This window comes from Opisthocomus hoazin, chromosome 13, assembly GCF_030867145.1.
Source record: "Opisthocomus hoazin isolate bOpiHoa1 chromosome 13, bOpiHoa1.hap1, whole genome shotgun sequence".
Taxonomy (NCBI): domain Eukaryota; kingdom Metazoa; phylum Chordata; class Aves; order Opisthocomiformes; family Opisthocomidae; genus Opisthocomus; species Opisthocomus hoazin.
The window spans coordinates 20,907,776-22,046,397 of NC_134426.1; the positions used below are offsets into that span (position 1 = coordinate 20,907,776).

A 1,138,622-nucleotide genomic window follows, 5' to 3' on the forward strand; every position below is an offset into this window, starting at 1 on the left:
CCTGTCCATTGCTTTGCGCTCGGATGAAGCTGGGGTGACTTCTCCTCCCTGGAAACACCTGAGCCCTTTTCCTGCGTCCCGCTCCTCCGACCGCTCACCCCCCCGACTGGGGGTACCGGCCGGGCGCGCTGCCCTGGCCAGTGCCCGGACACCGGCCCCAGAGCCCCGCACCCGAACCTCCCCCCGTCCCCCGCCGAGGACGCAGCCCCGGGCACCCCGCTCCGGCCCCTCGGGCGCGGGCAGCCGCGCTCCCCGCCGCAGGTGACCCCCCGGGGGAGGGCAGGGGCCGGGAGCCGCCGAGGGAGGGGGCGAGGGGCGGGGAGGCCGGGCTCGGGGGGTCGCTGTCAGCGGCGCCCGCTCCGGGCACGGCTCGGCGGGACACGGCTCGGCTCGGCTCGGCGGCGCGGCTCTCGGCTCGGCTCGGCGCGGCCATGGCCCGCAGCCTCCCCGGCGCGGGGCTGCTGCTGGCGGCGGCCGCCGCGCTCTGCCTCGGCGGGGCGGGAGGCAAGGTAAACGCCCCGACGGGGAGGGGGTGCGCGGGGCTCGGCGTGCGGCGGAGGGGGAGATCCGGCGCGGGTCGGGGGTCGGGGGGGTGGCGGGAGCTCCCGGGACGAAGGATGCGCGGCGGCTCCCGGGAGGAGGGACGCGGCGGGGCTGCCCCGCTGCCCGGGACCGCGGGCTCCCCTCGGCCCCTGCCCGCTCGGCGCTGGGGTGCGGGCGCGCCACTGGCGCCGGGAGACGTGGTGCTGCGGGGGGGGAGGTCTGTCGCTGGATCCCCCCTCTCCGCTTCCATACGGCCGGCCCCGCGCTACCCGGCAGCAATGGGAGCGCTTGCCCGAAAGCTTCCCCAGCGAGGGGCAGCCCGGCACGGGGACCCCCAGCAAACCGCCCCGCGCCGGGGCACGGTCCCCACGCTCCCCGGGCTGGTGCACCCCGTCTGTGGCAGGGAGAGCGGGCAGCGAAGGGCTCAGAGCAGGGATCCTGGCATGGGCTGGGAGCCACTGGGTGGGCGCTGGGGGAACCAGAGCCGCGCTGGAAAGGCGGAGGAGGAGGCACAGAGTAACCCGCAACTGGGAGCAGCTGCAGAGCAAACGGTCGCTCTGTGCTTTGGGAAGGGTGAGCAGTCCTGGTCCCGCTGAAGTGAGTGGGACTTTTCCTGGGGACCCTGACAGCAGCAAGATTTGACCCTTCTGGTAGAGATTTGCAGATCTATAAAACATGAGTCACTGCACTACAGGAAAATAATATTCCATACATTTATGTCTTTTGTTACATATATATATGTGTGTGTGTATATATATACATATATATATAAAGAAAAAAGGTGGGGGGTTGCTTTCCCTGGTGGAAAACAGCATTGTAATTCTGCCTGACACACCAGCTCCCTGCCGCAGCACATATGAAGACAGCAATGACTTTGTGGTTGAAACAAAGATGTTTTATCTCGCTCTGGTATCCTAGTGAAGATAGCTGCAGCGAGAACTTCTTAATTAAGCCACATTTCTGGCACTGAAGTGCTAAGTATTAACTTTACAAAGGTGCACACTTAAATCTATTGAATTGTAGAGTTACGGGGTTTTGTCTTTTGTTTCTCTTTTAACTTGGCATTGCCTCGCACAACCTGCACGCTTACCCTTTCGTGTTGGGTTTGGTACCAGAGATGAAAAACCCTCTCATCTAGCTGCATACTTCTCTTATTAAACTACATAACTTGCTTTGCTGCCTGGAGTTATTACATCCTTCTTGTGCTAGTTTTGTTCTAACTTTGCCTGTACAGTCCTGGAGTGGACCAAGTACGAGCTGTATGGGGTGCCTTTGGGTGCGAGTGGCAACGGTGGGACACTGAAGGTATCAGCAAGCTGTACTATTTTTTGCTGGGTTTGTCTTTTTTTCTATGTTTCCTAGCCAACTCCTGCTGTTCTCTAACTCTGAAGTTAGGACTGTTCGATTTCCCATCAGGCAGTATCTGAACTAGTGAAGTATTGACCGCCAGCACTATAGAAAAGAAACTGCCTCCTTAATGAAGAAGCAGCAGTCTCCTGCATACTTTCCCAGACTTGACTTCTTGCTGTGTCGATCATTCTTTTGATCACATGTTGTCTGTAGTCTCTAAACATGCAGGACAATTTATTTTGGAGAATGAAACTTAGGCATTTTCTACAGCTTATCTTCCCGAATGTGACAGAGTGAAACCTGTGTGTGCAGGCACCTGCGTACATCTCTTGCTCCCTGCTTTTGTTATTTTTTTGAGTTAGTTGCACTTGCTCTTCACTCATCAAGGACTGCACTATGCTGCGTAGGCTTTATTATTTTTATATTTTTGGGCTACATTCTGATAATGTTGCTATGCTAGTAAAAAAATACACGTCCCACTCTAAGTTGGTGGTTCAAATCTAGTTCAATTTAGCAGCTGAAGAAAGGTGTTCAAAGATTTATGAGGAATGAATTGTCTTCTGGCTTAGAGTTAACAATATAAAAACGTAACAGAAACTCCCTTGGAAAGGGCAAAGCTGCATGAGGTATAGGAAACTGAACTGTTCTTTTCATCCAGGAAGGTGGTCTCTGTCAGAGTTGAGGAACTTCGGGATGCTGTGGGGTATCATGAATGTTTGAAACGTGTTTTCTGGCAAAGCAGAGCTCTCTCTGGAATCCTTCAGTGAGTACTACAGCAATATAAAAATAGAACTTAGATCAAATGAAAGAAAATTTGAAGATAAGCTGTACGATGTTTCCTCCTGCGTGTCTGTATCAGATGGAACAAGATGTGCAGATAAGTGGCTTGTTTATCCTGAAGGAAGAATGTAAGCCTGATGAAAGAATAACATAATCAAAATTATGTCTCTGTGTGTCCATAAAATATTATCTGTTTAATCAAATCCCTGCGGAGGAGCTCTCTATGCCAGTGCCATCCTTCATCTGGTATTCTTCTGTTCACTTGCTGGCTTAAAGAAAAAAATCAAGGCTTTCTTGTTTCTTTGAAGAGAAGAAATCTTAGCGATCCTAGACTCTCTAGTGAAGTCTTAGTCCTGCTCCCAGTGAGGACTATGGCAAAATTCCCGCTGGTTTCAGAAGGAGCCGGATCCTTCCCAAGATCAGTGAAGGATTAAAAAAAAAAATCAACTACTAAAATATGCACCTCAATTAGCAAAGAATGTGGGCTGATTAGTAAAGTGTATGAAATTTCAGCTATTAAATTCTACGGCCCAGATCAACAAAGCATGCTGCACAATTGGCAATGTATCCAGAATCTCAGCTACTGTACTAGTCTCCTGCCAGATCAACCAAGCATGCAGCTGAATCAGTAAATTATGCAACTGAAGCAGCAAAGTATGCACTTCTGATTGGGGGGGAGAGGACATGGAAACTCTCAAATGTTTTGAACTGACACACAATAGGTCTGTTCGTGGTCAACCTCTGCTGTAAGAAAAGTGGAGGAAAAAACACGTAACTTTTATCAAGTCTCTCCAGCCATATGCTGGGCTGGAAAAGTACGTTCCTCGTGGCTCGGTGTCTGCTAGCAGCAGCCCTGTTCTTTACCAGATGTACTGCGCATCTGGTTCCAATCCCAGCTGCTGCCAGGTGTGTGGGTTATTGTAGTAGCAGCTTAATGGAATTTTTAGGCCCAGGTAGCTTTTGCTTTATAGGTCGCTGTAAAGCACTGTATGTGCACACCAGGCTACCTTTCTGTCTCAAGAAACTAAGCCTGTCAAGACAAATAAGGCACCTTCAAAGAATCTGAAAGTTTTGTTGGCAATGAACTTGGTATCTATTAATCTCGTCACTGTTTGTGAAAGTACTTTGTGCTTTAGGAGTAGAGAAATGATAGGTCTTTCCTATTTTCTTTACACCTTGATTAATTGCCATAGCTGCTCACTATTGTGTTTACAATGTACCTTGGCAGATATTTACTGTGCGGAGAGTTTGGATGTTCAGCCAGTTTGGGGAGCAGCTATATTCATGTATCCTGAAGCAGCAGAGCTGTTTAGCTTGTGCATACGTGCTTTAAAAATCCAGCCACAGTAGCTGGTTCTGATCTTCAGAAGTTGTTTCTGCTTTAAATTATTATTTTTGTTTTATACAGAAGATCTGCAGGTTGTCCTATTTTAATAAAGATGCAGTTTCAGGATTTCTATAAACTGCCTTTTTTTTTATGTCTGGAAGTAAATTGTGTAATGCTGCCTGTGCTCAAGGAAGGTGTGAGAATTGCTATGGTTTATTGCACTGTTCACTTTAGTACCCAGAAGTCTGAAACATTATTTCCGTCTAGGAAATATCTGGGCTTTTTTTTTTTTTCTTTTAATCCACTACAGTTGGTACATAAAACTGGCTTGCATTGAACTTCTTATTTATCAAATTTCAGTCTCATTTCCAGGTCAATTCAATGAATGATCCTATTTAGTTCTTTTTCCTGTTTGAAGTACTTACTACTGAGTCCAGAGCAGTGCCCTTAAAACATAATTGATTTGGGTCATTGAACCTTTATTTTTCATGCATGTTAGTTTGCATCCCGCCACTGGTCTGACTGGTATTTCAATTAGAAAAATGCAGGCAGATTTCTCCTAGAGGCTAAAGTTCACGTGGAGTCTCTGGCGAAATAAGATCCTGGAGTATGTATCCCTGGAACTGGGCAACGATTTGTAACTTTTTTTTAATCCTCTGTCTGGCCAGAATGTTGTAAATCTGGCGCTCTCTTGTTAGCTTCACGCTAAGCAGCAAGAATGTCCACAGTGTTTTAGTCCTGATAATTCTAATTACTGAAGCACTGAAGAAACTGAAAGCTGAGAAGATGGACAAGGCTGGCCTCAAGTCCTGCATTGCACATGGGACTCTGTAGAGCTGAACCGTAATTCTCTCGTTTGCCAAGGCCGGCAACGGAAGCAGCAGCCAAGCTAAGAGAAGTAAGCCAGTGGCAGCAGATTTCTGGAAGGGTGTGTGTGATCTTTATGCAGAGGGAGTAAAAAGTGCAGTACCACTAGAGATGCCAACCATCCTTGGGATGAAAATGCTGAAGTAATTTTTTGTTTCTTTACTATCGAAGTAGGTTGAAGCAAACAATCCTGTTGCACTGATTTAAAAAGACACAGCAAACAAACTTTCCTGTGGTAACCAAAAAACAATTACTATTCTCCCCACTGCTTCTTTGTGTGACAGACCAGGAATGGTGATAAAATGTTGAAGTCTCTTCCTGCGTCCTTTTCTTGAAAAAAAGAATTTGTGGCATGTTTGGTACCAGAGAGTGGCTACCCAGCAGTTGTGTAGCTAGACCAGGTCTGGTACAGCAACTCTACTTATTACACACTATTATTATTACAAGGTCAGTCTATCCATTGATATCTCAGGTCCATAAATAATAATAAATAATAAATACTCAACTTGGTGTTTAGATAATTCCTTGAGTATAGGAAGTACTACATAGAAAAGTAATCTTCTACTTGTACCAATTCATGGCAGGAGGAGGGTAGAGTAGGGACAGGGCACTATAGGGTCTTGTGTTAGTATGTGGAACAATTATACAGCAGCAGGGAGACGCCTTCCTAGCAGACTTGGTTCTCAAACTCAATGTAAGAACGTTATAATTCCTCTTACGAGCTCTCAGCAGTGAATGGCCTTGTGGTTCATTTTGAATATCCTTACTCATGTCATTGCCAACAAAAAGGAGGTTCCGATTTTGAGAGGAGAAAAGGATAATTTGCCTGTATTTGCTTTCTAGAATTCCTGGGGCCCTACTGGAGCTCATGGAAGTCATCTGGGACTTCAGGAGGATTTAAATCAGGCCATAAGTACTGCTGGTTTGGATTCGTAATGATGCACATTGAGGACAACATCTGTATTTGGGTTTGGGTGGAGTCCTTTCACGGTAGAAGAGTAGGTAATGCTTTTACAGCACCTTTCATCAGACGATTTCAGAGTTTCACAAATATCTAATTACCGAAACTATTAAATTATGTGAAATCCTTGGTCCTGGGGGAGTACAAGCAGCACCATTACGCTTCAATATAAAGCAGGGGTGGGTGGTGTTCAAAGTGGCAAAACAAAAGCAAATTTGCCGTATGCAAGCCATAACCTGCTGCGCTATCTCATTTCCATGCAGTATTTTATTCTTCTAATTTCTTTATATTAGCAGCCAGGTTGCAACATCAAACCAGGTAAACAAAATGGGCTGGTACAAGCTTCCATTCAGAAGCACTGAGAGCTCTGAAGAAGGGACTTTTGGAAGTTCACACACCTCTTACTGATCTGTTCCTGTAGTGTTTGTGTTTCATTAATCTGTTAAGGAGTAGCAGGACTGTAGCAAGGGTCGAGTGCCAAGGATACCAATAAGGACAACTTCCTGAATACAGGAGATCTGGGATGAAACGCCTCTGAAAGTCCAGCCTGATCCAAATCCCAGAAAGCTGATTGCTCAGCCTTTCCAAGGAGGGTGTGCCGGCTCCATACAATGCTTAATTTGGGATTAGCAACAGGAGATCTGATCCACTTGTGCTACTTAAACCCAGCCCTCTCCCAGTCTTGATTAGTAAATATTCCACTGTTTTGCATGACTGTGTAAGTTTTTATTAAAGGGATTTTTTTTTTTTTTTTTGAATTTAAGTTAAAATGTGGATCCTTTACTGTTAGAACTGAGCTTGAAGCCCAGGCTGCCCATCCCCTTGTCCTCCTGCCTGTATTATAGATCTGCATGGGTGGGCAGTTCAGGTGAACCTGAGACCTCACTATTTGAATACAAGGGCCCCAAGGAGTTGCTCATCAAGACGAACTTTAAATGCAAGCTTAGCAGGCTGAACACTTTGATTTGCCTCTGAAATCAACAGTAACTTATTCCAGGTTTCCTGGTTGAAACTTGAATGGGGAAGAAGAAAGGATGTCTGCAAAGCAGATTTATTTGGAAAAATAAACGGCTCACTGGTTGGGACCCTGTAACAACAAACCCAGTGCTTAGTTTTTCCTCTGGCTGCAGTATCTGTGATACTTTTTTCTGCTTGCTCCCACACCCTCCCTGCTGTGCCCTCATGGTGTCTCCTTATGTGTAGGCAGTAAAGTAAAATTTACAAGCATCCTGCTCTCTGAAATCCTGGCAAAGGCGGAGTCTTGGAAATATCCCTTTGCAGAGTGCACAAGAGGAGATTAATCCTGGAACAGCGAGGTGGGGAAAAGTGCTGCTGTTTATGTACCATCCAAAACCGAGGATGTGCGTTCAGATCATAACAGACCTCTGAATGGGCAGCCTCAGCTGTAGCAATGGCTCATTTAGAAGCCTGGTTAAAAATATTGCATGAAAAGGAGAGGGTTTTCCGTTGTCTGCTTTTTAAGGATCACTGTCCACATCGTCTGCATAAGCCCTCTCACCTGCTGGTGCCATTTAATGAAACGATGATCCAGTTCCCAAAGAGTTGCAGGAACAGCTCTGCAGCATGCTAGTGGGAATACAGAATATTTGCAGGTTTTGGCTTTCACATGTGGAACGTTTTCTTCTCCATCTGTTTGTACAATAGACTTCCAACATGTGAAACATCTGACGTGTCTGGATGAAACAATAGGGTCATGCAGCTGCAAATCCAAGCACAAGCAGCTTTCTTTTTTGCAAGGCCAGTTTACATGTATGTGTGTGTTTTGTTTGCCTTTAAAGATCCAGATTTATTTCCTGGGAAGTGGCCAGCAAAGTTTGCATGGGATTGCCTTTCAGTTCCACTTTCTCCTGTTTCTGGTACTTTCGAAATAAAGCAAAGCATTTCTGGGCACCTAAGCTGCCCATGCATATGGATTTCATTATTTAAATCTCCCCCACACATTTGGGAGGTTATATATATAAAGGTAATTTAGGAACACTAGTTTCACAGATTGCTATGAACATACATGACTTGCTCAGTGGACTTTCATGCTGAACTCCACAAACAAATTTTTACTGCAGTGCTAGAGCTTTTGTTTGGTTATATATTTCGTCTGGTTACCAAGCAGTTCAAACAATCTAACCATGTTTTCTACTCTTTAATTTGAGCTGCTTTGGCTTGTTCAGTTTCTAGAAAATGAAAACCAGATTGATCTCCTGGAAACTCCCTCATCACCCCATCAGTTCCCACCAACCCTATCGTTTACTGTTAATTTGTTCTGTGGTGTGTTGTGTACACTTTGTTAATGAGAACTTGCTCTAGTAGAAAAAAGACCTATGCTGACCTATTAAAACCCTGAAGCAAATGACCATGGCATCTTGAACTCTTCATTACACTGCCTTACTTTTATTTATGATGGTCCCATCATATTTGTGATTATTTGCCTGAGGAAACACTCTAAATGATGCCTTTGTTTCTCTTTCTAAAGCTTTACCTTTTTTTTGTATGTTTGAATGAGGGTATTTTCTGAAAAAAAACCCAACCAAAACCCTAGAACAGGGATAGGAGCTTTGTATAGATGTAGGGTCTTATTTGATATGGCTTCTTTCATCTTTGTTGGAGAATCTCTATTTGTCTGTTGAGTGTCCAGTCACAAAAGTTAGCTCTTTTTTCTTTTCCTTCCAAGAATCAATCTGAAAAGTCCACAAGAAAAAGCTGGTTGTTGACCTGAATTCTAGCACTCCCTGGTGGATGTTATCTTAGATACGTTGTATGCTTCCTTAGCCATGAAAGATAATGTTGGGATGAAAGGAGAAAACCAATGTTCAGACTGCTCTCATAATGACCTATCTCACTTGCATTTGTTGCATGACCATAGCATGATAAATTTATGAGATCCTAATGACAGGTTTCTGCTTAAAAAAGCCATACTTTACGAGTGTAACAGTTATAGTCCCCAAAGGAACACTGCCTAGTCAAGTGGGTCTTTCCAAGCACTGGATTTGCTTATGTTAAATAGATCTTTGAAATCATTTCATAGAAAAACAATTTGGCTTTGACCCTTTCAGACCGAGATGAGAGGAAGGAAACTGATATTGCAATGTGGTGCTGCAGTGAAGGATGAGGAAGAGTTCAGAGTAAGACTTAGCACTTAGTTTTTAGTAAAAGCACCTGAATGTAAGGGTATCAATGAAGTTAAAGAAAAAATTGGAAATGTCCTATGCCTTGGCTTAGGTCTCTTCCAGAGCATTTCTATCTGAATTTCACAATCCTACCAATTTTTTATCCACTGAGCGTGTCTACACCTTGGCGTGCAACAATTGCTGAGCAATGAGTGACTGCCAGGGTTACTCCCATGGTGGTGACTTCAACCTGGGAAACTGTCAGGATAGCAAATGTACCCATGGACTGCCAGGCTGCTGCCAAGCCCAGAGAAGAGCTATTCATCAGAAGAATTTTTAGCCTTAAAAAATCAAAGAAAAAACTGGACAAGGAGAGAGGACTCTGCTTACCCAGACTTACACAGCTGTGACTTGCAAGACGTCTTGTAGGTGAATCCAATTGAATCTTAATTGAAGAAGTGAAAGGGAAGAACTAAAACTTGTGCCTGTTTATGGTATGGGGAAAAGAGCAAAAATGGTTTTATCATATTTTCAATAACCTGAGATTTCATCTATGGAGCTTTAGGTAGCTGAGTTACCCAGTAAGCTTCCTAAGGTCCCACCTTTGCTGAGAAGGGGAGATATTCTTGGAGAGGTCTGTTAAGACCATCTCTGGCTCCTGGTCTGAATTTCTCTCTGCAGGAAACAACTCTGGCTTTTGTCTGCAGAGGGAGGCAAGCCAAATTAGCCAGCAAAGCCTTGCACCCAGAGCTGGGTGATCTTCATTCATGGCCTTACATAGGAGTCTTGTGTCAGGTTCTCTAAATATCTGCGGCTACTCCAGAAAATTCTGCCCGTTGCTCATAACTACAGTGTAGGTTGGCATCTCTGGCCTAATAAGGATAAACTGGTTTTGCTTCTCACCTGAACCTCCCCAAAGCAGTAGAACATTAGGTTGCCCTTCCTCTCTTTGCTCTGAAGGCAAACACAAAATGTCAAATTACAATGTATGCCCAGGCTGCATATACTGCTGATCAAGCCATAGAGAGCTGTGCTGTTCCATGGATGATTGTTCAGAAAACAGCCTCTGTTTGTGTCTCTGGGAACAAGCATTTTTTTGTAAGGAGAAAAAGGCATTGCATCTCTGGAGTTAAATGAGGAGGTCTGTTGTTCTCCACAGAAACTGGAGTGCGTCACCGTGCCTGGTGGTTGTCGGAGTGCCGATGTTTGGGTTTTTTTGTGACTTTCCTTTTCCCCACCTCCTGTTCTCAGAGAGGATCAAGCAGGAGGGATGGTGACCTCATGGTGCAATTATGAAATCTGCTTGAGGCCAGGTATCAAAACACACCACAGCTGTGAAGCTGGGACCTCGCTGGGGCTGGGGGGCCCCCCGGCCTCATGGGTCTAATGAGATCTCTGACCTTCTCCTGCCACTTCTCCTGCAGCTGCTTTGATTCACAGAGATTTGTTGTGGCAATGGCCTGCCGAACAGTTTGGCAAGATGCCGTAGGAAATGCTGCATAGCCAGGCAGGCACTGGGAGCTGGCTTCAGAGACCCAGAGCAGGTGAGGATATCCTGAGCCCTGCCAGCCCCTTTCCACCCTGACGGAGCCTACTTGCCTTTGTCCAAGGGTATGCAAACATTACCATCCTCTCTGATTTTTTTTTTTCCCCCAAGAAGTGAGGAGAAGGTTGTTTGTTCTCTGGTGAAATAAAGCAGTGTCTTCCAAGCAATCTTGTTGTGATGCTTGAGCTCAGGGCTCAGCTGCAGCAGTCGCATATGGAAAGAATAAGAGAAAATAGCATGCCTACAGTCTGAGGCATATTTGGGCCTCCAAGTCCTGAAGTCTCATTCAGACTTGGCATTCTTTGCTCCAATTGCTGCAGTGCATTCCTGCTTCCCTCCTCTACTCTTCTAACAATATTTTTATTTCCCTCATCTCCTGCAGCAACAGGCTGTTCATAGTCCCCTTCCCTTTCTACCTGCGTATTTGTTCTCTTCAAATGTCCTGTAAACCATTAAAAACAATAGAAAACTTGGTGATATATGTGAAAACAGGGCCCTGGGAAGCTGTCTGATGTGTGCCAAGAAGGAATATAAGAAGAGTCAGGTTCTTTCCTGAAAATGGGATTTACAGAGTGGAAATGTCACATCCATAATCACTTTCACATGGTGGAACTGCTGCTACCCACCACTGAAATAACAGAGCATCTGTTAAAAATTGCCGTTCAGGTTTTGCTTAAATCCAGCAGGTTGCACTCACTTCAAGAAATATTAGAGCCTTGTTTAAAAACATGAGTGCAACTGCTCTGGTACCATAAATGTATTAAAACTAAATATATCCTCGGCCCACTTTCAGGGTCCCACAACTGAACCCTGTTCAGTGCTTGTTTATGTGAATTTGCTCAGGGAGCAAGGAGAGAATAAGAAGTGTGTGTGCAGGTATATGGGTTTGTGTTGGGACAGGGTTATTGGGAGGGTGAGGGAGACCCCTTCGCAAGCAGGATACTCGCATAATCGTTGAGAACTTTTGAAGATCAGTCTGAAAAAAAATCATAGTTAAGGACTGGAAAAAGGAGATGGGGACAACTCTCTCCTAATAACTAAGCAAAGCATCAGCAAATTTTTTTTTATACTCCGTCAATCCCACGTCCTAATGTATTTCTGCCAGGTCTGCTACTTTCAAGCACCAAGGGATACTTGAAGAGTTGCTAATAAGGGGCTAAAGAGTCTCCTTTTGCTGTTGTCTCATGCCTTAAACAGCAAAGGCAGTCCGGCAGAGGAGGAAATGGCGATTCCAAGGCACTTCCAGGAATTCTTGTACTGCCAGGTGGGAAAATAGGTTAGATGTGCTGCTGCTGGTATCTAGTTCGTGCTAATGAAGGAAAATAAACCCTCCGTGTAAAGATGAGCTGAAAATGCAAAATTAAGTAGAGCACTAATTTTATAAAGTCTCTGATTAACTTTGTCCTCTACTTGGAAAAAATCCTACCAGCTTTGATCTCTAGATCAGTCAGCTAGTGAAGTAAATGTGGTCACTTCTTAAACTAACAGACTGCAGCTTTATATCTTACTCTTGGGATAGTCTTTCCTCAGATCCTGCATTTGATGAGCATCCAAAAAGCTCAGACTTCCCAAACTTGGAAATACTGTGAGAGGAGAACTTGGGGCTTTTGCTGGGAACCACAAGAATTGTATTTCTGGTGGCTTTGCAGCTAGTTCCAGCCACATCAGCAAGTAAAGACTTGCCTATATTCCTTCCCCCCTGCCCCTCCCAAGCTGGGAGCGTGGAGTGACCACTTTCCCTTTTTCCTTCTCCTTTCCTTTTTAAAACCCTAATTTTAGCATTTTCTTTCTGCTCTGGCTGAAAGTTTGGGCCACTTCATGCTTCACCCCAGGTGGCCAGCTCTGTTCAAATGTCCTCATGAGTCCGAGTGATCTTTAACTCACAATGAACCTCCTATGTTTGGAGGGAGAAGGGGGACATAATCGAGGTGCCATATCTCACCCTGCGTGTTCTGAGCAATTGCGAAGATGTTGGTGAAGCCAGCGTTTTAAAAAGATCCCTCGGGCAGAATAAAATGTGAATGAGCTGGTGAGGTATTCTCAAAGCGCTGCCAAGGCTTTGAAAGGAACACATGCGTGCATGTGTGCACAGAAGACGTTTTTAATTTTGGAGGGATGAGAGGTCCTAAATAAAGCTTGCTGGATTTTCATCCCGTTGATACTACAGTGAGCTCAGATAGCTAAATTTAGTCATCCAGGCTGAACAATCTTGGATTCTAAGAGTGCATCCATCTCTGTCCAGAAGCTAATTGCATACCTCTATGGTTGCTGTTGAATCAGCTGTAGGCTGACAAGATAAGGCTACTGTAGAATTGCCGTATACTGCTTGCAGTCCTGTTCTGGCATCAGGCAGCTGCAGCAGATTTTGTTTTTTAAATGAAGCAAAAAGTTTACATGGGGAGGGGTTCTCTCTTTCCTACTCAAAAAAAAAAAAAAAAAAAAGTCATTTGTGCAGTGGGGCTATTTTGCAGGAAGGGACAAAATAGAAAAGAATCTTTCAGTCAAAAGTACAGGATCATAACCATGTATTTTTATTTCAGAGTGATTTTTTTTTTCAAGAGCCTAAGGTCTGCATAAATAGCTTCTACCCTTACCTTCACTCATTACTCTAGTATTAAATCTTTCCAGTACAGTCTTCAAGCAAAGACCATAAAGCCCTTTAACTTGGATAAGCAGATAATACATGTCTGTTCCTGAAAAGACTAAGAAATGCAGCACCTCTTAAATGTTCAGTCAGTTTGAAATAGAGTGGATTAATGCTTATCTGTCATTTCTAAAAAGAAGTGGAAGTGACATTTTTAAGTCTGCCTGAAACTGGAAATACATGTGAGAAATGCACAGACACTGAGACGTGCAGAAGTCACTAATGAGGGCAAAGTGGGTTACGATCTTTGCACATCTTTTCCTTGCAAGCCTGCAACTAGGTATCCCTATTAAGCCTGTGGCTTGGCCTCTGGGGATGTCTTGGAAATTCAGTGGCTCCACTGTGTGTCTCCAGTTTCCTCTGCTGAGGCTTTCACCCTGACTCTGGGTACGCACCAAGACAACCTGGTATTTCTCGGGTGAGCATGTTATAAAAGAAACCAAACTACATTGGACAGGTCCCAAGCCAGAGAATCTGAGATTGTGCTCGCAGACAAATGACAAACATCAACAGGAGGTCCTCTTTCCTCTTCTTTGAAATAAATACACTTTAAAAATAAACAGTCTCTGGGATTGTGCATGGGATGCAACAGGACAGCGTCCTTCCAGGATGCTGCAAACAGCAGCTCCTTGTAACCAGCATTACTATGAATGAAGAAAATTTGTCACTACTTCACCTTTTTCAGGCTTCAGCAAAAACTATGAGCAGAAATGGGCTGAGAGTTTCCCTAGCCAGGACCTTGCATCACTTTGTTTCCAATTCTCTTCAGCAGGGCTTATGTCTACAAGCTAAACCACATGGCCACGTCATCTTACCTTACCAGCTATGTGTCCCAGCATCCTCCTCACATTCCTTCTGGGCTCCCAGCATCGCCTCATGCCAGAAGCATTTCTCTCTTGGAGGCAGGACAGAGAAGCTTAAGAAATTGAGCCCTGCCTGCTTCCAGTGATTGAGGCTGAGGCTGGTACCCACTGCTGAAGCTGGAGACTGCCATGACCTGCCATTCATGGCTTTTTGCAAGACCATCCGGCAGGTTTTGAGCATGCTGTAGAAGGGGTGAACGTGGCTTTGCTTTGGTGGAAGCAGCCTGGAGGGTGTCCTGGCTTTGATGTAAAGTGCTGGAAGAACTTGTCCTGTTCTGGCAAAATGAAGGGCTTGCTTCTGTGCGTGCCTCTGCTCTAGCTCTAGTCTGGTGACTTCTTTGGCAGTAATTGTGATTAAAGAAAGGGTGCTAATTAAATTCTCCTCTTAGCAGGATTCCCTTAGAATGTGTTGATTTTTGGAATAATGCAGAGACACCAGGGCTACATTTGTAAGAGTTGTGCAAGTGGAGAGAGAGTCGAGGGTTATATTACTCGGATGATGATAACTATTCTTTCCTGTGGATGTATTTGGTTGGGCCTTACAATAACCTCCCATCTGCCCAAGACAATTATTTTCCCCTTTTCCTGCATGAGAATTCTGCTTTTTGTTAGTGCCACCTGCTTCTCAAGAACAGTTTGGTGTATAGTGTTCAGTTTGAAGAAATCACATACTGGCTTTCTGCAGCACCCCTCTATATCAAGGGTTTGCTCTTTCTTTGAGAGAGATGGTGCTCCTTGGGAAGGAGACACTGGTGCCTGGGTGAGATTTTGGATCCATGCCTTGTAGTCACTTGTGGCTGCATCTGTTCCAACCCAATGTAGCTGTCTGCTTAAGAAAAACTCCCAGGCTCTGTACGACTGCATCTCCTGTGGGTTTGTTTCAAACTTGCATTTCAGAGGGCAGCAGAGCATTCATCCCACCATCGGGACACCACTGCCAGGATTATCTGTGAAGGACTAGCAGGAGGTCCTGCTTTTACTCCTTGCTCCTGTGTTTCCTGATGCAGGCGCCTCAGAACTCCTTATGTTTGTGTATCTCAGGTAGCTCGAAGCTGATGCCGGTATTAACTACTCATTTCTAGAGACTCCAAATGTCAGCACAGGAGGAAGTAAGTGCGTGACAAAGGAGCAGTTTTAGTAATGGGCATGGATTTAAGCTTCTGAGTGGGCTGTGTAGTGTGAAAAGGGGAAATGCAATGTCTTAGCATGTTCTGAAATATCCAACCATTCTATTTCTGCCCAAGAAGCAACAGCTGAGATTTGAGTTACTCCTCTGCAACCTGCTAAATGCTGTTCCCCAGTTACCCTAATTCAGAAGTCAGGTAGGGTATATCTGGCCACAGCGGGCTGGAGGTTCGGTTCAACCCAACTGTTTTAAACACCTGGGACTCCTAGCCAGAGCGGGAAGTACTGAAAAGCAGATGAACAGAACTGGTAACCTGGTTCTCCCTGCTCATAATTGAGCTAATTGGTGTGGGCATATATCAAGTGTTGTTTTTAAAAAAACAACCACCTATGATTTGCAAAGATTAAAAATGTGCCAAATTTTTTGCATGCCACTGTCAAAAACCCATGAGTCTATAAATTGCTGCAGAAGGGAACATCTGTCTGTAATTGGTGAAGCTCAGCCTTCATAATGGATGAATCAAATGAGCTAAACAGTTTTGTCAGTCATTCAGTTGTGGATTATAAATTCATCAGAAATCCTCCCCCTTCCCCCCCCCCGCCCAGATCTGTCTTGCATTTCCTCTCCCTTGTGGGTTTTTTTTTTTTCCGAGCAAGTCTTGAATCTCTTCAGTCTCCCAAGCCATAACAAATGAACAATTCCTCCACCATCATGACCTTTCAGCCATATTTCTGGAACGCACACATTGCACAAATCCCCCCCTGCCCAGCTTCAGCGATGCAGGGTACCTGGCGGGATTCAGCTAGATATTGCAGCCAACTGCTGGCCATGTGGCTCATAGGGGAACAAGAGGCCTTTCAGTTTGTAGCTGAGGCTCCTCAGATGTGTGCAGGGTCTATGAGATATTTCTCTCCGAACGATAGCAGATTCAAGTGAAAATGCAGGCAGGAAAGGGAGCCTATCCTGGGAGTGGGGGCGAGGGGTTTGTGGGGGGATGCACTTACCCATTCAGCACTTTGGTGATTAATCCCACAAGATCCACTGAACTGACGGCTGCTGCTTTTGGGTGCTAACAAAGTCTTCTGTAGTAGAGGTGGGGCTGCGAACGCCTCCACGCGCCTTCTCAGTGTCTGAAAAAAGACAACTAGATCAGTTCACATATTCCTCAAAATAAAATCTCAACCCTCATTCTTTCCTAATTTAAGGAGGTTTGGGCCAATCTGTAATCCTCCCACATCCAGGAGTACCACCCTGCAATAGCAACACTTCTGCTGCACATTCTGGCTCCAAAACTCATACATATTTTAGTTGAAAAGTTAGGCATTATTTACTGTTTCTTGCTATGCAAATGTCTTATTTAAAAGTGAGCTCAAAAGAGTACCATGGGACAAAGGCAACTCTGCACTGATACTCTGGGACGGAGGGAAGAAATATGAGGGAAGTAACAGAAAAGCCCCCCTTTGCTTCTTCCAAGTGTAGGAGCAGTCTTCTCGTAAGGGAAGAGGAGTATGTTCACTGGAAACCAGCTAGATTGCAGTAAAATCGAAGTGACAACAAATGCATCTGTAGTTCTGATGTGAATTATTGAATGGATCTAAATGTTAGGAACTATAGCCTCTTAAACTGACATAAAGTTTTGCTGTTTTCACCTGGACTTTTACCATGAACTAGCTAATTCAGACTAAACACCAAAATTTTACCTCTGAGAGGAAAGATCAGTAAATTTCTATTCACTTGTTTTGGTATTCCGTGCTGTGAGACTCCAAAGGCATCAGACAGAGAATAATCTAGTTTTGGCACATGAATGTGGTTTCTTTTCCACTTGAGACTTCAAGCCATAGTCCAGCCCAGGTGCCTTAAATGAGAAGCCGGTAGTTTATTCCACTATAATTAACATAAGCTTTGATTTAAATGAGACTTTTAAAAGTCAAAGACTGGATTTCAAGTTGAAAACAGGATACAGTTTCCAGCCATGTTGCTGTTTTGGTCCTTTTCTATTGCCGTCCTACCATCCACCCTGAAATCCCTCAGAATATGAAAAGCACCTGCTGGAAAATAAAGTTCATGCCTTGCAGAACAGGTCTGCCTTTTTGGTTTTATTTAAAGGTTTCTAACATTTGGCATTGCTTTTTTTTTTTTCTTTCCACGTCATTATGAGCCAAGGAGAGGGACTAGGAGGAAAAAAAACCTAGAGTATTTTGATCTTCATGGCTTTATATGGACTTCATAAGCTTTGTTTGTTCCACTGCCAAGCTTCCTTTGTGTGTAAATAGATAACAGACCAAGACAACTAATCATTTCCAACAAAAATACCCTACCAAACCCAAAGCATTCCCTTTCTTTTCCAATTAATGCTTGCAAACCTGTGCTCTTACACAGGGCTTGTGACCTAAGTGCTTCTGACTTACGTTTCCCCCTTTTCAAAAACAATTGCCCAAGGAGCAGACAGGGCTCAGCGCTCTCCAAATTTAAGAAAGAATCTTGAAAAAAGGCTCCAAGAGTGTCTTTGGGAGAAGGTAGCTCTAAAGATGATGTGTGAAAACAGCCTCGTGTACCTTTAGGGAAGAAGCAGCATGGTAGTCAGGGCCACCATCTACGGGCTTTCTTCCTCTTTGGGTTCTGCAGGCTGTTGATGAGAAAGAACAACTAGCAAATTTCACATGGGTCTATTGCTGTGTTATGTAAAATGCACATTGATTGCTAACTTACCAGTGAGAATGGATATCTGGCTATAGCCACTTTGAGAGGCTTTGCATTTGAAGAAGAGACAATTTACCCAATCAAACCCACCTAGATTTTACTGCCTATTAAAGGAAATATGGCTGAATGTCTGAAACAGAAGATGAGTTGGGTGGATGAATCATGGAAAATCATTAATGCAAGGTTGTTTTCTTTTTTTTTTTTACATTAAAAGATTGTTTTTGTAATGAAAATAACACAGAGTTCAAGATGCTGTGGTGACACAGTCTTTCTTTAGCTTCTTAAGATTTTTGTCACACAACCAACTGTCTAGGGCAACTTGTTTGTGTGGTCAGAAAGTTGTATGTTCGCCAACAGCACAAATGGCTGCTACTATGATCAGCAGTAGAAAGTAAGATTATATGAATTAGCCCTCTGGCTTATATCTCTGTGGAGACTGATCATTCAATATACACTTTCCATAGTCTCCAAGACTAGCTGGCCCTATTAGACATATTGGATTAACATTCCAAATGGGAAAGTAGAGGATAGATTTGAACAAGCTTTATGAATTCGTCTTTCTTGAGATGATCTTATACCAGTCCCTGAAGAAAAAATTAGGACCTTCAGCAGGTCTAGCAGGCTGCACCCTGTGTATCATCTCTGGCAAGATGTAAGCTGATTTGTTTTATTTCCCAGGTATATTATTCCTGTGGTGCAGTGGTGGAATCGATGGAAAGAGGCCTGATTTTGTCACCAGGTTTTCCAAACAACTACTACCCAGGGACACACTGCGTTTGGCAATTTTTCATTCCCATGAGAACCCATCTTATTCTGGAAATTTTTGACTTTGACATTTTTGAGAGCTCTAGTGAAACTGCAACCCCCTGGGATGGCTTTTCAGCCCCAGCTAAAACAGGAAATAAGGACATGCCTTCTCTTGAGGAAAACCTAGACTTTGCTCTCCAAACGACAAAACCCTCCCTCCAAACCTGGATGTCGAAGGTGGCTCAGAATCTGAGCAGCACAGGAGATCAGTCAAAGGACCTTGCTAGTCACCTGGATGAACTTACAGGAGCCACGTCAAAAAAAGATGAAGCCAAACAAGCATCTGAAGAAAACCAGTCGAAGCAGATGAAGGAACCCAAAGCAATTATCGAGGCTCAACCAGAAGAACTGCCATTCTCTGTGGCTGGTAGTGCCACAGTGCAGAGGCAAAATACCAGTGGCCTGGAAATAGAAGAAGATTTGAAAGGGAAAATCTTGCTTGCCCACCTAGCTGCTAGTGAGAGAGATGAAGTTGCAGTAGAGAGCTGGACTCTTCCCACAACAATACTGCCTGTGGAAATCTCCTCCAGCCCTCAGTCAGCAGTGGACGTCTGTCCCCACGATGTATTATATGTTTCCGATCTCATCACATTTTCCTCTCGCTTCTGTGGACCAAATTCACCTTTAAACAAGACCATGGTCTTTGGTTCATCTCTGGAAATGGTTGAGGTTATCATGGAACTGATCACCACCACAAACCGGGGCCGAGGCTTTGCAATGCTCTTCGAATACAAGAACATCACCGACCCAAACTCTGTAGATGCTGTGAGGCAAGAGAGAAAGGAAAGCATGATGATGCTGGCAATTATAACAGGGATCGTCGTCTTTGCCCTTGCTTTGCTCTCTGCCCTCTGCATAGGTTGCAGGTAAGATGGTGCATATCTGAGCCTTTGAAGCATGTGATATTATCCATACAGGAAAAAGACCAGAAAACAAAGTTACATGTCCTTTCCTCTGCTAATGCTTGCTGTCCTTTAAACATAGTAAAGTGTGTGGATACAGAGGAGCTCAATGCCAACCATTACTCCTGCCCTAGGCGGCTCAGTTTTCTCTCCCAGTTCTACAGCTCCAGTTTATTTTCTTTTTCCTGAAGAAATACCTGAAGGGTGAGGACTTTCTTGGGCATTATTTTGTTTCAATGGCAGTGGTGCCTTTGGACCTCAGTTTTGGGACACTAACTGGCCAATGGACAAATGCAGAACAGAAGGATCATCCTTCCCCAAGTCTCCCGAGCAGGCTGAGCTGACAGCCACTGCGTCTTTTCACAGCAATTCCACAGTTTGACTCTAACCATCACTAACACTCTGCAGAAAAGTAAATAATAACAAAACTATTACCACTTAGAATTCAGATTAAATAATATTTTCCAGTCTGTAGCATGCTTTATCCAAGAGACTGTGCAGACATTTTAATTCCAATTGCATTCCAATTCACCTCATGCACGAAGCAGTCATCTGCCTATCCCTTTGACGGCTAGGGAAGAGCAAAGAGCCTGTGGTTGTCCCCAAATGTCAACCAAAAGGACACCATCAAGTGAGCTGATGGTCAGGCTGGGTGGCTGATTTCCAGGTCCTGATGCTAAGTAGTTAAATGGCTAAAATTTGCCAGTGACAAAAGCATAGCTCTCCAATCAGTTGCTTTTATTTTATATTTCTTTTCTCTATCAGAGGAAAGCTTCTCCACCCCCCCAACATATGTTTGCATTTTTCTTCCTAACTCCCTAGTGAAAACATTTTTGTATAAACAGTGGTTTATTTTTTCTCCTTCCAACAAATTCAAAACAGAGCCCAAGCTCCCCAGGTTTTTGTCAAAACAAACAGTATTTTTCAGATGTTTTGACTTGGAGGAAAACATCAGGTAAACTGAAACAAACACTGTCCCTTGCAGAGCTCCACTGTGGTGACTGGGAATTAGCGACAGCATTCCTTTCCCAGTGGCAGCATGCAACTGGTCTGTCATCTCTCTTCCTGCATCATCTATTCTCACCTCATCTATTGGGCATCCTCCAACCCAAAAGGTCCAAGGGTTGCCCAGCCACTCCTAGTCATTGAGGCTGGTTGGATAGAGGAATTTTGTTTTCCTTGTCCTTTTGGAGGCTGCATTTCTAGCTCTTGCTGAATAAATACAAAATATAGGCCATCATACTGGATATAAGAGAACGTGGGCAAGGTGGTGAAGCTTAAATATAATCCTTCTTGCTGTATATAGAAATTCCTGTTTTCAGGGGTCTCAGCTTTTCATAGTTCTAAGAGTTAAACTTGCACGTGTTACATCTAACTAACCTTTTTCCTTTTTAAAGAGCTTGCAGAACACTAATTGAGACCACAATTTTTTGCTAGCTCTGAAGGAAAACGTCTGGTGGAAAATGTCTTCCAGATACCAAATACTTTATTTTTATACCCTTGCCAAACTTCAAAAGAGACAGAAACATGCTCCCTTCGCCATGGCAGCAGTTTGCGCTGATACACATGTTGAGCAGGCTGTGCTTGCTCCATTACCCGTTTGATCTCCCTGTAACTATCCATGAAGCAGAGTATTATTCAAAGCAAAAAGTGCACTGGCAATCTGAGATTCCACAGGCTGGACTTCACTCTGTGTAGCCTGTTTAGAAAGTCAGGCCATGCAGCCCACATGCACAGTTTGGCTTTCTGCTTGTCAGATGTTTATAAAATAAAGTAATATTCTGCTGTTGCTGACCAACAGACACAAACTGAGCGCATTTTTTTCACCCCACACAGATGTTTATATGATCTGGTCACTGCAAATAGATCCTACCAGGGGTCCTTAGACTCACCACTTTTAACACTGGCATTTATGTCATTTAATTGCTTTATGACTCTTTTTTTAAATGAAGATATACCTCATTCAGCTATTGACTCTATGTAAATAGAGACTATCCCTAGTCCGGCAGCCTCTTGAAAGGCCATGTACTATCCCAGGTGCCTGTATCCCCCGCGTGCTCTTCCAGGGAGTCCTTGATTACAATACTGTATTTCTTGTCAGACGTAAAGCGTTTCAGTGAGATCTGACACACATGAAAATGGTGTCACGACCTGTGCTGAGTAACCTCACTTGTATTATGCTGGAAGAGTCTTTTTTCCCCTCTGTACAGCGCAAACTGCTTCGAGGATATTGATCTCTGGCCCCAGAACTGCTGGCGCTGCTTGGAGCTCGCCTACGCTTCCCAGCTGTGGGGTTTTTATTGCAGCTCAGAATAAGACTGCAGAGGCCAATAAGCACATGTAAACTTCTTTTAGTTTGAGCCCATAAAACTCTCTTTTATGCTTTTTGCCCTAAATAAGAGCTTGAAATCAGGTGTCAAATGTGTATTAGCCACAGCCTGTCCTCACTGCAGAAAATAGCAGGACTGCCAGGGGTGGGCTGCAGGGAGAAATGAAGGTGCTTTAACAGCGCAGCATGCTCGGAAAAGGGACCAGCTCTGAGGCGTGATGATACTTGCTCTGCCATTGCAAAGGATGCTAATAGTAACCTTCAAGCTCTTGGCTGCGTAAACTTGCCCTCCACTTTCTTTTCTCTTCATACTTTGCTTGTTCCTCTGGTATCAGCTTTAGCCATACTTTTTTCCATTTCTGTCTGCTGCTCTTGCTTAGCTAAAAGTAGCAGGCTCTGCCTTGCCAGGGGTAGAAATGGCCCAGTGTGGGCTTGGCACCTACTGCCACTCCAATGCACCAAGTCGTCAGCAGTGTCTGCTCAGGCTCATTGCATTCAGCCAGGGCAAAGCTCTCTGGGGAAACTCCAAGTCTCTGCCACACTGCAGCTTTTGTTTGCTGTTTGGCGAGGGAATGAAAGCTTCAGTTGTTAGTTGGCCAGTAATTCTAATTACTTTTGGCCATGAGGTCTGGCTCGAGTAATGGGGTATTTTTTATTTTCTTTCCCAAGCCCCAAGCACAACAACCATGTCCACCTTATTTAATTTTAATCCTGTCCAATGCAGTCAGACTTTTGCTCGATGGTTGCAACCCATGCATTGCAACTGCATTTTACATCTGCATAGCCTGCCAACTAGCTGTTTCCAGTTACAACCCCCTGTGTGTACAGCTATTTCTTCAAGTCATCGTGCGCTGCCATCTCTCTCTGTGCAAGCTGCCCTGCCAGTCACTGCCGCACCTGATCATCACCTGGGGGTGAAACTTTTGCTTCGTCACATAATGTCCTCCTAGAGAATCCCAGTCACTTCTGGGCTAAAACCAGACCTTTCCTCTGCCCTCCTTGTGCTAGGCACAACGCAGAAATCCCTCCCTGCCTGTTGTAGCCATGTCCTCTGTTGCTGTCCCTCCGCACATCAGGCTGGTTTAGTTAGAGACCTAAGACAATGAGAAGTAGCTGGAGCTGCCAGCTGGGGAGTGCAGAGCAATTTTCACAAAGCTTCCAACAGACTTGAATTTTGTGGTTTACTTGAAAAGTTGGAAGCAACTTTTTTTTTTTAAATTACAACTTCTTTCGAGTGATGGAAACTGGTGTATTTGCATGTTGGCTGTTACATATCCATGAGCTGCCCAGCAATCTAAATCGCTGGTCTGCTTGATGGCGAGGTACTGCAGTGTGCCACAGGAGATATAGTCCAGCTGGAGAATGAGCTAAAGAAAGACTGAGATCCCCAGTCCTGCAAACTAGCACATCTGTCCAGGCACTGTGGCAGCAGCTCTAAATAGAAGAAAAAAAAAATCTCAAGTTTCCACCAAAATTGTTGGCCCCATCTAGAAACTCCTACCCTTTGCGTGTGTTGGTTTTTAACCAATGAAATTGTAAATCAAATTGTTCAGGGGAAATCAGACGCTCAATACCCAAAGTGTGAGAAGGGAAGAAAAAGTTAAAATGGGGACATTCCAGCCAGTTACCATTTTTTAACCCTAATTTAAACTTTGGGAAGAACAGGACTCTTCCTTCTCTTGTTGCCGCTTATTCTACCATACTTGCACAGAAAACTGATCTTTGCCAGGGGCACCTTACTCTCCCTTTGGTTCATTCTGCCAAACTGTGGTGTAGATTTCAAGGTAGTTACGGTGCCTGCTAAATATTGTGGAGGACGACGTTTGTAAAGAATGGCAAGGGAAGGAGCCAAATGGATGTAAAATACTTCAGTTTCTTAATGGAGAACTTGCCCTGTCTATCCTAGTTTATCATAGCTGTCAGTTGCATCCATTTTAAAATGGATATTTCATCTTTTCAGCTTTGTCCCAGAGAATATGAATATCTTATAAATGGGACAGCTGTATACACGTCTGAGGAACACATTTTTATTTGTGTTTCTGAACTTGAACGTTTTGTTTGTTAAGTCATGCTAAAAGTTCAAATAACAAACCCAGAAGTAAGACCATCCAGATAACTAACAAGTCTGGGTTGCCAATGCCTCTGATGTTCAGTGTGGAAGAAATATGTGATAAATTGTGTTTTCTTAGAGGAGAACATTTCCTTTGTGCTCTTTAATCCCCAAGTGGGAATATTTTAACAAATTTGCTTGTAACAAGCCAGTTATTTGAAACAAGAATATTTCATAGGAATATATCAGATTTGATTAAATTTTTGTCGTGGGTTTTGGCAGAAGAGAGCTGGGAGGAGGGGAAGAGATGAAAAAACAGTGCAACATGGAGAAAGCAGGGAATTACACACAGTTCTCCCACCATCAACCTGAATGCCTTGACCGCCACACTAATTCATTATTCTGGGGCATGTTTTGCAAGGTCACTCCTGCTGAAATGGTTCTGGTGCCCAATAAGAACTCCTAGTGCGTGGAGGGGGGGGCAATATTTACATACACATCTTTCACTCTGAAGTGTTTCCTACTTGGTTTGATCTTGCTTGATAAGGCAACACCACTCCTACCTGGAAGTCTTTCCCTGCTCCCCCTCCCTGATTCAGTGCATTGAGGAAGAGCCTTCCCTGCTTTCGCCCCGAGTTTCCTTGAGAAGCCCAAGCAGTGGCCAATGCCATTGAGCCTCCTGGAGTAACAGCCATCCATCTGTAACTCTTCTGGATTAAATTCTCAAGTGCCAACTCACTCTCCCTTTTTTTCCGTGGCCTTCTCTGTATTCACTAGGAATAGCGCTAGGGGCGCATCATGGATTTTTTTCTTCCTCAATTCACTTGTCAGTCAATAAGCATTTTTTAAGAGATCCAATGATACAGTGAAGGAATGAAATCCACCATGCCCAAGACGGAGCAGCCACCGGCTCCCAGCCAGCCTCATCAGGTGGTCTCTGAGTCCCCATTCTCAAAAACAAACAGTAATGAAATGGTGACTGAAAAGTTGAAGTCTTGGCTTCAACACATCCCTACCAAAAAACCACTTGTATGGAGGAGATTAAATGCCTTAGCACAAACCAACCCCTCCAACAAGAAGAGGAAAAATGCCAGCCAACAGCACAGATAGTAAGGAAAACAGTAACATGGGTCCCATCCTATCTGGCCAGTGCCTTAATGCTCCCATGTCCCATGGAGAACTGCTGTACACAAACACAAAACACACTTGCCTCAGTCATTATCACATTCATTACTGCCAGCCTCTCTGTGTGACATCTTCATGTCTTATTCATCCAAAAGTAAATAACACTAGCTGTTTCATAATCTCAGTTTTAGTAAAAATGTGAAAAAAAATGGTTAAGAATGTGCGTTTGTCTCCCTTCAGCTGAGGCATGTTTACCCAGTGTTCATCTGCTGTAGCACTGTGTTTTAATAAAATGTTCATACAAATGAACAACATCTGATGCTCTCTGCTTGCTAAATATATTCCAGCACGCAATATTGGCCAGGCAGATGAAATATTCTGTCTAGCAGGATAAGGACGATGTCACTGCCCAGACCAAAGGCAGGGTTTCAGTCCCTCTGTTTATTTACTGACATGAAAGAGCAGCCAGCGAGGGGGAGCCTGGTGGGACTTGGCAGAGGTCTGAGCTCTGTTCCTGCTTTTGCAGTGATCATGGGAAGATGATGACAGGTCCTTCTCTTCTTCAGCTGACTTTCCACTACATGAGCATATCATTTGCTCCCCTGGCCTTCAGGCTTTGTTGTCCTGAGTCTTGGCAAGTATTTTGGATGCTCCTGTAGGCAGGAGAGCTCATAACCTGCTGGGACTCCCTCTCAGGATGAGCACAGCCAAGACCCTTCCTTGCTGTGGAGCTTTAACTCACTGGTGGGCTTGTTGTTGTTGTTGCTGTCTCTCCTTTTCAGGCAGAGAACGTGCCCCAAAAGGAGCTCATCCAACGCATGCAGTGACCAAGAGGTTAGTGCTAATGGCTTCAGCAATTTCTGTTTCTCTCTTTCATATTGGCTGTTGCACTGTTTATCTGACGATGTTTACTGGGGCATGTTCTGAGTTGTAGAACGGGATCCAGAACTCCGCTGTTGATATCAATGAGCTCCAGCTGGTGGTGCCAAGTCGGGAGAATGAAAACAACAACCACTCTGTCAGCCGGGAGCAGGCGGGTAAGCACAGGGCAGCGGCGGGAGCAGGTCAGGGCACCGCATAGATCCCCGGCCAGTTAATCAGATCATTTCTTCCTTGCAGTCCTCCTCGCTGTCTCGCCCATGCACAGCTGGAGAGCCACTTCACAGCAGAAAGCCTTTGTTGTGGAAGCCACTCCTTGCTGCTCTTCCTCCTTGCTGGTAGGGTAATTCCCCTGGCAAGGAGCACACACACGCACAGCTCCAGGACGCTGCCAACAGAAGCCGTCATAGCACATGGCATTGTGGAGACACTGGGTTAGCAGAGCAAATGTGTCAGGTCCAGGCCGCTACAAACAACTTACAAAGACCCATAAATTGTGGAAGAGTTTCACCTGCCCTGTGCCTAACCTTGTCTGGAAAGGATGGGTTTTACAATGCTTACGTTGGCTTTGGACAGCTTCGACTCCTGGAGCTAACTTTTTCTGAAGAGCTATATGGATGGGACTGCTCTAGATGACATTTACTTCACAGTGCATTTTGAGAACAAGAGACCCCCAGCCAAGCTGCAGATAATGTCACTTGCTGCAATTCTGAGTCACAAAACATGAACTGTATGTGTCCCTTTTGGTTGATGAAGGCCAACTGGGAGCTACTTCATGTTGTGTTGCTACACACCATCAGTTTGCCACTAAACCCCCAGCCATTACCCACAGCTCTCGCAAGGACATCTTCCCAAAAAGCTAGTTCTGTGCTCCCAACCATGACAGTTCCCCATCTCCTGCTTTGGAAAAGTCATCAATAAGATCGTGGCTAGAGCTTTCCTGGCTTGGACCAGATGGATGGGCCTTGGGGACACCACCCCGCCCCATAAGGATGCCTGTAGGAGCAGCCTCACTAGCGTTTAAACAAAAAAGCACAGCTCCCTATATTAACAGGGATGAGCGGACACAAATAAAGAACGAGTTGAGCAGATCTGCAAGCTTCTGGCCCGCAGCACAACATTGTGTGTTCAGTGTGAGGGATTCCAGTTTGGGTGTATCTTTATTAGAAAGCAGACTCAAGGGTGTTCCTTCCCTCCCCTTTTGTTTTGTTTTTAGAAGCTTGCCATTTCAGGAGAGCAAACTGTTGGCTTGAATTTTGTTCTGGCTGGTGTGACAGACAGCCAAAGCCTGCTCTAGATTGTCTGGGGAGAGAGGGAGGAGGGTTGTCATGGAGGAGTTGGAAACAGGTGTTTTGGACTCTCACAAGCTCTATTGATTTTCTTCTTTCCTCAGTCACTTCCTGCAGAGGCAGCACAGAACGATCTCCTCAGGACACTGACCCAGATGTGCCCTCCTCCACATCTGCAGTGACCACTGAGACTGGGAGTGATGAAGTGTTTATTATTTCTGCTGGACCTGGGACCAGTGGCCTGAGCTTTACCACCTACAGAGTACAGGTAGGAATGCTCTTTAGCATCTCTAGCAAGCCATGGGATGTTCCTCTTGGCAGGACTTGTCATACCTGTACTTTTATGCTTACTGCCCACTTTGCAAGCAAGTTAGTGGCTGAGCAAGGCAGTTCTCCTAACCCTTGAGCTGAGCTGCCATCAAATGATGTAGACTGTGATCCCCCAAGCCCGTATCTTCTCAGCTTGGAGACGAGCAAGTGCAGAAGTCTACCTTGGATCCAATAGCTGACAATGCAGAGGTCTGCCAGCAGGCAGTAGGGCCAGCCCTCAGAAATATGTTAATTGCCAAAGATGATGTTCCATTAAAAGTGTCACTTGTAGCAACTGAAGGACCTGGGAGTCAGAGCTGCTCCTGCCCACCACTACCAAGTGGCCAGGGAAGTTGCTCAGCTCCTCAGCTTGTCAGAAATCTGTTTAACTGTCTCACCAGGCTAAGGGACAAATTAACAGCAAAGGCTCCAAAAAAATCAGGCGCTTTAAGTGAAAGCACTGGGGTCCTTTGAAATACGTACACAGAAAACTGAGATCTCTCTTATTTTAGCTCTTCCCCCTGCACTCCTGGCCAATTATGTGTGTAGAAACAGCTGATAGCTCAGAGGTCTCAGGTCTGGATGTTGCCTCTTCAACCTTGAGCACAGTGCCTAGCAGAGCACACCCATCACAAGTCTGTATTGAAGCCTTTCCCAGGTCACCACTCTCCTCTCCAGGGCTCTCTTTTTCCCCACAAGAAGGGAAACAACCAGAAACTCGCATGCCCAGGGCAGTCTGTATAATACTTTTGTCAGTTTACAGAACAAAAGCATTCTGTATCCCTGCACTTGAGGAGGACATTAGCCAGGAGGCCAGGCTGGTCAGGATTTTCCTAGGCTAGTGCAGGACACATGCTAAGCTTTTCCTCCAGTCGGGCACACTGATTAAAGTAAAGAGAGAAAGAAAGGAAAACAGCCCTGGTCCCTTCCCTTGCCCAGACACGTTACCTGCTGCAGAGCAGGGCACTGCGAGCTGCACTAGTGCCCAGACTGGGCACCCTTGAACACCTGCACTCCTTGGCCCTTCTTTCCAGTGGAGAGAGCTTCACCTGGTGGCAGCCACACACAAATACAGCTTCTAGGCAGGAGGGAAACCCGTTTTCCTTTCTCTTTTCCCCACTCCAGTCAGAATGAACAAATAAACTTGAAAAACCCATTTCTATTCTGCATTCTGCCACCCCTTCTACAAACAATCTAGTAAAGGAAATACATACATACAAAAATAAATTGCATAGTGTTAAACCAGTTCTAAATGAACACAACCCAAAGAACTACAGTGATTTACCACATTATTAATTCCAGAGGCACCTCCTTCTCAGTGCTGTCCATGCTGCACACAAGTGAGTCCATGCTCTCAACCAAATCCCTTGAGGAGCAGAAAACCTCCCCAGGCAGGGTGGAAGGGCCCTTTTAAAAGCCCTGGGCCTCTTTCCCCACAGCTGAAGACCATCTTCTCCGAGTGGGGTGGAAACCCAGCACAGCAGGCTAATTACAAACCTGCTCTCAAAAGAGATCTCTTCAGGTCACCTGAGTTGCTCAGGATTACTGGATGTTAGAAAGAAACACGTTTACAGTTAAATTTCTAAATATGTGGTTTTAGGATGTAAAATGCAGCTGGCCAGCCAGCTCCTGACTTGAGCCTCGGCGCCCCGCAGAGGGAATGGTGCACGGCTTTGTGGACCAGCACTAGGCAAGCAGGATAAATAATCCAATGGAGTGTAGCCACTTTCTTGGCAGGAGCTAAGAAGTTCTCCTCACAGGAAAAGATGTGTGAAATCCTGAGCCTTTACAGTACAGTAAATAATGCCGTCAGGCTCACCTCACCCAAAATGCTCATCCAGACAAAGCAAGCTATAAGGAGCTTTCATTAAAAAAATCATCCAGATATTTTTACTGGGAAATTGTAGTCTTGTGCCCCCCAGTAAGTGTGAGCCTCAGCTCTGCTGGGCAGGAGCCAGTGATAAACTGGCTTTTGCTTTTTAGCTTTGAAAACCCACTTGAAGAAACCCATCCCCAGCCAGGAGGCGAGAGCTGGGAGAGCAAACGCATGTCTCCGTACGTGGACCAGCGGGAGGAAACGGAGGGCAGGATGGCTTTCAGATGGCTTCGGGGGTGTCTTCCAGGAGGGCTGCGGCTTTCTAAGTCCTGTTTGGTTTAAGTCATCATTCAGCCTTTAGCTAACTTGTAACTATGACCTCTGACTTCTAATCAGACATGACAAGTCTCAGAGTTTCAGATGCGAAGGTTTGAGTAAAGAGTATTATCATGGAGGTTTAAGAAACATTTTTTGCTAAAACATTTAAAAAAAATCAAGAAAATACATTATTCATCTTCGTAGTTACTTCCAGTATATCTATCTCAAAACCGGTAGTTAGCTTTTACACCAGTTTGGAGGTAATTATAATAATATTAGAATAACAAATCCTGAGACAGCCTGAAGAGGCTTCTAAGGAGAAGACAGCTCGCTTCTAAATTTATAAATAAAGATTGTTACTTCAATCAAATTGAGACTAAGAGCTTAATATTAAAACAAACTTCTCCAGAGCCTGAGGCCTCTCCCAGCTCCCTACTGAGATTTTTTTTTCTGCTGTAGTAGCTAATTTCTTGCCTCTCTGCCCATCCATTTCCAGAATGACATTTTAACTAACAGTTTCTTTGATTTGCAGAAACTTGAAAGATTCAGTTGAACCAAATTTCTGGTTTCTCAGGACTTTTAAATCCAGGACAGTGTGGGATTTCTTTCAGATCCTCATTAAAGACTACGTAAACTTTGGGGATGTGGATTTTGCATTCTTTCCATGACAACCATATTTGCACAGCTGAAAATTAAAAATACATATAGAGTTGTGGAACAGGAGACATATAAATAACAGGTGGAGTATTGGTAAGAATGAAAGGAGATTCATAGGACGGTCAGGGATTCTTTAACTTTTCTGGCTCTAAACTCGCATCAACACTAAGGACAAGAATCGTGGTTTTAAATGCAACATCAGAACATGTAAGTATGGAAGAGATCTCTAGAAGTCATTGATAGGTCATCCACATGTCAGAGCAACTCTGCTTATACACAGAGCTGGTGACAGTGGTGTGGTGCGGTCTCACCTTCCGATGATGCCAATTTTACACCTGTCTGGATGTCTTGTTCTACTGCTAAAGCACGTTTTCCACCTGAGAAGCATTTCTTATATAAAACGATATCTCCTTGGCTCCAGTCTGGATCTCATGCTTCTTGTTCTTTTCACCACAGACACTGAGAATACATTATTCCCTTCCTCTTTGTTTTTAATTCTTTTAATTCTTCCCTAACATAGGATAAAGAGCACCACTTTCTTCAGTCTTCCCTCCTGACTCGTGCATTTTTGAGATTTCTGACTCTTTCAGTGCTTGTTTCTGGCTTTCTTTCAGTGGGGCTCATCACCGCTGAAGTTTTGTTTTCCAGGACAGACACATCTGGGGCCTTCCAAGAGCCAAGCAGAGTGGAAGAACTATGTTTTACGCAGCGAAGTTTCCTCCTTTGATCTGTTAGATATCTCCAGTAAAACAAAGCTGTAGATATTGGATGTGTTTGGTTAGTGAGAGTGGTAGGATTTTGTGTCTTAAGTAACTGAAATTTCCCAGTTCAGTGTAAAACCTGAAACCGGTGAAGCAAGGTCAAACTGCTGGCCAGGGAGGCCAGCGAACTGCAGGCAGCACGCTGGAAGCACAACGAGGAGAAGTTGTGTTCCTGAACCACTGAAGAAATGGTTCCAAGAACCACTGAAGAAATCAATGACTTGCACTAACAGCATATTTTCAAAGTGTTTTAAAAACCTTTTGATGAAAGATGCTATAAACTACCTTTATTTACTCTTTTCAGGATAAAAACATGAAAAGAAGTGTGACAAGCCCAGCCTCTGTGTCTGACTGGCTGACTTCTAATCACACGGCTGCAGCAGCAGACGCTGTTGAGAAAGGGAACGTCCAGCTGGAAAATCACTGTCCCAGACAGCGCACGTGGAGCACCCGCACTTTCCACGACTTCCTGGCTCCAATACCACAGCTACAGAAAAAATGGTGCAGCTGGAGCACCAACAGCCCCTTCACAAAGCTGGTTGACAGCAGCGTAAGTCTCGCAAGGAGGGGAGGACGTGGTGGCCGGGGTCTGCACCTTGGTACCCCAAGCTGCTCACTGATGGGACACGTTTTCCCCTTGGCCTGCTGCTTTGCCTCTGCAGCCTGCAGTGCAGTACACACTTCAGTCCATCTTGCTTGGTGTACGGGAAACTCTTTTGCCTGACTGTATTGTAATTCATTCGGGCTTTCCTAGAGTGCCAAGAAGCTGCATTTCCCAGCAGCTGGCACCTGGTTAAGAAACGATCCCCAGTCCAGAAAAACATTAAAATATGCCTTCAGACTAGATTATCTCGTTAAATGTTCTGACATGTACCTTTTTTTTCCCCTAGTTATGCCTTAAATTTATTTTAAATGACATATTACTATTGCACTGCGAGGAATCTGTAGGTGTGGGAGGGATACCTAGGTCATACTGACTGTAATCATCAAACCAACAGCTTGTTATAAAGCTAATAGAGGATGTTTCTTCTTTTTGAAGGTAATAATGTAGGTTTTTGCTAAAGAATGCATCTCACCCCTAACATAACAAGGAATTTTAGCTTTTAGTTCTCATGGGATCAAAGTTTCTCAAGACAGCTGCTTTTAATGGCACATCTACTAATTTATTATTATTTTGTTCAGGGTTTTCCTACAGCTGCAAGATCCCAAGGTGTCCCAACCAGAAAGGTAATCTCAGCCACTGAGATAGAAGGAGCATCAGAGACTGTTTACTCAGACTCATCAGCCAGTAATGCCTCCTACCCCCTCACTCTGTCTGCACAAAGGCAGCGGAAGCTAAGCTCCTGCAATTTGAAGAAATCCAGGTTTGGGAACCCTTATTTTGGATTTTTAGCCAGTTCCCCTGACAGCAAACATGTGAGGTCCTTGGATCCCTCAAGACATGTAGGGGCAGCATCTCCAGCTAAAACCCAAAGCCCCAAAAATCCTCCAGAGAGCTCCAACCCACTGAAAATCAACTTGGCCAATGGTTCGAAAACAAAGGAACTCATGGTAGAAGCAGAGAAAAACAAGCCAGTTTTTGTCATTTCTGAAGAAGGAGATGATCAGCAGCCTCTGGTCTTAGCAGAGCATCTTAGTCAATGCGGAGACCATCTGCCAGAGCAAAATGCTGCGTATGCTCTAGCTGTGCCAGACAAACAGCCAGCGGTTCTCACTGTTGAGGGGAAGAGTTCTGCCAGCTTCACGTCAAATCTTCCCCTTTGGGCCAAATCCCCTGGTTTACACAAAGGTCACGTGAAGGCCCCTAGCTATTCCAGGGACCAGCAGAGCTCGTCAGCTGTAGATGCTAATACTACTGAGACGCCACAGAACTGTGAGACTCTAGCTGCTCCTACGCTATGCCAAGCTACAGTCCAGTGATGCCCTCAGAAATACTGAAGCATTAGTTCACAAAAACAGAGGCAATGGGGACGTGATCAGAGTGGAAGCTGTGCCGAGCAGCTGAGCTTGGCAGTCACAGATGGATATGACTTTGTTAAGAGTGGTCTTTGCTTCCCACCTGTGGGGATTGGGATTACGACTACACATAGCACAGCACAGCACAAATGCCATCTTCCCTTACGCTCACTAATCTCTTCTCTGTTCTTCTGCATGAAATTTTGATGTGGTTTATACAAGAAAGCATCCTCTGAAAAGGTATTTCAGACTGCAGAAAACCTTTTCTGGAATGAGGAAGTAAAGTCATCTGAGATGGTTGCATTGTGGTTTCTATCTGAAATGCAAATCAGTCCCCTGTCACTGTGGTATCCCTCGAGTCTTTCTGCTGGGAGCTGTGGATGAAATTCTGTTTGTAGGTGTGCCTGTACTATCCAAGCCTTGCCAAGCCAAGGACAAGAATTCAATCATGCATGTTCACGTACAGTTTTGTAAACTTAATTTTAAACATTTCATAAATTCTGCACTCTAGCACAAAGTTTACCAAGCATTAGCATCTCTAATATTAAAGACCATGATTATCTCGTATCCTAACTCTTTAAAGAAGTGTATAGCCAAACTGAGCAACGCAATACTGGATGCTAGTTCTATAAAGGTCTGATGTAGCTTTATCTTTTTTAGATCTACATAGGCTTAAAACACCTCAGTCCACTACGTTTTTAAGTGACTCTTCATGGCAACAGGAGCATGTGTACAAAAACACTGAAATACCAGAAATAGCCTTCAGCATCCAACACTTGGATATTCGCAGCTGCTCTGATCCTATATCCACCAGCTATTTATTGCTGGGAACGCACATTGACTAGAGAGCTATTCCCCTGCATTTAGCAGGCAAGACTTAAAAGACAAAATTAAGTGGGGCAAACTTGGAGTGCTCACTGCCTTTAGGAATGAACTGCTAAGTGGCTGGGCCTCCCCGATTACACGTCCAGGGCATTCACTGGGAGGCTGAACCAAAGGGAAGCCTGCTAGTCCCCATCAGTAGTTCAGTTGCCTCCTGGTGATATTTTCCTATCTTTGCAAGAGACTCCCGTATGTTCGGCCCGCAACTTGGCATTATTTTGCTTTCCTAAATGAAAGAAATTCCCTACGAAGTTGTGTTTTTCAGCTGACACAGCACATTGTTTTAAAGCAATAGTATGTCATAGAACAGGTGTCAGAAAGAAATCTTCCATACAAGTCTTCCCCTATGTTTGCTACAGTGTGCATCGAGTTATCTTAATCCTTTTGTGTGAAGGCATTTAAGTCTGATTCCTGAAATATTTAACTGAATTATTTATGATTTCACCTGCTATTACAACTTCCATTTGCCACCTATTAATGTCTGAGATATGCAACACAAGATTGTCGGGCTTGCCTCCTACTTTGTGTGTGTGTTGACGTGTCTAGGTAGGCAGAGAAGCCTTGCGCCTGGTAGCAGTGGAAGCAAGAACGTGTACGCCCTTCAGCAGTTGACTCAAACAGGAACAGTAAACAAGTCTTCGCATTTGTTATTACCAGACTGTGTTCCGTAGTTTTGAAGCACAAAAGCCTGGCTCCAAGTTGGTTATTTTTTGATGTTGGGTTTTTTTTGATTGTTTTCTTTTTTAAGTTAATGCTACATGATTCAAAGGGAAGAGTTAATATATTTATGATTTAAGAAAATATTTAGAAGTCTTCAGTACTCTAATAATACCTTCCACTGCATCAAATTAATATACATTGTAATTCAGCGTCAATATCCTGTTACTTATTACATTTCTAAAGACTGAAGTACTAAAATCTACTTTCGAAAAGTACTTGTGTTCAGTTATTGACAATAGCTACATTTGAAGGGCTGGAAAAGGGGGCGTTTCCAATAAAAGCGTGTTTAACTATTCATTTCTACAATGTAATGACACTTCTTTTATTTTGCTGAAAGACTAAAAGTCACACGGGGATTGCCTCAGCGCACCAGTGCATCACATGTACACCAGTACAGCAGCCTCCCCAGCAGCAGCAGCAATGGAAGGAGCACAAAAGGCGCTGCATCGTTCCCTCAGCAAACACCCGAGGGTCAGATCCCGTCGGAGTTCTCCTCAGCGAGGTAATGAGGTGGTTGTTTACGCTGACTGTACTCTGACTTCACCACCTACCCGCGTAACCGAAGAACAGCTTTTTCCGAACCTGTGAAGAGCGCTGCCAGAGGCCGGGTTCTGTGGGAGCCTGGATTTCCTCTCGCACGCCGCTTCGCTGATCACCGCGTACCTCTTCCACCTTTGCCTGCTGTCGCAGTCTAGAGCCAGTCCTACGTGAGACACCAGATCAGATCTCGTACGTTCAGCACGGACTATGCACGTCTCTGTGCCGAGAGAGGCCCTCCTCTTGAAGAGTGTGCAATGTTGAACAGTGCTGCTTATTCTCAGACCAGGGGTGGCTGCTGCACCAAACTGCTCCAAGGCGATGTCTTCCGCCACAGGCCGATACGGAAGCCTCATGCCTAGCTGGGGGATGCTGCAGGGGCACAAGGCCCATCCTCTCGCTCTTGGTCGGCCCCAAAGAGCCAGGAGCGCAGCACACGGGACGCTTAAGCCTAAGTACCCAACTTGCCTTTTGAAGATCCTTTTTTCTTTTTTAGGCAGATCATTAAAATGAACTGCTAAAGACATATTTGTGTTTTATTTTCTACCTTCAAAGAATTTATAAAGTATTTTCTCCCTCTTCCAGCTAAATGAACTGTTTTGAAATGTTTTTTTTTCTTTCACTCCGCCAGGAACAGAAACAGCTTCCACCCATACTCCTCAAAAAAGTCATAGCGCAAACTTAAGAAATTCTGAAAGCTCTGGGTGGAATAAAGCGCTCTAATACTCTCAGCTGTAAACATTGACTAGGATTAATTTTTAAAATATCATTACTTATGGCATTTATTTTATTCCTAACAGCTATATTACTTCTGAGAGCTATGCTGCCACTTTTTGATGTCAGAAAACCTCCCAACTCATGCCTGGGCTCGGGACTGAGTTCTACCTTAGTGGCAACGCAGTCAGTTTACTGTGCTATTTTGCATACTGTAACTAAGCAGCAAATGGGATAAGCATGTGAAACAGTTGCTGAAGAGGAGGAAAATAATTTCAATCACAATTGCATGGGAAAAAATGTCCAAAAATGTTATGGAGTTAACAAACAGAAGGAGTATTCTTTTCAGTAAAGCTGGATTTGAATAATATTTACTTTTTAATTAATTATCCTGGAATATACTAGACAATACCTCCAGCCAGTGTGTTAGGTGGATTTGAATAGGACAAAAATACATGGGCATTCCTTATTTTTTCATTGTTCAAACAGAGCTTCAAAACAAAAGCTTGAAGCTATACAAGCTGACCAGAATCCCATGTGCTACGTTTCCTACTGTCAGGTAGTTAAAATTGCTGTGAATGGACGCTCACTGGGAAAACAATCCAAAAGACTTAACATGCAGCTAATGCTCCTTAACTTTGAGGATTCAGAGTAGCATTCAGCAAGAAAAATCCATTTATACCTTCTTAGCAGAAACATCAACTGAGGTTTCTTTTCAGAAATCTAACTTTTCTTTAAAAGCAGTTGGTTACAAAGCATCCTACTCATAACTGTTTGGGGTTTTTTTCCCCATGAGAATGGTACATCAGCTATAACAAACCACATTTGACTCAAACAGTCCAGTCAGTTATTAGATTTTACTCTAAACAATTAAAGATTAATTTGGATTGCAAGGGAAAAAAGACAAATCCTAAGCCAACACTTACCTAATGAAAGCAAGCAGCTGAAACTCAGCAGCACTGAAAAGAATACCCAACAGAGACCAAATATAGCTTCGACATATATTCATGGTCTGTCTAGAAATGTCTTTGATGTTAAACCTCATATGGCACACTTAGCATTTTCTATAATTCATTTCCTATGGAAACTAATGAGCTTAAGGGTGAAATTACCTCATTGAAAGTCAGAATGGTGAAGTGTGAAGAAAAGAAGGATGACCTGAAAAGCAGTTTTAGAAGCAATCTTTGCATATTAAGCATTGCTGTAGGAAATAGTATAATTAGTTTTCTTCAGAAGTTATTCCTTGGAATTGTGTAAGTGGTATTTCAGTTCCCAAACATCATGGAGAAAGAATGTTAGATAAAATCAGTGGAAAAAATTGCAAAATTCCCACACCCCCTTTTTAAAATCGAGGGATCCTTTTCCTAACTTCCAGTAACACAGTGACTGTTGGTTTATTTTTAGAGGGCAGACTGTAAAAAATAAGGCCCCCTTCCAGCAGAAATTTCTAAGAGGCCATAAGAAACCACATTCTCAGAGCATAATTTAGAATTGAGCATTCTCTTCTCAAATGCCCAACTCCTTTTCCTTGAATCAACTCGTCTCCCTAAGTTCTTGCTGTAGGTTAAGCCATCTGCACTACACAGTTCTGCTGAAGACTAGAAATTGATACAAAATGGATGTATTTTGTTTGCAGAATGAATAAGCTAGTGATTGATCTTTGAGTGTCAAATACCAAGATTTTTCTATTAAATTCAAGGAAAACAATATCAGAGCTTAAACACAAATTATCCTACGCAGTTGCTGATTCAAATACTTGAGACACACTGAGGGCTCTCAGATTAACACTGGCTGTTGAGTTTAGCACGTTGTCAGCTATTCCAGCTGCAAAAGGCCATATATTGTGTTCTCTTTCTCACAGTCGTGCTGCCATCTTTCTTTATTCTTCACAGAGGAAGTGCTTGGAAGAGCATACTCTGTGCCAGAACCGATCACTGGATCGGGCATAAATCCAAAACCAGCAACTTCCTCAAGCTAAATTAGTTAAAAGTAATTTGTGGACATAATGGAGTATAAAACACTTAAATCCACCGATGTAAGTGCAGGGCAAGCCAAAACCATTACAAGTTTTAAGGTCTATCAGCTTGTCTTTATGGCGTACAGAACAACATAGCATTTTTGCTTTTACATTACTTAACCCGAGATTGAATTTCTCTTAGTCCGAAGAACAAATGACAGCTGATTTAAGAACAGCAATATAGATTATCTACATCAAAGGATATCCAGCTTCAAATCTGGGAATAGCAGCAGAGCAGGAATCCTAGGATATTAAACTACAATTTGAAGCTTAATGAATCTGGCATCAATGTCTTCCTCCTCAGACAGAATGGAGACCAGGCAAGTCCTCCTATTTGCTCAGCAAGAGAGAAGTTCTATTAACAGTAGCCATTTGGAATCTCATAATTGATACTACTTAGATCATTGTAAAGATGAACACAATATGACAATCATTCTCTCCAGCCTGCTGCTAAATCAATAGTGGTATAATGCTTGTCACTTCAGTGTTTATGGTGTTGCAAGAAATTAAAATAGCATCGTCTTTCTTAAAAGTAGTAAACTATTTTATTTACCAGCATCTTGAAGTCATCTTGTTGACCAAAATGAATTCCATTTAATAGTTTTTTGCTTGTATCTTTCATTATAAATCCTGTAGAGATTGTGATGATCCTTTGTGATATCACCTAACACTTTTAATAAAGTTTGAGGGAATTTCTTGGAATGACACAAAAACTCATGCCATTTTCAGTTACTACAGGTTCAAGGATGATATTTAGTTGTAAAATGTCAATGTTCAAATGCCAATGCTTGGTCAAGCTATTAGTTAAGTGTTGCATACATCCATTTCTGTGGTGAGAGAATATGCCACAGAAGAAACAGAAACAGACAACTTCAGTGAATATCTTTTTTTTTTTTTTTTTAATTAATAACTTCTTAGTCCAGGAAAAAAATAAATCACAAAAGAGAACTGGAAGAACTACTCTCCACCTTCTTTATAAAAGAACTTTTCTCAAAGAGAAAGACTACATACCTTGTTCACCACTATGTCAAATAATCACTTCGGTTTTCAAGACATCTATTCTACCACATTTCATGCTCAGCTTCCAAATATCTCTTATAAAGGAGGTGGGGGTGTGCTTTAGACAGGTTAAAAATATGCTGCACCTTTACAGTATTTAAACAATCACACCAAGCATAGTTCATACATTTATCACATTAACTATCACCTGGTAACCATACATTTTAAAAGGTCTAATGTATAGAGTATGTAATACCCATGACAGATACTCTTACTTACTTAAGAGCATATAAAGATCAGGATTTATTCACCCTCCCCATCTGCAAGTTAATCTCTCATCTCTTCCTGGTACAATATAAATGACAAAAAAATCCCTTCATTCCATTGCACTACCGCAACCCTATATGCATAGAAAGGCAGATTAATTATCTGTAACGGGGAAAAGGAAGAGGGGTTTATAAAAGGGATTTGAAGAACCTCTACTGCACAGGTAGTTCAGATGTTAAGTACATGAATTTTGTTGTTTGGGATTTTTTTCCCCACTTTTTTTCTTGTAGTCACATAATGCATCCCTATACAAACATAACTTGAGTAAGTGCAGGCGAGGTTGTACGTAGTACTGCAGACACATTATTCTTGACCAACAAAAAAAATTCAGCACAAGAGGCTTGAACACTAGCACAGTGACAAGTCTATGCTGAAAGCCCATCTGGGGTGTGGGAAGTGGTGAATGAGAATGCAAAGCACATTTCTGCATATAATGTGCAAAGGCTTGATCTCCATAACCGCACTCAATTTGCTACATGCACAGCCAGAGATGAAAATGAGATCAAAACCAGCCGGGAATGGTTGTCCTGAGAAGATACAATAACTGTTAAAAAAATCTAAACATAAAATACAAATACAGAAGCAACAGAACATTGTTAATAATACTAAAAGACAGAAACACACTGCTGTTAAAAGAAGTTTCAAGTATTATTCCAGATCCAATTTCAATCCTACTCACAGGAGAAAATGCCCAGAGATTAGGAAGAGAAGTCCACACCAAAGTGTATTTTTAATAGCATACAGGCATGGTCAACAGACCCAACCTTGCGACAGTTGTTTTAAAAAATAAAAAACTAAACAGAAACATATCGTTCTAATTAGCATTCATATCAAGATGTGCATTACTGTAAATAGTTGTTTAATTCAGTGACACCAGTAGACATGATATGCTGCATCATTTGTGCTCCATTATATCACAAGACACTGTGTGTATGCTTTTTAACATCGAAGTAGAAATCCTGCTCATAAAGTAAGGCATACTTAAAAACAACATGGTATCTACAGAGGTAACTTTGCATGCATTCTTCTCATTCTGCTTCACTCTTCCAGGTATGATGAAAAAGAAAAATAAGAAAAATTGGTCCCAGTTGAAGTTTGTCAACATTAGCTACCAGATTATAATGAGACAGACCAGATCGTATCAGTTTGTGGGGGTGGGTGGGTTGTGTTGTTGTTTGGTTTTTTTTGTTTGTTTTTGTTTTTTTTTGTTTTTTTTTGTTGTTTTTTGTTTGGTTGGTTTTTTTTTTTAAATGATGTATGGGACATTTCCTGAACAAGCTTTGCAGAAGGCATAAAAATAAAATCTACAAGTTTTATGTCAGTGACACCAGTGTTCCCCTTCATCATCCCTATCCAGAAATGCCTCCACATTGCTACAATTTGTCCAAACTGAATTATTTTCTGTAAGATTGTTCCTTCCAGTAAAGCTGCTATATTCTGTTTTAAATTATAGCTTTTTCTACATTTTCACCAGTGTATGCATTCTAGAGAACAGCTGCATGGCAGAGGTACATATTTAGCATACGGTATCAAACCAAAAAAGAAATACAAAAAATGAACCAGTGTGCCCTACTGGCTGCTCTGTCAAAAGCACTGTTTGGTCTTCTGTTATAAAACACTACAGAAGTAATGTTAGCAGAAGTCTGTTCTGCTTCAAGTATTACCCCAACTTTAAATGTGATTTTCAAATTTTTGTGCAATTATTTCTGTAATTTAATGTGAATAAAAACATCAACACGATTAAACTAAGAAAAGAAATTGTAACACTTCCACTACAACACTGCACATATGGTAGAAGCTTCAAGTTGAAACAGCTGTTTAATGGACGGATTTTTTTAAAGTGAATATTAACACGGTTTCTAGCCCAAATGCAATGGGTAGCGACAAAATATCAGACTACCACAAAATGCAGTTACAAATATACACTGACAATGTCCTTCTTAAATATTAATGGCTCTTGAAATATCCATCAGATAGTTTTAAAAAGCATTTCTATTTTAAGTCTAAGGGTTTTTCTTAGTTTCTTCACAAGTAGTGCAAATACACTCCTTATTCTTAGGTCTTCCCAAGATATGGCTGGTTTTTGCGTGTGTGTGATTGCTGTTCGTGTTCTTCACTGAAGTGATACAGGGACACTGTAGTCATGAGGATGGAATGCAATGCTTGCTGGACTTTCTTGGAAAAAAAAAAAATCTACCTTATTCACGTACAGCTGTAAAATTCCACAAATTAGAAAGTTCACACCAGATTACCTGATGCAAAAGTTATTGATTCCCTGCTATGGGAGAACTGAGAAGATCCCCTGAAACCTTAAACTGTACAAGCAGTGTAACAGGTTTTTGTCCCCTTTCTACAGACTACAAATATTCAGTTCTTGAATCGTGTTTGTTCACAAATGTGATTGAATTTCCTGAAATGAAAAAATCAGAAAGTATTAAAATACAACAAAGTTCTCAGAAGTTAGGCAACAAAAAAATGTCAGCACCTTTCACAGGGTATTTTCAATGTTAAACAGCTTAAAGCAGAACATTTACACCCTAACATACCTATTTTTCAGAACCCTTTTACATCATACTCTACTACTATGTTATCCGTAACAGGATTTTCAACATCTCTCCTGCCTAACCCTTGCTAGTTTTATAATGCACACAGAAAACCTGTTATTAAAAGCATTCCTCTATACTTCTGCATACTTCAAACCCAGAAGGCAATTAACACAGGAATCAGCAAATTCATTTTGCCCTGTGAGACATTAGTAATGTTTAGTAGGCAGCATTACACAAGTCACTAGGAACTAGAATTAACCAGGCTAATAACACATTTCAATACAAACATGTTCTTTCACTGGCTTAGAATCTTCCTCTGGGAAGAAAAAGAAGTTTTTCTCATTCTGTATTATTTAGGTTTTATGCGAATGGCAAGCCTGTCTTCATGAATTAAACAGACAACACAGTTGTGTACAAGGCACTTCCTTCCAATTCTCAAAAAGCATCTCACTACGCATTCTTTGTTTTTCTCTTACTTGGGTTATGCAGACCTTGATACATAACTGAAACATGAGTTGGGGTGTGGAGTGTGTATATACATGTGGAAGAGATGATGCAAAGAGACCATGAATTTTCTCCCTCTTGCTGAATTCGATCAAAGATTAGAAAGAAACCTTGCTTACATAACCAAGCTACTTAGCAAAACAGTTTAGATCAATTAAAGAAAAATAACTGGATTATCTAGGAGCAGTATGACAGGATTGTTTGCTTTTATGGATTTTAGGAACTAAGAGCAGCAGCCAGCAAAGTTCTAGGAACAGCTAATGCTTGAAAGAAAGAAAAAAAAAAAAGTAGAATAAAAGGAAAAAAACACCCCGAGTCATTTCTATTCTAGATGGAATTATCCACCACAATCTGAACAAAGACGACTGGTGAGTATTTTGATACTGAATTAACTCTCTAACATTTCAAAACAAATCTCCTCTGGGAACACAGACAGCCCTGCAATGAAGTTACAGATAACAGTGGTACTTTGAATTACATCTGCAACTTAAATCCCAAATTATTTTTGAAAGTTATTTGGTAAAACCCTCTGAATTTGTACGAGACTAGGGAGGAATATTTTACAAGTCTTTCTTATGATCTGCTTGCCTGAGCTGTACAGACTAGTTATTTTCAACCCATAGTACCTGAAATATTAAAGGAATTATGCTAAATGTGCATGTTCATTGCAGCATTAGAACTGCAGAATCTACTATTCACTAAAGCAATTTTTCATAAGGGGTAACAGCTTCTCTATCTTAAATTGCACTGAGAATTTAGCATATTATTCATAAAGCAAGAGGGATTTTTCTACCCTCCCTGGAACCACTTAGCTCTTAGGTAGATAATTTTTGTTTTGTTTTACAAGTCCTTAATATTTGTCTTACCCCACGTGCACCTTTTTGTAAGAATGAAATTGCATTGGTTACCAGTGCCCTTGATTTTTTTTTTAATCAAGGACCCTGATTTATTTTGGATGGACATTTCTCACAAATGACCAGATGCCAGGAGTCCACGTGCCCCAGATGTACTGAAACACTTGAGAACTAGTGGGTTAATCTCTTTTCAGGCTCAGTATTTCATTTTCACCACATGAGAGATTGCTTTGGTCAGAGGTGCAAGACTTGGAAACTCCTCCAAAACCAGGAACTGCTAAGTCACACCAGGCTCCTAATGTTACGTGTTCCAAACTTGTCTTCTTTCTCTTGCTGCAAATTATTCCCATCAATTTATCCCTTCAAAGTATATTGCACTTCTCTAGAAGAGTCTCTCATAGCTTCATACGGAAATCACACAGAGCTAATTATTGTATGTACAGTGTTTTTGAGAACCACCCAGACACGAGCAAACGAGAAGCTGCTTCAGTGGGAGAACAGGAATGAACGGGAAGTTGTGGGTGCAAAACAAGAATGGGTTACATCAACTTAGTGCTCGGGGTGCCCTTCTGACATGCACAAAGGGCTCATTTCAGAGTTGTGTTAAAAACAAAAATGACAAAAAGTCCCCAAAGCTCATCCAATTTTCCTTATGCTGCAACAGTGTTACTCGTGCAACTTCTGGCACTTCAAAGGTTGTTCTTTGTGGTGGTGTTTTGTTTTGTTTTTTTTAAAAAGAAACAAAAACCAAAACCACTTCCTGAATTGTATCACTCACATGGCATGATGTGCTTTGACCTGAGTTCGACAGTTGCGTCCCCAGTAGCAATCAGGACGTGATGTGACAGTCACTACAAAAAGAGCAAATGAAATGCCACATTTGTTACAGAAGTTAGTTAATAAGGTGATGTAGATTATTAAGCCACTGCTAATGGTGCTTAGTCATCAGAGCAGGCTTTATAGAGAAACAACGCGTGATTGGCAAGAAACGACTATAAACTATATTGGTTCACCTTTCCACAAACAAAGCAAACGGTGAAGAACAAAAGATTCATTCTTGATATTAGGCTCATGCTGACTTAGGATGATGGATGTGGTTCTCAGTGCTGTCAACTGAAATTTTACTATTTAGTTTAACAGAAGTGGACTTTACAGTTTAAGACACTGGACATATGTCTAGATACCTTTCCATGCAAAGAAAAAGTTATTAATTTGAGTAGAATTTGTTCGTTTTCCCCCACTTCTACATACATTATAATTCAGCTGTCCAGCAGGCTGTTAAACTAAAATGAAAAGCAATACTAAGGAGAAACAAGGTAGACCAACTTGATTGTCATTATGCACAGCAGCAGAGTTCTTCACAGATAAAGACAGGGAAGCTGTTGCTAACAACAGGAACGAGATGGACAAAAGTAACATTTAAAAGTAGACTGCTGGAAAAGCTTCTGTTGCCAACAGATTTAGGATTGAAGGAGGCACAGTTGCTCGCATGCTATTTTATACTAAAACTGTAAATGTAAACAGACTTAGAATTAGAATTAATTTATGAGAACATTCTTGTTCCTAGTTGAGAGCTGGTAAAATGTGAAATTGTTCAGGAGATACAACATTTTATATATTTAAATGGGAACATAAATTAAATTACAGCAACTAGTTCCTGTTGACTATATTCTGGATGTTACTGAATTCCTCTTTTCACTATGCAGGTATATTTATTCTACAGATGAGAAATCATATTGAAAGAAAATATTCCATTAGGGAATCTGACAATAACTATATGCAAACATAGCAGCTGACAATCAGCATAAGATATTAGCCCTGCAAAGAGATTTGTGCTGGGCTACATGAAGGTGCTAAAAAAAACATCTCCTACAACGTGACGTGTTTGTTAATCTGAGGACTAAAAAAACTTACAAGAAAAAAAGAGAAAAGGGAAAAAAAAAAAAAAAATCACATCTCATTTAAATCTAAGGCTTCAACAGAAGATACACGGATAAAACTGACTTTAACTCTTTAACTGACTTTTTCTCCCTTACTGTGCGAAGCTATCCTCACCTGGCAATTCAGCAACAGGAATATTCTGCCTGTACTGGTAGGCAAGTTCTCGAAAGCTGCGAAGGCCACAACAGTAGCAAAGCACTGTGTTCCCAGTAATTCTATAATCTGGGGAGAAAACCAGTTTGTATACAATGTCAACGTAAGGCTTGAGAAATTAGGTTTAACAAAAGTGTCATGATGGTACTGGTTATGTACGCAGAACTTCAAACCTCTTGATGATATTAGTGAGTTACATATTAAAGTGTTATACACAGACAAAAATGAACATAACACATACCTGACAACATAAAAACTCCTCTTTGAAGAGCTAAGAGACTTTCGTTTAACATATTTTTCCACGTCAAACCCCTGGATGCCAGGTAATCCTGAAAAGAGCAATTTAAGTGTTTAATCTAGAAAAACATCCAACGTTAGTGACCAAGCCATTCACCCTCAAATATTTCCAACTCTAGATCTAAATAAGTTTTCAAAATGGGCTGATGCTGATAAGTAAAAATTAAATATCTTTCAGTTAATTAGCATGATACTTTCAGATCACCAATAAAACTTTCTACTCAGTGACTTTTTTCCGGAATATCCCCACTTTTGCAAAAAAAAGCAAATAGATACATTTCTGTCACACTCATTTACCTTAAATCAAGATTTCATCCAGGTTACCTAATTTACATAATCATATTATGGTATGGGCAAAATATTTTCCATGAAATCTAGCATGAAATCTAACTTGTCTGGGAAAACAATATTTAACAAGCACTGTTTTCCCGGTATATTTTTAGTGAATTGTTTTTCTCTTTAATAAATATTTCAGATGTTACACTTTAGACTGTAGAAAATGGCTTCCCTAACAAATAAGTCATAGGAGTAAAATTCCTTTATGATTTAATAACCAAACATATCTGAATTCTACACTGTGTCTATCAGTCATTTAAACTCAAATTCAGATGTTATGTCTAGAATTTTGGCCTTCTTGGCACCTGTCAGACATACACGTTGGAGAAATTAAACATCAGGATTGCATGAAAGTGATTTTTGTTGTTGTTAATTTGGGTGGTATGGGAAGAGCCGATGCTAAATGGAACGCATCTCTGGAATTTGATGCCCTCTTACACAGAGACTGAAAGTCAAATTATGACCCCAAAATACTTCTAATCTAGACACAGTAACTATAACTTTGGTCCAGCTGAATGTTTGGGGCTCATTAGATTTGCTTTTAAGAATAAAGTGCTGCAAGTGACGCAATGCTGCCACTATAACTGTTAGGCAGCGACTCACTATCATTTAATGAGTGATTACCTTTTAAACTTTGTACATTTATTATTATGCATCATATATAATGATTTTTAAACATACCTTTAGGATATCTGACTCGTAGTGGTTGTTATTTAGGACTCCGTCTAAACACTTATCACCAAGATTTATTTCTAATCAGAACAAGAAGAAAAAAAAAGTTAACTACTTCCTCCTCCAATCCCATGGCCCCCATACGTTTTTTGAACGTTCCTCTGTTTCCTGGTATAACACTCACAGACTTGTGTAAGCACCAAGTAAACGACTACACTCAACATATGCTAAAGCATGTGACAGATAACTTCCAGTGGCAAATACAAGACATAGAGATTTTCCAATTTCACCTTTAGTCCACAAACACTACTACAATCTGCACAAATTAACAGTGCTATTAAAGCATATTCCATTAGCTCCAAACTGCAGCCAAGTCATTTTGACTGTTCCAATTTGTTTTAAAAAATATCTGAAGGCAAACTGCATGTTTAGGACGGTAAGGTTATTTTCCAATCAGTTAGCATCAGATATTCGGTACTCTTGCATTGATTTGTATGATTCTCTTACCAGGCTGAAATGCACCAGAATTTTTTTTCTATGGGAAAGCAACGTGCTCAGCAAGTGTAGTTTTCAAGCCCAATATGATATGAAGACAACAAGTTGAATCCTCTCAAGGTTAAGAGGTAGCACTCAAGAACGTTTTACGTTTGTGATGTGAGGACACAGCTTTTGTTTCCTTTTGCATGACTGGGCTACAAACTAATCTATTAGATTGCTTAAATTACCTAAAGTTCGAGACAGACAGACATTACTGCAAAGTGAGCAGGCTCATAAGAAAGAGGTTGTTTCACTGTACCACAGAATGGTGCCAAACAGCCAAAACACGCCATCCGAGTGCAGCCCCAGTATAAGTGACAAAAGGGTTGCAGACAAACTGTACCTGTCAAATAACAGAGAAAATCCCTGTAAGTACCTGCATGCAACAAAACTCAACAGTTACTGTTCTTATAAGTCACTAACAATAAAGCCCTGTTAAACTTCGTTACAAAAGTATAACTTTCTCATTTAAAATACATTCTATAGAGGAAAAATAAATTTTACAAAGGAAGACTCTTCACTACAAGCGGCCAGATAAAGAATATTCAAATAAAGAACACTCTTCAAAGGAAACTTAGGTTTAATTAAAAATAAGGAGAGATTTAATGCTATAGTCAGGATTTAAATAAATACATAAAATGTACACACATTGCTGAGGAGCAACATGAGGATTCTGTTCACGTTCTGCTCTTCGGTCGGGCATTGGCTGAAAGCAGCAGGTGCATATTACATGACTTCCTTGAGCAGAACACACATATTCTTGGACAGCTAAATGAATGAAAACCAGAAAAAAAAAAGGATAGACTGAACAATGTACACAATTGAAGTCTGGACTAAGAATCTTAATGAATATTAAAAGCATAAAAATCTGAAAGTAACATGCAAGCAATATAATTTTTAAAAAGATTCTGTAAAGGAGCAGAAAAATGGCATTCACACTTCTAAACTACGTGTGTAAAATATTTCAATATGTAGAACAGTTTAAGAACTATTAACCACCAGCAATTTATTTTGGACAACCACAGAAAAAACACAGTCAAATATCATGATAGTTGTAAAGACACTTATCTGAAGTGGTGATATTCTCACACTACTATGAGAGCGAGCTTGCTTAGTTCCTGCCTGGTGTACGAGTTGTAGTATTTTAGCATCACACTACTAAGAAGATTTCAGAATGCTGACCTGCAGGGAAGTTGGCAGATGTAGATGGTGCATCTCCCAGTGCTTGCATTCCTCCTGCTTCTGTCTCTTGACCTGTGCCAGGCAGAGTTGGAACAGAGTGTCTTCGATACCCTGGGCACTGCCTGCATACTATATACGGTTGACTGAAAGAGTAAAATAAGGTCGTACAAAATCATACCCAACAAGTGCAAATATAACTCATATCCCTGTGCTAGACAGAGCTGATCATACTGTCAAAGTTTAAATCTGGAATTTCTTCATGCAGTAACATATGGAAGTTAACAGCTGTGAGGTACTGAGTAATGTAAAGACTAACGTAGCTGTAACAGATAAAAACTTTGTATTTTGCAGTATCCCTTAGTAGTTAAAGAAAAAAAAAAACAAATGAGCAGTGCAACTGGAAGTGAGATGAACAAGAAAGAGGAACAGAGCTGGAATAATAATCTACAGGAAGAGTTCTATTCCCCTCTAAACATACAGCATATGTTTGCTGTTGGAAATAAAGAGGAGATATTTTGATGCCTGGGAATCCCTAGATCAAGCATGAGCTGCTTCAGTGCCATACACCTGGTGAAAGCTGCATTCCAGACACACAAGAGAGCACAATCATTGCAGCTGTACTGATAGGGTCATGGACTGCTTTATCTCCTGACAAGAGCTTGGCCAGAAATGTGTTTTCTCTAAAGCACAGCCAATTTGTAATTGGAAAACGTAATTTCACATATCTCACATGAAGCTATTGCATAATTCAGGATAGAACTGTTGGTCATAAACTGAACCTTGGTGGACTTCTAGGAAACTCTAATTTTAATTATTTTCTGTTGACGGCTCAAGGTTCAGTAGAATTGCCAAGATAGTTACTGGTAAGAATGAACTTACCTGGAAACAAAAATAAGATTAATTCTGGCAGTGATCGTGGAAACACTATCAACAGTAACAGCATTTGTGAAACTAGCTCAGTTTGTGGGTTTGTGCATTCAAACATAAGTAAATCTAATTCAGCGCACAACTTGAATAGACATACCTGATATCTGAAGATTCACTATCTACATCTGACAATTCCAATAAATCTTCAGAACTTCCTTCCTCATCTGAAAAAGATCTCCGCACCTTCGGTTGCAACATGTCTTGAGTAATTTTGTTTCTAGCATCCATGCTACGTACATCATCTTCATTACGACACTTATCTGGCATAAGAACCAAATTCAAGTTTCAAGAGAAAAGACCACCTCACACCCCTTATCCCAAGCCTACTTTATTAACACAGTTAAGATTATTGTCTTCTCATTTCCAGAAAACTTATTTTTGGATAATGGAGTTCTAAAAGATCTTTGTTAAATTCCCTTCTCTGTTAACAGAACCGTAGTATTGGGCAACTTAAATTTTATTTTCAAGAGGCCATGATCACAGTTAATTATATCCATATTCAAGTATGATTTTCAGAAGTATCTGACTTTAGGTGGCCAAATTACTCAGTGCGCCCTATTTGATAAAACCGATATGCTGCTTCTCATTAAGCAGCAAAATAAAATTAAGGATTCCTAGCATACTCAGTTATAGTATTAAATCACCTTCAATTCTCACCCAGTATTTGACATATTACAAGCAATTATGCCATATTAAATGCACTTGTTTTCTTACAGCCCTATCAGAGAAAACAGCAGAGTAATAAAATGTACATAGAAACTGAACAGACAACAGTTTGTCCATGCCTCAGTTACGCAGCTAATGTGTGAAATACATCAGATTCTGTTACACACACTGTTCTACTTGCCTGGATGCTGAATCAGATAAGCTTCAACCAAGTTGTTCAGTATGTGATTTTTACAAATACGTTCTACCGGACAACGACAAGTTGGACACAGAGAAGATCTTTCCATCCATCCTGAGTAGCAGGCAGCACAAAAAGTATGCATACAAGGCTGCAAGCTGGAAAACACAAACATGAAAACAATGAAGGAAATGGAGTCAAAACACAAATTTTTCATTTTCCAGATACATTCATTACACTCAAAAAAACTGTGTAGCATTGATTTGACTGTATAGATTGGGGGGGGGGGGGGGGGGGAGGGGTCAGGGACTCAGGAAGGCTTGTGAAAACCTAAATATCCTGGCTTTCTCAATCAGTTGTCACAGAACCTTTTATATTATTGCCACATGATTACAGCTTTTGTCAATCATACGTACCTTACACAGTCATGCAGCAGTTCTTGGCAGATAATGCAAGTTAATGTTTCTTCCATCTTATCCGGTTTCACATTTGACGCTTTTGCATCTTCAGCGCCAATTTTAATTATACATTCATTTGGAGCTGCTGGTGAAAGATTTGGACAAGCACCTTCATCTACAAAGACAGAAGATTCCACAGTATGTAGTTTTTGAAGCTTTTTAAAATTTATTTTTATTTAAGTGTTAAGAGACCTGAAAGACATACACCGATTCACTGGCAATGGTCCCACTAAAGGTTCTTGCTTTACACGTAACAGCTTCTGCTACTGAAGACATTATTTTCACTGGACCAGAAAGCAAGTCAGTAAGAGGCAAGAAACAAATCGAAGGAGGACTGATGACAGCTGACCTGACTCAACTGAGGGGGAGGGGGCAGGGGCAAAATGAGAGGAGTTTTGCTTTTCTTATTTAACACATTAATAAAACATAAAATAACATTGTGAGGAGGAAAAAAAAATTACGTATCCCCTACTAACATCACCTTTCAAGACCTTCTAGGTTTAATATGTGTGCAGTTTGAATTTGAACAAAATAAGCACAGATCCTTATGTTTCCGTTAATCTCACTGGGCTTCTATGGAAAACAGACATAGCTTTAGTTTTCTAATTAAGTTTTTTAAACTAACTTTCAACAACAACATTAACATAAAAGAGTGCAGGGTGGGTTGTGCAATACTGTAGTATACTAGCCTCCTTTCAGCTTCTTTTTAGCAGGTTCCAAGCCTTCCTCCTCCCCTGCCCTTTGAGAATCTGATTCTGCTTTTTCTTTGTCAGTGATTTCTGAAGTGATTGCAGAAGTTTCAGTATTCGTATCCAGCTTTTCATGGTCATCATGCAGTGCTCTTAGACACACAGATTCTAAGATGGGGAAAGCAGGCACAGGAGTGAAAACTGAGGATTGTGATCCTGCAAAATAAAAACAGAAACATGAACATAGCTGCATACAGACACGGAACACGCGAAAATAAAAAGGTACTCAAACACTGATGATGCACACTCATCAATCCAAACATCTGAAGAGGAAAAAGTAGAGCAAAAAAGCAATGTCTGCATAACTACACTACATGGATTCTGAGCCAATATGACTAATTGGAAGACCTGGGGACAAAACAAGCTATTAGTTGTGTAACCCTCCTTCAAATCCCCATTCCTCTTTAAATTGTAGAGTATTTATTCGTAAGACTATTATCCACACCAGGTCTTCCCGACAAAGATGCCAGGCAGAGCATTTATGCAATATTGATCATATGTACAGGTCAGGACCACAGTGGAGGGCGAAGCTTTGTTTTCATAGGAGCATGTTTAAAAAGTCCCAGTAAACTGTTGACAAATCTAATTTTCTAGATAGCCATTCTTGCTCCAGTTCTATTTTAAGAGTTACGCAGCATTGTGGTACTACACTTAGCAATGCAATGCAAGATACTAGACTAGAGATCCATGTGGTATACCTTGGTCTTAGAGCTCTAAGCAAGGAAAAGGGGACTGGTGATTGACAATTAGGGTAGTTTCTTAAAGTGACTGCATGAGCATGACCACTCATATCTACTTACTTTGTTATATGAGCCACATAAATTTGCTAAGTTTTCACCAGTGCTGCACTACAAAACTGTACTGTAAAGACAGAACAGTTTGGAATTTATTGTGCATTTTCTGCCCCTCTGAGCATAAGCGATTCTCACAACCACCTTACTCATACACCAGGATTTACCCTGTTTACTCATAGAGGGAAAGTTAAAATGCACATAACTATCTGGTATTTTCACTAGAACTTTGCAAAGCAAATGCTAAAGACCCAGATAGGGGTAAGAGATTAATCCGTTCAAATTCAAAACTGGAGTAACAGTTGATGGAATAGCAAATTTAAAATACTTGACACAATTCTTACCAGATGTAGAAGGATTATCCTGCTCAACAGATGCAGACTCAATAAGAGAGGTAGAAGAAGCATTGAAGAGGTTAGATGTAGAAGTAGATGGCTGTGGTTCCTCATAGCAAGACTGAGTAGCTGATGGTGATGAGGTAATTTGGGTCTCATCATTACTTCTTCCTGTACTTGAGGTATCTTTGGTCACATGGCATTGGTTTTCTACATTAACTTCTACAGTTGGAAGGGGGGAAAGGAAAGAAAAATATCTGTGTGACAGTCACTACATCATGGCTTCAAAATTCCAAGGAATCAAACTCTCTCAAGAAGGTTACATGAATCATTGGAGCTTAGCTCCTCTTCGTGGATCCTGAATTACTTCCTTACCTACTGGTTCTTGAGTTGCATCATGTTTTGTGTTTAAGGATTCATAAAGATAAGCAACATCTGAAAGAGATTAAAAAATATTGATCAGAATCTTTAAAGAAAAATTCACTAACCTTAATCTCACATAAACAACTTCTATTCACAAGTGGTTGCTTCCCCAAAGTGTCTGACAACGGAAGAGGCAAATGAGGAGTCACCTCTATAGCACAATGTTAATACTCCTACTTAGGAGGCAACTAGGCGCAGCACAGCAAGATCTTTTCTTCTCAGGAAACCAGGCAGAGCAGCTTTTGTATGACGTTTAACTTGTGTCAGCCATGGAACCAGAGGCTTAATCGTTTCTTAAATCAAAAATCTACTCTGTGTCAGAACAAACTGTATTTTTACTTATACTTGAATGATAGTTCTTCGAAGCAGCTTATTATTTCTGAGCTCACTTCTCACTTTCTTCAATCAACTTTATTTCGTTTCTTTGCAAGATGCATGAACTCTCAAGAAAACAGATTAAGACACACCATAAGTTTCATCCAGAAACCAATTTAGTCTCTGTTAATAAAACCAACTGGATAATATCCCTTTTTTCTCCATCTTACTTCTTCTTAATACAGTTCCAAAGATTCCCCTAACTTGCTACTTTTTTTTCCATGTCCAGCCATAGTGAAGCAAATAAGACTCTCTTGGTTTGTAGCAACCCTTTTTCTGATCAAAAGTTGGAGCATGGTCTCCTTCAGAACGACTCAGAACAACTCAGAACAGCCAAATGGCATGCCAAATCTAAATTCTCTCTGTCTTTGAAGACAGAGAAGTGGAAAAAGCAAAACTGGAGGCTCGGTAATTCAAACACTTGTTAACCCAAACAGAAATCAGTGATTCAGCTCATTACAAAGTACGTGGAGAACTCGCACTGAGTTCTTCCAAGTAGTATCTTAGAAAGGATTTGTGAGATAAACAAGCCGTACAGACAGACAAATACAGCTTATCACTGCTTCCTGTAACATTTACGTTAGACAGCATAAATGTGTCTAACCTCTCTGCAAATAAATTAACAGCAACTTCACAAAGGAAGTATTTCAGTAACGAGTATGCATGCATCTACGATTTTTTAGATTAACTGCTCATATGTCTATTACTGTATGAAAATTGTAAATACAGTCTTGTGTTTTACATTACATTTACATTAAATTAATTTTACTTTACTTTTTTGCCTCAGTCTTCACTGGCAACCTCTCTCCTCACCCCTCCCCAGTCGATGGATGGCATGAAGGAGACCAGGAGGGTAAAATCCCTCCAGCTGTAAGTGAAGATAAGGTTCGGGACCTCCTGAAGAACCTAAACGTACAGAAGTCCATGGGACCTGATGAGATGCATCCCACCGTCCTGAGGGAACTGGCTGATGTAGTTGCCAAGCCACTCTCCATGATATTTGAAAAGTCATGGCAGTCAGGGGAAGTCCCCAGTGACTGGAAAAAGGGAAACATTGTGCCCCTTTTCAAAAAGGGTAGAAAGGAAGACCTTGGGAACTAATGACCTGTCAGCCTCACCTCTGTGCCTGGGAAGATCATGGAACAGATCTCCTAGAAGATATGCTAAGGCACATGGAGGCCAGGGAGGTGATTCGAGACAGCCAGCATGGCTTCACCAAGGGCAAGTCCTGCCTCACCAACCTAGTGGCTTTCTATGATGGTGTAACAACAAGAGTGGACAAGGGAAAACCAATGGACGTCATCTATCTGGATTTTTGTAAAGCCTTTGACGTGGGCCCCCACAACATCCTTCTCTCTAAATTGGAGAGCCATGGATTTGATGGGTGGACTGTTTGGTGGATAAGGAATTGGTTGGATGGTCACAGCCAAAGGGTAGTGGTCAACGGCTCAGTGTCCGGATGGAGACCAGTGACGAGTGGAGCCCCTCAGGGGTCCGTACTGGGACCGGTGCTGTTCAATATATTTATCAATGACATGGACAGCAACATTGAGTGTACCCTAAGCAAGTTTGCAGATGACACCAAGCTGAGTGGTACAGTTGAGACACCAGAAGGACGGGATGCCATCCAGAAGGACCTGCACAAGCTGGAGAGGTGGGCCTGTGTGAACCTCATGAGGTTCAACAAGGCCAAGGGCAAGGTCCTACACCTGGGTCGGGGTAATCCCCGCTATCAATACAGGCTGGGGGATGAAGGGATCGAGAGCAGCCCTGCTGAGAGGGACTTGGGGGTACTGATAGACAAAAGGCTGGACATGAGCCGGCAATGTGCACTGGCAAGCCCAGAGGGCCAACCGTGTCCTGGGCTGCATCAGGAGAAGCGTGGCCAGCAGGTCGAGAGAGGTGATTCTGCCCCTCTACTCTGCTCTGGAGCCCTCAGCACAAGAAGGACATGGAACTGTTGGAGCGGGTCCAAAGGAGGGCTACAAAAATGATCCGAGGGCTGGAGCACCTCTCCTATGAGGACAGGCTGAGAGAGTTGGGCTTGTTCAGCCTGGAGAAGAGAAGGCTGCGGGGAGACCCGATTGCAGCCTTTCAGTACTTAAAGGGAGCTGACAGGAAAGATGGGGACAATCTTTTTAGTAGAAACAGCAGTGACAGGACGAGGGGTAATGGTTTTAAACTAAAACAGGGCAGGTTTAGGCTGGATATAAGGAAGAAATTCTTTACAATGAGGGTGGTGAAACACTGGAACAGGGTGCCCAGAGAGGTACTGGAGGCCCCATCCCTGGAAACATTCAAGACCAGGTTGGACAGGGCTCTGAGCAACCTGATCTAGTTAGCGGTGTCCCTGCTCGCTGCGGGGGTTTGGACTAGATGACCTCTAGGGGTCCCTTCCGGCCCAAAACTTTCTATGATTCTATGATTAAGTATCCTGCTGTAAATGCATCTAATACTACACCCTCCCACCTTCCAGTACATCCAATTATCTTCACAATAACAGGGGAACTTATGACCATACAAAGTCTGTCTGTTCACCTTCAAGTTCCACTTCAGAGCTATCAAACAGAGTAATGAGAATTAACATTTAAAACACCTTTCATTTAAAGTCTTTTCCAGAAAGACAGTCTTCTCTACTACAATTTAAATATTACATACTTCACACTTAAAAGAAGAACTGCATGCTCATGGACAGTGCAGTTGACTGGGGCACAACAATACATACATAAAAAATAGAGCTTGCCCATTCCCTCTTCCCCCCCCCATTTATCAAAGTTGAACCTCATTTGTTATTTTGTAATAATGAGCAATTAAATTCTTTCTGTAAATCTTTTCAGTCAGCATTGGATTTAATGATCTTGTATAACTGAATGAAATCAAATGGTATGAAATGCAAATTCTGCTGCCTCAATCGTTATAATTTCCCAAATAATTTATGAACGTCTTTAACACAGATGACAACACAGACAATTCATTAAATCTTTTAAGTTCTTTCCCTTGGAAAAACTGAACATTTAACACCTAAATCTTGGTCCCTGACTTCTACCCAGTCATCACGTGAAAGAACATTACTTCCTGCTAACAATAGTTTGGCTTATTTAAAAACCTTTGAGGAAGGACATCCATTTTTTTAAAAATTTATTTTTAAAGGCTAGTTATGCTATTTCAATTGCATGATCCTGAAAAGAATTCCTGAAGAGAATTATAGGTATGCAAGGCATGACTGTTGTTAAAGGCCACACAAACACTTTTCCAGGTTTACTAATTCTACTTTCACTATAGGGCTTCCCCCCCCCATTTTGCCTCTTCCTCTTTAAAACAAACAAAAACCTGCAACACAAAATAAAACAAAAAGGTTTTGTGGCCTGTCCTTCTGGTGCCAAAAATTGCTTCAATGGGACATACAAAGTATCACTAACTACCCCAGCAATATGACTTCTAAAAGAAGCAGTGGGCATGTGATCAGGACCTCATTAGTTACTATTCCATGAATTAGTTCTTTCAAAACTACTTATAGGCACATTTCAATTTCAGACAGTTGCTCAGACTTGTCTCTATAAAAACTGCCTGATCCATGGCCTCTTCCACAGAGACTTGTTTTTAAACATTAGCAAATTATTTGTCTTAAAATTGAGTAATTCTGTTCTAATTGTACTGATGTTTCTTTTCTCTCATGACTCAAAAAAATGACTAAGCGTGTCATTTAAAAAATATCATTTACTTACTGTTCTCTGGCTCATTTTTTCTGTAAACAACATAGATCACATCTCCAGTCTGTAAAGGGTATGTCTGCTTCTTAACCACTTTCAATTTATTAATTACTGTTCCATTAGTACTGTAAGGAGAAAGAAAAGATAACTTAGCATGAATGTTTTCATAACTACATAGGAGAAGGAAGGGAAAACATAAGCTACTTCTAATGAAGAAAAACTATTGGGTCTCAAAAAAATTATAAGCCAGGATAAAAAAAAAAAAAATAATCCAGAAACAAATAAAAAATTTCTCCCAAAGACAGAAGTGCTCATTTGCTGCTACTGGTAAAGAGATGGTAGCTGACAGACAAAAAAAGGAGCCCTGACATTTGGCCAATGTCTCAAAATAATTTGATTATTTTTTCTGTACAATAATCTCCACCCTTACAGTATAAAAAACAGGAAGGGACAATAGGAGTTCTGTTCAAAAAGTTCCAGGGTATGTTTTCCAATTAACACTGGGAATCTCCTAAGACATTCTGAGACAAAAGAACTTTTCCTGTACAGTCAGGGATGCCATGCGGCATTAATTTTTCCCCACTGTTGCTTCAAATAGTAAAAGCCATAAAATTCCAAGGTTAATTAGACTGTTTGCAACTCAAAAGTGACAAGTTAGTAAGGTGTAAAAAAGGTTATATGTAATTAAAAAACGAGTTGGAATGAATTATTTTGGTATTGATAAAAACTCCAAGACTCATGGAAGAAATTAAATTGGGGAAGAGGAAAACGCAGAGCATTGCTGATTAATTCATGATGAGTGATGTTTTATACACAACCTATTAGTGTTTTATAACCAAGTTATTCAAGTACTGAATAATTCCAGCGCAACTGCAATAAGCCTCTTTCAGGGCTGCAACATTCTAGAATTTCAGACTTCTGCCATTCAAAATCTCAGCAATTAGTACCAAACAAACGAACAGAAAACCTGCTTTTTCCCCTCAGCAGAGCAGGCTGCTGCCTGCAGTAACAGCAAACCTGTGCTGCCACCTCCTGGAGGCAGCGCTTGTGCCCGGCACACAACCCAGCCCTCCTCGCACAGAGCAGTCTCTGGAGGAGAGGGATGGTTTTGTAGAAAAGAGCACACTCCCCTCTCATTATTTTTCTTTTTGAAAACTCTTGTTCTTTAGTAATGCGAACAGAGAAAGCAAACTTGAACTTCATACTGTTGACCTTTTTGGACACCAAGCCAAAAGCATTACATTAAAAAGCCGCAAGGAAAAGCAAACCCTTTTGAATCACTACGGCAAGTCTTGATCGAGGTATCAGTTCTTGCTCTTACTTCTGCAACGGCTTTTACTATCTACATGGTTGAATCAACTAATCCACATAAGTAACAAGATACAAAAAAACCCCAGATTGCTACTTTAAACATCAAGAAGCAAAAAAATCTTTGCATCACATCAATATTTGCTCTATTAAAGCATCTTCAGGCTTCTCCTGTAAGCAAGAAAACTACTTTAAGCTTGCCTTTTTACCTCAGGCATACAAATGTTGACTAGCCTGAAACCCATCAGCACCAAGAACCAGCAGAACAGAGACATCACTGGAAGAATGCTAAAGTTTAGCAGTTAAGAGAAAAAAAAAAATTTTAGTCATTCTATTAGAAATCATACTCGTTTTTAACGTAACACTGTTGCTAGTGATAATATATTAAAAAGACCATGTCGAAGCAAAATAGCATCTCCTTCAAGTGTCAAAAGAAACAGTAAAGGTCTCAACAATCCCTGAAACCTGTCAGAGGTCTTTTAACAAAACTAGGAAACATCAAATATGACCTCCTCAGTTTTCCAGAAGGCAAAACAAAGCATGTATCTCCCATGTGCCCTGAGTGTATTAGACCTTCTTTTGCAATAAAACATCTCAACTCGAGTAACAAGAATTGTCTCTTACTGAGGTTTAGCTTCTAGAGGCAATTCCTAGTCCCAATATTTCACTAAACATAGGAGAAAAATTGTCACAATGGACTTCATGAAGTTGCTCTGTCACGACTACCAAATTCCTAGATGATTATGAGGGACCATAACTCAAGTGAGGTATTCTTGAAAAAAGAATAAAACCCCAAAATATAACACCACACATCTAGTAACCACTCGTGCTTGGTCTCAAAAGCAAGCTGCAGAAATCGCTACCCAAGACCCTAATTGTCAAATTGACTACAAATAGCCAAATCTTTTCAGTTCTACACAGTTATACAGACTTCAAAGAGAGCTGACTACTGAATTATTCGGCATCTATGGACCCAACTGAAGTAGGGATAAACTGATACCACTTGAAACAGAAAACCATAAGCTTTTCTCAAATACACTAGCAAACTGAAGCAGTTGTATTTATATCTCAGCCAATAATCAAAGTGAAAAAATATCCTGCTACCCCAGATAATTGTATTAGTCTTTCATTTCCAGTTTCAGTCTTTAGCATAAGGCATTTAACAGATATATTGGATTCATGTTGTGGGTATTTTTTAACCAGACACACAAGACAAATTATGATATTTGTACATTCCTCTGATGTTTCAAATTAAGGTGCTTATAAAATAAGTAGAAAGCATAATGAGAATTCCAAATATGACGGTCATTCATTAGGACTTAATAGTCAATTGATACCAACTGGCTGCATAATTTTTAAGGTGAAGAAAACTGGTACTATCAGGTATAAATTGTCTGCCTTGTGAAACAATGTCACAAAAGTCCCAAGGTCACTTTTCTAAGGAGTGGAAGAAAACAAAGTCAGGCCTCGACTCAATTCCAACGTGGCTGATGACTCTACAGTTTGATTAATGAACAATACATTACTTCCCAATCCCAACGGTTGTGCAGAAATGATGTGAACAGCTACACTTCATTCAGAACAGACTTACTTTTGAAGCAGGTGAATGATCTATGTGCTGTAAGATAATATGGCATCCTTCTGAGAAAAATGCCAGTCTGTTACTTCTTAGTAACTACCAGCGTCCATCCAGGAAAAGAACGTAATTTATGGTAAACCTTCTGTGTTAGTAGTTTTAATAGTTATCTGCTACTTAATTGCATATTATCCTGAACACAGTGTAAACTGAAATGAGTTTTGAATTCTGTTAAGTTACAGAATCCCTTCTGTACTGTGTCAGTCTCCATTCTTTTAATGTTCACAGAAATAGTTTTGACTGGCAGGGTGAGCAGAATTTAGTAGCAGACAGGACACCAGCGCCAACCGAAGATCAGCTTCCAATTTACCCACAGAAAATGGGTATCAGCCTTGTGTAAATAGTTTCCTGCTCTGAAACATCACTTATTACTTAGAATCCTTAAAAAAAAAAATCCTAGAAGAGGAGAAGCGGAGGTCTGTAAAAAAGTTACCTTAGTTGCCTTTAAAATTTCTTTTTCAAAATGGAAAATCCTACAATTGTTTTTACTTAGGGCAAGCCAACTAGTGCCTCCAATGTCAAAAGTCAGCTCTATAATTTGTTTTCTTTCAAGCAGTATAAGGCAACTAGTGCATGGTTTGGAAAATAAAGCAAAACATAACCCAAAAAATGGTGAGTCTGTGAATATTTTATTGTACTATTTACTAATTCTTGACGTTTGGTACTCCCAAACTTCCATTTACTCAATTATTGAGTTCTCTACACATTTTATTTCACCTGCAAATTTATGGTAATTCTTTCCAAAGTAGATCCAAGAACACATTATGCTACCAGGGAGACAAAACTCAGTGTCTACAGGTATTTCATGATATTCTTTGGTTTAGCTACAATACAGAAACAAAGTCCACTCAGTTCCACTGTCCCACACTAGCTGACTCCTTCAATGCATTCCTCTTCACCAGAAAAATCTGAGCTTGACCACAGCAATGTTTCCAAACTATTTTCCACTTCAGAGAAGAAAAAGCTGATACTGCAGTATTTTTTCTGGGACTCTGGGCATCTGTATTGCCAACTCAAACATTCAAGAATCTTCTTCTTTCAGCCTGCTTGGTTTTTTGGAACTCATCTGCTATTCAGCACAAACACTGCAAGACCCAGAAGAACAGACTGTCTTCCGCAAGCAGTCGCATCAACCCGTTTAATCTCTTGATTCAGCAAACGGTAGCCACACTTCATATCAACTCACAGGCAAGCAGGACACATAAAGGCCCTTATTCTTTTGGTTAGATACATAGACATGTAACCTGCATAAGCAGCTAATTGGTAGTACTCCATAGGTGCAGCCTTTCTATTACACTACCATTGTACCAATCCCCACCTTTCCAGGAATACATCATCTAGAAAATTAACTTTCCTTTGGCTTTGCTAGTTTTCTGCTGGCTGCTCCTCCTGCCTCAGGGCAGGGGGGCGGGGATGCATGTGTAGGTGAAAAAAAAAAAAAAAAAAAAAGGTAGGAATGTTTCTGCATCATTCACAATTCCTTTAGCTTGCATTATCACAACGCTGGTTTAAACTAATTCTACCAGCTACATGCAACCAAAACTAGGGGCAGTTTCTCAAGCTTAGAGTTACAGCTATGCTCTGATATTGCCATGAGAGGCAAACATGGCCTGCTCTGTTGTTTGAAATGTCTTGAAATTTGGGATAACATTGGAGAATGACAATTATAAGCCACTTCTTAGACATCCTATCTAAGCCTGATTTTTTTTTGCAAAAATTTAGCATTCCATCCACAGCTTCTGGGAGTAAAAGCCCTCCAGGGAACCATGCAGGGACTTAGCCTGGTTATTTTCTCTAGCTCCAACCTAGAAGTGGAGAGCAAATACACCCTCACCAAGCTTGTGGATTACACCAAAGCAGGGGCATTGCTGGGCTGCCACGCAGAGGCACTTAGGCAGGCTAGAGGAATAGGCTGATGGGAGTGCCATGACATTCAACAAGGACAAACTCTGTGTCCTGCACCTGGGATGGAACAACCACCTGCAACAGTACTGACTAGCGACCAACTAGCAAGGGTTCCTGGTGGATCTTATGAATAAGCATATGATCATATACCCCGGACTTATGTCTAGGCATAAGTCAGCAGCATGCCCTAGCAGCTATGAAGGCCCACAGCACACTTGGCTGTATTAACAGGGGTGTAGTCAGAAACTCAAGTGAAGTGTTTATTATTCCCCTTTACTTGGAACTCGTTAGTCCACATCTAAAATATTACATGTGGGGTCACCTAGTACAAGGAGGGTCTTGATAAACTTGAGCAAGTCCAGTGGATAGCCACTGACACGGCCAGAGAGCTGGAGCACAAGACTTACGAGCTAAGGGGCTAGGGGAACCGGGCTTGTTTTGCCTGGAAGCAAAAGTACCTACGAGGAAGTTACCAAGATAGAGACAGGTTCTTTACTGAGGTGACAAAGGTCATGAATTGAAACAAGGAAGATTCAAACAGGATGCAAGGAGGAAAAAAACAAAACAAAATCACCAAAACACCACAAGGCCAATTAAGGGCCCTGAGAGGCCCTGTCCTTAGAGATTTTCAAGACCTGACTAGAGAAAGCCTGAACAACCTAGTTCAAATCCAGTGGTGGCCCACCTTTGACAGTTTGAACCAAGTGACCTCCTCAGGTCTCCTCCAAACTGTGTAACTCTGTATGCACTGTTTTACTTGAGGAAATAAAATGAAAAGAAATGCATAGCCCATGTAAATATCTGGAAGTGAATTCCTCACCCTGAAAAAGACTCCTTTTAATATCAACACAGCTACTAATTGATTAAGAGACAGAAAAGGAGCAGAGCTGCAAAAATTCCACTGAAAGAAAAACATCAACTAAAGCTCACACATTCTGCCAGTGCCCCCCAAAAGTATGTGTGCTATTCCTTCAGACAGTTCAAAGGTTTTTCAGAATATTCTCGTAGGGACTTTTGTCAAAAGCTCAGCAGGTATTTGATACTAACCCTGAACCACTAGATAAATGTATTTAATTGCATTCTGGGATGTTGGAACAGGGATTCAGCATGATATCCTTCAAAACCTCAAACGCAAAACTTCCTCTTTATGTATGTACATCAATATATTTTGAAGTGTCTTCTTCATCTTTAGATAAAATGCCTTCCAGGCATGAAAAATGGGGGGAGCTGGCAGAAAAATATTATTTGTTTCTTTATTGACTGCAATAACCTGGCAGAAAAAGAATGTGGTTTACAGAAGCCTTTTAAAATGCCACAGAGTTCTTGAAATGTAATAAACCAGAAGCTTTCTGCAATCTTAGACAAAAAATCCTGTTAAAATGGAGCAGATGAAAATTTGAAGAGGTTACAATCTCCTCCTAAGAAACACCATTCCATTCAAATCCCTATCTCAAATCTTATAAAGGAAACAAGAAAACCAACTAAAATCCATCGGAAACCACCCACAACCCCTGCAGCGCTACTTGTACTCCCACAGCAGCCTTAGAACTGTACTGGAAACAGCCTCACCAGCATAGCAAGTTCACTGGCCTTCAGTATGTGAAGAACTATGTAATTAACTTTATACACTAAAAGTAGTACCACTAAATGAGTTTAGTTTTTTAACAGCAGTTACAGTGAGGTATGTGCTTAAATCTTTCTATGTTAAGTGCCTTAGTTCTCCCACCTTTCACTTAACACAGAAATATTCAGAAAAGCAAATAATTATTCCAGTTAAACAAAAGAAAACACAATTGAAATATCAACTGTAGAAAACTAGTAAGCATCTTTTATTATTAAATTGGATCAAACAGGCTCTAATCTCCAAGATGCTCCCTACAACTGCTACATCACTACAGTTCCGATGGTATAGAGACTACTGACATTTTGAATATGAGAAAGATGTATAAAAAATACAGATTTTCATTCCACATCTATTTCATGCTTTGAGATCCCCACTGCAGGTATTTTCTTCCTTACACAGATGCCTGAAATGAGGCACACTCACGCTTAGAGCTTTGAAGGATACTGGCGTCACTTTTTTACACAAGTCTAAAGAAATATGCTACAGAACTACTAAATCAACAGTAGTTTTCATCCAGTAGACTATGAATTCCTTTGCAGAGAAAAAACAAATTTAGAAAGAGCCAAAAAAACCCCAAACCTAGACAAAAAAGTGTGAGGGGAAAAAAAGAAAAAAAAGAGATATTTACTACTGAAGCCTCGAGCAATACACAAGATTTTACTTCATAGACTGAAAAGAAGGTAAAAGTTCACAGAAGAACCAACCTTGTATCTTCCAATGACACTTGACCAGATTCTTCATCCACTATGATTTTACAGTGATCTCCAGACACCAACTTGTTGCCAGGGAAAGATAAGTCACAACCTTAAAAAGAAAGCAGATTTTCCAGTGTGCTTAAAAATACACATTACTCAGACAGATCAGCATTCTCCATGACTATAAATGCACAAACTGACTCATGTACATCTGCAACAGTTCAAAACCTCTACTGGCATACAGGCAGCACCACAGTCTAGTAAGTGACACAAATACAAGCAGCGAGATAGCCCCATGTGCTGGTATAAGATCATTTCAACCATTTCAAGATGTTTTACTTCCCCCCCCCCCCCCCCCCCCCCAATCATATCCCTTACAGATGGAAATCAAATCACAATTACTCTGTTCTAGAGTGGTACAGAGATAACTTTACACGTATTTGAAGTGGTCAGTCTAAATTCCAGAGGCACACATCACAGAGCACCCAACCCTTTTTCTACATCATTGTAACACTGTTTCATTGGATTTAACTTCTGCTTCATCCCCGCCTATTGGGTGGAAGCAGTAGGAACCAACAGCCGATAAGCAAAAGAGTATCACTGTTCTATGTTGAAGTCTTTTTCTTTCGTTTGTTTTTAAATAGGAAAATTTTCCTCATCTCTGCTGACAGCACTATTATGTTAATAAACCTGAAGGGAGATTAAAAATCCTGGACTCAGATTTAGGGATACGCAGGAGAACTGTACTGACAACGCTGAGATGACAGAAACCTTCCCACCTACAACGCCAGGGCTCTGAGCAAAACTAGCATTTTTACTTCACTTTAACATTGAATGTTCAAGACAATGCGCAAGGTTCCCTGTGCAAGACACTAATCTCTCCCACAAATGACTCAAATCACTTGCTTACACAAAAATTATAATTCACAAACAAGATTCACTTCCACCTATTCATACTGTGGGTGCACTGTATCTCAGCCTGCAAGAACAACGTACCCAGAAGGAAAGCAGTAGCCACTACATATTCCGGTGACAGTTTATCTGAATATTCAAGGGACAATCAACAGATACAAAGTTAACTGTTGCCACACAATTTGTGATGCTAAGAAGCGCACTGAAAGTGAGTAGACTGGATTTTACGCGGGAGTATGCCTACGTTTCCATTCTATTCTACGAAGTTAGACTTTCATGTGGGAGCAGGAAGGACAAAATGCTCTAAACAAGGATTTCTAATGCTCCCGAAGATTTTCTGAGTAATACATATGACCTAAAGCTTGGTATTATTGTAACCACTCACTTTATTAATCCATTAACAAACAGTCATGGAAGCCACAGAACACAGAAAAATGCATCTTCTTCTGCAAGAAAACCCTCAACTAGACCTCAAACTGAAGAAGTTATCCACATCTTAGATAACGATAAGCAATCTAAATGTACGTTACCAAATGTCAATAAGCAAAACATTTTTCCTACAGTACATTATCTGAATTTGTCATAGAGCTATAGCATCTGGTGTTTGTTCAAGACTATTTACAGAATGTGACTGGTCAAAGAGCTTGAAGTGATGAGCAGGAAACTGAAAATCAGTGCTGTCAGGGCAGAGTAAAAAAATGAAACACTGTAATAATTAAATACAGTAAGCACGAAATCCTTTAAAATAAAGGCAAAGACTAAAAGCCCTAGACTCTGGGAATGAAGCTTTCAAATCCACTCTCAGAGAACTTTCAGTACTTGTTAGCAATCTTTATATGGCCAGAAGAATTAAGGGCTTTTATGCAGGCATTTTCTTTTCTGTGAAGCACAAGCATTTTGTATTGCTGTTCCAACTTATTTTAACCACAGAAACAAAATAAGAATGCAGACAGGACTGACACACAGAAACTCTTCCAAATCAACAATCTTTTTTTCCTATTTGTACAAACTGTTCCCAACAACCCAGAAGGCATATTCACCTTTCAACAGTCACAGGTCACAACTTGGTGAACAAGAAAAGGTCACCGTAAAGCTTCCTCTTCCCACAGAGCCAAGAGGTAAATTAGGAATAAGGGACCGCCTGGCAAGCGCCTCCAACAGCTGAGAGCACCAAACCCAACTAGCTCCAGCCCACCCTGCAACGCTTTACAGGCCAGGAGGTGGGCTGGCCGCCGTCCCCCGAGCACCGCCCGACGCCAGCGCAGCAGGCCCCTGTCCCACCTTTCTTCCGCCCAATCGTCCATTCTCTCTTCAGCAGCAGGACGTGCGGCTCTGCCTCCTCAGCACCCAGCCGGGTCAGCTTCCCCCAGGGCTGCTGCTGCTGGCTCTGCTCGCCTCCTGCCGAGCGCTCCATTCGGATTCACATCTGGCAAACACAAACAAAGCGAACCCAAACCCCACCATCACACCGCACCCGCGGGAGGACGGGGGGAGAGAGGGATCGCTCGGGGGCAGCAGCCCCCCGCCCTGCCGGGGCCGGGCCCTGCCCGCCGCCGCCCCGCAGCCCCTCACGCCCCCAGGAGCAACCCCGGCCCCTGCCCTGCCCGCTTCCTTTTGTGCGGAGCAGGAGAGCCCTCCCCCTAGGCCGCTCGGCCGCTCGGTGCCAGCCCCCCGCCGTCCCTTCGCCCCCACCCCACGGGGGGGAGCGGGCTGGGGCCGCCGGCCTCCCGGCCTCCCGGCCTCCCTCCCTCCCTCCGCTCACTTCTCTCCTCAACTTTCCGCCCCCGGCGGGCCCCGCTCCCCCGGCGGAGAGGGCCGGCGAGGGGAGGGCAGGGGGTGCCGCGCCCCCGCTCCCCCCCGGCCGCCTCCGCCCGCCCCTCCGGCCCGCCGCCCCCACCCCCCGGCGCCGGCCCTTACGCCCAGTCCCGCGGCCGAGGCGGCTCCTGTCAACAGACATTGCCACCATCAGCTGATCAGGGCTGGGCGGGGCCGCGCCTGCCATTGGAGGCGGCGCACGGCGGCCATGGGCAGCGCTCCGCCGGCAGAGGCGGGCCTTCCGGCACCCACCACCGAGCCGCGCCAGCTAGAGCGTCGCCGCTTTCCGGCGAGGCCGCGGCGCGGCGCCCCACGTAGGGAAAAGAAGGGCGGTAGCGGGGCTGGGACGCCGGAGGTGCCCCGGCGGACATCTTGGGTGCGGGCCGGCTCGCGAGCGGGGCAAGGTGCTCGCCGCCGTCTTTGTTGAGGGCGGATCGAGCGCGTCCCGGCGAGTGGCGTGTGCCGGCAGCCGGCTGGGCTGGTTCGGTCAGTCACACACGGTGAAAAATCGGCGTAGTGTAACTCTTCGATGCTGAAGAGTTATTAGGTTGCCAGCAGCGGCTAAATAAAATAGGTGTTTGCTGTTCCAGGAACATACTTTAGAAATTTGGCCCTGAGCCCGGATCAGTGCCCGCTCCTGGGGGTCCGTGCCCGGAGGGGGCAGCCCCGGTCTAGTCAGGAGGCTCTGAGAGCCCCAAACCTGCAGTTATCGGGGACAAGCAAGCAGCGAAGCTTTCCGCACCGTGAGAATCGTCGCTTTGCTCTTTGTTGCCCCACCAACCACCTCATTTCAACGTCCTCTTTAGAGTAGTTGGAAATTAGCTAAAAAAAGACCCAAAACAGCAACAAAACCCCCCAAACAAAACAGCAAAGGGAAGATCTCGGCCGTTCCCCTGCGGCAGCCCCGTCTACCGCGACCCTGCACCGGCGGGGCCTGCATGGCCCCTGCTCCCGGCCCTGCCGCACCAGCCCAGCCTCTGCGGGGCCATCACGCTTATCCTCGCCTCCCCAGGGCCCTGCTCCGTCTTCCCACCTTCTCCATCCCACTGGGAACCACCTCAGAGAGCTAAAATGACCAAGAACAGATCACCCCCTTGCTCGCTTACGTCCTTTCCCGCCTTAGGCCGGCCTGAAGTCCCGCAGGGCGGCAGCGTCGCTCCCCATGAGGCGAGCCATGCTGCCTGTCCCCTAGCTGCCTCAGGCAGTCACCCCTTGCGCCCGCCCGCTCGGCTGGGCCCGGCTGCTTCTCGGCTGGCTGTTGCCTTTCCTCTGCCAGGTGCCTCCAGATAGTTGGAACTTCTTCCTTGTGGTCTGCTGAAAGACTTCTCACACACCAGGCTTTCTTCCCTTGAAGGATTCCACAACCTAACCCAAACCAGCTAACATAATCGGCCTTCCAAATGCTGTCGGGAAAGCCAGTACGTGAAGCTTGGTTGTCCTTTCCCCCTTTGTGTAAGACGTTATCACTACTACCCACTTGTTGATCTGCTTGTTCCTCCATATTGGTTCCATTTTTTTTTCCTGGGACATTTTTACCACTTGTACCATACTCTTTTTAGGCCAATTAGCACCCCATATAAAGTGGCTTCTTAGGCAAACGAATTGTAGTCCTTTTGCATGACATCAGGAGCAACTTTCTGGTTGTGAAATCCTTTATCATATTCATGTGAAGGACTCCAGCAGTTTTATGTTCATCAAAACAGAGGAGGAAGAAGCTGAGGTATCCTGCATCTTGCTGCTGGTTGCTGGTTAGCTTCTTAAATTAGTCATATAACATGCACAGAGGCAGTGAACCTCTTTTTTTTCCCCTTCACTCAAATGATTTTGAAGTTTGGATTAGATCAGAAGGCATGAAAACAGAAACAAAACACTGAAAACAAACCCATTTGCTTTGATACTCCTACTTGGTTCACAGGCTTGAGCTCTCTGATTTTGCTTTTATCGTAACCTTTCCTGGAAACCCTGTAGATCCCCCGGCCACATGAATCTCACAGCAGTACCAGCCTGTGCAAGACAGCTGCACAGGACTACTGATACAAGCAAAATTATTCAAATACAGAAGTGTTTTGGATCTGCAGTTTGAACTGATACCTAATGCACAGTATTGCTCCGCAGTTCTCCGTTGCATGGGCCCCAGTTCAGGAGAGAATGTAAGCACACGTGTAAGTCAAAATTGATGCACGTACTTAAGAGCTTTGCATTATTGACCTTAGTCTAGAACTCTTCCCTTAGGAATAATACTACCAAAAAATGGTTCTTTGAGGCCTGACTGTCTGCATTCCTCCAAAAGAATTTGTCTGTAAAATACCCTGCTTACTTTCAACTTTGTCCTCACTGAGGACTAGTGTCTTTTATACATTCAAAGAGAGGCACATAAGTGGAAGTTACAATCGCTCAAAAGCATTGTCATGGTGTTTCATTTTTATTACTGCTCACAGTGACTGGTAATTGTTATCTCTGAGTGGCAGAGGAAAATACCAGCACATGGGAGATGCAACTAAAAGCCCAACAACGAAATCTTTTGTGTAAACCGTAGCATTAGCTGAGGGAGGAAGTTGTTTTGTTATACTGTGGCATCGAGAAAACATATTTTCCAAATATTTCTGCCAAGAGATCCCTCTGCAATCGCACCAAGGAATTACTGCACCTCGGTGATAGCACAGTGCAAGCAAACGATTGGTTCAGCTCTTGCAGCTCTCCCATAGTATCCATGTAAAAAGACAGCAAGTGAAACATATAGCTAGCTTAACGAGTCCTGTGTGGATAGGAGACTCAATTAAAATTAAATTATACAACAAATTAGGTTTTAAATGCTGCGCTGCTTAGCCAGCCAGACAAATAATAATTAGAGATGTACTGATCTGCTGCTATGTGCAGTTGAGCAGCAGACTGCTGTAGCTGCTTTCAATGTACACTGATGACACTTCCGTCCTAGCTCAGGGTAATTTTGTATGACATTGCAAGTAAGCCATCCCTCAACAGACCCGTTTTGTACCTGTCACCCTCCTGAGCTGGGCAGAATGGACAGGATCTTTTCCTAGAGCCCGTCTTTCCCTTCTGTTCCATCAGTTAATGTTTCTTTAGCAATATACCTCCCCCTCTTCTTTGTTTCTAGAATTCAGGTCATTCTAGATGGAACTGGTTTTCAGGCTCTGAATCGTGTAGTTATACATGTATTAGATTCAGGAGAAAAAGAAGCTACAAATATGATTTCTTTTTTCCCCTACCAATAGCGGTACACATACCAGCAGTTGCAAAATACTCCACAATGCATAGGTGGATACAAGCCAGAAACTGCCACCTCTGATACTGGTTCTAGCAAAATAAATTTAGAAGTTCCTGATAAAGAACCATATGGAAATCAGTCCAATTGAGAAGGACCTGAGGGCAGCTACTCAAATCCTACTGTAAAATTTCAAATGTATTTGTATGGAGTTAATGTCTAGAGCTCTGTATCACCCTATGATAGATAATGTTCAGAAAGACTGATGCTGTTTAATTTTCTCTGCAATTTTTTTCACCTCTGGTGAAAGTAATATTAAATTCTTAATATCAGATCTGGCAAATGCAACCTGGAAAACATGTTTCATGATTAAACTAATAATTATGTGTTCTGCATGGAAAATAAAGTATTTAAAGATCATCCTAAGCCAGCAAGAGTAATGTTGTCATACAGCCATCTTCAGTTGTGGTTTCATACTGCTGGCTGCTTGTCTGGGTAAGGAAAAAACAACTTTGTAGTGCAAAACAAAACATACCAAGGACAGCCTTTTAGTCAAGCATTATTCCAAATACTGATAGCCCAGTCCTGCAGATCATCTGTGTTCCTGCCATGCTGCAAGTGAGAATGCACTGTTAACATGAAGGGTTTTCCAAGCCGGACAGCCAGCCCCAGATCTCTTCCTTATTATGTGGTAGAGAAAGGAAGATAGCCAGAGGCGTCATATGAGAAGGAACAAGAAAAGGACTGTGTATGTCCTTTTTCTTACGCTGTTTATCCAGATGTTCATTACTGACCACTGCTAGTGTTTGGGAAAGTTTTAATCTAGGGGAAACTGGCGTGGCAGTTCCTGTGTTGTCACTCTCTCCTTATTAGTGCACTGCAAAGCCTTTGAATTACCCAAGAGTTACAAGATTAAGCAGCAATGAGCTTAAATATGTCAAAAGGAAGGGCTCCCTGGGAAATTCAGAGGACCTTCCAGGAAAACAAACAAAACCAACACACCAAAATCATGCATGCAGGAGATGATGAAACCATGCAGTTTCCATGAAGAAGATCCTTTCAGCGGGGACCACGACTGAGCTTTGTTGCTGGGGCAGAAGGAGCAACGAAGTGACTGCTCTGTGCCCAGCTGACAAACCTAGATCAAAAATAATGCAATTCTTATTCATACTTCACAGGTTAGCTTCGCTGGATGCAGCACTGATAGACAGCATTCCTAGTTCTCTTTGAAAGCCCTTTGTAAATGCAGCCAGGTATTTCCCGAAGAGAGATACAAACAATAATAATTAAAAAACCTTGTTGACATTTCTTTTTAGAAGTCATTAACATCCAATTATTTTTTTACGTTCAAATAGAATTTTAGAGCTGTGTAAATATGCATTTTGGCATTATTTACATCCTTCTTTTCTTGCAGCCTGGAACGGAAAAGCAGTTTAAATTTTTGCCTTTGGTGTTTTTTGGTTTCTGAGCATCTAACTCTGTAGCTGGCTTGCAAGACCAGCACATGGTCATATCTGTCTAACAAGAAAGCAATTCCACTGGATTAGCAAAATGGATGTATTTCTAGTAGCCTTAGGTTTTCTAAGACATAGGTTGGGTTTGGTTTGTAAATCCAGGCACGGCCCTACAGTGAGGTCTTCCCCCATTTTACCTGGCATGAGCCCTCCCTAGCCACCAGAGTAAGGATGTATACCGATTCTTACATATCTTGGCCCAGATTCCAATGAACCCCTTTAATGGTTCTCCTTTCATTTATAGGCGACATTCCAAGTTTTCTTTTTGATAATTTCATTCATGATATTAGAGAAATTCTCCAGCACTTCCCCAGTCACAGTCTTAGATTGACATGTTTAGTCTGAGGAAGAAAGAAAAAAACCACATGCATTATCTCAGGATGAAAAACTGCCTACAGAAAAAAGTACATTAGTATTTCTACAAAGACTCCCTCTCCATAGATAATTGGGAAAATTTACAATCTAGTTAAAGAATCAGTTGCATCAAAGGGGATTTTAAAAATATTTCCTTCCTTGAAGTGTTTTCAAACATATTTCCTCCAGGGGGTGCCAAATTAACACCAGTGGAAAGTAAAAATGTATGAATTGGCCACACCAAGGACATAACCACTGTCGGTACGGTCCATTTCACTGTACCTTGTGAGTGATGAACCCCTCCAGCCTGAGCCAAAGGCACCAGTGTTTAGAGTGAAATTTCTCAGCTGTTCACTTGTGAGTCTCTCTTGAAGTCAGAAACAGTGCTGACGTGCTACAAGTGATGTCAGGCACATTCTCTGCTGAGTTCAGATAGGACACATCCCTCAGAAAAACGCTTTCAGAGTGACTGAGTGGAGAAATACATCCATCTCAGCCTGTGAAAGAAAGAGACCTTGGGGAGGGAAGAAGTTACAAAGGCAGTGACAGCTGTCCGTAGCTTCAGCCAGCTTATGAATAAGGGGAGAAAGCTGGACACCGTAACTAAAATGATGCAAAAAAGCTGAAGAAAAGATGGTCATGAGTGTCATCACAGGTCTGCAGGGAATGCCAGCCGCAGGTAGGGTGTCTATAAATGTCATTATAGCAGAGGAGAACTTTCAGTGGCTCAGAAAATAGGGGTCTATCACTTAAAATAGAAACCTTGCTTTGAACAAGTGACCACTTTACTCTTAGGGAAGTCTATTTACTACATGAGCAAAATCGATCTAATCACTGTTTCCAGACAAAGGAGCAAAAGAAAAAGAAAATTGTTGCCAAGTAATATAATAATATATATACAACTTTTCCACATTTCACTGCTCACGTTTTCCTTTTATCTACACAGCAGTTAAAATAATCACACGGTCCAGCTATTCTGGATCCTTCACCCACCGCATTAGAAATATTACTCAAAGAGTGCCTGGTTATCTTCTACTTGACAGTAAAATCTCTGCTGGATAATTATTTAAGTAGAAAACTTCTATAAGACTCCATAAGTAAAAAACAAAATCCCTAATACATACTTATTTTGTCCTCTCATTTCAAAATACAAGTTTACTTTTCTTCCTTTGAGATTAGCAACAAAAGCCAATGCTAGCAGTGAAAACCAACGTAATTAATGCGTAACACCATATAAGCGTGGACATTGTCAGAATAAAAAAACACCCTAAATATTATATTAATCCGTTAGTAGGATGATCTCAGATCCAGAGCTGTCAGTTGACACTGTACTGAGATGCAGGAAAGATGCTCATTATTCCAAAAAATCACCTCACTAAATTCTCAGCTGCATAGACCAGTGGAGTACTGCTGCAGTCACTGATAAGCAACTTTGCACCAGCTGAAAATATGATCACTTGTCTAGACCAGGCAAAACTTTGAATTGCTGTGGGAGCACAAGGAATTCATGAACCAAAATCTTGAATGCTGGGAGTGATTTCTGTGACTGTGTAGGGAGCTGTAGCAATGGGCTCCAGAGGGAAGGCTTTCCTAGTCTTCCTCCTGGAGAGTAGGTGGTGAAAGTCTTCAGCTCTTCTGGGGGAAGGAGAGCACACTTTGGTGGAGTTCAGGGGGAAGCAGCTTACCCGTCCAGGTACTCTGCCTTGCAGATCCCCTGTCAGCTGAACATCTTTGTAATGGGCTGTAGGTTTGCTGTACAACAGCCCCAGGAAATACTGTCCCTGGTACAATGGGAACAAATCCATTTCCAGGCTGGATATGGAGAAAGGAAATGTAGAGGCAGAAAATGTAACTGAAGGAAATGGGAACAATGGGCTGAGCAGAGTTCCTCCTCCCACACTGTTGAGGTAGGTCTTTAAATCACAGTCTGATGGAGCAGCAGACTAAGCAACATACAGTCAAGATGTTTCATGAGTTTTATTTTTATTTTACATATTGTACAGTGTAATGATCTGTAAATTGACTGGTGTAGGCACTGAACCAGAGACAAGTAGATAAGAATTAAATATCACTTGCAGTACATACCTGGAAGTCTAGTCATTGTTTTTGTAAATGATAGCATGCCTTAAATTGTATCATCTTCAGAGTAGGCACTGGGATTAATGGAAAATTTTATCTTGTTCCTTGCTTTCTCTCAATGCCATATTCTAGACATGTGTTGTTATTTTTATTTTTGATTACCTTTGGAGATGCAGGCTTGCACACTAACCTGGTTTACACTGAATTGCCTCCTGAGAAAAGGAAGAGTCTCTTCTACATCTTGTACAAAAACAGAAGGTCCCATAACATCTTGTCTGGCTTATTATTGGCAGGGAGTCAGATCCATCAATGCTAGGGGATGCGGCAGCAATTTTTATTTTTATTTGATTTATTAAAAATCCCTGCTCTGGACATTAAGAGGAAATCGGCCATAATTCAGGAGCAGTAGTTCTGATGGACAGTGAGATGGAAGGTTTCATATTAAAGCCTTAGGAGGCCAAAAAGAAAATTGAAAATCTTGAAGTATCGGCTGATGGGCACTATACTTTCATTATAAAGAACACCAAGTTCTATAAACCTCTTGGCAGGAGGGATAAGAGTAGAATCAAAACAATGACCTTGAGATCAGTCTCAGGCTAGGGAACAGCAGGTTTACAGCAGATGCCAAGTAAACGAGAAAAAGAGGAAATGCAAGTCAGATGTCACTCTTCAACTTGGACCTTGTTCTGGGCCCTCCTGGTCAAAAATATGTCCACATTTATGGTTTCTTCCTGTATAACAAAACAGATATATAACCTTTCCTCTCCATCCATGCAGCTGGAACTCTTAACTAGATTCTCTTCGCTTTGCATCTCCACTGCTGCATTATTCACTCCTCTGTTTTTGTCTTTTTATATCTTGCCCAATTCTTTTTCCTAGACAGTGCCCTGCTTTGACCAGATCACTTTCTATTTACATCCCTCCTTTGATTCACCATTCTCTATTGCAGCAAGGAAAAACTTATTTGATTCCTTTCCAGGACCCATTTTGACCCATGTCCATCCAGTCTGTCATCTTAAATTCACTTTTAGGAGTCAGAGTTCACCTCCGATTAGCCACATTGCCAGTCGGTATCACCTCTTTGTTACATTTTCCAACAACTACTATATGATTTTTTTCTCCTCAAACTGCCATTCCTCCATTATAAAGATGTTCTGCAACAGATATAGAAATAAGTTAATCATCATCCTTCAAAGCTTTTCTTTCCTGTGATACCTACAAAAGTACCTATCACTGTGTGACTAGATGGCATGCCAAGACCATAGGCTAATACACTAACTTTGTCTTATCTTATCTTATTGTTTGCTTGTACTGTTCCATCTGCCTATCCCTGATACCCACTTGTTATCTCCTGTCACATGCTTGGCTTGGGTAATCTTTGGCATGGAAACCCTCTTCCCATTCACACATGCGCTGAACCTCGTGTAGTAGAGACCTGGTCAATACTTACAGCATGCAGGGACTATAGCAGTGCAAATAATTAACACCAGTCTTTCCTCATCTCTAAGCTGATGGATGTTGTTTCTCCTCCAGTTCACCAGCAGCAAAGTGATGAGTGGGAGAAGATGCACTACTCTGCTGTTGTGTAAATAGTGGGGCTAGAAAGGGTAAGGAGTTCAGCCTACTGCAGTAAGGATGGTGTTGCTTACTAATAGCAGTCTCTCAGCCAGGAGAGAGGGCTTGATGGGTTCTAAAGAAGTACCAGTTCTCATGGTACGGTGCATAAAGCATTGCGAGGAGAAAGTTGATTTATGCATGGACTTTATCCCACATTTCCTCCTAAGGCTGATCTCCACCTAAAGAAATCATAATGTAGACCTTTATTTGGGCTAGGCTTAGAGAAGCCAAAAAGAATATATCATTTCATAACTAAAGATTTAGATGCAGCTGGTTATGTTTTATGGGGGTGTTGGAACACCCACAGCTCAGCATCCAAAGCCACTGAGACAGCGGGACAACGTGGGTGTTAGTACACCATCATCGTATATTTTTTGTGTGAACACTGGTTGCTTAATCACCCTGCATTCAAGTTTGACAGACTATAAAGTACTGAAAGTCACAAGATCCGCAAAACATTGGCCTTGATGTTACTCATTTTGTGGCATTCTCATCTTTTACAGGAGTGTATACAAGGAGGAGTAATGGTTCAAGAGCTCACCTAAATCATTGGTTTCCAGCTTACAGTCTGCAGAGCCTGGCAAGCCCATGGAAAACTTCCAAAGAGTTTGCAAAAAGTGACTGAGAAAAAGCAAATTCGTATGTGCCAGACAGCAATCTACGTATGTGAAATTCCTAAAGGAGTCTGCACTACTGCTGGAAAATTTTTTAGGGGTCCACAAATCAAAAAAGGTTGAAAAACCACTGACTTAAATCTTCTCCTGCAACAGCAGAAGGCCTACAACTGCAGCAATATGAGAACTTGCCACTAAGAAATAGCATGACAGCTAAGCAGCACAAAATCTCTGCAGCTTCTCACAGATGTAAATGGAAGCCAGCAGGACAGACACATATCTGTTTAGCTTTTGTAAGTATTTGTTCAGGGATTAGTGTTAAAACAGACCCAGAGAATAAAAAGGGCAGCCCATCTCAATGCTAACTGAAGTAATCTTGACTACAGATTACTGCATGCAACAAATCTGGAGATGGATGTGTTCCTTATACAGACTGGTCATTTCACTAAGTTTAAAAAAAAAAATTCAGACAAGGACAATCCCTATTAAGACACCATGTAGCTATTTCAGTAGATTCTCTGGAAATAAGCTTGTTGCTGTGCTAATTTTTCTTCTGGCAGAACCAATTCATTCTTGGCCTTTGCGAGCTGGTCTTTTACATTTGATTCAAAATTGGATTTGGGCCTCTAGGGATATCTGATGTCAGCCTTCCTAATACAGTGTCAACATAAAGACACGAAGAGATAAAAAGTCAGCTTCACTTAGAGTTTCCTTTTTCCAGGGTCTAATCTGGATTTCTCACTTTTGCACTCTGGATCACTGCATCTTCTTGTCTGGAGTCACATTAAGCGGGAGGGCAACAGTGTGCTTAGCCAGCCTCCTTGGTTTATAGGCAGGGTCACTAACACAGCTGGAACACATACTTATATTTCATGATATCACCTCATAAAACGATCACATAGCAGACAAATTTTAAGCGCATATTTGAAAAGCAGAAACTCTGGGGTCAGGGTGGTAGACTGGAGGAAGGGTAAATGTAGGCTACCATGAGAAATAATGAGACTCACTTTGCTGGAGGAAATGGTCAGACATTAGCATTTCAATAGAAGAGGTCAAACCATTTCATCCAATACAGGATGTAGTTCCCCGCAGACCAAGCTAATACTACCCGTAACATCTGTACTCTGTACCGCACTTTTAAAATACGACGTCCAAACTGTATGTTGCTCCCCACAAATACTTATATTATCCCTCCTGGCCCGTGGTGCAGTCTGCGCTCGTCTGGAACGCATGAACTAACCAACAGAAAATGGGATGCAAAGAAAAAAGAGCAAGAACACAGAAACTCTCAAAGGTATTAGGAAAAACAGTATGTAGACGCACAGCTCAGGACTTTCATAACACACAGAGGAAGATTGAATTATGATTTCTTGGACAACTGTAGTTCTGGACTTTCCTGACACGTATATGACTTTGCAACAATCAAGATTGTGTCGTTCCTTAGGGCAATAATACACATTATTTATTAGACTACAAGTTGATCATTCTCTTAACCAAAACAAACACCAACAAAGTATTTTCTGCTTTTGCCTGTGAGAGGCTTTAAGTTTATATTCTCTTGCAGAGGATGACTGGGAGGTAAAGCCCTTATCTCTGCTTCTTCTGAAGTGAGACAGCCTGTGTGTAGAGCTAACTTAGACAGGACATAGCATCTATGCAAATAACATGACAGTGAGGAAATGCATGATACACCAAGTAGGATAAATTCATAATTAAAATCACATGAGACTCTCATAAAATGAAGATTTCCTGTTGAAGCAGATTCATATACTTTTTGCCTGGAAGTGGTAAAATGCCGTGACAAAAAAATAAAATTTAAAAAATATCTGCATTTCCCAGCCTGCGGCATTTTCATGGTCCAAATACCTACAGACTCAAACTCTTGCTCCCACCACCACTGCAGAGCAGAAAGTGGAGCTGCTTTGTGCACTGGCTTACTCCTCTCTTGCTTAGCACGTTAGATTTCGTAAAGGCAGTAGAGAAGGTACTTTGCTCCAGGTCTCATAAATGGTAATTGAGACAGGATTTTATGCCACAGGTAGAACATAACCTTTCTGCCATATTGCCTATCTTCTTAAAAAGATCAGGAAAATCCTCACATTCAGATAAACTGTACAGCTGCCCAGTTTTGCAGAACACTCATGAATTTTCCTTGATGCTGTTTTTGCCTTTGCTTACACTGATGTCTAATTTAACACCTTCCATTCCACTATTTTCTCAGCAGTTGCTGCCCAACGGCACATCCTCCCATCAGCTTAGCAGCCTACACCAGTTGAGATCATGTTAAATAGTTGATTGGATTGGATTCACCTGGGGCTTTCTGCATTGTAGGAAGAGCTGGCAGTTCATTTGAATACAGTTTCTGGATGTTGGTCTGGATATCCAGATCAATCCCTTGCCAGAAAGAGAAAAAGCAGCATCACTTTTTTCATAGCGCTTTTCTTTAATGACATTTCCTTCCTGCCATTAAGCAAATGTGCATGGGAGCTAAATAAATTGCTTTGTATATCTAGAGAATCTTTGAAGTCCTTGGTCCAGGCTAAGTGTGCAAGAATGAGAAAAATAACAGGCGGGTGAATGGAGGAAGATTTAAACACACAAACTCTCGGATTGAAAAAAAAAACAGAGCTAGAAAATGGAGGCATGGCACAAGAACATAAATGAGACACAGGGATACTCCAAAATAATGCAGCTGCTAGAGGAGAAAAGCCAACATAAAAGAACCTCATGCAGTAAGGGGGAGTTGATGTTCAGCAATGCTCAGAAATTTTAACAGTGATGTGTAAAATTAAACCATGACTGCAGAACAGGCTTATCTGCAAGCGTCACGTTACTTCCCCTGGGATCGTTACCTTCCCACTGGTGCTCCTGTCATCTTCTCCTTCCCCCCTCAAATCTCACTTGACCCGAATTCTCATGATTTGACTCCATAATCCTCTGGTTTCCACTGTATGCACACAAAAGATTATTGTACAAAGGCAAATTCCCAGGGCCTTGGGCTTTGCTTTCCACTTAGTTAAAGAATTATCCTACAGTAGTTTAGGTGCTGGGAAACTTGTCCTGTAGATTATTGCCTACAGGGCAAATGCTGAGGAGGCTGCTAACGAGAGAACAGATGTTCAGTGGCTTATGAGCCTTGCTGAATGTAAATATCTTCAGCACAGTGCTTGTCAATAAGCCTCTGCCTGAGAATCACAAACCTGATGGACAAAATTCACCCCCAGTGCATGGGCTTAGGCAGAATTACACTGAGGAAGAAGCTGGTCCTTCGTCTGCACCAGAGAGGCAGAGTTTAAAAGCTTGTACAGAAAATGAGACTAAATGTCATGAAAAGTGAATATTTTTAAACAAAACCTTGCCTCCTTCTGAGAGAAAATGCAGCTCATGGATCTATTATGACACAGCAGGCCTAAAATAAATAGATTTCACTGAGATATTGGTATTAGGGGGGGAAAAGACTTTGCAGTGACTGGGTCTCTAAAATTTTGCTTGCCTCTGTAAAAGGATGTTCTGCTTAGAGGGCCTCTGTTTCATCTGGTGGATGTTGTCTTGCCAGGCAGCAGCAATTTAAGGGGCTGTAGGTGACATGCTCTTCCAGTCCTCTGAATATGTGCAAACTTTCGGCTACCAAAGCAGCACGATTGTCCCCGTTGCCTGATGAGTGACCTTCAGAGCATGTACATTTGAGTGAGGGAGCTGATAGCAATTGGTTGGTGCTTGTGGGTGGCTTTTTCTTCATGAGGTCTCTTGACAGAAGCCCGAGATATGCAAGGAGGGCACTTGCCCTCAAGCTTTACCCCTTCCTGCGGCAAGAGCAGGCTGACCTTGCTCTGCACCTCATCTTTGCCATGGCAAAGCTCATTTGTACCTATGCTGCTGGAAAGGCACGAGCTCTTGCTGGTCATAGATTGCCACTTCACTGTCGAAGTTTAATAACTGCACTCTGTCACCAAGTTGCTTGTTACAGTCTTCAGGATCCACTAATGAATCCTTCCAGCTGCGTCTGCCAGCTCTGCATCTTTACCAAGCTGTGCTGAAAGTTCCCACTTATGGCATGCGACGGGAAGGTGAGTGAGCAGAGTCTCCCTGCTACCAAGAAGCCCAGGAAACCATGAAGGGGCTGTTTTTTCTGGGAGTCCTTTGCTACAAGGGCATAACCACAGTCTGAAAAATAAACAGACTCCACCATGTACAACTTCTAATTGAAAAGACTGGCTGGCAAGCTGAAACTTGGGAGACCTCTGTCAGCTACTGAACTGCTTTATGATGTGGAGCAAATCACTTTGCTTGCTCACTCCTCTGTCCCGTCCTGATCGGATAGCCAGCTCTGCACAGGCAAGACTGGGTCTTATTAAATGCGTACACTCCATTGAGCACAGCGAAGCTCTTGTCTCACCTGAGGCTTCCACCTATTCTTGTAGCACACATAATAATAACACTTGATAGTTCAGTCTCTGATGGTGGGAAATCCCATGAAAAATATTTGGTACGTGCCTCTGTGTATATAAAAGTGCTTGGCATGAAAAGATGCCACAGAAAATACTGTAATTACAATCTATTCTTTTGGAGGTAGACATTTACCACTGCAATGTGGTCACCTCTGGGTGGAAAGCAGCAGCTGTTCCAGACCGCACAGGAGCAGCAGCACAGTGCCAGGACCAACACACCGCGTCTGCAGCGGGAACACGGGCAGGACCCAACCTGCTTGGCCTTCCCCTCGCCCTCTCCCTGCAGGCAAACCACAGCTGGCAGAGCTGAGCTGGATCCTGGCCAGGACAATGAGGTTAACACCCCGATCCTGACTGGCACTGTCACAGTTTATTAATACCGAGCCACAGGCCTCTGCAGCATCTCAGTGCTGCTGCGGGCACTAAGCCTCACCCCACCCAGCCCAGCGTAGTGTCTGGGGCAGAGCAGGGCCATGCCAGCCAGGCTGAAGGTTGAGGAGGTAGGAGGCATACCAGCACGCAAACCTCCATGGAAGTATAAAAGTATTAGGTATTTCAGTCACTGCTGAACCTGACTTTGGTTGCACCATTTTTTGGATGAGTTCATTAGTACGTATAATGTTTTGAGCTTAAGCAAAGTTATTTGCATGTTTCTTCAGCCCTTTTGCATCCATGGGGCAAAGCAGGACCTATGGCAGGGCTGCACAGGACTTGCTGGGTTTTGGCAGAGCAGCATTGCCAAGAAGGCCAATGGTATCTTGGGGTGCATAAAAAAGAGCGTGGCCAGCAGGTCGAGGGAGGTTCTCCTCCCCCTCTACTCTGCCCTAGTGAGGCCCCATCTGGAGTGCTGTGTCCAGTTCTGGGCTCCCCAGCTCAAGAAAGACGAGGAGCTACTGGAGAGAGTCCAGTGGAGGGCTACAAGGATGATGAGGGAACTGGAGCATCTCTCCTGTGAGGAAAGGCTGAGGGAGCCGGGCTTGTTTAGCCTGAAGAAGAGAAGGCTGAAAGGGGACCTTAGAAATGCTTATAAATATCTTAAGGGTGGGTGTCAGGAGGATGGAGCCAGACTCTTTTCAGTGGTGCCCAGCGACCGGACAAGGGGCAACGGGCACAAACTGAAGCACAGGAAGTTCCATATGAACATGAGGAAGAACTTCTTCCCTCTGAGGGTGACGGAGCACTGGAACAGGTTGCCAGGGAGGCTGTGGAGTCTCCTTCTCTGGAGATATTCAAGACCCACCTGGACAAGGTCCTGTGCAGCCTGCTCTGGGTGACCCTGCTTCGGCAGGGGGGTTGGACCAGAAGATCCACAGAGGTCCCTTCCAACCCCTACCATTCTGTGATTCTGTGAGATTTGCTCCCCCTCCTCCAGCTGCCGCCATGCAGAGAGCTACCGGCTCCCGAGCGAGCAGGGGACCCGGGCCCGGCCCCGGCGGGGCGGTGGGCGCTGGGGGCGATGGCTCCCGGCTGTCCCGGTGCTCCTCCGGCACTAGATGGCAATGTGGGTCTTCAGCAGCCGCGGGAAGGCAGCCGGGGGGAGCCCGGGGGGGGGGGGGGTGGTACCCCGGGCACCCCCGAGCATCACTCCGCACCCCTCTGCATCCCTCCCCGGAACCCCCGTCAGACCTCAGGGGGTCTCCTAGGCAAAACGGGGAAAGAAATGCTCCTCGGTGGCTGTCGTTGCCCTGTGCCTCCGCCAACCGCCTCCCTCCCCACGTCACATTTTATCCACCTCTGGAAATAAAACCTGCGGCCAGCACCGACCAGCCCTGCTGCCAGCCGCCACGCGTAATCCTGTGGATGGCGAGCAGCGCATCACCACCCAGCCTAGCCCAGTCGTTGCTGGGACCCATGGTGTCCATGGGAGACGATACAGGACAGGAAAGCTCGTCTGCAGGCAGCAGGATGTGCCAGGGTCCCCTTTGTCCCCAAGCTGCTGTCAGGCCACACACACCTGCAGCTCTGGTAGGAAAAGCACCGGCTGTGTCACCACCGGGAGCTGCCAACCTTGGCTGTTTTCTGCAGCCTCTCTGCCCAGAAAAGGGCAACACATTTCTTTTTCTCAGTATAGAATAACATTTCTGGGAGTTTGTATCTGGACATTTTGTTAATTACCATCAATCCAGTGACTTTTTCTTTAGAAGAGAGTGTTTTTCTTAAGCAAAAAGTCACAGACAGAGCCTTTTCTGTTATTGCCTTTGGGTGGAGTTTTGCCTGTCAGTCATGGGCAGGTTTTTAAGAGAAAATTTTACGACGAATGATAAAGGACACCCTGAACTTTGCAACACAGAGATGATCTGCCACTAGGTTTCTAGTTTTCTGTTTGGTTTTCAAGTCTGCCGTGCGATGGAACATTTAATATTTCAGTTTCAGTATTAATGGGCTTATCTCGTATGTTACACCTAACCCCAGTAGCGGTACGGGTTGTATGAGTTGTTTCCTCCAAGCTTGTCATAATTCTGTTATACTTCTTCGAGTTGCCTCCACTTTGTGTTATCTCTCTGCCGATCACACTGCTAGAATTAGCATTTCACGAGCAAGAGATTACAGCAGCGCTCCGCTGGAGTGAGCGGTGGCTAGCGGTGGGCTGTCGGTGCACGCAAGCAAACTCCCCGTCCTGATTTATGCTGCCTGTTGCACTGGGGACTTACCATTAACTCTGTTGTCATTCCTTGTCTATTTTAACATGATTGCTTTCAAGATTTCTCTCTCCAGGAGAACATCTGTGTTTTGGATTAGTTTTCCCTGGACAGATTTACTTACAGTTTTTCCACATTAAATCTCCGTGTTTTGTTGCTTTCTAGTCTATCTAGGTCCTTTTTTGGTATTATTCCTCCAGGTGCATTCAAAATCTCCCCACTTAGTGGAGTCAGCAAAGTGCTCTGGTATCCCAATTTACTCGTTGTATAAGGCTATGAATGAATTAGACATTCCTGGATGTCCTGCTGTAACACAGTGCATTCATTTCTTGCAGTCCTTTGTTTACAGTTCATGCTTTTGTCATCTGCGTGATTGTGCCAATATCCAAAAGGATTTAAATTACTGTTTCCATCAGACACATATGGAAAAGCTATAAAAAGCAGAATAACTCTTCCAGTTGTTCTGCTTATCAGTCATAGTTACATTAACTTCTGAACGTTATGAGATGTTCCTCTTAGTATCTGTTTTATTTCACTAAACACAAGCTTACAGTAACTTCCAGACCACTATTGATTGCTGTTTTGAAAACTGTTTGGATATTTAATATTCACCCTATTTTCTGCCTGTATAATATCAGTTTTCCATTACTTAGCTGTAACTGGCGGAAAATGTTTCTTGTCCGTTAATTCATGGACATAACACTATAAATATGCCCATAAAAGGAATAAGACATTTTGAAGGGCAACAATTGTCTGACAACAGAATGAGATGAGATGATGAATGAATTTAAAGAGTTTAGTTTTCTGCCCTTTGCTTTATCCATGAAAGTTCAGGGTGAAAGCATATATAGACTGCATCCCCAGAACACACATCCCTTTGTCAGTATTCCTGTATTTCATCCAGATATGCTTTTCTTTCTTTTGGCCCTTATGCTCTGAGGTCAAATACTACGTAAACCTGTTCTGAAAAAATAGCAGAGCTGGAGGCTGTGGCTGTGCCAGCAGTTGGGGCTACCACAGCCCTAAAGCTCACCTTCTGCAAAGCCTGTGAGAAAGCTTACACTGAAGGACATATAGATGGCAAAACTACCCAGAGTGCCCAGCCAGCGCATCCCAGTGACTGCTGGGGAAACCGTGTTTCTGGTCTGTATGGCTTCACTTGGCCAAGAAATGAGGAGAGGAAGGAGGCTTAGTGCTACCTGGCTGTGCTCCCTGTTGGTAGGGCAATGAGAGGCACACAGCATGCTTGCATTACTTTCTACTTCATGTCCCAGCATTGCTTTCACTGAGAACTACTTCCATTTCCCTCTGCTCTTCTCTTTTCTTAAGAGAAAGCCAGATCCTACATCTGACATTTGGTCTTATTCCTGGCAGGTTTGCAATTTGCAGTATGATTTACTCCAAGGTCTTGTTCTCTCTTTCGTCACCCTTTTCTTCTGAATGCACTTGAGAATCAGGACCCTGGCAGCCTTCTGTATCCTTCTGATGAGTCACAGTAAGAGGATTTTTACCTCTACATCTAGCCTATTGACAGATGCAGTCCTCACAGCAATCACAAAAAAGGCTATCCAGTTTGCAGTTCTTCTGCCCAAACTCAAGCACTCTATTACTTCACCATCACTATGACATGACTCACTTCCCCCTCCAGCCATTCTGCGGCAGAAAGAGATATTTAAATGTTCCCAAGATTTCTTTGTCCATTATTATTTTAAAGCTGAGAATGGGATCAAGCAGCTCAGTTCCCAGTGTGCTTTTTGGCTGGTGTGGCTAAGGCAGTGGTCACACTAGTGTCTTGCACTGACCGCAACGGACTTGGAATCCATCCTTCATGTGAGGGAGGATGGAAACCTGTGTCTGAAGACCTTGCTCAGCCTGACACTGAGCTGCAAGGCCATTGTGCTGTGGCTTATACCTGTTCTCTAGATCCTCCCACCCTTACCCCCTTTATCTTTACCCGGGACAACAGTGAAGTGTGGGCGCAGTGGGAGTTGAAGATTCATTGTGATCATTTGTAATAGCAATTAGCAAATGCCTGTGCTCACCTGAAGCCTCTATAGCCTGACAGAGTGCAGTACATGTCCTTCAAATCCCATCCCTGCTCCGGGCTGTGCAAAGTCCTGTAGGATCAGGGCTCCCAGCTTAGCACTGCTGGTAGACAGACAAAGGCAGAGCCAGATAAGCCCTCCTCTCTCACCCTTATTCAGCTGTCCCTCCTCCTCCTCCTTTTCCCACCTGTGAGGCTTTGGCTGTGTTAGAGCTTAGTGCATTCAGCTGTCTTCCACCTCCATCATTGCTTTGATAACTGATAGCAAGGAAGGTATTACTTAAAGAATCTGGGTGACTGTTAGCAAAATAAACAGGAGATGAAAGATAAGGCAGTCTCCTTGGTGCATAATTACCTTAAATGAAGGTCTGTTTGCTAATACTGTTGTTTTGATGTGCTAAATAGCTTGGTCTTAACGCCCCAGCAGATACTAAAACTAAAGTAATTCCCAGTGATGTCACACCAAGATTACAGAGACTGTGGGGAGGCAGGAGGTAGGGGAGGAACATTCAGGAAGCGGTTGCGTGTAGGGAGGGCTCCCAAATCTCCTGGTGAGGCAGGCGGCAGACCCGGCTTCACAGACAGCTCTGCTGTCAGCGCAGGTTTGCAAAACCCCGCCAAGCGTCCCTTCCAGGCAGGCGAACGGCTCCCTTAAAGCCACCTCTGCTCCCTCCCTCCCGGCCTGAGCTTGAGGAGATGCTCTCAGGTGCTCTTTGCATTCATGCTATGGTGCTCTGCGTGACAGCACTTGCTCCCCACTTCTTCCTGTAAGAGGGGAGACTCTCCCTTTGCTCTGAACTGGGCTGAAAAAAGCTGCAGCCGGCTTGTAGGCAGCTGGGTTACCTGCGTGTGTACATAATCTGAGCTGCGTGTGATTGCGGGGTTCCTCTCTTTTATTTAATTGTCTGCCTGGAAGCATCCCCTGACCTAGTTATGCCTGCAGTTGCGTCACTTCACTTGTCCTGCGTGCCGACTGGCATCGCAGGAGCAGGGAGCTCTGTGCACACACTCTCACACAACTGAGCTAATAGGGACTGACAGGGGGGATCGGGTTTTTTAGGACTAAGAAGTCTCCTGGGGTGTTACTAATCCCCTAGAGGTGCCATTAGCTTATGATAACCACACCTTTGAAATTGTTTTATTGCTTTAATAATGTGGTGGTGATGGAAAATGGGGAACATGCCACATTTATTATTTATGCTGGTAAAAGATGAAAGTTAGCAATTAGAAGCTTTAAACCACAGGTTCAGCAGAACTACATGACTTACATTTATTCATTTTTGGACTACCCACCCCAGCACTGGAATGCCCTTACTGTCCAGGTTTGTTAAGTTGGCCACCTACATAAACCACGGCAAAGTAGCAGGCCAGCACAATTAACACTGCGAGACAGATACCATCTTAACTGCAGGGATGGGTGGAGATTTCCTGGTGGGGAGCTGTTGGAAGTAGAACAGTGCTTTATGATATCTGAACTAATCTTATGCTATGATAATTCTGTCTTGCTTAAATGCTTGCAGTCTCTCTGTGCGGCGTAGTCATGCTGTGGCAGCTGCTGTGTGCATCTGATCCAAGCTCGCTGCTTCCCCACACACTTAATTGGTAAAATTGCCACCTATTGTTCATAAAAAAGCATGGAAACTGTGAGTAGAATCTCAGTCCCTAGGACTGTAGCAGCAGTGGCTCTGCTGCCGCACAGCTGGGAATCACACTCTGTCAGCTCAAGGCAACACAGAGAGGATGCATGTTGCACCATATGCGTCGTGACATCTACATCTGGATGGAGCAGCTCTTCTGAAATAAAAGAAGCTGGTGCAGCTCATGGTAGAGTGCAATGTGAAGCCTTTCAAGGCTGCCATGCTTCCAAAGTGTGGGGTTTTATCCTGAGTGTCTAGAGAAAGGGACACCGACACCACAGCAAAACCGAAGGAGGAGGGCGGAAAGTTAGGCTTGTAAAAGAAACTTGCCAAGACAGCATATGTCCATGCTTGGAGCTGTAATGGAAGTGATTTCACTAATCTGCCTTGCAGCCCACTTTCTCATTCTGTGTGATCCTTCAGCGAGTTTGCAAGCTTGTTTGATCACTTCACCTTAGCATCAAATAAGCAGAAGGCTGACTGGGTGTTTTATCTGGAGTTGGCAGAAAATGGAGGCGAGAGAGAGCAAGTAAGGGAGTTTCTATTAAGAACCGAGAGATTAATGCACCCAAATTTAATTGGAATTGCACAAGCAGGCAAGAGGTGTCAAGCTCTGAGTTCATGCATAGATTATGTGGGTGTCCTATGTACTACATTTCGAACATCTGCAGCGTGACTATCTCAGCCTTGTACTTTGGTCCTTGCTATGAGCTTTCATGTCGGCTACCAGTATTGTACATCCTTATATCTATTGTACATCCTTCTGCCCTTTGCCTCATTACACGGCACCACTCCCACTGAAAGGCTGTTTGCTGACAGAAGTGACGCAGGGACCTTGTCCATGACTTGGCTTCCCCACAGCTCCAACACACTCAACATTATCAGTGTCACACCCGTGCCCTTACGACAGCCTGGAGAGAAGTTCCTTTCTTGAAGCCAACTCTGAAGCAAACTTCGGCCAACGGCAGGCCATGTCCAAAGTCTGGTGTTTGGTGGGTGAGCAATGCTGGAGCGCAGCAGCTGGCCATGCAGGGCAAAGCGGGACCCCTGAGGTCGTTAGCATGCTTCTAACGAGCACAAGTACTCTTACATTAGTGTGTTGTTAATTGGGACCCACGTTGTTGCTCCGGAAGGCTGATTCAATGGCTTAACCCAAGAAGACTACATTAACATCAGTGTCTGGCATCTGTTTTGTTCAGGCAAGAAGAACCCATGTATGCAACCTGGATTCTCAGCCTCCATCCCACGCCTGACAAGCTCTCACGTCGCAGGACCTGATTCCCTTTATGGGTGTCTCTTTTTCTCCAAGCGAAGGCCTTAGGGCTGCACATCCCTTCCTGAAGAAATTACACCTGATTCCAGCCAGGCTGCTGAAGGGTTGAAGCTGGTCCAGTCAGCACTGCAAGTGTGGGCTGCTACCGCTTAAAGAAGGTATTCGGTTTTAAGCCTATTCATTACATTCTCACATAAACATCGCCCTTTGACAAAACCCCATGCCTTTGGTTCAGGTTATTCCTGTAAGGCGGGAGTTTAGCAATGGCCATGGGCAAAGCTCGGCCTGGAGACGGGTTTTGTTTCTTTTCCCCGAGGCTGCTGTCAGCCTTGGCTACGCTTAGGGGCCTTCCCCAGCAGCACCAGCGGGCCAAGGAGCCCACCCTCACTCGGAGGATTGTGCTGTGCTAGGAAAAATGCTTCTGGCTCTTCTCATGTGTATTTGGGGCAGAAAGAAGGTGTAGTTTAGATTAGAGCACTGCGGCTTTATCAGTGTTTATCAGTGTAGGAGTTCTGCTCCGTGTAGCATAACAGCCTCAAGTCCTTTTAAACCCTGACATCAATATGTGGTGATAAGATAACACTGGTTATCCTGTACCGGTTGCTCTAGATAAGATAAACCCTTTTATGCTTTAAAACAGGACTTAAAGTTTCTGCTATGTTTTCTTTTCCTTTTAATGTAGCAAACTCCAGAAACATTTTATTTCTAAGGGAGTGGTATTCATAAGAGCAGATAAAAATAGTACATATCATAAGCAAGTCTTTCCAAACTTGCTCAAGGAGCATTAAACATTTTCTTTCAAAGACTAAACAGAAATGAGCTAGTAGGAGGGAGATTTCAATGTCTTAGAAAATTGTTGGATTAATTAGAAGCTAAAATTATTCCAAGTAAGTGGTCATGCCCACATTTATTTTGTCAGAAGAGTGTCCACACAGCGATATTTCAGCAGCAGTGGGTGTTAATTTTAAGGTGGTTACTTTTAATTAACATGAAATAACTTGTGTAGCAGTATTGCTTGAGACAGCAGTATGGGCCATTTCCATTTTGCATTTAAAGCTGGGACCAAATCTCTCTGTACAAGCCAGTATATCCACAGATCTACAGCACTGACTCTTCAAGCAGAGGCTACATCTTCGGAGAATTTAGAGACACATCCATTCATTAGTGAGTTAAAATTAGTAACTAGGTCCTTTATGAAATTTAGCACTTTGGTCTTGTTTGTCCCAAATGATTTTAACAATGGAGTAACAGACTCTTCACATTTTCCGTATAATTAAAATTAATTGAAATGATGTGCATTAGTTGTAATTAAGCTATGCAGCTAGGAGTGGTTGTATCTAATTGCGATGATTATATAGGCTACAAACAAGCTCAAGTAATGCAAGTGGTGTTATTGTGACAGAAGAACTCAGCCACCCGCACCTTCCCGGGACTGGTGGTCTGCACGAGGGGGAAGGCTGTTGCTCTCCGGGGTGAGGCAGTGCTACAGCAGCAGGAAACGCTTTGGAGCTGAGCTGGCTCAGCTGCCCCTGGCTTTAAATTCACCCTTGTGCTCCAAGCCTGAGCATTAAAGCTTGCCATTGCACCCTTTGCTCAGCTTTAATGTAGCACTAGTGGGGGAGAAACTGAGGCAGGAATGCAGCTCCTGTAAAGCACAGAAGCTTGTGGTGCAGGGTCTGACACAGCCTATAGGTCAGTAAATTAGCTGCAAATTTAGCTCCGTGTTCACCAATGCATCCCAGTTAGATGAGGCACACCCTTACCCCAGTACCAGATGCGCTGCGGGAGCTGCTGAAGCCGACCCTGTGATGGTGGCAGCGAACTCCTGCTTTTAGCTCCCATGATCTCCGTGTCCTGCGTGGAAATGTTCTGCGGCTGCAAAGCACCTCCAGGCCGCTTTGCACCGAAATGGCCCCCAGCAGTGCTGCAAAGGGACATGGAAATGGAACAAAATATCCGCCCACTGCTCCGTTAGACCTTTAAAGCTCAGTTTGATGTAATCAGGCCTAAATAACAAATTTGTGGTCATTATGTAGGTCACTACAGGGTCAGGTCGAGGCTGTTCTGGATGTCATACCCACGCGACCACCTTTTTTGTGTGTGTGCTCTGCTTAGGCTTTTCTGAGCAGCGTCTTGAAAGTGCAGCTCTAATTGTGGGTTTCCTACATTTATAATGCATGATGTGGGGAATAACCAGTCCCTTATATTATTATTTTTTTTTTTTTAGTTTTTTGTTTTTCACTGTCTTGTGAATATTGACCTTCATTTCATGAGAAACCCAGGGGAGAATTGTTTGTAGGCTTTTTTGATATAGGAATAAAAACAAAGATTTGAACTGATGCTGTTGTAATCTGCCCTCTTGCTGCCTGCAGCTGGCTTGTGCATGATGGGCCCCAGAACACAGGGCTGTGTTGTGTCTTGCAGGATGTTAGAAAAATGAACATTTCAGCAAGGTTTCAACCGCTGCTGCACATGGGAGTAGGAGGGATGTGGCTCAGCTTTGCCAGCTGTTCATGTGCCCACATTACAAAGGAAGCGAGAGAGCCCCGCTAAGGCCTTCGCCTGGTACACAAGCAGCAGGGCAGGTGCAAAAGTCTGTGCTCAGTAGACAGCAGGCAACAAAGAATTACAAACTGCCCAACTTTCCCTTCTTAGCAGGCATTGGGAATGATTGGAGAGGGCTGCCAAGCAAAGCCTCTTGGAATTTATAGCACATGGAAACCTTCCTGTTAATTAACGGGGGATTGTGCTCTGGGCAAGCGACTTCTGAAGCATTTCTCCCACCATGTGTCTGTACCTAACTCAGGACTGTTCTCTGCCGAGGAAGCTCTGGTTATTCCCATACTCCAAACACTCCAGAGGAGGATGTAACCTTTCGGCATCCACCGTGGATGAAGCCTCTTGGCATGCCTCAGCCTGCTCCCTCGTAACATCCCAGGAATCCACTCCTTGCGGTACTGTTCTGTAGCCCAGTGTTGCAATATCAATTTTATCCTTGAAAGACTCAGCTGTCTACCTTCAGGCTTAGCAACACGATTGCAAGAAAATATTCGTTCTTTACACATAGGTATAAATTTGTGACTCTCTCTCACACAAGTGTGGCAATCTGGCTGACTTCCATCTTACCATTGCTTTGATGGTCTGCATATTGCAAAGTTTTGGGTACAGATTTAGACAGCCCGGGGTAACCACAGGGCCTGTGTGCAAGCACTAGTGGAGCTGCAGTAATATTATTGCAGTGGGGAAGCAGAGAGTGTAAGGAAAAAAAAAAAGAAAACACCCGTTCAGGATGGACAGACCATGATAGAGAGGGGGGGGGGGGTGTGCAGGGAAGTGAGAGAAGCCATTAACATTTTGCAACATTAGTCAGAAGCCTGGGGACCTGCTACAGCAAATAAAAAACCCACATAATTTAGTTAAGGGAATTCAGCCAAAAAAAATTAGTTTCATTTTTTTCAATGTAATAACTTTTTACTCCATTTAATCTCCAGTTTAACCATCTGAACAGATAATAGAAAAGTACTGTGAGATAGGGAATAATCGGAACTGGAGAAAAGGAGAGAAATAATGCTCAGAAACATGCAGGCATTTTCACAAGCAACAGTCATCCAAGATACCAGAGAAACCAGGAGGCAAGTGAATCAGGGCAAAACCAGATCCTCCTACCCTATCCCAGCAAAGAGGAGGAACCTGCTGTGCATTTCCATCTGGCAGCTATGCAGACCAGCACAGGATCTGTGTACACAAGATCCCGTCAACAAGCGCCTGGGCTTGCAGACTTGATAACCTCCAGTCTCCAGCTGTTGCTGCTGGAGAGTTCAAGTCACACAAACTCAGCAACGAGACATTGGACTGTGACAAAGGTGCAGCTCTTGCTATCCCCCCTTAATTAAAAGAAAAACGTCAGTTCAGGATTTAATCTTCTGCCACTGAAGCCAAGAACCTTAGCAGGAGCAAGGTCAGACTTTGACATCCCATTTATTCTGTTTAAAAGTTATTATTTTGACTTTTGTACAACTTGCAGCTGTACTTACCTGTTGTCCTTGCTAATAAATATCTTGGAGTGGATAAGGGGGAAGGAAGGGAAAAAGCAGCTGAGGTTTAATTCCACCATCACCCCCCTGCCAGGTTGCGGCTTTGTTCTGTACTTTTTTTAAATTTCAAGAAAGAAAAGTTGTTGCAACTCAGGGCTGGAAAAAAGTAGGTTCAGGTGTACATGGTAATGTGCATCTCATCACTGCCCTGCTCGTGTGATAGGGCACCTGCTCACATGCGTGCTCAAAGCCACGCTTTTACTTGTGTTAAAATCAAAGCCACAAAGATGCCAGTGAAGGGCCAATATTTCAAACAGACATTTCCCATCATGTACTTCTAAAGCTCCGAGTTGCTACAATGTAGAGTTTGTGGTCAAAATAATATGAAGGTGAGGAGATGGGGAGCTTTGGTGTAGCCCCTGGTAACACTGCGGTGCAGCTTGGGGGGACGAGATGTGTGCCGGGGTGGGGAGAGCAGGCATGTGCCAGCCCGAGCTGCTCTGCAGGAGCAGAGCTCGCCTCCTTCACTTGCATGAAGTGCTGCAGTTGCCCAGCTATGGGGATTGCACCCCTGTCCTCTGCCCAAAATAAAACGTCATTAAAAGGAAAGGCAGATGCCACGCGAGGTCTGAATGGAGCTGTGCACCTCTGATGGGCACTGGTCCACAACACCGGGATGGATTTGTGAGGAACGGTACGAATGAGGTTGAGCCTTCAACCACTTTAGGAGGAGAAGTGAAGAAAAACATTGCATCAAAGCGTTCAGGGGGGATTCGGGCTGGCCGAACATGAGACACGCTGCTGGCGCCCAGCCAGGAAGGGGAGTTCGGCCCAGGAGGGCTGCGGAGGGCGCAGACAGGGCTGGCAGGAGCCCAGCAGCTGTCCTGCAGCTCTGCCGTGGGGAACACGAAGCCACCGGTGATCCCACTGCTGGCTAGTCTAAACAGAGAGAAGTTACAAGTGTATTGCAATTAAGGTGACCTTGCGAGCCAGCCAGTCCTCCTGCAGCCCAACAAACCCTGCCCAGCTCTGCTGCGGGAAGGGCACGGGCTGCGCAGGAGGCCAGCGGGCTGCAGCAACCAAAGCCAAGCTAGGCTTGTCCTGGAAGAGCCAAACCTGCTGGCCAGCTCTGCGGGCTGAGGGCAGCTGCCCCGCTGCTTGGCAGGCAGGCTTGAAAGGAGCTGCTGCACGAGGGCATTTCCCCAAGCTCTGCAAGACATTTAAAAACAAATCCTGCGAGGTTCAGGTGTGCAGGCAAGCAGGATTGCCTTCCTAACTGAAAACCTAGCTCAAATTTTTAAATTAATATCTGCCTTGGTCTGAGCTGAAGAAAACACATTTTTGGACATTTCCCCATCAAAACCAAGTAAAGAAGGTGTCTCATGTCTAGAGAGCAGCAACTTAAATGAAGATAATATTATTAGATATCAAGAGTTCTTCGGTCCGGATTCTTTAAGTACATTCCCCTCAACTGATACTATTTTGTGCTCATATAGTATTTGGTAGCCAATTTTCAAAAAGTCATCTTTGTTAAATGCTTTTTAAAGGCTACGTGATGTTCTTTCCCCTTGAAGAATTTCACCTGAACTATGTAGTTTTTAAATACACCCCAGTTAAGATGTTTGGGCCTTTGGTATCTAGGTTTTCTACAAACAAATATTTCCTATCTTCCTCACGATACTCCCTTATCCTCCCCAAAACATCCAATACATCTCAAGAGTAATCGAGAAGCCACAGCAACTGCTCCTGGCAGGAAGCTGCTGAGCCGTTATCCAGAAGCCTGACCGGCATTATTTGGAACAGATGCTCTTTTAGCTTTGTAATTTTCAGCCAAAAAAAAAGGCAGTAAGTAAAAGTAAAGCTGCAGGTCAAAGGAAGGCTAAACTGTATGAGAATCATGTGAAAATAATTTTGATTTCACACATCCTCTCATTTACAGCACATGCTTCTGAAATGGTCCATGAACCCTAACGTGCAGCTGCAGGTTTGGCCTCCACGTCCACGACCTGGATTTGCCACCAGCCGGGACCCGCTGGGAGAAGCCCCGTGCAGGGTCACCATCCCGCAGGAGGAAACCCACGTGCAGATGGGCCAGACCTGAGGATCCGTTGTTACCTGTAGCCCCTGCCAGCCCACGAGAAGGGCACCAGATGACGTTAGTGGCCAAGAAGAGGAACGTTACTGCAGCCAGACAACACCCGGCTGCGTAAAATCCTTTGGCTTACCTGCGAGCCAAGAGCAGTCACTAATGTAGAAGATGAGGTGCAGCCTGCTCACCCGCACGGCCGTCTCTGCACCCGGGAGCTCGTGTGGTTTCGAGGAGGCAGGTCCCATCTGCAGGGGATCCTGGGGCTGCACGGGACACGCGGACAGGGCATAGCAGGAGGGCTGCAAAGCAGAATTAAGCTTTTAGTTACTAGGGCCAGGCAGGCAAGTTTTGGTGTCCCCAGCTGGATGGAGGTCCGCTGGGCTCCTGCCACCTCTTTCCTTCGCTAGGCATGCTCAGTTGAACAGAGCTCAAGAAACGGGCAAGTCTCAGGAAATAAATGTTTTCAGTCTCTCTTTTTTATTGCCTGTAAAACAGCAGGAGGCTTTCAAAGCAACAGCAAATCCTGTTAAAAAAAGTAGAGAAAATTAAAGAAATGTTTCTTGTCTCAGATCCAGCCCTTTTCACCTTAACTTTCCATCATGGTACATAAAACTTCTGTATATTTTGGCAGAGCAGAGAAATAGCTTTTCCCCTTTCTCTTCCTCACACAGCCCAGGAGCTCCAAGTGAGCTTTAAAACAGAGTTTTGCACAAGCACAGAATGGCCAAATAATAGAGCAAGAAAACAGCATTAAACTTTGTAGACAATCAACTTTATTCTGTGCACAGCAGCTAGTTTCTCCTGCTCTCAGCAGAAATAAAAATTTACAAGTGTTCTGGGAAAGCATTAAAAACCAAATACGTCCAGACAAAGTCTAGTGCAAACTGCTTGGAAATAGATCTGTGCATCACCTTCTGAAAGGCTCATTCCAGCCATGCTGGTGCAGCCAGGCTGATGGCGTCCAAAACAAATACACCCTGAGAGTTCAGGGCAGGACTGGAGGGCTGAGATTTTGATACCAGTCACGCGGGTGTCCCAGAGAGGCAGTCGCAGTTCTCTGCTCTTGCAAGTCTTCTGATCAAAGAGCCTTTCTGCATTATTGCTTGCACATCGCCACAGAGGAAGGATGCCTACGTATTTGGGAGAAAGTGGAGCCTCCCACCACCGGCAGGAAAAGCCCAGCTACTAAATAGAAGGGATCAAAGATAAGAGGGTAGGAGGCATCCACAGGCACCCTCCCCTCCCCCCCTTTCCATAGGGAGCATATTAGGTTTGCTGTACACTCCTACTGCACGGAATGTCATCCTCCAAACACAGCAAATAACATTTTCATAAAGCACTGCTTTTAATCAAGCACAACCTTCACATCCCCAAAGGAGCTATCTGGAGTCTATCCCTTTTCTCTACTGCTCTTCCTTGCCCCCTTTTAACTCCCTCCCTTGGAGGCTCGCGCCTCTAGCAGGGAGAGCTTCACACCGTTCCCTTTGGAGCTCATTAACACGGGTCCATCCATCAAGCCACAAGGCTGAAGCGGGACACACGGTGCCCACAGTCCCCTGGGCCCAAGCACACAGCCTGTGCGCAGGGCTCGGCTGTCACAGCCATGCATCAATAACCGTGGTGCTTGTGTGGAAACACAGTGTGGGACCTGGCTACACAGCCCCCTGCGTGCTGGGACACCTGAGCAGGCCGCCAGCCTTGGTGGAGCAGTGGGATCCACCAAGCCCTGTGCTTCCGCAGTATATTAAAAATGCCAGTTACTTCAGCATCATCCAAACCTAGAGCAGGTTATTTGCATAGCCAGCCACTGTTGCCGCTGGGGTCAGAGGCTGGGGCGTCTGGTTTGAAACCACCTACACTGCATTGCAGAGCGTGAGTCCAAACCAATACTCTCATGACCACAGCAACGCAGACCGGGCCCTTTCCAAGCACCAGCTCCATGACCTCATGCGTGATCACCAGTGAGTCTGTTGACTGGTGAGCAGCTTGCGTGGGTGAGAGCGAGACCAACTTCCCAAAGAGTCAGACAGTTATTTCCTGTATGGCAGATGCTTTCTATCCAACACATCAGAGAGAAAAGCCTTCCAAATATGTTTGTTTCCTTAGCAAGTACTAATGCCTGGGGCAAGAGGTCGAGTCCCTCTCCGTGCACAGTCTGCAGTCAGTAAGTGCTCCTGAATAGGAAGGCAGAGCCACCCTCAGCTGTACGGAGGACAGGGCTGGTGGCTAATGAGAGTGGCTAAGGAGAACTGATACTAGCACATGTAGTGCTGCTGGTCAGGTTTACCTGTCCCCATGGCTGGCTCTGGGCAGAACCCATCACATCTGAATCTCGGAGGAAGCGGACTGATCAGGACTGTAGCAGACTGAAGGCTTTTGCTCTCCGGTGCAAATGGTTCATTATGGCCTTTCTCAGATGGTACTGATGAGAGGAATCATTCTTCACTGATGAGAAATCCTGCATTTTCTTCTCTGGGAGAACACAGCTTTGTTCCCTTCCCCCATTTAATAATGCACAATTTATCAGGCTAAATTGGTGAGCCTGGTAGCAAGTGATTCAAATCAACTTCAGCAGCTATGAGCAATCACATGTACTTGAAGAAACCCACTTATGTCACTTTCTGCAAAACCTGAGGAAAGCTATGAATGCAGTACCATAGCCTATTAATGCTCAAGAAAACCTGTTTAAATGAATTTCTAATGGCTGATTGAGACTTCTGTAATGAAACGCCATAAGGCCCAGTTATTTCCTTCAGCTTGGGCAGGCCAAAAGCCTCCCTGGCTCCTCTTGCTAGCTGTGTGTAGGAAAAGCAAATGGAGGCAGGGACAAATGTGCTGTGAGGAGAAAGGAGGGAAGCCTCCTGGTTTTTCGAGGATTGACACTCTCAGGTAGCCCTACCAAGAAGGTCACAGAGTGCTAAATCTCACCTGTGTCTTCTGACACTACAGGAAAGAGTTAATTGGACTGCAGTGACCACCGTGCCCAGAAGAGCTGTCTCACACCTTCCTCCTACACAAAACTGAAAGGCGTTTGAAGATGCAGAGAAGAAAGGCTGAAGTCTCATGCTATTTTGCAGGCTAAGCTGTGTCCCCGTCTCCACAGAAGGCATGCCAGGCCACACCAGCAGCTCAGCTGACAGAGCCCTTCTGCTAATTCCCCGCTGAGGCAGTGACCCAGCAAAGGGCACTGAGCCCCTGAGGGTGCTCCGAGTCCTGACACTGAGCACAAAGCCTCCAGCACACGGGTACTGCGATGGCAGAGTGCTTCATCCCTGGTGACTGGTCTGCATCTCACCTTGGGGTCAAGACTGCCCTACCCAGCTCCTTTACTCTTCTCTCTTTCAGCGCAGGCCAAGAATGTCCTTATCTTAAAGCAAATCTTGTTAACAAAACTACTGTGTTTCACTGCATGGGAAAATGCATTTTCTCAAGGGCCCATCCAAGGTGTGTTGAGGGTGAGATGAGCAGGGCTGTCTGGCTGAGCTCTCCCTTGATAGCTTAAAAAGTTAACCTTCTCCGGACTGTAAACACAAATATTTCTCTACTGGGGAAAAAAAAAAAAAGAAGGGATTTCTGTGCTTCACTACAGCCCACGTTAGCCCTATGTTTGAAGCCTGCCTAAAAGTGGACAGGCTGCCTAGACTCAGGGTATGGAAGGAGAGGAAAAAAGACAGCCCCTGCTAATCCCAGCTGCGTATCTCACCTCTTCTTGCATCCTGTTCCAGGGCAGTGAGGTGGCCAGCAGCGAGCTGCCTTGCCCCAGCAGCCAGTTTCAGCACAGAGCAGACCCCTACGGTCAGCAAAGCATAGGAAATACATGGCCATACACCTCCAAAAGCATTTACATCGCAGCAACCTCCTCCCGCCCTTCCAAAGCAGCAGGACCCCAATGGGGAAACAGCCCTTCACTCCAGACAGGAAAGGCACTGACTCTTCCCTCCCTCCCCTATAAACCCTGCAGGCTCCTGATGCCTCCCAGGTGCCTCTGTTTTGGGCAGGTCGGCCCTTGCCAGCAGCTGGGGGGGGGGTTTGCCAGGCGCTGTGTCCCTGGGCAGCTGGGCAGGGGATCCCCAAACCCCGGCTGCGGAGCCCAGCCTTCCCGAGCCCTGCTGAGCAACAGCCACCGGCCGGGCGGTCCCCGAGGACGTGCACCGACCCGCGTGAGATGTGGGTGGTCGTCCAGAGGGGGCCGGGGCCCTGCGATCGGCGCACCCAGGGCCCTCAAGCCCGGAAAGGCTGCGGGCGCCTTGGCAAAAGCGGGGCTGTCCTCCCATCGCTGCTTTTGTGGTAGCAACCGCTGCGCAGAGATAAAAGCTCTTGTTTACCTTTTCTCTCCTACATTCCTAATCTCCCTCCGTGCCGGTCTCCCCTATAGTCCATCAAGCACTTTTAATCTCTAATTGCATATGACTGATGAGCTGAACGCCGTACACAGCGTTGCCAAGAACCGCTTTTTTTCAGAGCCTGCTTTAGCTCTTTAGGCCAGCCATAACACACTGCAGGACCATTAAGAGTTTATAGTTTGTATACATAACGCCCTCGGAGTACCAGAGGGTGGTTTATCCAAACAGAAAAGAATTGAGATGAATGAATGCAGAAATGACTTTTGGCCAGGAAATACTTTAATTTTAATTAGGGGGAAGGGGGTGAGAGAGGAATGAAGAGGCTTTCTTCTCTCACAAAAGACAAGACTAATGAGTTTACAGCTGCAGGCGCTGACCTTGGAGCATCTCGTATAATGCTAGTGCTGAAATGTTTGGATGTGATGTTGGACCCGATAACCTTGCTTCTAAAAGGAAGACATAAAGGGAAACGGCTGAATGGGGAGGGATTCATTTCATGGGGATCTAAGGACGTATTTATTTATTTTTCCCGCTCTCGCATTCCCGTTCAGCTGCCTTTGGTGACACAGCCGTTCAGCCAGCTGCTGAGCTTCCAATGGGCCTCATCTATTCTGCAGAAAAAAAGAGTCAGTTACTGCAGTTTTCCCATTTTTAGGACCCTTCCTCATGCCAAAGCCCCCTTCGCCAGCCCCTACCTCTCTGGAGCCCGTGACTGGAGGGAACGGGGTCCCAGAGCCCAGGGGAGCCCCAGCGCTGGGGAACTGTGCACGGGGGAAGATACAGCCAGGGCTTCTGATGCGGCGGCTCGAAATAGGCTGAAAGCCTGAAATTATCCCCACAGGCATCGCCACCCGCTTCGCTTGGTCACTGACTCGTGGGGTCTGAGCGCCGCAGCGCTGGGCTCAGTCGTCCGCAGCCAAGGAGGCTCCTTCTCCCGCCCCAGCAGCGTCGTGGCACGAGGACCCCCGTCCAGGCGCAGCGCGGAATTGGAGCCGCCCGTCCACAGGTCACGGGACTGACCCGAGCTGGCAGCGGGGTCTTCCCGCGGAGATGCAGCCCTGGGCCTGCCGGGGTCTTCCTCCTGCTCCGGAGCATGGCCACCGGTGCGTGCCGAGGCTCCTGCCAGGCTCAGCCATCCCACGGCACCGCGCTGACTGCACAAAGGGCGCAGCGTGCACATCTTCCAAAAACTGCAGAGCTGCTGCTCCCACCGCCCTCCCCAGCCCAGAGAGGACGGCCTGGGTCCATCGGCCATAAAGTCTCCCAGCAGCTTCTGGGCACCCTGGCATCGCCTTCCTCCCCTGGAGCTCTTTCCACGGCCCCGTAAAGCGTCATCTGGCCCCGCAGATCCTCCCATGGTGGCTGCCATGCTACAGCCATGGCGATTATTAAACTCTCGCGCTGCAGCATGAAGCTGCTGTGAGCAGCCGTGGCTGCGAAGCCAGTTTTGCCTCTGGGGAATCGGCACCCCCTGCCCAGCTGAGTCGGCAGCCAGACGGGCTGAAACAATAGTGCAAGTTAACGGAGCAGAACAACCGTCGGTGTTTCCTATTAAAAGTATTTTTATGATGATGATTATTATTAATATTATATAGGGGCTGTAATTTTCTCCCGACTCCAACATCTCACAAAATAAACAGTTGCTGTATTATCCCCTTGTAAATGAGACCACAGGACTGTAAACTTTAATTTGTTACTTTTGGCTGCTCTCAGGTTTGGCAGACAATTAAACCAATTCATTAGTTCTGAGGCACATTTTTGGCCATGTCTGGCTGCGTGAAGTCATCCAGTGAACACGCTGGAGGCAGGCTGCAGAAAACCCATACAGTGTCTTTGCCACAGGATCCGTCAGTAATGGTACAAATAGGCCAGTGTGGATTTTGTGGACCGAGATGGGAGGGGGTCCGGTGCCTCCTCTTGCTCTGCCGTGCCCTGGGCAGGAGCCGTTGGCAGCCCAGTGACCCGACTTGCTGGCCAGAGGCACAGTATCGATCCTGTATCCGACCGGAAGGCAGCTGGGTCATGCCTGAGGCTTAACCTTTAAATTCTGCAGAGTTTGATCAGTGAAACTCCACAGGACACGGCAGAAAATGCTGAGCTCTTGGAAAGGCTAATGTGGCTGTGCCTGACCTCCAGAGCCAGCCCTGCAAGCTGAATTAGTTCCCTGCATAGCTGGACTGGCTTCGATCCCTGCGCTCTCAGCTGCAGACACACGGCTGGCCTGTCCAGCCCCGTGACAGCAGCGCAGGGCTTCCAGCCTCTTCAGGGCTACCAGGCGCATGTGCCGAGAGTTAAGGTGTGGGGTTTAAATGGAAGCCATAACAGTGCATTTTATGGCACTGTCACCTCCCCTGTGCGAAGGGACTTCATGCAAACCAGCAAGAAGATGAGGATCCCTTGCCAGGCACTTTTCACACTCTGTAGTTTCTTAGCCGTCCATTAACAGACCAAAAATCCCGAGCAATCTTAGATTTGGAAGAAAACCCCACAGAATTCCTCCCTTGCCCTTTGTTCATTCCCCAGGAGGTGCAGAAGCCCTTGGTGCCCGTGACCAAGTACCCATCAACATTATCAGGCAGGTGGGAAGGCGGTTGATCTTCGCAGTGGCCTCGGTGGTGGTGTGTATTGCTATTAGTGATGGAGATATGGCTGGAAATGTGCTCACTTATTTTCCCTCTTTCTGCTAGTCCTTTGTTGGCTGCCAGACAAAGTATGGCTGCCTGCATCCTAATGGGTTTTGTGGGAATCTACACACAAGTGGCTGAACGCATCCTTAAAAGCAGGCAGGAGGTGCACAGCTTGCAGCTCATAGTGGTGAAATGCAAAGAATAATACAGATTCCAGAAGGGAACCTGAAATGCTTTAGGTCCATTTTGTTCCAGCTTTTTCATTCAACAAGCCATTAAGGAGACACTCTTCAATCCTTTCATCCTCCTTCCAAAGCATCACATTGACCCCATGTCTCTGACAGCAACTCATCAAGCCCCCAGGAAGGATTGTACAGGTGATGGTGGTTCCTGCATTTCTGTTTAAGAGCCATTGACCTGGCTGAAAGGATGTTCCAAGCCACAGAGGTACATGGGACAGAAGAGGATCTTTGCCTCATGGTACAATTAAAAAAAGGAATTTCCAGCATCTGCACTTTGCTGGTACCATTAAGCCAGTGTGGAAGAGATCCTGACCCCCTGAGGCTTGGTCTCACCCAGCACAAGGCTCCAGTGTGGTGCTCAGCTCAGCTCATTCCCTCTCAAGTTAAAATTATTCCTTTCTTCTCTCAATAAACTGCCTTTCTCTCAAAAATCACTCTCATCTCAGGGTTTTTGGAGTCAAATTTCTTTTGGAGTGCTATTTTATAGCACTCAAAATGAAAAGACAGTTTTTTGAATAATGAAAACTAAAAGCTTCCCCACACTAGTTCCCCACCACTGCGTTTCTCACTGGCCACTGCTCTGAATTTGGATTTGCACAGAGTTCTCCTGTTTTGCAGTTTTCCCTGAGCGATCGCTCCGTTGCCGGTGCACCAGCTGGGCACTGGCTCTCTGTCGGCTGGAAGCGCTGCAGAGGCTGCCGTAGGGAGCGGAGTTTTTATGAGACGCTGGCCACTTCCTTCAGTGTCTAACTGGGTTTTTCTTTTGCTGAAATAATAATATTTATTAACAAAAGTGCTTTGATGAAACAGTGAGCAAGAAAAGCAGAGGAGCTAATTATGACTTCTTATATTGCGACAGCTCCTCTGCAGCAGAGCAGCAGCAGCCTGCCTGCCCTGGCTGAGCTGCAGCTGCTTCCTCGCCCGGTTCCTCCGGCCGCTGGCAAGGGCGTGAGGAGTGTGGCTGAGGCCGACACGGGTGTGAGCGGCACCCCGGGCTCCTTTGGGTGTTGGGTACACCCTCTGCTCCTCGAACTGCTTTTCGCAGGGGAGACAAAGGGCTTCACCCCGCTGCAGGCAGCTGCAGTCCGCTGCAGGAATTCGTATCAGGAGTTGGAGGAGGAGGATGAAGGCGGTTGGGTTTGGAGTCAAAAACCAAGTCCTTTATTTCTCTGCTTTCAGCTATTTATCAAGGCTCAGTGCAAAGGGCCTGACACCCGGCCGGCGCGGCCTGGCTGCTGTGATCTGTGTGACACGGCCACCGTCGAGCCGGTAATGAGGGACCTTCTGCTCCACAGCCAGCTGCGCAGCCGGTGCCTCCGCAGAGCTCCATCGCGGGAGGGACGGCGGGGAGTAGCTCTATTTTGACACATCCTCGCTGAATGAGGAAGAGAACAAGCAGAAAATGGCTGATGATAAATGCAGCAATTAGGGAAACTTAATGGAGCAGAAGGTTTTTTTGTGAGAAGACAAAGAAATTGCTGCGCCGACACCTGCGAGGAGGTCCCAGCCGCTAGGTAGGGAGGGCTCCAGCTGTGCCGCAGCAGCAGGGGTTGGGGTGAGGGGAGATGACCCTGCTCCTTCACGCACATCCCTCAAAGGCCTGGAAAAAATATTTTCCAAGTTAAACTTCAAAACACCATTTGATTTTTCTTTTTCCCCATTATGTTCTGAAATGGTAGCCTGTAATTTCGGCCCATTGCAGCCCTCCCCTGCTCCTTCCTTTTTATTCGGTTTTGTATAATACAGCGCTACTGGAAAAGGCGTTTTCCTCACAAAATATCGATCTCGATGATACGAAACAGCGCCGGCCTCAGCGGGGGAATGCTGTCGTGCCAGACCTGGGTGGACAGGAGGGGCCTCCCCGGCTGCCGCCGCTGCGCCTGCAGTGACGTCCTGCTCAGGGCCGGGTCCACCATCCGCCGCGCTCTTCCCCCAAAGCATCGAGTTTCCGAGTGAAGCCCTGGGCTATCAGCTCCCCAGGATTTGAGTAAAAGTGCTGTATTTCTTAGCCAAAGCCCCATTTCTCTTTATTTCCTTGGTCAGATTCTTCCCAAAGCAAACTGCTTGTGCAAAGGGACACCACGCAGCACTGGGGATAGCTCTGTAAAGGGGTGCGCAGGGAAAGACCCCACTGTGTCCATCACCAGACCATTACCAAAATCCCCCCGCAAAACTGCAACACAACCATTTGCTAAGGCTTTGGCAAACAGGAATTTCCTGAAGGAGGTAAAGGTTTCCTTTTTTTCTCAGTACGAGCCAAAAAACCCACAAACCTCGTTTTCCCCGCTGCCGAGGGCTCCTTGGCTCCAGCCAGAGCTGCGCACCACGGATTGACCTCTTCTCGCCCTGGCCTGCCTGCAGCACCGCCAGCGCACCTCGCTCTTGCCCAAGCTCTCAGGATATCGCGTTCCTTTCTAGCTGGCTTCATGTGCTTTCTGGACCCGGCCGACGCTGGCATCGCAGATCTGACAGTGACAGCTCAGACTGCTGCAGAGCCCTTGGGTTCCCCCGCATCAACCCTTTGTTCGTCGGGGCCACCAATAGCCAACTCTAAATACGGTGTCTATAGAGGCTGGAATGGACAATTCCCATGTGCTTGTCTTCCACAATAAAGCTTGCTTTTTACGGAAGTACTCTAAGTTTTTGTCAAAAAACAGATTTTTGACAAGCAATCTGAAGATTCATCACAGCTTTACAGATCGGCTTTTTGCTGCGTTCCACGCTCTCCTGGTTATTTCTCCAGTTTATTGAGCAGTCCAAGATGGCCTCTGTTATACCAAAGGGGGTGCACACCAAATCTCCTTCCACCGAGCCGCGGCGGCATCGCGTTTCGGACAAAAGACGCCAGTGCAAGGGCTGGTCTCCCTCCTTGCGCTCTCCTGAGCATCTTGCTAAACCCAGGCTGCCCGAGGCAAGCAATGAACCTTAACACAGCCCATTGCTCCTTCCCACCCCCTGCCATTTGTCTGCTAAATCCCACCCTTTGCTGGCGACTGAGGGAAGTCTCTAGGGAGACGGACGAAAGGAGAATAAAAATGGTAAAAACTGCATGAAATGAAGGCTCAGCAGTGGTAGGAATGCGTAAAACCCAGGAGTCCTTCTGTAACAGTTCTTTTTAGCAGAAGATGGCTCAGCTGGGGTGGCTTAAAGGAATAAGGCTGAATTAATTAGTTTCTGTGTTTAGGTAATAATACCATTAATCATGATGAACCCTTTCTTGAGAAGGCTGATACTTGGCACCGCGTAATTCCGCAGGAATCCCACTGTAGCGCAGCGTTATTGATGGGTCATCCTCGGAAAGCGTGAGAGCAATGCCTCCTAATACAGCAAATGGCAAACTGCTGAGTTTCTTTTAATATTCAGACTGCCACAGCATCACTCATGATGAATTCTCCTGGCACCGGTGTGGCTGCAATCAGCAATCCTTCAGGAATGCCAGAGGAGCATAGCATTGATTTAATGCTCACTTTTTAAATTGCACACAGACCAAATGCTTCCAAAGGGTATGGTCCATTCCGCTCACACATACCTGCATCGGGAAGATGCGGCTATGGACTCCGTCTAACCGAGCTCAGGGAGGTTTATTTATGCAGGTCTGCGTCAGAGGTGGTGTCAAGCAAGATGCTGTTGGACTACGGCACCGGGAGAGAACTACGGCCCCCCCGAGCCAGCATTACAAATATCTTTAGCAGAGTCCAACACTTCTCACTTCCCCCATGTGTTGCATGTTCCGCCGATTGCAGCTGGGAGAGCAGGTGCTGATTTTTAATGCCTATTTTGTTTTAAGCCTCCTTTCATCAGATTAAGGACCCTGCTATTTTATTTCATTTTATTTTTTTATGCTTGGTAATTTAGTCACACGCCAACTTAAAAACAGAAGCTGCAGCATGCTGTTAAAGCACCGTCGCCCACTGTTAAATCAGTTCCTGGGAGCGAGGGGGCTCGGAGCACGTTTCCATCCCCCTGCAGATGTCTGCTCCCAGCCTGCGGGAAAAGCTGGGGAAGGAAACGAGAACGCACGTGGGGAAGAGCGCTGGAGGCGACAGCCTTCCCGCAGCGACGCCGGCAGCATGACCCCCGCGAACAAGCTGCGCCTCGGGGGCTGTCGCCTCCTTTTCCACCCGTCCTTCCCCCAGCAGAAGTCGGTCGGAGCGAGCCGGAGGTGCCCCCGTGCCGGGCACAGCTGGCAGAGCCGGGGACCCCCCTCGTCCCCCCACGTCCTGGCGCTGCAGCTATCGCCTCCGAAGCGTTTCACGGGCCACGCTCCTTCCGCCAGGAAAGACCCACCAACAGAGCGAAATCCCTCTCCCAGCACCAACCCCTGCGCCGGCTGCCTCCTCCCCGCCGCCGAGGCAGCGTCGATAAACCATTAGCCTCCGGGCCAAGAGCGCTGGCTACGACACACAAACACTCCACTGCCTTTTTCATCCAAAATCAATGTTGTATTTATCTTCATTGATCTACAAGGAAACTGAATGTTTAAAATTACAGGGGGTGCAGGGGGGAGGATGGGGAGGGGGGGGGAACAAGAGTTACAGAGCCAAGAAAATAGTAGCGGATGGCTGAATTAACTAGAGAGAAAAAGCCCAGGATATATAAAACATGGACACTGAAAAATAAAATAAGGGAGGGGGGATGGTACAGCAAGTAAAACATGGCAAAATTTACATATGGATGAAAAGTAAAATTGGAAATAAAAAATAAATCATGCCAAAAAGCAGTTCAAGGCAGAACCACACTGAAACAAACATTTGCTTATGGTCTTCATGTACTATAGATAATATATCAGAATTTCTTTTTTTTTTAATCAACCATTAGACTTTTTTTTTTGCACTCCTAAAATTCTACTTTGTCTTGTATACAGATTCCAATAAGAACACTGCACAATTAGCACAAGGGGTCCACGGAAAATTGTCCTTGCTTGCCAGCGATCCTGCCCACAACACAAAAAAAGAGAAAAAAAAAAGGAAAAAAAAAATAAGGAAAGGGTCTGCCGCATGGTACTGTGCCAGTTCCATCTGCTTTTGCCAGCTTGAAAAGTAGGAAACCAAAATTCCCTTCCAGGAGCGTGTGTCTCTCTCTTTCCTTGATGAACTGTCCCTTGTGTTTGCACAAAAAACCTCAGTCTCTCTTTATTTTTTTTTTTTGTTAAACACAAGCATCCTTCTTGCTGCTCACATGCCATTGCCATTCTGTCTCCAGAGTTGCGAGTTGGTTGGTTTTGGGTTGGTGTTTTTTTTTTTTAAACCTTCCTCCCCCCAGCATCCACTAAGACCTGCCTCCAAGTTCTTGCATAGTTGAAGTATATATGCCGTACTTAGCTTTCTGAGTGTGAATTTCTGACTGTGACGAGAGTATGAGTTGTAACCATGTTAACAAATAACCAGAGTGGTTCTAGAAACCATTTTTATAAAGTCTACCTATGTTAAGAATTTAATATTGGTGTACATTTATATTAACAGAATATTTACAGTTTGTTTTCTTTGTTTTTTTGTTTGTTTAAAACAAGAAGTCAAAAAAAATTCCTCTTAAATTTCTGCATAATATAATAAGGCAAAAAACAAAGTTTTGTACATTATTATTATTATTAATATTTTAATATATATCTGTAACTTCGGTTCCAAAGTACCAAGGTAAGTGATCAATTGGCCTCAGAAGGGAACCTCACAGTGGACTGTAAAACTACAGTATTTCCATAAATAATACTTTTAAGAAACCCTGGGTATTTTTTTCTTAAGGATCTGAGGCCTTTAAGATGCAAATTTAACTAAAAACAAAAGCAAAATTTCTTCTTTTTTAAGTGAATAAAGAGCACAAAATTAAAAAAAATACAAATCCATTAAAAATGTTTCTCACATTTGGGAAAAAATGTACAAACTTGATATTTTTAACTTTTTTTTTTTAGCACAGAAACAAAAAACAAAAACAAAAATCAATACCTATATATTAAATTCCCATTCTCAGCAACCTTCTTGTTGGAAAGTCTGCAACCCCGACCCCGTTATTTATGGAAATGTGCTTAACTTCTACAAATTTTACATAAAAAAAAAAAGTTTACAGCAGTGCATTTTGTAAAAGGTTTGTTTTTTGTTTTTTTTTTTCTGTTTGCCTTTTTTTGTTTGCTTGTTTGTTTTATGTACAGGCGAGTTTAAAATTCACTGTTGGGGACTATCGTGCCTCTACTTCTTTGGGGTTCCTAGAGGGGGAGTAGTCCCTGGACTCTGAGTTTGTGAGTGGAGTAGTCCTGCGTGGGGAGGCAGGTCTGGTGCTGCTCGCTGGTACGAGGGGCGGCGGGGCGCTCAGCGCTGCGGTCGGCGGGTTCCGGTTCAAAATCCCGTTGTGCATGGCAGTGGATGGACTCAGTCTGGGGTAATGCATCCCGCTTAAATGAGGCATGAAGGATGGCACGTGTGCCAGGTGACTTTCGATGGGGGACGAGTGCAAGTGGTGCATTCTGGCACGCTCAAGTTCTTCCCGTAAGTGCAAGCGCTCCCTTTCCTCCACTTGCCGCAACCGCTCCTGCTCTCGGCGGGCTTCGAGAAGGTTTTCATGGTTGTAGTCGTGCGGCTCCCTGTCTCTATAAGAACGCTCATGGTCGTAAAATCCAGAGGTGGTAGGGAACCTATGGATGGGATCCGTCCGGAGCTGGAAGTCCATTCGACGGTGCAGGTCTAGGCTCCGGTAGGCATCTCGCAATGGGTCCCTCATTGGGTCCCAGGAAAATCCAGGATGTGGCAGCCTCTCTCTTCCTGACAAAGGATTCATGCCTATGAGCGGGGTCATCATCCTGCTGCGGTCCAGAACATTCATGTTGTTCATCTGGTGCACGCTGCCCATGGAGATGGGCATAGAGGCAGCCATCGAGTGAGGCAATGATAATCCATGCAAAGTAGGTGGTGGGGGATGCTCCACCGACCGGGAGTGCTGTGAAGGCTCAGACCCCACCACCAGCACATCACTGTCTTCCTTCCTCTCCTCTTTGACTTTGATGTCATTCTTAATCTTCTGGAGGTCGCTGGGAAGCTCTGTCTTTCTCTCCATGTCCTTGCTCATTAGATTGGTAAGCTTCAAGCTCTCACTTAGTGCAGGTTTGCTGTACGGGGATACAGACTGGATTACTGGCTTTGTGTTGTCCTCAGAGGGTCTCTTATCATGGCTTGGAGTTTCCTTCACTGGGGAACGGCTCTCTTTAATCTTGTGTTCTGCTATGGGCGGCTCTCTCAGCCGGTCAGGGTGCTCTCGCTCGGGTTCTTTGGACCTTTCCCTTTCACCGAGGCTAACCTGCCTGATGGGATCGCTGGAGGTTTGGCTGTTGCTGCGGATGAGATTGCTTATCTGATGTGTCACTGGAGCCGATGCCGGCGAGGATCGGTTTGAATGTCTGTTTTTATCCATGAGGTCTCTGTGAAGAGAGAGAACAGACATCCTTGGTCTTGTGTGAACAAACGCACAGGTGATGCTGGACACGCGCAGTGCTGTGTCTAGTTGCGTGATTCGACATCGCTCAGAAAGTGATCTGAAAAGCTCTGCTGGCGTCAGCTGTAGCTGTCATGCTACACTAAAAGATACGTGTTACCTTCCTTTACCTACTAGACAGAAAAAACCTACACGTTCACAAATCTGGGGACTAAACTGGGGATGCATTTGCAAGAACAGTATATTCACCTTAAGAGAAAGGCCACTTCACTGAGAAATGTAGGGGAAGAAGAATTCTAGACAGCTTTTTTTTAAATAAAGATGCTTACTGTGTGTTTATATATACATACTGCTGCCAGACAACGATCTTCTTGGCTGTAACACTCTTAACTCAGGTTCCTTTCCTAAAATATGGATCCAGGCATACAAAACAGAAGCCTACAGAAATGTATGCAGCTCATTCACGAGACAGCCTTGTTGACTGGAAGCAGCCATAACATGATGCTTATTTTCCTACGGAGCTGCAGTAGAGTTGTTGTTGTTGGCAGTTTTGGCAGGTAAACTAGGTGCTTAAGGAAAAAAATCCCCAAACAGGCCATGGAACCAAGTGATCGACTTCTGTTTCAAGAGGACCTGCTATGAAGAACAAGGGGTTTGATGACAATGTCAATGGCTTAGAAAGAGCGGCATGAGAGTGGGGTTTGTGTTTCCAACTGCATCTCCGTCTCTGAGCAAGCCAATTAGTCACAGTTACTCCCACCTTTTTAAGAGGGGAATAAATAATGCTCACCTTTTAAAAGCACTTTGCTCTGAATGAGAGACACTCTAAATGCAAAGTATGATGGTGTGATTGAGAGAACTGCTTTATGCAGCTGAGAGGCTCACTGATGCCGAAGTTTTATGCTGGGTTTGCTTTTGAGAGGCGTACAACCTGAGCGCTGAAAGCTGGAGGTGTTTTGGGGAGATCTCTGAGTATTTATCCCTTATGATTACATTTGCTAACCCAGGTTTCTTCCTCCGCAGTAGTCCTGATTGCTGGTCAAGGATGTGGTTTATTAAAACCACGCCCAAACAGGGATGCTGGGGACAGCTTAAGCTGAATTAATAGAAACGTAATAAGAGATGTTAACCCCTGTGTGAACACTCTTGAGAGTAAAGTAACCTTGGTTTGGAAATGAATTACACTAAAGCCAAGAAGGGAGCTTCCCATCTGAAGGACTATCCATGCAAGGGTGTCAGACAATTCAACATTTAAAGCAAGATGATATTCAGCCTATTGCTTCCATCTAATGTTGTTCACAGGCACTGCCTGAAGAGCTCATTAAAAGCACTCCAGGCAAACTATGAACCCCCTACCACTAGTCAGACACACACATCTAAGGCTTGCAGGCCGTTATTCCCTACAAAGAAGTAGCCTGTTGGAGACAACCGGGCTCTGAAATATAAAGGGTTTTATAGCTTCAAAATCATATAGCTAGAAGCCAATGAAGTATCTGTAGCCCAGGTGATACAGTGCTGTCATCACTAATGAGAGTTTGTCCACAATGAAATTTTTTAACATCAGTCTTGCTAATGGATTCATGCACACTGCTCCAGATACAGGCATTTGCATTTTTATCTCATTAATGTCCAGCTAGCATTCGAATTCATCAGCATATCTGTACATTAATGAGAACTACAACTGTCTCCAAAGGACCCATCACAATGCCACCTTCATGCTCTCAGAATATACAGCAATCCTAAAGCAGCTGCGCTGCAAACAGCCCAGTATACCCTGAAAACACAGCGACACGCTCACTTCCTCAGCCTGGTGCTTTTTATTAAGGTACTGGTGGGGACTGGCTTACTGTGTTCCCACAGAGGACAGACCCTAAAAGGCAAAGAGGTTTTTTTTTTGTTGCTAGTGCTTGTGCTTATCTGAGAGAGAGGCCTATCAGCTGCTTCACAGACAAGCAACGTTTTGCTCAGATTATTTTACGATCGGAAAAATTAGAAGTAGTATGGAGGAAAATCAGGCCCAGAATAAAGTGCTCAAAAGGACACGCTTCTTACCTCTCTTTGTCTCTGTCGTCTTTACTCAGAGAAAGATCCCTCTTCTCGGGCTCCCGCTCCCGCTCTCTGTCTCTGTCATGGTTTGTCACTGAGGAGCTTCGCTCAGAATCGGTGGGCTTGGGCCACTGCGGGGGTGTTGGGAAGGATGGTGGGGTCCGATGGAGTCTATTCCATGGCTCGTGGGGATTACTGAAATTCTGCAGGTTTGGGCCATCTTTGTGAGTAAAGATGTTGTTGTGAGCTAGAATAATGGCAGGGGGAGGAAGAGTTTAAAATAATTCAAACCAAATAATTACATATACATTTTTCACTATGCTAATCACAACCAGAACTGTCCTTTCAAGACTTTTTAACATGGAGCTAATGGTGAGGGGGAGCTACTAGCAGGTGGACACAGATACCTCCAACACCGGGTGTAAGATCCACCAGCTCTGTTAAGGCTGTGGGCGGAGGAAGCTTTAACTATAAATGTAACTCATCGATGACTGAAAACGCCCAGCTCCTCTTCTCCCCCCACCCCAGCAAGGGTTCCAGCACAAAAGCAGTATTTTTCCTCAGCTCCTCTCACTGGCAGAAACTTTAATTTGTGGGTAGTTACAAGCAATCAGCTGCCTGCAGCTGAGGACTCGAGGACTTTTTTGTTAAAGAAACCAGACTATTTGGTGGTATGTATGTGTGTGCATAAAAATAGCGCTTGGCTGTAGGCTTTTCAGAACAGTCACTTGATTTTCCTCCATCCATCTTCAGCTGATTCCTGTTGCACCATGAGATGCAAAAACATGCTCTCTTATATGTGGCTCTCAAGCATGTCTTGCCTACAGGTAACACTTTATTGAAGTAAAATCATTTTATAGAGGTAATTTCAGCTTCAGGCAATGGCTACAGAGGAAGTCTACATGCTGAATTAGGCGAAGTATCAATAGCTGTTCCACTGTGCATCTTCACTGTTGAAGGGCGTTACTTTAGATGCCCATAGGGACCCAGATCTCAGCGGGGTCTCGCAGCTCTAGGAGCACACAAGGTACCAACCTTCAGCAGGGAGGAGACGCAGAGCACAGCTAGTGATGTCTGCGACATGCAGAAAAGCTCCCACCGCAGAGACCTGGAAATCTTAGGTGCAGTGTTTTCAGATAGGAGAATGGAGGTTAGGAATTAAACTTCTTTAAAAACTACCACCAGCTGCTGTAAATATTAGCATGTGGCTTTTCTGGAAGGGATGTTTGTCTGCAGTAACCCAGCCAGTACTTACTCAGAGCATGACTGCCTAATCCTCCAAAGGCATTGCTGCCTAAGTTCCCAAGGCCGCTGAAGGTGCTTGACCTGCTAAATGGATCTGGAAAGGCAAACAGGGATTTAGCAGGCATTTAGCCAAGAATGTTGGAGAATGAAACGCACCCCTCCCCTTCTTAACGGTCTGAATCCAAGTAGGATTAGGCCAGACTTTAAGCTGATCCTTCTCATTGCAAGGTTCTTTGCACAGAAAATTCCCATCATGTTAAAACGGAGAAGGGATTCAGTGCTCACTCTGCAAACAGGTGCTGCAATACACTTTTGTATGCCAGTCAGAGGGGAGCTAGAAATTAAGGTCTAATAGCTGAAATTAGGGGGGCTGCTGCTGAGCTGTAACTCTCCTTCCTTATCAGTACTAATAGCAGCAGCATTGCAACCGCCTTGAAAGAAGAACCTCAGCAGGCTCCTCGGTCAGCGTGCTGGGGGGATGCATCGTTTCACTCTTGTTTCTGCAGACAACTTTCCACCCTCTACAAAGAGTGCATAGCAACAGGCCTAAGCTAATTGCTACAGGCATCCATCCTTACACCAGCTAACTCTGGCCTGTTTGTGCCAAAATCCTCTCCCACAATAGCTTCCTTGATCCCAGTGGCGGAGGAAATGATAGCATAGTCTTAGGAGCTACCATGACAAAGGAACGGGAGGGTTGTATCCTTTGAGGTAAAAGATGAACCTTGCCTTTCCTAGCCAAGTATCTGAGTATTTGGCTACTGGCACTTATCTTTTTATAAAGCCCTGCCTTTTTTTTTTCATTAGAGACATCCATCATCAGAAGAGGTTCCTCTCTGAGCAGATACAGCCCGACTCAGGTTTCTCACTCCAGAGTTGGCTATGGGTTAAACTGTATCAGTGTACTTGTTTTCCTTCCTACCGGCCATCTCTAAACAACTCCTCCTTCTGCCCACTGCTTTTTGACTACCCCTTTAAAGTCTTTAACTTGCCACATTACAGGAGGTGTGTTGCTCTCCACTTCCTTACAGATATCCTTATATTTAAAATATGAAGGCAAATAGCACAAATAGCTTGGATCTTTAAGCAAACAGCTATTTGCTTATTTACTTATTTTTAAATAGCCGTTTTTGCCCTTCGCCTATGATATTGAGTAGTTGAGTGACTCTGTAGAGATACAGTTAATGTTGACAGAATGTTCAGGAATTCATGTAAATCTGGGTATTTGCAACAGAAAAAAAGTCTGCTAGGTCACGTGGCGTGCCACATTTACTGATTGGATGAGTGTTACTAAAACATTAATCAACAGAGCTTGAACTTTAATTGGCAATGAGCTGCTTGTGAGCTTCTAAAATGAGGAAATTTGAGAAAATCAGGCTCTACTTACTGCCAGTCAGGAAACTGAAAGGCTGGCAAAATGTGCAGAACAGCTATTTGCCAGGAACTGTTAACTGAACCTTATTGAAGAACCTAGCCAAGAACCTTCATAGGTGGGAAACATATGGGAGGAGCCCATTTTAAGCTGTGGCTTGAGAGACCTTTGCATAAATGTACCCCGTTTCCTTGGGCACGTTCAGCAGCACCAAAGTGCTCTACAGGTCGCATTTCAGCTCCTGTCCAGTGTCTCAGTGGTGACAGACTTGGCTGCTCTGCAATGCCCTCTTCTCTTGCAGGAGAGGGTCTGCTAACCCTGCCCCTCTCCTTTGGAGGAGAGCTGAGGCTGGTGCGGGTGGGAGGACTTCTGGCTAGCTTCTGGTTCCTGAGACAGTCTAAGCCTCTCCCTGCCCTAGTGCTACAGTGCCTGAAGGCAGGACCACACCAGAGAGCCAGGAACGGGTCAGAAGTATAAAGGTGAAGGCAGAGGTTACTTACACTTACCTGCCAAGTGGTTAGTAGGCAGGAAACTGCTGTGGTGAGGTGAAGGACCAAAAGGGGTGGTGGCTGGGTGGGTCGCACCTGTGAGAACAAGGTCCCTTTTTAGTTCAGTGGCAAGTGACTGCTTGCACACGCAGAGGTCCTGGCCGTCACGTTCAAGAACCAGATGCAGAGGTACAGGCCAGATTTAAACACAGCAAAGGTGGGGGAAGACCCTGAATACCAGCCGAGTGAGCTACAGGCAGATTTCTGCCAGTGCCCTTGCAAGGAGTCTGTGGGCACTAGGAGGCAGGAGGAGACCTGGCACTGAGCGTTGCTGCTCACCTGTAGTAACGAGGAAGTGAATCTCTTTGTCTGGCATTTTCAGTCATTACTCTGTGTTTACATTAAATAGGGTCAGCCCAGGTTACGGACCCAGACAGAAGGCGCTCGGAAGTGACTGATTAGAGCCTATACGAAACACCAGCTAATGACAGGCACGCAGGGAACATCAATCACGCCTCTCCCCTGAGAGCTCCATCTACGCTCTCACATCTGTCTCTGCATCCACCAGCTCCCCCCGCGGTACTTTCTTTCCTAGACACTGCTCATTGCCACGGTGCCATGCTGCCTCGTGGGAAAGGAACACCGCTGCTGAGCATGCTGGACTGCATTAGGTTGAGGCAAGGGGCAAGAATGGGCTGAAACAAGCTGGTCTGCCCTGTATTTCAAGGTGGACCAGGCTCAAGCAGACAATTCCGCTCTCATTTCAGAGCAGAAAATGAGATTTGCCTCCTTTGCAGGCAGATGCATGTGAACCTGAATGGGCTTGCAACTGCAGCGTGAAAAGCACCAGGGTCATCTGCCACTGGGATATATGGTTTTTGGAGGAAGATTAACTCCCAGGTATCCTGCAAATGACAGTATGGGCAATCTCATGGACCTGGCTTTCACCCCCTGAGATTAGTACAGACGATTTTCAGGATGCAGCTGAAGTCAACTTTTGAATATTTATGTTTCAGATGTGTGTGACAAAACGTTTCTGTGGCTCCAGCATTACACCGACAAGACCAGCCCTCCCCAACTGTTTAGACTGTCACCGTCCTTTTGGTGCCTCCTCCCTGCCAGCACTTCCACTACTGCAGACAGAGCAGAATTAGCAACTCTCACAACCTTCAGATGCTGCCTGGATGCAAAGAGAACTTCTGCCTCCTTTGCAGAAAGCCAGACCTGCCATACCTGTGCATTAACTGTCTCGTTTTGTTAGAAACTAGCAATTCCAACCATGACAGAAGCAGCACTTTCCCGAGGACATGTTAAGCCATGCGCAAAATAGACCAACACCTAAATAAAGCTTTTCAGTGTTTGTCTCATATTTTGTTGGTAAAAAGTTAACTTCCCTTAATATTGCAAAGAGTAACAGGTCAGCTCTAGCAAACGTCAGCAGCCCTGCTGGGCACGAACATGGGCTTTGCACTAGCGGCTCACTTACCCAGTCACTGCTTTCTCAAGTGATAATTTTCTATTACAGAAAAGACGATTATGATCCTTCTCCTCCCACCTGGCACTCCAGCTCTCCTGTCACCTTCATCACAAAGACTTCTGCCTTGTCTGTGGCCCATCTGAATGATTCCCACAAGTGGCAGACCTACTCTGGTTAAGTTCCTGCCCCTCATCTCCAAGCCATATCAAATGCATGTGTCCACCATATATCATCAGTGCTAGTAACACTATGGAAGGTCACAGCAAAAGTCGGGGGAAATGGAGGGAAGAAATTAATAGGCACAGGAGAAACTGCATCCCAAACACAGCCCAAACAGCATTTTATGGAGGTGCTGGTCAGTTCCTGACCTGGTTGTCCTTCATGACAGAGCCTAACAACAGACGGTCATTGTAAAACGCACTCATGTGGCCAGAACATGAGCAGAATATAAAACCGGAGAGGGAGACAGCGCTGCGTGTCCCTCACCAGCTGGGGCACCACAAACCTAAGCAGGCAGAAAATGAGTTGAGGAAACTTATGAGAGACCAAGGCAACGAGACCTGGAGTTATCTATAAACATTCTGACCGCTCCAATGCTTCAAGACGGATGGAGACTGTCATCTTTCTAATCCTGTAAGATTTCAGAAGGTGTATAATGGATGGGAGATTTCTTCAAAGGAGACGGCTTACAAACTCAACTACACGGGCTGATAATAAAAAATCCTCCGGAGAAAGCCAGGAGCGGCATTGCAGGCTGTCAGGTAGTTATTAAATATAGCGTCTGCCAGGCAGCCGAACATCCGTCCTGAAGACAGGTGGCCCTAAGATAACTTATGTCTCCCACAGTAACTAGGCAATGCAGCAGAACCGATGATTCACATCAGCTGCACGCTTGTTCGATAAGGTGAAAAGAATGCCTCGGATATTGCAGAGTAAAAGATTTATTCATCTATATATTACTGCTGCAATGTTTGTTCACTTTGATAGCACTCTTTACCTAGATTTACCGTGTGATGGCTCTTGTGATTAATATAGTCACGGACAAGTTGCTGTAAGGTTGTTTATCTCTAGTGAAAGTTTTCTATTAATTTGCCTTCTTTAATGTTTCTGTTCTTTACTATTTCCCCTCTTGCCTTTACGAATGGAAAAGCAAGCCATGCTTGCATCTTGAAGAGCAAAAGCTCTAGATACCAACTGGACTGGTGCTTTTCTGCCTGTGAGAGTAAACTCTCCCCAGTACAGCCTTCAGTAGCAAAACCATACATGAAACAAGATTCTGGTAATGACAACACAGGAGAGGGAGTCTCCTTCTCTGGAGATATTCAAGACCCGCCTGGACGTGGTCCTGTGCAGCCTGCTGTAGGTGACCCTGCTTCGGCAGGGGGGTTGGACTAGATGACCCACAGAGGTCCCTTCCAACCCCTACCATTCTGTGATTCTGTGATTCTGTGACAGGCTGAGGATGGTGATAAGCAAACAGCTGCCACAGGAAAACAGTCAGAGGTTTGTAAATAAGCTGTGCTTATGCATCCAAACAGATGCAATAAATATCTCGGCCCCACACTATCGCAGTACCTTTACAGAGATCAAAATACAGGGTAGCATCCTACAGTGATCAGCTACTATCAGCACTGATTATATGTGGTAGAAACATGCATTTAATGTTTAAGAATTTCCATCCACAGATACGGGCAGAAAGACAGACTGAACCTCTGGTGGAGTTCCTGAAGGCTATAGTACATCTGCATTTGAAACTCAATTCTCAGGGAGGTTTCAGCTCGATCCTCATCTGTTGCTTTTCTGTCATGCTGGGGACGGAATTCAAAACATTTCTAACCCCACTGATTTCAACACGGCTGAACCAAGGCTGAATATGACCACGACTGCACTGAGTTAGAATGAGCACGCAATATTGCATCATAAAACCAGAGTAAAGTTAGGAAAGAAAATTGCATTATTTGCCAATTAATTACAAACATAAAGAGCTACGTTACATCTCATCAATTGATATAGCTCATTCAGAAGGCAGACTTTAGCACCTCAAACACAGAAAATCTGAAGAAGTCTAGGGGGAAAGTTAACCCCGGGAACAGAACAAAACCAACATTTGGTAGACGGACATCCTCATGAACCCACAGTGACCGCCAAAACCAGAATGTCAGAGCTGCCATGGTCAGAGACATCGACAACAGCACAATGAAGCTTACTGCATTTTGGCGATTGCATTAATTGTAGTTACTTCTCCAACAGATTGCAAAGCAATTGATCAATGTAAACTGTATTTAATTCTATGTTTTTTTTAATTCAATATGCCATTTTAGGCCCTAGAGATTACTGGACTTTGTAACACATGGGGGAATTTATACTTAAAAACCAAACACTTCACAAATACACCTTCTGTGATATTTTCAATGCTATTATTGAAGTTTTCCTTTTACAAAAACCCCTTGTATTCAGAAAAAAACCAGAAACTTGTTAAGCGGAGGAGCTGAGAAGAACAACGTGGCAAATCTAAAAGCAGGAAAGAGATTGGGGCCACTTCCAATCCAGCCCAATGGAAACATTTTCAAGTGTTTCGTCAAAATCACTTTTAAAATCACTCCATAGGCTATGAATCAGGCATGTAAGAAACAGCTGCACAGACATGAATGTAAGAGCCAACTGCTGCAGCTCAGTGATGCGCAGAGGATCCTGCACTGGCTGCGGTGGCAGAGCCCAGCCCAGCGGCTCTGACAGCCCCGGTCACGACAGTTGCCAGCGCCTCCACTCCCCTCTGAACCAATCTTGCCTGGTTCAATTTTTGAGGCATATGTAGCTGTAGAGACACACATTACATATACTGGTTTTGGGTTTTTTCACAACAAATGATGATCTTCCCTTACCTGTGGTAGAAAACAGAGGCCTGGCAAGATCTTGTGGATAATGGAAGCCTGGAAACACTCCAGGGGCGGGAGGTCTGCTGAACAGGTCAAGTTTACCACCTATCTCTAGCTTGTGGGGATCCAGCTGCATTTGCTGTCAAATGATATAAAAACAATCTCATTATATGCTTCCTTTTTTATGGGAGAAAAAGAGAGGGAGTTCAGGCTCACTCCTGCTTAGCCCTGCCAAGGAGAGTTAGCGAGAGTGACAGCAGCGTCTCTGGTCACGTACCACAGTCATGCTCTGACAGCATCGGTAAGGCCATTTCGCTCCACAGCCTCTCAGCTGCCTGCCTCATCCACATGAACAAGGTCTGAAGTGAGCTCTCAGCCCCTCAGCACACACAGCGGAGCATGCAACATGATACACTGAGCGTGCTGCACCCCAGGATCTGTTGGTGCTCTCAGCCTGACAAAAAATACTCCGCAGGCAGAAAGCTGCTGACAGAAGTCTTGAGAGCTGGGTGACGGACTCGTCTGTTTTGCTTCTCCAGTTTGGAAAGAGAGAGATGTAGCTAGACTATGCCCTTCCTGCAGCTAGTATAGCTCAGTATGCAGACAAGGGGTGAAGGATAAAGAAAACTATGAGGCTCCTCCAGAAGCTGTTTTTATCCTTCCCCTATAGATGTGAGCATGGTCAGAACTGCACCGAAGTTGTGTAAGTCTCAGTGTATAAGTCTCTCAATAGCTTAAAGATTATATATTTGCTTAGAAAAAAAATGGACATACACCACTTGTAGAGGCACTAATTACAATGCACCTACTTAAGCACTGATTAGTCTTCATTAATGGGACAAAAAAGCTACAGCAGGAGCTATGAAAAAATAAAACGCTACATGAGTGCCATTACCAGCTATTCTGCCTGCCACAGGGAGCTTTGAGCCTGTAAGAGCACCGCAGCGTACCTACGTTTTGTTACCTCTAGAGGTCTAAACCCCCTCTTTCCCCTCTGCCCATCATCGGGCAGTGCAGAAAGCCCAACAACCTCTAACACAGTAACTATCAATCTACTCGCCTGCTCTGTGTTTCGTATATGTTCTTCACCGTATCGGTCATACATACCATATCTGTACTACTACAGAAGGGAAATGACAGATAGATAAAAATGACAGCTTTGTAAAAAAGATGGATCTGGGGCTAAAGTACCCTCCCCGTCCCTTTCTTCTCTTTCTGGCTGTGCACTTAGTATCTCCTGCTCATTTTGCTACCCTTCAACCCAACTCCTTTGCCCTCAGATAAACTTTACGCTTGCTACAATAAATGTTAAAGGACTGAAAGTATTAGTTAATCAATACAGGCAAGCTTGAGAACCGCCAACAGTAACTGCTTCCTGCTCATTACTCACTAAAATATAATCTGTAAGCCAGAAGACTTGGCTTTGTTCCAGAAACTGTCTGCATTACCTTTATCTTTTGCTGGTGATGGTAGATCTGCCAGGCGATCTGTACATGAACCGCACACCACTTCCCAGGTTTCTGCAATGGAAAGCACAAGAATTTAGATTAATTTATACGTCAGCAATCTACATCAGATAGAACATTTCATTTCCCTTACTGTCAAACAGGCAGCTAAGCAATGAGAAGGGTTGATTACTGAAATGGCACAATAGGTGATCAACATTTTTTTCTGTACTGCAGCAGATGATGTTTGAATTAAGAAGGAAACAAACAGGAAGAATGTGGGATATCTTCCACATTTCCTGGAGATCTGAGATCTCTGCCTTGTTCTTTCCTGCTTGCACTCCCTCCTTCATAAACCAAAATAAATGGCAGCAAAGAACAGTATGCCATGCTTAAGAGAAAGCAACTAATTGTTAACAGTGCTGCTTCTGAAAAGAGCCCTGTTCATTCATTCCTGCTGCACTGCAGGCTAAGTCATGCGTGGTTATTACGGCTACTTGCATTTGGGGAGGAAAAGAGTACGGACAAACAATCACCAGGGATGAGCGGTGCCACAGCTCAACGAGCTACTGTTTTTCAGCTGAGCAGTACTCACAGCAGTACTCACTGTATTTGTTTTTGTGGAACATCAGAAGCACAAATAAAACACGCTGACCTAAGCCACCATGAATCTGATCACTGCTGAATGTCTGTCCATGATCACAGTCATTTATTTCTGTGACCCTTGTTTCATACTGTGAACTATTAATGCACATAAATGGATGCAAAATAAGGTTGGGATTCAACCTAAATGTTATTAATCAGAAGCTGCTAAAAGCTAACTATGACACTTTGCTTTAAATAAAGGATGAGCGTGAAATTTTCTGCTGAACATGTTAAATTTCAAAGACACATGCACTATATTTGAAGTATGTGTGTGTATATAGATATGTATATAAAAGCCCCCACAAACCTTACTTACTCTTACTGGAGGCCTATAAGGGTCTGACACCTATGGAAAAAGCAGAAAGAAAACAATCAGTCTTTCTAAAACTAGCCAATATACAGAAAGGTGGGGAACTTCCTTCCCCTGAACAAGTAAAAGCATTTAGAAAGCAATGTTCCAGAGAAGTCCCCTGTGACACAGGAAACCTAAAAGGCTTAAAGAAGGCTTAAAACTTCTCTTTCATTCCTTGCACCAAACTCAGCAGAATTTTACGATGAACAAAGCAGCTTCATGCCAGCAACTGAACAGTTCAGTGCTTTTTTGAACCTTATAATCGTTCTGAAATGGAGCACATAAAACTACTCTCCAAGCAAAGCTTAGGGGAAAGACCTTGAAGGGCTTTCCTGCCCCCTTTCCCTCTGACTTTATTTAAAGAAGTCAAATACATCCCTTTGGATTCACGACTGGTGGAGGCTACTTTTGTGTCACCAGAAGCTTCTGTCTTGACTGCCAGTTCAGAGTCTAGAAGGCCAATTTACTCACCAACTGCTCTCTTTTTTTTTACGAGCAATCACTGTGTTTACTGTAAATCCAGATAAGCTGAAAGGAAGGTTATATATTGTTGCCTACCCCTGGAGTCTTCTGCAGCAGCGTATGGTGGACTGCGCCTGGTCTACCTGCTACATCAATAGGGTTCGAAGTCTGAAAGACAAGAACAGAGCGTGAATAATACTGTAGCATACCAGTGGTACATTTAACATCTGTATCTGATGGTAACGGCATTAAATAGTTCATGTTTGTACTATGCTTTGAACATGCATATTGCTACATTAGTGCTAAATGTTATCTCTTACTGAGAGCCAAGAGCATTTAACCACCACGTCATCTATCATTATTTAGCAGCAGTAACAGTATTACAGCAGCACCCCTCAGCCCCGCTGAAATCACAGCCCCACTGCGCTGTGCAGTATGCAAGTGGATGGGAAGAGACAGTCCCTGCCCCCCAAGCTTAATCTTCAGACAAACCAGGCAGGCAGTAGGAGAGAGAATGAGAGAGGTGGACCAACTCCCTCTGTATTTCAGGCAGCAACCAGTATAGCAGTCAGGAGCAGGACAACTCAAGCATCCTAGGCCCATATTGCACCTATCGGGACCATGGCCACTTCCCAACTAGGGCTAAACACAACGGCTAAAACAGCAACAGCCCATCTATTTGCTTTGACAAGGCAAAACGAGAAACCTTAGAAGGTGCTTGTGGGTCTTTTATAGCTTTGCTTTGTTTATCCCATCATTTTCCAGCAAGAATTAAACACCTCATTGAATGAATCCCTGTTCCTCCTTCTCCTCCGGATCCCACCTGTTGCCCTGTCCTAGATGACCCCCAAGAACTAGTTCGTCTTCTCACTCTGGCATTCATCCATCTCCCACTCCCAGAGCAACTGCACCTGGTGCCTCTGCACAGCTGAGTGCAGAGGGGTTAAACCTCATTCCCTGAGAGATTATTTCACTCACATTTGAGGTCAAATTACAGTAGACTTCAAACAGTCAAACTGTATGAGGAATGAGTAAAATCATGGGTGTGGGAGGAAAGAGAGGTTTTAATTTGTCTCAGGCTATGTAACTTCCAGACTCATTAAAAAGAGAATTCTCGCGTGTGTGTGTAGGTAAGTCACCGAACTCCCCAGGCAGATCCGTGCTCTCAGGGCCTGTCTGACAGCTGAGGTATATATAAGGTGGCAAATAAGTTACAGCTATCATACAGGCAAGAGCTGTAAGATCACAACATGTTAATAGCATGGTGTCATCCTGTCCCTTTGTCCCCGGGAGAAAGATGTGAAAGTTTCCTCCAGCAAAGTAAACTGAATACTTCTGACCTTTTCAAGTTCTTAGCTTGTGAGAAATGGCCTTCGGGAAACTCACTGAGAAGTTTACCGTCAGCCTGGATTTATGTGCAGTGGATTTACACGCACAGCTGTAGGCAACTGACATGGGAAGGGGAAAAACAACACCAAGACCTCTGCTTTGGAAAGCAAGAAGTGCAGGAGTCAGTGTGCCAAAACCAAATCATCAGGTCTGTAGTGATTATGAAGGCTTTAGTCAAACAGCTTGGGAGGGAGAGAGCATGGAAAAATGATGCAGTAATGACGACCAGAGTAGCTTTGCCCAGCAGTTCAGCTCTTTCTCCTCTAGGAAACTGGAAAACAATGTGCCCAAGTGGCAGATCCATTTTTCAACCTATCCCTCTATTTTTTTTTTCAGATGTTGTATTGTATATAAATACAGCACTGTCCAGAGATCAAGTGATGTTAGTGATTAACCACGGAACCAGAGTCTGACCTTGCACTGCTCAAACTCAAGCTAGCCAATTTCTATGTATGTATCATTAAAATGAATTAAAAGCTAGTTATAATACAGCACTAAGAACTGTTTAAAAATGTAAAGGGTCTGTGCTCACTTTTTCTTTCTCGCTATGTAACTGCTTCTCTTTGGTCTAATGGTATTTTACAGTGAGATGGTATCTATAAAGCTCGGTAACGAAGATGGCAACCAGAAGAGCACGCTATCGGTCTCTTGGAAGCTCCTCATTAACAGTAGCCTTTCGGCAAAACTGAACCCTATCTTCACATTAGCAAAAATTTTGCCAATTCCACCTTATTTGTGCAGTTTCTTTTCTTGGGAAGTCAAGTTCACACCCTGACAGCCTGGGTCTGTAGGGGATCCCCTGGCACCCCTTGCAAGAACAGCGACAACAAACACTGGCGGGCAGACTCCGTCAAGGGAGAGCTATCTTCTGCCCCTCTTGCTCCTTTCCTCTGCCTGTAGCCACTACATACAGGACTCTTGTTGAAAGAAGCCATTTTAGAGACTTTGCTATTCGTATTGTATCCAGAAAATAAAATAATGTAAGGAGTTTGACGGGTGCTGAGGAAATACTCCACCTTCCATTAAAAAACCTAAGTGGGAAGGTTGCAAGAGGCCTTATTTGCAGCAGTTGCTAATTACTGACTCCCACTGCCGTCGGTGAGGCTGCCGAGGGAAGCACACCCCACAGCCCCGCTTGGTGGGGTTACGGAAATGACCTTCCATATGCAAACAGAAACGGCCTGGCTACAGTGCTGGTCCTTCAAGTCCTCTATCATAGTAGCAGAGCTCTATGGAAATGCAATTCAAGTAAAGAAATCTCTAAAATCACAGTACGTAGGGGAGCTAAACACATGTCACCTTATAAATGGAGAAAATGCTCCATTTTCAAACAAATGCTATACAGATATAATGCATCTTTCTTGTTTGGAGGGATTTAACAGTTTCTGTACACTTAAAAATAGTTCATAAAAAGAACAAGTCTGGGAGGAAAAAAAAAGCAGTGCACACCACAGAACTCATAAAAAATGCTGGTTATCACAGCAACATTTCCAAATGCCAATCAGTGCTAGCTGTAATGATATGTTACAGTTGCAGTGCACCTTTCAAACACACGATCTCAAAGAAGCTTGCAGACATTAATCAACCCTTATAAAACCCACTGCAAGATAACTTTACAGATAAGGAAGCTGAGGAACAGAAGATTTAAGCGACTTGCCCAAGGTCAGACAGTGTCGGAGCTGGGAATAAAAATTCAGCTCCTTCAAATTGCTCTACCCATTTACAGCAGTCTCTCCCTATTGTTCCCACACTTGTACAGTCAATTTCTCATTTTTTTCTGGGAATAAACCTAATGTATCTTTTGCAATCTCAGGCCATTAAATTTATAAATGATTTGAGACTCATTGATCTATTATTAGCTGTAAATATTTCAATCAAATAATGCATTTGACTCTACACTTCTCCCCCAGGTTCAGGTGACCTCCCAAGTGAACCACTATATGCTTTTCCAAGGAACGATCTGTAGTGCCAAGAGAAAATTTCTGCTCAAGCATTGGCTGCTTTGTGCAGAGGACGCTCACAGATCTGTGGGGTGATCGCTTCCAGCCCCGTGCTGCCTTTCTGCTCGTTAAATCCTGTGCTACAAAATCACCAGAGACACGACTCTGAATACAGTTTCTCTCCCAGCAAAAGAACAAAGCCTTCACAAGAAGAAGTTTGTACCTTCGGTTGAAATGCTCCCTGAAGTGACCCAAAGGGACCTGAATGTGGAAGCATGGGTGGCATTCCAGGCATTGCTGGAGGATAGGTTGGAAAGAACTACAAAAGAAAAAGAGATGCTTATGTCACAGGACAACTTGAACAATAATGGAGGTAGGTGCCAAGCCTGGCACATACAAAAATATTACTGTGTTCAATGAGTGCCACAGTGAAAATACACACTAAATTTGCTTTCAAAATTTTTAAGAGCAAAGGCAAAACTTGGAAAACGCGCTCATCTGATTGATTTTCTAGATAGTGCTGAAACAAGTGTGCCTTTAAAATCTGTGGACTATTGCAGGAAGCTCAGAGCACTCACCATTTTTAGAGGAATTAGAACAATTTGGGGTTTTTGCTCACTTTTTAACTTTGCATTTTTCTGCAGTAGCAAACAAATTGATCCTGTTTTGAAATGTGACCTGCTTTAATTTTCAAAGCAAAAAAGAACCACAAGATGCTGCATTGCACACTAACCATAGGCAACATGCACACCACCTTGTAGTTGTGTAGGTCTGGTGAAGTTTTGCTTAGGCCTCTCCTGAGCACGTACAGCACTTTTACAAGTCCCAAAACATATAGTTCTTGTGCTTTGGAGCAGTGGGGAGCACCAGGAAGAAACCACTAGTCTGACTTACTCCTGTGACCTGAGCAAAATCTTGTGAAAGAGCCATGCACTCCGGGCTGCTGCACTGTGAGAAGCACCAGCTGCAAAGGTACTGCAATGACCACCGATTTAGCAATTTCTGCGCATTCCCTGCCATCCCAGGCACAGCAATATAGAGCCGCAGCAGCAAAAATGCAGTAGAAACAGGTTAAAAAAAAAAAAAGCCCAAAGAGAATTTTGTACCTTAAAAAAAAAAAAAATCAAGACGGAAAAAGAGCTTTAGGAATGAATGAACCAAAACACTTTCGATCAATCAAAACCAAGCAAAACAAATGCAAGCAGAACCATTAACAAAGACACCACCTAGAAAGGTAAGCACTCACGTTGGAATGTCGAAAGTAAGGGTTGTCTAATTTGGGAGCGTACTTGTCAAACTGGAAAAAAACAGAGAAAAGAAAGGGAACAGGTGAGTTTGGTTTCAGCAGTAGCAGACACATCAGGATTTCATCACAGACAAATAATCACGGCCCGTTTGCACCGCGTTTAACCGAGCAGAACTGACTGGTTACTCCTACTCGCTCATCAGGGAGCTGACTGATTTCCCAAAGCTAACAGAGACAGAAAGGCTCTAGCCCCGGGTTGCACGGGTGCGGCCGACTCTCACTGCAGAACTCTGCTGGCACACACTGCGGGGAAGAGGTTCCTTCACTAGGAGGAGAGCAGCCCTGCTGTGTGCAGCCCAGCAAGACAGGGGGAGTTCAGCTCCGGGGCTAGGTCTGGGATCTGCCCCTGGAGCGCTGAACTGGACCGCAGACTAGGAGCTAGGGAACGCCTTCCGTTAGACCCCAGCACCTACTGTGGGGCAACCAATACCAGTTCCCTGTTTTCTGGGTTGCTGCAAGTGCCAAAATCGTTTGGAAAAGGGCTTAATAGCTTTAGATGCACAATTCTCTATATATTCCTCTTGCCCTGCAAACGAGCGAGCACTCCAGAGACAAGCTGATTGTTAACCTTTTCCGTTCCAGCATGGGGCTTTAACACCTCCATGTGTGCAGTCTGCGCCCTGTATTTATTTTTAAGACCTTTTGTCCTGTACCACCTTGGAAGCAAACCCAAAGCATATACATCACATTTTTGAACAGTATGTACATTTTGCTGGGGAGGAGGGAATGGGGAAGAAGGCAGGGAAGGGAGCTGTAGGACCCCATGAAAAGCTGCTTATTTGGCAAGTCAGCTGCTGTCTCACACCCCTCTATGTGCAGGAGAATAGATTTGTAATTTCATTAATTACAGTTATTACTGGAGCCATGTCCCCTCCAGTGTAAATACCATAAATTACCAAACACATGCAGCTGTAAATTTCAACACTCTTCTCTGGTGTTGGGATTAGCAGACCTGATCTAGTGGAACATAAGAAGATGAGAGTGAAATATAACAAAAGAGCCTTGCAAGCTGTTTTTGCTATGAAGGCTGACATCAGCGGGCATGGGTGGGGGGCATGGAGCTGTTCGCAGGATCAGATATCAGGGTTCTTAAGTAACACAGGAGGTTTCTGAGAAAAGTTTCAAGATTGTTTTACACAGACCGAGAAAAGAGGAAGGTGTTTACACATGAGTACATTGAGCAAACACCTGGGGCTGGATTTTGGGTGGATGATATTACTTTCAGTTGTCTCGCGGCTAAGCAGATTACAACCCAAGAATGTCATTGGGCAGTCAGCAGTGGGAAAGAAAACGTTATGCTCCTTGAGCTCTTGGTAGCTCTTCCCAAATGCTGCTTTTGCTGTTACTCCCGGCTTTTGCTAGCCTTAGCAGAAGAGGGCTGTTTCTACATTTTGGACATAGTGTGAAACTGAGAGGGGAAAAAAAGCTGAATCTTCTTCTTTCAGTCTCACAAAGTAATTGCCAGAAACGGGGAGAGAGTGTGCTCTAAAGTACTGACAAAATCCATCCGTAGCAGATCTCTAACAATTTTGTAACAGCTGCAGCAATGTCCCATTGCGTGACAAGCAAATTCAAAGGCAAAACGCTAACGCTTATTACATGGCCAGGAGGATCTCTCCCACAAGAAGAACCTGCCACAATCAGATTTGTCCTTATTGATGTAATCAAATCATAAATGCCAAAATCGATATAGATTAGGGCATTAGGAGGAAGAGGGACAAAACACGTATCAGATGAGATGCTGCACTATGGCGAGAGCTCCAGGTAAGCAAGTATGGTCCACCCTGCAAGGAACCATTGTGGGGACTGCGTTTGGTGCTGGAGGCCACTGATCTTGCGGTGTCCTCCTTGGAGTGTTTTGGTGTGTCATGGCACTGGGCTCTGGGGAAGGGGCAGCAGAAACACACAGCAGGACACACGAGCAGGGAAACTAAAGGGGCTCTGGACTTGTCTCCTGGGTGTGGTATGTGCTCACGGGTAGCAGCGTGGGGGACCTGCAGGCTCGGTGTGGAGGTGCTGGATGGAAAGGGGGTCCCTTCGGGAGTGTGGGCCTGGCTCTCCAGGCCTCCGGGACGGAGGGACAGGGACAGCACGCCTGGCTGAAACAAAGAGGACTGGGTTCTGTTTGACAAGAGTGGGTTAGGCTTTTTGACCAGAGATGCTCTACTTATCCTCACATTTTGGGCTGGGGTACGCACCATGGGAGGTGCAGAGGGCGGCATGAGCGGCGTCTGGGGCAAGCTGGATGGAAAAGGAGTGAATGTGTGCTGGTGGGTGTGTTGGTGCTGATGCGTGTGTTGGTGCTGGTGAAACTCCGCTCTCAGCAGCGGCACCGGGCCAAGTGAGGCAGCGGCCCGGTCCGAACTCTGAACCAAAAACCGGTTGTTCAGCTCTTGCCTGAGCAGTTCGTGATCTAGAGGAGAGAGAGAGAGAAAAAAAAAAGACACAGAGGCCCATGGGCCTGTGAGTACCACAAAGACGGAGGAGAAAGAGTCAATATTCACCTGGCATTCCCTGTTTCTGCAGGTCATGCTGTGGTGGTTTTCTACGTGAGGACTCATTGGTGGAGGTAAGAGAGATGCCTGTGACAAAGTACCAATCAGAATCCCCGAATGAGGCTGGCAATACATGATTGGTTGGTTGAATGATATCAACAGGCTGGTATCTAAAGGCAAGAGAGAACACCATGAGTCATCACAGCAGAAAACATCATGGGGGCGTCAGCAAGCATCCATCCGCCCGCCCGCCCCCCGCCCGCCACCCCCTCCTCCTCCTCCTCCTCCTCCTCCTCCCCGGCACCTGGCGGCCATGCCAGGACCTCGGCGGTCTGGGCTCGCGGCGCGGTGGCCGGACCTTCCCGCGCCAGCAAGATGCTGGGGAGCACCCTCGAGAGCAACGGCTCGCTTTACAACCAGTGGTACTGACCTGTCTCCTCTGGAGGTTCGCAACTCAAAAGCACACGCGTACACTGGGAATGGCTGGTGGGCCTAGCACACATGTTACACTCTAACGTGTACGTACTTCAGAAGTAAAATTTTGACAAGATCTACAACGCAACGAGATAACCATGGATTTGGGTGGCTGGGAACTACCTGCTCGGACAGCCATTTCTCAGCTGATCCCTGTGCCATCCTCCCACTTCTCAGCCCCAGGACACACACACAGTGACCAAGAACATCCATCCTATAAACTGAGGCCTTCTTTGCAAGTAAGTTTTTTTCTGAGATCTTAAATACTAAGCAGTCCTTTCCTCAACTGCTAACAGGCCATAACTGTCATTTTTCATCCCCATCCCCAGGCTTTTCTCCTATGAGAAAATACAGAGGAGGAACAGGTGGAAAAAGAAGAAATACTGAACTGGCTCAAGATCTCATGAAGGTTGCAGTGAGTGCAGAAAATAAAATGTTCCATCATATGACACGTGGCCTCTTCTCAGTGGCTTCCTCTGGAAGAACAAACTTGCACTGAATTTGAACGTGGTTTACGGCAGTGGAAGATGCCAGCACTTTAGAAGTGATATGACTGAGGACAATAAGGACAAACAACCACTTCCCCACAAATGTCTGGTAGTATCAATGAAATCCACCTGTGATTTTGCCTAAGAACTTCATACAGGAATCAGCACCCAACCTGTTAGATGTTTTCACAGAATCACAGAATGGTAGGGTTTGGAAGGGACCTCTGTGGGTCATCTAGTCCAACCCCCTGAATGTTTTCTGAGGTGAGAGCAACCTGTGTCATCAGCTGTGGGTGACATACACCCTTTACTGCCCGGCCTACTTGCTACTGAACTTACATGAACTTTTTTACTGTAACTCTCCTTTTAAACTACAGCACTGAATAGAAAGGGGTAAAAGAATACATGCGGTTTAAAGTTTTACTTCATGTTCTGCAGGCATTTCTTTTAACATTAGAAATGTCTAAATCGATCACTTTCTGAAGTGATGTGGTTAAGATCTTTAAAAACAGGCACTCTGATGGGGAATTTCAGGGTCTCTACTACCACTCAGAAGCCTACATCCCATTGAAAGCCACTTTAGAAAGCAAATTTTGGGTGCCTAAGTCATTTCCTTTTCAGTAATAAATGTACTGCTAAGAGCAGGTACTGTGTACTGATAATATCTTTATAATAATTAATACAAAAGCAGAAAGTACATACACTTACAATACTGAAGCCTAAGGCACTGGAGCAAAAAAGTCTATAATGGGTTCTCCTTGGAGCAAGCAAAAAAGAAAAAAGCCCACTAGGCTGAAAGCACTTAGGTCCAAAACCTAACCGCTTCAGAAAATATGAGTATGATTTCATACGTGTGTGTGTGTGTGTTTACGCATTTAATTCTGGCATGACTTAAAGAAACTGAATCCTTCTGTTTGCATCAAGATAATCCACTTTTCTGGAGGGAGAGATAAAAGCAAGTTGGCAGTTGTAAGTGCTCTGATATCCAATTTCTTCAAGAGACTTGAAGTCAGACCGATAGATTTGCAGCTGGCTCCAGCCCATAGACCGGTACCACAACTTTGGCCTTTGCCAGGAAAAGAAAAGGCCCAGGGATGTTTGGACAAGCGCTGCGGCACTGGGAGGAGCGGCTGCTTCATACTAAGGATGGGACTGCTGAAAAATAACCAGCTTTGTGAGGGGCTCTGGGCAGCGTTAGGATTAGAACTAAGATCCTGTGCCTACCAGCAACACCTCGTCCCACGGGTCTGGCCACGTAACACCACAACCTGGAGCCGAGTAACTGAGCAGCCCTTTGAATGCCCAAACACTGCTGCTCTGGGTGCGCACATGAAGAGGGCACAGCAGAGAAGGTCAGTCCTGCTGATGTTGCTAGGTACCCTCGTGTTCAGAAGAGCAGGCAACAAAGACGGCTGTGTCCTCTGTGTATCCTACACCAGGGCCAGCCTTCGTGCCCTTGAGTAGAGGGCAGCAGCCCACACGAGGGTTGCTCCTAAGTTACTTCAACAAGCTTTAGGTTTCAAAGGGAAGAAAAGCCCCCAGAAGTGCATTCTTGCTATTCAGAGCACTGAATTTCTACCACCAGTGAATGCAGGAGCTCTGAGCTCTACTTCTCTTCTTGGTAACAGTGACAAGCATTTTTAAAGGAAGCGCACGTTTTTCTCCACAGAGGGGGGAGAAAAAGACGACAAAAAGGAGACTTCAAAGGGCCATACCCTCTCTGATGGCTTTTCTAGGCTGGTGCTTTCACTGAGAGCACCCATGCACTTGAAAGGCCCAGCAAGGGCTGTGCTGGTAGCGGCAGTTGGGTCCTGCTTTTCAGGGCTGCTCAGCAATATTGTTTGCTTTTAAGAAACTTTTATGTGAATGACCACAGAAGCTCCTGGCTCTGCAGTGCTCTGTATCGATTTTATGATGTGCCAGTTTGCAGGCATTTTATATAATGCAGACAAGAGGCATTTCACTGTCTGCAGGGTTAGACGCCCAGACCTTTCCCTCCACTAACTTAGGCTTCTCCTGCTTAAATTGCAGGAGAAATCCTTTTAGTAGGAGCAAGACTGTTACCGTTTCCTGGCAAGCTGCTGAATGTGAATAGGTCACTTGATCTTGCACCTCCTGAAGTTAATGGTGAAAACATACTTGCTTTCAGTGACTGCAATATCATGCTTTTAGTGAGCACATTGCTATTTCCTTTTGCAATACTTTCAAAGTCTCCATCACAGTAGTCCTTTGCCTTAAACAGGGGAAGCAATGAATAGGTCTCCCACAGCGCTGCCAACATCTTCCCAGCCGTGTGGTTGAAATTCTAGATGGTGCCAGGGCTTGTGAAAGACGGCAGCTTTGGCCTATGCGGTCCTGCTTCTGGCTAGGAACCCACAGCATTTTTGTCTGTCGTCGTCCTGAGAGCTCACATTGGACCAGTTCACATTTTTCTTTCATGTAAAGAAGCAGTTATAAATAATGGGACATTATTTAGCTCTTGGAAGAGAAAAAGGGGACACAAGGCCATCAGATTTTTCCGCAGCAAATCTGCCCTCTCCTTATTCCTTTAACTGGCTTCACAGGAAACAAGCGGGCGCGTTTTTTGCAAAACGCTTGTCCTGGGTAATCCCTGCTGAGTTAGTTGCGGAGTCAAATGCCAGATAAAAGGAGGCCCCAGCAAGCGAAAGTTGGAGGGAAGTCTCCAGCTGCCAGGGTCTCTTCCAGGGACAGCTGTAGGCTAATGGATAAGCTATAAACAGAGCATTTAGGGCAGAAGTGACAATAGAATGGGGGCCAGGGTGAACAAAGGAAACTTTTTAAAGGGATGCAAAGATAATGAGCGCTGAACAGCAGAGCTTGTCTGCTGAGCTGTCTCAGCCTCAGACAGACAGGCCAAGCAGCCACGGGCACACAGCCAGCTTGCGCTGCTGCAGGCAGAGGATCCTGCTTGTCGAAGGATCAGAGCAGGGGATAGCTGTTCAGTTAGAACAACCTTCTGGGACGATTAGAAACATTCTTTTTCAAGTCAGTTCTAACAGCAGCAACTTTCATTCCAGTGGGGAGAAAGAAGGGGAGAATGGCAAACTCTACATCAGTCTTTTGTTAACCTAAAAAACGTCTGATGGCTGTGGAATGCCACACAGGACATGCCCTGAAAAGGAGATTTTTTTTTTTTGAAAAATCTGCTTCAAAGACTTCTCATAGGAAGTTACTGTGCTGTCTCTGCAATCTCTCATCTGGTAAAGCATGTCCAGGTCTCCTGCCTGCTTCACGAGCACTCTCACAGCTGCAGCACACACTGCTCGCGGAGGGGGTCTGCGTCACTTTGTTTTACCTGCCCACCAGCCAGCCCATCTCTCAACACCCTCCAGTGCATGCACAGCAGATCAGCCTTGGAAGAAGAAGGGAACCTACCCGCAGGGTGACCTGGTATCACGAGGCTGTTGGTAGGTAACGCTGGTGGAGGTGGCAGCGTGGGTGGGGTGGCGAACATGGCCGGATGGTGCTGGTGTTGGGTCTGCGATCTGAGAGAGAAGTGCGAGGTAGCAAGATTAGAGATGGAGAGGGGCAGAGCCGGGCCAGAGGAATGGTGCGGAGGAATCTGGGGAGAGAGGGGAAGGTGTTTCGGGAGGCTGATGCTTGTTGCACTGCTAGCACTGCTGCTCCGGCTGCAGAGAGAAAAAGATGGGAGGAAAAGGGGAGAGAGAGACAGAGAGAGACAGAAAGAGAGAGTGTGTTACAATACAGGACTGAAACAGTGCAGGAAACACACTACCTGCAACAACACAACGATGTGCCACTGATCTCCCCCCCAAGCTTATGTTTTTGGTTTTTCTAATGGCAGTGGAGACAACAACGAGTCTTAACGAACTTCTCCAGCAGGGCAGGACAGGCTTGGGTTCTCTGGAGTGACATTTCCTCAGGTGCTTGAACAAGTTACAGAGCTATCTCTGAGATACTGATGAAGGCCACAAAGGCAGCTGGATTTTGCACCTTTACTTAGCCTCTGACGACCTTGCAGTGACCATGTGTGTCCTTGTGACCACAAGCAATTACTCTAATTCCTTTTTCTGTTACTCTGGGAGCACAGAGCTGCACAGTGTGAGTGACTCTGGGCCCAAGTTGTATCTGCTGTGCATGCTCTGTAGTTATATTCACACAGGTATGCAAACACATGCCATGTTAATAAATTATTCTCATAATAATTCTGTAGTTTAAATATTTTTTCTATTATTACTACTCCACTGCAAGTGATCTGTTTTGTGGGGTGAAAGGCAGTATCTCTGCAGTTATTATTTAGCGTAATTTCCACAATACCAATATCTGTTGCAATCTAAACCTCTGAGATATCCTGAATAGTTTGAAATATTATTAATAACTTCTACTACAGTGGCATTTAAAGGGTAAAACCATGAGAGAGTTTAAGTGTGCAGGACACTGTGAAACACACATTACTGGCAGCTCTCTGTATTAATATTTTGACCCTTATTCAGCCAAGTCTTATGTTTCACATCAGTCTTCTCATCTTGTTTAACTGGCCTAGCTCTGGTTTGGGAGGCAAAGGCCTGTCTTCCGTACCAGCAAAAAGACTACACAAGTTCCAGCTGACTAGCTAAACTCTTCTCTCTTGAAACTCATTTTCCGTAACATTTTCATCCATTCCGCTTACTGGATGGAGGCAATTTAAACAGCAAAGCTAAACCTCCTGTATCTGTAGGCAGATTTCTCGGCCTACATGGAGCCCTCCTGTTCTAAGGGACACAGTATCTTCTGATATAGATATCCCTTGTTTGATGCTGGTGAACCAACAAAATTGTGATAACCATGAACAAACCTTCTACTTCAATGGAAGTCTTTCTGAATATGAAACCAGGGAATTGCTCAAACTCCAACCACCTTAAATTTCTAAGGCAAGAACTGGCCAGCTCAGACAAGACAGTGCAAAACTCCACTAGAAAGCAGACCTAAAAGAACTTTATCCCACAGTTACACATGCCTTTCTCCCAGAAAGGGAGCATTTACCACCACGTTTCAAAGGCAGCTATTGACCACTGCTGGGAATTCCAGCCTGTGGAGTCAGCGCAGATAACCAAAGCACGGTGCATCTTATCCAGGCAGTAAGAGCACTCCTGTTTCACCTCCCAGCAATTTCTATCCCTTTTGAAACAAGCTCTATCCCAGCAGTAGCACAAAGATGACATGAGTGTCCCTTTGCCCTACCTGATATTATTGAGTCCGTTGTGGGCCACCTGGTGATGCACTTGGTAATTGAGCGGTGGAGGGATGTGGCTCGGAGGCTGGGTCCGAAGCTCAGGTATTAACTGAGGCTGCGACTGCGGCCGAGGTTGAGGTTGCGACTGTGGCCGAGGCTGTGGCTGAGGTGTGAGCCTTGGTGGTGCTGGTGCTGAAATCACTGGCTCCTTCTTCAACAGCGGGCTTGCTCTGGCGCTCGACGTGGGTGCTGAGGAAGTAGAAGTCACAACGGCAGCTACTGGCTGGGGGCTGGGGATCGGCAGGGCGAAGGGCACGTCGGTGCTCAGTTCCCGGCTCCGCTCTAGCCCAGACACCTTTGGGACATTGGCTGCTTTCGCTTCTGGCTTGTCATTCAAGGTGGGACCTTATGGAGCAAGAAGAAAAAGAACAAAGCGCGTGCTGAAAAGGTCTGTGTTTGTTTCTCTGCTGGGTAGAACACATGCCTGAGAAAAAACAAGTGATGTATCAGCTTGTGGGAGCATCGTGGGAGCACTGCTGCTACAAGATGGATGCGTGTTTGTGTGTCTGTCCTTCCGCTCTCCTTGACTGGCCACTCTACAGTACTTGTTCGCATGCGTGTAAGAGACTTCGCTGTCATTAAACGAATGCATACTACAAAGAACATATAGCTTTGTGACTTCTACAGACTCCCAAGGTTATGGACCGTAGGAGTGTGAATGTGTCTCGAGTTACTGCTACAGTATTTCCTGCTCAATTTAAGTTTAAGGCTGATAATGAACTCGTGAACGCAAGCCTGATCATGAAGACATTTCATTTTCTCAACGCTCTTTCAAGGCAATCTACATTGTGTTTAGGCTCAACTCCAGCTACGACGCACTGTGACCGAAGCAGAAATCATTAATGATAACCCCACCTGGCTCCTAGGGAGGAGGACACCTCGGTTCTTCGTGTAGCCAAGGATGGGACAGTTCTGCTGTGAAGCGGTGACATTGCTGTTCCCTGACCACACACTTGTGTGGCAGAACAGAACAAAGAAAGCTGGAAAAATCCAGTCACAAGTGCAGTAAGCACACAAGTGTAGTCCTGGTCACCCTAAGTATTGCACACACCTGTATGCACCCCGCATATCAAAACTATCAGGAATGCTTCGACCTTGCAAAATGCACCTGCAGTGAGAATTCCATATGGAATTACTCCTTCTATGGCGCCAAGTATTTCCTTTTATCCAAATCAAACCAAATCGAACAGCTCAAAGGGTTAAAAGGCTGGAAAGGAAATGGGAAAAGGGAGGAAAGGAGAGGTATTTCAGATCCAGCAGCATCCAAAAGGTCGAAGACAACCGAAATTACAAAGATCAACGTGATTCAACCCCCACTGAACCCCCTTTTCAATGTAATCTGTGTATCCTTGGGTGCACATATAACCACAATTTCAAGAAAAGCTGTTCATGGGTTACGAGAACTAGTGTTGTCCATGTGTTTCACACACACAGATCCACCGTGCACACACAGCACTTCTAACTGACTTTTAGAATACATGCTTTTATTATTCACCAGAATGTGTTGGGACTGTTTGCGTTTAGCTGGCTTGCAGACATGCAAGAGATTTTTACATACACTCATTAACATGCTCCCGACACTCTCAGGAACAAATTCCACCTTTGAAATTTTCCTGCCTCATCAAAGGACTGATCCAGTTCCTGATGTAGGAGGTGTGGAAATAACATACGACGCACACCGCAAGCTAATTCTGGCCACGCAGACGCTCTAACCAGGCATTCATGAACGCAGTCTGTGAGAGGCCAGAGTTCTCACTGCCGTGGCTTTGACGACTTGAGCATCACCATGTCGGCATTAGATGAGAGGAGGACAGCGATGAACCACAGCCTGTAGCACACCAGCTCATTTTCTGTACAGACAACGCCCACTTGGTGAAGGCATCTCCTTACTTGAGATAAAAGGCAGCTCCCCACACTGCCACTGGCTCTACTTGCACTCTCACCACTGCACCATTTCCTTCATCAATCAATCAATCAATCAATCAATCAATCCATATATGTATTCAGAATATGAAAATGAAAAGACAACGAATGGAAACATATGCACTATAACAGCTGAAGATGTGTGAGGACTTCTGGCTTCAAAGTTACAAATAACAGGAACAGATGCGTTTCCAAACACCAGTGCTTTGGCTGGCAGCATGTGTGATCAGGCCTGTACTCTTCAGCACCTTATACGTCTTCACAGGTTTGACTCAATGGCTGGAGATCCTAAATCGTTCCCTACAACAAATATAAGGCTAGTGCTTGTTTCAGTGAATATTTTTCAAATATGAATTCATGCACCACATGTACCCTGGTTTTGAGATGTAATTAGACCTGGTTCCAATGTTACTTAGAGTGACGAAGAATTTATTTCCAAAATCAAATTCTCATTCCTCTTGTGCACCACTATTTTTTATAATGCCACCCATGTTTGTAAATTTTCCTCACATTTTACTACTAACAACTGAAAAATAGTCACTGACTAGTCAAGCCAGGGGTCCCCACACCGTGCCTTTTGGAGGAATTCTACTCAGAGCTGCAGATCCCACTGTTTTTCAGGAGCTACCCATTAAGAGCAATTGGGTTTCATTCCTGACCACAGGTTTCCTGAGAGCCTATTAGCTCTTCCCATCCAACAGGCCTTCTCCTACAGAGTTAAACTTCATATCATGTAATTATAGGCAATGTAGACTAATGGTGTATATTCAAAACACACTGGCACCACAAAAGTTAGTTGAGTAAAAAGTCAATTAGATCCAAAACAAATCAATAAAGTCCCGCACTAAAAGCAGCCGTTTGACCAGTTTTATGTACAACTATTGATTCCCTGTGGTTTCAGCATTAGTCCTCATTTGCAATTTTCTCAAAGCAAAAGCTCACGCTCCCTTGCTGACTGAATTGACCAGCCAGCCTGGTTATATTAGTTAGTATGAGGGGTACATGACTAATTTCTCCTGCCAACTTTCATCTCTCAGGTTTCAGTACTGAAATATTTTTCACTCTCAACAACAATGAAAATACCCGGCCACTTCCCTCTTCCCCTGGAAAAGCTACAGGCATGAGTGTGAATATCTTCTCTCCTTTTGTAGCTACGTTGAACAAAAGCAGAAGCACTGACGAGGGAAAGATATGGTGTGAATTCATGGGTGAGCGTGGAGAAGCATGTGAGAGACAAAAAAAATCCCCAAGCTTTCTCAGCCACCACATGGGAATGACGGCGGGCGAATCCTGGTGTTCTCGTGACTTTGCTCTTTCCCCTTCTGATGGCCGCAATGCAGTTCAAGAGAGAGAAGCTGCTTCGTGTGGCTGTCTTGAGGGTGAACTGCCATGGGTGAAGGGAAGGGGACCACATGTGAACACAGGCAGGAGAAATCATGGAGAGAAACGACAGGAAGACAGCGACACCAGGTACTGGGACCTGCCTGACGTTTGAAAGTCACATCTTCTGAAAAGGAAAACTTTTCTCACATCTAGGTGTTTCACCTAAATCTCTGGTAAAATAGATTTGGACAAAATGGATAGCAGATGCCCAAATGGAAACAGATCACATCTGTATATCTCACTATTCTAGAAAACACAAAAGGCACTTCTAAGCGAAGGCTTAAGACCCTTCACTTCAGCTAACTCCACGGAGTACCGTCCCACGACTTACACAGTGACACTGAACAACACACACACGTCCTGGTTTCTTTCTTCCAGTTCATACTCTTCTGCTACACTTACTTCTACTTGTTTAGTGCCTGTTTCCAATACCCAGTCACTAGCTAACCATACTCCAGAGGTCTCCAGAAACCTGACAATTTTGAGGCCATCTTCCCTGTGCAACCAAAGAAACAATTTTGAAGGCTATAATCACCTGGTTTCTTAGGTACTTAACAAGATCCTTACCATGACACCTATCACAAAAATCTGCAGTTCAAGACTTTCCTCTCCATTCATGTGAAAGTCTCTGAGCTACTTTCCCTGAAATCCCTCAAAAAGTTGATTTTAATTATTTTAATGAGACACGTTGCCCATTTTGATCAGGATCTCAAACTCTGCAGTTTCTCTGTAGGCTGCTCGAAAGTCCCTCCTAAGGGAAGGACACTCCTGTATGCCCAAGTTTCCTCCAACTGACCAGGCTGACTGCTAGTCACGCATGGAAATACCTCAAAGAAAAAAAACGAATATTCCCTTTTGTGCAAGGTGGATCAGGTTTCATCGAGATCCTCTCAGAAATTTCTGTACTTTGGCTCCTAATCAAGTCCTTCTGAGCAGATGGACCTGCAGAGCCGAGCACAACTGCCCCAACAAAGCACAGACCCACCACACCACACCACAATGTTCTAGAGGCAAAAATGTGTTTATTTTCACCAAGTCCTAGAGTAATTTTCATGCTTAACGATAACAGGCTGAGCCAATTTGCCTAAGACTTGACAGTCAGCTCCAATAATTCAACCTTAATTAAACCTGAACGCATGTCAGTTCAGCTCGTCCCTTCACAGGAAATCTGACATTCGCAATGATTCCTGTTTCAGCCCTGCTAAGGGGAGGCTGGATCACATCTGCCATTCTCCACCACGCAGAGCGCTACCCCTTTTCAGCATGCCAACTTTGTTTATTTTCTAACCAAACACTCTGGACTTCTTCCATTGAGAGGTTTTCTTAAATGAACAGACAGTGAAACATGTCTTGATCTCACGGGGGTGAACGGTGACTGAGTGCGAGAGATGGGGAGGACTGAAACTGCTCTAAGAAGAAAAATAACAACAACCTGGGATTAGTAATTCTTGCCTCCTTGATCAACTAATTTGCCATTTGGAGTGTCATTTCAACCTCCGTGTGTCTCGGGTTACATCTCATTCCGACTTAACCTGGTGAAGATGAAAACTTTTAACAGCTTTCAAAGGCACAGAGAGCTTTAGCTACTGCTGCTGGAAATCTGTAGAAACAAGAGCTGAAGTTTAAGGGAAACCCCAAAGTCAACTACAGTTGAATTTGCTGCGGAAAGTGTGTTTCCGAAGGAGGTACCCGAAGGTGAAAGACCATCAGCATGGATCCATTACGAAACTTCAGTGAATTACAAATCTGTGATTGGAATAAACACGCGCTGCCCACCCCCATGGCTGCACAGGGTGACACGCTTGCAGTGTGTAAGTACACAGCATTGCAGGCTAAATACAATACAGAAAGTCCCAGACACAAATTAAACCTTTCTGTTACAGGAATTTGCTTTCAAGCTGATTAAGAGTAGCTCAAGTGCAAGGGATTAAAGATGTAAAGGCTGCTTTGAGAACTCCAGTAAGCAGTTACTGTGTTATACAAACACTACTTAGGGCAACAGCAGTGCCAGCCCTGCCTCTTGCTCTTTGCAAGCTGCTGGTTGCTGCTGAAAGGGGACTGTCAACACACGTACAATGTGATTGGAAATAATCTAATCTTGCTTGCACGCCTTTCCTTTGTCTCTTGAAAAAAAGAAAAGTGGAGTCATTCAGACGTCTTTCTGCAGTCTCCCTGGTTGTATTCAAACAGCAAGGGTGATGGGGTGATGTGAGAAAGAAATTCCTCTCCTACATCCATCAATGACATCTTTACCAATGGCAATTTCCCAAGAAACACAACCACCACCATCTGCAGCCTATCTCTCCACCCTGTACACATCCTTGAAAACAGACATAAGCCAGGCTGGCTATGATGAACCCTGCTCCATATTCTAATTCCAGCAAGAAACGCTGCAAAAGCATCACCACAGGAATTGCAGGGACATACGTGGCAAGAAGCTGAGTGTTTCAGCGTTGGTTGGTGAGTCCCAGAGACAAGTTTTGAACCATCAGCATGGGAAATGAGTACAGAAGAGCATGATTTTACAGCAGTAGTACAAAACAAAGAAATATCTAAAGGAGCATATTCAAAGAACTTGAGCAAACCTTTGTGTTTTTTTTAATTGAGCTTTTAGAGCGCTGCATAATGTATTGTGGATAAGCAACATACATAAGCACAAGACAGAATAAAGCATTGTGCATTGGCAATGATAGCACTGATGCTGGCAGAGTGCTTACAAGTGAAAATCAATATTTAAGTGCTAATTCTTTATCCTCATCTGGCTTTTCCTTCTATATGGATGGCTTTTTCATTGCGTTTTAGGAGGGCAGCACTATTTAAGACATTAGACGATTAGCTTGGTCTGCAAAGGTAAGGCAAGCAGAGCTACAACACAGAAGCTATCCAGCATATGGGGGACTAAGTTCCTCCACCCATTTTAACGCAAATCAGCTTTAGATAAGGAATAAAGGCTTGGGACTTGCACATAAAAACACCGTCTGGAAGACTCTGGAATCTAACGTGAACTATTTTTAACATTATTGCGAAGCAAAGGCCAAATTTCCATCACGACAGCAGCGGACCGCACACATTAGGTCACGTCAAAAAATGTTCTTCCGTGACAGGGGCTCCTCAGAACATCGTAGGCCCCTGGTGCATTTTCCACAAATAATTGCAGTGTTTTCTCAGAGGGGAGCGTAAGCCGAGCGCAAGCGCGAGCCCCGGCGCCTGGCTTTGCACCCGCGCGGCCGCCTGCGTGCCGGGGAGCCGGCCTTTGTTCACAGCGCGGCTGCCCCAGCCCGTCCCTGCGACCCAGCGCCGCGGCCGCTTCCAGCGGGAAGCTCCTTCCGCAACGCGGCCGGGATTCGGCCCCTATCACTCCACTCATTTGTACAGAGCTGTCTGTCAAGTCAAATCGCCTCGCCGCAATCTGAAACACCCTCCAAACAGCTGCCACTATCAATTACTCTCCCAGACAGCCTTGACTATCAGGAAGAGAACTGGAGCGAGCACTTGCCAGTTTTAATAAACTGTGTTGCCCAAGTCATTTAACCTGCTAGACTGCTGTATGCTGGGGCTGTAACAAGCCTTCAGCTTTTCAACCTAGAAGAAAGCAACAGTGGCAAAAAGCTGTCAGCTTGGTCCTCAGAATTAACTTCCAAGGGTGTCTTTCCCCCTCCTTCCCCTTTCTAAAGCACCCAAGTTTAAAAGTAAAATATCTTCAAGTCATTTTCATAACATCACGACGAGGAAAGCATTTCACATTTTCAACACAAAGCCAGCAACTCCTGAGAGTGAAGGTTGACACGCTCCCTGATTTTCATGTTAGGAGCACACCCGAGCAGAGAGAGCAGAGCCCCTCTCTCCTCTTACACCGGCATGGACGTGTCCCGCGGGCAGTCCCAACGCTGGCTCTGTCCACATGTCCATCACCATCACCCCAGCGATGAGCGATGTTGACGCAGCCGAGGGCTTCGGGATGCCCTGACCACCTCCAGGGCTCTGCACCCACCACTCCAGCCTGGTCCTTACCCTCTCTGTACAGTTATGTTTTCTCACCCGACTGAAAACTCAAGCATGGCAGATTTACATTTACTCTGATACTTTTGGGACCGGTAGGAGAGACTTCCTAAAGAAACATTGATCTAAAATTAAAATACTTCCATGCAGATCAGTGTTATCAGTTTGCACCTCATGTATATATCAAAGTGTCTGTGAATGTTGACCAGAAAGAAAAGGTCTATTGTCGTTAGGATTAATTTGCCATATAGGAATCTGTACTTCCACTAGAAAGCTTATTGGACTCCACAAATCAAAAAGAAGATTCAAAACCGCTACGCCAAATGTTTTCCTTAGCCAGCCGCATAGATAAGAGCCTTTGTTGCGAAAGCTTGCAGCGCAGAAAGATTTCACCCCCTCCCCTCGAAACTGAGAGCAAAAGCATTAAGACCTATGGACTTGACGCTGATTTGCAGCTGTATGGTTCTTTAATGGGATGTTTTATTCCTAGAGATTTGGGAGCTTTCCATGCTCTATCCAGGCATGTTAGCTGTAAGCATGCGTAACGACACTCCAAAGCTGCAGGAGCTGAATGAAAATGGGTGCCAAACACAAGGATTGGGGCCAGAGCATAAAGAAGAAGGATCACCATTCAAATCCCCCCAAAGTAAGTCACACTGCATTTCCCTAGCCATGCTGCTTCTGGCAACATTTCAATGCAAAGCTGAAACTGGATTTGCAGCTAAAGCACCTACTGTGGATGCTGGCGTTGTAATGAGATTGAAAGTTTCATACAGGCTTTTAATCTAGGGCTATAATGGTGGATCAAATGCTGCAGGGTTAAATCTCTTCAGTGCTGCTCCTAAGCAGATGCCGGATGCCTAAAAAACAGTGACACAGGAGCGACTCTATTGCCCTGGCCACAAAATGTTGCTAAAGCTCCTTGTAGCTACCTATTGAAGGTAGTTTTGTCTTGCTTTGTTCTGTGCGATGGCATATGGTACACCTAACCTGAGTGACAGACAAGCAACAAGGTAAATAAGCCATCAGAAAGACACCCCCCCCTGTAACTTAAGAAAGCAAGCAAGCACAAATACTCAACTCCAGATGTAAGCTTTTACACAGACAAACCTGCTATATACCAAGGAATCTTACTATTTTAATTAGTCAAACAAGGGCAAATAATAAACCATCAACTACTATATTACAGGAGAAAAAGTACTGCTTTTGCTGTTTGAAATCTGTATCGATTCCCATCTAGCCTGCGAGTGAGTTATTAATCACTCCAATTAAATCATGAACACAGGTCTTTACGCTGAAATTGAACCCCCACCAATAGATCAATAACTCAAACCTCCAAGAGCAATTACTGCTCAGCATAATAGAGCAGCCTGTTACAGAGAGCTCCATGCAGACCACGATTCTCTCTGCCGTATCTTTCACAGGCAGTGCAAACAAACTGGGGGAAAAAAGATCTTATAACTGTTATTTTCAAAATAAACAGACATCTGCTTAGAGTTACCTAATCCTTCTCACATCACAGACGCAGATCTGCCAAGGTCACATCGGAGACATGATTACATTTTTTCACAATTTGTTATTCTAGCAAAGCCCTGATAAGATTGAACTATTGAAGTTCACACTCTGGTTTAATTTTAAGAGGTTAAATGCCAAATCCTTTTCTTATTGCTACAAGGAAGGGATCTGCCAGGCTGCATAATACCCTGTGTGGGCTAAGACAACAATTTTGTTTCATCTGCACAGTCTTATGAAGGTTTTGATTTTTTTTTTAAAATGACATCAGAGAACTCCAAACTCCCAAAGAATCATTTAAAGTAAAACCAGAAAGTGAGGCTGTTCCGGAGGACTGCAAATGACCTTTCAGACCTTCCAGCCAGGAGAAGCTAAGTCAATGGCTGTCTGAGAAAGCACACTCGCTAACCAAAACCAGAAAAAGGCAAGAAAGAACATTCTCAAACACCAGATCATCTCTGCTGGGAAAGGAGATGATTACCCTAACCAGCCAAGCGTACTCAGGGTCACAGAAATTCCCATCTCTGGCTTGCAAGATAACTGATGCTTGTCCTGATGCAAGGAAAAGAGGAACCGTCCACGCTCAGGCTCCCCGAGCGCCGCTTAGCTCCCACGTCCTTTCCAGGTGAGAGCCGTATTTCTGCACGCATCCTTGCTTCTGATGGGCTAGCCCCCTCAAGCAGGCCCCTGAGCGCCATCCATCACCCTTCATTAGGGAAGCTATTGGCAGCCAATTAAGTGGTGACGGACCCACACCACTGAAGCTAATCAGGATGAGTTCCTACCATACCCTTCAGGCTGCAGGCACTGACTTCTGCCTATGATGGGTGTCACATCACGGCTCCTTCCCCTCGCTGGCTGGCTGCTGGGTATGTTGAAACAGCCTTGGCCATGGCTCAGCATACGCATGAAAAAACGACACCAATTCAGGCAACGCACGAAAACAAGCAGGTAGAGGGGCAGTGCTACTGCTGGGATCTCACTACGGCTTTCCACCGCCAGACGCACAAGTAGCTTTTACAAAAGGGAGGGAGGGAGAGAGACTACCTATTCCCCATTGCAGCAGAGGCAGAAAGAGCCCAGACAACAGTTTTCTTCCTCCCTAAAGGTCACAGATTGTAACTGGAGTTAGAAAGGTCAAATAGTGTTGCGATCTCTTTTCTGGAATGTGGTATGTGCTATTCGCGTGAACTACATCAGCTCAAAATCCAACACCCTACACCCATCTCCTGCAAGAGAGCTCCTCTCTGGTCTCTAGACGACCATGTGCATCAAATTCTGTGCTCCTGGTTGGCTTTCCAAACTTTTTTACTGGAAACAGAGGCAACAACAGACCCATTAACACACAGACAGCCAAATTCAGCCCCTGGATAGATGTATATGGATTTAAACTGGCTTTTTAGGGCAGAGGAGAGCCCTATATAAACCAAAATTTTAGAAGGAAAGACTCCTCCTTCATTTTAACTGCTTCATGAGTCTATAGATAAGGATACAAAGAACCACGTCTCTCCACTGAAATCAACGAGTGAGCACTACTTAGAGCAGAGAATTCCCTAACAGCAGGTGGGATCCCCCTTCCCCAGAACTCAAAGGCCAAGCTGCACATGTTCTGCTAGGCTCCTAATTCACCATTCGAAACCACTAAACTTCAATGCAGAACAGCAAAGGGATCCAGATTTGCTTGAAACCAGCTGTGATGGACGTGGCCTCCTCAGTTCCAAGCACAAAGCAGGAAAGGCTGTCAAACTTCAGTAAACACCAGCATGAGTGAAGACTGTTTCAGCTGAAGGCTACTGCAGGTTCTGCTAGAGGCAGATCCTGTTTCATGGAAAGAATGGTGGCATCTAGCTGGATCTGCAGCCCAGGAAGCCAGTGAACATCTGCTGCAGGACCAGGTGAGGGGGATGTGCACCGAACACAGCTGCAGAGTGAACTTGTGGTTCTGGTGTAGAGGACTGAAGATGCCATGGAAGGAAGCTCACCTGTAAGCGCTGTGCTAAAGCTAAGCCGCCACAAAACCTGACCATTCCCCGCATGCTTTGCGCCTACCAGACCCACTGGTTCAGAACATCCTACTTTGTTTAGAAGGCTCTGTGCTAAACTCTGCTGTTTAAATTTTCAGGGATAAAAAAGAGAGCAATAATAATCTCAATGGGTTTAAGTCTGCAGCGGTCTTTGACAGATGTCAGAAGACTGCAGAAAAAGACCTATCGTGCCTGTGTGCAATCAGTATTTGAAGTGCCAAAGCTGCTTTTCTGGCCCAGGAAAGTCAGAACTGAAAGATACAAAAGGGTGGCAAACAGAACTGTTCAGACACTGTCTCAGTAACTCGACCACCTTCCATACCCAATGTTACGGCTGGAGTTGTGAGAATAGAAAGTTCTGCTGCAAGGTGACTTCGTCTCTGCTAAAGAGGAACTGAAAGGAGTGACTGACCACACACAAACTAGCAAAATCCTGTCTTCTTTATTTGTGAAGTCCAGCCCTCATAGTTCAGTAACTGCTGTCACATTAGGGCTAATATGCTTACAATTTGGGAAAACAATGCTTGAGAATCAGTGCCTGTCAAGCGGGGCCAGCGCTTTCCAGGCAGCAGCCTCCCACTGCCCCCCCCTCCCCGCTTCCCTGGCACAAGGCGGCACCTTCCAGGCACATCCCCCGCTTAGATTTACTAGCATACATTGCTCTTCTAAAACAACACGTTTAGCTGTTACCCAGTTGCCTCCATTTCGCTGGCTGTTATGCAGTAGTACCTCTTGCCATTAAGTTTGTTGAGGATCTATGGTCAACACAAAGAAAAACTGGAAGAATTTTCCTGCAAGCTCAGGAGCAATCAGGTGTCCCACCTCACTCCTGTGTGCACGGTCGAAATCCAGCTCTAGAGTGGCTGGAATGGCATCTTAAGAAAAACTGAGATATTGAAATTAACAGACTGAATACACTCAATAACAGTTCAAGTTGTATCATGGATAATTAAAATATTTAAGGGACAAGCTGCAAGTTGTTAATCAGGGAACATTTACTTGAATGGTGTGTGCCCTTTGGATTTGGTCCCTATGGCAACCAAATATTCACTCCAAAAGGATGCGCTGGAAGAAGCATGTCAGGAGCTGCCTCAACATTTTAATTCACAGCGTGAGCAATCAATAAATACAGCTACTGACAAGCAAAGCACAGGCAAAAAAAGGTTTGTAAACAGCATTAGGAAGCCACAGATGTCCTTTTGCTTTTTAAGATTGAGAAAGTCCACTCTTCCTTTAAACACACCCACTATAAAAATCAAGTAAACTGGACTGTGTTGCACATGGGGTGTTGAATGACACATATTAGCTACTGGTAAATAAAAGTTTTACGACAGAAGAGCTTTTCTTTGGATTGTAACTTCTTAATCCTTGCAAAATTGTGATTGTGTTTCCACTCCCTATATTGAAAGTTGTTGCACCAAAATCTTCAGGAAAATCTCACCTGGCTCAACAGGAGACAAACTTTGAGAATGCACAGCGTTTGAAGGACAGCTTCACAGCGTGCTCAAGAAGGAAAATGTGAGGGATGACTGGCTTTTCCTTCCGAACAGGAAGAGTGGCTCGGTATGCAATAAGGAGAAGAAAAGAGTACTTCACTGCGCGGCAGAAGCCAAACTCCTTTGCATGATCTGAGAGCGTGTGAAATGCAGCTGTACAGCTCCTCCCAGCCCTCTCCTTTGATGAAGTGTGAATTCTTCAATGGGCAGTAGAAATTTTGGAAATACTTTGGTGCCGGATACTTGAGGATAATGTAAGATCTGGCATCTAATAAGATCTAACAGAGGAACACTGTGTTGTGCATTGCAATGGAATCACACCCTATTAATGAAAAGGTACTCCTGAAACTCTTCTTGTGCAAGGGTTTACAGCTGTGGAAAGAAATCTCAGCAGGCTGGAGGGTGCTGGATGGCACCAGGCTGCATGGACTGCTGCGATGCCAGCCTGAAGGTGCAAAAACCCTGAAACAGTAACTCATGACTTGTAAACCCAAATGCTTGCTCTACACTCCTCTTCCCGCTGACTGAGTGCCTTTATGTCCAGTGTAGTGGCCCCGCAATGACTGTTAGGCACCAGCACAACAATCTCTACAGGGCTGCTGGATGGAATCACAGGATCACAGAATGGGAAGGGTTGGAAGGGACCTCTGTGGGTCATCTAGTCCAACCCCTCTGCCGAAGCAGGGTCACCTACAGCAGGCTGCACAGGACCTTGTCCAGGAGGGTCTTGAATATCTCCAGAGAAGAAGACTCCACAACCTCCCTGGGCAAAGCGGTACCTTCAGCTGCAGGTTGTCAAGGCCACGGGAGACACCTGTGACTCTGACATGCATGAGGACAATTCACTGTGGTGAGGGAGAGCCATGAAGCAGAGCATTCATTGTCCTACTAACAGATCTACTTGGCTTTCTTGGCGACGGGGTTTGCTGGGAGCCCCAGCAGCGCACAGCACTGTCCTCTCCTGCTTCCCGGGCAGAGCCGCTACTCTCACAGTCCCCACGTTACCCTCTGAGCTGGAACTGGGCAGGCACTGCCACAGTACTAACCTCCGTCTTACGCAGCAAACAAGTACAGACTCAGACATCTGTAAGGATAATCACAGGAATTACTTCATATACACTTGCACATTTTTATTTCAGTATTGGGTGAAAGAAAGAGACAAGTATCTGGGCTTAGCCTGCAGATACTTTCCCAAGACAGTAATTGCTGTATAATTCATATTCTTGTTTTCACATTTGCCATGTGTACCTACAATCCTATTGAATTCGCTCTAAGTTTTTCCTTCAAGTCCTCTCCACGTCACAGTTTTTCCAGACAGCAGAAACACAAACAAGCAGCAGCCTAGTGCTTAGCAGCAACTCGGGTTTGGCAAATTCCTGTAATCCCAGATTCTTGCACATTAGGAGGGGAAAGTGGGGTCCAGGCTAATTCTATAGAGTTTCCACTCCACATCAGCACAGCAGACAACATCCTTCACTCCTTATGTCTGTGTTTCCCGGCAAGCAGTTCTCTGTGAAGTCGGAACTGAGCCCTTTGTATCTCTACCCAAAGCCACCTGCTCCCCATCAACTCCAGATCCCACAGGCTGGAGGAGTGCTGCCCTCTACATGAGGCAAAGCTCATGAATAGTAAGTATTTCCAACTGACAGGAAATCTCAGCACTGTTAGAAGCAATTTATAGCTTCTGCACCAAAACAGCTCACAAAGAAGTGGTAGCGATGATGCAGGTCCTCCACTCAGCCTTTCAGCAATGGTTTCAGGCATCTTTGCTCATATTAAACCAACTGGAGATTACATACTAGATCCTTGCAGGGAGGAGAATCCTTCTTTTAAGAAATGCATTTGTTCTAACAGATCCAAAATGGTTAATCAACCCAATGACTACAAACGAAATGCCTCATCTCTCAATGGACAGAATCCAAGGTTTGGTGCCATTAGTTTTGCTTTTTAGGACACAATATGGTTTTGGTTTTGAGGACAATGCTCCAAACCCCCAGTGGTTTGCTTCAAGGAACGATCTCCTCCCACATTAACATATTAATTTGCAAAATCTATCACATATGTTGCGTGCAAACTGGCTGAGAGTTTGATTCAGCCCTGACAGCGGGAAAGCTTCTAGCCCAAATATCTGAAAGTAATAAAATCCACACCATCCTCCTGATTCCTCATGCTAACAGTGAACTGACCTATATTCAGTTGGCACTGTCAATAGTGGGGAACCTACACAGATATGAAACTACAATCACGCACAAATTGAAGGGGCATCAGTTTCTAACATCTCAGATTTAGCTTCCTCCTCCTTTGGCCTGAAATATGGATACTAATCCTAAATCTAGCATTTTGCCTTTCCACTAATTTTCTGCTGTAACAAGAGGGGAAACAGTAAGCCCTGTTCAGACCACAAATGAAGCTGGAGGACCAAGGGTCCTTCAGCCAAAGCAACGCAGGACTGGGACACTGCATTGCAGAAGAGAGCAAACCTGTTCGGCTGGGCTGCGGTGCATGTAATACCGCTCAACATCCTCATCCCTCTGCTCTGCCTTCTTACTCTCCTGGCCATATCCATTTTGATTTTCTTGGGTATCTAACCAAACTGCACCAGCAGCTCTTCATCTCATGCAGAGGTATGTGCTTGTTCCCAGGAGATGGGAGGCAGTACCACCGGTCCACGCTGGGCTTGTGGACCTCACAGTGGGATAATTGTCACATGAAAAATGCAAGCAAGAGTGTTTTTGTTACAGGCTATGCTCCTGGCTAATGGAAATGCCTGGGCTATCACACCCTACCTTATGATCACTCCACAAACAGAAATGAGGCCAGGAGGGACAGAGCGTCCGTGGTTTCATATACAGACATGGGAAGCAAGGAAAATTACAGACTAACCCCTTGCAGACAGTAAGTGTTACTGTGTTTTTAAAAATCTTCTCCCCAGCCCTTTGTTTCGCAGGCAGGCCGGCTCAGAGCTGGGCTGCTCCCGCAGACCCTGTGCTCCCCAGAGCTGTCGGGCTGCTGAAGGCTCGCGGTAGCTGCTCTCAATGAGTACGTTTCTTCCCATTAATTCATTAAAACCAAAGTCAGATTTACCTTACGTTAGGTGCTGCACGGTTCTGAAAAATCCTGGCTTCTTCTAAGAGCAAACACAACCCAGAGTGGCAGGAAGGAAGCAAAGCTATTCCCCATCATGAAAGGAGGAAAGAGGGACCGAGGGAGCAGCCGGCCTCTCTGATGCCACACCACATCTCCAGGGACTAAAGCTTTGCTGCATCCACAAGATAAACCAACCTTCTCCCCCTCTTCCCACAGCAGCACAGAACAACTCCCCCGTTACCAGTGCTGGATGCTGGTAAAGCTCTCCCTTTTCTTCCTCATGCAAGGCATTTCCCACCCCTTCATTTTATAAATTACCAGAACAGACATTTAAATGTTCAAGAGTAATGTGAACAGAGTATTCATGCCTTGGGCATTTTTATGCTCTACAAGGAGAGAAACAAAAGGGCCTCGTTTAATACCTCCCTACAGCATTCCCTGTTCCTGCTCTTCCCTTGGGAATCTCCAAAGGCAAACTCTCCGCGGCTCAAGGCTCCGGCGCTGCCCCAGCCCTCCCCTCTCCCTTTTTAAGAGCAAGACAGGCTTTTACAGCAAAACTCGCTGGCTGACTGGAACGGGTGGTGGGAATCCTTTAAAGGAGAGAAAAATCACTTGTAACTAATAAAAAAAGAAGAGAATTCTGATTCCTGTGGTTTTATTAAGCGCCCATGGGAGTGATTTGGACGGCAGGCGCATCTGCCGCTTCTGTGTGCTGCGGAGGCTCCCTCGGTGCCGGGCTCCGGAGCTGCGGGCCAGGGAGAACAGACAGCCTCCATGCATCTGCACCCTCCGCCCCCGGGGTGCCAAGGGGTGGGGGGGCTCTGCCTGCTTTACGGGGGATTTTACCATCGCTGTATCAGTCCCAGAGCCTGATGGGCCAGGCTAGGGGCTGAGTGTGTCTTCTGCTCTGGATTTTGAGATCTAGCTTTACAGAACCAGAAGAACCCTCTGTCTTCTCCAACATACAGAAACCACCCAATGCTCGAACAAAGTTTTGTGCTAGATCAAAAAGCTGGACCTGCAAACCATCCTTGGGGCTTTGCTTTTATTCTTTACAAGCCGCTCCCTTACAACAACTTTCTGATCCTCAGCCTCACCACAATATACTGAGGCTAACAATATACCTTCATCTCTTGCCTTCTAATTGACATGTAAAGAAGTCTTAACTAGGACAGGACCCCCAGGGCATGGTTGGCAAAAGCTGGGTTTGCTGTGTGGCACTTTGAGACAGCAGCTCTCCTGGAAGGTAGGGAAAGAACTGCAGCCCCGGGCCAGCAGCTCGTGCCCCACCTCCCCTCTCCAGCCGTGCTGTCTGCCCTTCCTCCTCCCTTCTTGTCGCAGCTGAAGAAGGGAGAGGTGACAAGCTGGAAAGGCATGGCCAAGCCTCGAGAGTGAGAATTCAAAGCACCCCTGTTGCACTCCAAAGCGCTGTTACAGCTGCTCCCTGCATGCAGGGAATCAGGATCTGGTCCCTGGTCCAGCTACGAGCAGAGGAGGCAGAAGAGCAGATGTGCTTTCTGCAGAGACCTCAGGTACTGCTCCTTTTCTGCATTAGTTGGCAAACACACGCACAGAAACATCCATGGCTAAGAGCAAATGCTGGAATCCAGGTTTATCTGGATGCGATCTACGGGACGCTTCGCTGTGATGTGGCCAACGCAATTGTTTGTTCCAGAGTTAAAAGGAAGGAGTATTTCTTCCTACAGAGAAGGACCAGGAAATTAATCCTGGACTAGACTCAGACCTCCCTCCTTTCTCATATGGGTTTCTCTCCACAAAGAGGAGATGGCCGTGGGCTTGATTATTCTCTAAATGTGATCTCCCTTTCCTCCACAAGTAATTTATAGAGAAAAAGGTCTGAAGTTGCTGCAGTCTTCTACAGATATGCCACACTCTGGAGCTCTGGGCTTCTACCCTTCTCTTCATTCTGCCGTACCAATTTAGCCTGTTCACAACCTGCACTGAAGTCACCTCAAGACGCACATGCCCACCTCCCCCCACACAGCAGCTGGTGATGCCTGCACGTATGTTTGGTGACTTGCTATCGCTGAACAGTTTTTAAGCAGCCAGCCCCACAGCAGTGCCAGAAAGTCTATTTAGTTTGTAAGTCTACAAAAGCTGGCATACGCCTTTACACGGCCTGGAACACCACTGCAGTATTTACATCCCTCCAGAGAACCACAGAAACATTTAGCACTCTATGGTCAAGCTCTGCGAGTCACATACCAGCACTGGAGTCCTGGAGAATGACTCTATCACAAACAAGCGCCCACCTCAAGTACCTTTGGGGTATTCAGCACGTTGTGGCTGCCCTGAATTAGTTTCTGACCAGAAAAGGGAACACTTTCTTCAACCAGGCTGTAGAAATGTTTTCCTTATGGCCCAACTTCAGAAATATTCACTACCCAACACCGAGGTTGGTTTTTCTAAGAGCTAAGGATCATAAAGTAGCCACGTGTTTGAACAAGAGGTCATTATCCACCAGCTCCAGGGTTCAGTGCAAGCTTCTAAGCAAAAAGCAATTTGAAAATAGAGCTGTTAAGGCACTAATAGTAGTTTAGAGTAGCTTAAATTTCTGTTTTACTGATTTTTCTGGCTAAGATTCATAGGGCTATCAAATTAGCATCTGGTTATCTTGTTGAGGGGAGTAACGTCAATAATCTAACAGGCCCATTTAATTTCTCTTTACTGCTGCAGTTGTGCGACTTCATCGATACTCAGACCTGAAGGCAAAGGACACAAGGACAATGCCCTACGGCAGATGCCAAGCGCCTGTTTGTGTGTCATGCAGCACAGTCCAACAGATGAGAAGGAACCGTCTCTACTCCAGATGCCATAATACCAAAGGTTTAATATTAACTTCTTGGTTCCTGACACAATTACAGGAAGGGAGATTTTTCAAATGCACAAAGTCAGCAGGAGATTTAGTAAGGGTTTGACCGAAACCTTTCAAAGCCTTGTAACCACACAGTTCACCTGCACCACAACCTGGAAGCTTTTCAGGACCAACAACAATAGCAAATAACATCATTTGTTACTTCAATAAATGTGCTCCACTAACTCTTCGCAGAGAAATCTGCTTTAACCAGTACCAGCCTCCTCAGTCTCCCTAGCTTCATCTACCCAACGTGGTAAGAAGAGAAGCTCCTCCACACCCTTCCCTCCTCTCCCTCTCCTCCGGACTGCACATCATTTCCAGCATCATTTCCACGTTGCCCAACTGGTCAAACCCACAGATGGAAGGAAAGATGCCTTTCCATCCCCACCTCTGGAAAGACGCAGACGCGGTAGGAAAAGCCCTGCAAACTCCCCTCGTTCCCTTCGAAACCCGATGACAACAGAGGAGCAGCACATTTGAAATTAATTACCGCAAAACCTCCTGCACTGTTCTCTCCTCCCCTTCCTTTTTCCCCTGACCCCCCTATAGCAGAGCTTTTCACTGAAACCTCTGTGGCGTGTATATTTTCCTAAAGTTGCCAGGGCCAAAAAGGTACAGCTGAGACATTCACAGAAGTCAAAGAAAGTGCAGAGCCAGGTTAGCGCACAGGGGTACAATAGTTCCTTAAGAGCGAGCGTCTCCCCCGCCGCCGCCCCCCTCCTCCCAAACCTTCCGTCTCTAATGAACCTTTGGTGTCTGTCCACAAAAAACAAACATCAATCAGGCAACAGGCTGTTCCTTTTCCCCTGTTGCTAGTCTGAAATAACAGTCATCCCCCGCTGGGCTGGGAACACCACTTCCCTCTCCAGCACACATACGGGATAATAAGGGGGAGGTGAAGGAGGGAGGAAAACCCGCTCCGAGGTGCCAGAATACACAGCGAGCCGTGCCTTTTGGAGCCAGAGAAAACTTGGGAACACAACAGCTTTTGATTCCTCCTGCCCCACTGGGCACATTAATTATTTAACAGTTGGTTTGTGAATTGGTGGTGGTGGTAGGAACAGGGTGGAAGGGAAACCAGGCTTCTCCCCTGCCGCCCCACTCCCCTCCTTGCGCTGGCAGAATGGTGTGAGTGCACACACGTGCGTGTGTGTGTGTGTGTGTGAGGCTTCGGGCACGCCTGGGAGATCGCTCCGAGCTGCATCCTCCCTCCGGCACTCTCACCAGACCCTCCTTGTTGGCTTGTGACCACGGATAGACAGCACGGGACAGCATCTGGATCAAATGAGTTACGGGGCACAGAAACGCACCCTGGCTGCTCGCCGTTTGGGGGCTGATATTTTTCACATATTATGCTTGGAGGAAGGGCACTTTGGAGTTTATATTGGATTTCGACAGAGCTGGAAACGGAGCTGCAAATCAAACAGAGATCGGCTTATGATTTGCAACCAGGGCTTTCTAGGTGTCTGAAGCAACACTTTGGAAGGAGCGTGGGGAAAAGGAGAATGTAACTACATCTCATTTGGACGGAGAGGACTCACAGATGTTAGGAATATTTTTGATCAACAGCTTTCCTGGCACTGCTTGTGGTGGAATCCACAACCTTGACGGCTAGCTGAGTAAGAAAGCGCTGGCAAGCTCCTGTCTGCATGCAGGCAATTTGCAAGGCTGCCAGTCAATATTTCAGTGAAAACAAAATTGCAGGGATCATATTAAAAGAAGGGAAAAGGGAAAATAAAACAAAACAAAAACCAGCCTTCCCTTTTAAGCGAAACTCTGATATGACCTGATGGGAAAGACCCTCCTAAATCACAACGCGCTCCTAGTTTGTTTAAAATTAACACACTGTGATGGGAGTCCTGCCGTGAGCAGGGAACGAACGGCAAGCCCGCCAGCAGCAACAGAAGCAGACGCAGCAAGAAGTGGCTTCCATGGGGACACCTGGGTGGCATGTTTAGCACAGGCCTGCAGGAAATGATGCAGAAAGAGCTTTATAGTTGTGTCCATTTGGTGGGGGAAATGCATGCAGCAGGCACGGGTCTGAGCCAAAAACCTGGACCCAGTGCTTTTCAGCTGGTGGCAGAAGAGAAGAAGGGATGGGAGGAAAGGAGAGTTTCTGCAGCAATATTTTAAAATCTGGGTCTGGATGTAGCCATGCTGGCCCATTCTTAGCTTAAAACAATGGTATTCTTGGGGAAGACAGCAAGCGGCGTAGCTCAGGCAGCGTTTCTCACTGGACCGGTCGTGAGATGACTGACACATGCTCTCAGGGGCATCCACGCTCCTGCTACAGTTCACACCACCATTTGGAATATCTTTAGAGCGTCTCTGAATTACTCCCACCTCCATAGCTTGCACAAGGGTGCTCTGCTGCTCACAACTGCTGGACTTTGGCCCTTTTCTGCCCTGGCCTCAGGACCAAGCGTGGCTGACTATGATGCCACCATCTGTGGGGAGTCCTCAGACGTCTGCTTAAGGCTGCTTTACAGCATTTACTGCTTGGAATGACATAAAAGGTCCAGAGACTGGCCTGTAACGCAGAAATGTTTCAGGCAAAAGGTACATTATGCTCAGAGAATTTTTTTGTTGATCCAACGAAAGGTATAAAATAATCTGCTCCACTTTGGCCATTAAATTGATCAGTACAGAACATAATGGACATATTCTAGTTGTTGGCTTCAGGTTTCTAGTTCAGTTTGAAAGATAGGTTCAATAATAAAAATAATGACAATGTTCATTATTGTATAAACATTCAATGCTCACACTGTAAATTTCTTTCTCCAGCCATTAAGCCTGTATTAAATCAGATTGTCTCTGCAGAGCTTGCACTGCTGAGTGCCTCTCACTGTGCCCTGAGAAGGCCAGCCACGTAGGAAAGCAACTGGCTGGGGACAGCTTAGCTGTTTCGAAGCCAAATCACATAGTACTGAGAAAATTAAAATGTTAGCTGCTTCATCCAACAAGGCCGGCCCTTTTCTGCCACCCTGCTTTGTGGATAGCTTCCCAGGGAGCGGGCTCTGGCTTTGCCTTTGCAGTTTAACATTCAAGAGTCAGTGCAGTTTGAGGTGGGTTTGCAAACTCCTGACGTGATCTTTTGCGACGTTGCCTTGTCCTGCACTTCCCAAGATGTCACAAGGACAAGGACTCATGGCCCCGAAGGGACGTACGCTTCTCCCATGGGTTTCAGGCTGCGAGACAGGCAGTTTTCAGGAGAATGATATCTCTCAATACTGGAAATGGAAATACAGAACAAACTAGGCAGACACCAGCAGCAGATGCAGGTTCACAGACGTCTGCTTATTACCAAACCTCACTCCAGCTGAGACTTAAATAGCCTCCTTTATGCAAAACGGGAGAGGGAGCGGAATTGACGGAAACTGGCAATTACACAATTTTAGTTCCCTCCTAGCCCATTCGCTTTTCATCAGGTGGCCCTGCGCTGGCGTACGAAAGGCACTTGTGAGCACAAAGCCAGATTGATACTCGCCTCTCACTGGCATCAAGTCTCTGTCTGCTTTTCTGGATGCAGGGGAGAAGCACAGTGAACACATTACTTTACGTATTCTGAAAGCACCAGGAGTGCCTGAGAAACAGGGACTTCCCAGCTGTACCCCTCCTAAACACGATGGTCCTCGGAACCAGACACCAGGGTCTCAGCTTAACCCCTGCACTGGGAATTATCTGTATGGACCCATCTGCAATCTTTAAAAAAAAAACCCCAAACAGTTCCTCTTTTTCTAAAATCTCCACCCAAACTCCAGTGGCTTGACTGGTGGAGAAGCCACCAGTGCTAGAAGATGTACTTGGGTGCCATCGGGCATTCCTGGCTTTGCCGCTCATCTTGCTGATACCTTTTAAGAACATATCTCCAACAGGCAAAAAGTTAACGTCCATTTCACTGGAGAGAGATCTGGAAGTCTGACTATTCCCTTATGGATAAGCCTCAAAGAATTTATTAGTGATGAAACCAATATGTTTCTTCAGAAACTTAATAGGCTTCCATAAAAATTACTTCAATAACTTTTAAAATTTAATGGCGAATGAGAACCTTTCCACAGGCTTTTTGAACTGTCCGACAGAATCCCATAGCGAGGATATAATTCTGCAATAAATTTTGCAGGACGGTTAAAAAAAATACAGAAAGCTTTTAATTTCCTATTACCTCCTGTAAGACTTTGCCATCAATTTAAAGCAAATAAATGAACTAAAAGCACTGCAGTCACTTTTCTGTCCCAGCGATTTACAAGAAAATATTTACTGTTTGGAGAAAAACCCAACAAACTAGAACAAGCCTCCTTTTCAGAAACACAGACATGCAAACACAACCACTATGCCAAGTCCTGCTCTCTTCTACACTGGTGACAGCCCAATAAACCCCGTGGAGTCAATGGAGTCAGTATGGCTTTCCCTGGCTCAGCCGAGCCCGGGAGCCGGGGCCGAGTGCACAGAGCGGCGGAGATGGAAGGCAAACCTCACGCTGCGAGTCCCCGGGCAGCTCGGCAGCAACATTAACAGGCTCCACGGGGAACTGTGTTCAGCCCTTGTTAGCAGGAAGGATGGTCAGCGAAGCAGGGAGGCGACAGAAGGGGCGAGCACACGCGTGCACAGCTCGCGCAACAATTAAAGGGGAAAACGGCAGGAGCCCTGAAAAGCTGAAAGCAAGCCCCGAACGTGGCCTTCCTCCCCCCCTCCCCCGGGACAGGACCAGAAAGATACGTCCCAGGATTACCTACAGCAGTGATTTCAAACGAAGCTAATATGAAAAAAAAAAAATAAAACAAAACACAAACATGTAGCATGAACTATTATTGCTTGCCACGCGGGCTGATGGGGTCAGCAGGGTCCTGCTCATCAGCCACGTCCCTGTCCTGGGAGGAAGGCCTCGGTCTCAGGGGTGGTGAGAGGAGAGGGAGAAGCAGCGAGATGCTGACAGCACCCTCTTTCCCTGAAGCCTCTGCTGCGGAGGCTGGGGCGTCCCTGGGACTTGCAGACCCCACCACTATCACACACAAAAGAGTAACCAGATCCATTTGCAATTAAACTGCATGCCCTGGTCTCATTGATCACTCCCATTGATTGCCCAGAAGGAAACACAAGCCGACCTGGGATCAGGCCCAGCTGCCCCCTGCACCAGCCTCCTTACCCCCCACCGCCCTGTCAAATTACTTGTCGATCCTCAGGCTGCCCTGTTTTACGCCGGTGACCTGCACCGAGCACAGAGTTACGGTGGCTGCGGGAGTCCCTGACGACCGTTACACAGCAGAGGATAGCTGCCCATCGGTAACCCGTCAAACCGCTCCACCGAGACGGAAACACAGAGCACAGGTGGAGAGCAGCACAGCACAGACAGCTTAAAAAAAAAATAGCACAAGCCCAGCCCGTGCACAGCGCAGCACACACCTCTGGCACGGGGTCAAGGGAGGCTGAAGAGGAGGAGGACTCTCCTTCGTGAGGAGGAATCCCGATTGAAACAGGGACGTGGCAGCCACGGTGCGCTCCGACCCGTGCCAGAGGTCCAGACGCCCCTCCTCACCCCGCACTCCAGCGTAGTCAGAACGAAGAGGGAATCAGGTTTATACCCAGCGTTTAATTTTCTAAGAAACTGAAGCTTTACAAAATCTTACATGAATAAAACATGTCCCTGTGGTATTTTAAAAGCAGAATCAAGAAGACTCGACAGCTTTGTGGGAGCTGCAACTGCTGCTCTTAACATCAGCGCCCTACAGCATCCTCCTGGGCTGCGACACAACCTGTACCAGCATCCCGCAACCAGGGACAGCCGCTGGAAACAGCACGGAGGCTCAGCGGCTTGGCTTTCGCTGCTCAAGAAAACAGAGAAGCGAACTATAAACAAGGAGTAAAAAGATGGTATCTTTCAACTATCCTTTAAAAGTCTGGGCAACGTAAACTACTACATGCATTTGGAAGGAATGCTTCCCCCCCCCCCCCCCCCCCCCCCCCGATGTACAGTTTGATGGTCCTTTTATCTACTTTCACATGAACTGAGAAAAGCTAGAATGTGCCTACTCAATCAATATGAGTTTGTGCTGGCGCATACAGGATCTATATTATTTTGCTTTTACAGTTTATTTTAAATAAAAAGTATAATTAAAGAAAATAAACCACCCACTTCATAACATTTACACAACGAAGACTTTATTTATTTTATTTACGTTTTGGTGGGCAAGGCACAGCATGCAGTTAGCTTTCCATGATACTTAACAAAGCTGCATTTGAAATTTAAAATCTTTAAGGAAATGAACAAATTCTGCAGAGGAAGGGCAGTTGAGCAAAGAGACTTCTTACATTACCCTAGGTAATGGTGCATATATATGTTTCTGCGTGCCTCTACTCCAAAAACATATCCATGACTTGGATGCTTTAAATCAAAAAGCAATTTCAGTCTGTAATACTCAAATAAATAATTAAACATGTTTTATCTCCTACAGTATTGCTTCTATTCATTCTAATCCCACTGACAGCAATGCAGCAACATACCCCACATCCTTAAAATAACAAAACAAAACACAAGACACCAACCAGAAGGCCTGGAAATGTTTATAATTCAACTTTTCAACTCTCTTGGCTGCAGCCTGAAGCTACAAAGAAAGCTCTATGCTGGCTCACTTGAGGGAGACAAACGGGGAGATAGCTGTGCGAACCGCAAGGCAAACGGTGCAAGCAAAACCTGCCCGCTTGCACGAAGCAGCTCGAACTTTGGGAGGCATACAACACTCAATTTGTGTTGAAGTTAATAAATTATCCACTTTTGCAGGCTAACTGAGTTTTATGAAGTTAACTGGGCAGTGTGGTTAAGGTGAATGGTCTCTCCTACTTGTCCATCATATTTTCACAGACAGCTGCTATGGACAGGGATGGTTATATCCTGAAGTACTAATAAATACATATAACAGAGCTAGCAAGGGAGATGAGTACACTCCCACTCCCAAAGAGCAGGCTGAGAGCTTCCCACAGTCTGCAAAATCAGAGAATTGCAGGAAGACTGGGAACTGCACTTACTGCACTATTTTCTGTGTTTGATTTTGTTTTGAAATGTGGCTAACTAGCTGTGACTTGCATGATTATCTCGGCTACCCACCCTGTTTGAAAATCAAAGTCCTCTTCCTTCTCAGGCCACTGTATAATTACACATATATATATATATATATATATATATATGCATATGCAAGACAGCTAACATACTCATCCAGGCAGTGATAAAATCAGACAGAACTTTTCCAAAAGACGATGCCGGGATGGGCTCACATGCTGCATTTAGCAGTAGCTCAGGGTATCCAGTATTGCCAACCCCTCAAGCATTGACAAATCGCAAACCATCTTTAAAGCAAGGTTACCAAACCAAAGTTATTTGGGCTTCTTTTTGATTGCCTGCTGGCTTTGAAGCACAGAAGAATAAGAGTTCCAGGCTCTTGTCTGTAGCTGGGGAGACTAAAGTCTTGCTTAAAAAATGAAATTAAAAGCTCAGACTTTTGTACAATCCTCCCAGGGCCTGGGTTTCATGAAAAACACAGGATATTGTAATGTTGTGATAAAATCACAAGAGATGCAACATGGGGAGTAGAGCACCTGCAGAGCATCCTGAGCACTGTATAAATCATACCAATGTGGTTGCTATCTAAATTAATGCATTCTTTATTATTACAGATGCTGCTGTGGAAGTTTTTGCATGCCTGTGATTATGGTGGACACTTGTCCAAAGATTCAGCTGTAAATTATCATCCCCCTCAAGTTCCCTGACTGTGCAGGTAATCACACACAAGATGGTGAGCTCATCAAAACATAACCAGAACCTGAGGTCAAGAGACGAGATGCATCTGTGCTTTTCCTGCATCTCAGACCCAGCTGTGGATCCCGCCAAGAAAACTGGGAAAATTGATGATATCTCTCCTGACCTCCATTCATGTCAAACACAGCTAACTGCCTGACTGGGTGCTCTGAGACTTGTCTGCTCTGCATCTACGCAGACCTCCTTGCGACGGAAGGCTCTACATCCCAGCACAGTAAGGTGGAGGCCCTGAAGGAGAAGTGACCTTGGTTACAGGAGATGCTGTTCAGCCCAGAGGGAGTCTCTGACCCTGACAGCTGGAGCAAGAGGGCCAGGGGACAGGACCAGAGGCAGAGCAAAGCACGCCAGCGGCACAGCGAGCACAGGAGACACTGGGCTTTCGATTCCCCTGTCAGCACGGAGCAACCATTAAGCTGTGCCGCTGCAAACCTGTGCCAAGCACGTTACTGTGAGCTCAGCTGCACTCAGGTTGTTTTCTGCTTCACCAGGCACTCACAGGTTCTTCCTGGAGAGCTGACTTGCTGCCCTCTCATCCTGCCCCTGCCCCGCTGCCCCTCCTTTCCCCTCTCACCCCGTCTCATGGTAATAACCATCAGCTTTTAACAGCATGTCCTACACTGGAGGTTGTGTAGTTCCAGCTTTTAAAATGATTTAGTATGACAGTTAAGTGCTGAATTGGGAAAAAAAAAAAAAAGGAAGAGAAGAAGCAGAGAGAAAAAGGAGAGACAGAGAGACAGTCCCCTTAAGGCAACAACATTATGGAGCAGTGATCTCAGAGGAACAAGGGTTCTTCTCTGGTTCAGATGTGCTTGTCAGGGCTCAGTGTCGTCTCTGAACAAGAAATCTCTCTTGCTGGCCCAAGGCACAGTTTCGTGGTCAAGAGGACAGAAAATAAAGGGAGGGAACTTCAAAGAACCATAAGCTGCATTAGCGCGCTGGGGCGGGTGGCTGCAGCGCATCCCATGGCTGACAATTACGACCTGCACGCCGAGAAAGCTTGCCTCCCTCTTGTCAGAGGGATAAGACACAGGCTGTGAGCTTTAGAGCTTTGAGGATGTGTACAGTTCATGATGAAAGATAGCACTTCAAAGCCCTCCGCCTAGAAACCCAGGGAGAAGCGAGAGTGGAGGGTAAGCAATCTTTTTTTCCTGGGGGTGCATATGCGGGGGAAGGATAAGAATTATTTTCACTGTCATTTACTATTGCCATGAAAATGAAGCCTTGCACTGTTTATGGAATCTCTCATTAAAAGGATCTCTTGATAAATCGCTTGATAAACATTCATTAATTAAGTCTCTCAGTGCACTTGGCTGACAAGCATTAGTCTTCATTCTGCAGGAGGGGGAAATCAAGGCACGGAGCTCAGTGAGCATTCAACCAGCCCGAGGCAGAGCCAGGTCCTGGCCAGCAGCTCCGCGCCACCAGAGAACTGGATTACGCTGCTCCCTCCATGTCCAGCTTGATTTTGATCCCAAGATAGGAGCAATGTACTCGGCTTCAAAGCTCTTCAAAGCCCCTGTCCCCGCTGCTGCCCAGTGTCCCCTGGGGCCGCAGGGCAACGTGGGTGTCCAGGTCCAGCTCCTCCGCAGGCATCTCGGCTGATGCCCCATGGGGCTCCCCGACGCCCCTTTCATCTCGGGGGTGGCACCTCCACACCCACGGCCTGCCCGGGGTTATATCGGGGACGCCTCAGCTGCTGCCCAGCCTCCACTTACTCTGCGATGGAGACCTTCCTTGCCAGGGCCCTTGGCCAATGCTAAAGCCATTTGCGAAACACCTACTCTAAGATGCCTGTTTCACCCTAACCCCACCAGTGGCCCTGCGTTCAAAGGCTGGGGACTCAGCAGGTCTCTCGGGCTGCAGCTGCAGGGTTATTGTGGTAGAACAGCCACCAACTCTCCTGCATTCCCTGGCATACAGCAGGTCTGGAGCACGTCCAGCAAGACCCATCACGGAAGCCCACTGCAGGAGTGAGCCAGCAGCACGAACGCAACACTCAAGTCCTTAAAACACAAACTATTCCACGCCACACACCTAAAAATGTCACCACAGCAGGGAGACAGGGGTCCTTCCAGAGATTCAACAGAGATTGAAGGGTGAACACCCCTCTCACCTCCGCAGCCCCACAACACATCTGCTCTCCTATCGATCACCATCACTGCTTCTGCCTCATCCACCACTTGGGGATGGAGGGATGGATTCGGCTTTTGCCTACGCCTCCCCTGCCCTGCACGGCACTTGCCCTTCAGAATAAGGAAAGGACTGGCTGGGAGATTCCTGTGAGAAAGGAGCTGCATGAGAGAGCAAACAGACCTTTATTATTTGTTTATCGATTTATTCACCAGGAGGATGTAACACCCGGCTCGGCAGCAAATGCCCTTGTAACTCTGTGCTGCAGCGACAAGTTGGCTAAACAAACACTTTTCTGCGTCAGAAGACAAAGACCTGTCAGCACAGCGGATCAGGGATTCTCTGCTTTTATTTTTAATTATTATTTCCTAACACAGAGGATTTAATCTCCTCTTCTCCTGGAAGCTCAAAGTGCCCCATTCAGCCTATTTCACAGCTGTGACTACCGAGGTCACCCCGTGTCAGGACACCTCTCTCTGCCGCATAATAGCAACCGGCCCCTGAAGTGGACATCGAGGCCGTGCATCTGTTGTTGCAGACGAGCTGGTGTGAAAAGGGGGAGCACGGCGGCCGCCGCTGCCCCGGCAGGGAGGGGGCGAAGACAAACGCTGCCCAGAGAGCCCCAGACAAAGGACGCTGCTCCCCAGGCCTTCTGTGGAGCCGTGAAATATGGTCAAAGGTTACGTTTTACAGCTGTTACAGCCTCAAAGAAGAGAAACCCGTCTATCTTAATACTTAATTACTTTGCTAAGCTGCTGATCAACTAGGACGGCATAAAACAAATACGCTGGGCCAAACGCATCCCGAGGGAAAGTTTGTGGGAACAGGGGGAGTTGCACCAGACAATGAATCTACTTTATTGTGTTTTAAAAGCCTGGTTACCTTCTATAAAAGCTGCAGCGTGGACGCTGCAGATTTCCTAGTTAATATCTCTCCAAAAAGGCCACAAGTGTTTACAACAGAAGGGCACAGTGCAAATGCCCACGGGAGAGGACGAGCATGTGCCGTGCTGCATGTGCGCCCATCAGGAAACCGTGCTGAGCTAATCCCCTCCTCCCTGCACAGCCACCGCGGCTCCAGTCCCGGAGAACACGGGCCTTAAATCAACGCTCTTATCTCACAAAAGGAATTTAAGCACCACGCTTTGAAAGTCACTTTCTCCCGGCCATATGGCATCCCCGAGCCCGGTCGCGTCGGAGCGGCGCTCATTTGCATGTGCGAGAGACAAATCTGGCTCTTGCGTTGCGGGAGTGATAACAGGGCGAGGGGTGGGATTTAACGCTGTTTGGGTTTCTGCACAAAATCTCGCTGAAGCAATTCTGTCTCGCCTCTCAACACAAGCGCCGAACGCTGCGGCAGCCCCCAGCAGAGCCTGCCCATGACTGCGGCCCGCGCCAGTCAGCAAAGCTCCACCGGTACGGGGCCAGGGTCGAAGAGAAGTTTGAGACAAAACTCATGATCTGAACCCAGATCTTCCTAAAGCTGGCCATGTCTACACTCTACACCCACAGTAAACCAAACAGGCACAGTCACAGGGATATTAACAGCCGTGAACACAGACTTCAAGATGGCAAATTTACAGCTATTCACACATTTAACTTCCTGATAGGGAGGTATTTTGAAAACTCCTGTTGCTGAGCTGCTCCGTGATATGAAGGGCTGCGGGATCTCAGGCTTCAGCACGAGGAGGAGCCAACAAAGCTGCTAGCGCTTCAACACAAGCCCCTCCAGCAGATCTCTGTGCCATGCATTTATGCAGGATGGCAAGATTTTTGTTTTGCTGAGGCAGTGCCGTATGGGCAATCTGGTTTGCCTTATCAGCGAGCCAAGGCTGAGAGAAGAGAAATGTTCTTCCCCGCCATTTGTTTAAACTTCCCTCTTTCCCCCAGATAAAGCTGCATACTTTTGTAAAAATATCTGCAAATGTAATAACATAATGGGCTTGTCATCGGTTTCCACATTTGGAACTGAAAATTTGCAAAGCTTGGAAAGAAAGAGAATTCCTAATACTGACTGCTGCTAAAGAGCCCAGCTATAAACCGGGCCTGGATCCAGGCGATGGAGCACACAACCACCAAAACACCTTTCCATGGCCAGCGCCTGCTCCTACACAGCTGCAAATTACTCCTTTCTTGGCCCTCTCAAAATAATGGGAGCAGGTTGTTTCATCACTTCTTACTAATGGGCCTCACCTCCCCTCTTCAGGGTGTTTGCGTGTCCCTAGCACTCGTCACTGCTCTGACCTGATCCTGTTCCGCGGCTCAGTGCCGGGAACGCGGCGGAACAGCCCCGGGTCCCGACCATCCATTCAGAGCCACACCACCAGCCTCCTCGCCTGCTGAGGCGCAACCCCGCCCAGCGTAACGCCTGCCGTCACGCACCACACTTTGCCCTCCAAGGCTGTTTCTGCAGTATTGTCACCAAGTATCCATCTCGGTGAGATTGCCCCCGGGAACACACGACACTAGAGTAGCCCTGTTCTGCGGCTGCGCCGAGCCCTCAGAGGAGGGCTTGGCGTATTGAGCGACATGCCACTGTACCTCCCAAGGGGAACGTGGCGCAGTCTCTTAGCAACACCCAGCGCGGATCACGGGTAACTCTCAATTAATAGTAATTGTGAGCCGAAACCCTACAACGTGCTCAGCACCTTCCACCTTGTTTTGGAGAACTGAGACGTACAGACACAAATGCTGTGTGCACACTGGCAGGAGAGGGATGTGCAAGCCCTAGTAAGGACAACACAGGTACCACTGAAATACTGCTTTGTTTAAAAGAAATGAGGATTTGATTGTACCAGAGGGAAAAGCATATCCCCTGTGGTAGAGGCTGCCTTCTCCTTTGTCAGTAATCCCTCTCCCTAAGGCATCTGTTACAAATCTGACTGGCAGGGAAGAAGTCCCATCCCACACTGAGACAGTGCAGCTCTAAATTTCAACTTAATCGTCACAAGCCTGTAAAGCTGATCTTTATGACAATGTGCGTGGCACTGGCAAAACGGATGTCCTGCTATTGGCACCATACGGATTCACGAGTCCAAGCTCTTGCTCTCAGATAAGGAAAGCGTTTCTCCAGATCACTTACCTTTATTTGCTGCAGGGGAGAACAGTTTCTCAGAGCCTACAGAAGCCTGAAAAAGAAAGAGAAAAAGCAGGTGAGTGATAATAAAGAAGAATTTCGGGAGGCTTGCTCACAAAACAGCTCAACACAAGTCGGTTGCCTGTAGACCTGCAGTTACACACTGCACCTGGAGGGTGCAGTGTTGTGCCATTACAGAACCCGCATGCATCCTCAGAAGATGAAAGCAAAGCGTATACAAGTCCTGTCCTGATCTCACCCAACTACATCCGCCTGTCTCGTTTATTTAGGCAGCCATGCAATGCACAGCTATTTTATCCATTCTTCATATAAAAACAAAACCAGTGAAACTGCTATCAAGCTGAAGGAGAAAAAAAAAAAAACCAACAACATTTCAAAGCCTCTCTCATTGAAAATAAGCTCATTTCTTGCTGAACATGCAAAATGTAATTTGTGTGTTGGAAACACAAGTTGCAACTGAACACATCCGTATGAAAGAGGGTGTTATACAATAAATATTATGCCAAATGATAGGTACATGCTGCTATGCACTTAGTTGAGTATGGAATAAAATGACTTCCTCTTGGAAGAAGCTCCTTGCAAACTGGGTTGCACTATGCTGTTTGAACTCCACAGCAGTGTGTTTGTGCTCCTCACAGCTCTGGGAAATAGTTAAAGAAATCCAATTAACCTAAACCTTGTAAACAGCTTCATGATAATCAGGGTCACCAGGTTACAGACAAGATGATAATGACAGGGGAAAAAAAAGTCCATTCATTGTAAATAAAGCTTTTATGAGTTAATTTGATGGCTTCCTTCCCTCCCCCCACTGATATCAAACAGCCAACCTATTTCAGCATAAGCTTTTCCTCCTCGCTATCTGATAAAATAGCAAGTTGTCTCTACAGAATCAAAGCTGGTCTGGGAGCAGGGAGCACGATCAACATTACCACCATCTACAAGATAGCTGAAAATACCAACATTTTGGCACTGACTGCTGCATGAATAACATGGGGCAAAGTACAAAGCTGAAGAGCAAAAGATACTGAGAGTGAAAAAAGCCTTTCTCCCCTGACTCTGCTTTAAAAAAAATGAATTAATTCAACACATGGCTGAACTAAGTTGATTTTCTTTTGATTTTATTGATTCTATTCTAAGGTGCCTTGGGAGATTTGCATGATAAAGAGCACTATGAATTGTATTACACTGTTATATATTTTACATGACAACTCAGAGGAAAAAAACAAACAGTAAAATGCAAGAAGATCTGCATGAGATATAGTAAGAAGCAAGAAAGAGTGATCTATTAATGTTACTTCTAAGGAAAGTGGCACTGCAAGCACTGAATGTCTTACTTAATGCAAATGCATAAAAAATAGAGGGAAAACAACATGAAAAATAGGTTGAGGCTGAGACACATAAGAAAGAAATTCTGAATCATGTCCACAACAAAGCTGCACGTGTATTTGTGGCATGTATGATCGTTACACAGCTCAGCAAAAGGATCCTAAAATCTTAGGGAAAATCAGTTACCTGCATGATCCCTTCACTGCGTGGATTAAAGAGAGGAAGAACCAGGATTAAACAAGGTTTTGCCTAGGCTGGTTTGCAAAGAAAGTGTAACAGCGTCACACAGCAGCAACAACAGTGGTGCACAAAATGTTTGACAGCCAGTTCTGAATTTACAACCCATTGTTCAGAGATATTTCACTTACAATCAACACAAAGTCACCACGGACGCAGAGCACATCCGCAGGCTCTGGGCACTCACCCGTACTAACAGCTTACACAGAGCCAGGCCTAGCTTCAAAGCACTCCATAAGCACTAGGACACGTGGCAGGTGGATAAAGAAGATTCCCCCGTTTTACAGGCAATGAAACTTTGCTGCGGGTTGCACCAAGGCCCAAGCAGTAAATCCGCAGCTGAGGCACACATCCCGAGTGCTGGTTTCTGACGCCGGGGTGCGGGGTGTGCAGCCCACGAGAGGAGCCCGTCCGCCGGCAGCCGGCTCGGGAGAGCTGCCCATCCCCAGGGTGCCGTCCAGAGCAAGCCACCGGCTGCGGGACCCGCTCCGGCAGCAGCAGCCACCCCAGCTGGGAGAAGCTTTATGCTTTGCCTCGTCAGGGAAGTTGGGTCCTGCCCATGTCACTTTATGGCAACCACCAGCTCACTCCCTTCTGCGTAATTCAGCACTGAGGGTTCAGTACAGACTGGCACTGTTTAATTGTGAGCTAAAGATCTCAGTGCTACAGGTCCAGACTATAGAAAAACAATGTTTAAGGAAGTCAAGCAAGGAAATTCACTTTTAAGAGTAAGTAAAACAGACGGGTTATTGCACAGTCTTCTGCTATCAGTATATGGCACCACCTTCAACAATCAGAGTCAACATTTACAGAGCAGCATTTTCAACATCACAGCCAGTTTACAGACGCAAACCTTCACACCTAGAATTTACAGTAACTTTTGCTCTCACTTCTGGTGATTTCTAGCTCCTGATCTGAGCAGCTTTTGGCACGAGCACCATTCTGAAACAGTGAATGCCTGTGCTACAGGATAATCTGCGAGCTGCTGTAAAGGCAGGAGGGAAGCTGGGGGAGGAAGAGCCTGAATACATAATTCAATTCCATCAGTCGCCCTTTAAAGGAAGCATACAATAAAACCTATGTGTCTGAGGGAGCCCACTAATGAGTGAAAAAATCCAGCAAACCAACGCATCTGCTAAAACAAGTCCCCTCCCAAATTTTCTGCTGTTTCAAGCAAATCATTTGCATATGTTTAAGAAGGAATTAAAAAAAAAAAAAAGGAGTGGAATTTTTCCCTTGTGAGCAACACCAGGCATGTGGAGTCCTTTATGTGGATGGGTTCAAGCCATCCCAGGAACTCACACTTTTTTTTGATCAGAAAACAAAATGAGAAATTTCCTTTCTCCCCCTTTCCCTGCCTCCTGCCTGCATCCCCCTGAAGCACCAGCTCAAGGACAAGCACAGCTGGAGCAGCTCCTTGAACCCCTGCAGTCTCTCGCTGCCCAGATTCCCTTTCGTTGCTGAATAAGGCAGGGGGAGATCGCCGGCCCGATGCTCACGGACAAAAGGCCCCTCCAGCCCTCCCTGCACAGTTGCTGCTCATCTCCCTCCCCAGGCAGCAGCAGAGAGGGCCCGACGCAGGCGTGTTGGCGCAAAAGCTGCTGCTTGCAAAGTCCCACCCTCACCCCCCGCAACGACCTTCGCATTTGAAGCATAAAAGCCGTAATGTCTGCCCAAAAGAGAAGCAGATGTAAACTATTTCAGAGAACAGCAGAAGTTCTGAGGTGGGCTGGTAGCCTCATGTTGCTGAAACCTTTAAGACCCAGCACCCTTTCGACAACACGCTAAGATCAGCACAAAGCCTTGCAGGTCCCCGTTCGTGGTTTAGTCAACAAAGTTAGCAATTCTCTGCCCCATTTTGATTTTCTTTCTTTTCTACTACCCGATCTAAAGGGGAAAATGTCTCCACCCAGTTCTGTGACAGTCTGAAACCAGGCTGGACACACTGCAGAAAAAAACAACACTTCTACCCTTTTCTGCTTTGCAAAGAGCAAGCAGAGGAGTGGCGCTCCAGTCCTTCATCCTTCCTCCCCTCGAATCTAGCACACACAAACACTGACTCCATTCTCAGCACTAAAAGCTTAGCAAAGGCAGCTTCTTCCTCAAAATGTAAGGTGGTAACCACAAAGGATACAGCACACTCTCCCCTCGGAAGGTGAACAGTGAGCCATAATGAAGTCCATGCCTCATTCATCCTGGTTTCCACTAACCCAGGGCCGCTGAAAGGTGTAAGAGCTCTTACAGATTAATAATTTAATGATTACATATAACAGAACAACATCATCTGACAGAAACAGCATTATAAACTATGTCAGGCCCCACAGTAATTACTTTTTTTTTTTTCTACCTCTGTAGCCTATAAAATGGCTAACAGGGAATAAAACCATTCCTTATCACCAACAACAGAAGCTCTGTGGATCTTCACGCAGTCTCCTGGAGCACCAAAGGCCAGATCCAAGCCTGATACTTCAGGCACCTGATCAGAAGACACTGAGAAGCTGTTAATCAGGCTGCAGCTCTGGTTCCCAAGGAGCGAGACCACGTGGCGCTAGGGACCTGGTCTGTATCTTTCGTACAGGGCAAAAGCCAAGCTTTCCCTCCAAACCTGAGTTCAGGACAGTGGGCAGAGGAAAAGGAGGCAGTAACGAACTGTTTAGATATTATTTCTGGATGGCTGCCTATCTTCTAGACAGCCAAGAGCTGGTCTCAAGAGAGACTGTTTTCACACTGTTACTGAACTTAGCAAGCACTTCAAAAAGCTCTCAAGAAAACCCTTCTCCAGGAGATTTTCAAACTAGAAGTGGTTGGATACGCTTAGAGAAACTTCCAACATAAAGCACAGACACTACCTGAAAATTCTGGATCAATTTTCATTCTTCCCTTTGATCTGTTTCCCTTGCTGTTACCTACCACTCTGATGCCACTTGGTTGCTTGTCTAGCAGAGAATTTCAGCACATGTCAGTACTGCTTTACCAGTTTCCAGTTGATTCTGTAAGTCATTCATGCCAGACCCCTTCATTCAGTAACATGAGAACAACAACTCAAACAGGAAGGTATTGTTTGGGTTGTGATTCTTCTATAGGAAATAGAAATTCATACGTCTGGAAAGGCGCAAGAGGAGCCTAGAAATCACACACACGCACACAAAAATCAAACTAAAATTCACCCCCAAGACCAAGAAAGTATTCAACACATTCCAGGATATGGAAGCAACCCACGGGTAACACTGCCTGCATTGTGAGGGGATGTTTCAAGGGAACCCATGGTCTTTTCGAAACCAGGATTATTTTTGGAGGGAAATCACGGGTTGATTCAGAAGGCACAAGAAAAATCAGACCTGCAAGTCAGTCATTTCATGCACCATCACAGGAAAAAAAGGTGGAGTAAGACGTACCTGAACTACCTTTTTGTGACACCTTCTAGGAAAATCCAGCACTGTGGCACACGGCTGGCTGGGACAGAGCACAAGCCAGCTGTGCAAGGGATTAAGCAAGAGGGAACAGGATACACTCTGGACTTCTACAAATCCACACCACATTTCGTGACTATCTCCTGACAGCAAAGACATTCACCTGTCCCCTGCCCTCCCGAGATCTCCTCACAGACTTTATAGCCTGGGCTTTTGAGAGGGCTCAGCATTCAGCAGCTGCCCTTGGGGCACCAACCTGACCTGGAGCTCCCAGGTACGGAGCACTTACGAAAAGCCATTCCGATACTCCAGTGGTGACCAGGCTGTTCTGAAAAACCTAGTTCCAGCTGATGGTCAGGATCACTTGTGAAATTTTGGCTGTCAATGTCCAACGCAAATAAGGACTAATAATAATAAATAATATTCCCTAATCAAGAATGAATGCCAGACAGATCTCCAGCTTTCTAGCAACAATCATAAAACTTCAGCTGTGCCTTCAGCTACACCGTAACACGTCACAGTGAAACACACAGCACAAACACCCTGAACGGGAGCCTACTTACTGAAATGCCAAGGCCTTAAACGCCCCAGATAATTCTGGTTCGATTTTGATTCAAGGCCATCTCTGGGAGGTACTGATGGGTCTTCCACCTCCTGCATGGAAGTTCACTCTGCAGAAGGTCCACTAGAAACAAAAAGCTTCTCGGACTGCACTTTCATACAGCAACACGCTTGTTCAGGTTCCCACCTCGCACTCATTTTGCACGCGCGTATGCAGTACTGCTGCAGTCCTGGGAAGGGCCTTTCACAATGCACTCCTCTCTTCACTGCTTTTTCTTCCAAGAACGCTTATTTCTCTCAGCAGTTTATACAAGGATGACTATTTTTTGCAACAGACCCTTTGAGAAGCTAGCACAAGTCTGGGAACAGAGAATTAAATTAGGCCATAGAGATCCTAGAAACAGAGATCACCGGTGCCCATTCACTGCTGAATTACACTGAATTTACACGACGGCAAACGGAAAGCTCAGCAAAGCGGATGCTGATGGGAAGGCACCGAAGGAAATGCTGCACAGACAGTTTGATTCACTTAGCGCAGGGCACCAAGGAGCGAAGCCCATTGCTTCTCTGCAAGTTCAACGTTACGGTTTTGGTTTGGACCTCCTCTTCTGGCAACACAGTGATAAGCTTAAAATAACACCATTTTGAATCCAGAGCATGTTCCTCATCGGTTTACCACCATTTTGGGATAGACCAAACTAGTTTAGATTAAGCAGCAACGGTAATTCTTCAGCATATGCTGCTGCGGCCTGCCGGCTTATTGCAGAGATGCGGCTCTGCGCGTGACGAAGGGTGACCTCCTGCTCCGCAAGCCGCGGGGTGCCTGACCTACAGCCTGTCTGCTATCAGGGCCTCGGGGCACGGGCTCGCTAACTCCTCTACCCTCTCTTCTCCAACCAACCCCCCAGCCCCTGGAGAACGGCTCTAGCCCAGAGTTTTCCCTTTCCTATCCCCTCCATTAGCCATGCTTTATGATTCAGCTTCCTCTGAGCAGTTGCTGTCTCGCAAAGCAAAAGATCAAACTCCCTCTCCTTCCCAGCTCAGCTCCAATAAATAAATAAATACATGCACTGAAAAAAAATCTAGTGAAGGGGGAGAAGGGAGGAAGCTGGGGAGTTCCTGGGCCTCACCAAGGCTGGTCATACAGCTGCAAAAGGTCCCTCAGCTGTTTGCAGAGACACTGACCAGAAAATAAACTTTCCAGCTGTCTCTCACTAAAACCAGCCAAAATACTTGCTTAGTGTCATTGTGACTGCCTGTCCTAACTTAAATGAAGGTGTATTTGGTCCTCCTTGTCTCAGTATCCTCCTCCCTCAAATCTCAGATCCCAAACTGCTACCAAAACCTGCCGTGATTGTACACTCCTGCCTATTTTCCAGCACTGATTTCCCCATTACTACATGTCTGTACGCTCCACGTCCTGGCTTCCTCCCACCAAGCAAGTGCCAGTCATGGTTAGCAGGAAAAGAAGAAACAGCAGAATGTGAAGTGGATGTTGCTGTTCTTTTTCTCACACTGGGCTGTTTTCACTTCTGCACTCATGGACAACGCCATCGACCGCTTCTGGACAGTCTGCTCTACGAATGGCACCCAGGGGACAGTCCTCTCCCGGCGTCACTGCACCTCTCGCCGCAGGTCAGGGGCAGCAACGTGTCCACATTAAGGGCAGCTGACACACGGCCCAGTCAGTAAAAAACCGTTCTGCATGATACGCTTATAAACGGGCATTGTGCAATCTGTTTTTAAACACCTCAGACATCAGAGATCTCATATGCCTTTTCCTGAGAGTTGATCCCTTGCCTGAACAGGCAGGCTTTTCAGCCTGGATTTCCACATTTAAAACTTTGCCATTACCCAGACACTGACCTAGGCAACCACAGACTTGATTACCGATTTTGCTACAAACGTAGAGGAAAGCCAGCCTACGAGCAGGAAAGGTCGGGAATGCTGTGTAACATACTACTACAGTAGTTTGTGTTACTGTCGTTACAGCTTGAAACTATCTAGCCAGCCTATCTATTTGGCTGGGATACGGGTTTTCATTTGCACTAAATCAAACGGAATGGCGAGTGCTCTTTGCAGAACTACCCAAAACTTCTTATAATTCAAAGGCTGCATTGTAGGAAGAGTGATGGGGAGAGCAGGGACTGTGCTGCAAATGACAGGTGGCAGACTGTTGTTTGGTACCTACCGAATTACTCTGCTGCTCCCAGGGCTGCCTTGGCATTTCGTTATCCCGACTCACTCCTGGAAGGATGCGGACATAAATTCACACCTCATGTCCTGGTTTCCGTCAAACTGAGCAAGAGTGCAAGCGCTGGCACCAACTGGGAATGCCAAGCAGGGCTTGGCACGCTAGAACAAACTCTCAGCTGTGGTCTTTGCCAGCTACCTGCATTTATCATTGTAATGGCCTGCCAGACAGGACTTGGCAGCCGACAGAGGAGGGCGGGAGGAGGAGGGCCAGGCTCTGCACTGCCAAGCAATTCATTCCTGTAGCTCCTGCCATCACCGTACCAGCAGGGCAACCTTCATTTTATTTTATCTTTTAACCAATTATGTGTCACCCAAATCCCACCTGCAGCCTTCTCCAACACAAATGGCTATAAATCACAGTTCAGAGACCAAGAGGGTTTTGCGAGACATTTGATTTCATAAAAAGGTCACTGTCTGTCTGAGAATTGCTGCAGTTCAAAAACATACCGAATAACAACCTGCATTGGCAGACAGGGAAGGAACTGCTTCCATGGTCTGTTGCGTGTTGTCAGATAATATTAGAACAATTAGAGAGGCCAACAATGCCAGAATCATTAGGATTCAGCTGCACCAAAGAGCTGATACAAATTCAGTGAAATCTTTCAATTTTTGAGGAAAACATAATTGATTCAATAAAAAAGGGAAAATTGCATGAGCACACTAGAAACCTGCGACATAAGCACCTCGAACAGGTAAGCAGAACACATGCCCGTCTTCACTGCAGCCTGCTCCAATCCACCTGGGTATTTCAGAGCTTAGCACAGCGCTTTGCTGTATCTCCGACCGCTGTAGTAATCCACGGTCTCAGACCACTCAGGATGGTCTGCTGCTTCAGGGAAACGCTGTCTTCCCATTCTTAATCCATATGCTGGGTATGTAGGGGCCCCTGTGCGGCACTTCATGTGAACCACATCACAACAAACATTTGGGGATGCTCAAAAGTCATTTGGCACTGATGCTGTTCTCCATGCCCTTTGCATCGGTCCCTTTTTTGCAGGTGACCTGCCCCGCCCGACAGCCCTCTGACAAACCAGCAGCAAGTTCTCTCAAAAGGATCATGTTAACTGCAATAAACACATGCGACAGAGAAGGTGGCATTGTCCTCCTAGCCCGGATCATGACGTATGACACATGGACATCCCTCTGACAGAAGCTCCCAGTTCCGAATCCAAGCCTGACGTGGCCCTTTCCCGGGCTGGGGTTCAGGGAGCTTATCAGGGAGGCGGCTCTCGCCCACTGCCATTCCAACTTGCCGTATTACCCGCAGCAACCTCAAAGGAGTGCCTCTGCAGAAGGCTCTTTTGTTGTTGTTGTTTCTAATTCACTGCTCCAAAATATTTCTTGGCTGCATCCCAGGGCTGAAGCCTTATCTGCCCATCCCCCCGGCAGACACACAGCAGCTGCGGAGGCTTATCACCGCTGCCTGTCCACTGAGTTTACAAATTAACACCCTATCGAGGCTGCACAAGGGCTGATTAATCAGAGAGAGCCAGTCTGAGGGCCTTTATCACCGTAAGCGGCTGCTGGGAGAGGAGTCACAAATCTCTCTGGAGGCCGGCGATGCCTTACAAATGGAAGAGCGGGAGGCCAGCGAGGAGGCGGGCGCAGTGGTACGGGAAGCAGATATTTTAGAGATAGTGGTGGTGGGGGTGATGGGGCAGTGGGAGGGGGCGAGCTGCAGGCAAACGCCAGTACATTATGACAGCTAAAAAAAAAGATAATTAACAGCCTGTACCTCATGATTCTAGCTTTCCCTCCCCGGGCTATAATTTAGCCTATTGCTCCTTTGCTCCAGAGGACAATAAACATTTATTATGTTAAACACATAACTGTGCTGCACAAAAGCACCGTTCTTTCCCAGGTCCCCTCCTTTCACAGCTGTGCAATCCAGGAGGAGGATGGGGCTTCCGAAGTGGGCTCCCCGTTTATGCAGAAAACGGCTTGTTTTGGACACAAAATGCACCCCCGGCTTCCCCCAAAGCCGCAGCGTGCTGGCGGCATTCATGTCGAACATAGAGGCAAACCGCAGGCAAATCCCAGGAGACCCAGAGCTCTCAGATGAGTCCGCTGGGCCACCAGCATCCGACACCCGGTGTAAGGATGCGCCCGGGTGCGGGAGCACCGGCAGTCTGGAGCAGCTCCTGCTGCAACTGCAGAGACCGTGTGGTTCAGGCAGGCTTCACCACCTAAGAAGTATCCCCTTTTTTTAATTCAGCAGCCTTGCTAAGAGGTTTACTGGGAAACTTTCAACCCCACCAGAATTACATGTAGGAGAGATTCTTATTACAAGATGAATATTACAGTTGTGTGAACGGTACTGGAGCAGCGCTGGCCCTGCCGCCTCCGACTGTGTCATCCATTGTAACCGCGCAATGGTTTAAGAGATTTGCCTATTCCAGTGGACTGTGGTTCGGGCACCGCTCTTCCTGCACTTCAGGACAAGTACCTGCTGCAGCCCCCCAGCTCTGTGCTTGTGCCAGGACAATGCAAAATAATTATGAAGCCCACGGGGATTCTTACTAAAGAGATTTAAAAACTAACACATCTTTAAAGGAAACCAAATTGGACATCTGTCTGCATTTGTCACCATTCGTTTGTATTTTTAAGTATTCGAGTTTAAACCTTGCAACCAAGACACAGCGGGATTTTTCCTTTCAAATGTAATATGTACGTAAGCCAAGATTCTCATGCAGCGGCGTAACTCCAGAAGGTAAAACTTTAAGAAACATGTTACCAACATGAAGACATTCACAAGCAACCACTGCAATTACCTCCCTTCCTAGTCCTTCCTATTAACACATCAGTAAAATATTCAACAAAATAACCTCTGGATAAAAATGTCATTTGCTGCAGCTGTACCACCAACAGCACAGGGCTCACACGTGATCTTGGGGAATGTTCATTCCCATTCTGCCCATGGAAATTGCAGAAGTACAGAACAGGACTGCCATGTCCTTACTGAATGTCTTCAGGCTAGCTCTTAGCAGACAGCACCGGAAAGCAAAATCAAACAAGAATGAATGATCATCCGCCTTCTCCTCCTCTCTTGATCCAATGAGAAAACTATTTCCTGAACTACCCGTATTATGGGTCTATGAACCCTTGCAGATGCCCAGGTTTTAATACTATCCATTAGGTTAATTAGAAATGGGCAAGCAGATTCTGAATATTAGTCTGGGAAAGGAATGACAGCTTTTTTATTTGAAAACTCCCTGCCAGGCTCTGTGATGTAGACAGCTGCAGAAGGTCTTCTCACAGCTCTCCTCCACAAACAGACACCAGCTTAATTTGAGCTGGACTACTACACGTTATGTTCAGCAGACCCGCGGGTAATCAAAGAAAGAAGCTACAAGGTGATGATACCTCCTGCCACCCCAGCCAGGTAACAGCAACTCTATACATGAAGGAAACATCAAATATTCATGAGGTAAACAATACCAATGTGGTACACTCCCGAAACACAGTGAAATTTTAGAAGCTCTCTGGTGTTTATCAGATTGACTCTTTTAACTTCATTATAAAGCCTGTCCATCAACCCTCCTCTCTCTCATGTCTTGTCTTTCTACGTTTCAGGGAAAAAAATGCCTCTGTTGGACTAGCTGTTCCCCACCGCCCTGTTCCCGCACATGGACACCCTCACCTGCAACAGCAGGCACGCCGCAGGGTGCAGCAGTATTTAAAGACCAAACAGGATTAGGAACACCTAAAAAGAGGGAACCAGGACAGCATATAAATTTCCCTGCAAACAGAGGCTGTGAGGGAAAAAAATATGGAAGACAGACTATGGTTCACACCTGCAAAGCATTTGGCTTCCTACCCCTCGCTCCTTCAAGGGCAGTGGAGCGCACTCACCTACCTTCTACAGAAAAGGGGCACCAAGCACTTCTCCTGTGCTACACAGTAAGTCAGAATAGAAGCTCTCATCATCATACTTTGATTAAATATGGCATTAACTGACCTCATCTTCTGTGTAAGAAGGTGGTGAAGGGGGCAGTCCACCATTTGCAGCCGACATACAATCTGTCTTCTCCAATTAGATATGCTTTGCAACAAGTGTGGTGGATCCATTTATTTCCGTACTGCAATAATGCAGATAAATCCAACTTTGGCTCCAGTCCTACCACTTTCAAGGCTGGGGCTCTGCATTTCCAATCCTTGCCCTTATTTTTTTTCCCCCCTTTCTGCTGCAAAATGTCACCAATTTACTTTAGCCTGGGGGCCCATTTCAAGTTTTACCGCTAATATACAAGAAATGCATTTTTCAAGCTGTTACCACTTAACTGTACTGATATCAGCCACTCAGGGGACACAATATTGTTTACACATCCTGCTCTATGGAATAAGCACGGATGCCAAAACTCTGCCTGGGTTGTGAAGGAGACGTTTACTCTCTGTTTTATGAGATTTCCTCGATTTGTGGCTGTCTCAATGGTCGTAAAAACAGCTGTAAATCAAAAGAGCACCACAAAATTGCAATAACAACTGTCGAACTCGGCTCTAAAGAGCATAACTCCCAGCAACAGAAGGTGGAAGGCTTTTTTCTGATTTAATACTAGGTGTGGGGGAGCCCTAGCAAGTCTACGTGCAGCACCATGTCCACCCACAGTCACCCCCACCCCAGCTCAGCCAAAACTCTCTTTTTTTTGGCTACTCCCCTATTGCTTGCCCCTACTCTGCCCCATCTAGTCCCTTCCGGCCTCCTCCTTCCTCTTCTCTGGAAACCAGAATTCTTTTTCAAATGCCTGGAGAAGGCTAATACAAATCACTGCTGAATGCCTAGCCCTGTTTAAAGCATTAAAATAGACAGCAAAGTCAGTCCAGTGTTCAAAGACAGCGCTTTGAATTGTGGCTGCTGTGCAAAATGGCAATGGCTTTAGCAGATTACCTCGGCGAAAGCCCATCGCCTTGCTGCTGGCCTACCCGAGAGAGCCCAAATTCCTCCACAGTCTCTCAATCCAGTTTTTAGGGAGTGGAGTGAAGGAGGAGAGGGCTGGTGAGACATGAGTTATTAACAACCGTCTTCTGGGAGCTGATTCTAGCTAAAATGGTTCCAGAACAGGCAACTCTATTTGCTCTGACAGTCTCCAACGAGGACTGGCCAAGCAGCAGATGCACGAATTTGAAAGTTTCTGCTGCTCTGTGCCACTGGCTACGGTCCAAACCAAAGAGAGAGCTTCACCCCGTGGGTAAAACAGCCTTCCTGGATTTTTCCATGCCCCATTCCAGTTGCTCTCACAAACAATCTTCTCACCCTTGTCTCCAAAAGCCTAAAAGACTCTCAGTTCCTGCACCTCGCCGCCCTCCCCGATCCAAGACTGAGCCGGCCAACAACAAACTTCCTTCACTGCCTCCCAGCTCCTTGAGCAATCAGCTGCGGCTCCGACCGCCACGCCACAGCCCTGCGCCGGCGGATTTGCCGAGCCTCTTTGTGCCCTCCGTCCTGTCCTCACCAGCCAGCTCTTCGTTCTCTTTTTCAGGTTTCCTCTTCAATCTCACTTCTTTCATGGCATTTAAATAGCCTGACTTTCTCCCTTACAGAAGGAGGTTTGTACGTGCACAAGCCAAAGTATGTGAAGAAATGAGGAGAGAAAGTTCCTGGGAAGTAAGTTTTGATGCTGCTTGTCTTCGTTTCTTTTCCACCGTCCACAGCAGACCAAAATACACCTGAGTTCTAGTGTGTTGCTGTATCGGTGCCTGGTGGTGTGTTTTTCCAGATGCATATCCTAATTACGCTCTTCAAGTAAATGCCCCGTGGAGCAAGGTAGCAGAAGAGAAAACCTCTTTACACTCACCATCATGCTGTGATCCATTCTGGACAGGAACTCCCCCCTGCATTGAGTTTCATTTAATTTCCATGGACGACTTGATGCAAAAGGAAAAGAATCCATATTCTTTTGTCTGAACCCCACAAAGTGTCAGCCCTTCTTTTCCCATTCTTCTGGTAGATGTGTACATTCACATTCTTGAGAAAATCCCCAATAGGTGGGAATGGTCTTTCACTTCCAATACACTATGCCTCCCTGCTATAATCTTTTCCTCTTGTACAATGCCTCTCGACCTTCCTTTGGCTCTTTTCTTTGCAATTTTTCTTTTCTGAATACAATCAGAGAGACAAAACAAAAAAAAACCCAAACCCAAATGAACAAAAAATGTCATTCAGAGCCTTTGCCGATGATGTTACTGGCAATTCCAGTTGAGAAACCATCTGTACAGACATGACCTTATCTGACACACAGAAGAGCTAGGTTTATTTGAAAAAGCTCTGTGTTCTCAATGTTCGGGGTACAGGAACTCTACAAGCCAGCTGAAGCTAACAGGGTGAATACGTGATCAGCTACACCCTTGCAGCTCTTCCAAATTTCTTTCTTTTGTACTACTGCAACTATCTGGGTGTAGTTGCAAAAAAAACATCAAAGCAGTCGAACGTATACCATGCCAACTGCTGACAACGAAACCAGGCCATTTCCTCATCCACAAACCATAACAAACTTCTCCCAGTTATTGGCCTGTATCAGTAACCAACAATTTTCAACAAAAACATGGTTCTGCATGCTAAGTTACTAGCTTTGGAGTTTGGCGAGTCTCAAGAAAGATGGAAGGCTGAACTCTAAGCGCATGCCTCGTACCGGGAAGGTGGTGTACTCTAGCAGGACAGTCCACCTAACAGCAGTTGTTCTGATAAGGCATAATTACAGGGCCATTACTAGGTTTATTTTCCATACGTGCTGATACGATTTTGCCAGTAAAGTTTGGTTACCTGCGATGAACGGTAGATGTCTGCCAGAGGTTTTGCATTCCGAAACTTGCTGCTGTGTTTGCTCATGGACCTGTGAATAAGCAGAGCCCCACTGACACGGCTTTGCTCTTCTCCCTTTGTGGTGATGTCTGAGGGGAAGGTTTTTTGAGTCACTGGTTAATGCTTGCCATGCTCAGCCACCAACTGGAGACCTTCCAGGACACTCTCACACATAGCTTGCCAAAGGGCCAGGCTGGCTCTGGACAGCAGAAAGCTGGCCCAGTCGGAGGAGGGGGAACATCACTGGTGTGTGTGTTCCAACACCAGGAGATGCTTTTGGAAGGAAGAGGAGAGCAAGCTATACTTGACCTCTCTTTGGCTAACTATGTGCTCATTTACAAGACAGCAGCAACTCTATTCAGCTGCCAGGCCGTTAACCCCTCCAGACAAGTGCAGAGCTCCCGCGGCCTGGTCCTGCCTCATCTCCCCTCGGCCTCTTAGCTGCAAGGGTTGAAGCCAGTGCCCTTTCCATACCTCTCTTCAGAAGTCACACAACAGCTAACAGCTCATTTCACTGGAGCTTATTTCTTGAGCTGGAGGCACAAACGCAGTGCTGTAAGAAGCCTGTGCGATTTTAGCCTAGACATGACTGTGTCTGCTCAGTAAGAAGATGAAAAGCCTATAGCGAAAAAAAGAGGCAGAATAATCCTGCACGTTAATACCCAGTGATGAACACCTTCCTGGTGACAATCTCCTTGTACTCACCGCAGAGGGATGTGTATAATGATCCTCCAGAGACAATATCTCAAAAATGCACAAAAGGCTCTGATCAAACCCCAGCATCTTCTGATTAGCTTAGCAAGAGCAGTAAAAGGGACATAAATTTTCTAGAAAGTGTATTCAGAAAAGTACTTGATCAAACGCTTAGCTCCATGTCTGTGCTTAATCTCAGCGTAGCTGAAGCACTTTCCTAAACCAATACCTTGTTTATATCTTCTGTGAAAAATGAAATTATGGAAAGGCCTCCAAAACCAAAAATGTAGACTTTAACAGTCAACAGTTTAGGAAAATGCTGATGAGGCTCTGAATTTCTGTGGCTTTCAGCTCATCTGTAAAACAATGTGCAAGTGCTGACTTTGGCAAATGAGAGGAAGAAAGAAACAGAAAACAAGGAGAAATAACCACAGTGGATGAAGCTGCTATCTTATCGCAAAGATAGCCTAGATTAGTCCAAAGCAAATGTATATACCTTTTCTTGGGTATACCCTTCCTGGGATTTTATTGGGTTTTTTTCCTTTCCTAAAACAATACCAGATACACCTTGACAAATTTGGCACGCTGCAGCAGACCCATCTGCTTCTCTACATCAGGCAGACTGCAGAAAATGGAATTTTTCTTCCCCATTTGCCTCCCAGTCTAGTTGCTGCTGCTCCCCACTAAGACACTCGCAACTCCTTCGCCTGCTCCCCCGGCTGGTGACTGATTGCTGGACTTGGAGCAGATGGCTGATGAAGCCGGGACTGCTGCTTCCTACGCACTTGAGTGGTTCCAATCAGACCTCGGCGTCTCCTGCCTAGCTCTGCAAGAACGCAGAGGAAAAGGTGCAGCAGTTCTACACCAAATGAGCCAAAGCCACTTTTAAAGCTCATTTAAAATACGTATTTTACTAGATATTTTTCACAACAGGCACTTGCAAGTACACAAGCCAAGGAAGAGCAATCTAAGACACTTAAGTGTTTTGTGATTTTAATTTTCTCCCCAAACATGTCTATTCCAACTTTATAATTTTGGATAAAACAATTTTGTGCAAGAGCATATGCACAACTCTACAAGACTGACTAAGCTCCCCTTTAACACAACCAAGGAAAGGTTTGGTTTCCTATGTCCAGTTCAAGCTTTCAGGTCCCAAGACTTACTGCCGTATCTCACGGGAAGAGAAATGCAAATAATTCAATCCCTCCACCTTTACCTTCGTCTCCAGACAAGTAATTCCAGTGCCCCAAGTCCTCCTCCAGCAACAGAGAGCAGCCTGAAGCACGTTCTGAGCTGGGTACTCACAAAGAACCACTGTGGGTTTTGTTGTCTTTATGGTGAACACTTCACGGCAACGATCCCCTTTGTGTCTTCCATAACATCAAACACGATTATTAAAACCTAAGAAACAGTTGTACTTGTGCACGATAACCTGAAGGCTTTGCTGCTCTACGCTACTTCCAGCACACACAGACCAAAGAACTCACGCCATCCTGCCTCCAACACTCCCAGCCACCAGAAGCATCGATAAACGTTAACTTTGCTTCTGCTCTACACTGATGTTTCTGTGCATTGCAAATAAGCACCTCATTCAAAGATCTCTCCCCAGTTTATTTCACTCCAAAAAAGCAGACAGATGGTAGAAGACAGAGGGTTTTACAGTAAGAGAGGTTGGATTTTTCTTCCTCTTCATTTGTTCCCTAGGCTGTTTCTTATCCTCGGGGACCTGGAGTTTCTTTTGATAGCACCGTGCTGCCTAATAAACACGCATACAAGCACTGTCACAAGTATACATCTATCATCAAAGAGCCCTTCTTGTCTCCACTCCCTACAAAGTTGATTAATGATTACGTGTTTAACACATACATTATACATGGGAGGGGGAGATGAAGAGGGTAAATCCAAGACCCTGTATACATTTACATATATTTACATACTCATATAAAGAAAGCCGAGGAAAGCAAAAGAGGGCCATTCCCAGTGGGACCAAAATCCATTTTGGTAAACATACCTCCTAGCTCCCCTTTTGAAAAATACAAAGGCAAAGGGAAGGCTCTACCTGGCCTAAAGGAAGAAAACGAAGAATGAACAAGCAGCCTTGTTCGGTTCCTGCAGTTCCACCCCAAAATGAAATCAGTAACTCTGTTATCAGCAGTTACATTACTTCGGGTTCATGAATGCGATCTAACAGCTGCAGCACATTTTAAGACAAAGGAAAAGGGTTAAAATTTTAAGAATGCTCTTGGTTTGTACTACTAATTCATACAGCAAAAATCCCAGTTCGGCAGGCAGTAAGGTAGATAATTAATTCAATTGAATGTCTCCTTTATGTAGAAAGAAAAAAAAATGATCTATCTTGTCACGTCAATCAATACCCAGAGGTACTGGGAGTGTTTCACGGACTGCAACCTGGGGTGACTACAGATCAACCACAAAGCCAGGCCCGATCCTTCAACGCAGATGAAGCAGAGACGTAGCATGGAAGGGTACAATACGGCAAACTTCCTTCTGCATCTCTCCAGGCTGAGCCAACCCTCGGACCTGGATAACTGCCCATGTAAAATAAAGCAGCCTGAAGGCTGCTTTAATCATGCTGACTGCCAGTGGTCTCAAGCAATTGTTCCAGCAGCTGGGGGACCAGTACCACGCGAAAGGACTCCCCAGACAAAGTCCCTTCTGGCAGCTGGGACAAAGCTGGCACTAAAACTGCTATTGTGGCTCTCTGCTCTCCAAAGCGTCCTCGCGCAGAGTTAATCTTCCAGCCACCCGCTCTGCTGGTTTTCAAACATCTTTGCAAGGTTCAGATTTAATACTGCTCCATTCCTAGGGGGTTCTCGTAGCACGCTAGCAGCAGACAATCGTGTTTGGCATTAATACCGGCTTTCTGCCAGTCCAGCTCCACCCAGTCGTAGCCACGGCACGAGTGCTGGCGAAGACAAGGAGCAGAGCAGTGGCCACTGACAAGATGGTTAAAACACACTTGCCTAACACCAGTCCTAAAGAGCGGTAGGGATAGGTCAGAGAAGCAACTGGATGAAATGTCAGAGAAGGAAACCTTCCGTACACAGGTCTGGCCACCGTCCCAAGGCTATGGCAGCCGGATGGCCAAAAAGCTCATCTGAGTAGAAGGCACAAATAAGGAACTCTATTTCCCCCCCCCCTTTTTCACCCCATGACCAGCTGACTGACTCACAACCACTGACCCTGTGACTTCACACTTTCTCTTTCCATGAAGCACAGGGCCTGAAATAAAGGACTTGCTTTTTTCCACTTGCTCCCCCCTTATTTCAAGGACAAACATGGTCAAAATACAAACGTTTTCTTCAGAATTAGAGGAGTAGCAGAGATTTGCCTTGAGATTTTCAAATAGAAAAATTTACAACTGCTCAGGAAGCTGCAGCTAAGAGGCCCAGTGAACCACCAGCATTCACCGTCTCGCCTGCATCCTTTCCTTTGCTCCCTGTATCTCCAGGTCCTCGCAGACCAGGTTGTTTCCACGCACTTCACCACACCACGAACCAGAGCGGATGTAGACAATTGCCACAAACACATCATAACATGAATCTGCAGCAGCTGTTCCAAAGTGTTAAGTTAATTTGCGCTGAGATGAAGCAGTCCAGGGGAGAAATCAGTGTCACGCTGCATGGCAGCACATCCTTCTAGTGTGCGAGGTCACCACGTACCAACACCAGCTGTAGGATGGGGGCTTGCATCATCTTGGCACACACGTTTTGCTGGGCACATTTTATCACCGCCTCATATAAATGAAAGCATATTTTTTTTGCACTGCTTCTGCAACGTCTTGTGGTGGATATTTCAGATCTACCTGGGCTACAGCCAGGAGATTTTGTCTTTATAGTTGTAATTAATGAAGAAATACAGCTCCATCAAAGCACTCTTAGTTCATCTCCATTAGTACAGACCACGCACCTCATCTCAGCCAGTGCTTATTTGTTTAGAAACCTGAAAAGCATCTCCAACACATAATGGAAAGACATGTACAGTAAAAAAATAACAAATACTAAGCCATCCTTTCCCAACATAGAAGATTTTGAGTCACATCTGTTTTATCTGAGTGGGTATCTAGTTGGCCTCTGAACCAGAGCACCAGACTTCTGAGAGGAGAGGTGAGAATTTAGACAGTTTTGATTCCCAGTCAGGGAAAACGATGACATTAGAAGTGTCGTGGCTCAAGCGAGATGTTAGCATCACGTCCCTTCTGCCCCTCCTTGGCAGATGTCCAGATGGAAGTCACAGTGCTGTCTTTTAAAAGCAGCAGTTGCTCACGCCCAGTCTTTATCCGCTCAACCAAATGGGTTGCGGTGTCAAACTTCTGCTAAGCGAGCTATGGCCGAATGCGCTGCCTGCTTCATCGTCTCAAATATGTCCAGGGGTTCGAAAAGCGCTGTAATGAAATTCACTTTTATCTTCACTACTTGTAGATTTCAAGTTCTTTTATTTCCAAACTGACAAAACGAGCAAGACAGCCACTCTGGAGACTGTTCAACAATACATGGCTGAAGCCTCAAGACTATCTGCCATCTCTGAGTAATGCTTCTTGCACAAGTCTGTGCCAGCAGAAAAATGACTCAACTTGCAGACTCCGGGGACTTTGGCGTTGAAGAAACCGACAAACCATGCATGCAAAAAAACGTGATTGCTCTTTGTACCTTTTAAAGATACCACAGAACAAAACCAGAAAACCAAGAAGAGACTGCCACTAACTGAAGAGTGTGCAAGACAAGGAAAGTACCACCACTGACCGAACAGGCACCAGCACTCCTGCGCCCAGCTTGAAGACAAGATTATAGCCCCAGCTCAAGCCATATGAGACTTGTAAAATCAAAGAGATATTGAACTATCTTAGACACAGATGTCATGAAAATATGAGGCGTGACTGGAAGATCTCCAAATACCATTTGAAACAAAGATTTTGCTCTCTGGAGTGATTTCAAGGCAGCTGATATCTTTGTCGTGTCATCTTGCCAAAACATAAAAGCCACACAAAATTGCAAGTGCAATAAGGGCCATCTTGAACCTGCTCTAGGGTAGGTAGCCAGGAACGATGTCCCACAGCAATCACACCCAAGACATCTTTCAACAGGCAGCAGCGAAATGCAGGATGTGAAGAAGCAAAGGGGTACATCCAGCTGATGGGCAGAGAAGGTTTTGGGTTATCAGGTTCAAGGCTGGGGTTTATTTCACCTTATACACAGAGAGAGGATCACGAGTTCACGCTGAACACACAAAACAAGGGGAGAGTGATCGACCGGTGGTTTCGGCTCTTGCCCTGGAGGGAGCAATGAGGGTGAGCACAAGGTGACCAAGGGAGAAGCGCATTCAATCTCACAGCGGGCGCCCGACCCGGCGCTTCGGAGGGAGCGCCAGCAACCACACGGGAGTAACGCGGCCAGCACGGCTGCACCGTGGCCTCTCTTCAGCCACGCTAACCAGAGCCCCAACCAAGACTGCTGCAGGGAGCCTCCTCCCTACGTGAAGAGACAAAGGGAACACATGAAAACATGGGAGGGGAAAACACATCAGACAGAGGAGCACAAGTTTTCCTGCTGTTAGTGCCTTGGGTGGGCAGCGAATCCAGTGCTGCACACCAGAATAAAATGAAGGCAAACTAGTACGAAATAAGGAGCACACAACAGAGCATTACAACTGAGGTATACAAGAGACTGAGAAAGGTTTAAAGCTCACAGATTACAGTGAAGTGTAATATGACAGAGTCTGCAAGCTTCTCCAGTACAGAAGTGACTCAAGCTTTGACATTTTGGCTTTGAGACTCCTGTTCAAATATGAGTTTCTCTACAGCTACAAAAGCAATGAAAAAGCCCCATAGCTACATCTCAAAAAACCCCAATCTGCAGCAAGGAATCTTCCCCCTCCACGTTTGTGCAGAACCTAGTGCAGTGAAATCCTGATCTGTCACTCAGGCTTTCAGGTACTACTATAATGCAAATAGTAATAAAAAACCATCCCTTGAAATAGTAATCTTGAAAAAATGTGGCCCTTGGTACCGAAGATACCCCTATAATAATCTCCACCGTAAATTGAAAATGTTACCATCGCACCAAGAAGCACTGGAAATATTTAGTGCCACTGTTATCAACCTGGGCTTAGTTTCATTAGTAGTCCAGACATGCGGTAACGAAGAACCCATTCAATTCTCTATCTCTGTTAGTGGTACACTTCACGGGCTCATGGAAAGCACACATAAAACCGTTATCTCTGACAGGGATGGACACATGTGTGCATGTCCCAGATTCGGAAATTGCATTGCAGCGAGTGCAGCCTTCACGTCACTCAACTGCATAGCTTAGAATTTTACATTTTAATTTTTTTGATGTCTGGGGAGATTAAAATGAGAACTGGCAGCATGTGCAAGGGATACTGCACTTTGAATGCGTTATCTATAGTGATTCAGGCTTCCCGGAGCTCCAGCTGAAGCAGGTTTTTCACGATAGAAGAAACCACATTACATTGCTCCCTAGGAAGTGAAACAAAACAATAAAGGACGGTTAATCTCTTCTCTAATTCTGCTCTGTGGGACAACTCCTTCAGCAAGCAGCGCCTGGCTGTATCTACCTGGGAGGGGGTCATTTTACTTCGGCTTCCTCTTCTGCTTCCCTCTGTCCCTGGGAGCGCTCTGTCTCCCTGCTGCATCTTTCAATGGCTTTATCAGAGCTTGCACCAACTCAAGCGTGAAAAGTAGCTCTGGGCCCAGCGGGGAGAGGTGGGGGAGTGTGTGTCTGTGTGTGTTGCAGGGGGGGAGAGAGGGGAAGACGAGGGAGGAAATGTTATTCTGTCCTTTGTCTTTTCAACAATTTCTTTTTAATGCAACTTGCAGAGCAGCATATAATTAGGGGTCTTGCGGAGCAGGCTTAAACTCAGGAGTAACCCTTCTAACGACCTCAGCAACGGATAATCAGGTACGCGGCTGTGGGGCACAGCACGCCTCCCCACCCGCCGCGCATCTCGGCCTCGTAATTAGAAGCCTCCACACTCCGCTGCATAAAGGCAGATTGCAAGGACAGCGTGAAGCCCTTGTTTGAAGCTGGGGGCACAAAGATTGCAGTGCCTGTGATGGATGGAGACAAAGACTCCGATGCTGGAACACTTCCAGCAGCCTCCGAATACTCACAGCATTTCTGATGGACATTTTCAGGGTTTCTTAGAGCGGCGAGATTTATTCTCCCGCATCCCCCTCAGAATTCCTCCACAGCTCCCCAAGCCAGGGATATGGATGTGCCACTGTACGGGCACATGTCTCCAGAGACGCTTCCACGGTTTTATCATGAGAAAAAATGTGTTGCCCCCTTTCCCCCATCTATTTTTGTCAGTTCTCCTTCCTGACTGGGAGGAACGTGCTGACACTTAGAAATACATTGTGCTGAGGACACAGGGCTCAACTCACTCCCCCTGAAATTCCTAAGCCAGAACTGTTTTAGTTGACTACGTTCACACCGATTTGAAACTGCAGTAGCAAGTAGTATGTTTAACTTGTAGCCGATGTTAGCATAATTTCCCTTAACCCTTAAGCATGAATACAAAAAATTCCCCATCTTAAAAAGGCATGTAAACACCCTCTTTCTTTGCTGATCACAACTTGTTTTTCTCTAACTATTTACATAACTTTAAGCACAGGACTAAAAGAAAATTGATGCTGAAGTGTGTCCCAGCTACATGAGGGAGAGAGGAGGAAGAAGAAAAAGGACAGAGGACAGGATCTTCAGGTGAGAAAAAACTGAGGGAGTGAGGGGAGGGTCAGTTCGTGTCACGTAGCCTCTTATAAAACACATGCTGACTTCTCTTTTACCCCAAATCCTCCACCTTATTTTCATGATCTGGGCTGCCGCCGTGGCTCCTTTGCGGGTTCCTCTGCACTCCACCTTCCCCGCACAGCGCTGCAGCTTCTCGTCCCCCGTAGCCACAGCAGCAGCAGCAAAGCAATCGGGAGAAAACCAAACAGCTCAGGCAACTCGAGCACAGCACAGCAACAGCCTGAAAATGCAGCAAAGCCAAAAGGCTTGAATAATAAAACGGAGGAAGAAAAACCAGTAGAGCCACTCAGAAGCTGTCAATTGTCACAGACAAGCTCCCTTGGAAAGAGCATAGGAGGCAGGTTCAGGAAAGAACAATATCCATAAGGCAAAACAGTGCCAGTGTTTTTCCCCTCAGGTTATAATGACAAGTTAACAGGGGCTGGAAGAGAACAAAACATGGAAGGTTTTCATAGGAGAAATCAGGACACCCTGCCAAAGACAGCTGCCCTGAACTGAAGTTACCTGAGAACTCACATTTGTAGGCACTTAAAACCTAGGAAGATCACTAACAAGCTAATAAGAACCACCAGCAAAAGGAGCATAACCTGGACTCGCTAATGTGTTTCGTTCTGAATAATGAAAGGGCAAAAGCATCCAGACATTGAGCTGCTGCAGCTAAAAACACTAACAAAAGATGCCACGATTCGTATTGTCTCCTACTCTACCCTTTCCTTAATGGTACAACTGGTGCTACATGAAAGTGTTCTCCATCCCATCTCCCAGTCTCCCTACTGCTCAAAAGCACAGTAATTTCATAAGTGCTACAACACCCTCCAGAAAACCAGACTGTAACGTAGTTTGTACAACTCTGCTCAAAAATATCCTTTGCCTCTCTGCACAGAGACCCACTGAACCGCTGGGCTCCACGACCAGTCCACTGTTCTTGAGAAACCAGTAGATGCAACAGTTTAAAGCGAGAAAAGCAACGTTCAGTGTTGGATCCTACAAGCACACTGTCTCCAGACTCACGCCTGTTTCTAGTTCACCAGGGTTTGAGAAGATACAGTATGAGTAGTCCTGATTTGGTGGTCCACGCCAACCTTGAACTCTGGAGTCTTGGTTTTGCTCTGGCTAGCTGCATTCCGGAAAAAACCTGTTTATGCCTTCTCTCTGATACGATTTTACAAGCTTCAGATCTGCTTTTACGCTGGCTGTATCACATATTTCAGCAAAAAGGAGCACGATTTCATCACACAGCAGATCTGCTCTACTTTTTCTGCAGCAAGACGTGTAGTGACCCAAACAAAATCTTTTCACCAGATCTTTTTGGGGAACTGATGATAAATACAAATTTGGGGAGCTAGAAGGAAGGAAGCTGTAGAGAGCTTCTGAATGTTCAAAAGCTTCTCCAGCCCTGTGACATTCAGAAACAACATAAAATAAAACCACCTTCACTTCTTTCAGCTTCCCATGCACACACTTGCTGCTAATAGTTTCCATAAACTACTTCATACATCTTGAATTGCCTTAGGAAAGCACCTCTGCCAGCACCTTTATTCCAGCCCAATTAACGTCCTGCAGCTCTCCCCTCAAGACATGCACTGAATCCCACCAGCGTGGTGGGAGAGCCCGGCTGTCGAGCGTACAGCCCGTTGCAGCGTGGCCATAAGCAAGGCTCGTGCCCATCGCGGAAGCGGGGCGATCCCTGCTGCCGCAGCCCCAGCTCGCGGTCCCCAGCCTCTCGGCAGAGCAGGCCTCCCGACGGATCTCCCTGCGCTGCTTCCTCCTTCCTCCATCTCCCCCGGAGATGCGGGCTCCCCGCTGCAAACCGCGTTAGGAGCTGCACGGGATCGGACAAGAAGGGTAGTAAAGAGGGAGCAAGAGATTCCAGAGGGCTCTTCTGCCTCTGAAGTCGTGTTACTGTTGGCTCCTTCATTGTGATTAACTCCTTGACATCCTCCTCCCGTGACAAGTGGGGGAGGACAGACTGAACTTGGTGATTAATTTATCAGTGAATTACCTCCTTCCCCTTCAAACCTCGCCCCCGCTTATGATCTTTATGGCTCAGCTCTACCTTAGGAGAGCGTTTATAGCCAGATACAGGTTTGACAGCTGGCGTTTCATTGCGGAGAAATTCAGGTTGGGGCATCTCATGCTCCTTTGCCAGACCCGGCGGTAATACTATTTGCAAGCTTAAGCCCACCCCACGAGCTCTGTATGAGGAAAAGAAATCCTCTCCTCCCCAACCTCTCGTTCAAATGACAGTAATTAGGGAATCTCATCACTCTAGACCTGGAGAGGGAGGGGACGTTCATGGTAATTGGAGACATTACATGCAGCCACACTGTGCTTATGAAAAATAAAAAGAAAAACCACACACAGAAGAAACCAGCCTCCTTCCCCCCAACCTGGCTGGCATTTCCTGAATAAATTGCCTTTTTTTCAGGCACATCGGTGTGCTTTTTAATGCTGGAGACTACTGGAAGGACTCCTGCAGCCCGATTAAGTGTAATGCAGTGTAAGAAAAATAGGAAGGGGGGGGAAACCCTCAGAAAGGCAATCGACGTGAAAAATCTATCAATGGCACGGTGGTTCTGGCAGAGCCAGGAGTCCTGTTCTGAACACGTTTCGACTTCCCAGTCATTTGCTCTGCCGGACGCTCTGGGGACCCCAGCACAGCAAACTACAATTTCTAGTAAATATATCCCAGGGACACAATTAGTTTTTCAGCTGGGGGCATGATAAATTGGTCATGCATAATTCAAGGCCAGAGCGGGCTGGAGTATAAAATGCTCGGTGGCAGCTTCCAACTCCCTGACAGAAGAATGCAAATGGGCTGCCTGGCGCAGGGGCTGCCGGACCCTGCGAACGCTGCTGGCCACGTCTCACCGCCTGCGCGCTCCCGTGTCCATCCCCGTGCACGGCAACGACCATTTCAGCCCTTCCTTCTGTGCATCTCGGCTATTTTAATTTCACAGCAATGTATCCATCACTGTCCGATGGCCTTTTGGGACTGAACGCGCATTGTTATCACAACAAATACCACCCTCCGCTCACTCGACTCTGTTTTTTCCATACGCAGACACAAGAGAATGGTTTTGGCATAGAAAGAGGCTGAGGGATTGTGTGGTCTATTGTCAGAATTAGGTGGCCTGGGGCAAGCAATTTCCAGTCTGCCTCAGTGTTCCCATCTACACAATGGAGATAATTCTGACCATGCAACTGCAAGGTTAGAAAGACACATTCAGTTTGGGGGCTGATAAAGGTCTGAGAGGTGGCTGAGGATATGCAGCCTAGCTAAAGCAGCAGCCTCACATCCTCTGAGCTTCTTTTAGGTATTTAAATAAATGCAACTACCCGTTCAAAGTGATCGTGTAGGAGAACAAGAGAACTTGCTGCTTCGCAGAAGTTAGCTTAGTGATGAATGGAATGAAATCTCCAAGGAAACTGTGGGTGTCTTTCAAAATGATGTCCTCAAGTTTCTCAGTGCGTGGCCTGCAGCCTCCCAGCCAGGGAGGGATACACAGTGTAGAGATGCTGGAAAAATCTGCTAGAGAACTCATTACAAGTAGTCTCACTGCATGTGAAATTAGTATTTGTGGTCTCAGATACAGCCATGCAACTGAAGGCCCATAGCTCTGCTTCACCAGCTGCCGTTTTGCTGTCTTACAAAATTCTAAAACCAGTTCTCTGGGTGCGCTGCCATTTTCTGCTCTTCAGGAACAGAATAGGCATTTTAAGCCCAGTTTGTGGGAAATATTCTTAAGTAGTAGGGCTGAGGCAGAGTAGGGATATTAATAATGGAAAACTTTGTTTCATTTTGGCAGCGTAACCTTTAATTTCGTGGCTAGTTCCACATACCCAAATAGGTGACTTTGGTTTCTGTATAGTAGCTAGTGAACATAATCCAGGTTTGTTCGTTTAATAGGAATACTATTTTTTTTTCCTGACCATGACTCTCTTGTATAGAGCTGGGTTTTCCTAGAATGAGACCAAATAAAGCCCAAGCAGAGATATGTGGGGTACAAATCTAGAGAGCACAGAAGTTAACCTTGATAACACCAAACATCCTTGTCAACTGAAGTGACACAATTCTGTCCATATCCAAAGTAACACTGACTATCATCAAGTCCAGGAAAAAACCAAACTGTTTAACATAGCAACGCTGTGATTAATTTAAACAATTTCTCAGGTCGCACCTTCCGGTATTAGGCGATGCTAACACATCTCAAAAGCCTGTAAGCATGGCCCTCGTCCACCCTCGTGCCATCAGCACAGAGAACGACAACAACGCATGAGAGTATTTTGATACTTGCATTTACATACATCAAATGCCTAAACTCCTGCAGCAATCTTCTTAGCATGAAATGTCAACACCCTCCTACCCCAACAATAACATTGCATTCTTCAGTTTTACAGCTTCTGGAATATTCCAACCCATGCTCAAGAAGAGGGAGGCGTCCCTAAGAAACTCTTTCTCTCATCCCCCTGAAATCCAGTCTCTTCCAACAATTCTTCCTCCTTCTTTCACTCTTTCGGTCTGACTCATCTGCACGGGGCTAACTCACTGCTTTAAGATATGATTGTGTAAAACCAGGTAAAATGCCTTATTTTCTTTTATTTCTTCCTTTTTTTTTTTTCTTTTCAATTTTGGCTTAAACAAGTGTTTCTTAACCAAACGGTCAGGACTCTTTCGGCAAGACTACTGCAGAGGAGATCTCACTGCTCCATTCACTGCACACCCTGCTCTGAAAGGGCAAATGCCCTCTGTCAGATGCTTGTCCCTCGTTGCTGCCAGATAACCCGCCACCTTCTGACATCCTTTATGGACAGGGTAAGAAATCAAATGCAGATAAACATTTCACTCAAACAATTCTTCTTTTCCTAACTAAGCTGGTGCGAACCCATGTGCAAATACACAAATAATTATCCGCAAAGCTTACAAGAGTAATTAGGCCAGCCCAAATTTCCCTTTGAACTAGATTAACTAAATTAGTGCTTCAAAAATAAACCACATATTTAACTAAACTTGCAGAGTTTTATATGATTTGGCAAGTCTGTCTTGCGGGGACACCTTCACCCTAGAAAGTGACCCTGCAATGACAAAGCACTGAGCATGGTATTTCGGGGGCTGTCTGACAGGCACGTGGCTGACAGTGCCCCTGAAGCCCACACATTTGCAGGACTGAATCTGAAGCTGCATTTTGGTCCCAGAAGATTTTTTTGGTCACAAGGAATATGAAGCTCTGCAAGCTCTGATGTTTGTCAGCAGACTGTGGAGGAGCTGCTGGGTGCGACGACAACAATTTCACCCACAACTTCAAAAGCCGCCAAGCTAAATTCAGGGCTGGAGTGTAAGCCATTACAGAGCAGGAGCTGGAGGTGAACTTAAGGACCAAATCACCGCACCCTTGGTGAGAATTACATTTCCTCCAAGCCACCAAGTCCCTTCCTTTCCCAATTAAACAAAAAAAATATACAAACCTTTAAAAATTTTAGTAGGGTTTCAAAGGTCAGCTCTGTTCACATCAGCCCACAGGGATTACATTAAAAAAAACACCACAAACAAAGTTTTTTTGCTTAGTGGAAACAGCAGGGACAAAATAGTGCTAATGAGGATTATTATTTTGGTAGGCTTTTTATCTCCACACATGAATGTCTTCTCCATTAAAATAAAATTCCCTGACACTCATGGTGCACTAATTGTTGTCCCAGCTACAAGGGCTATCTGCCTTACAGCAATTCCGCTGTGGTAAAAATCTGGTCAGTTTGGGGTTTGGTTTTTTTTTTTAAATTTCTATTTCAGCGTATGGTAAAACCTGTATCTGAAAGAGATAACATGACTAATAAAAAAAAATGCTAATGTCTTCATGATACAGGATCTCTAGGCATTGCACTTGTGAACTACAAAGTTTTATGGTTCCTGGCACACCCATCACGCTTTGGTTCCAATGCACAGCCACTTTCACCAGATGTTTCTAGCATGGTACAAAGCTGTTCCATGTAAATGTATACAAAACCAGGCGTATCTGCGTGTTCAGGTGTGCAGTTATACTGCTCACAGGTTTAGATATAGGTACAGCCAGAACACCCCAGTCAATAGAGAACTGAAAACACCACGAAACACCAAAAGATGGTTAAAAAAAGAGTCACAAAGGGAATCACATCAAGAAGACAAAATTGCAGATGGACACGTGTTGAAACCACGGGCCTGAACTTCCTGGTGAAAATTTCTAGGTGCAAAGGGAAAAGATGCTTAAAATCCGCTACCAAAACGTGATCACGAATTATCAGTGTCAGGAAACCTATGTGAAAAAGGCTTCACAAACCATTCATTTAAGGAAAAATTGGCCTGTCTTTATCCACACAGGAAAAAACTTCATGTATTAAGTGGTCGTGTGTCCTAGCCTGAAGGCCAACAAGCGCTGGCTCTGATGGGCCAAGGCATAAGAGGGAACTGCGGTGCGAAGGGCCCTCTGCGGAGAACTCGCCACTGCCAGCCGTTACGCTCAGGAGTCAGCCAAGCCTCGTGTCCCAGATGCTCTCAGCTGGCAAGGTAAAAACGAGCAAGGAGCAAGCTCCACGATGCCACAGCAAAACAACAGTCCTCTGGGATAACGAGCGCAGAAGGCTCTCCATAAATACAGCTACGCCTTTATCCTGGTAACCCTACGTACACACACCGACGGAGTTACGGCATGGTGATGTGTGGAGCAGTAGTACCTGGGCAACCGCCATCCTGCAGACAAAACTCTGCACTTTATTTACACAGCTCATATCTACAACACGTCGTGAGCAGAGCCTCCCAGGCATTTACAAGGCTAGAAAATGAAAACCTCAGTTTGGTCAGAAATATTAAAAAGCCTTGGTGGTTCCATGAAGCCAACAGCCTCCAACAGAGGCTGAACCAGCAATTCCTCCCTGGGCTTCCACTGGAAAAAGATTAGAAGCGCATTAGATATAATATACCCATATGCTTTGTTTCGCTTGGTTTTTGTTTTGCTTTTCAAGAAAAAAAGAGCGAGAGAGAAAATTCCCCTCCAGAATATTAAAAGTAACAAATTTTTAAAAAATTATTAACAAACACTAACCTCGAGATCATTAGCCAACCTGGCAACAGACCAGAGAAAATTTATAGCTGACGTGCAACATCAGCTTTCATCCAGAAATGCTAATTTCTGTAAAATGAATAGTGTGTGGGCTTTTCATACTGCTTTGCATTTGGCTCCTCACAGCCCTGTTTAAAGCCTGGGAACCGGCCATATAGTTAAACTGCACAGATGTTCAACAATCTGTACTTGTGTTAATTACCCTAATGTGAGCAGAAACTCAACAGATCCCTGCTAATGAAGGAGAAAGTTTTCCAGTGTGACTACCGTATGTTTCATTGTCACTGTATTACCAAGCTTCTCCCCCTCCTTCCTCTTCCCCCCCCCCCCCATTCTCTCCATCTCCTTTGCATTCACATCACCCTCCTACCTCAGCACGCATGAATCGGACCAACTAATGACTGTGTATTCGCAACATGGCAGACACCATTAGGCTGATCGGAGGTGCGGCTGCTGAATTTTAACAGGCAATTTTAAACAAGGTAAGAAAAACAGATTCATCACGCTCCCGATTCTCTCATCCCCACCCATCTGCCATACTTCTGCCCTTGCCACAGCTCAACAACACTCGCGAAGTGCAAACACACTTCCCCCTCTATAAAACACAGAAGCGCACAAAGCAATGCAAATAGATGTTGCTGGGCAATGACTGGAGATGGAAGCGGCAGAGCCGGGCGCGTCCCGGAGGACAGGCAGCCAGGCCAGCGCGCGGGCTCGGGAGGGAGCACGGCTCCGCTCGGCGGGCAGCACGGCAGCCGAGGGGGCTGCGGGCGATCCCAGCTGCGGCTCCCCCGGCACGAAGGGAGCGTTGCTGAATTCCACGGCGGGAACCACGAGAGCAGCGGCTGCGTGTTCAGCTGCGCACAGGGGGTAAGATGGGGTTTCTAAAGGGCGTGATGGGAAAGAGCAAGGCAGCACTCAAGTGATCAGTGCTGCCAGTAGCAATGAACCAACACTGCTCCGCAACTTAACCCGGCATTAAAACACACTCGACCTCCGAAGAACCGCTTCTCCCACTGAGGATCTCGCTTTCTCTTCCAGCGTCTCTCTGCTCTGCTCCCTGCTGCCAATCATCACCTCCAGCCACCTCTCGAAGCAATCTGCTCGGCAAGCAGGAGGCAAAGCAGGCCGGGGAAGGGCAACCGACTCTCACCCTGCTAAGCCCCAGGTGACCTCTGAACCGCACCAGCCCCAGCCTAAGCCAGAGTTCACATCTCCCAGGTGCCACCACTTTGCAGTCAGGCCAGTCTTCACCAGCAAACACAATTACAGTGACCCTCACGGGAACAAATGTACTCACCGTGCTCGACTTGACTGGCAGACCCCCCCCATGGAGGAAAGGAGGGGGGGAACAGCCAACTTTGCTCATTTATCGCATCCATCGTGCTAGCTCAGCCTCCTTTGTCGTTCACAGAGCCAACAACTCGCACACTCTGAGATGGAGCAGCAGCTGCCGAGCCGGGGACTCAGCCGTGCCGCCACACGTCTCACCCACGCTGTTCCACAGCACCCACCGCTCAGGACAGGCTCACTTCCAGCTCTCTACCCGCAACAGCTCGAGTTCCCTCTCCAAACCCTTTTTCTTTGTGAATTGAGAAGAGACAGGGGAGAAACGTCACACAAAAAGGTGGGGAGGGGATCCAGCATAACCCAGAAAGAGTTGAAAATTATTTAGAGAGCACTTGGCTCTTTTCTCCTACCTCTTCATCATTAGTACGGGAAGCAACACAGCTGTCTAATGGCAACTTCAGGCACCCATGGGCCAGCGAAGCGACATTTTCCACACTTAAATAACACTGAGCTGATTTAATTACTGCACTTAATAGTAACAAAAGATGTCTCAATTTAATCTTCAGACGGCCCTCCAAGATCAAAACACAGCTGGCTGGATAACAAGATGGCCTAGGCCAGCAAACAAGTAGGTCCAATTTGCTCAAGAGCTGCATCCACTCCTTGGTATGAAAGGCCAAGGAACACTTGTGCGTTGAACGAATCAAGCAAAGCAGTGCTCCCGTCACCCTCCTCCCTCCCTGCCCGACTTTTGTTATATAGGGAAAAAAAAAAGGCAGCTGATTCATGGGTAAAGAAATGCAACATGACAAAAGGAACAAATGATGATGTTTGGGAGAGAAAGAAGTAAGAACCAAGATTTAACAGGTTTTGTTTTTATAATCCTTCAAGATGATTAGAAATGAATAAATCAGATTAAAATCACATGGTGGCAAAGGAAGGTCTCTCACTCTTTTGTTGTTCTTTCCATACTGGACAGAAGCTCATTAGGGAAAGCCCTCCAGACACAGCTACAGTGAGGAACAGCCAAGCTTTTTTTTTTTTTTGCTTTTTTTTTTTTTAAAAAAGTGTCTGTTAGCTGTGTTTGGGCAAGAAAGAGTTGGGAAAAATTAACCATTTGCTTCTAACATTTTCTAATTGCCCACACTGCATTGTGGTTGTCACTTTTTGCAAAGTAATCTGAGAAACATCCCTCTCTTGTGCAGCTTTCAATGCACCTTCCCGCTGACACCATGGCTGGGTCCCTCCAAGCACCTTGCAAAAACTTTCAAGTTTTTGCATATTCCATTACATCCTAATACGGAAAAGTTAAAGCCAATCTTTCAGCCACTGCAGCATTTCTGCGATCCCCTGAGCAGCAGAGAAGCCTAAACAAACCTTCGTGTTGTACACAGGATGTAGCTTTCCAACTTGCCCTTCAAACTACTGATACTAACACGAGGGGCACACAGCCCACTTTTTTGATCTAAGCTCTACCAGTATTAATTACAAAAACAAGTTTCTAGAAATCAGTTTGTTGAGCTTCATGGGATGACTTTGGATTGACAATGGTCTATGCGATACTGTTGCTGAAAGCTTCTTTTTCTTCCAATGATTTTTCCTAGACTGTTTCTCTTGATGGAGAATGATGACAAGGTAACAAAAGCATTCCAGTTTTCCTGGCGCCCTGGATCACGTGCTTTGGGATTACGGTTTCTTTGATTCTTGTTCTTCATTATATACAGAGCCTACTCCATCAACAGCAGTTTTCAAACAACAGATGATGTCACTGGCCACCGCACCATGAATTCGGAAGACCGAGGACAAAAGGGAATTTACTACAACGCTGTAGTAAACTCTCCTCTCCCTGGGCTGTGATGCGACAGAGGAAGACGATGTCCATGTTTACAATGATCAGGGTCAGACAATCCAGAGGTTTGCTCAAATATCCTGGCAGGCATGAGACATCTAACCAGAGAACCACAGAGTTACTTAAGCGATGGGACTTTGAGAGGTCATCTGGTTGAAACTTCTGCTCAAATATGGCTAACTTCTATGTTCAAGCAGCTTTTGAAGGGCCTTGATTAGCTGAATCTGCATGCGAATTTTGGACTAATTCCCTCACTGTTCATTTAAGTACCTTCCTTTCCCAGTGACTTTAACCCTGGACAGACTTGTACTTTTAAAACCATATTGCTTTGCAATAAACTGGTGAAGAAGTACTCATTGCTTGAATTTACAATACAACCTCCATACTGATCTGTGTTCAGGCTCAGAGGACAAACCTTCATACTTCAAACTAGCTGGGTTCAGACATCTGAATGGCAACTGGGAATAAAATTTCCCATCTCTCTGCTCAAGGCTTTCATTTAAGCAGGGTTGAACCTTAACTTAAAACCACTTTCCTAACCAGTTTAAGTTCTAGATCAGTAACAAGAGCTCTCGAGGAGGCACTCGCTGCTGAAGCTCAACCAAGTGCATGTTTCCAGTTTGCATGTTTGTTTAAGTAAGTGACTGAGATGGGGGGACCAAAAGCAATTCCCTTAACTAGAATTCACAAGTGCAACCAACTAGAAAATCTCCCGCCTGCTTGCGAGGAGGGAGTCAGACTTTCTCAAAGACTGAAAGACATCTCTGCTCAATGCCCAGCAGAACGTACAAAGCGCCAAGTGTGAAATCCTGACGCCACTGCAGTCAGCAGCAAAATTCCCATAGATTTCCTCAGGGTCAGGATGTTCAAACCTGTTCAGACAATACATAAACCACCATTTCAAGGGCACACCTTTGCAGGAGATTCCCAAGGGCCTTTTGAGTTTTGACTTAAATGCCTGGATTATTTTTACAATTCCAGTTATGGGTTCTTTGTTCGCAGGGAGTTAAGCAATACAAAGAACACAGCGAGAGAACAATGGAGGTATTACCATGCATGATTTGTCTTTAAAAAAATTCTCTTTTCATGAAGTTATAGATCCAATTTCAGTCTTTATTATCACTTTGCCATGTGAGAAAGTGGTTCTTAATTTTAATAAAGGAAGGGAGCTACATATTTCAACAAGAGCTAAAATGCTTCCTGCGATACAGGAGGTGGAAAGCTCTTTTGCTAACAGCTACCGCTAGCCAGATTCAGGGAGGGAAAGGGAAATAATCTGTCCACACCGAGTAAATAAATCTTGCCTAGGACATACCTAACGGTGAGCAGTAGCCCAAAGGCATCTTGTCCGATGAGGTAATTTCTGCTCCCTCCATTTTAAGGGAAATGAAGAGCTTGCTTTGCCAAGCACTTCTTAACATTTCACCTGTCACCAAACCTGGGGGCCGAGCTAGGATATATCCTACTGCAGTCTACGGTGCACCACCGGACTAGTAAAAATCTTTCCACCATGTTAACCAGCCTGGAGAAAGAGCCATACACATAGCTTCAGCACCTTTTGATAATATTCCAAAGTAACCTTCTCCCTCGAATCTGCTTTGCTCCTAAAAAGGAGTCTGGTATATTTAAGGAGGTTCTCATCTAAAACTTCACTGTATTCTATTTTATGTGATGAATGACATGTTTAACCCAATCCATGAAAGTAAATGAGTCCCCCAAATCGCACAGGTTTGTGCAGTTTACCTTTGAAAAACAAATATTAGAGGCTCACCACTCCCGTTTCATGCTACCATATAAATTTTAAAATGGAAATGCTAGTTGTGCTTGGTCAGCCGGACCTTCGGATCCATTTCAGTTTGAAATGTGTTATGGAAATTCTCTTTTCCCCAAAGATAACCAATAGCCCTGTTATTTTACTGCCTTTCCCATTAGGCCCTGTTTACACTAGCGCTGGAGCCGTAATAGTAAAATCCATCTTTAAACATGGTCCTCACTGGCAAGAAGTAAACAGTTTTGTGAACTTGTTTTTATTACTGTTCCATCTCTGTCTGTTCTGGCAAAGGAAATGAAGTTCGTTGCAAGCCGAGTACCAAGCACCTGGTTTAAACGCGGCCCACGTGGCAAGCCAAACACAGATTCGATGCAACACATGCTCAGAAGCCCATTTGCTTTTGTCCGGTGCAGCACCCGGCGCACCTCCGCACCAGCCCGGCGGCAGGGGCAGAGCGGAGAAGCCCCTCACCCGCTGTCAGGGCCCATTTGTTCAACAGGAACAAAAAGCAAAATGAGAGAAAGCAGTTCACATACCACAGCTCTCTAGTATTTTTTTTTTTTAAAAGAGCTAAAAAATGTAGAGTTTTACGGAGTGAAACATCACCTCCTCTTGTCCAACAGGCTCCTTTCAGCCCTGTGCGATCTCTTCTTTCACTCCTCAACCTCAGTAAGCACAACACGACAAAACTGAAGGAAACACAGAGCCCTTTGCAAGAGATCTAACCTGGGCTGCAGCTACATGGTCATCAAGACAACCGGACTGTGTACAGCGCCAAAATCCTAATTTTCCACTCGGAGAACCTCGGGCACAGGCAGGCAAGGTGTCCCGCACAGCAAGGCCGTGCCAGAGAGCAGCAGACAGCACGGGTCTGACACCACAGGCTCTGGGGGATGCTGCGGGGGCATTCTGCAAAGCTGCAGAGGGACTGTACGTCATTCACCGCACGTGTTTTTCGTTGTTACTCATTCTATACTCTGAATCTCAGTACAAGGGAAAAAGTAACCTTAAGAAACTGGAAGCCATGTACGGAAGACGTTCCTACTGAAATAGTAATAACAAGAAAATCAGCAAGACACTTCCCGACAAATTCCAAGCCAGATCCAAAGAGAGAAATGGAGAAACCAAAGCAGCAGAAGCAGAAGCAACTAGCATTTCTGTCTTCAACTCTCTTGTGTACAATTCCCAGCAAAGGGATTTAGCTGTGATGAACAGGGCTGCAAGATCCAAAAGTGAGATACAGTGTTTTTATGATTCTTTTCAGGTAGCCGAGTAGGAAATCCCTGCCCTTCTCTCTCCTCGGGCCATTCATCTTTCGCAAGTGATGGAAAGCCGCTCTCCCAGCGGGTGGTCCTGCTCTCACAGACCTTAATGCTTAATTGCCACAAATCAATTCCAACCTCGATGCTCAGGCTGCTGCTACCCCGTCCCCCTTTCTACCCCTTTCTCCTTACACTGATCGCAGCCTAGAATCCTCTCATGTTACTAAATCAATCTCTGGACACACTACCTAGGAAACATAAAGAGGCGGCACCAGACGCTGCTCGCTGCAGCCAGCGCCATGAGTTGACGGTACGCAAGGAGACCAGCCTAAAAACCTGTCACCTCTGTGCCTCTGTGCATGCGCGCACGTGTGCACACACACATGCCTCCTATTTTATTTTTTTGTTCAACTGGAATTAATCAGGAACGATAAACACTGTTTGTCTCCTGAAAGCAGCAGTGGGGGGATGAAATATGCCTCTTAAGCTTATCAGCTTCAGCGCCACTGAAGAGAAAACTGGCTTCTAAGCCCAGGGATAATGGGCTGTCCTTTCAGGAAGGTATCAGAGGTCTCAGGAGAGGGAGACAGCACAATGGTGTGACCTTCAGCTAATAAAGCCCACCCTAGAGTCCAAAGAAGCTTGGGGAATATTGACAAAAGTTCATATTTACAACAGCCTGGACTCTTTCCAGATACCATTACCAGTTTAGAGAGCTGCAGCCTGTGTACGTACACTCACACAGGCTTTTATTCTGCCTCCTCCTTTCTTTCTTTGTTCCCATGCTGGCAAAAAAAAAAATTAGTCAGAAAATGGCAATTCTTCTGCTAACAAGGCCCCACCAGCATCTTTTCTAATGGAGTTACTTAAAATTTCAATTTCAACCTCAGCACTATCCTCTACCTTGAAGGAGATTCAAGGCCTCTTGCAAGCATTCTCAGTGCGTCATCACGCTCATCAGGAAGAAAGCATATGTGTTTTTGTGGAAAATCTGCTGATGTATTTATAATTCTTTAAACAAAAAGGCAGCCAACATATTGTAAAATGAGAAGGTTTTTTGGGGTTTTTTTGTGTTGTGTGTTGTTTTTTTTTTTTAAATAGGCACTGGCAATCAGTGCAGCCCCGGTCAGAAATAAAACTCAAAGTTTTTTCAGGCAGAAACTGATTCCCCTCCTAAGTCTGCACTGCGGTTAGCAAAATGACGTTTAGCCCATAACTAGAGTGCATAGGCATGACTGGAATACAAATAATAAATAATATTTTAAAAACTGTACATACAATGAAAAAAGCCAATTTAAAAACATAAAACCTGTTTGAAGCAAAAGTTTCTTTTTTCCACCTCCTAAGGTAGTTCCAAACCAAATATATAAAAATAAAAGTTCAGAGGAAATCTGTTTTCAAGGGTAATTTCACTGAATTCAATATGAAATCTCAAAACATTTAATGGAAATAACATCGTCAGTGACAGAACTGCTTTGACCACGCTTTTCAATCCAGCCATGCCAGTCTGCCATTTTTATTTATCTGCCTCATAACTCATCTTTGCCATCCTGAAACTAATCTTGCTGGGGTTCAAAAGGGATCCAAAAAACTGGAATAGGTTAGAACTTCTCCCAATAACATCTTCTAAAAGGTGCCTCTGTATCCTGGCGGTCTCTTTCACCACGTTGGTATTTGACAGGCAGGAAGAAGGCTGAGCAGACCTCTCCACAGACCACACATTTCTTGCTTTTGCAGCCTTTGCCTTCCAGCGAAGAACCCGTTTCCACCAACAGCTACAGTTACTTCAGCTACACAGGCTCACAAGAGGTTTTCCAATTTCCTAGAGTTTTGGCCCAAGCATACATTTTATCTGTTCTCCCTATCCCATCCAGCCATATTCACTGTCATGAGTCCACGTGATTGATTACAGCCTGCCTGAATTCAAAGTAGTCAAATTAGATGTTAATGTTGTGCTTAATGCGCTCACACAAACAAGGTCACTGGCTGCATCAAGACCAATAGGAGATGACACAAACTGGGACTGCATGGCCCAAGGGACTGGTTGCAGGATGAAAAGTCTTCAGTTTATGGCCACTATTTCAAAATCAAGCCTGACCCTACCGACATCCCGTCCCTATCAGGACTGCTCAGCAACCCTCCTGAGATCCACTCGCAACCCAAATCCAGGGTAGGAACACTCGGTCCTCCATAACCTCAGGAGAGAGGCATTGCTATAGCCTTGACTGCCGACAAATTTTGATCACTGTCAAGATTAACTACCCTCCTGTCCTTGTTCCCAAACGTTGCTCCAAATTACGTTCACTCTCCCTCTAGAGGTGAGCTAACAAAATCAATAAGCAGTACTGAATTTAGGAGGTGGTATACAACACCAGAAAAGAAATACAAAGAGTCCTAGGAAGTCAACAGTGCCATCACAAAGATGAAACCATGTTAATCTTGGAAAAATATCAACTAATTCACCTGTTGGGAAATAACACAGAACCATGATACTCCGCAAGAAAGTTGGAAAATAGAAAGGTATTAGGTTCCTCCAGCAGCAACTCTGTCACTCTGCTTGGAAAGCTAGAGCCCAGCAGGGCGAAACACCCATCACCAGCCCACTGGAGGGCATGGCGATGGAGAGAAGACAGCTGAAGCAAAGTAAAACACAATTTTCTACAGAAGAGAAAGTGCTACAAATGATAACATGAAATACTCTGAATAGGTTTCCAAGACCATCTCTCTCCACACTGCTTCAAGGATGTGAGGTTATATCTCCTGGCTGCCACCAAGGCCCTAGCTAAGTGCTTTTCACTGCCTAACATTTAAAATAGAATTATTTTATTTATAATAACAGTGAGTTCCTATTGAGAAGTTCCAGCAACAACTCTAGTTGTAATTTTATACCCGTTTTCCACGGCAGAATCCCCTGGCTCTTGGAAAACCATGGGGCATGAAGTGTATCCTAGAGAAACATGCAGACCCAGGACACGTCTTCTCCCATGATGGACTGGCAACTGCTCCAAACTGCTGCCCTCTTTACTTCCAAACCCTCAACACTCGGAAAGTCTTGTCTTTAGGGTATGATTTTAATAACGAATATTGGAGGTAAAAGGCTGAAAAAACAAGCTCCGTCCAGAGGAGGTGTGAATAATCCAACCCGTCACTGTCCTGGGCGTGCTCTCCCGCACCCTGCCTTTGACCATCCTAAATGACCTGCTTGTGTAGTTGCATGACACGGCGCAAGACTTTGTCTTCCTTGAGCTAAGAGGTAAAAAAAAAATTCAGGGCTTGAAACTGCTAAGAATTAAGACTTCGTATCAGCCAAGACGGCAACTGGATCTCAGAGGCCTGTTTCCCTCCGAATTTCTCCTTGCTGCCGCGACGTGCTCACACTGAAAATTCTCCCTTGAGCAACTGCCTGACTAAAATACAGCACACCCTTACCATAAAGCCCTTTGTTAAAACATCTTCGCCATAAAGCTGCAAAACCTTGGCTCCCAAGTACATTAAATCCTTATAAACCTGCCTTCATTTTAACCGCGCAGTATTTCAAGACACAAAGCGCTTCTTCCAAGAGATAGCACTTTAATGAGGAAAGGGGTAAAATATATAAACCAAACCTCATTATAGCATAATTTCTAGGAGACAAGCATGCTGTTATAAAAAGAAGCCATGGCGATTGCATTTCACATAGCTTGAAGATTTAATACTTTTAAAGAGCCACTGCTACTTCCAGCCATTGGTGTTATTTTGTTTTGAACATAACAGAAAGCAACCAGAATTATGGGTCCACTGTCAGCTATATATTTTATATTCCGTAAATTGTTGCAAATGGTGGATTCAACTCTACTGCACGCTCACAAAATCTAATCTGCATTGGACTACAAGGAACTGACTACAAGTTACTGGGTATACTTTTACCTTTAAAGCTCTGCGTTCTTAAAGGTTGTTGCTTTAAACATGATGATGTAGCATGGGCATGTTAAATTACCCAAACCAGATCCAATTCATACCAGATTGAAAGCGTTTATAATGATGGTCACATGTTAACAACGAAGTCAAAGAAACCCATCAAAACCCACACTGTAAGAAAAATCTAGGGTACTGGCAGACAAATGAAAGTGATGGATATAACACTGTTTAATACCACCTGTCAGAGAAGCTGGGGTAACCGGCACATCAAAGCGGCTGCAATTTGTTTCCAAAAATCAGAATACTCGATTTTTTTGAAACCTGAAACTCAGTTGCTTTCTACAAAATGTCAAACAGAACAAACTCCCTCCAGCCAACTAGAAAAATGTTACTGGAACAAACTGTTCTCCTAAAGCACAAGCTATCTATCTATGAAAGGAGCATCCTGGAAGACTTTTAAACTTAATCTAATAACAAAGTCATTATTGATTACAGTTCTTCCACATTAGTCCTCCAGTTGTAACTTCTGAAACAAAAGCTCAGCAATGATTAGGTATTTACCACAATCAGTAGGGAGGAATACGGAAAAAAAGATAAGCGTAAAAGTCACCAGAGACACGTTTGGGTTTTTGTGGTTTTTGTGGTTTTTTGTTGTTTTTTTTTTTGAGAGGGGGGAAACAAAACAAACAACACCCCCCCCCCAGCCCCCCAAATAACCCCACCCCAAACCAACAACAGCAGGGGGAATGCACTTCGCAGCAGCTTTGACTTGAAGCACATGTAACACTGACTGATGGATACTGAAAGCGAAGACACCAGTGGAAAATTAAACCAAACCAAGCACCAAAATTGGGACGGTTACTTCTCTTTCTTGGTACTACTTTAGAAAATTACGCAAGAACGATAAGAACTTCAGCAAGAGATCATTCTAGCTACTGCCACAGATCTGGGTGAACAGTAGGGTAAAAAGCTGACGTGTAACTGATGCCTATAACCTGGTTAGGATAAGCATTTCCTCTTATCTCTTTGCTGTAGCTCGTCATGAATGAAACTCTGGACTGAAGGGTGATTACCAGAAGGTCCAACACTCACTACATGGCTATGGCAATGGAGTAAGACTTCTGATTGCAGTTCTCAGAGAGGACATCTGAAGAGAACATAATACACCAACTCTTTTTCTAAATACAAAATGAATAACCTTGGGTCTTGTTTCCAAGATACTTCTACAACTGTCATTTCTACTGGCATGACTTTTATTTCCGTGCTTACAGTAAAAGGATAACAGGTTCCTCCCTCATCATCATCACTCCCTTGTAAGTCACAAGAGACTTTTCCAGCTCCTCTCAACTTTGCCACCAGAGAAGACAAGCAGGCTGGTCAAGTCTGAGTCAGCATATCAGCACACAAATTATCACAGGATGATCTGGCATTAAGGTAACCCAGCCTTCCCTTAACTCAACTTTTACTTCAATATTTCTCTGCTTGGCTGTGCAGCTAAACCTGAAGGAGGAAGATAACTGCAAGCAACTGCATGCTCTACTTTTGTTTTACAACCTTCCCACTTCCTCCCTTAATAACAGAGGGTTTGGGGTGCTAGAACAGGAAGCCTTATCACAAACGTGTAACGAGATCCTGAGCTAACAGGTTAGCAGACATGGAACTGTTAACAGTGAATTGGCTTAAAGACAGTGCGGGGGGTGGAAAGGAGAAAAAAAAAGGGAGACAGAGAGAGTGAGACAGAGACAGCACCAATTCAGCTGCAGGAAACCAAGCTAAATCAGTCCCAAGTGCCCATGTTGGAGAGACTTGATCTCATACCTTGCTTGTTATCAAGGCACTCCTGATACGAGTCAGCTCCAGTTCCGTTGCGGTCTACAGACAAAACAAAAAGTTTCATTCATATCAAACATAAATATTAGAAACTTCTCAAATGGCAGCCTTGCTGGAGCAACAGGTTACGTGCAAATAGCGCTAGTTCTTTAGGAGGGCCATGCTGGTTTGCTGACATGAGCTGTGACTTGTTACGAACAAGCTGCAATAAACAGACACCAGTCCGCTACGAGAAATTTATTTCTGTCCTGGGCAGTAGGTGCTGGGTGCTTTCCTCCCAGTGCTGCCCACCCTTCTCCAGGTTGGTGAGGGTAACGCGGAGGGGTTTACAGCTGCAGCTGCTCTGATTACACTGTCCGCTGTAGGCCCTACGAAACCACCGATTTAAACCAGCAGATCCAGAGCAACGGTCTGGAATAGACTTCTCTGTGGCTTGTGGTGCTGCACTCCCTTTTGTTTTTTGGCTGTTACGTTGTATTAAAGGCAACTGAAAATACACGAACATACTTTCCAAACACTGCTCTTCCATGGAAGCAATGTTACTGCAGTAACCACTACGGTTATTTGATCCAGTGGTAGGAGAGGAGTTGGTCGGTGCCATGAAAACGGCGAAGAAGCTGACACTCCCGTACTCGGTGTGTTCTCCACGCAAGAAAGAAACCTGACTGTATCCCCTGACAGCTCCCAAACACAGCTGAGGACACACATTCCACAGCCAGCGTGGATATCACCCAACAAAACCCTCCATCTGCATTAGGGGTTCAACTAGATCTCATCAGCTGTGATTAAAAATGGTTTAAACTGTAGGTTAGCAGAATCAGGTTACAACATGGCTTGGACCTCAGGAAGCAAACCAAAGAATGTTCCAGCATGGCTTCTCCTCCTGCTTTACAATCCAGCTCAACCACAAAAAAAGTCTGGATGGTCCTTAAGAAAAAATATTAAATACGTCTGTAAACCCTGGATAAACTAATGCTCTTTCAGCAGCTTACACACACCTTACATACTGTGCTAAGAACGAGGAATAAAGCAGCTGAGACCACGTGATTGGTCTTCGCACGCACTAAGGGTCCTCAAAAAGCGAACGTTTTGTGCATCACACATGTAAGAATACACATGGTGCTGAAACCAGTCCTGTTGGGTGAGTACCAGACCACTCGATGGGCTCACCCATGGCGCAGTACTGCTACCACACCAACTCCCGCTGCACTGGAGACAGCCTCTCTGCCAGAGGTTTGATCTGCATGGCAATCACGACTGATGAAAAAGCCACCACTGTGGGACTGGGAGGCAGCACTGCATTCGGCTGAACTGGGCAGACAAGCTATCCAGTAACAGCAGTTCAGCCTCACCATCAAGAGAACCAGCACAACGGCAACGGGTTAATTTCCTTCTAGAAATGTCCTTCAGGGCCAGAAGATCAGAAATATTGCTCACAACAGAAGAGACACTACAGACACCTGAAAACAGCTCTATTTCTGCACCTCCAAAAAGTGACTGGCCCCTGGATATGATGGCTCTCTGGCATTTCTCACGTGCGGCAAATGCATTCCCACACAAACTGCCCTTCCAGCTCTGCTCAGCCAACAGCTGGCAATGGCTCCTCGAACGCACGAAGAGATCCAGATCACATTCAGCAACAGTGTTTAATGAACAAAGAAGCAAAAATTAAAGTTGCCCCACCGTTTGTGTTGTGTAAATCCCAGATAACAGATCTTCTCCCTAATCCTAATGAGGCCTTCCTATTAAAATCTTTATTAGCTTTCAGCCCTGCAGATTGCCCAAAGGCTCATCAGTTCCCCTATCTCTCAGTACCAAGATCTGCTTTAACTTTTACAAATAGCTCTAAGATATTTCTCAGCTTATCAGCATTGCCAAGCAGCCTGTCTTATCATTACTACTGCAGATAAAATAAATGAGCTCAGGATGATATGAATAATGGCATTTTCTGTAGGCTGGTTTCCCATTACATTTTCAACAGATTGTAGATTTAAACTTCGGCACAAAAGAAAAAAATAAAAAAGAAGCAGAGGGGGAAGGGTGGCGCTTTTTTTCCCCCCTTCCCATTTACCTCCCCTGTCTTAGAGGGCAGGCTACCTTTTTAAGCTCACCTGATATGAGCTTGTAATTAATTTTGAAAGGGAGCAGAAACACCTCAGCTCTGCTTTCTCCGAAGACCAGAAGCACAGTTACTTCTGGGATGTTTTTTCAGCTGCATTTGTTGGAGAGAGGCAAGGGCTAAATTGCAGTCTGCCTAATGAAGCCATCTTCATTAGTTTGCTCCTCTCCCTAGCAGACTAGGAATACCAGTCAGATTGGGAATTGAAATCATGAAAAGCAACAGAACTGCATTTGAATTAAAAGACTAGGCTACAAAGGTCTCCGACGTCTGCTCCGGGCTGATTAGCGCGAGGCGCGTGTGGCATCGTTGCGGCACAGAGCGAATTTTACAGCGCACGTTCGCGGATAACGGCAACGCGTTCCGGGGAGACAAGGCAGCTGAAAGACTTAACACGTCTCTCCCTTTTCCTGACAGCGAGCAGGGAGGTCATGTTCTGGCAACCATTTTCTGCCTGGTCCCTGCAGCAATCACTACAGGGTTAAACGCTTTTCCACTCCCTAAATTCCTAGCCCTGTCACTGTATCAAGGTTATCTATTATTGGCAGTGACAGGTGAAAATTAATCTCCTAATTATTTCTTGCTGCGTAATCTGCACTGAAGAAGTAACATAAAAGGATTACAGTACACCCTCTACGGAAGGCTTTGCTAGAGAGCCAATCATCCAGGGAGATAGAAGGGATGTGGTGAAGAGATATTTATGACGGATTTCCATTTTGAAGGCGGACTATACCATAACTTTACAACCTACAGCTTCGGAGCAAGGATCTACTTGCAGGTATCTTAATAGCCTAAACGCTCTTTATTGTTGATTATTCTATGGGAAAAAATCCCAAAATTTACACCCATTACGTGCCTGATTCTCCACTGGTGTAGCAGTTCCTGCAGAAACGGCATCCACATACAGATGTGTTTTACCCCCCACAGAAACGTTATGGCAAACAACGTACCCAGCTTGCTTTAACTCAGTATTAAAAAACCTTGTCACTACCTTGCACGGCAATTTACTATTTTTTCCACAAGAATATACACTAGGCTGAGTACTTTAAAAATTAATTAAAAAAAAAAAATCTCATTTTGTAAGCAAGCTACAAAGATCTTTGGTAACAACATAAAGAGCCACCTTGAACTGTTGTCTTCAAGTAAACTCAAACTCTTCTCCAATCACTCACCAGAAAGTAAGGTTTATTTTAAAGAATACACATTTTTTTTATTTTAAAGAATACATATTTTATTTATCTTTAACCCTTTCAATGCAGCCATATAAGGTACAAAAGGATGTTTTGGAGAACCTATTTTTCTATATCAATGTCAACAGCACCATCCCAGTCTACGTTTACAAGAACTAACGATCCCAGGTTGCCATTCTTACCATTTAACATGACATTAGCCACTTTGAGCGATGCTCTCACGCTAAACCGTGCCTGGGAGATGGTTAATGCAGGGGTCACTGTCTGTAAAACTCTCGCAGGGCAATGGGACAGGGCAGTGAGGAGGATTACTACCCTGGCATCACCATCTGCAATCAAGTCCTTCCACCAGTATCAGTCACACGAATTTCCAGTTTCCTTGACAGTGACCTTTTCTGCAGGGCGCAGAAACACCAGTAATTCCTTTACGCAAATTCTCAGTGCTTAAATCCAGCACCACTTCCCACCTTTTGGGGAAGCCAAGCCCTGCCACAAGCTTTGACAGCAACACAGCGAGCAGCCCCCACTTGGGTTTGCATTTCCAACGACCCGCGTCTCGCAACCGAGTCAATGGTAGGTGAATCGGAACAGATAACCGACACTAAACCTGGACACAAAATAAAACCATCAAGATGACGCTAAAATTGGAACTGTCCTGGGAAACGCGGGCCCCCCCCCGCATCTGCAGTGTGCCCCGGTAGCCACGAGATGGCACACACAATACTATGAAATATTATCAATGAAACACTGAGATCGGGGCCTGGACTTCGCACCATCGCACCTTTAACTTCCCCGGAGCAGGGATCGCCGTGCAAACCTGCCTCCATCGCCGGAGCCACCGTCGTGGGTCGCCGCGCACCTTGGCTGCTGCAACCCGCGAAGCTGGACGGACACCTTCGTAACTCACGGGACACGAGCCGGGCAAGCCACTGGAAACATTACCAGCACTCGGGTTTTAAACGAGCAGCTCAAATGAGGCAAATTCCCCGGCAGTGACAGAGGTGTGAAGGTTGTTCACCTTTTTCCTCTGCTGGTTTTAACACCTCCCAGCCGGTGCACGGGCAGGCACTGCTAACTGCTCGCCCTTGACTGCGAGCGTGACAAATGCTGAAGGGCAGGTGTGTGGAAATGAACTATTTTCCTGTTTCAGGCAACTGCTACTAAAAATGTAAGGCCTTATTTAAGTCATTTTTAACAAGCGCTTTCTTCTCCATCTGAAAGTCAGCTCCTAGGCAATCCTTAGGATAGCACGAGGACTCTGAAAACACGCATCCAGCTACCCAGTTCTACTAAATCTGCAACATCACTTCTACACATTTCTAAGTTTCATTTTCACCAGCGTGAGAATAAGGTCATTTGTGTTTACACCATTAAGGCCAGAGATACTCTCTTCCTTAGGACGTGCTTTCAGCAGATAAACAGAAATCATTTAATGAAGCCTAGTATGGAACATAAGCCCTTAATGGTTTACCCCTGGCGTTAAATAAGTAAGGAAATTATTCACCAGCTTCTCTCATTTTGTGGATGTTTTAATCTTACGGTTACCTAATCTCTTACATAGTAGTTACGAGAACAAAAGAAACGTGCACAGAGGCAAAGCACCCACCTGCTAATGTATCAGTACGACTTTTAACAAGCCTATTTTTCAGTAATATGTTTTGCTTAAGGAAATCTGAAGAACAAATTCCTATCCATAGGCATTTTCCCCAAATGCTCCATCACCAACCTCATTATGCGATACAGAAATTCTCCCAAGGGATATTATGTAATGGCAATCCCTCCTTCCTCTCCCTGAGGAGTATATTTCTCATTACATTTCCAGGTAATTGATCAGTCTAGGAAATAAAATCTGGTAAAACTATATGTTTCTTTACCTAGTTCAGAATTTCCATCTTTATTCAGAAGGATAAAAGACTGCAAGAAACCCTAAAATTTCCATTTCTGATGCAGAACGCAAATCTTTCCTCCAATGCGCTATTAAGCGAGGAGCAACATACCCTTGTACCTGCCTGACTTCAGATCTTGTAAATTCATAAAGTCATTAAAATTAACCAGCTTACATTTCCTATTCCGATGACACAAATAATTTTACTTGACTGAATGTGCCGTAATGGCTTTCAAAAGGCTGCTTCGTATTCAAATACATCCAGACACCACAACCCCTAGCTATTACGGGTCACTCCACACAAGGATGCCGGGAGTCAAGGGAAGGAAAAAAAAAAAGAAAGGATTTAAGGCAGAAACTGACATCTTACATCTGTGCTTTCCCAAAGTACCGTACAGCACAGACTGGCTCACTGAAGAATGCAGCCCCTTTTCACTACTGCTTTTGTCAACATCTCACCCTTAAATAACATCTTAACAGTTTTTCGTTTAAAAAGCGACAACAGCAAGCAGTAACATTTGCACCCATTACTCAAAGTTAACACTGCAAATCGCAACATTCTTGCAAAATAAATATCAACTACTGCGAAACGTCTGTAGTTCGTCACTGGAATTTGAAGCATACTCCAATCCCTTTTTTTAGTTTAAAAATACCAGAGCTACTCATGACTCTGCCGTTCGATTTAGCCAGCACAGGCCACAAGGTCCGACAGATGACTGCATGTCCCGACAGCATAACACCGGGATATATTTTGCTCCTTCGCTTGTTGATGAGAACAGACTGCCCCTCTCCGATAAACACGGCTTAAGGTTTCACTCAGAATAACCCACCTTCCAAATAAAACAGAAAAATCACTCTGTAGTAGCAAAACCTCTGTATCCAACTAAAAAAAATACTGCCTGCCTTGTTTTCTAGCATTAATCTCCGCTGGAAAAGACAATCCGGCAGCCCGAGCTAGCACCTTTTGGCTTCAGCACAGGGCAGTTTTAGGGAACTGCTGTCAGTAAAGCAGAGAATGCTCGAAGAAAGCATTAGAAGTCTGCCACTTGTAGGAAGTTAATGCTGCGTGTATAAATCAAGCAGCTCGTGGTTGTAAGTCTGTATGTGGAGAAAATTGGATTTATGCACAGACATATACCTCTGAAGTAAATTCTGATCAGGAATGACCAGAAATTTAACTCCCTAGAAAGAAGAATCGTCTTTTCCTGCAATGCCTTAGTAGCCTTTTCCAGTTGAGTGAGGCTTTCTTTCAAGAACTGATAACGAAGTAAATAATTCCAGTTTCTACGGCACAGGGGAGACCGGTTAAGGACGATCTCCAAGACCCAAAGCAATCATTCAGAACAGCAACTTACATAACCAGAAATTATCTTTGTTACAAAATTAGGTTAAAAGGACCTCAGATACTGTAACATTACAAAAAATCAGGACATGCCTTGAGCAGATTAGCTAGCAAGCAGCCTCCCGAGATAAACGCACAACCGCCAGATTTTACAAGCCTGAAAAGCAGTGTAAATTCCGGAGAGCTGCACCGGCCTCTGCCATTTAAGCAGCTTCCTCTCCCCTTCCCTCTGCCCTCGCCTTCTTCCCCAGCTCTTTTTCCAAACCATCTCCAGTTAACCAGCGACCTGGAAACCTTCCTTCACCCCCTCCCGCTCTCCAAATCCGTCACTTTTAACCACGCAAGGTTTAATTTCTCAACCGGATTAGATTTTCCCCCAAGCCGAGCAGGGGGGCACGGCCCGCACAGCCTGCCAGGGGCGGCCGGGGCTCTCCTCGGGCCAAAAAACACACCGCGGGGGGAGGAAAGAACCCAAAATTCACGCAGACCATTTTAAAACTTGGTATTCTTTGTGAGCAGAGGGGCTCCGGCCTGCACCCAAGGGGTTAACCGCCGGCTGCAGGTTTTTAAGTTTGTGCCCGCTTTTCCCGGCAGCCTGCCCCGGCACCCCGCAAGCGCCCCTCGCCGTGCCCTGCTGCGGGGGCCCCACCGCCGCGGTCACCCGTGGGTGGGAGCGGCCCGGTCCGCCCGGGCTCAGCACCGCGGCCCCACGGGCGGGGGAGCTGGGGGGGTCACCCCGCTCTCCGCAGCGATCCCATCTTTACCAGCGGGGGTGGGGAGCGGGCTGCGGCCGCGCGGGGGGAGCGGGCGAAGCGGGGTGAGCAAGGCAGCGCACCGCACCCCGGCAGCTCCTCGCTGCGACGGCTCTGCTCTGCGTTCTACTGCAACACGCCCAGACTCCCCGCAAAAAAACCCACAACACCCTTCTCCGTAAATCCGTGCGGGGAGCTCCTCGGGTCCGGGCAGCGACCGGCTCCTGGCTCCCGCAGCACCCCGATCCCCGCCCGGGGCACGGGACGTGAACCGCCCCCCGCAGAGAAACCGGGCGGGGGGGGGGAGCGAACGGCGCGGCCGGAAAAATCAAACCACCCCGTCGGAAAAAAAAAAAAAAGAACCCGACCGAAAAACCGCACGCACACAGCCCTCGCGGCGGGCGGCGAACGCGGCGATTTCCTCCTCCCGCCCGCCCGCAAAGCCGCGCACGGCCCGGCGCCCGCCCGCACAGCGCGACCCCGCCGAGACGCGGGGCCGGGGGAGCGGGGGCGGGGGCTGGGGATCCCCCCCGCCCCGCCGTTACTTACCCCGCGGCGCGCAGACCATGGCGAGCCCCGCCGGCGGGCCGGGCCCCCGCGGGACGATCCACGGGGCGAGGCCGGGCGGCCCCGGCGCCGAACCGCTCGGGGCCCCCCCGCAGCGGCACAACGCGGCGCCCGGCCCGGAGCTGCCCCGGGGGTCCCGCCGGCCCCCGCCGCTCGCTGCTTCTCCGCCGCTCGTCCGGAGGGTGCAGGCAGCGCGTCTCCGGTCCTTTCTTTTTCCTCCCTTTGCCCCCCTTGTTTGGGGTTGTTTGGGGTTTTTTGTTTTGATTTCTTTCTCTCCCCGCCGGCCCAAGCCGGGGCTCGAAGTTTGCGGCCCCCCCGCCTCGCCCCGGCGGCCCCCGCCGCCCGGTCAGCCCCGGAGCCGCCGCCCAGACGGTGCTACGGGCCCATCACCCGCGGGGCCGCGGCGGGGCAAAAAACGCGCGAGGGGGCGAAAAGCCCACAGACACACCCAGAAAAAGGCAAAAAAAGGGGGGGAAAAAAAAAACCCAAAAGAGCAAAACAGCAGCCAGGCAGGCGGTCCGGCCGGCATCCGACGAGGGGAGGCGGGAGACGGCTCAGCCCCGGCCCGGCCCCATCGCGGCGGCTCCGCTCCTCTCCCGCTGGCGGTGGGTCACGCCTCGGCAGCCATTATTCCAGAGGTGGACGGGCACGGCCCGCTCCGCTCCGCTCGGTGCCGCTCCCCGGGCGCTCCGCGGCGCGACTGCTCCGCGCGCCCGCCGCCAGCGCCGCCCGCCCCGCGCCCGCCCCGCGCCGCCCGGGCCAATCCAGCCGCGCGACGCCGAGCCCCGCCGCCCCGCGCGCGCCCGCCCGCCGGCCCCGCCCCGCCGCGGGGCACGCGCGGGACCCGCCGTCGGGGGGCGGCGGGCGCGGAGCGGGGCGCGCTCTGCGTGTGCACGGCCCGCGTCCCCGCGCGACGGCTCTGCGAGCCGGGCGCGCCCGGCCCGAACCCGCGCGCCCAGGGCGTGCGCGAGCCGCGCGTGCCATCTGCGCGTGTGCGCGCAGCCGACGGCTTTGTGAGGCCCGCGCGCGACCTGCCCCTGTCCGAGCCGGCCGCGTGCGCGGGGCGCGCGTGCGTGTGTGTGCACGCGTGTGTGTGCGTGTGCGTGGGGTGTGTGTGCATGTATGGCGTGTGTGTGTGCATGGTGTGTGCGTGTGTGTACATGGCGTGTGTGTCCATGTGTGTGCGTTTGTGTGCACGGGGTGTGTGTGCGGCTGTGTGTGCACGCACGGGGGGGGGGTGTGTGTGTGTGCCTGGCGTGTCTGTGCGCAGCGTGTGTGTGCAGCATGTGTGAGTGCACGGCGTGTGTGCAGCGTGTGTGTGCACAGTGTGTGCATGTATGGCGTGTGTGTGCCTGGTGTATGTGCAGCATGTGTGTGCATGGCGTGTGCGCAGCGTGTGCGCATGTGGCGTGTGCGCGCACAGCCCGCAGCGAGGCGGTGGCTGTCTGTGCGCAGGGTGTGCACACCCGGCGTGCGCAGCCCGCGTGTGCGCGTGCAGGGTCTGTGTGTGCGTGCGTGCAGCCGGCAGCTGGGCGTTGGCAGCGGGGGGTGTGTGTGCTCTCGGGGTGCGCAGTCTGTGCACACACACACACACACACAGCCGGAGAGCGCAGGGAGCGCGTGCTCACGCTCTCTGCACGCACAGGCGTGTGCAGGTGTGCGTGTGCAGGTGTGCACGCACGCCTCCCTCCCCGCCCCGCTCTCCGAGGGCCAAGGCCGGACGCCGTGCCGCTGCGCTCGCTGCCCGCTGCAGGCTCCCGCGTCCCTGAGGCGCAGCCCTCGGACCCCCGCGGGAGGGAGCAGACAGCAGCAAAGGAAATGTTTAATCCTAATTAACCTTCGCGTTGCAAAACCGTTGTTCGTAGGTGGATTTAAAATATAATTACTCTGGCGGTGATTCATAGGCGCTTTCATAAATGGTCGATCGACGGCCACGGGGGCCAACGACCCCGACGCGCCCGGCGAGCACCCGCCGCAGCAGACACGATGCCGGGGGATGGGGCGAGCCCCTGCCCTCTCCCCTCGCTGCAGCGGGGCCGGGGCAGCCCCCGCGCACCCCCAGCACCCCGTTTTGCCCCGCCTGCCCTCGCCCAACGGCCCTGTGGCCGCCTCCCGGGCAGAGGATCGGAGCCGCCTGAGCGTGGCTTTCAGCTGGCCTTGGGAAACGATCTGAAAATCTTCAGGGAGAGAGGCAGTAAACATCTGTATATTATTAAATCCATTAGAAGTGTTCATTATTTCATATTGATTGGTATATCGCTACACAAAGTTAATATATTATGATTATTAGTATATTGTTAAATCATTAAATACGACAGCAGATGCAATAAATCATTTCCAGGGGATCTCTGCTGACATTTCGGAATTGATGGGCATGTTTTTCCTCCCGCATCCCGGCTGACGGCAGGACTGCAGCGACGCTCTGCCTGCTCCGACTGATCTCCTTCCCCGTCTCCCCTCGGCGCGCCACGGCAGCCGCCAGCGCCTGCTCCGCCATGCCCAAGTCTGCATTTCAAAAGCTGCAGCTGAATTTACACGCGCCCCAAAGAAACCTGTCGGACCAGGATGCTCAAACCACTTGCATGGAAGGGGGAGCCACGAGAAGGATTCACACCGGAGGCGGCTTCTCGGCGTTGCTCGGGGAGAAGAACACCCTCTTGCAACACCGGCAGGGTTTTCCCGTGAAAGTGGGTTCCCAGCCCCGGCGAGCTCGCCTGACCCTGGAGCATGGGAGCGAAAGCATCCCCAAAGCCTCAGCCCAGACTCCAGGTCACCGGGGTCCGTGGATTTATGGCACAGCTCCTCATGAAACAGCAGATGTTGGAGAGTGCGCACATCTGCATCTTTACAGCAGGGGAGCTGGATGCCAGTCAGGGTTAATTCGGGATAAATTTACAAGAGCGCACAGCGTGACCCCAGGTACCTCGTTACTGGCCTGCCACAGGCCTGCTGAACGCATCGGCCGACTACCGCACATGAAAGCCACGGGAGCTTGTATGCTCAAAATGAATTTTACAGGAAGACACAGGGATAGCAAAAGGAGGAGAGCCTGTGTCACAAACGACATCCAGATGTGAAAACACTGTAAATACAAACATCAAAAGGCTCACCCCCCCCCATTCTGCAAAGACAACACTGGAGAAAGGACTTGCCGCATTTAAACAAATATTCTCGGCAAGGAAGCCACGGAGCCTGCTGTCCCCGGCGCACAGCAAAGCCCCACGGAGCCGAGGGGGAACTGGCCATTTGTCACGGCAGACGCGCAGCAAACGTTACGCCGTGCTCGAGACGGTCCAACCTTGGATCAGGGGCAACGAAACGGGATGGAAGGGGAGGTGTTTTCCTAAGAAGACTAGAAGTTTAAATAATAACTCACATCTGAAACCTGCACTCCAGAAAGCATGTGATTATTTAGACAAAGTCTCCAGAGCTACGACATACTTCTTACTAGAATCGGTATCATTCAGGAACGGCTCTTAAGCCTTGCCAGTTGCATGAAATAACTAAATAAATACGTGCCTTTTCAAGCCTCCGTGTTTGCTGCAGTGAGGATACGCCTGCAGTGATAGCCTAGAAAACCCGGGATATCTGGAAAACCCCTCAGCAGCCTTGTTTGAAGCAGACATGGCAAATGCAAGGCCATTCCCCCATAAGGGCTCTGAAGAGCTCGACATCTCCACTCACATGGACCTCCAGAGGAGGGTGAACCAGCAGCGCGTCACCGCGAGTGATGGACAAGTGCTCCTGCAACCAAGGACTCCTCCTGTCCATCACCTGTCACACTGTCCCTTTCCCTTCTTACCGACCTCCGACTGCAGCCGGACACAACAGGGGACAAAGACGGCTCGAAGCGGGACAGAAAAAACCTAACGTACTATCAATGGCAGCAGAAACCACTGAACACCCTTCCAGCAAGGCGGGGGACTGACGGGCGAGTGGTGCACGCAGGGTGCAATCTCAGGTGTTCATGTGGTGCTCTCGGTTCAGCCCTCCAAAGTGCAAACCAAGATGACAACATCAGGTGTCACTCGCTTGCACTCTCCTCTCGGAGCAGCGTGGCCAGGCATTGCGCCGGTGCAAGGGGAAAGCGAAGCTTAGATGGGGTGGTTTCTTGTTTTCTCATCTTTTCAAGATGCTATCTGACCACCAACACCTCACACGCAGCACCAAGCAGACCACACGAGGCACTCCGTACCGAGCCTGCGCTAACCTCTTGCAGGTGCTGGGGTGCCAGGGTTTGGGGGCAGCGTGAGTGCTCGCAGAGATGAGATGAGATGAGATGATACGAGACAGGCTGTGGCTATTGTTTTTACTCAGGTCTGGCTGCAGGCTGCAGGATCGCAGCCATCCCCTCTACCAGTGATATCTGCTCCAAGCAGAGAGCCCTCCCTCCAGACAGGGCTCCATCAGACCAGACTGGTGCCTGAAGAGAGCACGGAGGACTCTCCTCACACCCCGAGCCCCACCACGCTTCTTATTTCGAAGCTCAAAGCTTTAAGACTGGCAATGCTGACAACAGAAGGAGCAAGCACTTAACCATAGCGTTGTGTAAAGATGTCAGGAGGAGATGAGGGTTTTACAGTAGAGAGAGTAGAGAAACACTCACGAAGAGCTTGGATAAACTCAGGGCTAGATTCAATAACAGCTGCCCGTCGCCTCCTGCACGGCGTGCCCCCACCTGGGCTTCTGCCGGGAGGCAGCCGGCGAGAAGTTTTATTGAATCTTTTATTGAATCTGTCTCTGGGCTGGCAGCTGTGCTCCGTACCCTCACCAGGGCCTAAAGATAGAAACGAAATGACACAGGAATTTGCAGTGAAACTGTTAAAATATGCTCTGCTTTGCTTTAACGGAGCGCGGCGGGGGACGGTGCGGCATGCCAGGCTGCCTGCCGGGCACCGGGGGCTGCCGGTGCTGCTGCCCAGAGCCTCGGCTCAGCTCGGCATCCCTCTGTTCGCTGGTGACGCACGGCTCCGCTCCTAGGCCTAACGACACTGCAAAACTATTTAGCCATTGGAGTATCACATTACATCCAGAATCTATGGCCGCTCAAGAGCTTAATTTTGACATACAATTTTCACTTGCTGAACAGAAAAGGGAGGGGAAGCCTGAAACTGTCTAAACAAAAGAATGTTTTTTTCCACTGCACTTTCAAATGTTCATAAACCGAACAGAATACAGTTAGAGACAGCCCTTCGCCTCGGGGCATCCAAGGCTATGGCTCCAATTAAAGAGAACAAGGATACAGGAGGTGGTACCTCCAGTCTGATTGCTCTCGCCTGGGGCAGCTAAGCCTCATGAATAAACACTGTTGACTCCAACTCTCAACAAAACAATTACACATTTGTTTTCAGAATACATTTTCTTAGCCTTTCCACTTGCAATTTTTGCTACTATAAACTAGCCAGGACAAGAATAAATACCTTTGTGATTCTCTAAACATCCTTGTAATTGCAGTACTTCACTCATGAATGTGTATTTCAACAGAAGAACAGATCCCAAGCGATATGAAGAAATGTTTCTTTGAAGCAACCTTTCAGAATTAGATGCAAAATATTTACAGCTAATTATTATTACAAGAACTCCAGTACACACTGCCAGCTACAGGAGTGAAAACCTTACGCGCAAATCCAGTTATCTTTGAAGAATGCAAACAGAAGGAGACGGGTGAGACTTGCATCTCGGACTCCTGCCAAAGGTGGTCACCAGCACGGTGCAGCCCTCGGGGTCCCCCCAGCTCCCCACGGGCCTGTCAGCCCCACCGGCCCTCCCTCCTGCCAAACCCCACTGCACTCAGCCTGTGAACTGGACCCCAAAAGGTGCTGCTGAGAGATGAGGGGGTGCTTCTACCTGTCAGAAGCGCCTGTTCAAGTGTCTCCTGGGTGCAAATGAAAGGAGCGGCAGGATTTCTAGTGACGGGGAACATCTACACAGGACAGGCAGTGGATGAACCCAAGGGAAAGTGAGTGCGAAACGTCCTCCCACCCCAAGCACCCAGCTGTTACAGCAGCCAGGACAAAACCTGGAGCTTTTACGAAGACAGAAGACAGCCCCAGCTGTCCCTTACGGGCTCAGCTTTCTTGTAAAGATGGGTGCAGCAGACTAGCAGAGCTCTGGTTTCTTTCTGAGGACACCAGTGGAAGGAGAAGAATTGCTTACCCAACTTTCTAAGGATTCTTCCCAGAAAACCAACAACTGCTGCAAAGGTGAACAGCCAACTGCCAACCACCATTTCAAAATACCAAGCCTTAAACCGCAGTTTCTCTGCTTAGCACAAAATATTTTGGCCAATATACTTTTTATTTTTTTCTTAGAAATGCTTCCTAACTGGATTATTATTCTCCTTCTCACTGTTAGCATAAGGCTGCGAAAATATGGAATGGGAAAGTAATGGAGAGCCTGCTACCCGGGGCAGGCGACACTCTGGCTGGGGTTTTGGGAGCGACTAAGCAATACGTTAACGATCCCTCTTCCCCATCCAAAGCCAGCAGACAAGCGATGTTGCCTGCTCCTATATGTTATTTATATATTGTGTTAAGCAACAACGTGCAAATGAGCTGGAGTACAAAATATCAGACACGGCAAGATGTTACAGTGCGGCACTACACAGCACAACAAAGATAAGTGACTCTTCATATGGGGCCCGGCATCCTAGCAGTGTTTATACTTGATTGTATAATTGGGACCACAGCCAGCTCATCCTAAAATATACAGCATGAGCATGGTTAGGCATCGCATCTGTAACATATACAACTTTAGATGTCAAAGCATCTTTGTTTGAAGTCAACAGCAATAAAAACTGCAGTTGTACGAGAACTTAGCATGTGGGAATACATATTGCTACACCAGGATGTTAACACATGGCCCTCCTCAGGCTGCTGCTGCCAAAAGCATGCCTTTCAAACTCGGGATGAGCATGCCAATAATCTGTAGGATATTTTAAAACTTGGAGAAACCTACAGCAACCATCCAGTATTCGAGAAAACGCTTCTTGGGAAAATTTGCCTTTGGTAGAAAGTGGCATCATTCCTTCTATTTTGAAAGATTTGGGTCCTTCGCACATATGGACATGTTAAGTGTAAAAAAAATCCACGCACGGATTTTTGTGTCATGTCTCATTTTGCAGAACCTTTGGTTAGGCACTTAGTGACCAATTATTCACTTATATAGTTGAATCTTTCAAACATATACAAACATTCAACTGTACACAAACCTATCTTTTTCAGGTCGCTGTCTTCATATTATTTCATTAAGGCACACAAAAATTATACCAGAACTGTGTTAAGCTTACGGGACTTCTGTGACTTCCCTTTCTGGATATTAAACTTTAAACAAATATTATGATTGTATTCCAAAGGCTTGAATGGGCTGATGATTTTGAAAGTGCTACTTTGGCATCATTGTACAGCTCCATTCTTTTACGTACATTTTGTTAAAACACAAAGAAGCTCTATTTATGAAAAGCCAGTCTTAAATCTATAGTTTATGAAGCCATAATTTGTGGTTGCAATTGTGGTTAATTTAACAAAGAAAGCCTTTTGGTTCACAGTGCACCATACTTACTATTTTTCATAAACTACCAGAGCAAAAAAACCCCTTCAACATGTCAGATATATGATGATCCAGCAACGTTGCAATTTTCCAACTCCTATTTTGTGGCACACCATATTATACGCACAGGAATGCTACATCATTTATTCTGGAGCACAGCCCTGTAATTATTGCTGGCAAACTACTAATTACATACCGCCATCAAATCTAACAATTTTCCCAATAAAAAAAAAATGACTACTTTCGTGTGGAATATAGCAAATACAGCCACGAGTGCACGCATGTTTTTATTTTAACACGCATGCCACACGGCGTTGATCTTCCACTTCACCTAAAATATCCGTACTGACAACGGACTCCGCCAGCTTTGCGTTCTGGCGCAGTGCCATGGGGCATGAGGGGTCTCAGCCGTGAACGCTGGTTCTGAACTGGCGTCTCCCCCCATCTGAAGGCCAAACCTCCCAGCTCACGTGGTTTTTGGCTTGGTCTAATCAAGATTCAGGCCCTGCAACAAAATGAGGGTCTACATCTCGAGTTCCCCACGCTCCAGGATTGTTGTGTTTGGAATTCTGTGCTTGCTTCATCTTTAGAAGCTACAATATGGATCTGCTGCTGCGTCCCCCGCTGAGAGCAATGGTTAGCACTGCGGAGAAGCCTGTCAGCTGGTCAGAAACCTGCTTCTCTGCATCCCCAGGAATTCAGAGCCATGGCAAATTTCAGTTGCAGAACCGCACAGTTTTGAGTCACTTCTAGGAAAAAAGGGGGGATTGTGGGGAAGAGGGAGTACGCAACAATAATTCCCCCAAGACAATCCTCTACATACACTGACATTTCCAGAAACTGGCCACAAATTTGACAGCTTGGAGCAGCCCCACCGTTCCCCTGCGGCTCAGGAGGAGCGCGGGCAGAAAAGCAGCAGATGCATACTGCAATCTGTGAATGCTTCTGCTGGAGGGTGTCTGTGTCCAGCAGCTCGGGTGATTCAACGCACGCCTGTCCCATGCCCAGGCTGCCCGTGGGCTGGCACCACAGGACGAACGACGCTGCAGTCTCCCAGGGAAAACGTGGGGTGCAGCGGGGTGCAGCGGGAGCCGCGGCGCTGCAGGGAGCCAGTTATGGATTTGGGGCTCCGGGCTGCTCGCTCGCAGCCTCTGCCGAGCGGCCGCGGGGCTCGCAGCTGGCAGCAAGCTCACCTGCCGGGTGGTGGGCGATGCCGGCGGAGCTCGCCAGCACGCCGGGGCGCAGGGCAGATGGGGCTCATGGCTGCAGGAGCAGCACGTACAGTCCTGGAGGGCATCCCAAACGCTCTGGCCTGCCCCGGCAGCTGAGGGCAGGGGGGAGAAGCCCAAACCAGCATCAGCTCCTACTGCACCATTTTTCTTCATTCACAGAACCCGTTCCTGCCTCGGGGGGCTACTTTGACAGGCAGAAGCAAGGCAACAGCGGTGCCAATCCCCCCCAACACGACTGCGCCTGGACTCCACCCTCCCGAGCGGTGTGTTTCTGACTTGGCAATCACAACATCTGTGAGACTCGCTCCCTTTGAAAAACATGACAAACAGCGTAGGTATGCGAGACAATTTTCTTAATCTTTCTCAATTTTCTCCTATTTCAAAACTGCAGTTAAAATTGACTGCGGAGCAAAACCCTTTCCTGCTTGCTTGAAGGAACGGAGCAGTGCGAGGAGCTTGCTGCACACTTTGATGATAACGTGTGAAATGAAGCAGCCAGGGGCGCTTGTGAAGGACGTCAGGAAAACCCCATCGGAGCACAGCAACCTCAACGCCTCCGTGGCAGCACGGGGCAGGCGCTGCCAGCACAACGCTGCACATGGCTGCAAGATCTGGCGCAGTTCTGGCAAAGCGTGGACTATTTGCTGAAGTTTCTGGCATTTACTCCTCAGCGTCCTTAGCAGCTTCAACAAGACTCAAGCATGCTTTGCATGCCAAGCAAGTTGGCTGATCTTAGTCATAGCCTTGGTCACACACAAGGAGTTGCTTGACAAGAAAGAACTGCAACTAAAAACATGAAAAAATGTTAACAGAAGTCACAGCTTGTAAGTTTAGTGCTGTATCTAAAGTCTGATGGTCTTTGGGAACTACCCTCAACGTTCATCTCAGCAGGAGTTTTCAGGCACCAACACTCCTTTTCCTCTTTGTATCTCTGTTCTTATTTATTTTGCAGCTACAGAAATGGTCTTGTTTAAAAAAAAACAAGTGACAGGTATAAGACTCAGCTCATATGGGTAACTCCGGAAAAAAGAGATTTTCTTCCCTGAGTCTACTTTCAGGTTTGCTGCTATCAGTCCCGGATTAGTCAGCTAACACGGCATCTCTGTTGACGTACATTTTCTCCCCACAGCTAAGACAGCTTAGCTACTTTATACACCGGAATATGCAATGGTTAACCAGGTACTTTTCTTTTTTGAAAGTATCTTCTACTTATTCATTCTGCTTTTAGTATTGAATTGGAATCCACAGACAAAGAAATAAGCACCGAAAACCCTCCTGTCTCTAAGATATGCTCACATGAAAAGCTTGAATTATGGTTAGATAAATACATGAGCTGAAGAAGTCACTTGGCCAGTCTTGCAAGCACACAGAATCCATTCAAAATCATGCATTTGTTTTCTTCTTCGACGTATACACATTACAAGGATTAAACTGAAAGGGAAACTTACAGCTTTAGACACACTTTGTGTCTCAGAACCACTGCAGCACTATCTTCTCGGCAAGGATTATCCAGGCTACAGCCCCATGCAGCTGTCAGTCCCTGCGGGCTGTAATTCAGCTATCCTGCTCTCACTCTATCCATCACATTTACACAAATCCCCAAGGTGGACTGCCTTCTAAATGTCTTTACCTTGTGCATTATCCTGGGGCTTAACAATCCAATATTGGTGCAGCCAAGGATAATTACTCTCCATTGATGATAAAACACCCTGAATCCTGTCAGGCACGGCAATTTGCATCTTACAGTGCCGAGGATCAATAGATACAACAAAGGAGTGAAACCTGATTAGATACTGCTGCCTCTCAGTGGCAAGGGAAGGGCTGATTGTTTCGCAGGGTTGAAGTGCTGGTTAAAAGGGAAACGGAGGTTTCCCGTTACAATGCAGTCCCCAGACGTGCTGTTCACCGAGGAACTGCTGCGGGGAGTTCGAGGCTTGAGAAGAAAGCAGGTGAACAAGCAACCAGGTGTTACAGACTCCCGGGGAAGAAGGGGTGTTCCTTACTTGGGCCAGCACGGCTGGTGCGGTTTCACCACAACCCACGAGAATACAGCAGACACGAATCGTCTGGAGCTCCGAGAGGTTCTACTTTTCCCCCAGTGTTATAGATGTACAGTACAAAGCGGCCAAGTAAGTAGCTCACAATCACACACTGCTTCAGTAACGTGCCTGGAAGTCGGATGGTGGCTCTCCAAAGCGATCTATTTTTGAAGCACCCTCTATGAGCGTGGGCAAAGCAAAGAGCTCCTGCCCTGCCGAGGCAGCAGAAACGTCATATATATTTAAAATAAGGGATGGCAGGAGTTTTCAACCACAAATAACCAGGTAAGCACATGTACGAATGTGGAGGTGGAATAAAGAATTATCCCAACCCATTCAACAGCCTTCTAACATTAATCTAACACTGAATCTGATCGAAGATAAGACAAGCACTGGGTGAACTTCAGTTCCCACATTTCATTTAGAAAGACACCACAAGCTTCCGCCTCTTCAAGTCCTTATTTGGAGGCCAGCAACACATTGACAGCAAACCATGGTTTGGCTGGCAGCAGTGCTGGGCTGCAGGCAGGGAACGCATTCCCGTTTGGACGTGATTCTCCACTGCTGACACTCCCCGGGCTCAGCTGTACCCATCTCCCACAGCACGCCCAGATGAGTGATACCAAAGCTCAGCCCTGGGCTGCAGACCAAGAGCTCCCAGAACGGATGTAGCCAACTGTGTTAAATCTGGATTTTTATCGGGTTTCTGGTGGCAGAGCTATATGAAGCAGGGACTGAAAGAAATGCGGACTTCTCTTCTGGGGAAATTAGTTAGTGAGGGAAAAGCTGAATTTGGGGGGTTCCCAACAACGTGAAGAACAATGTTTTAAAAAAGCCCCAGAACATGAATAATGCAGAAAATACAACATCATCAAGAAAAGAGCTGGGCACATCTTTTCAGAATGTGTGCTCTGAGCATGATGGAGAAGGCCTCAAAGCAAGAGAGGAGGAAGGTAGAGAAAAAAGAGAACAACTCTTCGGAAACCAGCTGGGAATAGTCTGTTCTTATCAAAACACGTTGCTGACACAGGCCTGTCACAGAGCCAACATCTGCTCCGAACTCGCAGAGTCAGTCCGAGGCATGCTGAGCGTCTACTACACACTCAGCCAGAGGAACACCAAGAGTTGACTTGGCACATTGGACATAAATGAGAAGAGCTTCTGAAAGCACCAGTGAGCTTCACGGGAAGGAAACTTGCTCCTTTGATGGAAAAACTTTCTATTCTGACCTACAGGCAAACTTGCAGATATTCTCTGCGGAAAGGAGTCTCTTCCGATGTAGGCAATGGAAAAAAAGTGCCTGATGCTGGACCTCAAACACATATGGTAGTGTCTACTAAAGCCAACGGGGAGGTTGCACATGGCAAGCCTGAAAAACTGAGGCTCATTAACATCACGGCATAGGATTATCACTACTTTATGGTCATAAGGTTCTGCCTCTTCCATCCTGACGGCTAGTGTCAGTTGATTCAGGTGCCCCACATTAACGCCTAAGAGTAAATTTAATATTGGTGAGAAGTACCAACCCCGCATCTGAAACCCTTTGTCTCCTTCACTCGTGCAATGGAGGAGAAGGGTTCTTTCTCGCCCTGAACTCTTGCTAACCTGAAATCTAGCCTAGACTGATTACCTTCAAGGCTTTCACTCCCCTTGCCTGCTTCAATCTGCGGCGTTTTTGGGGTACTGAAGAGGATTTGCAAACAGTCTGAGACACCGCTATAACACAGATGGCAACTGTCCCACGCAGCGCGAGACACCAAACAACATCCGCTGGGTTCTCACACGAGCATCCAGCTCCTGGCACTGCCTGTGCCGCTGCAGTGGCACTCGGAATCTATCCCGCGATGTGGGAACCCATCACTCATCATGAAGAAAGGGACGTTATTACGGCTTTCCATCTGTCAGTACAAAGTGAAATGTAACTTCGCATGGGGCTCTCCACTCCGCACTCAGGCATGGAAGATTTAGAGCTTGCTGCTCTGTATTTGAAATGGGAAATTGGAGTGGAGCTGCCGAGCCATGAGAAGAGGGGCCAATATCGCCAGCTGTTGCTCCCTGGGGAAAACCCCCAATCCCCTCCGATGCACCTGGGTGCGACTGCTTCCTCAGCATTCCCGCACACTCACACAGCCTCCGACTGTCAGAGGTGCATTGATTCGGTCTGCAGTGGAGAACAGAATGGATATATTGGAGGTAATTTTTAAGGTGATGATTGCTATGGGCGGGTGAAGATAAAACAAGCAGCCGCTCGAACTTAAAACTGAGCAGCTCAGCCGCCCGCCTCTGCCCTCTGAAAGGAGGATGACAACACTGTCACCCGCACCTAGCACAGGTGAGCAGGAGCGTAATGAATTCACAGGGTGTAATAAATCTGGTGGAAATGAGCTGAAAATAGATTTGTGGTAATAATGCACCCTTTTGCAACACGGTGCACTCAAGGACACTGTCCTCATCAAAATGACATTATGTATAGTGGAAGAAAACAGGAGACCATAAATGTAGGGACCTCATGAACAGCCATGACCAAGTCCTCGACAAGAGTATCCTATTAAAGACAATGATGCTGAACCCTTGAAAACAAATGTAAATTAGCACAATTGCTTGTCAGAGTTTGCCAGGGAAGCTTCTGGTCATTGTTAACTGCACCGCACAATTGGAAGGGAGAGGAAAAGGGTCAGGATAAAGACCTATTTCCCTATCATTTCATCACATCACTCTTCGTATAAGCACCCTGCTGACCAGCCTTCTCCCAGAACTTCTCAGCGATTAGCACCATGCTGTTTCTTACTGTGAATTCGAACAAGAGTAGCACAAAGCTATCAGCAGGGACTTCAGTGATCAGAAACTGCTCAGCCAATTTTCACTATCATTTTTGCTATGTCAAACAAATGCCTATTGTCACCGGGCCTGCTCCCGTGGCATGTTGAGAGCCTCTGCAAATTGCAGAGACCCCTGTCTCTGATTTTAAATCCCTGAAATGTTAGCTCTCACCTCATAGACTCACAGACGAGCAAAGGACAGCGAGCCAGGAGCCGCTGGTGGTAATCCTGGCTATTGATGTGCAGCATAAGGATCCTGGGTACCCTGCCCCTGCCTCAACCTTCCCTGCCTGCAGAATAGGGATGGAAAATAACGGTATCTCCCCTGCCACCAGGCAAAGGGAACCTAAGGGTTTTTTAAGATGCGAAGTGCTAATTTCTATTACTGAATTTCAGTATTCAGACTGCAGGTCTTGGCACTGGAATCAGAAGGAGCAAAACTACGTGTGCTCCTGTTGCAGCCACCCAATATAACCAGCCTGCAACAGAGACTTCACCATTAAAAAAAAGGAAGGTGGGACTTCATTCAGCTGTTTCATAGCAAGGTTTCACTTCTCCAGCAAAACAAAAACCGCGCCGCTACCGACAACTTTTCTCCTCGAATGGAAATGTAGTCTGCCTGCAGCCCTGTCCGACCCTGCAGGGAAGCCACGATCCTGTGCTTCGGGGCTCACCATCAGCTGCACCGGCAATGTCACGCACTGATGCGATGGCATCATTCAGCCATATGACTCTGGTGGAAGTGGAAAGAGAAGGAGCAGATGGGCTATGAAGTGTGTAACCCTAATTTAACGTCATTAATGCTATTTGATACTTAGCAGAGGTGTTATAGGCCTTACAGGAAAACAAGGTGAAAGAGAAACGGATTGGGGCAAATAGAGGATACATTTTAGAGCTTCCTCCAGCCTGCAGATTTCTCTTCAACACCACATATATTGCATTTTTTTCTTAAAGCAGCCGCTGTAGGGGCCAGGGCACTGTATAACAAGAAGAATGGTCAAACACAATTTTAACGTGTCTAGTAAGGCAGAGCGCAATACTTATATATATCAGAACAAGCAATGTGCCAAAGTGCCTGATGATAAGGAAGAAATGTGTCCTCAATCAAGAAAAACCAGTTTAATGTGCACACTGGGAGCAGAGTATTACACAGATACCGCTTTCTCCCGGCCATGTGAATTTAAGGAACCCCTGCTGGTAACTGAGATTCTTTGCAGACAATCAGACCAGAAGCAAAATGCTATAAATTCTTAAGGTACTGTACGACGTGAGATACATCCTCACATTTTATACAGAACCGAGAAGGGAAAGATACCATGTAAGCATCTGAACTCCCATACAACAAATGCCATTTCAAGCATCATTTATTATGCTGCCTTTCACAGACTTTTACAGTCCTCAATATGGTTAGCAATTCCAGCTGACTCATAAAGCGGTTTTAAAATTCATCACTGAAAAGAATGTTTATCTCTGTGTTTTCTCCAGTTCAGGAGTAAAATTAGACTCTTAAAACCTGGGGATGGTGTGTCTTTAATTTTGTTTAGAACAGAAAATAACTGCGATATGAAAGGTTTAATGAGGTTAGAAATCTAAAAGGAAATGGAGTGGGAATAGATTATCAAGAGAAATAAAGCCAACCGCTGGAGAGTACACTAATATTAAATATTAGGTTTCTAAACCAAATATATATAATCCATTTAGGGACTTAATGGTGGTTCTCAGAAGCACATTTATCTACAGCTTATGGTTCAACAACCAATATTATAACTCCATTTGTCATTGTTAGGCGAGGGGAATGGATGTCAGGGAGGCGAGGGTCAGCAGATGAGGAGGAGCTCGGAGGAGACTCAGCTACTGTACGTTACAGATGGCACTTGGAGGGGAGAGCTCGCCTGCGGATTGCTGGCTCCCCACTGAAGATCTGTTGGCTGCCCTGAAAACGTCTCCTTACCAAAAGACTCCATTTTTCGTTTTCCTCATGAAGAACAAAGGCAACATATTCAAGCAGGGATTTGCCTTAAATTAGGCTTTATATCCATTTTTCATTCAGCAAGGTACTCCTACGTGTGCCTAACTAAATGTGGGATTACGCACTTGATTAAAACTAGCGACATGCTTAAACTACTTGATGAATTGGGTCATTAGATACCTAAGTCAATATGAGATAAGGAGCTCTGGAAATCAAGACAAATTGAAAACTCAAAAATGGATTTTGGTGCTTAGCTTTTGGCACCTACGTTAACAAATTTACAGTACAGACAAAGATTTGATAATAACACCAAAAATGAAATCCCTGCTTTGGAAACCCCTGCTCTCTTTCTGGCTCTCCTGGGACACCGGGGCAGTGAGACGACCAGCTGTGGGACAGCTCTGCCCTCTGCAATCCCACTCATCTTCAAGTAGCCCCTGAATCTGCAGAAAAATATTCCACCATCAAGTGACTACGAGATAGAATATTTAGGGAAAAAATATGGAAAGATACATGGGTTTTCACACTTCTGTTTTAGAAAAAGCCAAAAGAGCCCCACGTGGGGACATCAGCTATCTGGCAATAGGAAGGGAGAGTTGCTGCTGAATGACAATTCCTTACCACTTTTACCAGGATTGCCCAGTTAAACCCTCTGTACTGCCACAAGAACAAGGTGACATTCATAGGCAGAGGTAATTTTTTTTATGCAGCTAAATAGTTGCATAAAGCACACAAACGCCAAGTGCACCGATCCTTCCTGAAGAAGCCTCTGCAAGAAAGCTTGTCGTTTCGCCCCAGTTCCATCCGCTGGCCAAACCCCAAGCACCCTCTCCATCTCTCCGCATCCCGCCTAGCTGCATCCCCTCAGTGACGGAGGCAGCTGATGTTCCATTTCACACTTGGGATCACTGTGTTATTTCGGTTATTCATTGTGTTTTCCCTGTCTTTTTCTTTCTGAAAGGACGCCTGCTGTCAGGGACCCACCACTTCCAAGCGAGCGCTCGGCCTGCCAGCTCCAGGCTTCTGGAGGCAGCCAGTAGCTCGCTGAGGACTCCCAGGCGTGCTTCCCTTCTGTTTTTGCAGGAGGGGGGGAAGCTGAGCTGGGAGGATGACACGGTAGGAAACAGAAGTGTGCTCCTTTCTCTTGACAGGCTCCAAATCTGCTCCCTCTCCAGCCCCAAAGTACTCCGGGGGCCAATTCTCGGTTGACTGAAATCTTGAAATGTCACCAAGCACTGGAGCAAGCCAATCCAACGTGCTTGTTTGAAGTGGTCAAAGTGAAGTAAAACATACTCCACCACTAACAACGCTTGGCTACTTCCAGCACAAACACTTTTTGCTATCAATGAAATATTGAGGAAACTCTGGGACTTCAGTTAGCGCCATATGTTGGCTATCACTCTACTCCAAGGCTGGGTATTAGTGGGTTTTTACTACTAACACCATCAATAACAGCACGCTGAATTAGCTGTGAGAGTCACAAACCCATCCGCTGAGCGGTATGACCAAATTCTTTCACATAATTTGCCTGAGTGACAGAAAAATATGTTGCTAGCGTAAAACAAGTCTGGAGACTTAAAATGCTTTTAATTCTGCAAAAAAACAATGCAAAGCATCTTCTTGACTTCAGAGAGCTTTGAATCAAGATCTCACTTGAGAAAAGTAATTAATTTTGACGTTTAACCTGAACTGAAATCAATTTTGCCGAATAAAAACTGTAAACTTTTTTTTACAGCAAACACAAGGAAGCAGTTTTTCCACATGACATGTCATTAAATTGTGGAATTCACTACCACAGGATGTTGCAGAGGCCAAAAATATAAATGAGTTCAAAAAAGATTAGACAAATTCACGGGGGATAAGTCCACCAGTGGCAATTAAACACAATGGTCTGGATACGACCTCTGGCTCAGGAAGTTCCTAAACTGCTGACTGCCAGACGCGGGGCGGATAGGTCCGGGGAAAGGCTCACCCTGCACAGTCCCGTTCCTTGCATTCCTTCCTGAGCATCGCCTGTGGATCGCTGCTGGAGCAGGGATTTCTGCGCTAGACAAACTGTCCCCGTACGGTAATTCCTCTGGTCTTCGCAACATTTGGATCTGAACAAAGCTCTAAAATTTGTTGCCAAGCAGGGAATTTGGTAACATGCAGAACACTGCTATTTTTTTCACATCTTGAAAAGTTTTCCACAATTCTCAGTAAAAATCAAGGTTTACTAATCACTTCAATGACAAAGTGTCTTGGACTTCTTGCAACCCCCATTTAAAAAGGAGATCCAAAGAAGATAAACATAACACAATAAATTGTTTATTCCTGTTGGTATCATGCAGCTGTACTACTATTATTTTATTCTTTCGATCAAATTCTGATGAAACAGCTGAACATATTCAAGCAGAGTTTCTTGACTCATATTCCTTTAAGTAATTTAAACAACGCTGTGTCCAAGTGTCTCGCAAAAGTAGAATTATTACAGCATTTTATGCAGGAGTTGCTTGCTTCAATGGGGTGCAGAGGTACAGGGACATAACTCTGGGGTTTAGAGCTCTTTCTCAGCCCTTTTTACAGCGCAGTTCTTAAGTCTTATGATTGTTGGTGTTTTTCTTGAAGCCCATCTCTAACTGTAATTCTGTGAGAATCTCGGTGTTCGATGAAACAGAAAATGATAAATTTCTAGCACTGTGAAGCTTAAAAATGTGATCTAAATGCATTCCCTCATCCCCCACAGGCTGGGAGAAGGCAGAGAAAAAGACCTCATTTAAAAAACAAGACACACACCTCCCCCCCTTAAAACCAAAATGTTTTCTGAGACCCATGATATTTGATGACGTGAGACGTAACCGAGTCCCAAATCGCAAGCACCCAGATGTAGCTTAAATTTCATATTCTGTGAGCCCAAAAATAGCACAAGTTCTTCATCACGTTCTTCAGTCTCGTATCTCAGTTATAGAGCATGACACAGATTTGGAATTAACCTGTATGAGTTTGTCACAAGACATAACAAAAACGTCATGAGCAAAAGTTCTTGGTTAACCATCAGCCAGAGACATCTAATTAATTAAATAAACAGCCTAATTCACAATAACATCCCGTTGATGTACAAATTTCCACTTGTTTAAAAAACAATTTTGCTAATGCATGGCAAAACTAAGATCAGTTGTTTCAAATTCAATTTGATTTAAGTCTAGTCAAATTTAAATTAAGATCAAGATAAAGCTATTTAACCCTGGTTTAAAAAGAAAGGAGAATGTCCATGCTGGGTTTCGTATAGTTTAAGCTCAATGCTTTAAATCATGACCTTAGTTACTGACTAGTACAACTGTGAATACAAACAACGCCTAGGTCAGGAAATTTTTTACTTCTTAGCACTTCGAAAAGTAATTTTTAGAGAAGATTTTTTGTTAAAAAAAGTTCGTTTGTGCCTTTCCTGTTACCTTGTGCTGTACAAAGATCTTCCAAAATATTTTTTTAACAATCTGTGTATATACCTACTGAGATTTTATCCACTGTATTTCTAACATAAGAAACTACAGCAAGGAAAGCCTGAACAGCTTGAGTGAAAATACTTTCTTCTTTCAGGCTTTCCATCTGATGATCCTTCGTGGACATGTAATTTCACAGATTCCCTAAGTCCCTAAGAGTCTGCTGGACAATGCACAATGCGCCCCAAATCACCGAGATTTACAGAACAAACCTCTTAACTTCCCCAGTCAGCCTTTAGCTTGCTTTATAAATCGCACAGAAGCAGGTAAGCCTCTTTTTAACTTTCCAAAGCTACCACCTATAGACAACACAAATATTTGTTTCTTTCAGTTTCTATTAGTCATCAATTCTGCAAAATTAAAGCAAAGGCATGAGTGGGACCCGAGTACAGAAGCCATTTTGAAGACAAGCATCAAGATGAATGCTAACACAGCATTGAGTTCCACGTCATCAGCATATTCTTTAAGCAGATCTAAATTATTTTTCAGTGCCGTTTTATTCAATTTGTTGCATCAGACTTAGTTGTTTTCAGGTCAGATACCAGCAGCCATTTGGTAATTGAACACCTCCTTAATTTCAATCAGAGCTATGCTATGCTAATGCAATTCTAGCCCTTTAGTTTCTGTTGTCTTTCCCTAATTTGTTTTTTGTCTTTTAGTTCTATGAAAAGTCCGTAAATGACGGCATTAACATTTCTTCTCCTCCTTGTCAGCTGGCAACGTATTGGAAGCTGTGAGAAGTTACCTATGCTGAGCTCAAAAGCATCTGAAATCAGCGTGGTGACCCCAGCAAAATCCAGGCAGTTGTCCCCACTTCCAAACTTCACCTTTTAGCCTATTTTTTTTCTTATCCCCTTGTGGCATACTGTTCTCCTATGTACCTGGAGGCGATGGGGAGGCAGGAAGAGGGTTCCCTGGTGATTTTTTAGGAAAGGTTTTGGTTCCAACCTATAGCAGCTTCTATTAGGAGGAAAACAAAGAGAAAGAGCAGATCCTGCTGTGGTGACGTAAAGCCTAAGAGATATTTTAGGGTCATCAGCTATCTTATATAGACAACATCTGGCGAAACCATCCAGCAGCAATATGGACACCAGCCCCCGGAAACACTGGTATACATAGCCAGAAAAACCCACAGTATTCTTACTTCTATTTTTAAAAAAAAGTCCTTTTTTGTCAAGAAAACAAGTGACATATCCACCAACAGCAGCGGAGACTTGCCGGCGCAGGCAGTGATAGATGAGGACTTTTGCTCACTCTCGGATGCATGGGAGAGAATAGTTTTTTGTGTTCAGAGTTCATTACAGCTTCAGCCCTCCTACTGCACTGTTTCCTCTGAAATCAGGGGCAAGATTAAATCTGTTGTAGCGGAGCGCTCCGTAATGGCTCTGACAGACGTTGTTTTTCCTCGGCCGCACATCTGGGAGTTAACCAGCAGAGCACTTGAAACCAACCAGGTCAGCTCTTTAGCTGAGTTTCGTGTCTAATCAGCCAGGAAGGCTGAGGCCTCAGGTCACACATGGAAATCACTAGAGCTATTTAAGTCGCCAGAGGTTATTAATAAATCTCCCACTATTTCCTTAAGTAAATAATTGGAGGCCCATCTTTCAAACAAGTTATGTCTGGCCATGTTATGGTACCAATTTTATCCTTCCTTTTTTCCTCTCACCAAGCAGGAAGAACAAATCTCTGGTGACAACAATGGCAAAACTGTGAATTATAAACATCCATGTGTCTCTCCTTTGAATGCCTCCTCGAGTTTCCTTGACAGCTGGGGGAGAGAGAGGCTCTTACTCTTTCCACCAGTGCCCGAGCCACCGAAACCGCTCCCGCACCGGCGGAGACTCTGGGGGAAAGCCCCTCGGCTCTGACTGCCGGGTGCGATCCCACCGGGTGTGATCCCAGCCGCGCTCTCTCCGTCAGGTGCTGTTCGGCAGCCGAGCTCAGGCCCTGCTGGGCTGCCGTGAGGGAAACGAGCGGAAAAGCCTGACTGTGAAACACAGCTGGAGCCAGGGCTCAGGGGTTTCTGGAAAGCATGAAAAGTGTGGAGGGAGAGACGGGGTTTGCGATGCCGCATCCTCCCTTCAAGTCACGCACAGGCACGGGGCTTAACCGAGCACCAGGGACTGCGTCCAGGCCTGACAGGCAGGTCCTGTGAGCCCCGCAACCACTTGTCCTGAGGCCGCATTCACCCACAGACACAAATAACCGCCCTGGCTCACCAGGGCCCCCGGTCGCTCCTGCATACGTTACTCTTCCAGCTTTGGAAATAACAGACCGCTTTGTTTCCACTGTCATTGCACTAAGGTAGATACGCGTGTGCCTGCTTGCGGAGAAATGGATGCCCGCGCTGGGCAGTGCCCATCACCAAAACAGCATCGCAGTGGCAATGCTCTGCTCCGCTGGCGCGAGCCCGGCCCCGCTCGCAGCAGGACCTTTCACGTCCCTCCTGCTCGCCCTGGTTCAGACAGACAAATTCACCCAGCAATGGCTCCCGCCTGCCCCTGAGTGCCCCAAGCCACCGCACCAAGCTCCGCACAGGTCTTGGAGATATTTATGGCAGCTGTGATAACCCCAAGACATCTTCTGGCCAGCAGATCACTTCCACCGCTGCGCTGAGTTACGAGTTGTCTTTGTTTGAACTCCTTTCAAGATGATGCAGAGCCTCAGACATTAGGAATACAGAATGGGTGCTTTAAACGAAGCAAGAGTCTGCGTGCAAACGTGCATCTTGTCCATATATGTGTACACAGACACATCCGTTCCTTTACAATAAATAATCTAAACTTTGCCTCTAAACAAAAAACACCAGCTCCATCCTCCAAATCACATCAGAAAAGCAGCAGGTTAATAACCATTACAGCTTTCACACATATGAAAATATTTTTAATTTGCAACAGAGACCTTTTTTTTGCATTTTTCAGAAAATGGAGGATATGCTCCTTCTCATGACAACATACTGTCTTTTCTTTGTCATCTAAAATATTTTCTTTCTTTTCCTCACTCTTGCAAAGATTAATGCCTCGAAACTACCAAACGGCCTTTCAGCGGGAGGATTCTCCTCACACGATCACTGCTTTGCGGCATTTCTAACAGGGGCTATCAACTTAATTAACTATAACTTTAGGTCTGAATCTCCCAATGGAAAGCAAATTCGAGCTGTAGCTACACACTGCTCCAGCCAAGCAGCGTCTCTCCAGCAAGCGCTACGGAAGTGTAACCCTCCCATGCCTGCCAAGAGGTGGAGGCGAAGCGTGGCCCTCCCTCTTGGAGCTGCACGCCATGGCTGGACCCCAGCAGTCCCAGGACGGGCCAACTGGTACCTCGGGCCACCGGCAGCAAAGCTTTGCTCAAAAGGTGACGTATTGAGCCTGTGTGCATACGGATGCGTGGGTGGGGAGGACGGGGGAGAGGTGGAGGTAGCGCAGCTCCCCGGCACCCGGGCTGTCGCCCAGGCATCGCTGATGTGGGCACTGGAGGGAGTTGCTTGCCAATCCTTCTGGCAGAAGAAAAATTGCTACAGATGGCAACTGCCAGCAGGGAACGAACAGCAAAAACAGAGGAAATCATGACAGAAATTACGGAGAGAAAGAGAAAAAAGCATTTCCAATGTACTCGTTTCATCTTTCTAGTTAAAGAAAAACCTGTTATCAAGCGGCCAAACGAACGGCTCCCACTAAAACTGAGGGTGGAAATCACTGTAGGGCCACCAGAGCCAGCCGAGCTCCTTCAATTAAAAATCCACTGATCTACTGCGCAGCGTGCTTACACAGACAGTACATGCATACATAATAAGCATATTTGCCTGCGAAGATTTGGGTGCACCAAATGAACGACATTATTTATGCATATACATATTTTTGTGGCTGTGGCTCAAGAACTAGGCTGAAGACAAGCAAAAGCTGTGGAATTTGCACATCTTTCCTTTCTGCATGACAGAAGGTGCCAGACGAAGATATCTGCTGTCCTATTCACTTAAGAAAGCAAAGGTAGGGAGCAGGAAAGAAAAAAAAAAAAGGAAGAAAAAAATGCAGCAAGCAGGAACACTTCAAATGAGTTACTATGTCTGGTCACTCAATCCTTTAAGCCCCGCCAACACTTTTCTGTGATTAGTTAGTAAATCTGACAAGGCCTGCGTTTGTTCACAGCTTATTGACAGAACGGTATTGATAAAGCAATATCCAAGCCTGGGGAAAGAAAGCCCACAATCTGATTTTACTTTCTCAAGTCTTTATTGCACAAAGGTGTTTTTCCTGGATGAATTCATTTTCCTGAAACTAAAGTTTGAATTTTCTGAGAGTGCAGCTCTTATATCATTGCTTAATAATTATTTATCGACCAGGTAGACATTAAACACGGGCGAAGAAAAACATGCCACACAAATTTATTTGTGCAGATTTCTGACCTGACGATGCAGGGACATTAATTTGGAGTTCATGAGAGACAGAACAATGGTAGCTGTGGGGGTTATAATTTTTCCATCCCCCAGAGATACCCTGTGCTTTCCCATTCCCCGTGCCCCCACTCATCTCGAGCTTCTTCCTAGAACCTGGCTCCTTCTCCCCTGGAGGTTTGTGTCACGGCCATCGTGTCCTGGATGAGAGCGCTGATGGGGTCCCCTGAGGACCCATTAGTGCCGCTCACAAATTAGCCAGATGGGGTTTGCTTTGACTGAGCTGCAGCACGTTGGGTCTGCAGGGGAACCCAGGGCTCCCACCGCCGCATGAACGCATGGGATAGATACGCTTGCAAAGATTAGGAGCACCGTGATATGAAAAAAGAGGCAGGGACAGGATTAAAACCAGAAATTATTTCATATTAAAACCACACATACTACTGAAGTCTAATTGCAGCATTTCACATCCAGTTGAATTTTACGAGCTTGATAAATCCAGAGTGTCAATAAAGAAGCGTCAGTGTGGGATTGTTCAATGATTTCAAACCAAAATGAGGGTTAATGGGTTCACTAACAACCTCTGGACACAGAGACCAGCAGAGAGCAAGCAGTGATGCAACTGCTTTGCTCCAAGAGGCTGGAGAAGGTGCCAGATACATACTTTGATGAGCTGCTCCTGCTTGAGATGGCACAGTTGAAAGAGATCTAATGACCACTGCTGAAGCTGGCAGTTGACAGAAATTGTTGAAAAAGCCCTATTTGCTGGTGTTCCATTTACTGTTTCTCTTTTCTGCAGGTAGTGGAAATTGGCAGATACAAGCCAGTGAAGCAGTGGAACATCATCACCAAAACACAGAGTGACAGCGTCCCTTTATCATTTACGTTAAACCATCCTCAGATATCAATGAATCATATCTCAAAAGCCTATCTAGGCTTCCCTGGCATTGCAAATCCGGAGAGTCCTCTGGGCGCTTCTGCAATCACTATTGATTATGACTTTAAAACCAAAACGTCCTCCTTACTAAGAATAAAAAAATCACTTGTTCTAAACACAAAGTAAAGCATTTTTCAAAAAACGGGCTGAAAAAAGGTACACACATATCTCCAAAGGCTGTTCTCAATATTGTAGGCAGGCACGTATTAAGTCTTCTAAAATTTATGAAGGAAAGAATAAGTAGGAGAAATTATAACTAGGTGAAAAACAGGCTGTGCTAGGAAGAGACTAATAAAGTGTATATATAATTCCAGGGGTGACATGTTTATCATTAATAATCTAAAACATTGTCCCTTTTTTACACAATACTTGTCAAAAAGACAAGAAAATTCTTTTGCCATAGGGGAAAGATGTCTCCTGGGAGCACAGGTGATGCCAAGGAGGCTGATAACAGAACCTGGAACCACAGAATCCTCAGGTCCGAGCCCCAAGTTCATGTGGCTGCATTTTTCTTCACCCGGCGGAATGCATTGCAGCAACTCCTGCTTATTCACCAGCGTCGTATCAATAAGGAAAGCAGTAAGAACCTACAGATGTTATATATGTTTGGAAAGGATTAGTTCATGTACAAACAACCTTCTGAAAAAATGGAGGCATTACTACAGCTGTATTACCCTGTGCTCAGGCAACCCCAGTTCAACGTGAAACTGGAGAAAGGAGCCACCTCTGCGTATGCGTCCACAGAAAGGATCTGAGGTGCTTCACAGCGAGCGCTACGATGTGGCAGAGCTCAGTGCAGCTCTCCCTCCCCAGGTCCTGCTTCCCCGGGGGCAGATCCCCTTCTGGCTGACTGCTGAGGGTTGCAGACAGCATCCAAGAAGAAGCCCCGCTGCGACAATGTCTTTCGGAAGAGCAGCTGTAGCACGCTGGAGACATGACACAGCCATGTAGGTTCTCACTAGTTTCCTTATTAATACAACACTGGTGAGATGCCACAGCTCTCGCTTAAGCCAAGTGGGGCTGCAGTCTCTCATTTCTCACTTTCACCAGCCCTCTGTGGTAAGGATCTGGAGATGACTTCTTATTGTTAGAGCTGGGTGTTGGAAATGCTAGCTGTGGCAACACTTTGTTCTGTATTGAATGCCATTTCGTGACATCATCATCTCAACCCCACCACCAACATGGATGATGCTCCATTCAGGAGAGCTTTTAACAGGTTGTCAAATGATGTTTTATAACCAAGTTACCTCCAGTCTAGTTTGCTGTTTCATGCACTGTTGGCTTGGACAGAATGAAAGAGAAAGAAAGAAGAATGAAGCTGGTAGCATAAAGAGTATGTAGCAGCACAGTGGCACTAAAACCAGCACATGCCTTCTCCATTGTAGCCATTTCTGAACCAAATCGCAACCTCCTTACTACCAGCTTTTCAAAATCCCTCCAGATTCGAAACTGAGTTTCTCTTCCTGAAGGAATTCACCACTATGGTGCAAGACTCAATACTCTTGCTTTTTAGAAAGTTCCACGCATGCAGATTCTTGGAAGTGGAAAGTCTGGTTTCATCAAAGACTTGCTATATAGCTCTGGACACAAATCTCAGAATCACAGTTTCTAAGGAAAAAAAAAGGCAAAGTAATTCTGTGTCCCCGAATTTCTGGACAAGCTTCTTGAAACCTCTCTGGCCCAACTGTCAGAGGGGCAGGGCATTTTCAAACCCTCCCACAGTCACAGCAGTATTGACTGCTCAACAACTTTTGCACTGGGTATTTCAGAGGACAGTTCTTGAAAATTAACCTCTGTACTTCACTTGTGTCATCTGTTTCATGGCATTGCTCATACGGGTCACATCGGAGATACGAGATTTACTACATTATTAATACCTAAGAAACACTTTGCAGCTGCAGGTTGGGGCAAGCTGTAGGCTTTAAAAATCTTCCACTGCTGAATACAGTCATGTTTCCACTACTTCTAGCAGAAGCAAAACTATCCCCACAGATGACCATCTACTCTACAGTCATAAAACCCTCTTTCTAACCCGTGGCTGTAAGTATAGTTTAGTGGCATGACAGCTAAGGTGGGATGTTTATTTGAAGTGCACAGATGACGGGAGTAAGACAGGACAAAATGCAGAACAGGACAGTTTAGGCTCCATTGGTCTTACCCATATTTATGTTCAGGCCACCCAACGCTCTTCTGGCTGCACAGGAGAATCTAACATGAGCACAAACACAGTTTCTGTTATAAGTTATCTCACAGGGCCACAGCAGGTATGAAATGACCTTTAGTTTCAGTGAGAAGCGGGCTTTGCATGCAAAAGAGCTGTCTGTCTGACTGTGAGCTATCAGGCTCTGGAACAGTTTCCTCAGGGAGGCTGAAGAAGTTGTCATTTAGTACATTTAAGGCTGAACTGGACAAAAACTGGAAAGTGTATTTAAATAGAAAATACTACCTTATCAGCAGGATAGATGACGTGACGTAACACATGTTCTCGAACTCTAATTTTTAGAATACCTGCAGCTTAGACCTTGTGTATGCTGAAAAAGGTCTACACCAAGAAAGCTTTTGCTGAAGATGGAGACCCAGCTTCTGCTGACTAGACCGCACCAGTTTCCTAAAAACCAAGCAAGTTGAATCAATGACAGGATTTTCTGTTGATAAAATTGTATTGATGCCTGGTGTTTGGTCCTTCATTTTCATTTGTTTTACCATTCTGTCTTTCCCTACATTCTTTGTTGACACAACTATGCCATCCTAAAACTTCAGAAGTTTAATCTCCGACTAGGCTTTATGTACACACCAGACCAAACGGGCAATGCACACGCTACTGCAGACCGGATCTCATCGTGAAATGTGCCAGGTCACCATCATTATGTGCGTAACTACAAGCTCCGCTTATAATAATAAATATTCACTAATCAGTAACATGATTACTCAAAATGCTAGGAGGAGGAGGGCTGCAGAGGGGAGAAACGTGCCCCTTTTATTTTCACAGTTTCTCTAAAGCCATGCAGTATCTATGCAGAACACATTTTCCTACCACATGTGTTGATCTAGAACTAAGCAGGAGATGGATGCCGAACAGAGCCATTTTCATCATCCCTGGAGAGATTTGTAAAACAAGAGAGAGGGTTTTTTATTCCCCTCTTTCTGCAAGAGGCATTGGCTCCTTTCCACTTCCAATTTCACCATGGCTGCACACGACTAAACATCCATTTTGACACTAATGTGGAGCGGTGCTCTCCACTAGGTTGGGTCAGCCAGCTCTCCAGCCTGACTGGCCAAGTGACTGTAAAATCATTAATGGTATATTTTACACCCCATATTTCTTAAAAAACATAATTACTAGAGAAATTATTCTTCTTTTACTCCAGGATTTTTTCTTTTATTTTTTTTTTTCCCAAAGACACATGTGCTCACTCTCTCATAGCAGTCAAAATGAGGTCAGAAACTTGAGCATATGTGGCTGTGTGTGCTTTCTCCTCCAACCAGAAATGACAAAGCAGAGTTTGGCAAGGCAATAAAGGAATGGCCACAAATCAGCCAGGATTATCTGACTTCCTTTAAGAAAGCCATAAATTGTTTACAGCAGCATTGGTCTTTAATGGCAGAATGGGGGGTGATGGAGGGGAAAGCTTTAATCTAACAATTTCAACACATTGCCAAAGTCCTTTCCTGTAGTTTAGAATAAAAGAACCTCCAAAGCATCTAACTTATGTTGGCTGGACTTTTTATTTTCAGGGAAAAGATCCTTCCCATGCTTCTTCAATACAGAAGTAGACTGGAGTGTAATGAGGTTAAGTTTTAAAGAATTAAATATTTGACAAAAATGATTGCAAAGATTTTAGCACCAGAAAACCTCTAGAGAAACTGGACAGAGCCTGGGATAATACACAGCAGACTTCTCCAAGCTTAATGCAGTGGGAACTGGAAGTGCATTAGGATTTTGGCTGCAGCTGGGCTTTTTACGGCCACTGGATTCTCGGCACCACTGCCTCTAATAATACATAGGTGAGGGGACATGAAGACAGACAGTTTGCTGTGATTGCTACTCACTGTACTCTGCAAAACAGTTCCAAACAGGAAAAGGCAGCAGTTAAAAAAAAAAGTACTCTGGAAACAGAGCCAACCTGCACAGTTCATATACGAATTTCCAACACTGAACCCTCCTTACCCCTCTAGTGCAATTCCACATTCAAAGTTGCTTGGTTTTATCCTTTTGTTCTTGCTTATCCTAAAGGGCAACTATGAAATTCAGAACCATCACTGCAATTCAGACAACGAATATTTGCAAAGTTTGAGGGAGCCCATAGTGAGATTTTTAGAGATAGGGTCTAGGCCCCCTGTGTTCCTTTGTGTATTTTGCCCTTCAGGGCCATTTCCCAGACGGAACTGCAGTGCAACAGGCATCTAACACAAACACTGCGAGCATCTCCACTGCCTGGGATGGAAATCCCCCAAATTCTTGCCTGCAGCTCCTCTGAATATTGGGATCATCCCCACTACTGCACTGTACTTCTTTGGTCACACACCGCTTTTGGAAAACACATTTCTACTGCAGGAATGAGGTAAATAAATACAGTGCAGCTCACATGGTTTGAAGAGTTTGTCAACAGAAAACATCCATTCCAGACTACTGGCTTCTGAGAACTGGAATGTTTCCAAATCTATTTATCTCATCACTTTGCAGAAGCTCTTTCCTCCCTCCTCTTGATATTTCAGAAATTTATTTGCCTCCCATTATAAAAATAAATACAAGTGCTCTCCCTCCCCAACGCCCAAACAGTAATTAGTTATAATGATTATTATTTATGTTGTGGCAGTGCCTTGGAGCCCCAGACATAGGCTGGGACCTGATATGGTTATATGTTTATAACCCCTCCTCTACATGCTACTTAACAGCATATTGCTAGAAAGCCAGTAAAAGCAAATTCTTGAAGTATCACGAAGGCGACTGCCAGCAAAGTCTCCCAAAAGCTTTGGATAAAAAGCCCAAGACGTTGAGTGGTTCCCCATGCTGCAAACGTTCGCTCTAGCAAGAGTCAGTCATTCTGGCTGAATTTTTTGTTTCTCTGGCTGAAAACAAACTCACAAGGCTGAAGTACCAAAAGGCAAAGGTACAGTGTTTCAAGGGCAAGAGAGAAACCATTCCTTTCTTGAAAAGCTTTTCCTTAACAATTAAGGCTGAAAAATTACTTGTATTTTCCCACGCACTGATGAGAAAGTTATGGGAAGGAAGGAAACACAGGAAGATCCGAACAGCACAGCAGCATAGGATGAAGTACTTCTATGGCTAATTGTCACGTAGCTCTCTATTTTGTTTCTGGTGCCTAGATATTATTGAGTAAAACTAACTAGAAAGGCAACAGATAAATGTACTCAGAATTCTTCCCATCCTCTGAGTGGTTCCAATACCACCCATCAGGGACTCTGCATTTGCTGGGCAGGCAAATGATTTTCTCATAAAAAGCCGGATGACTCTTACCATGGCTCATTTTCTCCTTTAACCTATACTATTACTGCTCCTCCTCCTACAGAGTGAAATATAACACCCGTCAGCGTTGTAATGATTCCTTAACTATAGAAGCAAGTAAAAAGCAGAACAACCCCCCCAAGCCCTCAGCACGGAAGGCAAGATGAGCACAGCTAGTTAGCCCTGCCTCTAATTAACGCATTTGACTTTTTCTGCCAGGTGTGGTCCCCATTTCTCACTCACTGGTTTCCCTCCCCAACAATTTATTTTTCAAAAGGAGAAGCAAGCGATGGAAGCAGAACCTGCTACATACAAATAATGAAGCAAATCAGTGTTGGTTTTTTTCTTGCTGCTCAAGAAGTTTAAAGATGTTTGGGGAAAAAACAAAAAAAAACCCCAGCCAAAACAAAAACCTTTCCACTAAGTAATTGAGTCTGCACTCTTGTATCAGACATTCAATGCTAATTTGGAGTCCTGTCTTATCGCATTACAGACAAACACAAGGCCCCTTACATCAAGTGCAACAAAATAGCTACACTCGGCATTATTAATGAAGTAGATGGATTAATTTCCTATTTATGAGAAGCTAACCAACTGGCTAGCTTGCTGACAGCACTATTAATGATCCTTAATGCCCCACAGGCGGTAATGGGTCCCGCTGGGAGATCTAGGAGCGCTGCAATTTGTATTGAGGATTTAGACATAACAAAAAAAAAAAAAAAAAGCCCTCCTGGGAGCAGGCAGTTGATCAGCGGGCGCCCCAGCGGAACACAGCAGACAAATAATAAATGACAGCCTTGCGATTAAATCAAACCTTCTACTTTAAGTGTTAAAGTGTCTGACTGTCACTAACAATCTAGTGGTTGTTAAAGCCTCCCGGGGCCTCCAGGAACAGACGCAGTGAGCTGGAAGGTAAGAGGGGGGGCGAGCAGCAGTGGCAGCAGCGGGAGCCTCGCTGGCTTGAGAAGGGAAGCTGCATTAAGGCAGGAATTCAGACAACCACCGAACTCCGGCTCGGCTTTTTGAGGTGCCACAGACCCAGGGCGCAGGAACCCCAAAAGTCTACATGAGCCTTAAAAGAAAGATTTTACCTGGGAACAAAACAGCCTGAAGCTTCCCTAATGCCAGCTCTCCAGCCCTACAAACCTGCTTACAGTGGACTTTGCAGCCCAGAGTGAGTGGGACTCCCTGACGTAAGATCATGTCTTGGGTAAATGAATAGTCATGCCCTCTGCTATCTAGGAATTTCAGTTTCCATTCATATGTCTGTGCATTCAGGATTGAAACCCGAGAGCTGTGCTTCTAGATTCAAAAGGGACAGGTTGAGGTGTGAACAGAAGTCCTGGAGGCAGCGTGGATTTCATTCACTTAGTCTTCTTGATAAAGACAGCCATACACACTCTGCCTTCCTTATACTGAGCTTCCTTGCTGCCCTAGAGTGATCACATCCCGGGGCTGGGTGACAGCTTGGAGATATCCCAGTGCTTTCTCTTCTGGAGATCAGTGCTCAGAGACAGAGATGAAACGGGCAAGTGGGTGAGATGAACATAAGCACTGAAACGGTCCTTTGCCCGTCACCCTCTATCGAAACACCAAAGCAAGGGCCGAGGCTCTATGAGTCAAGGAGGCACAAGGCCAACGTTTTGTTCTGATCGGGAAAATTGTCCCCCTCCTCTTTGTCATTCTCTCTCCAGGCCATGGCCAAGCGTATGCTTCTGTCTTCTTGGGTCTTCTCCCACCCCATTTTAGAAGCAGAGTGTTACATATAATGAAGGTGAATAATGAAAAGCTTTAAAACAAGGTTAATCCATCTTTGAAGAAATGTTTTGACAATTAAGAGGAGTTGGATGTTGTGTAGCTGTCATCAGCAATAATAAAAATACATTCTCGTAATCCAACTCAGGCAGTGCCAAATTGATTTCAGGGTCTCTCATGGCAGATGCCCACATTAGCGGATGCTGAACCTTTGTATCTTGCAGGAAAAAACAATACTATTAGACCTTACAGATTTCTATACATGAGGACCGTATGTATCATTTGTAGATGTCCTTTAAAAAAACTACAACTAACAAACAGAAAAACACTCCAGTACTGCAGGTATACATTACTGAAGTCACCTGCAGCATTTTATGTGAAAAAAAAGGCAGAACGCTTTTTAAAATGCTGTTTCTTATAGTAAGAAAGATCAAAGAGGAAAAGAGAAAGCCATAAGAAAAGTTTCATTGTATCTTGTGTTTTTGTTAGAAAAGGAAAAGAAAACAGATGTTAGCCACAGTTACGTGCTCATGAGTTAATGGCTGGATATTCACTTTCAGAAATGATATACAATGATCAAGATGAATTTCAACTCCACCTTCCTCTTCAAGTGTCATAGAGTTACATCAGTATAACATCAGCGTCCATGAAATCAGAATTCACCTTGGGCACGTGCGTGCATACCTACTAATCTGGGAAGTATGTACACTGAACGCATCTTGTATCTACACACACTTCAATGAAAATACCGTATTTCAGTACATTGACAAAATTGGTCAAAGTAGCAGCTCTCAGCTACCAGCCATCGCCCATTTGCAATGCCCAGAGTCCGCGCGACCAACCCCAGGCTGTGAATGCAGCTCCACCACGCACTGGGGATGGCGGAGCCTGTACGTGATGCTTGCACTCGAATGAAAGCTCTGTGCTTGTCACAGGCGGTGTAAGCACAGTACTTCATATTTTGAAAGGTTCTTACTTGCCACTTACTGCATAACACCCGCTCAAGTAAAATTTCAGTCCTATTTTAATGGTGAGAAAGATAAGAAGGGCACATGAGTAATTTGTCTGAAGCTACAGAGGGAGTCAACGGGAGGAAAGGAGAGGGGCACTCGGAGCTTGTCCTCCTTCCTGTGCTCAGGCCACTTGCTGACAGTAACACGGCAGCGCCTGAATGAGATAACCAGGAACACTCCTGCAAACACAACACATGGCAATCTTGTTTCCCATTCTCCCCTCCCACAAGAGGTAGGGTGTAGGTTTCAAAATGACAAAACCCAAACAAATCTAAGAATGAAGACTAGCAAAAAAATGAAGAGAAACTTGACAAGGCTTCCCATGCAAGTCAACAGCACAAGAGTCCCAGCCCGGTGCCCTATCCATGCTGCTTTTCACTGAAAGCTTCAGATCTAATACAAATTTTGAAGGAAAACCTACTGAAGCCAGTGGGACTCTTCCTGCTGTCGTGTCGGATCTGGACTAGGCTCTGTGTATCGCCTGTGGACAGAAACAACAACCAGCTGTTCCCAGCCTGACCCCACCATGTCTGGAGCTGGGATCCAGCAGGATCCCTTCTCCTCGGGCCCAGTGTTGGGAAACGCACTGCCAACAGCAGTTTGCTCCAGCCAACGCTCTCCAGGAAGTCAACCCACCCCATGACAGAGCAAAATACTCAAGTGTTTGCACAGCAAAACCACTGCCTACATGCACCTCTTCACACCCCATATTTGCTCCCCTGCTGATGCACTTGCAGAAAACAGGAAAGGTCCTTCCACCTTCCTCCTCCTCTTCTGCTATTCCCATAATCCCATAACTGAACATTTTCCTTCTAGAGGTTTTGGAAAACCTATGCGGAAGGTTTATGGCTCCTCTGAACTGTAGCTGTTAAGTTTCACCAGCACTGAAAGGTGGTCCCTCTGCCAGGACACGGCACAGAGGGGCCGTGCAGCGGATCTTCCACCCCACAGAGGAGCCCTCGGTACAGCGCGTAGCTGCAGGAAGCAACAGGCCAAGTGAGGGAATGGGAATTTTGGCTGATGCAGACTCGCTGAGACCACCCCCGTAACTGATCACGGGTGTGAGATGATATCTGGTCTGCTGTCTTGCAAGAAACTTGTCATGCAATTTATGGCACGATCATACCTTGGTACTGCAGCCTGGGAAGGGAGCCATAAATAATCATCTCAGCTCATATATATCAATTTATTCTATTACCAATCCATGTGTGTTTTCTGGCAGAATTAGTCTTCTCGCTTTTTAATCATACAACTTAACTGCAGGCCACTGAGGAGAACCCACTGGAAAACAGAGCAGCCAAATGGATTTTCTTCCCCTTTTGTGAGCTTCAGCAAAGAATATGTAATGGAAAAAAATACAGTGCATGATGAGGAACTATGGTGAGCACTAGCTGCGAAGAAGGTAGCTTCTACAGAACCACACTTCTTTCTCTATCTTTCAGTTCATACAGGCTGCTCTATTATAGCCTCTGGGTGGTGAAGCATCGATTTTTAAACATCACAAGCTAAAGAACAACTGATCTGACAAAATGTCAGTGTGGAACAGAGCCCTCCTGATGCAGGGAAGGCAATGCACTGCTCTTGCCCTCAGGCAGGAGCCTCAGTCCAAAGGGTGAGAGATGTGCCCAGAGGCACCTGGGGGCAAGAGGAGGCTGGCGGGTGCCAAAGCCCCCGGTCAGATCGCTATTAGGGTTTAAATATGGAGGCAGCACATGAGGGGGGGCAATCCCTACGCTTGCCTGGCTCTGTGTTGGATACCACCTGAATGTCACGGCCCAATGAGCATGGGTGGGACTGGGCAGCATCAGAGCGGCAAGGAGGTCTCTGGGATACAGCGCGTCTGTGGAAGCATTGGCACTGGAGGGCAACAGCCTCTGAGCAGCTGTAGTGAGGACCCCAGTTTTGGAGACGGGTCAACAACTGCACATCAGCTTTAGGAGCCTATTTAGGAGCTGTAGTTTCTCCTGGAAAGACTGCCAAATTCTGCTCTGGCTGGTGATCTATCACCCATGACCTTTAGTTAAGTGGATCACAAAAGTGGTGCTGTACATACGTCAGATGACAACAAAGTCACTACGTACAGAAAAAACGCTCTTTGTAAGGCGTCTTCCTCCCATTCATCACGCAAAGAGTTAAGACACACTGCTAATTTCTTTAGCCTGTCCTCTCCTGTCTTCCTAGTGCTGGCATAAAATTGGATCCTGAGCCTTGTTTGCTTGATCACGCTTCCCCTCCTCCAGCCTGCGCTCACCCCCTGCACCTCCCCACTGCTTCGCCCCCACCATCCTCGCTCGGGTGGGGAAGGCAAAAAATAACAGTGACAGCCCCCACGGGAAAGCCAAGAGGCCCTCGCAAAGTGCACCGCAAAAATGAATGTGCCTGCTCACTCATCACATTTCGCATTCGTTCTGCCACTCGCTGTCAAATTAAAACGTGGCCAACAACTCATTTCTCCTGCTCTCACAGTTACAAATTAGTCCATTAAGCTGTCTGCAGCAAGCCTTTTTTCCTCTTCCCAGTAATGGCCTCCGAGAATTCCTTCATAATCGCCAAGTCCTCCTGGGATGCCCACCGAAAGCAGATGGAGAAGCTCCCGGGTAATACAAGGCACTTCTTCATGACACAACATGCTGTGTTTTTTTTTTTTTACTTTATTTTTTTATATCCCTGTTCTCTGTTCATCATCTTTCCCCCTTCCCTGCTTTCTTCCTGATTAGGAATAAAATAAAATAAAAGAGAAGCAGGGATGGAGGGGCATGGATGCTTCTGTGCAGAGGCTGACAGCTACAGGAAGGGGTGGGGGGAATCAGATTCAACTCCCTAATTAAAACCTCCTAATTGAATTATCTTTATTATAAAATTAGATCTTCCATTGGAAGCTTAGAGATCTGGGAAGACAGATGATCAAGTCCTCCTATAGATGACTAATCTGTTTCATTTATCGCGTCTCCTCCTCCCCAGGCAGGGACTGCACAGACGACGACTGTCTCTTCCGCGGGCCAGACCTGTCGCAGAGCGAATCGCTCCTGACAGAACAAGTTGCTTAATGCAGAATCCCCTCTCTTAAGGGATGTTTTGGAGAGCCAAAAGGACTTGAGTGTTATTAGCAAGTAAAGGGCTAGCATCAGCTGGGAGTTGTCTTTATTTATTGAAGAGAGCATCTTTTAAAGTGAGGCTGTTACAGCAGCCTGTTCACGCAGGTGGTACGGGGAAGCGGCTGCTGGCCCCAGCACTGGCGAGGGCACTGTAACCCCCCCAGAGCTGCTGTGGCATTTAAAATAAGGCAAAACCTTTTCTGTACATTGATGATGCACAGAAAAAAATCATATTGACTAAATACAGCCAGCCAGTACCTGTGCTGCACTTCAAATAACAGCAGCTACAGACGAATCTTTCCTGTCCATCCGTTAACCCAAAGACTTTGTCCTGGAGATGCTGCTCAAGAGCAGCGCTGCTCACTCACAGCCCGTGCAGCAGAGGATGATCCTGGTGAGCACCTGGAGCGAGCACGGCTGTGCCAAGCTGGACCTGCTCAGAGCTGGCATGGGCTCTCCTTGCCAACATGGGGTTCGGCACCCCACCACCCTGATCGCAGCCGCAGGCGCAGCTCTGAGGGACATCGCCTTCCAGACGCCTTCCTGCACTGAAGAGGCTGGTTAGGAGGATGCCTTGCTTTATGCAGTGCAGTAAGAAAAATCCCCAGCTGGAGAACTAGTAGTGGACTTGGTCCTTCCTTTCCAGGTTACTGACCCAAACTGAGTTCAGCCTCTGCTTCCTAGTTGATGCTTACTTGGTGGTCAAGAGAAAAAGAGGCTGAATCTGCCCCAAACGTAGCAATTCACCTACAGAATCACAGCTGGCCTTTTCTGGAAGCCTCTGGATACAGAGGCAAGATTAGTGCTCTCTGGGAAGATCCTATCCCATCCCATTTTTTCACTTTTTCAAAACCAAGAGGAAAAGCTCTTCCCAGCGGAAACTACTGCAGTCATATGTGTTGGCAATTCCTGTTTCCAGTAAACTGCCCAAGGGTAAAATACCGAAACCAATCCTTGCCCATTTGTCTCCCTCCCTCTCTCCCCACCAAATAAGAAAACTGGCTTCAAAACAGTATGACAAAAAACTAATTAAATACAGTGTGCATTCTTTCAATTCGCTTGCTGACTTTGTGGTGGGGTGGCTCCTATTGCCAAGTCCCCTTACTAACCGAATGGGTTAATTTTTCTTTCACATGCAAGTCAGAATTTCTTATCTCACGGCAGAATTCCAGGAGCTGCGCCTTTAAGGAAACATTTTGCAGTAAAATTACAAGATTTGGTGACACCACAGTAGTCCCTCTTCAGCCTCCTCCTCCCACATCAAATAAAATTCAGCGACTCGGCTGCCACCCTGCCGCTCTCCTCCCAGCTCTGCTGTGAGTGACAGGCACGCCGTGCTCACACCATCCTGGGGAACAGCCAAAGTATTCATGGAGCTCATTGCTAGACAGGCTGTGATAAGGCTGTTTTCATGGCTACACATCCCCCAGACAGGCAGAAAGAGAAGCAAGAAAGGCGGTGGCAATGGAGAGTGGAGTCCTCTCAACACCTTTAAGGAGATGCCGTGTGCTGGAGGGCAGGAGGAATTTTTTCATGGGGAGAAGCCGTGTTATGAATATATATATTTCGAGGTGGGGAGGGGAAAGAATAAACCAGTTTCCTGGAAATGAAGAAAAATTGGCTGTCTTTGCAAAGTCTGAGGCCAGCTGGGAAGACAGAGGCGCGATTCAACTTTTTGTTTAAAGAAAACCCACTCCAAGTGGCAGAAACGTCCAAAAAAACCCACAAGCAGCCCCAGCCCCAAACCCTTAAGTCCTGCACTAGGAGAAGGAAAAACCCAACTTTCTGTAAACAGAGACTAGTCGATGTGAATAAAAAGTGTCCTTCATACATCATAAATTATTACTTTAGGAAGAAACCAGGCAGTTTTTCTTTGACCAGTAATGTACCAATATTCCTACTGGCAGAACAAAAAAGAGGAGGAAGACTTCAAGTAGATCAGTGCACTCGGATTTTGTTACCACTATCTGCTCGTTTATCCTCTTCTCACATCATAATTGTGTTAGATTTATAGAAATTATGAGACAACCTCCCTAGGCTTTTTCATACTGTTCTTTTCTGCTCTTTACAAGAAATTGTGCAAAAGGAAGGAAGTAACCTTTTATCTTCCCTGTTTACATGTGTGCTCTAGACAAAGGTAACAGCTAGAAAAAATCTGCTAGTAGCTAGAAATGCCACAGTGCTCAGGAGCAGGTGAGGGCAATAGGTACACATATAGAGAGAAGGCTTGGACATAACCAGAGCAGCATCCATCCATGTGGGCTCTGATTTTGGTGCAGATCATTAGCTAAAGAAGGCTTGGCCAGCATTAAAACAAACTGAATGGCATTTGCAAGGAGGTCTGCTAACTCTTCCCTCTCTATTTCTATTGCACTGTTGTCCCAAACTATAATGAGAAGGGACATGCTATTGGAAATGCTAGAAGGAATAAAGAGAAACCTAAATCATCGACACTTGGGTTATATAGACGCTCTTTTCATGTACCTGCCATATTCAAAATTGCAGATATAATTGAAGTTAATCAGCTGAAATCCCACTTGCTTTCTGCAAGAGTCAAGTTAACACCTTTGCCTTGGCCAAGCAAGAAAGATCTTGGTTTAGCCGTTCATGACAGCAATCTAACTTGCACACAGCTCTACTGCAATTGTGCACAGCGATCTATTTGCATGCACATTTTTGTAACTGGCTCACTGCTTTGTTTAAAACATCTCCTTGAAATAACCTTGAACCTACACATACACTGTGTACATGCACAGATATAAATGCACGTGTGAGTTCAGCGCTACCATTATAAAAATATTCCAGTATAGTAATGCTTCAGTTAAGCATCAAAACTCCATAGCTTAGAATTTTATTTCACTACTTGGGGCAATTTCTGAGAAATACTGTAGTATTTTTAACAGCACATATACGAGAGACCATATATACTGCTGCTGGCCGCTGGTTTCCATAAATCTTTCAGAACCAATATTTATACTCCCATGAAGGAGTGCTGGCTGCTTATTTTCCATCTCTGTAAAAGTGGTCAGATCAATAGCTCTGTGTATGTTACCTGGAAACATGTCACAGCAGCCTCTAAAACCTCTTTTTCCTTTGTCTGAAATCGATTTCTGTAATATGCAAATATTAAGAAAAAGGAAGCTTTAAGTTTCCTCTTAGGATCCTTTATGAATCCTTCGCAATCCAGACACCACTACGACAGAAAATTAAAACCCTTCCAGCAGTTTGCCGTCTCCCCTGAGCGCCAGCCGTGCTGTGATCCTAACACTTTGCTCCAAGCTAGGAAATTCTGAGATTTGCATATTCTTCACTTCGGGATTGTTTCGGCAAAAAGGTAAAACACCGTGGATCTGCCTGCCCGCAAAAAAACCCCTCTCCTTGGACACCCTTCCTCCTCTGAAGATGACAGCAGAGGAGGAGGAGGATGATTTCCACGGCTCCTCTATGCCTATGAACAGATAACACCACTCGCTCTCTTGCTTTAGATGTTCCTGCACACCCAGTTTTTTAGTTAATATGCAGGATCAGGAAAATTAGACTTGTGTTATGGAGTCTTACTTTGAGAAGGAGCAAAGAGACACGCTATTCACTGGAGCTTTTTGTGAGAGACTTTCCCCCCGTTTTTTTTTTTCAGCACAGCTTGAGCCCTGAAGCCTTTATTAAAAAAATAAAAAAGGGAAAAAAAAATCCCAAACCAAGTAGTGTACAAAAGTGGGGGGAGTAAAGAAGGTTTAACAAGCTCCAAGTCATAGATTATAAGCTGCTGCTAAAAATTTATGGCTGTTTGGATCTTTGCCACACTGAACAGATTGGCAAGCTGATCAGAATCGCAGCAGGCTGCCTAATGAGTCCCACACAATTTTTCACCCCATATTTTTCCAATAAAAAAGCAGTTAAATACCAACCGCAGCCACAGCAGAGCCTGCCATCTGGCTGCTTTTTTCTCCAGCCATCATTAAAATGGTTCTTGGCAGTTTACACCTCGCTTTTTTCTGTACAGATGTGGAACGAATTTTCTGACAACCCTTGGATGAAAGAGGGGGCTTTATTGAGCTTTACAGATTAACTGCCTAACTTCTGGTCCTAATTTTACGTGTCTTAGCACACCGGAGGCATCATTTTAAGTGAGTTAATTGTACTTATCTGAGCCCACCAGCAACATTTACTTAAGTTGAAGTGAGATTCAAAAATCAACATTTCAAGGAGCTGTGTAACCCACGCCACCATGGTCACCAACGTCCAGCCCACGCTGTGAGTTCACAGGCATTAAAAATAATAACTATAAGGATAGCATTCAAAAGTGTCTACAGAGGAAACCACAGGATAATAGTTTAAACCCATTTATTGCAGCCAAATGAATCTGAGCGGCTTTATTTCTTATTCTTTGCTTTTACTGTTGTCCCCACGCAGCAGTTGGGTTAGCCGGGGAGTAACGGAGCCCCGAATTTGTGGTTCCTCCACTGACCCAAGCACAGCGGAATGAAGCTGCAGCCCCCAGTGTCTGGTTAGATGTGCTCGAGCCATGGGGCAGCTTCCTTGAAAGCAGCTCAACTCGCCTCTGTCATGGGAAGATGACAGTGAGCAGAGAGTGAAGAAAGCTGATTTTGGGGTACAGAATAACTATTTTTTACAATCCAATTCTGAAACCTTTTGCAAAGCAAAGGTCCTTTAGAAACCTAGAGAAATCAAAATATAGCTAAGAGGCACACTGAAAAACTCTTTATAGGCCAAACAGAGGCAGGATAGGCTCGAGATGGACACAGTTGGCTGAGTGTCCATGGACGGTTCTGGTTACGCAGTGTGCAAGTCTGGGTGGTGGGGGCACGGGCGCAGGAGGGCAGCCAGCTGAAGTGCATTTACCATGCTCTGAAAACGGCGTTTCAGTCTCTCCCGAACGACCTGTCAAGACCACAAATGCAGCAATGGAAGCACAGGGACTGGAGCCCAGGTCCTCTGAGGGCAAAGCTGGAGGTCTGTCAGACCCCTCTTTCTCTCCGAAAAGATTACAAACAGCAGCAGAACATCAAGGAGGCTTTTTATCATTTTGCTTTCCTTCGCATCCCTAACAGAGATTATTACTTATGCCAATCATGTTGTAATGACCAGTGGATTTAAAAAATGAATAATTTATAGGAATGTTGATAACATTTATTTGTTTTCAGCAAGGACTTCATAGAATGATAGAAATGCAGTACAGAAAGGGACCTTAAAAGGTCATTCTAGACCCCCTGCTCTGAAAGAGATTATGGTGGAGATTATGTGCATAATAATGTAAATGACCCTATAACTGTACTCTAGAATCAACATTTTCATTAAGAAGTATATTGCCCTTGTAATCCTACTGGTTGGGTAGATAACCTTCAGAGCACAAGCTGACGCAACCACAGCTCCCCAAGCCTGGAAACGGGCAGAAACAGTGACCCTGAGACAGCACGAGTGGGCTTTTATTCCGAAACCTACCAAGCACAGGCTGGAGACACACACAACTGGCTGACTGTGTGACAACAGCTTTAATTAATGTATGCTTCTATGACTGTCCAAAAAAGGGTGGCAGTTTTGCAGGACGGGAGCAGCAGAGCAGCCAGGTGAAGCTGACAGTTGGTGTGATGGAGATAAAGGGTTCCACATTCATGCTCTGCCGTTGAAGTCACCCTTGGCCCCCAAACTGTGATGTGTCCTATCCCCATTCCTGGAAATGGCTGTGCAAATTGCTGACGAAAAAGAGAAAAAAAATTACCTCCATCTTTTTAGTGGGTGCTGAAAGCTCCAATTTATCTCCTACTGATCGACCTAAAACACCAGTTCACCCTAAAAGCCCTGATGTACTTTCAATGCACAATCCTCCAGCCTGCTGCAAATCTCGTGGCAATAATAAAAAGAATTGACTCGAGCATCAGTAGTCCGGTCAGACAGTCCTGGGGTTCCAAGCTCTGTAATTTGGGCCTGGTGTGCAGTATATGGTAAAGGACCTTGTTTTATAGCAAATTAAAAACCCAGCAAATCTGCCAGAGCAACTTTTGGTCCTATTACACTTCTGGTAAATTTTGCTTCTAAGAAGGGTTACAGTATGCAGAGGCATTCACATACACACACACACATTGCCTTGACATTTGCACTTTTTTATATAAACATTTTTACAATATTCCATTACCACAGAACGCATCAGCTAATAGCCAAATCCCTAAAGCTGCTAACAATCAAGTCTGGCTCAGAGTTGCCTCTGAATAACTTCCATTTCTTCAATGCTTTTGCACAGCAGGATTGTTAATAAACAACCGGGCAGTAAAACTACAAGTCAGCCAGCACTGCCTCTGTCTTCTCCGGTTCAGGGAATTGCTCTAATATAATGTGGAAACATATCCTGTGACCAAGCAGCCTCTGGGAATTCTTACATTTCAGGTTGGGTTGTCTTCGTTTGGGTTATTTTGGGATATCCACAAAAATGAGTCCCAATTCCCTTTCCCTTTCCCTCCACTCCGCTCCTGCCCCCCCCCCCCCAGTCACACACTCCACCAAGCAAAACATTCTATCTACTTAAATGTGGTCAGGGAATAAACTATTTCAAGAAAAAAAAACAGTCTCATCTTAAATGGTTTCCATTCAATCAAATGATTTAGCCCAGAGGCTAAAATGATTTAGCCCTTACACAAGTCTAACACAATAGCGTTTGCATAACTTACTGGAGCGCTCTCTCCGTCTGTCCCACTGAGCGTTCCCAGCCCACAGAGAAGACACAAAGATCACTGGGCATTTGACCCTAGGCTAGTTTTCCTTCTATTTCAGACGCACTTAAATCGGTTGGTTACCTGCATACGGCAAACTGCCCTTTGTTTTACAGATCCTTCGACAGCTACGTGTCCTCAGTGCTGCAAGGAGCTCTGCAGCCCGACCGCGTTTTCTAGTGACGGGGCTAACGAGCAACAAGAGCTTCGGAATGAAGTACTGGGGTGAGGTGCTAAGCAGCAGGTGTATCTTCATGCAGAAACCCTGAACGCAGCGGCCTTTTGTGCCGTTGACAGCCATGTCACAACAGAACATCCTAAAATTCACATTTTAGACTTTCACGCTTGTTTCAGCCCTGCAGTGTGCTATATTATTATTGCATAGTATTGCTAAGTCAGTGTAACCGACATGTTGCCTTTACAGATAATGCCCTTGTGGTGAGTCTCAAAACTACTTTCAGGTTTATTAATGATTCTTTCCTCCTCACTATTTTTAAGGGTTTACGGTTTAGATTTGAGGTTTTAGCTGTAGGCAGAAATACGGTGCAAACTGATCCTAGAATTTTCTCCCTTCGATCCTATTAAAAATAAATTCCCTTTATTGCAAAGGTAAAAGAACGTTCACAGCGAAAAAGGTAACAAGTGGCTCAGGGGTATTTTCAAGTCATTCATTTTCACTCCAAAAAATCATAAATTTAAACCACATTTTCTTCCTAAGAAATAAGGCTTTGCTCTTGCAATTAAAAAAGCTCAGCACTTCAAATCCATGGGATGCATGCAGAAAACAGGAAAGTAAACAAGCCGAGCACCTCTCGACTTCTGAACAGCAGAGCTGGACTCAGAGAGAGAATCATACAGCCAGTCATTTGGATGTCTTGGGTTTATGTACTTTGAATTCTGCATTTATAGGCATCAGCAGGAATTTTGCCAATGACTTAACTGACTTTTATGCTATAAAGCTAGAATGATCCATTTTGATTAACTGCTCTGACCTCCCACATAACACTGGCTTCCACCGCAGGGCCAAGATTTCATCCCAAATCTGGACAGAAAAGAGAAGCACAACATATGAGTCAGCAGGACAAGCACAACAATTTTAATTTTAAAATGCCAAATCGTGCTGGCAGGGGAAAACAGGGTGGATGATGGACAGTTCTGGATAGTGAGAGGCTTCTTGAATTATTGGGAAATACTTGGCTATGTCAAGCAAGCTGACTGAGCTAGCTTTCATCTCTTGTTTTTAATTATCTTTACTCTTAGAATTTTCTTGTTGTGCTAAAAGTTGTCCGGGTGTAAGCCTTCCCCCCAGATGTAATCTTTTTGCTTGAGGCAATTGGGGCAGGGTTATTTTGACATGCTAACGAAGAGGACATATGTTGCATGCAAATGAGAGGGCCACAGCTTAGAGCAGACAGATTTTTCTCCCCCTGCCCCAGGCATTTCTGTTGTTGCTTCACAGGATTTCCTGGGGATCCAGACCAACACCTTCACATTCAGGTCTCTAAACTCCGGCTGCCCACCCAGCCACCCCAGGGCAGCCGTGGGGAAGGCGGCCAGGCTCCCCTGGGTGCTGAGCAGCGACGGCCCAGCCACGGTTCCTGCTTTCAGAGGGGGTAAATGGGTGCTGGCTGCTGCAGAGGCTCAGCCCCAGCGAGCAGCAAGCTCACCTTGAGCCAGGCTGGCTTCAGAGACCTGCTTCGGGAAAAGCTGGCTCCAGGCCACCAGCCCGGCCAGCCTCACTCGCTATTTGCTGTTCTCAGGTATTAACATCGGAAAATTGGCTACTGTGTACTGGCAGTAACTTCTTAAGGTTATTTAATACACGTTATTGTATTCACATTGTAAAGGGCCCACACCCTGTTCTGATTCAAGACCTAGATACAGGGTCATTATGGTGCTATAAACACCACTTTTAAAAGCCTGACTATGTATTGACACAGTTTTTTATATGTGCAGAGCAGATTCTCAAAACCACTCTCAAACATCGTGCTGACGTTTTACACCGGGCTCATGTGTCCCCAGGATGGCATTAATTGAAATAGTACCATGAAGGCAAAGGGAAACACGTGAAACAGCAAGACCTGAGCAAAATAATTCTGTTTCAAAGATAAGAAATCAAGGCAATTTGGAGAGGCGGCCAGATACTGTGCTTGATCCTTCACCTTTGCTTGCCAAGATTGTAACAGTCATCCAAGAGTGAATGTTACCAGGGGAAGCATTTGAGAACCAGCCTTTGCTACTAAGAAAGGTGCTTAAATTTCAAAATACCCAAAAGGTACACTACCCATCCCCAGCTGAGAGTACCGGCAATCATACTTCAGCATGACTTCAATATGAAGTCAGCAGGACTTCAATATGTGAATATTTAAAAAAACCCAAGAGGTCTCATAACACTTGGCACAAACCACACCATTCATTGCAAGAAATCCCTTCTGGCCAACCTGCTCCCATGGGCTCAGAGGGCTGACATTCAAACACCACAACCAGCAGGAACTTGCAGGTCCCTCCCTTTGGTGGGTCTGCTCCAGCCGGGATGGGACTGCCAACTGCTGGGGGCGGGGATTGGCTTTTTCAGGACAAACTAATTATCTCAACATACTCGCCCACTGCCCTAAATAAGGCAGATTTGGAACAGAAGCAGAGGAAGAAAGTCTTACAGATGGTACTGCCACTCGGCAGCTCACAACAAGGCTTCGGTGCCCTCGTGACCTTTGCCGGCTCTCCCCAGAGAGCAGCCCCACAGGCAAGAGCAAGTCAGATGGGGTCAACAGATGGCTGCGAATATGGCGCACACTAACGCACGCTCTTCAGGCGCCTGTCTCTGGCCCAGAAGTAAGCAGGAGAGGGCTTTGGCCCCACCATGGTCATACTGCACTGAAACCTCTACCGGCATCCATGAGCCAGACAAGCGCTTGCTGCCAGAGTTAAATATTTCATTGTTAATGCACTACGGCTTTGCTTTTGTGGTTTTGAGAATGGCGCGTTAAATTCTCTTTAAACGTGTTAGGAAAAACCCTGACGCCTGATTTGCGTACAAATGGGTGCAGTTGTGTTGCGCATGTCAAACCCTGCATGTGGGAAACCCGATAATCATATAATTTGACCTGACGCCTCTCTAAAAAGACATCATTGTCCCTCTAATCTTGATTCTTTGTAAATAATCAATCAATCAATTAGCTAATCTGCTCAAACGCTCCCCCCACCCCTTTATGTTTTCAATTAAAAGTGTGAAAGGCAAGTGCGGACAGATTGACATGACATTCCAGAGGCAAGTGGTGGCAATGGGTATTTTTTCACTGATCTTATCAGGTGCCCTCTAAGTACACTTGGGGTTTCTTGTGATCTTGACTGCTAAGCAATTCTGAGCATTCGTTTTTTTCCTGATGCAAGACATGTCTTTATGGGGTTGCCTTTTGGGAAATTCCTCATATAGAATATCCAGCAAACTACTTAGCAAAGAGTATTTTCCTTTCAAAAGCCTACCTGTGCAACCATGGGGACTTTGTTTCTCCGAAACCCTGAGAACGTGCAAACTGATACTTCTAGGATTATTCTGCCTTGGCTGGCTTTGATGCACCTTTTGTGGAGATAGCAAAAGGCATCCGTCTTACATGACGCTAAGCCCCTGCCAAATTTCACATCCTTGCTCCAAAGTATGGAGGCGTGCAAGTTTCTTAGCAAATTACTTGCAAGTGATTGTAATACAACCAAACCAATTTATTTCACCCCCACCTTATTTTTTGAGGGAGCCAAATCTTTTCATTTGAACTTTCAAAGAAGGGAAATCAGCTTCAGGCAGACACAGGACGTGGAAAATATCTGCTCCAACAGCTTTGGTTTGGCAAAGCTACTCGCAGTTGACAACAGCCCTGCGCGGGGAAGCGCCAGACAACCCCAGCGTCAGGCAGCGCTTCCAGCTCCACCTGCACGCTGGCCAGGCACGCACGGACATTGTGTCCGGTCCATGCCCTCTCCCAGGCAGCTATTTTTAAGGAGTCAGGAGAAGTGATTTGTGGCATGTATTGCCAACAATTTGGAGGCTGACGTGTAAGAAGGCACTGCCGTGCAACCACGGAGCTTTATAGCAGGGGAATATGGATCAACCACAGCTCTAATCTGGAAGACTTGAAAGGTTTACCTCTTATTCATACAGATTTGGAGTCTGCTTTAGACTTTTCAGGTGACACTTGCTGCAATACAATTTTTACATATACTGTTCAATTATATCTTCAATCAAAAGGAAATGGAAATTCTTCAAACTGCAAAATAACAGGTCAAGACCTCGCCAAGAGAAAAATCAAACAAAGAAAATGAATTAGAACAGCACAAAATGGAGCAGCAACTGGAAAGCCACCACACTTTCCCCCAAACCACAGCCTTACTCACGTATATTGTATAAAATATTCTTTCAGGAACTAGCCAAAGATTTATTTAGTTTTTAAATTGAACACCATCAAACTTATTATTAAATTTTATCCTTCTGTAAGTGGCAAAGATACATTTGTTAGCATAAAGCATTAGCAATCACGCTGATCTCCGTTTTTCAGATGAGAGGCGGCATTGCCCTGTGGACTAAAGACGGCATTGCACGTATGCTGCATTCAAATCCCCGTGGGGTTACTAATTCCTGGGAGCACTGAGCTAATGCCACACTCACTCATTTCTGCTACATGACTGCCTTAATATCCCTTCGGTGACACAATCGTTGCACTGGAGCTAGAAAGAGTGCTGCTATTACTTTAAGAGCAACAGCCAGCGATCTCAGTTATTTCAAGTGAAAATCTAGTGGCATTGGGTTCTATAGGAATTTTCCTGTCAATTTTAATGCACCAGGATCTCATCTTTGGTATTATTTTCCCCTAATAAAACAGGGATCATCACACTTGCAGATCTGTTAGAGTGGGACAAGGACAAGTTAATGTGCATTCCGCATTCGGAACGTGTAGCATAATAAGAGCATGAATTATTTATATGTATAAATTTAAACTCTTTGATTGAAATGTAAGGCTGGCTGATTAGAAATAAACTTCCTCCATCTTTGATACCTAGGTGCTCTGCCACAGGAGCTGAAGCCGTGTGGGCTCCCTGGTTGCACGTTCCCTTCTCTTCCTCAGTGCCAGCACTAGCGTTCATGAAGTCACACACAAATCCAGAGATGGCCCAGCTGGAGAGAAGCCATACAAAAGTGCCCCCAAACCCCCAACTTCTCAGCTAGATGAGTTTACTGGAGCTCACTGCACAGACACAGAGCGGTCGTGGTGCCAGGGGCAACACGTGGCTGAGACTGAGGGCCACAGCAGCAGCAGTTTACATCAGCCTCAGTTGCCATCAAATCTCACACCAGGTTAAACACCAGTCACTACTAAATCTAACTCCTCCTAGAAATGTTTTTTCTTGAAAACAGACATATCTATATCTTTAGGTATCTCTGCCAGTAGTGCAGTAGCTTAACAGAGGCCCATCAGTGGTATCCTGCACTTAATGTTTAAACGACCTCACTTCATAATCTGAAAAAAGGAAAACGTCCCAGACAATTAAGTGACATTGTGATTTGTTATCAGGGGATTCCAAAGGTAGAGTTTCAAGAATAAGAAATGTCTATTGAGAAAACAAAGCCACACAGCCAGCAATACTCTGTGTAGATAAGGCCATTCAGTCAAGTATGTTCTCCTCTTGCTGCTGTGGATTTAAGTCAGAGCTTTTAATGCTCTTTGCTCCAGACACCAGGTAGGTATCAACTAAAATGTGGCCTTCTGTAAGAAAGGCATAACCCCTAATCTGAAAAAATGACCTCTCATTACCCCTTGGTTTCACCCTTACCAACTACTGTTCTTAGTCATTAGGGAAAAAGTTTTCCAGCAACTTCAGTTGCTGTTGATACAATTTATGGCGTCAGTACAACACTAAAAATAATAACTGAGTACTTGTCCCAAAGTGTCAGAGCAGCATGCTCAGAGAGGGAATGTGCACAGTTTTGTAATTTTGCCCATTTTAGTTGCAGATACTGAGTGGGGAGTTTGTATACAATATGAAATGGGGTAAGTGAACATCTGTTATTAACGCAGCCTCATGAAGCCATCAATTTGCTGGGTCATTAACTCACTGCCTACACAGAAATCCCACAGCAGAAAAACCCTGGTCTGAGTTTGGCTGAAGGCACTTCTGCGCTGGGCAGTGTCTCCAAAGCCCAGGGCCAAGACCTGCAGGAGTTTGCAGTGAGTCCGGTGCCATGAACCAGTATGAATTGTACCACATTTACACCATCAGATCTGCATGACCACCTCAGTGGAGATCACCAACCACCACTCCTCTACTGTGCTTACAACTTTCCTCATTAAGCTCAATGTATATTTAATTCCAATTCACGCAGTCCATGCTTTACACTGAGCAGAAACACCATACGCAGTTTATCTTTCAGTTCCAAAATACACTTGTTCACTGTTTTTTAAGCAACAGAGGCAGCCTTTGTGTACTAGCATGCCACACCGGACTTTCAATCCATCCAAAGTCTTTCAAAACAGCCGTATAGCACAGCCGACACCATCCCAGAGCTGCTGGTGTGGATGTGGTGGAGGAAGAGAAGTAGAAATACTCAGTTTTTGAAATAATTTTCAAAAAAACGATGGCTTTCACACTTTCCTTGATACAAGGTAAGACATGCTGGCTTCTCTCCACCTAAGGCAGCTTTCCCTCCCAGCCGTTATCAATAATCACCGTTCCAGCAGTCTGATGCATATGCTGGCTGGCTTTGCTGCATGAAGTCTCTCTGCTGGAAGAGGCATTAATTATAAGCAGGCAAGAAGAAACTTCTGCAGCATTGATGGCTGCTCCGCTGGGTGCTTTTCCTTGTACAAAGCTTGTTTTCATTAACTTTCCAAATAAATGATAAAAGGCATAGGCATGGGCAACAGAAAGACAAAACCGTAATCACTGGAGTAGCTGGCTGGCTTCCTCTATGTGTATGAGGAAGCATTGTTTAGATCTGCGCAAGTGCATACATACACAGGCTTTCCTGCCGAGCAGTTTAACTAATCCACCCATCAGTACAAAATATTAGCTCACTGTGAGCTTGAACACTTGGCTACCTTCTTGGTATCGTGGTTGCAAGCTAAAACCAAACTCACTCAGTGTAGGAAGTTTTGTGTTCTGCCTATAGACTTGATAAAAATAAGTCAACAAGGAGGCGAATCAGTGGCTCTCTGGTCCTACCAAGATGCGATGCAGACAACACTCAAGATTATAACATGAAATATTGATATCTATTATGTTGATTAAAAATGTGGTTATTCATTCTGTTCATAATTATCCCATTTTATACACATGTAGGTGCTCAGAGCCTAGCCCAGAAAAGAGACTTCCCTCCCAGCATTGCGCAGACAGACAGCAAGAAGCATAGCTGACAAAAGTTCTGCTTTAAAAATTCCAAGCTTAAAATTGTTAAAGGAGTCTTGTGCTTGAGCAGGAGTCATGGCTTTCACTGGCAACAGCACACTAATCTTCCAGACCTCACAGATACATTAAAAAAAGCCTGAAAAGCACCCGTCAGCAGAAACATTAAAAGGCAGATTAAAAAACATGCTCCTAACTCAATGTGCTGTTCTGAATAATGATTTTTAAGAAAAATCACATTATTTTCTGGAGCCTGACTCATGATTTCTAAACATTTGGGGTTTGCCAAACTGCTGGTATAAATCTGGAACCGCTCCACTGACGTCACTGAAACCGCACCGATGTAAAAATGGCATCAGGGAGAACAGAAACAGGCTGAGAGAATTGGACAGCTGTGACCACTAACACAGGCTGCGCATTAGGAAAGATCAAAGACTAATTTTTACAAAACACTTTGGCTTGGTCTTTATTTTACTGAGTTAGGGTGAAACACAGCCCACAGTTGCTCTCAGTAGCTTGATGGGCTAAAAATTCTTTGCTGACTTTCGGACACAGCATAATACCACCGGGCATTCAGTCGGCTGCTCTTCTGCGAGGTACTTCGCCCTGCTGCGAGGAGGCTTCAGGCACTCCAGACACAAGATTATCTTTCCTCTCAACTGCCTGGCTGCGAGGAGGATGCCGGAGCAGATAAACACAACCTTCTGGTCTAAAATCCCACCCCGCTCCCAGACTTCATTACTCGAAAACATCCCCAGCCTCTTGGCAAGGGGAACAGAGACCAACAGGAATTCCTCTAAAGGTTAAACACATGAACCTTTTGTCATGTTAAAAAAGAGAAAAAGGGGAGGAAAAAAGAGCACAGGCAGAGGAGAGCGCTACAAGTCAGGCTGACTGCTCAGCAGAAACAGAGGGCAAAGGGTGTGCGCACCATCATCCGGAGGGGAGCACACAATCCAGAACCGCTGTTCACACCCGTTGTCTGCAGAGCAAAACGTCGTCATCGAAGAAACCTCAGAGCTAGCAATTTTTAGGCATGGATTTTGTATCAGGAAACACTGGATCTTGGCAGAAAGCGCGTTACTGCTACGAATGATAAAACAGCAGGGTTATATGAACATGTCTGTCTCCAAGGCCAGAAGAAAAGCTAAAATCTCCAAGGCCCTTTTTGAAGAAGAAACATAAAAGCTGCAGACTGCACTTCCCAGTTATTTTGTATCATGATTAAATCTGTTTCTAGCATTACACCTTTAAGAAAGATCAAAGGTAGGCAGCGAGGGAAGGAGGTACACGCTGCCTTGCACTAATTGAAGCAAGCTGAAGCCTCCAGCACCTTCTGGGTTCTCCAAAGTTTCCCTCTCTCTCTCAGCATTTCCTTTGCCCTCCCCTGCGGCCTCCCTGCCCCAGCCCTTGCAAAAGCAAGTGCATCCAGATGACTGACACCACAGAGATGCCTTTTATAGCTGCTTGGGTAGAGGAGCAGGAATAAAAACATCCCAAATCTCAGTACAATCACTGGCAGAAAGTCACTGCAGTTCTTTCATTGTTTAATTTCCGTGCCTCATTTTTTCTGTCTTTAAGAAAGGACATCAAAGACCATCGAGGTTTAGGAGCCGTTAACAACATATGCACATCAATACCAGTATCAGCGAAACACTGCATGCAACTCATCCCAGTAACAAAACCTATCAAAGCAAAGCTGTATGGGGAAAAACTAGTTTCTCAGCATAACTGTATGTGCAGCAAGGGTTTTTGCCAATCTCCTCCCACCCTAGACCAAGCTAATTAAGCTGCTAGAACCTGTAATGTAAAGATAACCATGGCATCCCACGTGGGGCTTTGTAATAACCTGACTCTGACTCAAGCATGATAACGTTAAGAGCATCGTGGATTCTGCACTCAGCTAAACAAGCATACTTGGATACCTCTTTTCTTACCATTTACCTTCTCCAGCATTTCTGCTTCCTTCTCTCATGCATCTGTGCTTTGATTCTAACCTCTTGGGGAACTCCTGGGAGGTGGTGGCTTCCCCGGAGAGGCTGTGAGTCAGGGTCTGCACTAGCCTCTGCAGAGGCTACGGTTTCCATCCGCTCATCCCACCATGCTTGTGCAGCAAGGAAGAGAGTTCCTTGTAAATGCCTCCAAGGGTCAAGCACAACTTTGCCTTTGATGCTTAATAAAGTTTTGAAATCAAAAGCCTTATGTAAATGTTGTTCTTATTATCAGGTAGGTGTGCTCTGGTTTTCTTCCAGGCGAGCTCAGCTGCTGAAAGTGGCTGGTATTAGAAGCAGGTCTTGGACGTTCAGCATTCAGCTTTGCAGAGAGCAGACTGACATAAGAGCTTGGCACACAGCAATGAAAGAGGATGCAATCTGATTTGGCAAATTAGCCCCTGGGATGATGCAGTTGCCATCTGTACCTAGGTGCCAAATTTCAAATGGAGCAGAGTGACCTGACCCTGACCTTTGGCTCAGCGCGCTCAATTCCCTCTCCAGGGAGCCTCTCTAGCCTGAAGCGTGTTTCAAAGCTGTGAAGAGAATAAACGTATTCACCTGGGGGATATTTACAGCAGAACATTTGTTTTCACTTATGCTGAAATCTAAGGAGAGTTTTGGTAGAGTCCCTGCATGTCACTCATTCCAACAACAGGTTTCGCAGCTCTTCTTATGCAGGTGTCTGAGGGCTGTGCAAACCTCCCTGGCTGACCACAAGTATCTGATGAACTCCCTGTTCTAGCCAGTAATTTGTCCAGCCTGGGATTTTTCAAACAAAAGCAAACATCATCTTCTTTCTCCCTGCTTACCAAATACACTACAGGACAAGACAAGGAGGCTGCCAGTTACAAAACTTTGCCACTTTTAATAGATCTGCTCAAGAAAGTTACAAGTAGTGTTGTAAAGAATTTAACCTACCCTTTCCAGAAGTTCAGTGAAGTGTTTTGTTTTGGTTTTTTTAACCCTTGCATTGCAAACTAGTAGTTAGCTTGCTAATTAAAAACAATTGCATAGTGGGTCATCAGACAGCAAGTTGGACAGGTTAGACGGAAGAATGAACGTTAACTAGAGGCCACACATGGAGCTCTCTGAGCTTCAGACTAGTATTACGATACCCAAAATACAGGAACAGTAAAGAAAGGTAAGAGAAGGCAAGTCAAGGCTCAAAGACAAGGCAGATTAGTTAAAATAGTTCTACGACACAGAACAGCTTTAGATCTTTATAGTCCAGTTCAGCAATGAAAAGCCACTTATGCTCAAAAGGCACCCTCCATGTGGGTAGGCTTTCACTTGGCTTTTGGTTTTATCATTTTAGCTGACTTGCATTAATTTTTCTAAGTACCCATGAACAGACACAAACCCAGAGACCATCTCAAACACATGCCTGCTCTTCTGCAAAGCAGCATGAGTCCTAGAACAAAATCGCTCTCCTTTTTTTACAACCCACTGAAATATTGGTGGTTTGAAAACTTATCCAAACACTTTCTTCAGGTTCCAGTTGTGCTTGAAGGAGACTGCAGAAGTATGCAGAGAACAGTTGAGAGAACCGAGTGCAGCACTGTAGGCCAGGCAGTAGGCTTTGTGAAAGGCAGCGGTATAGACAAACCAGGCTTCCATTTAGTCAGCTAGCAGAAATACATCTTTATTTTAAGGAACTGAGTCACTTCTGAAATGCATCATTTGCTTAAGTTACAGGAAATAAAGGTTTACAACCAAGGACGAGCTTGGCAAACCTTGTTAACAAAAAACAATGGTTTGTACGACCTGCAGAACCTGATCACCGAAAGGCTGATACATCCCTAAAAGCAGCAGCAACAGAGGAGGGAAGGCTTTGCTAAACTGCTGCTATCCACGTTTCACACAGAGAACATCTGTTTGCACCCTAAAACATACACACGCATTTGATAAACACTTTCTTTCTTCTCACTTTAGAACGGCTCTTTGGCTCACACAAAATTTAACACTACTTTTCATACAGTTTCACTCATTTCATGTGCCATACAGCCAGGCATGAAAAAATAAATGTTTAAGGATGCAAAGTAAAGCATTATAAAAAATTTGGGAAAAAAATACTTAAGAGTTGTCTACACAACCTTAATTTAGCTTTCCTTTTGCATGCATGCTTTAGCTGTGTAGTAAAACCCTTTTTGTTTTCAAACTCAGACTCCCTGGTGTCCTCAGTCCCCTGCAGAAGCCCACCACAGGCTCTGGTTCCCCCACCACCACGCCAGGCCTCCCTCTCCACCCTGCAGCATCCGCCGTTGCCTCCCCACTGCTGGATGGCAACTGGAAAAGCTGTAAGTGCAAATGGGACATGCTTTCACCATCTACCATCTTCTCTGCTCCAGAACTTCATAGGCAGCAAGGAGGAGAAATAAATGGAAGAGCACCCTGTGCTGAAGTGTTTCAGCTGAAATTCACCCAAACCATTCAGTCTGAAGAAGATGCTCCGCAAAGAAATTCACAATGCCGAAGTCTGGCCAGATTGTAAGCACATGAAAGCAGAGCCTCGTGGTATGAATTGTAGGACAACCTTAATGTCTAGCTTTCCTTCCTGAACTGTTTACAGGAGGGCAGGAAAGACCTCTATGTTTTGTGACTTTGAGAAGAATGAAGAGAACACATCTCTCAAGCTCCCCCAAAGAAACAAGGATAATTTGTGTATCTAGGATGACAGTAAAGCTTGTCAGTGAGCAGCTTCTAGCGGAGCATGGGATCAGCTGCACATGACAGAGACAAATGCCATTTCAAGGAAAAAAATTGTGCTGAGATCGGACAAGATTTTCCATACTCATCTCACCTTTAGAAAATAACCCTGACCTTTACACTTATAAAAACACACTGAGAGACAAGCATCTTTTACCTTGCCTTGGCAGCTTCAGAAGAACGTTAGGAATAAATCACAGGAACAAACAAAATACTCATAACAAACCCTGGCTGCATGACACAGACTGGAGCAGAGGATGCACTGAAACACTGATTCATGAGCAATACCTCTGAACCTGCTATTGTAAATGTCATTTCCCAACACCTCCCCATTCCTACCAGCCGGCTAAAGCTGCAATTAAAGAAGTGGGAGCGCTCTGCAAGCCTTCCCTGTCTGTAACAGACCCACGTCCAGCTATTTATTAGGTAATCCAATTACTCTGATGTGACCTTATTCCAAGCATTTATGCCTAGTCAGACTACAGGGATAGCCTGTCAACCCGGGTGTTTTTCTTAAGATGCAAACCTCTGTTCCTCTAATAACAGAGGTTATTACAAAATACAGCTACCGCACAAAAACATTGCATCTCCTTTGCATCTCCCCTTCTCTCATCGTTTTCCAGTTGTTTGGAGAGCAATTACGTGCCCAGCCGCAAAGGAGAACAGGTTGAGATCCGTCTCCTGCACCCACTGCTTGCACTGTGTTTTCTTCCAGGCCTCCCCTCACACCTGAGAGGAGCTCCCCACTAACATCTACAGGGCTGCCTCATTTTTCTCCTCAAAGTTTTCCTTTACGGCAACACTGCTGACAGCAGTTAGGCCTCTTGGGTATGCCGAGGCCACCACTTACCACGTTGACTTACAGGACCTCTTTAGAGCACACAGATCCTCTCTCGCTTTTTCCCTGGAACATGAGCTCCCTGGAGAGGGACAAGCTTTTTGTGAAGTACATGTGGGTACAGTCCTTGGCTGGAGCTCCTGGGGGCTTTCATACAGCAAATAATACAAGGGTGATTTCCAGCATCACCCAACAGAGCTTTCTTTGGAAATAAATGACAAAGTTGCAAGACCAACTTTCAAAGTACCTAAGCCACAGCCTCTTTTGCAATGAGGGTTCAGAAATCTCTTGCAAATAGATCCATGAAAGAAGCCTTGAAGAACCTGGATACCTAGCCAATATGTGAGGCAAATCCCAGATTATACTGTGTCTGAAACAGGCTCTTTCAAGGGGTGCAGGGCTTTCGCTTGGAAATATGCTGAGGGAGGACCTTGGCCTGTATCCATTGACCTCTGATGACAGAGATTAGATAACAAGTGAATGGAAGTGCTTTCAGCAGCGGTGTTGTGTGCTGAGAGACGTAATAAAGAGCATGCATCATGGCAATACTCAGCATATAAAATTCCCTGGAGAGATTATCCAGTGCGAAAAAAAGGCTTTGGTATGCTCCTGTGTGTTACACTGATTTTCCTGACTTTCCTGGAGTAAAGAATACTTTCCAGCTCTCTCCGTCTCTGAAAAATGCTACAGCCTCTGCAGACTCCCGAAGAAACTTGCAGTTCTTGATGCTCAAGGGTCACTTCTGAACACCCTTTATTTCCTTCTCTTCAGCACTTTTCACACTATGCTTTGACACGAAGCGTTTGATAAAACCAGACCCAAAAGCTTGGGCACAGGAGAGGAAGGCATGCAGGTATAAGAGCAGGCACATCTATGGCCATGTTCAAATGATCAATAAAACTAACACCAGTAACGGAGTTTCTAAATGCAAAGAGTCACAGTAGCCTGTCTAGAGGTTCATCAGGCAAGGGTTCACAGGCAAGATTCCTCATTAAAACAATTGGCTTTTCTTATGTTTTCGGCACTGCTATGTGACACAGCCCATAAAATTTGTGTAGCAGCCAAAATTCTGAGGGACAGATACTTTGTCAGCCTATGCTTCCCAAAACACTTTGGGCCTTTCTGGTGCCACGTAAGTAACTCAGTAATCACTGCTGCTTAATACCCCAATGAAGTTTGCAAAAAAGGAAATTGAGCTGTATTAGTGAGAAAGAGTTATCCAAGGCAGGGTTCACTTCACATAGACCCAACTCCCTATGCAAAATACAAAGCTGTGCAAAACTTAAGAGGCTTGTTTCATTAGCTAAAGTTTTTGATCAGCTACAGGTAGAGGAAACGCCATAGTGCTTGTAATAACTCGCACAGAGTTTTTGTCCAGCTTCTGACCAAGTCTGCCCAGTTTTACACTCCTATCTTCCAGTTGAACAATCCTATCTTCCAACTGAAGAAAACTAAGATTACACCTTTGGTCTTGGGATTATTTCTAGTTGTGTAACTTTACACCTTTCACCCTGCTGTGTCTTTATGTCTCACTTCCAACCTTCGTCCAGGTCAAAGATGCACATAAACCTCTTCCCATGAGGAACCCCACCCCAGGTAGCTCCTACAGGAGCAGAAGCTTCCGTTGTGCCTCCTCTGTGCCTGGTGGTGCCACTGGATGCAGGGTCTGGTAGGAGCCAAACCCCATCCAAGCCACAGGCACCAGCCAGGTATAGAGTCTAAAGCCACTCTCCCTGCTGCGTGTCTCCTTCACCCCGTGCAGGCAGAGGCAGCTGCTCTGAGGAACGGTTCTTTCCTGTGCAAAGCTTTACTGAGCCCTGGAAACATCACAGCTGCCTTCGTGGAGCAGCTGATCTGCACAGGAGTCCCAGTAATCAAATCATGGCGGTGGCTTCAATGCTCTTCCCCCACCAATGTACAAAAGGCCACTGGGCAAGGATTACCTAGGACAATTTAATTATGTGTGAAAACAGCTGCAAAGCTTTATGGTGTTTTAGAGTTGTTGTTCTTTGGACAGGAGGGGGGAAAGGAGAAGGAATTAGACACATTGCTAGCTGGCCAGGGATGACCTGTGATAGCAGGGAAGCACACTGTCATACACACGAGCAAAAGATTAAGGATTGATACATACAAAGCCGTTTTTTCTCAAAGGTTTGCTTTTCATGACTTGTCATCTGGAACGGGGTCTGTGCGACCCGCTGCGTCTCCCACACTCCTAGTGCTACGAGAGATGACCGCTCATTGCCTGCACCCAGTTCTTTGTCGAACGAAAAGGCTACTTTGCCACTATTTACCTAGACTTCTGTGTTAAGAGACCGTGGTGGCCTAAGGGGAAGTGAGGTGTCCTCTTGCTGATACTGGCTGAAACCTTGCTCATATTTAAATTAAACAGAGTTTTATTACTGTCTTCAAAAAGGCCAGAGTTTCATTCCTGAGAATACAGTGTCTGGAGAACAGAAGGCAGCAAAGTCCAAGGAAAAACTACACATTACCTTTTAAACCACCTTGTCTAAGATATTTGGCCTGCCTTGATTCATTAATAGGTCTCCATGCCTTGCAAAATAGCTGTAGAGGAAAACAAGCCACCACACAGAGAATACTTCGCTTGGTATTAACTTTCACAAGGCACAATGACAGCTCATCAATGCAGTCTGTAAGTTGGTTGATTTAAGGACTCCACCAAACATGCCTCACACAGGAATTACAATACATGTGGTATTTGTTTGTTTTTGTTTTTATTTCAATTTTATTTCTGGATTTTACTTTGCTTTGTAAGTTATTTTTCTTGCATGACAAGCAATATCCAATTATTCATGAACAGTCTTTTTTGTTTTGTTTTAAGTTGACATTTTGCCCAAGCTTAAGACCACAAGATGCTTACTAGAATGGCCTCCTAGCTTCAGCGAGGTCTCCCATACTCCTAGCTTTTAAAAACTAGTACGCAGTAAACCTAATACACATAAAACCAAAACACACAGTTAGTGGCATCAGCTACCACTTCCCCTCCACACACGGCGTGCATTTTCTCTATCTATGTACAATAGTGTTTCCAACCTGAAAACAATGCATCCAAGGAAAAAACATGGCTTTGTGTGACAGGATTTCCAGTGGAGCCTGAAGGACTTCGGTATCCCCAGACTATAAAGGAACAGAATGCTTAACATCTCCAGCCTCCTTTGAATTCCCAGCCTTACTGAACCAAGAATAAAGAAAGCCTGGCCCATAAGGAGGAATCCACTAATTACAGAGAAATGGGGCTTATTTGTCTTGGTTTCTGAAGTCACAGTTCTCCACTTCTGAAAACACAAGTTTCTCACCAGTTCTTTTCCGCCCTACGGCTGTGACCTAAGCAGCTTAAATGATACACAGATTTTGGTCGAAATCTGCTCCTTATTTACTGGACTTCAAATGTGCAAGCAATTACTGAATGGGTCTCGTTTATTGAATAAAAGTATTTAGGCATTATGTTTACAAAGGCCTAGAAACATTAAAATCTAGTGAAAAACAATTATTTTTACAGAATACATCTGCAAGCAATATGAAGTCATTTTGTTTTTGTAAATTTCTCTGTAATAGACTTATTGTTGATGTGGAAAATGTTCACATTGCAGCAGTGAGTTCTTTTGAAATGCCAAACTTAATAAAGGAGAAATTATTGCAAATAGTATCACAACCCTTAAGGAAAAGAAAAAAAAAAGCCAAAATACCAGTGGTTTCCTGACTAGTCAACCCTCTTTAGATTGGCAGACCTCTTCAGACTAATCAGGAAGAGTTAGACAAATAGTTACTTTATTACGGAGGCTGTCCAATAAATCAGAATCTGGCGAGCAACTGTTTCTGAGCTCTGCAGCCTGGCTGGCTTCTTTTCCTGTAAAAGCCAGGCAGTTAGAACAGAACCACGTATGTGTGTTTGTCTGCGGAGCAACGTGTAGGCTTCAGGCCTCTAAAGAAAACTTCTTCCAAATTTGGGCCAGCATTTTTCTTGGCTTCCCCAGGTTTTGTTGTGGAACATGGCTGAGAGAAGAAATGTTTTCTAACCAATTAATTCAAGTCACTGCTGTTACTTTTAATGGAGAGCTCTGAAGCTCAGCTCACACAGGGTAATGAGAAAATAATGTTTTAAACAACATCATCAGAGGAATTAGGCCACGGACTTGAACTATGTTATCCGATTCTTGCCGCAGAGCTCTTTTGCCCCCAAACTGTTTGCTCTTTACAGTGGCACAACAATTTTGCCTAAGGTACAAGCCTGAGCCGCGGCCACAGAACAGCGAGTTTCAGCACTCAGCCACAAGAAATGGTTCCTTGCGCCGCTACAGCCTGGACTCTGAACACGCTCCTAACATCGGCAGGTTTTGCGTGTTTGGGAACGAGTGAAAACTGAGGTCTCGTTTTAGCAGGGCACTGGGGCACATTTAATCCCCTGTCCCACAGCACTTCAGTATCCATTTAAACTGATGCAGAGGAGACCCAGGTAAATCACTGGACTTTAGCACTACTCAGTCGTTCTGCTGCATAGAGGGAAGAAGAGTGCTGCGGCGAGAGGTAAGTAACCACATCACCTCGTGCACTTCCATTCGATCCATCTTCTGTTGTTTAACGGCATTGAACAGTATTGATGTGAAAGGCAACCACAGGGCAGATGGAAGGCACAAAGGAGATAGGGCAGGGAGGGAGGAGGGAAGTTTGAAATTGATGTCCAGAATGGGTCTAGTGAACACCGGGCTTTATAGTCCTGTTGGAAAGGTTTCCAAACACAGCTATCACATGAATATATTCACTGGCTGAACAGCCAAGTTGGACATGGTAAGACTGCCCAGGCGAGAACTGTGCTTACTTCTGCATCCTTTACATCCATGGCAATGCAAACTGGCAGCACTGACAAATCTATTCAACACCACCGATGTTCCAGATTTGCTACGAAGATGGGATATAGTAACTTTTGAAACTAATGAGATGGCTTAAAAACATCCTTTTTTTGCACTGGACCACATTAAAAGCAAGCAGTGCAGATTGATTTGCACCTGCTTCCAGATGAAAGTGGCAGCTAGTGCAGTGCGATTCTTCATATGAATTAACTTTTAATACAGATCTGCTTTAGTTCTAATTGACTTTACAGTGTTACTAAAAATAACTACTCATCTAGCTGGCAGGCACGCTCCTCCCTTTCCCCATGTCTCAATACAGACAAGGAACACTACAGGCACCTCGGTGCAAGTGGCACCAGCCTTTTTCTCACTCAGAGTCATTTTCTGCTCCTGTGCCACTTCTTCCTCCATGGGACCAACAGTGAGCCACTGTTGACAGCCAGCAGCAGAACTGCTGACCACTGGGGTTTGTCCCCTAACAGTAATTTATTTGGTGCAAAACTCACCCCCATAGATGTAGCTAGTTGTACCCTGTGTTGCCATTCCCACACGCGTGTATGGAACAAACGCACTGCCACAAGGTAAATTCAACTGCTCCCAGCAGCAGCCAGCACGCCTGCTCCTGCACCCCACAAGCACCATGTAGCGCACTCCTCGAGGGAGCAGCTGGCTTGCACAAGTGATGCTGAAAGCCCTCCTCATTTCTTGCCCCAGTGCATGACCAGCGCTGCCCGTCCGAGGTGCAGGGCTGCGGCAGGCGCAGGGCACCCTGTACGACTAGCAGCAGAACCCCCCTTCATGGCACACGGTGCCATGGGGGTTGAGATGTAGGAGGCCTTCTCCTTCCACCTCTGCTGGTGCAGGTCCCCGTTGCCATCCATGCTGGGGCAAGCCATGTGCCTGCGTCTCGCTCCGTGGACAGGCACTGTGAAGGGCAGCTTCCGTCCTCCTCTCACACGCAACCTATTTCCCATTTCCTTTCCAATTTTCTATATGTTAGACTTATTTTGATTTTTAAGTGGAAACAAGTTTTTTACTCATCTCTTTAGGGCAACTCGCTTTCCATCTGGTTTATACTGTACATCGTCACCTATTGTCCTGCCATGAGCCAATTTCTGAATGTTTGAGCTGTTGATGGCTGTTGGCGATGATGTATGAAGCAGAAACAAAGCCAGAGTTGCAAAGACTTCAAAAGGCTGAGGATAGCCAAGAACATTGTTTTGACTAAACACAGACATATACACCAAGAAGCTGTCACTTCTTCCAACCTTGCTCTCCCTCTCTGGAGCCACCTTTTAATTTGTTGCAGGTGCACAAATGATCTCTGTGTGTTAGAGTTCAAAGGGAACAGCCACTCAAAAAACATCTTGATACTCCACCACCTTAAGAGACACTTCTCTGATAAAGTTACGAAAACAGGCTCTAATGCCTCAGCAAGAGTAAGACTTTCAATGTAATACATAAAGCTTTATGACTTCTTAACAAAGCAAAACCAAAACACATTCCAGTTCAGCTAAACGTAATTATTTTTTCAGGCATCGTCTGTCACCAGCAGAGACAGTTAGGGTGCAGAAGGCAAACATCCAAGGGTTAGTTTTGGCTGACAGAGCACAGTCTGCCATCCAGACTCGCATGGAGAGGCGTTAGAGCACAGCGCTGAGCAAGAAGACCAGGAATTTGTGTCCCACAACACTTCTGATTCACTGCGAGACTGCAGGTAAGTCGTGTTTTCTCTGAGCCTCAGTTTCTTCAGCGGAAAATGCTACTAATGATGTTTATTCAATTTCCTAGCAGATGTGGATAAAAAATGCTCACAAATAATTTCTATGTGTTATTTGTAGTCCAAGAGTGACCATGAAACACCAGCTCACCTCCTTCATGGGAGGACACACTCTCTGTTTTATGGATCCTAAAATGTAATGGGCAAAGCAGAGGAGGTGCAAGTGATGCCATTAGACAAAAACAGAGAGATGGGAAAAGGCAGTGTGGTGCAGGATCTTGAAAAGTAGGACAAGAAACTCACATTCCTCAAAAAAGGGGGATTCAAAATACAAGGATGGGAGGGAGACCATTTTGGTGGAATGTACAATGTCTTTTTATGGAACAAGCTTAATAACCATGATACAAGATATTCTATTTACTCCAGCTTCAGCTTCTGCAGGTAGGGTGAGGGTTATCTAAAGATTTAAAGAGGGGAAAAGTGACTGCAGTCACTCAGCAACCAGGATCCAAGTGTCTGTAATATATAGTGACACGTAGAGCACACATTGGTCACTTCAGCCACCTTTGTGGCAGTGAATATAAAGAACAGACACTTTGAAATCTTCATCTGTTATCAAAGGTTACTCTGCACTTTTATCCTAGCATGATACCCTTAACTCAGTTTATATATGAAGGGGATCCCTTTCAATTTTAGGCTAATGTTCTTTATATTTATAATATTCAGGATAGCTACACATGCTTGATTACCTTTAAAACACTTATCACGATTCCATTTAAAAATAAATGAATCCCATTTAAAAGTGACTTGTCCCCATCTTCCAGTATTTATGGACAAGGACATATGGGGCTGATGGCTCTCATTATTAAGCAGCACGTCTGAGGTTTAAGTCATTTAAATTATTCACTGACAGCAATTGGGCTCCCACTTACATAAGGAGTCCCAGTGACAGGACCAGTCAAGTGGATGAAGATGGCTGAACAGATTTTGGGATGCACTGCGCATCCACAGATACCGCTAACTTTGATTAGGGCAAGGAGTACTTTCAAAATTTGGGCCCCACCTTCACTAATAAATATAATTTAATTCAATATGTTTATTTTGAATGACATTTTCTTCAAAGGTTACCATGGCTGAGGATCTGAGTGGTGATCACTAGCAGCTGAAGGAATATGAGTGATTGTGCAGTGATGACTGCAACAAAACACAAGCCTGCTGCAAGACATTCCTAGAGCAAGGAGTTATGTGGGACTTTCCAGTGTGGGTTCTGGGTGTTCCTGGCAGTGGCCAGACACCAGGCGGATGTCTCCGCAGAACCTGGGCTATGAAAGCTTTCACGAAGAGCAAAGCTGACTCGAGGCAAATGAAAAAAAGCATCTCCAAGCAGCAAAACCAGCCCATCTCTAGTATGAATACTACTGTCCAGCAGCACTGACATCTGAGAAAGGAGACGGATAAATCAACTGCACTGTTGAGCTTGGACTGTAATAGTCCAAATTACAAAGGCTGTAAACATTTAAAACTCTTCCATACAGAGACTTTCCAGCCTACTGCAAACTATGCTTTCTGACCACCTCACTGATGGAAGACCTTGAGCTAAGTGTAGCGAGAAACGAGGAATCACCCTTCATAGAAAAATAAAGTTATGGTTCTTCTTTGCAACTTTTTATTTTTAATTAAAAAGACACGTTTCTTGCTCTCTTCAGAATGAGCCCAAGGAGCATCTGTAATCACTTTCAGGTCACATTCTGTTCTACGTATTACAGCTGATTTCACAGCTATGTGGGCAAATTTCTATTTTTCTGCACAACTAAATCATTATCAAGGTAACAGCAGACACTAAGCATCACCAACATCTAGCAGTTACAATGGAAAACACAGTCTAGCTCTTGGAAGAAGAAACTTTCACATTTCAGCCAGGTCTCTCTTCCCTGCCCAGACCCACCTCTGAGATCCAGCACGTACTGGGCTTTGTCCCTATATGTGATCTTAATGGTAAAGATTTCATTTTGTTTCTCTCCCCCCTATGAAAGGCAAAAAGCTTAGTAAGTCTTTAAACTCTCAGTTCTCAAGGCTGTTAATATTTCACATTGCCAGCAGGGAAAGGAATTAAAACTGCCAGTAGCTATCCAGATAGATTTTTAAATCTCCTTCCCTCCCCCTTCTCTCTGCCTCCCTCAGCTTCAGAGGATATTTTCCCCGCAAATTGGTTTTAAATTAAGGAAGGTGATGAAGGCAATGTGCCATCTCAGCATTTTCCCAGGTGCACTTAATCTAATTTCATTAAGGAGATCAGGACAGATGATCGCTACAGTCGAAACATTAAGTCTGTCCATTTTTGTATAAAAAACCATTAAGTCTGTCAAAGTGTCGGCGGGTGGGCTGTTTATTATTGGAGATGAAGGCGCGCTTTGCTTCCCCAATAAACTGTCAGGAGCAGTAAACCACAAATTAAGTCAGCCGCTGCCAGAGATTTAGGCAAAGATCTCCAACTCATTTTGACACAGGTGTGGGGAAGGCCAAGGAAATAGAGGCAGTATGTCGGTCTGCGCGTTTTGGAAACCAAACCTTTCGTGTGTGTTTCAGACATTTCAATCTGACCCACTGCAGAGTGGGAAGACTAGGCGTCTGTGGATACGATCAAGCAGAACTGCTGATGCTTCTGACACTGGACACAGTGCTGACGGGAGCTGTGCAACGGCGTGCGCTGCAGAGCCCAAACCGTGGCGTTTACCTTCGCCGTGACCTGCACTCATCCTGCTGGGACTCCTCATCTTGTCTCATGCAGACAAGAACTCATAAAAGCTTCAGTCAGCCACTGCTCTGTTTTGAACTTCAGCACACAGCTTTGACCAAAACGTAAAATCACATTCCTCAGCTAATCATACAGGTATCGTACAAAATTAGAGGAAACCCATAAAAATGCAGAAACTATGGAAGACTATTTAAAAGCCAAGAATGAAATCAAGTGAAGTTTTCATACTAAATTTTCAGGCACTACAAAAACAAATATGCTACAGAGAACACCTTACTTCGGAAGAAACACGCAGGCGGGTAGAACTTGGTATTCAAGACCATCAAGAAACGTTAAAAAGCATAAAATCTGAACTGGAATGACACAATCTTTACCGTACGTACAGAGAAATTAATCATCACTAATATGGAACCAGGCGTGATATTCTAGATTGAGCTTCGTGATGAGACAAAACTGCTGTGTTTGCAGGTGACGTGCTATGCGCTGCTCCAAGCACTCAGGGTGGGCAGACCAGGGGAAGGTTCATTCTCTCATCCCAGGCGTGGCGAGGGGAGGAACAGAGCCCACTCCGCCGGCAGCGACTTCCACAGCGCTGCAGGGATTAGGAGGGAGTGGGAGAGGTGGGGGGAAGCCAGCCAACACCATGGAGAATGATTGGCTCACCCCCGGGCAGACCCAGAGCTGAAGGCTCACAGGTGAATGGAAGACGAAGACTCTTCCTTGCTGCCTGGGAAGAACTGCACAGAGCCAGCGTGTCCATACCGCAGCCAGCACTAGAACTAAGGGGTGACACTGCAGGGAGCAGAGGGAAGCTTACTTACAAACACTTATTTTAATTTCTCTCGCTCTTGAGTTCTCTCTGTTTGAAAGTACCTCACTTTGGTTTGTGTTTCTGGAAAACCAGGACTCTAGGTCTTCAGGACTCCTGCCCTGAGGGTGTACAGCAAAGGCTGGGCAGCACCAGCTGAAACTTCTCTCCTGACTCAGGGTGCCATGGCAAATCCCTTACAGTTGTTGCAGACAAAAGCAGCAGTTGATAAGTAGCTGATAAGGGAAAACAGCAGCTGATCAAGTGTTAGGAGACTCACCCAGGCAAAAGAATACCCATTTCAATCATGATGCTTTAGGTAAGGGTGAATTCCCAAGCCAGGTCAGGCAGGCGTTACTTCTAGTCCTTGCTACTGACCGAAATGTTGTTTCTGACTCTTACACATCTGGCAAACTCCTGTAGTGAAACCTAGTTTGGATTTTATTGCAAATTAGACCCAGAAGCAAGAAACTTTGGAAAGCTACAAAACCCAAAGCTGACCCTTGGGCCACCCTTACGCTGCGTCCTGCACGCCTGCGTAGGACACACAGTGCTGCATGCTATGATCTTCTGTATTATTTAACCTGGTAAAGCAATACTGGAATACAGTAATGAGAAACTCTGCAAGCCAAATGAGGGCCTTCAATTGCACCTGGTGGAGTATGCATCCTCCAAAATTCTCATCTTCTTGGCTTCTTTACGGTTAATTAAATCATTCAATTTAATTAATTGAATTGCCTAACTCAATTGCCAATTCCTATCACCTGCCTACTATGTTGTGTTCTATCCGTTCACCTTCCAAGGAGGTACTGCCATTGCACAGGTAGCCCTGTGGGTTTATGGCTATGTAATAATGGGGTTTCTTGATGTGGACAGTCAGCTGTACAAGATTGCTCTGTTGCCTCAGATCTTAAAAGTTTCTTCACAAGGTCCCTGGTAAGGTGAGAAAATGCTCATGGATGGGGAAGTGGAACAGGGAAACATTAAACAACAGAGAAACCGGAGAGCTAGGGACACGCCGACTGCCAGCAACAGAACTGGTATTATCCTGTCTTGCCCAAGAGCTCTCCATAAGAACTCTTCAGCCCTTCTATGTGAGTTAATGATGGATTTTGGTCAGCAAGCTAGAAAGCTCTTCTCATTGTTTGCTCTGAAATTTTTTTTCCTACATTTTCAAGAATGAATATGGACACCACAGACTGTGATGACTCAGCTTGTTATATACAGACTAATGTACTTTGAAAATCTGAGTTTTTGTCCGGATAAAAGAAAAACACAAAATCTCAGTAGGAGGGGAGAACATTGGTGCTGAAGCTTTGAGTCTGTTTAACTTCAGTTGCATTCTTGCTTTACTTAAATACAAAGTGTTATTACTAATACTTTTTACTGGCGTGGCAGACTCTCTTGTTGGGAAGGACAACTTGGAGTGCTCCTTTCCCTCTGGAAGAGCGTACAGAGCCTAACAAAACTGCCTCAAGTCTCACTGGGAACCTTTCTGTCTGCTCCATGCACATGGTGGGTGGAAGGACAGGAGCTGAGGACATGCCAAGTCTCTCCCCATCTGGCATTTCCTAAGGAGTGACTGAGTGAACTGAGTATGCAGTGGGCTTGCAGGATGCTATTTTGCTGGTAAATCTGTGCATGCAGAACGATGACATAAAATAAAATCACTGAGTGGTGCATTTTTGTCTTCCTGTACTGGCAATAACATCCCATTTGCCTGTTTATAGCACCCAAACCATTCTAGGGCTACAAGGTTATTTTAAATTCAGTAGTGGGTGTCAGGAGGACGGGGCCAGACTCTTTTCAGTAGTGCCCAGCGACAGCACAAGGGGCAACAGGCACAAACTGAAGCAGAGGAAGTTCCATCTGAACATGAGGAAGAACTTCTTCACTCTGAGGGTGACGGAGCCCTGGAACAGGCTGCCCAGGGAGGTTGTGGAGTCTCCTTCTCTGGAGATATTCAAGACTCGTCTGGACAAGGTCCTGTGCAGCCTGCTCTAGGAGACCCTGCTTCAGCAGGGGGGGTTGGACCAGATGATCCACCAAGGTCCCTTCCAACCCTGAACATTCTGTGATTCTGTGATTTAAAAAGCAGATCTGTTTTTAATAATGACACGCAGCTCGTCTGTCAGAGACTTTCTTCAGTTAAGAGAACTAACCACCTTTATCATATGGGAGTTAGGTTTCTCACTGGTTTTCACTCCACATCACTGGGTTTTCAGTCTGTAAGAATTAAACCTTAGAAGAAACACTGACTCTGTGCACAAATGTGCATGCACACATGTATATGCTATACTGCTTACGCTGCTAAGCCTGCAACACATCCCAGGCACATGCTTCAGCAACTGCATTCAGCGTTGCTGTCCGTAAGCAAGAGCACACTACGGTCAAAGGACCACTTAAATACTGTCTGAGATCCCAGCTGGGAAGTAACTGGCAAATGGAGACTTTGCCTTGTTAGTCACAGCTGAAAAGCGTCATAGATTGAAGTGCAATGCTAACTGAAGTGCAAATACTGCCATGTGAAAGCCCTCAGTTCAATTCTATGTTTGATCTCTCCCTTCTGCTGTAACCAGTAAGAACTGGGATTGCTGGAAAAATACCAAGTTTCGTTTCTCAGAGAAAGGGACAATCTAATGATGGACAAAACTAATTTGGGGACCTTGGCCTTGGTAGGCTTCAAAAATAGCAAATAACTGATTACCTGAAGTGGGAACTAAACTTCCAGCCTCATGGAAACAAAAGATTTATCAGATGGAACCCAGCTTTTCCATTACTAGATAAAATGCGAGCAGTGGGAGGAAAGAAGCCTCCAGCAATAGTGCTACAGATAACAGCCCCTGTGGACTTCCAAAGAGTGGTACTAAGCGGTCCAGAGATCAAGGTTTATTCCAGCCCCACCAGACAACACACTGATGTGGCACTGGTGCGTTGACAATCGAGGCCATGAGAGCAGGAGTGTAAAGACGCAACAAAACACACAGCAATTTGGATCTGTGTAGGCTCTTTGGGAACAGACACTGCACAGTATGGCTTCCTCTCCCCCACCGAACTGCACCTTGACTTCCAAAGTCTTTCACAATTCCCTTCCCTTGATCTCACATTCCTTGACCACTGGCTACCTGACACAGCTTTTCCCTCCCTGGGCTTCAGCAGCTCCTGCCCGCTCTTCTCCTGCCTCCGTAACCGCTGATGTAATTCTGTGCATCATTAAGACCATCTTCCCAGAACTTTTTAATCTGGTGTCATGGGGCTTTATCTTAATTCTGGGTAATCTCATACACACACACACATACACAGAGTGACCACTTCCACTAGAGTGACTCCTAGATCTCTCTTCATTATTACATCCCTTTCTCCTGCTGCCTAAACTACGACTTTTCCTGTGGGCTTCTAGACACCTTTTCAAGGTCAACAGAGCTGAAACAGAACTGATAATTTCGTCCCCCAGATCTTCCACACAGTTTATTCTCCTCATTGCTTCCACTCTTATCACTTCCACCTCTCACTCAAGCCCATAGTTCTCAGTGCTCTCTTTGACTCAGTCAACTCCCTACATCTTGACATCCAACCTATGTTGAAGTCCTGCATATCCTTTTTCTCTATAACATAATGAGCACCCTCTGTTCATTCACACAACTAAGTTCTTGGTCAAGCTCTCACTACCTCACCTTTTATTTACCATTTTATCCTTTCCTCTGGTGATGGCAGATGTAACTCTGTCCTTGTGCCAAGAAAAAGTTCGAGGGAGGTTCTCCTTCCCCTCTACTGTGCCCTAGTGAAGCCCCATCTGGAGAAATGTGTCAAGTTCTGGGCTCCCCAGTTCAAGAAAGATGAAGAGCTACTGGAGAGAGTCCAGAGCAGGGCTACGAGGATGATGAGGGGACTCGAGCATCTCTCCTGTGAGGAAAGGCTGAGGGAGCTGGGCTTGTTCAGCCTGAAGAAGAGAAGGCTGAGAGGGGACCTTATAAATGCTTATAAATATCTCAAGGGTGGGTGTCAGGAGGATGGGGCCAGACTCTTTTCAGTGGTGCCCAGCGACAGGACAAGGGGCAATGGGCACAAACTGAAGCAGAGGAAGTTCCGTCTGAACATGAGGAAGAACTTCTTCACTCTGAGGGTGACGGAGCCCTGGAACAGGTTGCCCAGGGAGATTGTGGAATCTCCTTCTCTAGAGATACTCAAGACCCGTCTGGACGCGGTCCTGTGCAGCCTGCTCTGGGTGACCCTGCTTCGGCAGGAGGGTTGGACTAGATGACCCACAGAGGTCCCTTCCAACCCCTAACATGCTGGGATTCTGTGATTCTCTGAAAAAGCTTCCATAAGATCATTTTCCTAGTCTGTGGCTTTGCTTCCTACTCAGCTTCCCACTTCCCGAATTGCAAACTATCACCTTCATGTTTTGACTCTTCCACAGCTTACCTCTTCTTCCCAAGACTGACACTCAGCATTGATGTAAACTCTCATCTCTCACTGATCTGACTTGATTACCCCCTTGTTAAACTTTCAGATAAGCACCTCCCTACTACTTACCACTGCCTTTCGCTATGGAGAATAACTTCCCATTCATGGCCATAAAGCTACCTGATTCTCCCTCTCAAATGCCTCCTAAAACCTCCCCCTTTACCTTAATACCTACAAAACCAAAGTCGGGCAACAACGAGGCTGCTGACATACTGAAACAGTGCTGCTGTTAACAGTGCCCCCCCCCCCCCCTTTTATGTAAGTCTCCTCACTCTAATCTCATCCTTATGCCACAAGCTGTTCTGCATCTATAGGGCACGTCGCAGGATGGGAACCCAGCCTGTGCTGGGTCATATGTGTGCGATCATACCATTACCATGTCGCTCTTCTCCCACGTATTGCGTGCTAAATCGCACCTCCTCGTGCGCTGCTGCATGCTTCCAGGCACCTACTGGGACTCAGAAATTAGCACAGCAAACAACAGCAAGGCAAGGCTGAATTCACATCGCCGCAAGCAGGGCCTAATAAACTCTCTGTGCTGTGGTAGAAAGTAGTGTGAAAACACTGTTTCAGAAACCTGACTTCAAAACTTTTTGCTTCCACCTGGGATCTAGTTTTACCAGTCTTAAACGTTGCCTGTTCTAGCTACAACACAAGCTACAGAACAAATATATGGTAAATATGGATTCAACTTAGAAATACAGTGTCGGTTTTTTGTATATCTAACTTAACACCCCAGTAAATGAAGGAAAGCCTGATATCTAACCCCTGATTTGGAGAGCTTGCTTACACTGCGGGGCCATGCAATTAAGATGACAACCCACAATTTCGCGCACAGCAGACAGAAGTCCAAGACTGAAAGAACATGAACACCGAACTACTTTTAAAGAAAGAAACAGGCTTTTTTTTTAATGCAATCTTGAACACTGTTATTAAAAATGAGAGCAACGTTTTGGAGTAACGAGCAGAGATTACTCATTCCCTTGTTTTACACAAGTTGACTTTTGGCTTTCTGCAGAACACCATTTAACAGAGCACATTACCAAGCTGCTAGCCACTTTTCACAGTGATGCTAAAGCAGGTAAGAGACAATAAGTGGAACTGTTGATGGTTTATATTACTCTATTATGTTAATGTTCACTAAAGTATGCCATAAGCTCTCTCATTACATGTGTATAAACCAATTCTCTGTGGTGTTATTCCTGTGCTAAATGCTATAACTACATAAATCTTGAATTAATGGAGACTTTATAGTTCCTGAAAATGAAGGGTAATTGCTATCTGTTAATGCTGTTGTTGCTATTAAAGGAAGTATATATTTTCAGTAACAATGTTTATGGACCGTGAGCCTCACATCGCAGCTATTGCACAGTGTGGAGATAGTGTAAGACGATTATCAGCCTAACTCCCTTTCTCTCCCTCCTCCCTCACAAAAAGCACAATATCACTTCCACAGCTTCGACATTCGACCCTGCAATTCTCCGTAACAGTTGCAGAGTCCGACCAATGTCCTTCAATGAGCATACAATAAAAGAAACAGGGTTTGCATTTCCATCTCTGGGAACGCATGATTTGCTACGTTTCTCGCTTGGTTAAATGGCTGGACAGCTCACTTTATTAGTTTGGGTATTCAGAACAGTTCTTCGAGAAGCGTGTGGTGACAGAATGACAGGTGTGAGAAAGTATCATCCCACTCACTTCCTTTGAGATTCCAGTGGTGATGCAGAAGTGAAAGGCTATACTTGGCCAGAGACAGTTCTCAGAAAGTTGATGGGATGGACAAGTCCCCAGCCTTGAGCTCCTGTTCTCAGATTATTAAAAACAGCAGCGCACTGTTTGGAAACACTCTCCCAATCTGCTGTGAAACTGTACCTTGCACTAAAGTAATGGCTCCTCGATTCTGATACACTGTACGTAGGACTGACTATGTTCAATTGCTTTTCTCCCCTGGAGTCCTGCACAACACTGCACAAGGAAAAAGCCAAAACCACCAGGAGTGTGTTTGTATTTTTCAATGCAGTGAGGGCAAAGCCATAATTTTACTCTAACATCTATGTTTTAAAACATTAAGAGCTCAATAGCCCATATACCTATGAACTAAATAAATAGCGGATAATTAGTAGCATGGTACAGAGAGAGAAGTAGGAGGTGGAAAATTTCAGTTTCGCTTCTAGCTCTATCACTGACTCAATCTGTATTTGTACATGAACTTCTTTTTTTGTGTGCTTTCCTCTCGAGCTACATACAGATGACAGTGATCCGCTGTTTATGACTAACAAGAAGTGTTATGCAAATCAAAAGCACATTAGTAATTCCTGCCCTGCCCTACATCAGTGCCAGCGTGCGTAGGTGTACCTAGAGAAAGCTGCTTCATGCTGACCAAGCAGGAAGGCAGGATTGTTCTGTAGCGCTGTGAAATGAAGCCGACCTGTCATGTAATTTGGGAAGCCTGATGCTGGGCTAGACACTATGTCAAATACTCCATCCGGGTGCAACAGCCAGAGAGCGTTATTAGAAGACACATTTGCCCAACACATAGAAGGGGTAAAAAACACTCTTCAGCGTAATCCCTCAGGACATTCACACCAATATTTTTAGAGCTCATTGTTGAATCAGCCAGGTTAAGTTTTAGACAAATACTGAACATGTTTCCAGGGGAGTATAATATATCAGGTATCAACAGAGAGAGCCAGGCTGCCCTTGTGTTCCCCAACTGGATGGCAATGTTGCATTTGCGTTATCCCCATGAAAGGTTTGAAGCCTCTTCAGTTCAACCTTGGTGAATCTACGTGCACGTGCACACATCTTTGCTGACAAGAAAAGCAACCCTACTTAATTCCAGAGACCTATTTAACAGAACCGATGTCATGTCTCATGTCTCTACAGATCAGGTATGAGATAGAAAGATGATGATCTTGTGCTGCTCTCCTCATGAAGAAAAGAAATATTATTAAGGTGGAGTCACCTTACGGAGAAGGTAACCGGGAAATATGTGAGCCTAGAAGGTCAAATTACAGTTATAGATATGTAAAGAAATGCCATATTAACGGTAGGGAACACTATAATAGCCTTTCATTTGCTGTAAAGGACAGTAAGTTACCAACCAAACACAATGCAGCTTCCTCCGAAGGTAACCTCAGATCCCACATTCTGAAAGCTAATCAATGTTGTTCAGATTTCAATTTCTTCTCTACAAGGTGAAGTCAAACCTAATCTAACAAACGTCAGTCTCAGATGTAATGCTGCTAGCTGGGTCTACCAGTGTAATTTAGATAATCATTAATAGCATAGCTGTATAATAAAACTACATGTCACTTACAACTTCATCTGAGGTTTGACTGGCAGATCTTTAAACAGTTTTCTAAGTGATTGCTTTTACTTTCTTTGATTGGGCAGTCTAAGAAATGTTTTAACCCCATGGTATATAAGCTTTTAGGGAATAATTATTCACCCTTACCACCCCTGCCATCAGCTCTGCTGCTGTGTAACCTTGCAAGAAACATAACTCGGGGGGTGGTGGTTTTAGGAAGTGACTTTATACATGTATACGTAAAAATAAAATAAAATAAAATAAAATAAAATAAGTACAGTATCTTTCATTCAACATACAGGATTTAAATGTCTCTCTTTGATCAAGTCTTCACCTCAAAACACAGCTTTTGCCATACTCCAGGGATATCTGGTATCTGATGGGATTTTTAAAAGAAGTTGAAGAAACCTTAATGCTTCCCAAGCTCTAACAGTATTAAAAAAAAAGAAGACGACTTAACCAGAAGAACCTTTTAGTGTAGTGTCTTGAACTCATGGTAACCTCCGACGCAGGGCTGCAGCCAAGTGTGCTGCCAAGGAGACAGGGCTATCTGAAGTCAGCCTTTACTTTTGTAATGCTGATCCAGTAGAAACCTGCGTGCCACAGCTTCTCATGAATGAATGCAAGAGACTGGACAGCCAAAATATAATAAAAGTTTGATGAAGATCTAACCTGAGACTGCCAAGTTTGATCTGCCAGAAGACAAGTCAGCAAGGGATACTCAAGTCTGTTATACATTTGATGCTGAAAAGCATGGTGCAACTGTTGCTATGCAGCGGGACGTCTCTGTTTTCCTTGCAAAGGTGAAACAAGAAATCCCTATACAAGACCACACAGCTAGAATCTGTCAATGACCAACCTCTGTATCCAAAAGAAGGTCAGAAAAATCATTGCTCTGCTATAAATATGCATGCAACATGACAAAACACTCCTTGACAGTTACCACACTGCCTTTCGGGGTAGGTACCAGTTGTGCCATCTTCTAAACTGATTACAAAATTGACATCTTCAAAGGTTACTATAAACAAAATATGGGCTCCTGACAAGTTATCAGAGGAGACTTCCTCTGAAACAGCACTAACACTATGACTCGGGTCTCACCAAATGCTCTCATAATTATTAAGAAAGACTATTATGTTAATGGGAGGTTTTATTCTGTACACAAAACTAGCGAAGAACACAGAGTACATGATCCAATGTTTTTTCATTCAATTATAGGTATTTTTAAATTTGACACGAAGACTGGAGGAAAAATATTATTTTCAAATTCATTCTTATTTTGACTATGAGGGAATTTCCAAGCTAGTAAAGCACATGAAAGAAGAAAATTCAGTCTTACCTTATCGTCAATATCACTCTCGCTGTCACACTGTGGATTAGAGAGAGAAAAAAAGATTTTGAGAAACATCTTTATGTATAGGGATCTTTTGCATCATCCTCTTAAATCTTTAGGATAGCTGTTTATGATGTTCTCAGTTCAATGAAACACACTTTTGATGTTTGCAGTAATGCTTTTTAGATTGCTAGCATAAACCAGACAAAACCAATTTCTCTCTTCTTGTACAAAAATGTGGTATACTCTTACTCAGATGGGGGAAAGCAAACTTTAAACAAAAAAGACAATCAGCGATGCATCATAATAACAACTGCAACATGACTGCCACAACAAAAAGCATGCCTTTTTATCATCCCCAATCGTGGAATATATAGTAACAGTTTTGCATTGCTTCACCTTGATAAGCACTTTGTCATCTAACAAGGAAACTGTGAAACTGGCAATCAATTTCTAATTTAATGAGTGGTACCAAGAATAGTAATTAAAATACATCATAAATTCTGGTACATTTTTTAGTTTGAATGAGATCACGATCCCAGGAGGAAGTGTTTACTTAAAGAGTTTCAGAGTGTAATCTCTTACAGCCTCTGAAAATGAAATGCTCCATTTTCACATGATGGAACGATAACTTGAGCACTGAACACTTCAGGACACACACATCTTCTTGGCTGGAGCTGAGAAAGATTTACAACTGGGAACAAAAGTAAATATCTTGGTGTGTGTTATACTGACAGAAAGTGGCCAGTGTGTTTCACAGTTTTTGTGCCTAACGGGAGTTTTCTCCTTCAGCTAGCAGCTGCTGGAGATGGTTCGGGTGGGTTTCCGTAACTGGTGGCACCCTCTCAAGTCCACTGGTTCAACAAGAGGGGACTCTGCAAGCCAGCAATGACAAGCTATAAATGTGGAAATGGCCCAAGAGAAGGCACATGCTTTGGTGTCACGAATGTTAGAAGAAGGAATAGATCTGTTTGGTCACGTCGCCCAGCTCCTGCTCCCCACGGAGCGGGGAGGGGGGATCTTCCCTGTCACATCCTTTTATCCTAAAGTTACAAAGCAGAAATTTCAGCTGTGACATTCTTAGCTTTCTGTAGATTTTTGAGAGACTGTTTAATCTCTTCTTCTATCTGGCACATGAAACGATTGACCCTAAACACCTGAGGAACTTTTTACTCTTCAGTTCTCTGAAACACACCGAGCACACGAAGAACCACGATACAGTGGAGGGGTCTCCCACGGTGAGTCTGCAGTGAAGACTGCTCAGCTTTCCAGCTGACTCCTCATTTCCATTTAACTGCAGTGGAAATGCTTGGTTTAAGGAACCTGTTTTTCTATAGTCTTGACCCAGCAGAACTCTTCTTCTTTCAAAATGAAACTGTTTTACACCGCCCCACCTAATCCACAGCATGTTTTTCACAGAGGAATCCAACTGTTTAGAAGGATGCACACAGCTCTAACTGTATCTGTAACCACCCCCGTAAAAAAAGAATCTGAAGCAAAAATGGGTGAAATTACAGAAAGGCAGGACACTACTGTGCAGGGGCCAGGGAGCTGCATGTGGGCAAGTCCTCTGGGAATAACCACTGCTAATGCCAGAGGACCGCACTATGCCCTAGGCAGTTACTTTGTGCATGGAAGGCAAGAATATTAGGCAGCCACGTCTTCAGCAAACACCTTCCTCTAAGACATTTGTGCCTTTTTCGGGGACTTCTATTCTGTCATTAAGCTTTGTAAAAATTATTATATGAAACTCAGTTTCTGGTTTTTCACAAATCAGAAATTCAGATCAAAAGTAAAATCGGTCCTGATAAATCATCATCAGCAGCAGCCATTTGCTAACTCTCCCAAACGCATGCCACGTAACCATGAACGATTAGAAGTCTCTGCACCAGGTCTGGAATGGGACTAACTGTCCATCACCACGGAGACACGCTGAAACAGGTCTGCTGGGCAAAGGCTGCCCCAGTACCTGGTGCCTCTGTGCTTGCTCAAGACAGTGCTAATTCATGCTGACGAAGCAACACGTTCATCAGAACCAAGGTGGGGGGGGGCGGGGAAGGTGCACTCACAGCAGTGCACTTGTTATTATTGACACGCTCCGGAGGAACGCCGGCTGACTCAAGGGAAGCCTCTCACCTCCGCCCGGCAGGCTCACATCAAGTCAGAACGCTACTGGGGAGTGCGCCTTCCCGCAGATTACTAGCATAATCGAGTAGGTCACAAAGACCACGTTATTTTACGCTTTAAACCTGGTCTACGCTGAAGTATTCTAAGTTAACGTTTTAATCATTCTGCTCATTCAACCTGCACACTCACACTTTAGAGGCAGAATTATCATGATGATGTGATTCAACCTGCACAGTTCAGACTAAAGCATGCTACAATGGAATTACACCTATTGCAAAAATGACATAAAAAATAGTTAGGACACTCAGCCCAGTGTTGCTTAAAATTCTATGCTTAGGCAACACCAACACAAATTTGAATTCTTACAGGGACTTAAAGAACGATACAGTGAAGTAATAAAAAATCAAATAAATGAAACTCAGAAATATATTGACTAGAAAACTTTCAAAATTATCATTAAAACTCAGACGCCTTTGCCTATGAGCCCTGGTTTAATAAAACCGCAGTACTGTAAACCTTCATAAATTTAGCTTAAAAATATTTGAGAGCAGAAGTAAACAATTTTGGGGAACTTTACTAACCATTACTTTTCAAATACAACGTAGTGTTTTAGTTTTGCTCTCTGTTTTTGTAACAAAACTTGTCTTCCTACTTCTTACTGCTTTATGATATTTTAAAAAAAAGGGGACAGGCTTCTTCTTGTCGAAAACAGATTTGACCTCAAAAATTTGTATGCCTATAATGAATATAAAAACCTATTACAGATGGTTTGCATTACTAAAAGGTGCAGAATTGCTTTATTTAGACGCCTAATTTTGCTTTGTACCAAGATGCAACTTTGTCTCATGTAGATAAGTGAAAGTTGCAACAAGCCAGTGAACCATCAAATCCACATGCTAAATTTTATAAACAGACATACGAATGAAGCAAACATCTGCTCTCTGAGGATACATTTTTCCTCATTCAGGATCTGTAAATACTCTGTAATTAATTGTTTTTAAAATGGAAAGAACAGCAAAGAATTTTGTTTCATTTGAGCCTACATCTTCCTTACTTCAGTCATGACTGCCTCAGTCTTGCAACTGAAGAAGCCAGCAGGGCTGTGGATCTGCATCCATGGTGAACATGGCTCTGTGGGGACACGGAGCCCACCGAGCAGCTGCGACTGCAGGACGGGTGCTTTAAAATCCGTGTTTCTGACAGCAAGTTGCGTAGTTTCTTGGTTGCCTTATGAAATAGGTGTCCTCTCCCACCTCTCCCAGCTGCGTAGGGCACACTCATGCACACAAACTGTCCCCATATCGATTCCTACTGCGTGGCTTTTAGACCACCAAAGTCCCACACCTCAATCCATGTGAGAAAGAAGTTCCAAACCGGCCCCTAAGCAGTCTACACGGTGAGAGATTGTGGGTGAAGAATTCACACACCATTATTTATGAAATGTGGGCTGCTGCTTAACATACACATCCTGGAATATGGAGAGCTTGCGACTCATAGCTACCAACCCATGATAATCTCCCACCGACTCCTGCAGAAAACACAGCCAGCTTTGGCGGAAAAAACCAAAGCTTCAGAATTCACTTAGGTTTTCTTCTTTTTAGTTTAAAGAAGCAGGCTCTACATTCACATTGAGAAACAGGAACCCACAGGCTGCTGAACACGGCACCGAAAAAAACAACAGCAGCAAAACCAAACCCAGATCTGCGAAAACCAGAGCCACCGTTGACCCCATCCCTTTGGGGTGTGTGTTAAAAGACACGATTTCAGCGGGCTGGCTCAGTTTCTGTGGTAACAGCCTTCAGCCTCCGCGCTCCCGCTCTTCCCCAGCCTCCTCGCCTCCGCCTCTGCAAAGCCCTGCGCCGACACCGAGAGACCGAGGCCGGCGCGCCGCCCCGCCGGGATGTTTCTGCGAACACTGAAGTCACAGGACAGACTTTGGTTTGACCCAGAGGATTCTGGTCTGGGAAGACGCCTGGCTGCGGCCCGGCGAGGGGCTGGCTGGCCGAGGCCGCGCGGCTCCCCAGCCACCGCCAGGCTTCACCCCCCACGCAGCTGCAGTCGGAGGGACAAAAGCCCTTGTCAAAACAAAAAAGTTATAGAAAATGTGGAGAATGGCAACTGTTGACAGCTACGGGGGCTCATTGAAAGACAAAAGCTTCAATTACCTGGATTTTTCTAAAGGCCTGTTAACACTCCTGGTCTATAAGCGAAACTGTAAACAGCCATTGTGCCGGGTTCATAAAGGCTCCTAAAAGGATTATTCACTGGGTTGTGCCAATTGCCTCTCAATTCCACCAAGAATGTTTGCAAAGCCGACCCCTAATTGTGCCGCTTCTTGGAAACAATTTCTTGCAGTGACAGATTTTAGTCAGAAAAAAGCCTCCCATGAGGAAAAGTCAAGCAGAAACAACACATAATTCAGGTAGGATCGGCTCAGCGCGCCATTAAAGGCCTCGTCCCTCCCTCCCTCTGCCCCACAGGGGAGGAGGATGCAAACGCTGCAGCCATCGGCTCCCCACCCACGACGCCCCAGCACCAAAAAGACTGCGGAACCGGCCGCGGGTTCACCAGGACAGGGCACGGTCTGCTGCCAGCCGACCGCGGCACGGATGAAGGTTTGGGTTCGGGATGAAGCATGGAGTGAAGCAGTGAGAAAAACTGGTGCTTTCCTAATCTCCACCGAAGCAACCGCCGCAACTCCACCACCCCCTCCATCCCGCCTGTTCCCCTGCTGCACTTGAAAGACCTGAAGGATCACAGACAGAGCTCCTCTATGTGTAGACCAGGCCCTGTGGCTTCTGGGTTTTTCTGACAGCTGAGGTGTCAGAAAGACACCCCCCCACCACGCCTTTCCTACCAGGCAAGGAGTTTTGACGCGTGCCAACACTTGCTTGTATAAATCATCTCAACAGGGGAGCAGGATGGACTTGTGGCTACTGTAAAACACAGGCAACGGCGTATTTGGGGAAGGACCTTCTCTTACCACGGAGACACAGATGCAGCCAGAAGCACACCTGCCTGCACTGAACTGAGATTAAACCTCTAACACCTCCCTCATCCCAAACAAGCTGAGGTTGAAATGGGAAATTCGAACATCACCTGCTGTGGTTCACGTGACACACAAGCATAAGTGAGATGACTCCACGTAACAGCAATGGATACTGCAGCAGTTTGTGCCGCTGCAAATAAAGCCAGATCTCCACTACACAGGGTTTCTGGTGGACCCAGAGTTGGAGGTGTTCAGTAGCGTCATTGCTGGCTCTGCCACAGCACTCAGGCAATTAGCAGAGCCGCAGACTCTTTTAGCCATGTCAGTCAGGTTTTCTGAGCACAGAAGGGGAGCAGGCCTAGAATGAACTACGCACAGATTTTTCAAAAAACCCAGCATCTGCAGGAGAAGCATGCAGGCTCTGTGTGCCGGGACACCTCCACTGGCACTGGGCTCCTTGTGATCCATATTAAAACTGTTTGTACTGTGATTCTGGATGTTTTCTGGACACTTTTAGCACTGCAAAAACATCCTTTGACTCTTATCTCACCCCCAAAGTTTTAACTTCCAGATCACCTAGGTCTTCTTCACATAAGTGCTACATTGATTAACGTGAAATCAGATACTCACATGAACTGCCTCATGCCAGGAACAAGAGCTCCAAGAAACGAAAACAAGAACAACCCAAATCTCACAAGACTGCAACAAGATTGGCAATAGTTTGGTGTTATGTCATTGGTTCGGTGCAGAGAAACACTCTGTTATCCGAAATGGGGCCACATCCTCCAAGCTTTTGAGAACTGCATAGAAGTCACCTCAGCTTATCCACACAAACACAGTACTTCTTATTCCACCCAAGCCCGGAGGTTTATGGTTGTGCCTACACAGCCCCCAGGCTACAGGGCCCGGTGCCAGACACTGTACAGCACTGAAGTTACAGGTTCCTGCCCAGACAGCTGACAGAAGGGCGTGTTTTTTCTTTGCACACGAACACACATCCCTACAGGTATTATTTACATTCTGATTAAGCAGAGGGTGATAGATGGCTAAACTAGCCGTGTGAAAAACCAGATCCCAGCCCGGAGGGACATGTAATCTAACCTGTCTACCTGCACCTAAAATTGTGTGGGGAAGTGTAAGGCTGAAAGAAGAGGAGGCAAACATATTAAATCTACAGTCTGTAATATTACAATGCAAGCTGGCAGGGTAGGATATATATGTAAAAAGGTGCACTGAATAGATGAACAGTGGAGATACCTGCGGAGCTTGCACACCCACTTATCGACAGTCGCAGAGGATGGCCACGTTGCTGCTATCTTATTATTTCCAACCATATTTAGTTACTGAATTTTCTTTTAATAGCGAGGCTTGGGGAAGCATTAGGCTTAAATCCCAGTTTGTTAACGTTTCTTTCAAAGGAAGAAGTAAAGTCAAGCCTATTTTGAAGAGTCCTCCCCCTCGCCCCGTCCTCGGAGCCAACTTCGTGGGAGCAGCTCGCCGCGGCAGCGCGTGCACGCGCGCTTATGGATGCGTGCTTGTGTGTGCAGGGGGAGGGTGTTGTTTCCTATTAAGTCTGGCATCGGATTCATGTCTGCAGGGGCTTGCTTAAGATGATAGGAAGAGAGAGTTTTATCATGAGCCAGACTGACAGAAAAGCCTGCTAATGGGACTCGAGGCATACACAGGAAAGAAAGTGCCAAAACATTAAGCTACTGCCAAGTGTCAGAGGGCCACTGATTTATTGCAGCAATTTTGCCACTGTGTCCTTTATAAGGTCCCACAAGTCCTTCCTCCTGGCAAGAAGCTGCGCGCTGCTGCAGCTCGGGGAGAAGTTCAGCTCCAGAGCGCAGAAAGTGTCCAGGCGCGAGGCGGGGGCCGGAAATCGAATGTTGACTTGAACTCGCCCCGGGCAGCAGAGCCCTCTCAGCTCGGCTGCCTCCCTGACAGCTTGATGGAAGCAGGCAGGGCCTCCCGACGGCTGCACCAGCGCCGGGCCAGAGCTGCAAGAAACAGATTGAGCCTCAGGCCAGCAATTTCTAGGTTTTTTTTTTCCCCTCTCCCCCCCCCCCCCCCCCCCCCCCCTTCTCTCCCCAGCTTTCGGCTGGGGGAAGGGGAGGCTGTGAGCGCTACAGATGCACGGGCTGCGCCTTTGTCTGCGGAGGGGGAGGCACAGCGAGCGGGGATGAGCCACGGCAGCCGGAACAGCCCTCAGCACTAGAACTAATTTGGAGGGGCAGTGATGCATTGTGCGGGCTATGGGCTGTTTGGGCTGAGGGGGCCCCTGTTGTGAGGCAGCAATCAAGAGGACATTTTGTTAAGTGACCAACAGCTGTCATCTGCAAGCCCGGAGTAGGGGAAGGAGGGAGCAAGGGGGAGGGAAAAAGGGAAATAAAGAAAGAAAGAAAAAAAAGAGCATTTGTCCCTTGGAGGCAGAGCACATTAATCCACCAACCTGCCACAGCTTTAACTCTCAAAGTGCTCGGTGGCTCTGCAGAGCCGACCTCCACTCCATCAGCCGCCCGGAGAGCTGGGTACCTCTCGCCCTGCTCCAGCCGGCCAGACGCAGGGAGCTTCCCTACCTCTGCGGGTCCACGAACCGACGCTAAAAATACTGTTTAAGTCTCTTTTCATTCCATAAAATTGAGTTGATCTGCTGCAGCTTAGGGTCAATCCCTCAAGGACTGTTTTTTCCCCCCTTCCCTTTTCCTTAGCACTCATAAATTAATCAGGAAGACCCTGACTAAGTCATTTCATGCTGTACAACATAAAAGAAAGTCCCCTGATGATCCATGCAACGATCTATTAAAAGCGGGAGGAGGGAGGGAGGCAGGGTTAGGGAAGAGGGAGAAGGGGGGTGGGGAGGGGAGAGGAAAAAACCTCAACCTTTTTGATATTTTAGGATAAAAGCTGGAGGACTTTGTTACAAATTCTAGCCAACATCAAAACACCTTAAATAATTCAAAGAACATGTTAAAGGGAAGAAACTGAATGTTGCTCTGATGTTCAGTTGATGCAACGCAGAATATTACCCAAAACAGCACAGCCTGTTAAGGAAGACAGCAGCCTTGAGCATTTCAGTTCTTTAGAAAAATGTCAGAACCTGTAAAAATCATAATTCCCAGCGACTTTTTTTTTTTTTTTTTTTCAGGATATAAACTCAGCGAGACTGAAATGTAGGTTTCTGACAAGCTGTTAACAAGACAACTTTAGAAATCTGTCTGGAGCTCTCAGGGAGATGGGCTGCCATTTCACTGCTTCGAAGAAGTTCATGACATGACAAGCAAAAATCAGGGAACAGAGACCTAAAAACCACGGTGTAATTTTAATTTGCTTCTGTCGTGAAAGAATTCAAGCAGAAATATTAGAAGGCTGCACAACTAAAAAAGCCAGCAACTGGAAAATCATTGCTGTGGTTTGACAAGCACATCTTTTATGCTGAAAACGGTTTCTTTATTATTATACCTATATACAGGAAAACACTTTTTGGAAAAAAAAGGGATAATCACAAATTATTCCTTGAGATCTACCAAGTAAGATCTACAGCTGCGTACTTTCAAGCCAAGTCTAAAAATGACCTAGCTCAAGGGAGTGAGCGACTGACCCACCTTGAAACAGCCATCAGAGCCACCAGATCTCTCTCGGTTTCCCACAACCCTGCCCTACCCCCCTGCAGCAAAGGTGAAAATATCTCTCCATAATGCAATCTTGTACTGCAGAGATGAACGTTGCTACATAAGCACTTAATAAAGACACACTGATTAAAAATAGAAGTCAGCATCCAATGCCATCCACACAGCAATGTTTGTACCACATTCAAGAGAGGCTTTCTGGCTGGTTTACCACATTACACCTCCTACTTTAGGCCTTAATATACCAGTATAATGCTTTTCCATAATTTTTCGACGATTTAATGATGTCTTTTCCAGAATCAATCAATTCTATTCCATGGTTAGAAAAAAACAGATTGATCGATCTACCTATCTCCATATAACGCATCTCTTTCAATATATAATCTCTCTCCTCCTCTTTTACTATTTGTGCTCCTTCTAAGTATTTAATGGTTGGTTGATATAGCTGCCCTGAAGTCAATTTACTGATTGTGATTGACTCATCATATCCATGGTTGCAGAATTTTGGTACCCCTGGGACGGATGCTTCGGGAAACCCAAAGACAGCCAGTTGCATGCATACAATCTTCCACTTAATTTCAGCCCATACTTGCCAAGAAAGAGAGAGATTGGACAACGCAGAAGGTCAATTTCACTTGTAACGCCTATGATTATACCAAGGGCTAATGTGAATTACAGGCCAAATTTAGCCCAGCATTTGCAAAGCCCACACAAATAACAAACTGAAGCTTTTTTACCTCTTTCCTATTTCAGCTTGTTTCCACTCAGCTCTGGTGGTGCGACCCTACAGCCATGCTTGGGTAATTGAAAGGACAGCGCACGCAAAGTTGAATGGCTGACACCGCATTTCACCAATTTATGAAATGGAGGAGAGACTGACAAGAAAAGAGATGCAGTTTGCTTCTCTTCTGAAGTGCTTGCAAGTTCTTTTCATTCTCCCCTTGCTTGGGCATTGTGTCACCCGTCACTCATTTTCTTTTCATCAGACAGACACTCTCCGACACATTACAGCTTCAGTGCTGTATAGGGGTTTTCACTAAGGAACCAGAGAAACATCCATTACTTTCTTATTCCACAGTTTTAAGCGATGACTAATGCAAGCTCCTTGCAAGAGACATCTTGCCTTGCTGCCTCTGCTTTACCAGGAGCCTCCTGGCTTGGAGCTACCTGGACGCCCCAGCCCCAGCTGCTTTGGTCCCTCACACTCTCCAGGGAGGAGCTGAAACCAAGAGAGGATTCGCACTCGCTCACTGCACAGAGCAACTCTAATTTTGTTTAATGCAAGGATGCCTAGACAGGATATGTCCCACAGAAGACAAGAGGCTTAAAGCCATTATTTGCAATGAGAGGCTGCTGCAGTTTTCAGGGGGGGTTATAACCCTTCTTTAAAATTAAGGAGTTTAGGACTTAATATGGATATAGCCAAAAGCCACTCTAACCATAATGATCTGTCTAGTAATTCCTCACTTACTATAAACATCAGTTTTCTTCTTCTACTTGGACTGCAAATCCAGTCCATTACTATGCCATGTCCACGTCATTACGGAGTCACCGAAAAGTACCCAGCTACTACAAAATAACAGTATTTGTTAAAGTACTCCCGCGCTAATGGAGAGCATTTAGTTATTCTCAGCTCTCTGACTCCATGGTACGTGACTCTGTTTGGAAGTTTCATTTACATATTTATTTAGTGGAGAACATGCATGGCTGTCTTCCCTCGGTGCAGAACCATTATTATTAGCTGCAGGACGCTGTTAGAGGGGATTTCAGCACAGAACTCAGGAGGAAAGGCATTTCTTAGTATCTTAGTACCCTGCTTAATAACAGTCACCCTCTAGAATGAGGGTGACAGATTTCTGGTTGTGAAACTTGCTGTGGTTTGTAACAGCTGATTCACATGAATGTTTGTTTTATTCCATGTACACATTTCATTTTTTTATACACACACACACACACACACACACTTTTTCTCATGCCGTGAACTTCCTTCTTCCTCACTTCTCCCTGTGAGTTCAAGTGGCGCAGTGACAAAAGAACATACCAGGCTATGCATGAAGACACCCCCCCCGATGACTCTGAAGTTCCCCTCCAAGTGCATCACAGATTTTTCCATTCAAATGCAAGCAGGACACCCAAAAATTTCTAATGTGAACACTCAGAAGTGGGGATTAATTTCAGAATTGGAGCTGGCATCATTTAGGTGAATCTCCGCTGTGCCTTGTAACCATTTACTCTGGACCTGACAGGATGAGTGTGCTGAAGCCAATCTGAATTCAGCTGGGGTGAAGCTGGGCGGCTGACAGGCTACACACCTGGAAACGTACCACTATGATGTGATATACAGTATTTTAGCACACTATTCAATTAGGAACTTTGAACTCGGAAAACAATCTAAAGCACCTACTGTGTTCTCAACATATGTTAATTCAGTAAAATGCAGTACACTTCATTTTTAACTTGTTGAACATAGGAAGGTTATGTGAATCGGCTGCTTTGTTTTGCTGAATGCCTTTAGGGGAAGTCCCTGTTGCTGTCAGGGACAAGATTTACAATACTTGTATATAATTACAATAATAATTAATATTATTTAATTCCACTGCCATTTAACTCATAGCAAGGTTAATGTTGTTGTGGCTAAAAATCACAAAGCTTACAATAGCTACCATTAACGTTTGCATTACTGAACACTAAAATTCAAATCTGGTAAAAGATTTAGCACAAGAATTGAGACATCTACAGAAGAGCTATTCCTCCACGGAAACTCTTGGAGCATGCGCTTGCAGGCTTCAACCACTGCTTTAAAAATAAACCTTGAGGGATGGATGCCCTACTCACCACAGGAAAGCTACACCGTAATAAAGAAATTCACCAAGATAGAAATAAAAAAGATTTACAATACAGAAAGTGAACACACACCTCCCCCCCCTCAAATATCCAGCTGTAGTCCTTAACATCGATACAATGCAAATTAAACCTTTTTTTTCCTTTCATCCCATTTAGATCTTAAAAATACTAAAGGAGGTAAGTCTTGGAAGTGAAGGACAAGCATTGCCTAGGGCATACATTTGGGTGTCTTCAATACAATCTAAGGAATATAGCAGAGGCTGCAAGCTAATTCGGTAAGAAAATAACATAGTTGGTTATTCACTCTTACAGAATTACGTCTTAACAAAGCTAAACATAAAAACTTCAAGGCCTATGCCATTACCTGGAAAATACTTCTTGGCACCACCAAGTGACAAACCTTTAAACATTAAGCTATTTTTTAAAAATATATTTGCTGTTTCAGGTGAAATTGTAAAGGCTCCCCACTACCTTGGTACATCTGCTGCTTTCTTCCGATCCCCCCTAGGTACTCACTTGTTCTTGTCAGACCCCAAAATGTCAATGATTGATGCAAATGTAATGGTTTACAAGCAGGAGCCTCCTACCTCACTGTTCTGATTTCAGACTGCAAAGGTGGTTTGACCAGCACTGACCTCAAAGATCAAGACAAGGGCTGGTGGTATGTGTTGAAAGATGGGAATGCAAGTACCCTTAGCTAAACGATCCTGAAACTTTCTGAACAGGCTCAAGGACATTTAACCTTTCTGTTGGCACTACTGATTTTTTTTAATTTGTATTTGTCTTCCAGGACTGATGTGGAAATGCTCAGTTGTGTGGATAGACGTCATTTACGAATAGAAGCTCCAACATGTCAAAGTCTTTGCTCAGTACTGACAGCCCCCCGTATGGCTAATCCAGACTGGAGCGATTAGAGAATAAGAGGAAACATCTGAACAGGAGGGAAAACAAGAGAAAAAGACGACTGAAGAGCAAGAATGGAAAAAACCAACTTATTGCACTGTGGACCAATAATGAGATGGGACTACAAACATTGTCTGTTTGGGAATGAACTCTATCACCTTTAATCAGTACCCATTCTTACTAGCACCATGATAAAACTGCTCATAATTAGATAGAACAAACTATTATGTATTCATCACGGAGTGAGAGTACACTGAATTATACAAACATTTCATTTTCCAGCAGGTTATTATGAACAAAGGTGAATGTAAAATCTGTTTGAAAAACTGGCAAATACCTTGACTGTGATGTTTTAAGGCCTCTCAGTTTGTGTGCACCAGCGCTATGAAGCAGACAGGTCTTCCTGCTCTAACGGGAAGCGCGGCACAGCCAGTAGTTCTTTTCTCACTTGTGATTTTTGCTGTATCAGCTGTGATGCACCGACCAACTCACGTGTGGTTTGCAGCCACACATAGCAATAAAATGCATAAACAGCAACTCACGATAATGCTGTTATTAGTATATGTCAAGACTGCACGTATAATAACAAGAGAGGTTTTCATGGACTGCAGAGTAATTAGGTGTCTTTAAACACACTTTAAAGCCTTTTCATGGAGCTAGAGTGTGGGAAGGTTCTCCTCAGCCTTTATGCACAGTACTTGTACAGATAACTGGAAGCTCAAGAGCTTCTGGCCAACTTTTAGCAGCACAGGTCAAGAATGACAAGATCTCACGCTAATCAATGTGCATTAAAAAAAAAATTTCTCTTAGATTCTCACCTAGCACACTTTTGTTTATGAAGCAGAAATACCATTCAAAATAAACCACTTTGTTAGCTCAGCCTGCTAATGAAAAATTGCCACAATTAACAAACCCAAATTTTTGTTTTCAATTTTCAGTAAGAGAGCTTTAGAAGCACAAGCTGCTCTTGAAAGCATGATAGTTTTTTCCGTAAAAAAGGAAAGAAAGAAATCCTTCCTAGCAATTGCAATTATGATACTTTCCTGTCAAATGAATTATATTACTGAAAATAAATCTTTCTAAGATGCACAAGAGGGTTATCTGGCTCCAGTCAGACTTATGCATTACTGGTTTTATATGTTGTACTCTACTTGATTAATATAGGTAATCAAATTATATTGCCTTCCACTGTGCTCTCAAATTCAAGGCTATAATGTTTTCAATGACAAAGTTCATAGAGTTGTATAAAAATGTACCTCATGCTGTACCATCCCTTTATTGCTGTAGTAAAACACCATTTTCAATTTAGTAATAAGTGATATAAAACAGAGTGTCTTGATTGGCAGGGTCGTATTCATTATGCAGTGCCCTATGACACAGCACAGTGCAGAATGGAAATTTAAGGACAGGATCTACCACAATCTCAGATGCTGATACTTCAGGGAATAAAACGATTCCTTTTTCATGAGTTGTGCAAAGGAAGGACAAGGAATTGGACACAATGACACACACACTTATTATACACACACAGCATGGATGGAGGGGAGAAAGCGGCAAGAAGAGACTCATCATAGCATGCTACTACTCCATACAGGTTTTCCTGCACTGGAACCAATTCTATACTAGTGCTTCCCACCTGGAATGGGAAATGAAAAAAGAAAATAACAGAAGAAGAGGAAGCACGGCAGTCTGGACAGCAGCAGATACTGGAGAGCTCTTCCTAGTTCTGCCACCGGCCTGACTTGTGATGAGAAGAAAAACTTCAGGGCGTTGTGATTCTGAGTGTTTAGCTTGAGGTGCCTTCATCAAGTTATTTTATCAAGCGCTCTTCACTTTATGAACATCAGGATTCTCTACAGAGGTGTAAATTTGACCTTCAAAAATGCTAAAATCTTAAGTTTGCAGCTACCTTTGAACATGTAAATCCTAACCCTTTTCTTCCTTCGTTTGCCTTCTATAAATTAGGAATAATGTTCACCACATCTGTAAACCACCAAATGAACCAATCTGTGAGTTCTGTAGAGGCAAAGTATTCTGGTGAGCCTTGTTGTCACTATGAACGCTATCTAGAAGAGCAAGAATTATAAAGCTATTTTCTGTGGAACTAAATGGCAGAGATATGTCAGCTGGTATCTTTTCTAAGCATGTATGTTGAGCAAATGATATGATCAGGAAAGACAACTCTTGGACTCAGGAATTAGTAATGTTATCTTAGTTTTGTTTCCTTGGCAACTTGACCTTTCATAATTTGCCCAAAGGCAAAGTATGGGCAGCATATCCCTTTCAAATCATACCTCAATAATCTTGTGATTAAAAGCATCACCAGAATGTGGCCTTGCCGTAAGATGGAGAATTAACGACTCTCTACTAAATGATCCACTGATGTTGAATCTAATTTAAGTAGCCTTGCAAGAATATTTAACACTTAATGATAGGCTCTGTATTAGAGTAGGTTTAATCTAGGATGCAGCCACAGATGTCATAAGAAGGAATTAATCAGCATTGCTTCCACTAAAACAGAAATGCAAAATTGCTGAACAGAATGTATTAGAAACAGATTAAAGAACTGGGACTTCAACATAAAAGACACAGAGCTGATGCCACCCTCAGAGAGCTAATTTGAAATACAGGAAAACTTAATTTGCCTTTAACTGAAGAATTGGGGTGTTTGAAGTGACTAAAGAGAAGCCTGTGTTATCAAGAAGGAATGAAAGGCAGACAGTCTTTTCCCTCATCAATTAAAAATGAAAGCCCAACCCAAATATTAATGCCTGCCTCAAAATCCCAACAAAATGAAGTTATTGATGCTCTAGGGACTACCCTGCATCCTACATGAAGCTCTGTACTCAATGAAGTGCTGTGGAAGTTTCACTGATTTGGAGAACTCCTGCTCAATTTAGATAAGTTACCTTTCAGAAAAGCAAATCCTGGAAATAGGGAAATACAGCCTATGGTTATTGAAATCCTTGCAGTTCAGGAAAAATACGAAATACGATGTTTGCAAATTCACTCTGAACTCCCTTTATAGAGAGAACTTGCCCATCCGAAGGTTTGCATAAAGATCTACATTACAATTACTCATTGCTGCTTCAGACAGTTTATCATCTCCCCTATTATTTGAGCACTTCATGCTGTCCACAGGGTTTATGCTGCCCCGTCTCTGTCATTACCAACGACAGGCTAGAGTAGCAAGCCAGAAGGGACCACAGACCATCAGTTCAGAGCATCTATATAGCACAGGTCATTAAATTTCACCCAGCAACCCTCCATTCTTGATCTGAAGATATTGAGACTGAATCCCCTAATCCCATGAATCCTTAGAAGCATGTCATGGATTAAATACTACATTTTTAAAATTTCTGAGTTACAGTTAATGTTCCTGGTAATCATGAGGATGACCTAAGTTTAGCACAACTATATTTCTGCTGAAAATATCTAGGAGTGTGCTGAAAACTCCAAGGGCCTGATTCAACTAGTGCCCTCCTGATTTACTATCGCTGCTGGGTTGAGTGGTCCTTCCCTGAAAAATTACAAAACCGTCTAGCTTTGGTCCCAGTTTTCATGGCTAGCCTAACAGAACATACAAATCATCTCAGTGCTTGTTCCCAAATTAACGAGAAACTTACACAAAGCTTTGATCTTGATGGAAGAATCCATCAAGACTTCCCATTTGTCTCCCTAATTACTTGCTTTGATGCTCACGGCTTGCAATCACTGCATAAGTTAATGTCCTGAGGTTGCCATAGCTACCATTAGTGAGGCAGAACAAGAGCCATTGCTCTGCACATAAGCCACCCTTGCTAGATGCTTGCTCCTTTAGCCTGGCTGTTCCTCCACCAGCGACAGGATAAAGGTACTCCTGTACTGCACCAGAAGTTAATAAAACAGTTCCTACTAATTTTATTACAAATGTTACTGGTAACATTCACTTTTCCTTTCTCTCTGCTGCTCATACGCTGGAGGTTTTGAAAGCAGTGAAGTGGTTAGAAGGCAAGAGTGCACGCAAGGACTGAGTTTACTTCCTAACTTGAATAACAACTTGCTGTGTGATTCCATGCCTCGATTTTCTTGACTCTTGAAGGACAGTAATGATGCATCTTTCATCACAGAGTCCTGTTTTGAGAACACGCTGCTAAGAACTGATGAAGAAAATGTGTAATAATATTCACTTCTTGTAAAAAATCTGCTTGAAGTGACTTCCTTCTATTTCTACAACTTTCTGGTTAGCTAAAAACCTTTCATTAAACCTCTACACTTCTCCTTTTTTAATAAAGGACACTGAACAAGTAATAATGCATAATATACTTCAACATTACTAGTAATTGCTCACTGAAAATGAGAAATCACTTTCTTATTTGCTTATCTGATGACCTCCAAGGGCAATGACGTGCATGATGAATGCACAGTGTGGTGTATTTCCTCATTTACTGTATTGATCTGATTTAATGTAATGTCAAGAAATGCAGCAATAAGCCACTAACTATATGTCAACAAACAGTATATTTTGCTCTTAAGTGTAAGTGTATTTGTAACTGTAGTCCACACACAGGCTTTTGTACTTTCTGCAATTAGTTCACAAATGTTTTTGGCACCATCTGTTCTCAGAACTTTTCCATTCTAAAAAAACAAACAGATGAAATACCTGAGTGGGAACCATCATCCTAACATATTTCAAATAACTAACCAAGGTTGACTGAAAAATTCCTACAGCAACAAGACAATACTGCATATTTTGGTTATTAGGAAGATACATCACTTTAGTATTCCGTTCCTGCCAAAGTTCTATGCATTCTTTTAAGTGTATGAACTCTAAACCTTTTTTGTTCTGAATACACTGTTTTCCTCTGGGAGGTATAGTACATGGTAAGTATGAAAAGTTAGCATGCAATTAGCATGGTAGTGTCTAAGCAAATCACATCATGCTAGAGTTAATGGAGGTTCAGATCAGAAACAACCCTCCGAGCACAGCCAGTGTGAATTACAAGTTTCTGTGACGCTCAGCAACCTGAAAACCTGCAGGATCCTGAGCACCCACCAAACACGCTGGCACCTCAGATGCTCTGCTGCTCATTACCCACCAATGGTGTCTAACGCTGCTCCACGAGGATCCGTCTGAAGTTTGGAAATCACCTGGGCACAGCTTTTGCAAGGAGCTCTAGATGCTGGGAAACGATGGAGCTCACATCCCATAGGGCCAGGTTCTAAACCTTTACCCCCAGTGTGAAAGCATGACACTTTATTAGATGCTCTCTCGCTAATTCTCCTCAAGATTAAACTTGCTTGTTTTCCTCAAGGAATGACTATTAAAAATACACCTACTGTGGTTTCATTTTTAGTAGGTCCTGTAGTTAGCTCATGCCTGACAAGATGTGAATCAGAACCACTGCGCCAGCACCAGGGTCACGTTCGTAAGAGACAGCCCCAGCGCAGCACTAACCTGCTCATTAAGTGATCCACTGTTGGTATCCCACCAACTTCTTACTATTTGATTTAGAATCAAATAGCAAGGAGAGCGGGGGAGATTCCAAATTAATTAAGTGGGCTTAGTGAAGAAGAATAATCAATTTTGGCATGAACACTACACATGATTTTTTGTAAATTAAACCAATACTGCATGCTATTTAGCAACTCCAGAACCCTCATAATGACAGAAAACAGCTAAGTGAACCAACAGTCAGAATAAACAGAAATCAGAGTAAACAGATTAGGGAAATCATCATTGGACAATCCACAGAAATAAGGACAGTCATTTTTCAAATTACTCAAGATAGTACCAAATGTTAAAGACAATGAGGAAAAGGAGTAGGAGCTATTTTTAGACAATTGCCTTTCTCCTGAACAACACAAAGCTGAAGAGCTTGGATTCATCTCTCAAACACTGGCTCATAATACGACAGGTTGTAATGCACAGCGCATGAGAGACAGCCAACATAAAATTCAGTATGATTAATATATGATTAGTTCACGTTTGTACAATGCTTTGAAGATGTGAAGTGCTAATTAGAATTTCTGGATTACGCTGGTTGATGCCCCAATGAAATCCAGATCAGTAAATAAAAAACTGAAGAAGTTTCAGCTAACTGCCCAAAGATTGAAGAACCCATGAGACACTAAGAAATGCTTTAAATTTCAAGTGGATAAACAAACGTATAGAAGAGAGAGAGAAGGAGAATTCAATGCCCCAGTGAAGATACTTAAGACAGACAGATGAAGATATTTAAGGCAGGAAGATATAGCTGGTAATTATTTGAAAAACACTGGTTCATCTCCCTCTACCATCACCAGAAATACCCCCATCAGCTCATGAGAGATAGAGATAGCTCAGGAACCCATAAACATCTGCTGAACCAAAACTTTAAAATCTAATGACCTTAGTGGAACATAAACAAGTATCTTCCCAAGAGTCATTCTGCAGTAATGAGAATGAAAAAATTATTTAGTTTGACATGTGCAAGGGAAAAAAAAGATGTAGCCTCAGACTGAAGAGTGGAAAAAGCGAGAAAAAGAGGAAATTAATCTCTAGCTTTCATCAGAAATTTTGAAACTGGACTTCAGGATGTGGGGAAAGAGTGAAACCTGCAGCAGATGAACGATCTGCGCCTCTCAGCATCTGAGGTTTTTTTAATTAAAGAGCTGAATATGAAAAACCATTTGCAGCAAAAAGGCCATCCCAATACATCATTCGCATGGGACCAATATAGAGCTCGGGATCAAAACAGAATGCCATCCAACAGAGAGATGTTGACTCTGCTACTGATCTGGCCTTTTCCTGCTTAATTAAAGCTACCGAACACTTGAGCTGGAAAACTGTAATCCCCATTAACGTGTCATTTTAGCGGTAGGTGATCAGACCTTTCAAGCTACACTAAGTAATTATGCTAGCAGGAGCCATGTGTAGTATTCATGCGACCATAGGAAACCCACATACGTGCAATCAGGAGCATCGTTAATGCACAGTTTGGTAACTAGCTAAGGATTACCAGGCAAACTAGTACTTTCAGCTCCAGCCACGTCTGAACTGAGACAAAAGTCCCAGCAGGCAGCCATGCCCGGTGCCACGCAGAGCAGACGCCTGGCTCTAACTCGATGTAAGTATGAAGTAAGATTGGATAACCTTATCTGCGGGAGCAGAGGCCGCACGCAATGGCTATTTACCCTTCGGTCTGAAATAGCAATAAAGATCAAATGTACCAAAAGAGTGGGCACAAACCAGTGAGATACTCTGTGCATGAATATTTACTTTTGATCTCCATTACGATGCAGACATAGGCATGGAGGCCTAGAGAACAAAAATTGGTTTTGTACGATGCTATGCTTTACGGAATGAGAAACGTGAGCAAGGAAAGCCCCAGTAATGCAAAAAACATGCAGACTTCAAGCCACTCCAGACGCAATGCCATGCACTTCACGCTTAGTAAATTCTTTGTGAGCTGACTTCAAAACCAGTATTTGGGGGACAGGAAAAGAGGGGTCCTCTGGAGATGCCCAGTGGGTAGAAGGCATATTGTCCTGACGCAGAAACCGCATGAAACCACCTATCCGCCAATGCCTGGGTTACTGGAAAGAGCTGAAACAGAAGAAAGCCAAAACAAAGCAAACCTCCTAATTAGTGTTAAAATGAAACAAAGGCACTTTCTTATTAAGCAGGACGCACATTTTTCTGTAGTGTGCTCTCGTAGAGGTCTAGGACTATTGCTCACATAATGTATGAAAAGATGTAATCCCTAGGTATATACAAATCTTTTCCAAGTGTTTTTAAAGCTAGCGTCTGTAGCCATACATATTTTGCAGCAAATATTTAGAATAAAATATTTCATAAAGTACTTCAGCACTTCTTTGAGTGTTTAATTTATCTGACATAAAAGAACAAGAGTGTATAGCATTTTCCTGTAAGTGGATGTAAAATACGCATTGCATGGATCCCTATAATTAAAAAAACAGCAAATCATTGTCATTAATGCACAAGCAAGATCATAAATGAATACATTATTAAGTCCTACTGAATTAATGTTTAACTGCAATAGAGTTGAAATTGAATGAGGCAATTAATCAGAGTAAGAACTGAAAAAAAAAGCCACATCTGTCTCACTTTGAATACATTGAGCAAAACGACCTTCAGAGCGGTGCTGCCAATCAAACCACGCCGCCCACTGATGTGACAGCCTTGGTGCCACCACAGAGAGAAAGTTTAGGCAGTGTAACAGATACAAGCTTTCCATCTGAGTCACTTCATGGGTACAGCTCACCCTGAGGGAATAAAACATTATGTCTCAGGGGTCTTATTTCATAAAATCATGAACGTTCAGATGGTGAAGATCATGCTGGTTATAAATGTGAACTACATCTGCTCAAAGTCACTAGAAAATGAAACTGGGGGAGTTGACATACATTAATGATAATTTTTAAAGGCTTAATGCTCTTCAACATCTAGCGGAGGCTAAAAAAATGATGTTCCAAAGCTTTTGTTCCACGGACTGTGCTTTGATCAACTAAAATACATTAAGTTAAATTTTTCCTCATCAGTCTTCAAGTCTATAGCAGAATTTTCTTTAACGGGTTAATTAAACTCCCTCAGGTTCTTAACCATTGAAAAGTCTTAGTTCAATTTATTTCAGAGTTTAAGGAGGAATAAAATGATAACACTAATGATGATAATGACCCTTCTTCCTAGCTAAAGCTTTTTGCACTTCCCCTGTAGAACAGTATCTATTGTTCACGAGTCCTGCCTTTGACAGATAGGTAGCTATAGGTACTTTTCTTCAGTGTAACATATTCTGAATATTAAACAATATTTTAGAAGAAAAATCCATTGGTATTTTTGTAGCAAGTTCTTAAGCAATAATTATCTTTGAATAAAGATTTTTTTTTCTCTTCATGCAAATGAACTGCAAATTTTCCAAACCATAATTGTTTTCCCACATTGAACTGATGGAGCAACTGGCATGCAGGTAATCAGCATACTCATTTCCCTTTCAGCAATAAGGACCAGATTCAGGGTTTTCCATTAGGGGGAAAAAAAATCATCAAAAAAGGATTGCTCAGATATTCATTGATAAAGCAGCTAATAATTAGGGGTTAGGAAAATTTGCCAGAGAGCTGAATAGTGGTTAACCTGTTCCTACACTCCTGCTATCAATCGCTGAGTGCGTTAAAACCATTGTGTTACATCACAATGCACAATAATCTGTCATTTGCGCACAATATATAGCTTTTTGCACCAAAAAAGCCAAGTCAAGCTATACAGTTATCTTTCCATTAACACTTGCAATTACACCTTTGCCCACAGTGCACAAAATGGGCATCACCAACGCACCTGGAGCTCAGCACGAGCACATCTGTACAGCACGCACCAATTCCAGGCATCAGCGGCGAGATGGCGTCCAAGGCTCCAATTCACCCGAGTCAGTCACTGCAGGTTTTTATGGTGCGTTTGAAAAGCAACTCCCAGCATCAAGAATTTTAAAAACTTGTTAGGAAACTGAAGTCTGGTGTGGGGAACGAAGTTAGAGTGTGGGATGAGAACGGTTCTGGGCCAGTGGGGAGGAGGATGGTGGGATGGGTTCCTGGTCTCTGCCAGCTTTAGGACTTTGAAGAGTTGCTTCAGGCACATATCCTCACCCCCTAAGTCAACGACGTCCCACAGCAGCGGAACTGCACATGACTTCGGGGTAGCAGTCCAGAACTCCTATTCTGTGCCGACCCGCACAGCCCTCTCTGCAATAAGAATCATAGTAACTACATAACATTAAGTACTGCAAAGAAGCTTATTCATCTGTTACTTGGTTTCAGACCATGATCTCTCTCTCGCTCAGTACAAAGAGGCCCGGGCTTGGCAGGAGTGGACAACAGTTGCACAGAGGTTTTGACCTTCATAATCCTCTAGCAAAACTTGTAATAGTGACTCAAAGCCACTGTCACAGACTATGAGAAACATTAACTAGCTGAAAAGTTCATTTCAGCTGCTGTAGAAAGACGGAGGAACACAGATCTCACGGGCCTTCTCTCTGGTCATTTTTATTAATGAGTGCAGATTAGAGAAGGAACTGGAAAGCACAGCCTTTGGAAGCATCAGGTCTCCTTTCCTGAGGAAAGTGACACTTGGAACACACCAAGGCTCCCGTCGGATAAAGGTGATTCCCTTTAAGGTCAGGGAACACTCTTCCATATTTCAAGGGCTTTTAAATAAACTTCAGACAATTCCCCAGGATATATATCCAGGCTGGCAATGTTTTATTGGGATACCGGTGTGAGATTTAGGCATGTCTGGAGACCTGCCAGTGTCTATCAATCTGTTCTACCCTTCTTGACACAAGATTTGTTCTGACTGAAGCATCAAATATGGAGACTTTAACAGAACTGTGATAGAGGGTATCAATTTGATACAAACTCAGGATGGAAGAGCACAGCAGGATGGAGTCAGCGCTGCACGGGACTGTTTCGGTCTTGGCTGCTAAGTGTAAGATACCATTGCTTTTATTAAACTCATCATGACCAAATAGTTTACCAGCACCTAAAGGCAAAGGAGACCATTAATAATGCCAACTACCTGCAGGGTTAGCTTAACCCATCCTGTTTCATGGGAAGATGTAGGATTCAAGGCTGAATCCTGACCTGACCATAGCCAATGGTCTACTTTTTGTTGACTTCCACGAGATTGATGTTGGGAACTGTAATAGCAAGAGTGAGCAAGGAAGAAGGAAGAGAAAGAAGGTAGCGGGAGTGGGGGCAATTCAGTAACACACACAAACCCAAAAGATAAGATCAACAAGGCAATTAAGCTTCAACAGAAACAAGATAGTTCTTTCTGTTTTGGTTTGGTTTGGTTTTTTTTTTCCAGTGTGAATGTTAATTACTGTGCCTTACAGCAGAGATAACGAGAGGGTTTTACTGCCTAGCATTTTTCAAACAAAGACATGAAAAATTCATGAGCAGGGAAGACCTTGGTGTTGAGCTTCAGTTTTCTTGTCAAATATTTCAGCTCCAGAGGTCCTTGGGAAGGTTACACAGCAATATTCAAGTCTAAAGGATGCCTGTCAGCTGGATCTAAAAGCAACAGGAATTTTATAGGCTACACATGACCTTGTCAACGTATTTTCACTGGGCAACAGTGTCTTCAGCATCATTCGCCCAGTTCACAATAAAAACTGAACACTAAAATGCCTGTCCTCCTAACGACAGAGCACTCACAACACCAATCTGTCCACAACATCGGAACTAAGATGGTTCACCTGATGTCAAGAAATGCTGATGCCCACACATCATGCCGAAAACAGTCCAGATGTACCTTTGTGCTGACAATCAGACACTGGGCTCCAGGGAAGTTCTGCCAGCCACAGAAATTTTATCAGGACTCCGTGCCGTCCAAAATGTCACCCTTTAAGTGGGAAGAAAAATCCCACTATGTTTGGCATGGCTTCTAAGAAGATCTAAAATCTCTTTTCAAGTAACTGGCTTTAGACACGCGGATGTTTTGCAAGTTAGCTGCACCTTTCTTAAAACTCATCTGAGGTTTTTTTTAAAGGTTACAAAAAAGAGTTGCTGTTTGCTGACATGTAGGTCAGGCATAGATCAAGTGTGAGGAGAATAAGGCTGTTCAGTGGACTAACGAGAAACAAGTATAACACAAAAGCTTTTGGGATCATGTGAAACTCCTTCCCCTACCTAATCAAATTCACCATAGCAGAAGCAGGAATTTGATGAGGTCTTCGAAGTCTGAACCACTGAATGTTTTCTTTCCTTGTTAGTTTAATAACGAGAAATCTCTCAGGTGAGTCACTAAGAATCATTCTCCAAATAAAAAACTTCCCTGATCCGTGGCCCCACACTTCTAAACATTATTCTGCATCGAAATTCTCAGCGTATCACCTCCTCTAGAACACAGACTGCTGGACACAGGCAATAGTCGCACGCAGTCTGTGTGCTCTGCCTGCACCGACCTTCACACAAACACGACGACTCAGTAGCACAGAACATGCTGCGAGATCAGAAGCCTCAATTGTGAATCTGAGTCAATTTTTGAATTAATCTCCCTTTCCAGAAAGGTTTTTTGGCAAGTAGGCAGATTTAACATATGCTTAAGTGTCTGAAGCTAGGCAAGAACCTTCAGCTGAAAATACTAACAAACAAGGAAAAACCTCTCATAATCATGTCAATGTTTAAGACCTCAGCGGAGCCAAAAGTTCACTGATTCTCTCCCAAAGTACTGTTTTGAAATCAGACTCTTCTTTAGAACCAAAATTTCCTAGTCTGAATGGCTTGCAGGTGTTTCCTCTACCTGTGTTTGGCTCAGCTAGCGTAGCTCCATATGTAACACCACATTGCTGCTCGTGACTCCACAGCCTGGGAAGTGTTTCTCTTGCTAGAGAGACCACTAAACCCAAAAGGGTTTTGGCAGTCACAGAAGTACTTAGCAGTATTTTCTAATAAGGACACTGGACTTGGAAGGCAGAATTTGATTACGTTTCCCAGTACTAAGCCTTTAGGAGGAAACCTGCAGCCCATCAGTTAAAGCAGGCGACTCTGAACACTCACATCACTCTCAGATGAGTGACGCAGGCAAATTCGTAATGAGGGCTCTTTATCACCCTGAGTGTTTGCTACCAAAATCAAGAAGTTCTAAGTTCTCAATAACTACAAACTCTTACAAGCAGCAAACCCTCCAGTCAAAAATCTTTCTCCTACACATCTGCTGAGATTTCACTCAACTGTTGCCACCACTTCCCTGCCTAGAAGAGCAACGGGATTCAACTTCCACTCCAAAAGCAAAAAGTTATCAAGAATATTAAGTCTTTGTTTTACAATCAATAGACAGGAAAGAATGCTAGCCGCTTCTTTCTCTTCTTTCATAAGCTGTCACTGATGAATGCCATCCTGGTCTTTGAGAGATATCTGCTGACGTTTAGAGGACACATGGTAAACAAGCGATGAAAAGACAAAGAAGTAAATAAGCACACTGGTTTCATCAACTCTGTATTGCAGACTGGTGATACAGAAAGAGGTAGAGCATTCAACCTCAACAGGCTTCTCTTAAGTACCCACGCTACTCTGCATGCTTGTGACCGCCGTGTGCTCTCAGCTAACCACACTCAGCTCTCAGGTCACGGTGCCGAGGCACCCAGCCTTCCAAACCCCCTGTCTCAGCCAGCCCCTCTCAGCTCTCCTGAGTGCAACAAGGCACAACATCGCTCTTCTCAGCTGCTCTTCTCCACACTTCGCTCCCTGGCTGCACTGCTCTGTGCAAACAATCTTCTCCTACTTGGGACAAATATTTCTGTTGCAAGAAATATCTTTCAGAGATTTGCCTTACTGGCAAAATGGTGAGGACGGACTCTCAGCTGCACTCTGCACCTGCTGGGAGCAGTGAGTGGGGATAGATAGCCGATGTAAAATTATTACTTTTACTTTCCCAAGGCTGACACTGTGCTCATCGTGTCTGTTAGACAGACTGCACCGGCAAGCCCCATCCACTTATGGCTGTTTCAGTGCTTGGTGGACCCGTCAGAGAAATCCGCACTGGGTGTGGAGCACTATGGAAGTTGGATTTCTGGTCCCAGTCTGAACCTGATTCCAGCATGAGCAAGCAGAACAATACTTTGTCATTCCTAAGAAAACAACCGGCAAAAAAAAATAAATGTCCCAGTATTCAAATACCAGAAGAATTCAAAAGCCATTTGCTGCTCCTGCGACCTTAGTTTGCACCTCGTCATCATGGAACACTGTGGTGACCCCAACATGAAAAAGAAAAAATAAGTATACGTCTGTAGTAATTTCTGACTCTGCATTTGGGAACAGCAGAGCGGAGTTCAGGAGCCCATCCCACACTGATGCCGCGTTTCCTCCCGCTGGTACAGACTCCCACTGGGGTCACTGAGCTCCTCACCAGCTTCCTTCTGAAATCAGTGTCTGGGCTCCACCACTCGCTTTCCCTATCAGGTATCGTGAATGCTTCACAAACCATTTTTTTCAAAGTTTTCACTCCTGCCAAGCACCTCCTTTTTTTGTTTGTTTTAAATCACACAAAGCTGTCTCTTCCCCTGCCTGCTCTTCCCTTGCAATCCCTTCTGTTCCTGCCATGGTAGGAAACGCCGCCTTTCATTTCAGATCACTGCAAAGGTGCAGGTGAAATCTGTTAGACCACAGAGCAGCTAACGCGACAAAGGAGACGTTCTGACTACAGAAAAGTGCCCTGGGAATTTTCATATCGGTATCTCAGGTTGACCAATTTGTAGCTTGGTTTGTGCCCTGGAGCTCCTCCCTGAGAACATTACGGGGCACATCCGGGCAGGTTTTGTCCCTTGCTCCTGGCCCAAAACATTTATCACACTGGAGCTGCAGACACAGCAAACTGCACCGCTTTGCTCCGGTTTTAAGTATGAAGGCATCTATATGTGAGTCACCAGTACTACCAGCATGACCAATTTGGTTTCCACTTTACCAAAAATCCTGTAACTAAAACTCTGAGGGAGAAGACAGGCCTCATTACTGCACAAAACTTGCGTATTCAGACAGTGGGTCCCTCCTGTTTTTCCCACATACTCACGGAATTGGAGAGTTTGGGCTGAAACAGCACTGGAAATGGCCTTGTGCAAAAATAAAATGTCCCAGTACTTAAAAAGTAAACAGGGAACTTGAAGTTGGTATATAATTTGCCATTTAAAAAGGCATTTTTCTTAGGTGTAAGTGGAAATGTACCTGGTACCAAACCGCAGTGACCCCCCCTCCCCTTATACCTTGAGACATCTCTCTTCGCTTGTGTATTTTTAAATTATTACCCAGTGTATTTACTTTTCAGGTTTGGGTCCAATCTACAAGATAAAGTCTGACAGAAGAGACAGAAATGAAAAATCCTTCACAGCACGCCTGTTCCCAGAAATCCTTCACTTCAGAGGTTTATTTCTGTTTATTACTTGCTAATATGTTTAAACTGCGCTAATATCGAACGCTGACATTTTAAAGATCTAGGTTTAAAAAATGATCTGTCTCCACCAGTAATGCAAATAAGATTCACAATCACGGATTGATGGCTGTGGGAGCGTGTCGGTACCCGCAGACAGGAGACAGCTCGCTACTGCCGGAGCGGCGGCAGGGGCAGTCAGACCTTAAATAGCCGGGGCAGCTTCAGGGCCGAACCGAGGTGCGGAGCCGAGTTATGACTGATCGGCTCGCGCAGCACCTGCACGCACCAGGCTTGGCTACCGTGCACTCTCTCGCTTTCATGAGAACCAAAATTGAGCCTCCTACACATCCACCACAAAACGGAAACTCTGTATAGATACAGCCAAATTGAAGGTGGCTGATGGTTAAGCGGAGGGGAATACAGCCGCGGCAAAGCCGCCAGAACAGCGAATGATCTCCTGCGTGGAACGGGCCCGTGGCAAAGCTCCTCCATTTTGATCTTGAAATCACGGCGTCCTCCAGCCAATGCTTACTTACCCAAGAAAATAATGCAGCTGCAGGGTCAGTTTTATCATGGCTTAAGCTCTTTTCTTGCTGAGCTTAATAAAAGACGGAGAGTTACTCAAGTGATTTAGGCATGTCTTACAGCGGGTTAGTGACTCATTTGGGTTTAGAAAAAATTCAGGGTTTTTCCTTGCTCACAGGCCTGTATTTCAAACATGGTGTTTTCTTTTGACTATTCCTGTTTTCATTTCATCTGGTTTCCATTGAGTAAAATTAGAAGCATAAAGTTTAAACTAGATTGTGGACTGGTGAAACATTCAAACACACAGAGGAGTTTATATTGAATGCAGGCCATTTGCTGCGACTCATTATCAGCTAAGCATCGACTAACGAATGCTGCCAGATTAACTGTTCTCAGCCATGCAACAGTAGAACATTTTCCTTGTCCCCAGCTGGCTATCTAGGGATTTTTTTCATTCATGGATGTGGCTTATAGCACAGAGATTACTAGACACAGGCGGGCTGCCTTGGTTGTACTGAATGTAATCCCCAAGGAATTTTTGAACATCTAAGTCTGAAACTTGCTATTTCACCAGCATCAGAAACATTGCAAGGCACACAAAAAGGAAGCTGTATCTCAGTGATAAGAGAAAAGAAAAAAGATTAAGAACAAAGTAGATTTGTTTGCAAGGTATTGCAAAATAAAACAACTTTACAGGGTTTAGAGACACATTTCCTTTAAAATCCAGCTGCTAGATCATCTTCATAGTAGGATACATGGCTTCAGTTCACCCCCACATTCAGATGCTAGATCCTAAACCCTAGATCCAGCTCATTCACCGGGCGAAGAGCACAGAAAAAGACAGCGAAGAAGACTTGGAGAGACTATTCACTATGACTGCCTTACCCACGTGAAGCGTTGCTTTGTCAGCTATGAATACAAACTTTCAAGCAAACTCATTGAGGTTTTACTTCAAAATAAACCAAGCTGTTAAAAATCTGTACTTGTGTGCATTCTACTTAACTACTGCAGGCTTCCATTAATGAAAAAAATTAAGCCCTGTAGTGTACAGAAAACTCTTCCTTAAAGACCTCTGTGCTGCTGCAGGTAACCACGTACCCATTTGGGAAAACAAAATTAAGCCAAAGAAGCAATCAAACACGTTGCTCAGATGCTTGTCTCCGCCACAGCAGTACTCTGCGGGATCCGTCTGGCAGCCTGCAGCCTGGTGCTGCCCAACACAACCTTGTGAGGGTGTGCCCAGGACGGTTCCATCACTCCGGCTGCAGTGGTCCAAGCAGCAGCTCAAGGAGGGTTTTACAGTTTGGTGGGTAACCTGCCTACCTGCAACGCACCGAGGGTCTCAACGGCTTGCTAATGTACAGATGGTAGGAGTCAATAAGCATCCTCATAACTGGTGTGCTGAATACCAGTTTCAGTGAAAAATAAGAAGCAGGCAAAAGCCTGAGGAGTTCTCATCTCTTTTCCAGGGACAGCCAGATGAACTGAGACCCACTGGTGAAGCAATGGAGTCGCCCGCTGCCTGTGCTGCCTTGGATGGGTCTGTGCCCTCAGAGCTTTGGTTTGGTAACTTTCATGAGCTTTCTTTTAGAGTATATTCTGCAGCTTAAAGTAAAAAGGTGCTCAGCTAGGCTTCTCTGTAGGCATTTCAGCAAAGTTCTAAAACGACCGTACTGAAGTGGTATCCCCAGCAGAGGACACCAGGCTTACACTTGCCTCCTCTTGCTCCTGTAATCCTTCTGCTCCTCACACAGTCACTTTGCAGCCCTTCTCACGCTGAGACATTTACTGTTTCCAGCAGATAACAGTGACAAGCAGAGACCTGGTGAAGCCCAGGATGTCACCGCGCTCCTCTCAGAGTGGACACTCCTCCTTCAGCGTGAGTGAGGTGCAGTTCAGAAGCTGCAGTTAGAGGGCATTCCCGATGCGGAGAAATGGGTATTGTTGGTGCATGACCGAAGGCATCAACGCCGGGTGCCATCACCAGGCGTGAACCTCGAGCACCAGCAGAGCCTGGCACTCACAAATTGCCCTCCTGTCCTCTAAACGGTGACATCTCCAAAGCCTGAGGCTTGGTGCCTCATCCCAGGTTCTCCGCCTCTGCAGAAATCCCTGTAACCAGCTAAAGCTGCCACACGACAGAGCCTCAGGAGCTCACCAAACTCAGGTAATTTTTCAACTTTCCGGCATATTTCAAACCCCAAGTCTTTCTATTAAGCTCCTATTAATTACATACACACACACACATACATCTATCAGATAAATGCAACCTGCCTCGATCACGTACACAGGAGAGCAAGTCTGCTGGAAAAAGCACTTGTAGCCATGTCTGAACTATGAACTGAAATTCAAAATAAGGGTTTTTTTGTTCATTATTGTCTTATAACTGGCATCAGAAACCTGGAACTGGTGGCAGTGGAAGTAGCTCTTTCACCAAAACACTGTATCATTTCTGACGTTGGCAGTATGGGAATTCACCGCAACAGTGATCTATATTCCCACGCTGCTTTCAGAGTGGTTTAGCAAACGGAATAAATAAATGCTGAACTATTACAACAGATACATCTACCGCTCCTGCTCTTCTGAGAACACCAAAAGAAAATGATGCAGTTGGGCAGGCAAAATCCTGTATTTTCTATATGAGAAAAGCCCTGTCATGAAAAATTGTTTATTTTTAAAGGGTGTGGATTAAGTCCTAGTTAAAGAACAGGCCTATCAACACACTAGAAAAACTCTTACCAATTAGGAAAAGTTCCTCTCTATTTGGAGAGAAATAAGGCTGTCCTGCCCACTCTCACACTATTCAGAAGGATGTTATGCTATGATTTCCACATGCAAATGCTTTTTTTTTTTTTTTATAACAGCACAACACTTCTTTTTAAATGGTATGACAAGTGTCGTGCCTCTTAATGACACTTCGTTATCTGAGCAGCTGGCTTTTACCACGCGATGTGGCATGAGACACTTCAGAGGCAGAAGCAGGCTGCCAATCACAGGCACGTCCCGCAGCCACCTCTCCATCCTTGTCACAACGCGCCCTTGCCCTCTTTTGGAAGAAGGCAAAGGGCTGGAATCTGTTATTTAGACGATATCTGACCAGTCTGTGTAACATTCACGCCGTTCTCCGGGGATCAGCGCTGCCGGACCCGCGGCAGCAGTTGGCGTTGCTCAGCGCTGCCGGTCGCAGGGTCCCAGGCTGGTCAGCTCACCCGGGGTCGCAGGCTCTGCCTTGGTAACAAACTGCGAGGAGCCAAGTGCAGGCATACAGCTGAACTCATTATTATACTTAAAATGTTTCAGGAACCTCAAAAACAGATTAAGTAATGCAATAATAAAACTCTCAGTGAACCTGTGCAATAAAATCCATCAACAGAGGAGATGGGTAATATAATCTCTTTAGGAAAAAAAATCCTCTGCTCTATGCCTGAATTACCTTGTGCACCACAAGATAGAGGATTTAGACTATGGCAACGGATTGAAATCTCTCTTCAGGGACATCCTTCTCATAATTGTACATTCATGCCTCTCTCCCCAGTAGTAGCCTAAATACAATTTACCGTTGCACACATTTTTATAGGGTTTCTGCAAATCCGCCACTTTATTACCACCCCGGTTATAAGGGGCCACACGGCAATTCCTAAGGGTTCACTAACTGAGCAAGATATTAAGCTTGAATAAAAAGAATCAAAAACGTCTATCTACAATTTATAGTTCTCTATAAAGGACCTTGGGGAACCGCAATTTGAAGGTGAAAAGTAAATGGAAAGCAGATTTCAGCTGAAAAATTCCATATGATCGATGGAGAAGACTTACGGAGAATTATCCAGAGAGGTTTTTAAGGTGTGCTAGAGTTAAAAACATACAACCCCAAATTGCACACAAGGCACACAACATCTCGGTGTGGATACATCTGATTAATCAGGTCTATTCAGAGCTTGGTAACAGCTGCCTGTTTTATGCACATCTCGTGAAAGCAATCGTATTTTACACCTTTCTTCAGAGGAAAGCAAGGTAAAAAGAAGATTTGAAAAACTCTGAGACGGGCCGCAGTGCCTAACAGTTTCCCAGTTTGTATGAGAGATCCTGAGGCCCAGAGGTGAGACCTCTGCTCCTAACCGAGCCACAGACCACTCGGGTCTTGAGCAAACCCTGTTGTGCAGCCGTGCCTCAGTTTCCCTGTTGTGGAGCGAGGGAGTTTCGGTTCAGTCACCACTGTTGTGTTTTTTGAAACTGGAATGAAAATGTTACAGCAATGAAAGCCATTATTTCAGTGGGTTTTGTCTCCTAAAGTTATAAGGACAATAATATAATGTCACTGTAACATGTAATTATAACTAGCAAACATGGAAAGAAAAAATATGCAGCTATTTCTGAGTACCTACAGAAATGAAAGAATAAATGAAATTATTAATTCTAGTAAAAAGAAGTAAAGAGTAGATGATGAGGGAGATGTATCCTCATGCGAAATGCAGCAGGCACGTGTCTGAATGTGGCAGTCCACCACCACCACCATAACACCTCGAAACGCTTCAAACCCAGGATCGGATGTTTTAGTGACAGATGAACTATCCCGAGTGCTCCAGCACACCTTCACGCCTGGCTGCGTGCAGACCCTCTGGGGCACATCAGGAACCAGGCAACGGAATTCTGACTTCTGAAGAGATGGGCCAAAACCTCTGCGGTCTTCACTCCCTAATTGCAAACCACCTGGCGACGCGCTCGGCCCGTTGACTCTGTGACATGGAGTACGCCTACGGGAATGACTCGCTTCTCAAACGCCTTCTTTCCCACCCAAGAGCACGGCGTTGCACAGCCACTGCTTCGGTACAGGCTCACCTGCTCTGGAGGGATGGGACGTTTACAGACACCAAACTTTTTTGTTGATGAGAAGCACAATATTTATCTCTGAATCTTTGGCAATTTTTGAATAGCATCGTAATTCTCAGACCTGTGGAGTCTGCAATACTGACATATGGTAATTAACCCTCTTTTCATCTCTTTTTGATTCAATTGCACAGGGCAAGTATAGTAAAGCATAACAAGCAGGAAAAATCTGTGGCTTATTTATTTATTTTTGCTTTGAGGAGGTGTAGATAAAAACTGCAGACTGCATTTTATGCTGAATCAAACGAAGACGTGGTGCATTCGAGCTGCTGTATAGACACTACTGCCGTGACGTTTTTATTAGTTCTCCTAAGCCTACTGCTAAGTCCAGGAGTAACGGCTACGAAATGGAGCTGTGAAGGTGACACTCTTCTGCACGTGCTGTGGCCTTCTTTCTGCTGGCGCTTCGGACAGCAGCACAGCTCCACCAAGTCAGATCCCGTTATTTATGGCGCTTCAATTTGAGCCTGAATCAATCACGCTCAGAGGCAGTGTGATTTCCCAGATAAGGCAACGCATACAAGGAAGAGGTGGGTGCAAGCGAATGTCTTGGGAGCCCGTGGGTGATGGGCTATTAGAGGAAGCTGCGTGGGGAGGCAGCCTTGGTTTTACATGGGCTCTGCCGCAGACTTTCAGTGGAGGTTTTTTTTGAAATCACATTCTCTGTTGGTGTTTGGTTCGTCACCCAACCTCCCTTCCTCCTCCTCTCCCATACTCCTTCCCCACGTCAGCTATCTAGAAGGCTCTTGGCAAAGACTGCCTCTAATATGTGCTTGCATATGGCAGAACATCTATCTTGATTGAAGCAACTAGGCATTAATGTATAACACAAATAATGAACAATGATTCATCTGAACAGGCTTGATATGAGGGCTGCTTTTTTCGAATCTGGGCCTCAGTAAAGCTTTGAAGGATAATTTCCACTAAAAATTGGACCAGCTCCACCAAGAAGAACACAAATCCCTGTTTCCTCCAGATTGTTTCACTCGATTCACTAAAATGTTTATTCTACACTCAGAAAAAAGTTTCTGGAATTTCTAAACTGCATTAAAATTAATCCTTTGCTTCTTTACAGTTGCCTTTTTCAGTGCTTCCTTTGTTCCAAGCTGGCGCTTACGGGAGCTCTCCTACCCAGCAGGCAATCACACACATCCTTCCTGTTTGCAGTTTTCACTGTATTTTACACAAACAAAATTGTGGAAGAGTCCAAAGTACATCTCAGACAGCTGAGACAGAAGAAGGCAGATGCTGCTAACAGTTCCCAGCAGAAGAGAAGGAGCAGATAAAGACACCTAGGCTTTGAAATGGAGCTACCTTATCAACTCATTTTCTACCTTGTGAAAATAAGAGCCCGAGACGACCCAGCAAGACTCTGGCAATCCCACAGTGCTCCTGAAGCACAGATCTGCTCCAAAGGGACCACTGGAACACCAGGACAGCAGCCTTACAAAGAGAGATGGAAATCAGTGCACAGAAAGCCCATGCCAGATTGTAACAGCACCGGCCCTGGCAACGAGGCAAGCACAGGGCTTGCCCTATAGCATTTATAACAAATTGACATACAAAATACCAGAAGTCTCCCCTCCCCGCAGCGTTGTTCAGCTACCTGGCCCATATTAGGCTCTAATTCCAACTGAGTTTTAATTAAGGGCTCTCTCCAGCGCATACCTCAAGCAGGTCTGAATAGCTTATTTTTGAAATAACGATCAGTGAGAAGCGCTCAGTGGCCAGTTGATACTTTTTGTCCCTCTACTCAATACGTGGGCAACAGATACAACAGATGAGCAAAGTGTCGTGGCACTGGTTGACAAATACCCTTTCCCATCAGCTGACACTGAAAGCAGACACCTACCTTTGCAGCAAGCACTCCAGGACAGTTAACAAACCTTTATTACCATTGTGAACCCGTGTCTCATCAAAATTTAAACGGACACGTCACACTTCAAAAACATCCTATTTCCTGCCAATGGAACAGCGAATGGCTGCTTAATGCTCTCCAGCGGTATTTGTTATAGACCAAGAAGCTCGGTCTCTGCGGCCTCTTGTACACTACAAAACAGATTCATTTTTCAACAGCCGTGTATCTGAAAATAGACAGGGCTCAGGTGTTTTTAGTACAATGCCATGAAAAAAACCTGCGAGTGCACTGATAAAATAGGCCTTGTCTACAGGAGCATTTGATTTTCGTTAGCCCTGGTGCAGCTGTACCGCTATTGAAAACAGTACAAAATATTCCAGCGTACACAGGCCTTTGAGGAAAAAAGAAGCTGTACGGTTTTATGCATCTATCTGATAGGCGTCAGTGGGGACGTGCAGTCTAATTGCTACAGCTTGAAACAGAGGAAATATATATATACATATATTTAGTTGCATCCTTATCCATCTATCTACCTACCCACCTATCTATCTGGTGATAGAGCAGAAAAAAATGTTCTCCATCATCTGCCCTTCCCCAAGCTTCGGCTGGGTGCCATACCAACATTTCATAGAAGCCTTTTGCTGCTCCAAAGCTAGCGAAGCAGCAGGGCAGCGCCCTACCCAGGGCTGCAGCAGCTCTGGATGTGGAGCTGAAGGCCAAGTTCTGCTCTGGCTAACAGACCCCACGCCGGCCATCGCTGCTGCTACTTCGTGCCTGTGGCTCGCGCTCCTTGCTTCGGAGACAGCTGGTTATTCTCTGTGGGATGATGCAACCAGCTACAAAGGGGTGGAAGGAAGCTTAATCCTCTGGTGTGCTAAGCATCTGGATATGAAGCAGCATCAGAGGGCAAAACTGCCTTCAACCTCACAGCAAAGGTCTCTCGGAAGTTACTCTCCCACCGTAGCGCTGATGCACAGGGTTTGCTGTCACACAGCCACTGCTTGACCATCAGCCCGTTGCTGGTAAGATGCTTTACTCTCTTTGTAGGAGGGCAATGATGCTTTTAATAGTGAAAGTAACAGTTAAAATGTCTTTGCAGTGATGAGGGAATAATAATAACAAATATATGTATGAAACTTTAAACAGTCGCAATGGATTAGAGACAGTCCTCTGCCAAGAAGGCTGCAGCTAGAACAAAATGCAGCCTAGATGCTTTTTTTAGTGTTTATTACTTGAATGAATGATGTTCATAAGGTTTCCCATAGCTGCGCAGGGTACTGATTGAGATCAGTGCCATGCTGCACTGGTCAATAAAGAAAGAATTTCTCTATTACCACCATGATTCATCAAAATGATTACTCCCACTTTGACTCGCTTTCCAAAAAAATCTGCACGCAGCAATGCACTTGCCAAGCGCTCCTTGTGTGCTCTCGGTGAGCTCCCTGACATCGCCGCAGCCAGAGTTTTGTGGAACAGGACTGCAGACACTGAGAGATGCGGAGGGCACGGGGCACGTACGGTCTCTGATCTAGCTACGAGCAATTTTCACGCTGCTGGGCTGACCAGGAGCAGCCATACCGCGGGGTGTACCCGCTTCCCACTCAGTCACACCTCCTGCCATGAGCAATACGGCAAGATGGGATGAAGCCAAGTGCCCCCGGGAGCTCTCGGCTCCCCCTCCAGCCCTGCTTCAGGGTTCCACCCAGGAAAGCCATCTCTGCAGCTGCAACCCAGCTCCTGCCCCCCGCGCCCCGCACCTCCCTGTCCGTCTCTGACACACTCGCTGGTGCTTTCTTTTTCCCTGCTGGCAGGAGACACTTTATCTAGAAGGTTATGCATTACTGTGATACATTTGCTTTTGAAGTACTGAGTGGCTTTTAGACTCTGGCATTCTGAACTTTCGGGGAGGAAGAATGTAACTCTCACAACAAACTTTGAAGTCTGTTTCCTGAATCCATTAACTGTTGACTCTCTTCTGCTCTTTCTTGGCCACTTTAAGCTCACTTTGGATAAACAGAATCCTCACACCCTACAAATCTTATCATCCAGGTATTAGATAACACCCCAAGCATGAGAAATCAACACAACTATCTAAAAAACACGGAGTTTGAGAGAGGAATGAGACCACAGCTGTAACGGAGACTGCAGCCCCCTCTTCAAATCTACTTTACACGCCAGAACTGTGGCATCTTTTGCCATTCAGGTACGTACTCCACAAGAAGCAAAAACTATCACCAAAGATTCTGTCTTTTCCAAATCTCCTCAACAAAAGCAAATCTGGGTCTCAATATTCTTTCAAGGGCAAGTATTTTGGTTGCTAATCCTCACCTCTGTCTCACAGGTTTTTAGCAAAAGCTTGGCTATGCATTTAAAAATTATGACTGCAAAAAAGGACCACATCAAAGACACCTTTGGTTGTATTTCTGTATTCTACCACTTCCAAAAAACTAGGTCATAATTTCATATTCAGTTACACAATTACCAAATCCAGCAATGACCAGAGAAGAACCCGATCCTGTAATTTATTCTGTTCCAAGTAGAAGTTTAGGATAACAAAGAATCAGCACAACAACTCCCCATTTCATGTAATTCTTTGCTATGAAAACAGAGACAAAAGCAAGTTCTTTGCGTTAGGCTGTGTTGTCAATTTAAATACCTTTGAACAGACTTCTGCGGTTGAGTGACCTGGGATGGCTACGTGCTCAAAACAACCCACCCTCCATTTAAGAACAAAGAAAAGGGTGTTTTTCTTTCAATCTGATTAACTTGCATCCTGATCTTCATGGGAGAGACAGTTTTGCAAAATCTGTCTTCTTTTGCATTAAAGAAACAAAAATTTCTGACTAGCATCAGATTGTTTAATTAAAACTGGCAATTTAAGAGATATTAATGTCAACAAACAGAAACCCCCAAACTCCATCCAGCATAGACAGTGGAGTTCTGTCAGTGAGTCACCCTTTCCTCCTTAGTTGCAATTAAAATATATATTGATTTTTTAGCTTCTTTGCAGTAAAACGCATGCAAAGTAAGTGTTAATAAAGATTTCTCAGTTCCTGCTTCAACCTGATCGCCTGCTTCTTGTTATCCACAGGAGGAGGAAACTTGCTCAACTCTCTGAAAAGAAATGGCTTTTGCATAACTGTAACTTCACAAGAAAAGCGGTGACCCAACCACCCCACAAAACCCTGGGTGACGATGGAAACCAGGCACTTTCAAAGCCCAGTGCTCCTTCTAATGCCGGAGTGAAGGTCTGAGCTGAGGAACCCAACAAAAAAGGTGCAGCAGGAGAGTACAACAGAGAAGACATGAGCATGCCTTGCTCACACTCTTTCCCCTTTTACCTCTCTCACAAGTGCACAGGGAAAACGCCTCTTGTACCCAAAAGTTCCCTCTCTAGTGCCTTGATCTTCAGAGTACATTCCTTCCACGTGTATTTTCTCAGTAACACCATACCCTTTTCCCTGGGAAAGCCTATGAGAACATTCTGTGCCTTTTTTTTGGTCCCACTCTTCCTAGGAAAAGCGAGATCCAAGACTCCCACAGCTTTTGAGTTCATACTTGCCCTCCAAACCTCGGTGGAATCCCTACTGATGATTCGGGAGCTTCAGAAGATAGAAACTAGAATTCTGTATCTTTTCATATGCTGGACCCAAGGGTTTCTTTGCTTTAAGCCAAAGCTATGGCCACAACAATTATAAGCTAGTCTCTGTTGTTTCAAAATTTCCTTTGTTGAGTTTGAAAGGATTTATTGGTAATATAATTGTTTTTATTCCTACTCATGAACAGAGAACTTGAATGGTGGGAACAAGACATGGTGGGGTGGTAAAGCTGAACAAATTCAGAAATCTGGTGCAAGATGTTGTTGAGTTACAGCTGTGGAAGAAATATGAAAAAAAGACAAACAGTGGATTTGCACTGCCCTGCAGGAAGGCTGGTGCAGCGGTGATACGCAGCACTTGGGGGAAAGGAGGCCCAGAGACACCTCCCAGCGGCTCCCCAAAGGGGTCACTCGGAGCACGCCCTGCCCCAGCCGCTGGCCCAGCCGCTACAGTGCATCACTGCTCAAAGCCTTCCGACCCAGACTGGGTGACCTGATGGATGCTGTGAACTGGTCAAACGCAAGCTACTGGGCTCACTATAAGACTGAAAAAATAAAATTATCTGGTCTGTGTTATACACAAGGTGTGGCTGAAGGAACTGGCTCCACTCGGCCCTAAAGACTGCGGGTTTCGAAAGAATATTCTGTACTTTGCTATGTGGGCGTAAAACTCCCTCAAGCTTTTAGCCACATGTATTTGCTCACCTGCAGCCTGACTGCGAGGTGGCTGCTCGGCATCGCTCATCCAAACGCCCTCCCCATGCCCAGCCCGCTCTCGTGCCCACGCACCTCCCCTCTCGCCCCTCCCCGGCTGCTCTCTGCACCATGAGGACCACCTCTATCCTGAACGGAAACATTTCTTTGAGAAATCAGGACATGAAAGAATGATAAAAAGACATCACTACAAAGGACAAAATGGCTTGAGGAACTAGAAGTTTGCACTTGCCAATTCCGCTTTGACTTGCCTTGTTTTTCCTCAAAAGTCACCCCTTCAGCCCTGCGAGCACGCTTTTCCTAGAAGCAGACTTGGAGGGCTCTTTCCTTTCGTAAAACCCCACTGCCACTAACACTGGCCGACGTCTGCTGCTCCTCTGCTCTTTCCCCGTAGCAACTAATTCCTGCGCGTCAGACTCTGCTCTGCTCAGACTCGGCTGGCCTCTGGCCTAGAAGCTGCACTCCGCTTCCCGGCTGCCACTTGGCACGTTTTCACTATATTTGTTTTAACTCTTTTTTCCTTTCTTAGAAGCTTTTCCAGGCTGGGAAATTCAATCACAGGCTGCCCCAGCGGCTTGGCTGCCAGCAGCGAGGTTTGCCAGCCTGGAGCTGGCGGAGGGGAGAACTGGACGCTTCCGCTGCCGTCTCCCCGCGGAGCTCGGGTCCCTGCCTCGGCCAGGGCACTGCTGCACAGGCATCGAGAAACTGCGGGGTCTCTGCTTCCCTGCTCCCCCTCGGAGAACGACCGGGACTCCTCTCCTTCAGGAACTTGGCTAGTCCTTTCAATGACAGCAGCACACAAACCGTGCGGCACGAGGGAAAAATGTGCTCAAGAAAGACAGGACACATTCTCATCCCTGCACTAACACACTTCAGTCAACGGCGACGGCTCTCGCCCTGAAGAGGCAGTTGAAGACTCATCACGATTGAATGAGCTAAGTTTCAAGCAGGTGGAAATAAACCCAAAAGGTCCCCAAAGTATCACATGCCTCCATCACTTGACCTTCAAGATACCACCACCACCAAAACTTTAGTGTTTCTGCTGACACAGAAAGCTTGGAAACTTCATATATCAATTACTTTCTCTTGATATGAAAGATCTACGCACAAAAAGTAAAGATCTGTGTGAAACGGAGGCAGTGCCAAAGGACAGAGCCAGGCATGAAGGTAAGATGGTGGACTGCAGTTGCAATGCTGTTGTGTAGGTCACAGAACTGACGGCACATTAGGCATGAAAAGTACAGAACTCAAAAACCCCTAAGTAATATCATATATTGGAATTTGTCCCTTTGGCAAGAGACCTTACTGTAAAAACATCAAAATCTTCACATTTGACACTCAGTTTCCATATAATTTTGGATCAAGTTCAAAGCCTTGGACTTTATTGGTACGGCACTCCCCGGCTTACATCCAAGTTATCTCAGAGCTTATTGAGTGTTCTGGGATGACAAAGAAAATGTTGACATATTTACAGTTAGCTTTTCTATAGCTTATAAGTTACAGAATCGATGTCTGGAATCCACAGACAATGTGCATGACACAGAGACTGGAAAAAGAAGGTATTTGCTCGTTTGCTCCTTAGACCTTTCGCTGCAAGCATCCACAATATAAATAAAAGCTACGAATATTATCTCACTCCCAATACAATTATTTATGTTCCTCTACACCACCTAATAACAAACATATTTCTTTTCTGGGAAGAGAAACCTCGAGTGGTTTAGGGACTACGCTGCTTTTATCAGAATGGCAAAATGAACCACGGCCATGCCATAGCACAGACCCAGTCAGGACAACCCTGCGGGCTATTAGAAGAGTTATAAATACGTTCAGACCACAGAAAATCCACGTGTGCATGTATTTTTTCTTTCAGAAGGAGAGAAATCTGAGAACAAGTTTCCAAGGCCCAAGATTAGAGCTGAATTTTCCTCCCTGTCGCAAAGCCACCACAGGAGAGCACGCGGCCCATCAGGAGGGTTGCGTGCTGGGGACGCTCGCCTGGGGACGGGGCAGTTCACCGCGGGCGCTTCCAGCATGAGACACCTGCAACTGCCTTGCGCTTCCTGGCAGGCTCGCACCCGAGGGCTCTCCTTCGGGAAAACCCTGGGGAAGCACGGCTGGCTCCTGTGCCTGCTGCTCCCTGGCAGGGTGTCTCCTCCACTGGGAAAGGCGGAATGCCCACCTCCTGCAAGCACAGGAGATCTGGACCCACCTGCAACACAGGCGCGTGGGCACTCTGTGTCCCCACACGTGGTCATATTAGAAAGAAAGTACTTGCTTAACGATGTGCTGTTTCCATCAGCTCAGCACGGCACTACAAGCCAAGGTTGGGTAAGGGTTGCAACATCTGAAGTAAATACTGCTTTTTCTGCTTAAGCCACAATCTGTCTGCAATCTTGTTTTAATTGTATGTGTGTGGGATGCAAGAGAAATTAAAAGAAGTGATTTAAAGCTTTTTTTTCTTTTCTCAAAAAAAAACCCCAAGACAGAAATACCCAAACACTAACAGTTTGATAGTCAAAAGTAGCCCTCCAGTTCAGCGACAGACTTAATGGAAGAGAGAACATAAGGAAACATTTTCATTTTGAAGCTCCCAAGAGACTCTTCCAAACAATAGCAAGAAAAAACATTTCAGAAGTGCCAAAAATCAGGGGAGTGTTCCATTTACTTTTTTTTATGGCCAGTCACCGATCATGCTAATATTTGACTTTGGCTCTGAAATTTTAGCTGCATTAAAATAAAGATAATACACAACACGCTCAGAGTAAATCCACAGGCAAACTGAGACGTCCACAGGACTTGCAGAGAACTACAGACCGTTGCCATCTATACATGCTGATAGAAATTTGTATTTAATTTTTTATGTTTTTACCTTACAGATTCCTAGGACAGTGGTATCTTTCTGCGCTACATTCCATGCAGCGGATCATTTTCTGCTAAATTTCCACAGGACTTTGTATGCAAGTACCTAAACACTTACTCTTTTACCAGAGGAAATCTGAATTTATATATTTAAACTGTCATGATGCTTACCACAAGTTTTAAGACTCTCAATGACATCAAAAGGCTTTCCACCAAAGCACAGGGTGCCACGAAATAGAGGAAATAAGGCAAATGGCAAAGTAAAAATACTTCCAGCCTTTCCACATGCTCCTTCAGAGTACAGCAATTACATATCTTCAGACAACAACCAGCACTGAAATCGCCTTTAAGGTATCAGCAGTCTCACTCACTCAGGCCTCCACAAACATTCAACCTATGCAGTGCCTGGGAAAGCTACAGACTCGTGGATGGTATGGAAAAGCCCAACCAAATCTGCAGAGCCCATGGACTGAACGGATTACAGAGGCAAGACCTGTCACAGCAAATTTGCTCTTCCACATTACCTGGTCACGTATGGTACAAAAATCACAAATTCTACTGTATTTTTGTCCCTTGGTGCCATGGGGAAAACCTACCACATTAGTTACTGCCCACTGAACAACACACTCAAGGTTGCACACTCCTCACGGATGAATTCAAGAGTCGAGCTCTATTCCGATTTCACAACATCCCTCAGACGAAGCATCTCACGGTGTCTCAGTGCCTGTGTCTGGGTTTATCTGACGCTGCCAAATTTCCTCCTCCAACCCCGTCTATCTCCTTTCTCACTGGCCTCTGCGTTAATGAGACTGAGCTAACAGATTGTGGCATGTCAACATGCTGAGCTGACATCCCGCTGCCCCCTCCGTCTCTGTCTGCCTTTGAAGCTTTTTCTTCCCGTTTCCCTTCTGGATTCTGTGTAACATGCGCTGTAGACCAGGAATGCCTCTTGCTTTGGCTGCCTTGTCTCTCTTTTTGGCATGCTCACGGAGCTGGAGGGAATCTTGCTGAGGCTGGCTGAGTCACATGTTTGCCCTTTAATGAACATTAAAAAGAAAGTAGAATCTATGCCATTTTGATGTTTCTATTAATACAGGCCACAAGAAAGCTCAAGTTCCTGCTACAAAGATCACAGAAAAACACAAGCATTTGTAGCAGTTGATGCACAGAAGGGCTTGATCATATCTCAAAGAAAAGAGCAATACAAGGCACGTGCATTTAGTTAAAATTTGTTCAGCGTGGCAATTTGGTAAATTTTGCCGTTACTTTCTGGCATTCCTGAACTTCCTCTTGAGTGACCTTTACTCAAGGATTTATTTTCACTCACTGAACTAAAGATGTTCAGCACAATGGAAACACGTCCTTGGAAAGGCACCTGATGGGATACACCTTGACGCTGGGAGCTGAAACAGCGACGTTCTTCCACAGCCCTTTCCTCCCCTCTCTTGGATCCAACAAAGGTGGAGAACACTCGGGGAATTCTAACTTGTTTTTCCACAGGGTGTCCCACACAGCAGGGTCTCCTGGAGAGCGAGAAACGCAGGTGCAAGGACCACGGGAAGGCAGAGAGAGGGAAGGGCAGCATCCACTGCACCATGATTTCAGGTTCAGCTACCAGCATGGCTGGGAAACGAAAACTCAGGTTCTCGATCAGTGATTTGCTGTGTTGAAAAAAAAAAAAAAGCACCACCAAACCAAAAATATGACAATGTTCAGTCAGAGTGACCTTTGCAAGAAATGTAGGGAAAAAGAAAAGAGCAGGATCTTTGCTTCCTAGGGAGGATTGTGAATCCTCTCCCAACTGCACTCCTGAGCGTGAATCAATTTTCTTCCAGTCGATAACTAGCGCTAAGGTTCTAACCTTCATTTGTGCTCCAAATACTCAATCGGGGATGTAGAACACATACCAATTAAGCAATTCAGCTAAAATAAGAAGGCCGTGAACCAACATCGTTGCTGCAGCTGCCCCTGAGGGATCGAGGGTTAGCAGCTTGGGGAAAAGGTAATTTATTGAGCTTAATACTCTGCGAAATGTTCTCATGATAATAAGATTGTAAGATCGTTTTAATATCTGAAGTCATGTTGAAAAGGTCATTTCTCATCTTTTACGCCTACCTAAGTCATGTAAATTAGAGCTACTCAAACAGAGTTGAGGATGTTTGCAGCCTAAGTTTTTCTATATTTTTGGACGACAGAGAAAAATGTCAGTAATCCCAAGTGGTGGACACAATCAGAGAGCGCCCATGAGTTTTAAAATAGCAACATTAATGGATGCAGCTACTTTTGCTACGCATTAGGCCAGCATTTCATCTTTGACCTACCAGATTTTACTCAGACTTTTTTCCTCCTTTTTAATGCTGTGATTTGGAGAATGTTAAAAAAATACATCAAGCGCACTACATGTAATCCGAAAGGGGAGCTGAATGCAGTGGATGTATTTGCCAGGAGTTTTTCAACCCAGGAAAATGGGGCATTGGCAATTTCACAAAGTACTTGCCTCTTTTCCAACACGTTTCATTTCCATGAGAGAGAATTAACTTGGAGATTCTTTTTCTTTCCTTTTTTCAAAATGCTTTCTAGGCAGAAACTGTAGACTTTGCCTCCACATCTCCCAGCCAACATTCCTCAGTCACCGCTTGCAGCTGCCCTTGCCATCACAGCCCTGGAGCCTCCGGTTGGCAGAGCACCAGCACCACGCCAAGACACGATGCTTCTGTGCTGGGCGCAATTACCCAACAGGGATGGAGCAGAGATCCCCAAATGCATTTCACTAAGGCCCTTGAATCGTATTTGAAACCAGGTCTTCAAAATTTATTACAGCATTAGGCTATCTAGGCCCTTCGTTTCATTTATGTTTCGAAGCTTCAAATCCATCACACAACTGAGCTAAACGAGGGCATTATTCAGAGTAGTAATGCGTTTGATCCCATGTCATCTAAAAGATAGAAATCCCCTCCTGTTCCCTTATTTTTTTTTTCTTAGTAGGTTCTAGCGTCTTCTTCCCTCCTCATCTTTCAGTTACCCCAACAGCCCCAACTGTTACCTTTTCGCACAGCCACTATCAACCCCAACCCTCCTCCAGGAAAGCCTCCTCTGCCATCCCCTTTCCCAACAATTTTTCCGCCTCCTCTCTCCTGAGCCACTGCCCCACGTGTGACTCCTCTCCGGTCAGGCCACGAGCTTTTCAGAGGGAAAGTCATCTCTTCTTTTCTGCTTGGCAGTGTGCTCCATAGGTGTTATGCAAACGATTTACTATAACAGATTGCGGCCCAGAGTAATTTAATAGACTGTAAACCCCGGCTCAGGAGAGCTGGCGATCCAGCATTTACAGACCATGCCATGCTTTTATTTTGCAATACATAATACATAAATCTCTCTGTTGCCACGGCTCTGTTTTCAGATTTTCTGGGATTTGTACGTGGAAATTTTCTGACTATTTATCAGCTTGATCTTCTCCGTCCGCCTTTATCATCCCGTACAGCCCTTCTGAAAACTCCCTGAAACACAGCGACCGAGGTAGCTGCCAAACAGTGTCACGGCCTTCGAGGGTGGGACTCCCCACCACGCCAAGACTGTCACCCGGGTTATTATACTAGCAATAATAATGATGATAACATCAAGCTGAACCAGTCTATCACACCAGAGGAGATGGGAGGGAACGGAAATGTCTGCTTGCTTGTCTTTTTGGCTTCCTCCGTTTGGTGCAAAAGGCTGAAGGGAGGATGCTTGAAAAACAAGAATCCCACCTCACCCTTCGCGTGACACCCGGGCAATTCACTGATCACAGCTCTTCCACGGTAACGCTGCGCCCCGCTGCCATCGCTCTGGCTTCGTTACCAGGTGGCCGCATCTAGTAACCAGCCCCAGGAACTGCTCCGGTCCCTGCCAGAGCACTCAGCCGACAGCACGTCCGTGCTGGCTGCCAGGTAACAGACTCCCCCCGCCTGTTCCAGCAACGCTCGCTTTTTTCCTCAGGCTCAGTTTTGGTAGGGAACACGTGGCATCCAGCTAGAAAGTTTTTCCACTGTGAATTCTGCTTTTAAGGAAGGTGATTCACAGATGAGGAAGGGAAGATCTGCTCCTGAAGAACAGAGAAAATGGAGTACCAACAAAGCTCCTGAGGATTATTTCATCCAGCCAATGGCTTACAGGTTAAACTGAACCCCAGCTCTCACTCGGTTAGATAAGCGTGTGAGCCTGTGTATTTGTGTGCTTCACCACAGGCAAAAAAGCACAAGAAGCTTCAGTTTTGAAGCCCACTTTTACTGGAGGGGTTCCAGTCTGCCTGCTGACTGCTGCTAACAGACTATCGCGTCGAGCACGGCAGCCAGCGCACGACCCGCTGAGCACCCGTGCCTGCCGGGCCCTCTGCTCCTCTCCCCCGCTCCTCCCCAAGAGCTACCGAGCAAGCGCAGTTTCCAAAACGCAAGCTGAACTCCTGCAACCGGGACACCATAAATCAAGTTGGCCTCACTTCGGCAGGGGTCTGCTTTACAAATTCGCACTCCGCTTGGGATTGCCGCGGATGTCTGCGTTCCACGCGCGGAGGCAGGCAGCGGTTAAGGGGACAGCTGCCGCCTCCTCACTGCAGCGCGAGCCAGACACTGCGGCCTGCATATTAATAAATGATAAATTGCTGTTTGATAGAAATGCGTATTTTACACATAGTTTAATATATGTTCATAAAAAAAGGCTGAAGCTTGTTAATCCCAGGCATTTACACCTTCAGCCAATTTCAAAAATTCCAGTACATTTCTGGAGGAGCCAATATTTCATTGTAGACTGGAAAAATCTCTGCAAAAGGGAAAAATAACCCTCAAAGTGCATGAATAGTACAAATTACAGAATACATTTTCTGTAATTCTCCAAAACTTATCTGGAACGCTACTTAGAAAAAATGGTAAGGGTATAAGATTACATGGAAAAAACTACGCACCTTTCACACATGTTTTTTAAAGTCAGCATTTTGTAGGGAATTTTGCAGCATACAATAAAAGTGCAGCAGAGAGACAAGGTATTTCAAATAGCCTCAATTTTTTTCATTACCATCACTCCTTCAATTTTCCTCTAATTCTTTTCATAACAACCGCCAGTCTCTTTCCTGAATTTTTATAGGTTTTGTATGGTCAAATGTCTCAAGAAGTAAAAACAACCAGTGATGGTCTAGCGGACTTACTGCAGTCAACAAAAAAGGAGTATTTCTGCCTTAATTAGCAACTTCAAGAAATGCCAGGTCCGTAAGAGTCGATCAACATGGGATTCATCTGGTTAACATAACTCCAGGCGCCCAGTCCCCCAACCTGGCCAGCCCTTCCTTTCGCTTCAGCCGTACTCACCATCAATGAAACGACCATGGCACATTCTGAACGGCAGCAAACCCCACCACCAGCTAACCACTACCATGCTCTAATCTCCTACAACACAGCAACATTTACCTGGCCAGCTTCTGCACGTTACTGACAGATGGGTTTTCAATGACAGCACACATCAAACCCGATCTCTAAGAAACTCTGCTCCCCAGAGGCCATCCACAGCTGACCCCTGACACTGGAGGGACCAGCCTGGTGCTCACGTTCACAGACCAGTTAGCCCTTCGCTACCTGATGACCGTACAAGAGCACAGCCGAGAAAGCAACCACAGACCACTAGTGCCAAATCTGGAAAACATGCTGCATGGAAGAAGCGGTTAACTTCATCTATTCAACCAGATCAAGGATTTCCAACTTAAACTTTCTACGTGTCAAACTTCACAGCTGTTCCCTTTATCAGCTCACTAGGAAAAAGCCTCTGTGGATCGGTGCCATTCTTCGTAAAACCTCAATTGCTCCGCAATAAAAGAGGTCTAATTTTTACAGTAAAGTTCTGCTTATATTTAGTATCAACTTCTGACCACAAATGCCCAATATAAACATTACTGGGACTCACTTTAATCACATTTTGTGCTCTCTTCGTGGACCAGATCCTTTAGCCTGACTCAATGCATGCTCAGGCAACTATGACATTAGCTTCTACCAGGAAGTACTTAAATTCCCTCCAATGTGGAAATCCAGCATTAACTTCCATCACTTTAGACTGGAAACACCATGTCCTTCACATGTAGAATTCTAATGTACTGTTACACTACAAGAGTAATATTCCACGTCCATTGTCCCCCTTCTAAAATTTTCTCTAAAGCAAGAAAAAATACAAAAAAATACGCACCAATTCCTTTTTCTCCTGCTCTCCTCCTCTCGAGAAGTTCTCAAAGCCAATTAAGACATCATTAAACAGTCAGGCCCAGCAATGTAAGAAAGAGCACCATGAAGCACCTACAGCCCTACTGCTACCGCTCGTTAGAGCACAGGCCGTAATCCCAATTAAGGACTCTCACTGTTTAAGCAGTGCAAGCAATTGCAACCCTGCCGGCATTCAAGACGCCATGTGCCCCTGGCAGGGATGCGGGGGCTGCGATCCTGTTTGGGAGTGCAAAATAAGCCTCCAATAGCTGGGTGCAAACAGGCTTCCCATGTACTTTTTTCTCTTCCAATATTTAGTTTAACTACCTGTGCTCGAGCTGGGAGGAACATTTTCTGCTAAGTGCATTCATTTGCAGGCCCATCTCTTGCCCAAATACCTAAAGTGCTACAGCAATAGTTTCATGTTAATGCACATCTTGGTTAAATAAACCAGTTTTCCAGGCTGCTGGGTTTTCATTTACATTTCTGGTAGATTAGCCTGAGCTATGGAACTGAACACCACGTATGCTGGGAAATGGGAAGAAGTAAATTAGTCGTTCCTCGTACAACTTCCCACCTACGAGCCACCTGGCTCCACCAGGTCCCAGCCACTTCAGTTCCCCGTGAAGCTCCCCGTGTCTGGGAGGAGAGCGGTGAGAGCAGGGCTGGGGTCAGCCCGCCAGCTCAGCAGGTGGGGGCTGCACACAAACCGCCCTTTGCCGTGGCACACAGGCACCAGCCGCAGCTCAGCGAGAGATACCTGGGCTGCTGTCCTCGGGGGTCGAGCGGGGATGTTTACCTACCTGAGGCAGTCACCAGGAGGGAAAAAAAAAAGGAAAAGGAATGATAATAAAAGGTTGATTAATTATGTGCAATAACTGGGACAGCATATCATGAAAATTCCATTCTTGTTTACTCAGCTAATTCACTTTTTATGAGTGTTTAGGCTTTAAAGCAAAACAAAGCACTAATTACCCAATTAACGAGCAATTAAGTTACTGCAGCCTAATAGCCTGTACAGTGGCTGCCTTTATGAGTCTGATGGTGAGTTAGAGACCCATTAAACAAATTTATACACAGCTGTAGCAAACATTACATTTCCAGAGATGTTACATTACATGCTAATATTTTCACAGCCTTGAAACATCATTCACTGGGTTAGCGCACAGAGTTTGCCAGTTTACTCAGCCGAGGTCTGACAAAGGGAAGGTCTCCCACGTTTTACCAGCAGCTCTACCCTTGGGTAGAGGAGAAGCAGGGCTCTGTATTTTAAGGCCTTCTGGAAAAAACAGGTGATTTTTAACCAAGGTGAGTAACGTTTACCTTAAAACTTTTAAATGTTGCCTTAATTTGGGAAGATATCACAGTCCAGTCCTTTTCAACAAATAAATGTACTTCTTTGCAGGAGTCTGAGCTGCTCTCTGCAGCAGCTGACACTGTACTGGGAGCCTTAGGTTTGCAACCAGGTTGTGACGGTGAGGATGTTTTACTGTCTGAAGAGAGACAAGATGCTTCTGTGAGCTCCCCCAGGCAGACAGGATTACCTGTGATGGATGCAGCACGACATCCCTGAATTACAGTCCAGTATTAGAAGTGGGTTCTCCCTCCCTACACACCAAGCAGTACCACAACACAGGGGCACGAAGGCTACAGGCAGAGTTTTGGTCTTAACTTCTGTGCTCTCTTCTCTTCGATGATTACATCAAACCCACAGTATTACAACCGTACTTCAGTGTGGTTCAATTTTTACATCAATAATGGGTGTATCTTTTAGTGCAATTTTGATTGCGTGGAGAAACGCTTTATATTTGAAGCATCCATTTCAACTTAGTTAAAGAAAAAACATTTTTTTCTGAGCAAGACTAATTGAAACTCAAAATAGATAGATCATTTATTTCTGCTCATACAAGACAGGTTTCCATTTATCTCCAGCACACATAAAACCTTAGATCACCTCTTTCGCAGGCATAGTATCCCTTCAAAACGCAGGCTGCACTATGTAAATAAGAAATGTTTCACAAACCAAAATAATATAAGCAGTACAAGTTCTGCAAGCCTGCTGTATTTCCCAAGCAACTCCACAGAAATATGCAGTAAAGATTATTGGATATATTCGTGGCCTGACATTAACCTGACGTTACAGATAAGCCACTATTTGGAAGTCCAGGAGCTGGAAGTGTATATTTTTTCAAGCTGCGTACACACATCAAACCTGAAAGCTGGCGTCATCACAGTCCCACTGAATTCCAGGAACTGCACTGATTTATAGCAGTCACGAAAGATCTGGTTCCTGCACTTTCATTAATAAATATAAAGACACACCTACGTTAATGAATTCAAAAGCATGCGGCTATCTCATTTGTCTTCTGGATAAAGAGAGTTCTGCTCCCATCCCGTACCTCACGGGCACTCCCCCAGGCAGAATCGCTAATGAGGCCCCGTTGCCCTTGGCCTGTGCTTAGAGATGCTTCTTGTGCAAATTCTCTGATATCTAATAAGGCATAAGCCTAAGCTTCAACAATTTCCCTAGTGGGAATAATGAAGATCAGTTCTCTTCTTTTTTTTCCCCACAAACACCGCAAGAATTTACTGTTTTTCAGATGTTTATTGTTCCATCAAATTTGATGGACCAACTCACTGCTGGGCTTAAAAAAATGATTAGACTGGGTGAAGCACAGACAGACACACAAGGACACGTGATTGCATAAATCTAGTTTTCTTAGGAAACCAGGCTAAAGAAGAAAAGCAACAATCTCCTTCTGGGGTAGATGGCTGCATGGATGAGTGTCTCAAGACAGGTTTTGTAAGGTATTTAAAAACAGCGTGGCATGGAAAAGGTACGGAAAAACATCAGGCGACAATAGCACAAAGCCAGAGCGATCCTCATTTGGAGATCGTAAACAGCGTAGGGAGGTAAATGGTCAGCCAAGATGAAAAAGGTGGAAAACAAACCTGAGGGCAACAAAAAAGATTCAAAGCAACTACATCTCACCTAAAAAGGGACATCTTCTAATCATGCCTGTATTAACGCTTTCTTAGAAACTTCATCATCCATCAGCCACCCAAACTCGCAGCCCAGCAGCGTCTGGTTTTGATTGAATAATGTCTCCCAACTCTATCTTTTGTCTTTCATTTTTTTTATTTTAGCTTTTATTAAAGAAAAGGTCTTACCTGGCCTGTTTAGTATTGTTCTCTCCGCTCTCTTTTTTTAATCTAAAGTCATTTCAAAGAGTGAGCGTCAGATATCAAACCCAATATCCTTTTTCTCATTAGCACTTTTCCCGTGCAGACCTTCAAATGCGGTAATAATTAATGAGTCTGTGTCAGAAAATGAATAAAAGATGGCTCAGATGCTTCACTGTTCAGGGCTGACCTTTAGCTGAGTCTACTGTATTAATATATTCTTGTGTTGTCAGACTCAAAGAGCTAACTGCCTTATGAATTATTTATCAACACAAAAAGTCTTAACCAGAAACAGTGTTAACATTAATTTCTAACCCTCTGTGTCACAGCAAAGCCTGCCTGCACTGCATAATTGAATTTTAGTTTTAGACAAGCAATCAAAGCACAAGTCGCTGTTGTTGTAAGTGTGGCTGCCTATGATAGCAAGAGGAACGGCTGCTCTTTTTGCACATCTGGTGCATTACAGGCAGTTCAGGTTTCTGTAAGCAATAAGCCCGACTGGAGACAAATGTGGAATGGGTTTGCAGAGACGAGAAGTGCTGTGGCTCCCTCCTCCCAAAACGATTCTAGATGCTGAATTGCTTAATATCCTGCTATTGGTACTTCTAATTGGAGCTGGTATGGAAACGTGTTCTGCCTTCTCCACTTCCAGAACAGCGAGGGGCTGCCTGATACACCTGAATCACAGGGGAGCAGGCAGGGAAGGCTGGCCAAAGACTCCGGCGCTTGGTTCTGCTCTTCCATCTGTCTCTCTCAGATGAGAGTCCATCGATCTCCCTGGATGTTCCCCACAAGCATGAGGTTCTGCAGCCCCGTCATCTGCAGCTGTTGTGGAAGTGGGATTCAACTGCTATCCCCAGCCAATTCTGAGCAACTGTCAAACTGATTTACAGGCTAGGCTTAATTTGCATCACGCTAACCCTACCAAGACCTAAGATAGGGTCCAGCTAGGACTCATGGGTTGTATTCACAATTGTTTCCTCCAGAAGAGTCTTGGGAAGTTTTGCTTGCACTGGACCAAGAGCAAAGATGTAACAACCCACGGGTAGGAGGGAAATACCTCTAAGCCCTGGTGGAATAACCAGCCTCTGTTCACAGCTCCAGCAAACTCAGCACCAGCCTAGTACCTTTTTTTCAGTTCGCACTCAGTGACTGAGGTTTGTTCATCCTTGAAGAAACAGCTCAGAGATTATCAACAGTGCATGAGGGTCTTACAGAAATGAGACATGGCTTTAGGCTCTAAATCCTGGAACAACCCAGCCAAACAGCAGCTTTGGTAGTTTTCCCCCTCCATTCTCAGAGACAGCAAGGGCAAGGAGAGAAGAATTAAACCCCTTTGGCTCGTTCCCATCTAAGCAGAGAATGAAATGGGAACTCTTTAGTCTTACAAAGACATCTCCTCTTTCTTCTCCTGGGAGTTTAAACCCAGAGGTTGAATGAGAACCAAGAGAGCCCAGTGCGGGTAAAGGCAGAAGAACTCGTGTCTGAACAGCGATGACGGAGAAGCACCAAGAGCTCAGACGAGGGACTCTGCTGCCGAGGAGAGAAAGACAGACTTCCCGTGAAGCACAAAAGCTGTAGCTCATTCAACTACTTCATGGGAGAGTAACCTTACTCCCCAAAAAAGGGGAAAAAAGGGAAGAAAAGGAAAAAACTCTTATCGTTCAGCTATCCATCTCGGTGGCCTGATAATGGGAATGAGTTTGACTACATTTGCGAAACCTGTTGTGACTTGATGCTGGACCTCTTCTCCCCAGCTCGGGAGCTACAGCTTCTGGGGATGTTGGGATCCAGACCAAAACCTCGAACTACAAGTACGGGAACTGTGAGGCACGAAAGCTGTGTTTTCACAACACTGCCAGTGGGATCTGGATGCTTAATTCAAATTAATGGAAACTGGGTGCCTTAATCCCCAGAGGGCTTTGAAAAATTTTAATAAAAAAGATGTCCCCCATCTCCAAAGTGAGTAATGAGTATTACCTCTTAGCTAATGACTGACCTGGTAATCATATGTTGACTCTTCCCAAGAGCTGTGTGTATCACAGCTTTGCTACAAGCGAGCAGAGAACGAGAAGTGTTTTAATCTGAGCTGAAAAGTGCTGAGCTTTGCGGGTGTTAGACTATGTGATTCTGGGTTTTCCATCCAAGACTGCCAGCCAAGTTTCAATGGAAAACAAGACATGACATTTTTCATCACTCTGCTAACTCTTCTTAAGACTAATCTTTTATAGGCTCTGGGATCTTCAGATCACATTTTTCTTCTGTAGTTGTTTTTATTTTTACTCTGGAGCCTATGATGGAATAAATCAGCCTTTGCCAAACCAGATACTTTTCTTTGGCAGACATTTGCATATTAAATCTAAAATTGTTTGCCATGACACAGTGAAAAGCAATTCTTGAAAGCCACTTCACATCCTTCCTGCAAGATCTCACTAGCACCTCCGTAACACCAACCTGTTTTTTTGGAGACCCGATAACCTGGCACATTCAGCTGTTCCTTGCACCATTAGTGCTCAGAGCAAAATCGACGATAAAAGGTCTGGAAGACACACGCTTCTGCAGTAAATCTGTACGACAGCTCAGGTCTCCCTTCAATTGGGTATTTTTCAGTTTTTTCCCCAAACACAGCAGAAGATGGTGACAACTAGTTCCCATCTGTACATGCCTGCTCCCAAGCTATGGAAAATTACTCTGTAGGCCAACTGGAAGCTGAATAGTTTATACACGAGCCAAACAAATGAGGTTTAAGGATGACTGATATGCTGGGATTGACTCTTTGCCCCCGCCAAAGGCTCGCGGAGGGTATATCATACGCAACGCGTTGCAACATTGGCAAACAGATAAAAATAGCTCGTTGCTTTATAGCCATTGCACCGGCGCAGTGACCTGCTTCAGATCCCACTGCTTTCTGCATCCAAACTCTCTCTGTCAGTTGTATGAAATATGCCACAATTGGGGATATTATTTTTTTTTTTAATCTTTCACTTCAATATACCAGACTAAGCTAGTAAAAAAATGAGACGGTCATGCTCTTTTAAAATAACAAAACACCCACCCTGGCAGTTATGACATAACCCGGCAGATTTTTCTTGTTACTTTGCTGTTTTAAGTGCCTCACTCAATGTGAATCCAATTACCAAGACCTTTGTTTTCTCTAACAAAGGGACTGTGTTTCGAGGCTCCGTCTCATCTGGCTTTAATCATCTCTCATGAGGGGAGCTCACTAACAACCACCTTGGGATACCTTTTACGACAGATTTGGGAAGGCGCATGAAAGAAGGGGTGGTTTGAAGAAAAAGGAGACGAGGTAGTTTGCCCCCCCCTTTTCTTTCGTTGTTTTTTTTGACAAGTGCAGAGGCTTGCCACAGAGCTCCAGTAAACCCGAGAATGACATACCCCTGGCCACGGATGGAAATGATTTTCAAGCGGCTATTTTTTTGGACTGAAACGTGGCTTATTTTAGAAGTCTCCAAAGTCTTCTGAAAGAAGGAAGAAAAAAAGCCCAGCTCTGGTTCTTCCCTGGCCCATGTGGCTGAAAACTACTTGTTTTACTACTATGAAAACCTGTGCCAGTTCTCTTCCCTTTTAGGCCTATTCTCTAACAGATTTTTCCTCATAAAACTTACAACTGGTGCAGCTCTTCTCACATCTGAAAAGCAAAAATTTTGAAATCAGTAGGACTCAGTGAATGTGGCCGAGCACCACAGATCCTTCAAGCGACACAAGGAAAGAGACTTTCCTCTGCTAGAAATGGGGGTTTCATTCTCTCCTCCTTCATCGCAAGAGGCAATCGTGATTGCTCAAGTGACGGTTTAAAAGTAATCATTTCAATACCAGACTAGTAAACAAAGTCTTCTTCCATCCTGCAATGCCATTTTTAAAAGGGAAAACCCTTCCCCAAAGCATTCTTCCCCTGCTCATTGCAGTGTAAGAGACCATAAAACATACTGTTCGTATTATTTTCTCAATGTTGCATGTAAAATTTACAGTGCAATTTCCATTGTATTCAATAACCAGCATAAGAACCAGCGCTAAGCCTAGACAAGCTTGTTTTAATCACATATTAATCTCAGTTGTTTTGGTTTTATTCAGTTTATTAATTTTTCACAGGACCACAAGCAGGCTACAACTGTTCCCAAATACCTGATTGGGAAAAGTACTTCACGTTTCTGGGTCAATCTCTTTCCACTGCATGTGACAAGGATAGGAATCTGCTAATTGTCCCCCTCAACATTTCGGTTACCCCAGAAAATGGACCAGACTCATACAAAGTCTTCTGAAGACTGGTGTATCGTCTCAGAGGCTGTTGCAGCACTTGCTCTCAGAGGCTGCTACCCCTCGTGTATTAGGGGGAAAAAGACACCCCTAAACAGTTGCAACGACAAAAAAAACTCATTTAAAAAAAAGATGAGTATAGTAGAGAACTGTCCAATCTTTGATGAGGACCCCAGATGTTTCCTGAAGCCCCACGAAATCAGTAAAATGAGGCAAACGCTCGGTGAGAAGTAGCAGCCTCCAGGCTCCTCTACACCCACCTCTGGCTTTTGACTAGTTAAATGGGGATTTTTTGGGAAGGACTTCATCAACCCACAGTGTCCACAGCATCAAAGTCCTGGATGGGACCATCTAGTCCCTCCTTCCTCTGAGCAGGATCAGCTGCCACCTGCCCTTTGCTGGAAGCAGGGTGATCTCCCCCAGCACCTCTCTGTCCTTACCTTTGGAAAGTTTTTCACAGCGTCCTCAAGTAGTTTTGCGCTCTGGTTTGCCTCTGGGTTTGAACTGTCGTTTTAGATTGATACAACCATTCCCAAAATACAGGGGTGAATTTTTGCTCTGGGACAGCCTATTTGTGATTCCTTTTTTGGGTCCAAAACTAAAGCACAGACCTGTACCAGCCACAGCGCGGCACTGACAACCCCCGCAAATCACAAGAGCTACTGTGTTCGGCTGATGTGGGCAATGACCCAGGCAACATGATTTACCAGTACAGTAACCATCATACATTTCATGTTGATTTACTAAGTCCCTGCGTGAGCGCTGGAGTTAAAACTTGCACTGGATGTTGCGGAATGCAAATGATAATTGTTCTGATCTACCCTGAGCAACCAGGCTGCAGCACAGGGGCATCCCCAGGGATTCCGGACCACGGGCACGACTGCTGGAGTCACTCCACTCCAGCCCCGATCTCCTATGGATCCCAAAGGCCCACCCAACAGCGTGTAACACACAGGACCACAGGTAATCAAGTGGATCACAGACTAAGAAAAATTAGCATGTTCCTCCTGGAACAAAGGAAAACAGCTACATGCCTTCCCACCCAGCTTAAAACGTTTGCTGAAATGGGATTGCTCGGCTAGGCTTGCAGAAATCTAAGGGGATGTGAAACACTGGGTTCAAAACCACAAATGTGCAAAGTTCAAAATCAGTACTGAAGATTTCTGTAGCTGAGAAACATTCAATTACTGTGAGCTGATGGATCCACCTGAGGGTTAGTCATGATGATTCAGCCAAGACTTCAGGAGACACTAAGCTGCCTGCCATAGCCTATTCATATTATTATTTACTATTACAAAAACTGATCTGCTAAGCCTCGATGGATTAGCTTGAATTCTACAAATTTTAGCTTCTCTTCTTTAGAAACACACTTGCATGGTAGAAAAAACCAATACTCTTCCACCGTACAAAGCCTATCGGGCAAAACCACTGGGATCCCAAGAGTTTACCAGTCGCAGGCGTCTCCTCAGGTTGAGACAAATGTCCCCAGACATCTCACACTCCCGGGTCTGCCCTAACCCCCTGTACTTGTAGGCAGTTGACAGCAACACGACAGTGGAACTACTCAGGCACAAGGAAGTTACGCCTTGGTTTTCTGTGGGGTTTTTTTAATATACAGAAAATTCAATGGCATCTTTCCATAAAGTACTAATCATTCTAACTCTCACTATGAATAATTAAGAGCATTAATCATATTTCAGGCAAATATTTCCATACAGTCTATTAATATATCCCAATCAGATCAGAAAGATTCAAGACTAGTAATAACTGAGATTCTAAGCTCTGCTGAAAGCAGCCTTTTAAGACATACTGTGGTTCCAGATGTTTTGCACAGCTATTTATTTAGCTTGTAAACAAGCCACCAAAAACATTCCACATAATGATGGGAGAACCGCAATTACATTGTTGTGGGGATTTACAAAGAGCCCAGCATACTTTTGTGATTTAGAGAAGAGAAATCTCTCATTCCTTCTGAGAGTTGATTTCCAGATTTATGTCTGTTCTGTGAAGTGCCCTGGGAATCATTAAAATGGTGACAAAGAAAAGTGATTTTCTTTATTAAAAGAGGAACGAAGGAGGGGAGGGTGAAATAAGAGAAGCCTCCCTGCTCTCCCCCCCCAACAGATTACTTTCCTCCTTGTCAGGGATTTTATGTGGAGTCAAATGATCATCAGGTAGCACTGATACTCCTTTGTTTCAATTTTCATGCATATTTATTAAACAGCAAATTGCTGGAATAAGAGCACTTCAGTTTCACCTGTGACAACCCTAAACCTCTGCCTTGCCCAACCCTGCTTGAGGAAGGGTGCCACCAGCACGACCCCACCACAACCCTTTGCCCACGCGGCACCGTTAACACTGCTAGTGCCAAAACCTGGAGAAGTGTCCCAAAATTCCCCGCACACCCCAGGAGGCTCTTGCTCCCTCACTGCCATGTCCGTGCTAGCTAGCTCGCGACTACCCCAGCTGCTCCTTGCCGATGCTCTCCCCGCTCTGGCCGAAGCCAAGACGCACCCTTCAGAGCGAGAGTAGAGCCCAGCTGCCACGGGGCCAGCCCCGCTGCGAGCTCTCTGGGTAAGGACAACCACCCAACGGCTGGGATGCAGCGTGAAATCCCCCCGTGCGTTTCGTTTTGCATGTTCCACAGCCATCAGGCAGCTACCAATTTCTAACTGATACTGATTTGAGCTGGACAGTGAACGCAGAAATCTCCGTATCCCAGTAGCAGTTCCCTGAGCTGGGCAGACCCCACGATCACCTTATCTCACTTAGTGATTTGTAATACAAGCTAATCACTCCAAGTCAAACTGGGTTCAGCCTTCATCTCCAGATGCTGTCCTAGGCGAGGCAAAGGGTCACTCCAGTTCAACGTTCACGCCTGATTCTACTTCCACAGCGTAACAAACACAACCATATATTCCTCTACGGAAAAAAGACCACAGAACCAACCCCCCATTTTCAGCACTTCACAGATTTGCTGCTTTCATTCAAAGCCAGGCTCATGGCCGTTACTCCAGCCGTTGGCTCCAGGAAAGCCTCTTGTTTACGCCCCAAGTCTCCCGCTCTGTGCAGCCGCAGGGGCACAGCTCACCTCCGCACTGCCGCTGCCCGCCTGCGACTGCCAGCAACGGGGGGACATCGTGTCCTCAGACCCTGCCCCGGGCTTCGGATCTAAAGGCAGCCACCTAGAAAAACCAAACGCTGCTTAATTCAGCCTACAAGGACACAAAGGTCCCTCTCTGAATTTAACTTCTTTGGACTATTTCAGCAAAAAGCCCAGGTTTTATCATTTCTGGGTGGGTGGCTCTAGCTGAAGATTAAGATTTTAGTCCTGACGAGGGTGCAGAGCCGCAGGGCTCTATCAGTCCGTGCGCTGGAGGTGACCTTCTCCCACGGAAGGAGATCGCTTGTGCCCAGTGCCCTCGCGGAGCGTGCTCCCGCATCCCCCTGTTACGAGCGAGCGAGCGCTCGCTGCGCAGGTAAACCCTGAGCCTGCTGGCGGTAAATTAATGAAGAAGTGACATCCACACCATAATTCCTAGGGAGAGAGTGATGAGAGGCCTTAAACGTGATTGCTTTCCATCTGTATATGTGCTTAAAGACTGTAAAATAAATTAATGGGGAAATCTAAAACATAATGATAAGGATTCCCCACTGAACAGGTGTTTTTTCCATCCATGAAATTACAAGTTGCCAAGAAAAGACACGGGGCCAGCTCAGTTTTATTTCAGTCTCGGCTCCTTCCATTAAAATAATAACAGGCTTTATGTTCCTGAAGCTGTAATTAAACAAGTGCTTTGGAAGGAAGACCTACAGCTTGTTGTACTGGAAATAAAAGGGAAGCTACAGAAAACTGCTCAGATTGGCCATTCCCACTTCTCCTTCCCCTTCTCCCTGCCTCCTGGTGTGACTTTCTAGACCAAGTTCTCATTTCATGCTGCTGGGTTTATTGTTCTGGGTTTTTTTCCCCCTGCCTTTTTAATGGAGAATATGTAATCACTGAAGTACATTTAAAATCTAGTCAGAAAAAACTAAACTAGCAATAAAGCAGATCCTCCCAGAGCTGCACAGACAGCCCCCACCTCCACCCCGCGCAGGCATTTGCCATCAGCATCTGACAGGGACAACCCAAACAACTTGTGCATGGCACTGAGCATCCTTCCAGTCACTCAGAGTCTAAATGATTAATTCTGCTCTCAAACATGTAACATAACGTATGGTGTGAAAAAAATAGAAAACCCACGAGTTCTGTCGCTGCATATTTATGATATAAAATAAGCATTAGCATATGGGAGAGCTCTAAAGAGAAAACAGAGCACAGCCTCCTCCAAACTCAGAACAATTGAATCGGGATGAGAGCCTAGGACTTCCAAGAGAAATATGTATTTTTACCAAGTCAGAAGTTAGTTAACCTCTCTATAACCCCTTTAAATAAAAGATCAATCCTTGGCATACATGATAGGAGAACAGTAATGTAAGCTAAAGATGCAGTTTAACTTATGATTTTTAGTTTTAAAATGTCACTTGGGAAAGAAGATAAGGAGGATTTTCTGACTCCTCTGCCCATCCACTTTTCCGAGTGGTGAAATGTAATTACGAAGCAATGATATAACGCTAAGAGAGAACACAGGATGTGGAGTGACGACAGTCACTAATAAGCAGTTACAGCAAATTCTTTACTTGCATGTGGAGTGCAGAACTTCACATTACAAAATACGACACATTCACGACTGGTACTCTCTACTGATACGTGCAGCTGACCTACAAACATCTAGCTCAGCAAGCACGCTAACTATTAAGCTTTACATGATGTAGCGATACAACTGAAATACAGAACAATTTAACATTGTGGGAACGAAACTAGCTCTAGCAGACAGTTCCTGAAACATTGGGAGCCCCCGGCTGCGGAAGCAAGAAGTCTGTCCGCAGGCACGCACCAGGCTAGATCCCCACGCAGGGCTGGTGTCCACCTCCATTTTACTTCAAAGTCTTGTTCAGGAATGTCCCGCTGTCCTTTTTGCCAACATCCCAGGAAAGAAAGCAGAAACTTTTGCAACCAGCACGGATCATCGCAGCATGAGCAAAGCCAAGGCTCTGCGTGTCGGGACGGAAAGCAGCACGCCCTTTGCAGACTCCAGCTCAGGCCCATCTGCCACACGCCCGATGAACCCTCACCTTGTGGACAATGACCACAGCTTACAGAAACCAAACAAGCGTACACCACATCCCTCTTTGGGTGTATAAATCACATTTGCAGACAGACTCAGCTGACTCCCATAGGACGGAAATCCCAGGCAGGTAATCACTTTTGTGAGGACAATGTTCAACATCTTCCTCACTGTGCTACTAAGAATCTTACCCCTAGCACAAACTAGCTATGTCCCCTTGTTTTGACCACCTTCTTTCTCCTGAGAGGTCACATACATTGTTACCAGCACGGGCAAAACTTTTTTCTATAAATTAAAACACCTTGACAACCTCAGCGTGTTGGCATCATTCACTGCCTTACTCAACGCAACATCTTACTCCTTTTTTACATTACAGATTTGCACACATTCTCAGCTCTTACAACACAAGTGACTCGAACTGCTTGTCTTCCCCAAAACTTCACCATTTGTCCACGTGCACCTTTTACTAAGCTGCCATTACACACAAACTCTGCCTCTTTAGTAACTCAAAAAGCTCACCTTGCATAACAAACAACATTGCCCAGTAGCTAGTCAAGCAAATTAACGCTACTTCCAACCTGATTTAAATGTTATTTAATCATACTCAGCACTAATCCTAAGAAGAACATTAACGAAACTCAGGAAAAAAAAATAAACAAGCAGAACTCTCTTCTACAGCATTCCCTATATTTCAAAATGTCTACAATTTAAAACTCCAATTAAAATGCAAATTAAAACTCCAGTGACACGGAGTAAGGGGTAGAAAAAACACCACCAACCCAGGACTGGTCAAGCCCATTTCCCCCATCACTACACGCAGGTTTTCTCCATCAAAGACGGTCACTGGGCAGAAGCCATAGAGCCCCCAAACATTGTACTACACAAGGTACAGTCCTACCAGGTACATACAGATGCCTCCAAGGTCTCTCCTGACATTAACACAGTAGAGAACAGCCCGCCGGTAATAACTGGTGTAAACATTTCCAGTACACAGAGGCCCTGGCTATGAGGAGTTCTCAGTGAATGATAACTGGTGGCAGCACAAACACAATTTTCCAGCCGTTTGGTCCTAGGAGGATAATTTCACCTAGAATTCCATCTAGACACTGCCAAACAGACATTTAAGTCCTTTTTAATCCAAAATATACAATGCTTGGTCAGAGTAGGAAAGCCATGAAAGACAAGAGCGGTACAGACCTCAGTGAAACACTGATAAACGAGCGCTAGCTGCTTGCCACACCTCTTTGCTGTTTCCACTACAGAGTGCCCAGAAAATTAGTCTAAGTTTTAAAAAAAATTATCTTCTGGTGCTTCCTTAAAGACACACCGCATGAGGAATTTTCCCCCCTCTTACTGTATCTTAATTGTTGCCCAAATTGTTTCCTAACAGATATCTACATGCAAATGTAATGTTTTGGTTTTATCTTTCAGTTTCAAGATTAGGCTTCAAATTAAAATGGAAGGGTTGTGTTCCAGACTTCCAGAAGTGAGGTATAAATAACGTCGAGTTAATTAGCAGTGTGCTGATAGGTGCCGGCAGCACAAAGACAACCCTTCTGCATTTTGTGCCTTCGCGTAAGAGCTCATGCACTGCGACAGAGCACTACGCTTCCCACTGGTCCTTCAAGGTACAGTGCTGATACGGGGCGCATTTATGAGAGCGACAACAGGGCAGATGTACGTAAAGGTCCCGCATGTTGATAAATGAGCAATATCATGGAAGAAAATGTAACCTCAGGAGACCAAGTGTGAATTCATCACAGGTCTGTGCGAGCTGCGCCCACAGCATACAACATGGAAATGGACGGCAGCCTCTTGCCAGATAGGAGGAGAGGAGGAGACCTACTCAGACTCTGTAATTTAATGTTGTCTTTTTCAATAAAAGCTAAAGATACTTGGAAGCTCAGGGTACATAAATGCTGGAATTTATAGCTGTCTCAGAGACAGCTGTATGATCTACAGTTCAACGGGAAGGCCACCACAATTAGCCTGGCTTCCAGGATTGTTTTATTGGAGGAAGGGGGTGATATGCACTGTTTAGAAAGTGGGAAGTAACAGAGCACAAAGTCTATCTTTAGAATCATTTTACAAGCATACATGAAGTGTAAGGTACACGTACAAGCAACTCATTTGTGGAGGGAGGGTCCCCTGGCGAGCGTGACTCCAGGATCCAGGCAAGGGAGGGACTGCCATACAGTACTTGTCTTTCTAAAAACACTTCTTGCTGCTGCAGGATTACCACTCTTTTCTAGTGTTGTGCATGATATCGTAAAAGCCCGCACTGCCTAACTCGCTTGGGAGGGTCACACACAACACAGGACACACATTTCTGGTGCTGCAAGGTATTTCGGGGCCTTTATACCATGATAAGAGCACAGCGTACAAATAAAAGCATGCAGGATTCATAAAATCATTAATTGTTAGAAAGTTGCCCTTGTGGAGCTGCCAACAAGAACCAAAAAGCATTTTGCAAATACTGTCAGCATTTGCACTAGCACAGGAGGCAGCCAGGCACAGATGGTAAGTGCCCTGTCTGAGGTCAGGCCGTGAAGATTTTACAGTGTTTGCATTGGGGAAACACAGAAATGAACATGCAGATAAAGGCTGCGTATGCAGGACTGGGTCTTTGGCTCATTTGAATGTCCACCTTTACTTTATTGATTTCATAATTCCATTAAATTGATATTGTGCTCTGTATCTACCTATATAAAGTGCACTGTAACGCAGTGCTACCTGCCTCAGGTTTAGCACTCCAGTACAGATCCCACTCCACTAATGAGGGGAGGAAGAAGCTATCACAGGAGAAGTGTGGTCAAAAGGAGTTTTTGTGGGAAAACAGGTATTTCAGCACGCAAAGCAGGTAATTTCTGTGTCACTTCACACTAAGCCACTTGCCTGTCCATGCTAAGATAATTGCTCTGTTTTCATGCAGAGCTGATCCCCCCCAGACTGACACTGGGTTGAGAGAGCTTTGAACAATCTGGCATACATTTTGCCCAGTGTTTGCCTGAAATACCTAAAGCCTGCCAAGAACATATAACCACCTAGCAAGAGAAAACCTCGCCATATCATGAGTCTCCACATGACAGATTAAGCTGGATTTGCTTTTGCTTCTCCCTACCTTTTTTTTTTAAAGAAGATGACTAGAGGTGCTTGAAGAACACAATAAGCTCATCCCACTTACCTGCTTCCAAGCTGCACTCAGCGTGAAGTCTGACACTTCTGCTCCAGACCTAAAGAAAGGCTTGTCTGTTTTCTCCAGCTACAGCAGTTTGTCCAGTAAAAGATTGTTTAGATACCTCACCTCTTCCATAACCTTTCCTGAGAAAGCTTTTCACTGAGATCTCCACGGCAGGTAAAGTGAGAAAAGGATAAAGCTACAGCTGCTGACTTTTAGGGGAAACCATTGCACCAGCATTTTCAGAAAAAAACCCCAAGGTCAGGATTAAGCTGGCAGGGTGTGAGTTGCTGTGGTCAAACATTATCGTCAAGGGACGATGACAGGTAGGATGGTCAGTGCTCTGAGTGGAGAGGTATCATACTCCTGACCTCATCCTCCGCAGCACCAAGGCCGTCCCTGTTGCACTGAACATCTTCCTCAGGGGAAAGGGGCCAACCTTACGGAATTTCAGGTCTCCTCTTTCAACTTTCTCATTCATAATAATGGGCCACATTTATGAACAACTCAATTTGTCCATAAAACAGATTAAGCTTACCCTCCCTCCTTTGAATCTAATTTATGTGTTAACATTTGTAACATGCTTTGTCTCATCACCTATAAAGGTAAGTAAGAAACCAGGATGCTTGAGACTAATTCCCAGCACCAATGGGTTTTGGCTTTTTCACAAAAGAAGCACCAGCAGAAATTTCACTCAGCTCATATGAAACTTAGGGGAGGAGTAAATGAATTGCTCTTTTATCATGTCTTATTAAGAACGCTCAGTGTATAATCCATTCTTCAAATTATGCTCTGTTGAAACAGTCAGACAATCATATTAAAAAGGTGAATGGAAGAGGAGAGCAGCACAGTTAGTACCTGTCACTTTAGTAAAAGCAGATGTATGCACACATAATACCTGTTTCTCAACCAGGACTCTAAAATAGTGTATTGCAGAGCCTTGTGTTTCACTAAGTAATACCATGTACTGCAGTAACAAACTGTAACGTTACTCAAATAGCTGTCACAAATGAAAACTAGGGTTCTTAAGTGTTTACCAAAAATTCAGCTACTATATTGCAACAGTATTTCTTCAAACCCTCCACCCAAATTACTACAAAATGAGGGAAGCAGCAGGGCACTGGGTAAGGGACAGGAGCTCACAGAAGGTCACATGCGTGCAATGGCATCATGGAGCAAGCACATTCAGCCATTTGCAAACAGAAATTTTAGAAGCTGGAATAAAGTATCTTCACCTTTCATGGATATACAAGTATCAAACAGTAAAGTACATCTACATAACATGTCTTCTGCAGCTTTATTTTTATCACAGGGTTCTTCTAGCTGAATGCACAAACCACTTCAACTCTGCTGTCATGATTTATTTTATCGCCTTGAAACCCCCAGTAAAAGGGAGCCTTTCCTCTGCAGTTTGACAGGCTATGGTCTCTATTTATTTCACACTACAGCGCATCACAAGGGTGTTGCATTGCTCCTCTGTGCAGGAGACCAATACTGAGCTTTGTGACTCTCTTGTCTCTTCTGTCATCCTCATTCCTGTATTTCTCCATCTGAACACTTGCCATGGTCCTACCAGCTGCTCTTTGATGCTCTGCACAGTGGCAGCAGGAGGGTCACCAAGTATCCTCACCCTTCTCGTCTTTTCCCAACCGCTGCTGATGACTGAAGTCCAGGTCTTTACCCAGTTGGCTCATAAAGCGCTACGTTACACTGAGGTGCAGGATCTTTTTAATAAGAAAACACATGCAAGCCTTACATCTTGGTGAAAAACCTTACTGTGTAATACCACAGCTCTCACTATGTAACTGAAGACTTTATAATGTGATTTCTCACCTACGGCCTCAAAACATCTAGTTTAGGAAGCAGGCGTACTTTCCAGTGCTCACAGGAATCTTCTGACACCAAAACGAAAACAACCGTTCCATTACAAAAGTTAAGGACTCCTCCGATTTTTAAATTTCTCACTTAGCATGTTCAAGGCTTTCCTTACGTCTCTGCACCTTCCAGCGGCAGAGTTCCCTCTCCCACCCTGCCATTCTGAACGAGGCATCACTTTTTTCCATTTCTTCTGCTCCAGGAACTGTCTTTAAACAATCACTGAATCATGAAATACCCTGTTTTTGCCAGTCCTGGGTACTTCACTGTGGTGTTCCCACCAGATTTGCTTATCAAAGGTCACAAACCTTACACTGCTGCTAACAACAGCAGCAGCTCCGTGCTATTGTTCTGCCAAACTTCTGCAGGCAGCTGCTGGCTGCAGTTCAACTTCTGATCCTGTTCAGAGTAGGCAACAACTTGATACCATTTCACCTGGAAACAGCTGTGCAAGTGCTGATGTTTTGGGGCAACTTTTTTTTTTTTTTTTTTTTAGTTTCTTTCTCTTTCCCAAAGAAAAAACTTCTTTAGTTACAGCTCTGCAGGGCGAGTCAGGAATTTTGGTTCCTGTTTGTCCACCATCTTCTGTGCTACCAATCTGTGGCTGCAGTACTAAGGACTTCTACGTAGCAAACGTATGCATTATCACGTACATTTGACATGTGCAAGTATGCCTAAGTGAACATCCACGCACACAGAGCTGGCAGGTTAGAAACAGAGAACTATTTGGAATACGTCTTTTTTGTCTAAATCATTGACAAACCTCCTTAAGAAGTAGCCAGTAAGGCAAGTAAGCTAATCAGTCCACCGCCCGTATTAAGTCTAAAACAATCTCCAGCTGAAATGTGATTAATCCATGCATGACAGCTTAAAGGTCAAAGCTAGAATGCAGAGCTTCTTGACTGCAAAGAAAGAACTGACTTATTTTTATCTCTTCTTTAAAAATTACAGCAGCCATGAAGTGGCTCAAGGAGCAGAGTAATGAACGTCATAAACCTGCCTCATAAAAATGGCATTCATGCAGTAATACAGCAGGTCAGATGAGCAGGGAACATTTCATTAAAATTTCCCCTTCTTGCCTACCCAAGAGAGACTTAAAACTAATCATATAAAATGGCTGAGTGACACCATTAACGAGCATTAATATTTTAAAGCTTTAATAGTACAACAGAGCTAGGCTGTTATATCAAAATTATACAACCTTATTAGACAGTGCACTTGGCTGCATTGTACTTGAACTGTCAGTACCCCTGATTGGAAATATTAAGGTGGCCGTGAACCACAGCACAAATACCTTCGCTGTTGTCTGTCCATGTTTTGAAGGCACAGTAGATACCTGACATGTGCCGAATTCTGGATAATTTTGTGAGGAACAAGCTGGGTTACCTTATCCATACCAAAGGAGGGAGACCTATACTGTGAGAAATGGGAAAGGCTGGTTTCAGAAAGCTATTTGTTTTAAAAGAGGCTGATTAGAATCCAGATTCCTGTGATCTGGATTACAATTTCACACATCCATGTAGGCAGGAAAACATCTTCTAGTCTTCCCTTCAGCAGCAAAAAGTGATAAAACTGAAGAAGGTAGAGAGACAAGCACATGTATGTATCCTTAACTCTAAAGACAAACGTAAATGTCATCCATATTCCTCTTCTGGGGACAACTATCTTGTTGACATGACCAACTAAATGCTGCACTGGGGATTACCTGCAGTCAGATGCAGTAATTCCACGAGTTAGAACCACTGGCTTAACAAACAACGGTTTCCAACTTTGCCTTTTTCCTTTGTGGCAAAATCAAATCTCCGTCACAGTCCACGACGTTGTACTTCTCAACACACACAACAGTAGCAGCAACCAGCACTGCTCCTCTTTGAAACTTTCATGATTTGTAGGACAGTAATTAACCGACTCTGACAATAATGCAGCCTGTACTTTGCAACCTTAGCAGGCATCCTACATCTGAAAGCTCAGCAAAGTTATCATTTAAGAGAACCTCTTAATTACTCTGGCATTCTAATGAATGTTTCGCATAGGCACCCAGCTGTTTTGTTTCCTCTTGCATCGAGGCAGAGAAATGAATTGCTCAACAACTGCCTGAGTGATAAGACCCCGGTATTCTGAAGACTGAAGAGATAATGTTGATGACTGTGAGCTATTTCCCTCTCCCTAAATGCTATAATTTTAGTGAGCAATTTGAGTAGGGATTTCTCAGACAAGAGAGGAATGGAAGGAGTTGGCTCAGTGTTGGTTACTTAGGCAATGTTTATAGTAAATTGATGCTATGATTTTCAAGGAGAAAAGGGATTTAAGACAACTGCAGTAATCCAGTACTTGACAGCCCTGTCATTGTTAAATACTGCACGTAATTCTCATCAGCACTGCTTTCTGCATTTCATAAATAAGGAAGTTGAAAGAAATATTAATATCCCACATCTATAAGCACTATTGGGCTCTGGTAAGCAGTTTTCTTGGCATATGTAACAACAGATTACCAGCTCCTGAGTTTGTCGAAGGAATCACATCTAATGCATCCCTCCTCAAATGCACGAGCATCTCACAACATGACGGTTCCCGGGGTCAAGTAATAAAATGGCACAAACCAGAGCTGCTGCAATAGACCCACCCCCAAAAGAAAAAAAGATAATAAAACCATGAACTGGACAGCAGTAAAGGCTGGTTAAGACAGTGAAGGGTTTGTGTTTGTTTCCACGTTCTCAGCATACAATGACAGTAGTCTCACCAAATTCTGTTCCTTCATTCATGCAGAACAAATAAGTTGTTTGACATATAGATGTCACGCTGCAATACTGCTGTCCACAAGCATTAATATGAGTCTTCGTTAAGGCTAGCGGGTTGGATCATACATTTTCAGTTCAATACCCCGACTTAAAAACCTTACAGTAATGATGTATCACTGTGACGTATGACCAGGCACTACATGACAGAGAAGAGGAGAATCCATCATCCTGTGTCTAACAGCTTTGACATCGCTTGAAGACCACGGTCAGCAACAGACCTTCCTGAATTACAATGATGTTACCCAACTGCAGAGAACCAAACAGCAAAAATAATTAGGGAACTGAAGTAATCTGCTCATGACTTATGACAGAATGGATTGAACAAGGCGGCCTTGACAGCAATAGCCACGCAAGAATGCAACGCTGGAGTGGAAGTACGCTGTTGTTAAAACAACGCCAACAAAACTGTGACTAGCAATAGACTGAATAATGTAGACACCTGAAAAGGGGAAATATTAAGGCTGTTGTTATGGCCTGTGTGTAATGGAAAAATAAGGAGTTTAATCAAATAAAGGACAATTTAGAGTGACTGCAAGAGTTCAGTAACCTTCTGAGGGACACACAGAGTGGCTGCTGCTGCTTTGGCCACCAACACCCAGGCTGCACATGCACGGTAGGGCACAGTGCAGTTATCTGCAAAGCGACAAACTTAGATGAACTGTCATTTCCATCTCTATTTCCCACCATCATTTGAAATTCAAGTCTGACCTGTCTGTAATAACCTCTCTCACAGCTAGAAAATAAAACATCATACAAACCAGAACTTTTCGTTTACGACTGTTTTAGGATTCAGACTCCCCTGGGATTCTCACACTTGGTTACACAAGCAAGCTGCAAAAGCAAAGAGAAACCGCCGCAGAGCACGCTGACAGTAGCTCCACTCAGACGTCAAAAGAAACCTAATTGATAGGACTGTTTGGAAGCATACAGGCTGAGAAGGATCTCTGACAACTGAAACTGTGCTAGAAATATGCAGTAATTTGCCAGATAGAGTTTACAACCCATAATCATTTCAGAAGTTCCTCTCTTTCAGTGGCATAGCTTGAGTGAAAATTAATACAAGACCTGCAGGGAGCAAACATCCATTATTAGCAGCACATAAGCGTAGGGTAATTGCCACAAAGCAGGTGCGTGGCTGCTCTGAGCTGCAAGAAGGGACGAGGGAGGTGGGGCAGGACACCTGAAATCAGGAACCAGCGCAAAATGTCTGGCTTTAAATACGACATCTCAGTCCCTGCCAGGCTTGCGCTGCGTTACCGATGGGTTTGGTGAGGAGGTGCTCCTCACGCTTCTCCTCCGTATCTCAAGGTTGTCTAACCCCTGGCTGGTAAAGAAGAAACGGCTGGTAAGAAAGAAAGGGAGCAACACAGAAAACAGGCAAACATAAAAATGCCAGCACTTTCCTCATATGTGCAGGCTTTGGGAATCAAGGCAACATACAGACTGCCCCGGAGGGCAAAACTATGTGGTTTCTACTAGCCTGAGCAGACTGCTCATTGGACAAATGCAGAATAATTTCAGATATTGTCATGGGGGCACAGTCTTCCTTGCACTTCAAAATATTTACCGAGTAATACAGATAAAGAAATCTCTCCCTCTCCCCTCCCCTTCTCTTTTAAAGTACCCATAGGGTTAACTGAAGAAAACTGTACTTAAGTCTGATGTACACCAGCAAAAGGAGAAAAAAAGGAGCCAAAGTCCTCACAGCCCTCCCGCTTATCAACCAGGCTCAGTCTGTCTCACCACATACCCTGAAAAAGCCTCCAAGCCCCTTACTTCCCAATTTCACCTTTGCTTCTGCTGCTTTGTTCTTAAATCAAATGATGAGAAAACATGAGGATAATTTTAGTGAGATAATCATCACGGATGGTATTGTTAAAAAAAAAGAAAAAAAAACCAGCGCTGAACTGTTCATTTGCCCGAATAATTGCTGAGGATGCAGAATCCCCTGCGTGGGGCATGTTCCTCTGTGGCAGTGAGGATGGGAGGCAGAAACAGTGCATCAATCAAGGCAGACAGAAAAAGCCTGTCCTTTTTATTCAAAAAGGATTTTGCATTTCCAAGTGTGTTGTTCCAGTTTAATGAAACCAGCGACCGCAAGTTCCCATGTAACACTCCAGCTCCGTGCAAGGACATGCAAAGCCTTCCAGCTTTTTACACAATTTATTTCTTTATCTAATAAATCAAGCCAGGCCTTTTTGAGTAAAGCGTCGCTCCTTGTGAGGGAGTGAAGAACCGCCTCATTTGACAGTGCAAGGAAGGGGAAAAAAACCTAATGGGGGAGCCAGCTTCATTTCAAGGTGACACTAAGCAGAGCCAGAGGAGAGGCGGCAGATTGGTATTCTGCGAGGCTCCATGCAGGCGTCGGACATGAGATTCCTCTGAATTGAGGGAGTCTCACTCCATTAATTCAAAAAGCGATTGAGGTGGAGGGAAAGTAGAGCAATATGCATTATGTATTTGTTACAAAACTATTGTGTCAAAGCAATATTTAGTGGTAAATTATGGCACTATCAGGAGTAGGATGCCACATACATAAATCAATTTGTCTCCTCTGCTGGCAGGAGTGTGACAAAAAGATAAGAGCTCATCAGTGCCATTATTTCCCTGGGCTGGAGGAGGAGAAGGGACGAGGGGGTGGGGAAGAGCTGCCGGGAGAGCCAAACATGCCACTGATTGTAAGTGACAAAAGGAGGAAAGCCTTTAACTTTGAGGAGCAGAGTTATCGCCAAGTTAAAACAAAGAAACCAAACCCCTGCTGAGGAGTCTCTTCCCTACAGGAGAGGGAAGGGGAGGACGGAGACCCGACTACTCACTCACTCTCATTTATTTTTCTAAAGGCAGCTGGAAAAATTGATAAAAATTGGAACAATAATATTTTCTGTGGCAGAAGAGCGAAAAAAAGGAGTAAGGGTTTATTAGAATAAAGGGAAATACAAATAGCGCCCTGCTAAATGGTAATTATGCCTTTATGGAAATATCCTGTTAATTACTAGGTCATTTTTTGTTTTACAATTGAGTTGTCAATTTGCAGTTAATTTAGGCCATGCCAGTCTAATAGCTATTTACAGATCGCACAATTGCCTGTACGGGAGGAGCATGTGGCCTCCGGGCAACAGATGCCATTTTGGGAGTGCTGGAGGTAAAGTATCATTGAACAAATGCAAGCCATCACCGAAAGGCATCTCTGGCAGGGGGGCATGTGCACAATGACAATAAACACAGCGAGTGGAATAACGAAGAGGCTTCTTCACTTCGCGTAGTGCTCAGTTTATGGTAATAAGATAGAGCATAATGTTAGAGGAGCTATTAAATAAAATCATAATTATCCCTTGCTTTAACAACACCAAGAAGTTGCCAGCTCTTCCCTAACTGTAGCACCTTTGAAGTTGCAAACCCAAAATAAAAGCACCAAAAGCTACTGAAACACCATCACAATCAATGACAGTTGATTTGCAGTGTGTCCATTCACCCATTCACCACGGGGATCTTCACGTAAGCGTGGCCCAGAGGCAACTGGAAGCATCTCTGTTCCCGGCTGCTCCTCAGTGCAGTGTGCTCACGCCAGGGTAACGGGCACGGGGCGGAACAGGGTGAAACATGAAAATGGGAGCCAGAGTTTCAGTGAGAGAGGTGAAGAGATGAAGCCACCCAGAACAAATGCCAGCCAGGACGCGATGAAACACTGAGCCAAATAACCAATTTGCCACATACCAAGGCGGCATCACTACCACCAAGGAGAAACACAGAGTTCTTGGCAGCGGAATAAAGTGCACGCAAAGTATCTCCAGAAATTGCTTTCCTCTCTGAAAATACAAAGATCTTCGAGGCATCCACAAGAATAAAGTCTACAGCCATTTAGAAATGTAAAATACAACACCAATACCTGCTACTTTTCAACATGCTTGTTTGTTTGTTCCCAAATATGGCTTTATGTATTTCAAAGGATAAACTACTACCCTGTGTCCATATAATGACTGGAAATAAGGAAGCCCAGGATTGTTGTCTAGTCACGAATTTCAACGAAGCTCCAGAGTTGTTCCCTTCCTCACTGTCTTCGAGGGCAGTGGAAATCTGTTTTCTTGCTCAGCCAGCCTTCAGATTTTAGGAACTGAAAACAGGCAAAGCCAGAGGACTTCTCACCAACATCTGTTTGAATATAACTAAAATAATGATACAAGGCATCTTACACACCCCATTTCACATGGACACCTTTTCTTCAGACCTCCTAAGGTGCTGTCATGTATATTAAAGTTTAAGCCCTGTTTTGTTTGGTAAAGTGAAGAGAGTCTATGCTTAGTAACATGCTGAGACAATGACATGAGAAGTCTTGACAAGCTATTCTACTTCTAGCTTAGTCCAAAGCATGATATCAACTTCCCTTAATAGCTACAAATAGAAGTAATGAACGGCAAAGAGGAAAAACACAAAATAAAATACAACAAACAACTCAAGCAGATTAGCAGGCACTTTATGAAATTATCAGTTTGCAACAGTATAAACAATTTTAAGTCAATTTATAAAAAATATTCCCAGAAGGCAATCAAGTAAATCAGGTAATTATATCCTGTAAAGGGAGATAACATCAGGAAAATTAGAAACACTTCTGCACATAAATCAGAGGAAAGAAAGCCTTCACACTTCATTTGCTCATTATCACATTTTATGTATTTCTTTGCAGAAGACAGGGAGCTGGCATGGTTAACACTGGCTGCTGGGTGCCCCGATTCTCGTCTGTGCTTATGGAAATGGCTTGAGGTCAGCTTACACAGTGTTGTCAATCAACAAAACATGGAAAATTTTGACAAACAGATGCTGGAGCAAAGTGACAGGACCTTATTCCACAGGAACAGGGTTCACACTGTGAATATTGAGACTGGGAGAGGGCCTGAGGGTTCAAAATTGAGCCTTACTCATACAAGATCGAAGATGCCCAAGGCTTCGGAGGAGCTTGGGATTTCAGATCTGGGGTGAGGCTTCAACGAGCTCCTACATTTGTTGCTGCAGCAATCCTAGTGACCAGCGAGCATCCTCCAGTAAACCGTAAGTCACATGTCTAAAACAAGGAGGAACCCTAGGGGTTTCTCTAGTGTCTCGTCTAGAAGTTTAGCCTATTTACTGTCATGGCTAAAGGCTTCCCAAAGTCTTGGCTTGGACTAGCCAATGCAGGATGGACCAGTGACTGATTTTTAGAAAAAATACTTTCAGCACAGCTCTGTTTGGTGCATGTTTAGTATCATATATACCTATCATATTTTTATCTGTCTTGGGATGGAAACAGCAAGCAATCTTCACAAGCAGATTGAAAGGTGGAGCCTAATTTCACTTCAACTTCTGTCAGCAACACCTGCGGTACGTCATTTTGCTCCCTCTATCTGCAGTCAATCATGGCACATCTCGATGTCTTTTAGTAATCGTATCCATGGGGAATTATTGTTTCTCTTTGCAGCAGCAAAAGAACACCAGTGTCACATATCTAAAACGTAGCACTCCACTCATCCAAGCTGTTCTGCATCTATTAAAAGTTAGGCACATGCTTAAATTTCATTAAAATTAACAGGACTTGAAGAAAGTGCCTGGAGCTAAGGATGTTTTAAGTGCTTTGTTGAACAAGAATGTACTTAAGCAAATGCTTAAATGCTTCCCTGAATTGGTGTCAAACTTACATTAGATCAGGGTCCTTGCTGGTTTTATTTGAGCATGTCACGAGTCATGCAGAAGAGATATTGTAACCAAATCTTCCATTTTTTTCCTTAGGATACGTAAGAGCTGTCCTATTTTCTGCTGCAAGCAAAATATATAAAAAATGTCGATGGGGAATCGCTAGTTGCTGAAGCATCTCTACAATATTATGGCAGATAAGCCTTTTAGTAGTTAATATTCGTCCCCAGCCACATTCCTGCTTTATAGATTATCATTTCTCTTTAATAAAGGAAAACCCTAAATCCCGCAGCTTCAGCTGGAGATGGATTTTCATTTATTTGGTTGCAAGAAACCAAATTAAGAAAATTACTTTCTAACTAATTTTATAGTGGTGAAGAACATCTGATGATATGCTGGGGGAAAGCTTCAAGCTTTCTGGATGAAGCCGTTAAGACATGAGTAATAATTGGAAATTTACTGTGAATAAATCTTGATGAAATTAAACTGCATTTAAGTATGTTCTATAAAAACCAGGTCAAATGGCAAATGACGAATGCCCTGTGTCACTCGGTGCGGGGAAAGGTATTGCATAAAACCAGAATAATTACTTCCTCCAACTACTAAGCAAAGGCAAAACTTCTTTTTTTATCCTTGTGAAGAAGAGATCCAAACATAAAATTACCAAATTTTCCTTTGTCATTCCTGACACGAACTCATCTCTGGAGGGAAATGGCTGGAGCTGCACATGGCGCAGTGTGACAGGCGTCACAGCCTCCTTTAACAACACGCTCGCTACCATGCCACAGTGCTTTGTGATAGTCTTCATCAGATCAGCCCAGCTGCCTCTGACATGGAGGTAGGATTACGGTACCTCAGAGTTTTTCCATGATCATTTTTATAGGTTGGTCCTTAACCGGTGTGAACCAAAGACAATGAAGCCCATTTATCCCAGCTGCTGACCTGGTCTACTGCACGCAAAACCCCAAACTCACAAGCATTCCCACATCACTGTGCATTACCTGCAGACAACGGGCCGGTGTAGTACAAATCATAACCCGGCCATTTCTGGGCAGAGGTTTAAAGTGCTAACTATAAAGGAGAAGATCCTGTTCGACTCCCATGGAGCTAGGATTTCACCAGCATTTGCAAAGCATCTTCACCATGAAACAAATATTCTGAACACAGAGAAACAGATCTCACTCCTTAGGAGAACAGAAAATAATAGAATAAAAAAAAGGACAAAAAGATAATTCAATCATGAGCTATCATCCTTCTGAAGACTTTGTCACAGTACATTAAAACAATAGAAAACTACAAATGCGGTAATCAAATGTTTTTGTAAGTTAATCATTTCAGCTTACAGAACAGATTTTTCTCTGGTGAAAGCTGACATACTCAGTTGAAATCAATGGAGCTATGATAATTTACTCCAGCTAAAGGTCTGGCCCATTGGTTTTTGAAATTCAAGCAGAATTGGAGGAAGAAAGCATAAATTTACAAGCATAAAAGATTCTGAGAGGGGCAATGAACCATCCTGACCTTCACTTCCCAAGTCACAGACCAGAGAGCACAGCCCAGCACAAGGCAATGGGGAAGAAACCGCGCTCTTCACTTACTTTACCTGTATTTCCCAGTGGACGATGAAATTAGCAAACCAGGATCAGATTAGCTATGTAGTAACGCAGCTTGTGCAGCAAATTAGGAGCTATATAGGCACGATGTCCTGTATCATTTCAGCATTAATGACACTGGCAACTGATACAAAGTTCATCACCCAGACTAATTCAAAGACCTGATTTTACAAAACTCAGAAGCTCAGTTTTACTAAATCTGCTCACCAAGTCATCTTTGCAAAGTAGCATCAGAGCTAGAAATACAACGTACATGCAGTCACAGCCTGTTTCCTAGCTCACCTATCTCTATTCTTTCACAGTTCCCTTCCTCAAAAGTCTTTAGCATCTACAAAGAATCTACCCCAATGTCAACTGTTCCAGTAGTGAAGTTCAACCCATTTTATAGGTGGACAAGTAAGTATAACCTGTGTGGATTTATCAGCTCACGGTCTTAGAAACACAGAATCATAGGTTGGAAAAGACCTCTAAGATCGTCGAGTCTAACCATCCACCCAACACTACCATGCCTACTAAACCATATCCTGAAGTGCCACATCTACACGTTTTTTAAACACCTCCAGGGACGGGGACTCAACCACCTCCCTGGGCAGCCTGTTCCAATGCCAATTCCAATGTCTTGTGGATCTACACCAGAAAAATTGACTTATCTACAATTAAACATAAGATTTCACTAAACAGCCAGAAACTGAGCCTGCGCATTGCCAACCCCAATTCAGCATCACAAGCTACCAAAGCATCCTTCCAGAAAGCCTTGGTCAGAAAGATGGAAGCCAGGATGTGGGAATGCAAGAGCGGGTACAGGGAAAGAAGATCAATGGGTAGCATGAGAAGCACCTGCGTTCTGATGGAAAATACAATGCAAGCTGTGAATGGCACCTTCCTCACCGATGGCAGCATGGACCGTGGGCAGCGAAGGGGCAGGGCAAGCACACGGCTCAGAGACCGCCCAGGCCATGCTTCACACGCAGCCCTAACGCCGACCCGGGCTCGGGGCTGAGCCACACGGGGCGGAGGAAGACTTGGAAAATTCCATAGACAGAGCTCAGACTTCAGCATGAAACAAAAATATCATCATTTAGCATGAAAGGCAAAGGTATTTCCTGAGGAAAACATTGGGAAGAAGGAACTTCTCTTTTCTTGCAACCCTAAACAGAAGCATACTGTCCTTTTATGAGATTACACAGCAAATACCCGCTAGCAGGTATGTATTAAATACTGCTAGTTTTTCCTTCACAATATGTTGCACTTACTACCATACAGTTAAAAACAAAAACCCTGCTGATCCAAACCCTTTCAAGTAACGCTTGTTACGTTTCCTGCTGTTACCGTTTGTCCAGTAATATTTTGCTACAGAACCTCTCATGGTAAGTGTTCCACCACCCCCACGGAGGCTGGCCCAGAGCCCTGCCCCTGCTCCCACACCAGCTCGGGGGCCTCCCAAACTGCCAGGCGATTTTAGTGTAAGCTAGAGAAAAGGAAGGAAGGACTTGATGCTATTGATCAGCCCAACGGACCATCAAGACCTACTAGATACATCTGCTACTAATCTATACTTTCTGGTTCATGGGAAGGTAACTGTACATGACATCTGTGCAATCTATCTCAGATAATGCACGGAGATTAATTAGCTCAGGATGTTTCTTTGTACCCACTTATCTCCGTATCTCTGCCTATCTCTATTCCCTTTTCTGAGACACCCTTTGAGACTACCCTATTTTTTGGTATTTATTTGCCACGAGTACACCATTGGCAGGCATTGCTAACTTTCAGACACCAAGAAGAAAAAGCTCTATGCTACCTAAATGATTTGTAGTATTTCTTGGTTGAATGTGTGTGTTTAAAAAAAATGTATTTCAGAGCATCAGACAGGAGAGAGAAGGGTGAGTTCTCTGAAAAGATTTTATAAAGGGTTCGGGGTAGACTGATTTAGGAACATCTGCTCACGGGGAGACTGCAGCTCTTTCAGGAAAAGGTGGAAAGCAGCAGCCAAGGCTGTGAATTGCGCATTCCACCCTCCTGAACACAGACAGCTTTGTGGAAACCGAACAGCCTGTCAGTGCGGCTATTTGACAGCCTCAGGTAGCACCTGCTAACAAGGATGAGCTTTATTTATTTATTTTTAAAGAAACCTATTTTTATGATCTTCAAACCGAAGTGACATTTTGGGATTGAGTTTGAGGACTGTTATCAAGCGCCGCACAAATGCAGGGGCTCTTTCTGGAAGGTCACAGCTCAGCAAAACGGAACCAATTACACACCTGCTCCCACAGCTTGCACTCAGGCTACACAGAGGAGTACGATGCCAGCTTCTTCATGTAAGGATTGGGGATAAATCAGAGCCGGGAACAGAAATCACCTTCCCTTTAGAGAAATGGGGCTGCAGTTCCCTGGACTGAACTATTCAACTCCTGCTTTCCTTGGTGGAAAGGATGAGCCTTGCAGCCTCCCCCAAGGCCAGCGTCGCCGCAGCCCCAGGAGAGGAAAGGATGCTCGCTGGAATACACAGCTCTTGCAGCACCGACGAGAAAATGGCTCCTGCTTCAGACTGAACTGTGTCTTGGTGGCATGGAGCAGCAGCGCTCACTGCCTTTTGCCCAATTATTCATCAGGACCTACCACCAACCGAGCTGGTCAAAGGCTGCCTCTGACTGTTTGTTGTCTTCCAAGAAGTCAGCAGCAGGATGCCGCTTTTACACTCCAGGTCAGGTTTCCTCTCCCATCTGGCCTCTGCTATGCCTTCAGACAGAAGATTTCATTTACAGGCTGTTTGCCATGAAGGAAGGAAACTGTCTGCTACTTCTGTTCTCTGCAGGGATGATGATACAGCACGCTTGCCCTGCTAACTATCTGCTACTGCTTTGTAGCACACAAGAAAAACGCCTATTGACTGCCACTGGCTGTTAAAATACTCATGAGAAAGACATGTATGGTTTTTTTCATGAATATGCCGCTCTGGAGTCCTCACTTGGATTAAAATTGGTACTTTCAAAGGCAGCACAATGGGATGGGCAATGGGAATGGAGAGAGGACTCTCCATTACCTGTAACTCAGCTTTATATGGAACAGATGAACACGTCCTCTCTAGCCACAAAGCCCAAGGGACTCCATCATGTTCAAGAAGGCATCAAATGCTGCTGCTCCCTCTTCTTCATGCCTGGTTCTTATTTCCTCTTAAAAATACATTTCATCAGGATGCTGCAACTCAGTGCCCTCGATAAGAGGAATGGGAGGAAAGCAGATCTCTTGCCAGTGAAGGTTTTGCACCTGTGGCATCACATCACAGACCTCCTAAGGAATTGATGTCATCTCCCTATGGACATCAGACAATCAGGATTTTCTCCTGTCCTTTTTGGCTTGAAGTGCATGAAAATCAGAGAGCTACGTTGCAGCCTGCAAAGGTGGCATTCCCATAACACACAGCTGAGGCTGTGTACTGCCCATGCTGGGCCCTGGGTGGGATTACTGGGGAGGATGGGCACACTGGGATAGAGCTGGAAGCAAAGCTGGTGGATCAAGGCCCAGAGCTATCGGGCTGGAGCGGGCACTGCGGTCACCTGTCGTGTCAGCTGTGCCCAGATGACCTCAGGAAAGGAACCAGCCATGTCCCTGCAGAGCAGAGTCCGGGAGCAAAGTGGCAGGCAGGCTGGTGGGGACGGCTGGGGGGCCCTCTCATGACACACAGGACCAAACTCTTCCCTCGGCTACAGCCTCCTATGGCTCTGATCCACGGAGACAAATTCATACAAGCATCCTGCTCACAATTAAGACAAACATATTTTAATGATTTGCAAGAATGTAACAAAGAATATTAATCATTTTCCCAACAACCTGAGCCAGAAAATAAGTCCTAAAATTCATGGTTCAAGTTCAGGTTTGGGCTTGTGGATTTTCTTAGCCCTCTCTCAGTCCTGTTGTTCTCAGTTCAGGCGCCTGCAGTAAGCCACCGGTTCCCACCTACTTCCACTGTCTCCTTTAATCACACCAAATTCCTTTGGCACTCACCTCGAGGTAGTACATAACTCTGCAGGAATTCCATTGTCATGTAGCATTAATTTAATGTCCACTTATTATAAAGTGTTATGGAGAAATAATACACTATTCGTGGATGAAAAGATTACATTAGAAACCTGACTGTATAATGAAGATGCGGTTTTGAAAGGTGCTGCCTATTGTTCGGCATCTTACACTCCACAGAGGGAAAGTGCTGCTTGTTTTGACAGGCAACTAAAAATTCCGTTTACTGCTTTAACAGCAATGTTTTAACTGTCATTCTGCGAGGACAGAAATGTTCTCTAGTTCAAAACACACTTTTCAAGGATTGATTTGGACATACTTACTTGCCTGTTTATATATATTTTTAAATGTCAAATTAGCTTGGAAGTCTAATTTTCTTGTCCTGGTTGATAAAGGATTTCAGGGCACAGAACCCAGCGGCACTTCAGACCAGACCTGTTATATGAGTAACGGGCAATTTGCAGCTCTCAGTTTTGTTTCACTTCAAAAGACAAAACCCATCTACCAAAGACAGAAGTTCCCACCATCACTTTTTAAAAAACACTTTAATCTACTTAGTCGGAGCGGGTAACTGTGAGAGTGTACAGCTGTACCACAGGATGATTATCTACTGGTACGGTGCCGCAGCTAAACAAAGATGCCCGTTTCCAAACTAGCACACGTGGCTCAGGAGGGCCCTGCACGACCGAGGGCAGCTCGCCTGGCAGACACGGGACCGCAACCCCGTGCTCTCCGGCCGGCGAGCGCACGGCTGTGCTAGCAGCAGAGCCCTGCCGCACCACGCACCTCGCCCACGGCCCGCCGGGACGCAGACGCTTGGCTGCAGCTCCTCCTCTGTGGGCAGAAATGACGGTGCCCGCTCGGCGCACGTCTGCAGGAGAGGGCTGTGAGAACTGCTCTGGGCCATCACTTCCGCACTGGATTTGGCGCGGACCAGAGGTTATTCGGTTCGTGGACGACACTAATTTTAACATCCATCTGTTCACCATCTGCACTGGCACAAGAAAAGCAGACGCTGGTACTTCTATAACGACAAGCACCTATACAAACAATTATTAAAAGGTGCTAATAACTTTGGCAGCTAGTCTGAAAAATGAAGGGACAACCAGTGGCCGAATTTAAGCAGAACTGAAAAGGAGAAGACAGTCCTGAACAACACAGGACGTGGCATTTAATGCAAGTGCGATCCCTACACACTGCCACCATAAACATAATTACTAAAACCAAGAGGAACTTAAAAATAACCAAATCCACAGGTAATGTGTAAATAAATCCAACTGGAGGAGCACTGAAGTTCCTGGAACAATGCTCCTTCGTACCGTATTTTCCTGTTTTCATTTGCAATATTGCCAACAATGTGAATTTCACAATAGGCATGAGGTTACGGTTCTGCTACTCAGAAGATTCTCATCTTTGATGCTATAAGACATAACCAAGACATGAACTTTCTGTATTAAGACGCCCAAGTTTGAAAGCTAGCAGTGTTTTGCTAAAGCAAAGATCTTTCTGTGACCGGCATTTCGGGATGCCGAACATCAGCAGTCACAGAGCAGACTCACCACACTGCTTCCAATGTCCCCTTTTGTGCTTATAAACACCTTGCTTTAGTCTCCTAGCTATGGAACAGAAATGAAAAAGTACAAACAGAAGCAGGAACTAATGTAATGTCAGTTTGTATTTAATCCTCCGGGTCAGTGCAGAGTGGGGCAGACTGCGGGCACCGCTCATCAGGACACAGCAGAGCACGGGTAGCCTCGCATCTGTCCATCCGCAGCAGGGACGTTTGGCTTCGGTGGCACTTCAGCCATTTTGCTTCCAAAAAAAATTTGAATAATTTTTCTCTTGTTCTAAAGATCATTGTTTCATGCATAGTATTACAGTGTTTTAACTTCATGAGGTCAATGGTGTGAATAATTAAAATTATCCAATAAAATAGAAATCAAAAAACACTTTCCTCCCAAGTTTGAAGCAGTTACAGGATATTAATTAAAAAGTAACCAAAGGAAAAAAAGAATTTACATTATGCTCAGATAAAACTCTCTGAAAATGAAGGGCTGAAGCATAACTAAACGGGATCCAGGCAAGGCAACGCAACTGGCAGGTTCCAGGCAAGGCAACGCAACTGGCAGGTAGCCCTTTCCAGTTTCTCCAGAACAGTTTTCGGACAATAAAAGGAAATATTGGAACTGAAGTGTCTGCAACTTTCCTGCCGCCACGACAGTGACAAAGAGCATATGTCTGTTCAGCTTCAGTGAAAGCTCTGTAAATACTGATGGTAAACAGACAGTTGTCTGAACAATTAAACCAGGGGAAATCATTACCGAATTGGCTGCCAAATTTCACACGGAACGAGACAGCCACAACGCCCTCTCGCAGGACTCCTCTCCCCAGCACTGCGCCAGGCGGACGCAGTTCCCCAGCCCCACAGCCGTGGTGGAGAGCAGGGCAAGGAGAAGCCCGGAGAGCTGATGGACCTACCCACAGCATGGGGACACCCCGTGCACTGGAGCCCGTCTCTGCACGCTGCCAAGGCCTCTCCTCACACTGGTCCACCAGCTCTGCTCTAAATTAGGCACTTGACCATGGAGATAAATTCTTGCCTGGGTCCCTGCCAGCATCCCTGCAAGGCCTGATACCGGCATGGTTGTCCCTGCCCTGCAGCTCCATCCCACGACCACGCTCAGCCTGGGCAAAGCCTCATCCCGGGGGAAGGCAGGGGCAGCCGGGCAGGCTTTCTGGCTCACGCAGCAGCAGGACTCCGGAAGAGCGGATCGACTGACGGCTTCAGATGCTCACTGACAACTTACAGTGGCGTATGGCAGCAATCCACCAGCACAAAACTGATATTGCAAGTTATCAAGACTATTTAAAGATGAGTGGCAGCTAGGAGAGCTCACAGCAGAAGGGATGAGGTAAGGGAAAGTTCCACAATAAGAAAGAAAACACAAGATGGGGAAACAGAAAAGGAAAACAAGAACCTATTCCAATCTGTTGCTTCCTCTGTTACGACTGATACCTCTTCCCTCCAAAAATGCAGCAGGCTGTCAGAGGCTTAAGACTCCTAACTTCTTTGGTCTGCTGAAACTGAGGGAGATGCTGTACAAGACGCCAGCCACAAGGGTATGCATACGAGCTGCTGAGCGTACGGATCCAACACGCTCCGCTTCCCGGCTCAGGCCCAGCTCCATGAGATTGTCTCCGTGATGTACAAGGACCTGTATTTCGTATTAAGACAATAATCACTTGAATCCTCCAGAAAAACATGAGAATTTAAATTATCACTTACAATATAAAATCAGCAAGGTGCTCCATTGCTGAAGGAAACGTTTTCTTTGTATTTTAACTACACACAGAGTGTGTTTACTATTTTATTTGAACGCCATATGATCTAGATGGTATGGGACAAGACGTCAATTTGAGAGCGAGCACCAAAGCCTTACATTTTTACTATGTTCCTTTCAAAGCAGATAATTTCTATATCCAGCAAAAATGTTGCACATGGTAATATTATTTCTCTTGAATACGCCAAGAGCTACTGCACAAGAGCTGTTATTGACTGAGAGCAGGTCACGAAGGTGTCGCACTTCAGAATAGAAGAATATTCTGTGCAAATGAAAACAAAAACTGCTAGGTTTTTACCAGGGTAATTTCAAAATTGAATGCACATCTCATCTGGGAGTGGTGATTTCACCCTGCCATGATGCAGAGGTCTCATCAGTGCATTTAAAGGGAGACCGGGAGAAGACTTGAAGAAGACTGGAATTGACGTGCAACCCTTTCCATGACCAAAGTCCTGCCATCCCGCACTCTGCAAGTGGGTGTCTCACTGGCTGCGCCGAATTACGTCACTTTTCAGAGAGGGAGAAGAACAGTGAATGGTTCAACTATCACACGAAGGTGAACCTCAGACCTATCTACTTGATATCAGATAAAGCCTCAAACCTGTTCGGCATACATGCAACATTTTTTTCCATTAAGTGAAAATTTACAGTCTCTGAAACAATATATGAGATACAGTTGTTAGGCATCAACTGATAACATCGATGGCTAATGATCCCTACAGCATTTAAGTGTACGAGCCAGCGCAAAGATCGTAGGTAGAAAAGAAACTGTCTGACTGCTGCTTACAACCCCCATCCCCAAGCAGAGAACACCTTTCTGGTAATGATTTACTTAAGTTTCTGCATTTTTTCCATATGGAGTGCTGTGTTGAATTTTTATTTAGGGGGGTGGGGACACGGACAACAGGGGACGAAGAGTTGCAAGGAGACACGTTCTTGGTAAATCCACACGGGTGGAGAACTCTATCTCAGGGAAGGAGATGCTGTTTGGGTGGTTGCTGCAGTTTTAAATGCGTGAGGCAGTTTCACCCAAATTTAAAGACTCACCTATAAGCCTTTAGGGATCGCTCTCCACTTGGCTTTTGCTACGACTCAGTAAAACATTGGAGCAGAAGAGAACTGGAGAAGCAGTGAAGCTGATGGCAGTGACTCTGGCCAGCAGCTATGGAGACAGGGGTTTTCTGCCTCCCCTCGCCATTCTCCTCTGTTATCACAGGACTACGTACACCACACGCGCCTTTTGCTCCACCAGCTGTACCTTGGCAACGCAGAATTGGCATGCTTCTTAAAGGTCAGTCTACAATCATGCAGCTGTGCAGCCGTAACTGCACTGGTGCACAGAAGGTCCACAGTGCTCTCCAATGCCAGTAAAGAGCAGCCAAAAGTAAATATTTTGGAGGTCCAGAGAAATCATCTCCATCCATGCCGACTGGGCTATAATCTAGTAAAATCTGTTTCAACTTGAATCTAATGCAAGACTCTACAATGGCTTTTTCAGCACGTCTTTAAGGCACACGGGTACTTGCCAGAGCAGACTGCTTTCCCTATATGATAATTTCCAAGGCTTCTAGTATAGATCACTCCATAAATGTATTTTTCAGTGCTACAAGGCAAGATTCTGATCTCAGTCATGCTGGTGTAAATCTATTATAATTTCATAATCTAGCCTGTAGCATTTTTAATTTCTAAGAATGCCACTGGGGTATATTTATTTCCCATTTTCTAAAGCCTGTTAGGTGAGAATTATAGTCATGTTGTCCAAAGCACACTCTAATCTTATCTGCATCCATTAGTGGCTTAAGAAAAATAATCAGACTGCCCAATCAGCCTAACAGATAACGCAGGAGCCATCATTTACATGTTATCCCTTTCTGCAGTATTGTGCTTTCCACTTGGCCCCAGGGTAATACACTATCGGTATTAGCAATTTTCCTTGTAAATTAATCAGAACCACCTAGCAAATAATTACAAACTTCTCTTCCAAATCTATTATCTTCAACTTTAAATGTGGGCAGATGGTAGGCCTTAGGGCATGTTTTATTCCAGGTATGGAATTAATTGATGATTTCTCACATTATAAACAGAGAACTTCGAATTATTGTTGAACCTCTGATTTTTTTTTCCTCTCGTCCCATTAATGTTCATACTGGGTAAATGTTTGACAGCAATGAAATGTGCATTTTAAATACTTGGCCAATTTTGATTCAGGTATGAGAATCACAAGCTTCCTTCTCACTAGCACACTGATATTCAAAGCTTCTCTGTCATACTCATCCTCTGATGGCTACGAATTAATTTATTCCTCAGGCTGCCTGCCCTTGAGTGGAGTTGGACACTTTCTAAATAGGACTAGGACATGCACAGTAGTTCCAGAATATAAATAGTCTAAGACATTTGGGTTTGAAAATCAATTTTTTCTTCAAATTGATACCCTAGAGCGGAGAACTGATTACTCATTAATTAATTAAGCTTTCAACAAGCAAAGGTTCTTTGGAAGCCCAGACAAGGGGGAGGGGAGCTGCTGGAATACCTGGTCCAACGCATACGTGGAATATTTAACCTTTACGATTTCGGAGGTCTTTTCTCATTAAGCCAATGAAGTGAGATATCATCTTCCTTAAACCCAGTACATAAAGACAGGCTCATGCAAAAGGCTTCCCTTGCCTGTTCGACGGGTTCTGAATCTCAGGCTTAGACATCCGGGGACCCAGGAAGTCTCCAATCAATTTGAACACCCACCTATTACGGAGTTATACAAGTACCATGGTTTGCCTCAAAGGCAACAGCGTTGTACTGCATCATTTAAAGCCATCAGATCAACTAAAACAGTTCTGTAATTAAGAATGTATTTCATGCTCAGTACCTCTTCCTCAGAACAGCGTGGTACTTGCTGTTCTTTACTCCTCATAAAATGGGGATATACCAAAAATAAAACCTTTGTCTATTGCCTAGACTTTCAGCATCAGTGCTATTGTCAGTGTAGAGACATCTACTGCATCTTAAATAAAATGAATATGAGCTGATCTCAGGCAGCCAGGGTCCAGTATGGACACTGTAATACTTTATTTTTAAACATTATTATTCGTCTTATTCTAGGCAGAGATGGAATTCCTTCTGTAAGAAATAAATAAATACCTCTTTATAAATCACAGCCATACAACAAAGCACTGGGAGTTTAATTCATTGCTTCCTTCCTTTATTATTTTTCTTTATGACTTCCTCATTTGGAACTTCTCCTATTCCATCACTCACATGAGAGAAAACAAGCTTATGCAATCATACATCACATTTCCCTCTCTTGCCTGGAAGGAGTGGGAGGAAACCTCTACACAATTTAAACCATCAGTGAGATTTTCCCAGTTGAGACTAGTGACAAACCTGTACCCGGCACTGCGTCCCTCTTGCTATCATCTCCCTAGGACAGCCTATCAGCATTGCACATGGAAATCCTAAATTCATACTACAGCCAAGACAAACCCCAGGAAAACAGCTATCAATGAACATTCATTCTTAGACATTCACAAGAACTATGTAGGTACTAATATAAAGCCTGGGTAATAGAGATGGCATGAACGGAAAGCTTTGTTCTTGATTTTCCCTTGAGGAATGCCTGTTCTTTGTCAGCTATTCACGATCAGCAAAATGAAATCGGAACAACTAACTGGGTAAAAGACAAAAAGACAAACAGCTTTTAATAATGCATAAAGTTGATCACAGTGCACTCCCAGGACTGTGATCCAATGCCAGTACCTAGCAAACAAACCATTATGACAGCATTAATAGAAGATGCCTGACACACAAGGAACGTGATTAATTTTAAACAAGCAGCTTCACTGGCCAAGATTCTCAGGAGCAATGAATCATTCTGAACACTCAGCCTTTCCCCCACCCCTGTCTACAACTCCAGATACTTTAAGAGAAGCCTTGCTTTCAGAATATGAAGCTTATCTTGAAGTATCTAGAGTTGTAGGTTGGAGGGAGGGGGTGTTCGGCATTCAAAATGGTTACTGGTAGCCAAAATGACAAGGTTTCCTTGAAAACAGCAGGCACCGACTCCGATGGGAAGGGTATTACAGATGTACACATGTTCTGCTGCACAAAGCAAGAATTTGAAGTTGCACGACCAGGCAAATTGGCCATTACAGTGAGAGCGGTGATGGGATTCTGTGATGGGAAATGTGGTCTCAAATACTTACCAAGCTGACTATGTATCCTAAGGGGCTGGGGGAAAGACATATAAAGAGCTGGAAATTTAAGGTGTAGGCAAGCAAGAAGATCAGGGTTTCTGTAGACCAAATTCAGCTTCCTTGAACAGGAAAAATCTGATTCTGATTATCTGAGTAAGGAAGCTTCTGTTATCTCTCTCGGCCTCTTCACTGATCAGAATTGTTTAGGCAATGCTTGGAAAGGGAAAGACAGAGTATAACCAGAAACCATGAACTGCGCTCTCTCAGCAACACATTAAGCTCTTTGAAGACAAACAGGAATATCTAATAATCCTTTTCTAAATAAAAAAGGAGGATGGATGCAACTTAATTCCATAATTAAAGGGTTAATTATATGCATGATAAAAATAAGTTTTATGTTTTACTGTGCACACCCAATCCCTATAATCTGGTCATAAATAAAAGGGCTGGTGATAAGGAAAGCTGCAGGCAGGAGAGCAACTCACCATCTTTAATGGGCAGTTATATGACAGGCTGCTAGTATATTGGCAGTAAATCAGCAGAAACATCTTTTATAGAGTCCTAGTTTTTATGATGTCATTAACTTTCCTCCTTATACTTAAGGGATAATGAAATAAAGTCATGAGGAGGGATCAAAGGATGAGCCCGAACTGTGTAGTTTGAAACAGCCACAGGGGAATCAATTTTGCCCACACTTCCCTGCAGACATTTTGATGGCGGAGAGGAGTGAAGAGTGGAGGAGGCAAGACAGACCACAAAACTTTTGGCAAACTCTGAATAGCATACATATTAATGAGCTGTTTTATGAGAAGAGTCCTTTAAGCAATATTTTTGTGGCTTCAAAACACTGTAATTTAGCAATAATTCAAACACACAAGGTGGTGGGATCAACACTACGTTCAAAGAAATGGCAAGACAGGCTGCAACGTTAGTGTACCCATCTTGGAAAGATGCCAGGTACAACGTCGTCGTCTCGTCCTCCTGTGTAATTAGAAACACTGCGCAGGATGGCGATCGATAGGGTAATGCATGGCATACAATGACCAGTGGACACCATTAAACTAAGGCAGTAACACTGGAAAGTTATGACAGTTACGAACTGTTTAGGTCAAGTCAGACATCGATCTAACACAAATGGAAGCAAATGTTGCCAGCAGATCTGTATCTAATTAAAAAAAATAAAGTAAGCCTACCCCTGCCTAGCAGCGGTCACTGTGATTAAAGTTACTCCCATAGTGTACCTTTCAGACAAGCCTTAAAAAGCAGGATGAAGCTTCCCGGTTTTGCTGGTGTCTAGAAACAGCTTTCAGAGGGATCCCTGAGGGGGACTGGCTCCGGGCTCCCTTTCGACAGTAGACCATATATGAAAAATAAATAGAACCAATAAGGGGTGGGTGTCAGAGCACACTTTGGAGTGCCATCTGCAACAGGTCTGTAAGTAGTAGATTATGTCAACACGTATTAGCTGCCATTTATAACTCACAATGCTGTGCAAAAGTCACAGCCTAGTTTGCACAGAAAACCAAGAAACTCTCTAATATTTTCTAAGTTCTACAAAAAGAGCATTTCTTCTACCCCAAGGAACGGCATCCTATTAAGGCACAAAGATAACATGCTCTTTTTCCAGTATCATAGAGGATCTGTCTTACGTATTAGCTTAGACTTGAGCGGGAAATGCCCTTTGTCCACCACCTCGCGACTGCTCACCGCTGCAGACCTCAGATGGGATCCAACGCCCTGCGAAGGCCAGCGCCTGCACCACCCGCAGCGAGGGACTGGAGGATGCCTTCAGGCAGCAAGGCACAGCAGCTTCCCGACTTCAGGTGAATGTTTACTCCATTTGCTCACTCGAGTGGTTTGTTCAGCTTCAGAGGAACTGTTTCCAAGATTAACATCTGCTAGATTTGGCCAAAACAAGACCCCATGCTAAGCCTAGGTTACAACTACTACTGTCAGCTTACTGAGGGCAAATAAGATTTAAAAAATGCCATTGCCACAAAAGAATTGAGAGCCTCAATTCCATAAAACAACATAATCTAAAAATCGGTAGGGGAAATAACATCCTGACTTTCTGATCATTCTTGCTGTTTATTGTGCTCTCGTCTACGCACTAAAGGGGAAATTTTGTGTCTTCGCACCGAAGGAAGATAGCCAGGGTAGCCTATTTCTTAACACATAAATTATATGTAACCTGGGTCTCCTCCTCCTGGTGGCACCATGTTTTCTTTCACTGGTTTTGCATAACTCTATTTATAAGGTTTTGCCACGGAAGTGGAGAAGTTAATTAGCCCATCTTAGGGACTTGCATGAGCATGTGGGAAGCTCTAGGTCAGCGCATCTGTCTGGAAACACTGTGGTCAATTAGCATGGAGAACATTTATCAACAAGTGCTGTTACATTTTCCATAAGCAATCCTTCAGCAAAATACTAGTCACGCTGTATAGCAAGGATCAGACGTGGTAGTTAAGATTCTGGAGGCCGTTCTGCCCAAGCACCACGTGGCTCGCAGCAAAGCACCAACTCCACTCATCTTCCCATTCAAATCAAAACTGTCTTTTGTCTGATACATGCACGCAGCGGTGCGATGGAAGAGTAACCCATCCTGTCTGCCACGGAATAATAATGGCTATGTCATTGTGCCTGTTGATCTCCTGCCTGAGCATCGCTCACATGCTCCCCATCCTCCCTGCAACTGCAGCGATGCTGGAAGTTCAACCCTGACAAGGCACTATTAGAGACAGAGGGAAGCTCTACTGGTGTTGTTAAAAGAAGGGAAGGGAGGGAATGGAGGAGCTAATTGTATGCAATGTAACTCTTGCTAAAAATAAGAAACTGAGTTATCACACTGTTTCTCACAGCGCTTTATGCATTCAAACTCCTCTAAATGAGGGACTACACCATGCATCGCACATCGCCATGCAGATGATTGTATACCATTACCTAAAATTGAACTGAGTCTGTTCAACCTACCCTGCACTCCAATTTGTCACAGAAACAGTTTTCCTGGCCCGTTCACATAATGAATGTGGATATGAAGTTAATGCCAAGGAAGATAAACACCCTCAGGGTTATTTAAGCCTACCCTCTCTGTCATTCCCTGCATTATTTCTTAGGCAGCGTTATATAGGAGTTAAAAAAAAAAAAGCAGAAGGGGAAACAGGGCAGTGGCACATTACCCAGATCTGATGCCAGCGTTCACTGTGACCTTGCTGGCTGAAAAATGTTTTACTGTTACCTGTTTCAAAATCCATCAGGATCAATCTTAAAACTTGCTTTGTTTTCAGCGAAGATACTGAAGGACATATCACACAAGTATGTTTTGTCCAGCTAATCTCTTTCCTGTTTCTACAGAAAACTTCTCAAATTCTTCACGCCATATCCATCCAGTGAAGTATGAAATACATACCAGGTTCCACAAAGCAACAAGTCATATATCAAAAGCTCAGAGCTTTGTTAGGGCACTCTGGATGAAGTCCTGTCCAGCTGAAAGGAAAGGCTCAGCTCCCATTAATACAGTTAGATTAGCATTTAACTCTTTTTAATTTGTTCCTTTTAGCTTAAACTTTGTCATATGAGCAATAAGAAGATGAAGTAAACCAGCTTCTGTGTAATGACTCCAGCAGACTCAGAGAGGAATCATTGTTCAGCCAACCTTTCCAGCTGCCGTTGAAGTCCATGATCACATCCCACTAAGAAATGCTGCCTACCCTGCTGAATTTTGCAGGATTCTTCATCACCTGAACAGCAGGAATGCACACGAGCTGGATCAAGCCTTTACTTGGAAGATACCAGCAGGACCGAGGTGCCTTGAAATGCAAGACTTGTGAGCTGGGAGGTTAAAAGCACCATTAGAGAATTCGGTGTCCAGTTCCCACTGAGAACTAGTGGTAATTAGTATCTTCAATAATACAAAGGCCCATGCAATTAGCATGCAAAGATGCTTGTGCAGAAGGCAGGCTGACTGAGACTTAATTTTTAGGGTTTCCACAGAGATTTTATTTGCGACCTAACACTCGATTTTACCTTCAATATTCCACTATATCCTACCTACCCTATCCTTGCAGCACAAGCCAGCAAGACTGCAAAACAGGGCTTATCTGCAGCCAGCGTTTCCCTGTGATGTCCCTCAATTTAAATTGCAATGGTTTCTTCTTTGAAGGATTGCTAAGTGGCAAGAACAAAACCTATGACTGTCAGGCTCTAAGCATCACAGTTTCTTATGGCTTTACAGCAGAACATTAAGACAGGATGAAGAATTAGGTGTGTCAAGGAGAAAATTTGCTACTGTCAAATTTGTTTAGTTATTTGGAGTTACAAATATGATTTGCTGCTACCAAAAAATCAACCAGGCTGTATTAAAGCTGTAATTTGATACCCGGCTATAAATCTCTTTAATAAAGGTGTGGTGGAAATAATGTTATCCATATATAAAGATTAATCTCTATTTAAATATATATAAATTCAGGAAGCTGAACGATGCTGAAGCCGAGAGACGCTTCTTCTCAAGTGCGAAGTTGCTTTGTTACTCCCAGTAAATGCTAACTCTTTTTGCTGCCCGTTTGGTTGTACTTTACATTTAACCATACAGTTTTATTTATTATTCTCACTCTGAACTTTCACGGCATCCCTTTCATCAGTTAAATTCCCCCTTTCGAAACAAACATCTATTTGAACAAAAACAGTCTTTTAAGAAAAAAAAAAAAAAAAAGAAGAATCAAAGCATTTTTAGTGAAATGAAGTTTTCTGGACTGAATTACCCAGCCTACACCATAGCATGCTCAGCCACTGGAAATTATTTAGAAACAACCGAAGGATAGGGCCAAAGGCCCGAGGCCTTTATCTGGGCCCGATGATTGATGTGCTGTGGGCCCCGCTGTGGTTAACAGTGATTTTTATCTGTTGCTAGCAGCAACAGTCCGGGGCGCAGCGTGAGGCCAGCAGCCGGCCGCGGCGCTGCGGCAGGCCCGCACACAGGGACAGACAAATAGTCTTTTCAGCCGGACAGGTCTCGTGGGGGGCTTTGACATAAAGGGCCCTTTGGAAAGGCTGGAATTGTCAGCCCTTTGATGGCCGCATGCTGGGCCATTAGCTTCTGTTACTAATTTGCGGTGCATGTGAGAGGGCAGATCCCCGGGAACACCTGCGAGCGGCTCGGGTGCATTGTGGGACGGGTTTTGTAGGGAGAGCCGAGGAATAAAGGACGAGGCATAACCCTTCCGTCGAAAGGGCAGATGACACAGGCTATTATCGTTTCCAGCCATCAAAAGGACGGCTCTGAAGTAACATCAAGCCGTCTAACTCAAACCTGGAAAAGCAAAGAAACTGGGGAAATTCAGAGTTAATAAGGGGCCATCTGTAACACAACGTGCCAGGCTCCTGCAGGAACTTTTTGGGGAGAGGTAACCTTACACACTGGGATACCCAAGAGGAACAGGGGGGATGCAAGGATAAACCATCCCCTGTGCTTGCATCGATTTCGAAATTCCCTGGCTCCTCAAGGTGCAAAGGTTCCCTTGCTCCCCCCGTGTGCAAAATATAAAAATATAACGAGGGGGAAATAATATTGAAGGTGAAGACTTTCACAGCAGATGCCAGCCCTGGACAGAAGCGGAAGAAATGCCATTTTTAACTGTTGGGATAACTTCTTAAACCCACGGATTCCTGCACTCGGAGCAATATTACAATATTACATTTTTCCACCAGCAGATCTCATTGATCATTAAAGCCTTCACACAACTGGGCCTGTCAACGCACCCTGAAGGTCTCCCCGCCCCACTCATGAGTTAACCAAGGCAGAGCAAACAGCACGCCCGAGATGGCAGAGCAAGATTACAGGAGTGCTGGGAATACAACACAGACCTTCTGTCTCCTCCTTCTGGCTTTGAGCACAAAACCATGCTTCCTTTGTTGGTTAACATTCAGGATGCTGAAATTATAAGCATTCAAGGCCACAACTTCAGAGATTAATATAAAAGCAACTTTTGTATTGCATTTGTGCAAGCAACCAGAAAAGTACATATTGTAAAATAATCCGCAAGTCAGTCATACTACTCTAGGCTACTTCAGTGACTAATGACCACATTAACTTTCAGGCTGAGTTTCACTGGAAAGCAATTTTTCCACCCAAATTGTAAGGTCCACTTGAGTAACGGGATCATTTACAACTCCCACAGCACTGTGGTGTCACAAAAATACCACTCCAACAGAATTCAATGGGTGTCAGAGAGCACCAGAATATCCAAACAAATCCGACCCCAACTCCCACTGGGACAGACACACCGACTCTGCACCGATGCTGAAGGTACACTTTTATCAAACAAAATCTCTGTCCAACTTTGTTTGCACAGCCAGTATTCAAGCCACAGCAGTGCTCAGAGGCAGGAGCCAGCAACAGGGCCCCACCGCATCAAGTCCCTGGTTTTCAGCCCTGGGACATCAGACCTCTGGCTTTGCCAAGTACTTCTTAAATGAGCTGTAGCAAGGTAGCTAAGAAAAGCAAGCCTGTGGTCAAGATGGCCTTAAATTCAAAATATAGAGCTCTACACCTTTAGTGGTGTTTCTCTTTGGGTGTTTGCAATTGGAAGAGGTTGAAAACCACCAGCAAGACTCTAAGTGAGGTATGAGAGAAACCTACCATTATAAAGGAGGTTTGAGTAAAAGGCCAACAGACTTCGACCAAACTGAAACCCAAAAATTTTAAAAGCACATTACTGCAAGTCTGAAATCAGAAAACGCCAACAGCAAGGCTCCATGAACTTCTGAATCTGGCTCCTCACAATGCAACTTTAATTACATGTCCTTCCTACCTGCGTTTCCAGCATTACAGCAACTGAACACATTTAAATGCCTGAAAACCCCAATTCACGAGATCTTGATCAAGCCATTGTAAGCTTATTTTCAATGACATGTTTGCCTTAGGTTTCACAACCACTGATAAGAATTTCTTTCTTTTAAAGCAACTTCTGACAAAATCAATCAACTTGAGAAGGTACTGGTGAGTGAAAACACCATGCCCACTAAAGCTGCAAGCCACAGCCACACTGTGGTCCTGCTTGGCCAGCGAAGACCCACTCCCTCTATATACTGGGCTTTCTTGGGATTCCTGCAACTTCCTGCTGCTGTCATTGACAGAGATGAAAAAAACCTACTGTTCTCCCACACATTGTCCAAGGCCAGTGAGGTAAAGCGCCACCTGAATACACACAAGGATGTTTGCCCAAGGCGAAGACAGATCAGAGATAAGGTTTTCATCAGATCAGGTGTAAAACATCCATGAGGCGAAGCAGAAACTACCCCTATTAAGGATCTTTCTTTCACACTCCGATTCTCAAGTAAAACAAAGCAAAAAAACTCCAATTCCCTCCTCCTTGCCCCCAAAAACCCCTAGATAAAACCAGAAGGTGCCAACTGTATTGCTCAGAGAATGAGTCCTTCGCACACCTCATAGATTACCACCTGTCCCGCTGGCCATGCACCCAAGAGCTGGCAGGCAGCCCCCGCAGCAGCTTTGTTCCTGCGCATTTCAACATCACTCAACCCATCCACACAATCTTCTACTCACCTTCCCTGGCTATCCAGTATAGCAATGAAGAAAATTGATGTGAAACTGCAAACTGCCCTTCTAATTTTTCTGGCTCTTTTGAGAACCTGCCTTCCTCTTTGATCTTCCCAACAAGCCTGTTTTGGTTGCTGACCCAACCACCTGAACCGAAACTTTAAAGAGCAAGTCGCTGATGCACCATGTGTCATAGCAGTTGGGCCAACAAGATGGGCAGCGTGCAGACACTTTTGTCAAAAACACACCAAAACCCTTCCTCCCAACACCAGATTAATCTAAAGTTCATTTGCATTGTTCTTCATGTACGTTTGAACACGTACACTTCTTTTAAACTACACTGCCTAAGCCAACTTCCACTATTTTGCCCATTCAACGCTGCAGTAGTACTGGCAGCTTTTGAGGAACTAATTTCCTTTATATTTGCAAGACTTTTCAAATTTTAGCATTCAGTTCCAAAAGGCACCTATCACATCAGTCCCGCCAACCCAACAGGTCAGTGGCCATCATTCAACTGGGAACTCAACAGAAACACTTTCCAAAGCCCCCAGCTCGGTTTGCTGTTCCTCTCTTCCCCCGGGATGCTTTAAAACCTACGGAGTTTCTGGATGAAGTGGGGCCTGACAGGCTATGCTGCCCACACCACTTGTGATCTCTGCACCAACCACAGTGAAGCCCATCAGCGATGCAGAGACTAATTATCAGTTTGTGCTAACATCTTTCAGATAAAATGATTAACTTTACTTCAATCATTAGCTATTATGCAAATAAAGTCACTGAAATAAAACAGTGCTGCAGAATCAATTTATTTTGGTTTTGATAATGGATGCCTTGGCTTTTATTTCCCACATAAATGCTTATTCTTTTCCATATATGTATCGAAAGCCCATCATCCTGCAGCAACATGAGGTATTTGTGTGTTTGTCTTGGTTAGTGTCTACTAAGGGGTTCTGTACGGTGCCCCTCATCATACAGACCTAGCCCAGCTCCCCAGGCTGTCTGCTTAGGTCCTCAGTCTCTGTTCCAGTGTCTGATGAAGGAAATAACACAGAGAATTTAAGAAGAAATACTGAGAAGACAGAAGGACAGGCCTTTCTTCTAGGGAACTATTGTAATTTCCTTGAAATATTAACCAATTCTTACCCTACCTTCTCACATGGCACCAGATAAGTGTTTGTGGAAACAGCCCCTTTAATTCCCTCCCTTCCAATATTCTAAACAGGATCTATATATAGGATTCATATAATGAAGGTGATTCTGGCATACCTGAAAAAGTTCTGCTTGTTAAGAAAAATATTTGAAGAATGGTCTACTGCGAGAAATATCATTGTTTGTTTGTTCTGATATGCAAATATGCAAATAAGGACACAATATGTTTTACAAAAACAATAGAAGTCTTAAATAGCTGCCCAAAAATAATGCAGCCAAGCTTGAGAAAAAGATGTAGATATGAAAGTCATAATTATCTAGCAGTAGGACTCATCCAAAGAGACTGGCTGGAAACAGAAAAAGAAAGAAAACAAGGATAGTGATCAACACATGAGACTGCAGCATTTGGTTTCAAAGTGGGCCAGGTGGCTTCCTTGGCACTTTGGCAGCAGAGAATATTTCAGACTCCGAAGGCGGAGACGCTGCCTGCCCCAGCCCCAGCCTGCTGGGTCGTCGCAGGTTCAGAGATCGTGGTCGCTCTCCAGGGAAAGCAGCTGTACTTTCCCCACTAACAGCTAGATTTAAACGCAGTTGCAGAGATCTTCACACTACCATGCTTCTTTGCAAATCTTGGCAATAACTAATGCTATTGCAGGCTGCATGTTCACTGAAATTATGTATCTGATACACCAGGTCCTCTAGTCACCACACAATTTCCAGGTGGGTGAGACTCTTCTGAGCCGGGACACGTCTCTGGTCGGATGGAGCAGTGGTTCACACCTTGAGAGTGCCACCAGGACACCCGAGACCAGGGCACAAGGGAGATGCTATCAGGCATTTGGTTCTGCAGCTTCACAGCGGCATGCTCTGCTGTCACTGGAGCTGATGACTCCTAGTCCTGCCTAATGCCAGTGCTACGTTGCTTTGCCCTCTGAGTTTCAGCTTACGCTCCACACCATCGCATCCCGTGGAGCACTCTCTGGGTCGCAGGCTTTCCTAGACCAGAAGACAATTTTGGATATAGTCAATCCCTGTTGCTTCTAGGTGATACAAACAGGAGAAGTCACTGACCTGATATTACTCAAGACAAAGGGCTGGGAAGAAGAAGGGGAAAGAGAGAAAAAGGAAAAAAAAAAATAAATGTGCAGTCTGTGGGTCGTGTTTTAAGAATGAAATATTTTCTTCTAGTCCCTTCAGGTGCTCTCCATCCCACATCCTCCAAGCAGACAGGTTATGCCGCAGGACTGATCTTCACAAGGTCTGACATTCTGGGCAGGGCGGCAGTTTAGCCGCCTCCTTGGTATTCTGCACAACAATTAGTGGGAGGCTCATATTTATTACGCTATACATCAAAGACATGGTCTTGCCTTGGATAAGATTTCATAGGAACTCTTGAAAGGGATGCGTTAAACACATTTCTCAGGAAAAACAGCGTAACAACAACAAAACCTGCAAAAAAATAAAACACAAGAAACCAACCACACATGCATGCACACAAGCTTCCAGACCTTTAATTACAAAATATATGCGTATGACAGACATCAACAAGCCTACAGGAAGATTCCTGCCTCGGTATTCAATGCAGCCTCAATAAATATTTCAAGGTTTCAAATGGATGCTTTGCAATAGCACAGTTTCCATTTGCACAAGTGCCAGAAGGAAGAATTCAACACAGGCTTAAAGCAAAACCAGAGTACTTTCCTGTAAAACTTTAATTGGGAAACTGACACTATATAATCTGTACATCATTGCCTCCGAGCTGTTGTTAAAAAATTAAAGCTGTATCAAAAGAACTGCTTTGTTAAATTAACACGTTCTGCATACCAGACATAATCTGCACCGGGAAAGGAAATAGCTTTGAGTCAGAATGCGCTGATTGTTATGGCTGTCGCTGACAGAGGCTGAGCCAAGCAGCGCAAGCAGACAGAAGCACCTTACCCGCCTGCCGTACAGACACATGCCCTTACAAACACACCGGCTTTATTTCCAAACCTGAACAAACCAGCGGACAAGCAGGATTTCACCACAGTGACTGTTACAGCTACAAATCACACCTCAGGTTGCGCAAATTCTGCACGAAGTTTTGACGACGTGCGGGTACGGGGCGAGGCTGCGCGGCTGGAGCCCTGCCGCCAAGCCCACCTCTGCTTTCATTCCCCAGCGTGATGGCCCCGACGGGTGCGAGGGCTCTGGACCGGCGTGGGAGCCTCTCCCCCGTGGGTGCAAGACATCCCAGCAGCAGGGCCTTCCCCACGCCTGCTCGGCAGCATCCGCAGGACATCAGCCGGTGCCACGACGGGCACCTGCCACCACGGCCTGGGGACGGGAGAGCTGCGGGGCCTGGTGTGAGGAGAGGGACTGCCAGGCAGGGACACGGGACAAGCAGCACAGAGCTCCTTATACTCTAGGTACAAGACACAAAAATTAGACAGACTTTCTGTTCAGAACTACCTCACAAATTTTAGCAAATACTCGGTAAAACACTCTCCATCTGCACATCTCAGTGCAGAAAGGAGTCCAGTACCACCACTCCATTTTAAAGCTACAGAAACTCAGGCACCGAGGCTCAGAGCAACCTGCCCAAGGCCTCTTTAACAGTACTAATTTAAAACCTCATTTGCTCAAGGTTTCTCTCAGCTCCTGAGGTCTGCTCGGTGAATATATGGCAAAAACAAACCACGTGCCCTAAGTGGACGCAAGGCTATGACCACCTTCTCTGTTTTAACCTTTGCAAGCTCATGTCACAGCCACCATCATTTCAGCTTCAGATTAGTCCTGGCTCATCAAGCAGGCTGTGCTTTAAAAGTGACTCATCACTTTGCATGTCCAAACTCCTGACAAGTGAGAGCCTCAAAGAGGCTGAGTCTTCTGAAAATATGGAGCATGCTCCCTCAAAAAAGACTGGTTCCTCTCACATGATTCCAGTTGTTCACCTCTGAGTTTGAAGTGCCAAAGTAATTTTGGAAGATCTGAGCTGTAACGTTTTCTCAATAAGATTTTACAGCTTTGCACGCAATGGTCTGCTAGCTTCAGTCCGTGCACCGAGACTCTAAGGCACTGCTGTGGTCTACAGCGGTGGAGACGGGTTAACAGTTTTGAGGCTTTTAAGATAAGCAAAATTTCCCTTGACGTTGTAAACTTTTCAGGTGGTTAGAGACAACAGTTTCTGCTTTTTTGATGTCTTCTCAGAAAAGAGCTCACATAATTTTATCAGTCTCTGGGGTGACCATCAGATAACCAAGCTATTCCTGTCTGAACCACTCAATGCATCTCCACCTTCCTGTCACTGGCAATCCACAAGACAACCAGGGGACTCGAGCTAACCACACGGCTCACAACTTAACTGATTAAGTAGGTGGGAACTGATGCCAGCTCAGCTCAAAGTGTCTTTCTCTGCTAACCAGAAGCTAGCCGCAAGCTGTAGAGGGGAATGACCACAGATAACACACCGATACCGAAACCGTTTGGTGAAGCTGCAGCTTCCTGTTCGAGTGCTCTCACAATCTCCTAGAAATGAATCTTCAGCAGGAAACTGGCTGCAGCTACATGGGCTGTCTAGGTCGGCACGCGGCATGTATTACTGGCTCTTGTTTTCAAGGAACCATTATCACCCTCTCTCGCCCTCTTACCTGGCTCTCTAGAACCGAATCGAATTAGGGCTCTTCAGAGAACAGAAAGTCCTCAGGGGGAGGGAAAGATGCTTAGAAGAAGTCTGTGACCACCCTCCACCGGTTACAACTTGATGCCTGCCAGCTACGCAGCAGTTAGTGGCCTTGGGCATCTTCACTGTGATATCCTCATCTTCACGCTTCAAGCTCTTTTTCTCTTAAACCAGTGTGCTACTTGCCCTAGATGCTATTACACCACTTTGGAAGAGCAATGTGAATACAGTGGGGAAAATGTGTTCTGTGAACTGGAAGAGGAGGTTTGATCTAACTTTGATCACGACCCTTACAATCATGCTTGTGTCAACATCTGCTTTTATTTTGCTATGAAGAACACTTAGAAAGAACAGCCTTTTAAACAAGTGATTTTGAGAACAAATTTTGAATCTTTGATTCATTGCAAGTATCCCATTAAGCTTAGCTTCTCAGCTGTTCGTGCCTCTACTGCTCAGAGCCTGAAGGTCCTAGTCCTCACCCAGTGAAGTCAGTAAGAAATTTCTCCCACTGATGCTGTTTGGTGTCCTTAACTAGGTGGTAGAAAGAAGGGCGCGTGCCTTTGGTCACACAACAAGACATCACTTTTGGAGTTTTAATAGTTGTCACAATGATCTGATGATATATGGAAACCAGTTCACCAAGACTAATTATGAAGAAAAGTAATATTAAACCCCATTCTGCAATTGAGGGTAGGGTGAAACCCCACAGATAACAGTTCAGTTTTTACTTGCTCAGCTCTAGCTATTTGTAGAGTGTGTGTGATACAAGGCAAAATAAAGCAGTTAACCACTCCAGATGACTGCGGCAGAGTTTCACCAACCTATTAAAATAGGTACATGTTTTACCCACCTCAATGTAACAATTTTTTCCTGTTGTAATTACCAGATGGTCTGAGTATGATGTTGTATGAGTTAAAAGCACACCTGATGCAGTCTGTACCATTCCTCATCTACAGCACTCTAACTGCTACAGAAAGTCCAAAAATCGTCCTGCTTTGATGAGCTGATTTCAAGGTCAGCATGAACCATTCTGACATCCAGTATGACCATGTCCAGAAAACCTGAGAACTACACCCGATAGCTTCTGAATCAAACCCCAAACTTCTTTCTGCTTACCGATACCAAAGTACCAGTCTGAAAAACTGAACTGCAGTTTGCAAACACCTGGCATCTACACAGTCCTAACACATTTCTCAAAGTCGCCAATGTCAGGAGGCTTTCTAGAGAACACATGTGGTGAATTGATCAGACAAGAAGATTCCTCAGGATACTACAGATCTAGGCTGTAAGTGTTCAAGCACACAAAGTCGTATCCATCACACAGCACAGAGAGGAAATGCAGACAGTAAAGGTATGAAAAGGCTACATTACTGTAGAAACCACTGCAGACGTGTCCACAATGATGTAACGGTATGCCAATTTTCCATCATTCTGGTTGCAAAACTCTGAATATTCACAACCAGTAGCACAGTAATGCATTTGGAAAGAATCTATAAATAAAGCAGTTTACTCCATTAAAATCTAGATGGGATACCATTTGAGTGTGTAACTCAGCAGCATCACGTAAGGACCACTAGTGCTTGCTGGATTTTTTAATTATTTTTTTCAGACACATACCAACGCCATAATCAAACGCAATTTTGAGCTCAAAACTGACCCCAAGGTTACAAGACTCCATGGCAGACTGTTCTCTTTCATTGGAAGTGCATTGTACAGCCAAGACGTTAGCACATACACACCGGATGGACCACAGGGCTAATTAAAAAGCAGCTTTGGTGGTTGTATCTGTCCCAAAAGCACATTAATAAACCAAACTTTTTTAAAAAAGTAATGAAACCAAAGGTGCTACAGAAGCAGACAATTCCCACAAAAACAAAGCAGAGCTCAGCAAAGAACAGTTGTTTTACTCAACCTTAATGCCTTTGAGTTCCTGACCTGTGAGGAGCTGAAAAACGAGAGAACAGCTGCAATCACTTGAAAACTAAGCTGAAACACTGGGTATTCTGAACTGGAAGTTAAAAATTTCTCCATGAAATCAGTCTCACTGATCAATGGGTTTGAAAACAAGACCAACTTTTGGGTATGGCAATGCCTGAATTTCAGAATTACACCACTGCCTTCCTAAAGCCATTTAATAAGACAAAGAGCCGAGGAAAACGCACAAAGTACTCAGCCCTACCAGTTGCCAAATGGTATTGCAATGGTCTCCCACCCCTGCGTGATCTGTATCTCACACACAAGTTACCACAATGGGTTCTTCTACACTTCTGCCCTTCCCTTGCATTCCCTGGCTTTCCAGAATTGCAGTTGGTCCTTTTGCATCACATAAGGAGGAGTCAGTTTCATTTATTTATTTGCTAGGAAAAGGAGAAAGGACACCTTTCTAAAACGTCACCAGCAAGTCATGGCGACTGGGGCTGGAGTCGACCCCAAGGAACTGTGATGCTGAGACGCTCAGGCGGGAAGTGAAAACACTGACCCTGCGTAGGAAACGTTTCACACGGCTGACCAGGGTTTCCATCTGCATGCTCCTCTCCCAGCAAAGCAAGCGCTGCAGATGAGAAATCCACTCTCTTCAGCAACAATTTTACTCTTGCAGCAGGAGCTTGACCATTCCTCGAAACACAGCCCATGAACACTGGGCTCCTCCCTGAACCCCCTTCTTCCAGAAGTAAGCATGGTGCTGCTCCTCTTGTCTCTCACCCCTCGGGAATGAGGGAGTGCTGCCTCTCCACTGCAGGTACAACCACATGCCCCAGCATATCTCAATTTTGGCAGCCAGCTATATTGCAGCCGGGCTGAAACACGAAGCGAGAATGAGAGAAACCTCAGCCCACAGCAGATTTCCCCCCCAATTTGCAGTTTTCGCAGCAGAGCCACCACACCTTTAGCATGGTACCAAAAGCTTTCTTTGGTGTGAGATCTGACTTCAGATTGCATCTGTTCTTTTGTTAAATTGAAGTTGCATCTTTGTCTTCTGTTAGGACAGGGAAGAAACTGAACATCTCTCTCTAGCCTTTAATAATATATCCCAGTTAAAGAAAACAAGAAAACAAAAAAACAAAGGAGACAAGGGAAAAAATGCAAGTGATGAAATGGAGTAAAGACCAGCGAACTACAGGAAACCTTCCTTACACTCTGGATGTGCAGTGACTGGTTTTATCACCAACCCAAATAACTTGCCCTCTCTTGATTAGTTTATTTCACTGCAGTTTTACACAGGGAAAACCATTTTGGGACTGATCAGCAGCAATCAGTCCTCGAATGTAAGTACAACAGGGTATTCCACTGAGCTGCACAATTAAATACATTAAATCTTATAATGCTTTAAGATGATGGACGGAGTTCTCTAATGCCCATAACACCCACAAAGCTGATGCACTCGATCCCTTTTCCTTGTTCTCTCGTTCACCTACTATTAAGGCCAACAAAACATGTTGTTGTTCTTTTATTTCTACAATAGCATTTTGAGTTAGCAGCACTGTTATTTCCTCTGCTGTTCCCCTTACACTCCGTGGTTTTGGGTGCAGGTTTCTGCAAGGGCATATCGAGATATGAGATAAAACAAGAGAGCGTGAACCCCTGTCCCCCCCCCGTGAATTTCCTCTGAGGAATCTACCGCAGCACCCAGCACAACAAACACCGGCGCGCTCTGGCAGCCCTCAGAAATGGGCTGTTTTAACCCCTTCTCTAGTTACAAAATCCTAGCACTACCCATTCTCACTGCATCAGACTATTAGAGAATTACAGAAAAATCAAAAGCAAATCCCCCAAGAGGCCCAACACTTAACCCCCGTTCACTGTGCTCATCAGGTGAGCAGCCCTGATTCTAATCAACTGTCTCTTTTAATCATCTTTTTGTTGGTTTTGGTAAAGGGAAAGGAAAGAAAGTTAAAGCAAGGTAATGGATTGTAAGGAAAGAGAGCCAGGAAAGCAAATAACAATGTGAAAATAGCCGAGACAGACAAGCAAATACCTCGCCCACACAAAGAAAGCTCCAGCACATATATGACACAACTGCCTCAGGACAGTCTTAATCAAAAAGGCCCAGAAATAAAGACCAGATATTCTCAAAATCCTTTGCCTTTCCTCTTCAGCAGGATGTAATCCTTTCCAGGCTGGTGAATTCAAGATGGATTTAGGACAACCCTTCATTTTAGCGTGCAAGGCCAGTGACAGCAAGGTTATCCTACCCCAAAAGCCACGGAGCACTGGGAATTTCAGGGGATGCATCTGTACAACAATAGTGTCTTTCTAGTCAGATTAGAGATCTGTTCCCCCCCCACCGCCCTGAGCCGAGGGCAACGGCAGGGGAGGTTAAAAACGTGGGCAAAAATCTCACAGAAGTCATATGCCCCTTCCCTCCAGGGGCTTGGGAGGGCTCGTGGCGGCAGCTGGCTGCACTCCCCCTGCAGCTGGGGGTCTGTGGAAATCGCTGTCACCCCGTCCCGCCCCAGCCGCGGGCACAAAGGGGCACAGAGGGGCACAGAGGGGCACCGCTGCCAGCACAGCTGCGCCGGGAGCCTCCAAGCAGCCCCGCTGCCAAGGCCACCGGTTCAGGCAGACTGAAACTCCGCCAGAGAAGGCCTTTTGTGCTTACGTACGGGTGTGGAGATGACTGAAAATTTATGGGACTTTTCATCTTAATTAAAAGCAGAGGTCATCTAAGAAGAAACAGACTTTCAGAAAAGGGAACTTCTAAAGGAAAATGTGTTGTAAGGAAGTTCATGGACTTCAGTATTTGTAAAGCTGAAGTATGTAGTTTATTTTTGTTTGTACTTCTGCTTATGCTTTTCATGGGACATTTCAAAAACCCTCAAGAGCTCCCACGGATCTAGAATAATATATGTACTAATTACTCAACAGCATCGGAGCTCATGGGTTATGGGACAGCCTCTGGAGTCAAGGGGCCAGCTCCTCGGCCGGCTTACAGCAACCTGGCTCTATCTTGCACAGCACTCAGAGCAAACAAACCCTTTATTCATTCAGTAAGCTCAGCTTGCCTAGGTGAATTCAAACACGGGGACAGCTCTTGTAAAGTGAGGCTACTTAGGAAAAAAACAGCAGAAGTTAAATGCTTTGGATTGACACCCACCATTATATTCCTGGCTCTCCAGAATTCCTGCTGCCTTAGAGGGAGAACACCTTTCAAAATTCTTTATGTTTCTATTACATATTACTACTTTTCTATTTTGTTTTAATCCTTTGTGCTGTCATTGCTCTAACAGGCCAAATCACTTTATTATAGTCCCTTTTTCTTTCCTCCTTCTAACTACCTGTCTTCAAAGAAGACAGAGTATTGCTCCACCTGAAGGGGACCTATCTGCCATTATTTTTCTTGTCCAGAAGAAAAAGACAATTACAGTCCCTCTTTTATACTTGGCATCATGGCAAAATGAGATTGATACTTATTCTGGAATTATTACTCCCCTATTCATAAATCTTGTCCAGAAGGTCTTGCTCATGTTGCCAGCCCACAGGCACACTGTTGTAGGAAATACATATTAAATTCACTTTCATCATTTAACTTTGGCTCCAGCTCAAGGAGTTTCAGATTCCTAACAGGAGTCTTGTTTCCGATATTGATTTTCAGCAAAGAAAAATGCTAATTCATCAGAGGTCCTAAAATACAATAACTTTTCCAGTCCAGCTAAGAAATGTTACCTACCTACAGAAGAGAGATTTTTCATTAGCGTATGACAGATCAGCGAGGGGAGAAACCCCATTAGTTACAGCCCAAGTTTGCCTTTGGTCACCGAGCGGGCTTCCACACCCATGAGCTGAAACACACACAAGAATTCCCAACCAGAACTATGATGTGCTTCATAGCAATAATTTTGTCGATCTTCATGTAGAAATTTACCCTTCTCAGGACACCAGTTTCTCCATGGCAATCTCGAAGATGGCAAGGTATACAATCATCACATGGGGTCTTGGACCATGCTCCATGTAGGAAGTGGTACTGACTTAAGGTCTGTACCGAAAAGACGCTGTTGAAGGTGCTTTTCCAAGCCCGACAATCTGGTCCCCAGCCTAAGAGCACAGGAGCATTCTTGAAGCACAGAGCGGATCAGGGGAACACTGCTGGCGCGATCTTCAGCAAGCTTCTGTAACCATTACACTGCAACAGGGAACCTGCCTGTGCACGCACCGAGGATTTCTGGCGTGGGAACAGCCTCCTTAGCAGGGACCATCTGTTTTAGGGTTTCACAGAACTGCATTGAGCTGGCACAAAACCGAAACAGGCCACGAAGAGAGCTTCACAGGGTATACAAGGCTATAGAAACCTGCAAAGAGTCAACAGTTCCTAGACTAATCATTACCCAGCGCTTTGCAGTCATTCGTATCTGTCCTCCTTCCCTCCGAGCTTGTTGCACTGGACACTATCTCCATGCTGTAAATCAGGTGAATTACAGCTCAGTACTCGCTGCCCCAGCAAGCGCGCTCACAGGTACGAATGAAAAAGATCTGAGTGGGGTAAGCTGGTCATGGGCAGCTGTCTTGGGCGACAGCCCACTGTACAGCAACATCAAGCGCACAGCACAGGAGAGGAGTCCTGGAAGTCTGCAAAGATCACCACTAGCAACTAGAAAGCCAGTTCCAAAAACCAACAATACAATTTGAGAGAAACAGTCAGGAAGGGCAGACTGGGGTACAGGCAGACAGTGCAGTAGGGCTTCGGGTGCCCAAAGCCTACACAGTGCTTGCCTGTGCCAGCTCGGGTTCCAGCTTCAGCTGGGTGACGATAGAACCACTCTCAGGCTACATCACCAAGCAGAAGGCAAGAAGGTTGCAGATAGCACTGAGTTGACTCTGGATGATCCAAGTGTCTCTGCAAGCCTTATGGTGTTTTGCACTTTTCTTTCTATCCATGAGCTGCAATCTGAGTTATCTGCGATGCTGGTTTCCAGCACTCAACAAGGAAGATGTAAAATCAACAGAATTTGATGAGCTGCCAGGGATTTGACTAGGCTGCAAATACTTCGATATTTTACAGAAGCTCAGAATAAAAATCAGTGCCGCTGTTGCCAAGTGTATGTTACTGTTTTTATCAAAAAAAAAAAAAAAAAAAAAAAAAAAAAAAAATCTTCCAAGAACAAATAAAACCAAACAAAGACATCCCACCCTCCTGTACTTTTGTTCCAAGGTACACTCAGACAGGCTGGTTCACTGGCTGTCCACTTGCCATATGCTTTCAAGTTTATTCTTTTATTCACTCCCACATTTTAGCCCCTTCCACTTCAGAAGAGGAACAGCTGCACAGATGCTCTATAAATAAACTACATAATTTATTGGAAGAGTTTTTCTGTTTATTTTTTTAAGCTACCACATATTCCCAGTTCTATCCTTTTCCGTGCTCTCTACAAAACTGAATCAAGTTCAACCGTGGCTTGGGTTTGTCTATATCATGTGCTCAACCTTATAAAAAATTGCAACTTTTTAGACCTTAATAACAAACCGTCTGCACTGATTTTATATTCATTGTAACTACTTTCTAACTATGTTAGGTCCTAAATTGACTTAACTCTCAGAATTAAATTTGAAAAATGGTCCACACGGTGGATATATATCAGTGATGTACCGAAACCTCAACATGCAGCTAACATCTAATTCTCTGCGTGTTTTTTAACAAATCAGTGCATTTTCAGGTAGAGAGGCCTCTCATCCTGTTACCAAACAGACAATCTGTTTTGTCTGCTCAGAGGACAGACAGACCTTTCTGACTAAAATCACTAATCTCATTTGTGTGTGCAGGAAATGTGACAAATGGCTATAGTTTATCACACATGTAACCATCAAGTCATAAAGGGAATGAGAGATTAACCTCCATAAACAAATGAGCATTCTATTTCTCAGCACAGCAGAAGTATACATTTAATAAGATAAGGATATGAAACACATGCTACTGATGAGATAAGGAGCCTGCAGAAACAGTACAGACATAGATTATGTCTCAAGTTATCCAAGTAAACACCATTCAAAACATTATTTTGGGAAACAGATTTATAAGAAATTTCTCTGCGATCTCTACAGATAGACTGTGAAACTATGTGCCAAGTCACTGTCAATGCCATTCATGAGGCTACAATTTTCAAGTGTAGAAATTAAATCTAGGTGCAGCTGAAGTTAACCAGAGGTTATCTGGTAACTGGAACGAGACCAGAATTTCAGAGTTATTTCAAGCATGGTCCTTATTTAGACACTGAAGGCTCCATGGGAAGCCTGAAGTCAGTGAAGCTGTTGAAATATTCAACACTCGGGAGTTATTATTTAGACACTCGCATTTAGTTTTCTTCTTAACTCTAGCTCCAGAGTCTGCACCTTGTATCGGAGCCATCTGCCAAGGTTTGCAAGGTTAGCCTGCTCTGACTGCACCGACCGGCCTGGCTTGCCTTCCCCCTGTGGCCCAGCTGGAGGAGCTGAACTCTGGATTAACATTTTTCATACGAGATTACTACTACAGGTTTTAAGTTCTCTTTTTCTAAATGCACATTTCCTTAAAATGTGCGCTTTCTACAAGTGTTTCTGAAAGCAAACACCTCTGCAAGGACGGCTGAAGCAAGTGAATGGTGAAGCGTGCAGATTTGAAACGAGCTAATTAAAAACGAAGACGCACAAAATAGTTTGTGGTATTTAAACAGCTGCTTATGAAACCCAGTACAAGGAGTTCACCAAGTAATGATATATATCATCATTGTGCAAGTGACAGCCTTCCACAACACAAGCCGTGGACAGATATCAGGAGGAGCACCCAATACAAGAACGGTGTCTCATCGTGCCTCCTGCTAGCACTAGTGTTTGTCATGCTATCACCATGTCTGGCAAACAACCTACTTGACGTAAACAGGGGCAGAGCCAAAATACCGACTTAGCATTTCATATACAGCTGCTTTCATGAGAAAATTAAAATTGTTACAAGATATTATGGACAACCCCTGGTTTGGGGCCAGTTGCCTTGAACCAGTGGTTTGAACATCTCTCTGCCACCTGGGAGAATCAGTTTCCAAGGCAGGTTTGGGCCAGCAAGGTCTGGCAGCGCTGGAAGTGATAGTCCCTGCCTTATGCTAAATCAATTTAGAGCAGCTTCAGAGTCTTAAGGGAAATGGTCAGCCTCAACAGCTGGTACATGGTGAGGCAGAAGGCAGTTTAATAGGGAAAATGACAACCCATATGAAAAGGCAACCCCAGCTCACAGTACTCATCATCTCAACATACTGCCTTGGCACGCAGAAAACTCTTACAGTTAAAAACCCAAGTTACGGTTGGCTAAATAAAAGAACTTGGTCCCCACACATGCACAGAGAAGCAGCTAGAAATTTTCTCAAAATCATTTCTCTGAGACACAAATTTCTTAACAGCCAGCAATGGAGGAAAACAGTCCTATGATTTATTGGCCTTGAGACTCTGAAAAGAATTCTTTGGCATTTTTCCATTAAGATTTCACAACTTATGTTACAGCCACTGGGAAATTGTTTAATTCCCAAACCATGCCCTCAGTCATAAAATCTGTGAAGATGATTCATTATTATTTATGTGGTGCCATGGGCATGCATGGCATTTTACAGACAAATCGAAGATACAGCATCTGCCTTTAGAAGCTGAGGTGAATCCAGCTGTTCATGTGTAGGGGACGCAGCGCTCAACTGGTCCTACAGCAAACATCCCTCATCACTCCATGAATCAGGCAACGATACTCACCCGGGATGCTGGAAAGATTTAGACAGGAGGATACTTAGGAGACACGTGTCATTACTGTCTAAAAATATCTGACATTATTTCATTAAAACCTGAAGACTTTTCAAGTCATGTTATTCTGTAATGGCTTTATGATTAAAATGTACTCGGTGTTCTATTACGAATTTCTGATAGTAGTATGATAGCATGAAACAGTGTCACTATGAAATCAGACCACAAATTCTGCACTGCCTAGCAATTTTTTCTCTGCACACAGCGCTAGGTAGGAGCTCACAGGTTCCATCATACAACTCTAAACACACAGCAAAATTACTCAGAGAAAATAATTCATGTCATTATCACCAAAAAAATGTGTCCCATGTCTCCATATCAACTTTCTGAAGTATACAAAACCCACCCTTGTCCTGAAAAGCGAGCACTTACAGCTCTTGGTAAGAAACAGTTTGGGACTACTCACCTAGAAAGCAAAACCTTATCACGGCAGAGGTTGTGAAAACAGCAGTTGTTGTCAGTAAGCGTAGGCTGGAATTGTTAGCTGGACCAAGACGTTCTCGTTAGATTTGCATGAAAGATTAGCATGTGCCTTCCTCTCCAGTCTTTGTACTAGCAATGAGGGTATGCGTGACTTACTGGCTGAACAACCAGGGCATCATATCAGATATGTACACACCACACATTCGTTATGAGAGTCAGATACAATGCGATTCCAGGAATTTTCATGTTGACATTGCTAAGCCACTCGCACCCTCTCCTATTTCCTTGTTAATCCATACACAATAAGGTGTTATGTACCTGCCTTTTTGGACAGCTGAGCAGCAAAGATACCCAAAATAAACAAGTAATTATATCAGCTCTACATGAAGAAATGTCATTATTGCAAATACAAATAAGGTACATATGAAAAGAAACGGTCAAACAAACTTCCGTGTTACATTGCAGACACACGCAGACGTGTCCTGGCCCCGTCCACACCAGCCCTAGAACACTGGTATCTCTGACACTCCTGCAAAGAAGAGACCAGCGACACCCTCCTCTGAAAACAAGGCAGCTCAGAGCTTGTAAACAACAGAATATTGACTTTTTTTTTCTCACACTGGTGAGGGTGACAATTCTTCTTAAAATGGAGTGATTTTGTCTCTGATTCTTCTATTTAACGCACAAACGAAAACCTACACGAGGGAGGGAGGAGAGGAGGGAAGCATCCCCTACTGGTGTTCAAAATTCTTCCCACTCGTGTCTTTTAATTCTCAGGAGGTGACTATCCAGTTGAAATCCACTACAAAACAACAAAAACCTCCTCCCTATCAGCATAAAATTAAATTGAAGAAGCCCCCGGACTCCTCACGCGCTCTCCCACGTCAGGGCTGTCCCCTGCCAGGTGCACGACGTCCTGTACTCTAACCCTGTTTTTTCCATTCCGCATTTCTTTCATGTCAGTGGATATGCAATAGGTAGTGTAAACCTCTGCAATCAACATCAACAGAAGTGAAAGAATTAGCTGTAAAATGACTTACGGAGTAGCCTCTTCCTGAAAGCGATTGAGCAGAACTCTGTGGGAGGAAACAATATGCCACAGTAAGTAATGCAAGAGATTCCGTGTAATGTAAGATAAGAATCATTTTGCGACTCCCTCCCCCAGCCCAGTATTCCTTAGGGGAAAACTTCACAACCAAAGCGCCTCAGACGATCTGCTGACACTCTACGTGCTGCCACAGGAGCAGCAGCAAACGAGCATTTCCAGGTGAGGGCTCCGGGGCTGTTTCAGACAGCGGTTTCACAAGCCAGAGCCGGGCTTCGGCAGCACCTTCCAACTAAGGTAAAAGCTCTCAGCGCAGGATACGTCTTCACAGCAGCAGAGTACGCATTTGGAACCGTCCCTCTTCAGCACATAACGGCAGCTTCCAAGGAACAGCACGTGCCTATAAGGATGCTCTCCTTCATCAACAACATTTTGCCTCATCAACTCCAACTTTCAATCATGTAACCATATATCCCACTTTCCTTTTCCCTCTATAAAATTGCGAGACTCCAGCCTTCGTTGCTGCAGTATTACCATATGACAGCTCTATCTGAAGCAACAATAGCAGCAAAGCACTAATTTATCATCTCTCAGAGCTTTAATAAGCATTCTGTCCCTTTTGAATAAGTTAAATTACATTGTTTACTCCTGCTCTTCATTTCAGCTCCTCCTGCTCCTTTCTCTATCACGTCCTTACCTCTTTCACGCGCTGCCAAATCATTTGGTTCTTTTCCTTTTCATTACCTTATCTCCAGTCACTTGGATCCTTTTTCCCTCTCACGACCCAAGACTGTCGAGCTGCTGTTTTTTGCTGGCAGTGGCTTTCTCGAAGCAGCTAAATGAATTCCACCTCTATCTCCAGCTGCTGCTATATGCCTTCTTTTCGGAAATTAAAACGGAGCCGGGAACAGTGGTGGCATATGACACCACATGACCCAGCAAGCACTCTGCAGGCCAATTTCCAAGTGTGATTTATAATCGTGATGCCCTTGCTACATGATTTTATTAAACAAGATTCAAGGAGTCTTAGCAGTCCCATTTCCAAGACTGATGTTCTAGGGGGTACCAAAGCCTGAGCAAAAAAACCCGAATTGTTGCAGGCTGATCTTGAGGATTGTTTGCCTTTCTGCAGCAGTGCCAGAAGTTATCGCATTACTAAATCACCACAACAGCACAATACCCCCAAAGAGATTGATGCAAACTGATTGCAGGTTACTGCAAATACTTGTTATTTTCCACCATAAGATAACAGTTCCTTTGTACCACCAGTTTGCAAACCTTTTGATCAGAAGATACCTAGACATATGCATAAACCTTTCCAGATTCCTGCACTCAGTGGAAGACTTGATTCTCCTGTCGCTCTGCCCGGGCATGCTCTGTGCCACCGTCTTGCAGCTGCCCTAGACACCAGGGAAGCAATTTGCCAGCCAAGCGCCTACGGACAAACGTTTCCAAAGTGAAGAAGAGACAACAGCAAAGCCCTACAGCTGAGTGAGCGTGCTGCTGGAGGAAGGAGGGCTCCCCATTAACCCTCTCACCAGCCGGCACACGAACCAAGGTGCCAGACGGAAAGAAAGCTGTGGCACAGCTCTTCCCAGGTCTTATGCACAGGTCTGCACCCAAGACGTGACTGGGTGCCAGTCCCCATCCCTGGCACATGACGCCTGCACCTCTGTCCTGCCATAGCTCGGGAGACCTCTGCTCTGCAGGAAAAGGACAGCTCTCACAGGGGAGTCCGAGACAACGAACCGCTAACAGCATTTAACTCTCCGCCTCTTGCATACTGCACATTGATGTGGTCTCTGCCTTCACACACTACAAAAAAGTAGAGTGTTATTTATAAACCTCTTTAATGTAAACCGCCCAGAAAAAAAGCTACAAACGAGTGAAACGAAGGGCAGTAGCATTTATCTCTTTTTTTGAGAAACTAACACAAACCCATCCCTCCCTCTAAATACTTGTTCAAAAAACCCCAAGACCTCATGGAATTCAGCCCTGTCTAGGAAAAAGGTTAATAACAATATCCTGCTATCTACAGAAGCATGCTGAACAGCTGAACACAGTTACCTGTTCTGACACTCTGGATAGCTTGATCAGTCCGTTCACCTAAAGCACACATGGAAATGGGGAGAAGGGAAACTACCTGCTTGGTGAGGTGGGAGAGGGAAAGGAGAAAGCGTGGAAGTTCTCAATCTCACCCCTCACCCCTTCAACTCAGATTTAACAAAGATTGACAAGGTCTAACAAATTGGAAATAATAACCACAAACAGAAACAAGAGGTTTCATTAGAAGCTTCTCCCTAGGGAAAGGGCCTCTCCGAGCATTTTCACTTAACAGTTATTTTCCACCTTTGAGTCTTGTCCACGCCCAAAATATTTTCCCAGGATGGAGCAGACCCTTGGACAACAAACTTCAACGCGCTAACAACAGATCTGCTTTTCTTAGATTAACTTACAGGCATCCCAAGCTGTCCAAGAACCCCAGGAATCTGCAGACCACTGATTTAAAACCACTGAGTAGAAAACAATAGAAACAGTTGCTGAATAAAGTGTTACATCAGAAATAATTAAAACTGAATGGCAACTGACTCCAGTACTTCTCACATTAAGAACTTCTTTCTCCCTTACAAGCTTTAACATTAAATTTCCTGGAAATCGGGGGAGGGGGGAAGGGTTCCTCCCTACCCCCTGAATTTTTATTGCACGTATAAAGTTAGTAACTGGTGAATACTTTGGATTCAACTTATAAAATCCTCTCGAACAATTAGGCTTACGTGCAGCCATGTCCCACACTCTCCAGAGCTGTTTGCATGCATTTTTCTGCACATCTAACAAACCACTACTGCTTTCTTGGTTTGCTGGGAACACTGTGGGCTTTTTGGGAGGATCCACACCAAACTGCAACATGTGGAAACTTTGAAAGCCCCAGCTAATGGCAGCTACGAGTGCCAGAGCTGAATAGTTTGCGTGCAACTGTGATGGATGTCCCTAAAGAAAAATCCTCTTTGGGGGTTGATATAAACATAGCTCGATCCGTACGTCTCTGTATCAACATCAAATAATAAGAAAAGTAATCAATAGTGGCTGCAAATATAAGAAATCTGAGTGGAAGTTTAACTTGGCATCTACCCAAAGTTGAAGAAACCTCCTTTGACTGTGAATGAGTGCTTGTCTGGCAAGGGCAGTCACTGGGGCAAATCTTCAGCTGGAATGACTTACAGAGGCTCTTACCTACAGGATAGGAGCACTTACATGGAGGGCCTTCATAAAATTCTTCTTCTCAAAACAGTTTATTTGCTATTCTGGTCAATTTTGTCCCCATCTGAAGATACCTCAAAAGCAGCAGGGCATGATGGTCACCGCAGGACCCAGCTAGCCACGTTCACGTCAGTGCTGCACCGCCCAGCACAGCACCTGCCTGGTAGCTTTGGTGCACCCGAGACCTAAACCCAAACCAGCTCTCACCGCCTCCACCCAGGCACCCAAGCAGGCTCAGCTCTGGCCTTCAAACGCTCTCTGAAGCAAGCACCGCGGGCTGAAAAGATGCAGCCAAACACTTGATTCGAAGACAGAGGACTGCGACTGCACCCGGCCAGCTCGCTGCAGCCAGATGCCGCTGCCACGCCGTGCCCGCCCAAGCCTTCGCATCTGCAGAACCCCACCACGCAGCAGCAGCAGGAGATGGGAAGAGCGATGTGCCCACACTACCCGAGGGCTGGGGCAGCCCTCTGGCGAACACATCCACGCCCAGCCTGCAGACACTGCTCCCGTGCAGCTGCCACATGAAGCCACCCTAGGCAGACCACCTCTCCGCGGAGCTTGAGCACTGGCTCTCGTGCCTCTCATGCCTCTTCCAGCACTGTCTGCAGTGCCCCGGGTTTCTAAGGGAGACTGTTACTAGTTAGGGGCAAAATAAGTGCGGTCTGTGCATTTAACGACGCGTAAGTGGAACTACAGTGCTAGATGGCATTTGTGCATAAATGGCTTATAATATTTTGCAGATGATGTGCTCTTTTACAGCTAAAGATTTTTGGTTCCTTTTACACCCAAGGTTAAAAACAAAACCAGACAGCACAGACAAGACATTTCAGTTATGTCACAGAGTGAGTTATTTCTACCCTGGGATAGCTCTCATGTTAATTACACTGGATATAAAAAAAAATACACCTTTCCGGCAGCAACGACAAAATCTTGCTGTTGAAAGACTCTACTATCCCCCCACCAGTGTCCTTGACAGTCTGAGTTACACTGCAATCTGCAATTGTATTTAAAAGATTTCTTCCTTAAGCCCTGATAAACACCATGATCGCAATTTAGAAAAGAAACTCCTGACAAATTCTCACCAGTGACCTTCAACAGGTTTTCCAAGATCATCTATTAAAATGACAGGAAAAGTTACTTCCCTTGTATAAATGAAAGCACGGCCTTCCACTGTTCTCAGGATGCAAAAGAAACCAAGACACTCTCTGTTCGGTTTCTTAAAGCCACTGGGTTACTTATTAAACTGGAAAGACAGTAGGAAGGGTGCCAAAATCCAGTACTAATTGAGGTAACGGGACACCTCAGGCGAATTCCCCACTCTCAAGGGGTCAGGCAGGTTTGAGCTCGGACCTTTTGTATACTTGATGTATGAACTAACTATGAGGGGATTAGATAAAAACAGGTGATGGCAGCACAACCACAAAATTAGCTCTTGTTTTTGGTATTCACTTCCCTCCTCCCTGGCTAAAAGACCTAAATTAACATATTGCAGAAATGTCAGGAGTTTGTTCCAGCTTTTCGGAAATGCGTGACCCTTGTTGGCTGAAAGCAAAACTGTATCAAGTACCTCTACGTCAGCTGTGGAAACAGCTGTTTGGGGCAGACAGCTATTCCTACATGGGCAAAGGACAGTCTGCAAAAAGAGCCTCCTACGTCACTCCCATGTGAGTGTGGAAACCGAGGCAGAGAAAGACTTTGACGCACCCAGTGTCACCCGAGGTGTCCCCAGCAGAGCAGGGACCCGAGGCAGACTTCCCAGCTCCTCATCACTGCCTAATCTTGCCCTGCTGAATCATAGGCCCAAAGCTATCGTATGGCCCAGTGCTGCAAGCCCAATTTGGTTGATGAGCACTCAGCAGAGTTAATCAATAGCACAGAGAGAATGAATTTTTAATTACATTTTACAGCATTTGTTCAGAATGAAAACTCACCCCAGCTGCACCTGTCTCCTGTTGTTTCTCAGCTACCCCAATTCTGCAGTCAGACTGGACGGAGGCACAAGGAAGCATGCGTGTTTACCCATCCACTCAGTCGTCTATCAAACATTCAAAACCAGAATACTGGTTCGGCTTTGAATACTGGAGAAATCCAGTATTTCCGTTCCAAGCAAGTCCCTTATAAAATACAGCTGTCTCGGAATGAGAGGAGTAAGTGGGGAGGAGGGCAAGAAGGGCCAAGAGCAGAAGATATGCCAGAGCTTAACACACAGTCTCTTAATGCAATTAATTTCTATGGTCACACTCCTGTTTGTTAATACAATGAGTTCAATCGACTTGGCAAAGGTCACAGAGTGCATCTGATGTTCACTTAGATTAGCAACCAGGACCTGACAAGATAACTACAATACAGAATCACACAGAATCACAGAACATGATGAATGATTTTGGATGTCACGCAAAACTGCAATGTGTTCCTTCTTGAATTAATGTATTTTATTATGTTGGATAAACAAAGCGGGTTGTGCTTGGAAATACTGCAAAACTAGTTCAGTAAGATATCAAACTGCACAAGGTCTAAACATCTGTAACTGGCTTGATAAGGTACAGAGCTCCTTCTAACCAAAAAAGGACACTTCAGATTCCTACAGCTGACGGCTGCAGAGAGCTGTGGAATGACGGCTGCCGACCAGGAACGAACGAACCGTCTCCTGCACACAGCAAGCCAGGAACACGAAAAGACCTCACACTTCCGAAACGCACAGAACATGCACGAGTGCTGCTCCCCTTCAAACCACCACCCCTCAGAGCAGCTTCCCAAATTCTCCTCCACACTTACTTTCTTCCTAGCTATGCTCCACTACCGAAAGCTTCAAGCAAGTCATTACAGCTTTGCTCGTAATTGCTGCTGCAGCAGTTTTCATGCAAGTATGTAGTATTTGGAGGGACTAAGACAAAAGAAGATAGCATGCTGAAAGGACATGCATTTTTGCCTCCAGACTAGTGTGACTTGAAAGGTTCCATTGTCCTTGCATCTATATTCAAACCAGCTGACTCATGGTTTGAGGAGGGGGTCTTAAAACTATCCTGTTGCTATCTTTGTTTCACTAAGTTCTACAACGCTGCTATTCCACTCTTGAAACTGGGGACCAGATTCTAGCGTGTTATACATGGGGAACAACAAATAGCATGTGCCACGAAGAGTTTGCCATCCACAAATTGCTGCGCCAAGCCTTCCAAAAAACTCCTTCAAGGCACTCAGTAACATCCCCGACCATCGCACTGAGGTGTTCCTGGCCTGCGACACACCAAGCTCCGCTGCCCCACCGCCACCCTGCCCGGAGCCAAGACCAGGCGTCCCACCCGCGCCAAAGTTTGCGAAGTGGATAAATACGGGCCTGGAGTGCGACTGTGCTCCAGTTCTCACTTCAGAGGTTCATTTGATCATGCTTCTGGCAAGGTCCTGCAGCCTGAGGCAGACGTAAGGGACCCGCAGCTTTGCACCCTGCTGCTGCTTTAATCCCTTTGCCCCGGGAGGGGAAGCGTGGTACAGAAAGCAGGAGGGAAGGGGGAGATAGTGCCTGTGATGGCACACAAAGAAGAGCAGAACACAGTGAACTGTTTGAACTAGAAATCACAGAAGTTATTTTGTATTCATCTACCAGAGAAACAATTTTATATCTAGTCTATACAATATGCTAAACACTTATCAAAGAACATTTAGAGAGAGGAAAATATCTGCATTCCCTAAAAGACTGCTTTTCATTTATTTTGTTTAAAGAAAAACAAACAAACATATGAGGATAGGATGATGGAAAATTGGAAAAGATAGCCTGGGGGATGGGGGATGAGAGGAAAAAGCTCTGAACAACTTAGTAGCAGCGCTTGCTGGTTTTATGCACAGCTGAAGCCAATCCCTTGAAAAGGAGAGGTTTGACTCTTAAGTGGCCAGCACCTCTTGCAACATATTTCCTAATCAGTGAGTATTTATGGTCGATATTTTATATTTCCAATTTCCCCCTAAGGGCTCGTGAGAAAGCAGCACACCTGCCAACCTTTTCAGCTGGGCCAATAATTGCCAATTTGCTCTTTGCCTTAGTATATCACTCAATTTAGCCCTGGCTGTGCCCTGCATACATCCTCATTCATCTCTGCGCCCCCATGACAATTAGAGTGTTAGCTTCAGCTAACTAGGGCAACTATTCTACTAGGGTTGGAAGACAATTATTAGTCTATTTTCCCATCTTGTGGCAACAAAATTGAGAATCCATGACAATTACATTCAGCAATTCTGCACTCTGCCGCCTGCTCCCCCTCCTTGCCCCCACCTTCCGAATATTTCAAATTATCACAGCTCTACTACCACATTCAAATTTTCCATGTTCACAGGGAGTGAGGCTTCTATTTAAATGATAATGAGGGACGATCCATTCAATTTAGTGAGGGAGAAAATCCATTAAAAAGCAGGCATTTCTTAAGCTGATGGGTCAAGAAAAAGATAAAAACCTGCTTTTAAAGCCATTATACAAGGCTCTGTGTGGATTTTTGGACTGTTCAGGACATCAGAAAAGATTAGGACAATTATGGAACATGGGGAAAAACCAAAACAAATGCCCAAGCCTTCCACTTTTACTTGGGTCAACACAACAAAATAGCAATACGGCTTATCTGGCTCTTAATTCTCTGGCAACTTCCAATTACCTCACCATGAAAGACAGCAGAAGAAAATCCCATTTTGGAAAAAGGCTGTTGACTCTCTGGTGGTTGTAGAAGACCCGAGAGTACATGCGTAATAGGGATGTCAGCTTTGTAGTAGATTTTAAGGGAATTTTACATCAACACTGGGAACATAAACAAGTGGCAAATTCCCATCCCCTCTTTCCCACACATCTGCTGTGCAAACCTGCGCTAAAACTTCTCTGCTTTTCTGCTCCAAAGTTTCCTCACCCCAAGGAAGACTCCAGCCTCAACAAATCAAACCTCTGCAGCCAGAGATGATTTCACTAGATCATAACAAGCATTTTTCTCCCCAATGACCCATAATAAATGGCACTCGGAGTAATGTCTGGAAAGATGCACTACAGAAGACAGACAATTGCTGTCTTACTATGAAGTTGTAGCACTCTCTCCCCACAGAAGTTTCATTGTGACAAAGAAGCAGCCAAACGCTCTGGGTTTTGTTGTGGATGGACCGATGGCTGTGTGTGTGTGCAAGGCACAATCAATCACTCGCTTCAGTTTTCTTTAGAGTGCAATTATTTCACGACAGACCAGGCCACCTCTTGACTGCATGGTCCATTAGAGACTAATGACATGCATTAATGTAAATAAAGAACAACTTGCTGGCATCCCATTGAACAAGTCACCTCCAAAAACAAATCCCACAGAGGAGCTCAGCTGCCTATAATAGCGTCTCCCAAATGGAGACTGACAGTGAAGCTGAAGGGAGGACTCCAGTGCTTCTACGGTGGCAACGCTGAATGCTATAGCCCACACCTTCACAGAGTTACTTCCCACCACACCTGCTGTGTGCCACCGTGCGGCAGCCAAACCTGCCGCCTCGCGCCTCATTTACTCCATTGTTCGCCCACGTTAATGGGGAAAGAGATGGGAGGGAAAGGCAGCATGAAAAACACTCCTGAAGGCCAAATGCACCAAGAAACAGCAGGAGAGCTACTCAGCAGAGAGCGAGAACCAGCCCAGGTGCCTCCTGCCGCAACGCATCCGTCTGCAAGGACAGGCAGAGCCGTGTGCTAGAGCCTCGGTTCATAACCGCTGCCCACAGGGAAAAACCCTTCCTGCCTTCTCTTTCTGTCCCTGCTACCCTGTGGCTTTTCAGTCCTCAGTGCCACACGTCAGGGGTTGCACCAGTTCAGCTGCCCACCATCTACTTAACCTGCGTGCTGGGACACACAGCTCCAGGGCCGTACAGGAACCAGGCACGGCTCGGCAGAAAATCCTGCAGGAATTGACACTCGGCAGCATGTCGGCGTCTTCTCTTCCTTCCCTGCTCCCTCTCTCCAAAAAGAAAAAGTCTGCTGCCTTACTCCTTTGCACACAAATGGCGAAAACCATCCAGCTGCACCCGCGGGACTTCCTCAGACTTTCTGACAGTCACTAAATAGACTACAGAACATTTACTGGTACGTGAGGAAGCGTTCTACGTAATTAAAACTAAATTGCACTCGTCAAATAACGAACCAAGAGCATTCTGTGATTCATGAACCTTGCTTTTCAAACTGTTTAATTACTAATTTGAAAAATTCTCATTTGCAATGGGTTGTCAGGTCACGAGAGCAGCCTCATCAGAGCTCTGAAGTGTGCCTTGGCCTTCAGGCACTGCCCAGATGTCCCTGTCGAGTAAAAAAGAACAGAGTGCCTGTTTCCCCCCAAATTTCACCGGCTGCTGATCTACCTTTGAAAATTCCACAGGAATTAGGCACTCGGCCTCAATTCCTGCAGGCTCAGCCGGTAACTTTCGGGGCAAGGCAAAGCACGCGAAAAAACTGGAAGCGCGCGGCTTAACAAGAGAAGTCTCCAAGACCACTTGACGCTTTGACCTAAGCTAATCACCAAGGCTGAATACGTTATTCCTCTCCCGCGGCCCCACGTCACGGTACAGCAACGCTACCAGGCGCCCCTGCTCACGTACCTGTCAAGAGTGGCCAAGGGGAGGAGGAGAGAATCGCATAAATATACATATATATAAAATTGAGAACATTATTGACTAATAACACAGTCAAAGACACCCTGCAGCATGGGGATTTGTCGAAAGGGCCTTCCCCCCCCGCCTTTCCCCACTGCGGCGCGTGGGTTCGCACTCCTGGAAGCAGATCACAGGACACGTTATTTTTCTCTTCCTCCCACTGCGTCGGCTGTTTACAGCGCCCCATTCACACTCCAAACATGTAGAGAGAATTTTCCCCCGTCACATTTCCCTGTCAGAGCTGTCAAGCTGAATCCTGCTTTAATCTGCCAAAAGCACTTTTCTGCTGACATTTTTAATAAATACTTTCAGCTTTTAAACACATTTGTAGAAGCCATTTTTTCCCCTTTTTCTCCCTTCTCCTCCTGTAGAATGGGCTCTGAAAGCCTTAATAGCAAATACATTACACTTATCAAAGGCCTTCCCCCCTCCTTCCTTTCGCATCCTGAAGCGGAGGTAGTGTTTTCAATTTTAAAGCTAAATTAACTGTCCAATTGAATTTAGCTGGTGTGAGCCGTTTTCTGTGACAGGTTTTAGTTATGAAGCATATTTTACATTAATAGAACTCAACATGAAAACCACTCGCTCTGGGATTTCTGCGGCTTGCCATTGAAATGGCAAATTTAATATTTCAGACATGCTCGTGCCAGCGTTTGATTATTGTTCTTCATTTAAATCTCTCCTAACGGGAAAGGTCCTAATTAGTAAAAAATCATGTTTTAATGAAGGCGAAATGCTAATTGCTAACACAAAAAGCCTTCATATAAAATTATCCCAGCACTGCCATTGATTTCTTGGTGACTCAAAAGCCCATTTGTGTGTTTACACACTAAGGTACCGTTTGCTTTTGTTTTATCATAACATTTCACTCAACATACCGACGAATTTCTTGAGAGAAAGACAGCTTTCCCCAAAAAACCTTTCCAAAAATCTTGGAAGCAAGAAGCATAAAATTAGACGAACCGACTTTGCACCCAAACTACGTGATTACATGCAGTAGCTAAACCCAAAGATACTGTAAAAAGCTTTTTAACACCACTTCTTGAGGAGACAAAACAAAACATCAAGCCATTTTTCCCTGAGGAATAACAATTCCATTTTGTTTTCCCATCTCCGATCTTTCGCTTATCATATTATTTGCACCATGATTACAGTGTTTGCAAGGCAGCTCAACCACTTATGCCACAACACTCAATCATGACATAAAAAAAAGTTATTACACAGTGACCTCTGGATGCCAACATTTGTTCAGCAAGATTTATGAAAAGTCATGTCAGCAGCGGGAATCGCTGCAACGAAGCGATGCTTTCTCCTGAATGGTACTTACATCACTGAGACGGTCCCTTGAGCTGCTCCGCTGAGAGCTTGTGGCCTCCCTGATGCTGTCTTCCTCGCTATTTCTGCCACTTCTGCTTGTAGGGACCTTCATCTAGAGGGAGAAGAAGGAGGGGGAAAAAGGAGATTTTCAAGCACTGCTCTGCCACCTGTTCCCGAGGTCGCCGACAGCGGTTCAGTCAATGTTTCACGCCTAGCCCACGCCACCGTGGCGAGGACGCTTTCGAATGCACGGGGCTTCTCTGAAGTTGTGCTTGACTATGTTTGTCCATATTCCCTTTTGCTAACGTGCGAGGGAAGGGGTGCTTTTAGCACTCCTGGAAGCAGGCAAGGCTGTGCCAAAGTCCTAGGGCCCAGCAAGAGAGGGAAGCAGACAGACAAACCCCCTTCACTCTTCGCTACCAGCAAACCCCAGCTGTGACGCTGGTGTTTCCGTACTGCCGCTTGCTGCAGGACCAGCGCTGACCCAGCAGCCAAGTCTCCGGTTCCCAGTCCAGAGATGTGCCTCGGGGCCACCCCCAGTGACGACGCTGAGAGGTTGGTACCGGCATAGTGGCCAGGTGCCCAAATACCGTGAGGGATCCTGGCCTGAAACAACTCACTTCAGATAACGTACAAAATTTGAAGCAGGGCCTGATTAACTCTTACGGCCAAGGCTGGTTCTCTAACCACTAAATAATCCTTCTTCCTTCACTTGAAGTTGCACTTGCGTTTGTACCTAGGTGAGAGGCGCCGATGTTTGAAATCACAGCAACTTTCCACTTACATCTGCAAAGAGTGTTACAGGGGGAGGAGAAGGATAGGATAGATACGTCACTCACAGCTTCATTCCTGGGCTCATTTACTAACAAATTATTCTGCTAGTTCCCTTGTGAAATATTGGTGTTTAATTTATTAATACGTTCTAGTCATATCAGTTTGGTCTCATTTAAAGTACACTATTTAAAATGTCGGCTTGTACAAATTGGTACATTTAATGGCAATAAAATCCCCTTGTTTCTTTCTGTCCTGTTTCATCGCAGTCTCAGTAGCGAGCAGGGTTTGCTCCTGGTGCTCAGCTCTAACCCAGCGTGTTCGAACGCTGCCGCTGTGGCACGGGGAACCGTGCTCGGTGGGCTCACTGCCACAATGCGGGCCCCGAAACCTCAGCGCCAGTAGCACGCTGATCACTCCACTCCCATGGACATTTGGTATGGCTGTCAGCTGAGTGCCCCACAGTCTATTAAGAATTTAATACAATATTCAAGATTCTATATACAGAACAAGCTCCAGTACTCATCCAGTCTGGAGTATACAGCCCTGTATAGGCTCCTCTACAAGAACTCAAAGTAAATATCATGCTCGTGTACAAGCAGCAGTACGTTTCTGCTTCAAGTCCTTACTCTGCATGCCTTTCTGCCACCTTACACCTCATCCATACACTTTCTTCCTCAGGATAAGACTTTTAGACTTAGCCACATCAAAGCATTAGAAATACAAATTTGCTCACGGCCACCTCATCACCCAATCACCGCTCTCAGGATCAGTGTCCCATCTCATTCATCATAAACCACCTTCCTGAGACGCTGCCCGCCTGAAAACTTTTATCAAGACTGATTTTTTATCTTTGCTCCTACATCAAAATGTTCAAACAACACAACAACGAGAGATAATCCCTGCTGGGATCTGCTAGGAGCACTTCCAACCAACAGTTGGCAGGAAATAATCCACTTGAAATTCATCACTTTGAATCCGCGCTCTCTGCTTCCTTAATAAAAAGGTCAACAGCATCAAGCACAGAAATGTAACTACACAGCAATACTGCGGCCATTAGCCACCAAATTTTTAATCCCCCATATAGTTTGGAAAATTTGATACGATTTTTTTTCTAAATACATAAAATGATTGTCATGCACTTATTTTATTTTTTTTCAGGTCTTTATTAATCAATTACAATTTAAGCTGTCCCACCAGCTTGCCTACAATTGACGCCAAACCAACAGGAGAAACTGCAGTACCCCATCAATTACAGCCTTTCAGAAGCACTGGCACACCAGCTTTCTTCAGTCACCTGGATCTTCCCACACTCACTCAAACCCCAACTCTACCAGCTCCCAGTCACCACCCAGCTCTTCTGAAACTCCCGCATGCAAAGTAGCCAACCTGCCCATGGCCAGGCTGGCAGACACAGCAGGGGCTTTGGTTCTCCCTGAGACAGGAACCACTTCAGGACTGCACGACAGAATTACAATTTCCCTAAATACAGTCCAGAAACACCCATTGAATTCTGTGGCTTTCTGATCCATAGCCCCACCACTCCCGCCTAAGAACACATCAAAGCCTGTCAAAATTATTATACTTTTGACCTAAACAGCTCCCAGACAGCTGCAAATTAAAGGCAAAATAAATGACACCATTCCAAACTCTCTCATCTTTCCAAGCGCAAATGTACACCAGAATTAATTCCGAAGGACTAAACTGCCAGCTGTTTAAAGTTAGCACAGACTCACCCAACCTGTTACCAGACTCCAACCTTTTGCTGTTTTTCTGGAGTTAGAGCTGCTCCCAACACCACCTGTTTCTTTTCTCCAAATTTCATTAAAGGAAAACTACACCTACACCCACGGTAACAAATTGAGACAATCTGACCTGACAAGGTCTTGCGCGGGCAAGCAAATTAGAAGCATCACTACTGCCATTAACCTTTCCAAGTAAATATCAATTATTAAACTTGCTGCACTACCTCCGTCCCCAGTTTGCTGCTGTGAATTAAGAGGGCCATCAGCCTTTTTGACAGATCTTGTTCATTTACACCTGCTGCCTGCCAGCAGGGGAGCCCGCACCCCCGCAGCCCGCGCGCTGAGCCAAGCCGCCTTAATTCATCAGTAATTACCCTAATGAGCCACATGCAGGACCCAACTAGGAGGACAAGTTGTTCTGCTAAATGGATACATTGGTTTCACGGGCACTCTCTGCAGACCTGGGTATTAGCAAAGTGGTCAAATTGAAGTTTCTTTCCCAAAGTTGCTTCTGGCTTGGCTGCTTGATTTCTAGTGATTTTCTCTGGGTGTTTTCGCTCGAGTTGCATAAATTCCTCCTGACCGTGATCCCCGATTGAGCTTTACTATAAAACCTAGTATTCTTTTCCCTTTCAAAAGATTATTACTTCTGTAGAGTCTGCAAAGGCTGTGTAGCCAGAGGCAAGGGGGGCTGCCAGCCCCGCTCCCAGCCCCGGGACCTCCTGGCCACCTCACCACAGCACAGACCCAAGCAAGCAACTCCCCAAACTTGGATGCAAAACACGCTACATGCTGTTGTACAACACGTTGCCAGGTACCTATGCTGACGTTAGAGGAACACCAGCCACCATTATTAAATACCTCAGGCAGAGGAGCCAAATAACCCATCTAAACCCAGGGGCCATCTGAGAGAAGCTGCTGAGCCACTTGGACAAAGCTGCCCCACCACTGCTACAGAGCAGCACTGAAACCGCTCACAAGCAGCGTTTCGGAGGGGCCCCCCTTGCCACCTTGGTGACTTTGCCTGTTGGAGGGTGCCCGCACGCCCGCTGCTGTGCCCTGCTCCGATGGCAGCCATGGCCCCTCTCCAGCCCCTGCCAGATTGTGCTTCCCTGCCAGCAGCACGGGGCCGAATGGAGCTCAGGAAACAGCAGGTAGGAGCATATGGGGGCCACATCTGGGTACGTTTGATCGTGTTGCCTTTAGGTCTGCTCAAAATATGTTAGGAGTCATCTGAGAAGCCAAAAAGTCTCTAAAATAACCCCAATGCCCAAAGCTCAGCAAGAGCGAGTCCTTGAAAGGTGCTCCTCAACCCCATCTCCTGAGGGTTGGTGGGGTGGGAGGGAATCCTTTCTTAAACGTAGGCTGACCACTGTGTCACCTCAGGACAGCTCAGCTGAACACAATAATAAGACACAACAGGACAACTGAAGTTATTTGGTAATTCCTCTCTTCCAAAGGCCAAATCCTGTCCTCATCCAAATCCTAAGTCAGCGAGATGTTCATGTCAGTGTGTATTCACCAAAACACTAAAAAGGTGCCGAAGTTACACTCAAGCAGAGCCTATTTCATCACTGAAGTTAACAGGATTCTCCAAAAGCATTAAACAAACCCAAGGCTGCTTAAAAACCAGCCCAACGCAGCCTCCCACAAGACAGATAACACACCCGACAACAGCCCACGCCGCGGAGGAAAGCCGGCAGTAGGCGATGCCAGCTATGCGCAGTAGCTACGGTTCAGTTTTTACCAGAAACTACAGATTTGTGCTTCAGAACACGAAAGATGCCATTTCCAGCTCCGCGGGAGCAGGCCTGCGCTGCAGACTGGGCTGGCTTGGCAGGGAGCGACGGGGCGCAAGGTACGGCGGGTTTGTCAGGCCACGATCAATCTGCACGCTGCAGGTGCTCGCAGACAGTCCCAAGCCGCGTTCGGAGCCAAGAATCATGAACCTTGCGCTGTTGGACATCATGTAGCATGATTAAATATCATAACTCATTCCGGTAATAACTCCAGCTCTCATTAAAGCCCAGCCCTGCTATCCTGGACTGCTGCTGCCTCTTCATTTCCCCCACCCAACCTCCCCCTCCCTACTTCTTCTTATGGGGCGGGGGTGGAGGAGTGTATGAATGGGCAGAACAGGGTCTTGCTTCCCTAAATGGGCTTTTTCATTACCACCACGCTGGCTCTCAGCCCCCGCTTTTTAATCATAATAGATCAGCCTGCTCTCCATTTACTCAAGCTTTTCCGATGTCAGAGGAAAGCACATTTTTATTTGGCGCACCTATTTTCAAATCACGGGCACACTGCCCCCGCTCATTATTAATAAATACACTTCGATTTATCACAAGCTCCGTTTGAGTGCCCCGGGGAGCCTGGGGCAAAAGGAGACAAATTCTTTTCTTAAGTTGTTCTGAAAGGTGCTGGGCTTCCCGACCCTCACCCCCATTAACCCAGCACAGCTAGTGCGCTCCTACTGGGAGCTCCACCGCTTGCGCAGCAGCAGACTCGGACTGATCTTGTGCCATCTCAATATATTTGTTCATTATCTTGCGCACACACAGAAGCATTTGGAAATGTACTCGGGGCACAGGCCAAATTGAATCATCTGCCTTCATTTTCCACACGATCTGAAGCTACAGCTGCTACAACAGGCTGTGGGATTTTTATTTTCCTTCCTTAACAGTTTTTTTTTTCCTCACTCTTAAAGTCACAGCAGTCTGATTTTAAACCTCTTGCTGTTGCTTGGGTTTGTGTCTGCTTGTCATAAAACAGGTCTTGCAGACACACACAGTAGGAAAAGAAATTCCCACCAACCTCCCTCCGTGCCGCTCTAAAGGCAAGACAGAAAGCAGCACCCTCGGGGAGAGACATAATTAAAATATTCATCCCGGAGACGCCTGTTCTGGTGGCTCAGATGGGTCTATTTAGCACTAATCCTCTCACCTCCACCAGCAGACAGGCACCGGCAGGAATGGCACTCACCTGCTCTGCGCTGCCCTTGGGAGCAGGGAATGGTCCCAGGAGAACCAAGCAGCCCTTCCAGATCAGAAGGGGCAAAGAGCTCCGTGCAGCACGGAGCTAAGCTGCTTCCTTTCAGGAACAGGTTAACTTATTGAGAAACAAGTTCAATTCCTTTTTAGAGCTCTGGAAGATCAACTTTCATTTGTCTTGAGAGAAAGGACAGACCAAACACAGCCTTCGGATTTAGGATTTTACTGACTTCATGGCAAATCTCTTTTGGCAGAAGCTGCTTGGAGATCAGTAGGTACAGCTGAGAGGCGTCCACGTCCAGAGTTTAGGTCCAAGCTTGCAGATCACCAGAGATAGGGATGACTCCACCTAATCATGCTCATCTATCTAAGCTAATGCTGCTGAACGCCACTTTACATCTCATCAGCGTGTAATGACTTTATCACCTGCTCTGCCAAAGGACCCTCTTCCAACTGTTTCTACAGGGTCAATCTAAGCAAGAAAAGTTCTCTGCAGATAACATTTCATACTAACAAAGATTTTGATTCCCCACGGCTACACGAACTGTTAAAAGCAACTGTTCCAAAAACTTATCAAACTAATTGTACGGCCTGTCTCCTTCCCAACAAACATGAAAATGATGCTCAAATAATTTTTTGGGAAGAGTTCTTTGCTAACATATGCTTGCATTTTATTATCAACTCCCAGATAAGCTCGTGCTTCTCTTGGTGGATTATCGGCAGTAGCAGCTCTCTGCAGCAGGAGATGGTAAACTGTCTTAATAAATACAAATGGACAATTTAATTAAAATATATTGGAGACTTGGAAAAAGCACTATTTGTGGACGAAACAGTCTGTTAAGGGATTGCACTCAAGGCTAGTTCCGTGTATTTTAAGCAGGCAACAATAAGTGGCAGTGAAACATACCGCACAGAGCTCTGCCCCAAGGATTAACGAGCACGCTGAAATTATAAACGTCTGTTTTCCAGAGGAGGGGAAAAAAAAGAGTCACCCAGTTGCCTCTGGTTTTAATGCTTGAAACAAAACAAACCATTTGGCTTTAAAAACGTACTTCTTTCAACCTGAAAAGAACCATGTATCAAAACAAGGTGGAATCAGCTAAACACATTACTTCTGACTTGTTTCCTTGAAAATCCAGCCTTAATGCATTCTAACAAAATTTATCTATCCCAAGCATACCCCATAATGAGATCAACTGGGAAAAATATCAGGCTTGTTTGTATATTTTATACTTGCTCTAACTTGGCAGTTTGGAGATTATGTATTCCCCAGGTCCCTCCTTAAATCGTTTCACACACTGCAATTTGATTTTCTTTGCTTGCCCTTTTCCACAATTTTTTTGATACATTTTATTGAGTTCTGGCTCAGAGGGAAACGTTCCCTTTGAATTAAGGGTGCAATCATTTTTTTTCCTCTAAATAAGGACATATGGTGTAGAAAGCAATGTTACGGTCCGAGGATTTTATGATTGAAGTAGGACTCATTTTAAAAAATGACAGTAGCATCAGGTTAGATTAGAGTAGTTTTTCTAATTGGGTGGTGCTGCTGTGGATGTTGTGATAGGCTATCTTAGCTATAACTCATTTTAAATATGACATGTCCATTTTCACTTACTGTGATGAAGAAGAAAACAGCAGCAGTGTTATGATACCAAAGGAAATCTGTCCTTTTTTGTTTTAGCTTTTATTCAGAAAGTTACACGAGATTTAGAATGTCAGCCTTTACACATTTAACGGTATGCAGAATTTGGGTTTCTAATCCTGGCTCCCCAGTTTCCTCTGGGTAAGTTACTTAAATAACCTGTTCTGCAGCTGAGCAGGCTGTAACACGGTGGTTAATTTTTACCTCTCTCTGGGACGCAGAGAGGTTGAATTAACGTTAGCAAAGGATTTCTGTGCTTAGAGACTGTCAGAGTCAGCTGCTACAGAAGGCAAGTACAACAACTTACTGCAATAAAAAAATATTCTTAGTGAAAAATCAAAATGCTCAAAAGCTATTGTTAGTTTCTCAGTGCTTGAGGAACATCAACTGCTCATTAATAACCTAACCTTGCATCTTGATACTTGCAACTGGACACGAGGGCCAAATTCCAGGTTTAAAAGCACCTGAAAGCCAAGCTCATCTGGTGCAGCCACTTGCCTTGGCAGCTTTCGGAAGAACTGCTGTATGGTGCTCTGCCTAGCCAGGGTAACATCCTGCAACACGCTGCGCTTCAGCTCGCCCAGAGACACTTCTCCAGGTGTGGTGCCCTGCTTAACTACAGAGGAACTATGCCTGACCTCACGATTTTTGAGACGTGGTCAAAAGAGCGGGCCAGAGCCCCTCGGGACTGGAGACGCCTTTTTCACTAGTGCCCAGCACAGAGAGGCCGTCAGAAGCAGCGGGGTTGGCTTTCCTGCAGCTCAACCAACGCACTCGAACCACCGCAAAGGCTTTCCACAGCTTCTCGGCTGGCAGGTGGCCTGGGGTGCGGAGCAGAGCCGGCACCGCTTCCCCACGATGGCCTGCGCTCTCGGGGTCCGGAGCCGCACAGCGACGCGAGAGCTAGTGCTTATTTTGGAAAAAGGCTGATGCTTAAGCAGGCAAAACTGCTCGATTTTACAGCTGCCATCAGGCCTGCACAGCAAACTGCACTCTGCATGCCCCCAGCCGCACTTGGCAGATGGTAGCAGACAGCTGGGAAAATCTGGGTTTGACATACGTCAGTGATAAACGGTGTCAGTGTAGACCTGCTTAGGTTACAGCCAGCTAGCGTGTGTGCAGGAGGGAGACTCCGACTGGTGAGGGGTAAATAGCGCTGCCAACCAATGCAGCTAAAGCCTGCCTGCCACAGCAGGGTGCGCAGACGCACCCCCGGGCCCTCGGGGCTGTCTGGAGAGGCAGGCAAGGCGAGAAAGGGGTTACATGCGATTTTGAGATCCATGGGCTACAGCGCAAAACCAGCACGACACCTAACAAAACAGCACCCATCGCAAGCGATGACTTACCAAGTCCTGTTGCGAAGGCAAACTATAAGCAGAGAAAAAAAGTCAGGACTCCCCACACTCCCTCAGTAAAGAAAACTCTGAGAAATCAAATAAACTTATTGGGGCACCTTAACCTATGTTTATAAATAGATGAAGGCATCTGTAGGCACACACTAAAAAAAAGGACATGCACTACTTGGTGACGGAAGCGAAGCAGCCTGTAAAGCTGGGAGATGACAGCGAAACCATAGCTGGGCAAGGGACAGACATAATCACCATCAACAAAAAGGCAGCACCTAATAATTACTGCACCAGTTGTAATGCTCAGTCAGAATCAGATGCCCAAACTACACTTTAATTTAGCAACAGGTCTAAAGGAATACATTCCAATATCTAGTCCATGAGAGAGCTGAAAGCCTCTGAGCAAGTTACTAAGTAAGATTTGTAGCTTCAAGTTTCACATTAAGGTGATTTGGACCTGTGATTCTCAGTTATAAAATGCCATCCAACATGCATCAAATGAGAAGCTGATTTTGCACATTTCTTTGGTGAGGAGAAAGAAACAGATATGCTGAAGATCAGCTCAGGACTCTCACAACAGATGCATCAAGTGTTACCAACCTCAGTGCAGCTGAGCATATCGAAAGGATCACTGCAAGGCAAGTAACTCCGAGCAGGACAGAGGTATGATTGACTAAGCATCCATTTAGTAAGGAGAGCTGTATTCAGCTGGAGCCAGTGGAGTAAATTAGGTTGAGTTTACACAATGCTTTTAAACACCATCTAGGAGGCAATCAGAATTGACAGCTTTAACATTGCTGCCATCTAAGCATACAGATACCATCTATTAAAGGCTAATATCAACAGCTGCGATGTTCAAAGCACGAGTAGATTTAATACACATATTAAATTGTCCAAAGCTGCATGAGGAGTTTCAAAATATATTAGGAAATTCAACCAAGAAAAATCTCTCCACATACTATGGTATTTCTCTTCTAGCAATAGTACCAACCAAAAGCAAGGGGTTTGAATCAAAGACAAAAGGTTATGATAACATTTAAAAGTGATTTCAGTAAGAGAAGATCCCAAAAAGCAAGGTATACACATCACTAATGATGTCAGATAGGCAAAACTTTCAGTACAGTTCTGCTGTGTCCTTGGGAAGAAAACGCACGCATTCCTCAGTCTTCTGATAACAAAAGGAAGATATCAGACGACATTTGCTAAGAACAAAGTCCGGACCTGTTGTGCAAGCCCTAAAATGGGAGATCATGTACACACAGATGTTTTCAAAGATCTTGGAACAGGCACTGAGAAAACTGCAAAAAGACGAGTATTAGAGGAATATTTCAAAGGAGGAACCAGGACTGGCTGGGCAGCTATAGGCACACTGCCATGATACCAGGCTTGAACAGAAGAAGTAGTAGAAAAAAACCAAAATGGGATTCAATTGACTAAATTAAACTATTTCAGTCAACAAGATTTTCTGGTAAACTGACCTTCTTGAATAAGCCTGGTTTCATTTCTTTGCTGTTTGGTTGAAAAGGGAAATGGATAAATTCAAAACTTAAATTTAAGATTCTTGATGCATTCATACTGCAAGACATTCTGATAAAAATTAGTGCTACATGAATATCAATTAAGCATATTTTAAGCGGGGAACATATCAGCTAAGTTCTCAAAAACTAGTGTGCATAAATAATCATCGATATTTGCTACAAAATGTAGAAGGATTTAAACAAAGCTTGCAGTTACTCCATAGCTCCATCCATCTCTGAGAAAAGTATTACCAAAGCCACCGCAGGTAAAATTGATAGATGCCAACAATACCTGCTTAGAAATAAATAAGGAAGAGGAGGGGAAAACAGTTCTAGGTAGCAGCTTGGATCCCCTGAAAAACACACTTCATGAGAAATAACACATCCCAAAGCAGAGCTGCACTAGGATTATGAGAAACGAAGGTGGCCGCTGGCAGCTACTACAGCAGAGAGACGACGCTGCCGCACGGAGCTGCTCGCCGGGGAAAAGCTGGGAGGGTCACAGTGGACAAGCACCTCCACATGATTTCCCAGCATCTTGCTGCAACTAAAGGGAACTAACCCAATCTCTGAGCAAGGGAAGAGAGGCCACCTTCTCTTGGATACAGCACTGACAGGAATGGTTTTGGAAGGCTGGCTTGGTCTACAGCATCTCCTGTCAAACAGCAAGGCAAAGCTCTGCTGAACTGACAACCCATGGCAGCTACAGTCTCACCTGTGGTACAGACTGGGACAGTTGTCCTGAACTGCTCCAAGTCCTTCGCACGCAGAGCACAGAGGCCAATCGAACTGCCACTAGAAAAAGCACAAATTGCCAGCAACTCTCCAGGTGTGATGCACTGCAGATCTCTCCTCACTTAGAGCCAGGAACAAAAGTTACCATCCTGATGCTGACTGACGCCGAAGGAGGATTTGGTAAAAGAAGCCTGCAGACCCTGTGGGTTCTTGTCCGTAGGTCAAGGCAGGGACAAAAGCATCCACATTCTCGCTCAACAACTCACTTAAATCCTTCAAGCGTCCCATGTGGAAAACCCATGCTTAGTATAGCAGGGTTTCAAATTCGTTACTAGGACTCTGAGGCACCACAATAACACAATTAAAACACCACCAGATGTGTGTCATATAATACATGTTAAAAAAAGAAAAGACATACTGTGTGCAGATACAACAACAATTTGCTGTTCAAATTAATTCAGGAATCAGTACCATCCCTATAAATCCAATATAGAAAACATATGCTACTGTAGGCATGCATAAATTGCATGCAATTTTTTCCAGATAAAGCCACACATGCAATTAATAAACTAAAGTGAAAAAAGAAAAGAACCAAAGTAAATAAATAAATACAAAGGTCGCCCAGGGAATGATGAATTTTGCAGAAACTGCTGTCAAAGATCCCAGTGCTAAGCAGACCCAGCCACAGCCACGAGCTCGTCCCCTACCCTCGGCAGCACGGTCGCACTCCGGCCTCCATTCCTCTGAGCCGGGAACTCGCACGTAGCAGAAACAGACACCAACCCGAGACCCAGCTAGGTTTTTTGCCCAGTCCTGGTGTAAGGTTAAGCTACAGTGGCGTAGTTTAAATCACAGGAGACAGCAGACAGTCTTTCACACACACACAGAATCAGGCCTAATATCGCGTGTTTTCAGCCGCTCCGCAAACCAGCCCACAATCACGTCCCTGAACTGCTCTTCATTACCTCCCCGTTATTTCTGGAGATCCATAAAACCTAGGAGCAAGGCTCCAGCGCTGCAGCAGCTGGGGGAAAAGCTGGCATTAAAGACAAGAGAACCCCCACTTCCATGCAGAAGGAACTGACGGATGGGTGGCACGAGCCGTGGTATGATGTGAATTCAGCAAAGCAGAGAGAACCCCCATGCACAACACCATGAATATTTTTATTCCAACTTCTACCTTGTTCTAGTCAGACCTACGATTTGCTTTTATTGCCAATTCAAAAACTCTTATCGAGTCCCTGCTTGCACTCTGTCTAGACTTCTGGGACCTGTCCTTTCCCTGGCAGAGGTCTTCGTCCCCCAGCCAACTGTCCCTCCTCACCCACAGGCAATGGAAAGCTAACCACAGCTGCTTCAGTTAAGTCCCAACAAGACCCAGAGCCATTTTCTTCGCTCTGGCAGATGAACCAAGCCACTCTGGCAAAAGCCAGAGCAAACCTTACACCTGATCAGGTCTGGAGAGCAGGTCCCTGGCTCTGCACTTGAAGCAGAGGCAATGTGAAGCATCATTGCTGTCTCGTTGTGATCAGTGATTAGCGTTGTCGAGATAACTTTCCATAAGGCCATGAGATCCTACACCACCACTGCAAGTTTTTTGATTTGAGAAAACAGCGTTGTAAACTACCAGAGCAAGCACAGCCAGCTCCACAAAGAAACACAGAAGCAATTTCCTCTAAATGCCCGGGGGACGGCCTGTTTGCTGTTCGACATCCTGAAGAAAATAGAAATCTAAGAATAATTAGAGCTGAAGCAAGAAAGGTGAAGCCCTTTGGTAATTTTCAGCCCTGAATAACTAAAAAGGGGTGACAATTGTTTTAGCTAATGATCACTGAACTTTGAGACTAACATTCGGAGCCGAGGAACGGGAAGCAGCTCTTTAGCAGGCAGCACTGCTGGTAGGCTCAGCCCCGAGCTCTGTGAAATAGCTGCTTGACACTTGCTATCGCCAAGGGACACAGTGCCTTACGCGAGGATGCAAGAAAGTACAGAAAGCACAGAAAGCTCAGTAAAGATGGACTGGGAGCCTGCCCTGCCTTCTTCCTACAGAACACAGGCTGCATCAACCTATGGTGGACGAAAATGCTTCTTGTTGGCCTGTACTGTAACTCTCATGATGTGCAGCACAAGAGTGGCTTGGCACCAACTTTGTATTTCCTACAACTGCACTTATAAAATCTCTCACACACAAAAGGACTGGCTGAAACGCTGCAGCTTTGAGCAAAAAACAGGATCTAGATTTCACACTGTGTTTTCTGTCATGACAGAAGACTAATTCAAGAGCCCTTGTTCTGAGCGCTCTTCCTGACTTGTATGCCTCCAAAATCCAACTCCAACCTGTTTGGCTCAGATTATTCTTGTGATGGTTACACACAAAAAAAAGAATCACACCCAACCCCAGCATGCCCTGCTGAAGATTAATTCTCTCTCTGCAGCTGGAAGGCCAGGATCCTCCAAAGCTGTAAACTGCATCCTGATATGGCTGGAAGGGCAAACCGCACACATAACCACGAGGCAGATGCTCCCACCATCTACTGAAGGCTATGCAGCTGGTCTGAATCGCTCCCTGTGAGGCGAGACGTCCTCTCCTCACTGATTCTGGAGACCAGAGGTGCGCTGGTGCCTTCCAGGCGGGAGTCAGGCTGTGCCTGGGGATGAGCCGGGTTCAGAGGAGGGGAAACCTGCCGATGGCTGGCCCAGAGAAATGCAAGCCACTGTGCCCGCATCGTTTCACAGAGGGCACAAAGGCTTGTCAAGCACCAAAATAAAGAAGCCCACTACTTTGAAAGCCCCATCTAAAGCTGATTTAACTGCTGTAAATGGTGTATAGCATGCTTATCAAGCTTTAAGCCCAACCTTAAGTTTTCTTCAGGTTAAATAAGTTATGAATCAGTCAAACTTGAACAAGCAGCTTTTAAAGTAAGATGAAAGTAACAGCCCAGTTCAGTTAGACTGCTGCAGTCTTTCCCTTACGAATGGTCTTAGCTGCAGGAAACGCTTATCTTCCTTGTCACATTTGGTGCAGAAAGGTATTTTAAACACTAACAAGCATCTGTTTTCTCATCTTGTTCAGTGGGGAAGTCTTAGAGTTCTACAAACAGCACCTTAGAGGATAATGTAGTAATAGCAAGATACATTTATTAATGATCCTACTAATCTTTCCTGAGAGCATCTCCAAATATCCTGCAAATACCCATCAGGTTTAAACAGCCAGGATGCCCAGTGGGTAGTGTTACCATCCCAGCTTCTCAGAAGGAACAAAAAGATCAGATGACTCTGGGAACGTCAAGCAATGGACCTAGGATGAGGCAAGAACGACAACTACAGAGAAAACTGGATGGCTAGAAGCACTGCAGCTTTTAATAGCAAGCATCTTGCATCTTAACCACAAGATCATTCTCCCTGGATGACGTGTGAGTAAGTATTTCTCAGAAAGAAAGTATAATGTTAACAGAGCAGAGCTTGCTGAGACAGCAAAAAAAAGGAACGACTGCTTTTTTGGATACTGCATGGAAACCTTGCGCCTTCACAGGAAGTATTTTCGTAAAAAGGGGCACAGAGATACAGTGTGAAAACATGAGGCCATCAGATAGGGGGGTTTGGTGGAAGAGGGGTAAGGGAGCATGGCTTCGCCACGGGGAAGATGGGATGGGATTCAGGGCTGCTCTTGATACATTGAACCATGAGGTTTTACTTTGGGCTGAAAGACCTGTGTGTGAGTGCTGCCCGAAGGCAGGAGGCTTCAAACTACCTGGGATGCAGATTTGGGAAATGACCAAGGTCTGTAACACCATGGGCTCTTTAGAGGCTGCAGTGGGGCCCAGAACTGCCATAACCAGGCGGAACAACACTGTAAGCTCAATCCAGAGACGGCCAGTCAGCAAAAGGACTTCTCTGAAGCATAGTTCTTTCTGTCAGAGCAAATGTGGGAGAAGGAATAAAACCCAAAGTATCAAAATTCACCAAAGCAGAACTATGGGTAAAGCTAGATAACCAACTAATTATTCAGCTCTTTAACGTTCCCTTGTTGCTGCCTGTGGATGAGCAGCAAGAGGACACTAGAAGTAGCAAGTGGGAATGGCAAAAGCCTCTAAAATTACAATGCAAAAATTGAATATGTCTCCTAGAGATGTAAAACTGGTCTCACATGGAGCTTTTGTGCTAACAGTTGTGTCAGTCGATACGCAAATTCCACATAACAGTACACGTCTAGATACCACTGCACTATAAATACCCTTGCTCAAAACACTTTGTCTTGCTGCTATTCACAATGTACCTGACAGTTTCCTATTTAAAACAAAATTACCGCTAAAGGAAGGCATTAACAGAGGGCTAAAGGAAACAATCTTCTTCACTGAACCAACACTGTTGTCTCGGCAAAACAAAGCAATTAACATCTGAGTTCACAGGAAAATATATTAGCGGCACAACAGATGCATGCGCATGGATTGTGGCCCTTTGGTGAAACGCACTGTTTTGGGGCCAGATGTTTCTGCTCATGCCAAAGAAGAATCCAGCTGCATCAAGCTGTGAATATTTCTTCTGATCTGTCAAAATCTGCTATGAACTAGAAGAGAAAAAAACAGAACTGAAGTTTGAAATAGAAGTCTGTTTTCCACTGGGGATTTTACCACCATCTGTATTTTACAAGCTTTAGTACAACTTGACAGAGTCTGAAAAAGTTTGCAACACAATAGGTAAAGCACATTGAAATACCATTCAAGTAAGGTTTCTGGTAGAGTTGAAACATATGGTAAAAGGCTAGTTTTGTGCACATTTTTTCCCCTTAAAAATCAATTTATACTTATTAGTTGGATTTACAACATGTTTAAATTGTACAGCCTTTCTTGTAATGTGCTGCCATTATGAGCTGAACTCTCGTTATTGAGATGACAGAGCAATATCGAATTACTGGGCAAACAAGGTCCTTTTTCAAAAACACCAGAGGTGATTCTTTTTCTCACGGTTTCTAAAACCAGTTTGGTGGGGTTTTTTTCTTTCATTAATAGAATTACTATGGATTTGCACTGATGCAAGAGTAAAATGATATCCTTTTCCTGAAACCATAAAAAAAGGAGCCAAAATGGAAACAGAATAGCTACATGTAAGACATGAAAGTATTTCATAACAAGGTAAGTTCACAAACTATGCCTTGTTTGTCAATGCTCGGTATTGTCCTTCCTAAAAACCATCCACCCAGCAGGACCAGCACGCTCCCACCTCGCAGCCTACTGGTGGAAAAGCCCAGAACTCATCTCACAGAAACCTCTGTTGTTTTACCCCAAAAAAACAGCTGCTCCTGCTCACGGGGAGAATGCAGCGGCAGGAGCAGGATCAGTGACTTGCTTCTGTTAAGACAGTAAGTGGCTGCACCATGACCTTCTGGTGAGTCCCAAAGCTGAGATTTGCTGAAGTGCCTCAGGTACCTTGGCTCCTGAAGGCGTTGAGATTCCAGTCTCTTATGTTCTACCCTCAAAATTTCAGCCTTAACAAAAAAAAAACCCACAAAACACCTCCTGAAACAGAGAAATGCATACGGTATAGAGCAAAGGAAACATAATATAGCTGGATATATCTGAACTGAACTCAGTTTAAATTCTGAGCTTCTCCAGCTATCGCCTGCTCTCCACATTTGTACGCCAGCACGCCGGCAGCTGTGTTGCCTTCCAGGTGCGCGGCACAGCTTTGCCACTGACAGGGTTATCTATTTTACAAAGAATTATGCTAGCAGTGAAAATCACAGTAGAATTGTTTTGAAAGAAGCAAGCCTCAGATGGACAATTTAGATTTCACAGAAGTCGAAAGAGGATTTGCAGGTTCAAATTATTAATCAACACCCTGCCAGGCAGGGGCCAAGAGCAATCTGCCAGCGCTGAGTTTTCTTGGACTTCAACTGTAAAATCTGGATTTTAGATTGACTCAGTGAGGAGAGGGGTTTTTGTGCCTACAGCCCTTTCCTTCTGCAGCATCCAACCAAAATTGATCCCTGGCTTTTAGGGGCAACTAGGAACTTACGGATGGTGGGGGGAAGTTCTTCCTCCAGGAAATTGGGGATTCAGGGGCTTTCTGAGCCAGAGGACACGGTGCGCGTTACAAGGTTATTTCTCTGTCGTTACAAGCGCGTTCCAGCTATGACAAGACATTATAAACTGCACAGGTGGGCACACAGGGCCTTTCTTTTGTCAGCAAGAAACGAGAGGCCAGAAGAAGGTGGGTGCCCTCAGAGTACCCAGGGATTGCTGCAACAGCACCAGTTCTCCCACAGAGACAATCGCGATGGCGCGGGCTGCTGCGGCAAGGAAGAATTCCGTTGTAATAAGCACCTCGCACAATGTAACGAGACGTAACCACAGAGAATCACACAGCGGCTGCCTCCGGTCACACCAGGCTAGCTTCAGCATCCTTTTGCTTGACCTAGCAAGCCAATACACGCCTACAAAATTCTGCAAAAAAACCCAGGGAAACTATTCACAAAGAATTTTAAAGAGAACGCCAACTAACGTTGTTTTACAAACAAAAATATAAAACAGGTAGGGGCACATTCTACCCTTTGCTGTGTATTTTTATAAATCCCATCACAATGTGCTGGGGAACAGCCACTGGCACTGCTGAGTGGACCACTGGCACCTGCACTCAGGAGAAGTAGCGGCACGGATTTGACCTGCCTGCTCTCAGTCACAGCTTGACGCCGTACTTTAAGCGCAGATGCTTAAAGCGCAGCTCTCGCGCGCCAGAACCTGCCCCATCTCCCGCGTTCCTGCGCTCAGAGCGCAGGTGGCCGAGCAGGGGGGATCCCGCAGCCCAGCCCTGCTCCACATCTGCAGCCCCAGAGTGCGCCCGGCTCAACGCCTCAGGGTCTGAGTGCGGCGTGCTGCGGGCTGCATCCCCGCGCAGGGAACTGGTGCCAGCAGCAGAAGGGAAGGGGAAAGGTGCAAGTACACGTGTGAGAGGAGATGTGCGAGTGCCCACGCGCACCAACGAGGCCGGACAGCCCAAGGTACGAGCCAGGCAGCATCTGTGCTCCAGGTCCCCTCTCTACTGCACATCTTTATTACACAGCAGCATTGCAAGATGAACATTGGGAGCTTGAGGCCAAAATCAAAATAGAAAGAACAGGATATACTCCCATAGACATTAATTAAAAATTGTGATCTATTTTTTCTTTATTTTTACCTTAACTGTCTCTCAGTGAGGCTAACTATGGAAGTGTCACTCTGCTGCTCCTGTTGCACTATGTTATAACAAACCTTGTTTCCTCTTGTCAGCTGCTCATCAAGGATTACCCCCAGCACAGCCCTCCGCTCTTCCAGATCTAGTCAGAAGGCAAATTAGTCGCAGCCGGATGGGGGAGTGCTAAATTTTTCATTACAATCTTTCTCCGGAGGTTTAGTGTTTAATAATTTGTACTGTATAAAATTTCACATATGGGAAAACACGGCACCACACAGCCTCTCCAGATGCCTTTTTTTTTCTTCTTACTGCTAATCATGTGAGCCCCCCAGCTAAAGGAGTGGATTTAGGGCATAATTAAAGCTTTATACTTTAATAGTAATATGGGTAAAGCTCAATTTTATTTTTGAGAAGAACACACCACATTTGTAAATTCCCATTTCACTGAGGATCAATTTTCAAACAGGCTTTGTACCCAGGCTTCTTTGTTCCTGATATACCATGGAAACATAAACCATGTAAGCAGCTCGAGGTACTATGAAAGAGGCACAGCCCTGCTTAGCCACTGTGAAGGCTCTTTAACTCTTTGCTCAGTCCACGAGTGGTGGCGGTTGTGTAGGGGACATCTGTAAGAGAGCCTCGACATCATCGGCTCTGGTTTTCATCACGTCATTTGGCAGGGGAGTCTCTCAGATTGGTCATATGAACTTCCAATCTCTGGAAGTTTTAGCTACATTCCTCAGCAGCGCTGAAGTGATTTAACTTTGCTGCTGCTCTCCTAAACCTCCCCCCAGCTACCACCCTTCTTCCTTCCCCACAGAGCCCGGAAACCGCAGGGCTGCTGTCGCGCGTGGGAACCCAGAGCCTCCTCCGGTCTTCCCACAAAACTGCCTTGTCCCCCCATTTCTGATGAGAAGAACAACCCGGAACACACTTTTGGGATTACCTACAGCTGCACGCAGAGGACGAGCACAAGGTTTACAGACCAGCTAAGATTTCCAAAAACCACCTTGTAAAGACTTAGGTGGAACCTAAGTAGTGGACAGATTCTGCAGTAGTTACCCATCGTGTAATCTACTTACTGCTGTAACCTTCCAAGTGCCATACTACTTCTCATCCCCAGGAATTTTTCCTTGGGTCTTTCAGAATCCCTTCATCTTCTCAGCAACACACTGAGATCTCAGCGACAACACACCGCTGCAGAGCACGACAGATAGGAAGGGCAAGTGAAATGGAAGAAGGGGTGCTGGCAGAAAGGCAGGAGACAGATTCCTTGCATGGCTGAGACAGGAATAGTTATGTGATGGTCAGCATTTTGAAGACTAATTTTAATTATTTGATGAACTCTGGAGTATAGATCCTTTAAAGAAAGAAGCACCCCAGTGATTATGTTCCCAGGATGACAACTTACAATATCAAGCCCTTTCCCTCTTCTCCTAAGCATCCTCCTAAGTAAATTCAGGAAACACACACAGAGTAGGACCACGACCACCTTTCACAATACGGTTTTAATTCAACCCAAGTTTCTCCCATCTGCTCCAGAGACCTACAGACTGCCTTAAAATGAAGTGCTTTGGTGCTGTTGTGGATTTCTGATTTCCCATAAAGAAATCAGGTGATAAAGAGCCAGTCTGAACTAGTCTGGTAAAAATTTACAGTATTCTTTGACAAACCTCATGCTCCAACAGGAAGGAGGGATTCCAGTTTTTCTATTAAGTGTCTGTGTGCCCCTGCATCGTGGTTGAAAGCCAGGTTTTACTCTACGAATCAGCAGCAATACTGGGTAGAGTAAAGTAGAACTCTTACCATGGATAAGCATCTACTCCGCTCTCAGAGCCTGCAGTATGCTGCCAAATGTATCAAATGACCTAGAACTGAGAAATGACGACCTTCAAAGTGAGAGCTTATTTCTGGTTTTATCCATCTTTAATATCACAGCTTAAACTAAATCAGCTGTGCATTTTAAGATCTATATTGTATCCTTCCAAATCTATTTGAAAATGCTGGAGTCAATGTTATTTGTTGAAGTGCAGAGCTTATTACAGGGCAAAATTTTACTTGCCTTCTAATGTATTATGTGTGTTCCTTTAGTCAGTACAACTGACGCAGGACAGACAACTCCCCAAACTTAGTGAACATGCTTAGTGGCCATGAAACTACTGAGAGAAACTTGTCATATATAGTAGTCAAATTTAAATACACAAAAGGAATATATGCATTTAAAGTGTTTTCTGATGCCTTTGTTGAGTTCCAGTTTCACTGGCATGCAAAGGTCCTGCTGCGTGAAGGCTCTCAGTTCTGTAATCCTTCTGTTTTTCACTGTGTAGCTTTATGAAGACTTGATAAATGACCAGCTGCGATGGTGGCAACATAACGCTACCTACGTGTGCTAGAAAGCGGCCTGGAGGAGGTTCGCTCACCTCAATGCCTAGCAGTCATTTCCATGAAATCCCTGATCAGGAAAATACACATATGGAGACATAATTGAAGCAAAGACTCTATGTCAAAGAGCAGACTGGACTCTGACCATCAGGCCCATGACAGCGACCCCTAATTCTCCAGGACATCTGCTTATCCAGCAAAACACAAGATGGGCATCCAGCAGACAGGACAGCACTGGGGTTAGCATAGACAACACGAGGTCAAATTCTACCCCAAGCTCTGACTTCCAGCACATTTACCTCTACTATTGCCCCCCTCTCTTTTTTTGTTTTCTTAAATAGAAACCAATTATACATAATGTCATTATGCTTAGTTTGTGAGGCTGAGTTTATCTGTGACTGCCAAAAGCATGATAATCTTCAGTACGAAGTACGATTACTCTCTCATTATGCGTCGGAACAGATAGCAATGCTCACGTTCTCCCGTGCACGGGAAGAGGTCAAACAACTGACGTTCAACTCGTGAGGCCTGAGAGCTAAAGGACAAGCTGCCGTATCTGTTTTGCCAGAGAAAACCCATCCATGTTCTGATTTGGCGGGAGAAGGGCTTATATCACCTTATACCAGATAAGGAACATAGGAAATAAATACATAAGTCAGAACTCACTAATGGGTATTATTTCTCAGATAGTAGCAAGTTAATGCTATATAGCTAGGCAACAAAGCCATTCCACCCTCGATAACGGCATAAACACATTAAAGGAGTAATCCCTGTGTGACATGAGGTTACTTGTGCATTCATAAAAATTTCACCGCTTCTGCCAGCACTGCCTTTTAAAAATCACTGTTCTGCCCCAGCTTGATCAAACCCTGCAGCCCACGATTTGCTTCTCCTTCAATATGCACAAACATGCAGAGAATCCCATTATAAATCCCTTTTTAAAGGATAAATAGGAGTCTCCTGTATCACAGACAAACCAGCACCTTGACCTAATTTCAGCAGTTCCGTATTAATTCCAGTATCAACTTGCCTATCAGTTACACCTTGCCACAGAAACATCAGAGTCCTGCGTTGCACCCAGGTCCTGTTTCAGAGGAGGAGCTAAGGGAAGCAAAGACCCATCACTTCTGATGCACCTTCCGGGCGGGTGTCGGGTCGGTCAGCTACCCTGCCCCTGCCCACTACACCTGTAGTGCATTTTATTTTGCACCTATTTACTGGGTGTTCAGTCCTGATCCCCTCAAGTTATAGATCATTTTCCTGTTCAGTAGAAGCAGTAATTCAGCACTAAGGAAAGGGTTAAGAACCTGTTTGTTTTCCACTGTTGTAACAGGTCCCTTCTTTTTATCAGCTGCCTTTGAAGACAGCATAGATTACAAAGTACATCACAGTCGCAAACCCTGTCAAAACCAAGCACTGTTACAAGTTACCACGCTAGGCACCAGGAAATGGGGAGCTCTTCTTCACCTTGTGAAAATAAAAAGCTAATGAAGAAAGAAATAATGATCTATGTCAAAGAATGCAGCTTGAACCAACTCAGTATCTGCAATCTTTCTCTTCCCCTTAAGACACTTCAAACAGAAAACCCAAAGCTCTCAAGATACAGTAACTTATTAAACCCATTCACTGGGGGATAATATCACGCTGTTAGCACAACACCCAAGATTTATTATCATTTGACCATTCTGGGTGTGGAGTCTGTGGGTATTTTGATAACTGAATTGATCTATCAAAATTTTGTAAGCATCAGTTTCCTTCCACAGAAAGACAATTTGGGAATCTTTACCAGCCCTCTTGGATTCCCCTGTGCAGACAGGATACGCAGCAGAATGTAAACTAATGAAAATGGCTATTCAAGAGAAACCTTTTTCACCCTCCTAAGGACACTGAGAAAACCTGCAGAAAGGTTCCAATCACAGGTGAAAATTCTAATGATAAAAAAGTTTAAGTTATCCTTTTTCAAGCTAGCATTAAGGTCGTAATTATCTCTTCATTATGGAAATGGATAACACGGCACAATAAGACCTCTTGAACGGACAAGTATTTCTGAAACTTTACTGTAACAAGACAGTTTAAAAAACTACAGTTTCCATGGTTTGGGGTCTCTCCAGGTACACTCATTAGTTATTGCAAAATATAGGATTGCTTCATTACTGGCATGCACGTTTGAAAAGAAACACTCTGCTTCCTTAGAAGTTCAAGAAAGCCACACTGCAGTAACAAGGCAAGATTCACACATCAGGATATGAGTTGTCAGAGCTCTGCTGAAACCACTGAAGTTCTGTCTGGTTTGATTACACTGAGGGACATTAATGAAAGCAGAAGCCAAAACAAATACCTATCCTTGAGTATGAAATCATGACATAGAGACTTGCGCAGAAGAACATTATTTTGAAGCACCTTTCTTTTCTGGGAAACCACAGGAGAAGAAAAGATGATAACATCTAAGTATGACTTAAAAAAAAAAAAACAAACAACAAACCGCATAGAGAATCTAACATTGCATTTCTCTGTTGGTAAAATAGAGGGAGGGGAAAAGAGACTATTGTTAAAAAAAGTAGGAAGCCTCCACTGCTGCCATCTCCACCTGCAATCCTTCCACCTCCCTGACATCAGTGATATCTTGGGGCAAGAGAGACAGCTCTTTCCTTGCCAAAATTTCACAGCAAATGGTTTTACATGCTCCATGTTGCTTTATCAACAATTAGTGAATCACTTCAATGGGAAAACTTACCCCAGCTCGTAGGAATCGCCATACTTTAGACAAGCTCTGAATGAAAATGGTTTACCAAACAGAAAACGAGCGATCTAACACTGAATGTGCCTCCCTCTTTCAATGAGTAAGTTGCTAAAAAAAAACCTCTGATGCCAATTTATAAGATTTAATGAATATGCGGACTGTTAAATGAATAGACGATGCCCCATAGCTGCTCATTTACAATGCTGCTGTTCTAATAAAATTAGGGAAGTGTGCAATGAAAGCTGAGGACCCTGGGCCGGTGCCATCTAATTGAGTTTTACAACTTTATTGGAGATTCCTTGCATCTTATATGCCTGCTTTGTAGAGTTTAATAGCTGGTGGCCTCGGCTCTAACTTAATTACAAATCAGAAAGGAAGGTTGTGTCAGCATGATAACATTTGGCTAAGCTGAAATGTCGGTTTCAGGCATATTTCACCTGTTCTCATCTTAATTTAACCAGACTAGTAAGTCCTAATCACAGAGAAGAAATGGGTCTTTAAAGTAAAGATATAAAATTAAGGGCCAGGTCCTGCATGTCCTTCATGGCCAGTGAAAGCGCTGGCAGCTGGTGGCACCGAGTGCCCGTCGAGCAACTCTGAACTGCAGCTGAAGATCAGGACAGACAACGCGGTCAATGCTGACCAAACGGACCCCAGGGAGGCCCAAAGCCAGGAGGGGGGCAATCCCCGGTGTAAGCCTCATGAACGACCATGAGGTTAGAGCTTGAAGACATCCTGAACGGGAGAAAATGGCAGGTGTTGACAGAGTGAAAGGCAATACCAGTTCCCCGCCCACGGTTAAGCAGTCTGCAGGCAGGGTCACTGGTGAAGGAGACCGCGTCTCACCTGCTCTCTGTCACAAGGGACGAGGAGGGAGAGGTGGGGAGGGTTTCAGCAGACTCAGGCGGTGCATACCCACAGCTTTCACATTTATTTTTCAACAGTATTACAATAGCCTGATGGAAAGAGTTGATTGGCAGACGCCAAGTAAAACACTTTGAGAAGATAAAAAAAGCCATGGGAAAGCAAGACTATATAACTTTCTAGAAGATAAGACGGAGCATGTTCACTATAAACAAAACCACCTCCACACCCCACATACAGATACGTACCGTGTGGCGGTCCATTAACACTCAGTGTGTTCTGCTGATTAAAAAGAAAATTTAATACATCTGTCGGAACACAGAGACAGAATAAATACCCTTATCATTCCATTTACTGTCAATAATACTTAAGTGCAAGTCAAATATTAGCTATATTCAGCACAGCATCATAACAAAACAGGCACTGCTAACATTATGGTCCCAAACTGTGTTATTCTTAATTAACATCTGACATATATCTGCTTTTGCAATCACCCATTACTGATTAAATGACAAGGCACAATGTCAGATGCATAATCTGATTGGTTAGTACTCAGTTACCAAGGTGTTACATTTTGAAATTGCCTGTGAATTGATTTCTTTTATTGAATTAATAAGTGTTATCATACTGTACAGAAGGTAAAATTGCTACTGAATGTGAGCGATAACATATAATTACAGAAAATCAAATCCTAATCTGCAGAGCCAAGCCAAGTGTCAACATTTTAATTGTAGTTATGGAAGCACAGTAACACCATGGAGCAGGGGGAGGAAGGGAAGAAATATCTCAAGTGTAGGAAGAAAGGAATATACTGCATAAAAAAATAACTTAGGCATGATAGCAACCTTGAGGGATGTCAAGCACTCATGTCTGCAGAAATATTATACTTAATTTTTCATTTTAGACTATAATCCCACATGCTGGGACACCTGACTGTCATCCAGACCCAAATCTATCTCTCAGATCTTAAGATTTGCATTTTTGGGAGAATGTTTCTGAAATATTTTAGGAGATACAAGCATAGAATACATAAATTATGCATTTTTCCTATTCTTTCCTTAAAAAAAATAAAATTAAGATCCCTTCGCTCCCCAGAAAGATCAAGTCCCTGTGAGATGATACCACAGTTTTCTGCTATAAATAAAAACTCAAAGATTTTACTAATTTTAGTAGCTTTACACACCATTTCAGTGAAAAATGCCTCTTCCAGCCATTTCCTAGTTGCTCTCTCTGTCAGTCTGCATTCAAACACCGCACTAATGCAACTACCGGCGTCTAAATTGATGATGTTAAATTGGCGTAACCCCCTTGCGCGGACACTCTCAAATTAGGTAGTTCCAATACATTTGATCTATATCAGCCACTCTTAAACTAATTTGAGTGTTCATGCTAACGGTCTACACCAGTTTAACTATGTGTACTCAGAAAATGATGTTGCTAAATTGCTGCAATTTCTTCGGATTAAGGAGGCCTAGGAGAGCCCCGGCTTCCTCTGCACGCCGCACAAGCAAGGAACCCTTCAATCCACCGTAAACAACCTGGCGGAGACTTTGATTCTCACTCGTTGGTGCCAATCCAAGACCTTTCCATATCACCCCTCTGTCCGGGTGACCCCACGCAATTCCAGGTCCCCATATCTCCACCCTTTCCTCCTCTCCGTTGCTGCCTTCCCACCGTTAGTGCCCAAGACATATTCTCCCACTGGCACCCCCAAGAGCCTGGCTTGCGATGCTGTCTCTCTTGTTCTCCTGAGGGCTCAACGGGGCTGTTCACAACCAGGCATACTCTGCCCACTTTTCCTGCTGTGAACTTCCCACGTTTTGGGTTCTCTCTGTGATCTCTGTCCTTTGGAACAGGGACCCGTTCAGGCACACCACAAGGCAGCATACAGACAGGGAGCACCAAGGGCAAACGACAAAGCTGTGTTCAAAGACCACGCTGCTTCCCCACCGCACGACGAGCCAGCTACCAATTTACAAAACATCTCATCAAATCATCAGCTTTTCCTTTTGTTCAGGGATAAAGAGGAAGAGGTTAAGTCATCCTGTTTGTATGCAGAGAGAGAAGTTAAAAACCATGCTACTGCCACCCAATTGGCAAGATCTCTTGGAAGCAGGGTGGCATATAAAAATTTTACATGAAGACCTTTCCAAATTAATTCTTTTTATGCTTCTGTTTTCAGGCTAATAGCACAAGTTTCCTTCTTGAATTGCAAACCCCTGGGCACAGCAGTGAGATTAGCAGGCCAGCAAGCATCTTATCAGCACAGTTACACAGAAAGTAATGCAAGAGGTAGCCAGTCGTGGCTTTGTGTCTCAAGAACTACGAGTGCATCTTGTGCATAACATTCCTCCAGGTGGTGACGAGAAGCAGCAGTCTAGGCAGGGGTACGCAGCATGGCAAGGCAGAGTGCCGGGGCGAGCAAAATTTTGGCTCAATACAGACAACATATCACGGCATGGCGAGGGAAGAGAACAGCACCTCTCCGGTATGAGCACATCTTCAGGCTGTACGTCAGCCTGTCTTTTTGACACTAATAAAGTTGTTGGAAGAAAAAAACCCAACAACTTATTACTGGAGTTGAAGTAACTTATTCTAAAATCAAAAATTTTAAAACATGAGAAGTATAACTTGGCTCTGCAGTGATCAGAGTAGGAAAAATAACTGGCAGCAGTTATATGCCTGAAGAATGTGAACTTGGGAGAGTGGAAGGAATAAGACCAGCAGAAGAAGGCTGAATATTGTAACGGGGCGATGGGGGGAGGGGGAAGCTATATAGAAAAGAGGCCTCATCTCAACTGATTTCTTTCTACAGTTAAAAGTGTCAGGGACCATCACTGCAGGAGAGTGAAAGTTCTACATCAACTGAGATGAACTGCACCAACCTGGAGGCCTGTGCTATGCCGAACATCTGCAGGACTTCCATGCAGGAACTCCAGAAAAACAGTGAGTGGCTCTAATGGGGCTTCCTTTCCAGTCACTCCGTTTACAGCTACTTCCCGACCTCAACTTTATGTTTGGAGGCTTGGTGATTTAATGAGATAAATGTCATGCTTTTTCTCAAACCAAACTTGTCCAGGTATGTCCCTGTATCTCTTCTCAGCTGCAGTCGCTGCAAGGCGGCAGCAGTTGCCCGCCGGTCCCCAGCCAGTTTTCGGCAGAGCACGGGAAGGACGCTGCCCCCAACGCCCCTGCCCTGAAACACGCCATGCCAAAAGCACGCCGAGAGCGCTGACGCGTGGGGAAAGATTAGACAGAGCGGCACCACGGAGCAGCAGCGGTCTGCGTGCTGCCACACGCCAAAGGAACTCCTGACCTCGGCTTGATGCATTTCTTCCATTTCAGGGAGACAGAGCCTAACAGCCCAGACGTGACAGTCCCACGGCAGCCTCAGCTGATGGAAGCTACAAGCTAACCAATTCCCACTCTTCCCCTTGCCCCCAGCCATATGTTTCCACCTTCTCTCTTGCACCAGTACCTTTATGACTAAGTGGTGAGACAATTCAGGAAATTAGCCCAAAAGAAACTAATTTCTTTTTTTTTTAATCATGATAGCTTTTGGCTGGTTGAGCTCTCTGCAGCAGTTGCAAGCACATATGCTGGTGGCTGGGAGGAAAGGGAACATCTGGTTAGAAGCACAAGGGAGGGAGCTGGAGACCTTCTTGCTGTAAGCTGGGACCATGCTTCAAGCACGGCCTCGGGCTCACGAGACCCCACGGGGCTGGCACAGCACAGGGCAAGCTCCTCCTGCCCTGTTTTACAGGGACCTTCGAAAGCTCGAAAGAGGAGGATCCTAGAAGCCACCCCGGCTGTTTTCAAGGCACAATGTCAAATACATTCCTCTGAATTCTGCTGTGCAAAACCACAGCTACAACTACCCCAGACCTTGCTGTTCTGTGGGAGAGACTCCCAGGATGCATCTTCCTTCAATAATCTCCTGTATATTGCTGCAGCCGACTCGGGCACCTACTTAATCTGTGACCTTACAGCTCCTGTCAAGCAGACTGTGACCCCCTCTAGACTCATATTATCCATTACCGAATTTTCATTTTTATTAAGCTCAGCAAAGACTTCTTTCCTTCTCCTCTAGGAAGCATGAATTCTCTTGTGTCATTTATTCCACAAATGATTTATACCAAGAGCCTGTCAACTACAGGAGGTACTTGCTTGTGCTTACTACACCTGCAAGTAGCTCTGTCCTTTCTGGGTCATTACTAATAAAGCACTTATCCCTCACACAAGCGCAAATGCCTCCCTGTGCTTTGGCAGGTATTTATCTGAGCACTTCACAGTCCTCAGTGGATTTATCCTCACAGTGCTCTGGTGAGCTGGGCATTGCTGTGATTTCTGCTACACAGATAAAGAACAAGGCTCAGAGACTGAATTCAACTCTTCGCTGCTTCGAGGAGACTTCATCTCCTGCATCAGGATGCTGTAACCACCGACCGTTCCTCCTCCCGCTCCCCAGCCCTGCTTCCCCTTGGGGTGGCAGGGAACTACTCGGGGGTCTTCCCAAATCCTCTGCTCTGTCAGCCAGCCTCACACCAGCAGAGTATCGCTGCCTCAACCTGCAGAACAGAAGGCTTCATCAGCCTGTGGCCACGTCTTACTGTTGAAGTGCTTATGAAAGAGCATCGAAAACCTCACGGCCCAGCCTGTCTGACCTAAATCATTACCCTCCCGTCCCGCTCCCCGTTCACAGATGACTCATGAGATGAAGTCTCCCTACTGCTTAGCACCATGCGTTATGCAGCCAGCCAGATTTCACGAACAACAGTAAAACAAATATATTTGTCTTGCAACTAGAGCGCCAAGACAAGCAAGGAGCAAAGCTGGGGGCCAACTGTAACACCACAGATTTTGGCAGCCAGCCCTCTTTCCAGCTCCTTATATATTTTTGTCCCAACTTTCCACCTAGTTCTCTCTCTTTTGAGTATTTCTGGGCAAATCATAACACCCACAGAAGAGTGACAAATGGCTGCGTGGCTGAGTGCTTGCCCTTGATAAATAAAGGCATCTCCACGCTCTCTCCTCTCCCACTCTTTCCAGCGTCACTTTATCACAGGCGAGGCTCAGAAACCTGTTGCTGCTGTTTCTCTTTCAAACCCTAAAGCCAACCGGCAAACCAGAATTTAACCTCACAGCTGCTGAATACAGTTAGATTAATACATGCTGGCCAAACAAAATACTGCTTTTAAAATACAATTTGTGCTTGGCACTGAACACATAGGGAGAATTCAGAGCAATTTGCAGTACAGACCAGCTCGTAACCCTGTGCGGAAAGTGCTTTGATGCCCCCAATTTACATCTGACAGCTTTAAAGCATTTTGGAAAGAGGCAGCAGAGTAGAAAGCCCTTGCACTAATCACAACTGATGTAAGAAAACTGAAAACACTTAATCGCTTCTAATTTGTTTTTAAAAACTGTGCATGTGCACACCATCTCTCTCCAAATCTAAGAAGTCACAGTAAGATCACGGGAAAAATGGGGAAATTCTGACAAGTTATGATGACCTTCTTAGCCTGAAAATCCTCCTTATTGATCCAAAATATACCTGCCCGTTTATTTCTGGTGGGGTGGGGGAAAGAAAGACATAACAAAAGGCTTTCACCTGTGATCAGATTGCCTGACCCTCATGCAGCTCCATGCTGCTGCACCAAGCTGCAGGCATATTCATCTGCACAGGTCTTTATGATCAATCTCTTGCAGACAAAATGCATATTTCCCTACCACAATAAAAGTCAGTTCAAAGCAGGCTGCTCTCATTGAAGTCCATGGGAGATTTTTTTTCCCCCATGACTTTTAGCAGGAGTTAGGGTGAGCCCGCTGAGATAGTTTTCTTCAGGAAAATCCTCACTTGTTGATTAGGGTTCAGCAGGAAAAAAATACAAAGAATAGCTTATTTTTATTGATTACACCCATTCCCTAAATAATTTGAAATGAATCCTCCAATTTCATTTCGAGCTGCTTTGCTGCTGCGCTTGGTTGCTGAAGGAGAAAAGATTCTGGAGAAAGTGACACAGGTGAATTACATTTGTTCAACGTTTTCAGCATTAAATAACCCACACATAACTCAGGCTTACTCAAAAGGTACGCTGCAATGATCTGACACAAAATATAGCTCTGCTAAGCCAAAAAAGATAAAACAGGGATACCTCCATATTTAAAGGAGAAACAGTGAAGGATTTCATATTTTAATGAGATACAGATGCCGACCACTGAATGAATCACTCTGCCCATAATTAAAGAGTCTTCTGATGTCTGAAGACTCTTCCCGTCATGAAAACTCTTGGATGCCATTGCATCTCCATCCTAAGCCTGATTTCAGACTGAGAGAGGGGGATCCAAATGTTGATGTCACCCCAGACACCACTTATATTCTCCATTTCCCTTTTGAAGAACTTGGTATTAATTTCTGTCTATTCAGGTTTTTACAGTTTTATAGGTCTTCAGGCACCCTTGGAGCTAGACGGGAGATACGAAAAAAATCAACAACAGACCAAGGAATTTCCAGGCACCATACTTCAGCATTTCATGCAAACCAGCAGTGTTTAAATTAGGCATCTGTCTCGCTAACATTTAAACCACAGTATAAAATCAGAAAATTTAACTTTCAAGTGTGCAAAGAACACAAGAATAATTTACAGCTTCGCTGATGCTTCAACTGTAACAAACTAAGAATCCCAGGCAACTGAACGTTACCAGGAGAAGTTGGATCTTTGTCATTATCATCCAGCTGGGCTACCTGGGGGCAACAAAGAGAAAAAGCACCTTCCAGGTACACAGTGATTTCACGAGATGCCCAAACCTGGCTACTTGCATGTCCAAAAAAGCTTCTCTTTTTTCTGGTTAAGTTGGAATTGTGTATTTTCATTTACTTACCACTACTCCCTGGGCATGAATAAATCTCTCAGCTTTTCTGCTACTGCTTCCTCCTTGAATAGTGACATTCAGAACAAAACATATTGCACCCACCACCAGAACCGAATTAAATGAACAGAATGCCTTGGGTATTTTATAGTAAACCATATTTCTGTGTCCCCATGATTATTTTCTTTTTGCCCTATAACAAGACGGCTTTGCAGATCCAGGGATATTTAGTGATCTGCTGTAACCCTGAAACCCTCCACGCACAGCTGCTTCTGTAATTTCTGGCAGAACAGGTACCTGCCCATTTCTGGTGTTTTACAGTCATGTATTCCTTCTTTGCTTAGCACTGCTAAGCTGTAACCTATTTTTTTCAGACAGTTTCTATTATTTCAGATCCCCCTGAATCCTAGTCCTGAACTCGGCTGTGCTTGTACCTGTCTCAGCTCAGCATGATCTGCAAAGTGAGTAACCGTGCTCTCCAGTATGTCATCCAAGCATTAATGGCAGCAGTGACTACTGCGGAAGCTGCAGGTCTTCAGGGACTGCTGCCTTCCATGTGCTTCGAAACAACTTGATCATCTTTATCACACTTTTCTGAAAAAAACTCTCTCGGCGTTACAGGCTTCCCAGCCTACAGCTCCTCTCTTTCTCCCCGTTCAAAATAAATCCCATTAAGTTTTCTTTTCTCCGGTCTTCTCAAGCCTCATTTGTCTCCACAGATTTTCAAAGATTATCACTAATGGCACTGAAATCGCTTCAGCCAGTTTTCTAACTACCGAGAGCTGAATTCCTCCAGGCTCTGCTAACTTAAGCATTCAAACCTATTCATCCCCTCTTTCCTGATAGTGTGCTGGCTGCACGGCTGCGGATGACCCTCTCCGGAAGAACAGAAAGGATAAAAAAGCCATTCGGCAGTTCTGCTTTCTCACTTCCATCTTGTGAGAGCTTTTCTTTTCCACTGAGCAGTGGACTAACTCATTCCCTGGCCCAGCTCTTGCTACAAATACATTTATAGAAACCCCTCTGGCTGCCCTTTATGTCTTTTGCCAATTGTAGCTCATTTGGACTTTGGCCCTCTCATTTTTCTTTGCATGTTCACGCTAAAATTGTTCTCAATAGGTTGACCTGCTCTCCAATTTTTTTATGTTGCTTTTGAGCTTCAGGTCATTAAAGAGCCTGTGATTTAGCTAAAGTAATCTCTTACTACGTTTCCCATCTGTCCTCTCCATTAAGGGAGTTCACATTTGCTCCATTAAATTTGCTTCTCTAAGAAACTTTCAACTCTCCTAAGCTTTCTTTTCTCCCCAAGCAGCTTGTCAAGACCGCAGCTCTGAGCTGACCGAAGTCCGCTTCCTTGACACCCATTATCTTCCCCATGATGCTCGCCCTACTCTTCTTCTTAATCATCAGCAGTCTGGCAATCTAGAAATGTTTTAATTTTAGAAAAAGTATTCTGCCCAGGTAGAGTAATTCCCGAAATTTCCCAACAAAGGACCGAGTTCCAGTTACAGATCAGTTTAATATCTGTTTTGGGAGCTTTGTGTACTGGAGATGAACAAGGGTGTACTTCAAGCACTCTGAAGACATATCCCTGCCAGTCTCGCATCCAAACCTGTTCCGCTACAAGGCACCACCCCAAGAGAGAGGAACGGGAAAAGAATGAAGGGGGGGTGGAGGGCGCGTGGAAATCTCAGACTTTTCTGGAAGGACACACACATCCTCCAAAGCATCTGAATCTCTAGGTTCGTGTCCTTACAAAAGGCTACAGAATCCACCTTGCTGCTGGCACAAGATACAATGAAGGATTTAAGTGCAGGTTGTAAAGCTCTATGTGCTGTCCTAGATAATTTATACCTTTCCAAATGATGCCTCTCCATTCCTTAAACACGGGAGATCACCCTCGAGGAGGCAGCCCTGACCCCAGTCCTTTCAACACCCTCCCTCTGCACAGGGGATACTTATATCCTACTGCCGTGCTTAGCTGCACAGTAGCAGTCGATAGGAAAGAGTGGCTTAGACGGAGGAGCTAAGAAAGAACAAATATTTTTATAACAGCCCCCTAATACTTAGAGTAGGGAAGGAAGATGACGGCGTGTACAAGGGAGCCATTGAAAACAGCACTGCTCCTAACATGTGCTTAGAAAGATATCTGTTATCTGGGGTTTGCCAGCTGGCTCCTGCACGCACAAGATCACACTGCCCTTAACTCTGTTTGCTTCGCCTTTCCCAGAAACACAGTCTTTGCCCTGAAGGAAAATCCCATCCTGCTGTCGGCCGTGATTAGCTGGCCCCAGACAGCCCCTGGCACCCCGGCTTCAGCGGGGCAGGCCGGCGGGGAGCCAGGCACCCAGGGGAGCTGCTAGCACCCTGTCTACGTCCTGGCAGCTCTCCTGAGGAGGCCCATAAGAAACACGTTTTGGCTCCTCCAAAGCGTCATCACCTCTACCACTATCCACTATTATCTCCTGCAACAGGAAAAAAAAAATAATTTTTTTTTTAGGTAGGATCCCCAAACAATCCTAAGAAATGGACTGTGCCCTGTGCTAAGAAGGAAAGCAAGCCCTCGCCCCAGGGTCCCTGTTACTCCCACCTGCAGGAATCCCACTTTCCTTCCCTTCAACTGTTGATCTTAGGCATGGGGAGGCTTGGAGCATCACTGGGAGGACCAGCACACCTCCAGTCCTTCAGCAAAAGTGATTCTCCTGGCCGCTCTCTTGAAGCCCAGTTATCACCAAGGAGAGAAGAAGAAACCTCTCTTGGCCTTTGCAGAGAAGCAGAACATGTCAGCCATAGGATTAACGTAACCTAAATATGGTGCAAACAATGAGTTATCCACAACCTGATCCATATTAAGGATCCATATTACCAGCTTCATTTCTGGCTCTTCCCTACTGGGCTGTACAGCTCCTTTGTAACTGTTTCAAGCTTCACCTTAAAATAATTTAGCTCCCATGACCTTCTTTGGCCAAAACCTGCTCTGAAGAACATCTGGACACTGTCAGTATGCCCTCTCACAGAAATTAAGACTATAATGTTCCCCTGCAGAAGCAGTATTTCTCCTGTTAATTTGCTCTTACCCAACTATTTGTGCTTCCATCACACATCCTAAGCTGTCTGCATCAGTATTTGGGTTGCTGGTTTATTTTTTTCTTTCTAGTTTGTTTCCATTTACGGTGTGCTTCTCCATTTAATATTAAATCAACAGTGACAGATCATTACTTTTTTCCCAAATTCACTAAATTGTTTAATAATATAATTTTTAGAAACAGATTTGTGGCTCGCACACACACACCGAGGCAAAATAAAGATGACAGCACATTTGAACAAGGCAGCAATAAAACAGTGATAGCAATAAAGAATAAAAATGCTATATCAGGTTGTCATGGGAACCAGCATTCAAGGACTCCAGGTAACGTTGTAAAACATGCCACTGAGCATAAAGCGCCTAAGCAGGTTAAGAGGTTATTTATTAGGCTGCAACACGTTGTGCAGTGCCCTCTGGTGAGAGCGCGACAGACCCGGACGGGTTCAAACCCGAGGCAGAAGATGCAAGTACCAGTGCCCATCCATGTCCCTCGGGAGCCGCGCAGATCGGGAGGGACTGGAGCGCGGCGCAGGCAGCGCACAGGACGTACGGCTGCGTGCAGAGCCACGGCGAGGTGACACCGGGACATGCACCCACGCCAGCTGTCACCTCCCTGCCGCGGGAGCCAAGGCCACCGCAGCACGCCAAGGAAGTCACCAAGGGCTCCGGGAAACCTTCCAGGAGGTGGGACCTGCCAGCCTCTGCGAAGCGCTGCTCTCCCTGCTGAGGGCAACGGGACCAGCCAGATGAAAGCTAGAGTAGGTATGATTGAGGCCAGTAAGCACAATCCTTGGTCACGGTATGTTTTCTTAAGGATTGAAAGTGTAACTGTTCCATGCCCAGAAATTTCACTAAAATTAGAAGCAGTTCCCCACGTGGAAGAGCTGCAAAACCAGGCTCAGATTCCCTGGAGCCCGCAGAGGAACACAGAGAAACAACTCAACAAGGGAAGGAGCCCATGAGCAAAAAAACCCAAAAAAGCAATTCAGCAATTCAATTCAACTCGAGGTAAAACCACCCCTGAAGTGTCCTTTCCTACACGAGACAAAAATACATCGGCATCAACCTACCACCAGGTGTTCTGGAGCGCGCTGCCAACACAGCACTTCTTCCACGGCGGCACAAGCCCCACCAAACAAACAGAGGATGCTGCAACGCATTCTGCGGGCAACTTGCTCCACTGCAGCCTGGCAATCCAGCTCCGGCTCCCGCGCAGGTCTGTGGCTGACGGGCGTCCTGTGACTGCAAGCAGCAGACACCCATGCCTCTTTCCACATACAATTAGTTAACCATAAGCATTTCTTTGGGGGAGCAGAACAGCTTGCTTACATACATCACAGCAGAAGATCTTTTTTCCCCCACAGGGCTTTCTGTGGGGACATCAACAGAAACTCTAGTTAAATGATGTCGAATGAACACTGTTAACATTTGGTATAAATTGGCTCCTCCAAAAGTGGGATCAGAGCTAACACCATCCCGTTCCACCATCCTTCCCGTCACACCTAAAATAGCGGAAATCATAACACAGAGAAAGAATGAATTTTAAGCCTGCCAAAACCTTGCGTAACACGAGGCGCGGCTGGATCAGCCATCAGCGAGGCCGGACCATTCCGCCTAACGCTGAGCGGTGCTTTGGGTGCAGGTTTCCTCTGTTGGGACCAGGGGTCCGAGCAGGCCCAGCCTGCCAGCACCGCTCCGCCGCCAGCCAGCTCCAGCCCCCGGGCTAGCAGAAAGCCTGAATTTGTCTCGAAACTGCAGAAATGCTGCTGGGGGGTGGAGGGGGGGCTGGAATCTGAAACCCGGCTCTTCTTGTTTTCCCCTGTGCTGGTAAAGCTGTCAATTCAATTCTCCCCCCACTAAGTGGCACCAATGCACCGCAAACCACAAGGAAAACATCTGTACAGACAGCTTATAAATAAATATTCCCCAGTCTCCCCGAGAGCGCGGGGTGCGGGTGCTGCCTTCCACGAAGGAAACGCGGCTTCCAGGGACGCAAGAACAGGCGAAAAAGGCAAACGCGCAGTCTCGTGGGGTCAGTACTCCCCAATACCTGCTCTTGCTGCGAAATGCAGTTCAACCCTGTGTAATCCACACCACAAATCAAGCCGTGGACGCCAAAGCGCTGCTATTTTTCCTTCAGACAGCCCTTGCCAGGCCCTTTGGTTGAGGAGAGCTGCAAAGCCTGCCCTCAGCTCCTGGCTCAGTCACCCAAGGCTTCGCCCAGCTTCACCTCCCAGACAACTGCGGTACTGTAGAGCAGCTACATGGGGCAGGGACAACTCTGCTGTAAATCAAATCTACTGTAAAAAACCCAATCTATAGCTCAAACTTACTGTAGCTGGGAAGTGTTATGCAAATCACAAAGCCCATTTATGTTAACCATCACGCAAGAGCAGAAGCGAATAGGGAAAAATGTCTAGCAAACATTTTTTCATCAGTGGTCTTTGAGAGAAGTGACAATTCACCAAAAACGTATCAAAGAACAAATAAATTACTAAGCAAAGATGTACTTCGCTTGTACCAATACAACTGGGAGCAACTGAGCAGCCTGGGACACTACAGCTTCCCTTGTCATGGCTTGCCATCTGGAAGAGCGACGGCAACGGTCACTGCTAACTGGGGAAACCAGGCCATGTGCTGAGCAAAGGTCAGAGGACATCTTGTTCAAACTGGCACGCCACCTCCGTATTAACATAATGAATACCTCAAGACAACTTGTTAGTGATTGCATATTGTAGGTATTTCAGCTTAAGTGCAACAGCAAGAGGTGTGACAGTCACACAGAGGCAGATGAGACCGAAAGCCTACCTTTCATGAGGATCAAAAGATGACTGTAGTCTGCACTGAGTACCAGAGGAGAAAAAACAACTCCATATATAAACCTGGCACTGCTTCTACAGCAGCTGTTTTCATTGTTGATCCATGGTAACCTACAGTATTTATACCCCATGGGATGCAGAGCAGCGGGTGAATGCACAGGTGATACCAGAGGGCTGTGCTGAGCCATGCCCGGACAGGAGGAGCAGAACCTGGCTGTGATGGCAGACGGGTCTCAGTGGTTTCACCAGCACCCGTCTCACATCTGCTTCAGCAGAAAGCTGCTGGAAGTGAGCAGCTCCTTAACATGCCAGCCTGGCCAGGCACCGGGATCCTGGTGCTGGAAGCTGACAGACATTGACTCCCCCGGCCCAGAACTGCCTGTGGCTGATGGTCACCATAACCCAGGCTGGACATACCAATCTGCCCTCCTAAATTAGCAAGATGCAATGTCCACAGAGGAGTAACTTCCCTTTGTCTACAACAGAGATAAAGAGGTTCAGTTGCCACCTTTTTATTTCAGCAAATCTGAGCAGTGATCCCTAAGGGGAGGAAAATATCCCTACGGGGAGGAAAAATAGTTCTTAGGTGCCTCCTGAGTGAGTTTGTTTTTAAAACAACACTCACAGATGAAGTACTGACACTAAACCTCCAGCGCACCGAATCCAAAACAGGGAATAAAAGAATCCCTTAAGTCTCGAAACATTACAAATCTCCTACACTGAACGCCGGGGCATCACATCACTGGCTACGGATGTTGACTTGCTTAACTTTATGTTCCCTTCACCTTCCCCCATGCAATATCCAACAGCTGATCATTCTGTTGTTTGTAGTAGGCTGAAGTAATTAAGCTTAACCCTAGTCCTGTGGGAGTCCCAGAGAAGGTTAGTGATCCACAGGCATGACATGCTGTTATTTATAGCTGATTAAGTTCTATTTATCTACATTTAAATGTTGCAGGAGATGGGAGAGGTCCCAAAACACATCTGTGTCTTATTAGAAACACCAGCTGTGTGTGGTAGCTTGAAGTTTGCCTTTCTTGAGAGGTTATGAGGAAAGGAAACCAACCCAGAATAATTCAAATTCTTCACTGTAGCTAAATAAATTGGTGTGGTTTAGATCTTTGAGATGTAAGCCTGACATCCCATGCAACTGAACTGCTTCTGGGGTCAAACTCAAACCCAAAATTAGCTAGGCCACTTTGAAGCTGTTCTGAGCACTGTAATTGCATTTAATTTTTACTGTAAGACTGTTCACATCTTAAGAGACATGAGAAAGGTGACCAGCAGGTCACAAACCAGATCTTTATAGAGCTGTAACTTCTGAGCCTCTATGCATTTAGGAAGAGCACTGTGGTTTCACTAGTAAGACCGCCTTCGTATACACGGTCTGTTTGCACACACAAAGGAAGACGAGCAAACCGAGGGGACACAGTTCTGTCGCCACCCTTGCATTCAGACAGATGTGGTGCTAGGGTCTAGAGTAACAATAGAGGCTGGCATTCAAACCTTTAGGTGTGTAATTTAAATTACTGCATTTGTGGTGGTAGAGAACAATAACAGAATTACTTGCTGTAGGACGTGTACGTGTTCTCAAGAACGGTATAACTACTCGAAGTCAGGCTCCAGAGGAAGGGATGGCACTGTCCTGTCACCATTAGCATCAAATCACAAGAGGTAATGCAGAGTTTACCTCCTAAATGCCAAAACAGAATGTCACAAAGGAATCAGTAAGCTCATGTTCCTTTGCAATAGTCGTGAGCTTAAGCATCCAGCTAGCAACAGCAGGATACAGCAGGGACATCTCGGTCTTGCGGCTGCAAGAACTGTAACGCTCCACAAGATGCTTCTCAAGAACAGGAAGAATGAGCTATTGCTGGTCTTCCTTATCCAACGTCTTTGCATGCAAGCTCTACATGATTTGTGAGATTTTCTTTGGTAACTGCTCCAGCCCAGAAGAGCTATCTGAGTTTCACTTTTTAGCATCACCTGAAATAGAGCCGAGATTCAAAATGAAACTTTGGGGTGAAAAGTGAAACCTCTTGAGTTTTGCAAAGAATTCTTTGAAATGCCCTGCCAGAGCTTTGATAACCTCTTCTTGCACAGGAATCAGTGAGGCTGTATCCACAGGAGCTCTGTGAAACCGTGTGTCTTGAAGGGAGGACACTGGCCAGGACTACTTTCACCCAAGCCACTGACTGCAATCTTGTGATGGGAGATTAACCAGCTGTCAGTCGCTCCACAACAGACCAAACTGCCACGGCAGCTCATGTTAGGCTTCATTTGCAATTCTCACACACAGTTTGACCCAGGTGCTAAAAGCCACCCAACTCTCCCTTTGCAAGTTCTCCTGCAAGTTCCAGGCTCTCTCCCTTTGCAAGTTCTCCTGCAAGCTCCAGGCTCTGACCATCCCCAGATCATGCAGTGGCCAGCAACATCTCGCTCTTACCAGTCCCAGTCCACATCTAGTCAAGTGGTACAAGTGTGGGCTGATATTAACAGAGCGTTAAACCTCAAATTGGAGTATGGCTGGAGTGAGCCTGGGATATTTCCACAGCTTGCCCGAGAAAGGCAATGCTGCCAGCTCTTTGTTTTGTTGCGAGGCATGGGATAATTTGGCATCATCCTCCAAGCTCTCAATTTGCTGGAACAAAAGAAATGTTGAGCTTTCATTAAGAGGAAAAAACAGAGTGTACAGTCTCAAGTCATAAACACAGACTTGAAAATATAGCCCGTGAGTGCTTGAACACTATTAAGAATCAAACCCAATACGCATTAAGTATCTCCGTTCCTGGGTAGTTTATCTGTTCATTCTTATTATTTGATTACATTTATTAACTTCAAACAGTTTGGAGTTGTACTTCTGCTACGGTTCATCTTTTGCTTAAACGCTCTTTCATAAGCCTCCTGTACCACCCCAAGGAAATCACGTAGTCACCCTACACCTCAGGCCAGTATTTCTAAATATGGAGTCTGATTTTTTTTTTTTTTTCTAACTTTGACTGCCCTATCTACCTAGCCTCATCTCTTCTAGGGCTAGAGATAATTTAGACCATACCTCTCGGAATGTCTCCAATACGAGTAGCTAAGTAATACAAAAATCAACAAACTCCCATCACATCAGACACCTAAACTTCACAATCTCAAAAATTAATCTGTTCCTGGACAGCATCCAGAGCTCCAAAACAAATGATGTCCCATTAAAAACTTGCCACTTATATGCTATCCTACACACATAAACAAAACAAGTTTTAGCTCAGAGACCTCATAGAATTGACATTTTGAGATATAACCAATACACAGAACGATCGGCCTCTTCACTGCTAATTTCTCTTCCTGGTGCTTGTAGATGAAGTGTTTCGCAGTTGCAAGCCCTCATGGGCGTACATTCAGAAAGTCAACTGCCAAAAAGTTTCCTCCCATATTACAGGAAAAAACAAAGCATTTCAGGTTAAAAATGAAGGGGAAAAAAAAACAAAAACAAAACCAACAACAAAGCAAAGTCTGGTTATTCCAGAGTACAGTTCCCCCTGGTACTTTGTGTTGCAATTATTTACACATCCCCAGATAGTCAAACTGATGTGGTCCAAAGTTTTGTTGTGGCCGTTGTAGAACATGTCGTGCCAAACAGAGCACGCTTAGTGGGTTATCAGGCTGAACCGTGCAACAGAGGATACACCAGATTTGCTACTAAAGAAAAAAAAAAAAAAATCAGTAAGCTACAGAACATCAGCTCATCACAAACATTAAGTCAAAAAACCACAACAAAATGCAAAAAACAAATTCAAGCAGACTGCAGGAAGTGGGTACAAGTTGCAACCACCTTGACATCTGGAGACCCTTTGGTCTGATGAACAGCACTAGCAAGCAACACCTTCCAGCTCTGCACCATGCAGCTTCTCAACGGCTTCACTGCGGGGGCTCAGCGGTGAATACATTATCACATATTTCAGCCCAGAACATAAAGAAATGGATTTGAAAGCTGCAGTTAAGGCCTCCTCATGTATTGTCCCATATAATCTTTTCTCCACTCTTGCAGATGCAAGATAAAACCACACAACTTGTAAATACTCACCAGCCAGATCCCCGCCAGGCTCAGCGGCTGCAATCCCGATGCCCTGCCTGCCACAGCTCCCGGCAGAGCCGCACCCTTACACCCACAGGACAAACACGTCGGCGGGTAAACACGCCAGCGCAGCGTTGTAAACGGCAAGGTGGAGAGCCAGTCTTACCAACAGGACACTCCTCCTCATGCTCTTATAATACCAGTAGTATTTGTTACACATCAGTATGTTACCAGTGCTGCTCAGGAGGAGAATCGCAACTGTCCCTTGTGCCAGCAATAGCATGTCGTCATCTGTACGCTGTTTAAAAAGGTAATGCTTTCAGGTTGGGGAACCGGAGTGGCGTAATGCAAGCAGCTCTGCTGCCTACCGCACCAAGGAAAGTTCAGCTGTGACCAGACACAGATTATTTCAGATTTTCGTAATTACAATTAATACACAAGATTTGTAATTATCTCAGCAGACACATCTTCCCCATGCTTGTTTCACTGTATTTTTAGTTTATCTTTTGGCTGGACAGGTTAGAAACACATCTGTAGACAAGGAATGCCTGGATGCACTGCCTTACTATTAAGTCTAATGAGCACAGGCAGAAATCTAAAAGCAAAAAAACACTTAAAAGAGTTTTCACCACGAGAATTCATCTTCAATATTAATTTTCTAACCACAGTCCTACAACTTCAGTATTTTGACTATTGTTCATCTGAGTTCCATAGTTTCTCTTCCTCCTCATTTCAAATTATATTTACATGAAAAATAAATCCATTTAAATTATTTTGAAAAACTAAGCAGCACACACCTTCAGTTGCGCAAGAGCTGCTGAGTGTATTATTTATTAGGAGAAAGGCCGAACCAAAATTAGGCCATATTGCCATGCCATATAAATCACCTTCAATAAGAATTCGACAAAAATACCACCTTGGTTTCTGTAACCCTGCTTCTGTTCTGTTCAGTATATGTGTATGGGATGAGTTCAACTGGAGGTTTGTTACTTGCCTGTATCTAAAAAACCCACAAAAATCACAAACCCCAACAAGTAACAGTCAAGACTTGTGAAAGCGACACAAAGGTACACCACAAACATCAGGCAGATTTTTCAGAACTAGTATTTTACATCTCCACCAAAGGAACTGCCGTAAACTAACAGATTTTTACAGGAACTCTCTATTTTGGGAAGTACATGGAGAATGCTACCAAGCACGCTGAGCCCCAGCCTTCTGCATCCTTCCGAAACCCCGCGTGCAGCTCAGAGCAGCTAAATCCGATCGGATGGCGAGAGGCGCACAAGTACCTTGTTTTCCTCCTTCCTGTCAGCACCCACTTCCACTCCGCAGCACGGGTCACCTCCTCCACGCACACGCACCGCTCCCGGAAAGGGCTCAGGAGAGGCAGCGTGTCTCCCAACAACAACAATCCAAAACCAGAGCTTCAACACTCAAACAAAAACACGAAACAAAAGAAGAGAAAGGGGGTGGAGGGGGAAAAAACCTGCAGTGGAATAAAACCAACCGTAGCTTCTCGGCAGCTCAGCAAGCCCCTAGCAAGTGCCAGCAGTTTCAAAAGAGCTGTAATCTCTAAACTGTTATCAAGGTTTTATCGCACTCCACTTCTTATCTAAACCAAACAATCACTAGAACAGCAGCTGATAAGGCATCCTGACAAGGTAATTTCAGCCAGTTAAATCCACAGCTACAGCCATCACACACTGAGAATATTTTAACACTCTTTCCAGTTCAACCTCTAATCTCTCTTCCTCTGTTCTTTCCAAACACAGGGCCAATTTTTCTCTCTTACGGCCGGGCGCGCTTCCTGCCATCGCTCGTGCTACGGGCAGGTGCCCTTTGAGCTCTCCCCTTCGGCGTGTGCAGCCCAGCCACCAACACCGGCTTGCTTCGTCAAAAGGATGATTATTTGGCCTCTGAATTCGAGTGGCCGTCTTCCCTGGCTTGACAAAGCTCCATCGTATAAAGCGGTGGCTACATCTGTCACAAGCTGCTGTGGGGGAAAGGAGAGGGAAATCAAAGGCAGCAAACATGACGCAGGATCAGCCTGTAATTTAGCCTGGTGTAATTGGGTGCCGCACAACAGAAATGTTTTATTTGTAGCCCTGTGGGATTTTCACCCAGAAGACCTCACCTACATGCCACAAGGCAGGATTAGCTCAGGAGCCTTTTAGCTCAACGTCTCCTCTTCCAAAACAATTCACCTGCCAGGAAAACCAGTATCTTTTTCTCGATTTTTGCTTGTAACAGACTTTTTACATCAGGCCAGACTTCGATTTACGGGACATCTGAAAACACTTATTCATGCCAAATGTAGCCACAAATAACATCCAAAACCAAAGCAAACCAGCTACCTCAGCTGGACAGCAGCATCGGTCAATCTGGTGCAACTTCTTCTGGACACGGCCTTGACACAACTCCTAACTATTTCTTTCCTTATGCTGGAGCGGAAAAGTGATGTTAAGCTACTAACATGTTCCCGTGTCTCCAAAGCTAAGCAGCAACTTGCCTACCTCACATAACATTTATGTACATAAGACGGGGCAGAGCAGCTTCAGAACCACCCGAGTTTGCCCTTGGTTTTCCAGAGCTCCGGCGAGGCCGGGGAGCCGAGCACAGCCCTTGTGCAATCGCCCCAGGCACACCCAGCATCTGCAACTGCATCAGAAACAGCAGCCAGAGCTACTAATGTTACTCAAATAACTAGAGGAAAGTTCCTAGAGGCAACTGCAACCGGGTCCCTTCTGTGGTGCCACAACCGACTTTGTCAGAGCTGTTGTCTTCATATGCACAGAAAGCGAACAGCGTAAACTAAAGAAATCGCTTAATTCCCTCAGGTTGAACTTTTAAAATCAGGAAAGAGAATTCAAGAATTCTTGGCATGTGCATACAGGGGGGAAAAAAACCCAACCAGATGCTACAAAACTCAAGAAATCCCTTCACTAAGGATGGAAAATGCCTTTACACCCTATTTCAAAGAACTTTCTTCAATCAAAACTTAATGAATCAAGAGCCAAAACAGATGCAAAACCCCATTTTCCTCTATAAATCATTGTGTCTGACATGGAAATGCAAACTAATTTGTTTAAATTACAAGACTTAAATGTGATTATAGAAATAATAGACTGTCTTCAGATTTTAATCAGAAAAAATATATCTTGAGTTTCAGAAAAAAATTACCCAGCTCAAGTAGGAACAGAACATATAATAACATGGTTCCCTCCGCCAGCCCAAGGAGTGATGAGTTATTTTGTTTCTCTCACAGTGTGAACACTAACCCTTTTTTCATTCCTGAATACCTTGGATCGGGACAGTACTGGGTCTCTGGCATCAGGGAAACCCAACAGAAATTAACTGATATACTGCGTTTGAAAATCTTGATGTGTTTGCCTATTCCTCTAAAGGGGGCTACAGCAAGATCCAGAGCGCATGAGTAACCAACGCAAAGCAAGAAAACCATCATCTAGTTATAAAAAGACGCGCAGTTGGTACCACAACACACACCATCTTTGCCTTCCTCCTCCATCGCTTTTGGAGAGGGTTATCAGGGCTGGATATTGTATTCAGACAGGTCTCCCTTCTGTCATTTTTGCAAGGACTGTGCGTTACCGCTGGGTCCAAGTGGTTTGCTTCAAGAACAAATGAACGTTACAGTTCAACCCATTTCTTCAGCCAACCCCCGAGCGCACAGCAAGCTTGCCTGTGAAAGCACAGTTATGATACATCCACTCAGCATTTAAAACATCCAACCCAACCTGCCATAAACTGTCACTTCAGGCATTTATGGCAGACAGTAAACACATGCTTATCAGAGAACAACTGCACCCTGTGAGCTCAGCCAATGGAGCAGCACTTCTTATCAAATCAGGGGCTTATCAGGGAACCTAACAAAAATAAAGGTTACACCATACGGTCTCCTCCTTTTCACCTCTGCTCCATCGAGACGTATGACTTCAATTAAAGCTACATTGCTCAGGCTTTGCAGACTTGCTTCCTCCTTGTCTGCCCTTGAAAGCAAAGTCCTACCTCTAGAGCCAGGCACATGGAAACAATCCCCTACAAAACCCTGCTGACCCTGACAAACACCCCACCGAGCCAGCTCCCGCCGTCAGGGGCCCCCCCACTCGTGCCCACCTGCGGGAATCGACAGCCTGACGTGGCAGCGGTCACCTCGCATCTGCTCACGCGCGGCTTCCTGCACTTGGGCAGCAAAACCAAGGCCAGGAGGCGTTGCGGGCAGCCACGTCGTGCGTCTGCATGAGTGACATCTGCACCTTCGCTGAAATCACATTTCAATTCTATCAATGGCGACCACCGCCGCTGTTAGGGCCAAACGATGATTTGGTTAACCAAATCAACACATGAAAACAAAAACCAATAATAAATTAGGAAAAAACTTGAATTCCCTTATTTCTTCTTTTTATCAGGAGTTGTCTAAAAATGTTCGCGCACATTGCTTGTACAAATCGTTGCGCAAACAAGCGCATTTCTGAAGCACACAGAAGCGAGTATTTTTGTTTGACCAATGCCATTACTGAAGCTCCCCTCGAAAGGCACGTTTGTCCACACAAAGCGAGTTCTTCCTCCTTCTGCGGTTGTTACGTACCACACCGCAGCCCCGCTCTCTTACTGGCAAAGGAACAGAAGTCCCTTCAAACAGAATAGGTTGGATCCAACTCACTTAAATGAACTTAATTAACAATCATCTAATTAACTGTTGCTTAACAGTTGATACAATTATTAGATCACTTTCCATCCATAAGTTTAGAGCTGCAGCACTGCAACATAGCCACGTAAATGGCAGCCAGACGGACACCGAGAAGCAGCCTTCTTGTGTGACTATTCACCTTGTTTTCTGAAGCAATTACCATTAAATTAAATGCAACTGTTTGTAGTTACATTCCCACAAGTAAATTCTTAAAAAAGACCAGCAGAACTTCAGGTGCTGAGCTGCCGACACATGTGGCAGGCTGTACTTTACCCACGGTCTCCTCTGCCTCCAGGGAACAGGCTGCAGAGTTACTGGACACAACCAAGAGACTGGGTTCCTGCCTCTTGCTTTTTTTATTCAGCTCCGGTTTTTCAGATTACAAAGCAGCTGTCAGAAATATCACAGGACTAGATGAATAATGACTTATTAAAAATTCAACAGAAGCAGCCAAACTACTCACTCATCGCTTTAAACTACACAGTCCTTGGTCAATCCATGCTCCTAATCTCGACATGTAAAAGTTCCTTCTAACACATCTACCTCACCAGATACTATAAATTAGCCTGAAAAATGGAATTACTCTATAAAGTAGTCTGTTATTTCCGTCTACTTTTGACATGACCTAAGAATAAAACATTCGGGATCTATAATCTGTTGTGACAACACTTTATTCTGCTGAGCTGCATGATCTGGAACAAGAAACATTCATTTGTACTTACAGACAGAGACTGATTTTAATCAGTGTTATCCAAATTGCTGCAGTGATATCTGCTATATTTTGCGAACATAACACTCGCTTCTCTCTGTGCCATCACCAAAGGTAATCAACGTAATATTCTTCTTACATGTTGAAAAGACATCTTCGTACTATTCTGCTGCCACACAGCCAAGCACACACTCTTCTTCGGAGCTTTGCTAAGCCCAAGAGCAACTTGGCCACCGTTGCTCACAATTCTTACAGCTCGACTACAGACAGAAACAACTCCAAACTGAGGCAAGATATGAATTTAAAGAGCGATACTCCTTTTAGACAAGGAGCCTTTTCCAGCTCAGTTTAATACACTGAATTAAACTGCTAAGCGAGCCGCGTGCTGAGCTCTGTCAGCTTCTTTGACAGCTTCTTTGCTGAGAAAAAGTATGAAAGCAGTTCCAATTGTTTACTATTATTTTTTAAATCATTGCCATATAGATCTGTACTGTCTTCATGGATTACCCATGTATGCTGTTGTTACCAAGCAAGGTTAAGTTTAGTTCTAACATAATGCACTTACAACTCAGAGAACTCATAAACACAAACCCTGCTTGATAAGCAAGCAATAAAAACCTGTCCTTTATTGCCACCAAGGTAATTCATACTTTAATATATCTATTATTTCAGTACTATGATTATTTTACTGCAGCAAACTGAATTCCTCATGAAGGAAATAAAAGAAAGGAAATTGTGTGAGAAACGCTGAAGCAAAACACAGATTCTGTGAGAGACGAGAGAACAAAAAATTTCAGAGAAACTGAAATTAGTACTGGTATTACAAGAAAGGATAGCTTAGAATAACGTTACTTCTCGCAGTGTTGCTGGGATAATTTGAAGAATGTCAAGACTAAGCATTTCTACACTGCACTTCATCCAAGACTATCGGAGAATAAGCATTAAACAGCTCACTTCACAGCTGCCTCAAGGACAGGGTTCCCAGCTTCTAGCAAACAAACCTGCAGCAGGCAAAACGCTGCGAGGCAGAAGCTGAGGTCTTACTTCTGACTCCCGCTTCCTCACTATTGCAAAATGCTTCCCTTTCCATACCCTGGAACTGATTTGCAAATTATTCTTCTACCAGCACTCAAAAAATTGGGAATGGGTTGAAAGATCACGGGTAGCCCTGAGAATTTACCCAGTTTGTGCAAAGATTTAGAAGGAAAGTTAACCATCTGCTGTATGCTGCAAGAGCTGAGAATCGGAACTTCTGTTCCCATTCGTGATCGTAACACTGCAGGCTACAGAAATGTTTTCATTAACACAAATTTTGTATTCAGAGAACCACACACCACAATCGTCATCCTAAATCCCCACTCAATGCTCTGCACCATACGACGTTTCTTCATCAATACTGATTTGATTCACAAATCGGTAGAGGATTTGGAAATATGGTTTGTATTTTATTCCTTTGGAAGTCTCTAAGACCTTAATTATAGAGAGGCTAATCTTTTTTTCAAAGACGAGAACGTTGACTAGTTCATCTCTATGCACTAGTCAATGTAATACAACTGGCATTCCAGTAACGCAGGTTTACTACGCTTCAGGAGGAGACTGGAATGCAGATGAAGCAGCTCAACATGAGCTACAGACAACGCAACCTAAAACCTTTCCACCCCAGGCAGGTACTGCACCGCTGTGGAGCAGTTCATGTGAAGTGAGCTGCTCTCCAGTCTGCAGCAGACAGATGTCCCATGTCAAAAGCCCCACCACCACCATTAGTACTGCCTGACGGTTGCATCAGGAGGTCAAGCAGAGACAAGTCCATCAAGAGCCCGCGAGCACACAGACAGCAAGGAATGGCCTCATTTGTTACTGTTATTAATGCTGGCAGCTTGGCAGCGCACAAAAACTGGTATGGGGACAGAGGCTCACCAGATGCTGTACACATCTCAACCGAGAACATCCTTCCCTTAGAAGACCTGAGCCTACAGTTTAAAGAGGTAACACAACACTGGCAAACCTGTGCAGTAAAGAACTGTGTCATTTTGTTAACTTCATTGGACTTGGCTTTTCTTGTTTTTTAGTTGAAGGTAGAGAAGGCAGAATAATCCCAGCTGAGCTGGTGGCATGGCTTCCACAGGCAGAGGGGGAATTCAGAAAGACTGCAAAGGAAACTAAAGCACCATCTGTTTTGATTTGAGGAGAACGGCTTCCCTATGCCTTAAAAAGCAGTCAGATAAAACACGAGATACAACACTCATTTGGTGCTCAGTAATGGCGAGGACACTTGTGGAGGAAAAACAGGGCTGATGTTTGCACTCAGCAGATGCCAGATGAGAAAGATAGACTTCATCAATGTCATTAAAAATGAAGCGCCCTTTTTCTACGTATAGCATTACAGTGCAGAATCTCCCACCGGAGGACGAGTCTATTGTCATCGAGCACTTCAAGCTCCTCCTTCAGATGGAGATCTGCCGTATGCAAGAATCAGGCTCTAAGCAGTTAGAGAAATTTACAGAGTATTTTCATTTTCCATGAAGATAACAAGAGAATGGTTTCTCAGTAACACGAGGATTAAAAACAAAATTGGGATCTCCACTGAGTACAGCACAGTGTCGTAAACAACTACTACCCCCCCCCCCAACCCAAGGTAAGTTGGAAAATATGGAAAAGAAAGAGAAAAAAATAAAATAAAAATCAAAGTACTTCTACCTTCTATCACCCCACCAAACTGAAATCAAGCAGTCAAAACATACTGGCTGCACCCACACACCAGAGAAACGAGAGGCAGGCAGGACCAGGACCACTGCCCTCGTATCTCCCAGCTGCAGCTACACACAGCTACAACTCCCCAGGGCTGTCAGCACTGTGTCCTGCCCAGACCCAGGTCCAGCTGAAGTTCCCACAGCACCAGAGTCTGTGATCATCTGGGCTGACACAACCCTGCGCACACCAGACAGTGAAAGTTCTTCACTACAATGAGAACAAGAAATGATCAATGCCACAAGAATTAACAACGAAAGCAAAACATAAAAATCGTGAAAAGTGAAACCTACAGTACAGGACAGTTACAGGGACAGGTTAATTATTAACACCGAGGACGTACCAGCCCCTAAATCTTTAAAAATGTTTAACTAGCAGTTGGAGCCACATGAAGAGAAGTGCGTGGCTGACTCTTCTTTCCACCTTGCAGAGGAGGAAAGTGAGGGGAGGAACGGGCTCTGAAAGCCAGAGAGAAAGGGACAGCAACCTCACAGTGTGTCTGGCTTCTAATCCTGGCGGTCAGATTTAAAGTCTTCTCCTCTGGTTTATTCTCCTATAAACCTTGATCAGGAACGTGGAAATTAGCATCTTTTAAGTAGCAGCATTCTCATCTGCAAACTGAAAAGCACTTGCCCCAGGGGACAAAAAAAAAAAAAAAAAAAAGAAAAAAAAAAAAAAGACTGACCTTTGACATTTTTGAAAGCTCAATAAATGACAATAGGAAACAAAATTGTATTATGTACCAATAAACTGCAAATTACTTCATGATATAAGAGGTTACTTAATCTAAAACTATAAATATTAAGGAGACTGATAAGAGATAAGGAAGGTAAAGACTCAGGGACTTTTCAGTCTCATATCTTATCACTTCTAGTGTAATATTAACCGGCTTAATTCACAATATCCCAGTGACTTTGTGATCTTTCCCCAGTTGAAAACAATTAGCAAATGTGAAGTGTCCAGACCTTTGTTTGGTTGTGCCACTGCAACAACACAATCTTGGTTTTGATCAGGCAGTCAAGCTACAGTAGCACCAGCACAGGGAAGAGGTTAATCCTGTAGATGTTGGGGTTTTTTTTAAACCTGCATAAACTTTATTTTGATTTTACTCTGAAAAGAGAGTTTGAACCCTTACTACTCCTCTGCAGTCAACACAGTTTTTAACGCACTTGGCAAAGACTAGTAAACTGCTTTCTAATGCATTGCTCTGACATCTCTCTAACCAATTATGCGACGTTTTCCAGCCGGCATTGATTTATGTTAGCAGCCTACAAGAACAGCCACATTAATAAAGCTGATTGGGTCTCCCATCACAGAAACTATTTAATGATGGAGGTACTGTCATGCACATTCACCTGTACCCAAAGAAAATCAATTTACCAGCTAGACCACCCACCCGCTGTTAAACCTTTTATTTAGCTTGCATCATTATTGATTTTAATTGAAGAAGTCACGATTTGTCATAGCTTGTACTGCCTGAAAACTAAACACTCTTTAATGTGCTGTTAAAATTGCAGGTGGTTTTGTCCACAAACAGCGGAAGACTATTGCTCAACTAAATCCTCATATCGCAAACCTGCAATCACGCACCGCAGCCGATGATTGTTTTCGCTCTTGTAAACTGTCGCGGTTGGAGAAGACAGCTCCAGGCAGAATACTGCGGCTTGCTGGTTGGAGATATATATGTCTATATTTTATATATATATATATATCTGTATAATTTTATTAAATAAAATTTAACCTCCTCTCCTCTATATCCGCTATCCTGCCATGCCAAGATTCATTCATATCACAATAATCTGTCAACTTCAAGAGGTTAATGAGTATAAAATATTGGTGTGTGCTGCAACCTTGGGGACATAATTTCACATACACTTCAATGCAACACAAGCTGACACAGCAGCCAGAAGTGAGGGCCCTTCCTCCCCCTGGTCACTGCTGCTCCTGCACCCCAGCAAAAGTGATGGTGCACATCAGGAAACCAGTGTGGCTAAAAACAAACTGCCCCCAAAAATGGGAAAAAACCCCACAAAACTCCAAACCAAACCAACAACCCCCCCGCCAGTTCGCCATGATCCTAAGGCACAGTTGTCCTGCCAGAAGGGAGCAGCAGGCATTGGGACGAAAGCCAGCTGGAAGGAGCAGGAGTGCTTCTTCGCAGCACTGCCAGCTCAGAGCCTGTATAAAACCTTGCTCCAAAAGCACGTGCAATCAGCGCACCCCATACAGCACTAAGGAGCAAACTCTCTCTGGACGTGGCTGCTGGGTGGCTAGTTTTGGCCAACAAAGCAAGAACGTTTTTCTCTGATGACAAGAGTGCTACATTAAAGAAAAAGGTCAGGCACATAAAATAGAATCCACGCTCGCACCTTCACTTCTAACACAGAGCTGTCTCCAGCCATCTTACGTACCGATAGCTACTTGGCTGATGCTCACTGGTGCTGTCCAAAATGAGGTGTTTCAACACATGCTTATGTTGCAAACAGCATTCAAAAGCTTTTCCTTTTGTTGCAACACTGAACCAAAACAAACTTTGAAATCTCAGAAGCTGCAACAAAACACATTTGTCATTCTCCAAGCCAGCTTTAATCCTCACACCCCAGGAGCCTGCAAGCAGAGCCAGAGATACCTTCCACTCAGGACTGCATGAGCTGTATTTCAAGCATGTTCTTGGAAGCTCACCATCCAGTTCCTCCATAGACTGTGCCACCAAGAGCCTCTAACACAAGGAGATGGGCGAGGCCTCAGACACTTGGTATTTCTCAAAGGAAAATAATAGCCTGTTTTTCCCTCACTGGAGGGTGGACGGGGAAAAACAACCTGTGAAGACAGTTTGCAGTCACCATTACACCATACAAAGGCACAGTGAAGGGCACAAACATTTCCCACCCACAGAGCTCACCCTTAACCCCTTCGTCCTGAGCAATTTTCACATTTATCTTACCAGATCTGCTTGGTGAACATACACTGCCTATCATTACAGCATCTACAGATATATGGAGGGATACACATATTACCTCATTAGATTGAGAATAGATATTTTACAAAAAAAAAACATTTTTAATGCAGCTACTGAGCATGTAGAGAGCTGAGAATCAACCTGCTCTAATGCTGCTGCTCTCCCAGCTCTGCACAGTAATAGCAATTTATCTATTTCTCTCTCTCCCTCTTGGTATAAATAATAACTTGAACCCAAAAGCCTGGTCAGATTTGAGTTGCAATTAGATAACTTTTCATTTGACACATGCACCTCATCGGAGTTTTTCCTCTTGAAAACCAACCTACACACTCTGTGTGCTGGGGAAATATCAGTCCCCCCCACCCCTTGACCAGCTACGCAACATCTGCATCCGCTCCAGCAAACCAGTTCTCTGTCCGGCATTCCAACGAGCTACCGCCAGGATACTCTCCTCCGACTCACCAGGAGAGCGGGGAGGCAGTAACCCTGAAGAGCTGTGGCAGCTCTCAACACTTAACACTCTCTGACAACACATGCCTGGAGCAAGTGGCTGTAAATAAGAGGGCAAGAGACATTTCTCCAGCTTAGAATGAAACAAGGGAAAAACAGAGCTGGAAGAGTCTCTAGGCTTTCTAAAATGTACAAAAAGACTCCAGCTCTAAAGATCTGAAAGATGGAAATCTCCCAGCATCCGGCAGCAGCAGCCAGATGGTGTTTCTGTGCTTACCAAGGCCTAGAAGAGCCATCTGAGCTAGAGGGCAAAGACAAACAAGCAGTTGTAATCACACAACTTAGAGCACCTGGCAGATAATAAATGCTCCCACTTAAGAAACCTACAGAATAAGCTACATTTGGCTCAAGAGCCGCAGCTAAAGATAGCAGAACAGATATGAGTATCAGCCTGTACCAGCAGCTCAGGACAGAGCTTTTCTATATTCTTTCCCATTACCTTTGATGAGGAAACTGTTGGGAGCCAAAGTTCAGGATTTGGTCAGAAATGTTCTGCTAAAGAGATGTGACCAGTTCAGGACAGGAAATAAGTATTTACCAAATGTCTGTAAAGCCCCTAGCTCAGTTTTTTGAGCCCACATAAAACAAAAACCACCCAGTATCAAAGCACATATGATGTCCTGCTTTTTCATCACTCAGTACAACCCATGGTAACTGGGAAGAGAAATAAAAATGGAAGTGGAGAGGAGAAAAACTGGGAATTAAGGGTTGCACAGGAGCAAGCTGGACTAGCAGGGGACAGCAACGAGCACATAATCCAACACAAAGAATACGAGGGTATGCGAGATTCGCTTCTCCTGTTCCCTCCTTTCCACACCGTGTACCTGCTGCTACCATCTCCCCGGCTGCTCCTCCAGATCCCTTCCCAAGCTGCACATGACCAAGCCATTCCAATGTGATGCAGGGCACCTCTGCATCCAGATGTTTCAGGGGAACCGACCTTGCTCTTGCATAGACATTCTAGGATGCTGAAGTAATATTTACACACAGAAAAACCCAGCAGGAGACCTGAAGATGTGAACTTTCCTAATACATCAGTGTGCTTCTCCACTGACCAGGGGGTCAGACTTCAGCTTCATTTTCTCTGCTGAATTAATGACTGGGTTCTCAGTTAGGATTGCCAAATGACAAATGGAGCCAACGAGTGCAGATGCTGGCACTCTGGGAGCTGGACGGGATCCACCGTCTCATTGCGTACAGTCACCCCACAGCTGTCCAACAGAACAGCTATGGCCATTACCAAGCTGGGAAAGAATGGAGCCAGATACCAACACAAAAAATGTCTGTATTTTATAATCAACTTTCTGAGCTGCATGTTGGATTTTACTCCACAAAAGCATTCAGAGACACTCTAGTGTGGAAATGGAAATCCGCAAACTTGAGATACGTCTCTGCGAGACTCGTTTACCACACTCATTTTATTTACCTACATCAGAATACACCCAGCAAAATGATGCTAGAACTTCCCTTAACCTTGTTCACAACAGGAAAGTAAATGATCTGGAAGTATGGATGAACGCTTGATTATCTACAATTGTCTTAGCAATTCATCTGTGTCTAATTCATCCTCTCCAAAGCTAAGGTTAGAACACTTCTGACTTTTAGTCCAAAGAGTGGGTATGGGCCAACCATGCACTGGGATGCTGGAGCAGAAACAAGGACACAACCTGCATACTTGATTAAAATGTGGGAATATGAGTTTCTTGCATTAAAGTATCAGCTAATAAGCACACTACATTGCCAGTTTATCTCCATTTATCAGTTATGCTGAATCTAGAGAATACAGTTGGAAGGCTTTTCACTTTTTGATTCATATGGATATGAAGAAATCCATAGCATCCCCTCACAGCATCTCTCACCTGTGCAGCACATTTGCTTGCTACAAGAGAAATTATTTCCCTTGTTAGATATTGCTTGAAATAGTCCTGTATTTTATGCCCCTAATTCAGAGCTACATTTGTTTCCTGTGGGTTTCTATATGCTGACAACTGGCATCAACTACTGATTACTGCAAGCATTCTCCTTTTCTTTACCACTACTTCAACAAATGTAGAAAAATCCTACACAGCAGTTCTGGTTTTACCAGAAGCTATCTTATGTCAGTGCTGTATGGAGTATGTACAGTGATTTACTAGGGAACAACTCCATCTCAAGATAATAACTGCATGAAAATTATTAATGTAGGAAGCATTTCAGATCAAATGCAAAGATTTCCATACAAGTGCTAATCTTTTAAACAACCTCCTTCCCATTGTACAGCTTGCCAAAAGGGCATTTTCTGACAGGGAAGAATGAAGTGGCAGCATTGCAGGGGTAACTGGGTTGATATTTTATATTTGCCTCCCTATATTGATGCACTTCTATACCAGAACCATACAAGATAAAAATACGCAGATAGTTCCAAGGACATTCAAACAGATATTTTAAAAGTCATATATATATAGGTATATACATATACACATAAACCATACATATATATACACACAAGCAATATTTATGGTTATTTCAACAGTTTGAAAGAAAAAACGAAACAAGGAAATTGATAATTTTTTTCTACATCCTATATTTGCTATATGTAGGACATTAGAATAAAGAACTGTTAAAAAAAGGTATTTAAGTGTTACTAGAAAAAAATAAGGAACAAATTCATATTCTCTGAATCTAAACTATTAGCCAGCTAGGGATTGTATTAGTTCAGGCTTCCATGAGGTATACTGGGTAAATAACTAGTAAAGGAATGATTGACACCTACTCAATTTAGCTGCACAGCACGTTCCTCAATAAATGCAAAAGGAAGGCAAAATAGCACTATGAAAAATTTCCAGAAAAAGATCTGGAAGTACTGACTTTTCACTCCTTTTACTCATATCCCCAACAAAAGCAAAATCATCAAAACCAGTGGTGATGCACCGAGGCAAATGATTTGTCCTCAGCGAGGCGGCCATGTCCGGGTGCTTGGTGGCATCACACATACCTTTATTCTGACCTAAGAAGTGCCCCTGGTTTGTGTGTAGGCCTGAGCTGAACCGCATTCAGCCGCGGCTTCGGTGCCCGCAGTGACTGGTTTCAGGTTAGGATACAACCACACGGGAAACTGAGCTGGGATCTGCAACGCACGTGGGGCTAACAGAAGCTGACAGGATCTCCTCCTTCACGTGTGTTCAGGCTTACCAGTGCTCACGCTGCGCCCAGATCCAGTGCAGCCTGCTTTCTTCGGGACCAGTGTCCTGCTCCTTCACCATCTGCTGCAGAGTAACCCTGCAGGTGGCACCGGCTGCAGCTGAAGCACCAGCTTGGATGTCTCTGCCCTTGAGCATGCCGGTGAACCTATGCTGTGGGCTTTGCTATGCACAGGTTTCTTACAGGGAGCAAATACAGGATCTCTCTATCCCTCAGACACTTATTTACACTTCACTTTGAAGAGGTCTATCGAACTTTCCCCACCTTGTTTAAGTCAGCCAGCTTAAAAGTTACTGGACAGTAGAAGGAAAAAAAAAAAAAAAAAAAAGAAAAGAAAACCAAAATCAACCCCATACCATTGCACAAGGCAAATTCCCCCAATAAAACCAAAATAGAAATAAGCAGGGTGCCAGCTCCTCTCAGAAATACCACAGACTCGTCAGGACGTTTCCCAAAGATATGCAGCTTCTCTTTTGTTTCCCCAGGACTCTCTATACCCACCCTGTTTTGAAGGGCCCACAGCTGAACGCAGGGCACAGCCTCCCCCCAGCTTGGGCAGGCCTGTGATCAAACTTTACTTAAAAACAAACAAACAACAACAAAAAACCCACTGTGGAAGGACAGAAGATTACAGGTAACTGCTAGCTAAAGAGCAATGTACCTGTTTGTTTATTGAAGTCCAACACAAACACGGCAGAAGCTTAGGGACAAGACAGTTGAGGCAAAATGACTGTGCACACATTTAAAAAACCTTATGAACCCTCTTCTTTCTGTGCAATCAGCCTAATTACACTTACGCAGAAGTTTAATTACACCTCTGCATTAGCTACCACTGAAGTGTTTCTTGGGTTATTCCTGAGCAGCCTACAATTAAATGAGCCTCATCCATTAAGTGACACTTTGTGTGTGTAGTCTCACTGCTCCAATTACGTACCTCAAATCAGCCCCTGAAAGTCCTCCCTGCTGCCAAAGATATCCCCGTGAAAAATGACGGATATTGGAGGTGGCTTGAAAAACACCGCCGACGTTGAAAACAAATGCTGTTATGCAAAGTCTTGCGTTTTATTTAAATTTGTGCTGCTTGAAATGCAAACGAGACCCATTTCATCACATGGCTGTGCTATTCATTTATTAACTATTCTGCATGAAATCCATTTCTCAATGATTTCACTAAAGTTCATAAGCCATTTTAAAACTCAGAAACTGATGAAAAAGGAAATGATCCCGCAGTTACAAACCTTGAACTAAAAGCCTGATGGAAATAATTTTATTTCTCGATTTAAACAGCATATGAAATTGGATTCAATCCCAAAATCATTACATGCTCTTTTTAATTAAAACCCACGAAGGCTGTAGAAAGTGGTTATGTTTTCAGAAAGCAGGAACTCCTTTCTGAGTTTGCTGCTGTAGTAGCCCATGACTAACATTTGGCAGCAGCCAACAAACGAGGCAAACAGAACAAGGCTGCCACATTTTCACTTTGGTGATACCTGCTTTAATATCCCAAACCTGGTATCCACCAGCATATGACTGGCAATAGCTAAGCTTCCTCCTCTATTTTCAGGCATCAGTATTTCAATGTAAACAAGAAAAACCCTGCAGTAGGCTGCAATTTGCTCAGTGTCACCAGCTCCCACCTCTTAAGGGGGGTTCTGATACACTACCTATAAATAACTCTGACAGGAGAGGGTTTTGCAAGGTGGGTGAATTATTTTATGTGTATTTGTTTATTCATATTTTCATTTATATATATATATTTTTAAACAACCATTCCCACTCTATTGAAGCAGGTTCCTGGGCAGAGCAGAGTACAAACTTTCTTACGTGCCCAGCTGTCCAGACCGAAGAACAGGCTTACGGGAAGAAGGGGTTCACACCATTAGCAGTTCTCCCAGCTCTTCCCGGAGGAGCTCTGCATTCCTCACAGAGCTCAGCGGGGCACCTGAGCCACCACTTGTGCTAGGAGAGGAGAGACACGTTTGTGCCATGGCTAGGTAAGCAAGAGAGCTGAACTGTGCCTCTGCAGACCTGTATGCCCTGGAAACCCAAAAGGATGACTCCAAAGCTGGCTCAGAGTACCACACACTGCTAACACAGTGCTAACATCCCAAAGCTGTTCTCTAACCCCTGTGTTATTCTTCACTTCAGCCTCTGGGTAACTTCACCTGCAAGCAAAATTCAGCTGTTTCAACAGGGACCACACACAGACGGATGCCTCAATCTATGTGCCTTGCAACTGCCTTGAGTTCACCACAGCTACAATAACGTTTTTTCCTCTTCTGCATCCCTCCTTGCCACTGAACTCAGCACCAGCCTGTCCACAAGCATTGTTTTCAACTTCAGACCCACATTGCGTACCCATAACCACGGTGTTCTTAGAACATTGTCTGCTTCACTGTACCAGCATCCGTCTCTTCTTTCCACAGAGGTGAAGAGCTTGCCCAGGACTGCGATGCGCATCCTTTGCTGGAGCCACATTAGTGCCCCCTACCTCCCCTGTCATTTTGGGGCTGCTGCCAGGCTCTCTGCTCCCTCTCTGCTCCGAGTTGAACATTCTTCCCCTCAGTTGCCCCAAGTCACCCAGTTTTAATCACACCAAACCCGAGCAGCTTCTTTTCACTTTCAAGACCTCCACAGCTCCCTGCACCCCACTCAGCTCTCACGCACAGGCATGCCAGCTACCATGGCCCTCTCTCCCAGTGTGGACTCGTTCATATTAGGGTTTTCTTAAAAAAAAAACATTATACCATCATCCAGCCTATTTCTTGGACAAGACCCACAGCCACAACGTGATCCATCTATTACGTGTGTATTTGCACCTACAGAAGAGGAGGCTGCCACAGTGCAAATCCCCCTCTCTGAAAGAAGTTCATGGGAAGTGAAATAGCGCGAAGCTGAATTTCTCTGTGCTCTGCAGTGTTCTGTGCAACTCAGGAGGAAAGATCCTTCAGCCAAAAAGCAACAAAAGACTCAGCCACCTACCCCTTCTTAAGCAAGTATGCTGTATGCAAAGTAAATCCAACCGAAGGTATCACTACAATGTTAATGAAACCTAAGCATGGAAAAAATAAGTGTCAAGGGAGCATAAAAGCGTATTTTGAAACCATGGTATGCTATTACAGAAAACGCCTTATGACTACCACCGTCACCTTCGCCCAACAGACTTTGCATAGTACAGAAACATTTGCCATCTGCAGTATTAACGAATAGGCACGTTCTCATCGGTTTATTAAAAAAGACAGAAGTTTTACTCACTTGGGTCAACAAGACAGCTGCTTAAAATCATATCATGCTTTCGGAAATAGAGATGCTTTCAAGACCTAATTTCTTCAAGTAACTTCTGATTCATCTATGAATGAGCAGCTGGCTGCAGACCAGAGCCAGTGCTGCCAGTTCCCTTTTGCAGGATAATCTGTTTGTATCTGGACCCACAGGGAGCAGATTTAAAGATGATCTCGACCCTACATTAGTGCTTAACCTTATACACTATCAGAAGCCTCACTGAAATTACCGCCTGAAACTTAAACAGTAGAGTACTTCTGCAAGAATTTAGCATTACATGAAAAGCTTCAATCAAGAGGAGGTGCTGCTGTGCTGCCAGAAACAGAGGGACTTTCCTTCAACTCTTGGTTTGACTTACATCCACCAAAGGCTCTGCTCCTGTCAACTCTGAATAGTGCAGGGTTGTGCACCCGTACCGAGATGCAGAAAGAGGGCCCCTCATGAGATACTCAGAGCTACCTTCCTTCTTACCTATGCTGAGTGACTGTATTTTAAATGTGCAGAGTGAATGTAATAGATATATCAAATCCCAGAAATGACATGAAATTCCTTGTGTAAGCTGGGACCTCTGTGATATAATTATAATGCAAAGATTATTACAAGATCAAAGTCAGGGAGCTGGTTAGGGTAGAATATGGAAGACAATTGTTTGCAAACTGCTCCAACGATTGTCTTTGAGGGTCTCCAATTATTGAATACATAACAATAATGTTCTTCTACATCTCATCTTGCACCATCCTACACTATGTTAATCTGCTTTCTTTATAAAATGTTCTAAGCAGTGCTATTCCACAACACTATTTCACCTTATAAGGGTGCATCTTACCCTGTAAAACCCCTCAGAGCAGCAGGATCAGCATTTCAGTAGTTTCTTCATTCTGACGCAGCACAAAATGATCCAAACCAAACACCAGCAAATGTGACAGCAGTGATTTCAACAGCAGTACTGCACTGAGCATGAACAACTAGGTTTGTTTTCAGGTTTGGACAAGTATTGCAAATCACCTCTGCAAAACGACGACTTTACAGTAACTTTACTTTCAGGACAAAATCTCCATAAAATGTGCAACTTGGGTACAAATGCCAAGTGGGAACCTGAAGGCCTCTTCCCACTCTTCCTGGCTTGACCTCATTATCTGCTCAGAGCCCACTTAGCAGCTCAGCCTAACCACTGAAACCTCACAAATTAACAGCACTTACAAGAGTGCGTGAACCCTAAGTCACCTGGGGCAGCTTTCCAACAAAGAGGAGCTGCAACACTGACATCTCACAGCAGAGCTTTAAATCAGGTTATTCTAACAGCAAGGAAAAAACCTCCCTCAGAAAGCTTTTCCCAATTCTTACCAGCACCGACTGAAAATAAAGTTATTCACATTAAAATTGAGAGAACAAGTCTAGTTTAGCATATTAATAGCTTTCTTGAGCTCAGGTTTCTGTCCAATAATCAGCAGCTTTAGAAGGGTTTAAGCACCTTGCTTTAAATGTGCCCTGACAGCGAGGATCCTGCCCACGAAGGTGTGCTTCAGCACCTCACTGATGGGCTACAGGTCCAAGGCAGCAGCTTTCCCCTCTGGAGAAACCACAGCGCTGTGAATCCTTGAACGTTTGCAAACACCAGTTCAACCAGCAGGAGACCAGATCACCAGCTGGAGTGGTTCTCACCAGCACTTCAACAGCAAGCAAGGCCTTACAGCCAGGCAAGGTCAATAAGCAGGGGATGCTCACCAATATAGATATCAATACACAAAACTCCAGAAACACTCTGTGGCTCAGGTTATGCTTAGAAACCAACTGGAGACAAGTTTTTTAATTGATTTCACACTCAAACATAGAATCACAGAATGGTAGGGGTTGGAAGGGACCTCTGTGGGTCATCTAGTCTGACCCCCCTGCTGAAGCAGGGTCTCCTACAGCAGGCTGCACAGGACCTTGTCCAGGCGGGTCTTGAATATCTCCAGAGAAGGAGACTCCACAACCTCCCTGGGCAGCCTGTTCCAGTGCTCCGTCACTCTCAGAGGGAAGAAGTTCTTCCTCATGTTCAGACGGAACTTCCTGTGCCTCAGTTTGTGCCCATTGCCCCTTGTCCTGTCACTGGGCGCCACTGAAAAGAGCTTGGCCGCATCCTCCTGACACCCACCCTTCAGATATTTATAAGCATTTATTAGGTCCCCTCTCAGCCTTCTCTTCTTCAGGCTGAACAAGCCCAGCTCCCTCAGCCTCTCCTCGTAGGGGTGATGTTCCAGTCCCCTCACCATTCTTGTAGCCCTCCGCTGGACTCTCTCCAGTAGCTTAAACTTAGTGTTGCATTCACTGCTTTCATTTCACCTGCTAGGATTCTTCTGGTAAATGATCACCATTCCTCCAAAACATGAGGCTTTCCACGCACACGACAACTCCAGGGCACTCTCACAACCTCCTGTTCCACTGACACTGTTTGGATGATGGGGCTTTGTCCAAATTAGCTGATGGCACACCTCTGATGTTCATCAGATGCTTCATTTCTCAAAGGGCAGCATGCTTGCGAATGCAGAAGCACGGGAGTAGAGCTAGGACCAGCAGACATGAGCTTAGGGCAATGGGAGGACACGGACAGGAGAGCGGGTGAGGAGTGCAGTCAGAGACAGAGCAGTGTGTCTGCAAACAGAAGAACTGCAGCTGAGTAGCAGACCCAAGGTGCGTTTTGCAAGACCTGTGTTCTGCTCATTTTTCAATGTCCAAACCAAAAAGACCTTCTTCACCGACTTCAGGATGCTCTCTCAGCTTCCCAATGTCAAACAAAGCGACCAAACATTTCAGTCTCCCCTCCCCCTGCCTACCCATCTGCGTGTTTCGCCGCAGACCAATGTAGGTGGCCTAGGGTGACCATTCCTGAGGAAGAGCTGGAAAGCACTGGTATTTGCAACACTCTATTGCAAGCAAAACCTGTTATTTCACCATAAGAGGAGAGGAAATTCCTAAAATTTAGCTTCCTCTTAAAGCTTATTTTAATGACCACACACTACTAAACTCCATGCACACAGCAGGACCTCTTATCAGAAAAAACTCTTTGAAAATAATCACGATCAAAATAATGAAGACTGCTGGATGAATTTTTCTTTTCCTTTTAAAAGTACTAGTGAAATATGAAAACAGTTCAATAGGTGGTTTTTTTGAAAACAAACAAACGAGACACACCAGGAGTATGTGGCATTCCTTTCTATCAGGTTGGCCTCATTTCATCAGCAACTGGAAAGAGGAAAAGCTTTGGAAGGAAGAGACAAGCAAGCTCGACCCCAGTGAGCGCACGCCCCGAAGCTGCAGGCTGCCCTCGCTTCCCCGGCGAGGGGCAGAGACAGCACCGCATCCTGCTTCAGCTTTTTGATTTTTAAGGAAACATTAAAACTTACTCTGTGGAGGAATCCCATGCTGCAGCACTGACAAAAGAGCAACACAGTGCTGCTTTGTGTTCTGTTACTTTGCACACAGATAAAGAGGCAAGCAGTTGTTTTTCCACGCAGAAATATGGGAGTACGGTGCAAAGATGAGAAACACAAGAGGAACAACTGCCTTCGGGCACTTGTTTATGCGGAGGGCATTTGGTTTCTTATATTTAGAAATCACCAACACAGGGAACAACAGGAAGGGAACATTCTGCATCACGTACAGCCCCCCATCTTGCTAATGAGGCAAATTAACAAGAGGAGTTATTTTACAGATCTCGCTTCATACGTCAGACCCATGCTGAGATTGCAAGGCAGTTCTCTCAGCTGGGTTTCCTTTGATTTGTCAACTAAACACGTACTCTGAACGAATTGATCAATCCCTTGAAATGTATCCCCTATCACTTAGGTGTTAAGAAAGCAACGTGGTTCTTTTCCAGATGAGAAGACCACAGGAATCAAATCTGGTTTTCTAAAACACCTTTCAGTTGTGCATGTTCCCATCAGCGGGTGCAGATCTCCCCTGTGATGCCTGTGTTGCGACTAAAAGCACTCCCTGTGCCTTTCCCAGGGAACTCTGGTGCACGTGAAGAAACCAAATTCTGTTACGGTACAGAAATATCAGCAGCCTCTGGCGCAGTTTGCACGAAGCCATTCCTCTCCTCCATCTCTGCTTTGCTCTCTCCTGCTGCAAGGCCACCACCCAAGCACACACCCAACTGACCTCCAACCGAGGGTACCCAGCTGCTAAAGCTCTGCTCTTCGCTGGGAGGGCCAAGAACTGGGACATGAGGCTGGGATTGCCCCTCGGGCACTGCCAGCTGCTGTGTTTTCCCCTTCGGAGGCGGACGTGACTCACCTCTCTTGCCTGCACCAACACGGACTGTACGGAAAGTTTCCACAAGGGAAGAGGAAGAGCACGTGTGGTCCCAGGACACCATGCCGGAGCGCTTTCATTAACAGGGGCCTTTTTTCAGCAGCCCAACGTAAGCCTCTCCATTACAAGGTTACCGTATCCTGGCTCCGAACTGGGTACCAAATCCCTCTGGAAACATTATCGTCACCCTTCCTTCCAAACACACCAAATATTACTTTGAAAGAAGCATTACATCATTACGATGCATGGCTTTATTTTTTTTTAAATCTCACTTTTCTGATTCACGTTCTCTATCTGAAGGGGTCACTTGAATCTGTAAGTCCCATGTTAGAAGTAAGAAACCCTCAGGGAAGTGTGCCTGGAGAGGCAGGATAAAAATGGAGTGGATTAATGGGTAACTATGAAAAAGACACTTAAATTCCCCACTTCTGAAGGAAAACAATGACAGAAATCCTGCACTGATGGCATTGGGACTCAGGTTTTGTCTGGAGCACACTTCTCTATTCCTACAGCTCCTAAAAGGATGCTTCATTAATATCTGGATTCAAAAGCCATTGCGAGCATTAAGTGTCAATACAGGCAGCGATCACAGCCAGCAAACATCCAGTAACTAAGAAACCAAGCGCCATTAAGAGCATATGTATAATCTAAATATTTCCTGCACAATCCTCATGTGACTCAGGTCCACCATCTTACCAAGCACACTATGCACTCTAACAGTTAATGCGACTTAACTGTCAGTAGGTTTCAGAGAAAACAGCTTCCTACACTGAACGGTGGCATTTCACACCATTCAAAACTACCATTTCCAGCTGTAAGTAGAAACAGTCAATTCAATAAATTATCTGAATTAGGCACCAAAACCCCCTGTGTCTGAATTCACAGATACTACAGATGACAAGACTTAGCTCTGCAATTCTTCTGAAATCAGATCTGAAAACAGGTCAAATGATGGCTGTGCACCTGAAATGTCGGCCAGATTTGCTAACAAATCCACTCAGAGTGCAGGGCAGGAGCTTTAGGTGGTAATTTCATGGTATTGGGAGAAAGGAATGAATAATTCACTGAGTTTATACAGTCAAAACTTACCACTTTTGGTGAACTTTACCTCTAAGATTTTACCCAAACCACAGCTCAGCAGGTGCAAATTCATAAAAGCACAGAGTTTGCATGACTGGCTCCTAACTGAAACCACCATCTTCTTGCAAAGCAGCAGCTGTGGCAAGCACTCTAAGAGAATAAATATTTATTCCTCCTTAAATAAAGCTGCCTTCCCACCCACGAGTGCAGGCAGAACAATCAAAGGCTTCTCAAGGACAATTAGAGGAAAAACTCCCGCCTGCCAAAGTCAACCACTGCCAGCACAGGGAAACCTGGGACACCAGCTCTACAGCTCCTCTGAGGAAAAAGGCTTCCGTGACAAATCCCGCAGGATTTCAAGCTTGTTTCATAGCCACAAGGATTATTTCCCGCCTTTCCTGGCCAGCTCTTCCTTCAGAATTCTTCAGTATCACTCCTTGCTGCCATGTAACATGAACATGATGCATCATATGGCAGCTTCTCTTCCCGAGGGGCATGAACATCATCCTAGTACTAACCACGCTTTTAAATTCAGTTTATCTATTCACTCTGATTTCTGCTATTTTTGTATCTCTGACGATTCATCTCCTAAAACTCTTCTGTGATGACAAATAACAAGATAGATCAATTCCTTTTTGCTCCAGATGTAAAGATAAATTACTTTAATTAGATAAAAAGCAGCCCTTGTCACTGAAATTGCTAGAGATGCACAGAACAGAGTACTAAACAGCTGAAACCTCATACGCTTAAGTTGATGTATTTAGCTGGATTTTTATTACTCTCTGTTGATTTTTCTCGCTTGTGCTTCCACGTACTCCTCAGAGGCACTGGACTGAGCGATCAGAACAGCAACGTCCAGCTGGAGAAGGCCAGCAGTTGAACCTACAGGAGAATCTAACTGGTGAGAGCCAAATTTTTGCATGCAAATAGCTCCTTTTGCAGAGCAACTGGTTTGCGCCGTGGGACTGGCACGCAGATGGAGCCTGGACTCTTCCTAAATTTGAAGGTGGTCCAGGCTGCAAGCAACTTCGCAAGAGCCATGCTGGCAGGAAGTCTGGACACCCACAGCACCCCAGGACACCCACAGCAAAGGTCCAAGTACTTACCGCGGGGCACGCTTTATGGCCACTCACACCAGTACAGTCCTCATAGCCCTTCATTCTCCCGCCTGGAAGCCTGCTCTACACAGTCCCACGCCAGAGACAAAGGAAGACGTAGCAGCACGAAGCGCTGGACTGACCGGCAGAGATCACATGAATATTCCTGCTGTGGCAGCCCAACTGCCTGCAGGTTCAGACTCAGGTAGTGCCTGTGCTCGAGGGCTGGAGCCTTGAAGGAACAAGGGTTCGCTGGAGGAGTGTGTAGCTTGGCATTGACACTGCATGTTTCATCAATGCTGCTCACGTAAAACAAACAAGAGTTACACCAGGGCTACTGAAGGCTCCTTCCTAGCTCCATCCCCTTTTTATCACTTGTTTCTTTGCCAAGAGTGATGTTATCTGCACAGTATGCACGCCCAGATTTTTATCTTTCGTGTGGCAATACTGCAAATGCAAACTCGTGTTTTCTATTCATAACAGACAGACCAGTGTCTGAGCAACCACGCACACGTGATGTCGAGCCCTAATGAAATCACAGGCTCCGCCAATACCCAGTGACATGTTCAGACTGCAATCCCTACTGGGCATGTAATGGCAAAGGCAACTGCTGAGAGCATCCTGGACTACGTCCAGCCTCTTCCCCAGCAAAAGAGTGTAATTAAGCTTTTGGGTATCAACTGGGAAACGCTGTCTGGAAACGCTCCTTCTCGCAGCATTTTCCCAGCAGAGGGCACTTTTGATTCACAGACCACTTCGGATACTGCTTTTGTTATTCTCCATCGCCATCTCAAAGAGCTGAAGCAGAGGTGGTGCTGTCTGCTTAAAAATAAAGACATCGTTGCTTTAGCTCCACTTTCCTTCCTCCCTCTCCCCTCCAACAAGTTTTATTAAGTTCTCATCTTTAATTCATGCCTGCAGCAGAGCTGATGTCACTTTTTTTTTTGCTATTAAAAAAAGATCCACAAAGCACAAGCCAAGCTTGCAGTGGTATCTCACCTACTTTCCTTCTCTATTTTTATTTTCACTTCCAGTGATTTGTTAACACTCATTATCCTCCAAAAACTGAAAACATCTTCCAACAGAAACATGGCTATAGCCCTTTGAGAGGAAAGCAAACAAACCACCTATTAGATTACATGCTCTGTCCCCTGCAAAGGCAGGACACAGCCCACCAGAGACATATCACAAATTCAACCCTCCAGTTGTCTGCGGGGAAACTGCCAGGTGCCAGGGACGCAGCGAAATAAACCACGTAGCAACCGTTGAGGTGAACTCCCCTTTGGGAAACTGCTGTTTCACAGTGGATGCAAAGTGAGAATGAGGGAGGGCCTGTGATAAGACAGTACATGGGGGAGAATTTTGCAGCAAAAGCCCTGAGAATCGAGATGTTTTTAACTGCTAAAAAAAAAAAGCAATAATTAAAAAAAAGGATGGCATAATCAACTAATGCACACACCTGTCCTAGGTTAAAACACTGGGAAGACCAAGCACTGCAGTTTTGCCATAATTCGGCTTCGTTTGCATGCAGCCGAGATGTGGTTTTTAGGTTGGCAGCACCAGGTAGCTGACTGAAGGCCAGACACCCTATTTTAGGGCAGTAAAAATGCCAGGAGTCCTGTCCCTGCATTTCCTGCAAAGAAATCCTGTGCCTGTGCCTACCAGGGCATCAACCTGGAGACTAACACCTCAGCAGAGTCCACCAGCATGCACGTGGACCCACCGGCATCCGCGTCTGGCCTTTCAGCTTCTACCAACAGCCCTGAGGACACCTGTGGGTAACAGAAATTTCGTAGGGGCTGATCAATGTCACGCTGCAGACGAAGAGAAGCTTATTCAGTAGTAAGCAGACCAACTGAACAAGTTATTTCCTCTACAAATTATGTAATTTAGAATCACTCTGGTTCCTCTTGGCTCAAGGATGAACAGTTTTGTTTTTTCAAAAGTCAGAGCAGCGGGTGGTGTGGTCATGTTGTGTAAGATACTACAAAGAGCAAAACAATTGCTGCCAAAGGAAAAGACACTGTATCGCAGGCTTTGTATTTTTTACCATGTTTTTTGGAGTAGGCCTTCTTGCAGAATCGCTTGTTTGTTTGTGTCAAGTTTTACTGGAACGTACGTTGTTACCAAACATCTTTCTAAACCAGGAGAAGCTGTCATAAACATGCTTAAATAAAATGCAGGAAAGTCGCTGCAGATCATTGGGATTGTGCAATTTTTGTGTAACAGTACATTGGGGAGGAGGGTTATGGGAAAATAAAACCCCAAATCCCAGGGACTGTTGCTTCTGAAACAACAAAGAGTGAACCCTAAATACGTCAATAGTTATACTGAAGTCAACAGAACTAAGCCAGTTTACACAATAATTCCTCAAGTATTTTATTCATCTGTTGCAGGGAGGGGGCACATTATTCGGCCTATGCATGGCAGCAAGAGGAACTGTGCGAGGCAGCACAACTACAGAGCTAGAAGCTGAAGCCTGGACTCACAAGCAAAAAAAAGTGGAATTAGGCCCTTTCTATGGTTCTATACCTTGCCTTTAGGGCTTGTAATAGGATATTTAATTACACTATTTTGTAACATCTTTGCTATTCTTTCACAAAAGCTGTAACTGTCGATATCAGATACTTGAAGTTAACATCAGATACCAACAATATTCTGTGTAAAGCTCAGCACCGAAACACCTCCCCACATCAGCAGCAGCTTCTAAATCATCAACATCATCGGGAAAAGGGGCTATTTCCCTGTTGGCTGTTAAATCACTAGCAGGCCTGAACATATATTCAGGAGCAATGATTTTAAGAAAAATACATGAAATCTGCAACAAAACGATGTCTGGTTGGATTCTAAAATCCTCCATAGTCCACAGGCACCTTTCTAGTGCCTTCAGGACGCTCTGAACCACATGGCCCTACGGGTTGTATTAGGGTCCTCATGAAAACAAAAAACACCTAGAAAGTCCTCGCAGCTACCAATTTCAGTTCACACACACCCTCCCCACGAGATTATGAGTATCTAAGCTCTGGCCTTCATATAAGCTACGAGAAAGCTTGGTGGCCACACCTGAATTCTGTAATTCAGACAAATGGGGTAGCAAGGAGCAAACTGGTCCCAAGGCTCATGGCAAAGAGACAGATCATTTAATACAGACATGGCTCTAGACTGTGTGGTGCCAGGAACTGCCCTGTCATCACCACTGATGGGGCAACAGGAACCGTCAATATTGGCACTACGGCCAGCAGGAATTTTCATCACGTCACAGGCTTCTGGAACAATAACAACAAAAAAAGCGAGCAAATAAATTTTGCACAAGAATGGTGAAAGAGTTTTGAGCAAACTTTTTAACACAACCTCGTGCCCCAAGCCCAATCCTCCTGCTCCATTTGCCTTTTCCCTTAAAACACCATTTCTCCTACAAGCTGGCCAGCGTGCCGGTGCCGATTTATCACAAGGGAAAACACATCCGACTCCCAGCTCTTGCAGGATTGCAGCGGCCCAAACACTTCAGCTGCTTCGCTTCCACCTACCAGCGGCTTCCCCAGCGCAGGGAGAATGACGGGATTGTTTGCATCGCTCTACAGCCCTGAAAAGCTTCGTGCCACCACCAAGCTTTTGCTGAATAGACACGGTGCCAGGAAGTCAGTGCCTGTGAGCTCCCGCTTGTTTTCAGGCCTGGCAGTGATGGATTACGTACAACCACAAGTTGGGCACAAACCAGCTGTCTATCTGTCTTTTCCAAACATCTTGCTTTGGTTTCTATATTATAGAGGTGCCAATGCCTTGTTTCAGGATGCCTGCTGCATAAAGAGCGCATATTTCTCTGAATATTTTACTGTCACACAGAGGGACTGGATGTGTTTTTTTTCTTTTTTAAATGCTGTTGCTCCTTCCCCAGCACATTTCCCATAATAAAAGTCTCTCTGTTCCCAGAGGCCTGAAGCTGAAATGACAAGCTGCAGTACAGCTCTCCTCTGCACAGAAATCCACGCACATGGATCCTGCTGTCTCGTGCTGACACGCGGGGAAGCTGTGCCCACACCCCCAACCCTCCGTCCCCTCCTGCCAGGGCACCGTGTCTCCCACAGCGGCACCGCTCAGCTCCATGCTCCTGCTCTGTTGCCAGCTTGGACTAGAGGAAAAAGAAGAAAACACAGCTACCATTCCCCTCCTGGCCCTTCACAGAAACACTGAAGGGCAAAGCAGTGCAACAGCTTTGCAAAAAGTCTAAACCTGCCATATCCAAGCCTGTGTATCCTTCCCCTTTGAGTTACTGTACACAGACGCTACATGTACAGGCACATGGACAGGTTTATGTAGGATTCAGTTACTCCACAGGACGTCTGGGGGAAAGGGCTGTAAACAGCACCTATTCAAGACAGCTAACTTGGGGGGGGAAGATAAAAAATACCAGTTATTGAATTTGGGTCTGTCCACCACCAGGATTAAGGGCTGAACACACTTGGAAAAGCCTTCCAGTTCTGCACAAGAGCCGCGGTATCACTGCCATGGTGTCCTGCAAAGCCAAAGCCATTCCCAGAGAACACCCGGGATCTGACTGCAGCACTGCCTACATAGCAAAACGAAAACACAGATGAAAGATGTTTACCCTCTTCTCTCCCTGAAGGGAAAAAAAAAAAAAGAAAAAGAAAGCCAAACCCTCCTTCTTAGGCTGAGCAGGAGATCACAGAGAGGAAAACATGTAGGAGTCCAGACGAAAGGATAGAGCTGTAGACCAGGCATCGCTGCATCTGCTCCAGCTACACACAGTTGTTTAAAAAAAAAGCACTATGAATTTTTGTCTCTCTTTAGATGTCTTGCCTGCATGCTTTAAAGCAGCCTCAGAGGAATGTGCTCTTGGGTCCGAATCCCGTAGGAAATTATCCTTTGTGGTGGATGGTCTCCCCTTGGGGCCTGTCTGTGTGTTTTGCTTTCATGTAATCCTCCCACCTTGGTTTTCTAATGTAATACTATCCACATTATTATAGCTCTTTGATACTCTCAAATGGCGCTTACTCATGCTGTCATACTTTCAGCTCTTCCAGACTGGGTCTGACTGGCTTGGATGGCTTGTGGTTCATGCCATAAATATTTGGTTAAGTCACCAAAAGACACCATGGAGCAGCTGCGTGCCAATGGCAGACACTGCGCACAGGAGTGCCTGGGCCACTGGCTCTTGCTGAGCGGGATGCGCTGGTGATGTGCACGGGCATGTGCCCTACAAGAATAACAGAAGCCTAAAATACAAGCACCACTCTGTCAGAGTTTGCTGGCAGCTGCTAACTAGTTTTCTGTCCTAGTTCCCTCTTCTTTCTACAACTTCTGTTCCAAGAAAATTCATCAGATTAAATGCAAATTTTTAAGACAGTTCATTACTGTGTTTTAGACCAATTTTACTGATAGCGCACCAGGCCCAGCACCCTGACCCGTAGACCTCCCTCTACACTGTCTAGGACCGAAGCTTTGAGAAAAGACGTGAATCTTCACTGCCACTACTGCTCTCCTTTGCACTGAGAGCAGGGTTTTGTGGTTTCCTTTCTAGTTCCTCTGCATCACACAACCTCAGCATTCGGTTTGCACCATCTTCGTTGTCTCACCGATGCACCACGGGAATTTAACCATACAGTGAGCCTCCACTTTGAGTGTTCTCCTTTCTCCATTCCAGCATGAATTTACACCCTGGCAAGTTGGATCTTTAATATCCCTCCTACACACACGCACAGAGACAACTTCAGTACCTCCTCCGCTCGCACAGCGGATACCCTTAAAAACATGAATCAACGTTTACCCGCAGTTTTCCTACAGTGCTATCTAACTACCAGCAGTTATCGCCCATATGTAGGAACAAACTCAAATACCACTATATGGCTGACTGCTCTCCTGTGGTTTCCCTCTTGAAAGTTATCTCCACTTGTAATGCAGGCTTAATAACAGTGAGGAAACACAGTCCATCAGAGTAACAGAATGTCAGGGACCTGGACTCTGTTTCTAATCCTCCTGTTTGCTTGCTGGATGCCCACAACTAATCCAGCACTCATCACGAGCCTGCCTTCAGCTTTCCCATCTGCAACACTGCAATAATAATTCTGAACTTTTCTGCAGAAGACTAAGAAATAAATGACAAAAGGTAAATTTTGTAGCTAGTTGATTATTACCAACAATTGTGTGCTGCACTCAAGCTCCAAGATTTAATCTAATGCAGGGAAGTATTTCATGAGCACAAGGCAGATAAACTTCACAGCACGTATGAAGAGGTGAGAGCAAGCATGCTCATTAATGACACTTTCCCTTAAATCTTGAAGGCTCCTCTGAACAAGAAACTCAACCTTGGCCAAAGAAAACCGTGATCACATCCCAATTAAATTTGGCCCGTTGATATAAGCTTCACTGCTACAGCTATATGAATTTCTGGCCTGATTGGTCTAGCATTAAAAGATGTGGAGAAGAAATGCCAGGTCACTGCATCACTGCCCCCCCCTTTATTATATTTTATAATATATAATACACTTTTATTATGTTATTAATTATCTTATTATTCTAATTACATATTAGTGCACAGCAATAGGGGTTAAGTAAGCCTTTCTTTTTCCTCCTCCCTCCCTTCCCTAAGGAGGGTTGATACAAAGGAGAAATGTTCAATTCCATTTACAAGATCTGTCCTGAGCTGGTGCTCAAACCCTGTCGTGCGGTAGCAGTCCTCGGGCCATTCCACCAGAGAAGTGCTCTAGCAACAGCAGTGCAGCAATTCTGCTTTGTCTTACTGTCAACCATGCTGAAAAGCAGCGAAGTAGGAAGAGGTTTTTCTTCATTCTCCGCCGCACAGCAATAAACTGACACAGCACAGCTGCAGTCTGCTCAAGCTTAAGGAAGGAAGAAAATAAATTGGGGCTCACATCTGCACAGCAACTATTAAGAGAACCTACCCATCTCTATTCCACCCAAGTACTGACCTAGCTATGCAGTTCACTTTTGCTGATGACATTAGCTTTAGGAAACTCTCAGCGTGTTTATTTTGCAAACAGCATTTTGCTTGGAAATTACAAAAGAATCAGAAGTGCCACTTGCTGTTAGACAACATTATAATGCGAAATGAAGCACAGCCATTGTGATGGGAGAACACACTCATTAACTCAAGAGAGTTGGCAGTCTTCTAATATTTAGTAGATTTTTCTCAAAATCAACCTCCTGGAGTCATGTGATCTGAAAATCTAAATTTTCTTCCTTTAATAATGCGTTTTTGTCAGCCTTCATAACTGCAGGCAACGACAAAGATGTAAAAATTTTACGCTGAAGTATCATCTATTTTCAGGGCAATATTATGAGTCTGAACAGCAAGTCTGGTAACTCAACCTGTGTACAGGACTTCTGTTCCTTATCTCTATGTCAAAACCTAAATCATTCATTGGTTTATCTTTTCACGACAGTTTATGACTTACAAAACAAAGACACTGGAATTCTCAAAAGCCATGGGCTTAATTCCCATTTTTGTCATAGCTACGCAATTGTGCTGACTTGCAAATGGTTGGGATTGACGTTGGAATAACGCAGCAATCACAATCCATTGATTGTTACATGACATTATGATCTTTTTTAAGTAGTCTTTGACCTGAAAATACCTCTGCACTTTGAGGATATTCACAAGGTCTGCGTTACTGTAAAAGTAGCCAGCAGTATTCTTGAAAAAATTCCTTTCTGGAGGATGTGTTTTCCAAACAGGGCCCCTTAGAAGAGCACAAATGGATCTACACAAAGTCTATTACTTCTGTAAGAAACCAAACTGCACATCTCAAGTTGCAAAGGAACAAAAGGAGATGGTAACATCCTTTGAAGATGCGTTAGTAAAAAACCCAAAGACAAAAACAAGTTTGGCTATCACTTATTTTCTTGACGTACCACTTATCTAAAGAACCAGTAGCTCAGGAGAGGTCATAAATAAAAAAAAAAATTTAAAAAAAAAAAAGGAAGAAAAATTCAAGTTTTAATTCCTTGCAGTGGATTTGGACAGCCCACCCTTCACACTGATGGCCTGGCTTTAGGCAGCTTACAGAACAGTCTCCCTGGCCAGGCCACTGACGGGAAACATCAGCAAATCGACAGGACTTGGACGAATGAAGCTTAATGACAAATGGGGAAAAAGACCAGAACAACATCAAATCTGGTTTCCTTCTGCCTTCCACAGCTTGCCTACACAACTGGTAGAGCCACAGCCCCTTTCAGTGCTGCTAGCACTAATTAGATCTGAGCAGCTAGAATGGAACACATTAAGGTTAAAAAAAAAAAAAATCACCCTCTGAACCCACTCGTACGTATCCACAGGAACTATTCATTGAAACTTCAACTTAAATACATATTTATCTTTGTGCTCTGAAGTCCAATATATCTCATTTTCAATTTAACCTCTCCTCTTTAATGCTTTGTAGAAGTTGTACAAGATCATTTATGCAGAGATTTTATATTTTTAAAAAATTCAAGCAATTGGAAGAGCCAAACATTTCCAAGGGTCAGCAACCAACGCACACAACCCCCGCACCCTGCCCAACCGGAGACCCAGGCATAAACCATCAAGGGCACGTTAGGAAACGCTCTGCGTGTCACATCCCTGGCAAAGCACGGGAAGACATAGCTGCAAAGAGCGGAACACAGGCCAGATCCTCCAGTAATGTAAACTGTAAAAATAACTCCACTGACTGCAAGCTGGCTCACAGAGTTGGATTCAAATACCGACTGGATCACGGGGGCAGCTTGTAAGGTAAAGCAATTCTCAGGAGGAGAAGGTGGCAGGTAAGGAGCCAAGGTGGGGAAATACATCACTGAAAGCCCAGAACCAGAATGGAGACCCGGCCACGCACTGGTTCCCTGGAGCTCCGTCTCACTGTGCTTATCTGTGCAGTGCTGCACTTCCCTTCCCAAGCACTACCGCCCGCCGAACTGCGCACACTTCAGTGCGCTTCAGGCTGACGGACCTAATCCCCCTACATGTTTGATTTTTTAATTATTTTTTTTAAAGAGTAAATCAGGGGAACCATCATCCAGACATATCTTTCAAGTACAGACAAAAATTCCTATGCTTCTTACAGGCTGCACTCAGGCCACGTACGCGGGTGTAAAGTCACAGCCTCTCCTCTGCTAACCAACACTGTTCCAGCACGGAGTAACTCAAAGCAGCCCAGTGTGAAACCCCCACACCAACATATCTAGCAAGATGCTCGCAAAACCTTCGTTTTTTCAAGCTTGATTGTATAATGTTTTGATGGGGTCCAGAGATTGCCATTTGTACCCTTGACTCACCATCAAGAGCATTTACATTTTTTTTAATCTGAGATGAAAATCTAATAGCTTATATTAAGCCTGTTCTGACAGGAGTCTTTGAAAGTCAAAGTCCTGCTACTAGCACATGGAAGGTTAGAACGGTTTCCACCTTATGCTGTCCAAGCCTCTCCTCAATACTAGAGTACCTAATGGTCACAAATTGTCAATTTGCAACTTCTGTGTGCAATAAGCAGACACTACGCCTGTTCGTAGACATGAAATCGCAAGGACAAAAGTACCTTAAATAACCTGTCAGAGGTCATACGTGGATCTATAGATGACCCACGCGCCTTTTGTACCCTACTTGAGCCGTGTAATCAAGAAACCGCCCTTCTTCCTTGGATGATTGCGTTTGTACCCAAAGGGGATTTTTATGCAGTGTAAATTAGGGTGAAACATTTCTTTCCAGTGGAAAGACCCCAAAACCACAACTACACACAAACATCAACTTTAATAATTTCAAAGGCGTTGTTTAGTGGTATTATTTTAGCCACCTACCTACAGTAGTAAGACATAGTAAATCTATGCAGTAGAACAAAATTACTTTAACTGATTAAGGAGAAAATCAGCACACAGCATTCAGAGCTAGTGCCTCAAAATTAGAGATAAAACCATTAAAACTTGGCAAACTAAATCTAGAATTATAGTTTAGCTAGAGAAGCTTTCTTAATTTCTTTCCATCAGTCAAAATTTCCCCCCCCTCCTCCATTCCACCTCCTTTATACACAACTTCAAGTAATTTTTCTAATATGCCCAGAGATCTGTAAATTCTCAATGAAAGTCCAACAAAAAATTGGAACAAATATAACGTAAGATTCCAAATGCAAACTGTAAATAATAATATGTAACACCTTTTTTTTTTCCTTGTTTGGATTTACATTGAGTTTCTATCCATTCTCTTTTCTGAAGGTTTTACTGCACCGAGGCGGCTCACAATGTAATATGTGACAGCAAGCATAAGTTAATGAAAGACAGTAACTTTTCAAAGCACACATGCAAATACAAAATACTCTGTAAGTATAACTAACACGGGAACATGGACTTGTCTCCTCAAGGCGAGTGGTATTTCAAAACAGGGTCTGAAAGCACGCCCCAGCTTGGCGCTCAAGAATGCACCATGTACTGGTTTTAGTGTTTTGAACCCATCTTAATACTCAAGTGCAGCTCATGAGCAGCAGTATGTAAGGGTAAGCAAAGAAAACGCACCGCCAAACACCCTACAAACACTGATCAGCTTCTTGCTAATACAAAATACAACTTCTAAATATATGTGCCTGGTATGTACAGACAGCTAGCACCCCCTTCATGTTGAAATGGTCTCAGCTACTTCAGAAATCTGCATGAGCAGAAAGACTCCAACTGATTTTTTTAAATCATACATGTGAACATGTATCCAAATATATAACAACAAGCAAATCTAATTAAATCTCTTCTACTATCTACTGCAAGAAAGATTCCTGTGGGCCATGACAGGCTAGAAGAAAAAGTAAAGCAGCACGCCTGCTCTCCCAAGCGCCCGGCAGAGCAGCGTTACAGCTGTCAGGTAGCACACATGTAGCCCAGAGCTTACTGAAGCTTTGCAGATAAGAGATAAGCAATACTTTCTATTTCACTCAGATGTAGATTATGAGCCAAGGAAAAAGCAAGCTTAAAAGGTGAATGGCTTCTTTTGGCATTAGCTGAAATATCTGTATAGTCTCCAAAGAAAGCCGACAGCGAGGTCAAGCTACAGTATGGGAATTCTGTAGTCAATAAAATACCCTGGTTTTTAAGCTCTGAGTCAGAAAAATTCAATGTGGATGACCACTTATTGAAAGGGTCATCATCCAACAGAGAGAAAATTGCTAGAGCAACAATGAGCCCAGAAGTATTCCTCAGTTTATAGAAACCACAGAGAAGGGCAAATTCTAAATCTGTCTCCTCCTAGTATTAATCTCGTTTGCCTCCAAGGATCAATTTATCCAGTAGAAACCGCATTGTGACGGCGCACTCAAGCTCCTTCTCCTCTGTAATCTGAGCTTAAATCACAAAACAAAACCATTGTTTTATGGCTGCACGTTGACATTTAAATACTTCTCTAGCACTGAAAGCACAGCTCAAGCACTGCGCTGACAAGCAAGAAGGGCAGATGGGGGCTCTCACCCCAAGCTGGTGTTTTCCTCAGTGGATCAACTTTACTTTTTACTATACTCTAGGTGACTGTGCACTGGCGTTCTCAGGATGTTTACAGAGTCAGAGCTTAGGAAGAAAACTTACAGATTTCCCACTAACTCCCAAGGCCCTGAGTATTTCCCTGTCAGCAAGGAGTTTGCAATGCACCCAGCCCAACACCGACCGTGCCCATTAGGCTACGCCTGCGCCGCCAGCGAAAAAATGCTCCTAAGGTAGAACTAACCGTGCCCAGGAGCTCTTGTACCAAGACCACTGAAGCAAAGCTTGAATGGGCTCCTCCATGGAACCTGTAGCAGGACTTTCCATGTATTAAATGACTCACTGTGAAACAAAGCCAGCTCAACGAGTCTTACATTAGAATGCCCCGCTGCAATGCAAATAAAAACCTTTTATATCTAAAGGCAGACATCCCTCCCCCACAGGTCCAACTTTCTGCAACTGTTCCCTTTTCTGGTGTTCATTCTTTAAGCATCCAGTCATATTCTTCTTCTCACTTGCTCACATTGGTGCTCCCAAAGCAATGAATTTGGTTTGCTAATTACAGCAATCAGAGGAGATGGGGAACATGAGGCACAGATTAAAAAATTGCTCAGGATGGGTTCTTTCTTAGCACTTCACCCTTTTGACAGATCTGTGCAGTAAGCTCCACACTGAACAGCACTTGACTCAGCCTCAGTTTGGAGTAGGGAGAAATTAATTGCAATCTAATAGGATTCAAATTGGTACAAGGGATCCCATCATTACGGGACAAGAAAGACTAAAACCGCAGTACATTAGCCTGGTAGCAAAGGGCTTCAGTCAATGCAGTGGAACAGGCAACACCATTGCCGAGACATGATGAATTGATATCTCAATAATTGTAATTTATTAGTCGGAGGTGCTGAGCTAGCATATGAACCAGGTGGGAACGGACTAAGCCTACATAGTGTTTGTGGAAGGAATGACATTCCCTTTGCAAGGTCTAACTTGAAATAGTTTTACACTGATGCAAAGATGTGTCACAGCTTAATTCAAGCAGCAGTTATGTGTACTGGAGGATGAAAGTGTAAATCAGCAGCAGACTGGGAAACAGAAGGCTCCTGGTATCAAATGTCAGTGGAGTTGCTCCCTCACTGTGCAACCTTTGACAAGTCACTTGACCTCCTGGTGCTTCAATCAAGGCAGCTACGGCACTGGGTTAGAAGCAAGATTCCCATCAAAGCCACGTTCGCCCTCTGTGCTCAGATCCTCAGTAAACTGCAGCCCCTACCTCACTGTATTTGAAACCGACAGCGGAATTATTACAAGACTGCCCTGTGGATACTTAAAGTCATGTGTGACAAACAGGCTTTACGTAATGAATTATGGTAAAGCTGCAAGAGTAAATTTGACAGACTTGCACACGCATTCGCATTCACATGAAGCCCAACTGTCCCACTTCCACATGAGCAGCTCCAAGGGAACATCTACGAAGCAAAACGAAGGCTCAGTTGGGGCATGGATGAATGCACTTGCAAGGATTTCCTTCCAGGTAGCACACAGACAGGGTAGCAGCGCCCAAGGCAGCAGAGGTTAACAAGCTTGGATCCCCGTGGGCTTGCATTCCTGTTCCTCCTCTCTGCTGAAGCCTATGCCACTAAATATTCATAACTTGTTGCTAAATTAAGCAATCATTCACATGGCTATTAATGCCACATTCCCCCCTGACTTCCCTGGGCAAGCAGAATTTTAGGAATTTGGAATATTCTCCAGTTAGTTTCAGAAAACAGAATGTAATCCCCCAACACTGGAGGTGCCAATGCAACTCACTGGCAGCTGCTATTCCCCTCCTGTCTTCTGCTAGAGAAAGTCTTCTGGATGCCAGACTGCCTGAAGAAGAGACCTACCACCCTCACACCCAGCCGGGCCTTAACAACCCTGTCTGCCTCTTCCCACCTGGGACCAGTGAGGGAAAAGCACAGGTCTCCCATGAGGCCACTCCAGGGAGGGTCAGAAGACCACACTGGAGGTGAAGGTCTGGGTCTCTGAGCTAAGGACAGTACATGAAAAAAACCCCACTGCTGGGAAGAATAAAAGGGATGAATTCATACCAAATTGCAGAAAATGTTGTTCTTGGCAAGCCAAGGCTTTGACCGCCCTTTTTAGCCCACTGCAGTCAGCTTTACGTACGTCTCACACACTCTATGCTGCATAATCAAGTGGGGCTCTTTCAGAGTAACAGATACCTGAGCCCCTTCTCAAGCATACGTAAGTGGATCTACTCCTTCCTAAAGCTTCCCGAGAAGCCAGTTACTAAAGACAGAAAACCACAAAATTATACACTGAGTATTTCTAACCAGCTCTTCACCCTAGAAGACCTTTGGAGGGTTTATAATTAAGAAAAAGAAAATGCTTAGGCTACAAAACTGGCTGAGCGAGTTCACTGTCAAGATCCTTCCCAAGGGTTTGTACTGTGGAAACACCCTCAATATTCACACCTAGTTCTCAATCATAAGATGATAATTAATACCTGCATTAGATCATCTTCAGCAATTGCCAGAGCTTTCTGCAGGGTTCTTGGTGAACTGAATTACTGAACAGTGATCAGCCTCTCCAAGCAAGCTCTTGGAAACTGAAGCTGGCATCCCTCCTGGGCACCTGATGTGGCACATTCACATGGCATGATGCAGAAATACCAGCTTGGATGGAGTGACTTTACTGATGTTCTCCATCTGAAATGGTTTGTTGTGCTTTGGGTCAGCTCTGAGCTGATGTGGCAGTGCTGTTCCCAAATCTAGTCAAGTCTCTGTACAGTGTTCCACAACTTCAGACCATTCCCTTAAATCTTGGTACCAAGACTCCTGCGGCAATGACCTCCTCCCTTCCTTCTTCAGGTTGAAAACACAGCCTTGTACTTTCCTGTATGGTAATAAAATAATCATCATGTCCCCTACCACTTTTCTTCTGTATATTGCAAGCATTTTAAAAAGGAAGCACAAATATTATCTCCAGATAATATTTTAATAATGTTACAGATAAGCAACCAGACAAAGCACGGCTAAGTAATTCACCCTGTTGCCCAACAATTTAGTAGCAGAATTTGGTAGTATAAATCCTCTAACCTCAACAACTCCACCATTTAGCAGTCTTGGCAAGAATACAGCCTCTCCTCCTCTCCGAGACAGAGTAATTTTTTGAGGAGGAGGAGGAAGAGGGTTTTAAAATTATGTGTCTGCAGTGTCTGGAAACAGGAACAAAAACCAGCTTAGGTATTAACTACCATCCTTCTAGAGATCAAGATTCCTATTCAACTCAGAAATAAGAATATCACATCAAAGTTAATTCCTTATGGAGTGACTGCTAGGTGAAAGCCAGTACCTGAGAGTGAAAAATATCATATCACTTGGTTAGATTTTTATTTTAACATACATAGTTCAGCATTGGGAACAGCAAATTTTTTCTTATAGGTAGAAGGAAAAGATGAAATTTTACTGATTAAATCCCAATTCCGTCAGAACAAGCTTCAAGTCAACAACTATGTCAATACTTAACTAGGAATTAACTAAGGTCTCTTATTTGTGTAGTTGTCTTAACAGCCTTCATCGCACAAAGGACTATAAAAGCCTTTCAGACTGCGCTGTTTTAGCAGATACACCTTAAGCAATTACCGTACATCTCAGCAGGTCCTTGAACAGCAGGATATACCTGATCAATGTAAGTCACATGGTGCTGAATACTGCAAAAAAGCCTCCGTTTTCTACATTCTGCAGATGAACACAGCTGAAGCAGTAGAAATTCCTGTCATTACCCATGTAAGTTAAAGACAGTCTGCCAAAATAAATAAATAATAACCATTAGGAAAACAAGCACATGATGCTACAGAAGGAAGCCTCTGAACGATCAGAAATCCTATTCTGAGTCCCGTTAATGGAGCACACATTCATCTTGCAACAGCTTGCACACTTTACTTGCCTGGATCTATCAAAATAGAAGAAACGCATTTATTCCAGAAAGAGGTTATCAGAATACAAAAATGCAAATAACAATAAACTGGTAAGTGGGATTTAAGCAAATACTTAAGTGAGTCAGGAGCACATCGTATCAACAAGTCACCGCGATTTAGGCTCTCAACTAATTGAACCCTAGTGGTGGTAATTTCTTGTAAGAGCATCTTTTTTTATTTGTGTTTACAAGACTTGAGTAGCAGAGAGCCTACTCTCTTTTTCAAACAAAGCTAGCTCTTGCCAAAAGACTTCACAAGTCTGTGAGAGCTCCCACTTCTGCACCCTCCTAGTTTGATGTCCGACCATCATCAGCAGGCTGGTTCTGAGGAACATCCAGCAGCTGCTGCGCCAAGCTCTGCAGGACAAAAGCTTAGTACATGTGAATGCACCTCTCAGAGTAAAGGGCAGAGCTATGAAGGGCAAGCCTCCAGGGTCCACATCACTGCTAATTTCTTGACACAACTCGGACTTTCTTATCCATTTTTTAATTGAAATAATTTTTCATAAACCAAATTCTCCCCTGTGCTCTCAGTTCCAATAAATAATAACAACCAGGTATTTGTCAAGTTCCCATACAACATACTCTGTAACTCCTCTGCCTTTGGCTTTGCCTTAGGCTTACACCTATTCGAGGTGACCCAAGGTTGCCAGACAACAACTCAATTCCTACTAAATAACACGCATGCACATAAAAATCCACTCCGCAAAACATACTATTTTTTTTTCTCTCGGACAATGTAGACTTTATTACATCTGCTATTACAACGTGCCTGTAACAAGGTTCTCTAACAAGCAGCCCTAAGGTCAAATGTGTCCCTTGATCAATTTACTAGAGGTCCCTGGTGCTGCTGCTGTGGGTAGACTGTCTGGGGGAAAAAAATAATCCCTTTTTTCCTTTGCTTCACTGTAAGGGGAAAAAAAAAAAAGCAAGCTGTCAGAAGGACATTTTTCTTCTCCCTCTGCTCTTGACAAGTCAGGTAAACAGGGAGGGAATATCTAGCTGCAACGAACTGTAAGGGACAGCACTTGTACAGGCACATGAAAACACACTGTTTATTTACCAAGCTACTCAATGCACGAGGATGATTCAGAATAAGGCTAAGGGGATTGGGAAGGTGCCTTAGCAAAACATCTGCAAAGCTATTTTGCATGAGGGCAAATAAAAGACACCCTGGATGTGAGTGTCCTGTGGTGGTTCATTCAGCGTGACCTGGACAGGCTGGAAAGTTGGGCAGAGAGGAACCTGATGAAATTCAACAAGGGCAAGTGCAGGGTCCTGCACCTGGGCAGGAACAACCCCATGCATCAGTACAGGCTTGGGGTGCACCTGCTTGGAGAGAAGCTCTGTGGAGAGGGACCTGGGTGTCCTGGTGGGCGACAGATTGACCATGAGCCAGCAGTGTGCCCTGGTTGCCAAGAAGGCCAATGGGATTCTGGGGTGCATTAAGAGGAGTGTGTCCAGCAGGTCGAGGGAGGTTCTCCTTCCCCTCTATTCTGCCCTAGTGAGGCCCCCCATCTGGAGTACTGTGTCCAGTTCTGGGCTCCCCAGTTCAAGAAAGATGAGGAGCTACTGGAGAGAGTCCAGTGGAGGGCTACAAGGATGATGAGGGGGACTGGAGCATCTCTCCTACGAGGAGAGGCTGAGGGAGCTGGGCTTGTTCAGCCTGAAGAAGAGAAGGCTGCGAGGGGACCTTAGAAATGTTTATAAATATCTCAAGGGTGGATGTCAAGAGGATGGGGCCAGACTCTTTTCAGTGGTGCCCAGTGACAGGACAAGGGGCAATGGGCACAAACTGAAGCAGAGGAAGTTCCGTCTGACCATGAGGAAGAACTTCTTCCCTCTGAGGGTGACGGAGCACTGGCCCAGGCTGCCCAGGGAGGTTGTGGAGTCTCCTTCTCTGGAGATACTCAAGACCCGCCTGGACAAGGTCCTGTGCAGCCTGCTGTAGGTGACCCTGCTTCGGCAGGAGGGTTGGACTAGATGACCCACAGAGGCCCCTTCCAACCCCGCACATTCTGTGATTCTGTCTTTTTTATACAAGAACTTAACAATCCAGTACATTGCTACGGTCAAAGCACTCTGACAAGCAATAACACTAATTCAGAGATGCTCCTAGCAGCGTAGCCATCATGTTAACCTACTCCTAGTCTGTCAGTGAAGCTGTGACTGTTTATCTGTTTTTGCTTAGCAGATCAGTATCGACCATGAAGTAATGACTACACCCAGCAGAGCAGACTTCGTACTAGTAGACTTGCTACAGAAATCTCTTCCTGCTTGCAACCAAGCAGCAGAGGAGGAGTTAATGTCATTGGCCACAATGGCTGAGTACCACTCTTACTCATGCCTGATTGCATGACTTTTGTTTCATACGTTGTGATTTATTTTCATCTCTACACGCGGGTTTTACTCACAGACTGGCACTGACATTAATGGGAATTGCCTTAGCCCCGCGACTCAGAGTTGGACCGGAGCTCCAGGTGCCTCCAGCTATTAGTAGACGATTCTTGGGATTGTCTTTGCTTATTCGCTATGCACCAATTCCCATCACTTCTCATTAAACATGGTAATTCCTGCAAGCACAGAATGAGCAGCCCCTTTAAAAGACACACCACTACCACCCCCCCCCAAAAAAAAAAAAAAGGAAAGAGTACCTTTTGCAAATGACCTATAATGGGTCTAAATAAAGCCTGAGCTGTTCCTTACTCATGCATAACTTCATTGCTTCTATTCCCTCCACACCCTTCCCAGTTGGCATAATTTGCAGCAGGGTTTTGGCACGGACAATTGAAACACCCACATGCTGCCTGAACTAAAAGGCTTGATTCTAGACTCCTTTTCTTTCTAAGTGATAGCTAAATAAGACTTTCATTTTGATAACACAGGCCCTGTCTGCACTGTAGGTTCCAACCCGTGAAGACTGAACTCCAACCATGTTCCCAGATTAGGACAGCTACAGCCTACACCATCTCACCCCACATGACGGCTACAGAAGGCTTAAAGCCTCGCAGAACTCCAACCTTTGCATTTCATATCACTGGAATAAAATTCCCTCTAAGTAAGCAGACTCCACCACTAAAAACCCCAAAGTCACCACATACGGTAATCAGCACACACCTTGGTGTGGTCCAAAACCAAGACACAAACAAAGTACAAGCCCGGGCCACAAGGAACAGCCACTAGCTTCTTCGCAGAGCACGAGTTCCCCCTCCAGTGCCATACCCTGAAACAACTGTAATCCACCTTTCCCTTTAAGCCGAGACAGCACCGCCACCGATGATGATATGACAGTGACAAAGGAGGGCTGAAATTCAGACCCAAATTGTTATTCCCCTCAGCTAGGCAGTTATGCACAAGAAACACTGCTTGTAAACACTTCTTTGTCAAACACTCAATTACAAGCTGCTTTATGAACAAAATGAGCCAGTCGCAAGGAAAGCAAGAGACGAAAAAGGGGAAGCAATCTAAAATGGCACGCAGCCATTCTGCCACCACGTCCCCCGGTAACGCTGAGGCCGACCTGCCAGCCCCTCTCACAGGGGAGCACGGGCATGTGCTGGGAAAACACCAAATTCAGCTTTTCAAAATGGGGTTCAGGTTCTGTGTATCTAGACTTTGTGCTCTGCTGTAGGGATTATTTCCTATGTGGTAAGCAAAGAATAACTTTTTTATTTTTATATTATTGGTTTTGGCAGTATGCAGCTGAAGAAAAAGAGCACATGTGCAAATGAAGAGCAAGTGAAAAATCTCAATTCAGGCAACACTTGCAATACAACTCTCTCTCTCTGTGGCATCTCTGTTTACCTTTATACATTGAAATTACTCCATCCGAGCTGAAAAATAACTGGAAAGTACATATATTTCTTTCATGCTACAGCTGCTCCACAGCAGACCTATCCGACCAGCTGAACTATCTCCATCTTCCACCCTAAAGGGCTGAGACATTGAACTCCAACACGATACCTATGACTGACACTTCAGCCAATAAATGTCATGTTAAATTACAAAATATTGCCCTACGGCCACTCGAAAGTTTTGAGAACCAACAGACGGGCAAACTTTATGGGATCCAGCACCACCCTCCAGGAGGCTGCGATATTACAGCATCAGAGGGCTATTCACCACGGCACTGTTATTCTAGCTGCCCTGGACAGCATCCACTGCTTGATCCATTACCTTGTTCTTGGATTGTTTCGGCAATATTATTCCAGTGGATAAGGTTTCCCCTGGAAAAGGTTTTTTCCTCGGTTTAGCTATTCAGTGTCAATGAGTCAAGGAGGGCTGTGAGAGGAAACATCAGAGAGTGCAAAGTGAAACCTATTACTGATCTTCAACTTGAACTTGCGTTGGATCTGCAGCAGCTGAAGGAAGCATCAAGCCTGTGCTCCTTTCCCTAGTGCCAAAATCAAAGCCTTTAACTAGGAGAAAGCAGAAAGTGGAACAAAGGGTGAAGACAAAAGATTTGTTTTTAAATTAAAAAACCCGCATGTATTTACGTAATTGACTTCAGACACTAACGTTAAGAATCCAACAGGTACCCAAATAATACTTTGCTTTATAATCTCAGTAACTCCAACTGCAAAGAGACAAAACTGAAAGGAAGCTACCAGAAAAAAAAAAACACCCACACCCAACTTTTGCATATAATAAGAGTTTATACATATAATTCCTAAACTCAACATTTGAATCATTGTCCTTGGTAGGATTTAAAAAATTTGAAGGCTCAACTCCAGAAAAATTTTAGAATCAATTTACAGTGGTAACAGCTGGAATAACCTACACACAGACAGGGCATTATTTCAACTCTTGAGTTAAAAGATACATACATACCCGACTACGCCTTAGGACTCCCTCAACCAGTAAACTTGGAAGAGCTTTAAATCTATCACAACCCCCCACTGGCTTTATTTAATTCTTCAGTTTCTTTTAGACAAAACGTTAGAGAAAATAGCATGGGTTTCATAGACTGATTTTTGCCAAATGAATAGTGCAATGGCATTCACCTGAATAGCTACTAGTAACCTTGCTTGAAGGACTAAAGGGAAGAAATAAGTGCTTATTTTACCTAAGAGATGTCTTCACACCAACGACATGCTTACTCAAGCTGTGTATATTCTCAACAGCTCGTGTAAACCATCCATCAGGCAGAAGTATGAAAATTAGCTACCTTAAAGATCCCCACAGAAAAGAGGCCGAGGGATGTGGGTAACACCGCCCGAGGCTGCAGTTTGAGAGGCGAGAGCAACTGAGAGGTGGAACACAGCGTCATCTTTGATACGCTTCCACGAGGAAAGCCAAGGGAGCTGGCCCAGTGCCACCACACGACTTCAGGCAAAGACTGGCAACTGCCAAAGCCATTCTGCTGCAGCTCCTGCTGCACCGATCCCAGCAGCCTCTTGCAGAAATGCAGATCCATGGCCAGCAGTAAGCTAGGACAAGTTCTGCATGTTGAAAGTAACAGCATCTCATGAAAAAGATATCTGTTCTGCCTCAACCATGAGTGACAGTGGGATGTCATTTTTATGTTTGTTTTAAATCAGCTCAGGTTTAGACTGGAGCTGGGCAGATGGTTTAGTTGTTATAGTGATAGGCATGCTAGAGGAAGAATATTGTCCGTCTGCATCTACGACATTTGTTTCACACACACAAAAATATACCTGTGATCATTCCCAAAATTACAGGGATGATCATAAGGAACCACAATCTACCTGCTGCCATTCAGAGGCCTTGTAATTTACTGCAGACATCTGGAGCAAGCCCAAGAACAGGGGTTACAGTCAGGTAATGATCCCAAACCCTCGAGCAAAGCTAGCTAAAATATTAGGCAGCTAGTGCTTAAAGCAAGATGGAATAAGCCTCTAGACGCTTCTTGTCCAAACCAGAAAAACGACATGCAAAAGCGCCGTGGCTGCTTCAGCTGCGACGCCCTAGCCTCTTCCACAGCATCCGCAGCACACCCAGGAAAAGGGGCCCTACACAGCTCACGGGACACCTGGCACGTGCCCTATCCTGAAGAGATGGACAAGAAAAACCTCCAGCCAAGGCTCTGAACGTCTTCAAACATCACACACTACCAGGTCTAGCCGAGACAGAGCACCATATAAGCAACACTGTGTTTCTCTGTTCTTCAAATTGCTACAACCACGAGCTACAACAGAAGTGCTCTATCTTGGTGCCTTCTCCAAAAGCAAATACACAAATACAACAAAACAAAAATGAGAGAAGGAAAAGAAAGAGGACTCTGTGCATTGTGTCAAACAATTAAATTCAACAGAAAAAAGACACCAGTGGTTATAACTTCCTGTAAATTACTTCATGTAATTAAATCCCCTTCTCCAAATTAGAAACCATTTAGCTCTTCTTTTATAACAATGTAACCAATGACCACCACCAAACTTTTTTCTAGCGTCTGATGCCACGTAAGATTTTAGCAATGAAATCTCCTTTTTATTTCTCCCTTTCAAAAGAAGCCATTGCAATGAGATTCATCCACAACTACTTACAGAACATCAGCGAGCGGATTGCTTTGTCTCCCTTTATTCTGCTCGTCTGAGGCTATATTTAAGCAAATGTGACCTAAGGTCCTTAATCCGTCACCTAACTGCAGGCAGAGAAGTTAAAGGTGACCTGCAAGAGTTTTAAAATACGGAGCTCATACCTGGTTTGAGTCTTCACATACATACAACACAACTTTCTTACACCGTAGCAGCGTGGCTTAACTATCTTCCTACCACTTGAATTTTCTAACCTTTTTTAACTTTGAAAACACCAGAATGCCAGGTGAAGTCTTGTCTGCAAGTCCCTGTTTGCAAGAGATGAGCCTTGCAAGATGAGAGCTGCTCTGAGCGCCTTCCTCCAGACTGCTCCGTTCAGGAAATGCCTGTGCGCGCCCCTAGTTACCGAGATCTGTTCGGCCACACTTCACCGGGTCTGCAGCTATCGCATCTTCTCAGATGGGGAACCGAGTTGGAGACATAAGGCCCCTGAAGATGCTGTGGTTCATCTCCACTAGAAGTAGCGCAAGCAGCCCCAATGCAGAGAAAGCACTGGTAGCATCCAGTGCTTTCATCACCGTGCTCTCTAAGCCTCCTCTAACACATGTTAAAAATGCCAGCAGCCATCTGGAGGCCTGAACACATTGCTCTTGTCCAAATGCTGTTAAGCGGGAGAGGTGAATGGGGACAGACGGGAATCTGGGAGGAGAGGAAAAGCAGGGACAAAGAAGGCAGAAGCCAGTGCTGCAGGCGAAGCCTCAGGGTCCAGTTCTGAACGCAGCCAGATCAATACCATCGCAATAGCGTTCTGATCCCGTAACACAAAGCAGGGAGCAGACTGCCTGTGGCAAGACCCTGCATCCCCATCCCCACGGCCACCCGACCTCCACTTGCTCTGCCACCCCTGAGCAAGCCCCCAGCCAAGTGCAGCCCATGGCAGTAAGGTGGTGTCCAGGTAAGCACACCCAGCCCAGAGCCAGCGTCCCTGCGGCGCTCCCGGGCTGGGCACACCACGGAGCTGAGCCTCTCTGGGACGAGCAGGCAAGTACGACCACAGCAGGGACGAGTGGGGAACATGGAGCAGCAATATTGGCAAATGAGGGTCAGCTACACAAGTGGAACCCACTGGTCCAGACAAATGAATAAGTATTTCACTACATCAGTGAAAAACACTAAGCCATGTTCTCCTATGTACAACACTTTCAGCAGCCAAAACACGCTTTACCTCACTCTGTTCAGAAAATAACACTTGCAGTGCAATAAAATCCAGCATATGCTTCTGTTGCATGTTTCAGTGTTAGTCCAAAAACAGTTGGATTCCCCCCCCCAGTTGTAATAAACAGTGTCTCCTCAATTTATGGTTCCCTACGAGAACTGCAGAGGATTTTGAAATACATTTTCTAGCTTAAGTGAAGGCCTTCTCCCGCTGTCGTTCCCAGGGGTTTTATGGCACTATTTTGCACTTCTCCTGAAGCACAGTATGTTACAGAGACCTGTGATGGAAGCTGTGCTGTAGCTCTCACAAGGGGGTTGCAATCCTGTGATGAAGTTACCTGTGTCACATCTGTAACGCAAACCTTAACTGTCGAAGGTTTGTACAGCGCTTCAAGAAACACTGGAGAAACTAAACAAACACTACAAAGTTCCCCCTCTGTTACACAGTGGGCTCTGCAGCCACTTCAAGAATCTCAACAAATTCTTGGATAAATTTAGAAAAAAACAACAGCGCTTCCTGGTAATAGCAGGGTTTCATCTGGGAAATAAACATCCAGTATTTATTTACAAAGGATTTTTCCTCCTCCTGCCACTGCTGTGCTATGCCCACTGCTTCCCCTCTACTTTGATGCAGAAAACAGAATACCAAGTGCCTAACCAGGACTTAAAGCAGATTTTTAAATTAGTTCCTGACAGTGCAAACAGATTGCTATTGATTGAAATGAGGCTGATTTTAGGCCTTGGATTAGCAAACCTAATGACTAAATACTGTCTTGCCCATTTTGGTACTTTGCACCGTTGCTCCCCAGTGGTTTCCCAGGCAGCTGTGCAGTCTCTGCGCTTGCAGATTAGCGTGAGAGCGCCAGGCAAGGCCATCTGTGTCCGGGCCGTGCAGCCCTGCTCAGCCGGAAACAAGGACCCCCTCCGAACCCCCTCGGGACAGGGCCCCCGGCACTACAACCTCATCAGGAGCTTTGAAGCCAGCGAGACTGCCCACGTCCAAAAGCGAGCACGTGCTTGGCAGGGCTCTGCGGAATCGGGGCACCACACCTCAGCGAGCCGGCCTCCCCGCCGACCTTGGCTCAGGCTGGAGGGAATCAGAGCACCAACCCAAGCCACCTCCCCGGGCACCCAGACAGCCCGGCTGGAGTCAGCGGAGAGGGACTTCACGCAGGTAACGTGTGCTATGTTAACAGCCCAACTCTCCCAGCAATCATCAATGCTGACTTATGGCTGACTGGCACAGAGCTTTCATGTCCAAATTGTAAATTCTTGTACGTACAAAGGTAGAAACGGATCCTGGTTTTAAGCAATACATGAAGCAACATTTTCCTGATTAAAAGAAAATGGACTGTGTTTTTCCTTTTGCTTTGTTGTTTAGTTTCAAAGAGCATTTAAATAACAATATCTGCTAACCAAAAGGGTAACATCAATTAGAAACAAAAAGAAACCGGTTTATACAACTTCAGTGTTCAAAAGCAGTGAAATGCAAACCCCAAAGCAGCACACACCAAACCAAACCTATCCCCAAAACCCACATTAAAGGCAAACTTCTTCTTTCCCTTTTTTCTTTTTTTTTATTTTGGGGGAGGTGGGGTGTAAGTTGGCTGCCTAGAATTGATTTGCTTTTAGTAGCCAGAGATACTGAAGGCAACAGAATCAGTTACTATTAGTTACTATTATTTAGACCCTCTTAGACACAATTCAGCTTCCAAATGCTACTTTATTAAGACATGGAAGGACAGGCCTATCCATACCTGTCTTCTGGCCTACAGACAAACAGACGGTTATTTTTCGGACTCGCTCTCCCCACATGGCTGCTGAACCTCAGCTAAGAAAGGTACATTTCAGTCTCTGAACTCTGCATCACTAAGCAAACACTCTGCCTCCAGCTTACCAGCGGCTTCAAAAGCACATCCAACTTTTCAATTTACTATTTATCATTACCTGGAAAAATACAAATAAAAACCAAGCAGCTACATGCTCATATTGCCTAACCATCAGCACAAGCAGTGTGATGCCAAGGAATTATTTCATGTAATGTATTTCTTTAGTCAGATGAGTATCTAGACTGTTTCATTCTACCTTGGGAAAAGTCCCATAGCCTTTCAACACCGCCACCACCACACTAAATGGGGCCAAGGGTATGTAACTGGTTTGAAGACAAGCTATCAATTCTCACCTAGACATCAGAAGACACAATGCGCATCCTGGCTGGCAGATGACTTAGCGTATCACCTCTTGCTCCGATCAGCAGTAACCCAGAGCGATGCTCTGCTGGGCAGCAGGGAAGGGTGTTACATTCATCAATGAATGCTGGATAATGAGCTGATGAGCATCACAGAAAAATCACATGAATAGGTAATCAAACATGGTAATGTAATTTAGCAGTTCCAGTCCAGCAAGAGCCACAGCAACAATATACATTAATCATCAATAATGCTCAGCAGTTTGACGTAGGCTGGGGAGTGAATGAGACACAGGAATTAACTCTGCTCTCCCTCCCTCCAGGAAGCTCTGCTGAAGTCACAGAGATGTCACACCTCCAGAGCAACGTGACAGCGTTAGCTTTCTTGCCCTTTCCTCCCCTGCTCCAAACTCAGTGCGCTATTTATGAGCACTAAATACGTGCTACACCACCCTGTTCTCCTCAGCTTCTTTGAGACTCTTCCTCATCTCGGGTGATTTAAACAGTGGGCGAAAAAAGGAAGAAGGAGGTGTAAGACACTCATCTTCATGACAAATGACTATTTGCAGAACAGAGTGTTATTACAGCAGCATTTAACATCTAAACATATTCAATACATGTATAGTGATGCTCCAGAGCTGACTAACCACAGAACTACAGGTTAAGCTAACTTGAGATACCAGCAACTCTTTCCTATTAGCAGCAACTCTTTACAGCAGGAGGTTGGCCCATTTTAGTCTGCATACGGAAATCGCAATGGGTCCTGAAGCTCAGAAAAAACCAACTGTTCTACATCCAGGGTGACCCCACGCTGCTCAGATGTTCAGAGGAATAAGCAGCTCCAAAAATGACGCCAGCAAAAAACAAAACAGCTCAGTCAAGGCTAATGAAGGACAGACTCAAAGTTCAGAAGGTGACTCTCCAAAAACTAGAAGCATCACCTAGTCTCATCCTGTATCTGCCTCTTCATCTAAGTGAATCTTACACCCAACCCTAGAGGAACCCTAGAGGAACCCTTTAGAGAGGCGCGGCTCCTCTGCCCCAGCGGCACTGCCTGCACCCGCTGTGGGGATTCCCTTCCAGAACCCACTGGGTCAGACTCAGACTGGGCTTTTAAAAAAAGGCAATGACTCAATTTCCAACAAATGTTCCCGTGCTGCAGGCAACTACACACTTCCCAAGAGGCAAGCTTTACTGCAGGCCACTCTCACCACGCTGCCGCGTCTTCTCGTTCCTTGACATAGCCCTGATGACCGCAGGCGGTTTCCTTGCCTCCCATCAGAGCGTAGCAGCTTCCCCTGCACACAAGCATTGAGAACAGCCCCAAATCCCAACAAATCTTTGACCAAAGGACGTATGACTCTGAAACACCCTTTGTTCCCTCTGCTTGGCTACAGCAGGAGATAAATGTGTTTGCATGATTGTTATACACAGCTGGAGTAATAGGCTGGAAAGGACAGAGTGGCTCCTGCACCCTCTCCCCATGCCCCGAGGTATAGAAGAACCAAACATTCAGGAGCAAACAGGAATCCGGATGCTTCGTCAAAATGAGTGAAGTATTAATCTAATTTTCTAAACAAAGCAGACAACCTGGCACTCAAATCGGCTTACCACTTTGCACCTCTCTACAAGGATTAGCAGAATGCCATAATTATAATGCCCAATTTGATTTATTAGAGAAGGCTGCACAGAAAAGATGACAATTCAGTAGCATTGTGAAGAGATGGGCTGAGACTATAAGGAAAGCTTCAAATTGAACAGTAATTTCTAAGCAACATCTCAATATAATTAGCATTAATTACAGTACGCTTTCCAAATTAGGTATAAACCTATGTTTAATAACCCCAAGATGCAAAAATCACCCCCCAAATTCCAAACAGAACATTACAGCCAATTTGTCTAGACAGCTTGGCAGGAAATGCCAGAATTCTAGGTGTAAACTCTGTGGTTATTAAAAAAAGGAAAAATTATTGAACTTGTCTATATCATTTGCATAATTAGTTTGAACTAAGAACAGCCTAGTTTATCTAGCTTAGATTTTGCTGCTACTTTCATCAGCCTTAAAGACCTGAAAACTTGCCTGGTTTTCACAACTGTATCAGCTATAATATAATAAAAGGTACTTTAAAAAATTTCCCTTTCAATAAAAGATGAATTATACTTGTGACTTGTTTAAAGAGGCTATTACTGAGTCACTCATCACAGGTTTTGTTTCATACTCTTTGTGCAAGCTCCTTGCCCTTTTTGGAGTTTGTTGCTTATACTTACAGGACAAAAAGATTAAACAATGAAAGACAAATTCAGGTTTTCATGAATGTGGCAGCAAATGCCGTATTTAATCACTGACGGCAGCCAAATACCAGCCAGAAAAACAGATAACAGTGTCCTCATTTTTCAGAGCTAATACACAAACAATCTAAATGTTTGGTAAACTAAGGCAGCAGCATATAATTACAGAAACTGGAGTTTGGCCAGTGTAACAAAATCTTTCACCCCAAAGGTTTCCAAGCAAGTGTCATGAAATCCCCAGTTGCCACAATCACTTGAAACTTAGTCTTAAATTTCATCTAGAAGGTGCCACTATTAACGGCCCTTCCCTCCTCCGCAGTGGCTGAGGAGCCAGCTCGCCCCAACTCCAGCAAGAGGGGACCTCCCTGCTGCCGGGCAGAGCGCGGCCTCGCACGCCCACAGCGCGCCAACACCTGGCACCCACTGACCGGCCCGCAGCGCAGCTTTAGACCTGCAGGACAACTCCCTAACCCCTAAAAAGGCAGTAGGTACTGAAGCCAGGCTTTTATGTTAGAGAGATCTTGCTGGCAATCGAGACCTAATGACCTTCTGCGGTGCTCCTCGTTTCCACACTCGCACTGCACCACTCAGTTGTATCAACACGAGCATTTGTAAGGCTACTCCGGGGACTAGAGCAGAAAGTGAGCCAGCTTTATACATACTTTGTAAGGGTCGCTGAATTGCTCTTTGGAGCCTTTTCACATAAAAAAAATAACCTGGCACAACAGTAGCTTGACAAAGGCAGAGGAGCTGATGCAGCACAGTGCCATGACCCTGGTGTAAGGAGCAGGCAGGAACAGCACCCAGCACCATCACCTCCAAACATTTCATATCAAAGCCAGGGACTTCTGAGGAAACACACGCTTAGCATTTTGTGGGTTTGGATGCCAAGAAAAAGCTCCTGGTTGCTCAAACCTCATAGAAACTAAAATGTGCATCTATTCATCCATCATACAAAGTCATTTTAATTTGCACGGAGTGAATATTTGTGCACAAACTCACTGCACCTGTAACCAGAGCGGGGAACTGAAACCCTAGCACTCAACAACTGGTAAAACCAAACAAGAAGCTTGATGTATTTTAACTACATATACACTGAGGACTTCAAAACCAAAACATTTAATATCACTTTGGGGAGTTAAAAGAAAACAAACCTGGCAAATATTTTACTAGGAGTGTGTGGTTACATGATTTCCTACCTAAATGTTTGCAAGCAGAAAAGTACCAACATCTTCACATTTGTACTGAATTATTCCAACTATATTTTATTAAACAAAGGAAGAAAACAACAGCCTGCTATTTTGTTAATGAGAACAATTAGCCACCAGAAGAGCAGGGACATAAGCAGACCATTAGAACTTCTAATGTACAATACAGTGAGCCCTTCTGAACAAATATGCTACAACACAATCACAAAAGCTTGTCTGTGGTGAAGTAGTTATGCAGGGGGTTACATTTGATAACCTTAATAATCCTTTCAAATCCTAAAATATTGAAAGTCTGAAAAAACACTTCCAATAACTGGACAATTCAATCTTTCATTGTCTGGCACACATACAGAACTAGTGCACAGAACAGAAGGTGTGCTTGGGTTAAACAGCTCTTTTTCTCCACATCACAAAGAACAAAACACAGTTTGTCATCCTGGTGTACTTCTTAGCTCAGAACAAATGCTGGAGGGTCAAGTACACTGGTCTTCCCACTGGCTGCCATTTGGCACCATGTTAAGGACAACTGGGAAAGTGTGTGTTCATAGATATAGGCTGCGGTGCCATGTGGATTTCAAACTGATGAATGAGCACTGAGTCACCAACAAATCTCCCTGCTGAGCAGCAGTGAAGTGACAAATAGCCTGCCAGCCACAGCGCCTCTCCTTTGTCACCTCCCCGGCTCTGTACACACTGTGGTTCAAATGGGAGTCTCCGCAATCGTCCCTTCCAGCATGACAACTCTTCAGTCATTAATGTTCTACCACATTTTAGAAGGGCACAGAGAAGAGTCCCCAGAGCACGACTTACTCCAAACTGACTTTCCACTTCTACAGTACTTGAATATTCTCTGCTTCTCAACATATCGGTTTGGGGGCACATGAACTTGATTCATGAGATGGGACACGCTCACATTTACAACTTCCAGGTGCACATCAATAAGCACATCTTCCCAAAAGAAGGCTATGATCCAACTGCTGATTTTTATTTGTGTCTCAGACTGTGAAAAGCCACAAACCCACGGTGTCAATTACCGCACCTTCTCCAAGCTGCAGGAGGTCTGCTCCTTCCTTCCTCCATTACCCAGTACACCCGGTCTTCCATTTTAGCTTATGAAAGTTGCCCGCAACACAGGATTTGCTTACTTGGCCAGAAATCTTTTAAGAGACATTGTTTTCACCAGCACAAGCTACCAGAGAAGCCAGTTACATCAACAACCCCAAACTACCAGCAGGACAACATCTCACAGTGGCCAACGCCATGATACAGTCGCTTCAGATGAGAAATAATTTCCCTACCTGTTTGGATGGCTTCAAGGGGAGTTTCTTCTTCATCCTTTCTTTGCCTCTTTCTGCCTCTCTTTCAGAGCTCCCAGCATCATTGTTATGGCCATTTTCACTTGGCTCAGCAGACACACAGTTTTCAGATTCTCTAGGCTTCTTCCCTGGATGCCTCTCCCATTTCTCCTTCCGCTCCTGAGGCTTTAACGACATGTCCTTCTGTAAAGGAGGAACAAAGAAACAGTAAGTTCTTTAAGTTCTTTGAGACTACTTTTAAGCATTAAGCATTATAAATATTGAATAAAAACACAAACAAGACAGCATGTTCTTTCCAGAGATGACTTCAGATGAATAATTAGGCACACACAATGCAAACAATAACTTTAGATTAGATTAGGATGAATACTCTCCAGGCTATGTGTTTGATTAATTTCAGAGATGCTGGAACTGGTTATGAAAATGAGTTTGCTTCAGATTAATTCAGGAACCATACGTCAACAGCACACGAAGAAATCAGCATCCTGAAGGAAAGCTTTTAACTGTTCAACTGAAACAGAGGTGGTTTTTATTTTGTTTCGTTTCTGACCTCAGAAAGCAACGCATCAGACCCCCCTTGGGCCTGACAGTCTGATTCGCAGCAGCATTCATATGGAGAAATGCACTTCTAAAGCCTACCCTGCCTTCAATAAGCAAGCCGAGATCAATGGGATCTGAACACATAACAGAGGTTGAACACTTCTAAGTGTTAAGTGTCTGCCCTGAATCAGGACTACAACATACAACCTAAGCACAGTTTAAAAGCGGCTATGTCATGTCATAATGATTAACATAGGAAGTGAGATCAGAGAAGGTAATTACTATTGCTATCCCTGGCATCTTTGAGGACTGAAAGCTGAACTCTTGGTGACAATGTATTGACCTCTTCCCCCTACACACACCACACAGAAAAAGAGTTTAAGAAAAAATATGCCAAATCACTATGACATTGGCTCCCTACAGCTAGATAAATTTTTCCCCAATGCCTTTTATTAACTGCTCAAGGGTAAAAACTAAAGTCTTTTTGGAATGCTTTGCAGAATCTCTATCCCAATTAATTTTTTATGCGAGGTAACTACATCACATTAGCAGATACCTTAAAAGCACTGTTTACCATGACAAAATGTGTCAACTTCAGCCACAGAAATTTTTCTGAATGCCTCATCCCCCGTTTTCTAAATGCCTCGTTTCTGACTCCAGCAATTACATCATGGATATTTGTATGCTACGTGGACGGAGTGCACAGTACAACTCGTTCATGTCAATGCACACACCTTCAGTACTGCAAAAGAGCTCATGAAAATCATTAGCTTTCTAGTCTCTCAAAAAATAAAGCCCAACAGAAAAGAAAATTAGGAATTGGGATGAAATGCCCTGTTGATTGCTGTAGATTATTTCCTCTCCCTCTCTTTTAATTAGGGAATTGACTGCCTCAGTCTGCAACATGCTGATTCCACTCCAAATCACTCACTGCTTAAAGTTACCCTTCCCTGTGAAGCGAGCTGATGCACCGAATCCTCAGGGTCACAGACACCGAGATTTGAATCAAAAGGATAAAATACATACAGCCATTTCCTATTCCAGCCCAGGGTCAAAGACAATCAGCCAGCACCCAACGTCTGTACACCTTGCACAGGGGTCCTGTGTGGCTGGCAAGCTCCTCTTACAGCACACACATATACAACAAGTTGCAAAGCCCCCAAAAATACAACCTCCACCACAAAATTAAAATAAGTAGCATTATCTCAGAAGTGCAGAACACAGCAGAACAGAGCTATGCTTGCCGATAACTAGTGAAAGAGGAAGGAAAATAATTGTTTGGCATTACTCTCCATGAAATGATAAAACAAAGAATACAAATCGGGTTTAGTTGCTCACTTTGGTGTTAAAACTAAAGACAACACTCTCAAGCAGCAGTTCCAGAGGCCACTTACAGAAGGTCCCATTGTCCTATTGACTGGGAAGCTGCTGAGATAGAAATCAAAATGCTAAGCTTTAGTAAACTAATCAGAAAGTCGTGCAATGCAAATGACATCTGTTAACTGATACTCAGCAAAACGTTAGAAACAGAAGTCACCAAAAATGTGCACTTCTTCATCAAGCCAGATGCAGCTGCAGCGTGACAGAGGCCTGGAAGATGCTGCGCAAGGTGACACGGGCTCTGACAAGGGAGAAGGGAGGCTGGGGCAGGGCAATGCCACCACCCAACAGCACCAGCAAACGATGCACTCTTGGCTCAGCGTGTAACATTTAAGGATGCTCTCAAAGGCAGTAAATGGTCATTTGGGTTTTAATTCTAGCTGGCTTCACAGGGGCACTGGGCCCCTGTTAGTGCCTTAGGGAAAGTCTTCCTGCAGTACCCACAGCATTCACTGCTCGTTTCACAAGATTCCCTTTTCCACACAACTAGTCAGAAAAGCCGCATTTTTTTCCCTTACTGAATCCTATAAAATTCCCTACTTCGAAATGTAGCTTTTCATCTCCATTTTGTCTGGAGATTTAAGGTTTGTCTCATCCCTGAGCTACTAGCAAAATTAATTCAGGGAACACAGCCATAGCTGGATCAACGCCAAGGAAATAATGCATTCACTTGTAGTGCCACTTGTGCCCAAGAATCTCAAGCACTTTCCGAACAGCCGTGAGTTAAGACCTGAGCCCGGGCAGCCGAGGCTGCTGCTTGTCCCCGGCGGGAGGAAGGCAGAGGGAAGCGTCCTCAGGGCGACAGCACGCTGGGGCAGCCACGGGGAAGACGCCAAGCTTCTTGGCCCCCATGACAAGAAAGTCTGTTCCATGGTCCTGTTCTTCCCCGCTTCAGCAGAGATTGCAGCTCACAGGACTTTGCTTTTCTGGGAGTGCAGGACACTGAACTCAGCTTCTCCTTACTGCCAGAGGCTGACAGCAGGGCTGTTTTCTATGCTGCTAAAGGCAGACCTCTTTGCAGCCTTGGGCAGAGAGCAGGAGGGGGCTAATGGGGTTTCTGGTTTTGCCTCCTTTGTTTCCTTTCTATTTACTCTACTAAAAGAACCTTCCAGCGATTGCTCTTTTACTAAAAAGTTTATGACCTCCAAGCTGGGGACCTCACTTAGCACAAGAGCTTACTATTTTTGGACTGCATCTGTGCTTGTGCACAGGCAATTGCTGGAAAATTTAAGCACGTACAGAATACACAGTACATCACTGCAGTGAACAACGTTTATTGATGTACCTTGACTTCAATCCAGAAATCCCAGCCGGCAAGTGGGACTGGCCTTTTGACAAACTTGCTCCACTGGAACCTTTTCCCCAGACAAGCCCAGAGCAGCAGTATTTGCACGTCACGTAAAGCCTAGGGGTTCACAGAGCGACAACGTCTGAAGTCAGGCCCTGAAGTCAAAAGGTCTCCACATCCAGGCTTGGGGTTTCTGCCCAACCCAGGAGTCAGCAGACCTGGCTGCCTTTGCTGTCAGGGCCAGTAAATCCCCTTCTCCAGGGAAGGTTGGTGGATGCAGGCCCATTCTCTCTTCTCGGCTCCAGGAAGGAGATTGCCAAATCTTGTTCCAGAATATACAAAACTATTTTGTTCCTTACTATTCACTGCTTCCAGGGCTGTCTCCTACCTGTCCTCACTTAGGAATATCTCTCACACCTTCCAGGGCAGGCTACAGCCTCTCCATCTGCAGCCCCTCTCGTCTGTCTGGGCTGCAGACGGAGAGCAGATGGTTCTAATGGGCTGCCTGGTTACAGATAAGGAAGAATTCAGCCTTTCTTGAGAGCCTCCTTCCCGGCAGTTACTCCATGAAGCATACAGATTCTACCTCCCCATTTGTATATTTGGATGTACAGGTATCAAAGAACACTTCAGCTGAAAATGTACTCATGGTACCTCCTCCAGCTCTACCTTGCACACCAGTAGCTGTGGAGATGCATTGGCAAAGACCTCAGCACAGGCTGGCAACCCAAGCACGTAACCTAGACTCTGCAGCAGATTTTGAGAGCCCATAGCAAACAACTCTGTGAATTTTTTTTTCATCAGTATTTGGCTCAAGCCAAAGTTATGCAACTGCACCTCTGCTTGCAGCAGAGCTGGTGACATCCTTAGTCACTTGGAACACTCCTTCCTGAAAAGCCATTTTTCTTCTGTCACCAAGGCACAGCCGCAGTCTCCAAAGACACTCCAGGTGCACACTGCTCAGTTTATAAATAAAGCTGTGAATAATGCAGGTGCACGGCCCTCGGCTCTGGAATGAGACCATTCTTCCCCCTAAAATGCCACCACAAGAGCCTTCTGCACAGCGGTCTCCACGTTCTCTGTTTGATCAGGAAATAACGATCAGCCCTAGAGGACCCTGGCGCAAGCTCCCACCCACAGCCATCCGCTGGCTGGAGCCACCACTGCGTGTTTGCTCAGCCCAGCTCAAACTCTGCCTTAATCCTTCGAGTTTACACAGCTCTGAGATCCCAGAAAGCACGTAGATGGAGACTGGGGTTGTAAATACCTTTCATACACAGGGAACACACAAAAGAACTTGAAAAAAGTGCAAAAACCACACAGCTAGATGAAAAACCTTGAGCGTGCTGTTGGGGTGCAGAGGACAAAACCACCACCCACAGCTAATAAAGTAACTACCCTCAGCCCTCCTGCATCAGATCAAAATGCAGCCCTGGTGCGAAATCAAGTCCATGACAATCTCCTGTCCCCAGGGCCCACAGGACACTGCAAAGTTCAGACACGCAGCCGAGGACTGGTTACACTCCGCTCCTGCCAGACTGCCTCTGCCAGCCTTCAAAGATTATATGGGCTGATCTCCCAGAAGGGAAACGGCCTCCAGCTTCCCTCTCCACAACTCTTCACTGCAGCACTTCTTCCTTAAGTTGGGGGACATGAAATAGCCCACTGAACATCAAACAGGAGAGGGATCCATGCAAAGGAAATGGAAAACCCCACTGCCGCCTCTAAAACTGACCCTGCTTGTCCCTATTTCTGCCTCCAGCTTCTCTCAGCAAAATTGCAATGGAAAAGCCCCTGAGGATCTGAGCACCATCTACCCTTATATCAACTTTATCATGCAATTAGCAGCAGGGTTGTCAAATGTGTTTGTTTAATAGTTCAGGGAGAGATCCCGGCTCCGAGAGGAACTGAAACACATTTACTCTGAATTAGGCTACTTTTAAAATATTCCTATTGACCTGACACCCAGTTTACAGAACAGCAACATAGAAACAAATGCTGACTTGATATTGTAAGTAGACAAAGCATGTTACAAACACAGACAGGACCTCTACTCAGTGAAATGTACTGCCCATTGAGTTCCATAAATGTGACACAGGAGATAGTAATTCAAATGGAAAGATAATACTGGATGTACACATGAGAAACATACATGAAAGAAATTAACTTTCAGGCACGGATTTGAAGATGGGTCCGTAGAGAGAGAAACCACTGCAAGAACAGGAGCCAGCACAAGAAAAGCTGAGTAGCCAACAGGCACATGAAATGAGGTGAATAATGAGAGAAAAAAAGAGAAAAAAGGAATGGGGTAAGAGGTAACTCTGCCAGAGGGCATCAGGTAGGACCACACCAAGATGATTGAATTTGAACTCAACGCGGTGAACATGCAGCAAATGCAAGTGGAGATCTTAAAAATGAGCACGTTTCAGTGGTAAAGTGCGAGAGCTCTGCTCAGGAGAGCTACTATGGGGCAGCAGGAGCACGCAGGGAGAGCAGCGATGGGGAAGGAGCCCACAGCAGGCCAGCCTGGCTTCGCTCTCCCCAGAGCTCAGGCACGCTGCGAGGCAGTCTGCTGGGCTGCCGCGGCCGTGCACGGGGAGGTTCTCACTTTTCCTGTAATATAACACACGCTTGTTTGTTTTACTTTCCTGCCCTCTCTTCTCCCCCACTGCAAACTTCACTACAAAGGTAACTCAAGCCCCTGGCCTTTCAGCCAAAGCCACTAAAGATTTTATAAAAGGGGGAAAAAAAAAGTCTAGATTTGAAGTGACTCTCTTGCTTTGACCCCACATTCAAGCAAGGTAATCAATATCAATTAAAATGATTGCAAATGAAATCCTTGCTTGTTTAACCTTAGACTGCAATTCTCCTTTCATAGCTGACATACTCCAGATGAGTTTGGGACTTGCTTTTTAAAATGCATCACATTCGCCCTGACCCCGTCACACATTTCGCTCAAGAATAAGATGACTTTTTGACAAGACAGCTTTGGAAATGTTAAGACATTTGAAGCTGCCACTGCTTTGCAGGTTTATGATACATGATTTAACTTAAAAATAAAAGTGGATGAACCAAGAAACTCACTGTAATTGAAACAGTCAAATTTATTACCAGAGACTGCGCTCCTGTCACCTGTGAAGAGCTAAAGAGCAAGCTGTCGGTACTCTGCTAAATGCCCACTTGTTATGTCTCCCAAGAATTAAGACCTTTGCCGTCAGGACCTTGCAGACACCACACCGAGTAGAAACACCTTGGACAAACGCTACCTCAACACAGTGTAGCAAAAAATTACAAAAGGGGAGGTCAGTATCACTCCACTTTAAATGCATTTCAATCCACAATGACTTCACAAGGCTTTGATTGCTCTTGTTCCTTGCACAATACCAGAATAAATAATAACGATAAACTGCTGAGCAGTAATCACTTTAATAAGTGGAGGAGAAGGGAGCTGGTACTGTTCTGTTCCTTCTCAATTACTTGAGGAAAAAAACCAGTACTCTCCCTCCAGCCTAGTACCAAGTACCTGGAAACAGACTGTTTAACAGTCACTTCGGGGACAGTAACAGTAAGAATTTACACAGCAAATACCTGCTCTTTAGTAAGAGCTCAAGGAAATCTGCGCGGCTGCGAGCACGTGGTTGTCCATGTTGTTGGCATAAACCCTTCTCCACCGTCACCCGTTGGGGAGATGGATACACAACATCTACTGGTTTAAGCGGCACTCTGCAGGCTCGACACGCAGCCAGCCGCGGCTCTCTCCCGCTCCTCCAGCCTGCTCCTCGGAGCCCGCGGGCGCCTCGCTGCAGAGAGCTGCACCCGTCTTCCTCGCTACCTACTCACAGACATACTGCACAGCTATTAAAACTCCCACAGGTGCTTGCTGTCCATCAGAAAGGAAATGATCCCATTTTAAGCCATCAGTATTTCCTCCAGTGATGGCAGTAAATGCCCGACGAGTGCTCACAGAATTACTGTCAGCAGAAAGTGTGTCAGAGAGCAAGGGAGCTTAAATGATTGAAGGGAAGCTGGGGCACCATTTTCAGGTAGACGAAATGAGGCATATTCCAAGCCCAGCCTGCCCAGCTTTCGCAGGCTGTAAGGCGCTGCTGTTCGCGCACCGCACAGCCACCCTGCCCAGCTTTCACAGCAGATGAAGTACGTTTGGGCTGAAGCTGCTTTCAGCCAGGACTGGGAGCTCAGCCTGCCCAGTTTATGTAGTGTATCAGGGATTTAGAAAAGAGCTCGTGCTTATCTGACAGCACCTACTTCAGCTTATTTCAGCTGCATCGCCGCACTGCTGGGTACGAAAGCTGAGCGCAGAGCGTGTGCCTCCTGCAAGCTCCCGCCGTCTTGGCCAGTACCCTCCGAGAGGGAACAATCAGGCTGGCAGCAGCACCGCACGCTGCCCTCGCACTGCCCAACGCTTCCCAAGTGACAGACTACGCGTAACACCTCCATTTTAAAGAACGGGATCTGGGGGCCACCAAGCTCAATTGGCTTCCAACGGTATCCACAGCAAGCAAGCGGCACGGTCAGGCAGGCACTCCAGGTCCAGTGCTGTGGGAGGACATTCCTCAAGTGGGCCAGTACGCAACGACGCTGCCGGGCCCACGCTGCCGACGGGCAGCAGTCACACGCTTGTTTACAGAGCAGCCTTTAAACACGATCTGAAGTAATTGCCTTCTCCCCAGATTATTTAAACAGGCACTCATATCAAATTCAACCAGCTCCCACCGAGCAACAGAATTAGGACCTGAAGAAGCAGCTCCTTGCTTGAAGCCAGATGTGGCCATTTCATCAGTCATTTCCAATCCTGCCAGGTCGGTAACACAACCCCAAGTCTCCAGCTGCACCAGCCAGCCTCACGCTGCCAAACAAAAAGGCATGAAGGTCCTACCAGCACATACTGGTACGGCAGCTGGATGCTTTCACCAGTACCAATTTTCAGCTAAACTAGTCAGAAAAAACAAGAAAGCACTGCTGAGTAAAAAATGCCTCCAGCCTATTTGTCACTATGAAGAAGAATGTTTAGCAATACTGACTCTCCCTTTAAAATTAAGAACAAAAGAAGAAGACACAACTGTTTCAACCTCTGCTGAGAGGGGCCTGTCACGCGCCCACGAGCTGGACGCTGGAAACGGAGCTGAGCCAGCCCGGGGCTGGGCAGATGGACTGGGCATATGGCTCACTGACTGCAGGCAGGGGCCTAAATTGGTCTCCTTCATCTATACCTCTGCGTTTAAACTTTTGATCCTCATAACGCAAATTATCTAACAACCACATTATGACTGCACTACCATGTGAATAGCTTCATACTTGAAACTTAAAAGATATAGCTATACCCTTAGGTAGCTTGGTCATGAATCCAAAAATTCCCCAGCATGATTTCTTACCCACTAAATACAAATGAAAAGTTTTAATTTTTTTCTAGGATTCCCAATTCAGCCACATTGGTTGTCTCCACTAATTCTTCAGTACATACTTTTAAAACACAGTCATGAAAAATGAACTGCTCTTAAGGCAGTAGCATCTACAGAACGAAAGCTCCAGACGAATCTCCCACTTGGTGACAGCCTCAAACACATTCACTCGTCAAGTAGCTGCGGACATTTTGAGACTCTGCCTCCAGCCTACGCTCTTTATTACCACCCTCCTAGGAAGGGTGCCATTCCCAAAGACGTTGCAGAACAGAAGTATGACTGTTCTTCAGCAACAGCAGAGCAGTCTGCAAGCTTAGCTTCAACTGTGGTTTGACACAGCTTGCACAAAGCCAATGCAGGAGATGAACTCTCGCAAATTCACTTCTGCCAACTCTACTGTAGGGGCGAGAGTCTCCAGAAGAAAACACAGCCATACCGTGATCCCTGGTGCTGCAGGATAAAGTGATTCATGTTTAACACTATGACACTAGAGGCATTTTTTACCAACTCCGCAGTTGTCCTCAGAGGTAGGCAACAATTTTCAGTTCAGCTGTCATGAGGTCTAGAATGTGTATTAAATAATTAGTCCTCTGGTAGATTCTTTTGGCTAGGAAACAAATGAGAAGAAATATAAATGATCGAACAACAAGAAATATGTAGAAGCCAGCCGTCTCCAGAAACAGCTGCCCATAGCACATTACTCACACCCGAGGGGAAAACTCTTGAGCGAGGTGACTTCTAGCAGGAGAGAAATGCCTTTCCAAATGTCACATTCACTAATGAAAAGTCCAGGCCAGTACATCTGTGCCACCCTCGCCGCCCTCGTTCCTCCTCAAACATGCTGCTGGAGAAATGTATTGTACCAGCGAGGTCTACAGCTGTCAGTCTCGCCAGCAGCTATGTTCTCCCACATCGAGTGGCTTAGCACACCACGTGAGCAGCTCATCTATAACCGGTTTGCTAGAACAAACAAGCAGCAAACAAATGTTTCCATATATCCTTAGGGCTTCCTAGAATAGCTCCAAATATTCTGATATCTGTGTTGGGAACGAAACATTCATTTATATCCTAGGCAATCACTGAGAAAGGGGAAGCATACACTATCGTAGCAGGCAATTTTGATGTATTCTATGTTACAAAACATTTTGAGGCAGAGAGCTCAAAGGTCATTAATAGATTTTCATATGTTTACAGACAGCAGCAATTTCAAGCTCGGTAATTTTAAAACTGCATGTCATTCTCTCAACTTCCAGCTGTTATTTCAACATTAGATAATGAACACAATGCAAAGGTTACACAATCACTTGAACCAGCTTATGCTGTAGATCCAGTCACACAAATCACTATTAAATTCTAATTACACATATATTATTTTACAACTCTTATTAGAGCAGCAGGGCAAATCCTCTTTTATAAAGGGATCAACAGTTTAGAAGAAGAGACCAGAAAGGTTATTCTTTTAACATGACAGAGAGCTGCTCCTCTCTCTCCCTCCATCACCTAAACCAGTGCTGATTTATGAGTCTTAGAAACAAACCTGTGCCTTGTTAACACCACACCAGTTGGTGCACATACAGCTATCAGCCCATATTTTGCTTAAGTGTTTTATAGATCCCTAATACATAGACATTGATGCCTACTTAAAATAATTATCTTTGATCAGAGGGAAAAAAAAATGTTTAGTGGTTACCCAGTGTACTGTCTGAATATGCTCCCGTTTTTTCTTTATACAACCACTTTGAAACTGAGCAGACACCCTCCAAAACATACAGATTTCTCCTAAAGGGGAGTGTTGCTATCTAAGCTAAAGCTTTGCAAGACATCCGGCTTGCACACCATGGATTTTTATTTTATTTTAATTTTGGACCAGAGGAAATCATTGTAATCATCCAATCTGACCCTTTTATCACGCAGCCAAATGACCCAAATCACCCACCTGTGAACTGGTCTTCAGGAAATTTTGGAAGCTTACTAGTCAACTACCCCATTACCAAACAAGAAAATCAGCAAGTTATGTTTCGCTCTTGCCTCTCATTTTTTTCTCTCTACTCCCAGGCAGTGCAAAGTGTTACCCACTCTGGTTTATTCCGCCCAAATCCAGCTGTCAGTCACACAGCATGTAACCTCAATGGGAACTGAAGAATCTCATCCCCAAGATTCAGCTTTGAAGCAGGACAGACCAGCAACGTCCCTTTGTGCGAGGTCTCCTGCGGTGACAGCAACGCTGCCCTGGCAAAGTGATGTCTCTCTAATCCCCAGTGCATCCTTAGCCAGCAATGAATTTCACACTGGGAAATTCCATGCTTTGACATTAAATAATTCCAGCTGAGATTTTCAAAGGAAGAGATAGGAGTCCAATCCCAGCACATTCCAATAGGAAGCCCTTAAGGTTTGGTTTATTTTCTTTTAAAAAAGGAAACCCATATTTCATTTTCATTTCCATCCCAGTTTCCTCTGGGAGATGAAATTGAAAGCAAGGAACAGAGGGCAAGAGCAGTGCTAAAGGGAAGACAGACTTCTAAGAGACTGACAAACACCACCACCAGTTCCTGGGTACATCAGTTCGTAACATGTGATACAAGAAGGAAGAGATAAATCAGCACGTTTGTTAATGATCCTGAGAGAAAGAAGGATTTGTACTTTTGCCTGGTTAGTCTCACTTGCCACTAAAGAAGTAACGAAGCAAACACTCCACCAGGATGGCAGACAATTACAGCTCAAGAGTGAACAAAACCAGCAAGCTGCCGAGAGGAGAACATGGGCAGAATCAAAATGATGCGATCCACTTCTCCAAGCATGTCGAATAAGGCCTTGGGCAGGCAGAGCTGACAGGACAATAACCCACTGCAGAGAGAGGCCTTGGCAGAGCAGGTGCCGTCCATCACTCCTCCCTGCTGCTTCACCAGATTCAGAGTGAGTGGTGCAAGTTTGCATCGGCTTTACCTCTCTCTTTCCATGATGTTTAGAGGATTCGGGCTTTCCCCCACCCAAGGGGTGCTGAGCTGGGCCTCTTTCCAACCACTTCCTCAAGCCATGCTGAATTGCAAGTTTCCCTCAATGCTTCGCTTTCAGATCCAGAAACCTCTACCTGCACTTCACAGACCCGAACCCGAAGGCTGGCTGGTTTCTAGGACCTGATTTCCTCCTGTCTGGAGCAGGGCTTTACCAGTCAGAGACTAGAGAAAGGGGCATTCACACAAAGCTTTCCATTTGCTGCTAGCCCTCAATTTTGAAATGAAATAGGAAATTCAAACATGATACAGAGCAGCAATTTTCATCACTGCTAACCCACTCAAATTCATTAAGAGCCCTTCTACTTCTCACGATTCACATGTCTGAGGGCTTCACTTCGCTTCTCTTTTACTGTTCACAGCACTTGGTCAATGGTAAACACCACCGAGCGAGAAATACTGACGTAGCACATAGTATTTATTTGTTCAAATGGGCATAACCCTTTGGCAAGAACCAGCAAATCCAGCCAACGTGAGAAGGGTTAAGACAAAACAGATACAACCAGAGACTGGAGAACAGCCCGCACTGAAGCAGAGTTTCTTGTGATTACTTCTGTCTTGTAGCTCTTCATAAGTCGCATCAGAGCTGACATCTCCACCAGCTATCTGCTTCCTTGTGTAGACAACCAGCAACAGAAAAGCTGACATGGCAATTCTACTACACACACATGCACGCACGCTACCTAACAGCTCTCACTGCTACAACAGCACGAGCAATGAGGAACAAGCACATCCTGAGTTCTCATCCAGGCTCTGACACCAATTCTCAGTGCAACCATATGCGAGATACCTAGTCTAAAAATTGTTTTTAAAAGTGTTCACAAAATCAGGTAGGAATTGCAGCACATCTCTCTCAGTAGTATTACGATACAAGGAACTTTCAATATGAAAAAGAGCTACAAAAGCATTTACAACTACTGTTTATTAATCAAGCTCTAACCCCCATCACAGCCATAGCCCAGGATGCTCTCTGTGCCCGCCTATGTCTGTGCCCCCCACACGTCAGATGCCGGGGCTGCGGCGGGGCAGGCAGCCCCTCTGCCACCTCCATCTCCGGAGGCTGTTGCTAAGCGACCAAGCACCACCGATATCTGCAAAATCCTCCAAAATCCTCCAGCTCTGCCCGCCCCGATCGCCTCGGCCCCATTCCCAAACACAGCACCCAACGGGCCACAGCGTCTCTCTCGTAGCCCTTGATAATCTGGCTTTTATGTGTAAAGCAGCTCTTGCCAAGAACTCCTATGATAGCAAAAACTGCAGATAAAAAGATAGTATCAAGAATACTACATTTCACAAAGCAGATAAAAGAGCAGAAGGGGAAATCTCACGCATCAGACCAGAAGCGCTCACCAAAGCAGAAAGGGGTTTCAAACACAGGAGCTTCCAGGTATGTGTTTCAGGTGAGGAATATGGGTTTCCCAAGGTCCCCACAGTGACCCAGCAAAATCGTGTTAGCACTCAGGTTTCAGCAGGATCTGTAAAAGCAGCACCCTTTTTGCAACGATGCCAGAAGCAAATGTCTTCTCAAGCCTTACAGATACAGACTGACAATATAAAGGCTTTAAAAACCAGAAAGACCAGCTTAAACATCCACCCATCCCACAGAAGGTGGCAACCTGGGGAGCGCAGGGCCATGTTAATGAATGTGTGCTTAACGGCCGTTCATCCCCCATCTCTCCCTCCACACATTACTCTGTTATGGATACAGATAAGGTTTGTGGCTTTTACATCCCATTAGGGAAAGCCTTCCTCTAGCGGAAAAAAAAAAAAAAGCATGCTGAGAAGGTGAGGGAAAAATCTTTCTTAATTTATAAATACCCTCACCATTTTGCTTTTATCAGGCCTTTTCATTAGCAATTCTTAAAGCACAACACAAAGGGAATCAGCATTTTGACCTCTATTTTAGAGAGTGAGAAATGAATAAATACAAAGCAACTTGCCCCAAGTCCACCATCATTCCCCCAGCTCCTAGACCATACTGTGCACCAGGAGAACAGACAGTCAAACGACATCAAAATCTGCTTCTGACACAAACAGGATTTCACACTGATGGTAGAGAGCAGGTTTTTCTAGGACACAGTAAATGCAAACACGGTATTTGCTACAGAGGAGGCAACAGGTGGGATTTGTACAGCTCCAACCTTACATCCTTTCGAGTGTCTTCAATAAAATCAGCTCGAGAATAGCGAGGACAACATGATCAATATATTAAGTCAAGCTGTTTGTTACCGAAAGAGTAGAACTGGCAGCTCTTCTTGGCTTCTGAAATATGACACATAACCTGGCCTTTCTAATGCGCTACTCTGGATGGCACCCAAATCCAGCACCATCTGGCTAGCATGGGCACATGTATACAAAGAGGACAGAAGAGACTCCTGGCTGACAGATAAAGTGACATATCAGTGCAGCAACATGGACTTTAAATCTCTTCAGAGTTCGCAAAGCCAGCTAAGCACACTGGAAACACGAGGCCAGTTAAGCGACTTCAGGGCAATACGAGGGCTGAGAATTTCTCACACACGTGAGATCCGGGTAAACATTTCTTTTGTTTGTAGACACCATTACCAATGGTACAAAAAAAAAAAAAGCAAAATGCTTTTCTTGGTGTAGATTCAAAGCAGAGGGTATCACATTTCCTACCCTGCCCCAATGCTAATCCCTAAATTCAAAAGCCTGATTTTTCTACCTCTGTTTTCACATTCCCTCTCACATGGTGCTCTCCTGGCATCACACGGCAGTCAAAACCAACATGTTATTCCACGGCACAGAACTTCTTAAAGCTTGGCCTCCCAGCTACGGCACAGGCCACTCCTTCCCTTTCTCCTGCTACCAGGCCACAACGCACACATTCTTTCACATTCAGTTTCTAGCATTTAAGTGATGATTTGGCAGTAAGGAAATGAGAATACTTAGGTAACAGCACAAACAGCAATCTGTCCACAAAAACAAGTGGGATGTCTCATATCACATCTAACATCCAGTTCTGCATTCACTTACACGGTTTTACGCAGCTGTTAACTCCACGGAGATAAGGAGAGTCACAGCGGTGGAGAAGAGAGAACAGTCATGAACTCTGTTCAGGCCAATTCAAAAAATAAAAAAAACAGGGATCACTGAGGAATCTGAAAAAAGGGCTATTACAATTTAACAAAACACGGATTCACCTATCCACCTCGTCTTCTTCCTGAAGGTTAGTGTCCCAAAACCAGGAGACACAGGCAAACACAGGCTAGCCTGATAGGATCACACCGTGGATCCAACAGCAGAGTCCATTCAAAGGAGCAATCCTCTGATACAGCAAAACCCCCGCTGCCTCAAGGTAGGGGGATTAAAAGGGACTTAAAAACTGTAGCTGTCACTTGGGAGGAAACTATCCCTAAAAATGTGATCAAAGGTTCCCAAATCATCCTGTTTCAGACTTAAGGACATCAGGCTTGAAATCTAAACAATTCCCTTATCAAATGAGTTCAGACGGATTTCTTAACTGTCCATGCCCCTGGGTTGTCCCATCGACTTGGGCCTCATAGCAGTATCTTTTCCCACACAGCGAATGCTTTTTTCTTGAAGCACATAAACGTGTTGCTTCAGAAAGCTGCAGGAAACACAAAGCACTGTCACAAACTCAGGGAGCAACAACTCCTCCTCCATGGATATCCAAAATTTCAAACCCACAGAGACCAGAACATCTCTTTTAACAAACACGAACATGGCAAGTAGGGGTGACTCAGAGTGATGGTCCAAAGCAAGGTGGTGACTTTTAAATACTGAAGCCCACCAGACTCCCACAGACCATTCCCAATTCTTTCATTTAAAGAGTGAGGGCATCTAAGAGCTGGTCTTGTGTCTTTTGTCTTTGCTGCGGTACTTGACAGCATCAAGTCCTTCTGACTGTTTCCTACCTGGCATTACAATACAAAACACTGCAAATGAACCAGGTGTGGTTTTCAGTCTTAAAGTTTTTAACCAAGCACAGCAGAAAGTCACTTCCTCTGCACAAAAAGGGCATTTGGTGAAGAATTTTCAAGTGAATAAGCAGCTTTGAACAAGAACAGTCTTCAGGAACTCTGAAGATAAAACCCTCATTTTTCGTTAGCATTAACTATTCTCCCAACAGACTGCACGTTTATTATGCCTTCTCCAAAGATGCCATGGGGAAAATCTTTTATCCTTGTTTTAAATCCCCTCACAAACGCATTGTGAAAGTTTCATGTACATGTTAAAATATTTGAAATTCATTAGCTATCAATTCCAATTACAATTATTACAAACAACAAAGAATTAACCTTAATTTTTTCTTTTTATTCTAATAATTCAGGTGAACAAATAAATAAACGAGTACAGCTGACAACAAATAAATAATAAGCTCTTGTAAAAGGGGCCTTAATGTTTACAGGCCAAACTTAACAGGAGTCCTGAGTTTTGGAGTTAACCCCTTGTTCTGGTCTTGATATTTTAAGACATTAGCAAATCTGTTTGGCAACTGTAAATCAGATGGGAAAAGAATTAAACACCTCTAAAAACCCAGTATTTTACACATAGCAGTCAAACCTTGTCCTAAGCCTGACCTGCTTTTCCCTCACAGAGATCAGCTGGCTCTAACGGAACCAGCCAATTCTCCCTTCCTCAGTTTTGCAGGTGATAAACTCCCAGCAAAGTGCCTTCTCCCAGCTCCAGCCCCTAACGCCTGCTCTTTGCTTCAGCATCCCAGCGCCTGCCTCAAGCACAAACCAGGACGCGTGCTGTGGTGCTTCCTTCAGAGCCAAGAAACCCGGGGACAGAGGCGTGGAGGAACGGCCCGCTGCTCCCCACACCGCGCCGAGCCGCTGTCCCCATGCAAACGTTTCATGTTGGCAGCTTCCACTGGCTTTGCCCTCACCGCGCACTTGCTGCCTCCCCTTATCTAATCTTATTTTATGGTACTTCACAGTATCAGGGGTCTGGCATTTAAAGCATTTAAAAGAAAAACAGAGTGCAAAAGCACCCAGGGAGATTAGAATTAAGGCGCTAATTGTCCCTGCTGGCCAGCGAGGTGGTGTTGGTGCAAGGGCCAGCGCCCTGCTCTGGCTGGGTCCCCATCCCAGTGGTGCCTTGACCTTGCTGCTGAGCACGACCTTGGGAAAGCCCTTCTCCTCCCTTCCCGGCCCAAGGAGCGATGCAGTCACCCGTGGGACAGCTCCAAATGGCTTTAGCAGCCCTGATGCAGCACCAGGACAAACATTTGGGCAGCGGCACGGTGAACTGGACCAGTTTGCTGACCCAGTTCACCAGGCAGCCCCAGAGTCAGCAGTACTGCCACCACGCAGCAGACAGCAGAATGTGAGAAGCAGACGACAAGGTGTCCTGCTGCCTCAGTCAGCAAAGTCACGGAAAACATACTGTGTGATGAAGGAATGAAGAGACAGAAAACACAAAAGGGAACCATGAGAAAAGAGTAAGCCACTGCTCCCCTTAGCGCACCCAACCAAAAATAATTCGACAAAATAAACCAGCATTTTTAGAGAATGAAAGGGATGCACTGGGCAAAAAAAAACCCCACTAAGTTCTGTTCAGGTTTTGCACTTCCGAAACTTGGTAAACACACACATCAGGCTACTGATACAAAAATGCATGTACACTTCTGGTACGTTCAACTCGCACAACAACCACAAAGCCCCTTACTTGCCTTAAACCAACCCCTATTGCCTTCTGCATTTTTACACAACTAAAACAATGCACCTCAGTAACAAATCATTTCAAAGTTCAGTGCTATCAATGAAACACTAATTCCCAGGACCCAGCCTCACTTTTCGTGTCAGAAGAACCACTGATTCTTTAGGGCTCTCCTGTTCTTTGACACACCTTCCTCAGCTGGTTTCCCTGTCCTTTTCTATTTACTGGATCACAAACATTTTGGAGGTTTGGAAAGCATAGTATTTAACATTTTATAGAAACATCTGCCAACAGAGCTGCTAAACACTCTTGTAAGAGAGACAGAGATGTTTATTTAGACATGCTGCTGACGTTTTCTGTTGCATTTTGATCCTGAGGCATATGTAGTCCTTCCAAACAATTTAGCATCTACTGTGGAAGCATAGTTCTCAGACAAGTGCAGCTGAAAGTAATTGAGATTGAAATTTCAGGACCATCTCAGAAAACCACTATCACAGCTCCTCCCTAGGCTCCAGGCAGAACAAGCACCCAGCAGCACGGCAGGTACCGTGCTTCTGGAGTACCAACATTCGAAAGCCACACAGTTTGTGCCTTGGTTGGGACAATGTTGTGACTGGCTTGAGTGATGCTGGTTACACTGGCAGGCACCAGGACTGCGATGTGCAGTGGCCTCCTTTCCAGCTGGCCACCCCATCCACAGGACACCACAGCAACAGCCTGTGTAATAGAAGGTGCAAAATTCACACAGAAAATTCACACTTCTGTGGGACTGCGGCAGCAACGCAGGTGTCCTCAGCCACGCGCTACTCCCACAAGCAAGCTACTCACCACGCTGAGCTAGCTGGGCTATCCCTTCTGCTATGCAAGTCTCCACACTGAATGCTGCCCAGGTGTGTCCTTAATGCTCCAGAGCTGTGATCTCTGCTAGATTTAATCACAGTGGCCAAAAGAGCTATCATCTGACTCCTCCCTGCCCTTCTGCTGGAATTTACCACTCTGCAAGTACAGCTGACAGAAGAGAGCTTAACCAGCTCACCACCCCTGCGGTTCATAACCTGATGGATTACTGTAAACTATAAATTGATCACAGTTAAATCACCTTCAACCGCTGCAGCAAAATCCCACAGGGATAATGAATCTGCATCCCTAGTCTCTCTGCCTTTGTTTCGTATCTGTTAACAGAAGAGTAACCCTTCATTACAAAGTTAAAACCATTATGTTGGGCTACAGAGTTCTCAGACAGGCTATGGAAGCAATTAAGGGAAAGACTGATTTATCCTACATCCAATGAAGAAAAAACCACAGCATCAACCAACACTGCAGTGATCTGAAGAAAAAGGGAGAATCCCAAACCCCCTGCTTTAGACATCTGATCCCTAAAAGCAAAGGATAATACTTTCAACAACAGATTATGAATCTGTGTATACAGAAAGGATTAATGCAGCTTGTTGGTTACAGAGATGAAGGAAATTAAAAAAAAAAATTAAAAAAGGAGAACTGTGAATTACAGCTAACCACACAAAAATTAAGGGGTTTATTAAGGGCTGTAGACCTAAAACAAGCAAGCAAAGTACTTGTGTGCAGGAGAGGAAGAGGACATCTTCTACTCCATCTGAATTCACTCACTCAGCAGCGTGGATTTCACTCTCTCCCCAAAGCATACTTTGCAGAAGTAGCTGATTTACCTTGTGTTTGGGTCTAAAAAAGTGAGGAAACAGGATTTCACTGTGTTAAGACCCCCGTAGACTCCTCATGAGGAAAAAAATGGATCTTTGCCTGCAAAGCTGGCTCCCGCACAGTAATGCATGTGCCACAGGCTGTCTTTTCTTCTGATGTGTGTTTTAAGTTGTTTGTGTAAATAACCATGTGGGTTACCCCCATCTGGTTTCCATAGGGAAGCATTTTAACTGTGAAGAAAATATAGACAAAAACTGGTATATTGTGAAAAATGCATTTTCTGCAACTACTTTCAACAAGAAACACCCCAGAAATTTTCTTTCACTTGAGCCTGCTTTAAGAATGCTGAGAATCTGCACATTGGAGCAAATTACTGCAATTAAGAAAGAAATGGTACTGCTATATCTAGCTACATACTTATAATTACTCTGAATGAAGTAGATTTATTTGATTCTTCTTTGGGTCCAGAGGTTTTAAATTCCTGATAAAGGTCAAATCATCTCATTCAGAAGAGATGATGAAGCTCCACCAGAGTTTGACTGAAAAAGGTCACCAAATCCAAATGCTCTCATATTCTTTAAATAAATTCACAGGCCTTTACTCTAGTGTTAAGGATATTTAAGGACACTGCAGTAAAATGTATATACTTATTTCCAGTCACACTTATCAGCCAGAGCTTATATTGAGTGGCTAGAAATCTGAATACAAAACTCCTATCACTGCATCTTTTTGTATGTTCCTTCTACCAAAACAAACCAAAAAATCCTGATGCTCTGAATATGCCATGGTGACTTGTGATTTGAGTGAATGGAAAGACATTAATTTGGGGGGGGGGGGGGGGGGGGGGGGGGGGGGATAAAATGACAATACACAAAATTCCAGGTCTGAATCTTTTTATAACAGATCAGATTAAATGGATTAACTAATAAATTAACACAAACTCAGAGATGCATAGTGGTAACTAAACAGCAAACACTGTCTTAGAAGCAGTAGGTGCACTTACTTTAGAAAACCTAACACACTTGCCTTTGCATTAATCAGTTAAGACACACTACTGTGTTTTCTTTTTTCAGCAGAGACACGATTCCTAATAGACAAACCTACAGAGTATAAATAATCTGTTAAATAAATGAACCAATGCTTATCTAGCTTCAATAAACCCAGGACTGTCCAACAACTACAAAGAAAAATCTGGGTAGGTCACTTCCTAGAGATCATCAACACACATCTGAGGCGAACCTTTGGGCCACAAACACTTGCAAAAACTTAAGGCAGCACGCAAAAATGACTAGTTCAGAAATTAGTCATATTAACAGGTTAAAAATTAAACATGACCAACCATCTGAATAGCTTCAGACCGCTCTGATCCCAATGCAGAGCACAGTCAACCAGTTGCAAAACTGCAACTTGAAGTTACCAACACGCAACCTCCTAAGTCAGCTTTTCTTCTTCATTCCCCAGCACCAAGAGTCTGGATTCATACCACAAGGCTAATTTACCAAGTGACAAAAAGAGTCAGAGGAATCTCCAAAACAGCTCCGTGCTCATCTCCCTGGCAGCAGGGGTAGTTGTACCATAGAATTTTTGACACGTTGCTCAGTCAGTCCAACATACCTTTCCTCCCTGCCTTCCCTCCCCTTGCTGCTTGCTTCCCAGAATATTTCAGTTTGGACTTTTCCCTAATGTTGAAAATACATAATTTGAAGCTGCCTGCACAGTCCACAGACACGGAGTTAATCTCAGCCTCCTGCCAAGGTAAAAACAGGTAAGTGACTGGAAGGAAAGCGCTGAGAACAGAACATAGATACTGGGAAGGGAATAGTCAAGGAAATAACGATCACACTGTCCAACAGCTGGATGAAGGAGGATGTCTTTCCTTTGAGGGGAGTGCAGGAATTTGATGCTTCCCCCCCCAGTTTTCATGCACACTAAAGAAATCAGATCTGGGCTCTTCAGCAAGTTTGTCCACAATGAAATCCAGCTGTTGAGGAGCAAGAAACAAAGACCCTGTGCAGGGACTGGGGCTGAGCGCCCGCCACATCACCCTTGCAGTGTGAGGCAGCAGCACTCCCACGGCTTAAGGTCTCAAACATTTCTTGTCCCAGAAGCTCTTTCTGGCATAAATTACTTTAGGCACAATTCAAATACCTTCCTTTGAAATCACTTCCAAGAACTCTGAACTAAAAAGTCTCCAGCAGGCTCGCCGACAACGTGCTCCTTTCACAGAGCGAGCGGCAGTGCAAGCTACCGGCCCACCGCATCGTTTCGCAGCCGTGCGCACGGGACTTTCAAGGATTACTTCTTGCTGCTGGTGTAGTCCCTTCACCATCAGGACAGACATCTCGGTGTCTGGCTCAGATTGACAGAGAAAGAAAAAGATCTCTTTGTGCTAGAACAGAGCCTCTTTTCTGGGGCAAAACTCATGAGCTAAAGAACAGAAATACAATACTATACACAAAAACCAAGACGGTACAAACACCATTACAGACTCACGAGGAGAGACTGGGCTTTCTTCTACAGCAAATTATAAATATATCCCCTACTAACAGTTTGTGTGTGTCACCTCTTTTTTTCTTTTTTTAATTTCTGCCAAACTTCGTGCTTATAAAGAAAAGTGATGCAAAATTGGTCAGAGCTTCATCCAGACAGACACATTTCCCCATTAAGCCTTATTAAAACACATGCTCTAACTCAGCTTTTACTCAAGGAAGGTTTCCGACTGCCAGATAAGACACACATCATTTGTAATGTGGACAAAAATCCACTAAGAATTAGTCTAAAACCAAACTCATTTCCTCTTCAGGCTTGGGCCAAGATTTGAATCAAGGTCTCTAGAGGCAAAAAAACTACACCATTATAAATCATTACCGGCTGCCTATTTGCCTTCTTTGCATATTTTCACACTTACTTGAAATTCACATATCTGTAACATTAAAAAATTGGTGGGGTATTTCAGATTATAATTCGAGAGACAATAGGAAATGGTTGCTTTGAAGGTCTGTGAATTGAAACTTTTGCACTGTCTGCATTCATCAGTGGATTTCTTCCAAAACAGAAAAACCAAAATTAAATCATAGTCATTTAATCACAGCAGCCTTGACTCACCTCTTGGCCACAAAACACAAAGGCTGTGTATCTCTACGTGAATCTGTATTTCCAGCACTTCAAGACCTTGAATCCCTGGACAAGAGCGAAGACCCTTTTATTTCACTAACTGAACTAGTAATTTCGTTAAGTAAACAGTCACAGGTGTAGTTTCACATCTATATATATTATGTTTATGGGAGTGAGGGCACTTGCCACTACCAGCAAGTCTTCTATTTTGCAGGTTAAAAGCCACCCAGGATATACAGTAGGTAAGCAATTTTAATAATTTATTCACTTAATGTGCAAATCTCATGCCCTTCCTTTATCCTGTCATTTCTGATGGGAAAACTGAATCAAACACGGTCACACTACACAAGAAGTTAGTAGCCAAGTCAAACCTAGAACCACAGTTCCCAGTGATCCCACCTTTAAGCTTTGTTCCTTGGGGCATTCTCTCTCCAAAAATTTGGTTTCCAAGAGAACCACTACCTTAGGACAGAAGATCACTGCCAGCAACAAAATAAAGCTCAGCAACTGTTCTGCCTAGAGGAAGCCACTTAAGTCAGGAAAATGCTTAAAACACTGGCGACAGGATCCAAGAAAAGGCCTCAGCTGTGGAGCGGATACTTCCCGGGGAAGATGGCAGCAACGAGGTGCGCTTCACAAGATGAGGTGGTAAAGGAAAAATCAAATATCGGCGAAGGCCAAAGTCCCCTTTGCGATCTCAGTGTTTCCCAAGCTGTCAGTAATGAGCCTGCTGCTGTCACTTACCCCCTCATTCACTCTCTGCCATCAGACACTGATAGCACGCCTGTCACAGCCATCGCAAAGCGGGAGTCGGGGATGACAAATCACAGGGAATACGTGTCAACACAATCAACTGGCCTGAAGACAGACAGCTGGTGCGCAAATTCCACCACAGACAGTATCGCTTGTGAAATCATTCCAAGGCATTTTTAGCAATTGCAAGCTCTCAACAACAGCCCCGACTGCTAAAAATAGCCCACTGAAGACTTGCTCCAGCATTAATAACAGCGCTGGCTAAATTTGAGTCATGACCCACTTGGTGACATATAAGCAAAACAAGCACAAACCTCATAAAGAAGAGATTAGAGCCCTAACAATTTTACTGCACCTATATTACAATGTTTTCTCAACAACATTAATGTCAGTTGCTAATATCTTCCCCTGAAATGCTGCACAGGGAAGCAGGCAGGCAGGACCCTCTACAGCTAAGCAGCAAGTGAAGGCTCACATAATTTTTCAGCACAAACATACATCAGTGTAGTTCAGTACAAACCCTACTTGCTGCAAACAAAAGAGACCAATGCATCAAAGGTGCTAAGTGTCCCCATCTCTCCTATTTCAAAAGTTTCTATGGAGCTTACAAGATATAACTGTAATATCCTAGAAAAAATAGCAAAAACCGCTTCCCCATTTGGTTTTGAATCTTGAGAATAAGTAGCATGACAGGGAAAAAGAGATCCACTTCCTCTTGGTATACAACTAACCACAAAAATGTACTTTTTCTAGCAAGAGCCGTAGCAGCACCTGCAAGCTGTAACTGTTCAAGACCTTTGAGAACAACGTAGAAAAAGGGCAATGGCACAAAGCACTCTTAAAATCCACATACCCTGGCAGCAGCATTGACTCTTCAGGTGTGAATAAGCACAGAACTCATCCCCAGTTTGTTTTCACAGAAAAATCTACTGCCTCAAAACTTCTCATTGCAGGTACACTACCACAACACAGGCCACCAGACTTGGCTGAATTAATCCCAGACTGAAACACAGCCGCTTGTTTAAAAAGGTTCAGTTCAGAGATATCCAGAGATGAAGGAGTCATCACAACCCTTGATAAACTGCTACAGTGGTTAATTATTCATCCTGGTAAAATTTTGCTGCTTATCTCTAGTCTAAATGTATCAACGTTACAGCCTTCCAGCCACTGGATCTCGTTACGGTTTTGACTGCCAGACAGAAGAGCCCTCTATTATAAAATTTCTCTTCTCTATCCAGGCTATTATAAATTGTAATCATGTCACCCCTTACCCTCCTACAACAAAACAGACAGAGCTCCTGGAGCCCTTCCCTGCAGGACAGATCTTCTGATTCTTTAACAGTTCTCATGACACTTTTCTGAAGTCTCTCCACTTTTTAAACATCCTTCTTGAACTGCAGGCACCAGGATGGGATACGGTATTCAGGTTACACTCGTGCCAATGCCGAATACAGGGCTACACAGCCACCTTAGGGCTACGCAGCTCAGTGTTTCCCTGTCTATACGTTCAAGGATTTCATTCTCAATCTCGGGCACAGCTAGGCTGTGAAAACTGAAGTTCAGACGGTTATCTGTCTTGACACCCAAGCCTCTTTCAGGATAGCCATTTCTCAGGAGACAGTTATCCCTCCTCCATCTCCTCATTATACAAGAAGGGCCCTCATTTTCTGTTTAGAGTATGGCATTTTATTACATCAGAACACATGGCTCACGAAGCCACCCCAGTCACTCAGGTCCTGTTCCTTATCTTACACTCCACTTAATCTGCGTGTTATCTGAGGACTTTATGAGTAATGGTTTTATTTTTTTTCCCTCCGGGTCACTGATTAAAAGAAGTTAAATAGTGCTATGCTAAGGATCTACTACAAACACACCTTCTGGAAGCTGGTTCTTTTTTGTCTGCCTGATTTTAAAAGCTTCCAGCTAGGCAGTTTTGAATCCAGTTCTTGTGCTGCTTCTAGTAAATATCTGCATTAATAAAACACTAAATCTGGGACAAAATCACTCAACTTCCCAAACATATTGAATCAAATACTGGGGCTTTCATAGCTGACTGCAGTAGAGATCTCGCAAACAGAGCTACCAAGTACCAGGCAGATAGCTTAAAGCTTATTTTCAGTGTCCAAGGGCCCACATCCAGCCACCTGCTTTGCACTGTCCCTCTAGGGAGCAGAGCTGCTAGTTGGGTAGTTGCTGAAGGTGGTGTCCCAAACCTGCCACCTTAGCGTGCTGGGTGGGAACACTGGCAGCACATCCAGCAGAGGAAGGGAAAGCTCCCGCTCCCAGCAAAAACTCCTCAGGGTTATGTCGGCTGGCCTTCTCCAGATGAGTCAAACCAGGGTTGTTCCTTTGAAGCACAGAGCAGCTGGTCCTCTTAAGTCTTCTCAGTGGGGTTCCCTAATCCTAACATGATAGAATTAGATTATCTGCAACGCAAGGAGATTTAAGTGCAATGAGAACAACGCTCTCCAAATGAGTATGACAGCAGAGTTACAAGACCATGCAAGACGTGCCCCATTGCTTACACAGCATCGAGCAGCCCCAGCGTGAGCTCAGCCAGCTCCACCGTGCAGCTACAAGCCTCACCCCACCCACAGCACGCAGCTGCGCAGGACAACCGTGCTTTGCAGCCCTACTTCAAGAAAATAAGATGTTTCAAGAGTATACTTGCTGCTCTGTAATACTGCAAGTTATTTTCTGGGGTTATTCCATAGTTTCTTCTAAATCCTAGAAAATTGTACGCTGTAAATGAGGGCTTGCTGCTCTGGTGGAGAAGGGACAGGAGGTCATCCAGACAAGATGGTGAGGTGGAAGTGATGAACTGCACCTCCCCTTCTACAGCTCCACAAAATGATGGATCAGGAAACCAGCCAGTACCTCCACTTCCCACCAACTAGACCTCATGCTCACCATTTTATGCTTAAATTACATTTCACTATATCAAGATATTACAATTACCAACTCTTCCTGCTGCTCCATAGCCTCTCAGAAAAGCCACAACCACAGCCAACACCGTGTTTCCACAAGCCCTGTTAGAGATAAGTCCCTGACGGACAAGCAAACACAAGAAAAGGGATGCAAAGAATGCTCTAAAGGAACAGCACAGTATCTAAACATACACAGTTGAATCCTCTGGGTCTCAAATGCAGAATTCATCTGTGTAACATCAGTGCCCACCTCTGCACTGCTCTTCCTCCCAGCAGCACCATCACGCTTGCACAACGCAAAAGTCAACAAAAATTTCTACCATTTGTCTCTCAAATTGCTGCTAGTTCTCAATCAAAGCAAAATTTGTATCCTGATGGCATTAAATCACACATAGCTTAACCTTTAAAATAGCTTTGATCTTGAGCCACTCCAAACCTAAGATCTAGAAATCACATACTTTAAACGCTACTCAGGGGTCTAAACAGGCAATGCAAGGAAAAACGTGAAATGCATTTTTGCTGCCTCTGCGTACTATGAAGAAAGATACCTATTTTCCACACTAGCAAGACATTTTTTAAAAGGATTTCTGGTCTGCCATGAAGTCTCACCTGCACAAAGACAGGGATGACTCAGGAGCAAGGCACGTCCTTCCTTGTCTTAGCCGGGTTTGTCCTTTCTTGTGATGACTGATGACCCAAAATGGGGTCCCTAGGTGTTCATGGTTAACAACCCAATTCCTCAACAAGCACACAGCATAACACAAGACCCCACCTGATACAGAATCCAGCTGAGGAAGTGTTGTGCCTTTGAAGTGTGAAGTATTACAACATTCAGGTAACATTAATGAATCAATGCCACCAATGAAAACAAAAGCAACTTAACCTACAAAACAGTGAGGTTATGACTGATTGGTCCTTGTCAGTGCTGAGATTCTGTACTAAGGACGGAAACAAAAGGCATACAATTAAATTTAAGCAGAAAGAAAACCTAAGATTAGCTGCAGAACAGGTGTGTCTAATTCCCTTACATCTAGAGAAATTAAATCCCTGCTTAGATTCCCCTTCCCACTTCCAAAAGCTTTATAAAGATAGCCCTGGATAAACTTCCTGGATAAACTTCCCAGGGGTGACAGTCTGGAATTTCTCACGAGAACAGCATGATAAAGCTGTTAATGATAAATTCATGCAGTGGTGTAGGAAATCAATATGAAATGGCAGTTTCATGGGCAACATTGCCTATTACACAGGAGCCACAGCCTGAATAGCACCTTATCCCCACCATCGCACACACTGCGAGGTCGAAGGGGGCTGTTGCTTTGCTTTGTACTCGGCAGGAATAGTCTGCAGTCAGCCAGCGAGCAGGCACCAAGCCGGGGCGAGCAGGTCCCAGCAGCAGAGGCTCAGGGCTTTGCTACAACACCCAGCCCAGGAGAAGCTGACAGCTCTCTCACGTCAGTCCCACACAACTCTGCAAGGAGTTTGCTTGCTCACCAGGGATTTTTATTCCTTAACATTTTCTCCACCACTACTGTCTGAATATCAAGGAAAGTACTTGGCAAATTTGGCTGCGTCATTTTCCCGTGGCTTTTGTGTCACTGGAACTGACAAGCGCCTCATCCTACCTGACAGAACAGCCACGAGGAATTCTTGAAGCCAGTGTGCGACACAGGCCAGGCAAAGCTCCTCATTTTCTTTTTAGCTCCAGTAATAGCTGTGAAAGCGCTACAACTGCATGTCTGCCCCATGCAAAGTTTTCGTTCAAACACTCCTGCAATGATGATTTGACTTGTCTCTGCAAAATGAGGTTTTGAATACATTCATAGGAAGACTTATCATAAAAATTATATACACAAGCTTTCTTGATGCTTGCCAATGTTTTTAGCCATGTCAAGGTAAAGCCTCCATCTTGTCTAGCAAAAGTTGGCAGGTTAAATCCAACCTAGACACTCGAGACTGCACAAATGACTGCTGCCATTCAAGAAGCCAAAGCACCAAATCACTGTCAGTGCAGGCATACTCTCTCATAATCATTTAATACCTCAAGGCAAACATAAACATGCCTCACTTACCCACAGCCTTTACCCAAGTATCTCCCTGCAACTTCATCGCAATTTGGACTAGTGTCACCATCTCGTTTTCAAATAATCTTCTTTTCACCTCCATCGCCAACAGATTTCCTACTCCCATCCATGCATTTTTCTTGTTTGCAGTGTTTTTTGAAAACCAACCAACCTCACCTTGTACTATTTATTTGATTAGTACCTCCACAATTAATTGAATATGTACTCTGCAGTGAGGTAGCACATTATACATATACTGTAGGGAAAATCCATGAATAGAAAACTTATTCTGAAGAGAAAGTGAAAACAGTATCAAAAGCCGATCAAGTTCAGCTCAGCCAAGAAATTCAATCTTTTCAACTTTAGAAGAGAACGGGAGTGGCCATAAATGTCTAGCTAATGAGGGCTTTAATGGGATCTGTGCTCCTAACTCCTTCAAACTGCTAAAAAAACCCCCCTCTGAACATCAATAGTGCCAAAACCTTCAAGAATTTTGTATTTGCTCTGCCAGTCTGTCTCCCAGACATTCTTACAACCATCCATTCCCTTTGCTCATAAATATTTATCAAGTTGGAGCCAAGTGCATAAATGAACCTTCCATCCTGCTTATGGCTGTTCTCCCTTTAATCCTTAATCCCTTTGCACTATCTTTCTTGTCTCTAACCTGCAGAGGACTCTGACTGTTTGCATTTAATTCTTCTTACACATGCCCTGGAGCACAAATGGCTTGTCAGGTTAAAGATAAAGCAAACATGTACTGCCACAGGTAGAGTAACCAGCCTTTTTGATACCAGAACACCTACAGCCCAGGCAGGCTGGGTAACGCAAGAATGAGTAAGAGCATCAGCTGCGATTTCCCCACTCGGCAAATACACAGACTTTTCTAGGACAAACCTCTTGCCTGCTACTCATGCTCACTAATTCTGAAGGTGATCCCCTTTCCCTTTTTAATCATATGCAGCAACTCCAAGGACGGCACAGCCAGAGATGAGCCAGAGAGATAACATATAAATTACACCTTGAACATCCATGCAAGCACAGCAGAGAAAGGAAAGGTGTAATACCCACACCAAAGAGGTCAGCAATGAGAGGCTTGAAGACATCAAGAGATGAGAAGAACCTGGGCAGTGTTTTATCAGTACAGGCAGAAAAGTCAAGTCAGGAGGAGCACTTGGAAGAAAGAAACATTAGTAATTAGGCTTGGAGAGGATCAGTGGAACAAAAAGACAAGGGTTTGTCAAGAGCTTTGGTTCCTGAGCAAGTCCTTTCCGTTTTCCTCCTGACCCGCACTTCCAACCACAAAGCCTTCCATATTTTTGGAGCTACACTTAAATTAGTCTTCAATTTTAGACCAAAGGCACAAATAAGATCCCAATGCAGTTTTAGTCAGCAATAAACACCTCTCATTGCTGCTGAGCACTTCAAGACTATCCCCTCTTCTTCGCTCCCTGACAAGCCTTCCCTTCTCGTTCAGCAATTCACTAGCTGTGAAGCCTGCCAGCTAGAGCTGCTGCAGCTGTCTGGAAATCTGCTAGACCACTGCCCAAGGCAACTCGGTGGGATGATACTGCCAAAAATAAAAGTTGCCAAGGCCCTCCCCACACTCACTCCTGGGACTTAGAGAGCATGGATTTTTTCAATGGGTGTTTCTTTCTGTTGTTCTTTCCAATCAACTTGTTATTACTGTTCCTTCAGAACAGAAAAATTTAAGGTTTTGGAAAAAGTATCCAAGTATGCGACTGCATCATCTGGCAGATCAGGCATTTAACTGCAAGGATAACATTACATAAATCACTGTGATGAGCCTGTTGAAGCACAATGTTTCCACCCTGCTTCTTCCCTGAAATGTCAGATTGCCGAAAAATGCATCAGATTTTGACATAATTTGGAAAATATTTATCCTTATTTCCTTCAAAAGTCCTCCCTTAAAACACAGACACCTCTCCCTCCCTGCCACGGCCACAGAGAACACCAACAGCAACAAAAACAAGAAAAAAAGGGGGGAAAGTGGTGATCAGAATAGAGTAAGTGAAACCCCTTCAACTGCAGGAGCCTCCGGACAACAGCGCGCATTTGTGAGCAATGCGCTCCCAGTCAGCCCCAGAGCTCTCGAAGAGAGATGCAGAGTAAACGCACACTCCTGATTCTTTGATATAATTAACATGGTTTGTCTCAGCATCAGTAAAAAGAGGCTTTTGCCTGCTAGCAAAATTTTTGGCTCTGCACACTATTGTTTACTTGAATGAAAGGCTAAAGAGCTAACTGAAGCTTTTTTTCTGTTGTGAAAATTTCAAATACTGTGGAAGTGTATAATTTTGTGAACAAACCTTGCCAATCGACACATACAAAGCATATCCCTTAAAAAAAATAAACAAAACCCCAGACAACTAAACCTGATCTAATTGTTTTCTTCCAACACTTCTCAAACACTTACAACAAAGCACACAACTGCCGTTCAACATCTACTTGTAAAGGTCTTCTTAAAGCCTTATGAAACCGTATCAACGTACCTATATCCATTACTCATCCACTACCACAGATTTACACGGCTGCTTGGAAACCTTAGCCCTGAATAAATACATACCCGAAAATGCCTCATTTTGGCACAAATGCTTCCTGCTGTTTCAGCCACTGCAGGAAGATCGAGCTGTGACCCACCTGCTAGCAGCGAGCAGGTAGGAACAGAGAAGCGATGCCCGGAACAGGTAAGGCAAAGGCTCCAGGGAACTCTGCAGCCTGGCAAACACGTGCTGCAGTAGGAGGGGGTATGTTCTTCTGACTGCTGAAACAAATCCACTAAAAAGTTCTAGAGGTGACCCAAATACTTCTCTGTACTCCTCAAATTTAGGAGAAGACCTAGATTTAAAACTGCTAGGTTTTAACTTACTCTTTCTTGAATTTATGTTTCTGTTTGTTTGCTAGCTGCTTCCTGTTTAAAGGTGCAGATTCAGGACTAGAGGAATTAGGGTGAGAAATGGCTCAGTAAAGTCACTGTGAGCTTAATCAATGGATCAAGTCCTCTGCACTTACTGGAAGGTAGCATCCACGGTGGAGGAGTTTATCACCGGTAACGAACAAGAGCAACAAAGCCTTCATGCAGTGGCCCTGAAGGGCTGGGATCGCAGGGCTGGCAGCGAAGTGCCAGGGCAAAGCCCTGCCTCAAATTTGAGGTTGATGGGCAGCGCGAGAACCCCAGCAGCGCCGACTGCAAGTCACAAGTATTGCTCAGAGAAGCAGCAGGTTTGCGCACAGAGGCAGGACCTGCAGGGAGAAATTCTAAAAGCTGATCATTTGGGAAAGAAAAATACTCAGTTTATTGGGACTTTGGAATTGTCCTTTCTTCTTCTTTAAAAGAATATCTGAAGTTACCTGTAACAAAACTGAAAAAAAAAAAAAAAAAAGACTACCCATAATAAATCTTGACTTCATACAACTAAGCAGCTGCTAAATCTTCTAATATTTCCTAACTGGGTAAATATAAAGTACTAACTACTCTCTGCCTCTCATGCCTCAGCTAGCCAAGTTTAAGCTTCTTCTCACATAGCCATGGAGAAAGTTTGGGGTTTTGATTTTTTTGTTTGTGTTTTTGTTTGTTTGGTTTTGTTTGTTTGTTGTCGGTGTTTTGTTATGTTTGGGGGTTTTTTTACACACATACACCCTGCCCCTCCATACAAGTACTTTTTAAAAAAAAATCTCCAGTAACCCCACTGAGCATCCTCTCACTGACACTTCATTACAGGATGAAACAATCTGTGCACAGCCCAGTTACAAATTCACCCGACAAAGCGTCTGCTGCTTTAACTAACTCCCCCAGACTGGTTATTAAACCTTCCAAAAGCTGAGAACACAAAGGTCCCAGGACACTGGCTGCCCACTGGAGCAGCCAGTCTTTATGCGTTAGAACACTGTGCTTTCCACTTCATGCCTCCAGCAGCTGCTTTCATTTAGATGCAGCTCACATTCGCACAGACTAGAAAGCATCACAAACCCGTACAAATTGCTACCATGGGAATTCAGGTCCTTGAAACTCACGCACTGCAGCCAATGGACAGACTATCATTTCTCCATCACACCTTTAAATAATAATAATACTGCTCTTTATTAATAGAGTGTCTTTTTTAGTACAGGTTCCTGATGCCTAGGACAACTTTGCTATAGGTTGTTGTTTTTTTTTAAATTTAACAGATTGACAAATCTATTAAGTGGCTAGAAAATACAGAAGTTCAGTGGTCTGAGGAGACATGAATTTTCTTGCCAATCCACCAGTCACACTTCATACATGCCTGCAACATTTCAGGAGTGGGAGAAGGAAATTTTGGGAAGAACGTCAGTTGAAATTGGTTTTCAATGGCAGATCAGAGAGCGCACAGGCAGCAGCAGAGAAACGTATGTTTGAACCCAAGCCAAAAATCTGGCTTCCTTAAGAAATGTAGGATGACACGCCTCTTGTAGTGCTAATAGCAGGCTGAAAAGTGAGGGTGGAAAAACTCCCTCTGCTCATGCAGAAGGCAAATTCTGTAACATCTACCTAACAGTATTTAATTCAGAACAGCTGGGGTTTGGAGAAAGCCATCAAAATGACCCATTAAAGACAGTCAAAAGCTTGACACTTCATGCTTTCATAGCATTGTCTCTTCACTCACCACTGCTTCGTGAGATATTTGGGAAAATGGTAAATAACACATCGGTGTCAAAAACCTAAGGCACTTTGCAGCACATACACCCATATATTACTTGGCTGAGAGCTGATAAATGTCTATGCTTTTGTTATCTTATATTAACCTTTCAATGGAACTGGGCATATGAAAATTGATGGTGATCAAAAGTTAATTACAAAAGTTACATCAAAAATCAAAAGAGCAGAATGGTGACTTTTAGTTTGGGTGTTCCCCCTTCACTGAGCTCAGATTCTCCCAGCAAGAGAGACTCCAAGGGACGAGCGTTTGCTCTTACCAGCAGGACTGATGGTCTGTTCTGTTCTATCCCTGGTTCACATAGGACTTACAGTACCAGCCTAGAGCTGAAAAACATTGCTATGATAGCAGTCCCTCTGTTGCCACCAACAGAAATTCTGGGTGCACCTGAGTACTGGAAAACTGCATAGTCAGAAAGATGATAATAAAAAAATCTCAGGCAAAAAACAACCACAAAAAACCCAGAAAAAAAAGACACAGATGCAAGTTCCAATGTTTCAGATGGAAGCAACTGCAATTCCCCATCTATAGAGGGATGATCCCCAACACAAACCAGCTGAGGCCCCGTCCCAAGTCTGTAGACTTCATAAAAGCCACTGCTTTGCTTTTTTCCTGCTGCATGTCCTCCTCCTCCTTGAAATAGCTTGTGCTGATTAACAGTTTTATGCCATTTGATGAAAAGGTACTCTAGAAACTGGCTTGCATAGCTGCTTATACAGCAGCAAATACCATATTTGTGGAGTACAAGTGAGCTGAAAGACATCTGCTTGCTTGACTTCAGTAGGTACAAGTGGCTCATTCTTCACGACATGCTTCCTTTCTCTGCTTGAGCATTCCTTGCCTGAACCGCCTTGTCTCGGATGGTTGAACCCAATCCATCTCCTTTTTGCATATCAAAGAGTTGATTTTAGGAGGATTGCACAGAGGCTGCTGTCCAAGGCTTGTAAGATGTTCCTTTGCACCTGCATACAGCTTATAAACTTCAGTTCCGCTACCACAACTGAACAGAAATAATTTCCATATTCCAGTTCTTTCAGCTGCTCACCAGCTTTAGTATCATTCCTGCATTCACCCAATATCTGAAGGGACTTCAGAGCAAAAATAGTCACAGTTCTTTTAAGAAAAATTAGTAGATTGCAGCCACCACTCCAGCCCTGAATTCAGCTGCAGCTGCCATGGATTAGCACCCTTAAAAAACTCACTGAAAGCCTAGAACAAGCAGCCTCTCAGGTGGGAGGCAGTGCCCCAGGAGAACACACTGCTCCTCTGTGCAAAGGACCATCCACTAAGAGCAAGAGCTGCATCGCAAGCTGCCGGGAGTCTGTTTCCCGGCCTGTATGTTTATTTCATAAGCCTGACCCATCTCAAATACAAAGATATGCTTTGTTAAATACGAACAAGATACCAGCCCACTATTACCTGGAAGCTGCTGCTTTGTGTTCCTTGAAGAACAAGCATTGATCGTTATCTACACTTCAAGACTGGCCCAGAAGCAGACAAATTCTCCAGAGAGAGATACCGTATTCATGTTAGCACTCGTGGAAGTAAACAAGCAAATGGAGAGAAATGCAGAATTTGTATTATTTCTAGACAGCAAAGCTTTCCGCGAAGTGTCAGCAGTTCTGTTTTTGTAGGCTGTTTTTTTTTTTAAAAAAAAAGCAGGCAAGCCTTTACATGTTTCTTCTTGGTCTCAGTGAAAACACACATGCAAACTGAGATCAGAACTAAGCTTGTCATCGGTATTCCTCCATCCAAAAGGTGACCAGATTGACGCCTGAAAATTAAGTTTTCATAAAGTAGCATTTTCCAAACCTGCCAATTTCCACTACCTCAAATGACAGCAGCTTTGACAAAGAAAATGCTATTCTGCTTGCTTAGTAGGCAAAGCTACTGCCAAGACTTAAGAGAAACCTTCTTTCTTAAATTAAAACAGTTTAGGTTCCTCACTGTTTGTCTGGAACCTGAAGGGAATGCAGAGAGAACACAGGCGAGGAGTAAGAGCACTACTTTCTACTGGGAGGGAGTTTTCTTTAATTTTTTTCCTGACATCAAGGAAATAGCTCTAGGTGCAAAATATATATAGACTGATTCTTAGAGGGTCCACCTGCCCAAGAGCAGTGCAAAGCAAGCTAACTCACTCCTCATTGTCTGGGTGTGTTTTTCGTTTTAAACACAGTAACATTTCATCTGAATTTCAGCTTGCAAAGCTAATGTGCATGCCTAACTGTTGAATAATCCATGGATTTAAGTGTCCCTAAATACACAATGAAAAGATGGATTACCCATTAGGATAAAATAATATACACAAGCCCCTAAATACATATGTACACTGTAATATACATTTTAAATAGTCTCTGTGTGTGAATTTAAATGATAATATGCATGCTAAAAAGTTTCAAAAGACATCTTTACAAAGGAGCCATTATCACTGTGTAAACAATACATCATTAAAATAAATTCTCTGAACTCCCATGAAAGCTTCTTTTTTGGTCAATGTAGAAAGAATAAAAGAAATGAACACATATATAAAATATAAATGCTATTATGGGTTCCGTTTAAATTCATAACGGACTGTATGTGAGGGGAGGGTATAAGGCCTAACACAGCCTATTTCGTACGCCTTTCCTTTTGCCCAGAAATCTTGCAAAAAATAAAGCACCTGATAGATGAATAAAGTAATGATTTGCAGTCTTCACAAACTGTGACCTCTTGCCAATTTTCCAGTGGATACCTTAAAAAATGTTCATTCACATCCACTGCTCTACAGCACACACAAACTGGCTTTTCTTCATCAGCTTCCATGGACCCTTGATAATTATGCACAGATTGTAGATCAGAAAGGCTGAAACATTCCTTCCAGGCGCCGAGACAGCACTGCATGGAAGAAGCAGAATCCCCATCGCTGCCTTGTAAAAACACCAACGAGTGCTTCAGAGGAAGCAAGCTTTGATCCAGAAGGCTTGGGAAGGCATGATGGTTGAGAGACCAGTTTTAGGAGGATGAAACAGCTACGCAAAACAGGAACGTCTTCAACACTCATGATCAGGTTTTACAACGTTTTAAACTCCAGTTTTCAATAAAGTCTGTTTGGCGTACACAGTTTTGGCAAGTCTACGTTTGATATAATATATTAGAATTTGCTAGTAAATCTGACATCACTGAGCACTGAGTAACAAGGTGCTTTACAGCGATACTGCAATATATACAGCCAAATTTACACATGGATCCCACAGAGTTTGCGCCACTAAATTCCCCAATATACTTACAGCCATGTAACTAATCCACAGCAAAAGCCCAAAGGAATCAGGCACCTAATTTCCTTCTCAGGAGTATTTGTATGCCTTATCGGTAGGTACTCTTCTGAAAACGCCAGATCTAAATGATTTCTTACCACATTTCACTGCTGAAAAGCAAACATACCGTTGACTCTCCCTAGCACATCTGTGTTTGAAGGCATACCTTCATGTGCTAATTCCTACAGACATCTTGAGCACAATGATACACCATCAAGTACACCAATACGACAAAACCATAGCTCTCTACCGAATACGTGCAGGAAGGGGAAAATCCACTTTCATTCATGCTGCAGCGAGTGGCTGAAATCGTTCTGATCACAAGGGGCAACAGACATAGGAGCACAGTTACAGATAAGCAGCTCTGCTCCACTGAAATGGGAATATGTTCCCTTTTGTCGTTTCGTATCAATACACATACCAAGCTCTTCGCTCCTGACCTGGCCTTCTCTCACACAGCCCAGTCCTCCTCTCTTCTTCCAAACAGGCAAGGAAAAAAAAATCCTCAGGTTTCTCCCTTTCAGGGACAGGAGACGGGTGAAAACGGCACCCTAGAGGAAAGAAATAGCTGAAGCTGTTTGAACATGACCCTGCCCAGCTCAGCTCTCGGCATCAGAGGAACTTCCGCAGGGTTCAAACCTTCAGAAATGGCCCCAGGATCCTGCCACAACCCCAGCCAGAAGTGGCATGTGCTTTTCCAAGTCAAGATGTCACTTGCCTGGACATGTGCCTGTGCCAGCTGTTCCTGCTGAAAGCTTAAGCCTGCAACTGGTTTGCTTCATTTTCCTGGCTGCTCTCAAGTTAGTTTTTGATTCTGCCTTTCCAAAAGTGGCTTACAGGAGAGTAAAACTAATAAAAGCACACAAGAGCTGGTATACTTTCCTCCAAGCGAAGCTAAAGAGCAAAGGCACAAAACCCCTTTATTCTAAGCCATCCCTATCACAATCTGCACTCTAAAACTTTAAAGATACGTGCCAAGCTTTGCTTATGCACTGTAACTCCAGCCTATGCCTTGCTTACACCCCCCGCTTGCTGCCAACACCCGCACGGCCCACTCCCTTTTCTCCTCTCCCAGAAGTTAGTCCCGTTTCCCATGGGTTTAGGGTGGAAGCAGGGGAGCTGCACCGGACCCAGAGTCAGCATTAACAGCCACGTGCTCCCCAAGGGGCTCCAGCACCTGAGAGCTGGGGGGGGGACAGCAGAACCCAGCCCATCAATAAAGGCCCTATTTACACAGCTAATCAAGGATGCCTTCACGCTGCACAGGCGAGACCGATCCATCTAAACCACATACCAATATAATTTGGCCTAATATTGAGTAATTGATTTTCTTTTTTAAGTTGACCTAGCTTCAGTCCTCAGCCAGAGGAAGCCTTGTGTTCTCAAAAGGCAATGTTAAAAAGAAAAAACAACAAAAAACACACCCAAAGACCCAGTGAATTTGGAGCATAGCAATAGGAAAAATTGATGCGTAGTGTCTGCTCTGCAGATTATTTTCCACATGACATTTCCCCCCACCCCTCCCTGAAGACTGCCATTCAGTCAGCTGCTGCTTGGGTTACTGGAGAAGCCGGGAGCCCCGTGCAAGGACCCAGTCCCCACCGTACTCTCGGAAACGCGGCCAGGATGACGCAGCCACCTGGGCTTCTGCAGCCAGCCCTCCCACACGGGGGACAGAGCCACGCAATGCAGAAAAATACTTGATTCATAAAAAGCACATACTCACATCCCTAAGCAAACTCCTTCTATTCACCCACACAGTGCTGCTGAGAGGCACGCAAGAAAGCGATTTTAAGAGCTCTTTAAACTGGAATGTAGATGTATCAAAGGTGAGCTCGGGTTTTCGATTCATTAAGCTATTGCTCCACTCTCCACTCTTGACAGCTTGTCCTGAAACAATCCCAGGTAACTCGTCTAAGCTGAACCCGATTGCTTTGCGACATCTTGCTTCACACCGATTAAGGCTGAGGAAACTCAGAGCTTCACTTAGCATCCATTTCAGAGAGGAACAGTCAGCTTTTGAAGACAACTTTTTTCTGGGCTTTGGTTTGGATCCATTTGCCAAGTTCTTTATTAGCGCATATTTTGGGGGGGTGGAGAGAGCATCCTCATCACCTTTGGGGCTTCTGCTGGTGTTTTGGGAATCAGCTGCTTACCTAGCGTAAGCAGGAAGGCTAAAACTGCTGAAAGAAGACAGCACAAGGCCTCTGCAACACAGAAGACAAATGCAGTACTAACATGGAAAAAGTGAAACCTTTCTTAGGAGTGAAAGGGCAAATGCAGAACAATTACAAGTGAGATTCAAAAGTAAGAGGAAAAACAGACGCCTTAAACCACCTACATTAGGTCACGAGCTTCAGCAATATTTTTTCCGTTTCAAACTAACCTAACTTCATTTATAAACAAAATTCTAATACACATCATTCATATCCTAGACTCTAATGCATATACATCTAATACTGGGACACCTCAAAATACAAAACTTGATTCTTTTGGTAAAGTGACATTCCCCAGGAAATTCACATTTCAATCAGGTTCTATTTTCTTTCTTTTGCTATTATTCAACTGTAATAATAAACTTGCGTAATTTAACCTAAAAAATGAAAGACAACAAAAATGAACTGGGAAAAAAAAAATCATTAAGGGGATTTCTAAATCCATGTTTAATGAAGCAGAATAGATTGGGTTGTTTCTGTTCTTGGTGGGTTTTTTGGTAAGGTAAGAGTGAGTTTTGTTTTTTTGTAGTTTCTCTATTGTTTCTATAATTTTTAATACAGCAAAGCTTTGCACAGAAAATTCAGACTCCTACAGCATTCAAATTGCTACTTAACCTGGTTAAAACTTGAAGCGCACGTGCCTCGCCCTCTCACTGTGCACCTCCAGGACACGTCTGGGTCTGCCTGGCCTGCAGCCTCCCAAGGGTGGGGGAGGACAGCAGGACCCCTCTGAGCTGCACTCCGAGGGCTGCTGCTGGTTCTCCTTAAGAAGCAGCCCTGAAAAATCCTTATTCCCTCCCTCTGCCTTAGTACAGTCCTTCAGTTAACATCTTTGCAGGCAGATCAGAAGAAGAGAGTTGTCTGAAGACATCAAGCACATCAGAGCAATTCTGTAAGAGGCAAGAACAGTCTCGTAGCTACAAGACCTTGGAGAATGCTGTACAGCCACTCCTGAAATCGGTTTGTCACCAGTTTTTATTTCAGAGACGATGCCAACCTGCAGTGCTTCAGCTACAACATAATTCCTGCTGCAACTCCAGAGTTACGCACTGCAAGTGTGAAATTACTCACTGGGGGGGGAGTTGCCAACCATCACACATCTTTCTACAAGCAGTAGTATTTTAAAAATAGTTTTAAAAATCATACTTTAAATATTATATACTTTTGTTATGCAAAACAAGACCGTTCCTGCAGCCAGAACTGGTGGAGTTGATAAAATTACTAAATCATGAATAGGCTTAATTTCCAGCCTCCAAGACAACAATTATATTATTCACATTTTCGATGCAGACAGGAATTTGCCATCCTTCCCCTCCAACAATTTTGACTTTTGTTTAGTGTTGGAGAAAGTCTCACTCTATATCCTCCTGTCTGTCTTGGGCACCAAAAATTAACTTGCTAGTTTTGCTTTCTTACAGAAAGAATTTCAATGAATGCTTCCCTCTTTTGAGACAGAAAGCACCTAAGAAACTCACTTAATTCAAAGCTTATCTTGTGCTGCCTTTCTTTATCCCTAGAGTAACGTATTGGGTTTTTAAGCAAAGCAAACAGAGAGGATTTAGTAGAACACAATTTCTTTTGTTTTATTGCTTCATTAATTTTATTTATGTTCTCATACGTTGCTTTTATCAATTTGGTATATGGGAGAGAGATGCATCAGGAGGAAGAAACATGATTGTACTTCAAAATGAGGCATTGGGCAGACCAGGAGCAGGAGATGCCTGAACCACCCAAGATGATCAGTCATATTAATACAATGCAGTTTTGATAGGTAGCAATTACAGGATAATAGATAGTCCAAGCATTATTCAGAAGTCTGCTGCAACCATACATTTAGAACTGCGCCTTTACGTTCCTTCCTGCAGATATACATGCAAGCTGTCATTATTGAAGAAGAGAAAAAACTCCTTTTTTAGCAGTATATTTTGGATTTTCTAGTCTGTATCTCTTGCAAGTCTGCCACTGCAGAAAAAATGGCCAGTTTCCCCAGATTTCTGTCTTTATAGAGTTACTTTTCATCACTCAACCGTGCCTTGGTCAGGAAAGTAATAAATACTCTTTATCATAAGGAACTGTAAGGATGATAACACCTTGCCAAAACCTAATTAAATACTAACAAAAAAAATTCCAGAATGAAACAGATGCTCTTGCTAACTGAACCGCTACACAGTACACTTCTGGGTTAACACGCTGCCATAGAGTTTTTTCCGACATGACACAAAGGACAAGCTGTGTTTTAAGGCAGCATCCTTGACAGCATGAATCGGATAAAAAAGAAGAAAAAGCAAAGCACCTGGCTACAAGAAATGAATGATGATGGAGACCCCGCAAAGGGCCTTTCCTAATGACAAGATATTACTGCACAGGTTAATGAAAACCAAATACCAATTTAACATGCTAACCTTTGAGCAAATTGAGTTCAACTAATCAAGAGCCCTCCAAAACGGTATTTTGAACTAAGAGAACAGACTGGAAAAATCATTTACATAAGATAGCTGGTAATGGTGCATTTAATGGCATTGGTGATAGGGAATTATACTAACGAAATGAACACATCATGTACGACCTATTCCCTAAAGCATTTAATAGGACGTCTCCCCGGAGGTAAGAGAAGAAGCCTACAAAGAGGACGACTTTCCCTTGGTCGAGGAGGACTGTGTGAGGGATCGCTTAAGCGATCTGGACGTCCACAAATCCATGGGCCCTGTCCTGGGTTTGGCCAGAACAGGGTTAATTTTCACTGGAATCCAGGAAGGGGCACAGCTGGGGGGTGGGGGCTGACCCCACCTGGCCAAACAGAGCCCGGTACTCCATACTATGTGCCGTCACGCTGGGTTCCGGTGGGGGGGGGCGGCGCGGCGGGAAGGCACTCGCGGCTTGGGCGGGCGCAGCGCCGGTCCGGTTTCGGGAGAGCGGCTGTTGTACGGTTCGTGGTTGTGTTTTCTCCTTATTTGTATCGTTGTTGTTCCTGTTTTCCCTCTGTTTGCTGTTCTGTTAAACTGCCCTTATCCCGACCCACCAGTTTCTGCCTCTTTCTTTCCATTCTCCTCCGCACGCCGGCGGGGGGAGGGGCGGCCGCGTGGCGCTTTTGTTGCCGGCGGCAGCCGAAACCGAAACAGCCCCGATGGAATGCACCCACGAGTGCTGAGGGAGCTGGCGGATGTCATTGCTGAGCCACTCTCCATCATCTTTGAGAGGTCCTGGAGGACAGGAGAGGTGCCCGAGGACTGGAGAAAGGCCAATGTCACTCCAATCTTCAAAAAGGGCAAGAAGGAGGACCCAGGGAACTACAGGCCGGTCAGCCTCACCTCCATCCCAGGAAAGGTGATGGAGCAGCCTCTCCTGGAGGGCATCATCAAGCAAGTGGAAGAAAAGAAGGTTATCAGGAGTAGTCAGCATGGATTCACCAAGGGGAAATCATGCCTGACCAATCTAATAGCTTTCTACGATGACATGACTGGCTGGGTACACGAAGGGAGAGCTGTGGATGTTGTCTACCTCGACTTCAGCAAGGCTTTCGACACAGTCTCCCATGATATCCGCCTAGGGAAGCTGAGGAAGTGTGGGATGGATGAGTGGTCGGTGAAGTGGATAGAGAACTGGCTGAATGGCAGAACTCAGAGGGTTGTCATCAGCGGCGCTGAGTCTAGTTGGAGGCTGGTAACTAGTGGTGTCCCCCAGGGGTCAGTACTGGGCCCAGTCTTGTTTAACTTCTTCATCAACGACCTGGATGAAGAGTTAGAATGTACCCTCCGCAAGTTTGCTGATGACACCAAACTGGGAGGTGTGGTAGATACACCAGAAGGCTGTGCTGCCATTCAGCGTGACCTGGATAGGCTGGAGAGCTGGGCAGAGAGGAACCTGATGAGGTTCAACAAAGCCAAATGCAGGGTCCTGCACCTGGGCAGGAACAACCTCATGCACCAGTACAGGCTTGGGGCAGACCTGCTGGAGAGCAGCTCTGCGGAGAGGGACCTGGGTGCCCTGGTGGACGACAGGTTAACCATGAGCCAGCAGTGTGCCCTGGCTGCCAAGAAAGCCAATGGGATCCTGGGGTGCATCAAGAAGAGTGTGGCCAGCAGGTCGAGGGAGGTTCTCCTTCCCCTCTACACTGCCCTGGTGAGGCCTCATCTAGAGTACTGTGTCCAGTTCTGGGCTCCCCAGTTCAAGAAAGATGAAGAGCTACTGGAGAGAGTCCAGAGCAGGGCTACGAGGATGATGAGGGGACTGGAACATCTCCCCTACGAGGAGAGGTTGAGCGAACTGGGCTTGTTCAGCCTGAAGAAGAGAAGGCTGCAAGGGGACCTTATAAATGCTTACAAATATCTGAAGGGTGGGTGTCAGGAGGATGGGGCCAAGTTCTTTTCAGTGGTGCCCAGTGACAGGACAAGGGGCAATGGGCACAAACTGAGGCACAGGAAGTTCCGTCTGAACATGAGGAAGAACTTCTTCTCTCTGAGGGTGACGGAGCACTGGAACAGGCTGCCCAGGGAGGTTGTGGATTCTCCTTCTCTGGAGATATTCAAGACCCACCTGGATAAGGTCGTGTGCAGCTTGCTGCAGGTGACCCTGCTTCGGCAGGAGGGTTGGACTAGATGACCCACAGAGGTCCCTTCCAAACCCTACTATTCTGTGATTCTGTGATTCTGTCTCCAAAGAGCCAAATTCTACCCATTGGTAGTGAAGCACAATTCCTGTTAACAAGCAAGGCAATAACAGACTCTTCCTCAGGACACCCCTGCCATAGAATTGCAAGCAGAAATAATATCTACCATCCAAACCCAGACTGGACAACTTCATTACATCTAGGGCTGTCCACATCAATTGTGATAACTAAAGGACAATCCACCTCTGGATCAGATCACGCATTTTCCCCTCTGAACTCCTCTGGCAGAGAAGAGTATTTATTACCTATGATCTGCTGTTTCCTCATGGACTCTCTAGGAGGACGTGACACCAATCTCCCAGTATCCCTGCCTGAAGACTACTGGATAAATAAATCCTCACACACCTCTTTTTAAGAGATTACCCTGGCAAACATACTTAGAAAAAATCCTGCGTTTGTGCAGGTATACATCCAAGGTTGTGTACACAGCTGCCCTCACCTTGTCCCAAGCACCGACAGAAGCTGTATTTCTGATGTCCATTTAGCATGGCTCAAGTACAAGTAAACAAATCTCCTTCGTCCCCCTCTAAAATTGAAAGCAGTGCAATTCTTAGAAATTTATCCAGACAGCTAAACGAGAAGTGGCGTTATCCTACGTAACAAAAATTCTAACTCCCATAAAGTTGAAGAATGCAACTGGCTTTCCAGCCTCTACGTGCATGCACAGGAATGGAACTAAGGTTTTTCCTGTTGTTTCCCTCCTGCCTCCACCAAATCCCATAGCCCCCGCAAAGTCTGCTTTCCACCACCACCACCTCCACAGCCTCTGCACATTACTGGAAACAATTCAGCAGTCCCCAGCTAAGCACCACACCTGTGATTTATCACTTACCACTCGCACCGTGGCAACTGCGAGCTACATACCCTTGTTTGTCAAACAAAACAGCATCAAATTACGCGGTTGGGAATGCGTCCAGCATCTCATAACAAGCCCAGGTCTTAATAGATGCAAGATGTTAACAGCATAATAAAATCGGGACACATCATCTTTAGGAAATACATTTTGGAATAATATTAAGCCCTGTAATACATTATCTTTGATATTATCAGACAACGCAGCCCTTACACCAGCCTTTCTGAGGAGGATAGAGGTGCAGCGGTTTCTCCCCGCATTTCTAATATAGCAGTTAATAGCTGGCAACTCATAAAAGCTTGCTTTGGCAAAGCGTATAACACCACTGGTTTGTGCATTTGCTAATATTTTCAAACCCCTTAAAAATGACCTAACACACCAGGCACCTTTGGCTTTCCTAGCACAGCAGTGTTTTCTTCAAGCACTCTCCATCTTGCCAGGTAACTGCCCAGGGGAAAGAACACGAGATTGTCAACTAAGTGAACATTCAAACATAATTACTGGAAATAATATGTAAAAATATAAGGGGGGGGGGGGGGGGGGGGAGTGGGGGGGGGTGGACGAGGACGACTGTAATTGAGCACATTTAGTAAGACAATAGAAGGCCTTTACCCAAGAAAGCATCTGGCCCTAGACCTACAACAAAAGGACTTCAGATACTCCACCCAAGAGGCATGGTCATGATGCATTCAGTGCCACTCCCGGCGAGGGCTGCGCTCACTACATTTTAAGCCTTTAATAAATTGGGATTTTTTTTTTGTCTTAATGTCCTCTGCATTTTTCCTTTGGAGAAGTACCGAACTATTGCAACAGCCGCCTAATGGATGCACTTTAGCGCTTTCTGGAATTAAAGATATCCAGAAAAGAGTCATCAAAAAGAGACACTACTCACAGGTACGTTAAACGGCTTAAATCTCCTACTTATGTTTCAGTATATCACGCTGTAATTTTATGAGTCATATGCCCTCCTCCCTTTCAGTTCAGCTAAAGTTTAAGTAGTGTGATCCTTGCTGGCTGCACTGAAAGCACTAACCTACGATTTCTGGCTAACAGCTGCCCTTCAATCCTTTCATTCTTCTCTTCATTACTCATTCCTGTTTCACTGTCTGAACAATAAGAAACACATTATGAATCTAAAGTTTTCCAGTACTGGGAACCCTTACATTCATTTGAAAAAAAGATCCCATGGAAATGTGCCTACAGTTAATAAAAGACCCAAACCTTTTGTGAAACTGTACCTTGCAGTTAAGGGATTCCATAATTAAAACATAATTACTCAGCCATATAATGTGTCAAATTATGGAGAATGATTATTTGTTACACTACAGATAAAAAGAAGAACGAATAAATCTGGAGGCACAGATAAAACCAATTAAACGAAGGTCCTTCCTTTAGCATTCTTTGGAGACCATCTCTGTAGCCAGTTTACATGCACAATTGCTGTGATAAAACTTTTACACTACATACATAGCATAAATCCCAGTAGTAAATAATTCAGTACAAGAAACGGCTGCAAACAGGGACAGCTGGTGCTGACAATGCTATCAGCATCTTTGCTACTACATGACATACAGTCAGTTGTCAGTGGAGTAAGATTATGGAGAAGACAACACAAATTCCAGGTTAAGCTTTCAGTTGTTAAGGGATTTCACTTATTACTTGCATAAGAGCCAGCATCCTTTAAAGGAGTGTTCAAAATGAAGCTACCTATCTTCAAAACAGACTGAGAACGTCTTTGCATATAAATTCAAAGCACGCTAACAGAACACCTAAAACATCCAGAGAAAGATGACACTCTTCTTCCTTTGGTGTAAATCCTAGAACTCAGTTATTGCAGAGAATGTAGTCTGGCTAACAAGTTCAGCCAAAACCTACCTTATAATCTACGGAAGAGTACAACAGAGGGTGGGAACCCAGGCAGGCAGCCTCTTGGAGGCAGTGCCACAGACACCTCCTGGACCTGCGCAACAGCAGCATGTCTGAAGAGCAGCTGCCTGCCCTCAAAGTTACAGCAGGCCTCAGCAGAGTGATGACACACAGGAAAGCTCAGCAGAAACAATAAGGAATGATAAGAACCAAAGATTTAAAAACAGTCCCAGAGGAAGCACTTACTTCACATTAAAAGCCGCGCACGCTCTCTCTGCGCATGGATTAGATCATCACCCACAAAATTGTTCTGCTTTTCCAATTCATGGATTTCACCCCACACAAGAGCCTTCCCACCTGTACATCTAGGATTAGAGTTTTTACTGGGTTTTCTTGCAAGTGCACCTCTGTTTTTCCTACTCCCCACAGCTCATTATGTCACAAAAAAACCACCAGTTTTGCTACTTGATCAGGCAACATGCAGTGCTTCTCCTTACCCGCTAGAACACAGTCACCAAGAGTTCTTGCAACTCCAAACAAAACCAGACCTCAGGTCACCTGCTTTTGTCTGCCCCTTCATTACACAACAGCTCAATTCTTGCCTCAGTACAACTTCTGCAATGCACAATCCATCCATAAATTGAAGAGTGACCTATAAGAATAGCGTTATTATTCCATAAGGCATAGATAAAAAATCAAGAAAGGAATTAGGTAACCTACACTGAATGTAACTAGTGATAAATCAGGGATCCAGTACCTTAATTAGTACCAATAATTACATTCTCTTTCAAACAAACTGAGGTGTAAGAGACACTAATGTCATCTTTTCCTGCACAATAATATAACATTGACTTTTTTAAACAAAAGAAAGCACATTGTCCGATGAAGTCAGAAGATGAATTATGGCCATTTTAGAGGCCCTGAATGTAACACCGGGCCACACTGCTCACATCGTGGCAAATTTAAATAAACAGAATCCAGTCAATGCAGTCTTTTAACCGAGGTATGAAACTGGAAATTGATGGAAAAGGGTTCTAGTCTCAGCACTTGGCCCAGATGCCCAACAGCAATATTTATCTAGCTTACAGAAGCACTGAACAAAAACATTATGTAAGTCACTGTGTATGTAAAATACAAAGTTCTATTATTATCACTGCTTTTAAAGACATTGATTCATCAGTAGTTACTTTTTAGACATTATACTGACATTTTCATTTGACAAAACCTACGCAAACTCCCCAAAAATCCAAATTTGCACTACCAAAACATCAGCCTAACAGTGATACAAAGTTTCAAAGACATATTCAAAGTGAGTAAATAAGAACAGGTTTGTGCAATAAATGTCCAAACTAGCCAGAAGAAAACAAAACCAAAACCACACTGCAAGCAAAGAACTCCACCTTCAATTACTGTCACAGGAGTTACAATCTGCTGGAGCAGTACCCGTTAGTCACTGGGCTCCCAGCGCAGACGGACTCACAGCCCGCTCCTTGGCGTCGACGGCCGTAGGGCAATTCCCTACAGACGGGGCACAGGGGACAGGAGTAGTTCTGCTGCTCCTTACGGACCCCACGCACTGCTGGAGTCACAGAGCCAGAGCCCTACAGCTGTACACATGGTGCATTAAACCTTCATTGCTATGGAAAATGAAAAGCAATTTATTAAAAGGTTAAATTTAAAGGCATTTTTTTTAAACTCATGCTAAGGAGGCATTTCATTGAACTGGGCTTGTTCAGCCTGAAGAAGAGAAGGCTGCGAGGGGACCTTATAAATTCCTACAAATATCTGAAGGGTGGGTGTCAGGAGGATGGGGCCAAGCTCTTTTCAGTGGTGCCCAGTGACAGGACAAGGGGCAATGGGCACAAACTGAGGCACAGGAAGTTCCGTCTGAACATGAGGAGGAACTTCTTCCCTCTGAGGGTGACGGAGCACTGGAACAGGCTGCCCAGGGAGGTTGTGGAGTCTCCTTCTCTGGAGATATTCCAGACCCGCCTGGACAAGATCCTGTGCAGCCTGCTGTAGGTGACCCTGCTTCGGCAGGGTGGTTGGACTAGATGACCCACAGAGGTCCCTTCCAACCCCTACTATTCTGTGATTCTGTGATTCTGTGATTTCACTGCTGCTGTGGTGACCGCTGTCATCTTTCCATACCCGAGACCACCAGCAGACCCAGAACCACTAAAGGTTTGCTTCAAAAACACAGATTCTTGTTGTCAGAGAAGACTCACATCTCCAATACTTACAAACAGCATGGGTCATCTTATAAAATGCTGAACAGCTTTCCAGTTACTTCTAAAAGACCTCAGAAAACTCATGCATCCAGGGCCATAAAAATGCACTTCTCATCATTCCGGTTAGAACATCATCAAAATACCATTTGCCTTTTTATAAGCCAAATTAGCCCCCCGATCCCTCTAATGACTCTTGCTTTTTCTGGCTGGTATCAGAAATCATTGTATTTAAACTTCATGCATTTCAGAAGGAAACCAGAATGGCTGATTTTTTTAATTTATTAATACTGAATAAAGACATGAGTACTTCAGCAGCACACAGTTATCTAAGATTATCAGTTATCTTTATGCAGAAAGCACGTCTCTGCTAAACGAGAAGTGTATATACGATCAACTAAATTGCTGCTGAAACTCGCATGACATTTAGATATTTCACTTCATGTGAGAAAAGCAGTGTTACAAGCTATGTCTATTACACAACTTGTGCCATAATATAGTATCAAATTCAACAGCACTGAGCACACCATCCAAGCTTGATTTATTGCAGCTAATTGCTAATTAGGGTTATTTTTGAAGCACTGCTGTTTGCATTGCACCAGATTTGCACTTGGGGAGAAAACAGGATTTACAAGGTCAGAATGAAGTTTAAACATTTGTATACAGACTGCTCTGTTCCCCTCAGTACTGCTAAAAGGTCTTAGCAATCTGAAGACAACAGTATTTGCACATGTGATGTTATTAAAACTGGGCACTCACAACTTTGTATAAAGCCGTTATTAACGTGCAAAAATTCAAAGTAGGATTGCAATGGTTACCCAGACAACTTTCTAATTAAATAATGGCAATAATATCACTACGCTTCCATGTACTACATTAAAAATTAAACAGTGCCTCACTAATCATGCATTGGTCATTTGCATAATCTAAAGACCCTGGCTGCCAGTGTCAGCTATGGACCATCACCTCGTCAACCACCAAGACGCTGGTCCTGCACACACGCCTGTGGCCAGCAATTATGAAGCTGAACACATCAGTAATTCATGGGGGTTCCTGTTTCCAACTCCCACCTATTAAGATCCATTTAAGCATTATTAGTAGTAGGATGATCCTGAAGATCAAAACTTGGCTGTTCCTTTCGGAAATCAAAGCCCACTGTAGACTATATTCTCCCCAATTTTAGCATTAATCTTCTTCCCCTAGCAGATTTACGTCTGGTGTTTCAGGCACCATGGCAGCATGCCTGCAACCAAAACGCCATCCTACCACCTAGAGCCCAAGCGATCAGCCTGTTGTGCTGGATTCCCTGGTGCCTCTGCAACGCCTCTGCCGATACCCAGCACAGCTATACTCATCTGTACTGCAGGTCAGCTAGGTTGAGGCAAGGTATAAAGAAGGGAAGAGGACTAATCCACCTTCCAAAATTCAACTACAGCTGCCAGTAACTATAAAAGTAGACTGTCAGAGTGCTAAAAAATATCCCTTGAAAAATAAAGCTTCAGTTTGTTTAGACCGGATACAGGACACTAATATGCAGGCTGCACAGAATTAACTGACTATAGCAAGAAAGTATGAAGGTTGAGTGACCTCTAATCAAGAAAACATGACATGCCTAGATTATCAAAGGTTCCTCTTGAATTATTACCTCAGTTCGGATTTATTTTTATGATTTGGTATAACTCTTTCCAAATCTTCTCTAATCATTAGCTGTATCAGCAGTATGAGAGCCATATGAAAGATAGCACACTGTTATTTTAAATTTCAAGAGACCAATTGCATTTCCAAATATACTGCTCGCATAATCCAGTCAGGCTGTGGTTTCATAAATCCAGAGAGTTTTCTTGGCATATTATCCCAGAGATGAAGACAGCTAGTAAAAAACCTCAGGGGAGTGGGGATTCACAGCTTTGACTTCATGAACTGTAGCACAGGGTCATGCTTAAACAGTAAAAGAAGAAACAAAACCGTGGTTCCTTCTATGCCTGCCCAAGGAGATGGTTCAGAGAACTTGTCTTTGGTAGGAATGAAGAACTTGAGTCTTTCCCATGTCCCTAGAAATATATTTGTATTTCGGCAGCGTGCAGGAGCCAAAACGAAGGACCTCCCAAAGCAGAGTGCTATGGAAACAGGACAAAGACACTCTTCTAGTCCCAAAGCCTGTATACTACAGCATCGGCTCCTCCCTTAGTGTGGGTACATGGTTCCAACTGTGCCTTAATGGAAAATATATTTGCAACAGTAAAAGGCTGCTTACGGATCAGCTGTTCCTTCCTGCCGTCCGCTTTGTTTTTAAAGGAAAGCCGCACTTCGCCTTCCTATCCTCCCCCACCACACTTCTACAAGTACAAAAGGACTGCAGCACATGCCAAGGGTCAGACCTCTTCAGCACCAGTTGACAGGAAGGGGCTGGATGCCACAGGAGTTGGTGTCTTCCTCTGTATTACACCACTTGTAATACAGACACATTGCTATTTTGAATAATCTTCCCCAGTCAACACATGCTCTCAGAAAAACTCTGCAATACAGCAGATTTGACCTCCACACTATTCACAAGATGTTTTGCATCAATAGCTTCAGCTATTTCAAATGTTGATCAGGAGCTCAAGGCAGAGACCCACAAGCAGCTCCACAACAGGCCAAGCCCCACGCTCAGTCTCCACCACATCCGCGCTGCCCTGCGATGCCTTTGGACACGCAGCCACCGGCAGGAGCTCCAGTCCAATCCTCCCCCTGAAACGCTGCACGGAGAAGACTGACTCAGTGGATTACGCCTGACCTCAGGATCTCACAGGAAAAGAGTCTTTGAGGAAGTACCGGGAGGTGGGATGAGCAGGGAAATACATTGTAGGAAACAGTTATTCTCTTGACTCAAGAAAAAAAAAAAAATCCAGCTCTGTTTTGGAACTTTTGAGCAAGCTCTTAAACTCATTGACTTTTGCTTACTCCACCCTGCTGTCGTGCACTGTTTTACCATTGCAGATATTGTCCTTGAGACAGGCTGCACGTGTTCATATTGCACCCAGCAGCATGGACCTTTTTCAAAATCTTGCGGGCATTGCTACAACATAAATGTTCAGACTCAGAGCAATTACTTCTGACTACACTAATGAGACAAGCATGCTGTTTCTGTACTATATATATACACTATACACAAATCTCATTTAACAAGTATCTTGGCTGTGATGTAAACCCATCCCTACTTAATTTATGTTTGCACACATTTGGACTGAAAATTAAAACTAATAGAAAGCTAAAATAAATAAAAGAACTCCTGCTGCTCTGTGTGAACATTCAAGCAAGCGAAGAGCAGAAACACTTCGTTCCCCCATAACCCAAGCACAGTCTGCCAGCTCCCTATTACTAAACACCCCCGCCAGACACCATGGACTGACTCGGTGCAGGGCGGTGATGTGAAGGGTGCACAGAATAGAGGAATTTTCTCCATTCATCGGGCAGGCCTCCCCTCTCAGTACAGAGCGGGGACTAATGCACGTAAATCCCTGGTTCATCAAGAAGTGAATAGACCTTTTGTTGCAGTCTATTACAGTTATAAAGATTCTGGCCACGCTTCTCTTACCACCACCATCCCCTCCACCAAAATGAAAGGTAGAGCTTAAAAACACAGAAACAGATCAGGATTCAAAACACGACGGAACAGCCCCGCTGCACTAAGAAGAAAACAAAACAAAACAAAACAAAAAACCCCACCAAAACCAACCTGCCGGCCCCCTTTTCAGGGCCTTACGACACCACTTTTGAGAAGTTTCGCTCAGGCAGCTGACATCCAGTTTTGGTCTTCTACTGCAGATGTGCGGCTTTCCTGCACAATAGGCGCCTGCAGCCCTGGCTGCCTTCCAGGTCCCACTGTGTGACAGTAACAAAAGGCGAAGCTGGAAGCCCTCAGCTCCAGCGCAGCTCTACATGATTTAGTGACCGCGGTGTCCAGACCTTGGCAGCAGCTGCTGCTTTAAAGGGACATTACCCAGGAGTCAGTAAACCACAGAGGCAGGCGTTTTGTCACACTAGATTTGAAAAGTTCTGTTCAAAAGTGAAACGGTCCTGCCACATTTCTTTAAAAACCCGAGGCAGAGAGCGGGGAGATGGGATAGTACAGGGCAAGCAGGGATTCTCCTCGGAAATCGTTAGTGTGATACCGCAAAGCCTAAAAGACCTTCGATTAAAGTAACCCCTACTTAAGGATTTCAAGGCATTCTGCAAGCATTAGTGATGACAACCCTCCATCTCCATAGCCATGTGTTATTTTCACTTTAGAGTTAGAAAAATAAAGCCCTGAGATGAAAGCAGGCACTAGTGACCAGGCCAGCTTCAACCCAGGATGACACTACCTGCACACCTTTTCTCCTCAGCGTGGGGAGAAAACCACCTCTTCACACATTAACATTGCATCATGTTACGAATTTCCATTTTCTTTGGTGCACAACTGTACACCACCCCAATGCTATAAAAAGGCTTTTGCAGAGAATTTTATGCTGGATGTTACCTCTCGCTTGTGAAGGGGAAATATTTCTGAGCACCAGCACGCTCGGCATTGGACGTCAATGCATACCATACCTTAATGCATACTGCTCTTGGAGAAGCATATTGTCGGTCCCCTGCCAAACTTCACAGCAGTTTTTGAGCACCTATTCCAGAACATTATGGGCTAGAAGAGCTGGACGGTTGTACACAGTATAAGAGCCAAACAAATCCACAAATCCCTTCAAACCCCGTGAGACATTTCACTTCCTCTCCAGGCTGCAGAATAGCTGAGCTTTTGCTACAATACTCCTCACGTGCATCAGAGGATTAGTGAGCCAAGCTAGTGCAATCTTCCCAAAAAAACCAGTGAAAACAAGGATGGCCTCTGCTCAGCATTCAAGCCCTTCTGCCCATTATTTCCTTTCTGCCTTCTGATGACAGGGTTGAGGCCCTGACGCAAAATGGGTCCTTGTTTAGTTCTGCAGACAACTTGTCCTGCCACTTTCTTTCTTTGAAGCCTCCTGCAGCCACCCTGGGTACAGTCACACTCTGTTCATGATCAGAAGCTGCACTGCAGCTCCAAACCTCTATTGGTGGCGCTCCAAAAACAGGTGACCCCAGCTTCTTCCCTGAGCTCAGCTCCCCTGCTTCGAACCACCAGTCCGTACCATAAGCACTGCCTAAGGGAACCCTGCAGGCAAATGGAGGGCAAGTGATTGACCAAAAAAAATCACCAAGTGTCTGGTTGCAAAGAGAAATCAGTAGCCAGCTGTGCGAAGTCGCACCAATAACTTACTGCAAGAAATAAATGTGTCAATTCAAGTAAAAAAAAGATTTACTCTAACAGTAACTACTGTGGAGCAAATACTCAAAATAATTTCTGTCAACAGAGCACTAATTAAGATGCATAAACACTCGTTTTGCTAATCTTCCTCCTCCTCCTCCCTCCAGAGTAATTTAGTTGCCCACAGGGAAAAAACGTACAAGGAGAGACTGATAAAGAAGACATATCAAAAAGATGCACATATTTCTATATGCCACAAACAGGTAACACAGCACTGCTAGAGCTCCGCTGGAAGGGGAAAAAAAGTACAATTTGAAATTTCTCTGTGGAGTTTGAAAGTAATTTTAAAAGGACATTTTAAACCCATCCTTCACCACCTGCAGTCAAGTGGTCATTACAAAAAAAAGCACTGTTATCAAAGTGCCCACTAACTGCTGAGAAACGCTATTAATCCAACAGCAGCACTGCTCCATCCATGCTCTCTGCAGCCATCCCAAGCAAGTGAAACAAAGCCAGGCTCACGCGGTTGGATTTTCAGCTCCTGTGTGAGCTCTGATGGCGAGCGGGGCCAAGGAATGTAGAGACGTTACCGCATTAATCCATGAACAATGGCAGATTTAACCGGACCATCGCCACCTTTGGCCAGCTGCCTTGTCCCAGGTTTTGGGCTTGCCTGCTGGGACAGCAATGCAGGAACAGGGTTCGGGGCTGAGCTCTGGCAGTTTGCAGTCCACTAGATTAAAGTGGTGTCTCTTTCCATGACTTTAATATGCGGGGAAGGGAAACGAGCAGGAGCTGTTACACGTTCTGTTCGACCCATCCTGCTCACAACAGTGGGGAGGAAGGGAGAAAAGGCCTTTGCAAAACATATGGTTTGAGCAAGCAGGGGCAGTAAGTGCTTTGCTCTACCAGCAGGCTGCTACACACAAGAAGACATCAGTGAGAGGCGGGCAGCGCAGTAGCAAATCTGGTACCAGGAAATGCTGTGTGATGTCAAACAGACAGAACAAAAGAATGATTTCCTACTCCCCCAGTGGAGTATGGCATAGCTAGCCTTGCAGCGCGCTCCAAAACCCAGCAGCTGCCTGATCAGCCCAAACAACATAGACTTGGTAGGACTGGAGACGTTTTTTCCATCTCACTGAAACAAAGCTCAGGTAAATGGGAACAGCTAGCCCAGGTTTCTGTAGCACCAAGCTGGAAATCAGAAATCAATGCATCTTCCAGCCTCAGGCTCGCCAGAAGCATCACGAATGTAAACATCTAAGAGCTGGAATAGGGGAAGGGGGAGCGAAAGGAGAGGGATTCAGAGCATTCGTTAGGCAGTAATTTGTCTTTTAGCAGTGCTGGATGTAGTGCTGACTGACCATGTTAAAAGGGCGCTCCCCTAAGCTGGAGAAGCACTGACCCTTAGGAACAGGGCAAGAAATCAAAAGCAAGGAAAAAAAACCAACCCCAACCAAGAGGAGAAACAGCAATTCTTTCTTGCTAAAGGAAATATTTTTTTTGTTGCATAGGCACCCGTGACTTCAGGAGACCGGTCTGGGTGAGGATCCGGTCTGATGCCCTTAAGTGGCAAGTGCTTTCAACACTGCTAACAGCAAAAGTCGCTCCCCGAAACACATCGACCAGATCTCCCAGTTGTTCGAATAGGCTGGGGCTGTACCAGGAACCACTGCGGACTCTGCCTGCCTGCTGCCAGCCACCACTGCTGTTTGACAGGTAGCACGGAACAGCAGAGCCATTGCGGGGATTCCTGCGCAACATGGGGCAAGAGACAGGTTTATCTACGATAATTTCACAGCATTCTCTCACTCCATTTCCTGGTTGTTTTCCAGGTCCATTTTGTTATGCTGTAAAAGCATTACGTGCCTGTGATCACGGTGACAAGACATAGCATGATGCTAGTGCAGCTAAAGGCAGCAGGCTCTGCAAAAACCAGCAGACAGCTCTGCTTTGTTCTCAGCAGTCGGTCCCAGAGTCCAAGCTACCAAGAGACAAAACACGGTTTTCTCCAGGGCCAGAGGCCTGGGTGCCAGGTATCCCGTGTATTGCCACTGACTGGTTGTATGGCAGGAGACAAGTCACTATCTGCTTCGCACCACATTTACCCTTGTTTTGCAAATGCAAAACAGGTCCTGAGGCCCTTCATGTTCACACGGAGAAAGACAGCAAAGGCTTATTTCAAAAGACTCTGAGCTCTTTCGATAGAAGGACCTGGTCTATAAAATTACCAGTGTCCAATTTCTAGCATTTGCTAGGATCCCAGACTGACTGCAACAACTTAAACCCAACCTGAAACACCCGCAGAGACTCTCAGCTCACCACCCACTCCGAGAGTTGAAAGGAGTGAGGACTCCAAAAGGTTGAACTGTAACAGGCAAATGTATTTTTAACAAATTCTGTTTCTATAAATATTACAAAGCTCTCTGCTCTTTGGAGGCTGCTCTGCTCCCAGTGCTGCTGACATTACGGTGACATTTAGGAGGCCTTCACGTTGCCTTCCTGCCTTTCGTATGCTGGTTTTGTTCAAGGGATCAGAGAGACATATGAAGACACAAGGGCTGCTTATTCAAACTCTGCTCACTCGCTGACCTGCTGCTCACGCTGGAGTCGGGAGCACAAAGGGGCTCTCCATGTCAAGTGTGCTGGCTGCCGCTGTCTCCACCACTCTGGAATGCATATAAATGCAAAGGACACTAACCCCGAGGTGCCACCAACAAGGCACAGGGGTGAAGGGATGGGGAATCGATTTCTGGAGCTGCACAAGGGCTTCAGGTAGTCCCAGCTGGCACCGTACCCCGTCCACACAACGTAACGGCTGCTCTTCATTTATTGATTCCTGCATTTGCGCTCTCTTCTTCTGTTTTTTCAAAGCTATTTTCCCCGCATCCTCCATCCTCCCCCTCCATTTCTTCACTTCCTTGCACTCTCTCCAGGGACTGCTGCCAGCAGGGCTGCGAGACCGGCGTCCAGCATGAATGGCACCAAGTTGGCACGCGCCCCAGATGCTGCCACCACCTCCTCTCCTGCCCTTAGCCGCCACCAAGCTGGGCTCCAGGGACTGCACCTAAAACACTGGGTGTCTAATTCACCGACTGCTCCCTTTGCATCAGCTTCCAGCTTAATCTGTAGCTCCTCCATTCTTAAAAAACAGGATGGTCATACAGGAAGAGACAACAGATATTAAAAAAAGGGCAGATGGGGGAGAGGGCACAGGAGGAGGGCTTCCCAAATCAGGCTAAGACACACACCAACACCTGGGTTAGGATCCTTTAGATCCTTCTCCTGCATTTCACAAACACTCCAGCCCAGAGAAGCACCCTGTCCACCAGGTAGGAAGCGACTCCTGCACAATTCAGCAGGTGCTAAGTGACCAGTTACCAGCATCGTATCTGCACATCAGCACATTTTTTTAAAAAATGCTGCAACTATTAAAAATCCAGCTTAAAAAACCAAGATGAACTTTGTTAGTTATCGCCAGGGTTCAGCTGTTCAGTCTTACTCAGCTGCCACTGCAATCTCCAGTACTACCTTCAATTAAATTTAAGACTACATGTTCTCCACATCACAATTATCTAATATCATGTACACACTGTCCTGTTACCTTCTGATTATTCTGAACAGAAATTACACTGATACTTTAGGTGTAGAATCCCTGTTCTCATCTAAGCAGGTGCTTAATTTTAAGGATAGAGAAAGTTTCAAACACAACAGATCCAGGACTCACTGTACCATATGTTCTTTGGACTGTGTTTTATTTTGCATACATACCTAATGTTTTTGTTAAGAGGAAACTTCCACACACTTTCTTTGCTTATTACAGGATATGAAAGCCTCGACAATGGTGGTGTTACAGCTCCAACAGAATTCTCTTATTGCAGACAAAGGAAAAATAACACATCTTACTTTAGTTTGCACCAGCAAAAATGGTTTGAAGATTTGCTTGAACACTTAACAAGATGTTTTTGGCCTCCTCTGACATTTAACATAGGTATTGTCATGTTAAGAGGACTGTGATTCACAAGCACTGCATACTTGAATGGGATCATTGCACAAAAATTTGTCTACCCTAGAAAATTGCCCATCGCTTTTTGCAGTTCAATGAAAGCACAGAGCACAACAACTGTAGTTATTTAACCTTTCATCAAAAAACTGTGAATATCTGATCATAATAAGCAGAATCTATAAAGGCTTCAAGTCAACACTTTTTATAAGCAGATTTGTAAGGTAATAAATTTTCCATGACTTAACGATCAGCCTTGCCTATGAAAGCCAATGTTGTAATTCCCAATTGATTGTAGATGTTAATCTTGCAAGACTCTTGTTCTTATGCTGTGATTTATTAGCTGAATTAATGACAGACTGCGCTGTTTAAAACAAGCTGCTGTTTTACACAATAACCCAGGAAGCTCTGTCCAACTGAGTCACTGCAAGGATGGGAGGAGGGTAGCATGCAAGGTGAAACTGCTCACGATACCTGAGCTAATTTGTCTTATTGCCTTTGAAATGCAGCACTAATTGTTTAACAGTTAACCCTGTGACTGAACACCAGGAGAGCTGAATGGCAGCAGCTATTCAGGCTCTCTGCAGAGTTTGCATCCAGTCCCTGCAATTCATTTACATTGAGACATTCTGCTTTCTCATGGAAAACAACAGAAGATTCCCCCAGTCCCCCCCTGCCACACACACTCACTCCTTTGGGTTTGAAGACATTGGAAAAGCAAAATCCCACGTGCTTTCTGTATATACGTATGTGACTAGAAAAGGAAAACTGCAGAATAAGGACAGATCTGATTCCTCAGGCCTTATCTCATTGCTACCACAAAGCAAGTGCCATTATGTGTAATACAAGTTATAACCTTCTCTCCAGATTATCCATTCTCCACCTCTTCAGCAACATTTCTGGTGTAGCAGAGGATGCGCCACAAACATGCTCTAACAATGCAGTCAAATAGAGGGCCAACATTGTAGTGGAAACAACGACAGTTCCTCCGTTAGTCTTAGTCTGCAGGTTTTATGAATTGCAACGCTGTAATAAACTCAGACCTTTTCCTGTCAACTCTGCGATCGAGACACAATACAGGAGATGAGAGCAGGAGAGGTGAATTGGCGGGGGGGACCAAACCCTACAATCACAGGGTACGTACTCAGAGCAATTGAATTCTGATGCGGGAGCCCCATGTTCTGCGGTAAATGGCTCGCCCCTCCATTTGCTTTTTAAAAGCTTTCCTCTGAAGGGATCCCTCTGTTTTGCAATGGATTTGAGCTTGCTTCTGTGCTTCTTCACGAGCGCTTCAGTGACTGGAGGCACTTCCTCTGCCGCAGAGCACCAAGTGTTGCCAAGTCCCATCGAGCCATCGCTTGCAGCTCCAGTGCCTCACTCGCTCTTCCCTGCTACTCCCTGCCTAGCAAGAGCGGCGGCAGATGCTGCTCTGTGGTATGGCTTCAGAGGTGAGTGCAGATTTAAAAACAAATACACAAAATCAAATAAGGGAAGCAAAAGGATGGAGCATTGCATGGCTGCTCAGAACAGGTGTAACTCACAGTCACCTCGGAAGAGTCGCACCGAATCCCTGGGACCGCTGCTGCGATCGGTTATTAAAAACTGGCCCCAGCCATCTGCTGGTGGTCAAGCTCCATGATGTGGCAATCAATTACAGCTGTTATCTTGTCCTAGCTTTGACAGATGTTCCTCTCTTTCATTGTACAGTAATTACTAGTTAGCTGCCAGCAGGCTTCACACTTTAATTGTGGTGCTAATTTGAGACAGAGAGAGGAAAAAATAGGGAGAGACAGACAGGGAAAGGCAAAAGCCAAAACAGCTGTGGCAATTGGAGCACCCATGCATTAAACATTTCCTTACAAACAATAGGTGAAGGCAACCAGTTACCCCAACAAGACTGAAAAAAGCAACAGTTGAGCACCATCCAACCCCACCGTAGCTTGCGGTCCTTGTTCCTTTCAGGGGGGAAAGAGGGACACTGTTCTTCCCTTGCCAAACAGGCTAAGCTAAAAATACCTGCCAGCCTTCTGGCAACGCATGGCTTCATACTGCCACGCAGTGCTGCCAACTACTTCACAGTAGTGAAAATTGTATGGGTAGAGACACAGGGTGGGGTTTTGATTTGGGTGGGGTTTTTTTTTAACCCGCTCAGAGAACAAGCAACCTACTTAAATTATAACTCAGATGAACTAGCACTGCAAACCACAAGCAAACGCAATTCATCGCATCACTAGAGAGCAGGAGCAGGTCACATAGCACCTGCTCTGCAATCTGGTGTACGTGGAGAGCCTTTGGAGATGGGCAGGAGCAAGCAAGTGCCCTGTTTGATCAGACCAGGAGCCAGCAAGGTAGGGAACCTGGCAATTCATTTCTTATGTAACCCAGAGCTCTAAAGAGTCTTCAAAAAAGCGACCTGACAAAGTTTATCCCTTTCTTCTTGGCTGGTTTAGATGCAGCGTTTCAGTGTAATTTCTAGAGCCATATCTTGTCTTAGTTTTTGTACACTACCTAATGATATAAACCCCTATACCCCAATAAAATCACTCTACAGTGACTGTAACAACACGCAAAGACCCACAGTAAAATCCTCATCAGCTGCTTTTTAACAACAGTTAAAAGTTTAAGATGTGCTTATGTGCTCTGTTTAGACTGCAATGGAAATATTGTTTGGTTGTGGGCTGGTTTTTTTTAGGTGTTAAATGGTCAAAAGACTCTTTAAACGGGTCTCAGAAATCTGAGAAAACCTCAGAACTTCCACTGGAAGTCTGAATAATAAGCAGAAAAACATTCAATTGTTAAGAGCAGTTCTGCAGCAAGCTCCAGGCACCCTCCTACTAGACGTCCAGATCTGCATTAACTATTTTCTTTTTGATTTAATTCACAATGGACATATTTCTGCTGTTGAATATTTATTGAATCTTTCAGTAGCACTTAGGCTGTGGCTGGGTGATGTGATGTGTTTGGCAGTAACAGTGGCTTACAGCAGTTCCTGTCACGCTCTCTCCCTTTCCTCTACTGCCCACCCCATGCCCAGCCTCATGCTGCAAGTTGTGGCAGCACAACTATTTCAACATCCATTCAGATCAGGAAATGGAGAATGGCAGAAGGAATTAACACCCTCATTTCACATTAAAAAATAATAATAAAAAAAAAATTGGGGGGGAAAAGACCATCTTGTGCTGACACAACTGACACCAAGTTTTCGCAAAACAGGTCACTGCCACCCAAGGATCAACCCATTGCCTGAGCTGACGACGGGGAGGGCAGCCAGACAGCTTCCACCAGTGTGGAAGAGCTCAGCCATCTTAGCAACCTTCTGCTGGTACAGCACATCACGTGTGTGGGAAGGAGAAACACAAAACCACTCATACCGGTATCACCGAGAACTGCTTACCAACGAGACATGCCCCCAGTTTAACTGGACACAGTCAACTGCACGCATCTGGACTGGAGCTCAGATTTCTGGTGTGCTCAAATCCACTAATGTTTCCTGTCCAAAAACTTGTTTGTTTTTATGTGCTCTCAGATTTTACATTTTAATGCCACTTACTGACCTTTTCATTATTTTATTTTTCTGTCATGATCTCAAGCAGTGTTTGTTGATTGCGTATTTTATTATTACTTTGTTGTTGGGAGAACTTCTGAAATCAAATTGCTGGAAAAACGTATGAGGTTTTGGTGGTTGCTGAACACAGCCAGCCAGCTCCCGCTGATAACGGCAGTGTAAGTTAACTGTCTGGGATCACCACATAGCAGCTGTCAAAGGAAAAGGGGGGAAGGGACAAAGCCGTACATTTTTAACATGTTTCTAGCATTGCAACTAGCAGAAGTAGTGGTTTTACAGAAGCAGAACTATGTGGTTCGCTGACCAGTGACGTGAAATGGCTCCTCCACAGGAACTGCCATTGATCTGGATTACTACTTTTTGAAAGGGACTTTACAGAACGGTAGGGGTTGGAAGGGACCTCTGTGGGTCATCTGGTCCAACCCCCTGCCGAAGCAGGGTCACCTACAGCAGGCTGCACAGGACCTTGTCCAGGTGGTCTACTTTCTCCAGAGAAGGAGACTCCACAGCCTCCCTGGGCAGCCTGTTCCAGGGCTCCATCACCCTCAGAGGGAAGAAGTTCTTCCTCATCTTCAGACGGAACTTCCTCTGCTTCAGTTTGTGCCTGTTGCCCCTTGTCCTGTCACTGGGCACCACTGAAAAGAGTCTGGCCCCGTCCTCCTGACACCCACCCTTCAGACATTTATAGGCATTTATAAGGTCCCCTCTCAGCCTCCTCTTCAGGCTAAACAAGCCCAGTTCCCTCAGCCTTTCCTCATAGGACAGATGCTCCAGTCCCCTCATCATCCTTGTGGCCCTCCGCTGGACTCTCTCCAGTAGTTCCTCATCTTTCTTGAACTGGGAAGCCCAGAACTGGACACAGCACTCCAGATGGGGCCTCACTAGGGCAGAGTAGAGGGGAAGGAGAACCTCCCTTGACCTGCTGGACACACTCTTCTTAATGCACCCCAGGATACCATTGGCCTACCTTTGGGACAGTGCTGTAAACATCTGCCAGACAGCCAGATGTTATGCAGATAGACAAGAACAGTAGGTTGATCAAAACCCTCTAGGATCTTGCTACCTGACAAAGTCAATGACTGAACCATAATATCATGGAGCATAACTGTACCTAGCGTAATAATCTTTCGCTTCATAGTCTGGTTACCAACATCAGTTACTACTTGACTTCTGGGTGTCCTACAGGCAAGCTGTCCCTTCCCTTTGTTTCAGTGCTGCACCGGTTCTTCTCTTCAGAAAGATACTCGAGAGAGTTTACAAAACATGTTCCCCTACCAGCTGAAGTTCTGGACAATCTCCCCCATGCTACCTTACCAAAGATGAGCAAATACCACCTTTAAATCTCCAAGTAACATGAGAGATCATTTGACCATGATCCCACTACAATTTTTTCTTGGAAATATTTGCTATGATGATGTGCTAGCCAAGCAGCCAGCCATGATCCCACAAAGTCACATCACTGCAATTCTTCTCAAGGACACCACACCAATATAACAAGCAATACAAGTTAAACCGCACTGCTCTCTCCTCCACACCTCCCAAAAAAGAGCTGCATGTCCCCCAGGGAGTGGATCCCTGGAGTCAGAGGGTGTTGACCTCCCATCTCTGCCTCCACCAGAGAGGACTTGTTAAATGCAAGGCAATCTCTCAATTGTCGTCAATGCTAAACAGGCAATTACTATGCTGATTGATTGATTACATTTCCCTGTCTAAATTATATCAGGAGTGAGGCAAATTACTCAGAAAACAAGAAAAATCACGGTCTAACTTCAAGCAAAAGTGCAGAGAATGTTTTTTGCCAGTATGAACAACAAGCAGGTGGACCGAGGCCCTGAACAGTCATGAAAGCAGAATGATCCACAGCCCGCCTGACCAGGGAAAGGCTGGGCAGGGATTTGCAAATCAGCCATGACCAGGTCAGGCCATGACCTTTTGTGTGGAATCAACTGGAGGGAAAAAAGAAAGGAAATAAAGGTCTCCAGAGACCGAGGACCCCAAGCGCCACAGAAGTGCGCCCGTTCCCTGTACGTGCTGTGGAAGCAGCAGCACCCCAACAGAAACAACACACAATCTCTCTCTTGGTTGCATTTCTTTTCCCTCTTTTCTTATTTTTTTTCCCCACTTTGTACCAGCTGACTTGAGTGTCCTTATCGTGCTCTCATTTTCATCGCTAATTCCTTAGGCAGCGCCCTCGGTCTGCAGCTGACAGCTCGCAGACGGCTGCTGCAGGCATGACAGAGATGGCTCGGAACCTGCTCCATGTCGCAGAGCGGCATGGCCTCCCAGGCCCACACGGGACAGACGGCCCTGCCGAGCCCCTGGCAGGGGCACCGCAGCTGCCTGGCTCCGTCTGCCCGCAGCCGGGACGCACGCTGCCCGCCTGGCGCCAGGGCTCTGCCTCACGCTCCTGCCTCCACCTGCCCCTTCCCGCCGGCACCCCACCGCTTGTTGAGGCCTTCATTTCCCAGCACCGCTCCTCCTTCCTCCCCTCCTGCGGGCACGTCCACGCTCCAAGCTTCACCCTCAAACACAACCCTGACAGTTTTTCCTCACAAACTTCATATTTCACCCCCACCGCTGCTCCGACTCACCCCTCGCTGCTCTTCTCCCCCCATGCTCGCCGCAGCCGCAGACTCGCGGCCTTTCCAGGACAAAGCGGCCCAGAGCCGCCGGGCCGCAGCAGGACCGCTGAGGGGGGCAGTGCCGCCGAGGGAAAGCCGCATGCCGGGGATGGGGACCCGCGAGCCGTCCCCCGGAGCCGAGCTGGGGCACCGCTGCCGACAGGGAGAGATGAAGGGTGGGCTGGGCCCTTGGCCTCCCTGCCCGGCGCGAGCGCGACACGGAGCTGTGGAGGCCCCAGCATGGCGAGGTTTCCTCAGGCTGAGGGGCTGCTGGCCCGCAGCTCCTCTCTGGCAAGCGGTGCCCACCAGGCCAGGCCCAGCTAGCAGGGCTCAGCCCAGGCTTCTCCAACCACATCAAACACGCTCGCACTGCTGGGCGTCGTGGCCAAGCTAACCGGGGCACCAGCACTGCCCCCCACCCACTGCCAGACACAAATGCTGAAGAAAACACCCAGTGAGCCTGTCTTCAGGGCCTTTCTGCTAAGCCTTTCCTCGTTTCAACAACAGCCAAAGGGGCAATGGCACAGGGACGGGGTACCTCCTTCTCCCTCCCCTTCCCCAGCACCCGCCATGGTGCTGGCACACCCCCAGCACAAGACCCCACGACAACCCGTGCTGGCTTTTGAACCGTATCCCACAGCAAGAATAAGCCTTCAATTCTCATTAAGGGCTCCCTCACTCACAGCAGGAAAGTCTATTACAGCTGCTTCGCCACGGGGCACTGCCATTTCCACTCACCCCAGCATCGCTCAGCCCCTCGCCCGCCCCGTGCCCGGGACGCTGCGGACAGTAATTAAAGCCAAAGCTCCATACGGAGCGTTTTCACCAGGAGGGGAGGGAGGGGCAGATGAAGCCCAGCTGCCAAAACTTTTAATTCCTTCTCACAGGATCAGGGCTGAAATGTTTGAAATAATTTCTTAACAAAAACAAAAGAGGCTGCTGAAAAGAATAACATTATGACAGCTGCTGGGAAAGTCACCAGTGGGTGAACGCCGGTCGCCGCACAGATCCCCGTCCCCGCGCCACTGCTTACAGGAAGGAAGAGATTTTATATCCTGAGCTGCAGTCTGAGCTTTTTATTTACTTTCCCCTTTCTCCCAAAGCCACCGTGGCTCACACTCACTGCTCTCCTGTTTCCAGCCCTCAGGACAGCTTTCACAAGTTGGAAAGGAGACGGGTTCAGCAGACGCTGCGCTACGTTTGCATTTCGGCGGTGACGGTCCAGTGGCCTCAGGAGACAGGCCCAGAGAGGCTGACCTGCACCCCTCGCCTCGCACAGGCTCTGGCAGCAAACAGCAGACAGATGCTCTATTTAATTCCCTTTCAAGTACTGCTACGTGAATGGGATGTTTGGTTGGATCAGACAAACTTTGTGACATGAAGAAATCTCTCCTGCCAGAAACGAGTTATCAAGTGGAAAGTGTTTCTTCAGAAATCTTCAACCTATTTTCAAGGCCAAAAGCTTTGCTGCTCTTACATTTTAGGACAGACTCGCTTGCTGTAAGCATACTCCTAAACACAGTTTCCCCACAGAAAAGCGGCCTGTACAGACATTATAAGAAATTAAACAGAGTTTCGGATGAAATTAAGTTTAATTATGTATACTTAATGACAGGTATGTGCTTTTAAAGCAACAGATGTTGCACAGATGTGGTTCAAGGTAAAGATGACAACAAAAGCTCTCCGGGTGCTTCAGAAATGTTCCTGCGGAGCATTCCCGCACCGCACCACCTCTGCCTTCAGCCAGCTGTCAGTTTAATGTTGTTTCTCACCTAGGCTTAGCAAACCTCCCTTGCCCACTACATATACACCATCTTGTTTCTGTTTGGGTTTTTTGAGGGGTGGGTGCTGCTTGGTCTTTTAAACATAGAGGCAGCACTGAAAGAGAATTTCCTGATCACCCCCACTGCCGCAGCTGCCTCGGGGACCATTCCATGGGCTTCTCCTGCCTCATCACCATCTAGCTTGTGCACAGAAGGCAGAACACGTCACAAATTTCTGTCCTGCCTTGAATTTCCCCTTGGTCAAATATTTTTCAGGAAGTAGTTGATCGGGCCTGCAGGATATGAAAACCAAGGTCAACCACATCACTAAATGGCTGGTAAGAGAAGAAAATAATAGTTATGCCTGAAGGGGGGCCGAGAGAATTAATTTGAAGGGGAAGTTTTTTAGGACGAAGCTTTGCAAAATGGGAAAAACAGCTCTGTTACGTTTCACAAGACCACTGTCAGAATCAAAGATACTGTGGCACCGAAATACAAACTAACAAGGGACATACACATTCCTAATAAACGCATTTACATACTGTTGCATGTGATAATTGCTTTTATTCTACAGTCACTGGCTACATTTCCAGAACCTCTGATTTCTGTCCAACACAAAAACCTAGCTTAGCCTTCCTCATGAATTTTGGAAGCCAGCATGAAAATATTCCAGTATGCAGAACAGGAGCTTGCATAAATGTGCCAGCAATAAGTAGCTCTGTGTGATCTTACGCATTATGAACATAATGCTTGCATTTTTTTCATGCACAGGAGCACTGGGTCACTTCATGAATCACAGAAGAAGAAAGAATAAAGAGAAGAAAATACTGGGGGAAAAGTGCCTTAGAAGTTTGTAGTTTCAAAAAAGGATTTGAGAAATGTTCCGACATTTTAACTCGCATTTGGCAAGATCGAGTTTGACTGCAGTTTATAGCAGCTCTGAGCAGTGCACTGGGAAAAACCAGAGCCAACTGCTAGCAGGTGAAGAGGAGCAAAAGAACATATCAGGACTGTAAATCTCCTCACCATATCACGATTCTTTTCTGCCTCCTCACTGTGTTCCCTGCTCTGCCTGACTCTATAAATTAACTGAGAGACCCACACACTAATCACGCAGCAGCTCCGGGCTACATGCACCATCCTCACCCCACATTCCCCAGACGCAGTCCAGAAGAGCAGGCAGCCCGGCGTGTGGAAAAGCATGCTGGAATTTGTGTGGGAAGGAGCTCCATTTCTGCTCAGTCTCCCACCCCAAACAGAACAAGTCTCTCGCCATACCCTGGCTGAAATTTAGCACCTTTGCCTCTTCGCATGCCGTACAGATGGCAGGATAGACGCGCCTGCTGGTGCAGCAAACCTGTGCCAGTGCTCCGGGGGTGGCGGGGGGGAAGGCATTAGCAGAGATGGGTCACCAAGATCACTGCTCGCTTGCTTGGTCTCGGCTGCTTTTCCAGAGACTGCTGGAAAGCTTTGGGAGGAGGGGGTTCTCGCTACTGGATGCCACCATCCAAGCAATTAAAGGATCTCCCCCTTCCCCGCAAACTGTGTGTCCTGCTTGATGAAATTTTTTTCTTCTCTCTAGACAGCTGCTTATCTACCGCTCCTTTCCCTGTTCATTGCTGTTGATTTAATTAACGCTCCTCTCAATATTCTCCAAGGAAACGAATGGCTTTGTTGGTCACTGAAAAGTGCCAAGTAATTTGTATGACCATTTCCAGTTAAGATTCCTTAGAATACTGATGTCAGCTAGCCTTGTTTTACAACAAATTAGTTAAGCACATGAAAATGTTCAGCTACTAGGATGCATACTCCAAATGTGCAATCAGAAAGGGATAATACCCTTCCTATTTCTCCTCCAACGCCACTTGTACTGCATTCACTGCAGTCTCACACCACACTCCTGTTCCACCAGAACCCAAGAAAGGCTGCAGTACAAATCAATAGAAAAGCTCCACCGACTTTTTTTTTCCCTCCTTTGTTTAGCCTCTGTAACGCCTGCCAGAGCCAAACAGCAAGACCAGGCTTTGGTTTTGACTGAGGTAGATTAAAAGTCCTCCAGAGGCTGAAAATCATACAAGGAAAAAATGGATTTTAAGGCACAATAAACATGTCTTCATGAGATACTAAAAATCTTTGCAAAATAAAAATAAATGTTCATGTAAACCAAACACCAGACATCACGTATCTCATCAGCTGTAGGCCTGCAGGCCCAGGAGAAAAAACATGCAATACCGCAGAGTACAAGACTGGGATTTCCAGGCAAGGCAGTTGCTATTCGTGCCTCCGTTTCCCAGCCCTTCGGGAAATTAAAATTATTCCTTCTTTCTCTCTCCCCACTCCCACGCCTAAACAACTATTTCCTAGTTCCCATTCCCTTCCCCTATCTGTAAAAAGAGGAAAATGAAATCAAATCCTGACAAAGCCTCAATACCCGGAGACAAAACAAACTGTGGAAGACCCAGGTATTACCATAAAACGTAAGCTTGCTTAGGGGCTCAAGGATTTTTTTGGAGATATGGTCACTTATCAAAAGCAGTCTTGAGAGCGCCTTACGCAGCACACATGCTGTGGATCTGTAAACTTTTTAGTGGCCATTTGCACATTAAAAAAAGCATGTTTCAAAAATCCTCAAAGATCAAAGCACATCACAACCGAGTTTTAGATAAAAGGAAAGATAACATAGTGCAGAGATCCCTAGAGTCATCCCAGTGGTTTTCATGACATTTTAAGTCACATCTTTATTCCTATCTCAAAAACCCCAAAGGTCAATTCATTTAAATTGGCCAAAGATCAGCTGGAAAGTGAGAAAGACTAGAAACAGAGATTGACACACAGTGCACCTGAAATACTTTCCAGAGAAAATAACTTCTTCCTGTATTTGGCAAGTGCATTGTACACCTGGGGCACTAAATGCTATTTCAAATAATTACCTAGGTAGGTTTGTAGAAGTCAGCTCAGATGCATCAGTGATCAAGCACTGCAAATGAAACTTGCTTATTCTGTGACAGTGTATAAAATTGCGCACGTGAGGCAGAACTCTTGAGTCTTGTACAGGAACCAGAACATCCTTCTGACAAGCACAGAATGATCTACCAAATATCCAAGGCCATCAATTCAACAGAAACAGCTTCCAGCAAAATAATTCTCATCAACTACAGAAATCACTCATATGCACAACATCTGACTGTAGTCTTGCAACTGTATAACTATATGCAAAGATGACATTTCATTGCTTCTGTGGTACTCTCTGCCTACTTGAAAGTTAGCACAATTTTTGGCAGTTTAATCAAAAAACAAAAGTATATGAAAGACACATCAAAAGTTGTTGCTAAAGTTTACAGTATGCCCAGATGCCACACATACAGCTTTTGCCAGCAAAATGGCTTTTCACCATTATATTACAAAAGAATAATCCTGAAACAGAGGCTTGTATGAACTTTTATAACCATTCTTGAGACACCAGTCTTCTAGACTGCTGGTGGGAGAGGCTGGTGGGTCAGAGCTAGCAGTGTGGGGCAAAGGGACGGTGTGGTGTGTCGGCCCCGGGCTGCAGCGTGACACGCCATCCCTGAAAACACCAGGCAAAGCAAAACCTCTACACCTCTTCCCAAACAGCACTTGAAAGAACAGTGTGTTCTCCCTTGCAAAGAGAGCACATCCACACAGAACTATTTAGCCTTCACTTTTCCAAATTGTGAATAGCAGTCAAAATTTGGAGCTGGACTATTGTCAAGAGTGAAAAATGCTCCTTAGCTCATTAATGTACAAACCCACATTGAAATTCGAGATTTTATGGACAGCTACAAACAATCAGCCAGACAACATTACTTTGCATTAATGAAGCCACTGTTGACACTTGACAGCAGTGAACACATGATTTGTCTAATTTGTTTTCATAGAGAATACTGTCAATTTACCAAAATTCTTTTATTAAGCTCTTTAGAAAATTCTGAGGTACCTTAGAAACCCAGACCTTCTGGTTCCTTAACAATTTATTTCGCTGCATTCTAAACAGAATTGTTACCTTAACCCAGTAAAACCAGAGACAGACTCATCACAATTTGAAACAAATTTGGCCAAGACACAAAAGAAAGCATCAAGAAAGTTCACACACGCAAACTGAAAGCCCGGAAACTGAATGGACCCATCAGCTGAGGATCCAGTGTTTAAGAACAAAGCCACTGTAATACCAGACAGCTATTTTCACCAATGTTACAACTTATCTTTGGCCCTTTTTAAAATTGGGGACCCAATTTTCTGCAAATCCCTCCTATGAAGATCAGCTTCCTAAAAGGCACTATAATTTGACCACTTAAATAAAACATGTGTGTTTATGAACCACTGTCATGGTCACACATCACTTCACAGAACTGGTTAGGACTTTAGAAAGCAGACATCAGACGGTCTAGAGAAGAGATATTTAAATAGGGCTGGGGAAAGCCCAAGAAACAGCCACAGGTAATACCTGTGCTATATATAGGCTTGTAAGGCTCGAGGTAAAGGCAGCAGGAGAGACCTCCAAGCAGTTTGCAGAACTTAATCCACTCTATACCATCAGCCATCTCCTGGCTATTAGCCACCTTGCATTTTGCTTTTTTATTGCAGTAAGTAATACTTAATTATTACCAGATGTTCATTCATCGATATCCCCAGAGGGTGCTTCAAGCACATTCCACTTCCCCCTTAGCCTTTTCAAACCAGTGAAGTCTACCAGCGACCCTCTGATCCCTCCCAGCCCTTCCCCAGACCCGAAGATGGGATGGATGAGAAGATGGCCGAGACAGCCTATCCCTTTCTGCGGGTACAAAAGCCATGCCATTGCAGCAGCCATCTAAGTTTCTACAGCACTGATTTTCAGTTCGTAGTAGTTTGAGTACTTCTAAAAGAATCTGCAAAAGGTAACTGTAAGCAACACAAGCGAATCACCGGGTAAGGTTAAATTCGCTTCACTAGGACTAGCACCACAGTGATTCCCTTTTACTTTATTTTTTTAAGGGAATTCCAGAAGAACAAAGTTGAAAGCCACTATTCCATAGTAAAAGAAATGTCAGGAGGGTAGTTATGCAGCCCCATGGGGGAGAGTACAAAACACAAGCCATATGAACCCTTTTCCTCCCTCTTGTTTTAAAAGTAAAGTGGGTGAACATAGAGTGTTTCTCTTGGAAGTAGGACCAGCTGGCTCAAACTCTCCAAACATAAAGTTACGGAGCTTGCTTGGGAAATCTATGCAAGTTGTACTATTACTTCAAATGCTAACAAGATGGCTGGGGTACTGCTAGCCAAGTATGTGGGTCATGCGGCGCTTTTATTTGCTAATGAACACTGAGGGTGGGTTGGCCCTGGGAACAAAAACCTGAGAAACATCATAACTTGGCTCCAGGCACGCTCTCTGACAATTGCTGGGAATATGTATTGGAAATATGTATTTTAAAAGTTTGCCTGGAATATACCAGCAGTTCAAGCAGAGGTTTTTCCCCCCACTTACTGCCGCTTTGAAACTGGGGTACAGTTTCGATTTGCAAGCTCATTTAAGAGCTTACCCCCCGGCATCCATACAGACTGAGCTCTTTAGCCCTCAGGAGGCAGGGCATGCACCAGGAACCCCAGGCTTTGTCCCAGGCAGGCATCAGGTACTGCCACAGCAGCTACACGGCTCCGCTTAAGTCTGAAACCTCCACCTTGCTGCCTGGGCTGGATGCACAGCAATTCCACCCATCTTAGACTGCCAGATCATCACGGCTGCGCAGCTGAATTCACGCTTTCACCCTCCAACTCCCTTCACCCTCCCCTCCCCTCTTTCAATCTTTTTTTTTTTTAAAGCTACAAAAGTTTGTTTAAACAAAGAGGCACTCTTGGCCTCAGAGATATTTTATCTTTTTTTCCCATTCCCTTCCCTTGCCCTTTTCCCAGCAGAAATCACCCTCCCGTGCTGTGTTTGTTCCGCACGGAGGAACTCCCGTTTGCCCCTGCTCGCCCCCCCCACCGGGCCCGCAAATCACAAGCTTTATGGTGCCCCTTGCACTGCAGCTGAGACTGAAGCAAGGCGGATCAAAGCAGCTGTGAATAAATAACACTAATAATAATGGTGGGTTTATGAACATTAATTATTAATACATTTTCTTTCTAAACCACCATGACAGTCTAGACCACCCTGCAAAAGATGAGGTACATCTGTTGGAGGCTGTCTTCACCGAAAGCAGTGTTCGAGGAGTTTGCGGATTTGAGAGGTTTGAACAGTGTCAGCAGTCAGCAAACACCCCACTTTAGATAAATTCAGCGTGTTCACATCCCCGTGGCCAGTGACCGGTTCAGCAGGTAGCATCGTGCAGAGTCCACTAAATAAAAGAGCTTCCTGAAAAGCCCAGGGTTTTTAAGTGCTGTCTGAACCGAGAGAACACATTAAGTCTGTAAGGACAAAAAGTTAGGCTGGAGATGTCACTAGCCTAGTTTCGCTCAACTGTCATATACATGATGTCAAATACATGATGTCAAATACATAACATTGCTATTATGCTTTCAAGAGACACTTAAACTGTAAGTGTTAACATTTCAGAGCTTTAAAATACTCCTTTAAGTAGAATGGGCATAAAGGTGACAAGAGGCAGGAAAGTACCGTGATGACAAGATCGATAATTTTAAGATCGCACTGCTCTTTCAACAAGGTGTTAACACGGTCGCGTCTCGGCACTCGGCCGTACCCTGCATCTAGCGTCTGCTGTCCCGGCTGCACCGCGCAACACCGACCGGCTTCGTGGCAAAACAGCAAAACCCAGAGCACCCGACTGTATGCTCAGCAAGTAACAGAGCCCGTGTCAGAGCCGGAAAGAAAACGGATCCAAAACCAAGCGAACGGCTTTCGGCCGTGTTGCTGGGCTCGGGCCGTGCCCTTCGCTGGCACCAAGCACCCCAGGCGGGATCTGCGTGCCAGAGGCTCAGCTTCCACTGCGAATACCAACACCGCTGTCACTCTCGTGAATAATCACCGTGTGCGTGCAATTACAGACCCAAGGGAACGTGCTATTCTGCATTTTTCTCTTCAGTGCCTACTCCTTTAGGTGTTCCAGCAAGGCCTTCATGGCCCTGGGTCCTCCACAAGTAATACCTACTCTGGAAGAAAGCGACTCCATTCTTTCCTTTAGAGCCGGGGCAAACTGGGGCTTCCAAGACTCAGGCAGGCACTCCCAAGAGGCAAAAAACCAAATGAAAGCAAGAAACCCACATAGATCTGGTGGGAAAATTACAATTCAGAAGACAACATGTTTGCTGATCCTACGACTCTTTCACTAACGCATTCCTCAACAGGATTTTTTCCTGCCTAGTGTTTTTTTTTTGGTTTGAATGCAGGCCCTAAGAATATGCAAATGTGTAAGTTGTTGGGTAAAGCTGTGATGTTAGTCATCACCTTACACTTAATTTTGCAGAAAAGCAAACTGACATTTAAAAGTAAAGTCTATACAGGCAGAAGAAATTAGATAGAAAATATCTTAAACACTGTTTAGACTAAACATTAACGCAAATGTTTTTCAACACAATACCCCTGCTATTATAGAAAAACAATTAAGTTGCATCTTCCTTCTCTACAACGCAAAGTTAAAGACTGCTAAATTGCTTTTCCAGAATTTTTTTGATCCGTGACTTGTCAGTCTCGTAATTATCAATGGGGATGTTGAAATCGCTTCCTATGTCTGTATGTCACGTACCAGCGACAGCAAGGAAGCCCCGCACAGCTCCAAGCCTACAGAGCTTCAGGCTGTAACGTCCTTTGGACACGGCCACTCCTGGCAGGTGGAGGATAATTATCAGGCTTCATCCAGCCACGTGGTTCCACCTACTTAAACTGAAAGGTGTGATTTTAGAGTAATGTAGTAAATAGGTGCAGCCTCCAGCTCTAAAAACACTTCAAATGCTCTGAGTTTAAGCGGCCCTATAATTAGGAACTGACCTGGTTTAGAATGCCTGCCCCTGAAAAGAAGCATTTCTGCGCGTTCCTAAACCAGCCGTGTACGTGCAACTCAGGTAACGGGAATGCCAAAATAGATGGATTTACCCTTAAATAACTGACAGCTTCTAAGTAAGGAAAACAGGCTGGTGGTGGTGGTAGGGCAAACCAAGATTAAATTTTAGTAATTTGGTACAACAGTTTATTCCAGTGTCATAATTTTCTGTTTCTCTTTGAGCAACAGGCTTTCACCACAAGAAAGCTGAAAAACCTAAGTGCAGAACAACAGTGGAAACAGTTTTACATCCCTTTTAGCCTTCAGACTTTTTTTTTTTAATTGTGAAAACAGCTCACTGAAAGTCTTACCTGAACTCACGCAGCTCATGCTAAGAGACAGAAAGTCCTGTACTCTGTACAAGTATCCCTTTCTGTGAAGGGACGTTTGAAAATGATGTTACCTGGACTAAACTTTACATCCGTGAATATTACAAATAGTAAAGATGAAATCTGCCAGTTCAGTGCACGCATGCTTCTGACTGTGCAAAAAGAATTCGCTGTCCTTTCAGAGCGTCCCCATGGCCCGTCCTTATGGCCAGCTCAGTAGCTGCTTGTAATCACCTTCACCCCGCCAACCACTCCTCACACGAGCCCAACGAACACTGTCTTTCACTGCCTTTCTCGAGGGCAGCAAGAGGGATCAAGACAAGAATAGCTAAAATACGGAACAGATGCTTTAATGTTTGTGATCTTTACTGTTTCTCAAGTTTTCACTACCATATAATTTTAAGGGCTAATTATGAAATTACTGTCTACATCGAAAGGAATTTTCCTCTAAACCAACATGCAAGCTCCCTACCAATATCCAAGTCACCCACAGAGACATTTAATAGGGGTAACAGTCCCATGTTGAGTGAGCTTCTTGGCTAACCCTTCCCCCCCACATTATCTGAATCCGTCTCAAAAGTATGATGCTTTTTGGTAATTTTCAGTCACTAACACTGAAACAAAACAGATGCCAGTCTGTGTTAGTATTACAATAAGCTTTACAACCCTAAACACAACATAGCAATAATGCGGTAGATGCCATTGGCTTGTCTTCCCGATGTTAGCATTTGAAGAAACCAAACTAAATAAAAATCCTCTTTCCTTAAATTGAACTTGACAGCCTAAGTTTCCGGACTGGTCTGAGCTTGCACTTTGCGGAGACGCAGTTTGTGTGTTCAGGCCAAGGGAGACAGCGGTATGATTCAGTTCGGGGGGAGCAGGCGGAAACAAATGAAAAGTTTTACTCTGAAGAAAGGAAGAGTCTGGAGAAGCTTGGGGGGGGGGGGCACCCCAAAAAAAAAGCCAGAAACACCCCCCAAAACCCAAACCTGGCCTGCAACTTCACTTTATGCAAGAACATGGGTCATCTGACCCTTATGCTCTCTTCCTCTGCTCTTGAATTCTTCACTGCCCACCCTTTAGTTGTGATTTACTCAAGGCTTTACACAGCTATTTCTCAGTCTTCAGCTGCAGATGAATGATCACTATAAAAAGTGCTCAGAATAAAACTGTTACCATTAGGGACATACTTAACACTCCCCTAACCACCAGAGTCAGCTTTTAGAACCACTTTGTGATCTGTAATTGTAGGCCTGAGCTAAAAGTTTTCTCACTGAAAATACTTTTAACACTTCTGTTTTAACCAATACAGCTACCAGGTCGGCCAGTTATTTGCTATGCGGATATCCACATTTCTAGCAGCTGAACCCAAGAGGCAATTAATGCAAGTACAGTCCAAAGATAATAATTCAAAAGTGCACAAACAAGGTACTGTAGGGGTGCATTACCAGCCTGCTGCTTGCATTCAGCTCCTTGACCATTGTGTCGCCTTGCTGCCAACACACGCTTGCCAATTCCAGTAACCATATTTCAAAAACCAGTTGTTATTAATAGGAATCATAAGCTGCATGCACACACACAAAGAGCTCCACAGCTTCCACACACAGCAAACTTCAGTTTCTCTTAAGAAGCGATGTAAAGTTTATGAAAAATTTCTACCATACTTGGAGTTTGCAAGGAAGGAGTAGGAAATCACATAGTGTACTGTGCTCAGCTCCACCTCCATCTCTATCCACCTGGAGTGAAGTCTCCTGGACTTCACCAGTAGCTTCACTGAGCACCTATGACAACGATCATCTTGGTTTGGAACAGAACTGGATGCTACCAAGATAATGGAACAAAGCCAACCATTCTGAACTGTCATGTCAGTAACAGAAGCTTTGGGATTGCCACATGCACCCCTGTGGTGCAGAGCTCTGCAGAAATAAAGATTCCTTGCTCATCTTCACTATTCCAGTTTTCTTTGGGGATCCGTGGCTACTCTGTAAGTCCATTCCACCAGACCTGTGTACAGTCGCTGCCACGCTCACACTGCAAACCAACTAATCGTGTCAGCAAAGATAAAGCTCACTTCCAGCCCTGGGGAGCTCTCACAAACAGGCTGATAGAAAGGGGGTGAGGGGAGTAAAGTTTTGGAAGCTCGAAAAGTGACTGACTTCATAAAAAACACACTTTCCACTGTCAGGATGTATGGCAACCCACAAAAATATGTTTAAAAATTCAGCCAAACACACTGAGAGGGGAACAAACCTCACCCAGGTAAGGCAACATGTCAGAAAATGACTAATGGTACCACTAAGACTCAATTGACAGCAAGATGACGACAAGCAAAATATATTGCTTCATTTCATTTTTTCCCTCATGCTCCCTCAATAAATCCAAGGCAGGGAAAGCAAGCTCTGAAAGCACAGAACAGTAACAGAGAACAGTGAAAAACCAGCAAAATTCAAACCTGAATCAGAGGAAAACAGACCACAGAGCGATGAAAATAAATGTCATTTTTTTCTCTGCAAAAGCAGGGCTGTCTTCAGCACGATGCTGTGCACGCTTCTCCTTTCCCAGGGAAAATACCCCAAGTGGATCCACCCTGCGAATGTCCTCCCCAAATGCAGAGGGACCGATCTCCACAGCCGATGGACAGGCTTCCCTGCACTCGCTGCACACAGCTAGTTATCCCAGGTATTTTCTGGGCTCACGCCCTAACTTCTTGCACCTTGATTCACTCACACACCTGTGTCTCGTGTTTCTTCTTCCCCTTCTCCCAGACAGGGTTTTTTCAGTTATTGGTCAGCTTTTGATCCATTACAGCCCCAAATTCTTTACCTTTTAGACACATCCCAGGGCACTCCCTTGCCCACCCCATCCCAGGGATGAGGCTGTCCAACACAGGTATGTAAGTGCTGCTCTTTCTATTATAATTCTTTCTATTCTCACTTTCAGGAGCAGAGAGCAGAGGTGGGAAGAGAGTCTCCTGGGGTTCGTCACGTAACAGGGTCAAGCTTCTCTTTGCCACTCCTGTTACTTCAAAATATTAAAAACGCTGTTCTTGCACATTCTGCCACGCAGAATAGGGAGGAAAAAAAACGCACTGAGCTTTTCAATGGGAATTGTTTCAGCCGATTTGGCACGCAATGTTTTTGAAGGGGTCACAAAACAAAGCTAATCCATTGATTTCAGCTGCAGTCTGAATGTTGCTGTAATAAACAAACAGCGGTTGAAATTAGCCATGAAGTCAACAGTTAAGAAGTTCAAACTGAAGTGACTACAGTGTCATTTACTTCCATACCACCCAAAAAGATATAATGCATCCTTGACTGCTTTGGCAAGCAGAAGTAAAAATGCCAATTCTGTTTTCTAGGAATAGTTAACTGGAAAGGTTTGTGCTTCTCTGTTTTCTCTCTGTCTCCAGCAGCGAGGAAAAAAACAAATCCAACCTTTTACCTAGTCATCAATTTAATAAAACGCCAAAAACACACAGGATCACTCGAGCATGTGGATTTGACTCCATTATTATGCCATATAATTTCAACAGCCTGTGGTTTTATTGTCCACAAAAAGCAGTAACTTGCTGAAGTGAAAACAACAGTGGTATTGCATTTGTGGTGCAACACCACAACACGCTGACAACCTTAAAGCTGAAACTTGTTTCTAGTTCCTCCTGCGCAAAAATTACCAAGGCTTTTTGGAACAAGCAAAACTTTTTTTTCTTAAAAAAAGTGCATAGGTGACAACACAGCTTTAGACTTAATTAAAAATGAAAAGTCATTATATGCATTACAGGAATTGTTTTATCTAAACTGACTCAGCGCTGACCCGTCAGAGGGCAGCCAGCGCCGACACTGCTGCACCAGAGCCCGATTTCATTCCTTATCCTCCCCGAAACACGTATCTCTAATATTTATGGCCAGTCTGGTAATGGAGATTAGGCTAGGACTTATCAGGCTGCAATAAGGCATGTTAACATGGAATTATGGCCTTTTAGTATAACTAATAATGATGGGTAATGTTATTTACCTGAAGAAAGAAACCTAGCTGTCACAGCTGCAGCTCATTCTAGTGAGTATAATTTAGTTCAATCATTTATAAATGACTGCCTTGCTTACGCTTTCCATTTTAATTTCCTTGTACTCCTTTAGTACTCCTTGTACTAAATCTCACCATATTTAGAAAGACAGTTTGGATGTCCTACATAATGACCTACGAAGGTAACCGAAAGGAAAGCCTGACACGCACCATTATTTTGCCAAAGGGAGATCCATTGCCCGGCCACGTCAGCCGCAGACTAACCCTGCAAACACAGGCACGCACACACCTGAGGCAGAGCCGGTCCTGCTGGCTGCCGCGCCGCCACTCACACCCCTTATCAATGTTTGCGGAACAGATGGAGACCTAACGCGTATAAACAGAGGCCTGAGGTCACGCCTCAGGTCCCCAAGATATTTTTCCAGTCTCTTCCCTTTCCTTGCTGGAACAAAACTATTGTATTCAAAGCTGTATGGTACTCTGCATAAACAGTACATGCAACCACACTCAACATTTAAGACAAATTCTGTCAATTCTTCTATCCCTAAGCTAAACTCCAGACCCCACGTTTTGTTCATGCATCACAAAAACAGCTCAACACCGCTGACAGAGAGGTCATTCCCAAGCAGAATACCTGGGAGCACACACACGGGATCTCTGCTGGGATTCTCTTGCCATCTCTCTTCCATGCGATGCTTTCCCTTAACTGGGCCCGACTTACAAAACAAGAAAATCACAGCAAATCACAACGAAACAATTATGCTTCAAATAAGAATCACGATTTGCCTCCTGTGGATTTTTTTACGTAGCAGGCATTCAGGGGCTGCCCCACCGCTCTGCCATGAGCAAGATGCCTCTGTCAGGTAAGCAGGCCACAATAAATTTGTAATTATATGGCAAGATTAATGTAGCATTTCCATATATACTCCCAAACAGTTTACTGTATTTTACTTAATTTGAGCAGCCTTGAAGATTTAAGACTATTGGGTGCATTAAGACAGCTGATCTGACATCCAGAAAAAGACGGAACGCACAGGAGGCACAGGTCGACGATAAGGAGTTCTGATATTAAAAAAGCATTGTGACGAGGAGTAAAAGGTGATAAAAATTCTGAACAACATCCATTGGATTGTCCGTAAGCTTTCTGACCAATTCTGCTAGTGATTAACAAAAGCCGCCCTTCAAAAGCCTGTTCATTCACAAGCCCACTCATTTATTCTCTGTATGCATGATGTGATCCTGGCACGTACGTAGACACTTGAGAAGAGATTATTTTCATCCGCCAATATAGTTACGACTTTGCTAATATGTCTTCCTTGTCCAGGATATTTTTAAGCAATCTGAAGACTAATGAATCATATGGAAGAAGAATGTTACTGGGCAGAATACATGAGGCATGCAAAAAGAAGACAGACAGCTGAACAATTAATTTTCGATTACAGTTAAGCGAGGACATTTTCTGAGAACATTTACTCAGGAAAACAGTGTTGGGACTTCGTAGTCACTTTTTCTGACATGAGCAAGATCATTCAAACTAGGCAGGTTCACGCAAACAGAAAATATCTAGTGAATTTTACAGACTGAGCAAGTTAATCTTGCACATAAATCATGAATACGCAAAGAGAAAACTTAATTCTTAAAACTGAATTAATTCCAGACCTTAAGCACAGACTGCATGTAAGTGTCTGAGCTTGAGCTGCTCATTGAATAGGCCTGTTCTGCTGAAGCACAATTACCATCACACACCACCATCTCATGGGATTGCCCCGAAACGTTCTCAAAGTGGTTAGCAAAACTCTGGCTGTGCTAAATTATTTTCAAACTGGTGGTGCTCTTACTTCTAACAATACAGAGTGAATAACTTACCATCTATTTGGAGAAGGGGGAAGTTCGATGGGCCTATGCGGCAATTTCCCATTTTATTTCAACTCAGTTAACATATGGAGAAAAGAAAAAGGGAATTCATAAGCCAACTAATTTTAAAGAAAACAAAAACTGGATTACATCCATGAGACATTTAAAAGACAACACCGGACTTTAAGCTCAGAATTGCAACACTCAAAGAAAAGTGGGCTAGAACAGACTAGCCAGGAAAAAAAACAAACTATGGGCCATTAAGTCTGCAGCAGCAAAGCAAAAAATGTGTTTCAGAGAGCTTAATTACAAGTATTAATCCTTAGTAAGTACTAGGGAGGGTTTTTTTCTGAAGTGCAACACAGTGTGTAAAATACTGTCCAACAAGGCTACTCCTTTGGGGGGGAAAACCAGTTTTGCATGCATGAGGTTTCTTTGCTTTTTCACCCTGCTGTGTTATCCAGGACTTTTATGGTGTTTCAATCACCAGCCATGGTGAAAGTGCAACTGGTCTAACAAGAGGAAATGGAAACACAGGTGGCTCTGATTGGAAGCTTATGTAGAAGAATTAAGCATTACAGAAAGGTACTGTCTTTGCTGAAAATAAATTCTTCGCAAACAAGAGAGCTGCTAACTTGGGCTGAGCAGTTAACTACCTCTTGGCCTTCCCTCTTCCCTTCTACCAACCCAAGCTGGTTGACCAAGTCAGGGCTTCAACCACCGTAAGATCTGATCAAATGTGCCAACAGTGAGACAAGGAGGAAAGGGACAGCAGGGCATTCAACAGCAATACTGCACCCAGGCTTTACAAGACCGTGCGCAAGAAAGGACAAGCTCTCTTTCAGGACAGGCCAGTTGAAATCTCCATTATACAAACCGGAGGGTAAGGACGGTCCTGAAAGAGAAGAGTACACACCCACAGGAGAAGGAGCATTAGAGCATTTTTTTATTATTATTACTGGAAGAGACCTTGAGCAACTGAGGGATTAATTCATCTGCTTTATGCATTTAATTTATTCACATACACATCATGTTTGCTCATTATACCACTCTTTCAAACCACAGACCTACACACAAAGTTCATCGGAAGCCTAAAAACCCACCTCTCAGCAGATGCAAGTCTTGTAAAAGATTAATAGGCACAACAAGCAATCTCAGCTGCAGGGGGAAAAATATCCTAGTTAAATATTTCAGCTCTTTCATCAAACATCTGTCCTCTACACTGTGCTTGATAGAATGGCAAGGTAGCTTCTCACAAAGATTAACAGACATCTGCTCGACTACAATCAACGTGTTCGGTGGCGTGCCAGCTAAACGCCGAGCGCAGCACCTTGGAGTAACTCGGCATCCCGTTGTGAGCCTGGGAAGATGTTCCAGCATTACCTACCTCGACAACGCATCCCTCAGAGATAACAGCGTGGGTGGGGTTTTCTGTTCATACAAAATCATCTGGCGTAATACATGCGAACTGCATGGGGAGCCTGCTTCCTAAGGGTGGGGGGCAAAGGGAGCCAGGCATCCAGAGCTGCGTACGAGGTGGCTCGCTTTTTGCTTTAACAGCCGACTGTACAGGCAGCAAACTGCAAGCAGCAAGAAGTTTCGGTGCCAGATGAGTAAGGTTGCTTGGTAAATGGCAGTGGCTTGGTTTACGACCTTCTCCCAGCCCTTCAACATAGAAAGAACCAGCAAGTTTTGAAACAATTTACATGTATTTAAGTACAATGAGATGTGGAAGGACATTGGTACTAGGGGCAGAAGCTGCACAACATATTTGACATCCAAAGCGGGTACAAAAGGATCAGCACTGGAGCTGCTTCCCTCTGCAAGAGATTTCCAGGCACCACGCAGGCTGCCACCACAATTCATCCTTCCCATGAGGACGTTCACTCATGCCATGGCCATCTGCCTTGAACACAGCAACGCTCTCCAACATCTCTCTCCAGCATCGCTCTGGAAGCGCTTGGGACCACCCTACGCCCTAAAAATGCCTGCAAATGCTGACCAGCTCCTCACGCAGGGCCCCCCAGCCAAGCCAACCCCGCTGCACGCAGGGACTAGCTGGAAGGCAGCCGGGCGTTTGTAGGGCATGGCCCCAGGTAGCTGCACTCACAACACAACCCAGAATAAACCAGGAGTAAAATAAATAAAAGCCTAGGAAATGCTCTAATCTCCTCCACTTGAAAAGCAATTAATGTTGCACTGTGGATGTCAAACAGCCTTGGGATCTGACAGGCTGCCAGGACCTCCTCACAGAAATCACTACGGAATCATAGAACAGTTTGGGTTGGAAGGGACCTTGTAGACCACCTCGCACCAAGCCCCCTGCCACGGGCAGGGACACCTTCCCCCAGCCCAGGCTGCTCAAAGCCCCATCCAACCTGGCCTTGAACACTGCCAGGGAGGGGGCAGCCACAGCTTCTCTGGGCAGCCTGTGCCAGGGCCTCACCACCCTCAGAGATAAGAATTTCTTTCTTCTATCTGATCCAAAGCTACGCTCTTTCAGTTTAAAGCCATTACCCCTTGTCCTGTCCCTACAGGCCCTTGTAAATGGTCCCCCTCCAGCTTTCTTGCAGCCCTCCTTCAGATACTGGCAGGCTGCTCTGAGGTCTCCGCGCAGCCTTCTCTTCTCCAGGCTGAACAGCCCCAACTCTCCCAGCCTATCCTCACAGCAGAAGGGTTCCAGCCCTCGGATCATTTTTGAGGCCTCCTCTGGTCCCGCTCCAACAGGTCCATGTCTTGGGGTTTCTAACTCCTCTCACCTCCCCTGCCGCAGAGCCAGGGAAGGGTTGAACGCTCCTCACTTCCACTCTCAGACCCAGCTGGATGCGTGCATCTCTCGCATCTTGGTGCAGCGCATCGCCAGCCCAAGGGCGGCCAGCCACATCATCCTCCTCTCTTTCAACAGCCCATCGTCACCCCTGCATGCAGCTGCTGGCACAACCCCATGCAGAACCAGGTCTTCAAACCAACCGTATCTTCCTTTTATTTTTTTTAATGTGTCTTGCAAGCTCAATTTAGATCCCAGGCTTCTGCCTGGGAGGGGGAAAGGGAGTAAGAGGCACGAGACATGCAAGCACGTGAGAGCTTTTGGAAATGCCAAGGGGGATCCGCTTAAAGCAGCCTCTGCCACCCAAGAATTGGACCTACCAGCCAGAGAAATAAAAGGCTGTTAAAACTTGCCAGGACCACTTCTCCCTGCTCCAGTGTCAAATGACTTCTTGTGGCACTGCATGACGCTTCCAGCATCCGTCACTCAAATGCTATGTTGTGGTACAGCTTTGTTTTTGGAGAAACGTTCAAAGCCAAGGATTATCAACATACATCTTCATCACCTGGTGCCTCTTACCAAACACAGACTGCAGGGATCTCCCTGAAGCTGTGAGCAGCACAGGAGTACAATTATACTAGTAGCAACTTTCCTCCCAGAAGAGCGTACCCATTTTCCAACAGGCGCTAAAAATAAAAATAATTTTAAATGAGGCACCCAATGAACAAGCTGACTTTTTTCTTAAATGAGAGCAATGAAGTACTTAAAGTATGTAGCATTTAATAATATTTAAAATATAGAGGCAATAGCCAGGCTTTAATGGCTCAGAGCTGCCATTAAAATTAATAGGGCTACCTACTAATTACCTCTGAGGATCAGACCACCGGGTTTCTTGAGGATTTGCACTCTTCCAGTTTAAAAACACTGGCTTTATCTCTGTTCAGTCTTCCTCACCTTATTTTAAATAAGCATGCAACATAATTGCCTTTTTTGCCCCCCTTTTTTAAAGCAGCTGTATATTCCAGATTGCCATCCACACAAGAAGGAAACCAAGAAGCGGGACCACAAATACTCACTCTAGCTGGACAAACACCAAGTCAGTAAGGCAGGAACAACCATGTGCATGCCGACACCTCGCGCAGAGACCAACATTAAGTTACACTGAAGTCCCAAGATCGCTGCCTCACAAGAACTCTTCTTGCTGAATGCATCAAGCACTTCTGCGCAAATAACAAAAATCACGCCCGTTCCACAACTGTGTAGGCTTAGCGAGATTCATCCACTGTTTTCAGCTCCCCCCCAAAATTTTGTGTTACTGGGTATGAGACCTGCTCCCATGAAGGCGGAATAGGGGGCATCCATGGGCTTGGGTGATGGGGATTTGCATTCACCTTCCAGCCACCCGTTGCCCCCCGAGCTGTAGGGAAGGGCTGCTCAGGCAGCTCCCAGTCCATGCTGCAGGCACCCGCTCCGTGCCATCATCGATCGCGTGTGCTTTGCCACAAACAGAGCCCGAGCCCAGCTGGCTCTTGAGGGGCTCCTCTGACGGACCATCAGAGGACAGGCAACGTGGGAATTTCTGCTCCTGCTCAACCCGTTTAACGAACACCGAATTGCAGTGAACAAGAGGCGACGTTAAGACCCGCATCTGTGGCACAGAATCAGCCGCTTGCTCAGCCGTGCTCGCTCTGCCCCAGTCACTCGCCCCGGGAGCTGCAGTAACACCCAGGAAGACACAGGTTAGCTGTAACCCGCTGCGGCAAGCAGTATTTTCTTGCGGGGTTTTTTTCTTCCCTTTTTCTTTCAAGGAGTCAATATGCAATTCTGCCATAGGATATGAAGCAAACAAGACTTGACTCCCTGCCTCCTCTTGCATGGCCCTGAAACCTCTCCGCTGTGCAACTCCTTCAGCAACCGTGCTGTACCTGTGCCAGTCGGAGGTCTCCCGGCCAGCTGGCCTGTGCTGGAAAGGTCAGCAGCCAGAAACTCCACCTCTCCTATATCCAATGGCTTTGATCAGTGATATTGAAACAAGACGCCAGAGAGACTATGTTGTGGTGTGCAATAAAAGCAGTTGTTATCCATGCTATTCGCATGTAGCTGTCCTGGTTAACCAACTCACGGATTATTTAAGTGCTGTTCCTTTCCCCTACACCCCTCACTTTTCTGCTTCCTGCACGAAGCTACCCAAGATTTGTCAGGGAAAAGCAGATTCAGGAACAGAGGAGGGAGACTTCCCCCATCCTATGGGGCAGGAGGAGCTATGCTGGAAGCTAAACCTGTATGAATATTCAAGCACTGCTCTGCTTCCATCCCTCTGCAGGAAGCGTGCTGGTGCGTGAGAGTCCATTAACTCGGCATCAAACCCAGAGCCTTTCCTCAACCCATCCTCAGGGGTTTCTGATGACAGCAGGTCTATTCAGCAAGAGCACACCCGTAATGGTGAAAAGGCGCAGCACGTTTGTCCAGAATAACTTAAAAAAAAAAAAAAAAAAAAAAATCAAAGAATGTCCCTCCCCAGACTTGACAAACCACAGAGCCAGCTTCAGAGCAGGACTGTTACAGGGGGAATCTCGCAGCAAGGTTTCTGGTGCCCAGCCCTGCACACTTCAAACAACTCATGATTCCCCACACGCAACAAGCTTCTTGGCACCAGATCTCTGCACCTCAAGGGTGCAGGCAGGTACATAGCTGGGAACTTTCAAATAAAAGGTCCCATACTTCGCTCTGAGTGGTTTCACCAAAAATTTCATCGTAACTTTATCTAATTAAGGTCTGGCACTTAATCTACATAGAAGCCATATGTCAAAAAAACCCCACTGAAAGTTCCCACAGAAACAGTATGCAAAACGGATTGCTTTCACGTCTGAGTGACTCTCCTCCTGCTCAGGAGAGGGCTATCATGTTTTCCATAACTTGCTCAGTTTATTGTCTGCAGTCAGACAGCACCGCTAGCGTTGTTACTGCCAAGTAAACCATGATTTTATTATTCTCCCGAGACTTAATCCACAACCCACTGAAGACAACGGAGCCTCCCTTCGCTTCCACTGGCTGTGCACCAGCTCGCTTAGCCACACTGCCGGTTAAGCACACACTTACAACATGAAGACCATGACCAGCACCAGTCAGGAGAGGGTGGACGGACACCCCAGCACCCAGCCCCAAGCGCAACTCCACGTTGGCTCTCCAGCCCACCCACGGGTTTCTGTTGGGCACAAGATTATGAGCGCCCTCTCTTCACAGCACTAATATTTGAACGTTTTCAGCTCACACACATCAAACCAAGCCCCTCAACAAACTGAAGTCCTGCGAGATACCCCAAGGAGCACTTGTCAGGGCTCTCCCCAGCCTGGCACAGCACTGTTGGACCTGGGGAGCAGGGACTCTGTGCCCACCTGGGGACCAAATGGCTCAGGGTGTCCCCAGAATAGCACCACAGGCATTTAGAAGCATCGCTGGATGCCTTTATTAAAGCCTTTGTGGAGATTCATAGGAGAGCAAACATAAAACCTTCCAAGTTTTGCCACTGCTTCTCACTTTTGTCCTGCTAAGAGGTCACATCAGCGTGTTTTAAGGGAGAAGTGAACATGCACATTTCCACCCCGAACCCTTTCCTGGACACACCGCTCTTCACAGACACTATTATTTTTCCAACCATCTTCAAAGCAGAGAAACACAAGCTTTCTCTTTCAAACACAAATGCCAGATGTCCCTATATCTGAAATACACTTTCTTCTGACATTTTCCTATAATTTAAAAAGCAGCAAGGAAATATTTAAAAGGCAGCAAATTAAAGACCGATACAGGAAAAACTTAATCACCCAATGCAAAGAAAAGTCCAGGAGACTTGATTCAGTGCCCACAAAGTTTAGTAAAATTCCTTAAAAGACGGAATATTTGTATCAACAAAAGCATCCAGATTTATAGCGGCAGGAAGAAAAGAAGAGGGGAACAGTGCGCAGCAAGGCTTGGAAGGGATATAAATCTGCCTGCTTCAAGAGCAATTTGAGCTCTGAATTGTTATATAAATATAACAGTTGGAAACTTTCTGTGTCACCACAGTCACTCCCTGCTCTCAGTTGGTTTTATTTCTCCTTCCAACGCCATGCAGCAGAGCTGTCTCTCCTCCCCTCCGGCGCAGCCACCCGAGCCCCTGCAGATGCTCTTGCCCGGCCGGAGGACCTCGGCTGCAAGCCCCAGGCTCAGACCTGCAGTACAGTTTCAAGCTGTGCCTCCTTCCAGCACCGCAAATTTTAGCATCATCTTCAACAAGCTGTGATCAATCCTTAGGCACCCTACAGCCAAGTATCCGTAACTCTGTTTTCAACCCAGAGGAGCGAAGGAATGATCACATTTTAGAAAAATATAACCATGCACAACCGAGTAAACTCTGACTGAAATTAGCACCATGTGAAGCGAGGTTACAGCAGTGTCCTCCTCCGGCGGGGAGGCACCCGGGCTCTCGCTGCAGGGTAAACACCAGGAAAACGTTCCGGCTGCCCAGAGGGTCTGGTCATCGATTCAGCAGTTTCAGGGCCAGCACTTCCATGTTGCATCATCATCATCATCTACTTACTCAAGTCACAACGAGAACTAGCAGGGCAAAGCACTGCCAAGACTTCCCAACCTCGAAACTAGGACATGAGAGACTTAGAGACATCACGTTTTATAAGAGCAGGAACTTTCTTGTATTAAGAAAAAGAGAGGTCCTTCTTCAAGTCCCGCTGTCTGAGCTACAGGCACTGCCTCCGCACGCACACACGTGCATGTTGTGCAAGGCTGCGTATGCCACGGCAAGGCCGTGTACCCGCGGATGCAACTTTCCAGAAAATTCAGTAGCACTGCAATGAAAGGATCCTTCTCAAAGCTTCAAACCCAGGTGCTTAGAGCTAATTAACTCCATTATTAGACTTCAAAGGGAAAAAATATATTTAAAAAATCAAAACCAAAATCATTTTCTTTCCACAGCTATAAAGTGCTACAAAATTCATTTTATCTTTACATATCCCATATCCTCTTTACAATGCTTTTGAATGCTGCACACGAAATCCTATTAATTTAGAGGTATTATTAAAGGGATCTGAATTTATTATTCAAATGGCCAAGTCTTTTTTTTTTTTCTTTTTTGTATCTTAGCATAAAGCAAAAGCCCCTCTCATTATGTGTGCCTAGTGAGGAAACACAGCTAAGCAAGGCCAGCACCCATCTAGCACCTGGAGTAATATTTAAACATCAGAGACTATACTCCCTGAACCCTAAAAATGTACATCATCCCTTCCTTAAGCACCTCCTTTCCCCAGTCGTACAGCTGATGGCCTTCCCTTCCAGCAAAGCCAAACAACTTCCCAGAGCACCACCCCCCCACCCAAGCTCCCTAACCTGAGCTCCCCAGGTTTCCAGCACACACTGCAGCTCGGCTGCTCCATACCCCCAGCCAGCCCTTCCTCCCCCTCCCTGGAAAAGCTCAATCTCCCTCTCCCAGCTGAGCACCACAGCTGAATTCCCTCTGACCCACGGATCCTAAATTCCTGTATTATCCTGTGACTGCATAATTATTGAGAGAAGATGGGTAGAGGGAATCCATAAGTCCTTCATTTTTCTCTGAAAAATGAAAGACCACTGCAGGCAAACTTTCCACTGATGTTTTGGTTGCTTCATTGAAAGCAACTGTGCGTTTTGTTCAGACAGTTGTCTTGCATGATTCATTGCGAGGCCATTAAAGGAACTATACTCTCACATTTTAAGATTATTTGCACTACAGCACATAACCATTTCCACTTTTCTCTCTCCAACAGCCCTTTACCTTACTGCTCTCTCAATAATATGAAAGAAAATGATGCACAAGAGGAAAAACCTCCATACTGTCCCGTCCATGAATCAGCCTGGCAGGATATAATTCTCACAGAGCTGGGAAGGGGGGAAATTCAGCTGCTGGCAAATTTTCAGCAGCCTATATTCCTTAGAAACATATAGATTTGATTAAAAACGTTTGCTTTCTGTCCAAATCTGGAAGGAGAAAATGAATGGTGCTCTTTGTTAGCCATCAATCTTCCCCCCTTGTCCATGTGCCAGATGGCACCGCACTTCATAGGAGAAGGAACAATAAGCAAAGAGTCAGTTGTGCAGTACGTTTGCTTATAATCATTTAAGCTCAAACAAACAAAAGGAGAATAAGGATAGGAAGAGGGAAAGAAGAATATTAACTCAGCCTTCATTCACTTTTTTTTTTTAAATAAAACCCCACTCTTGGCAATGCTAATTGTTTGCTGACATTTCTGAAATTTCTATTCCCCCCAAATGGCTTTTGCATTTTTAAAGAGTTTCAAATGGAGCATGAACAACTTGTTCTTAAATAGCAAAATGGAAATAGTTATAACCTGCAGGAGAAGCCCGAATCCTACGGCCCTGACCAATGCCCCCCGTCCCAGCCCCGAGAGCTCCCGTCCTGCAGAGCTGAGACAGCGCGAGGGTGGGAGGACAGGGGCTGTGACCAAGGACGGGCAAGAGACACACACCAGCCCCGCCGAGATTTCCCTTAAAACAAAATCCAATTACAGGTTGAGTTTGTCAAGACGACTGTTAAAAACAATCAATGAACACCATCTACTTTTGAAGAGAAAACTTCACGTGTACATCACCGAGACAGAGCGGAGGAACCCTGCGGTGCCATTTTCCCAGTCGCACTTCAGAACATAGCTGCACTTTAAGATTTGATACCGCTCAACAGCATCTGCTGGTATTGTGCCAATAGCGTATGTTGGGAGCAGACAGGGATTCGAATGCCAGCAACAATATGTATTTTAAACCTAGCTAAAGAACCACAGAGCAGGGGGAACAGCAAGGCTTCTCGAGCAAGAAGCAGAGCCTGGATGAACTGCCATAGCCAAACTCAGCCCCAAATTAGCTGCAGGTTCGTGATTAATGGTGAATCAGTGCCATGGAATAGCTACATCAGATCCAAGCCCTGGGAGCACGGAGGCAGGGGAAACCGAGCTGACCCAGGCACAGGCAGCGTGAGAGACAGGAGGAGAACGGGAAGTTTCCCGGCTCCCACCACCACGCGGGATGCACAACTGGCACTGCCTCCGCGACTCAAAGCAACAGAGCCCCGCTCCCACTGCTCCCCTTCCTAAGCAAAACATCACCAAGGGCACAGAAAAGGCAATCAGTGAACTGAACTGGGGTTCAGTAACGGTTCAAGGCTCAATGAATGAGTTCGCTTAAAATAAGCACGCAAAGAAGCATTTTGGTTTTGCTCTTTATTTTCGTCTACAAGCAATGGGTGTTGCGAAGATGGCACGTGCTGCATTCTAGCTGAACCAGAGGGCCTGATCTTTTTGGAAAGCGTTGGCCATACACTCTCTCTCCAAGGATCTCATTCACAGGCACCCAAGCATCAAAGAAAAAAACCAAAAAAATACAAAAATCAGAAAAAAAAAAAACCAAACACAAAACTTCAAAATGTTGGCCTTGTCAGTCCTGGCAGATGAAATAATCCTGGGGGAAACATGATTGCCTCGGCTCTAACGGATTGGATTTAGACGGCCGGGATTCATTCTTTTGGCTCTGCTGTTGACCTGCTGCTTGAGCCTATTCATCTCCCCTCTGTACTTGTGTTTGCTCATCTGCAAAATGAGCAAGATACTAATCTCCTGTTCAAAGCATTTTAAAACTGTGGATGGAATAGCTAAGTGCTGCTGGTGTGAAGAATCACATCACTTGCAACCTTTTTTCCAGCTGTTAAGTAGTTAATTGCTCAATCTGAAGTGATCAGATGGTCTCCTTCTCTAACCAGTCCTTCCTATCAAATTGAGATCTTGAAGTATCGCTAAAAACATCTTGCGGAATTAATGGTCTAATTTCTCTACCAAATGTATTCATTGCTCATCTGACAGGCTGGTGAGGTACAAAGCCAAGCAGGAAAGAAGCTCTACAAAAAAATAAGTAGCAGAAATAACACCACCACCACTCCCCCAAACAAACAAACCCACAGTAACTAACTCAACTGAATCCAAAATGTCAAAAAAAAAAAAAAAATTACATCTGCCTAATACATTAAAGATAACAGCAACAGCCCCACAGTTACTGTATTATCCAGCACCAAACAATTTCATGCTCTTCATCTACTTTGTGGGGAAAAAAAGTCACAGCAAGTCTTGGCGATCTTCTAAGTGGAACAAAGTGAAAAACAGCCTGAGTTACAACATGGGGAGCTGCTGGCGTTCAAAGTAACTTAATCTTCTAATACGGCTGTGTACTTTAAATGCACAGGAGGAAGGAGCTTTGCGGCATTATCTGCTGCACACAGAGGATCCCGGGTAGGCAATATTGGCTGGCGCTGCTCAGCTTTCTGTTGTGGCACGGGGTTAGGTCAAGGCGGGCAACAGCTGGAGAAAGACCAAACTCATACCGAGGGTCAACATTCTGTGCTGTCGTATATCGGTTAAAATAAATTGCTTGGTTGGTACATGCCCCAGTTTTAGGGATGAGAACGTTGACTCGGCTCCGAGGCTGGCTGCACAGCGGCAGCGTGCAGATGCAGTCAGGAAAAACATACAAATGTCTATGCACCACTCCTGCCTCTCAATCTCTCTTCAATGAAAAAGGCAGGACAGATGCAAGTGGCAGAGAGAGTTTTTGTTACTTCTGCTGAAAACCTTGGAAAGCGAGACACGGGGAGATTAAGCTAACGTGTGAAACCTCAGAGCCGAGAACTGGATTGAGGTGCCAATCTTACGCGTACAACCAACACTGCTCTAGTCTAGCCTGAAACTAAGCACCGCTCAACAGAGATTGCGAGAGATACTCAGTTTCCCAAGATATCACCTCATTTTCTATCCTCACACCAACAAAGCAGCATCATCTTAGGCTTTCATAGCAGTTGCAAGTGTTCCCATGAAGGAGAAACTTTTTTCTTTTTTTTTAAACTAATTTAGTTTTAATGAGCCCAGTTCCCATTTCAGTTTCTCTGCAAGACACAAAGCTATCACAAGAGGCCTGGTAAATTATGCACCTTTACGGTAAGGTGAACTTCAGACTTGAAAAAAAAAAAATCTTAAAGCAAGATGAAGCATTTTGTGGAGTGGAAATGCTGAAGACATTTAGTGTTACGGCGGGACTCCCTCCCTCCCTTCAGAGAGCGAGAAGGAAAGTATCAAAGAGCGACAAACAGAGAAGAAAGGGAGCGTGCCTATCAGGTTGTCAATCTGCCAATAAATCCCAGAGCTCCTCCAGTTCCCCGACAGGTCTCTCACTGTTTGAAGACCCTGTGATGTGCAGTCTGACAAATCCAAGGCGGTGGAAGCAAAGCCCAAGGCCCTTATGCTTAACTGTTGAGGAAGAAAAGGGAAGAGGGGAAAACCCTCAACTACAAGGATTTCATAGACTTCAGCGCTGAAGCGCACCTGCAGTCTCCTCTGTCACTGTGCCTCTGTAATTTCTAGATTTGCACTTTATGCTGATATCCAGTCTGATGTGTGAGTATCTGTGCATGGCAAAGACCGGAGGAGAGTCAGACAACCATGGAATCATTAAGGTTGGAAGAGACCTAAGCTCATCAAGCCCAACCGTCCTGCTTGCCCAATATTCACCACTGTGTGAAAAAATTGGTGGGGCAAAAAAGCCACCATTGCATCACAAATTAAAAATTCACATTTAATTTTATTTCTTTTTCCCCATAGAATAAAATGCAGCAGAACCCTAAAACATCAAACTCTCTGGGGTGAAACACTGCCTCATCTAGATTACAGATATTGAAATGGGCTTCAAAAGCACGACAGCTCATCAGAGCAGATGGACACCAAAACCAGCATTCCTGCTGTTCATCTTTATCACCACATCTTTCTCAAAGCGCCAAGTGAGGTCAAGACTCTGCTCCCGCTCCCCCCTCCCCCGTGTTTTTTTACTTCTTCCTAAGACTTAGCAGCCTGGTCCATGGCAAGCCAGGCACCTGGCTCTCCAGTGCTGCATTAAGAATCGCCATGGCATATTTGTAGGACTGCTAGAATGAACTGTGGTTCTATAGCAGCACTAAATTGAAGCTGACTTCCAAAAAGCATCCTTCGCATCAAAACCAAATTACATCATCTTTTCCCAACACCTGCCATGCCAATATGGATATGGATTCATTTTGGTAGAAAACAGAGATGGATACAGGCCATGAAACGTCAAAGTGCATCCCAGAACTCCGGCCACTTGCATTTTCCATTTTAAATCCCCGAAGTGTTTACTTCAGTCTTTCCTAACATATGTTAAGTAAGGTGCATACTATATTTTTTTCTTTTAAAGAAACTTAATAAATCTTTCTGGATTTTTTGATTTTTTAAAGCTGGTCATTAACAGCCACCACGTACAACTCAGGCTGTTTAAAAAGCGTACCATGCTCTGGTTTCTGCTCTTCAGCTCTTTCAGCACAGAGGGATTTCTGCAGCCCTTACCCACACACACACTTCAGGGTCGATTCCTTCCCCAGCTCCCTGCAGCCAGGGCTGCCGTAATGGCCCCCAAGCATGACCCAAGTTCCCCCCCAGAGTCGCCAGAGCAAGAAAAGCCAGGCAGCAATCAAACATCGCTATAGCCAGACTCTTCGATATTCGCATGCTGTATCAAAGCCAAAGAACAATTCATTTTAAAATATTCACCATGGGCTAGTTTAAATTAAATTTTAAATTTATAAAACCATGATAAGAAATTGAGATTTCCATTTTACGAGGGGTTTTTAAAATCATGTAAATTGGGGAGGGGCAGAGAGAAGAAATTTCTCATTTTTAATAAGGATACACTTTTAACTGCCAGAAATGCATTGCATTTGTCTGACGAGTCTCAGAGCAACCCTTAACCACTCTGCCCTTCCCGACATTGACAGATTGCATAATTCCAGGAAATAAAACGTAATTATGGAGACAGATGAACAGACACCCAAGAAACAGAATAAAAAGATACTGCATATCCATAAAAAGCAGTATTTCACATATAACATTATTAAAACTAAGAAAATGTTACCTAAGAAATGTTATCTGCATAAAGACTCTCTGCCTACTGAAACTCATAAGGAACAGGCAGAATTCTATTCTATGTGTGGTCTACCCAGAATTTGTTTGTACAGCCACTCTACAGCAGTATTGTAAGACACCTGTATCATCACGTAGGCACACTGTACGAACTTGGAAAGCATAACACAGAATAAAGCCCTACGAATTTATCTTTTCCCCACTAGCCAACATCAGAACATCTTCCATATTACCTATCTGAAAAGGTGACAGGGCTTCAACACCGAGTATCTATCATTCTGTGATTCTATCTGCTTCAGTCACCGCAGAGTGGAGGCTGGACGGGACCTCTGGAGACCACCTGGTCCACAGCCCCCTCGGCACAGGGTCAGCCAGAGCAGGCTGCTCGGGGCCACGGCCAGTCAGGTTAACGCGATGGGTCAGTCAAGTCCACACTCGACTGTGTCCCCAATTAGTCAAACAATGCTCAAGAATCTGACAATAATTAAGGTTTGATTTTTAAGACCAAATGGCATTTAAAATCTTTTTATTTCTAGAGCTAATGCATGAAGTGATGCCGCTCTCTCTCTATCCCTGCTTCATTCACAGCGCGTAGTTTTTTCAGTCCATTTTCCAATTGCTATCAACAGTTCATCGACCAAAAGCCCTGAAAAACATCCTTCTCCTCCCCAACTTTTTTCACCTAAAAGCTCATGGACTTAGCCCTTTCCGGCTCAGAACTTCCCCAACAACGCCTCACATTGTGCCCTCCAGGCCAGCGCCGAACCCCGCTCAGACACGTCCAGGGGCTGGGGGCTGACCAGTCCGGCCAGATCGCGTCTCTTAGAAGTGGGAGATCCCAAGGGAGCACATCCCCAGCTACAGACACTTCCCAGAGGGAATTCCTGAACTAATTTCAAAGTGATGGCACACATTCCTTGGCAAGGCAGAGCACAAATACTTCTTGCATGCACAAACTGCTGGGAGCCACCGGAGAGCCCGGGACTGCTCCCGATGACCAATTCACTTTGCAAACCTTTAATCCAGACTGCAAGACAGAGACAGTATTTGTTGCTCTTTTCTGTTCCTTAACACAATACTGCTAATCCCTGTTCAACATGTAAGGGTGCTTCCAACACGAATAACCTCCTCTTCAAAATACAGTGCATTTTTACCCTAGCACTGGAGTCGTTCACTGTAAGTAGCAAAAAATTTACATTTTCTTACTAAAGAGTTGGCCTAAAAAGCTGAACTACAAAGTGCATTTTTCTGTCTGTATTTTTAAAAGAGTTTAACAACCAAACTAACGGATGGAAGACCACTGAAGGAAAAAAACAAAACACCCCACACCCAACACACATTAAACAAAAAAACCCAAGCAGCAAACCAAGCAACCTGCACATATATCATATGTAGAGCCTTCCCCTTCAAATCACTTAAGAAAAACGTTTTCTAGACAGATGGTGTTTTCCCTGCCTTGACTCCGGTTCAAACCTCCTTTTTGGAGAGACCAAGTTTTCCACTGAACTGCACATTACACACCAACAAAGAATAAATAGGCTAAATATAGCTTGCAGCCAAATCGCTGCAGTCTTGCAATGCAGCACATTCAGGAGTCCTTTAAGGACAGTCAGCATGCTGGCAACGCTGCCGGCCCCACGTTTAGGTTCTCCGCTTCACAAATAAGCACCTCCACATCAATCGGCGCCATCCCCTTCAGAGCTCGCTTGACGCATGCTTCTTCTCAGACTGCAGCAGCAGTGGGATAGGGAGCCATCCGTCTGCAAGCTGCTGGTTCCCTCGTTATGCTCTCTTGGTCAGTAACAACTAAAATTCATCACCCCACCACTGCCTTTCAGTAAGTTGTATGGAGTGGCTGGTACGACTCTACACCGAGGGATGCCCACCTTCTTTTGAGCAGATAGCCCACTGATGGGGTGAGGATGTGTTGGAGCGGGTCCAGAGGAGGGCCATGAAGATGATCAGAGGGCTGGAGCACCTCTCCTACGAGGACAGGCTGAGGGAGTTGGGGCTGTTCAGCCTGCAGAAGAGAAGGCTGCGGGGTGACCTGATAGCAGCCTTCCAGTACCTGAAGGGGGCCTACAGGAAGGATGGAGAGGGGCTTTTCACAAGGGTGTGTAGTGATAGGACAAGGGGGAATGGCTGTAAACTAAAAGAGGGCAGATTTAGATTAGATATTAGGAAGAAACTCTTCACCATGAGGGTGGTAAAACACTGGAAGAGATTGCCCAGAGAAGCTGTGGCTGACCCCTCCCTGGAAGTGTTCAAGGCCAGGTTGGATGGAGCTCTGAGCAACCTGGGCTGGTGGAAGATGTCCCTGCTCATGGCAGGGGGGTTGGAACCAGGTGATCCTTAAGGTCCCTTCCAACCCTTACCATTCTATGATTCTATGACCTGAAAGTGGGGAAGGCAGCTGCTTAACTGCTCACCTTGCAAAGCATCTGAGAAGCCACAATGGAGGCTACCGCTGTCACACACCAAGGACCAGCACTGCTCCTAAAAACCGAAAAAAAGAAACCCCAAAACAACCACTACGTATACTCCAAAGCGTTGTTTAAGGAAATGCTGAGCATCCATGCACTTTTTGCGATGCTTCCCGAGAGGTGTGCGCTTCTCTTCTCCTCCCTTCAGAAGCCGGTGAATTTGTGGTTTTCCAAACTCAGCCGCCTCTTCTGTTCATGGCAGCTCGTCCACAGCTAGGGATACACTACGCCTTCCAACAGCAGAGCAGCTCTGCTCCACGGACAGCACGCTGGGACAGCCAGAGATCTGGTCCCCGTGGCAGGACACTGGGCTGAGCACGGGAGCTACCGCTTGGGCTCCACCAGCCGCAGGGTGGGGAGCGTCAGTCATAACCGGCTCCCCTGGCACCAACAAACTCTTTCACAGGGAAAGAATTTGGGCCAGCGAAAGTCCTATCAATGTTTTTCAGGAAATCTCCTGCCAAAACTCACTCCACTTCATATGCCTGCTGCTGTCGGGGCTACATGACGTGCCACCTCATCAGGAGCAGAGCCAGAACCCAGAAGAAGGATTCACTGTTTGGGCTGACTGGGCACTCACAGACCTAATAAATGCTTATAAATATGTCAAGGGTGGGTGTCAGGAGGATGGGGCCAGACTCTTTTCAGTGGAGCCCAGCAACAGGACAAGGGGCAATGGGCACAAACTGAAGCACAGGAAGTTCCAGCTGAACATGAGGAAGAACTTCTTCCCTCTGAGGGTGATGGAGCACTGGAACAGGCTGCCCAGGGAGGTTGTGGAGTCTCCTTCTCTGGGGATATTCAAGACCCGCCTGGACAAGGTCCTGTGCAGCCTGCTGTAGGTGACCCTGCTTCGGCAGGGGGGTTGGACTAGACGACCCACAGAGGTCCCTTCCAACCCCGACCATTCTGTGATTTTGCGACCTGTGGCATGAGCTGCCCCTTGCATGCTTGCGGCTCAGCCTGGAGGCACGGCGAGGGGCTCGAGCTCACTGTGCTTCCCAAACCTTACCCCAACCAGCACTACACTGCCAGCGCAGCAGCGCAGGCGGCGGGAGCAGACGTACAGGGCCAGGGGCTGCCAGCAGGCCGGTGAGCTCAGACCAGCTGGGAAGAACCCGAGTCAGGGCTCTGAACTCAGCGCTGCTCGGTTTGTGGGCACCGAGCAAGCAAGCGCCGCTCCCGCGTGCACCTACCCCACACCCTCACGCTTCAGCAAGACCCTGTTGCAGCATTCTCCTAGGCGTGCTCCCACCACTCACTCTGCAACACCCGGCTGCGAAAGCTCCATGGGAACTCACCCCGAGGTGGGCAGCTCTGGGGCTGTTGGCAGGGGAGAAGGAAAGCTGGGGCAGAGGGGAGAGACGGGAACGGGGAGAGAGACACTGCTACGTTGAGGAACAAATTGGGAGGGGGGTGTGAAAATAAAAATCAGTCACCTTCAAATCTACAGAGGGTTTGCTGTTGGTTTTCTTTGTTAAGCAGTCTGTTACCTGACCCAGCCGGAGCCATCTGGCCGCAGGTGAGCCGCTGCCTGGGTACACATTTATGCAGGCTTTCTTTCGGCAGGCGAGCTCCCTGTCGCGGTGGCAACGCAGGGAACGCTTATTGTTTTACATGTTTACAAACAGCCCCTTCAGATCTCCCTTCCCTCTCCGTCCCCTGAGGTAATATGTATTGTAATAAATTCATAACTCGCACGACGATGATTTAAACAGCTTTGGAGTGGCACGCTTTAGTGCCTTGATTCGATTGTCTGCCTCGCCAACCGACAGCCTGCTCGCAGCCGCTCCGCGGCGGTGGGAAGCTGCTCCCTCTCGCAAACAGGGATACACAGGCGGAAGTGTGGCACTTTCTAGAAAAGGAGTAACAACGTCATTTAAGCTCTTCACCAAGGAGATGGGATAAACACTGCTCTCCTGCCCCAGGCACACTGCTGGGCTACAAACCTTAATGTTTGGGGTTGCTTTGGGACAGTGCCATCATGGAGCAGCTTTTATTTATCTTTTATATTAATGATAATTAAATAATATTACATCATATGAATAAAAATAATAACTACTATGTTTATTTATTTATTTTATTTATGATAAATTCCTACCATCCAGGGAAAAAAACCCTAGCACGCTTATTAGCAACAAACCACCTTCAACTGATGCAGCATCTTGCAAGCCGTACATAAAGGAAGGAAGGCTGGACCATCACAAGGTAGAACGAGATAAAACTACGCGTCCGAGAGACTTGGCACAGGAGTCCGTAACTTTGTCGAAGGATCCCAAGCAATGAAAATCCACTGACAAAACACCAGCATTCCTGCTGTTGTCACAACACGAGGAAATAGTCCTATAACTACGTGACAGCAAAAGTTAAGCTTTTAAATATTATAATAGCTGCCTTTAAAGCTAAGCAGCTGCATGTAAATACGTAACAGATCTTGGGTAACTGCTTAGTGTTTTCACCTTGTACTAACCCCAAACGACTCATAAGTATTCACAAGCTGTTCATCACCACCTGCTTCCCCATAGGTGCAAGAATACGCAGATAAACAACAACAGAATAAAAATCAATGTCATAGATTTGCTTTGATGCTTTTAAAACTCCAAAACTTAGTACACATCCTTTCTCTATTCATGTTGCAACTTCCGTAAGGCACACTGGCGGAGGTATCAAAGCATCAGCAATTACACTTACGACAGGAAAACCATTATAAAAGGGTCACGCTGTGATTAAAGCATATTTTGCTATTACAGTCTGGATGTCTTTTTTTTGTTTTTTAATTAGGTGCATTCTAGTTAAGATGAAAATACGTAAATTTTTTTTCTTTCTTTCCTCATTATTAAAGCACCAAACACAGAAGATGAAGAAGAGCTTAAGCATGGTTGTTGCTAGATCTGGTCCACACCGCTATTCCTACTTCAAGAAACAGAATCAGTCGCGACGATCACTGACACTTGGGGTTAGAAGAGCTTTTTTCCTCAGGAGTGACTAAATGCAGATTCTCAGACAAGCTAATCAAACTGCACCTTCCTGGCCACAGAGGAACAGGAGGGACTGTCCCGCGCCGGACCCAACCCCAGGTACCGTTTGGCTAACAGCCGTTCCCCTTGCAGAAGCTCGCCCCAGGTGCGACGCGAGCCTCTCTGTGCGGAGACGGCTGCCCTTGGCAGCACGGTCTGCCCATGCCTCAAGCCCCGACCTGGAGGCCACCGGGAAGCGGGGCGACTCCTCTCCCGTCACCCCTGCCAGGCTGCAGCCGGTCCCCACCGACCTCCATCGGCTTGGCCTCCCTCTGCCAGGCTGCGTGCCTCTGCCCCCAGACCCCGGCAGACAGGGGAACGACAGGGGTTTGAGGGCAGACTGATTTTCCACCACCTTTTCCAGATCGGTTGCTAGGGAAACTGGGACTCCTCAGTTACCCAAATGTGGGGATTCTTTACTGCTGGATCATCTACACAACCACAGTTACCACCACAAGAACAGTGGCTTCAAGCCACTTCTGCCTGCATGTTTTATGACAAATGCTAGCAATGCCCCTCCTTAGTCCTAACAGATCAGTCTGCAAGACAGATTTGTACACATGGAAGACATTAAACCCACGATTTGCTTTCTTAAACCCAAGGTATTAAGTTACCTCTTCTAAAAGACTGAGATGAACTACACTATTTGCACCAGAACACCAGTGAATGGCCAGCAAAAGGTGGAGATGCACTGAAGCAGAAGGCAAAACTTTCCTACAGCAACAGGAAGATTATTTCACCAGTGGTCACCCCAGCCCCCAGAAATGTTTTAATAATAAAAACCAGTTTTTGACACACCCTAATGAAAAGGGAGGGAAAAGGACTGAAGCACCCTAGAGGAAACCTTTCAGGGCAGCACTAGAAGGCACCTGATGGCAATAAGCATTTCACCACATTTTAAAGCAGTGAGAGACCCCCCCCCCCTCTTGCCACCTAGCATGCTCCTGTGCCAAGAGCCAAACTCAATGCCGAGGTGTGACCTCACCCTGCGTCCGGGAGGGCACTCGCACCAGACCACTTGTACCAGCAGGTCCCGCTGGCTCCCACCACCACCTCACCCACTCCCACCTCCACAGCTGCTGCCCAGCTTTCCTCCTCAGATGAAAACATCCAATTTCCAACCAAAACTTAACTCGTGGACCATAATTCCAGCCTGTTCCTCAGGCTCATCTCCGGCTCCAGGAAATGCCCTCCATCAGTGCAGTCTCCTCTCTGCCCCACACTCTGGAATTACCAGGTTTAGCTTTCCTACCACCTCCACCACCCATCACCTGCACACACTTCAGGGGGCCTATTCTTACTTATGTTCACCTTTTTTTCTTTTTTCCCCTCAACATGAACAACAAAGACGAGCACAATGTTCCCGCTGAGATCTCCCAGCACAGTGGAGATACTGCCCGGCAGTATTTGCTGTCTTTCCCATAGCCACACCATCCCGAAGGACTAGCCATCCTTCATCGATTACCACAGTCATCTCCACACATCACAATTCCTCAATTTGTTTTTGTTTTCTGTCTCTAATGATGGCATTTGGTGCTATTAAGTCTGTACCCTATTTCTGTTGTACTTCTACTCCAGATCGTACTGTAATTTTAAACAGCAATAGCAACAAAATTACTTATTGTACTGCAATCAGCCAACTACACAAAGATAAAACTAATCATTTAATAAGTCATCCCAGGGATTTTTTTTTTCCTCCGTAGCAAAGGGCAACAAGGCATCAGATCACAAATTACTCAGACTCCAAGACATTTTTGTCTTTGCTTTTCTTCTTTCAGCCACAGAAGTGACGTTTTCCACTGTCTCGCGAATTACTTAACACATCTATTCTACATCCAGCTGTCTTCAGAATAATTTCAGTTACAGAATTCCTCTTGTCTCCATCACGACCCTTACAGATTTGAACCACGTTGTACTCTCCTCGAAAACCCCGAGACGCAACGCCCTCGGATCCCATTTACGCCGGACAAGCCACAGCCTCGACGGTGCCTCCCGCGCCCGGACCTGCCGCGGAGCCCCGCGAACACGAGGGAGCACCCAGCCGGGCAGCCATGCGCAGACGGGCTCCCGCGGAGCCACGGCCAGAGTCAGCTCCAGTGCCGAGCCCTCCTCACCCCCACCAACTTCTCAAGCACTGTAAATGCCTTGTGTTCTTCAAGAAGGGAATACAGAAGCAAGTATGTATTATCTCAGATCAGAGCACTTTCTAGGTCTCAAATAAAGTCAGGTGAACAAACTAAAAAGCCTTTAGAGCAGGGACAAACTTTTCATCCTCATGTCTCTGAGAAAATGTAAGAGCTTAGCCAGGGTAAACACTGTTTTAGCACAATCGTCCTCCCAACCTCGCAGCAGACTGTCAAGCCATATTAGCACAGATCTGTCTCGTAACTCACTCGGGATGCACTTTTCAAAAATTCAAACCTCGGAACATATGTACCCATTAAGACAGGGCATAAAATAAAAAAATTAAACAGAAAAGTCAACAACAGTTTATAAAGAAGGATTATGGATGCAAAGAGATTTGCATCTGGTATATAAGCAAATCCCAATGATCTGGATTAAGGCAGGAAAGCCTACTTCAGGCACCCAGAAAGTCGGAAAAAAACCAATTAAAAATTCTACAGGGGCATGATTTAGCCCATAGTGCAAAACATAGTATTTCATTATTCCAGAATAGAATTCAGTGGACATAATGCCTCCAGCAGCTTGAAAAGAGGTGTTTGGAAATACCAAGAAATGACAATTGGTTTATCCAAAGAAAATTAAGGAGATTATATCAGGTTGGGGAAAAAGTAGAGGTCACACAGTGCTTTCTCCTTCCGCCTTCTGGCATCTTTCATTCCCAGAAAACCAACCCACAGCAGTGCAGAGGGTAGGGAATAAACGGCCCTAAATCATTCAGACTGGCGCACTCTACCCAACACTTCAGTGTTTTTCAAAAGCTGGTTTTTTAACCCATTTCTCCACTAATAATCCACTTTTGGTCGAAGGCACGACACGCTGAGACAGCTCAGCGGACAGGAGACGCCAGCCCCGCACCCTCCCCGTCCCTTCGCTGGCAGCAGCACCAACGGGCAGAGCTTCATGAGGGAAACGCGACGGCACTCGCCACCATCGGCTCCCGCAGCAAAGGGATGTTTCAATTAACACAGTGTCAGGCAACAGAGGAAAAACATATTTAGACCCGGACCAGCATATGCTTCACTTAACAATAACTGCCACATTCACAAAGAGCTTGACAGCTAAAGCACATGCTGATCCGGGTCTAAACAAGTTTTTTTCTGTAATGCTTTGCACGACATCAGCAAAAAGGTATGAATGAAGAAATATATTATCTTTAGCTGACTTTAGTGCCTTTGAAAATCATTTTGTTCCTACATCCCATGGAGAAGAGCTCTCCTATCCAACTCACATGGTTGAGACCAAGACAAACCCCAACTCCCCTTTTGCAAACTGTATATTCACAGTGAAAACTGGTTTTTTTGTTTCCTAAACAGAATAAAACTAGTTCCACCTGCATTTTAATGAAGAGAAGACTTCAGAGCTGTTATCCAAAGAGGTTAATGGAGATTTTTTAGAGGCACAAGGTCCTCCAGCCTTCCTCACCCCTTCCAGCACCTGAAGAGGGATGAGCTGTAGAGGGAAGCCGAAGCAAACCTGAGCAGCCTCAGCTCCCAATGCTCCCCCTGCGTGGCCCAGTACGTAGTTACCAACCAATCCACAAGCACACAGTGACCTTACAGAATGGAAATACCCTCATTTTCAGCTTGGCCACATACTGAATTAGAGAAGAGTTATAAATTATTTGATAACAGCAGCAACCACTGCAGTGCTTAACACTGATAGTAACAGGTAGCTAAGTAAGCATCTCAAACAGGGATATTCCCAATTCTTTGCAAGGGGGGGGGAGGAATCAATCACAAGCTGTCATGATATCCCATTGTTCAAGCACTGTTAGCATTAGAAAACAGTCACTAGGGATTAAGCCAGCAGCGTGTGTATAGTAGTTACTGACTGTTAAGCACATGCAGGCTGCCTGGTAACACATGGTACAAGGCTGTGATTAATCATTACGATGCGACAGAAGGCGTACTACTGTGAGATAACGTCAGGAACTGAACTGTGCTCTGCCTCTAACGACAAGTTGCTTATCCTAGCATGCTCCACATTTGCACGACTAAGAAAGCATCCTCAACTTGCTTATTTCCTTCTGACCCACGAGCGAAGTCCGAAGGATGCAGCCAGGGACCGGCGGACAAGTGAAACACTGAGGGTTCGATCCTTGAAGGTACCTGGACTAAAAACACCTCTGATAGGAGCTGGTGTAAAGTGTTTCTCCATGAAAGCACTTAAAACCATCGTCTTTTACACTCAAATCACACCACGAGAGGAGCTCCTCTGGATTTACAGCAACAATATTGTTCTAGATAAAACACAACTTGTGGTAGCCTGTGGTGAAAACAAAGCTGGTATTTCTACATCTGTTTTATATACATATAAAAAAAAATTTAAAAAATAAAATCAACATCCACCTTCATAAAATACCTTGCAAAACTAAATCTATATTCTTTACTTTCGCTGATATTCATTGTAACTAAAATTCAAGTGACCTCTGAAAACTGTGCAGGTTTCGATCTATTCCCAGAACTGATTTTTTGGGGGGGCGGGGGCTTAAAAGCATGGGGTGAGAAAAATCAAAAAGCTCTGTACCATCAGCAAGGAAAGGAGAAACTATGGCATCGTTCAGTCTGCCCACTGCAATGGGCAATTAGTGAAGTTCTCCAGTATTTCACGGAAACAATTATTTATTAAGGGTATGGACAATAGCATTGATTGTTACAAGTGTGATTGATTAAACAGACAAATTGGCAGAGTTTCTCCTTCCCTGCCTGCCATATGTTTCTTCTTAAACATCTGGTAAAGTCTTTGTATTTCCTTGAGTAACCTAACAGGTGTTGAACCAAATCCTTAATGCTTCAGCTTCCCCATTGGAAGCAGATGGGTGAAGGAGACAGAAGAATATTGCATTTCCAACATCTCTCTTTCCTCCTCCTCCGTGGTGGCCTCACTAATAGCCTGAGGTTAAAAGTAGTAAAGGAGATTTCAGATTAATCACTAAAATAAACTTTTGATGTGGAGAAGACTCCTTATATTGAGGCAAGGAAGTCAGACCTTACTCCATTGATGCAATTTTCCCCTCTTGCTTTCCACAAGTGCAAAGGATACAAAAAAAGAGACTTTTACATCAGCCCTTCATATTCCTGCCATCAAAAAAGTCTGAAGTTCTGCCTCCCGTCTGCAGGGGGTTATTCGTGTGTTGTGCCCCAGTCCCCCCTCCTCGGCTGCTGGAAGCCACCGACTGCCAGCGGCCACCAGCCCTCGCTGGAGTCATATGTTGGGCAGAGCGCCAGATATGCAATTCTAGCTGAAAGAGCAGAAACACAGGTGCCTAACATTGAGAGGGCACTCTTTATTTTGAAAAAAGCAACACCACTTTAGCTAATTAGGTCTTATCTGTTTAAAGCTACAGGATAGTTTGATAACAATTAGGAAGGACTTCCAACAGGCTGCTGGGATCAAAGGCCCTCTCTGCTACGACGTTTAACAAGGAAATTAACACTTTTGCCAAGTAATTTGCACATGCTGCCAAAGTTGTTTTAACTTGCTGTAATATTTTAGTTTTAAATATGTACCTGCAGAGATGCTGCTTTAATTCGAGCGTTCAGTGTGCCAGCTACGGGCTCCCAACCACAACACCAGCTCCCATTTACTGCTGGAGGGGAGCTTCCACAAATGGCCTAACAGAACACAAGTGCTTGCTTCTATTCACTTAAAGAAATAAAAAAGAAAAAGAAAGGAAAAAAAAAAAGAGTTTGGAGGCAAAAATTCCCTCACCGCTTTCTTCTTCATGGAAACTAAATATTTCCAAAAGACTGCCTGTGGGATCTCAACCCTTAATGTCACAAAAATTAATGAGAACTGTGATGCTGAGATGCCGTGCGTGCTTGGAAAATTCCAACTGGACTCTTCTGATGGGTTTTTAATGCTGGAGACTGGGGAGCATTCAGGACTCCAGAGAGCTACAGTGATGAATGGCTGGGGGACAGTGAATATAATAAGGGAAAATACAAATTCAACAGCTGTATTTCATAAAGAAACAATAAAACCATGCATAGCAGTTTTTCTTTTTTAATTCAGCACAATGTTTACAGAAACCTTCTGATAGCCAGTAAATTATGCTCACATATCCGCTGCTGATTACTCTTTAATCAAATCAAGCTTCCAGCAGGCCAGGGTACTTTGTCTGCTGGTTCCCTGGGACCCAGGGCAGGACTCAGCACCAGCACTCGCAGTTGGACTCCCGCGTTCCTTTGAGCACAGTGCGTTGCATCCCAACGGCGCGTCACCCTGTTGTGCCACAGCCGCTGCGCTCTGTGCCGCGAAACAAACCGAAGGATCGACCCTGGAAGGGGAGCCTTTCCCCAGGCTGCTGCCGTACGGAGAGGATCCACCCAGCGTTAGTCAGCTCAGGCCAAGAAGCCAGAGTTTATTGGGAGATGTCCTCAACAGAGCTCTCTCCAGCCAGGAGGCTGGGCACCAACTTGATGCTGAAATTATGTTTATCCCTTTCCATAAATTGAGCGCAGACCCAATTAAAAGAGACAACAGCACCGCAGTTAAAGCCATGCAGTGAAATCTGGAGCGCTGGGGACAGCCTGACGTTGGTTTACTCCATTTCCCTCAACAAGGAGGTCAGCGATGCCTTTCACCGACTGAGTGATGATGGCCAGCAGCGAATGCTGTAGTGGCCTCCAGCCTTCACCATCGCCTCACCCACAGCTACAGCATCATCCAGCTTCTGGACAGATATAAGGCTGCCCAGCCACAGCAAAGATTTCAGCTACCCATTGCTCTTAATTAAACACCGGTCCCATTTCATTAAAACTTAATATGTAGATTATTCCCCCATTCCCCAGAGCCAGCAGCTGGCGGTTAGAGCAAGCGAGGCAGAGGGCAGCTCCTGCGACACACGGGTTCACAGAGGGAAGGTGGAAGCGCTGCCCTCGGGTCCCAGGGCAAAGGATAAACTGTTTTTAAACCTGGAACCACCAAACACGGACTCTCACCATGCAAGCATGCCACTTTCCTGGAGTAGATGCTAGCAAAAAGCACTTTATTTTCACTAACGCTTCTTTTGTTCCCTTCAGTAACTCCACCACATCAGAGCCAGTGACCCACTGCAGTACTGCGCAAAAACACACGGTCAAACTGAGATGCTTCTGACTCAGTAAGACATTTACTGTACCGAGAAATCTGAAGGCGACGGTTGGAGTTGCAGAGGCGGCGGCCAGGTCCCATCAGCACAGAACCACATCCTGCCCCTGCAGCAAACCCCACGACGGCACCGCGGGCTTGTCCTCTGCTGCCGGCAACCAACTCTCCAGGCCACCTTCAGATTTGTATGGCCCTTCAAAGAAAGCTTCAAGTTTTCTGTCACTTTTAATTAGAGCACATAGAATGTGCCAGGTTCTCAAGTTTTTAATCATACAAGCTTTGTGAATTTATTAGCAAGATAGCAGACAGCAAGAAAAAAGTATTTGCAATCCTTTTGCTACTTCTGTCCAAATGATGATCGTTACATGCCAAGAGACTCCAAGGGCTCAGCACTACCGTGTTACAGTAGCTCCTGAACTCTTAAATCAAAGGCTGAAGTCTTAAATCCAAATCAGAGTGCTAGGTGTTGTAAAAAAATAAAGGGGCTGGGAGGGGAGGGGGAAGCTTCTGACAAATTCTAAGCAGACAAGGCAAGCAAAGAGTAAGGAGACACCAGTAGCTGTCACGTATTTCTTATTTGACCTCAAGCAAATTGTTTACTTTTTGCCTTCGTTTCATATCTGTAAAATCTAATTGATAATACTAATTGCACTCAGAGCTCCCAAGCTCCACGTCTTAGCCAACACACTCCATTTCTAAAAACGAAAAATGTTGCAGTCAGGGAAGACAAATAGTTATTCATATTTTTGAATATGAAAATCTCTGCTGAACCAGTCACTTCAGGATAATTCTTGAACTGTAAAACACCATCTTGTTGGAAAGATTTTCCCCCTAAAATTAATTATCAAAGTGGACACATTAACCCAAATTACACAATATCTTATTTCAGAAGTGATACTTAATATTGCATATGCAGGGCGTGTACCTTCCTCAATCCCTAAATCCAGCAGCACGTATGACAAAACCAGTGTACATCGATCTGCCACCACACAGAAAAAGCTGCACTTCGAGATTTGGCTCAATATACACATCAAGAGACGGACACTCCACTCACCAGCAACTTCACTCTTCAGATGGCTTGCTGAACCTCTGAGAGCGAAGAGCTCTTTCTGGCTCATACGTACAGTGAGCAAAGTGTAGCCAGAAAAATCCCCACTTTTGAGGACAGGTCTTTTTGATGGAGGCCAGAGAAGGTTTGGAGCCCTATTTCAGATGAATAGCAATTAAAACCAGAATGAAAAAACAAGTCAACGTCCTTTCCCCAACAGTAACAAGAAACCAATCCCAGAATACAGTAACTGGAGCCACTTCTGCAAGATACTTTCCGAAAGGTGGAAATCTGGATGGGTTCCCAATGTGAATTTTTTTCCAAAGAGCTCAGATGCTTGCAGGGACAGCAAGATGGGTGCCCTCACCCTATAGAAGGTGGTCTCCAAACCCTTGCAGAGAGACATAAGCCTACATTTAATTTAGTAAATTCATTCCACTTCGGTTTTCTCTTGCTTCCCTCAGACAGTTTCCAACAGTTTCTCCGACATCCAGAACTGTGTCACAGTTAACGCATCCTTGTAGCCCATCGCGATGCAGGGTGCTGTGCACGCGTTAATTCCTGTCATGGGCAGCCAACACTCGGACCCAGACAATGCCACCGCAGGACCGACTCACGGATCGCCCGCCGTGGCAGTCCCAGGCCTCTTCAGAGCAAAGCCTAGAGTCAGTCAGCCATAGGAGGACAGGGGTTGTGCAAAGTCAGTTTGACTGACACTCTCCTTAAAAATACTGGCTTAATACCAGTGTCAAAAATAGCCTGGATTAGTATCACGGAACTGTTCGGTCAGGTCTACTGATCGTACCAAAAAAGTCATCCGGAACACTAGCTGAGAAGAAAAAAAATAAACTTTTACGAAATAAATCAATCCCAGAAGGTTCATTTCCACTTCTAGCAAAGTAATCTAAGGTCCAGACTTAAGGATAAGGAGTACTTGGGTACAGTGAAGTCCCACTGACTTTCCAAGCGTACCAGTGAAGACTACGGAATCGGATTCAGCCAGTTTTGCAAGCAGGATCTGGTAGCACGAGATTTCGAACCTCTCCTTCCACGGAGTGTCTGGGACAGGGGAAAGCTGCAATGCCATCCAGAAAACAGACTTCTGGAAGAACAAGTAAGCAGTGGGGATTCCTTCTCCCTGCGCTCAGCACCTCTGCTTTCCCGGCTGATCAGAGCCACCGGCACCCCGAGCAGCCCAAACTCTTCCCTCCCACGTTACTGTTCCATTTCAGATAAGCACCGTGTCACTGCTCCAAGAAACACAGGCCAGTTTTGCAAGTATCAGAGTGCCGGCAGGCAACGTAGCGAAGTGAAAAGCTGCCGTCGTGAGGCCTGCCAGACCCCTCAGCCTTTCAATTTGTGCATGCGTGCCAGCAAAAATAAGAGTTTAGACAAGCACGCTTGGTGCAGTCGTTAATCACGATCACCAGCTGAGCGGGTTCCACGCCAGAGGAACGACCAGCAGAGCAGATGGGGAACTGCACTTGGAAAGCAAGGGACTGCCCGGACTGAGAAAGGTAAGTAAGGGGGTACAAGGCAATACGAGTAATTGAAACGCAGGTGTCACACGAGAAGGAACATTTAACAAAAATGCAAACGCGGAGCCCAACAAAAAGTATAAAAGCACATTTTGAGCAGGCAAGACTAGAGAAGGACTACTGCATCCTGCTTTCTGCTGGATACAGAAACACACAACTCATCCATGCGTCTGACCTGTGCATTATTACTGTAAAACCGCTCCCACCAGCTAATTCTACAGCCAAAAATCTCACCAGCCAGTTCTAATCCTTTTAAATGGTGGGGGATTTCTGCTGATCTTCTGTATCTAGGGACCAAACCAGCAATGCAGAAACAGGAGGAGAAAAAATTGAGTTTAGTTTGATTTAGCTCTGGGAGATTTTCAGCTGAGCAATGAAGTTAAATGTGACACAGCTTTAAAATAAAATCCATAATGCTCTTCACTGCAAGCATCTTGGGAAGTCTCCTCTAAACATTAATAGAAGCAAAAGGATCTTATCTTCCAGACCTTCCCCTTTATGGTTTCCTAACTCAAGCTTACATGTGCTTAGGAAATCCCCACTGTGGACTTGGATAAAAGGTCTCCTTCTCGCACAGTTTTCCACCTAGAAATGCTGTGAGCGCGTCAGCAAAAACATTCTGCTTCTACTTACAGTTAAGAGACGCTCAGAAGGGGAAGCTCAGGTACAAGCAACGCACTGCTGGCTGCCTGAGTGCAGGCAAGCTGCAAAGGTCTGTGCTTCAGCACTGTTAATGGTAGCTTCACTACAGACACTTTAACATCATGTGCAGCAGAAACAAACCCAAGTGTTCCCCCTTAAAATGCTTTCAGATCTGTCAGTAACTTCTAGAGTGACTGGGCTTTTTTTTGCATGGATCTCCTGTGAGCTGAAATGTCAAAATTGAAAAGAACTGAGACCACATGAAATAAGTAGGATTTAATAACAACTGTCAAGAGAACAAAATTAATAGTCTCCCACTTCCATATTTCTACAACAAAAACTTTAATTTCTGGAAGACCGGAGCATCCCTGGTGAATTTGATCTGCTCCATTAGCTGCCAGTTTGGAATCGATGCTACCAGCCCACGGTAGGTTTCCTGATTTAAAGATGTGAATCAAAACAGCAGCGGATGGTCCTGGGATGGCTACAAAAACTCAAGAGGTCCCAGGCACAGGGAAACACACGGAAAACTGCAATTCTACACACTCATCTCCTAGGACATTTCGGTAATGCTCACGACACAAGCATGGCTGTGTCTGTACTTTGCCCACCAACAGTTCAAAAGCCGCCTGCCAAGTCATTCGTGACGTTTATTGACACTGCAAACTTTACTGCAAAGCTGATTTATAAACACTGTTCAGCAGGTTGGGGATAAACTTTCAAGTAATTATACAAACAACCCAGTAGACTCCATCTAAAAATCAGCTCTACAGTCCAAACAATTTTTTGGTTTTTTTTTTTAAAAGTATAGTTCCAAGAGCATGAGGAGTTTGATGCAATTCAGCTGTGCGGGACAGCACGCCAACAAAATACATCTGTCACTAATAAAAATAACAAAATGGGGCCTGGGTAAGGCCTATCTGTACTTCTGCATCAACTTCCACTCATTCCTACCAAGTTAGACTATTAATAGCACCGTCAATGCAGCAATAAACTAAATACTTTTAATAGCTGTACTAGAAAGTTTACCAAACAAGCAACAAACTGCAAGAGCAGCAGTACGCTTTAATACACGATAGCTGCAAAAAGAAGCCTAAACCAGAGTATTCACACAGTATTGCTGTGCTACTAGCTCTTGTGTTCTTCTTGCAATACAGCTTCATTCACTACTGAAAGCACCCCTGGGATGACTTGGGAAGCCCCTTCTCCCCGTTTCAGGCAAAAGCAGAGGTATGAAGACTGCAGAAGGACAGGGAAGACTAAGGTATGGGCGGGGGACAGAGCTGGGCTGAGTGAAATCAAAAGCTCTGAGCCATCAGGCCATCACGGGGTTGCAGCAGCGGCCGCCAAAATCACACCTCTGAGATCCAGCAGAAACAGAAACACTGAGGATGTTATTCGTAAGAAGCAAACTTTCATGCTCTTTACCACGTCTGGAGTCAAGAGAGCCTGACTTTTCTAACCTTTGGAAAACAGGCCGAGTTCCTCCTACGCTCTCCGCTCTAACCCCAGCTGCTGGGCACCAGGAGCAAGGCAAGGCAAGGCGAGATGCACCTTCGCAGATGGAGGCTGATGATGGTGCACTGCAACAACGGCATGTTTTCCTGCTCACCCACGCCGCAAGCTGCCACGCGTAACATGACATGGCAGGAATCTCCAATCAGACAATTTCTGATCTGCAGATTTCCTCTGCCATTTCAAATCCTTATTTCTTTAATCCTGTGGAAAAGGCCAGTAATTGCACAAGGGAAACTCCTCGAGAACTGAGGGCATGTCAGGGAAATCAATTGAAAACTTCTAGTTTCATTTAGGGGAAAAAGGCTCATTCTGCTTCAACCGCCTTGTCGCAGGAGTGAACGCAGACACCAGACTGAACCAGGCAAGGCAGACCACTGCCATTAGGAAGCGCTGATAACGTGACCCAGCTGCCATCCAAAGCACTCCTCGCTGCACTTTGTTTGCTTCTATAATAACTACCTCAGAAACAAGCACGTTTTAAAGAGGGAGCAAACAAGTTGCCAAAACATCACTTTCTGTGTCCATAAGAAGTTTTTGTGTGTGTGAATGTCAGCCTGGGTTCCCAAGTTCCCCATCAGACTATTAACATACAGTAAATCTAAACAGGCCGAGAATCACAGCTGAATTTCACCTGCCCTCCCAAACTCTACCCCTCATGATATTATTCATTCTCTGGAAATACCATGTCTCTCAGGCATGTTTCTACCAATTTAGCTTCCTCGCCATCAACTGCAAGCAAAGAAGTACATTGACGCCCACCCGAAAGCAGAAATATGCTGCAAGATCTGGTGGGGTTTGATGTTTGGTTTATGTGCACACACGTGTAACCATGCCATAAACAAGAAGATGGGGTCAAAGCTCTGGGAAGCCTTGCACACGGCTTTAGAAAACCAGACCTGCAAACCGAGGACCTGAAGCACAGCTCCTGCAGTCCGGGGTTGACAACCTTTCCCCTCCTTTTTGTCTCATAGCCTTTGGTTTGCAGACCCTCGGGACACAGCTCTCGGGGCAGCCGAGTACAACAAAACCCTGTTGAGCAGGCTTTAGCACAGCACCAACCTCACTGGGATCTCTACAACCTACCACAGCAGCAAACTATTGCTGTATTTATTTCTCCACCTATGTGTGCTTTCTGAGCGGGCACCTGCTTGAGGAGGTATACACGTCTGTAAGTCAGCAATAGGAAACTGGGTCTGCTGGGAGATGATTATCTCAAAAAAAGGGACAGGACCCCTTTGAGGAAAGCACCAGCTCCCAGAGCGTAACACCAAGCGCTGACATACCAAAGGTGCATCATCCCAGCTGCACAGCTGTCATGTGGGGTAACTCACGCACGTTCTCCCCCCTGGATCGCATGGAAACATCTCCTCCACCCCAGGCTCCAAACCAGGGATTCAACGTCTGCATGGGAACAGCTCCCTTCTTCCCCACTGCTGCAGATACAGGAACTGACTCCTCCATATGGGGTTTTTTCTTTTCCTCATTCAAATGCAGATATGAAAAATAATAGTCTTCCTTTCAATATTTAATCATATGCTTCATTTAATAATGAGTCCAAGAATAATTTAATCCTGGCTATCAACATAAAAGAGATATTGTTCCTTTCACTTGACTATGTAAGAAAATAAAAGTCCTCTGCTCTCCGACCTCTCACAGGCTAGGGTTTTGCTCCCTCTAACTTACAACATAAACACAAACTACACTATATATTTGATTACGCACACAAAACCGTGACCTGCATTTGGAAAGGGGCACGGGATGCTCTTCCTAGCAATTTCACCTGCCTAATTACAAATGCTGCCGTCTCCCTTCAACGAACAAACTCGCTTATGAAATGGAGAGGAAGCTGATACTTCATGGCACACCGCCTCGTGCCTCAGCGAAGAAAAACACATCACGTGCCACAGATTTCTGGAAGCATCACTGCTCCCTTATGGTACGTGATCACTTGCCAGGAATAAATAGGACAGAGTCCAGCTTCGGAATCACATAACATTTGGCTCGCACATCATTTTTCTGTTACTGTATACTATTATACTAAATGCACTGTTCAGGTACTGTCCACTCTGGAAAAATCTCATTGGCCACGAAAAACAGACTGAAGTATAAGGTGATTAATAATCCAGAATGCCTCGCTTACATGCTCACTGCAAAACTTGGAAAGAGTCCAAATTTCTGCAGCAGGGAAGCGCTCTTTGCATATTACCTTTACGTGATTTAAATGATTCCCCCAAAATGTGCTCTTCTGGGGACAAATGGTGCTTCTTCTCTATACATTTATTCATATTCTTGGGACTGATCTCTCAGCATTTTGTCCATCTACACAGCACGATATGACAGTGCTGCTATTTTATGTTGAAATATTTTAACGCAAAATTACTTCTTACTACTTGGTGATATTTATGCATTTAAACTCTCTGCTTTGTTTCTCTCTTAAAAGCTTTCATTTCAGCTCCCTGACCTTTCTCCTTCTAAAACACTTCTGCCCTGTGTTACGTGTGCGCACTCCCACACTTAAATCCCTGTTCCTCCTCTACTGCTGACTATGCATACTTCAGAAACATTAAGTAGAATTTATCACTTCTTTCTGGAAAAAGAAAGCATTTAAAATTTGAATACAACTCCTTCAGAGATAAAGCATCCCAGGTTAAAACTAATGATGTCCAGGGGAATTCTACGCAAATGATGAGCTGCCTGCTAATATGTCAATGCTTTAGGGAAGAAAAATATCAATTAAATTTCATAGCATGCAACCACATATTGACCTTGAAAGCTATCTGTAACTTAGTTTAAACTTTGAAATTCAAAGTCTAAGTCAGAACTTCTGCCCTAATTGGTTTTAACTTCACTGAAGAATAGCACAGCTCTACAGAGACAAGAGCATCAAGCTGGAGGAAAAAAAAAAAATAATAAAACTCCCCCCAAATCCTATTAAGTGTTTAACTATGACATTTGTGTGTGCCTCTAGTCACTCTCCCTTGGGTTTTGGCCACTGCCTCAAGAGATATGAGTGGTTCTTTTCTCTTTGTCTTCTGATAGCACTAAAAAAAAAGTTAACCATCATGACAGGCCACATTTGCCAGCTCCCCAGCGGTGTTGCTCCAGTGCTTGTGTGACGATTTCTACGACAAAGTATTTTATTACCAAAAGAATTACAATCCGGCAGCATACTGTACAGCACACGGACAGCGAGGGCAAGTCAGATGAAGGAAATCCACTATTATGGACTGCTCCACGGGTCAAAGGAAACCCAGAAGGTAAATCTCTCACCTGGAACCGCACTTCATCTTTAAAGCCTCTCCCGCTGCCCTGCCCTTTACTAAGCAAGCTGTAATTCAGACTGTGCCAGATCTCCCACTGTACTTCTAATGGTAGGGCTTTTTTTCTTTTTTTTTTTTTTTTTTTTTTTATTATTATTTTTGTCTGTGCTGATCTAGCTTCTCAGTCTGCGAAAAGAGTATTTTTGACTTTGTTGGTTAGTTAGCATACTGTTTCCCCCTCAGGAAGAAGAAAGGGCAGCAGGATATGTGCACGTCTTTCTCACTACAGAGTTCAAGAAAAGAAAAAATATACCTGATTTCATCAAATATGCACGAGCTGGATATCCAAGACACCAAACAGAAAAAGGAGAAGGAAGTCATGTTTTGTATTTATTGAAGATGTCTAGAAAAGCCTAGCTCCTTCTTGTTATAATTCAGCTTGCCTCTATAGATGTTTACAGACCACAAGCAGCAACGGCGGGACCTAATGCACGTCTCGCTGGAGGACACCCAAGCATGCCTTCTCACTGAAATTTGTCTGGGTTTTGTATCAGTAACAAAAGGTTTTGAAATTCCTCCAACATTCCTTGGAGGTTGAATGAAAGTTTGTGACGCCTGGGCTGATGAAAGGGCACAACGCTGAAATGACACAGCTCCTTCCTCATCAGCTAATAGCACATATTCTGGGCAGAACGAGGCAGGACCCATTTATTTTCTGTGAGAATTAATGTGATGACTCCTTGCAGGTGAGAAGTTCATTTACACGGTGACTGGCAGCCGCTCGGACCACCAGGTCAAGCGAGCTGACAGTTCGAGCCATTAACCCCATCAAGTAATTAACCCCTATAATGGTGGTTTCCTTCCCCTCGCAGCACGAGGACTACCAAACCCTGCGCAATTAAAGAGATGCCCAAGTCAGCTCCCAACTCCAGAGCTCTCTGAGGAACAGAGCTCACCTGATGTTAAAGTTAAAAAAAAAAAAAAAAAAAAAAAAAAAAAAAAAAAAAAAAAAAACCGCGAGAGAAGAAAACGTTTCTCTTGAGCATGGCCCACAGACCCACGTATCTGAGACACTTTGCACGTCAGCTCAGGCCATAGACCAACAAACCTCTTCCCGCATCTTCATCAGTGCCAGACCACGGCGAATTCTGCCGCAACCCAAAGCACCCGGGAGGCACCGGGGCATCCATATCCTACCAGACACACAGCTAGATATAAAAATATATACATCTATACGTGCATACACACATACATACACACACACACCACCCTCTTTCTTCTGCTTTGCCACATCTCGCAGAAGCTAAAGTATGAACTCTTCCTGCAAAACAGCCTGGGCTCTGGGTAACATATGAGCTTCCTTCATCATGAAATTTGCACTCAGACTTCCTTAAAGTTTGAGGAATTATTTGAAGAGCAAAAAGCAAACCAGACTGCTCCTAGTATTGCGTTAAGGATCCCAGAAGCAACACAGCAGCTCTTTATTCATGGAGCACGAGCACTGGGGCTCAGCTCAGAGAGAAGCCTGGGAGCAGACGGAGTAGGAACCCATATGACTGAACAGAAACGCCAGAAATCTGCGTCAGAGGCTCGGACAGATCCTCCCGGAGCAGCCCTCGTGTCCATCCCCAGCACTCCTGCAGCACTCAGCTATACCTTTCTTAAGTCTCTGTATAACGGGATAAAATGAGATGCTGCGGTTCAATGACACAGACCGCAGGGAATTAAGGTCTGACACGTCCCTGCTTAGAGAGGATAGAGATAAGCTGAGAAGAACTCTTACCTAGAGCAACACCAACAGGCAAAGCTACCGCACAAGCTTTGGGATTGCTGTACCGCTTTAGAAACAGGAATATTTAACGTAAGCAGGACTGCCTGGTATGGACACACAGCAGGGCTCTCCCGCTGAGCCCCACCTCGCTCCTGGTGTATTTGCTCAGAGACCTGCATCGTTCAGGGTGACAGCAGGATGCAACCAGGGGCACTTCACCGTCACACAGGCGTTCCTTCCAAATCTCACCCGTGGAAGTGCACCGGTGCCAGAGCCCAGCTTTGCTGACGCTCCGAGCTGCCGCGCTGTACCAGCTCCCATCCGGGGCCGCAATGAGCTGTAAGTCAAGAGGGAAAAGCAGGAGGCACAGAGAGGAGGATGTTAAGCACCAACAAGCCCAAGATGAGCTACATTTGTGGGAAAAATTCTTACAATATATCATCTGATCACCTAGATCTTCTATTTCAGGATTGTTTCCACTGTCTCTGCCTCCAGGGAAGCAACGTGGCTTTGCTTCGTTGTGCAGCCCACGAGCCTTGATGCAAAGTTCATTCTCTTGCGCTTCAAAACTGCTATCAGGAGGGAATTTCACACCCTCCTGAAGGCGTCCACCGAGTCATACATCTAACATGAAATCCTCCCTGCGGCAGGAATCGGGTAAATCGCACTGGGTTTGTACACAGCTGCTTATGGCTTGGATCAGACATCCCTGTCTCAAAGGGGACAACGTCTCTGGAGACTACTTAGCCCTTTGGAAGGGCTTTGGTGCGGGATGCCTGGGCTGTCCTCGGCCAGGGTTTCCCTTAAAAGGCTGCTGGCACCAGCCTTGCGTATTGTTCTGGACTCAAGGCAGCCCAGGAGGGGACGGACCCAGACCCGGCTCCTCAGCAGCACTTCAGAAGTACCACTTTCACCTCAGCAATAAAACACCAAAAATCTGGGCATTTCTAAACAAACCAAAAAAAACCCCAGCTCCAACCCCTTCCCTAATTTCCCCAATCACATTAACAGTTTTACCATAACAGGAAAAAAAAACAACACAAAAACCCCTTTGAGCATTTCATATCTGGGTGGGGGTTTAGTATCACTAAAGCCTCTCACTGGTTTTCAATACAGCTTTATTTTAAGAAAGCATCTATTATACGAAGCCTGGGCTTTGGCAGGCACAGCAGAAGCCTGGCCAGTGCAGAGAAGGAGGTCAACACTGAAAGTGGACCATTATTTTGTCACTTTTTCACATTTCTTAATATCAACTTGGTGAAAAAGTTTACTACTTACTGGAAGTTACTTATCTTCTGATTTCTGCATTATTCTGCAGCCAGGATACAGCCTCTCCCTTTCTATCCTCCTACACAGATTTAGTAGAAACATTTTCTAGCAGTTCATCTGAGCCAGCTATTTAGTTTTTGCTTGGCAAAATTTTCAACTAGAGGCAGGTCCAGCCTCCAGGAAAACAAGTTATGCAGCAAGAGGGTGGAACACTATCAGAGAACACATAATAAAGTAAATACCAAGTATGACCCATGAAAGGAGAGGAAAACTAAGAGATCTTGTTTCCATAATAGTGTAAATTAAGTCATTTACACTGATGTAAAATGTGAATTCCTTATAGGCTGTTTTTCATTCTTTGTTCACAGAGGTGGAAGGCCAGAAACTCATGTAAAAAAAGCAGCGTGCTCCAAAGGCCAACACCAAAACCAGCCATAAACCAATATCAAAACAACAGCACAGGAGGCTTAAGAAAAAGATCATCAACCTAGCTCATAAACCTTCTACCAAATCTCTGAGGAAGAACAACTTCACAGCAGTTTTTCCTCTGCTGCACCCGGAGTTTGACGGACCTAAAGCGGCTCCTCCATCAACCAGGGTCCTGCTGGTACAGACGGAGAGATATTGCTGTGCATCTATTGATTAACTTCAACCTCGCATTTTCCAGTTGCCTGAGAATCAATTTCATATCACGGCTGAAAGCAATAAGGATGAAAAGGCTAGACGGATACCTTTGATCTACCCAGTTTTACCAGGCACCAGCAGCTAAAGCATTGCTGAGACTCTCCTTAAGACATTTTCCCCTCCTCAGGATTATTTTGCAGTTCATTCAATAAAGCAGCAAAACAATTTCCTGACAAACTAGGAAATGAGCGTTGGACTGAATTCAAGAACTTGAGAAAATATGAGAAACAGAGATTTAACAGAGAGCACTTGGATCCCAGTGACCTTACAGACAAGTCAGACTGTCATTTCCTCAGCCATCAAACCCAACCTGTTCAAAGGCAGGCGGGAGGGAAATAATCCTTGCTGCGAGACACGTTCCTCTGCCTTCCACCTCAGACACACGTCCAAAAGCAAGTCTGAAGGATCACATACATGGCAATCCTTGTCCACTAAGCCTCCGCCGCAACATTTTGCTGCAAAAATGCCACAACTGGTAGAAAGTGTATTCAAAAGTCTGAGCCGTCTCTAGGTGTGCAGGGAAGTCTCCCATGGAGTAGGTGGGCAGGAGAACCACCCTACCAAGTTCAACCTGCAACAGCAGCCAGGTTACTCGGACGAGCCCGTGCCTCTGCTCCCCTTCTGGGAGCAAGGGCAGGAACGGCAGCTCGCCCACGCGGACTGCAAGCTCCTTGGTGGAGTTGTCGTCCCCCGTCTTGGACAGCAAAGCGAGCACAGCAAGGCCCTGGACTTGGTGACAGCTGCAAGGCACTCCTTGAGCGGCTCAAATAATGGCTGCACTTTTCTGCCTTAGTTCAACACCCTCTGTTTTCCCAAACGCGTTGTGTCATCCGTGTGCAGCACAATGCCTTTCACAAACAGCTTAGCTGAAAGCAAAGCTAGGGAACTTCCTCAATTATTAATGCTCCCTCTTCCTTCTCCAGAACGTGTGCCTCTGCCACCAGAAGAAAACCCACACAAAAACCAAAACTACAAAAAAACACGAGAAACTAAGTAAGAGTTGTTGAAGCTTTATTTTACCTGCTGCAAACGAAAAATGACTGCTGCTCCCCCTTATTTCAGCTCCGATAGCTCACTTGCAATCTACTTTTGACTCCGAGCAGCGCCCAGACCAAGCAATGTTTCAGTGCAACACACTCCGCTTTGAATTTAACGCCTGCTGATGAAGGTAGTGTTTTGCTCCTGAAGTAGCTGTCGGACATCTGCATCTCCACAGCTACTGCATGAAACCCTAAAACCAGCCAGGGAAAGCTCCAGCTCATTAGTGTTCACTGCTCCAGCACTGGAACCTCTTCTAAACAAATGAGGTAAGATGCTCACAGAAAATGCAGTATGTCATCGTGTTTTCTGCCAACAAATGACACCATTTCTTAAAGTCTTCATTCTGCTTTCAAAAGGCCCAGAAGTCCTTTGAGCAGCGGCCAGCACAAACCCTTCCCAGGCCTTGCTAGGTCTGCTCTGAAGAGCGGTGAAGTCCACTACAGGGAATGGAAAGATGACACAGGCTCCTTCGTAGGACACAATACTGCAGCATGGTTTGTTCCTCTTCATACAATAAATGCAATATATGGCCAATTGACTTCTTTTTCATGACAAACCACGTTTAAAGCTGGTGCCTCCTGTGGGCTGTGCTATGGATGGGGTACCCTGGACCCTGCTCAGATGGAAGCTGCAGACGACGAGAGATGCGATGCAGTACAACACGCATGTGGGGCGATGGGGTGATGCCACGAGGGTTCGGCTCAGGTGTTGCAGGGACACCATGTTGGCCCATCCAAGCCCAGGCAAAGCAAATTTTTGTTTTTGTCTCACTAGCAAGATTTATATTAGCAGCAGGGAAATGAGAGTCATTTCAACAGCTTGCCGGAAAAAGCTAGGAATCGCTCCGGGACTTTGCGAGTAAGAAATCAACCAGAAGCACTGCTGTACAATATTCATGCAATTTTAAGGATTTTGGCTAACAGAAAATTAGTAGAATGGGGGGGAAAAAAAAACCAAAACCAAACATAAACCAACTGAATACAGCATTAGCCTTGATCCAGCAGAGAGCCACAGCGTGTTTCCAAGTACTTCCCCCAACCTCCCATGGGACTTCCCGCTTCCTTAACTGTAAACAGCGAGCAGCCTCTGCACGACTGAACTAGAAGTAGTACATCTGCTTTCCCAACAGTTACACTTGCTATCAAACTTTAAACTCCGTTCTTAAGTACACGAATATTCGTGTGCGCGGTTACGAGCACGGGATTCCCTCACGCAAGCGTCTCTGACACGCTTCTTCCCGGGCAGCTCTTCCAGCTTCGCAAGGAGCTAACAACGCGGCTGCTGGTTACTGCTCAGTGCACTGGTTTTTCCAGAAACAGACACCAACCATTTCCATCCAGAGCTTTGACATGTTTCCTTTAAAAAGGAAATCATTCAAGGTTTTTTTCCAGCAGTAAAGAGCAATTGTTTCAATATTTAAGTTCTCAGTTTAGTGGTTAGTCCCACCGCGTACGGGGGGCACTGCCAACACATTTGAATGAAGTGAACCAATTTTCTGAGCTGCTGCTATTGCAGCTCATCCCTGGCTCAGGTACATGTACGGAGGGAAGCACAGCAATATATTTAACTCTCCACCCTTCCTTCCCTTCGTTTCCAATCAAAGCAGTTTAAGTCAGCAATGTATGTGCTAAACAAGTTATCAACATCTATGGGGCTGTAGTCAATTCAGGTTCATCTCAAAACGCAAGAGCCTCCCGTATTTAAAGGGTAGCACTCGAAAGGCCGGAGCTCCTAATCTTAGGAGAAAGGCACATTATTATCCCAGCACTAATCCGAAGTGGGCACTATATAAGCATTTAGGAAAACTCAGTCCCTTTATGGAAAGCTTAAGCCTTTCAGCAGCCGTAACAAAGGGTGGGTTGAGAGGAACCCAGGGCAGCGGCTGCTCAGCCGTGCTGGTGAGGGGCTGAGGCACCCACGCCGTGCTCCCAGCAGCACCGTGCGGGGCGAGCACGCAGCCGCCCTTCCCGCAGACCTTCAGCCAGCCTGCTAAAACCCCAGGAACGGTGGCTCCCAAATTACGGCTTCGGTGCCGCACACCGGGTTCTGTCAGCCAGCCGGGGTAACGGAGCGCACCCACACCAGCTACAGCAACGCGAGTGCCCAAAGAGGAAAAAAAGGAGAGAATTTAATCAAACCCCAGTTTTGTACGAAGATGGTCATCATCGATTCTCATCAGACACAGCTAAGCAGACAAAGAGAATAACTTGAGCCAAATAAATCCTTAATTCCCACCCCCCCCGAGATAAGATTACAATAGCCTTCCATCTTTAGCTGCTTTCCTTTGTGAGAGTTGCACATATGTGCTTTTTATTAGTTTTTGGCTTAGCAATTAGATAGATTTTCAGTTACTTCCAGAAATGTTGCAGGATGACTGAGCTCCAGCTAATCCGTGCTTCTCACTAAATGGGAATATGAAAAATGCAGCAGGGCTCTCCAGCACCACAGCCAATCCATCTCAATTTTGCTCTTTCATACAGAAATGTAAATTCTGTATTTCATATCTGAACTCTTGCGCAGTTGCCAAAAAGGGAACCATAAGGAAAAAAATAGTTATAATCATTGATTTGTAGGGAGGAAAAAGAAAAATAACGCAGACATTCCCTGCCAGGAGATGACCAATTTTCCAACAGTTCTGCCACACATAAAGTGACTTCTTATGATGTGGGTTGTTTTTTTTTTTGAAGCTATTAAAGCAAAACAGAAGATTACAGCTGCAACAAGCTATCCATTAACTCTAATTAGCAAGTATTTGTTGTTTGGATTTAAAACTTCCCAACTTGGTGTTAATGAACTGTAACGCCGTTGCAAAAGGTATTAATAAAAACACCAGACTGTGGGCTAGATAATAGATCTCTGCTCACATTTCAGTGGAAGCTGGTGGGGGATTTTTCTTGGCTGCTTCAACCCAGGAACTGAAAAAAGGGGAATACAAGTATTTAAAGCAATTGCACTGCAAGACTAAAGGGAAACTATTTACCTTGCAAAACTACATTTAAACTTCTACTCCATATTCTGTTTTCAGAGGAGTAAATTGCTTGTAATCTGCAAATGTAGACAAATTATGCTTTGTTTTTTCCCCTCCATGAAAGAAATTCAGTGACAGAGCAAGTGGAGGGAGGGAGACAATAACAAACTTAGTTTTAAAATGGTTTTGCGTTTTCTTGTTGTTTGTGGGTGGTTGGGGTTTTTTGTTTGCTTGGGTTTGGGAGGGGGGTTGCTTGCTTTTTGTTGTTGTTTTTTCAGTTTGAGTTTTATCTCCTTTCAAGATTCCAGAGAGGAGCAAACAAGAAGTGACTCTGAAATTGCTGCATCCTGTGGCAATCTGAGAGCCCATGTCCCAGAGGCCAGCTGCATGTGCCCCCCCCAAGCAACTGGGGTAAGGGACCCCCGTGCAACCCCAAACTCAACGGCCTGGAAAGCAGAACTCTGCCACCGACAATAAAGCTGTCTTCAGGTGGCTGCACAGGAGAATAGCTGTTCTCCCAGGGCGCTGAGATGCAACAGCTTCACTGCTGTAGGGTTTACACACGCACGTGCTGCTGGCTGTCCTAACAGGCCACCCAATTGTAACAACCACAGTAACAGCTCCTGAGAGCCCTTCCTGGTGTAATGCTGCCCTAGGCACCCCGGGATACCTTTCTTTTGGCACCAGCATGCTTTAAAAATGGACAGACAACTGCAAACTTGGGTGGAAAAGAGCTTAATACTCCAGCCCGAAAAAAAATGCCTTCAGGCCAGCTGCAGAAATGGGGAAAAATCATACCCGGTGCAGGAAAGGTACCCAACCCTCACTTTCTGATGTGAGGAAGGAAGTCTGAGCTTCCCAGCTCCCTCTCATCAGGTCTGGCATGGGATGAAAGCTCTTTCATCTTTCCTGGTTTAATTTTGCCCCAAGGAAAGCCACGACTACCCAGCCGCCACAGATAACAGAGGGGTGAGAGACACCAGCGGCGGAGGACACACGTAGGGAGAGGAAAGGGCTCTTTTTCCACCCACCTCCAAATGCATTTTCTATCTTCCAGCACACCTCCCAGTTGCTTTCTAAGGAATTCCTCTACTTATCTTCCAACAGGGTATTTCACTCCTATCAGAAGCCTTCACTTCTACATATTGCTGTGAGCAAACTCTGGCATTACAAGACATGATCTATTTAGTACATGGTACACGTGCTGATCTCCTAACTGCCCGGCTGGGATCTGCGTACGGACTACAGATCTCAGCAGCCATCCAACACCATAAAGCCTCTGCTAGAAGCCGTTTCAGCAGCTCCTGCTCCCTCTGCCAAAGCTGTACTGGCCCAGTTCACTGTACTGGCCCAGTTTGGCTCTCCCTGTTAAGCTTGCTGCTGCAGTGCTTTGAAAAACCAGCAGCTGTCTCGGGGTCAGGACCAGTGCAAGGGGCGCACCCCTCTCCGACGTGCAATAGCTGCAAAGCTGCTGCCCTTGCTGGAAATGATTTCACCATGCCAGCATCTTCCTCCTGGGACACCCAGGGCCAGGGAGGAACAGAGAAGTCCTCCAAAGGTCTAAGCAAAAGGAAGAGAAGGGGAGAAAACAAGGAGTGAGGATGAGGAAAACCATTTACTGGTCACTGAATCCGAGCTGTAACCTGACCTGGCTGCGCCGTGCCACCGACAGCATTAACTACAAGCAGCTTCCATTCAGCAGCTCCTGCCAAAAATAAACAGTGCCGGCTTTCCTGGCTGCTCGCTCGCGTTTGCTCGCAGTGTTTTTCTTCTTGCCTCTTCTGGCTAATTGGGATATGCTATGTTTCCTCCATCCAAGCAGTTTCTTAGGTTGTTTCTACCCACTGCCTTACTAAAATTGGAGTGGTTTCTCACAGTAAAGAATGAAAATAAAGGCTGTTTGATTGAAGATGGCCACAGCAGGCTTCTTGGCATTTTAATGGCAAGAATGGAGGAGGGATAAGAGGGGTTAAAACACGCACACAGCAACATCCCGCTGTAAACATTTCCCTGCCACTGTCACTGTCACTCTCCCTCCGATGCTCTCTCCTTTTCACTGGGGAATCATCTATTTATAAACAATACTGGTGCCAGGTAATTTTGATACGGGTCAAAATATTTGTGCTGCCCAACTTCATTAGGCACTGGTGAGGTTTTTTGAGATGTGGGCTTTTTACTTATCACCCCATCCACCACACAAGGAGCCAGCACATGCAGCTCCTCCGACTACGAACAAGCCCTTCTCCCGCGTTCTTTTTTCTCTAGCACATTTTCATGCGCAAGCGAAACAGGGAACTAACTCCTCCTCCTCACAGAGCACTTGTTCTATACTTCTTAAGTTAAAACTAGACACCAGTGGACAGAGGTAGAACAGGGTAACTTAGCCATCACTCACAAAAAAAAAGAGCTTATACCACTAATGTACTGAACTGGAAACTGCTAAAATGTGACAAAGACGCTCTAAAGGCGTTACGCAAACACAGCGACCTTCTGGAAGAAACTCCACCGGTCAACAGCACGCATCAAAGTGGTTTGAGCTGTGGCCGGCAAAAGGGTTTAATAACCACCCATAGCAACACAAGAATTAAGAAATAAATGACCAATGTTAATGGCGTTGAAAGAATATTCAAGCAACCCCAACAAACCCAACTGATTTAAGGTTTGGGGACAGCTTGCTTTTATATAAAATCTCCTTTCTTGCTTCCCCTCAACCCAGCAACACAAGGAAACAAAAGGGGAAAGAGTAGTTTTCTCAAGCTAAACAGTGTGTTTCTGACCCAACCACTGAAAAATAAGTTCAAAGGCGCTTTAAAACTGCTATTTTAATACGCCGTAAGAAGCGCTCTCTGCCTTCTAATTTGTTCAGTGCTTTGAACCTAATTTCCTCTGCACTGCCACTGCACAGCACTCTGACGTCTCGTGGAGCGCTGCCACTTGATTCAACACCAATAGTCACATTTCAATAGCCAATTCCACTTGAAAGGCTATAAATGAAGGGAAAAAAGATGTCTTCAAACCAAAGAATGCAATGCAACACCATTTATTTATATCCAAGTCCTCTTTTCTGTGGCTGGCTACTGTAGGCAGGAGCCAGAGAAGGGCAGCTTTAAAGCCTAGATAATTAATTCTGAATGGTTTTAAAATGGCTAGACATTTAAGGTAGACAAGATGCAACACTGGAATCGGAGTCAAGCTGCTGTGCTCTTTACTCTGCTCTGGAATGCATTGTTTACTCTGGCATCACATAAAATATACAATTGATTTCTCAAGGAAAAGAAGAAGAAAAAAACAGCCCCATAAGTCTCATTATTCTATAGGGCAAAAGTAACAAGGTGTGTTTCAGGCCAAATCTCAGTTGTATTTGGAGATGGGGAAGTGCAACAGAATCATAATTTCATATTTATTAAAATTCATTTACTACAATTGCCATCAACAGGACCACAGGGCTGCTAACAAGAACCTCCCTAGAGTCAGAAGCATCAACTTCTACAAGCATATACAGATTTAAAGAAAAATTAAATGAAAAATAAATTTAATAATAATACTTTGGAGAACATTTATCATTCCCGAGTGTGGGTGTTTTTTTTCCTTTCCAAAATTCCTTATTAAGATTTTGCAAAATTATAATGAAACTTGACAATAAACCACACGGTGCCTAAGCACACTCCCAGATCAGTCAGTTGGCAATTCCACCGGCTGCACAGCAACTACTTGAGCGTCCTCAGACCGCAAACGCTCCTCTGCCTCCAAAAGCCAGACCAGGCTCTCAGGGGTTTCAGAACATCCCTGAGAAAGAGGCAGTGCGAAACACCGGGGAGCTTCTCTGCACCATCCCACGGCTCACCACAGCCTTCTCCACACTCCTTGTGAGCCAGGGAAACAATATTTAAGATGCTCATCAGGTCACACATTAGCTCAAAAAAAGCCCCCAAACCAAAAAACCAGCACTGAAAATCTTTTGATTGGAGGAAAAAAGCAGACGCAGCAAATAAATTTCAAAAGGATGATCACATAAATCCATTGTACATATGCAAGACTATTCCGACATAACGATCATTAATATCACTTTGTTGGCCTCCAGTAACACCAATTTATTCTCCTTCAAGTTTTGTAAGGCAGAGCCTTACACCTATCACCTAGCACTTCCACAGGCACAGAGCCCAGCCCTCCACACAGATTCACCCCTTCTGAGCTACTTTAAATTGAATTTTCAGCCAGGAGTGTTAGCATCGCCTCGAACGGTAAGTGAGGGTGACCAAAGCTGTGTTTCTCCTGCCTTTGCAGCCCAAGAGAGACACGCTGCTCTGATTTACTCCATCCTGAGGCCACCGATCAGCCCCCCCCTTTGCTGAAGCTAGGCATCCGTCCCACAGCAGTTTAAAACCCCCTTCTTTGGCAAAACATCCATCCATTCACTGCTCACTGAATATCTGTTTCTGAGGGGCTGCTACTCAGCTCCTATATAGGAGCTGTACTATATACTCAATTTATGTACCTGAGCAGCCATCTCATTTGTAAAAAGAGCAAAGGAAATCACCAAGAGCGCTGCACTGCATCCAACATCGCGCAGCGGCCGAAAAGCCACAACCACAAACCACTACAGGGAAGTCCAAGCTGGGTGACGGTGCAGCGAACTGCAGGCGCCTTGTCCAAAGCAGAAAGACTACAGCAAAGAGACACAGCAGCCAGAAACAGCCTTCCAGCCTCATCCATCATTTCTCCTCTCCGTTCCCGTTTCCCCCATCTTAAAGGGTTTGGCAACCTTTACTATCCTTCGTCAGCAAGGCAAATGTAAGAAAATAAAACATTTTTAGGGTAAGAAATGCACTGTGCTGTTCAATTTTGGACAAAAAAAAGCAAATAGCTGGTGGCACTCAGAGCCACGGGCAGGCTGGCAGCAGCCAGAAACCTCTTCTCTTTGCAGCGTGTCTGACACACCACTCGCATCCCTGCAGTCGTAGCGGAAGACAGCAGAGGCTGATTTCTATCTTGAAAGGAGCCGGAGCCCGAGGCCATTACAAGCACAGCCTGAAGAGAGGCCGATTTCAAGGGTTTGCTGGTTGGCAGCACAGTTGCCACTGGTCCTGCCACCACACAGCTGGCGTGTCCTCTCACCGATGGCTTTCACAAGCGACCCACGCACCTCAGCAGGGCACTAGTGACATACAAAACACAGCAGGCATCAACCACATCTTCGTCCCTAAAGTTTCCGCCATGAGCAAACGACAAGTCCAAATGCTTTCTCCTCCCCATTAAAAAAAAAAAAAAAAAAAAAAAAAAAAAAAAAAAAAAAAAAAAGAGAAGTGCACTCAGGACTCAGTGAAGCCCCTGCAGCTGGAGGCCACGTACCCGTAGGGCTCCCCAGCCCCAAGGGAGGAAGGACAGCTTATGAGGAAGGTGAGGGACCAATTTGTGCCACTCCCCACAAGCTGGTCCATAGGGAAGCTGTGACCCAATCCTCTCGGCTTTCACACGCAAAGCAAGAAGAAAAAAAAATAAAATAAATCAGTGTTTGTGACTCTGCTGAGTCTCAGCACTACGAAGTGAGCTGAGGTCTTCAAATATTCAAAGAAGAAGAAAAAACATATGTCAAAATGCAACCAAAGAAATGTCACCAAAAAACCCTACTACAGCAAAATAAAACACAAACAAAAACCACAAATAAATGCAATTAAAGTACAGAGTCCCTGCAATGTTAGCAAAGGGGGAGGAGGAATGAGGAGAGGAACTTGTCACCAATCCAGAGATGATAGTGTTTGGTTTTTTCATATATTCAGGAATAATAATTAAAGGCAGAACACAAACGAGATCCAATTTGTCACACAACACCTGCAATCAGCTGAGTGAAAAAAACTACATAAATAAAACTCCAAACCAAAAAACCCCACTGTTCATCTCCCACATCGCAAAGTATACTTCATGATTGTTTAATTAAAGTCATTTTTAGCTTTGCACGGCTGCAATCACCAAACATTGTCTCCCTGTCAGCATCTGAGGGGCTAACATACTGTTGCCAACAATTAGCACAAATCTGGCTGACATTGTTTTCTCCAAAAATAAACCATGCATGTTAAGTAGCTGGAGAGCAAACATGAAAACTAGATTTTAGGATATCATTTTTCTTCTCAGGGGAAGCACAGGGTGCTGCAGGAAGCCCAGGCAATCACTCCATGATCTACTCCACCACCACCACACACTTCTGCTGCAGGAGAAGTACCACCAGGACGTAAATTGGAGGCTCTGGACGCCTGTGATTAAGAAAACTTTCTAAGCAGAGGGAAGACATTAACTCCAGTCTCTTGGACAAAATCCACTTGGGAAAATTCCCAATTCCCCTTCTTCACTAGCAATGGGCTAAACATGGGTATGGCAAGAAAAGAGCATGCAAGAAAACAGCCTCTTGCAAAGTTCTTTTCTTTCAGAAAAATGACTTCTCTCTAACCTGAGCCATCAAGAAGAAAGTCCAACAACACTGAAACAACGCCACGAGCACGCAAGTCACTTGGCTTGGGAAGGATGCAGTCCTCTGAATTTGGAGCATCTGAGGAACATGCACACGCTTCTGAAGGCTTCTTTGTTCACTGGGTACCCATCTTCAGTGTCAGGACCCAGCCGTTCACCCACGACCTGCTCCATCCCAAACGTGGCTGCCCAACAAAGATGGTTAAACGTGACTCACAACAGAGATGACTCCTCAGCTGTCCCAAAGAAATAGCACTTTGAAATACAGACTGAAACTGGCAAAAGGGGAAGAAAACAGCTTCTCGTTGTATTTGAACTCCTGCACTGGCAAGGGAAATCATGAACCTAATCCGAGGATTAAAAGCAGATACATACTCCAGTTTTGAAGTCGACAGATCTCCTTTCCAGCGCTTGCCCGACACATGGATTAGAAGTCAAGGTGGCTTTGGGTGGCAGAGGAAAAGGCAGGGGCCTCATCCATACTCTTGACTATTCCTCTTTATATTAAATATACTATGTCATTACAAAACTAGTGCTGGAAACCCTTTACCAGACTGAAGAAGTTAACATTTTCTACTCAGTGGATAGAAAGTCTGTAACTGCTTATTTTATGCCCTGTTCTCATCTCTGAAGGCTTTTATTCTCCAGAGCAAATTAATCAGGCAGCTTGCATTCTATGTTCTTTCTCCAGGCCCAGCTCCTCTCGGCATCTCTATTGATCTTCACTCAGTAAGCCATTAGCAAAGAGTTTTGAAAATTTGCTGGTTTTATAGTTTCCAGAGAAAGCCAAGTCCAATTTAGGGGGATTGCCAGATTCAGGTTTGAGAGCTCAGTCCTTTGGGGAAAGATCATTTTTCAAAACATGCAACAACGTACAAACCCCATTCTGCCGCTCACTCCTGCGTGCCTGTGTCTCTACTGCTCGATGCTCCTCCCTGCCAAAGGCAGTTTTAAACAACCAGGGAGAAGGGGATTGGGAGAGAACGGACAAGTGCCACACACCTACAGCCAGCAAACAAGCCAGGGGAAGAAAAAAAAAAAAAAAATCTAGAAGATTGATGCAAAAAAGCCAACCGGATAAAGATATGAAGAGAAGGGTAGGAAGGTGACAACTTTTAATAACTAACTGTAAGCATTTGGACAAATTATTTTTCCCTTGGACTCCACAAGGTCATCTCTCCAATGTACCTCCCTCGGGTTCCATTTCCTCTCTAGTCCAATAAAGCCACAGCGGTAAAGAAAACTGGTGCAATTTCAATGTATTTTTACCATGCTTTTTTGGTGTGTGTGTGCAAGATGACCTTTGCTCCTTCTCCTCTGGTAAGTTGTTTTTTCTAGGCATGCATGAAAGCAACTCAAAACAAACCAAATCAAAACTTGATCATCCATCTTTCTCATTAAACACCGTATTAGATCCTGCGTATGTAGTGGGACTTGCTGACTCAGCTGAACAGACCTGGACTTGCTGAAGCCTGCCCGACCCCCACACCGATGGAAGAGGACCACAGCAGAAGACAGGGACACAAGACAGCAGCACTGGCTGTCCCGAGGGCTTCCCACACCACGGGCACCCGCACACTGCCATGCTGCCGTGCGGAGCCCCCAGCTGACTCCCACTGTGCCAACGTTCTCCCCGCAGACAACGGCGCCCGGTCTCCCGCCCACGCCCCGCAGCCAGCAGCACACCGCGTCCCACCAAACACAAGCGTCAGCCCCGTGTCGCTGTGCTCACCCGCTTGCAGCCCGCGCACGCAGCCAGGCTCACCGTGCACCTAGAGCCCCTGAAGAGCTGCAGCCCAGCCCTGTGTCTCCACGCCTTGCAAGGGAGTGGAGCGGAGCGGAGGGACGAGCTCAGCAGCCAGGGAAGAGTCCAAGAAGGGGTGGCAGCAAGCAAGAAGTACCAGAAATGAAAGAGCAAATAAGATTCTGCAACAGACTAAAACCTCAGTTTTAGACCTGAACTTGCCCAAAGCCCAGCGACATGGAGATCTAAATCAATAAGGATGTAATTTTTTTTTTTTTTATTTAATTATTCACAGTTTGAGACCACGCACCTCTAGGAGTACCACACCAAAGACAACCTGCTGTGGAACCCCCACATCAGCTGCTTCTCTCTCCCCACACAGCACAGTATCCCAGTCCGAACCACTGTTCTGAAGAGCGCGCAGTTTTCAAACCCAGCCTCAGACCTGAGGTTTCATTCCTTTACAGCCGCTGCAACACCACCACCACCAACGGGAGGGCCAGGCCCGCGCGCCCCGGCTGCCCCTCGCTGCCCCCGTCCGCCCCCGACCTCTTTCCCCGCGCTCAGACTTCTTTGTGGCCACACCACCAAGAAACCGGGAGGCGCAGCCAGAGGGCTGAGCGACTCCAACTGAGCGCTGAGCAACGTGTTGATCCAGACCTGCTGTCGACAGCCTGGCCTGACGGACAGTGGCGGGAGGGCAGCCGGGCGACCGGCCCTGTCCTCGCCGGACCTCGCCAATTCCGTGCAAGCACGTGGCCAGCGCCATGCTCCTACCGGGAGCTTCCTCGGAGCACGAGCACACGGGGAGCAGCTCCACTTCTGCTTTTAGCCCGCGGCCTGAACATTTTATCCAGGCTCCTTCATCTCCAGCCCGCTCCCTGGCAGTGGGAGCGATGCCCGACGGGAACCAGGCGTGAGCCAGCCTCCTCCCACAGCCACCAGCCCCAGGGTGAAGGAGGAGACGGGTGGGGGGGACAAGCACGACTAGTTCTCCATTCTTTCTGTATTCACTGTAGTTCAGCTCGCTGCCCTTCGGTTTTGGCCACGGCAGGTCCGTGTCTGCCCCAGCACGCCCACCCCACCGCCGAAGGCACCCCGATCCCCCCCGGCCGCAGGAGGGTGAGGGAGAGGCAGCAGCAGACGGAGGAAGCGCAGCCCCGTCATTTCCTGCGGTTCGCTAATCTGCACCACGCAGCTGCGAACCCCGGGCCGGGGCACGGCCCGACGGCCTCACCGACCCGCCGCGACGGCCAGGCGCTGCCCGGACGGGCCCGCAGCAGGGGACAGGTCTGCAGCCCCTCCAGGCAAGCCAGGAGATCCCAGTCACAGCTGAATGGTGTTTTTTCCTATTCTCATGACAGCAAATGGCTCTGGCTGCAACGCAAAGCCAGATCGGTCTGGCCATGCTGAAGGGACGATGACCGGCCCTGGCTGGTCAGCTCTGGAGAGAGCCTGGAGTGGTGTCACAAGCAATTAAACGTGATTTAGAAACTCCTCTGCTCTGTGCCTAATGTCCCACTAAAAGGAGAGAAAGAGAGGAGAAGAGAGAGGAGAAGAGAGAGAGGCAAAATACAGCCCACATTCCCGCTGCAGCCAGCTCCCCCGGCAGCTGCCAGTGGGGAAGGAAAGGCAGAATCCGTCCCCTTCGTCAAAAGAGGCTCATAACTCACGGAGGCATCCAAACTCTTTTGACAACGGGGATAAATCCGCACTCAGGAGGAAACTGAGCTCTCTCCACTACAGATCCGATACAGATTGCCTAATGAGGGGCTTCCTTGCCCACACCACCAAACGCAAGCCGCCTGCATGCGGAAAAATAAGTATATATAGTTTTCTTTAAAAATCCACCACCCATTTCACCTCCCCCTCACTTCAGGCAGTGAAAACAGCTTCTGTCCAACTGTCACGTGAGATTTAAGCAGAAATGACAAGAAAGGCAGCTTTGTGCAACTCTCCCTGCAGTTTCCCCATCTATGATGTACATGGAAAGCAGAGAGAGATGGAGAATTTGACAACATGCAGAGGATGAACGAAATGACCAGTAACAACATACCGCGTGTGTCCACCCCCTCACGCTGACCCATGGACCAACCATCACCGCCTGCTTCTCCGTAGCAGGGCACTCTGCTGCTCTTTGTCAGGATTTATTACAAAGGGAGGAGCAAAACAATAGGAACGAAATCCCAAAGGAATATTTTCCCCTGCCGCTCCTCTGCCACTGCACGACTCCCTCTTTAGGCAGGGATCCAGGGCTCTAGCAGGGCCTAGAGACGGTGCCCCAGCCCAGGCTCACACCGGTTTGATGAAAACCTGTTAATACCATGCTATCGGTGTAAATTTATTTTTTTTTTTAAATACATGAAATTTAAAGGGACTCAGACCAGTCCTGGCAGCAATTATTATAGTACCTCCATGAATAACTCTCCTGGTTATTCCAGCTAGGACCCCAGTAATATGGCCCTCTGCTCTTTTGAAAGTAGCCTTTCACATGGCTGCCTAAACTATAATTTGCTCGTCTCCCCAGATCTAAGGCTTGTATTAGCACAACCTCTCCCATGCACATTTAACGCGCATCACGGGTTAAACGGTGCAGCAGCTTCAATTCTGGGGAAGCAAACTGCTCACAATCTTTATTATATGACGTACGCAATTCGGGTAGGTTTGGGGTTGGGTGGTTTTAGGGGGGGTTTTGGTTGGTTGGGTTGGGTTTGGGTGGGGTTTTTTTTAAGTTTTGATCTTCCACTGAAAAGCTTTCCAGCACATCTGTCCCCAGCAGCCCAGTATTATTAACAAGTCCCCTACAAAAAAACCTTTGAGATTCTCTGGCTCAAAAACATGAGGGAACAATCCACAGCACCAGATGATGAGCTGTGTTTGTGGAAGGGGCTGGGAAGGAAGAACAACCCACAGATACCCATCCGGATATATACAAGCTTACAGCCTGTAGAAGAAACTGTCTTTCAGTTTCTCGGCCTTCACTTCATGTAAGATTAAAAATCAATTTTGAATCTTGTCACCCAAAAAGCTTTGAGACAGTGGATGCACCAGAGCACAGTGAAGAGACTCTCCAGCTATCGGTTATAAAAACCTACCCGGAGGCCACCAAGCCTATTTCCCCCTCCAAAATTGTTCAGCATCCACACAAATCTCATCTCCCCCGCCAACATTTATACAATACCCAGAAAAGCGAGGGGTGGGGGGATAAGGAAGCAAAGGCCTGTGGGTGTACAGCAGGGTTTCCCCTGCGCTCGGCAGACCCCCGGCAGATGAGCGGCTGCAATCCCACGGGCAGGAAGGGATCTGCTCCGGGCAGCTCCGCAAGGCTCTCAGGCGCTTCAGCAACGCCGGCTGCATCGGCGTGCGATGCCAGAGCTCTGTATGCTTGGGAGAAAGGATGAATTCACAAGCATTTTACAGAACCAGGGAGAGGCAGGGAAAACACGATCACCGAGAGCGACCTACTGCCTTGCCATGCTGCCGTCTGCGCTTTCCAACCGATTAAGCCAAAGGATTGGGCGAGGGGGGGAGGGAATTTCACAAACTAAATCCTGAGAATATAGAAAAAGGTGGTGGAGAAGAGAACCGCAACAGTCGAAAGATGTTCAGCAGCAGAAGATGCTTTTTACTCTCAGAGTACCAAAAATTCACAGCTACTAAACAGGTGGAGAGGAGACCCTTTTAACAGGAACAGCTGAGAGACTGGTCTGAGAATGAGAAAAAGCTCATTTTTACAGACTGAAAAGCTCTACCCCATGTAGCTATTTGTAGCTAGTAGAATACACTGGATTTCTTGCCTTTATCGTCACAAACAAGAGCCTGTTTGTAATGTAAAGCTGCAAGTTACACAGCCAGTACCAGCGTCTGTTCCTTTATACTTCATCTCCCAATTTTATCATAAACAAACACACAGCTTACAGTTGCCTATAAATTTCATCCTCAAACTCTTCAGTACAAAACACCATGTACTTTAATCTTAATGTACTTCCTATCAACAAGATCCTGCATGCGGGGTTTACAACTACTAAGCAGGAGAAGTACTGTGAGATAAGTTATCCTTGGTTTACAGAAGAAACAGAGGGACGGAGATTAAATAACTTATCTAGACAGAGGGAAAAAAGTGACTTGCCCCCATTTTCAACTCTGATTTTTCCAGCCCCCACAAGCTGTGCTGTACCCGCTCTGGAGGGGTTCTTCAGCAGCTGCCACAGAGAAAATATTTGCGAAAATTAAATTTCACACCCAGTTTTAATAAAACTTACACACTTACGTTCAGCAAGCAGGACATGAAAAGCCTCACAAGTTTTAACAGCTCAGAGAACTTCAAACTAGGTGCTCGTGCACCTGTAATTATGTGAACAGTAGGCTTTCTACAAAGCCAGGAGACTTCACAGGAGCTGCTCTATTCAAAAAAGTGTACGGTGCCATCAGAGGCCAGTCCCAGAAGAACAGGCAAAGGAACAAACAGGAGTTTATAAGCAATCTGAGGCATGTCCAACTGTTTTAAGTCCATGGAAGAGAGAAAACTCACATGCTCATGCAGGCACGTGCATGCACATACACTTCATCATCGCTAGCGTATGGTCAGCATACGATGCAAAACAAGAAACTCCTTCAGCTACCGATGAAGTTGGGTAACACCACGCGAGGCAGGCGGACACAGCCGCCTCCCCGGAACCCACCTTCTCACTTCCAAATTTATTGTCAGTCTAAGATTTCATTGCCACTTAAAAGAAAATACATATATCACTTCCTCAAAATACTTCTCAACCTACGATCTTTATTCGGTGAAGCCAGCAGAGACCACTGAATGCTTGACCAGGCGTTGTTTCACACAGACCCTTGCGAAGGTTACATTTATAAAAACCTCTACCTCATTAAAAGAGGAAATGCTTAAGCTGTTTAAATTTGGCGTAGCAAGAAACTTGCATACAGATTAGCTAATTTATTTGCTATGATGTTGCAAGATACTGTTTTATTAGCTTAATTTGTCTTTAGCAGCACTGGAGACCAAGGTAACTACAGCTGAGTTGCTACAGCCCGTATGAAAAAAAATGGCTTTTGAAAAAGCATCTTGTTATTCTTACACTTGCAAACTGGTTTTTGTTTGTTTGCTTTTAAAAAGAGCTTGATTATTTGAAGCACATGAAGCTTTTAAAAAGCTAGCTGGCTCTTGACAAATATTTTAGACCATTTCTCCACTTCAAAGACTGTTCATATCAGAGATTCTACCAAGTCCACAGGACACTAAATTGACACAAATCCCTGACAGAAACAGAGCTTGTATTCAACCTACTAGCAAAATTCAGCTACCTGAATAATTAATACTCTTCAAATTAAGATTTCACTTAGCTCTCTAGGTGTACAATATTAAATCTACTATCGTTTGTTAATTTTCAGCACACCAGCGAAGTTAAGATCAAAATCAGACAGCAGACATGGAAACTTGGCACCGGTGAAGACAGATTTTGACACCAGCTTCAGTAAGGCACATTTCACCCTTGGTCACTCCTTGCTGCTTCAGTTTATTTTTCCTTCTTTCCTCCAGCCCTCTTTTTTCCTTTCATATCTCCTCTGAAATACACTGCAGCTCCAGCGAGTTCCCAGCCCTTGAACAACATGTTCTCAAACTACACAGCCGAGAACGCCAATACAAATGAAATCTGTGCTGCAGCTTCTAGGGAGCTGGGACCACTTTACATCGTCCTGTCAGGTATTAAAAAAAAGACAGAAAGAAAGAAAGAAAAAAAAGACTACAATAAAACTGAGCCATCTTGTTTCCTTCAAGTGTGAAAAGGCTTTGAGCGTGAAAAAATACAAAGCAGCTAATGGTAATCAGTTACAGAGAGATCCTTGACCGTGCATTTTGCTTCCAGGGAGTACCAAGAGTACGAGACCAGAACGCAACATCAGATCCATGTGAAATTCTGTGCCTAATCTGCAAACCAGTTACCATGACTGCACATGCAAATTGGTCAGATAAAAGCCAGTCAGAGGAATAATTGCCTATTTGGAGGTACAAAATGACTAATCTATCACAGCCACCACATAAGTGTTTTTTTCTTCCACTTTATAATTGTGCCACTTAATTCTCCAAGTCCAGCCTAATATTTCGGATGCAATATGGTACAGTAAGTACTGTAACGAAGTGGGAAGCAGGAGAACCCAGGCTCTACCCAGAGCCCCACCGCTGCTGTGACACAACCCAGACTTTCATCTGTGCCCCGTGGTCCCTGGCAGGAAGTGAAGGGACAACTTCTAAAGGTGACTATGAAAAACACACCCATTCCCAGCAGCCCGAAACACATCTTTGTAGAGAACTGTGTATCTTCTGAAGAAGCCTTAGAAGCCACCAGCACTGAAAACCCCAGTGCGGGTTGCATCTCTGCTGTGTGCGTCACCAATGCCACTTGTGAGCCTGACCATCTGTCGGGACAGGTACTCTCTCCCAAACAGACTACCTTCAACAACCTGCCTTCAGCATCATTTTCTGATGTTATTCAAAAACTTTCTAAAAATCGCAACTTTGCAGAACTCTCATGTTATCCTGCCTAGCAAAAATTTAGCACGAGTATAAAAACCCATCACCATTTAGTTTTTTTAGTAACTACAACCAACTTCATTCCACATCCTCACAATTAGAGCTGGAGAACAGCATTAGTCATTTCTCCCCTCATCCAGGAGGCTATGGAGATCAGTGACAAGTGGTTTCCCTTATTGGCAAACACAAAGGCTAGCTAGCATCAACTTTAACATCACTTCTACCTACTAAGAAACCACCTGTTTTCCTGCTGAAAGTATTGATAATTTTCTTTTAATGCCTTCTCCATGGGATACGAAATTAAATCAACTAAGGCAGAATTTTAGAAGAATATAGGAGGCAAAGCAGAACAGGCCTGTATAAAACCTCACATTCAAATGCTTAGACTTCAAGCATGCCACACCAGCAAGCTTTCTATTAAACACTTCTATAAAGCAGGAAAATTAAAGCCTTAAATATTCTCCCTTCTAGGCACAGAGCAAATGGATCAGTTTTTAGTAATTATCTTCTTCCCTGTGCTTCAGGCACTCCCATCTGTGAAATGGGCCTAAGATCTTCATTAATCTACATAGTAGTGTTAAGTCCTACACTGGAGCTGAAACGCCACTGCCATCTCATTTCTTCTCTTCTGAGATTTACAACAACACATCACCCAAAATACAAGTGCTTGACCTTAAAAAATACATTGGCAAATCAGCCTCCCACCTGCACCAAGCTGTACCTGCTCATACCAAACCAACAGCTGTAGGCAGGATGTGAAAGAACATTCATACACGCGAAGCCATAGGGGAAACCGAGGCAAAAAGACAGTCCTATGGCCAAGACTACCTAATTATGCTATTACCAAGGGAAGCTTGCAGGTTTCTTAGAGTTAAAGTTCAAGTCCATCTTCGCACTGGAGCTGGGAGTCCAGGGCATAAACCAACGGTCCCTTCTCCTGCAACTGGGGTCAAGAAAGACAGGTTTCTCCCATGCATTACTGGCAGGTGCTTTCCCATCTTCTCTCTCCTTGCGTTTTCTGATGAACCCATATGCGCTGCTGGAGATGGGATTTGGCATGCACGCTCAGACGTAAAAACCCTCTGCCCAGATGTGCTAATCCCCTGTGGCAACCCACTTCACCACACATGACCTCCAATGGCGTGATTTGACAAGGTCAATGACTACTGTGCCACAGAGGTTACTTACGCTCACTGAAGTCTCCGATGTGCACACAAGAGGATCCCTCCCCCTCTTTTAATGTAATTAAATGCTTTTTATTTAGAAATTTGCACAATTTATGTGCAATTTTCTCACCCTCCCCACACAACCAGCCTCCACTAAAACCACTTTCGGCAGCAGAGCCAGCGTTTCGCTGGGCTCAAACGCTGATCTTATTCTCCCGACACTTTCTTCAATCCCTCCACGGGATTACAGCAGGGAAAATGTCACTGATTAGAAGAGCTGCTTCTGGCCTCACTCTTTGGATTTAAGTATGGGCTTCTCCTTCATACAACACATGCACAGGCAACAACTGAGAAAGAAAGGAGAAGAAAGGAAGAATACAAGGCTAAAAAGAAAGAATTCTTGTGTAAACTAAGCTAAAAAGGCCATTTACAGACTTAACTACTTTTAACCTTCTGCCATCAAAGCGGTTTGATATCTCTTCCACTCCAAGCACCTGACCAAGCGCAAACAAAAGCTTGTCTCTTCTTTCTCCTGGTCACATTGAAACTAATCAGTGAAAACAAGGTAGAAACTGGGTTTTCTGGAAAATGAAATTGCAAGTGAGGTTTTATCTTTCCAAGTAATCCCTCCTACACTCAGCCACTCCCTGCTACCCCATATTTGACCACATCAACCCAATTCCACAAGCTTAACCAACACCAGAATCACCGCAGCACCATCAGCATTTTATGGCATCCATTTCAGTGGACCCTCAACTTAAAGATGACCTAAACCACGGAAGGAATACAGAGCTATAATCCTGGTACCAAGGCTCAGGCCATATTTGCAGGGTTTCTTTAACCAATACACATCTGCTCCGCATCCCCCTCTCCCCTGCGCCCTGCCTCCCCGGTGCCAGGAGGGCATCTGCATGGCCATGCAGCAACCACATCGGGGAACCGCGGAATTCGTTCTTCTGGCAGCACGAATGCTAGCGCTGGCACGGGGGAGGTAATCGGGACAAGCAGCCAGGGCAGGAACGGACCATCCCCTTCAGCAAAAACACAGACTCCTGTCAGATGGAAGCGGTCACAGCCCCAGCTCCCTCTCCCCATTTCAGCTAGCGTGGCAATCACCCAGCGGCGTGGAAGATCAAGTCGTTTAGCTTTGCAAAAGGGTGTCTGTCTACACACAGAGCTATTTTCACAGCTTGTTTCTTCTCCCACCAGCTTTCCCCCCCCCCCTTTAAAAAAAGAAAAAGACTTGAATAAAGGGATTTGGACCCTGTCAGTCACCATGTTCCCATAGCGGGGTACGGAGCAGAGGACACGGCGCCATGCTGCACGGGGCTGAGAACAGCCGCCCTGGGCTCCCAAATGGAAGGGTGCTAACGTTTTCTCTGACAAGGTAAACAAACCACATGGTACAAAGATTGAATGACTCCATGGAACAAAAGAGAAAATAAGGTCAAATCGAAAAGAAAAAAAAAAAAAAGAAAATGAAACAAGAAGCAGCTGAGATGAGAGAGATATGACAGCTACAAACACAGGGACCAAAAACCCCAACAGGCTGCTCGCTCGCTCTGAAGCCAAGCACACGGAAAAAGAGAAGAATTTACTTCTTCTTCAACTGGCATGTTTGCATAATTGTCACTTTCAATTTTACATAATTCCCTTTTCTACACGTTTGCTTGGTGTCTAGGCCACCATGCATGAAATAAGTCCCTGTATCAGAGCACGGCCTGTGTGACACGCGGTGCAAAGCAGATTGGGTTTCCCCCCGTATTACATTCCAAGAAGGTGTGAACAATGCTTTATCAGACTTAAAATAATATCGACCAAACAGATACCCGGCCCGGCCAGGACGTGTTTGCCTAGGCAGATTTTTCTAAAAAACATACAGCTAAGTGAGTAAGGTATTACTTAAGCACTAACTAAATACTCTGCTTCCCCTTCCCGCCACGGGGCACACTGATCACAGGGCAAGCACTGCACCAACAAATAACTCAGCCTCAAGTTTTAGGGTTGTTTCTTCTCCCACCCCCAATTAAAATTACATGCTTTCACTCTGGGTATAGGTTCCATTTTCTTCATGTTAGTCCTGATATCCAGGTGCTCGATTAAAAAAGCTAAATTATAAGCTCAGATACTGAAATATCAACAGTAACTAGGTCTTTTAGACACACACTTCTAGATGCTGTTTAGAAAATCTACATTAAAAGAAGTGGGGGCAAATGATGAACTTTCAACATTAAAAGGAGTAGTAAGTAATTAGGCACCCAAATTCTCATTCTTCATTTCAAAATAGAGACAAACCATTTCAATGACCATAGTCTAAAGAGAACACAACACTGTTGAGGCTGAACAAAATCTCAAACAAAGATTAAATGCTGTTAAACACAGATGATCTTTAAAGTCCATTCAGCTTTAAAGCTTGACAATGTATTATTAGCAAAACTAGGCAGTCTGAACTGAAATTTCGGTACGTCACTGCAAAGGTTTTACCTTATAACTCAGCTGCAACCCAAATTCTGACCTTCTTGAACGGTACCTGCAGCCCCCAGAAAAAGACATCTGAATGCTTCTCGTTTGGCAGCTGCCTGGGAAGCACAAGAACGGGCTGTTGATTTACCCCTCGGGAACACCTCCAGCCTGTTTCTGTTCCTTTCGCCAGCACCAGGAACACACTGCAAGACACCAGCACTTCTTCTTTCCACAAAGGTTTGATTGCCATGAAGACACAAAGCCAGCTGATTCATTTTCCCCCATGGTATTTCCCTTCCAGCAGCACACGGGTCACGCTACACTGCCACGAGCTGCCACCCTCCCCAGAGCCCCTCCACCAGGGGACGTAGACCTCCACACTCACAGTCTGCTCCCTGCCAGTCTTACGCCACGATTAACTCCTTCCCATCCAAAATTGGTACAAGGATGCTTCAGTAAAACTGGTGAAATAAGCTACACTTTGTTTTTTCCCCCAAGTCTGTCTGCTTATTGGCATGCTTTTTGTGTCTGGGTTTACGCTTCAGGCACAGGCTCATTACTCCTACAGTATTCAGCAGAGACTGAGTGAAGAAGCACATTTTGCTTACGTTCTGAACCTCGCAAAGGTAATACTAGGAAAAACACCAGTGACTTCATCTGCTAAACATTTATAAACAGGGAATGGGAATTTTAACACGCACACATGCACAAAAGGAGAGAGATGTAAAAGAACAAAAAGAATTCATCTATCGCTTGAGACAAAAATCCATTCCCCCTCCTCAGTACTCGCTCCTTTTTGCCCAGGTAAGCACACTCAAAAAGTGAAAATTCACCTACTGGTAATTAGCAGAAAACCAGAATTACATAAAAATCAAACCAAGAAACACCCCAAACGAAGGCAAGCTCTATTTACTTGGGGGAAATGCACCACCAGCAGCTGCCCATCTACTAGCCCTAACGCTGAAACATGCTCCGCATTACCACATCCCACCCTGCTTCACAGGACCATCCTCAGCACCAGCCCCGCTGCCAGCGCTGCAGAGGACGGGCACAGCGGGGAAGCAGATGCCACCCGCCCGAGGGGACACAGCCAGTGGGGACAGCCGGACCTTGCTGGCTCCCAGGCCAGCACAGCCCACCAGCAGCCTCCGGAGAGCTTTTGCTGACTGCTTCCATTCAACCCAGATCTGGCATCTCCTGAAACCGGACCCAAGTTGGGCTGAAGCTCGACACAGACGTTCGGGTTTGCCCGTTTTATTGTAACTCAATGTTACGTGCTTGCTTCCCACCGCCGCCGTGCAGAACCGGGTTGTCTTTCGGTCCTGCTGGTGCAGCGCACAAACCTCTCCAAGCGACCACAGTCAGCGGTGGAAGTAAAATCTGCCAACTGCCATGTAAGTGTTAAAAAGAAAAGACCGATCTCTCTGGCAATACACATGAGCCATTAAGTAAACCAAATAATCTGATTTTACATGAATGGCACATTGTATTTAACACAGATATAAACACCAGCAATTTACATCCTGTCCTTTTCGAGGTCAAATTAATATCCTTACAGGTTGTACCAACCTTACAAACAAAGTTACAGAGAAGTATCTTAAAACACGCCCCTGTTTGAGCCACATACCTTTATGCCAAGCAGACACGGTGTATGAGTGCAGACCACAAACAGCTATTTAGTAACAGGCACAGCTAACTGACCTTCAGGCAGAAACTCAGTAACCCGACGATGATGACATTCCTGGCCCTGGGTTGTCTGCAGCATTTATTTTGGCAGTGGTAAAGAAAATCCACTGATATATTTTGACGAGGAAGCACTGATCAGCAAACCAGCAAAGACCTCACTTGGGTCCAGCTGGGAGGCTTGGACCCCATCCCCTGGAAAGCCACACACGCCTCCTTCATCCGAGCAACGCAACAAGATTTGAATAATCAAGAGAAATAATTTTAAGACCTTAAAATCCAGTAGCATGGCTCGCCTTGAAGCTGCAGCACAAGAGCAATACATGCCTAGAGACCAGGGACTTCATAAGCCCAGCGACGACAACCCTGAGCTCCTCCTGGGTGGAGGAAAACCAGGCAATACGCTCAGAGACTTCACAACCCATTAATGTATTTCTCAGGACACAACACGGCTGAAGCTAAGAAACCAAAGATGCTCTGTCTGGAAACAGCTCGTGTAAACGCTTTCTTAAAAAAAGGCCAACTTCACATATAATTCTTGGGAGCCTACCAAGAAAACCAGCTACATATAGTTGTTTAGCTGTCACCTGGGAGTTCACACTAGTTTACGTGGGCCCCCGTCAGAGCAGTTCATAACTTCTGTTTTGAAAATGGCATTCCCACCCCTGCCAAAACACAAGTTCATTTGTTAACTGAGGCAATGGGGTTTGATGTCACTGTGCAGCTCCAGACAGCCTGCTATTCAACAGCTGCTAAGACATAATCTTTTCCTGCAAAAAGCCTAAAACTCGCACAGATGACTTCGTAATGAGCACGGGAACGTTTTTCTGATCAAGCCCTGCAAGCACTTTTGCCTAGATGCAGACAAAATTTTAATTTCTAAGTCACATACCCTATGCGACTTAGTGCCATCCAGTGATGTGGAAGAAGAGTCATGAGCTGTGTGAAATCAAGTTGCAGACCATGTGCAGCCCAGAGGCTCTCATTTCTGTTTCATTAACCCTCTTTCCCATACAAACAGCATCGGAAACATCAGTGCCTGTATTGAACTCGTCTCAAAATGGTTCTCTCTACACAAATTACGTCGACCCCGCAGACGCAGCCATCTCCATAGCAATGGAAAGGATCTGGGAAAGCTCAACTCCCAACTCCCACCCAGTACCTGCAGGGCCAGCCTGCCAGCAGAACACCCCCACCCACGCCCCTCACCACCCAACACACGCCGGGAGGCTGCCCGGAGAGCATTAATAGGGCTTGAATAAGGTTATCAGTTTGTTTGATGTAATCAACAACATCACCATGTGCACATTATACTGAACGTACAGACATCTGGGGCGTTTGATGGATGAGCTGATAGCAGGCGAGTTATAGAATCCATCTGGTTGGAAAACCATTGTCATTTTCAGCTAAAAATCACATTAGCAAACTCATAGCACAACTTGGTACTATTTAGCTTCAAACTAGAATATCAGAGTAAATGGTACTCTTTTTTCCTGGAGATATCATGCAAAATATTCAGCAACTCGACACTAATAGTGGTACAGCTTTGGGGTTTTTTTTTCACCTTCTTTTTTTAAACACACCAAGTGCTTTAGTTAAGCCTGAGAAAAAAGGAAGGAGGTTTTTGCCTATCTTGCAACAAAACCTCTCTTGAGATATGGGTCTGTTCTGCATCAGGAGAGTTTCCTAGTAAATGCATGAACGAGTGCTCCTATGAGAAGCAAGATTATAAATCCCGAGCATCAGTAAGGACTGATGAAGCCTAGAAGAACTTAAGAAGCCCTAAGTCAAGGTCTGTATTTTAACTCTAAAAGAAGATAGAGAACTAAAGCTCAGGAAAATCTCACACTAATTACACTACTAATAGCCAGCTCAGTGGGGCACCGCTCCGGTCCGCACACCCTGCGTGACACACGCTTACACACCACACAGGCCCCGGGGTGGGGCAGAGGGGACCCCTTCCGCTGGCGGGTCACACGGGGAGATTGCCACTTCGGCTGCAAGCTACCCAAGTGACAAACGAGGCCAGCAGACACCAACGCACGTACCTGCTCCCCACTGTAACACCCAGCATGTGGCCACGAGCCGTGCCGCAGCGTGCTGCACTTGCACCCACGCAAAACCCGTCCCTGGGAGCATCCGACCATGGCCAAGCAAATCCCCACAGCAGAACAGGGAATACTGCCGTGGCTCCTACGCACCGATGGCACGGGCAGCTCTGTCATCCACAGCTCTCCCATCGCCTCCGGCACAAACACAGCGTGCACTTCAAGTCACACGTACCAGGGTGGAGAGACGGTTCCCTCGAGTCAGAGGGGTGACATGAGTTTCCCAAGTGGCAAATCCAGAATCCCATCGGGTACCCAAGCAATGGCACCGGCAGCCGAAGTGACACAGGCAGCGACGAAAGGACTTGACTGGAGCTGAGAGAGGAAACTTGTGGCGGAGTCAGAAAGAAAACCCCGTTATCTCGACTTCCGGACCCCTCTGCTAACCGCCAGACCACAAAACACTTTTATTGTAGGATAACATTACAACAAATAGCTATTTTGTTAGCAGAAAACACACTTTGCAGTTTTACTTTTAAAAATCCATTTTTACTCCAACTCCGTAGGACTGCCAGCCAGTCCTGTGACGCGGCATAAACAATTCCTCCTCCTTTGCATGCCCCAGTTTTATTAAGTAATCCCCATAAAAGCAATCACTGAGCTTTGGACTGAAAAATAACTAAGAAAAAAAAAAAGAGACAGCAAATTCTGTGTATCTTCATTTGCATACGGATTCCCTCCCTCCCCCTTTCTAAGGTTTTTGCCATGAGGTCTTTTATGTCTCTTTCAATAATCATATAATTATATGATTCCTAAAGTACACGCTGGCAACACTTCAGGGGATTTTAGTCATTACAGGTGACAAGACTTTTCTCTCATGTCTAATGCTCGCTAGGATTTCCTTCCACTTCATTCACAGATAAGACGAAGAACTGAGTGACACCCAAAACCCCCTCCCAGACGGATTTTGGGGGAATCAGCCCTCTTCCCTCTCCATTACGGATACAGGGAAGTCAGCAGAACTGAACAGCAATGAACTTCAACTGGAATGAAGCATATTTTCAATTAAGCAGCCCATCATTTTTCCCAGGCACCACATCCAACTATTTTAATGGCTTTCACATTTTTTCTTTAATTTTACAATCTGAAAGAAATGCCAAGGTTCCATCAGGGACGAAGAACGCCATAATTCCATTTCTTCCAATGGTTGCAAGTTATTAACAAGCTGTCAAAACACCATAATTATTTTATATCAAGTTTGACTGATTCCATAAACATCTCTTAGCTACATATTATCTTGAGTCTCGCTCCCCTGAGTGCAAGTATGTGCTCAGGCTAAGTGCAACAGAAGCTGCACCTCCTCTTTGACAGCAGTGCAAGAGGACATTTATGAGCCACCAAAAACCAAAAAAAAACCCAGCAGCAATAATAAATTTATTAGCTGATGCACTTGATGTCAGTGTAGGGTTCAAGACATTTCTTCCCTCAAAATTCTTTGGGGTTTTAGGTCCTCTAGAGATACCAGGAAAGAAACTGCAGCCTCACTAACCCACAGGAGGGGTTGAAGAAATGACCTCGGTGTCCATCAGCTCGCCACAGCCCGCTGAATAGACTGAAGCCCTAAATTATCACTTGTTTCCCAACTCGGGCTGCACCCTTCCTCCTAACCTAAGCACCTCCTCACTAAGTACAGGCTAGATCAGGGATACGCTAGCATCAGAGTAAATAAATCTATATTTAAAATTGGGAAAAAAAAACCCCACCAAAACAATTACAGTCATATTTTTATGAAGCTAGAAAGAACATCTGTTGGAGAGGAAGATAATGTGATGATACCCAACCGCAAACACTATAAACTTTACATTTAGACTACAGGCACAAGTGCACTATACGTACATATTTTTCTTCTGAATGCCTCTCTATCACAACCAGCTCAGAAGAGAGCAAGGCAGGCTTTGGACAGAGGAGAGGAGCCCAAGTGCAGCTCCCTTGCCCTGCCGACAGTCCCCAAAATAGAGCATTTGACTTCAAATTGCCATGTTTGTGTGGCACAACTATAGATAGCCAGCACACGATTAAAAAAGCTTTGCTCTGAGCACAAAGAGCGAGACAGGAATGGCGCCATAAGCCCATGTTTTGCAGCCAGCAGCGCAGGGAAATCATTTTGATCCCTTCAATCCCCTTACCCATGCCAACCACTGACCTTGCAGATGCAACTTTTGTTCAAGTTTAGTCCCTTTTTGCTTGAAGCAAGACAGAGCTACAAAGGAAACGCTCTGCATTCATCCTGGATCGTGCAAGCGCTACGATCAGAGCTGCCCCTGCGCTCCTTTTCACCAGGTATTTCTGAACTTCGGATCCAGTCACTCAGTGCAAAACAATTACGCTACAAAAGCTGACTTGCGGCTCTTCACCTGTCATCAGGGCTCGGCACATCGGCTGGCCTGGCTGGGCACAGGCTGGGAGAGCCCTGCAGCCGGTGCAGTTTGTACCTGCCCAGCTTGCACAATTCCTTGCACCAGAGGAACTGGACCGACAACTAAACGCAGGTCGGGTTTTGCCTAGGCGGCTCGGGAGCTGTTTAACCCTCTCCTCCATTTTAAACACTTTGGTTTAATAACATAAGGACGGATTCTCCTTTCGGCATCTGAGCAGTACTCTTAATAGATCATTAGTTTTAGAAAAGAGACCACTTTTCAAGGAGATGGAACAGGGCTCCAACTCTTCTCTATGTGAGGAACAGGGCTGGAGCGGTCTCAGCCCCCGTTGTGCTGAACACAGCAGAGCCAGAAGATATTTAAACAGCAAGAGCCACTTCACCCACATAAAACTCTTTTATACCTTTACCGTGATAAACTGGAGGCATTAAAGTGCAGTGAATTGGAAATTGTTCTCACTTACAGCTGGATGTTCACATACAGCTGATACACTACGGAGGACGTGCATCTTGGTATTTCAAATCTTTATTTAAAAATAAAATTGCATCAAGCAGGACACAGTGTTTCAGTTTTGCTGATACTGTTTGCTCTCAAGTACTGGCTGCAGCACCGCAGACAAACGCCGGGATGGTCCCCATGACCGGTATCGCCAGGCCAAAGACCAGTCGCCAGAGAAGCTGACGTGGTAAGCACATTTCGGTAGCACTTGGCCCAGCCAAGGCACACAGAGGTTTAGGATCCATCCGCCTGCAAAGCCCACCAGGTCCAGCTCAGCCTGAGGCAGGGGGAGCAGCCTGCAGTGGCTCTGCCCGGAGAACTCAACACCTCGCACCGAGAAACAGAAAGCAGGAGAGCAGAAGGATATCAAGAGAGAACCAAAAAAAGCCCCCCCCAAAAACCCCTGTATCAGTGTAACTGTCTCCAGCCCACGTACTGTATCTCAGTAGTACCTACATGAATTTTTAAAGAGGGACGGGTGCGACACATCGGCCCTTCCGCAGAGCAAGCGCGAATCTGTCAGAGCAACAAAGCGAAATACGCCAGGTTGATCCCATCCCACCCAGCCCCCTGGTTCCCTGCTGCCTTCCCAGAAAGCAACCTTGTGCTAGCCAGTCTCGTTCTGGGAAATAATTGAGATAAATGATAAAAAGTACATCTCGTTAGCGCACTGGGAGGAGAGTAAAGTTTTCAGTACTCACTAGACAAGAAGTCAGATGCACTACTGCAAACAAACATGAATTTGGATCCTATATAATCTATTATTTGGATGAAGTGGAACACTAATTATATTACATCCCTTTTATCAAAAAACCTTATCTATGCAATACAGAGTACCTTATATTTCTTAAATATGATATGAACCAGATGATCTTTAAGGTCCCTTCCAACCCTTATCATTCTATGATTCTATATATCAAAAATGTTCTAATTAATTATAATTATCTTCTTAATTTCTCTGAGGTGGTTGGTTCCCCTGATGTTTCGACAAGCTCCATCTCGCGTTTCACCCCAGGTTTCAGACCCCTGAAGCAAGGCTGAGCAGTCATGCTGCAGAAAAATAGTTCAGAAAACTGCTAAGATATGAAGAGGTCTTTCAAAACACCCAAACAGACAGGGTCAAGTGCAGTTTGAGCTACAAATGGGACCTCAGGTAGGGAGGAGGGTGACCCCTGAGCTTGGCTGGGATTTTCACGGCCGAGCCTGATGCAAGCATGCTGTTTCCCTTCTCCCACGCCAGCGCAGCCACGCTGGACGCCCGGTGGTGCCGCGGCCTGTACGCGCCAGGCACACGGTCTCTGCTGCTCGTGCGCACAATGCGCCCGTTGATCCCGGCAGGTTTCACTAACGAGGTGAAGAACTCCAGCCCCAGCGCAGGAGCTGGATCCCTCCTCCCCACCACCGGCCACCCGACCGTGGTGTGCAGGGAAGCCAGCTCCCCTCCATCCCTGGCCTGACCCAGCAGGTACTTGAGGCTTTCCAGGGCTCGCCCCCCTGTTTCACCTCCGCGTTAACCACCTCTCTTTCCACAACAACAACAAAAATACCTTAAGTACCTGCTTCAGACAAGATACAAAAAATCAACAGTTAGGAGAAGAAATCAATGGAGACTAACAAGCCTTTGGGAAAACCAAAAGGCATTTAGAGCCCTTAGAGCACCATCCAGAAAATCATTATCATTCCTGAGGTTAAAAGCACTTTTTTACAGAAATAACCGGCCATCAGAAACACTGACTTAATACATCACCGGACAATCAAGTAGAACAGAAAAACACTTTAAAATCTAGAAACTTGTTTTAAAACACAAGACTAACTACAGTAAAAACTAAGCTGCAAAGTACATATACAGAGAGATGACAATAAACGAGAAGTTATATAGCTAGGGCTGTGGAACTAGCCCAAAACCTCTGGAGCAGGAAGCTGCAGTTAAATACCCTGGTTTTCTTATCATGAGAGATCAGAGCAACAGTAACAGCACAGTGTACAACACACATGTGAAAACAGCCTTATCAAGATAACAGCTGAAGAACTTATGGATTCTGTCCAGAATTCTACTATCACCATTAGGCCCTCTAAACTCTGCCACGCTCAAGTGCAAACAGCAGAGAAGCGACTGCGATTTAGCACCGCCAGACCTCTGGATGCAAACGAAAGTAAGAGTGGGCAAAGCGTTAATCTCCTTAGGGTCTGCAGCCAGACGCAGCTGGGCCCCAGTGCGGCTTGTAAGGGCAGCATCGCGGCTTCAAGACGATGTGCACGAAGTCAAGGTCTGTCCCGTTTCAGCTCAGGGATCTACTTCTGCACAACACGTCGCTCCACACACATTTGCGAGCAGATTCTCGGCAAAAATTCTATGAGTAGGTTAAATATTCCTAAAAAACCCATACGCGCACGCACCAGGAAAGTTAAAATTTCCATGCAGCGCTCCAAAGCTTTGCTGGAATCTGTAAAAATGATAAACAACAGCCAAAAAGAAAACACAACCCCTTGTCTTTACAACTACTTTGGGAGAACAATTGCTCTCAAAGATCGGATTCATTAACATTCTGATGAAGTTCCCTTTTAGCGCTGTTTTTCATACTTGAAAGGAACAGCTATGATCAGAGAGAGCCCTCAACTACCGACTCACTCATTTAGATTCTCTCGCTCTGATTCACCAATCACCTTCAAGAATAATTAGCAGCTTCATCTGAACGTAACGAATATACACACATGCTCACATCCATACCATTCATTTCAGAAGGTGGCGAGAAATCCCCCGTTTCTCAGCCCGCCAGCTCTCCTGACCCCGGCACGGGAGCCGTCCCCGGGCAGCACCAGCAGCTGATGGTTTTCCAGCAGCCACCCGTCTCGCTGACCACCTCAAGCCAGGAGGTCAGGGCACACCAAGCTTCCAGGTTGTCAATTCCAAAGTTGTGTTTGGTGGCTGAGTATCAGAAAAAAAAGCCCCAACACACCACTACACACACGTCAGCTGCACTTAACCTGAGCTGGAGCCAGATTTCTACAAGAATATTCAGGGGAAGGAAGGGAAAGGGGAAGTTTTCACTTCTTACACACAGGAGTCGTCTGTCACTGGTTAGTCTGCAGGCTTTTTTTCCCCTCTCGATTTAAAAAAATACATATAATCAAATCAGTCTTTATGTGAAAGTTGGTAGGATAGGGGATCCTCCAGTCACAAGTAAGTATCACTGAAACAAGATGCAACGTTTTCAGACAACAACTGCCAAAGGAAACATTGCCACATGAGTTAAATCAAAATCCATACTGCTTAAAAATCACACCAAAGAGCTAAAGGAGACTTCACAGAGCCATGCCTCAGCATCAACCTTAACTGTTCAAACCCCGGGTCAACACTAAGGAAGAAAACGCACACATATATAGCAGCCTTTATTTACAGGAACACCAGTGGTGAGAATTTTCTTCAGCGGGGAAGGGGAATTCACAATATTTTGAGATACAAAGAGAAAACAAAAAACCACCTTACCTCTCCCAAATGTTTCTGCCACGAAGTTGTGCCTAACCACTGAGAAGTTTCATTCCCAGGGCGAAGCCCAAAGCTTAGCTAGCCTACTAAACGTAACCCCAGCTCGCTGCAACGTCAAGTGACAAACAAACCGCGAAGAAGAACACAAGCAAGGATCCCAACAAACTACCACATATGCAACAAAAGCTCTTTTTAGGATTCAAAATTTAATAAGACTTCTCTTAAGTTCAGTATTGTTTCTAGGCTGCATACTTACTTCTATTCTTTCTCCTCCCTCACGAACATGAAAGGTTACAATTCTTATTTTCAATATATCATCACATCAGATTTTAAGAACTCTTAAAAAACAAATGTACACTGAAAAGCAAATTTCCTCCAGAAAACCACCTGTTGCAGCCCAGTTCACCAGAGCACAGCTCCACACCATGCAAAAGGACCTTGCTGATTCAGTCATTCACATGGCCATATGGTGCTTCATAGCAGTTTTGCCTTCATCATCCCCTTCCCTTGCTGCTGCATCAAATCTGCCGGGCATCCCCCACGGTCAGGGGCAGCGCTGCGTGGAAAAATCCACACAACGCAGAGTCTTTTCTCTTTTTTAGTGTTACTGGGATTTACAAAAGGCACATGATCATCAGGGCTCTCCGAGAACCTCGAATACAACACACCTCCTAGTTCAGGCCCCAAAAGAACCAGTTGAATTCTGCTCGCACCGTTCCCTCCAAGGCGCCAAGTACCATCCAAGATGCCGAGACGCACGTGTCCTCTTGTGTGCCGGTAAATACAGTAGAAATCAATTCATTTCAGGTGGTACTGAAGTGTTTTGGAAGAGTTTGAAAGGGGACAGTTTTGTAAAGACTTGTACGTAATTTTTTTTTTTTTTTAAAAGAAAAACCAGAAGCGCTTCCACAGACAGATGTACTTTGGGGTGGCAGAAGTTTAAGGTCACCTTCTACTCTCATGCGCCCCGTTATCAAGGTTACGGTTTGGCTGATTTGATAACCAGGCTTATCCCATTTGAAAAGCCCGGAGTTCTCCCCGTCAGCCCTGGAGGGACTGCACTATCATTTGAATTCTATTTCCTGATAATGTGCTCATCATGGTAGAAAATTTCTGCAGGAAGACAAATTTTACTTTCTTCACTGACAGCTCAGTAGAGACTCTGGGGTTTAATTGGACCTATCTGCTGACGCACATTTAACTAAGAGCATGCCCAAGAAAAAAAAAAAAAAGAAAAAGAAGATACAGACAGGTCTACAGCATTTGTTTTAGAGGCACGTGAAAGCTGCTCACTCGCTCATTATCAGTTCTGTGTAGACAAAGTAGTTGGCTTTCCTGTTTGGACAACACCCCACAAACGATGCCACGGAAGGCCGAGGAACAGCCATCGCCAAGCCAACAGAAACCATCTCCCCACGCCGGTGCCTGCACACCTAGCGCTGCTCAGGGGCTGCTGGACTAAACGTCCCGGACTCCCCAAGCAAAGGTCTGCTCGCCCCGACACCAGGGCAGACGGCCAAGGCCATCGCCGACCCCTCTGTGGGAGCACAGGGACCATCTCGGGGACCTGGAGAAGCTGGTTCTGGGACCTCCCGATGCCACCAGAGCCCAGAGGCCTGCGCGGCAGGAGGGGTGGGCTGGGGAGCAGGGAAGCCCACCAACAAAATGGGAATCTCGAAGTCTGAGCCAAGGATGCCAGAGATCCCAGGGAACTCTGAGATTACTCACCCAGAACCCTTGGTCGCTGTAACGTGAGTTACCAGATACACCAGTGACAGCAAATCTGAAGCAGGGAGAGTACCCAAAACTTTGCCCACGTTTTTATCGCGGTGTGTCACAGACTGTGGGCAAAGGCACCAGGATTGCTCATGTTTACTGGGAATTCAAGTTATTACGCCCGTCAAGCGACTCGTTAGGTGCTTCCTCTCGACAACTCACTGCTCCTCGTACACAAAACAAAAATCAAAAGCCAAAGTCTTAGTTTGTCAATGCCCCTCTGAAAATATTAAATTTCCTGCTCTGCTTAACTTAGCTCAGACAAGGCAGGCAGTATTTGCTCAGCAAATATTGTTTGTAATAAGTTAGACAAGCAATATTTTTTTGCCAGCCTATTAACACCAGAAAAATATGTACAGTCAACAAGAGATGAAGAATTTGTTCAATTACTTCAAAAATGGGAATTACAACCAGGGGATTATTATCCATTTAAACATCTCTTTTTCCACAAAATGTCAAACACTAGCCATTCGCTAACAATCTCCGGAGACAGATAAAGTAACATTTTGGCAATGCAAACACAAACTCCCCGAACCGGGGGGGGGGGGGGGGGGGGGAAGCTCCACACTCACAACAATGCCGGACCAGCCCAGCACACGCCGGGAGCACCTCGCAGCCCTCCGCCAGCCGACCCAAGCCCCAGCCCAGCCTTCGGCTCGCCCTCAGCGATAGTTAAGGCCAGCCGGAGGGGGGGGGAAGGGCGAAGGGGGGGGGGGGGCGCAGCAAGTTGCCAGCGGGGCTGCGAGCACCCGGGCTGGGGTCGCCACCCTCAGCCCCGAGACCCCTGCGGGCTGACACCAGGATTAATGCCCATTAATTGCCATTTGCAAAATTCAGCAGCCTGCAAGCGCCGCGCTTCCAATTTTTTTTTTTTTAATTTTTTTTTTAACCCCCCATTTCCCCACCCCCCCCGCTCCGCAAGAGGGAAGAGCCCCCCCCGCCCCCCCCCCAGCTCCTACCTCCAGGGCTTCCAGGGTGTTGAAGCTGGCTATGGCGAAGCCATCGATCAGGTCCTCCTCCTGGGAGCTGGACTCGCGGCGGCGGCGGCGGGGGGGCCGGGCGGCGCGGGCGGGGGGCGGCGGGCCCCGCGGGGCTGTGCGGGTCTGGCCGCCGTTCTCCTTGCCGGGGCTCGGCTCCTTCTCGGAGCCCGAGGAAGGGCTCTGGTTGCGGGGGTCGCGGGCCGCCGCCTCCCGCCGCCGCACGCGGTCCCGCTGCGACCTCGACCTCCGGCTCTGCCGGATTTTCCCATCCATCGCCGGAGAAGCAGCAAATCAAAAAAAAATATTTAAAATAATAATAATAATAATAAAAAATTAAAAGAGAAGGCCGGGCGCGGGGGGTGTGGGGGCGGGGGGAGGGGGCGCGGGGGGGGTAGAGAAAAGTCGCCCCCCTCCAACTCACCGCTTCCCCTCTCCAAACCCCGGAGCCCTTAAAAAATAATAATAATTTAAAAAAACACAAAAAATCAACAACAACAAAAAATCCTGCTGTTCAGACCCTCGAATCCAGGGCGATGATAATCCACAGAGCAAGGCTGGGTGGCGGTGGGGCGAGCGGCGCGCACACACACAAAAAATATTAAATCCACGGAATGACCTTGACAAATTTCCACCCCCCACCCCCCCGAAGAAAAAAAAAAAAGCAGAGACGGGAAGAGGAGGGCAGGGGGGGAAAAAAAGGAAAAAAAAAAAAGAGAAGAAAAAAGAAGGGGGGGGGGAATCTATCTGGATCCGGACGAGGACACCTCGGGTTCGCTCGGCGCGGAAGAGAAGAGGCAGATCCAGGAGGCTCGACCCAGCTCGGGATAATCCAGGCGCGGCGCCCCCTCCCCGGGGGCAGCGCCGCTCCGGGGCCGCGCTCCGGCCGCCGCGCTCCTCGCCGGGGGGGGCCGCCGCCGCCGCCGCCGCCGCTCTCGCCGCCCAACTTTCTTGCCGCGGAGCGAGCGAGACAATCCCCGGGCAGCCCCCGCCGCCGCCGCCCGCCGCCGCCGCCGACCCCTCCTCGCCGGGCGCCGCCGGCGGCTCGCAGCCCCCCGCCGGCGCGGCGCGGCGCCCCCGCCGCCGCCCGCTGCCGGATGGCGCTGGCCCGCCCGCCCCAGCCCGGCCGCCCGCGGCGCGGCGCAGCCCCGGCCCCCAGAAGCCGCTCAGTCGGCGCTGCCCGGATGCCGCCCCATTCTCCCCGAGCTGGGACGCGGCGCTAGCACCGCCCGGCCGGCCGCGCATGAGCAGGGCTGCCAGCTGCGCGTCATTCCCCGGCGCAGGCCCGGCCGTGCCCCCGGCCCCCCCCCTTCCTCCTCCTCCTCCTCCTCCTCCTCCTTCCCGCCCCGTCGCCGCCTCGCCTCGCCTCAGCGGGGAGCGGGGGGAGGAGGGGGCGCCGCGGCCCGCCCTCGCCCCCGCCGCAGGGAAAAGTTTCGCCCCCCCGGCCCGGCTCCCGCACCTCCTCCACCCCCGCCCCGCCGTCGCCTCACGGGGCTGGCTGAGCCCGCGGGAAGGGGAGGGGGGCACGGGCGGCAGAGCCGCGAGGCGGCGGGGGGGGCTGGCCGGAGGCGAGGGACGGCCTGGGGGCGAGCTGCGGGGCCGGGGAGGAGCTGCGGGCTGGGCTGGGGGTTAAGCGGTGAACCGGGGGGCGAGCTGAGGGTCGAAGGGTGAGCCAGGGACGGGGAGCGAGCTGAGGGGTGAGCTGAGGGCTGAACGGCGAGCGGAGGGATGGGGACAGGCCGCGGGGTGAGCTGAGGGACGGGGGACAGGCCGCGGGGGGAGCGGAGGGATGGGGGACAGGCCGCGGGGTGAGCGGAGGGATGGGGGACAGGCCGCGGGGTGAGCGGAGGGATGGGGGACAGGCCGCGGGGTGAGCGGAGGGATGGGGACAGGCCGCGGGGTGAGCGGAGGGACGGGGGACAGGCCGCGGGGTGAGCTGAGGGATGGGGACAGGCCGCGGGGTGAGCGGAGGGATGGGGACAGGCCGCGGGGTGAGCTGAGGGACAGGGGACAGGCCGCGGGGTGAGCGGAGGGACGGGGGACAGGCCGCGGGGTGAGCGGAGGGATGGGGACAGGCCGCGGGGTGAGCGGAGGGATGGGGACAGGCCGCGGGGTGAGCGGAGGGACGGGGGACAGGCCGCGGGGTGAGCGGAGGGATGGGGACAGGCCGCGGGGTGAGCGGAGGGATGGGGGACAGGCCGCGGGGTGAGCGGAGGGATGGGGACAGGCCGCGGGGTGAGCGGAGGGACGGGGGACAGGCCGCGGGGTGAGCGGAGGGATGGGGACAGGCCGCGGGGTGAGCGGAGGGACGGGGGACAGGCCGCGGGGTGAGCGGAGGGATGGGGACAGGCCGCGGGGTGAGCGGAGGGATGGGGACAGGCCGCGGGGTGAGCTGAGGGACGGGGGACAGGCCGCGGGGTGAGCGGAGGGATGGGGACAGGCCGCGGGGTGAGCTGAGGGACGGAGGACAGGCCGCGGGGTGAGCGGAGGGATGGGGACAGGCCGCGGGGTGAGCGGAGGGACGGGGGACAGGCCGCGGGGTGAGCTGAGGGGTGGGGACAGGCCGCGGGGTGAGCTGAGGGACGGAGGACAGGCCGCGGGGTGAGTGGAGGGTTGGGGGACAGGCCCTGGTATGAGCCGAGGGATGGGGACAGGCCGTGGGGTAAGCTGAGGGTTGGGGGACAGGCCGCGGGGTGAGCTGAGGGATGGGGACAGGCCGCGGGGTGAGCTGGGGTCCGAGAATGACCTGAGGGATGCAGGAGGAGCTGAGGGATGAGCCCAGGAACAATCCGGGGGTGAAGGGCCGGGTTTGGGGACCAGCTGGCGGTGAGGCGCAGGGGGCGAGGAGCTGGGCAGCCGGGGGCTGCGGGTGGGCCGTGGAGCAGCCTCAGGGCTCTGGGGCTGATGGCCAGGGTCATGGAGATGGAGGCCAGGAGACCTGCTGGCTGTCTTGCGAGGTTTCATTCGGGCTCTGCAACGCGGGAGGAGGCTGCGGTTCCCTTGTTGTTTTCCCTGCTGTTTCGGGCTCTCTCCTCTCTCCAGATTGCCCGGCTGAGGCCTGGTCCCAGGGCACTTCCCCAGAAAGGGGACAGGCGTGGCGGCCCACCGAGCAGCTCTGCAGTGCCCAGCTGCAGCGACGGCGCGGAGGGAGGTGTGCCTGGATCGAGACCCCGGCGCAGAGCAGCGGCTGTCTCACATATCATCGCAGTGGTAGCAGGACCTAATCCTCCCGTTATCATCTTTATTGCACACAGTCAGATATTACCGCCGGCCCAGGGTACTCCCTTCCGTGAGTGGGGCTGGCGGCGCTCCATTTGACTGACTTGGCTTTGTTCCTTGCGTCTTCAGCTGCTTTTGCCTTCCCTGGGGGGTAGACTCCAGTTCTGGATGTGTGAGAAGTTAGAAGGGTGTCGTGAAATAAAACCTAAAGAAGTCCACCGAGCTTCATAAATAAGCAGGGGAAAATCCACAAAGGAGATTCGGTGTTAGCGGGAGCCATGGAAGTAAGGGAAGCCAAAAAAGTCTCCGGCCACCTGCTCCCGCGTGTGTTCCCGTTTGGTCATTGGTGGGATGGCGGCTTCCTCAGGCCGGTGGCCCCAGCGGCGGTGGGCCGGGAGCGGGGTGTCTGACGCACCCGACGAAGGCTTTGACGGGCGGACGTCGGTGCCCTGCCGTTCCTTGGTTTTCTTCTATTCCTGATCTAATTGTAATAACAGAGCAGTCAAAAATGAGGCGTCTTCCACCTGGCCCCAGCAGGCTCTTTCAGAAGGGTTTCTGGTGTCTGGCGACAGCTTTGCCCTACCTTACTTAAACAAGAGCTAAAATAAATACCATCCTTTGAAAATGTAGCATGGAAACGTCATTTAAATTTAAGCGATTTAAAACCAAAGATAGAAACCCCACGTGCAGTACAAAGTCTTTTAATGCGAATAGTCAGTCATGCATTGCGTGCCTCTGGCCACACTTGTATCGGTGTCATTTGTGCCATAATAAAATCCTATAATCTTTTGCGTGCCAATTAAAGAAGGAAGATAGCGAAGTCTAGCTGCTTCCTTGGCTACAGGCTAGCGGGGAGTCAGACAGTTATCTGCCCCGGGTTTTGCTGGACTCTGGATTTCCAGCGGGGTATTTTCTCTCCTGTTTCTTTAAGGGACAGTACTATAAGTTTTTAGATGTGTGGTATTTTAAAGCTATAACCAAGATCCAGGGGATGGCTGTTAATGAAAGATCCGGAGTTTAGATACACCCAGTTAAACAATGGATTTGGCTTAACAACTGTATTTGCTTTACCAGTATTTTAAGAGTCACTTTCTAGAAAAGAGCACTTCCAGCGAGTTCAGTGAGCTACTTTTACATTTGTGAGCCTATCCTTTAATTTACAAAGCAATTTCTGTGTTGCTTGTAAGTACTTCATAAGGGTAAGCCGTTAAAAAAGATAAACTACGGGGGAATCCCTAGCAGTTTCTGTTGGTAGCACTCGTTTCAGTCCCCTTGTGCTGTAGGTCCTCCATCATGAATATGCATTTCTAGTTCGCTTTCTTTCATTCACTTCCAAATTTGCTGACCAACAAGGACAGTGGAAATTGCCTGTAAAGTTCCTTTCTTTATTTCCTGTCAGCAGGGTCATCAAGATTCTCATCCCGCTTAGGTGTTTACGTACAGGAGCTTAATGTCACTGTGAACGTAAACCAAAGGTGCCTTCTGGGGAAGGTTGCGAATACAGTCGTTTTTTTCAATGAACTCCCCAAATTCAGCGGCCCTATGGTTATCCATAGTTATCCCCAGTTCTGTATATATGTATATTTTTGTTGAAAGGCACAGTGGAAGGGTCATCCAAAGGAATTAACAAAATCAAACGGTCCACATGTGAAAGGATACCTCTATTTGGAGCGGCATCTCTGAATCAATTGTGCCTTTCCTTCCACCAAGGCAATTTCACATTTTCAATAGAAGGCAGACCTACAGTGATTTTTTTTTCCCCCCAGCATCAAATGGCTTTCCGCACAATGATATTCATCATGTTATAACTGTAGGTGAATGATAATGGATCAGAGGGAATGAAAACAGATGGATGTTAAAATAGACAATTCCCTGCCGTGAACCTGGGAGCCCTCCACTGCTGCCTGGTCCGTTCATTCAGTTCGTGATTGTGTTAGACATTCCAACAATAGAGAGGCCTTCTTCATTAATCCTGAATTTACTGAAAAGAAGCTTTGCAGACTGTAGCTCTTTCGGTGCTGAGACAACACCGGGCAGAATTTACCACAGGCTTAAATGGATAAAAGTCAGCTAGATAGAAACTAGCACAGAAAATTCCAAAAGAAGCAGGAGATGGGCCGATGAGGCAAGGAGGGAGGACGACCCGGCACGGCGGGTGGGCAGGAGACACTTGAGAACCTTTGACAACAGAGCTGCAGCTTGGATGATGCCGAGGAAACGTCCGGAACAGCTTTCCTCTTGCCGGAGTGCAGGCGTAGCTGAACTCACCGATACTGCGCCTGTGCCTGGGCTGCCTTTCCCTCCCGGCAGGCAGCCCGCAGCTAGCCACATGAGCCAGCGAATGCCAGTCCCTGCCATGTGATGGGGCACAACCTTTTTGTAACCCTGGCTGCAGCAGGTGACTGGGGCCAAGCAATACCGATCAGGTCTCTCACCAGCTGTCCTGTGAGTCAGCCCTTGATTACAATATTGACATTAACATTTTAATCACAGGCATGCTGCTGCAGATTTTAATGACCAGCTTGCTATGCCTTTGCTTTTTGAGGATCAGAAATTAGACCCTGGTTCATAGCTTGAGCAAGCGCAACATCAGAACAGCAGCTACCATGGCCGTAAACGTGGCGTTGCTCTCACTACCAGCCTGCCCCTGGACGTTAACCTCGCTGGCACTGGAACACCGCACTGGAATGGGGACTTTGTTCTCCGTTACTCTGTTCCTGTGTCTGGGGTAGGACTGGAAGTTAGCAAAAGAGGCAAAAGGCGGTGCTTTTGTATTCTCTGTAGCCTGAGGCGGTGTGAAAATGTACCCGGTCACTGTCTAACTATCATTTTCGGATTCCCAGGGACTTTAATCAGAGCAGAGTAATCCAGAGACTCTTCCTTCATCCTGTGGAGCCGGGGGCAGGGCTGCGATTGTGCTTTCCCAGCCTTATGCCGTCAGAGCAAGGTGAAGAAACTTCAGTGCAAATGAGAATCAGGCCCCAAATCGGTGTTGTTCCTCTCACCCCAAGCGCACTCCACAATCTGTTGCGAACAGTGCAAGCTGCATCTGTGGGGCCTTGCTCTGTTAAAGACTGTCATGTCCAAGGTGGAAGGACAACCAAAAGGTCAGAATAAATAAACTGAATACAAAATTGCTTAAGGCAATAAAAAGAGACCACAGACTTTCACTGCAGTTCTGACGCGCACCAGAACACACCTCACGATGTTAAATATGCTGCGTTTTGCATCACTGGGCTTAGCTGCTTTCCGTTGTTTCTCCCCCTGCTACCCTAATACTCTGAGAAAACTTGATCAGGCCTTAAATGCTTGGTATCCCTTCCACAAACACGGGCTGTCTTTATCACTTGCTTCACCATTGTCATTTGCGCTGAAAATACATAATCACTGTCAGAGTACAAAGAATCATTATGAATAATTAGTTACTTCCAATATGGCAAGTCAGTCTCATAAATCTTGAATATTTGGCTTTGGTTTTGGAAAGAGATTCCTTAATGGCTACACTTGTGAGACTCTGTTAATTGATATAAAATTGTATTCAAAATTAAATTTGTTTTAACAGATCTAAATCACCCCAATAAATCAGCTTCTGCCTATCTGCTTTAAGGGTTTAAGCACACTTTTCTTTCTGCCTTTGGGAGAAAGTATGCGCTTGCGATCAGCGCGTGGGTGGCTGGATCTGACCCTCCCCTTGTTTACTAACGGCCTCCATACGCTGACATCAGGGGGGTTTTGCTGGCCTGCGAAGGCATGAAGTAGGGGCAGGGGGTGCAGCCCCCCGCCCAGCTGTGGCAGCGCTGGGGGCTCAGCCTTGCTGCCGGGCAGGCCTGCAGGGAGCACAGGCCAGCGCGGCGACCGTGCAGCCAGCGCGCAGGGAAGGCATCGCCGGCCTCTGTCCTGGGCGGGCAAAAGAGCGCGGGGGATTTTCGGTAGGAAAATGGAGGAGTTCAAATCTGTCTGTAATAGCCAGATATTGGTGGTTTATGTTTTTATGGGTAGCAGGAGCCTGAATGGTAGTTCTTACAATGGTCGTTTTTTTTTTCTTTCACAAAAAGCATCTTTTTCATCTGATATCATGGGTGAGAGAAGGTGACAGTTAATAACAGTAGCTTAACTTTATACGACCGCATATGCTCTGTTTAGGTCTTGTTTTAGGAAAGGAAGTTATATTATCCTTATTTTAAACTGGGGAAATGGAGCTACAGAGAGAGAAACCCAGCGTTCCTCTCCCGTGACTTCTTCAGTTGGCTGTCTTGCTCACCTATGCAGTGGTGAGCACAAATGCTTCCTGAGATCCTGTGTGGTAAAAATCTGTTGGAAGAATTCCCCATTTGCATCCTGTCTGCTGTTACTGTCTGTTATCTTAAATCTCGGATTTTTTTTTTTTATTTTTTTTCTCTTCCAGAGATTCTTTCTTGCCTACTTCATCTCAGTAAAACCTTCCCCACCCTTCTCCTACCTGGGCTGTTGCCTGTATTTCTGCCTGTCTGATCTGCCTCGGGTTCTAGCTGTCGAACTTGTTCCATGTGGGCAGGCTCCGACTCCCGCCTGCAGCCTGGTGAAGTTGGATGCTCTCTACCCGGGGATTTGCATGCGCGTGGGTCAGATCGCAGGAGGCTGGGAGCCGTGCAGGGTATGCGCTGCCGCTTGCTTCGTGTGGGGAGAGCCTGAAAACTGCTGTGTCTGTTGTCAGGCCCCACAGAGGGATGATCGGTAGCTAATATTACGTCTTGCTTGACTAGGTATGCCTAGATCCTGTTGGGCTCAGTGATCTATTTAATGATTCTTTGACTTGCTTTTAGAACGTTGGTAGCGTATAGCCACCTTCCTCAGTGCTCAATGTGTCGTGCAGTACCTGGTATTTCGGGGTGAATAAAAGTGAAAATCTCCTCAACCAGCTTTGTTAGGTGCAACCGTTGCGACTGTTGGAGATTTTCCTTGAATAGAAGTTGCTTCTGTTTCCAAGCGTGTTGTAGGTTGTGCTCATTTTACTCTTGAATTTGCTAAAGTAATAAATTTCATGTTAGTCTCTCAGTGTATAATATCAGCTGATATTTGAAGGAAAAGACTTGTCCTAAAAAAAAAAAATCAACACCCATCCACCTTGGGGAAACCTGAAAATCAGGGCTGTAAATATGTTTTTCTTTTCTGAGCCTGGAAACTGAGGGGAAAGCTAGTAAAAACTAACTCAGAGAAGATATAATCAGGCAATCCACAACTTCCAGAGCTCTCCTAATAAAGGCTGGCAGGGCACTCAAGTGTGATTTAACACCTGGTCAGCTACTTATGATAAACAGGTGCTAAAACATTTCTGCAGCATTTCCTCCATTAATGTTTTGTCTCTTTAAACCAACCATCAGGAAGATGTGTCATCTTAATTACGGTATCTGGGAGCAAGGGGTTTACTAGTATCTACATAACTTGCTAATAAAGGCTTCGCTGTGCCGGTGATTTTAGCTCTCTGTGTACCAGCAGCAGGCTAAACGCAAATGTAGACTGGCAAAATCACCATAGTGCATAATTTATACTGGGTCAAGTTACCCTGCGTGGAAAGCAGGTGAGCTGGACAGGTGTTCAACTGGGCTTCACCCTCACTGGTGTCGCTGGCTGTGATGGGGAATTTATTCCCGGAATGGATAAGGCTTAACAAATTACTGCACAGTTGTATGTCCTGATGTCTTTCAGTGGTCAGACCAACTTTGCACGAGCTAAATCAGAAGTGGATTCAAAGATGTTTAGGAGAATATAATAGTTAAGATGTGAACTTGACTGCCTGGAGTCATTCTGCAAAGAGAGAGGTGAAACTGGAGGCTAAAGAACAGGGAAACAGCAAAGACTGAAATGGATCACTCACTGTTGGAGTGAGTGGGCAAGAAGGACTGAATTATTCTCAACACAGAGGACTATTTTTTGCATGTGCCTCATACTATTGCAAATCTTTTGTTGTTCTTCATCTGATTCACTGATTTAATTTCACTTCTGCAAAGGAAGCGAGGAGCCTCAATTTATGAGGGGACTGTGAGAGCCTTTGGAAGGGGGTCTAGTGAATTTCAGAAAGCATTTTACATGAAGGTAGCCCGCCACAATCTTGTGCTGTAGGACTTCCTTTGGAAGCACGTATTTCTCCCCCGTAAGTCTTCTGAACAGTTTTATACCACACATGTTCCAAGAGAATTAAATCAATAACAATCTGTACCTTTCTAACCTGAAATGCAAGCTCTGCACGGCAGGAGATCAAGCTATGCAATTAACTGTTGTCCTTTGAAAGGAATTCTGACAGATATTTATAGTTTACTGTATTCCATTTTCCTGCCATTGGAATATAACAGCACAACTGAATGCAGCTGACTGGAACTATGAAATAATTATAGCAGTAACTATTTCCTTCTCTACTGGGGAAATCTTGTAAAGTGCCGAATGTGGGAACTGCGGATGTTCTTACCTCTCAGAATTCAGTCCTTACCTTTGGTTTATCATGCATCCCTAGGTAAGTCACCCAAGAGAGATTTTTTTGTTTTCCATTACCTACAGCTTTTTCTAGTGTCATGTTCTAAAGCTCACATTCAACTTGACGTTGAATGAATCAACGCTGTACCAATAAATACACTTTTAAAAGCTTACTAAATTTGGGCACGGTCAGCGTATGAAGTAGAAAGACTTCTCTGTAGTAAAATAAGTCATATATTTGTGTGGGAGTTTGGAACAGTCTATTAAGAAGAAAGTATGCAGTATTACCAGAATTGAATAGATTGGCATTTGACTGCTAGGCACTCTGCAAATTTCAATATAAAGGCACTTATTTTATACCCTGAGCTGTCACTGTAACTTATGTGCTCATGCTGGTGACTTAGTAGCATAATGACAGGCCATTGTTACTAAGCTAATTAATTTTAAGCAATCTTTCCTAACAGTATGCTTGAGGATGACATTCTTTTGCTGCAAACTTATGAGACATTGATGCATCAGGAAAATAGTAATGCTGAATCTTTGAGCCACCTCTATTGCTACCTCCGTACGAGTCTCTTATCAGAAGACGTTTGCTGTGTTGGGCACTTTAGATCTGAAGCTTGATTTGCCTTGTACCAATTGTAATGTCCTCAGCTACTTTGCTTTATGGCTGTAAATCAGCAGAGGTACACCATGAGTTCCAACCACCCGTTAGTTCTGCCACTTGACCATTTTCCATCAAGAGGGTTGAAGGTCTGCAGGTGGCTTTCCAGGACCTAGCAAGTTGCAAATTAGATTCAGCTAAAAAAATTCCAGTAAGGCCGGAGTAGGTTAAGTAGAAGTGTAAATGTCTCGTCAAATCAAAGGAATTCTTTGAATTGTTTTCCTAACAATGTTCACCAGAAGAGGTAGAAAAGAAGAAATGTCCAGATGCCCTCCACCTTTACCTACATGGACCAGGCATGAAGTTAAATCCTGCCTCCAACAAGAAAAGAATGAGAAGAGGGAAGAGAAACTGTTCTCACTTGGTTCTCACAGGTGGCACAAACACCTCATGGCTGTTGAGTAATATTGTATTGTGTGGCCTCCTCAGACAGTGAGGGTACTGAGTCATTCCTAGGTAACAGTTTTGTGTTGGAGTCCACCCAACTTGTATTAAGACTGGCTGGATAATTGGTGATACGGTAACAGGAGGAAAAGTCCAACACCTAGCTTCTCCCAAGTTTACATTTCCTGGGAGTGTTGTCAGAAATGTCAAGTCCACTACAAGGAAAGAAGTTAAGGAAATAGATGGTGTCTTCTAAATTAACCAGATCTGGACACGCGCACCCCCCCTCCCATTAGTTCTTTTCCAGATGAGGCTTTCATCCAGAATGCAGCTCTCTGACTGCTAGACCCGCTGGTGCTGTACAGCACCAGTCTGCAACCCAGCCCGCGTGGCTTGGCTGCTGGAGGTTTACTTCCATGCATAAAGAGAAGAAGATTTGGGCTTTCTGCACAGAGAGCTGGTGTGTGCATGAGGATCAATACTGTAGCTGAGAACTCTCCTCCTGAGAGGTCTGCAACAAACAGTACATTATTTATGTGCTCTTCTCACGTTTCGCTGTGTGTTATGTAAATACTAATCAAGGTGAAATTGGACTCAGCCATGTCTAATTTTGACTACAGTTTATTTTGGCAATATCCAAGCAGAGGTCAGTTGCTAAATGGTCTTCTAGAGGGGCCCTGAGGTTTTCTGAGAGTTTGCCTGGGTTTAAGGCAGAGTCTCTGCGTAGGCTCCTAACTGATTGTTGGAATCCCAGGAGCTGGAGCTCTGTTGTTCCCAAGCCTCGCACTTTGCTTTGCTTACAGCAGGAACGGGAAAATACCAAGCCATTGCCCTTTGACCACAGCTGATGTTGCTCATTCAGATAAGCAGCAGCATGTTGTATTCCGTTTAGTCAACATTTTGTTAGCATCTTGCATCCTCTCCCCATATCCTTGAGTTTTTCTCTCTGTGTTTATGACTTTTCCAGTGTGTTTTCATTCCAGTTCATCTGGGAGCAGGGGGTTTCTTTGGGAACAGTTCTTAGCTTTTAATTTGTTTTGTGGTTCTGAGAGTGGAGTTTTGATTGTTTGTATTTACTTGCTTATAACATCATTGTATTTTTGCACCTGATTGTAGTGCTGGAAAAAAACCCCACGCCTTACTGACAGCTTTGCTAACCCAGGTCTCTTGTTCGTACGCGGTAAAAGCTGGTGCACTGCAAGGCTTCCTTAATGTGCATGGGTGTGCCTGCCAAGCAGGGTGGCTATTAGTTCTGTGCATGCTGATGGTTTCTGTGATGAGCATGGCTTTCTCTATTGGGAAATGAACTGTGAACACCTACTCATTTTTCATAGGCCAAATTACAGTGATCTTTCAGCTCTCTGAATTGCCTGCACCTCAAAAAGGGAGTCCCTAGGACCCTTTAGAGCGATGCTAATGAAATAGCTGGGGCTGAGCAGCTATTCTGTAAGCAGGAACCACCTCTAATTTAACTGTTCGCTTTCTGCCTGGCAGACTTCTGATGCACTTGATGTGTTTCTTCACTTTTTTTTTTTTTTTTTACCCTTGGGACTGAGGTAGCTTTTGGGTGCTTGTTGCTAAACCTTCCTTAGCTGTGATTAAACTGAAGGAAGAGGATCTGAAGTCAGCTAAACTTTGCTTAGAGTTCTGTGTCACTCTGAAAAGCCCAAAGGCAACAGCTAAGAGAAAACAAATTAGAGAAGGCTTTACTACTTTTTCTTGGGGGGAGGGGAAAAGCATTGCCAGTAGCATTGCTGCTAAAAAAGGTCATACACATTCAGACCTTGGAAACAAAGGAGCCTGACTCTCAAAGAATGTAGTCCTAACGTTGGACTTCAGGTGTTTCCACACTAGTATCTTTGGATGATCATTAAGTTTTGTTTGTGCTTTCTAACCTAAGAGCTCCCCAGTGGTACTTATCGGCTCAAAGGCTTGTGCCGGAGATTTTCTTTCCTTCTCCTGTGGTTCTGGGGTTGTTCCTGCCTTGCTTTAGCAGAAGAAAAAAGATGCTTAGTGGAGCTTTTGATGCTCAAAATAGCAGGACAAGGCTGGTAATGAACTTGCAGTGGAGCAAATGGAGAGGATGGGGCCCTGGATGAAATGGGAGCTGTGGGATCTGTCTCATCAAGCAACTGTCACGGCTGTCTTCCTGCTCTAGGGTGACCATAAAGAATCTGTGCCAGTGCATTAACTTCTCCCAGTGAATCAGGTGCGTGTCTGTATGCAAAGATGATTTTACTCTCTCTCTGATTTTCCTAATGTTATGTCACAGCATGCGTGTATACACAGCTGGTTTTTGTTGTCTTCTGAAAAAAAAAAAATATCACTTTTTCCTCTGTGAAGGGCTCTTTACATCCTGAGACTGGACACTGTGGTCCACATAATGAAAGATTTTCCTGAAAGCCAAGCTTTCCAATGCAGTAGGACAGAAAGAATTCTATCAGACAGTCAATTTGAGCTTCAGAGCGATGCAGGTACTTAGAAGTGTAATCCATCAGCTACTCTGATCTACAAGTCTGGCTGAAATCTTGCAACCGTCAGCATGACATTACTCCCAGTCACATCAAGTGTGTTGAATAGCTAATAGATGTTTTGAAAGGAGGAGTTAAATTGGCTTCCCAAAATTCACCTCAAAAATACAGGATCTGCCTACAGCTCAGTGTAGAGGTGTGATTTCAGTCCACTTTGATAAATCACTAACACCTGGGCTTTTTTGTTTCTTGCTTCCTGAGGCTGCCATTTTAACTTGCATTTAGCTAGCTGTTAAACAATACTGGGCTCTTCTATAGCAATCAAAGTGTGTTGGCAGGTGACTAAGATCAGAAGAAAAACCAGTTAATTTTTTTTGGTGGTGGTGGATGTGGCTTTCAGTTCAGAGCAAAGGCAGGCATATAGAAGTGTGTAATGAGAAAGCTATAGGATGAGTGTAGGTCTTGAGTCAACTCTGATTAACTTTGCTTATACATATAGTTCAAAGTAAACGGCAGCATGGTCAGCAAAATGAATTTAACGATTCAGTCATCCTGAGCAGTATAAAAGAGCATGTAATCATCTGGATTCTTTGTGAGAGAGCACAAAGGATGTTGCTAACATGTTTCCTCAAAGCAGAAAAAAATATGGTCAGCGTCTTCTGGGTGCTGAATTTTTCACTGAGACAAAGTTGCTCAGCTTTATCCTAAGAAACTGTCCCTGAAAAACAAATGGGGGGAAAAAAGTGCTGATGAAAGGGGTGATCCTCCGATAAACGGAAAGAATATGGAAAAGCATATTTCTGGAGAAGGTATGTGTAGAGATTTAGCTGTGCTGTTGCTGGCTGGGTTTACTGCTGCGTTACGCACGATGCTCATGGGCTCCAAGCCCTGCATGGCTTGTACCCCAAAGCGCGAGTGTCCGTGATGTGTCAGTCATTTCCTTGCCTCAGTTGTCTTTCATTCCCCATTTGGACTCCCAGTTCAGCAGGGAGCTGCTGTAGGCGACAGTAGGACCGAGGGCTGGAACTTGTTTGTGAGTCCTTGGTTTATGCTTTGCGAGAGCAGCTGGGTAGGAGGTATAAATTACTATAAATTGCCAGACTATGCAAAAAGGTGTTTGCATAAGTTATTGGAGAGCCCACTTGAACTTGTTGAGCAGTGCTCCCACCAGCATTAAGAGGTCACTTAACCCTCTGCGCGGCCCTGCTGCAGAGCCCAGTCATGCATTGCAGAATTAAATGAGTTCCACCATTTTTCTTCTGAGCATTGCCCAGAACTGATGCAAAGTGACATCTGACAGCACAGGCAAAGCAGTGACAATGCTTTGAGACACTAATAATAGCTGTAGAGCTAGAGCAGTTTTCCTCTGTCCTTATTTTTTATTAGATTCTCCCCTCTTTGGTGAGGAAATGTTGTCATCCCTGGCACAGTTTATCCTTGGAAACCACCTTTGCTGAGCCCTTTAATCTCAAGGCTCTCTGCACAGTGGAGTCAATGTGCTAGGAATGCTCCCACTGTAATCTCTTTAAAGAACAGCTGATACCTCACTGAGAACTTTGGAAGAAAAAAACCCATTCCTCTTGGATGATCCTTGCCAGAAGTTAGGAGCAGTGAGGGGTGCTGAAGGGGGAGAGGCTGAGTCGTCTCTGGAGCAGCAGGGCAGCAACACCCGAGAAAGGCAGGCTGCGAATTCTGTGCAGGCTCCTCTCCTTCTCTTCCCCCCTCCATTTCCTTTGTTACTAAGGAGATTTACATTGAAACAAGCTCTGCAGGAATCCTCAGGTTCCTAGCAAGGAGATCTTAGTATTTTTACTCCTTTATAATTAGCAAGGGAGAGAAGATATTAGAAAAGGTTTCTGTGATGAATTCTTGGGGCCAAATTACAGTAAAAAGGGAAAGATGATGAATAGCTCTCTAAACCTCAATTGTGTGCTTATGGTCAATCTGATGGGAACCTTGAGGTAATCCCAGGGTCAGCAGCAATGATGTGATTTACCTCACTAGGACAGAAGTAGATCAGTCCTTGGGTTTTTTTTTTGTTGTATTTTTGTTTTGAGTTCTGCTGTAGCTGTTGGTTCCTTGCACCGTTGCTTGTTTCTCTAGCATATCACCCTACTGTGCCGAAATCAGCTGTGAGACTTTGAAGAGTGAATGAGACTCCAAGATGCCTGGATTTATTTGGTTAGTCAGGTATTTTTAAACATTGCTCCATGGATAGGGAAAAGAAGGGGCAGTGATTTTTTTTTTGAGTGCTGGATTAACAGAAAGGAATAGCTGCCTAAGGAGGAACTTGAGGAAGAATTTAGGCACCTAAATCCAAAAGGATAATCCTCACTGCTCCTGCCTACCTCCGTAAGCGGCTGAGTATCACCACCAAGAGGGTTCCTTAGGTACTTAAAGCTCTTCTCTGTATGTCTAGAATTATCCAAGTCTTGTTGATGCTGAACTGTTCAAATCTGATCTCTCTCCTAAGCCCTGTCAAGATTAACAAACCAGGCTTTCTCCCGACTGCCTCCTGAGAGGCCCTGCTGATAGCACAGACAGAGCTTGCCTACAGCATGCCTCTGCACCAACAGAATACAGAGACAGCTGCTATTTACATTCCAAAGCAGAGGAAGAGTCAGGGGTATCCTACTGCTATAAAGTAGCACTGAATATTAAACGACAAGAGAGAAGCTGTTGCACGAGCAATGGGGTTTTGACCAATCTCTCGTGTGCTCCTCCACTGCAGCAATCTCAGCAGCCTTCTCATATTCCCCGTGATTTTTCCTTTGTAGTCTCCTCAGCTCTCCCGTCTTCTCTACATCCCTGCTGTCACTTCTCTCTACCTCTGACACCTTTATGCATATCTCTGTGGTGTCTCAGGCTTCTTCCCATGCCCCCTAGGCTTAGCCATGTCATAGCTTCTGCTTTCTCCGTGTCCTCTGTTTGGCCTACTGCTGGGAGGGAAGCGGCTCGTGGTGCCGGCTGTTGGGAGCAGTATGTGTCCTGAGCGGCTGGGTACTATGCATGTGTCAGTTGGAGAAGATCTGCAAGACAGTGGGTGCTGAGCAATTTTTCAGTACTGTCTACCTGAGTTTACGTGGCAAAGTAAGGGCCTGAGTTTCTTTACTATTGAGCAGTCTAATGTAATTTTGATGCAAGGCATAAATGGTCAAAATCCAGTGAATGTGGTGGACAACTTGGAAAATGCTTTGGGAATGGAATTGTTGGAGATCGTTCAGTGTGAAGGTGAGTGGAAGGAAAGTACAGAGAAGGGGGAAATTGGTAGTTTCCTATAAAAGCACAGCTGAAGTCTTAGAACAAGAGTTCCCTGCTATTTCAATCCCTATCTCTTCTGCTACTATCTTAATACGTATTCAGCAAGCTAAAAACATCAGGTCCGCTTTCACCTTGGCAGCACTACTGTTGATACTATTATACAGCCCTGTGGTTGCTGATTCTTTTTTCCGACTCTTACACACTGTTTTTTTTCCCATGTAGGTTCTTCTGACCTTTAGAAATACGGCACTTCTGACTACTGCAGTGGAAACCAGACTGCCCGTGTGCATCTCTCCTCCATTCCCAAGGCATCGCTATGATGCAGACTTTTTTGCTTCCAATATATAGCCTTCTTGTAGAATTAACCCTCAGGAAATCAGCATCTGGCACCGATTATTGTTCTTTAGCTGAAGTGGCTGAATCTCCTGCCTTGCAGCAATGAAGGTCTAGAATTCCTTTACCCTGGCGTGCATGGACACCATCAGGAAGGGCAGAAGCTTTTCGTGAGACGAGGGACGTTGGCATGGTTCCCAGCACCTGCTGATAGCACAGAAGTGTATGTTACAGGCTGGGCTCTACAATCCCATGGTAAAGAAACACTATGAGGCTATTAAACACCCACTTTAAATTGCACCTTTGATGGAATTCCTAACCAAAGGCAGCATTGCTCTGTAGTTCTTGTGCGTGCTGTGCAAATTACATCCCCAGATGTACGAGATCTCTGGAGAACAGAGGGAAGGAATGTCATGCACACAATAGAGCTGGAAAAACCTTCTATCTTAATGGTGTCCCATCAATTCTTATCTGATAATCTCTCCTTTTGAAGGTATGTGGAAAGCCAAAAATAAGAATAAAGCAAAGCATAGACATAGACTTGCCCTGACCTGTCTTCTAGACCGTATCTCTCTGGAGCTCTACTTGCTTGCTATACTTGTCTCGCTGTGACCTCTCTCTCGTCTTGTTATCAGGCTCACTTGCTGGTGTGAGAAGCTCCCCCTCTCTTCCTCCTTTCCCTCTTTCCAGCCTCTCCTCCTGTGTGTAACCGTCTCCACGTGCCTGTCTGCCTTATCCACTTTGTCTTATATTTTGAGCAGAGATTAGAAATATCTTTTCTTCTGAGTCTCAAAGTTCTGAATTCCTCTATCTTCCTGCCACTGCTTATCTTGCTGCTGTATTTTTAAACTCTAATACACTCCAGGATGTGGTTGTCACAGGGGACACTTGAACAAAGCAAGAGTGGTGTAGCAACCTTCCAAAATTCTCAAGAAAAGTGCTTTGTCAAAAGAAGAAATTTCAAGGCGTAAAAATATGTATCTATATTTTTGCAGTTATTGAATAGTGACAACATGTGATATGGAATGGTTTTGGAGCGTGTTAACTGCACTCGATCCCTGTCTAAGATATTCATGGCTGCTTTCATGGTAAAATCCATTCTGCTCTCATCTGTCATGTGTTGTATCACTTCTAGTTCGAGGCCTCTGTGGGCCTGGGAAGCTTGCAGTAGCTAATTACAAGTAGCCTGGAAGGTAAAGGATTACTGTGAGCATAGTCTCTCCAACTGTACAGATGCGATATCAAAGCAGAAGGAGGAAGCATGACTTGCAGCTGGTAGCAGACCGGGGAAATGAACTCTGACTTCCCCAGTCCCCGCTAGCAGTGAAGGCGGTGGGCCATCCTTCCTCTCTCCAAATAGGTCTTGGAATGTGTGAGAACAACTTTGCATTACCTAGTGAACAAATTCGCATCTGGGTGCTCCAAAACCACTGTCAGTGAATCTCTTGAAATCTTGAAGCTTAATGGAAAGGCTCTGAAGCACTACGGTTTTCAGAGCTGGAAGAGAAGTACCAGATCTTACTGTCGTTCACTGGGGAGGCTGGATTCAAGCTGTCTTACAGGCTCCTTGAAAGCTTTAGCCTAAAATCTTGGACTGATAGGCTTGTGGCTTAGGAAGCTCTTACCAAATATAGACAAAGGTACTTTCCATTGGAAAATTTCTGGTCGGCCCTTAAGACACCTTTGCATATTTTGCCTTAAACGAGAGGCTGTCAGGCATTATTGACTAACAATTTCCTGTCTTACGGCTGCCAGCTTGGGAATGAAAGTTGCCATATTCCACACAAGGAGCTGGTTCTCTGTGGTTATTTGTCCTTCTCTTTGGTTTGCTTAATTCTGCTTGCCCAGAAGACAGCTTTAAGATGTGTTACCTGGCTTTGCAAATGATGCCCTTGCAGTCTCTGAAGTTCATTATCGCCTTGCAGTGCCCACAGCTGTTTACAGGAACAGTGTCATTTTTCCAGGGGTTGGAGTATCAGGAGTGTGCAATGCACGGTCTCCACTGGAAGTTGTTTACAAGACCGTCTTGCTGTGTCCCCTTTACTTCTTGTGTTTTTGTGGGTTTGCCTTTCTCCCCATTTTTAGGACAAATGCAGGCATAATTGCCACCTTTGTGGAAGCAAAACATTTAAAAATGTTAAACTTGGCAATTAGAGAATTTCAACAAGCTTGTGCAATTCTGTGGTGGCTGGGCGCCGAAAAAGCAGTTCCCTTCCACAGGGGGAGGAGGATGCCCAGCGCCTGCTCCAGACTGGCAGCTCCTCCTCAAGCAAAAGGCAAGCTTCCACCTGATGTTAACCCTGTAGAGCCAGTGAGGCAATTCAACAAATTACATCTACTGCTGCATGTGTTTACTAGGAAATTAATTACATTTTTATTTTCTAACTGTTTTTATTTTAGAGACGGTAAGTTCTTCTTGCTTTGCTATAGGGGAAAAAAATCAAATGAAAAGGCACATGATTTCTGCTTCTTCTGAAATCTTTGTATTGTTATGCTGAATAGCTGCAAACAATTTGCATTACAATGTAGCATAAATAAGGGATGCCACCAACTGAAGGGTAAACTGAGCAAAGTGTGGGGAGCTTTCAGGGCAATCTCTGTGGTTTGAGGCAAGATTGGACAGAACTCAGAGGTGATAATACAAGGCACCGTTGGGTCTTGGACAAGCCCTGTGGTTAGCAAAATTCCTAACTTTGAGACGCCCAGTTAATCTTAATTTTCAGTACAAGTAACATAATGTGTGTGGTTTAGATGACAAAATTATCGGGCAAAGAGGATGGGAGGCGAAATAAACCCTGTAGAACAGGATTAGGCAGGATTAAACTCTGAAATGATCATACAGCACTGGGTAGTAGATGCTGCCACAGCTAACTCAATAAAACTCAGTGGGACACTTGACATTGCACATTTTCGAGCAGCAAGTCATAAATCTATATTCATGTGAAATCGTCTGCACTCAGTCTGATGGGAACAGAAACACGACACAGCTTCGGGTGCTGGTTTAGAGGAATAAAGCAGAGGTTGCTGCCTTGCAGGGACAGATCTCTGCTAGGAAAAATGGAAAGCAACTTGAATGATGTATGTAATTATGCTTGTTTGCAGGGCTATGTAATTTCTACAAACCCACTGAGAATCCTTAAAACCTGAGATTAAAACTAGCTATAGATACATGTTGAGCAACAGTTGTCTATACATAATTATATATGCATATATAGTAGTTGGTATAATAGTTGCCAGTTTGACAGTCCAAAGCACATAATGACTTGCTTACCTTTTTATAAGTTAAACCACATACTGAAGTGCTTTGCTGGACAGGGAAGTACTCGAGTATTTTGCTTAAATGTGGGGCTGAGTCAGGTCAGAACGAATTTGAGTTCTTCTTGTCTCACTGTTAGTATGAAATGACTTACCTTACAGCTTACCTGTGCTTTGAAGGCCAGTGTCAAAAAGGTGGTACAGAGAAGGTGCGTTCTTCCATCAATGCTGTGTTTCGTTAACGCTATGTATGTGGTGCAGGTGCTGCTGCCGCCGGGTTGGGACGACCAGGGCGCGGGGTCTGCGTGGCAGGGCTGGTTGCAGTCTGGAGCTCTTTACGTAACCAAGCGTTCTTCAGGCTTTGGATCAAACAGATCTTTGAACTGTTGCAGACTTCAACCCCGCCAGCCCCCAACCATGAGGTAACCGTTTGCTAGGTCCAGTATGAGTCATAGATGGGGAGGATATTTCTGGTTTCCAATTTAAAAAAAAGTAATGGCGAAGCTCATAATCATGAGCGAAAGGTCTCTGTGCTGTAATGGGAACCAGCTGTGTGGTAGGCCATTTCAGACTAAAATCTGTCTTTGTTCAAAATGTGGCCCCACCATTATCACGGTTGGAAACAATCCTTGGTGCTGACACGGTAATGACAGCTTCATGTTTTAGACACATCTAATGGCACTAAGTCCTGGTCTTAGCCGGCATTTATCAAGATAAGTAAGCCAGTCAGGCAAGAGCATGGTGGGCTGACTGTATTCCTTCAGATAACGACATGCGTATTTCCTCTCTTGGAAGAATAATGAACAGAATATGACTGTCAAAATATTTCCCTCTGGAGAGACTCCAAAATAACTGACACTTACATGAGCTCAATGCCATCAGCGATGTGAGCTTCCTCACTAACCTGGAAGAAGTGGAGTTATGGCCAAAAGAGATGTGAGGGTTTCTCCTTAAAACAAACCAGAGCCTGGGAGAATCATTTTCTCACAGCTCCCCATGGTTCTCACTTGCAGCTGGACCTCTCCTGGGAATAGCTCCACTGTCATGCTCACTAAATGAGGTAATATAGTATGTCGTTTAGGTCTTTTGAAGTTGATGGACAGGGTCCTGGTGATTTCAGTAAGGCCAGTTCTCATGTAGCATTGTCTTATGCTTGCTTTAACTGAAATTTTCACTAGAATTCTCCAAACCAGCAGAAAATCAGACCATGCAAGTTTAACTTTACAACTCTTGGATTTTCCTCTTAATCCGACTGGAAAATAGCTCTGCTAATGACCTGTCTGCAAAATAAAGTGCATGCACAGATTCATGCACAGCTTAATGTACTCGTCTGGCGTACCCCCTCTTCAGCCATCTGCCTTGGAGAATTCTGGAAAAGGCATCTAACCAGCAAAGAGTCTGTTTCTAGAAGCTGTTGTTGTTTTAGGGAGGATCCATTAAAAAGGCATGGCTGGGAATTTAAAAGGCGTTTAAATAAGGCTAGTTATTTTTTTAAGTGCTAGTGCACTTCTGTGTAACCAGAAAAGGCAGCTGGCCGAGGTGGCTGGAGTTAGCTCGTGCGGTTTTGAGCTCAGAGAGGGCTAATGGCCCATGCCACCCAGGATGCACTTCTCCTGTGATGGCAAAGCGTGCCGTAACGGGGGAGTAAGCTCCTGCAATGCTGCAGCACAGGTCAGAGCTGGAAAGTGTACATAAAGGGCTCTCCCCGTAGAACAGGTCAGGTCATGCTGCTGATTAAATGTGTCCTGCAAAGGTGTCACAACACTCTGCAGTCTGGGCAACTGGGAAGTATGAGAGTAGGGTTTTGTAAGACTGGTTAAGGTAAGTTTATTCCCTTTCTGTGCTTTCAAATGTAGATTTGTCCCTGTTCAGTTAAGCTGTGATGAACTTACTTTTTTAGTGTAGGCAAAGAGCTGATACTCGTGCTGATGAAGTGACTTGTATTTTTGCTGACCTCTGTTCCATGCTATTCACTGCAGATTTAACAAATTTTCTGTATGGGCAGCCAAGAAAACCATTTCTTGTAGCTGCAGGGAGGGGGGAGGAGGGGGGCCTCTGTCAAGCTTGTAGCTGGTCTTCACAGTGAAGTCAAGTAGCAAAGGTCTTTAAGTCTTGATGGTACTGCGGGGTAATAATGGAATCCAAACTTATCCCTGTGCTCTTTGAAGCCAGGGTAAGACGCCGGCATAGGAATTACTCTCTGTCAAATGTCCCTTGGTGTTTGGACAGGAGCGTTTTTTCAGGAGGTCTTGAACTGCTCACTGTTGTGCAGCAGTCCCTGATGTTTGGATGGGAAGTTAGACACAGCCATGCTGGAGTATAGCCTCCAGAGTCCCCACGGCTCCTCAAAAGTGAATCCTAACTGAAGGTTAGCATCTAATCCTAGCACCACAGTCTTACACAGTATGTAGATCTGCAAATGCCTACCGTAACACCACTGGAAGCGGGTTATTTTAACCTTGCAAGCTGTTAAAAATTCAGGGGTCAATATCAGAAGGGAATGGCTGGTGCTGTTGATCCTAAGCATTTAATAACATAACCTGAAATATGTATCTCGGGGAGCAGCTGGCAAACCCTTGCACACAGGGGAGCAGAGCAACACGACGGCTCATCCTTGCTGTATTTTCAGTCTGCATACCTGCAGAGAGCATGGAGAAGAAGCAGCTGGGTACAATGGTCAGGACGGTGTTTGGAGAGTGGGGACCACAGCTAGGTAAGGTGTTCAGGTGCGTAAGGAGGCAGCAGAAATCTGAACTTCCACTGAAAGCACATTGCCTTGTTCTTACCCAGTGTGTGGCATGGGGCTACTCACTGCTTGCAGTGCTGTGTGGGGTGGTGAAGCTGCTGGGGCCGAGGTGTCCTTCTGCCTGCACCACGCAACACCCACGGCTCCTCACCGATTCCCCCACTGCACATGTGGGATAAAAGCAGGCAGCAGGAGAAAGGTATTTCTTCATATCTGAGAAGCAATGAATGGTATCACAGACAAGGCAAGCAGGCAGTTAAGAGTGGGTGGAAACAAAAGCCCTACATTTTTCTTTGTTTGCCTTTTAACAATTCATATTTACAATGAAGTCCAACCCCTCCCTCCAAACAAATGTTTCTACATGATATGGTTTTACCAGGAAAGGATAGTAAAACATCAGCAGTAAAATAGTATTTATAGAGCTACGTATTTGTGAAAGTGACTGTGGTTTTCGAGGTAAATAGTTGCTGGATTATTCAAAATACTCTGTATGTCTGTCAAAATTCTTCTGTCATGTGGAATATTTCCCACACAGTTTCATAGGGAACCTCTTTTTAACTGCTGGTGGTAAACCTGTAATGCTGTGTTAGGTTTTTAATAGCTTGCAAAGGTCCCTGATTGATTTTTCACACATTTATTTCCCCAGCAATAAGGTTTTACATACTGAGATGTGGGAAGGAAAGAAAAAAAAATAATCACAGGATGTTGAACGTATTTCAAAACCTGTGCCTAAATGTCTGCCCTTAAAAGGCTCTCAACCTGGGGGTGGTTAAACTAATTACATTAGCAGTACTTGAGGAGAGCTGGAAAGTTTGCACTTTCTCAAGTAAGGGATAACTTCTTTTCCTCAAAAATGAAGTAATTTGCACAAAAAACCACTGAAAATCCCCTGCTAAGCTGCATGCTGACTCCTGCAATATGGATTTCTCCCGGTGCTGGATAACAGCAGCAGGAACTGCAGGTCGTGGTGTCCGTGGTGGGGCTGTGGTGGCCAGGAGCCCGCTCAGCACAGTGCCCGCGTCACACGCAGGGCAGCGCTGCCTGGATGCAGAGTTTGGCCGTGCCTTGCTTTTCCATCAGCTCAAACACTGTGTGCTGTAGCAGTCCCTCTATTGTCATCTCATGTTATCTCCGTGGGCTAGAAGAGTAATGCAGAGATACGGGGACAATTGGGTCAGTGGGAGAAAGGATCTGGAAATGTGGGGTTTGGTCCTGGTGCTCCCACTGTGCGACCTCAGCCAACTCCAGCGGGGCTGCTCTTCACCATCCACTCAGGCTGGAAACAGAATAGAAAAGACACCTGATGTGATGCAAGTGACAGTTGTGACCCAGAACCTGCCCTAGGAATTGTCCTTGCAAGTTAAACTTCAAATATCTGCAAAGCCTTGATGAAGTTTAATGGGCTGTAGGCAGTTTTGTCATTTGCATAGCAAACATCATTAATGGGGATATTTCCTTCCACAGCTCACAGCAGCTTGTCTAAAGACTGGAGTCCAGCCTGGCTCCTTCAGAGCTGCCGAGTAAACAAACAAACATGCATCCTACTTAAAAAAAAGACTGGCAATTAAAAAAGACATTTTGCATTGTACAAACGGGAAGGATGGTAAAACACACTTTGCAGGGAGTCAGTGGAAATGCATTCAGTCTAGTTTATAATCACAGCACAATGAAATACCCTGAACATAAATAGCAAGAAATCAATTTTCTTTAGAAAAAGTAAAATAAAGAACATTAAATGATCATTTGACTAGATAACTGCAGTTTACTCGGTGGTATAACTGTCAGCTTGCCTGTGCACAATAATGGAATTAATGCAGAGGGGGTATGGTTTAGATGTCTCCTTCTTTACAGTGACAATAACTCCCTTGTTTTCTCTAGTGAGTAGATGTTTATATTCTAATTTTGTCTCTGCAGGCTACACAGAGCCTTAAACTTGCAAAAAGGGATTTGTGAGCAGCTTGCTTGTCAAGAACAAATACTAGTCAAAAGAAATGTGTGACTTATTGACCTTGAGTTCACTGAACCTTCATCTTGATGCTTCCACACCACTAAGGAATCAGCTTCTCTGAAAATTAAAGTTCTCAGATTAGGATAGAAGCTTCGACAAAGGACCTGCATGGCTTCACAAATACACATCGATTAGAGGATTTTAGAAGAGCTTTGTTAGAACAATGGGATTATGCAAAGCAAATGTTTGAGAGGTAAGAAACCAAATGAGGTCAAAGTTGATGAAAACCAGACTTTTGAAAATATGGAATTTCTTGTTTGCATTTTGGCTGAAAATCTTAACTCTTTGTTCTTACCTGTTATGTTATTCATCTGGAGATACAGTGACGGTATCTAGCTGCCCTGGTCATCTTGTCAAGATGATAGTGTGCTGTGGAAAGAGATGACAGCTTTCACAAAGACCGCAGTTTCTGTGCCCAGGATTTGTTCTGTGGTGTCTGATTCAGATTGGTTTGCTGCATCTTCCAAGTTTTTTTAAGTTTTTAAGGAAGCTTACAGGAGTATTTCAAACTGATATTCTCTTAATATCTATGTTTAATAACTACATAGCCATGACATCTTTTTCCCCTGAAGAAACATCTCTCCAAAAATCAGCCCAAAGGTTTCCATGCAATGTTAGGACTAAATTCACCTTTAATAATTTCAACTTGGTTCTTAAACTTTTTGAAGCTTCAGCCCTGCATCTCCTTTCAAAGCACAAATATGAGAAATATGCTAAAATGAGACTTAGGACAGACTGATGTTTCCTATACAGACATGTGCAAAGGAAATGCGTTCTTCCAATACCGAACGTTTGTGCACGTAGCTGACTGTGATGTGGACGTGTTAAGTACTTCTATTATGTGTGTACATGTCCACAAAATGAGATAGGATTTTATTCAAAAGCATACACACAATAAAATTGCAGATGCTTTTCATATGCTCAGGAAGCATCTTCTGTGGGGTTGGTAGTTAAATTTTTTTTAACCAATTTAGTACCTTGGTTCCAAGGTTATAACTGCTATGTATTTTACCTGTTTAATTACAAAGATACTTGTATGATGACAAAACTTGTTTTGCTTACCCCATAATCTGCAGAGTTTGCTTTGATGATTGTATGTCATAATTTCATAATTCCTCCTGGGTGCCAGTCAAAACAAAGGCTTTGCCCTGTGCACAAGCAGTTCTTGTTTGGATGGTTTTGGTATTTTGAAATGTGGAGCAAAATCCAAGGCAGATCATTTTCCTTCCTGTAGCTGAATAAGGATAAGTCTGAAAGTGTGAAGAATCTTTAAGCTTAAAGTAACAGAGGATTTGATCACCTTAACACAGTTCCACTGTGACGCTGTGCTGTATCATGGACAGTTTAAAAGCAAAAGTAGGGGAAAAACAAACTGTTTTGAAACCTCTCAAACTGTCAGCTTTTGCTGAAAGAAGATTCTCTAGATGATGTCAGCAATGAAATTTGATGGAAAATATTTCTTTAGTGTTTTGAAGCATATGTATTTTCATATTTGTTTTTTTCACTTCCTTATGACATTGATTTGAATTAATTATTTTTTTTGCCAGCTACCAGCTGTTTGTTTTGATGGTACCGTTGAATTCCGTCACTTCACCTATAGTCATTGCACTTATGTGCACTCATTGATGTTTTTCTGGCTGGAAGAAAGCTTCAATTTGTCTTACAAAGTGTTCCATGAAATTATATATCACCAAAAAAGAACAGTCAGTATTGTGAGATATTGTACCATTTACACGATTCGTTCATGACTCAGTTTCACTGAAGTAGCTGACTCTTGTCTGTCTTGATATTCCTGCCTGGAGAAGCTGGTTGAGCCTGAGATTGTGCTTGTGTTTAAAGACAAGCTCAAGGCTTCTGATCTGGGATACCAATTAAAGGAGAGGGAAAAAAAAAGTGTGGAGCTGCAGTCTTGGAGACCAGCCATTTGCTCTTGTCTGTGTAACCAAACTGCTGCAGTCGTGGGTCGGTACGCTGGCTCCGGCAGTGATGGGAGTGGATTACAGAAGAGGAAGAAGCTCGGGGTCTTGACACCACAGTCCTTCTCTGTTTCCTTACTGCAGCTTTCCTCAGCCGCAAGCTGAAGGTTATATGTCATGCCTTGAAAGCCTATTACTTCGTTTGTCCTTTCTTGTCTGTAAAATGGGAACAACGTCTCATTTTCTGAGTTGGTTTGAGATCTGTGGATGGAAAGGCAGCATAGTTACCGTGATTAGTGATCCTCTTAGTGAGTCTATTTTAGACAGTACTAAATCAAAACCATCCAATCTCTTCCTTTTGAGTTCAGAAATTGCAGTGAATTTAATTTTTAGCCAGAGGTGTGGAGTTTTACAGCTATCTAGTAATCTGAAATAAGATTATCTTCTGTCTCAAGTAGAAGACCAGAAGAATTGTGAACAGCCTCAGACAAGACACACAATGAAGTTTCCAGCAACGTTTCTGAAGTGCCTTGGATGAGTTAATCATATTCCTGCAGCACCACTTGCTATCATACCACTATCTGTCATGCATTAACGAAGGGACTACACTCACCACAGAAGTGGTAAAGAGGGGAGAGCATCAGCATGCCTACTGCTTACTGAGGAAGGTTCTCCTTCCCCTCTACACTGCCCTAGTGAGGCCTCATCTGGAGTACTGTGTCCAGTTCTGGGCTCCCCACTTCAAGAAAGATGAAGAGCTACTGGAGAGAGTCCAGCGGAGGGCTACAAGGACGATGAGGGGACTGGAGCATCTCTCCTATGAGGAGAGGCTGAGGGAACTGGGCTTGTTCAGCCTGAAGAAGAGAAGGCTGCGAGGGGACCTAATATATGCTTACAAATATCTGAAGGGTGGGTGTCAGGAGGATGGGGCCAAACTCTTTTTCAATGTTGCCCAGCGACAGCGCAAGGGGCAATGGGCACAAACTGAAGCAGAGGAAGTTCCGTCTGAACATGAGGAAGAACTTCTTCCCTCCGAGGGTGAGGGAGCCCTGGAACAGGCTGCCCAGGGAGGTTGTGGAGTCTCCTTCTCTGGAGATATTCAAGACTCGTCTGGACAAGGTCCTGTGCAGCCTGCTCTGGGTGACCCTGCTTCGGCAGGGGGGTTGGACTAGATGACCCACAGAGGTCCCTTCCAACCCCTACCACTCTGTGATTCTGTGATTCTGTGATTTCCTGGTGACCATCCAACCACTGTTGTACCCAGAGCTGTGCAGGCTGCTTTGTAATGCAGATTACTGTAGTTGGAGGTTGAAAGTATGGCAAAAGCGATGCAAGTGCAAGCTTATTTAATAATGCAAGTTGAGGGCAAATCCCAGGAGCTGTTAAAAATACCAGCACTGTAGAAGCTTTTCTGTTGACCGTTTTCCTTTGGGACCGTTGTCAGCTCCAGTTTATTTTTTTTTTTTTTTTCCTAGAGCTGTAGATTGGATTTCAAGTGGACAACAGTTCTATTTTAAAGATAGCGCAGTGTCCACGTGAATGACGGTGGGCACACAGAGCAAGCAGCTGCAGCTCGGGCTGCCTGTGGTACCCAGGTGCTGCAAAGGCAGGCTGGCTGTTAAGTTTGCAACGAGGCAGGGGTGAAAAAAGGTCAAGAAGAATCTCGCTGTTCCCAGTGTCTGTCAGTAAGTAATCATGCAGATAAAAATCACACCACTCCCTCAGCTCAACAAAAAATTTCTTTCTCATCTATATATCCATATAACATTACAATACAAGCCTCAGGGCATCTCTTGTCCTTATCTAAACAAAAGTCTTCTCTGAAAACCTTAGTCATGCAAGTTCTGGCATGAAATCACCCTTTCAGCAGAAAAATGGTAATTTTGCATCTGGAGTCAAAGGAGGACTGGCTTGGTGTACAAAGCTATTATGTTTCTCAGATCCAATCACCCTTAGTAATTTGGGAGCAACTCTCGGATCAGTCTGTAAGGATTTTTTTCAGTGCAGGTATACATCCCACTGAAGCTGTACATGGATTTTTATTTGGGTTCTGCTGACATAGAAGTTCTATGTAGTGTTATCCACCTTCTCCTCGGGAGGCATAAGAAAAATGACAGACGAAACAAATTTAATGGGAATGACCTGCAAAGAAATGCAAGCCCGCAACACTGGATCATTGTACTGTGAATTAAAGTGAGGAGGAGAGAAGGGGTATTCTGGAGAAAAGGGGGGGTTTCACATAGGGCAGCACACTGTCTGTGCAATTTTTGGGAAAGCACTTCCAGTTGTCATGGTGGGTTACTTAATGAAAGAAACCATTACATGTGATTATCAGTCATGACCTTTTGGTTTTCCAGATTTGGTGCAGAGGATCAGACGGATCTTCCCTCTACGGCGTGTTTGGTGACTCTTCTGCTCCTTGATCCTAGTTGTCTGTGGGCCAACACACAGAATATTTTTGCAAAGCAAGAGGAGGAGGAGGGAGCTGTGCACCCTATTTGGGCAGTGTCTGCACAGTTCTAGGTGGGCTATGGAGGATGCAGGTAGGTAAGCAGATGCATCTAACTCCTGGGAAACAAATCTCTGTGTGAGAAGCCTTTTCCAGAAAGAGAAACGTCTGTGGGTTCCTCAGTTTGTGTAGCATTAACTTGCAGAGTTCACATTGAAAAGGATGTTAAAACAGCTCTTAAAAATAATTACGTATAATGATCCTTTTCTCTGTCTTCATGCTTTAAAAATAATTTATTTGTCCTTATTAGTTCAGGCACAGTGCAAAACGGAGCTGAGTCTTCCTTTAAATAATCCTGCTCTCAGCTAGTTCATTGTTCAGCCCAGTCTGTGCCAGCGGCGGTTTCAAGGCTTGGGTTCCCTTTCCTGATATAATTGAAATGAAGCCTCGAGCAGCCCTCTCCGCAGGCGGGTGGTGGGATGCTGGGCAGAGGTGGCTGGGCTCCGTTCTGGGGGTGGCCATTCTCCCAGGCAGCTGGCCGCGGAAAGGGGGCTGTGCCCAGGGCTCAATCCTGGGGAGAAGGAGGAAACCCTTCTGGCTGCCCGGAAAAGAGAAGGAAAAGAGCGCGTGATCTGCGGGGTGGCTGCTGTTGTCTGTAACGGCTTTTTTACTGTTTTCTCTTCCTGATACTTCTGCAGTGTGCGTTACTCTGTGGAAGAGATCCTACGGTATCGGCTCCTTCCCTGCTCCAGACACATGGTAACTGGTAAGCCTTGATTTCTTTCCTTAATTACAGTGTCTCAGTGCAAAACTTCAAGATCTTTAAGATACTGCTGATTGTTAAGCCATAACTCTCTGCTTGCAATGTTGTCTCTCAACATTACTTCTGCCTTGTTTTTTCTCCCTCTCGGAGAGGTGAAAAGCAAGCTTTTATAGTTTTCCTCTTCTTTAGATTTTAAAATATACTATGTTATTTCTGCTTTAGTTTTAAATGTTTACATGCCCTCTCACTGGAGTCCTGGTCTCCTGCCCCCTCCTACAATCCCCAAATGCATGGGGGTTTTGAAAGCGCTGTTCGTACTTCTCACTTCACTGTTTATGATGCTGGGCAGTGATGCATTCAGATTATCACAGCACGGGTAAAATAATACCCACTTCTTCACTTACATCCTATTACTGCACCTCAGAGAGCCCCGTCACTTAGATTACTCAGGGGAAAGTCAATGACATACAGTCTTCTGATTTAAAAGACAAACTGTTGTGTAGAGATTTAAAAGAGACCCTAATTTATTTTGAAATGGCCCATAATGTGCTGGTACTTTTTTGATTGTTTTATTAGACTGTGATTTTTTCCATCTAGCTGCTATTCCCCAAACCTACCAAATGAGCATGATTTACTCTGGACATCTGTTAAACGCTGGGCTGGCTGGGGAACAAAGCAAGGGAGCTGCGGTCCTGATGGGAATATTGAAGGAGAGCAGCGAAACCGACTGTGATCTCCCAACAATGGGGTAATTTGAGCCACACAACCTTATTGCAATTCCTCTAGCTTGCATGGTTTTTGCACATAAATGTGTGCAGCTCTGAACGTGTTGTGATTAACTGCAGTTATTAAATGTATTTATCTAGTTTAAGACCACCTCGAGCCTTTCAGATCTATTGCTTTGCATGTTTTTTCGAACAAGAACAAATCTGGAGCATGAGCAGGAGCACTGACAGGGTGCTGCGACCTGTTTGATTCCCCCACCCACAAATGCTGAGATATTTCTGTTTTCAGCTGCCACTATTAGTGTTTTCTCAGTTCTCTTCCCCTCCACCCCCAGTTGCAACCAGTACTAAAAAGGTTTGTTGATTTTTTCCTAGCAGTTGAAGCAAACCCTGCTGCATTTTAGCTTCCTCCCACAGGACAGATTTACTCACTGTGGTTACCCTGTGGTCGCCACATGTTAGTTACATTAAAGGCACTGTTCCCTAATCTAATGAAACAGAAATCCATGAGATCTATAAAAACATTCTACTATTCTCCTATTTTCAAGAACATTTCCTGTTCTCCCCTCTCCCCCGTCACTAATTTTGTGAATGTGGGTTTGGTCTGTTGGAAGGGAGCTTTCAAACAGTGTGTGTCAGGCTAGGTTGTTAAAATATATCCACCCTGTTTGGATTTCAGCAGTTGTGATGATAACCGGGAGCACGGAGGTGATATTCCTGTTTGAAGAAGAATGATAGGTATTTATCCACAAAGTACAAGTCAGTATCTAGGGTTCTTAATTGTTTAATGGCATTGCGAAAAGCACACTGCGAGTCAATAAAAGTTTCACCTTAGCAAAGACGGTTGAAATCCTTACAAAAAGGTGCTCTAAGGGTGGTGATGTTTAATACACAGCCATCGATACCATGATGGTGTTTAATACACAGCCAGAGATACTGAGATCTGCTCTGTTTGTCTATTTGTAGCTGAAGAACAAACTATAACCTGAAGAGGAGTTAAGAAAAAAGTATTAAAGACAATTTAAAACATTAATCCTCACAAAGTGTCAAAGAAGCAGCAGATGTTTAGACGCTTCCTTCAGCCACAAAACAAGCAGTGCTGTATCTCAGAGACATCAAATGGTCCATGTTCTGCTTTTGCATTTGTGAGTTTTGTCATTGTCACGATAGGAAGTTTAAGGGCACACAGGGTGGGAACGATAGCATTTTTTGCTTACAATTTTTCCAGTGGATGGATCGCTTGTGTAGCAGTGCTCAAATGACTGCGAGAGCTGGGAACTGGAGCTGGGAGTGCTGGCTCCTCCGAATGCCCTAGCTCTTCGTCGAGTCAGTGCATTTGGTATCTGGACTTCAGCGTGAGGTTTAGTCAGAGATGACAACACCAGAACTGCTTCATGAGTCACCTACCTAATCCTGCTCCAGACAGAGGGCTCTTCCTTTTGCTTTATTAGTCACTGTGTCAGCTCCATTGCCTTGCTGTTAGATGTGTTGCTGGTAGTTGGTTGGTTTGGGTTTTCTTTTCAGTCTGAATTAGGCCCTTATTTGTGTGCTTTCAGTTGTTGTGGTGGTGGCATTTTCAGCGATTGCAAGCATTTTCTACCTATGCAGGTTAGCCCTGGCTTGTGCCATACTCAAGCAGATTACTTCCAGTCCTGAAGGCAAAGCTGTCTAGGAGGTTTGCCATGAAGAAGCTGATCTAACCCATTTGAGCTGGTAAAAGACTTCTGTGAGCTTTAAAATGTGCTAGACTGTGCTTTACAAGTAACACATGTCACTTTTATAGCAAGGCAATGATAATTTGAAGTGAGGGTGATATCTAGAGGTCTGTAGGTCTATGACCCAAGAGAAGCTCTCCTAGTTGCTGCTGGAAATTTCTATAATGAAATCCCAAACCCTGTGAGATATTCCAGGCTTTGCTGCCAACCTGAAACCTGAGTTAGGGTTATGGAAGTCTATGAAACTTTCAAGAGAACCATGGCCAGTTTTTAGTTTCAGCTGAGTTTCGCAGTGGTGCCAAAGGTTCATTTAAATGCTGAATATGTGGAAATGAGCTCCTCTCCTTCCATGTGAATGTTAATTTAGTACACTTTGTTTAGCTGCGATGGCAACACAGTTTTTGGAAACGTTCCGTGTGCATTAGTCATCAATATCTGAGCAGTGTTTCTATTGTGCTTATCTGCCAATGGTCCTAAAAAGCATCAGCAATTCATGTATTCCAGCTGGGACAAGAAAGACTGACAAACTGCAGTGCTGCATTGAAAAGCGACTAAAAATGGAATCATAGGGCATGTTTATTGTATTTTTGTGACTGCAGCAGTTAGGGACTGATTTTCTAGCATACTGCAGCATTTGGGATTACCGCTGTGGGCTGTCCTGTTTCATCCCACGGGATGACTCAGTCAGAAGTCTACTCTTCTGAAGCCAATGTGGAGCATCAGCCCGTGATAACTGTACTGATGAGGGGGAGGGAGCTATATTCCCATCCAGCTACCTGGCGTGGTGCTAGTTTTACTTTGACAAACCTGGTGCTAGGACGACAATCCTCAGTGAAGTTGAGGGGTTAGCATGTGTAGCACTGAATACTTACAGGTTCAGATTAAGAGGATCATTTCAGGAAGAAGGGTGAACTCACAGTTAAGGTCCTGAGCTAGAACCTTGTAAATCTGGGCTTGAATTCTGCCATGAGATCATTGCCTGACCTTGTGCTCAAGGTCATACCAGAGGTTTAGTTTCCACCTGCAGAGCGGAAATATTATTTCTCCATCTGCTTGCCCTTTGTTTGTTTACAGAAGTGATAAGTGAGGAGGGATCTTCAATCAATGAAACAAGACAGGGGTCTCACAAAGCTGATTTCAGCTGAAAAAGAATAGTTTTTGTAGTGTTTGTATCAAATAGGCTCTTACAGAGGCTGAATGAGAGCTGCTAAATGGCAATTCCTGCTCTGGATTGCCTTGGTTAAAGCCGGTCTTCGCGCATCCCCGTTTCTCTGTCACGCTTACACAGAAAGCCCTGTCCACCAGGGTTTTGAATGCTGTTGCGTCTTTGCCATCTCTTTTCAACCCAGTCACAAGTCACCCTGGAGAGAGACAACTCTGTTCCCCACTGCAGCGTGTGCTCTGCTGGGTGCTCCTGTGCTGGCGCTGGTGCTGCTGGTGCTGCTGATGCTCCTGAGCACCTGCTCACAGAAGAGTTGATTTATCTGTAATTTGTCAAGAGGAAAACAAGAAATAAGGAAATTCTGCAGAGCAGTGATGCCCTGCATCTCCTCCTGGGTAGAATTGCCCTAGCTGGCTGCTCCATCATATGCTTATGGGGAGGAGGACTGAGACTGGGAGGTTTTTAAGGTCAGCACCATCTATTCAGAGCAAGAATAGAAGGTCTGACCTTTTTCAAATGGTAAGCTTTGTCAGTGTTCCCATTGGGATTTTTCCCCAGGTAACTGCTTAAATGTCACTTGTGGTAAACCAGGGGATCTGAAACACTATGAATGTCCCCTTCTCCTCTTGAGGCAGCACTGAGGGCTTCTAATGAGGTGGTATGTTTTCCTAAAGTTGAAAACTTCAAGGAAGTGAATAGAAATATATTTTTCATATCATGTCTGTTTTGTAAAAGCCATAGTTCTTGAAGATGTCTGTTTCTTTAGCGATTAAAAAAAAAACACCTGTATAGCTACAATTAACACTGCAGCAATAACTTGGTGGCATATATTCCTCGTGTTTATTGATTAGCGAACAAGCCCCCTGGGGTTTACATCGCTTCCAACACATTTGGTTCCAGCTGAATACCTGCAGTGTGCATTGATCTAAGCGTGTGATTGCTCCTAAATATCAGCCATCCTGTCCTATTGCATCACAGCTGTGTATGTGCCATTGTAGCTGTGCAAAACCAAGTGGCTGAAAATAAAAAATCACCATGTGAAAAATGAAAGGGCACCTGTTCCAGTCTCTGTTGACATCCATGAGCCCTCTCTGTCACGTTGAGGTTACACCTGCATAATTCACTTGGCTTCAATAGAGCGACTTCTGATTTATATTTGCATGTGTGAGAAGAAACTCAAGTCCCTCAGGGGCTATGGCAGCTCAGTGATTCAAAGAATCAGGTCCCTGCTGCAGAAAAGGACTAGATACCAAAGTTCAAAGTAATGGATGCTTATTTCTTTACAGCTTTTGTTTTCTTTGTGAGCATGAACGACAGATCATTGCACAGGCATTTCCAGTATAGGTGTGGCTGCAGTAATTACTGCTTATTCTTTTGAAAGAACCTGCATTTGCAGAACAGAGCAGGACATGAAAGCAGATGAACATGCTCTCTAAAAGGACCCAATGTGACCAGCTGAAGTTCAAAGGTTAGGAACAGCGCGACCAGTTGCTCGGCAAGACATGGGCTTCAGCATATGCTGTGCTTGGTGGATTGCTGGAAGGTGTGGGTGCATGCTCGAAGCACCCTCCTGTGGCTCAGCGCACTGTCTGGGCAAGTGCTTTACGCTGATGCCGAAGGGACAGTGCGGGTGGTGAGGGCAGAGGCATAGGGAGGGTGGATATGGAGGAGAAGGAAGGCTATGGGGAGAGCGGTGCTAGAGCTGTAGGAGTAATGGGTGGATTTGCTTCAGCTCATCAGCCTCTAATCTATTTTAAAGTTGATATTAAAGTATGAAATAGTGTGTGGCAAGGAGGATGGAGAGATACAGACAAGCTTTCAAACCAGCGTTGAGGTGCGGGCTAATTCTGCATTTCTATTCATAGTTGTGTAGCAGAAGCAGCACAGGCTGCGTGTGGACAAGTGAGAAGAGGCTGATAAGCAAACCAGGGAGCTTTAATACATCAGTAATAGGGAATTTCTTCTTTCAGCGATGTGTTGTGTTGGCCCGAACCAGGCACAAAGAGTCCCCGCAAACAGTGCTGCCTTTGCTTTCATCTGCCGTGGCCTCACCCAGGACTTGCGGGGAAGGGTTGTGTTGTGAGGACTCCGGCGGTGCTGCTCTGGACACGAAGTGGACCGGTCCTGCTAACTGCAGAACTGCTCCGTCAGGGCTCCGCTACCTGAGCTCCCCTTGCTAGAGCCCAGCAGGGATGCGCTGTCAACTGTTTTCTCCCAACTCTACTTTTCTGTAACTTCAGAAAAAGTGTCCCTCTCCCTTTGCTCTTGGGGTCGTGGTCTCACCATGACTGTTCTCTGCAAAGACCTGAAGAAATGTCTTGCTTTTTCTAAAATGCAGCTTTTCTTTACCTTGTGCTAATTTTTAATGAACACTGCAGCAGCAATAGTGAAAAAGGCTGCGGCAGGACTGCAGATGAGGGTCTGAGGATGTTACTCTTGTTAAAAGATGGAGCTGTGACTTTGGCAGCAGGAAGCTTGGATGCAGAAAGTCAGGAGGGTTTCACCCTGGGCTTGCTTAGCCCTGCTCACCCAGAGCAATCGCAGCTGTTGCTTTGGATTGTGGAATAGGAAGCAGTCTCCAAGGTTCATTAGGCCCTTGCCTATTAAGGGCTTTAAAGACTAGGGTTAGGACCTTGAAACAGATCTTCAGGCTGGGAGTGAGCGGAGTATGTGTGCTATCTGTGCAGGGCGAGGAGCGGTTTTGGTTCAGCTCCAAGTGGATCAGTGCCTGCGGTACAAAACCACCTGGAATTAATTGAAAACACTGGTGGCCATTTTCAGCAGAGAGGCAGAAGCAGGCCGAGAGACTGGGAACACACTGCCCTTATCCCCCAGTTACACTGGTGGAGGCACGTGTGGGAGGTTTATGCTGACACTTCCCACACTATATGTTCTTTGTGAACTTTCATTTCCAGGGCTGTCAAGACAAAGTCTTTCGTTGTAATTACAGACACGTTTTATTTTCTTGTAATATAGCTGCAAGCATTTATTTTCACTCTAACCATACTGTCCCAACAAGAAGGCACAGCTTAGAATGACGACAGCTTCTTACATTCTTCCTTTTCTGCTCTTATGTATCTCTCTCTTTTTCCATAGGCCGTATGCATGGCAGAGTAATGGTGTGGGATATAGGACAGTACTCTTCAAACCCATGGAGATGAAGCCCACCAGAAAACTGTCTCAGGTTTGGCCAGGATTTCAAGGTGAATTGCAGATGTCATTAGAAAGACTTATTGGTTTGTATCGGGTGAACAGTGTCCTTTGTTTCCTTTCTATTCTTTGGCTTACAAATATGCGAGGATATCTAGTGGAAAGAACACTTGTACACAGCTGATGACTTTTGGTCATGAGCTCCATGCCCTTTGCTGGTGAGGCCATTGATATATTAGCGTATGGAACAAAGTTGGGATGCTCTGGGTGTTTATAAATGTAATCAAGGAGAATTATCCAGATGTCCTGTACTTCATTTGAGAAGTACAACTAAGTACAAATAACAAAATCAATCCATTCTGGCATTGATTTTTGTTAGCCTCAGAGTCATGGAGGAGACGAGGGACTTCCTTCTCCAGGAGAGGGTCATGACTGGAAGACAGGTGGGACTATAGCTGCAAGTCTGAGGAGTGTAAGGTGGAGAAATAGTCAATGAGTAAGAAGAATTGATTGCAACTTGCATTAGAAAAGTAAAGTAAAGAATGAAGACTGACCTGTGCTGAGATGCAACTCCTGTTGCATTGTGTGCCTTGGTGAGAGGGAGTGATGTGGTGAAACAGGGTTTGTCATGCCAGTGGCAGAAGAAGCAAGCCTCTTGGTTCCAGCTCTGTCAATGGACTGTTGATGGGCATGGGTAGTTTATTCTGCCCCAGGATTTTAGTGCTTTGGCCTACTGTGTCCTCCCAACATATACTCTAGCTTTTTGTCAGGACGCATTGCTCCTGCAGGACAACTTTGATTCGCCTTTTCTCTGTGGAGCTGGGCCTTTCCTCTCTGCCCTCCACCTCTGGCAGTTCTTGCAGAACAGCCCTGGTATCACTGAACTTTCTGACCAGGGCAGAGAGATCTCTCAATCCCTGGTGCAGCCAGTTTTCCCAGTGCCGATGCTCCTGTTTCAATTAGTGCAGGTTTTTCCATGTGATGGTGTCTGGATGAAATCTGGGACTGCAGCTCATATACACACAGATATAGCTGCTGGACCGGTAATTCTTCTGTCTTCTTTTCTGCCTATAAGACACAGCTCTAAATTGAATTTCAGAAAAACGAGATTCCAGGTCCAAGAAGTAGAGTAATGATTTGGACTTGGGTTTTCTCCTCTTTCATGTTGTTCCACCAAGGTGTGCTGGTTTTCTCCTCACTGCAGAGGAGGTAGGGGCTATGTTCTTCAAGGGGAAATTCCAGTTTGGGGTAATGTAAATGAAAACACCATGTGTGTCCTTTTTCATTCAAATTACATACAAAAAATTGGTGATACGAGACATGAGCAAAGGCAGAACAGAGCCTAGAGTCTTTAATCTTTAAAATCTATTTTACATGATTAAAAGGATCCTGCCTGGAGAAAAGCAAGACTGGCTATTTATATCTCCATTCTTCTCCTCCCTGACGCCCCCCCTTTTTTCCCAGAAAATACTGCACAGTCTTTCACATTTGAAAGACCACGGCTGGCTGCCATTAATTTTAATGCTAAATCCTCATCAGCATTTCAAAACATTATGAAAATGTCTAAGAAACTGTCTTCTGGTAGCTTGAAAATATCGCAGGCAACAACCTAAATAATACTGTAAGTGCCCTGGTAAGTACAAGAGCACATGCTGGAAAGGAAAGGAGAAAAATAAAAGGCTTTAGACCACCACGCAAACGTCAGTTCTACAAAGCAGGCATAAATGGATTGCAGGATTTCATGGATGCTGAGAGTTTGAATTACTGACTGAGCTACACCTCACAGAAAATGTGGTTTTCTTTTTTAGAGAATGCATCAAATATTGAATGCTACTGTTTGCTGTGCAGTCTGCTCGGTGGACAAGTACATAAATAATCTTACACTAGGGTTTGGTTTAGGCTGACAAATGCAATTATATGCATGGAGTATGACCAGGACCCCAATATTAGTGCTCTGTTATACTGCATTGGCAAAGATGACGGATGCCAATTAAATTGAAATCAATGGTCATAGGGGAGGGTTAAACAAGCGATGTTTCTGATCAAAGCACTCCTCCTTCAAAAGCATTAAACCTGTCCTAAACTTAAATACATGTTTTTAAGTCCTGCTTAAAATCGAGTAAAAAGTAATTTCCTGCTTAGGGAAGGGCTGGATCATGGATTTTGGGGTTTGTTTTTTTTTAATTGGGAATATCCATGCTTCCCTAGTGCTCTATGGATAAGTTTCATTGAGACAGTTACGCATATGCCATATTGCACTGGGATTTCAGGACATGCTATTGCTGTCTCACACTCATTTGTATTTATAGTGCTCCAGCAGGCTTGTGGAACTATGGAAGGATTTCAAAAGCTCATGCTATTTCTGCTGTCATTGATGATGCTTTCACTGAAACTCTGCCCTGCAAAGGGTTGACAGCAGAGGCCTGACGAGTGGTCCTTCTTCGGTAGTAAGTGGGATGTTGCCAGTTGAGAATGATCATCCGTATCGTTCGTTTTGCAATAGTGATTTTTTTTTTTTTACTTTGGTGAGTATTTTTGAGTATTGCCGAGTCTTTCTGCTTTTGTAAGAATGAAAGTGAATTTTTTATCCATCTCTTTTTGAGATCTGCAAACCTATAGCCCCATTTTAATAATAATTAAAAAGAAATAGAAGAAAGACATGGAATTTTTCAAGGGGGGCAATAAACCTTATTGGTTTTCCCAGTTCACTTAGAAACAGTGGCAAGAACCCACTCCAGGCAAATAGAGTCAAAATCTCAGCTTTGCTGGGAAATCCTAGGGTTTGAGGGAAAATGCAGAGTTGAAAACGAAGGCAGAAATAGGAAACTTTCATCAGCCCCTGTGCTGCTTCTTCCCTCTTTGATTAAACATCAGGTTTAAGTATCATCAACAGTGTGAATTCTGAAGAATACAAAAGAATGCACTTCAGGTTAGAAAGCTTGTCTTTTATTCAGGTATTTAAAAAAAAAAAAAGGCAGCCACTAGACTATTCTTGAAATAAATCACGGAGGGTTAGATGAAGGCTGGAGGTGCACACTACATTTTTCATTGCCAGCTCCTTGTAGCCAAGGTACGTTGTCAAGACTAACCTTGGAAAAGCACTTCTCTCTCTTCTCCCTGCATAGCTCTCCGTGGTGGCATCGTTAATGTTGATGGCTATAATTGACCACAAAGAGCAGACCTTTAGTCCCTACCTGATCTTTCCGAGTGTTTATACACTGCTAGCCTGACCACACAGCAGACTAATGAGCATTACACTTGACAAATACTGTCATGCCTAAACAGGAGACAGTGCTTCTGCTAAGACAAGCAGCAAGCCTGGGGGCACATCATGCTCAAATAGGAAAGTTAAGAATTAATATTAATTCTCTTCCACTCACTAGGGGCCTGATCCAGATCCCTAATGTCAGTTAAGTCTTTCCACTGTGAGCTTTGCATCTCTCCTATGAGGTGTAGCCTTTAAAAAATGATACAACCCAATATTATAGTAATAAATTTAACAGTAATAACAGATAGTGAAAACTTCTTTTTAATTAGGATCAGGACGGTTCCAGTAGCTGGACAAGGTACCAACTTGAGATGAAAAGCCCCGGTTCTAATTCCTTCTAGACTTAAATATCTGGACTCTCGATCCATGTTGGAGCAAAACATGGTAAGTAATTTAGAAGAAAGGAGAACCTGTGATTTTATTTGCATTGAACCTGTCATGTAAAACTCTGCATGGCTGCTGTGTACAGTCTGCATGCACAGCTTTGGGAGAAATCCCCCAGACCAAGCCTGCTCATAAATCCCAGGTAATTGTAGCACCTGTGTTGCTGACTTGCCTTCTCCTTGCTACATATGTGCATTTTTCTTTATTATAATCAGCATCAAAAGTTTTAATGACTTTTTGAGGTTCTCCTTCTAGGTGCTAGAATTTATTTTTATTTTATATAATTTAAAATAGAGATAAATTCTTGTGAAATGAAGGGGATCACAAATTATGTTTGTGTCTAAATATCTCGTTGGTCTGTTTAGCTGGTGTCAAGGCCTCACTGTGGATCTTTTTTGATCACAACTTGCTGTGATTTAGTCAGCTGCTGTCTCCGTCTAATTTTTTTCTGACAGAATCCTTGATATCAGGTAGAGTCAGATATTCCTGAAGTTTTGGGCTAAGTGAAATAGCTTTGCAATGCAGCAGTAGAATGTGATGCAAAATAGAGGGGCAGCCAGGTTTCCAGCCTGCTGCTGACAGCCAGATCTGCCATGCTTGCTTGCTGTTTTGCAAACCTACTTGTGCTCAGAAAGCTTCCCAGTAACTTTGTGAAGTCAGCTGGTCTTCCTGGGCTGCTCTGCTGGTCCCCTCTCCTCTCCCCGGCCCCGGGCTGGTGTCTGTGTGCGTCTGAGACCGCCATTGCCTGAGCGTGGTATTTTAGGTGTCTGGGTCTGTGCACTGCACCGACCTCGATTCGCTGTGCTATCATCTCTCCTCCAGGCCTGAAGAGACCACCGCAGCCTCATGCTCTTGACTAACGCCTGCATGGGTGCTGGCTGCGGCGGAGGCCGGATGCTCGCTCCGGACTATCGGCACCTGCTGCCTGGAAGAGCTGCCTTTGCGGGCTGCCTTTGGGCAAGGACCAGCGTGGCGTTTCCAGCTGGGGAGGGCAGCTCTGTGCTGGCTTGCTGTTTGCTGGAGACTTATGCTGTAGCCGTGCGATACAGATCAGGCATTGCTGATCGTTCCTGTCACTGGATGTTCCTCTAGGTCAGCAGAACGCAGCCAGCCCCACTGAAATGGGAGGAAGCATGCCACCGGACTGCCACCAAGTCCTTGGGAAGATCGTCCTGTTGACAGGAGGTGATTTACTGGGATACCTATCCAGGGCCAAGTTGAACTGAGCCAACTGATGGAAGCAGATCTCAGTTTAGGTCAGGCCTAAAAGCAGGCCAGAGTGCTTGCCTGCCTCGACTGCAAGCAGTGCTTCAGCTGCCGGTGGAGAATTGCTTGGCAGAAGGCACCGTCCCGAGCCACAGCAAGCACCCAGCTTGCCAGCGCTGCGCGGGGCGTGCAGTGCTTCTGCGGCACCCCCGCCTCAAGGTACCCCACGTGCTCGGCAAATCCCTCTATGACAGATGTGATCGTTTGCGTCATGATCTGCTAATTTTGTGGTTAGAATCTTTTGGGCTAAATGGGCAGAAAAAACTTAAATGAGGGGGAAAAGGTAGTTTATCTTCTAAATGATTGAGGACTCTCCTTGTAGTGCTGGAAAGCAGGTGCAGGAAATGCTTTCCACCAGCCTTGCTTACTTCCCTGTGGGAAAGACATGCTCAGCACATCCATCGCAGCCCCAGATCCTCAGAAGATGTGGCCAGGCCCCCAAACCACACTCAGAGGTGCGCAGCATGCTGTAATTGAGCTGTGCATCCTCTTAGGACTGTCTTGATCTGTGAGGTTTGCTGTCAGCAAGATCCCGCTGGGAACCGCTGCAGATGTGTCAATGTTCTGCTTCCTCTGCAGAGAGGCTCCGAGCTGCCAGGACAGTTTTTTATCTCACCTGTGTACTATTAAACTGTTAATATAACAGTGGGAAAAACTTGTCCAGGAAAGCGTATTAGGAATACCTAAATGAGGTAGCTGTGTTATCCTCAGCAAAATATTATTGTTATTAAATGTTCCCGCCAGATACTTGGACAGCTTGCGTTTCAACTGCAAAGCTAACATTTCATTATAGGAAGATATATATTCATAATGGATTGCAATTTACCAAAATACACAGAGGGCCCCAGATTTGTCAGTGTGCATTTGCTCTGCAAGAAATACATCTCACTAAAAACCAGATGTCAAAATTAGCAGTAGAGCTTTTGCAATGTAGGGAAGAAAGCTGACATTTCAGAGCTGGCAGTCCAGCTGTGTTAACGGCGTCAGGGAGCCTTTGTGTTATTAAGTACAATGTTTAGCTGTAGAACGGCATTAGGAGTTTATTCAAATTATAAGTGGTGGGAAATCACTATACTGTGTTAGTGGCAACAATTGCAACCAGGTGGGATTCTGGATCCCCTCCTCCCCCCAGTATTTTGTCTCTTTCCATTCACTTGCCGTGTGTCTGTATAGCAAAATTTCAAGCAGTTGTAAGAATTACTTCAGTTCCAAGGAAATTGCTGGGGATTGTTGTCAGGATCACGTTTTGGAGAGGGATGAGGGAGACAGACGTTTGAAAGCTCTTGTAAATGTCTGAGTAACTGTTCTGAAATGTAAATTATTGATTCATACCCTCCTGTTTTCTAATGTGCTTTATCTTCCTGGTAATTTAACCTAGTTTTCAGGGTATTTTTATCTATAGGTTTCTAGAACCTGTATTACCTATGTATTTTATCTCATCTTGTTCTCTTGTTCTTAGATGTTAGGTGGTGAGTCAGGGTGCTTATTAGCTTGACTAATTTGTTGGCATAGCATTCTGTCAGGGGAAAAAGGATGCACATTTTTTAAAGTGAAGATAATTAACCATAGGAACAATATAAGCACCAGTGGATTCTCCAGTACTAGCAATAGTAATGTGTTTTCCTGAGAGATGTCTTGGGTTTTCCACTGGCATTAATTTTTGACAGCCCTATGGCCTGTACTACATGAAAGATGGATGAGCTTGATGGTCTGTCATGTCCTAGGAGTTCCCAAACCTGGTGCTCGGGCACTGTGTTTGTCTCTGTTCCTGCTTGTGGGAAAGGATGGGAAGAAGGTGTTGGTCATACAGGCAAAGTCCATGCCTTGCTTTGAGGAGCGTGTAGAATGGAGCTGGAGATCTGTATCTTGTGTCACATCAGACTACGGGCCATGAATTTCTTGCAAAGTGATGGGTAATCTTGGCTCCTGGAAGGCTTATGGGGTCTCTAATCACTGATTGAAATGTGAATTGCAGTGTCACTGAGCCTCTGAATGTCCTTGCTAGAGTGGATGCTGCATCAAAGCGCTGGTACGGAGTCAGCGGACTCTCGGGGGAGGTGGGAGAGGGAAGATGCTCTGGGAACCCTCTCTGGAGGTGCTGCTGCATGCAGGGGTGCATCCCCTCTGGAGAGCATCCCCTCCCTGCTGGGCTGAAAGGCAGTATGGGCCAGATACCCAGAGAAAAAAGGGGGTGCAAAGAAGGGAGAGACACTCTCGGGGCACCCTGTGGGAGTCAGCATCCCGCTGGTAGTAAGACTTGGTGTGTTTGTCTGTGGGCACTGCCCTGGGCCTGGCCGCTCGTATCTGAGCGCCCCTGGAGAAGCAGCCTGGCTGGTGCGGCTCTGTCGGGTGGGGAAGCAACATCCCGTTTTGTAAGCAGAAGGGAGTGCTGCCCTACCTGCGGACAAGGGAGAGACTCAATTTCAAGGCAAGGTCATATTTCCTCTTTAAAATCCAGATAGATAGAGATTGCTGTTGACCCCAGCAGCTTTATGTGACCTTATCTACCACACAGATATTTGCCTGAGGTTTCCGCTTAGAGAGGCAAGCCTGCGGGCTCGAGGGGCGAGCGCGGGGGCGATGCCAAGGTCTGAACTCCCCCGTGCTGAGCAGAGGTGCCTGGTGGGGCAGGTACGAGGTGCTCTGCGTGGCTGGCTGGGAGAGACAAGGGGAGGAACATCTAGAGGAAAACAGCTCCTCGAAGCCAGCACAGAGATGCTCAGCCCTCTTCAGCAGCTCACTCGAACGTGATCTCGAGCATCTACTGCAACGTTCTGCTGCACGGGGCCCAGCAGAGGAAGTCCTTGGGCAAATCGCCGTGTGTAAATACCTCTGCTGCGAGGGTGACTCAGGCCGCGGCGCTGCCACGCAGCGCAGTCAACAATAAATAGGTTCCCGAATTTGAGAGAATCTCTGCCATATTTCAGATACGACTGTTTGAGCTACGTGTACAAAATGTCCTTTGAAATAGCAGCTGTGTCTGCGTTATCTTCCTCTGAGAGGCAAGCAATTATGAGAATGTTATAATGATTTCTTTAAAAAAAAAATTGGGTCTAAACAGCAATTGCTTTTTAGCGCGGGAGATATTTAAACATCAGTACCTTGAATTGATTAAAAAGAGCTCTACTGATAATGCAATTTTGTAGCTTGTGATTTGCACGGAATGGCGCAATGAATCACGATGAAAGGCTGGGGAGGGGGTTTCTGATGGGACCTACCGCTGCATCGGTGGCTCTGAGATGGTGTGTTCATTTCACAAAGATGTTTGCACCTGTATAAAACTTCTCATTGCTGGGGAATTAATGCTACTGTGCTTTTAGTGGCATGTTTTTGTTCATTAATGGTGAACACGGGACTACCTTGCTTTGCTGAAGGGCCTCTTAGGAAAGCCGTGTTTCTAAGGGATACTCCACATTCCTCTGCATGCTGGTCTCTGCCATACTTCTACTTGGAAGGATTTTGAATATCACAATTGTATAAAATTTGCATTTCTCCTGGCTGTTTATTAGTCATAGCAATTAAGTATATTTTTCAGACTTTCCCAAATGCAAAATAGATTTCTTCCACTTGGATAGCTAACTGCTAGAAAACCATCTCCCGCCTAGCAGGTAATATCAGTGAATTCTTAGCTGATAGAAGAATTTGTATCTTCTCCTTGAATCACCACACAATTTAGTTATTCAAGTTCCTTTGACTCTGTCCCTTGCAATGTGCAGCTCTAGTGCCATTTTATGAGTAAAGTTAGCTGAGAGATGCTTGGCGTTTCAGTGTGTTCAGATAGCTAACAGGCAGTGCCAGGATGCACATTGCTGTAAGCAGATGGAGCAGTTACCGTCCTGAGCTGAACTCTTTCACTCTGTTCTTTTAATTCACTTTTGCACTCTGTAAAAAAAAAAAACCCCAAAACAACAAAAAACCAAACACCCCCCCCAACAAAACAAAAAAAAGCAAAAAACCAAAAATCCAACCCAGCCAACCAAAGACAAAAAACAAAAGGAGGGGGGGGGGGTCAGTCCACTGTGCCTCTGAGCTGCTCTCTGAGCATCATTAATTTCACTTCTGCTGGAGGTGGCACTTAGGTCTGGAATCCTTCTCTACCCTGGCTCCTGTAATTAGTCTGCTACCTCCGCAATGGGGTCTCAACCATCTAAATCCGTGTCTTCAAGCAAGTACTGACAGCCCCCTCGTGTTAAGTTTTGTAAACACTAATTTGTGACATCTCCTGTGGCTTAAATCAAAGCACTCAAGTAAAAGTAATAATATACTGTTAAAGTGAATGTTACAGAAGAAAACGCCTGTCACCTGACACTAAATGGCTATGACACCGAGCAGGTTTCGGGAGACGTTCGTAATGAGGAGGCGCAGGGGGAAGGAACGCTGCTTTCCCAGCCCTGAAGCTATCGGCATCGTTGCCTGTTGGCAGAGAACAAAAGTGAAGAATATTACTTACTTAGAGCCTGTTTTGCATTTTGCTCAGGTGCACATAAAAGGAGGAGAAGGACCTGGCTGCTGCAAGTCTTCATGTGAGCTGCAGCCGTGCGATCCGCGGACGCATCTGATCAGAGCCCAGAGCCCCGTTTGTGCTGGGTGCTGGGCACTCAGGGGCCACACAGGTTTCTCCCTGTCCCATCAAACTTGCAGTCTGGCAACCAGAGCAGACTGTTACCTGAAATTATGCCTAGATTATGCAGCTCTTTGCTATTTGTCTCTCTTTTCTATTTTTCACCAGCCTTTTTGTCTTCCTTTCATGTTCACATTGGTAAAATTGAATGCCTCATTCCCACTTTTGTTTTGTAATGCTCTAAACTCTGTTGTTGTATTATGTGAACTTTTCATGTCGGGCAATACTGGAAACAATAGAAGCCCTTGAAGACAAAACTGCAGTGTCACGCTGATGTTAATTTTCAAAGACATTTCTGTAAGCAGTCATACTGTAACCACAATACAGACTTTCAAACAGGTAGCTGAGCTGGCTGTACCCATCTGCCATGTTTAAGCATGCTGAAGGATAAAACAAACCTCTGTTGGTACACAAGAAGCCCAAGCAAACTGGGAAAACAGACAGGATTATCAGCAAGAGAAGCATCATGTTGTGTAAATTCCCATCCCACGGGAGGAACAGGGAGCCGGGGAAAATGCCTGGAAGCGTTGCCCATGTGGGAACTCCAGGCCGGGAGTGCTGGGTGGCCACCGGCTATCGCCAGCATGGAAACCTGCCAGGGGGGCACCGGTCTCACGTGCTGAGGTTTTGTCTTTTTCCACAGGCATTTGTCTGAATCTCCACAGTTTAATGCTGTGGGGCGCAGGACCAGAGCGGGAAGGAGAGAGTGGAGAACAATCAGGAGAGGGGATGATGCCCAGGGAGCAGTCTGGGTAGCTCTGTGGAGCTGGTGGAAAGGTACCAGTGCTTTCCAGCACCAGCCCTGGCCCTGTTCCACCTCAGCCGGGCGGACATAGAGGCGAGCTGCCGCGGTGGGACAGGCACGGCTGGCCCGGTGGCACCCTGGCAGCTCTGCCGGCCGGATCCCTGGCAGCTCTCGGCCTTGTGGAGCTGCTCACACGTCCAAGGGCTGAGGTCGGGTTTGGAGCTGCAGCACATAAGACAACGGTGCCGTATGCTGGCCAGCTCTCCCTATTCCTAGTGTTCAGTAATCCCTTACTAAGAGGCTATAAACCTGGGCAGGTGCTGTAGTGTCAAGAATGTTTCTAATATCTTTCCTCTATTTACTTTTAAATTTATTTTAAGGGAAAAATGCACTTTTTTATTTCTCTGTTTCTTGTGTGATTAGGGAAAACCCCATCTAGTAAGTCTGAATGCTTCTGCCGTGGAAATGTTTAGTACCAGCTCTGGCATATTTATGTTGGCTCCTTGATTCGACAAAGTGCCAAGCTGTCCTTCGCGGCCTTAATTATTGCAACTTCAGGCCAGCGTTGCCTGCTTACTGCATAATCCCACGGCCTAGAGTGAACCCTGAAAATGCTTAATTAAATGACATTCCACAACAGATTAAGGAGTCAGAAGCCCAAGATAAAGAAAAAGGGAGACTGTGGCCATAGGAAAGGCAGGTGCTCTTCCCTTGCAGGATAATGATCCTGACAAGGACAGTTTCATTTTGAGCATGTTAAAAAACCGGCATTAATTGGTAACAGTTTACGGTGTGAGCTTGGCTTCTTGCATTTTTGGTGCAAAGTGATTCAGTGACTGCTCCTCTTGGGCTGATGTGCAAATGGGCTCTGTGGACTCTCACTGATTTACATCAGCTGAGGATCTATGTGCTTGGCATGATTTGACTGTCTCTGTAATCACATGTGAATTACGGCTGGATCATGAGCCCTGCCTGCCAGCTCACAAAGCGTCGCTGGCCCCAGCCGGGAGCCTGGCTGTGCCAGAGGAGGGCTGCGGGACGGACACCCTCAAATGATGAGGATCTGCTGGAGAGAGTCCAGCGGAGGACTGCGAGGATGATGAGGGGACTGGAGCATCTCTCCTGTGAGGAAAGGCTGAGGGAGCTGGACTTGTTTAGCTTGAAGAAGAGAAGGCTGAGAGGGGACCTAATAAATGCTTATAAATATCAGAAGGGTGGGTGTCAGGAGCACGGGGCCAGACCCTTTTCAGTGGTGCCCAGCGACAGGACAAGGGGCAAAGGGCACAAACCGAAGCAGAGGAAGTTCCAGCCGAACACGAGGAAGAACTTCTTCCCTCTGAGGGTGAGGGAGCCCTGGAACAGGCTGCCCAGGGAGGTTGTGGATTCTCCTTCTCTGGAGATATTCAAGACCCGCCTGGAGAAGGTCCTGTGCAGCCTGCTCTGGGTGACCCTGCTTCGGCAGGGGGGTTGGACTAGGTGACCCACAGAGGTCCCTTCCAACCCGTACCGTTCTGTGATTCTGTGAGTGGATTTACAGCAGTGACCAGAGACTTTGTGTGCTTTGTTTTGGGCACCTGGATGAGGCCCTTTGGCAAAGACAGCGGATGCCTTTGCTGCTTTGCAATTCTGAAATCCAGGGTGAACATCAGCGTCAGGCGCCAAAATTTTTTTGTTATTATTTTTAAAAAGAAAACCAAAACCTTTTCTCTATGTAAAAACTAGCATGCAGTTATTTGGAACAGATACAATCAAATTGTGTTAGGGAGTCCCCCTGGGAGCCAAAGCCTACACCTAACCACAGAAGATCAGCATACAAATACAAACGCTGCAGATAAAGTTACATGGCACAGATTAGGGCTCAAATCTTCAGCAAATCTGTTCAGACCAAGAAAACGACAGCAAGTGAGGCATGTGCAGCACACGGAGCACATCTCATTCAAAGGTCCATCAGTAATGGCAGTTATTGCTAATATTATGTTTTGTCATATTATTCCTCCATTATTTGCTCCAACAACTCTCTTGGCTGAGTAAACTGGCTGTGCAGAAGCTGACCTGAGGTGATTTCTTCTTTGCAAAAAGTGGATTGTGGTTGGGTGTTGTAAGGTTTCCAGGAATTTGGTCTTATATTTTGTGTCCTTCTCCAGTCCTACAGCATGAGTTCAGCAATTAAACTATAAAGTGGGAATGAATTAAACGTCTGTGCTAAAACAGGGAGAGTCATCAGGGGAAACAAAATGCGGAGGGCATGGGTGAGGGTGGTGCCTGTGGGGGGTGGGAGGCGATGTGCAGGCAGTGGGTCTGCCGGGGGTTTCACAGCATGGAGGGCTGCACGGGCGGTAGCTGGGCAGTGTGGGGGGAATGCATCTGCCTCGCACCTCTGGAGACCTGAGCTTTAACTATCCCTTATCTTACAAGTGAAAGGAGTTTAGTGGTCCCAGCCTAATCCCCAGTGGGTATTTGTGAAATGTACCACCTGCTTTTACACAACTGGAAGCTTTGGGTGAGTAGAAGCAAAGTTGTTTTTTTTTTTATTTGATAGCAGAAGCAAGGCGGATTATTCCTAAACTGCATCAGCTAAGCTGTGCGAGGAAGTGGATCACATCATTTCCCTATCTCTGAAACGGAGAAGGTTTTTTTGCTGAGCAGGACTATTCAGGTGGTGAGTTTTTAGCACGAGGACTGTCTCCCACTGCAGCTCAGAGGCTGCACACACTTGCTGTGTGCTTAATCCCTTGCCCCATGACCAGTCCCGATGGGGTGCAGAGCAGCAACCTGGAGCATGTAGCAGCATCAAACCTGCCCTAAGCCTGAGCTCCGCTGGGGTTCATCTGCGCTGCTGAAATGCTTTTACGGAAAGCCATCATCTGCCTGGATACTGCATGACTTTGCCCAGTGTAGTGTGCATTTACCAACATTAACATTAATCATCTTCTATTGCAGCTTTTCTTTTGCAAATGAAAAGTGAAAGAGTTAAAAGAAGCAAGTGAAATCTTACAGTAAAAACCTCTTTTTAGGTATCCCATGGATGAATAACTGAAGGGCAATACATGTGGCATAAGGATTTTTATTTACCTACAGGTATTTTATGCTTGGAGCCAACAAGTCTGCACTGATTCCTGTTCAGAGATTTATATGTCATAAAAAACATCAGCTTAAATTTGTTTTCCTTATTCTGTATTTACTATCATTCCTCAGACTGAAGACTCCTCTTGTTTCGCTCTGAAGACTCAGTTCTGCAGGGGTTAAAGCAACCTCAGTTTCTCCCATGACATCTCCAAGTCCGCCGGCAGCAAGTAGCTCTTGGATTCGTTGCTCTTCAGCTGGGTAGAAGAGCAGCCAGCGTCAAAGCCTGGGGATCTTATCCCAGTTTAGTCTTCATGAGACCTGTGTGTGTGTGTGCACACTGGGACTCTCCTCAGCTGCAGCAGAGCTTTGTGCAAGCGAAGCCCTAGCCTGTGCGCAGCACTTTGTGCAGACCCCATCTGAAGGCCTCTTTTGTGGCTGGAGCAATATAAAGGTCTTTAGATCCAGTCTCTAGTCTTGAAAGTGCTTCTTTGAAGTCTCTGGGCCTTCACATGTCCTCCAGACTTTCATTTAATGTAGTGTTTTGTTTTGGTAAGGTTTTTTTTAAGATTTCAGGTAGGATTTCAACAAGCAGGGGATGTATCAAAGTATAAAATACTAGCTTGAGTCTTAATCAAACCAAACTGTTTTCTTAAGAAGGAAAAATAAAGGCTGTTAAAGTAGGCCAGACACTTACAAGGCAGCAGATGTTTCTCTTTATTGTCAGAACAACAATCTTTATTAAATACCAAAGAAAGCCCTGTAAATCTGGGAAAGCGGTTGAGTCCATGCTGAGGACACCTCTTCCTCAGGCCAAACAGTCTTTTCTAAATAGTTTGTTTTTCCTGCTGATCCTTCGATGGTGTTACCTTGACATAAAAGAAAACGTGAAAATGAATATTTAACTGTGGAAATAACTCAACAGTTTAAGCTTGAAAAAGAGAATGTGGGAAGTGAGGGAAAGAGCAGAGAACATGCCTTTCACACCCATGCTGTCTCCTCCTTGGTGCCAGGACTAATGAGGGGCTGTTCCAGGGGACCCTTGGAGATGCCCCAACTTCAGCAGAGGACTGGTATGTCTGGTCACGACACAGTTAATGGCATATCTTCTCCCGAAGATGTCTGATGAAAAGCAAACAAGTCATTATTACTGCCTGGGAACTGCAGCGCGAGGCCTCCATCGGATGGAGAGAGCTCTTTCAGGGTTGTCTGGCGAGCGCCGGGCGTAATGAATCTGGCAGATTTCATTAGCATTACTAATGGCATCTTCCACTTTTAAGAAATAACAACAAGGTTTCATGTATTAATAAAAGGAAGATTGTGATTGACTAAACAAAGGGTGTGCCAGTCTGTGCAGCTGGTCTGTTTTAACTAGGTAATGTCCATAGATACGCCGTTAATTTAATTCTCAGTTGAAATACTCCAGAGGAAATGTCAGATCAATAATGTAGAAAAGGGCAAAGATTTGCTAAGCCTGGCTGACTTGCGTATGTTAACTACCGTGAGATAGATATGGATAAATGCTGAACATTAAGGTGACTAATCACAACTGTCTTGGGTGTCTGAAAAAATCTTCTGCATAAACAGTGTACAAAACAAACGTGTTTCAGGCAAGAACCTGGGTGTTAAGGTAACTGGTTATTACTTCACACGCGACTCTGCAGTTAACATCCATGGGTTTGCTTTTTTTCTGGAAGAGGCTAGAAAGCCTCATTGCAGATGTTGTCCTATCCTCCCTAGTGCAGTGCAGAGGGTCCCCATGCCTGCCCTACTCCAGGGTCCTGCACCAGCACACCTTCGAGCCTTCCCGCATGTGTCCCAGCACTAGCTCTCAGTGGTGTTAAAGCTCGGATTATATCTGGGTTTTATCCATTTTGCCAGCAGTTTGTGTGGGTGTGTATCTCCTACTGGCTTCAAACTATGACCCACAGGAGACACTAAGTGGAGCAGAAATCTTACGCCTGTGCTCCAGAGTCAGTGTGAGCTTTGTCTGCTTTAGGGTTTTCTGCTTGGTGTGGCTGGCTTCTCTGCTTCCCCGAGCCCTCGTACCTACCGACACTCTGACTGCATCGCCAGAGCTGAGCAGGACTGCTCAGCTTTCTGAATTTACCCCTGAATGTCCAAATCTGGATCGTCATTCTGACTTCAGCCCATCATGGCCTGGAGATGAATCAAGTCCCGTGTGTACATGGCCAGAAAACACACAAGCGATGGGTAAGTCCCTCGTTAATTGGGAGACTTCCATGACACCAGGTAGCAAAGGGTGCTCCAAAAGCAAATCCCATCTTTCTTTGTCAAGAAGTGCTTCTATTACCAGCAGCTGCCCTCAGCCGCCGTCATGGCTAGCATGCTTTCCTTCCAATGAAGACAGCTTTTGGGCCTGAGTCTCCACTATTTGATGGTTGCACAGTAATTTTTCCATGCAGCCTTTGCTAAATCACTCAGAAACCTTGAGGAGTTTTTTATTTAAATAACATTATATCTTCCAGTACTGAGACCGAGAGCTCTCCCAGAGCCAGTGCGTGTGTGTGGAGTCTATGGGAACACTGCGATTTCAGAATTGCCAAAACAAACAACAGGTGCCTGTGTTATTTTGCAAGTAGGAGCTCCTCAAATAACAGACTTTGGCAGAGGAGATGCTTCCTTACAACACCGATCTTCTTACCCCAAAGGCCCCTGGAAACCCTGGGTGGGGTATTTGCAGTAAAGAATGCCGAGTTGGAAAATATTTTGAAATCACCTTTGATAAAAAAGTCTTTAAAGTCCCTTCCCAGCTGCTTGTTCATCTGCTTAATTTCTGCTTTCAACAAAAGTATGGATCGGTATCAGGTTTAAGTACAACTGGAGAAGGCACACGGTGACTCAGAGAACCCATAATAGCCTTTTTCCTAGGGGCTTGGCTTACCTACTTCGGAGGATTGAGCATGGGTGTAGCTACACCGAGGTTGCTGTACCAGTACAAACCTGTGGTTCAGAAACATGGTGAGACTGGGAAAAGCGCTTATGCAGATGCAATTAGCCCTCATCCAGAAACGGCGCAGGTCGCACTGATGTCCAAGCAGAGTGTTGTGGTGGTGCCTAATAGTATGTGTGCTGCAGTGGAGAGAAACTGTAGAGAGCAGTGCTTTGAGTGGGGCTTCTTCACTTCTCCAAGGGATAAAGTACCAGCTGCTGGCTGTTTGGGGAGCTCGTAAAACCACAAGATAATCTCCCTCTGCTCCAAAGGACCAGCTTCATGCCTCAGGAGCCATCCAGCCAGCATTTGCCATAGCACGGTGCTGGTTTCCTAGCAAGGCAGTGGTGGACCAGATCTATGCCCTGCATGACAGGGAGCAGAAAGGTGTGGGAGATGCCTGCTGCTGCTTGCCGTGGTGCTCTCTGGGAGCGTGGGGGCTTTGGAAAGAGCTGGGGGCAGCCCAGAGCCTCCATCCCATGTCAACTGGCTTCTTACTGGGCTGCTCCCAGCTGTGCTTTAAAAGGAGGAAAGAAAAGAGCTGACGGAGCTGGAACTGCTTTAAGGTGGAACTGAAACAATAGCTTGTGGCCGTCTGAATCAGTTCCCTTGTTCCAGGAGTTTGACTCAGAGCTGAGTATTTCAGAGCCTCAGAACGAAAAGGCTTATTTCAATTTTGGTTCTAATGATGGGCAAAGGTCACAGCAGTTGGGAGGAGAGGGGAAATGAAAGGCATGGGCTTGGCTGTTTTCTCTGAACCAGCTTCACCCGTTCCTGGTTACGATCTCAGCAGAATAATAACTGATATTAAGCAAAGCTAAGAAATGAAATTAACACATGCAAAATTGCATTACAGCTGTGTCAGGAGTCCTGCTGCCCAGCAGTGCTAGCAAGGCCTCCTGGTGCAAAGTAACAAGGGCAGCGAGGGAAAGCTGATGGCTCCGAGCGGAGCATCTCGCTCGGCCACGCGCATCCCGTACCCACGGCGGCAGGGCAGGGCCGTGCACCGACATCTGCCTGCACCGCGGCTGGGGCACCTGCGGCTCTGCCCTGGGGCTGGAGACGTGCTCTGCCACACGCCCGCCCGCAGCTCAGCCTTCGCTCAGCCCCCCACGATGCTTTAACACGCTGCAAATCCAAACTTCAGATGTGCCAGCAAGCTCAAGGCTTGATGTGTGGAGCTGATGCTTGAGCTTCTCTGGGGGTTTGGCCAACCTTCCAGACCGGATCATGGCGTACTATGAGAGCTGTGTGAGAGGAGCAGCCAGGACTCCCGGCCTTAGCAGCCAGGCTTCACCGCTCGCCAAGATAAACAACTCCACCTGCCCTCTATCTCCTCATAGCTCCAAGTCCCAGGTTTGCTCTCTGAGAGGCTGCAGATCTCCACTCACTCTTGTGGCTGTCGATGGCCTGTTTTCTATTCATCCATCCAGGAATTAACACCTTCACTTCCAAAGTGTTCTCCCTGGGGACTGCCCCTAAGGTTTCTGACAACGGTTTGTCTTGCAAATGCATTAACCTGGCGATGGTGGCCAGGGAAACCAAGAGCTTGTTGTCCTTGTCAAAATTCCTAGAGTGCTGGCTGGAAGTACAGCGCATCCCTCCGTATCAGTGCAGAAAATGCACAGAACGCAGGCTTACAGACAAAACAACGAATAGCACAGAAGGATTAATTTTACGTACATTAATAATAACAATAAGCCCTCTAAGGAACAGTTATATTTGAAGAGGTTAGAAAAGCTGATGGGATACATTAGCCATGGAACACTTTTTATGTTTTTGCTTCTTAGCAGCAGCAGCATTGCCTCGCTGGGCTCAGTCTAGTGCTGCGTGTCCAACGGTGGTGAGCGCCGGGACGTTGCCTCCCGCGCGGCTGAGCTGGGCAGCTGGGGAGCTGTGTGGTCTGGACGCAGCCCCGCTGCCAGGCACAGCTGTGGGCACGTGCCCATCTCTTTTTCCACCAGTGATGCAGAGCCCGCCTGGCGGGGTCACGTCTTGGTGCTGCCTTGGTGCACGTACGGGCAGCAGCGGCAAACGCAGGGTGGTCAGCCGGGGTGCCAGGGAGGCGAAGGCAGCGCTGCTGGGGGGAGCGGTGCTGGCGCTGTGCGGGGAGATGCTGCCTGCGCCCCGAGCCGGGCTCTTGGCGAGCGCTGTGGGTGTTCGTATTTTAGCAGGGCACCGGCCAAGCTGACGCTGCGTGCCATCGGTGCCCTGTCCTTCCTGAGCACTCCCATCGGGACACACCTCGCCCCGGAGACATGGACGCCCACCTGGAGGTGTCGTGGGTCCTCTGACTCCTGTGCAACACTTTTCATGATTTCTCTGCAGAAAAATAGGGGGTTTGGGGTCTTTTTTAAGGAAAAGACCCAACAAAGACTATTTATTTGAGGAAAAGACCCAGGTTTTCCATGCACTCCCCCTGTATGAAGCCCCAGGAGAATAACCCAGCAGCAGGCGATGGTCGGAGGCCATCACGCAGGGCCGGGGCTCAGCCGTCCAGGCTGATGTGTCGGGCTGGCTTTGCTCTGCCGGGCTGGGAGCGTGGTGGCCGCAGGAGCTCGGCGGGGCCGGGGAGATGCTGGCAAGCGGAGAGGTAAGCGCTGGCTGCGGGGAGCCCTGGCTGGGATCTCCCGCCTGCTCCTCCATTTGCAGCTCAGCAGGAGCCAGCAGCAGGGTCCAGCCTCGCAGCTCTCCCCGCTGCCGGCGCCGGCTGCTGTGAGCTGCTGAAAATGTGCCAACACACCGGCTTTGACACCTGTGGCTCTGGTGTAGCAAAGCAGGTTTGCACAGAGCCGGGAGATTAATACGAGTATTCCCATGATGTGGTTAACGACATCATTTACTTCAGAGGCTCTTGGGTTGGCGCTGACACTTGCTTTAGCAGCTGAAGTGTTTAATGTGTTCTCCAAGACGCTCTCTAAACACAGATAGGGCTGAGAGACACAAATGTATTTGCAGACCATTTTAGGGTTAGCACGCTCCAGAGCAGTGCAATCAAATGATGGCAAGCGTTAGGAATGGTTCTCTGGGAGGATCATGATTCTGCGAGGGCTCGTGATTATTAAATACAGCACAAATCTCCCTCTTCGTATTTTTCATACCGTTTTCCTCAAAGTATTACTCATATAATTTTCCCTCTGAAAGTTATTACAAGTGACTCACCTTTAGCTTGAGCAAGCAAACATGACCAAGTGTTTACTCTGTTCACAGCTGGGCAATTTTAAGCCCAGACCCTGACCTTAAGAAAGTCCCCGAGCAAGGCTGGTGGATAAGACAGCACACCACCAGTCCCCGGAGCATCGTGACTCAGAGGCACATTTCTTATTAAACTGTTTCTGCTTTTAACTCGAGGCAGTCACATCTTGCTGACCGAGGTCCATGGCGAATTACCCGTCCAGCCCCACGCAGCGTGTGCTGGGCTGAGCTCCCACCAGCCCGGTGGCCCTCGCTGCCGTCCCACCCCGGCGCCAGGGAAGGACTTATGTTCTTCCATAGGCAATTCAGCTAAGTCCTGATGGGTCCACGTGTCGCTCCAGAGGGAGAAATAAAAATGAGCATCCCTGGGGCAGGGTGATGATGGGGAGCAGGGGCTCAGCTTCTCCCTGCAGCTTTGCCAGCCCACCCCGTCCTCCCCCAGTGCAAGGCCAGTTTTGGCAGGATTTTCTCTTTGCATCCAGCTCTTTGTTTTGTTTTTTTTTTTCCCCTTGACACCTGAGATCAGCAAATTCCCTTTGCAGTGACACTAAGGGAAGGCAGAGTGTGTGTTACTGGCCTGCCTGTAAAAGCCCCTTTGTCACCTGCTGCTAATCCGAACAGTTTTGCAGTCCCTTTGAATGCTTTTGTCTCGAGTTTTGTTTTCAGCTTGGGTCTCGCCACCAATCTCACATGGTTTCCTGGCTGGCAGAATAATCTCTAAGCTTAGCAAACAGAAGGCTTGCAGCGTGTCAAATGAGCAGGTGATGGAAACCGCACACCCTGTGAGAGGGGAGCGCCTGCAAAGGCAGCAGATGCGATGGAGAACAGATCAGGGAGCTGCCAAGGGGTCGGGCTGGGGAGGGGGAAGGACTTCAGGAATCAGGGCAGGACTGTGAAAAAAAACAAAAAAGAAAAAAAGAGAAGAAAAAAAGACATATGCAAAGGCTGGTGTCACAAACCTTTTTCCGGGCAATTTGCACAGAGGAAGGGACTTTGGCAGGGGACCAAAAGCTCTGGTTCCTTCTGTTGGTGTCTCTCTGTTGCAGCAAAGGGAGATAAAGGGAGAGCAGCAACCGGGGCGGGCACTGGTCTGGGGAACTCACAGCCCCTGCTACACGCATCGCCCCGAAGATGTGAGAACGGCAGTGGAGCTGCTCGGAGACGAAAGTGTATGTTGTGCTGAAACTTGTGGAAAGCTGGCTGGAAGGAGATCTTAGCTCGGCAACCTGTGCCCTGAAAGGTTCTCAGCCCTGGAAGTTAGGTTTAATTATTAGCTAATTGGTTGGGATGTATCTCATTTGTGTCAAATGAGGAGAGGAAGGATGGGAGGCTGTGGCTGGTGGAAGAGAAGCTAGAAATCTATTTAGGGTGGCAGAAGAAGTTGTCAGCCTGGTCTGCAGAAGGGAAATGTTTGGACTTTCTGTACTGCTGTGTAGTGACGTCTTATCCAGGTGTGTGTCCCCAACAAGTGGAAGATGTTGCCTGCAAACTGCCACGGATCAGGCTCTCTGTCTTGTGGACAAGGTGTTGGATATCGTCTGCCGTTGTGTTTCATGGGCTTATTGCTCCTAGGAAGACAGGAGTAAGGTAACATGCGTTACATTTTAGGTGGCTTTATAACCTGGGAAATTGCCTTTTGAGAGGGTCAGAGGTGTAATAAAGCAGAGTAACTGTAATTCCGTGAGCCTTAAACTCTGTGACAAAGCTGCTGTAAAAAAGACTGAAAATTTCTGTTGGAAAAATATGAGCAGCCTTAATCTCTCATTGTCTTCTTTGATAATGCATAATTTAAAAATATGTTAGCATTATCTTTGCATGTTATAGGAAGCAGCCATGTAATACTGTCTCTTTGAAGGTTGTGTTAGAGCTCTCTGTCTTTGCTCAAGTAGCTACAAGGTCAAATCCCAGCTGATATCTCAGAGGAACTGTAGAACAGCTGAACGGATGTTAAGCTGAGCCTCTGACTTGGGGTGTCCCTCTCCTTGCTGTGCCGTATATCTGCGTGATAGTAGCTAACCAAATTAATTTGTCTGTGTTCCAGTCCTTGCTTTTAAAATTAGAATGACAGCAGTTTGTTATCTTACAGATCCCGTGTAGATCAGACCAGTAAAAGTTATGAGGGAGTGGTAATGAGTTCCATATCAGAGCACAGGGAAAGATGGAGGGCAAAGAAATCGATAGGATTGAATTTAGGATTGAAGTGCAGCAATTTTGGGTTCAAAACTTGGTTTACTTCTGGAAAAACTGATCTGGTGATTTAGGCATTGCATCTGGTTGAGCAGAATTATTTCAGCAGGGATAGTAAGATGTAATTAGCCTCCGTATTCCAGTTGAACTGGCTTTGCCACCAGCTCCCGGAGCTGCTTCACTGCATTGTGTGCTCCTGACGTGCCGCGGGAAGGTGCAGAGCCTTGGAGCTCCCCTCTGCTCCCCAAACCAGGCTGTGTCAGCGAGGGACTGTGCCTTGGCACTCGGTGGGAAATGCTGGCCTCGTTCGCTCACGGCTTCAGTCTATCCATATCTGAGACAGGCTTATTAATATGTTTTTACCTCCTAGGATGACTGAGGTTAATTGAGGTTTGTGAGGTGCTTAGATACTGCAGTGACAAGCGTGGTAGAAATCGGGGGCAGCGGCAATGTCGGTATTTGTGGGAAGATTTTTAAAAACAAGTCTGGAAATCATCAGAAAATCTGTCTTAAAATAAAAAGAATAATTCCTCTCTCTTTTTATAACTAGAAAATGTGAAAAGTAATTATTGGGAAAAAGAATATTTTTATACACTTTTTAGTAAAACCCTGTGCTTTTACTGTTGTCTGATGGCAAAATAGATCAAACAGAACACTTTGTGATAAGAGTCGTGTATTTGCCAATTGTTTAAACAAATACCTGCACGCCTTACCTTCAATATTTGCCTTTAGAGGTTGCTGAGGACAGTGGTTGCCTATGCCCACGGGCCTGGCAGAACTGGGGGAAGAGGACTGGGGCCTGGATGGGAACAGAAAATCCCTTGGGTATTGGTCTAAATAGAGTTCATTTTATGGTAATGATGTAAAAAACCGCATGAAGTGGGGTATATTGTGTTTGAGGAAACACAACTAGTTTCCAACAGGCCCGTGGAGGACAGGACATGTTTAAAATCACTGAATCATAGAATGCTTTGGGTTGGAAGGGACCTTAGAGGTCATCTGGCCCAACCCCCCTGCAGTGAGCAAAGACATCTTCAACTAGACCAGGTTTCTCAGAGCCCCGTCCAACCTGGCCTTGAATGTTTCCAGGCACAGGGCCTCTACTACCTCTCCGGGCAACCTGTGCCAGTGTTTGACCACCCTCACTGTAAAAAATTTCTTCCTTATATCCAGTCTAAACCTCCCCTCATTTAGTTTAAAACCATTACTCCTTGTCCTGTCACAACAGGCATTGCTAAAAGGATTGTCAACGCCAATGGGCGTTTCACAAGGCTTTGCAGGAACGTTCCTCCCCAGGAGGTCGGTGTCTCCCCACTGGGGCTTATTCAAGATGGTCCTCCAGTGCCCTGCTACTGCTCCTGGCCTTTAGGTACCTTCAATAAATGGGACACTTGAGTCCTGATCCTGAAACAAGCCTCAGGTGGGCCTGAGCACCGATGAGTGAGTCTGCTCGTCTCCAGCTTAGGGGCAGCTACCTTCCCTGTGGATTTTTGGTTGGTTTTCTTGGTTTGTTTTCAGCAGAAGGAAAGATGCTGTCCTTGATTTGGATCTCAGAAATCAGTGTACAAATGAAAGATTTGCTCCTGACAAAATATGTTGAGAATAGCACGGGGAGAGAGCAGTATGTGCTTGCGCCACCAGTGTTGGATTTGTTTGATATGTTCTGGTGGATGGTGAGGGTAAGGATGTGTTTGCACATGTTGGTATTTGTCTGCCTCTGATTTTCTTTCTGTAAGAGAGAAGTGATATGAAATGGAAAGGCGAAATGGAAACCGGGAAGCTCGAAGCTTGTGTAATTAAAGTGCAAGGCATTATGCCATAATCTAATGGAAATCAGCATTACAGTAGGTGCCAGTAGACAAAATTTCTTGCCCTGGCTCTGCTACAGACTGACTGGGTAACCTTGATCAATGTTTCCCTGCTCCATCCTTCTGCCTCTGCTCCTTCAGTGTCTTTGTGCCACAGCTTCTGATGTTGTGCAGCTGTTTGTGCATGGAAGGGGGTTCACCTTGTGATGTGCAGAGGCACCCATCATGCTCCCTGTCTCACCTGACGTCCTCACCCTAGTTGCATCCCAGCCTACCCCTCCCCAAGGCAAAGATGCTCCTGGATCCTTGCGCAGTGGTGATGCGCAGGGAGCAGCGTAAGGGTTGGGGTGCCCCTGGACACCGAGTAACCAACATTAGGTACCCCCCAACCACCCTGTGCACTGACAATTTGGTTATGTATTACTGACCCTGTGCAGCCGCGATAACTGGCGTGGTGGTCCTTGGTCACAAAACAGGGCAAAGCTGGGATGAGCCCCTGGACCTCGGGTCCCCTCTGAGTCCCTGGGCAGCCAAGGAGCAGCACCTGCCCCTCGGCCTGGAGCACTTCACGTGCTGAGACATCACACCTGGGATGCGTTTGGTCATCTCGAGGCAGCCCTGCAAAGGGCCAGCACCGTGTCACTGCAGGTTTCCCTGGGGTGACACAGTCAGGAGAGCACCCAGCTTGGCCGCAAGGATTGGTGCTGGCAGCAGCGGGGTCTGTGGGGCCGCCCAGTCACCCTCATCTCATCCTCATTTCCTCTTCTTCAGTAGCACAAAACAAATCCCTCAGAAGTTAACTAAATAAACAAATATGGAGCTGTTTATTTTCCATTGTCATAGAAATGCTGTGGGCTCAGGCGGGATTTTGTATTCCCTGTTCACATCTGCAGCCCTGCGGTGCTCGGGGTGGGGGTCAGACCATCCCTTTCCTTTGCTCCACCCTCCCCACCGAACCAGCTGGGAAGGGTCCCTCCCTGAAGCCACCCCTCTCCAAGCACTCTCCCCTTTCTCCCCGGTCCCGGGGGAGCGGAGCCGCACCAGCTGCGTGGTAAACACTAGGCAGAAGACAAACACACAGTTTTTCCTCTTTGGGTGGGAGGGGAGAGAGAAGAAAAAGGCACTAGCAAATGTCATTTTTTCCCTCCGAGCTAAAATAACACAGCAGTGCAAGCGAAGGATGCAGCTGTGGTTCAGAGGGGTTTTATTTTTATTTTTTTAATACACCACTGGGAGTTCATACATGTTAGTGATACGTTGCCTTTTGTAGAGAGCAGCTTCTTTGTCTCCACCCTCTTTTTTCCTTTTTTTTTTTTTATTTTCTTGAAGCATTTTAGTCATTTCATCAAGAATGCATAGCTCATTTGGATAAAAGCCTCTGCTGTGACATCCACAGCCCGGATCCGCAGAGTTGTTTGTTTCAAAGCAATAGTCTGGGAGAATTTATTGAACAGGCATCTCCTTCCCCCCCCCCGCTCCCGTGTAAATTAATGAAATGGATGTTCTGTGGCACTTGTTAAAAAGCAATAAATCCTCTCTTGCATTTATTGCTGTGAAGGTAAGGAGAAGCGAAGACACGATTTAGTCTTGAGGTAAGACGGCTGGTGAAACTCCGCATCCCCTGGTGCTCTGTCTCTAATGCAAGGTGCTCTGTTTCAGCAGCTGGAGCAGCTTCAGAAACCAAAGATGGCCCTGGACATGATCCTGTTGGCTGTCGCCCAGCCAAAGCCCCCATCTCGGGTGTGTTCACATCCCTGGGCCTTTCATCTGAAGGCGTCGCATGTCGTAAATCGAACGCCCAGCCGGTTCCAGGGGCACAGAGGTATCCCCAGGAGCAAGGAAACAGCTCGGGAGGTGTAAGTGAGGCGCTTAGCCTGCCCGAGGGCTTTTGTACCTCTCGATAGAAACAAGCAACTCCCTATACCTTGACACTTGGTGATTAGCACATGATGATGTTCCTCTGGGCAGAATGGTGCCTGAGTATCTCTCAGTGCTTTGCAAATCCTGATTAAACAAACCTTGGTTAATGGCATTTTATTTCATTTTTTTTTAAATCCCCGTGTTGCCAGGATGTGGTAAAGCCACTTTCTTAATCTCTGGTGCTGAATCAACGGCAGCACTGCAAATAGAACCAGGCGCCCTGGAGCTGCTCGCTGCCCTCCTCGGCTGCTGACTCACGGCTGCGGGCGGACGCAGCACGGGGTCCGGGGCAGTTTCTGTCCCAAGGCTTGGCCCGAGTCGCCCACGGTGGGGTGCTGACACGGAAGATTGATGGTCTGGGCTCGTCCTCGTGCTCTGGGCTGGCAAATGACCACGGTGCAGGAGAGGTGGGAGGTCTGGCATAGGGGTGCTCACCACTGCAGCTCTCTGGTGCTCAATGCTGTGGATGCCAGCAGCTGGCATAAGAGGCTCCTCCTGGGTGCTGGCAGCCCCGCTGCATGGTGTGCATGCCTGGGGAGGGGGGTCGGGGCTGCTGGCTCCTTGTGCAGTGTGAATTTAAAGGCAGATTTGAGCAGTTATGTTAGAGGATGCTCAGCAGGCTGAGGGAGTGAACACAGGGCAGAGCGGGGACGGTGGGCATGGGGACGTGTGACCATGGGCACAGCCTTTGCCTCTCCTGTGGCTTCCTCTGTGCCGTGAGCCTGAATCACAGCAAAATCACAGCAGAAAAGGGTATTCCTCCCTCCTTCTGCCTTAAACCTGACAGTGACTCTTCTCTGGTCTTTGACCTAAATTTCTTCCTGGCTGGGCGACCAGAGGCAAGTGCAGTTTCACAGGCTGTGTGTAAGGGTGTGTAGGAAAGTGATGGGGGGCACCAGCCCCTGCAGCGCCCTGAGCGAGCCCGAGCCCTTGGGTGAGGCTTTGCTGTAAGGGGACTGCAGGAAGGTTTAAATGTATCAAACTCCGATCCGAAACGGAGAGCAGAAAGGATCATGAGGATGTGGTCGACAGGCACTTAAGCGCTGCTTTTGAAACCACAAACCCCAATTTTTTTTTTATGTGTGTGTGTGTCATTACTTTTGCTGGGATAATGCAAAAATGACTTGGCTTGTGGCGTTTGCTGAGAATCAAACTGAATTATGGGCTGGCTGTAAATAGGTGCTGGTGGGGGCTTCAGATGCTGGACTTGGAGGGGTTGTTCGAGTGCTGCAGGTTTTTCCCACCCCAGCTGCTCTCGTGGCTCTGAGGAAGGAAGAAACAGAGCGACCTGTGCAGGGTGTACTGGGCTCACCCAGAGCGAGTCCAGCAGGGCGATGGGAGCCTTGCTGCATGAATTGGATGAGATAATGAAAATAGATTAATTTCTTATCACTACACACAGCATAATTTGCAATTGAGTTTTAAGTCTTCCTGTTGCAAAGTGTGCTTGGTACTGCAGAAATGTGCTGATGTGCTCAAACAGCAGAGATGGGAACAATGTCGCACTCTCGCTACCATCAGCGCAGTTGGTGTTAGCATTTGGCAGTGAGGATGCTCTTCAGGGTGGCAGAAGCTTCTGCAAATGTGGACTTTGTGTTGATAAGAGCGTGGGATTTTTTTTTTTCTTAGATTTGGTGATTTGGAAAGTAGTTCCTTACCAGAGGAAGCCTCTTAACCTGTGTTTTGCTGCATCAGAGCACCTGCCAGATGGGGTTTCCTTTCCTTCTCTGCATCAGAGGCAGCCTTAAATGGCTGTGTGAGCTGTGCACTGGCTTTTGCTGCCAATAAACCCCTGATGGTAATCACGGCCACGTGGTCAGTGTCCTTTATCCGAAATTTGTCATCGCGCGTTATGGCTTGCAAAGCCTTGGCTAGGTCTTTCAGCTGGGGTATTAAACCTGATGACAGATGCCAGCTCTTCCAGCTCCATTGTGGTCTCTGGGGTGAGTGTTTTGCTGGCTAAATAAGGGCTTCACTGTAGAATCAGGGAAAGGTGATGGTTATTCTGCCCAAATGTGTTTGCTTCCAGTGCAAGGACGCACTTTGGCAATTAGTGCTGGTAGTTGGAACAGTTAATATGGGGATATCATGGTGTGCGGGGGGGACAGGCAACAACTCCTTTGCCCTGGAGCTTGGGATGCAAGTACCAAGCCCTGTCCAGCTCCCGGACCTGAGTGCCTGCTGCCCTTGGAGGCCCTGGGCAGGGTAACTCAGCAGGATTCATTCCTCTTTAGGGATGCTCTATACCCCACAGCAAAGCGTGGAAGGTGATGTTTTCTTTACCTTATTTATTTACTCTGGGCTAAGACCCATTCCTTATATTTTTATGGAACAACACAGGCTAAATCTAAGTGCCTGAGGTTAAACTAGAATAAATAAATAAATAAACATATAAAAAAAAGGAAAAAATGTTTAATTCTGTTTCCAAAACATTGCTGTGTTTAATTCGGCAACCTAAGTAGGACTCTTGAATCTTTCTGTGAAGCAAATTTTCCCTGCTGTTACCAGGTAATAACAATTTCAAAACCTCTTCCAGGTACCCAGAACATCATGAAGCAGAATTACAGCCTGAAACTTTAACCCCAAACCACTTCTGAATGGCAGGTTTAAAAGCAGCTTAGGTGAGAAGATGCCTGAACATGCATATTTTGTAGGTGGATGAGTAGCAACAAAGTGTGGCGTTTCCTGCCTTTTGGAGGGTGTTTAGTGGGTTGGCTGATCCTGATCTCCCAAGGTAATGAGTAAGGATGGGAAACAATGCCTGTGGCTTCAGGGAAAGAATTGGGAGAAAGGAGGCAGGAGGAGAAATAAATTAACAGGGATTAGAGACTAGAGGTTTGCGGCTCCCTGGGTGGAAGGGCTCGGTAGGAGGTTACCTCTGCTGGCCCCACAGCATCGTGTAGGTGCTCTGAAAACCAGTCTGTGTCCTGTTACCACCATGAACCCAGGGACAACTGCAATTTAAAGGTCTGGTTTGAAACCAGACAAACAATACTGGCCCTACACTATTTCACATTTTCCTCCAAGGTATAAAAGAGCCCTGAAGGCAATATTTTTGGGCTTTATGCTTTTTTTTCTAACTAGGTCTTTTGTTCATCTTCATTGCAAGAAGATAAAGCTGCGACTTGATCTTTATTTGCTGAAGGACTTCTTGAAGTGCTCGTGTGCTGGGAGCTCACATGGCTGGCTTACCCCTCTCCTCTCTTTGGAGACAGAGGTGCCTTGTGCTATTCACTGGCATGGAAGGTGCAGCATGTGAGCTCTGAGCTTTACCTGCTGCCTCTTGGAAGAGGTAAATTGTGAAGTTTTTTGTAAAACTTCAGGGGAGCCCTTTTTTCAATTTGTTTCCCCATAATGCCTTAAAATCACAAACTTCTTGGCCACCATTGGACTTTTCCAAATAGGCCTCTTATTTTCCTCATATCATGGCAAATAAGCACAGGAGGGGGAACCTGCTTTCCTCCTCTCTTCTTTGCCATAGATGATCAACCAGCATTGCTCCAGCCCAACATATTTTTTTCTCCAAAAATGCCCCAGTCCTAAGACACTTTCAATAAAGTTTCCCTCTGAAGCTCAAGCCTAAGCCAGTCTTCACTGATTTCCCTATGGCGTGTCAGCTTTTGGGGGGCTGAGGCACAGGAGTGGAAGGACCTTGCGGGGCCTGGGCTCCCTCCCCTTGGCCAGAAAGGGTCACACCGAACGTCTGCTCGTGGCCTTTCCCTGGCAGCCAGGCCTTGTGTCTGATGGTAACCCATGAGCTTGCACTTGATTAAACATTAAAACCTCATCTCCTTTGAAGTCAGAATCCTTTTTCCCTCCTTCTTGTTACATAGATTTATAGCCTGGCTCAAAGAGTTGCCTGTGCTGCTATGATGTCACGGTGCATGATGAAGTTCAGTGCTCACCTCAGGCCTCTTTCGCACACGCACAGACCCTTAGATACTAAACCAGCAAAAGGTGTCAAAACACAGCTGAGCTGCTGTGATATACAGCACTCTCAAACTCGTTCTTGTGTTACGTTTCCTAACCTTGGTCACTTGGATGTTGCTGCAAAATGAACTGCAAAGCGCAGCGCTGGTAGATTTATGGTGGGCGAAGCTGTCTGCGGTGCATGTATCTCATGGAGCAAATATTCCAGGGGGAGAAATAAAATGTAGCTTTCTGATCTGTTGGTCTCCAGCATCTTCATTTTGGTCATGTTTTTTTGATGCGAAGCCTGAGCTGGAGAAATAAATTAACCCTGAGGTCTTTGGATTTCTCCCCAGCTCTTCAGCTTTTGGAGCCAAGGAGACCTGTATGGTTTGCCAAGAAAGATGGACGTTGGGCTGTGACACTTAACCTTTTGTGTCCTATCCTTTGAAAGCCACTTATGAGACTAGGGAATGAATGACTTTGAACCCTGGGAATTAATGACTCTGGGCTGTTCAGAGCACAGCTCAGCCCCTAGATCGCATGTTTTAACAAAACTGGTTACAAAACAGATCTGTCTAAATTGGTGCAAGCTCCTTTGTGTGGACACTCCTAAATCAGTTTAAGAGTGGCTGGTATTGATTTTTAACTTAATGTGGTTTGTTACTCAAGTAAGCTGGATCAATAGTGCTAAATAGGTGCGATTTCTTGTGTCAACTATGCCATGGAAAACTTTCATAGAAAAGATGAGCAGAAAGGAAAAAGGATTGAGTTTGTTCTCCTGTTGCTTCCCAGTGATCATTCATCAACTTTTATTGCTGGTTTTGGGATTATTCCTCAAAAAGTATCTCTTTGAATGGAGCTTCTGAGGTGGGAATAGAGAAATCCTGAATCCAAATCCACCTTAATGGGAGATCTTGAGGAATGCAAAGTTTGTGTTTCATTTATTTACAAACTGTACATCTGATCCAGAAACCCATGCAGGGAACCAGCACCTGAAGTTGTCCAAAGGCTGCAGGAAGGACATTACGTTGTTCGGGCAGTGCCCAGAGCTGTGCTTTGCCAAAGACTTTCTGCATGGCCCTGGGGAAATCACGAGGACCCTCAGCCTCATTTGCACAGGAGCACTGCTGACTATGCATAGCATGTCTGGAGATTTTCTTGCACTAGTGAAACTAGGAGGAGGGCCCAGAAATACCTTTGAGGGATCACTGTGTGCAGGCTTATAGCCCTCCTGCCAGATCTCTCTGCTCACCCTCAGGGTGAGCAAGAGGAGCAGGATCTGACGTCCGACTGGGAAAGATGGAGTGGAAGAGAGCTGTAACGAGAACGAGCTGCTCTGTTGCCTCATTAGGACTCAGGCTCCGTTGAATCCAATGAGGGTCTCTGCCTTCAGCCTCTCTATAACCAGCATTTGGCTCTTACCATTGATACTGTGGGTTTCCCCCTCATGCATTGTACAGCAAATCTTGCTTTCTCATTGCATTCCAGCGCTGCTGAGTTCAGTGCCATTACTATAACCCTCTGAGTTTAGCTATGAAATTTCATTTGCTATAACAGCTAATGTCAATTATGGATCCATGCTGGCCATCAGAGCCTTGTAATGAGTCCCTTGCTCTGCAGGTGCCTCCCTGCCCTGTTAGCCAAATGATGCCTGCAGTGCCCCAAAGCTGCTTGCTACCTCTGGAGGGGCTGGCACAGGGGCCAGGCTGGCTGTCACTTCACACCTCTCCTGCTATCACAGCCTTTGCAGCAGGAGACATCCAAATATCTACACTATCACACCTACTGACAGATCACCAGTGTGTGATTGTTTGGTTTCCACCAGATCTCAGCAGGTTTCCTCTTTTCCCCTCTTCCAACACTCCTCTCTGAAAGAAGCGTGATGGAGGTAGCCTCATGCGCTCATCTCATTGCCATACACGTCACAGTCAAAATCTCATTTTCATTCCAGAAATAAAAGGTCTGTCAACTCGTTTAACTGCACAGAAAACACCAAACAAGAAATAAAGCCCAATTAAGAATAAAGAGAAGGAAGAGGCTCAGTATAATAGATTGTTTTGGTAAGTGGTTTCGTCAGCTCCGTTCACAAGCTGTTGCTATGTGACCCTGCCACAGGGCTGGGGCTGGCTTAGGTGCAGGCAGGGCGGGCAGCTTTGCTGGTGGGCTGCTAGCTCCTCACTCTGCGGGTGATGCAGGAGATGCAGATCATCTCTCCCAGGAGGGGCTGTGCCACCAGACCCCAGGCAACCCTTTTCCTCTTGCTGGTGGGGCTGAGCCATGAGCCAGGCTGTTGCTCTCTGCTGTCGCCTTGTTTTGCAGAGGCAACCCCACTGCAAGCTGCTGTCAGATGTGCTGTTGAGGCTCTGCCCTGGTAGCAGCAAGACAGCAGATGGAGGAAGCCGCTGTCACCATGGCTGGTGGCCTTCCTGCAGGCACCACCAGGCTATTCCTGGGGATGGCCCCGCGCTTGCAGGTTTCTCACCAGCTTTCCCTTGACTTTTCCCTTCCCTTCAAGAGATGACCACTTCAAACAACAGTTCTGCTTTCTGATGCATTAAGACTTGGAAATTTGCCATTCATCACAGCTGCGCGTTTGGGCCTGTGTGATTATTTTGGGAAGTGAACCATGGTGATTTGTGTATATATGTTTTACTGGCGAGTGGGATGTTCTCTATCTACCTCTTCCTGGCTGTCTGCATTTGTGTTGGTTAATAAAATGGATAATGTTCAATGACTTTCTGATGGGTGAACAAGATCTGGCGTACACGATGTAGTAGCTTTTCACGAAGGCTAAAATTTCATCCTGGGAGACTGAACCCTCTCTTGGTGCCATACACAATCCATAATAACAGAAGCTTTTAACCCATCCATAATTGCTTTCATATAGAAAATGATTGCTGTAAGTTAACTTCATAATTCTACATCAGTGGCTCTCAGTAGGATTTCAGATGCTTTAATTTGCCCTGAATTATCTGTAGAACTCACAGGCAGTTCATCTATGCTCTTTTCTGATTATGCTCCTTGTCACTCTGACCCAAACTTTGTCTATTTAATTTTTGTCTTCTCTGTCTGAAAACAGACTCATTTCCAATGATATCTCACCAGTGGTAATGATTCTGACTTGTGAACAGAGTGGCTGTCACTGTCAAGCTGCCTCACTCAGAGGCCAGCCCATGCTTTGAACCTGTCATATATTACTGACTTGGCTGGAAGGTAGCCTTGGGCTGAAGGTGTGGGTACCCACCAACACGGCGTGAGGCCAACCCAAGCAGTGCCATTGCAGTGGTGGCACCTGGGTTTGTTCATGCCACGGTTCCTCTTCTTCAGCTGCAAGGAGCAGGGAAGGACGTCATGGCTGGTTCTGTGTGCACCCAGCAAGTGGGAGATTCCTGGGCACAGTGTTAGATGTACCATGATGGCACGTACAGCGCAACTGTGGTGTCAATCTCTGGTGCATGGTGGTGGTGGCAGCTGGGTTGGTTCATGCTGTGGTTCCTCTTCTTCAGCTGCAAGGAGGAGGGAAGGATGTCACGGCTGGTTCTGTGTGAACCCAGCACGTGGGGGACTCCTGGGAACAGCGTTAGATGTACCATGATGGCACGTACAGTGTGGATGTGCTATTGAACTGGGGGTACCTCCCTAACGAGGACAAAGCTCGCAGCTAGGTTGTTTTACAGTCCCAAAATGAGCAAGGTGGCCACTCCTCCCCTCATGGCAGCAGCCAGCTTGTGTGATTTTGAGTGACAGCAGATGAAGGGATTGCATTACAGCTTGTCTCTAGAACTGTACATCTGTGTCAGCTCTTTGCTAGATCAATAAACAGGATGCTGAAGGAAAAATACTTTTAGGCTTCTTATGTCTTTATGCATCAAACTGATTGGGCAAGGAGAAGCTCAGATGGCAGCAGGCATTGCAGTGTGGCTGGCTGATGAATTTTTTGCCAAATCATGGGTAAGGGCTGGGTCTTGGAAGGTGCTGGCAGGTTGCTCCCCCAGAGAAGGAGACAGTCATGTGGATCCCTTTTCAGTGGTAGTTACTATGCAATTTAGGTAGAAATCTTCAACAAAGGAGCCCGAGGTACAGCATCAACAAGTGGAGAAAAATCACTTTGCATGTTCCAACAGACTAACAAATTACCTATGGAAATGCACTTGAGAATATTCCTCAGTAATTGGATTTCAGCTGTTGTTTCAGTGTATGTGCCCCCGGGCTGTAAAGGTAAAAGAACTCCACTGAAATGCTTTGAAATGTTCTCTGGCACCTACAAAATGTGTTTACTATTAAAAAGTGAAACCTGCAAGTCAGAACGCTGCTAAGTGCAGTTTAAAAACAAAATTGCACCCCTGCAGCATAGCTCAGGGTGCTGAAGCATCTGGTTTATCCAGACGGTCTCAACACAGAAACATTCCTGTGACTTGAGTGGAGAAGTCCTGTCTGCTGTCTTCTGGCGGGGTACCATGGGCATGTCTGCCATGTGCAGCTAGGTGTAGAGCAGGAACCCTCGAACAGTGCCTGGTTTGAGTCGGAGTCCAAGTGGCTGGAGTGGGCTAAGAAACACACAGGAGGGTTTGCAGGGTGAGTTCTTCCAGGTTTGGTACCTCTTAGATGCGCTGGTCCTACCTCTGGGCCCAAAGTTGCTCTTTACAGGCTTGAAATACCTAAAAGTTGCTGCTTTTGCCGAGCATGGGGAGCAGTAGCTCCTTAAAGTGCCTGCAATGAGTTTGATCCAGAACAGGCGTGCTCTCAGGAAGCTGACCCTGGATGTTTGGCAGCGTTCTCTGCAAATGCTAGTCTCTGGTCCTGACCTTGATGCTGAAACCATAGAGGAAATAGGGAGGAATAAGCTGTCATTGCACATCACATGGTGGCCACTGAATTTGACATGGAAAAGGGGGGCAACCATCTGAGGTGACAAGAAACTGGATAGAATGTAGTCTGGATGCTGAGAAAGCATTCTTGAATTTGGGAGCAGAAGAGAAGCAAAGCCTTTTTCATTAGTCATATGTATGCCGTAAAGCTGAAGATATGTTGTGTGGTTTTGATTTTTTTTTAAATGGTGGTCCCAATTGTCCAAATTCTGATTATCAAGTGGCTGCATGCTGCAGTCACACAGTCTCACTGGGCGCCACTCCATCTGTTTCAGTGGAGATGTCTACTGAGATGAAAAGGGCTAGACTTGCACCCCGAGAGCTGTAAGTACAGTTCCAGATCTACCTGTGAATTTAAAACTTGGTATCCTGAAAAGATGCTGATTTTGATAATGGGAGGGCTCCTCTGGGGACCTGTCTTCAGTAGTTGCCCCCAACTTGTTTTGCACGGAAAGACGTATCTAAAATTCCATAGAACACTAAGAACCAAATGTCCCTAATGTGTGAAAAGTAGGACTTTTTTTTTCACAAGGGTTTTGAGTGTAAACCAGAAGTGTACTGTGCCTATGTCACACCCATCAAACAGTGGGGAAAGAGAAATTTTTATTTCTCTATTAAAATAGCTTTTGGACAGGCTGCTTCCAGAGATGAAGTCTACCTGGCTGTGGGTCACCCATAAGCAGAGGTGACTGAGAATCACCATCTTTCCCTCCAGATTTACTTTCTGGCTGAAGATAACAGCCACTTTGAAACCTGCACACCTCCACCTGAACCTTTCGAATCTCTCTGCCCTTTGGAAGGAGCCAAAAGCAAACCCGGCCCTGGCGGCTGCCCTGGTTTGCTTTGTGGGAGCTATGCGGAGGGAAATAAATCTGCTCTACTGACTGAGGCAACTAGTTCTGTGGGTTTATAAATGCTCCAATTGAGTGTTTTGACACGGCAGTCAGATATAGTTAATCTTTCCCCTGACCTCCCGATACTGGAGCGCAGGCTGAAACCGCTAGTTAAGCACGTCCGTCTGCTGTTGTACCATTCGCGCTCCAGCGCACCGCCTAATCAAGTGTAATATATCTCTGGGTAAAACACACACAGTGCTTTTCACAGCTATTTAAACAAAAAACAGACCTCGGTGCATGAGTTACTTACACAAGCCACACAGAATCACTGTTCCTGTGGTTAAGAAAGAATTTGGGTTGGCTGGGTTTGCTCTGGGGAGGAGGTGTGGGAGCTGCTCGCTTCCACCTCCCTGAACATGAAAAACACCTGCTTGGTGTCATCCCAAAGGATGTGAGTCCTGATGGGTGGATGGGCTTGTGCCCATAGGCCTGGACCACGATTTAGGATAGGTGGGGTTGGCTCTGGGTGAGGTCAGGAGGATCTTGTACAGAGGCCGCACAAATTATCTCATCTCCATGTCTGGTAATGATAAGCTGTTCCTACAGCAAAGAGTAGCTCAGGAGACAGTCATATCTGGGCAGGATAGTAAGCCACAAGGACTGCAGGCATCGCATTTGAATTGCTGGGCTTTTGTGTTTGACAGCATGGCTGGATCTGTAAAACATGTTGTCCACAGAGGTTTGAGGATGACTCTGGTATCTCTGAGCAATCTTTCTTTGCAAACCAAGGAAGACCTATTTGCTTTTGTTAGACATATTCATCCCAGCTTTGTTCGGAAGAAACTGGGAATATTTTGACAAGAGGTGCATTAAGGGATGCTCTATTTTTAGAAGCATATAATGAGGCAGCATCAGAGGATGTCTGTGTGCAGCGACCACAAAGGTGAGGCAGGCAAACCACAGGAGCCCTGAACTCCGGCGGCTGGGCGAGCTGTCGGATGGAGGGAGGTGACAGGGAGCTTGCTGAAGGGAATGGTGCTTTGTCGTGGGCTGGCGTGGATGACTTTGATGGGACCTGTGATTTTGGAAGGTGAGGCCTCGCTAAGCAGCCAGGGAAACTGGTCCAGGAGTGTCCACAAGACATCACAGGGCAGCTCAGAGGACAACCAGGAAAAAAAAAAATCATGCAGGAATTGAAAAAAAGAAAATTGGATGATAAACCCCAACATGTTTCAGTATTGATCCAAATATTTGTTAGGTTTGCAAAGAAGACAGTTGTGTCAACAGTGCACAAGGTAGTCTGTGACTTCTAAACAAAGGAGTTCAATGATTTTTAAAGGTTGAGAAACACTGGACTGGATAGCCTCTTGATACCCACTCGTGCTTTGTATTTTCCGATGACACTTTGATAGTTCTCCCCCAAAGGATCCCAGATGCTTTCTCCTGTATTTTTTATAACCTCCTGTTTGATCTCCCTGGGACAGCAGTGGAGATTCATTGATGTGTGTCTGTTAAAATTCGGCAAAGCTTCTGCCTGAGAACTCTATTTTACAGAGCAGCTCATCCTGTTGGATATTGAGAAATTACACAGCTCAGGATAAAATAGATCCTAACCCACCAAAAGTCTCGTATGCTGAAGTACAAGGTTCCTCCAGGCAGTACAATGTATAAGCCCTATATAAATGTCTGTGTGAAAATAAGACGCTTAAATCTCCTTTGAATCCTTGCTCTGCCAAGCCCACTGCAAAGCCCATCCGTGACCTCCACGCCTCCCTCCCTTCCCTGTGAAATGGAGCTGAGCTCTCCGTTGGGAGACAGAGGTGAGACCAGCCGAGCTGATGTTTATAAAGCTCTTTGAAGGTGAACGTTAGCGTGTACCTGCAGCAGCAGCCTGTCTTGTGTGCGCTTATTAACATGCAGGGCATGCTCAAATAGCAGCTCTGTGGCGGTATGTTAACTGTACTGATAAATCTTGTGTAAAAACAACACTCCACCGCACCGTTAAAGCTCCTTCCACCTGGGAACATCAAAGCCCGACACAAGCACGGCTTGATCCTCGCAGCAGCCAGGATTGCCTCATGCTGTGGTGTGGATGGGGCCATGGGGACCTGGTACTGGGCAGGGTGCGGGGACACTCCTGATTTTGGCAAGAGCAAGGCAGTTCTTGGGTCTCTTAACAAGGGGCTCACTGCACCAAATAATGACCTGGCCCAAGTTTTTATAAATATAAAATAAATATGCTGCTGGAAGCTGACTGATGCTCCCAGGAAGAGGAAGGCAACCTTCAAATCACTACAAGTAAATTTGGGCTTAGCAACTAGAAAAAAATATATTGCAGCACATTTTTGAAGTCTGTGTCTTCCATGCTATGAAAGGTAATTGGATGCCACTGTAAAATCAAATAGCAATGCGTGTGAAAGCAGTCATACCAGCACTGGAACCGGCTGCCTGCCTTGTGCAGAGTGCTACGGCATTGCATCCGCTGCCCTCCATTCAAGGCTGCAATTGCTTTTGGATGTGTTTACCTCCCCTAAAGCTTTGAATCCAAAGCAGCTTCAAAGCATGAGGTACCTGTTATTAAACTTTTTTTTTTTCTTGTGGCTTGCAATAAGTTACTTCTGGTAAGAGACGGAAAATTTCTGTCAAGGAAAAATCACCGAATCACAGGATAATTTAGGTTGCAAGGGACCTCTGGAGGTCAGGCAGTCTAACCTCCTGCTCAAAGCAGGGCTGACCTCAAAGTTAGACCAAACTGTGATTTAAATGTGATGACATTTATTTATATAACGATAATCATACAACACTTCAATGTGTCAGTTTATATTCAGTCTGGCTCTTCTGAGTGAAGGGATAACTGGAAAAAACACTCCGGAATTTCTGAGATTAGTATCTAGATAATAACTTAACCATCACCACCTCAGGATATGTTTTCCCAGCCTGGCACAACCTGGGACCTGAAGGAAGCTGTGTGGGGCAGGAGCAGCCCAGCCCAGGGTGGGTGCCAGGTGTGGGCAGAACTATTAGGAGCCAAGGAGAGTCCTGGGGTCCCCCAGCAGCCCAGTTCCCTGGGTACTAGGTGTCAGGTCCAGCCACCCACACTGCCCTTCACCTTCACAAAGCAAAACCTACCCTTAAACCTGCACAAAGCAACCTCATCCCAACTCCCGCAGCTCCACCGTGTCCCCATCCCTGCTGCTCACCTCTCTCAGCCATCCAGGAGGAGCTGGAGGAAGAACAGACATAGGAAAGCTTTAGTTCAGCAAATTCATAAATCATTTCATTCGATGATTATTTATGAACTAGATCACAAGCTTATGACAGTAGCTCTTCAGAAAGAGTTCCCGGCTGCTGAGCAGTTGGCATAGTTGTCCTCTGAGAGCATTAAATATGCATTTGACACAGGTGACTGTGGTGGTTTCTTCCATTAACCCATGGTTTCCAGCTTCCAGCCATTACTGCATGTCTGATGCACAAATATGTTAATACTTTGTGAATCGACCCTAGAGACTTCATTAGGAGTTGACTGCCTTCTCGCTGAGGTGTAACAACGGTCCTGTCTTGGTTGGATTTACGTTGCCGGTGGGGTCTATCCTCCACCCAGCTCTCCTGCCTTGTTTATTTGAAAGCTTTTTGCTTCAAACTATGTTCAGTACTTGGGGGAGACTTCTGCGGTGGGGCAGGATCAATGCAAGTTGCTGTTCTTGGCTGCCAAGTAGAGCAGCAAAACATGACCCTTCTGCTGTCTTCACTGCTCCTGCTGCCTCTGGAATGTTTTTCAAGGTTTCTTTTGCTGGGCTGATGCCAGAACATGTGTCGTTTTGGTGCAACACCCCTCATCCCTGTGCCTGGAAAGGATGCACCAGACCCAGCAGCCCAGAGTGTGCAACTCGCACCTATCAGCTGTGTGAGCATCAAGTAGCAGCAATGGACCGGCTGAGTGTGAACATAAGGGGTTAATTCCAAATGGAAAAGAGCTGTGGGGTACCACCACGGCTCTCGGGCAGGTTTGGCACTGTCACTTCATGGTGTCACTCGACAATTAAAGCAAATATGAGCGGAGCTGCAAAGAACAGATTAATTAGATTTGACAATAACACTGGGAAACAATGTTTGAGTAATCTATTTGAAGAGGGAAAATATTACCTCCATTCTTTGACTCTTGGCTTTCTCTTTCTTTAAAAGCTAGACACAGATTTCCAGCTCTCATGTAGGAGTAGATACACTTCTTGTGTCTAATAATGGTTTTTATAAGTGAGTATTTTAGATACCGCTGCTGTGGAACTTATCACTCAGTATGAACTAGGGAAAAGTTGCTGAGTTTATTAGTGGAAAATCCTGTGCAAAATTTTTCCCTCTAACCTGGGAAGCTGGGTGGATCTGAGTGGCAAGGGTGCCTGGGAAGCGCTTTCCTTACTGCCCACTCCCCTGATGCTCTCCCGCTGCAGAGCTCAGTACCAGTTGCTGGTTTACACCTTCTCTGGGTCTCGAGGCAGATCTGGACATGACTGAGTTTGATGCAGCAGCTGCTGGTTCCCACAGAAAGTTTGGGAGCTTTTAATTGCTCTTAATCTTCAAGAGTTATTCTTTTCTGGGACGATTTTTCACTTCGTGGCTACACAAGTACATTGCCAGTTTCCAGAACTTCTAGTAAGGTGGGCACATCTGCCTCCACTGTGTCCTCTCCACCCCCAGGTCTCCTGTGCTGCCTCTCCTACAGCTGTAAAATCATAAACAGCCTTGGGGTAAAATACATTTAAAACCTAAAAATCCTCTTAATTTCCTCCTTTTCTCCAGGTCCTCACACTAATGTGCAAGGTTTTATACAATGAGCTTTGTTGTATAAATCCACTATTATGGATTACAGCTCCAGTTTCCTTTAACATTGAATATTAGCATTTATTATTTATACAGTGCAAACAATGTGCTAAGTTTAGTATAATTGTCTTAGCTATTGATGATATAAAAACCTGGTTGTTATTTTTGTGCCTTCATAAATCCAGATGCTCCAGTTATCCACTGCTCCATTTACCCACCATTGAAATGTGGAATCTGCCACGCTTTGGCAGTATTTGTTAAAGATGGGAAACTCAGTTGATGGACTTGTGGATGACTGTACCCAAGTCACCGTGCCTGTATGAATAGACTCAGATGTCACAGTTGTAGCACTTACATGTATTTCTTGGGGATGAAGGATTAACAAATGATGGATTAGGCAAATTAATCTATGGTTTGTCAGGCGTACATTACACAAGGTTCAATTTAGGTTGATGGAGTTATTATTTATTATTTATTATTTGCTGTTGTGTGTCAGTAAGTGGCTCTCCCTAACATTATGATGTATGATAGCAGCCCGTGCCTGAGCTGCTGTATACAAAGGTCACCGTTTCTGTAATTAACCCCATTTTTCATGGTCTTTTAATGACTATACATTAATTTGTGTTGGTCTGGAATGTGACAAAGAAATGCATTTCCTTGGGTTAGATTTTCTTAAGCTAACAAGCTCCAGAAGATAGGAGTAGGAGCACAGGCTTTCGGGGTACAAGCACACCTGTTCTTCAGCAGATTGCCTGTAGCTGAGGTTCTCTGACCCAGGAATATTTTCAGGGAGAGAGGGAGGACTTAGGGTTACCTGCAGTGTGAGTTTTAAAAAGAGACATGAAGTGTGGGACTGCAGAGTGACACAGCAGCATAAATCCTTCAGCGAGAGGTGGGGATGTGGACCATAGTCACTCTTGAATTTTTTCTCTTTTTGGGCCCCATGTTGTACCATTGCAAACAGACCTTTGCAACAGAGAAATATCCAAGTCTTACAAGCTGCAGGGCTGCCCTGAGGATAGCCAACAGCTATCTTTCAGTGTGTTTTCTAAAGCGTTGTGATCCTGTTTCCCATTCTCTGAGCTACCTGACTCCTCTCTTCCAGCCCCCTCGTTCCTGCTGGGCTAGGTTTTTGGGATGTGCTTGGGGACGGGGGTTTCTCCATGGTTTCTCCATGGAGGTACCTCCGTGAGTCCTCCCCAAGGCTTTGGAGACTGCTGCTCCCATCTCGCAGCCAGCCTTGCATGAGTGGGCTCTGGGAGGTAAGAGCATTGAGCTACCCCCCTTGCCTGGCCAGTGCTGTCCCTGTTCCCAGACAGTGCCACTAAGCACGAAAATGCTCTTTTTTTCCCCCTCCTGATGCAGAAATTGAGGCCAGACTTTCCTGTAGAGCTGAGGCTGTATTGCTGCTCAAATGCTCTTTTTTTCCCCCTCCTGATGCAGGAATTGGGGCCAGACTTTCCTGTAGAGCTGAGGCTGTATCGCTGCTCGTGTGCAGCACCATCTCCCCATCTACCTGCGAGGGTAGGGGAACGGCAGGGTCCTGCCAGCCCGGCTGGTCCCATGCAGGCAGCAGCAGGTTTCGCTCTGAATTTCCCCATCTTTGTGGCTTAAGTCATAACCTTAAGGCTGGCAGAGCGCCCTGCTTAATGGTACCGCGGGCTAATCATTTACAGCAGAATGCAAAGGCAAAGAAGTGTGCTTTTAATCTTTACAAATGTATCTAGATAAGTCAGGAGACAGACTTATCTTTTGTATTACAAGAAAGGGGGGGGGGGGGGGGAAATCCACACCAAGGAACATTGCTGTACCATCCTTGGCCTTTTCTTCAGCCTTTGTCTTTCTCCTGGTAACTTGCACTGCTGAATTAATGGGATATGAACACTGAATACTTAAGCGATCTATTCATTTTAATTAGCTTCCTAATAGCTTCTGGACAGTGATTGAACATAACGTTGGTGACTGTGCTGTTTACTTCCCAAAGCACAGGTCACTGGCAAGATGCCTGCTGGTGCGTGCGTTCCTGCCCTGCCTTAGCTGCCCAGTGGCCTCCGGGACCAGAGGAGTTCTGGGCAGGTTGCACAGACAAGAGGTGTGAACGTGAGGGGGTGGAGGAACACGGCTGCCTGTTTCGGTGGCTGCGAGTGCCTCCTCCTCTTGGGAGGCTCTATTTCCCCAGCGCTGAGCGTGAGTGGGATGCCTGGTCTGCCTGGAGCTGGGCAGCCCTGGTGCAAGCTCAGCTCTCGTCGATGGGATGATCTCGATGCAGGAATCACCCGTGAGCTGCTCCGGGCTGCTGTTGCTCCTCACTGCCCTGCCACCGTGCCAGCAAAGAGCCGTGTCGCTCTGCAGCCTCCGAGCCGCCGACCGGGGAAGCATTCCCACCAGATGGGCCTGTCTGGATTCTGACAGCATCCTCAGCAGGAAGCATACGGCAGGAGGCTGGGGACGTGGAGGTGAGGAAACCAGCAATGCTCCTCGCTTTTCACTGCGCGCGCATGAAGCTGTGAATGGGAGAGAAGCCGGGGAGCTCTCGAGCAGCCAAGACTGGGGGCAGAGAAATTCGCACCGTTCCAGTTTACCGAAGCTGTGAAAGATGTGATAGATGAATCACTTTCGCAGCAACCTTCTCCACCACCAGATTCCCTGAGATGTTCAGCCCCACTGTACGCGGCGTGTACTTGAGGAAAAGATAGAAGGGATGTTCTCTGAGTCAGGGGAGAGTCTGACGCACAGAGACATTTTCAGGGGGGTAATTTACATATGCATTCCCTTTCTAAAAAAATCAGTCACAGTATTGCCTCTATTTCTGAGTGCAAGGCTCTCTAGGCTGGTAGGTGGATAGAACTGGGAATCCAAATACCAAAGGTCCATTGAGGCCACAGCATGGCATGCCCTGTGCTTTGCTCAGGAGGCAGAGCTTGGAGATGGATAAACTCCGGGTTGGGGCAAAAAAAGGATGTATTCAGCCTGACAATGTCCCAGATGTCAGCCACATGTGGTCTCATGAGAGTGGCCTGGTGGACAAGGGTGGAAGTGGGTCTTTGCCTATCCCCTCCTGGAGAAGGCAGCGTGGTCAAGTGGAGGGCGGCGAGCCCCTCTGGGAGGAGCAGGAAAATACGTAGGAGTGTTTTGTTTCCTTGGGAGACGACTGAGAGAGCTGGTGAGAAACAGCGTGTAAGACACCATGGTGCTTTCCCGGGAGGCTGGTGGGTAGACATGGTCAGCTGAAGTGCCTTTTCCACCACAGCTGCCCATGCATTACTCTGTCCCCACATTTGCTCGTGCTGGAGCTCTGTGGCCCAAGCCCCATGCTGAGGGAGTGGAGGGTTGTCAAGGATTTGCTCTGGCTCTGTCTCCTGGCATTGAGAGAGGAACTGAGTTTTCAGATGCTTTTAGCATTGTCCTGGTCAGCTCTTGTGAAGTCAAAGGTGAATTCCCTTTGACAGCAGTGGGAAAGCATCTGGGTCTGCACTGAGCTCAGCCCACAGTTTGTAAGCACTGGAGTTTCATCTCAGTGGGGGAGGGACAATGTCGGGTTAGGGCATACCCTATCACTTCTTCATTTGAAGCCGTCCTTTCTTGTGCCCTTTTTGTGTATCTGGGGACCCCATCTAAAGTGTGGTCCCAGAGTCTCAAGGGACGGGACTGTCCTTAGTGTCCATCCTGGGGACCAGATAGGGCTGCAGGATACCATCACCCTCCTCCCAAGATGCTGAAGGCAGAATCTGCGTCTTGGCTTCATAATAAATTCAGTAGCGTAATAGAAACACACATTTATATCTTGACTTCTGTCATAGAACATCCTACAGAAACAAAGCAGGAGGGGTGCTTTGATATCTCTCTAACAGTCTTCTCCATTCCCAGGTTTCCCATCTGGGATTTATGTTAACCTTTGCCTTGGGCCTCTTAGGGACTGGTGAGAAAAGGAAGGAAAAGAAAAGGAGGGGGAGAAAAAAGGTACAAACTTGCCATTAATAAATGTAAGCTGGAAATAAAACAGGTATTGCTACCACTGGAGGGGTGAGCTTATGAGACATCTGTGCAGCAACAGTTTGTTGAGTGTATGTGTGGAGCCTGTGCAGTTTTATGATGGAGGCTGATAAGTTTACGGAGGGGATTATACAGCCCAGACTTCACGTTGGCAGGGACAGGCCTCTGCGGACCCACTGCTGGGAATTTTGTGAAGTGAGAGCTACGTTGATATACAAACTGTCTTTGCAGTGAAGATGTGGCCAAGCATGGTTTTTGCTCAGGGTTGTAATGACTGAGCTGAACTGGGGCAGATGCTCTCCAGCAGTGTCACAGCATCCTCCTCAAAATGGGCACACAGGGCTCTGACTAATGGGGATGGGAGAGAATATGCAGGGCCGCAGCTGAAAGACCGGGGAAAATTTGTGAAGTTTTTTTCTCTCTTTTCTCTGTGGGTTTTGTTATTATGCTCAGGAAGTCCCATGAACGCCCACTCACTCCAGTAACACACATCATTTTGCACCTTACTGTGTCTTCTATGAAAAGCTGGTACTGAGGAAGCAGACTTGTGCTTCTTTGAAACCGTCTGTCAGAAAAAAACATCACCCCGAACAAACAAACAAGCGCACAATCCCTGAGCATGCCGGAGACTGATTTGCAGCACTTCTCTCCCCCACCTTATCTGTTCAGAAATGTTTTGGCAAGCTGTGAAGAATCGGAGCCCTTTGCTGTCAAACGCAATCTATTTCCGAGGGAGCTGCATTAAGGGCTCTGGGTGGGTGTCTGGGCACTGCCAAGGAGCTGAACAATTCCCATCGAAGGGATGCTTGTCCAGAAGAGCAAACACAGCTGGCAAGTATTTTGCAGCCCGTGAGTGAGGACAGCAGAGTGGTGGGAGCAGGCCCTGAGAGCTGTAGAGAGAGCTAGCGGAAAGAGATGCCACACCAAATGAAATACAAATGGGAGACAACCTGCCTACTCATTCATATCTAGTATTTTCCTAAGTGTTGCTGTTTTTCTGCATCCCGTTAAGCTTTTTGATTTGTTTCCATCTGTTCGGTATAGATCACTTCTGCAGTTTACTTAAAACACAAATACCCTTTATGAATCTCTACAGATGGTTTTCAAAGACTTATAGAAAGACAGAGATAAGATCAAGAAAATCTTGAGTGTTCGCCTCGGGGGAAAAAATGGGACAGTCGCTTTGCTTTGCAGCTGCAAGCCACGTCAAATCAGACACTTTGATATGTTTCATTTTCTGTCTGAAGTCTACATCTGAAAGGCAGCCTGGCTTATTTCAGTCAATGCGCAATTTTTGTTAGTTGGGGCTCTTTCTCAGCTTCTAAAAAAGATGCTCATTTGCATCCCAGAACAAAGACAGCACTTTCCCCCCCTGCATTCAGTGTGTCTTCGCCAAAAACTAATCATGCTGCAAAGTGTGTGTGTAAGGCAGGGAGGGTGTGTTCTCTTTGGGCACTTCTTTCCTGCTGTGCTGGCCCAAGGTGCAGCAAGGATGGGGGCTCGTCCTCTCCATGGTGGCCTTCTTTGAGATCTGGTTGGGTTTGTGCTGGTGTCAAAGCCTTGGTAGCTCAAGCAGGACCCCTAGATCAGAGTTTGGTTGGGCAGAGCCAGTTGGCAGGCAGTGGGGCAGCCGTCGGCACCCACTTGCATCCACGGGCTGAGTGACCGGGGCCGGTGTGCGGCCCCATGCCAGAGCCCTGTTGACTGACCCTGTGGGATGGGATTTAAAACCCTAAAATCAGTGAGCAGTGCGAAGTGTAGAAGAAGACGAGAGAACACAACCACTGGAGGACAATGTTCTGCTCGACCAGTTTCATCTGCTCTTGGCATGAGTTTCTCCCTCAGGCCAAGACGGTGGCTGGCATAAACTAGATTAACTCTGCTGGCCTCTTCAGGAGACGCTACACCCTGTCTCTGTGTAACGCATTGCTTGTGTATTTAAAAAAAACCCCAGTCATTTCACAGAGAAACCCCATGAAGTAGGGTAACTGCTGAATTTCTGCTGCTCTTCATCTGCTTTAGACTCCTTGCTTGGGAGTGAGGGGGGGCTCGCACTTCTTGTCTTGTCTTTTTAGAGCTGTTTGGGGCTGGCCCAAAGCCATTTGAAAGCAAAGGGACTCTTCTCCTGGGTTTTCATGGACACTGACGTGAGTTCTTGAAGATTCACCTCTGGCAGAAACAAAATCTTTGTAGAAATTTGAGTATTTGCATTGCAGATAAGAAACCGGCAAAAAAGGGAACATGTCCACCTTAAATGTACCACATTACTAAGAGCTGACTGGAAAAAAACCCAAACCACCAACTTGTAGGAGTCATGCACGTTAGCACTGGACTTTATGAGCAAAGACAAGGTGTGTACTGTTTGCCCAATTAAAAAGATAAAACCTGTAGACTGCGGTCAGCGAAATGAGCTGTGAAATGAGTGATGACACGCTGAACAGGCAGGTGCATGCACAAAAGCGTATGCAAACTGTTCTACTTATCAAAAGACAGGTTTATTGCCTGGTCATCAATTTACACTGAGGTTGCTTCGGAAATTTGCAGCCTGCCTTTGTGCTGCGCTCTCGATAAGCTGTGAAAGCAGTAGCATCCCCTGTGCTTTTCTTGCCTTTTGGAGCAGGAATGGTTATCAAGGGCAGAAAGAAGACAAGAGATAAGTGGAAAGGCAGGAGCTGGCTGAGGGCACCGTCGTGGCACCAGTGGCAGTGCCCAGTCTAGGACTGGCTCCATGGTGTTTGTGTGGCTGAGCAGGTTCCTCCCTGGAGCGTGTCCTCAGCCAGGAGAAATGCATCCAGCCCCGAGATAAGGGGATGTGAAACGAATGTCTTGTATCGCCCTCACTCCCAGACATATGGAACTAAATTAGGGAGGCGTGGATGAGTGGTTCAACTCGTTTGTATGGACCTCAGCAGAGAGATGTGGGAAGTGAAGTGTGTGAAAATTATGGATTCCTATCCTATATGGATCCAACTTGCTTTTTGTGAAAAAGAGTGCTTGTAACAAGTAACTAGATAGATGAGGTTTGCAAATATGGTACTGAACTTGGATTTGGGACATCTCTGGCCACCTTGAGCTTTGTCAGTGTTTCTTTGCTGGGAGCTGCTCACCCCAGACTTTTTTGTTTGGGGCTGAGCCCCCAGGAGAGGAGGCATCTCCGGTGCGTGCTGTGCAAGCAAGAGGTGGCATGAGCTAAAATACTAAACTGTGGTACAACAGAAATACCAGCAAGCTCTATAAATATGGGCACACACACAACCCTGTTTGGTGTGACGATGTTAAAAATTGTTTTGCAGGGAAGTCAAGACAAGACTGCCGCTCGCAATCTTGCATGCTGAATTTGCAAATGGAGCAGGCTTTCCAGCTTCCTTTATAAGTCAAAGAGTGTATGCCTCCTGCAAGGGTTTTATAACCGTATAAATCAAGTCTTTTCCAATGCACGTGTGTGGCTTAGGGATTTAGGATTTGTCTCAAACAGATAGTTTTATAGTTTGCATTAAAAGTCTGTGTTTCTTAGAGATTAACGAGGCTCAGAAGATCGGCTGTGAGACTTAAACAGAAGACAAGTTCAGGTTCATTAATGAACATTTACACCTGAAAATGATAACCATATTAGATAATTTTGCATCCAGGTAGTGAGTCTGTGAACCAAATCATTGTTGGAAAATTTCAAACTGCTTGAATTGAGCATGCAGTCCAAGATGAATAACCTCATCTGATGAAACTTCTCAAGAAATAACTGCGGCTTGACTGTTAGCCACTGAATTCGCTGCTCCTGATCTCGAGTAATGGAGAGACCTACTTTTTAACCAAGGGCTTCAGGAAAGCCGAAGTTCATAAAGCAAACACATCTGGTGGCTGCGCTTGCGATGGATTTCACACTCCAGCCTGGATCGCTAACATTTGTCTCCAAAGAATATTCATTTCAAAAGCAAGGGTGACAGCATGGCTGAGACAAATTGGTTATCAAATTAGACTGATTACAGATTTTTTTCTTTTTTGTAACACCCATTCTGTGAAATTTCCTTTTCTCAGTCTTCAGAGAGTCTCATGCTAAAACTCCAGATCTAAGCCCTGCCAAACCTCTGAATTTTTTCGATTCTGGCCCGTCTCAATTTAAGGGAACTTCAGTTACCTCCTAAAGAGACCCTCACCTAACGCGAGGCAGCAGAGAGCTGCTGGAAGCGACTGCACTTCTGACACAGGGAGCAGAAAAAGGCTGTAAAAGAAGAGGGATAATCAGCCGAGTTGAAATTTCAGGGTTTTGTCCTTTGGCTTGCTGAACAAATTTTTATCGTAGGACAAAGGAAGAGAAAGGACTTCTGGGCACTGCCTGTAATGCTTTTTAGTTGGTGCAGATCAAAAAGGAGATTTATTTAAGTAGATGAGTGTGTGCATGTGTGCCCATGCGCATAATGTAGGGGAGGGCTCTAGAGACAGATATCATAGAAAAGAGGGGAAAGACAAGATATTCACTGTCAAGTTAATACAAACATTTAGCTGCTGTATGACGGAAAACAGAAAGCATTGCCACAGCCCTGTCAAGGATCTTGTGACACTTGCCTACCTGCCTCTTCCAGCACGCAGCCGGAGTTGCCGCATGCTCATCCCTACAAGCAGGGGGACAGCCCCCCAAGTCGCCAGAAGGTCCCTCCCTGGGCACACGGGTGCAGGAGAACTCAGTAAGGCCTTAGTTAACCGAAATCTATGGAAATATGTCATGTGTTGTACTAAGCCTGCACGAGGTCTGTTGCGATGTCTTTCGATATCACTCCCGACAGAATAATGATTTATGAAGTTCACTTTATAAAGGATTGACCCTGTAATCCCAAGGTAACAGCTGCCCCTGCGCTTGGGCTGTGAGGACTCACTCCCTTGTTTCCAGCATGTCTCTGGTGCTGCATGTAGTCGTTTTCTGAGAACAGAGGCAAAGATGGAGAAGAGAGAAGACAAGGGGGACAGAGTCTGGTATGGCCCTGTGGTGACATCAGATCCTGGCACTGAGGTAACACACAGCCATAGGTACATTAATAGCACTGATCTTGTACTTTTAGTGCTTGTATTTGCTAATTATTATACCTACATAATTTATTTTATCCATAGTCAAAATGGTCTCTGCTTCTGATAGGTCAAAACTTCCATTAAAATTAAGAAAATCAAAGCCCCTGACTTCATTCTTGACTTTGCATGTACTTGCCTGTAGCCACATATGGTACTGGAGTCTTTGAAAAGTTACATGCCGTTGCTATTGCTCGTTCCTAGCCACTGCAGGTTTCTGATGAAGCTGAGTTACGACCGCAGCTGCAAAATACCGTATGGTATTCATAATGTGGGGATGTGGTTCTCATAATGAATTCAATTAAACCGTGTGTTAAAATGCATGGTGTGCAGCACCGCATCCCCCACCGGTCGCAGTGTTTCCAGCAGCTGTGTGCCGTTGACTCCGTGCCCTTCGCCTTGGAGGGTTGCTTCACCTTGTCCGTGGTTGTCTCCGTCTGATTCCTACTGTTGGCTCACCGCAGTGAAGTGTTGTAGACTGAGAGGTAAAAGGTGCTAACAAGTACTGGTGCAGATCGTGGGGAGGATGAGGCATCCTTGTGTGAAGGGGAGGATATTTGTGTTCTCAGCAATGACAAATGAAGGGAGGGATGGGAAGGATTAGGGGGCAGGCAGAAGTTTTGGCTGCGGTAAGAGTTAACTCATGGAAAGACATTCACAGGGGGAGACAATGTGTGAGCTGAGATTTTTGGTTTTGCCGTTCTATTCCTGACCTTTGCTGTAGGGAATTGAACAGTGCAGTCATCAGCTCATCCCTCCACATGCAGGAACACAGTTTTCAAAATCTACCCTTAGCTTTTAGGAACTCTGGGGAGTCCTCACAGCAGCATTTGAAACAAATCCCTCATGCATAAAGTAATCAGGTTTTCCCACTCACCTTTTAAAAAACCGCTGTCAGTTCCCTGCTGAGCTGGGATGCTCTGCTAAGGGGCTGTGCCCCAGGAGAGAGTGTGAGCACAATGATAACACAACTGCGCTGCGATCACCCTCTCCTCCTTCATGATATGCGAAGGCACTTCTTCGCCTGGTAAAGAGGGGCTATCAGGCTGCAAGGGGAAAAAAAATAAAGAAATCAAATCGAATCTTACTGCTGTAAAGAAATCAGAACAGAGATTTTGCTTTGAATGAGAAACTCACCAACTGAAAAATTGTCCTTGGGATACACATTCACTGTATCTGCAAAAGGGGGAATGTCTGGCATGTGTATTTATTTTTAAGAAAGCAATAAAATATCTTGAAAGAAATGTTTTAAAATGTTTCAACAATCCACCAGCTGTTTGCAATTTTGCTCAACTACTAGAAGTAAAATGCCGGTTGCATAGTATGCTGCTGTAGGGAATTAGCTCCTTCAAATGTCCTTCTGAGTCTTGACGCTGGCTTATTCAGCATCCATCTTCGGCCGAGAAATCCTTCACTTGAAAGATTATTTCCCTGTCTGTTACTAAACACCTGAATAATCTTTCACAGCATAAGTAGTTTCCTCTCCCGTGGGTGAGCTCAGGCACTATTCCCTGTGCTCTGATTTTCCTGGCATGTCAGCTCTAACCTAAGGTGATTTGTTGCAGGTCGCTTGATATCTGTCTTGGAAATGTTTTGGTGAGATGTAGTTGGATGAAAGATTGCTATTTTCAAAGACTTAACTTCAGATGACCCACTGGAAGAGCTCAGATTCCCTGTTTTGTTATTTTGCCTCCAGCAGTTTGTTCTATTGCAAGCCCTCGAAAAAATTCTCATCGCTAGGAAACGCCTCCATCGGGTTAGACAGCGACCGAGCCTCATCCCAGCTGTATAAAGCCAGGCTGCACTGGCTTGTATGGGCAAAGCATGGCCGACCCGGCCCCAGGAGCCACTCACCCCGCTCCAGCAGGCCCCGGCATGGTGCCCGTCCGACCTGGGGAGCCTGCCAGAGCCTGGCTGCGCGCCGTGGGTGGAGGCAGTGGAGTCCAGCTCGGGGTGAGCTCCTCCGTAGTGCTCTGATGGGTACTGTGGGAGCTGGGCAGGGCCCTAGGGCTGGCGTGACCCTGCTCCAACAGTTTTTCCAGTCGATGATGTAATGACACCCTGGTTGCGTAAGAAGCGTTATTAGGAAGATGTGGTCTCTGGCACTGTGTTATGAAACAAGAGCAGAGTTGTTTTTTTTCAAAAGTTTCTAAGGTGGCTGGGCTTGCCAAAGCCTCCTTGTTACAAATCAAAGTCTTTTAGGAAGACCACTCTGTGGGCAGTGATGTCGGTTGTGAAGACCCTTCTGTTTGCTGGGTTGCTTCACCAACCCCCCAGCTGGAGGACTTTTGTCGAATGTGATGGTGTTTTAGCAATATCTGTCCTGTTGAAAGTTCTTTGCTGACTTGAGGAGCACTGCTGTGAGCTGGGGCTTCTGCTTGTGAGAGGATATCAAAGCACCTGGTCATTGGGGATCACAGGGATGTTTGTCATTGTGGGTGTGATGGGTCAGGAGGACTCAGCAGACAGTGGTAAGCATGGAGCTAAGCAGTTATCCACAGGGTCAGACACACAGCTCAGTTGGCTCAGTCAGGGGCAAAGCAAGGAAGAGCGCGTAGGGAATGGTGTAGGAGGAGAGGAGCTGGGTCTGGTGTTTGCCATGGCTGTTGCTCAGAGCAATTCCCAGGACAGGGCAGGCATTTGGGGTGCACCAAGAGCAGTGGAAAACTGAAGCTGGATGAGAAGTGAGGCAAAAGCACATATTCTCCAGCAGAACACACGCACAAGGTCCTGTGGAGGGCCTTGCTACCTGCCACACAGCTGGAAAGGGTGGTGCATGGAGATGGTTTGCTTGCTGAGAAACAAGTGGGGTGTAGGAATATTCACATGACCCAGCTTTTAATAAAGCTGTTTTGATAGAAACACACAGGCAAACTGAAAAAAAAGTCTGTGATGAATGTTATGTTTGCTTGGGAACTTTCACTCCTGTGATGGAAACTGCAGCTAACCAATGTTCCATCAGAAGCCAGGGTGGTGCCACAGGTGAGGGCTGGTGTGGCTCTGGGTCTCGTACTGCTCCTGCCGCTGGCCCGGGGGGACCCTGGGCAAACTGCTCATGGTTTTCAGTGTGTCAGGTCTCTGCCACAACCCTGGTTCTGCACACATGCTTCAACATTTCTATCCTAGATCTTTTTGTGTGAATAAGCAAGATGAAAGTAGTTTACAGGAGTGTTTCTCAATTCAACAAATGCACTTCTTTCCCCCTGTCTGAATCATAGAGGAAAAAAATTGTCAGAGCTTCAGCTACAAAGGATATAAAGCTGGTATTATACCTCGTAAAACAAGTGGCACAAACTAGAGCCATGTATAATGCTGAGTGGGCAGCTCTGCAGCTAAAGTGCAATAGATTATCTTGAGTTTGAGCATTGAGGACCATCAGTCATGTGGTTTCCAAGAAACTGAAGATTTAGACTGAGAAAAGATTTGCGTAGAAAAACTCCGTGACTACATCAGGAAAAAAAGCGCATTTAAACTGAGATCCATTAACTAGCATGGCCTGGGCAGCACACTTCTGAAATACACTTTTTTTTTCTTTTCCTAGGTAAACAAATCTGTGTGGTTTATCTCAGTTCCTGTCCTGCCTCCAAAGTTAATTTCTTTGAAGGGTAATGAATGAGAAACAAGTTGAAACCAGGTTGTAAGTGTCTGTCTTACAGGATTCCCAGGGGTCTAGGGCCATTTAGCTAGCTACCCTCTCTGCTTTCTCCATGCAGAGGCAGCCTGTGCAGTGCAGCAGAGCAGAAGAAAGGCTTTTTACCTAACAACTAATTTGTGTGACAAGATGTGGTGCAAAGAAAAAAGCAGCAGAAGAAAGGGGTTTCCTTTGTTGCTTGTTTATCCTTGAAACACGCTTTGTGCACCTGACACGTTTGCTGGCTTCCTTCTGGATCTAATGCAAGAAATTGGCACAGTCTTACTACTGTGGTTAATTTTAAATGCAACAAGATCATGCTACGGTACTTGACACATCTCTAAGAGCAACATCATGACACTGTTGACACTGAATGTTCACTAATGGCATCCGCTGCCAAACTCAAATGTAAAATGAGTGGGATAACAACAGCAGCATTTAAAAAACTTCATTCAGGTGAGCATTTAAAATTTTATCAGGCCTAACTGGTATGGTAGATTTGCAAATGTGGAGAATATCCAGTTTCCATTGCTTACTCACAAGCTGCAATGTGCAAGCCAAGCACAGCTCCATCCCCTGAGGCAGGGAAACCCAGAGGTACAGCAGCCGAGTGCCCATGTGAACACGGAAACATCTGTCCACGCAGGATTGTGGTGCCTGGTGGACTAATTCAAGGACCCAGCTCCTGGGGTTTTTTAGTTTTAAGCTCAAGCTTGGGTTATTGGGTTATTAATGGTCTTAAAACAGTCGTATAGATAGAATACATAGCTTTAGCTTTTCAGTCAATAAAACAAAATATAATATAATAAAATGAAAATCAAAGTTCTATAAATAAATATGGCTGAGTTAATCATTAGCTAATGATCTGTTTGTGGGGATGTAAGCCGAGAAGAATCACTCTTTTCTGTGCTATTTCTCTGAACATTTCTCAGTGTGGATGCAGTTATACTGGTTTAAATCTTCTCCACAAAAACAGCCGCAGTGTAAACATTTTATACAAATACAACTTCATTCACACTCTTGCTAACACAAGCTACTTTCCTAAAAAGCACTCCTATTAAATATTTATACAAAAAATTGGTGGGTTTTAAAACACATACTCAGTTGTGACACTGTAAGTCACTCCTGTAAATCAGCAGGACTAGGTATGAGCAGGCTCCTATTTTCGGAGACGGTGAGACAAGAATCATAGGAAAACACATTTTTTTTTGCACCAATGTTTCAAATCCTGCTCCTTCCTGGTAGGGAACCATGGTGGAACTAATTGACATGTTTTGAGTCCTGACGGGTTTCCAATATCTGTGTATGAATGGCATTTGAAATGTAAATACTCTGAAAGTCAAAATTCTTATTTGTGGAAAGGTTATGTTTTTTAAATTTTTTAAGTGGCTCTACTCACAGAAATCGGGTTTGCAGGACTTATTTGAGGCCAAAGGATGAAAAAGGAGAAAGAAAATCTTTAATTTTTTCTATACAACCTGCAGTGGAAATCTTGAGTAAGGCTTTGCTCTACAACCTCAATTCAGTGACGATGATAATAAGTTCCTCCAGTTGTTAAGTACGGCTAATAAAGTTGAAAAACACCTTTTGAAAAATGATTAGGTAGATAATAAAGTATGTCAACTTGAAAATATGCATTCTTCATGTGATGACTGGAGATAGTTTATCACTTTATGAGTGACACATCCATTTATAAATATTTATTCTCTCCAGTGGTACTGATAAATCTTTTGAGCCTATAAGCCCATTGATACATACACAGTAATATCATTTGTCTTTCCAATGTGTTTTATTTATTATTGACTAATTGCCTGCCAGATTGTAAATATGATAGGGGTGGCATTGTGCTTTGATTAACTGTATGTTAAAGTACCCAGAGGAATTTAGATCTAGCTCTGAGCAAAGACATCCAAGGCAATAAATCGTATATTTTGAAATCAGCTATGCAGTATGGAGCTGCAGCGCTAGTTAAACAAGCTGAGCAGAGGCATTTTCCAGAGCTGTTTAATTTGATTAATGGGTTCCCAAAAGCCTCTTGCTGCTGTTTACAATGGATTTGTTGTAATATTTACAATAAACTGGGGTTAGTCAAGAGAGTTTTAATGTACTTCTGCAGGTTGCTTGCACTTCACAAACCCGGGGCAAGAAGTGCAGTGCAAAGTCAAACCGGTAAATGTTTTGTCCTTTTTGGCACACGTGTGGTTCTTTTCTTGTCTCTCCCCCTTCAACTCCCCTCTCAGCCATTTTCTTAACCAAATGTTTAGAACCAGCTTAACACATCTTGAACCATCTATGTGATGACTGGAGATAATTTATCACATTAGAGCTGACACACCATTTATAAATATTTATTCTCTGTGGTGGCAATGATAAATGGGCTGAGCGCTAGGGCCGCCGGCGGAGGCTTGCTGCAACACTCCCCTTTGCCTCGTCCTCCCGCCGCGAGCGGCGCTGGCACTGGCACGCTCCTGGGCAGGCTGGGAACACAATTAGGGCAGCCATATCTCTTGATTAATTCCATCAAAATACTTTGAATTAGGACACACAAGACCTTGTTAACCAGCTGTTCTCGAACATCTAGGGCAATGAAATTCAGCGTTTGCTGTGGCACAAAAGCTGTAGCAGCGGGAAGGTTTCAAGCCGAGCGGCTCTTGACACCCACCACGAACGCACATGCTTGCTCACTTCTTTGTATTCGGATCTGGAAACCGGAAAGGCCGAATGTTATTTTTCTGCCCAGATAAAAATCGCTCTGTGGAAGCTGCTTGGTTGAAATACGGCACAAGATGGGCAACGTGTTCACTGACAGCTGCGTTTTGCCCTGCCTCTGCCTGCGAGATGCCTGTCAGCAGTGCAGGAGCTACCAGCCCCCCAGCTCGCTCCCTCTTTTCTAAAAATTGAACTAGTTTGTCAGGCCATATTTATGCACCATGTAATCTGACAGAAATTCTATTGTAATTAGCACCCGCTAATCACTGTCAGTAATGTTAGTTAGCTAATTGTACCCTGGGCATTAAAAAACAAAGCAAACCCAAACCCAGTACATAATTTTGTTGAAATAGATGAAATAGCAAAATGTGTGTGTTCTCCAGTGGGATGTGGCCGGGGACATGTGCTGTCATCCCTGCAGAAGTCCTGCAGAAGCACCTTCCTTGGGGACCTGCTGGACCTTCTCCAGAGGTCTCGTAACCTGAACTTGTGGGCTGGTTTGTAGATGGTGCTTTGTAAGCAGGCAGGAGGAGGAGGGTGAACTGTACAGGAGTGGCGCAAGAAATGCCCAGGATTAGAGAGCCCTGGCAGTAAAAAGGAAAGCAGGAGCCAGGGGTAGATATTGCCCTGACAGATGGGCCAAGTCAAGGAAGGGTTTGGCATTTCCAGCCAGAAGAAATAATCTTGTTCAGATATTTTTTTGGTCTAAACACTTCTTTCTTTACACTTGAAGAAAAAGTGAGTGCCATGGTCCAGAGCTGTTGCAGCAGCCTTTTCTCCATGGATGCAGGATAATCTAGCTCTCTTTGATTTCCATTATTCTTTTCAGTGGATCTGAGATGTAATTAATTAATTGATTTTTGCTGCCAGTCCCCTAATTAACACTAAATAAAAATTCATGCCAGGGTTAATAGCTTTAAAGGTTGGAGGCAGGAGCTTCTGCTGCTCAGGTCCGTTGTCCGTTCTGCAGTGCATTTGGGTTATATTCCCTGTCATGCTTTTAATTCCTAATCAATTGAAAGTTAATTTCATTCTTAACCAAAGGGGAACCAGAAATGGGTTACTGTTACGCAACTGGTTTTGTTTTATAGCCTTTACAGGGCTGTGTTCATAGCACAGTTTATAATACCACTGGGCAAACTGGGATAGCCTGGCAGGGACGTGATCCTAGTGTAACACAATCCCCCAGACCAGTGAGATTTATACTGTGGATAAGGCCTAAACCTTGTGCTCCCAGTACTTACTGGAAATGCTGTGCTCTTTGCTCTTTATTGTACTGGACAATTACCACGTGGATCCATTACTTAGTATTTGTACCACACTTTGAGGATATAAAGTGCTAAGTAATATTATGTGTAGCCTACTGCAAGTTTACTAACAAAAGGTCAGGTTGTTTTTATCTATTATCTCTTACTAGACAATAAAATGACTACAGACAAGACAGAATTATTGCAAATATTGCTTTATGTGTTGGTAAAATGAATTATCTGAACAATCTTACTCCCTCATGGGAGCAGGAATGTTAAAATGCCTTCGAGACCTAAATTGAGCCTGGGAAATGTGGCCAGCCCCCATACTGCTAGTTAGGGCTCCCGGCTTTTGGTAAGCCATAAACCCTTGAAAAAGTCCCTGTAAAACTGATCTGAAAAAATCAAAAACATTCTCTAGTTGTCTTAAAAAATGAAAGAAAAGTAGAATTGAGATTATCTTTCTTTCTGACTGCTGTTTTCACTTTCACGTCCCTGTGATTTCTTGGCTCAACACCTTCCCCTCCTTGGCCATGTGTGGGAGGATCACTCCTTCCAAAGTATCTCAAGAAGGTATTGAGAACTCATATCATAAGCAGTGAAATATGGCCCTATGTGACAAAAATGAGATTTGATAAAGACCTCTGCAGAGTGGCTATGTGGCACTGTCTATGTTATTTTCAATCAGTGAAGAATTTGGTTTATGAGGTGGGATTGAAGCAGTTCAGAGATGAGTGAGTACACCCAAGGCAAATACCCTGTAATTTTATTTGTCATCCATTGTTTTTGGGCAGACACATGGGAATGTTCATGTTCAAAGCAGTTTTGCATTCTCCTAGTTGTTGTTAGCAGTACTAGCCTCCTGAAAGGTGGAAGTGTCCGTCTTCATAGATTCTATTCCTTGTGTTCTCACTTGCATTTATGCAACCATAGTGTTAGCAGCTGTGGTGCTGCTGCGATGCACCTCAGAGCCCTCAAGTTGCCTGGGATCAACATGACGCTGAGCAATGGGGAAGTCGAGTTAAAATCCTTGTTCCTGTCTCTTCTTTTTGTCTGTGTCTGGGCATTTGCAGCACTGAGCAGTCTGGAAAGAGAAAGGAGCAAAAAACGTAATTACAAGTAAATGAATAAAATATGTTTTGTCCAGTCCATCCCGCACAGGCTTTAAAACATTATGTTTTTCCAGGCTGTGTTTTTTAAGGGTGGTTGTGGTGCAAGTTGAATATGTTTTCAAGAGAGTAGCATGATCTATCTCAGTTGGGATCGCTATAGCTAATTCCCAAACATTCAACTCTGATTTCTTTTTTTTTTTTGTTATCAACTTCATTCGTTTGTCCAATTGGAGTATCAGTTCCATGCTCTTACTTTAATGATCTGCTGCTTGTTTGCTTCTCCATGCAAATACTGTGCTCAGGATACTGCCAGCCTTTAGGCTTGGCCATACTAATACATAATGCAGATGATAAAAGCCAGTGTAACAGAAAAGAGGTCCCAGGGAGAATACAACCCACGACAAAATAAGAAGGAAGCAGATGGTTATGTATTAAACTGCAGTAATAAAATAACATCTGGCAGAATATCACACACATGCACTGATGCCCATCTGAAGAGTGCATTGATTTAAGTAATATGTTTCTCATTTTGGTGCAATTAACACCAAAATTTGCATAGCAAACAGTGGCAGAGCACACAGAAGCTTCTTTTGAAAAATACAATCCAAATAGAAGTCTTTTCTACAAGGAGATTGGCCATAGCAGACACTGATGGCTTTCTATACTGTGGTGTAAAGCAATTAATGAGTCATACCTTCCTGCTGGCCAGAGGGCCCATTATTCTGTTTACATGCAGCCTGGCAGATGTACTTGTTTGCAGGGCTGGAAATTAAAAAATAAAAGGGGAATAACATTTGACTAAGTGGAACATCGCTCCACCGTGCGCCACAGAGAGAAGGGTGCTGTACGGAGCCGGTAGATCTCCAAAACCCCATGCAGGCAAATCTGACTGCCTCAGATCCTCTCCCAAATTTCCCCTTGTGGGAGCTAGGGAAAGAGAAATCTTGGGGCTGGGATTTTCAAAGGAAGTTGCCGACCGCGTGTGAATATTGTGATGGGAGGGTGGAGCAGAGCTGTGCGAGGGCTCCCAGCAGGACCCTCCTGCTGTGGGCATCTACTCAGCAATGCCACCTTTGGGGAAGAGCCTACAGCTGGCTGCTGACTGCACGCTTCTCTGGACAGGCAACTTTGCAGTTTGGAGATAGAGAGCTGGAAGCTGCCTCTGCTGTGCTTTGGGATTTTGTCTTTCTCTGCAATAGGATGCGGTGCGTTAACCTCCCTGAGTAGCTTCAGCAGAAACGCACACTACTGTCTAGTGGAAGCAAATACCTGATAAAGTAGGCAACGGTTCAGTCATCAAAAGCCCGTAAAAATAATAGCAGGTGACAGATATAAGATTGCCAGTGTGATGTGCTGTGTGAAACGACCGATGCCCTGCGCTCTGCCCCAGCAAAGGCAGCACCAGATTTCCAGCTGCCGAGGGCCAGACTGCACTGGAGCCTGGCATGTGTTTCAGCATAAATGCCATTTCCATTTGGAAACTTCCAGTCTAATTTGGAATAAAAGCAATTTGGTTTTGAAACTCCCTGGGAAACAGAGTTTTGAAAAAGAAAACAAGCATAGGAAGAGCTTTGCCTCCATATACCTGCTTGTCCCTAGGAGCGCAGGAGGGAGGTGGGTGGCAAGCATCTGTCCTCAGCTCTGCTATGGCAAGAGGGGAAGGGCTCAGAACATCCCCGGCACAGGGAACGGCTCTGCCAAGCATCCAGAGAGGTGTGAACCACCTGAGCTGGTCCTGGCTGCTGGAAAGTCACGTACATTGAATTTTCTCGGTGTAATTGGCCCTTGTGGCCTGGTGGCGATGTGCCGCAGCTGGCAGCTGTTTTGCCTGCCTTTCGCAGAGCGGCTAGGCTGGCCGAGCAGCATGCCATATTCCAGGGAAGGGGAAGTGTATTTCTTTCTGTTTTGCTGTGTTCAGTGAGACGCCTGATCTTACTTCTTTTGAAAATGATGACAATAGTCCCATTGATTTCCTTAGAAGAAAGGAGTGGGAACATCTCTAAAGTTCTTCTTTTTTTAACAAACTGGAATAAAGGTGTGCTTTCAACACACTTTTATTCCATTTCCTTCTGCCTTTTGTAGAGGGGTTATCTGCTGGCAGTCTGCATAGCCCCATGCACAGGGAGATCCAGATTTTGATATAAGCCCTTGAATGCTGTCATATTTTAAGAGAGAATGCAGTGATTTACTTCCATCAAGCACAGTGTTTAGGCCATGTGGTATCTACTTTCCTATCTTTACAAGTAGGAATGACAAGGATGCTCTTCTGGTGTATGTTTTTCTTAGAGCACTAGCAGATCTAGGACACTGACAGAAAGAGCTGAGGAGTGTCTGAAAGCTAGAAGGATATTTATGGGTGGAAAGGGTTATTTGTATCAACAGAAATGTGCACTACCGCAGCATCTCTGAGGAATAAGAACAGGGAGAATTTTGCAGTTTTAGGGAATGTGGTGCAAACAGCAATCTTTTTGCAAGTAGTTAATTGTCTTGAAATCTGATTTCCAAAGGTAGCAGCCTTAATTTGGTTTGTTCTTTGCTGGGGGTCCCCTGGGAGTGTGAGCTCTCCAATAAATCAGGAGAGCAACATGCACTGTGGGCTCAGCCTCAGGCACACTGGGCAGCTTGCTCTCCTCCTCAGTGGGCTTTGGATGGAGCCTTGAACTCTAAAATGGATATTATCAGAATAGCCCTAATTCTCATTTCTAAGAAAGTACTGCATTTAAGGCTGTGTTGCTGCCAAAACCACGGAAAGATTTCCTGCTCTGCAGTCTCCTTGTTCCTACCCCGAGACCACCTCCTCCCTCTGCCAAACTGCAGTCCTCCAGGGATATGGGAACTTTGATCTGTGTCAGCCAGCGTTCACGGTCCAAGGTATCTTAGTCCCGTGTATTCCCAAACACGCACGGCTGCACAGGCACGGCCACTGAGAACAAGCCAACATCCTTCTCGGAATAGCTCCATCCAAATCTGTCCGAGCGTATCTCTGACCCGGGGAACCTGGAGTCAATGAGCACTTTTGGCTGCAAAATCTCACGCTGAGCATATAACCTTTACTTTTGCTGGATTTCTGCTAGGCTTAAACACTCCACTCTAGTGCAAAATGGGGCTCTGATTGTGGCTGAGGAGCAGGTGATGGGCTGAATGTGGAAACATTTGCAGAAAAATTGCCTGTTCCAGGTAGTTTTATTTTGGCTTTGCATTTCCCTGGGTTACTTTCTGAAGATGGTTTAATTTCCTATGTGCTGCTTGTATTTTGCTTATATTTCTTCTCTTCAGCCTGTCTCAATGATATCCTAGTGCCTGCCTTCTCAACAGTAATAATAATAATAGCTGCAATATATTTAATAGCTACCCACTGCCAGCCTCTCAGCCTTCTCCACAGATTCCCTAAGGTACCAGATGCATAATGCATTTCCCAGCTAGAAGTCAGACCTTGCTAGGATCTGCTCTCTTGAAAAAAACTCCTTCCTGGCAGGCTCTCCAGATCTGTGGGAATTAGCGGTGTTTGCAGAGGCATCGGGAGAGGTGGTTTCCTTTCTCTTCGTGGGAGTGAAGCATAAGGCTTGGAGCTACAGCAGCTGCTCAGCACCCAAATCAGTGCCAAAATTACCCGTCCTCGCTGCAGAGGCACTGCTGGGACATTTCACCCTGTCCCCAGCCATCCACTCCAACGAGGAGCGGAGGTACAGGGGTGGAGCTGGCTGATACGAGGGAGATTTTGGTACAAGAAACAGGAAAATGCAGAAACCAGCTAGCAAGAGCCTGAATGAAGAACATCTGTTAAATATTCCTATGGTGAACTCAACCCAACTAACCCAGGCTGGCCAGAAGCACTTTGGTGTGGCCAACCTGACCTTTCAAAGGCCCCGGTCTGACCAGCTTCCTGCTCTATCCGAATAAAGTTGCTGAATGTGAGGACCATGGGGTGGTTACATTTACCTTAAACTTTAGTCTCTTCAGGAAGAACTAACTAATTTCATTATTCATTTATTTGGCTTTATATACAAGCAAAGAACGTTTTAAAGCTATTTGCTCATATGAATTTTTGCACCTTCTGGTGTCCTTCAGGACAGGCTTACTTTACAGAGGAGAAACTCATCAAATGACTCGCTGAGGGTTTAATAAAAAAAAGGAAAAGAAAAGGCCATGGCAGAGCTGGGAAATGAACCCAGGAATGTTGACTTTGAACTACATGAAACCAGTTGCACTACAGTAGCACACTCGGTACTTTTGCCTGGTTTTCAGCCACAGCTTTAAAGTTTGGCCAACAAAGTTAAGAAGTCAGGAGGGGGGTAATTTTTATTCTTCAGATGAGGAGACTGAGAAATCTAAAAGCCTGGTGCTCACAATAACTTATTATTGCTCTTTATTTGATGGAGTGAGTCATATAGCACATAGCTTCAGGAGCAGGTTTGGGGAAAGCTATAGCTGAAAACACAGCCAGCTGTAAAAAGCTAGCCATTTCCTACATAGTATCTACTTCAAAAGAATAAAATAGATGTCTCCTTTTTTCTATCCAAAAAGTCACTGTAGAAGCAGCTTTCTTTTGTTATCTCCCAATAAATGTGTCTCTGTAATAGTGGAATTTACTGCTGGGGGTGTGTGTTTCTCGACACTGCTTCCCCTTACAAAGGAGCTAATCTGTCTTGTGCTGGGAGAAGGCAAATGATGTCATGTTTCCTGTATTTCAGCCTACTTTCCAGCTGCTGCAGAAAGGCAGAGCTATAGGTAAACACTTTGCTCTGCAAGAGCAGAGCGGGAGCTGCCTGCCTCCAGCCAGGCCAGGGTCGTGCTGGGTTAGAGCTCTGGGAGCAGACCGACGGCTGCGGCATTTCTACGCCATGCCTCCGTGCAAGCCTGGCTTGGCTTGTGTCCCCGCTGGGCTGCCTCGCGTCACCCCTGCGGTGAGCAGCTCAGCCACGCTGGGATGAACTGGGCCGGGATGCAGCAGCGCTGGGAGCCAGCATCCTCGTCACCGTGTGCCCTGCCCGGCTGGCAGCGCTGGCTGGGCCAAGGAGCCCGGCAGGTCGGGATGCTCTGCCTTGGCACAGCCCAGCGCGGAAAGTTTGCAGAGCACCGCCTGAACTAGTTTTACTTGCAGCAAGAGAGTCCTTGACATTCATTAAGGCTAAATTCACTCTCACATTTTAATCAATGAAAAGGAAAACCAACAAAACAGGAATGCATAAGCAAGTCTGACTACTTTGTTTTTTTAATATCAGCCGTCTAACAAGCCCAGGATAACACCCGCCTGTGTGCCGGATTCGCCCAGGCAATTATCACAAATGCAGATTGAATAATTATACATGGGAAGACCCGTCTGGTACCTGCCACATGCAATGTCTCCATCTGTGTGCAGGTGCACGCGCCTGCTGCTGCACTCGCCACCCACCGCTCCTCATGCACAGCAGGGCCGAGGTGCTCTTCACCACCCAGTGGAATGTTCAGCTCTTTCTGCCATGTCATTGCCTCGTCTCCTGAAAGACAAGGCTGAGCACCCGGGGTTTGCGGAGGGGAGGCATCGTGCCCTGCACCTTTGAGCCATGGGCAGCCGTGCACAGGGTGCAAGGGGGCTCCCCGGGGTGCTGGGACCCTCTGCACTGGTGCAGGGTGCTGGAGGGTTTTGGATGATGGCAGGGTGCTGCTGCTGCACCCTCCTTTGCTCTGATCATGTTTCAGAAGCTGCGGTGTTTGGCATCAGCCCTGCTGCCAACTGCCCTTCCCGGTGAACTGGTCCCCCGCCAGTGCTTCCCTTTCCCCAGGAGAGCTGCCTGCAGCCCCGCAGCTCTGCTGCCTGCAGCTTTGCTTCTCTCTAATTCTGTCCCTTGCCTGTGTACCAGCAGAATATGACTTTCCTTATGTATTATACCTTGAGTGCAATACAAGAAAATAAAAATGAGTAACAGCTCATTTCCCAGCCCTGGATGGAGCAAAAATTTTGATGAATGGACAGACTACTTGCATGAAAAAGAGTATGAATAATTTGCAATGAATAATAGTCAAGCGTTACATTTTTTTTCCACTCATAAATTGCTTGCAAACTTTTTTTCCCCCCCGAGCTGTTAGTCACCAGAGCAAACGCAGAGCAGCTTGTTGGAAGCATTTGTTTTCTGCTACTCTGAGCTGTGGTTAGACACGCTGGTCACTCTGATTGATGGGGAAACTTGTACGAGCAAGTTTCTTCGGCTGACACCTCGAGGTTCCCGGGGTTTTGCATATATTTCTTTCACAAGCAATGGCAGATGCTGAAAAAGCTTTTTGTTTGCTACTGTTCATAATTTATAAATTAAAGCTTCTGGAAGTCTCAACCAACATTGGAGCTTGACAGATACCTGGGTTAAGAATGAAGTATTTTATGAAAAGTACATGTAGATCTTTATGCTGCTGGAGAGTCACAGCTCACCATTTTTCCCCCATTTCTCTGGAGTTTTGCTGTTAAAAACTAACATGCCTATCTTCATGGAACAGTTTTGTAGATGTGGAGGGTGAGAAAGGGAGCGATGGGGCATGGGTGAGGCTGTCTCTCACCTCTGTCACTGCATGTCCTGCTTGTGTTAATGTAGCAGGTTGCCTCTTCTGACCCGCTCCATCTGAGCTGCACACGTGGCATAGCTGGGAGTTTGGTTTCGTCCTTCCACTCCCCTGCCTCTCATCACCTTTGGCAAACAGCACACATAGTTCAGCTCAGTGCACAGTACGTCCCTCAAGGGTAACCGCTATCCCTCTCACGCTTTGGCCCTGCCTCCCGCTGGGCCATGCACGGGATGGGTGAGCTCAGGGTGAGCGTGCAGCGGGGACGGGCTGTGGGAAGGGTGGGAGCTGGGAAAGGCGTTTCCCCCTCTGTCCCCAGTCCCTGTGCATCCCTGTCCCACGCCGGCAGCTTGGCCCAGGGGAAGGACAGAACTTGGCCCCTAACCGGTGGATGGTTATTTGCATGTGACCTGCTTCTCATCTTGTATTTTTCACCTTGAAACACTAATGATCATGAAGAAAACCTTACCCCTGTGCGAAGCTGGTTTGTAACCCTGCCCTGCCTTCACCCAGCTTCTCTGGGTAAACTGAGGCCCAGAGTGGGTACGTGATGTGTGTGCCAGTGGTCACTGTGCCATGACCGGGTTGCCTGGCTCCTCGTGCTGGGCACTGCCTGGACACCAAGCGACATTCACTGCAGTCTGAGTTACTTGGGGATCTCTCCCCCACCTCTCCGGTTTTCTATCCCCTTTCCATTGACCTGTTCTAATCAGCTGAGATACTTTCCCTTTTTCTTCTTTTGCCCGAACTCAAAGTGGTGTGAAGGAGTGACCTCTCTTCCATGCACATTACTGCATTTTGAACTTTAATAGCTTCCGTACCACTTCCTGGGAGGTGCTCAGCAGGTCTGTACATTGCACTCATGTTTAGGGAGCAGCCAGAACGTGATGGAAAAGTACAGTCTCCGTATCTGGTCTCCTTCTGCATGACGGACACTTCAAATTTAAGCTACCCTTCTTTCTAATCCGAACGTACATGAGACAGAGGTTCACCCCATAGAGCACTTATTGACATTATGCAGCTGTAAAGAAATCTGTTTTGCCTATGAAAAAAATAGTGTCGTGTAGCTAATGCTAATTAAGAGATATCTTAATAATGTGCAGTGATTTCCTAATAGATGCCAACAGAATAGGCTTAAGGGGAGATAGTGGAACACACCCACAAAACCCGCTTTCGCCCTGTCACAATCCTTCCTCTGAAGCACAGAGGAATGTTTGATTTCTGGGTGTGTGTGTCTGCAGGGTTTGCAACGGAAACCAAAGCAATCAAGATTACAGCAGCTTTCCTTATTGTAAACTGAATATGATTTTTTATTTTTTATGTTTCGAGTTTAATGACTGATTTCCTCTTAGTGCCTCTTCGACTAACGATGGTCTTTCTCCCAGTGAAGGGAGGCAGCTTGGATATGCAAGGAATGATCCAGGAAGAGTGGTTTGTTAACACGGATCCCAGAACGGAGAGGTTAAAGCCCAGATTACTTCCTGGTTGTGAGATATGTGAATTATTAGCTCCTGGGTGGATAGCTCTCTTACGAACTTTGATGTTATGAACTTTGATGTGACAGTAGCTGTTCAAAGGAGTGGAAAAAAGTGAGAAGTCTGCAAAAATGAGAATAAGAGCTTTTAGTTTATAGACTCTTTTTCTCTCTTGGTGGAGTTGTCTCTTCTCAGAGGCAATTAACTACATCTAGGGCAGGGATGAGCTGAGCTTTCTTCTTTGCGTCTCTTGCTGGAATAGCCTGAATTGCAAGGTTTAGAAAGAGAATTGAATTGCAAGGGGTGCAGAAGATGTTGGGCCAGAGGTTTAGACCATTCATAACATCAGAGCAAAAGCAAGTGAACACCCCACTGAAAAATAACTGCTTGTTGCCTGAAGCAATTGCTATGTTCTTACATAGCCTTTATTCGTACCAATAGTGCTATGGTGAAAACTCACCTGTCATTGAAAAACTCCTTGCTGTACAGTCCTTCTGGTACAGAACCTGGGTTTTCTAGACCTTGGTGTTTCCCACTGCCCTGGGGATGAGCCACTGTGGTCTCGGTGGGGTGGGGAGGACGTCCCTGCAGTGAGTGGGGCAGCTGTGCTCTACGGATGAGGGTGCAGGGAGGAGTGGGCATGGCTGCAGCACTGAGCTCCTCACCACCTCTCAGCAGCTTGCCCCAGTTTCTGACCATCCTAGGAGGGGTACGAAGGACTTCACGCTCGGCTGTGGAGCAGAAGAGGAGAACTGAGGCTGGAATGCAACTTACATTGGAAAAAATGCTGGAGAGGTGGGCTGCTCCCCTCAAAAGCCTCCAGACCACCTCCAAGCAGCAGCTGGCTTCGCTTACAGCGCCGGCTGAGATGAATGGCATTCCAGTGCTTGCCAGCAGCCCACCGCTGCTTCTCCTTTTACAGCTGTTGCCTGATTACACCAAGCGGCTCTGCCTCTTGCGTTTGCTTTTTGATGTAAACCCAGCCGGGAGGGCACGTTGGGGTGGGAAGTGAGGATATTTTCTCGTACCCCACCTTCCAGTGTGACAGCAGAGTTGAGGGTTGGCAGCGGCAAACGATGTCTCTGTGACCTCTGCTTGCTCTGCCGTGAGAGTTTGCGTTGTGGAGCAATGAATACATAATTCACTCCCACCTACCAGGGAAAATGCCCTGGTAGCACGGCGTAGACATCGCAGCACAATATTGCAGAAAGAATGGAGGTGGTTATACAAGATTTAAAGATATGATGCACAGCCCTATAGGCAGGACGAGTCAGATGGATTTTGCATGGAAATGTAGCAATATGCCCCTTTGACTGGATTCTTTGCCACTTTTTTTTTTTTTACCACAAGCATTCAACACTATTGATGGTTTTCTATAATTTCAAGACACCTTTATTCTGGCTGCCAAAACCCCAGTGGGGCTGCAGGGCACAGCAGCTCGCTCTCGTCAGGATTTGTCTGACGGATGATCCCTTCGGTGATCCCCACACTGGGGCGGTCGCTTTCAGCCCTGCTGATGGGATGGGACAAAGGTTGGAGAAATACTTTGAAAACCTTCACCTTTGGAGTGCTCATGTTTAGCCCAGCTTTGAACTTTTCTTCTATTTCTGAATAAGAACAGAATTGAGAAGAAAGCATCCATCCCAAATGACCCATCATCAGAGCTTGTACCCAGCCCCTCAGGGTAGTCTCTTGCCAGTCGCTGCATTTTTCAGCAGGTCTTTTGTAATGGTTGTGATGGATTTGTTCTCTCATCTTTGTATTAAGGTCCCTTTGTTGACCAGTGAGGTTGGAGGAAGACTGGAGAGGTCCTTTAGACTGTCTCCCTCTTCTGAGACAGGAGTCATTTTATGCCCAGATCTTTCCTGATGGTCCTTTGTCCAACCTGCATTACGGGGCACCCAGAGAGGAGCATTCCCCTTAACCTGCCCAGGGCAAGCACGTGATAGGAAGTAGTCCATGGTGTATCGATGGTTTCTCCACATATTAACCTTTAAAGGTCTAATCTAAAATGTCTTCCTTTTTCCTCTGCAGATTGGAAAGCAGAGGAGCTGAGTCATCCCCCGAGAAGGAATTTCCCACAGGAGACGTTAGGCCATGCAATCCTGCTATCTCTTGCAGTCGTTGCTGGAGGAACTACCGTGTCACTCCAAGGCCTGAATGAAGATAACACGGTCCCATTCCTCCAGCCGCATCGCTACAGCAAAGATAAACTCCCCGCTCCGTGTTCGCTGTAGAGCAAGTGTCAGTAAATCCTTTCTGTTTGGAAGCATCCCTGTCTGTACTGAGACCTTACCTTTGAAAGGTGATAATGTGAAAAATATCCTGCTACATTTTGCAATGAAGATCTATTTATATACGTTATTTGGGAGCCGTCTAACACTGTGACCTCGGCGGTGACTTTTCCGTGCTTTCCTCAGGCACTGAGTGCCAGCTTTATGCCAATAATCTTGGATGACAGTTTACGAGGTCTAAATTCAGTCTCCATTTCTGTTATATATTGCCTGTGATTTAAAGCAAGTCACTTAATTGTCTTGTTCCTCTTCTGTAACATAATACTGCATTTTTCCTCCCTGTCGTCTGGCTGCTTTCTGTGGATCAGATGTTGGTCCAGCAGGGCTCTCTTGGGTGCAGGTGTCTCCGCAGATTGTTTTAAACTGATAAAGTACTTTGAGTGATTAGCTTTTGCATTTGGAACTAAAGATATTTCAGTTTCCCCCAGTTCACTGCTAACCAGACTGAGAGCTTCATGAGATTTTCTGCAATATTTAAATCCCAGCTTCTTGACTTAGCTGATATGCGAGAATCTTGGCTCTTGGGTTTGTTTTTTTTTTCTTGTCTTTTAAAGGTACATCACTTGCACCAGTGCAAAAAAGAGCCAGAGGGTGATGTCCCCAGATGGATGGGATCTGTTATTTCTTAAAATACGAAGAAGTCTGGGCTAATCTCATGACTTTCCCCATACTCAGCTTGTCAGTGTTGTGCATGCAGGTGGACCCATGCAGAACCAGTGCAGGAGCCAGAAGAGAAGCTACGTTTCCTGTCTGCAGACCAGCTGCAATTTGTATGCACTCATTCAAACATGCAGCGGAGGTAAAAAAGCCATTGACCAACCAACAAAAGCAAAGTCCTGCCCAAAGCACCAAACGCTGGAGTCTGGCAGGAAGAGCTGGAGGATGCACTCAGGGCAGATGTGCAGCGGTCAGCGCCGAGGGACTTGGAGCTCAGAGTTTCTTGGAACTGACACCATCACTATAAAAGCTGAGTCCCAGCAGTTTTTCTTTGGACAATCTGCTGCTGTGGAATATGTATCTTAATAAATGTTTCTCTGTTGTTATCTAATCTATTTACCTGCTGGCACAATGCATATATTGGGTATTAAGAAATAACATCTGGGAAAAGTAATATAGAAGTATTTAACAGAAGCATTTTAGAGCCCAGATAAGTTAAACCTCTCCATTCAGATTTCCCTCTGGGTGCTCCAAAACAGCTGCAAGAGTTGAAGTAAGTTATGTATATGTGCTGTCCTATATTAAAGGACCTACATTCATATCTTTCATTCTCAGCCTCCGCCTCCTCCTATTCAATTTACAGTCTAGACTGTTTAAAAATATCTTGTTACTGCATTTTTTTCTATGGGGAAAGGGCACTTGTGAGACAATGTACTCAACTGGAGATTACACAGATTTGTTGCATGTTGGTGCATGATAAGAGGAGAGGTTCCAGGAAGCTCCAATATATAATAAACTATGAAGGCATAAATTGCATATGATTAAACCTTTGATGGTGGGCTGTTAGGAATTCCCAGCGCAACATGCCATGCCGCCTTTTACATAAGCCCTAACAATGACACTGCCAGACTCGTTGGCTCCAAGGGGTTAATTATACATTATGGATGAAAACAATGCAAGGATGCTTGTTAATACTCAAATAACTGCACGGTAACCCTGGGTGACTCCTTTACCACTGCTGCCAATTTGCAACACACACCTGGGGCAAGATAGGAAAAGGCATGTCACTCCTCACCCCCTCCACTCTCTTCCCCTCCTCCTGGCTGGTTTTTCCCTATTTGCGACATCAATTTTCTTGTCAGGGTAGCTGACAGGTGAAAAACCTACCTGATTATTGAAATTGTAAGGGCAAAAGAAATTGAATCCGTCTGCCACAGATGGCAATTTACAGGCAATGCTGGTCCAGGGCAAATACAGACGAGGGGCAGGTGAGGTGGGCAGATGACTCCTTATGGGAGTGATAAAGCAGTAGGTGATAAAAAGGGTCAGAGAGGAGGTGCTGGGGTTTGGTGCTGGCTCCTGAGCTGGTGGTGAGGAGTGTGAAGCCTTGGCTCTCAGCTGGGGTGTTGACTGGGAAAACTGTGTGATGTCCTCTGGTGCATGGAGAAGGGGCTGGCTGTTGTGCCTCTCCTTTTGCTACGCTGACTCCTGGAGCTTGAGTGCCTTTTATCTGCCAGAAACCAGCACTGGTATCAGAGAGGTGAGCTAAGGTGTCTGTCTAAATGTTAGAAACTAACTGGAAATGTCATGTCATGAGGAAGATTTTTAGAACTTCTGTGTTCTCTCTTTTTTCAAAAGACTGTAATGAACCAAATTAACATCCATGAACTTGGCACGAAGTTATGCTTTCAGCAGTTTCAGGCTTTGTATTTTTGTTCTTCTAAAAATAGCTGCAATGAAATGAAGCTCTAGAAACTCAACTCCCAGCTTCCTTTCCTGCTCCGGGTGAAACCTGCCCCACTGTGTAATCGGAAAGCTTAACTGATGCTCTGTCTGTGCTGATAAATTTTCCTACCTAGACACACCCCGAACATAACCAGAGAATCTGAGTTAGCAAAGATCTCTAAACACTGGCTCCAGCAGACTTATTGCTGTGTAGATCTGGGACATTTTCAAGATGAAGCTGGAGTGGAGCATTTGAGCCATGATGTGTATAGGAAACCTTGATAACAAGTGTTGCAGCCAAGGATTTTCTTCTGCTTTCCCTTATAGTGGCATGAGATTTTCCTGGAAATCTCTTGTCCTTGTCCTGGAGAGCCCCTCAGCTGCCAGTGTGCAGGGCGGCTGCTGCTTGGGCTGATGCATGCAATCCGTAAATGTGAGTGATTTTGGCTTACGTAGTTTACAACATCAGTCTGTACTGGTGTCTGTGTTGTTCCAGTAAGAGTGAATCAAGCCCCAGTGTGTGCAGAACCCAGCTGATAGTTGGAGTGCAAGTACCAATCTCCTAGAAGTCGAGCTAACTGAGCTTAAAAATGTCACTAGTGTGTATGTGTCCCTGTCTTCACACAGTGACTAACCCTTGCCAAAATCCTGGCAAAGCCTGTCTTGCAGTCTTTTTCCAGACTGAAGGAATGTTTGATGGCTTAAAGAAGGAACAAAATAAAGACTGGGGGGAGGAAGCCTATAGTAAATAAGACTCTGACCTTATCTGAAGTATTCCTGTGCACTGAATCTAGCCAAGGACTCTTGAATAAAACAAACTTGAAGTTTCTAGGCCAAGTAGGTTTTGAGATATGACTTTACGATAAATTGTTAGAGGAATATTTCAAAGGCTGAATTGCACCTCATTTTTCAAAGTCCCATATCTCACAAACACCTTGTCTGATCTGCCACAAATTTTGTCAGTAAATTATCCCCTGGCTACTGATCGCATATGCAAAGTCTTGAGCAAAAAAGCCCCACAAATCTTCACTGTTATCTTAAACACCTCCTTCCCCAAGTTATATCCCCTCCTCCCCTAAATATTAGTAGAGCTGTTGGGGGTGACTTAAAAAAAAAAGTTAAAAAAAAAAAATTCTGTGTAACCCAAACTGGTTAGTGCTGAATTCAAAGTCATGGAGCTTCTGGTCTTGGTCATCTTCCTAAAACCTGTGGTTTGCACGAATGTGCTTGGGGAATGCTATGGCCAATTTTGAATGGAGCCATGTTGTTGCACTGAATTGATCTATACAGCTGCTGGATGAAGAGGTGATTTGGGGCTGTAAACCCTCCTGCCCGATAGCTGCCCAATCCTCTTCCTCTTCCTCCCATGGGCTGAGGGCTCTGAGCTGGGAGGTGAGGAGGGGGCTGCCCTGGCTGGGTGGCACAGCCCCTGTCCCCTGGGAAGCCGGGCCATGGCAGCACTTGGCATGGCGGCTCTGTGCTGGGGAGCTGTGCATGGCCACCCCGGTGGGCAGGAGACCCTGAGGGCTTTGGTGCTGCCCACAGACACCATCAAGACTCCCATCACTCCTGGAGCTGCTTTCCTGAACACTAAAGTTTTAGAGGATTGTGCCACCTGTGTTAGACCAGGAAAGAGAGAGAAGGAAGTGATTTTCGTTTTTGGAGCATGCTATTTTCAGATTCTTTATTATAGGGAACTCAGATAAAATAGGAAGTTAGAAACTAAGTATTTGTAGGCTCTTCTATTTTGTGGATGAGCTTCAGGTGAAAGGAGAGCAAAGGAAAACGCAAGGGAATCTGAGGCAGGAGCAACAAATAAGGCTAGGACAGCAACTGAGCAGGGAATCAATACTGCTTAGTGTCATCCTCCGTAATTTTTATTCAGAACAATTAATCTCAAGGCATTGTGGCTTTCTGGCACATGCCTTCTTAGAAGAAGGGCTTTGTAGATCTGTGCTTCTATTTTGGAGACATGGATAAGCACTTTTTTCTTTTCCCCCCATTTGTACACTTGCAAAGATAAGTCTTTTCTAGTATCTGTGTTTGGATCCGTGAGGGAGTTAACCATGCTGGCAGCACTAACCAGCAACAATGGGACGAGGACCCTGTCCTCCTAGTAATTTGTTCTATGACATTATAAGGATTGAAATGAAATAATCATTTAATAACAGACTTAAAGAAATTTTGCATGTCTATGCTTATGATGATTATTTCTTTTTGCACTGGTCTCATCTAGTCTTCCTTTGGCTTGTAAGGAAATAATCACAGACTTCTTGTTTTTCAAATAGTTAGATCCTGTCTGAAGCCCCCAGGTTTTCAGTGGTAAAAATTTCAGTTAAGGTTCACAAAATTAACAACTTCTCAGACTTAGATATTTGATCCATACGCTTACATGTGAGACACTTGTAATAAATTTACAAAGAAATCATTGAGGAAATACCTGCTACATAGAAACGTAAAGGAGGAATCTGGGACGTTCTCTTTTGAGATCTTAGTGGTCTGTTAAAGTGTTTCAAAGTCAACATTTCTAAAGAAACAAAAGGTAACTGACTTGGGGAAGTGTTTTCATCTCCAGTCAATTATTTCAGCAATTGGATTAACTCTCACATTGAAATCCTATCCATCCTTGTTACATAGATACAATCAATAGCAGTAATTTTGCAGTTGGGGAATATCTTCATTAATATCCTCTGTTGTGTGGTATAAAAGTCATTGCATTATTAGCCAGCTATTATTTTGTCACAGTATGAGACTTAAAAGTCATTTTTCAGAGCTCAGATACGCCTTGCTAACCTATGCCAAGCTGATAATCACCTAAGAAATCGGTGAATAAACAAGCAGCACTTAAAATGCTTTTTCACCAGACATTGTTTTTCTTCAAGCTGCTGTCTAATAGCAGCACTTCAGAGCAGAGCCATTGCTCTGCATTTATGTAAAATACTGCTTTTTTTTAAAGTGCATTTCCTCAGCTAGCAGCTGAAGCTGCTGGGCTAACCCTGTTGCTGCTGACCCTCGCAGCGCTGTTGGGATGTGGAGAGGTGATGCTCCAGGTCTGGAGCTGGGACATGCCAGTTGCTGGTGATGCTGTGGAGCACGTCCAGGTTATGAAATCATGTTGGTGAGCAGTGTCCTTGCAAGCAGCCTGGGCGGAAACGAAGGTGTGGGAGCTCAGATAATGAGGATGTCTTCTGTTGACGTGCAACTGCTGCAGGACTAGAGGTGAAAATCAGAGTGAGGAGGAGTATAAGCAGAGGGGATTGATTACCCGTGAGGACTTTGACCAGCACACTGATGTATGTTTTTTTTTCCCCACCTGGAGAGCCCATTCTGGTTCCCATTTGGCTAGAACAGTGACAGAATGACTGTTGGAGGGGGCTATTGGATAGCAGAGGGGACTGTGTTGTTGGCAGGGTGTATCTGGAAGCTTGTGTGGGAAACTGTCCTGCCCAGGTTGTGAGATCCAAGAAAACGCCCAGATGGAGTGAGTGTGTGGTTTTCTGGGAAAGATCCCTATACATGGAACTCGGGTGATGGCCCTATTCATCGCAAGTCAAGGCTCTTGTCTCTGCAATGCGTGGAAGATATGGCTTTTCAAAAGGCTTTAGGTGATTTATTTTTTTTTCCTCCTCCTCTGCATATGTGTCAGGAGTTGCTTGGAGCAAGCGTTGTGTTTGTTGGTGGCATGTGAAATGGTATCTTCCAGGAAACTTCAGAAATATTTTATGAAGTGTAGTAATAAAAATATCCATGTGGTGTGGCCTATGCAAAATAACACTTTTGGCTAGGAGCTGTATGTATAGTTTCTATAGCACACAGTTCTTCCATGAGAAACCCTTGCAGATGGATTTCATCTCCCTGGTATTTGAATATCATTACACAACCCCCAAAATCTTTTCTAGGGCTGTTATAGAAGTAGTTATCTGTGACAGACCTTTCCAGCTCAGATCAGCGGCTGGTCTGCGCTCAGGTTGGCCCTGCCAGGTTGGATCTATCCCAGTGCTTCTGGCTTCGCTCCTGGAGCAACCTCAGCAGCCATGCTGAACCAGTTAACTGGGGGCTGTGAGGCCCATCTGCAGGGCTGGAGCTCTGCAAGGGATGGTGTTGTTGGTGGGACCTGCAGGGCTGAGGGCTGTGGGAAGCCACTCGAGGGCTGACGGGGAAATCCTGCAAGAGAAGCTTTGCTTCTTGGGAGGACTCTACCAGAGGGATGATCTGGACCACCTTTGAAGAGAAAAGAAAGATTAGAATACATTTGTGATATATCAACTAATTAATAAAGCTTGGATATGGGTTTTGCTTTGTAGCTTCTGCTGCTGTGCTCTGTAAGGAGGTTGCTACGTGCTTGATAAGAACCCTCCTGTGGCGGCAGATACCTTGCCTTCCTGCTGGTGTTTTGAGGCCTTAGATATAAGGTTTGACAGGATGTGAGCAAGGCTAGTATGCCCAAAGGAGAAACCGGGCAGTTCTTCAGGGTTGGCATTTCTAGATCTGATGAGTGATCATATGCAAATTATCCCTAATGAATGTTAATTACTGGGAGAGTTACATATTTTTCTTGATTCCTTTTTGGCAGCTTGCGCAACTGTGTTTTTATATACCTAGTACTTGAAACATTTGATTTAAAAAATAATAATCCTCTGTAATTACAATTGCTTTATTAAAGGTTGCAGGGCTTATATGATCTCTGTAGTGAAACTTTATGAATTCTTCTATCTAGACAGCAATCTCCTGGCTCTTTCTCCAAAAGAGCAGTACAGGGTCTGCTAACCACTCGTGAGTTTACGTGCTTTTTTCCCAGTTTGGATCCTGTGATTTCTAGTAAAAGGAGGTCGTGAGTTTATTTTGAATATTTTGCCAAGGATGTCTGTGGGTGGAAGCCCAGCTGTCAGCTTGACTTAGTCCTGATGATTGACATGGATGTTGGAGGTAGCTTCCCTCTGTGCAGCTCAGCTTCCCATGATTTGCCTAACGAGATGCCTGGACATCAGCTGAGGGTTGAGCAAAGCTCCAGTGGAGATTTGCCCTAGTCCCAAACATGGAGTGCCCCTGAGATGCAGAGGCAAGGCCATCACGCGCTCGGTGTTGGGGGGAGCAGGAGCGGGCACTGGAGGAGGGTCTGGGTCTGAGCTGCACTGGATACCCCAGGCTCCAGTGAATGCCAGGGAGCTGCTCCCAGCCTGGTTTCATGAGCTTTGTGGCAGTCCCAAGACATGGCTCTGCTGAAAAAGAGCTGAGATGACTCAGCTGTCAGCAAGATGTCCTGCAGTTAAAGTCCTTTTGTGTCCAGACTCAAAAGGACTGGAAGGCTCAGGGTAACCTTTGCCTACCGTTTGGGGACAGTTGCTTTATATCATCGCCTTAGCCTTGTGGGTGAGCAGGAGGAAAGCACTGCTTTGAGATCAGCATCTGAGACAGGAACATGTTATCACCCAGCCTTTCAGTGCAACCCCTTCTAAAAAGCTCTGGCTCCAAACTATTGCTGTTTTTCTGTTTAACTGTGTGATCTGCAAGAGCCCCAGCTGTGCTGGCTTAACCTGGCTTATTTTTGTGGTCTGAGCAGTTGTGTTTCCTATTCATAACTCATCTGGAGGAACATCTGACTTTCTCAAGTTCTTCACGGAGACCTTGTCCCATGCGGCTCCGCAGACAGGTCACGCGTCGTGTTTGGCAGCATTAGTGATGATGAACATGCCAGTGACAGCAATTCAGAGCCCTCGTGCCCATTTCCACTGGAGCTACAATCACTGGCTCTGTGACAAGTTTCCTGTCCTGACTCATAATAGTTGCTGAGTCATTTTTAATTTTATCTCCCTTGGAAGGGAAATGGCATTTAGTCTCAGATTTCTTTTGTTATTATTTTTAATGTATCTCAAGGTTTAGTAAGTTTTGGTTCACACTTTATTCTTGCTATTAACACTCTTCATGTTTCAGACTGGTTGCTGCAACAGCTTAATTGCGTGTTAGGCTCTGAGCTAGAGTAATTATTGTTGAAATTGTTGGAATAAGTATTGGAGTGATTTGCTGCCACAATTCCTGTCTGTCTTTCCTCATCTCTGGCCAAAGATAGAGAATCTGGAGGGAGGCATAAAACCCACACAATGGATCTATCCAAGATGTGCACTTTGAAGGAAGTTTTTTCCCCAAAGTAGGAGGTTATGTATCCCTTCTGTGCTTTTGTGCTTGCTATCACACTGCTGATTTTTGCATTTTAGCAACATTCAAAACTTCTACAGATTTGATCTTAAATGAATTATCCAGCTCACACACAGGATCTTCTACATGCTTTGATTTGTAACAGTACTAATGGTGAATAGCATTCTCTGTTGTCGGCTGGGCGGGAGAAAATGGTAAAAGCCTGTTCAGATGAGTCTTGCCAGGTGATTGAATTGAATCACTGAATTTCCGTGATGCTGTGTTACTGCTGAAGGATACAGTGCCAGAGCTCAGTGAGTGAGTGGAAAGACTAGCTTGGCTCACTGAACCCCGCATCAGGCACACTAAGGTAAGTCACTCGAGGAAGTCACCATGGAATGCACCTCTGTAGTTCAACATGGTATATTTTTCAAACAGCAGCACTTTTCTTCTTTTTGTTAGCATTTGAGGCATAAGGCACTGAATTCTAACTCCCTTTGGGCTTGTAGCTGCGATAAGGTGAGTAGGTTTTACTGTTGCTCTCAGATGGTAGGTAAACTGCTCAAGATGTTTAAATGGGGAATATGCTAAGCATTCAGGAGTGAAGAGCTTTGAGCTCAAGGGAAGGTGGTTGGGAAGTGGAATAATTCAGCGAGTGACAAAGCCAGAGGCTAAGCTCTGTCCCAGCTTTAGTGCAATGCAACCTGGCGGGACAATGAGAAAGAGAGGTACAAACAGCAGATGGAAGGAAAGGAAGATGGCAACAGTCAAAGTGGAGATGAAGAGAGCATTCTGGATCCAGCCCAAGGGACTTAAGTGCCTCCCAGACCTTCCGTAGCTGCTCAAAGCCTGGCTTGGCTGCCAGCTTTCCTCTGTCTCCACTCCAGCGAGGTAGATGGCGGCGGGTGCCAGAGCGCAAGAGTTGCAGGCGAGAGCAGGATCAGACCCTCGCCTGGGGGAGGCCATCTCCTGCTGCTGCCGGCTAATGAAAGCTCAGTGCCTTCCCCATCAGCCGGGATGTTCATGGTTTTGAAAGAGCCGTCTTCTGCGCGGCTCGAAAGCCCAGCGCAGTTGCGCCGTGAGTGATGCGGCTGCAGTGCTGTGGTAATACTCACACAGCGCCTGGCTACCTGCCAAGAGCAGCAGCAGCTTTTCTTTCCTGGCTAATCGCTGATAAAACAGGAAGACCTTGATCATCCCTTTTGACATGAATAACGATGTTATCTCCTGTGATGTATGACCCAGAGCCAGATAATGTCCTCTGGCAGGTCTTTTTTCTCATGAGATGTAAAATACAATGATTATGTTACAAGGGGGAGATAAAGTGGCACAATCTTCACTAGTTCAAATAACTAATTGAAGCAGGAACTAGTGGAAATGGCTTCCTTTGTTCCCCAGCCATTGTTGATATAACAGTGCTTATAATGAAAGCCGAAACTGTTGCCCTCTTTTTCTTTTTTTCTTTTCTTTTTTTTCTTTGCTATTTTTTCCCTTTTAAACTCAAGTGCCTTTGCTTCTGCTTCCCCCTCCCTGTTTCCCTGGGGGAGCTGAGGACAGTGGTGATTTCTAGCAAGGGGTCCTGTTTTCCAGCAAGTCTTTTGTGTGAGCGTCAGGAGGATGAAATCAATAAGTAGCTCTCATTCTTTGTTTCCCTAGAGGACTTTTGAGAATGGAAAAATTGAGACCAGTGCTCTCCAAACCATAATTACACTTTTTTTATTTTATTTGCTTTCATTTTTGTGAAAGCAACAAACCTAATTACCTGACAGGGATGGTCACCAGGGGTATATTGATATTTCAGTGGAGTGTACAGTACTTACCACAACTGAGTTCAAATATTAAAAAAAAAGCAACCCCATCCTTCCAGCCCTCAAGTAGGTTGGTGTAAAAAGCAGAAGGGGTAATGGGCAAGCTTTTCATGAGGAGAGATACTGCATGGTTGTGGTACATCATTGTTAAAGGTGTTGGGAGGTTTGATGCTTCGTGGCCTGGTCTGATCACTAGAAAAGGTGCGATGACACAGTGCCTTCCCCCCAGGCGGGGCAAATGAGGCTCTTCGGACCAAGACTGGCTTTAAATATGAAACAAGGATTCCTTGCTTTAACAAACCATATGTATTGCTTAAGGTGATTTAGTAATGTCTATACACTAGATAAAGACCAGCATTAAATATGAGATTGTTGTCAGAGGCTATCTACTACAGGCTTTAAAGCTGTGGCGAGTGTTGTACTGCTGAGGAACAGGCTGTGCTCTGATGATTCAATAACCTGGATAGATGAAGTCAATAGAGATGTACCCTGTTGTGTGGCAGAGAGACACAGAGAATTTAAGAGACTTGCTCATAGTCCTAGATGACTATGGCAACATCATAATGAGATTAGACTTCAGCTCTCATGATTCCAGACCATTGATGCTGTACTATCTGATGTCTCCCAGAATCACTAAACTTTAATCTTATTTGGGTTCATTTTACGGCACTTTTAGAAAAACATCTGACCTGTGTGATGCAGCCTTCTTCCAGCTCTGCTTTGTCCTTGGATTGTAGCCTCTGCAAGGCCAGAGAGTCTGCAGCTGGTGCCTTCTTCCTTGGGGTCCAGTCCCATAAAGCTCAACTCTCACAAGCTCCTACAACTGCAGAGCCCAGATATCTTTCCTTGAGCCCACACAGGCGAGAAAAAGCTGACTCTGGGCTAGCTGAAAATCTTTAACTGAGTGCCTGGGCTTTGCAAGGCATTTGAATGACCCAACTTTGTATTTTACCGATGTTAAAGGTTTGTAGGGTTACCAACGTGCTGTGAAGCTTTTGCCTCCAGGTTATTTGTGATAGTGGAGTCTCTCTCAATTGACAACTGGGTTTCTAGCCTCTGTGTTAGGAGTGTTTTTTTGTTAAAGCTGTAGAAGGATGTTTTGACTTGGAGGTACCTCCTCAACTCATTTGCATCCGGATACTGCTCTTGATGCATCTTTCTTGGACCCATGTAGGGGGACTCAGCCTCTTCCCAGAAAGCAGCAGCCACCTATAAGCGTAGGCTGCTTTGCTGTCTGTCAGCCTCCCTGCTGCAGAGTTTGTCACTTGCTATGCTTGCCATGTTTGCCTTGCGAAGCTGCTGGCTGCATCTTGCCCCGTGCCCATTACTGCGTGTTTCCTTACCCCAGTGCCAGTGAGGAGATGCCTGTGTCTGGGTCGACCAGCAGAGGACTAAGAGGTGGCAGGAGCAGGCTGGGTGAAGCCGATGCAGGACAGGCCAGACACTGAGTGGGTTCAAAAACTCTTCGAAGCTGAAGTCTAGGTCCCAAAACACTGTTAGAATAGTGTGAGAAAGCTCAGAGCTGAGCAAGAGCGGGGCACCTGGGTGCTATTTATGACGGAGCTACTGTGTGACCTTGAGCAGCTCACTGCACCTCTGAGTCATAGCTCTGCTTCCCCAACTGCAAAATGAGCGGTACAGTAACACCTACTTCATTCACGAGGGTATCATGCGATGCAATTTTGTAAGTAATTGAATGCAGGAAAACATTTTTTTCTGTGCTGTAAAGGCTGCGATGCAATGGTCTGGTCCTCCTAATGCTTGCTTGTGGCTGAGCTCATCGACTTCAAGAGGGTGCTTTGTTCCCCCTAAGTGCAGCAGGAAATATTTGAAGATTTGGGACTCCTGTGAAAAGTTTTTATGAGCTACCACATGGCCACTGTGCGAATCAATTACTGTAGTAGGTCTGTAATGAGACTAACTTACAAAATAGTTACTGATTCTACAGAAACTTGAGCAGATGCCAAAAAATGTGGCCAATAATTGGTGACTGCCTGACAGATCCAGGGTTTCTTGGTGGCATTTCCTCAGCGCACGGCTCGCAGTGCAGCTGGTTCTGGAGATGGTCCCGCTTCGAGGTCAGATTAGCTGGTGTTTTTAAAATATTTGTTTCGTGTCAGTCTTTGTTAGAATCCCAGTTTAAAACCTTTCAGGTGTAAGTATAAAGCTTAAAAGCTTTTCCACAGCTCCACCCTTAAGAATGGGTTTAATCCTTTTAACAAAGCTCTGATCTGACAGTTTATTTCGCTCTAGGCTTTAGCTTCAGTGGTTGCAGCCAAAACCTGACAAGTTCTTCTTGTTAATTCTGAATGTATTATCCAGTGACAAATGTATCTCCCACTTATGTGACACTGAGAATGAAATGCATATGATCAAATTTCTTATAGCTGGAGTGGGGCTGGTTGTTAAGAACATCTCCATATCTTTGCAGTAAGACAGTCAATCCAAACCCATTCTCTTTCAGCAGCACATCTCAGCCTAGTTTGGGACACTCATGATGGGTTGCAATCTGCTGCCATACTCTGCAAAGATTAAAGAAAGGCTAAAAATAAATCTGTCATTTTCCCTGGACATTTTCTTGTGAAATGCAGAGAGATACGTCACTAGAATGCAAAATAAATTCGTATGGAATATTTTTATGCTGTTTTTTTATGGACAGATGGAGTCACTGTCACTTCTGGTTTCTCATTTCTAAATACAGTGGTGTTATGTACAGCCTTCCACCTGAAAGCTTGTCTTGGACCCCCCCCCCCAAAAAAAAGGGATTTTTACAATAGAGCCAAAAAAGTTCTTAATTCTTTACAAGTTTGCCAATATAGAGGATGCAGATAATGTATTTGATGAACTCAGCCTCCTTCTCTGATCATAAAATATTGGCATGTTGATGAGATTTATTTTCTGGAATATAGTTTGTGTCCTGAGATTGGGGTTTTTCTTTATTGCTATAGGATTGAGGTTTTGCTTGTGATAGATTAACGCTTCCAGGAGAAGGATGACTGCGTGCAGTGGCCTGAGAGCCAGATCTCTGCCCACAGTCCATGTGACCCTGTCACTCACTTAATCTCTCTTCAGCCGATCTTCTCTTGCTGTCCATCTTCTGTGTGTTTGGCTGGACCAGTAACCCTGGGACCAGTGCCATCACTATCTGGTCCCAGTCCTTTTGAGCTCTGTTGCTTTTCCTGTGCTTTTCCAGGGCCATGTCATGCTCCCTTGGAGGTTGGTGAGAGCAGAAGATGCTTCTGGATGTTTCTCTGAAAGCAACAGCATCTTCGAAGTGGCTGCCCTGAGACCTTCCTGTTTCCTCTTCCCCCAAACAGTGCGAGGAACTGTGTGGCTTTCACAAATAGATGCACAGAGGAGAAGTGCTAATGGGACGGATGTCTCTGGCCAACCCTGGCTTGTGTCGCTGCAGTCAGAGGCGAGGGTGACAGAGAAAGTCAATTTCCTGCTAAATTAGCTTGGCTGTTTCTCGAAGAAAGGTGGAATTTTAATGAAAGTGCTTATTAATGGATGAACCCAGAGGGAAGTGGATTTGTGGTGAGGCCAGAACTTTATAAGGAAAGCCTTATCTCGTAAAAGGCCACAAAAGATCCTTACAGGACTGAACTTTGTCTGCTCAGGAATCGGCTGCTAGTGAAGAGGGACAGTCTTCCTTTTCCCATAAAACATGCATTAAGGGTGCCAACTAAGTTGGTTCTTTTTTATATCAGTCACAAAAACAGTGGGAGGTTTAGTTCCTGTCAAACTTTATGGGCCATTTACGAGGAGGCCTTCCCCAAAGTATTTCACAGGCCAAATAAAAATAAATGGCACTGAAAAATTTTATAACACAATGCATGAACTGTTGTGGCAGTGGGAAAACATGTGCTGGAGACCTCTTCTCCCTCCCCTGCACAGAGGAATTAACATGGAATTTTAATTACTATAACTTTTATAGGCTTTTTCATTTTCAAGCATTACTGTAGTCTCATGGTTACCTTTGGGAGGGAGAGATTGTGCCTTTACAGAGAGATGAGAAAATGTGGTGGCAGAGGTGCAGCCCTGTAGCCCTGGTGAGGGGCAGCTGCTCTGCAGAGATGAGGAAAACCACAGGAGGTGGTAGATGCGAGGAGGGGTGGGAGACAGCTTGCAGTGCTGGGGGGCCCGTTGAAGCTGGGGATTGACGTCTGCCGCGCTTGGGCATCCTGTCTGCATGCAGAGAGAAGCAGACGTGGGCACGTAATTACCTGCTGAGCCTATGACTCCAATTTCTCTAAAAAACTTCTTAAACCTGGGGGCTTGGTTCAGGCTGCTGTGGCTGTTCTGATGCTGGGGAAGCACTTCCTCCTGTTACCTCATTTTTGTGTTCAAAATGGGAAGGCAGAAGGAAGGAGCCAATTTCCCCCACTGCTAGGACCAGATAAAATATTCGGAGCGGAACTGTATGGTTCAACTTACAGCAAGAAGTTTGTGAACAGGAAAAGCTGCAGTTCCCTCCTCACAAGTGTTATCCTGAGCTATGGGGAGGAAAACGCTTCTGTCTGGGGAGGAAAGCAGCATCTAAATACCCGTGCAGAGATTCAGCAACTCTTGTGAATATTTTTAATAAAAACAGGTTGAGAAGTTGCTTCTGCGTGAGCAGTCTCCGCTGACGGGTGTGCTTCACAGCTCGCTCTGGACTGTTGCACTGTTGAACTCTCTGTATCTCGACACTGGGTTTACCATACCAACTGCTTTATTGGAGCAGTGAAACAGCAGCTTGTTTCTATGGGGAGGGAGAGGAACAACCTAGCCCTCAACAACCAAATGGGCAGCAAGCAAAGATGTTCTCCAAATAGTTTCTCTTCCCCTCTCATGCACATGTTCCTGGCAGCCCTGCTCAGCAGAGGTCAGGGGGTTCAGGCAGTAATGCAGCAATTACACCATCGCTTCTTCAGGTTGCTCATTCGATAAAAAATTCACAATTAAATACCTTTACTGACCTTATGATATTAAAGCTGCTGCCATTTTGTTAATTTTTTTTCCCTACAAGGGCAGTCAAACACTGGAACTGGGGCCTGGAGAGGATGTGGGATCTCCATCATCCGGGGTGCTCAGAACTTACATGGACACAGTCCTAAGCAGCGAGATCTAATCAGAGCTGCTCTGAGCAGGGAGCTTGGACCAGGCACCTCCAGCTGGTCCCTTCCTCACCATGTCATGCTCTGGCTCTGCAGTTTAGACTCTTTAGATTTGGAGCAGCTTGAATGATCTTGGATCTGTAGTCTGGCTGCCAGAGGAGTCTCAGCACGGGCAGGCTGCCTCTGCCTGGACAGAGTCCTCAACTCCTCGTCTGAGGCAAGTCCTGCCACGCGAGGTCAGGAGCAGGATCTGTGATTAGATGGATGTGGGAATCTGATTTAACCTGACAGTAGTAAATAAGTTCTTCCCAGCCAGGGCAAGTCAGGGCAAGGGTAAAGTTTGGTTGCAGGTAGTAACCTTTTGATGAGAATGGACTTAAAATGGAGCAAGCCCATGGAGTCTTTTTTTAAGTGTAAAATGAGGTTAAATGATCTTTCTCAGCATGCAGTTGTTTTGTGACTGATAATGAAATGCTCAGACAGTATAAAAAGATGGGTTAAAATCAGGAACATATCTGAAGCTTTGCTAGAAAACACAAAAAAACCTATCCAAGTGTTTTTTGTGTTTTTTTCTAAAAGGCAAGCAAACCATGGAAAATGAGTTTGTTTTTAGCTTATTTTCGTACCCTCTCTTGTTCCTATCCTTTTCTGCACTTCTCACATACAAGGTCTTCTAAAAAATGTTGATTGTGCAAGCCTCTATTAGTCTGGCAGTCTGTTTCAGCGACACATCCGAGTGGTTCTCCTACTGTTGACAGGCTGAGTTTGCATTAGTTGTGATGCCATATCAGCTCTGCTTCAATGTCAAGCTACCAGACAACAGGACACGGCTTTGAAATAAGCCTCTGGGATAGAGCAAGCTGTAAACCAGTGATCTCAACTTTGCATACCATGTAGAATAGAGAAACATTGTTGCCCCTCCTCAAATACCTGTGACTTCATGATTTTGATTCAAAGCTTTAAGACAGGGTTACACTAGTGCAGAAGATCTGAATGCTGTAAAACATCCAGATATCCAGTTGCTTTCCAGCTTGGGTGTCAGGCTAGGAAAAAAAAAATAACTAGTCATATATAACACAAAAGGTAGTGTACTCTAAAGTGACTAACCATATTCATTTAACTTTTAATTTGTTCTGGGTAACATCAAAGTAACTAAAATGCTGTTAATCTTGCTACTCTGAATAAGACGTCTGCTAACAGGGAGGTGTGAGGGAGGGAGATGCCTATTAAAAGATTTTAATTAAGTGAAAGTGGCAGTATTACCCAGGGAGAAAGCACTGTCTTTTATTCTTTCTTAAGCTGTGTCTAGTCGAAGGCAGGCAGTGACGCTCTGTCTGCCTCAGCTCTCCTCTGCACTGAAGGAGTTTGTAGGCGTCAGTGAAGGGATGTTGGCTGTGGTGTTGGGGCCGTGGTGTGTGGTTTGATACGGCGGGAGTATGTTAGATTTGGGGGACTGGTTGGGTGCTGAAGCCTGCATGAGCTTGGTGACTGCGGGCTGGAGTCAAACAGCCGCTGCTGCAAAGGGCTCAGCTGTGCAAAACAGCAAGAGCCCCAGCAAGCAGCACCAAGGCTGATGCCAGGTCTTCCTCCAGCTCCCTGCCGGCAGTGGAATGTGGAGATGTCTGTTCTGCTGCTGGTTTCTTCTGCTTCCTACCAAGCTCATCACCTCCCTGGCAGTGACAGGCACAAGAATGACATTTTGCACGCTGCAAGGTGATCGATGTTAACCATACACAAGAGTTAAGGACCTTCCCACAATGCCCATGCAGATGGCCAAGGGCTGCACATCATTAAGAAGAACTGGGACCAAACCTGCAAGAAGTGACTGGAGGGGGAAGTCGCCTTCCTCTTCCTCACTGCATGTGTGTGTTTGTGGGAGAAGATCGGTGGTTCTGCATGGTTTTACAGCCCGTGGTCCTGTCTGCTTCTAGCTGGCACTTTTACCACAGCAGCAACTCTTCTTCTAAATGACAGTATAAATGAATGAAGGGTTAGTGAATATTATGACATAGCAGATTTCTCAGTGAATAGGGTGGGTGTAACCCAGGCGGCTGTGCAGCAGTCCTCATGCTCAGGGCTCACGGTGGCCCTTGCTCAGTACCTTCCTTTTTGGAAAATTACCCCCTTGATTGCAGAATGTTCTGAATGGGACTTAATCTCTCAAGGAACCTTATTTCTGCAACCTTTACTCTCAGAACTAGATTTTTACATTCTATCACACACATAATATTAATCAAAATGAGTCCAAGAGTAAAAAAAAACCACAAAAAACAACCAAGCAAAAAAAAACCCAAACCAAAACAAATAACCCCAAAAACAAACCAAAATTTTTACATAGGAATTATTTTGAACTGTATTTTCATGTTGCTAGAATGTCTGGAAAAAATATTTGCTTGTCAGTAAATTGCTGGAAGTTTTTTTTTCTATTGCAGAGTGAATTTACTTTTGTGTGTGTGCATATATACAGTTTAAAAAACATTTGGAGAGGAAAGTTGCCATTTTTAATGAAAAATATATTTTTACCAAATTATTCTCATCACAAACACTTCTAAAATTTGACAGTTTTTGTTTAGTCAGTGTGTGTTTCAGACTTAAGGTCTACTCCTGTAAGTATGGGTCACAGGGTCAGGTCTTACAACAGGTCTCGTCTTTCCTGTCCACAAGAAGCAATGTCTTTAAGACTTGTGTCCGACTGGGCACGATCTGAGTAGGATTGTGTGTGCTGCTGCAAAAAAAATGATGGAAGTTAAATTTGAGTTAATATAATCTCAGTAATCACTGGATTTATTGCCCAGGAAAGCTTAAGACCTTTCAGGCTCTTCGTTCTGCCAAAAGTTGAGATCATGATTTCTAGACTTTGCTGCTTTGTACCGATATGCAGGTGCTAATCATTTCCATATAGCTGAGCCATAATTTGCTGGCCTCCTCCATAAAACATACCAGCTTTTCACAGTGCCCTCTTATATATGCTGCTTTACAAGAAACTGTAACTAATAATTAAACCAGCATGTAATATATTATTTTCTTAGTTTATAGAAGATTGTTTTATGGGGCAGCATATTAACAAGGGATGCCTGGAGGTATGTGGTTTGTAGTGTCCAGCCCTTCAGTGGTTCAGATAGGAACATACAACCTTCATCGATGATCACTTTGCAAATGGTTCTGTCGAGTAATTGCAGCATTAGTCTTCTCTAACTGAAGCTTCAAAGTCATTTCAGATTTTTGTAATTACAGAGCTAGTGGTCTGTAATAATTTCCAAATGTTTTGGAGCCAATTTTAAAGCTGATCTGCAACATGTAGTTAAGATAAATCTCAAAGGCCCGAATTCTGAAGAAATGCTCTGGCAGATGGGGCTGGAACACTTCTTTTTTGTTAAGTAAAATCTATTGGGGAAAACTTCACCGAAGCATAGATGATTTGCACCAGCCACGAACTGGTCTGGATAAAGCAGCAATCCTGGATGGATTGGGGCAGAGAGGGAGAGGAGGTGCAGAGAGGATACACAGACATGACTAAACTTGTGATATTAGGAATATTTTAATGACAATTTTAATGCAAGCTTTATTAGAAAAATATAGTTTTTCCCTTTCTAAAGCATAAAAACTACTGACAGTCTAGATCTTCATGTATCTCAGTGGATGAGTTTGAAGTGAGGCCATTTCATTGGTCAGAACACCTTCTCGTCTAGGAAGTTTAGGTGGCTTACGGGGTTTCTGTGCTCCATATGTAAAGCAGAGCTTGTGGGTCACGGCTTCAAAGGTAGTGAAGCGCTCATAGCTGGTGATGAGTACCTTAAGGGGATTCTCAAAAGCACCCAAGCATGATGACTTGCTGGTTCATTCTTGGTATTTGTGCATAAATAAGCCTGAAAACTGGGCCTGAGGTACGCAGGGGACGGCAATCACCTTAATTGTCTCCTCCTGGTGACCTAGTCTTAATATCTTTCCCAGGAAAGCTTCTCATGGCTGAATGTTAGACTGGATATATTAATGCACTTGACATATTCATCCAGTGCATAACCTTCAACTACTTTTCAGGAATGTAAGGCTTCAATTCTGCATCTAGGATTATTAAAAAAAAAAAAAAAATGATCTCCATTGTTTCTCAGACTGCCTGAGAGCTACATGAAGCTCTATTATAGTGTAAAGCTTGGGAACTATTAGAGAATACCTGGAAAAGAAAGGGGGGGAAAAAGTGATGTAACTGATTCTGGCCTGGCAGTTCTTTAACTATGAGTCTGACTTGTGCTATGGAGAGGGAATCAAGGAGGTTCCTGGCCAGCCCAAGGGAACAAGATCAGGTTAAAAGTCTTTACACTGGAAATAAAACATAGGAGTGGGAGGAAGGAATAATGTGCGAATGGCAGCTGACTCCAGAGCTGAGTAGAACCAGCAAAGGTTAGGTATCTTCCTTTCCATTTTCATGATATTCCAGCAGGGCTTTGTCCTGCTGGTAGTTACGCTCTCTGCATCTTCTCTTTCAAGGAACTAAAGCATGTGAATATTCTGCAGAAGTCATGAGGAAATCATGCACGTTTGTGGTGCATGTAGGCTCCCCGGCTGCCTGGCAGGGCAGATGGCTCTATTGGCTGCTTCTTGGCTCTTTTTTTTTTTTGTTTTGGACTATGGAATTTTATTTGATTTAAAGTGAGTGAGGGCTGTCTGATGCAGTCTAGTAATGGAGGCACTAACATTCTGAAACTGCGAGGTTCTCAGGCAGAAGGGTTTTAAGAAATGCAGATATACATGAGAGCTGAAGGTCTTCATGGATTTCAAACAGGAGAAGGGCAATGCTAGTGGTATCCTATGTCCCTCTAGCTCCAAACTGTACCTGTAAGTAAGATGGGATGAGGAGTGCTAATTAAGTTGGTGAGGGACAAGTGTGCTTGTGCTTACTGCACGTTTGAGCAAGGCAGTGCTGTTGGGCTTGGTTTCTCCTGCGTTACGCATAACACTTTAAAAATCAGGTGCAAAGTGCCTTTGCCTCCTTTCCTGCAAGCCTTCCTTGCATACTCCATCATCCTGAGACTGGTACTCAGGGTTATCATCTTGCCTCTGTGTGTATATTTTTCAATGTGAAAAATAACTGTTATTAGAAACAAGAGTCTTATTTAAAATAAGAAAGAAAGCCAAGAACTTTTATCCTTTCTTGAAGTTGATCCAAACCTTCAAAGTGTTTTGGTAATTGTGTTTATGGCTAAAAGACTGATTATTTAAGTCTGTGTTAGAGTATACGTTTTAGTATGAAGTAATGGATCATTACAAACCAGCTCAGGAATGCTTTTGAGTTTTTTAGGAATTTTTTAAAGCTGGATGAGGAGGGAAGAGTGTGAGGCACTAAGTTTAGCATTTCAAAACATCTGGATCTCTTCTATAGTTTATTTTTTTAAAGTGTTTTCTGTGACTCTGGTTAAACAACCACATGGCTTGATGGCAAAATGAATGCAAGTGTAGTATTTGGAAGGGGACTCTGGATAAAAGTTCGGCTTGCTAACTAGAGTCAAGTGACATGCTCTTGTCTCTGGTTAGGTCACGTAGATTGACAGAAACAGCCCATCTTGGCTGCTGCTGTTCCTTTTCTCTGCCAAAAGCTGCTAAACATAAAGCAGGCAAAGGAAGTACTAAATTACGGAACACCTGAGCTTTAGTCCTTTATTTAATCTCGAATGGGTCTCCCAGATCTCACAAACTAGACAGGAGGACAACACAGAAGGCCAACCACAAGATGGTCTAGGACCTGCACTTGAGCAAAGGGTCTCCTGTGGCTGCAGGGGCAGGAGCAGAGAGGGACTATTCTGATAATACCTTTTTTAGGTTATTGTAATGCTGTTGAGAGAGTTGTTCTTCTGATAGGCTGCCAACAGACTATCAGTGTAGCAAGAACTGGTCCCTATTTAGCTCCTATCAATTTTGAGCTGACTGAGATATCTTTTTGTTAGTAGAGAACCTCATTGCTGATAGACACTAGCAGAGGTAATGACTTAGTTTCAACTCTGCAAGTGATCTTTAACCATTTCTCTTTGCCCTTCTCTTTGGCATCCTTTCTCATATCCATTTTCTCACCTTTCCTCTTTTCCAAGCATGTGTTTTTATTCTGTTGCTGCTTTCAGCTTAGCCCAAAGGCTAATGAGGAATCAGGTCTTCAATCCTGCACTTGCGTTAGGAGAGTGGGGCTGACAAAGGTACAGCCAGGGGCAGATCTTGAGGATTGTGGGGTCCATCTCCACTGGAGTTTTAGAGCCTTCCCTAAAATCCCTGTCACTTTTTGCCATTCTGTCTTAACAGTGACATGCAGTGGCAGCACGATGCAACAGAGACAGCTGCAGACATCATGCAAACTTGTTATTATATCACTTTTTCCCACTGACACGTGAGCACCTTAGCACATCTTGTGTCCCTGCAGTAGCTGTCTGTGAGGGTTTCATTGACTCTCTCGAGTCCACGGAGTCAGGCACAGGCCAATGCAAGCAGGCTGAGGGGGGGAGAGGCACAGAGGCAAGCATAGAAGATTAAATCTTCTTGTCTTACTGGCATTTTTGTGATAAGGAATTATCCACTCTGTTCTTGTTTTGTATAAAACTGTTCTCTTAATCATCTCCTGCATTTTATGCATGTGCACGCACATGCAAAACTACTGCAAAAATTTCTATTGAGATCCCACTAGCTAAAAAGTGTTAGTCACTGCTGGGTACAACTTGGGTTTCTTTGTACCTGGGAATGATTTGCAGAGGTCATTCTGCAAAAACTGTATTTCCCAAGAAAGGTTGGAAATTGTGTTGAATTGATCTTCAGAGAATTGATCCCTTGTTCTTGTTTGCAGGAAGGATTGGATGGCAGCGTTTGTACAGGCAGCAAAGATAAAAGATGGATTCCTCGGGAAGGAGAGGAGGGAGCCCCAGAGGAACAAAATGAAGGATGTTCACGGAGATTTAGGCTGCAGAAAGGTAGAGAGAGTCAGGAGTAGATACTCAAGTTGCTTTTTTCGGGGTATCTTCTGTGCTTCAGGGGTACAGCCAGTCTACATGTATGGGAAATCAAGGATGTTAGTGTGTAGTGTGAAAAGGATGCTGGAGATGGAGCCAAGGATAGCACTATTTGGCTTCAGTGACTTGTACAGATTCCTGAGCTGAGGAGTAGAAGGGTTAACTACTGTGTCTATTAAGGCTACAAAAGTCTTTTCAACTGGGAACACAAATAACTGAAGCTGCTATTCAGAAAAACGCATATCAGACATAAAACAACTGCCACAGCTTTTCAGATGTCTTATTGTGCTTCATCTTGTGGTGATGACTGGAGTGCTTTGGGACTACTTTTCAAAGTATTCTCCTTTGTATCTTAAGAATACACAATGGCTCAGCCTTGACATCTATCTTCATATGTAAGGAGACTGATAGGTCACTAGTGGCATAGCTGAAAACATGTTATCAAGAATCTCCTGATTGCTTCCAAGCAAGTGGTGTTGTGCTGCGTAAGACAGACAGCATTTAGATGTTCCTTTCCCGAATATCTTACGAGATTTTTATTTACTTTGAATTGTGGGAAGAACAAACATTAGACACCTTTTTTTCCTCTGCTTTGTGATTTGCAGGGAATCTGAGATCACTGTTTCCAGCAACAACTGGATTCCCTCATTCCTAGCAGGGTCCTACTCTGAAGTGAATATGCAAAAATCCCAATCCTAGAGAGCTGCGGAGGTCCAGATCTAGAGGGATAATACTCAACTAATCAGATATTCATGCACTTCTGTCCCCTCTGTTTAAAAGCAGAGAGATTCTGCCATGGTCTTTATCAAGTTGAACTAAACAAACAAGAAATTAATGTTGCTGGGCCAGGATCTTTTGTCCCCTTCCCAGTCACTGGGGACAGGGGTTGTTAAGCCATCTAGCCAGAGGGATTATCAACTTGCCAGCCTTCTGCCTGTCTTGCATTCATGCTCAGAAAATTGTAAAATTGTCTATACACAATTTTGTAGCAGATCAGTTTGATAACCCAGTTCACTGCATGAGCACGCAAAATATTGGCACAGGTGTTGGGGAGACAAAATGGTGTGTGGCCAGGCTGGGTTTTGAGGGAAGGAGGGTTTTCTCCATAGGACTATCCTCTCTCCTCCCTTGGCCTGCTATTAAGTAATGACCTGAGCATCAGGCCTCTGACACAGAGAAAATCTCATCTTACCCCTGGGCAACGTGGTGCCCTAAGGTGCCATAAAGGTAAGTACAGGCAGAATCCAGAGCATCAAGCACAGGCTTACCCTGGCTGACAAGCAGGTTCCCCACATGCTGCTTGCAAAGGGGACCATCTCCTAGGAAGTAAGAGGACAGGTATGGCTATCACCAGAAGTTCAAGTGACTGCAGTCCTAAATGTTCTTGATTATACAGGTGAAATAAATGGAGACAAGGTATTAATTTTTGCAGATCCACGTGTGCCTAGAAATGTTGCTTTTTTCCCTATGTTGGAAGAAAATGGAAGGGAAAACAATCATGGTGGTAGCACGAAGTGCAGCAGTGGTTGAACTTCCTTGTTTGGGATCTTCAGTTTGAACTGCTGAAAGAAAGAAGATGTGTTAGCCATTGGCTGCCTTCAGAGATCATCCTGATCTCTTTTTTTTCAGTGAGGAAGAGGCTGGCATGATACTACTTCAGCCCATTCCTCTTGAAATGCTCCTCAGAGGTCTGCAGCCGTGTTCGGGCTGGCGGTGGTCACAGCCATGGGGAGCCACAGGAGATGTAATGCCAAGGTCAATAATGCACAATGTAGGCAGTCCCTTTTACCCTCATGACAGGCTTCAGCAGGCAAGGGTGTGTAAAATGCTTCTCCTCAGGCTTTCGAGGCTGGTGTGTGTGCAAAGCTGCTGACAGTGTCAAGCTGAGATCTGCTGGAAACTGGGATCTGGGAACCTTATGGCAGGAGGAAAGATATCTTAAAGAGTCTTTAATTTTTAGCACTCAGCTAAATAGCTCACACTCCCCCTCACGCCTCTGAGCTGAAAAAAAGCCCAGTCTCCCTCAGAAAGTGAAGCTAAACTGCAGGGCAGGGCTCCTGTTTGTGTTGTGGTGGAAGCATTCAGCCTTCTGGATTATTTAATATCAACAGACAAAAAATGTTGGCTCCACCTCTCTGCGTTTATCAGCTCCTTGGCAAGTTGTATTTGTTCTTGTTGTCTGAGATGGCTGACAAAGACATGGGGTCTGGAGCAAGGTGGCTCTGGGAGCCTTGCCTGACCTTGGCGTGGCATGGGGATGGCTCTGTGGGTGCCCAGATGGATCAGAGCCGAGACCTGGAGCTTATCTCCAGCATGGAGATAAGCAGGGGAAAGCCCGTGTGTAAATATTTTCTTTCCCAAACCAGCAACCCTGCAAGATGCAGGTCCCAGAGCACATATAAACATCCAGCCCTTCCCAGCACCAGCCCTTGCAGCTCTGATGCTGACTGGGTCCAGCAATGCCCACTTGTGCTCCTACTAACATTAAATATAAGCAGTATGGTTTTGCCAGACTCATCCTTCAGGCTAGCCCTGTTTCTCAACAGCTCAGCAGTGAACTGTCCTTCCCTCCCAGCCTTTTTTTTTATTCTTACTATAAACTAAATCAAAATCCAGGGTTAACCACAGCTAAGTGACCATGAGAGGCTGGTCCTTTCAAGCACTAGCCTAGCTATGACTCTGTGGCAATCTTTTCTAGCTCTGCAGTTTTCCAATTTTTCAGAATTGCCTTGCCCATGTCCAAATCCAGGATCTAGGCCCCAGCTGGCAACGGGTACCTGCATCCAAATGGATCAGGAGAAGTGCATTTTTCCCCATATCAGCTCCCTCAGGAAACCTCTGTGGATCTGGAAGAACCAGAAACAAATCTCCGTCTTCCACCACGTTTCCCAAATTTCTCTCTAGCTCAGCAGTCATGTTTGAGCCTATTAACACCTGCTGACACAGGTACTCATCCAACATTCTGAGCCCGTGAATGCAGCAGTGAACTGCCAGCTTTCCCAACCCCAGAAGTTAAATCCACATAAACCTAGACTGAAGCATGGACAGATGACCCCTCTCTGCACTGAAAAATCAGCACTTTCACTTTCGTGTATTAATTCCTGTCTTACATGCTGCTGTGGCTCAGCCATAAACTTTACTCATAAATGCTGAAGCAGGTACACAAGGGTCAGTTTGAGATCTGTGTTCTTTCATAATCCTGGAGAGATCAGCTACTCGTTCTGACTGGTGACACAGCTACTTGCACATTGCTGGGAGGCAGAGCCGATTTTTGGAGTCTCTGCTCGGTGAGACCCTGTTCCAGCAGGTTGTCCCTGCCCTGTAGGTGCTGGGAGGTGAATTCAGGCTCTGTTTCTTCCAACCCCTGCTGCAACAGTCTGAAACTATGACTCAAAGCTCATGGAGTTTCCTCTGCGGTGTTGGGGGAAAAACCCTTAGAAAGGGGATGTTTTTGTCTTGGTGTTGGAGTGCTTTCACTTATGTACAGAAACATCAGGATACCAGAAGTTAATAAAGTTTGCTCTGGCTCTGATTTGCAGCTTGACTAACTTTACGGCAGGCTCCAAGGAGACTGCATCTGTGTGCTGCTCTCTGGGAGGATTTTGAAGCTGAATAATGTGGAGATGAGGCAGCATAGTGGTTGTGTGGGATGGGGAAGGATTCTGTGCTTCCACAGACGAGTCAGATCTTTCCTTTCTCCAAGGGGTGACTGATTCTCCAGGAGTATGGTAGGTCTCTGGGGATGGTGAGGGATCACAGCTGTGGAGCTTTTACAGAGGCTATTGAGCTAAGGACCAAGTAATTGTAAAACCTAGGGAGCATTATCACCAAGCTGAGCAAGGAGTTGAGATGGCTTTTGGGACAGGCTCAGCTGAGCAGCTGGTAGTGTGAGAATGTGATGAAAATAAACAAGATATTGTGTGGAGACTCGGTTAAGCAGTGGAAAGACAATTGTCCTGCTGCATTTGTGACAGGTGAATGAAATAAAATACCTTGAGAAAGAGCTTGAGGTCAGGGTCTTTCTTCTGGGAGGGAGAGACTAAATCAGAAGCCTACACCTTTCATGGAAGGCAATCAAGCTCCTTTTCACCAAACATTTGGATGTCAACATGAGCAGCTTGAGCCTATGTAAGATTATAGACTTTTTCATGTGTCAGTCAAAATATCCCGGGGAGAAAAATGTCACATTCTTCCTCTGTGTTACTGGCACTCATGTTTTGTAAAACACATAGCTTTTTATTTAAAATAGATCTGCTGATATAAAAACTGAACACAAAATATCAGGAAGTTGGCTGGTCTCTAAAAGGGATGCTTGCTGAGAATGTAAAATTAATTTGCTGCATGTGAAAAATGCTAGCTGTGGGGACAGATGACAGAAGGTGTCTGAAAGAGAATAGTATGGATGTTTCCTCTGTCTTGACAAGCAAAATAGTCCAATTCTGCTCACAAAGGGCTGTTTCTGGGGCTAAGTTGATCATCTGATCTTTATTCCTTTCGTACTTGTTTACTCCTTCCCTAGTCTCTGTTTTCCAGCACAAAATGCTTTTGCATAACTTATGTAAGGCCACCAAATAGGCGGAGAGTCCTGGTCCTCGCCAATGACAGATGCCTCAGTCACTTGGGAATAATATTGTTCTTCTCTGTAAGATGCTCAGGGTCTTTAGATAACATCTTAGTCCAGGTTTTTTTGCCCGGTGGCAGAGTCTGCTGTTAGGACTTGGTTCATAGGTCCAGCTTAACAGAAACAGAAAGTGGATGTTCTAGAGGTGAATTACTTGTTCCCCTGATTAAATAAACTACAGCATCAAAAGCCTTTTTCCACATGTGTAAGAAAATTGTATAAGATGGCCTAAAAACGCCAGGCCCAAGAGTGCAGCAGAAGCAGAACTGGCCATGTCTCTCAGATGCTGACTGTGACCTCCATCACATCTCCCTTGTTTCTCTGGCACCCACCCGCATTGCATCAGAGGAAGGACTCTTTTAGTAGCAACAGACCCAGGGGTGCAAGCTTGCTTTCAGGACATGGTTTGAGTGTTAACTATGTTGTGTCCAGTGTAAGAAGGTAAAGCCATGACTGTATCTCTGTGGTGCTCAGCTGAATTTCCCTTCTGGGTTAGAGCAAGCCATGATTTTCCTGGTCGAGATTAGATTACACAAAAAATGTGGAGACAGATGGGTGTTTAATTGCCAGTTTGAGACAAGACCAAGGAAAAGTGGATCAGTATTTTTGTTTTCAAAGAAGATTTGAGATGTGTGCTTCAACCTACCTCCATGACTAACACCTATGGGGTCCAGCCTGGATGAGAGGAGCCAGAAGATCCAAGCTGCAGTTTCAGGGTCCTTAAAGCTTCTTGGCTGAACTGAACATTGCTTCAAATTGATTGTTAAATCAGGGAGCGTGGGTGTAGCTCATTCCATTATAATCCCCACAAATTGCTTTGTAATCGAAAGCTTTTGTTCCAGTGTCAAGTGGTTAAGCACCAAGTAAGAAGATCTATTTTACAAGACCAGACAAGATCTGACAGACAGCGGAAACTTAACTTTCAACAAATATAACAATCAACATGAGAGAACCAAAAGGTCCTCATTAAGCACTGCTGTTTTTAATTAATTGGTCCTTCAGATTTACTTCTTTAAAGCTGCTAACAGCCTTAAGCCTTTCCTAGATTAATTACAAAAGACGAGCAAATCACAATAATTAGTTTAGCCTCAGGCTCTTGCTAGGCCTCTGACCTATGTGTGTAGGTTTGCTCCATGCAGCGTAGACAGGGGGAAGCAATTTGCCTTCTTGTCTTGTTTCTGAATCAGAATTTCTGGCAGGAAGTGGTTTTTTATTTTCTTCAGTTGTTGAAAAGTGTAATTTTCCTTCCCCTAATATATTCTTGTCACTTAGTTTAAAATGATCCCTCTGCTGCAATGACTCCCGCTTGGGCTGGAAACCCTCCTTCACCAACAACAGCTCAGTCAGTGATGATGACTTTCAAGGCTTGTAATTCTTGGCTTATGGGGCCTACGGACTCAGGGAAGTACCATTAAAAATGAATCATGCTGCTCCCCTGGGGATGTGCTTGCTTCCCGGGACGCACATTAATGTGAATCCATCACCCCTCCCTTCCTGCAGAGGGCTGGTAAGTCAACAGTGCAATGTAAGAATAAATTTCGAAGAGGAACGTATATGTGTACCTAATCATAGAGAGAGAGAGACTTTCTGTATGTGCCTGTAGGAGGCAGACCCCGTGTTGCAACAAGAAGCTGGTGCTCTTTAGGTCTTCTACTGTCTGATCCATGCTTTTATCTGTAACTTCATGCAGACTTTTGAGGCCATCTCTATTGCCATCATTCAGGAGACAAATTGTCCCATTTCAACAGTCACCTCCTTGGTTTCAGTGAGGCAGTTGACAGTGGAATGGGAAAGCATGCTTATCTTTGCCTGGAAACAGTGTGCCTCAGTTTCCCTACCTGTAAAATGGGCACGGTACCATCCCTTGGAGATTAGCTGTGTGTCTTGATTTACTCATTCTGTAAATTGCTTTGAGATCCTAGGCTGATGGGGAGATAAGGGAAAATTATTGCTGTTTGTGCTCTTGATTAGGTAATCATCTGCTTAATTTCCTGTGAGTTCAATGAGACTTATCAAGGCACCTAAGAATTATGCTAAACTGTGGTTTAAGAAGTGACATCATCACTGTGCTGTACTGTCTGACAAAATCGACTGTAACTCTAGATAATCGCTAAGAAGTGTTGTTCTGAGATTTCTGCTGTGCCCCTCTGTGGGGCTTTTCCCAGGGCTGAAGCTGGGCAGGAGGTCCTGGGGCGAGGGCCTGGAGGCTGCCTGCTCCTCCTGCCCTTCAGGCAAGAGGCTCCCATCACTCCAAAACATTTTAGCCCAGGAGGAGGGTGCAGTCCTGCTGCCGAAAGAGGAGAACCCACTGCAAATGTACTTTCTAAACACAGTAGTGCTGTGTTGGCACAACATACTGCTGTGTATTTTCCTCCTGAAAAACAAGACACTCCATTCTTCATTGCAGCTTCTGGGTTTCCTCTTCCCACCTACCTGCACTGTTAAACGTGCACCCAGCAGCAGTGAGAAAGGTGCATTTTTTTTTTTTTTTTTTGATGTTTTTAAGATGTCTTCTTTCAGACTGGAACAGACACAGTTGAACTCTTGTGTGCTGAACTTCCAGGCTTTGCTTTATTATCTGGTAGCTGTAGAGTGGCATCAGCTCACTGCTGTGCCCCAGCTAATAAACCTATGCTAGTTCTTGCTAAAAAATTCCCATCCTATCTGGAAAAAGTGGTAGAATGCAATGATTTTTTTTGCCTTAGATAGGGAGTAGCTACATTGAGGTGAATCCCCATTTGGAAAAGTCTTTGCCAGCCTCTAGGACAGTTGATGTCGTCAATGTCACGGCAGCAGTCAGACATAGGGAGGGAGTCTGACAACCCAAGCTCGGTGCTTCCCGCTCCCAGTGGGTCCAGGAGGAAAATCTTGGCCAACACAGCTAATCCACTTCCCTTTTATTGCTCAGACAAAAAGAAAAGGATCCTTATCTCTCTAAACTAGAAGTGTAATGGGAAGCAAACGGGGGCCTTCCTCTTCCTTCTACTTATCGTTTCTTTGTCCCTCTAGATTTGTCTCTGTCCCTGGATCTTAACCTCCCACTCCAAGGGCAGGACAGGGCAGGCTGATAAGCTGTCTCTGAAAGCACTGGTATTGAAATAATTATTCACCAGCTGCAGCCCCTTGCAGCTGAGCAGAGATTACCATCTCTGTCTCTGGGAAAACTGTCTTCATGCCTCCTTAATGTATCCTGGCCTGCAGACCTTATTTATGGCACCTTCTGGCTGAATTACCAAAGTGACGCAGCCCTGGGATCTTGACTGCTCTTTCTTTGGACTCTGTCCTCAAAAACAAGGTCATTTTTTTTTTTTCTTCCTTCCCTGACTACAACTGCTGATGCTTAATCCTGTTCATGGGATGGCAACACTCCCACTTGTTTCGGAGAGCTGGTCCTGTGTGTTTGCTGTCCTTCGAGAACACGTGCAGTGTGACACAGGCGGACTGGTGCTGCCAACAGCTCCTCTGCTCCGTGTATGCTAATATGGCCTTAGTTAATAGCTCAGATTCATTGCTAGTTTGAAAGCAGTTGGGGAAATATTGTCTGCAACATTTCCATGGAGTTTTAAAATAAATCTGCCTGTAGTTTCCAGGCACAAATTTTTGCAGGAAGTAGATGTTGTGTTTCAAGTTTTGCAAGCTTAGGGATCCCAGAAGTGGGATCAGCCCTCAAGACTGGGAGTGCAACCTCCAATATTTGTATTCACCCTCAATTCAGAGTTGAAGAGATCTATAAGAATCATGAAATTTTCACCAGTTTTAAGCACTGAAGTCAGGGAAGTTTTGATTCACAGTCTAGAAGTTAAAAGCAGACATGAAGGTCATCTTTTGGGGTATGTTTTTCAGCGGCTGTTTACAGGTACTGTCCCAGTAGCTGCCACTATGGACACACTCAGATGAGAAATCAGAGAACTCACGATGGCTCTTTTCACTTCTGTGAACTGGTGCTCAGTTTTCCGGCATGTGAAGCAGGTGCAGTAATACAGCAACCTGCTGCACTCTCCAGCTCTCCCTCCTGTGACCACAGAGCTTTAAGAAGCTCTTACCTCTCTACCCTTCATCGCGTTTGTTTTACGCTGCAATTTTGTCATCAAGCTGTTGGGATGGGAGAGAGGCGGTGAGAAGTGTGAGGAGGCTGCACATGCAGAAAAAGGCAAGACAAGAAATCACTTCTCCAAAACTTTCTAAGCAAGAGTTTCCTCTGCTTGAGGAAAGAAAAGCCCAATGGGATTATCAAACTTCTCAGCAGAGAGATTAAAAAAAAAATTATAAATTCAGCAGAGAGTCAGAAAGTCCCCAAAACTATCAAAATCAAAGTGGGGGGGGGGGGGGGAGAGGTGGGCAGCTCTTCTGGCAAGATGCAACTGATACAGGAAAAATGTTGTTGTTTTCTTTTTGTTTTTCAAAAAAAGAAGCAGTTGAAAGAACTTAAATCAGCAGTTGAGCTTCTGGTTTCATTTACACCTGGCATGAACTGAGACCTGCACTGCTTTCAGTGCTGCTCCTCTGGACGAGTGTGTGCATAGGAGCGTGGAGGGGCTCGTGCTGGGGTGGGAGGGATGGGAAGATCAGATCTTTTTTCTGAGTTATGGATTTAGCAATAAACAATAACGATTTCCCCTTTATATAAGCAACAGTAGGGGAAACACAACAAAACTTTTGCCTCATTTCCTGTTGTGTTTTGAGGTTTCTTACCAACACCGAAAACCACAGTTCATTACGGGAAGTTTTAGTGGTCTGTATCTGTCAGTGTTTTAAATCAGTATTTGGCATCAGCGAATGAGACACTTTTCCCTTGAAGCCGGAGGGGAATTTCACTCTTTTGTGTCTGTTTCATTTGAGAAATTGTGTATTCACGTTTCTTGTCAAATTTCTCATTTATAAGCATTGTGGAAAGCTACACTAGCAAAACCAAGCATGTTTTGAATGATTTTCCTTCAAGTTAGCAGAATAACACTTCAGTATTAACCTGCCCACTAGCCAGGGGCTTGGAAGCATGGCAGCCACTGGTCTGTTGTCAGCTTGGTTTTAGATCACTGCCTCTTTGCAGAGACATTAGTTTTCATCAATGCACTTGTTCTAGGCAGAGTTATGAGCTTGAGATGCTGGTAAATTTTTGTCAAGTTAGTGGGCTTATGTTTTATACCCTCTAGGATTTTGGGATGGCATTTTGCGAGGTGCCGTACAAATAGACGGGTAATGGTGCCTTCCCAAAATGCTTTGTAGACTGGAGGACCTAGCAGGTAAATGAAAGACAGCTTCTTTGGGGGAGTGAAAATTTCTGCAGAGCTCATGGGAAGTGACAATCAAGCACAAACTCCTGCTTACGTTCAGTTTGCTCTCTCTGTGCACGGTATTGCAGTGGTTCTGCCCATGCATTGGAGAAGACGGGTGGGGAGGCTGTGATTAGGAGGGTGTGGGCTGGAGGAAATACCAGTGGGGCAGCAAGCCTGAACCGAGCCCCGTCTTTTTCACTACCTCATTTGTCAGTCAGAAGAACCCTGTTAGCCTTTCCTCCCTAGCTGCCAGTCTTCAAAAGCTATAGGATTGGTGGTACTAATCTGGTTTTTATAACGCAGCCTGAGATGCTTGGATGAGAATAAGCACAAGAAAGGTGCAGTGATGCCACAGGGTTCCTCATCAGCTGCGTGTTTCTCTCTGGGCAGCCAGACCTTGAGGAAAGCCAAGCCCCTCCCTCAGGCTGCTATGAGAGGTTTGCACAGTGAGGAACCTGTTTGCATGGTATTATCCAAAAGAACTGGTACGCTCCCAACTTAATGCACTCAGGCTAGCAAAAGTTGACCAGCAGCACCAGTTTGGACTGGGCATGCTGGATCTGGGAGGACTTGCATCCCTCTGGTGGGTTGTTAGCCGTGCCAGCAGGCGACTGCTGGAAAAATGGTTGGTTTAGGTTAAATAGTGCGTGGGCCACATGGATGTGGAGGTCTCCATTTGTTACTCACTCATTTGCTTGGGTTTCCTAAGTTACAGGGTTTCTCAGCTCTGTCAACCAAACCCAGCACTGAGGTTGACAGCTGCGTGGCCAGCACATCTCCAGTGTGTGTGTGGGAACATGGCTGCTTCATCTCCCTGCTGCCTGCAGCTCCTTGTGACGCCTTGGTGTGCCCAATCCCTCTGCAGAGATCTTGGCTCCTATACACAGGGGAATTGGACAAGGGTGGATTCATTTCGAGGAAGAGCTAGTAGAAATCTCTAACAGGCAGGCGGGGTCCTGCTCTGGCTGTTTGCGGAAGTGGCTGTCATGGCCTGGGCAGCCCCATCCTTGGATTTCACAGCATGGTGTTACCGCCAGGGAGTTCAGGCGAGGAAATAGCAGCAGGGGAAAGCAGAGTAGGCAGAGCATCTCTCTGAGCCTGACGGCTTCAACACCCCTTCTCTCATGCACACAGGCAGTTCTGTTTTTCCAAAATCTTTCTACTGAAGTAGGTGTTGTTAGTCTTGATAAAAATCACAGAAACAGTTGGTGGCAGCCCTGCTTAGTGCCACTCGGTCCGATGGACTGGTGCCCACTTTAAAAAAAAAAAAAAAGATTAATTTATTCTATCTATATTTTTTGCATAGGCCCAGCAGGGCTAAGCCAACAAGTACAAATCAGATTTCTTCTCCAGCCTGAGGTGAACAGAAATGTGGGTTTTCCCGTAATGCAATGTGGGTAAACTCATGTTTTGGAGGAAAACCCCCTCCACTTTTCATTACATCTGCATTTAATATGGAAGTGTTTAAGCAGGAGTGGTTATTATGGCAGCTTCAGCCTGCCTGGTCCTCTTTATTTCCAGACAATATATTCTGATCTGCCTGCCCCAAATGGAGATATAGGAATTTCCCAGAGCTGCAACTAATTTTCTTACAGGAATAAGAAGTGCCTGCTTCACCACGGAGACTCTGGCAGCTGCGATGCTCAGCAGCTCTGATGGCTTTTCAGGTGGCCGATGCTCCAGCCACCACTACGCAATTGGCAGTTCTTTGCAGGTACACCATCTCCTCTCTCATCTCAAGCACAGTGTCAGAAAAAGCTGCCTCTGGGTCAAAGCCTCCAGAAATGCAGAGCTAGGTGATGCTTAAAGAAGATGGCAGGGAGTCTTGTCTCCCTACCTCTTCGGGGGAGCAGGATATGGAGCGAGATAGCTTAGCTTCTGCCCCTGCCTCTCTATGGAGACTGTGCGAGCCCCTGAGGAATGTGCTCTGGGGCTGTGGGTTAAGTGTTTTAAAACAAGGGAGGCATCAAACAAACAGGTTGAGCATTTCCATGCGCCACTGAGATCCAGTAATTTGGTGGCGTAGAGAGGGCTGCATTTTGGCACCCTCCCCACCTCCACCAGCCGCTCACTGACGGGATTAGGAGGGGATTTAATTAGCAGGCATGGTGACTTTTTTCCTTTTCTTCCTTCCCCCCCCCCCTTTCTTTAGCACCGTCTGTCCTACCTGGGCTTTGCCCTACATGGTGTTCAGGCTAATACCCCCTTAAGTGGGCACAGGGAAAGCCACGCTGAGCCCTATGGCATGTGAAGATGTGAATGCGTGGTCCAACAATGCTATTTCACCTCCTAAATTGGATGTGGCTGATATATATATATATGAGGAAGACAACAAACTTTAGGAAGGAGGAGGGAAAGGTCACACGTCCAACCTTGTGCTGCGTGTGATACTTTCCTTTGATCCATTTGCTTTAAAAGGGAATAATGCAAAACGATTAAGTCTAATGCCTCTTGAAGATGCAATGGGCTAACGAGCTCCACAAGTTTTTCAGTTGCAACTTGTAACGTCCTTGGGTTTTTGTGCCAGATAACATGTTGCTATGCCGTGGGCTGCCAAGGAATCCGAGCACTCCGAGTGCAGGGACACTAAAGATGCCACACAGAAGGCTCTGCGTTCTTGCTGTGTTTTTCCATAGCAACAAATACGCCTGATTACAGCACATTCATATGCTCCATATAATGAGTATCCCATAGGAAATTTATCACTGTGCATCCTGCTTCGTAATTAGAAATCAGACCCGGGCAACTGAAACGAATTCCCCCGGCACAGGATGTCGGACGCATTCTGTGCGGAGAGGGTGGTGGGGAGGAGGAGAGGGGAGGGAGAACGGGCAGCTCTGCCGAGCGCCCGGGTCCAGCGCTTGTTGCTGAACTTCACAGCTAATTCTGAAACTTTGTGCTGTCTGTCCTGGCAGTGCGTGTTTGTGTATGAGCAAGGTGATTTTGAGTTGTTGTTTTTTTCTTCTTTTTTTTTTAAATAAATATTTTTCTAGCCGAATTCCTCTTTTGCTCCACTCTGGCGAGGAGAAATTGAAGCCAGCAGTATTTAGATTTCAGTCTTGTAGGCAAAGGGTGTTCTCCTGGGGGGTTTCTGCTGTGGCTTGGTCCAATTGTTACTGATGTATCACTTACGATATTCTTAATTACTTCAGACAAATTCAGTGGCGCTCTAATGAAAAACTAAAACACACAGGCATATTTTCAACCAGGCAAACTTAATAAACGATTTTATTCACCTGACAAATCTAATCAATTTTCACCAAATCAGGCACCATTCAGCCTCAAGGCTAGGAGTTTGCTCCGTGTGCAGTGTATACAACTTTCCAGGTTCAGGAGACCTGGGTTTTGTGGCTAGTACTGAGTTCAAAATGATAGCAGGTCAAAAGCTGTTTTCTAGCACAGCAATTGTGTTAGGTATTCACATGGTTCAGTCAGTGATGATAGCTATTAAGGTATCTACTTATATTTGCCATCAGCACTGCATTAAGGTTTTTTTCTTGTATGACGAGATCTGTTCAGATTCAGATAATGAAGTTATCTTTCTTCTCCATTAACCTGTGTCACTTCAATTTATACTGCCCTTGACTATAGTCTGATCGGAGTCCACAGGTTTTTACTGTACCTCCAAGGGCAGAATTTGGTCAGTATTGGTAAGCAGAACCTCAAAGGAGAGGCATTAATATATGCTATATCTGTCACATGTATACACACTGTTTAATATTTATTATGCCTTTCTAGTTAAATCAACTGGCTTGATACCAAGAGGTAGTTTTCGAGGCTTTGGTGAGCTCCTGGTCAGAGGCGGGCTGGGAATTGTTCAGGGGAGGGATTTTCCATACTGAGGTTTATCACGTTACATCATCTGCTATTGCAGGGCGATGTGGGAGTGAATCAGGTGCCCAAACGTTAGGTGTCTTGTGACATTTTAGATCCCCCAGAGCATCTGAGACAAGGACATACAGTTGGCATCTAGGACACAGGAGACCTGTGCCCACTTGCAGCAGGCACAGTTGGATGTCAAAGTGGCGGCAGATGCTTTCAGGTACTTGAACTGTTCCCCTGTATAGAGAAATAACTGTATTTATTCAATAAATGGGCTAATTTAATTTCCCGGAGATTGAGCTGACTTTAGGCATGGTAATTTATATTTCAGCAAAATTATTTACAATGGGCTCACAAAAGTTCACGAGGCTTCTAGTCCTTCCTTTCTGTACTAAAAAACCAAGGCAAACCGCATGCTGCCAAATTGAACTGCATTACGCCCATGTAATGACTCTAAGCGATGCTGTTATAGCATTGTGGAAGTAAAATGTTTCAGACCAGTACTGTCAAACAACACACTGTGTGTGTGTGTGTACATGTGCAGCAGTCGCTGAGACTTGATTAATCTCTTTTTTTTTTACCTTTTTTTTTTTAACTCATCCACAGACCAGGTTTGTATTTGGGGCATGCAAAGGGCAGCCTGCACCCAACCTTTGCAATGACATAAACATTGCTGTGGCCTCTTTATTATTTCATGGGGACTTGAGTGCACACAGAGCTCACTGACTGGTTGCTGTCATTAGTGAGCCTGGAGGATTCAGGGCTGGAGATCAGGGAGAAAAACCTGGCCTTAGCATGGCTCTTGTTGCAGTTATCGTCTTGGGAATGACTGACTCACGTGGCTGTGTAAGGTAAAAGAAAGCAATGCTGGGCTTCTGGGACTGATATTGCAAATGGTCTGGTAAATTAACAGTATGTTTCCTTTGCTGTCAACTGGGTCTTTCAATGTGGACTCGATTTGTTGTTAAATCAGTCCTATCACAAGCAGCACATCACTTGGTTCTCGTATTGCCCGCTTTGGAACAGGCAAAAATGAGGTAAGCCTCTTTTCTCTTCTCCTTTCCAGACCTCAGTGCCAACATTTGTGTCACTCCTACAGCTCTGCAGCATCAATGAAATCACTGGACGATGCTCTATGAATCGAAGTGGTCAAAACTCTCTGTTGTAACCTTTAGACGAAGTGCTGCTCATCAAAGCCTGGAGGTAAGGCAGCTGGGCAAACAGCCTGGCAGCCAGGTCAGATGCCCGGGGGGCACTTGCTGGGCACCAAATGGCATTTGTGCTCTGTGTCCAAATGCTCTGACTACAAAAGGTCCTGTTTCGAAGCACCTGCCCCCGAGGAAGTGTTATTCAGTCTCTGAGGGGATGCTACAGCTGTTCCCACGCCATTTGCTCCTGCTCTTTACCTGCTTTCTCCCCAAAGTGCCCAGGTCAGGTAGACGTGAGTTCTCATCAGGAGGAGACATTGCAGAAAGTGCTAATGTCTTGTTTGGCATGGGGTGGAAAAGCATGATTTTTAGATTTTTCTTGTTTCTCCTTGCTTACGCATTCTCAGGGCAAGGGATAGGTTAGTAAATGGCTGGTGTGTGGAGGGGAAGAATGATTTTCACCCTCACATTTTCTGTTACATGGGGCCAGCAGGCTTGCTGATGCTTGGCTCCACATGTGATTTATTGTAGCGCAGAGTTCACAGCTCTAAAAGTTCCTCTCTGCACAGTCCTAAGAGGCTCCAACAGAGTTTTATTACTCTTCAGGGGATTTTCTTGATTACGGTCAATGAAAAGTCTATTCCTGGCTGTTGGCACCCTTCCTGCTGAAGATCTGGCAGTGACTGGGCCAGGTCCCCAGGGGTCTTTCCAGGTTTGTGCTGCAATGTGATCTGCTGCTGAACTTGGTGACCAAGGGATTATCATCCTAAGTGCTCCCCGGGTTAGGTTTTCCTTTGGGAGTCAGGTGGTGTTCTTAATAAAGCCGTGGCTAAGGCAGGGTGTTAAAGTGGTATCCTGCATTGGTTTAGGGTGACTGGATTGACAGACTGTGTCCTCCAGCACTTACTGCAATGCTTCCCAGGGCAGCAGAGCAGGTCTTAAAACCGCCTGCACATGAAACAATTTTGGTGCAGCAAGAATAGATCAGAGCAGGAAAAGAGAGATGAGTAAGGAGGAGGGGATGGGAAATAGACTGATGTGTCTTTGGAGGGAAGAAAAGGAACGTGTAAAACAGGCACAGGAACAGTAGATCAAAGTAGCCCAGTGGGAAGAGGAGAAAGAGCAAACTAGTTATTGTGTGAACAAAAATATCGTGGATGAGACATGAAGGGAATGACAGGAGGAACGGAACAGAGAGTGAGAGTAAAAAGAAACATTTTCCTCTTAGAAAAGAATAGAAGAAGAGTAATAAAGGATAGGAGTGGGACGTGAAAGGGAATTAGATGAAGAGGAGGCAGGCTGGAAATAAAGACAAACTAAAATGGTGTCTGTGTGACCCCAGGGGAAGAGCAGCAGCTTGGAGATGTATCTTAAAATTCACTTTGGGTAGCACAACGCGAGGCGAGGCTCAGGCAGGAGCTTTTTTCTTTTGGGGAAGTACAACTTGTGCCCCTGTTAAAGTCAGGGTGGTGTTGATGCAGGTGGGGGCTGCAGAAGCAAGTGTGTGGCTGGAGCCCTGTAAGAGGGAGCTAGGTGATGTTTAAGGTAGAGAAAAAGAGTCCGGGGAAGCACGACGAAGCTGCTGTGGTTCAGTGAACCAGGCAGTGCGTGATGACATTTCCCTTAAATCCCTGCCTTGTGATTACTCTGCTCCGAGGGAAGCCGAAAGGCCGTCGGCTCTCAGCAGAGCAGCAGCTGGCTGCACAGCACCCTGCGGGACACAGCTGGGCTGCCTGCTCTTTCCGAGACAGGGTTGTGGGAATCGCAGAAGTTGAGAGGCTGAAAACAATCCTTGGAAAATACCTTGAAGAGTAAGTAAATGAACCTACCTTTGCACTCCCCTGCCTGCACGTACTTGGACAGTTTCGGTGCCTTAGCCCTCATGCTCCTGCTCATACAGGCGACAGGCAACTCAAATACTCCTTCAAGAAGGGACAGAAATAAATCAGCAGGGATAAGGGGAAGGAAAAAGGAGGAGGCTGGCAAGACAGGCAAGCAGGGAGAAAGATGTGTCCTGCAGCGATAGGGCAGGGTAGATGAGCATGGACAAGAAGATAGAAGGATGTTTGCATGATGGCTTTCCGTTCAAAGGAGGTGTTTGGTCCTGTTTGGTGGCCAGGCCTGTTGAAGGCTCAGTGTGTGTTCGTGCAAAGCCCTTTTAACCCCATTTTTGCTGTGACCCCTCCAAGTCCTTTGGTTTGATGCAGACCCCTTGGGGAGTGGGAAGCGGTGTGTGGCTCCCCAGCAGCCGGAGCCTCCCGGCTGGCTGCACAGCCCTGGCTCCGCTCGGGAAGGGCACGGGGAGCTCGGGGGCTGCGGCAGCTCTGCCCTCGCAGTGTGCTTCAGCTACCCTGGAGGGCTGCAGGACCAGCCACTCGCTGCTCAGCACAGCAAGGGCTGTAGCCAGCACCCTGCCAGCTTTCACTGAGCAAACAGCACTCGGGCCAAGAGCACTGCTGAAGAAGTTTATTAAAGAGACAATCTCCCAGCATCTGCTTTCCATGTTACACCCATTTTTCACACCCTGGCTTCATTTTTAAAGTTTACCTATTTATAAGCTTTGCGAAACCACAAAAAAAGAAAAAAGTGTTACACTCTATTTGTACTGACATTTTGCTCGGAAATCCTAAAGGGTGTGAGGAAGAAAAGCAAAATATTTGGGGGAAGCTGTGTCAGGTATGAATACATCACTCCAGCCTCAAACCACGTCTGTCACAACGCTGCCTGGAGCTGCAGCAGCTAGAAAGTCATACGATTTATGTTCATGTTGTGGCCTTCTTGCATTTAGCAGGGTTTGAGCTGAGGCAGACAACTGAGTTGAAAAGCAGAGACTATCTGTGGCCAGACTTGCAGGTGGGCAACCGGTACCGGTTCAGCACAAACAAAATCTCACCTGGACTGTGCAGTAAGGACAAGCCTGGTGAGCCTTCACTGAGGCTTTTGTACATACTCAATTCTCGTGGGCTCCTGCCTGGCTTTCGTTGGCTCTGGTTGCCTGCTCAGGGTGTCCAAAACCTGCCATTTTGGCAGCTGGAGATGCTCTTCATGCTGTCCATTTCCTGTGGGCCCTTGGGGTAGATATGTCCCTCAATTATTATCCTTGGTGGCCATTCCTCAGCGGACCAGCTTGTTTCCTCCCCAGTTGTAATCAGCGTTGTTAGGTTTTTGGCTCTAATAATCTTCATTTGAAGCTTCAGTGGATATCCACACAGATAACATGCTAATTTATTAGTTCGGCTCAACTGGGCTGCAGAATGAAAAATGATTGCAGAAGACTTTTAATAAAATTCAAAGGGATTTTATAGGTCTCAAGCCACTTTTAAAATGCAAAAGAAAGCCAAGAGTATTACTTTGTTAACCCACATAATTCTATCCTGCCTAATGAGGTCTGGAGCTAATCTTCAGCGCTCTGCCCTGGGATCAGAATTATTGGAGCAGGTAAACACCGCTAAGTACTGCACTGCATCTGTGAGTTTTGGTTGCATTGTCACTGTGACTTTCTGTTCCTTCCCTTCTATCAATTTTTTGTAAAGCTCAGGATAGATATGACTATGTAAAAACAAAGAGGTGGCTTCCTGTAGTGACTTAGGTGCAATAGCCTCCTTTTTGCTCCCTGCTGCTCAGGTTTAGGTAGGCAAGGAAAGCACAGTGTGTTGACCTGAGGGAGTGCACAGGTCTTTATTTTCCAGATTGCTTCTCCAAAGGGATGTAGAGAGATCAATCCACGAGGGCACACTGTTCAGCTATGGAACCCGTGCTGCAAGCTCATGCAAGCTCAGTTTAGGCAATGTATTTCTTTTTCATCGCAACTTCACATTTCTTGCTCATTTCTGCAGAGATATTTTGTGGGGTTTGGGAGGGAGAGGAGGGGTATATAAATAACTAGAGAAAAGGCCTGCCTAACCCTGTTCAGGAGAGAGCAAAGTCTGCTAACACAAATGTGGAAGGAATGTTTATTCTCCCCTACTTTTTTTTCCCCCGCTAGAGACAATCAATGCAGTTTGACAGAGCCAGTGTCAAAGAGGACAGAAGATACAAAGACTACCAATTACTATAAACTGGTAACCCCACTTAATTCAGTGGAGTTGCACTCATCTACACCATCTCAAAACCTGCTTCCCATCTGAGAAGTCACAATAAACTTTGTCCCTGTCAGTAGTATTTCAGCTCGGACCTTGCCACTAAAACCAATCAAAACATTAAAAACGTCAGTCTTGTTAACGGTTCCTCTAGCTGCTCATGCAATTCCTCCCTGCCTGTATAGGTTGTGATGAAGCTTATTTTGGACTGAGTTAAAAACAAGGCAGTCAAACCCCAGTTCTTAGAATGGCTTGAAGAAGCTTATCTAGGTTTCCAGAAAATTGCACCATTTCACAGTAGGCTCCACTTTGCTGGTTTCACAATGTGTATAACGCCATAACCAACAAGAAAGTAAAACTAGATGAATGTAGAGTTCATTATTATGATTGCTAGTTTAATACAGCAGCATGTGTCCTGTCTTCAGGCCAAGTTTTGTTAAGATTTTTAGGGATTATGATATTACTAAGTTTTTCCTGATTGTGTAAGCAGTGCTTGTCATGGTAATCAGCAAAGCAGAGTCGTATATGTGATTTGGATGCTGGAGATAGTTTTGTTGAACCAAGTGACCTAGCAATTCACTTTGGTCCCATTACTCGGTGATTACAGTGTGACCTGGGGAGTATTAGCCACAGTCAAAGCAGAGGAGGTTAAGGTGACCACTTACCAGGAAAACATAGCTTTCAGGGTATAATCTGTTTACAAGCATTTAATTGCAGTAAATGAGCCAGGCAGAAGGTGAGGAACATCTGAAACACGGAGGAATAATAAATTCACTCATGTTTATTTAAGCACTTGTATCTTCTGAAGCTGGGCTTAGCCTGAGGGTGCGTGGGGATTAAGACATGTTTGCAATGCCCCTTGTCTTCCGCACCCCACTTTTTCCCCTATAATGCCAAATCCTCTGTTTCCTTCCAGTGGGGTCTATGTACTTCTACATAGTTTTCTTTGCTTAGAATATTGTCCCCTGTGATCTGCACTGTTCAGTCCTGTACATCTTGCTCCCTTTCCCAGCCTGTTCCTTGTGTCTCAGTAACTGCCACTGTTTCAAGCTGCTTTATCTTCTTCTACCTTTCTTTAATTTGAGCGTAGAATTTCTATCTCGATGTCTGAATGTGTAAACTGGCTTGTATCACTTCAGGCCAGCTGAAGCCTGTACTTTCCAGAAGGGTTCAATTAATTAAACAAATCCCAAACGCAAATTAATTTTGAACTAAGCTCTAATATGCTTGACATAAAATGGATTATTTTCTTGAGTTTTCCTATTGATGAATCCACTTTTAACATTAAACTAAAATCTAAATTATTTTTTTTTCTTGCAAAATGTCAACATTTTCATTTTGAAAAATGTTGAAACAAAATGTTCTGACATTTTGGAAAATCCATCTCCTCCCATACCAATTTCCCTTCCAAAACCCTATAATTAATTTGCTATTCATAGAAATCACCCCATCAGCAGTTTTGGGCCTATTTCTTACAATCTGATGTAGTAGAGCTGTTCATCTGCTCCTGTTGGTTAGATGGCTCACAGGATTACAGACCCGCTTGAATTTTTGGAATGTGACTTGAATTGAAGCCTGGGCTGGGTGCAGTAGGACAGGTTAGACAGGACAAGTGGCCTCATAATAGGGTGGTTCATGTCTTGCGTGGGATCACTGCTGTGACTGGGGTAGCTATTGCTCTGTTGTGTTGCCTTCACTGTAGTCGCTTTTGGAAAACTGTGTAAGGCTGTCACCTGTACCTGACTGATGGGCACTAATAAGCCTTGACGGCCCTGAAGGACCCCACTTGGGGCTCCAGGAGCCCATTTCAGCTCAGTCTGGGGCCATCTTCTCTCCATGGGAGAAGTTGCTGTAATGTGTCTCCAGCTCTGTCACAGCCCTGCCTGGACATGGGCCCTGCTGACATGGGCACCACCCGCGGGCTGATGGTTTGTCTCAGTGTTGACCCAGCCCCACAGAGGTGCCTGATGCCGGGGCTGCCCCATGACTGCCCTGCCTGTCACCCTTTGGGGCAGAATCCTTTGTTTCCATGAGTGTTGACTTGGTGCTAGAGTCCCAGAAGATGCTCCTGACCTAATAACTGAAGGCCCATGGAAATGCTTTACCTGTCAGACAATGAAACGTTATTATCCTTCTTTTATGGATGAAGCAAGGAAGCATATTTTTCTAGCTCTTGCTGATTTTTAGCAGTTGCCTTCATTTTTATGACTTATTGTGGTTCTCATTTTCTGGTTATAGCCAAAAAGTATGTTTTCACCATGATTGTCACCCACCTGCAGCTGAAGAGCCCAGCATGGGTTGTGTTGCACTGTCCTGTCCCCCTCCCTCCGTTGCACACTTCCCACATGGGCTCCTGCCGGGCCCTTGCCTGCTGCGCTCGCAGGCTGCCCGCGCCGGGTCCCTCGCTGCCGTGCTCGGGCGTGCAGGACTGGGTGCAGCCAGCTTGTTTTACATCGCACTACCAGCAGCACGTTTGCTGCCCAGCAAATCCCAGTAACGCCTCTGAGGCTGCGATGATGCGTCGTGGCTTCTTGTTTCAGCTCCAAGTCCCCTTTTCTCCTCGCTGTGCGAGACAAAAGGGGAAGGAGCAGTGAAAGCTCTCAAGCACGTTAGTTATGATTCGATCAGCCCTATTTATGATCTCATGATTCAAGTGTCTGGCTGGGAGAACGGCGGTGCTCGTGGGCTTGTTTTGTTAACAAGCTCTTGCAGGATGGCTGCTGGCGGCAGTTGCACCGGCGAGGCAAAACCTTGCTGTAGCGGAGCCTGCGGCTGCGGAGGGAGCTGAGCAAGGTGACCGGCGAGGCGTCTCATTCCTGTGATTTATCCGAGACCTGGGTAGACCACCTCCCTTGACACTGTCTCCTATAGTTTACACCGTCTCTGCAGTGGGGGATGAAGCTGGGAGGAACACGGGGTCATGAGGAGATTTCCTAATCTCCCCTGGTGCAGAGCCGACCCTCGTTGGCATGCGCCAGCCTAACGGGCTGCAGCGTGTGGGTGGTCCACAAGTGGCTTGCCTTAAGCAAACCGCCAGACCCTGGCAGGCCGATGGCTGTGGCTCCCGTAGAAGATGCATCGCACACATGGTCAGTGTGTGCACGCCCTGCTTGTTTTCATTTATCGATCAGCCTTGAGGGGCAGCCGTGATAATTAACTGTCACAAACCCCTGAGACCCAGGTCTGCTGGGTACAGCTCTCGTTTGTACGTGCCCTACAAGTGGCCACGCCGGTCAGCCAGAGCCGGGAGTATCGCTATCCGGGGACACGAAAGGCCGATCATTATGGTCCATTCCTGGCGTCTGGTGTCCTAAGCGTTTGCCACGTCCGTCTCAAGCCGGGGACAGCTCCAATGTCTCCAGTTAACCCAGGGTTTAGTTCAGTTGCTGTTAAAACTCACGAAAAGATTCCCATAGGTTTCTGTTGCAACTGGACTTTCTCGTTTGCATTTTACTTTCTGAAGAACAGATTAATCACAGGAGATTTGCAGCGGAAAACTAAGCTGTGCCAAAAAATGTAGACAGCTTAGCAAGAACAGACATTTCAAATTGCTGGGCTGCGAACAACTTGGAGCAACTTGTAAAGCCATCTCCAGTGGAAATATTTCTCCTCATTTTGAATAGTGATTTTTTTTTTTTCAAGTTAATCTGTAAATGAAAAAAAAATCTGCTGGTGTTTAAAGGGGGTGTCATTTGGCTTGGGCTGTGATTTCAGTGGGTTTAAGGTGATCTAGGTGAAGGCTCCTGGTGAAGGGAACTTCTGTGCCCTGTTTATGGGGCCTGGCTCTTGTGCTGCTCCTGTGGTGCCTGCTGTGCTCAGACGGGACACCAACCCTCAGCCTCCGTGGGATGGTTTCCTAGTGGGGGTGAAGCTGGGGGAAAGACCTTTCTGGAGCAAAGTAACGGATGTGTTAGCGTATGTCAGCATGTCTGCCACATGAAAAGGGCACTGCTTATAAAGTAAATTATCTGAGGAGCAGCAAAACAGTCAATTTCAGATGACTTTGATTTTCTTCACCTGCTGTGGTGGAGCAGATGCTCCTCCAAAAGCCCTCGGGCCAGGCAACCATCCAAGTGTGCCTGCACCGCTGGGCTGTGTGTGGGAGAAGCGACCCGAGGTTGTCTGGGTTTTAAAGTCTTGACACGAGGTCTGCGGTGCCAAAGAGTAGGGCAGAGACGGGAAGCAAAACAAGAAAAAAGGAAGCTGAGGGAGGATTTTAAAGAAATGGGTGGCGCTCTTGTGCTGCTAGAGGCCATGACCGGACTCAAGGCAGTGCCCTGCTCTGATTTCCCCGATCCCAGGACCATGACTTCTTTCAGTTCCTTCGAGACACTGGAGAATAGGGAAGGCTGAATAAGGGCTGTGATGGGCCTCGTAGTCACCTTCAGGAACAACTGCTTGGCCTGAAGCTGGTAAGAAGTCTCCCCGTTGTATGCACCTGGCCTGCTCCCCAGGAAGCAGAAACTTTTCAAATTCAGAGCAAGGTAATCTGCACAGAAAAAGGCCCTCAGAAGACTGTTGTCAAAGCCAGGCAATAATTTCCCATCGCTTTACAGGGTGTGTGGGCGTTAGTGTCAGAGTTAGTTTCTTAGACTGCAGTGAAGGTCATCTGAACTTTGATGTGATTCATCTGGTGGTTTGTTTGGGTTTTTTTTAATTCTGTTGGTGAGCAGAGCCCCACAGCAGTACATAGGGAAACTCAGGCTCTGCTGCTGGGAAAAGCGTGACTGTGACTCGGTCTCCTGCTTTGTAAAACAAAGGATATCATCCTTCATGGAGGTCTGTGGAGGAAAAGTGTCTGAGAAAGGGAAGCAACATTTGGTCCCTCTGTTGTAAAGCCTTTTGGGTGAAGTCTTTGTGGGTAGATCTGGATCTTATGTTACCAACTTATAACAGGTAGGAGATGATTTCATATCTTCAGATATTCTCGCAGAGAAAGAGAAGGAATAACTGTGGGAACACGGGGGTGTCATCTCTCTGCGAAGATGTCCAGCTTGCCTAAAAGTGTTCCTCTAGCATTCACAGGAGCACTTTTCCCTTTTTTCTTTTTTTTTTTTTTATTTATTGTCTGCCTAATGGTTTCAGCCTTATCACAAAGTACGATAGCAGCATGTCACTGAAGTATAGCTTGCAGTCTGCTATGGCAGTCACAAGTAAGTACTAAATAGCCCATTCAGAAAAAAACAAAAGATACTTTTATCAGTCTGTCTGTGGCACCCATATGTCCAATTTGGGATTGATCACTCATGCAGAAAAGCTAATAACACTAAGTACTCTGCTTTTAGACTCCATAGACAGAGATAGGGTACGTGACCTCTGTTTGCTCCATGAGCCTGGTACTGTGCTGCTTCATTCTTTGCCAAATTTTGTTTGTTTAAAGAAGGCAGCAGATGCAGAGCAAGAGACAAGGGAGGGATAAAGAATTTTAGGCCTGCTTAAGAGAACTCTGAATGTGAGGATATCTAGCTTCCACCATATAAAGCTATGCCCAAACAAGGCATAATTGGACCCCTGTGTCAGACCCGAGGAAGAGAATAAATGCTCTTGACCTGGAGGAAGCAAAGAAAACTGAAAATCTAATTGCATGGAGTTCCCAAACTTGCACATCTGGCTGTGGAAAGAGTGGTGTAAAAACAAGAACCATCTACAGTATCTTACCCTGGCTTTTCTGAAGAGAAGCTGTACCCTCTGAATATTGGAATGAATGGTTAAATATCCCCTGCCTAGTGTCTTCATTTCTTGACTTTACTGGAGAGGGAGAGGTTTAAACCTCCAAATGTTTGCTCTTTGTAATAAGGGGCTGTGATTCATCGGTGATTTCTGGTCTGCTGGTACAGACAGCGGGTTTCATGGCTCTGGGCTGTTCAGGGCCCTCTGATGGGTTTCTCGATCATTTAATTCATTCAAATAGGGGTTTTAGATTTGAATATTTTTGAGCTCTGAACTGACATGTGAGTCAGGTAGTTTTTTATGCTGCAGTGTTTAAAGGAAAAAAAAAAAGAAACTCTACTCTCAGCATTGCTAGAAATTACAGTAAATGATATACCTGTATCAGCAGTTTATTTGACAACATAACTACAGATTGGTGACAAGTATAAAAAAAAGAAAATAAAAGGAAAAAAAGACATTTTGATTATATGTTAGCATATCCAGGAATTAGAATAGAAAAAAAAAATGTTAAGAAACCAGATATAGCCTAGATCTTTGCGAATGTTCTGTAGCAGAAAAGGGCTAAAATATTCTGTTAAAATACCTGAAATCCAAGATCTCATTTTCTTTCTTATAATTATATCCCAATGCTGAGAATAGGATCCTTTAGAGTGACAGTTTCTTCGTAGCTCTACAAAGACCAGGATGCTGTGGGAGGAGGCACAAAGGCACGAGGTATGTGTTAAGAATATAAGTACTACCACCAGCTGTATTAATCTCCCTAGGATTTTACGATGTGTAGAACAGTGCTAGGGAATAATAGAGCTCCTCAGCAAATGGCCAGTCTCTTGACCTTGCTGTGTGCTATCAAACGGCAGGAGAAAATTAAAATACACATAACAACCCACTCTAAATTTCAAGTATAATGAGAGAGAGTGTGTCACACAATGTTGGACTGTCCTTTCTGTGGACTGGGAGAGCCATCTCCAAAGGGAAGAGCAGTACGAGCCTTCAGGAGGTGGAATGGACATAGCTGAATTGAGTAGTTTTGTGGTGGGAAAAGCTGTATGTTTTGGCTCTTGCATCAATGTGCTGGAGTTGTGGAGACCTCCCTGCACAGGGAGAAAGCCTCACCAGCACCTGGCTAGGATGAGCACCCGTTTATAGACGTGAAATCCCAGTTTAATCCCATAGGAGTAAGTGTAAGAGATTTTCCAGTTGATCCATTCTGGACAGCTTTTTGCCACTGAAGTGTACAGAAGGGCTTGATAGAGGTTTTTAATAGCTCTCAACATAAGTATTTCTCTTGGATTCAAGAAGCCAAATATCTCTTTAAAATGCTGTTCCAAAATTTTCTATTAGGCTTTTCCATTATAATTGATCCCAAATTTCAGTGTCTCTCATGCATTTGTAACAGGTGCCAGAGGAAACCTATAAACCTTCTCAAAAAAAACCCATCAGCCAACAGCTAATACTGGAAAATGCTACTATAAACAGCAGCATTTTAGGACTTTCAGAGTATTTCTTGGCTGAGTATTTTCTATTCTAATAACACAGTGTTTCCCATAGGTTTTGTTGGCTTGTTTTTCAGTGGGCTAAATGGCTTAGATGTGCCAAGGATCTGGCCTTCTTCATACAAAAAAGAAAGCTAAGATTTAGCGCAAAGATTTATCTTTACAACCTAGGAGAAAATATCCTTCTTTCTGATCGACCCAGCCCTTTAAAGCCTCTGAAAGGAAACCAAATATCTTTAATTCCCAGGAGACATCTCAGAGGATCAGAGTTAGAATGTTACTCCCTGAACTACCAGATACAGAGACCTCTGCATGACCCTTTGCGTTTCAGAGTCTTGAGGCTGTGGATTCTCCAGAAGAACCTTTCTCCCCTATAACCAGAGGCTGAACAAGAGTGCACTGTTATAGCAGTTTAAATAAACCACATAAGGTCAGCTGCTGCTTAAATCCTTGCTACCAGGTCTGTAGATATTTTTGCTTTGTTTCTGAGCAAGCGGAGAGTCCCGGTGCCAAAGGGCAACGTGCAAATTGTGCTGCTATTCTGAATCACGCAAGGTAATAAATGGTGCTGTCAATTGTTTTCACACAAGTGACAGATTTATTATCTTTAAAATAAATGACCAGGAATGGTTATTATTTAAAAAAATTCACTATGTATCATCTTGTGCCTGTTGTTTAACAAATTAATGCTGAAGCCTAATTGCCTTCCTCTGTGGCCAAGTATCTATGACTTAATTTTTTTTTTTTTTTTTTTTATTGAGGATGTGTAATTTACCATTGCTTTTGTTGTGTCATCTGATTGAATATCTCTGTGAATCATATCTGCAACCTAGCACCACACGACCCAGAAGAATACTCCTTATCTTATTGTTTTCTAGTGATTTTTACACAAACTACTAAGCTTCTGTTTCCCGGTTTTTAGGCTGAAATTCCAGCTCCTGGCAGATGCATTGAAGTTAAATCAATCAATTGCATGTGGGAATGTATGATGTTTTATCGTACTACCAAGGAGTGGTTTTAAATCTCAACAGTGTTTTTTCCAGAGTAAACCTGGAACTAGCCTGGAATCTGATCCTGCAGTTCTGCCCAAACTGCCCTGGAATCCAGCTGCAGCCCTTTCTCATAGCACCTTGTTTTCCAACAAGAAAATGCTGCAGCTGGTTAACGAGCCACCTCCGGATACAAACCTTATCACTTCTTTCAGATTTTGTGGTTCAGCAAAGCCCTTTTTTCTGTAAGTCTGTGTTCCATTTCTTCCAGTCAATGCTGCAATGTTTTTAACATTTTAGTAAGCGTGAGGAGGTTAGAAAATAGCATCTAAAACTGAAAAGCCTTAAATAAAGCTTGTGCTCCAACAACATATTTTTAGAAAGAGCTGATTGCAGACAAATGTTGAAGTTAAGCCTTGCTGCTTTGTAAAACAATACAGCTCCAAGAAGGTGATGCGGAGCAAAGATAAAACTTCTGCCTGCAACAAACTTCTTGCTTGTAGCTATTGAGGTCTGTTGTGATGGAGAACGCAGTGAAATGATCCCCAAAAGGTCATCAAAGGTCTGAACAGAGGTGACAGCGACAGGTTGTGGGCCATCTGCTGCTGTGCCACCCAAGGCAGTGCATTTCAAGCTTCCTCTGTTGTTAAGATTTGGAGAAATGCAAGTCTTGCGCTGGTGTAATGGGCTGAATTAGACATACAGTGATTTAATCTGAAGTTGTTCTGAATGCTCATATCGACACGCTGAACTCTCCTCTAGTTAAAGATGGCTAATACTGCCAATAGAGCTTATTTGTTGTCTTTAGTTGTGTTTTTACGACAGCATCAAACTATATTAGTCATCCTGGTGAAGCGACAACAGTATGACTTTTCCGTGGAGACAAATTTTTAGCAAACGCTTACCGCCAAGGCTTGCATTTGCATTTCTTTATTACAACAATGCTTCATTAATGGATTTCTCAAGCAGCAAAAGCCAAGATCTGCATTACAGTCACTCAGAAGTCAGCAGCAGCACTGAGGACAGTCCCCGAGCTGATGTGCTGGCGCTGTTGTTACCCTCGGGGGCTGGGAGTGGAGCCCTTCAGGTGAGGGATGTCTGAAACCCCACCAGTGGGAGTGGAGACCTCCACTCACCATCTCTCCGGGTGCTCTGTTGAGGATGCTGGCTCAGCAAGCTGTTATTCTTCAGCTAAAGCAATTTGCTAGCAAACCCCAAGCACGGATTGCTTTATTCTGTTCAAACAAATATCCAGGAAATTCAGCTATAAACTTTTGCTATCACTCTGTTCTTATCTTTCTCTACTGCAATAACTATTTGATGACCTCAGTGGGGGCCTTGAATCCAGTAATCAGTTCTTCAAGTGTGCAACAAAATCCATTCTTTTTTCTAAACAACTGCAAGTAACAAGAGGTTGTCTTGACCTTTTATGTTTTGACAAACTAAGGGCCTAGACCACCTCCTCCGCATGCGGATCTGCTGTTTGAGGGTCTGAGCGGAGGAAGTGGCTTGGCTCTCCAGACTCCTACCTTGGCCGAGACATGTTGTCTCCTGCAACTGCCTGGCAAAGCAGAGGAGGGAACTGTATCCCCAGCCTGAAAGGCAAAACAGGCTGGTTGGTTTTACCTTCACTACCACCAAGAAATTCAGCTGCTTAGTTTGCATAGATAATACTTAGCTCCTGTTTAGCCTGGGCGAGGAGGGTTTTGGAGAGTAAATGATCCAAATGATTCACTCCAGGAGATGGCCAGATATTTACTCTGATCGTTTAGCACTGAGAAGCTAATGATGCTGGTACCTTTTTGTCCCAGCTGTAAGTCTCAGTCTGGTGTGGAAGGGGTTAAATTGCAGGCAGTGACAGTGCAAACTCAGGACGATGCAAAGCATTTCTCTGAGGTCTGGGACTGTGCTTATCTTTACAGTGAAATATTATCCCTTCATGGTTAACAACTAGCAGCAAACCTGCTCATTGTGGAAGCAGTTTGGCATAATTAGCCGGTTAAAGAACTCTGCCTATTGATTAACTGAACTAAATGACCCATAATTAACAGCACAACTGTGGAGCTAATCTATTTGGTGGTGTTTTCCTTCCCCTTAAAGATTTGGAACCTGCAGGTCTGTTCATTATTAGGGGATGGGTTGGTGAGGAGTCCACATCGCGTGGTAATTGAGTTAGTGTGCCCCTGCGGGGCTTTAAAGCACACGCTGCTGCGTTAGAAAAGGCCTGCTGGCATATTGCTTTAATCTCTCGGACTGCAGAGGTACCAGCGTGAGTCCTGCTGACTCTAGGCGGATTTGCTGCCTTTATGAGAGCGCACGGGGAACACCTGCTCCAGATCACCTCAGATTTATTGGGGGCTTGGGGGAGTCAGCTTCAGCCCTAGAAATGACCACACAGGCGTGAGCTTCTGCGTGCTAAGTCATGCTGGCATTAGAGGTCTCCATGTGCTGTAGGGCGACCCAGGCAAGGCTTGGGACATGGTTAACGAGAGACAAAGCTGGAGCTGAAGTTGCGGGGAAGTTGTTTGGTTAGCTTGCAGTGTTATATCCTCGTTAAAAGTTGCCTACTTATACTGGTGATTTATGTCAAGCATGATGTGCAGTCTCTATAAAACATATCCAGGCTGGAGCTTAACTTGAGTAGTTTAGAGGAGCTCATATTAAGACCCAAATATTATTGAATCGCTCATTACTTTCTCTGTAAAATGCCACTTTCTTCTCACTCTTTTTCTCAGATGTCCTACTAAAGATTATGCTGGAGTTGGTTCATTACTCTGCCCTCCCTTTGATGCAAGGTTATAAAAACTGAAAGGATTGTACTGCAGTGGTGAGACCAGCCAGCCTGCACAGGGTGAGATGGTACCACTGCTGTACCAGGCTCAGTTAACGATAAAATTAAGATACAGTTTCAAATAGTCAGAAAGAAAACAATGATTATCTTTTGAAACCCAGCTCTTATCTTCCTCCTCTTCCCAAGCAATCCCCCAGAAAAACACAGTAGACATCTGACCAGACTGGCGCTCAGAGAGTTGAGTTTAGGGTTAAAGGATTCTTAAGCACTAGTCTTTCCTCAGCTGGGTCCACTGAAATAATCAGAAATATTTCCACCGACTTTACTGGGTGTTAGAATAGGCCCCACAAATCCTCATCCTCTGCACAGTGAAAAAAGATTTTGGCTGTGTGCTTTCTGGCACAGAAAGGAGATTCTTTCTCCACGTTATTTCCCTTAATCTCTAAAAGCTTTCAGCCAGCAATGGAAGGTGCTGGCCACAGCGTTTGCTCTGCTGGTGTCCTCAGCCTGAACCAGTAAAGAAGCCTTTCAAGAAATAAAGACTGAGATCTTTGTCCTTGGGGGCTGAAATCTCCCTGGTCGTATAGCATCCCCCAGAGACCAGCGGGGCAGCGGCAACCTGGGTTTGTGGTGATTTTTAGCATGTCTGCACCCCATGGGAGCACTGGGAGAGGCAGAGCTGCTTCCTGCCAGCTGGGAGCTGTGCAAGGGACAGAGGTGCCTGGCCAACAGCGTGGGAGATAGAGGTACCCACTCTTTCAGCCTGGGAGCTTCATGCTCTTCATCTCCATCTTGCTCTGTGTCTTTAGACTTCTGGACCAAAATGGCCTCCAGTTTGGGGAGGTATTTTCTAGATGCAGGGCCCACTCTAAGGGTTTGAACTGCAGTTTTGGAAGCTGGACTCACATGTCAACTGTAAAACATTTTGATATGTATCTGGTCAGGGAATGGCCTTACCACAAAGACGGTCTATGGTAATCATGCAAGGAGTGTAGCTGGACCTGCAGAAAAACATTACAAGCAGTTATAAGAGAGTTTATACGTGAACATGATTAAGGATAAAACCCTACAGCTGCCTTTTAAAGTTGATTTTTATCTCATTCTGTCCTTACATCCTACCTTTCATAAACATTGCCACGAGGGAATAGTTAGTTATGTCTTATCAATGATTTGACACCTTCATACAATATCCAAACAGCAGAGATGAGTCCAGCTAAGCATCTGACCGAGATCTGCTGGTCTGCTTTGGTCATGATGGTGGGACGTCGAGAGACAGAAGGCTATTTTCTTCCCCTGGCTACAGAAAGCCATGGTGGCATTCACATCACCTCGCTCCCCCACAGCTGCAAATCCCCCCAGCAGCTCTCACATTTGTCCGCCTGTAAGCCCTCTAAGAGGCAGCGAATTAGCTCCCTGCAAAGATGCAAGAGAGAGCTTACAGTTGCGTGAAATCTCACCAGGCTTTCCTTACACGCGTATGTCCGAAACCCTCTGGCGAGGGATCAGACCCTGGGAAGGCAGGGATCACTGAAATGCCTGGGCTGGCCTTTTGCCAGCCCGTAAGGCAGCCCTCGGTTGTAATGTTCTTGGGAAGAGATGAGATGTCTCCTCTCCCCTTCTTTGTCGGAGTGGTGCTTCTTGATGTGTTGGGTGCTTTTGGGGAGTTTGGATTTGCTCAGTACAGTACAAGGGTCTTTGCTTTGGTGACTAGGTGTTGAGTGACCAGTTGCTTTCAGTAGCTTGCAGATCCCCCCCTGGCGAACCTTGAGTTTGAGAGTTTCTATTCTTTATGTATATTTAAAAATTATATTTATGTAACATAAATATCAAAAATATATCATTTATACATTATTAAAGAAGCTACGACTGTATTAGCAATTATTTCTTAGCAGATCACATTGTACCTCATGTATCACCATGTAGCATGCAAACACTTTAAAGAGTGCCTTTCTTTCATAACCTAGCTTTATTAGCTATAACAAGGCAAGCAGTACATCGTTCCACTTTAACATAGTAATTGGCAGTAAGTAACCCCCTCTGAAGCCATACACAGCCCATGTTGTGAACAAATATCAGAGCAGCCCTGTTTATAAAAGGGGGGAAAAATAAAAGTCACAGATGCTGATTATGGGCAAGGGGGTGGATTTTGGGCTGATGTTCCATGATGACAAACATGCTGTGGATGCCTGAGGTGGACCAAGAGTGCTCTGAGACCTCTCACTGGATGTGGCATCCCAATCTTTTGCATCTCTGTGCGGCTCCGAATGAGCAGGGTCTACTGCTCGGTGCTGTGGCCATCCTCGGAGTGGGATGCTGGTGGGTCCGCAGCATAGAACCGCTGTGGTTTCTTGTGCAAGGGAGAGGACGTGGATGTCCTGGCTTTGCGGTGCTTCCCCCAGGGTGAGGGGTGCATTCCCGCATCGGTCAGACCAGGAGACCCTGCTTCGGCAGCTCTCCTGGGACTCCTGAGCCACTGCCCTGAGCCGGGCTAGCGTGGGATCAAGACATTCTGTCTCACTGGTGTCTATCTGTGTAACCATCACAGCAAATGCTTGTCCCCTGTGGGTGCTTTAGCCCTGATGCTCTGCACTTGAAGGTGGGCACGGTGGGGTCACGTCACCTAGAACAGCTCTGTATGTGGTGCCCCAGGGGAGGGGACAGATTTATCCCCCAGGGGTGGCACTGACAGGCGCAGAAGAGACTCTTCTTCCATCCTCCCTGCCCAGAGAGAGGTTGGCTTTGAAAAAGGGGTGTTCAGAGAGCAGAGATGCTTTTTGGTACCCAGTGAACTAGAGCCTCAGGAGAGGCCAGCAAAGCCAGAGCAGGGAAACTATTGCCTCTTTCTTGGCACAGAGTGCTTAACCCCAACCACTTCTGAATTTCCAAGCGAGTTGCCCCATCCTCTGTTGCAGCAAGGTTGGTGGGGAAATACAGGCTTTAATGCAGCTTTGTGATACGAAGTTCTACATCTAAATCGTGCTCTAATGCCCAATAGATCCCGTCACAGGGAAAAGCATTTGTTTTCCATGACGGCTCGAGTGGATGCCGGCAGACTGCTCCTCCTGCACCAGGAGCTGAGCTGCGCTGCCCGTGCCTGTTCCTGGCTCCCTGGAGCAACTGCTGCTTGTGTCAGGAAAGCTCTTCCAGGCTGCCCTAATGACGTCCACATGAAAAGAACAGAAAGGGGGAGGGAGGAAACATTTTAACCTGTGTCTTGCCCGATGTCCCCTGTGATCACATCCTGTCTCTGATCCTCCCTTCGGAATATCTGAAGTGTAGGCGGTTGGGGTGTGTTTGCCAGCAACCATGTGTTCAGCTTTGTGAAACGCATAGGTTTGAAAGGCTGCTTACCATGGGGAGTTTGTGAGCTGGGGAAAACAGGAAATGATATTTTGGGCAGTACTACAGCAGATGGGGTTTTTTTTTCTTGACCCCACGCTTTTGAACAGAATCAGTTGCAGTACCGTCTAGGACCAGATGCATATTTAATGATTTATCCTATTTTTTGCAAATTTTTATTATGTGGGCATCATAAAAATGTTTCCAACCATAGAAGGTGAGGAATATGTTTTCAGACTTCTGAGCTAATACTCAAGCAGAGCATGGGCTCAGGGCCCTGGTCAGGGGGAAGGCAGTAACATTTGGGTGAAAGGAGTTGGGGAGTTCCAGAATACCTCATCTGAGCCCAACCTCACCCCTTGGGAAGAGCTTCCCTGTTGCACTGAGAATGAGAACAGTGAAATTCTTCATCCTGCACAGGCAGGTGTGGATGGAAAATATGTCTCCAGTTTGCAAAGCCCCTAGCAGGACTGCAGAGTTTCTGAGTCCTGGGGCAGTGCTTTAACCCCGGCGCATCCTTCCCTCTGCACAGCTTGGGCGGCTGATGCTGTGCTTGGCCATGCCACCACCACCGACAGCCCTGCACCGGCAGAAGGATGCTCTGGCTGTGCTCCTCGCATGCACCTCCAAAAAAACCCCCAGAGCCTAATTTAAGTATTTCCTATGCGAGCATGGCAGGACCTGCCCTGCTTGGCAGCGAGTCTGCAGGCGAACATCAAGTGCAACAGAGAGCAGGGCAATAGGAAGGGAGACGTGTCAGGAGCTCCCGGCACTGCTCTCCTTCCACCCAGATTCCTTCTGCAGCTGGATCGGCCACTGCTCCTGTTCATAAAAAGCAAATGACTTCTCAGATTTATTAGTTACCTCCAGGTGCAATTTATCAATCCCGGGCGGGGCCCTGCCCAGGCAGCTGGGGAGACGCTTGTGTCTTTGATTAATGTGCTGTCCCCCACAATGGTGGCAGATTTCTTACTGGAGTTTAATTCTAACAGATTCTTAAAAATAACAAGAAGCATATTCAGTGAGCTGTTTAAAAGGATGCAGAGCCGAAGCGCAGTTGGTTCTCTAAAGCTTTGAAGTATTTGCAGAAGGGGCTGAGGAAACCTTCATGGAAGCTGGGGAGGGTAAAGGGGGAATTTTGCTGTAGCATAAATGGGGAAGGGGGAAAAAGGGAACAAATACAACAGCTCATAATGCAAATAGGAGACTGAGGTGTTTCTAGACAGCAGTGAAACAATGGTAAGCGAGATCTCAGTAAGAATAAACAAAAAAGGTTAAGGACTGGGCGCTTGCAAACAGAAGGGATTCCTCTAAGCAATGTAAATTTTGTTTCAGAAATTGTTGTGAAAGAGCAGTGGGACATTCAGTGGAAAAAATATGAAAAACTAGGAAGATGCAGGAAAAAGGAGAAGCCCCCAAACCTTGGGCTGTTGTATGGAAAAACTCTGAAGGTCCACTGGAGCTCTTCACCTAATGCTGTGTTCTCCACAAATATGCAGGACTGCATCAAGAGGATGCCTTTTCCCATATCTAATTTCTTCTACTTTAGCCATGGCCAAAAATGAAAACATTACATACAGACCTACCTTTTGGAGATTGAGCCAAGAGGAACTCTTGATCCTTTGGCACATTTTTGCAGCTGGAATCATATTCACTTTTCTCTCCTTTTCAACGATACCAAAGCCGTTTTCTCACAGATCGGTGTCCGTGCCGGAAAGCAAAATAGGCTCACACCAAGGCAAGGGTAGAGCAGTTTGCTGCTTTCCAGTGGGATTAGGATGCTGGAATGAGATGGTTTGCAAACACTCCACCAGCATCATCTTGTCCCCTCTGTGCCTGTGTCGGCTGCTGACAGCCCTCCCAGGTGCAGCGGTTTAGATTGCAGTGTGACAAAGTGCTTTCACACCCTCCTGAAGGAAGAACATCATAACCCAGTTAAAGGGCAGTGTACTCCAAACTTTTAATGCATATTTATAGCATCTATTTTAGGTATCTACTTTCATATCTTTCTATATGGTCAGTGCAGAAAACAATATGCGTCTCTGGAAGGTGACTCACTACACCTAAAATAGATTCCTGTTCTCAGGCATCCTCTCTCTGCGCTAATTATAGAAGGAGGCTGGAGATGTTAAGCTCCCAGTTTCAGCACGTGAAGGTTGATGCATGCAGGAGAGAGCAATAACAACCTCTTTGTTTTCCTTGACGCAGGCAGTGAGCTGGCTGCAGTGAGTGCATGCAGGCTCTCTGCAACCCATCTCGCTGGTTCAAGGCTTCACCGCGCTGTTTCCTTACGCTCCAGAGAAGGGTGTTGAAGCCCACACAGGTTTTCGCAGGCTTATTCGGGCTGCTGGTCTGCTCTGCTGCTGGAAATGACATGGCCCCTGTGTATGGCCACCAGGGCTGGTGCAGCTGCGGCTAGCTGGTGTGTGATCGGTGGTGGCAGGAGTGCTGGTTGCAGTGCCCGCCCAGGTCACACTGGTGCTGCTGCATGATGCCATGGGAAGGCAGCTGAGATCCCTGGCTCTGCGCATCTCTGCCAGGAAGGCCTCTGGAGGAGAAACCCTCTGCGGTCTCCCTTGTGTCACGGCACCGTCTTCTCAGCTGTGCAGCAACAAAGTTGGCTTTGAGAAGGATGCATAAAATCACTAACATCTGGAGTTAGCCTGAGACTTGGGGCTGGTTTTCACTTGCTTTCCTGCTGGTGGAAAGAGAACAAAACAGTGTGCCTGTGGGCAAGGACACAGGAGCACAGGGTGGATTTGCCCTGTCGTGTTCATCCTTCAGAGCAGTGATGCCACGGCTCAGAGTGGCACAGCCTAGAGTTTCTCCTTCCCTTCATCCTCACTTTGTATAACCATCTTTGGAGCCACAGCTGAAAATTAACCCAAGAGTTAGCCATTTGTAAGCCAACCTGACAGGAAATTGCTGGCTTTGTACTGAAGAAGTCATTACCTTAAGCTTTATTGCCATGTGCAGAGTTTACTTGTGACAAAGTAAATGCACAGAGATGTCTGTAAGTAGGGCTGGGATATCGCTGCGTTAACAGCTTCGTGGTAAGCTATCAATCAGCAGAACAGTGTGTAACAAAGCATTAAAAGCCACCGTTGTAAACACAGAGTCTCGTACACGCATGTGCGCATGTGTGTGAGCTCTGCACCCCACCAGCAGGTTCTTCCGTTGCTGCTCCCCTGGTTGAGCAAAGCCCATTTCTCATCTGGTTTTTAGAGGATGCTTTGAAGCCCTGATGTGTCGTCAGAGATGGTGATGCCATCTGGGGACAGACACTAGCAGGGAGTGCTGGGCCAAGAGTGGCCGTCTGAAAGAGCCCGGCTGAACACCATATGATCTTCGGTACCCCTGCCACTTTGGCTGGAGTAGCATTGCTGCAGAGCTGGTATGAGAGCCTGGTATTCTTCGGGGTTTTGGTCCGGTCTTAACATTATGGCTGTGAAGGGGAGAGAGGCTGGTTTCTGTAGTACCAGCATAGAGCTCATTTAAAATAAATGAAGTAGCAAGATGGACCACTCATGCTATTTGAACTGCAGGATAAGATGTGCTGAAGGGAAAACATGTATATTGAAAATAAGGGACGTCTATGTGGTTGGTGTGTGCCTAAAAGACATAACTAGGGCCTAGAAAGAGCATGTCCCCTCCACCCGCTGTTCCCTCGGCTGCTGGCTGGGAGTTTCTGGCAACCAGGCAGCTCTGGCTGCAGAGCGGCTGAGTCCTCCTCCAGCTCGCAGAGCTCTGGCAAGCGGGAGATGTGGGTTTCTGGCTTATCTGTGTTTTCTCAGGGTGGCCGACAGCCTGCCTTCACGTTGTCTGAGCACTTCAGGATGTCTGTAGCTTTTTATGTGCTGCTTCCCTTGTCAGCCCCCTACTTCTGATGCCGTTTTGTTTTTTGCCAAAACTGTGGCAGCCCACTGCAAGCACATATTTCTGGCCTCTTCCGGCTTCTGCCACTTGTGGAAGTGATAAGGCCAGGCGGGGAATAAAAACACATTGCTTAGGGGTCACTGGAGGGGCAGACTGGAAGAATTTCCCAGGCATTGGCTGTGCAGGGCTGAACCGCTGCGCTCCGGCAAGGGGCAGGACCTGAGGAAGCCGGAGCCCCGTGCTTGGCATTTTATAGCAACTGCTTCCTCCATGACTATGGAGCTGTTCGGGGGCTTTTGCAAGTGCTACAGCATAGAGTGGTGTGGGGAGGGCTGAGAGATGACAGCGTAAGTCAGATGATGCTGCAGAGAGCTTCCCTCTCAGTCCTCGTTCTCACAGCTCTTGCCTCTCCTGTGCCCAGCTGTCACGACGTTTTGTGCAGGCTGATAAAATTGTGTTTCCCCATAACGAAACCCTGACACAGGCCTGACAGGCTTGGTGCCAACCCTGCCGCTTGGGCCAGGAGGGGAAGACACAAAGCTATTTTTCTTTCTTCCTCTCAGACTTGGCTTGGGAGTGCCCATGGCTCTGGTGATGGGAAAGGGTTTTGGTTTTTACTCACTCTTCAGCTGTCCTTTCCTGCAAGCACGTCCCTTTGGCGTGCAGGGGGAATGGCACCCAGCCACCCTGCACGAGGGGCATCCAGCTGTAACAGCGTTGCCTCCCTGCACTGCTGCTCCTACAGCCAGACACCCGCCTCTCGCTGCGGACCGAGACATGGAGAATTTGGCCCAGAGTGTGCACAGTTCCCTGCTGATGTGGAGTTTCTCCTTTTCTTCCACAACCGCAGCATCCCTATGAGCCCGATTAGCCCGACTCCCGTGGTGCCAACCCAGCTGAGCGCTGCATCCCCCTTCCAGCTTCTCCTTGCAAGACTCCCTGAGCCCTGTCTGAGTTTGTGGCTGCGGTACCAGCAACCTCCTGTCCGCTCACGCCTTATCAGTGGGAAGCAAGAGGGATCCCCTGGGGCCTCTGCCGAGCTCCGAGGCGTTTCCTCCAGTCACTGCAAATTGTTGGCACAGCACACAGAGAGCTTTGAGAGACCCAAGGCACAGCTTAAGCTCGGTGGCACTGGGAGCTGGGTGACAGCCCCACAGCTTTCCCTGGTCCCTGGGGTGTGGGAAGGACAGCCAGAGGCTCCTGGATCCCCAGCTAGAGCATGGACATCAGCTTGTGGTGCCAGCAGTGCGGGCTGTGGCGTGGTCCCTGCCCCAGCTCAGTGAGGGACGGTGCTTCCCTGGGAAACCTGCCCAGGTACCTGCTGCCCCGAGGGGTGCGATGGCAGGAGCTGCTGGGGAACATCAAACACTTCACATCAGAAAATGCTCACCTTTCCCTTCCAAAACTCAGCTCGATGAATTTATATCCTGAATTTTCACATTTGAAACTGCAGTTGCAACACCAAAAAAGAACTGTTTTTTTTAAATTTGAGATGACTCTTGTGCATTGACGCTTCAGTTAATTGTTACCAAAAGCACTTAGAGAATAACCCAGGGGCTCTACGGCTGCTCGGTTAAACTGAGCCTGGCTTGCTCTGGGGCTGTGTCAGGGTTGCTGGGAAGTTCAGGAAAACTGTCTCCAGGGCTGGGGTCTGAGGGATCTGCAATGGCTCTTTCCCTTGTGGATTCTCCAGTGTCTAATCCAGGCTGAGCACACACTGCAGCTTTTTGTTCAGTTGAGGTTACTCATAACATCTCTCTCTTTTACGTGGATGTCTATTTTTGCAAACCTTTGAGGAACTGAACCATCTCTGAGGCTGTTATCTCTGTCAAATTTGGCTGAAATTGCTCAATGAGTTCAAAGTTGTTGAGGGAGACACAGACAGTGTGAATAGATGAGCCACAGGAAATCAGACTGACAGGCTGAAATAAGAAACACTTTAAAATTGTCAAAACACAAAGCCTTCCCAGTGGTCTGATCTGACTTTTTGTCCAGATTATTTGCTCCTAAAGCCTGCTAAGATCTTGCCAGCTACCCCAGCCCCAAGGGGCTCCTGAGAGCCCCATGTTGGAAAGCACAGCTTGTGCTGTGCTGACAGTACAAGGGACCCTTGGGATTAGCAAGAGGCTTGGCACCTGCTTTTCCTGTGGCCTCTCAGGTCTGGGAGAGTGGAATCCAATGGACAGAGGCCCATCCACTCTAGTAGTGACCCATCCCAAGAGGAGATTGCAAGGCAAACTGGTTTGGTTTGTGCTCCCTTTAGCAAAATGCCTTTGCTTGAAAAGAGATCTGACACCAATTAATTAGACACAGATGAAGGTTAGAAAAATAGTTGCAATAATGAATCTCATTTTACTGGTCCCTGTTGCTGTTCCAGTGGTACTATCGCAGCCGTTCACAGGATGGTTAATCTTTTAGCTAGTGCTTTACGCGTTTGTGCAGGGAGCTACGCACCATCAAAAAGAATGAATGACCCTGTTTCTCTTCCCTATCGTGGCTATCAACTAGAGCTGCCTTTGGCATGGCTTGTAGGTTGATTTCTGGTTGAACATTAGAGGCAGAATTCGTCTGTCCAAATGCAGACATCGAATTGTGGATGTCTACATCTGAGTTACTTGTCTAGACTCTTGTTTATAGGAAAGAAGTGGGCACCCCAAGGACATGAGTCATTGTATGCTAGAGTAAATGTCTAAAATAGGTCAGATGAATCATTCTGTAAATGGGCCTCTTTCTCCCCTGTGACTGTAAAGGAAGTCCAGAGTCACCATGCAGGAGGGAACAGAGAGATGTCTCTGAAGTACATCTGTGTTAGATATGTTTCTGGGTATGCATAGTGAGCTGTTCTTCTGCTTATACATCTTTCTGATGTCCTCTGTCCACTTCTTGCTCTTACGATTATAGATTAGCCTGGGAATGAGATACCATTTTGTCCCTGTAGCTACCGCTGCAGATATATCAGTGACTTGTCCCAAGCACCTGCCCCTCCCCTCCTCTTAGTGTCATCAAACTGGAGTCACCTTCATTCCAAGCCTACGGCTGGGCCTGGAACTCTTGTGCGTCCCTCCTTTTCCCTCTCTGTGAAACGCTGCTGGGGACCTGCTTTCCCTGCAGCCAGGTACGTGCTCTCCTTTTTCTTTCCACATGAGCCATCTGCAAGCATTTCAGGTGTCCTCAGGTTCTCCAGGCCAACACAACCTGCTCTGATTTGCTCAGACTTTCTTAAGCCACCACTGGTAAGCAGCCAGAGTCCCTGCCTGGTCTTTGGTTTACTGCTTTTCCCATCTCTGTTGCATCTGCTAGGGTGGGCACTGGCACCTGACCACGAGGGACTCACAACAACTTGGTGTCACTGTGGTTCAGATGAACTCAGATGTCACTGGCTTGTGCTGATACACGGTCTCAACTGGGGGATCAGGGGGGTTAGCCTGAAGCTCCATCACCGATTTACACCCGTCTTATTGCTGTTTGTTGAACAAAATATTTATAAGATTTGCAAATCCTTCCAAGTAGGCTTGGAGCATTGTCCTAGAAATGTAGCACTATTTTAATGAAACCAGTGCTGTGCTGATAAATGGGATAGTGGGAGGAGGGAAAGAAACTATTCATAACACATGGTGTAGGAGATGAGGGAGGGAAGAAAAGAAAACTGAAGAGTGCAGATAAGATTTTTACTGCAGGTGTTTTCTCAAGTTCTGGCTAGGAGACAAAGGAAAACCCACAGACCCTCCAGATAAGCCCATTAGTCAGGTTAGCTGAGCACTGTTTCATTTCTCAGAAGTGCTATCTGGGTCCTCCGGCCTTGGCAAAATCCCAGCTTTATTCTTTTCTCAAATAGTATCTTATTAAAAAATAATCTGTGTGATTTTTTTTTTTTTAAATACCCCATACTGGAGCCTGAGAATATTTTCAGATGCTGGCGAGCTGCATCCTTGTGTAGGAACATGGATGTGCCTATGGTCTCTTGCCCCTCAATGGTGTTGACTTTGACTTTAGTTGGTTAGATGTGGCTCTGGATCCACGTGTCCAGTTCTGACCTTTGTGACGCTCAGCTCCTTGCACCTAGAGCTGATGAGGGCTGTGGGACATGGACCAGATGACAGGCTGTGTGAGTGGCTCGGGAGGAAAGAAGAAATAATCCTCTCCCCTGGAGACCCGAGCAATAAGAAAGGCTGTTAGGCGGCAACTGCTTTTCTCAGCATGGGAAACAGCTGGGACTGGGAGCCGTTGAACGAGGTGCAACAACCGTTCTGAGCAGTTCGGCTGAGTGCCCGAGTGAGGAACCCAGTTGAACTTCCTACCAGAGAAGTTAAATTATGTATCATAATACATATATTCCTGAGAACTGGGCATGCACGAGCACTTGCTGGAGATGAAAGCTGACAGAACATGCAAACCGAAACCACAGCGAGCCTCACTCTGCTCTGAACCGTTTCCCACTGGGAAACTCCTCACCACAGCAGCCAGCTTTCCTATTTGCTCTGCAAAGTATCGCCCATTTGTACGTGGCTCTGTGGCAGGAGGCACTCCAGGAGGCTGCTCCTTTCTCAGCACTCATTGCTAACAGTAAACAGAGCGGGGATGACTCAGAGGTGTTTTCCCTTCCATTGCAGAGGTTCAAAATCAGCCCATGTTAATAATGAGCAAATGTCCTCATCATTCATCTGATGGTGTTTAGTGCTCTCATATGAAATGAGTTGCCAATTGCTGTCCAGTTCCTAGTAGGCTGTCACCTACTTTGTAGAAAGACCCGTCCTGATACTCTGATCAGAAAGGTTGACATTTGACTGAATTAGCAGCCCAGCATAAAGTCGGACCTCCCACTGGATAATGATGCTCTCACACCATTGCACAGCTCTGTCTAACTCAGCTCTTCTGTTTATATCTTACAGGCTCTCTGTGTTTTTTTCTTATATCCAGAATTAACCTTACAACTAAAACTCAGTAAATCTCTTGAGATCCATTTGTTCCTGGAAGCTTTCTCACTACCATGATACTTGTGTGTGCTATTGTCCTGCAAATACTGAGTTAGAGGTTTTCACTGATGATAAGAGATGTCATTACTAAAACTGAAGCAGATGGTAGAGTGGGACTGAAGTAATACTATGGAGATTGTTCCTAAAGTGTCATGCATTTTCCACAGTTATGAAGCACTTGAATGGCTCACCTGAGGAAGCTACAAGACCTGCACATTTTAGAGGTCTTTTTTTGAGAACAGTGAACATTTGTCAGGGATGACTTCATTACCCAGTCTGTCTCTGGGGAAGGAGATGAACTATGTGGTTTCCTGAGGTCCATTCCAGTCCCAGGAAACCCAACCAAGAAACTTAACAGATACTGAAAGGGGTGTAAGGTTTGGCAACAGAAAGGAAACGTTCGAAGAATAGAATGTATCTCAGATTCAGAGCTGATTTCTCAGCAGGAGTGTCGAGTTTGACTAGAGCAAATCCTGTCACATTCGGCATTTGCAATGCTCGGGCAACAAATTACATGTGATTCTTAGGACAGGAGGAAATCAGAGTGGAGTATGCTTGTGGCAGAGCATGGTGTGGTTTGCTTTGTGCTCTGTCTGACCCAAGCTGTGGCAAAGTGTAAAAAACACCACTTGAAATTTCCTCGTAGCGTTTAGACACTTCTTAAAAAATGATGATGATATTAGATCGGGAGCAGTGGCTAGGCTCAATTTGATCCTAGGTTAATTTGCATTAAGTGCTTTTCAATTCCTTCTCTTTAATATCGTTCTTATGCCTAGCCTGTGTGTTGCTCATTTCCTCTAGTGGAGAAGTGAGAAGCACATGCAGTGGAAATCGAGCAAGCCAATAAAAATGATGGGGCAGAGGGAAAGAGAGGGACGTTGCAAACAATCCCTGTTTTGGCTGATAAAGGCATCCTCAGGAAGCTTGCGTCTTGTAGGAGTCTGTCATTTGGCTGGTCTTGGGAGAGGAATGGAAGAAAAATATATGCACAAAATAAGCATTTCCCCCTTTGATTCAATTTCCATAATATTTTAGTACTTATTCTACTTTTGCAGAATGCAAGGCAGAGATCCAGGTTTCCTCATCCAGGTCTGCTGATGCTTTGTCTTCCAGTCAGAGATGCAGAAGTTCCAGATGCTGCTTACTGTGGTCTCCAGCTGTGGAAATCTCAGGAGCTGTGTTCTCCAACTATGGAAAGAGGAGGCTCCTGCAGGTGGTACTACCTTATGTTCCAGATTGTCGTATTTTCCCAAACCAAGCGACACGTTATCAGAGCAAAGTCCTTTCTGAACTTCTGCAGTTATTTAATAGGCGCAGACCAACGTGGTCAGTGAAATCACATCCTGGAGTGTCACGTTGTGCGCCGCAACCACGTGCTGCCAAGTCAAGCAGCCGCCAGTGGAGCACTCCGGCCAGCCCACCGGTCCCAGGCTGGTCCCAGGCCCTCGCTGAATGCCCAGCCGTCGGACGGGCAGGCTGCTGTGTCAGGCTGCGTGGTTTTCACCCGCTTCAAGCGGTGTAAGTGGCAATGCTGCTTGTAGTGACATGGCATCGGAAATCCCCAACATGCAATTGTGCGAGAAGGTCACAGCTCAGTCAGAACAGCACATTAAACATTAAACGCTCCATTTATACGCACTGGTGGCGTCATGCCAAGATGAATCCGAAATGATTAAATCTCCAGCCGTGTCGGTTCCTTTCACAGCAACATAAAACATTTTGCTCCGCTAGTCAATGCGATGATGTTGTGCCGAGGACAACAGACTTGGGCTCTGAGCCGTGTTCATCTCAGCGATTTGTCATTAAAACGCATCTCTGGCTGAGACATGCTACTGGGGTTCCCGGAGGTTCAAGCTGCCACTTGGTTAAGATGCATAGCAGTTTCCACTGGCCAGATGACTCACCTCAGCCTCTCTCATCACCCGAGCGAGACAAAGGCAATTGGAAGGCAGAGAAGAAAATAACAAACTGTTGACCACATCGTAAATCCAAAGACGTGGCAACAACAGGGCTTAGCTCATTCATGCAGGAAATATTGTAAATGAAACAACAGTGTTCGGATACAGTGTCTGCTGAGAAGGAAATCTCTTTTGGTAGTTTGCACCTGTTAGATATAAAAAGAAAGGGACTGGATTTCATAATTTTGCAGGAGTCCGTTTCTTTCCTCAAAAGGCAGCATATTTATAATTCTAGTAAAACTGCAAAAATTGGTAAATAAAAAGAACCCTACAAGAAGAAGAAATTGATTTCTGGATCTGATCAGAGCGGACCTCTTAATCTTTGCTTCTCTTTCATAGAATTGCTTCCTGGAATCTGCCTCTGTGGGCCCAGGACCTAATGCTTTACTTAGTCCATACCTCAGTGGAAAACTGCCAGGAAAGGGGAAGAATCTTAATTTCTCATTTCTTGTTTTCTTGTTTAGATCAATTGTTCGCCTTTGCTTTTTGTCTTCCGCAGGTCACAGGAGCAAGTGAAGACTGTCTTGTAACCCCTTTACCAGACATTTCTGAGCAACAGTCCTCAGAGCTCGTGGAGATGGGCTCCCTGACCCTGTCCCTGCTCCAGGGCAGGGCAAGGTGCGGTATGAGGTTACACAGGGGGAGAACAGACGCATCGACCTGAGCAGGCTCCAGCTGTTGGCTGATGTTTTGGAGATTGTGGCCGGTGGGCACAGATGAGTACAACCCTCTGACTGCTGGTCTATGTGCCTGGGGGTCTTAAGCAGAGTGGCAGTGAATGAATCCCAGCCAGATCAAGCAGATTTGAAGATGATGTGGTGGAAGAGAGGTTAAAACTGGTCCTGGGGGGTTTAGGTGATGTACACACGTCCCATCTTTCATTCCCGTCCTGGAGGTTGCAGTTCTTGGCCTTCTCTGTGATGCACCCAGCTCTTCACTTACAAATTTGCTGTGAGTTGCACAGCTTGGCCAGCTATTGCTACCATGCGTGCATGCCTCAGGTGGATGAGGTTCACCATACAAACAACAAATCTGACCCTGAGGCCAGCAGGCAGAGTGTCACCAATAGCATTCAAGTTAAGTGGTGCTGCTACAAAAAATGCAGCATAATGAGTGAGATGATGTGCCTACACACCAAGCCGACGTGTGTAAGCAAACTCATGCCTTGTGCAGCCTCATGAACCGTTTTGCATAGCGATAACGTGAAAAAGCAAATCTGCAAGCACTCACATGGGTCCACATGTGCAGAAATCACAGCAGCTGACCGCATAACACGTAGAGCTCTTTTAACAAATCAGTCCACTTGCCTTGTGATATGAACGTGTAGCAGAGGGAATTCTGCTCCATTTATAACTCAAAGGCATTGGGGCTTTAAGTAGCAGCAGAAACAAGTTCTGCAAAAGGCTCTGGAAGAGGCTGTAGAAGTTCCCTGTGACGGCATCCTGACTCAGACAGAGCTTTGAAGAGGACCTGCTCCATCTTCAGTCAAGGTCCCCAAAGAAGATTTGAAATTCTTTAAACTTAAAACAATCAAACAAACGGAAATCAATCAAACTAGGTTTTATTAGAATAAAACCAGGGACAATGAACTTTGCAAATGGAGAAAATGCAAAGTAGTGTCTCTGCCCTCCCTGCCCTCTGTCTGCCTGCTGGCAAATGTGTCTTTGCTTCCAGAACTGGTTTTAACTCGGTGACTGAGCGAGCTGCAGTGAACTTCCAGGGAGCTTCCCTCCACCGCATACAAGGCCCGGCTGCCTGCTCTCGGCAGTCTCTGCTTCCCTTGCCTGGGGTGCTCTGGGGTCCTGCAGAAACGTCTCCCCAGGGCAGCAGAGATCGTCATGGCCCCGGCTGGCCTCTTCTTCACAAACGAGGAAAACAGTGTCATCGACAAGGAAGCAAAACCCCATGTACCGAGTGCCACGCTGTTGCAATAGAGAACTCCTGATGGGAAACGGGGACCACAATAGCACACTTCAGAGCAGGGTGTCTAGAAATTTGGCAGGAAACCTCCTCTGCAGACTGGCATGCGATCAGGAGATAGTCAGGCAAGCATCAAAGGAAGGGAAATTAGCATCTCGTTTTCATTTCTGCAGCTGTAGTTGAATCAGCCTGGTACGATGCTTGTGCTCCTGCCTCGGCACCGGCAAGGCAACGCTCTCTCCCCTCACCTCTCTCCTGGCACCGAGATCTCACAGGTGTCTCCAGCAGTGCCGCAGTATTTCAGTTTCCTATTTGTTAATAAAGCTAGAGGCTTTGAAAAGTCCTGTCTGACTTAATCCCTATTGATCACAGATCCGAGAGCCTTGATGTGAAGGAATTTTAAATTTCCAGCCTCCGGCTGTTTAACAACTTCTCACTTCAAAAGCCCTAGGAGCCTTCTTCTCCTTTTAAATACCTGTTGCACTTAAGGAAAATACAGTCAGTCCCTCATTAATGTGCACTTCTCCCATAATTATACAAGTGTTTGTAGCACAAACGCTCTGTTCTCGTGCCACGTGCACATTCTTCATTCATGAAATCAATAGGCAATAAGCAGTGTCCATCTCTGATCTTTACAGAAGCCATTTGCTGCAAGGGCAAGTTTTACTCAGTTTCTCAACGTAGATGTAAAACAGACGGTCTTAAAAAACACACAAGTCTCTGCAGCCAACAGCCCGCTGTCCCCACATAAACCAGCGTGTATTTTCCAGTACGAGGTACGTGGAAGCCCAGGACGGTTCTTTTTCTCTCTGTGATGGCCCTTATGCTGTCCGTGGCAAGGAGGTTTTCTGTAGCACGCTGCGCTGCTCCTGCTGCAGCCCTGGCAAAGGAGGGGCTCGTTAGGGCTTTGCTGGGGGTCTGACCTCGGGCAGGTCACGGCAGGCTGGCCTCTGTCTCCCAGTTTCTGTTCCTGGGGGTCTTGTACGCAGAGCTCTGATCCCGGTGCCTCGGAGGGCCCCGCTGCATGAGCCAGCCTGCGTAGCCCCGGCACCTCGTCCCTCCTGCCTGGGGACGTGGAGCTCTGCCCGAAGGCTGGTCCCCAGGCAAGATGAGGAGCTGCAAAGAGGCCTCTCGAGCACGGAGGGTGACAGTCTGAGTTATAGCCCTGAGTCAGGGAGCGTGAAGCAAGCTGGAAATGATTATGGAGCGTATGGGGGAGCTGGAGAGGCGGAGAGACTGCAGAAACCACGCTAATCCCCGGGGAATTCAAACCGTATGATTTACACAGGTTTGTGCCTGAACTTACCTTTACAGTCATGCTCTGGGAAGAGAGTTTACTTAAAAAGGAGGGGATACATAAATCTCTGGGGCTTAAAAGAGGCCAAGCAGAGTCGAGTTTGTAGGGCGGAGATTTGCGTGCCTGCAAATGCACGCAGCCTTCCCGCGCGGCTTACGGCGGGCACGGGGGTGGTGAGGGGGTGAGGGCTGGCAAAGCCTGCAGCTTTGTCCGGCGCTGGCGTGAGCAGCGAGTGTCGGGAGCGGGGTGCGACTGCGGGGACCGCAGGGCACATGGCGAGGTGGCACTTGGTGATGCTCAATGGCAGGTGGTGTGAGTGGGTGCTACGGCCTCCTGGAGACAGAGTTGTTCCGGATGCAAATGGTTGGGGGACATTTGTGAAGGTTCTTGCATAAAACTGAGACTTTGTACTTCTGAGGTTTTTGGTTTTTTTCTGGTTTTGTCAAAAAGAGAAAAGAAAAAATTCTCACCTCCCTATGACTCCCCTTCCCAGATCACCAGGGTGACTAAAGAAAGTGAACTAAAAATGCATGCCAAGCGTAATGTACACCTTCCAGCTTCTGAAACAAACGGAGCGGGGGTCCCAGACGCAACAGCTTTCTTCACCGACCAGTTCTGACTCACCCTCCTTCTGGAGAAAACATGAGACATAGTGAAACCCCGTGGTCTCAAACTGTTTACAAAATGTGCAGGAAGGCATTAGTCCAACTAACTTCATGTTTTTTTGGTACTGAGGCACACTCAGCTGTGCAGCCTGAGACGGCAAACCAAAGCTGTGGGTGGAGCAAAGCGGGAAGCTGCACCAGGCTACACAGAGCTGCAAGCAAGTCTGGGACCAGCACTGGGCGTGAAAAAGATCTCCAGTGATCCTGAATCACCCTTTTCCTTAGAAAGAACTGGCACTGAGCTCATACTCTGTTTTTTCCTCTGATTACATTAATTTCAGATATATGCAAACAAAAAGGCAGTGAGACACAGTCCAGCAGCTTTTCACCTCCACTGAGTGCTGTGGTTCAGGAAGAAATAGCTGCAATGCTTGCTTCCAGACAAGCAGGAGAGGAGGCTTCTCTGCAGTGTGTTGGAGGGCGAGAAACTTGCTGGAGTTACATTCACGTTGGGTTGTAGCTTCAGTGGACAAGGGGCTGTGGAGCTCTAACGACAGTCCCTGCAGGGATCAGGCCGTTTGTGCATGCACACCCTTGCACAGCTCCTGCACTGGTGCCAAGCTTTTCTGCCCTGGAGGTCAAGTTTTCTTCTATCATGCAGCATTTTAATGGCCTTTGGATATCTTTGTAAACCTGAGCTTGTGTCTTGATGAAACTTTTGACAGGCAGTGAATAACAGGGGCATTATTTATTCATGTCAGATGGGACTGAAGCATTCGCGGTTTCTTGTTTATCCTGCCAAAATGGTAAATGAAAAAATGGACTTTCTCTTTGACCTTGGTTTTGGTTCATGCTGTAGATCCCCAAAGAAGAAAATACCTCAGTAGTAAGTGTCTTATTAACAGAAAGCATCTGCAGAAGGAAGAACAGTGTGTTCTGGCCCAAAATCGCAGCTGTGGCCACCAGCTGTGACAGCCCTGTTACTCCAGCTTTGCCTTTATTGTGCTATTTCAGTGGTAGCTTTAAAGCAGAGAGAGAAGAGCTTATGAGGAGTCTGGCTTAGAAACAACCTGCTGCAAGCTACAGAAAAACTCTTGGGTCTGTGAAGGACTTCAGGAGCCCTGCTCTGAGGGCTCAGCAGACCAAAGAAATAGGCTGACACCAGGCTCCAGGGTCCTCGCAGGCAAGCCAGGGAATGGTGGAAAACCTGGGGATCTGGTGAGTGGAGATGTGTTTCATAGCAGAAACGAAGCGTGTGCCTTCCAATCACAGAAGTGGTGTAAAGACTTTGGCAAGTCTCTAGACATCCTGTTGGAGATCATCACTGCTCTCTTTCCATAACTTTGGGTCTTTCATGCTTCAGTTTGATTTTAGGTATTGGGAGGTGTTCAAAGATCTTAGGTGGCCATTTCCCAAACAACTGTCTGCTCCTCAGGTTGTTTGTGACTGCTCTGGACTTGTGCTCTAGGTAGCTCTTCCCAGTACTGTCCTCCTTTGAAGCAAGGACTGCATAGAGCATTCAGCACCTACTGAATATGGGAACATCTTACTCTCTGCTGCTGATTTGCCTGACCTACTCCTCTACTTTGTCCACATGCTCTTGACGTTTTCCTCTTGGGAGCTAATTCAAAGCAGGTACCAGGAAGATCTGCTCTACTGGGGCCTCTACCCCGGTGGCCTGGCAGCTTGGGCTGAGATGGGATGATTGTGCTTGGGCTACAGCTGCTCTTTACAGAGTTTGGGTGTTGTTTTGTTCATGAACTGGTCCTTGAACATTCTTTGAATAAAAAATAATATAAATAAATAAGTGAAAACACATTCCCCTCACCTCCACCCCAATAAAACCTGTTGTGTATAGCTTTCTCTTACATAACCCATCTGACTCCAAGAACAAATGCCCCTAATTTCTTCTGGATGGTAGGCTTTGTGGAGATTTAAAGGGCAATTTCTCTCTCATTTCTTTAGCTCTCACAAAGTATTACAATAAGGAACTGCAGCGACAGACAATACTTAAAGGCATGGTCTAGAAGTGATTCATCTGTGAAACATGGTGTAGCATATTTTACTGTATTTTAGCCAGTAAAAGCTGTGCATTCTAGCCCAGCTCTGTCAGGCTGCATGGTAAATTATACTTTTAGGAATCCCAGCCACCTAGCTGAAAATAAGTACCCTCCATACAAGAGTTAATGCGGTAGATTTGTACTTAGACATGTATTTGTGAAATATTTAAGCTGCATGAAAAGGGCGTCTGTAGGAAGATCTGACTACAGGATCACGTAAGTGCAGCACAGTGCTGTCGTATTTTAAGGCTAAAGAGCAATTATTAGGCATTGGTGGACGACGCTGAATCCATGGGGGAAGCGCAGCCCTTTCAAAGGCTGAGTGGGGCAGGAGGGAATGGGGAACACCCTGAGTCTTGCATCTGCTGCCCCAGCTGCAAGGTGGCCCCAGCTTGAGGGGTGGTGCTTTTACTGCTTCTGGGACCCTCCTATATCGTCTTCTAGCAGGAGAAAAGAGCTGTGGGAAATGCCTGCTTGTGGCTCATGCTTTATGCCTGCTACTAACCAGGCAGAAAAGCACCGACGATCAGGAGATGTTCTTCTCAACTTTTATAGCAGTAACTTGTCATTCCAAGGCTGCTAGTGCTTTCCAAAAGCACACAGCAGTTCCCCAAGCTCTCCAACATATCTGGGCAGTGCCTTGTAGTCTGTTGGCACAGGGGTGTTTAGTCTGCTAGTGCATCAGCTGTCAGGAAAGCAGAAAACCAGGGTGTCAGTCCTTATTGCAGAGGGACTGACTTAGACCTGCAGATAAAACCACACATCTCCGTACCATGACCACAAAGCTCTACTGAGTTTTAAGCAAGCCAGACTTGAATCTTCTATAGGCTTGAGTCTTACTTATTTATCCTCATAGAGCTAGCAGTTTTCCAGCCAAAAGGGAAGAAGGACATTTCGGGTACTATGGTACAAGGTAAAGAATTGGAAATTTTTGATTGCTGAGGACTATCCCTAAATCGCACACAGTCTAAATAAGCTCCAGTTCACTTAGCAGGCTTCCATTGACTTCACTGAGCTCTAAGTGCATGTTTAAACTGAAGTGCATACTTGAGTTTTGCTGAATCATACAGCAAATAAAATATGCAGAGCTGGTCTTTAATATAACCTACTGATTCATGTGAAAACTACACATTTCCCGCAAAGCCTACTTTGAGTTAATTAATGGGCATTAAGGACTCACATTTTTCTAGCGAAGAAGGGCCCCAAGGGATCGCAGCAATTTGTGTTCATACCCTGAACGGTACCAATGCAATCTTCCCACGGAGACAAAGCCCCAAGCACTCCCTCTGCGATAACCGAGCACTTACATTTGATGGATGGGTTTTAGCTGCCTCTGACAGCCCGTGGGTCAGGAGGGAGGACCTGGCCTCTGACCCGTCCCTTTCATCCCCTCCGGCTGGAAGCGTGCCCACTGCATCGCTGATTTTGGGGGGGAACGAGGAGTGTCTGCACCCTGGGGAACCAAGGAGGGGAGCGGAGGGTCTGCCTTCTTGAGCTTAAGTTCCCAACATTTCACTCAACCACACCAACTCCCGTGGCTGTCGTTAACAACCTTCTTCACGAGCTTGACAAAACAAGTCTATGCTCCGTGTCCGCAGAGCATGCCGACCACGGGAAACCCTGGCTATTCATTTATTTCGGAAGCAGGGCCAAACGAACTGGAGCAGCTGGGTGTGACAGAGGGAGGGAGGCTGAGTGCAGCTGGAGCAAGGGACTGCCAGAGCTACAGCACAGGGTCCCAGGGCCTCTGTAAGATGGGACTGTCCTCGTGCAGCCCCTGCCACAGGAGGGAAGGGAGGACTGCTTCGGGAAATAAAGACACAAATTCCCAGAGTGCCGGGAACAGAGCTGGAGCTGAGTGTTGCAGTGCAGTTCTCTTGATTACCTCTTCGGTGTCCCAGCTTTATTTGTTTGGAAGCCAGGTTTTAAAGAAATGAACCTTGGCAGCTGTGAGCTGAACAGCTCAGTGCTTTCAAGGGAACTGGAGGGAGCACCAGGCTGGAAAGACCTCTGCCATCAGCAGGTCTGATCCCATGCGTCCCAGGCAGCCACCCCTACAGATTTATCAAGCTCTGTCTTAAAACTACACAGGTTGGCTGATGGTTTTCTTGTCCTTGATTTTTACCCCCTACTACTGCTTACCCAGGTGTGTTCCAGAAGCTGACTCTGCTGGTGAGAAATTATTTAATTTCCACTCAGTCTTATGTCAACATTGCCCAGTAGCTGTTTCCCTTCTTTCTATTTATCCTCATAAAAATCACTGCTCAGCCCTATTCCCAGCCCTGTGTGGTCCTCCTTCAGCTGGAAAATCAGGGGAAAAGGAAGAGATTGTTATGGGAAGCACTAGAACAATGAAATTAGTGGTGTTGTAAGATGTGTATGAGGAGCGAGCCCAGCAAGGACGTGTACTTGGAGCACTGGTGGCAGGCAGGGCTGGGGGAGAGGGTTGTCCAAGGGAAAGGAGATGTCTGTCCCTGCTGGATGAAGCCACTTCATGCTTGGCCTCAAACCAACCATTTCGGCAAGGGGCTGAGAATGCTCTGCGTGTCTGCAGCTGTGAGGAGCAACAAGACAATATTGGTCAGGAGAATTACTACGATATCTTCTTTCATGAGGGATGTGGAACACTTGAGCTGGACTTGAAGCACAGAATTATGTTCACCAGTTGTTAAATATTTGGCCTGGGGAACGCCACATTTCAGCCTCTTTGTTCCCGTCTGTGAAAAACAGGGTAATAATAGCCAGTCACCTCTCCCCAGGGTATTGTGAGGGTCAACGTCTGCAAAGGGTGTGGACCATTTAAAGCAATAAAGAAATGGTAAGTATCATTATTATTAATCTTCCTGTGCCTTGGTTCCCCATTTGTAAACTCTCACCTAGTACATTTTGACTCCTGTTTCCTCATGGAGCTCTGCCCAAGGAGGTCTCACTTGGAGATGAGCTCTTCAGGTGCTGCCACTTGTTACCATGGCCCGCTTGCAAAGGACCTTGGGAAGAAGACAAAGTCTTGATGCTTTGGAGGGTTTATTTCTATTTACAAAGCAGATTATTATTAATTTTATGTTCATGCCATTGTTGCAGAAACTACCGACCTGCTGGGTGCACACACACCACCATGTACGCACCCCTTTGGTGACCAGAGGCTGATGTCCCTGATGTTATCCCTGCTCACAGAGCCTCCCTGTCACATGCCCTGAGAAGTCGAACTCTTCCTCTTTTGGAGATTTACACTTTCTGGTGTCAAGTTTATGGCCTTTAACCATTTGCTTTAAGCCCGTTCATGGTGTAACTGTTAACATCTGAACTGATTTCCAAGACAGAGCTGCAAGTGGTCTTGTAAACAGTTGTCGGCAACAGAGTTAAATTAAAGAGTAGTGAGGGCAAACACAAACCACAATAGCAGCCTGTAGGAGTTACACTGCTGTGTCAGCTTTAGTCTGGAGAAGCCCTTAGGGCCATGTCAGTGCTTACAAGGGCTTGGTGCCGGTTTCCCCTCCTTGCTCCCCTCTTCTGAAAGGGACAAAAAAAAATATCAGCTAGCAAACCTTTTGCTTAGGGAAAGCCAAGGAGCTGGCAGTGTAAGAAATGTTGTGTGCCTGTTTGACAGTGCCTCACAGGGCCCGTCTGCAGCAGAGACGGGACAGAGCTGCTTCATCCCCCTTCCATCCCCCTTCCACAAAAGGACTGCCAGGGCAAGAACAACCACATGGACCCTGAGCATCGGCCATCTCACTGGGAGGTGGAACAAGCCGCCTCATTGGAGGTGGAACAAGCTGGTCGAGAGACATGGGAGAAGGAGACATGGAAGACAAGGTCGAGACATGGGAGAAGATTGCTAGGGATGGATCTGCTGGCCCCAAGCTCCAGAGAGGTGGTTGCAGCAGAGATTACCTACACCAGGAATTAGCTGCAGGTTAGTTTATTTCACATTAAAATAACTCACGCCACCAGTTTGTTTTATCTGATGTGGATCATTTGATGTTTTAGTGCATGCTAAACACACTCTGGAAGTGGGTCTGCTGAAATTTGCCTGCAGCAGGAATGAAGCGGATCCGCAAACAGCTGTTGAACTTCTGCCAGCTCCTCAGGAGAGCCCACACCCCTTTGCTTGTCAGCTGGAAGCAATGCTCTCATCACCTGTGTGGTCTCTCCTGCTGCAAGGTCTCCCAGAATGGGCATCACTATTCCGTTCAAAAAGAAGCTCTCAAGTAGCTGTGGCTCTTTCTGTGTCCTAGTTCTGTGCTGGGGTCCTGGGTGATGTTTCCTGCCGAGTGGACTCACAGGGCCTTGTCTACAAACAAATGCATCCAGTGTGGCTGGGAGCACAGCCAAAGTGCTGTGGGAAAGCAAAGGAGTTTGGACTACGTGGTAGGAATGGGAAGGGCAAGAATAGGATTTCTGGGACTACCTGGGCTCTGGGAACAGGGAATGCTTCTGTGATGGGAAAAGACTTTGGTATTCTCTGTCTTCTCCTGAGCCCTGCTTTTCCTACGAAGGAGATGCATCCCTACTTTGAACCAGATCAAAATCGGAAGCTGATCTTCAGACACTTCACAGGGATTTAAATTTTCTTCCGTTATTGTTGGATTCTGTTTATTTTTTCAGTGCCCTCCTATTATCTGTCTTCTCTTTATTTTCCAGCTGGGTTCTTCTATGCAATTCAAGAAAAATTACTCGGAAGATTAAGGGAGTGCCTTGTAGAGGGTGTAATTTCAACCACCCCTGCAGCGACATATCCCATTCTTCAGAAAAGCAGATGTGAACCCCCTCTTCCAGCAGCAGCACAATTTTAGGTAGGTAACTGCCTCAGAGCCACTGGGTCAGAAGGATAAGAAACGTAAGGTAAAGGGAGCAGACTGCAGGAGACATAAGCCTTTGGGCAGAAAGCTGAGTAAAGCCACAGGTTTGTAGTTGGATACTCATTTCTGTGTCTGCTTTGTGCTGCTGTAAGGAGGTGCAACTTTGCTTCTGCACACTTCTTAAAATATTGACTTTGCAGTTGGTTCAAAGTGCGGGGAAAGCTTTTGTGGGTTTCAAGTCTGTATGCTCATCTGCCTCGGCCAAAGCCTGACTGCTCTCTTACAGTAAAATAAGCCCTGTATCTGGTGTGCCATGTGTCACTTCAGTTCTCCCCAATCCATCCTTGCTCTGTAGCTCTAGCAAAGTCATTTTTCTCAAGCTTGGCTTGTTTGTCAAGTGAAGCATCAGACATTGCCTGGAGCCAGGATGAAACTCTTGAAACCCGACAGTTTGCATGCTGCTTCTTCGGAAAGCTCGATTTACTTAGGATGAGTTATTCTGAAGTAATATTTTTTTTTTTCCTGTTTATTTTTCCTGACAGATCTTCTGCTTCCCCCGTGTCCTGTTACATCAAACCATTTGTGCACAAAGCAAGCAGTTTGGATTTGCCTTTGTGACTTTACTGGAACCAGTTGCTTATTCCTATCTGCCAGCAAGTGCTTCAGTGAAAGAAATGATAAACTACCCACTGCAGCTACTACATCTCAATGCAGAGTTATAAGTGAAATCACATTCTCACTTTAGGTTAATGATCTGATACATAAATGCTGAAAGCTCTCTTTGAGCTTTATCTTGAGAAGTGCTGCAGCATCCAGAGCAAGGAGCAAGTCTTCAGGAGACCACCTCCTTTTCAGAAGCGAGCCACCAGCTCTGCAGTGATGTGTCTTTCCGCAGAGGTTGATGAGGGTGGTGTCACCACTGAACAGAAGCACAAGCTGCACCCAGCCAGGGAAGAAGAGCAAATCTTGAAATCCCACCAACTCATGCCTGAGGCCACCTCCTCTTTCTTTCTTACAGCACCGACTTCCATTGGATGCAAAGAAACATTTATTCCATGCTTCACAAGTGGTGTTTGAAAAATTCTCCAACACTAATTTCGTTTCACTTCCACAACATTAGAAATAAGTGGAACACAAGGTTTCCTTCTTCGCAATATGTTTGTTTTTTGAGACTGCCATATCCAAATGTGTCTTCAATCTATTATCTCTTAATGCTTAAGCAAAGAATTACTCATGGGGCTATCCTTTTTTTTTTGTCTTGAAGGCAGTCCCTGTTACTCCACAGCATGGAAACCAAGTGGGAAAGTAATCTATGCAAATTACATGTCTTTTTCTGGTTGAATCATGTTCTCTCCACTCATGGTAATGAGTCACTTGGCATAAAGTGGACTGTTACTATGAATGGATAGAGCACACCAGGGCTCTGCTTCTCAAGATTATTTCCACTTGCTGAATCTCGTTTAGGTCTGGAACCACAAATGGTGACTCTGCTGTCAATCTCTCCATGCTTCAGTGACTGTAGTTACTCAGATTTTTGCTGGTAGAACAGGGGAGAATTGGTCCCAGACTTTTGTTACCCTGCAGTGCTGTGGATGATAGTTCATGGGCAGTCATCAAAGCAGTCTCACACAGTTCCCAAATCCTAGCCACATGGTCTTTTTCCTGTAGTAATACTGAGACTAAACCAACAACTGACCTCGGTGAAGAGGAAGGCAGAAGTGAGTCCCACACCGTATGTGGTGTCTGAGAAGTCAACAGCTCAAAACCCAGCCTGTCTGGCTGAGGGACTGATTCCTGCAGTCAGCTGCCATCTCATAAGTGGACCTGTTTGTATCTCAGCACTGGAACAAAGCAACCTAAATCAAGTTATCACTTATTTTCTTGTATTTTTTCCTATACAGTAATTAACCCAATGACCAGATGATGAGGTCTGGTGCTTAGACCAAAAGCAGAGGCATCAGAGAGCTTGGATTTCCTGCTCACAGCTTCAGAAGCACTACAGCAAGAGAAACTCCCATGGGCATGACAAGTTACGCCTCCCCCGACCTTACATAGGCTTACATTGCTTTTTCTTCACTAGAATACATAATTCTTCTTTATTTATTGTAATGGAAACAGACAACCGACACTGAAGTATTATGACACCAATGATTGATAGTCGAATGACAAGTTGCAATGTCACTTTCTTACGAGAATAACTATCCCAAATTACAAGGGTAGTGAATTGAAACGCATCCTTTAGAAAGATGCCTAATCTCATTTTTAAAGCTCCAAGTGATGGCGAGCCCCCTATCCTGTCAAGTAAGGTCTTTAATTGCCCTTACTGCTAGGATAGTGCATCTTATTTCAAGGTTTTTTTTTTAATCTAATGGCATTGACTCACTGTGTGACCTTGGATGAGAAGAGCTGGATCAGTTGTTTAAGGCTAAATTGATCTTGGAATTTATGTAGCAATATACCCACTCCCGGACAGCCTTCAGTGTTGTTTTAAATGGGTGAACCCTGGATGGAGCTTCAGGCTCAGTTCTTATTTTTTTTGTGTGTGCTTTTTCGGTATTGCTTTGCATGCTCATTAGCCTAGGGTTTAAATTTTGTTATGCAGGTGGCCTGGGCTCACTCCATGCAATGGCAGGTGAGACATTTGATCGCCTGTATCTGCTTCCTGTGGTAATATTCTTTCCTGACTTTAGGAGGAGCAGTGAGGATGAACCTCTGCGTGCTTTTGAAGCTGCGATGCTGTGGTGTAAGGAGCCTGTAAACACCAAAGAGAATAAATGCCACAGTGCTGGTTTCACCAGAGCTGTACACTGGTTAGATCACATGATGAGAAGAAGTAAGTACAGTCTGAGTGACAGCCCAGGTGAACTGTCACACATCTGTCACCAGAGCAGCTTTTAACTAATTAGGAGATAAATGACAATACCATTAAGAGTACATTCAGACCAGTGAAAAATATTCCAATGTTGACAGAAATCACATAAAATAACAGTCACTGAAATAACTTGTCAGGTCTATGCTGTTTCTGGAGTGTAACTTAACATGGGGGAGCCCCTAAGCTTTAAAGAAGTGTCTCTCTACCCTGATCTAGACAAATTACCTTTGTACCTTGATCTAAACAAGCTCTGATCTCTCTTCTGCCATTGAACTCACCTTGTCTGAAACCTAATCTGACTACTTTAGTCTACCTCTGTACTGGGAATTCACTCTATCATTAGCATTTCAATCTATTTAATTCACTGAGGGTCGCTGAGCAATGTAACCGAATCCATGCTAAGCTACCTCTGGCAATTTAGCTGTCAGATAGTCTCACCTTCTATTTTTAGTTGCACTCAAATTCTTTGCTTACGGGGGTGCACAGTGAATTTCTGGATTTGGCTCCCTCTGACCCCTCTATTGTATCACTGTCAGTCATCTTTAAGTTAAAGTCCTATTTGCATTGTTCTATTATACTAATTACTGCTTGTCAAAGGCATGAACAGTGTATTCGGACACTGTCCAGTGGCCAGTAACTCTGGGTTTAAGCCCTTGCGTTTAGACTTGCCAGTGCTCTGTATTACTGCAGTGAAGAAAGTGTTTGCTAAAAATAGTTTTTTAAATTGCTCAGCCAACACCTCCAAAATCTTAAGGCCTAATGCTTTAGGCTGGATGGTCAGTCTCCCCTTCGGCTCTCCATAAGGTACTCTACAGTGCCAGATTCTTATGCTTGCGTAGGGCAGCAGTAGCATTGCCAAAGTTCACATTTTCAGAGGTAAGGGTTTAGGATAAGGCATGCAGCTGTACGGTTTCTTTTCTAAAGAGTTATTTCAAGCAGCTGTGCTCCCTGGCCTGCCGTGTCTTTCACTTCTTTTCTCTTGCACAGATTGCACTGCATTTTATCTTTGTATTTATTTTCTTCTGCCACACCTCTCTCCCCAAGCTCTATGTTCTAATGACCTTCTTAGCCAGCCCATATGCTGTGGCATATATCTAGTTTTGAACGAGCTTATGGCTCTGCTTCGGTGCAATTCAGGGCAGGAAGCAATTTGTTCTTGTTAACAAAGCTGTGTACACATGCACATGCCTGTGTTAGCTGTAGTTTTGTTGCCTGTTAAACTAGCTTTAGCTCTGTATTCAAGCCATCTTGAAGTGTAATTAAAAAGTTGGGCAGACACTGGTAAAACACATACATGTATATAGGCAGAAAGCAGGCTTTATTGGGAGGAAAACAGGCAGATTGGGTATTTATCTTGTAAAATTAATCAGTAAGTTTACTAAATTATATTTCTGGTGCACTTTGGAGATCAGATTTCTTTTTTTTTTCCTTCTCCAACATAAGCTTGGTGCAAACTTCTCTGAAGTCAATAGAATCAACTTTATGGGAACATGAGAGATTACAGCCTGCCAGGGTAAATGAAGGAAGGTGGTAGCATATAATAGATTATTTGACTGCAAGGTGAGAGTCTCAGCTTCACTAGCTCTACTGCTGATCTGCCCTCTGACTTCATGGTCACTTCACTTCTTCAGGTTTTAGCTACAATCCAGCCTTCAAGTCCTGATGCTGTGGACTGTAACGGGTGCTCAGTGCATGCATTGGTGAGCCCTGGTCTGAGCTGGGCCATCGGTGTGAGGCTGAGCAAGGCTGCTTTGGGGGTTGATGCTCAGAGGTAAGTGATACAAGACTGCCCTGCTTCCTCTGCTTCCAGCTCTGCCTGCCATTGAGTAAATATTTTCCTGTGCAAAGGTGAGTAAAGAGCTGTGGCTGCTCCCTAGGAGGATCATTGCTGGGGATGAAACCGGAACGTTCATTGGGAGCCTCAGTAATATCCAATTCAGATTGCTGATGAACACATCCTGACTCTGGGCACATACCTCCTGTTAATACTAATGGGAATGTCACACCTGAATGCTGGAGAATATTGCCCATTATTTTTGGTCCCAGAGCTCTGAGCTGAGAGATTCCCTGAGAAAAACAGCCATTTGCTGTATGTTGCAGGCTGCAATTCGTTATACACAGTGCATGGTGACTGTTATTTACCTTACAGAACTGTAATGTGATAAGGAGTCTATGTAAGCCACTTAATGGTCTGTCTACCTTAAAGAAAATGTGTACCTGATCAGCCTCTGATTTATGCCACTTTCACCCCAGTGCAACTCTATTGGCTTCAGTGGTGTTATCCCTGATTTATGCTAGTCTTCGTCGGACTTCATGAGTTTATGTGCTTTATAGGACTCATGTACGCGAGGAAAATGTAGTCTAATAAAATATCTGGCTGTGCATCGTGGCTGCAGGTTCTTTGCAGAACTATTAACAGGGGTACTACAAAACCATATTCTGCTCCTCTGCAGTGCCTATATATTTCAAGGGCTTATATCCCATATCTATAGAGACGTAACTTAATGGTCTCATACTTGACTAACGTGCTGCCTTCTTGGCACAGCGGAGTGTTAGAGCTAGGCAGCAGGCACAGTAAACCTGTAGCACGAGAATAAGAATTTGACTGTGGTAGTTGGGCTGTTTTTATTTTTTACTTGGCAGATCAAGTTCCTTACCTAAAAACAAGGAACTTCCCACAAATTATGTCCCTTCACTCTGAAAACAACTGTTCTTATCTCAATCATCTTGCTGCATCAGCCCTTATCTTGTGGCTTCGGGTAGGAAAGTAGTCCATTTATGATGTTTATATTGCAGTAACAGCCAGGACACATAGTCTTAGATGAAGAACTCCTTGTGCTAGAAAATGTATAAACAGACCAGAAAACTGCTGTCTGGCCCAATGATCCTGTGCTCCTGTTAATGAGCGCTTCTCTGATTGCCACGGCTGCCTTCATCACCTGGCCTTGTCTGCAAGGGAAGTGCTCTTCCTCACATCTCTGGAACTGGAGCACCAGCCTGAGCCCTGATGAAGTTGCCGGGGAAATGTCCATTACTGCCGCTGGATTCCAGGTCAGCTCAACTTCTCTGGTACAGCTGATTGCTGATGCTCGGACTTGACACCCAAGACCACTCTGCAGTTGCTCCTTGTTTCTTTCACTGTCTTTCCCTATAAACTTTGCCTGCTTTCCTATTAAGGTCTCAAGCACATTTTCATCTAATGAATGTGAGTGACAGGTACATTCCGGTGTCAGGCGTAAAATACAGAGGCTGGGTGAAGTTCTCAGGGAAAATGACAAAACCCTCTCTGGGATTTGTCCTGTACTGCAGGGACAGCATGATACATACGTAAGTCCCAGGGAGGTGTATCTTGGAGATGCTAGTAACCCTAAACTAGTATCCTAGTTTGCACAGGTTTTTGGATAGCCTTTGCTGAGCAGTGTGATGGTAAACTGAGATACTGTCATGTTCTGTTGCTGTATTTCACCAACTGCATTGGCTTGTTCCATTTAAAAAGAAAATAAAGCTGCTAAGTTCTTAAAATGGAAAGTGCATCTTTCTTTGCATGGTAAAACAGCAAGTTGAAGGCTTTCTCTGCCTGTACTTAGCTGTAATTTATGCTTCTGCTCTCATAAGGGGTCTGCTTGCCCTTGATGCATGTGCGTAAGTCCCATTAACGTTAATAGGAGCTGAACGCAAGCATTAGCTGACGCCGAATTCTTTAAACGCTGCCTTCAGTTCTAAAGCCAAGATTTGGTCCCTGTCTCTGCAGCTCATCAGCTCCTGGCAGCCCGGAGCTGCTCCCCCTCATCTCTGGCCACGCAGCCACCAGCCCAGGCTGAGGGCTGCACATGGGGCGGCTGTGGGGACGTGTCTGGCTCCCTCGGAAAAGCACCCCCTGCTCCAGAACGGGAAAGAGATTCGTCAGCGAGGGATGTTTTCTGCTTAGCTGACGCTGTAATGAGCTCAAGTCCCTGGGTGGAGAAAAGAGGGGTGACAGGAGAAGATGGGGAGAGGGGAGGGGAACAACTTGTTTCAGGCAACAAATCAGTTGCTGTCTCTGATCCAAAGCCATTTGCATAGAAGACGTTGGCCCGGGGTGGGTTGGTAAAATAAGGCATTCTGTAGACAGCTGCCCAAGGGAATGCTAATTAGCTGGCAGGCAATTAATAATTAATCAGACTTTTGTTCATTGTGAAGACAGTGTTTTCTTTGGCAGCTTCATAATGTTCTGAGTTTGCCTGGCGTTTCTTTCGCAGGCTGATGTCATCGTGCTGGAACCAGGTTTTGCAGCGACATGCTTCTCCCTCCCTTTGGCATCCAGCTTGCCCGGTCCACATGTGCAGTCCGGGCCACGACCTCGGCGCTTGGCTGGGCTCTGACGGCCCATTTAGCAGTCAAAGGCTGGAAAGGGAGTTGCTGGTGTGTGCTATTTTTAACCAGCTGGACCGTTAAATAATTCAGACGCAGACACACACAGAGTGGTCTGGGCTGCGCCTGAGATTTGAGAGGGGTGAAGAGCATTGCATGGCCCCTGCTAGGCTTGCTTGACCTTATTAAGCATGGGTTCCCAGGCTCTTTAACACCAACACAAAGCAAAAACCAGGCCTCCAGGAGTGAAATCCCTGCCTGTCTGATGTTGGTGGGACTCCTGGCTCTGACTGCGATAGAGCCTGCATCACACTTAGCTGCAAGGCATGAACTGTTCAGTATTTCCTTGCTTTCTAATGCTGCAGAAGCCTTTTTTTCCATGACAATAAACCCCAGTTATGGTGTGAGTAGGAGTCCAGAATGGAGAACGTCAAAACTTCCAGGGAATATATGAATAATTTCAAGTAAGATTTTTAGAAATCGGAAGCTCCATGGATGGCTACTCCCCTTGATTTCGCACTTAAGAAGAGAGTTGCACAGAAAAACAGTTCATCCCTGCTGTTCAGCCCAGTTGTCTCCCCAGCTGCCCTGTGGAGCGGCTCACAGCTCGTTGAAAACCCACCCCTCTTTTACAGGGGTACCCGGGAGAGCTATGGTCATGCTCTCCCCACCAAACAGACTTCACCTGGAGTACCAGAGTCCCTGCTTTCTCTGAAAGCAGGTGGTGGTTTGGCTCTGAGGTATGCGAGAAGGGCATTCACAGCTGGAGTTGTTCTGCAGAGCAACAGAGGTGCCAGTGTGTTATTGCAGGGCAAACAAAACCTGTGGTCAGCTGCTCTAAATTTGGCCAATAGGGCATTTTCTAATTCTTTGCTCTCTAAACACACGGAGCTATTTACTTCTTTAATTTGTTAAGGAGACATACATTTCCCGGAATATTTTTTCACTCTCCAACGGAGCTAAAATAAGAAGATTTACTACCACTTAAAATTGATTTGAACATAAATTATCTAGCCTGGTCTGCAGATGATGCCTTTATGATTATTATACCCGAATTTCACAGTATCATTGTGGAGAGGGGCGATACTATCCTTGTCTGACAGATGGGAAAGTGCTGGAACAGTCTATAACAATTCAGCTGCCCGTGTACCCAGAAAGACTTTGATCCAGGAATTGCATGAGTCAAACGTCTTGAGCTTCTATAAATAAGCCCTTTCTTGTGCTCTTGTCCTCTGAGTCTGCTTGCCTTCACCAATGGGTAGTGCCTACTGTCTCCAACAGAGATACAGCTTCTTGTTTAATTTGGGGCAAATTTGATTGGGGGAGGGGAAAGGTCTTGCAATTAAGAAAAGGTACCAGGTTGTATAGGCAAAGCAGACCCTGTTAAACCCTTGTCCACCAAATAAAAGGCACAAATTCAGTCTTCTAGGCATGAGGGAATCCACAGAGGAGCCCAACTTCGAAAGACAAATGCGCAGCCAAGCAGGCTTCACTGATCCTGCTGTTAATAGGACTGCTTGTTTCCTTTGATTCCTGTGTGTTAGCTCAGCTGTGTTTTGGGACTGAGCAAGATCTTTCCACTAGTTCAATTTCAAACACGTGGTAAATGACTCTGTGCCTGGAGCACCCAAGATTCCCGGGTGGTCTCTCTGCAGAGACCGGGGCTGCTTCTGCTGCTGAGATCAGGCGAGAATGTGGCTCCTTCCTCCCGGTGTAGCCGTGTCACTGGGAAGCTAATCGATGTGAGCAGGAGGATGTTACGAGCTCCTTGTGCATTCCAGGTTTGAGGTTCTCCCTCTGTCCCAAATCTTGACAACATTTGTCAATGGAGACGTGTGAAGTCTCGTTAAAAGAATGCGGCTTGTGACGAGCCTCGGTGGCTTTAATGAATCATTTGTGGCCGGGGTGACTCAGCCAGATCCGGCTGGCAGCCAGCAGCTGGGCAGAGGAGTCCTGCCGAAGGCAGGGGCTTGACAGCACGTACAGATAGCGCGTGCGAAGAGCATAGCATTTTTAAAAGGTCAGCTGTGACCCATGCAACGACCACGTACTTCTGACAGCCTGTTAGTGGAACACCAGTAAGCAAAGCCAATTTGGCATCAGAGGTGTATTTTTCTAGCCACAATGTAGGCAAGTGGGTGGGATGGCTGGACATCCAGAGCTCATGTTTGCAAATGGAACTGAGAGCACACTTGAAAAATGCGACCTTAGGTTTACCAAATCCCACTTCTTTTTCTGCAACTGCGTGATGTCTGTCTGTCCTTCCTTCCAAGCTGCAAGGGGACATTCCTCTGGGAGGCAAATGCCGTGCCTGTTTGGGATTGCGTGCGAAATAGAATGCTGTGCCCTACACAGTGCAGAAGTTCAATTTTCAGATAATATGGAATTGGGATGTCTTATCTCATAGTGCTGGCAGACACTCCCAAGAGTCTGCACAGCAAATTTCACCTGCTTAGTATGGTGAATTTAAATCACTAGAGCCACACTGGCAAAACTCTCCTGTGCAGAACCTCATTCCGGACTAAAGTCCTTGAGTAATTATTCTGTAATAAAGTCACTTAAATTTTAGAATAGAGTGTCCGTGTGGAGAAGTTATACAGGCACAGCTATAACAAGATAATTATTTTGTTATAGCTATGCCAGTCAATTTCTCAAGGCCTCAGTCACATGGGAAAGTTGAAATGATGTATTTTTTACAGTCTCCAGTAATTCTTTATTTTTTAATGTCCATTAGTGCTTGACTAATGCTGAATGATAGTGGAAATTCTCCAGGAGGAAGACAGCTTTCACAATTTCCTCGTGATTATCAAAGGAATTTGGATCTTTCCTGTTGAAGCTAATATGTAATGAATTGCTTGTGATTAGGGGTTTAGAGCTGAATTGACTGGGAATTATGAAGCCACTGTTTACTAAATTCAACTGAAAAAGCTGAAACACAGAAATTTGTAGGGAAGGTCCCTATTTATGTGTTAAGAAACCCCAAGATTTTTAAAGAGTACACAATAAAACAGCTGAGGATACAAGATTCCATTCTTCCCACACATTATTGGAAGTTTCATCTTTCCACGGAGAATTTTATGACTGCGCTTAACAATTTCAGGGGTGTCTGAAATAGTTTAGTTTCTGAATGAGTTGTTGCAAGATATATGTGGTATGATTCATTAATAATTGTGGTGGAAATATAGTACTTTAGGATAAAACTGCACCTGTCAAAGGACAGAGGCATGTATGAGATTTCTACAGAGATATGCCCGAGCCAGCTAGAGTCTGGAGATTAAAGTGAAGTGGGAACTCAGAGCCTGGCTCCCCTCAGAGCTGTCTGGTGAAATGTTAGACGTAGCAAACAGATGCCAACTGAATCTGTCGCAGTCATATTTGAATCTAAATCAAAGAGTTACCAGAACAGGGGAGGCCAAAAATCTCAGTGCACATCAATGCACTGTGTGGTTCCTGCACGCCCGTCTGGGCACACGGCAAGCTGCCTGCGGAGCCAAGGAAGCAGACCTGATACGTGCTTAATTGAAAGTACGACTCAAAATGAAACCTGCCTATGGTTGTCAGCTGTCTTACAGAAAATGTTATCTAATTACACGTATAACTTCTTCCTGCTTAGAATAGAAAAAAAAAGAGGTCGGGTTTGAGGTAGAGGATGCCAACATGCATGTCCGAGTGGACGTACCAGGTGGGATGTACACAAGGACAAGAACGGAGTGTGATCTGCAGGGCCACGTACTGTGTGCATGCTTGGGTAGATGGATGGCTTGTTGGTCCTTTGTCGGCCTCTCCCAGTGTCACCATGCCTGAAGGAAAGCTGGCTCCTAACTCCAGTGCTTCTTGCTGGCAGGTGAGCCGTGCTAGTTCAGGTAGGGTAAAACCACCCAGTTTTGAGTTCCATTATCTCCGTGTGCTCATCTCTTCTGCTGTTTCTCTGAATGTGGGTTTTGTACACATGGCTGGAGGGGAAGGCCCGTGCTGCAGTGTATGCGCACAAGGATAAAAAAAGGACACCCGCTTCCAGGGCTGCAACGCAAAGGCTTCATCATGTTCCAGAATAACGGGAGTTACAAACTGATGGGGCATTTAAAACGTTCTCTGGTTCCAAACATCAAGCGTTCAAATTCTGCCTTAAGGGGACATTAGCTGATTGTCAAATCACAACGAGATTCTTATCACTTTATTTTAACCAACAGTTTTCATAAATGTTAACATTTTAATGGCTGATTACATTCATATTTAGCTAGCAGATGCATTCATTTTGATTGATGTTATTTCCATGAATACGAAAGGAATTAAATAATGATTTGTCACTTATGGTAAAGAGCTGCTCAAATATCTTTTAAATACACAACTTTATTTGTGGCGTTGGCTAAGCCGGCGACGCAGCAGCGCAGCGTGCCATGGCGCAGCAGCCGGGCGCTGCGGCTGGGGATGGGAGGGGGCCCACCACCACCACCACCACCACCACCACCACCACCACCACCACCACCACCACCACCATCACCACCACCACCGCAGCCGGCAGGGAGCGTGCCCGCAGAGAGGAGGGGCCCTGCACCCAGCAGCCCCCAGCACGCGGGGGGCACCTCCTCCCCATCTTTCGGGGGCTTTCATGCTGCCTTCCCCCGGCGCTGGGTCGCAGCGCAGAGGCCAGCCAAGGCGGGGAGGACACGGGGTGAGCTGAGGCGGGGGCTGGCGAGTGCGGGGCACGGCGCGGCCGGGCCCCGCAGTGCAGTGCTCGGTCCCCCTCTTGTGGCAGGCGAGCGGGGCACGGCGGCCGAGGGGCTGCTGCGAGCGGGGCCGGTGCTGCAGGCAGGGCTGGGCCGGGTGCTGCAGGCTGCAGGCAGGGCCGGGTGCTGCAGGCAGGGCCGGGTGTCTGGGCCGGACAGCAGCACGGCCCGGCCGGAGGCTGGGGGTGCCCGTGCTGCTGCAGCCGGAGCGAGCCGCAGCCCCCCGGCCCGTCCGCCTGCCCCCCCTCCGCAGCAGCGGTGCTCCGTGTGCAAGGGGGCTGGGGGAGCGCCCTGCCCTGCCCTGGCTCCGAAACAGCCCCCTGCCCCCCTCCAAACTCTGGCCCCCGGCAATTAGCCCCCGTCAGCCCGCCCTCCTGTGAGCCATTAGCGCTGGTTAACGAGCGCATTGCAGGCACCGGCGGCAGGCGACCCCTGGCCCGGGCTGCGGGGCTGGCCCCCCTGGCAGGCCCGTATATAACCAGAAAAAAGCGGCTTTTGGGTTTTGCTCTGCTTGGTGGGACCGGCGGGAGGACGGGGGTGCCCGCTCCCGGCTGCGCGGGGTCCCGATGCAAGGTACTGGGGGGAGGGGGGGCTGGAGGCTCTGCTGGGCTGTCACTGAGCCGGGACTGTGAACGAGGGACTGTATGGGAGGTGACCTCGTTTTTTAGGGTCGGTTCTTGATGACTGACATGGGGGTGGTTGGCCAGGAGAGTCTCGTGGGGTTTTATTCTCTGTAATTCTTGCCGCTTGAGGACTTTCAAGAGGCCTGAAGCAAGGCTTTGATGCGGTGTAGACCTTCTGGACCTTGGTCGCTCCTAGCTGCTCGCAGAGAGGGAAGGGAGACTGTGTCTTTAAAAGGCGCAATTAAGTGTTTTTCGCCTGCTTTCCAGAAGTAGTTATTAGGTTTGATGGATCGGTTATCTGCTCCAGCATGACAGATGGATGCAATGTTTTTGTCTATGACTAAACCTACAGAGGTTGCATAAATAACTTCATAGTAAATGTTCCGATTTCATTGTAAGTGTGTTTACATGTAGGTGTCTACATTTTTTTTAAAAAAAGAAAAATTTTCCTGAGGCTTTTCTGCTATGAACCACTTTGAAAGCCCTCTCCTTTTTACAGCTGTGCCCAGCCTTCTCCGCAGTGCCCCTAGCTAACATAGCGGTGAATGTAGCCAGTGAGCCACGAGCTGCCTGAGACTTTCTCGAAGGCAGCTCCACAGACCAAGCTTCCAGCCTGTCTGCAGAGGCCTGGGAGACCCCTGAGTGCCAGCAGTGATGCTTGCTGTCCCAGCTGGCTGGCTCAGGGTGGGAGCGTGGCTTCTGGGTGGCATGTTCACTGGCTGGCAGAGTCTGGTAACCGGTGTCCAGTTCTCCGGTGCAAATAGCTTGTGTTTAATAATGGAGCTTGTTGAAGGCAAGTGTATTCAAATACTGCTTAAATGCCTCAAGTCGAAGATACAGCTTTGCACACACTGTGAGTACCAGGAGCTACCTGATAAGCACTAGTTATATCCTCCTGGTTAGCAGCCGTGTCTGGGCAGTAGCAGGTTGCTTCCTATGGGGTTTCATTTTACCTAACCGTGGCCCTGTGAATCTTGTGCTCTCAAGCTTTTGCCTCCTGTCATGTATTTCTGTGCAGTTGTACTTGTATTATATCTTTTCCTGAGAATGCACTGTGGCATTTCTACTACTCAGTGAACTTCACTGTAGGCGGTGGTTGGATGTAAAGCTATGTGCTTCTGAGGACTGGCGTGTATGTAGCAGCAGGCCAGTGGGAAGTTTCCTGGATCAGCAACAATGACCTGGGCTGCTGTTGTCCACTCTAATTAGCAAAGGCACCTGCTGAGGCCCCTGCTGAAAGCAGCCTGCTTTAAAGTGTGGTTCAACACGGATGGAGTGCTCCTGGCAGAAACTCTTGCTGTGGATTGCTGCAGATGTCCAGAATCACTGGAGTGATGCTTAACCTACTGGAGATCCTATCTAATGCAGGCAGGCTACAAGTGTTGTATGGCAACTGCATTTCTGCAAAAAGATGAGTGTCTTAAAGAACTAAATATCCTCATTAAGAGTCTCTCAGCCTGGTCTGTGGGACCAGTTGCTGCTATTGCTTTCTTTTGTAAACAACCACCTAAGCTGCTTGGTGGTTCAGTTGCATTTGACTTTGAGCTAACTTACAAACTGAAATACAAACAAGAATTTCTAACTGTTTATAAAATAGTTTGCCCGTGAAACCAGTTTCTATGCAAACAGTTTTTACATAGGTTCTTGTCATGTTGATGTCATAGGGCATCACTGAAGATCTTTATAAGAGTCATTAACAAGTCTTGACTGTTCATTTTAAATGGCTGCATTTAGCTGTGAGGAAAGATAGATTTGTTAACAGCTAATTGGGCTGTCAATATGGTGTATGTGTTGTGGTGTGTGTGTTTGGGTTTTATTTGTTTTCCTCCGAATGACTGATTCCAAAAACAACCAGTGATAATGGATGGGGGAGAAGAACTGTTCAAGATAGTTGCCATGTTGGCCACCCACGATTTCCAGCAGACTTGGATGTGTAATGGGCTTTCCTGGATGGTGGTCAGAGTAAACTTTATATCCAGGACAGCCAAAATAAAATGCAAACCAAGCTCCAACCTTTTAAAGGAAATTAAGCAGTAAAAAGGACAAACAAACAAACAAAAAAACCCCAACGAAAAGTCACAGGTCCCATAGATGTAAATAACATGGTGAAGTTAAAAACCTGATGCTGCAATCTACTGTGGACAAGAGCAGTGGTGGACAGTTTGCTTGTGCTGTTCTGATGTATGTTTCAGACTAGCAGGTGCCATTTTGATGTCGGACTTTCTCTGTAAAGGCAACCATTATTAAACAAATGCTGGCCTACATTTTTACCATGCAAAACTGGTTAGGTTGTGGGCTCCCCAGAATGTCCATGTGGCAGATCTGTCTATGCCTGGGAGCCCTTTCTGATGGAAGGATTTATAACAGCCAACTGCAGAACTATTTCCCACACACTTGAGGGGGATTAGCTAATGCACATTGGTGTGGTGCTTCAGTGATGAAGAAGAATGTTGTCATATTGTTGGCGGAGTTAACCTTGGACTGGCAAATCCTTTGAGCAAGAAGATTATTGGTTCTTGGCTCTACCATATGGTTTCATTACGTCTGGTCCTAAGAGGAGGTCCAAAAAGGACTTCTGCAGTGACTGGAGATAGAGCTCCAGTCCTCAAGACCTCTGCTCAGCTTCTGTCTGGTGCTTGAGATGCTGATACAAAGTGGCATGTGGCTGGAAAGTTTTCTGAAAGTGTGTACAAACTCTTCATGCTAAGAAACGCCTGCTGTCACCAGGTTGAGCTCCAGCCTAAGGAACCTGAAAAAGGGAACCAATTCCAGTCCTTGTACAAAGCCTTACCCAGATCGAGCAGTAATTGAAAGAAAGGTTGCATGAGAAGTGGCTGACCAAAGCAGTCTTCTGGGAAATGAATATTATGTGGATGAGGTAGAAAACAGGAGGAGAGAAAATACTGTCCTGCACTGTAGGACTTGCTAACAGAAGTAGGATTCTCAGGAGCTGGCCCTAAGCCAGGGACCCTCTGCCCTGTCAGATCTGGAGCAGTGGGGCTCTTTGCCTGCTGATGAGCTTGCAGGGTTTAGTGCCTTTGATTCTGTTTATCTCCTGCTGGCGTCCAATGTGACCTGTTAACCCAGAGCTGGGTACTTGGGAACTAAAACTGACTTTCCAAGCGCTGGCTGACAGCCAGGTCTCTGGGCTGCCTGAGCTTTATGTCACAGGGTGTGGCAGTGAGTGGGTCACTGCTGGTGCTAAAAGTAAAATGAGAAGCAACATGTACCCCATGATAAAGATGAACCAGTTTTGCAAACTAGGTGTGTGGCTGTGGACATTATATGTGGGACCAGCTGAGAGAAAGGGCAGTCGGGTGTTTGGAGGGGTAGCAGTTGTTAAGGTACTAGCATCAGCAGAAGCCTTAAAACAGACATTAGAGATGTTCACAGAAAAGATCGGTGTGAAGCCTGCTCTCTTTGAAGCAGACTGGTCCAGCTGACTCATGCTAGGTCCCTTCCACCTCCTATCATCTGTGAGTAACTTTAGCTCCGTAGTTTGTCTCGGCTGTTCTTGACATATTTCATGCTGGGAACTCCTCAACTCCTGGAGGCCAGAGGTTAACTCTGATGAGAGCTGGCTTCCACTGAAACGCGCCCACTTTCTGAAGACTAGGTCTGTGCTTTTAACAGATGTCTAATTCTCTTTTCCCTCTAGGCCAGGGAGGTTAATTGGAGGAAAGTGACTGTACATCGGGCCCAAGAGCCTCCTACAGAGATACTTGGCACAAATAAATCAGCCTATTTTTGATGAATAACAAGGCCCCAAAGGCTCTAGTTCTTGCTGCCTGCACAAATTGCAGGTATAAATTTCACAGCTGATCACAGGGACTCCAGAATTCAATTAACTCTCTGCTCATATAAAAAAAAAAATGCTGCCTGCCTATTTAATTATGAGTGTCACTGATACTACACATGCTGTTCAGGAAAACTCCAATTAATAAAGCATTGCATCATTAATGTGAGTGACAGCATGAAGCCTGTGACTCTCTCAGGAGCCTGTCTTGACCCTCTGCAATGACTGACTTGGGATTTACTGGAAATGGGTATCCTTTTCTTCAGGCTTGGGTGATGCTGAGGGAGCTCCGAGATTGTCTTCACGCTTTGCAGGCTGTTCTGGTTGCTCTGTTTTGAGTGGCGGTTGGGATGTAAAGTAGCGCTAGCAAAGGATGATTTGGACCTTCTGGTACTTGGGTAACCTTCTAGGCTCTCTGTGGGAATGGGGGCTGCACAGAGACACACAGGGCAAAAATCTGCAGAGATTAACCTGTGTAAGACACGATGAGAAGATGACAGCAGTGTTCTTCTCGCACTGCCTTTACCACATTAAAGTGCCTTTCACTGCCAGGAAGGGTGTTAACCAAATCTGTACAAATAACCACGTCTCTGCAGAATGTTTTGTTTTTGAGTATTCTTGATTTTAAATTTAGCTCAGTCTCAAAGATCTATCAATAAACAGACAGGTTTCATTTTGACTTTCTAAGGCATCTTTCATTTTAAGCCCAAATTGATCTGACCTGCTCATTCTGTGCCTCTGCTTGTGCCCATCCTCCTTCTCTCTTGATTTCACACTTTGCAGGTTGTGTTATTGGTAGTGACCTCCAGTTTTTGCAGCTGCATCTTCGCGCTTCGGGACGGTGTCTGTGCCACATGACTCTTACCACAACTTGAATATATGATAAACAAAAGGTACTTGGCCTTTCTCCCCAGACTGTGTCCCTCCTTCCTAAATCACTATGTGTAACCCACCAGGATCTTAGTCTAGCATTTTCTTTACTCTTTCTTCAGACCATGTCTAAAATGTACCTCAGCTATCTGACTACTGAATTCTGCTTTCTTTCCACACTACTACTTTTCTTCTTCCATGAGCAGCTCTGTTCCTGACTACAGCAATCTTCTTTCCAGCAGTGGCAAAAACAATCTCGCTGCTCTAGCCAAAGGCAGATGTCACCCCAGATTAGATGTCACGGCTCCATCGTGGCCCCAGCTCCCTGCATCTTCCTGGCATTTCCACTAGTCACCAGTGCATTCAGCAAATGTGCGTTCAGATGTTGTTGCAAAAAGTTGGTAGTCACTTTGACTGCCTTGCCTTTTTCCAGTCCGCTATCATAAACTGCTTGCCTTCTCGCCCGTTTTCTACGCGGTGCAGTTCCCTGTTGTCGATCAGAGTGGCAGCTTTCACTGCCCCTTTGCCACATTTAAGTCAGATGTCTTCTCCACTTGCTTTCAGGCACAGGACTGTCATCCAATAAATGCCTGCAGGACTACCTCTCTTGTCCACAGTATTATCCTAAAGCTAAAACTGGGAGAGATGCTTTCCCACCCTCCTGCATGCCTCTGCATTTCTGGTCCCTCTCTAAAAGCTACTTCAGTGCTAGAAGAGGGAGTGGATGTTTTGTTCGAGTTTATTTTTGCTCAGTGAATGGTTGCACAAGCCTTGGAGCTGTTCCAAGGGGTGCAACGAGGCCAGCATCTCCGACACCAGCAAGAGTTCAGATATAAACCTATTCTTGAGCTGATGCAATCTGCAAATATGCAGCTGGTATCCTAGGAATGCTCCCTTCATGCTACCCACTTTCATTTTGTACTTACTTTGTTCCCCTGTTGCCTCATCTTTAGCTGAAGTAACTTGTGTCCTGGGCCTGGAGCTACCTGTCTGTCTGGTACTTGTACAGCTTGAGGCTGAACAGGGCTCTTACCTGTGACGTGGGGCCTCAGGGCAGTGCTAAAACTCAGCTGCTGCATTCCAACGCTGTTGCTTGCCCTGCCTTCCCCACACAGTGCACACCTGTGCTGTCTGTAGGGCTGTCGCCTGGCTGTGACCAAAATCCCCTGGACGGAGGTTGGGAAATGGCGTTGAGCGACTGTAACCCACTTGAATTGGTAGGGGATGGTGGTTGGTGCTACAGCCCTCGCATGGTGACTTTTAGTTCTCCTGCTCTGGCTGTGCAAGCCCTGGAGACCACTGATTCCTACCTCACTTTCTCAGGTAGGACTTGGTGGCTGTAGCACAGGGCTCATCTTGGAGAGACTGGCCAAGACTCGATGGGGACAAGGGGGTAGGGTGCTTCTTATGGAAACGCTGAAGTGGGTCTTGTTTTCATCCCCTGTTGTGGGTCTTCACAGAACTCACTTCTAACTTGGCTTTCATCTGCAGAATAAGGATAGCACAGTAAGCTACAGGAAGGTGTGAACTTTAAATTAGCATGAATAGTGAGCACAGTGTGTACAGCAGTTGCCAGTGATTTAGGAGAACAGAGTTCAAGTCCTTGTTTTGACAGAAATGAGACAAGTAGGCTGCGCTATGGGAGGATAACAGGCTGTTTCTGGTTTTGCCAACTCTAGTACCTGTTCAAACTGTTCTGCAAAGTTTTGATTGTTATAAAATGACATTTTGCAATGAAAAAAAATATATTGTCAGAATTCCTGACCAGCTGCAGCTGGGCATGTAGGTTGCTGCCATTACTTGTCTTGTATGACTAGGCAAATGCACTGACCTTCCTGCTGTCTGTCATCTTCTGGCTACCTGTGGGAGCGAGGGACGAGTAAAGGTTGTGAGCCACTTCAATCTGTGCCCCTGAAACAGCAATGACTTAGCTAGTGGAGCTGCGATGTTTATGCAGCCTTCCCACACATCCGTCTTTCTGAAAGCATCACTCATCTGCAGTGAAATTCCTTGTAATGCTGGAGGAAACGCGAATGTGAGACTGCAACAGAGTGGTGTGCAGATAACGGGAGCTCCCCATGAAAGGCTGAAGCCCTCTGACAACTCCTGCCTCCAGCTTTCTTGGCTTTGAAGTTGGATTCTCTCATGCCAGCCGTGTGAAGGTGTCAACTTCACCCATAGCGGATTTCCTCCACTTTAAAGGCTCCCCCTGGCTTCTTCCCCCTCCCCTCCCTCCTCCGTTTAAACACTCAAACCCCAACGCAACTGAAGATGACGCCCACACTGACCGCACTCTTTGGGAGCGAGGGAGGTGAAGGGAGGAAGATACAGGGCCCTCGGTGCTGCCTGCTAGCTCTGTCTTGTCCCAGTAAGTAGTGCTGGTCCAGTCCCCGCTGGCACATGCAGCAGGAGGCAAGGTGCTGCCTCTCGGCTGAGGTTGCTCCCTGGCTGGGGCAGGGTCCTCCAGCCCCCTCGGGGTGAAGCTCAGCTGCCAGTCCCTGCATCTGTCGGCCTCAGGGCAGCGCGTTCACCTTGCCAGGCACAGCTTTTGTCAGCGTAGCCCAGAGACGAAAGGCACCACCGTGTTCTTTGTCTGAGACAGTTTAAAACAAAAGTTTTTTGCTTGCTGTGTAATAAGCCCAGGCCCGAGGCAATTCAGGAGCCAACTTTTGGCACTCTTTGTCCCTGTTTGATGTTAGTGAGCTGCTGGTGCAGGGACACCCAGCTCAGTTTCTCAGTTTCATGGAGTATTAGGTGAGTATTCCACACTAGTGTATTCCCCTCACCTTTTTAAGCCCTTTGAGGATCTCTAAAACCCTTCCACTGAGGATGGAGAGCCCTCCAGGAGCTTCATGGCTGTGAAACACATGCGTGCTCCTGTTGTACAACCTGTGCTATAGGGATGTGTGGCCTCTTGAGATTTGCAGCCTCCTGCTTGGAAACCTTTCTTCTGCAGTGTGTGGGAGTGCATGGCTGAGCAGGGAAGCGAGACCTGCAGCAACCTGCGATTTTCCCCCTTGCACTGCTGTGGAAATATGTTCTCAGCACGGAACAGAATGCTTATCCCTGGCTTTAAGGGAACACTACTAAGATCTGGCTGTACCCTTTAACAGGCTGGGAGCAGGAGAAGACACATGCTCCAATAGGTGCATTTTTCCTTTGGTATGATGCCATTTACCACTTCAGGGATAACCTAAATAATGTCAGCTGTGAGTGTTATTGACCAAGTTCTACCAGAGGATCCCCTAGGTGACTACGTGTGTGAATAAAGCTGATAAACACTGTATTATAATAAGCTAGACTTCAGCTATCCCTGGAGGCCTGGGATTCTAGTTTGGTTTGGCATCAAATTTAGAGGCTGAGCTGAACCTGGAGGGTGGCAATCTAAAGCGTGTGAGCGCTGCCTTTCCTGGGAGGCTCCTAAAACTTGGTTTCCTGTGCTGAGGCTGATCTCCAGGTATTTGCTTTTATCTTCAGCGTCGTGTTCCTATCCCAACCTGAAATCAGAAGGGCAAGACAGGCAAAAATAAACGACTGAGTTTGTGGTTGAAGCCTGACCTCTGTGTTCCTTTGGTGTCTGTACACTCAGGCTGTGCATAGTGTTTTGGTTTTTTTTCCTCTTACACATCTGCTTATTCTAATCAGGATCAACCTTTAGATGAAACTAAACAACTTGAGTAATTGCCCAAACTGTGAAGATTCAGGGTTTGAGTTTTGATGAAGTGTGGTGCAGTTCTTGTTAAAGTTTCCGCAGCTCTGTGGTATCTGGCTGCAGCTGGGAGCAATAGCAAAGGTGCCAAAATAAAGCAGGGGTGGCTGGTTTTGGGCTTTTCCAAGCCTGACAAAGAAAATAAGAGGGCCTGTTGTTAGCTGGAGTGTTTTCTTACTTCATGGTGTAACAATCTGCCTTGAAGGAATCCAGCCATCATCAGAGACCAGCGCAGAGCATCCTTCTCCTCCCAGTCCTTTCAGGAAGCCCTGTGAGGATAATCAGTGGGCTTTATTTGAAATACTGATTGCTGTCTTGGAGGTATTGGGCCCCCTAGATAAATTGCTGAGGAAGGCACACATTACGAAGGCCTTTCTCCCCACCACCTTTCTGGAGAGACACTGAAGTCGCCGCTGAGTTGTACTGCTTTGGAAGAGACGTCACCTGTCGTGGCTCCCAAGGAAGATCCCAGCTCATATAGGTGTTTCTCATGAGAAACCTAAATAATAGTTACTGGGATTTGAGAAACATACATCACTGCACTACTAGAATATTTACACGCAAAATGTCAGAAGAGCCTCAAAAGAAAAGCACCATTTCTCTGAGTTAAATTATAACAGCTTTCTTTGATAAGTAGGAAGCTGACTTTGTTTTGGTTGGTTGGTTTTATTCCGGTGCTTAGAGTTAAAAAGAACTTGCAGCTTTTAAAATCACTTTCTTGGGCCCAAAGCAGGCTTTTCTCCCCCTGCCACTGGCCGTGCCTTGACTGGTGTTATCTGAAGAGTGCCGTGTTGGGAAGATGGGTTTGTGTGCAAATTCTCCTTGATGGACTAAATCAGTGAAATCCATCATATAACTCTCTATTCTGCCTGTTTCTAGAGCTTGCCAAACAGTCCCTGAAGACTGCAAATAAATAAACCACGTCAGGGCCTTATCTTGAAGAAACTCAACTTTTCTGCTTTGCAGACATTGCATACTGTAGCATCAGCTTTGCAAGGAATGACAGAAACCAGAATCCAAAATTACCGTGGCTGGTGGTTATTTCAAGCATTTAGTTGTCAGCTGAAGCTGAATTTCCTGATTTTCTAATTAGAAACCTTAGCTGGCTGGAGGATGGGATAGTTTCACTGGAAGCATTGGCAAAGCACCTAAATAAGCAGATTTTACATCCTGCTGTTTCCCCGCTATAGAATTTTTTAGTTATTGTGCTAATATATAGGGAATATACGAATTGAGTGTCTTGTCCCAGATGCAGAGGTAGGAAGCTGGGTTTAATCTGGAGACTGGTATTTGCTAGCCTACCACCTATAATATGGGCTGCTTGGGCTTGGGACTTTCAGGCTAGTTCAACGTTCTTACAGAAGCTGGAGTAAGCTAGCATCCTATGTTAGAAATTATAAACATTTATAAACATCTTGTGATATTGAGAACAAAGGTGGCATCCTCTGTATTTTTCTTCAGCTTTTCTCCTCTGCAGACTTTTACTTTTCTGTTCAAAAAGGAATGTGAACTTTGCCATGTTCAGTATTAAGCAGCCAGGTTTTGCAAAACACTTTCGTTTTCTCACCCCAAGCGTAGGAGTCTGGTCTTTCTTATAGCAGTCTCAGCTTGTATTGTTTTGGCAGATTAAATACTAGGGATAACTTATTCTGATCCAAGCTAGGTGCTCTGGTTCTCAAATTCATTGACCCTTGCAATATTTTGGTTTGGTGCCCATACAGGCTTTTTTGTTCTTCCCATACAGTATCTCTTCACAGACAGAGGCTAATTGTGGCGCTTTTAAAGGTTTGTTAACCTCTGTAAAATCTTTGAAAACACTATATTGAATCGAGTTGCATATGCTGCTTAGCTGAAGCAAGGCTGTTCATCCACATATCCCGAGATACTCGTGTGAAGGAATATCTGGATGTACACGAGAGGTTCAGCAAGTTGCTATAGCTCACTCAATAGCAAGGTCAGGGTGATAACACCAGTCTTCTGGGAATGACGGTTATTTCTGCCAGATATGGTAATGTGAATATCTGGTTGAATTGCGTAGTAACTGGCCCAACAATGGTGGTGGTGTTGCAGGCGTATTCTTGAAAGTAGGCCTTGGCACTGCTTATTGCCACCTCACCACGATGGCTTTGTGTGCTCTGGCTCTCGGCACGGAGTTTCTACTACTGGAAATAGGGTGGAATAATGAAGGGCAGCAAATCTGTTATAAACCAGTAAATTTAGGAGGTGAAAAGGTCTTTAAATGGCAGATTGAACTGGTCTGGAACAGTTATGAAAGCCTTCTTGGAGCCAGAACAGGGTAAATAGCCTAGGTGTCCACTTTTCTTCCTCATTCACACGTATTTCTGGGGGGAAAACAATTCGGAAATCTTTTAGACTAAACAAAACTCTTTGACCTCTTGTTATAGCCTCTCTCCCCCCCCCCCCCCCCTTTTTTTTAAAAAAAAAGAAAAGTAACAATTTGGCTATGCAATAATTCACAAAAGCTTTTGGCCCTGCCAAAGTTGCAGTGTCTACCCCCGCTCCCCAAATTCTCCTTGCTCCATTTAGTAGAGTTTGTTGGCAAAGACAACCCGACTTCACGCTGTGGAGAATATTTGTTTCTTAATAGAAGATGGAGCAGAAGTGGAATTGTGCTGGTTGTGTATATTTTGCCTTCTCAAGATTAGCCCCAAGCAATTATCTGACTATGGGCTGTGCCAGAAAAACACAACAGAACAATTTTAGCAGTGCCAACGAAAACTCCAGAATGTGTTGCACTCCAGAGTGTAATTTTAGATTCTGTTTTCAAGTAGTATTTCTGTGACATCATTGACTTTAGGAAAAATAATACCCCAGGGCTTGCTTTACAAACAGGATGGAGCTTTGTGACTTGGCAGCTTTCCGTAGGCAGAAAGACAAGTGTTCATCACTTTACAAACCTCTGTGTGACAACAGACTTTGCTTCCTATCAGAAGTTAAAAGTAATAAGAAAAAGTTAAAAGCGATGTGGAAAGGGAGTTGGTAAGCACTCGTCTGCTGCCCTGAGGGCAGGGATGCTCAGATCACCTCCCGGAGAACCTGAGCTGTCTGAAGATTTGTTCTGGGAGCGAGAGCACTTCTGGCTAAGTCCTGTGCTTGGAGTCGCCCCGGGCAAGATTTGGGAAATAGCTGTTTCTGCTTGTGCTGCCTCTGGTCTGTGTTCATGACACAGGCGTATTCAAATCTGGTGACAGCATGGGAAGGCTTTGCTGGTCCCCTGAGCAGGCTCCAGCTGCCTCCTGGAGCTCCGTCATTCGGATGCAGCCTGTCTGGTATGCGCTCGAGGGATTTGGACATAGCGGTGACACTCCCCGTGTGCCTAGCCCGGAGCTCTGCTGTCAGGAAATGTTTCAAATTTCTTTGTTATTTTTGTTTCAGGAGTTCCCTGTTGGTTGTAGGACTGGACTGGACCCTATGAAGCTGTCTAGTCCTTCTTCCCAGTCTGTGTGGGCCATGTGCACTTGAGCAATGCTTTGCAGACCTCCAAAGCTGAGGTGCCATGGTCTCCGCCATTCACAAATTTTGTTCTTTCTGGTAGAAAGGGTTTTCTTCATTCTAAATCCATCACTTCCCTGTTCTGCATGTGCACTGTAGATAGGATAAGGATTTCCCAGGCTGCGGTAAGCTGTTTTTCATTTGACTCTTACTAAGCCTTTTCCTTTTTCCCCTATCCATCCTGGTCCTCTCCCTACATTGAATAGTCTGTGTGCTCTCCCCGCCGCCACCTTCTTTGTAGGTAGATATTTTAGAAAGCTCTCATAGTATCTGTGCCAGATGCTTCTGGGCAAACCCAAAGTGAATTAAAGGAAAGTTAATGCCTATATAAGCCTTTTTCATTCTGGAAGGCTCTGTAAGCTCAGAGAGTGCCTTCGGGTGTGTGAAATAACTTGTTTCCCTTCAGTAAAGGATTTCTTAGGAAAAAAGTGTTCTCTGGCTCTAGGGCAAATCACGCTGCACCCTTCCTTTGCTCTGTGCCTGCCAGCATATGCGAGTTGAAAATGTTAACTATGATCAGTTGTGGCTTGATGGAGAAGCGATGACACCAGCTCTGTCGGCAGCTGGTTGATTCAGCGTACTCTCAGGAATTCAGCAAGTTCGTAAAATCAGTCAGATTACACACAGGTTTCTTTCGCAATCGGCTCCAGTGACTCCAGTGGAATTGCTTGCAGGGTGTTGTATTGGTGCATCTGGCACAGCGTGGCTCTTCTGTTGCTGGACCACAGTTCTGTTTGGCAAGTTTGGGCGCAGCAGCTCTGATCTGAATGAGAAGGCTCATTGTTTGCTGGAGCGGCCAGACGTAGGCATCAGGTTGCCTCTGGGTTGTGTGAACTAATAGCTCTGTTCCAGAAAAACATGTGAAACTCCTGCTGATTTCCATGAAAATGAATAATGTGCTGGGAGCGTGAACCCTGTCGGGGAGGGGCTGCGTCTTCCTCTGAATGTGTGCGGTGTCCAAAAATCTTGGGCACTGTTATAATATAAATAACAGATCCTCATAGTCTCATCAGCTCCTAGACTCCCTTGGGGAACTTTGCATTCTTCTGTAAATATGAGCTTTGTGGGAGAAGGCTGATGCTACACGAGCATGTGAGACTTTCCTTCCCAGTTGGCATGAAAAGACTATAAATCTGTGGAGACACAAGCCCTTCCCCCTACCCGTTCTTATAAAATTAATGGGTGTTCAGTTAAGCCAAAACAGAGAGTTGTTTCCCTCAGGCAAAGTTGTATTAAAAAAAAAAAAAAAAAAAAGGCTTTTTAGCATACAGATAGAAAATCTTGTTTAAATCCATGTTTAATAATGCAGTAAGTGTCCAGGGAAAGGAATTGTATCTGTCGCTCTGCTTTGGGGTTTCAGCTTCCTGGGAGTAAATGTTGGAAAATAAATAAGGGTTAATGCTAATGGAGATTAAGGGTGACCTTGGCCTGTGTGGTGATTTGCATGACCCTATACGGGTGGACCTGTTGGATAATGGAGATTTTCAGACTCTACCTCTGTCAGACAGAGAGGTCAGCTATGTCACTTTGACTGCAGGTTGTCTCTCTCCTAACTTCCTACCTCTGTGTTGTGTAGATGTTTTAAGGGATGGTGGCAGAGAGCTAATAACAGAAAGTCATTAAACCTTCAGTTCTCTAAAGTCCCTTTGGACAAAGTGGTGGCAAGTGTCAGCATGGCAGTGTGGTTTTTCTGGTCAAATCCTGAAGAAGGTCATGGGAGGATGAGGAACTAAGCACCTGATCTGCTACTCCCTGATGATGGATTGGTGGGATAACCTCAAAAACCCATCTGGCTTTGAATTCTTCCTACCACTAAATTCTGGAGGAGAAACCATATACAAAAGTCTGTCTTTGCATTGTACCTGGTTTTATATACCTCAGAGTCCTGGAAGAAAGCAAAAGACATAAATCTCGCTGGTCAGCGACTAGATGAGGCTGGTAGCCCTCAGAACAAAAAAAGCAATTGAAGAATATTTGAAATTTGTATCACTGCTTGGGAAACTAATCAATGATGGCTGTCTCCAGCTTTGGTAGCAATGTGAAGTCTACAAAATACAACACACGCTGGTAGCTGAGATGCAAAATGCCTGCAAGCTCATCTGGATATTCAAATGATAAGAGTTGTGAGCCATTTTTCATAGTGTGGGCTTGTGTTTAATATCACAAGGAATTTGTCAAGAATTTGTGGTGATTTTGTTTGCTCTTGGAATATCTAGGTCTAAGTGAATGTTCTGATGGAGAGGTTTTTCTTTTTTATTTACTTATTTTGGATATGCGAAGTAATGCCTTCCAGGGCTTCAAATACTGCTCAATAATTTTCAGTAATGTAGAGGCACAAACAATTTCATAATAGCACTGAAGGCAGCTTTAGGGCAGGTGGGAGCACAGTCTAGGAAGAGGTAACTGCACCCAGAGGATCAGAGGCACAGCTGCATTTTGTGCTGGGGAATGCCCCAGGGATGCGATTACCTCGATAACAGAACTCTGCACGTGCCTCTCCGCTTGGCAAGGGTTGGGGAGGTGGTGGAAATAGCTCTTCGGTGAGCAGGTTACCATGCAGAGGATCCTTCTGAGAGTGAGAACTCGAAGCAGCTTCTTGCTGTATGGAGAGCTGGACAAGAGAGGTCACGGTCCTGGCAAGCTGTGAACCTGCTGCCTCTGCTCTGAGGCTGCTGTGTGGGCGGGAGGACAACGCCATGGGGGCTGCCCTGTTCTCCTGCCTTCGCTCTCTCCCTTTAGCCTTCTCTCTTTTCTCCTGCTTGAGACAGGAGAAGCCAGGCTATCGTGCCTGGGGCCAGACAACTCCATTTTACTTATGGTTGCCCTCTAGCCATCTTGATTCATAAATGCTCTCTAGGTGGAGTGAGTGTGATGGTTTTCTTCTCTTTCTCTCTCTAGATTTGTTCTGCAGCGATTCTCCGAAAAGCAGCTCACTGCTGGAAGGAGTTGCAGAGAGCAGCGTGATACGGCAAGGGTTTCATTTTTGCTGCTGTAACCTTCTGTACCCTGTTACTGATGGAGGTTTGATGTGTTTGACTGGGAGTGTGGGATTCTTCACCTTCAGGCACCAGTCCTGCTGGATCCCAAATGCGTTAATGCTCATTTACAGCAACAGCAATTGGCACCTTGCAACTGAGCTTTGATCCCACTGCAAAGGCTTATCAGCTAAATGACTGCAAGGGCGTTAGTGTCCCTAAGGGTTAGGCTCAGCATATGTTTGCACAGGGAACAGGCAGATAGCTGAAAGTGTTCTTCAGCATTTTCTTGGATAGGTTAAGAAGGGAGACAATGTTGCATACTGCTTTTGGAAGAAAAGCAAACCCTTAAGCCCCCAGTGTGTAACGCGAGGTTTTCAGAGCCTGTTGCACATTCCCTTTTTCGGCAGTTCTGCTCTCTTGATCCTGGGAGAGGAAGCAAGAGGTAAGGTCGTCAACCGAATTTTTCTTTTTTGTCATCCTCTCGCAGTGAGTTTCTGCGCTAGCCTGCAGACAGAGGGAAGAGCTGGGTGGGTGGTGATGAAACAATCATCACTTAAAACTATTTGCTGATAATGAGTCACTCTTCATGGAGTCCCAATCTGTTCTCCCTTCTGTCAAATACTGAGAGTGCAGCAAATCTGCTTGCTTTGCTGCAGAATCTTCTTTTTTTTCCTGAAGGATGGATTCTAGCAGAAGGATGTGGTGAGAAAGAAAGAATGAAATGTGTATTTTTGGGGGAACGTTAATCAAGAAGTGCCTTTTTGTGCCAAAGCTGAGTACGAACCTCCTAGTAGCTCAGACAAGGAGCTGTGAGGGTTATCTGCAGTCTGTGGGCTGTGTACTCGGTAGCTGGCATAAGTCTCCCCAAATCCCCATGGCTTTTACTCCTCAGCTGAAAGTGATGTCTAATGCAAAACCTTTAGGTCAGGTGGTGAGACATAGGGTTTTCCCCTGCTGATGGACAGATAGTTTAAAAAAAAAAAAAATCTTGATGACAGGTCTAGGGATGACTCAGCATAAAGTAAAATAAGGCCTGAGTGATCCCAACAGGCAGCTGTGCTTTGCCTTCTCTTGCAGTTCCAATTGCAACGATTTATAGTCAATATCTTCATAAATGCCATTTGGTGTGTTAAGTCCTGTCTGTCTTATGTTAGGATGGCTGTGATGTCTTCCCCGGTATGATTCCTACCATAACAGACCAGTCCTGTAGAGTTCAATGAAAACTCAATTTTCCTGTAACACGGTTTAATGGGAAGTTTATTGGAGTATTGGTAATAGAGAATGCAATACATACGTGTCCCAGAGTTAATATACTGTAAGACATTAAAGCACACATTGCACATTTATCACTGTCAAATTTAATTAAGATTTTAATCATAAATAAAAAGAAGTGGTCATCCAGGCAAGGGATATATGTGCAAAGGAAGGGCTGAAAATAGGCACTGGGTCAGGTGGGACTAGATGGGGCTCAAAAGGGCTGAAATCAAGAGGAGAATTAGGAGAAGCTGGTGCTTTTTTTTTTTTTTTTTACAAGAACTCCATGGACTTTTGTTACAGGCTTGGAAATAGGTTTTGTTCAGTAACCCATCAAGTGAGCTGGGGGCTGGTGGTGAAGTGGACCTGCGTCACGGGCTGAAATCAGCTCTAGGAGGTCCAGGGTGATCTCGCAGTGTGTGGGTGCACCGTTGGTAATGCCTGTGACACGCTGCTCTCCATCTGCCCCGTCACAAATCCAGTGAAACCTCCTACCAGCATATTACTGCCTTTCAGTTTATCCTGATTGTACTCGACCCGCTTCAAACACAATAATCCTTCTTTGCAGATCAGATATACAGTAATCCTCCTTTACAAGTGAGAGCACAATGGGCCTCTGCCGTCAGACGTGATGTAATCCTGCTGCATCAGACATAGAATTTCTTTCCTACACCATGTGAAACACTGTCCTCTGTCTTCTTGTACCAGACTGCAGTCTCTTTCCATCAGATGACTTTCATATCCATGCACTGTGGATCTTCTCTAGGCTCGAAGCCATAAACTCCTTGATTTCCTTCTCATGCTCTGCTACAACGTACGGCCCTAGGAACAGTAGCAACGGGTGAAGTGGGAATGGCTACATTGCACGCGATGTGCTCTTCTGAGCAGGGGCTCTGTCTTCTGCTTGTGCAGGACTCAGTGCCGTTTGGAGTTAATAAACCTTGCGTGTTAATGGAATGTAAAAAAATAGCTGACTGCAGTCTCTCTTGCGATTCTCTACGCTACACAGGTGTTTTAAAAATTGCGAAGCCTGTCTTTGAGCTCTGCCAAGAACAGGCACCCCAGACGCTGTGCAAACGGCCGGCTGCGCGGCGTTCAGCAGCCGCAGCTCCGCCGGCTGCACCCCCCCTCCTCCTGGCAGCTCAGGTGTGTTTGCCCGGTCTCACACAGATTGCTGGTTTATAATCCTTCTGCTGGGGACAATACAGGAGAGCTGTCTTTGTATGCGTGTTCTCTGTAACCTTTATCTAATCCTTCTTGTGGGTCCTGAGTGCTCTAAATCCTCTTCTCTTTCAGTACAGCCTCTGCTCGTTCCTTGGTTGGGGAGGGGAGACGAGGGAGATGCTGTCATGTGGGAGGGAGGCGTGTAGCCTATCACTCTCTTAATCCTCCAGTCTGTTAGAGAGCAGCTACACATCCCGCCTGATTGAATACCTGCCTCCTAATTCAGTCGAGGGTTTCCGCTGCCATTCATAAATAGATGACGCTGCTCTTCTGCGGCGTGCTGCGAGGCAGGCCGCTTGGCTGAGCGGTAGGTTGGTATATTCCACAAGGCCATACACAGCGGGGTGGTTTTTCCCTCTGCTATAGGGAAGTGGAGCAACTGAGCAAGAAGCTGAGTTGGGGTGTTGAAGGGCAGGGGCCGCCAATCTTCTTGGCTTTAGGGCATGCATAGCCAAGGCTTAGAGTCCCAGAATGCACCCCACGTCAGTCACAGAATCACAGAATGGTCGGGATTGGAAGGGACCTCTGTGGGTCATCTAGTCCAACCCCCCTGCTGAAGCAGGCTCTCCTACAGCAGGCTGCACAGAACCCTGTCCAGGTGGGTCTTGAATATCTCCAGAGAAGGAGACTCCACAACCTCCCTGGGTAGCCTGTGCCAGGGCTCCATCACCCTCAGAGGGAAGAAGTTCTTCCTCACGTTCAGAAGGAACTTTCTCTGCTTCAGTTTGTGCCCGTTGCCCCTTGTCCTGTCGCTGGGCACCACTGAAAAGAGTCTGGCCCCATCCTCCTGACACCCACCCTTGAGATATTTATAAGCATTTCTAAGGTCCCCTCTCAGCCTCCTCTTCTTCAGGCTAAACAAGCCCAGCTCCCTCAGCCTTTCTTCATAGGACAGATGTTCCAGTCCCCTCATCATCCTCGTAGCCCTCCGCTGGACTCTCTCCAGTAGCTCCTCATCTTTCTTGAACTGGGGAGCCCAGAACTGGACAGAGTACTCCAGATGGGGCCTCACTAGGGCAGAGTAGAGGGGAAGGAGAACCTCCCTCGTCCTGCTGGCCACGCTCTTCTTGATGCACCCCAGGATCCCATTGGCCTTCTTGGCAACCAGGGCACACTGCTGGCTCATGGTCAACTTGTCATCAAGGCTTGGGGGGATGCAGGAGAGCCAGGGGCAGCTGGCAGGTGGGAAGTGACAGTGGCCACTCAGAGATCCCGCGGCTCCGTTGTATGGGTGGGTTTGTGTCGCTTTGGTGCTGGGTGCGTGACGGCAGAGCAGCTGGTGACCTGACAATTGCCGAGTCAGCACCTCTCTGCTGCTGCGTGATGTTGGTTTGCGAGCTGTGTGAAGCTCCCAGGGAGCTCTTGTCAGAGAAACGCAGAGAAAGGTAACAGCATTTAGGGAGTGCTGTTAGAAGTCTAGATGTTTAGATCTTGATGGTTAGATGGGTGCTGTCTTTCTCTGCTTTTAATTTGTCCTGTTAACTAGGTGTTTGGTGACTTGTGCAGTGCTGACCTTCTGCTTCCACAGAAATGGCTGCACAGTGAAACATGGCTCGCCTCTTGTACTCATATCGTTATCATCCAGCACAGTATCTGTAAACACTGTCGAATACTTTCTTGGTAACATCAGCACGAGCTTTCTGGGCTCAGGGGGGCAGAAGATGATGAATGGGGGTTTCTCACAGATGGAAGACCTCCATTTCAGATCTCACATTGCCAGTAAGCACCTTGAGAGAGACAACACGATCAGTGCTTGCAAGGCACGTGTCCATCTGTTGCCTAAGAGACTAAAGTTCAGAGCTGATGGGAAATAAGCAGATTTGCTTAAAAAACAAAGAAACTACTTCTTAGTGCTTTGCTGGAATCAGAACCATGAAATAAGGTTTGCTTGTGGGCTCCTCTCGAGTTTTGAGGACCTTGTGCTGTTCTAGGCTCGTGGCACAATAGCGGTGGGGGGCTGAGCAGGGGAAGCTGGTTATGCGGTGCTAGCTTGATTCCTCGTGTGCTGTAAAGTGGGTGATCCTCATTTCTTGAGGAGAAGGTTGGTGGTTCCTTCTCAGGAAGAGTCTTCCTAGGCACCTTGTCGAGCAGAGTGAACAGGTCTTGCTGCAGTGTTGGTTTTTTCTGCTCTTTTTATGTTCGTTAAATAATATATGTTCACATGGTGGCTCTAAAATAAATCATTGATGCAGGAGCACCTTTTAAAACTCGTCAGCTGTGAGTTTTTTCCCTAGTACCTTTGCCTCTTAGGACCATAAATGGCTTCCTAAAGCAGGGGAAAACCATTATTAATTACACTGCCTAATGAACTCATTTGGCTTCCTGCCCAGCTTCCAAAAACAGCACTAGCACCAGGCTGGATACTGTTGTCTCACTGTAATTATGTTTATATGGAAAGTTAATTTTTGTTTTCATAAATTGATTTGGGGCTTCTGGAAGCTATTTGGAGATAATTAACTTTGCCTACACAGACCTATAGCAGGGCATTTGTTTACAAGGTAGCGCTCAGTGCCGGAGCATGGAGGTATCTTCCTGCATTCTTCTAGAAATATGCAGTTGGCAGCGGTTTCCAGACTCGATGCCCTCTTTGTGGACAGCAGTCACAAGCAAACACCGTAGTCCTGGGATTTTACAGGGTGGTAACAGCCCTCAGGGTGGACCTGTAGTCCCCAGCTGCAATCTGAAGGAGCTGCAACCCAAGTAATTCAAAGACTGCAAAAATTAGTGCTAACATCACAAACTCTCTTAATGTGACCAACTAATGTGACAGTCCCACATAGAAAAGGCCTGTAAGGACTTGAGACCAGACCTCCACAGATAAATAGTTGTGAAGGCAAAAGCAGTTCCCTGACATCTTTCATAATGCTGGAGATGGAGAACAAGCAGCAGAAGTGCAAGGTGATTTAATGGGACCTTCACCAGGAGGACGCACGATGTGATATTGCAGAAGTGACTTGTTTGTTCAGTCGTAGGTGTATGTCTTTGGGTTCTTTGGGTTCCTGGCCCCTGCAGTGAACTTTTCCTTGAAATCAATTCATTAATGAGCTAATTCATTATGCATGGGGATCCATTAGTGAAATGTGTGATAACCTCAGGATGCAGAGCCCTGCTCCCAGCACGTGGCTACTGAAGAACAAGGGAGGGAGGAAGAAGTGAGGTCTCTTTGGCAGCTCTAAGCCTGTTTGGGAGCTCTTTTCTGACCCCTTTAAAATGTAAGGGAATACATAAGACACTCTGGGTCATGTCTAAAAAAGCTGCAGATGGCCTGGCCGAGTGAAGCAGCCTGTGTAGGTCAGTGCTCAGGATGCTAATTTTTAAAGATACATTTTTAAAATTCCTATTTCAGTGCGCAATGGGCTTTCCCCTTTAAGAAAAAATTGTTCTCTGAAGACCTAAAAATGTACTAATTCCTTACTGCACACTTCAAAACCATGGACAAAGCTGCATCAGAAGGTCTTCAGACTAGGTTGGCATAAGATGTCTTTCTGCGTTTGCTAGAGGAAAAAAACCCTGAATGGTATTTAGTGTTCATACTTTTGGGTCTACAAATGGTCCTATCTGTTCTGCTCTGTCTTGCTTGTAACAAAGAATGACTTTTCCAGCCCTTGTAGAAGACCAGTGTCCATCCTGTAGTCAGACTGCCAGCAAGCCCGTAAATTCCAGCTTTGCCTGCTGGAATCTTTGCGTTCCTGTCTCTTGAGCAAATCCCCAGGGTCAGTGTTTTGTATGTTTTATCTGGTGCTTTGGCCAGGATCAGCAAATTTCTACAGATTGAAGGTCAGCATGCTGGAACGACAGCCCTGGAGGAGATCAGAAAAAAAGGAACTTCCAGAAAAAGATGCTTGTGGTGTTTCATCTGCAAATTATGTTGCTGCAAAGCAAGAAGCAAAACAAAGTGTTAGGAGAGAAGTTGCAGGTTGCCAAATTTGGTTGATCATCTTTCTCTTCTTCCTGTCCCCCCATAGGCAGGGTTATAAGTTTTCCTCCTGATTTGCTACTGCACTTCCTGGCAGGGAACATTTAAGTGACTTTGGGTCCAACTACTTTTAATTTATATGTATGACTCTGAAAAAAAGGAGTATTATTCTGTAGAGGAAACTTACAGATGTCCAGAGATGTCTGGGAAGTAAAAAGTAACTTTAGCTTTGTGCTAGAAAGGTAGATAGGGTGGAGAACTGTTCCTGCACCAGCAAAGCAGCACCTGGGTGACATTCCTAGTAACTCAGACAACACAATTTTCAATATCTGCTGCATAATGATCATTTTAAACATATAAAATATCCAAAACCCTCCCCATGTGAAGTGTGTGTTGTATGTTACATCATGACTCAACTGTATCAAAGATGCAACAGGAGGGCTGGAGGAGCGTCAGGTTTCTGGGTTGTGTGGGAGAACAAATCATAGCATGGTTTGAATGGAAGGGGGTTAATGCTGCTTTTTGGCAAAGCTTGCAGTTGGGAGAGCTTCTTTTTTTGCTTAGCCTGAAGCACTGAGGTGCTAATCCTCAGCTGTAAGTCCAATACCCTGTTCAGGTCAGGTGGAAGCTTGGACAGAAATTCAGCTGGAAATATAAACCTGTGACCCTCCAGCGCCGGGGCGAGCATGGTGTGCTGGCTGCCCGGGCTCTGCGCTGCCTGCCCTCCCTCAGCACAAACATGGCTGCGTTCCGAGGCTCCTCGCAGCCTCCGGGGAGGAGGAGGAGGAGGCTGCAGCTGTCTGTCCTGTGCCATGCAGCCAGACGTGTTTGTAGATCATTCCCAGAGCTCAGTGTTTGCAGGTGAAATTCCAGTTCATAACACAGGCATGTGGATGTCTCCAGGTTTTCTGGTCTTTGGGTGGTTGCCCACAGTGGGGTTGCAGTGTGGGCTAAGCTCCCTGCTTTGCCTATAAGGTGGTCCTGGCTCACACTGGTGTGCCTTGGTGCAGAGCATGGAGGGGGGCTAGGAGGCAGTCCCCAAGGCAGCAGCTAGTGTCTCTGGCCAGGGGTCTGCAAGATAAGGTGAGGTAACTGCGGTCAGGACTTGACGTTGTCTGAGGCACGCTAGCCTGCTGGCTGGGATCAGTGGATTAGCACACTTGGCTCCCTCCACTTGTAGACGTGGTGGCTGGCGGAGTTGTCCTGTCCATCGACTCTGATGGGCCATCTCATGTCACCTTGTGAACATACGGCTAGATGGTGTTGCGTGAGGTGCTGTAACTGGTGGGGTGTTTGCCCAGCTGACGAGACAAAAATCCCATGGATGTGATGATCTATGTGGACCTGCAGTAACGTATCTGATGCATAGCATTCGCTGAACATGTACTGTTTCTTGCTTTGCTTGTTCAGTATTCAAGTCAAACAGGTCTTCACGTACCTCCTTAATCTGCACAAGCACTTTTGTTGACTAGAATAGAACTGTTTAATTTGCTGGATCAGGGCCTGAACATCCACTGACAGAAAGAAGCTTTAGGATTTTGCTGATGGCTCTCATAAAGAAACCATGTCATATTGACCATCTAATTCTGCCCCTTCAGGCCAGCCCTCATCTCAGATTTTGACCTGGGATTAACCAGCACCTTGAGACATTGCAATTCAAGGCTGTAAATGATGGCAGCAGCTAAAGTGGAACTTCCTTTCGGGTCCCCATGGTTCAGGCACTGGGCGGTGAGAGGGGTTGAGTACGCATGTGCACTGAAGGCTTAAAGCAGTAATGTTAAACCAGAAAGCCTGGAAGCAGGCATTTCTTGGGCATGGGTGAAGAACTGTGAAATGGAAGGGCTGCTCCTTCTTCCTCCATCTGCTGAGCTCTCCCAGATGATAGGTGAAGGGATTACCCTTGATCTCCCCAGTTACTTGCTTCCGTATTTTATGGAGACTGTTTATTGTGCACTACAGGCTCCTCCATAGCTGTGTTCCCATGCCAACCATCCTGCAATATGGTGTACATGCTTAGTGAAACAAAGCAGCTTTAATCCTCAACCTTTGGATGTCTCCTGCCCATTGGGGCCAAGCCTCCAAAGAGGAATCCTGCTGCTTACCAAGTGGAGCTCCCGCTTCTAGTTAATTGGGTCCAGTCATTAAGGGAAATTCAGTTTATGTCTACTGGGGCTGTGAAGGGAGTGAGTTTTATAATAGCAAATATCTACAATGTGTCTTGGTTGTCCTCAGGTTTTTTTTTTAAAAAAAAAGCAAACTTTCAGCAGAGAAGAAATGCTTCTAATTACTTGCCTTTGGCAGAATGGCTGCCCTGCTCTTTAGAAGCTGTATTTATCTCCCGTAAGAACCAGCTCATTAGCTCTATTGCTCACACAGATAATCAACAACATAATTAATAATTATTTGTATGGCACCCATGGCAAAGGGCTTTGGATCACATAACAAAACACCATTTCCCTATGATCACTCGAGCATTTCTAACTGTCTCTCTTGTCTTTTTTCCTGCCTGTTCTTGACTTTCTCTGGCCTTTTGTGCCAGTTTCTAATGCTTGCTGCAGGTTTTTGGTTAACTTTCTACCAAGTACCTCCCTCTTCTCTTTTAGAAACCTCTCTGAAGACTGACTTGACCCACAGGGAATTATCAAGTGCCAGAACTCTGTCACCATGCAGAGCAACCTGGGACTGGCATGAGCAGCCATAGCTCCTTTGACTTCATTTGCATCTATTTATACTGATTTTTTTGACTTATCCCTGTCTGCACTTGAAATATCAAAAAGCAGGATTTCTCTTGGTCAAGAGCGTCACCTATTCTGCATATTCCCAGGCCAAGGCAGGGCTGAGGGACAGTATGTTTGGGCTACACCTAGCATGTCTGTCCTGGGGGGGATTTTTGAGCAAAGTGTTCAGACCCCCGTTCCTTGGGTGGGATTTTATCTAAGGCATGTCTTCAAACAAAGCCAATCTTCTGCTAGATTTTCCTGGAGTGCTTTGACTTGCATTATGCAAGACAGCTACAATGTCCTGACCTGCAGGGTGACCCACAGGGCAGCTTTCTTTGTGTTTTTCTAATATGGTGAATTCTGGGAGCTGCTGGCATCAAGGATGACATGCATCAGGAATCCTGCGGTTGGGTCCCATAAAGCTGCTGGATGCCCCTTCTCTGCAGTGCTGTCAGCCTGTGCCATGCCTCCCCCTGCACAGCCTCCATGCCCATGCCCGGCTATCTGACATGGCAGATCCAGCATCTCCCCACGCATGATTGTGACCAGCACTCCCCTGAGCGTGTCCAGTCAGCAGAGTACTGGTGTGGACCAGCGCAGGTGAGCCTCGCACCTGGCCCAGGACAACAAAGAAGCTACAGGAGAAAGATGTAAAGCTGCTGCCAGCTGAACATCTAGGGACAGGTTGATGCTGTGAAGGGAAAGGGGCTCTTTGGCTGATGGGAAGGAGGAGAGCATGAACTCAGGTAGCACCCCAGCAGCTGGGCACTTACAAGGCATAGCTCATGCCATAGAGGCTCACTTCTCGTGGAGCTGTTTTTAGAGAGCAGGTAGGTCGGGTGTCAAAATCCGTTTGGGAAAATCTGGAGATGTGTTTTGGATGGCCAGTGAGAAGGAGAGGACGGAGAAGCTAGTGTCTGATTAGGGATGTTCCTCCTGTGTTCTAGGAATGGTGCGCTTGCACAGAGAATCCTTGTACTGAAGGAGCGGATGAATAGCGTGCATCTGAATATCATTACAGGAGATACAAGGTCGTAAAGCAGGTTGTTATTGGTGTGTGATGCTGCCAAAAGGGAAAGATAGGTGTGTCCTGCTGATCGCACTTGCCTGCTGTGGGATGGCCGCTCTTGCGCTGCCCACTGTCTGAATGACTGTCTTTGGAGCTGGGAACCCAATGTGCCTTTGCCATATCTGCAAACCTCAGCCTGAGGCTTGGAAACAGTGCTTGCTGGCACCCTGTGTTGCTAAGCAGATGGGCTGTGGCTTTTGTACCCGCTGAAGTTTTTCAGAGAGGGTGGCTTTGGTGTGGCATTTCAGTAATTGTTGCCAGCACAGAAGAAACAGAAGGAAAAGCACCTCCAGTTCTTCACCACCTGCTTCTCCTCCCTCCTCGTGTCCCCCATCCCACACCGAAGTAGGTACTTGCCCACAAAACACATTGAAAAGAAAATGAGAGAGGAAAAAAACCCCTCACCCAGATTGATCGCAAGATGTTACAGGTAAAATTCTGGTGTGAGGAAACAGCAGAAAAATCTTAACTAAGTATGTTAAAAATATACAGGGGTGAGGCAGCTGAGTCACTAGTGGGGAAGCTTGAGCTGCATGTGGTCCGTGAAGGAGACTGAACGTAAATGGTTTGAGTGTGACTCGCCAAAGCATTTGCTGTTCCCTTCCTCCACGGGCTGGTAACAGCTGGGATTGAGCAGCTGGATGGCAGCGCTGTAGGACATGCCACCCAGCCCTTGCCCACAGAGATGGGGGCTGCAGACAGCCAGCCAGCTTCTGCGTGGCGTTTTCCTTCTTCCTTTGCTGCGCCTCTTGGCTTGACCTGAGGAACCTGATGGCTCTTCCAGTCTGTTTTTTCAAAAACCACGAAGCACACGCAGAGCATGACAAGGGTTCAGTTTGTTCCCTTGTTAAACATGCTGAACACATGAATGAAAGTGCATCTGGCTTTAATGGGAGCAAATGAAATGCTTTCAAATGTCCACCCTAAGGCTTGGATAGGAAGCTCTCGTAATTAAGGTCTGAAACCCTAGTGCTGGTTCTGACCTTTTGCTTACTGGTGCCGAGTTTTACCTTTTGTAATAGATGAAATGTAGGAGTGTCTCTTTTGGTTAACCGCAGGGGTTCCTTTTGGTGTGTGATACAGCAGTGAAGCTGTAATGTGTCTGTGCTGTCCTGTCCTTTTTGAATGGAGTGAAAGAATTGAGATAAGAACAACACTTTGCAGTTAAAATAAAAAAAATTGCCTAAAATGTTTTGGGAATTCTTACTTTCCTCCATCAAGTTTTCACCTCCTTGGTACTTGTGGTTTCCCCTTCCTGGTTGAAGGGATTATTCCCCCTGAAAAACACATTTTGACAGATTGCCTAGGCCTCATCGACAGATCGGATACAAGCTGGCTCATTTCTCTCTGTTAAGGTGAGTGATCCATCTCTCTTGCCCATTGATTTTTCTGTCTTTGTGTTTTGAGATTTATGGAACTAGATGTATCAAAGAGCAAACTCTTTTCCCAAACCCTTGAAAGATTAAAGCTTTTAGTATTTCATGTCTTCAGCACCCTCTTCTCCCCTTGTCCAAAAGAGAAAAATAAGCCATTAGGCTTTAGAAGTTAATTACACGTAGCAGCAGTTATCATCATCGCCAAGAGGGTCTACGTACCAAAACTTGGCTGTGTTGTCACTTTTCTGTGTGTCCATCCACCCCTTGCCATGGCTGTTAAAACACTTTCATGGTTTGTGAGCTAACAGGCACTGAGCAGATGGGAGAATTGTGAGTTACATCATTTTACTTTTTTTTAATGTAGATTTTTATCAGATGTCTAGCTGATGTAGAAAGATACATATTTGGAAAGAAGGTGTGGGTGAAATGAGGACATTATCCCTGTACTTGGCCACATGGGTTGGTTTGTTTTTTTGGAACACCCTCTCTTGCAGATGCTCTGCTCATAAGTATCTGCTGTGCTTTTTGGTGATATTTCCTTCTCAGCATTGCTTTTCCTGCCTCTAACACAAAAATGCTAAGTTTTTTTTGTGTGTGTGACCACATTAAGTATTTAGATCTTTGACTTGCCATCAGTCAAGTGGGAGGAACAAGGTATCTGCTCCTTTATCCTCTGTCATGATTATTTTGAGTGTAGTGCTAGGGTGGAGATTTTTCTTGCTGTGTTGATGAACAGGGTCGCTGTGCCATTCCAGATGCTGCTAACAGATAGGCTGATTTAAGATATATTTTTAAATGTTAGGTCTATATGAGAAATACCAATTACTCTTCTGCTGCCTCTGGGAAGTTTAGCTGCTGCCGCATTGCTGCCGGAGGAGTGAATGTGCACACTTTATCTGATCACCGCTTCCCCCTTCCTCGGTCCTTAGTGGCAGAGTCAAGTGTACACGCTACGCACAGCTGCTGTTTGACATGTTCTGCTGAAATGCTGAATGATGCATTATATTGTTGAGCAAAATCCGTTGGCATGTTTATCTGGCTTATTTCATGGGCGTTTGGAGAGAGAAAATCAATAACATTTATGTAACACTCCTATCATCCCCTTCAGCCTCTCCCTTGCAACTGTGGATGCTTTCCCTGAAATGAGTTATGAAATGTATTTAATTGTACGGTATGATGGCCACAGGAGAGCAGCTCCAAAGCTGTTCTGATCACCCCAATGTGCAGTAAATGCTTAAGTAATTTTTGCATGAAAACGAGTATAAGTTAGTGCAGTGTCTTGTTTGTAAATGAGCGTGAATAGCTGTGCCGGTTTCCTATTTTTACTGTCAGGAATATTATCCCTCTGAAGGCCTCGAGTCGCTTGTCGCAGGTGCTTTACTGTGCGTCCTGTAGAGGAGGTCCCTGGCTGAGCAGAGGAGTCCTGTGCAGGGCAAGTCATGGTGCTGCCACTGAGATCATGGTGTGTCTTCAGTAAATCAGATTTTTCACTCTTCTGTAGGTTTTGTTGGGCAGGTAATCACTAGATAAACATTCATCTTCACTGAGTCTTACTAGTTGATAAGGTCATTGAAAGATTTCTCTCCTTTATTAATTCACTTGTGCTTATTCTGCCAGATGGTGCAGAAACTGTCCTTTGTGTTTCGCTGGGGCGTCCCTCACTCAAAGTTTACACACCCTTCTTCATGCTAGTCGTAAGTGGATATAGACTGCTTAAGGTGAAATGTTGCCCCAAAACCTGAAGACGCAGAACTTCCTTTAGCAAGGTGGTTGCTTCCCACTGTACCTCCTTGGCTCCAAAATACTGTCCTGACCCTCCAGAGTGTGACGTGCTGCAGTGACAAGTTCAGGGGCTCTCTCTATCCTGCATGCCCTCTGTTGTCATCATGAGGGACGTGCTATATTGCTATAGAACAGATCTTTTAAAATGTCTAAATATCTGCTTTAGTGTGTGGTGATGGTGTGTGTGTGTGGTTTTTTTTTTTTTTTTTTGTTTCCTAAACTCCTGGGAAGGAGAAACTGCTAACTTTTATGGGGTGTTTTGTGTCTGGTCGACTTGATGATCTACATGGACAAAGAGATGATTTCTTTGTCAAATAACAATTTAAATGTAAAGTGCTGTGACAGCTAGCTTGAAATTGTGTTGCTATGTGAGTTCATTATATAGCTTGCGTACTCTCTTCTAGTACTTTAATAAAGCCATTGGGCATTGTTGTGGTGTCTTGCCTCCTTACAAGTAGATCAAAAAGAAAAAAACAACAAACCAACAAACAAAAACCAAACCCACCAACATTCAATACAGAATAGGCTTACAGGTGTAAATCTAGGGGAAGATGATGATGGTGGTGAAGTCTGACCATCTGACTGCTAATAAATACCTTTGGTTTTCAGCCTATAGGACAAAGTGTGGTGAGCAGAATTAAAGATCAAAGCATCATGGAAAGATCCAGTAGCTTTGGGGGGTCGGGAGAATCTACCTGTACGAGCACTTTGATTGTTTTGTGTCTCTGCCTGTGTGGAGGAAGCTGTCCTGTGTGTGGATGCGTCTGGGTGCGTTCTGCCATGAATGTCCATCTCGGGAGGCTGCTGACAACTCCCCAGCAGATTAGAGGAGCAGAAGCTTGAAGAAATGGTGGGGTTTGGTTGAAAGCTTGAGGAAAGACTTCTGTTGTCAGTGTCTTGTGCTTGCTCTGTATGTGAAGCAGCCTGAGGGCCTGGAGAGGCAGTTGCTGAGACCTGCTCTCACAGGCTTGTGCTTAGTCACAGGGCTCCATGGAGCTTCCAGGGCTGGGATTTTTCTGAAATGTGTGTGTTGCAGGATACCCAGCCCTCTGCTCTTTTGAGCTCTCTCCTTTTGTAAAGGTTTTCTGATGTTCCTCCTGGGGTGGTTGCGTCTCTTTGAACACAGCAATTCCCTTGCATCTCTGTAAAGGACAGACCATTTTCTGTCTACCCTTTAACAGTAAGGTCTGTGTGCTCAAGAGGTGGGATGATTGCTGCTTTCTGGAGAGAGAAAGGACAAAAGCATTCATCAGTCTATAGGAATGAAAGAAAGGTCCCATTTTCCACTTGGGGATGAGCCACGGATCACAGACTCTGTTTTTAATTTTATGCCTTTTCATTTGTGAGTTTATCCCTCCTGAAACTGAAGGTAGAACCTCACAAAGAACAAAACGGAGTACATGATGGTAGTTCTTTGTTTTCCTTCTAATCTAACTTCAAAAAAAAAAGGAATCTTTCTTTTCATTTTGGTTTGCCTCATCTGGAACTATGAACTTCCCTGGTTACTGTCGTGTGCGAAGAGGAAATCCCCCCCCCACAAGAGCAGTGTCTGTCCAGGCCCATGGAAATAGTCGCTCCAGTCCCATGAGGGACAACTGGAGGAATTGAACAAGTTTGCATTGAACTTATCTCCGAGTTGCGTGCCAGGAAAGGAGTGGAAAGGCCAACTTCCATGTCCTGTTGGAAGAACATAGAGGGGCAGCTGATGGAAACTCCACACCCCTCTCTCCCTATGGACCTCGAACCCCACAGCAGAACCCCACAGAGACAAGGGTATTGCTCTTGCTCGGTCTTTTTGTGGCTGTGTGGCTGGCTTAGTGCTGAGTCCCACTGAAACTGGCTGCTTTGTGTGGTCGTGGCAATCTGCCCAAGAGCGTGGGTCTTCACATCCCTGATGCCTTAAACAGCAGGGCCAAGCAAAGTAAGTTTTGCTTCAGTGTAATAAGTGCTGCCTAGTTAATTAATCCCTCCCGGCCTGGAGCAATGCATATAGCTCCTTTGCATTCCCTCCCAGCTGGTCTGAACTCCTTCCTCAGAGGTAAGAGGAGAGGAATTTACTGCCAGAATTTACTGGAGTCACACTACGGCTTCACTCTGCGTGCGTGCGTTGGGGATTGCACAGCTGCATACCACCACCCAGTCTGGCTCCTGAGTGGTGCTCGGGGAGGGAGCAGTCTCCTCTCATTGTATTTAAATTGTGTGTGGCTGCTCTGGATGTGGCTGGGTTTGGAGTGACATTAGAAAGAGCCTTTGAGGTGTGGGAGTTGTTAGGCGTGCTACAGGCCATGGTAGGTTTCCCTTTTCCTCCCCATCTTCTGCAGGAAACCGCTAAAGCCAGTGATTATTTTCCAACAGAAAGGTGTAAATTAACCCTTTGCCCTCTGCCTCCTACTTTTCCTCCCTGTTGTCTCCTGTGACTCACAAGCGCTCTTGCGCCGTGTGCTCCAGGGACACGGGGTGTAGGTACAAAGCGTGCAGGAGCTGCAGGGCTGCATGTGGGAGCTGTAGTAGGAACTAGTTGGTGTGACTACAGGGGCTGTTTCGTTGACCTCCCTCACCATACACATTTTAATAGCAGTACCTGAGTAGGAGGCAACCTGCTATACCATGTCATTCATTTTTTACAGCACTTGCTCAGGCTGGGGCTTCATCTGGGGTCGATGACTCTTTTCCACTGGCCGTTTCTGAAACAAAGCAAAGTCAGCCCAGGAAAAATTCAAAGGAAATGGCTGATTTGGCACAGCTTGCCAAAAGTGGCAGCCTGGAGCCCTAAACTGGGGTGGGGGTGACCTTATTCAGCTGCAGAACCAGAGTCACTTCAGGGGGGTAGCAGAAATGCCCCTGGAAACTTATGTCCCTTGAAACTGGACATCTTTAAACCTGGATGGTGGTCTGTGAATCTGACACAGTGGAGGAGTGTCGATAGCAGCTGGGTTCCTGGATAGTGGTACGTGGGCATGTGGGATAGTAGCGTGACACCTATTGTGTTGTCTGGGTCAGTCTTCTGTGCTACCAGTTGTTCCAGTTCCCCAAGCTGATACCGTAGGATTTCTCTTCCCCAGTGACGTATGCTGTTCAAGCCATTTGCTTAGGCAGGTGACTTTTTGCTTTTTTGTGTGTGTTACATTACTGGCCTCAAAAAAAATCTGCTGTATGTGTCACTGTGGAATTGCAGTGAGCAGGGGAGGAGGTGACAAGTGGCTGCAATTCTTGCTCTCCTGCACAGAGCAGAGCACGCTGTGTGCCCTTACACTTCATCTCTGCTATGGCAGGCGGCAAATGGTAAATAGACTTTTCTTTTAGTCCAGGAGGGAGCACATCCCCAATATGTTGTTTAACAGAAGTCTCTACATCAACAAAATTTAGAGGTTTGTTTCAATCTCACCTACGTCTTTGGCATTGTAAGTAGTGGTGAACTGATGCTGAGGTCATAGTCATCTAAGTGGATTTTTTTCCTAAAATAGACACATCACCCGTCCAAGACTAAATTATTTTTAGTGATCTGTAACAAAGTGAAACTCTTTCATAAATGAGCTAATGGGTTGGTGTAGGTCAGTGATGTAGGTCTGTAATGAATCTCAGCCTGCCAATCAGTTTGCTTTTCTTGGTCTGCTCAGAAGTAATCTGTGTACTGCAGCCTGAAAACCGCCGGGTAGATCACACCGAGGTCCAGTGACAGGTCAGGGAAGGCGAAGAGGCAGGAATAAAATCAGATTACAAATATTCTTGGCAGTACTCTCAGCTCTTTAAAGAGATTGCTGCTAGTCTGTTTACTAGTCATTTGTCTTCTGCTCCCAATTGCAGTGTAGGAGCATCTGATTATTATAGAAAAGATGTGGGATATCATACCGAAGCAACTAAAACAGAGTGGGACTTGTTCTTGGCATGATCCAAAGACTGTTAAAGCTGGTAACAATCTCTGCTTTCATTGCTCAGCCTTGCATAACACTATCCTCCATAAGAAACACTATGTTGGAACATATAAAGAGTCTGGTGGGTGCGTGTAAAGAGCTACAGGCTAAACAAGCCTGTGCAGTATTTACCAGAGGCTGCTTATATTCACTGAAGCTCCTTGTGCAATTTTTTGCAGCCAGCCCAGCAGGAAGCAGCGTGCCTCCTTCGCTTTGGTGGATCAGCTGGCCACCATCCTCCCTGTCAGCTGGTGGGAGCTGTGGCTGAGACAAGGGGAGCAGCGCAGCACCACGAGTGTATGGAATAGGCTGCGCATCTGAGAGTCCGAGGGGGTCCAGGCAAAACATACTTGCGGTCCAGGCAGTTTCTGGATGGGGGTACCCATCCTGACTTGGGTAGCTCTGGCCAAAAGGCTGGGTAACAGCTGTCTTGTGGTGAATGAGAGCTGGAGGAGTGCTTTCCCTGCATGCAGGCTGCAGTGCAGAATAAAGGGGTTGTGTGGGAGAGAGCTCTGCATCCTGCCTGGTGCAATTTCACCCTGAAGGTGCGATGAGAAGTCCTACAACTCATAACACTTTTCTTAGCAATGTCCTTAATCACTTCCCAGGATCCTTCTGTTTTTTTTCCCCACTCCTCCTCTTGTTGAGGAAGACGTGCTCAGGAGGCAACTTGCTTCTAAGTGGGTTGTGCTGTGAGTTTATCCAATCTGACTCAGCTCTATCCACTACTTAATCTGTTCTGATTCAGTCACTCCCTAGGACTCCTGTGTTCTTTATTACCGTTAGAGACCTTTAACTCCAGCTGGGCAAAGCTGGCAGGTTTAGGCTTGGAGTCGTGCTGTCAGGGCTGTGAATACAGCAGGGTGGGGACCTGGGCCAGGTGTTGGGATCTGGCCAGCGATGACAGCAAGGGGTCCAGCACAGCTGGGAACACCTGCCTGGGCTGCATGGATGGCTGCTGGGGGGTGAGCCAGCGCTGGGTGTGTTTATGCTATATGGTGGTTGGGTTGGAGATACAAGTCTGCTGAAGTGCACTGTGCTTGAAGGGCCATCTCCATGGACGTTTTGTGAGAGGTCGTGGGTCCACAATCGATATTTGAGGCCTCTGCATGCTACAAGCTCACCCAGTCTATAGTCATATTTGCTAAATTAGTTAGAGCACCGAAGGTGGCTTGTTATGCTTCTGCACTGTCTGTGGAAGGACAGGCTGAGCTGCTACAAAGCCAAGCAGTATGATCAACCTGCCATCATTGCTTCGGGCAAGCAAGGTGAGTTTGTCCTGGATCAGCAGAACAAGCAGAAGAGGGCTGAGGTAACAAAATCTCTAAAAGAGTTACCTTGCCCTGTGGAGAACTGAGCAGTCCTTGACATTGCTTTATACAAAATACTGATCATGACAGTTCCTAGCCACAGGGGATTTTCAGAAGCCTCTGGGGATTTTGTGTGAACATCTGTTTTTGGTAAAGCAGCTCCTTCTAACAGTACAACCATGCAAACAAGTGATTTGTGAGTCTGTAGGTTTGCGGGGCTTTAACTGCGTTTGCCAGGCAAAATTCTCCTTTTGTATGTGTGTGGTGGAGAACACCTTCGAGGTGTTTCTTTGCTGCAGTCGTCTTTGTTCTGGTTTGGATCTACAGCCTCTGCTAGCCTTAGTTGTCTGACACATTACAGACTGTCACATTAGCGTTTCCATAATAGAGATCATCTTTGCCTGTTTGCTCATGGGTCTTCCCTGCCACTCCAGAGGTTTAAAAGATAGAATGAGTTCAGGTTAAATTACATTAATGTGCAAATATGTACTGATTTCATCTACAGAGCACTCTGACAGCTTCCTCCATAAAGCTGTACAAACAGCAGTAATCCATACCTCCCTGGACCTCATCAGTCACCAACCATGCCTAAAATTCTCAGGCTGAGATGGTGAACTTTCTGTGACACTGGAAAGTTTTGCCCTCAGGAGTGTAATGCTCTGTTACCGGTGCTGCAGAGGTAGGTGTAAGGCGTAGAGTGCTGGGGGAAAAAAAAAAATCTCATTCTTCCTTTACCAGGTTTGCCCTCATCTGCTCCCTGATCAACATTAACTGTGTGGTTTCTCTGTGAGCCTCATGTTAACTCCTTCACTCCAGACACCGGATGTGCAGGGAGGAGGGCAGAGGCTATGGTGACACATAAAGCAGAGCCAGGTTTAGCTGATGGGAGAGATACTCTTTGATAGACAGCTTTCATTTCAGCAAAGGCTTTTGGCATCTAAGAAAGGAAAGGAGCAGGGCCCCAAGGACACCACTGCAACTCTGTGGCACGATGTTTCCACTGAGATCTTCCAGAGCTGGGAGCAGCGGGTTAATCTGCTTTGACTTTGTCTTTCCCATGCTGCTTACCAGCTGGCAAGGAATCCCTCTGCTCCTCCTGGCAACCCACAACAGGCAGGCACATTAAAAACAGACTTCTGCAGCAGCAGGGACAAGTCCTTTCGGAATGTGCCTGAAAAACAAGGCTCTGTCAGGGGTTTATAGCAGAGATGGACTTTCCTGAAATACGAGGATGTGCATAAAATTGGGGCAGCAATGGAGATGAACACAAAGCACCTACCTTTTGGTGTGGAAGCTGCTCAGGCTGCTCTCACCAAGGCACAGAGCTTGTGGTTGATCTCTGCAAAACCCATTTATGTCCTGGAGGCCTTTCATGTATCTGTTTAATATTGCAATTATGCTTGTGTCTTTGCAGTTGAAGGCCAGGGGCTTGCTGCAATGAACTTAATTATTTTAGTGCTTTTTCTGCTCTAAGCCTACTTTAAAGATGAGTATATTTTCATTCCTTGGTGCCTGAGGAAAAGGACTGTCTGCAAAGATGTTTCAGAGGTACAGGTGGTCAGTTCTTTAACAAAGATAGAGCCTTTCTTGCTGAGACACCAAAACTGGTGATAGATGTTGGTGGGTACCATCCCAGCTCTGGCTCAGTGAAATGAGCTTTGCAGACTTTAAATCGTGTTTTTTTCTTAGAAGGTCATGCTCTCTGCCTTGCTTGCCTCTTGTGCATGTGTATGCAAGCCACTATAGTGGTAAATCTCTTAAGAGGGAAAGCTGTAGCAGAGGATCGCCTGAAGCCTAAGCTGTGTGGAATCCAGGATGAGGTATTTGTTTAAGCATCTCTGCTTTATTTCTAACGACCTCTGACTTCCTTAGTGCCTCGAGTGACCCTGGCGGGCAAGAAAAGCCACTTAGTGAAGAAGTGCGTTTCTGCTGAGCAGCAGTAAGATGCTTCAGTTTGGCTCTCGTATCGCTGTACTATCTGTAAGCTGGCTAAAAGCCTCAGAGGAATGATTGTCTGAGCAAGATTGAATCGGGAAGAGAGGCTCATGGATCCCAGGAATAAACTGGCTGTCAGAATGTAGTATTGACTTGAAGAAAGCAAGTCCTTGGAGGCACTATTGACTGTCATTACTGATGTACTGGAGACTGCCTAAAGTGCCATTTCTTGAGAGTGGCATCATTTTTTGCTGTACTTTTTTGTCTTCTGTTCTCTTTCTTGCTTTTGAAGAGAGTGGGCAGAAAACTAACAGTAGCATGCGTCATGAGTGAAATGAAAATATATGCTGAGCTGGAGCCTGCTCAGGGACTGGTTTCAAAAGGAAGGGCAGAGACTGGATCCTGAAGGACTGGTTCTCCTCAGCGCATACTCCGGCTGGAACTGAAAGTGTTCCCAGGCCTTGTTTGCAGAGAGCAAACTCTCTCCTGTATTCACCCAAAGCCTTCTCACAGCAGGAGCTATGAGGCTTTTTCTTTCATCTGCCCATATTAGACTTTGCCCTCAAAAGGAGGGGTCCCATTTAGGAGATACGGTCACAGTTCACAGACAACTTGGGAGAAACCTGGTGTCTGTGATAGAAAGTGTTGAGGAAGGAGGGTGAAGGATCTCAGTATTGTTTTAAGACTTGGCAGAAATAGCCCTAGGGAAAGTGACTACAGCTGCTTCCCTCCTGTTTGTCACTGTTACTCCTCCTTCACTTGCTCTCTCAATGCTGAGCCTGAAAGAAGAAGGGAAAGAGCTCCTGGCCCTTCGGGAATGTTGGCTGCTTCCAACTCTTAACAATTAGGCTAGGCAGAGAAGCTCTAATTGAAACAATGCTGTCCCAGACCAAGGGGTCATCTTGGTGTTTGGGAAGGAAATTTCAAAGCCATTTGGTGGGCATGGACTTTTCTTTTTAGTGTGGTGTTTTTTTTTTTTCCCTCCTCCAAGGAAGCCCATCCACATTGCTTTGGTTGTATGCAAAAGGAGAGATGGAAGTTCTCTGGCTTTAGTAATGCATTTCCTGAATTTCAAGAATTCCTCTTTGCAAAAGCTATTATTTTTGGTTGGCTTTGTGTTTTCATTTTTCTGTTTTCAGATATCTCACCAACTGCTTCAGAACATAATGGATTTGGGCTGTACATTACGCAAAACAGCATCTGAAAAGTCCTGAAGAGAAGCACTTGGGCATCTATTGTAGCTGTACAGCAAAATTCCAGTTTCTCATGTACTTTCTTAGAGGCACTGCCTGAGGAGAAGGAAAGAAATAATGTAATAGGCTTGTGCATGTTGGTGTTTCCCTTATCCAGCATTTCACTTTGTGCTAAAAAAGTTCTAAAGTCTTTCACCGCTCAGTGTGCTGTCTTTGGGAACTGAGTATCCTATTAGTAGCCTACTGACCTGTTCTTGTGTCCTTATCTAACTATTCTTAGGATATTAGACAAAAAGCTGTATTTGGGAGAAAGGAACGTTCGCATTCCCAAGGCAGCGTGGGAGGGATGAGGAACAGATGCTGCCCAGGCTGTTGGAGCCACTGGGTAGCATGAGGATGAAAAGGCAAGAGACAGAGATTGAGAAAGGTGAGGTAACATCCTGCCTCTTATCGAGGGATCCTTGCTCTGAGTGGCATTGCTTTGAAGTGACTCTGACCCGAGGAGGGTGTCTGGCATTGCAGGGTGTCCCAGCTGAGCGTCTGGCTTTTCTCCCTTAAGGACACATTGGCTGGGATACTGAAGTGACTCAGTGTTTGGATGTCTGGACATTGTTTCAGGCAGAGGATTTGTTGTCCTTGACAGAGATGGTTTGGGATAGCCCTGTTTGTCGAACTGCCTGGCTAAGACTGAGATATAGGTAATCCTTGAGGATATAGGCACCTTGAGGAGACTATTAAAATTGCATTCTTGATTTGAGATGCCTTTTCCCTTTTCTTCTTCCAAAAGGAAGATGTGTTTTTGGGAATTATTTTAGTGCTCATCCTTGAAATCTCTCTTCCCTTTATTTCCCCATCTGGATGCAGTTAGGCTTTACATCCTCTTCCCTGTGGCCTTAACCCCTGGGGCTTTGCTCCAGGGCTCCCTTGGAAGCACCATCCCATACAGAGCGTGTCTTCCTGGCTGCTGGAATTGGGCTTGGGAAACCGGGTCTCACTGACTTCAGCAACTGTCCCTTATCTTCAAGGTACCCCTCAAGGTTTTAACTCCAAGCCTTGGAGATGGTCCGGGATCCAAGTTAGCTGCAACTGACTCTGCTGCCATGACAGCTGAGATCAGCTGGAAAGTGTAGCTGGACTGGAAGCAAAACTTTTTTGGTCCTAATTAGAAACACTGGGGAAATATAATTGAGAAATACGTTTTGAAGACTTAACTAGCTCTGCTCATGGCCTGTCTCGGAGCTAGGGAGATATTCAGTCAAAAGTCTGTTGGGTCTCAAATTCATTTGCTCCCTGGCAGGGGCTGTAGTGACCAGCCCAAGTTGCGTGTGGGTAGGAGGTGATGCCTCAGTCCTGGCACTGGTGGCACAGAGGCTGAGGCTTTGCACCCAGCTGAGGAGGAGCTGCTGAGCATGTTTTAACACCACCCTGATACAAGCCATTTGATTGCTCAGAGAATTTTGCCAGAACCTTGGCAAGGACTGAAGGTAGGAGTGAAGGTAGTGACAGGGTTGTATAGAACACCCCTCCTGTTGGCTTGTGGAGAAAGCTGACAAAGGGGAATTGAGTGGAGGTTTGTGGGAAGTAGATACCTGACTCCTCTTTGTGCCTTCGAAAAATCTCCACCCTGAATTCCTTTTTTCCCTGAAGGGGAAAGCTTTGTGCTCAGCTGCCCCATTATACAGCAGCAGACAAGGAGATCTAGTTAATTTAAGTGCCTCTTACTTCAGCTGAAACATATTTGCAATCAGAATACTATGCTTCTCACTGAGCAGAGTCCTGGAAGCCATAGGCTTTTGTGTAAGAGATCCAATTAAAATACAAAAAAGGAGAGACAAGGTGAGTAAAGCTCTCCCCACAAACTCTGGAAGAGATTTCCTGCATCAGGCCAACCTTGACCTTGAGCATTCCAAAGTCCTTTCCCTGGGATGCTGACCCAGTATTCATAAATCATTCGAAGCATGAAGTGATCTTTTTATTTAATAAGAAGAAAAAAGAAAAAGTAATTGGATTGACATAAATTAAAGCTGAGTTAACCTGTCTGGAATAATTGGATTGGTAATAATGGACAGCAGTGTGGATTGAAGTAGGTCACAGTTTAACCCGGAGGCCTGGAGAGGCGCTTTTTTTTTCCTACCCCTCCCTTTTTTCTTTTTTTTTTTTTTCCCCCCCCCCTCTGAGAGCACAAAGGAATGTTGGCTGGGGAACTGCTTTAAGGGAACTCCAGTTGCCATCTTGGATGTTCCTGGGAATAAAGATCCCAGGTTCATTGCTGGGAAGCAACGGACAACTGTCACAGAAGCTGTATTGTACATGGTTGTAGTGATAAATTGTTTCACAGGGATTAATCCTACATCCTTTCTGTACTGTCCTTCTGTACCACTGATGAGAAAGAGCCTGGAGGAGCTGCTTTTGAATCAGGACTTTCCGGTGACAAGAAGATGTTCAAGCACTGGAGTTTGGGATTGCTCTCTTCTTTCATTAGTGTATCTGCAAATGCCCCCCAGATATTCTGTGTATTTAAGTTTGATTGGACTCTTCATATGTCCTTGGGTAATAACAACAATGATAAATTATCCATAGTGTTGAATGAAAGCAGGGGTTTTAATCTCAAAATAGCTTAAAGCTAATTTACATTGCTTTTGACTGGAGACCTTCAGCACTCTCTAACTGCTGGTTAGAAATGCATACTGCTGAAAGGCAGCCAAAAGGAGCCAGTCCTCCAACCCCTTGGAAAATGTCCCTGTCTTGGGAAGTAATTCTAGGATATTGCTCCAAAGTAGTTGCATGGTCCTTTCCAAGGACTTGGTTGGAAGCTTTGCTGTGTTTGATGCCATATCCTTCACTCTAGCGAAACCCAAATGCAGCCAGGCGCAGGTGTTATGCTAAGCACGTGAGAAAGCTCATCCACTTTGGGATAAAAGCATTGCCAAAGGAACCACTTCTTCCCTGTCTCCTCAGTAAGGGTCACCTGTAGAGTTCCCTCAGAGTGGCAAGAGTCCAAGAGTACCACTCAGGCAGCTGAAAAATGAGCTCTGAAGAAATCCTCTTGAGATGAAACTCTCCTCTGATCCTGAAGCAAGCAGGATATTGGGAATGTGTGCTCAGGAAAGGTTCAGGTCCCTGCAGCATGCCCTGGAAAGGGCTGAGGCTGGAGAAGAGGGCATGCTGCAAACTGCTGGAGGTGTGGTTGTGTGGAGCTGGGCAGGGATGGGGAGGCAGTGCAGAGAGGCCAGCCCTCCTCCTCGCTTCTCACCAGCACCATTCAGGTGTTGCTTGCTTTATTCTGTAGGAAGTCGATGATAGTTATGTGATTGCAATATTTTGTTAGGTGAAGTTAACTGGACTGTCTTCTGTTCTTGTAGACAAATCCTGCTGCCGTTTCGAAATTGCAGAAGTAGTTCTGATTGTCATATTAAAAACACTTGCTGCAAATAGTGTATTTGGAACAGCGGTCTGTATAAAACACACTCTCAATCATGCTTTATTACCTGCTTGGCAGGGAAAAGAGGTTTTGAAGAATTACACTGCCAATCCAGAGATTTCTATCTGATCTCTGTGGGCCAGACCTTGATGCCGCTGGGTTTGATGATAAAATTCCCTGGGTCTTTGCTGGAACGCTTGGTACAAGCAATGCTTTGCTGTGAGTTTGCAAGCGCACCCGTGGTGAGGAGCAGCGAGTGCTGCCAGCCCGTGCTGTACCAGTGCTGGGCTCCCCTCAGCCGGGCTGGTCCCACACTGCCCTGCTGCACCGGATCGCCATTCCAAAGGGGCCTGGGGCAGGTGAAGGACTCTTCCCTGCCAGGGCAAGGGAGGACCAAGGGAAAGGGAATACTTCTCGGTCACCGTCTGCTCGGGGGCAGTCCAGCTAGACGCTTTTCTTTAAAGTCACAGCGTGTACTTCAATAATTAGGAGATGCCTGGCTTCGGAGCAGAGAGTTATTTCTTTCCCTGCTGACCTTGGCTGATTAGCAAATATTTGGTATCGTTTGTGGAATCCTGTCAAAGCAGCCCAGAGGTATTCATGTGCCTAAAAGCCTCCAGGGGATCTCTTCTCCCCGGTGGGGGGCACAGCCCATCCTTGCTCTTCAAAGCAGGTTTTCTGATGAGTTGACTGGAGATGCATTTTTAAGATCTTGCGGTTTTTGACGCTTCTGGGTTTTATTTCTCCCCACCCCCTTTCAAAGAAGGGAGAAACTTAACATCACACTAGTCCCTTTGTGACAGTTCGGAAGTTAAATTTACCAGGACCATTATCTTTAACAGCTGCTGCTGTCTGACAGATTGAGTTTATAGTCGGTCTTATAGGCACTAAAAACACTTTTATCCTTGTGGGTCCAATTTCAGAGCTATTCAATTTATTATCTCTAAGAGCTTAACAGCTGTTCTCCCCACTCCCTCGTACCCCTCTGCCCCTCACTCCCTCTTGCTCCCCAAAGCTCAAACCTAAGGGTCACCCCTTCATCCTGGAGGCAGAAGCAGCGATGTCCACATGCTCTGTCAGTGACCAGTGGAGCTTTGCCGTAGGCTGGCAGCCTCCGCTGATGGAGGAGTCCCCTGTTTCTGTTAAACAGCAGCATCGTGCCAGTGTTGGGTTGTCTTGGCCATGGCGATAGTCAGAAGAGGTGTCCCTTTCTCTGTACCTCAGCAGAGAGGAAAGGAGCTGCCACGGGGATTGCAGAGAGGTGAGGAGGCAGCATGGCTCTAACTGGACCACTTACAGCTTTATTTCTGGGCAAACAGAAAATTAAAACAACGATAAAGTAAATTGGAAATGACACATTTAAGATATGTTTCCCCTGTGAATCTTACTTCTAATAGCTCTGAAGTGCACATCCAGCAACAGGGAGTTGCCAGCTGCTCTGCCATTGCTGACTGCTTCAAAGTCCTGTGTTTCTACCCCGCAGCACTCTGGTCCTCTGGCCGATGTGCTCCGCTCTTTCTACAGCCCCAGAGTGGAAGTCTAGCTCTTGCCTCCCTGGGCTGCTCTGATCTCTTTTGCTTCTGGTGGCACTTTTTCCCCATGCTGAGCAATGGTGCATTCTCTCCTAGTAGTTAGTAAGCTTTTTCTGCAAAGGCAGGTTCTTGTCCTAAGTGTCCCACCTCTGCTTTGTGTATGAGCTGACCCAGTTTGTATGTACAGCTCTTGCCCTGCTGCAACGTTGATTAACCCCCTAGCCCATGCCTCAGTTCCCTCGCAAGTGGAGATGATAAGGCTTTGTCTCTGTGACTGGTGAGACCACCATTTACCATTGCAGGACATAGTTAGCTGTGTTAATGGACCAAAGGGGAGCTTGTTCTTGCTGCAATTAATTCCTTAGCAATGACACACATTTTCTGTACCACCTTTCTTATCTCCTCATTTTACTCACAGCTCTGCAAAAGCATTGATGTATCGTGTGAGTAGACACTATGATGATGAGATATATTGTGAAAAATCACTGAAAATTAGTAGCGAGAATTCTAAGATGAATTTTACTTATTTCCCTGTAATGGTGGTACATGAGCTATTACACCTTGGCTTGGGCTAAGTTTCCCTGAAGTTAATGGGAGGCTTCCTGTTGACATGTAGTCTTTGGATCAGACTTGTGGAGTTTTGGCACTTGTCAAGCGACAGCAAAATCTCAGCAAGTCTTGTGGCACAAAGGAGACTATTCAGACCTGTCACTGAGTGCCTGTTTCATTCTTTTAATCTTCTCCTCCGTTCTATTCAAGTTGTTCTGCTCTTGTTCCAGTGGTGCCTGAGTGCCCTCCAATGGTGCTAATGCTCCCACAAAGAGATAATAATGATACCCGTCTGCTTCAGAGGGTCCCTTTCTGCTCTGCTTCATTTCCCTTCCACCTTGCAGACAGTCTGATTATATGCCGTGTCTATTCCTACTCTCTTGTCAGCTTCAAAAAGGAAGAAAGAAGTCATTAGAAACCAACGAAAATGTTAATTGTATCATAAATCTCTGAACAGAGCAGTATTTCAGCAGTTTATTCTGATTTGGGTGTGTGGCACTGCAGCTAAATCTGCTTTTCTATTTCCTCTAAGTCACTGAAAAGCTCAGAAAAGATGGAGCAGGCAGCCTGGTTTGCAACATCAAACAGAGGTGCAGAGTTTCAGCATTTAAGCCTAATTTAGAAGCAATATTTAAGCAAGCACTGAATAAATTCTGGAAAAGAAAAAATGATTTTTCATTAGGCTAAACTAAGTGTTCACATGCTTTTTTTTGTGCATGTTTCAAGAATTGCTTTGCAAGCATGTGGCCTGACTGTACATCCAGCATTGTAGCCTCCCTTTAGAAGCGTTGGGTTGACACAGCTCCCTGGCAGAAGAAAGGCAGCAGGAACGAGCGTGGCTCTGTGGCCATGGGAATTACTGATTGCGCCAAAGAAACTGCAGAATTGTTTGTGTTTCTATTTTCTGGAGCTGTAGCAAGGACCATTGGACTTGGAAGAAAGGCTCAGAGCAGAGGAGTGCTGCCAGCTCCCCTTGCAAAGGCTACCAGAGCAGGTCATGGAAACAAGCTGGTAATCTTGGAGAGACTTGAATCAATGGTGTAAGAGGTGTAAACCAGGGTATGTACAAGGGAAATTACCGAGGTGATTTCAGATGGATAAAATGGGGAAAAACGATCCACACAAGCTCAAGGAGTGTTGTTCGCTCTTAGCAATGTGAGGATGGAAGTAGAGGATGCCTTTCCTTCAGGCTGGTGTCCGCCTGGAGCTCCCACCCGTGCTGAGCCTCTCCTCCACTCTGCCCCAACAGCAGCTTGGGTTCGGCTGCCGTGGGGAGCCCCCGCACCCGGCCTGAGCTGCCCTAACCAAAAGAAACTAAATACCTGCTGATGTCTAACTTCAGCACAAACTTGGTAGAGCCGGGAGGGGTCTCGGGAGTGGCTGGGGGGTGGACAGGGGGCTGGGAACAGGGGCTGCGAGGTCCCTGGAGAGGCATGGCCGCTGCTTTGCCTTCCCCATCAGGGAAAGCCTGGTGAGTTCAAGCCAGGTGTCGTCTTCTCCCCTCCTTGAAACCAGCTGTTCTCTACCTGGCATGTGGGTCTGTGGCTGTGCTCCGTGCGTCTGTCCTCTTTGCTTTTCTCCCTGTTCCAATCCAGTCTCAGACTGCGGCCAGCCCCTGGTAGAGGGGAGGGAGGGAAGAGGAGGGCTCATCCAATCCTTTTATCTTGCCCTTTGTCTAATTAAAACCACAACAAATGGCACAGTTTAGGTTTAAATGTAATTGTGTTTAATGAAACATTAAGGGCAATTAAAGGAGTTACCGTGGCAGCCTCTCTATACCCTCCAGGGTTATAATGGTCTGATGAAGTGCTCTTATTGGCTCTCTTGGCAGGGGGCTGTTAATTGCATCAGAAACTGATAGTGGGTTTTTTTAATACCGAAGTTTCTCTGGTTATCCATCTCAAGGCACTTGTGTGTGATCAGTGGCGGGAGGTTGGGAGCAGCGCATGGGCATGCTGGCTGCCCAGGAGGATGGAGGGGTGGTGGGAGGCAGCCCCTCGCCTGGGCAGAGCCCCTGATCTTCGGTCCTGACAGCCACCAGGGCTGGGGGAACCCAGCAAAGCCCTGAGTTCTGAGTGCCCCTCCTGGCCTAATTCTTATTATCCTGGCTTTATCATTAGTGCGAGGCAATACCTTATGGTTTTTCCCTGGGAAATTTTGTCTTGATATAGTTAAGTTAGTCTGAGACATGTCAGCAAAAGGGATGCTTATTGTGTAAGCCTAGATGATTCATACTTGTAAATATTGTATATTTACCATCAATCTCAGACTTCTAAAAGAAAGTCTCAAAACCTAGAGGTTATTGCTGGAGGTTTCACACACAAAAATATTGGCACCTTCCTCTTTAAACTGCAACCTGAATTTAAAGCCAGTTCCTTAACGTTTTGGTTCCTTGACTCACGCCTGACTCATGCTGTTTTTAAAAATACAGATAGGAGTTGGCAAGAGTGAGATAAACTGAGGCACGGAGGGAGGGCGAGGGCAGCCCGGGCACTGCCACTGAGGCAGACGGGGTCAGGCTTTTCCCTGCCGCCATTCCCAAAGGTAACGCCGAGGGAACCAGGAGCGGAGCCGGGAACAGGATGCCCAGCTCTAATCGCTTTCCTGCATCTTGCAGAAATAAGCACTGCCAGAGCAGCTAAATAAATACCGGTTTTAAAAACTGGTGGTGTGAGTAGAGAGTAGACCTCTTGCAGAAGCAGCCTGAGGTGGGGCAGACTAGGTTTGTTTTTTTGTCTCCGTTGCCTCTCTAGGTAGAAACCATGGCTTGAAAACAAGGTTAACTGCTGCCTCCTGAACACAGTGCTGGCTTGACAGCAGCTTTGTGGCAGCAAGGCTGCTTTCACATCCCTGACAGGATGACTGCTCTGTAAATCTTAGTAAAAGATGTCACAGCGCAACACGTGTCCTCCAGAAACTGGGAGGGGCAGGGAATGATATATGAGCAAAACCTCTCTCTAGAGTCCTGCCATCTATTTCTCAGGTCTTAACAAAATGCTGCCACTGTGCTTCCTCTATTTATCTCAAGTAAATATGGAGAGAAACTTTTAAAATAAGAGGCCTTTAATGTTTTTTTTCTAGCAGAGGTTATTTTTAGCACCAAAGACTTTTTCTCTCCTCCTCAGCACATTTTCCAGTTGCTTTCACGAGTAAATAACTTCATGCACCTCCTCATCCCCACCTGCTTCCTGCCCCATTCAGCAAGAGCTTCCTGAGACCATGGAGAAAGCTTGCCATTTATCTCGACCTCCAAAAACCTCTCACGATGCTCCGGCCTCGCTGCAGCCATGAGGGGTGACAGATGGACTCTTATCTCCATCTTGCAGCTGAGGAGCCAAAGCCTGTGGAGATCTGGGACTTACTCATGCTCACTCAGCAAACTTGTGGTTGAACAGGAGCTAAATTCTGTTCGCTTTTTTGGAGGGGTAAGGAATTGTGAATTTTGTGTAATAACTGTATTTTTGGGTTGCTGCTTCCCTTACCAACCGTTGTGGCCTGATTTGCTCTGAAGGTTTGTTGTACTGGGGTGTCTGTACCTCGGGTGACAGGTACCTGTGGCTTGTGATGGTGCATGGGTGCTGCACAGCTCTAGGTGAGCTGAATATGCTGTGGTGAGGAACTCTCAGGGGTACCGAGGCCAGTGGTTACCAAGCTCATCATCACCTTGCCCCGGACCCCAGTGATAGGATGTGGTGGAAGGACCACAGCATCCTTCCTCTTTCCCAGTGTTGAGATGGGCAAGAAGGTATATCTGTCACTGTTTTCCATTAAAAAGGATTTTTTTCCCCAAACCAAAAGTATTCTGAAAGTGTTTCTACCTGAGGCTTCTGTTACTTCTTTTCCAAACTTTGTGGCTGCTAGGTGCCCAGACTTGATATCACCCCTGCCTGCTTGTCACTGGCTGCAAGAAACCAAGGAAAACAACAGTGTTAACCTGAGCTTTTCCTGCCATGGCCCCTGGGGTGCTGTTTGGTAGGTCTGCCCATGCCATGAAGAGGTGCTTTGAAGAGCAGCATGAAGAGTTCTTACCTCCCTCTCTTCCATCCATCCATGCTTGAAGAGGTCTGTGGGAGCAGGAAACTTTCTATAGAGAGAATTGATCTTGCCCTTCACTTCACAGAGGGTAACGGTCTCTCCTTGATCTGGGATGACCGTCCTTGCTCCCAGGGAAGCTGCAGGGACTGCTATGTTTTACTGTGATTATTTCCCTCACACTTTGTGCTCTGAGACCCCTCAGTCCACCTTTCCTAGCTTCTCCTTGGACCATTGCTTTCCTTATGATAATGGTGTGTAGAACAGTGGGCATGTGAAAAGGGGGCAGGGAGGACCAAACAGATCACGTCATCACTACTACCCCTGTCTCTGGCAATTCACCATTTCTTCTACATGCTTCTGCAGTGGTGCTGCGGGGACAGGGACAGGGCATTCACACTGCTGAAGTAAAACACAATGATTTAAGTTTTATTTAATTTAAACAATAAAATGGCCATTAAGCAAGTTATGCATTGACCACCTTACCATGCCCTCTAGCGCTAATCCTGATTAAGTGTCTTTATTACTTGGCTCAGTTGGCCTTTTTTAAATGACAACGAAACACTTGATAGCACGAGTGCAACTCCTTCCCTCTTGGCAATTATCTCCCTTCCTACCGAGTTTTGCGGGAGGAAGGAGAGAGAGGAGGAAGAAGGGAGAGCGGGTTGGCCAGGGGAGGAATCCAGCAGCACCTGATCCGTTTATCACTTAGATATGCCATAGTGGAGGCTTAATGGAGATTTAAATAATTCAGAGCACTCAGCCCTGCTAAAGCTGTATAATGAGCCTTCTGCACTGTGAGCCACTGCTTGGCTGAGCGTACGAGCAGGGAGGTCGTGTGGTTTTTTCATGCATAATTAAAGCGATAAAAGGGGATTTAGAGCAACAGTGTTACAATGAAGCATGCGGACAGAGGCTTCGCTTGTATTTAACTTGGAAATGCCAAACTGTTTTTGACTTGCAGAATAAGCTTCCCTCTTTCCTTTAATTTTTTAAAATACTTTTTTTTCACTTCCCCTACTCCTTGCTGACCTGTCCCCGCTCCCCTCTGTCACATGAGCATGAGGTTGCTTCAGAAGAGGATTCACAGCAATTCTCATTTTACACCGGGACACCAACTCTCAGCCCTGTGTCTTTGCTGGAACAAGCAGCCATGAGCTGAGAAGCCTTTTCCAGCATGTTTCATGTGCTTTTCCATGTTGTTTCTGCCGAAGGGAAAGGCTCCAGATGAAAAGAATGAAAAGGAAAGTGGGAAGAATACAGGGGATCACTTGAACTTATATGATTTACCATTTTCTGCTGTGTTGTTTACAAAATCTGGGGCACAATGTTCTGCCTGGATGGATGGGTCTGTGAGAACTTGTTCAGTCCTGTTTCTTCCTCCCTCTGTTTGTTTTTTGTTTTTTTTTTGTCTTGCTCCTTTCTGCCCCTCTGCCCCGTTCCTTGCCAGGAGCCACCAAGCTTCACAGCCCCTGGGTCCAAGGCAGCAGAGAGGAGGCTGCGGCAGGGAGGAGTGCTCCCAGCTCCCGGTGTGCCCTGGGGACTTGGGTACCTGCCTCCTGCACAGCTGGGCCAGGAGCAGGGATTCTCACGCCGCCCTTCAGCAGCTTGCTGTGTCTGATCGGCCCCTCAGCAGTGCTCCTAACAGAAGGAGAAAATGGCTTTGCGTTACCCTCCTCCCAGGGAATGGAAGCGCATGTGTTTGTGCAGAAAGTTGTTCTCAACCACATCTCAATACTGTGCAGGTCTAAGGTGGTGGTGATAATTAACATGTCTTTCATTAACCCTCATCACAGGCTTAATCTGCTGTGGGAGAGCTTTCTCAAAGCAAACAGGTCTGATCCGCCTGCCTTACTGCAGGCCAGTTCTGCCTCTTGCTCTTAAACTGCTTTTTTCATCACAGCTCTTCTGAGCATGAGTGAGACCCCCTGCACCCCTGTGAAGCAGAGGCAAACTGGAGTGAGCTTCAGTGGTCTAGAGGTTCCTGAGAAGGTGGGGAAAGGCAAGCGTTTGTAAGGGATAAACCCATCTGCTATAGGACTTGTTGCAAAAACCGTGCTGTGCCATGGTTGTGGTCTGCCACACAACACGAGTCTTGTTGCAGTGTAAACCAGACTGGCATCCCTTCCTTCGCTGCCACAGCCGCTCATGAAATATGGGGATTATCAAGGTGTAGGGAAGAGTAACCAAGGGGGAGGGGTTGTGCCAATACAAATCTGAAATATATCCACTATGGTGTTTCTGGTAGAAGTAGAGATGTGTTAATGCTGCTGCACAAAGATGTTGCCCCAGGTGACCAAGGGAGATGAGCTCAGTTTGGCATGGCTGCAAAAAGAAGTTGCTTGGGTTTTTGTTGCGAATGGAGGTTAAAGAGACTGGGACATTCAGCCTAGCAAAGCAAAGGTTGAGAGGGGTTACTGCTGCTCCTTGAACATGTTCTGAAGGATAAATGTCCATGGGGGAGAACCATTCTTGCAGGTTAAGATTAAGACAAAACATGGAGGGCTGAGGGTGTCCAGTGAGAGTGGTGGGGTCTAAAAGCCAAACTGGTGTTAAGGTGATATGTGGTAACCTGGAGAAAGGGATTATGTGATGTTTCTGCCTGCAGGGTACACGGATCACTAAATCAGGAGGTCCTTTCTGGCCTTTAATCCTTAATAACCCCTTTGCCCAGGGCTGCACGAAGGTGCTGCAGCAGCTCGTGGCTGACTCCCTGCGCAAGCATGTGCATGTCCCTCAGGGCTCTCCTGCCTTCTCTGCCTTCTCCAGGTAGGGCTTCAGAGCTGCACATCAGCGTGATGTACAGCCGAGAGCACAAGCTACTGCCAGGTTCCTGCCACTCTTCATCCCTAGAATGAATTCATTATTTTTATTTAGATAAACAAAACAAGAAGCAATCTGTGGCCACCACATTCTCCATAATGGCATGTGTCTATCAGTCGTTCGTTGCTGGGTGGGAAGAGGGGGCAGCGAGACATCCTGTACAGTTGCTGTAATGGAAACATCCATCTTGTCTCCCTCAATGCACACTCTCCATTTAGGAATTTCGAAAACACTTACGTCAAATATCACTCTCTGCGCAATCCTGTTAGCAGGGCTGATGAATGGAGTCTCAAATTAAGACCGATCTCTCTGATAACCACAGTGCTGTAGGAGAGTCATCTGCTCAGTCAGAGCTATTTATTATATTTGATTAGCTAGGATGGCAATCTTCACAACCCATTGTAAATTCTATTAGGGGCACTCTGAAGCCCAGAAATGCAAATTAGACTTCCCAAAACACATACGCATCCATATAGCCTCTCTTGGCAAACGGGTGATTTCCTCACATTCATTTCAATGTTGTTCCAAGAGAGATGTTGATGCCTTCCCTTTGCCAGGAGGGAAACACATAGGGTGGCAAGACAGCCCCACGTTCTCTTTTTACTCTTCATCGTGAGGGCCTGCACGGCAGCAGCTCCAGCGGGTAGGTTTTGTAAGCGCAGGGCTCCAACTCCCAGTTCCCACTAGCCTGTGTCCTACAGGCATTCCCATCCAAATGGGTGCTCAGGAGCTGAAGTCTTCTATAACGCTGGAAAAACCTTGTGGGAGACTTGCCTGTGCTGAAGCTCTAAAGATAGGGCAGGCTGTTCACTCTATTTTTCTTTTTGTCCTTTATAATTTGATTCAGACAGGACCCTGACACCTCCAGCTGGCTCTGTGAAATGAAGTCGGGTTGGAAGCTCAGGGCTAACTCTCCCTCTGCAGCAGCATAACTTCAGCGGTAGCTGTGTGAACGGATTGCTGTACGGCTCCATTGGTAATTATTGATCAGGTGCAGAGACCTGTGCATAAAAGGCACATTTTAATCACACTGTTCTTCAGGATGGTGTTAGCACGGGTGAATGGGGTACTTTTGACTCCAGTGGAGTTAGCTGCATGCTTTCAAGGAAGGAAGAGGTCCGTCCCATAGGCTGCTCAGTGAACAGTGCATCCAGAAGTTCCATTTATTTGCAGTGATTAATTCTGCCAAAAAATGAAGAGGTTTATTCAGGACAAACAATGCAAAGATTATTTGAGAGTTACCAAACAGCGCTGTCGGTGGCTTGCTTCCTTCTCATGGTCGTATTTCGTTCTACGATTCATTTTCTTACTGGCTCATGAATTTCTGCATTATGTGGTCATTTACTAGTATGCTACCTAAGAGTGTACTGTCCCTTGATCTGTGGGTTAGGTTCATCAGAAGCGATTCTTCTGCAATGAATAGGTTTTTAATAAACCCTTTTAAAGGGTTAATAAACCTCTTAAAGAATAACATTGACATAAAATCCAAACTTTATCCTTTTACCACCTTTAGTTCTTGTGCACGTTCAGTAAGATTCTTACAACATCTGTATCCCTTTGATGTGCTTCCCACTGTATTTGTTTCCCTAGGATTTTTATTGAGACAAGCTGCTGTGATGATGCATGGCTAAAATAAAACCCTCACAGAGCTGGAGGTACCTGGCAATGCGTTTGAATCTTCTTAAGCAGTTGGAAAAAAATTCCCAACACGTTGAATGAAAATCTTATCTGAGCATGATAAGGATCCCTTGGTCCCTGTAATATGATGTAGTTTGTTTCTTCCAGCCTCACAAACCCTTTTGTTATCTTTGCTTTGATTTTTTTTTTTCTCCTCTCTGTATCACTTTGATATTTTTTTCCCCCCTTTTCTCTGTCATCATTGTTGCTTGTAAATCCTTCCCCTGGTAGAGATTAGAGTAGGAATGAGTGATAGATGCTGTCTGTAACAGGAGCTAATTTCACCCCTGATAATGGCTCTGGGATTTATACAGACGTCGCTCTGCTGATGCAGACACTTACCTAGGGGCCTGTCCTGTCTGCGCTCAGCTCCAAGGTGCACCGCGCTTGGCAAGCGGCATTTTGGCTGTTGGGGAACCTGCGCTTTGTGGTGGCAAATTATCGTGGGAAGAGTCTCTGCAAATATTTCTCACAGTGAAGAAGTCCCTCCAAGTCCATAACTGAAGTGGTGATGATTTTGGGGTTTTCCATGTAGAGTGTTTTGCCTTCTGTAGAAGTGTGTGCCTGTGGCTGGGGTTGGGGGAGTAAACGAGCTGGATGGGATTCGGATCCCATGGCTGGTGGGAGGATTTCACTGGCAGCCATGGAGCGATGCTGCTGTCAGCTCGGCGGGGAGGACTGCAGGGTAGAATCATAGAATCATAGAAAGTTTGGGGCCGGAAGGGACCCCTAGAGGTCATCTAGTCCAACCCCCCCACAGCGAGCAGGAACACCACTAACTAGATCAGGTTGCTCAGAGCCCTGTCCAGCCTGGTCTTGAATGTTTCCAGGGATGGGGCCTCTAGAACCTCTCTGGGCAACCCGTTCCAGTGTTTCGCCACCCTCATTGTAAAGAATTTCTTCCTTATATCCAGCCTAAACCTACCCTGTTTTAGTTTAAAACCATTACCCCTCGTCCTCTCACTGCTGTCTCTACTAAAAAGATTGTCCCCATGGTACGGCAGGCATGTACCATGCTGACACGTGGAAAGGCCAGTTCAGGAACAACACCAAACATTGCTCTGGGTGGTATTTTACACAGCTTTTGGAGTTGTGATCAATACGTTGCTAGTGTGGTCTGATGCCAGATCTGACTTGGAGACACTGTTTGTAAACATGGAGGATTAGGAGTGCTGGGGCACTGCTGTCCCAGCCTCGTCTGCCCTCTGAGACATCTTAGGTCACGCTGCAATTGCTAGCGGCTGTGTGACCCCACCAGAGCGGCCCAGTGCTCTATGGATTAACCCCTTCTTGCTGCTTCTTTGTGCTCATATTATGCTACCAAGAGGGAGGGGAGTGCCATATGGGTGATATGAGATGCCATAACCCATGCGTGAGAAGGGACCGTAGCTAGGAAGTAAGAGGGCTGCAGTGGTCCTCAGTTTTGTTCACAGGTACGCAGTGCGAGAAGTACTGCTGGACTAGCTCACCAAGTGCCCTTGACCTGCTGCTCCTCTCTGGTCGTGCCCTGTGTGGAGGATGGTGTTGAGTTTGGCCCAGCTCTCTCCCTGCATGAAGTTGATGCTCAGCGGTTCATTTTTCCTGGCATTCTTGCAGGGGGCAGAGTTCTGGGAGGAGATTTACACAACAGATGAAAGATGGCCAAAAGGATGTCGGAAGTCTGAGGAAGTCTTGAAATGCAGCTGTCACAGCCAGACTCCAGTGCAGATGTTTGTGCTCTGCTCATTTGAAATTGCAGCTGCAGTTTCCGTGAGGGATATTCGCTCTTCTGGCCTGTAGTGGTGAGCTTAATTACTGTAGGTTATGTTCCAGCCCCCAGACAGTTGCAGTGACCTTGGTTAACTGCTTCTCCTTGGATAAAGACCCAGTGAAATACCTCCTGCTATTTATTTTCTTGGTTACTGTTGTTTACTGTGTGTATTTCTTTTCAGGCTGTCTTCTATGGTCTTGGCATGCGTGTGTGTGGGGAACACACTATACTCTTCGTCACCATCTTTTCTTCATTTGGCGTGACACAGTCACATCAAGCCTCTGCATTCACATTACAAAGTGCAGAAGGCAGACACAACTATTTTAAAGCCTCTGTTTGCAGTTTGCAATATATTTTTGGTCACCATTAGTCCTTCTACTACTTTATCTACTGTAATTTTGTTCCCTTTGGCCACTGATATCCCTCAGTTTGTCTTCCTTGAGGCATAAAATTGCCTTGAGATAGCTTTAGTACACTGCTTGTTTTACTTCAGTCCTTACTAATATCTTTAGATGTCTCTCCTCCCACCTTAATTCAAGCAATAATTAAGGGGGGTCCTGGAATGTTATGTGATGGCTCCTATGGTGCCAGTAGGGTGCATTGCTGAGATCATTTCTCATTTTGCCCCTGCCTTGCTGCCTTTGCATCTTCAAACGTTACTTCTTTCTCCTTAGGTATGTCAGATTTTCACCAGCTCACATCTCAGCTCCTCTTGCAGGTGGTATTTTAACACCCATAGCAGTGACCGAATGGATGCAGCAAGGCAGCCTGCTCTGGTCCTGTCCTCTCATTGCTCCTGATGAAGCAGACCCAGGACATACACCCCCCCCCCCCCCCCCCCCCCCCTTTTTTTTTTTCTGAAGGATTTCAGGTGTAACAAGGTTTATTCCTCATGAAACTGTTATTAGTCACAGAGGCAGAGGAAGGATAATTGTAAAAAGATGCAGCCCAGCTGTTGCAGCCCTGTTTCATTACAGGCTCGGAGCAGCTGACTTCCTCTGATTGCTGGTGATTTGCTCAGTTATGGCTGGAGAGAAACGGGGTGGATAGAGAGCAGATGCTACCTGTGAGGCTGAGTCTTCACTGCTCGCAGAGTCTGTGGTAAGCAGAGCTCCGGCTATGGCATAGTTCATGCTTATCGGAAGCGTTTGGGTGCTGATTCAGTGTGGCTTTGCTGCCTTTTGATGGAGTGTTGGTAATCTGTGTAATTATAGGGTAGTTCCTCATTAATAACTATTTCAGTCATTTCTCCCTCCCACCTTCCCCACCAATCTCTTTTCTTCTGCAACTTAGGATGATATTACTCTAGATCATAAGTATTTATGTTGTCTAATGGATATATACACAATGGCATGCAGGTTAGTTACAGGATGTGAATACTTTAATGGGCTGGTCACTGGGACAGCCATAATTCACCCCTGGAGCATGGAGTCAAATGAATGATGATCACAGCTATGTGAGAAGAATCAACAACTTCAGACCCATGTTTTCCAAGCCACTGTCTGATCGAACGTCTCCTTTAGCAGTCTCCTAACCCCCATAGAGCACCACCAAAGGCAAGTGCTTTTGTGCACCATTTGATTGCTTTGGACCTAGACTTGTATGCAGATAAGCACAGTTTTTGGCCTTTTTGGCTATGCAGGCTCTTTCCTTCTGCGTACTGTCCTTCATCTGTTTTTTTGTCATGGCTTCTCTTTGAATTTTCAATCATATCTTCACAGTGAGCTAAAAAGAAAATCAAGAGTCTGCCAAAACATTCATCATGTCATTTCATTTCAAAATAGCATTAGAATTCAGGCCTGTTTCAGGGCATATGCGTCAAAAATTATGCAACACGGAGCCAGGAAATTGAAAAGTCCTGTGAACATTGGTTTGAATTTTTAACCAAATTCCCGTCAGCTGCATTTCTTCCTTTTATATGTTCTCCTGCTATTAATATTCTAGTGAATGAGTTTACAAGAAACAATGAATTTTAAACAAAGCGTGGAGGACTTTTCCAGAGAATGATTTTCAAGTCACAAATGTGAATATTCTGACAGGGCTCGGAGAGAAACTGCCCTTTGCAGAACAGAGATGTGACATTGATTCTTGCATCCAAAATCAGCCAGAACATCCTGTATTTTGAATACGTCCAGCAAACAGCTTAGAAGACAGATATCTTCTTCCCTTGTTCTGCACCAGTAAAAAACAAAAAAGAAGTGGGGACAGAATTCACTGGATGGCTTATGGTGAAGAGATTTTCACCTAACTCAATTTTTGTGATGAAAAAACTCTAATATCCTGATAGTTTCTGGAAGGGCTTTCTCTTTAAGGAGGAAGTGGTAGCATGTCTTTCTCAAGGAACATCTGGCCTGTATTTGTGAGTTCCTAGGTGACTTACTAAGAGCACGTTGTCTTCAGAGGTGCTCTGCACCTGCAGCTCCTTCTGGAGTTGGTATGGATCAGGCTGGTGGCACAGGCTCTGCTGTCACCTTGAAGGATCTCTCTTCCTTGCTTTCTTTCTGGTCGTCTCCTGATGAGCTCGAGAGCGTGTGGTTAGATTTTTCTACTTGGTTTTCATTTCCTTTCTGCAGAGGAATAGTTTGTGGGTTCTACATCCTGTCTCTTCACCGCAGGTTTGTAACGGAGCAATGTGGGGACTCGGTGTCCCTGAAGGCAGAATTGAAAGAGCCTGAAGCTGCCATGGTGGTCCTGGCATAGCGATGTTTGAGCTGTCTCTCAGACTTCCTTAATTTCCAAAGATCTGTGATGATAATTATGTCTTCCTCTAAGGCAGAAGGTGTGTGAAAGGATCAAGGGTACAGCTGAGAGGTGAGACTTGTTAGGGAAGAAGAGCTGCTAAAAGCCCATCTCCTTTAGCAGAGGGTTGAGGTCACCTGCCAGGAGGCAGGGCAGCGGGGCATCCTTCCTGGCAGCCCAGTGCAGGACTGTGACCTTCACAAGTACAAGCTCACATAGACCCAGCCCATGGGATTCAGGGTGAAAGGGTGAGGAGGAGAAGCAGTTACATCCTGACACAATGGCAGGCTGGGAGCAGGCAGAGGTGGAGTTGCTCAGTCCCAGTATCCCACTGCATGAGTTCTCACTGCGAACTTGCAGGCCACTGGAGTTGCCTTTCGGAGCCTCTCATGCCACAGGGCTTTGAGTTGCCTTGCCTGATGTTGCATGGTGGTAGACATTCACAATTCATCTCTCCCGTGGAAGAGGCTGTGGGTGGGCAGTCTGAATCCTTCCCCAGAGCCCTCTGAGGGTCTCTGGGCTGCAAGAGGTGCAGGTTTTACCTCCCCTACCTGTTGCTTTCCCAGACTGCTATTAACTTCTTAAAAACAGGCACCGCTGCTAGGGAGTGAGGGGAAAGTTGTGTGGGACAAGATCTTTCCTCCGCGTGAGGAATGAGTTACCGTGAATCCGTGTGAAACCAAATCTCTCTGGCTTGCGTGGGCAGATTTGGGCAACCCCCACCTCCTTTCTGCAATAACCCTTGCTCGCTGAACCTGCCAGGGCCAAAAGCTGTCACAGCCTAAAGGCCCCGCTCAGAGTTTTCCTTTTAACATTTTATTGGCTTCTGTGGTAGGTTTTGGTGTCAAAGTGGCACGTTCCCCTTTCCAACTGGAAATCAGAAGCTTGCTGCTTTTTTTTCGTCCCCTGCCAACAGAGGCAACCCGTGCTAATGCGATGCAGGTCCCACGCTGCTGCTCGACTGCCGTTAGATTCGATTTGCTGAGAGCCACGCTGCTCTGAAGGCAGCCGTTGTGGTATCGTGTCAGAAGGTAATTAAATAGACCCCAATTCTTTTAATTACTGCTCGCTCCTCGGTACATGCTTGCATACAAGGGTGAAGTGAAGGGTATGGAAATAATCGCTGACAGATCACAGCTGGAAATCTGTGGCACCTTGGATAAACATTGAAGCGAAGGCGCTGCATGCAATCCAGGCGGCTCGGCTTTGCAATTACTGTGAAATCTGTCTAAAGAGATTGGGGCATGGAATTGGAAAACACGGCAGGCTCTCTTCTCCAGGGAGTGGGATGTAACACAGGGCTGGGTGATTGCGATCAGAGGCATACCTAATGCACAGAATGGGTTTTGTTGTCGTTGGCAGGAAACTTCAGGCAGAGGCGAGGTGAAATAAGCAGATTAGTGCGATGCCGCTCGCTAGACAGGGGCAGCAAGGTGAACAAATGCCGAGACCTTGCAGCTTATTAGTGATACAGGTCACCTAACATCCCTTGTCATTGTCGTGCTGATGGGGCTCGGATACTAAGGAGGTGGATGGGCCCCGCTCTCGGTGTTATGGTGCTTTTCTCTCCCAGAGACCATAGCCGGAATTAGACAGAAGTGACACCAGATTCTCCTGTGTGCTGTCCTTTAACGGGCACAAACTGAAGCAGAAGAGGAAGTTCCAGGTGAACATGAGGAAGAACTTCTTCCCTCTGAGGGTGACGGAGCCCTGGAACAGGCTGCCCAGGGAGGCTGTGGAGTCTCCTTCTCTGGAGATATTCCAGACCCGCCTGGACAAGGTCCTGTGCAGCCTGCTCTGGGTGACCCTGCTTTGGCAGGGAGTTGGACTGGGTGACCCACAGAGGTGCCTTCCAACCCCTACCATTCTGTGATTCTGTGATTATGCCAAGTCACCCAGCTGATACGAGCATCTTTGTTTTGCACCTGTTGCTCGCATAAGGTGAAAATGTTGCTACCTTTGAAGTTGTTGGAGTTTTTCCTCCTAAAAGCTATGGAGGGGAGACTTATCTGACAGCCCAGAACCTGGAGAGGCGTTCAAAGGTTTTGGATCATAGAGACATGAGTTGAGTTTTGTGAGCAACGTATAAATGTTCCTGAAATGTTTTGCTGAAGACAACATGGTGCATTGCTGTTTGTTCCCCCGTGCTTATACCAGGGTCTTTAGAAAATTGTCGGCTGCTGGTAACTAAGTGCTTTTCTATTGCAGAGCTGGTGAAGGTGAGGTAGGCAGGCAGCAGAGCCATAGCTAGAATTAATGTTTGAAAGATATGACCAAAAGCAACTTTGTGGGGAGTAAAGCTTATATGTCTGGGAGCCACTTCTGCTTTAGTACCTTTCCCTTTATCTGTCATTCTGCTTCTAAAAGATCCCATAATGCCTCATGGGATTAATAAACCAGGGGTGGAGTCAGGATGCTTGATTATGAGTCCTGTGTGATTTATGGGCTGGGGAAGTCACTGACTGCCAAGCATGTGGAAGGCAGCACAGCACATGATGCCAGCAAAGGGCTGCATGCAGCTTGTCTGCTCTGCCATGCTACCGGCACCGTCCAGAGGAGTCTGAAAATGTGTCTGCTGTGGTCAGAGAAGTAAATAGATAGGAAGGATGGGAGACACCTTTCTCCCCACTTACCCGTTGCTTGGTATAGAGAGGATCAAGCCCTGATAAAACCCATTCTGATCTTTTTCCCTCTGTGGTGAAGTAGCTTCCTCCTTTCGAAGCTGAAAAAAGCCTGTTTTGAGCTCTGGGGTTCATGGCGTTAAAATCAGACAGTGTCTGAGACCCAGTGGTGCCCAAAGGGGCAATGAGGGCTGGATTAGCTCCTGAGCCTGCCGGCCACACATGCAGAGCTGAGCTGGCCGAGGCTGGGCTCAAACTCTCACCTCTGGGCTGGTACCAAAGTACCTGCCTAGGGTGGGTGGTATCAGCTCTGCTCCCCATGGGCAGAGCTGCTGTTGTTCACGGAGTGTGCTGGCAAATGCGGGGCTCTCCTGTGTGAGATGCTGGTCCGCTTCCCACAGTGTTTCGTGGGAGATGCTTTCCTGAATCACTTGCATTGCCTTTTCTTTTATTCTTCTGGGATTTGTGTTACTCGGGTCCTCAGAATCCATTTCCAGGCAAAGCACATGGGGGACTTTTGCAGGAAATTGTTCTATTTTTTAACTCGTTTTTTGTTGTGTTGATTGTACTCTCTCTGGTTTTGTTTGCTTGCAGCAGCTGAAATATGGTGCCTGAGCCTAAGGGAAAGATATCAAAGACAGAGCTGTCTAATTCCTGTGGGTAGTCAGCTTGATATTATGCCTTGGAATCCTACTAATCTTAATGATCTTGCTGGGCTTAATCTGGTCTGATCAGATTAGAGCTTCTCCAGATCCCTGCTGTGTGCATAGCAGGTGCTTCCTTTGAAAACTACCCCTGCTTTTTGAACCTTCACCCATGCCCACCCCTGTGCATGGTCCTTGAGGGCTCTGCTATCTTGCTGAAGGTTTCTCTTTCTTCAGGGGAGGTCTTTCTGGGCTCAGGGTGCAGAAATCTGGAAGTGAAGGGTCATGAAAGCAGACCCTATTTCCTTCTCCTAACAAAGACCACCTTTGTTTAAATAAAGGCCTTTTTGGAGTAGGGCTTCTCATTCCAAACAGTTGGGGTTATACCACAGCTATGGCAAGAGCAGCAAGCCTGCAGTTTCCTCCTTTTTGCACCCCCACTGCTTTTAGCAGGTTGATACAGGGAGAGAAATTCCTTCACGTGTTTTGGAAAGGGTTTCCAGTATTTCACCATTCTTGAAGACATAAGTGGCATTTGGTCTCTTCCAGACTTCAGGAACTGCCCCTGATTGCTATCACCTTTCAGAGGTTACGGAGTGGCCTTACAGTGACATCACCCAGGTCCTTTCACACTCATGGATTCATCCCATCAGGTCCCAAGCCTACAGCACCTGGTACTCCCAACCAGTGTCCTACCCAAGTACCGACTGAACATGACCCTGCCTAGCTCCTGAGATTGGATGAGATCCTTTTATCCCCATGCTGGCTGCTGAGAGAGCAGCTGCCAGACTGGCTGATGTAGGAGGTCAGCCTCGCAGCGCAGCCCACGCACTGACATTCTCCTAAAGTAAGGGGCTGAGCCAGCCTGGGAGAATAGTGGAACAAGGCACAGGCTACCAGTGCTTTTCATAAGCAGAGAAATTGAGCACGAGCGCAGGCATTCTACCCAAATAATTCTTTTTTAGGTAAAAAACTGGAAATTACCACCATAAGTCCAGTGTTTGCTTATGAATGCAGGTCATAAAATATTCCAGAGCACATCTGTCTTTGCTTGTCTCTTCTGTAATTGCGTAGTGTGATGGGATGGACTGGATGTGTGGTATCGGTGATGAGTGGGAGAGGTTGGCTCAGCAGGACAGGAGTGGGGGACCCTTTCTGAACTGATGGATTGCCTTATTGTCATCCTTGGTTGAATAAGGCTGAAGGAAACAGCCTGATGAATGAGCTACTATCTCATAGTTCAGTAGTACCAGCTAGGACCCTACAGGTGACCTTGAGTATCTTGGCAATGTTGAATGTAGAGTGTCAGTGTATGTAGACTAAAGACAGAAAATAGCTTTAGTCTGTTCTGACCCCTCCACCTAATTTTTATGGGTAGTGTTTACCACTGCATAATACCACGTGCCCAAGTCCTAAGCTGATTTTTAAATCCAGGCAATTCCACTGCCATCTGTGGAACTGCATCAATTTACACCTGCTGGTGATCTCAGCCAATGTTTATATATCTTAGGTTCCATATAAAACTGATTTTTCTGAAGCTGACTTGTTAGCTAAAGAAGAAGCAATGATCTTTGATAACTCTATTATGCTGTTCAATATAGCATTTTTATTGATCAATGTCCTTAATGTAGCAGAAGGATAGCTCAAATTTTTCATTACTTCTGTGTATCCAGCGTTGCTAGCCAAGCACTTCAGTGCATGGCAAGTGCTCTTGCTTACCAAAGCCTGTTGTTTTGCTACAGCCTGGTCTTCTGCCCATGACAATTATAGATTGAGAGTAGAGTTTTCCAGTTGTGACTGCATTTGAGTAGCACAGACGTAAAAGCAGCCATGGAAACTCTCTTGCTATTGCTGTCTCAAAGCAGACAGAGACGAAGAGCAAATTAGGATGGAGGGGGAAACGTTTGCAGTAATGTCCCCTTGCCTTACCATTGGAATTGAAACGTATTTGGGATAACTACGGAATATAAGAGTTGATCGTTTTGGGCTGCCATTGCAAAGCTGATCAATCTTGAGTGGAAAGATTGTTTATCCTGTCTGGGCCTCAGTCTACGCACCAGCTAAACGAGTTCAATAATGGCTTCAGCAAGGTCCTTGTGACACTGTGGTGTTTTTAAAGAGATTTGAGGTCTTCAGATGAACACACGGCATGGGAGCAAAGTGCTACTGCCTTACGGCTGCTAAGCCACTTCTGTTTTGGCTCCAAAGACTCACAAATATTTCAAGATGCTGAGGTGGGAGTGCATTCTGGTTCAGTGCTTCGCACATGGACACCAAATATCCTCTTGTGTTAGAGCAAGAGGTTGTAGCAGGCAAATATCTCTGAAAAGAAGTACTGTATGTCCTGTCCAGGTACAAATCTCAGTGAAGCAGGTCTGCACTTCAGGTTAGAGGCTATGATTAGAGTGTAATTAGGCTGTCCACATTAGTAATGCATTGTGATGATGCTGAATTTAATGGATTCCTTGGGGTCTTTGCATTCTTTTTGCAAACATTTCCTCGCCAGCCAGACATTCAGAAAGCAGTGTACATTTCCCCCATCCCTTTCCTGTTCTACAAGCATGGTTTTCACATGTATTTGATGGGTTTTGCTTAATGGTTTCTTCATGATGTTTAAAGGGTTTCTGTGCCATGGGTTAATATACATTAGTGTTGTCATGGATTTGTTCCAAAAGGGCTTTTGTTCTCAGCCCTGGCCTTTACACAGCCTCTTCCAGTAACTGTTAAATGGTCTCTGGTGTGTCATTGGCAAACAAACCCTTCTGGCTCCTTCTGCTCTGAGGTTAGACCTAAAAGTAATAGCACCTTACTGTGATGCCGGGGTCCTGTTATGGGTAAGCATGTCCTGAGATGAATACTTAACTCTATAGTGGATTACCAGCAGTGCATCACAGAGAAGCCACATGACTTCAGGAAAGTGAATGTATGCTTACCAGATAGAGCAGCCAGGTGCTGGAAGCCTGAACCTGTGATAACACATCCTTGCTTGAGCAGAGGGAAGTTGATTGCCCACTCACCAGCACATCTTGCAACATGGGCAGACTCCATCTATTTTTCTTTTTCTTCTCATCTTATTTTTCTTCCTCCTCTCCGTTTAAGTTTTTATCTCTCTGCAGGGAAGGCATTATCTGGTGCTGGAAGTGCCAGCCGATGCTCTGAAGGGTGTCTCTTCCTTTAATAGCCCTGCTCTAATGCAAAGGAACATTTGCCTGCAGGTTGGGCGGTGATGTGCAGACCCATTAAGACTTTTAGCTCACGGCAGCACTTTAAGCTGTTTCTTCACATAAAAAAGGTATAGTGAGTGCTGGGGGAACTGAGGCAAAAACAGTGAACCTAAAAATCACAGACTGCTTTCAGAAAATCTTGTATCCCTGTGTGTTGTCCATGGTCTCCTTGCCTCCGGCAGCAGAGTTGAGATTCTCTTTCCCATGCCACCTGCTGACAGGCACAAATGGAAACTGTGTAGAAATTGCCTGGGGAATGGTAATTTCATGTTTCTGCTCCAGATCTTGCAGAAAAGCCTCTTGGATGGCGATCTGGGATTAGTCACCCTTATCATCCATCTGTCCTTAGCGCAGTCTCAAATCTGAGCCTTGCTCTGATCAGCCTTGTTTATAAACTGTAGGAGTGGCACTGCTCTGTAGGTCTGGTAGTGGGACAGCCATAAGGATCCAACTGAAGATGATGTGCTGGGAAGATGTTCTTCCTGGTGCAAGAGATACGGTCCGAGCCACTTCAGAGAGATCCTATTAGATTCTGCCTTCTTCTACCCACCCCTCTCAGATATTTGTAGAGATGGGGTTTACTTTGCAGTTATGATCTGAGAGTTGTTACAGAACCTCTGCTACAGCATGTAATCTTGGGTAAGTCAAACGGCAAATATCCCTCTTTCCTTGGTGACCCACCTATTGCTACTGCAAGGCAAACAAAGCAGGAGTGACTAAAGTGACAGTTCTGCTCCTGATTGACTGGAGCCATGCCCGCATCCTGTGATGTGCCCGCATCTCCTGTCGGTTGGTACTGATAGTGAGGAGAGATGGCTGTGGTCCAATGATAAATCTAAATCTGTGTCTTTTGGGTTGCTTGATTTTAATTTAAAGAATATAAGGCTATATCTCCAAGCTTTCCCCAAATTGCTACACCTACAATTACTCTCCTTTTCCCTTGCTCTGCAGAGGAACCCTGTGAAACTGGGTTCCTCCTCTCCCATTTCTTAAATGTTCATGGTTTAATTTTGCAGCATGGCTTGCCATAGAAGGTCTGAGATCTAGAAGTGTGTCATGAAGTCAGGACTCCCTCAGAAGCCAGAGGCTGAGCAAGGATATGCAAATGGATGGGAGAGGGCTTGCAAAGTGGAGGCAGTTTCTAGACAAACACAGCATGCAGTAATCCCTCGAAAGTAAATGGAAAAACAGATGATGTTTGTTCTCAGATGTGTTCAATAATGGAGCAGTAGGCAGCTGCTGGTCTGCCTCCCCTGGGTCCCTCGCAGGGGCAGACAGCCACTACATTATTAATTGCCTGCTGCTGGGAGTCCGGCGGGACGCAGTGTGGCTTCTGGAGAGTAGCCTGGTGCTTGGGAAGCAGCCCCTTCCTCCTGCCTCCAGGTTTCTTCTTATAAATGTGTGTCTCTCCCTTGGAAACTCCTCCTTGCAGTATGGTGTACACGTGGCTGTGGTCGCAAGCAGTGCAGCCTCAAGGCAGGGAGATGGCTGAGTATTTTTGATTTACTGTGTCACTGCAGCACCTCTCGTGCTCTGTGCATCACGGTGCAAAAACCCGCAGCCTCAGAGAGCCACTGGGCAAAGCAAAGGCTGTAGCCTCACCCTGTGCAGGGGAAACTGAGGCACAGAGTTACCGTCACATGGGTACAAAGGCCATGGAAGTGCTACAAGAATCTTCTCGTAACAGTTATTTCAGTTAGAGCTTATCTTGGTCATCGAGAGTAGGTCTAAAGATGGAGGTGGGTCACTATCACAGCTTGTTCTTTAGCAGCGATGCACAAAGTCCCATTTCTTTCACCACAGGCAGTTTCAAACAGGAAAGTGGTTCCCTGCCTTGAGCCAACAGTTATGCTAAAGAGCTCTTTCTTTGCCCACTGTTTTTCCTGTTGTCACCTAGGTTTTCTGCTCCATCTCCCGCTCTCATGCCCAATATTTAGTAGACCACATTGGATAATTCTTGGTCTGATCCGTGACATGGTTTTGTCTTTCGTGAAGGCCAATTTATTTCAAATCTCTAGTCTGAAATGGACATTAACTGCTTTATCTGTTTATCTTGAAACAATTGTTGCTGATCTTCCAGCCAAGGAGTGTGCCTTGGCCTCTGCCCCCAACCGTTGCGGGAGAGCTGCATGCTCAGCTGATTTAAAAGCTTGGTTGTTTTGACCAAGTACAAAAGTCACACAGTGGAGTCTGTGACTCCAACACTGAGATTAATCTTTGAACTAAAAGGTCAAAATGCATGTTTGGTGACTTTTGCATTGTGTCCTCAAACAAAGAAAAAGCTTTACTAGGAGGTGTCCAAACAGCACAATGAACAATAGTTGTAAAAACTGAGAGCATTCTTTGGCCTTTTCTTGCGTCCCCTTTGGCTTTCCCACCACCCCTTAGCTGATGATGGTTGTATATTTGTGTGAGGAATTCTTCATTTCCTTTCCACAAAATTTCACCTGCCAATACTGCTTTTTTATTTTTTCTTTAATTTTTCTATATAATATTGCCTCACAGTGGCTTGCCTGATAATTTTTGCATGAAACGCTGGAAGGTGCCTCCTGCGAAAGCTGGACTTCTTTCAAGAAACTGCCTGGTTCTGTTTTTTTAAGTGAAACCAACAAAAGAAAATGTTATCTTTTCCTCTAGCACTTTGTGTAATTGGAATGTTTCTGTGCTCATAGTGGGATGTGGAATGCCTTGAATTACAACGAGTACCCACCCGTATTTTTCACTGCTCTCACCTAGGCAGCAGCTCACATTTAGAAAGCTTTAGTGACAAGCACCCATGGATTTTTTCCAGCTGGAAAAAATTGTTTTCTTCTTCTGTCTTTTTAACTTTAGAGCATTTTCCCTTTGGACAGGGCTTTTCTTTCATCGTTGTGCTCTTTTACTGCCGTGAAGTGACAAAACACGTCCTGTCTGCCCGCTGCCTGTACCAGAATTGGAGCCAGAGGGGGATCTGCTGGGAGCAGGTATCAGCGGAGAAAGGCTTATCCCAAAGAAAGGTGGTGGAAAACAAGCTACTGATGCCACTATAACAGACTCAGCAGGGCAACATTTTGTCATCTGCAGTGTCTTGGGATTAAACCCCCAGATGAGTGACACATTCCATCAGAATATGACCGTTAGGCCAATATACATGTATCCTTATATGTGGTAGCGTGGCAACCTCCGAAAAAAATAATTTAGAGGCTACCCACCACTTCGAATCCTGGGGATCTGGGAATTACCAGACAAGATATTATCTGTTCTTTATTTTGTAAGCAGCTAAATTTTTCTTTCGTATGGATACTCATTTCCAATCGGCTGTCAGTCTCTTGTGTCTGCAGCTTCCCTGTGATGGAGGGGGATGCAGAGTCAGGCCCTTTTCTCGGAAGGGAGAAAGAGGATCATTGACACCGTAAGGAGGCCTGTGTGCTTGCAAAGGGGCATGCAAACCCATGAACGTCCCTGGACCTGAGAGCTGGATGATCTATACTCCCTGTTATTCTTCACTGGAGGGCAAAGAGGGGGTGTAGGGTACAGAAATAGAAGTCTGAGCCTCTATACACACTGAACAAAAATAATCTTTTGATCTGATAAGCACTACATTAATGATATAATAAGAAATCAAGGGCCACTCCTCCTTATTTTCAGCTCTGCTCCCACCCTGGACAGCTTACAGGGCCCAAATGGAGACTTTTCATGAGCAAAAGAGATTTTTTTCCATGACTCCAGTTAATCCGGTGATGGGGAAGGGGAGAGGGAGGCAGCTCAAACATTCGGTTTTATGCTGTGCACCTCCAGGGAGAAAGACAGTTAAATGGAGATGTGAGGACTTGCCTTGCTTCATGAGGAAATGGTCTCTTTTATGTGTATCTTGCCTGTGTTGATATTTGAAAGCTATTTTGGGCCACAACAGCAAATTTAATCCACGGTTTGTTCTCTCTCTAAAGTATTGTACCCTAAAAACTCAGATCAATTTTGACAGCTCCGACTATTTAGATTGGAGAGAAAAGCCAAACAATGAATCACTCTGAATATTTACAGTTGAATTCATCCCAGGGTACCTGTACCCACCTCACTCTGAAATGAAAGCATTATCTGAGATATGAGCAAAGGCTTAGAGGCTCCCAGCTATTTTCTGAGCTTGCGTGAAGCAGCGTAGCTGTATTGCTGTGGCTGGGATGTGAGGAGCAATCCAGGGCTAATAGCGCAGGGGGGTTGAGGAGTTCAGTGTGGTCCACGCACTCCCTTTGGGAGGCTTGGGGACTTGTTCCACACTTGCTCTGCTGAGAGTCAAGGCACTCGAACTAGCGTAAATATAGCTTTCTTGCCCCCTTGGAGCTGGAGCTGGCTGAAAACGTGGGAAAGATATGTTCGCTAATAATTATATAGTAGTCAATTTTCAACACTCCACAGGAAAAAAAACCACACAAAACAAAACCCAAAAATCCCAACGCACCACAAACCCCCTGCAAAGCCCTCACAGTAAGTTAAGTGAATTCCCTTAGAAATCTTATCATGTTATAGCCTACGGCCATGATTTGATATGCAGGAATTGGTCTTCAGTCCTCAGCTTGCTCCTTCCTCCTGTGATCTTTAGCCAAGAAGTTCCATGTCCCTCCTCTCAGCTGGGTATCACTTTTGGGGTTTTTGCCTGTTGCCCATCACTGCAGCATCTTCTCCATTAAATTGATGGCAATTGCAAAGTCCTTTGCAGCTTTTATGGGCTTCATAACACTTCCTTATAGGGAGCTCAAGAGTCTATATTGGCTATCACTGTCATCCTCTGAAATATTGCTGTCATTCACATATGTAATGTCCCCAGTCCCAAAGGATCCGCAACCACTGTGCTAACTAGAAATAAGTGTGGGGATTGCTTTGCTGTTAAAATGCAGCTGTCTCCTGAGTATTGAGAAGGAGCTGCATGGCCAAGTTACCAGCAAACAGTGTTTTGCCCGTTGCTTGGGGGAGATGATCAGCTTTTGGGCAGAGACAGCAGAAACAACTCCTTTCACAAGCTTTCCATCCTAACGCATGCTGCCAGCAGATACAGGGATGGGCATTCAGAAGAAACAAGGGTGTATGTAGACCTCTTCACCTCATTTTCCCCTCTCCTTTTTAACTGGTCATCCCGTCCCAGCCAGGCAGGGACCACCGTTCACTCTCCTGGGCAGAAGGCAGGCCTGGGGAGCAGGGCAGAGCAGTCAAACCGGCAGATCTGAACGGCTGACGCAGCCTTGTGTGCCTGTGTGATAGCCAGAGTTGTGTGATTCCCTGGCTTGGGATATGGGAAATAACATTTATCTCTGCCTAAGTCACCTTCAAGCCGTGTCTGGGGAAGGATACAAGTAATGCTTCCTGGACCAGTGTGCAGGGGAAAGACTAATTGCATACATTGGTATTTTCAGGGTTGCTTGCTCAGAGCTAAGCCCGTGGTTCAGTGGAAAAACTACAGCGGCCTGATTTTCACGAGCGTTGAGTGTTAACCACAGAGCAGAAGGGCTTTTGCCTTCAGGGCCCATGTCCAAAAGATCCTCCGCAGAGGGGGAAGGAGGCAGAGTTGTCCCGGCATTGTTACTTGGTCTCTCACCATGCTAAGTCCAGGTCTGGTTGACCACCACACTATGCTAGGAGGCTGCTCAGCTGCTCTTGCCTGTGGCAAGGCAGAAGACATCTGCCCCTGATGGTCCTTCCACCACCATTTGTTGCTCCAGGCAACAACCTGTTGGCACGGTATGCCAGTGTTTCATCTGCTGCCTGCAGCACTGGCTGACGGGATCACTGGTTTGGCATGTTTTCATTCACCCAAGGAGAAGAGCAGGATGTGGCACTTCTCTGCCAGGCCTGAGGAAACCACTGATTTTTGGCCAGGCTGTCAGGGCTGTTTCTGGGATTTTGTTCCCCTGATTTGCTGTGTAAATTTCTTTCCCTCCTCATTTTTGTGCCTCTGTTTTCTCTGCCTGCCTATCCCTGTGTGTCTGTACAGTGCATCTTTGGGGTTACCGCTGTTCATGTTAATGCAGCATCGCGTACCGTGGTCCTCTGAGGTCCCAGATACCCAAGTGCTATTACAGCTCCAGGTCTAGATTAAAGGAGTCATGTAAGATCTTCCAAACCTGTCTCCTATACAGCTGGAGCCACATCTGACCCAGAAGCAGGGATTACAATGGTTAAATTGTGTAGAGAAGGACTGGTAGACAGACAACTGCAGCAAAGTTCCTGATGTGCTTTTTCCTTAATCCAGTGCCTGTCTGCGAATGCCATGGATAGCACAGGCAGGACAAGCGGGAGCGGGGCCCTGGGAGGGAGGGTGAAAGTGGCAGCTCAGATGAAAGGTAAAGGAGAAAAGAAAAAAAAAAAATCCCTGAAAGCGCAGGTGAATTACTGCTGTGCTTATTCTGTGCCGTTTATGTGGGGAGAGGGACTTGTTCGACTTCTTGGTGTTGGTGGTTTATAGGAGTTCAAGTCTCACTTCTGCAGTAAAGTGCCAAAAGGGAGACATATACATGTTACCAGGAAATTGTAAAAAGTGCCAATAAAGGGCTCGTCGCTCACACATCAGGAGGGTGGGAGTGAGGGAAGGTATCATAACGCTGTGGGTTGAACTGGGGCTGAAGGTGTTTCTGTGGGGAACGGGCCAAGGCAAGGGGCACTAGTCCCATGGTGGTGGCGAGAGAGTCCCTTGTCTGTGGCAGCCTCAGCAGTGACAGCAAGCGAGCCTGGGACTCGATGGCAGAAGCTTCTCCTCTTCCTTCTTTCTGCCTGCCCTGCTGCTGTGTGCGTGGATCCTGTGTGCTTTCACGTTGCCTCCCAAGGGCAGCTGGAGGGAGGCAGGGAAGAGGCAGACCTCTCGCTGAGCCTGGAAGCCTTCCAGCCATCACAGGCAGTGCTGGAAACGGCAGCTCGTGTGAGCCGTCAGCTGACAGCTAACTGCCCGGCGCAGCAGTGGAGCAGGATGGGAGCAGTCCCTTGGATGGGCATCTCCACATCGCAATACCTCGCAGTGAGGCACAGCTTGCCCACCAGCTCGGCGTGCCAGCCAGAGGCTCCTCCAGGCACGGCTGACGCTGGATCCGATGAAATCCAAGGGCAGTGCTCTTTGATGCTGACTTTGCATTGCGGGAAGGGCCTTGCTGCATGGAGTGTAAACAAAATGCTTAATTCACAGCCATTGATTTATTGTGCTGCTTGTTGAAATGATATTACGGCCGCCTGCAAACCGGTTCACATCCTCTGACAGCGAGCTCCTGCAACGCCAGTGCCGCAGAAGCTGTCGCTGCTCACCGAGAGCAACGCCAGCGGGAGGCTGGGAAACGCCGGCTGCAATCAGAAAGGAGGGGTCGCAGCCGCAGCTGGCGTGAGCCAGAGCAGTGCCGCACCAGTCGGTGTGCGCCCAGGCCTGGTGCTCTGCACGGAAAGGATCTGGCCCGTTTGGCACATGGTGAGAAGTCCTTTGCACCAACAAGACACACTTGCAGGCTGTGTGCTGTGAAAATCGGGTGTAGCTTGTTGCTGTTGATGGATATCAAAGGAAAATATTGTCCTAGATGTGAAGAAATCTGGAGGAAGAGGCATTGGCATTTCTTTTGTGTGATAGTATGGAAGTTTTTGTTCAGTAGAGGGTCTCTGTCTCGGGTTCATGGAGGAGCCCGTTTAGTCCCTGCCAGTTTGCTGGATCTGTCTGCTCTGTATTTCCAGTGTAGTCCGTACGTTGTTGAAGGAAGGACTCCGTGGGCAGCAGTTTTTGTTGCAGTGCCCTCATTGCTGTGGCACCCTAAACATCTTGGCCACTGTGTGCATGTAAATTAAACAAGAAAAACCCCCCACTGTGCATGGCTGGTGATCAAAGTTAGGGAGCTACAGACTAACAGGCATTTAAAACAACACTTGAAATCCTCGCTGATCTTTTATCATTACTGGCTGTGCCTGCTAGCTCTTTGGAAAGCTGTGGTCTGTGTATTACGTTTATTGTGGCTCCATTTGTGACAGCTTCTTGGAGACAGAAAGGCAGCTGGTGGGGCAAACACTGGATGGTGGCCAAAGAAAGGCAATACACACCAGGAAGAAGCTACAACTCATTCAGTGCGATCGTAGCAGCAGAAAAATGTTGATGGTGGGAGAAAAGTTTGAGGCTGGTGATGAGAAATGTCAAACACAGTCCAATTTTGAGACAATTCCTTCTCCCCCTCCCTCTGTGGGCAGCTGCCCAGGTGTGTGGACCTCTGAAACGTGCTCTTCTGTAACATGCTGGATTTGCTTTGGATGGCTGTGTAGTGGGCTATCTTGAAGAAAAATGACATTATCCTTTGAAGTGCCCAAGGCTGGGTTGCTCGAGGGAAGTCCTTGAGCAGCAGCTGTGCTGGCTGAGCATCCTCCAGGCAGGAGGTCAGAGGCTCCTCTCACGTGAGTGAAACCAGGGGGCTGCACGGGAGGGGGACGATGTCAGACAGAAATCCCATGCTGGCAACACAAACCGATGGCAGCTCAGTCCCAACAATCTTGGCCCAGAGGTAACTGCATCCTGCTGCTTTTTTACCAGTCTGAAGCTGGGAGTCACTGAGGAACTGGTGGAGAAAACATCTACGCATTGGGGTGTCCTCAGCGGAAAGAGGGGAGCTGGGGGGCAGGCAAACCCCTTCCCTCACTGCCTGCCTGCGGCCTCTTGCCCTGGATAGTCTGCGCAGTGGGTTGAATCCAAGTGCGGGTGGATTTATCGTCTGGGCAGAACGCTACCGTGGCATTTAGCCCTGCAGACCTCAACTGGATAATTAACTTATTGCCTGTCCCCACCGGTCAGCATCCCAGTTGCTGCATGGGGGAGCAGGGGAGGTAGCAAAGTGTTTCCTCATTTCGAAAAGGGTTGCTGTGAACCAGCACCATCAGACCTCCAGAAAGCTCCCTCCCCTTGATGCTGTTTCCCTCCTCGGGGGAGGCAGGTTCATTAAGCGAAGAAGCTCTGTGGCAACAGGGAGCCCGGCTGCTGCGGGAAGAGGATTGCCTGGCACTCGTCTGCGCTGTGCAGGCTGCCTCTCCTAAATCTCTGCCCTGTTAAATGGCATTGGCTTGTTTGCGAGCAGGCAAAATGCCCTTCTAGCACATGGGCATTAGTGTAAGCGGGTGAAGCTGCCAAGACATCATTGCTGATCTCTAAGTGTGTTTATAAAGGCAAGGCCAGGAGCCAGGAGGGCCGCACCGATCCAGTCCTGCTGCTGGAGCTGAGCCAGCGGCAGGGGGGTGCAGCCTGGGCAATTCTGCTCCCAGCTAGATTAACTTTTCAGCTAAAAACCCCCTGCGCGAGTCAGGTCCAAGGACTGGCTGTGTGCCTTGCTGGACCTAGCATGGTGATGACTAAGGGTGATGTGCTCTGTGGACGGGGATCTCCTCCCCGGGGCCACGTGCTTTGCTCCGGGGTGGCAGAGCAGCTCTTGCTCTGCGCTGGAGGGACGGGTCTGGGGCCAGGATTGGCCCCGGTGGTACCTGCACAGCGCAGAGCTATGCGATGGAGCAGGGAGCTGCCTGCCCAGGGTGCAGGGTGCAGGCAGGGGCTGGGTTTTTGACAGGAGCAGCCTTTGTAGAGTAATCCTCTAGCGTGGACCGTGCTGCAGACTGAGTTGTTACCAGGATATATATTCTTTTTAAAGTCCAGTAAATTCAGTACATGAGACGGCCTCAGCGCCAGGTCTGGGTTCTTTGGGTGGGCAGCGAGCAGCGGCACGTGGGGTTCCCGGGGGAGCTGAGCGTGGCCGCTCTGCACTGCATGCGCGCCGGGAAGCTGGGAGCTGGCACGGCGCTTGGCTCGCCGGCTGTTGTCACGCTGCTGTTGACATCAGCTGCTGCTGACTGAACAGCGTGCTCCACAATGGGCTCTCGGTGCCGCTCGTTCTGGGTGGAAAAGCTCTGAAGGCAGCCAGAACTTGCTCTCAGAAGTTTATGAACTTGCTTTGGTTTCAGTGCTCCTTTGGCCCAGACAAAGGCCAGAGCGATTAGATGTGACGATGCTGCAGAAGAAAAAAAAAGAAAACCTTGGCAAGAACAAAACTTTTCCCCACTACCCTACTCCTAGGTTTTCTAAACGGACTAGCAGCAAGCGTTTTGGGAGGGTGGGAAGGAGCCTTTGAAAGAGCAACGTGTGCCTGCATCAACCACTCCACAGGATGGTTCACTGTATCGTGGTGCTCTCCCAGCCCAGCCCCAGCTGAGGTTGGGATTAGCTGTGGGCACAGGGGAGGGAAACAGCAAATGCCAGCTTTGACTCCTTGACGGAGGAAGGCCCTGTCTGGAAAAATCATTTGGCTTCAAGTCAAAGCTGCCGCTTGAACTTTTGGGGACTATTAGTAGAAGCTGACTAAACATCTCCCTTCCCCTCTAAGCCATTATTTTCTAGTTTATTTGGGTACCAGCCAGCAGCAGAAATGCTGAAAATACCGCAATGTAAGAAGTTGGGTTTCCAGCACTATCAGAGGCAGAAGGCAATTAGAAACTGTTTCTGAGGAACATCTATTCTTGCAAAACTGTCCACCTGGCTAGGCTGCTATAAAGCTGTTACCAAAGAGAATCAGTGTTTGTTGCTTTGCTGGGCTTGTGGCACAAATAATGGAAGAACTAGTGTTCCTGTTAGGGCTGAATGCTAAATGGAAAACAGTCTTATGGAAAGGGCTCTGCACCCATTTTTTTTTTCCTTCTAATGCTAATTTCCAGATTTTCCATTCTCTGCTTTCCTGGACGTGGTATGGGTGGCTGGCTTAGGAATGGCTTGATTGTGTAGCTGTTTAAGGTGACTGTGCCTTGGCTCTTTGCCAGTCTGAGTAAAATAATCTCAGGTTATTTTGGTAAAGAACATGGGTGTTTATGTGAACCTGCTAATGGGGCATCCCTTGGAGCCCAGACTGCATGCAGCATCCCCCGCTGAGCTCCTGGAGAGCGTTGGCCATCACCAGAGAGGGAGCAAGTGTCCTGCTGGGGACTTGGCTGCACTTACAGGAGCAGTGGCCATGACAGTGATGTGCATGCTAAGTGCAAAGTAGTTTCTTACCCCATTCAATAGAGGGAAGAAAAAGGGCTTGTTTCCAGCTGTGCCTGGCAGTGGGCATCAAATGCTTCTTCAGCAAGGAGGTAGCTTGGCTCTGTGCTGAACATCTGCGAGTGGTGGACGGTACTCAGAGAAAAGGTGTCACAAGCCATCACGTGCCTGAATCGTGGCAACAAAGGGTTTCTTCTTCCATGCCTGTCTTCTCCACTCTGGCTGCATGTACGCATATCATTCCTGAGGTTGAGATCATTCATGCTAGAATAATTTATAAAGCATCAATGTACCGTAGGGATTTAAACATCTCTTCCTTTGCAGCCTTAAAAGGAAGGAGCTAAAGGCAGGATACACAAACCGATGAAAATTACTGATTTTACTCACTATTTTTACCACATTTTTTCCCCAGAATAAAATTGGATCTGGGTAATTTAATAATCCTTAAATCTTCTGGGCGGGGGTGCAGAGCTGAAATGTAGTCAGTGTTCAGCACTTCGGAGAACTATGCTGTATTTCTGGTGCCTGGGGACTGTTTTAGCATTGTAACTTTAGTTGATTAGACGATTGGCTCCAACACATTGCTTCTATCTTGTTTACCTCACATGTTTTCATAGCGATTCTTTCTGCATACTACGTAACATAAGCAGACTCTATTATGCTAGTTACTGAGGAGCAGACTTGCGGAAAGGAGACTGGAGGGTGGTGGTCCTTCCCCATCCCTGCCTGAGCAGCTGAGGGACAGTGCTTGCTGCACTCGGGATGTTTGGGGACTGGATGAGGCTGAATGTCTTTCCTGGGTTATGTGGAGTTTTTCTGCTAGTACCTTGTTGGGACTTCAGGATCTAAACAAAGCTGTGGATCTCCCAATTCATGTTAAAATGAATATATATGTAAAGGAAATCAAAGTCAAATACTAGTGTTGCCCTAGGCCTGGCTTGATGGTGGGTTTTGGGCAAGCGGGCTCGTGAGTTGGGAATCCAGGACAAGTGGCTAGCCCAGCTTCATGGGCTCATAGACCAAAACCAAGTTACCACTTCATTCCTCTTGCCTGTGCTGTCTTTTTTCACTGCCACTGCTGCAAAGCGGTGTTAAATACTACTGCTTCAGAGGGAATGGCTTGGCCTCTGCAGGAGGTGAACAAAATATATGTTCTTCAAGACGTGCTTGCTGCCAGCCGCCTTCCCTGAAGGCAGGACATTTGTTATTATCCCAGGAAGGTGAAGGATGTGCTACTGCGAGATGTAATTCACCCCGGCAGAGGCCTCCTGCCAGAGCCATCCATTCCTGTGGCACAGCAGAGGGAGGAGCTCAGCCCTTGGCTCTGAATTAGTAGACTGAACCTTCAAACTCTTCTGGGTGGCATCAAAACAGCACAGTGGCAACGCGGTGGCTCCGTGCTGGCAAGCAGGAAGGGCTGGCTTTGGCTGAGGTGATAGGAGCTGGGGAAGTGCCTTGATCTACCCAGCATGGCCGGTCCTCAGAGCCGCCCCTGCTGTCACTGGAGCAGGGACTTGCCATGGATGATGGCAACGGAAAACCTTAAGGTCAGGTTTCATTAGGACAACTGTTCCCATGTGTCTAAATTGCATTTTAAAGCAGGGCTTAAGTGAAGAAGTAACCTCAGCCTTCTCGTATGGTAATCCCCATGTCCGCTTGATTAGTGGATATGGAAATGATTAACTGGGAGATAATTTCCCATCTTTTTTTTTTTTTTTTTGAAAGTCTGGGCCTGTGGATTATCCTGGCTCTCTCAAGGGTGAGCAGTTTCTCATGTCCTTGAAAGTAAATGCCAAAATGCTTAGGCTTGGCTGCGGCATTGGCTTTATTTGCCAAGAACTTCAGAGCATGCTTGAAGAACAGAGTAAGAGGGAAGAGGGAAAACAGAGAAGTAATTTTGACACACTTTAGTATTCCTGGCGGTGCTGCTGCCATCAGCTGTTCTATCAGCTTTCACAGCCCATGCTATAATTAAGATCTGTCAACACTGATAAAAGGGAGAACATTCAGTCAACTAATTAAGTATCGCTTTAATACTCTAATATTTAAATTCAGGTTCCTAAATCAGCAGAATAATAAAATGTTTTATGTCTGCTTAAATGGCAAGGGAACAGAATGTGAATATCTCAATAGCGGATTTAATTATCAATCTGCCTCGCCCCCACGGAGCAGGGTGGATCTGAGTGCCGGTGAAGTGGAACCAGGATCCCTGACGGCTGTGGGAGGGGAGCGTGGAGGTGCAGAGCCAGCTGGAAAGCAGGTCCCGGAGCCGGGTAACCCCAGCAGCATGGCTGGGATGGCGAGGGCTTAAAATAAACCTGAGGATGCTCTGGAGGAAGGGAGGTGGGCTCGCTAAGCAAAGGGAGGGAAATGGCTTCTGGCACTAGGAGGAAGATGGGAGACTTATTGTCTGGGCTCACAGCCTGCAATTCTACGCTGCCACTCTTCGTTTTACTAGTGGTGTCAACTCATGCAGACTGCATGTGTCTGCACTGCCATCGCCCCTTTGCAGGGATCCTTCCTCGCGCTGGCTGGCTGGAGCCAGCATTGGAGACGTGCCCCGTGCTGCGGTCCCGGCTGGGCAGGCAGGGCCGAAAGGGCTCCACCGAGCTCCCGTGCGAACAGCAGCTCGTCCTGCCCCGCGCTCGCAGATACATCTGCACTGCACAGGTGTCTGTGCTCCCTTGGTCTGGAGTTGTAGCCAGGGGCATTTTTCTGTTGCTGTTTTTAGTCCGCTGCTCCTTGGGTCTTGGGTTGCCGGCCTTGCTCAAGTGATAAACCTGGACGAGATGCAAATATTTAACCGCAGCGCTGAGAGATCCCTCTTCATCCTTTCTGAGTTTGCTGTCGCCAGCGATGGGTCTGCATGCTGGGGAGGAGGGAGCGATGTGCAGAGACAGCTTGGAGCATCAAGGAGGGGAGCATCCATGAGTTGGGATGCTTAGGGTATCATCCATGGCTCTAGATACAGGAAAAGAGCAGAGCAGGGAGAATTGTGTCTGAGCTGGACCAGGTATTAAGTTGAGCAAATGCTTCAGCAGGCCTGGCTCCAGTATTACCTTTGCTTTGTCCTTTTTGTGTTGGCTTTCTCTGAATATCTTAGTGAGCATGTTTACAGGCAGGAGTGTTCATGGGGAAGGGAAATATTTGTTCAAATTCATCTCCAAGAGGACCGCAAACTTAGATGTTCTAAGTATTTGCACTAGAAGCTTAATGCTGACTGCTGTACTCATCCTGGCAAGAAAGACGAGCAGCTCACGTGTGCCATTAAACCAAGTAGGGTAATCGTGGTTGTAAGGAGTTGGTTGCTGCTAACGATGGCTGTGGTTTGACCGTGAGCTCTGGGCAGGCAAGGGCACTGGGTCTGGAGCTCTTTTAAAGTGTAAAGCTGTCCTCAGAAATTACATGGGGTGGAAAACGGCTTGAAAAAAAATCAATTTGGAAAATCCTGCTCTGTTCACACGTAATTTGCACACAGAAAATGAGGCGAAATTCATCAAGGAAATGAATCATTACAAATGATTTGTTCAGCTGTTATAGGGAGATGATTTATGAATATTGATTCATTTGTAATTGTGAATATCTCCTTGTAGAAGCTGTGTGCTCTATGATGTGTTAGGTATCTGACATCAGCTGAAAAAGTGCCTTTTTTTTTTTTTTTGATATTGCAGTTATTCCAAGAGACTTTAGTCAAGATTGCAGCCATCTTGTGCTGCACTTTTCAGACATACTGTGTGAAGGAACGCTTGGTCCAAAGAGTTTTCAGAAAATACTGTGACTTCCATTTTACAACAGGGCCACAGAAGTATGAAATGACTTGCCCAAGGTTCATTTCTGTCTTCAGAAAAGAACTGAAGTTGACATAGTCCAAGTCAAATGCTTTGGTTTGTGTGAAAATGTCCCAGAGCAGGAATTATTGGTCTGTCTGCCATGGAAACCCCACCTTTGTAAAACTGAGGATTTTATCTGAACACTTGAGTTTTGAGGAGGTGGTGTGAAATCCTGTGTAATTTGTCCGCTCTATAGGAAGTGGAGTGTGGGTCACCTCACTCACAGCTCAGCTCTGCGTGAGGTTGGGATGCCCTGCTGCATCTCACCCGGAGGATAGGCACAGGGCAAACGCAAAAGTGATTTTGAATTGAGCAGCTAAGGAGAAAGCATCTCTAGAAGAGAAGTGCCCCAGAGAACTCACAGTACAGCACTGGTGTGCAGCTCAAGGGTTATTATCCTTCCTCCTCCTCCTGGCACATTCATGTCACAGTTATTTTGTAGGTGGGCTGTGGCTGCTGTTACTGTGTGACTCTGGCATGGGTGCTTCATAGCGGGTGATTTTCTGTCCATGCTGCCCAAGTGTTTCTGTCCTGAGCATGCTGCTCAGTAAGTGGAATGGGATGACCAGCAAAGGTGTGGGGTTATTTGTTTTAAAATGGAGAAATGTGATAATTTCATACCCTGCAGTTCCTTCCTGACAACTCATCCTCCTGCATCACATTGCAGTGAGTGACAGCAACCAGAGGCTATTCATAAGGGTGGCATCTCAGCATGTAATAATCATAATTACATGAAATAATAAGTATCTAAAGGGCAGCACGGTGAGTGACAAGCCAGAGAATATACCTTGACACCTGCCAAAGATGTACTAAACACACAGAGGAATTTTCCCCAGGATCCTGTCACTTTGTCAACTAACAGAACCAGCCAGAGTTAATAAAATTACTCCAACAAAGTCAGGCAGGGTTTTTTCCCTTGCTGTCAGAAGCTCACCACTGTAACACAGGTTCACAGAGTCATCGAGGTGTTTGATCTAGGTCTGGCAATGCTTTTGTTGTTACTATTTCTAGCTGTAATTAATTGAAGAAGTTCTTCTGCCTGGACTTTAATCTGATAATTATTAACGATAACAATAATAATAGTTGATAAAGTGGAGGTGGCAGCAGGCTCTGGGGACCTGACTAAAAAAGCCCTGGAAAGGTTTGATGTTTTCTTTTCTGCCATTCCGTCTAATGTTTAATTCTGCCTGTGTGTAAGGGCTAGGGTCCGGGATGAGCAGTACTGCGTGGCAGCTGATAGCACAACTTTTATCCTGATGTACAGCAGCAGGTGATCTTATACTGTGCAGTGTCTGATCCCTTCTGTGAAGCAAACACAGAAATCGTTTGGACAGACCCCCTTCCCTGGAAAAAACGGTTATGGAAAGACAGGAAAGGGGGAGCATGTGTGAAAGCAGATAATGTGTGTAGGTAAAACGTGGACCACTACAACGAAAGTTAAGGCTACTGTGTACCCCACAGGACCTGACCTTTTACTTCATCTGCAAGTTAACCCAAACTCCCTTAAAAAGAAACAAAAACTGCTGGCTGAGTGCTAGAGCTTTACGGGTGAGTGCTGGACTCACTGCCTGAAGGTCACTGGCTTGTGTTGTGGATGGGTTGAGAGGAGATACTCCCAATCATCTTGAGTATATAACAGGAGTTGTAATGTTTGAGGTGGGCCTGCACTCCCCTACCAAAGTGTGGGGAGCACAGTAGGAATGAAAGTTGCTGTGCTATTTTTTGCATGGTTCTTCAATTATATCCATTTTAGATGTCTCTTCAGCACTGTTCTCTGTTGTCACTTCAAAAGTTCACACAGGAAAATCAAAATTGATGGTAGGACTATTTTTTCTACATGGTTGTTAGATGCAGTATTTATCTATGTCCTGTTATATTCCCTGATAGGGTCCCTCACTTCCTTGAGCTCCTGTGCCTCTGCCTGCGTGTCTGCCTTTGGCTTGTATTTGGGTACAGAGGGAAGAGCGCTGTCCTAGTCCACGGCCAGCACAGAGGTGCCCGTGTCCCCGAACAAGGGTGTTAGACATCACGGCTGTGAAATAACACATGGGATGAAGTTCATACGAGAGGTTTATTTATACTCCCAGCTGGATGCACCAATGGTTTCCATGGGAATGGGAAGGGCTGCACAGTAGGACGGCTGTTCTTATTAGACATGGCAGAGAGCTAATGGGGAGGGCTGCAGCCTTCGGAAGCTCTTGTTAATCCAGCCCCCTGCCAGCTCCTGAGCTGTACGTACCTCCGTACCACGCACCTCTCGAGGCCGGGACCGCTTACAGGCAGGTCATGGGTCATGACATGAGAGAGAACAATTTTTGGGAAACAAATCCATGTTCCTGTTGCAGGGAAGGGATAAAAATAAATTTTCTGTGGAGCCTTTTGATGATTATTATTCTGGAGAGTGGAGGTGAGGAGGGTTTGTTTATTATCTATGGATTTATTTTTATTCCCATATTGAAACAGCCATGGGGGAAAGCAGAACTGCAGGTGGAGTTTGCTTCATTATCGCCAGGTCTCACTCCTGCATGGCTGCACAGAAAACCCAGGGGAGAACACAGGTGAATTCAGCGCTGGCTGCTGCACGCTGGTGGAAGCCATCTTGCCTCTGGAGAGGCTGCTGGCCAAATCCCGCTCCTGGGCCACGCTCCCTGCAGGCATTTTCCAGGTCTGTAGCATGACCTGCCCCATGCTTGGTTTTGCAGGGAAAGCCTCTCCGAGGGAAGAAGCAGTCTCAGGCAGCCATGAGCTGGACCATTCCCACAAACCTCGTAGTAATTAAGCGGCAGTAACGCCTCCCCTCTTGGCTACCTTAGCAGCTTTCAAAGGACTGCACAAAATTCACCACACTTCTCCCTTCCTTGTAGCCACACACCGTGGGCTGACGTGCTTTGGAAAAGTTGGTGCTGCGTCCATCCCCTAGCCCAGGCTGGGCTCCATGGAGGGGTTGGGGTGATGGCACAGCACCCATCCATGTCCAGCAGCCCTCCTGGCAGGGGGGGGTTCGGGCTTTGCATCCCTGAGATGGTGTCAGCCAGAACAATCTCGATCACCCTATTATTTGCTCTGTGGGCAGGGATTTCTGGAAGCACGTGGGTTTCCTGGGAGTCGCTGAGTGCCATGTGCCGGGCGAGAGGCTTTGCTCCGGGGGCTGTGGCGTGTCGGGAGAACATCCGCAGGGAGATGGAGATTGGCAGGGAGAGGCTGAGGGTTGTTAATAATACAGTAGGTGGGGGAAAGCAGAGGATAAAACACACCAAAAATTGCATTCCGACAACACAGATGACAGTTATTTTGATTTGTAAATGCCTACCTAGTTGGAAAAGCTGCCATAAATAATACCCAGCTGTCAGCCTGTCCTGATCTGCAGGCTGTGCAGAGCAGGGCTGTGCTCAGGCACGGTACCGATGGGGGGCTATATTTTTCACAGTGTATGTACAGGATAACCGTACAGTCGTCTTGCACGTGTTTGTCACTGACAAATCCTTGCTGCACCTGCACTATGTCATTACTGTATTCAGTCACTTCAGCGACAGAGGGTTGTTGAATGGTTTTTTTTTTTCTTCATAATTTTCCTTGTTGTCCCTCAGCTGAGGCAGAAACACCCCCCCCCCCATCCCACAGCTCTGTTTTTGTTGTAACACAAATTGTCTGTTGATTTTGGATTTGCTGCAGCAGCAAGCAGCGGCGTTAGTGCAATCTCTGGGTAGCCCAGTAATGCACCACGCTGCAGATTTCTTCTCCCCAGGCTGGGAAAGCACATAAAACCGAGCCATTTCCAGGAAGATACTTGGCTGTTGCCAAGATTTCACCTGTTTTGTGGATAAACAGAGCACTTAAATCTTCAGGGCTATCAATATGTATAGATTGATCTGTTTGAAGGCCAAGAGGGAGTGTTTATCACTCTCCACTCTGCCCTCCATAGGCTGCCGGGCATCCACCCAGCCTGGCAGCCAGTGCCTGCAGACACCGCAAACAAAATCATACCTGCTGTTGATCCTGACCGCAATTCAGGGTACGGGGATCCGTTTCTTGATTGGAGTAGGAACCAGCAGCAAGGGCAGGTGTTCCCTTGGTGGGATTTGTCTGAATTTAAGGTGTCTACTTGGCCTTGATGTGATGCATGCAATCTGCCTCCCTGCGGGAGCATCCACACCAGCTGCTCATCGAAACGCCCCTCTGAGCTGTAAACTTTCTTCCCAGAGAGCAGCAACAACCTGCAGCCAAAGCAAAGCTGCTGCCTTGTGCAGACTCCCTCTGTTCTGAGTACCCTTTCTTTCCTCAGTCTGTTCCCGCACCTTGCATTGGCGCTCTGCTTGGTCCGGGCTTCTCCGAAGACCGTGTCCGAACTCGCACGTCTCTTGCCTGGCGCAGTAAGAGCTGTGCCAAACGGCTGCCAAGGCACTGGTGCTGCAGAGGATCTGCACCCAGGGAAAGCTAACCCCCACTTACCCCGCGTTACGCTGTGGCCACTGCTGCTCCTGGCTTTATTTTGCCACTGCAGCCAGCCCTTCCTCTCTGTTTTGGTTTTTATTTTTATCCTTTTTTTTTTTTTTAATATGGTGCTTTGGTGCTGGATCATAGTCTTTCAGGGCAGTGGCCATCTCTTCTTGGAGTTTGTTGATGGTTTGGTGCCAGATCATAGTCTTTCAGGGCAGTGGTCATCTCTTCTTGGAGTCTGTTGATGGTACATACTGACGCTGGTGTGTATGTCTACAATACACATAGTGATATGACATTGTGTTGTATTAAAGGGAAATTTCAGCCTCCTCTAGTTGTTGTTTTGTATAGCAATATCAACAGATTCCTGCAATAGGCCCCAAAGGCCCTGATCAGTGAGCTGGATTCATTGGGATTTTATTGTTTGGTCAGGTAATCGGTGAGAAGGAAGAGTGAGGGGGATTTTTGCTTTTCCCCATCAGCTCTGAAAATGACTCGGGAACACACCCGGCACCATGGGAAAGTCACCTTAACTCAGCTGTGACCAGCGGTATTTGAAACACCGCAAAGAGCTGAAAAGTCCCCTGGGGGTTTGGCAAACACTTGGAGGCAACTGTAGATGAATTTATAGCTTCCCATCAAGATCCATGTGAAATTCATGGCTGTGTCTGGCTTTGCCTGGGTATCTGAATTTTGCTTTGCATTCTGGGCTCAGACAGATTTGCAAGAGAAATTAGGGGGAAACAAAGTCTGCAGCTTGAACTGGACACGATGTTCACATACCCTCGGGAAGCAAAGCTACTGGGTGTTTTGCACAGCTGTCACCTCCAGATTAGTAAGGAAATTTCCCTGTTAAAGATGTACAGATGTTCTTCTTTCAAGGTGCAAATCGCTACCAGTAAATGCCACATCTGAAAATGCATCTTGCACAGTAGTCGGCTGTCATGCCCCGTTTCAGCTGGCCAGCCTTCCTGGGATCGCAAAGCGGAATTTGCTGTTAAATCAAAGTGCCTTTTTATTTTCTTTGCTCCATGATTGATGTGTCTCATCATGTCATGGAACTATATATAGCTTCTCCCTACCGGGAGATGTAGTGGCTGCTTCTGGCCATGTCACCTCAGGTCGGATTAATTAACCCTGACATCATCCATTTTCATGGACAGAGATCCCATTCCCTGCCGCTTGTAAACAGAAGCCGCTTACAGAGTGAATGCAGGCAGGAGGCAACGGGGAGGCTGTGTAAACACCACCCGTTCGCACCGAGCCAAGGCATTTCCAGTGCCTACTAAGAAGAGCAGAAGCCAACTTTTCATCTCCTTGTTTTTCTTAGGGCTTAGCAAGGAACCAGTAAGTTTGCAGCAGCTCCGATTACAAATATTTGCTCTTTTCTTTAGCCCCTGATGACTCTGCTGTTGGCTTGGTGACAGCATTTATCCAGTGTCAGTGCTCCAGCCGTTCAGCAGCACTTGGCTATTCCCTCCAAGGCCAAGCTGTCCCCTGTGCCTCGTAAGAACAGTGAGGCTGGGCTTTCTTTTAGAGGGGCTGCTTCGGGTGCAATGTCGGTGGGGGATTGGGGGTGAGGAGCCGGGGGCAGGCAGGCAGCGCAGGGTCCAACCACTGGCTCTGAAAGGCTGTAATTGCTCTCCCAATCTTCTGCAGGAGTTAAGGCCACAGGAGCAAAGACAAGCAGCTGCTCCAGCTCTGTAATACCCCTTTGTCGTTAGGAACCCTCCAGTGGAGCTGGAGTCTGCAGCATTGCTGCTGTGCCTCTCGGTTTAGTATTTTTCTAACTTGTGCTGCTCATCTGTGCTGGCATTGAGTGGCCTCTTCTGAGAGCAAAAGAAAATCTGCACAGTTGCAGCAGGGAAATTGCTTCACAGATCAGCTTCGGGCGAGCGTTGTCACATGTGCAAACGTTTAGGAAGGGCATTTCCTTTCCCTCTCTTTCTCCTTCTTACCGCTGTCCCAGATTCCCACCTCCCTGCCGTATCTCCCAAGCTGACAGCCTCCTACCTGTCTGCCCCAGCCCTGCTAGCCAGGAACGCCCGTGCTTCTGCAGAGCCAAACCCACCGCGGGTGCTGGCCTGCTGGTGCTGGGTGCTGTGGAGCAGATGCTGGGGAGAGCCTTCAGCAGGAGGTGGGAGCACTGGTGGGCACCTGGGTGTGAGCGGCTGCCCTAAAGAAGGGATCTTCACGGGCTGGAGGAAAGTCTGGGGGGATTTTTCAGGCTCCTACTGTTGCCTATTAAGAGCTGAAGTGGTCTGAAGTCTCTGCAAAGTGTCTTGCATTTCTTAGATATGGTGCCTTCATCCCGCCAGTCCTATACCTGCCTGTGAACTGGTAATGGCTGGGAAGGGGGATTTTTTGCAGTCTAGCGTAGAGTCTCATCCTCTCAAAGCTGACAGGATTTTCTGTTGGTTCCTATAGGACAAATTTTTATGTGATGGCTGAGCTTTTGGGCATTCTGTTCAGCTTTTTAGAACTTACTTTTTGCTAACAATTCTGGAGCTGAACATATGGATACAAGGCAGCAAACCCAGTTCTCCGTCTTTAGGGCCCTGCAGTTAACTTTAACCCTTTCAAAGAGCCCCGGCTTGTGTAAAGGGTGAAAACGCAGTGTTCTCTTTCACTGCTTTGTGTTTGCTGTGTTTTGGGACCTCATAGTCTATGACCCATTCACGCTGCTCTAGTCAGAGAAGTAGCCAAAAAGGCCTTATAAATTAAAGCATGACACCTCATCACACTTTCTTTCCCCCTTTGCACGGAGGCTTTCGTGAGCTCAGTCCTTTGCAGATTGATCCATTGCAACATGCGCAAGACCAAACGTGAAGCGTTGTTCCTCTTCAGGTCTGGGCTCTCCTCCATTCCTCTGCTGTGATTTGTTGTTTTTTTTTTTTTTCTTCCCTGTCTCATTGGTGTCATTCCTGCTGAGAGCTGGCAACCGAGACAGCAGTGAGTCAGTGGGAGTGGGAGGCAGCTGGGCTCAGACGTGCTTGGTAGGTTCCTCCTGAACTTATGAATCTGCTAGTGCCTCTGCAGGGTGGCTCTGAGGTCACCCCTGTGTTTAGCAATGATGATGATGCTAATTTCCTGGGACAGCAGCTGGAACAGCTCTGTGTGGGTCCGGTGATGCAGGATGTATGAGGAAGAAGCAGGTTGGAGATGGGGACAGGAGGGACGCAGCAAGGTGAGCGAGACAGACCCCCTTCTGGAGAAAGAGCATCCAGCTGCAGTGCCACCAGGCCTGAGCATCCTGCCTGCCAGCTGGGTTCGTGTGGGTTCTGGTCTTCAGGGAGGGAAGGGGGCAGATACCAAACGTTCCAGCAAAACTTGCTCTGCAGCAAGCCCATGAGAAATGTTAAAAAGTCAGACTGGCACAGAGTTTTAAAAAGTTCAGGCAGGTGGGGCTGGGATTTAGGAGATCCAGGTTGATTTACTTGCCTGGGTGACCTTGGGATAGCTCGTGTAGCAGGTGCTGACTGCTGGCATTACTGAGATTTGGCTTGAGACTTTCAAAACTAAGCACTGGGGGTTTTTATTTGGAGCACAAATTCTTCCATTTATTAGAAAATACTACTGGAGGATGGCAGAGGGAGAAAGCATGAGAGATTAAGTCTATGCATGGACTGGATCAGAGTACAGTATTTTGTCTCCCACTGTGCTACCAGCTGTATAAGACGACAATGTCAGAAATCCTGCAGCAGGTAATTACGGCCCGACGGCAGGCTGCTTACCACCTAGCCTCGGGTAGTTTGCTCTCAGTTTGCATCCTGAAACAAGGAGTCTTTCTCCCAAAGCTCTTCGCCTTATGCTTTCTTCCTAAAAGCCTGAACTGGCTTTGTGTCCCTCAGTGTGACCCTTGGAAAAGCTGGGGGGATAGCGGGGAGAGGGAGAGAGCTCAGCAGCGGTGATGTGCTGGCCTCTTGGAGAAAACGGGCTTGCTGTCAGCCCAGAGCGTTCCCCTCGTCGTGCCTCACAAGCATCTTCCTTCTCCTCAGACTGTTGCACGTGAGATTTATTTCTCCAGCCTGCACAGTACGCATTAGTTCTGCATTTTTTCTGTCTGGAATATTTGTTACTTCATGCCCATATTTTTTGAACTTCCCCAGGCCTGTTATTTCTCTTTTATTTCTCTTTGCAACACTTTTCATTCTAGAATGATCTGAACTTAATTCATTTACCTTTTGCTCTGTGCCGGACTTTCAGCACATTAATAAAAATAATTCAAATTATACTAGGCTACAGACAAATCCCTGTAGTATCCCCCGAGTATCTCCCTTCCAGCTGATGCATTTCTGGTCCTCATTTTTCCTTTGTTCATTATGCTTAAGGCAGCATTATACAGGGATGGACTTCTGTGTAGCTGAGCCAAACTGGAAGCTTGTAAGTAATAAAAATGTCTTTACATTGGTGAAATGGGGAGTGTGGGGTAAAATAGCCTAAAGTTGTGAAAACACAGCTGTGAGGAGAGGGGATGGCTCATGTCAATGTCGCTGAGTACTGACGATATCAGTCCAGCGCAGCTCAGATGCTGTGATCTCCGGATCGAGCGAGTCCTGCCTCCCGGTCACTGGCTGCGTGCCGACGTGGTCGCACAGCGGCGGTGGGACAGCGGGTGCCGTGCCTGTGCCAGAGCTACGTGTGGGACCCGCTGCTGCCAGCTGCCTGCGGAGTGGCCTTGGGGAGTGGATGTGAGCACCCCTCATTGCCCACCGGCGGCGAGGAGGGAGAGTCTTACACTGGGAAAAATTATTGTTACTGGGAAGCACAGAGTGGCTACGCACCCAGGCGCAGCCGATGTGTCAGACTGAGGGCTGACCATATTTGAAGGCTCATTAGCAGCTGCCTTTAACCACTAATCTACTTGTACAGTCAACAGGGTGTCAAAGTCCAACTTTGCAGATGATTTCCCAGCAGGACTTGTGGCAGAGAGAGCTGTCTTTCAGCAAGGCCTGTTGTGACAGGACAAGGGGTAATGGTTTTAAACTAAAAGAGGGTAGATTTAGACTGGATATAAGGAAGACATTTTTTCAGCAAGGGTGGTGAAACACTGGCACAAGTTGCCCAGAGAGGTGGCAGATGCCCCATCCCTGGAAACGTTCAAGGCCAGGTTGGACGGGGCTGTGATCAACCTGATCCAGTTGAAGATGTCCTTGCTCACTGCAGGGGGGTTGGGCTAGATGGCCTCTCAAGGTCCCTTCCAACCCAGAGCATTCTGTGATTCCTTTAAGTGCCTGGATAGTGAAAAGCAAAGGCCTGGCTGATGGCCACTGATGCTTGCCCCAGAAATACCCTGACTCGTGTTTCTGGCCAGTGCCTCCGCGGCACCAGTGGGGACCAGCTATCCCGATATCTCCTCACATCACCCTCTTGTCATCAAGATACCAGTATGTGCCCTCCTCAGTGGGCTGGGGGGTATTGCCACCAGGCTGGGGGCTGACACATTTCTGTCCCCCTGCTCCTCGGAGGCTGGACCCCTTGGTACCACCTCTCCTCACCCCCGCTGCCAGCACAAGCTGCGAGTTGCTGCGACTGTGGGTTTTGCTCAGGAGCCAGGGGAGGGCAGGGAACTGATGAGCCTGTGCCACCATGAGACTTGAATGTGGAGAAGTGTATTTGTCAATCAGCATGTTTTCTTTATTTTTTCAATGTACTTTGCTGAAGAACTATTATACGTAATTGGTTCTGGATTACTGCACAAACTGCATTCAGATAACACTTGTCATCTTGGGAATAGCTAACGACACATAACAAACCAGCAGCAGCATGCTCGGGCTGAAGGGCTTTATGTGCCTGTATGTTTTGTCTTGTCTTTGTTTTTAAATGTGTCTTGAAGAATAAAAATACGCACATATTTTAAGCAAGCGCTTCCTTGCACAGATCTGTTTTGTTTTAAAACATCAAGTGTGTTCCTTTAGCAGATCAACATTATTGTGCTGCTCTTCTGATGCAGTGCCAGTTATGTTTATTTTCTTAGCTGAAATTATTTCCTCAACAGATTTGCTTTTGAAAGGACACTGCTCTGTGCATATCTTGTTCAAACCAAAGCTCATCTAGCTAATGCTCTGCTCTTCTGATAGATATCTTGCAGATAGGAAACAACGCTTTATTATTGGAAAGCAAATGCTCATATCCAAGTCATCTTAGAAGTACAACAAAATCTGTATCAAACAGACTTTAAGCAAATGAACTCTAAAATCCTCGGTTTGATTATCTCAGAGAATCCCTGCTGAAACTAATAAGGCAGCATCATGCAAAAGACATTCTAGGCTCAATATTACCAACTATTAATTATTGTTATCTCTTTGCTAGTTGATAGCAGTGGTTGCAGCCCTGCAATTTAGCTTTCCAGCTGCAAGAAAGGTATTGGAACAAAACTAGAAAGTAAAGCTCGATATTAACATATCAGGCCTGAAACAAAAGCTGTTGTGGTGCCCTGTGGTTCCTGCCCCAAACCACAGCCTAGCATGCCTCTGTTTTAAGAAACTGGCTTTAAAACTATCTGTGCCAGAGAGCAAACTTTGCTGCTGCTTCTCTTGTAGAGCCTTTTCTTGAACTGCTGAGGGCAAGGAGAGGCCAAGGGGCAGGCGAGGGGAAAGCCCAAGCTGTCTCTTCAAGACTACCATGTGCTCTCCAAGAAATGCAACTTGGATGACTTTGTACAACAGTGACATCTTGTGATACCCATCAATATTTACTGTTCCCAGCTGCTCTTTAAGAGGGTGGGGTTAAAGTCTGCAAATTCCTGGCTGCTTGACAAGTAAGTTAGAGCCAAGCGCTTGGGCTTGACTCGAGACCTGCCAGGCAGCCAGTTTGCTCTGTTTGGTTTGGGTATGTGGGTGCTACCGTGTGCTGATGTTCTGCGGAGGGGTGTCACCGGCCGGGAAGGGTGCTGTGCTGCTGTGTGTGGGTTGGTTGGGTGAGAAGTTGCCCAGTGCTACTCGGGTGAGAAGAACGGGCATAAAACTCCGCGACTCCTCTTGAGCTGACCTCGCATCTCCCGTTAATGTTTCCTGACGGGCAGGGACTGCAGTCCCTGCTGGAACCACGTTATTCCCATTGCAGGACCCAAGTCACTTAGTTAGGCCTTGCTTTTATCCAAACTGGTTCAGCCTTCCTAATAATTAGGAGAAAACTGCTTAAATAAGATGGAAAGTGCTCTCTGTGGATGAGAAATATTTTTGCCGATGTCTCTGTCGATGCTCCAAAGCCAATTAGTGAAATGTAAGTGGAAGGTCTATGGTTAAAGCCACAGTTTGTTCTCTGTGGGTCCTTCCACCATCGGGTGAATGGACAGGTTATCTGCTGACCACAGTCTCCTCACAATGAAGGAGAGAAGAGGGAGAAGAACAATTTGTGGTGTCCCTTCTTCTGCCTTCCTGACTGTCCTGCACAAGGTGATCACGTACCTTTCCTCTTTCTTTACTAAACATGGTCCCTCTCTGCCTTGCGGATTAGTTTGAACCCAGGGATGGGACCTGGGAAAAAAAGCGCACATTTCCACTGAATGGTGGTGGAGGACATTTGCTGACCTGTCTGTCATCACCTGGACCTCTATGTGCCATACATTTGTATGTTGCCTCTTTCTCCCCTCCTCTCCAGTATTTGTGCAAATTAAAACCATTCAGAAAAAGATGTTTCTGTGGGTTAATTCAAACACGTGGAGTGTTGGAAAGAAATTAGGTTATTCCCCCCTTCAAGGGATTATAAACGGTTTTAGCCCACAATCCTGGCAGTGCATCTAGACCACCTCCCAGGGTCAGTGCTTACGTGAACACTTGATGCCCGCTGTTATGTCTCTCGAAAAAAGGAGGTGGCTGTGCTCCTGACAGCAGGGACTGGGTACTCTCCCATACTGCATCAAGCATATAAATGATGCTTAACAAAGAACTAGTAGGAAAAATTATGGTTTGGATGTGCGAACACGGGGGACAGATGGAGAGGCCTGTAGTGAGGCTGAATTCGATTTCTTTAATATTAGATATTATACATGCACAATAAGCAGAGTCGGTGTGATTATTCCACACCCGTTTCTTTCCAAAGAATAGAATATGAACTAAATCACCCCTTGGAGAGCAATAGTGGGATAATGTTTTCACACCATTAGTCAGATGCTAAAATACCAATGCACTTTTTCTTTTCCCTGGCAATATAAAACTAGAAACAACAATCTAACAGAAAGCTAATACCTCATGTGCTGCCCAAGGAGCTTGCTTTCATTTCTGGAAACTCTGGTATAATTGAAAGCTGCAGCCGCTGTACGTTTGTTTCCAGAAAACCCTGGTTCTCTTCGGGAAATCTGTACCTCTGTACTGCTTTCTCTGGTTCGTGTGTGCCTGGAGTTCCTGATGTGACACTGTGGTTTGCATCTTCAAAAAATACCAGTAAATATTCCAAAGGAAAAGCTTAGGTTTGGATGTATTAAAAAGCAGATGTGCCCATGGTCGCAAGAAAAGGGAGACAAGATAATCCATAGGTAAAAACCATGGCACACATCCATGCGGATGGACAAACAGTTTGAGAATCCTATTGAGAAACCAGAAGTATACACCACGTTCAACGTTCTTTAGTTTTAAGAGACAGTTTATTCAAACCCAGCTGCTAGATTTTGGTAAAATGATTCTGTCTGTGCTGGTCAGACCACATCAAATAGATCTGTGGTGCCAGATAAATTATTCATTTTGAGAAAACACATATTCTACCTGTGCCACTGGGATGGAGAGGGCCGACATGATTTGAGATCATACTGTCCGAGGACTAAAGAGCTAACTCAAAGGCAATTTTTTTTCCCCATGGATTTCAGGGTGACGTGGATTATAATGACCACATCATGGGTTTAGGTATAAGGGACAGCCAAAGAGCGCTGACACCTGTTTTATGTTGAGCTGTGCTGGCCTGCTGGTAAGGTGGGACGTGGGGAGACAGTATGGAGGGAGTGAATTGACAGCGACTGCTGGGAGCAACAACACTGAAGTTGGTGGGACTGCACAGGTGTAAGAAGTTCAGACCCTCAGGGTGCCCTTACTGTTTTATTTCTGAAGTAGCAGGAGGGCAGGGAGGGCTTTAGAGAAGGTCTTCAGCAGTATTTAGTAGTGGTTGATCCCTGCGTCTACAGGAAACTGTGACTTCTGCCCCTGACTGTGGGGTAACAATGAAGAGCATTAACATACTAAAAACCATTTCCCTTTTTTGCAGAGAGAGGCACATATGGCTGGAAAGCAAGCATAGTCATGGGTGGACTCCTCATAAGGATTCTCTGTGGAGACTTTCCAGTGAGTTTTCTCCAAGGACCAGGAACCTTCAGGCTTGCCTAGGGGAAAATGGGCAGAAAATCAACGTAGCCTCTTTCCACAAACTGCTCATTTTAATGAAATCTATCCTGCTGTGTGCTCTTGAGCATCCCCTTGACCCCGGTTTATCTCACTGGCTCCAGCTCAGCTTTTCTGAGCTGTGGTCGAGGTATTTTGGCAGAGCTGCTCCAAAGAGCTCATAGCTTCATGCGCCTTGGCTCCTCTACCATCTGTAGCACCAAGGGACCATGACTTGTTCTCCACTCCTAACCGTTGTCCCTGGTTTTCCTTGGGAGCCTCCAGAAGCTGCTTCTGCTGCTGGGAAGCTGGGCCTGTCCCGTAGCCTGTGCCTCCTCGTATTTCATCTCCCTAAACCCACCGCTATGCTGGAAACCAAAAGTTCCCTCGTAGTCCCTCAGGGATCCTTACTGACTTTTATGGTCTTTAAAAGACCTCTGCGTGGATTTGTAATCATTCTACGTGTACACCGAGAAACACTAACATAACTGGTAATTAATTTGTTTTAATTGTTTTTATATAATCCCCGCGAGCGACCTCATGTTTTGTTTTGCATCTGTTATGTTTCTGACTCAAATTTTAATGCCTTAATGGGAACAGTGCCAACTGCTGTTACACTGAGCTATGAGCAATCTCCTGGCATACTTCCAGTCCTTTATTGTGGAACTAACTATACAGCACTGTAATTTAACTAGCAAAATGTGGCAAATCACTATTATTAATAACAATAAATCTATTTCTGCAGGTTGACAGCATTAAAATAACAAATTACTCTGCAAAGAAAGCTGGTAATTTTGGGTGCTTTCCACTGCGATCATTGCAGAAGTGTAATATCCATTATTAACAGCCTTTTGGTGTCTCATGAAGGAGCTGTTTGCACATGACAGTGCATCATGGTACTTACTACGGGGGAGGACACAGAGGCCTTGACCATGGCTATTTCAGTAATTCATCATTTTAATTTAAATGTTAATGGCAGGATGGAGCAGGTTAGGGAATATTGCCTGCCTCCCCTGCTTCCCATTCCCCCTTTTTTAATAATCCTGTCTTATCCAGTTAGTCAAATCTTCATGCCCAAGATCTTCATCTCTCCTCTTTCCTTCTCTGTTGCTGTCTTCATTCTTGATTCTGCAGTGCCCTGCAGTGTGTGAGTCCCCTGAGGTTTAGCCGAGTGCTTGATTTGTGCAAGGTTTCAACCACGACAGCAATGCCCACCAGGTACTCGTGCTTTTTTTAAAAGAGTTAGCAGCTGAACTCCTTCAGACTGCCACTGGATAGCAGCAGCCCAGTCACTGCAAAAAGACCAAGCTAAAACCATAGGTGTAAGATTGGTTTCCTGGTGGCATTCACATATTGCACCTGGAGGTTTTCCTGAAGCTCTTGGAGTGATCCATACCCAAGCCCATGCAGTCCCCACCAGGGCAAACGTGAGCAGTAATCCTAGCTTTGTGTTGCCCTTGTACGAGGCAACCCTAATTTTCTACAGCCTAATCGAAGCAAGCCGCATCCAGCCCTTCGCATCTAAGCGGCTGTAACAAGCAGTGATTGCGAGGGGAATGAAGCGTGCATGCCGGCTCCTCGGGGTGAGGGTGGGGAGATGTGGGCTGTGGGTGGTGAGAGGGAGGTAATTGAGGTTACGATAGGGAACTGGTGACTGTATGGGAGTTGGGGCTTGACTGACTTAACTGCTTATTTCCTTTGTTTCTGTGCTCTGCGTTGGCGGGATAGGCATTCTAGTGAGCTTAAATGGGAGTTAAAATGTTATGGAAAAGAGAATATTGGAATATCTGCCTCATAAGTTGCAGGCGCTGAAATGTTCCTGTATAGTCTGTTTGTAAAGTTACTGGTTGTCGAAGAATTTATGATACACCCAGAGCCTTTACTCACTTTTTGGTTGTTATTTCAGGGCAGTCCTTATCCAAACCCATGGCAGGTAATGGAGAGGTTGCTACTGGTCATTGCCTCAGCTGCTTCGCTTGTTCATAGAATGGGCAGAAAGCTTCAAGTTATCATTTATGCAGGGGGAATGTGAGAGAGGAGTGTCTGTTGCTGCTGTTTCTGCAAGCTGATGAATGTGTTCCCTTGCTCTGTTAGCTCTCCCAGCCTACGTGGGTAGGTGTTGGTCTGGATGGGGGTTGGAGTGGAACGGTGCTGGAGACCTGCAGAGTGTCTTCTGCAGTCTGTCATCTGCTGTCAGATTATGCCAATAAATTCCTCTGCAACTTCAGCATGGGTTACTGTTAGTAACTCACAGCTGTTTAAAATACAGCCTCGGGAAGAGCAGTGTATGTTTAGAAGAGCATCAAGAAGAAAGGGTGCAAAGTGGCAAAGTCAGAGAGAGTAAATATGTGATGTGGAGATCGCTAGATGAAGAAGAACAGGATGGGAATGGAAATGAAAATATTTGTGGGGAATGGTAAAAAGCCACGTGCAAAGTGAGCTGGTTGATAAAACTACCAGAAATGTCAGGCGCTGGGAACCAGGGAAGAGACTATGGTCCAGAACTTGGTCACCATGTGTTTGCCTCTGCACCAACCTTGATTAACGAGCGCGGTGTCAGACAGGGTTCTGGAAGGTCTACTGGGTGAGCAGATGGAGACTGGCACAGTTTGCTAAATGGTGATTGAAAAGAGTGCTAGTGAGTGCGCAGAAGGGGCAGAGACTTCTGCAAATCTGTTTGTTGGTGCAGCAGCAGAAGTTGCAGTGGTGTGGTTTGCAGTGGGCTGCCATGTTCCCACTTAACTCATCGCGAACAAAAGAAGTCGCTTCGTGCTGCTCCAGCAGGGAATGGCTAGGATTTCGATCGGTGGTTTTCTTTATTTGTGCAGGGGGAATTGGGAAGGGGAGGCTGGAAATCACTTTAACTCCTTGTGCTTGTGTAAGATGGAGGAGATTTGTTTCCTCCCGCAGCTGGCTTGTAGCAGGATGGAGCCTGCCTGCTTCTGCACGAAAACCCATGTCTGAGTCTGGATGGTGCCTTGAAAGCTCCCTTTGCAGAGCCCAAGCTTTCAGGCTTCTCTTGCGGTCGCTCCAAGTGCTTGGTCAGTTTTCTTAGAGGTTAAAGTATCTTCTAGGTAGGTGAGTGGCCTCTGCAGGGTCTAATCCATGGTTGTCAGCAGTTAAGGTACCAGCCGTGCCATAAGGAGCTGTTTAGAGAGATGCAGCCCCTTGTGAGCACTAATAGTCAAATACGGCTTTGAGCTGTTATCCAGCCTAATCTGCTGATCAGACTGTGATAATTCAAGCTTAGCGAGTTCGACACCAGCTGCTGCTCTCCCAGACAAGTGCGTACCGCTCCAAGGGGCAGCAGTATTGATGGGTTTCCGAAGGGGGCTGTGGGCCCTAATTCTCCTTAAAAAAAAAAATTCAAAAAATCCTAATTTATTCTCTGCTGTTTTTGTGCTTTGCATCCCCCCCTTTGCTTTCAGCCAAAGATCCTATACCACTTGATAAACAAGATGAAGGCACTTGACCCTTCTGAGTGTTTTCATCCTGTTGATTCGCAAAGCAGCCCAATGCTTGGTCTGGCATGGAGGAGAGCAGTGACATCCCCAAGCCTTGCTCCACCTTTTGAGCATTTGGTTTGGAGCGTGCCCCAGATTTGCTCGTCTTTGAAGAGTCATGACAATTTTAAAGCATGTGTTTGCAGCAAAAGCCTGGCTTTGGTGATCTACTCGGTGTTTTTCTGTTTTTCCTTTTTGTTTCTTCTGGCCTGTCCCTGCCGTTCAGAGGCAGCACTAGCCATGGGCAGAATAGGCAGTTGGCTTGGTGGGCACGCTGCTAGGCGCTGCAAAACCTCCGCTTTTTAAGAAGTCTGGAAAAGCATCAGGCAGAAGCACATGTATAAGTAAGCATATAGCGGGAGACCTGTTTTCCTTCATTTAGGTCTGTCACTGTGTGTACTCCAGTTTCCCACCAAGCACTTCACACTGTTTGTATAAATAATATTCGGCAGATAAGTCTACACTATCTGTGGGGACAGATGTGGTAATGACATCAGATCTCAGTTCCTTTGTTCCTGACCTCTAATGATGAGAGTGGTGAATTTATAAGACCCACTCTTCAGTCTGGTAGAGCTTCAACTTCTGGGAAGCAAGTTCATGCAAACAGTAGGCTGTATACTTGATGAGAGCTCTGCTGTCTGGAGAAGAACATGGTTAATTTAAATCTGAAGATGTTTCCACCATTTTGTTATCTGAAGTTCTGTTTTCTGCAGGAGTGGAGATACAGAGTAAATATGCATTGCTGCAAAACTGTGCATTGAACAGAAAGTTGTCAAGTCAGAAGAAGAAAATTTATGTCTCCAAAAGACTGTTTTACAGTGATTAAACTAAAAAAATATTAGTAGTTTCTCATATTTCAAAAAGCAGAGGCGGAGGATATTGGAGATGGAAGGCATTGGTTTCTGTGACCAAAGCAGTTATCTGCAAATTAGCAACTGATGCTGCTGTTTGTGACAAGATAGCGAGCTGTTAAAATCATGAACTAAAATGCAGACTACCTGGAGCTGATTCCAAGTGCCGAGAGCTCCACTCTTAAAGATCTTATTCCTCACTCAGTCTGCACCAGGATTTTGAAGCAAGATTGTGCATCTCTTTGGACCGTCATGGTCCTCAGATCTCCACTGTGCAAAATAAAAGGGTATTTGCCAAGGGGAATATTGGTGAGACCTTCTTTGCATGGCACAGGCACTGCGCACACTATCCTATCGCTAACAGCAGGATGATGGTGGGCTTGGTCTTGTCATGCACATGGTTTGGGTCCTGTTTTGCAGCAGCCTGGAGGAGCACCAATCGCATGGTTTGTAAGGATTAGGAGCTGGCAACCAGAGGTCTACCTTTTCTGTGAGTGTTCTTTTCCCATGTTAACTTTATTTTCTATTTCAACTCATCGAAACAAAGAAATGCTGTAAAAGTTGTCCTTTTTCTAATTTGAAACTGCTCAGGGGGTGCAGGACATGGTCATAAGCAGACTGTTAGACTTGCAACTACTTTTTGGAGAGAGAGCACAAATGTGTGGTGGGGCAACACGAACCACTGATCTACAGCTCTCTGAGAGCAGTTGCATTGGGGTGAAGCAGTCTAGTTGAAGTAGAGGTGTGCGATAGCAATATGAGTGATTAAAGTCTGGTTTCTTTCATCTGTAGATACTCTCATCTGTAGATACTCAAGTAACTTTCCATTAGTTTAAGCTGGGTTGCAAATGAACATCACCTTTGATCTATAATGGGACTTTCTAATCTGTGAGGCCTGAGCTCAAAAAATGAAAAGGGGTTTACATTGATGAGACCAGTAGAAAGATCTGAATCCTGAAGAACAACCTGCTCCAGCATTATTGGAGACAGAACGTCCTTGTGTTGATCCCCATGGGTCCCTTCCATCTTGAGATATTCTATGATTCCATGAAAAGGAAAGTGGAGGTGGATCTTCAGGAGCCAGGAGGAGCTGGTCAGAGAACTGCCGTGGGTTGCCCAAGGGTAGGAAAAGGCAGTGGCACCACTGAAGGTACTCAAGACCTGAACTCTCTCACATGACCCTCGTTCCAGGTCTAAATCATTAGTGAGAGGGCCTTGACCAGTCTCCTAATTTGAATGATGAGACTATCTTGGGTGGAGAGAATGACTGTTTAGTGTGTCTGTGGCAGAGCGCAGGCTGGGGGCAGAATATTGGGTGGGTGTGTTTACTGATCCTGTTTTCATTAGGGAGCTACTTATGCAGAACAAAAACAGGAAAAAAATAACTTCTTTCTGCAGATACCGACAACAACGTATTTGCTTTATTTGAAAACATCTGAGTACCTAAATATTGTGGTTTATTTTATTGGCTGGTTAATATCTAGATGATATTCCTTATCAGGTTTGACAGGTCAGCTTCTTGGCCTAAATTACTTAACAGCGTCTCTTTAATGCTGAATTCCCAGCTTTTGTTGGTCTGTCTCATAGCTGGGGTGTTATCTAGCGTATGGAATTTGATTTATTTCTGTGCTGGCACGTCCAGAAGAATCCATGTCCAGAAAACAAACTGCATGTCCCCTTCACAGGAGATCTTGGCTGCTATTTCTCTACCCACTAAAAGCTTTATCACTCAGCCTTGTTATTACCGTACTAAACGGAACACTTCAGAGCTTAGCGGCTTAACAAGATAAAAACATGCTTTGTGGTTAATGTGGTTACTGTAGGCATGCACATGGGCCGGCGAGGAGAGCTGCTCACTTCCTGCTGGTGCAGCTGCGGATCGGCAGAAAATAACTTTGCTTGATAAAGCCTGTGAAAGCAGGCAATTCAAGATATATTTTAGCTTTATCAGGGTAACGTGCTGAAGACTGACCTAAGGTAGAGGAAAGTATCCCTTCCTCCCTGGCCACCCTGCTATGTAATTTCTGTCCAAACCAGATTTGCTGTCTGCCAGGATCTGCTTCTGTAATTCTTTCTCTAGTCAAGTGCTATTGAGCGTGAGGGTGTTTGCCAGTTCAAAGGGACAGACTGGGATTCCCCTGCTGACACTATGTCTTGAAAATAATCCAGAAGGATTTTTTTTTTTTTTCCCTGTGAGTAAGGAGTGTCTCGTGTTGTCAGAAATGTGCAAATTTAGGAAAATTATCTTCTCCTTATCACTTGCTTTTTGGAAATTTGTGACTCAGGGTACACGATGAAGGCAAACGTCTGGATTCTCAGCTGCTAGAACTTCACAAGAACCTGATTTCTGGTGTTTCCTCCTCCCAGAGTCCAGGTTTGACTGCTCAGGATAACACCAAAACACACAACTTCTCCTGAATATTGTGGCCAGCAGGAGTAGGGCAGGGATCATGCCCCTGTACTCAGCACTGGTGAGGCCTCACCTGGAGTACTGTGTCCAGGTTTGGGCCCTTCACTACAAGAAGGACACTGAGTTGCTGGAGCATGTCCAGAGAAGTGCAACAAAGCTGGCAAAAAGGGTCTACAGAACAAGTCTTGTCAAGAGCGGCTGAGGGAGCTGGGACTGTTTAGTCTAGAGAAGGGGAGGCTGAGGGGAGACCTTATTGCTCTCTACAACTACCTGAAAGGAGGTTGTAGTGAGGCAGGTGTTGGTTTCTTCTCGCAAGTAACTAGCCATAGGATGAGAGGCAATGGCCTCAAGTTCCATCAAAGGAGGTTTAGACTGGATATTAGGAAAAATTTCTTTACCAAAAGAGTGGTCAGACATTGGAACAGGCTGCCCAGGGAGGTGGTGGAGTCCTCATCCCTGGAGGTCTTCAAAAAACGTGTAGATGTGGCACTTCGGGACATGGTTTAGTGGGCATGGTGGTGTTGGGTTGACAGTTGGACCTGATGATCTTAGAGGTCTTTTCCAACCTTAATGATTCTATGAAATGCTTCTGAAGAAGTAAATTTGCAAGTAAAGCTCTGGGATCCTTTTCATGGACCTTCCCAGAATTTCTGCATAGATCTTGATTTTATTTAAAGCATAAGAAATACAATAATTAGACAAATCTACAGAAGACCCCCCAAAGGCAACTTTCTGTCTTAAGCTGAAGAAACAGGATGTGTTATGGGTTGCCTCTGCTGATGTTGGTTGATTCAATGTTCAAGAGGGATCTGATTGTTACAAGAGCACAGTCACTCCTTTTTTCTCCTTCTCCAAACTTCCTGGGCCTGACTCCCTCGTGAGACCTTTTTCAACCTTCCTTATCTGCTTTTTATTGTTGCTGTTAATACTCTAATTTTATTGCTTCCTTTCTCTGTCCCTACATTTTGTTCTTGGTTTTTTTTTTTTTTTTTTATATACTGAAGGATGAGCTGTCCTCCCACACTGCAAGAAAATTTACTACCCCAAGGCTCTTTGCTTAGATGAGACAGCCATTTTTAACCAAAGATTTTGTAAGCAAAAAGAATATCCATCTTCCAGGACGCAGCTAACGAGGACATTTTTTTTGGTTGTCATCGTGTACTAACTTGCTATCAACTGTAATTTCTGGGAGCTGAAAGATAGCCGAGACTGTTCATGGATTGCACAGTATTGCTTCTCTGCACTTTGCACCCCTTCTCAACCTGGATGGAGACAGGACACACAAATAACGAGCATCAGGATGAGAAGGGCGGTGACATTTTATGTCACATTGTGCAATCACCTCCAGTCTGTGCTCTGCACACCAAACCATTTCACACTGAGATACCAGTACCTTCTCTTACCAGCTCTTTTATCTTAATACGGTTTTGCTTCTGCTAAAGCTAGCAGTTCGTTAAATAGTACACAGATGTGTATGTTTAAGCGTATGAATTAGTATTTGGAGCTATAGTTCAGTTTGCTGTGGAGCATATTTTTCATGCACACAGCATGCAATAAAAAAAAGCAGTTTCCGGAGCACAGTTCTGTCCCAATAATTATGGCAATCTTTCACTCAACAAATGCTTAAGCTCACTTCTAAAGGTTCCACTGAAGAAGGAATAATAACCAATTAACAAATATTATTAACGTTTACAGATAAGGCAATGTGGGTGCTCTAAGCATCAGGGGCATGTGCTGCAGGTAGGGGAAAAGGAATATTGACGAGCAACCTCTTGAATCTTCTTCCTTGTGACCCATCTAGGAACTTTGACTGAGAATTTATTAGTGCACCTGTTAATTATCTATTAGCACTTTAGATTATGCTTGCTTGTATAAAGAGTTTATGAAGTGTATTCTAGTGTTTCTTTATAGTTCCCATGCAATGTTGTGATCTTCCTCAGCCTCTTCGCACGTGGTGTGTACCTAGGGATTTGCTCAGACTCTGTGTGATGACTGGAGATACAGCCTAATCCCTCAAATGGTTACGGAACAGCATTGTACCATGTGTGAGATCTTATTAATTATTCTATGTGATACGAAGCAAACCACCTTTCTGTTCACTCAGAAATGTACAGCTGGTGTGTTTAAAGCTTTGGAAACCCAAAAGCACTGCATGATATGTTGGGAAGAAAGACATCTGCCTGCATAATCAGCAGCCACTTTGAGAGGGGGGTGCCCTTTCTAATCCCGGTAGATCTGTATTATGCCCATTCCTTCACAGAATCACACAATCACAGAATAGTAGGGATTGGAAGGGACCTCTGTGGGGCCCTCTAGTCCAACCACCCTGCCGAAGCAGGGTCACCCAGAGCAGGCTGCACAGGACCACGTCCAGATGGGTCTTGAATATCTCCAGAGAAGGAGACTCCACAACCTCCCTGGGCAGCCTGTTCCAGTGCTCCGTCACCCTCAGAGGGAAGAAGTTCTTCCTCATGTTCACAAGGAACTTCCTCTGCTTCAGTTTGTGCCCATTGCCCCTTGTCCTGTCGCTGGGCACCACTGAAAAGAGTCTGGCCCCATCCTCCTGACACCCACCCTTAAGATATTTATAAGCATTTATAAGGTCCTTCCTAGGGATGTAGGTAAGGAAATGATGAAGAGCTGGTGTCCCTCAAACCTGCACATAACTGTGCCCCAGCATTGTCATCGCGCCCACTCACAGCTCTGCAGATCTGTTCCAGGCCTGGTTGCGTCGCACGTGAGGAGCAGGGGTAGTTCAGTGAATTACTGAATTCACTGAATTCAGTGAATTACATGTGTTCTGCTCATTGCTAGTAGCTCCAAAATTCACATTCACAGCTGAGTCCTGCCAGGGATGTGCGCGCCACATCAATATCTCCAGTTCACACATTACGCAAAGTGTTTGCAACAGTGAAATGTTAAACCGTCTGAAAACATTTGAATTTTGTCTAAAATGTACACTTTGCGTTACCTATACTGCTGCAATGTATCTTATTTTGGTTAAATAAGTATGGAATGTAAATTTTAATAAGTTCTCATACAAAGTAGTTGTCTTGCAGTATTTATGTAAGCCTCATTTCATAAATATTTGAATTTCATATGAATTGAATATTTTGCTGTTAACTTTTGCTTTGGGCACATTTTGATATATGTAGAGTGAAATTTGTCTCACTGGTCGAAAACATAGAGGTGGACTCTGTCCATGTTCAGCTGAAGAAAATTTGTTCTGGCATCTGTGGAATCTCTTCTTGCAGATAATGTGACCCAGGAGTCAGAGTTGCTCTCTGCTCGCATTGGGTAGTGTCTCGGGTAAGCATGGTGAAGAATGGTCTTTGGCAAGGCACTGGCCGAATATTCCATGGGTTGAGGTTCAGCTGTCACCATACGTTTGAGACCTATGTCCCTGGTGCTTAGCTAAAGTTGCTACGTGCGCTTCAAGGTGCAATCAGCTGGTTAGACTGAGATCGAGTGTGACTGCAAATTGTGCAACTGATCTGAGCCCACCTCTAACTCTCATCTCGCTGCCAAGTGGAGGAGCACTTGAGGAGCCCCTCGAGGCACCATCTTCCTCTGTGCTTCACTCCCAGCTCGCTTAGGCCCTCCTACGAGGAACTTCTGCAGTGCAGTGTGTTGCCGTCAGGTGATGTTGAGAGTCTGGAAGTGCCTGGTGGGGTGTCAAAAGGAGTTTTTTAGTCAGAATTTGAATGTTGAATAAAATAGATTTCTCAGGATAGGAAAAAAAAAAGGAGGCAAAAATAATATAGTGAAATAACTGCTATCTCTGGAAATTTCAATTATCAGTCAAAATATCCTGAAATCAAAACCTTACTGACATTCAGCCTCAATTATATAAAAACCATTGGGGATATGGAATATGCTCATATAAATGAGGTCTCTGATAACTGAGGGAATTTTCAATGTACTTAATGGATGTCAAGGGACTTGACCCTGTTTTGAATACCAGGGAGTTTTGGATAATTGAAGTTTGGATAATCTAGGTTGAACTGTAGAATTTAGCAAATTAAGATAACGTTGAGAGCGTGTGTGAGTTAATTTTAGTTCTGACAAATGAAACCAGTTTAACTAGCTTAGAGACTACAGCCAGCAGACACCACGCAGTGTGCCACAAGCTGCAGTTATCCGAGGCGTCGCATACAACCTCATTAACGCTCTCCTGCCCAGCCTTCGGAAGGATCCATACGCAGAGATGAAGGTTGATTTAATTTCTCCAGATTGCTTATAGCACACGCTGTCGATAGGACTTTTGGTTAGTACGAGGGTGACTCCTGTGATGAGGATTTGTGTCTGCTTGGAAGTGAGCAGCGACTAGGGAATGCTGGCAGCACAGAGGCCGTGCAGTGGCCATGGGTGATAATGATATGGCTGATGAGAGCAGACAGAAAACTGCAATTCTCCCAAGACTGCAGTTCGTTGTCTGATGTGCACGCATGTTCATCCTCCTCTCCTCTCTTTCCTCCTCCCTCAACATACACACTTGAAATAACTTTATTAATATATTTCTAGATTTCCAGGATGGGGGAGGAATAAATTATTAAAAATTAATTACTAGTACAGTGGTTTAAGGATATAAGAGATGTAAGGTTCGTAGGGAAAGATACTGTCCTGCATTAAATCAGCTGACAGCAGTTAGCAAAATCTGACAAGCTCACAAAAATGTCTTTATCTGACAGGTCTGAACACACTCTGTGCCTGGAAGTTTGTTTCTTTTCTGCTGTCTTGTTATAATGAGAAACGGTACCTCTCTCTCCTTAACTCTTTTGGTTTGAGTACTAGATCCTGGAATATTTCAAGAGAGAACTACCGAGATGTCCATGCAGTGGCAGTCCAGGGGACTCTCGGGAGCTGTTAGCATTTTCTTGCTTAGCTGCAGCTCCTGGGCAAGACAGTTCACATCAGCAGGACTTTGCCCCTAAACATTTTAGCAGTCTGGGTCTCAGTATGTCTTTGACTGTAATGTTGAGGTGCTAATTCTTCCTTTACTGGCTGCGGAGGGAAAAAAATATTGAAGACAATGTAGTGTACGGGGAGTACTTAAATGTGGATTATACGAGAGGCAGTAGAGGAATTTTTGACTGAGGTGTAGTGTACAGGGAGTACTTAAATGTGGATTATACAAGAGGCAGTAGAGGAATTTTTGACTGAGGCATGTATTAAATATTTGGCCAGTATGTTGTCTATCACAAAATCTCCTTCTAGTATTTCAAAAACATATTCTCATTCTTAATATAAGCCATTTTGGCAATAGGAGGGTAGTGACAACGTGGTAACCAGTGAAGGCGTTGTTCGTGAACATTTTAACTTGACACAGGCTCCGTCTGTCTGCAGGAGTGTTTATCAGAAAGCATAACTGCTACATAACATCAGTGGCAGGATGCAAGAGGCAAATGGACTGTGTTAGTTTTATTACACTAGCAGCTGGAAACCCCAGGTCACCCCGGGGCTCCACTGTCCTGGGCTTTGTATAACCCCTACCTTCTAAATAGCCAAGGAAAAAAGAAAGTAGAATAAATGAAAGGATTGTCCTTTTCTGTAGACAGGCATGGAAGCATGGTGTTGTCAAGTGACACGCATAAAGTTAAACAAGAAAGTATAGAGAAAATTAATCTCCCCAGCTCTGATCTAGGGTCTTAAACACCTAACAGATAGTAAAGCAGTCTGTATCAAAGCACAGAGGGGAAATACGAGGGGTAGTTTAGATCAAATGTCAAAGGGGGCTGTTTTAGGGAAGAAAAATGGAAATAAAAGAAGCAGTATTAATCTGTAGGTGTGTGATAGCTGGAAAAATATTCTCACCCTTACAGCTTTATTTGAGATAGCTTTCCTTGCAAACATCACCAAAAAAGGAGACTAGACAATGCCAGCTATTTTCTACAGCAAAATTACCATATAGAGAACCACAGGGAAAATGCCTGAGACCGCGAACTGTAAACAAGCTGAGCCACTGGCAGGCTTAAAAACCAATGTTTTTCTAAAGTGTATGTTAAAACCAACTTTGTTTACTTAATTGCAATAGAACATTGTATTTTCCTTAAGAGAAAATTGAGAAAACCTGGAGGGTGATTCTGTGGTTTGCAATAAATAAACACAAATGTGAAATCGAACGCTACCCAAATTACAAAAGCTAAGTACATGAAACGCCCCCAGTGCAAACTTGTCACTCAAGTGCCAACTGTCAGGAGCTGGATACTTTTCATAAAGCATAGTTTTAGCCTTTATCTTAATGTCAGTGCTTTGTTATGATTGACCTTCTTCTGGCTGGAAGCCCACTTCAACTACACAATACCATTCTGTTCTGAAGAGGGCGAACAGAGAAAGCATTGTTACTTGGTAAAATGTCTTTGGACTGAATCCCAGATGGGAAGGAAGTGGTGTAATTACTGTACTCAGTACAGAGCACTGTAGGGGCATGTAAGGCAACCGGTCTGCAGCGAGCGAGGAGCAATCCTACACCTCTGCAGACTGTGAGACTCTTACTAACAGAGCAATTTTCATATTACTGTTTTATTTGTTCTGCTTAAGCAAAAAAATCTGCACTTGACCACTGTAAATCAAAAATTGAAACCAGGCTCCCTAAGCAAATAAGGGAAAAAACTTCAAAGAGCCTGCTCAGCTCACAGTGGCTGTTTGGCAATCGTGAGCACAGCCAAACTAAGCTGGTTTTGTTTCGTTTTCACCTGTATGATATAAGCCATATTCTGTTCCAAATCCCACGAAATTATCTTCTGATTACAACTTCATTTAATATAGTCTGTGCTACAAAACGTGACTGATCCCAATGCTGGAATCTCTGCTTTTGAACTTGGCACAAAGTAACGTATAAATGGCATTTTAACATGCGTATTTATTATGATATGCATTTCCCTGAACGCTTTTTTTATAAAACAGCAAAGGAAGCACATTCATTACAAAGCTTTACCATCTTGTGATGAGAGACTTCTCTGTTAAGCAGAAAATGAACTCAGTGATGCTATTGTGATTGAGTTTTATCTTAAAAGCATCTCAACAGAGAAGTGGGGCAGGTGAATTATTCCAGATGCTGTGTCTACCCATTGTGAGAGATGCTTTTTGCCATGCACAGCTCAGTTGTTACAGAAATAGGCAAAGGACATGGGAGGAATTATTATTGCTGTTTTACAGAGAAGTAACATAGGCATACAATTACTCACAGCCACTTGGGAGGCTTGACGTAACCAGGAACTGAATGCAGCCTCTTGAGCCGCAATCCAGGTGCTTTCCTCCTCAGGAAAAGCTCCCGTTTGGACAAAGGCTCTGCTATGCTGAGTGCCATCCAAAAATGAGACACAGACAAGGTCCCATCCCAACAGAACAACCCCCCCCCCTCATCCCGGCAGAGCAGACTGCAAAGCACTCTGTGTGGATTTAATTTTAGTTAAGGAGCTCTGCCTCGTGATGTAAGCCATCTGAAACGAAGTGCAGCCTCACTTGAAGGGTATGAAGTGCAGCATGTTCAGGAATAATCTAAGTGTCTAGTGAAGTTAATAAATACATTCTAAAACATACCTTTGCATTGCTAGTGTTATGGGGCTTGACTCAGTGGAAGAGCTAAAACAGGTTCTTCACTTTAGCCACTTACCTGGGTTTTTTGGTATTCTAGTCAATATTTCTGCTGCTGGTTCGTACCAGCCCCTGTGATGTCTTACATTGGCGTGACTGGTGTAGCTGATGGACTGGGGAGTTCTGTTGTTCATATTCATTAACATTTATCTTAAGTTAACTTCAGGGTCTACCTATCATTTAAAAAAATATCTAAAAGCTGGTTTGTAACCCTTGCCTGACTGTGACATCGAGCGCATCCTCTGACTCTCTGAGTTATTCACTCCCTTCTGGCTGGAACATATAGCAAAACCTGGAGGGGGCTTTGCCCCATTTTTATGCAGTCTTCATTAAGAGCTCCTTGCTCTTCAGGTGAAGTACAGCCTGAAGGGGTGAAATCCACAGAGGGTGTGACCCAGTGAAAAGAGCTCCCCAACCGAAATGGTTTTAGTCTGGCTGAAAAATCAATGTAGTTCTAATCTGACTGCTAAACGGGTTGGGATCTAGCGAATACCTACAGCCCTTCCCAGGGAAAAAGCCAAAGGGATCATAACTTAGGAGAAAAATACCTCGCCTTTCCTACAAGGTGTGACACATCTTCTCTGCTTTCTTATGCTGAATCATTCAGTTTTTGAAGAGGAAAACAATTTCTCATTTAAATAAAAAGGTCCCTGGCTCCCATTTGTTTTTCATGGAACTTTATCCTCTAGAAGTAACATGGAAAATGTTTTACTTCCCAGGATCTGCACTGGAAGTGCCATGTTTCGAGTGGATGCTTTGTTTCGATGTGAAAGAGGCAGCTCCAGTGGTTTTCTGGATCCCTGATGTGTTTTTGAATGGCATCCAAAGCTCGGGTCAGGATAGACAGGAAGCCAGATGGGGATGTTTCTGTATTTTCTGAGTCAAATTGCTTCCCATGCTATAAGGAGTTTTAGTCTCTGGAGGCCCCAGCTGTGATGGAGTTAGAGCTTTTAATTCCTGTAATGCTGACAGATCTACCAGCCGCTGTGTTGAAGACTTGTTCTTGCCTGGTGGAGCAGACAGTGGCATCCCGCGTGTTTGGACGGGCGTTCGCTCCTGGAACACTTCTGCAAAGACGTATGTGTGGTCCAGCAGGAGTGAAAGGTTTGGTGCCATATGCAGAAAGATGTATGCTTTCATGCATATAGTGATTATTTGAGACAATCACTGGCTTAGTGCGTAGCTTTCCTTGGGGACCAGTTTTTCATGATAGCTGGTGTTTTCTAAAGGCCCATGCACTTAGGGGAGCCTGGAAGTCAGCCACGGTGATCAAAATTAAAGGGAAAAAGGTGCAGGTTTTTCAGAATTTTTTTAAGGATTTTTTTTTTTGTAACTGTTTCACAGAGATCATTGTTGATGTGCACAGAGGCATTTTAGCAAGGAAGCACAACCGGCGTGGCTGTGTTTTATTGCTGGTGGAATTCTTATTAGATTAGGGGGAAGACTGCAGCCTAGAGAGGGGGGAGTTCAATGGGAGCTGGAATTTGGATAGATCTGAAGGGGACGACTCATTGCTAGAATTGCTGCTGGTAATGAAATTGCTTTTGAGTAGTCGCAGGGAGCCGCTGTCCTCCAGTACGCTGATTATATCTGCAGTGCTCAGGCTGCTGTTGGATGAAGACACGGAATTCAAAAGGCTCCATCTTAATTGTTTTTGCTTAGGCTGTAGGTTTGTTATACTCAAGCAACAACATGCAGAAAGTAAAATACTTTCCTAGTAGTAATGTTCAGGGCATTGAATGTTTCACTGGCAAATCCTGTCACCCAAAACAAAGATGAAACTAATTGAAAACGCTGAAGATAGCGAGTGATTGGGGCATTTCACGCCTGACCTTTGCATTTCCACGGTGGGTGTGCTGCTGCCAGCTGTGCACGGCTGCTCCCACCAGGTCCTGCCTCAGGTGGGCTGTCCCCGCTCCGCATGGGCAGTTGCCCTGCACGTCTGCTGGCACCTTGGGCTGTGGCTCTGTCGGGCTGTGGCTTTGTAAGGCTTCGGGGTGCCCTGCTGGATTGGGCCAGGAGTCTCCCCTGCCTCAGTTATGGAGGTGAAAAGGAGCCAGTTCTGGCAAGTTTTCAAGACTCCAGAGGCTGAAGGCACCATCCAGCGAAGATTTTACTGAGCTTTGGAAGACTCTGTCCTGCTCCCTGACTGTGACGTGTGAGTGGTTCGAGCACCCGAGGCAGGGCTTTTCCCCTGGGAGTGATGTGGATCCTCAGGGAAATGGTCCCTGAGCTGACATCGGAGCCCTAGGAGCTGTGGGCAGCAGCTTTCCAGGTGTCTTCTTGGAGGGAGAGCCGCACACGCATTTGGGTGGCCTGCTCTGACGCAAGGTACAGGATTTGCCATACATCTCACCGGAAGGGCAACACCATGCAGTTTGGCCAAGAAGATGAAGGGTTGTGTCCAACAGCTTGGAAAACATTCTGTCTCTTGCTAGCACAGTCTCGTGCAAAAAAAAATGAGGTTTAATTACTGCCCCGTCTTTCCATACCAGCCCATTATGAGCAGCTAACTCCTTGTGAACGGAGAGCATTGGAGTGTGGTGGTTTTTTTTTTTTCCTTTTTTTTCCCCTAACCTACTTTAACTAATTTTCAGGATGCTGGCAATTGACATGCATTATTTATACTGCTGCAAACCTCCTCTTTGGGATGAGAACTCCTACTGCCAGGCTTCCTGCCTCTAATAAGCATTCCTTTCACTGCATTATCTCCTCGCACAGCCTAGGGCTGCTCCTGCCAGGGACCCAGCTGGTGTTACTCGATGACTTTGTGGCGTGGGGAGCCTGCCTGGTGTAGCGGATCTGCTAGCTCGTGCGCTGCTCATCAGCACAGAGACACAGGCTCCCACACCAGCGAAGGGAGGGGGATGAGGCAGAGGCAGAAACCGCCGTGGGATTGAGTGACAGAAGTCTTGATTTTCCATGACCTGCTGTCTTGTGTTGCTACTTGAACCTGCGCAACCTGAATTTAAAATGCTTCCATCTTCCTCCCCCTGCCACCCAGTCTGGATAACAACAGAAGGTGAAACAGGAGGAGAACCAGCGCAGCCCCTGGAACAAAATGCTTGGAGGTTCCTAAATCTGTCTCTATCACACTGGATCAATTGCCAGGGCCTACTCTGCCACCTCTTTTTGTTCATTTGGAAGATAACTCATTCCTTAACAGCTGAAATGGCTTCTGACAACCCTCCCCTTTGAAAATTGTGCTCAAGGACACAGCTCTTCCACTGTTTGCACAGTCAAAAATATTCTGGGGAGGATTTTTCTTTTTTTCCCCTCTCTTTTATCTGAGGCAGCATAATAAAGTACCTTAGATAAACAAATTTATTCTTGGAGAGATGTTTATTAAACACTGGCAACTCCTACGATAAATAATTTCTCTAGGAGGAAAAAAACCCAACAAGTCGAAAGTAGGCCAAGGAAGTGATTCGAGTGCAGGGGATCAGGCAGGGAGCGAGGACGCGGAGGCTCCTCTCGGCTGCAGGGGGCTCGGCCGCTCCGGCAGTGCCGTCTGTGGGGGAGCCCACGGGGGCCTGGGGCAGGAGGGGTCTCCCAGCAATAGATGCTCATTCCTGAGGATCTGGGAAAAGCAGAGAGAGGGCATGTGGCACAGGATCTCCCCGTGGGAGACGCTTTTTTCTGTTAGCGCAGAAACCAAACATGGGTTCCAAGGTGGGAGGTGTGAGGGAAACGGTTTGTGTCAGTTTGACACAGATATTTTTGTTTTCAGTTTTTTAAGTGAAATGAAAACCACAAAACTTTCATTTTGGGTCAACCTGAAATGTCTGCTTAGCTCTCAAATGAAATGTTCTGTTTTGATTTTGGGTCATTTAACTCCTGCTTTTCCTCTTTCATCTCAATTTAGGTGACTTTTAATGTAAGGAAAACAACAGCAACAACAAAAAAACCCACTTCAAAATGAAAAGCCAGAAAGTTTCTTTTTGAAAATATTGAATGGATATGCTTCATCCTGCCCAAAATAAGGCCTTTCATTTTAACAGTGTCCTGAAATGCAATATCTTGAACTCTTTCTCAGGTTTCCCTCCTAGCAGCAACCTGCCTGCCTCTCACCCTCTTTGCTTCAGCGACAACCATTTGCCAAGTACATCTGCCATTCAGTTAGATTGCTTTAAAAATCAGTTTCTCAGCAGATTTATTATGTCAAACCTCTAATCTCTTTTCTTGAATGAATATACCATTTTACCGGTAAACAACCAAGGTACAAAGTGACACATCCCAGATTACATTAAAAAATGTGTGGCTGTTCCCCTGAGACTCGGTGCTGCGTCCTACCTTCCTGCGGCCCATCTTTCCTTGATAGCTGCAAACACCAGCACCTCAGTGAGCTGATGTGTAATAAAATCACAGCTGTCCTGTAATGGGGCTGTCCAAGGATGTGGTACTCCAGTTGTGGGGGGAAACTGGGTGAATTATTTTTCCTTTGAGAAGCTACTCTGATAACCGAGGTCCACTGCACAGCGAAGGTCAGCTCTGTAGGTCAGCTTGGCCACTGAACACAGCTGGGCTCCAGGGAAGTTTTGGAATGTGAGAGGTAAAGAAGTTCCTTTCAGCTTTACTATTCACAACTGATTTTGAGGTTTCTGTATTGGTTGAGGTTAAAGAAAGCTCCAAGAAGGTATTTTGGCCTGTGAATAGGACAGACTGGTTAAATTTGATATAGAAGATGTGAACTCCAAAAGGACTCAGATAAGCAGAAGCGTGGCATCACCAGGGTATGTGCACTTTGGGATTTTCAAAGAGGCTGATGAGAACCCCACTGAAACTTACTCTTGCAAGTAGGAGCAGGTCTTTCTGGAAGCTGATCCACAGCTTCTCGATTTGACCTTCTCACAGGTTCCTCTAAACCTCTGCACTGTCCCTTTCGTAGATGTGGGGAAGCACGCAGGCTGTTTCTGTCCGGGATGCTGCTTCCATTGCTCTTTGGCTATCTGCCAGCTCTGAAGTTTGTCAGTAACAACTGGGCAGTCACTGACTGCAGTCTTAGTGTCATTGGTATGAGTCTTCTATCTGGAATGGGGTTTTATATCACCTTGTTTTCTAAGGAAGAGCCTGGATTTACCACCAGTTACACCAGGTCAACCTGCAGAGCCACTGGAGGCAAGAATGGATAGAGAAGTTGTTCTGACTCCGGTTAAAACTATGCCTGAGCTTAAAGTACAAAAGGGAGGTGGTTTTGACCAGAGGGAAAACCCAGCTTTTCAAGGAAAGAAGATGAAGTTAGAATGCTTATAACTGAGAGAAGCAGGGACATGGGCTGACTTCTTGTCTGTGGATTTCAAGCACAGAGCAATTTGCTTCCTCCAAACGGAAGCTGAAACTGGGTGTTCCCATCGGTCAGGCTGGGACAGATCCTCAGTGGAGGTGGAACAGGAGCTGCTGAGCACGCACCAGCTCAGGAGGCGGTGCGTTGTGCCTGCGTGTTACTGGTGACACCAGCACCCATGACAGAGGGCTTTCCACCTCCGTGTAGAGGCGCAGCAGTAGGAAGGCTGTTATTGCTGCGGAGACACTGCAAGCAATCTCAGTTCTGGGAGTGTTTTGAACTTCCAGGTATTGAGATGGAGAGGGAAAGGAGAGAATCAGAAATGGAAAGAGATTAATTCTTGAAGCTTGTCTGCATTTTTTTACATAGATTCTGCTCTGCATCCAGACATGTTAGGCACAAGCTACAAAAATCTCTTCTTCTGCTGTAGGCAGAGCAGAGGATAAATATATACGGATGAATAAACAAGGCAAGTAATCCAATCTCATTGCTAGTATTCAGTTCCTGCACTGTTGCTCTAGGCAACCAGCTTGAGTGGGGATATTGTCTATAACCTTAAAAACTGATTATAGGCTACTTCACTGCCTCATACTGTCTTAAAGAGGATTAGAAGAGAGTGTAAAGCTGGCTTAGGCACTATGTTAACAAAGCCTCAAAGGCATCTGCAGATTTCCTTGTTCATGAAGTGATTAACTTATTTAGTAACTGTGAAAAAACGTGAACATTCGGGGAGCCAGGCTGGTAATAATTAAGAGATGTAATTCTGCTGTCGTGAGCCTCGCTTGGGCTGACAACTGTCTCTGTTTCACAGGAACACATCGGCTTTGTTTCAGAAGCGAGGGGTTGTTTTGTATGCAGCTCGTACAGGTTTCTCCCGTTGTTTTTCAGCTGGAGGGGAAGGAGTGTGCATGGCGGAGAGGAGCGGGCCCTCCCCCCCTTGCCAGTAGTGCCTGTCACTGCTCCAAAGTGCCGTCTCGTGTCCTGACGGGTCCGTGTTTGAACCCTGCGCGTCACTGTGGGCAGCGCGGCGGCGGCATTTCGGGTGAGCAGCGGCGGCTGTGCTGGGGCAGGGCTGGTGACCTGCGCCGCAGGAGGAACCACGCACCAGCACTTCACTTCCTCCTTCAGCTGCTTTTAAACTAAAGAACAAAAATGGCAATTAGAATCAACACCCTTATCCTGAGCTGAAGGCTGCTGGTTGGGGGCAAACACAAAGCAGCCAAAGGATGGGTGCCAAGTGATTGGAAATGGTAGGTGAACCAATCTTGATTTTGTTTCTTGACAGTTTGACATCAAATGCTTATCTTTGATGATAGCAAGGCCAGCAGGCCCACCAGAAAGGGCTGTGATGGGGCCCTCATCTCAGATGATGTTGATGAAGAAGAGGCACTTAGGCTCCACGAAGCCCTTACGCCGTCCTGGCCCCTGGGCAGCTCTGTGCTTAGCTTGGCACTGGGATCCCATCAGCAGGATTGAGCTGGGGCACTGCTTCCTAATGGAGAAATCCCACAAGGCTGTGGCAGGAGCTGGTGTTCCCTGGCTATGTGTTTGACTAAAGACTCATCTGTTCTCCGTCTGCTCTCACCGAAGCTTGTGTTCGGCTTTTGGGACTGACGGGCATTTGTCTCCCTCGGCGGGCAGGAGGAGTAACCTCCCTGGTGTGATTGCCCACAGACAGAGCATGCTCCAGAACCACATAGGGATGGATCACCAGATGTTGTTTGTTTTATCTCCAGCCTCGAGTGCTTTCTAATCACCTCAGTGCATGCTCACTCTGATTCATGAACGCCCCTGCTCCACTTAGGTTACTTTTGTAATTTAAAGTAAAAGCAGGTTTCTCTAACAAATTCACGAGAAAAATCCAAGTATACAGCATGACTGGGAATAAGCGTATCTCTCCTGCTTCTGAGAAAGGTGTCTTTCTTAGTGGGCAAATGTTTGTATTGTGAAGAATAAAAATAAATACAGGGTAGACCAAGTTTTCTGCCAGCCTCAAAGCTCTCATCTTTTTAGTCTGAAAGGTTAGAATGACTACAAGTGTCAAATAAGTCATATTTTAGGAGAAAAGGTTCTTTCTGTGACAGTTTTTTGTTAAGCTTTCCAATATCACATCCTTACCTCCTCAGAAGTTTTATAGAACTTGTCTGCTCCAGTCTTGTGTAGGTTTTTGTGGGTACCTGGCCACATCTTCTCAGATTTGTATGCAAAATCATATGCTCATTCACGACTTTTGCTTCACACCTAGACTCCCTATAAACACGTCCAGGACACACATGACAAATCACTGGCTCTGCTAGACTTATTTCTCAAGGGAGTCCCAGCATAGGCTTAATTACATTCAGAAATAATATTTGTACAGGTGATAAGCCATGACCGCACGCTCATGTAGTTGAAGGGAGGAGAGCTTTAATAAAATCATCTGATTGTAGCCATGAGTATGCTGCATGGTTTTAAGTAGTTACTCTATTCACGAAGGAAGTTTCCTTCTCCACTTGCTAGCATGGTGCTGGCTGCAAGATCTTCCTTCCCTTTTCAAAAATGGTTAGTGAATTGTGATTTCAGTTGCCCAGCTTGATCATCTCATCAGGGTTGGATGTCACAAGTGTTGAGCACTCTGTCTCTGACAAATAAGGCTTTTTCGAACTGAAAATATGTAAAATTGTTGAGTACTGCTGGATATCTGGGCTTGTAACTATCGTGAAAGCAAAACAAGTGAAAGTGGTTTGAAATAATGCCAAAATCTAGTATTCGACTTCAGTGTGTTCTCAGTTTGTGAAGATCTTCAAACACTGCAAGGATGAAAGAGAGATCTTGACACTGACAATGACGGGGTCATCAGCACTTCTGGTGTGGATCCTGCATTTCTGTCCAACCTGACCTGGCCGAGCTGTGAGAACTCTTCTGTTGATGCATGGTCCATACTTCACTTAACGCTTCTAACTGTAAGTTTTTTCCCCCAGGTCAATGTTTTGTTGTTTAATGATGATTTCATGAATTCATACAAAAGTTCTATGAAAATCTGGGTTAATTATGAGGAGCATTCCCTGTGTCTTTATAGCACACTGTAGTTAAAACTCAAGCTCTTTACTATCCCAAGATTATGTGTGTGTGTAAAGCAACAGGAAGATGAGAATAATGTCTTCGGAAGGGAAAACAGACACTCTGAAGAAGTAACATAAGAACAGTTTCAAACCAAGAATGATTTAAAGAGAGAGAATTGAATCAATATAGGAAGGTGCATGACACCTGTTAATAGTCCACGAGATTTCTGCTAGTGGACGGAGGTATATTTTGATCTTGGAAGAGTGGAACAGCACTTCTTGTCTTCCGTCTCTCCCATTGTTTTCCTGTCATTGCTTCAGCCCCAGATAAAGGATGGGATTTTTAAAGTCACACAGCCTTGACCTGTTTGCTTTGTCACCAAATTCACCTCAAACATTGAAAATTCTGCCTGCTTTTCTATTTCGGTCTTTTCCAGGAGAGGGGAATTAATGAGAGTGAATGGAAAGGCAGAATTATTAGTTTAAAGAAAACAATTAGAGACCTATGTGTGTTTCCCCACTTAGCTTGTCACAGGAAAATAGGTGCTTTCAAATGCTGCTCTGGTGTTAACAGCTCTTCTAAATCTGTCATTGTAGCTGTGCGCGTTTCATTCAGCATCTCTGGAAAAAATGAAGTAGCATCTTATGGATGAAGAATCTCCATTTTAACCTCTACCAATGTCAATTGTTCTAAACCTATATGCAGCACTTAGCATCAGGGCTTACTCACCGATCATTAACAGCATCCCTTGCTACACTTGAAAATACATTCTCAATAAGTGTTGGCTGGAAATCAGGTTAAGTACTTGCAGTTATTCCAGTCCTATCTGGTTTCTTTGCCTTCTCTTCTTTTTCTTGAACCACTGTGCATTAACAGTTTTCCCATAATGGTATCATTTTATTTTCCATCAGATCAGAAATACTTAGTATGTTTAGTCGCTCCCAGGGTATGGCATGAGTTCATCTGGATTAGTTGCATCCTGCATCAAGAAGAGTGTGGCCAGCAGGACAAGGGAGGTTCTCCTTCCCCTCTACACTGCCCTGGTGAGGCCTCATCTGGAGTACTGTGTCCAGTTCTGGGCTCCCCAGTTCAAGAAGGATGAAGAGCTACTGGAGAGAGTCCAGCGGAGGGCTACAAGGATGGTGAGGGGACTGGAGCATCTCCACTACGAGGAGAGGTTGAGGGAGCTGGGCTTGTTCAGCCTGAAGAAGAGAAGGCTGCGAGGGGACCTACAAATGCCTACAAATATCTGAAGGGTGGGTGTCAGGAGGATGGGGCCAAGCTCTTTTCAGTGGTGCCCAGTAACAGGACAAGGGGCAATGGGCACAAACTGAGGCACAGGAAGTTCCGTCTGAACATGAGGAAGAGCTTCTTCCCTCTGAGGGTGACAGAGCACTGGAACAGGCTGCCCAGGGAGGTAGTGGAGTCTCCTTCTCTGGAGATATTCAAGACCCGCCTGGACAAGATCCTGTGCAGCCTACTGTAGGTGACCCTGCTTCGGCAGGGGGGTTGGACTAGATGACCCACAGAGGTCCCTTCCAACCCCTACTATTCTGTGATTCTGTGATTCTGTGATCTTTAAAAACCCTATGGCAGGCAAGATGTCAGATTTTTCTATCTTAATTCATGGGACCTGTATTTATGAGCAGCAAAGACTAGTCTGCTCCTTTCACACGAGTCTGGGGAATGTCAAAAGGCAACTGCTATTTTGGTTTGGTCTAAGAGGTGACTTGGCCATGAGAGATTTCATATCTCATGATCTGCTTCTTTAAGTCATGTCCCTTGTTAGTTTGCTTAGGATACTGCTGGCATCCAGCAGCAGCGAGCACCGGCATGGGAGTTGGTGGGAGGATTGTTTACATCAGGTAAGGTGCTCCAAATGTTGCCTGAGGAAGTGGCTTCACACAGCCTGCTTCAGCCCAATACCTGCGTTCATTTTCAGAGCAGCTTTTGTGGGCATGTGGAGACCTTGCTAAAGAGAGAAACGTACTTGGGGAATTAAGTGTCCAAGAAATGCGCTGCAGTTTCATGTTCCACGTAGCTAAGAGCGTGTAGTTCCTGCCAAGACCTATACCAGTGGGGCTGAATTAGATGCCGTAGGGGAGAACATTTCTCTGGATGTGCAGTGGTGTCTGTTGCACATGCAGATATTTCCTGAAGAGCAATAGCTCCTTATGCCAGGGCTGCTCAGCAGAGTGAAAAAGCAGCGGCCTCTACGTGTTTCATTACGAGAGTCCTGGAATAACACTTTAGGCCTGGTTCAAAGCCACATTTTAAATGAATGAGTAGTCTTTTCTCTTTTTCTCTTTCTAAACTGTTAGCTCCTTAAAACATGAAGGGGAGAGGCAGGGAAATTATTTATCTTCCAGCCAGAGGCCTGATCAGCGGATCTAGAGTAGGAGGTTGACAGGTTGAATATGTCACCAGCCACTCGGACAGTGAGAGAGATCCTGCTCCTTCCCTTCCAGAAAAACAGATGTGCTCCCTCCACCTGTGAGGTGAATACCAAGATGAATCATTTAATCCGTGCTTCCTTCTGTGAGTCACGTATGTTGAGCTTTAAAGCCATTCCATGGCTGAAACTCAATTGCTTGTCCATGCTCTCCTTTGGCTGTAGATGGAGCTGCAAGGGGGAATTGAGCACCTTCCAAAGAAAACAGCCCCTTCCCGTGGTCCAACCAGGCTGCAGCAGTGGAGGTGGGAGAGGGGGAATATTAAAGATATTGAGCTGGGTTTTGGCTGAGCACCGGCAGCTCCTCTTTGAGGATGAGCTGATGCTCCTGCAGGTATGCCCATCGATCTGCGCGTGGCGTGGCATGCGTGAAATGGTTAAACAAGTTAAACCCCACTGACTAGTGGGGAATGAATGAGGGTACTGGATACAAATATCACCATACATTATCCAGACTGGTGGCTGTGACATCTCTCTGGCTTTGAGCTGTTCCTGAGGGTCTCCCGGTTCCACCTGCAGAGAGGGGTTATGAATTGCCTTGGGTTGATCCTTCACCTCAGACCTAGGAGTTGTCTTTCAGCAGAAGTCATGGGAGCTTTTCCTCATTGAAATAGCTTAGCAAAATGGTGCAGTTTGAAAAACAGTCTTTTTGTGGAAAAAAAATTGTGTAAATTGCTTGTGTGACTTACAGAAATGCCGATGTTCATTTACACAGACTGTAAAATGTATTTTCACAGTAACGTTAGCCTGAAAGGGATCTCTTGGGTCACGAAATCTGGTTCTTTTGCTGCTGTGCAAAATCCCTGTTATGAACTCACCTCAGAGTGAATCCCCGTATTTTCCTTGAGTGTTCCATGAGAAACAGATGGAATAGGAATATTTAGTTGGCATATCCTCTTTTAGCCATACTTTCACCTCTTATGCACGCTCTTTTTTCTTCAGTATTCCTTGAAATCTTTATATATTCTCACTCCTGAGCTGTGGCAGTTTCCCAAGGAAAAAGTTATTTCAGTAGCTGGGGTGTACTTTGTGGTTGTACTGAGTAACACTGAGGCCCAGCGTTTTCAGGCTGGGAAAGCTGCCCCTCATGCATGAGCAGGTGAGAGAATCTACTTTTATGTCCCAGGTGTGTAGGGCAAGAGGCATTTTTTTCCAGCTATAACAGACATTCCATGTGGCATTAGGCAAGTCATTTAATTTCTGTTTACAACATCTCTCCACTCTGCAGTGTGTATTGCAAGCTTTATCTGGTTTTATCAGTTGAAAACAAGTTCTTCAGGACAGAGGGTTTTTTCCAATGTTTATGTGTAGTTGTGTTGTAATTAGGGTCTCTGGGTATTGCCCTAATTCTCACTGTAACATCACCAAATTATACTTGAATAAATTACACATCATGGATATTAAATGCTCAGCTCAGTTTCAGTGCAAAATAAAAAGCTCAAATGATGGTAACTTAAACTGGCAATAAAATAGCCAGCATTACACTTGTAAATACTTAATTTGCAAATGTTTAGAGAATTAGGCACCTGCTATAAATCCTTATTGTGGGCTTTGCACCCTGTTGGTAATCGGTGAGCTATATCTCACTTCATTATGCATGAATGTGTAATTTCCAAAAGCATAAATGTGGCCTCCAAGGGCACGCACATTAATAGCGTTCGAATGAACCGATTTGTTTCCTACCCAATGTGTTTATCTTCCAGTTCTTCGTTGCGAGTGCCAGTGGAAAGGTTAATGGCTCACAGTTCCCTGTCAAATGATGCACTGATTTAACCTCCGCTGTGTCTGGGTTTTTCATTGCCTTTGGCCTTTAGCATGTTGAAAGTTAACAGCTGCATCCTGTATGCTAGCTGGGATGTAAGAGGGTCTTCTTTAAATTATTGCACATGTCCAGGATTAAATGGGATCCTGTTTCCCTCTTGCTTGTTGTGGCCCTGATTCATCGGGTACATGATGCTCTGGGAGCCCTTGTGCTGGCTTCAGCAGAGGCTTTATGCCATCTAAAACACACTAATAGCCATCGGAGCAGCTGGGTCTGGTCACCTGCCAAAAGGCAAGCAGCTCTTAGCTGAATCCGTGCACAGCACTCCCCAAATCCGTGGAAATACCTGGGGATGAGTGAAAGGAATAAGCAGCCTGAAAGGTAATATAGTCTAATGGAAGGGATGAAGTGTTAGGTGGGGCAAGGTAGGTGCTTGCAGTGATATCAGAACCACTGTGCAACACATCTTGTTACAGTTATGTTAAAGCTTGCAAAGTTTTGATGTTAACCAGGTTCAGTTTTGACAAACTGAGGGGCAAACCTTGTGGTTAAAAAACAAATGATATGCAAAATTTTGCTCAATTCTGATGAAAAATCAAATTAAATGTGTTTTTTTCCACTAAGATATGGTGGAAAAGAATGTCTTTTGTAAACACAGAACTCATCATAAGTCAAGAAAGGGAAGGGAAGTCCACTTAATAAAACCCCACCATCAAACAAGATTTCTCCTAGGGTTGAATGAAAAATTGGTTGTGTCTTGACTTGAAAGCCACTGTGAGGACTACCAATACAACCATACTCCCTGCAACCCAGTAGCCGATGTTCTCAGTATGATCTGGAAGAGCTGAGAAAGCATTTAGAAATTATGCAATAATCTATCTATCTTCAGGGAAAGCAGGAGAAAAGCTTTCTCTGGAGGTGTGTGCTTTTGAACTCAACCCTCACACTGATATCTGGGACATTGCTTCTGTTGCCAGCAGTCAGCAAATGAGTCACCAGTTGCATGTGCGAACACCGTTCCTGAACGGGCAGCGTTTCGCTCGCCCAGTGGAGGAACGTGTTTGGACGCACGAGCAGCTCAATCTGGGATTGTGTGTTGCCACTCACAGCGGAGGTGTTGACTGAAGCAAATCATTAAGCAAAAGCTGAGAAATACTAAATGCACTCACAGAACAGAGGTTTAGTGCTGAATGGTGTGGAAACATGGATAAGGGGAAATAAAATACATGACCATCATTTCCAGATAGAAACAATCCATATTTTCATATGCAGATGTCCAAGAAAGCCACCTAATTGAGAATGTACATTTGAAGACGGGTGGTAGTTATCCTGATGCTCAGAGGTGTCAGACGCAAGCCCTACTGAAATTAATATTCAGCCTCTCCAAAAATGAAGATGTTTCTTTAGGTGCTTAAGTACGATGGCAAGTGTGTTTTTTTCAAGGCAACTCGCGTGAATTAGGAGCAGAGCCATGCTCAATGATAGCACACTTCCTTAGGCACCCAGATTTCAAAACTGCAGCCCAATTAGATATGCTCCAATTATTGCTATTATTTGCTACTTAACAGCTGTCATTGAAGGCTCAGGATAGGATACTACAAATACATATAAGAAGAAAAAAACGTAACTTGAAGGTGCTTAAAATCTCTGCCTGAGAGAAAATGAATAAATGCAGCTGGCTGGGAAGCCAGAGGTGATGGGAAGATAGCTGTGAAACATTGGATCAAGTCTCAGAAGAATTCAGTGTTGTCTAAATCTGGACTCTGAGCTATTACAGTGAATAAGTAGCATTAAGTAGGCAGGAATGGCTGTCTCTGAGCAGAAGGAATATTTATTTCTAAGCTTGAGTAATAATTACCATGGTGAAGTCAATGAGTTTCAAAGGAAATAATTAGGCCACAATTACAGAGGTGGGCTGAAAAGCCAAGCCCCAACCATGCGAGCTCCCTCTTCCTCCACTAACCTCTCACTTTCTTTCCCTGCTGTCCACTTGCTGTGTTAATCCAGAATTTGAATGAAAATTTAAGTGTATCTAAATGTAGCCTTGCCCCTGGGAGAGGGAGTGGATATGTCATCAGGGATCTGTCAGAGTCAATAACATTTCCCCTGCAGCCCCGAGCTGTGCCTCAAGATCTAACATTTCTGTCTGAATTATCAGCTAATGCTCTGACAAATTGCCTGTGATTTTCTTTTTTTCTCCCTGAGTGGATGTGCCTGGTCTGCAGATTAGGTAAACACCGCCTGGCCCTGGTGTGGAGCAGCGGCTGATGGTTGCCAGCCCGACGCTGCTGCCAAGGCGCGGCAGCGGGAGGCTGCCGGCCAGCCTGGCTGCGGACGCTCGCGGGTTTGGGCTGGTACAGCTACAAGCTGTGCTGAGGAGATACCCACGGACCGGGACAGTGCAAAGTGATGAAGGTGGATGTTCAGGGCCTGATAGAGAGTTTGAGTAGCAGGGTTGCAAACAAGGTTTTGCTCTAAGTGAACAGCTGGGGAAACAAAACTGAGTGGGTGTTCGCATAAGCTCTGTTGCTAAAATGGGCGGCAGGGCTGGATTTTTTTTTTTTGCAGAAGGGAATAGCTATTGGTGGCTTCGTCCTCAGACACCGAGGACTTCAAAACTACCAGGTGATTTTGCACTTGTAAAATGAAGTCATCTTTGAGTAGAATTGTACGGAAGATTCTGCAGAGAGGCACCCCGGGGGTTTGTTTTGCTGGCCACAAGATTCAAACACTCTCGAACTAAGAAAGCCATCTCCTGCCTCTTCTCAGGCTGCGTGAGATGTGAAGCATCTGTTTGTGTACTTGCTGTGGAAGTGATTTTCCTTGAAGCATGAGCTGGTTTTTAAACACTGTGGGCGTAGTGACAGTCTGTAATTCTGATCGTGAAATAAGATCATGAATGAGGGAGAGGTAGGAGAGATTCTCATCTGAGCTATCACCGTCAAGATTTACATTAGCTGTTGCAAGCCTCTTCTCCATAGGTCGGGTCGGGTGGATATCTTAGAATCACAGAATCATAGAATGCTCAGTTCTTATGCAAACCCCTGGCAGGGGAACACCTCTTGCTGTGCTGTTCCCGCCTGGAACAGCCCTCCCAACCCCTCTGCAAAGGGCTTTCTCGTGGATTTTAAATTCCAGCTGAAAACATGCTTTACTCAGCCCTTCCCCTTGCTAGTTATTCATTGACATGGCAATATTATTGGCTGTGCTCTGAAGTATTTGGGAATTCAGCAACACTGTAGTCTTTCTTTAGGCTGTGAATTCTGATGTCCCAAGCCCATTTGAAATCAATAGGATTTGGATACCAAATTCCCTTAGGCTCCCTTTGCAAATTCCAGTCTTTTACAGGACTGTGGTGCAGTAAAAGCAATTTGGGCTATGTGACATTTTCTACTGCCTTCTCTAGGGGCGCGTCTAAAGGAAAATAAAACCTCTGGGAATGTGAGAGCTGTGGGACTAGAGACACATACGCATACCATAAAGACACCAAGGTGCTTCACTGATGAGTGGTGGTACCAACCAGAAATAATTCTGTATAGTTCTAGGAAGCCAAATGAATAAAAGGTGGAGATATTTATAATATATCTCAGACATCCATATAAATATGCACGGCAGCCAGTAATAGAAATGCAGTTCTGGATTCTTTCTGAGCAATCTCAGGCTAGGCATGCTGCTTTTTAATTACAGGCACTGCAAAGATTTTAAGAGGGAGAGACTGAAGAGGAAGGAGATACAAAGGGCTTTGCGATCTGCAGTATCACACTTAAAATAATTATTAATCATAAGTGATTGAAACAATGATACCTGTTATCAATATTTGGTAATTGGTACACAATATACATAAATAAAATTATTAAAATGGAAATTAGTAGTAGAAATTACCATTTCTTATTTAAAAATATTTTTTCACCTGAAATTCCTAATGGATTATATGTAATGTATGAACGGCCCACAATTAAATCCCTTCTGTTTTTATGTAGCAGTATTTGTACAGAGTTTACCTGTAGCAGTGTGTGTACAGAGAGAACATACATATAATCTTTAAAGTCTTGGAAGATAAATTGCATTTTTGATAGACTGGAGATTCAGTAGCTGATAGATACAGCAAAGGCCACCTGAACAGATTAAGGGAAATGAATGGGTCATTCATTTCAAGAGTCCCTGTGTGTGGCCAAGGTTTGACTAAATATCAAAATAGTGGATGGCTTAGGTCTGAGATTTTTATACTTCTACATGGCAGCTGTGTCCTTCACTAACCCTGCCTGCTGGGAGCCTCATCCAGAGGTAGACCTTTGGTGAGCCCTACAGTGGGTCGCTGTTGTGGGAGTGAAGGTTTCTAGAGAAAGCTCTGAGCTGTTCTTTTCTTTTCTCCTTTGAAGAAAACATGGCCTTTTGCATGGCTGGAGCGTCCAACTGTCCCTGATCTAGGGGAAGGCAGAGGTGCTTGGCTGAAGATGGGAACGAGTCAACAGGTAACTGCTGCCAGTGTCGATAAGCAGTGCTGTTACTGTCCCATTCCCTGAATCCAAGGGCAGAGCAGGAGGGGTAACACAGGGGCCAGTACCCAGGCTTTGGGGTAAAGGAGCATTAAGAAAACTGAGTCACGAAAGCATGAAGAAATCTTTTCTTGATTCTGCTACCTACTTTCACACTAAGTTAGTGTAGGCAGAAATGCAATAAAGAATTTGTCAAGTGAGATACATTTAGGCTATTTCTCTTGCCATTAAAATTTCATCTACAAGTTCCACAGACAGGTCTTGGTCCTATTTATAGGTGTCTTTCTTACCTTCAACAATATTATTAAACTCTTTTATTATACAAAGCTAGCCTGAAAATGAGCCGACCCGGTAAATAAAACATAACGCTTGCTTTTGCTAGCATACTTATCTCCGCAGAGCAATATACTGAAGAAGATTTTCCCCATATGTTTTTCTCAACACGTTATTGTGTATGCCTGTTTAAGCAGCAAACCAGTTTCAGCATATTTCTAGAGCACTTCCTTTTCCTGTTGATTTGAGGCTGGCATTACAGAAGTCGTGAGCAGGCAGCGCTGGGTAATTCCTGACCCTAGAGTCCAGGAGGGACATGAAGGGAGGAAGGGAATTTTATTCCCCACACATTCTTAGGCAGCTCAGGTGTCTGCTTGGGTTCTCGTGACCTTGAACTGCATCACGGCAGGTGCTTTGAGGAGCTCTTTGCCAGCTGGTTTGGGCCATGGAGTGTGTGAGATGGTGCAGAGGTGCTTCCCACCCCACGGGAGAGGCTCGGATGGGTGCCTCAGTGGCAATGCAGCAACAGAGGTGCTTCTGTCACAACCCCTGGCACCGCATCTTCTTCCTGCATAAGGCAGCGCTTGCAGTTCTGGCCTCTGGATACTGCATGAGGACCGAGGCCCAGGGTTAGTGCTCCTGCAGGGTGGGGCAGCAGCAGAGCCTGTGGGGCCATGCAGGCAGGTTGTAAGAGATGATGGAGGAGGACAGCCCTGGCCATGGCCCTGCTGGGTGAGCTGTGCTGTGGAGCAGCTGGATGGGAGACCTGTCGGGGCCAGTGCATTGGTTTGGGGTTCATTTTGGATGTGTGGGCCATGCAGAGCTGGCATTAAAACATCCTTTGGGACAGACTGGACGAGGAAGCAGAAAGCAAATTTTAGAGGGGATAGGTCACTTCAGGGGTACATCACAAAGTATGACTTGGAGTCTCCTCAAAGACTCAAGTTATTTCTGCGCTTCACCACCTTTGCTGAGCATGATATGTTATTGCATCATCCATACCCTAATTTTTCCTCAATTTGAAAGAGTCAAAGAGTCAACCTATAGCATCTGCTACAATGAAACATGCTACCAAAAAAAAAAGACTTCAAATGCTTGTTAACTACTTTGTTAATCAGGGTTTTCTGCTTCATATTATTAACAAGGCAAATTAAAGCAGGAGTCTGTGGTGCCCAGAAAATATTTGCTCAACAAAAATGAAACACTAAACAAAATGGCCCCCCCATGGCTTGTTTTCATGTGGCTGTGCCTGCCCTCAGGAAGGTCTGGGGAGGCTGCCCTTGTTCCCGGCGAGAGCACCGGCGTGGTACGTGGGGTGTACAGAGCAGATGCTCTAGTGCTGTGGTTTGCCATTGTGCACGGTGCTGAGCCCTACGAGCTGCAGTAGGATGGTGTAAGCCAGAGACTGGGTGGCTTTTGCTGCGCTGTGACTTTACTGTCATGTTTTGATCTCAGTTGCATCTCCCTTTTCTAGGCCTTTCTGAACAGTGGCATTTTCACCTGAAAATGAGTTTGTGCTGGCCGCTGAGCAAGCACTCAATCACCCTGTTCGTGGAGGTACTTTTTCTCTTATGGAATATGTTGGTCTTAACCTCAGCTCTGGGATCTACTTCGAGTTCATGTTTGTGTATTTGAGTTTCTTCTTCTGTTGTCTGGTTTGAGGGGTTTTTTTGGCTGTGAGCATTTAGGTTTCAAAACGGAATCCTACTGTGTGGCCAGGATCTTTATCTCCTGTGCCTTCAAACTGTCTGTTTACCCTCAAAAATCCTGCTGCTCTGCAGCCTGGGTGGAGCGCTGGCTGCATGGCTTCTGCTAGCTGGTCTGACATACATTTAAAATGTTGCTGCTATTGATTGTTTGAAAAGCTGAGGTCAGGATTCGTCCCTGTAAACGCAATTAGTTTTGAGACTTTTTCCCTTTTATCTACAAATGAAACAAGACAATGAACTTGCATATCTAGACCCATCAGCAGCACCACACTGCACCTGGCTAGTGTTCCCCGAGGTGTAACCAGGACAGTTGTGGGAAACACCGTATAGCTGTCTATAGCAAGAGTAAAAAAATCCCCATGCAGAAAATCCCAGTAATTGTGAGTATTATGACCTTAATTCTCTGTACTCTTCTGAAAGTTTTTCCACAAATACGCATGAAAATATATATTTAGTCAAGTCAGACTTTTATCAGCCTGTCCAGCATTTTATACTAGGAAAGCATTGTGGATACTTTTGAAGTAAGAAACCAATAATAAATTTTTATATTCTTCTATGTTTATAATATGCATTTAGTAGCTCTCTCCAAGACATTTGAAAACAAAACTCTTTCTCTGTTTGCTTATCAAGCTCTTTCTTTAGCTGACAAAGTGTGGATAGTCTGCTCTTGTTTCTGTCTTCACAGCTTGGGGAAGCTCGAGGGAGTGTTTTGACTCTGGAGTTACTGGAATGGAACCAGATGGGTAGTTAAGGTATCTTATCTCCCAGAGGAGGCTATATCAGCCTTACTTCAGCGCGTACTCCAGCCACTGGTTAGGGGGGGAGCTGGGCAGGCAGGCTTTTCTCTGCAGGATACCTAGTTTTTAAATTCTTGTTCCTTCCATCTGTTCAGTTCATTACACCAGTATTTTTCAGAGATGAGACATGAAATTATACAGGCCTCTCCTACACTGTACCTCCAGAATTGGTATTCTTCGGTTCCTCTTGTGTCTAAGGCTAAATATGAACTTGCTTACAATGATCGTGGATAATAATCCCACTGGTTTCATACCTAAATTCAGGGAATCTGAAAGCAGAGGTGTATATGCTTGTGTCCATCAGATTTTCTTGAAGTCCTATATTATGCGTGGGATTCAAATATGGGAGGATCAAGGGCTCTTCCCGCATTTTAAACTCCTTTATGAGGAGCTGGGCCAGCCTAGGAGAATAATGCTTTCCAAGAAGAGAAGGCTGTTGCACAGCTTTGGTGCTTTGCTCTCCTGGATAATCAGTGAGTGCTTTAACTAGTTCAGCTCTTTGAATAGTTTAAAACAAGGAACCTCCTTTTGAAATTAATATGACTCAGTTCAAATCCAACAAATGTGTGGATTTCATGATATTTTTGTATTCAGAGCTTCCAAAGGCTCTCATAAAGGGAGTTCCCAATATTGCAACTGCTCTGCAACCAGAGAGGATTGTCTTTTACTAAAACACAGTAGAATGAAAAAAATCTGCAGGAGATTAAATCCTCTGCTAGTTTGCATGAACTCAACACAGATTAATCACATTGTAGCTCAGCTGGAAAGATATCCATTAGTTATTTTCCTAGCTAAATGCACAGGGCTACATCTATTTTTCAAAGGCACAGCGGAAAACTGCTCTAGCTGCCTTAGTTACAAGTCGCTCAAGTTATTTTCAGTGCTGCCTCATAAGGAACGAAGATAAGAACTAGAGAAAATGAAATCAACCGGGGAGGGAAAATAATCTCGTTAGCTGAAACTTTGTTTCTATTACTGTTTTTCAGTGGTGGGCACATCTGAGTGGCGTCACTGTCCAGTTGGTGGTAGGCAGTCTGGCAAGTCATGGCAAGTGAACCACCCTTAGCTGGTTCATGTCGTTTTATCAAATGCTCTTTTTACATGTGTTTACACTGTACTTCTTAGTACCTTTGCACAGTGTTAGGACAGAGGCGAACCTTGGATACTCCAACACAAAACAGAGTGGAAAACAGAGAGGAACTGGTGTGGCACACGAAGGGTGTGGTGGCCCTGTGGGTAGGTGCTGAGATTCCCCTCTTTGCTTCAGTCAAATGCCAGTTTTTACTGTCTTTCGCTGTGGCAGTGTGAACTATAGATATATATAGCGAGGATTCCTACTGACTCCAACCAGATCTCTCTCGAGAAGCCATTTGGCAGTATAAATCCTTATGAATGTTAAGTGCAATGTGCTACTACATGCAAGGCAGGGATAGGGATGCAGTGTCCAAGCTGGAGCGTTGAACACTGTCTTACTTCTTGACTAGTACATCAGGGTGGCTGAAATACAGAAGTTCCACATGACTTAACTCAGTTGGTATTCGCACTGGAACAAAACTGGAATAGTGTTCATGAAGCAACATGACACACGCCTTTCAAGATAATCACACAGCTGGCAAATAAGAGAATTGTTCTGTGTAGAAACAGCATTTTCTCAATGGAAGAAAGTATGTAATGTGCTCTAGAGAGACCTTTAGAGAGGTCTAAAGGAAGTAACACTCTGGCTCACCTGGAAGTATTTCTGGATTTACAACTTTTCACAGCCCCGTGTACTTGACAGGATGAAGCAAGAACCAAAGAGCAACTTGCTCTGTTCTGAAATAGCTCAATTACTACAGAGTGCGCTTCCAAATATGGGTAGAGCAAAGTTACAACCATCAGAGTTATAAAAGGAGCCTACGACAGCATCTAATTTAAATCAGATCTTGAAAGATCAGTGATTGTCCCTATCATCAGTGGTAACATCATCTCACTCTGAGTTGCTTTGATGCCAGAGATAAGCCTGACATAAAAACCACAGATCTGAATTCAAATGGGGGAATCAAGAAGTTCTTTTGAGTTTGACGTTTCCCCTCAATCTGAGCTGTGCATATGTTTATTAAAAACTTGTTCCCAGCTTCCTTGATGGTAACTCCAAACTCCCATTGACTTGGTGTGCTGTCCATGCCTCTTGCTAGAAATTAGACTTTAGAAGTTTTATCAACCAGGTATTTTTAGCTGAACAGGTTAAAACAACAACAAAAAAATCCCATCAGAGTTACTTTGGCTGCCCGCCCACATCTGCCCAGTCTGCAGAAGGAAAGGAGCCCCTTCTCAGGCCATCTTTCTTGCCCGGAGTGTATGCTGCCATACCAAACACCCATCAACACCCATCACGAGCAGCCCATCACAGCCCCTCGCACCCATCCAGGCTCTCCCAACCAGGGTGCAAGGGACCCTGGTTCAGCCAGTAACAAGCTGTACCAGGTTGACAGCATCACTCTCCATTTCCTCAGGGGGTTCTAAAAGAGAAAAAGTTGATATATAACCGCAAGCACAAAAAAGTTACTGAGAGCCTGTGCTGTTGTTTATACTTAGATACTGTGATTAAATTACATACATAATGCATAGTGTTTGTAATACATTATTAATAATAATAATACTGTCTTGTGTTATTCGGCTAGAAAAGGCATGCTCCGAGTGATGGTTCATTGGTCTATTCACACACAATTTTCATACATCTCTAAAGATTACCATTTTAACAGCTTTCTGTATGGATACTGCCAGGCAGTTACATTTAACAGTGCATAAATCTAATTCCCTCCGCACTCAATTTTCTCAGGCAGCAGAATCAATTTGAATCTGTCAGGATTTTATTCTCAAGTCTATTAATGCCTCCTGCCTTTCTCTGTATTCCCCCCCACCTCCCCCGCCCACCCCGTCCCTCTCTTAACAATCTCACTCCTTCATGAATTCATTCAGCTGCAGAAAAAGATGCCCCACTGATACAAACACTCTTTTATCTCCTTACAATGGAAACCTAATTAGGTGTGAAGGAGACGCCAGGAAGGTCACAATTAGCCCTCCAGCAATAAAGGTTAACAGTTGTGAAATCCCATAATAATGCTGTTGAACTTTGTTATTATCAATAATGACGGCCTTTGACAAGGTCAAATTCATTATTCTTAACAGCTATCACCGAGGCGCTTAACATCCCCGCCTCACCAGCCTGGCTGTGCAACACCTTCCCTACCCTTCCCTCATGCATGTGTGCTGGCTCCTAACATGAGACCTGCTCACACCTCAGCTGGCAGTTTGACCTGGTGGGTAGGTTTAAAGACATGCTTTAACATGTTTCTGTACTGAGCTTGCGGTGAAGGATTGCTTGCCATGCCTTTTAATTATTGTTTAAAAAAATAACGCATGTGGGTTTTCTTCTCCATGCTTGAGTGAAAAGATTCTGCCCAATTAAGAACTTAAATGGAGATGGTAACAAGAAAGCAATAGGAAATGTATCCTTGTAACACAGCATTTCAAAATAGAGTGGAAACAATTACACACCTTGCCATTAAAAACCGATGGATCTCCGACATCTTCAGAAAGCTTCTGGGGAACGATGCCAATGTTGGGTACCTGTTGCATCTGCATCCAATCTTAAATCTATAGAAGGGAATGAATTGCAAACCAAACATTTTTAACAACTCTCTACAGGGTCGGTTTTATGCCTGTTGAAGAAGGCTTCCCAGCAACTTGAATCCACCAGAGATACTAACCTCTGTGTTTCTTTTTAGTAGGGCTCTTGAAGAAGCAGGGTCACATCCCTGACTGCTAAGGCCGTAACTTAGTCCTCAGGTTTCAATTACACTGAAAATGTGGTTCCACAGTCACTAATATCAGATCTGTGCCCTGCCAGATCATCTTGTCCCAGTCAAGTGTGGGCATGTGATTTCCTTTTTAAGAAGTGAAGCATAGGATGGGGATTTAACACCAACTTTACTCTTCCTTACCTGCAGTTTCAGTTTGGATGATCCCCCATGGTGGAAAGTACCCAGGTACAAAGTGAACAAGCAGAGCGAGTAGTCCTTTGGGTCATCTGACAACATTGTTTTGGGTTTATTATGCCAGATTTACAGAGTATCTGGCCTCAGGTATTAGAAAAAGCCAAAGTTGTAATTTGCTGATCTTTCTGTATGTTTACTTGATTCTGAGATATATGCTGGAAAAAAAGAAAAGCTTTGTTTTGGTACCTTGAGCATGCTTTCACTCTTTCACCTGCTCACTCTTGAGTTTTTAAGGGTCAAGAATCATATTTAACCTCTATTTTCCAGTTCACCTGGAATTTTGACATTTACTCAGTGATGTGTAAGTTGGGAAACTTGTCCTAGGCTACTCTCAGACATAGCGGAGGGAAAGAGAGATGCAATTCAAATCTTAGATGGGCCAAATATCTTGGAAGCTGCCTCTCTTTCCCTGTCCTTGAGGGAGTCTTGGATGACTACACTTCTAACTTAGACACCTCAGAAAAATGCTTAATAATGCTTAACAGTTAAGTGTTAAGCTTGTGTTATAGAAAGTAAAGCCACAAAATGTATATTAAGGGTAGAGGGCCAGAAATGCAAAATATTTGATGTACACATTAAAAAAAAAGTTACAGACAAACATAGATGTTTAGTTCTCTCACTTCTACTGCTTCTCAAGGAAGATCCTTGTCTTCTCAAGTAAGATAGCGTTGTGCCATGATAGGCAGCAATTGTGGTCTCCTGCTAGGGCTCCAGATAACGCTGCATTTGGTCTTCTACTGACATTGAGCTATATCCCATTTAGTATTTAAAAATATTTGTAATTTGAAATACTCTGACCAGCCTGCTGGAAACGTATCAATAAACCAGGATATTCTTGAGATTGTTTATGCCTTCTAGAGAGGACTGGGTGCTTGCACAGACAGTTGTGCAGTTTCAAAAGCTTGTGTGAGCAGCATGCACAAGGACAGAAGCGTAACAGCATATGTGCTGCCCGCAACTCCAGGGTTCATGCAGGGCTTGACAAGGAAAAACATGTGCTGCGAGTAGTTCTTAATTCATGGTTCAAGGCTGAAGTTCAAACCGCACGTTCAGAGAGTGCAGCCACAGATCACTGGACACCTTAAGGATGTTCTTCTCGTTATCTTGCTTCATTGACTCCCTGCTTCTAAGTGCACCTTAAGCTCAGAATCCCATTTGAAGCCGGTATGACCTGGCACTGCTCCGCTGATGTTCACAGAATTGTGCTGTTTTACACCAGCTGAGGGTCTGGCTGAATGAACACCATACAATTGAATGAAAATACATGGATGTGCACGCAGTGGGGAAAGGGATAATAGAAGCCAAAGTTGCTGAGCATCTGAAACAGATGCCAACGGCTGTCCAATTATTAAGTTAAAAAAAGGAATAAACAACTGTCTGGGAAAAAATTATTTACAATTCACTGTGCCGATTTGAAATACAACATTAGTCATGTTGCTTGCTTGAAAAATTTGCTACCACGGTCCCTGATACTTTTAACCTCCAGTTCTGAGAATAGCAGAATATTGCCTCCCAAGCACAGATGGTGAAGGCACCTTACAATAAACATTAAGTGACAAGAACGCTCCTGTCTGCACAGGTGATCAGACATCCCTGTCGGATGTGTCTTCCACAGGACTGCCCTCTCCTGCACCCCTCCCTCTGACAGAGTGTACAACATGCACAAACTTGCAGAAAGGACATGTTACAGCAGAAAATTGTGACCTTTATTCGTTAGGTGATTCAACTACAGGAGGAAGATTAAGCTGTTAGGCTTCCCAGTTGTCCTCATAGCAGTCACTGGGCATTTATCTTCCAAATGTTTCTGTACCGCCAGTCCTATGCAGCCGGTAGGAACTTTCATTTGCATAAGGTAGCAGATTTTTTAATTATAAAGCCAAGGATGTGTCCTTGTACTTCAGCAAGAAGTTTATCGAATGATTGACATTTAATGCCAATTTTATCAAAATATTGATTGGAAAAGTTCTTATGCTTTCATTGTATCATATAGATATATCTAATCGCAGCTTTATCCAGCCAGTGCAATAAGTTGCTTGCCAGACTAGAAAATGATATATTAGCCATCTGGGCAATGGGCCCAAGCCTGGGCAAGATTAGTGCTTCAATTAGCTGTTGATAGCATTCCATTAGAATATTGGTTTCAAAGAGCACTAAACAAGAATGTTGTGCTTTGATTTTCAGATTTAATTACTTCCATCAGGGCTATAAATGAACTCATTAGTCTTAGTGGCTCTAAAACCTAGAGACAATAGAATGTTATTGCTATTGTTCTTATGGTTTGTGCAAACATTACTTTCAAAGTGCTATTAGGAATGGCCATCAACCTTTCCTCTCTTCCTAATGCAGCTGCCTGGCTGACCCTGCAGAGCCGCTCAGGAGCAAACGTGAGCTTGAGTTCATTATTGTGGTCTCGTGGGGGGGGTCCAGAGCCTGTTAGCAAACGGCAGCTTTAGCTGGGGGGTCGTTACATACAGAGAAAATTACTGCGGATTAAACTTACACCTTAGCAGTACTTGGCTTCTTTTCAAAGTTATTTGTGTGTTCTCTTTTCCTTTCTTCTTCCCTCTATCTCGAAATTTTTTAAGGTTTGCCAGAGCTTCTGAGGATTTTTGAGGCTTTTTTTTTTTTAATCCATTGCATCAGAATTTCCTGACAACTTTTTCCCTAATTTTGTGAAAAAATATTCCTTTTTATTTAATTTTTTTTGTCTTTGCCTTCTCCCCTTGACCTAAGTGGGTGGTGCACTGTGTTCTGCAAGCACTAGCTTCTTCTTTGAACATGATTCTTGCCCTGTTCCTCCCAAAACAGAAGACAAAAAATGAAAGGAGAAGGGGAACGCAGATGCTGGCAGTCCCTGCAGCCCTGCTGCCCCACAGCACTCCCACTGAACCCAAAATAGTGTTGCCATTAGTCCAGCAGTGTGTCACATTGTTTGTTAAAACCTTACATCTCACAGAGCTTTCCTTACTCTGAGATGAACTTCACTTGGTAAAACTCCTTTTCTTTCTTCTGGTTTCTTTCTTCTGTGGAGGAAGGATGCCGTGTGTAAATAAAGGATATGATGCTCTGCATCACTGACATTTATTAAATTAAAGCTGTAATCAGTACAGTATGTCTTAACCATAATATTAATGTGGCTAAAACCGTGAAGGCTCTCATGTTTAAAGCCCAACACCTGTTTTGCATTAGCATCTGGACAGTTATTTCATTTTTCATTTTAATAGAATATTCTTTGATGAAATCCATAACTCAGTCATAATTTTTAGCTCCCAATCCTGCATAAATCCCACAATATGATTCAAAAAGCCTACTTTCACAAATAAGTTTCTCCTAAATTTTGCCAGGCTGTTGTGATAATGTTGGGAGTTTAGGGAAGTGAATAAAAATGCTGAATCCTTTGACATCACTCAGGATTTTACCCTTGATTTCCAGCAAGAAAGCCCTCTGCAGTTTGGAAGAACAGTGTGACTCCATCCTTTCCAGGCTTCTGCAGGTCACAGCCCTCTTTCCCCTTAGCCCTCTCCTTTCACCCTGCCCTGCAGTTTGCTGGGAATCTGCAGCAGGAATGCCAATGTTCACGGGGTTTGTAGGCAAAATGAAGCAGGGGAAAGCACCTGGAGCAAACGGAGGTGCGTTGCTGCTTGGGGCACGGGGAGGTGAGAGGGTGGCGAGGAGCAGAGGGCAGGCTGGGCAGCGCAGCAACCTCCTCTGGGGTCTCGGTCCCGACGTGAGCCAGCCCACCCAGGGGGAAAGAAAACATCCCTGCCTAGTCTGATCGAGTGCAAAGCCCGTGGCAGAGTCAGCCAGAGTTTGGACGTGTACTTCGGTGATTTTTTCTGTTTAAGTGCTTTCCATGCCATTCTCAGCAGTTCTGGAGCCATTTACAAGTCTTTAAAAACAGAACAATGTCTCTCATTCTGTTCCTCTTTTCCCCCCTTCTAGCATTTCCCATCTTCAGGGGAACGGTCTGATGGATTTGTTTATTTTTCTGGATCTGTTACACTGAAGAGATGGGACGAATGAGAGTGGGGAGTCTTCCTCCATGGTCGCTGTTTTGTCTAGCAAGCTTTCTGTTCTCTAGGGCCAGCTCCCATAAAAGCTAAACTACTTCTATTTTTAAGACTATTTGGACTAGAGAAAATCAGGCAGATTATACACAGTTGTCAGAGCTTCTGTCAGTGGATGAAAGCAAGATCACTGTTGGCTTCTGGCAAGTATTTCTATCCTGATCCTGTTCTGCTTCTGCTTTCCTGGTGCCTCCTGCCCCAACGGTGCTCCTGCAGTCAAGACTTCACGAGGATCCCGTCTCCCACTGTGGGCATGCCCTAGGGAGAGTCATGCAACCGAGAGCGGAGAACTGCCGTGCTGCGATGCCAGGAGGGACTTTGCTTTCTCGTGAGCTCAAGCCTGATGATTTCTTGCAGCTGGCTAGCACTCACAGTGTTTCATATCTAGTGTGTACCAAGCAGAAGGGAGATGTTGTGGTACGAATGCACAAGAGGTGATCCTACCTAGAGAGGACCATGAAGACAATGCAAATACCTGAGTCCCGTGCTTAGGCTGTCCTAACTTTAACCGTAGCAATAAGACAGACCTTCCCATCACTCTGCTCAGCCTGACTGCTATCTTGGCCTTGAAGGATGACACGTTTAACCGAGTGAATGAACTAGCAGAGCTCCTGTATAAAGCTCATCAAAGACATCAGTTTTAGTGTTACCAGCCATAGGTTTGGGCCGTATTATCCCAAGAATTCTGAAATCAATTAGAACTAATGGATCGTCATGTTTGATATACAGATTGTCCAAACACTGCTTACTTTCAGTGTGTCACAAATCTTGCGAGACTGAGGAATAAATGACAGATGTTAAAAATGAAGGATTTTTCTTCAGCTGTCTGTTGCCTTCAACCAATCTGCTGCTGCTCCTGAGCCACGTTCAGCCTGAGAGCATGGCTGCACCCCAGCACCGACTGGTATTGTGGCTCTGAGACCTCTCCAGCGAAATCACTCAAGAGCTCCTGTTCCATAATGACAATACAGCAGTGGTTTATTTGAAGGCTGAGCCAACTTCGTATCAAAGCCAAATATGTCTGGCTTGGCACCATGAGCTAGCATCGGAGCCAAGCAGCTGGAGCAGACTGTACGTGCATTTCAAAGAACAAAAACAGAGAGACTCTTAAGTTATCTCCTGTAAGAGGTCAATCAGAGTGCCAGAATGCAGTGCCAGGTTTTGCATCAGGCTTTCTCTGGTCTATCCCTGCATACCTACAGACCCAGGTCCCAGGCTAAGGCTTGATTCACCTCTGATTTCCCACCTCTCCTTCTGGCTTTCTGTTTTGGTTTGGCCTGGATAAATTCCAGGTGCCCACCAAAACTGCTCTCTCACTCCCCCTCCTCAGCTGGACAGGGGAGAGTAAATATGATGAAAGGTTCGAGGGTCAAGATAAGGACAGGGAGAGATCATTCAACAATTACTGTAACGGACAAAACAGACTGAACTTGGGGAGAAAGGGGAGTGTAATTCATCACCAGTCAAATCAGAGTAGCACAGTGAGAAATAAAAGCAGATCTTAAAATACCTTCCCCCACTCCTCCCTTCTTCCCGGGCTCAACTTCATTCCTGTTTCTCTGCCTCCTCCCCCCGAGTGGCGCAGGGGTATGGAGAATGGGGGTTACAGTCAGTTCATCACACGTTGGCTCTGCTGCTCCTTCCTCCTCAGGGGGAAGACTCCTCACACTCTTCCCCTGCTCCAATGTGAGGTCCCTCTCACAGGAGACAGTTCTCCACAAACTTCTCCAACGTGAATCCTTCCCAGGGGCTGCAGCTCTCCACAAACTGCCCCAGCGTGGGTCCCTTCCACGGGGTGCAGTCCTTCAGGAACAGGCTGCTCCAGCGTGGGTCCCCCATGGGGTCACAAGCCCTGCCACCAAACCTGCTCCAACGTGGGCTCCTCTCTCCATGGGTCCGCAGGTCCTGGCAGGAGCCTGCTCCAGCACGGGCTCCCCACGGGGTCATAGCTTCCTTCAGGCATCCCCCTGCTCTGGCGTGGGGTCCCTTCCACAGGCTACAGGTGGACATCTGCTCCACCGTGGACCTCCATGGGCTGCAGGGGGATAACCTGCCTCACCATGGTCTTCAGCACAAGTTGCAAGGGAAGACTCTCTGCTCCGGCATCTCGAGCACCTCCTCCCCCCTCCTTCTTCACTGACCTTGGTGTCTGCAGAGTTGTTTCTTTCACATCGTCTCACTCCTCTCTCCTCACTGCTGTTTCACCGCAGTTTTTTTTTCTTCCCCTTCTTAAATCTGTTATCAGAGGCGCTACCACCGTCGCTGATTGGCTTGGCCTTGGCCAGCGGCGGGTCCATGTTAGAGCCGGCTGGCACTGGCTGTATCAGACATGGGGGGAGCTTCTCACAGAAAGCACCCCTATAGCCCCCCCCGCTACCAAAACTTGCCACGCAAACCCATAACACTCTCTTATTACAGTCTGCTAATTGCAGGAATTACATCCCTGTAAAGTGTTCGCATCTCGCCTCCTCATCCACCTTTTTTCTTTTTGGTCCAGGTCATGTTCTTCACAATCCACACCACCACAAGGAAAAGCACTCTAGGATTTTCTGCGGAGACCTTTTTTGAAGTTGTGTTTATCTGAGAGCTAAGGGGGTGACTTTTCCTATCACACAAAGAAGCAGCAATGACTCTTTGGCCTCAAGATTTCAGTCATATTCTGTAAATCAGGGATCTGCTGCTGCTCCGCTGGCTCCACTGAATGAAAGCTTATAGGATAATTAACGATTACTGAGACTGTGGCTGCCCCAGATGACTGCAGCAGAGAGGCTATGTTTTCTGAGCTCAAGACAGCCAGCTGCTGACGGTCTTCTGCAACCAGCACTTGGAGAACCGCCCTCCCCTGAAAACTGGACATGTTTCAAGGGCAGAGAGGGCTCTAATGTGGATGCCCACAAGTGGGACAGTTGGCTGTAGATGTCTGCTTTGCTTCATCCATCTCCCAGAGCTTGCCTCCCCTGCTGCCGGGGTAGTTCAGCTCTTTGTGGAGCAGCTGCTGAGGTGTTGTGTTATATGGGCCAATATACTGAGACTACAACTGCAACACCCCAAGCAAAGTTGTGCCATCAGCCGAGTGACATCTTAACAGTACACTTTCTATTCTAGAGTAGGGATGAGCACAATTACTTAGGGTTTTTTTTATCCTTCAGTCATCTGCTAATTTTCCACTATATCCGTTTGTTGCTGGGTCAAGATCAGGACAGAGCTGTCAGGAAAATCCTGTCTTCCCAGTCACATCCAAGAGGTTCAAGCCATCTTGTGAGACACCTGTCCTGTTGAGAAATTCAGGTTTTCTTAGTTACAAGCATTTCAATTTTAGTGAACCTGAAAAGGTTTATTTTCATTCAGGGTCTAATTTTTCACTAATTTAAACCCTTTTCCTTGAACTAGGATGTGTTCAGATGCTGGATAAGACAGATCGTCTTCCCCCCGGGCCCCAGCAATGCTTCAGCTCTCTCTGTCTGAACCATAGACTGAGAATGAGAAGGAATCATCTTGGATCATAAGATATTATGAACTCCAGGCACAATTTTTCTTGTCTAATTAACAATTTTACCCATGATATTAAATCCACGTGAGCTCATAACACACCACAAATGAGAAATCTGGAAACCCATTTTCAAAGCACTTTCCATTATGCAAGTAGCAGGAGATGTACCGTAGCTTTTCAGTAAATTGGTTGGTAAATTGTTTTTGCTCTCATCTTCACTGCTGTAACAAAAACACGTTAGCTTTAGGTCTCCAATTTTTTTTTATGATTTGTTTGCTTATTTGTGCTCCTACCTATTAGCTTGAATCAAGGAAATAACCCAGATAAACATGTCTGACCTGCAAACAACTGCATGAATAAAGGGTAAAACCTGTTTACTGAAGTGAATCTTGGAGAGATTCTGGTGGCAAGGTGAACTGTCACGGCCAGTGGTCATTCATACCATCTTGCTTCAACACATGTGACTACTGAAACTGCCCTTCATTTTGTGCAAAATGTCTTGGGGCAGTGCTCAGCTGCCAGCTCATTCCTTGCTCTGGATTCGGAAGGGAATTGAGGTGCAACCCACTTAAAGGCAATTACCTCTAACCTGTTTCTCTACTTTGACTCGCCTGTGAGATTCACAGCCCTTGAAATGAGAAATCTGAGACCTTTGCATAAAATGTTTGTTCAAGACCCTTTATAAATGAGGGAATGTGATTGGATTGGAGCCCTGGTGAAGGTGGGCTGATTTCAGTGGCACTGTGTTAATACTGCATTGGATGAAGTCTTCACTCCGTGCTGCTGCTGCTGGAGAGCTGAGATCCACCTACAGCATAGACAGATGTTGAAAGACTGACTCAGTCTCAGCTTCGCTAGGGACCAACCTGGGGCTCTGAGCCATTTCTACAAAGATGATGTGCAGGCGAGAAGGAGAAACCATGGTGGCTGAAGATATTATTTCTGCACGGGGGAGACAGCTAAGGGGGCTTCACTCCTGCCTCTCTCCCACAGGTTTTACTCCCTTTTCCTGGTAAGCTGGTGTGTGAGTGAGGAAGACCTGCGGTGCACTGATTGCACATGGAAGCCTTAATAATTCAAGTCCAGCTGCAAAGGGCCGGACACATGGTTCAGGCTGACAGCATGTGAACACAACCCAAATTTTTACGCAAAAGCAGATGGCTACTGTGAAAGAAGCAAATTGTCGCCAACAAAGACTAAGCTGGGGGCATCCAGTATCATTTAGGGGAGTGGGGGTGTGACAGTCTCATGTGATTACATTGTGATAATCAGCAGAAGCTCACAGGGAATAGGAAAACCTTTTGCTTCAGACCTCTTGGTCAGGGCTCCTTGGCTGCCTCCTTTCTTGGGCACAGCTGGACACAACAGGACTAGTGGCAGGAGCAGACCTTTTGTTTCACGAGTTACTGCCCGGGTTCACGAGGAGCAGTTGCTATGGAGCGTGCGCTGCAGGCATTCGTCTTACCAGAAATGCCTGCATTGAATAACGCAGAGCAGAGCTGCTGGGGCTGCAGACCACACAGGGCATGTGTCTGTCCTTGTACCGGAGTAAGGGAGGGAGGAGAGGTTTGGAGTGCATCTTACGGGGGTCGTACCTGACATCTGCAAAGCCTGGACTGTTGGAGCAGTCCCGTGCAATCCTTGGTTTTGCTCTGGCACTTCTGTTCAAATTGGGTCTGGCATCCCTTTGTGTCAGCTCAGGCCTTTTAAAAAAATCACAGCAGTAGATCATCTGCGTGGAGAGATCCTGCTCTGGGGCCTGGTGAATGGCTGAACCCACCTCTCCCGTTGTGCTCATCTGGAAGCACAGTCTTAAGATTGTTGCCTTGGGAGATAAATGAAAATGTCACCAGCCTTGGCTGCAGTACCTAGTAGGTGATATACCCTTTCAAGGTTCCTTATTCTGGCAAGAGCAAGCTTTTAATGATCGCAGGAAAACATAGGAAGAGCGTGTGTATAGGGCGTTTTATGCCTAATATCTGTGTATAGGTATTGTTGGGTGTATTATCTATGTTTGTTTAGCTGAAGTAAGATGGGCATTAACATTCTGTTTCAGTATTAATTAGTGGCTGATAAAAGCACAAGGTGATACTTAACAGTTTTGACAGTGTAATTTATCTAAAATTTCCTAATAATACAGTTGCAGCAGTCTTGGAAGGGCTGCTTTAATGAGTTCCACGCACTTAAGGTTTGGTACCAACAGTATCCAATATGTTGGTTGCTTAGGAGACAAAATTAAACAAAGCCGAACGCATTTATTTCTCCTCTTTTTTACTGCACAGAGGATTATCTCACTGCAGTATTTTTCTCTATTAAATGCCTAAGCTTTAGGTGTTTATAAGAATGAAAAATACCCCCTAACAATCCAGATCCCCTATTAAATCAGCAGATGGCTCCTAGAGCCAAATTAGGGACCTGTGATAGAACAATAAAAGCTCTGCTTTATACAGTGCACATGTTCAGAGTTGGCAGTGTTAAATGAGACCTCCACGCAATCTGCTCTGAGAAATAGCCTTACTGGCATTGACCTCTTCCTTTGTGTAATTCAGCACTGTGTCATCACTTGCAATTGCACAGACATCTCTGCAATTTAGCAGACCTCGTATGGACTGACTTTCCCAATATTTGTTTAAGATGAACTGTATAAACTCGTTATTAGTAGTCTGCCAGAGTAAGGGAGATAACAGTGTTTGTATTAGGCTACATAAAATACAGCACCTGGGCAAGGTGCACTGAGCATGTTCCTAGCAAACGTTGTTTCAGGGTCTGCTGCTGATCCTGCTGAAGGCAAAAGTAAAACTCCTAGCAGCTGAAGTCAGGGCAAGAGCGTGTCTCGCCTTGGCTGTGCAGAGGTTCTGAGCCTAGTATAGCTGAGTTATTCAATTTACGATGTTTTAAAAAAGTCTCTGAATTCACCTGAGAAATACGGGCAGCAGCACAAGGCTGCGGTGGGATCTGACTGCTCTCGGCTCAGTTGTACGCCTGTACAGCCCTACTGATTTCGTCGCGTCTCAGTCCTGCCCTTCAGCGGCTGGAACGACGCAGGGATACGGCCCTCCTTTTGGAGCCCAGGCCCCACCGTGCACGCCGGGGCTGGCTTTGCCTCTCCGCGCTCCCACCTGCAGCATCGGAACGGCAGCCTCAGATCCCACCGGGCAAACGCTGCGGTGGATAAACCATATCCCTGGAAAGCTGTTTCGCAGTCCCAAGGCTGCCCCGCGCAGAGCAGGGACCCCTTCTCAGGAAATGGCTGGAGCCAGTGAAGCGCGTGTCTGCTGGGGAGTCACTCCAGCTGGGCACTGAGGTCTCACACCAGAGGTGGGGGACAGCCCTCCCACGCGTGGAAGCTTTCCTTCAGCAACGACATTGATTTTCGCTGCTGGATCGCGAATTCTCCCTCCTTCAGACCGGCCGAGGCACGGGGCTCTCCCCCCAGCCCGGGCCTCACCAGGCCCCGCTGCCGCCTCACCGGCTCGCGGCACAGCACGGGCCCGCGCCTCGCGCCTCGCTCCCGCCGCCGGTGCGCGCTCCCGCCGGCAGCGATGCGCGGGGCCGCAGTGCCCCCCTCCGGCGCGCGCCGCGCAGCGCTGCCATTCCCCGCCCCCCTCCCCCATCCCGCGCGCGCCCCGCGAGGTGCGGGCAGGGAGGAGGAGCCGGCGGGCAGCGCGAGGCAGCGCCGTGCCCGCGGGCCGCGCGCGCCGGGTGGAGCGGCGGGGCGGGGTCCCCGGAGCGCTGCGAGGGCCTGGTCACCGGCCTGGTCCCCGCGGTGCCGCCCGCGCCGTTCCGCTGAGGTGGCCGTCACAAAATGTCCGTCCCGTTCCTCCAGCGCAGAGAGCCGGGGGCGGGGAGGGGTGAGGGGAAGCCTGGGAGCAGCAATGGCGGCAGCTCACGCGTGGGCAGCGTTTCATTTTTCGTCGGGTTCGTCTGTCCTTTCCCCGCCCTCTCCTCCTCCCCACAGGATCTCTGCCTTGGTTTGTCACTCTGCCTGCTGATAAATGTGCATAAAGCGTTTAGGGAGCCCAGGGGAGAAAAGGTCTCTGCGTACTCGGAGAAGGGAAAGCTTCGACGCTGGGCTGCTGCACTCCCGTTGAGGCAGGCGCTGTGCCGGGCCGCGGAGACCCGCTCCGGGGGTACGGGGCTGCGTGGGGGGGCGATGAAAGCAGGCCAAACCCTGGCGCGGCCAACGCTGCGGGGAGCAGGAGGGCTGAGGACAGTGCTGGCATCTACAGCTTGAGCGAAACCGACGCACCAACAGACGATAAAGGGAAGGAGTACATGTTATTCCACATTCACTGTTTGCTTCAGGCCACGATGAACTTTATTTTCACATGATGGGATCATCCCAATGGGATCCCTGTGTGGACAGGGACTGAACCTAGGAGGGTTACGTTCCTTCCAGAGCGTTTTCCTGGACCACACTGCTATTTTCTCATAGCAGCTAGCATATTGTCACTGTGGAAAAATCCTTCTTCTTGTGCATCAAGAGGAGTGTGGCTAGCAGGTCGAGGGAGGTTCTCCTCCCCCTCTACTCTGCCCTAGTGAGGCCCTATCTGGAGTGCTGTGTCCAGTTCTGGGCTCCCCAGCTCAAGAAAGATGAGGAGCTACTGGAGAGAGTCCAGAGCAGGGCTACAAGGATGATGAGGGGACTGGAGCATCTCTCCTATGAGGAAAGGCTGAGGGAGCTGGGCTTGTTCAGCCTGAAGAAGAGAAGGCTGAGAGGGGACCTTAGAAATGCCTCTAAATATCTGAAGGGTGGGTGTCAGGAGGATGGGGCCAGACTCTTTTCAGTGGTGCCCACTGACAGGGCAAGGGGCAATGGGCAATGGGCACAAACTGAAGCATAGGAAGTTCCAGCTGAACATGAGGCAGAACTTCTTCCCTTTGAGGGTGACGGAGCCCTGGAACAGGCTGCCCAGGGAGGCTGTGGAGTCTCCTTCTCTGGAGATATTCCAGACCTGCCTGGACAAGGTCCTGTGCAGCCTGCTGTAGGTGACCCTGCTTCGGCAGGGGGGGTTGGACTGGGTGACCCACAGAGGTCCCTTCTAACCCCGACCATTCTGTGATTCTGTGATGAAATGCTAAATGACCTCCTTGTCTTCCTTCCCACCCGCTGACTGTGGTCTTCTTGATGAAACAGGAATGGAGATATTAAGCCAATAAACACATTTATTGGTATTATTATGCTGTTTATTAGAGAAGTGGAACCAATCAGGGTCTTCATTTAAACTCACAGAAAAGATGCAGGAATTCATATCCCAGGCATCCCAATGTTTCTGATACCTGCAGCATTAATGCAGCAGCAGCCCTACCTGCTCACTTGCATTTCTCTTTCTCCCCTATGCTGCTGGGTATTTCTATGTCCACACACCACTTTGGCAACCTTGCAGCACCCAGCCACATAACCATGTCCTTAACGAGGACAGAAAACTGCATATGCAAAGGTGGAAATCACCTCTGCCTTGCACAGGTGCGGCAGGTTGCACAAATCACCAGAGGAGCTAGGTTCAGTCTGTTTTGCATCAAACACTAATTTCAGTATAAGCTTGTAGCATTATTGAAAGATAAAACATACACTGTCTAAAAAGGGCTGAGGAATGAGGGAAATCCTGAAAAGTTTTTGTTTTTTTTTTTAATTTGATATCCCTGTTTCCCCTTCATCATCCTTCTTAAAGACACCAAATGGGTCATCTTTGAAACTCCTGAGGTTTGGCTGATGATCTGTTCCTCACCCCTTTTCACACAGCTTCATCCAATTTCTCCTTCAGTGGCCCAACAGCTAATTAGCAGATCCTGCCTTTTACTCCTGCTTGCTGCTGCTGCCCAGAGTCACTGCTCTGACACGTGCTTATCTGGGCCCTTCTGGTTATGGTTAGAAATTAGGAAGACAGCTAGATGTCTATGTTGGAGTTGAGTGGGGTGAAGGTGAGACAGCGAGAGCCCGAGCTCCTCCTGCTCCTGTGAAGTCTGTCTGCAGTGTGGTTCCTTGCCAGCGCTACCAGGGCTGGGTAAGTTGTAATGTAAGGGGCAAAGTGCCCTCGGTGTGTTTTGAACCTTAGTCACTGTAATATTTCAAATGGGCTGGGGGTGTCCTAAAAAGGGGGGGAAGTTAAAATGAAGCCTACAGAAATTTCCTTGTGTTGTTGCATGTTGAATGCTCATTTTTTTAATTGTTAAGGGTTTAATTTTAGTAAAGTGCTGTTTGTCTAACTTCTGCTGATCCCTCCGCTTGAATGCTATGAGGCTCTAGTCTTTGGAGCACTGTGTTTTACTGGAAGCTTGGATGCTGAAGGTTCCCAGATAATTATACTGCTCCGGCTGGGGGATGACAGGGAAGCCACAACTTTTGAACCGCAGTGGGTGATTGTATGTTATGGGTCTGCTTAAAACTGTCCCACAGGGGATGTTAGCGGAGTTTGTATCTTTTATAAAGCTTTTTTCTAAAGGAAGCTTTCTTTCTGCTGAAGCTGAAATGTTTTGCAGGAAGGTGTCTATTTCAAAGATGTTCTGGCAGAAAAGTTTGGGAAGAAATGCTTGTTTTGACTCCTTTATTTTTTTTGAGCTGTCTTTTCATGCTTCAGTAACGGGGTTCCTTGTTTCTAAACAGAAGCATTTTGAAATTTCTGTTCTGGAGAATAACTGGAGATTTTGAGTTTTTCTTCTAATTCAGAGTAGCAGCAACCTTTGAAGCGTTAGGATACCCTGTAGGTTTAGAATTTGTCCAAAACCAGGTAGGATGTGTAAGCTCCATTTGTAATTGCTTCTGTGCTCACCTCTGTGCATCTTTAGCTTGGTCCTCGGTTGTGAGAAGATGTTTGCTAGCATGTCCATGGAACAGGTCTTCTAACCTGGGAATCGCATGAACTTATTTATGCAATTAAGCGTTTTGCTTGTGAAAGAGTAAGTTTTATCAAATGCAACACTCGAAGGATTTTGATAGGCTGATGTTAGGCTGAGCTTTTAAAATGTATCTGATACTGAATGGCTTGGTTGGATTCTTAACAAAAAAAGTTAAAAGAGGTGTCAGGCCTCTAGCGCAGGCGGGGCTGCCAGAGTCGGGAACGCGGTTGGGGGAGTTATCTGACTTCCATGGAGTGAAGAGCTCGATCCGAGATGGAACAGCAGGGCTAGCCTGAGAGTTTGTGTTTGAAATGGATGAGGTTGGCTCTTTCCCACACTGATGTCTCTGAGAGGAGGCGTCTGTGTGGACAGGGACTGAACCTAGAGGTGTTACGTTCCTTCCAGAGCGTTTTCCTGGACCACACTGCTATTTTCTCATAGCAGCTAGCATATTGTCACTGTGGAAAAATCCTTCTTCTTGTGCACGCCTGAGATGACAGAAATGATAAGTGTCGGTGTTCCGGTGGGTGGGATTGGGAAAGCCGTGCTGGCAGGAGGCAGGGAAGGGGCTGCTGTCCCAGGCCACCGGCATGCAGCAGCCAGGGCTCCCCTGGGGCTGTTTTAGATGCTGCTGGTCCCGCAGGGCAGGGCATGGTGCCCCTGAGATCCCACGTGTTCCTTAGACTTTCGTATCTTTGCTGTGTTCTGGTAAACTAATAAAGCTCAGAATTATTTTGATTTAGATAATCTGAAACTTGAAAACAGTGAGGCTTACACAGTCAGTAAAACAAAATGGTCTTTTCAGCACTGCACTGATGAGGCTCTGAAGAAAGACACACAGAGAACCTCTCCACTAATATTAAACTGATTTGGCCATTTTTATTCTATAAAGGAGGCTGGTTATGAGATTTAAAAAGACTCATATATCATGCTGCCTCATTAATTTTCCATTTGGGCTCAGCTGTCAGAGGATACCATATTAAACTGCTGCCTGGAGTAGTCTTCGATGGCAGAGAAATGATGTTTGATACCCTTTGCATTTCACACAGTCCGTATAAAAGGTCTCCTTGATTTGCCATCCCTATTATTTTCTGTCAGAGAACCCTACATGGCCTCTCCAAAATAATATCACCTCTCCAAAACCCTGAAGGTCTATTTGTGGTTTCCATGGTGACAAAACGCCCCATAATATTCTTTGACTACTTCAGTAAATGAAGGACACAACTGGGCCTTTGAAGAATAATAGATTTTTTTTTTTCCTTAAGAAAAGACATACTTGGGAGCTCCAAAAAGAGGGGGGGGGGGGGGGAAGGATGAAAAAGATATTAAGGGAAGAGATTTGGCTTGTAACTCAAAGGGCTTTGTGTCAGCAAGTACAGCAGACAGCACTTGTTGAAAAATAGACCCTGAGCCATCTGGTACCAAAACAGAAGTGGGATATAGCCCTTGTGATGACTGAGATGAAGGAGCTTTTGCTGTAACTCATTTTACAATAGCTGTGCTACTTAATTCTGAATTCGGTGACATGCAGGGCCAGGCGCGGCAGGTGCAAGTGTGTGGTTAAAACATTTTCTTCCAGGAACTGTCAAAACCCTGCTCTGTGCTGTGTAGGAGGGAGGATGGGATTTTCCAGCAGAGCTGGCCTGGGGGAGAAGTGGGTGGGAAGGAAGCAGCGAGGCTTTTCTCAGGGTATTTGTCGACTTTGTGGAAAAGCCAGGTTTCCAGTTATAGCACTGTTAGTGATCTGCCCTCACTGCAGAGCCTGCACAGTGTGCACCGAGGGAAGGTGCTGAGCAGGGGCCATGCTGTCTGGAGTCACTGCTTGCTTCTGTGCTGTTTCCTCCCACCAGTGTGGGACTGTCCAGGCCATTCTGCTGCCAGCCTATCTGGGGTAGAAAGCTTCCCTTACTGTGTGGCGGAACCCTGAGACCCGCGTCTCTTGGCTACTTTGCGTAAAACCAGTAAGAAATTTGTAAACTGCTTATTCGTGTGAGAGCTGCTACCCCAGGAGCATTCACAGCATGCTCTGGAAACAGGTTTTTAAACAAAACCACATCTTACAGGTGAAGAAATGGAGGCAAAAAGCAGATAACTGAGCTCAGCGGAGCACTGCAGAATCTCTGTGGGTACATTGGGGAGGAGAATGCAGGGCTGCTTGTTCCTTCCCTGGGGTACTCTGGGATAATGCTGTTTCCTTAGATGAGCTATGATTCAGTTTTCTTCAGCACATGTTCCCAGCCTGCCTGGTGATGCCATCCATGGTGATAAGCTTCTGGCCTCAGCATGCACTGGGCCAGGAGCGGGTGGTCGTTTGGTCAGAAATCTGGAAGACACACAATTGATACACTTCAGAGTAATAAATGTGAGATTCCTGCATTGCAGGAGCAGGCACTTCCAGGTGGTTCAAGTTAGTCTCGGTAGGTAAAATCCAAACACCTGAATTATCCAAGTATTGAGGGGGTTGCACTGCAGACCAGCAAAACTGAGGATGTTCTCAAGAGCCTGTCAGTAATTCCTGCTTCTAGAGTTATTGAGGTGTTTCTGGCCTTTTGGGTGTATTCTAGTACTTTACCTCCTAGTCCTGCAAGAAACAGGGAAGTACAAAGATGACTAAAACTTGAAATTTAATTCCAGAGTGTCATTGTGGTGTGCAGATGTCCCTGAAATGGCTTTAACAGTGCTTCCCCCGAACATGCTGGTGCTGCAAGAGGGGATCAAAGTCTGGTGCAATTCGCTCACTGTTTACCCTGCATTTTGGTATTTTTCTAGCTTGGATGGTTTTTTTTATCTGAAAATAAATTAACAACACAAAAAAAACAACTCCCCCCCCCCCCCAATATTTGCATGACTGGCTGCTTGCTTAACACTGGACTGTAATTGAGGCAACTTAAATAATATACACAGAGGAAGAAACGAGGGCAAGATTAAGCCAAAAAACAATCTAAAACCACATTTACCACCAGCCTTGACAATTTGAGGCAAAATCTTGCTTGGTTTCTCTGTTCTCGCCTGTGCTTGCCTTTGGCAGGGATGATTAAAGTCTCTGCTGCTTCCCCTGTAATGTGAACAAAGCCCTTTCGAGCCCTATTCGAGTTTCCTTTTAGCATGGTATTTGGCTTCCTTTGGGACTGACCTTTTACTGCCCACAGCCCACCTTCATCCTGTTAGAGGGCCTGCGGAGAGTTACTAAGTTAAACATCATAAATCCCACTATAAATGATTACACAGAGCTTTTCACTAACAATCTTCTGTGGGGATATCAAGCTTGATAGAAGCATAAATCATTTAAAGAACATCTGCCTAATGAGGGGTAACCTGGAATTGCTTCCCTGAGCCTGAATGTACCAAGGGGAAAAAAATGTAGGCAATTGGGCTATTTTAGCTAGTGCCTGCTGGACCCAAGTGGATGATTTCTGGTGTTGCAGCTATGCCTAGCTGGACACATGGGACTTGCCCACATGCCCTGACAGCAACATTTGCTTTGCCTGCAGACCATCACACCAGGAACGAGGGATATAAGCTTAGTTTAGTGTGTGTGGTTGTAACGAAAGTCTAATACTGTGTCTAGACAAAAAGTTCTTCAGAGGCAGATGAGACAGAAGAGGAAACCCAAGCGGGTGGTTTAGAGGCAAGCTGAGCAAAGATGCGCTGCAGTCTGGGAGCTCGGGTTTATGAAACGGCAGCAGAACTGGGGAGGAAGAGAGCAGGAGCCGTGATTTGGGAGGTGGCTAGAGAATGCACCTGGGCTTACCTTACCAAGCTCGTGCCTGACACATCATGGCAGGACACGTAGCATCTGTTTATGGGAATAAAGGAGGGTGTTGAACGCAAGACTCGTAGTCAGTGCAATGATGGCACTTGTCAGGGAAAGAACAGGGTGAATTTGAAGGAGGGAGTCTAAGAAACTTATGAATCAGAACATGACTAGTGGATAAGGAAATTGCTGATAAATGCAGAGGGTGAATTTGCAAGAGATTCTGATGTGTTCCCTAGGACCCATCAAGTCTGAATTGGGGCTAACAAGTCTGTTTACAGATGATCCTGCAGGCAGAAAACAAACTCCGTGCTTGAAAACCCTTTCTGTCCTTTCATTATGCATGCTGGGAAGAGTTTGAGTTTCCCATTGTTAGTCACAGTTAAGCTAACCTGTGACTTAGGTATCTTTCACATGGTCAGACTGATGATGGAAGGATTAGTGGGTGAGGAGTAGCAAATGGAAGCTTTTCCATTTAAAATCACTGGATCAACAGGAAAGGTGTAAATAAAAAGCGGTAACCTTGGAATGCAATTGAATCACTCTGGCAGTGCAAATTTGACTGCCAGATGCTCATAGCAAGTCTTCGTATCACAGTTTGGAGCTGCTGCTCCCTGATAATAGATTTAACAGAGATGACTAGCAATAGGAGCAGGATAATTTATAAACTAAAGTTCTTGTCACACAGAACTGGCCATGAGATTTCATGAAACTCATTGCCTCCTGCATAAATAAACTTGCTGGATGTGCGAGTTGTCCATCGCCTTATGGGGGGGTCGTTGTTGGATGTTACTTCTCTCTGAGCAGCAGAGACGGTGCCTTGGATCTTACTACTGTGGTTAGAACTGAGACAGGGAGGTCAAGAATAGTTCAGTCTTTTCCTTGTGCTGTTGAGGATGAAGTCAATAGGAAGTAAATATTATTGACTGCTGTTTTCATTCAAAAATCAAGATTCATTGAGGTGAACCTGAGGTCAATAGAAGCTCTCAAGGAGGAGGAGACCAATAAATCATGACAGTGAATAAAACAATATTTGTAATGTAGCTAATTTTGGACATTGAGTGTTACTTGATCTAGTGGTTTTGGGTTGGTTTTTTTAATTGTCCTATTAACCAGATTGGTTGGTTGTATCATTTAAAAAGACTTTTAGTTAAGAGTACTTAACCGGAGTAAGACTATAGTGGACTGAATTTCACACAGGTGTAGAGAAATTGTAATTAACCTTTGCAGTTTACCTGGTCTATCCTCTGCTTGGAGCATGGCCAGCTTTCAATGGAAATTCAATGTTCTTCTGTGTTGTGATGATCCCTACCATGGGCACTTTGCAGAGATTGAACTGAACAGAAGTGCTTTCCCAAGAAGCTTTCTCATCTCTCCTTAAGGCCTAAAGAAGGAACCAAGACAACATGTGTGAGTAAAGTATAAGAACAGCTTTTAAAGAAATTAATCTGCCTTTGATTCTCCATTACTTTTTAGCTTTGGAGATGGAGTGAGAACATGCAACTAAAACAATGATGAAGCTAGATAACTGGTACTTTTGAAGGAAATATGTATATTTGTTCTGTACACAGGGCAGTTAAAGTCTACTGCTTGGGTAGTGTGGGCCTGTGGAGTATCTCCATAAAATCTGAGAGGAAGATGTCACATGTTATGTTAATGTAGTGACGGACTGTCCAACTTCCTGCTGGAAGGCAGAGTGTTTAGCCCTGCCATTTGGGACAATAGAAGTCTGCATTTCCAGTGTTTGCTGAGGGTTTGAGACAGTTTGAAGAAGCCTCACGTTCAAGAAATGCTATGGATCCTCTGTTGAAAATCACACCACCTAGACGTGTTGCAAGTGAGGCAACCTGAAGCCCACTAGACTATAAAAAGGTTGACCACTCTTAGATCAAAGGTAACTTTCTATACATCTTCATGAAGGGGGGCTAACGATGTGGCTGTAAAGCAGAGATTGCCATGGGGAATTCTAGCTAGTTTTAAATGATCCAGCTTGGATACTAAAAGCAGTGTAGCTGAACTTGCACAGAGTCCAGGTAGGACTAATTGTTCTTAGTTGTTATATTTGTCTCGGTGGAGCTTTTTCTCTCCTTAAACCTTACCTGGGTGTAACTGGGTTCTCTTTATGGCGTTACTTTGTGCCCTGTAAGCATATACGATGCCTTCACAGGAGATAAGAAGATACATTTTGGGGAAGGGTGCACAGGCAGAGATGGAGGGGAAAGTGCTTAAAGTACAACCCTTGGCAAGTGTGAGTCTTTTATAACATCTTTTTCATGTAATTCAATAAGACAGTATGAACTAGACAGTAATCTCATTAAAGATTTTACAACTTCTTTTGGACAGAGTTTCCTTTTTTCCTACGTGTGCATACACGGCCTTGATCAATGTGGCTGTGTTCTGTGGCTGAGAACTGTGTACCTTCTCTCAGTCCAATCAGGGTAATTTGATTAGATTGTCAGCTGGTCTAAATAGCTGTTGCTCCACTTGAAGTCAGTGCAGTTATGCCAGATAATACCAGCTGAGAATGTGACCATCATTTTTACTGAGTTGCATTTCTAACCCTTGCTGTTCTCTTAAATTCCGGAGCCGAAGGCAACCCTTGTGATAGCTGCAGGGTAGGATGTGCAGAGCATCCAGCCTTGGCCTAACTCCGCTCTCTCGACAGTCCAGGGATGTTTGTCGTGTTACTGCATCCAGCCCCAGAGTCAAATGGGTTGGATTCAATTAGGCTGCTGCTGCGATGCTGAGGATCTAGTCCTCCATCGAAGCTTATCAGCTTCAGTCCACTGAAATCAGCAGGGCTGGGCTGGTTTACAGCTGCCTGAGGATCAGGCCTTGAGCCTGCATGTTGTTGTATTAACCAATGAAGGTTACAAAATAATAGTAAAAGACACCTTCTTTACCACAACAGTGCATTTCCTTGCTTACCTGGGAATGGCAGGTTCTGGTTTGGCTTCGTCTGGGATGGCTCTTGAGAAGCAATGCAGCACTGAAGGAGTAAAGTATTGCCTCCTGGCTGGCTTTCCAATGGCCTTGCCATGTGCTGTCAGAACTACTGGGCATGCATGGATGCATCTGTGTGCACATGGCAGCTGTTTGGCACTTTGTTCGCTTTTTAGTAGCATTTCAACCCTACTGCAGGTGGTCAACTACCGACTGTTGCTTTGTGGTTGTGCAAAGGAAAACTGCAGGTTGCCTTTGGCTAAGAGCTGCTCTCTCAAACCAGATATTGTGCTTCTAGGAGTGCAGTTACTGTTTTGTTGTTTTTGTTTTTTGTTTTTTTTTTTTGGCTCGGGGTTATTTAGGGTTTGGATGTGTTATTGCCAGTCATTCAAAGCAGGAAGGCAGAAGAAGCGATGGTCTTCTAGTTGGCTCTCACTAAAACGTTTGCTGTAGGATTGCCAAGTTGAGCAGGGATTTGAGAGGAGGAAATCATTATCGGCTCACTTCTTCCTCAAATCTGCCTCCTACTCTAACGTTAGAGAACATCTAAAAGTAGCTGCCCCAGCAGCTGCAGTGCCAAGAACAGCATTCCCCAGTGGGGTCTTCTTTGCAGAGCAAGCTTGAGCCCGTGATAGGAATTAAGACCAGAGATAAGGTGCTTGTGTTGACCGAGTTGCCACTATTCTTCCAGCTGGCTAAATGGAAATTACTCACTCGCCAGCCTGTGTGTAACCCTTGTCTTTCCTCCTGCCTGAAGTGTTATGTGGCTTTTGCCTTTTCCTGCACCATGCTCTTATCTTCTGCTGCTTGGAGAGCTGGAGGTGCCAGTGCAGCTTTGCCTTTGGCTCAGCGCTGTGAGATTAGTGTATGAAAGAGGGTGGCAACTTGCCAGCTCCCATCGTGCCTCTTGCAGTGCGAAATCAGAGTGGGTAAATTCCATCCACTTTGATGGAAAAGGGGAGCCGTTACTCTGCAGCCGTGGACGGCTGCTGGTGCCCTAAAGCACCATCAGGCTCCAAATAGTAGAAAACTTAGCATGTGGCTATATATAACACACGCTCATTCCTCTAATGCATGGGGATTTGTGTGTGCAAGTGAGAATCGCAGCACGCTTACCTGTGAATAAACCCTAAACTTCTCTACTTCATAAGCTGACTCTATAGCATTTTGCAGGTCCGAGTTTGTGCTAATTTCAGTTTTGAGTTCCAGAGTTTTGTGTTAGTTTCATTACTATTTTCCAGTGCTTCCAATTAGGGACTAATACTTTATGAAGGCTTTATGACTGTCAAAGATTACCCTGCTTTTTATATTGTCTAATTCTGTATGAACTGGGGCAATACGAGAAAACAGGTTAAGCTCCGAGATAAGAAATACATTAAAAACATTTTTACTCTCCTGTAATTCTCAAGCCCTTGGACCTGGGGTTGGATCTTGGAGCGAGTCAGATCTGTTTTAACAAGCCTTTGCTTGAAGCGTTGTGTTCCTCACTGTAGCAGTTTGGTTTGTTTTAGTCTACAACATGCCCAGCCGTGTTCTGCCACTGTCTGAATCCGTGGGGCATCTGCTGTGGAACAACTGTGTTTGGTTTTGGGCCCTGCTCTGATTCAAACAGGGTTCAGTAGATCTAGAAAAGGACCAGGACTTGCCTCCTGGGAAAGAGATAACTGGAAAGGATATGAGCAAGGGGCTGTAAAATCCTGAGTGAAATATGAAAACTGAATAGGGAACGACCATGCATTCTCTCTTCCAGGATGTGACTTAAGGGGCATCAGATGAAACTATCGGATGGCAGGTCCAAATCAAACTGGACGTACTTCCTCACATGATGCCCTGCCAAGCTGTGGCCTGCCTTGGGGTAAGGTATTGTAGATGTTGAATTTTTATGTGGCTCAAAAAGCAATTGGATGAATTCAAGGAAGAAATGTCCATTGAGGGCTATTAAATATAAAAGCTTTCATCAGCTGTGGCCACTGCATGGGCTTGCAGCACGGGCATGGTTAACAAGTTCCAGCAAAAGGGGCTTTGGAGACTGCACTGGTCATCTCGGCTAACTTCATAATGGAACTGTCAGTCCACTGAGAAATGTTTCTAATGCTAACCTACATAATGTATCAGTGACCCACCGCTTCTGCTCCCTTTACTGCCTGCATAAAGGTCAAAGATAATGATTAAAAAAAAATAAATAACCCAAGAAAACCGCACTGCCTCCCTCTCAGGTCATTCAGGTTTGAAATAAATCATCTTTCTATTTCTGAAGGCACAGATGACTTAAGCCAAATTGCATTTGGAGCCATTATCCTCACACTTCTGTTTTATTTATGCTGTCATGTCTTGTGCTAACACTTTGTGAAATATTTATTTGCTTCTGGTCTCCTGCAGCTTAGCTCTGGATTCATGAGGCTCTTGCGTTATGTCTCAATTCTGTGCAGCTGCATTATGTCAAGGAAGGAGAAAACGAAGACTCAAGTCTGTGTTTTACTCTATAACAATATACTGCACATTGCCGTAGGTAATGCCATGCAACGGGTGGACATTTTGTTTGTACGCCTCAAGCACATGAGTTTTGTTAGAGCAACAAAATGTACATGTGGCTACAAAACCTTATTGTCTGATGAACAGCGCTTCTGTATTTAATTCCTGAGCCTTCCCTTATGCTTACTCTACTGGTCCCTGCTAACTTGCATGAAAGAGCCTGAAAGGAGATGGGCATATCCCAAAAGACACCAACATATGATTTAGTGGTTCAAGGGATGGGTTAATTACAAGTTTCAGATTCTCTCTGTAAGAAATGCTGTAAATACCTTTATCATCTATTCAGGACTGAAGGTGTGTGGCCAGTCAATTCAGCATCTGAAATAGCTTCCCCAGGCACGGTGCCAGCTTCCCTTACACCTGTCTGGATGGGAAATGAGCTGCAGCCATGCTCTCTGCTACTTGTGAGCCAGGAAGGATGAAATCTGTGTGCTGGGTTTCCCTCCTCTTATCTCCATTTATCAGAAACACTAGCTGAAGTGTCTGAATCTCTGCAGGAAGATCAACTGTGTTTGCTGTGTTGGGATCAGGATATGGGTTGATTTAAGATGCTGAGGTGCAGCTCTGATGCTTGGCCCTGACAGCAGAAGTCTGCTAGAGAAGAACTGTTCTCTTGTTTCCAGCTCCTAGCTAAAATCCAGACTAGCAGTGACTGGCTGTCATTTTAGTTGAATTGCTGTTCAGTGATTAGTATAAAATGTGCAAACAATTCTCAGTCCGGTTATGGATGGACAAGTTTATCAAACCTGAGAACCGGCGGCCAGGCTGGCCTCCTTATCTGAGCGGAGCTGCCAAAGGTTTAGCCAATACTGACTGTAAACTGCCTGCATTGTGTCTAAAAAATGTATGGGTTGTGGCACATGATTGTACCATGTGGGAAGCTTTATTGCTGTAAACTCGAGCTGGGTGCTCTGATGTCATCACTAGAAAACCTTTCAGAGTCTAAATCCAGTTTTACATATATATATGTTTATGTATACACGTAGGTGGGAAAAGAGCTGCTAAGCTGCTGTTGCCACTTCTTGCTGAATTATACCAACAAGCTCCTTCTGGTGTTAGCTTTAAGTGACATTTACTGTGTAAATGACACTGACATTCAAGATGAGATGTTGGCTTTTGCAGGGGCTTGCTAATTCCTCCTAGGGTCTCCCAGGAGAAGAGCCCGCAGCAAAGAGCTGCTACCTTTGCAACAGGTGCTGCCTTGGCCTCTCAAACCTTTTGCTGTTTGGGAAGGAGAATGAGCAAGCAGAGCCTTGTTCTCACTTTGGCGCCTTTTGCTTCCTTTCATGTCTCTGGGAAACCTAGGGACACACTGATTTAATCGTTGGGTTTCTGCGACCAGTGGCAATGAATGCTACTTACGTGTGGAGCGAAGGACGGAGGATGTGCTGGCTTTATTTGCTAAATCCCTTTCACTAAAGATGGAGAGAGAGTCATTGGGTTGTGTTTAAAGGATTGATCACTTGAGTGATGGGATAAGGGAATAGCACTACCAAAAATTGCTGTACAGTGATTGCACACTGATCCTGTAAAGGATCAGAAATTTGTGTTAGGTGATGCATAGCTTTGCCAGAAGAAATTGAGATTTACTTATTTATTTTAGCCAGAGGACAAGCTTTAAAAGCTGCGAGTGGAGTTTTTTGAAGGACAAGTGGGAGTTAGTTGCCTAATTCACATTGACTTTCGGGGAGATCTGGCTGCTGAGCAGCTCTTTGTGCCTTTCAGAAATCTCCCCTTAGTCTACATAATCTCTCTGTAACCCCTTTTTAATTAGCTTGTCTTTCTGGAAGAAGAGACCAAGAAGTCATGTTCAAAGATTATTGCTCTATCTAGCAGCTGCTGGAATAGACCAGTTAATGCTGCAAAATCTTATTCCAGGTCCCAGCAGCATGTCTGGTCTGTCTTCCCTCTCTAATTTGGCTGAGGGATATAAACTGCCCCCAAACTGTTGTTTAAACCCATTTCTAGCCAATGATGCTCTGTGCTCTAGCACCAGCTGGTCATTTATCCAGATAGTCTGGCTTTGAATCTCTTGGCAGAGCAAAATATTTGAAAGGGAGAGAAATGAGCGGCTGGGGGTGCTACAGAAAATAAATGCCAAGAGCATGTGTATGCCAAACAGGAGATAATGGTGCTACCTTTACTGTCCCAGGCACTCCATCTGCAGTTTGTGCCACAGCTATGCTCCTGCTGTTCGGGATCAAGAGAAAAATGTCAGGCAGGCAGGCAGTGTTTGAAGATGCAGCATAAAGATGTGCAGAGGAAATCCAAGTCTTTTTAACGGAAGTTAGGCTTTCCCAGTGAAATTCAGGGTGTGGATGGGGAGAGGTTTTTGAAGCTTCTTAAAGTGTTTTTTGTGTCTATAAGAATAAATTCAACTCAACTGATATAATGAAGTGTGCACATCAAAGGTAGGAGCCTGGTGGATTTGAACTCTTCAGGGAAAATTTGTGGTATTGTCATGAGGAGACAATTCCTAAAGCAGATGGGGGAGAGTGGTCCCAGGTGCTGGGAGAGGCTGAAAAATGGGGGACTAGTGAACTAGTGGCTGGGAAAAATACTGGATATTGCAGTGGGGAGAAACTGCCTTCTGTTTTCCTGTATTCTGGACCTTGTCTGGGATGGAGGACTGAGCGGTGGTTGTGTATGAAGATGAACAGAAAACAGCTCCATTTTAACTTTCAACCTGTCTTAGAGCAAGGGGGAAGAGAGAAACAGGGACAGTTTTGGGGGTGGAGAGAGAGGTTAAGCAGCTGTAATTTTTCTTAATTTTTTCCTGGCTCCTGCCTCTAATGTAGTACCAATCTGCTGACATGGGAGCTGTTATGTCAGCCCCATTCACTGTCGTAGATGTCTGAGAGTCGATGTTGAGTTTTTGCTTGAGCTAGTTCAGAGCTAGCGTAGTTGTGTGTGGAATACCTTTCCACTTTTCTCCCACCTTTTGAGCCGTGCAGTCATGTGCAAAATCTGCCCAAAAGTCATTCCAGCTTTCAAAGATGCACCAGAATTTTATAACACTGTCTTGTTCTTTGCATACTGAAGGTTTGAGGTCCAGTTCCCTGCTTGCTAATGTGGGTGCCAGCAAAGACAGTACAGTCAGTCTACATAAGATCAAATCCTGCAGTGGTGTACGCTTCAAGCAAGGATCTCTAGGAGTTGCAGTGGAGTTTGGTGTTGTCACTAAATGTAGCAGCTCTGCTTTTAGGGAACTGGGTCAGCCTTGCCCCCCACATGTTGGGGAAGCATTTTAAGATCCTTAGATGAAAGGCACGGTACAGCTGTAACATAGGTAACACCAAAAAAATTTAGTTTTTAGTTCTTCTAATATAATAATAGTGAAGAGGAGGCTGAGCACTGTCAGTGACCACTCTAAAGGAGACCCTTCAGGTTGAGCTGTCTAATGTCAAACTACTCTGAAGGAAAAAATAAGCTCTTCTCCTATATCCTTGTTCTCAGCAAGTCCTTTAAAACATCATCACATTCTAAGCACATGAGCTAGAAAAACAGCTGCCTTTTCTACTCCTTCTCTGCCTGATGAGGTTAATAATAACTTTGAATGCATATGTACAGCATTAGCTTTCATGGTAACATGCATAATTCAAATCCCCCAAAGAACAGTAGAGCTTTGAGGAAGCAAACTTCCTTAATGTACCGGGCAAGGATCCAGCTTTTACCAGCTGTTGAGAGTTGATGTACAATTTTTGGTTAAGTGAATAATTTATCATGGATATTATCTGTAGTGTATCGCATCCCAACAGTTTGTAGGCCTGTACATATGGCTCTCGAGATGCCACAACACTGCCATATGCTTCATGGCCCATTACCACTTCAAACTCCCTTAAGATGTTTTCCCCTATGTTAAGCATGTTAGAAGTATAGTGGGACCACTGGCTCAGTGCAAATGCTGGCTGGATTCTGACCCCCTCCATTAAAAAAAAAAAAGACTGTTTAGACTCTATCCACAACCTTGGTGTCCTTTTAAATAAACTGTCTGCTTCATGATACAGATGTAGAGTACAAATCCTGCAAAACACCTGCCCTAAACTTGTCCCCAGCTACCCCTTGTGACATGGTCGTGTTGTGTTTTTACAAATCAGTTTACTGTAGCTCCAGTCTACTGTCAGTGTAAATCAAGGCTTCTTTAATCAGGCGGTGAAGCTGCTCTGCCCCTTGTATTCACAGCACCGAAGCAGAACCGGGACATGCTGTCAGCCTGGGTGAGAAGTATGTAATACCTTGTCCTCGATTACAACTGCAGATGTCCTATTTCTTGGGCAGGAGAAGGAGTGCTGAAGCTGAAGAACTTCATAGTTTAGGTAGCTGCTACAGTGCAGGAGAGGGAGAAAACATCTGGGTTGTTTGTCAAGTTGATTGCTTATATGGGAAGCAGCTTCATATGATAAAAAAGACTGAGCCAACATTGAGAGCAAGCAGCTGCTTAGCTGTGATTACAGCTATGTGTCCATCATAAGGACCACTGAAGCTTCTTCAGCTACAGAATGTGCTGTTTTTAAGTTCAGGCACTTCATGTCCAGGAGAAGTATCTTTGTTCAGCTGCATCTTGAACACTCATGTGATGCTAGTGGTCGGTGGTCACCAGGCTCTCCCTGGCTGGTGGTTGGAGCTTGCAAGAAATGAAACAATCCCTGCATGAAAGGGTCTTTCACTTTTGAAGATGCTTCAGGAGAAAAAGTGCTTCTAGCATGGGACCTCTCACTGGTGCTGAATGAATGATTTCCAATTCAATGTTACGCATGTTTTTGCTTCAGTAAAAATCCCACTCTCTTTCCAAACAGATTGCATTTTTTAGATCTGTTTATTACTCTGCAGTTGTTTCCCTGTGTAAAGATTGTGCGCAGCTTTCTTGTACCAGTCTGTTGCAATCAGGTTGCTTTGGTTGTGAGATGCTATTTTTTTCTGTTGAGTAGATCAGAATTTTTATGTTTTCAGTTTCTTTTTTTACTTTTTTTCTTCCCTAGTGTGAGCATTGTTCTTTAGATCATCACTTCCACATGCTTAAACACTGGAGATCTTGTGGGAAGTGGAACAGGGAAGGGATGTTATGATGGCCAGCACAAACGTGATGGGTTTCAGATGGCTGGAGCACATCTGCTGTTTTACTGAGAATAGGCACCCTCGGGTCCTGCTGGCAGTGGGAATCCTCCTTCTGCACTTCAGAGGAAAGCAGCGTATCTTATGCATGTTGATTATTGCTCTCCCTTCAGTTATGCAGGGAGAAATGCAGTGAGCTGTGAGCAGTGAACTCCTGCTTGGCTGCAGAAAGGAAGAAGGGACCCAGAGGAACTGACCCCAACTGCAGGAGCCGGCAGATATCTCTGCTGGTTTTACAGCCAATTCCGTGCAGCCCCCTCCCTAAAAGAACTGAACGTGGGTAAACTGCAGGGTGAGGAGCTGGGTTAATCCTGCCAGGATTGAAACCTGTGCTTTGCTGAGATCTGGTCATGTCAAAGCTGCTGCCTGGACTGAGGTGAGGCTGTGCCTTGTGAAGCAGTGACCTTTGCTGGCTGGGATCAGCTTGGAGGGTGCGTCGCTCCGTGGCACTTGCTGCTAGCAAGGGAATGTTTATCCAGTGTGTTGATTAATCAACCTTGAAAAAGGGTCAGATGGGTTTACTCGAGCATCTAAGTAACCCTCGTGGTAAAAGGTTACTTAGCCTAGCCTGTGTGTGTGTGTTAGAGGGCTGTCTATAGCCCTGGATTGGAATAGTGCTGTTTGGAGTTTTAAGCTTTTACAGCATCGTGGTCTGGATCTGACACCAGAATGCTTTTTCTTTTTTTTTTCTTCTCTGAATACGCTCCGGTTCCTTGGTCTGCTTGCTATGCTGTGCTCCCGCTTTACTCCTGCTGCTCTTCCACCCTGCTGCTTTATTCCAGTCCTCATACTCTGCTCTCTTCACAGGGGGAAATTTTAAGTATTTTGCAGTGGGGTCAGTGGTGCACTCTGCCTCCATTGGAGTTTCGTTAAATAACAAGAACTCCAGAAACATTACATTCTACACCTCTAGCTTTGGCAAATAGAAGATGACCCCCAAAAAAGAGAGAAAAATCCCACAGTAAGGTACTGCTTTCCTCTAGGGTTTCTAGAGGGATTAAACGATGCTGAAGATAAGATCAATATTTAAACAAGAAGTTCTTGAAGCCAGTGTTCCTTTTAAAAAGATCATGGATTGAGCTGGATTGTGAGCAGACCAGTTCCCACCTCATATATGGGGATCTTGGCATGTGTCTTCTCCCATAAGCATTAAGCCTGATACTCTTGTGGAACCTTCATATTAAATTAAGACGTAAAATGACGGCAAGGTTTTCATTCTTTGTGGCAACTGGAATAACAGCTAGAGGGGTGGAAAAAACCCCTTCCAAACACAGTTGCTTCAACTGAAAGTCCAACAATGACATCTAGTGGTTTCCAGTGAGGCTTGTGGGGTAGTCTTGGGTGAGAATACTTTTATCAGGGTTTTCCTTCACTGTTTTTATGCTAGGGATCCAACTCCTAATTTTGAATCCCCCCCACCTACCCATTTAAAAAATACTGAGAGATGAATGCTTGTTCTTCAGGTTTGCTTTGCTGTTGCTGGTTTCAGTGATCACAACCACATTTTAGTTTCAATAAAACTAAACCCATACTTCCATTTTCTTTAGCTGCTTTAAGTCAAAATGAAAGTAAAGGCAATGTTCATGGTATTTCCAGTGCTGATTTATCTGAGAGCAGGAAAAGTAAAAGATGAGATCTTACACAATGGGAAGAGTGGAAAAACACCTGTTCCGCAGGGTCAGAGCGAGTCTACTTTGACTGTGTTCGGGCATTTGAAACTTAGAAAGGTGAAACTTGAGGTAAAGCTTTTTTTTAAAGGTGTTAGTTCATCTTTTTTTGGTACAGAGTTAGTAATCTGGCAAGAGAGGTAGAACTTGGAGGACGGATAAAGTAAGAATTGGTATTTGTGATGGCATCCTCTTGTTTCAAGAGGACAGGGAAGTTTCTCTCTGTTTGATACACAGGGTCATCTGAAAGTGAGACAGCTGGATGACAAACCTGGCTGATTCAGACCCAGAGGTATTTTATAAGTAGCTGTAGCCCTCAAAAGAAGGGGTTTGTAAAAGCAGCTCCAGGTGATCTTTGAGAGTGTTCTGGTCTTCGCTGTGTACAATGGAGAATCGAATGCTCTGAGGACAGTGACCGCGTGCCTGACCTTCCTACATCTTAAAAGCCCGTAAGATCTGATGAAGATCGTGTAATATACATGGCAAACTTGATGATCCCAATGCAACGCAATTAATCTTGGCTCTTTAATTTGTGTGATACGTGTCTGCTTTGGAATTGAGACTCCATGTTTTCTTATCCTGTTGAGCTGTGTATATATAATATAGCTCTGTCCTCTGCTGGGAATGAAGAATTTGGAGTCTTGTTAGTAATGGATTGCACTCCCTCTCTTAGAGAAAGAAACAGAGAATGGATTTCAGCCACTCACTTTAAACTTGGAGCTCGTATGTGACTATAATGCCACATAATGAGGTAAATAGTTGCTGGTATAAATGCTCTGGTTCCCTTTATTAAGAGGGTTTAAATTGATACAAGCAAAGTCCTTTTATCTTTTTACCCAGCAGGCAGCAAATGAAGTGCGTTAATGTCTTTGGAGGAGAAGTGAACTGGGTTATAAAGGGAAATCATGATCACGATATAAAACTGAAAAGAAAGAGGGTCTGCTAGAAAAATGAGTGGGAATGTGGAAGAAAAACCCTACGACTGAAAACTAGGCAGATGTCTTGACAGCAAGCACTCGACTTTCAAACAGGAGCTTGATGCAGCGCGTCAAAGACTTCTATATTACACTACCAGTCCTAGCTCCATCCTCATTCAGGCCTAAATGCTGCCCAGTGGGATTGCAGAACAAAACAAAATGTGAAATTATAGTAAAAATTTATTACTTTGATGCTCTTACTTCCCTTGGCTAAAGACAAGGAAGGCAACCCTACTGCTAAGTTAAGCTGGAAGGCAGTCTGATGCTCAGCAGCCCAAGGGCAGGGCCTGGTGACAATATTGCTTTAGGTACAGGGCGGCGAATTAGAGGAAGGCAGGAGAGTTGCGTTGGGGGGATACGTGTTGGAGTATAGCTGATGGACTTAGTAATGAACATGCAGAATACGATTTGGACGCAGACATAAACACTGCGATTCAGGAGTGGTTGAAATGCAACCCTTCTAGGCTTGCCAGTCTTACTGTTTTTTGCCAAGAGACAATTTAGTGATGGATTAGCATCACTATTAAGAAAAGCTTCTTCCGATGGCTTTATTAGGAAGCTTTATTTTGAGGAGGGCAGTAGTACTAATGGAATCTCTAAGGTTGGTGTGCTGCGCAAGCTTTAATCAGAAAAAAAGCCTCCAGGTATGTAAGTCCATTGTTTTCCAGCCTGAACTCTTCAATCCTTACTGGAAAGGAGTCTTTCTACTGATTGCCAATAAGAAATATCTGAGACTTAGTAGGGGAGGGTATGATAAGGGCAGCGCTCTCCCTGGAAATCTGGCTACTTATGTCTGGGAGTCCACCATGCTCTGTACTAGGTGACGAGGGAGCTCAAAGAGCAGCTCTCTGGCATGGGTCCACTGAGGAGACCCCGAGTTTGGTTTCCCAGGAGCGTGGTACCAAATTAGAGGCGCGCTTTTTGTGGTGTCCCAGACCAGAAGGAGATTGAAGGGAGGAGGGAGAAATGTGTTATTGTTGTACATGCCCACTAGATGACGGTGCTGTCTCATAGACTCATTCCACTGTGCTTGAAAGTGGGTGTTCTCTGGAGGAATTTGGCTGCACCCACAGTGGAGAACAGGCTCTGCTAAATTAACAGCAATAATCATCGATTTTACCCTACTTAAGTTTCTTCTTTGTTTTTATTTTTCCCTTGGAAACAAGAGGCATTTTTCACAGCAAATATTAAGCAGAAGGGTACTTGTTTTCAGTTCATTCATTCTGTTTAATTTCAGGTGTTAAGCCTGCGTCACTCAAGAGAAATGAGGCTAGCAAGGTTGTGGCACCAGCACTGAGGATGTATTTTGGGTGCCTTCACTGAGTTTTATTATTGGTAATTATAACAGGTGTTTGAACTGTGAAAACTTATTTGGAATAATGTGTGATGCTCCCTGCTGAATGAAGCTTAAAAACTATACCTGGTCCACTGGAGAACTGGACCATGCTGACAAGATGCCGCTTTATTCAAAGGACTACCTCTTCCCTCTGTGTTGCTCCTCTGAAGTCAGTGGAGAGACTGTGATTCATATGAAATGCATTCCAGACTCTTATTCGAAAGGTGACTACGTAAGACCTTGTTTCCCTGCCTTCACAGACTATTAGCTAGAACTCTAATTTTAGTAATCCTCGAGGTTCCCTATAGACTTTTTCTAAAATAAAAAAAAAAATATCAAGAAACAACAACAAAATCTTAATAACTCTCCACATAGCTGTCCAGTATAGCAACAGAGCTCAGTTACTTGCTGTGGGAAGATGATTTGCATTACAAGAGTGCTTTTCTGGAAGCTCCCAAGCAAACAGAGCTTCCCAGAAGCCTGAGCTGTTGGGCCTACAGTCATAACACTGTCTCCTTTGAGCTTCCTTATCATTCCCTGGTGAATGGCATCAAAATTTTTTGAATTTCTAAAACATCTTTGTGGAAGCGTACCGTGATTTTTAGGTCCTCTAACAAGAATCGTATTTGGTAATGCAGATTTGGGGATAAGCTCTCTTTCCCGGTGGAAAATGAGTAGCAATATAACCTGTTTGCTGTATAATCTGTTTGTCATTTGTGACAAAATGAAGCCCCTTCACCAGTGAATCCGTAGGGGGATGCAGTGGGGTAGCCCAGGCAGAGTCTGGACTATACAACCAAGCTGTCATACGGTGTGTGGCTTTTGATTCTGGAAAATCTTGTTTCCCCATTCAGCAGTGAAGGTTCTGCTGTCCCAGAAGCATTCATAGCAAGCTCTGCTATTTGTCTGCTTATGCACAGTGTGAAACTACTCCACTGGCAAAACTCTGTAAGCAGGTGAGGAGTTTGACCCCACTGAAGTGTTTCCTTCCAAACATGAAATCTGCTTAAAAGTTTGTGTGGCCAGACTGAGTTGGATGTAAATTGCAGTGAAATTTTCTCAGATGTCTTTGCTCAGCTCTGCGTGCTTTTTATCACAGCAAGTTTTTACGACATGTAAAGATAGATGGTTTTTAGTAGCACATAGCTCTTTCTTCATGGTTGTTGTGAGCCATTCGTCTCATTCAGATGGGCATCATCCAGTTTATTATTGCATGTCAGGAACTCATTGCAATGACAAGGAGGAAGAAGTGGTGTGTGTTTGTTTTTCCTATTAGGCTACTTGCTGACTGTACTCATGAGAACAACCTCCTAAAGGCTCTTGGTACTTTGTGGCAGAATACACAGTGTTGTATCTTCCTGCTTGAATGTCAGTATGGTTACAGTCAGGACACCTCAACTGTTGCAGGAAAAATCATAGTCCAGAAAAACATTCCTGTCCATCTTGAGATCTCTAAATCCCCTGGCAGTGGAACAGGGCATTTGGCATGTTAAGGCAGTTTACAGCCACAATAAGGCACCAGCAAGTTGCAAGAGGGCTGGAAAGGACCCTTTACATAAATGAGATTCGGGGCTTGACTTTGCAGAGATACTGCTGCAGAGATTTGGCAGTGTTTGCTCAAGAGATTTTTTTTTTTTTAATTATTAGTATTGATCAGGAAGAGAGCGCTGAATTTCACAGCTTGGTGTTTTCTCTACGTGACATGCTCACCACTAGTCTAGATAACACACTGATTAACGTGGAATGATGAAATGCAAGCTCAGGCAGAACGGTACTTCCAGGGTATCTGCTGAGAGGACTTCCCTTCAGCGTCGGCCAGATGGACTGAGTGGATATCACAGTTCAGACTCGTAAACAGAGTCGGCTCCATCTGGCTTAGAGATGAATTTCATTCCCAGCAATGAAATTCTCGCCTCAATCTCCCTCTACATAATCCATCTCTCTCATGTGCGCAGTCTGTTTCTTGCATTGACTTGGACATAGCAAAGGTTTGCTGTGCAGCTAGAAAGCACCATGCTTTCCCTGCTCTTCCTGATGGAGATTTCCCTGCTTCCCCCTGGGCTGCGAGTAAAGGCAGAGCTTTGTGCTCGAATGGAGCCGTTGCTACTTCCCAGAGGGGTGCGGGAGGAGCCGAGGCAAATACCCTGCAGTTCAAAGCCTTGTGTTTTGCAGGTTTCTCTAATGGGAGACTGACTTTACAGATCTTAAATAAGATCGTGATGTTTTTTCTTCTTCTTCTCCCCCCCTCCCCCCCATCGCTTAATGTTTTGCCACAGGAGGATTAACTTACACTGAGCAAAACCTGTTTTCGATATAGGTGTGCTGGAGATACTGGTCTCAGGGCTGCCCTTGGTATAAGATGGGAAAGGAATGTAAAGGTGCCTTTGTATCTAGTATGTCTCTGCTCCTTAAAAGGGCCGATGTATGAAGCTGAAAACTGATGGTGGACAGAGAGATAACCTTTCCTCTAGGTGATCTGGAGCTACTGCATCTATCCCATGTCTGCTGGGGAGAAGAGATTTTGTGCACAAAGGTACCTAAGCAAGCCGAGCTGGCCTTATAGACCTTTGCAGCTCCAGGGCAGAGCCCCTCAGGGTCCCGGTGGAAGTGTCCTGTGTGCTCTCTCCTCCCTGGCAGCGAACCCTTCGTCTTTCAGTGCAGATGCTTCTCCTCTTACCCCTGTTCTTTGCCTGCCTGCTATTGTAGTTGCATCCTTGTAAGCTGCCAGTGCAAGGACTTGTGCAAGAGCTTTGGAACCTACCTCCACCAAAATCAGTCAAATTAGTAAACGCACGATATTTCATGTCTTAAGATGTTGAAGTCCGAGTGAACCAAGTTAAAGAGGATTCACCCCGACAGATATGAGCGGGCAGTGGGAGTGAGCCTGGAGCTAGAGTTTGCACAACTAACTTTTCCAGCCAGTCCAGCCACCGCCCTAAAGGGATGCCTATACCTTCAGAGACAGAAAAGCCACATTTTCTTCAGTTCAACTGGTCCTAGCTATGTTGACTGCCTCCTTTAGGGTTTTTACTAATTTCTTTTATTACAGTGTTTTGTTTCTCTTCTGCATTGTTGTTAATGTTTTGTTCCTTTTTTGATTGTCCCCCCCATGCTAAATATTTATCCCATATTCAGCTGAGAGTACAATCTGGGCATGCTGGAATTCTTGTCAAACTTCTGAAGCACCACTGGTGAAACAGCTCTGGCATTAAAGCAGGATGACTCGCATCTGTTTGGCTGTCTGTGGTCTTTTAATTGTCTGACTAACATATTCCATGAGAGAGCTGGTCTGCCTGGAGCAAGGTGAAAAACTATTTAGTGTTTTATCTTTAAACAGCACATTCCAAAAAGGACAAAGAAAGAGGAATGCACTGTTACGACCTTAGCTTCTCAGCTCATATCCTGGATATGTCAAACTGCACTGGTAGTGCCCTGGTCTAACTCAGCATGCATTTAATGAAATGCCATGTAAATTATTTAAGATAGATTTTAATTAAAGTGAGACCTTTGACAAGGCTGGAGTCATATGTATTGTTAGCTAGATGGAAGCTACTTGCGGATTCATTGCTGTGTTTTTGTGCAATACCTCCTAGTCCAACTCGACCCCCATCTGCGTCACCTTGGGAGGAGCAAATGTGATAAAATTCATGTTAAATTTATTCCTAAGCTCAGTCATATTCCTTCTGAAGTCAACAGGAGCTCTGTCCTGCTTTCAGCATCCTGGTGTTCATGGCTTTCTGGCTTCCCTGTGATGCCTGCTGTTTGGCTGGAGCAGGGCATGCCTGTTGTTCTCCCTCTGCAATTCCTGCTCTGTATATTTTTAGTGTTGGTTTTACTTCCTTCATGCTTTCCCTTATTTCCCTAATAATGTCTCTGTTCTCCCCTGAAGAGAAATCCTCAGTTTCTGTGAGAACAGACAGACCTACTTCCGTTATTCAGAGTGGCAATACTTAGAGGAAAGGTGCTTTTACCTCACTGCTGATGGCACCTGTATTTGCAACAGCATTGATTGTGGGTCAGGATGTCTGCGTATCAACATCTGTCTCCACCAGAGGATGATTTTGGAGTTTGCCGAAGCAAACTGTTTGGAGACATATGTCTTGCAAGGGTCAGTGTTGGTTCCAGAAAATCAGGACTTTAGTCTTAGAAGTAATAACAGCTCTGGATCCTCTTGGCAGTACTTTACTCCCCGGTGGATTCAGTGATGTCTTAAAAGTTGGCAGAGGTAAAAGATCTTGGGTCATCTATGCTGGCATCTCTTGCAGTGCTCCCTGGTGTGGGCACTTATATAACTCTTCAGACCTCTGAGGTTTCCAAAGCAGCTACAGGAATGGGAAGAGGATTAGGCCCATGTGTGGTGCCCTGCCCTGAGGAAGGAGCACGTCGCCCTGCTACTGACATTTGCTGCATGGCTGTCCCCTCGTTAACTATAGTAGGGAATTCAGTCTTACAGTGACCCGACAGAAGCAATCACTGTGTTTGAAGGAGTAATATATATATATTTATATAAAATAGAGAAAAGCATTTCAGTTCAAAGCTTAGCATAAATAATACATTAGGTTTCCTGCCGAAGCTGTGGCTTACCATCATGCTGAGACACAAATGTAAGGGGGGGTGTGTGTGTGTGTGTGTGCTATTATACAGAGCTCAGCAGGCTTCCATCTTGTTACTTATACATAAACTGAGGGTAGGTTGCCCCTCTGTTCACATTATGAGGTGATTAGCATGTTGTTTAACATCAATTATGCATGTTCCATGTTTATAGACATGTTAAATTATGCAAGCTGTAGTCTTTAGACTATTTAATTTGTTAAGAGGGGAAAAAAACAACAACAAAGCAAACCTTTTAGTTTGATGGCCTTCCCTCCCTTTCCCATCTGCCCTCTGCTTTTTACAGTCTGGGCAATGTGAGTAAATGAGATGCTCCCCTATTTCTTTGTGCCGTGCCCTGCCTCTTGGGGACACATGGCCCGGCTGCCAGCCTCGGCCACGGGCTGGTGGCACCCGACGTGGCTGGCTGTAGCAACAGCAGAAGGTGTCTGGAAAATGTGTCTGGTAGCAAAATAAAGGCCCTTTTGGCTGCAAGTTCTTTTTTTTGCAGTAAGTGTTGACATACAAAAAAAAAAAAAAATTGAGTATAGGTGGATCCAGAAATGCTTCCCTAAGAACACTTGCCTTGAGTACCAGGCACAGACTGGATCTTGCCCTTTCTAGGGCAAGTAAACTCAGTGTTTTGAAGCATGGAATACTTGAACTAAAATAGGGTCTCAAGCACTTGAACACCGTGCTGTATTTAATGATCTGGCCTCAGTACTGGAGGAGACCTTCCTACGAGTGCCTGTTGGAACGTGTCAAGATGTAGCGTGTTTACTGACACTTTAACCTTACTGTCCTTAGACCTGGTGAAGTAGGAACCTGACCCATCCTAAAAGGACACGCACTCTTTTGAGGTGCTGTGTATGTTTTCCTGACGATCAAGTGATGTTTGCTGGTGATCCTGATCAGTGTTTAATCTGCAGGGAGAGGAATGCTGGCTTCCTAGAAAAATATGTTGGTTTGCAAACTCCCAGAAGGAGTGATTTTGCTTTTCAGCTGTTTACTCCAACCAAGAGTCTTTCAACTTCTGGAAAGATAGGCGAGGATAAATGCAGTGTCTGGAAGAATCCATCCTCTGTGGCTTCACATAGTCATAAAGCACAAAATACTTCCCTACACGGATTCAAGACCCGCAGAAAAAATCAGAAGCTGCGGCTGTGCTGTAAGAAAAAAGCAGGAGGGCCCAAAGGCGTGCTAAAGTTCGTAGGTCCCTGTAATAGCAGGAGCTTAGCGAGGTGAAATTCCCAGCTGAGGACCTAAGAGAAATGCATCCTCAGTTATGAAAAAATCACCGAAGGGCAGAAAAAGACACAAAATCTGGTGCTGTGTTTTAACCCTAATCATGCGTGCAGAACGAAGCAGCTGGGACTGCAGTGCCTGCACCCTGCATTGTGGTGTTGGGGTGATCACGTGCAGAGCTTCTGTGGAAGAAGAGCCTTATGTACATTCACTTTAAACCCTAGCCAGAACAGTGACGAGTACAATGCTGTGAAGACATAATGTGACAGGTTACCAGTGAATAACACTGCCTGCTGGGACGAGCGTTTTGAGCAGAAGATATCTGGCTGCTACTCTCTTCAGCTAACCCAAGTACACAAAGCCATCCCAAGAACATTAAAATAAACTGTGGGTTTGCATCCTGCGCTTATTGCAATAATGAATCAGACCTTGAAACTAAGTCTTGCTCCTGAGGCTTTATACAACTGCTGAGCTGATGTCCACCCCTGGGGTGTGGTGGGCTGGTTTCAGAGCCTGACAACCACGGCATGTCAATACGAGGCTTTTTGTTAATGTTACGAACATTAATGATTTTTTTTCAGGGGTAGAAGGATCCATTTTATTCAGGACCAAACCCTGTTAGGACTGACCTTTTATTTAATTGTGTGAGATGCATCTCCCCAGGGTACTAACATTAAGCAGCAGGGTTGGGCAGTGCAATAAGATTCCTCACTCAATATTTCGATGTTATGTGTTATTGGCAAACAGATAAAGAGGAATGTGATGCTAACAATCTGCTTTACTATCAGCATAAAATCCAGAATAGTAATGGACCAAAAATGGAGTCTTAAATGCACACAAAGAGCTCATAATCCCAAAACAATCTGTGTAATGCCAGGGAGAGATGTTATGTTGCAGGCTGTGATTCAGTAAGGAGAAGCCAGGATGTCCAACATAATTCACCGTGGTCACACATACTAAACGGGGAGCAGGATCAGCAGCGAAGCAGGTTCGGAATATCATTTTACAGCATTGTCACAGCAGCTCCTGACAGGCTCTGTGTACATGCTGTGCAGTCAGCAAACATACACCTGTCTGGGTAATAGCTATATATAGAGATACTCATACAGAACATGCACACACATCTCGCAGAAACAGATGGGGAGGCTCATAAAGTAAGTTTATGGAAAGGCAAGATTAAGCTGGAGAGGCAACAAAATGCTTCAGCATCTTAAATGAGAAATATATGTTGGCAGTGGGACAGTGCTTAGAACAGAAAAACCAGTTATTGTTTAGTTGCAGTAGAGGGTGTGGATCATTTAGCAAGGGCTTTCAGAAAATATCCCAAGAATAGTAACATCACTTCAAAGGACCTCAGAGAAGCCAGTTATTCTGTGAGTTACAGTTCCGGATGACACATCACCGCCTGCCGTATTGTACAGAAAGTAAGGCTATTGGACCAAATTGGAGATGGATTAGAATATATCAGAGGTTATTTTACCAAGTTAACAGTGAGGCATCTCTGAAGACCTGGAGATCTAGGACTCTGGAATTTGTACTGTATCCTCCGTATTTTGCAAATGATTTTAAATATAAAAGCTTTTTGAGGGGGAAAAAGTCTTATATTGAGAGCTGTATCTTCAAGACCTGCTTCTGTGACATCTATAAGATTTAAGGCAACTACTGGTAATTTTAGTGGATTGAGCAGCGTTTGGAGTTTTGCTGATGTATATTTGTTTTTTAAAGAAAGTGAGGGTTCAAATGATTTTGAGGCAGGGATCTCTGCACATAACTACCACCTACCTGCGTGATGTCCCTTGACATGTCTTTTGTAGAGGCTCTTTACACTTGATTGTGTTTATGCTAACTTGAAGCTCTCCTAACTGGATTGTGAAGGATTCAGTAAGTTTATGCACTGTATGACTGTGCAGCGTCTCTATTATTCAACAACACCTTAGTGCTACTGCTGTAGAAGCAAATGGAAGTAGTAACGATGCAAAATTACTCTTGTGAATTACCCATATAGATATGTATTGGGTTGTGCGTGCAAACGGAACTGTCGAAGGACAAGAAATGCTAGACTTTCATACTGCTCTGAGAAAAGCACATATTGAATTTGAGTCAAGAATTTGTGCAGTAGAGAAAAAATATGAGTCTGTGTATGCATTTGGTAAGCAGCAAAATTTCTGTATTTTGTCGGTAATTTCTTGACTATGATTGGAAATTTGTATCTAACAAATTGAAAATATTAGTAGTGTCCCAGCCTCTCTTTAGTATTAAACTGTTTAGATACTAGAATTCTGTTTTCATTTTGTTCCATGAGAGCATTGTGCTGCTTCCTAGTCTGTTTGATTCTTGACTTCTACCTAAGCTGACAAAGGTCAGTGCTCTTTCTCCAGTCTTTTTTCATGCATTTGCTTTCGACCAGAGCACTGCAGGACTCTATCCATGTGATTCAGTGATTTGTGAGTCTCTGTATGTTCTTGTACTATTACATTTTTATCAAATAATACTGTAGATGCTAATTACCTGTATTCTGACAGGGCTGGTCTAGTTACAATGTGGGCAATAACATTTTGCTAGCACCAAATCTCTAGGTGCACCGGGAGAAGGAGCACTTCCAGGCAAAGTTTTGTCTGATCCAGATTACAAATTAAGAGGTTGACCTATTAAAGTGGTTAATCCCTTTTCTGCCCTTGGTGTATGTTATACACATGAATTATTAAGAACTAGCTGAAGTTGGTGGCATACAAAGCTCTCTGGAAGCTGTGGTGTTTTGTGACTGTGTCTTTTGTCAGAATGTGAAAGAAATTACTTTTTTTTTTTTTTTTTTTATTCAGTCCCAATCTGGAAACAAAACCAGAATCTTACAGGTACAAGTGATCTATCTACTTAAGAGAGTAAACAAAAACCCCCAAGAAAACCAAAAAGAAAATGCAGCCAACCAGTGTCTGCTGCTTTTGAACTCTTGGACTAGCTTTTGTTTCGCTGTGCTGAAAGAGAATGAAACTACCCTCTCTCTCCCTTTTCAGGAGTTACTTGTATCCTTTGCTGTGAACAGCACCGAAGAGTGTTGAAAGTAACAACAGTGTTCTAAAACAAGTGTCAGCAAATCGTATTCCTGCATGTTATCTAGTGGTCACTTCTTCTTTCCTGTCATGGGATGTTGGTGGGAGTGCTGTGTGGTGTTCCATCTCAGCAGGGTGTTACACAACATTCACACTTACAGTTTATCATCTGCAGTCAGGAGACTGATTCCACTCGAAGTGATCCTGCAAGGTAGTAAAGAAAACTCTTAAAACTTTCATGACATTTTTGGAGAGGTACCTGAGCCTCAGCATTAGGTGCAAATGCTGTGGATTCTGGGACAGGAGTTTTTTGATCCAATACTTGAATTCATAGTTACAAAGATGCTTTAGTATTGTTTATTAATTAGTTGTTCAATTGGTTTCAATCTTTAAAATTCAGATTTCATCTGTGTACAGATGTGGTTATGTAAGTATGCATATGTGCCTACGTGTCTGTGGAGGACACGTCATAATGTCCATTGTATTATTTCTATTGCTGTTCACTAGAGTACCTGGAACAGCTAGAGTACTAAATAACATAGTGAGAGCTTGCTTTGTTTTGGTTTCCAGAGTCTGTATAAGGTACTCTGTGTATTTACATTTTAATGGTGCATGTCCTACTTTGCTGCCTTCCCAAGCATTTAACCTCTCTTAGATTCTACTCAAGTAAGACTTTGTTCTTGATTGATCTAGCTTTGCTCAAAGGCACCTCTGCTCTAAGGACAACCTCCCAATAAAGTGAGAAACAGATGAGTTAGATTTAGGTATTACTGAGAGCAAAGGGTGCTTCAGAGCAATAAATATCTGGGATTTGTTTTTGTGGCTCTTGTGTTTACTAAATGACATCTACCAAATGTCCTTGCACCCAATCCAGACACTCTAACTTGCCTTTGTCTAATCTGCAGATTTTGATTACAGGATTGTGAGATGTTTAAGGACTTTTAACAAATATTGGTTGAACTGGAGGGGAAATTGAGGCAAAGAAAAAGGGAGTAGAATCAGTGGGCTGAATGAAAAGTGTCAGTAATGGTATTAGGGATGTATGGCTGAGATCCGTGGCTCAAGGTCATCACGAATGAATGGAGTCTCTTTGTGGTCTCTTCCAAACTAAAATGGATCTTTATCTGAAGATGCATACTGTAATGATATCTTGTGAGCTTTTTCTGGCGTGTAAGTGTGGTGATGCTTCATTCAGGAGAGGATTTGCAAGAGGAGTAGTATAGATCTACTGTGTAACACAGCCGCTGGCTCCTGTTAACCCGTACCTAATTCAGTGTAAAATGCATTTTCCTACTGCTGATCAGTTCTATTTAACCTTTCCTATATATCACATGTTGTTTCAAATTAGGAATGGTATAATAAACTAGCCAGAAGTTCTCTAGGCTAAGGATGAGCAAAGATCCCTCTGGGGACTCATCTCTACAATTGCTTTTTGTCGTTGGCTCTGAAGTACAAGTACTACTGCTTTCTAAGATCTTGTGTAAATGGGATTCAGGAAATGTCAAAGAGAGGCTATTTCTGCTTATGGCTCACAAGAAATTCTGCCTCTGTGTGTTGCATCTTGACTGGAGCCAGTAAAGAGGCAGCTAGTTTCTGAGCCTGTGTGTGTTCGCTGTGCAGCATGAAAAGGCCAATGAAAGACAGACCCCTGTGTGGGGTGGTTTTTTTTCTTTTGTTCAGTTTTCCTTGGTCACAGTGACTCTGTTCCTCCAGTGGGACATAAAAACAGTTTGTGCCATGGATAAGATTCAGGAAAAGCAGATACATACCTGTGTCCAACCCTTGAGCATCTCGCTTGTACGGGTCTGCTACGCCAGTAAGGAGTGAGACCCATGTCTTCGTTTTTTAAATGTACCCCAAAACACAGGTGACTCTGTCAAAAGCATATAAAAATTTAAGTGATAGAACAACAAAACTAAGCAGTAGGCCAGGTCCAAACTGCTCTTGATAGAAACACAGGAGAGTTGATCTACAAATACAACATTACCAGGTTTCTCCTTAGAAAGCAAAATATACTATCGAGTTCCTATTTCAGCGCTCTCTCCCATTTCCTCTGTTCTTTTTCTAGGTAATTGCCATCTGTAGCATACAGCAGTGTATGTTGCCTCCCAGTGGATCTTCCTTAGGCAAGACAAACTCTTAACTGTCTTATTTTTGAGTCACATGCGCTGTGGTCTTGCTCCCTGCTGTAAAATGGCTCCTAGCTTAGCTTTGCATGTCAATGTTTCCTTGCTATTCTCAGATGTCCTTGGGATCTGCTGCTGACTCCTAAAGACAGTATAAAAAAAGAAAACCATGCCTTGCATGGGGAGGCTGTTTTGTTCTTTTTGTTTGTGCTGCTGACACTTTTATTCTTGCGAGCTGCCTTGAATCTTGTGTGGGCACTTGATAAGTATATGTGAAATGTGCCTGTTGTGATCCGATCAGACCTGCTCAGGTGTTCCATGCCAGGAACTAAATCCCTCACCAAGGGAGCTGCACATGTCATTGTGACAGACCAGCTTTATACTGATATAAACCCATGTATATAAACCAAGTTAGTGCGTTAGTGAATCTGACCTTTGTGGTTAGGTGGCCTGAGGAAACAGCAGCTGAACTCATATATGTATTTCAGTAGTCATCACAATTTTCCATTCCCTTTTTCTTTGGGGTAGGGAAGGGGAATCTAAGGCTGTTTGAAAAATGAAGCCTATAGAAGAAACAAGCAAACTGCCTGCTTTGGTATTAGAGTCATCAATCTTGGTCAGGCATTATTGCCAAAGGAGAACTGGGCTGGAAAAAATATGCTTGTCAGTATTCAATCATTGCGTCCATTAGATACTGGTTGGCATTGATACATATTAAATAAAAGAGTGAGAGCTGTAGCTGCTCCAGTTTTCTGTGTGTTTAACACCCAATACAGTGATAACAGGCTGAAAATGCTTTCAGCAGCTCATCTATTTATGTGTAGTGGAAAGGGCGGTTGGCAGCTGGACAGCCTTTAACACTGTGAAGAAGAAATTTGGTCATGTGCCAGGAGAATCTGTAGTCACAACAACTTTTAAAGGATTCGGCTCAGGAAGAGTGAAGGAGTGGAGCTAGCGCCAGTTGAAGCATTTGCAAAGTGACATGAACAATTTTTTTTTTTTTTTTTTTTGTATTAGGGCAAGACATAGTGATGAATCCTGTTGCCTAGAAGTCAATTAGAGGCTTAGAAACTAGTAGAAGGAAGTTAATAGCTATTGCTAAAGCTCTGTAGGAATAACACCTGCAGATCTGAGCTTGAAGGGAATGGTGCCACAGGTGTGGTGGGAGCCAGGATCAGGTTGGTATAAGTAAGAAAAAAAATCAATTTAATGGGCTCAGTTCTCTTTTGCTTTGAAACTCATGCAGCAGTAGGAACAAACACTGTCAGCAGTCGCTGTTACATGATGGTGAAGAACAGCATGCAGGGGCCAGCAGTGACAGGAGAAAGTCTTCAAACTAAATTGCATGCGGCTAGGGTGCAACTTGCTTTCCCATCAACAAGGAAATTTTATGATATGGTGACTGCTGCAGACAAATGTCATTCTGGCATCTGCATTGTAGCTGTTTTAGAAATAGATACACAGAGAGAGGAGTCTGCAATTGCCAGCAGAATTTCCTCCCTTCCAGGGAACATAGCTCTTGCTGGTGATAGATATAGCAAAGGTGACCTGCCTCCTTCTCAGCATGTTGCAAGGCGTAAAAAGCACAGCATTAGCTTTCAAAAGATTTCCATGGCTTCCTTGATGCTGCAGCTCTGGGTTATAGGAATCCTTGGCTAGAGAAAGGCAAAGGTCTGAGCACAGCTGTTCCTCTCTGTAGAGAAGACTGAAAAACACTTTAGTGAAAAAGAAAAATTTTCCTTTTGGAAAATGAAAGAAAATATTTCTGGAGTCCTGATCACCCTGAACAGAAACACCTCATTCCTGCAGAGCCAGGTGGAAACCGCACTTTGAAGGCCTTGTGCTCCTGTCTCCCTTACAGGCTGCAGTTCTCTCATCGTGTTGTGTCTCAGGCCAGTCAAGGGCTAAAGAGGTCAAAGTAGTGATGGGATCCTGCACAACACAACTAGCGCATCTCCAGGCAGAGCCGGGCAGTCTATCTTAAAGTGAGGTTTTTCTGTGGACAGCAGCAACATCCCTGTCTCTTAGCATGACATGGTGGAGGATCGCTAGGCAACTGTGTCTCATTACCTGGGTGTCTCTTTCACTCTGTGGAACTCTTTAGCGCTCAGGATCCCAACCTGAATTCAGCAGATTCTTCGTCTAGATTGGCACGGTCTCATTATAGATGATAATGCATTGGATGTCAGTTGTGCCCATGAATTTACTGAGCAACAGCTGCACCAGCCACACTTTGTTACTCCAAACTTCATTTTATCTTTAAAAGGCTGTTTTCTCTAGCCCAGTGGTATCTGTGCTTCTTCCATGCTCACTTTGTTGCTGGACCTTAGTGTAGCTCTTTCTTCGTTTGTTTTCATATGCTATGGAACATTAAGCTTCACTTATCAGGACCTAAAATGTGCATATATCAGGTGATAGCACTGTTACCTGACAACACCGTTGTCCCTCTGCTGTTCCCAGTGACCAGCAGGAGCATCGGCTCCTCAGTTAATCATGCATCCTGTGTAAGATTAATGTAGCTCTTCACCTAAAACCATGCTCTAACATAAAAAACTGTTCCCTCTTTAATATGGTTTATAGTATGGCTTTTCTTTTTCTTCTCTACTTTCCATTCCATAGTGTTCATGCTTTGCAAATGTATACAGAACCAGTTTACTTTGTCAAAGTGGAAGTTTGGAAACGCTTCTGAAGACTGAACTGGGGACAACTTCATTCTGGCCAAGTGCATTTTGACTGTGCTTCCTGACAGCTGGGTGCCAGGGAGGCCTGATGCATAATGAGTTGTTAGGTCTGTATTTCCCCACTGCAAGTCTGTCAAGGAGATACCAGATGTGTTAACTTTGGTTGTTCACAACCCTCGTGTTCGGCCATTAGCCATCATAGAGCCACATATGCTGCAAACGGGACTGGATGGGGTCAAGGATGCTGTTATTTAGTTCTCATTTTTGCCTCGAGGACCGCCACAAAGCTGGGTATAATGTGGTCTTTGATCTCTGTAATTGAGATGTCAAGATGGAAATTTCTCCAGCACAGTTTACCATTGTCTGCCTTATTTTCCCCAATTCTGGAAAGCCTTCATCATCTAAAAGCCCTAATCTTCAATAAATGAAAAGAAGCAGTAGATTTTGTTATATTCTTGTGGTGGGTTGACCTTGGCCGGCTGCCAGCTGCCTGCTCAGCCGTTCTCTCGTTCCCCTTCAGCAGGGTGGCGGGGAGGAGAAAATAAGGTAAAAAAGCTTTTGAGTTGAGACAAAAGACAGTTACTGTCATGGAGAAAAAAAACTCGACTTGGAGAAAATTAATTTATTGCCAGTTACAGTAGGTTGGGATAGTGGAAAACACATAAATTGAAACAACATATTCCTCCGACCCCTCCCTTTTCCCAGGCTCTGCTCTGCTTTCCCCCCAGCTCCCAATGCCTCTGTCCCCCGCAGCAGCAGAGGCGGATGGGGACGGGGGGGGCTGTGGTCAGTCTATAACAGCTCCTTCCCCCCTCACGCCCTTCCCCTGCTGCCCTGTCGCCTCTCCCTCAGGGCTGCAGGGGACTCTGCCCCGTCCCCGCCTTATCTTCACCCCCTGCCCGGCCTGGCTGCTCGGGGCTGTTCCTCGCCCTTTTCTCCTCACACCGTGCAGCTCTGGGCCCTTTCTCCCAGGCGCTTTCCCTGAGGCCCCCCCGGCCCCGCTGCGGGGCTCAGCCGTGCCCTGCGCTGGGGCTGTTGGAACCCTCACAGAAGCCCCTGCACCCCCCCGCCACCAGCCCCCGAGCCCAGCCCAGTTCTGTAGACTTGTTTTGTCTTCACGTGGTTAACTGGGGTTGGAGTTTTGTCCTCTGAACACACTAATCGTGGCAGCTCTCTGAAGGGAACCCAGGGCTCGCTGCCACCCCGGTGCTTGTGAGGGGAAGTGGGGGTCTGTGCCGGCGGTGAAGGAGGCGAAGGGGCAAGAGCAGGGCCCGCTCCTGTGGCAGGGAGAGAGGGATCTGACTTGGAGTGCCAGTGAAAGTGTTCGCTGCAGACAAGAGACGCTCTTGTCTGTTACAGACTTTCTGTTTCTGCGATAGAGCCTGAAATGACCCTGCAGAATCCAGCACCTAGGTATTCTGGAAGCCATGTCAAGTGCTCAAATGGATGGCAATTGCCAGCTTTTAGGGAGGAGGCTTTGGATCAGGCTCGTTAACAGCAGTTAGGGGATCTTTGGATACTGAAGAAACACTTTTATCTGCACTCGGTGCCAGGCCCTGTTTGGAAGCGACAGCTGAAAAAAAAAAAAGTACAGAGTCTGAGTGCATAAACTACTTAGGCCCCTGGGAACCCATTTCATATTTATTTCCAATTCTATTTCAGGATATACAGCCCAAATTTCTGATGTTGTCTTCAGGATCATAGAGAAAAAGTCAGTCCACTCTAATCCGAGACAGTCCAGGCTGATTTGTCGAAGTCTCTCCCCTGCAGCGCTGGGACATGCGCGGTCAGCTGTGATTCCCTGGCCGTCAGATGCTGCAAGCTCCGGCCGACACCTGCGCAAGGTGTCGGGAGTGACAGGCATGGAGACTTCAGCTGTCAACACCGCTCAGTGTCCTACGGCGGTGCTTTGGCATGCTTGCGTTTGCTTGTACTTGAGGTAAATCCCATTCTGCCCACAGTGGGGATTGCGATCCATCAAGCTTGAGAGACTTGGATCGTCAGGAAGGTGAACGGTCTTAACTGAGTGAAAAAATTCAGATAAACGCTAGGCTTGAAAGTGGGCTTCGGTCTCTCTTGTGTACAATGAAATTCTTCCCCTGCACAAAGGGAGTGAGAAGGGGTATTTCAAAGAAATACAAGACGCATGTAGTCATAGAATAATAGAATGCTTTGGGTTGGAAGGGACCTTTAGAGGTCATCTAGCCCAAACCCCCTGCAGTGAGCAGGGACACCTTGAACTAGACCAGGTCTCTCAGAGCCCCGTCCAACCTGGCCTTGAATGTTTCCAGGCACAGGGCCTCCACTACCTCTCTGGGCAACCTGTGCCAGTGTTTCACCACCCTTATCCTAAAGCATTTCTTCCTTATATCCAGTCTAAATCTACCCTCTCTTAGCTTAAAGCTGTTATTCCTTGTCCTATAGCAACAAGCCCTGCTGAAAATGTTTTTCCCGTCTTTCCTATAGGCCCCCTTCAGGCACTGAAAGGCTGTGATAAGGTCTCCCCGCAGCCTTCTCTTCTGCAGGCTGAACAAACCTGACTCTCTCAGCCTGTCCTCTTAGGAGAGGTATTCTAGCCCTTGGGTCATCTTTGTGGCTTCCTCTGGCCCCGCTCCAACAGGTCCATGTCCTTCTTGTGCTGGGGGCTCCAGAGCTGGACGCAGTACTCCAGGTGGGATCTCACCAGAGTGGAGTAGAGGGGCGGAGTCACCTCCCTCGATGATGTAGAGTGTCCTCACAGACCTAGTCAGTAAAATCCCAGTTTCTTGCCATCCAAACTGAGGCTGGACCAAATGTTGGCCAGCAAAGAGAGCCTGGTGATTTCTCCACTGTTTGGAAAGGCTCTTGTGCCAAAATGCAACTGAATGAGCATGATTCCTGAGGTGCCACGGCTGTGGTTAAAGGAACAACGTTTGTCTTATCGCTACAGTAGTTACAAATGCCAGTACATGGAGCTGAGGCTACCTAATACCTCTGTCAGAGGTATTTAGTACTTTCTGCAAATTTTCATTTTTTTCGGTGAACAATGCCTCAGGCTGACTTGATTAGAAAGATTCAGGCCAAGTAACAATTTCAAAGATATGGTCTATAGGGTAATCTGTAGAGGGCAGGGACTATGGGAGGTCCCACCTTGAAATAAGTACATGCGTACATCTTTGGTGAGTGGCAGCTGAAGGCAGGCTTGTACACTGTCTCCTCCTTTTTTTTAAATATATGAAGAAGTTCTGACTGATGGGAAATATGATTCATTTTGTTAACTTCTAGAGCCTCCCGGTTTCTGGACCGAAGCAGCTGTGTGGGGGCGGAGAGAACTGCTGCTCTGCGTCCAGGCGTGAGCCGGCATTGCTCTCCTGCGGGATGCAGAGCTGCTGCCCTGCAAGTGGGCCAGGCTGTCCATGCACAGCTGTCACTCTTGGAGGATTACTCTGCTATTTGGCCATCTCTTTTTAGACTCTGTGTACATTAGAAGTAGAGAATAGCGAGACATTTATAGTTAATCAAGAATTAGTCTTATAATCTAATCTTACCTTTTATAATTTAGGCTAATGAGCTTTACTCAGCTATGCATGCACTAAGGCCAGGACTTTGAAAATGGGTTCTAGCTTTGAAAGATGCAACAGAATTCACCACATCCCTCTCAATTATGGTCGTGAATAATTTGCTTATGATATTTGAAGATGCTTGCAGGGTGTAAGAAACTCATCTTTGTGTCTGGTTTCCCTGAAGAATGTTCTCCATTTCCAGAAATATAGCAGCTTATGCTGGAACGCTCTGGAGCCCTCAGCACAAGAAGGACATGGAACTGTTGGAGCGGGTCCAAAGGAGGGCTACAAAAATGATCTGAGGGCTGGAGCACCTCTCCTATGAGGACAGGCTGAGAGAGCTGGGCTTGTTCAGCCTGGAGAAGAGAAGGCTGCGGGGAGACCTGATTGCAGCCTTTCAGTACTTAAAGGGAGCCTATAGGAAAGATGGAGACAATCTGTTTAGTAGAGACAACAGTGATAGGACGAGGGGTAATGGTTTTAAACTAAAACAGGGTAGGTTTAGGCTAGATATAAGGAAGAAATTCTTTACAATGAGGGTTGTGAAACACTGGAACGGGTTGCCCAGAGAGGTAGTGGAGGCCCCATCCCTGGAAACATTCAAGACCAGGTTGGACAGGGCTCTGAGCAACCTGATCTAGTTAGTGGTGTTCCTGCTCGCTGTGGGGGGGTTGGACTAGATGACCTCTAGGGGTCCCTTCCAACCCAAAACTTTCTATGATTCTATGATTCTATGTGCACTGCCTGTCTCCTTGTCATCACATCCCTGCTGAAACATTTCTGGTAGTGAAGTGGAAGCAGAAATGTGCTACAAAACTGCATATCTTGAATTTCATGCTGCTGAAATGGGCATTTTAGTGAACTGCCCAAAGTCTGGAAATGATTCATGCTGACTATTTGGGAAATACTTTCAAATAATGAATAAATTTGCAGGAATCAGAGATGGCTCGTGAAAGATTAATAATAGTAGAGAAGACCTTCCCCCCTCCCCCATAAGTTTCAGTATCAGGTCTCTGGTTTGTACTTCTCCTGCTTTTGAAGTTACTGGAACAATGCTGATTCATGCCAGAGGAGAATTAGGCTCAGAATAATTTTAGGGAGTACATTATACTTAAGGGTGTGGAATGGGGGGCAAACCCTCCGATTTTCTCCGGGAAAATATTACTTCTAATTCCAATTTTTGCTTTTATTTTAATTTACCACCTCATTTTCTTTGTAGTGGTTAATTAAGGCTGTGCTATTACTACAAGTTATTTCCTTCTCATAATTAGAATATGATGTTAATTTTATTAGCCTGTTTTATTATGGTTGGTATTCATTTCAATGCTTAATCATTTCTCCTCCTGTCTGCTTATGAATTTGCCACTTGTTTAGAACCACTTGTGCTGGCATTGGCGTTGGTTTGTTTTCCTCCAGTGTACAACACAATCACCTTTGCTCTGGGCTATATTGGGCCTATTGATGGAGAAATCTGGTTTTAGGACAACAAATGCTCAACCCTCCTAGCTAAAAGTAAGTAGAAATTGTCTCCTTAACACTGGCATGTGTAGGAAATGCAGCTGGGGATACATGATACTGTGTGTTATATAAAATATATAACTCACTGACTTTGTCCTGTTGCACAGTTTCAGATAGTCCAGCTGTGAAATAGGATCTGTTGAGAGCCTTCTTGTAAAGTATTTCTAAAGGAATCACAGCCAGAAGGGCCTGATGGTCCCTGGAGAGAAGGACAGTCCTAAATAAGCTGTGGGAAGGCTGTAACTGGGGCTGAGAGCTGAGCTGTGGTGACAGGATTCGGGAATCCAGTAGAAAAATCTGAAGTGTAAAGCCTCAGCTGAAGGTGCGCTGACAGAGCCAGGTGCTGTGGCAGGGGCTCAGGGTGGCAACATCCAGGGTGAATCTGACTGATAATGAAGAGGATGCTAGGGGGTGAATCCTGTCTGCGTGAAATCTGTGCTACTTGTGACTGCATGGCCTTGCAGTCAGTAAAGGACCTTGTTGATCAAATTGTGGGATTTCTGAATCGGAGACTTAAGTCCTACTCGGCACAGTTTGTTTCATTATCCATAATGATAGGCTGGACTGCCGTGCATTTCCAGCTATTCATTTTTTGCTCTGAGCCATGTTTGAAAGGACTGGTGTAGTTTGGCTGATAACTGTAGAGCAGAAAGAAAATGGTTTCTTAAAAATAGCTGAGCCTACACTAGGGAGCTCATTATTTTTTGCTGTACTGAAAGACACTTCATTCACCAAGACAGGCTTCCATCAAAGAAACCATCAATGCAGCCTGCCATCATCTGTCAGAATACTTTGTTCTCTTCTCCATAATTAAAATACAGTATGTCCTATTCGTTACCCACTTGGCAGCATGTTCCCTGCTGCTTGGCTTATGCAGCCTTGCTGAATACAGGGCCAAATGCTAAGAGAGAATTCTCAATGAGCTGCCCTGAGATTGATACGCAAGGGGATTATAATTCCTCAGTAAAGGTAAAAGTGTCTTTGAGCTGTTACAGGGGAACTACAAATACATCATTTCAATTCTTGCATCATAAACCACTCATTCCCATTTTGCATTGCACTGCAGAGGGTGAACTTAAATGGATGTAACTTATCATTACTTGTGTTTCTGCGCTGTTTGAGGCAACACAGTCTATTCATTGTTCGGTTTTCTTGGCTTTACTAGTCACCAAGGGATGCGGCATTCTGTGAAACCAGATGGAGTGTGTGTGAACTGCCGGACTAACCTCCTAAGCAGATTTAATGGATGACAAATATTGAGCAGGAGTGAAAAATGCTGCTCCATTGTGGTAGATGAAACCTAAACAGATCTTAAACTCCTCTGTGATCTCCTGGCTTCTGCTATCTTACTATGCAATTCAGCTTTTAACATCCTAGAGATGAAATTGTCTGCAGTACGAATTAGAGGATGCCCATTACATTAAAATACTCGGCACAGTGTGGATAATTTCTGCAACACTTATTTCTCTAGCGATCAGAAAGTCAGTGCCAAAAGAGAAAACCTTTTTTCTCCTCTCCCTCCTCTTTTTTCTTTTTTTTTAAAGTAGAATTCATTGGTTTGTTCCTTTTATAAGCAGATATTGGAGCTAATAAAGACAGAAATCAAGATTTTCTAGAAGCAGCCAACTGGGTTGACAATAGTTTATTTGCAGTACAGCAGCAGTCCATTTTCATTGCATACATGTATCCTGAAAATTTATTTCTGCAAAATTCTTACAATTAAACTTTGAAATGAGGAATACATATTTAAATAACAAATATCTGCAGAAAGGACTGACTGGATGTGCACTGAGAATAAGCTTAAAGCATCAGCAGACTCTTTTCCTACAAAGTTTATTAAGGCACAAATGGAGACGGGAAAAATGGATAGAAAAGGATGAAGCGTATGATTCATAGTTTGGAAACATGGAGTTCACAGAACGAGTCTCTAAGTTCAGTAGAATTGGAAGGTGACACTGGCGAAAGTAAGTTCTATTGTCCAAAGTGAGAAAGTTTCTGCTGATAATGAATGTGGTAATGGCAGTGTTGAAATTTACCTTGTGTTGATTATCTGGTATGTTGATTAGCTGCTCTCTGCAAATGCCATCCAGATCCAATTAACCATCTTTTTTTTCAGGGTCACTTTTTGATCCCGTTGCCCTGACACACTCTGCAGCTACATTTACATTTCTAAAATACGATATTATTGGTGCAAGAGCTAAACATTGAACTAACCTGTGCAGCTCCCTTTTCTGACACTCCAGTGGCAAGAATTTGATACAAAAGAAGGGTGTATGGTTTTTCCACTGAAGTGTTCCCCAGAGAGCATTTTCTAAAATGGGAAGCTACCATCCAGCTCTCATTTTTCAACTACCCGTGTAGCTGCACTGATCTTTTGTAAGCTGCAGCTTTCCACCAGGGTAGCATTCCCTGTTTTTGTGCTGGGTGAATGTCCCACATGTCTGTCCCAGAGATGTGCACTGGCGCAGCTGTGTCAAGATTTCACCGTTAATGAAACTAGTCCCAAGGGCAGATGATCCCTCATTCTGCCAGGGAGTCTACAAGACCCTGTTGGCAGCGGTTGAATTGGGGCAGTATCTGGCCGGGTCCGCTTTGCAGACAGTACCACTGGGAGGCTGTTCCCAGGGGCATCTGTTTGATGAAAAAGGAGATGCAAGGTCATCATCGCATTGTGAGCCTTGGGAAAGACTGTGCGTGTCTGTTTCACGAACAGGCCTCCAAATGTCTCCTTTCTTAAAGTGGTAATCTGTGCTCTGTACTCCATGGACCCTCTGCAAAACACCGATTGCCTCAGGCACGTGTGAACCTGAGGTTAATGAGATGTGATCCCTGAAACACGGGAGAGGTATGTCTGGCTGTGATAACAAATGACAGAATTGGACAGAAAGAGCTGATTATCATTACTTTTTTTTTTTTTGTCCCCCCTTCACACCTCCAAGATTATTCGCTGTACCTTTGGAGGGTACGGAGCTTAAAATGAGACCTTTGTCTCCCTGAAGTTCCCTTTTTAGATGCGAGTGGAAAAAACCACACTTTTTTGTAGCATACAAGAGGAAAATACATTCTTTTTCTTTGCAGATAGGTCAGGCCACCTTGCTTGCACCTTCCCCTCACTCTGAGTTATTACAGAAAGTGGTATCTGGTAGTGTGAATAATGCTGTGCTGCTGCCAACAGGCACAGAACACATTGGCTATAGATCTCATAAATGTCAGAGCTATATAAGGAAGGTAATTGGGGATAGTTCAAATCTGGAAAACAAAGGGGCTGAAGTGCAAAGCTTGGCTTAGCTGATGTTCATCCTGAACTTTTATAGACTTCTGAGATATGGGTGTTCTTGAAAAGCAAATTGCAATTACAGTTTAGCACTGATTTATCGCAAAGCATCTTAACGAGGAATTTTCACTGAATGCTTTGTGGGCTGTTGCTGAAATGCAGCATTAAGTCTTCCAGGGACTGTGAGCACCCCCAGGCTGATGCAGGCCTCTTATCAGCAGTTACTCTCTTACCCAAGAGAAACTGCAGGCAGAAAGTACTAGGAGGTTCCGAAGAAATCCTAGGACTGTACTGAGCAGACATTAGATACCCCTGGTACTTTTCTTGAGAGAAGTAGTTCACTCAGTTAAACCTGATTAAATATTTCTACTTTTCTCATGTTTATATAATAATGGCTGCAGCCTGGCACTTGAGGTATGTGAAGGGGCACTGTGAATTTCTTGGCATTTTGGGGCAGTACGTATTCCTCTTTTTTAGCGTGAAGTAGTCGTGATCATCCAAACCCTTCTCAATGCATAGGTACTTCAGTGCATTTCTGATCCTTCTCCGGAGGAAAGTCTAGAGAAGCCTCCACAGAGTCCCAATCTTTTAGCTAAAAGAAAATCTTAGTGCTTATTTTGTTCTCCTTCCTTATCCTGTCTCTAAAGGTGTCACAGCATCTGCCTCCTACTTATCCATTTTTTCACCTCTTGCTCTCAAAGCATCAGTGGTTTTCAGTTTTGCATCTTCCAGGCCATAGTTCTCCCCTTTTCTAGAGCTGTAACTTTACCGGGTCTCTGGTTATCTGTAGCCGGTAGCTTGCTGCTCAAGTTAATTCTCAGACTTTAAATCTGTGCTGCTTTTCTCACTTTTCCCATCTGGTCAACCATGGGTATCACCAGGATGTAGGAGAGGGGTGTATTTGGCAATGGGATACTGTTACTTTGTCTCTGGTTAACTATTCACCCTCAACTAGCAAGTGCTGCTCACTCACTGTGTCAGTGACAATACCTGCCTGTCACCTTTCAGGCTATACATCCTCACGCCATGAAGTTTTTGAACAGGGCCTATTTTCATAGCACAGTGAATGCCTCTGCAACTGGGGCTTTTACTTAGTGTTGTCGGAGCAGATATTAATGGCAGTAGTGTAATTGAGGTCTGGCCGCAGTGCGTTAGAGCAGAAAGGGCAACTGTTCATCATTTCACAGTAAGAATTTCTTCCAGCACGATAGCTTTGGTAACTGTTAGAAATCATGCTCTGTTCCCAATTACAGAGTGACTCATGATAACTCTACCATCCTCCAGATAACTCTGCAATTAACTTGTGTCACTGCTATAATTAGTTAAGTATGATTTAATAAAAAGAGACTAATTTTTGCAGCTCTATTAAAGGTACATTTGGTTTTTCACTCAATAGGCTCAGGAAAAACACACAGTCTTTGTTTTATTTATTTCAGGCTAAATGAAATGTAGAAATCTCATGAAATGTAATGGGTTCAATTAGTCTGTGAGGAATGCCTAATGTTTCATTTTGTATCCTTGTGTTCTATCAGGGAATGTACTTTGCCAAGGGAAGCTGCTGGAATGCGGTTGGGACTGCTCATTGCTTGGTAGAAGAAACACCAAGGATTTAATAAGGGTGGGTGAAATGAAAAAATCAAACACAGAATGTTCCTGTAGGGTTGTATTTTCAGGGTTAATTCTGCTCTTGGCCTCAGCAGTCTGCTCACTTTGGCCTGCTGCGCTAATGAGCAGAAGAGGGGGAAGACTCTGAAAGCAGCTCCCACACCTGGGGCAGTGTCTTTACTCCATATAAACCATCTATGCCTTTTGGATAGTCACAAAACAAGCATTCCAATACCTAGAGCCCCAACGGTTTTAGCAGCGGGCTGTATATTACTTTCTTGAAATGTGAAAATAAATTTGAGTCTTTTTCGGCAGAGCTCCACTCACCCCAATTTTCCCTTGTACTGAAAGGCATCTTACTAGTGGGGCAGAATCCAGTGGCTGAATTGGCAAAAACACAAGTGCCAGGCAAAATTCGTGAATCTTTGGCAGGCCTGACTGAAGTTTGGAGACCAAATGCGCAATGGTTGGAAACAAGGATAAATTTTTTAAAAAAATCTTCTAATGACTTTAAGTAGTTACTGTGCTTTTCTCTGCTTATAACATCACCGTATAATAATAAAAAAATAGCTTTGCAAGATGAGTTACTGTTGCTGCAAGTGTTTTTCATGGAGCTTCAAACTGTTCCGAAACTTTCTACCAAAAGTGGCAAAGCTCAGATTCAGATTTGTATTCGAAGTTTGGTTACGATTTAGCATTTCTTGTCTACTTTAGGCTTTTACAAGTTATGAGTTAAATGGTGAATTAGGCGGTGAACTTCAGTGCTTCGGTAATTCAGAACAGTCAAAGTTATTCAGACGGTTGTTTCTGGCTTGTTTCTAGAGGTTAGAGGCATTTCTACTCTAGAGACACTGCTGCTTCTCCCACTTTGAGGAGTAAGATGCAGAATATGATGACAACTGGCAGCATGTTACTGCAGCATGTATCCCCTGGGTTAATGTAGAGCATTTTCCTCCTCATCTTCATCTCCTTCGTATTCTTTTAACTTGGTAGGTTGAACATGTCTAAACAAGTCTTTAAGAATTTTCTGTGAACTGCTTTGTTTTTCACCCATTAATGGTGACATTTCGGTAACTACACTAGGAGAGTCCTTGGGGGTTTTGCTCAGGGTTGTTATGTTAGGGACGAGTAAACCTTTGGACTGCTCTACAGGTGGCATCCAGGATGCAGAGATGCTGATTCTTTCTGTCTTTAGATCGAGATTTCTTGTGAATTTGCAGTGGTATTGTAGCGCCAGGAAATAGATGAGGAGGCTGATAGAGATGCTTTTAGAATGAAATGCTTGATCCCATCTCTCTAGGTCAAGATAGAAGCAGACTGGTAAAAATGTTGAAAGGAACTTGTTCTGCCCTAGCCCATAAGGTACCTGCACTGTGCAAAAGTGCTGAGATCCCTTTAAATGCAATACTCATTGAAGCGGGCATCAGATTTTTCCTGCTCTGTTACCTGGATGAGAAGCAGCTGCAGTCTGTGCAGCATGAGTGGATGAGGAAACAGACTGAATCCTCTACAGATCGGCTGCTACCACTTTGCCACCGCTGCAGGACTGATTCTTGGGAATCTACCCAGGCTGCAAATAGATGTCTGTCTGTGTCTGTCCTCACAGAGAGGAAATAGGGTTGCTATTAACATTCTTCTTTTCTTTGTAATAAATATCTTTCCACTTGCCAGAAAAGAGGCTTTTACATCTAGCGGTTTGTTCTTACAAAAGAAATCATATTGAAGAATTAGAAAAGGTGCAGGAGAGAGTAACTAGTAGGATAAAAGGTCTCAATGGTTTCGAACTGTGTGGAGAGGTTAAGAAAATTAGGCTTGAATTCATTAGAAGACAGGAGATTAAGAGAGGACATGACTGAAATGTAAAATTCTGGATAGGGAAGGTGGATGGAGCCGAAGCTGTGTGGGAGCAAGCTAGAAACAAGAGCGTATGAACTGAAACTGAGAAACAGAGGTGGAAGAATATAGGAAAACTAATGCATCAAGTGGATTTTTAAAAGGGAATGCAAGCAATAATTTTTAGGTGAAAGAAGAAGGAACTGGAAAACCTAAGAAAATGGGGAGACCAAGGGGGAAGCATTGGTAGGATGCCACTTTAGAGCCTCAAAACCAGCCTGACTGCAATATGTATCTACCTGTTATCAGTATATCTCTGTCCTCAGCGGAAGCCAGGGCTCAATATGGAAGTTACAGCCCACACATGACTATTATCTTCAACACAGGGGGAAGTGCTGGGCCTTACTTGCCTTAACAACCCAAAACCGTAGTAGGGGCTACCTTGCCCAGCTGGCCACAATAGCACCAAGCCAATTAGGCCCTGCTGTGTCAGCACACCTAGAAGGTGAGGCACCAATACAGCTGTAGGGTGCAGTGAAGACAAGGTAGCTCCAGAACGACCAGTGATGGAGCAGCAATTTGATCGAGAATTTCTGCAAATGGACTATGCAATTGTAGTGTGCTTGGACTAGTGACAGTTGGCATAAATTGACACAGGCATAGCACCACCCTGATTAAAACAAGCCTATGACACAAAAAGTCCTCCCATAATGATGGTGACTTCATTCTTGTAGGTACTGGGCCTGTCCTTATGGTCTTAATAGGTCTATAGCAGTTGGGATTCAGACTGTGAGTCCTTTTGGACTGTGTCTCATGTGAAGACATAAATGTGCCCATGTCTTGGTGTGAGGCCAGTTCCCTGTCCTCATGTGCTGTGTGTTTGACTGCTGGATATGGGTAAACTCAGCAGTTGTGCTCGCAGGGTTTTTGATTTTGTTCCATCTGTGCTCAGCAAACCCTTGCCATTAATCAAAACCAAATGACTGCCTTTCACAGATGGTACCCAACTCTTGATGAGAAACTACAGGAAATTAAATGAACCTTTTTCTCACCTGTACACAAGTCATTTTAGAACCCTCAGGTGATCTTGCAGCTCATGAGATTTAAATTGCAACCAGACCAAGAACCAAGCACTCAATTTGCATATCACATTGAATTTTACCCCAATTGTAGTGGAGTTCAAAGATGCGTATTTCCAGGGGCTGGCATTTCCTGATGCCAGGAGCTGGCACTAGAAGGAAGGTAGGGACACAGCTGCTGAGGATGTGCTGCCTGCAGATGCAGGAAGGAAGGGAAATTTAAAGCCTGGAAGGATGCTCTGGACTATCATTTGCAGAAACACTTCAGGGGAGCCTACAACGAATTCAGTTTGTGTGTCAGATTTCCCAGCCTCTCTGCTATTTGGAATAAGAGTTGGAGACACAACTCCCATGGGGCCAACAGTATTTATGTAGCTGACAACTTAATGGACAGTTAACTCTACAAGCAAAATGTCCTAGGGAGGTGAAAGGGCTGTTGTAATTGGCAGTCCTTCTTGCTGAAGTCACATTGTCATGATGCACGCTGATGATTTTGGAAATGGCCATGCAATGAGGAAGAGCTCACTGCAGGCAGTTCTGCAATTAATGTTGTGGAAGTGGCCGGAGCATGGCCTGATCTTGGAAAGGCAGCCTCTCTTGCCTATCCCCTTCGTAGTCTCTGTAGGGTCCTGCTACAAATCCACCAATTGCTCCAGAAAGGAAGCACCAAAACTGTCTTAAGTGCAGTTTGTTCTGCATACCTTCCATAAAACCAGCTTGCATGATTATAGAAGTTCATTATAAGGATATCTTAAGGTGCCCTCCAACTACCTGCAGCTCTTAATGCATGCCCATGCTGATTTCCTCAAGCACTAGTTGCTCCTGGATTCAAGAGTGGTCCTGTGAGGACAGTGGCAATCAGCGTACGTTGAAGCAGTCCCAGGCACCAATCACAGCATCCAACCCAGTGCCTGAACGCTTTAGGTCAGGTACGTGTGCAACTGTAGCTAAAAGATACCTTTGTGTCCCCTGTTGCCCCTGTGGTTTCCATCTGGATCAAAAGCTCTGATGGGATCCCCCGTAAAGCAGATGCAAAAAGCAGAGCCCTTTATGTGCCCCTTTGGGTCATATTTGCTCTCACACTTCGTGCTTGCTCCAAAGTTGGAGAGATTAATATCCTGTTAGCTCGGGGCTTCTTGCTGCCAGCCTTATCAAGTTATTAAATGTAATGCTGGTTTGCAGTTGAATAAGAAAGAGCAGAGTTCTGAAAAGGTTGAGAAGCATGGTGTTATCCTGCATTCCCACAGCATCCTTCCTTGGCTTGTGCTGGCTTCCTGCAGTGTTGAATTGCCGTTCTTCAGAGCAAGACTCCGTGCTCTCTCTGGGAGAGAGGTGTTCAGACACATAATTGCCCATGTGTGCGAGCCTGGGGGAAAGGTTGCATCTTCTTTCTAGCATCTGCCTGGTGTACAAGCTGGATAAATAAATAAGCCTGCAGCCTCTCATAATAAAATATGCTTGTTGCTCCAGCTCTTCTGCTGGTTTATAACTTTGGAAGTCAGCATAGCCTCTGCATCTTCTGTATGAAATCCGTGCAACTGAGGTTTGTGACACAGAGCTGTATTTTACATAGGTGAAGCTCCTACTATAAATTGTACCACATTAACTGCTGAGCTCTTTGCTTCTAGGGTCTGTTTAACATTTGGCAGCATTGAAAGAAATAGCAACCTAAGATGAGAATGGGAGCACTGTATTTTCAGGTCAGCTATAAGAACTGTGCTGTTTTCCACTGCCTCCGTTCTTAACACCAGTATGGTTGCAGCTACAAACCTGAATCTATCTGCAAGAGATGATGTGATCAAACACCTTTAATTAGTGGAAGTGCCTTTACCATTCTCTGTATGACATCTTTTATTGGAGAGAAATCAGTCTGTAATTTTATATGATCATGTACTGCTTTTATTCTGTTAAGTTCATGCCCGTTATTGTTCAGCTTCTTTATATCTACTGAAACTTTCACTCAGTAAAATTCTACATGCTGTCATTAGTATCAATGCAAATCAGAGTGACTCCAGTTAAGCCTAAGATCCCTGGCAGTATTGACCCTGTTTTTATTGTCTGTCTCCATCTGGGAGTGCATTCTGAGTTTACCAATGTACCAGACAAAGGGGACTGTAATAGAGTTTCTCAGCATCCTTTGGCTGTCTGTGTAACCTTGGTCACATCACTTTGTCTGACCATGCCTTGCTAACAAATGTTTCATCTGTCATTATGGTGTATTTGTGTGTTATGCTTTTGGAGGCGGAGTCTTTGTGTAGCGCAGTTGGATTCCATCTCTGCTGCGCTGCATAGGTGGTCTTTGTCACAAATATCAGTAATAAATACTGCTAGGGTGATAGGAGAGAGTTATATTTTCTTCCACGTGGCCATGTGTGTACGCAGACCCGAGGGCAGAGTGAGAGGGGAAGGGCTGTGCTTTGTCGCTCATTAGAACTGGTGTATCGTTTCTTGGCACTGATGTTCTCTAGCTCTGTCCCTGTTCATTTAGTTTCCGGAGTTAAATGGTAGCTGTTAATTACTTTGCACATATGCTGAGTTTTCACTGCGATGGGTGGACTGCCTGGCTCAGCACAGCTATGTGCCCTTGATGAGGAGAGCTTGTTTCCCCTGGCCGTGTGTCAGACGTACACTTTTCCAGTCAACCTGCGTGGTCTCAGTGCCCTGTTTGACATCACTGGGGTTTACAGCACCGCAGCCTGCTAGAGTCCATCTCGTCGGTGCAGCAAGCAGTCACTGAAGTTCTTTCCAGAAATGGAAACACAACACACAACTGTTTTTCTACCGCATCAGAAAAGATCATCCTGTGCTAGCAAAAGCTTTCACAGGCCAGCAGGCAGGAAAAATGTTCACATCTCCTCAGGCAGAAAGCCATCAGTCGTGTGCTGGTGCTAATTAGCAAAATTCTGATGAAGTCATTGGAGCAGGGCCAGTTCGCACCAGCTGAGGAGCTGGTCCGTGTGGAGCTGGCCGGTAGGGCATGCTAGAGCATGGGCTGAGTGCGCCCTGGGGGTGCGGTAGCGGTATGCTGGAAGCAGAGCCCAGACTCGCAGCAATGCAGTCCATGTAGCAGTTTAGTCTGGGTTTCTTTTCCAGCACTTTATTTACTTATCATAGATCTCTACATAGATATCTTTTTAAAAAAGAAATAATCTTTCTATGTGTACACAATATGTGCATGTACCTACCTTTCCAGTGTGTAATGAGGGGCTGTGAAAGCCTGCAAGAGCCAGCAGCATGTGGTTAAGCTGCCAGCTGCACGCAGACATATTGGCTGCCTTGGGGGGATCCCCCTGGGGAGAAGCAGTACGGGCACTGCACTTCAGCCTTAAGGGAGCTGCTTTAGAAACAGCTTTATTCCCCCTTCGGCTTACCAAATACTGCATTTGTAGGAAAATCAATCAAATACAGCCAAAACATAGTTGTTAAATTTTTTGAAAGTTTTGGAACGCTTTTCAGCTCCGATCATAAATATATGTTCTTAATATAGTATCTTAACATTTCAAATTATCCATCACTTTAGTCTTCCAGTCATCCCATACCCACACAGATATGTTATTCGACTTTAGTGTCTGAAAATGTTTCTAGATTTAATGAGTGAATCATCATCTGTAAAAAGACACGAGTTTATAGTGTTTTAGCTTTCTTGCATGAAACTTTTAGAAAGATTGAGAGATACATACATGTTTCTTGATTGTTACTGGTATCTACATTCAAGCATGGTAAGCTTCAAGGGAAAGGTTCCTGGGGCAATATGTTTGTCCTTGCAAGTTCGTTACAGAGGTGTATAGTTCAGCAACGTTAATTAAAAAAAGTAAACTATGATATTCTTAAAGCACAGAAGTTTCTCTTCCTCCTCATCTAGCAAAGCCCACAGAGTTATATGCTTCAAACTCATTCAATGAGAACAGCACAATATAGGTTTGAGCTTATTAAATAAATGGAAACTAACATATGGTCTTCTGTTGTCCTAACATACTGGAGAAATCTGTCTTCAAAGCAGATGTGCCTCTAGTAGTGGACAGGCATGAGTGGAACTAATAATTTTTGTGCTGTTTGTAGAAAATCTTCCTGATGACATACTATTTAATGGCAAAGTACTATTCTTATTAGGTACCTGCCTACCAGGACCTCTGATTTTAAGGTCAAGCTAGGCTGAGTTGAGAGGTAATATTTTTCAAGCTATGGACTAAAAAGCCTCTTGTGTAGCTACAGTGTCAAGGAACATACTGGTCTGCTGTGTATGTTCCCTCTTTCTGGGGGTCAGATGCCCAACCAACGAGATGGCCCCTGCTTGAAAAGCTGATCTGTGAAGCATCATGAGCTCTGGTCATCGTGATATCCTTAGTCTCACGCTGGCTGGTTGTACAGGGTAGAGCTGGCTAATCTGCATGCATGTGAATCTCTCTCCTTATTTAAGCGGTGAAGCCTCTGGGATGAAATGCAGAAGCTGTTTTAAGGCTCTGTAGCAGTGCTGCATGGTACTTGGCTGCAAAAAAAATCAGTACATTGAAAAGACGGACTATCGGAAGAGAACAAAAAGCTTGATCATGTGGAGTGATGGACGAGCTGTGATAGTTTGTCACCATATCTCTGGAGATTGCTCTGGTTTACCTTCTCAGGAAAATGAGCATTTCAGCTTCGTTTGCAATTTCTAACAAAGATAAGAGGTGTCATTCAGTGTTGTATTGTCATACTGGAAGAATGTTGGTGGCTTTTGGCCTGCCGGAGACTGAAGTTATATTTTGAGTTGTTTTTTTTTTCCAATTTTTGTGATGGATCCCAGCCAATTATTTGACCGACTGAGCACAGTGAAGGTCCAGCAGGTGTGTAAATGCTCCTGAGTGTTCATGAGCAGTTTAAGAGAATCTGCTGAAGTGATGGGGTGGAAATAAAAAGATGTGCACAACTGTTGTAGACATTTTAGCGTGCTTGCTGCCATCGGAGCTTCGGAAAATATAGATTCAGAGTCTGGAAGTACCATTTATCTAGGGCTATGGGACTATCAGCTTAAGGTTGCAAGGCTAAAATACATGACTGGCTAGAAAGACGTGATGGAAAGTGCTCTGGGAATGGATTCAGCTACTGAAGAGCCCTTGGATGCAATGAAGCTAAAAGTGTAGAGAGACAAGTCAGTGACCCTTTAAGGAATTGCTTTTCCAAATCATCTGTGAAATCATCAGAATGACAGTTCCCACCTCATAGTCGGCTGGTGCTGGAGAATTACGGAAAGCCTTAGATACAGATTCCTTTTTCAGCTAGTTAGGGTGGGAGGATGGCTGACTGAAGCTTGCGGTGTCTGTAACATTCAAAGGCAGGTCTGCATGCGTCATGTAAAATAAAATCAAAGGCCTGGGTTTCAGGTAAGCAGTTCAGTAGAGCAGTGTTCCATTGTAGCCTATGATATCATCTCACTTCTTGTGTTAATGAATGGTTCTGTTTGTCAGCCAGCATGTGTTTGCTCAAAAATATATAGTTCAGCTTCTGAGCCTTAGAGCTGCATCTGTTCTCAATGGTGTGTTGGCTAGGGAGGGGAAAAAATCTTAGCATTGCAGAGGATGGTAGGAAATCAAGCTTGCAGATGTAAATGTGAAGCATCACAAGGAACACACATGGCTACCACGTCTGCAGTCAAAGGAAATCCCTTGCTCCCATGCCTTGGGAATCAACCACATTAGGTTTTGCTGCACTGATTTGACAGTGCAACTGAACTTCCAGGTGGCTGTTGTTTTTTGTTGGGTTTTTTTTTGTTTTGTTTTGTTTTTTTGTTTTGTTTTTTTTTCTTTTTTCCCTTTTTCTCCCCTGGCATGAAACAATTTTCCTCGACCCTCTATTTTTTTGAATAATGAGTTGGAGTTTTGCTAGGAGGAGATGCATTTCTTTTTTTGTACTGTTCTCTGATGAGTGTGGTGGGAGTTTGTCTCCCCCAGCTGCCTTCATTGTGGCCAGCTGCAGAACAATTGGTGAGACACCATCTGGCTTTCCCTAATTTTCACCAGCTGTAGGTATAATCAGCAGGATGATTGCAAAGTCCCTTTTCCTTCCATACAAAAACTCTGGAAAACAAATGCAGCGATGCATGGATGTGTAATGGGAGATTGAAAACATGCCTTTGTTTTTAGAGGGGTACAAGACCTGCATTAAATCAGTCTCGTACAAGTTTAAAAGCAGCGGGGTTGATGTGCATCTGATGGAGGAACTTGCTGATGTTCTACTGCTGCAGCTTCTCTGGGGTTGGCATTTCTCAGTGGGGGTGTGGGAGGGAAAGGAAGCGGGCCCCACAAGCACATGAGGATTCCTGTTTGTGCCTCCTACTGCTCACGAGGCACAAAGATCTTCCTTTCTACAAGTTTTTGCCCGTTTAAATGCATTTAGATTTTAGTGTCTTAAATCGGGGAAAGTTTTGATAAGTGTACAGCCAGCGAGGACTTATCAGGTTACTTACTCTGTGTAGAAGCTAGCAATATAAGGGTTAACTTTTGTTTATCTGGACCATTAAAATTAGCAGGATTAAGTCCTGCTTGTGCTAGTTTGCAGCTCTGCTCTCTCCACCATGCTTGCCACATCAGGTGTGGTATTTCAGATGTGCTGAGAACCTGTAGCTCCCATTGCCTTCAGCTGCTAAATCATTCAGTGAACCAGATCTTCCAGAACAGCCAGCGTGGGAGGGTTTCTTTTGCTGCTTTTTACGTTAGAGCTTACCTGGATTTTAGCTGTTCTGAATGTGATGTACTTTTTCAAAACTGGCCACTGGTGGCATGATCTTCTGCTCCTCTCATTTCATAAAACCAGGTAGGGTACTACGTTCCCAGTGGCTTGCAGTCCTGCTGAGTGGGGACTGAGGGGTTGTCTTGGACTTGTGAAATACTGTGTGACAGAACTATGCTGAAATTGCTTAAAGCCATGTCTGCTGTAAGCCTCTGTAGTGTGGGTTTGTGTAATGTTCTAGTTGCTTGCATTTGAATTATTTAAGCAGTGCAAAGTGCAAATAGCTAATGAAGCACCTTAATAATAGATGTTAGGGCTAAGGATTATGACAAACCTGCATAGAGATGCAGAGGAGTAACAGTATGGAAGGAAGATTATTTAAAGGCAGGTAGCATTTATGGTCTGTTAAGCATGTCACAGTTTAGTTTATTTCTTAGTCAAAGCAGTCAATGCTTATTCACGTCTACCAAAAATCATTGCTTTGGTAAAAATAAAATTGGATGCTTCCCTCCCATGTGTCTGAAATTAATGTTGTCCAGAGAGCAATCTGAGAATGTTCCAGAGGGGATAGTTATTTCCACTTTTGCTTAATTATTTTAGTACTGGTTCTGGCAGATGCAGGAGGCTGTGCAATATCCCATGATCATCTCTTGTTTAGCTTCACAAGAGACCAGAGTTTCAAATATTTAAGGGGAAGAAAATGGTGACTGGGAAGCTGAATGTCCATTTAGAATATGTGAGATGGAAAGAATTAGATGTAAACCGTTAGCAGTGGTCTGGTGACAATAACATGTAGCTGGTGGCCAAGCAGCTGAGAATCTGCACTTTCCTGTGAGCATTTCAGACCCCTGAAAAATCTGGGGGTCATGCGTGGCCCTGGCCCCTTGCAAGGTCAGGCCAGACATCATGTTTGTCCTTGAAACACTAGTGAAGGAAACATGCACATCCCTGAGGAAATGATAGTTGAGCTAAATTGAAGAATACAGTTGTGATTTGTGTTTAATATGAGTTTGTGGACAGGCACTGGGGGCATTGCAGATACCTCAGTCTCAAATTTGTGGCAGGATGACTCCTTGGTTAAGCCCAAGCTGCTCATAGGCTAGAGATGGAAAGATCTATGGCAAGCAACAATTAAGGTATTGGTTACTGTAATATGCAAAAAACACTGTGTTTAGAGAATAAAATACAAGGCGGGGGAAGGGTATGTGTTTTGAGTTTGGTAGGAGCAATGTTTGTTTAAAAAAAATACAAAAAGACAAAAAGCTGTTTAATAGAAAGTGATCAATTCTACTCATATCAAGACTATTAATCTTGTTACTAATTCAAAGCAAAATAAACTATCAAAAAAGCCAAACCCAACAACAAAAAAATTCCTTCATTGTGCCTGGCAGAAATAACTGCATAAAAGCTCTTCAGTGGAATTTGAATTTCTGATTAATTAGACTGCAGTGTTAATTAGTGCCAGTAGTCCTGAGACAAATCTAGTAATTAGTGAGTTGTATATCCAGTGGGGAAGCCCAGCAGAACACCTGTTTTAGAGTGACTTCTGGATACAAATTGAAGATTTGCTGTATTGTGGCTCTGCTGTTCATTTTTTGAGTTTTGTGACTTGTCCTGCAACCCTTTGTCTGCAAGTTTGAGTTTGTGAGCAATTTCTCTGGAAGCATAAAAAGGATGGTCATCTGTTAGGCTGGCAGTGCCGGGCCGGGTATTGCGTGGCAAATGTGAAGATGGTGACTATGGATCTGGAGCATGTTATTCCCAATTGTTTGGACTGGAGTAATTAACAGTCAATCAGGCTTGTGCAAATGGATTAACTGCACCTCAGGCTTTCAAGAGAAATGTGTATAAACCTCAGACCTAAAACTGAATCTGATCCACCAAAGGTTTAAATCAAAAGATAGGCGCGTGAATTCTCCTCTTGAAAGACATTCCTGATCATGTAAAGTTCCTCTTCAGCAATGTGACCAGGTGTTTGGCTGCTCACAGCAGCTCCTGTTCTCAGAGCAGCTCCTGTTCAGCTCTGATGAGAACAGAGCAACCCCAAACCTGTAGAAGGTAGGTCCTCTCATTCCTAAGACTCTTGTCTACTAGGAACTCCCTGTGGGGTTTTTACATATTCCTAGCAATACTGATAAATGAGGATTTGTTTCTTAATTAAATCCCTTTGTGTTTTGGCCACTTTTTTGCCTTCTGAGAAGGGATTTAGCTTTTGCTCTGTTAAGTTATAGAACAGACGTTACAGATTTTAGGCTTATGGGAGGTTCAGTGTAAAGCAATAGCTGAGGAATGTGGCATTAGGGAAAGATATTTGAACACAACTTTGAGCAGTAATTAGTTGCCCTAGAAGCAGAGAAATACTGCCTTCATTCCTACCAAAGGTTTTGTGTTAAGCACAGAAACTTTTGTATCCTGACCAGATAGCCTGTCTGCCTGGAGATAATTGTCATTTTTTTGAAAAGCAGACAAGTTTAGGATTAAGATTTCACTTGGCCTTAATTGGTCATTGGTTGCGTAACAAATACGGTACTGGAAATGTCCAAGTGCCCTTTGGGGCAAGGTTCATTGGCATTAAATGCTGCAGGTCCTTCTGAATAATGATCTCTCCTGGATATGGAGCACTGGCGGCTTAAGGGCAGGCTATAGGAAAGGTGAGGTTCAGAGCAATTTACTCCATCTGAATTTGACACTTAGTGTTGACACAGCTCTGATCTGCTTAAGGTCAAGAGGCAGAATGTTTGTGTCAGCAAGGAGTGGTACTAAAAACCAGAGTTTTACAAATGTTGGAGATAAAGGGATTGTTGGTAAGGAAATGGGCTTATTTAATAGTCTGTTTCTCTACCAGCCTGTTCCCCATCAACTTGAATATGGTCATTCTTAACTTTATACATATAGAGAGGCAAAATGCATCCCTTGGCCATGAGCCAAGCAGACTCAGCAGAATCTTGAAAGAAAAATAAAGCACTGATCAAATTATCAAATAAAAGTGAAGATTTGCCTTTCCTCTGAGGATACTTGATAGTTTTTAAAAAGTCTTGTGACCAGAAACCTTAAAATCTTCCAGTGCAGCATGGGAAAAATGCTCCACAGCAATACTTTGGTCCCTGTGATTTTTTTTTCAGGAAAATTCTACCTAGTTCTATAGTATTTTGTACAAGCAAATAAAAATACCATGTAAGACACAAGTTAAAATACTGTGAAAAGCAACCATGTTATAGGCTAGTATTTCATCCTGTCAGTGCCTTAGCCTTTTGGGGATGAAGATTTATCTAAGTAACTATATGTGAGAAAATCTCAGCAATGTGTTAGGTGGGGCTAATATCTATTCCTAGACCCATGGATCTCCTTGTTAGAGAAAAAGAAAAATATGGTTTGTGGCATTCAAGTCCATCGTTGGTCCTGAGAGTTCTGTAGTCATAGGCCATCATGTGAAGAGGAAAGTGGACACCGAATGCCCAACATGGCTGTATTTTAGGCTGGTTGACAGAGGTAAAAATGTTAAAGGTAGACAGTCCTGGTCACCCACCCAACTACAATCACTTATCAGACTAGTAATGTGTCAGGGCCTTTCCCCGTTGTTAATTTGAACTATTGTAGTATTGGTAGATATTCTTATTAGAAACAAGAAGACCATAGGTGTGATACATGAAGAGATTAATCATCATTTTCCTTTCTGCAACTTCACTTGGATTGAAATGTTTCTGTACTTTGAAGCTGCACTGATGAAAATGGCTTGTGCACTGATGAAAAAGGCTTGAACACCACTGAGCAACACAAAACAAAGCTCAGTGTCAGGGTTGTTCTGCCCACATAGCATTAAGGACCTCATCTTAAGCAAGCTGAAGGAAGAGTGTCAGAATGAAGGATGGCTTGTCCAGGATCCAGGCCTGGGAAGTGCTGTACTGGGCTTGGTGTTTGAATGCCGAGCATGGCCTGGTGCTTTGCCACTAGAGTTTAATGGGTGTACATGGATTGTAGCATGATTTCAAGAACTTTTGTTATACATGGGCATTCTTACCTGGCCTTCTCAACAGAAAGCAGAAAAGAACTGCTTCTTTCTTGCTCTGGTGTGTGGGAATGATATCATCAGGGCTGGGCTTTCCTGAGCTAATAGCCGCAATGCTGTGAGAATAGCCCAAGCTCATTTTGCAGTAGGCTGCCAATCTGCTCTAGATCAGAGGAGGAACAGTAACATCAGCTGGAAAGTGAGGTGCTCTGGCATCCCTGTGAGTGCTCTTGTAGATGCAAATACTGGACAGTTGATACTTAATACTTGCAATACTTGGGCTATATCTGTATGGCACAGTCCAGATACCAGCTTTGGTGCTGGATGATGCTGTGTAGCTGAAGTTGCAGGTATTCAACATGAAGTTACCTAATCTCTGTATGCATGGTCAAATGCTCTTTACCTACAAAGGTAAAATAATAAGTAATAGCTCACAGCAGACAATACACAAAGATTTCTCACTGGGGCCCTGCTTTCAGCTGGGCTGAATTGGTTAACTCATTGCAACTGTTAGCTAAATGCACCTATACAGAGCAGTTGTAATCACAAAATCTATAGCTTTATGGAAATCAGAGCTGGAGTACAAGAGACCTTGTGGACTAGCAGTCTATCATAATAACCTCTGCAGGTCGATAAATGCTGTGAACAGTAAGCAAAATCCGTCCTTTCTAACCGATCTCAGCTTTGAGAAAGGGCAAACACTAAGGTTAATTGTAAACAGTACCCTGAAGGTGGGCATGATGCAACTGCCCACATGCAAGGGCTTGTGGTTAAAATGACTCGGAGCCATTTAGCCTTGTTAACAGTGTTGCCCTGGAGCTATCCATGTAGATGAGAAAACGGGGATTTTTCTGAAGGTTTCTGGATTTGCTGGAGGCCTTCAGCCTTTCGGGTGTTACCTGAGCTCTGAAGGAAGATCAGGAAAACTGTTACCTCTGTGGAAATAGTGGCAAGGGTTTTGTTGGTGCTCCCTGCCCAACCCAAAATATAAAAAAATACCTCCCTGAATTTCTGTGCATATTGGGGCAGGGGATGACTACAGGAAAAAATTCCCAATACTTGAAATCCTCTTGTGCTGTAAGGAAACTTGTAACATGTTCTTCAGCAGAGGCACAGGAATGAGCATTCTCCTTTGACACTGTTCCCAAGCAGGGTTTCCAAAGTAATGAAATATGACACAGTCAGTGATAGCTCAGCTGAAAAAAATTGGCCAGTTAAGGAGACATCAGCATATGTGCCCCTTGGTGCACCATCTTAAATCACTGTTACAATCCGACTTGTCTATTCCTGATAAATCTGTTCAACATTGCTGGATTTGAAGTGTGCAGAATTAATGCATCCTTATGGGATATGTTCCAGCTTAATTCAGACTTGTGTAATTCACTGTGTTAGAAGTGGCCCAGAGTGATACTTCTTGCTTTGTTAGTTTTGCTTATTTTTTTTTTTTAAACAAAAGGGCAATTGCCATGCAGAGTACCTTTGAGAGCCATCAACATTTGAAATATCCGTCACTAAATAAACCTGGAGTGTTCATTGCCTATCTGGAATTGTACTGTAAAGCGATCAGAGCAGAGAGTTTAGTTTGTTTTCATTTATACAGAGCGTGAGCTGCTGATGTGTGCCTGGTTCCAAGAAGTCAACTAATGAAAAGACACCCTTACTTGATGTTAAAATGAATTCCCCAAACCCTCTTGTCCTCGGTGCCTCTTCCCGGAATCATGCGTGGCTTCCTGAGCAAATTCAGATGCAAACCTAAGTGAAAGTAGGACAAACTGGAGGAAGTGAAACTTCCACAGGCAATTTCTGAGTTCAGAACTGTCTTCATGGGAAAAGTCAATGAATGTGCTTCAGAAACATGGTTGATATGTCATCTGGTCTTAGGGGAAGAAGCATGATTCAAACATGTCTGTTAAAACACTTTCTAATTAGCTACATGCTCTACATGATATAACGGATGTTATATCTTTGTATGTGACCTCGCTGATTTTCATCAGGGGAGAAGTGAGGGATAAATTACATATCGAGGAGACAGAGTGTACCCCAGTAACTGTGTAAGGCAAGTGGTTAACCATATGAAACTGTTTGAAAGAGAAGGGGGTGAGCAAGCGAGCCATGAACCGTGAGCATTGTGGAGGATGTCCTCTGCGTGACTGCTGTGTGTGCAGATGGAAGCGCAGGGCTGGGGAAGGACACAGTGGTGCCTTTTTGGGCCAGGGACAGAAGCACGAGGATTGCATTGGATTTCTGCAGGCTGCAGTTGGTCCTGCTCTGAAGGCCTCTCTCCAACCCCTGATGGGTTGCTATAGATTTTATTTTCCCATCGTGCAGACTTCTGAGAACTGGTGCATGAAATACCTGACTCGTGATAAATGCTTCTAATAACAAATCACTTCAATGCTTGTGGTTTCTGGCTAGGTCATTTTGAAGCAAAACCTGGGGCTGGTAGGGCACTCTGATGATGAAACAAACTGCTAGCTTTTTACTTGTGGTTTAATTAAGCATAGAGGGCTGGATTTGCTTGACTGGACGATGCTGGAAGTGATCCAGTGCTGTCAGTCCTGTGTTAATTGTCCTAACTCGGGAAGTAATTTGGAGAGGTTCTGCTGGGCTTTCTCCACCAGGAAAAAGCTCTCCTTTGAGAAAAGAGGAGGAGCCTGGTTCAAGACGAGAGAGAGTTTATAGTTGTAGTTTAGCGTTGTCCTGGGGGAAGGTGTGTTTGCCCAGAAATTGGGGCTGCAGGATAAGCCTTTGCTGAAACTGCTCTGCCAGTGTACTTGCCCTTGGGCTAGGAGAGTTCTGCTGCTGAGACACAGCCTTTGGGTACCTGGGGAAGGCAGTGCTTTTTGCTAGAAAAAGTTTTTTTGCCAGAAGAGGTGATTATTGCAGTTTGGCATTTTTGCTCACAAGCTTCTTTCAGGTTTCAGTCTAGTGGTCTTTATTTAGACAAAGGCATGCAATTCTTTTATTTTGGAAAGTCTGCTTGTCACTTCATTAGACCACTTACAGCTGAGTGACAGGGAATTTAATTTTCTTCCTTTCTTTGCTACAGTTGAAGAATCCTTCCCCATCTCTCGTGTCACCCTGTCACATTGGAATGATGTTTGTGCTACAGAGATGCTGTAGCACAGCTCCTCATCTCAGAACTAGTAAGCCTTCTCTTGTTCTGGTTTGGTGTCACCCAGTCTTGCTTTCTGTGTTATAAAATCCTTGATTCATCCGTTGCCTAAACAGCTTAGTGATTTGACACGATTTAAATTATCCTGGCAGGATCAAGAACATGGGCATGATACTAGAGATGATAGAGACCTTTAGGTATGTGATAGTGAGATTTTGTCACTCCTAACCGCTGAGAAGATACTGGAACAGAACAACTATGGAGTAATGTACTTGACATGAGTAGGCAGGACAGCACTTACCATAACTGTAGATTATTCCCTTGTTTATGAGGAGGAAGGAAGTATTTAATCTTGCAAGTTTTATGAAAACGTCAGCACCTCATGTCCTAGTAAGAATACGAAAAATTAAGTTTGCGTGGGTGGGAGGGTTGTCTGTGCTTACATCTGATTGCTTAGGAAGATCGAGGATATCACTAAATCCTTTGCTGTTTGATTCACAAATGGTTCCTTAAGGACTAACAGTATTTCATCTGCATCCAAAGAAAGGAGCAGGAGGAGTATCAATAAGCCAGCATCATAGCTACAAGTACCATGTAGTCTGAGAAGGGTGAGTTTTCTTAGTATGGCTCTTCAGATGACAAGCAGGCAGTTGTCCTATGATATTGTCATTGTCAAATGTGAGAGCCAACTGAATAGGAAGAGGCAAAACAGCAATCATCATTATTTAAAGTTGTTTAACTTCAGAAAGTTTATCTGTCCTTGCATCAGTGCTGTATGGCTGAGGATGATTATTGACAGCACAATGTGTCTATCAGCATCTCAACCATCTGTGTTAGAAAACAAACAGAAAACCAAGGTGTGATCTGAACCATCTAAACCAGAAGGGAGCTGCAAATATTTCAGAAGCTTTATTTTTCTTTCTAATTAGGGTTGCCTCATTCATTTGGTTCTGGAGGTTTTTATAAAACACAGAATGTGGTGAAATATTTTTTGGTTTGTGGCTTTTTTCATTTATATTTAAAACGTAAATAAAGTTCAGTTCTTCACATAAGTGTTGCATATTTTGGTCTTCCCCCCCCCCATAAAACAGTAAGGGTGTAGGAGAGATTGCCTGTAGAAGATTTAAAGCATTTCCAGTTGACAGCGTTATTGAACAGGGAGTAGCCTTTACGAGTGCATAGTTTAGTCTGGTAGTTTAGAATCTCTCTCTGCATGTATGTTTATGTATGCATATGCACACACCTACATAGAAAAGAACTTTTGTCCCTTCTACAGGTATATATGTATTTGTTTACTGTGCTGTATTTTAAATATTCCATGGCAGTAGAGCTGAGGGTGTTCTGAAGGTGGAGGCTTTGCTGCTTTGATGGTGCCGCAGGAGACACTGCTCTGTCTCAGCAGGCGTATGCCAGGGCCTGCTACATCCTACTCCAGGTTGGAGAGGTCTGTGAACTGGTGTCCCAGATGTAGAGATTTCCAGCAACCCAGACAGTACTCCAAAGAAAAGAGGGGGATATAGGAAATTTCCTTTCAAACACTTTGAGAGATTTAGGTTTCCTCATTTCTTCCTGGGTGAAGAGGGTGGTGAAACATTGGCTTCATTCCAGCTAAACAAAGTGTTCCTCCTTGACAGCAGAGTAATTTGGGTTGGTGGGGGGAAGCTTAGAAATTTGCTCTGTATCCACTGGTTTCAGAGGAACATCGAGCTCCGTGATCTGACCTTTCAGGTTCAACACTGACTAGATTGAACAAATAGCCCTCGGTGCCTCCTGGCCAGGCTGCTCCCTCCCCACCCTCGCTCACCCCTGCACTGGAAGAGAAAAGTTGCAGTTCAACTTTGGTTTTCTTTCTTTGTTTCTCTGCCTGCCCCGATCCATTCCCTTTATCTATGAAATGACTCCCATCAGAGACTTGTCTTGTCTCTTGGTATCTGCCCTTGAAATTCCAGAAACTTAAAAAAGAAGAGAGTATAGCCGTGCATCTGAAAAACTTATCTTCCACAACTTTGTATCACTGCTGTATTGCAATTTTCTGCCTCTGTTCTCTAGCTGACCTAGGTCTATGATAGAAAACTTTCTCCTATATTTCTCATAGTCAAAAGTTGCCTTATCTTCAGGGAACAAGAAAATAGGTTCATTACTCAAAGAAAGACAAGGAGATGTCATCCCGTGCTAGGTTTTTTTGAGTATTTTGTTTGGGTTTTATAAGTGACCACTTACTGAACTGAAAATTGCAGGCGGGGGGGGGGGGGGGGAGGGCTGGAAAAAGCACAGCAGCTTTTCCCATTACTATTTTGTTTTCTAATTAATCCTGTCCATCCAAGCTTTATCTGCTTTGCTCACGTGGCGTTTGCTTTTATAGCTTAAAAAAGGGTAGAGGGGAGGTGTGAATACCCTCGTCTGCTAATGTATGTTGATTGCTTTTTCCCCACTGTTTGGAATGCTTTTAGAAACACCAAGGCTCTTAATTTTTCATGTGACACTGGTTTCCCACCGCTCTGGGTTATTCAACTCGGTAAACATTTCGCCTGAAGGATTATGTTTGCTTTGATGCACAGGGTGGCTGAGCTGAAAGTTCAAGCCTTTGTGATTGCATTTGATGAAGACATAATTAAGACAGGCTAATTTTTGTGTGTGTTTAATAACTTTTGAGTCTGATTCTGAGAAGTGAATGGTTCCTACTATTAGTCACTGCAAAACAATCATATGTTAGGCAAGTGCTTGGAGAAAAGGAATTCCCCATGAGATACAGAAGTGCCCTTTAGCTTAGCTGGATGGCTGAAACTAAACATACTCCTGTGGCAGCTATGTTTATTGAAAATTAGCATGTCGCTCTGCTGCCTGTGTTCCCTACATAGCTAAGGCTTTCTTCACGCTTGCTAATTCCTGACGTCTGAGTTTTCCAGTTTTGGTAGTAATGCAGTTGGACAATATCTGAATGTATTTTATTTGGAAGATGAGGCACTACATGAGTAAATGTCCACGGTTCCCATCCTTCCTGCTGCAGCCATTTCTTTTGGACTAGCACATTTCTCTTCTAGAAAAAGCAGCTCTATCAGAATTCAACTTTGCAGTATGTGTCAGATGAAACTAGATTTTGAAAGAAAAATGAAGTTGAAATATTTGAAAAAGATCGGCTTTTAGAGCTGCAAAGTTGTGGAACAGACCTGATATTGACATCAATTATTTTCATGATTTGTCAATTAAAATGAAGCAAAGTGTGTTTCAAAGTGCCTATGAAATTAAATGTTTAGAAGAATTATTACAGTTTGGAACAGAAACTACACTCCGTGAGCATTTCTCCTGGCACAGAAATTCCAATTTTAGCCAAGATTGGTGATACTGAAGAATAGTACCTATCTTACTGGTCTGCTATGCACTCATAAATGAGTGCCTATAGCATCTCAGAGTTGAATAGGTCCATGTAAGTGCTATTATTGTTTATTGCTAATTAGCATTAGTGGATTTAGGTCTCTCAGGAACCTGATTAAAGCAGGAATAATAATATTCAGGCCTTCATGTTCCTATTTGCCTTTCAATGGGTTTTATTTCATTACCTTTGAGACTATTTAAGGAATGATTTCTAGCCCTCCCTTGGCAATTTTGTAATCCTTTAATGCTGAAATATCTTGGGGAGTCCAGGTCTTGGGCTATTTTTCACCCTATAAATGTTTCTTGGAGCCATTTAAAAAGCCCTTGGAAAGTATAACAACGAATGTCAGACACTGTAAGTACGTATGCCTTTAAATTATATAGACCCTAATTCTATGACAGACAAATCCCACTTTGTATGCAGTATCATTCGCCCACGTGCAGCCTTCCCTGACTAAAACCATCAGGTCAAAGTGCATGACAAAGCTGAAATGTCTTCGTGTCTGAGCAGTGCTAGCCCGTCGTTACTCTTTGACGTTTAATGTGGTACTTAAAGGTGAGATTGAAGATACGCTGTATACCTGTAGTTGGCTCTATTCTGACCAGCCTAGATCTTGAGGGTGGTTACGATGGTCCAGTGTCCAAGGTGCTCAGTAAGTATCTGTGGCTCTAGGTGGACGCCAGTGGTCTGTTTTAAAAAGTGCCCTGTTGAAGCTTCACGGCTCCCAGCTTGTGCTAGCCAGATTAAAGCCATGACGTGTGTGTGTATCCTAGAGCTGTATCTTCCAGCAGCACTGGAGTCATTCCCTTCGGAGTTCTGAAGTTTCATCAGTGTGCTGCTGGGGGAAAGCTAGGCTGAGAAAATTACTTTTGCACTTGAATCTGAAAGCAATGCTGTTTCTGATCTGATGGAGAACACGTTTGTACTGTTTGCTGCTGAGTTTTGGAGTAATTGCATTTTCAGGCTGTTCAGACCTCCCTTCAGGTGTTGATTGTATTGTTGCTCCTTTGATATCTAAATGGCGTAGCTGTAGAGACAACCTTTTAGTTGATTTGAAAAGGATGCACACAAACCTGAAGTTTGAGAGTGAGGTTCATTAAATAATGCCGTGCTCCAGTTGTGTCTTCTGTGAGATGGCTGGAGCTGGCAGGTACGTCTCTGTGATGGTAAGGCCTCTGTTGGAAGGCTGCTGTCTGTCAGACCCAGAGACAGCACCTTGCCAAACGGATGCTCTCGGTATCGTTGATGAAGCAGCGAGCAGAACAGCATGGAGGGAGAGAGCATGCAGGGAGACCTGTGTTGCTCAGCAGGGAGCCTAGCTGAATGGCTTCCAGAAAAAATGTCTCTTGGTGTGAGTTAAAGGGATTTCACGAATCACCACTCTTTACAAAATAGGTTTGGTAGTATTTTGTAGGCATTTCTATTTAGTGGACTCGTTTTTCTCTTATCTGTTATGGCTGAAGCTCCTGAGCTGGATGAGTTACAAGAATGCCTTTGTTCTTTTGGTTGTGCATAAGGAGAAATTATGAGGTGTCATCGATGGTGTTGTCGGCCCATGTTCTGGTCCACAGAAGGAAGTGAAAACACAGGCAGCAACACTTCCAAACCATAACTTTTCTCTTTTCACCGACAATATTTCAGCTTCCAAACAGGAATTGTAAACAGAAATTTTTACTTTAACATAGAGATGCATACGGTTGTATTTGTTTTTCTCCAGAACCTTAGATCACTGCCTTTCTTCTAATAGATCTACTGGTTAACTTAAACTCTGCTTATTTTTCTGTTCAATATCCCTGAAATTCTCTTGCTTCCTGTTCACAGCTGCTATTGTCCATCTCCTTTCCCCTTTAAATATTCTAAGACAAAAAATTTGTGGTCTGCTTTGGTGGTGAACAAGGAAATCAAATTCGTCTAAATTACGATCATCATCCTTTCCTTCCCCTTCCCCCAAGAAGCTGTCTTTCCTCTCACACTGATGGCGTATGAAATTTATGCAGTGGGACTGGTTACCTCTGTATTTCTCTCAAAATTGTTAGATTCTTTCTACAGGCACACAATGAATTTAGAATATTTCTCAACTGAAAAGTCTACAGCCACGGTAGGTTTGAATAAAAGGAAACCTATGGATAGTGGAAAGGGGGAGGAAGATGCTTGACTTATTCAAATCTGTACCTTGCCCTATCTTTTGTGGATTACTATTTTAAGCCTCTCAAATGGGTTTTTGAGTTAAATGGTTTGATATGTAGGACACTGAAAATCCGCTTATAAAACTCCTAGAGAGGTATCATCTTCCTGTGCAGAAGGAAAGTAGTGCTGATGCTTTACAGAGTTTGAACTTTTCTTACTGCAAGCTGCTGTCACAGGTGATAAATGATCCTGCAAAACTTGAACTTCTCTGTGAGCATATGATCTGCCACTACCTTTTGGGGTCAAAGTTTCCCCAAAACATATATTTCTTCCTTTACCTGCCAAACTTCAGCTAGAGTTACAGCTGTTGGAGCTATATGTTCTTTCAAACAGTGTCTTCTCATCCACTTTCCTTCTGGATTATGCAGCCAGATGTCAGACAGAGGACTTTGACCTTGCACAGTGGAGAAAAAAGCATTAGGTTCTGTTCAGAAGGAAACAGCATGTGTGTGACTGGCTTTGCAGTGTTCCTCACCCTTCCCTGCTGTACGGTCCGTTGGGATGCTGGTGCAACAACCAGATTGGATGTTTGATTCCAAGAAGCTGAATATTGTGAAAATTAATTAAATGTCATGAGAGTACTTGTATTTCCAAACTGCATAGCAGTTCAGACTGTAAAGTGCAGAGGACGATTGTGATCGGGTAAACTGGTTTAGTAATAAATAACCAGGCCTCGAAAAGTGCTGTTTGTGAATAGGGGGCATTTCACTAATGTTAATCATTGCTGAAGATAACTCAGAGTGCCTTGAAATAGATATGTGTGCATTGTGAAACAATGTGTTGTGTGGTGGCGATGGAGAGCTTGGACCCTGGCGCAAGTGTGACTTAGTTTTGTAAATGCAACGTGGTGCGAAGAGCACCACAGAATGAAGCAGCTGAATCTGTTTTCTAGCAGGGCAGTGTGGTGACAGTGATGATTAATCCCCTAACAGCTCATAGATGCATCGTGGCGGGATACTTTTCCAAGGTTATTCAGTGTATAACGCTAGGACTATTGAACTTTGCTGGAGTGGGCTATCTTGCCCAGATATCTGTGCCTTCCTCCTTCGTACTGATCTGGTGATACAACGCAAAGCCCCGACGCTGCTGTCAGTAGGGATGATAAACTCTCTCTTTAACGTGACCAGCTGGACACATGCTAAGTAAATCTTGCTGGTATTAGCAAGGCTTTTAGAGGTGTTAGACCAAGCTAACTATTACAATCTGTCATTGCACCTTTAAATCTTCATCAGAACTAAAGCACTGAGTCTTCCCAGAAGTGTATTAATTGAATTTCATGCTACTGGGAAGGTGGTGGTTTGTGTCTTGCATAGCGATTACAGGCACAGCCGCTGAAGATTTTAATACTCCTTGTTTTACTTCCTCCAAAACTGCCATTCTCTTGAAACTTTTAATAACCACCAGCTACATGCCTTTGTGAATCAATTATTTGAAGGAGTAAACAAAACTGGACTAGCTTTTTGGCTGATGCAAATGAGCAAAGTTTTTGGCTGACTCTGTCAATCTATATTTCTCTCTTTAACCTTTGGATGGTTTTCTTTCGCGATGGAATGCCTGATGCCGTGGTGGCCTTAGGTCCATAAAACAAAGTAAGCATAACTTATGCATCTGAAAACTGTCAGCTTTAATCTCGATTTCCAGAGTGCATTGCTGACCAAAATGCAATTTTAAAAGCTTTATTCCCCCTGTTTTCTGTCAAAGAGGTCTAGTCAGAAAATAGTGGAGAACAAAACCATTTTTCAGCCCAGATGAAGTGCATAAAAATTATAAATTGATTTTATAGTGCTTGTTGAACTTGCTTGTTCAATAATAAATTATTCCAGTTATAAAGTAACCAATGCATTCCTTGTAACTACCTACTCTGAACAGAGGCAGCCTACAACTTGTATTAATATAAACCATATTGAGCAATCAGTAGAGCATATGCAGCATTTCAATGCAACATCAGCACTGAAATCATGATAAAATACTTCAGGGTGCCAAGCTAGTCTGTGGCAGGGAGCTGGTAATTTGGTCTGGTCTTCAGAAATGTTCTTCAGGAGCTGTGGTGGAGTTAATAAGGGAAAAAAAGGTTGACTGCCAATAAGGGGCTGAATGGCAGTTTATTTGTCTGTTCAAATCAAGTATCAGATGCCAATTAAAGGGTCTCCTGCAGTGGCTAATTAAGAAGCACTGACGGATTGATTAGCCATTTACCAATTACTATTAGTATGAATGCATTTGTTCTGTTATCCCAGCATGTACTTCAGGGAGTCGACTAGTTTCTATTAATGAATTTGAGAATGTTCACGTGATAAGCATGAGAGTCTGGTGTTTAATTTGTTTTAATATATAAAACATTAATTTTATTGACTGGCCTATGTTTTTCAGTTATGGATATGCTTTCTGTTGCTTCAAAGGTATTTGTCTTATAAATAGTTCTCCGTAAGGAGAGTAGCCATCTCAGAAAATGGGTAATGGTCAAATTATCGTATGTTCCACTAGTATGCTACCAGCACTCTGGGCTTCCTGCTCCGTTTCTGGACAATGACCCAGAAAGGTGAAGATGCGAATGAGGAGACTGGTAATCAAAAATATTGTTTTGAAAGGCAGAAGCTGAAGATCTATGTTGTGATTCCACATTGGTGCTCTAGCCAAAATTTAGAAGGATTTGGAGGAGTTGGCCGTGCCCTGGGCTTGGCAGCACCTGCACTGTAAGATGCTGGAAATCCTGAGAATGCGAAGGACTTTTCAGTGCCAGAATTTCCCACATTGTGGTAATGAGTGTTTGGCCAATATTCTTGCCTCGTCCTTGTAAGTTCCTCTAATGAAGGATAGCTGAAGCTATAAATGCAACTTCTGCAAGAGATGCTGGGGTACTGAGTGAGCTTTGAGACAGGCATCTGTGTATGCTTCCGTATCTGGTGCTTAGAGCTGGTGAGCAAGTAAATCTCTGAGGAAGTATGTGTGAGAGACCAGCTGCAGCCCAAGATGTTTCCAAAGACAGGTTTAGTCTTGCTGTGATAGGGTCAGTAATTTTGATTCTACTGAAACCTTCAGTAACGTTTTTTTCTCCGACTTCAGTGGGAGCTATTTGATTCAACTTGGAAAGGGAAGAAATGCAACAGAGGTGGAATATACTGTCTTTATTTTCAGAACTCAAAGTCTGTTTGATATTTAGAAAGCAAATAAACAAGAAAACAAAAATCTCCTTACATGCCATGATGCCTTGTTCAACATGCTGCTATATGATGCCTATTCCAGACTTTATCTCAGTTTTAGTCCTATATGAAAGTCTCCCCTGGTTCTGATTTAATGTTTGCAGAAATTGCATTTGAAATGAGATACAGTAGGAGGAAATATATCTTAAAAATTTGATGGTTGAAAGAAATATCTTTAATCTCTCCTGTTATTAGTACTAAAGGAGCTTTCAGAGAATAATAAAGCTATCACACTAAGCCCCCTTAGTTCTTTCTTTTAGTCATTTCTTCTCCGATGTTTCATTTGCTTTTTTTATTCTTCTCATATTCATTTTCTGAATCTTATTTCCTTTGCAGTTTTCACCTTCTTTTCCCCAGTTCAACACTCTGCATTTAGTGCTCTTTTTCCCCACTTCTCCCTCTTTCTTTTTAAAGTCTTATGAGATTTTTTTCCCCCCCTCCTCCCTTTTTAAGCCTTTATTCTGCTTTGTATTCTCTGCTGTAACTGAGTCCTCTGCTGTCTGTTTCTATCGGTGTGGTCACGGAGGACAGTGCATGGTGGGTTGTACAGGGGCTGCGCCCGCTTTTCAGAGGGCTTCCTGTCTGAGACTGCCGCTGCTGTTGCGTGACCACAGCGGCTTACCTGATATTATCCAAGGTGCTTTGCCTGCACACACAACTGAGGTAGCTGTGTGGTAAGAAATGTACTAGTTACTAATTTATGAGTGCATAGGAATATAGTTGGCTAGTACTTTTGCTCATTTAACTAGTTGCACTGTTCTCCTTTTACTTTGGAAGTAACTCTATGCAGTTACAGTTTTACTGGCATTGCTTTGTATGTTATGAAGCTGCTGTAAGGGCAGTTGTAGGAAAAGAGGTCATCCAGATGACTCACTAGAATCAGAAACATCAGAGGAGAGGCAGTCAGTGAGACTTGTCTGATGATATGATAATCCTGCTCTTGTGACTAAACTAAAAGATACTTAAGAATAGAATAATAATTCGTATGATATTTGCAATGGAAATGATTACATGTATAAATAAACCTTTCAAAATGAAGTTGTTGCTAATCAGGTGGCTATTTTCATGGCACAACTGTGCCACCACCTGTGTGCCTTATGGCCCCTTGGGCTATCCTGCAGTACAGGTGTATGTGCTTTGAGACACCCTTGCTGTAGAGAGTTTGTAATTGAGTAGACAAGATGGATGGATGGTCTGATCTAACACCAGTCAAGGCTAATGAAAATATTTTCATGGGTTTTGATGAGCGTTGAATGATGAATTGGACTTGGGGGGGAGTTGCAAGGTCTTCCCCCAGATGATGCTTGATGGCCTGTGCAAAAGCCTAATGAGAAACCTGAACGAGTGATCTCTGGGTTTTGAGTCAACCAGAGAGAGAACTTCTTTATCAGTTTCAGATATAATTATTATCAAGTAGACTGGATAAGCAAAAATTAACTGAATATAGTGGATTACAAATAAAAGATTTGGATTACATTTAAGACGCAGTCCTGGTAGTAGGCTTTGGTGGCCCTAAATGCATGTAGTGCCTGAAATGATTCTTATGACTGTAATGCTTTTTGCTCACTTTGTATAATAGGGTAAAATGTTATAACAAATGCTTTTTGATGGCTGTAATCCTTTATAGTCATAGAAGCTTCATCTGCAGTTGTAAAATTATAAAGAATAACCATAATTCACAAAATTGGATAAGCTGTAATACTGCAGAGGTCAGCTAATGAAAAAAAGGCATATGTTGTCTATATGTCTTTGACAACAGACACAATCCATTTGTAGATACCATTTTATTTCAATCTCATATAAACCCCAGGAACTGAGAAAATAGCAATTTTTTGCTTTCTAGCAATATAACTGAAGGAAATCTGGTTTTCTTTAGATGGGGAGAGAGAGAAAACTTTTACATCTGTTGTAGAATGGAAGGGTAGTGTTATCTGGCCTGTGTTATGTAGTAGGTTCATAGTCCTTATTGGCTTTAAAACTGGTAGAAGTTTTTACCTGTTGCTGCAATATCTTAGTGTTGCTTTTTGAGTATCAAGAGTATGATGTAGGGTGAAGGTAAGAAAAAGTAGAGCCAGTTAGTGGAGAACACATTTGAGACCCAGGCTTCTGGATTCCTGCAGAATGAGTCCTGGGTGGCCTGATGGGTCTTCCAGTCATGTCTCTCGCTGCCATATACAGATGTGTCCGTCCAGTGGACCAAGAGGGATAACGCTTATCCTCACCCATGAGCATCCCTGGAATGACGGATAATTGATGGGTAACCTATAGGCTGCCATTTCTCATTTAAGGGTTGCTTCCGTCGAGAAACAGTTGCTTTCACAAACCAATTACTACTGAGTTCTGCATGATTAATATTTACCAGAACACCTATGGTGGGCATTTAAATGCTTTTAGATCTCTTTTCTGGATCTTGAGTACATCTTAGCTTGTAAATTTGTACTCGGACTCTGCCTGAATTAGGCATCTCTGAATCTCTTTTCTTGTCTCTGAAATGGATAAAATAATAGTTCATTGCCTCATTTTAAAGTTTTTTGCTTGGAGAATTCAGGATTCTGATGAATCAGCCTAATTGTTTATAAAGATAAAAACTCCTTATGCAGATAAAATACTGTGCTTTTGGCAGTGCTTCCTCCTTTGAAGAAGAAAAAAGAACCAGAGCAAAAGCCGAGTTATTACTGAGGATGAAGTGCAATTAATCGTATGCTAGGATAAGCCGCTCATTCGCTTGAATTGTGAGACAGATGAGTTTTCATGATGAAGATTCTCATATAATTTTCATATTGGTATTTTTCTCATGGCAGTAAATATGGAAATGGGGGCTGTCCTTAGCACCAGATGTACCTAAGCAATTGGTCTATATAGGGAGGTATGTCTAAGCATGAAGATACAAGCAACTCTGGTAATGGACATCATCAGGTGAAAGGATGCATGCCAGATAGCTCAAATATTCAACCACCTCATGAAGTGGACAGCTCTCTCAGGGCTGGCATCACTTGGCCAAGAAGGATTATGCTCTTTCCATTCTGTTTCCAAAAACTGAGTAAGATCTTATAAGAAATTCTGCTGTATGTTGGATCGGGGGGAGGAACAGAGGAAGAAGAGAAAAAAAAGAAAAGAATTAATTCCTTTGAACTTGTGAAGATAAGAACATGCTTTAATGAGCGATGAGAAGCATACTTCAGAAGGAAACCACAACCCTGTAATTGGCATTGAGAAATATACTGTAATATCAGATAGTATCAGGGACAGTATGTCTGAAAAGGATCCAAGGAAGAACCAAGGTCATATATTTTGTAAACAGATTTTTGCATCCGGATGTACTGCAGTCTGCCACATGTTCCAAAATCCAGATAACGGTTTTATAATCTATACATGTGGATGCTTTGGTGCTAATCTCTGTCTGAAGATGAAACTGAATTGGATAAGTGACTCTGAAATATTAAACAAGTAGGCAATGGAATATTTCTGTAACCTGGAGTGAAAGATTTTTAGGAGACTGGACTTTGTTTTAAAATCCCCAAATTGTAAAATATCTTTATATTAGGCAGGTTTCACTGATATTTGCTGATCAATCCTTTAAAATCTATTTAGGCTATCCTTACGAATCAAACCGAATAGAGAAAATTGTTTATACAGTAAGTCCGTAATAGGTTGAGCCTGAGTAAGCAAATTTCATTTAACTTTTATCTTTAATAGTAATGTATTAATTTTCATTAAATGTAAGATGTTGTTTAGTCTTATCTCTTAACTTTATTTTAATAGTATAAAATTTATCATGATGAAGCAGCTAAATTACCGTATGTGAAATGAGTTTTTGTAAACTTTAATGCCCCAAGGATGATCTGTTCTCGGGTGGTTTTGTAGAATAGGATGTAGAAAGAGGAAGAACAAAGACTGTATCACTTGTGACTCACCTTGCGTCCCTGCGCTGCCTGCCCACCAAAAGCCAATGGACTTGGATCTCTCCCACCAGTATGTCGTTCACCAGAAGGCAGCTGTAAGAAGATAAGACAGCCCAGGCCAGAAACATGCATCTGGCTGTGCACTTGTGTACAAAATCTGAACCTACGTGTGGCTCCAGCCGCCGCCAAATGCTGCTGGTGTTAGTGTTGGGTAGGCAGAGGGAGGCAGGTAGCCTCGGTGTCCACGTGATGTTGAAATCCAGACTGACAATATGGTTCTTGGGACCATCTTTATCTAGTGTCCACACCTCAATTTGGATTGTCACCATTCTGACTAAACAGCATGACTGTCCTGAGGGCCTTTGCAATAGAGTATTGTTGAAATTCACAGTGCCAGCTGCTGCTCACTCAGGGGCCAAACTCACCAGAGCTGCAACGACTGTTACAAAGTGCAGTTTGAAGCAGCCAGATATTCTGAATGGACCATCTGCTTTAAGGTAGGTGTTACTGTGACTCATCAAACTGAATTGCTCCTGTGATCGTTAGTAAAGAGGATGGGCTGTTTCTCTTTGTACACTTACTGATAGTATTGTCTCAAATATAAATATCGGTCCCCCTTCAGATATCTACTGGCTTCCATTTATCAAAGTGACAGCCAGCCAGCAAGCAAGCAAACCTCTCAAAATGTATGATAAAATTAGCTGCAATCGATACTCCATTCAAAGTAATATGATTAAGCCTACAAGTTTAGGTTTAATTTCATCTTGGAGACTGCAGATGACACTGTTTCAGAAGGACCTGATTTTTGCGATAGCCAGAAGAAGTTAAGCACAGATCAATTTACAGTTCTTGTTGGCGAACTCCATTCACTAGGCAAAAAATTTAGGGAAAATATTGCTGACATGTCTGTTGCAGGGAGACAGTTATAAGCTATCACAGGCTTCAGTACAAAACAGCAAAACTTTTATTACGCAGTTTTTTTGAGGACTCCAAATTATGATGAATACTGAGCCAAACTGCTTTCAGATTCATGTTATTACTGGTGCACACTGAATTTATTGAGGCAGAATGCAGTTTGGTATTTATAATTGGAATTATCACTTATAGGTGAATATAGCTTACCGATTAATCTTGCTACCGGTTGAGTGAAGAACGTGGACAAGTATCTGAATTTTGAGTATTTGAGGTAGTATAAGGATGTTAGTGGGACTGGTTTATTGGGAGTTACACTGACTATAAGTAAAAGAATTTTCCAGAGTTTGAGTCTACCTCTGTATATCTGATAGCTATGTAATTTGGTTGGCTTTAAATGTTGTTTAAACACTGAGATGTCTGCATAGTATCACTGATTCATTGCCAAAAAATACTGTTAGATTTCAAAAATTTATACCATTGATGTCATTTTTGCACCATTAAGATGCATTTGAACAGTCTTGAACAAGAGAACAGGGTGCCGCTAGCAACGCTGGTGCTTATTTTCAGCGTGTAAGATCCCATCCTGCTTCTTTTGTGCTCTCAGCAATGTGCACGTGGGCCGTGTCTTCCTTTAGCACTCCTGTGCGTGATTCATCCTGCCTGCCGTGATCGTGCTCTGGTGCTGCCTTGTCATTGTCACCCACTGTTGTAATGCTGTAATACAATGTCAATGAAGCCGTAAATCAAGTCTGGTCTGAACCAGCTACTTTTAGAAAGCTAAGCATCCTAAAAGTTCCGCACAGTGCACAATCCAGACACCAGGCTGATCAGCTCTTTTGAAGCTGATACAAGCAAGATGTTTCCTATTATAGGTGGGGGTGAGGGGGTTGCTGCTGACAGAAAATTCTCTGTGAAGATACCTCCTTTGTGGAATTTGTTCTGCTTCTCTCTTTGATCTGCTACCCTGCCTTCGAGACCTTTTTGTTTTGGCTCTTTGACTGAGGTCCTGCTGTAGGTGTAGAGTGGGGTGTCCGTGTCCTGTGTGGAAGAGGGATTGGCAGCAACTGCAGAAGGGAGTGGTGCAGAGGATTTGAGAATAAGGGTTTTGGCAGCTTCTGCTAGCAGCAAATCCTGAGTGTAGGATAGCATTACAAAGGAAAAGTCAGGAGTCAGTGCCATATTAAAGAAAGCCTGAACTAATCTTTCAATTTGGGCTGTGAGAAAGACTGTTTTACAGCAGTGTGGGCACATGCGTGCGCACATACACTGTGTGCTTTTGTGTGTGTGTATGTGTGCAAATAAAATCTGGCCTCTGATTCTTTTAGTCTCTTCCTACTGGAATTTTGTGGTGTTATATGGCTTTTTGGTCAATTCAGAAGAAGAGCTGTGTCTTGGCACGTTTCCAATCAATTGGTGCTGGACATAGCCTTTAGGTAGTACATATAAAAAGGCAACTGCCCCAGGAGCTTTTGCTCTACCTAGCAGGAAAGCAGTATCTGCATTACAAATGATCTTGCACGCTCTGACCATGCTTTTGTCTGAGAAGTGATCATGTTTTCATTATAGGTTGCTTGGAAATGGTTTCTTCTGAACAAGTTTCTCCTGCTCAAACTATTGTCTCACCTGGAGCCCAGTGAAGCAGCGGCCTCTTGGGTAAATCCTCTGAAAGCACAGTTCTTGTGAGACTCTTTCACGTGTCCAGCAAGGTTGAAATAATTAGATCTGCTGAAGTGTGCTGTCATTAGCAACTGTATTGGCTTGGGCACATCAGTGCGTAGAGTGGCTAATCAAAAAAAATAAGCTGAACTCTGTTTGCCCTGAGCCAGGTTAAATTGTAAGTAAACTTGCAAACAGCAAGTCCTCTTGCTGGACTCCTCCTGACACTCAAGAAGCAGATGCTGGCGGTTACTGTCACATTTCCTATGCAGTTGGAAATACAGTCATCTCAGGGCGAGCTGACGCAGCTGGAGTTATAGCCCAGTTTCCATCAAGCCTCGTAGACATGTGCTGTGGTTAAGGCTGCTAGTAGCCTTGAAATTATATCTTGTTTTAGCTGTTCCCTCAAAGTAGTTATTTCTGTTGAAATGCATATCAGATTTGGGAAGTTTGTATCCCGCTTTAGAGTCGGTTCTTGGCAAGAACTGTCATTCTTAACAGAGGCGGTGCTTGCTTCCTGGCCCTTTGCTGGTGTGTTTGTCAGGTATGAGGTTGCTGTGCAGAAAGACTTGAAGTGTGTTTAACTTCATGCTCTGCAGCTTGACTTCAAAGGATTTTCCCATAGCTCACAACTATAAACACCTTCATCTTCAGTGTCAGGGTGACTTGGTTCCTTAGCTCTGCAAGGCAAAATGAATGGTGCTTGCAGATTGCTCTGACATCAGCCACTGTCTGTGCTTCAGCTGCCCCACTTGCAAGACAAGACAATGCCTGCTCACCTAGTCTCTAATGTGTAGACAGACATCTGAAGGTTGATGTGTACTGCACATTGCTTTAAGTACCTCATAGATGGTAATTGTGAGAATCTATCTGACTGTACAGCTCGGTAAAAAATGTTACAAAGATGGATTAGTGACTAAGTGTTCCTTAGATGTAGCTGAACAATGGTCAGAAAAATGGAAGGTGTCCCAGCATTCATGTGTTCCCTGAGAGCTCATTTCTTCAGAAAGTGGCTTTACAAATGCCACCAGAAAGCTGATGATGACTTCATCTAAAACATTGTAAATGGCAATGTATTCCACAAATGAACTCATCATCTTAAAAATCAATAGCATTTAAGATGTGTGTGTTCCAAACAGTGACAGCACTAATCTGAAAGTGTTCCCTGATTCAGCAGCTGAATGGAAATAACCAATAGAGAACAGGATGCTTCCTACTGTTCCACCCACGCCTTTCTCTTTTTCGGAAGTAATTCATGTTCCTTCACAGCTGGTAATGGCAATGAACTCCTCTCTGTCTATGAAGTCCTGAGGTATGAGAAGAAATACTGGGGTAAAGAATCAGCAGCAGTGTGACTGTGGCAGAAAACTACCAGTTAAGACAGGCAACCGGCTTAGCTTTGATCTTGGGCAGGTAGGATGTGCTTGTTCTTGAGGAGAATATGGTTAAAGGTGGGATTTGGGGCTTACAGTCATTGACTTGAGGTAGATTTTTTGTTTGAATTGTTGGACAATGCTTGGGTTTAGGACTGGGAAGAGTTATTGAGTAGGAGTTATAATTGGGGTAGAAGACAGAAGGTGCCAAAAAAACCCCAACGCTCTTACTGGTGAAGGATGTAGTGCCTGATAGTGTGGGGTGGCAAGGGCTGAGAGGTCTGTCTGGGCAGATTTTTACCTGGGGCTGCAAGGTGTTGCTGACATTGGCCTGGGGTTTGGGCTACCACGGCAATGGGAACAGAAAGGTTGGGATAAAGCAATGACGACTTGATCTAGGACTAGGCTTAGACAGGAGGTTCAGGACACCATAGCAGATGGAAGGTCAGTAAACATGGGGTAGGGACATCTACTCTGGTAATCTGTGTTTCTTGTTGAGTTTTGAAGGAGCGGCTAGGCTAGGCTAGTTGGTGCCTGCTGCTGTTTTCTTCCTGAATTAAATATGAGACTGAAAATATCTGGGTCTTTGTTAAAACTAAACACTCATGTAAAAATCAATAAAATCCTCTGTTCAGAACAGGTCAGTCACAGAGGAGCATCTTCATATGGCAGTGAGGTTTATTTGAACTGCGTGGCTTGCTTTTTACGGAAAGCTGTGTTTGTGAGCATGGCTTCTGTTTCTTCGCTTCTGGACTGATGGGCACTGCTCCTGGTCATAGGGTGCAATACTGCTCCACCGCATCAAGCTTTATGGCCCACTCATAAAAGTAGATTTAGCATTAGCAGAGGCCTAAATGCTACAGCATTATTGCAAAGCAATCCAGGCTCCAGAGTCACTGCTTCAACAGCCTCTTAAGAAGTTTGGCTAGACAGCAGTCTGCAAGCCACCAGGGTAAATGTAGAATGCCTCCAAATTTGGCTCAGTTTCAGATGTAGTTTAACACTGGGTGAAATTCTCTGCAGGGGTCTGCGGCATGCAGAATCTCAGTTCAGGCTTTCTTATGCTGCATCACCTTAGTTCATCTGGAGAAAACTTGTGAGCTTAGTCCTGTATGCAATAGCTGATTTTTTGCTGACCTTGGTGCTCCCCCGTTACTTCCAGCAGTCAGCTTCAAGAACAAAAGGAAGTTTCATTATTGCAGTTCAGCTGCAGCCAGAGAGAAAGATGGGCTAGAGAGTCAGGGAAAAGCAGACAGAAAGCGAGTGTGCATGTTAAATTCTTCCTTCCTTAAAACACAATAAAATAAAACAGCTGAGGAGAAAACAAAAAACTCCAGGGAGAATGAAAACCTTTAACTACTAGAAATCGTTCTTGTAGTAATCTCCACCATAACAAATCTATTTCTAAATTTGGATCCCCTCCTCCTTCATTTTTTAAAGCAAGCTGTCCATGCAAAACTATTGTATCTCAACTGATCTGCCAAGAGGCCCGGACCTGGGGACAAACACAATGTTAGAACAAAATAAACCAACAAATTCTGTGGAGAGCAAAGACTTCTACCTCTTGTATACAACCCTCTTTAGTACTCCTGCTATGCAGGTCCACAGCTTTTACTCTTCTGGACACTGTAGTGGAGATATAATGTTCTTTAATTTCCAGAAAAAAACCTTCCATTCCATAATGCCCATTATAAGGTAGAAATGTCTTCATCTCTGCTCTATAAGAGAAATGTTTGGGAAGTCACTGCTTTTACTACTGCTTGCAGAAGGACTAAAGTGCTGTCAAGACTTTGGTAAGCTATGTCTACACAATTTCACCGCAGAGTTTTGTTTCTAGTTTTCCCTGTGCTGGTTTGCTGTGTCCCGGTTGTGCTTACAGGATCTGTTTGTTCTTCATGAGACTGCCCAGGGTGTTACTGCCTGAATGATTCCAGTGCAGCCTCTGAAAATGTGTTGGAGGAAGGGCTACACCTCCTGTCTTTGAGAGAGGTTTGGTAGTAAAGGGCTGGCACGTGTCCAGTAAGCGTTTCTCTGAAATGCTTCCCTTTTTCCCTGGCAGGGTCTGCCTTTGAGGCTGATGACAGTACGCTCCTGAAAAGCTGTCCCACAGTTTGGAGTTGCTGCACTTTGAATGCAGAAATCTGGTGACTAGACTCAGAAGTGAGGGCCTAGCAGCTGGTAGCTAACTCCTTGCCAGCTCAACAGGGTAGTCCCTTGAATTCGTTTTGGATACAAAGAAAAATGAAACAAGGTTCATCAGCTGGATTTTTTTCTCCATGTGGGCTGTAAGTGCCTTAAGAAGCTTTGTTACTGTGCTGGTACACCGTGACTTTAGCAGAGCCGCCAGTACTAGCAGCAGTAATCTCCAGGTTAGTTAGGGGACTACGTGCTGGAATTGAGCACTCCAAAGCCAAGAACCTGTAGGACGTTTTGGGACTCTGCGTTTCTAACCGCCTGTCAGTTCTTCCTCATCACATGTATGACACATACAATTTCTTTAGACAGTTCAATATTATTAGAACCATTGTTAGCATGTGAATAAACTTTGCTTTTCATGCTGCTTTAACTGGTAGCACAGTCTGGCCCAGATGAGCTACTAGAAGTTGGTTATATAAGAGAAAATTGATGTCCTTAAAATAGTGGTGGAGTATCCTAATATACGAGTATTTTCCTTATGCATCGGGCTGATGCTCTATGCTAGTTGAGTGATCCTGAACCTTTGGTAACTTATTTTGTAGTACCTGAGTATTAAAAATCTATCTAGTAGCTTGCCTTTTCCAAGTGCCAAGAGTACTTAGATACCTTTTGAACCTCCAGTCAGCAAACGGCATGGCAGACTCTGTAAAAACAAAACCATTCTGAGTTCATAGCAAATCATCTAGATTTTACCCAGGGTATATGAGTCAGCACAAAATCTAACTAAGAATTCTTTATGTTCATCTAAGTATTGCTATAAAACATTGATACATTTGTATTGGTCTCCGTAGTACTCTAGTAATGCATCTAAATCACCTACAAGAGGAAAAGTTTTGGTGTTTTTTTTAATTAATAGGCGAGTATATGAAACACAGTGTAAGATTAAACTACATGTCTGTCCCAGTTGCATCCCTCTGGCTCCAGCCTAGCTGTGTAAGGCATGAGCCATTTGCAGGCAAGGGCTTTTACAAGCCAGCAAGGAGTCTCCCTACTAGACAGCCAGCTTCTCGCAAACATCCTTCATGTGGGAGAGTCAAGGAGGAAAAGAAGACAAGTGAAAGCTTGCAGAGTGGGTTAGGCAGAACCCTGCCTCGAGGTACTGGCCGGAGGGATGTCCCAAGGGCAATGCTGATGGGATCCCACCCCAAGACTTCTCGAGGGAGTGTGGGGATAACGTGATGCCGCCCTGCGGAGGCTGCGTGCAGCTCTGTGCACACCTCCTTTGGGGAAACATCTTTAATTCCAGAGGCAGCTGTGCTTGAAGCTAAGAAGTCGTCTTTTCCTCTTAATGCTGGAAACTTACAGTAGAAATGAAGTCTTGCGAACCTATTCTGCAGCCAGCCCCAGCTTCCCGGGGGTGCGGAGGCACAGAATTCAAGCTGCCTGAGCCAAAGGAGACAGCGGGAGCCCTGAGAGCAGGAAAAGCCATTTCAGGCTCTTCTGCTTGTATCTTTTACTGCTGAACTTGCTGTGGGGGTAGATGTTAATTTAATGAGCACTCATTAAATGATCTTACAGTAGCTCAGATAGGTCCCAGCAGGTTCCTTGAGCATGACACAGGATTTTATTTTGTATTGTTTAGGCTTAATTAATTTTTCTGAGGAACATTTTTAGTCCTAACACAAAAGGGTATAAAAATAACATTGGACAAAACTTTCTGGAGATAACTTATGGCTATCCCCACCTTTGCTGCTGGTATTTTTAGGGTGGTGATATTTTAAATGTAGCTCAGCTTTCAATTTTTTTTTCCCCCAAAACATCATAACTAAATTATTTTTGAAATGTTAAAAACAGTAGCCTCAAACAAAGAAAAATAATTGTAAGCAAAAGCAGTAGGTATGACCTAAATCAATCTGAAGTTAATCAGGATCGGTTTGGGGATTTTGCCTGGAAGAAACCAAACACATTTGTCTTGGGATCCATCTGAAACAGTCTTCCACCATATTTTTCACATTTCCCACAGATGCAGAAGATTAGTTGTTCACACAACAGTATTATTAGGGCGAGTTGGGAGAGATTAAATCCTACCTGAGATGTACAGTTAGAAGTGAAGTGTGACACCTCTAGCAGCAGCAATTAAAAATAAATAATAGGCTTTTCAGCTGAAATTGAAGCGCTGTATGGGGGGGGGGGGGGGGGGAAGTAGGAGATTTGAAACAAAGCAGCTGCCTGAGAATGGTCACAGACAATGTTTTTCAAGGCTGTTCCTAAACAGAAATAACTGACGGATTATTGGAGAAACCATCTTGTGATAGCAGTAATTGAGGACTAATTAGTAGCGAGGATGACTGCTTGTACCTCATTAAAGTCCTTTAGTAATGCAGTTTTGGTAAATATGAATAAGCAGTAAAATATTTACCATTTTCAGGATTCAGAAGGCTGTCAGTGGACTCTGAAGGGAGGTCCCTCTCTGGGATGTGGATGTGCACTCCAGCACACCCAGTGCAGTGATGCTCCAGGACCCCTCTCCAGAGACTCCCCTCACTTGCGCCAGGAGAAATACAGGTGTACTACATGGATTTTGCTAAAAGAGACAAGCCCTGAAAACAGCTGTAAGGTCCCTTTCCTTGGACGTGTGGCTGACTTGACCTCTTCCAGTACTGGACGTGTGATATCCTCTGGGCTCCAAACCCTCTGCTATTGAAAGGAGTAGAGCAAAATACCCTGAGGTCCTCCAGTGCTCTTTTTTGGTTCTGCTGTTTTCCATATCACTGAATAAGAAAGCTCAGATCAGGCACAGAGTGAATGAGCAGCATGCTCAACAGCTAATTTTGTGTTAAAAAAGATTTTTTTCCCTTATTTGGACTAACAGCTTATCAGTGTGAGTCAGGCCTGAAGAAATGAAACACTGTGTTACATGGGTTTACATATAAATTAGCTCACATTTTCCCAGAGACAGACTGCAGGCTTTCCATTAGTTTAGTAGAATTATCCAGTGACTGGAGTTTTGAAGGCCAATGCAGCCTCTGCAATGAGAATACTTGCTGATGTCAGAATTCAGTTTTTATTGGAGATGAGGTGTGGTCTGAAGGTTTATTAATAGCTGAACTGACGTGTGGCCAGCAGGTCAAATCGAAGGCAACATGATTCAAACTAACTCAGCACTCCATGGTACATTTATTTTAGGGAAATATGGAAACAATTTCAGTTCCCTCTGATAAATAACGTGTCAGGTTTGCAAATGGTGTTTCAAATGAAACTTTGTGTTAGTATTTCCAAGCTTCTGAAATAGTCAAGGGAACTCCGCCCAAGGTGGACTTCAGCTCATGAACTGTAGGGAGGAACATTTTAAATCGTTTGTCTGTAGTGATGAATTTTGAATGAACTGAGGGTTCTGATGGACAGAGCAAGTGAAAAGATTTACTTGAAAGCAGTCGCGTAAGAAGTACGGTGAACTTATTCTATGGCTGTGGACGGTCTGTGTTGTGAATAATTTTTAAATTGCCTAATCCTGTAATATAAAATATGGTAAGGACAGAGCGTGAACTGCCTACGAGGGCCATTGCTCAGCACTTTGACCTTAGTGTGGATGTGAGCATCTTATTTTACTGTGATGGATGCCAAAGGTGTTGCAGAGTTACAGCGTGAATGTAGCTGGGCAGATGGGGAGCTGCAGTGAGGGAGGGGAAATTGGGACCTAGGTGGGGATATTTGCCAAGTCCCAGGCTGAGAGGCAGAATCACTCAGTGTTTCTTGGGTGGAAGAACACGGCTGTTTCCAGAAAGCGGCAAGGAGACCTCCAGAAACAAGCATAAGATAATCTTTTTTTTTTTAATCACAGGTCTTATATATTCAAAATACGAACTGGGGAGGGGCTTACTTTCCTAAGAACATGTACAGTACTTAATACAATAAGCCGGTGGTTTCTAGACGATTTAATGATGCTGTAAAATGTGGTTTGTGGCCAGTTTCCTTGGTTTTGTGTTAATCCCCAAAACAATTCCTGCAGGGAACTGTGAGGTTTTGTTGTGTTGGTTTTTTTTTTCTGCAAAAAAAAATCAGGCAATGACTGCTCTTGATTTTCTGTTTCAGAAACTCCAGATGCCTGGCTTTTGTTTATGTGGGTTTTAGCTGAAAGCTCCGTTCTTTTCCCAGTTGCAGAAAGGAGGGTGTTTTGTTACCTTAGTTTATCAAGCAGTTGTATCCCCAGAAGTAGTTGTTTTGAGTTATCTGCTTCCAACACTTCCAGAATGGGACTGGAATCTGCTAAAATTCAAGAAGATCTAATGCAAGCAGAGAAGTGATAGTAGGAATTCAGTGCAGTGATGTTAAAATAAATGAATAAAGCATTGGTAACGACCTCTTAACTTGTGGACGCTGAACAGCTCTCTGAATTGCAGATTGTTTTTGTACTTCAATACTTTCTCCATTATGAAGTAATTAACTCTTGTCCATTGTCTTTTAAGAACAAAAGCGTTTGTTTCAAACGTGGCATCTTCCTCTCTTCCCAGATATCTCTTTGCAGTTTCTCAGTCTTTACTGTTTTGGATGAGAGATTCGCGTTCTTCATAATGTCACAGGCACATGAATAGCTGATCTGAATTTTCATGTATTCAATTTCCTAGAGCACAAGTATTGTTTAGGGTTGAGTTCTGAATGGTTTTTTTCCAGTAAAATTAATATTTATTTCATTAATGAGAAGCATTTGTGGAAAAATGGAAATGTCTACATCCTCACAAGGTGATGTAGATTTTAGCAAATTATTTTATTTACCTTAATTTGTGATTTCCTCTAATCATCATAGTAAATCTAGATTAGCAGTGTGATGTGCATTACAGAGTTTATGTCACATCTTCAGAACATGTTACACGTCTTAACTGAAAGCGCTTGACTTCACCATCTTATTTCAACATCTTTGACTTCCACTGCCAGCTCTTTGAACTAATCAACAGCAATCAAAACGAGGGAGGAAACAGAGTGTGTGCAAAAGGAAACAAGATGCTGTAATTCAATCCATGCTTGGAAAAACAAAAAAATGATTGGTACTTACTTTGATGGAAATGAAATATGATTTACACTGCTTAATACAACAGCAACAACAACAGAAATCCAACAACAAAGGGGTCATGAATTTGTTTTTGAGATAGATTTGTATTGAATCGGAAACATGCCTTCAGTGTTGGAGGTCAGGGAAAAAAACCTGATGCACCGCTTCCTGATTCAATACTGATTTCTTTGTGCTCAGCTGGTGTGCAATTAAGAATATTATTAGCCAGGGTGGGAAAAAGGTAATTTTAAAAGAAAATGTAAATTGTTTTCTTTAGGGCTTTCATGAAGTCCTTTCATGTTCTCGGAACATAAAGCGCATTATAGACACTGAATATTTAAGATTCATAATTTTAGAAAATGGAGTTTGGATCATTACTTGTAGAAACTTTGTCCTGTGTATTTTAGGCTGTGCAGGAGGTTAGACTGTGTAGCCCTAAATTCAGAGGTGAATTTCTGGTCCAGCTGACTTAATTGGCTGTTTTGTCATTGGTACAATAGGGACAACAGTCCAACCAGTGAGTCTTTTGCAACCAATGTGCTCTCTAAGCTTGAAAATGTGCACAAGGCTCTCTACAGATAGTCCATGCTCAAAGAACTTGTAATATTATATCAAAATGCATCAAATAATGGGGCTGAGCTTACTTTTTATTTGAACTTTGGTTCTTAGTGACAATATATTCCTTGAGATTACTTGCAACAGAATTTGAACATGCAAATCCCATACTTAGATAAAGAGAGGAAGAGGCAAAAAACCTTATGCTCTCTGAAAGGTGCAGCAAAATATTTTCCTGGATGAAATCTGCAAGCTCATGTCGAGGTTTTGTGGCAATAAATGCTTCACAATTAAATAATCAAGTAAAAAATTGTGATTTTATGAGTAATTTTAATGATGACAGCTTAATTCTTAACTTGTGTAGTAACTTAAGCAGCATATAAACAGACCCTTGAATAACTTATGGTAATCCTTGTACCAGACATATATTTCAGAATTACAGAATTCTTTTGTTTTTTTTTTTTTCTTTTTTGCCTTTTTTGTTTTCAGACCCTCTTTTCATCAGGGCATAAGATAAACTGTGAATTCAAGCACATTGATTAAAATCCATCTTTGCTGTATTCCATCATTTTTTCAAATGTTGTTTTTCCCTTGTAAGGCTGAAAAAGCTCATACTTTCTTACTCCATTCTTTAAATCTCTCAGCCACGTGTAACTGGTTTTAAGAGACAACTTCTTTAAGAAAATTTCATAGTTATATCGACAAGGCAGAATGATAATCTTTCAAAGGCTATTTCAAAGGATTTGTCAAACATACTCGTAGGTCTGTGGTTTAAGCACCAGGACATTCTGCTGTGCATTTTCTTTTTTGAGGGGCATTTTTTTTGTTGTTGGAGTTGTACATTTAAAGAATTGTGGAATATGACAGAGCTGTTGATGATTTCTATTCGGAGTTGCATTTGAGTTGATTCAGAAATGTGATTTGAGCTCGTCTCTGCCACCTCCCAGGTCAATGATTGCTTTTCTAGGTACTCTATTTGCTCTACCTTTTGCGTTTGTGGGTTGAAGTTTTGTCTTCCTCAAAAAGAAGCAGAGACAAGTGTAAATCTCAAAATTCTACAGGATGAAAAATTTTAAATCTGCCCATGTCTTCTACATAATGTTCACTCTTGAAGATTAATTAGTTCATAATATCCTTTTTCTTACTGACAAACTGAACAAGCCTTTGGTTTGAGGTGCTGTATATGTTAGCGGAGGTCACCTTATCTCTACAATCACCTTTTATTGTTTTGATCACAGCACCCCCATTTATTGGCACAAAGCTGTGTGGGAGATACAGAAGTCCTACTCTGAATTCTGCTTTTTTTTTTTTTGGCTCTGCTTTTTACTGCCACAAAGCTTTGAAAAGACGCTTGGAATCCACAGGGGAAGGATAAATTAGGCTCCAGCTGACATGACTGAATTTTAAACTACTGAATATTTTACAGTTGAATTAGATAATGCTGGGTTCCACTAAGCATAGCATCAGTCTCTTTGGAGGGGTTTGTTTTGAGATGCAATTTGAAAATTGAAATCAGCAGCCCAAACCACTGAATATCTTTAACTCAGTATGGGGTTCGCCATCTTGCTCAAAACTGGTGTAAGACTTTTCTGCAAAGTTTAGAGAAATTTGACCTTTCCCAGCATTCCTTGTGAGTGATCTCAGTTTCATGCCTTCTTCATTAGGGCTCATCTTATTCTCCAGGAGCAGCAGAAAAATAATGCAACGAGCTTCCTTGGACGGGCTGCTTTCTGGCTCGTATTGATGAGGTGGAGGTGCTGTCTCTGTCGCTTCTGAAAGTGGCTGCAGATGGTAAATCCTACAGCTCTGCACCTCTCGTAGAATCACAGAATGGTTAGGGTTGGAAGGGACCTCTGTGGGTCACCTAGTCCAAACCCCCTGCCGAAGCAGGGTCACCCAGAGCAGGCTGCACAGGACCACGTCCAGGCGGGTCTTGAATATCTCCAGAGAAGGAGACTCCACAACCTCCCTGGGCAGCCTGTTCCAGTGCTCCGTCACCCTCAGAGGGAAGAAGTTCCTTCTCATGTTCAGAAGGAACTTCCTATGCTTCAGTTTGTGCCCGTTGCCCCTTGGTCTGTCGCTGGACACCACTGAAAAGAGTCTAGCCCCATCCTCCTGACACCCACCCTTAAGATATTTAGAGGCATTTCTAAGGTCCCCTCTCAGCCTTCTCTTCTTCAGGATGAACAAGCCCAGCTCCCTCAGCCTTTCCTCATAGGAGAGATGATCCAGTCCCCTCATCAGCCCTCCGCTGGACTCTCTCCAGTAGCTCCTCATCTTTCTTGAAGTGGGGAGCCCAGAACTGGACAGAGTACTCAGGGCAGTGTAGAGGGGAAGGAGAACCTCCCTCGACTTGCTGGTCACACTCCTCTTGATGCACTTCAGGATCCCATTGGCCTTCTTGGCAGCCAGGGCACACTGCTGGCTCATGGTCAACTTGTCGTCCACCAGGACACCCAGGTCTCCTCTTTTCTCCCAAATGATGTGGCAACACGTTATTATAATGCTTCCTCTGACCCCAGTCACAGTCCTGCTTGGTACTTGGTCCCAGACTGGGAATTCTTATGTTTTCTATCTTTTTTTTGGTTTTAGGGTTGTGTTGTTTTGTTTGAGAAAGATGAGATAATCCGGTACTGGCATGCTGAGCTGGCTGATCCGATGGAAATAATTATATCTATCATATTCCTGAGAAAAGGCATTTAACTAAGTAGCTGAAGACAAAGTAGCTGAAAACATGCATCATTCATTTACTTTGATCTTTTAAATATGGTCACAAATGTTTATGAGGCTCAAAACACAAGTGCAAAGCCATATATTTTGCAGTCAGACAATGCAAGTTTAGTAGGCTGAGACACATCCTCGAGCATCGTGCTATGAATTCTTTTGGACAGCAAGAGGCTGAGGGTGAGTGCCAGTCATATGCTGGTGTGGATCAGTGAACTGAGGATAATTCTATTATACTTTTTATTTTCATTCATGCAGTTTAAAATGGAAAAATAAAAGTTCATTTTGGAAATCGTTCTTGACAATGGTGAAACCTTACAAACTGAAGAGAGAGAAAGATGCCTGGATCTTGCTATGAAATGCTTCTTTGTGGATACACAGTGCCTGTAGGGCAGCTTGGAGGTTCTGCTGTGAGATAAAACGAATGGGATCTTTCCGGTGAAGCTTCAGTGTTGCTCTGATGTTGCAAACAAGATCATATACCCCTCAGTCCCGTGTTGATAATCACTTTTTTACAAATGGTGATTCATTTCATGTGTCTGTTTGCTGGATAAGGATCTTCCTCCTTTTGACAAGGGGGAGTATATTTTTCAGCCTTAGGACTGTGGTAGGTGCAGAAGAGGCTGCCGAGTTGAAGGTCAAACAGTGGTTTTTTCCTTCTCCCTGCAAAAGAAAACACACAGTGCTTATTTTGGTGTTTAAATATTGAGCTGTTTGCAGGGCCTTGTGCCCTTTATCGGGCAGCACCTTTGTAACGTGTGACATTGAAGCCATTGCTCAGTTACTGGAGCACAAAAATTGTTTGGCATGAATTTGTGTCACTACACATGTTCTTGGAAACAGCAACCTGGAAGTGTGTAAAAACATATTTGTTCCTCGACTGACCTCAAATTCTTTAATTTCGTGATTGTTTCAAAATCTTGCGGATTATTACTTTTCATAAACTGAATTACTGCTGCCATCATGAGTTGAGTCCCTGGGATTTTTCATGCTCCTCTTACATAGGAGTGCAATGAGAAAGGTGTTCTATCTTGTTTCTGAGTCAAGGCTGTGATTTCAAGACCTGTACCCTCTTAGCCTACCTACAATGGGGATGCGTTTGACTGGAAAGTCCGCATGGCTGGCTGAAACTCACCTGGCACAACGCTTTCCATGCCGAGCCGTCTGGGCTGTTGGTACTGGGATGCTGTGTCAGCAGGGGCTGATTTCAGGACACACTGTAGATGTGATACTATTGTAGGGTACCTGTTTGCTTTGCACAAATGATTTAGAAGGGCATGGTGCAATATTTTTAATGCCAGGGTACAGTTACTTTCTGTTTTCGTAACAGTGGAGTGTGAGGAGAAGATGGCGATTCAGAGGGTTTGGTTTTGTTGCAGGTAGTCGGTGTCTTCCATTCCTTGTACTCCTTCAACAGCAACCCTATCAGTATCTGCTCTTTTGTCATGCAGCTGACTTTTCCAGCCTGCCTTGTCTGAAATGCTTGCATATGAGATCTGTAATCAGTCCGCACAAATGATTGCACTGCCCGCTTTCTCCCTTTTGCTTTCTAATTTTTTGGAACAGTTGTGTGTACGTGAGTTCCTTTGATGGCCTAATTTTTTTCCTCCTCCCTGCAGACTCATCTGGTCTTTTACATTGTGCTGATGTGCAGAAGCGCAGGGGGACATTTGCATATATGCAAAGCCTTACAAAATGTGATGAGAGGTGTAATCTCTTCTTGGGCAAGTTGTTTTCATTTTCTCACCTAACAGTATTCTTCTATCCTGTCCTCCCTGTTTATTGTGCTAAAAGCACCCTCCATTTCTCCAATAAAATAGCTATTTTTTTCATGGCAGTGACAGCTTGTTAGCCAGTGTATTCATCAGAAAAGATGACATAAGTCTTTTTCTTATGTGCACTGAGCCTGTTGGAGGCTGTAGAGTAAAAGAGTGAGCGGTTCCCACGCAGCCGCTGGTGCCCAGTTCGCTCCATGGTGCAATGACCAGTGCAGCTGAACTGTCACGGAGAGGGACGTCCACAGCATATGTGTGGCAGACCAATTTTGGAAGAAAGAAGAGGTAAAGAGTGTTGTGTGCCTAAACAAGGGTGAAGTGTTACTGCTGAATTTTCATGGAAGTAATGAAAGAATACAATTAATATTTGTGCTTTAGTTAGTTGTTTTCAAGGCACTTTTTCAAGTTAAGAGGGAAATTTTATAAAAGTGACAGAATCATATGCTGAGTATAGTTGCTATTATCACTCATACACAGGAAGACTTTTGCAAGTCTAAGAATCTGCAAAAATAGTGGAAAAATTGAATAATTTATTTATGTTAACGCTTGGCATTAGGCAAACAAGACATTTAGTTGCCTTGTGTTCTCAAAATGGACTTGAAGCATTTGTGTGAATTGAAATGAAGATGAGTGGTAAATTCTGCAGAGACAGACTAAAGAATGTGGTCCTGCATTCAGTAGAAAAGAGCCCATCACTTATCAGGAAGTGAAGTTGATCCAACACAGCATCTTTGCCCAGTTTTCTGTATCTTATCTCCACACTAGTTCACATGGGCTGTATCCTGTGGAATAGTAGGAGTGGAAGCTGTGCTATACCCCTGACACCAATGGGCCGTGCTTCTGCAGTCCATCACAGAGGAGCCACAGTCATGGGGCACCACAGGGTTAGTGCTACCTATCAACAAAGCACGATGCATTTCACAGGTGACAGGCCACGGTATGCAGAGTGCTCCTGCAAAGTGTTTTGGTGCAGTTTATTAAAATACTGGAGTGCCAGAGAGAAGCAGATTTACAATTGTCCTATATTTGATATCAGATATTATTGAAATGTCCAACCGAAATTGCCTAACAACTCCATCAGCAGTTTATATATATGGAAATATGCCTCATGCTACTGCCAGGTTTTGTCACAAATTGTCGATTATGGGGTACCAGCCTATTTGAGCATCCAGCCTGATAAACCTTAAAAAGGCCTCTTTTACTGAGAGTGCTGCCAAGCTGGTCGCCTTAGGATGTTTCAGCATTGGAGGCACCTCAAGCTACAAGAGCTTTTTGAAAATCTTGGCTGTAAAGTCTGAAGCTGTGAATATATAATATGTGGTGGCATCAGGCCCAGCTGGAGTACAAACACACACATACAAAAACACATGAGGATATGAACAGTGCTAACAAGATATAGATACTGTGCTCTACTGCTGCTCTCGTCCCAGTTCCGTAAAATGGCATCTGGAAATGAAGAAATTACTCTCTGCCCACTTCTAGCCTTAAGGTTAAATTCTGAACTTTATGGGACTTTCTGTTTTCCTCTGTTTTTAATCTCCCCTTTCAACTTAACATTGCCTTTTAGTTTTATTATCTTGAAAGCTCGGAGAGATTCTGAATTTTATCTGTAGGGAAGCTCATTTGTTTTTAAATGATTTTCAGTCTGGAAGTTGGGAGATTACAGGCAGCTGTAAAACAAATTGCCTACGAATAAAGATGAGTTTCTTGGTTACCTGAAAACCCGAATGGGTTCAAAATAAGAGTTTAAAAGATATGATTCTTTTGGCAGGTTGATCCAATGATTTTCCACCTCAAGGCCTGTTAGATAATGAGGACGACTTGGCTTTCTCCATCTCAGTCTGTCAAATTAGTTAGATGCTGAGCTGCGGTATGATGTGAGCTCTGTTAGATAACAACCAAGTGTCTGAGAGCACTTACTCTATAGCACTGTTTTAGGCAGCTTTGCTTCTAGAAATCGCACAACATGTGGTAAGGGAAGTGGGTTTCATGACTCTACAGACACGGGTCAGGCCAAGACAACTTCAAGGCTGATGGGCAGACAAAGAAAGGGACCCCCAGCCCTGTATGAGGTGCCCGGCTGCAACATTGCTCTCATCATGGACTCTGCTGCTTGCTATGGGCAGCTGAGCCCACATGAGTGGTGAGAAAGGGAAAAAACCCAGTGTGCTCTGCTGGAGATTTTAGTTCTACCACTACGTTCTCATCATTACCAAATCCAAGTTATCAAATTTTGGTAGTAGGAGGATACAGACCCTCATTTATTCCTAGATTTCCTTTGATATAAACTTTATTTAATGAGAAAAGGTAGATGCATCAGGAAAATGATATGGCTGTCTAAGATTTTTCTGTTTTGTGAGACAGGTAATATTAAAATAGTTTTTAATGGATGGTTAAACTTAATGTGATTAACAGAAGATCATTTTCCTGTTCTGTGGTTAGGAAGATGATATATATGAAAAAGCAGAATAGAAAACGCTGAGGAAGTAATCTTTTCTTCCCAGGTTTTTCTTTTCTTCTGCCTCCCCGTGTTTTTAGTTTCTTTTATTTTCCTTTTTTTTTTTCTTTTTTTTTTTTTTTCTGGTCACTTTATTGTCATCACTTTGCTTTTAGGGAGAGATAATTGTGAAGAGAAAGAAGTTCAAAATTAAGACATTTCAAAGTTTGCCTTCTAATATTTTCTAAGGAAACTCAGATTGCCTGTGTTTTTCCATTTGAAGTTCTATGCTGTGCTGTCCCTGATAAGAGACTTCAGTGGTTTGAATGAACACCAAAGTTTCAGCCTAAAGCAAGAAAACTGGCAAAAAACAACTCAAGGCTGTCTTTTAATGGATAACATTTGTTTCTTTCTGCTATGATTCTCCTGTGACTGTGATCAGGAATTCTAAGGACTGTAGTATCTGCCAGTAAACTGGTGCAGATGCACACATGCACGTGCACAGTGGGAGGAAAACCACTGTATTTGATCTGAGGGATCAAAAATTTTGGGGAATCGTCTGATCTCAAGGATATCTGCTCCTTCTTTTCCCTACATCTTTTTTTCTAAAAGATGCATCACCTATCAGGCTTTGTCACTGCTTTGTAAACAGCAGACCTGTTAGCAGTGCTGAAAGATAAAGAGATTGGCAAAGAAAGAAGAGGGGGTTGTCTTTGCTTTGGTGTGTTAAATATTTATTCTACATGTGTGCCAGACCACTTACTTCTGGTTTGGAGGAAAGGGACCCCAAACACTAAGTTATACAACACCAGAGAAGTATTATGCAGGTTGTAATCATTGTTTATGGTATTCCTATAGCATATATTATCTTGTTCAGAATGTCAAAGCTGCTCTTTTGGGTCACAGCCGTAGTCCCATCTTGTCTCCTCTGATAGTGGCTGGTGCTGGCTATCTTTGAGTAAGCCTTGGTGCGTAGGAGCAGTAAAGCTCTCAGAGCAACACTTTTCCAATCCCACAGGCTGAGCAGTAGCTGAATGCTTGCTTGGAGCTGCCAGAATTTTGGCTCTGCAATGCCTCCCTTGCCTTTGATTTAATTAGATATCTGTGTGTTTGATGGGGAAGGGCCTGGTGGTGAGGTTCAAAGACGAACTTGTTCTTGATTTGTTTGTAGTTTTCCTGAAAATGTAACAGTAATTGTAAATTTGGACAGCAATCCGTTGTCTTCTCTTTCAGATTTTTTTCAGAATTTCTTATGAAGGAACAACTTTCTGGCCAGCTCTGCTCAGTTACTGAGTGATGGGACTGCAAGATCTGGAGGTGGACCCTGGTGATATGGATGCAGCTTTGCAGTGGGTGCTGCTGGAACGTGGATTAGGCCAGGTAAGGCACTGATCACTTCAGCCACCTTTTGCGGTGAGGATGTACACGTTGTTTGTTTGTCTTTGTGCTGTCGTACTTGCCACTTTCTTCTAGCTGACAGTAACTTAATAAGACTTAGAACTGAAGTAATTAGAGCTGAGAGGTAAGATTCACTCCATCACCAGGTTTCCACTGTAACAGTTTGCCTAAATATTCTTTTGTAATGATATTCAAATCTCACATTTATAGCCACTTAATGAAAACTTGGCCAGCCATCCTGCTTAAATGAAATGTTCTAAAGATTGGCTGAGAAGCTCAGCTATTATACATTTCCTTTTGTTACCTAATTCAGCTAAGATTTATTATTATAGACCTACCAGTTGCCGTTACTAAAATCCCATTTGCTTGCTGACAAACTCATAACAGGGATGCGCAGGCTTTGGGCAGCTGGGAGCTGAACAAGCCCTGACTCTTGGGAAGGGCTTCTGGGTTCTCCCATGCCAAAACACCAGACCTGATGCTGCTTGGGACGCTTGAAGTACTGCTCTTGCAATGCAAATGGCTGTGTTGTGTGCAGAAGAGGCGACTGCTTTGTCCTTAGTAGAATGGGAAATGTCTGTCATTTTTGGGGGATACTAAGCAAGATAGAACTATGCTGACTTGGGTTTCCTTGTGCTTCCCAGTCTGCTCATGGCCTGTGTACTTGTCTTTGGGTGTCTTGTCGGAAAGTCTTTGCTGATGTGGCTATGCTTAGAAAGTGGTACAAGTGTATAAGCCAAAGTACCTCATTGACACAAGCAGCTTCTCCAGTTAAAGGGTTTAAAATACACTGGTGAACTTCTCAGTAGACAGGAAGCTAAATCCAGTTCCTCCAGGAAAACAGAGGGCACTGATAAAAGCTTTTTTACTGGTGTAACTGTATCTATATTAAGGCTTTTGCTGGTGTAAATCTGCTGGTATAAAATCCAGAGAATGGTGGTAGCAAGGTGTGCACTGTAAGGGAGGAGTAGAGGAGATGGTGACTGCTGCTGCATCACCGTGTCTGCTCATGCCGAGCAGTGAGGAGAGTGGAGAAAGAGGAGTTGCTGCTGTGTCACTGAGCTCCTGGTGAACCTGCTCCTCGGACCGCTGGTCTCTGTGGGATGCAGGGAGAGTTTCAGTCTGAATTCATATAGAATCTAGCCTAAGGATACTTGACAAAGGTGTGTCGGTGCTGCAGTAGTACAAATGTGGTACAGATACCGAGCTGTTCTGTGTGGACTACAAAAAATGCACTCACATCCTCAGCAGCGTGACATGCATGTCGCATAAATGGAGAACAAGTATTTCACTTCAGGGGGCTAGGTGCTCTATAGAAAAGGGCTCTGTAAACATGGGGCCAGCCTTCCTTTCCATGGAATCAAACGGCATGTCTACTGTTCTGTCCTTTTAAGACATCTGAATTTGTTTAGGCAGGTGCCTGCCTTCAGCTGTTATCAAAGCCATGAAAGCATTTCTGCTGTACGTCCATTAGAAACCCTGCAAAATCAAGACAGATGTTTTTGAAGTCCTTCAAAGGCAGCTTCTGTCTTGCCAATGCGTCAAGGTGCTCAGAACAGGTTTCACTATGTGTATATAGCACTGTAATTCTTTCTAGCCTCAACATGTACTTGAAAAGGAAAAAGTGTAATTTTCTCAGTCAGTACATAACAGCTTCACAAATTCTACATGGGATGATTTATCACTGGCTAAAAGCGGTGGTTTTTCAACCCTAAGTCTATAGGTTTCCTGCATAAATCCACCAGATTCACTGGTCTGTTCAAGTTGCTGTAAAGAAGTCACATGCAGAATTTCTTCTTTTTTGTTATGAGCATCAAAAGTTCACTTTCTGACTGCACAGCAGAAATACTCTATTTGCTACTTACATGAGCATAATTTTGTGACTAAATTACTTAAGTCAGCAACTAATTTCACTGCTGCCTCAGACCTACTTTAAATGAACAGGTATATTCATCAATCACCTCCCTTCTTCTTCGAGTATGGGCCTAATCAATACATGAAAAAGCTATTTAAACACTGTCCTATTAAAAAAAAAAAAAAGAGAAAAAAGTGTGGAAAGACAAAACAACAGAATAAGAAGTACAGGGAATTTTGGAGTCTGACATTGAAGTTTGATGTTATTCTGCATTAGGACTTTCCAAGAAGAATTAAGTAATGGTACCCTTCCACCCAAGGCCCTAAATTAACAGCTGATTGTGATTGCATACAGATACATCTGATAACTTTGGAGCTTGAGCAGTTTGAAAATGCCTACACGTGAAGGGATCATGTTGTGCTGAACAGGGTGAGCACTTCAAGCACATCAGTGTTGTAAAAGGCAAAGGAAACACCTTGGAGCATGCTCTGTGGTGGCCATCAAATACTCAGATGGCAAGTGTCTTGCTCAAGGATCATATGTACTGGGAAGAGGGCCAGAAAGGGAGGAATAAGGTCTCTGGAATAGCTGTGGTGTGCTGGATCTTTCAACCCGTACCATCTCTCGATGAAAATGACTTTTGTTGATGTAAATGCAGCATTGTGGACTTGTTGCAAGGAACTGGTTTTGTATTTCTGTATTGGTTACAACTGAACTCTACTGCAGGTTACCAGTACAACCTACTGGCTGAAAAAAAGTGAAACATTTTAAAATACAGGTAATGAAGGAATTATTGTGCAGTGATGCCTAAGCCAAAAGGAGTGAGAAAACCTCATTCTAATACTGGGTGTACTCGAAGATAACTCCTCTCCAGTCAGCTGAATGACTCTGGGCTTATCACAGAATGGTGTGGGTTGGAAGGGACCTCTGTGGGTCACCCAGTCCAACCCCCTGCCGAAACAGGGTCACCTACAGCAGGCTGCACAGAACTGTGTCTAGGCGGGCCTTGAATATCTCCAGAGAACGAGACTCCACAGCCTCCCTGGGCAGCCTGTTCCAGGGCTCCGTCACCCTCAGAGGGAAGAAGTTCTTCCTCATGTTCAGACGGAACTTCCTCTGCTTCAATTTGTGCCCGTTGCCCCTTGTCCTGTCACTGGGCACCACTGAAAAGAGTCTGGCCCCGTCCTCCTGACACCCACCCTTGAGATATTTGTAAGCATTTCTAAGGTCCCCTCTCAGCCTTCTCTTCTCCAGGCTGAACAAGCCAGGCTACCTCAGCCTTTCCTCATAGGAGAGATGATCCAGTCCCCTCATCGCCCTCGTAGCCCTGCTCTGGATTCTCTCCAGTAGCTCCTCATCTTTCTTGAAGTGGGGAGCCCAGAACTGGACAGAGTACTCCAGATGGGGCCTCACCAGGGCAGTGTAGAGGGGAAGGAGAACCTCCCTCGACCTGCTGGACACACTCCTCTTAATGCACCCCAGGATCCCATTGGCTTTCTTGGCAGCCAGGGCACACTGCTGGCTCATGGTCAACTTGTCCTCCACCAGGACACCCAGGTCTCTCTCCGCAGAGCTGCTCTGCAGCAGGTATGTGGCTTTAGCAGAGAGTGTCATTGCAGAGATGAAAGGTGAGGTCATACGTTATTGAGACTTTATACCTGATCAGCTTTTGTGTTTCGATCCACAATTCCAGGCGAGTAGTACAGACTTGGACCTATCTTATGAGTGCTTTAGAGAGGGCTTGTCTTCCATTCTGCTTTTACAGCAACTATATTTTTACCAATGCTTCAACAGAGACACCCGGTGCTGCAGAAACATAACTGAAGAGCACTGTGTAGTGTTCTGGGTCTGTTCAGTAAGTACGTGACCGAGGAGAGAGGGCTTGTGAAAAATTTTCTATTGACACAGCCATGTTGCTCCACATAATGGTTTTGCCCAGAGCTTTATGCATTCTCACAATTTACCAGCACTCTGCAGCACATTCCTGAGGTACCTTGGATTAATAATGTGTATTTATGATGTTAGCTTTTTATTTCTCATCTGAGCAATGATTGTTTCCACAGCAATCGGTGCATCAGGATTCTGCAAGTGTAATGGGGGGTTCACATTATGTCCTTACAAGAAGAGATGTAACACAAACCTGTTGCTAAGAGCTCAGAAACAGCCTCAGTTTGCAGGAATGCTACAGAAATGGCCACAGATACAAGAAGGATTCGAGACATTATGGAATTGGTGATAGCTGGTATTGTAGAAATCTTTGCTATCCAATTAAAACTCAAAAGCCCTGTAGGGCTTTACACACCGCTGGAAGTTACCGCTGTTCTTTTCATTCTGTATTTTGCAGCATTGAGGGCTTTTTGGTTTTATTGACTTATTTTCTACTCTTGGGTTTTATTCTCATGCTGCATAAGAATGAAGTGGCTAATATGTGCTTGCAAACCAGAAATGCTAATTATTAGATATGTGATTAATATTTGTTTTAAAAAAATAATTAGAAACATAAATTAGTGCTTTTATATTGTGCTTCATTTAAAAGGAATGTTTATTCTGCCTGTAGTTTTGTCTAATTTTACTCAATGCAGTTCCAAAAATCAGTCAGATATAAGCTTTGTTTGCAAGCTCAGTGTTGTAAGAGTGAGGCTGAAGTTCTAGCATGAATGACATCCTTCTCTCTTCCTCTTTGTGTTTAAAACTCCCTACCTACGCATTTAACAAAATGAAGGCTTAATAACTGTTTCTCTCTTTAAATGTACCAGTTAAGCCACATTAGTCTGTTTTCCACCTGCAAAGCTGCATGTGCATGCTTAATCACAAGACCTGTTAAATTCGATATTACTTGCAGCATGTGCTTTTATAATCAGGTGTTTTTCAAAGTAAAAAGGTGCTTGACTGTACAGAAAGTAGAGGTCTCTCTTCTGGACATTGTGTAGTGCAGCTGCTGCATGCTAAAGAAACCTGAGATTTGCAGATCAGCTTCTCTGTGGAGGAAACAACAGAGAATCAGTATATTGAATGCATCTCTCTCTATTTACAAACCTATGCCAGTGCTGCAATAGAGGCCATCATAAAAGAAGTACTCTGATAATTCATTCTGCCTTCCGTAATTGCCACCCTGAAAGCTAATGACGCCTTCCTGGGAAGCTCCCCTAGCCTAAAAATTGCGAGGGTAGGAAAAAATCCCCAGAAGAAAAACTCTGTTAACTGCCACTGGTTTTCTCCAAGGGTGACCACTGAAGAACAGTTAAAATTAACAGCTCTCTTCAAAGACTAAAGCCTAACTCATGTGCTAGGAAAACAGTTTGAAACATTGTGTGTAATAATAAAAAAGTGTCGACTCCTGTTGTAAAATTACATTAATATTAACAAATGTTGCTCAGCTTTGGAGCTAGTAAGAATTGCAACTCATTTGTGTTTGACAGGAAAATAATTGATTGCAACACAAGTGCTTGGCCTGAGATTCTTAGGTGTTTATGGCTGTATCTTACACTACTATTTTAGGTTGGATTAGGAACATAATTTTAAAATAAGTCTCCCAGTCATTCCCACATACTGTACTTCAATTCACATATAACTCAATTGGAAGACATGCTGCAGTTGCTAAGGGGTGTTCAGTCTATGGGGATCAGTCTAGAGCTTAATCTGAATTAATCAGTGCTGAAGTGTAGACAGTAAAGCCAGGCAGCCTTTGGTGGTTCAGCTGCACCTCTGTTCCATGACCATAGAAACATGGCTTGTCCACCAAAAGGCTGCTTCTCCTGGGGGTAAAATACAGCTGGGTTCTCAGTGGAGGTGTAGCAGATCCCCTTCAACCACTAGTAATTCCTTTATGTTTGTATATGGTAGTAAACTGCCCCTGAGTGATGTGAGATCTAGGTTAGGAAAAGACTTCCCTTAGCAGTAGTTATCCCATGTACCATATCTCAGTCCCTTTTGTTTCCTTCATTTGAAAATGTCTGGGGCTGCTTTTCTGCTTCTATTTGTGCATACTTCTAATACCTGCTAAAATCAATGCCTCTACGGAAGGATTCATTTTCTTCAGTGCAGTAGGGTAAGGGTACAGCTCTGCTATCCAAAACCCTGGGTTGGCAATACAAAACCAAAGCTGAAATATTTCTTCCTACTGCTTCTCTAAATCCCTGCTGATCTGTAGAGGGCAGGAGGAGAGAATTGCTTCCTTCAAAGACAGGAACATGCAGATGAAGAAATTTGAAAGCTGCACGTTTATTTCAAATGGATCCTATTTAGCTTGACAGTAAGAGAGCCACAGGGCTGAATTTTATTACACATTTGTGCAACAGGCATTAAATGTTTCATGTTAAGAATATATTAAATTGTTTTAAAAAAAGAAACACACAGCCATGTTCAGAAAGAACAGATACAGAAAATGAGTAGCATTCCTCAGAGATTTTTGTGCATTTAAAACCTGAAGATTGGAAAAAGAAAATGCTGAAGATAATACAGAAGACTTCATCACCTTTGCTGTCCTAGCTCCCTCGGTGTGTTTTGCTTTGTTTTGGTTTTTTTCCTGTTTTGTTTTTTTGTTTTGTTTTTTTGTTGATGGGCCTTTTTTTGTATGTGGTTTTGCCAGTTGAGAAAAGCACTTGCCTTTCTGCTGAAGTGTCAATAATCCCATCATTACTTTGGCTTTTGGTTATCAACTTGCTGGACCAAGGCCTTCATGAAAAGTCAGGCCCAAGCTAATGCTCTCAGTAGTATGAAAATCAATTTGGTGCGTCAGTCTTGAAGAACCGAATCCTCCCATCTTTCTTTTTGTGGCCTCTTTGATTCGGGTATCCTTGCACATTCTTGCTTAGTAAAGGCTAGAACTCTGCCTGTTGATCTCCATGGGGCTGTTTGCAGAGAGAGCAGCTGTTGGGCACAAGTGAAGTGATGGATCTAACTGAGCAAAGATGTGAAAACAATGTGCGGTGTTGTAACTCTTGACTTCAGTTTGAATTAAAGGAATCTTTTCACTGCAGGTGAGTGTAGCGTTCATGCACCCTTAACTTTGAGAGGAAAAATATTTCTACCAAATATAAGTGTGGGGAAGTTTTCTTGCTGTAGTCTTCACTGTGTAACATCAGCACTTTAGTGGGTGTCCTCTTGTGTTTGCCACTAATTGGTACATGTCTTTGAGGTTGGATTATCTGGAGGTTTTTTCCTTCATATCCTCTTGCAATAACAAAGATATGCTTTCTTCAGCACTGAAGCAGTATAAGTGTGTTCTGACCTGGGGAGTCATAGTAAGGCAGATACACAGATTGCTAATTGTGCTGCCTATAATTGTCTCCATTTCATAGGCAACTTACACCCGGCATTCTTCTGTTTTCATCTGGCATCCTGCACACATTCTTTCATTTCATTTCTGCTTCTGCCTTTTAGCCACACAGCATTAACTATATTATAGATGCCAGGGTGAAAAAGCGCCATCCTTGGAATCATCAGGAGGGGAGGGTTGGCAAAGAGTAAATGACTGGCATTACTCATGCTACAATTAGAGTTCCTTGTTGAGACTTTGATATGTCTTTGGGTGACCAGGCTAACAAACTGCCAATTTCTTGTCATCAACAAGCTCTGTGCTGATTAGTATTCGGTCTTCTCAAAAAGAGTTTCCTTTTTTAGCCTGTTAGAGGAGTAATCTGGGTAAAAGGACCTTGTGTAAGATGTTGTGTGCTTTATGTTGTGGGATCTAACCTTTGTGGACTTCCCTCTGATATCAGAATGCCTCCTTTAGTGGCAAAGATAGTAGAACTGGAGCAACACAGAGAGGGTATTGCAGTTGCCTAGGGTGATGTACACATCTGAGAGCACTGAAAAAGGCCCCATATGTTCGGTGCACAAAATAAAGTGTGGGTTCATCTATTTAAACATAATATAGCCTGAGGCAGCATTACTACTGAGGTTGACTGTACAGAGCAAAGACACAGGGTTTCACCAGGTCCAGAAGGAAGTGGTGGATCCCCTATTTCCGGGAGTCTTTAGCTGTAGCCAGATACCTTTCTGAAACATAAACTTTGGGCAAATACAGATTCTTAGTGCAACACAGGAGCAATGCAGTGAAACAAAAGATCCTTGCCTATGTGGAGTAGATATTTTGGCCTGATCTAAACTCTATGTATGAATAACACTAGAATAGAAGAAAATACCTTCCAGGCCTGTAGCTACAGAGTTTCCTTTGAATACTTTCCCTGAAGCTCTAGCAGCACCATGTCTGAAGGGTGATTTGTAATCTTAGCATCTTATGAATCACCCAGGATACTTTCTGCAAGTAGGACGTCAATGTGACTCGTGTGTTAGCACTGGAGGTTTCTCAGAGCAATGCTGTTTTGACAGCAGCAGTGTGGCTTTTGTGTTATCCTACGTTTGTCGGAGGACTTATATCTTAGGTTTGTTATTGAGACCATTTTAGTATCTGGGAAGTCTTGTCAGGTTATGACCATTTGCTCATATGAATGGCTTAAGGCTGTTGACAAATGCTTTTATCTAGACTGGATTATTTTCAGAGGACTTGTACATGTTCTGTCAAAGATGTGGAACTTGGCATGGACCATAACCAGGTATAGAGGGGTCTAAATTTATTATTCCAATCTTTGTATCTTTATCCATAGTAAAGATTTGCCAATATAAAGATCTGTATGAGCTTTAAAGCTACTATAGATTTAAGATAATGGACTTAAAATGTCTGAATAGAGTTCTTTTGCCTGATGTCCCCTCATGATCATTTTATATTTCCTCTTGTTTCTCATACAGTAACAAACGTAGAAGTCTGTTCATGTTGTGGGAGCCACAGGGTCATTTAGAAAGGCTTAGTCCTGATAAACAAGATAAAATAAGGGTGAAGTGAGCATTACCTTTGCATGACTGAGGAAGCATGATGAAGGGAGAAGGCTAGCTCACATAATTATCACACGCTGAAGCTGCTAATTGACTTGTTATCTCCAGGAATTTGATTTAGGATCTTCTGTACGAGACTTTCCTTTTTCTTTGCCATGAGAGAGCTCTTTTGAGTTGTTCTTGCTGGCTTTTTAGTGACAGTGGGCACACCAAGTGCAGAAATAGCGTGAAAAATATGCTTTCCACAGTTTTGCTTTGTGGCTGGGCCTGATTGTAGAATAAAAGCCATGGAAATGATTGTAACATCTTTCTGAATTTAGCTGGTAACTAAACATCACGTTTTAAAGTACCCCATAGGATTTTTTTTTCCTTCAGATCTTGATCTACAGGATTTCTCTATATTGGTTACAGTAATTGCTTCATGTCTCAATCACGTTTCTCCAACTCACTGTTAATGAAAAGCTGTGCCTAAAGTTTTACATGTGCACATTCCGGCTGCGTAAACCAGGGCCACTCTAAATCTGGAGTATTTGATTTATCTGAATGGGTAGAACGTTTCAGCAGGCTACTTTCATTCACCTGTCCAATTCTGCTGCAGAGCAAAACTAAAGAAACAAACCAGGGTGGCAAGTAAACATGCTGCTCTTGTTCCTGGAGAACTGTTGGCTGTGCACAGATGGCTTTAGGAGAGAGTAGGCACTTCAGGGTTCTTAATGAAAAATAAAGGAACATACTGGTTACTGTGCAAGTGATTCATCTGTTCAGCTACACTTGTCTTTTACATGCACTTCTCATCTTCTTAATGTTATGTGGTACTTAGGAATAAGCGTCTATTGCCTATTCATCCTCTTAGTCATGACAGAATGAAAAGCAGGTCTGAACGTCCTGCTTCCTCTATCACCAAGTTCATTTTGTCCTGGCATTCAGTAGACCTTGGAGGAGAGAGTTGAGTGACTTGGTCATACTGGAGCAGTGACAAATCAGATGACATCTCCATATGTGATAGACCAGGAGGTTTAGAAGCTGTGCATCTGCTTTTAAGAATCAAGCTTAAAAATTCATTGACAGTCGTGTCAGATGGGCACCACAGAGCTACTCGAGCAGATGATAAAGCAGTTAGAATGCAGAAGGCTCCTTTGAATTTCCCTGTGTACGATCTGTGTGTAGTCAGCTGGATCTGAATGTAAACTGGAACATGCAAGGTGGAAGTGTCTGGCCAGGCTGCCGTTCTCCGAGATATGACCTAGAATTAAAGTCAGAAATTTCTTTCCTGAAGAACCGCTACAGAAGCCAGCAAAGGCCATCCTGCTGCAGCAGTTGTGGCAGTGTTGCTTCTTGCTAATGAGAAAACATGAAGTGTGTAAAGATTACCAGTTTCTGCTGTCTGTAAGGATGGATTTGCTTCATTTGGTGCAATGCTTCTCTCTACCACTGCTCGTTTGGGCAGCTGCAAAAGATCCGTCTTCCGTTCCCCCCCACCCTGGGATGTAAAACACTTGAATAAGACTATTATTTCTGCTGAAGGCCTTACACGCCCTTGTCCGAAAGCACAAATGTGCATTAAAAGACAACACACAGGAGCCTGTTTGTTGGTTTGAACAGTTTTCAGTATTCCTATACCCACTCTAGGATAAGGATCATTATGCTGAATTTTGTTCTTAGTTTTGTCTATGCAATTCCATTCAAAACAATATATCAAAAGCCAGATGCCATCTTGAAATGTAACTTCAAATAATTAAAGGAGAAATATTTCAAAATTCAGGAACACGTGATTTAATTTACTGGAGGAATTTGATAAGAAAGCCTAATTGTTTGCTCGATAGCATCATCATCTTCATCTATTTTATTGCAAAAGTATTTAACAGGAGTTTTTTTGTGAAGAAAATACAAGAGAAAAATACTATCATATATCATAAAGCACTAATCATGTATTTGCCACGGAATTGTTAATAGTCTATGTTTGTACGTTACTCTTTTTTTGAAAGGTTTACAAAATACATTAATGCTGTGAGTTCAGCGTTACTCCCACTGTTGTCTAGCATAAAAGTCTTGTTTCAGAGGGAACAAGACCAAATTTGAACAGAAAGCCAGCTGTACTACATATCACTGAAAGTAATTTCTTACTATGTATGTTCTTACTTTACTACAAATGCCCACCTACATGTAGAATGCTTTGAAAAGCAAGCAAAGTACATGCAAATTGTAGAAGAAAATATGCAAAATAGGTTTTCCAAATGAAATATGACATGCCATGATAACTTCCTCATCACTGAAGCAGAAGAATACAACCAGATGCAGCAGAGCACAATTAGTTTGCTGATCCTTTGCGTTGCAGTGACACACAGTAGTCCTGGGCCAGGAGAGCGTTGTGCAAAGTTCAGCTCAAGAACAGAATGGAAAACCTCTTCCCTTCAAAGTCCTTGCAGTCCGGCTACCTGTGTCAGTAAGCTGGCAATGGATTGGTCCTTGGTTGTATGTGGAAACAGCAACTAACATAAAATTCAGATTCTTGCCTTCTAGAAAAAACATTCAGAGCTTGAGAAGTTTTCTAGGCATCTGATTCCATCTCGCTTCATGGCACCAAGGCATTGGTTTGGTTTATGCTCTTTTGGTTGCCATTAGTTACAGACAGAGTCAACATCTTCCTATCTTAATTATAGGCTTAATTAGAAGGAAAGGTCAATATTTAGGATAATAAAAGCACACAGATAATTAGAAAAATAAAAATCCAAAGATAATGAAAACAAACTACTTTGCTGGGTGATGTGAGGATATGGAATAATCTTAGGTTAATCTGTCATTTTGATTGTAGTGAAATTGTCTCTGACCTCAGAATCTGGAGTTGAATAAGAACAAAAAAATGTAATACTAAAAATGGTGGGAACTGACCATTTCCCTTCTTATTCATTGGACTGTAAATGTCTGCTCACCTGAAAAATTACTGAATTCATTGTCTTCAGGATCAGATGGTGATCATCTGCTTTACTTTTATGTAATGCAGGGAAGAGAGTCTCACCCACAACCCCTGTTTGAAGACCCGTAATTTCTGGTGAGAGATACACCTGCTAACACAAGTTAAATTTCAAAAGACAATAGAGATCTTTGGAGTTCCTCTCGGTAGGGACCAGGTAGTGAAGAAGTTTAATTTCTGAAGTGAATCTGCAAGAAAATTGAAATGTGTCCCTTTTTTCTTTGCCAGAATTTTCTTTTGTTTGATACAATAAAATAGAGGAATTGGGCTCATCTCCCACCTCCCTTTTCCTCTGTCCTGGAGGACAGGAGAAGTGCCCGAGGACTGGAGAAAGGCCAATGTCACTCCAATCTCCAAAAAGGGCAAGAAGGAGGACCCAGAGAACTACAGGCCGGTCAGCCTCACCTCCATCCCGGGAAAGGTGATGGAGCAGCTTATCCTGGAGGCCATCATCAAGCAAGTGGAAGAAAAGAAGGTTATCAGGAGTAGTCAGCATGGATTCACCAAGGGGAAATCATGCCTGACCAATCTAATAGCTTTCTACGATGACATGACTGGCTGGGTAGACGAAGGGAGAGCCGTGGATGTTGTCTACCTTGACTTCAGCAAGGCTTTCGACACAGTCTCCCATGATATCCTCCTAGGGAAGCTCAGGAAGTGTGGGCTCGATGAGTGGTCGGTGAAGTGGATTGAGAACTGGCTGAATGGCAGAACTCAGAGGGTTGTCATCAGCGGCGCTGAGTCTAGTTGGAGGCTGGTAACAAGTGGTGTCCCCCAGGGGTCAGTACTCGGCCCAGTCTTGTTTAACTTCTTCATCAACGCCCTGGATGAAGAGTTAGAATGTACCCTCAGCAAGTTTGCTGATGACACCAAACTGAGAGGAGTGGTAGATACACCAGAAGGCTGTGCTGCCATTCAGTGTGACGTGGATAGGCTGGAAAGTTGGGCAGAGAGGAACCTGATGAGGTTCAATAAAGGCAAATGCAGGGTCCTGCACCTGGGGAGGAGCAACCCCATGCATCAGTACAGGCTTGGGCTGGACCTGCTGGAGTGCAGCTCTGCGGAGAGGGACCTGGGTGTCCTGGTGGACGACAGGTTAACCATGAGCCAGCAGTGTGCCCTGGCTGCCAAGAAGGCCAATGGGATCCTGGGGTGCATCAAGAAGAGTGTGGCCAGCAGGTCAAGGGAGGTTCTCCTTCCCCTCTACACTGCCCTGGTGAGGCCTCATCTGGAGTACTGTGTCCAGTTCTGGGCTCCCCAGTTCAAGAAAGATGAAGAGCTACTGGAGAGAGTCCAGCGGAGGGCTACAAGGACGATGAGGGGACTGGAACATCTCTCCTATGAGGAAAGGCTGAGGGAGCTGGGCTTGTTCATCCTGAAGAAGAGAAGGCTGAGAGGGGACCTAATAAATGCTTATAAATCTCTTCAGGGTGGGTGTCAGGAGGATGGGGCCAAGCTCTTTTCAGTGGTGCCCAGTGACAGGACAAGGGGCAATGGGCACAAACTGAGGCACAGGAAGTTCCATCTGAACATGAGGAAGAACTTCTTCCCTCTGAGGGTGACAGAGCACTGGCACAGGCTGCCCAGGGAGGCTGTGGAGTCTCCTTCTCTGGAGATATTCAAGACCCGCCTGGACAAGGTCCTGTGCAGCCTGCTGTAGGTGACCCTGCTTCGGCAGGAGGGTTGGACTAGATGACCCACAGAGGTCCCTTCCAACCCCTACCATTCTGTGATTCTGTTTATACTGTGTTGTGGCGATAAACTCTAGGCACTGTTCTGTCTGGGCTTCTTCAGCCCCTTTCCCATTGAATTGGAGCACCATTCTGGTGCAAATTAGTCAGACACTGTAGTAATGTGGAGCATCTTCTTGTGGTTTCCACCATAAGGGCTTGGTGGCCCAGTTGTGCTTGTTTTCCTCCCAGTATTTCACACTTTTGGTTCTTGCCGTTCTCTGAATGTTTCCACTGGCCTGTGGTCATCTTCTCACAATATTATGCAACTCCACCTCCAGCCTAACACATGAGGTTTTTTTGGCAGGTTGGATTGGGGTTTTTTTAGAATTCAACAGCTCTTGTGAAAATAACATCAGTGTGGACATGCTGAGATGTGCTGGTAGAAAAGAAATAGTGTTACTGTTCAAATGATGAAGGGGAAAAGCAAAGTAGTTGTTCCCTGTAAAAGCTTTCTGTGGCAAGGGGTCCTGCTGGGTTTTGCGAGGGGGGATGGTGGTGGGTGGTGGTGGTGTTTCTTCCCCCTTTCCATTAAAGCGGGCAGTATCTCTTATTTATGAAAAGCTAAATTTAAGTATTTTACTAGTCAATGACAAATCATCCCTGGAACTCTGACCAGCCACTTCTGTATGTGGCTGCGTATTGGGACCTGCAAATATAAAAGGATGACAACACAGATGGAGTCATGGCACAGTCTGTTACCTTCATTGTGAAGTCAAGAAAGAGCAATACTGTACAGAAGTCAGCTGGGGAAGGCTTATACTGCAGTCCCAGTGAGAAGGTGCTATGAGAGCAAGGAAAGCAGAATACACTCAACAGCACAACTATAAGAAAAATAAAATTGATGTCCAAATCCTGATTGGGGATGAAATGTTAAATGGGGGGAGTGGAAGCAAAAGATATGTATGTATGACTCTGCAAGACAGCTTTTGGTCATTGGGCAGAAGCAAAGTTTCTGTGTGGCTGCTGGTGCTGCAGAAAGATTTTTTTTTTTTTTTTTTTTTTTTCTTTTGTGAAATTTCTCTCCCTCTTCGGGCTAAACGAAAGCTTCCCCTCCTCTCACAAGAAGCAGCGCTTCTTTTCAGAGAGAATTACTTGAGGATTTGTGACTGTGGAACAATGGATCGATACTTGTTTGCGAAAAGCTTCACTTAAAGTGGGACAAGTGGAGATTAGCTAGATGATCTGCCAGTTGTCCATCACTATAGATTTCTCCTTGTTAGCTGGAGAGGTTTATCTTGCCCTCCCTGTTCAGAGCTGAGAAGTGGTCTGAGACAAACTGTGTGGCTCAAGGACTTCTCTGAGGGAGCCATGTGGGCACCGCTGAACTTGTTTGTGCTCTGAACAAACTGCCCCTGCTTAAATCTTTCTTTACATCACACAAAGCCTGAGCAGGCAGAGGTTAGGGGGTTGGGGTGAGGTCAATCAATCTCCAGTTTTGTAATTGCTATGTAGAGATGGCCCAACAATAGTGCTTTGTTTGTGGCTGCACCCTTGTGCCCAAAACAGAGCTGGGTTTTATTTCAGCCAGTTTTGCCAAGATGCCAGATGTCAGCTCTAGGGGTTTGACAAATTGACACTTGTCACAAATTGCTCAAAGATGCACTAGAATCAGGATGGCCTCAGGTGAACACAGAGCTTGAACCTCATGGCTCAGACTGCGGGAGATAAGGTAGTATGTGATTTCCTCTGAGATTCAGAAATGTTTGGGCTGGAGTGAACCATGCAATGTTTTCAATCTGAGTTTTAAAATTCCATACTGTTAGGTAATTTTTATACCAGTTGGATTCGTTTCAGTGTTTGTTTGCATTTCAATAGTGGATGGCAGAACTTTATGTGCTTTTTTTTCAGTTACATAGACATATTAACCAGAAGTGTCTAATTATCTTTATTGATTAACCTTATCTTATAAAGAAGTAGTCACTCACTAGAGCAGTCCATATTCTGTACACTGCAGAAAGAGAAAATGATTAATTTACTGCCTGGATTGGACTGCTCTGTATGCTACGAGAGTAAGTGATGGATAAGGGACAGCCTACGCTGTCTTGGGTCAGAACAGTAGGTCAGAGTCATTATTTACCTTGTGAATGTAAAGTGAGAATTTCCTCTTTTTGCAAATCATGGCCCCAATTCACTTGTTTGCAAGGAGAGGCAGAATTGGACACACAGCTGTGTTCTGCCTTGTATGTGTCTAAATACAGAACTGCTGTTACAGTAGGTCTAAAGTGTCTGTAGAGGGAAGTAGGACCCATGATTTCTGAGACAAGTTAGAAAAGCTTTCTGTTAAAAGTCTATAGAACTTTGCTGTTAGTTTCTTTCAAATCATACTTTTCAAACTGTCCTTTGCTGCGATGCCAGGAACAATTGATCGCAGCCGGAGTGCACATTTGTTTAGACCACTTTTTTGTCAGGCAGTATTGTCTTACTTTCCTCTATGTGATCCACCATTTGTTCATCTTTTGCTTTGGTTTGTGTTTCTGTCTTTAGTGCAGTAAGATTCTGGTGTGTGATGAAGGATAGTAAACACAGTTTAATGACACAATTTAACCTTTATCCAAGTTTGTGTGTGGTGTATATATATGGTGTGGGCATGGTGTATGCATACATACAGTCTCTGTCTACATCTGGAGATGCCTGTGTCTTACAGAAGTCAGACAGGAATGCCCATCATGCATTGAAGTAATTAGTATATTGTTATGTTTAATGCAACAGAAGCACAATGATATAAGTAATAATCTAATAAATCCCAGGAAAAAAAAAAGGCTAACCCAAGAATCCTCTTTGCCAGTGCCATGTGGGTTGAGAGAGCTATAGGCTTTATGACATTCCTTGTTACATTTTTCAGCCTCCCCTTTGGTTTATTGTCTTCCTATCCAGTATGTCTAAGATGTAGTTTCATTTTCTGCACAGCCAAGATTTTCCTTTAGGTGTTCCCTATTCTTGTGTTTCATTCTGCCTTTTTTATTCCTAGAGACAGTCTTATTCATGATTGTGTCTTGAATCAACTGATCTTCTTATTTTGTTATTCTGACTGCTTTCCACGTTAGAGAGGCTTCCTCTTCTCCAGTCCATCAAACTAAGCCCTTCCACTGTCAGAATCGTATCCTTCTCCTGCTGTCAACTCCTATTTCTGAATCACCATTGCTTTCCACTTCAGCAGTAAGGGAGCTGATGTACTGCAACCACTGTTACTATAAATGTTACAATCACCTCAGTGCTGAACGGGGTTTTTGCACTCCCGTGTATCTACCTGTAATACTTCCAAAGGAAGTCTAGCGTCCCTTGCTGCCTAGCAAAATGCGTCCCCAATGCTCTCTGGGGCTCTGGGTGTTGCCATAACATCCCATATCACCCTGGGTGGTACTGAATACGTTCATGTCCGTCCTTCTGGAGAGGCTGGAAGAAATCATCTGCTGATGAGTCACATACTTCTGGCTATTGATAAGACAAATGTAATGGAGTCAATTTTGCCTTTGAATTGTTTCATTTTTATTATATCACACACGACACACTGACATTTTGACCTATGTCATACTGCTTTTTAAAAATCCAGTCATTTTGTGTGACACGTCCTTCTCAAAATGGCTTGTTTTTCACTGGTCCGAACAGTGTGATGTAATAGCACTGCTGTAGCTTGAGTAGTGCCTTTCCCATCTAGTTCATCAGAGATACCGAACAATGCCAGTTGGCTTTGCAGTATGCCAGTTATTCCTGAGGGTAAAATCTCTAAGTAATTCTCCCATGTGTGTTTATAGCATAGCCCAAACAACACAAGCGTATGCTGTGCTGTTTATGCTGGCTGTGGTTTGTATATGATTACCACTACAAATGGGCTCTCTCAGCTATTGCATGCAACCTGAGCAAGCTGAGCAGGCAGAACCTAGATTTTAGTCTAGTAAATCAGGATGCAACAAGCCGCTGTTTTTTGAGGATGCTGCTCAATGGTGATTTTCCATATTTTGGAAGCTAATGCCTTTAGACATGATCAGGGAGTTGCATGTCCTCATAGCATACACGATGTCTGCTTACCAGCTTTTGATTGTTGTCCAGGGTACATTTTTTGTCTCTAAAGGACGTGAAGTCAGTGCTCAAAAATAAATCTCCTTCTCCTTGATGCAGTCCTGATTTTTATGATTTCTGACACAGAGTCTAATTCCTGCATTGCTTGTTTCATTTTTGCATTACATTTATTTCAGTAGCATTACACAAGTATAGGATCATAGGATTGAATGATGAAGTGATGAACAGGCATTTGTATTTATCACAGATCCGGCATATAAGAATTTTTCTGTAAGTCAAATCTTGTTTGCCCTACTGATAGGAGTAGCAGAACTCATGTGACAAAAGAATAGTAGGATTTTTCCTTCTATGGGGAGAAATGCTAACCTGACCAACATTGCTCATAGCATATTCTCTTGTTTTTGAGTCTGTTGATTATGAAGGGCATCTGGGGTTTGTTCTCTAGACATTAGAAGAGAGAGCTTTTTAGGTTTCATCTTCTGTTTTCTGAATTTAACCCACAACATTTGTTCTAGATGATTGTACCACGCAGTATAAAGTAAACTTGTGCTAGATTAAAAGCCATTTTATAGAGTTTACAGTTTGCTAGTTTTATAGACTAACATAAAACATAAAGGTATCTTGGGATTTTTTGTTCCTACATAAGAAATTGAAGATGTTTTTCTAGCTGCTTGAAAATAGAATGCCAGAATGTGCGTTAGTAGAACATAACCATTTTGATCATGTTAATGCTACTCTGTGGGGCAAATTCGGCCTCGTGAGGGCAACCTTAAATTTTTGTGCTTTTGGAATAATTATGCTCAATTACAATCTGTAATCTAGGGCTTAATTTAATCCATGGATAGAACATGTGCTTTGTCTTCATCTTCACTACCCAGCTGTTAAGTGGAACAGAAGGGAAACATTTATCACGGAGAAAATTTGTTTTTGAAAAGTGCGTGTTATAGATTTGATTTCATCAAGTTCTGTAAATCAAGGATTTAGAAGTTTCAGTAGCAAGCCTTTTAATGAGTTTGACTGGTTAATCAACATACACAGAAAGACTTACTGCCTCTCTCTCCACTGTTATTCTAAAGACCGGTGCTCTCAAAGGCTTTCCACTTTAGCCGCAGTTTCTCGGGCTCAGGCTGAGCTCTATTGCCACTGCATCTGAAACAGCTGATCCTGTTTCCTAAGGCAGTTTGCCTTGGGAAACGTACAGGGGAGAAATGCCACACTGTAAGCTACTAATGTGGAGAGATACAATTGGAAAGTACTTAAATGATCTTGGGAGGAAGAGAGACCTGGAATGGTGCGAGTTGTGTGACTGTTTCAGGGTAAGCCATGAATAGCGTTTATTTAAATGGAAATCTCTAAGTTGTCTCTAAAGTAAATAAGTGTGGTTCCAGAGCTACAAGAGCATGTTTGGGAGAAGGCAACACCATGTAGTGTCCTTACTGTATTCCTAATAAAGACCAAGACTTGATTGTGGGGCTAGACTGTGATACAAACAGGGGTTTGAGTTCCTTCTGTGGCCAGATGTGACTGCTATCATTTGTGAATTTTGCAGTTCAGCTTGATAAACTTCTGCTGTTTTTCTATTACACAGGACAAAGCATCACTATTGATTTTTACAGCTTGATGAATTTTATTTCTGTTTTCTTGCAAAATCAGCATAAAGGGGAAAAATCGCAAATCATTGCAGAGAACTAGGGAAAATTTTCAAACTTAGTGAGAGTTTTGTACTTACCTCTGAAATTTTAAAAAGCATGTGCGTTGAACCATCCTATTGCTAATAATTTTTCCTCTGGAAACATCATTGTTGGAAACAAACTGATTGCAAGTTTGACTGTTTGCTCTGTGGAAAATCAAACTGTCAGGAGCTATTGCCTGTGCTTTTCATCTGATGAGGGAAATGTGAACACATAGCAGTTGCTCTGACTGGATGGGCTGAAGTAGAAGTTATGGAATGCAGCCACACTGTAAGGTGTCTTCATCCGGTGATCCTGCAGAGATCATCTTGAAGTTAGAGCAATAAACTGCTCATGAAATCAAGTGGTGAAATCAAGTCAGTGTGAGCTTTGTTGCTCAGAAATCTCAAACCCATTTCAATTAGGAGGCGTTTTACGCAGCTAATGATCACATGGACCAGCCTGACATTTTATTGCCTGGGAAAGTGTGGGTAAGGCTGATTTTAGCTAGGCACTTCGCTGGGTAAGGGGAAACCTTTTCACTACTTCATACTGTGCTGACATATAAATGTATCGGGTGTTCTTTCAGAGCGAACAGCTACAGCAAAAACAATTTCCTCCATCCTCCTAGACCCACTTTTGATGATGCGGGTTTAAAAACAAATAAAAGAGGAAAAACCTTTCCAAACTATAAATTAATGGATCAAATATTTCTAAATGAAATTGGAACGGCGTCTGTGGTTTTATTATCTTTTGCCATACAGGGCTGTCTTTGAAAGGGGAAAAAGCTTAGTGAAAAGTAATTTCAGAGCCTTGACTGCTTTTTGATTATAATTCAGGATTACTGTTTTAATCACCGCTTATCAAGTAATACCACAAACCTCAGAGCATGACCATCTTTCTCAGGGGAAGCCAGATTTAAAAGCCAATTTTTAGCAATCCCTCCTCTTTCTCCCGAACTCAACTAACGTATATGGACGGATAATAATCTGCGATATTACGAGAGACCTTAAGCAATGCCTGAAACTCTCTGTGTTCTCAGATGTCTTCTGAGTTTCCTTATTGTTGTAGAAGTATTATTGTTCAGCAGAAATACTGGTGTATGTCTAAGCAAGCTCTTGTTTTAAGGTAGCCTCCATTTGAGTGCAAGATGTCGAGTACAATCCCCCTTTCCCAAGCACATGACAGGTTTTACACATGCAAACTGGCCTAGATATAAGTATGTGCATGTGTTCAGGGAAGGTCTGAAATGTGTACCTTGTATTTATATGAAAATGGCTGCTGCAAAATGGTTTTATGCACAAGCTAAAGCTCTCGCAAAGATATGTATGAGCTAGCAGATATGCCCATAACAGCTACTGGAGTTAAAAGATGGATTTTAACTCAAAGTTACTGAGATTGCATGTTATTCCACTGTGGGAGCTGGGTAGCAGCCCTGCATCTGAAGCAGGGTGGGGGAAGAGAGAGCCTTTGGTTTCTGCAGTGCATCGGGGAGCATGACTAGGTTTTTTGCAAGGGGAAAGACCCTTGTTAAACAAATTTTAAAGTATGTTGCTTGGTAAGGAGGTGAAGTGCCCAGAATCAACCTTGGACTTTTTCCTTGGGTTTGCTTTGGTGGCTGTATCTCACAGTGGAGTACCATGAGCCTCTGCTGTAAGATACCTAGGGCATGTTAGTTCCTTCAGATAAATATCGCTGCTCTTTTTAACAGTGAAGACAAAGTCTCCTTCTTTCACTCCAGAGAGCTTGCATCTAATGAAAGTAATCAGACTGATTCTGACCACAATTAACTTTTGCCTGAATTATTCAAATCCTACTCCATAATGCTAGGGATGGAAGAGGCCTATTAGATCATTACATTTCTTCTCTGTGAAAAGCAGGATGTAACCTGATGGGAGATGATGTCCCTTTTATCAAAGCGATACTGTGAGTGATCTTAGCCAAAAGGCTTAGAAGATGCTGTTACCTGCTAAGGGGACCCCAGAGCTAGCTCTACTCAAGAAGTGGTACATAAGCCTGTGGACAGTGCTTGAAGTGCATGTGCTACAGCTAAGGAAGACAGTGCTCACTCCGAGGTTAGTGTGACCGTGAAGAGAAGCTTGTGCAGGAACACTTATAAACAAATCACTGTTCTTTTTTTTCATCTTTTTCTTTTTTAATTTTATAAAGAGAGTTTTGAATGAGGCACTAGGTAGTGTTAATGAACTGGTAAATGGCTGAAAGGGGAGCAGGTGAATTTGTGTATATCCAGCTTCCTCGAGGAACACAAACCTCCTCGCTACTGCTGCAAGTGTCTGTATTTTACCTGCAAGTGACTAACATGCAAAGAACTGCATTAGGTAGATTTACTCTGTGATGACCAAGTGCATAAGATAGACTTACCAACATCAGTCCTACCTCTTTAACTTTCCAGTTAGAGCCTATCACTAACACTGTTGATGCTTACTAAGATGCTACCTGGTGGAAATGTGGTATAAGATTATCACCAATGGGAAAGGCTCATCCCCTGAGCAGCTTTCCTTTCTCTTCAAATTTGTATTTGGAAGTTCTCTACCGGCTGGGTGGGCAGAGGATGATGAATCAAACATACTGCTACTAGAGCAGAACCTCATCTGTCTATATTATGAACAGCTTTCCACCTCTCTGGAGCAGGCAAAAACCCTCAAAAAACCCAAATCAAAGCTATTTTTTGATGTAACCTGGCAAGGGAGATACAGCAGCACAGAAGACAATCATAAGGCATATGACTTGTTGGCTTGGTGTTGCATGATGCAGAATCACTGGATGAGCTGAATGCTTTAGCAAAACAGGGATGTTTGACCAGCTAAAATTGGGGTACCTACTGATCTTGGCTGTTGAAAAGCTGGGCAACGCAGCCTCACAATCCTTAGCACAGGAGTGTTAATGTTTCACTCTGGGATTTCAGTATTCTGGTGCTCTGGCCTGGTGAGGAGTTTCGAGGGACTGGTTTGAATTCGTAGCCTTCTACATTGGCTAGACCCAAGAGGAGAAGATAGTTTTAGGGGACATCATTTCAGTGATACACATGTACGCATGGCATGGTTCGCCTTCTGTCTGCTGAAATCCATGTTGTCCATCTGTTGTTTCTCTGTTCTTGGAGCAGTTGGGATGCTGATCAAGTGATTATGTCTAGCTGGTCAAAGTGGCAGTAACTGTAGTTCACTCCCTGATCTGGTCTTCATATAGATGGCTATAAAGATAACAGGGAACGGGCACCTTCAGATAGGCCATGTTGTTCATTGTGCAGAGAAATTTCCAGTAGAGTTTTGGTTTGGAAATGGAAGAATGATTCTGGTTTCTTACACACATATAGGGCTAAAAACAGCTGCACCTGTGTAAGTGATGGTTTAACTTGTACCAGAATTTTTCCTTAATTTGTTTCTTTGGCAATTGCCTTAATTTCAGACATGGATGAGAGGAATATGTTTGTACTGATTTGATTAAGCCTGGCAGCTGTCTCTCTGGCTGGAAGGGATGCTCACAGAATATTTCTCATTCTCCTGTCTAAGAGATACGACAAGGTCATTACAGAGATCTTTCTCATTTTTCCTTAAGAAACTGAAGTTGTGTGATGTTGTAGGTTTCAGTTTTCAACAGCAAGTCGAAAGTCAGACAAGCAAGACTGTAGGAATGCACGTGAATGGAACTAGAGGACAATGCTCTCCCTGCACATGATCTCAAAATCTAAATGTTCTGTGAGTCAGAGCAAACCCAATTCTAAATGACCCCGCGAAACATACTTTCAAAAGGGGGTGAAACCTTTTACCTGTGGGTCCTCATTCACAGCCCAGTCATAATAAGGCTCGCTCAGAATTACAGTCTGGAAGTCCTGAGATTGTCTATGTTGTAGCCTGCTGCGCTGTCTCAGGTATGGGGAGCTTAGCATTTCTGTCTCTGCTTGTTTTGGCTTGCAAAACCATCATCATCTTCATGTGCTCATTGTGCCTGCCTAAATTAATGTGCCAGTCTGCTCTAAAATAAAAAGAAAAAAAAGAAAAACTCCTCCATCCTGCTAACAAAATACATCAATGCCAGCAGCCCCTACACATGAATGAACCTCAATAAGCAAACTCCTGTGCATGGGTGGCAGAGGAGGAGAAAAACAAGAAATTGATAAAGAAATATATTTCACTTCCAGGCTTCTAAGATGTTGGCTTAAAAACAACAGGGAGAGAAAATAAACCCAGTCATTTTTTAAAATCATGAAAAATACACTGACAGTGGCCTCCAAGCTGAAGTAGGTTGGTTTTTTTCTTGCCTACAGCAGTAGGGCCTAGGACTGGGAACCATTTTCAGTTATTGTTCTGGAGCTCTAGTCATGTTCCTCAAATATGGATAGATCTTAATCTGTCTCAAAGCACGATTCCTGAACCTCCTACTACTTGTAGTGTTCTGCTAAGGTTTTGGATAGGTTGGGTTCATTTAAGATACCTGCAGCAAATTGTCATGTGCATGTGGTTGTCTAAAATGTCAAAGTAAAATTGCTTGGAAATTTGGACGGTCTGCTAGCAATTGTTGACTCTTAAGAGGACAAGCTGAGTGGTGGCATATTTTCAGTCAGAAAAGCTTGAGTACAACAACTTTTCCCCATGGTTATCTGTCCCAGAAGGATCTAGAGGGCTCCAGGACCAAACCCCTCTTGGCCAGCGGACAGATTGGATGAGTCAAGTTTAGAGAAGTTTCCTCTGGAGGGACAGCAGAGTTGATGTGCACACAAGTGAAGGCAGTCAAGAGACAGTCTTGATGCTGACCTTGAGTGTCCTAACAACAATGTAGGGCCTTAGGACACAGACAATTCAGGTGGCGGTTTAACTCAAAATGCTGGGACACAAGATATGTTTCAGCATGCCGTTCATGGGGACAGAACACGTTCACTGTGTCAGAAGAAAAACGTGGAGGTAGAAAGTTTAAATTATGTTAATACCATTTCTGGCTTAAGCTACCTTAAAAAGATGGGTTAATCTTGCTGCAGAGTATTTTGTGTTCAACAGGAACACGGCATTTTATGAAACAGGAGCACTGGCTGGCTGACTTGAAAGAGGATCATTAACAAGTCTAGGTTTTTATCAGAAGGATGAAAAAAACCCCAATCCCACTATGTTTTGTTGCATCTGTTCTGGAAGTCTAAATGTGCCATAAGACATAGGGCTGTTATGGGTCCTGCTCGGGGAAGTGGGCCCAGGAAGACCCCTATCTTCATGCATGCCTGTCTCTGTAAGTACTGCTGCACGTATGCATTTCCCTCTAGTATCTGAGCACTTCCCTAGTCTTTCACACTGTCCCTCAGAGGTCAGATTTTCACGTTTTTTTGTGGTGATATACTGAGGCACGAAATCCAAGGGCCAAATACTTCAAACTGTTAACTCATCTCAAGATTCTAGTCTGTCTGTTGGTTGATTTTGCAAGTGCTGAACTCCCAGCTGCAGGTGCCCATTTGCATTTTCAGAGGTCTGAATACTACATTGGACTTACTCCTAAGTTACTTGTCCAGATCGTAGCATTAGTTTATTGCCTGTGGCAGTCTCCATGTGAGAATGGAAATGCTAGCCTTATTATAGATGTCCACAGACAAGGTAGTGTCATGTGGATGTGGCAAGGGAGGGAGGAAGGGTACATCAGGGGACTCATTCACATCTTCCATTTCTTGGTGAAGAATGATGTCCAGGATATGCTAAGTTTTGAGGGCTGCCTTGTCCTGTACGGGAAGAGGCTTTCTGGACTTCCCTCAGTAGTGGTAATCCCTTGCAGTGTTAGAGCATTAGAACAAGGGGGTTTTGCCACATGTATCTACTGTATTGCTCACCAGCACCACGTTTGATTTATTGTGCAGGTTTTTCACCGTGCGTTTGTAGAAAACATGGAATAAATGACAGACTGAGTGAAATCATATCTCCCAAGCCTCCTCTGAAATCTTAATTAAGCCCACAGGGTCTTGTTTGGGGGTAGAAAAACAGCAGGATATGAAGTACTGAAGACCAGTAAATAAATTATTGGTGCTCCTTGCTATTTCACTGTGCTAGTAGTGATGTGGAAAAAAAAATCAAAATCTATTCTTTCTGACTGGCCATTTTATTATTAGCAGCTTCTCTGTGTTTTATCCATGACTTCCTGCTGAAGGAAACTGCACTGGGAAAAAGCGAGTTTTTAAAGGTTGGACTTAAGCTCATAAATATACAGGGAGCTTCTTCACTGAGCCTGAAATTCATCGCTCCTATTTTTCATCCAGTACGTCTCATCACACGGGCTGAACTAGAGACTTGTGGATGTGGTTTGGAACATAACGCAACTATATGCAAGCTGCCTGGATACAGTTGTGGTTGCAGGGGGACTGTGCAAGTAAGAGTACAGAAACTACTGACCTCTGTAGTAAAGCATAGCACGCACAACTAATTAGCTGGAAAATGTAGGGCCATCCTTAATCATTATCCCGGTGTTCAGTAACTTATCGGTTCCAGTGAATTGTATCTTGTCCTTCCAGTGCTCTATTGAAATAAAAGCTTGTAGATGTTCCCCAGGTGAAGAACTGAGCTGAAGTGACCTGCTTAAGGTCACAGGGGAAGTCTGTGATGGAGCAGGGATCTGAACTGTGTTTGTATTGGGTTGGCAGTAACGGATGGGGCTGAATGAGAAGTACGTGCTCTTGCCAGCTCCAGGCAGCAAGCAGAATACAGGAACAGCACGTGTATAATGAATAAGAGAGTTGCTTGAGCTCCTGAAAGTCACACAAGAGGCTAAAAATTATATTCTGTGCCTGTCCTCCTGTTTCTTCAGTGATGGCAAAGTCTGGATGTTAATGGTACCTGAAGATGACTCCATGATATTTGTAGTCTTCACCTCTTCTGTGAAACACATGATATGCATTAGCCGTAAAAACCAGTGAAAAATGGGAAATGCCATACAGTAGTGCTCCACACCGGTGTCCGTTCCTGGAGGCTGTGGCCGTGCAGGGCTGGCCAAAGTCACTCGTGCAGAAAGGGAGGAGCTTCAGAAGGACATAGGTTGGCATTGGAGGGATTACAGATGGAGATAAGATTCCCAGCCACTTTGCATCTGGGCACAAAGCCCTCTGGCTGATTACCGTTACTCTGCCAGAATGAAGCAGAGGAGTATGTAGGACGAAGGGGCCCAACTTCTGCTTTTGTGTAGGAGCAGCCAGATGGATTTAGAAGACATCAAACTCTTTGCTTTAGGGTCTTGTTGATCCACTTGCTTAATCCCACCCGCATATAGGTAGATGCTAATGGAAGGACACAGTGGCTTGGCCTTTTTGGGGACTCATTATTAAAGAAGATGGTTAGATTCAGTCTAAGCAATTGCTGAGTTTTCTTCTGCTTGGTGAAACTGAAGAAGAGGAAACTTCATAGCTTCTGTTATACATGTAAAAATTTTCCACACTTCTCTTTAGGGCCTTTCCTTTTAATGTTGTAAGTACAAGTGGAGAACGTGCAGTTCTTGCTGTTGCCACATGAAAGTGAATAATGGTTTTGGGCAAAGACCGAACAGTTTCCAGAAGGCTGCTCTTTCCTGCCCATTCATCTAGGTGATGTATAAAACGAACTCAAAATATACTGGCAGGAAAAAAAGACTGTTTAGTATTCAGAGCTTCAAAGGCATTTAACAATATTGTCTTCACCTAGGAACCAAATTATTTCTTCAAGAACTGTACAGCGAACACTTTGCTTTCAATTTACAGTGCGGTCTGTCGGAACATATTGCAGTGGTGAGTGTCCTGTGGCAGGATCGCTGAATTTATAGCAGTAAAGGCTCTGAATACCTTCTTGCAAACCTGCCTTGTCAGTCAGTGTATTGGAGATTTAGTTCAGGAGACATACTTTCTGATGCTTTTCCAGTATTGTTACTGTTTCTGGAGGATGAATGTTGTACAAGAGAGAAGATTAAGAGCTAGGAGCCCTGTGGTGGAAGCAGTAGATGTCCTTCGGACTATGTGAGTGAGCTTCATTGACTAACTAGTTAATGCATTGCCTCAGTTTCCACTTTTTAAATTGGGATAATCCCCTCTCTCTTTCAGACCTTTTCTCCAGCCTGAATAGGTTGCAAATTCTGGGTTCCACAAACAGGAATTATAGGGCTTTAATATCTTTGAGTGAGGCGAAGACTTACCAGGGCTGATCTGTAATACCCACAGCTGCGCCATATACAAATAAGAGGAAAAAACTTCATATGCTACCAGGACTGAAGAGGTTGTGGAGTGTCCCCTGAAGTTCTGTGCTTTCCTTTGGACAGAGTAGAACATTTGATTATCTGATTTCCAATTTCATCTATTTAATGTCTGGCCTTTTGCCGATATTGTTAATGACAGCAGGACTGAATTCACCAACTCATTCCAAACTTGCCAGCAGACTAATGAGAGCCAGGCTATTCTCAAGGGTCCATTCCTTGGTTGTTCTTTTTGACTGGTTCTGGTTTGCTTTGACTCTGGTCTCTTGGCAAGCAAGAGCTCTGCACAGTCCTCTACTGTTCCCACTAGTGAGAACTGGAGTTCTCCATTACATAGCTTAAGTTACCTGGACTCAACATTTTATGTTATGTGTGATTCATGCTTTCATCTGTACTGCAGAGCAGCGAGCAAACATCTCTGTCTAGTATCTCGTCATATGAGGGTGACACGCTCTTCTATGACTGGCTTAGGAGTTGGAATGACAGTTCAGGAACAAGATAGAGCTTGGATGGAAAATGAGAAGACAGCCCCAAATCTTCGTGGGAATGTGTGCTGCTTCTGTTACGCTGGTGGACAGATCTGGATAATGCTCAGTGCTGTTGCTTTAATGCCACTGGCTTCACTCATTCCTGGAGATATGAGGCATTTATTAATTCCAATTTATTAAAGAAAACTTATAGCCAAGGGCTAGTTCATCAAGACATTTAAAAGCAGAAAATAGGTCTAGTAAGTTAGTCTCTTAAAAGAAAAGAAGGGAATCATGCCAAATCTAATTCATTGTGGGGTTTTTTTGTTTTGTTGTAGGCTTTTCTGTTTGTTGTTGTTGTTTTTTCTTTTTTCTTTTTTTTAATTTGTCCCCTGCTTAAATTGTGGAGCAATTTTGTTGATGGTACGATAGCTGGCATGTGCCCTTGCTGCCTCTCATCTGACTGAGGTGTGCAGTGTGAGCATATGCCAAGAGAGTATGCACAAACCACTGGGGACACAGAGGTTTCCACAGCAATTTCCTAGAAATCCATAACAAATGCATTGTTAGGTTGGTTTATTCCTTCTCTTTCCTGCTGTGTAAAATATTTGATATTCAAATTAAAATGGGGCTTGTTTAGGACAATTCAGTTATAGAATAAGCCCGGTAATTGGTGCCCCTGGGACTGTTTACACTCTGCTTGGTGTAATCCACTTATGGAAAATTAATGAAAAGCGATTTCCTCCTCCGTTGTAGCTGTTTTAATATGTACACTATGTTGTTTCCTCTTCTGGCTGAAGCTTCAGATGGTTTTTTGGGGACAAAAGCTCCAGCAAACTAACATTGCTCCCTGGAGAGCTCCTCGGGGTTATGGGTGGCTTTGGCAGCGCAGAAGCTGCGACTCAGAAACGCCCTCTGAACTATGAGCGATTCCTGCTCCCAGGGAGGACCAGGAGTAGTTTGCTACCAATTTATATCTGTCCACGACACTTCCCAGTGGCAGCTGAGCTGACCTGGGGGTTTGTCCAGCTGACAGAAGCGATCTGTCCGGCTGTCCCCTCCAGAGCACAGCACTGACCTGCACCTGAGCAGTCAGATCAAGTGTTTTCTCCCTGCCCCAGCTCTGGGGAGCCAGCATAGGGAGGGGAGAGTGCCTTTTCTCGATAAGCACGTGGTCCGAGTCTGAATCTCGGTTGAGCTAACTGTAATTTATTTTTCAGCTTCCTACACTAGCTGCACAAGCCCCTTTGGTAACATTGAGGAGAAGGTAGAGGGGAAGAGGAAGGGGTCATTCTGCACCTGTACAGTCTGGATATACCCAGGATGCAGCAGTTAGTGTGATGTGATGCCAGTACCACTACTTATGTCCTCGTAAAGACGTTACTTGTCCTGCAGGTTGGTCAAGGGAGGAAATTTCTCCAATACCCAAGGCAAGCCTGAGCTAAGGTGCTGCTGTCAGTGTGCATGGATTTCCTATTTCTCATTTTGTCAGACAAGGGGAGAAGAGAAAAACTAGTATTTCTTCTTTCCTCAGGAATATTTTCTAGTTGTTTCACAGGGAACTGATTGTGAGTACAGGCTGTGTGTGAAAAACGAAGCATTTCAGTAAGTAACTGTTCAATTTTACAAATGGTGCTAATGCAAAGTTTTGGACTGTGGGAACCCTGAGTCAATACGGCCAAAGCAAAGAGCTCCAGTTCCAGAGCAAATAGCAGCAGCAGAATTGGGAATACTGAGAGTAGAAGTAGCATCATTTTGTTATTCATAGTGGCTACAGAAAAATTCACTGAGGAAATAGCAAATGCAGAGAGCTAGAGGTCAAAGAGGAGAACAAAATCAAGAGGATCCTAGAGAAATTACCAAGCTGCATGGCCTGAAAGAAAATGAAATGACATCATTGCCTCTTACCTCAGTAATAAAGCATCAGAGTTAACATATAGGAAATATGCTCCATTTGACCTAAGCCTATTACCTAGATAGCATCTCTTCCCTGTCTTACCCCAAATTCCCTTCCCTCCTTCAGGCAGTGGACAGACTTTATTTTCTTTATCGCTTCTAAGAAATGGCTTTTCCCTTTCTGTGTTCAGTCAGGCTTCCTATATAGACTGTCCTCCTTTGAATCAAAAATGCTGTAGCCTTCCCTCTCTTAGCATGCTCAAAACCTACATGATTCTCCCTGACCCAGACACAATTACAAATGCTGAAATCATCTTTCTGATTCTCACTTTGTTCTCCTGGGAACTTCTTCAAGCAGGGACCCTCCATTTCTTAGGTCTCTGCTGCTTGACATCACCTTTGGAAATCCAAATATTTTTGCTAAATGTTTCTACTTCTTTGTTCCTTATGTGGGAAGCACACCTCTGGACTGAGGCACCTGCTCTTTCAGCCTGTCTTAAGACCTTCTCTTCCATGCTTCTGCTAAGAAATTACTTAAGTAAGCATAGGTTGACCAAAAGAAGTGGGGGGAGGATTGCCCTTTTTTTGTCACCCTTCATTATCTCCCAAATTTTTTTTCATCCATGAATAAATAGCAGGGGGCAAACTCTTCCTAGATATTGATGTGGAAAACATGGCAAAATGCGTTATACTACAGGCATATTTCTCTGTATGGTCTATTAATTTGGTAATGCTTTTTTGGGAAATGTGTTATTTGCTAGTTAGGGTCATTGTGAGTGTGGGCCACAGCTGTAGTGCTTTTTGCAAGTTCAGAGCCCAGGGTACAGGCAGCAAATGCTTTGCTCAGCTGTTCTTTTACCCAACTCAGCAACATCTTACACCTGTTCTACAAACCATGCAATAAACCTCACCTGCACAGTCCTGTGTCTTGACTATTAAAAGCTTGATGTATTGCACACAAGGTGCAACTCATAACGGCCTGCGTTCCACAGCTCATTTGGTGTCGTTCAGAGGAGCATCTGTCTTAGCTACTGGCAGCACGATCTTTGAAAACAAGCTTCATTTTGCATCTCTGTCCTTTGGATGATGGGAAAGATTTACAACCTGCAAATAATGATGATAGGTGAATCATTATTTAGGGGAATGGGATGGAGGCAATGAGCTTGAGAGATGAACAACTCTGGGGACATTTGGGCGTTCTCACTGGCATTATCAAATAGGGATGGATCAGATTCATTCTGCCTTACCATTCAGCTGTGTTCCAGGGCAAGAGCTGAACCTCTCTGTAATGCAGCGTTTTCCAGACACTGGGACATCTACAAGCTGCCCTCAGAGATAGGCTGGAGGAGAGATGAAGATTTTGTAAGGCTTTTATTCAGTTCGTCAGCACTTGGGAGGAGTTGGGAGGAAAAAGTAGATGTTTTGGGAAAAATTACTTTTCCTCAACAAGCACTTGAAGGTCATTGAGGGGGACTGTCTGTTATCTCCAGATGATTGGCACCACCTGCTCTGGGTTGAAGGAGACTATCTGTTCTTATTAACATATCTCTTATTCTTTTGTCACTTTTGAAGGCCCTGTGGACTTTAATTTTCATTTTAGGCATGGTGAACTCTATTATAATTTCATTCGAAGAAATTTATGAAAGGGACTTGCTTGAAGAAGTATCATGTTTTCTCAGGACTCCTGGGTTCAGTGACCAAGGCCTCCAGTTTTCTTTTAACAAACCCACTTTTAAAAACTTTTACGCATTAAATTGTCTTTGTGGATACTAGATGTAAATGGTAAATATTCATTAACTGGGGGAGATGTGTTGCACTTCCTGCCATGCAGCAACCCAGTTGTGGAAGGCAGAGTGCAGTCTGTGGTCCACTGCATGACCTGAGCAATGTTTTGTAAATGGGGAATTGTTTAAACAGGGTGTGAAGCTCAAATCCATCCTTGGTGAAGTTGGTGGAAGCCTACCATGTGGTGGGAGATGGACACTAACTTGCTATATATTTGGTCTTATGATATGAATGCAAGGGCAGAAGCACAGAATGGTTTTGTTAAAATGGACTTGGTTAGCTCTGATTCTGGGAACTGCTCAGATGAGTAGCTGTGGTGAAATAGTATTTTGCTCAAGGAGCTCTCCTAGAATTAAGTGGAATCAGTATGTGAGGAAGGTGAGGATACGTGGCTCTATGCCATGATTCTTCTAAGCAAGTGAAATGAAAGAAAGCAAAAAACTTCTTATAGTTAGTAGTGCATCTCTGTTCCCTGAATGTTATCTACAAGCTATTGGGAATAAAAGAGAACAAAAAACCAGAACTACCTGAGAGTCACTCCACTGTCTGTAAAACTTAGAACAGATACTTTTCCTTTAATTCATTCAGGAAATCAATACGTCTTACAGAATCATTTGACTGTGGTTGGCAGTGAAATGATAAATATACATGAAAACAGAATTGGATTAATATTTTTTGACAGGTAATATAATGCAGCTGTTGCTGAATGATATTAACAAGAGAAGGCATGTTAAGTCCCAGCGTCAGAGTAAGGCTAGGTGGTTATAATGTCTGAATAAATTTCATGCTGTGACTGAAGACTCTTGATGGCAGATGGAGATCGACAATATAAAGTTCCATTAAAAAGTCCTTTGCTTTGCTAATTCTTGACTCTTTTTACCGGTCAGTGGTCTGCTCATCGATCTTGGCTGACTGAAATAGAATTTCCCCATTCTCTCTGCCTCATCTGATAGACTTCATTTGCAATATACGGAGCTGTGAAATAGTGAGAAACTTCATCCTCCTGAGATCAGCATCCCAAAGAAGGCTGTCATCACCTGGGCAGGGCAGCATCTCTCTTCTAGCTTGCTGCTTTCCCAAGTGAGACTGAGATTTTTAGATTTCTTTCTTCAAGGTTTACAAAATAATTGTAAATGCGTATGAAAGACAAAATACCATTTGTGAAGGACATTAGATTTGGTTTATTGCAGTTCTCTTCCAATTTTTCTGTTCCTCTCTTCTGTAATTTTCTTTTTTGTGCTACATCCACAGTCCAGTTCTTTCTGTTCTCACTTGTGTGGGGAATTTTTTCTACCCAAGTAATGCAAAGCAACCAGAATTCACTTAACCTACGTATGGACTCCACTTGAAAAAGTGTATTACATGTACCATTTTTTGCAAAAGACAGAGACTGAAATAATCTCATGTTCTTGCTACTCATAGGACATTGAGCTCAGAAAATACCTGTACGTGACTTCTACAGGGTCATAATCTCTTTCTAGGCTTGGCTGTTTGCCCCTATCTGCTATTGTGTCATTTTAAGTACTGGCAACATCTTGATCCCTGAAGATGCTAAATGTGCCAACCGCATTTCAGCAAAGCATTTAAGCAAGCTTTACCTCAGAGTATGGGAATAGTTCCCATGGGGACTGTACTTCTAACCATGTGCTTGCTTGCCTTTGGCTGAAGTGCTAATTGTTGCCTGAACAGATCTGGCAGAATTCCCTCCTTGCTCTTATTCGTACCAGAAACTTCCCTCTTGTCACACTTTGATGGTGTTTGCACGTAAGTCTATCGAGTGCTGTTAAGCAGTAAGTTTTGTGGGTGGCATATTTCCTTTGGGGTATCTTTTACTTATCTTCCTACAACAAAGATTCCTTATATACCAGTGAGCTAGAAGATGTAATTTTAAAGGGAAGTTAAGGAGGAAGAGCAGTTTAATAGAATTATAGATGTGCAGAGACAGTAGGCCTCACACCTGGGAAAAACAAAATAAACCATTTCAATTACGGAAGGGAAAATAGGAATTAAGACCAGGTGGACCAAGTATTTCTCCTTTACAGCAATGTAAATCTGGAGGCACTGATGGTGATGAATTTGATGACTGTGACTTCAATGCATTTTGAGCCCTGTCCAGGTAGAGGTTAAATAGAAATAAGCATATTTTACAGATGATGGATGTTGCTGAAGCTCCAAGGTCTACTTCTTCTGCCAGTGTGGAAACGGTGACTTTTCATATAAATTGTCATCTGAGCTTTTCAAAGGGTTGCAGTGGAAGAGCTGGTCTGCAGAGGAAGCCAAAAAAACTCTTGCCCTCACAAAGTCATGTGGTAAAACATTTTAAACACTGATTTGAGACTTCATAGTCAAACACCTTGACTAAGCACTGAAGAGACTAAGACACAGGGAAACAGCTGGACTTTGTCTACATAGTTAGCTGCTCTGCTGCTCTGTGCCTCACCAAGGTTTAGACACATCCCCTGTAGCAGAGAAAGCTGTGTCACAAGTTGGGCAGCATAGGTTTCTGCTTCCATCTCAGCAGAGCTAGATCGTGTGGGATTTTTTACATGAGGAGTTTCTATAGGAAAAATCTCCTGCCTGAGTTTCGCCAAACACTCATACCCCAGCCTGCAGACTGTCTAGATTAGCGTCTAGAGATGAACATACTGTAAAGGGAAATCAGTTTCCAGACATTTTGCAGACCTGTAGGACATAAGGTGGTGGATGAGCATATGGTGTGATCATCGTCTGTGCTTTAACATGGAACCTCATCTTTAAAAGGAAAATATATTACTTTAATAGCATATTTGTAGTTTTCCTTAAACAGAGTCCCTCCAGACAAATTCAGGCCTCAGCAGTTGTTCAGAGGGACCAGCTGCCATACATTTCAGTACATACTGGTATTTACTCTGTTAGCTGTTAACTTAAGAATGAAATCACTTATTATCCCTATCAAACGCTTTTTGTCTGAAGGCTCCATATCACAGCCAGCACCTGCTTCCCTCTGCAAGAGGACAATACTGTTGAGAAAATGGACAAAGGGGAAAATGCACTGACACAAAGCGACCCCATATCTGATGTGAATTAATGTGATTTACCAGAGCTTTAGCACCTCTGTAATGAGTGGTCTAGGGGAACCAGTGAGCATTCTTCTCAAGGAGTTCCTGCTTACACACAGCAGAAAGTCAGTAGCTCAATGAAGAACCTTCTGTCTAGAACTGCCGTCTCATGAGTGTTTTTGTACTAGTTATGGTTGCTTTCTAAGGGCTGAGGATTGCTGTAAGTGGTGAAGTGACTGGGACTTAGAAAAGGATCTGATTCAACACTTCTTATAACAACAAGAAATGGTTAACATGGGGAGAGACTGGAATTAATTGAATTATTCAGCCGTAGCTCATCTACTGTTCTGTCATGAAATCATCAGGGCTGCCATTTTATTACTCAGCCAGGACCTGGAAGAATGTTTTAGTGAGACAGAGTAGATAAAGTGGCAAGGAAAATAATAGGTAGCACTGGAATTATACAACTCTTATTATAGCTTGTTTCAAAGATTATTTTAATTTAATTGATCAATTAGATAAAATTATATACTAGCGTGCTGCTGGCACGGGCCCAGATGGATGCTACCAGCATTTGTAATATCCATCATATCAGCCACAGATATCTTTAAAATGATTTACTTGTTGGAAAAAATGTTTTTAATTAGAGCATTACTTGTTATCTTTACAGGATTATTTAAACTAGCAGTTGGAGCGGTGGCTTGATAATGTCCCTGTGAGAAATATTCTGCCAAGCCTACAACCCATAGATCTTGAGACAGACACAGTTTGACTAGTTTTACAGCTTCACATATCAACTTTTACAATGATTAGAAATAAAGCCACATCAGGAGAGTAACCTCCATACCCAGGTTAATTTCCATCTGTTAGAAACTGGGGTTTTCTTTCCTAATACATTAGTAGTTGTTTTTCTCCTCTTGTCATATTCATCTTTATTCTTTCAACACAAATCAACAATTTCTGCATAATTTGGTCATTCTAGACTTTGAATAGCGTAGTATTTAAAAATGAAGAAACATTTTGTTCATAGTTCTCTCTAATCTGTACATATCCTCAGATTTTGTTAAGAAGTCAGGAGCCTCTTCCTTTCACCACCTTCCATAGCTGAGTGATCTTGCTACTCTGGACTACTCAAGTATGGAATGTTTTCCGATACTGCTCTTGCACAGGTATGGCATATTTCAGTGTGATTTCAAAGCTTTTCTAAATAAAGCTTCAGCATTCTTGTGTATTGGGCAAACATCATCACCATAAAACCTAGTTATATTCAATTAAATGAAATGTTTTCAGAAAGTATCTGATTTTGTCTAGGAGTATTTTATCTTTTATTCACAGGAAACAGCCTAAACTCTCTTTTTACCCAGCTTTTATTGTCAGCATCTTTGGCTTTTGTGTCTGATAAATGCTGGTGTTTTGCAAAGGTAGATTTGACAAAAATGGGAAAGGTTTTGTTCAATTTCCCCACAAGAAAGAAAAGAAACCTCTATTTGTCTAACTAATCCGAAGTCTGACAGTTGTGCTGATGCAAAGAAATAAAGCACTTGCCTTAAGTAGCACAAAATGTGTGACAAACACAGATAAACATGGATCTCTGTGCTCTGTTTGACTGATGCCAGCCAAAGCCTAGCCAGACTTTGCTTCCTGAGAACGCAGTCGTGGGAGGAGGGCATGTGCTAAGCGCTGGATGGCTGAAATGCTTCTGGAAGGTGGAAGTCTTCCTTGGCCTTTAACTCTACGTGCTGCATTGACACATTCCCAGGAATACAGAAGATTAATATTTTCTGGTAACTATTTGGAAGCATTCAGCTGAGTAATATGGTAGAAATTCTACTCAGGAACTCATTTAATCGGCTTCTGTGTTTCTAGTTTGCACTATAATGAGATGAGTTACTAGCCAGCCACTCGGGACAAATGATGTGCAGTGGTTTGATTCGCCCCTGCCATGCACTTCGGGTGTTTGTCTACACCTGTGTAGAGTGTAAAGCGATTCTGCTGCTTGCATTTCTTATATCTGCGTTGCTGTGAATAGGGTGAAGAGAGAATTGCCGCAGCAGGGTAAGTGGAGTGACAGCTGTTTCCAGTCTCATGCATGTTGTGCATGTTGTGTGACAGTGGATATGCAACATGCAACCATGCAACACTCAAGGGACCTGTGCAAATGTTATAACCCAGCCTCCATCACAGGGCAGTCCAAACTCCATCTGTGGATCTCGGGGTCCCAGATTCCTGAGCCTGCCTTTTCTGATGTTGAGCGTTTTTTACGTTCAGCTTGTACAAGATGAAGTAAAGGACTGCATAAGACAGACACAGGTTAATCAAGCAGTGAGCTGATGGTCTTGTTCTTTCAGCAGGAAATTGAAAAATGAGATGTATTCATAATACGTTTCTTTAGAGAAAAAACGTAGTTTTTTTCCAAGCCTGTGCAGTTTTCATTATTCTTTGGTGAGAATGAGATGGGTTGAGGACAAGAACCTGAAGATGAAGAAGTTGTTTTGAGTATAGGTGTGGTGTTCTACATTTACTGTGTGGTATTGTAAAACAGGGCAGGCATTTGCAAATAGGAAGCTGAGATGGGGAAAAAAACTAAAGGAGATGCATACATTTGTTCTGTAAGTCCATAGCAGATGCAGATATCACTGTTAGTTTTTATGAATCATGTGCTTTAACCAGCTCTTGCTGTTTTAATGCTAATGAATAGCCAGGCTGTGCCTGGGTCCTACAGAACAGCCTGTAGTAAGGCCTGCTTCACTCTTTCCGTTGCTGTGTTACTGCTCATCTCAAGGTCTCACGCTCCACCTGAGCAGGAATCTTACCTGGAAGGTACAGAAGTTGACTCCATATGAGCAGACTGTACCTAGCCAAGAGCTGCAGGATCCAACGGTGGAGTGGTGAGGCAGGAGCTGTGTCTGAGTCATGCATGCTTCCTCAGGCACCTCAGTTAGTGCCAGTCCTACACGGGGCACTGAGCAAAGGCTTGAGTCCAGGTCACGATTAACCATGAGGTGAGTGTCCCTTTTCATTAAATTTGATGCTTGCTGAAGACTTCAGGCAAAGCATGATATATACTCTGAGACCCTGGAAAAAGAAATCACACAAAAAAACTTCATGTCCATCTCTGAAATGATATGAGTAGTGTATCTGATTTATGAAAAATGTATTAATGTGACTTGGGAACAGCTTGTGCTTTCACACTAAATAAAAGGAGAAGACAGAAGAGGGAACTCGAATGTCTGTGAGCATACTCATGTATACAAATGACTGTCATAAATCTTTTTGCATGATTGCTTTGCTTTGTGGCATCTCTTTGGGGAGTTCTGCAGGGGAAAAAGCCCTACAGTTTGGGAAACTGGAAAAAAATTGCAAAAGACAATGGATTTGCTGATATAATTATGCAATTCATGTAGAACGTATTTGGTCTGCTAATCAAAATGGAAGGGAAAAGCCTAGGCAATGCTGTTGGTTTAAGGGAATTGAATTAAAAGACCAGACACCCTGGGTGAGACTGCTGCAGCCCTCAGGAGGCAGACATGGCTCTGGAGAGAGTTGGAGACAGCCCTGCAAACCATGCCAGTGTCTCATGACTGAGGAGAGAAAATGCTGTATTCTTGCAAGATGGGCTGGGGAGAAAACAAATTCCTCAACTGGTATAAAACTGCCTTGACAGTGGTGCTCATTCACATTACCTGCAGATTTGGTCCACAGCATCCTCAGTCTGGGTTTAAAGTCACTCCTGATTGTGGTCTAACTCCATCAGCCTGGAGCTCAGGGTGGCATGCAGAGCTCCCCAGAAAAGAAAGATGAACCCTGGGGAGCTCATCTCCCATAGGGATTAGTGCTGTCACGGCCAGACCGGATCCTGTACCCAAACTAACGCTCCTCTGTGACTGCAACAGCTCTGCCCTGCTGATTTCCTCAAAGCCTTGTTCCCCTTTGTCTCTTCGAGTTGGATGGTGGGTGATTCTTAGTTATACTTTTGACATGTAAAGGAGGAATGAGTGAATAAGATTATTCAGAAAGAGATAGCAGAGATGGGAAAGGAGCGGAAAGACAATGGGAAAGGAACAGCTAACTGTTTGTCCCCTTGTAATGTGGCCAATAGTGTTGTGCTTTTCCAGGGAAGCTTCATCCTCTGCAGAGGGGGAAGTCTTGCTCACCAGACCCAGGCTAAGGAATTGTGACTGGTAGCTCGGCGGCTTGTTCCTTCCTCTCTGATGGTGTGGTCCTGATGTTGGTCTGAGCTGTGCATCCCACTGTCACTCACGAGTAAGCTTGCTGGGGCCTAGGGCATACCTGAGAGATATTTCTCCAATTAATTGTTTGCGGATGAATTCCTGTTAATTAGCTAGGCTTTTGAAGCATGCTTGTGGAACAGTTAAAGAATATATAAAGAGTATTAATATAAAGAGTATTAATATAAAGCAATATAAATAGTTAAATAACTATTAAAGCTACAATAAAGTATCTCCAAAAAGGATATTTGGATAGTAAAGAAGGATTTAGTTTGATGGTATTGAGGACTTTTGGCAAACCATGGTGAAAGTAATTTTATTTTCTGAGCAAGGGTATGCACATATGATAGAACAGCTCAGAGCAACAGTCATGATGGCGCCCTCGTGCCTGCCCTGAAATGACCGTAAAAGATGCCAATGAGTTCAATCAAGCTGATCTCTCCTGCGCTCCCTAACATCAGCCATCTGGCTCCATAGCCTTTGTGCTGTGCATGACCAGCCAGCTGGCCATCTGCGCATCTCAGATTCCAGACCCCGAAGCCTCCCTCTGACAATAGCCGCCTTTGGGGCTTGATGGGCTGCTCAAGCTTCCATGAAGGTGTAACTCCAGAGAAACTCTTCCCATCATACTCAGTGAAAAGATCAGTAACCACATGGAAAGGTCACCACCTTTTCTTTCTGCCACTGAACTGTGATGCAAAAAGGATGAAAAGCAAAGATTAGTGTGAAGTTGCTATTAGTATGGGGGAGCAAAGTCCTCAGCTGCTATATGCTGCTGTGATTTTTTTTTTTTTTAAGGAGCTAAGCTTGCCTTACTTATACTAAAAGCAAAATAATTGTCTTTGATAGAAATTTGTTCCTTTCAGTTGAAAGCCTCTGAATTTTGAAAGTCACTAGAGGCTCCCTTTCACCTTTCCTCCCAGAGTTTTTGAACAAACCAATGCTAAAATGGGAACCACTGAAGCCTGTTCTGTGGTCTCCTCATCCTGTGCTCAGTTCCTCCGTTCAAAGCATTTGTTTAGTCAGACAACTCCCAACAGAGCCAAGCTATGTCTGACATCCATTAGCATGGGCGAACGAGGGCCGTCTTGGCTCATTTACCAAGGCATTTGCCTGAGACTTTAAATTCTCATCTAAGTCCCAACTACAGCTGTCAGAAGGCTGTCTCCTCTACACCTCTCTGGCAGAGGGATCACGCTGTCAGCCTGAAGGACTTGACCAAGATCAAGGGTGGTGGCAGGCTACCTGTAAGCAGCCATTTCTTCTGGGGAGCAATATTTTGACCAAGAGGCTTGTGCTGAAGGGAGAGTACCATGTCCCAGTGCTTTGTAGAAGAGAGTAGCAGAGAGAGAAAGGGACCTATCTGGCTGTAAATGCGATTCTGCGTGCTTTTGAAATCATCTTTGATAACTCAGAGAAAGGTGCAGCTGCGCCTTTCATTGAACAGCAATGAGGCTGGTAAAAACTGCTTACCCCTACTTATGCAGGCTTTTCTTTTACATTAATAACCATCCCTCTCCCTGGCTGGGCTGCCAGGGACTCACTTAATTCGTGTGCTCAGCAGACTAGCAGGAGAAAAACTGTGCCACGAGCAGTTCTTGCTGCTGTCATCCAATTTTCCATGGAGGGTGTCACGTTAGTAACTGGATGCAGCAGGATTTGGTGGGTTATTTCCCTGTGCTGGAAATCTATCTAATCTGCCCTTTTCTCAGGCCTCCATTTATATCAGAAGCCAGCTCTGCTGCAATTTTCCAGGCACAGTTTAATAGGATAGATTAGCGTTTTATTACTATGATTATCTTATTGTTCTTTGTGTGACGCTGACCATGAGTTTGAAGTGTTGCTTAAAACATAAAGGAGACACAAGCCCACTCAAAAACAATCTTTAGACTATAATGAGCCTGATCCTGCAGGTGCTCCGGAGGCAGGGTGCTTGTTCCCATTCACCTTCACAGACTGGTATTGGGAGCATGGGGGTTTGTAGTAGCTTTCTATAACAAAACGGCTTGTAAGTGGCTGTTCAAAGGTAGAAACAGCATAATTAGGAAGGGAGTTTAAAAGGTTTCAGCAGGATTTTTCTAAAGCTTTTGAGTCATTAAGGAGCGTAAGTACCAAAGACATTCAGTGACTTTAGTGCTCTTGAGGCCCATGCATGCTTCTGAAATCACACTTATTCCTGCTTGGGGCCTGATCCAGTCGCTGTTACCGCACTGCTTGTAGAGCACATTGGTCTCTGCCCTACATGTTCTGTTTAACCTTGCTAGCTTGCATGGGCTCTGGACGACGTCTTCACAATCCTGTGCTCCTCAGGATGAACTGCAGTGTGCCTTAAATCTTATGTGTTGCAAGGCAAGTTTGGAATTCCTTGTTGTAGTGCTGTGAAAGGTGACACCTCTGAGCACAAAAGCTATTATTTGAAAGACCAACAAAAAAATCTACCTTGAGTTCTTTACCTGGTCACTGGCAAAGAAAGCAAGTGCCCTTGAGCGTTCAGAGAGCTCACAACTGAAACTTTCATCAAGTGGCACCACCAAAGCCCTGGAGTGAAAGCCCAAGCAAGGTGTCAGCTCATCTGCCAAGCCAACTAAAATGTCTGTAAGGTATCTCTCCAGGTAGCAGGAAATACTAATTGCCTGCTTCTACAGAGAATCCTGTATTTTCATAATATTTGCTGTCTAAAGGCAGTGTTAATATATTCCATCAACTGCCCTGAAAACAGGACTCTCATGCACAGGAGCTGTCCATTTCCACATGCATCCCTTGGCGGGGAAGAGAAACAGCCACAAGCAGGTCTTGCTGCTGTCATACAGTTTTCCACGGTGTGTGTGACATAAGTAACTGGATGCATCAGTATTTAGTGGGTTCTTCTAGTGGGCAGGGATGGGGGAAGCATTGCAGACTCAATGCATCTTCAGACTTAGGCTGTGTCTGTGAGCGTCTGACTATGTAAGACATTGTAAGAGCCATCACGAGTCACAGCTCTTGGCCCAGTTGGAAGCCTAAAGATGTTACTCTTGCATTTTACACCCAGAGTACATAAGTGGTTTTCAGTTGTGTGGTTTTGCCTATGGTTTCTGCTTCTGGAGTTTCTGTCACCTCTTGCTAAAACTACTGGCTAAGGGAATAGCTCAATAGCAGATAGTTTCTCAGCAGTTTGAAGCACTAACTTAAGAGTCTTAACTATGGAGTTAAGAGCCTGGTTGTCTCAGGCCTGACTACGCTTTGGTTTCTTAACATAATATCGTAAACTAAATTTTACCTAGTGAGTTGTGAGGTATTAAGATCTTGTTAAGGATGAACTCTTTACCCCGTTGAAGCCCATAATGGCATTTGTGTTGTTTCTTGGTCTGTGAATCATCCTGCGGTGCCCCTGCTGGCTCTGATGTAGACTGGCTAGAGACTGCTTCAAACAGTAACTGGATGTTTGAAACTTTCATCTCCTGGCCCTGCTGCCCTCTGCTCTTCTCAGAGGGGAGTCGAAGGAGCCAAGAAGGAAAAAAAAAAATTTTTTTTTTTTAGTTACTGTTATGTGAAAACCAACCATACTTTATTAGCCTGCAGACTGAGTGTCATAGATCATTTCCATCTTAAGCAACGATTTTCAGAGCTCTTTAGAGCTAGAGTGTGAGTCTGGAAACCTACAAAATGTAGAGCCATTGGACCTACATCCCACTGGATTTACTTCCATCTGTGAAAAAAAGTGCAGAATCCACCCAGGAAAAATAGTAGAGTTTTGCACAGGTTTAAATGACTCTGGAGTGCCAGGGTGAAGAGAATATGGCCCTGTATTTCTCTGTGGAAGACAAGTAGTTCACAAAATAGGAATGTGATGTGGTTCGTGTTTTTGCTTTGCTAAGCCCAGGAGCCTTGTCGTGTTGGTTTGGAAGATTGATACTTTCTTCACAGCTCTCTACCTCCAGGAATATTGTGGGTTTGGAATTAAAAACCTGCCAGAGAAAAGACTAAACTATGCAGCAGATAATACTGCGGCTGTTGATCACAGATGTGTTAAGAGTGTTTGATTTTTTTTTTTAAATGAGATAAAATAATGGTTGTTTTCTTCTAATCAAAGAGATTTGTCTTTTCACTCAGCCTCCAGCCTCCCAATCTTGGTCTTTTCCCCTTGATTTTTCTTCTTTTTTTTTTTCTCTCTTCCCCTTTAAGTGCGATCAACAACAGCAGACCAGGTCTACAGCAGTTTGATGTTTATAAAGTGGTCCAATCATAGCTTCACTTCTGGGCAGGAGTAAATAAATTCATCAAGCAATTGGTGCTTTTGCACTGCTGTTATGATAAATGTTGCCATCAATTATACCAGTAAGCTCAGACTGCAAGGAGCAGAAATAACCAAACATTGCTGCCTGATAGGAATGACAACAAGACAATATGCGTTGCCTCTCTTTATGCTTTGTATTCGTAAACACAGCTCTCCAATTATGCTAATTTGTTTGTTTGGATTAGGCAATAGATTAAGAAATGTTTTTAGTTAACACTGGAGCATAACATGCATTAATATTTTGGCAAACATGACATAGTTCTCTGCACTGGGCCGGAATCGGTCATGTGGTGAGTGCGGTCTTACTGACTTTGAAGTTGCACCAGCTCCATGCTGATGGAGCATGCCGGAAGAGCAACGACTCGTCTGGCGGGGACCTCTGCTTACTGCAGCACAGAAAGGTATCCAAGTGTCACCTACTGAGTGCAGGACAGGGATGCTGTATGTTGCATTTGAGAATCACCTGCTTCCCCAACTGATGTGGATTCCTCTAGAAAAAATTGTACCGGTCCCAATAATGAAGCTGTTTGTTCATCGTTGTGTTTTGAGGAGGTTGTAGAAGGTAATTTTTAGAACATTTTCTGTTGTTTCAGCTCAGGACTGGCAATAATAAGGTAGCAACTGGCTTTTGTTTGATTTCTACATCGGACTCAGTGCCCTTGCTCTTTTGCTCCTGCGTGATGTGATGTTTATCACAGTCCTTGGGTGATGTGATTATAAAACAAAAGATTTGTTAGAGAAGTGAAAACCAAACTAGCAGATAGCACACTGTAAAACCTAAAGCATATTTAACATTATTCAAGATATCCTTTCTTTGCTCACAAACTGTGAAGAGGGAGAAGCTTTGCATGAATTGAAGGAAATGAAGTAATTCAACAGAGAGAGTTCCATTTCCTTGTTCGAAATTAATAAACAGCTAGCAGCTTTTCAGAGTTGGACATTGTTACAAAAATACCTAGAAATGAGTGCACCTTACAGCCTTAAAGTAGAACTAGACTTACAACATCTGCTTCTTTTGGTCCGGAGTTCAATGATAGCATGTTTATTTGACGCTTGGAATTTTAAAATTCAGTAAGCATGTATGGACCCCATATAACTGCCTGATATAGAATTTGTTTAGTGTTTAGTGTTTAATTTCTATAATCTAGATTTCTACGTTACTTGTATGTAGCAATTAAATCCAGAACAGAGTTCTGTCTATGGCATGCCATCACGGGAGCTTTATTTGCCATGTCTGCTGTCTCCTTTACCTCATTCATTTGCTGTTCAGATGCTGTGGTGGGTTAGCATCTGCCCTTGTTGTTTAGGTGGGAGTGGAGAGGAGGCCTGTCCAATTCTCCTTTAACAGACACTACTGACATGAATTTCAGACTTGTCTGCAGGTAGGGTTTGGACCTAGAAATAGGTAATTCTTACCACAGGATCAAAATCAAACTTCTCTTTCTGTCTGCCTCACTATCTCTGAGAGGAGACTGAACATAAACGATGATCTCATCTATACAAACAGCTGTTGTTGTTTGTGTTATTCTTGGGGAAGAAAAACAAGAACGAAAATACTGCAAATTGAGAAGTTACACTAGTAGGTGTGAGGCCAGGAGCTGACCCAGCAGTGCAGCTATGTCAAGACAGCTCTGAGTAGGGCCAGAAACCCCCGTATGCACGAGACTGTTGTGAACATGGGGAGTTCATGCAGCTGGTTCTCTGTGAGGTCAGTCCACTTTTCTGATCCAGCCAGAAGCAGTGGTGACTTGAAGAACGCCCTGTGAGAAAATCAGTGCAAGCTTTCAAGCGGAGAGTGTGATCCTCTGCATTTCACATATCACACATTCAGCAATTTACTGGAATTTGTGGAGGGTCTGGTTCATTATAGTGCAGCATGGGTCATAGTCACTGAAGCATAAACTGAAAAAACCACAATATGCAACATCCTTATTAAACAGAGAGCATGGTCCGAGTCTGAAATAAGCAAGGTTGGACCCTATAATCTACTCTGCAGAGGACAATTGTGGAAGGATTTATAAATGACATTTACAAATGATCAGAGGAATGCTGTGCTAATAGCATCCAGACAAAAAAGTCACTGGAAGATAAGAAGTGGGTTTCAGTCCTCATAGCAGTTCATTGTCTGTGGCGATAGGATTTTGTCTTTTTAGCATTTCTTCCAAGTATTCATCTGCCTCCTTATCAAGGACTCGGGCTTTAATCTAGTAGAGTTTTAAGTTTCCAAAAAAGGTGCTTTTCGTGTTTGCAAGTTGCAGGCTGGTAGTGGGCATCATTTACTCTGTTGTCCTGCCGGCTACTTCTTTATCTGCCATAACACACATAATGAATGCAATTATGTCAGGATAAAACAAGTGTCTGATTTACAGCCTCTGCTAAAGAAACAGCACAGGTCTCCTTGTGCTGCCTCAGGAGGAAGACCTGCCCCCTGGATGGTGTAGGCACACTGCTTTCCCTGGATGGTACTGATGGGCAGCAAGCCAGTGAAGGTCTTGACTGATTTTTCAGGTTAGAAGAACCCACCTTATACTTTCATGGGCTTCTGTATGAATGAAAAGTGCTGGGATTTTGTAATCGGAGCCAATATGAAAAAGGATTTTCTGATTCCTGGTGATCCCAGTTGTTGCAACGATGGGTTTTGGGATTCAGAAATGAAACAAGGACTGTGAGAATTCCACATCCTCATTACTCTCCACCTACTCCAAACATGATCAAGGAAAAAGCTTTGATAAGCATTGAACATTGAAATTAAGTTCAAAATTGCTTTGTCTATTCTGTATAGAAGCCTCTGGAAGTGCTGAATTACCTTTAGAATGATTTTTTGTTGTTGTTGAAAAGCCATTGCCCTGTCCCCTGTTCTGGATTTCTATATATTTAGCTGCTTTGGAGGACAAAGATTGTATTCATGAGAGTCATTTGTGCCAGCTAATACCCCACTTCTTATTTTGTGCGATGTTTGTACAATGCTGTGAACTAACCAGTGTGCTACTGATCTAATTGTAATTAGCCACAATGGTGGCACATGAAAAAGGAAGAAATCAGTCAATCTGAATATAATTCCTTTTTCATGAGTGAATTGTCTGTGGAGCCAGTGAGCAACAACTCACACTGGTGCTCCAGCAAGTTGCCTTGCCATGAACTTGTAGAGACGTTGCTTCCCGGACTGGTGGCTCAAATGACCATCCCAGCCCCTCCCCCCCCCAGACCCCCCTCTCCAAAAAAAAAAAAAACAAACCCCAAAAAACAACAACCCTATTTTCAGAAATTCTCAAAATAGTGCTGAAAAACAATGCTGTTCAACTGGAGAGGAACACTTTACTATAAATGCAAGCACAAATAACAGAGGCACAATGTACCTTGCAGAAGGATGCTGTAAAGCTTTCTTGTCTGAGACACCAGGGAATATCACAGGGAAGCTATTTTAAGTTATTCTGGAAGAAGAGATTGTGATTTTGTACTGCCTTTTCCATCTTGCATGACTTTTTGTAAACAGGTACATCTTAAATACAGATAATTGGGTGGGGAGGAAAGAAGGTGGTGTCTCTTTATATACAAGTAATTGCTGTCATGTCTAAGTACTTCCGAGACAGGTAACAAGCCTTGTTCTTAAACTGCTAGGCAGCTGTGCTTTGCACTTGCCCTGAAGAGCAGCATTTTACATTTCCCTTCCGTAACTTTCAGAGTAAGCTGCTTAGTTGAATTTCTGGGCTCGACCTCTGGATTTGGATGCCTCAGTTTTCAGCTGCTGCTTGCAGGACAGCATGCCCTTGGTGCAGGTGTGCCACTCCTAAGGTTACCTAATATTAGTAGCTTTGGTGAATGGGGGCTGATTTGCCATGTCCTCCTCTGTGGTTGTGGGTGTATTTGAGATGTATTTTTCTTTTCAGTGTGTAATGTAGCTTTAAGTTTACTGTCCCGTGAATTATGGTAGTACCTGGTACATAAGCTAAACAGATTTATTCTTCACCCAGCTTTCTGCTCTGGCCATTGTTGGCAGTGCTTTTAGACAGCTTGGCGGGGAGGAACCAAACACAGGAAACCACCTTTTAAATGAGGGGAAAGAAGGTACCATACTGCGGCTGGTTGTGAGCTGTGCTGCAAAGGGAACCAGGCAGGTAAAGAAAAAGCTGTTTTGAATTTCAGACTGATTACAAATGACAAGTTATCAGAGAGCATAAAGAAGGAACTACTGTACATTTCATAACACCAATACCCTTTGTTAGACTACAGACAAAAGCAGGCTTTGACTTGAGACTGCAGGAGAATACAAGATGAGAGTCTATAAAGATGGAACATATTGATCTTCCCTTTATCTTTTCAAAGCATTACTCTTTTGTCAAGGATTCCTATTTTTGTATAGTGTGTTGTACCTATCTTCTAATACTTTGTGCATTTCAGCGTAGCTTTTTTAGGGAAATGCTACATTAATGTTTTCTGTAATTACATTTATTAACTAAATATTTTTGAGTAATGAAACACATACATTTGCAAATAAAAATGTTATCTCCAAAATGAGAGTAGAAAAGGGTCGGTTCCTAGCCTGGCATGAAAGCACACAGCTTTGTGTTCCTCACTGAAGATGTATTGATTTATATGAACGAAGCATCTTTTTCACCAAGCCCCAAATCAGAGTGGGTTTTTTTTAAGTATGCTGTCTCCTGTAAACTCTAAAAAAGGAAGACTTTAGTAGGGAAACTGGAGGTATACAAATAACTGGGGTTTTTTATGTGTTTATTGACTAATTCAAAACACTGGTGAAGAGAAATATCCAGATCCAGAATAAATTCTTTAAGCTTTTTCAATGAAATGAAAAAAAAAAATATTGGAAGTTCTTTAGGGTTAGAATTGGACCACTTCATATCAGGGTATCATTTACAAATGTAAAGCTAAAAGAGTGGAAAGATGTGAAAATTTTGAAACAAAATACCTCTCTTAAAGTTTATTTAAAGGAAGTCCTACTAAGAGTTGCAGTAAATGCTTTTGGCCCATTTTTGTCTGTCTAAATTCTATTTTTCAATGAATGAAATGATCTCCCGGGTTAGCCAAGCCTCTTGTCCCCATGTGTCTTGAGCCCAGAGTGCTGTTGAGTCATTGCCATCTTCTGACAATGTATGAATGCATCACTGGTGAATTTCCAGGAAATAAGGGTTGACTAATGCCTTCTAATAAAATATAGTGGGGTAATACAATAAAACACACACAACCATTATTCAAGGTGCAAACCTTAAGAAAACCTTAGTGTGTTTTCAGCGAGGAAACAATAGAATCTGTCCCAAATCAGGTACTTAATCCACAGCTGCTATAAATCAAAGAAGAAAAGTATTAAGTTTCAATTGACTTTCCTGACTTCAAGCATCAAACAAGAATCACTTGAAAGATGGAGGGAATTCTACAATCTAAAATTCAGATGCATGGCATTCAGTAAGCTCACCAGACTGCGTCTGAGGGTCCCCAGCACATGGAGAGCCTGTCTGCAGAGGCAGGTAGCCCAGCTGGGAATTTACAGCTGTCTTAGCGGGGGTAGACTGAACAGAAATGAAGAAAAATAATGGACTTGCAAGAACATAAATGTTGAATAATTCCTTGTTCTTTGCAAGTTTTCTTTCCCAAAATGAGACGTTATCAGGATTGAAACTATTTGGTGTCATAGACGTGACAATGGGACACATTTATTCATCTGAAGACTAAGGGATTTTACTAGAAGTGCAAAATCATGGTTTTGGAGGGTTTTCTTTTTCCTGTTTCTTCTTTTCTGATTTTAACCTTTTCTTTCAACTCATTACAGAAAGTTTATATTTCTTTTCTAATCTTATAAGTTGCTTCATGGAAGCAAGAATAAATGGAGTGCCACAAGCTTTTTGTCTGAAAATTTTTCACAAGTTTTAAAGGAGCCTAATAAATAACTATATTTCTTTCTTCTCAAGAAGGAAGAGTTGGGGCTTTGCATCTTTAAAACCCTTCTTATTTCTAAGAGCGATAGAGAATTCAAAGGTCCATAGGTGTCTGAAGTTGTGTAATTTGATTTTGCTCTATTTTTTACTTTGATGGGAAATGGAAGTTTGCCCTCAGGTCTGGCAAATCTGAGATACATATTTTTTAAAGTCTGTGTAGGTTTTTACAGCCAGTTCTACTGTTTATTTTCTGGAATTTCAGTGCTGCTCTAAGATATCACCTGTTACTGTCTTTGTTATTTTAATGGACCATTCTTGATGGTAGTAGAGTGAACAGACTGGTATTTCTGTTATGTGCCAATTCCATTTCCTACTCGTGCTATCAGAGGAACACACAGCAAGAGAAAAATTCCTATTCTGTCTTGCCTTCAGCATGATCCTTCTTTCAACTTTTGTATAAATCTGTGTGAAAGCGATCTAGATTAGTTTGGGTGTCCTTGCTCGAAAGGTTGGAGCACCTCTTCATTTTGGTATGATGATATGGAAAATATACTGTGTTCGGAGATTGCTGACTTCAGTGGGAGAA

The 1,138,622-nt window shown here is 45.1% G+C and overlaps 3 protein-coding genes across 24 annotated transcripts; 1 reads left to right on the forward strand and 2 right to left on the reverse strand.

The window, feature by feature from the left end:
• Window positions 1-427: 427 nt before the first annotated feature.
• LOC104327587 (uncharacterized) lies at window positions 428-38,592 on the forward strand. Its single transcript, XM_075434454.1, has 7 exons — window positions 428-509; window positions 18,508-19,502; window positions 25,825-25,876; window positions 25,977-26,079; window positions 27,315-27,478; window positions 31,376-31,621; window positions 32,254-38,592. Exons 1-7 carry the CDS (start codon window positions 432-434, stop codon window positions 32,989-32,991), a joined length of 2,376 nt encoding a protein of 791 aa, XP_075290569.1. The 5' UTR covers window positions 428-431; the 3' UTR covers window positions 32,992-38,592.
• A 2,430-nt stretch (window positions 38,593-41,022) lies between these two features.
• Window positions 41,023-66,919, reverse strand: CHFR (checkpoint with forkhead and ring finger domains). 2 transcript variants are annotated; one of them, XM_075434455.1, is made up of 18 exons: window positions 66,855-66,919; window positions 66,219-66,363; window positions 64,035-64,134; window positions 56,873-56,982; window positions 52,725-52,784; window positions 52,359-52,571; window positions 51,164-51,379; window positions 50,433-50,589; window positions 50,020-50,174; window positions 49,270-49,432; window positions 48,246-48,388; window positions 47,712-47,831; window positions 47,323-47,406; window positions 46,536-46,606; window positions 45,463-45,550; window positions 45,183-45,290; window positions 43,906-43,978; window positions 41,023-41,633 (listed from the first exon to the last, which is right to left on the reverse strand). In XM_075434455.1, exons 2-18 carry the CDS (start codon window positions 66,349-66,351, stop codon window positions 41,591-41,593), a joined length of 2,037 nt encoding a protein of 678 aa, XP_075290570.1. In that variant the 5' UTR covers window positions 66,352-66,363; window positions 66,855-66,919; the 3' UTR covers window positions 41,023-41,590. The 2 variants fall into 2 exon arrangements, with proteins under 2 accessions (XP_075290570.1, XP_075290571.1); XM_075434456.1 differs by lacking the exon at window positions 66,855-66,919 and adding an exon at window positions 66,700-66,756.
• A 39,030-nt stretch (window positions 66,920-105,949) lies between these two features.
• FBRSL1 (fibrosin like 1) lies at window positions 105,950-661,711 on the reverse strand. 21 transcript variants are annotated; one of them, XM_075434580.1, is made up of 20 exons: window positions 660,803-661,711; window positions 508,177-508,377; window positions 412,749-412,850; window positions 401,514-401,549; window positions 290,608-290,637; window positions 208,082-208,135; window positions 166,020-166,065; window positions 134,648-135,044; window positions 132,842-132,951; window positions 128,166-128,401; window positions 125,929-125,979; window positions 124,906-125,001; window positions 121,450-121,521; window positions 120,847-120,885; window positions 119,898-119,969; window positions 118,456-118,588; window positions 114,109-114,192; window positions 112,247-112,330; window positions 110,998-111,238; window positions 105,950-108,931 (listed from the first exon to the last, which is right to left on the reverse strand). In XM_075434580.1, the coding sequence occupies exons 1-20, from the start codon at window positions 661,094-661,096 to the stop codon at window positions 107,698-107,700; spliced, it is 3,612 nt and encodes a 1,203-aa protein (XP_075290695.1). In that variant the 5' UTR covers window positions 661,097-661,711; the 3' UTR covers window positions 105,950-107,697. The 21 variants fall into 21 exon arrangements, with proteins under 21 accessions (XP_075290695.1, XP_075290684.1, XP_075290683.1 ...); XM_075434569.1 differs by having other exon boundaries at window positions 128,187-128,401; window positions 132,842-133,095; XM_075434568.1 differs by having other exon boundaries at window positions 114,115-114,192; window positions 120,856-120,885; window positions 132,842-133,095.
• Window positions 661,712-1,138,622: the final 476,911 nt, after the last annotated feature.

Coding starts and splice junctions, on each gene's coding strand:
- LOC104327587 (XM_075434454.1), top strand. CDS start 432: ATGGCCCGCAGCCTCCCCGGCGCGGGGCTGCTGCTGGCGGCGGCCGCC. Junction 510..18,507: donor TCGGCGGGGCGGGAGGCAAG/GTAAACGCCCCG, acceptor TTTATTTCCCAG/GTATATTATTCCTGTGGTGC. Junction 31,622..32,253: donor CAAAGCTGGTTGACAGCAGC/GTAAGTCTCGCA, acceptor TATTTTGTTCAG/GGTTTTCCTACAGCTGCAAG.
- FBRSL1 (XM_075434563.1), bottom strand. CDS start 661,096: ATGGATGGGAAAATCCGGCAGAGCCGGAGGTCGAGGTCGCAGCGGGAC. Junction 412,851..508,176: donor CCTTGAAGCCATCCAAACAG/GTAGGGAAATTA, acceptor TTCTCCCTCTAG/ATGAAGGTCCCTACAAGCAG. Junction 125,002..125,928: donor CTTACTTTCGACATTCCAAC/GTGAGTGCTTAC, acceptor TTTCTTTTGTAG/TTCTTTCCAACCTATCCTCC.
- CHFR (XM_075434455.1), bottom strand. CDS start 66,351: ATGGAGCGCTCGGCAGGAGGCGAGCAGAGCCAGCAGCAGCAGCCCTGG. Junction 46,607..47,322: donor CTGTTTGGCACCATTCTGTG/GTACAGTGAAAC, acceptor TGTTCTGATTAG/AAATAAATCTTGGTGATAAG. Junction 43,979..45,182: donor TCCTGTTGCTGAATTGCCAG/GTGAGGATAGCT, acceptor CTCTTTTTGTAG/TGACTGTCACATCACGTCCT.